The sequence below is a fragment of the Strix aluco genome, chromosome 6, assembly GCF_031877795.1.
Source record: "Strix aluco isolate bStrAlu1 chromosome 6, bStrAlu1.hap1, whole genome shotgun sequence".
NCBI lineage: Eukaryota > Metazoa > Chordata > Aves > Strigiformes > Strigidae > Strix > Strix aluco.
In genome coordinates this window covers 32,025,543-33,024,136 of record NC_133936.1, presented here as the reverse complement: position 1 = coordinate 33,024,136, position 998,594 = coordinate 32,025,543, and the positions used below count along the sequence as shown (strand labels likewise).

The 998,594-nt window shown below is 40.8% G+C and overlaps 13 protein-coding genes and 3 long non-coding RNA genes across 40 annotated transcripts; 6 read left to right on the top strand and 10 right to left on the bottom strand.

Annotated features, from left to right (window-relative positions):
• Positions 1 to 3,731: 3,731 nt before the first annotated feature.
• HECW2 (HECT, C2 and WW domain containing E3 ubiquitin protein ligase 2) lies at positions 3,732 to 177,225 on the bottom strand. 2 transcript variants are annotated; one of them, XM_074829571.1, is made up of 29 exons: positions 177,101 to 177,225; positions 119,473 to 119,813; positions 87,594 to 87,701; positions 75,387 to 75,481; positions 71,386 to 71,461; positions 70,484 to 70,653; positions 68,273 to 68,415; positions 65,496 to 65,596; positions 62,661 to 63,998; positions 61,248 to 61,343; positions 58,502 to 58,652; positions 58,036 to 58,139; positions 54,398 to 54,522; positions 52,746 to 52,931; positions 47,727 to 47,861; positions 44,781 to 44,883; positions 43,660 to 43,756; positions 39,503 to 39,586; positions 36,304 to 36,413; positions 32,200 to 32,320; positions 29,987 to 30,100; positions 26,192 to 26,344; positions 23,999 to 24,097; positions 22,081 to 22,210; positions 21,345 to 21,491; positions 20,573 to 20,687; positions 19,719 to 19,804; positions 18,343 to 18,455; positions 3,732 to 12,738 (listed from the first exon to the last, which is right to left on the bottom strand). In XM_074829571.1, exons 2-29 carry the CDS (start codon positions 119,762 to 119,764, stop codon positions 12,627 to 12,629), a joined length of 4,704 nt encoding a protein of 1,567 aa, XP_074685672.1. In that variant the 5' UTR covers positions 119,765 to 119,813; positions 177,101 to 177,225; the 3' UTR covers positions 3,732 to 12,626. The 2 variants fall into 2 exon arrangements, with proteins under 2 accessions (XP_074685672.1, XP_074685673.1); XM_074829572.1 differs by lacking the exons at positions 119,473 to 119,813; positions 177,101 to 177,225 and adding an exon at positions 94,146 to 94,376.
• A 20,314-nt stretch (positions 177,226 to 197,539) lies between these two features.
• On the top strand, positions 197,540 to 216,606 carry CCDC150 (coiled-coil domain containing 150). Its single transcript, XM_074829971.1, is given in 19 exon segments — positions 197,540 to 197,574; positions 198,314 to 198,454; positions 198,456 to 198,529; positions 198,626 to 198,796; positions 201,197 to 201,357; positions 203,792 to 203,945; positions 205,176 to 205,289; positions 205,422 to 205,695; positions 210,460 to 210,589; positions 211,075 to 211,244; positions 211,624 to 211,705; positions 212,335 to 212,522; positions 213,188 to 213,343; positions 213,922 to 214,209; positions 214,676 to 214,763; positions 214,840 to 215,001; positions 215,338 to 215,380; positions 215,383 to 215,423; positions 216,362 to 216,606. Coding segments are annotated over 19 exon segments (2,661 nt in total). The 3' UTR covers positions 216,551 to 216,606.
• A 5,918-nt stretch (positions 216,607 to 222,524) lies between these two features.
• Positions 222,525 to 243,368, bottom strand: GTF3C3 (general transcription factor IIIC subunit 3). 5 transcript variants are annotated; one of them, XM_074829568.1, is made up of 20 exons: positions 243,201 to 243,368; positions 241,983 to 242,085; positions 239,309 to 239,511; positions 238,763 to 238,886; positions 238,089 to 238,280; positions 237,643 to 237,808; positions 236,437 to 236,584; positions 234,682 to 234,754; positions 233,579 to 233,665; positions 232,397 to 232,500; positions 231,615 to 231,786; positions 230,955 to 231,157; positions 230,274 to 230,375; positions 229,228 to 229,363; positions 228,378 to 228,615; positions 227,822 to 228,012; positions 227,023 to 227,147; positions 226,294 to 226,394; positions 224,143 to 224,295; positions 222,525 to 223,206 (listed from the first exon to the last, which is right to left on the bottom strand). In XM_074829568.1, the coding sequence occupies exons 1-19, from the start codon at positions 243,297 to 243,299 to the stop codon at positions 224,145 to 224,147; spliced, it is 2,718 nt and encodes a 905-aa protein (XP_074685669.1). In that variant the 5' UTR covers positions 243,300 to 243,368; the 3' UTR covers positions 222,525 to 223,206; positions 224,143 to 224,144. The 5 variants fall into 5 exon arrangements, 4 of the variants coding, with proteins under 4 accessions (XP_074685669.1, XP_074685668.1, XP_074685670.1 ...); XM_074829567.1 differs by lacking the exon at positions 226,294 to 226,394; XR_012623857.1 differs by lacking the exons at positions 222,525 to 223,206; positions 226,294 to 226,394 and adding an exon at positions 225,275 to 225,455 and having other exon boundaries at positions 224,246 to 224,295.
• A 581-nt stretch (positions 243,369 to 243,949) lies between these two features.
• C6H2orf66 (chromosome 6 C2orf66 homolog) lies at positions 243,950 to 248,798 on the bottom strand. 2 transcript variants are annotated; one of them, XM_074829565.1, is made up of 4 exons: positions 248,564 to 248,798; positions 246,622 to 246,766; positions 245,479 to 245,682; positions 243,950 to 244,201 (listed from the first exon to the last, which is right to left on the bottom strand). In XM_074829565.1, the coding sequence occupies exons 2-3, from the start codon at positions 246,742 to 246,744 to the stop codon at positions 245,497 to 245,499; spliced, it is 309 nt and encodes a 102-aa protein (XP_074685666.1). In that variant the 5' UTR covers positions 246,745 to 246,766; positions 248,564 to 248,798; the 3' UTR covers positions 243,950 to 244,201; positions 245,479 to 245,496. The 2 variants fall into 2 exon arrangements, with proteins under 2 accessions (XP_074685666.1, XP_074685667.1); XM_074829566.1 differs by lacking the exon at positions 248,564 to 248,798 and adding an exon at positions 247,339 to 247,350.
• Positions 248,799 to 249,970: 1,172 nt separating this feature from the next.
• PGAP1 (post-GPI attachment to proteins inositol deacylase 1) lies at positions 249,971 to 290,104 on the bottom strand. Of its 3 annotated transcripts, none has more exons than XM_074829561.1 (27): positions 289,865 to 290,104; positions 285,620 to 285,773; positions 281,998 to 282,173; positions 281,202 to 281,373; positions 279,977 to 280,137; positions 277,958 to 278,010; positions 277,725 to 277,791; positions 276,375 to 276,480; positions 275,715 to 275,770; positions 275,553 to 275,636; positions 273,733 to 273,782; positions 272,290 to 272,341; positions 271,962 to 272,204; positions 269,454 to 269,529; positions 269,115 to 269,188; positions 268,978 to 269,029; positions 268,201 to 268,267; positions 267,190 to 267,298; positions 266,780 to 266,818; positions 265,631 to 265,724; positions 264,891 to 264,981; positions 264,479 to 264,676; positions 262,251 to 262,386; positions 261,069 to 261,119; positions 259,566 to 259,786; positions 259,115 to 259,219; positions 249,971 to 258,272 (listed from the first exon to the last, which is right to left on the bottom strand). In XM_074829561.1, exons 1-27 carry the CDS (start codon positions 290,015 to 290,017, stop codon positions 258,134 to 258,136), a joined length of 2,979 nt encoding a protein of 992 aa, XP_074685662.1. In that variant the 5' UTR covers positions 290,018 to 290,104; the 3' UTR covers positions 249,971 to 258,133. The 3 variants fall into 3 exon arrangements, with proteins under 3 accessions (XP_074685662.1, XP_074685663.1, XP_074685664.1); XM_074829562.1 differs by having other exon boundaries at positions 271,962 to 272,039; XM_074829563.1 differs by lacking the exons at positions 279,977 to 280,137; positions 281,202 to 281,373.
• A 1,045-nt stretch (positions 290,105 to 291,149) lies between these two features.
• ANKRD44 (ankyrin repeat domain 44) lies at positions 291,150 to 435,264 on the bottom strand. 11 transcript variants are annotated; one of them, XM_074829549.1, is made up of 29 exons: positions 435,150 to 435,264; positions 370,964 to 371,047; positions 361,804 to 361,882; positions 354,412 to 354,482; positions 350,656 to 350,856; positions 348,993 to 349,080; positions 346,583 to 346,725; positions 344,982 to 345,194; positions 343,472 to 343,550; positions 340,208 to 340,322; positions 336,570 to 336,652; positions 335,150 to 335,267; positions 332,671 to 332,739; positions 331,789 to 331,929; positions 328,891 to 329,001; positions 327,777 to 327,888; positions 321,095 to 321,121; positions 315,234 to 315,305; positions 312,020 to 312,221; positions 308,151 to 308,229; positions 307,016 to 307,133; positions 305,763 to 305,979; positions 304,944 to 305,031; positions 302,938 to 303,021; positions 301,518 to 301,663; positions 300,586 to 300,668; positions 299,304 to 299,386; positions 298,090 to 298,181; positions 291,150 to 295,913 (listed from the first exon to the last, which is right to left on the bottom strand). In XM_074829549.1, the coding sequence occupies exons 1-29, from the start codon at positions 435,174 to 435,176 to the stop codon at positions 295,648 to 295,650; spliced, it is 3,291 nt and encodes a 1,096-aa protein (XP_074685650.1). In that variant the 5' UTR covers positions 435,177 to 435,264; the 3' UTR covers positions 291,150 to 295,647. The 11 variants fall into 11 exon arrangements, with proteins under 11 accessions (XP_074685650.1, XP_074685659.1, XP_074685651.1 ...); XM_074829558.1 differs by having other exon boundaries at positions 291,150 to 294,470; XM_074829550.1 differs by having other exon boundaries at positions 328,891 to 328,974.
• Positions 435,265 to 435,794: 530 nt separating this feature from the next.
• On the bottom strand, positions 435,795 to 454,620 carry LOC141924986 (uncharacterized). The gene is made up of 6 exons (XR_012623718.1): positions 454,502 to 454,620; positions 453,269 to 453,318; positions 451,881 to 451,947; positions 442,810 to 442,867; positions 436,806 to 437,102; positions 435,795 to 436,358 (listed from the first exon to the last, which is right to left on the bottom strand). It is a non-coding gene; the product is annotated as an uncharacterized LOC141924986 (long non-coding RNA).
• A 1,127-nt stretch (positions 454,621 to 455,747) lies between these two features.
• On the bottom strand, positions 455,748 to 479,274 carry SF3B1 (splicing factor 3b subunit 1). Of its 3 annotated transcripts, XM_074829546.1 has the most exons (25): positions 479,140 to 479,274; positions 472,843 to 473,009; positions 471,425 to 471,526; positions 470,603 to 470,717; positions 468,689 to 468,768; positions 467,323 to 467,490; positions 466,951 to 467,185; positions 465,896 to 466,108; positions 465,158 to 465,279; positions 464,306 to 464,503; positions 464,113 to 464,214; positions 463,187 to 463,366; positions 462,654 to 462,740; positions 462,254 to 462,524; positions 461,839 to 461,984; positions 461,604 to 461,750; positions 461,350 to 461,475; positions 460,740 to 460,961; positions 460,309 to 460,491; positions 460,098 to 460,209; positions 459,891 to 460,011; positions 459,338 to 459,469; positions 458,186 to 458,458; positions 457,486 to 457,702; positions 455,748 to 456,232 (listed from the first exon to the last, which is right to left on the bottom strand). In XM_074829546.1, the coding sequence occupies exons 1-25, from the start codon at positions 479,165 to 479,167 to the stop codon at positions 456,074 to 456,076; spliced, it is 3,906 nt and encodes a 1,301-aa protein (XP_074685647.1). In that variant the 5' UTR covers positions 479,168 to 479,274; the 3' UTR covers positions 455,748 to 456,073. The 3 variants fall into 3 exon arrangements, 2 of the variants coding, with proteins under 2 accessions (XP_074685647.1, XP_074685648.1); XM_074829547.1 differs by lacking the exons at positions 470,603 to 470,717; positions 471,425 to 471,526; positions 472,843 to 473,009; positions 479,140 to 479,274 and adding an exon at positions 469,085 to 470,386; XR_012623856.1 differs by lacking the exons at positions 455,748 to 456,232; positions 457,486 to 457,702; positions 458,186 to 458,458; ... (14 more) ...; positions 465,896 to 466,108; positions 466,951 to 467,185 and adding an exon at positions 469,085 to 469,140 and having other exon boundaries at positions 467,426 to 467,490.
• A 6,611-nt stretch (positions 479,275 to 485,885) lies between these two features.
• On the top strand, positions 485,886 to 499,762 carry COQ10B (coenzyme Q10B). 2 transcript variants are annotated; one of them, XM_074829543.1, is made up of 5 exons: positions 485,886 to 486,012; positions 489,778 to 489,924; positions 491,397 to 491,589; positions 494,249 to 494,350; positions 497,293 to 499,762. In XM_074829543.1, exons 1-5 carry the CDS (start codon positions 485,921 to 485,923, stop codon positions 497,458 to 497,460), a joined length of 702 nt encoding a protein of 233 aa, XP_074685644.1. In that variant the 5' UTR covers positions 485,886 to 485,920; the 3' UTR covers positions 497,461 to 499,762. The 2 variants fall into 2 exon arrangements, with proteins under 2 accessions (XP_074685644.1, XP_074685646.1); XM_074829545.1 differs by lacking the exon at positions 494,249 to 494,350.
• Positions 499,493 to 509,871, bottom strand: HSPD1 (heat shock protein family D (Hsp60) member 1). Its single transcript, XM_074829539.1, has 12 exons — positions 509,732 to 509,871; positions 508,786 to 508,961; positions 505,687 to 505,939; positions 505,046 to 505,128; positions 504,255 to 504,350; positions 503,845 to 503,938; positions 503,264 to 503,432; positions 502,820 to 502,919; positions 501,484 to 501,729; positions 500,968 to 501,142; positions 500,186 to 500,364; positions 499,493 to 500,094 (listed from the first exon to the last, which is right to left on the bottom strand). The coding sequence occupies exons 1-12, from the start codon at positions 509,865 to 509,867 to the stop codon at positions 499,942 to 499,944; spliced, it is 1,860 nt and encodes a 619-aa protein (XP_074685640.1). The 5' UTR covers positions 509,868 to 509,871; the 3' UTR covers positions 499,493 to 499,941.
• A 188-nt stretch (positions 509,872 to 510,059) lies between these two features.
• LOC141925393 (MOB-like protein phocein) lies at positions 510,060 to 533,747 on the top strand. 3 transcript variants are annotated; one of them, XM_074829542.1, is made up of 9 exons: positions 510,060 to 510,343; positions 512,239 to 512,403; positions 522,472 to 522,534; positions 523,050 to 523,150; positions 524,755 to 524,797; positions 525,058 to 525,144; positions 529,408 to 529,487; positions 530,299 to 530,410; positions 531,331 to 533,747. In XM_074829542.1, the coding sequence occupies exons 1-9, from the start codon at positions 510,341 to 510,343 to the stop codon at positions 531,460 to 531,462; spliced, it is 786 nt and encodes a 261-aa protein (XP_074685643.1). In that variant the 5' UTR covers positions 510,060 to 510,340; the 3' UTR covers positions 531,463 to 533,747. The 3 variants fall into 3 exon arrangements, with proteins under 3 accessions (XP_074685643.1, XP_074685642.1, XP_074685641.1); XM_074829540.1 differs by lacking the exons at positions 510,060 to 510,343; positions 512,239 to 512,403 and adding an exon at positions 520,200 to 520,367; XM_074829541.1 differs by lacking the exons at positions 522,472 to 522,534; positions 523,050 to 523,150; positions 524,755 to 524,797; ... (2 more) ...; positions 530,299 to 530,410; positions 531,331 to 533,747 and adding exons at positions 513,853 to 513,942; positions 514,515 to 514,873 and having other exon boundaries at positions 510,081 to 510,343.
• Positions 533,748 to 534,714: 967 nt separating this feature from the next.
• On the bottom strand, positions 534,715 to 569,573 carry RFTN2 (raftlin family member 2). The gene is made up of 9 exons (XM_074829538.1): positions 569,182 to 569,573; positions 564,012 to 564,195; positions 561,870 to 561,981; positions 559,559 to 559,871; positions 556,418 to 556,618; positions 551,715 to 551,836; positions 550,456 to 550,559; positions 544,045 to 544,123; positions 534,715 to 538,940 (listed from the first exon to the last, which is right to left on the bottom strand). The coding sequence occupies exons 1-9, from the start codon at positions 569,318 to 569,320 to the stop codon at positions 538,671 to 538,673; spliced, it is 1,524 nt and encodes a 507-aa protein (XP_074685639.1). The 5' UTR covers positions 569,321 to 569,573; the 3' UTR covers positions 534,715 to 538,670.
• Positions 569,574 to 574,459: 4,886 nt separating this feature from the next.
• BOLL (boule homolog, RNA binding protein) lies at positions 574,460 to 621,100 on the bottom strand. The gene is made up of 15 exons (XM_074828316.1): positions 620,982 to 621,100; positions 618,011 to 618,272; positions 615,092 to 615,296; positions 614,062 to 614,195; positions 605,096 to 605,236; positions 600,596 to 600,687; positions 598,218 to 598,272; positions 595,223 to 595,298; positions 591,719 to 591,843; positions 589,721 to 589,792; positions 588,702 to 588,749; positions 587,485 to 587,604; positions 585,932 to 586,006; positions 580,836 to 580,972; positions 574,460 to 578,925 (listed from the first exon to the last, which is right to left on the bottom strand). Exons 5-14 carry the CDS (start codon positions 605,222 to 605,224, stop codon positions 580,949 to 580,951), a joined length of 816 nt encoding a protein of 271 aa, XP_074684417.1. The 5' UTR covers positions 605,225 to 605,236; positions 614,062 to 614,195; positions 615,092 to 615,296; positions 618,011 to 618,272; positions 620,982 to 621,100; the 3' UTR covers positions 574,460 to 578,925; positions 580,836 to 580,948.
• A 1,853-nt stretch (positions 621,101 to 622,953) lies between these two features.
• On the top strand, positions 622,954 to 833,015 carry PLCL1 (phospholipase C like 1 (inactive)). Of its 2 annotated transcripts, none has more exons than XM_074829536.1 (6): positions 622,954 to 623,423; positions 787,694 to 790,165; positions 792,363 to 792,566; positions 803,532 to 803,607; positions 807,494 to 807,603; positions 831,255 to 833,015. In XM_074829536.1, exons 1-6 carry the CDS (start codon positions 623,151 to 623,153, stop codon positions 831,435 to 831,437), a joined length of 3,318 nt encoding a protein of 1,105 aa, XP_074685637.1. In that variant the 5' UTR covers positions 622,954 to 623,150; the 3' UTR covers positions 831,438 to 833,015. The 2 variants fall into 2 exon arrangements, with proteins under 2 accessions (XP_074685637.1, XP_074685638.1); XM_074829537.1 differs by lacking the exon at positions 622,954 to 623,423 and adding an exon at positions 623,862 to 623,909.
• Positions 833,016 to 845,574: 12,559 nt separating this feature from the next.
• LOC141924983 (uncharacterized) lies at positions 845,575 to 846,785 on the top strand. The gene is made up of 3 exons (XR_012623717.1): positions 845,575 to 845,590; positions 846,035 to 846,175; positions 846,608 to 846,785. It is a non-coding gene; the product is annotated as an uncharacterized LOC141924983 (long non-coding RNA).
• A 3,259-nt stretch (positions 846,786 to 850,044) lies between these two features.
• LOC141924982 (uncharacterized) lies at positions 850,045 to 875,622 on the top strand. The gene is made up of 5 exons (XR_012623716.1): positions 850,045 to 850,126; positions 855,233 to 855,359; positions 866,169 to 866,258; positions 869,587 to 869,688; positions 871,610 to 875,622. It is a non-coding gene; the product is annotated as an uncharacterized LOC141924982 (long non-coding RNA).
• The last annotated feature ends 122,972 nt before the right edge of the window (positions 875,623 to 998,594 follow it).

Sequence of the window (998,594 nt, the reverse complement as noted above, 5' to 3'; positions counted from 1 at the left end):
AAAACTTGTGGGCACTTACCAGCAGTGATGCACACGGTTACGCTTTTTATGTTATGTTTATGATGTAGCCTGCAAAATCTGGGGTGACCATATCACTGGCTAGGTCCAGTTCAAAACTGGTATACCAGTTCTCACTGATGTTTGCATTTGCATGTCCAAACGGGAACAGAACCTACTTTTTATTACTTTTGTACAAGTGCACATCTTGCACTGAGCCTGTTTGACAATCTCTTCGTGCATGTAAGTGGCAACTGGGTCTTCAGAGCCTCTTGCTTTAAGGAGTCCAGAAGGAAAAAAAAAAGTTAAAAGAGTTTAACTTGTGGTTTCAAATACCCTTTTTGAGGATATAAAATAGCCTAAAGCATGCTTTAGAAATAAGTTGAAATTAGAAAGGGTTCTAAATTTGTTTGTCAAATTGATTTCCTCTGTGAAGCAATCCAACCAGCTGCCCTAGAAATTTGCAAACATCTGTCTTAAAATAGATTTGCCATAAAGGTAGTAATGATAATGTAGCATAAGAGTTTAAGCGTTATAAACTTAATTTAGCAGTGCACCATTAGAGTTACTGGGTTAATTTTGTTTATGCCATGGCACTGCCAGTGAAATGGGTAATTGCTATGTGCATGGTGAGACCTAAGTCATGCTGTCACAGCAGTGCTTACATTAAGATTAGTTAAGGTAGTATAAATGAAGAGATACGCAGTTTGAGGAAACAAAGTATTCTCGAAGACTTTGGAATATGTTGCACCATGCAGCTGACACAATAAGATATACCTACTAAGAACAAGAGCTGCTTTTCAAGTGTTAACTCCTGCTCACTTTGACCACCTGGATTTTTAGCATTTTGAGTTGTGGATATTTTTGACAGAGTCCAAAATCTTTACTCTCTCCCACAGAGTTCCATCACCTCTGCAGAGTTCCAGACGGTACCCTTTCTTCATGATAACAGGAGTTCAAATACATCTGCCAAATAAAAATACAACATGTAGAAAAGATTGGTTTTGTTGAGAAGTGTTCTTTGTGCAGTATGAAAAGCAAGCAGCATTCCGAACATACCGAATGATCCACAGGAGTAAAATGAAACGATGACTACAATTAAGATCTTTTAGGTTATTATAGCACATGGTGCCAAGAAGTAAATGACAGTGCTTATGTTTGTCTCCTTAGCTGCTTGTGTGTCTTTAGTGATCCTTTTCAAGGGCAGGATTTGCTCTACTCTCCCTTTAAGTCCTGAAAACCAAATAAATACTAAAAATGCTTCATGGCATGCATGTTATTGTAGTCTTGGGTTATCTGTTTATATAATGCCATAGAAACATGTCTGGCACTTAAGGGTGTAATTGGCAGGACTCCACCCTGAGGACTTTGGAATTTTACTTAGATACACCACCACACAGAATGACAAACAAAGGGTGGAGAAGGAGGAATGGTAGGCTGAAGGTCACAACAGTACAGGACCATGAACTACGCTTATTACTAATGCATACATCAGGTCATTAATTGCTATTTTTTAATTATCCCAAAGGTGTTAGCTTCATAATTCCCATTCTTAGTAACATCTTCTCTTGCTTTCCTTAATTATCCATTACAAAGCTGGCTTTTTACAGTCTTTAGAGGCTTTCATGAAAATAACTATTTCTTCTTGATCAGTTATCCATTTGGCAAAGGTGTGATATACAGCTCACGTTGATCAGAGCCATAGGTGTTGTAAGAAGGTGTTTTCTGTTCTCAGCAGAAAAGCGTCACTAGAGTGGGGGACAAGTGCACAACATTAAGTGCCTCACAGCTGGAAGCTGAGAATGTCTGAGCAGCGTTCTCCAACTTGTTTGTGGTAACTTCTTTGATGACATTGACAAGGCAAGATCCTGATCTGTAGCACCAAAAAAGGCATCAAAAAACATGAGGCAAAAGAGTAACTCCACCAAGCTGTTGAGCCTCTTTGTGGCATAGCCATTCCACAGGGCAGTACATCCTTAAGTAGTGCAACAACACTGCAAATCAAAGCCTTACCTGAGCATCTTCAGTGTCCTGCAGTCCAAAAGTCATGGGGAAAGATCCATGTCTTCTGCAAGTTGTCTCTACTACTGCAGGCCTTCAAGAAGCAAGAGCAAATCTGCCTGCAAAGTGCGTGATCGTTGTGCAAAGTACCCACAGCTGTTTGTTTGGCAGAAAAGCATGGAGTTGGCACACCAGAACACCACGCAGAGTAGTAGGCTAGCTGAAAAATGTGCTGATTCAGTGCATCTCAGATCATAGCATAAAGCTGCCTGTCTTAGGGGGGATACTCCCGTACTTACTGACACTAAATGTCGTTTCTCTCACTCTGGGGGGATAACATAAGCACCACCCCCCCCAGCAAACCACCACCCTGTAGAGATTACCCATGCCCCAGACATCTATGAAAGCAGTGTTAGATGAAGCAACTTCTCTAATACCAAATGCCAACCTAAAACATGAAATACTCAAAGCACAGAATGACATTTTGCCACAGCCCCCTCAGAGTCAGTATGCCACCTCCTGCCGTATCTGCAGTAGTCAGTTCTGGACATGACCTAATCATTGAATACAAATATCCCCCTCATCCAAAAAGAAATATCATGTTTTTATTTAATACAGGTAGGTCACTTAAAAAAAAAATCTTTTTTTTACCCATGCCAAAATCTCTGCAGGAATCCCACCACCTTCACACACGGGAAATAAGTAACAAAGGCAATCCTCAATGCAATGGGCAGTCACTGCTTACCACAATTGCCTCAGTGTCACCCAGCACAAGCTTCATACAAATCGCAGTCTTTATACTGAGAGAAAAATGAGCAATTGCTCAATACATAGCATCAGTTATCAGTGATCTGGATGAAAATGTCTTATGAGTCTAACATCAAGAACAGCAAGAGAGAACAGAGTCTGAAAGGACTTGTCTCAAAGCCTCTTCTCTTCTTACAGCAGCTCCCCTTCAATGATTTAGGTTAGCTTGCATTGCATTTCTGGTAGCAGCAAGATAACTCAAAATTACTTTCTAGAAGAAGTTTTAACACATCACTTCAATATTAGATTCTACAGAGAGTTTATGTAACACACAGAAGTGACAACTTGCCATTTAACCCTTCTAGAGCAAAGGTCTCCTTGGACTATGTCTTGGTGGGGAGAACACCTTGCCTAAGTGCTGAATAAAGACCATTATCTCTTACTGGAACTAGCATTATCTGTTACAAAAGTAGAAGGAAATCTTTGGCAGGGACCACTGACTTTCATTAAAGACAGAAAAATGTATTTTTCCCTGAAGATACTTCCCTGTGACAATACAGTGCTTTTCTGTGTTACAGCCACTGTTGTAAAGTATGTCGCTGCCCGTTCTGATACCCCATTCAAAAGCAGAGACTCTTACGCAAAGCCTGGGCCTCTCCAACATGTTGATTGTAGTATCTAGTGCTTTGTTCATTTAATCTATCATCGTTTTTGTTTCATACGTAGTTCTTGTTCAAATTATGTTGCATATGGCTGCAGAATTCTTACTTTCTCCACTTCCAGAATCATGATTTGTAACATGCCAGACTCCATAGGCCACCAGAAGTCACTTAGAAAAGGTGATATAAGAAGGAGTATCTTGTGGTTTTTTCTAAAGGTTTTAAAATACTGCAAAGGACATAGAATGATCTAGAGATGAGAGGAACTCATTTAAAATATGATTTTATGATATAATAAGAGGCACAATAAAAGAGTGGATTTCCAAAGTGGATTTTGTAAGAAGATTTATTTTAATTAAGTGATTTCATGATGAAACATGGTCTTAAACAAAATAGAGATCAGTATGAAAATAAAATTATACACAGAAAAATCTTTTCCCCAAATGTTTTTGAGTAACAGGAAATCCAACACAACAGTCATGTATTCAACTGAGTAGATAATTATGTAAAACTGTGAGCAGTCAAACATTATAGTACATTCCTTGAAGCCAGGCACAACGAAACACATTGTGTGCCCCTGGAACACACTCAACACATTTCGTATCTGCTCTCTCTGCCTCAAAGAAAAAAAAAAGTGAAATGTAATGCCATGTAAATGGAGAAGAGGACATACACCATCTTAATGCTTGAAGCACATATTCCCCATTTAGTGTTTTGTGAAAGACATATACCAAATTCAGATGAAACTTAAATTGCTTGTAGAAAGATAGAAAAACTTGGTATTGTATTTGATATACAGTCTTGTGAACACTTAACTGAAAAGTATGGAAAGGATTAAAAAATACACGTGTTCTACTTAAAGCTTAGAAATAAATATGCACTCTGTATTCTCAGTGCCTGAAATTCTTTAAAAACAAAGAACTTGGTATAAAATTATATCAAGTAACTGTCAAAAATGAGGGAGATGCACCTATATACCTGTTAGATTCTGGATGCCTGCATCCCCACTACAAAAACTTGTAAAACTATATGCGCTTTCAAACATGCTGAATAACCCAAACTGTAGCCTATCAAGGGCAAGAATATCAACTTGGGAGTACCAGTATTCTACACCATATCCCTCATACCTTCTTCTTCTCTAAAGTTTTCCCCTTCCATACTGTGCCAGCCCTTACAAGTACAAATGTTCAGTCACTTATACAAAAAGCAGCCTTGCTGATCAGGATTCATGGATGCCCTCAAGGCTATGTCGTTCCAAGGAAAAAGTACAAAGAAAAAGCATCCTGCTATGATTTATGTACTTAATATTATTGTAATTCTTCTTCCTCCCTGCAATGCTGATAATAAACAGCAGTCTCCTGAGTGTTGCTGACTCATTGCAGAAAAATGTCCTGCTATATGGAACGATTGAACCATTATGGTCCAACATACTAGTTGTCTTCTCATTTAGGACTTAAAAGTTTATATAAGACTCTTATCACCTCAGTTACCCTGTTGAAGAAGAAAACTTGGAAGGAATTATTCTTTTATACTGACTTAACCAACAGTCTTGGTCTTCAGGTAAAGAACTGGGTCAGCTTTTAGGTAGAGAACCAGATCCTGAAATCTTCCTACCGTCTTACACAGTATTTTTTCTGATAATGTCTTTACAGTGTGAATGGAGTCAAGACTTGCATCAGCTTGGCCAAAGCTAACTAGATCATTGAGAATATTTTAATTATCTTAAATAAGGTTTAGAAACGTTGTATCAATCCCTCTCTTTGTGAAAATTCATGGTTCTTACACAGACATAACACAAACCACAACCATCTAAAAAAAAAATAATCATTTTCTCACATCTTAAATGTTAGGGATTTCGCCCATCACATTTAAAATGAAAGTCACCTTTGGTAGTGATGATTTAACTTATCAGATGCTATTTCTCTTGCCAAATGCAGCTAGTAATAAACACAATAATTATTTGTACAAACAGTAAGAGTAAACAGAACTTCCAGACACCACCGTTATTCTATTTAGAAGCCTTCATTTTCCTGAGAGTAGTCCAAATAAAAAAAACCCAAACTACACAAAACCAATAAAACAAGAAAAAACAACACAGAAGTAAGTTTTCTGATTGTGTACTTCAGATTTTCAAAACCTAATAATTAGGTAAAATATGGCTTGCAGTTGCAGTAACACCACTGTATTTCAGGATGAATAGTAATTTTTCCTGGGTACATTATCACAGCCTAATTTTCAAGCAAAAAGTATCCCCTTTTGTATACCCTGTAGTCAGCACAGCTCACTGTCCTGCTCCCTCTTTGCAAGGTGTAGTCCTTTTTCTGTCCCTACTCTTTCAGTCTTGTCTTCAGTCTAGCACTGTGCCATGGCTGCATTTTGTATGCTCGATGTGCTGTGTGGAACTGCCATATCTTATCATTACAGCACCTACAATTACATTCCTTCCTTAGCATTATTTATGAGGCTTCAGAGATTTATTTGCTTATTCATACACTAATCTATTTTAAAATTACTCAGCTCCAATGTCTGACTGCAGTCAGCATGGCAATCAAATATGATGTCTCAGCAAAATGTTCTTTTATTGACCTGATTTATACTGCTAGATGAGTATTTCTACCTATAAAAACTGTAATTCTCATTTCAAATGAGAGATGCTGAATAGCCCATGGAGTATGTCAGGAGCTGCTTGCATTGCAATTAGCAAGCAATGCAGATAGGAATGAGCTTTTGGAAGAAACCAGTTCAAGGACTGCATGACAAAGCCTCATCTGTGGAAGGTACAGTCCTCACTAAGGTAATAAATCACGTGCTGTTGTGATTTCTGGATCAGCACTCACCTGCCTCACTGTAAGAGCTACTCACCCTTTTCAGCCAACAGCCTGTAGCAGCCTATGGGGGCTCAGAAATTCTGGCAATAGAAAACATTGCAAGAAAAATCCTCTACTTCATTATTAATTTTGCAAAACCAAAATCAAAGGACATTTTGCCCTTGGATACCTAATCAACTGTTTTCCAAAAAACTTTCATGACTTTTTCTTAAACTGCTCACAATCCAGATGTCAGAGTAACAGGGATCCTATCATCTCTCAGGACTGAAGGGAGTTGCTTTTGTTACAAAGGAGATTGGTTTAATTCTTGATGAAAAAATAAACAAATCCAAAATCTTCCTCTGATACTATAGCTACAGTCAGTGTAGGTGGTCAGCAACTGTCTCTGGGTGATTGTAGGATTATGTGCAATTAAAAGGGAGAGGACAGCCAGCCTTTGGAAGGCAGCCCAGAACAAGGGAGACCAAAGTCCTGTGAAGTTTTGTAGGTCTATACATCTGAAAGCTGATTACATTGATGTCAGCACAAAATTATGTTAAATTAGTGGAACATACCTCCTGAGTGCTTAGCAAAAGCCCTCTAAGTAAAACAGTTTTCTTCTAGTAGGGGCTGAGTGAGTAATTTCTGAAAGTTCTAAAAAAGAAACAATTGAAAAACAAAATACAATTTTTATCATTCAGAAGTCTTTTAAAGGGAAGAAGGACTGAAAGAAGCATAGCTCAGCTCCCTTTCACATTCACCATAACTTCAAGAGATCTGCCAGAATACATCTGTAGTTAAATTATTATTATTATTATTCTGCAATGTAATCTGACTGCATTGGGTACATAAAGGAAATAGTTCAAAATTCCAATTAATGATTTAGAAGGGGGCTAATCAATAAGTGTAGTAATTATTTCACACAGTCCTCAGGAGGTATTTTAATTGTATTTTGAATACATGCAGATAGTACGATGGATTGTAACCATTCCAGAGGAGTCCTTCACTGTCGGCCTTTTACCTACAGTCAGAAGGAGCCTTTCTAAGCAGTGACCAGAAGGTCATTATGTCATCATTGATACTCAGTAGAACTCTCAAATTAACCATGAGTTAACCTTAAAATACCTAAGGCATAACATGGCGCTGAGCAAAGCTTATGAAGTAGAGACCTAAATGAAGTCTCAACCTGAACAATACCTTCCTTTACAATAAAATTACTTACAGAAAATACTAGAAATGTTTCAGTAAAGCTTTCCATAGAATGAACATTCTAAACAGTAGTAGTCTAGTGGTGAAACTAGTCAGTCTGAAACTGAACAGAAGCTTGTGATGTATTTGAAAGAGATGCAAAACATAAACCAACACACACTGTAAAAACTGTATGTTTATATGGTCAGCTTTATAATTTTGCATACTGCTAACAAAAACGGGTTGTAAAAAGGCTTTTAGCCTTACTGGCTTTACAATAAAGTCCTTCTTTTCCCCTACTATTTACCTAATGCATATTTATTTTTCCGCAAACAAGCAATTTCAGATTCAACATCCTAACCCCTTTTTTATTGTAAAATATTTAGGTGAAAAGTTAAGACTAGTCCAACAGCAGCCACTGTGGTTGTAAAGGATTTTTCACTTGCAGTGGGTGAGCTAGTCAAACCATAACATTTCTGCAGTTCCTTTTTGTACAGCATAATTGAGCCAAAATGCAAACAGTGTAAGAAGCCAGGTTTGTGTAATTATTCTTAAGTTTTGCTTGGAGTTCAATTTGCTTGCCCAGGGAGGAAAGGATGAGAAGGAGAAACAGCAGTGATGGTTGAGTATTCATACTATAAGGTTAACGTTAAGCTAAGTCTGTAACCTTATAACTGGAGACCAAACTTTTAATTCCCATTAGTGCTAACAGGAATAAATTACCCCTCCACATAAAAACAAGGGCAAGAAAAATGTAACAATCAGTATAATTTAATACAAACAAGTTTCATTCGCTGAAAAGAACTACTTGCTTTATGCTATGGGAAATGAACTTATACTGGCTATTCAAACACAGCTGCCGCTGATTCCCCTTTTGTGACGAGGAATTCCCTCAGTCCAGAGACAGTGGGCTTGCAAGTATCTCCATAAACCTCTGCAGCTACCACTGCAGAAATTCAGTAAACATCTGCAGTTAATACTGCTGAGATTACATTCAGCAATCAGATGATATCATTACAAATGCTTCATAAGGAATCTTTTTTTAAAAAAAAAACTTTTTAAAGGATTAAAAATACATAAGAAACCACAACCCTCTTTTCTTTGCTATGATTTTAAACTGAGCAAACTACCAGTCCGGTTCTCGGCCTGTTTAACTCATGCCAGAAACTTCGTCTGATGTCCTGCCAGCATGCTGCTGCCTAGATTTTCAGTTTCCCCAAAGATTACATATATTTACCATACCCTGTATGACCCAAGGTTAACTGCTTCAACGTGGAGTGTACGTGGTGCCCAGCAGGCCTGCGTATGCAGATGGATTTCACCCTAGATGATCTCTAAGCCATATTAACACCTTTTTATGGTAGGTTCACTACAAGGATAATGAGAATTATGTTTAAAAGCAAAAAAGGCAGTTATCTGATGAATACTAAGGAAAGAGAGCAAGTGGGGGGTGAGGGAAAAGGTTTGCTTCTGGTCAGCAGGATTGGATTTTATTTTGGATCAAAAGGAGGCTTTCCTGTGTTGCCCTGCAAGGTGCTGCTGATGGTGTGACAGAGGTAGCAGGTGGGCGAAAATGCTGCTGCCGGCTTGCAGATTTTGAATGAGTAACTGCTTGCTACAGGAGGTGCCACATTGTGTAATGTCATTGATAACAAGCTTTTCTGCTGTATTTAGGAGTGTGATGGTTAAACTGACTGCTAGCAGCACCAGGTGAGCAAAGCATGGCTGGGATGCTGGGACATGGGAAGAGGTGGCCCTGGGGCACCAGGGACAGAGGCCGCTCGCAGGTGCCGGGTGGGCTGTGGGACCTGCTAGTTGCTTTTTGGCTAGCAATGCATGGCTCTGCTTCCCAGCAGAGCAGGAAACATGGGCGCCTCACTTCAACTCTTGTGGGGACCTCCTCAACCAGACTCTGTCTGATGGAGATGCTGCAGGCTGAATTCATGTGAGCTGTCATCACACTGTAGCTGAAAGGAATCTTTTTGTCTACTTCAAGTTGACTGGCATTTTTTTTCCTCCCTGAATGCAAAGCTCCTTAGCACCATCTGGAAGAGCTCTGAGGAGATACAGGGCTTTCAGAAAGGCTTCTCAGTCTTTCTCTGTCCAGGCCCTTGTGCCTGCCACAGCACATCATAAGCAAAAGCACCATGGTCGCCTTTTGCAGTCATCTGCAGGACATGAAAGTTGGCTTTCACTTACGACACGTTTAACGGGAATGGCTTCCCACACCAAAGGGAGAATATTCCAAGCAGTAGCCAGGAGACGTGATTATTTGAGAAAGCTCAGGCTTCCTTTCTTATGCTCCCTCCCTGGTAGCCTCTTCAGAGCAGCAGCATTGCCTATACGATCACAAAGAGCCAGCCATGTGCTTGAGGCACCGCCAGCAGCCATATCTGTGCAGCTAACTCATCACTTTCAAATAGCATTTTTCTAGATTCCCCCAGGTGATGTTGGCAGCAAAGGAGGAAGCAGCAGCTTCTCAATCTCTCTTGGTCTTAACGCTACAAGGATACTGGATTTTTTTTTATTTATCTTTTTTTTAACTGACAGCTGCCCCACTGGTGACTCTGTCACATCTTTACAGAATACTGAATCATCATGACTAATTTCAACTATTTTTACATGCATAAATACAGAACAAATCTCTGCAGTAGATATATTTAAATAAAAATTGAGAAGATGCATTTATTGTCTTAGTTTTGTACAAAAGCATAACTTAAAAGGCAGACTAGTATAAACTTACTTTGTGCCAAATATTTAAACTTTTCATTCCAAAGAGTTTCTGGTTCAAAACTTGTAGACACAGTTTCCACCTGGGAAATCTCCTTTTTAGACCACAGAATAACACAGTATTGTAAAATCAAAATTCTGCAGTCCTTCAACCAATCAGAAGTTGCCTTCTGCTTCGAGTGCTGGAGTTTTAGCTACTCAGTGAATGGATCACATGAAACATGAGCCATGCTGGAGTGACCTGATGAAAAGTCAGTTTGCCTACTGCTCAATCGTGTTCTGAAAAAAGATGTGCATTAGCACCTGTGACATGCAATCTTAGCAAAGACTGATAAATATATGTGTAAAAATAGGGTGACATGTTTGGATTTTTCTTTGCTACCTCATACTAGCCAGAAGTAGTGTAAGAAAACCTATGTTACTTAAGCGAGTCCCAGATGTCATGCAGAAGCTCAGTCGTTCCTGAAGTAAAAGAATGCTTTCACTGTGATTTTGGAAGTGGGGTTTCCTTTGCACAGGTAACATTTTCTCAGTAAGCCTGAAGGGTTTTCTCAGTCTTTGCTGCTGGCACCACCACAGCTGCACCTGCCTTCTGACTTGGCAGGTGGAGCGGCAGTCTTTACTGATGACATCTCCACAGGCGTTCAGCTCCGTTGGAAAAAACTCCCACAAGAACAAGCAGGATACCTCCCTGAGATGCCCTTTCAAGACTCTCCAAAGTAAGAACGTTACCTCAGAAGCCACTTTTCCCACAGAACAGGGCTTGCTGTGCTTCAGCACTATCAAGAGAGCTAGCGCAAAGATAGATTCATGTTCTTGTCATCCAGTATCCAAGTGCAAATTCCTGGAATTTTAAAATGTGGTGGATGCACTGCATGACAGCAGCTGTACAAGAAACGGTGCGCTGCACAAGTGTTCCACAAGACCATCTGGAGGAAAGTACCAAAAATAGATGCGAGCAAGCCTCGTGTATTTCAGCAAAATTAAGCATAAAGAAATTGGTGTCCATGCAGCGTTTGATATGCCATAAAACCTCTTTCAAATAACATTTGATAAGAAAACTATTTATCTGTGAAAATGCAAGCTTAGACACTATGAACAGTTTATATCTTGTAGGTGTTCACTGATATGGGACTGTGGCATTATGACCAGTGGTTCATCTTAAAGTAGGTTACTCAGGGGTTTCCAAATGAGCTAGTTTTTATGATGCTGTACAAATAAAAAGTTGTGGGGAGAATATGAAATATCTGTATTAAACTCCACTGCATTAAGTTATCCAATGCATGAAAAATGACCCAGATGCATTTAAAATAAATGCATATTACAATATCACATATAGTATTATAAAATTATTACTTATGTGCACAGTCCTGATATCTATAGACATGGCACTGTGAAAAAAGCCTGGTTCCTAAGCATTTTTATAGATACTTGACAGTGATGCAGTTTGCTATCAGTCAGATCATAATGTCCCTTCAACTTTGGTACATTCAGTGCAAAATATTTTTGGGAGTTTTTTAGTCTTATAAAAATAAAAGGCATTTTTTTCCCTTGAGAGTGCTTAAAGAATAAACACTAGCAGAATGTCAGTTCAAGCATGGAAAGTGACAAAAACAGAAATAGCGTTTTAGTTTGCTTGTTTCCTGTTTACACTCTAAGAAACATAATATAATGAACCTATAAAAATAAACAGAAGTCACTGTGTTAGGGTTTTTTCCTGATATGCTGTGATAAATTGCTAGTTTCTTCTTAAAATAGTTTCCATGCAGGATAAAGCATAAAATCAGTCTTATTAGGTTATTAAGTTCATTATAACAGCTCATCTTTTGTCATACACACCACTGGCAAACACATTTCCACAAACCTCCTTAATGCAAGCCACTGTTGTTACATCCTTTTCTGCTGACTTTCCTTCCAATTCACTTCTGCCCCAGGAACTTGAGCTCTATGGTGCACACCATGCAGGCACTCGTAGTCTTAGGTAAAGCAAGTACTGGATATGCTATTATAACATATGGCATAAAGTAATGTACCTTCATTAATTAAAAAAAATCAATTGTATGCTTTTTTAATAATTTACTGGGTAGGTAAGGGCCTGAATGATTTCACATTTTGATTGAATTTTCTATTCAACAACTTTGATGAAATCCAGTTTTTGGGTACATGTCAGTTTTGCAGTAGCCAGGTTGATCACAACATGGGATCATGTTTCTTGTTTGCTCAGAACATAAACTTAAGAAGTTTGGCCATCCTGAAAAACCATGAATTGCAAGACTTGGTTTTCCCTGCACATCAGGCACACTCTACTTTCGCAGAATTCTCTACAGTCACTACCACAATGCTTTTTAATTGCTTCATAAGCTCTTTCATGGAACCTCATTATTTGAATTGCACTGTGAAATTATTTTCCTCCAGGAAATCCAATACAAATGTTCGTTCATTCCTTGAGAAGACAGATCCACAAAAGTCCAATGAGCTGGGCACTGTGGTTTGTGTATCACTCAAGTCCAAAAGTACTTGTCTCTTCAACGGCTGTCAACAGTTTTTCATATAACATAGAGAATGATGGGTAAGGGGGAAGGTCCAGACGATTGAAACAAGTGTGAGCCCTGAGGGGGGGAAAAAAAAGGAGATGAAGAAGTACATTATGTTAAAAGTTCAAAGAGAACGCACAGACTGGTATGTGCTTGCGTAGAGATGGGCAGATAGTATTCTTTCAGAAGACTTTGTTCTGTCAAATTATGTTTTCCAACTGAACAGGTAGTGATGTCTAATCTACTTTCTTCTAATTAAAATAAGCCAGTAAGAAGCATTCATGAAGGTCTTTAGAAACACACTGACAGCCCAAAAGGCATGGAATAAATTTTATCCATTAAATATGCATAAGAAAAGAATGATATAGCATGATACAATTCAAATAGTCTGTTCTGAAATCTTGGTTTTAAATGTATCTTCTGAAAGGTAGTATTTTTTTCTGTACTGATGATACTCAAATACTGTGTTTGTAATCATAAACAAGATGTTTCAGTACACTGAATATGCATAAGATATTAGATTTGATGAAATAAAAAAAATACTCTAGATATATAGGAAACAATTCCACAGTAGTAAAGGACAGCCAAATTTAGATGCTCTTCCTTCTACATTTCCTTGGCATATGGATGGCGTTCTTGGGAAGTTACTGCTTGTGCTGATTTACACTATGTACATATCTGTCCCTGCAAGCCAACGACCTTTAGAATAATACTTTTCATAATTACACAAAACTATGCATGTACCTCTAGCATACCACCCTGCTTTCTTAAGAGGACAACCACGTGGTTTATTTCTCAGTTTCCAAAGTCCATCTACCTCAGTTTTTTGACACACTTGGCACTGACTCTCAAAACCTTTTCCAGGGAACAAAAAGGGAGATATTAAAGGTTTCTTCTCTTAGTAGAATAATGGATATCATTGTCTGACCTCACAGCAGGTGAAGTGTAATACTTTCTAAAACACTATAGTGGATAAGTCTGTGCTAGTGAAATAGATAACGTAACTATTGATGTGATGATGGCTTCTTGAGGAAGAAATGACGCGAAGAGAAGCTGGAGGAGGCACCTTTTCCGCTCTGAAGCTTTGCACCAAAGCCTCACTTTAGACTGATTTTAGAAGATGAAAACCTTTTTGTATTTTGGCAGGTCTCTGTTTACAAATACTTTATTCTTTTGCAATAAAACACATCACAGGGTTATTTAAATACAATCCAGCTGAAAAACAAACTTTTCCTGCAGTGACCTGCCCTTCATCAGTATGATCTGTATCACATGTAAATAATGTCAATGGAAGGACTGAACAAGCTCCCTCCTCGCAGCAAATGCACCTCCTCATTTAACCTAACCACTCCCAGAAATCTGAGTGTCTACAAGAGACCTGTACTGAGGTTTCTCTGAGCCAGAAAGTGCTGCCTTTCATGTGAGCAAATTCATTAACTGCCATCTTAAGTGGCTCTCAGCTCCTAACTACGTGGATGGAACATGAAGTGAAGTGGGTTAATCTCGTTCATTAAAAACAGAAGAGTCCATTACAAACCCCCATTGAAGCTGAAACACTTAGTTACAGCCTTATAGTGTCATAAAAATATCAGGCTGAAGAAATGTATACAGAGTACAGAAGGTCACATTATTATTATTATAAACACAGTCCAAACATCAAATATGCAATCACTTAAAACACTGAATTTTGCACCCTCCCTAAATATAGTACGCTTAGAAGTACACTGCTAGTACATGTTATGTAGTAGAGAGGGCATTTCCCCACCCTGTATTCCAGGGGCCTGGTAAACTTTCTCCACCCAGCCATCCCTCTAAGGTTCCTGGAGGAAGCTTTCTTTGTACTCCTTGTTTGCCTTTCCAAAAACCTTACAAAGTAATATCTGTCATATAAAGTATTGCATTTCCTGCAGAGTACTTTACAAAAAATAAAAATAAAAATTTCCCTTTTGAAGAGAAAGACTGATTTGGACCCAGCAGCAAATGGGCAACTGGAACTCAGTGATCCCTTAAGTTCGGGGTAGAGTGTGGAAGTGTCTTAGACAATTCACAGTCTAACCACATGCTTCTGTTGCATGGGGCTGACAGCCACTCATTAGAACTATGGATCATGCTGTGTGGGCTGTAAAACCACAAATTATAAAAGACGTAGTATATAATTAGCAAGGGGTTCATTACAAACTGGTTTAATAGTAAGCTGGCATGTTGTTTACATTTATTAAGAGAACTGAGTTTTATCTTAATTTTGAGGGCAATTTTGAAAATGCAATCACCTACTTTGGAAAACCAAGTCATTAAAAAAGACAAAAACTTAAGATCTTTGTCTTCTGAGGGAATGCACGCTTTCCTCACCCCAGTAAGCAACTTTGTAAGTCTTTGAGAAGAAAGGATTTTTTTTCCTCTGGACACTATTTTCCCATTCCAACATTTCAAACCATGTGGGCACTAACTGTTCATCTTCCTGGACTCACATTTTATGACAACATGGAAAACCATCTTGGTTCCTGTAGTCTAGATACCCAATTAATCTCCCATTCATCTTGATTACAGTAGTAAAATAGAGTGACTTAGGGTTAAAATCCAGCAGTAGACATAAATATTATTTGCATGCAAATCACCACATATATGTATAAATAACGTACAGTAATGAACCCAGAACCAATTTCTCAGCATGTAAGTAAATTGAAAGAGTAACAGTCCTTCTGCTGATTTAGTGTAATCTAAAGCACAGTGCAAAAGAAGGAAGTAGAGGTGGCGTCAGGGATAGCCATAGTTAAGCTAAACCTGTAATAAACAATCTTTTTGGGGCCTTTCACATGCTACTGATTTATTAGTGTAAAAGACAGTGATACAAGCTAGGCAACCTGACATGCGCTTCACAGAAATCTCACTATTTTGATTCAGCAGAACTGACTACACAGCATTCAGAACAGTGGGAACTAGGTAAACATCTAGTGAATACTTTTGTGTTTATATTCACAGTTGCTTAGACTGCACTCACATACCTAACTAAATTAGTTGCCTTCTGTGTCTCAAAATCAGGAAGAAGAGATAGGGACGGGTATTCTTATATTTTCAACAGTGCAATAGTTTTTTTAGAAACAGGAAGAAACATAAAGTCCACTGACAAGTTGAGTCCTAGCTTTTGCCACCCTCACACTAAGTATTATTGAACTTCACAAGCGCTCTCACTGGAATCAAAAGGGATGGTGCCTTAACACAAATGCTTTAGTTATCTGAAAATCAGTAAGAGTCACAGAGTCCTAGGGCAGCATACTCAGCAGATCCAGCAATGTGTTTACACATGCAGGGCTTGTTTGGAAACCTTTTGAAAGTTTGCTACTCGGGGTCGTTGTTAACGATGCCTTACCTCCAAGCCAGTACTACTTGGCGTTTGCACAGTAAGCCTTTGAAGCTGCTGAGACGCAGGCTGAAGCTACACCGCATGCAGGAACTAGATATATAAAAATGCAAATACTGCTTTCTGCTCAGGGCTTATCCCATTTAAGCACAAACACAGAAGATCATTTATTTTTTACAAGATCAAGGTTTCCCATGTATGAATGCCAGGAATTGCCAGCTCATGACAACTGTAGTTGTCATAGTTGTCAGTTGCTTTGATTTTAACAAAACAAGTGTGTTATTGGTTTATGTTAATTCTCACACTTGTATGTTAAAACTATCCACAGAGAGAAAAGTCAAATGTTTCCTAACCAAGGGAATCATAAATGAAATTTCAAGGGCATGATACATTCTCCTAAACGTGAAGAGTTGGCATTTCCTCTCCACTTGCTGAACACCCTACGGTAGCAAAGATTCTCAACACATTTCTCCATGTTGCACTACAGGAAGCAGTTTTACTCTGCAGTTTATTACAACCAGGGCTCTGCGTAACCTTTTCAGAGGAAATTGTGAGCATCCTGTTCTGGCATGTCCTGATCTTTTCCATGCTGCAAGCTGTGCTTGTTAGCACCAGGAATTCCAGTATTAGGGAATATATGGAAAAACTCTCACAATCTCTTTTCTTACTTAAGCTCACAATAAAATCTTGTATTTTGAGGTCAGAAATTAATTTTAAAAAAAATCAAAGCTTTTTCTCTTTAAACAGAATGAAAGCTAGTCCATACATCAATCATAAACAAGCTATAAAGTAGACTTACCAGGCTAGAAGGTATTACTAGGCCCCCAAAAGACATTAGAGTATTTGATTTGAAATAGCAATTTCCAGGACTTGCTTATCTTTTTTTAATCCTCAGTTGCCTGGCTCTCATTTGTACTGTAAACTGGAAAGATGGCTTTGTTTAAAGGCCACCTGCTGTACCTGCGGATTTCACAGTGCCACTTCTTAGTCTTTGACTTTCTCAGTGCAGTTCAAACGGCAGCCTGCAGGCAGGTGCCAACCCAAGAGACGTCTCTGCCTCTGACTTTACACTGGAGGAAAAAGCTAAGGGTTTTTGGTCAGAGAAACTCTCTGTGTGTCTGACAGCCACCTTGGGTCTAAAAAGAGACTCTGAATGCAAGTTATTCCTGAGGAATCTTGTTTATGAGGAATGGGCTCGGATTAGGGTTGAATTTCCTCCATGTATCAGCCCAGCCCAAAGCTACCACCACAGGCTATAAGCAGCATATTAAAGCTGAGATCTGATTAGAGTTAGTTCACCCACACTCTGCACACTAATCTGTGTCTAACCACTGTTAACCCATTCTAGAGGCTACAGAATTATAGAACTGGATGAAAGGAAATCAGCCTGATCACAATATAGAACCAAAACCTGTCATTTTTTGTCAATGAAGTGTCCATGCTAGATGTTTCTTGCATCACTCCTATGTTACTAATCTAGCCCTGGTATTGTTACCATGGTCCTTTGAAAACAACTCTTTTCCCTGTCTTTACAAAATGGAGAATTTACAAAAGCAACTTTGGGTTTTTTTTAAACCTTCTCATCTTACTCCTCCAAACCTGCCATCACCCAATTTAAATGCTGCCTCTTGTCTGCAAGGGCTTGTACAACTCAACTCCTTGTTTCATGTCTTGGACTCTCATACTGATTTTTTACTATCTTCACATATTTCAATTGACCCTACTTGTTCTCTTGGAAGTCTCCACCTTCTCTTGTCCCTGTGCTGCCTCTTAAGTCAAATGACCCCCTCCTCAAAATACACCCCTTCTTCAGTTCATAACTTGCCTCTTCCATATTTGTTAACACTCTTGACATCAGAGCATAAAAATTACACCACTAAACTGTGTGTTTCTAATGCAAAAAGTCTGATACTAGCTTCAGATGCAGTCACAAGTGCTATTTAATTTTAATTCATATTAGTTTTTGCTCCTAAGTGATGAACTGCATGTTCAGTAAGTAAATACTTGTACATTTAATCAAATATAACAAAATCAAATTCAGAAGTAGTTATCATTCTAATATAATTTTCCATAAAAAAAGCATTACAATTTGGATGTCAGCCACAGTTACACTGCCTTGACCATCTTATGAGAACAAAATTGAGTTCAAAGAAAAACGGATGCATTAGACACTGGAACAATGGGGAAGGAAATTTTCATGTAAGGTACAATATATTTGCATATTCAGTTAAAATTTGTTTATGTTTCTCAAACAGCTTATCTGTTATCCCGATAACTGATATTCAAAAGTATCTGTAGCATTAATACACACACAGTTGTACCTTGGAAGAGCAGTGATCTTCCCCCACTTCTCTACGCAGAACCTTCTTGGACCATTGCTCCCCCGCAGAGAGGCAAATCCTTCATAAGGTATGCTGGACGTGCCTGTAACAAACTGCCAGTGCAAACAAAACATCACGGATACTGGATACACAGATGGTGCAGGTTAGAAATTTATTTATATCAGCATACCCCCTGAAGTCCAAAAATAAGGAGATTTGTGAGGCACGAGTGGTAAATGCTACTTTAAATGGAGGATAAGGGAAACCAGACCGTTTCCTGATAGGGCTCTAGAATGGACAATTTATCAGATTAATTTCCTTCAAAGGTTTCTCTTTGAAAGCATAATTATGCTACATAAATACTGTAGAATAAAGCATTATTAATATCAAGTTACTTAAACTTAGGCCTAAGTGGGTTTTTCCCTAATGTCTTTATTCTGCATTAAGAGGAACTAATAAAAAAGTAATAATGTATGATAAAGGCTTCATGTTATGCCTTTTTGGCTATGTGGATTTCAGTATCTTTATAATCCATTATTAAATACTATAAGAAAAGGACTAAATTCTGAAGGTTAGGTAGAATGTCCACTGACATTTGCTGAAATGACATCCTGCTGAGCAGATTTAGTTATAACCTGTCATGAACAGATCAAACATGGTTTTTGACAGATCAGAGGATACTTAATTTTTAATGATGGGGATATGATAAAAACTTTTGACTAACAGATGTGATAGCAACATATAAGCAGACATCTCTGGCTCTCCATCAAATGAGATGTCCCACACTGCTTTGTACTTAAACAGATAAAGAAAGAAAATCCTTCATCATACTCGTATAGGTAATGCAATGATCAGATGCAAATTCTGAATTGTTAAAAACAGTGATTTCATAATAGCTCAAGAACGAGGTATGGTTTGGGGTGAGGGGTTTGTCTGTTTCTTTACAGATATGATGGATGTAACCTGAATTTAAAAAATTTAACTCAGTAGTAAACCCACATGTATTCCTCTGTTGAGAGGTTTTTGTCCTTCATCAGCAGGACAACTGAATTCTGCAGGCTGACTTAGTGAAAATGGAATTGCACTGATTTTCAGGTTTTCCTATCTTTCCTAGTCTTAATACACTTTTAATCAATCAATAGTAAAGGATTATTGACATCAGATACTTTATCTTAAATGTATTTTTTAACCTAGAAATCTATAAAAATAGCTGTGAGCTTCAGTCACTTAAAATTATTACAGTTAGTCTCTGAGGATTGTCAGGTTATTCCCACTAGCCACCATCATTTTTGGATGTCATAAACCTGGATGGGACTAGTTTAGCATCTAATTTTAATGATGCACACTATTTCTACACAGATCAGGTGTTGCCTTACCTGTAAAAGTCTTAGTCGTTGTTCATTGTTGAACCTTTCCACAGCAGCCCAGAACCACCGAATTACAATGTGATTGTCATGATAACCTGTTAAAACAAGAAGAGCCTTTATACCTTTAGGTGCTACAAAAGTGGTTGTGAGAATAGTTAATAAGTTTTTTCTAGTTCGGCCCTAAGTCACAATAATGCCATATTTCTTATCCAATTGCAGCAGAAGACAGGAGGTGAGAGAATACTCCTAAAATCCTTGCAAATCTTAAAGGCAGAGAATTAATCTACTACAACAAAAAGGAGTGAAATCTCTTTTGCAAGCATTTCTTCCATTAATCAATCAATCATTAACAGGAATGCCAGTTCCTGAAATATTCCAATGCTGTGCTTTTTATATCTCTAAAGCTACAAATGATGCTGCAACCACCTCTCTCAAAGTAGTTCCCAAATCTTCCATTGTTCTCAGATTATCTCAGCTGCCAGCCTGCAGTCACTGGGATTACTTCTAACTTCTTGTCTTCTTTGAGAGTGGAAAAGAGGTAGATCGTACTAAGAATGATTACCATTTCCATTTGTCTCCCGTGTCTGGGTGGTACTCTACTAGTGCGCAGATGAGCATAGTCCTTTCTGAGGAGAAGACTGCTCTGTTACGCTGTCCAGACAAGAACAGCAAGGGAAGAGCTGCATGGGGAAGCAATGAAGCAAACTAAACCGGACAAATTACCTTCTCCTAACGCAAACTTAACCACAGAAATTCAGAAGATACTGAAGATGTCTCTCATGGGATGGTTCTTTAGTGTCTTCGAAACTGGATAATACCAGGCCCCCCAACACTGTCAGTGAACAATTCAAAATTAATGTTACCTCCTCTATACTCTGTATTATTTCTCCAGTCGCTCAAGTCAATTTCTGCTGTTCCAGCTATAACCAGTTCCAATTCTCTGGCATCAAATACAGACACAAGCCTCGCATCAACCACCTGTGAAAGGAAATGAAATGCAGAGCAACATTTCTTCATTTATTGATTTTTGTCTCCTTATAAAAGGCTTGTCTGCTACTAAGACATTTATCAGGTAACATTTCTCTCATTAATGGAAAGAATGAAGGTTTTTTTCTTTTTAAAGGCAAATAAATGGACTTCTTACACTGCAGTTCCATTCAGTTTCATTAGAGGATCACAGTGACTGGGAGAGAATTTTATTGGCAAATAATATTGAATTAATTCAGGACAAATTAAGTTCAATACATTCAATTTAATTGTCCATGTTAAAACAGGTAAGAGAGAAATACCTTGAAATATACTCAATCTACCATGTTACACTGAGGACAGCATGCCCACAAAAAGCCTCAATGGCCCAATGAAGAAACAGATGGGTCACTTTAGCAAGCATTCACTGCTAATTATACAAACAGTGATCAACAGTATTTTCCAGTTTAAAGAAGATACATAACCATAGTGTTTAACTCAATGACTAATAACATTTTTTTTAATCCTGGCTCCCAGGTACCTGTAAGGGCACTTCCAATTACATATGTATCTGCTTCTGGGACTCTGTATGTGGGAAATGTGTATGAGGAGCAAAATATTTGGGGAGGATAAAGGAAGAAAGTAAATTTCATTTTGGAGTTTTTTTACCTCATAGAAACCACGAACTAGACTTTCTGTTTGTTGTACAACTCCTCTCTCAATTCTCCATTTCACCATTCTTTCTATGTATTCTTTCTTGTTCTTTTCAGTAACTGGGATGTTGGCACCTCCTGGCTTTAGTTCCCGTTCTGTGATCTTAGGATAAAAATGTCCAAGTGACAACACAGTATTATAAAGACAAAAGAAAGAACTGTAATAATTTAACGTCGTAAGCTGAAGTAATTCCTCAAACGGACAAGCCAAGACTAACCTTAGCAAACTGGAAATAAGAGAACATACAACAAATCTTTTTTTGGATGAAATCATATTTAAAATCCCATTTAGTCTGAAGAATCTTCATGTTTAGTATGAAGAATAAGCTGAGAAGAAGAAACAATCTTTACAGCAACTAAAGCAGTGAAGTCTTCTAAATAATATCATAACAAAGGTATTGTAATACCTTTGAATGCTAACTCTGCTGTGATTAAATTCAAACTACCTCCAGCAGAGTAATCCAAAATTCTGGTATTTCAGATAGTGACCAGAAAATCTCCTTAACCAGAAAGACGTGTTGGAAGAGTTACAAATAATAATTCCTCCTTAGATTTCAACATTGTTTTCATCAACCAGAATTTTATAAAAACAACTTCGAATCAGCATGGACTGACAATCATTCTTCTGTCCAAATACATGTTTATCTAGCAGTAGAATACACAAAGGAAATTATATTAAGAATCTCGCACACCTGCCCAAAAACTTCTTCATTTACAGTAAATGTGAGATCTAGGATATCATGTATATCATTGTCTTTCATCCACTGCAAACTCTGGTGAAACTCCTCATCAAGATATTCCAGGTCACTCAGGTCACAGAGTCTAACATAAACAAGAAGAAACACACAAATACAGATGATGGCAGTAGCATGTGCTCAGTAACTAAAGTCAGATAGGACAGTCCTGAAAAATAGACTCAGAATGAAAGCCAAGAGAAAAATCAGTAGAATAAAGAAGACATTACTTCAAATCTCTGTTTATTTGCCTAGTAATAGCAGTTACTGTACAATACGAAATAATTTTGTTAATACACAAAACTCCAGAATTTATTAATTTGAAGACACATTGCTTTTTAAGCTTATGGTGAGTCTGTCCCATGCTTCCTGTGAAGAATATTTTGGAATTATGAAAATACACAGACTGAAGAGACAAAAAATTCAAATCATAAAAGAAATGGTAAGTTTTTACAACAAACAACTACTATCCTTTTTGCTTACGTGACCACCTCTCTCTCATCTCTTTGTTGTGCAAATAAGTCTGTTCAGATACCCCACTTACCACAGAAATATCTTTTTACCTTTTGCCATATTTCCCTTACCTAGTCCTTCTTTTACATATCCAACCTGTAAGCCAACTGGCCCTTGCTGTCCTTAACAGTTACTACTCCAAGCTTTGAACATGCCATCTGTTAATAATATTTAACACTGTGGTGGCAATTTCTGTCATTCTTAATTCCTTAAATCCTGTTCTGTGAAATAGGACACTGGGGCTATGCACTAAGTAAGATGCTTTTCAGCTGCAGGGTTCCCTGCCCGCTTCTATTCTTGGGTCCGTATAAAGTCAGAAGTCCTGTACTTTTAGTTGGATGCTCAAGGGTAGTTTAAGTGACATCCTGCAGTAACAGCCCCTACATCAAAATTGATGGATTAGGCACAATGTCCCATCTTCAGAGGTTGTCTGGATGGCTCATCAGTTCTGAGGAAAGCGAAGGTGCAGGGCTTAGATGAGGAAGTTGCATGAATTAGGCTGTGTACAAAGGTGGCTGACCCTCATTTTTAATTTTACTGTTTATAGATCCACCAGGTTAAACAATTAATTTAATGTGGCAGTCACACAATATTAATATTAAAGCACATCTGGGGTAGGTCCTCATTCTTACTAAAATGATGCTGTTAGCATTTAGGTACTTTTAAAATATACGTGCAATAGAATGGATGACACTACTACATCTACCACACTATGAGAATGTATGATGTTTTATACAAAAACTACCCTTCCAGACTTCTCAAAACCAGTTTTCAAATGGAGGATGAAAAGTGAAGCAGCTTAAATTCATTAGGTCTTAAATTCCAGACATGCTGAGCAAGTGCAGCTCTCATTGTTTTAGCCACAACAGTAGTAGTTCTGAAAACAAAGTCTAAAGTATATCAAAGTTCCGTTCCTCAAAATGGAGACTGCCAACAACCAGTCTACCTCTGAGAATGGGTCTTGCAGTCTAAGTTACAAAGTGATTCATACCCTATCCTGTGAGACGTTACAAGACAAATGAGTAAGAACTCTATTAATATCTGGAAGAAAAACCACAGCATCTCACTGTACAACTTCAAATGTAAGATTTTGTAGAAGAAAGCTGATAACATGGCTAAAACAAAACATAAAGTTTTAATACTGATCAGAAACAACATTCTCACTTATTAGGTAACTGGCTAATAACCATAAGCAGAAACGAGTAAACTTTTTTTAAAAGTCATGGATTGAAATGAAATTATTAAATTATAAATAATAGCCTGTCTTCTTTGATGATAAAACAATCTTAATTTATCCATACGCAAGATGGCATTGTCCATGGGGAAGGAACCAAACAAAAAAGGAGGCAACAATTCTACTCACATTCGGAGGAGGGCTTTATAAAAGGGTCGTGTAAAAAAGGCATCTAGCAAATACTGATGTATCAGAGCAAGACCAAGAATTCGACCACTAAACCTGAACCTGGAAGAGAAAGAGTTACAATTTTTATACTGAAACTTTGTGGTTTGTACACTGCTCTGTCATCAAAACTTACATATATTTCCAAACAGCATTTTAGAATCAGATAGCTATGTCTAAATTGTGGTATTTTTGTTTTTTTTTCTTGTGTTTCTTTTACATTCTCAGTAAAGCACAGAAAAAATGCAAGTCTGTGGGGTGTGGAAAATCCCTCAGATACCTAAGTTGCAACTTCTCAAAAATGTCAAATCCATATTAACCCAATCAACCCCTGCCAGAGTAGCCTCTTTATAAAAGCTTATCTTCCAAAATGATAGCCACTGTCTATTTTCTTTACACACTCCATATAGGATTAACTTGTTTTCATGTTACTGGGAGGCCAAAGGTTTTTCTACCCTTTCCCAGCCTGACAGTTCTTGATGTCTGTCTTTACTGCTTACAGTGGCTCCTTGCTCCCTCTTCTGACTGGTGATTATGGAGCTTGCTCTATATATTTTCACGAACAGTGGCTGGAAGCTTTTTTATGTATTGCAGTGCTCGCCAGCACTATGTCAGTGGGATCTAAATGGTCTCCTTCTCTCCCCTCTCTCTTTCTTTCCTTATCACCTTCATTTTGTCGGGTGGGTAAAGAGGGTTGAGGGGGAGGGAGTGGGTTTGACAGATTTGAGATTGGATGGCAGCAACTTCGAAATAGTAAGGTCTTTGCAAATACTCCCATGAGAATAAAGATCCATTGTGAAAAATCCTCCACATCTCTAGAACTAGATTTAAGTCTAGTGTTCTTTTTCAAAGAAAATGATGCTTTCTAAACCTTCTGTTTATGCATCCTCAGCAACGTTTTTCTTGGAAAGATTAGGGCTTTATTATACCTGCCTGTACACAGGGTTTGCAAGATGGGTATGTGACATGCAGATCCTTCTCCTTCCATGCGTAACTGCTTGTCACAGCTGCATCTTCTGAATTCCCTCTGAGGCTGTATGCAACCAGTGCTGCCACTGGCACCAGCACTCCCAGAAGGACAGGCGGTTATGCCTCCCTCACCCCCAGAGTCTCGGGTCCGGCACTGCAGAACCCAGGGATGAATACAAAATGTTGGCAGAAGCTGCATAGTATGTAAGGTTTTTTATCCCCTTTCTGCCAGACTGTTCTGCTTTTCCAGTACAGCATATGCCATTTATTGTTGCAGTATTGGAGTTCAACAGGTAGATTGCTTCAACGAACTGAACTACATGTAGCCAACCATTTAATTTTTAATTACTAGCAATTTAAAAATTAATTATTAATTTTTAAAACTAGCAATGAGATTCCTTTCTGATATTCATTCTTCATAACTGGCTTCCAATAAATAAGAACTCTGTATATATCTGTCCTACACAGATAAGCAGTTGTCATTCCATTATTACTGTCATCTAACTACCTACACAACAGAATTCTCTGTTAATATTCACAGCATAGCTTTAGAGACTTCCGGCGATATTATGGCTTAAATCAACTGAGGGTGATTTAAACTGGCTAATAATTCTGAAAATGGGATTATGTAAAAATCCTTGATAACTATTTCAGAGGTATGTGTGTATGTACAGACTTTGCTTAAGAGCTTTGTAATCAGTGGTCTCCCCCCACTCCCAATTAAGATACTTCCATAGATTTCCTTCCTTTTTTTTTTTCTTTTTCCACTGAGGAGACCTCTGTACTCTTCAGGAAGACTCAAACAAATTACATACAGTAACACCTGTCTGAAATCTCCCTTCATCTCCTTAGTTGACAAAAAGCCAGTGTTTCATTCTTTTTTCTTTAATGCACAAGAGGCTAATATTGCTTTCATGAAATGACTGCTAATGTACAAGAAACGCAGAGTTGTGTTGTGAGACAATCCCATGGTACATGTTCCAAATCATAGTTTTGCTGACCTTGTGAGAAATAAGATCATTTAAAACCACAAGAGAAAACAAAATCAGGGAAGTCTAAAGAAATGCAATTACTTTGCTGCTGGTTAACAAGATCAGATTCTGTGTTTTATGTCTGAGCAGATTATGAGAAACTGCCTACAAGTGGAAACAACAGAAAACATATCTGCAAAAGAAAAATAATTCTTACCACTCATGGTGATTGTCTACAAAAGCAGACATGGGACTGATTTGTACTGTATAGGTATCATTGGCTGAATATTCAAACAAGCCATAATACGGATTGAAGAGCTCTCTCGACACCAGGAAAAAAAACTCTCTTGAAGGTCCACTGTAGTCCAACCTTTAAAGAGAAATTTGACACTACTATGAAGTGTTCATCGTGTACAAAGAAACGCTTTTTTGAATCTACATTCCTTATGCTATATTTTAATTAAAATTTTGTAAGATTTTAACCAGAACCCTTATCCTGCAGATTGCTCAATGCCAAGGTATGTGAAGTCCTCGTGGGGCTATTCTGAAATGGAATGGCTTGGAGGACTGGAACGAAGTGCTCTGTGCGGGCTGCTCTCATAAAAAATTTTGGCTCCAGCTGTAATGGCCTCTTTGCCACAGGAATATAACCAAATAATTGGGGGCAGGGGGGAGGAGGAAACATGAAAAGAGACAATGTTAGACCTGTCTGCATCTGACAAATCAAGAGTGAAAGCAAACAATGGTCATATATTGTTTTTGCAGACTTGCAACAATAGGACAAATTGAAGGATAATATTTCTGTTTTCTCTAGCAATACAATGTGAGATAACTTCAGTGATTTATCTTTCTTGGTCTAAATTTTCTTGTCTGTCTTCCAAACTTGAGTGCATTTAAATGTCTTTTGGAAAGTGCATTTCCTTTGGTTTTTTTTTTTTTTTGCTATTTCAAGATTCCAGGACTAATGAACAAGGAATCTAAATAACCCCTTCTCCCTGAATCATAAACAAACTCATTGCTGACAAAGCACTGAGACTGAATTTTGACATTATGCTGCAGGTCACCAGTGAAATGAGTTAAGTATGAAGTTAATGTTCTGGTAGAGTTGGAGAACAGAAAACTAGGGATTTTCCTGTGGGGAACAGAGACTATTATAATCCTAACAAATAAAGGTATATCTTCTACAGATTGAAGATTTCATACTTGACTTTTAAGAAGTTCTTGCTTTAGTACTGAGACAGTGCACAAACAGAAGTTTCACAGAGATGATCAGCTTTCACATAGGACTGCTGCTTTAGTAGCAGTTTTGGCTCATGAACTTTTACAGAAGACATAGATGAGAGTTGTCTTTTGAGGATGAAGTTGTCAGGAAAGTAAAGGCTAGGTACCATTATCAAGCTGAAGACAAAGACTCTTTCCTCTGTTGAATGAAAAGCATTTTCCCTTCAGTCATTTGGAAGCACTTTGCTTCTGTTAAGCTTCAGAAGTGAAGTACTGAAACAGATCCTTACCCTGGCAAGAAGGGCAGATTCCATCCTCAAATTGCAGAAAAAAACCAACATGGTTTGGTATCATGGACAACTGTTGGATCTTAATCTTGGAACAAATACCAGGATCAAGTAAAGGGTCATCTGGAATACTCTTGCAAACTTCTGGGATAATCAACACACTATGAAATCTTAAGATAGAACAGAAACTGTGCCTGACTACCAGCCATTTCATACAGCTCCTTTTGTATGCAGAGTTACTGTGAGTCATGTTAAATAAATCAATCATGAGAGTCTTGCACTGCCAGTCAGATTTATCCCACAATTAAAGGTTTGGCACAAGGGTGAGAAAACTTCATACAAGAGGTATGCAACCACACAACAGCTGCAACTGTGGGGCATTTGGGTATTCAGGAGTAGAGTAGTATGTTGTTGGCAACATGACTCATGTCTCCTAGGAAGCATCATTAATACTTCAGATTTACACTCTTTAATGCAAAGCAGCTTCTGCTAATAGTTAATAGAATTTAGGGAAAATAACTTTAAGGAACCATATTCTTTAGATCAAAATTTTCTTCGTTTATCACCACACAAAGTATGAATGTAAAAACATCAAACTTAGCATCACAATTGCATGACTGTAGAAATTGAAGGTTCAAGGAAGATACCAAACATTATGAGACTTATAATAAAAATCATATGAACAGCAGTAACTATGTCTGAGTTGCCCCGTTTACTAATTTATATACTAATAAATCGTTACTAAAATGTTTTAATTTTGTGAGGATTTCATTACCTGTGACTTTAAGACTTACACCTCTCTACCAAGAGGAAAAGAAATGCAAGAGCAAACTCCCACTTAAAAACTTAAAGGGAAAGAAGCAGAAAATAGGAAACTATTAACTTTCAGTATTCCTCCTGTCCTCCACCCTGACCTGTCTTTCTACACCTAGCCAAATGAATAGTTTGATGTGATACATATCCTTGCACCATCTCTGATGAAACAATACTGTTTGCACACGTCCTTTCTTCATTCAAAACACAGATTTGTAAATAGAGAATTGACGTCATTTTAATTTGACTTTGCTCTTAATTAACTCATTCTTTTCCATTAAGAAGAGAGTCTTGTGTAAAGCTGAACATAATGGGAACAGGATGTGTCATCCCCATTTCCAGGTCACTCTTTATCTTGCTGTACTGAGTGATGAAATGCAAAAGCCTGATGTCTGATGGAAGGAGACGGTCTATCTGGATCAATCTCTATCTCAAGTGTGATTTTAAAATTTTTCCTTTCATTTTTAAATCTGAGTCAAGGTTGTAGCTGTGAAAGTAAAGGCTGGTGGGGCTGTGTAAGACAGACCTCGTTCCTGCATCCCCACCCTGCTCTGTCAATATAGTGTGATCTCATCCTGCACCAGCCTTGTCATTCCAGTTCTGAGTTTTTCCTCAGACAGCATGGTGATATTATTTATATGAACAAGTCCACACTTGGCTCTCAGCTGTCAACATTTTTATTTTAAGACTTCAGCAAGTCCTTATTAACACTAAGCACTTCAGGGTGAACTTTAAACAAACAACAGGATTTAGGGGTTTTCAAAGACAGATTAATTTTATCTAATCTTGTATGAGATGTTTCTATTACAATTTAGCTATTTTAAAGACTCAACACAATGCATGGCAATAGTGCACACTACAGAATTCCAAGAGCTGTGCGCTGCAGTTTCCTAAATATCAAGGAATCAAATTTTGAATGTATTTACAAATACATTCATGAAATATATGCCTAAGGCAGTAGGCTTTTAGATCTGACAAAGGGGGCACAAATCAAGAGATGAAAGAGACAAATAGTACCAGTTTCACTTGCAAAGAAAATCTAACCACATCTTGCTTTGCAATGCACATCTCGCAACAGGTAACACCTTAGACTTGTGTTAGACACAGACTGAGAATTCTTTGAAATGACTTTGAAATGTCAGGAATATTTGTGTTTATTTGACAACTAGCAACAGCCTAGTTGCTTTTCTTTGTGACACAGGCCCTGCCCTGGAGAGGCAGTGAGCACCTCCTGTAGCACTGAGGGCTTTCAGCAACCATTGTCTCAGACAGGAGTTGAATTAAGGATTGAGCCTCTAGTCTACTCTTGAAGGACCCTCCCTCCAACAAATGGCAGCTGTCATTTAACAAGCACCAGAGATATAATGTCAGCACTGACAGAAAAGAAATATGAATAACATGAGAAAGTTGTTTGTTTTTTCTTTGCTTTCCCAGCAACATTCTGAAACACGCACCAACTACTGTGAAAATTCACATAAACACACACAAAGGCAAACTTCTGCAAAGGCACGATACATTTCACAATGCCTAAGAAGTCATCTTGAACAGCTGTATGTTCTAGGCTTATGTACATGGCATTTCCTGACTGTAATCCTTCCTCTTTTCGCTCTAGACCACAAGAAATTTGGTGAAACAGCAGCTGTGAGACACACAGAGTTCTGAGATCACATTTACTTCCCTGTTCTACTCACCCTTCTTCCCCAACAAACGTGACATAGAGTTTATTTCTCTGCAGGTCTTTTCTTGAGTAGCCCATGATCTGGTTAAAGGCATCTTCTAGCAAGTGATCTCTCCTGATGATTAATCTGAAGAGCAGAATAATTTTGAAACAGCAATTCATGAACATGAACCACAGCTGGAAACATCTACTTACACTGCAAGGTAATAGGGTGCCTTCATAGAGATTCGTGTTTCTGCGGGATAATTTGATCTAGATCAGACTAACAGACAGAAGCTGGCTATCTCCCTCAAGAATCTACTTTAGATTTCAATAAAATGTCTCTCAAAGAAGTGTATTTTTATTTTTTCTACCACAGTTCTTCTTTAAATTCAAGGCTTCAATGGAAAAGGTCCTGAAGTGGGCATTTTCATTAAGTTTAAAATCCTTTTATAAGGCTGGGCCTCCATATCAGTCTTACTGTAATCAAGAATCTAACCTTTTACATAAAAATTAATCTCTTAACAAGGAAAAAGATAAAACCATGGGAAAGTCACTGAATGGTAACTCCAGAATCACACACCCCTACATTATCCCCAGTGTAAGTGTGATGGGACAAAAAGTCTAGAAGGAATGGCCAATGTTTGTCCAAAACTAGACTGAAGAATCACATGTGAAAACATAGTGTACCTTCTAAAATAAAAATTGTGAAAGTGAGGAAGTGTCATAAAGATCTAAAATAAGAGGTGAAAGAATCCTCCTTACTTAAACATTTTATCTTCTGCCAAAAAAACTGTGTTTAATTAGTTTCCTGAAACTTAGCTTGCTTTATATTCAAATACTGCCTTATGTCTGCATTTGATCAGTCAGTCAGACAGAAGCTGGGAGCTGCTGCTGCCTGCAGAGAGGAAGCTTATGCTACCACAGAACCTCTTGAAAAGCCCTTGCTAGCCTTACTACTTGTGCAGACATCAGTCAGTGATTGCACTGTGCTATCCTGCAGAGGACACACAAGTGGAGAGGCCAGGAACTGGCAAAATACCTGGGCAACAAAAGGACCCAGGCAGTGTGTAAGTTCTGCTGGGGTCCTGGTTTGAAAAAAAGGAGCAGGTCAGTGTACACCTGGGACAGGAACCCAGAGAAAACTTCTGTTCGAAAATCGAGCTGTTGCTCTGCTTAAAAATCCACAGGGGATGGCAAATAGGTCAGGAAAAAAAGGTGCAAGAAATGTAATTGATCTTAGAGGTAGCAAATGCCATTCTTTTCTACTACCTATTTGCCCAAGCATTCATGGCAAAACTTTCATAGATTAAGCTTTAAGTGTTTATGATTTCATTACATTATAGGCAGACAATGTCCAACTCTTGCCTCTTAGGACTGTCTAAACAATACAATTTTAATCCCATCTCAGTTGCAGAAAACTTCTAACAAGCTCACATAAATGAAGTCTGAGCTCTGCAGAAATTCCTGCAAAATGTGAGAAGTGACTGGCTGGGGGAAAAAAGCCCAAGCAAACAAAAAACCTACCCCCCTATTCTAATAGAATAAATGGTTAAAAACATTAGTGCCTCATGGCTACTATGCGAGTATCAAACTATGAGAGTTTAGTAGCTGGCACAAGACTTGGTAATTTACAAAATTATGAAAGTATCTTATGATGATGATCCTTAACATAACAGTATGTAATCACACGATTACTAAATAAATGAAGACCACCTCACTCCAAGCACTCTAACATTCACAGTGCTGAAGTAAAAATGTTAGCAGTTTTTTAAGGTGATCCTTAGAGTTTAATAATATTTAATTATATGAGTCCTTTTTACTGAAAAGGACTGTAATATCAATACAGGCAATGATATAGAAAAGATAAGCCTATCTAGTTTTTTCAATGGAAAAAAGACATGAGAGAATGTAACTGTTCATATCATAGCAACTGCTATAATGGAAGAATTTAGATGCCTCCTGTTCTGCATGCCTCTTCCCAAAGTGCCTTTTGGCACTGTATTGGTAATATTGTATGAAAATACAGTTGGAGGAAACAGAAAAGAAGCGCTCAGAACTTTCTGTATCCTCTGCTATGAATCCCATGCTGGCACTAAGTCTTTTATGACAGGCTTTTATATTTCCAGAAGTGCAAGGGTAACCATAACATCTGCATTCCTTCTAATGGGAAGAAGCTTGTAGATGTGCAAGGCAAGGCAAGCTGCCTGAGAAACAAATCCAGTTTCATGAGATTCTGCAACATACTTCAATTTCCCTGGGCCTTGTCCATATCCTTTAGTCTCCAACTTCCTGTAAAAGTTCCTCAGCTTGGCTTCAAAGTCTCTTTTGTAAGGAGCTGGAGCTCGGGCATTGGCACGCTGAGTACCTGCAGGAAGCAATAAGCAAACAATGAGCTGTAGTGGCATGAACTGATTAATGTCCTATCCTCTACTGAAAAGGCTCCTTAATAGCAAAAGGCATGGTATATGTTTGGTTTAGTCACCTTTATAAAGAGTAAAAGATGCATATCTTCAAATCTGCTCTGCATCCAAGACTTTTTGGTTGCTCATTTCCAATAGTATCATCTTTCTAAAGTAAATCTTAAAAGAGCAAATCCAGGTCAATGCAAAAGATGGAATTAAAAGCCAGCACAATCAACTGGAAAGACTTAACTTTTGTTTGTCAAGTACACTTTATATCTAACGTTTAAAATAGCTCATGCAATAAATGTTCTGGTCTGTTCTGGTTTTAATATTATCACGAAAAACAAGAACTCAGAAATTAAGCATGAACAGACTATATTCTGCTGTGCCTCTGTTGAATACATCAAGCTGAAGAAAGAAGACTTTTGGAAATTCCCTAGTAGAAGTTTTCCCCTGGGGAAGTACAAGGAAGAAAAATATTGGAAGAATGGAAAGACTACCAAATTTAAGTTTGTGGAACTTTTCACATGTGACTGCAGGAACCCACACAATGGTCATCTAAGTGAATTTATTTTTGAAAAACTGTTTTTGAGGGTCCATTACTTAAAAAAGCAGGAAGAGATGAGAACTGAATGCTAAAAAAATGGCATACCCCCACATCTGCATGTACAAGTCTAGTACATACAAATTAGATGTTTAGTCTGATCTATTCTGAATATTAAAAGCATTAGAACTTCCACTGCCTCCCTGGATAAATTACTTCAAATGATTTGATTGCAAGACAGTGTGCCAAAGAAGCAGTTAATCCTAGACCGTTTATGTTCATCTTTTCACCCCTGGCTTTTGTAACATTAAATTCCTGCCCTGTATGGTTACGTAGACATCCCCCACAAAAAACTCAAGAGTACATTTAAAATTTCTCATGCCCTACAGTATACGTAGGTTGCCAACTACTTGTCTGCAACTGGTGGTCATATAACAGGCCCACAATGCACTGGAAATACAAATGAACAGTTTAGAAGCACGTATACGTAGCCTTCGGTCTTCTAAGTGACGATCAGTTTCTTATCTCAGTTTTGTTATGGCCCCCTGTACGAAACTAAGCCAATATAGAAACATTTACTGCTACTATGGGTGAAGACATGAGAATGTAACATCTCACGGTATGAGAGAACATGTATCTGTTCAGCCTGTGGGCAGAGACCAGGGAAAAAGAGAGCAGCTTGCTTAGCCACAAAGCATATGGGTCTGACGGGCAAGGTGACGAGCACATCCTGCGGAAGTGGCTGCTGGAGGAAGCTGCAGTCTCGATCTCTCTGCAGAGATCAGAGAGAGAACAAGAGAGATCAGTATTAACACTGAGTGACATTTACAGGTCTTTAAAAGACCTGTCTGACCAGAAAGATGCTTGCCACTTGTTCTAGGCTTAGTGTGATGTGTGGGAGGAACAGAAAGTGTCAGGGTATCCTTAGAGCTCCAGTGGGAACACACAGGGTCCCTCTGGAAAAACAAATCATGGTCATTGATTAATTATAGTAGTTATCCTCTTTTACTGAGCGCACCAAGGGCTTCCAATGGTACACTCAGCTGAATTCTCTAGAAAACTTACAGAAACTTGAAACTGTAAACAGTCTTTTAATTATTGGCCTTTTACCCCTACTTTGTTTATTTTCACTGTGGGTCAAAGTAGGTACAAAAATGCAGTCACCAAAAAAATACAACAAAAGCATACTTTAATCTTAACCCCTGAAGGAAGTTTTTGCTGAGAGATACCGCAGAACATAAATCTCGTAACACATTACTTCATGGTTCAGAAATCAGCAGTATATTATTCTGTCAGCACATGACAAATCCTCATTGCAAATCAGATGCATATGCCAAGAAATTCCTGGGCAATTATAGTGATTATTTCCACCTTGGGAACAAAGGATGTTAATGGAAGAGCTAAAAAACACCAGTGATGTGATAATCATATTTGATTTTCAAAGAAGTTATATTCTAAAGCAGATATAAAGAGTAGCTTCATGACTATTTATCCTTCCCAAAAGAGAAAGTACAACCGATTATGACTGATCTGAACAATGGATCCATAACACACAACCTTGTGCAGTGCAGCACAGCCAGCTTAGCTGACAAAAAAAACCACAGAGCCTCCACAGAAATGAGGGGCTATTTACAATTTCTCATCAAAATAGTCATTTGTACACAAACATGCATACTTGCAGACTGACAGGGAGAGTCAATGGTCTGTCTATACTTTGCTATGAAATAGAATAGAGATTACAGTTTTAAGTAGAATGGGACTAAAACCATCACTGTTCATCCTTTACTGATGTGCTACTTCCTTGCGGATTAGATGAGAATATCACCTGTTAAAGACTGAATGCATTTTGAAATATTTTGTTGGAGTGAAGCCCTGCCCAGCATGCTTTGGTGTATGTACTAGTAATGAAGAAATTATAATTTCGAAAACCAAAACTGTTTTTACTCATAAAAGACTGCCAGGTTTGCAGTTGGAAATAAAATGCATACATGCAGATTTCATTCTTCATTTCTTTTCAACAAAAGTTATATCTAAACTATATATTTATCAAAAATATCAATACATGTGAATATTATATTTTGCTGCTTTGCAGAGTGCTGTAAGATCATTAAGGTCGTCGAATAGTTTCTTTGAGTAGGTCCTACAGAGGTCCTATGTCCAGCAGCAGGAAAAGCTACCACTCAGGACATGTTTATGAATGGTTTTAATCTGGTTTCTTGAAAAGGAAAAGCTTTTTATGATTGTGGACAGGGAAATGCCCATAAAAATCACAGTACTTATTTCTGATAGAATTTTCTTATTGTCTGGAACTACCTAGAGTTGCTTACATCCCAAATGTTCTCCATTTATCTATACTTTTGTTCTCAAATCTGTAGAAATCCTCTTAAACCACTTCCAATTTACTGTAGTGATTTTATTTTACTTATCTATTATCTTCTTGAGAAAACTAATAGCGACATCTATGAACTTCAAATTGCTGTACTTAGCTTTCAGAGGTCAAATGGAACTAGTCATATTTGAAATAATTTAGATCTAACACGCAACTTGGTTACTATGTAAAATGTTAATGTAATTCCATTCTGACATGTATTTCCAGACAGCGGCAATACACTATCTTTTGAACTCATGTGAAGCGACAACAATCTGGCTTTACATAAAATTGTTACTCATTGCCCCACAGCCCCATTAACACTGGCATTTTAATGTACAGTTATTAGATCTCATATTTTTAATTCTCTAGCCATCAGGATCCTGGCATAAGCAGTCACTTAGTTGTTTCAGATCAGTGAAAAACAAGTTTGCATGTTTTACAAGTCAGAACAAAATCACAACCTCTGAAGTTGTAATACACCAATCTTTTCTATCAGCAAAAGATCTTGTGAGCCCAAAGCAAACGTTCAAGTCTGACAAATGCAATCACACTTGTTGACTTTGCTCAAAAATAGGACTAAATCTTTGTCATTGCCGGAGCAACAGAACTTGTATCTTCAGAAAGGTGGAAAGTCATTACATGCAGCATAATGTAAACTAAATTACGGGACTAACTCTACTGCAGTATCTTACAGATACCATCATAACGAAAGTACTGCAGTGACAAGCTCATGGACCACTCAGAATTCAGCTTCAACTCATGTAACTTTACCCATCTAAAAGCTGAAAACCGCAAAGGGGAATAGGTTATAGTTTCCAAACAGTAGGTTCTTGGCTTTAGGATGCCATGAATTTCAATTTGGAAAGCAAACAAAAAATTATAGTCATCAATTTTTCAATTGTTCCTGTTCTCTGACTTCTGGGAAGGCAGCAGGAGTGTGCTGCTGACTTCACTGATCTGGAACTGGTCCTTACCAAGTATGAGAAATGGTTTTGTCCAGCCCCTGCAGAAGCTGTGCCTGAGCAACTTACCTGGAGAGTTCTGAGGTGAAGACACCGGCGAGCCTCTTGGGGACTGGCAATAACTAGGATGAAGTAAGGCATGTGGCGGCACATATGACATTATCTCCTCCTCAAACAAGCTGGTAAAAAGGAGCAAATAAGGAATAACGTGTATTTGAATGAATGGCATCTTTCACTTTCTAGGAATAAATCTCTAGTTACTAACCTGCTTTCTGTGGTAGTCACTTGCCTATTTCCACTATGCATACTTAGAGTGCTACAAAATATTTCATTGCCATTCCCTCAATCAGATCTTGAAAGTACTAGAAAGCAGTAATCACTACTTTTATGGGACATTGCTACACATAATGTGGTATTTCTTTTCAAGTTAAAATACAGTTAACTGGCCTCTAAAATCCGCCAATGTGCCTTTTTTTTAAAAAAAAAACCAAACCACGAACTTGTGTTCTCATGACAAAGGGGTCAATAACCTTAGCCACACCTTCCTGGAAAAAGATCTGCAATATTGCATAAAGACCAGGAACAGAGACAAACACTGTAAGCATCCAGGATTAAGAATCACATCTGAACTTGTTGAGTGTATTGAATAGTAAGCTTGGTGGCATAAGTTATTTCTTTATTTTATCTTTAATGCTAACACTGTTGCTGAAACAGGTTATCACATCTAACTTGTTCAGGCTGAGTTATTTCATGCCTCATCTATTATTGCTACACAACTTTTAAGAGAAAAACAATAAACATTTTGCAGTCTAATCACTGCATCTGTATACACAGAGTCTGTATATATATAAAAATTTCAGCCTTTTTCCAAAATTCACACAAGCAAATCCAAAAAGAGATAGAATATCTAATATCAGAATGGATCTGATATCAAAGTCTATGTTGGATGTTAAAGACAACACAGATAAGAATAAACTGTTGAGATAATATGTAAAAGATATTTTTAAAAATTGAGCTACAGGAAGAATCACAAGCCAATCTTTTACTATAGAGCTTAATGAAAATGAAAGCAACATTCAAATAAAAGATGTTTCTTACTAAGTTTGTTCACCTAACAAATACCTAGAAAAAGTTTTTGCATGAGATTTTTTGGAATGGGTATTTTCTGGCAGTTCTTTTTACATTCATGACCATGCATTGTTTTCCTCCAAGTTACATTTTGATGCTGAAAATGTGATAAAATATAAATCACTATTTCAATCTTGGATTACATTAAAGAGTTAAAATGATGATTTGTGTTGTATACCAAATAACATGTTTAGAAGAAGAAACTGAAAAATATTTTCTTCTTAACATCTGAAGCATAATACAATGCTGTTCTTAAAGTACTTTTAAAAATGTGATGCATTGTACCTCCAGTCCCTGAACACATAGGGGTTGGTTTATTTTAGTTGGTGGCAACTTAATATTTACTGAAGCATATGAAAAAAGGTACAGAGTTCCCAAGCAGTAAAAGTATCAGAAACAGTGATTCCACCCAGCTATTTACTATATCTCAGAGTGCTTTACAGGACAATTATATCATTCCCTGCAACAAAAGAAACAGAGGCATGTAAATAGATAGAGTCTTCCCCAAGGTCATCCAACCAGCCAAGCCAGATACAGAACCCAGGTGTCCTGAGCCCCAGGAATATTGAGTCATTGTGATCAGAGTGCAGTTTTTTCAGGTTTTCGTAGAGAAGGGTTATGATGACACCCTGCTAGAGGATTCTATTAAATGTGAAAATTCCACTGAGACTAAATAATGGTAAGAAAAGAAATTTCATCACCTCAGTACACCACTATTTTAGCTTAGCCCACTTTTGATTTTATACCACTATTTACTCACAGTAAGTTCACAATAACTCCGTCCAGGTCTTGAGGTTTAACATCCAACATTTTAAGAAACTAATGGATGCACAGATAATAGTTTATCAATAATATGTCCTCGGGGCAATGGTATTATTAGATTATTAATAAAATGGGAAGAAAATCCTCAAGCAATGCTTTTCAGTTAGATTTTTGGGGGGGGTAAAAAGTAAATTAAGAGAAGTAAAATCTGGAAATATGATAAAATTATTCTAGGGAGGCACTGGCTACTACTTTTCTCTTAAAAATCAATTATACTGATTATTGCTTTTCTATAAAAGAAAGATTGCAGTAAAAATTTTGAATTTTCTTTATTTCCACTATAAAAATTATTTGCAGTCTTTGCTGTTTAACAGGACACTAGAAGGAACATAATCCAGTCAAAGAGCAACGATAAAATCATTCATGCAGTCTTTATTTAAAAACAGATAGCTGAAGCCAGATTTTTCTGTATAAAACCTGTGTCATCTCCATGCTTTATGTATCAAAACAAAAATCTTAAAAGGTTTTTTTAAGAAACAATATTTGCATTTTAAAAAAGCTTCAGCATGGCTTTAAAATGAGATTTTTTTATAGCTGTAATTAATTCAGAGATTTAGGGATGAGAAGGGATTATTGTTATGCAACCTGACCTCAAAATACTATTAATGCCAATCCTATTTCACTAGATTCAATTTTAAATGTGCTCGTGAATTTCTTGATGCATTTTTACAATGGATGAGAATACAACATCAAGATATAAGGGTTTAATTCTAGCAAAGCATCTGCCTGATTTTTTGAGTTAATTGCTTAAACAAAAAATATTAAAGAAGCAGCTTCCCATTTCTTGAACTCTGTAGCTGTATTTCCTTTATTAAACGGGACAATGCTTGACAGCATAGTGAAGAGGCAGCAAGACATTAAGTAATAAAGACACTTCTCAAGTATGAATGTTCACAAATACAACTTCCCAAACCACAGAACTAGAGATGCATTCTTAAAGCAGTAGAAGGCACATTCTTGCAAAGAGGTCTAACCTGAACCACCTATCTAAACACCAGAGCTGGATGCAACAGGACAATAAAAGGTGGTCTGGGCAAACCCATGTAAGTGATAAGCACAGCACTTCCGCACTCGCCTTTCCTCAGACAGAATATCACATTCCATCACTCCTATGAAAAAATGTGACCTCCAACTACCATCTAGAAACTAAACATGATGAAAATAAAAAAAGTCTGACCCTTGAGTTGTAGCTCTCCCAGCTGCAAGTCCAAGTACTGAAGGGATCAGGCCCCTAAGTCAGCACACACTGCTCACTGAAAGGCTCCTCAGCAGCTGCCACAGCATATTCCATACATGCACTGAAAGCAGCAGTGCCTACCTGAGTAACATGACAAGGTCTGCATCACTGGATAAACGCACCAACCCAGGTGTTCCTTCTGTCCGGATGAACTGGATCTTCTCCCTGTGTAAGCAAAAAAGAATTCCAAAATATCTTTTGCAAATAAGGCACCAAAGTACACCACAGCAACAAGAACAAGTACAGGGTATATCATAAAAACCTCTGGGTTATGCTTCTGTATTTCAGAAATCATTTTTTTTCCCTGCCACACTATATCCATATGAGCAACAAAATATTACATCCAAAAAGATAATTTGTTCTGAGGAATGATTCTCCTGTTGCCCTCATCTCTTCAATGCTCAGGCTGCTTCAGGTAGTACAGCCATCCAAGTAGCAAAAAACAATTAAAAAAAAAATAAATCTATCCTTCAAGTTCACACTAGCTGTGTCCCCAAATTCAAAGTAGGAGGCTGAGCCCTGTGGGAAGACACAACTATTCTGAAAGTGACCTGTTTAAAGAGGTATTATCTTTTTTTGAACCTTTGTACAAATGCAAGCCATACATTACAATGCACGCTTGTGATTTTAAAAGCAGGGTTTTCGTACCACACTGCATTTAAGAGATCTTCCAGAAAAACCCTTGTACTATTTCTTCCCCCCGGCTCATCCAAGCACACACCCTTCCTCATAGACCCAGTTTGGTCACTACTGTGGAATCTATGCATCTGAGCATGGTAACACACAGATTTTTAGGATTTATATTGAATATTATTCCTTGGTTGATTCCTGTTCTTTTTCTCTGTAGAATTTTTCCCTGCATTCTAAAATAGAAGTACATCCCTTTTATTTTCTCTCTATCCATACAAGGTATATGATGGTACAGTAGAGATAAATTCTAATTTGACTTTACTCTTCAGAAGGAAAACAAAAAACAAACATGTAGTAAAAACTGTCCCAATTCCAAAGGAGAAAACCCCCAAACAAACAGAAAAGTAAAGAACTCTCCATAATAACAGCAGCATTGGCTCAGTTCAGAGGTCCATCTACCCCAATGTTCTATTACCAACAGTGACAAGAAGGTCAGAAACGATCCATGCAAGGCTGCTGGCAGCTGCAATATGAACTTCTGGAACACATCATTTCGGGCACAGTAGTTTCAACAAAAGGATCAAACCAAATTCCTTGCCATCTGTCTCTAAAATCATGGTGCGTAAAGAGCTTCTCAAACAGTGGACCTAACATACATTCCCTGGTAACTTGCAGTTATGTTTACAGCCATGGTGGACATCGCAGGAGTGTGTAATTCACTGTTTCTCTATGAAGAGAGGTACTGAAAGTCAAGTACCTGCTTCATCAAGACCCAGTGAAGGTTTAAGTCCATCCTGGAAGCCCTGTAGTTCCACTAGCACAGCGCTGAGCCAAAGCCAACACACACTGCCCACCTGTGAGCATGGCCCTGGAGTGCCCAGGGCAGGGACGTCTGGACACCTCCAGAACCTACTCCAATTTACATCAGAGCCCAAATAGCAAGGTTTGAGGAAATAAATGGCAGATTAAAAAATATATTTTAGCATTTAACTAGCAGCAACACCAAGAACCAGAAGGATCTTTTCTGGGTTAACTAATATGCAGCCCTCCAAATGAATGCAATCCATGACTTCTTGGGGTTACCAATAAAAGTTGTGATTTCAATGACAGTTTTTTAAATATATGCCTTTTACCTTCTGTTAAGATATAAATTCTGTTTAATGTATAATAGGTACCTTGCCTGAAGCCCTTTACATTATTGAACAATCTCAGTTTTATCTGTGGTGGTTTGCAATGAGATTGATTCTGGCTACACGCTTAATAACAGTATGGTAAGTACAATGTTCTCATTCCACCATAAAACCTCTGAACAACAATTTCCCACCTGTAGTATACTTTCATTGTACATTTTAATAGATCCTCAACTTCTTATCACACCTCTTCATTCCTTTTAGGAATGAGAAATTATTTTACAGAGAAAATGTAAGAGATGTTTTCAAATTATATCTGTTCTCTTCCACTGGCCAAACACTGATTTTCCTCCTCACCTATGTAATAATTATTACAATAATAGTAGTAATAATAATATTTAATATCATCATCATTCTACTTCAATTGCACTGAGATCCTCAAAGAAAGAGATTAATGACATTTGTACTAATCACTACACAAAAAAAAAATTACACAGAGAATTCATAGTGTGGGATTTCACTTAGGTCTTAATTCATCGAGCATTACAGCAATGTCATTGGAGTTGCTTAGTCTCACAACGTATCAAATAGATGTGGATTTCAGTAACTTGCTAAATTGGGGTCTTAAAAGACTAACTAGGAAAAATGAAACTGGGATCTCTATAACAATATAAGAAATGCTACTGAAATATCAACTCTAGAAGAATATAGGAGAGGTATAATGGAAGATACTTTACCTTAATCAAATATATTAATTTCAAAGACTAAGACTAGAATGGAAACATTCAACTTAACAGAATGGCTTCTCTGACTAAACCTACTTAATATAAAATAAAACTATGTTCATTAAAATCCTCAATCATTCTGCTAAAGCAGGTAAGTTAGACCTATATCTTCAGTCTATTTATGAAGCAAGCATACAGGATATACAGTCTCAAGTAAATGAGGAATTACAGAAACCAGTATCTTTTATCCTTTGATCTTCCATTTTTAATCTGAAAACCATCTTTTCTTTAGAAGGACCCATCTTGTGGCAAATTATGATTCTGTAATCAGGAAGCATGGTTCTACAAGAAGCAGAATCTGATAATACAAACAAGTCTTTTGAACAGTCTGAACTCTAAATTATCAAAAAGACACAAAACACATGAAGAAAATGACACTCTGATTGCTATCAGAGTAAAGGAAGTCAAGCACACTGGGGAAAGGAAAAAGGAATAATAAAACTACTAATAATCAGAAATTGTTTGTATACTATTTCCTGACAGATTAGTTTGCTCACATTTCAAACCAAGCCTGGTGGCACAAACTTGCCTGTAGTGATATGAGTGCAACACAGGAACTGTTTTGACAGGCTGAGAACTGTAAATTTGTATTTTCCTCCTTTCCTCTGTTTTTTCTAGAGAACGTGTATTCTGCTAGTATGTAATTTCAGGTTTGTCAGCCAGGATTTATTTAGAGGGTAAAACAAATCTTTAACATAGAAGCCTCATCATGTTAGAACAGAATGCTTTGGGAAACTGCAAAACAGGGCAGCTTGTTGAATTTTGGGAACTTGCAGGACATGGAGGAAAAAGGATCAGTAAGTAACACTATGAGAACAGAAAAAAATTAAAATCAGTGCTGGGCTGCTACACCAGCCAGTATGGATAGGCATCTGGAACACAGAGTGCTGCACTGACAGCTCGCTGCACAGGACAGACTGCAACCAACAAACTAGCATTTTTTAAATTTAGTGTCCAAGGAAGAATAGATACAGTCATTTGAGTCCTAGTCACTAATATCCAAGTTGTTAAGTTATTACATCTTTTACCCACCCAAATACATGAACTAAAGTGTCTGTGCATGATACACTTTAAGAGGGATCTTGCCACTTTCCAAATTTCACATATCATTCCTAGTCTAAGCATATGAGGGAATTATAACAACCACACAACATCAAAGATCATCCTTCATCAGATCTCGCTGGACTATGCAAAAACCTGAAGACAATTATTTCGTAAATTTTGGAGAAACACTAAAAATTCTGATTGACGTAAAATTACCTCCAAGGTCATTAGGTCAGGACAGACTTCCCGTAGGTGCGCATTGAGAAGATAAGGACAAAACCAAATGCCATTCTGCCTCACGCTCCCAGCTGTACACATACTCAAATGAATGGGCACATTTGCCATGCCATCCAGCTGTCTTGGCACATTTTGAAGACATCAGCAAATCTCTTATGCCAGTTGTTCCAAACATTTTCTTGTAGGTACCTTTATTTGGTAATAACACATTACTTCTGTTCTCCTAAACCTTATTTCAGGGAGTTACATAGAAATACAATAAAGAACTATTTCCCACAGCTTTGTGAATATGTTTGAATACGCCAAAAGTCTACAATCTGTTATGTTCCATGGCTAATTTTAATGAAAGAAACTAATTCTAATTTGCATTTTGTATTGAAATGAGAACAGCAAACTTCAGAAATTTTATTACCTGAGTGAATGATTCCTGGTAAGATCTGGTTGACGCTCTTGTAGAATTTCGAAGATATTGGGCTGCCGCAAAAATGCAACAATCTTGTCATTGTAAGCTGAAAACATCAACAAAAATATCATGCTGAAACAAGGAGCTGCTAAAAGACAGGACTGCATTCCTTCTGAGTTTTCAACAATAAGGAAAGCAACCTTCATCTTCACAGTTTTAAGTTTGGCAGTATTGTGTTAATACTTTTTCATGTAAGGCTACTGATTCTATCATTTAGGGAACGTGCTTCTTGATTATGAACAAAATCTCATTGTGACATGTCCCCACTGTTAACAGCTTTAATTCTGTTAGCAATTTCTATTCTATTTCATCACTTACACTCTTAGCTAAGGTCAAACTAGAATATTCATCGTTAAAATAAAATTGCAGGGACCTTGGTTTTCACGGCACTGAAATCCATTCTCAAACATTAAACAGTCATTGGAAACACCCACATCAAATCCTTGCTAATTGCTGAGCCTGCGATGTATGCACACCATGTCCATGGCAAGGGGAAGGATTTAAATTAGCAGAGATTTTTAAGTAAACATGCCACAGTACAAAGGGCCAGTTATAGTCAATTGGATTAATTTATCTTGATTTAGCACAATGTGACAGCTGTTAGATTCAATAAGCTAAACTCTGTTCTTGGTGGCACGGAAGTCAGTAACTTTGTGTGTATGTAACTGAGAACAGAAATTAAGCTAATGACTAATTCCAAGCTGATTAACACTTTCTGGAATCCTGCCAAAATAGATGCTCAGAAGTTGTACAAAAATCACTGGGAATACATGGAGTCCAATTAGAGGACAACTTGGTTCACTGGCTTCAACTCTTCCTGTCACTGCATAGAGTAAGTGAGCTAGGAAGGTAGAAGTTTTACATCAGTTCTTTGGTTCTGCACAGACACTTCTCAGTATTATTCCTGTAGGTTGCAACTGAACAACTGGGAAATGCTGATGGACTGAAGTAATCATAACAAATGATAACTTCCACCCACCCCAGCCAAATGAAAAACCCTGCAGTGCCCACTGACGTGACACACTCAGTCACAGAGAACTTCTCTGAAAAGAGGCTGTACGCTGACATACCCACAGGAACCACATCCTGGTACTGAGCTCTGCTGACTGTATTAAATGTGCTAGAAGGTCTTGGCAAAACTGGTGGTCCTGAATGACGTGAATCCTCCCCGACCTGAAAATGTGCAAGTAACCACAATGAGTGTCTCTATGCCCGCACGTGCACTTGGGTACATAAAAGCGAGAACTCATATGGCTTAAACCTAAACAGGTACGTAAATGCTTTGCTTGATCACTATCCCCAGTAATCACTGCAGCAGGAATCAGCTGTGTTGTATGACAGTTATTAGTAAAACATTATTTAGTATACTGTGCCTATTAATAGGAAGAATCAAAACTGATTGAAAGTTTATTGCTATTTTAAAATAATAGTCCCATTCTGAAAAGGGACTAAAAAATTCCAATTGGAATTCCTTCAGAGGGTCTTTTGTACTTCACCGACATCTCTATCCATATCGAAGGTTCTGAAAATCAAATTATGTTCCTTCATTAGCACCTCTGTTACCTCTGTGCATGAATGGAGTTTACCTGAATTTGAACTGGAAACAAGTTTGTAGCTGAAGCAGGAGGATAAAGAAGCGAGTTCACATTCAGGCAAGGCAAATGAGTCCAAAACTGGTAAAAATATGTTTCCTACAATCATTCAGTTAAACTGTTCTGATTTTTTTGTGTTCACCTTCCGGGATTAAAAAATGTTGCATATGAACATTTTTTAGGGTAGAACCACAATGTAAAATTGTTCCTGGTAGCATTTGTGGTGGCAGGGCAACTTCTGCAGTTTTCTGTGCGCTGAGGCTTCACTCATCTCTACAGTGTCAGTATTTTGTATTTTATCTATATAAAACATTTTGTTCAACCTCTTTTTCATCCTGCTGGACCTTTATGTTTACTTCTCAGTTCCTCTGCCTACACGAAATGGTCAGCATTGAACTACACTTCCAGGCTTCAGAGATCTCCAAAACATCTAACTGAAAAAGATCAAATAATTATAAAGGTTGTTTTTAAATCCAGTCTCTGAAATCACAAGAAGCAAAAGTCGTGAGGTGTCTCCCAAGATCTTTGTGCTCTCTGATAACACTCTCTCAGAAAAATCAAAAACTATTTCCTGTAGGCACTGTGCTGGAAAAGGAATGCCATTATTATTAGCTCCAGCTTCACGCTGCAGTTCAGCTTTAGCTAAAAAGGCATTCCTTACACTGGTTAGTTTGCTTTAGAGCATCCCCCTGTAAAAACTGGGTCAGTGGCTTCAAAACATCAAAGTTTGTGGCAAGGCAAATCCAAAGAAAGTATTTTGAGAATTTTTTTCATTAAGTATTCATCTTCTGCAATAATGTACAGTTCCTTGATGCAATAGTTTAAAAATAGGAAAAACAGCTGCCAATATGCAGCACTTCAGCCATAAGCGCAGAAGAAAAAGTGGTGTTCAGATTCATACATATGCATATAAATGAACATCATTACATCATTTATCCCAGAATGGGAATACTGTATTGAATTGCTATGTTTGAGATTCCTATCTGGAATTGTACTTCAATTCAATTCAAGTTACAATTGTAACAATATGAAGAAAATGCTTCTAAAATTACATGTAGAAACATGGTTTAAAGAATTTTATGTAGCCAGATGGAATGGAAAATTTTGACAGGTAATCAGCACTGTGTATATGCATTATATATGATGACTTCCTTCAGGATAAACTACACTTATTTTGTAGTATTGACAATTTCATCAGCACAGTTGACGTGAATCTCTCTGTTTCCAGTGCAGAGCTTCTGCACACTGCTTAAAGAAAGATAATTTAAGTGTATATTTGGTAGAGTTAAGAAAAAAATCTATTTCTCCTCTGTTATAAATCAATCACAACAGAAATACTTGCTTTAGCCTATTGAAGATCTAAATAGCTATATGAAGACACTTCTAGCTTCCTTGCCTGCTCTAAGACATCATTGCCTACATCACATCACCAAACTGACGGAAAATGCTATTTAAAACCATTTGTAAAATATACCTTATATTGGGGGTGGGGGGTAGGAAGTATCATGGGTGACTAAACCATGCTCACACAGGATATGAGGAGATATGCAGCCAGTGGTATGGCACTTGCTGCAGCTCAGCGGAAGCCCTGTTAGAGAAGTGGCAGAGAAGATTCATGACTGCTCTGAAACAGACCTCTGGCAGAACTTCATCTGCCACAAGACTGAGCTATAAAAAGGATAAATCAGAGCCTTTCTCTTGCCATTCTAATTGTATTATCTTTAATTCCTGGCATGGAATAGCCCTCCCTGAAAAGACAACTTACAGCCAACAGTATGAAGGTTAAATAAAGCACAACTGAAGTCTAAGTGATTGTACATACACTTGCTCAGAAGTAAAAAGAAGTTACAACAACAATATGGAAACTGCTGGTGAAAATGGTCCAGTGACATATCAACAAAATAGTGTTCTCCATGTATTTCTGTTCAGAAAGTAGAGATGAAATACATATGCAAATGCATATAACAGTCTGATAAGCCTATATGTAGTAAGATTTCTTTATATTTATTCAGAAAGTTGCACATCTAGATTTCTATACACACATGCACATTTTTTCCCCCCTTTTATTTGCAGAGTTACATCAACATACTTGGCAGACACCATGCTAGACAACAATACATATTTTGACACCGAAAGACAGGATATAGATACTGGTAATCTGTAATCAGATGCTCTCCTGTGGTTAAATGGAGTTACTGCGAATTAAAAGCAAGAGAAACTCATGTCTGATATTTTTTCTCTGAAATCACACATTGAAAAGCAACAATGGCTAGCAAATGACATAATAAATATTTACGGAGGAGTACCGTATGCTTACAGAAGTATCATGCTCCTCACAACATGGAATTGTGAATGGAACGATCTGAAAAAGGATGATCCTAAAAACCTGGTAGTTCCCCAAGGGAAGGGCCAGATCCAACTTACCTCACCAGCGCTGTGGCTGCGTTGCCTAGTTAAGTGCTGCCGATGGACTAATGCACTAGTGGGCCTGCTACTCTGCAAGGGAAGCCGGGGGTCAATGAACGTGGTAGTGCGGGAATTGTGGTCAACAAAGAAAGCCTAGAGAAGGAAAAAGAAGAAAGAATTTATAGCCCAAACTTTTTTCAATATGTCCAAGTTTAAGGTCTATACAGGATCTAGGTTTTATTCGTTGATGTGAGGCTTTGGAAAAATCTTCCTCATATTATGTGGCTTGCATCTCCTTTCAGCAGAAGAGGGATAACAGTTTTCCATCTCACTGAAGGGATGAGTTCTTTAATGTCGTACTTCATTGATGTCTATAAAGCCCTTTGAAATTCTCATCTGACAAGTGTCAGAAGTAGGAAGCTTTATTATGATTGTCAAGAAGAGAAGACTTAAATGTTTAAAAAAAGTAATCCTGGTGTATTCTCCCTTTCATTTCCTTATAAACATCTAAAAAGATGTCATTAAGTGGCAAAACCATTCCCTTTTGTGAACTATTTACCATATAATTATGAACACAATTGGGTGTATATATGTCAAGTGTATGATTGCATCCTGTGATGAACCAAGATTACAGGCCAACAGACATTTTTGCCATCCTCCTGATACAACTATTCTAAGTTTGCTAACCTTAAAAAAAAAAAAAAAAAAAAGGTCAGTCAGGGACACAAAGATGATGCAACAAAAACATTTAAACCAGGCAACTGGTGAGAACTACCACATATTGTCCAGTAAGCCATTTGCTGAAAGCAAGGTCACAGGAACATGTATCCTAGAAAATGAAAACCTCCCACAATTCTGTCCAGTTTGAACCAAAAAGGTTTCTAAGCCCTGAAATTTAAACTTTTTCTAAGCCCTGAAATTTAAACTTTTTCCAGTGTTAGTGTTGCACTTGGAAAGCAGCACTGTTCCATTTCAACACACTTTGCTTTTTGCAGTCACAATGCTGGAATCATGTGGAAGTGGCAAAAAAGACCCCAGTTTTGAGCAGGAGAGTTACAGGAAAGTGACATCTGGTTTGAGGAATCAAAGAATCTGGATCAGCAGAGAGGTGGTCAGGGACTGTGGGAGCCATTTCTGTGTTTGGCTACCAGTGAGGTACTTCAACCACATTTTCATAAACAATTCAGTCCTGTGGTGTCAGCAAAAGAAACAATCTCATCTTCCCCCATCCTGACCACTTGTTTCATCCCTTGCATGCCCTTCCTGCCTTGTGCTGGCACAAGTGTTTGTGTAGCCATGCAGTGAACCCAGCTGGGGAGCTGGTCCAGGCTAAAATTACTCTCTTTTTGTCCCTCTCCCTGCTGGTTCCTCTAACCTCGGTCAGCCCACCAGGGACGAGATGAGAGCAGAACTGGCTCTTTTGGCCGCAACACCATCTGACAGTATTCACGAAATCATTGTTTCAGACTGCTCAGTACAGCCAGACCAGAGAAAATGCAACTCTTCTGACTGTTACGAAGGTAGGTAGACAAACCAGTGTGTTATGCTATACAACTAAATACCATCATGAATTGTGGTGGGAGAAAATGTTCATACTTCCATTTCCCAAGGAAGAAGCATATGGAGGGACACCACAGTTACAAAACCTTAGAAATGCTCCAGAAGAGGGCAGCAAGCCTCCTACAGCCCTAACAGTGTTCACCTGTACCTGTAATCTCTGCCTACAACCAAGAAATTGCATTATGTGAACAGTAAGGAAGAACTCTGTTTTGATCATCTGACATAGTTACACATATGCAAGTGAAACTGACTGTTCCACAGTTCAAAAACTATAGTGTATTCAATAACTGCAATTTTAATTGCAATGTTTAAGCCTGATGCAGGACTTGTTCACCTTGACAAATAATGATGTCACCTGCAGCGCAAGTATACAGATTAGAGAATATCAAACTAGTGGGAAAGCAGAATGAAAACCATTCTGAAATTTCAGTTTGAGGCTTGGAAAGTGACTATTTACTATTTTATCTAGTCTGGTCTATGTGTGTTTATAAGATTATAAGCACATCAAAACAAAGGTTGATTTCATTAAGTCAACATTATACTGTAAAATCACATTAAAAAAAAGGTACTGATTCAATATAGGAGAAAGTACTACCTAGAGTTGCACTACACAGTTCTCTGAGTTAATGCAACAGTCTAATATTGCATATAGAGTTCTTTAGCATTCCATTTAAACAAAGAACTCAGTTTAAATATTAAGTTAAAAACAATCCTGTCTTCTTAAATATGAATGCTTGCAGGCCAGCTAGTAGCAGCCTACTTTAAAATTAAGCATAAATTACTATGTTGAAGCTTTGTTGAAGATAATCATTGGAGCTTCAAGGCTTTGGGTTAATCTGGACACTGGCACACAGCTCAAAATACAGTGTGGCTCACAGTCTCCTTTCAAAAAAATTCCTCTCATAACTCCTGTCTAGCTATAATCCATAAATCTATGATGCTTTAAGAGTCTGACATGGGTAGTGCCAAAACTACATTTGGCCCATTAAACACAGATAGTTGCCCAAGTTATCTTTCCAGTTGAAGCCTATGAAGCTTGCTAAAATACCCTTTCTTCCTGTTGAAGGCATTAGTAATCAAGTACAGTGGATTCCTTTATTGTAGAAAGAAAAAACAAACAGTTAAAATCCTACAGTAACTTATTGTGTATTTGCACATCTTGCAAAGATCTAATTAACAAGTATATACATTTGCATCTGGCTTTAAAATATGAACATGTGCTTACTCATATTGCACAAATGCACTGGGGTGCTTATCTGTATAATATATGTGTGTATGTACATGTATGCAGCAATGCAGAATTTCAAAGTTGTCAGACTGAGTTCAGCTCCGGGACCTATCTAGCCTATATGGTGCTTCCTGCTACCACCTTTTCCAGTGGTCTTCTGCCTCCCTGCAGTCAGTGACTGATGAAGGTTCATCTGTAATGCCAATCAGAAACTACATCCTAGTTATGCCACATCTTTTAGGAAGAACTGCATGCCAACCAGATTTTCTGCAGGGGATACACAGAGGAGTCAAAGAAGAGTGGGCAACGGGGCTTTGCTGTGCAGCTTTGAAGGTAGTTCAGAGGTAGGCAGTCCCCAGCTGACCTTGGAAGACAGCCTGCAAAGAGGACAAGCAACCAGGATCATGCTGACATTGGGGAGTGAAAACTCTACTAACTCAGCACTGCATAAGGATCAGAATGATCACTGTGCCTTGTGAGCAAGGGCACGAAGCCTCTTACTATAATATACGTGGAAAAATAAAGGAAAATCTCATCTCAGTAGAGAAAAGTAGCCAGGGAAAGAAAATATAATTATATATTTTGGCATGGCTAACTTCTACTTGCTTCTCTTTAGCTTTATACTTTGATAAAGGCAGGTCCAGTTTCGGTTTGGTCTCATCAAGCACTGGTCTCACCGTGTACTGGCCATCATCCCTCTCGAGTGCTAAATAGGGTTTTCTACTGGCCACAAGTGCTACTTGTGACAAAGGCAATTCAACTTAATGAAAATGAACAATACTGAGCCTAATTCAAAGTGAAGAAATCCCAGTGGGGATTTATTCAGTGCTTCCTCTTGTTGATTAGTGTTGTGGTAGCATCACTGTTACTAAATACCACACCAGAAATCCAAAGGTCTAATTCTCTCTATTCTCACCTACTAAAGTCAATTGAAAATTGCTGTATTCTTCAAGAGAAAAGTGGCCTCTGAAGAAATGAACAGAAAAAGAATTACTAAAACAGAAAAGAGCGAGGGAGGCAAAGAACAAGGTTAGTATAATTGCACATTCCTAATTGTGTTTCCAATGAAAAACCACAATGCTTTCCAGAGTTAATAAACCTAAGAAGAAAACAACCCTCAAGCACCTTTTCTACCCTTCAGTTTAGAATCTGCCTGTAATCTTTTCAAGCATCAAGATCATTATTTATATGCACGCTCACAGCTAACCGTACCAAGTCTGATAAACCTGAGAACAGAGAAGCTTAATATGCTTATAGTCTTAATTAGGACTTCTCACATGAACTGATAGCCTTATCACTTCCTCACATGCTAATCACAGACTATTTTTAATCCTCCTATCTTCCACAAAGAAAATCATATTCTAGATAGTGAGGATACACTAGTTTAAAGTTACATTAAAGTTACATTACTACTATAAAAATGTCTGTTCTTTAATTTTAAAATATTTTGTCTGAAATTGAAAAGTGATACCTGTTGTGAGAAGAAGTAGGACTTTGAACTATTCAAGATCCCTATTAATGAAACTTACTAACCACAATTTCTTTCCTGTTAAGCAATACATAACCAACAGGGTAATCATCCCCAGAGCTATCCCAGTCTTAAGGGCATCCATTTTATCTCAGAAACTGATGAACGCTGGACGTACTTAGCATTTGAGTAGAGGACTCACCTAGGAAAATGGTAAGCTATTAAATAAAAAAAAAGCAAAGAGTGCACACTAGTGAGCCCCACTCAAGACTCTGAGGTTGAAGAAGGAAAAAAAAAAAGCCCTAAGGAAAAGCTTGACAGTTAAACAAGAAAACTAATGGTTCAACAGTAACTAAATAAAATTCAGTAGATAATACTAAAGTAACTTTACATTTAAATTATCTTATGAGTACACAGGCAAAACCCCAAAGAGCTCCACTGAACTGCCTGTGCTTACACACAGTAGATAATTCTTTTCAAAAGAAGTTTTAAACATACAAGGAATCTAAGCAACTTATTTCATTGTAAAAAGGCTACAAATTTTCTAGCAATTTTCCTTGTAATGATTAATACCCACTTATCGGTCTCCTTCTCCTTTCATATAATGCTTTTTCAGCACAGACAAGAAATTCCAATCTTCTTTTGGCAAAAGCAGGAGAAAAAGATGCGCACCTTTTACATCTGGAGAACTTACGCTCTTATTAAGAGCAACCAACGGAGTCCAGACATTGCAACATTCAAAATCAAGCACTCAACAGAGCCACATGTGCATTACAGTTACCTTGCCCTGATGGTCATGTTTCATTTCCCAACCTCTCGGCAGCTCCAGTTGTTTGTTAGCAAACATGTTGAGGAAGCCCACCAAATCACGATTATGCTGGTAGCGCTCAAAATGGTGGGTGTCCCGCCGGACTTTGGTGATCATGTGCTTCAAACACGTGTTATTTGTAAACATGCGGTAGGCACTCTGAAAAAATAAATAACAAAAAGAAATACTTTTAAAAGATAAAGTTTCTTCTTACTACAAAAGACAATATTTCCACTGTAAATAAATCATCTAATCATCTATAAAACCTTAAAAATTATCTCCAATTAAGCCACAAAAAAGATGGTCTACTTTCTGAAGATTTGGGGTAAGTGTGTGATGTTTCTTATTTTGCTTGAGATATACAAAATTTTATAATTGACTCACTACAGCAAAGTGTGAAATATATTACATATTCCATTTACCACACTTGTCTCTGGAACTGTGAAGAATTCTATAACATCAAAGAGTAGATTTCATAGATATTTTCTAATTTCTGAAATAATGAGTCAAATGCAGCCATAGAATACAGCAATAAAACTGGTAAGGCTTTCTGCAGGACAGAGATACATAAGCTTGTAGAACTTATCACAAATCTACATAAATACTGTTTCCACCTATTGATTTTTCAAATATACCCTATCATTGCAAATCCATGTGTCACTTACGTAATAAAATTAAAAGAAAGTAAAAGGAGAGCACGGAAGAATAGGGAAAACTTTCAATAAAAGTTGTAAAAAAAAAAAAAATTTAAAAAAAGTTGTAAAAAAACCAAAACCCAGCCAACCAGAAACCAGGTCTTTTTCTCCCTTAGCGATAGACAGAAGCCAAGACACAGGCCCTCCTATTGCACTGTGGTGCTCCCTAAGTAACTCTGTGCCCCTACACCTCTCTACTCCCCAGCCAGAGATCTTATCTACCTCTGTCCCATTTCATATATTCAGAATAAAGCTATGCAAGCTAAGCAGAATTATTCAGATACAGACAAGCATACATATATACCAAAACCAAACTAACGCTGACCAGTAATTTAGAAAACACTGTTTTATTAACAAGTGTGCTTGCAGACAATATGTTGTTCATTCCATTACTTCTGTTTACACTATACATCCCGTTACACAAAAGAAAAGAAACATTGAAAAAAACCCAACATATAAGAAGCAGCACTGAAGAACAGGCAAAACAGAAAAGGAAAACATATATTAAGATGTTTTTTTGTTCAGTGTGATGTCCAATATATTCTGATATAAACCAAGCAATCTGGGGGAAACAAATCATCCCATAAGCAGCAAAGTCATCTTAAAAACTAAGCATCATTTTCATTCTCAGAATTGTCTCTCACCCTCTGCAAAGCACAGTAAGAAAGTTATTGCTTCAGTAAACAAACGAGTTTTGTATCATAAGAAAGATGAAGAATTGAGTGAAAAATAAAAACTGTAGAAACTATAATGCCAACTAGGACAACTGATAGCTCACCAACTGCAAGGAATGATGATGACTGAATTAATCCAGCCTCCCTATGTACTACCAATATCTTAGCATCAAACACTGAGCAGTATCTCTGTACACAAGACAACTATATTTATAAGCACATATTTAAGAAAGTCAGCTGTAGACGCTATACTCACAGGGTTAGAATGCAGCACTGTAAAGAACTCTGGGCTGATAAGGAATTTCACAGGGGGAGACTGGAGCAATAAAGTAAGCCTGGATCTGGAGGTAGAGTGAGGCAGCACATTCTCTCTTCGAAAATCTAACAGCAAAGTGAATGACAAAGACTTTGAGTAATAATCGTTACCAAAACATCACTGCAAACAACTATATCAATTTGAATCACACAAGCAAGAAAAGCATTAGGTATAGAACTATTTCAGATTTAATAAGTATTCTCCACATAAGCATACCTGAATTTCTTCTAACATAGCACTGAAATTCCTGAAAATATCACAGTTTTAGTTTAATAACTTTTACTTATTGCTTTTGGTGAACAATCATTAAAAAACCATATATATATAAAAAAATCACATCCAATTATTTAGGTTACCAAACATATGCCTGTGTAGAAGATGCAAGAAGGTCCCTGTGGCAAGCCTACATTACTATACTGTAGCCATATACAGGTAAGTTGTTTTTTACATGTTAACTGATGGACATAAAAGTCATTGTACACTTAAAAATGCTTCATTCCTCCTTTAAAAAAAATTTTTAAAATCACTGCCATTAACAAAGCCCCAATTCTGATACAGTATTTAAGCAGCTTATGTAAGTAAGAAACAGGTTGCTAAGGAAGTACCTTTCAAGTTTCAACTTTCAGTAAACAATTGAGTCTTCTAGCAACTGCAGAAGCGCACTGATTTTTCAACACTATTAGGAACTGAAAATATATTATGAGTGGTATTTGCTACAATGTTAAAACTGTTCCCCCCAATTACTTTTGAAAATCAACCGGACATTTGGATGCCTATTTTAATGTAAGTGAAAAATTGCAAATTCAGATTGGTTCTGCAGTGATTTTACTCTAAGATGTATGCCATCGTCTACATTTCACAGTTTCTTTCTTTTACATATCGCACTATTTGCACACTTCCCCATCATTCATCCCCTACATTAATCATATAGAACACATCTACCATGGATATAAAAGATCACAACCCAAAGGCAGAGAAAGGAGAAGAGGCAATGAATGAGACTCTAAAACAAAGGAAAAATAAGAAGAAATTACAAAAGAGCAGTAGAAAAACAAAGGCAGAGTAAAATTCTGAATATGGATGCGTAAACATTACGGAAAAAAGGGAATGGGGAAAACAAAGACGTTCATTCTAAGCATTTAAAGGAAACCAGAAGCGTAGTAAGTAAAGTAAAGGAGCAAGAGGATTTTTAGAGACACTTCTTAAAACAATAGACCCCAAGCCCTCCCACATGAGACATGCCTATGGAGCAGTGCAGCATAAAGACCCCTGAAGCTACGCCTGAATGTTTGCGCTGGGAGTGTCTTCCAGGCATGCACCACAGTGGCAGTCAACTCTGTGTTGGGACAAAACTTGGGTGTACACCAGTCACTTCTCACACCCTTGAAGATGCTGTGACATGCTGCAGGTAGGTCCACTGTCATAGTCTGGGTAATATGGAAACCAGAATGGTCACCAGGTGGGTTTTTCTTGCAGTTTAGAGGAATGTGATTTATGAAAAGCTTATTCAGCCAAACCTGCTGATTCGGGTTTAGCCTGAATTTGCTTTAAACTGATTTGTTGCAGCACAATAAACCATCTAGCTGCACATGCATGTGCACAAAGATAGAAAAGGTAAAGGGTATGGCAGAAGTAAAGAAAAAAAAGTATAAATGGAGTACTTGGCTAAATCACAAGTTCTACAATGACTTGAAACTCGAGAAAGGGTGGTATTGCTTGGGTATTGATTAATTTAGGAAAGAGTATTATATGAGAATATCGAGAGCATCTAGAGACAAAGCCAAAGCACATAATAACACACAATTACGCAAGGGACTGGATAGGTAACTAACTTTATAAATGTATTAGTAAATTAGTATTAGGAAGATGACCAAGGAGAGAACCGCTTAGCGAGAGGAAAAAATAGTAATGATGCTTAGAGCTCATTAAAAAAGATCTTTCCTTCTGTCTTCATTCAAAAAGTTAACACCAACCAGACAACCAGAAGAACTAAAGAATGGGATAAGAAAGAAAACTTTCTTCTTAGGCCAGAATAGGTAAAGATCAGGTTAAAGACTGTGATGGAAATCAGAGGTTTTCAAACCGTCTGGGCTTGATGAATTGTACTCTAACACACTCAGGAAACTAGGTGAAGCAATCCCTGAGACATTGGTGGTTATTTCCGAGGTCTAAAGGAGTTATCAGAAAAAAACAAAAGGGATAAATATTATATTAATTTTTAAGAATAGCTGAAAAAATGGTGAAGGAATCTATACATGAATTGACATATTTCTCAGACAGACACATGAACTAATTGTCAAATTACTTAAAGCAACAAGAAGACAGCAAGGTAGAGAAACACAAGTAACATGGATTTCTGAAGAATGAATCATAGCAAACTACTTGAGTGGTGTAAAGGCCACGTATTTTGATGTCAATAAGGCCTCTAATACTCTCAAAATCATGTTGGGGGAGAAAATTACCTGAAACAGATGAAACCACCTGGAGAGGGGTATGCAGCAGTTTGCAAAAATATACTAAAGAGCAGTTATGATATATGTCAAACAGGAAGAGTGCACCAAGTGATGTTTCACTGAGATCTGTCTGGGTCTGGTCCTATTCATTATTTCTATTAATGACTGGATAGGGAAGACAGAACTTGCTCAAACTAGGAGATGCTGCAGTACTTGTACAGCAGGATGGGCAAGATTCAAAACCATAGTGACACATTAGAAAAGTACAAAGACCTGTGTGCAGGTAGGGATAATCAACTGCACAAACACCAGATGAAAAACAGACACCTGTGCCAAAGATCTAAACAGAAGAGTCTGGACCTGATTTTAGCAGATCAAAGACTGAACACTGGTGGTTAGTGTCAAACTAGCAGAAAAAAAGTAATAATTATGCAGGAATGTACAAGGAGAGCTGTACATAAGCCACACAACTTTTCCACAATCTCCTCAGTACAGCAGAGTCATAGCTTTAATTTTTTGAAATATTCCTCAGGAGCTGAAGACCAGCTGAAGAGACCTAAAAACACAAGCCATGAGGAAAGACTAGCAAGTAACAGACATAAGAATATAAGAGAAACAATATGAGTAGACTGTCTATGGAGAAGATGTTATAAGAACACAAGAGATAGCATTTGCAAAGTATGGTTTAGGTACAGCTCATCACATCTATCTTCAGTATGGAGATGAAGCTGACGACTGCCCAAAGACCTTTCTAGTCCTATATTCTACCATTTCAAAATGCAGTAGCAGATTCAAAATATTTGTAACCCAAACCACATAATTTTATACTTTTTCACTGCAAATGTCCTGCCCGTATTTTTACCCACTCAGGTACTGACAGACGAATCCCACATTCTGAAGAAGAATCTCACAGCTCTGAATCTCACATTCATCTCTTCAGTGTATTGAACAGGCTGAGCCATAGTCTTCAAAAACTAGACAGCAATGAAAACAGTTTCTTTTTCACCCAGACTTTCAGAGGCAGAAGTTAGGCTCTGCCTTATGTCACTCTCATTAAATCATCTATGAGACTAGTGCTCCCTTTAGAGAGGGAAAAAAAAATTTTTTTTTTTTTTTTTTTTTGACCTGCATTAGAATGGTGAAAGTCAGTTTCCTCTCCAGCTCCATCCACGGCATTTGTATGCTCTTCAGGCCTGTCATTGGTCATTGTTCTTCGGATGCTCTGGTACCTAGGGTTAGAAAACTGGACTTTATCAATAGTACACAGTAACTGCGATCCAATTCTGGCTCTGTTGGGAGCTTGCCTGTCTTTTCTGCCATGTAGGTTAATATACATTGACCTCTAATTTCTGCATTAATAGTCTTTTGAATTTCTGAAAACCAATATCAGATTTTTTTTTTTGGTCACATAGCTTATGAACACAGGTGGAATACAAAAGCCCACATGCCAATTAAAAGGGACAGCCACATAAAAATAAATACATATGGTCAGCTGCGGTAGCAACTGCAACCCTGTCTTCATACCCTGTCTTACAATGGTGAATGCAGTTTTGCAAGCACACAATTCACAAGCAACCAGTGTAATTCCTACCGGCGATTCAGCTGTTCCATTTGCTGTATGGAATTTGACCTCTGGAGAATCTGTGGGGCTGGGGGGGCTGTGGGTCGCTGCCATGTTGTTGTCCTGTTCACGTGGTCCACATAAAAAATCCGTCCATGGCTGTCAATTCGAGCCTCCCAGTCTAAGTAGCAATAAAATACTGTGAACTATGGAGGGCTTAGGGTTTATTTATTTCTTTATTTTAGCTCTGTCATTTTGGTAACTGAATCTACTGTTTCAAGTTTCTATTTCTCTTTTACAGGATGACTTCAGCGCAGAACTTTCTTACTAAAGGGTTAAGAGATGCGGCTTTTCCCTATTGTATCCCATAAATCAAATCCCTGCTGTACGTAAGGTTCTGTGATAGCCATATCTAATAATTTCCATTCCTTTCTCTGTTCTATTTCCCACTAAATTTCATTTATATCTCAAAAAAGCAAACTGAAACACTTTAACATTCTCCGAAAAACATTTCCATTTTTTAAAAGAAAAAAATTATTGAAACAGATGTTCCTGTGCAAAGGTCCCATTTAAAAAAAAGTAATACCTTCTGATGAAATAAAAATACTCAGAATTTTTATCCAGAGTTTGTAAACAAAACAAAACATAGAGGTATTCCAGGAAGGACAGAATTGTTCACTGGGGGGCAAAAAAAAAAAGTTTATATTTGTGAATTCATTATTCTGCTTAAATGTCAAACTCTGAAGCACTGTATAATAGTGGAGCTTTTTCTTATGGTGATTATGTGTCCAATTCTGACACACAGTCACCATTTCTGTAATGCAGTATTGCAGAAGAAAAGCACTTTTGCCTGGCTTCAATTTTAAATACACAAGTTTAAACACTTGGGCAATGGCTTCTAAAGTAAAGCACCTACATCAGTGTTGTAATGGACAAGGATATCTATCTTCCATTAGTCAAATCGTTGTTAGACAAATGTGTTACAGGTAATTCAGCTTGCTGAATTGCAAAATTGTAATTCATCAAGGTTGTGTGGTCAAGCTGATCTGTTGATTTTTCCCTAAGAACGTAGGAATTGGAGCATAATGTTGCATGTTATAGGCAGAAATACTAGATAAATATTTCAATGCTTTCTCTTGTTCTTTAACTTAACCAACACACAACTGAAAAAAATACCCCTATTTTTCTTCCTTAGTTTCACATTCTGGTGAAACAACAAATAGAATACAATCCAAATCCAAATTACGAAGAAATTATAGTTTATAACTCAAAATCATATTCTAAATGCTTTCTCTAATTTTTCACCATTAAAATATTAAAAGTGTTACATATCTGAAAGAAGAGCTTTGAAGAGAAAAACTGAATCTAGGCAACAATTAGTATTTAAGATTTTATTCACATTAGCAAATAACGATCTACATAAAGATTGCACTGGGCTTTGACTGTAAAGGGGTGATTGTGAATATGCATGCCCATGCACGACTGTGTAGAATCCCAGCAAATGTCAGAAATGTTAGAATACCACACAGCCAAACCTTTTCCATTAACATTCCAATAGATTTTCCAAGTAGTTATTGTAGTGTATAGTTTGCCTCTGAAACACAAAAAGCAATCTATGTATAAACCATAGTATTGTAAAAGCTCTATATGCTTTTATCGTTTATTACACTGATCTCTGAGTATTTCCTGTAATGTTCTCTTTTTCACTATGAAAAGTGATAAAAATGCAAATGAAATATATACATCTCCCAGGAACAATTTTGTAAAAAATAATACAGGTTTATTGAGGTGGCAGTTAATTCATTTTAGGATCTGCCGCAGGACTGATTTGTTATATGCACTGATTATAAGAGAAAGCAGCAGGGAGCAAAATCTTCTCATCACCCTGGCTTTCCAATACACAGTTATATCTGTGTTCTGCTATCAGGCTCCTTCTAGTTACCCTCTCCAATTACAGAGCAAACACAGTCCCATTGCATACTGTGAAATAAGTATCTATTCATTTTATACTAAATATCTGAATTCCTGACTCCTTTAAAGTAATACAGCTTTGCCAGAGACTTCAGTAACTTTTTTTTTTGCTTTTTTTGTTTTAATGTTTGCCCATTAGCTGTGTAGCTTTTTTTTGGTCCTTTCTCCTTTCTTTAAATATCTAACACTGAACAGATTTTCACTGCCCCAAGTTTATGCAAGTGAATCAGTCCAACAATTGAGAGCAATATATTTTTCATATGCATTAGAGAAATTACAATTTATCTGTCAATTTAGGCTCATTTAACTGTTGCTTAATACCCAGGTTTGTTTTAATTCAAAAAGTCTTCATACTGCCTCAAAAAATGCAAGGACAACACAGACACCTATCACATAACCTGCAGAGATTAAAGATGTTATATATTTCTTTGTAAATCATTCAAGAAGTATTCAGAGATTTCAGAGTGCTTGACATCTTTCCCTCCAAGTGCCTCATACAGCATATCACCCCACCTCCACGTGCACTGAATACTGAAAAGGCAGCACCGTGCCTTCCTACTTCTCTGAAAATGTCACTTAGCAAGTCTGTATACACCAGGTATAATTATCATAACACATCCCGATAGTTTGCAGACTGAGCACAATGCCTTTTACAAAACAGCACTAGACTTCATCATCATCACTCTTCACTTAGAACTTCTCAGCTGTTCATTCTCAGTTCTCACATTTAAAAAAGAAATGTAGTGAGATCTCGGTAATGAGATCCAGGCATCCTATCCCCCAATTAAAGTATGAAGAACCTCACTTGGTGGTAGAGCCTCATCCACTCTCTGGTAGCGGCTAACATCCTGACGTACCGAAGGCAGCGATCTCAAGGGCTGATGGCCATTGGCTTGAGAACCTGGAATCAAAATGCCCACAAATTATTTTTTCAGTCCATGTGGGGAAACTCTAGAGTTGCCTCTAAAGTGAACAAGACATGGTAAAGCTTCTTCAGGACTACAATATTTTAGGATATACCTAATAGTCATCTATTTTGGGGGGCAAAATAAATTATGTCTACAGTTCTAGGTAAGTGATTTCTCTGGGATGCACTGCAGTCCTGGTCCTGAAAATGTCACCTCTTGGGATGTGCCGCATCCACCTGTGACCAGCACAAGCCAGGGCACAGAAACAACAGCATGTGCCTCAGCCATATCCCAGCAAGGGACAAGACAAAGTTCCACCTGGCCCCTGCAGAAACCTTGCTGTAAGAGTGGGAGGTGAAACTGTCCATTGACCTTCCTTGCTGCAGCCACACTGATCTGCAAAACATGGTGCAACCCGACACCTAATAAAAAGAGCCCCAAACGTCTAAAAAATGCTGTAAAATAAAGTATTGATAGTATTTGAATACCAAAATTATTTGTTCCAAATCAAAGAGCTGTTTATGAAGAGAAGAAACGAATAGATCCCAAAACTTTTGAAATGTTATGAAAGAGATGCATTCAGAAACCCACTTGATTAGATCTACTTCAATCCCTGAAGAAACTGAACGGATAATGCACTGTGAAATGTGCTTGGAAACAATCCATTAGGGACACAATTCCACTTTCAGTGATTTTAGTAAGACACAAAATTCTCAACTGTTAAAATAATTTTATAATTGGTACAAGATTTACAGTGTTAATTTGAGTAACACATTCGTCCCTCCCATGGTTCCAGCTTGCTAGGATGTGTCTGTACAGATAAGGAACTGGGAAAGGGAAGATAAACAGCCTGAAATGTGCTAAAAAATCTTTTTTTTTTTCTCCTTTTGATTACCCTTATATTTTAATGCTAATATATAAACATGTGAAAGAAAAGACCCAAATATAAATTCTAGTTTTCATTTCATAGTTTTGGGATTTTTGTCCCCCCTCATTACCATTTTGATTAGCGAGCAGGGTAATATTGTGGAATTCTTTCCTCCTCTTCATCCTCCTTCTCACTACTCTCTCAAGAATTAAAATATATCCAATTTCAAAATAAACATGTCTTGGATATTTCAGGTTTGATTTTTTTGTTAAATCAAAACCCCAAGTCTCTTGAAGAAGGGAATAATTCTCAAAGGAAAAAAAAATCTTGAAAGATAATGAAATTGAGAAATGAAGATCTTTATTTTCAGATGTTAATTTTTCAAATAATTTTTACTGGTTGCAGAAGGGTCACTTCAGAAAGTGCCTCCTGCAGTTGTTACCTCCAGTAGCTCCTTCAACCTGTGCTGTCGCACCCTCACAAGCTGCTTGGGCTCCTTCAGCTTCTTCATCCTGAGACTGGTTATTGGCAGCTGCCGCCTGCAGGCTTCTTCTTCGCCAGATTTCTTCTGCTTCCTCTTGGCCTTGTAATTCACCCGCCTCAGCCTCCTGTACTTCCTCCTGAGGTAACTGTACCGCAGGTAGAGAACCAGAAGTACTTGCAGAGTCCTGTGCTTCAGCACCTGGCTCAATTCTAGCTGCATCAGTGGCACAAGCTCCCTCTTCCTCCTCCTGAGAAGAGAAAGCTGGAGTCTCAGGAAATCTGGCACTTTCAAAAGAAGAACACCGCATCTCAACTGAGGAACGTCGCACGGTCGCGCTTTCGTTGCAAGAGCTGTCTGCCCCTTCCACGTCACTCTCCCCTTCTGGCCGGGTACTAGCCTCACTGACACTTTCTGTGCGAGCAGGATCACTCTGCTCGGTTTCTGATGACATCTGGGAAGGTTCAGACCCTTGATCAATGGATTCCATTTCATTAACTCCCCTTCTGCTCCCAGCAGCGGCATCAGCAGCTCCTGCATCCGCACTGCTAGGAGGCTGCTCTGCCTCCTGAGTGGCACACGACTCACTGCCAGCCTGGTCTGCTGGTGCTTCGCTTTGAGAACCTTGCAGGCTTTCACCTCCTGCTAACTGTGACGGTGGGAGCTCTGGAAGAGTCTCTTGCTGGTCATCAGTTAATGGCAAAGGAGCTTCAGAGGCTGAAACGTTTTCATTCTCCGCAGGCCCTTGCATTACCTGATCTGATGAGCAACTTAAACCATTTCTTTCAACGTTTCTTGTAGCACCATTAAGCATTACTAAACCACCATCATCTTCCAAGGAAGACGGAAAACCCAGGTCTTGATGTAGCTCATGCTCCTCTTCATCTGAGTCAATGTGAAGCATAGCATTAAGTCTCGTGTCAGTAGGAAAGCTACTCCTCAGTTTTGGGGAGGCTCCACGTGGACGCTCACCACAGGCAGACGTCCCGGGTCTGGGATGAGTATTGTGTTCTATTGCATCCAGATAGTCATTTAGTGAGTCCTGGCGACCTCTAGTAGGTGATGATCTTGAAGCACCGGAGGTCAACTCATCCTGGTCCGTTTCCAGAGTTCTACTAGTCCTTAAAGAATGTCTCAGGATTGCTTCTCCAGAAGATTCCTCGAGGACAGGACCATTGGAACACACTGTGGATGTATCATGATGTCCTGCTGGCATGTCCTCATCATCGGAGGGGCTCCCCAAGTCTCCATTTACAGAGTTCGCTCCTAACAAATTGCCAACTGTTTCTGGTGAAGCATCTGCAGAGACACAAAGACTTGAATCTGAAACACAATGCAGCAACAGACAGTTCATTCTACTTTGCATCACAGAAACGATATAAAAATACACATCTTTCAAGATATTTGCTTATTTCAATCAGACAACTAAGGGAAGAAAATACAATTAAAAAAACAGAGGCATCTACAGCATTATAATAGCAATTACAGAATTTTCTCTGTGTAAGTCTATACTATTTTGTAGGATATAGAAAATTTAAGGGGTGAAGTATGACCTTAGAGGACTCCCATTTTGCTTTCCAAAGACAGAGCACTTGTCAAGCATCTTGCCAAACTGTCAGTAAAACCAGCCTTACTATCAAGGAACCAGTTTTCTTCAGCGTATCTCTCATATCCAAAGGCAGGATTTATACAAAGCCAGTCACTGACACCAGTTGCCATTACACCCTTAGCCGCATGCAAACCAGCATCTGAGATCACATGAGGAATAACAAACTGTGTACAGATATCAAATTCTATACACAACATTTATTTCGAGTTAATTTATAGGACTTTCCACAGTAAAGAAGGAGAATCTATTTAAGTAAAGTTCATGAGATATTAGGCATACTACGGTAATAGATATATAAGGGAAATGAAAATAAGCCATCTCATTTTAGAGACGAGATGGTAACTTCCCACATGGAAATCAAACAGGCATAGAGTTGAATAATCCATCTATAAGTGTCTGTACACATCTGCAAGAAACCTAACGTTGAAGTCAGTGAACTAGAGTGCCTGGCAACAAACAGGACTGAAGACAGAAGCATATTTTTTAAATGGTGACAGAGCAAAAACATTAATGAGATACAGGACTACATGGCTACAAAAAAGGCAAGAAGGCTGTATCAAGTTAAAAGATAGAGCAGTATCTCACTACCAAAGAGATTATACCAAGTCTAATGAAGGAGAATATAAGATCATAAACATGTAAATAGACACAACTATGCGATAAACATGTAACTGTACCAACCATGTTCTGCTAGTTGCCTTCAGACCAGGAAAAGGGAAATAAAAGAACTGCCTGATGGAAGCATGTATTCTCATAACCATAACATATATTCTTGGTTCTAAGTAGGACAGAGTCCTGTGAAAGGGGGACAGGACAGAATGATCTGCATGTACACTAGCAGGGGAGGAGAGCACAGGTGGAACCTTACTTACAACTGCTTATCTCTGCCAAAGGTGTTACAGAGTGAAGAGAAACAATTAACTTGATTTCCCAATCTATCCCATAAAATGAGAATCATAAGCAGATTCACTTAAAACCTATCTAACAAAATAGGAAAACAATATGATTAAGTGTTGCTGTTTTGAAATTACCATCTCCGAAGCAGCACCTGACATATCTAAATTTTGAATCCCAATAGAAAAATCTGTAATAGAGGCACTATTGCAAATGAGAAAATCCTAGAAATACGGATCCTAGGATCTCTCCATACAACTGTCATTCAATTCAGATCACTGACAAATTCTCACCTTCATGAACAGAAGATGTGATTTCCACTTTGAATTGGAGATATCCACTTACATGATCAGCTGGGAGCCTTCTGCCAAGATTGTAGCTGAGAACCTGGTCTCTGCAAAAACAAAGATATTGGTGTATTTTTAAATTTTAACTGGTTTTGTATTTCCAGTATTTTGTATCGGAGGCTCTTATCAGAGAAGAGTCAGCATGATAGAATGTAATTTCTATTACAATCTTTAAATCAGCCACATACTCTAGTTTGTATGGAAAAGCACAAAATCAACAATGGTGTAAAACGCCTTTAGTTAACAGATAAAACAGCCTAATAACTTTTAACCACTTCCAAATACAGATTGTGCCTCAGCAATTCTTATACATCCCTAAATCTCTTCTTAAGTTCTAAAGAAATCAAACTGCAAAGGATCCCTTTCCGCTAACCTCCTCCTTCCCCCAACCAAAAATGTATTATGATTAACAAAACCTTTCGTTTTTTAAAACCTTCTGCCCCCTTGTGGTTTTTACTATATACAAAATTCCCAGTTTCTTCACATTTTAGTTCTCATTCAGTAAAGCACTTCTTCATTCTTATTTAGAAAAGCTATTAATGCTTGGATTTAACTTCAAATACATTCTTAAGTTATTGAATTCAGCGAGACTCAGACTTGATTAAGCACTTGTACCAGCTTGAGACTTAGGATCAGATCCTAGGCTATACATTCTTATTAGGCACAGCCAGAATTCACAGCCCCACCCCAGCACAGCTGAAGGGGGAGGAAGGGGCTACCACAGGAAATTATTGTTATTTATGCAAATAAATTTATATTGGTATAAACACCTCTCCTTTACTGGGAATACTCCTACCGCAATATGAGTGACAGACTAAAACAAATGCAAGGTCATTACTGAAATAAGATGCAACAGTTTTCATCCAAACATTAACTTTTAAGCAAAAAAAGTCCTGAGCAGACAATGTAAGGCAAAGCAGCCTCCCCACGTTGCTCTATAGGCTGCAGTACAACAAATTATTATAGCAGTGTCTCCAGGATCTGTCACAGATTCATCACTCTCTACTCCAACTGCATTTCTTCAGCTAGACTTAGGGGTATCCTCAGAAGACTGCCATTTGAAGTTTCCACAGTTTTTACATAAGGTTTATATTACTCTAGGCCATTTGAGATTAGAGAAAAGCCATGGCATGACTAATGTCTGCTCTGTATACAGTTGAATCAACTAGATGATTCTCGCGCTCATTTATCATATTTTTCACGAAATTTGAAGCCACTGGCCATTTCGTTACGTAAATTTGTGAGCTATGATGACAGCTAAAAGTGAGGCAGAATTTTAATTCAGTGTGTCTAAAAGTGCCTGGTCCTGGACTTCACCTTTTCGTTCATTAATACAGGGAATACTAATGGGCATGCTTTTTTTTAAAATAAATTCTGTGTCAGAAGAATTTTACAATTCTTACAAATTTTGTTGTAAGAATTAAAATTCCTACAACTCTTACAATTTTATTCTTACTTTACCAGAGTAACCACCACTTTGGAAACTTAAAGTTGAAAACTGTTTTCAAATTGAATTTTATTTTCTCCATTTATACAACTTGTTACTTTGAGGGGAATATCTGTGAAAAAGGAGGCCAGTCATTTATATCGTGCTTTTCATGCAAAAGCATGATGATACCTCCATGCCCTGAACTTTCAGGGAAGAATATACACATTTTACTTCACCGTCACTCCTCATGGGCCTCATCCAGGCCTTTTACAGTTAATAGAGACACATTAACTTTAGCGGACTTTGAGTTAGGTCCTATATAAAGCACACTTGAATAATTCAGTTCCTCCCGCTTTCAAGGAATTATTTTTTCTAATTTGTCAAATATAGCAATATACGTAAAAGGATGTTAACAAAACAATATAATTACTGCTCTGTCTTAAATGTAAAATATTTTCGCACATGCTGCTGCATGTCTTGCAGACTAACAGCCATTTGCTTCACAACTGCAACATATCACAGTGCCTAATTACCAGGTCTCAGGTTCTTTCAGTGCATCTGGTTGTACGAAGGCCTTGTTGGATCTTTCACTTCACTAAGCTATGGTTGCCTCCAGTAACCATTATGAAGCATAAGACATCTTGAAAGTTTCTAAGTGACTTGCACCTTTATACCAGAACAGTTAGCTACCAAAAAATGAACAGATTTTTTTTTTTAAATAGCACAACAGGTAAATTTTGAGCCCCATCAATGCACTATTCATAGCAAAAGGCAACTTTAATTGCATAGTACCACCAGCACTCTGAAAAATAAGGAGTCACAGCCTTGCAGTTCTGGCCAGTTAGCTGAACAGGTATTAAATCCCTGATTATTAAACTGACAATTAAAAATACTTGAACTGTAAAAGAAGTGAGACAATAAAATCGGCTTCCTCTAAAAAATTTGCACACAATCATGTAGCATTGTGATAATGCCTTGTTTCTTGACTAGCTAGCCAGAGGGTAACATTTTTTGTGAGGGTAACATTTTTTGTGTAAAGAAATTAAACTGAAAACAAATTATAGACACACATGTACACAAACATGGGTACATGCATTCAGAAGGGGGCTAGAAACACTGACATCTTCCAGTCAGGCAATAAGGCTATTAAAATTCCTACTAAATTTCTTACTACAGACCCAGTAGAAATTTGCTGGACTGTACCAGTAAGCCAGAAAGGCTGCTCTGCACCATTATCCTAGATGCTGAGTCTCCCTGATCAATGGAAGTTAGCATTAAGAATGTATTAATTTACCCAATTGCATGTCTCTCCAGTAGTCTCTGAACCGGTATGGTTAACTTCCCAAGAAAGCGCTTGATGATCGGACGACTCTTAGCAAATTTGTCTTTAACCTCAATTTCCAGGACATCTGTTAGAAGTGCAACAAAAGAATATTTCTGGAAGGAAAGAACATATTTGACACCATATCAATACACCTTTATTCAGAAAGTATGGACATAATTACTACTAGCATGCAGCGAACTCTGAAAGCAATGACTGATGACAGCAGTTTCCATATTGCAAAATAATGTCAACATCATTTATTAAGCACTGTATTTTTGCACATGTAACTAGCCTCTCAGGAAACCCATACCTTTTTACTGTTCCTTGAAAATAATTGCTCAGTAGGAAATTGCACTGGATAAAACCACTTTTATGATCTATGTCAGAAAAGAGAAAGCAATGTATCCTAGGTGCTTGCTTCAATACAGATAGTAGAAAGCAAAAAGAGAAGGAATCCCTGCTGCACTCTACCAGGTTATAGAAGAGTAGCCAGGTCAATGCAGGAGGAAGGAGGAAAATGTCTCACTCTAGGCTGTGCTTAGTGAACTTCCCTTCCAGCACCATGCTTTGCATTAATTTTTTGTATGCATGACAGGAATTCAAAAGGGCAATGTGTATAGAGTATTTTCAGGAGCACTGTAACTAAAGGAGGAGAATTTGCTATAGATTTTTGCCCCGAAGTTCCAAAATCTTCTCACCAAGTCCCAACAGAACCTTCTTCTGTACTTGGGGCCTTTAAACAACAATGGTGCTAATTTAGAAAAGATTTCTTGATGTCTGGTAAGATCATTCTTCCACCCTTCCCTACGAGGGAACACTATCACAATTATTCTCTTCAGCCTAGCATCAATTTTCATGCAGTTTATGAATACTTTATCTCTGAGATCTGTACTGCTCTATCAAGTCTGCCTGAAGATGGCCAGAAGATTCAAAAGTGTAGATGTAAACCAGGATCAATTCTGCACCACTAGGACAGCATATGTAGTGGTACCATAAGCTGCTGTTGTCAGAGCATTGCTACAAGGGAAGATAAAGCAGCTAAAGCAAGCTGATACAATACATACACCAGTGAACATTACCACTTTTCTAATAAGCTTTAAAACCAAGGGGAATGGGAGGAGAAAAAAGTGGGAAAATAAGAGTAGATTTTCTTTTTATCTACTCAATAGATGGATGGATGGACAGACAGAAAGATGAAGAATCAGTTTAGAGATTAGAACTCTGATTTTTTTAAGATTTCAAGACTTCCACACATCTACAGTCTTTTCCCACAATCAAGCACCCCAGAGCAGTGCTAATGCTGGCCCTGCTCTGTTCTGCTTTACTGCTTGTTTGGTTTGATTATGATTTGTGGGAACATTTTCCAAAGCCCACTTAATTTTCCAGTCTTCCTAAAGAACACATTAATATTCATCAAACACAGTACAGGAGGCTGCTCCTTAGAAAAAGGAATGCTTGTTGGTCCTGAAAGGGTTATGGACTTGTCTCAGCATTTTTACCTTGTTTCCCAGATAAACATTTATCTTCAAAGGCAGAGTCTGGCTCTTCTGTGCTCAAAGACAGTTGTGGGACTGAGTTCCTTCTCCAAGACCTGCACAGCTTACCCAATATAAACACATCTGGAAAACTGGCTTCTGCCAAACTGTCTTTTTTTTTCCCCCTTGCTGAGTGGTGCTGTAATGCCTTCCTCGGCTTTCCTTCCTCCAGCAGCATATACAGAGCCTACAGCAAAGAGCATCCCCTCTGCCTGACAAAACTGAAAGCTTGCCACCTGCTATGTACAATGAGAATATCATTTGCAAATGAACAATTGTTGCAGTCCCTGAGCGTAAATGCTCACTTATTGTACCTTTTCTTAAAGAGTCCTGCCACAACTTATAATCCATTTTAATGTATTTTTGCAATTTCAAGAAATCTACAGGGCTGTTGAGTGAGTTGAACTCTTGCGAGCAGAGAAGGAAATGAAAACCTCACAGCAGTGCAACTTAAATACACAGATGATAGCTGTTTTTATCCAACCACAGGGTTCCTAAAATTACTACAATTTCTGTATCAGTTTAAATAACTAGCTACAAAAATAAGCTCACAGCCTTCAGAGAGTAAGGACTAATGCATACAGAGAAGATACAAGCCTGGTACATTGCATCAGCTGGCAGACAGCTCTCAAATGGGATACATTACCTCTCTGTGCCAAACAGGATTAGTTGTGTTACTGATGATAGTCGACCTTCTTTCCTGGCCATGATGAGCAAATGTAGGAAACGTACTTTTCTTGCCTGGCTGAATGGACATCTTTAGATAAGGATCAGGGTTGAAGAACATGCCTTTTTTAAGTCCAACTGCTCTAATATCTATAAAGCAAAACAAGAAGGAAGGAAAAAGGAATTGAGTAAATTAAAGTTAGTTCACAAAGGAGCACATTCCTAAAACATTACCCAGGAAATCAATTCACCATAAACTACTAAATAAAGCAACTTAAAAATACTCATATGTTAACTGGATCCAGTGTACAGAAGACAGTTAAAGCAGGAAGTCAAGTGTTTTCCAAAGAGCATATAGGGAGGAAAGGTATTCACATCCTCATTTATATTTTAGCCTCAGTATGTAAGGTATTTCCACTCTTAAAATAAAACCAAAAACCACATAAAAGTGCTACTCAAAACAAGTGAAGTTGGTAGACTGCACCTCTACAGCTATTTTGCTTAGCTGTGTTACAAGTAAAGATTTTTCTTCCTTTCTAAACCACCATTTGCAGCCATTGCTTTTTTACTACCAGCTTGCATTTTATTTAGAGGCTAAGTTTTCAACTCTTCAGTATGAGAGGAACTGTCCCTTATGCAAACTGGAAATTTCTCCAAATTTTTCACGCTGGGTTTCATCAAATCCATTTCTTTCACTCCTAGAAATTCATGATTCTGGCTTGTTTTCAACAGAAGTTCTAACAAAATGACATCTTTCAAGCCACTAGAGTGTGCTCCTACAGAGGCTAATGAAGAAAAGTGTTCCATCTTAGATGTTATTTAAAACAGCAATTTTTTTTTTTAACAATAATTTGTAAAACACAGAGTAGTGTTGTTTTTTACCTGAGAGGGTAAAGCTGACTAACTTCCTAGAGTGCTGGGCTCCCGAAGCACCTTCATCTGTGCCTTCTACTCCCATCTGAAGAGGAGAAAAAAATGAAATATACCACAGAAGTTTTTGTCTGCTTTGTACATGCTTGAGGACAATAATGCACTTGTAAGGTAGTATGCAGGGGAAGAATCTGACCAACTACTGTCTGTTACCACAGACAGGCAGAGCTACAGCATTTGTTCCTAGGAAAACATCTATTATCTATGGCACACAGTGCTAATACACCAGTACTTGGAATCTTCCAAATCAAACATGTATAGGCTAATACACATGCAGACACTATTAATCAGAGAAAAGGAGACTGTATTTTCTTACAAGTTTCCCTTTTGTAAAATAAAATCAACAGTGTGGATTGGTAATACATACCAAAGCACTGAGCTGGCCAGTGACAGCATGTGTGACTTCTGTCACCTTCCACAAATAGATAATTTACTGTGCAACAAAAAAAGCAAAGAGATCAAAGAGAAACTAACAAAAGCCTTCAGATCTATGAACAAAAGCTCCTTTTAAACAGAAAAGTGCATCAGATATCTAAATATGAATGTGGTCTAAAAGCTTGTGCTTCACAGATTTTTCAGGTTTGGTTTCTACCAAAATCCCTCCTTAGGTAAAGCACTATTTCAAAATACAAAGTTTCTCATGTGTTAATGTCTAGCTCTTTCAAATAGCAGAATAGTTTGTCTTTCAAGTCAGAGTTGTGCATCCAGCTGAATAATCTATCATGAAGACATCAATGGAGCTATCTTTCAAGTCCCAACAGTTCTCCAGGTAGGCACTCACTCTCAGGCAGAAAAGGTGACACAGCCTGATGAAAAAGCTTCAGCCAAACACAGTGCTGGGGATTAATACTAGTGATAGAACAGGAAGTCATCCAATCTATTGAATGATAAAAAAAACAAGCATGGCACACCTATGTGTATAGATGAAGTACGTAAAGCAGTTTTGAGCAGTTGAACAGTTTGAAGTTACCGGATTGATAAATTATTCTGGAGCCATGGTAGCTGCAGGAAACCCACTTTGCGTTAACCGAAAACGTAATCATTCCTTTTTATATTGCTTTAAGCTACTTAATATCATTAACTTTCAAATACTTTCCACAAAAATCAGCAAGCACATTGGAATTTCATCAGAATTAGCAAACACATGTAATTTCTCCTGTTGCAAAACTCAAATACTTCGTATTTAACAAGCAGTCAAACGAAGCGATGAAGAAACAGTGATGACGTTGATGCCTGACGTCCCCATGGGCCTCAGAGGTCTTGTGAGGGAACACACCATGCCAGCAAGCACCGCTGGTCACCAGCCAGCCCACTCCCTTCTCTCACTGCTGGCTTCACGATGCACCCCCGTTCTCACCAGAGTGCTTGAAACTATCCCTTTCCCAGCCAGCATGACATCATTATGCCAGTGACTTTATATGGACACCTAAGCAGTGACAGCTGCTACCAAAATTACAAGGGCATCAAAAGCAATGGGTTAATTACAGCTGCATCAGCGTCCCCTCATCTACAGACAGATTCCCTGGAAACAGCAAGGGGTGCATCCCCCTGGATGGCAATGCTGCGCAAGCAAGGCCATGTATTCCAGTTTACTCTTTTGGGCATATTCTAACACGCATTGTTTTCTTGTTAAAAACATTATTCAGCAACAAAAAGGCCTTCCTCACTCTATACCTATTTCCCTGCTACATCACTGACTCTGAATAATATTGTTTACATTGCTAATCATTACTTCATTTTATAGAAAATAGGATTTGTCCACAATTCAGCTATAATAAAATGAATTGTAACGGTGTTCCCTAGCACTTCTATGGTTTTGCTATATAACCTTTTCCTGTTCCATTATGATCTGAAGAGCAATTTCAATTTTTCTGTGCCAAGTACAAAACTTCATCCCAGCATACATGCTTAGATTTTTGCACTACAAAGGCTCTCTCATCTGGTGCAACGCAGTGTTTCTGAATGCTAGATCAGGCCTTGTATTTCCACTACTTCAAATGAACACAACAGAATGTTCGTTGCTTATCTAAAAATAAGATGGACTGAAATGCCTAGTGTGATGTGCCATCAGTCTGAGGAAAGCCAGAAACATGGCACCCACCTAACCACATAAAGCAAAAACATAGAATGATCCAAGTAAGCAGGTAATTTATTGCAGCTTTAAAAAAGGGAGTGGTAACACCATGACTCTCTTACCACTTCCACAAACAGCATACCTCTAACAGACATGACCAGTGCCAAGAGATCAAAGCATTCTCTACTGCACAGTGCTAAAGCTCAACACCAAAACCATGAAAATGGTGTGAGATATTAACATTTAGCAATAGGTATAGTTATGTATAACTAATCCAATGTGATATTTTTAGGAAGTTTCATCTGAGTTGTCATATGACATTCTCATCAGGGAAACAAACACCTCACTGTTACTGGAAGTCTGTACTATTAGTGCAAACAAAAACATTTATATACAATTGCACCTTCTAGCAGGTGTATAAATTCCATACAATACCCAGGACCCTGCATTACCTTTCAAAGGAAAGAAATTTAAATAACGACAGCCAGTTAACCCCTCAAGACTGACCAATGACTCTGAAACACAGGTCTTCAGGTATCTATCAAGTAAATAAATGCATATTCAAAGACAGAAGTTCAGATGTCTTTCTGTGCAATTAATCTCAAAAATATTGGTGGCTAGTGTGACAAGGTCAAGAAGACACACAAGTTCAAATGGTTTATCCATCCAACATAATCATTCCGCTTTTCAGTAATGATACTGTGCAACATAGAGCCCATTTTAAGGGTTATTGTGAGATGCGCTTTTTCTTTTGTTCAAAATCAGGCCACCCTACTTTCTTTAGTTTATAAATTGATATTAAAGACAGTGGCTGTCAAGATCATTAACTGTAACACATTTTCTTCTGTAAAATATCAAGAGTTCATATGCCTGCTGCAAAATTATATTATTCTTATTCAGATCTGACAATTAAATGATGCTATTACCTAGGTCTGAAATTATAAGAGAAAGAAAAAAAGAAAAACCACTTGGTATAATGAGATATAAAGTCTAGTATAGCACATATAGTATCGTATAGCCCATAGCATGCACTTGTATATATGCTGAAAAAGTGCAGGATCGGAATAAAAGTTATTCAGTCTGAGTAACTTGTGTTCTACAGTATCTTCAACACTGAAGCTGTCAGGGCACCATCCTGACAGATGCGATCTTAAATATTTGGCAGCTAATATCAATGAAGCAAATGCACTATGAAACTTCATGTCAACTGAAGAGCTAGCCGATTCGATAAATAACTTCCATCAAAAGCACGTGGATACAAGTTTGGAAGGCCCTTCTTCCACAACTTATTTAAATAACTAAAAAAAACTCCTCTAAAACTTATAGTCTTTCAAAAGAACAAGTCTCGAAAGCATAGGACAACAATAATTCTCAGAGAATTACTAAATTTCAGTGGTATATGAAAACTCAAAATTCAGTAATTTTTGCAAGAGCAGTTTTGTCCAGTTTCATTTTTATACTAACAGTTGTAATCTGTGACACTATCTCAGCAGCAATTTCATTTTTAATATTAACAAATAAGAAGAAATGGAGACTTCTGATAAGGATTCAGTTTGAGTTATATAACCAGTGTGAAAGATTTCTATTATGGTGTTAAATTACAGCAAACTGTAAGCCTCAAAATTGAAATCAAGCAAAATAAAATCCTTAGCATAGAAGATTTCAGTTAAGCTCAGTAACTTTTTACTGTTATTTTATCATGAACAATACAAAACCATGAAAAGCATTTCCCAATTTTGGTGATTTTCGTCAGGCAATATAATTTTTGGCAAAAACAATGCAGTCAATGGTAAAACTAGGAGACTGATATTGATAGGTTTGTCTGACAGTTACTATTATCATCTTATACAAATACAATGAACAAATAATCTAAACTTACCATCACAGCAGGGTTTTTCACAGTGATACATGGAGTAGTAGCTCGGAGGGCTCCACTAACACCATGGTAATATTTAAAACAGATCTTTATTTCAGCTGAAAAGAAAGCAAAAACCACATTAAACCCTTCATGACTGACCCTAGGTAAGAGAGAGACAATGAAAGGAACACGTTCATACAGGGAGTCACAGCTCACTTCTCTTCACGGAGTCCGAGTTTGGGCAGTTGACTGATAGGTCTTTGCTATAAAAGCACACAGTAACTGTAACTGAAATACATTTTCTCTCAACCTGTAAAAAATTGGAAACCTGTCTCAAAGAAAGTCTGAATAGAGTTTTTAGCTAAAGAGCTGGTAAATGATGCCTTTTTAAAAAAAAAAAAAATTTTATCTAGATTTCTACTCAGTCAGTAAAATACCAACAGTTCATTTTTTTCCAGTTCTTGAAGTGAGAGATGTCTGTGGTCACTATTGGGTAAGAAAGGCCTAAGTATTCACAAGCCACAGTTCACACAAATCCACTTTTGTTTTTCATGAGTCCAGAGGGAAGGAAATGAGATCAGTACTGATCTCTGAAGACAAGTCCATTTCAACATAATAGGGTTAACGTGAACTCTTATTTTTCTGCAGGTTTGTAAGTTGCAAATCAAAAAATAATTACACATATTTTTTATTCTTAAATTATTTAATCATATGAAAATGGAGACCTCTCTCTACAGCCTTATACACATAGGTGGATTTCTAACCACTGATGAAAATGTTTAAAAGTACTGCATCTTGTATTAACTCCTGCAGATCCCAACTGATAAGATTTCCCTTTTTGTGTGACCTTTCAAACCTTTTACTATCGTTTAGTATGCCAAACCAAAAATACCCCTGATGCTGGTAAAATAAACAGACACAACTTGAGGATAAGATAAAATACTATAAAACTCAAGCTCTTAAGAGTTTGTACAGATATTCTGACATTCTGGTAGGAGTGAAGATGCAAGTATGGCGGATCATGGTGGAAAGCTATTTATATGCTGTTCAGTCTACTCCTGAAAGCTCAGTCTACACAAATAGGATCCATTATTCAGTGATCTGTCTTCAGAAATACTTCAACAGAAAATTAAGAATAGAGCGGCTGGTTATCTCCTCTTTGTGTGTTGGGTCCTTCTGTTACTTAACAGACAAAAAAAGTAACTTACCTAATTCTACAGCTTGTATTTCTGCTACTATTTCAACATAATCAGCTATGAAAAAGGCTTACCAAGACATTTGCTACTGGGATGATTCTTGTCAGACTTTGGAAGAAGTTACATGACACATATCTGAAAGAAGCCTGAAGCACTTTTTATTGGAACACAGAAAGGTAAACGTTGCACCATGTTTCTGGTCCCACTAAAGTTTTGTTTGTTAAACTGCATTTACTGCAAACAAAAGAGTATTATGTTTAACCGAAGCCTGACCTCCACTGTTGTTCCTCTGCATTCTTCCAACTCAGCAGAACAACTATAATTATGGCTACCCTTGATCCTGTGGGATTTTCCCTATCTGGAACAATGTCTCTGTTTTCCTTCTCCGCTGGGATAACTCTTCTGTGAGAGGTTGATGAGGGTTTACCTTTCGGTACAGAAATGGCCACAGGCAGACCGAAATTACAGCAGCCAGTTCAGACACACCAGAGGGTGTGGATAAAAGTCTTGACAGTTCAATTCCTCTGACGTGGTTTAACAGTATGTCGGTAGTCCTAAAGTACAAAACTGCAATGTTTTGTATAAGGTTTTGAGACACATACAGCATGATTCCTTGAGGGCTGAGGTGTTTCATCACTGCAAGATAAAATACCCACTTAGCAGCCCTACTCAGAAGGATCAGAAATCCATCCTGCAAGCCTGCTCAACCAAAAAGGGTTGTTTGTTTATTTATTTTTAAATTTGCTGCAGTTACAGGTCAACATTTATTTACTATCTTCCCCTTCAGAACAAAGAGGAAGAACCTCAGAACTACCCTTCAAAGCAAAGTGGCTGGCTGACAGTGCCTCCAGGGACTTATGAGGTGAAGGAGCTGCTGATCCCACTTCCTCCTCCTCACAGCTGAGTTCATACACACAGTCAAAACATGCTCTATTTACCACAAGCTTTACAGCAAAATTCAAAAGGCAGACGGTTTCTAATCACCTACAAAGGCTCATCAGACCTAAAAATTATGGGTCAGGACCTGCAAGTTCTTCCTAAACTGAGCAATTCTGTTGACCTAACAACAATGCTTATATCCAAATGGACACACAAGAATTTCTAGTTCACATAAAATTGGACTTTCAGCACCTGCAAAAGCTGACGCGATCTATACCAAGTGCTGGACTCTCCCTATTGTAAAATGCACATACTAAGTAACCAGGACTCAAGTCTTGACCATCTCTCAATCATATTGTGAACTTATTATGACTACATGAGAGTATGGTAAGACAACAGACTATTCCACCAAGACTTCTACTTTCTAGATACATTGCTCAGCTTTATTGTGAACCCAGCTTTATTTTTCAGAGAGTTTCTGGAGCTGCTGTTTATTCAGTCTGTTGTCACTGACTATCTTCTCTCAGTTCATCACTTCTGAAAAGAATCTAGCAATGGAAAGGTTATCAGCTGCTGCTTCTACCCACAAAGAGACCACAACGTATGGTGGACCAAAGTTTGTAATATATTCTCACTACACTGACATGTACGTTCCCTTAAAGGCTGAAATGCAATGCTACAAGCTTTGCATCCTCAGATTTCTTTCTCTCAATGACTTCTACGAGCATACAGTACTTTTCAATACCTGTATGTGGCTGGTGATAGAAGAACATGATGTGTGATTGAAGAAATAGATTGGACAATCCCTTTCACATGAACTAAATTTAAAAAAAAAAAAATCTTCAGGACTTACTGCTAGAAATAATTAGAAAAAGCAGAGCACTTAAAAACACAATGTGGAGACTTTTTCTCCCACTTCCCAACAGAAGCAGCATTGATTTAGTTTGGGCTTTATACAGCACTACACACAGGAACAGCAGACCTGCTGTTGACATTATGTTGACAGGATTAACACAAGAGAAGCTGTGCTTGAAATTCAGCACGAAATTGAAAAACGGGCTACCCATCACATGCATGCAGATGTTGCCCAAGTGAATACAGGTTTGTAAGACTGGATCTTCTACATAGCAAGAATACAACCCCTCCACAGACAGCTAAGTAATTTTTTTTGGTGGCCAATAATGCTAGAAACTGCAGTTAATACTTAACAGTAGAAGAAATCTCAGAGGTACCCCGTCAGTTCAAAAAAGTTGAGGATCTAGCTTTTTGACATTTCCTGTACTGTGTTATCAGTAAAAATGTTGATTAGAATAGTTTTTTCTTGATGACTGATAGATTCCTGAGCTCCAAATATATTGAAAACAGGTATCTGTGGCTGTTCCTGATAGAAAGAACACATCTCGGCCTACTATCTATAACTAAGGCCCCATAAATACACAGACCTCTTCAGAAACAGTAAGTTCAATTATCTGCAAACAGCACTTTAAATATTTAGAGAGTTGAGTTCAATACCATATTAATACACAGGCTTCGTCTGAATTGTTCTATACTGTAAACTGCACAATAGCATGCGTCACCTACAGACTTTTCCCAGTTTCTTTCATTTTTCCTGCCACCTTGCTTTCATGTGTTTCCTTCAGGGGAAAACTTGCACTTCTCTTTTTTTCTTTCCTACTTCGTCCCTCAACAAGTTAATTAGCTTGCTTTGTATGTGATCTGTAATGAAAAAGTTAATAGCAGTAAATCCAGCAAGGGAAAGATATCTGTACCTGACCACAGGACTATTTGCTGTCTCATTAAAGAAAAATTTGATATTTCAGAACAAAAAGTACTTTCATTCATGGGGGGAAAAAAATGACTGTACCTAGCTCTGTGTTCTTGACACCACACATGTCCCATTGTCATTGACATTCCTCCAGACATCATATGGACCACAAGAAATTCCTTCTTCATTTAAAAATAAGATAAAAATTAAATTGGGGTATCTATGATTCTTCAAAAATTATCACACAGCCACATAAAAATGATATATATGTTAATTAATCTGAACACTCCATAAAACCATAATCCCCTTCTTTAAAAGCCAATAGATGTTACCATTTTATAACTATAGTTTTATAGCTCAGGTCCATTACATAAAAACGTTGGAATTAACAAAGTTATCTGGGACTCAAACATTGACATTTGAATTTCAAAAGAACTCCTGCATGAAATGATAGTGTTGTACTTCCCTCTATGGACCATACACTCTTGCCTCTTCAATAATAATTAGATCAGTTTACACCAAACAACAGCTTGCTTTTAAAACATCACTAATTCCCTGAAGTCCTCCACTTTAACTACCTTTTTACTGCCTTTAATACTTAAACTTTGTCCATCACAAAATTGCTTTAGGATAGAAAGATACTCAGAATACATAAACTTGGAATACATAAACATATGAACATCATTCTAGAAGAATGCACTCTTTCCACGAGACTGATAATTCAGGAAAACAAATGTGTTCACTGTAAGAACACATAAACATATGCCCTCCAACATTCAATGAGGAAAAAACTGACACTATGTAAACTTATCTGAAAAATATGACCGCATGTTCCATGAAACTTATTTAAGAAAACTTTGTCACTAGAACAAATTAAGTCACTCTCATTCAGGCTTTACAAAGCTATAAAGGGAGATGCAGTTCAGGGAAAAGGCACTGAGTTAAACCCTAATTTTTCCCAGATGAACCCAAACACCTCATAGACAACTGCAGGAATTTAGAAGTGCTCTGCACACCCTGTCAGCTGAATTTCTTTTCCTTAGCATGACAGTTCAGTGAACACAACCTTTTTGTTTGGACATTTAGCATTGTATTGTCTGCATCACTTTAACCATGTACCTTTTCAATTACTTCCTACTGGGAACAGCACTGCATAGCAAACACAGCAGCAGAACGCAAGTGCAAAAGCTGGCTGCCTCCAGGTACTGGCCGTCTCTCTCAGCACGTATATCATAGAATTTATTCTACAGAAGGAATGATTAAAAAAAAAACCCTAGAAAGGGACTTAAGCAGACTTACAGAAAGGTTTTTAGACTAGGATCAATAATAAAAAATGTTTATGTCCCAGTGGTCTCTCCTCATCTAACCTGCTTCAAAGGAAACTACTTGGACAAGTGGTTGTTCAGACAACAGAGCCTACATATCCCTGCCAGCCCCGCTCACTTTGCTGTCACTCAGACATTCGTATTTACAGTCACGTGCATTGCCTATTATATTCCAGTTTGGCAAAGCATTTAACTATAATCTAACCTTTAAAACAAAACACTGAGGGTATTATGTGCTTAAGGAAGTCAACAAGGCTTGCCACACATGTAAAAAAATACAAGACCTGATCCTGTTTCAGTTATTTGTGATACTCAAAAAATAGCTGTCAAGAGACAACAGATATAAATAGCAGAAGAATAATAGAAGTATTTCTAACTCAGTGAATGTGTTTATAAATAGGGTGGGGACAATAACCATGAGTCCCCAGACAGACCACTGAAAGGGCTCTGGTCACAGGGTGCTACACAGACGAGCGTTACAGGCTCAGAACAATTCCATGTGAGAAAACCACGACCTTTTTAGAATTTAATTTAAATGTTCAAAAAATATAAAGACTGCATACAAGTACTGAATTATGTTGATAGAACATTCATTAACATTGACCATTCTTATCAAAACCACTAAAAATACTAAACTGGGCTCGTCTCTGTAGTAACAACTTTGCTACAGCAGCCCTTAAAAGCTAAAAGCACATCAATTATGAAACTGGTATTTTTTTTCCTTCTATATATATATAAACTTCTTTAACAAAAAAGGGAACTGGGAGTTTGCTCTGCTAGCTACAAAGTATGGCAGTTTCAGTCTCAATACACTATTTTCGCAAAAGTTATAATTTCATGGAAATAGGGACTGAATACAGATAACTCCAGACAAAACCTCATAACATGATACCAGTGTAATGTAAACACATCTATTACCACATTTTCTGAATATATCTCATAGTCTACTCATGCCACAAACCCAAGATTTTAAGTACAAAACAGACAGCATCTGTGTAGTCACTGCATCACAGTGTGGCACCAGAAGCAATTTAACCACAAACATCCCAAGGGTGATTCAGAAATGATTGATGTGACAAGACTGGCAGTCTCTGGATGAATCCCAACAGCTGCCACTATGGATTACTCTTCAAGACATAAGCCACAGTATCAGTAAAGAAAATAGATGCAAATCAATGTATTTCTATTCTACTCACAGTAATGACTATGACATTGAATGTCATAAATAACAACAAAGACATTACACTACAGGTAAAGTAGGTGAAGGTGTTTCTTGTGGATACTGTAAGTAATACTCATGGGATCAAGGCTATAACTTATAAATACAAGTCCAATACAGTCTCAAAGATCCTCTTGGTCTATGCCTGTACTAATAAACGAGGCAGGACCATGGTAGGGACTCAACTGTGAGCACACGACCATCCGCACTGCTGAACAGTGACCATGCATCCCTGACACAGGGGAAGGGGTTGGCTGCACGGGCACAAGCCACACTCTGTCACTCGCTCCCAGCAGCAGAAAATAGTCCCCAGGCTGTTCTACCTATGAGAACATGTACAGATTTTAACTTCTGGGGCCTCTGCATATGGAAGTGCATGAGCACCAGTTACCTGTCACGTGACAGTGACTGTACTATACTGAATCTCCCTCCCATGGCACCTCCAACACGATCTGTCCTTCCCCGTATTGCAGAAAACTGACTTAGAAGCCGCAGTTTATAAATGAGCAGCAACTTTTATCAACTAGTCTTCATAAAACTCAAGCTTCCTTTCACATGCTTTTTCTATCACCAGCCTTTCCATGGATCATTTCACTCCATCCTTCTGCTAGCTCTGTTCTCCATAAGGAATACACCATCCTCTCTGTTTCACCACGATGCCCCAAAGGGAGCCTCTGCCATGCCAAGCTCACAGACTGCTACTCCCAGATAAACACTCCACTATCTAAAATCACTCCTGGGGCAACTGCGGCCTCTCTTGCACCAGAGACTAAAGGTTCTGATGTACTAAACAGTCTGATGCCATGCTAAATACCAGATGACCACACAAAACATAAGAGCATTAAGCTGTGTTGCACCTTCACACTGTTGGCACCTGTTCAGAATAATATTCCTTGAACTTGTTCTTCCCTTTTACAGGAGAAGGATGCAAACTGTTTGTAGAGCTGTGGCCACGTTTAGCAATCCTTCTGTAGTTTACACAGCAAACAACTTGAAGGAGCCTTCTAGTGAGTCATTGTTTTCCTTCCCCCACATTTTAGCAAGCCTCAGAGCAAGATGTTTTAAAGCCACTTCTACTATGCGAGTAAGGAAACAGCATCTCAGGCATATTGATGCTCAACTTCACCTTCTTGAATCTCTAAAATGACTGAGTTCCCTTTCATGCTTATATGGCACGCCTGCTCCTTCCTCAGGGAAAGAAAGAGGAACACCTGCCTCCGTACTTGTTAGCTCTGCAGTTCAGAGCCTCTCACTTAGTCTTGAAGTGACAGCTTAAGGACACCAGCTGTTTGTGATGGTGAGCTGGACTTCATACTTTGCAAGTATTTTCTTTCTCCTTTGCATACTCTTCCCCACCCTCCCCTTCCTCAGCCACTTCCCTCAGAGGCTGCTTGTATTTCTGGAATACATTAAGTTCATTTCTCATTATTTCACTGTTAATTTCTTTGATTCTCCCTTCTCAGGGTAGAGTCTACAGAATTTTTTGTGTTGATTTTTGTCCAGAGCAAGTGAGAGTTTTCTTTGATCATCCTTGTTTCACTAATTTTGGATGCTTTGGGGAGAATTAATGTCTTGTTTTTAGTATGAAGATGATGAGACTCTCCCTGCCCTTCTTTCTGCAGGTTGCTTGATCTGAATAGAGCAGATGGCAAACTATGCCTTTATATGTTACTTGCTTGGGAAATAGGAGATGATGAATTCATAGGGAGGGATTTTAAGAGGAATAAATGGAATGACTTGGAAAATTGAGTTACAAGACTGTGCATACACAGTAATGCAAAATTCAGAAAAATGCTTATCCAAGGCCTACCTTTAAACATACGCATAAATTCCACAGACCACAGTGAAACTATTAATAAGTTTACAAGTATGCTCATGGAAAAACAGCTTCCCAAATTAAGGCATAAAATGCTTTTCTTAAAAGATACAAATCTGAGGATTGGAGAAAGAATCTGGGGCCCAATGCAGCTGACTCCCACTGATTAACATTAATGCAATTAAAATGGAAATACGCCTTCTGCATGAAATTTGTTTGCATATGGCTTGTTAGCAACGCTACCATCCTCTGCACTTCACCCTACAGAGATGTTACATTACTGGTGAAAAGATACATAATGTCCCTAAGCACAGACACTGCTAGGGAAAAAACACAACCAAAGTCTTTGGGATAGCATGCTGACCGATCCCAACTCATAATTCAACGTTTAGTAACTTCTATTCCTTTTCTTGACAAAAAGACAAGTTCAGGTCAGTTTTGACCGTAAATTCTAAAGGATTATTGTAGTTATTTAGCATAACTCTCTCTGTTCACAAGCATCATCAGTCCTCATTGCCAGAGCTGGTTCAAGGCTTCCCAGGCTTGCAGCAAATATCCCCCTCTTCTCCTTGTGTATAGGTAGAGTAGGGAGCCTGCCAATCATATAGGTATAGCACTGTCTGTGCTCCAAACATGAAACAGCTCCAATCCAGAAAACCCTGTAGTGACATAAGCCCAGCTCTAACTCACTTAGATACCTATCTTACCATCAGTCCACTGGAGCTTCTTTACACATCAGAGAAAGAACAGCTAGAGGACTGGGTCGACAGTAATGGCATCAAGTTCAAGAGGGAGATTTGCAAGTCTCTGCACCAGGGGTGGAACGAACCCGTGCATCACTATGGCCTCTGAACAAACTGACAAAGCTGCGGCCTTGCTGAGAAGGAACTGGGCTCATGATGGACACCAAACTGAATGCTCTCATTGGAAATAAAACAAACCACCTCACAGGCTACATTAGAAAGTGTGTGGCCAGCAGATGGAAGTTACTGGCTCCCTCTACTTGGTACTGGTGCGGAATACTGTGCTTAGTTTTGGGTCCCTAGGTTCAAGAGCATGCACAAAAATGGAGAGGGAAGAGCAGAGGGCTACAAAGATGGTTGGAATGGAGAAAATGTGAGCTATGAGAAGAGGCTGAAGGATCTGGCCTTGTTTAGTCTGGTGAAGAGGAGGTTAAGGCAAGACAAATATTACAAACTCAACTCTTTCCAGGCCTATCAGAAGACTTTAAAAGGGGCAGTGGCCCCAAATTTAAGTGTTGGTAATTCAGATTGAAGACCAGCAAAATCTTTTCAGCTGGAACAATACTGCAGCACTGGAAAAGGTTACCTACAGCATCTGTGAAATCTCTGTCCTTGAGGTTTTCCATACTGTGCTTTACAAACCACAGTTGACCGGGTCAAGTGTTGATCCCAGTTAGAGCAGGAGGTTGGATGCAGCCAGCACTCCTATGCTGTGATTAGTTTCCAGCTGAGTTTAGATGGATCCAGTTACACATTTTGTCCACGCTGGTCCCCCAGACATTGTTGCCTTATTGGAGCTGCTGCTTCAAAAATTCTGGGACATCACTGCTGAATCTGGGATTGTTCTCCACTTGCTCCTTTCACTCCTAGAGGAGCATGGTCAAGTTGCTAATGATCTGCTGCATGTCATTACTGTGAGAGGTAAATATGACAAACCCCTAATACCATGACCTGTATCTGATATATTCTGCCTCTTAGCAAAGGTATTTCTGAACACAAGAAATCCACGACTGTAGAGTTCTTTCAAAATTTGGAAAATAATGGCAGATTCATCAGATACACCTTAACTTTGATAATCAGGCACATATTTACTGGGGATGTTAGCTTCTCCATTTGCCTCTCCCTCTTGCTCCCTTGCTATGACAGTGGCATCACATGCAGTGCTATACTGAGAGTACAAACTACATCAGCACCGTGGCAGGAGAAAGAGGCTAACAGGGGAGCTAAGTTCATCTCTGCAGCTAGCAGGGCACGGTGTCTGCAGAGCACAGTGAGGACCCTGGCAGCACAGCTCTTCCCACACCCAGGCAGTGACTCTGCAGTGGTACCTGCACTGTGCAGCCACCTGCTGCGTTTGCCTAAGCGGTGATTTAGCGATGTGAGGAATAAAAAAGAAAGAAGAAAAAAAAAAAAAAAGAAGAGGAGCAGCTGCCTGTAGTTGCATCAGAGTTGCTTCACCACCTATAAGCTACAAGAAAAAAGCCTTGCTGAGCAAACATGTCACATATCTGTGGAGCCTTCTAGTTTAAAAAGTGGAATCAGAAATTCAGTTAAGTGTTTCAGTGCAATTTTTGGCCTCTCACAAGGAACACAAGTGTCACTGGTGACATATTTATCTGCCATACTATGTGCTATAGTAACATATGCTCATAAGCAATCTTTTTACAGTTCTCAGCTGCTGCATAATTACTTGTGTCTTGTTCATTGTATGGCAGCAGAACTGTTCATTAGTGAAGCTAACCACAACCAAAGAACATATACCCTGCACTCCATCAGTTCGTTGCGAAGTGCAGTTAGTCGCAAAGTCTGTTGCAGCTGATTTTAAGTCAAAACTGCTAGTTCTTGAAGCATTAGTTTAGGTTACTCACATGAACTAGAAGTGTTCAAGAGCCTCATCTCCATACATTATGGAGCAACACATAACCAGCTAAAAGATACAAACATCCTTGAAGTCAAACTGTCCATATTGGCAGCAATACTGATAGAGTGTATGTACAAGATGAAGCAATGAACTCTCCTAGCATACATTTTAGTCTGCTTTAATATACCCCTGTCTTCGGCACTGAGAAAGTTAATTATCTTGATCTTTATCTTCAGCTCAATCATTTTTTCTTGTAATGAACTCCTGAAATTGTATTCAATTTTATCATATTAAAGCTTTTTTCTTTTTTTGTTAATGTGCTGTGTAACACATAGGGTAACTTGGCAAGATTCAATGATGAGTTCTAGAAATAAGTTTTAATAATTATTTATAGTACAGGGTATACAACACCTCTTGAAATACATTTATTGCTGTTATATCAGTTAATGAGGATAAAAATTCCTGCCAAGACCTATAGTTAGCAGCACTGCAGTGTACAGTAAAGTAACAGTGGGAGTATTTTTTTTTTTTTCATTTATGAAGGAAGATTCATTGCTGTGAGGCTAAACAGGTGGTAGAGCAGCTCACAGCTCTTTTGGGACTGATTGCCACTTCAATGCTTGGCATATCAGAGTTTCCAGCAAGCTCAGTCACAATATCCTACAATTAGAACATCAGTTTCTTTAGGGGATCATATACTTTAGATGCTAAGATAGCTCCTTTTCATCCAAAAGCAAAAAACAAAGGAAAAAGTAATTTTTTTTTAAAAAAAGCACACAGCACAGTGGCTTAGCTTCCTATAAATCCTGGTCACCTAAGAGAGTGGCATAGCTCTCCAATTTGAGCTTGGGTACCAATACTCCTTATGGAGTTCCAAGTGAAAGCTTTTTCTTCCAGTCACATAGAGACTCTCAGCATTTCAAAACTGCCCAGTGGATTTCCCAGCACAATGCAACTTCAGCTGAGAAATCCTGATGAGCTGGACAGGAGGCTGGCACTTCCTAGAGACAAATCTAACCTTCATACTAACAAATATCAGCAAGCACTACTAGCTTATTACCTCTTCCTTCATGTGCATTTAACGTTAATGTTTGTCCAGCTGAAATTTTAAACTTCTTGGGAACGGACTTCATCTTTCAATGTGTACATACTATACGACATTGCACAAGGCAATTTCTTCCTCCCTTAAACTTAAGCATGCTGTCTAAGAATGTTCCTAGAATACAAATGTACATCTAAGCTCAACTTCATTTTTATAATGTCCAGCAAATCACTGGAAAGAGCTGCCCTTTAGAGCAATATGATCAATTCCTTTGGTTTATCAGAGGGATTGACGAAATGTGTATCAAATACCATCCTGTTGACTTGCCTTGACACAAAGGCATGCTTGCCTTTGGATATGCATTGGATAAATAGGTACTCACACTCCATAAAATAGGGGCCAGGTTCAATTCGCCATACAATTTGTCCTTTTTGCGTGCCAGTCACTCCCCGATTCTTGGAATCCCAGAAATTGGCTGGAGAGTTCTCATCTGAAAGAGGAAAGGAAAAAAAAAACCGTCAAATAGTATTTATAATAGTAGTTCTCTTGGTTTTCTGTTTCAAGAGGCCCAGATACAAAAAATTACTTGTGTTTAAAAAAAAAATTAAAAAAATCAAACTAACTGGCAAAAGATAAATGGCTTCTCTTTTACAGTTGATAGTTAGATCAATTTATGCAGAGTGAGCAGACATACATAGAGCCAAAGTAAATATATGGTTTCCTGTAAGAGGTGACCCGCCAAGGTAAACTATTAAATTCCAAAACTTCCCTAACTCAACAGAGAGCCTATTGGGAGTGTATAGCTGATTGAAACTTCATCACAGAGTTAACACACTGTTTTATACAGCAGTCCTGCTCTGTGATGTGAAAATCTAGCATTTATTCCGTAACTAGGAAGTATGGAATTGCAACTAGAAGTAGCAAGACTTACTTCAGTTTTTAATATATTCCTATGTTTACATACACCAAAATAATCTGACACTTTCAGTTTCCTGACAGGTACAGAATTATTTTCTATCAGTAAAGTCGAGTTTGAGGCTCAAAGCTCAAAACTGTTACTTAGTAAGCTAGAGATACAAATGAGATTCAGCAAAATACATTCAAAAGAGAATGGAGAAGCAAACAGTAAGTATCTGCAGATCAGCTTAGCAGTATCAGTATTTTGCCCTCTCAAACTAAGCTTTTTGTCCTAACAAACACAGGTCCTGGGGTTTGCTTTTTATACACCAGCCTGTATTCAGGCACCCAGAACGCTGTATGAATGAAAGACAACCAGAGTGAAAAGCTGTTTGTAAGGGCACAAAGGTTAGCTATGATGACCCAGAGGAAGCTGACATAAATCCATCTTACCTCTTTTGTACAGGAAGTTCTTTGGACGTATGCATTGTAACGCTTTACAGGTGCATTTAGGCAGCTACTTCTTAATTAGACAATCATACTTGTGACCTCAAATACAACATCCTAATTCCTTCCAGTGGTAACTGATGTCCCTTAGTCTTAAATTTGTTTTATTACACACATTTGAATGCATTTTGCAATCTTAAAGACTTCACTAAGAACTTTGTCTACTGTGGCTTTGTTCACAAAGCTCCTATCCATTCAAGCAGATTTTCTTTGTACTTCAGTAGGAACTCCCGCATAAATAAGATTACAGAATTGTCACCTACATTTTAGAAATCCTTATGCTATTTACGAAAGAAGAATAAACAATGCAGCATTGTTACTTTTATCATAAAAATATAAACTTACACTAAAGCTTCTCTTTCTCCTTTTTATTCTGACTGCTCACCTCAGTGTATGCACGATAACTCTACTGAATCACACTTAGTGCACTCTACACATTCACATCCCACCAAACTGACATGCAAAGCATTACCAGACACACACTGGACTTCTGTGATTGCTCAAGAGTAAGTTGTGCACCCTGTTCACAACCTAGAAGAGCTCTGAAGAGTCAAGAGGTGGCCATGGCAAGCTGCTGACGTTGTTATGTCTCCAGGCATGGGCGACTGAGAATTTTTAGAAAGCTGTGGGCTGAACACCTCAACATCATGATGAGTCCAGAACAGTTTCATAATTATCTCAATGATAGCAAGAAGGGACAGGAGGGTTCTAATGCCTGTGATCCTCGAAAATATAATACCCTCAGGCTTAACCTTCTATGTGAAATCAACATGATAGTACATGAACTGCATACACCATAAAGTCTGGCACACGGCAGTAAAAACTTAAAACAATTGTACTTATTCTTCATTACAGCCAAAAACTTTCAGAGTAAACAAAGTATCTCACCCATGTATTTCTTCTTTTCAAAGTTATATAAAGAGGAACTCTGAAACTACAGCCTGTAAATGATCCCATGGGGCTCAAAAGAAAATAATCTCTGTATGTGGTTTGCAATGACACTCTAACTGAAACAATACGCTGTTGACTTATTTACTTTTCCTAACCCAAGGCCTCACTATTATCTTCCACATACAGAACTCAAGGAAGCCATGAGATATAGCTTAACTTCCAGCAAAACTACACTAGTGACTATTTTGGTTCACCATACAAACTTGGTTATCCAAATCATCACTACCGAAAGCAAGCAGATTCTTTAAAAATTCCACAGCTATCTGAAACACAGATAGCTTTAAATTATTCAGTGTTCTCATTACGTCTAGATAAATAAAGATGTATGACAAAAAAACACCTCCCTTAACATGCTCAAGTTCTTCTGAATTTCTGTATTTAATCAACTGGAGAATAGTCTGTTCATAATTCTAAGCAGAAGGACAGATATTTGGTATATTATAACCATAAACATGAGAAGTTTTATTCTTATCTTTTTCAACAAATTAAGAAACTCCGAAGCAATGAAATATGCCTTTAACACTGAGATTTCCAACATTTAGACACAACCAATTGGTTTTTTGTTTTTTAAAATCAGTAACTAAGTAAAGTCAATGGTAATTTTTACAGGAACATTAATAAACTTCAGAAAAGGTACTTCATGAACTGAGTCTTCAATTCTGAGCTCCTAGTTAGAAGAAAGCAGAACATTTTCTTACACCTTATTTAATAAAATCCAACATTTAAGAAAGTGCCTGGATTTTCAGCACTTTCATGAAGGAATAGTCTCCTTTGCAGCAATGAAGACTAAGTCATTGATACTCTGCCCACAGACACGCTGCCATTGCAACAGAAGGTGGTGGAGACAGAGGGGCGAAAAATGCTGACAGACCACTGCCTGTCAGCAGTCGACTCAAATTACAGAATTTATCTTGGACAGCTTTGATTTTCTTCAGAAACAGATGTTTTTCTTCTACTTTTATGATGTTATTCACATAGGGGAAAAAAATAACATTACTAATGCATATGGAAAAATAACTTCAAGCCTCAGTTCACAGATTTTAAAAAAAGAAACTGAACAGCAAAAAAAGTAATCAAATAGCATGAAAACATTAAAGTACCCAATATTGCCACAATTTACTTATCAACACTGCAATAAAAAACAGTTAAACAGTGATAGTCTCAGTAATATTCAGCTGTGGGGGGAAAAAAAAAAGCATGAGAAAAAAAAAACTGTGGGAAAAAAGAGAGCACAAAAAGCAGTGTCAGAATTACCACTACTGCATCTCTTCTCTTCCCCAAAACATATCTATGTATGTACGTGTGTATATACACACACACACATGTAAACACACATGCTATATTTATATATTCCATAGGGAACTTCAATTCTAAGATGTTCTAGTCCCATTTTAGCACATAATTGCTGCTGCTTGTGAAACTGGTGGCTGTTCCAGAATCTGGGCCAAGGAGTAGATATAAATATCCCTCCCTAGAACATAAAATATGCAACAAAATACTGTCTTTACTGCATTGGTATTTTGTCCAGTGAGTCTACACTTCTGAAAGAAATAAAACAATGCAAGACACACAGTACTTTTCTATCTTCAATAATTCTTAGACACGAAATAGTACAGGAAGTAACTTATTTCTCAGAGCTGCAACCCCCGCACAAATCAGCACCTGTGAGACAAGTTCTACGATGAGAAGTGGTTAGCAATAAATATATCAATGTGTGGAAATTTACACTGACTAGTGCTCCCTGAAATCACTGTAAAGCAAATGTGTTTGAGTAATAATGGTTTCTTTATTTAACTGCTAAGCAGTCAGCCAAACCTGGTATTAAGACTTTTTTCCACCTTTAGGCTTCACCATCATTACAACACCCTTTAAGTTAGATACCAACAGCATCTGTAATACCCACAGCTCGTGATCTCCATGTCAGCACTGTAGTTCTCCACCTGTGTCCACAGCTCTGCCCTGCTGTGACAGGGAAAGGGATGCAGCTCCCTCTGACATGCATTAATTCGGTACAGCTATCTTATGTGAAAAACAATATAGAAGCACTGGAGAAATGGATGAACAGTGCAATGAAAGAAGAAGGTATCATTTTTACAGAATTAGTTTTCACAATAAAATTATGCCCATAAAAGAGTAAGAGCCATAAGAAGCTCCAATGTTCCATGGTTTTTGTGTGCTGGGAGCCCAGAATTGGACACAGCACTCAGATGTGTCTCACCAGTGCTGAGTAGAGGGGAAGGACCACCTCTCAACCTGCTGGCCAATGCTCTTCCTACTGCAGCCCAGGATGCCAGGGGGTGGTCTGGGCACACTGTTTGCTCTTGTTCACCTTGTTGTCCACCAGGACGTCCAGGTCGTCTTCTGCAAAGCTGATTTCCAGACAGTCAGCCCCGAGCCTGTCCTGGTGTCGGGGATTATTCCTCCTCAGGAGCAGGACTTGGCATTTCCCTTTGAACTTTGTGACATTCCTGTTTGCCCACTTTTCCAGCCTGTCTGAATGGCAGCACAATCACCTGCTTTATCAACTACTACTTCCAGTTTTGCATGAGGATGTTACAGGAGTGTTGAAAGCCCTGCTAAGTCAGTATCTGACATCAGGGCTCACAAGGCTTCTACTCAGTTCACATTTTGTTCTTTGTGTCTTAACGCTTTCACTATTTCTGTCTTAGCAAAAAGGATAAACTACCCAAAATCCATCACCTTACACAGTCATCTTGCATAGCTTAAATCAACAAACAAACAAGATACAGTCTTTGGTAAGACAGTTAAAAAACAAGAACTACTACCAATTAACATCTGAAACAAGCCTTATAGTCCCAGAGACTGCTCATATGCAAACCAATGCTCATCTTCTGGTCCCAGTTTCTGTGGTCAGTAGTGTTAGGTTGTATGATATAAGGCTTGTCTCCAGGAATACAAAGCATTTTTATTCTTCAAATACCAAAACATTACAGAAGTCACAAACTCCTAGTCTGGAAACATCACTGATTGCTTACTGCATAGGAAAAAATTTAAAAGTTCCCTATAGCAATCTAAGAGCTTCAGACTTTTGCATACTGATCTCTTTTCTGCAATACATTTATAAAGATGCTTATATGCAGAGCTCAGAGAGAAGGTGATGCTTAATAGATTCCAAATGTCACTGAATGGTTTTAATTATACACAATTTTACAATTTTCACCTTTCACTACCATATATGGGTATTCTAATTCACAGCTCTTGAAAAATCCATGCAGCTTAGCTCAGAAAAGAACAATCATGTTGGTAACACCATTGCACCCCTGCATAATCCCTCATTTGGGATTTACATCCCAGTCTCCATTTTTTCATCCCTTTCTGGAAGATGTTTTATGCAAAATCTTTTGAAGTGCTTGTATTGTTTACTCTTAATTTAAAATTTTAAATTTAGTTCAGATTGTCAAAATGCTGACTTCCTTAGCATTTTAGGTTAATTTTAATAAATTCTTGGGCACTGAAGATGATGCGTGCAGTGCATCCAATTATTAAGAGGGGTGTTTGTATTCAGCCTGGGGAAGCTTATAAAGCATCGATCTAAGTGTTACTTCTCTTGTCAGATGTTCTCTTACAGTATGTATCAGAGGAGCTGGAAGGCTGGTAGATAGCAAGGCTACGTGTAGTTTTGTCTCAAGCTAAGATTCATGGATCTGCCATCAGTTTCTCTCATAAGCATACCACTGAGAATGGTCATCCTCTATCTATTTTATTCTGTCATTTCACTTAGTCTTTAAAAGTAACAGGTTTGTAGTTAATCTGCATTAGAGGATATTTCTGAATTTAATTTTGAGCCAGGAGATCTCTAGGATGGCATTTCCAATGTAAAACAGAAATCTTGATTTACATGCATTTTACTGCATGACTTCCAAAACCTGTCCTGGTGCCAGTAAGTGCACTCCACTTTTTCATGTAAGCACAGACTTCCAAAGCAGTAAAACAGACTGCCACCAAAGTGTAAGATTAGTAAGAACAGTCCAAAGAGTATTTACTGTTGATTTTGAGCAACTGACTGGGAAAGTTTGTAACACTAAATTTTGTGCAATATTTTCACTTTGGTAACCTCTAATAATTTTAATTCTAGAAATACTAAAAAAAAAAAAAAAATCCATGAGTAATCAGTAAAGAAGTAGGCACAATGTTTACTGAAGTAATGAACTAAAGCATTTTTCCCCTTGTATCCAAAATATGCTTAAAAGCAATTGAAAACTGCACCAAGACACTTTTAAAGTAAAAGATAAATTTTATCACCTGAGGCCTCACTCCTTTTCTGGAAAGCCAGTAAATAAATTAACAATTTCAAGGCAGATATTCCACTGTAAGCAATTATTATAATAAATCACATATGTCAACCCATTTAAAATACACTACGTATCAGTTACTACCATATATTAACCCACTATGTAGAGCTTATGTTATGTGATTTTCAGAATTCCCCATCTCAGTCTGTGAACAGTTCACAGGCTTTCAGGTGGAACCAAAACATTTCTCATGCAAGACAGCACTAGTTTATGCAGTACATTGCTGAAATTAAAGACCAACGCTTAGTTGCACCTTCTAGCCTTACCTGGCTGTTCCAAGGGATGCCTGTGGATCCTAAACTGCATTCCTCCATCTGAGCCCAATTAACAAACTGAAGAATAAAAAAAATTAACATTTTACAGGATGGATCCTGAAAATAGCATCCCTGTTCCCAATCACAAATGGTATTTTCTACAAAAGTTGCCTTCTGGACCCAGCCTGTGCAGCTCAAGTTTGGAGGCTTTAGCTCTGTTGCATAATCTCAGCTCCACAAAGCGTGTCTGTCCTCTCCCTTCCTCTTGTGATTTGAAGGAAAGGGTTTTAAGGAGGATGTTCTCAAACTCCCCAGCAGCTCCTAGCAGTTACACACAATCATCTGCCTCTTCTCCTTCAATCAGGGGTTTATCTAGGTTCAAACTGCCTGTGTTAAAACATATAAAGTATTACGTCCTTCAAGCTCAGCTACTTGCGGCCACTCCCCTGCAAAGGGTACAGGATGCTGAAGCCCCATCCTCCCTCCACTTCCTTCCTCGCCTCGTCCATGGGAGGATTCCCAAGCACAGCCACGGCCCTACAGCGTGAGGAGGGCTGATGTCAACAGGAGGATCATTTAAATCCTAGAAATGACGGCAAGGCAGCCACAGCAACGAGCGCAGCAGGAGCTCTCTGGAAGTGCTGGCTTTTGTTTACTCAGTATTTTGCTCTCCCGCGTAACTTCCCCACAAACCCAGTTATTTTAGGTAAGACGACACTGCTCTGTGACATTTGGCTGGGATGAAGCTGCCTTTAACAGAGGATAACTCTGCACTGGGCATTCCTGAGCAGGAGGATAAGCAGGTGGCTGAGCTGCTATTACTACCTCTCCTCTTTCAGGTTGGTAAATGCCACTTCAGTGCAGGGGCTCGGACAAGGCTCCATTTTGCCAGATGCTCTGACTGCTCACAAGCCTCCTGGGGGATGCTGGCAGCTGACCTACAGCTCCTTTAGCTTATGGCAAGGACCCAAACGATGCCAAAGCGGCCCCAGCCTGGCAAGAACAAAAAGGGTACTTAAACGTATCCTTGCAATCTTGTCCATGGTCTGCAGATCAAGTCCTTCACAGCACACATTTAATGAAACGTACGCTTGTGGAGCACTAGGTTCAAGCTCTCAAAGCAAATCTTGATTTTCCTAGTAATAACCAGATAACAAAAACCAGGAAAAAACCCCAACTCTTACAGGAATATTTATTTATACTCATCTTGACAACATTCCAAAATGTCAAAGAAATTAAGATGGACTCTTTGGTAACGAAGAACTGAAAGCTACTGTATTACTTTATGTTTGCATGAACATCTCTAGGAATTGTATTTCCAAAGGACAGGAGGGGAAAGAACACCAGAACTTGACTATTGTAAGAGAAATTTTAAACACTGCTGTGTACTAAATGGCTGGAAACTGTCCTCCCTTGAATGCCAAGAGAGCAACCCCCCAAAAAGCTGAGAAGAACAAAATTCTTGAACAGTCTTAAGAGCTGCCTAAGCAGCTAGTAAATCCTACTACATGCTACCACAGATCTCTTTACTCTTCATAACGCTTTAGAAAACTTGGAAGCTATTGAAAATGTAAGACAGAAATCTTCAGCTGAGAAAAGCAAGGGCAGAAAAGTATGAGGCAGAGAAAGGTACAACAGATGCTCTTACAGGCACGCATAGGAGAGAATCGGCTGTTGGGGCTCTTCATGAAGGAGATGATGCACTGCCAGAGGTGCAGGGTGACACTGCACTCCAACCTAGACACAAATATTGGCCTTCTGGTGACACAGTCCTGCTATATCAGCAGTGAAGGATCATCATCATCTATATTCAGGTATTTAATATCATGACCCAGGGTCAAAAAATCATGGAGGTGTTTGTTCCTCACTGCACAGTAGCAATTTGGTCCCTTGCACAACCAAAATTTAGGTTCACATACCTCCACTTACTGCCCCCGCACTGTCGGCAAGAAGAGGAAAGACTCCACTCGCATTCCCTCGGGTGCCCTGCGTGACCCCCTACATACCACATATATTATGCTGCTGACATTTATTGCACTCTATTACTTTACACAGCAAGAGCAATTACTCATTTTTCTACTTGTGACTAACAGGGTGGTCAGGAATAAGCTGTGTTTCTCTAACACTTCACTCCTACTTCAGCTGCAGAAGCAGAGCAAAGGTAGAAGCCATATCATATGTTCCATCCAAACACTAACGAAACCTTTTTGCTATTGAAGCTTAAATTAATAGTGGCAAGATCCTTGCTCTCATTTTCATACACAGCCTTTATTCTGACACTGGCCATAAGATGGACTATTTCCTTCTTTTTCAAGAATTATACTATTACATTTTGTTTCCTTCTATATGTACACTAATACTTCAATGTGGGGATCAGAGCATCTCTATGTGCCCCTCACACAATGGGACATTTCAAGGCACAGCATTGGCTCAAAGGATTAGTTAACTAGAATGCAGGACATAAAGATATTGCAAAAAAAATACAAGTAATTTTTTCAGACATATGACACAGTACAATGGCAGGAATAAAGTGGAATTCTACTTCTCTGTATTCAAAGTAAAGACATCATTGAAATTCAAAGCATTCAAAGACAAAAAGAAATCCTTTCACCCATCTCACTAGCAAAAATTCAAAAGCGTAACAATAGGAAGGAAATGACCTCAAGCTTAACCTCTTTCCTGAAAATCTTATTAATCCTCCTACATAAAATGATGTACATTCCATTCCCATCTACACTTTTCACATGTATGCCAGCCCCATGGCACAAGTGCTCTGTGCTACGTGGGTCACCAACCAGCTGACCAGGCTCACCTGGAAGCCAGATCCTCCACAACACACGTACACAACACTTAGGTGTTTCTGCAACGCACAGCAAAAGGCTGGATACCATGGCATAATGTTAGACCAAAAAAATTAAGCCAGAGAACCACTGAATAAACTCTGACAGATGGTACAGCATGTCCTTAGCCATAAACACCATTAGATACTTGATCATACTGCAGGAAAGTCCCTACATCTTTGCAAAATGCTAATAAATTACCTACTATTTAGTTCACTGAGGTCCAGCCGGCTGTATGTGGGGGTAAATATTGTGTGGGGGATGCTTCCACCTCTTCCTGAAGGAAGCATCACACAGCTGAGGCAAGAGCTGCACCACCTCTCATGTCAACTCACAGTCATCTGAGTTGCTGATGCTTTGGGGAAAGTGACATCTGCAGAGATGGAGACGGCCTGTTCCTCAGGGAGAAAGCCAAAAGCAGGGGCCACCAGGCAGGGAACAGTTTGGAAATTCAGATTTAGGCCACCAATGGCTACTGAAGTTGGACTACATTTATCATCTAACATACTAGACTAACTCAGTGGGCTATCATATTATAAAGATCAGAGAATAGGATAGCAAAGATAAAAGCAATATACTAAGGAAAGGGGACCCTGTCTCTCTCCTATAGCATCACCCTTGACACTTTCAGAAATCTTTTTTCTTTTTAAGCACTTCATTGTGTCTCACACCTTGTTAAAACTCTGATACAAACCCATCTTCACAACTGTAACTCCTTCTTAATACACTCCTCCCTGTGATAACCGGTTCCCCATCACATCCCAAACACATCCCAACACTCCCACAACTTTGTAGCCTAAAGGTGATTATCTCCTGCTTTTAATGGTAGAAAGTCCAAGAAAAACAAACCCCTTTGTGTGTACAAGTATCCTAAAGGCCTGTTATTCTGGGACAGGACTATTTAGCAAATCTAGAAACACATGCCATTTTTCCTAATTAACTGCAGAAGGTCATTTTTTAGGGTAAATACTGTCAGATCTAAATTACAAAAAAAAAAAAAAAAAAAAGAAGAAGCTGTACCTAAGCTTTTCTACCTTTTCTGTGTCATATTTAATCTCCCAGTGTAAGTTTATTGTTGAATGTTTTTCATAATTTTCCTTCTCGACCACAACCTTATATGGTGTCAGATAAGCACTTGTTTGCTAGCAGTGCATGAGCTGCTGTGCTTGCTTTAACCGCACACACAAGAGGACTGCAGCTTCCCAAGAATAAAATTCATGCACTTTTATCTGCAACCACATTCCCATCAGAAGTCTTTGGCAGAAAAACTAGAAAATGTAACAAAGTATTCCTGCTGTGGAAGACACGATACCAGCAAAGCTGTGCTTTTGTCAACATAGCCTATCCTGCCCCCGGATAAATTCTGTTGGTAAATAAACATTACCAACAAAAGCACAATTTTGCTAGTGCAGCTGCACTTACAGAGAGGGCTTTCTCTGGTGTGGCTGTCTTGGTACAGATCATATGTAATCTCACAGCCAGCAGAAAAAGTGAGGGGTCATTTATTTCATGGCCTTCATCCTGGTTTTTTATGGACTAGCAGCATCTGGTCATGTATGCAGATACACAATGCGGAAAGGTACCAGAAAAACTGGGGGGTTCGCTTTGTGTTTGTTTTTTTCTGGTCAAACATTTCTGAAGTAGAAACAGTGGAAATCACTTCAGGAAGGGCCAGATGGTTATGGCAGCCCTGTCAAACCTACCACTGGGGTCAGCAAACCCATCCCTCTCCCTCCTTCATAGCCCTGAAATGTACTTGGAACAACCCCTCCTCTGCAATAAGATCATTACTATAATTCAGTCTGCTGCTGCTCTCTGACAACAGTACGTATTTTAATTTTCTGAGAACTGGAATATTCAGGCTAGTTAAAGTTTGGACAGCACCGAGTGGCCTGTAATATATAGGAAATCGGATTGAATGATGTAATGATCTCTTCTGGGTTTAATTCAGTAAAATTTAGGCTCAGTCAAGAACCGTTACTAGCTCATAAGCTAACCTTAAGTACACTTGATTCCACATGTAATTCTCCTGTAACTGACTTGCCTCCAAAAAGAGGTTTTTCCTGTGTAACTATCAGCAAACACAACTGCCATAACTGAGAGGCCTTAAAATAGAGTCAAGATGACTGTGTATTATTTTTACTTTTTGTTTACAAATCTAAAAATAAAACACCATTTTGAATCATTATTAAATGTACATATGCCCTTTAAACATCATACGCATCACTGAAATGCGCATGTGTAAAAAGCACAACAGGCTAGAAGAGATTTTAAATCTGTTCTTTTAAATCTGGTATTTTAAATCTGTATTTGAAACTGTTGCAAGCATCTTTTGTTCTATTTATATTTACAAAATTTTAAAATCAGATACCAGCAAACAAGTACTTTTCAATTGTCCACCAAAACGTTAGGCTTGAGTACTCCCCTTTTTCTCCCAATTACATTTTGCAATATGGCTACCCATTAAGCAGAGTAAGATTTATTACCAGCATATTTGCCATTACTGATCTCCAGGTTTGCACAGAACATTTTCTAGTTTCCTTCTTTTCTTTTTGCCCATCCTTTGGCTCCCTTTTCCTTTTTCCTCCAGTCACTCATACAGTAGAAGAAACTACCCTACTTTATACAGGATTTACAGTAGTTCTGGTACATTATTCAGAAACCCTCTCAGTAAGTATCTAAGGCAAGTACTACTACTACAAAGCTTCCTGCCCTAATTATCAGCAGCCATCCCAGCTCTAATTATCAGCAGACACCCTATTTCTCATGCCCTACAACTTAATGATGATATGCAAGTACTTTAAAAATTCACATAAATTTTGCAAATGCTTTTGACAAGTATTGTGTTTATTTCCTTTCTTCATCCTCTGGTCCTAAAACTGAGATGATGATATACTGTAAGAAACTATAATTTATTAACAAAGTTTTCAGGTTAATAAATTTATCAAGTCAAAAACTTCACCTGACAGATGATCCTCAAAACTGCTGGAAAGCCAGAACCAGTCATTGATCACAGTAATCAGCAATAATTTTAAAAGTCCCTTTCTAACTAACTCAAGTGATACAAATTCCTCAATCTCTGCAATTATCTCCTACAAAAGCTGACCTGAATTCACTGGTGCATTATCCACTTGATGTGCTTTCTTTCCACTTGTATTCTAAGAGACGTATTACTGGCAGAAATATTTACATTTCAGCAAGTGTTAGAAAATATTCATACAGCACAAAGGATGAGCTCAATCGCTTCAGATCAGGAACTGTCACTTACTGTGTGTGCAACATCTTGAACAACAAGACCTTTCAGGCACTGCAGGGGTACAAACACCAACCAACCACAAGCAGCTACACCTGAAAATTAACTTCACGATCTTCACTCATCAAAAGAAAGGAACCCATCAGCACAAGAGCTGTGTCGTTCAGCAAGAGCTTGCACTTCTAACCCTCAATCCATGTCACAGCTTTCAACGAAAAGCCACAAACCCATATGGATTCATTACGTATATATAATAACTCTGAATAAATTCTGGACAAATCTTTAGCTGTATATGTGCAAATTGCAAGCAAACAAAAGGGCTAAGTTCAGTAAATATATTTCTGTTCTAGAACTGAACAAATAATATGCAACTCAGAAGACAGTACAAGAGGTAAAAGCTACCTATTTCTTCCTAAATCCCCATAAGGCATAAAGTATCCTAATGACCTGAAATCTCATTTGTGGGGAGCTCTCAGGTGTGTAATAGGAAGGAGGCACTCCCTTGCCAGATGGCATGTTCTGCTGATGGCCACGGAGAAGAATGAGTGTAACCACCAAAACAACTTTAGTGTTTTAACTGCCCACATATGCATACCCTCTGCCAGTTATGACATGTGTCTTTCTGTGCAGGTGAAAGTTTCAACCTCTACTGAAGGTTTTCTGTAAGATTTTTATTAAAAAAAAAAAAAAAAAATTAAGTCATCATTAGCAAGGGTGTAAAACTCAGAGCACAAAACATTGTGAGCCACAGAGCCAGCATCCCCCAAAGAGCTGACACATCCTTTGTACATGATGATCCATCAGCTGGTTTTGTGGCCACCTAGTTGGGTGGGTTTATTTTGCTTTTGACAAAAAAACACCTTCAGGTTTCCCAAAGCTCTATCTTCTTTCCTGGAACGAATCAGCAAGGAGCAAAGTCAGTGCCAGACGCACTCCCCAAGGGTCCTGTGGAGGTTCATTTAACCACTCAATCACTCCTGCATTTTCACCTTGTTTTACTTCGTGTTTATTTAGCCTTTTTTTGTCGTTTTTGATGTGTGAAAGTGTTATTTATTGCTAAGGACAAAGGGCTAAAACGAGAAGCCCTAGATGCAGTATACCCACAGAACAGATAAAATTCCCAGAAAAAGGAATTTTCCTACATACAGCAGCTGACATCCAGGGATCCAGGAGGTTAGTTTGGGTTTTGCCTTCTCAAATGGTTGAACCCTGGAACTATTGTGATGGCACAAGTATCTCTGGATTTCCAGCAATGTGGCATCCTTCAGCATTAGGTGGAAACAACTGATTCATCACTGAGAGGAGAGGAAAGACTGCCTCCGGATTCCTCAGCTTCACTTTTGATTGCACTTGATTACTGACTGCAGTTTCTGACATTGTCTGATCAATATTCTTCTTAATCTGTTGCATCCTTTTGACAGCCACAGTATCAGCCAGCATTTCATTCTTAGCGTTCAAGTCTATTCTCATGTCTAATACAGAGACACTTCTAAAAATGGTTTTTTCCTTGCCAGTTCCAAGTGATTACTCCCTGCCTTTTAGAAATCCTTCTAGTTTCTAAAAGTTGTCAATAAAATATGTCTCTGCAGCACACATCTCTTAAGGATCTTGTGGGATTTAATATTCCCTTAGCAGCTGTTATTTTTTAAGTTTATCTTCAATATTATGAGCTCTTTAAGCAGGAATGCAAACTGGTCTATTGTCATCTGACAGTAATAGGTTTCTTAGGGAATTTATTAGAAAGTCAGAGAGCTTGCTGGTTTGGAATATAAAAAAAAAAATCTGTATTTAAACAATACACTTTTGTCATATTTCAATTTTTCAGTAATCTAAACCAAATGTAAAACCCACTAACAAAAAGAGGAAACAGTCCAAGAATACAGGTTCTAACCCAAGGTAGAAATAGGCATCAATGCATCTCATACATCTATTAAAGAATGAACACATTAACTATGATATTGTGGATACCTCTGCATAAGCAATTTCTCCTTTCCTTTCTACAAACCACATAACATCTAGCTTAAGTAAACAGTAACATCCTCTTATTTTATTTATATATGTATATGTTTGCTAAGGCATCCAAATGGCTGGTAAGTAATGCTGTGGAAAACCTACAGATAAAGAGGAATGGGTCAGCATAAAGAGAGCACATCTATGCAAGCAGTGTGCTAAGGAAGGCTATTAAGGGAATATGCTGAATCATTACCCTTCATTACCTTTGTCACCATTACCAATTATTTTGGTGGCCAGCTACACTTTCCACCTCCCCCTCAGTGCCTTGTGATCGCAAGATCTAATGGCAGATTCCTCATCTTGTAGATTTTCCATTGCTGAAAAGTTCTTCCAGGCTTTTTATAGTCTCTTCACCTGAAGTGAGTTTATTCCAAAAGCTTTGTTCTGAACTGGCATAAAAGTAGACCTAAACGTAATATTTTAAAAATCATTACTGAGACCATTGCTACTATTTGACTTCAAATGTGCTGAGATGCTTTACCATTGAGAGAAGTATTGCATACTCCTAGCTCTGACCAGATTCTTCTTTTACTTACCTCCTCCTTTTGATGTAAGGATTCAGGATTCATTTTAGATTTGATATGTCTATTAATAATTAGCAGAATGAATACATTGTATAGGATATTTTGAGTTCATTCTGAAACCCAGCAAAACTATAAGAAATGAAACATCATCTCTAAGCATTTATTACTAATGTTGCACCTGAAATAAAATATCTTAAATGTTCCCAAAGACATGTATTATTCCCTTATTGGTAGATGACAACAGCCAGCACTACTCAATATATGGTAGTGTACATCCAAGAAGTAGGCAAGCAATATATAAAAACAACAAAAAAGAAACCTATGGCTTTAAAAGTATACAAAAATGCTTTCTTAAACAAAAAAATCCCATTCAGGTTGGTCACACATTACAGCTACCTATGCACAATTTCATACAGTGAGCTCTGATCCTGAAAGCTTTGTTAATACAACTTGTGAATGGAGTCCCTGGGGCATAATTTTCAGCTAAACTGTGCCTTCTTCATTTTTGTATAATTTTATACTGTGTGTCATTGATTACTTACAAACACAGACTATCCGATTTGGGGATCCAGCACTAGCATGCTGACATTGCAGAATTTAACAGCACAATTAAGGAAACACTGCAGACACCAGGAGAAGGGTTTTTTGGATGCACATATGACTGAAGTCTGACCCAGTTCACTTTTCAGAAGCACATCATGCTTTCTTCAGTCATTTCCACCAAACAATATAGTGTGGTTATATGTTGTATTAATATTCAAGCAGACACAGGATAACCCAGAAATAGTTCTGAAGCGCAGGACATTCTAAATTTGCATATACACTTTCAAAGATGCTATTTTTGCAAGGTATACAGGCAAAAGAAGTGTAATTTGTTCACTTCTGTCTCTGCTTGCATTCTCGTACTGTCCCTGACCTGATTCAGGTTCCCTTGCACTGCAGCCTGGGGCTTGTTTACTTGACAGAAATTCACAAGTTTTTGTTGGTTCTTTGCTGAGGAGACCAAGCCCATTTTGTCACAACATATCAACAGTTTGCCATGGGTTTTGGCTGATTTCCTCTACCACTCTGGATACCATTCCCTATGCCTTAACCTGCAAGGAGGCAGATATGCTGACTTCCAAGTTAACAATGTGTCAAGCACTTTCTTTCCCACGTTCCTGCCAAATACATTACAATCAATAATTTCTTCAGATTCTTCAATAGGGACACTTCTACTAATGCAGTACTTTTGTTTCCTTGGGATATTTTTAATAAACCATGACTATTCTGCCCTTTTGCGTGCCCTTGCTAAGAAGAATGCAGCACCCTTTCCCTCCCTATGTGGTCACGGAGCCCCAACTTTGCCACCTCCACAAGAACTGGGAATGATTAACTAAAAAACTAACAGCAAAATGAAGTATATAGATTTTATACCAGGAAAGCATAGAGGGTTGGAAATATTTGTAAGGACTAGGAGACAAACCCTAACAGATATACCACATCATACTCTTTTGTAAATATCCAAAAAATGGAGGGAAAAAAGCCATCACTATCCTAAATTCTAAACACTGTGAAATGGGACTGCTTTACAACTGCTCATAATAACGGTTGGTTTTGGAGGTTTTTGGCTGGTTGGTTCCACCTTCCCCTTCATATTTCACCCTCTTCAGAATAACTAAGAAGTACTTATGCTCCTCCTTCAGAAAAGATTTCAGTTGCATTGAATGCCAGGACAAAACTGCTGTGGAATTTGGAGCTGCAACTCCTAATATATACTGCTACTTCACTTCTAAAGGTCATATTAAAAAGCATACAAATCCAAATATCAAACTACCATGGCCAACTTAGGCTCCAACAAAAGAAGTAGCAAGTCAATTGTTCACGACTGCAAGTAATGGATAAACACTGATGACAACTAGAAAATTCAAGGCAGAGACCTGCACCATCTTCTGGCTCCCTCCCTTTGGTGGAGTGGGGTGTAGAGGGGGGAACTTTTAGATAGAGCATCGCAGTTGGATTTGTATTTTGTCCCTGCATTTATCCAACTCTCATTGTTCTGAGACACTCTACATACCAACAGGGTCAGCTCCTTTCCAGTTACTTTGGGCTTTCTTCTCTCCATCGTGATCTGCATGTTTTCAGATTTTTCTGAATCTGAATACAGAAAATGTATTCAGAGTGCCTAAAAAGCTGACAGTGTATGTCATCTGTTTGGAGATGTGGTATATATTGCTTGCAACAGGGACATTCTGTGTAATACACTAAAGCAGAGCAAGCCAGCTAATTACTGCTGCTTCCAAGTTCAAATTCAGATCCAGATGTCAAACTTCCTAAAAATTCAGGATCATCTGGTTTTGCTTTTAGTTGGGCTCATCAGAGAGAAAATCCCAAATCATGATGTTTGATGCTGGCTTCATCATTTCTGTTCCTGAGTTGCTATGTAATTCTTGGGAAGCAAAGAATATCCTGAAGCCTTGACTACCTACTGTATAAGACATATGCGTTAGTAAAACGGTATCCTCTTACTTATTTTTAAACTATGTATGATTCCAGTCAGCTGCCAGCTCAGTGACTCAGCAAAGCTCCATGCAGAGAAACTCCCTGCTGGGACGCTTGTGCTCCCAAAGGGATGAAGGCCAGGTCGTGGGTCCCTCCTCTCAGAACAAATGCACCTGCTATAGGCAACTGCAGGACATGCAGGATACCATCAGAGGGGCTCCTGAAATCAGAACGCAAATTGTTTGCGAGTGATGAAATAAGGAGCGAAGCACATCGCCTACGTAGCCTTCAGATTTTAGGATGCTGTTTTAAGAAAGCTTGGTAGTCCTCAACTCAGTACCTTTACATTACTCCTCCTAATTTACACTCAAGTTCAGTGACATCTTTCATTTCACATTAAGGATTCTGCCTGCCACTTCCCAATCTGCACCTCTCTCACACTGACACCTGGGAGTCTGAAAAAATGCCCTACATTTCTAACAGCAAAGCTCAGGTGCTCTTTTGGAATATTTTCTCCCAAATCCTTTTGGAACATGGAGTATATATAATAGATTTTCAGAGAATATCTGTAAATCAGTATCCACAGAACTATCAAGGGCGTCTGTGATTTCATACACAGTATCCTGTATTCAGTAAGCAATTTATTTCAGGAGGCTGACTCATTTCCTTAAAGCTTTTTCAGCTATCTGTTGTGACTGAAAAAAATTCAGAAAATTTAGACGTACTCAAGGAAATGAGCCAACACATCCTGGAAGAAATTCATCCAATACACACACAATAAGAGAAGTCAGTCTTAGATTTCTAAAGAAATGAGCAGGAGGAAGTTCTAAAAGAACCTGAAATATTTTCTGTGAAACACAATGTTTGTTTCCCATTATCGTAACTCTCCTTATGCTTACTGTAAAAGCAATATACTATGGCTAATCAGGAAGGTAAAGTGGTTTTTATTGGTTTTTTAACCCTGCAGAGACAAAAAACCTTCCCTGAAACAGTTTAGTGAATCTCTCCAGTATTTAAATGAAAAATATTGCTGCCATTATGCCTCATGAGAACTTTATTTCACATCCCTGGTGCCTACTACCAAGGACATAGGGTCCATAGACAAATTATACTTCCCAAGATGAAGCCTTTTCAGTGAGATGCATAACACACCACAGAACCAACTCATCACAGAGCTCTGGGGATGCTGGCTACCTGGAGGTCATCACACAGAGACAAGGAAACAAGAAGTCCCTACCTTCAAGGGTCTCCAGCAATGTAATCAAGTGCACTGCCTTGGAAAAGCTCAACTCTTAGAAAACAAAAGCAAAGAACCAGAAACATTTTTACAGCCTTTCCAAGAACCACTCATCTCCAGGGTTTCATTTTTCTGAATATCTGAGATCATGACAGGAACAAATGAAAAATCCGTTTGCCAAACAATAAAGATTTCATGAAATAGTAGTTATTACAAATCGCTTTTGCCCTTCTCTGGATTCTCACTTGAAGCACAAAGAGTGCAACTCAAGTATTTTGAGTATTCTCAGTCATTAAGTGAAAAAAGGCAATTTTTCATTAAAACTTTTCTATGCCATTGTCTATTAGACAAGGATTTAGCAGCATGACAATGCTGAACAGATGCCTTTGGCTAGACATTTAACAAGTGACAATGTATGTCCATGTGCTGGGCTGGCAAAGGTGCTAAGCCTCTTGTTTCACTTGGAAGGCTCACTCCATAGTGCAATACAGCTTTTGGAAATGTTGCATGGTCCAGACATGGTACTGAATCTCCCAGAACACAGTAGCATCACCAGCCAGTTCTGAGAGGCAATCTCATCAACATCACCCCACTCTTGGAAAAATGATCAACTGAGGCTCTCACAATGGAGGGAAACTGCACCCTGAGCTTGCAGCACAAAGTTACTCTTCAGACAGATTCAATAAAGACAATAAAATCTCTGTGCCTCCTTCTCATTTTCTCCATTACTCTTGACAATCTTTACAGCTTGGATCAGTGTCTGCTCAGTCTTTCCAGCTGACTGCCTCGGACTTCATTTTTCTATTTGATGACTTCTCTGCATTGGAATATCCCCTGATCCCTGTATGTAAAACTTGTCACCTTCACCTGGTCTGGCAAACAAAGAGGTTTCCAAACCTTAGCATGCCCCTTTGCAATCCACTAACTCCTTCATCATAACAAGTTCTTAACATGCCAGTCCCAACATCCAGAAATATCTCATTGTTTTAAAGCTTTTATCTCATACAGGAAAGCTGAGATCCAACTGCTCTTCTAATGACGTAGTTTCACATTGCAGCTAATAGTTACAACCACCGGATCAGCAGATGGCCCGTGGAGGAGCAGCCTCACACCGCCTCCTACCATGCTCCACTAGACAAAGCACTCGCTTAGCTGCACAGTAAGTCAGATCAGCAAGTATCCAAAGGAAGACTATAACCAAATTAGACACAACCCAAAACTACACTGAAAGTTGGTGGGGTTTTTTGGAGGGAGGAGGTGTTAGTTTTCTCTAGGGCAAGGGATTTCCAACTTCATCATCATCTTAACAATTTTTCCCATTCAGACTTCCCCTCATCTTAACACAAGAAATACGGTATAAAAATACAAGGAGAAGTACAAATGCAGAAAGAAAGACCAAGTGAGAAGGTATATACAGACTCCTCAAACCAACAGAAGCAAAAATAAAAAGTGTGTGGAGCTGGGGAAAAAAAAAAAAAAACATTTCCATCATTTCCTACTTCAAATTAGCTTTTTGTTTGTTTGCTCACAGTACCCAGAACGTCATAAACCTAAATTTTGACATATTTCCACAGAACCTTCCATGAAAAGAAACTGGGTGGAAGGTGCAGAAGTAGGATTTGGAGAAAAACAAACAACCAAAAAAAAAAAAAAATCACACTCTTAATTTTCAGAATGAAATTGCTCAACCTTTGAGCAAAAAGAGAACTGGAGTAATGCTAAGTGGTAATTCAGATCCTTGAATAGTGAGCAAGTGGGACCTCTAAAGAGTGAGTTTGTCCTGCTCCACTATTCTGAAATCAAATACTTTTAACAGGCTCTTCACATCTTCAAAGAATCACAACACTCTAGTTTTAGCCAAATGCAATTTTTAAATTAATGTACTCATATCCAACTACCCAGACATAGCTTCAATTTGTTCACAATAACTGGAGTTTCTGGTGAGTACGTTATCTACAAGATTACCAAGACATTAGTAAATATTCTTGAGTACCAAATAACCTACTTCAAAGTAATTGGTGGTTCATGCCCTAGCTAATCAGAAGACTTTTCCATTGGAAATTAAAGTGGTATTTTATGACAAAGTTTTGATTAACTACATCTAACTGCACAGCAGTCATAAGTAAAAAGACATTATCCAAGCGATGGCATCTTACCAACCTATTCTTTGTTACCTCTCATGCAGTAGAAGCAGAAGAGTGAAAAAGGAGGTTGGAAGATCCTAGGATCTTTGCAGTCTACTTCAGCAGAAGAGAATTTAGAATTGCCAGGATAGGTTAACTCCAGAGTAATACACTGACAGTTCAAACAGAGTTTTCCCCACAGATAATAATAATAACCAGAAAAACTGCTAACTTGTCTTCAGCACCACCATATCATCTTCAGAGGAACAGGAATCACATTTTTCCCCCCATGCATTGCCTTGATCTTTTTCCTCACACATATTCTTCACTAGTTTTGTAATGAGATGGATTATTTCTTCAGGGTTAAGATTTACCTCTTAAACAAAAAGGATGCCGATATAGTTACTTCTAGTCTCAAATCTTTAAGCTCATATCCTGAAGATGAGGGCAGACAAAGCCAAATACTGCTTATGACAAGTAGTAAATGGCTCTGCAGACTAAACTGCATGACACCAAAGCCAAAAGAAACACAAAGGTCATGTTGCCATTCTTTAGAAGCAGTATCATTTTACCAGTGTCAAAAATCAAAGCCAATTATATTAAAATCATCACTACAAGTAAAAAAGGAGATAGACATCCTTCTTAACTTTTTAGCATGAGATCTCAGAAGTAAAAAGCTTTCTCTCTCATAGCGTTAACATGCAACATCAAAAAAGAACCACAAAACTGTGCGGACTAATGAAGGCAAAGAAACTTCATTAATTTGTGTAAATATCTTGAAAGGACCTACATATAACAACATTTCTATGATTTCTTTTACATTCCTAGCAGAGTATTTTTTAAAAGGAGTAATTCCCTGGGAAGCTGCAGGCGAAGAACAGAACCTAGAATTAAATGCAACTAGAAACAAAGGCTCGCCAACTCAGCTACTCCCAGCAATCAAACTACACCCAGAGCACCAATAACTACAAAAAGCTCAGTCAGATTTGGACTCCTATTACAGCAGCCTACAAATCACATCCCATCATACCCTCTCTGCCGGGGTCACTGCTGCACACCGCAGCTGAGCAAGTCAAGTGGCAAATTACTACCAAAGAGACAGTCCCTCTCACTCCCCGTTGCACACTCCTGCAGGTTCCCTGCAGCTACCCCTGCTGCTCTCCCTCATCCCATTCAAGATGCTAAATTGGCAGAGAGCTGTCTGTATTCTTGGGAGAGTAAATGCTCTGCCAGCCTCGTGCTGCTCAGTCAATGGGCAGTAAATAGTAGCACTGAAGACAGTAATCTAGATTGATCTGAAAGGTGGTAATTTTTATTTAACTGCTTGAGCAGGAGAGAAGGAGTGTACTCAAGTGTGCTGTAATTAGGACCACTTTTCAAAATCAAAATCTTATGTGCTAATGACTCAGAACATCTAGCTCAATGAACAACAAATGTAATAAACCTATTCGCATAATTTGGTGAAAGGCCACTGATGTCAGGTGGGTTGTCTTTGATTTTACTTGCCAAAAACATACCATGGGTATGGGTTTTTTTTAAAAGGGAACTGGACAATGCACTTTTCATCCTATTGCTCAAATAGTTTACAAGTTAAAGAATATATCAGAGTGGTGTTGCCTGTACATTAAGTACTACCCCATCAATAACTCCTGAAAATCTTACTCATTGTTGACTTTGGTAAATTGCTGCATCCTTATTCAGTGTCCTGAAAGCAACTGCCTGTCTGCAGGTCTACTAAAATTCAGAGATGCATCTATGTTGAAAAATTTCTTGAACTGAATTTTCCCTCTCCCTGCAAGCTACCATATGCTGAACTGCATTATTCATGAAACTCTGTATACAAATTAAACTACAGTGAACATAGAAAGATACTATTTTTTTTTCTTTTTTATGAGGTCATTACTGGATATTTATCTCAGTGACAAGGGTAGGTGCCTGCTGTTGCGCTATAATGTTTTTCTATGCATATTTCATCTTATAAAGCCAAACCCATTTAGGCTTAATTGGCTTCATATGTGAGTAAGTGCTTCCATATTTGATGGCAAAGATGAAACATTGATTAAAGTCCTGATCTTGCAAGGCACCACATGTCTTCAATTCTTAGTCCCCTTCACAGATGACACCTAGTAGGTACAAGCTTTCAGTTTTAATGTGTCAAAAATTATCCTCAAGTGCAACTCCACTCATGTGAACCACATTTATGACCATCAGATCAAGTTTAAATTCTCGAGGAAGGAAGCATTTAATGGAGCATGAGAGCTCATACCATTTCCAATAATGAAAAATTCTAATGGCAACTGAATAGCAACGATCAGAGAATTATTGTCAGGGAAAAACAGAAACTGAATTCTTAATCACACTTTCAGTAAGAAAACTAGAAAATGGTGACCTGTATCCATTAAACCTTCTTCTATGTACAGTTAAAGAGGGCTTGATGTTAAAAGTGACATGCAAGAAGAGATCAAGCTGAAATTGAATTCTTAAATATGCAAAATAATTTTTGTCCATTTCCCTTATGATCTGATTATATATCTGCATAACTATGCAAGTTATTTTTAACTTGAATATAAATTTAAACTAAAATTTATATTCTATAAATTTTAAAAATAAGCTCCTTTACATTCACTAAACACTTTACAGTACTCATCTTGCTTCTTCCAAGCAAAGTAATGAATCTTTGTTGTATCTCTTCCTCTTCTCCTTACTACAGTACATGGGAAACGACTGCTATTTTTATGGAAATTGTAGGTTCATTTTTTGCATTACCACACACTGGGATATAAACGATTAATTTATTCCCAAAGGCGGGTGTGACAAGGGCAATGACTCCACTGATTTTCATAAACTTTCAAGGACTACTGAGCCATTAGTGATGAAATGAGTGATTGGTGACTCAAAATACAACCGAAGACTAAACAGTCTGACATTAACTCTAAATGACTGCTAGACAAAGGAGGCAGATCTCATGAAGAGAGTTTGACCAGACCTTGAAACAAAGCTCTGATGCAGAGGATTTGCTTGCCTGGGAACTGGCTGCCCAACAGAGTGAGAGCAATGGAGTCCTGGATGCTGCTGGGCGAAGAGACAAGAAGCACTGCCAAAGCAGACGTCTGTAAGCTTTGTTTTTCTCAAGGAGTAAACACCAGCTAAGCATAGTCAGCTTACCTGCATTCTTGTATCATCTTCACTCCACATCAGTACCTCTCTTATGCCAAACTGGCAAATTGCATAAGGGCTGGGTACCACTCAGCCCCAGCCGAAAATTCTCCTGTACCACAGGAGCTCTGAGATGGTCAGGTCTGGCCATTCCCTGGACCTTTTTTGTTCCTCAAATAGCATAAGTTGCAAGATACATCTTGTTGAGCTTTGCTAGGAAAGCAGGCCTATCAAGATCAACATTGGCACCTTCATTAACATCCTCCGGTTATAGTTTAAAAACCTGCATATCAAGTTTCAGCATATATCAAAAGGTTGTATTAAACATATCCACCAATGAGTGTTAGTTTCAGCGTCCTAATATGAGTGTTGCTCATCTTTGTAAGTGCCACTGGTTTTAACTACACTGGTCACATCCTTAACATGCTATATTGAACACTCAGCTTATAACACTTCTCCATTAATTCAGATTCTTATAGTCATTGATAAATCCATGCAGATGAAGGAGCCAAGAACTTCATAAAAAATTTACAGGAGGAATCCTAACACTGTGCATAATGCAAAACTAATCTATAATCTATTACTTACATGAAACAAATCAATAGATGAATTAATGCAACAACTTTTTCAATCCATTTGTCAGTGATTTGAAATAACTTTTTCTCAAATTATTTTGAAAATACTGTATGGCATATTGATTTGATGACAGAAAACAGCTCAGCAAAAAAAAAAATTGAAAGCCAACCTCCTTCAAGCAAATAAAAAATCAAAATAGCACAAGACAGTTTTATTATAGAAGGGAATATTATGAATTCAGAAGTGTACATTGTTTTCCATTACCCAGTGTTTGTATTTGCCACTTCCCACCTGCTGGAACAGCCACTTCAAAAAGGCAGGGTGGGGAGAACGCTGCTTTCTATCCGAAGGATTATAAATGTTGTCATGCCAAAACCTCTTGCAGTGGAAAGATACTGACAACACAGCTGAAAGTGTTCTCCCTGCAGCTACGTTTGTCTAGTTTTCAGGTCAGGGGTATTTCAAAAACTTAAAAAACACAATTAACTGAAAAGTTTGGATGTTCTGGCAATACTTTCTCTGTCACAGCTTGAACTTCTTCCAGACATAAATATCACTCAACAAGATTCTAGGTTTTGTTTTTATTTATTAGCAGGGAAGTAATTATTTTCTTCTTAAAACAAATATAATGACTGCATTTTAATATAGTGAGTGTACCTTTTAAGGTATCTGCTGTATGCAATGAAAATACATAGAGAAAGCACCTTCTACTCATGTCTTCTAACATTTGCATTAAAGAGAAGGTATTATGTTGTCCATACACTGATTTTTGAGCAAAATTTACTAGCTCACAACTGAGGAAGAGAAAGTACCAAATTCTGTGTTGAGGAAAAAGTAGCTTTGCATGTGGGTCAGGATCTAGGAAGAAAGGAAAGAATACGATTGAAGTGCCATGAATAAGATTTCCTGGAGGGAAAGCTTCTGAAGACCCCTGGTTTGTTACAGATCTTTTTTAAACCACTGTAAGTCTCACTGCATGTGATTTTAGGATACAATTCTGGAATTAAGACTGCCTTCACTTTGCATTATATCACTCAAGAGGTGGCCTGTCCCTAAATATTACTAAGTCACCAGCAAAGGAAGTATTTCAAGGCAGCTTTTTTCCACACACTTTTATACCACAAGTATCAACATCAGATAGACACAGACTAGCATCAGTCCCAGATGCAGGCCAAGATGAATTCAAGTTCTCTCCTGTAATCCTACTTATTGTTGACCATGAATTTTGCTTTGTTAAATGTATTTTTTAAGCATACATCTCCAGTGGGAGTTTCAATGACATCTCAACATGTACAGGTATGGCTCTTCCAGAGTTTGAGAGCCGTAACTGGTTCTTTTTCTTTTTTTTTTTTTTTTTTTGAAGAGTACAAAATCACCATAGTGCTTAGATATTCAGGTGATATCATAAAAAAACCCAAATAAAATCCCCAATGGTTGATGACAAACAGTGCAACGCCAGCCTCCTGGAAGCCTAAGCCAAAAACTCTACCATGAAGCCAGCTGGGTAAAGAGCAACTCTTCTACACAGAAAGTCAAGCCCATGGTTTGCAGACCTTAGCCACAGCCACAATAAGGAGTAATCACAAATTAATAGTTATGTCTAGTAACTAGTCAACAGACATTAACAGTACTGCTCAGATTTTAAAGTACAGAAAACTACTCATACTGCTAAAACAGGAAGGAAAAAAATCAAATTAATAATCGGGCTTTTCTGGAAGTTACTACTTCGTATGTTTTCTATACTGAAAACCAGAGGAATCTTCTGGGAATAAAGCATCTTAACATTTTATAACCTCTCTGTCTAATGTAAGCCACTATTTAAAGTGTATTAAAGGCAGTTTATGTGAAAGCTTTTTTCTTTTTAATCTTGTGACCTGAAATGGAAAGGCTCCAAACTCCATTACCCTAGAAGGCTTAGTATAAACCTAGATCCTATCTAAATTGCCCTATATAACTTTGCATCAGGGTTTTTTTGCTATGATTTTAGTGGTTTTTTTATAATGCTATTGTGGATCCATGCTGTAGGTATGACAAAAAGTCAAGCAGCCTGTGAAAAGCAGCCAAGGGAAGTAAATATAATGACATTTGATAGCTAGCATTTTAAATGTGCTAAGGATCTCTAGAATAAGGGCATGCATCTCATAAATAGGACTGTGTAAATGAGGACAAAAATAGGCCAACCTGGGCAATCTGGCCATGGGAGTTAATCTATTTAAACTAAAAGTAGGGTCTGCTTCTCTCTCCTAACTTTTTATTCTTCATTTTGTACTTTCTGATTTCTTTAAATATGAGACTTCATGGCAACCCATAAAACTCATCAGGATCAACTTCCCTCAGCATCCCATGAGCAGTGGAGAGTCCACCTGCTAATCTTCTTGAACAGTTGTCACTTCCCAAGGAAGTCCTGGTACCCTCTTCTTTCAATAAAACAATAGCAAGAAAACTGGGATGTCTCATAGACCCTTCAAAGTGAATATCCATGTCTCTTCCTTAATTCCAATTGGGTCCAATACTTTGCACAGCCTTACTACAGGACTCTTGCCATAGCAAGATTCAGATTCCTCTTAATTAGAGGAAAAAGTGTCTGTAAAACTCCAATAGCTTAAATATTGCTTGGAACAAACATTTTTAAAGCATGCATGTACAGAGCAAAAGTTGTGTCAGTACTGGACAAGAAAACTTAAAGGGTCTAACATGATGCAAAAGTATTTGTAATTTTGTAGTCTTCTACCACTTCAAAAGATGAAGAAGGTTTTCAGTCTAAATACTAGTTTAGCTGTTAAAAAAAAAAAAAGAAGTTAAATTGAGAGAATGGATCTCTTCCTTCTTTCTCATTAGGACAGAAAGACCGAAAATTTACCTTTACTCCTCAGAGTAAGCACAGGTACAACATCTCTATTAAAAAGCCCCTTCTCTGAATTTCATCACGCCTTGTCACTTTCAAGTGACAATCCTCATAAATTGTCGTGAAGAAGAAATGAGAAGCCCATTGACTTCTCAAGAAGTCCTCAAGAAATGAGAAGCCCAAGACTTACACAAAATTATAAACCTGTATTTCAGATTTGACAATTTCACATTTCATGCAACACTGCCTGATTTACCTAAAGAAGAGGTAAGACTCAGAAATAACATTTCTCCCTTGCACGTAGTCTCACTGGGACACCTTTCTGTGCTTTTGTAGATGTGTTATCTACATTCTCCACACATCTCACCTCTGGAGCTAGAAAGCTGCTTCAACAAAATTTGATGGACAAGACTGTTCAAGAAGTGCTACTGACACTTTAAAAAGTTCAGACAGCACAAACCCAGAAACAGTCAGGAAAAGAATGTTTGTCCTCACAGAATACCCTGTGTCCCTCACATACACTTTTCTTCTGGTAGTCCTTAGGAATACGCTGGAAAAGAAGACCCTCTGTACAAAGCAGTCCCTCAACAAGCAAACAGATCACTTTTAGCTGTACACAGTGATGAAGCAGAGGAAGATACAAGTATGGTACTAAAACCAGCAAATTCACACATGTATCTGAAAACATTCCTTAGAATACAGAATTCTGGAAAAACTGAACATTAATTTAGCTATGTAGAGCTATGTGTAATTTTTCACAGATTCGAGTTCTTGCATTTAAAAATGAAAGCACAAAAGTTACTGCAGAGGAGTATCCTGAGGACATTATAGGGAATTAATGTCTAATAAAATACGCAGTTTTTTCTACAAAGTATTTGTTCATTTATGACTTACCTCCTTTTTTTTAAAAAACAGAAGTCTGGAAAAAAATTCACATGCACTTAAAAAAAGAATGAGTGCTTCAGAATAAGATGATTCTGTGTTTCTCCCCTTAGGCTTTTCTCTTTTTAAGAAGATATCTATTTTCATAACCATTTAACAGGCCAGAAGTTTCACTGAAGTTGTACTGCACTAGACAAAGCTCCATCTTCTATTCCCTAGTACAAGCCAATCATCCGCAAACCACCTAGTAGTAAAGGCAGTGAATCTGGTTACTGACAGTCTTGTGACCGAACTGCACCAATCCATATCTGGGTGAATGTGTACGGTGGTTTGTAGTCAGTCTCTTAAAAAGAAAGGGATCTAATAAGTTTGGTGGGATTCCTAGTGAGCCACTGCAGTTTTAACCATGGTAAAACCACACTGAGAAGCACAGAACTGACTCCTTTCCCATGACAGAAAACTAATGAGAGCGCGCTAATTGAATAAATTAATGAATGAAGAGGGAAGACAGTTTCCCAGTGCGTAATTTTCAATTCCTTTTATAATGGATGCATTCCACGAAATTAATTTGAAGTGAAAATGTACCTGAATTACTTCAGGCCTTTGCCAGATCTCTCCATACTAATGCCTGAGCTCAGAATGATGCTCATTTTTAGAATTTCACCTTCTCTTCATTTATAGAATTAACAACCACTTCGTTTCCCTCCTCAAAACATTGATGCGGCTTACATGGCAGTTAATTGTACAACCAACATAAAAAAAAAAAAAAGCCACATGAGTGTGCTTTTGATTATGCAATGTGGTTTTTTTTTAAGTAAGAGCAAAATATTTGCCTTCTTCTGTTTCTAACTCCTTGAAAAATGGTGCTTTACTGAAGACATGAGGGAATATTGGAGGTACAGCCCCAGTGCTGTCTTGTGTTAGTGACCACACAATTTTTGCTGCCTTCAGGAGGCAGTGCCAAAGGAGAGCAACTTTGTAAGTGAAACGGTTTTCATTTTAAAGAAAGAACAGGATGGATAATCTCAAGCAACTACACTGAATATTAATAATGTGTTTGGAAACAGAGCCTTTATTTTTTAATATATTCACCCATAAACAAGCCTCTCCTGAGAAAATAAGGAGTGAGTGTCCTCAACTTCCAAAGCAGTAAGTGGAAACTGGGGGTACTTCACAGCAATTATTACAAAGGACTGAAAATCCTGGATTATACCCTGTGGGATTTAATTTACCTTAGCTATGTCTATAAAAGTTATGCAAATTACTTTTATCATTTTTTAGTTTCAAAATACGCTAGATGCTTGAAAGAGTTTATCAAAAAACCTAAATCAGACAGGCATGCCCATCAGGCTGAATATATCCTCAACTCTCTGTTGTAAAAAATGTGTAGTCCATCATTCAGAATCATGAAACTGCAAGTCTTAAAGGAAGAACTCTGCTCAGATCTATTTTAAATCAGTAACAAAACTCTCAGAAGCACTCATGGATTTCAAGTGGCAGTGAAGACAAAAGCTCAATGTGAATGAGTTCCTAGACCTTTCATCATTTAAAAAAAAAAAAACAACAGGAAACCCAACATACTCAAACACTCTGGTATTACACAGTAGCATGATGGGGGTCTTAGGCCCAAGAAGGCATAAATTTGGCTGTTCCTTATAGGATTCTTACCCTGTGGTAACTTAACATTGTTTTGTACTTTAGGGGCTCAACAGACTGAAAGTAGAAATATTTTTAATCATGAAAGTAGGATAAAAATCACTTACAGCCTATAATAGGAACCAATGAGAATTTTACAGAAAGATGATGTACTGTAGCATCTTGAGTATCAATCCTGAAGTGCTGTGAACCGTGAAAAAAACAACGGGAAGGGGTGTCAAACCTTTATTCAGATGAAGCTCTCAATGTATTTAAATTAGAATGTTTAAGCTCCATTTAGCAGTCTGTGCATTTTACAGCACAGATCACACTTCAGTTGTTAATGCTGTTGGGAGGATTAATTTCTGTTTATTATAGAGACACTTCATTTAGGTGACTTAAATGTTAGCACATATCCACAGTTCATTCCAGGAGAGACTGCAGCTCATGCAGCAACTCCAATACAGCTATTATAACCAGGTAAGTACTGGAACAGCACAAGTCAATACTGTCCTGTTTGTGGAGCTGCAGTAATGCTGGAAAAAATAGCAGACAAAACCAGAATGAGAACCAGAAACACCATCTACACAGCATGTAACATTAAGTGATGCAGAGATAGAACATCTTGGTAAAAGCTGGCACAGCAAATATCCCTCTGAAATCCTACTGAGACCGATTTCATTGCACCAAGCTTAGTCCCAGCACAGACAAAATTCCAGTGGTCAGATGTGTTTCCACCAGTTTCTGCTATACCTGTTTTTGGCAGGTTGAATTGACGGTTGCCTTCCACATTAGTAATTAGGTTCAGAGAAGCAGTGCAATTTTGAAACAAATCAACCGATCAGTCCCACTTACTGAACACTGGTTAAATTCAGAGAGTAATTTTAGTTCAACATGAACTGGATTCCTTGAGAAGATGAACAAACCCCATGTGCCACTACAGTTACCCGCTAGCTACGCTCCAGTTCCTAGTGGGGACATAAGGATTATCCTTTGGACAGCTCCAAACCACACACGCAGCAGGGATGTTTGTATCTAGGGACCTGATTAGACATAATACAATGGAAAATCCCACCCAAAGATGCGGCTGATGCTAGGGTCTCAGCACCAACTGCTTTGACCTACTGATCCACTCCTTTTAAGCCACATTATTTGCTGCTGCACACACTCTCCACAGGCCCTTGCATGCCAAACTAGAGCTCCGTCTGGCTCCCTCCTATGAAATATCCTGAACAGCACAAAAAAAGCACATAAACGAATCTCTTTAGAGGAATGACTTCTACAAGAATTCTTCAAAAACAGAAATTCTCGCTCCTTCAGAATTGATACAATTTCAGTTCTACAAAATCAAAGACTTACACAAAATATCTTTTCATAAACGTTAAGAATTTACTTGTCAAAAAATCTGTATAAACATTGGACAGTAAGCATGTCAAGTTACATGATGAATATGGTAGTCCGCGTTTCCAGTCTGTAAGCCAGCCACCAGCAAAGGTGAAAACAGGAAACCATATGCACATTTGTTGTTTAAGAGAATGCATTTCATATTCTAGCAGGTCATTGTGGAACCAGATCTACATTAATTAGAATCATATTTTTACATAGTTCACTGCACTGAGAAAAGCAAAGAGAAATCCAAGGTAATTCTCTGCAGTCTTACCTCAACTTTATCTTTAGATTAATTATGTAGTGTGCCAGAACACATATCAGAAAACGAAATATGAAGTGGCAAAAGAGCAAGAATCACAAATACTACAACATGGTTCTGACTTACCTATGTGATAAAGTCCTATCCAGTCAGTCGGGTCTACTTCTTCCTTAATATCCCAGAAGATTATGAGGTTCTGAGATTGCCCCAAGGTGTATTCATACATACTGGCTGTCAAACTAGACCTGCTATCTGAGGTCACTAAATCAGTGTCGCTGTTGGCACGCTGCAAGTTCATGTTCTCAGCCATGGTGCCCTGAGATGCCAAACTCTGCAAATTCTCTGGGCTCAGAGTATACCGTAGCTGTGGGTTGCGACGTCGCACAAAAAGCAGATGTTCTCGGGCTGAACTGGCCATCTCTTCTCCACTTTTGTCAATTTACGTGAAAAAGTTGTTGTTCAGAGACCTATCATGAAGAAAAAATAAAGTGTTAAACTGAGACAGCAGGTTATTCAGTCAAATATTAAATGGAGAGGCATTAGTGCAAAAATGTTCCTACAGACACCTAAAATGGACTGAGTAAAATCTTTTACTTCATTGCTTTACCACTACAGCCACCTTAGTGTCTGTACATGGAAAAAAAAAAAAAAAGCATGAATCACTTGCAACAAAATTTAGAGTTAACCACACACCATGAAAGCCAGAAAGCAACACAAAGCAATTTATAAGCCAGAAAGCAACACAAAGCAAAACATCCAAGACCATCTATCAAGCAAGAACAGCCACAGTAACCAAGTTAATTTAAGTCTGGCAGTAGCTGAAAGAGTGAAGAGTTAATGAACTCATCTTCCACCAAAGAAATCACAGCAGTATATGATGTACTTTCACTTAGATATGTTAGTTTCCAGTAATACTCTCTATGCACTGTATGTTCAGAATCAGTAAAGTACTGAAGATGTTAATAAGGTTGGACATATTTCAGCAGAAATACAGTATCACAGATTTATGCTACTATAAAATAATTTTGTAAGGATTTTATTTTTTAAGATACAAAGCATAGCTTCTGAGATCTTCTATACCATACAAAAACATGTCAGACCATCAACTGAGGTACTTTAGACTACAGATATATATTTCCCATGTCAGTTTATCTGTGCAGTCAGATTTTGTTGTTCTTCTCCACACATCAGAAAACAGAGGCCTTATAAATTCAACAGCTTTCCTCTAGCCCTGAGGAGACACTAGAAGGTCTTCACTGAAATGGCCATGCCAGTATTATCACACCATATCTTCAGAAGCTGAACTTGCATCTCATTATCCATAGCTACCAAAAGTACTGTCATTTGAAAATAAGCCCTCACATTACTCACAACTTGAGATAAATCATCAGAAAGGAAAGACAAGAATAGCAAAATATTAAACAGAAGGAACAGCTCATAGGAGGAAAGAACCAGCGATAGGTAACCTCTTGCCATAGGAGGAATATGAAAATTTCCTTATCTAAGCTACATGACTTTGACCAAAGCTGTTTTCCTTTTTCAAAAGCTATAGTTTATATCAACTCATTGTTTATTTTACAGAGGAAATAAAATGGTCCTCATCTGGCAGAACCATTTGCTTTCAGAAGAAACTGAATTTTATGGTAATGTGTCTTTCACTCAAAACTGTGAAAATTATCTTCCATACTATATTCACATGGAATAGGAACCATGTATTTCCTTCAAAGCCAAACCAAACCAAAGCAGTCCTCCTGCCCAGTAGTACCTCCAGAGCTCACCCAGAAAAAATTGTCCTGGGCTCGTTACACTCTTCATACAATTTGAAAATAGTATTTCAACATTTCTGATCAGACTGCAACTTAACCAGTGACATCAATTATTCCACTATAGTATCTTCTGTGAGGGATGCATACTGCTGGAAAGATCTCCTTATTTCTATACATACAAATAACCACATATAAGAAAAATGTGTGGATGTACACATATGAAAAAAAAAAAAAAGAGGTACCCAGATACTATTCTTGGGCTTTCTTCTTGTCATAGCCTTCAGCTATCACACAGAGATATATCTGTTCTCTTAAAATAACCCAAGCATTGTCAGACCATGCTGAGTATCACCTGCTACAAATGCTCCTTGTTTCCAGCAAGGAAGCCTGTAATGCAGAATTAAGTAGAGCCCACGAGAAGCAAATGGATTGGTTGGCCACTCCCATAGTATTGTAATTGTAATCAGACCTACACTACACCACTGCTATCAATCAAATGTCTGACAGCTGGTTTATTAAACAGAAACCTCTGCCTCTAGAGGTCAGAAGACATTTAATTATTAGAAAGAAAAACAAATAGAGAACTTTGAGATCCCAAGATTGTGATTAAGATAAAGTTGTTCAACAATCAATACATAAAGGCATCTTCATATTTTGAGGATTTTCTTTTCTTATTCATTCCTCTTTCCCCACATGATGAATCTTCAAAAACTGCCTCTTCCCTCCACTTCTATTTCCTATGACTCATCTTCAATTTTCTTTTTAATAACATTTCAGTGTATGCACTCTTCCAGTGTATCAGAAATTCTGCTATTTTTCAGCTTTTCTTAAACTGGAGATGTTTTTAAATACTAAGAACTAACAAAGAGGAAAAATAAAGTTCAAATCATCCAACTGTTGTGTAATTCATCACACACTGTACATCGTTCAGCATCAAATATTGCAAAAAAGGAAAAAAAAACAAAAAAAGCCAGTTCAATAATTCCACATATACAGAAGTGACACGAAGATTACCATACTTACTTCACAAAGTACACGACAGTCTTTCCTGACATGAGCAATGTTTTGGCTGCATACACAAAACATTTTATTTTTGGTGCTGCACATCAGCGGGGTTCACTAACTCCTTCTCTGTCATGTTCCTGCGCAGTATGCCTCTGACACTGGTGTCAGTGATGAAAACGAAACTTTGGTATAGAGGGCCTTCTTAAATGAGAGTCAGGGAAGTTAGTATCTTGTTTCTCTATGCCCGCGTATTACTCGCTGGATCTGAAAATGCTGGATGACTTTGAGAACAGAAGGGTAAATAAGAAATAGCCACCAACTTCCCTACAACCCAGTGAAACACGGAGGGATCAGCCCAGTCACTGTGATCTCCCTTTTTTTTCGTCCCCTTTCTTTTTTACTTTGTGATCTGGGTAACAGCACACACTAGCAGTTAAGTCTTAAATGTCACAGTGAAAGAGTTGTACCCCCTAGTCAGGAAGAGCCCCGATTTGCACCTGAGCCTGCCCACCACAGCAAGCACGTACAATCACCCAACTACCACCACCCCCTGCACCATGAGATTGGGGGAGATTAATTAACAGACTGACAGTGCACTATTAAGTTAATTTTCTTCTGTCCCACAACTAGAGATTTATGTAATTTTGAACTATTGTATACAGTGGTTTTACAGCAGTAAAATCACTACAAAATAAGTGTCATGCAGGAGGATTACAAGTTAAAGACAAAGTTTTAATAGGAGGGATGAAAAAATTTCCTTCAGCTGCAGAGCAGTACACTGTACTCAGGGCAGCACTCGTATTTGTTGGAACATGCTGAAAATTTCTATGTGGCAGATGGACAAACTAATCCATAAGAACTAACTTGTACTAGCTAGGACTATCACACAGTCTTCTTCACAGGTTTGGCTGGACTGTATCTTAGACTGGATATTAGGAAGCATTTCTTTACAGAACGGGTTGTTAGGCGTTGGAATGGGCTGCCCAGGGAGGTGGTGGAGTCCCCATCCCTGGAGGTGTTTAAGAGTCGGGCTGACATAGTGCTGAGGGATATGGTGTAGTTGGGAACTGTCAGTGTTAGGTTAATGGTTGGACTGGATGATCTTCAAGGTCTTTTCCAACCTAGATGATTCTGTGATTCTGTGAGATATGAGAAAAGCCTGAGAAAAATGTTAACTCCTCTGAAACAGTCCATTTTCTTAAGTCCTAATCGTTATCACTCTGGTGAATCACGAACATCATTACAGTTTCTGAAAGTGAAGTAAACCAGAAATCTAAATGCTGGGTAACTTCCCTGATCCTACTCATAAATCCAAGTGTCTAAAAGTCATGATTTAAACAATGATCCCAACATAACTTAAAGCAACTGAAATCAATTTGCAATTAACAAGTTAAACTCACATGTAAATGAGCTCCTATTATGGAAAAAAACACCTCCAAAAATTCAGGACTTGTAAGCTTTTAGAATATCTTCTAAATTCAGTGAAATAGGATGTAAAGGTCCATAGGCTGTCTAGTGTCAGACAGTGCTCTGTCATATCTCACAGTAAGCTGGGAGATTAATTAAGATTTGTAAAGAGAGAAATAAGACACTCATATTTTAGAAGGGGAAAAGGTGCTTGCCATAAAACCCAAACCATAAGGAGTGATAGAAGGGAGAAAAGAGCCACTACATTAATTATTTGCAGTCTGAAAATTCAGTCTGAAGATGGGATGAAAACCTCACACGGTGCCTTCCTGCCTACAAAAGGAATTGCTTATCTGACGTTTGGTTAACAATTCCTGATGTCTGTCACTAATAACAAAACTAACAGTACACTAACACATATATCCTACCAGAGACCAGATATAAGAATTATCCTCCCACCTTCAATTCCTGCTAAGTGCCACTGAAACAGTATTTGCATCCAGACTATACTGTAAAGACAATACCCATGATTAGCTGTGTGCACCTGCCCTGCCATGAAGGTTTGGCTAATCAGGGTGAATGTGATCAGAGAAGAGATTTCACTAAGCATCAGACCAAGCTGGCAAGGAATACTGATTGATGAAGGCAAGCTGAAATGTGGAAACCAACCAAGTCAAAAGCATAGGGAAAATATAGGTATTTGAGAAATCAGCAGATACGAACTTTAGCAAAGTATTTTAGTTGAAAAGTGAAACCTATACCAAAGCTGCTTATCCATATCACAGCATTTTCTTCTGTATTTGTCAAGAAGCTTAGAGAGAAATAGGACTGATTTCCTCTTAAACTCTAAATGGCACAAATTCAGAATTATTTCTATCTATAAATACTCCTCAGTTACTAATCATAGAGGGACCAGAATTCCAAAAAAGTTCTATTTAATATAAAAAATACAGGTAGGAAAAACCCCCTTGCTCAACCTTCTTCACTACAGGAGATTGAAAAGAAACGTCAAACTATTTCTGCCATGCAGTCAAACATTCAATAGTTTAAAAAACACATGAATGAAAGTCCGGGAGTTCCAGCACAGGAATAACCAAAAAAATCCAAACCAAAATCCAATCCAAAATGCAAAACAAACCAGAGCTCACATGCTGCCCTGTTTATCTTACTCATAACAGTGATTCATTTCTTGTTTATGTAGTGATCTTTTATGTGGCTTACGGGTCTTGCTAACAGCCTCTTCCCACAGCATTTACTGTAATCCGACTCTATAGGGCTGCCCCTGAGAGCATGACTGGTCAGCCGCTGGACAAGATCTGTGCTCTGAGCAGGTGGTTGAGGGTGCTGCTGGAGAAGTGATGATTAACACATTTTACAGGGCTTCACGTCACCGCACTGCAACGTCACATCACCCGCGAGAGGAGCGAGGCAAGGAGTGGGCCATGTGGCAGCCCACTAGCCAAGGTTCAGCAGGAAGAGCCCTCGGGGAGTGCTCTGCACCCAAGCATCTCTGTCGCTGTACATCAGATGGACAGGAAGAACCATCCAGCACAACTGGACCCCAAATTTTCCCCCCGTTCATAGAATCATAGAAACATTTAGGTTGGAAAAGCCCTTTAATATCATCAAGTCCAACCGTAAACATAACACTGCCAAGTCCACCACTAAACCATGTCCCTAGGCACCACAGCTACATGTCTTTAAAATACCTCCACAGATGGTGACTTCACCACTTCCCTGTGCAGCTTGTTCTAATGCCTGACAACCCTTTTCGTGAAGAAATTTTTCCTAATATCCAACCTAAACCTCCCCTGGGGCAACTGGAGGCCATTTCCTCTTGTCCTATCACTTGTTACTTAGGAGACCGACACCCACCTTGCTACAACCTCCTTTCAGGTAGATGTAGAGTGCAATAAGGTCTCCCTGAGCCTCCTTTTCTCCAGGACAAACAACCCCAGTTCCCTCAGCTGCTCCTCAGAAGACTCGTTCTCTAGACTCTTCACCAGCTTTGTGGCTCTTTGTTGGACACATTCAGATGCTGCTCACTATCTCTCTCAAATGCCATTCCCATGCTGAGATAAGCAATCCACATAATTATACAGGCAGAAGAACACATTAAGAATTTGAAGAACAGAAAACATGCTGGTTTCCCAATTGTACACTGTGTGACATTGCTTTGTTCGGTACAAAGATTTATAAATGCTACAATAAAGTAAAAGACTCAAACTGACCAGCTCTGAGCTCTAAGGGGCTGAGAAAAGAAAACGCTTCTTGAATAAATTCAGAATTTGGGGATTTCTCTCCCCCCAGAACTCAAAACTAGCCTATTTTCTGGGATAAGGTATGACTACAGCGCATTTGCAGATATCCATATGCTGGTTTCAAACCTGCTACAAACTCTGACAAAAGCAGAATAGTCAGAATTCACTGGCAGCTGCAAAACCTGCCTAAGAAGCTGGGTGACGGTTAACCATATGGTTAACTCATATGCTTAACCAGTCTGTACTTATTCAGCTCTCAGTACTAAAGAGCTTTCAAGCTCCTTTAGAGCTGTTGTGTAGCTCTGCCTGCAGGACAGAGGGGCCCCTCCCAGTAAATTTCACCACTTATTCAGCAAGACCATCAGTAACCGATTTTGCCCAAGACAAAGAGATGAACTCGACAGCTCCTAAAATTTCCTTCCAGGCCTATATTCTAATATTTCTATGACTATCTGGAGACACAGATTTGGTCTATTAAATAAATAAATAAAGAAAATCAGATAAAGCTGACATGAAGCACCCTTTTCTATACAGAGAGAAATAAAAGAAAAGCTTCATCTTTCTGCCCAGACATCCTTTTTGTGTTATTTCTCCTGGAATACTTCCAAGAATTTCTACGCATCAAGTAGATGCAATACACATAATGGAATTCCTCTCAGACGGTATTTCACTGTCTTATTATTGGGATTTTTTCCCATTAGCTAACACTTTATCAGATTCGAGTTAAGCTAACACGTTTGGATGCTTCCTATTCAGCCACCAGATAAAGATGAATGTAAAGGCTGCCACAGTATCCAAGAGCTAAGAAAAATCAGCTATTTTGGATCTATTTTTCTCCACTGTTTTACAAATAAAGAGTAATAAGGCCTCTTTACTTACATGACCATGGCTATATCCAAAGTCTTTAGGATCATTTAGTATATGAATTAATCAACTTGTATCATGTAGTGGAAATTTAATACTCTTCCAGTAGATGTTCACTATTTCAAAAATAAAACAACCATTATACTACATAACTGCACAGTTCTGAGCATCAACATCAGGCAGAAAGCTGATGAGATCCTTCTGCTAAAATATAATCATAACTGTTCAATATTGCTACCTAGAATGCCTGAGTGCTCATTAGGTCTGCATGGTTTAAATAATAAATTAAGCAAGTAAATGATCCAAACAAGTCCAGTGATGGATATCTTGGAGGAAAAAAAGTGATCATTCTAAACCTACAGAATTTGTGATTGAATTAAACACAAAAGAGAGAGATGTCATAAACTTGAAAAAGCACACCATTACACCTCTGACACCATTTTTCTTTTTAATTACAAGGAGACAGACGATATCTCAGAGAGATTAAAAGGGAAAAGATGTCTCTCTTTCCCCCAGTTCTTCTAATTTGCACATTTGACAATAAATTTGTATTCGCTGCTTTTATTTGAATAGCCAGTTCTGGATATTTTTTTCATTTGGGGTGCTTTTCAAAAGATACTAAAAATTATATGAAACTTTAATTCAACTTCAAGTTAATTCGATATTAACTGTTTTGAAATATAAATTGTTCTACCGAGAAATGCAGAGAGAAAAGTTAAATTCAGAAACACTTTATTTTTCTGCTGATCTGCTTACTTTCTCCTCTAACAAAGCTAGACTTTCAGAATAGGACAATTACTGGATACTCTTAGAAACAGCTTAAGCCAAAGCAATGATGATGAAAGTATTTAATAAACGTGCTAGTTTCCAAAAAAGAACCTATATGCACAGGATCGCTTAATCAGATTTCCTTTTTAATCAAGAAAAATGCCAAGAAAGTCAACTGAAGCATCTTGAAAGACGCATTTTGTAAATCTTCTCCTAAGAGAAATGTTTTGACTTCTCCATTCAAACCATCTCCACAGGAGTGCCAGATTAAATTACGTGCCTTACGCCAGGCAGGTGGCTGTGCTAGGTAGCTGGCTTCCTCAGTGAAGAGTCGGAGACTCCCCAAAAAAGCAATTCAGAGTACAAAATCACTCCCTCTCTTCATCTGTGGAGGAAGTTGAAGTAACCCAAGATTGCACAAAAGAGTACAGAATTTTGTCTAGATGCCCTTTTCTTTTGTTGCCCTGCTCTGAGTCATGCCCAAACCACTGGCAAAACAACAAAAAAAGTAAACTGTGCTGAGAATACCCTGCCTTCAGTCTGCTAACTCATCCTCTGAACTCACTGCTGGGAAATCACAACTAGCACCGTAATTTACTTCTGGAAACTGTATTCAGATGTTTTAAGGTACAGCTAAAAATTACTGTGCTGAAATTTCACAGGGATATTGCTGTACAGGAGAGGGAAGAGAAAAAGGAAAGAGAGAGAAAGTGCATATGCATACTCTAGTCTCCTTTGGACTCAAAATCTGGTGACTCAGCTCAGATGTTAAACATCAGCTCAGATTACAAAACCACCATGTAATTTAGACTGGCTGAAAATCTTCCCTAAGGGAAAAAGCATATAGTTCAGCATAAATGTATATTTCTAAAAAAGAGTTTATGAAGCACATTATTTGGCCAGAGAATAGCTCAGTTAATTCAAACTGTAACCTTTCAATGCATTTTTGTACAGATTATTTGTAAAGTCAGTCTTGAACACTTTTGTATCTCGGTGGAAACAAATGTCACTTGTATTATCATACTACCTTAGGTGCTTGAGTAAGGCTTATGTCTTCCATCCCACCAACTGCAACTCCCTTACATCAGGCAGAAGTTACTGCTCAAGCCTATTATGAAGACCAACAGTCTGAAGGGTTCTGCATATTTTTGACAGGTCTACACACCCTGCCCAGTAGCCCATCAGGTACTGCTGTGCTTACTGTACAACCTACCATGTTCATTCTCACACAAAAGCTTCAGCACAGAGCTAGCTGGTACACAGAAGATCTGGCCACTGCTCATAAATATGTATCCAGAGAGTAGTGTACACATCCATACATACACATATGTATAGCTTGGCATGCCTACAGTGATACCAGTTACAGAGTGTACTTACTGACATACTGCGTTGTCAGCGTAGACAAATGTCCCAAGTCCCTGCACTGCCATCCCCGCAGCTAAAATGGAGTAAGAAAGCCCTGAAACATTTCAAGCTAATTCAGCCAGGTGAACTACAGTGTTCAGCACCAAGAACTTGGATAACCTGTCTGAATTTGCACTGAAGAGATTGTGGAGGGTTCGTACATTCCTTTCTGCTGTGGCTCTCAGGCTGTGAGATCTGGCTGGCCTGCAGATGTATCTCGGTATTGCTCTGTAGATATACAAAAGATCGTCTATGGTGTAAAACTCATCCCTGTCTTTCACTGGAAGTAGCAATGTAAGAACTGCACATAAATTTAAGTGAAATGTACCAGATACACTCTTATCCTCTAGACTATTCACATGAAGACACAAAACTTTTGTTTCGTAGCCAAGAGGCTCTGCTCCATATGTATTATACAGTCCCTCGACCTCCTCCTGGAGCGGCGACTACTTTACCCAAGTTCATTTATTTCAGTAATCTTACCTGTAGCACCACGCCTCAAAGAGCTCAGTTCACAAATGAGGCAGAGACTGGAGGTACAGACATGTAGCCATTTAACCCAGTGTATCCTGAAACTACGGCCTTGGATAATTCACAATACAATATTACTCTATATAAACTTTAAAATCAGAATCCCCACTGCTAGAGGTTTGATCCTCAGTGTTCTTGACACTGATATATCTGTTGCTAGTTGCTGTCGACTGGTTCTCCTGATGAATTTCTCTTGAAGTACTGGATGCAGTTGCGCTCAGTTTAGCCTTTTGATGTCAGGTCACACAATCCATCTCTCTGAGAAGCTACTTTGTCACAGGATGGACAAATGTGAATTTAATTATTCTGTGAATAACCTGTAATATATGCTCATACTTACACATGTGAAAGCCTGCAAGCACATATTAATGACAAGAAAAATGCGTAGCCCATTTAACTCTCTTGAAACCCCCTCCTGTCTTTAGGAATTCCAGAACATCAGAGGCACCAGCCCAGAGTTCCCCAATTATGCGTCTTCTCCCAAGGCTTTTTCACAACAAAGGACAGTAAAGACCAAAATAAGAACTTTTACAGAAAAGAACAATTTAGCATTTGTCTGTCCAGGAAAGCAAATAAACGTGTAACCAGAAGAAAGAGTACAATGCCAAAAAGCCTGACAAACAGCAAAGAAAATATGTATTCCTTTGAAAAAGAAAGGAAAACTGCCAGGCCAAAAAAGCCACAATTCAAAAAGCCATTTATAGAATAATGTACTTGACAGAAGAAGTAGTACAATTATTTACTACTTCCTATCAGAGTAGTTCTGCAGTTTCATTCCAAGTCTCTGCAATCGGTACCAATGCAGATACTATTCAATTCACATCCATAAAAGACAGCTGTATTTTAGCAATACTCAACAAAGTCTGATTTAAGTATTTATGTGGCGGTTATTAAAAGCTAGTATATATACCATGCAATAAGCAATTATAAAAATTTATTTTTATTCAATTTTAAACTGGAAATCCATTCTATACGGATGGAAATCCCTGGAATATACAATGAACATGAATGAACATTCATTGTTCCACCCATCCAAGTCCAAATCCAATACAATCATTCCCATTACCAAGCCTGTGCAAGCTCAGTTTCTACCACGTAAAATTGATCTGACTCACTGAAATGGTATCAAACCACCACAGAACAGGTACATCTCGCACACTGAGACATTCTCACGTTATCAGGAGACACAGGAACACTCTGTTCCTCTCAAAGCATTGCACCACTTCAATTCATTATGCTATTTATTAATTTTTGTCACAGAAGGGATATTATCAACTCGAAAAATGTAATTTCTTTGTGTAAAACATATATTCACTGACTTCAAGAATTCCGTAAATGAAACATGCTAGCAGACTAGAAGTAGAATTAAAAAGAGTGCCCACCAGTCTGTAGATAAGTAATTTCCCTGAATCCCAATGTTTTAAAAGTTCTAGCCTGGTAAAACTGACCAGGAAGTGGGGGTGAGAGATGTCTAAGACAGGCTCAGTTGGTCTCCTTAAAGAACAAAGTAAAATTAAAACCAAAACAAACACAAAGCTTTGTGTACCTAAGTCTTATAAATAAACTATAGATACAACCAGTAGATCAGGAAAACAGGAAACAATTATTTTTAAAAACTGACACATTTTGCTGGAGTGAATTTAACTGTCCATCAGTATACATTCAAATTTCCATCCTCCTGCTCCTTTTACCCTTCTGGTATTTCAATTAGGAATATTTTATGAGTTATAATCTCCCCTTAAAAAAGACTGCATTTCCATAAAGATTTGAGGAGACTCTTTGGCTGAAATAAAACGTCAGAACATTTCTGCTTGCCTACAGTTTAACAGAGCTTTTTGCCTGATAATGTACTAAGCATTAGCTACCAAAGATGTCCCTGAAACTAGCAGGAGTAGTAGAACTGTTAGGTCAGCTCAAAGGCAATGCCTTTTTCTTGCTGACAGTGCAAGGTATGTCCTTAAGGAGGAGGTGCCATTAGCAAAAACATTTCAATGCTACTGTATTTTGTGTAACAGTATTCCTAGATTCACTAGGAATTTTTTTATCAGCTTTTCTTCAATTCCCTGTCTTCATAACACTTCAAAACACGTAAAAACTTGTAGCGAAAAGGTAAAAATTAAGCCACATACTCATATATACTTTTCTGAGCAGAACTTACAGCATTACCACAGTAACTGACACACTGCTAAAATGCAGTGCTGATTATGTTCGGTATATTAAGTTACAAATATTGCAGAGAATCAAATAACTATGAACGTGATCTTTGAAGAAACTAGAGGTGTTAAGCCCTAAAGATTTCCTCCTCCAGAAAACTTACCTGCTCTACACTCTTTTAAACTGTTTCCTTACAACCTGAAAAAAAGAGCCCAGAATAAGAAAAAAACTGCTATTTGTCTGCATTCTGTTTGTACTGTTTGTCCATATTATATGCAGATGCTGCTCTTCAGCTTCAGCTTCAATAAATCCAAGGAAAAAAGTCAGAAGGGCTGTGTACCAAGGCGTTGATGATACTGCCCTCTGTACTTACAAGATATATCACTTGTAATACTCAGCACACTTTGGCTCTAAAACAAACCAGTTCTGTTGGCTGTCTTTTACAAACCAGAAAATAATAACATACAAACAGCTCAAAGTCTAATAACTTGTTTTAAAGAAATGCCAATTGCAATTTTATATCCTACTTCAGATCTCCCCCAGAAATATAATTTAGCCTAGAATTTCATGCCTGAACACTATGACAGAATTCTTATGCACCAACTGCTTTACTGTTTTTTTGAAAACACTACTTAAATCATTTTAGGTAAACATTTAAGCTGGATAAATCCAGAAACAGAGTACTTCATCATTTTAGTAAAAAGAAGTCAGACTGGTATCTAGTTACTCTCGTCTGGACAAATGCCCTTCCACAACTGTGGTGAGTCAGATGACTTAATTTATACGGAAAGGTTATTAACAGAAGATGCCTCCATTTGTTATGATGCAGCAAGAACATCAGTAGGACACTTAGACATACTCTACGCCACACGAAGTCCCTGTCTGCTTAATGCTGAACCGCTGCAGTGCAACTGCTGAAGCTGTCAGAGATGAGGACCACAGCTCTGCAGAAACACAGTCTACTTCAGGGAACGGGCTAAAAGCATGGAGACACCCACTAAATCTCAAAGAGAACTAGAAGGGGAAAAGGAAATGGATAGAAAAAGCCTTCCCTGTTTAATAGTCTACTGATTTACAGTTTACAATCCGTTATCACACTCAAGAGAAGGGAAAAATAGTTAAGAGCCCTAAGGAACTCCACAATGACAAGAATCAGACTCCTGAGGTAACGCATACAGCACCATCACCTGCAAGCACACCCAAAACACATTTGTCTGTGTCTGGTCTGTGCCCCCTATATGAGAAAATTATTTCAGCTAGAATGCAGACCACTAGGGAGTCAGGGATATCAAAGCTATCACCGCTCATGCTTCCTTGCCTCATGAGTACATATTACAATTCATTATTTAGTTCAGTGATCACATACTGCAATTTTTTTCCTTGCAGGATTACTGCTGCATTTGCTGCTTTCCTCAGTTTCTGCACTAAATGAAGCAGAAATCCTTCAGAATCTAAATGAACAATTAATGAAAAGACAACAATACAAAGTGGGGTATATAAAGATTAGGCCTATTATGAATTAATACTTCTACTATTAAATATGCATGAGTTTTTAATAAATAGAGCTAAAAATAGAGACATGTATCACAATTTCTCCAGGCTGTACAATTTTCATTCATCTTCATCCTGCAAAGAAATGGTCCATTGCTAAAAGGACTCTCACTGTGTGTTTTTACATTGGTGTCATTGGCCCTAATTCATTGCTGCACAAAAAAAAAAGCCTTTGGGATCCAGGCATAAAGGATTCTGAGGACTTCCATCCTCTGCCATAAGGTTTGAAGGAATCTTCAGCAAACCATGTGGGTTTTCATAGCTCGCTCACCCATCTTACCAACAGGCCCATGTCTCTCAGCAGCCTAGTCCCCATCCCCAATTTGTGTGTTTAGAAAGAATCCATTTGAAAGAAGATTCCTGCATCAGAGAACAAACACTAGACTTCAATAAAACTGAAATATCTATTTAAATCTTTTTAATCTTAACATTTCATTTTTAAAATACACATATTCTCCTCATTCCTTCATCATCCCACCAAGGAAGGAAGTCTAAAATGAAGCCAAATGCAACAAACCCAAATATTCTGTTTGGATTTTAGCATTCATTTCTAATGTCATGTCATGCTACAGATATAAATGAACAAAAGATTCTAATAAAGACTGCACTCATTCTGGCTGAGAGTGAGGGCATTCTGGAACGCAGCACAATTCTATATAAATCCACCCCAGGGCGTAGGTGCTACAGCACCAGGAAACGGAAGAAGATTGAAATCAGTGTTTATAAATACAGCAAAGAAATCCTAGCACACATACCACCAAATATATAAACAGAAGACAATCTCATCTGGATGCCTAAATTTCCTACACTTATTTATGTTGAGGAATTTTTTTATTATTTTTTAAGAGATTTTGTCTTCTGTACTCATGTTTTTAAAACGACCTTGGTGTATTTAAATCAAAACACACATACTGAGTTAGCAGTTGCTAATGCTGTGTGGAAACAAAGAAATCGTAGCACACTGCATTCTAGTATCATCTTAAACTACTCTGAAATCTGTATGATAAAAATAATTCTGGTTTGATTTTGAATTTTCTCTATTTCTCAATGTATAACAACAAAAAGTAATTTAATCCACATCAGATATATTCCTAATTTAAAAAACACACATATACACAAAAAACCCACTCACCACTTAACAGCAGAGCTAACGTTCAGCTTTTTAGGAATAAATCTGCAGTTTTAAATAACAGGTTATCAAAACAAAAATATTTCTATCACCTATTACCATTTTCATCTTCTTTCTGGGGTTCAGTACAAAAGGTGTGATAATATGACAGGGACATTCACTGGAATGTCCTTGGCTTCATCTTTGTGAAGACAATTTAGAAGTTGAGGTTCTCACAGACATACAACTACTAATTCAGAGTAAAACTGACATGACTTCCTGGAAGCTCAAAATAATACGGGCAAAGCACACTTTTCATCCCCCCTAGAGCTTCATCCTAGTAAACACTCAAGATTTATGTTTGGTTTTCCTGTGACACATTATAGTTTCAGTGATCAGAGGCACAGATTTTTTTCAGATGTTTCAGAAACAATCTTACCACAGCTGTAGAAATACACAGAACCCCAAAAAAACCCACAACACAATTTTGTTATTTTGGTGCCTTTACTATTCACAGGTGCATTTGGGGCTTCAAACAAACATCCCTCCCCCAACCATCCAGGATCCAGGCTTTTGTGAGGGGCAGGCAAGGGCGAGGGAGGTGGTGGGTTTGGGGTTTTTTTTGGTTTTATTTTTAATTACAAAGCTTAGGATTTTCATCTGGTACATTATTAGGCCCGTCTGTTCATTTTTCTGTCCTCATCCAGAATATGTTGTCTCTCAATATCTGATTTCTCTACAAAGGCAGGACGAGATTCTCTCCTAACCCTCCTACCACCCTTAAGCCCTTCCAAGTGCCTCAAAAGGAGTCTCTTGCAGCATGATCCACCAACAACCTGTTTCCTCCAACACAGTCCAGCCTTAAAAATCCAGTTTGTCCTAGAGCAGCCATCTCTCTGTCTCTGCGCACCCTCTGAATACCAAGTTTTAACAATACAGTTATTAACCTTGCACCAAGCACAAGAATTCCTCCTAACCCTACCCTCTGGGCACTAGCTTGCAGGGACGGCCACGACAGCAGGAAAGGTGACCAACCATACATTCAAGGCAAAGTTTGTAGTCTGGCATCCATTTCCAAAAGGTGAAAGATACCAACAGCTCTATGTAGACATATCATGTAAGAGAAGCATTCACCACTTGGTGAATACAGGGAAAATTTTCTTAATGCTCAGTAGGGCACTCTCCTCCCAGTTTCCCTGTTTCCCACCAGTAACTGAGAACAGCGTAACAAAATAATAGTTATATTGCTCTACTCCTCTGAAAAGTGTTCCAGTATTTTGTATCTTCTCACATCATGAAAATGAATGGGAGAAGATACAGCTAGATAACACTTGTGAAAATCAGGGACTCTAACAGGGACATCAACTGACTTTAGCTGATAATTTGGGTAGTGATGATGACAGCTACAGCATGATGACAACAGAGGAAGAAGGATCTTCCTTTCTGGGTACCATTTTGCAGATCATGGGCAGAACCTGGCCCCAGAGAGTGGTAGAGTCAGATTAATCTAAGAGCTTTCCATTATGCATTAATAAATTTTATTTATTCATTTATTTTAAAGCATGACAGGAATTTGGAGAAAGAGTACTCTCTTCCCCTCAAAGAAAAAAAAAAAAAACAACTGGCAGCCAGATGCCCAACTTGCACTGGGACTGTATGGTGGGGAAAGGACCAGTTTATTATCATTCAGTATTGCCTGTGCAAATGTCCTGCCTCTTAATATCCAAAGACTGGTATGAAACGCTTTGGTTTAACCTAGAAAAAAACCTGACTGAAAACAGCTATATACAACTTGATCAAAATCCAATGACATAAAAGAAAAAAAGGAAGAAAAGGGTGGGGGGAACTCTATCCTGGTTGGCTGGTTTTCTTTCTGCCAATGGAAATGTCCCTGCATTTTCCCACATTCAGAAGTTAACTTCACAGGGTGACCTTCCCAAAAAGTAAGATGCAATGCAGCTTTCTGGTTAGATAATGCCACTGCCTCTGTGTCAGGCCTCCTCTCGTGCCAAATTGTCACAGCCAACCTCTGCTGTAGGTTATTACTAAGCAGAATTAAAGAGAAATCACTAGAAACAAACACCTGCATACTGACTGAACTTCACAGTTTGCCAAAAGCACGTCATCATTATTTTTAAACATATGAATGAAGTCTCCTATCAACACTGCTGGTTAGCTGGCGGTTTTCTATGTAGTTTGAGACTGATATATTTTTTTTAATCATTTATCTGATAAATTATGTGACCGTAAGATTACAGTCAAATTACTAATTATTACAACTGTTTTCTCCCTATGATGTAATTACAGTAGCTCAATAATAAAAAGTGTCAGGTTTAGGCAACCACCCTTCCACCAGGTTCCAGAGCAGCAAGTTTAAGCTTTGTTTCCTAAACAGCAGTGGCAGCCCAATCAAGAAGAGGATGTTGTTGTAGTTCACTAACAATCCTACCACATTCTGTAATGTATACACAAACCTCGGATTAAAATACAAACAAATCTTACAGCTGCCAACATCAAAAACTCGGGAAGGATGCTGGAACTGCAAAAGAATACCAGTTATTGGACAAAGTAGTGATACAACAGAAAAACACTTCTTAAAATAATGCTGCTAGAACCCAGAAGCTAAACACTTCAGAAAGTCACAAACACCATCAGAAGAAGCAATTATTCTTGCCGTCACAATCACATCCGGGGACAACACAGGTCTGCTGCTGAAGTGCCTTAGCTCTACAGACACTGAGGAATCAGATCACTCATTCATTCAAAAAGCTTCACTGGTAGCCCTTTGTAACACCCTGCAAGCCTCCAATACATATCAGTGATGACAACTGCAGTTGGGAAAGCAAGAGACTGCTGAAAACGGCTCAGCAAGGCTCCTGTACTAACACAACACAGACTGTGTTAGTTAACTTCAAATTAATATCCCTACTAGACATGGCAAAAGTTTTGAATCCAAGTGTCATAACACTGAGTTACCAGTTTGTGATCAGTAAAAGAAATTCACTGGAAATTCAGAGGTTCCCACTAGTACTGACTGTGGGAAACAAAGCAGACTATTTTTAAAGTCACCAACATAAATATAATTACTTTAAATCCATTTTTCCTTGGTCACAGAGGAACACATACACCAGAGTTGCTGACATCCCATCAGATGCTATATCTTGTCTAGAACAAAAATAGAGCTTCAATTATGAAACATGCTATTCTCACACTCATTTTCTAATATTTCTTCTCATCAGTAAGAAAAAATTGCTTTATAATTGCATCCAACCTAACACAGAGGTAAAAGTAGTTCCTGCTGCAGCTGACCAGAAGTCATGAACAACTCTGGGCAGATATACACATGACATACAGTCATGCCAAACGTCTTCCATGAAAATAACTTTTTGAAACCTATTATTTTGCTTCCTGGCATTTTCTAGAAAATTAGCACCAAAAGTGCTGGGTTAGCAAAAACAATCTGTACTGCAGTGGATTGGCAGCATAAATTTGGGTCATCACTGTAATTGTGCGTCTTCCTTAATACTTTACCTCAGAGCTACAGTTCCTGAAACAAATGGTAATAAAAGACTTAGCAAAGGTACAAGTGCCAGAGCACACTTGTGGCATGTAAGTGTTAAGGTATGCAGACTGATCCTTCTGATGCAAGCGAAAAACCTAGGATAATATGCTAACCTTCAAAGCAAACCGACAAATACTTATTTTATAATAAATAAAGACAAAGGTTCAGCAGAAGTAACAATGAGCAGTTTCAAAACTGAAGTATTGCATGGCCACAAAAGATTAAGCATTAAAAGTTGCTTTCTTCACTACGAATTTCAGTGATATATCTAACCTCTCAGGTCCTGAACTACATCCAGCAGCAGCCAGAGCCTGCACATGCCTGCGTATGTCAAGACGAGCTGTACTCAGTCTGGAATCATCCTCATCACTCGCAGAGTGCAGTACTAGAGAGTTCAGCTCTGACCAAGCAGATGTACAGGGAGCATAGGTTACACAAAAGGAAATCGATAGGCTTTTAAAATGTGTTAATAGTACACTTAGCGGTTGGACACACCATTTTGCAGAGGGTAATTAAAAGATCAGCAAATACTACCACAGATCCATCAGGGAACTTGCTAGAGGCTCAGGAAATTAAATCATTCCCATTAGATGTCATGTCACCAGCCTTTCAGAGCTAACCAGAACCTGCAATTTTTTCATTTCACTCTTCAAATAGTTCCACTTGCTCTCTTGCGTGCTCAGAGGATGCAGGAGGTCTCCTGGCCCTGGCGGCTGAAAGGACCTGGGTTTCATGCTCTAACACCACATGCAGAAAAGCTTACGAAGGCTCACAGAGTGCGTTATGCGCACCACATTTTAACCAGTAGCCAGCTATAAACACACTAAGAAATGCATGGTGGGCTTTTTGTTGGTTTGTTTGGGTTTGGTTTTGTTTTTTGCTTTTTACATCAGGCAAGACTACTGGAAATTCTTTTAAGCCACCAGGACAGTACCTTCTGCTACCTACAGGCTACTGGCATGATTCCATTAAGAATGCATGACACAATAGGCACTCAAATTCCTGGAGATTATAGAATACCGCAGAGGATGTCAAAAGGTGTCATAAGGCCAGGTAACAGAAATAAAGTGATTTAAACATATGAGAGAAGCATACGTTCAGAAAAACAATTCCTGAAAAATACACGACTCCTTAATGCTAAAAAGTGTAATTTGGGATACTGTCTACACTTAATGAGTTATAACCAAACAGATCCAAATATAACATGAGCTTTTATAGCTGTCTTACAACCTACATACAGACTGAGGAACCTTTTCTGTGTTAAGGCACAAATATGTCTTCCAGTTGTATTTGGGGGGGGACACAGAGTAAAATGCAATTTAACATTATCCAGTAACAGTGTGGACAGTGAGACATCATCCCTGCAGTTCCAACTGCAGCCAGAGGATATTTCCCCTCAACGTTTTGTGGGTACACTCAAGAATGCACACCAACATGTGCTGACCGGGTAAAGGCTAGCTCAGTTCCTGCTGAAATTAACACGAGACTCTCTGCCACGTGAGAGTGCTTGGGATCAGGACCAGACCGAAAGGCTGATTCAGCACTAGGGTAGAGCCTGAAACACAATGTGCCTTAGGTCTTTCAAATAACATTCTCATGACAGAAAGCTCTAACAAAATTGAGATCTCATTTTTCTTATTCATAGATCAAAACAAGCCCAAAAATACATTTAGTGTAGCAAATCTTATTTTACTCCCTTCAAACTTCCAATTTGAAGATGTCATTTCCTGTAAGAATCACTAAGCCTAACATCATAACAGACATAAAAGCCATAGCTGAGGTGGTCATTTCTCCTTATCTAGAACCCATAATGACCCCATTATTAATCCATAGGCACGGTTCAGGTATGACTAAACTCCTCTATTATTAACAGATCGACAATAGAATATGCAGCTTCACACCATCAACCATTTCACGGGCATTCAACAGTTGCTCTGAGGGGTTTGTTTTTGCAGTTTGTTGGTATTTTTTTAAAGCATTACCATTTCCAACTAGTCAACACAATGGTGTAGACACCCTGCATTTCATAACATGCAATTATTTTTGTTAAGGAAGAAAACAGAAGTAGGTAGGATACTGTAAATACAAATTCTATTTTACATCTAATATCAACAGCACATAGGAATAATAGATTTTTTTTTTCTAAGAGAATTTAACTTCTTATAAGGCAGGTTTTAAGAACTGTATTAGGGAGCAGGAAGGGGAGCAAAATGGAGTGGTAAAGAGGCAGGAACTGGTCAGAGGCAATCTGAATGTGCACAATTAAATTGCTGAAGTATTAAGAGTCCCAGGAGTAAATCCCTCATCTTAATGTTACTGCCTTAAATAAATATGAAAACCACAGAAATGACTGGTACTTTTAAAGAAAATTTTTCATTACTTTCTGAGTTTGAGGTGCTTCCTCCTCCATTTGCTTCAAGATTCCTTATCAGAATGTGTCAGCATCATCTTAACCATCCCTGAAACACTTAAGTATGATATGCTAAGAAAAAGGGTTTAAACCCTCCCAACACATTCAACTGGAGAATTGCTATATAAAGCTCTCCTCACTTCTTCACAGCATCCCTGACAGCTTCTCTAATTGATACCTGATAGGTGTTTGTACTGTATTGCCATTAACTATGTGAATATTTAAAATTACTTTCAAAATATTTATGAAAAAAGACTGAAGAGTATTGTCAGAGTTCATATTGTTGATCTTGTTTCCAGTGACTTATTTTTAAAACATATCACTAGGATCTAAGATTTGAAAAACCGAATGACAAAACACTGCACAAGCCACACTGCCAGCAACAGTTATCCAGAGCCATGTTTTATTTAAGAGAAAAAATGTCACCCTCCAATAAACAGAGGATTTTATTAGCAAGCTGTTTGTTAATCCATACAATTTGTATGCAGTCATTGATAAAACTACCTTGAAATGCATGATTAGATATTTAGAGAAGCAGAGTATTCCTAATGATTTAGTAAATACAGTACATTTACAAAAGAAGATTTAGAAATTAAAAATTAAAAGTTAACAAGCTATTAATAGGATGAGACAGCTTGTGACTCATTGTCTAACAAAGGAAGCATGTCAAGGAACAGAAAAAAAAATCAGTAGACTTCAAATATGAGATTTTAAAGCTATACGCACAAGCAATTTATTTTAGTTATTAAACACAGCAGGGTGATGTGTTCTCCAAGGGGACGAAATCAACTAAGAGAAGTGAGTATGCCAACCAGGAAAACATGGCAAACATTCAGTAAAAAGCAGCCATGTCAGAAGGTAAGACATTTGCTAAAAAACAAAGGAAAGAGGGGAAAGCTCTCTTGCACATGATGAATAGAGAGATCTCTTCGTTAAAACCTTTTCATTACGTTTTTGCTACCACTTTTTGTGTTTTCCTGAGATTTTTATTCTCAGAAATCTTTGCAGATTTCATTCGATCTGGTCCCATGTCTACAAAGCAGAAACGGTAAGAGAAGAAAATGTCCATGTTTTGATTGTCAAGCTGTAGTCTGAAAAAAGCACAAACCTTGCCATCTGCCCTTACTTTCACCATTCTCTTTTGCCTCATGGAAAAATTTAATCTGTGTCTTGCAGAATGTAGAAGTACAATAGCTTGAAACTAAGCATTTGAAGAGAGAGGGTATTTCAGCAATTACTCTCTAAAATTACAACAATGCCAAAATTCTCTTTGAATTAAATACTTAAACTGCACTGCTCTCAAATATCATGGTGCTTTTGATAAAGCCCAATTTATTTACTAGGATAAACCCACTCTTTTTAGAACAGTTTCTTATCAACCAACAACTTTTCTCCTCTATCCCTTCTTTTGAGAAAAGCTTAAACTAAAGTAAGGGGCTGATGTTCCAGCATCTCTGTTGGACAAGCAGCTGGTTCTAGCCTGACCACAGCTGTATTTTGCCCAAACTCCTACTCCCACATTGCATTTATGAGCTTAGATTATACAACTACAGTCACTAACCACATTCATAATTTGGTATGCTTTTGGCATTCCCATTATTTCTTTCTCTTCCTAAGGATAAGAGTCTCAACTCCTTTTATACACTTTTTAGGAACGGTATTTTTCCATGCCTCTAATTACTAAAAGTTATTGCAGTGATCAAGTGCTTGTTTCTAAAGTCCTTTGATGCCCTATAAAAGGAATATCTAAGTTTGAGGCTAATCACACAACCCTTTCAGAACTCAAAGATATCATACCTCACTGCAGTGAAATAAGGAACATTTGTTTTATATTATCTTTTCACATACAAAGAAAAGCATGCCATCTTATTTCTCCCAAAGAATTCACTTTGACAAAGTTATTTGTGATGTTTCTGATAGACCAGTTTAATACCAGCAAAATTGGCCAAAATAACACAAAACTAGTCCAAATTGCTTCATTTGGAAAGGCTGCCAAACTCTCCACAGTAAGTGGCTGAGATTCTCTATTTTCATCTCAAAATATTTATCAGTTATTCCCCAACAATAACTACATTTAATTTTTAAAGCTGTAGTGAATATTTGTAAAGCACTGTATTAATTCATATGCAATGTGTCTTTCATTCTGAGCAGACCCTTACTTTTTGAAGAACAGAAATAAAAAAGATTAGTAAAACATGTCAAAAAACCAAGCCCTACGTGAAGTATCAGCACTCTCTGTCTCCCACCCAGACCGTCTCCACTTTCCTTTCTTCTGATCTACTTTTGGGCTGATTATTTTCTGCCAAAGCAGATATTGAATGGAAAATCCTTCTCAGCACTGCTCTCTAGGTGCAGTGGTACCAGCTTTCAGTCAGCTGCCCAGAGAATGGCTAGAGCATCCCTCTGCTCTTTTTTTTTTACTCCCTCGATCAAACTCAACCAGACGCACCATCACCTGACTGCCACCTTTCTCAAAAAGGAACCCGAAGTCCCACAAGGGACCTCAGTGCTGCTGCCTCACAGCTGACCACCACTTTCAGAGAACTACTCTTCTGTTCCACACCTAAACTATAATGGAGGCTTACAGTCACACCAATGGGGTTGCAACTAAATATGCCAAATGGCAGATTAAAATAACATTTTGTTGCCAAGGTGAAGCAGTTTTACACAGCAGAACTGTTTTTAATGAACCTTCAACATCTTTATGCTATAATATTTTGTTTATAACTTTTCTTCATATTACAGCCTGGCTCTGCCACCTTTGTCTACTACTGGCACACAGAGTTACTGAAGCACATTTCTGTGGTTCTCCCAATACAGTCTGCTAACACAACCCAACTGGGCAAAGCAAAACTGGCACCTCTAAATGCAATTAATAAAAAAACCTGTCCAATACAAACCAGGGCTCAATACAAATACAATACCTTGAAATATTACTAGTGCATACAGCTCTGAATTGCTGGCATTTTATGTTTATGAAAAAGCTTTACGAAGCTGATTTATACTCTCTCAACATCATTTTGGAGTAGTATGAAGAAACAGAATCTAGAGATGAATTTTAACCACGCATAATGCACCTCACCACATCTCATCACCATCTCTGGGAAAATAAAAACTTTGCTTTCTTTCATGCTGACACTATGATTGCAAAGAAAGATTGTGGTTAAATGTATACAGCCAGCTCCAATGACTTTTACTGCTATTTTTTATTAGTGGTAAAACAACTTCCCAGCAATCTTCTTCCTTTCAGAATTAAAACCACAACACTTAGACGTGAGGTTTTTCTCCTCACAAAATCTGTAGTGATAATTCATACTTAGTGTTCCTCAGAGACATGGGGAAGTGGCAAAAGACATAACCACAAAGAGATAAAGCAAGAACTCCAGTCTGGAGGAACGTAAGTACGTTTCCTCCCTTTAAAAGCATTTATCAAATTGGTGATTCCAAGTTAGCACTCCTGAGTGAAGCTGAACGTATACATGTCTTTTCAGCTGAAAGACTGTGTCTAAATGCCACCAGTTCCTTCCACTTCTTTCTTTTCTCACTTGAGAATAACTATTCTGGTCTGGCTTTCTGTGAATGAGAAAAATAAATAAATAAACTTTCGCACGGCTTCAGGGTCATAAGTACCAAATCTGTAGCTACAGGAAAAAACAACTGAGAAATCTGCTTTCCAAGTAATGCGGGGGGGGGGGGGGGGGCGGAAGATTAAAATGTTGCTCTCCACATCTCTCCAAAGGACATAAGACCATTATGTCAGGTTACCTGCTCCAGGAAGAAGGAAAACACATTCTGTAAAGTCACCATCAGAAAGACAGCTTTAATCTGCTCCATTTGAAGCTCCTCTGCTATCTAGGATCCAATCCTTCTACAGTCCAGAGCTAGGGGTCTGCAATTAGATTTAATAAATTATCAGATTTAAGAGCCTAGCTCTATTGCTAACTCATCACTAAGGAAAAGGACCTTTATGTTTGGTCTCTAGAAAGACAGCCCAACTCACTACAACTGCAATCAGGAGCTGCAGAAAGAACTGTCTCTCCTGAAGCACCACTGAAATGCAAACTGAGATGCAAACTGAACTTACTTTTGATTTTGAAAGTAGTAAATTGAAAGAAATAAATAAGAAAAAATAGGATTATTCAGGAATTTAAAAGAAAGAAAAATTAAGAGACACCCACTTAGGCGTTTGAGGTGGCTTTTGTTTCCTTTTTAATCCAAAAATTTCAGAATACAGGAGAGTTACATATAAGCATTCTTTGGGGAAAATAATGTCTTGGAATTTTTATTTTGGCATCCTACAAAATGTTAGCTACATAACACAATAATTTAACTGAAATTGACTCTAAGTAAACCGTAAAGCTGACAGGGAGTACAACGGATTGAAGTACCACTTTGATTTGTTAGCAGAAGCCTGCAGAATTGAGTTAGTCTCATGCTAAACACTACTTGACAAAAATACCAGTCTAAACCAGGAAAAAAAATTAAATTCAAACCTTAGCTACTTTTACTACGCTACTCACTGTACCCGTGTGATTATCCTTCAGAAACACTCAAATAATTTAGTGAAATTACTGTAACACTTTTTTCTCTTTTTAAAAATCTGAAAATTATGCAGGCACAGTATTCTCAAGGAATAAATGAATTGATTTATCTCTGATAAACTACTTCTTAGAAAGAAATAATTTTTTATAACCTCCTCAAAATATTTATTGTGAATTCGCACAGCTCTTTTCAATGTCATTAAAATCCTGCTATATTGTAGCTGGGATTTAAGAGGACTCCTTTCCACTTTTGGTAAATGCATAATCTAATGAACTTGATCTCTGTAATCTAAGAGAACTGAACCTCTGCAGCGAGAAGATATCAACAATAATTTAATTTTATCCTGCATCAAGGCATCTATGGGTGGTAAGAGCGAGAAGCATTATTTATAGCAGTCATTTGCCTCTTATCTCAAATGTCTTTTTTTGCCTTAGTCCTTTCTCAGTAATGAATCTGACTTTATAGAATATTAGTTTCCTAAAAGTATTTAAGGAGGACAGGAGAAACACGAAGGCATTAAATACTTACCAATTCATTAATTCATCACTGACTGGCATTGGAAATCAAGTATATCAACACAGTTGATCTTTTTCTTTAGGTCACTCTGTTGGGTTTGTGTGTGTAGCGGTGCTTTTGGTAGTGGGGTAGGGGGCTACAGCAGTGGCCCCTGTGAGAAGCTTCTCGAAGCTCCCCCAGCGCCAAGTTGAACCTGCCTATGGCCAAGGCCGAGCCAATTAGCAATGGTGGCTGCACCTCTGTGATAACGTACTGAAGAAGGGGAATCTGGGAGAAGTTGAGGGAGTTGTGAGGAGGAGTTGTGAGGGAGACACCTCTGTAAACACCGAGGAGAGTGAAGGAGGAGAAGGGGGGAGACACGCTGGAGTAGAGACTCTCCAGCAGCCCATGGTGAGGGGCAGGGCTGCTCTGCCCATGGAGGTCCACAGTGGAGCAGATGCTGACCTGCAGCCCGTGGAGGACCCCACGCTGGAGCTGGTGACTGTGCCCAAAGAAGGCCGGGACTCTGTGGGAAGAAGCCCTCGCTGTTGTAGTTCAGTGCTGGGAGGATGCAACATGCAGGGAGGGACCCACACTGGAGCAGCTTGGGAAGAGCTGCAGCCTGTGGGAAGGACTCACATTGGAGAAGCTTCGTGGAGGACTGTCTCCTGTGAGAGGAACCCCACGCTGGAGCAGGCAAAAAATGAAAGTAGTCCTCCCCCTGAGAAGGAAGGAGCAGTGGACTGACCGCAACCCCCATTCCCTGCCCTCTGTGTCACTGGCAGGGAGGAGGTAGAGAAATGGGAGCAAAGCTGAGCCTGGGAAGAAGGAAGGGTGGGGGAAGGTGTTTTTAAGATGTGGTAATGCTTCTCACTGTCCTACTCTGTCTGCTAAGTGTTGTTGTTGTTAGTGTTTGAATTAAACTGATGTTCTTTTTCTTCCCCTAATGAGTCTGTCTTTTCTCCATAACCATAATGGGTGCATCACCCCTCCCGAAATTGCCTTATCTCAATTCCCAAGCCTTTTGCTTTATTTTCTCCATTCCTGAGGGGGAAGGGGTGAGTGAAGAGCTGCGTGGTGCTCAGCTTCCCTCTGGGCTCAAACCACAAGAGTCACTTACACTATCATCCATTATTGAGTTAGAACGTACATCTATTAGTTTCAAACAGCACACAAACATAGTATATCATGTAAATGGGCATAATATATGATTACATAAATGCTAGAATGAAAGCAGTTTTGCTATTGCCTATGCTGTCCCTCTGGACATTCACAGTGTGTATCAGGTGTTTTCCAAAAATCACATACAGTCAGAGCACTTGTTCATAAAGATGTTTATGCTGAAGGGACTATGATCCACTGGTGGAATGTGTAAAAAACCACATAGGAGTTACTGGTAGCTGCAGATACTTTCCAGAGCCTCCTGACAGCAGCAAAACTCACCAGAATTCTGTCAAAATAATGCTGGTGCTACTGGAGGAAACTACCTGCAACAGGAAATGAAGGTCCTAGACCAGAAAATTGTGTAAAAAAGCATTACCAGAAACCTCCTACTCTTCAGCAGTACTGGAATACTGAGAACTGCAAAGTTAGTAATACCTAGGAATCAAGCATGTGGTACAGATAAGACAGCTCATAAATCACAACGTAATACAAACAATAAAGGCCACAAGCTAGGCTTTTCACAGCATATTGGTTAGAATCCCACTAGGCAGATAGGATGTGTCACGGATACTAAATCCCAGGTGTGTTTAAACTCCATAAAAATTACATATTCCAATTTCCTTCCAAGAAGCTTTCCTCATAAGATGGTTTTCTAACTCCTTTCAGGGCCCTGTACATCACTGTATTAGCCCCCACTTCTCTCCCCTGCAGTACCCCACGCTCTGGGGCTGCCAGAGGTCGTCTCTTCCCCTAACCTTGGCTGCTGAACTATGCAGCATCAGGCGCATTCAGGAGGGAATGTTTGACTCCAGCATCCTTTACTCTCTCCTATTTATAGTCACACTTCTAAAAGGTATTTCCTGAGCATAGAAAAAAGAATCAGCGTGACCTTAAATTTGTTTTATGCATGGATATCTACTGCAACGAGCAGAAAGCCATCCTTACTCAACATTTAACTCAACTCTTAAATTATGCAGCTTTTGCTGCTGTGGATAGTAAATCATTCATAAGTTTACCATTAGGGAATTGGAAATGAATTATTAGCTACAGTGTGCTCTGATACACCGTAACAATGTGTGAGTAAAACTGTTATGAAAATAGTCATACTTTTTTCTATTTAAATACTATACACTGAGTGATTTGTCCAGAGAAGACTTAGTCCGCCTGTAACCAAGGCAACAGGAGCTGCCATGCAGCTCGATTCTAGTATGTCTCACTCCTGATTTTCAGTTTTTCTGTTGTAAAACAGAAAGGATGTCTGTGTTGTGTAGGCACATACACACACACTTACATATTATATATAATTACAAAAAATGTGTGTGTAGACACATGTAAGTATATGAATGGAAATTACCAGTGTTGAAGTTACAACTTTTTAAATCTCCAATTCAAAAGCTTAAATAAAACATTAAAATGTTTTGTATTTACAAGTAGAGGCCCTTGCTCCAGTGAAGCTCATCTACCAAATAGACATGGATTCATGTTTATTAAAGTAGTTATGATGTTAAATTATACAATCCTTATGCAGCACTGGACAAAACTCATGCCATATGATCAAATTCAGTGGGACATGGGTACAGACTCCTAGATATTTTATATAAATAAAACTCACTAGCACATGGATGAAGGAAGGAGCTCATAGCAGCAATCTGTTAGAGTTGAGCCTCCAGAAATATTTAATAGTTTAGGAGAATCTTTCATATACATTGTTACTTCTCCCACACAAAGACTATTTTTTATGCTCATAAATACATTTGTGGAGAACAAAGCGTTTGTTCCTTTTGAAGAGGGATATGCCTTCACACTAAATTACCCACACATTTATCAAATTTCATATATCATATCTATTTTTTCCAGGATTAAATGGAAAACCACTTTCAGTGAGTGACTAATACATAAATACTTTTGAGAGCTGCTACTTCTCTCTTCTAATGTCATTTTTTAGGAAGTTTTACTGGCGCAGTGGAAATTGTATCAAAATAGCCCTTATCACTCTTCATTTCTGTAGAACATGCGCACTTCAACTTTTACCACATGCTAGTAATTATTTTGTGGAAGGCCTCCACAAGATGATGTTGCATCATCTATCTGATCTATTTATTTATGAAGACTGCAATGCTGTAATATTCCAGAGACACTTACATTTACCACCAATGAGTCATCACAGCATCTGCATTCATTGGTATTTACAACAAACAATGGCAATGCACAAAAACCCCACATGAAAACAGACGGATATCATGGACTGATCACCATTATGGAAGAAAAAGATCCTCAAAATTACAGACATCCCTTGAACATGTATTACTGGAGCAAAATACAATATAATACAAAAATAATCTGTTTCCATGCAAGTCACAAAAATATGTTGGAATGAGAGATGTCTGAATAAAACGAATTTCATTCAAAATGTTCAAAATCAAAAGGCGAAACTGAGGAACTCTGCTGTCAAGCAAGAAAACCTGCTAACACAATAGTTACAGGCTAATACCACTGCAATATAGTAACAATTTTTAACCTTGCATAGTATTATTTAATATATTATATTCTATAGTTCATCTCCCTCTTAATTTCCTGTAGGTTTTTCTCTTCGTGCTTCTTTTGATGGTACTTTTCTAAGTCCTCTAACAGCATGAAACACTACAGAATTATAAAATTATTACTATGATTCTATGATTGTCAGGTTTATTTTCCTTCACATATTAAAAATCCAAATCTATAAAGACCAAATATTACACTTGCCAACATCCCATATACCAACACAATAACATTTATAATTTAAAAATAGGTTTATAATATCGTAAAACCTGGATTTAGAGGAGCCTTTTATATTCAAAATCACAGCATATAATAGCATCATACCCTGAAAGCAAATTAAAAGGTGTTATTTGTGTGACATTCATGATTACTGATGAATCTCAATGGAGAAAACTAGAATCTTTAAGGACTGATATAAGTAGATTAAGCCCATATAATATACAGTAACTTCCCATTCACGTTGAAAATTATTTTTATATATCATTTGTAAGAAAACTTCTTAGCCATATTCCAAGAATATGTAGACTGGCATAAACCAAGGTTAGCTTAACTGATTTTCCATGGAGCTATGCCAGTTTATATGTGACAATGACCTGGTACTTTACCTTTTACCTCTGTGAGAATGACCTGTTTTCTAGTGCTTGGTTATGCCATAGTTTACTGCAGGTCAGAATTCATAACTAGAGGCGCTCAGCATGAAGTCCACAAAACAATAGGAGTCACAAAGAAGCTGTCAGGTTTTGTTTGAGAAAGAACTCCTGCTCTCCATTGACATACTTTCCACAGTAAACCTGCACTCTCAAACCACTGACATGGAAACCTCACTTGTGAAATCCTAAACTATTTAGATAAAAAAAATAAAAAAGCGCACACATATACTGCACAAGTGGATTAGACTTCTTCAGCACTGGTTAAATTCATCAAGCTGTCAGAAGTGCAGGTTTTTATAGCATAATCTTTTATTTTTCCATGTTTGCAAAAGTAAACTTACTTGTTTATACAGAACTGTCATGACAGACTTTGCTCTTTATGTGTCTTAAGCTTCATTTGCTCTAGCCATGGTAAAAAGGTAGCAAAGAATCAAAACCTCGCGTTTTAATTTCTATTCTGATTGCAAAGCTATCTCAAAATTTGCTAACCCACATACATTCTGAAAGTGGCACAATCATCACAGAACTGTAGGACTGCACATAAGCCTTCACTTAGCCTGGAGCCAGAAAAAACAGGGAAAACATCCCTTACTTCAACCATGTTCTCTAACAGGTAGAAGTCAAAACCTGGTTGCCCAGGATGTTTTGGACACTTGAGAAGAGACAGTCTGCGCTACAAAAAAATTCTCCATCAAACAAATTCATTGTTGAGTGGAAACATCCATAAGCATCAACTTTAAGAAGCTTCCTATTTGGATTTCCTCATGGAAGGCTACACTCAATTTAGATTAGTCTATCCAAGTTTAACTGACTTGGAAAAAAAATCATTCTGACATTTCAGGAATAAAGAGTGAAGCTCCAGCTACCCTTCAAGCAACTGCCCGGGGGTATTCATGTGTTAAGATACTGAGCAAGGTCCCCAAGCAGGGATCAAACAAGGTGCTTTGCCTAGACAGAGTGACAAACAATTCCTGCCCTGAAGAATGTAAACAAAAGAGAGTTAAAGAGAGAGAAAATAGAAGGTCAGCAGCACAGCAAAATCTCAAAACAACGTCCAATTTGCTAGAGCCTGCGTTTTAGAAGGCACTGGGGTCTGAAGAAGTCGGTGGGAACTTAGGTATATTGATCCAAGATAGGACCTGACATCTGTTCTCTGCAGGGGTGCCAGAGCGGAGTACTATGTATGCCTGAAGAATAGCTCTAACTATCCTCCTCTCCACTGACAGTGTTCAGTTAAAAATGCAGATGAAAGGCCAACCTTGCCCTCTTAGAGCAGATACCTTACCACTGTACGAGCATTTTTTTAGTCTTGAACTGCTTAGCAGCTCCCTAGCGTTCAGTAAGCTTACAAAAGGCCAAGCGCACCTTAGAATCTGAGAAAATGTTTATTTTTGTAAAAACCTTAAAAATTATGATTTGCAGAATCCATTCATATCCTCTTCCTCCCTCCTGCATTCTGCCCTCTTTCTCTAGATTGAGGACCTATCCTCTTATTTTCTTCTATCCTCTCTTTTAACAAAAAATATTACACACGATATCCTGAAATACTGTCTCCTTATTTAATACATCAGCTATGCAATACTAAACGCCAGTTGTGCAGTCCATTTACATAAAAGAGGATGTGTGAAGATTCACAAATAAGGCCACCCTGGAGACAGAAATGCTAGGCTAGTCATACATATTGTATAGCCTCTGTTGCCTTTTCCAAATTTTATTTGTGGAAGGCTTATTTTTCTGCATCCTTAATAGAATCACAGTGCAATCCAGGTTGGGAGGGGCTTCAGGAGGTAATTCTTGCCTAGTTAGGGTGGATGACTCATTCCCATGAAGGAGACAGGCATGTATTTTCAAAATTTTTAATCCTGTAGCTTCTTCTTTGTTTAAGAATTAACAATAACTCTTAAAAGCTTACCTAGTATCGCAGAGGAATACACTCTTTCACCAAGAAGCACCCATGCTACTATAAGCAGCATACAACCAGTACTCCACAAAAGAAACGCCTCTTATCCTAGCAAACGATGAAACTGGGATTATTTATGTTGATGGCAAGGGTGCCCCACAAATTGCAGTGGTGCAGGATCTGTGCAGCACAGTGAAGGGTTTATGCCAGCACTAAGGAAATGCAGACTTCCAGAACAGAAAGTCTGGGACTTAAAATTTCACTGCTTGGAACAGGGAACAAAATTTTAATGGGAAATTATTCAGGAACCATCCACACATAAAAAGAAAAGGAGGTTGGTCAGCAAGCAGTGAGTACGCAAATTAAAATGTATATTGTTAAAGCTGAAATTTGGATTGGAAGGAAAGTAGAAAATGGTAGACAACAGTCAGCCAGCAAATTTGGATTCAGAATGCAGTATTCCTAGCTCTGCAAACCAGTATTTCAGCCCTCTCCTCAGGATGATGGCTACTGTTCTAGGTCAAGCTCTAATTCACTGTATGTTGTATAGACTCTGAAGCTGTGCTTGCAAGACTACTATTACCCATTAGCCTAAACAAATGCTGAGGTAGAAACCTGAGAAATCAGAGCAATGCCATAGAATTGCAAACAGCTACAAAATCAAAGACCAACATAAAATAAAAATTAACATGCAACAAGGACTAACGTAGATTTTCATTCAATGAAAGGAAGCAGATAGAAAATTAAGAGAGATCCTGACAAAAACAATTACCCAGTATTTTGATGGTAAAGAAGCAGAACTCATCTTTTCTGAAGGATTAGAAGCCACATCAATGGCAGCAGCAAAGGCCAAACCCAACACAAGAACATCTTTGACTGATTCACTGTCTGGTCCTGTTACTCAGAAACTCTTGTGAACTTACTATAGACTACAATCAGGAACATATAGTTAAACATGATTCCTCACCTAGGGGAAAAAAAAAAGAAAAAACAAAAAACCACACAGGTCTTTTCTGCAGTTTTCAGGCCTGAAAAGAACCCAATGTTTAGTTAAACCATGTCAATGATCATTAATCCCAGATTCAGAATCCTCCAGTAGGACCAACTATGCAGCAAAACCAGGTTTAGTGGGAGTTTTAAAAGAGATAGGTCACACCCTCTCCCTTCACCCAAGTATATTTTCTTACACAAAAGTTCAAAGCTAATCACTGTTTTAGTCTATCTTTACAATGATACTGAATATATTCATTAGTCTGATATCGCCCAACATAGTAATTTCAAGAAGAAATGAAATCAATTGTCAATTCCTGCAGCATGCCCTTTGTATCAGACTAATGAATTATCCAAAACAGTTAATCCTTAAACACTGGTCCTGAATTTCTCCACACAAAAAAAGAAACCTGACAAACCAGACAAGTGATGCCAGAAGAAGAAAGTAAAGGAAACTCTGATATCCTGATTATATAGCTCATTAGTCTAAAGCTATACACATTTCACTTAACCTTTAAAAAAACTGAATTTTTAAGCCTAAAATGTTTCTAAAGCTTAACCCTGAGTTAGATCTCACATTCATTGGCATTTCATTGTAACGCTTATATACAGTTTGATTCAAAATTCCTCCTACACCGAAGGTTTAAGTTTATTTAATAATACATGTTCATATTCTTTATTACATATATCCTATTTGCAATGTATCCATAGAATAATCTTCAACCTGAAAGTCAATTTGCATTTCACTGAAAACAAAGCAGTAAGACACAAAGATTACTTTCTCTGCACCAGATTAGCTGTACTTTGAAGGATGTCCATTTTCCCTACTGATGTCAAATTAGTAAAAAACAGAAAATTCACAAGACTTACAAACACGGAGGGCTCCTCCCATTCAACAAGAACCATCGCTTTCAGTTAACAAAGCTTCCTTGAGCTACATGTGCATCAAATTTCCTGATACCTTGGGATTTCCTGAAAACATGAAGCCTCTTATTTTGCACAGTAGATATAAATACAATACCAGTATAAAATACAAAGTTAATACTATTAACAGCATTTGCTTCCAGCGCTCCACTACTGTCCCTGAGGCAAATCTATCCAACAGACAGCCTGCCTTCACCCTGTGATGCAGCCATGTCATGGAACAAGGGAGAAGCTTGCCAGTTCCATGGCTTGTCTTCCCAACACTCTCACTTGTGGCTCATTAACCAGCTCTACACCAAACATATGCATATTTGTTGACTTGAATTAAAATAAGCTTAGGGTATACTTAACTAATCAGCAAAGAACTCTTAATTTCAGCAGCGCTGCATTGCCATGCTATTTATACAACAAAACCACACAGAAAAAATAGGAAGGCTTTTTCTTCCCTTCAGTGTTGTGTAATTTTTGTTTTCTTAGGGTGATGTAGCATGGACACAAGACACCTAACATGAGTGAAGACAGCATGAATTAATTTAAACACTGGGGCTCTAGTACTCAGCACTGGTAAGGCTGCACCTTGAATATTCTGTTCAGTTTTGGGCCCCTCACTACAAGAAAGATACTGAGATGCTGGAGTGTGTCCGATGAAAAGCAAAAAGGTGGTGAAGGGTCTAGAGAACAAGTCTTATGAGGAGCAGCTGACAGAACTGGGGTTGTTTAGTCTGGAGAAAAGGAAGCTCAGGGAGACCTTATCATTCTCTAGGACTACTTGAAAGGAGGTTCTAGTGAGGTGGGTGTCAGTCTCTTCTCCCAATTAACAAGTGATACGAGGAAATGGCCTTAAGTTGCGCCAGGGGAGGTTTAGATTGGATATTAGGAAAATTTCTTCACCAAAAGGGTTGTCAAGCATTGGAACCCTCTGCCCAGGTAAGTGATTGAGTCACCATCCCTGGAGGTATTTTAAAGATGTGTAGATATGGTGCTTAGGGATGTGGTTTAGTGGCGGACTTGGTAGAGTTAGGTTAATGCTTGGACTTCATCTTGAAGGTCTTTTCCAACCTAAATAATTCTACAGGGTAGCGGCATCAACTGGTGTGCCAATAATCACAGAGGCCAAGGAAAAACAGGTATCTGAGAGGCATGTGGTTGTATGGACATCATCAACAATATCACCTTACAGTCAAAATTCAACTTCCATTCTGGGCTGGTTTTGGCTGGGGTAGAGTTAATTTTCTTCACAGTAGCTAGTACGGGGCTGTGTTTTGGATTTGTGCTGAAGACGGTGTTGATAACACAGGGATGTTTTAGTCACTGCTGAGCAGTGCTTACACAGGGTCAAGGCCTTTTCTGCCTCTCACCCCACCCCACCAGCGAGCAGGCTGGGGGTGCACAAGGAGTTGTGAGGGGACACAGCCGGGACAGCTGACCCCAGCAGACCCAAGGGCTACCCCAGACCGTGTGGTGTCATGCGCAGCATATACAGCTGGGGGAAGAAGGAGGAACATGGGGATGTTCAGAGTGATGGCGTTTGTCTTCCCAAGTAACTGTTACATGTGACGGCGCCGGGCTGTCCTGGAGATGGCTGAACACCTGCCTGCCAATGGGAAGTGGTGAATGAATTCCTTGTTTTGCTTCGATTGCGTGTGTGGCTTTTGCTTTACCTATTAAACTGTCTTTATCTCAACCCATGAGTTTTCTCACTTTTACTCTCCTGATTCTCTCCCCCATCTCACCGTGGGGGGAGTGAGCGAGCGGCTGTGTGGTGCTTAGTTTTCAGCTGGGATTAAACCATGACATATTCAAAAAAACATGAAAATTCAAACTGGTGAGATCCAAGTCATGCAGTTTCATCTAAAATGAGGAAACTTTGGCAGACTTCGTTTCCACTCATTCTTTAGCTGTTGCTGGCTTGCTTTCAGATATCATCAGCCGAGTTGCATTTGTTTCAAGTAAAAAAAAGTTACACCAACAGGATCAGAGCTAATGATAACTGACAAAAACTAACAGGACACAAAAGGAAATCTAGTAGAAGGAATGACAAGGGAAATAGAGGAATGCAGTAAATAAATTTTAAAACGTGGGAAAAAGACATATTATGACACTTGAAAACTGTACAAAGGTCCTGATCCTGGAAGATGTAGCAACTGCCTAAGAATTAGCTTCTGAGGACAGAAGTCAGCCTAATTAATTGGTCTCCTTACATCACACAGGCTGGAGAATTCACCCATCAAATCCTGCATCTCACCTCCCCAGAAGCTGTGTATTAACTCATCCAGCAAGACTAGTAAAAGTTTTAATCTGTACTCAGCAGGAGAATACAGTATATCCAGTTTTCCTGACTAGGCAAGACACCTGAGATTCTTCCAGTGTCAATGGAAGACCAAATCCTGCATCTCCTCTCTGTCCCTTGAACTTGTATGTGTGCACCAAAGTCTGTACATACACATTACTGGGTTGCACGCCCTTCCCCAACACTTCCAAAAAGGGTATTTTGCCAGAGAGCATGTGCACATGCACACCTCCTGATTTGTTCTGAAGTTGAGCCAAGAAATATGAAACAGGCCACAACTGTCCGAATTATTCATGCAGCATATTTTCTGGCACAGCTGCAGAGCACACAGAGAGTGGGCTGCAGGCTGGATGAATGGTTCTGGTAGTAGAAACCTTCAATCACCATTTTCCTAGAGCTATTCTTAGCCCTTCTTCTGTTACCTTACAAATCCTTAAATTTAGAGGATTACAACATTGCAGCTCTTTTCATGCAAGCAGACTCTGCACATCCATAATGAAAGTAATGGAAATTTGCACAAAAGTGGTCCCAAAATTAGAGCTTAAATCAACACTGAATACAGATGTAAATGGGAAGTCAATAATGTTGGAGGGAAAAAAGTGTTTAAACATTTTTATATACTGGATACGATATTTCTTCTGTTTTTCTTAATGAAACATGTGGATTAATATCCTAAATACTAATTCCAAGAAGCATCATTCCCAGTGTCTCAGCCAAGCTGTAAGTTTGTATTAAAACCTTCCAGTTTTATGGTAATTGCTTTGAAGGCAGTCATTGAAAATTGTAATGCAGTGCTTGGCCAAGATCCACGCTGGCACCACAGGCCATGCCAGGCACCGTTTCACATATTGTGAAGGACTTCAGGGACCTGGGAAAGGACCTAAAGGTCTACTTAAATTTTCTCAGACAATTTTTCTGTCTCTGAAGTGGGAGATGTTTCATAAACATCATCTTATTTGCTTTACCTCCTACACTCTTACCATCATTTGCCATTTATTTTCCTCTGCGATCTTTTTCCATTTCTGAACTCTTACAGAGCCTCGTCTATGTCAGCTAAATGAAGAGAAGACTGAGAGGTCATCTGATTACCAGACGTAAGCACTTACTCACTGAGGAAGAGATCTGGTAGCAAGACCTTTTCAACCTTGCTGATAATAATGCAATAGGATCCAGCAGCTAACAATTAAAGCTAGATCAATTCAACCTTGAAACAGTCTGCAATTTCCTAGCAGGGACTGCAGCTGAACCTTGGAACAGTTTATTGGGAAAGACAGAGGGCAAAAACGCAAGGCCTACCATCAGGCAGAATCTTTGTCACATTATATATTCATAAAGTGAAAGCTTTAATTTACCTCTGGAAGAATTTATATAAAAGTTGTGAAATGAACAGCATTGCTTTCTGGGGTCTGTATCTCTTTATCTACAAATATTATTGTTTACTCATTTTGGCTAGGGAGCAGGGAGTTGAATAAAAGATTATATTGCTTTTCTCTGTTAGATGGATCATCTGAGGATATCACACTTAACAGGCAGGCCCTAAGCATTTCTGACCATCCCATTTCTGCCAGTTTCTAACCACACAACTGTTCAGTCTAATGCCACTGTTGTCAGTATAATACCTACCTGAAAACAAACTGACACCGATTTACTGGTCTGCAGATCAGGCTAAAGCCCCAGTAGACCCATTAGACCCTAAATACTGTAAAATCACAAAAAAAGAACATTCACCTGCATTTCACTTATCTTCAGAGAGTTACGTAAGGCATGAGTCAACCAAAAATTGCACATGTAATATGAATAAAGCTTAATCTGGACAAAATATTAGGGTTTAAATACACAGTGATCTACAGCATACAAGAAGAAAATAATAGCTAGAAGAATATTCTGAGTAATAACACACTAAACTTATCTGTGTTTGTCTTCAAAAGCAATTTCAGAGATGTGAGGCTCTAGTATTCATTTAGTCCATAAACTTTTATGTCTCCATTCCAACAGGAAATTCTCCATCTTTTTTGATCTAAAACCTTTTCTCTAAATGAAAAAAAAATCCTTATAGGAACCTGCTTTTAAAAAATAATCTAGGGATTCTATTTTGTAAAAATAGAGCTGATTTTCAAAAGAGGAAAGAGTCTGACTTAAATTTCTCAACATCTGCAATTGCACCTCCCCCCCAGGCATCTGATTAAGCATCTAGGGAAATTAAGTAGGCACTTCAGCATTCTGCCAAACTGGACTGAAAAACATGCTTCAATACTTGAATGATTTTGGATTTCATCTTCAAAATAGTTCAAGTCTTAAATACACTCCACTATAAAACACAGATTTCTTGCTTAGTGTTCAAATTTGGCTCACAATTCTTTGGCAACGTTTTTCAGGATGACATTTTCTTTCCTCTGGCCAGAGTTTGCCATAATGCCACCAATTTTCAGTCCCACATTTCTACCACAGAAGAAACTACACCTTTTGAAGGCTGATAAAGTACATGACACATTTTTTAATAAAAAATATTATGCAGAACCCCAGTCCTGCACTAAGCCTCTGGCTGCAAGGTCTGTAAAAACATGAGGAAAAAAAGTCTGAGAGATAAGGTTCAAAATTAAGTGTGCAATACCCTCTCAGTGTCTGATAACTTTCTATCAGAATCATACATGAAATTTAACTTTTGCTTTGCAGTTCCTCTCTCATGCACAAAGATCAATTATATCAGAAATATATTTTAAAGCTGTTGAAGACTGCTTTCATTTGATGAAACAAAGTTCAGCTACGTAGCCCTACAAATCTAGGTACTTGAATTAAAGCCAATATCTTCCTGAAAAGTGCATCAGCGCCAGTCTGAATGCCCATGGTATATATGAAACCATTTATTTTTTCTTTCTTAAGGGAAAAGTATTTTACATAAATTCCTTCTTACAATTTCTTATTCTGAAAACTACTATCAACATAAACGCTTTACAAAAAGACATTAAATACAAACATGTCTCTGATAGTGAACTACCTACACACACTTTAACATTTCTATCAAAAAACACCATTTATTGAATCACAACTGAGTGTATTTAATTGTCTAGAAAACACTGTGGAAAAAACCCAAACGTATGTCTTAGTTCAACTAAAACTCAGCACAATGTGGGTCTACCTATATCTTAACCCTGCTGTAGGTCATGATGAGTCGCTATGTTCTGGAAGAGCGGCCAGAGCATCACCTGCAACTTGTCAAATGGGCTGAAATGCAATTAAGTTATCCAAAGTTTTTCTCTAGCAGGAAAGTCTTCCTGTATGCAGAATTACTGCATGAATGCATTGACGTAAAACAATTTCCAAAGCAAGTATCATTTAGCCTCCACACTGAAAGCAAAGCATAAAAAGAATAAAAGGTTCTCACCACAACAGCAGTCAATTTGTTTTTTTCTTTTGAAGGGTAGCTTTGGGGAACCAATAGTTACACTGATTTCCAGTCAAATTCTGCTTCCTCCTTTCCCCCAGTTCTTTCCCTCACTTTTGCATTAAGGACTGGACATTAGTTAAAGTTTGATACATCCCCATAGCCCTAATCACATGGGCCACTGCGTGCTACCTAATGGGAGAAAACATCATGGGTGTCTAGTATGTGTGAACTGTTACTCATCTTCCTTGCCATTTTTCAAAACATCAAGCTATTTTATTATCCTCTTGAAATTGCACAGAGGAGAACACAGTAACAGTCCTGCAACTACAGATACCATTATTATAAAATTTTACATATATTTCCTGTACCCTTCAATGTTCTCACTTTGACAACAATATCAATTCCAGAACTCTACAGCTACCCATATATTCTGTAATCAGCAAAAAGCGAGTGTTGTCTGTCCTGTCATCTGCCCTGTGAAGAGCCAACAGCAAAAAAAAAATGCATGCGGAATGATCTAATATCAATCTTATGAAATATTAATAAGCACAAACCAACCAGCCAAAGACAGAAAAGGAGGGAACTAAAATATGCTAGTAGCAGGATTATGTAAATCCTCCCTTTAACAACAAATAGAACCATAAACTCAGTCTGCAAACAAGGAAAGGAAACTGCAGGTATCTTTTAAAGATCCTGTTGTCTCTGAGAACAGTCTCTCTCAGGTAGCTATCAACTTACCAGTAGTAAGTTTATCTTACTAGTTGAACTCAGAGCTGGTATTTATAATGTGTATTTATTTTCAAAGATTGGTGCTGCTACCTGAAGTCTGAAAAAGGACTAGTGTATTCAAAAGCCTGTTTATTCCCCCCGCCTCAGTCTTATCAGTCCACTCTGTAAAAGCTGTATCTTCTACCTCCAATTCCCCATGAATCTTGACACATTTGTGCACTGTTCTGAGCCATTTCCAAGTACTACTGTCATGGAACGTATCTGGGTTTGGCTCCCACGATATTTTAGGACAAGCATGAATTAATTATGCTTTTTTAAAGCTTGTTCCATGATGGTTTTACTCGATGCCTCCTAGATTTTACATTATCTGAAAGAATAAAAAAAAAAAAAAAGCCTCAAACACCAAATCTATTCAGTTTCTATATATTTTTCACAGTTCTATATGTATTTGTCATATCCTTCTCACTAGCCATTTTTTACAAGAAAAAAAGATCTACTCAGCTTAGTTCCATTAAAGCTATTTCATACTTCTTAACATCTTTTGTCTAGGTGTACTATATTCTTTAATCATTCTGAAACTCTTACAGATTTAGGGTGTACCTTTAAAATATACTTTTGTGATTTTAACTTTCTATATAAAGTATAAAATCTCGCGGACCCTGTAGTAGAAGAACAAGCTATCCAAGTCTCTATTTTTCTAATGTTGATGTTCTTCAGCTGCTAAAAAACTTGTTACCCCTCCTGTTTAATGTACATAGGAAGCACAAGGTAAGACACTGTAATTCAGGGGGCTGGTACTGTTAAAAATTTCAAGATAATGTTATCTCTGAGGCTCTTTCTGAACCACAAAAGCTGACAAACTTTCCATCTACTTACCAAAATAATGTCAGTTTCCACCTCCTAAGTAGTTAAACAATAAAGCATACAATTTTTTTAAAAAAAAGTTAGCTTGCACTCCAGGATTTTAATGAAAACAAATGAAGATGTACAGGTTCATTAAGCCTTGCAACAAACTTAGTTTTGCCTAAATTGCTACGCTTTTCAATAAGCCTGATGCTTTTATGTGCTGTTCTTTAATCTTCATGATCCAATGCATTTTGCTGAACTACATTTTCAAAATTCTATTCTTCTTCTCATTCATTTGATTTATTTTTATATTTACCAGATCCCAAAATATATTGCAAACACAACCCCACCCCATCAGCTATCTCTTCCACCATCAGCAAGAGAAGCAAAATTGAGTCATACAGGAGGCTCCCTGTAGTGCACAAGTTTCACATCAAGGCCCTGTTCCTGTTCTGCGTGACCATTAATGTGCTAGGAGAAAGCTACTTTAGAGATCTCCTATCTGTAATCCGACAAGATCTCCACTCTCAGCTGGACACTCACCTCTCGAAGGGAAGGATGAAAAGCCACTTCAGAAGGTGGAACTTTACTGTATCAAACCACAGCAAGTCCATCTTGGATCACCTTCAGAACACAGTGCGATGCAATGCAACTTATCTCTTGGTGGAGTTTGTGTTACACTTATAGTTTTTTGGTGTAGAGTTTTTTTGTGTGGTTTTTGGTTGTTTTTAAAAAGATGCTTGTAGTGGTTTAGAAGAACCCTTTTACTTAGCATTTGGAAAGTGCAAGGAGCATGCACATGGGTGTGAAGAATATGGTGGTGATTCGTGTTAGAATATGATGACTTTGTTAAGAGTTTGCCATGTACATGGGTTGAAGGAGATTTGTCGTAGTTTTATTGTTAAAAGGAGTTTGGAGGTTTTTTTTTCCTCAGTGACAGATGCTAAGCAGGTGGAAAATTACTGGCGGGACCCCTGTCAGAAGCCCCCAGCAACACCGGATTGCGCAGGTGAAATATGATTGGAGGAATCCCTGCCAGGAGCCCCAGCAACATCAGAAAGCCCGGGAAAGTTTGAGGGACGCTGCTGCGCATGTGAAGGACGGACTATAAAAGAGAGTGACGTAGCACCACCCGGGGCTCGTCGGTGCGGAGTGGGAAGCCCCCCCTGCCCCCCGGCGTGCCTAGTCTTTTTTTTTGCTTGTTCTTATTGCAAATAAATTTATTAAAGTTATTTTCGCCTCTGCCTCGGCATTTATAACATGGGCAACTATGCTATTTCAGGTGATGGGTAGACACTTCCAATGTGGAGAAATGATTTCCCTAAAAATGCTACTGACTGCCTGTACTTCTATGAACATATTTTAACTGTAAAGACAATCGAGAGTCATTTCTTCCTCACAGATCAATAGTGGAGAAGAAATAAAATGAGAAGAAAATATTAACAGTAACTATATCAGAAACAGCAGTCAGGCAGGTTTAATAAAACTTGTGTTTTGCAGCTACTTTGATTACAGTAGGGGGAAGAAAAACCCATAAAAGAAACACAATCTGTGATAATGGTACCAGGAAATTCACCAAGTAACTGCATCAGTGCTAGTGTTCTGGCATTTCCTTCTTTTATTTAATCTTTCTTTCACTTTGTGTATCTTATATCGCATGCTGAAATGCACTGCATTTATACAGGTTAACTTGCCTTCCACCTTAGTACACTTTTACAGTCATATACTGCTGGTTTGTACAACTAGTGATGGATACACATCCAACACATAGCTTACACAATTCCCAGAGTATTTTCCAGACAAAATAATAATGGCTAAATATTTAATTGCATTATGACATGCATGTTTCTTCTCTTCCTCTTTACACAGAGCCAAGCTTTCTTCTGAATGTATAAATAACAGTGAAAATAAGCTGTTAATTTGCAACCCAGTACAACTGTAGAGCAACACACTGTTAAGTATCAAGCTACACCAAACATTTAGGATGAAACTGACTTGTGCCTTTGATTTTGCAAAAGTGGTTCATCTCCCACGAAACTGTGTGTTTGCCTCCACAGATTACCAAAAGAAAGGGTACTCTAATTTTACTAACTGATCTTCTTGTTATTAAATATATACCTGGTATGAACATGAGCCAGCAGTGTGCCCAGGTGGCCAAGAAAGCCAACAGCATCCTGGCTTGTATTAGAAATAGTGTGACCAGCAGAAGTAGGGAGGTCCCCCCTGTACTCTGCACTGGTGAGGCTACACCTTGAGTATTGTGTCCAGTTTTGGGCAACTCAATACAAGAGAGATATCGAGGTGCTGGAGCGAGTGCAGAGGAGGGCAATGAAGCTGGTGAAGGGCCTGGAGAACAAATCCTGTGAGGAGCGATTGAAGGAGCTGGGACTGTTTAGTTTGAGGAAGAGAAGGCTGAGGGGAGAATTCATCACTCTCTACAACTACCTGAAAGGACATTGTAGAGAGGTTGGTGTTGGTCTCTTCTCACAGGTGATTAGTGACAGAACAAGAGGGAATGGCTTTAAACTCCAACAGGGGAGGTTCAGACTGGACATTAGGAAAAAATTTTTCACAGAAAGAGTGGTCAGACAGTGGAATAGGCTGCCCAGGGAGGTGGTGGAGTCACCATCCCTGGATGTGTTTAAAGGTCATTTAGATGAGATGTTGGGGGATATGGTGTAGGGGAGAACTTGTAGAGTAGGGCTGATGATTGGACTTGATCCCAAGGGTCTTTTCCAACCTGAATGATTCTATGTGATTCTGTTATTTTGTAGGGCAAAATAGAGCTGAAGCTCAGTAGGCACTACCCAATGCTAAATTCTCATCAAGTACAACAGAAATTCAAGAGTATGGCCTACAATTTTGTGCCTCAAATAAGACAACCACAGTCAAAGTGCAACATGTGAATTCAGGCAGACTGAAAGAACAGAGGACACTGACAGAAGTTAAGGACTGGAAATCCTTATACAGCTGCTTTCTAAATTCTTTTCTGTGAGCAACTGACTCCAACAAGACCATTAGATAGAAAAGCCAAGAGGATCAAAATTTAGAATTTTAGACACAAACACATTTCACTAGGATCAGTTATGACAGTGAAGTTAGTCCATGTAGAGTTCTAAGTATTGATGTTAATCATAATATTCAAAACTAACAAAGCAAATGAGTGTACAGAAGGTTTCTGGACATCATAAATGCCAGACGAATTATTTTTTCCAGTAATTCAAACAAATATAATTGCCTGTGTCAAAGAGTTCCAAGAGCAGATGCAATTAAAGCACCACTGTCCTAAAAGAAACAGAAAAAGGTTTTCATTACTTAGGAATCTTAGAAGTACCACTAACATGCAGCAACCATTTCTGCAACACTTATGTCTGCATAAATACATATAAATCACTTATATTTACTTATTACTCACACTCCTGGCTTCTGATAAAATTACTTTTCAAAACCTAATAAAGCATCATGGATCCCTTCTAGACTGATGCTTCAAAATGACTGTATGCAGAAAACATTGTAAAAGTGTTACAAATTTGTTCTCAGCTCAGACATGGCTCTAACAATTTCATGATTTTGCTAAAAAAATCTTAACCTAAAATTAGTATTCTGTGTGTAGGCATATCCCTGTATTTTTAATTTTTTTAAGAGACCAAAAAAATTCAGTGTACTAACCTTAATCTTTTATGGCGAAGTTCTGTGAAAAAAACCAGTAAAACTCACTCCAACTGATAAAAAAAACGTATGCATACCTGCAGCAAATGAGTTTGCAGATTGATCCCTGTCACTCATTGCTCCATTTGCTTTGTTGCATATTTTGGAAGACAGCATCCCTCTCTTCCATTAAGAGAGGGAAAAAATCTCAAGTGAAATGTTCCTCCTTATTGCCAATGCACCAGAGTTGTTGGAGGTGAAAGCAGAAGCTAGTATGTGCCACCCTTTCTTGACACATGGGAGAAAATTTGACATCAAGGACTTTCAGTCTCTCAGATGCAGTATCTTTAAGAAAAGTAGAGCACTGACAGAGTTCAGCAACTGAGAAAAAAGGTGACCCAAGACACCTGCTACAGACCAAGCAGAGGGGACAGCGAGCTGAATCCTAATCACATCCCCTATTTTCTGGGCACAACCCTCCTTTCAATTCACATTTTGCTAGTCCCAAGGTTGGGCAGCATGGCTGTCTCCAGAGCTGTCCCCAACAGCTAGAATATGTCATTTTAAAAAACATTTTTTCTATTACCCTACACAAGGGTAATCAAACTTCACCTAACTCTCCAGGCTCCCATCCTTACTAAACCAGAAAGGACAAGACAGAAAAGGATGACTGAGACCATTAGAATGAATGCGTATGCAGAGAACTGCAGAAATCCGAAATTACTGGAGGTCTGGGGAGAGATAGGAGTGACGAGAACTGCAGATATGCCTGAAGACAAAACTAATAGAGAGAAAAAAAAAAAAAAAATCGGTGAAGGAAGGAAATGAGAAGAGAAACTGCTTTAGGACATACAGGATGATAAGATAGGAAAACTTCAAAGAAAGGAATCAAAAGAATAATTTAAAGATAATAGATACATGACATTTCAGAATATATATTCTTAAAACTCAAATTATTCTTGTTCTGTGGTTAAACTGATTAAAGTTCTATGGCTTTGTAATTAAAAAGCCACATTAAACACACACTAATGACAATTAGGGGGAATAGAATCTCACGATCTGATATTACGCAAAATCACTTGGACTCTTACAATGAGCCAGCTGAATTTAAAATAATCAATTCCATAACAGTTGAACTATCACTCAAGAATGGGAGGGTAAGTCAGACATAACACTTCATAGAATATTACTTCTACGATGGTGTCCTGGTTTAGCCAGGATAGGGTTAAGTTCCCCCAGCAGTGGGGGGGAAGCTCTAGCCGGGTTATTCAGATACCACGCGGAGGTCACATCCTGGCGGAAGTGGACAGTCGGTTACCGCGTGTACTGTGGGATTTGCTCTATTCTCACTGCTGTATTGGTAGATATTTTGCTCTGTTCATTGTTATTACTGTTATTCTTATTGTTATTGTTGTGGTTTGTTGTGTTGCTGTTGCACTGTTGTATTAAACCTTTCCTTATCAGCCCCGGGGCTTTGTATTTCACTCCCTTTGTGGGGGAGGGGCAGCAGCCACGTGGTCTCAGACCCCGGCAGGGGCTAAACCACCACAGATGGTATGATGCTTATGAAGTTTTATAGTATTTGGGGGATTCATTACTTTCCTAAGTTTCAACAGCAAGCAGGAGGATGTATGCTCTAGTTTTTGGGTTTTATACCACCACCAAGGCCAATATTACAGTGCTTGTAAATCAACAGCAATAGTGAAGTCCTTAACAGATTTAATGGAGGTTGTCACATTTAAGAAACCAAAGCACTGTTTAGGGTAGCATTTTTTATTACATGCTGTTTGAAAGCAAGACAAGGGTGGCAAGAGGAAGCTTTTCACATTGAGACATCTCTCTCATGAAAGGGCCTTCTCAAAACCAAAAGTCTGGAAGCATTTGTAGGAGTTCAAACTTTACTGATCTGATTTGGAAGACTCTTCCATAGCTGAATCCTTACAACCAAGAGCATTTTATCCTCAATTCTTTCAGTGTTAATCCTGGGCTTTGCTAACTGCATTGTGCCAGAACAGCACATCTATGGGATAGTTAACAGACCAACTCATTCTTTCCACCACAAATGCCTATACAAAAAAATTTTCCTGCACTCTCTGAGAGAAACAGTGCTATAAACACTTGTAACTCACTATTCCTTAGGTCCTTTCCATGTATGAATAATGGATAAATACTTAAATCGACTTTATATTTCTGCCCCCCAAAAAAGCAGACAGTTTCCACTCTTACACATTCAGTTCCTGCTAACTGTAAAATAGGTGATCTTCTGTTCACCTCAGTAAGATTTCTAGCCATACTATTTAACAGAAACTATAGATAAGTAAAATATCACCTGCAGATGAAAATGTGGCTGTAGCACCTAACTACAGCTTGAAATATTCATGCTCTAGAGATCACATGTGGACTATTTTTAATTCCAGGTAACTAACAAGAAGAACTGAACTTTTAAGTGAAGAGCTACAAAAATGCAATGTATGATTACCTACATTTTAATGAGATAAAATGTCTTCAATCAAGTTCAGTTAGACTGAACTATCTAAGGTTTTACGAAGATGAGAGAGTATGTGCAGTAATACAGATTCCAAGTTGCTCACTGGGTAAGCAGAATATTCACACAAGAAAACTTTTTCCCCATATGCATGAAATATGAATGTATCATGCAATACTTCTGCTATTTTTCTGTAGTAAACTACATTTCACCAAATTTTTAAACTACTTTCTTAGTACGTTGCACAGATTGAAGGAAAAATGGATCAGATTACATTCTGTTAATCCACTTAATTTAAACTATATTTGGCCTGATTTAAGAACTGTAAAGCACAATAGCCCAATTAAGTGTTATGCCCATTTACATTAGCTGGAATCAGGTCTACAAGCATTTATTTTTTCAGTAAGCTTCAGTAAGTTTGAAAATATTCAGAAAATAACAGTAGTATTACACACAAGACCAGATTCCCATATTCAAATCATTAAGTACAGAACTCAATTGAGAAGACTCTTTTTTTCTCCAGAGGATGCAAAACTTCCCTTAAGTTCTTCTCCCTTAGAAGGCGTAATTTCTAGGCTTCAACAATCTGTATTGGACTTAGGTTGTCAATCTGAAAGTAAAAGATTTCATTACCAGTTTCCCAAGAGGTAATGCATGAGGTTTACATTTATAATGTATTTTGGATACAGGAGGAGCAAAACAATAAGCATCCACAACAGCAAGAAGACACACAATCAGAATCTGTTGTGATACTGTATAGATCCTAATTGTCCTGCCCCCCCGCTGCTGTCAAGACTGCAGGGGCAGGGAAAGAGTTCATAACCATTTCTGTACTAACAAGGAATGATTACAATACTGATTTTTCAGGGGGTTACTTACATGAGTAAAAATTAATCAATTTATGTTAGGGTTGTGAACTAAGATCAAAATAATTATTTGACAAATAAAGCTTGCTTGCAGCCAACTTATTGCCTACACTACTAGACACAGAATCACAGAATCATCTAGGTTGGAAAAGACCTTGAAGATCATCTAGTCCAACCATTAACCCAACATTGACAGTTCCCAACTACACCATATCCCTCACCGCTATGTCAACCCGACTCTTAAATACCTCCAGGGATGGGGACTCCACCACCTCCTTGGGCAGCCCATTCCAATGCCTGACTACACGTTCTGTAAAGAAATGCTTCCTAATATCTAGTCTAAACCTTCCCTGGCGCAACTTGAGGCCATTCCCTCTTGTCCTATTGCTTGTTACTTGGTTCAAGAGACTCATCCCCAGCTCTCTGCAACCTCCCTTCAGGTAGTTGTAGAAGGCGATGAGGTCTCCCCTCAGCCTCCTCTTCTCCAGACTAAACAACCCCAGTTCCCTCAGCCGCTCCTCGTACGACATGTGCTCCAGACCCTTCACCAGCTTCGTTGCCCTTCTCTGGACACACTTGAGTAATTCAATGTCCTTTTTGTAGTGAGGGACCCAAAACTGAACACAGTAATCGAGGTGCGGCCTCACCAGTACCGAGTACAGGGGCAAGATCCCTTCCCTGTCCCTGCTGGCCACGCTATTTCTGACACAAGCCAGGATGCCATTGGCCTTCTTGGCCACCCGGGCACACTGCTGGCTCATGTTCAGCCGGCTGTCAATCAACACCCCCAGGTCCCTCTCTGACTGGCAGCTCTCCAGCCACTCCTCCCCAAGCCTGTAGCGCTGCTGGGGGTTGTTGTGGCCCAAGTGCAGCACCTGGCATTTGGCCTTATTGAAGCTCATACAGTTGGCCTTAGCCCATCGCTCCAGCCTGTCCAGATCTCTCTGCAGAGCCTCCCTACCCTCGAGCAGATCAACACTCCCACCCAGCTTGGTGTCATCTGCAAACTTACTGAGGGTGCACTCAATCCCCTTGTCTAGATCATCAATAAAGATGTTAAACAGGAGTGGCCCCAAAACTGAGCCCTGGTGGACACCACTCATGACCAGCCTATTACTAGTCATGAGGCCTATTCAGTAGAAAGCTAAATCCTTTACTCTTTCAATACTGCTTTTTGTTTTCCAAATGACACAGAATCAGCTAAGACACTAAGTCAACATGTTTTTCCTTTGGAAATGAAGTTCAGATATATGACTTGTTCCAGGATTCTCTTATTTCTGAGATGTTTTGAAGACTGAACTCGTCATCATCCATACTTATCAAGATTGTTTCTATTCTGTTTAAAAATATTTCACATGTGGTTAATCAATGCATATTTTAGTTAACAAAGTCTTCATTTAATATACAGATAGCCAACACTGTCTTATGCATTAATAACGGGATGTCATTAATTTAAAAATCATGTTAATCTGTCAGAAAAGTTTCCACGTATTAGAGCCTCGCCAAAAAAAAATGAAATTATACAGAAGAAAGATTTGAGGAAAAGTATTTCTATTTTTCCAGATTGAGTACTCGAGAGTTTGTCAGTGCTTGTGTTTTGACCCAAGGGCTTACGTTTTCTTCTATAAACACATTCAAAATTGACAGTGTTCCTTAAAAAAAAGCAGTGTAGGAATGACCAATTTACAATAAGAAAAAAAAAAAAAAGCCATAAGATTAAAACAAAGGCTTCCTTCGTGCCAACACATGGTAGCTCTCCCACTAAAATAAAAAGAAAAACTAAATACATGCATTAGCTCTCCTTATATTGACTTTATTTACCCCAGCCATTTATAATCAAGAAATGTAATAGAAATAAATTTATCTACAGAACCAAGAAACAAAATGTGTTAGCTTTTTTTTTTCCCCCCTTAATAAAGGGCTGTCCCTGTACAGCTGACAAGTGATGAAGCTTATGCCAAGAGGCGTTGAACATCTTGTATCTACAGTACCTCAACCTCTTTACAAACTGAGATAAGCATAAGCAAGCTTTTAAAGTCTCTTGCCTTCATGTTCTTGGAGCCTTGGCAGTTAATTGTTTCAGTGATTTATGCTATCATGATGAGGCAAAAACATCTTAAGTTCAACATAAGACTTCTCTGTAGCGTATCTAAGCCAAAACCTTCTATTAACTTACCTTAGCTAGAAATCCAGTAGGTAAGTCTATACCTTTGCACAGAGTCAGTACCAATATCACTATTAGGAGGAAATGAAACAATGTAACATAAAAGCAAAGATTTCTTCCAAAACAGTGAGTCAGTTTTTAAAGGACACAGGATCTCACTGGAAATTAGTATTTTGAAGACTACATGACACAACACCCACCACAATACAGTAAACAAACAAAAACCACCCACCCAAATTCAATTAAGGAAAATAAGGCTAAAACTTTAAACCAGCAATTAGTCCATCTCTTAGAACATCAAGTCTGACAATTTGACTTTATTTACCTATTTATTATAAAGATATGCATAAATCAACTCTGGAAAAATCAGCCTTCCATAATTTGCAATATTCAAATTCACACAATGCCTAAGAAGAAAAATAAACCTTCCCTCTCTCAAAAAAAAAGCCTACATCTTTGGTATCAGGAACAAAAATTCATCTAAACTGTAACATGTGACACTGAAACTAAGGCAAGAAGTGAAAATTGTCAGAATTCTGTGGAACATTAAGGAGTGTGACAATTTACAACTGCTAAGCAGCAGCACCACGGTGTTTACAGTGGCTCTCTACATTAACCAATAGTTTCATAATGAAAAATATCAATCTGTCACACTTCACAGCCACTTCACTAACACATACTTAGCCAAGTTCAGAGCAAGTTCATAATATACACTTACTCAAGTTAATAGAATGTGTTTCTAAACGTTGAGCTAGGTCTAAGTTATATTTTGCTGGAAGTTACTTCATTCTAAGAAAATCCAAACACCTTTTAGGAAATGAAACAAGAAAAGTGGTGTCATATCTACCACTCAGAGCTTACTAGGTGAACATTTGAGACAAAAACACCCTGTAAGACAACCATGAACTCTGACACACATTCTAGTTCTGAGACATTGCTACACATGCTTACAAGACCCTAACAGCATTTTGGGAAGATCTGGACATCACTCAATATGACATTATTCAAAACATAAGCAGCTAGTTGTTATATGAAATAATGTATTTTTTTATATATATAGACACACAAATGTGAAACAACAACATGCAATAATCTTTCTCAGGTGTTGCTTTCTCATAAATAACAGTGGCTTCTTGCTTTTCTCTAGGTAACCCAGCATGCAACTGGAGCTTATTCTTATCCAAAAACATGCAGCAGCAGAACAGGCTGTATGCAGAACAGGCGAGGAAACAGATGCTGAAGCCATGCAGTACAGCACACATGCTAAATGATCTTCTCTCAGAAAATGGGGCCATCTTATCCATAGTCTGTTTTGGGACAGTCCCCAGTCCATGGCTTTCCCTGAGCTGTGCCTCATTTGCACTGCTGACACTGGCCAAAAGCATGCCAAGGAGCCCACTAACAACTGAACAGTGCCACAACCCTGTGACACCATTCAAGTTCAGGCTCTAAGCCCGCTCAGACAGTGGGTACAGCCATAGACTTACTGACCCTAATGAAAGTTTTGCAAGTCTCAAGAGAGCCCACCACAGTTACATTTGTAATTTTCCTATTTAATACAAACATTTGGGAAATTATTTCCTTGACAACGATATTTACGTTCATGAAGACAATGTAGACATTGTTATTAGAGAAATGAATCAAGAAGCTTAAATTATGTTTTTTATGTAGCTATGGCTACATTTTAAAGAGATGTGGTGGTTTAGTCCCTGTTGCGGTCTGAGACCACGCAGCCGCTGCCCCTCCCCCACAAAGGGAGTGAAATACAAAGCCCCGGGGCTGAGATAAGGAAAGGTTTAATACAACAGTGCGACAGCAACACAGCAAACAACAACAATAACAGTAATAACAATGAACAGAGCAAGATATCTACCAATACAGCAGTGAGAGCAGAGAGATTGCATAACACACGCGTTAACCGACTCTCCCGCGCTGCCGCGCTTGGGCGCCCGGAGGTGACGTCAGCATGGTATGGAATAACCCAGCTAGAGCTTCCCCCCACTGCTGGGGAAACTTAACCCCATCCTAGCTAAACTAGGACAAGAGATGATAAATTCACAATCTCTACTCTTTGTTATTTCTAGTGGGAGAAATAACTCTTTAGCAAACTACTAATCTAGTAAATTTAGCAAATTACTAATCAGTAATCTAGCAGAGTAACAAGATCAACCAAGCAGAGTAGCTGGTTTTAAAATGCATCTTAAATAAAGAAAGCACACAGCTTAACAAGCATACCTTTTGAAGCTGGAACATTGTAGACTAGCACTATGAAGCTCACATGCTCTTGAGAGGAACACACACAAAGATGGGCATATGCCTTTTTGTGACAATCAGGATCCAAAGGGAGTTGCTGGGTTTGTAACTTTTTATTGCTGTTTTGCCAGTACTCAGCACATGTAATATCCAATTTAGTGAAGCCCTTGGTATAGGGCACCTAGTGAATGATCCCTTTTGAGTTTTCTTTCAGCAGGATCCTCACTGACCTCACTGCTTCCCACCAGGCTGCGGCTGATCCACTCCACTCACCGTAAGGTGCCGTGGCTTCAGCTCTCACATTCACTCCTGGCAAACTCTTTCTTACTGTGGTTACTCTGTCCAACAAGGATCAGTCAATGTTTTATTTTTTTAAAGATGCTGCTGGTCATTCCTGGAAGAAGATGAATTTTACTGTTATATGCTTTGAGCTCATCTAATTACAACACTAGCCTTCAGGGAACTTTTAAACTAATGACATTGTATTTGTCAAGCACAGAAACTTTTAATCTGATTTTTCAAGTGGATCCTAGCCAATGGATCCTGGCCACCATAGCACTTAACAAAACACATTTGACTGTCCTCCATGAAATATTTAGGTGGGCTTATTATCAAAATGTTAATTTTTGTTACCTAATATCTTTCTTTGGTGGTCAGTACAAGGGATATAGGCATATTGACAATGTTATTAAAGTTTTAATGACTAAAAGTCCACAAGTCAAATTATATGTGTATATATACAGCTTCACAAATGAACAGAGGCACTCACCTTAAGAAATCTGAACCAAAACACTATCTGAACAACTCCCCAGTTTGTCTGCTGATCTCATGATTTGTTGTACACCAGCATCAAGAAACACCAGCTGAAGAGTACAGTTGTTTTGGGGTTTTTTTATTTCAACGTCCTATTCTTTATTTTCAGGATTTTTTTCATTTCCGTTGCTAATACAAAGAACAAAACCCCAAACTATTAATTATGTCACAATGACTCCTTAACTCCCCCAAAAGCAAACAGCTCAGATGACCCCATCAACTATCCACTTTCGGGTACTTCGTTAATTCTAAAGGACAAGTAGTGCACTATTTCAACATTAAGTTTGGTTTGACTATACTAATTGGGTCTTTTGGACAAATAATGCTGGATTCACAATTCAATTTCAAATTAATTTCAATTATTATTGCTTCTCCAGAACACTCACAAGCTGCAACTGTGTCACGTAGAAAGGTTGATGACTACACTTCAAAGAAAAGATCCTCTTTCAGAATGTTCTTTTTATCTTTCAAAACTATCTTTCCAATGTAATTATTATCTATTTTTTCCAAAACTGCATACTTCAAGGCAAATTTACTAAACAAATTATGAAATACAAGTATTATTGTCCACTAAACAATTGGTATCAGCATACCAGTCCTCCACAATCATAAAAAACGACAGTTGTGACACAAAACTGTAAATGTAACATAACACAAAATACTGGCACAGTCAAGATAGCAGTCATAACTGTCTACATCCAAACCAGATATAGCTTCAGTCACTTTTCATTTTCTCCCCAGTACCACAGGGTATCAGGAGAAGGAACAGCTCTCCACAAGCAAGACAGAGAGATAGGAAGGCTATGACTAGTCATTTGCCTCAAAATCTAAATTCATATATCCTGGTAGCAGAACTTGGAAACCTAACACCAACATTATCAAAACAAATAATAGGATTTCTAGGTGCTGGAAGGGATGACTCGAACACGTACACTTGTAACATGAGTGACTACATCTCCAACTGAAGTCCAGGGCTTGCACTTCCAATGAGAATTCACAATCTGACTGCAGTCTTTTAACATGACTACTCAAAAGTGTTATCAAGATGCTCGGAAAAGAGCATGCAACTACTATGCTACTTTCACGAAGTATACAATCATTTCTAAGAAAATACACAGGTTTCAAGCACTGATGTCTACATTTCTGTAAAAAAATACAAAAAAAAAAGTGTTACTTGAACTCTTCTACAAGTACTACAGTATTTTAGGATACTTGGCATCTCATCCCATGAAGAGGTGCCCTTGGAACACGCGTCCACGCTATACAAAGCTTTATCACCATCGTCAATCTTCTTGCCAGAGAAATGGGCATTTTTAACCTTTCCCTCAATATCACCAATATTCCAACTGATCACAAACAAACTGCCATGGGGAAACATCACAGAGGCCCAGTATCACTGTCTATATAAACTGTGCACAGTTCACTTCCATTTCAATGGCTGACATGGAACTTTTCTTAGATACTAAATTCAAATATCAACATAATTTAAAAACATAAGTTAATCCCATTCTCATCTTGCAAAGGGCCCTGATGTGATTAGATAAACACCTCGTATGCCACCATTAGCTTCAAAGTGCCAAAACACAGGCTCACAAGGTTGCAAGAGTATGTTTCCTTTTAGGTTGGAGGACTTCTATATAAAATATTAAATTCAGTACCATCTGCTGGGCAATGAAATGAATACTCTTCCTACCGGTGAGAAGTAACTTCATTCCAGCCAGGTCCAGGGGAGACCCCTTTGTAATATAACCAAAGGATCAGCAACAGACAATGTGAAGACAAAGGCTATGACCATGCCATGCATGATGACAGCTGGATCAAACAAAATTAGGCTCAGCTACTCTGAGCATCCCACACTATGAAAGGCCACGTTGCTGGCTATGGTCTCAAACAAGGGGTTTTGAACATGCTACTTAATTCTAAGCACATATTTAAATCTTGTTTTCAATCACTGAGTAATACTACTCCAATAGGTGTTTTTGTCACCCTCTCCCTTTTATCAGTACATGTTAGCCAATGGAGTAAATGCAATAGCCTAAGCGTCCTGTTTCTGTCCAACTAAAGGAGAGTTTTTGAAAAAACAAATGCTGAGTTGGAATAAAAAAAGAAAAAATGGAAGAAGAATTAAACTTAATCATTCAAGAATGTAATCTGCAGATTGAGTTCCATACGCAGAAAACCCCCTTATTTTGCAGCATGCTGGAGCTTCAGCTGCAGTTTAAAGAATGTTGGCACATGAAGGAAAAAAAAAACAGTTAACTTTTTTCCAGTTAGGCATTACTATTTAATCTTGTAAAAGGGGCAACACAAAATTTATTCCATTTCTTCTCAGGAAATATAACAAAACAGTATATTGTTTCTGGCTGGCAGCCACTGTACTATCATAGGGCTTCTTAAAGGCGTAACATTGTGAATTCTACCAAGTTTGAATAAGCACTGAAAGTGGAAAACAAATAGAAATGCCCATTAGCATTTAAAAATAAATAGCAAGATAGCAAATAGGTCTTTAAGGAAGGCAGAGGGTTCTTGCAGAGACTGGCAAATACTCCAAGCCAATCCAGTTCCATAGTGACAACAAGACTGAAAGATATACCACAAGTTTTGCACTGGCATCACCAGAAGGCTGTTTATAAAGACAGATAAACAGAAGGAAGGCTTTTCAACTACAATTCTGTAAAACTACTACTAAGCATAACTTTAAAAATGGTCTCCAGTCAACCCTATGAGCTCCATGCAATCTTAGAGCCTGTTTTAAGGTGGTATGTTTAAATTCCAGCAGAAGATATAAATAAGGATAGAAATATATAGTCCACACACACGTGGACTAGCGCCTAACATCCACTGTTCTATCTTCAGCTGGCATGAAAACATCCACATTTTTGGAAATTTAGAGCCTGAACAGCAGCAGTGATTGAAAGGCAACATTAGGTTTGTTCCTTTCATCCGCTAGTAATGACACATCATACCTTATGGCCCGATGCTGCAACCACACAGTATCACCTTAGAAATTTTTTCCAAAGGAGTCTAAGAACTGGGCAACCTGCTCACAGGTATGTAGGAAGAAGTTCTTTTAATCCATCCATGACATAGATTTGTTTTAGTTCCTCAGTGTTGTGAATAATTACTACTAAAATATTTATAAGTTTGACTTGATTTTTTTAAAAAGTAAAAAAAAAAAAAATCATGTAATTATTTGGGGGAAGAAGGGCAAAAAATCTACAAAAGAAGTTTCTGAGCATACAAGAAGCAGCCCTGGACATTCATGAAGTGAAGCAAGGTAAGGGCCCTGCTGGGATTTCGGGAACTGGAGGGATTCAGGGCTGAATCTCTTACAAACATTCCAATCCAATGTAGTACAGTGCAAAGACTCCCTCACACAGCATCCCAGAAAAGAAATGGGAAAAAAAAGATGCTATAAATACTCTCTCCATGCTCCTGACATACATCCAGTAACAAAATAGGAGATAATAAATTATGTAACTATTACTGTCTACATACACCACACTCCCTGTATTTTCACATCATACAGCCCAAAAAAGGTTGTTTTTTTTTTTTTTTTACATACCCTCATGGTTTGCAGTGACGTGCACAGAAAAGGTTAAGAGAAAAAAAGCAAGTGTACTAAGAAAAAAAGGGACCTCCACATCAACAAACAATCCACTGAACGGTGAGAACATGAATTTTTTCCCCCCACTGTCACTGTGCTGTATTTTCTGCACACAAGAATAGAAACACACGTTAAACCCCACTGCTTTGAGAACAACACGCTGGAAATCTGCAGCGATCTTCCCTCCCCGCCACGGCCGCTGCTGTATAAAACCCGGAGAACAGCCTCACGCATAAAGAAATAAATAAACACACTAAATGGCGAGGGAAGAAGAGCGGAGGAAACCGACGCGGCGCCCGAAGTGCTGAACGCGTTCCCCGGGCAGGAGCCGAGTTCGAATTAAATGGCCCCGAAGCGACGCCGACCGAGCCCAGGGGAGCCCTGCGGGGCTCCGCAGCCGCCCGCCGCCCGCGCCTCCCGCATGACGGGGCAGCCCAGGCGGCCGCCGAGCCCAGCGCGGGGGTAGCGGGCGCCCCGGCCCGCCCCGAGTCCCGCAGCCGCCCCGGGCGGGTCCGGCGGGCCCGCACCTGCCGCCGCGGCCCGGTCCCCCCCCGCTCCCCCGCCCAGCGTGCCACCGCCCCCGGCCGCCCCTCGGGCTGAGCCGCGTCCCTCGCCCCCGCGGGCGGCTCCCACCGGCACCGGGCGGCTCCGCGGCCGCGGCGGCGCCCACTCACCTCGCAGAGGCGCGCACTGCGGCTCCGCGCCCCGCGGCGGGCTCCGGGGGAGGGCGGCTCCCGCGCCGCGCCGTGCCGCTGCGGAGCCGGGCGGCGGCCGGAGTCACCCCGTCCTTGCGGCAGGCGGCTCCCGCCGGTGGCGGCGGCCCCTCCGCGCCCACGGCGGGGCGAGCGCCTCCCCGCGCAGGGGCTCCCGCGCCGCCCCCGCCGGGGCTAGGCCCCCCGCCCCCGCATCTCCCCTCAGCCACCGGCAGGCACGGCTGGGCGGGGGCGGCCGGGCCGGGCCGGGCCGGGCCGGGGCCGCAGCCCCGCGGGCCTGGGCGGCGCCGGGGGCGGGTAGCTCTCGGCGGGCAGCCGCTAACAAAGCCGCCCGCCCCCCGGCCAAAGCAAGGCAGGGGGATGCGGCCGCCGCCGGCTGCGGGGATCCCGCCAGGCCGCGGCTCGGTGGCCGCCCGGGCCCCGCGGCGGGAGCGGGCTCCGGCGCCCAGCGGGGGACCCCGGCCGCGGTCCCCGCCGAGATCCGCCCGGCCAGCCCCGGCCCGCGCACCCAGGATAGGTAAATGCGGTGCGAGGGCGGTGAGGAGCCTTCCCGAGCGGGTGCGGGGAGACGGTCCTGCAGCTGCTGCGGCTTAACCGCTGTCTGTGAGAAAGCACCACTGAGACGGTGCTTTGAAATGCCAATTTCTTCCTTTAATTCACACACGGTTATTGGCACTGACAGTTGTCACGCGAATACGAGCCGGTCCGTATCATTTTCTCAGCGTCAATTATCCTGTCTGTTTGAAAGCGGTTATGTGCAATCAGCTCTACATTTCCTACTTTTTCCGCACTTTTACTTGTGCTTTGTCCATTGCAATGAATTCAGGAATGTTTTCGGAGGAAAATGTGGTTACAAAAAATGTAAATGAGACGAAAACTTAAAATACAGGAATTATCAGAGGACGGGTGATGGGTAACACTGCAGAATCACAGCCCAACAAAGCACGGTAATGCCGATGACAGAAACAATGGACACATTAGACTTACGTGATCCAGGTCTTGGTTATTACTATGAGACAACATGTCATGCTTTGTTTTCTTTTCTGAGTCACATGAAGGCAAAATCTTCCCACAAGCAAGGAGCATGTTAGTCCTAACTACTTTATGATCTACATCTGTTTTCTAAATTATATATATCTACCAATATACGGGCAACTAAATGGGTTTCTGTAGATGCTGTTTCTTCAGAATAAACATCTGGCAACTATATTAAATGTACGTCAAAATACACAGTAAATTTTGTATAGCTTATAGTGTATTCTCAAACCCCTGGGCTTGGAATCCTTTCTGTATGGAAGCCCATGGCACTTTTGTCTTGGGCTTCAACAGGAGGGAATTCAGCCCTTCTGTAGGACACTAGACAAACTGCTCCAGATAGGAGCGATGTGGCTGTATCCCAAAGTAGGTCAGGCTGTGAAAGTCATTAACGCTCTCCCATCTATCTGAAGCTTTAAAACTTTGGTTTGGTTCTTTTCTGTGAATTGCAGAGGTGTTGGCACTTACAATATAGTTTAAACATGCTTAGTGTGCAAATGATCAGGGTGCAACTGATTAGTCTTACACAAATTTTCCCTGACTCCTTATAATTAAGAGAGTACTACTCTGATGTATCATTGCAATAAGTCTGGATTTACATTAAAGGCTCAGATTTGGATAATCGTACATAGGTTAGTGGTGATTTGGGCATTCTTAGATACATACCTCTCTTCGGCAGTACCTTACCTTGGCATTGATAATATAATGCCTATTTTACTTTCCGAAACAAGATGAAAAGAGAGAAAAGGATGTGTAATGCCAAGAGTTTCATAACATTTATAATTATTTGTGCTTTGTTTTTGGTTATCATGACATTTTTATGATGATGAGAAACCGAGAAGATGAAAACCGTTAGCTAATGAATTATTCTCAGTGGATTTGCAAGTTGTAAAAGCCCTTTGACTGTGAGACATGAGTGCAGACTGTCTTTAAGTTAAGACTTCTCATCTGTCAAATTAAAAAAATACATAAATCATACACTGTATTTTCATGTTTCTTGCACCCATGTCGGAAAAATCCTGTTTCCGCTGGGCAAAAATGATAATTCAAACGAATCTTTAAATCCCCTTGACTTTCTCCCGAATGTAAGTGGCAGCGATCACAACAATAGGAAAATATTAAGTATTTGTAGAAATTCAGCTTTCCAGTAGTTTCAAACCTGGTGGTGGTTTCTATGCTTCTATCTCTGATACATCCATATTATACATGATGTTACATGCATAGTTCTTTGTTAACAGTTCCTGTGTCTTTGGCATAATTTAGGATTCTTTTCTATTTTCCCCAGATGTAACTCTGGCTGTAACTGAATAGAATTGGGTACACACTAGAAAATAAAGACATTTCATAAAGGAATTGCTACTTCCGTCTTCATGGGTGCTTACTCACATACAGATGCTATGCTAATAAGGAATAGGCCAACTTTTCAGAGCCATGCACTGAGGCAATGGGTAGTTAACCTTCAACAAACTGAAAAACAGACAAACTAACCTGCTTTTTTGGAGCAAACAGCTCTCTTTTCTCCTCTTTCCAACTCTTACTGCTTTTTCCACCACCCCTACCTGGATCCATCTCATCTCTCCTTCACTGAAAAGTTAATATGAAAGAAACCAACCTGACAGAAACTCATACAATATCAGCTTTGCCCAGGCTCTAATAACATTCTGTAACAGAGACGTGGAGTACACAACACATGGCAGCACCTTTCCAGATTGAGAAATATCTTTTTAAAGTTAAGTTACAATGTATCTGAGGCAAAGGTATCAATGGGTGAAAGTTGGACAAATTGTATTACTCTCACTTGAAGATTAGGATCTAAAACCAGCTGAAGTAGTACTAGAATACTAAAACTTCCAAAGAATGCTTGTGATATGTTCTTGGAAAACGTTTCACTGGAGAAAAAAATATTTTCAGTCATCCCAAATTATTTAGTAAAAAAACTGCAAAATGATATGAACTGTAAAAATCTTTTACTGTAAAAATAAATTAGACATCCAAAGTTTCTAATTAATGCCCTTACCTTTCTGTATATGATGAGAGCCTATGACATACTGACATAAGGATATAGCCTCTATAAAAGGGATTTTCAGCTGCTCTAACTTTGGACATTGGTAACTTAACAAAACAGGACATATACTTAACGTAATTCATTAGACATTAATATTAAAAAGCAATATACATTTTGCCTGGCAGTATTACTTTATTCCCACACAAATAATAAAGAGACAAGTACAGAAAAATATAGCTTTTCAGCAAACAGTAAATAAAGAAAATAAAGCAATATTTCAGTACTTCCTATCACCTTTCTCTTCCTTTTGGTTATTATTTAGAGCAAACAAAGAAGGACTTGACAAATCACTACTGAAGGTCATCATCTAGGACTGTGTGATCAGCAGTAGAGTCTATGAAGAACAATGCCCTTTGAGGGAGTAACTTTCCTATACAACAGCTAGAAGCATTAAAAGACAAGAAATGCTGTTCTGTATTATATGAAGAATTCATATTTTCCCAGCAATTCAGTTCTCTGCAAGACAATGGGCCAAGCTGAATACCCAAAATAAGAGTTTCTTTGCCATGACCATTAAAAAGCCAAACATAAAAAGGCTAAAAGGATCAACTGGAAGAACATTCATGTGGGATGGAAATGTAATGTTTGACAAGACTTCTGGACAGATTACTGTGCAGCAGGTGAAAGTATTAATTGAAAGAATCACCCTAGGTGCCAAAATCTGCAGGACATATTCTCTGGCCTGTCCTGCCTCTTTTGTGCTGCACAAAGGACTTAATGAGAGTGAAAACCATCTGCAGCTCCCCAGCTGGGGATTTTTGTGATATAAAAGAGTCCCTGAGTGAGTGGGGAGTTGTCCACCCCATGGGAGGCCACCCGCCCCTGCAATCTGAGCAGAGAAAGGGGAGGGAACAGTGAGGGGAAGCATGCCTGGGGTTTGCTGCTCCAGCCACCTGCAGCTGGTCCATGGGCCCTCGGGAGCTGTCGCCATCTGGTACTACCCGGTGCCAGGGCAGGCATTTATCCAGTCAGTCAAGGGGCTTCACAGCAGCTCTCCACCCTTCTGGTGTACAGAGAAGAGACCCACCGCACCGGGCCATCTGGGCTAATCTGGTTAGAGCTCAAATCTGCAGAACCTGATCTGGCAAACCTCCCATGGATATCTCCGAGTGCTTACCGGAGTTGGCCTTCTGGTCTTGGACCTAGAGGAACATTCATACATAAAGCAAATAAACACATGGCCAAGTTTTGATTTAGAAAAATCTAAACCATTAATGAGAAGTCTATCAATTGCAAATATTAAAGCAATCTCCTACCAATAACATTTTATGAAATTATGAAAATAGTTCTTGGGTACAGAACTGAAATCTGCTGCAGTTTCTAATGGTTCCAGACAGTTACTGAAATGTACATAAAGATCACTGAATTGGGGTTAAAGTTATGATAAAAGCAATTGTCAGTTTCTGTTGGTACTTGCAGAGATTTAATTTTAGAACTGCACGCTTAGGTAAGTAATGTAGGACTAGATCCACACACACTGCATCCAAAGTCATACTGAAATGTCACTTGTAAAACACACTTTCATGGTCTTGCTATTTGACTTATAAAGGTGTCAGTCAAATCTGCAGAGAAAGCCTGCAGCACATGTAGGCTGTATTGAGGTAGTACGTTACAGTACCAATGGATCCTGCTTTTGTAAAATCAGGAAGCTTCCATAACCAAAGCAAATGCGTGCATTGTTCTTTTGGAATATTCTTGCTGAATCAAGTGAAAAGAGTCTGAGGAAACAGTCCAAGATCAGGCTGAGAAGGCAAACGATATAAAGATTGTGAAGGTATCAAGACATTGGTGAGGCTGAAAAGAGGATCACAAATCTGTATCAGAACCCTGGAGAATTTAAAGATCTGTAGTGGAACAATTTCTGGGTTTCCCCAGTGAAGGGAGAGCAGAAAAGGCTCAAGCAGGTGGCACAGAACTGCCACATCACTAATATCACTAGGATTCAAATCCCAGAGTATTTATCTGGTGCCCCTCTTCAGGTTAGTTTTGCACCTCTCTGGACAGTAACAATGGTTATTTGAATTACACATTTCGTCAATAATTTGGCTAAAATCCTCAAATGATCTCTTCAGGAGTCTTACCGCTTCCCACAACAGCAACCATTATCACGTAGATGCATCTGGTAAGCAAATACAGCAGATACTGAGTGAGCTATACCACCAATGAATTTTCTTTAAATGATTTGAAGCAAGCAGTACTTTCTTTGGCAACCAGACAGCAGTCTACCCTAGTGATATTAATTCTTTCTTCATCCTACATAGGATTGAATGTGGAATTAGCAGAGCTGGAAAATGTCCCTGCAGCTCAGGCAGAAATAATATACTTCTCACTGTAAGTGGAAGCTTCTCTTCAGGAGATGCTTATGCTTCACTGAGCTTTATCAAACAGGGTAACACCAATACACATTTCACTAACAGGCATGATCAGCAATGGAAACTCAACTTATCATGAACTGAGAGAGCTGTCAAACACTTGAGCCACATTTATCCTGCACAGAACAAATAAACATTAATGCCAGAAAAATAAAGCCACTCTGAAAGCCTGAAGAATTAACAAAGAAGCTTTTTGCCTGTGCCTAATCCAGCTAAACCTTCTTAAAGTCCCATTGACAAGAGTTCCATCCACAGTAGCTTTCTTACCCGTTATATCCTCTTCCATTTATGAAAGGACTATAAGTTTATATTTAAGAATCCACAGAGTCATCTAAAGGACAGATACTGAGACTGTTATTTTGGCTGAGAATTCAATTCAGAATGGTGAAAATTATTAGGGCTTTACCTTCCCCAACTCTTTTGCCAAATTTATAGAGCGAAAACTTTCTTTCAGTGACTGCATAATATACAAATGATGGTGACCTTACAGCCAGTGTTCAGTCAGTTTTCTGTGTAGAAGTGTCACCATAACCATATCCAGCACTGTACAAAGATAACCGCAAAATCCTAACAGCCATGAATATAATCTCACTCCCTGTTGAAGCTCAAAGCAAAAGGAAGATCTTGTATTTTGATATTTTTACCTTGTTCTTACTGCAAGGTTTTATACAACTTCAATGTTAATTTTCACCTCGCATTTTTATCTTGGCATCACATGGAAAGACAGCAGTGGCAAACCATTCATTTGTAACAATGGCAACATACATTCCATGAGAATATAAATCTAACTTACTCTATTTTTTTTTAATATAGTGTAAGCTATCTGACCACCTTGAAATGTTGCAGCCTATCCATTCCTAACATATATTCATTTAACAGTAGCTCACTGGGCAGCCTGACTTTGTGAGCCAACACTTTTTTCCATAAACCAAACATTCAAAAAACAACCACCGGAGTAGAAAGAGACCTGTAGGTGTACCTCTCTCTTAGAAAGTTTACATAAAATATACAAATAACTTTTCCTTAACACGTTCATCTGCTTTATAATAGAAAGGTTTTAAGACTCAAAACTCTTACTCAGATTTCCAACATCTGTTGTATGTATTACAAAAAAAATTAGGCAAACAAAAAATTAGATTTTTGAGGCTTATAGATTTTGAACACCCAGACCTGGCGATGTGGCAGTGTAGCAACCAGTATGACCGAGAATGGGGACCTCAGCTGAACAACACATAAAAATAAGGGCTCCAAACTAAAGCCACAACGAGGCATATTAACATGCTGCAAAGTGCTTGTGCATTAAGCATGCACTTAAATTCAATGTTTCTTAAATTCATGCACTGCTTCACTGAAGAGGGACAAATTTAAACATGCTCTTCAAGTTAAGCCAAACATCAACCGGCAAAACCACTGCATGTATCTGTGAAAAACAATCACATTCAAAATTTAAAAACTGCTCAGAAGAGTGTGATAATACATATGGGAGAAATGATAGTAGCAAAAAAGCAAAACCCAAATATTTGGGTTTACAGAGTAAACAGTACAGAGTGTAGGAAATAAGGCCCAAATAAGAACTCCAGAGTGATCAACAGTACAGCTAACTGCTGAGCCTTGTACCCAAATGACTATCTGCCTGTGTTACCCGTAGGGAAGAGCAGTGGTGTGTACTGCTGTACACTGCTGAATATGCAGTAACTCTCCTTCACGTAATCTGCGTACTGGAGACCAAAGCTGAAGCCCTGCAGGTGCTTTGGAAGAGCAAAGCCAAGAAGAACAGGAATTCTTGAGACAATCATTAAAAATTCAAAGATAAGAAAAAATAGAGTAAGACCAGTCCAGAGTATGTCTGCACAAACCTCTAAAAACTGAAGCATGGAAAATATAAATCTCCACAAGTATTTACAGTTTTAAATATTCTGATATGCAGATGACACACTGCAAGGATATGTGGAGTGCAGTTTGAACAGATCCAAGTCAGTCTTATCCTGGCATATTTGGATCAGGAATACCTGTCAGGTTTCAGCTAAGCTCACATCACTGTACTAGGCAACCATTTAAATCCCATGCAAGAACTTGGGCTGGTATGTGATTTCAGAGCAGGAATCCAAACTACCACATGACAATTATTCCAGGAGTAGCAAAACCACATAGAAGTGTTTCTCTCACTGACAAATGTGTGTGTTTTTATAGCAACATTACTAAGTTGAGGCAGGCAGCAAACTGCTCTACATTTGTGGCCTTGCCTACTTTGCTTTACACAAAACCAAAAATGTCATCTGTCTTCTTTATTCCGCGGTAGAATTCACAGGGCATATCATTCTTGCCACATCAACACCCCTCTGTTGGTTTTGGTTGATAGGTGCAGCAAGCCTTAGTTTTGTGGTTTACTACAACAGTTGTTTTACAAGGCAACTTTAGAGACCACTTACACTCCATTTATCCAAACTTTGTTTGTAATAAAGACCCACTTTCTAATCTCTGAAGCAAAGTACCAAACCATGTACTATGAAACCTGGATTTACACGATGGATATAACAACACAACCCGTGTACTACACAGACAGGTATCCAGATTTCCGTAGCGAGGTTTTGCCTGATAATGGACTGATGACATCATGCACTTACAACCCGTAGGAGCTATTCTCCATTGCCTAGTATCTTGTATGAAATGCTACCTGCCGTTTTTTAGTGAAGTCTGAATGTGTTGTACAGATCATAACTATAGATTTTTAAAACAAGCCTGCATATTCAGTATTCTATGAAGAATAATCCTGCAATGACAGAGTGCAGTCTACACTTGCAAAAATCTATCTCACCCTAAGGACTCTATCTAGTTCAGGGGGCAAAGATGCCATTACTTGACAACAGGTGCTGGAAACTTTTGATCATGTGAGTGAGGCTATAAGTGATCTGGTTATCATGTGACCAGATCACTGCAAGGTGAGTATTCTGCAAGGTGAATATTTGTACCTGGATTTTACCAGCGAATAGGAAAAGGATTCTAAATTCTGAAAAGTCTGTCCTAATCAGATTTGAATAGCACACTTATTTCTAAGCTAATGCATCTTATTAAGCATGAGGGGAATTAATTTCCTAGCGAAAAGCTGAATGCAACAGGAAAAAAAGGGAATAAATGTTACTTAGTTTAGCCTTGATGGCTAATTCATGGTATTTTACTACACTGTGATCAAAGGTTTCTGAATAACTTCAGTGAAGTGCTATATTACTGCAGAAAAATCATCTCCACATAATATTCCTATGAATAATGAATGCTACTTAGGCATCAAGCTACAACTTCCACATGAAATTATAACATTACTTCCACAAAGGCAGGTATGATATTCTGAGAAAAACAAAATATTCCAGGTAATCTAACTATTTAAAAATCATTACAATTACAACTTGGTATATCTTGGAGAATATCATTAGTGTATGTTTGTTAAACATCTTAATTTGCCTCAAATTACACATGATTTGGAGAAGCTTGCTGAAGCTAGTATTTATTTCAGGTATTAGGTCTATTTTTTTCTGGGAATTGATAGGTTGACACATGAACAGAAAGTGGCAGGAAAAGAAATACTGTTTCTCCCACAGCAAGAGCACTAATGTAAAGCTTAAAAATGAAGCAGCAGCAGCACATTTTTGCTTAGACCTTTGAACTGCACCATATGGTTGACACTCAATTAACAAAGATTTATCAGTCCCTGATTGGAATGTGTCCAGGACTCACTATTTTCTCAAATCTTTGAATGACAGGACTAGAACTGAACATACAATTTCCTGAACTCACACAAGATACCATACACTTTCAAATCCTTGAATGAAATGAGGAAAATTTAATCTATATTTTATTGGGTATGCATTTCTAGATTTTAGAATAAAAATATACCAATGTTATAAAAGCTACAAAAAGGCAGTTTCATGTTACAGCTTTAGCCAAGTTAACATCTCACCACCAGCAAAAAGGTGAGGTCCAAATCCCTACCAATCCTCCTCAAGCAGTCCCATCACTTACTTTACATCTGCTTTAGCAACCACCAAATTGCATGGCAAAGAACGTTCTGTTCACCAAAACCCAGTTAAAGTGTGTATTTTATTGCTGAGTTAGCAAATTGAACGGGTTCACCATGCAATCCAAGTGGCACAAGATCTGATATGACAGACAGGTGATCCCATGGTTGGGAAGAGACAGCAAGGGAGAAGGGAATGAGATGACTTCTGTTTGAAAGCACAATGCTATTATTTTGACTTCTAATCTAAACATTAACTGTTTTCTACTCCCTGGATACTTTGCTTCTGCTTTTAGCTGTATGCTTTGTAAGTTCATTTACATCACACCCAAGTGCAGCACTAAATTCATGAACAGACAAGTCCATGACTTCAAGGCTAAAAGTGCTAAGAGTGGAATAAGAAATAAGAACTTCAGATTGAATCCAGTAGGGATTTTATTCAAGTGAGTATTGGAGAGGATATCAAGATCTGGAACATAAAATGTTGTGACTGCATAGGAAAAGATGTAACTTTTTCATTCACGATTGTATATTTCATTTATTTGATAATGGGCCCAAACACAAATATAATATTAGACTGAAGTAGGTCATGAAATTTTCCCCATGAGGTTATTTGAGGCAAAAGAAATGTAACAAGAAAGTTGTTTACAGTGAAAATCCTAACCCAAAATTTGGCAATAATGAATTCAGTCAAACATAAAGCTTTTATGTTAAATTGTAAAAGCTTAATTTTAAATTCCATGTAAGACTCTATGGTTAAATTCTGCTTTTATAGACAGATGGTAGGGGTTTTTTTGTTTGCTTATTATAAATGTACTTGAGTGCATCTATTCAGTTCACTGAAAAAAAACAAAAACATAATTTGCAATATTTTAATCCACGAGGCTTAATTCCTTTGCAATTGCCATTTCAATGTAGCAACAGCTTTCACTGTCACTACTGCTACAAAGGGATTAAACTTTCCCTGTTGCTTTTGTATGCTGGGGAAAAAAAGTGTAATTGAAGGGTTTAATCATTTTTGTTTGAACATTTCTGTTTATTTGTTTTCCTCATCATTGCAATTCGTATTTTCATAAATGTTGGAATATTCTTCTACTATAATAAAACCATAAAACCTTTCTGTAGTCCTGTTTTTCCATGTTACCAGTTTACTAAAACCTCATAGAATAGTAAATAACTTGTAACGTAGCAAGTGTAATGTGGGAACGAAGAATACTACTTAAAACCAACTTCAACTGTAAATTTACTAGCAGCACTACAAAAAAGTATATTTACAGCATTTAGGTGTCCACATAGTTTACAGAATAATACTGGTGCATTACAAATCACGGCTATTCAACTTCCATGACCTTTCCCAATGTGGTCCATTAAACTCTTTGATTAGGGAAGATGGTCTTTCTTGATTTGACAGATTAATGCAAACTTTATTACCTTAACAGAGGGGCTTGACAAAAAACGTGACTGCTGCTCTGGCATTAAGTGTTTTTATCATTATTTTACACATATAGTTCAATAAAGAAGCTTCAATTACTTTGGCAAAACATAGCCTTTCTACACTGGTAAGACACTGTAGGAGACTGCTAGACACATTCTTAGCTAGATGTACAGCAAGGGACGAATGGAGATATTAAATGATTTAGCCAGAGTTATTCACAAAACAGCACCTTAGCTGGAACCCAAGAATTCTGATATCAGATTTGCAACTAGCACATATTGATATGAAACATCTGACGTTGTATGAGCACCTGGCCACCAAGTTCTAGTTTTCCATTCTACCGCACAAAGCTACGTTCTTTCTACAGTCTGTTTGCACTCTGTATCTTCAGAGCTTTCCTAGTTTTTTTCAAATTTATTGGAAAGGATGGGAAGGAATAGAGAGAGGTCATCTAGTACACTGCTTCCAAAACTTTTTTTAAAATCCAAGGACCAGAGAGTACTTTGGGAAAAAAAAAAAATCTATGGAGAATGTTGTATTCTTTTTTTGGTGGGAAGGTACGTGATAAATGTTTAGCATTTAGGCAAAAGAAGTTGGACTAAATTAAAATGTTACCATATGTACCATCTTCATTTAAAATATTCATTAGAAAAATTATAGTAATATGGCCTAATTCCTGACTTTGCCTGTCAAAAGCCAATGACACATAGCTGCTAACTCAGACAAAAATATATTTATATGAGGGTTTTGGCGGTTTTTTTGTAACTGCAATTCTTTACACATCATCTCTTGTTTAAGATACCACCAGGGTCTGTGGACCATGAATTTACTCATGTAGGTCTAGTCCATCCTTCTGCCCTAAGGCAGAATGAATTATGAATGAACCATTTCTGAAATACTTTACATAGGACATCAGAGCAAATGATCAGAACAGTGTTTTTGTCCACAAATTCTGTAAAGATAGTGATTACCTTGAAAATGCACAGTGAGATTACAGCATATTATACACTTTTAGTGTACATAGTTATGAATTCTGATTACAAAATATAATGGACAAAAAATCTGTCCTAGTAAATTCAGCTAGTAAGCACTACAGACGTCAGGAAAAGCCAACATTTCATTCAGCCTATATTTTCTATGATTCAGTAATTTTGACCGTACAGGTAAGAATCTGTGCTTATTGCATCCTGCAGCCTGTCAGTTACTGAAAGATATTCCAACTCTGATATTTTTTTAAAGGGTCTGACACTGCCCTATTGAATGCAATTGTTCATTCTTTCCATAATCTCACAAATCTTTGGAAGCGGCAGGCAAAGTCACTTACAAAGTCCCCAGTGCTAGGGTAGTTTCTCTGGTTTTTTTAAAAAATCAGGAGAAAAACATCAAACTCCGTATGGTGTGAACAGGCTGTCAAAGGTCAGCATTAGCAGAAAAATTTTAATGTTCTCTTTAAATAAACAGTATTTATTCACCAATACTTTTTTTGAGCAGGAATCAGGATGTTGTCCGCAGTTGACGTAGAGAGTTAAGGACATGAAATCTGTCCGCATTTAAGGAAACAAGGTCTGAAGGGAGAAATAGTATTTTATAAAGCAGTATTTAGGGCAATTTCATTTTAACATAATTAAATACTGCACCACCAGAAGTACAGAAAACCCTGCATTGTTTGTAAATACAGTTAAGCCTTTTAATCAGACCATCACCTTTTCATAAGTATATCAACAAAAATGACAGCTAGTAGAGAAAAATAAAATAATTATTATTAGAATATTCCTTAGATAGATTAATTAACTTCAAGACATTCAAAACAATAAGCAGAGTGATATATTTTGCTGAATGTATTAAGTTTTGAATATAAATTAACTCTGCTACTCAAGATAACAAAACATGTTAGCTGCATTAATATCTGTTACTGATGCAAGTTGTTTTAAGAGAGAACAGACTATATTCTCTGGTGTGGAACTGGTATTTTGCACTGCACTCCAGTGTAGTCCATTACACCCACAAGGATCCCAGCGTAAAATGGATGCCAGCAGTGTAGGTTATGCTCCTCTGCTTTTTCTCTGCTGCTGGCATAAATCCAGGCTCAAATCCCCCAGTCCTGTGGTTCAGTCCCCACAGGACCACCATAAATTTCAAGCAGAAAAATGACACTTTCCCTCCCACTGACGAATGAATTCTGTACAAAGTGAACACAAGACTTTGAAGTCAAAAAGGTCAAGCCATATTCTCCTTTTGTGCATGCATCTGGTTTACAGCATGTGTCAGTCTACAACTCCCAGGATTTGGCCCATGCTCAAAGCTATGCAGCAGTCCCTGGTTATTCATACAAAAAATAGCACAGCACTTCAAAGAGTGCACAATGTAGGTTTAGTATATAATAAGGCAAGATCCCTCCCAAAAATGTATGCTGACTTTTGATTATATTTGAAAAGAAAATATTCCTCATAAGGACCGCATAAACAATTCCTGAACTCAGATATAAAATGTTAATTAAAATGTAATGTATCCTGTGTGATGCCTTTGTTTTCTATGTGTCTGCGGTTTAAATCTGAGGCTAGTTATCTTACTATCTGATGGGTTTCTCCTGCTTTGCTGTTTACTTGTTCTGAAGGAGAAGTCATTCTTCCAGTAACAAATTGAAAACATAACAGTCATTTACCTCTTCTATCATGTCAGTGTCTTACCCTTAGAGACTCTTGCACTTCAAAAATAGGCCAGCAGATACATTAAGCTTATGTGTCACTGTCATTAAGGCAAGAGGCAAACCCTTACTCAAAATTTAATTCTATTTGATAAAAAGCACTTAAATGGGATTTACAGCTTTCAATTTTTGAATTTAAAAATAGGAAAAAACATTACTAAGAGCTTTGCTATTGATTTAACAACTGAAACTTGTGATATTATATATTAGGATTGGAGATTTTCAGCCAGGCAGCCAGAACTTATAGAAACTCGTAACACGGAAAATAATAAAAGCTATTATAAATATTGCTGCATTCTTACAATGTTTTTCTTAGACTAAAAATCAACATTTCCACTGCCAGCTTCTAAAGCATTAGAAAAGACAGACCTCTACAAAGAACAGAATTTCTCTTTCATTTTCATAAAATTTATGCAATTGTTTCACACTGCGTTGAGTTACAGAGATGTAAATAAGGAATGTTACTGTTTGTAAGAGTACTACTGACAATCTGTTTAAAATGGATTCAAACACCTAGCAGAATTCACTGTACTCTGCTTACATGAAATACTGCTTCTCAGCAGGAGTGTAGGTCACTGTTCTATAATCTATGTGTACCAAATGTTCTGGTATGATTTAATTTGATTTCAGTGAAAGAGGTGCAAAGAGTGACAACTGAAATAATGACAAATGTTTCTGTCATTGCAGACTATCATGTTTGACTGTTTTAGATGTGATTTAGATTTGTCATACATCTTTAAACCTGTTGAAATCTATGCATTAACTTGTCACGTACAATGACATTTTGATTACACTTGAATTCTGTATTTTTTTAGTTCAGTCCCTGAAAAGGGGATCTTTGTCTCTGAAAGGTAAAAAGGAAAGAATGTCTAGTGCCACATTAGATTTTCAATGCTAAACCCCTGAAGATAAGGAGATGGCCTGATAAGCTGATATGAGCTAATTAAGATAGAATCCGATTCTGGTCCTCTATCTCAAAGTGAATCAGGAATGATATCAAAGTGTTGTCATTATTTCTTGTCTTTCTAATTTCTTAGTACTGTACAACGAAGTTAAAAATGATAAAACATTGCACTTTGGCTAATAACTACTTGCTGAAGTAAACCTGAGTGCCATAAAAACATTCTTTATTTAAAGCAATAGGACTTTTACATACTCTTAAAGGAGCAGATGCCATCTCATATTTTGCAGACTTCTCAGAGAGGAGTTGGACAGCAAATTGACATATTTTCAAGATATTGATTGTCCCTTGGTCTAGTGCTCTATGGACTGTTTCCTGATTTCCAAAAGTGAGAGTTCTGATTCAGAATCGATATACCACTTAAATTGCCATCTTATTGGACCCTTCTTCAAGTGAATTAATAGAATACAGATAAAATGCCAATTATTTTACAAGTGTTCCACACTTCTCATATTTGCATTTACACACTACAAATATTAATATTACCTATTGGAATATTCATTAAGATGAAGTTTGATAAGAATGTTATTTATTCTGTCCACAACGTTGTGCAGAAAAGACTGGCAAATAGTTTTGCATCCTCTTTTAGAGACTATGAACCTTCATAGCCAAAACATTGTACGATATATACAGCATGCTCATTTTTTAATTACTGAAATTGTAAGACATTGAAAGGAAAATCAAACCAAGAGAAACCTAAGTCTAATTTTTGCAACATTTTAACTAGAGACTTCTTATGTGCCTACAAAGTGAAGACAGAATACACCTGCAGAACTTGTATTTATATTTCAAATGTTTCTGACAGTGTTCTGAACTACAGGTACTGGGGTTTACTGAAAAGACAAACTACACGTGAGAATCAATCAGATCTGTATTCATACACACCCAAAGTGCAAGACTTTTTTTTGTTTAAAGATTTCAGTCTGGGCTCAATAGCACACAAAAACCCAGTATTCTAGGAGTAAGCAATAGGATGGAAAAGTACCTAGTAACTCAGTGTGTCCCATCAAAAAGTGGAAAGACTTTTGGGAAGAAGTTAAATAAAAACTTAGATACAAATTTATTACTGTATTTTCTGCGTATATGTTTATACACAAACAGACAGAATCATTTCCTTGCATGTTTCTTATTAAAGACATTAGTCTTCATACAAAATCTGATGGTTTTAGTTTATTTGGTCCTAGTGTCTATCTCCTTGAACTCATAATTTTCAGTGTGACATCATCATGAGTCATTCTAAAGATGCTAATGCAGACTACCTGAGACAGGAAAACAAACAGAAGAAATCTAAATTAATCATACCAATCTGACCTCTGTTTTCATAAAAACTGATCTTAGTAACAAGAAAATGATTCAAGGAAGAGGAATGGAACACTGGTCATCACCTAAAATGTTTATCTTCCTCATGATACACACAAATTATCTCTTTGACATCGCAAATGGAATTTGGTTCTTTACAGAGAGGTGTCTAGTGCCATTTTAGACAACCTCAAGTATCCCAGCTGGCTTCTCTTGGCTTGGGACCCCCTTATTTTTTGCATGACATCTGTTAGCCCTGTGAGACTATCTTCAGTGGCCTGCAATATCTAAACTGGCACTAGACTTCTATGTTAAGGCACCTGAAAGCCAAATCCATATTCCCTTTTGCTCTGGTCTACACTGTATGAAATAAATCAGCGTATTAGCACTGTATACTAATTTTACAGTGCTGTAAAAATGACAGGATAAGTAGGAAACTGGCAAAACAAAAGTGGTCTTCTGATTAATATTATTATTAATTAATGATTTAAGATTAATATGCTGATTAATATTTTAATACAATAGCATCTTCAATGAAACATTAACTTTATGTTCACTGGTTTGCATATAAACATTCTTATACCATACTCATAAATAAAGATTAATTTCTGTCAGCAGTACTGATTTAACACTCAAGTTGGATATCTAAGGATTCTGCTATTGTCTGCCTGCATTGTTGACTATTATCCCTCCTTGATTGAGACAAAACTGTCAAACTGAAGAAATATTGCATTAGCTCACTATAAAAAAGGGGAGGAGGGGAGAAGGATGGCAGATCAGAGGCAGGTAAGCATAGAGTAATAAAAACAGAACATTGTTCTTCATCTGGTATACAAAATAAGGATTATCAATACCAGCAGCATAAGGAGGAAAAAATATGTTCTATAGAATACTTATAATGCTATATTATTATGTAATACATCTAATAATATACTTACTGTAAGACTCTATAGCAGCTAATAATACTAAGCCAGGGATGATCTTTTCATGACACTGGTCTCCAGCTTTTCTAAAGATCTGACAGGTTGCTACAAAGAACAGATGGTTGGAAACAGACTGGGCAGCACAGAGTTATTGCTAGTAAACCACCACAGTAGTAGAAATACACTGATAACCTGAGTTCTCACCAAGTTTTGCAGATGTAACAGTGTAGGAGAGTTTTAAGGATGGATCAAAGAACAGGGATTTCAGCACATTTATGTTGATATCTTCTAAATGTGCAAGTGAGAATAAAAAAGAAAAAAACCACTGATGTTCTTGTATGAGAATTAAATTAAAGCATGTTGGAGTCCACCAGCATGGGCCAAGCAAACTCAGGAGTTCCTATCTCATTAATGGTAAAACAGACAGGATGAAAAAAAAATCATGAAGGGTTCTGAAAAGGAAACTTTCAACTAACCATTTCTACAGCTTGTATCTGATGCAATAAAAAAGGGCAATTTAGAAGAAGAGGATAAACCAGTCCAAGCAACACTTGAGGAAAGCAGACTTACAGCTGTGACAGAATAGAGTTGAGGCTCTCACTCCTACAAAGTACCTTCCTTTGCAGAATGCTAACCTGGATGGACAAACTGATCCAATTTAGCAGATTTGATTTATCCCACCTCTTAATTCAAACTTGCAACTTCCACCTACTGCTGCAGCATGCTCTCATACCATCCAAGGAGTCCAAAATAGAGATCTCTGTACTAATGTTTGCTCTCTGATTTACCTTCATACCAAAGCACTTTGCATAAGCAAGTAATTGAGATGAAAAGATTTCTAAAGACAAGCACTGCAGAAATGCTGGCAGCTCAGACACCACCTTGAACAAAGACCAGTTCTACCACAAAACAGTAGAAGGAATTCAGGAAAGATCAACAAAACTATGAAGAAGGAAAGTATTTTACATACGCTGAAATAAAACTTTGTTAACTGATAACAGTTGTAGCACATATTAACATATGTAGCACATACATGGCAAATCTAATTAGAAATGATAAGAAATTATCAGAATAGTAAAAAGGCTCTAACTAAAAGAAATGTCATTACAAGAAAGAAAAATGTAACAGCACCTTTAAGCGGTCAGCTCTATTGGAATATGAAAAAACTTCCCAGGAAAAGGCCCATTCCCTGAAAAATTTTAAATCAGACTGAAAAACTGCTTGGAAATGATATACAAAAATAGACTGGAACCATAAAACTGCTGAAATAATAAAAACAGTATATGAATTATCCAATATTTTATATATATATATGATTTACACAAAAGTTTTACTGAGAGATGTGACCTGCTGTACACGTCACACAAAGCACAAGTATTATGGTAAGAAACAAAAGTTCACCTGTGTTTTTTACCACAAACCAAAGCATTCTTCTATCCCATTTTAGCTTGGAACTTTGTATGGCAATGATGATTCCACCAGGCACTTATGCAGGTGGCAAACTATGGAGGAAACAATACTGATTTGAAGAAAATAGTAGGTGGTCTGTCATCATAATGCACTTGCCTGCCCCATCTCCTGTTGCCATATAAATGATATTAAAAATAAAAGAAAATAACATTTTTAGGTTGTTTTGAAGTCTCCTGCAAAACTGTCGGGCAGGGTATTTAGAGCAGAAAAGGACATCAAATTGTTTAACTTCAACACTCAGTTCTTTGATCACAGTTGTCTTCTTAAAAGTTTCCCGTGGAAAACATGCTACAGACAATTTGATGTATACGTTTTACTCCTACATTTTTTATATGAAATTACTTTTATTGAACTACACACCAACTTCTGAAAGTAAAATAAAGAACGTGAATAAAAAGCTCAGATCAATCAGTTCTTTTAATGCAAACTAAATTATGAATAGCATTTGATTTGTTTCAAAAGTTATACAGTGCCTTCAGAATTAACTATCTTTCTGTGAGATACTGTTACCCTACTTCATCTCATAAAAGGATCTCTGAAATAAATTCCTTTTGATCTACATATCAGTTGCTCTTTCATGTTCTCACTTCCTATACATACTATTCTAATGCATAAAATAGGCATCCCTATACTGCCATTGTATATCAATATCTTCTGATTAAATAACAGCCTAAGTACAACACCAGTAGTTATCGAGAAACTATACAATAAAAACATTACTTTTAATTTCCAATGTTATTTATCCATTTCTTCCTTAGGAGAGAAGCTTAAGAGTTACTTAATTTATCATTTCTAATTTCCTTTTTCCCTAGTGATCTTTATACTCCCTCACATCCTACATTTCTTCACAAGCCTCCTGGTAACATGCCCCAGGCAAACGTTTCCTGGATCAAATTCTCAAGTGGAGCAAGACATTTTTACATCAGCTGAAGATCCTTTTCCTACATACACATTACTGATCAAACGCAGTGTTGTCCTGTCTGCAGTGTCACTCTCTGCTCAGAAAAGCTGCAAGTTCCTCCAAAATAAAAGTCATGCCAAAAGATCCTTAAATCAAAACAATTATATTAATCGACAGAATGCAAAATTTTCAGCATTAACAGATAGCCACCAGCTGCAGTTGCACAATTTACAAAATGCATAGTCACCATGTTTAGCTGGTCCAATAAATATAGTTCCTCTCTGCTGCCATCTACAGATAGATAGGAAATTTTTAAACATCTGCTTTTCACTTCCAGATATATAATTAATAACTGGATCTCAACATGCCCTACAAACCAGTTCACCCCAAACACATATTACTTCAACGGTATTACCTCAACATATTAGAAGCTTCAGGCAAAGCTGAGCCCAAGTGATAGGTTGTCACAAGGTATTTAGATGTTGCCACACTGCATGCTGAGTGACGTCTGATCCTGTGAGAAATCCTCAGCTTGGAATTAGGTGCTCATGCTCCCTGTTCAGTGCATGGGAGGAATTAAGTCATACACAAATGCCCCTCAGAAGCCAGATGAGTTGCCAAAAGTGAAGAGGAAATTCTAAATCTCTAGTATGAATATCTTAAACATCTTTACTTGAGCCCCCAGAACATCTAATGCTTAATGGTTGCAGCACTGTTATCTGGTGCCTGCTTCAGACATCACATTTCAGGTTTCACAGTTGTATTTTCTAACCAGGAGGCTACAAAGTCAATTTTCCTCTCTGCATAAAAATGAATCTCAGTAGACCAAAGTGGTACATTTTTAAAAGACTGACACCTCAGATGCACAATGGAGACAGCATAACTCAGTAAGATTTCTGATCTGCATTAAATAACTGCATGCCCCTGAAGCATAAAATACTATGCTTGCTTAGGGTCCCAAGTGAACATGTCATTTGATATGCAGTAAATTGATCATGTCTAAAAATAACTATTAGCCTACAGGTTAGCATGCTCCTGCAGAGCATCCTCCATATGGAGGTTTGAGCCTACAGGCCCTGAAAGCTGATTTTAAACCCCTTCAAACACTAAAATACTTCAGTGTCCTGTTGTAAAGGCAGGGTGTGGGCTGTGAGGTGGGGAGGAGGGAAGGGAGAGGAGAAGCAGAATCTCCTGTGAAAATCCCAGGACCCCGTTCATCAACAGCAATGGCGGCTCCTCAGGCACACCCTGACACTGGAGGGTGAGGCCGGACCCCTGGGGTGCCTGCCCTCCACAGGCACCGCCACCTCACGCACTGCTTAAACTGCTGGATGCAGGCTGGGCTGCGCAGGGAGCGGGTGTGTTTGAAGGGGACGGAATGCCATGGCGGTCAGCTGGCCCGGCCATGGTGGGTGGCGGTTGGGGGTGAGGAGGGGGCTCGGGGGCTTGGCAGGCCAGGGTGAGGGGAGCGGCAGGCTGGTGGGAGAGGTGCCCTAGACCCGGGGTAGCTGCCGTGTAGAGAGGAGCCTCAGCCATGGCTTGTGAGGGTTCCCACAGGGCAAGAGCAGGAGGCCAGGCCAACCGTTATGCCTACGAGCGTCAGGGCAACCACGCCTGAGGCCTTCACAGTGCTCCACCTGAGGATGAGGGTGGTGGAAAGCAAACCACCGCACCGGTGCGAGACCTGGAAGAGCTCAGCGTCAATGGGCAGAGGCAGGGAGAAAGCAGGGGTAAGCTTTTTCCTTCTTGGAGAGTTCACGCTTTTCTTGATTTTCCTCATCTTGTTCCTCTTTGCACCCATTTCCCATGCTTTGCTCTTCGCTCCGTGAGGGAGCTGGTACTGGCAGAGCCAGTGAGAACAGACTACAGCAACCAGGGGTCACAGGAAACCTTCCAGCTCTAGCAAACATGGTTTCTAATCTAATCACACCTGTAACGCATACGTGCAATGTCAGGTAGGTATGCATACACAGAGTAGGTCAGTTGTTTCTCCTTTACAGCCTCGACAATATCCACTCAGAGACCTCAGAAACACCTGCTAGTCACCCAGCCATTAGCTCCGTGCAGGCCAGGGTATCATTTGTGGGAGAAAATACACTGTGGAAAAACTGTAAAACACTGGTGAATCAGAGGTGTCGTTTATAGTCTTGTACAGACACTGAAATTAAACATCTTCTGGCTGCAGACAGAAAAGGAACTGAGTCCAAAGCATGCAGGTAGTAAAAAAGGACTTTTTTTACCACTTTGTTCTTCATTGTCCCTCCATATGCTTTTTCTGTCAATTAAAGTTTTTTGCCTTTTCCTTGCAGCAGCTTAGCTGAAGCAGCATCTCAATGCAATCCATGACGAACATTTGCAAGAAATGAAAATAGTACAGCAAGAAGCAATGAAGTTGCACCAGTGCGTAAGTGATATTAAAGAGGCTGAAGAAAAGGCAAAAGAAGTAGTTCAGAGACTGAGTACTGCTATGGCAACTACAACCGGTACAAAAGATGATTTTATTATAGTTTCAAGTATTAACAGACTTGTTTTTAAGTATGTTCATCTCTGACATAGTTAAATAGAAAGTATACTCAGCTGATAAAAGGAGTTTATGATATGTTGTTGTCAGTAAGAGCAAACACTTTTGATAATGAGAATCTATGCATCCATTAATTTTTAAAAATTGTGCAGCAAATCAAGAATAAAAATATTTGAGATTTGTAATTCTCCCATCTTCATGACTTAAGTTCATCCTAGCTGTCATGTGTAGAGTTCTCAAAAGCTTTACTGTTTTTCCAGGAACTTGCATTTCTCTGGTATTTCAGTCTTATACTTCTATTACTATCTCCCCTGAAGAGAAATGCAATGGAGTATGTCACTCAATCTCATTAATTGTATTAAACAACGTGTTGCTTCTTAGTGCTTGCACTCTTATATTCAGTGTTTCAGAACAGAGAACATCAGACTGGAGAGAGAAATCAAGTTATAGGTGTTAGTGTGGCAGTTGCATTTTATAATACCTATTGCTTTTGCAATAGTTATGAACATGAAAGGATATAAATATCTGTTCTTTTCATCTTCTTTAGATGGATATAGTGATCACAGCTGAGGAACACAAACCAGAAAATTAACTGTAGACTTCAGGACGTAAGCACAAGAGCAAGGACTTTAGTAGGAGGCTGAATTTGCCAAGTATTATTTAAAGATTATAAGAAGATCCTTAAATAATATTCTGGGTGCAATTTTGGAATGTGCACAACCCAAAGGAACCTGCCAGCCATGCTTATAACTAAATACCCAGACAGAACACCTTTCATATATGATCTCAAAGTCTTTGTTCAATCGACTTAATTAGACCTGGGTCACAAAGTGTTTCTTTTTCCTAGCTAACGGAACAGCAATCCCAGCAGATCAGCCTGCAGGAGTCTTTGGAGGAATCCCAAGGAACTGTCATGTGTCATGTACAGGACAACACTAGAAGCAGAATGAAAGCGGGTTTGAGAAACTTTCATTCTTTTGTGTCTGTTTTCATTTTCTCATCTGTGAGAAAGAGCAAGAACTTGGACATCATTCCTAGAAACCAGTTAAAACACTTTATAACAACAACATTTAGTGAAAACATTGATCAGAAGAGATCATGTAGTCAAACTTCCTGCTCAAAGCAGGAGTATCACAAGCACTAGATTGGGGCAGTGGTGGATTTGTCCAGCAGAGTTCAGGATGCTTTAGGTATTTTTTATAGTGCTGCAGTAATGTTCCAGTTAAGATTATTTTTCTAGCATCCGATTTGAACGTTCCAAGCTTAAATTTGGGACCATTGCCCCTTCTTAAATCATTCAATGCGACTGAAAATAGTTTGACTTCATAGTCTTTGTAACCATCTCTGAGATTTGTGGGCCACAACTGGATCCTGCCTTAACCTTTTCTTCACCATGCTAAACAAGCCTCTTTATAATTGGGGTGCTGATAAATAGATAGACATAGAAAATACAATTTCTGAAAAATATTCTGTTGAGATAAACCTTCTGGGAGTAAGAAGGTTTTCTCCATTAATTGCCATGATGACAAAGTTAGATTTTTTGTTCTCAACATATTTGTATGATCTAGCTATTTTGGAGCATGGGGAGGGGCCATAGTTCATTGTAGAAATGAATTGGCTTACACATAATTCAAATAAACAAAACCAATCCCCCTCTCTGCATGCACACACACACACAAGCCACATGCAGTCACTCTAAGACTTCTGAATTCATAGCAACAATTTAGTAAGGATAAAAGAAAGCAAATAGCAAAGTATCAAAACTTGAATAAATCAGGGGTTTATTTTCAATTTTTTGATGGTCATCAAGGTCTCTCTAACCTGAAACATATAAAAGTCTATTACAAATCACTAGACTTTTTTTTCCTACATGCCTTTTCTGTGTTCTTCTATGGCAGAAGTGGAAAAATGATGGATACATTATTGAACTGTATGAATTATACATCATATAAGGAGCAAAGGCTTAGTTTAATTCATCTATCACTTTCTGATAGGTATAGCTGACCCTGTGGCATATTTATTAGCTAGTGTTAAAACAAAAAAAATTCCTCACCAAACAGCATGAGAAAGACTTGTTAAGTGCCTTGAGTGTTGCAGTCACCTTCATCTTTTATAGCTTGATCTTTACTCTTTAATTGTGCAAACTTGTTAGATTCTGCCTGTCATGTAAAGATGACTATAAACATACGTACACTGCATTACATATAGAAATTGAGTTGCTTGCCATAAAAGTCTTCTGCATAAGATTGGGACAAGCAGAAAGAGAGGAGAAGCTGATCAGGCTATATCTGTTCCAGTTAGATCAACTTTTCAAACTCTGAAATTTGCTTCGGTTTGCCTGACTGAATTCTGCAACTTAAAGAATTACCTGTGATATCACTGCAGGTACAGATACTACAGCAGGACTGCCAAGAGCTGCGTAAAGATGTCCAGCTAGCCCGAGTGAGGCTGCAAGAAGAGGAGGAAAGAACTGCCCACCTGGAGCAACAGGGCAAACAGCTGAAAGCTGAGCTGGGTATGACAGTGGGTTCTTGTATCTTTGTAGCCCTTCCCTCACTGGGAAGGTGTATCAGTCAACCGGAATGGAGGGCAGCTTAAGAGGGGATAAAATATTAAAGGCCTTTAGTTTGCATGTGATGTTTCTAAAGCCTCTTCCTACCTAGAGGAAACTGACAACAGTGGTAATCAGGGTAATGAATACACAACAATAATATGAAAAGATTCCATCAGCATAAATTCTTTTCAGAGGACACTTCATCTGGCAAGTAACTATTAATGCATGATTCCTGAACTGATGGGCCCATTGCTAATGAATCTTTTTGCAGGTGATTAAAAAAAATGTGCTCTATTAAACATCAGTATAAAGACAAGCTCTTGGATAAGACTCTAGTTGATCTCATTTAGAATCCCAGTCTGCTGATGTGAAAGTAGCTGCTTAAATGGGAGTTAAGTGGCATTTAATGCACTCCAGGGTAGGGGGAAGCTCCATATTATCAAAATTAAAGGTAAATGTTCCTAACCTAAAGTCTGCTCCATATTCCCAAATAACTCACAGTAACCATGCGTAAGTCCTAGCATAGTTATTGTTCTTGTGATCCTCCTCTCAGGACCTATTTCAGATTTCTAGCTACTCCTTTTATAGAAGTGTTCCTGTTTCCCATACACTTTTTTTGTTATTTTGCGAATCACATATGCAATAATTAACCTATAGCTCACAAAAGGCAGTCAGCGTTTCTGCGTAAGGCATGGCAAGAGGAGAGAAACTTGTCATGTTGTGGCAGAGTGGGCTGAATGGGGGAGAACGATGGCAGAAGAATTCTTTCCTTCACAAGTCCATATGCAAATGACAAATTTAAATGAGACATACAAGTTTTCTTTACTCCTATATCAAATAATCCTGCTGATCAATGCTTTTTCCCTTTGTTAACTGAAGGAACTTTTGAGTGATCCTTTGATGCTACCTTGGATGTCATAATATTTTGGCTAGAGTTCCCTGCCTACCCTGCTCATGCTGAATCATCTTGTGTTGTCTTCCTTTTTTTCCAGTATGTTATACAACACAACAGAATAAGAGGCTAGCTCTTACAGGCAGGTTGACTCAAATGCCAACAAAAATGCTTCTGCTTTTAGATCTATACGGTTTAAGCAGGGATCTAACTATTGTTCTTTGTCAATGTACAAAAACTTGTAAAGTTGCATATGGGCTGTGGGTTATAGTCAGGACAAAATGGTTGCTTATACACTAGACAGCTGAATATGAGATTTAGAGTTGATTTGCTCAAGCAATCACAGAAACAGTATGTGTAGGAGATCGGCATGATGGCATGCTTAATTTTAAAATTAAATTACAATTAATCTATGGAATCAATTTTAAAAAGTAATTTTGCTGAAATATTAAAGTTATCAAGAAAAGTGTTAAAGAACACATTTGTAGAAGTCTTACCTGTTTGTAACATATTCAGTAACTTAGCTAAACTCAAACATTAAATCAATATGTCACCTTTTAAAATTACCAAACAGATAATAAAGCACGTCCTGACATTCTTTTCTATTTTCAGACTCCAGGAACTGTATCATTTCCCAGCTTGGTGAATAAGCAAAAGTAAATTGTAAACAAGTGTTGGTGAGGAAAATAGCTAAATAAATATCAGCACAGCCTACATGGGGCCTTTCAAATGTACCACACTTCAGAGGTAGAATTTTTATGTGGACAAATGCCAAATGTGACCAAGGCTAATAACCATTGAGTATCTTATTATTTTACCAGTATGGGGTTACTCTACTTATTGAAAGATTAACTTCCATGTTCTACTGAAATATCAAAATAGTGACATGAATGCCTTCCTTGGAAAGCTGGAACTGACCATGAAACACAGTTGTGGTAGCACAGGTATTGCATACAAAGGAGACAGACAGATTGGTGATTAATACTACAGAAAAATCAGAACCTTGGTCAACTGGGTACTAAATGGGCAAAGAGGTATGCTTACTGCCTACATAGGGACAGCGCGTGCTGTCTGAAGTCTTCTCTGAAAAAGTAAGTTTCGGTGAAGATGCGGTAAAATTTCAGCTTAGACATGAGGAGTCTCACAGTGCTGGCAAAGGATTCCTTCAGTTGTGAATTGTACCACTTCTGGCAGGGAGATCGTTTAAGTTCAATAGTATTGAGATTAATTATAGTGGAGACTAATAAGCTTGAGCTCAAGGATATGAAGTCACCCTCAATTTTCAAAGCTAAGTTAGAGCAGTTAGCACTTTCATTATTATTTCAAGGTATATTTCAGAAGAGGCTTGTCCTATAGGAGCCATACCCAGTGCCTGCAAGAGCACATAGCCACATGACAAGAGCTTAAAAGAAATAGGCATGTATGAAATAAAGACTTGATATTTGTGAAGTGCCTGCCTAAATGACATTTAAATTTTTTCTCACTGGACATTCTGTTTTATTGCCCTTTAGAATGCACAGCTGTCCTTTAGCAAACAACGCAAAGAGAACCTGCAGCTTCAGTCTAAAATGACTGCCCTGAGAGAAACAGCAGAGAAAGTACAGGTAATGAGAATAGCTACTCTTGTTTTCAAAATGGAAATAAAGTATAACAAAAGTGATTACAGTGAGAAATAATTATACTTTTACTGGAAAGCCACAAATGCAGGTCAGGAGACAAAGTTTAGTGCCCCCAGGTAATGTGGGCTAATGAACAACTTCCAGTGAAGAAATTCAATCACTAGCCTAGGTAACTCTTCCAGATTTCCCAACGTTAAATCTGGACAGTTTTCTTCCCAATAAACATTTTGAATCAGCTTTTTTTGAAAGTGTCTTGTCACATGCCAGGACATGCAGAACTACTGCTGCTCCCTCTTCTATCTACCCTTGAAGTAGTACATTTATATTCCTTTCCACCTTTAGATTCTACATGACTATTTTTCTATTCATGAGTCAAATATGGAGTACCTGCTTAGCTAAAATTTCCTCTGCCTTTTCGGACAAAAGGTTAACCTAACATTGCCAGTTCCCAACTACACCATATCCCTCACCGCTATGTCAACCCAACTCAAACACCTCCAGGGATGGGGACTCCACCACCTCCCTGGGCAGCACATTCCAACGTCTAACAACCCGTTCTGTAAAGAAATGCTTCCTAATATCCAGTCTAAACCTTCCCTGGCGCAACTTGAGGCCATTCCCTCTTGTCCTATCGCTTGTTACTTGGTTAAAGAGACTCATCCCCAGCTCTCTGCAACCTCCTTTCAGGTAGTTGTAGAGGGTGATGAGGTCTCCCCTCAGCCTCCTCTTCTCCAGACTAAACAACCCCAGTTCCCTCAGCCACTCCTCGTAAGACCTGTCCTCCAGACCCTTCACCAGCTTCGTTGCCCTTCTTTGGACACACTTGAGTAAAATACTTTATGTATAGGAATGGAAATTCTATAAAGGTGGTGTTAAAAAAGTGTTAGTGTCCTTCTTTGGCAAATATTTATTTTCAGTACAGAAAAAAAAAAAAAGTCATATGTTATGTGGAAACAGTGTAAATATAATATTATTTACAGAAGCATCCTGTAACAACCACTGAGAAAGAGGAATGTAGGAGTTAATAGGCATTTTAAGTACTAGAAATGCAGAAACTGAGTGGAAGTAATAAGGATCTGAGATTAAATACATTTATAAAAGCTAGGCAAGGTGAACTCAGCTTTGATACCATCTTCAAGAAGCAGCACACCACAATATGCAGAACTATAGGGATGATGCAGGAGCTCAATGACAAATTAATAGCTTTGTAAATTAATTACTCATCCCTCATCATTCTGATGTTAATGTTATTGCCTGGGTAATTTTTTCCCTTTAGGCAGAACAAGGAAAGACCGTAAGCTGCAAGAGCAAGACTCGCTTCTGAATGCTGACCATGCCAAGATTCTCAGAGAGCTGCAGAGTGTACAGCACGAGAGGGCTCAGCTTCAGAGTGTGCTGTGAGGAGTCTTTTCATCTGCAGCCTCTGCTTACCCTTCTTCTGTTGCATTCTCACCACCTTGATTTCTGCTTCTCTAGCACTTGTCACTAACACAGAAGGGCCGGCTTGGTATTTAACATGGAGGCCATCTTCTGTCTTTCTGTTGTGCTAGATCTCCAGCTTGGCTAATCCGTCTTTCTTTAGGGAGGCCTTGCAAGAGAGAGCATGGCCAACACAGGCAGAAAGCAAGCCTTGCTGAGGAGGCTGAAACCACACAGAGACAGCTTTTGGAATGCACTGACACTAGACTGCAAGGGGAACTTGGGACAGCTTTGCAAGAGAAAGGATCTCTGCTGGCAGAAATGAAAGATCTTCAATGGGAGGTACAGAAACCTTACGGTTTTAAAACAGTATTCTTGTAGGCTGCTTTCAGACCCACATCTCTGGAATTCTTATTTACATACCAGTTTTCCTTTCAGAACAATTATTTTTTGCTATTGCAGTGGCAAGTGTGACACACTCTCCCTTTTCCTACTATGCTTATATTTTGACTTGTAATGTCTCCTCTCTGAAGCATGAAAGGGAGAGAAGACAGGGAAGCTCTGCAGGTATTATTTCTGAACTTCAGAGTTGACTTGCAACCTTCAGATCAACTGTTCTGAAGATGTGTAGTATTTCTATGAATCTGAATGTTTTCAGTGACAGTGATCTCACATTTCTTGACAGATAAGGACAACAACAAATGAAACAACACAGGAAAGGAACAAATTGGAAGTAGAAAAAACAGAATGAGGTATCTTGCAATTTATATGGCTGTTCTTTAAATTTAGTGTTGTCTTTCTCCAAGTTTTCCTTTCATTTTGCTTACTCTCTCTTAACTACATCATTTCTAAACAATGTGATATTTACCACAGCCATATTGTTCACTTTGCTGTTTGATATTTTTCTGGTCTATATGGATGTGTCCTTTGGAGCAGCAACCTTACTGCTACCTACACAAGGCCCTATTTGTAGTAATGTTTGTTATGCTACTATGGCAAATTATAAATAATTTTCAGCTTCTCTCATCTGCTTTACCTGTGTAGCTTCCTTGCATATGCGTAGTCTGGAAAAGGAAAGTTAGCATTTGTGATATAAATGAGAAATTCCTTAGTGTTGTGACTGAAGTCAGCATGATTCTTTCATGGTTGCAGAAGAGGTCTCCAAAACAGGAGACGCTACACCTAATCCATACATAATGCTGAGGTTTTGTGATATTCATGTATTGTGACTGTGGAAATCTTGAAGTGGAATGATTAGAGTTGGATTTCCTTGTTCATAGCTAGAAATAGTTTCAATGAAATTCACTTTGCAAACACTAGAGGAAGAGAACAAGAGGCTATTGGATCACTTGGTTGCACTGGTACATGAGCAGGTAAGCCACTAATAAAGTAGATAACTGATGACCTGACTGATAAGTAACTGTAGCAGGAATCAAGGTGCTCTTTGAAGTAATCTGTATTTTATGGAGAGAGGCTGATCACATCAAGTAATCAAAAAGGGGAAAAAACAAAACAAAAGGGTAAGATCTCTCAAATGTTACTACTCCATCTTTTTAGATGTCTGTGTGGGATGAGCTAGGAGAACTATATAGAGCTTCAGGCACTGGACATTTAGGTATCTCATTAAAATCCATTACTCCATTTAATTTTCTATTACAGGTACACAGCTTCTATATCTGTACATATATATTCAGCTTGTTTACATTGGGAAGGTATTAACAACAGTTTTATGCCTTCTGTGGACAAATTTGCACATGGGACCTCATTCCTGTTTTTAACTTGTTCCCATTCCATTATTTCTCAGTACTCTTGGTCACCTGGATCAAGATACCTCACCAGTTCCAGAGAAGCTGTGTAAAAGCTTAGTAATACTATGCTACCAGTCCTTTTACCATTGTTTGTTTTTTTTGTTTTGTTTTTTTTTTTTTTTACACTGTTGGATGTAATGACCAGTTGTATACACTGGAGAAACACTTAGCTGCTGTCCTAACATCACAATGTTAAAGAATTAACTGAAACACTTTTTGAATGTTTGTTATTTGATAATCAGTAACATTTCTACAGTAGTTAATCTGTAACATACGTATATCTTTTTTCCTTTTAACACGGAGCTCCTTGGGCAGTAATCAGTTAAAGAATATGAATCAATAGAACATTATGAACCGTAAAAAGTTGCCTGATTTTTAATGTTGTATTCTTTACTGTCTTTCTAAATTCCTTTAATTCTGTCCAGGTCTTCTCATTCTTTAGTTGTTTTTGTCTCTCTGTTGCCTGTTGTCAAAGATTTCTTTCATCTCTCCATTTCTGTTGCTTGTGCTTCTAGGACAGTGGCCTTCTTGTGGCCATCGGGAAGGTTGTACCAATCTGAGCAGTTCTTCCTAGAGATTAAGCTGTCTTGGAGGAATTTATGCCATTTGGATATTTTAAAAAAAAAAAAAAAATTCTGTTTCAGTGTTTCACCTAATTGAAAATTTATACCTGAAGCAACAGAGGAAAGTTAAAATGCTCAGGGAGAGGACATAGAGCAACTTTGTTGCTTTGGGCCTTGTTTGTCCTACAGAATGGTGACTGCTCTTTTTTCCTCAGCAGCAGGTGCAGCAGGTGCTGGCAGAATTGAACAACAACAAAAATAAACTGACCTGTGACAAAGGAAAACTTCAGGTACCTCTCAGCACCTTATCTGTCATATCAAAAGGTAACTCATTTTTCATGCTCACCTAAGATAAGGTTGTTTAACCTTAGCTCTTCAGTACTTAATTTGGACGGAAGTGCTTATTTATCTTCTCTACTTATTTGTGTAGTGTCAAGCACATATATGAAACGAGTTCTGTATCAAAATCCTCTTCGATCCTGCTCACATTGCCTTTGGGTGACAAGCTGCTGTTGATGTAGCATCTCTAGGATTTGTGATAATCAAGTTGCCTAATGTGTGAAAATAGTGGAATGGCTAAGAACCACCAGGGGGCATTAAAACAAAATATATGGGTAGAGAATTACTTGAAATATTAGAAACACGGAAATCTTCACAAAAAAATACAAATTAATATGGAGGGATGCAAACCATGGTGGTAAGCAAAAATAAAAACCATATGTATGCTTTCTTAAGCAGAAGTTAGCTAGACAGTAAGTGAGGTGCTGAAAGTAAAACTTTTACTTCAGTGTGACCTATGACATAAAATTTGGGACAGTGCTGCAGATTCCTGAGTTTCTTTTAAAAGCAGCACAGAACGTGTAGTGAGAGCAAGAAAGCTACATTTATGCAACAGTCCTAGGTCTTATGGTAGTGACAGAAGGAAGTGACCAAGACATCATACTTAGATTAAAACAAGGTGAATTCTAATCCATAAATATTTCTATGGAAGGATAAGTTAAAAGTGATTCACTTGCTGCTTCTCCTATGGGACTCAGGGAAAAGAAAACATTTGCTCTGGGCAGAGAGGCATTGTCACATCGCTCTGCTTCTGTGTTCCAGATAAGATAATGCTTTTCTGTTTCTGCAATAAAAGAAAGCTGAGCTATTTTGTCACATCTCTTTTCTTAAGACTGAAGTGCAGAAGCTGGAGGAAGAGCTGTAAATGCACATTTCGGTAATAGTGAGCTTTGCAAGTGCATTGCATAAAGACCAAATACACTCAGGTGAAATAGAACTTTGAGAACTTACCCCTCAGAATTAGGGTCAGAATAACTAATGCTTACATAGCCATTAGAAATCAGATTCAACACACTTTTTCCTGAAGAACAGAGGATATGTTTAATGTAAGCTGTAGGATTCTAGTCTGCAGCTGGAAACAGAACCTGATTTCATCAAAGCAAACATGAGAACTACGGAAGCTCAGCTGAACAGAGCTGTTTTTCATGCAAGTTGATTGCATGTATTCAGGCTAGAAAACACACAGTTTACAGGATTATAAAGATAGTCCTCAGGATTTATTATTATTTCCCAGTAAGAGAACAAAGAGTTGCAGATAGTACTTGTTTAGCTGTATTGCTGGGAGGCAGATAATTATTCTACTTCAGTTTGATCACTCAGTCTTAATAGACAGAAGTACAGAGAAGATGTGTGTTATCCTGATCAGTGAAACCAAGCTTGTAGGTATAAGACTGTGAAGCGGACACTGCTCTGTCATGAGTTTGCTATTCTAAGCTGTAAGGTCAAGTCACTGCATTGAGACTTCTGTCCACAAGCAAGAATGAACCCGTAACAGTAAATGCTCTTTACAGACTCCCCTTGCTTCTCAGATACCAAAACAATCTTGTAATCATTTTGAGTTGGAAAACAGAAGAGGCAAGTGACAAACTGTCAATCCTATCTATAAATCTCCATTGATCTAGAAATTAAACAGAAGATGTAACCACATTTAGGACACTTCCCTAGTAAACAGGAGGTTCTATTTTTGCCTTCTGTTTCCAGAAAGCAAAATGAATCAAAGTTTCTCTTGTACTTTATTCTCAATCATAGAGCATGGTCCATCAGATAGCCAAAGGCAACTGGATATTACACTGATGATTGCAATCCATGACCTGAATGCGTTCAGATTTGGGGAAAGTTAAAACACTCTGGTTCCGTTGGTTTGCATATACTGAGAACTAGCTGTAGAAAGGTCTCACAGCGGGAGCAGGCCAGAAGGGGTGCTTGGAACCAAGGAACTGTGCTGGTTCTGCACAGCTGTGACAGCAGCTGACATCACAGGCTTCCAATGAAGTTTCAGTCAGCACCATGTTTCATTGCTGCCTAGATACAGTGGGAAGTCATATGACTTTGGATAATGTGCTGTGGAAAGTATCATAGAAGAGAGCTTAAATATCTTCCTGAAGTAACACAGACTAGGAGAATCTACTTCTGCTCCAGAATAGACATTTTGGAGAGTAATTTTTCAATTTCTGTTTGTGGTACTCACATTTTCACTGCCTCGAAGGACCTGACGTGCTTTTGCGGTAGGAATGGCACCAAAACAAAAAAATCCCCAGAAGTCTTGGCAACAGAAGTCTCCTGATCGTAAGGCTAGGTCAGCTGCAGGCTCAAGAGAAGAAACTATGAAGTCTGATTTATGTGCTTGTGCTCACCACTCTACTTTACACCAAGTTAATTTTGAAGATGAACGTTCAAGAAACTCCGTGTCTGAATGTTAAGATTGTCCTAGGTTCAGACAGCGGGTTCTGCTAAATGCTGTAACAAACATGGGAGAAAAACTGGACGCTATAAGCAACATTCTCACTCCAAGATCATTGAAAACTGGATGGTCTACTGAGATTAATGAAGGAGACAATGTGGTGAGTGATAACCATGAAATGCAAGTTAGAATGATGGTTAATTTCAGTTGAGTATTGCTAACAATGAAGAAGTGGCTGAAAATTAACAGGGACCAAAACCTTTGAGTGCTTTTTGTTTGAAAGAGATGCAGATGAAAACTCAGGCTAAGCAACATTAGAATCAATGACTGGTTTTTACTAAAAACCCAGCTTCATGCATCTGTGGCACCTCCTGAAACCTAGGTGCCAAGAGTTCAGAAGCATTGGAACTATCAGTTAAAACACCCACAGAAAAACCCGAGAACACCACACACTCAGCTTGGGCTTAAACCAGGGGTAGAAAAAAGGTTCTGTGACTAGAGGAAGCTATTTCCATATTCAGAACCACTGCATAATCTTGGCACTGCTGCAAGCGTGCAGGTTACTTATAAAAGAATCCTTTAATAAAACTTTTAATAGATGACTGATTTTCCTGCTCGTTTTCCTAATGATTTCTTGTACTGCAGGTGGCAAACCTGCAACACCAGTTGGACATGGCAAAAAATGGTTACAGTAAGGCAACAGCCATGCTGGAGCATGTGTTAGCTTCTTGTAACAAGATACAAGAAGCTCTGGAAGTGGTACACACTGAGCTGGGACACAAGGACACTGAAATCAGCAACCTCAGAAAAGACAGGTAAGTGAAACTGATACTGTTTCTGTGGTCTGTCAGCAGTGTGGTGAAGGCAGATACAGTTGAAGAGTGGCACCTTCCCCATGGTTCTGGCTAATAAGGTATAGGTCAAGTTTCTTTGAAAAGTTTCCTATATCCTTTCCTGCAACACTGAAACATACTTAGTGAACCAAGTACACAAGTGCTTGTAGCTAACTCTGCAAGCTTGGCAGGCCTTGGGCATCTTGTGGAAAGTAGGTAAAAAAAAAATTTAACTTCAGTGACAGGCAAAACTTAATATGGTTAAGGCAGAGAACCAAACTGTGAGATGGTCACCACTTCAGAGGAGATGTGCATAGATTGACTTAAGGCATTATTTTTTAAATCCGATTTCCATTTTCAGGAGACAAACTCAATGAAAAATGCAGAGGTTAGAAACAGAACTGGAGCATTACCAAGCCATGGAAAAGCAGCACAGCAGCCACGTTTTTCCATAGTAACAGCCACCACTGCATTTTTGGTGTTGAGCCAAGTACCTTTTCTTTTTCTGACTACAACATAGTGTGACACATTCACGTGAATCAAGGCAAAAATATTCAATCAACTTTTGGCTGTGGAGCAGGAAAATTATTATCCAAGTGTTGGAGGCAAGCATCTCCTCGCTAAAGAAAAATTCCTTGGCACAGGTGAAGATTTTACAGTCTGCAGCTGGATACATAATATGAGCAAAGATTCTGGAAGTTTATATAGCCTTTTTTTTTTTTCTTTTTTGTATTAGAATGGAGGGGGGAAGAGTCCAAGGAATTGCTTTCATCTCTCCTCATAATACTTAGTGTCAAAAGGATTACCTCACAACCCAAACACACTCACTATTGGCCAAGAACATTTGTTTTCCAAGAAAGGCATGGCTATATGACAAGTTGTTCTGATCCCTCTGACTCAGCCAGTCAGTGAATTGGCATTGTAAGGATTCCCATCTAGATGCCTGTGCTTAGGACATCTGTGTAATCAGACAGTTGGTGAACACACTGTTACTTCCTGTAAGTTGATACTGACTGGGAAGGAAAAAAATACTCCTTTCTAAGCTTCTTCATTTGGGTAAGTATAAATCTGATTTGTTGTTACTGCACAGGTGGAACTACTTTGTAAGGCACTAGAAAGTGCTAAAGCAGACAACAAGACACTTGTTCTTAGTTTGGAAGAAGTTCTGCACGTCAATAATACCCTGCAGAGCAAGCTGATCCAAACTCAGTATGAACTGAAAAGTAAAGAAACTGAGCATCAACAGCTGATAGTCTGCAGGTAAGACCAGATCCATGATACTACACTTGAGGAGAAACATTACTTTGCACTAATGTCAGAGCTTTATGGCTTTAATCTATCTATCAATATCAGCATTGACTGTATGCTGAGCCAGCAGTATGATAAAGACAGATTCATGCAGAGTTATAGAAATGGGCTCTTTCACTCATTCCCATAATGACTCTTCGACCTGCTCTGCTGCACTGAGGAACTGTTTACCTCGGGTCATGATGGCACTTCTACAGGTATCACTTTGAAGTGGCCTGCTGTAGCAAGGAGAGCACAGGATAGCTGTTTAAATTCCCCACCCAAAACTGAACACTAGTAAGTAAAGCCTCAAACCTAAGTGTAGGTGCAGTCTGAATCTCATTATCCCTTGTCTAAACAGGATCAGCCATTTAATTTTCTGAAGGAAAGTAAATTGTCCTAAAGTGTTTTTTCCAAAAAAGTCTGTTTACCTTGTATAGCTATTTTGAACCTCCTTTTAAATAAAGAGAATATGAAATATTAGAAAACACATTCCAATCTTTAAATAGTAGTGGTGCAGAGAGTATATCCAAGAGTCAAGTACTTACAATGGAATTGTCTTTCCTAACCTTGTGTTTAAAAAACAAAGCATATTAAATATAAACATGAATAACTGAATTTGTTTCTTCTCTTTAAAGGGAACAGTTAATGGAAAAAGCCAAGACTGAGGAAAAGATGTACACTGAACACTTAGAGTCTTTGAAGAAGCAGTTTCAAATTGAACAAGAGGCTTCTAGGAAAGCTGCCTGTCAAGAATCTGCTAAGGTGAGAAGAAATAGAATTCAAAGTTTTCAGTGAATAATTTCCAGAGAAAGGGGTCTGCTTTACAGTTTTCCAACAGAACAAAAGCAGCTTGTTCTTTGAGACAAATATTTGTTTCCTTTTCCATTCATCATGGAGTTGTCCATCACTTGATGGACAGAGTTCCAAAATTCCAAGCAGAATTTTGTCATGTGGTGGACAGAGATTTTGGTGGCCACGCATAGCGGTATCTGTGCTCTCTTAACTTTTTCAAGTATCACTCTATATCCCCCAACACAATATACCTCATTGTACATAAGATCTAGACATTGATATCAGTCATTTCAGTGATTTCCAAAGGGTAGTCTAGGGCTGTACAGCAGTCTCCGGGGATGAAATACTGGTTTGGAAGTCTGCTTTGTTTCTCGGGGGCTGTATCATAAAGCTCAGCATAACCTTAGTATTACTCAGATCCAGCATTCACTTTTCTCCCCTTTGTTAGAAGGGTAGTAAAGAAAAGTCATCACCAGGTGCTATAGCATACTTCAAATACAGCAAAACAATTGGGTGTACTGCCTATTAATTGTTGTATAGAATTAACAAATTCTTACAATTAATGTGGACCCACTTTTTCTTCTTTCCCCTACATAAAGAAATCCCTTGAACAATCCACCTCCAAACAGGCTGAAGTTTCCCATGCTAACAGGGAGCTGCCGCAGAAAGTAATAGCACTGGAAAGGTCTTTGTGCAGTTCCAAGAAAAAGCTGATAAGCCAGAGAGCTCAAGTCAGACAATGCCTGGCCTGTAAAGCTAACACAGAAACGGTAAAGGTATGCACACATTTTTCAGTAAAGACAGACATCCTAGTTGAGAACTCCTTTTATCTCCTACTGAGAAGGACTGCTGTTGATCCTTTACAGTGGAGCTAGACTTGAAAATAAAACTAACTCTGGACTCCAGTTCTTAACAGAAGATGAACAGATCGATAGCAGCTACAGTAATTGTGTGACTTCTCCTGTCATGTCCCCTCCCCATACTAAACATGATGCCATAGAGTGCCATCCCTCCATTAGATTTTTATAGTAGCATTGGTCCTCTATCATTTTGTGGATACAGTCTATTTAATTATTGATTGGGCCAAACACTGCTTGTGTAGTGATTAGTCCCTTTCCATCCTTTATGGCTGTAGAACTTATGGTTCAACTGGTACCTGATCCTAAATGAGAACGGAGACTCCTTTGCAACTGCCACCTGCTTTTTCCCCCTTCCCCAGTGGGGCATGGGTTCTCTTCAGTCTCACAGGGCAAGAAATAGGGACACAATGTGCAGACATCTGCAGAAATATACCCCATGTAACAGCCAGTAAGCCTGAAAAATTCCTGAAGTTTTGTTTCTCTCAACAATTTCGAGACTGAATCTGAACTGAGGAAAATGAAAGCAATAAAAGAGAAGTATCAGAAGAATTATGAACAAGTAAGCTTTCTTGACCAGTTTACTGAAGAGACTGATCTGCTAAAACGTTGGAATTTCATTACTGTATTGTCTTCAGACACAGGAAGTCCAGAAATGTATGTCAGAGTTGAAAAGTGTGTGGAGTGAGATGCAAGTGTTGTTGAAAAAACAACATGAAATGCAAGTGCAGAACAGGCAGCTGGAGACCCAGCTGGAAGCAGAGAGAAAGCAAAAGCAGCAGCTGGAAAACAAATGTCAGGTAAAGTGATAACAGCATGAAAAAGTGGCAAGACACCCATGGAAACATTTTTGTGCAAAATCTATGGGGTTGTAGAAGTGGCGGTAGAAAGACTTTATGAACTCAGTCAAAAGACACTGCTGTAAATCTTACTGTATCTGTACTCCAGAAAGCACGAGTAACAACCTAACACATTCATTATATATCTGACTTTAGAGACAGACAGAATTTTTTTTTTTTTTTAAGATAGAACTCTAAGCTATTTACAATAAAGATTGGAAAGTCTTTCTGTTATATTGCAATTTTTTATTTGTGCCATAAAAAATTGTATAGAAATTAGTTACTTCTTCTACCTAGAAACTGGAAAGAACAGTTAAACATCTGAAGAATACAAAAAGAAGCCAGAAAAGAAACTGAAGAAAGCCAGTATAGAGTCAGAACAGGCGACAATAGTTAGTGTTAGAATAATAATTAAAGTAACAAGATAGTATTTCAGCATATGCACCAAGTAACCCTTTCAATCTCAGATATAGGTCTCTGGTAAAGAGTCAGGTGCATACTCGGCCTTTAGTGGCATTTATCATGCTTTTTTTAAAAAAAAGTTTTTATCTTTTCTGTGAATCACTTCAATTTAGTGGGGCTTGTAAGAAAAGCTTTTGTTCCCCCAGCCTATTGCTTTTATCAGGCTCAGGATAGCTGTGTTAACCAAATAAAGTGTTGTGGCCAAATAAACTGAGCTGCTCTTGTGTCACTCTGTACGTGACATTATGCAAAACCACATTTCCCCCCCACCCTAAGAAGTCATTTGTCCTTGCATCACCTCATCCTTGCACTACTGTACCACAATATCCAAATTATTATAGTTTGCATGGATTACTATAGTAGTTCAGGATGAAAATCTAGGGGTTTAGATGTTTTATAGGGTATTAACCAGCATAAAGTAAAATAAAAAAAGTAATAAAGGTGCCCCAGCTTGAGGTCTTACATGCTGCTTATCAGTCCAAGAACTGTTCTGTGATTGGAGGATTTCCACAGCATTCTTCAAGCAAGGTTAGTCTTCCCTCATCTTTCTCAGAAGTTTGTGGTCCTCAGCATCCATTTTCCCCCCCTTCTTCCCAATGCCTCTGTATTTTATGCTGCGTTGAAGACCCATGCTGACTTCATTAACCCCCTAAGAGAGGGTCAACTTTGTAGTGAGGACCTCTCCAATCCATCCTTTTCCCAGCAATCGAAGAGGGCATCATGGAGAGCTCCTACCCCTCTGTACTGGGGAAAGATTTGAGCTGTATACTGTTCTGCTCCTTCTTGCACGGAGCTCACACTGGAACACAGCGTGCGTTAACTGTTCTCTCTGCAGTTCTAATTACAATGTCTTGCCTAGATCACAGCTAACCTCGAAGAAGCTCACCGCTGGGTCACATTTAAGTCTAACAGCCTGCAGATAGAAGTTGAGAAAAGCCATCAGCCAAAGAACCCTGAGGAGAGCAGCTCCAAAAAGGAGGTAAAGAAAGCAAGCATGTTCACTTCAAAGGGGGAAGCAAAGAAAATAGGTGGAGGAAGTAGTTGGTAGCTCATTATCAGTCAGAATTTCAGTTTCCTAAACTTTCTTCTGTAGTTCCTTACACTGGGGTGGAAAACAGACCCCTCTAATAGTTTAGTTTGTTTCCTCCTCTTTTGGCAAAGGACATATTTCAGCAGCAAAGAATATTACAGGTACAAGGTAGCTTCAAGGGACTGTTTCTGTGCTTAGAACTAAGTTCTACTACACATACTTCATGTTTTGTTCATGCTCATTAACCAAATACTTCTCTGAAAGCTAACAGCTAGTATATTTTCTTCCCTGCATTCACCTCTGTTCCAGTGGTTCTCCTTCCCCTCCTACATAGCTTTTACAGATACCCTTTCAAGAGCCGTGCTTACCTTGTTTGTGCAGATTCATCAGACTTCTCCATAATTGATACTTCTTATATAGCTGTGTAATTAGCTTTTAAAAGATGTATATATTAAACTGCTAAAACTTTAGTCTCTTCTTCCATAATGACAAAGAGTCATCAGCTTCATAAAATATTGCATCTTTTCCCAGGAGAAAAAGCAAGAAGAGCTTCTCACTCACACCTCCCTGGACAGCAGGGCTCAGGACCCGATGCCTCCAGCTGAGCACCAGGAAGGCCCCTGTGAGCTGGGCAGGAAATGAGCTCACTTGGCTGGGCGACACCTGGCCCAGGGAGAGCATCACCTGCCACCACGAGACTCCCTGCTGGCACCCAGGTGCTCCAAGAATACTGAGCTTTACTTGATCTGACGTAGTTAGATAGGTCTGTATCACTGAGGCAGCCTCACAAATAAGAGGTACTCACAGGGGATCTAGGAATGCTTGTTTAAAACACAAACTCTGTTTTGAATTAACTCATACGTCTCACCTATGACTCAGGCGCTTTGCATTGCAAAGCTGATACTACTATTTATAGCAAAACAGTTACTCTTTATTTATCATTACTGTAAACTATATGCTGTTGATATGCTAGATCTTTGCTTTCATCACTTTTTGTTTTACCAGCTTTGGACTAAGGCCTGGCAGGTGCTATCAAAACAAATCTCAGACTGGTTTGTAGGGGGTTCAGGTGAATGACTGAAGACTGAGTCATGTGTCTGTGGCTGCATGCTGACGTGACTGGGACAGGAGGAACTGGCATGACTGGCTGCTTTTAATGGTAGATGATACCTGGGTCATGAGAGAACATAAGCCCTGGGATATTTTGGGAGCATATAAGGAATTCATTAGGTGTGTGATGTTATACCACACATCATCTTACCTTCATAAGAATTAGTGGAATTTGTTCAACCTATCCTACATGGAACAACACACTGGGGAAACAATAGTTGGTGCAGATGACTTATGTCATAGTATGTTGAAGATGATTACAACATGGACAGTTTTCATGCTTGTTCAATTAAGGATCAGCTCATCTTTGTCATGGCTTACTCTTCCACATGGTTTCAATACAACCTAGCTTTAGTACAGGTGCTGTTGCACTCTGATCTGCTTCAACAGAGCTGTTTGCTCTGGGATCAACGGTACTGTTTATTTCTGTGAGATCTATATATGTTGTTTGCAATACTTGTTTAGTTGGGGGGGGGGGGCAGGGGAAGTCTTGCATACCTCTGGAGCCTAGGAGTAGCCCAAGGACACACTGGAATTAGCTCATTCTGCTCCTCCAGAAATTTGGTCCTAAACTATAACTTGCATGATAGGACTCTGGACAAATTCGTGGTGACGTGAGCCTCTCCTCCCTGAAGCAAATGCTTGTTCTAAGGAACAAGAGGTGGCTGAGCACACCATTACAGTTAATGTACCTCTGAGCTTCATTCAGTTGTGCTGCTTAAAAGCAGGCCTATGCAATACAGCTTTAGGTTTGTCCCAGTCAAGCTGGTTCCTTCAGAAATCAACCGGTATCTATGCCACACCTGCTCCGTAAAGCTGCTTAGGTGGCTTAGCATCAGCTGCGCCTCTCTACCTCCACAGTGCCCTCAGGCAAACAGCAGACAAAACTGTAGTCTAGTTTTGCTTGCTATGAACTCAAACTGTAGAGTAATCGCAGCTGAAAAAAGAGTCTTCTCAAATAGCACTTACCATTTAACACTTTTGTCTATACCGAATGCTTAAGTAGGTTGCCTAACACAGGACAAATGATCCTGACCTTTGCCTGTGCAAAAGGACAAAGCACAGGCAGCTGCCTTTGTATGAACTGCATGTTGGCAGGGCAACAGCACCAACCACCCCTCAGCTTTCCCTCTGCGGAGTTTTTTACCAACATATGGTATGCCTCAAGGGCTGGTTCTTCACCCCTTCCTTGTTCCAGAGTTCCCTGCTCAGTCTAGGGCTGTGCATCTGCACTTACTCTGTACACTGAAATGCAATGTCTGATTATATGGCTGTGGCCATTAAACTTGGTACTTACAGTCTATTCCAGGTTCACCACATCCTGTTGCTGCTTCTAAACCTGTTTGGGGTTCAGGGTGGAAAGCAGTAAGATAGGTGTAATTGTGAAGGATTACTGTATCCCAGTACCTTTTAACTTTGTCACTACCTTACATTTTGGCTATACCTGCTTTAGCAAGTGATGCAGCTCAGTGAGTCACATGCAGAATGGAAGAGCTGCTCCAAATGTCCAGGACATTTTTGGGATTGGTTTTTACTCCAGATCTGCTCTAGTCTGATCCTGCTGACTGAATGCTCACTAGCAACTGGAGCACTTCCAGAAGCCATCTTCCAGTTTGCTTTCATTTGAAAGGAAACTAGTTTGTCTGCTCAAAGCCTGCTCTGCAATGTGAACCACAGCATGGTAAGTGGCAGCTCACCCATTCAAAACATCAGAAGTACACAAGACAAGAACTTATTTTCTTTAAACATAGTAATTTCAATAAAGTTGTAGCAACCTAACACTGCTGCCACCTGCAGGATCAGTAAGTGAGGTCTACAGTGCTAGCCTTTCCGCATGCTTGGTAGCTGCTAACTCTTCGTTAGTTATAGTAATATTTGTAGTATTTAAAAATGAATTTTCTAAGCAGCGAAAAGGTTGAGTTGTTTTTTTTCTTGTCAATCTGTGGCCTTTAGCAAATGTAGATGGCAGCTTTCTACACTTGCCAATGCTGGTATCAGGTAAGCACAACTGAAAAGGTATGATTCTGGTTTTAAGACAATCAGTAGGTGCTTTTATGAGCAGTCTTTTAAGTATGCCTTGGGTTAGCATTTGTTTTATATAAAATAGTTCTTTAGCACTAAACAGCTAACAAAATTATCATGGTTAAACCAAGTAGTTCGACAATATATGTAGTGTGGTTGACCAAAACTGTTACTAATTCTTTTAATGAGGCTTGAGGAATATTCCCAACATGGCTGACAGGTGAGGCTGGCATTGATTTAAGTATTCTTTCCCTCTTTGTCACTTGTTCTCAGTGACTTATGAAAGCCTTCCCAAAATTGTAATGGCTGGATTTCAAGCTTTTTCTGCCTTGCTGTTTGTTCCCACACATTCAAGATCAGGTTGGACAGGGCTCTGAGCAATCAGATCTCGTTGAAGATGTCCCTGCTCATTGAGGGTGGGGGGGGACAGACACGGGGACATGACGGGGACAGGACTAGATGACCTTTAAATGTCCCTTCCAACTCAAACCATTCTATGATTCTATGATTTTACATTTCAGTAAAATAGTCCTTACTGTGAAGGAGAATTAGGAAACATGTTGGGTTCATCTCCCCCAGTGTTAATGTTCTTGTGAGCCAGGTAAGCCTAAATGTGAATATAGCACATGCCAAAATAAATCCCATACAGATGCTCATACCCCAAGAAATATTTGTGTTTCAAACTTGCAATCCCCTGTGTATCCCCCATCCCTTACATAAAGTACAGTGGTGAAATGTGCAGCACATATTCACAACCCATTGCCTGAAAAAAAAGGCACTGTATTAGCAGCATTGCAAGTGAAACATGGTTTAAAACTTACCCCACCCTGTACTGGACAGTACAGCTATGGCTATATACTTAAAGCCTAGAGTAGCATATGTATTTTCTGTATACATCTCATGTTCTGGGCTTTGCTTTTTCTTAAGCAGATCAGTTCACATGGGCTGTTTAAACTTCTTTTTATTGGGGAGCTCACATTCGTATAGCATGTTTTGTCTCTGGCTTTGTCTGAAGTCTTGTCTCGTCTCATCTGTTACTGCTGCACCATCACAATAGAACATACTCATAATGTTGTATAAAAGCGAAATCACGAAATGGTTTGGGTTGGAAGGGACCTTAAAGCTCATCTAGTTCCAACCCCTCTGCCATGGGCAGGGACACCTTCCACTAGACCAGGTTGCTCAAAGCCCCATCCAGCCTGGCCTTGAACACTCCCAGGGATCTAAATAAAAGCTTGTTTATCTCATAACCATAAATGCAAGTTGGATACGGCTAAGTTCTATCTTCATATATAGCTTTTTCCACAAGTACTGAGAAAGCTTTAGATCACTGGCATTGAGACAAGTAGTATCTCTTCCTTCCAGATGCTCAAAATTCCTTAGAACATGCTTTCAGAACACTATTTTCTAGCAGTATGAATTTTCCAGTCCATATTGACTGGGTTTAATTAGATGCAAGTTTCTGTTATTTGGTGCTTAAAAACAATTTAGAAAGCACTTTAAAAGTAATCAGCATTCAGATTGTATTTTTCCTTTTTATTTGTATGAATGCTAAAGATTCATACCTCCTAGGTTTAAAAACTAAACTACTTCAGAATTCTAACAGCAGTAAGGATCAGAAATAAAGTAATTAATAGTAATGCCTTGATGTTGGTCAATTTTTAAGACAATTCTTAAAAAAACCCCACAACCTTTCTCTGTGTCAAGTGCATTTTAAAAAATGTACAAGCACTAGGATTCTGAGTATTTTAGACTTAGTTTTGGAAAAGAATAATGCAAAGGGAATCAGTGTACTGGCTTTATGGCTTCTGTTTTCTAAGCATTAGCTCAGTGCTGAGGGCTGTATTTCCTGAGACATGAGAAACTTTTTTCATATGAAGGGACAGGAGTCATTTGCTGCAAGAAGAAAAAAATCAGTGATGTGAAAAGGCCAATAAAGAATAAGGAAAGCTTCAGTGGAAGAATTTTTACCCCATGATGATGCAACAACGCTATGCTTGTACATAGGTTGTGAGCCAGCTCCAGCTCACACAGCGAACAGTTAGCTATCACGTCAAAAACAGCGATGCCGTATCACAAAGAATGAGATATAAAATGGAGGTAAGGGAGTCATCCTCTCCCTTCTTCTGCAGCTTATGGTTATTTAATTTATAGTTCTGCAAACCTGGCATGGGACTTTTATTTAGGCAGTGCTGCCAAGTGCTATTTCCAAGAAAAACATGCTGTCCTCTTGTGGGTCAGTCAGACTTTCTTGGTATTTGCTTCTTACCTTTATATTCTCACTATTGGCCCAGCCCAACTCTAGCGAAGTGGACATGCAATATATTGTAATTTAATGTTTGATTTGAGATAAAATTCTTACTTTTAAAATTAGTCTAGGCAATTCCACCAGACTTGTTTCTTAATCACTGATTGCAATTATGTGAAATAATTACAGACACAAACACATATGAAAGTGGGCTGAAAGCAAATAGCAATAGTTAGCTGTGATACCGTAAGTAACAAGACTGCTTGGGAGGCAACAGCACAGTTTTGTTTTCTATTCAGCAAGCTACCTTGCTGAAAAATATTTTTCAGCCTTACTACTTTGCTGTAGTGCATAACATATCCATTTCTATATATACATATATCTATATACTCCTTTGATTTATGATAAAGCATTGCATCCTGCTTCTCTTGCTGGGTTGGAAGCAGCATGCTTGCACCATCATACACTACCGTTCAACTGTCAGAAATAATTACAAACCCAGACTATTTGCAATGTACGTTAAATAATAAGCTGTATGATGTTGTTATATTATTTTTTTCTGTAAGCTATTCAGCAAGATATATGTTTGCTGAGAATGAGTAAACATTATCATTAACCTCAGAATTTTTATTAACAAGTTCAGAAGAACAACAAAGGTCACACTGATTTCAGTAAAACAGAAACCAATCTCCTTCAAATAGAACAGCTGCCAGGAATATGAACTCCTAGAAAATTCTGAATACTTTAAAGATCTTGAAATACTGAGTCCTCCATCCTCTAGGGATTAATATGAGGCCATTTCTTCTATATTAATTTACTGCTGCACATTAAAAAACCCTCATCACCAGTAAATATGGCTTCTTGAACAACCTCCCTGGTAACTAGTTGTAATATTGCACATTGTAAAATTTCCCTAAAAAAAAAACCCCAACTAACCAACAACACTGGGCTTCAGTTTTCACTGTTTGATTCTATATACAAGACTGAGCATCAGATTACAGAGCAATGCATCCAAGGAGAAGAGCTAATAACAGACACACTTGAGCATGTCAGCGTTGTGCTCAGAACACAGTCGTTGTACATAAAAGTCGTACATAAAACCAGTTTCCCCAGCACTGCATAATGCAAACGTTAATACAGAGAGTATCAATTCCACCTGCCACAAACCTCATCATACAACTGCGTAGGTATACAACATCTTTTGAGCCATTCTAGTATTTCCACTGCTCTGGTAAATAAGCGACAAGTTAAAGGCAGTATCTCTTCTCAAGTCTGTCTGATCAGTTTCTATTCCCTGTAAAAATAATGATTAAAAAAAGTTATTTATATGCAAAAATAGTATAAAACTTGAAACATGAGTAGCAATTACAGTGGAATCAAATCACATATTCACGGTTTATATAGGCTTTCAGCTGTATAGAAACAAAAGAAGTAGTATTCTTTGTGCCCTCCCTCTTTTAATGACTTTCCACATGTTGTTAATCACCAAAGAGTTTTATAATTACATACTCAAACCATTAGCTGTAAATTAGATAGCCACCTCATGAAACAGGGAAGTACTATCTTAATTTGTCTTTGTCTGCAAAGTATTTGTTTCTACAATCAGAATGTGAATCCTGCCTGTATCTTTTACATGGTCACAAGATTGCTGCTTTGAACTCCCAGCACTAACACCTGTGTTTCTTACTTTACCAACCCTTCCCATTTTCTAAATACACTTGTAATTTTTCTACCTACCCATGCCAAAGCTAGGCAAAAACTTTCTCTCACACCAGACTTGTAAATGTATGACACATCAATTATGATGATCTAGATCAATTAGAGTAAAATCATGGCTCACATGCATTTAGGCATTCTTAATACTAGTTCATCTTGCTGCATGCTGTTTTATAGCATGGGTGAGTATATAACACTTCCAGTTATAATTTATTGCACGTGATATATATAAAGTTCAGGTATTTATTCAGGTAAAGTTGTTTAGCAACCGTTTTTGCTGCTAGTTCAGCCTATTAGTAAATCCTTCAATATTCATACACCTTTGAAATTAACACATGCTTAAATACATCACCAGGTGACAACTAGATTTGGGCTTCCAATGACAAGGAATTACAATGCAAACTAAAGGAAACTCAACTACACAGATTTTATGTACCTATTTTAACTATGGCTGAGAAATTATTAACGTTGTCCCGACTTTATTCTCTGTACGTAACTTACAAAGATACAGTACCTCTAAGGTGAGAGGAGGAAGTTCAAGTACTTTTTGGTAATAGTGGATTGCCAGGTGCAGTAATCCCAGCTGGTGAAGGCCACGGCCAAGGTTGTAGAAAGACTCCTGACATGGTCCACGCAGGTCCAAGTACCGGTGAAGGAAGGAAAATCCCTGCACACATATTATGCACATTGGTGAATCTTCCCTTTCAGAAGATGGCAGTAAATTATGCTGGAGAACAGGTGTTTAAATGTATCGGTTTAAACTTTTGATCTATGCTTCTCCACAAAACCACGTGCCAGTTGAAGGCAAAACATAAGTCACATTTGATTGCTGAGACCATATGTCAGTCTCACTGCCATTGATAACAACGGGCAATCCTTTTAATAAACAGAACACACAGTTATTTAATATAGTGACTTATGGCACTAGCTTGCTAAATATATAAGTATGTATGTATATGTTTATGTAATATACACACAGATAAGACTGGGTCAAGTTCGGAAGAACTGACCACCTTAAAAAACATGCAGCCAAAGGACAGGCTACAGCAAGATCTTATTTTTCTTTAAAAATCTTTCAAAGATAATGTTCAACAACTTTTTTTTTCTTTAAAGGAGGAAAAAAACCCCAAACCTTCATTCCCCTTCCTTCACTCTTTGCCTTGAATAGCAGCAAGAAATGGTTTAATTTTACAGCTTTTCAGAATTCTACAAAATTCTGAACTCCATAAAGCACATATCAAAGTATTATTCCTGGAATGCAAGCATATTTTTTTCTTGATCTTGTGCTCCATATAAATGTTTACTCCAATACCAGTTATCAGGGAAATTATCAGTATAGCATTCTATAAAGTGGCCAAAAATAAACATCACTGAATAGCAGCATGAAAAATCCATATACCCTAAGCAGTAGGCAAGAGTTCACATCCCTTCTTGGAGCCAGCCGATGTTTTACTGCCAAGTTTCCAGCAGAATTTGAAAGAAAACTCATACCCAGAAATTCCTGTGCTATGCTTTAACAAATTTAAAGTTGAAGCACTCTGTAAGTGTTACACTTTCTTATCTTGCTTTTAAAATTGAAATAGATGCTCATGTATCTAAACTATATGACTAGCAGAATCCCAGGTGTCCATAACTGCATTGCCAACCTTAGTGTGAACACCCACTCCTCCTATGTGGCAGGCTGTGGCTCAGGCAGGGCAGCAGGACCCAACAGGTACTAGAGGCCTATTTGGGTGCTGATGTCCCAGATGTAACACAGGGCAATGCATGAAGTGACAGTGACCAGGCACCAGTGGAACAAACCAGTCTCGTTTATACACTGACATGCTGTAAAGCGAGAGAAGTGATTTGTTTCTCATCTGTAGGATGTCACTGCCTACCAGCTTGGTGTGTTACGGACTCTTCATGACTCAAGGTTTGTACCATGCTATAAAGAGGAATGGCATTAGACCAGAGCTACCTCCCACACAGAACAAAGCGAAAGACAAAGACGCATACAGTATTATTTTACATTAAAATACAGTGTTTCATTTGACAGTGAAGGAGCCCTGGGGGAAACTCAGGAGGGACAGACAGAAGAGGTGAATTCGGAAGGGAGAAATCGAGCACACAACTTTTTCATCCTCTCCCATGAATTTCATTTTGTTACCACTTCAGAATGTGATGATTCTGTTGTAAATAGAGAAGATACTTTCTAGCGACCATGCTGGTAATCAGAGAAGATACCTCCTTCAACATGAGGAATTAGTTCAGACACAAGCATCTATGATCATAGTTTAGGTCACCAGTACGTCACTGTGGTCGAATTGTTAACAACAATAGGAGCAGGAGAGGATGTAAAAATACCAAGTATAGTAAGCAAGAAATGAGAAGAGAGAAAGCAGGGAACTGTATCACCAGAGACTAACATAAATAGGACACTGTTCAAGTACATTATAAAAGGAGAACATAGCAGCCCACATAAGAAAGGCAGGCTGATTACAGAAAGAAGTGGATAAAAATATTAAAATTAGGCCAAAGTTTGCAAGTTCAAAATGTCTTAAGTTGGATACTGACATAATTGGTCTTGTTTTCGAGTAACTGAGGACCTATAGCTTTTGTCAAAATCAGTGGAAGCTACAGTTTTTCAGCAATTTCAGAAGTCATGAGAGCTCAGGATCCTCACCATATTCTGCTGACTTTGAGTTCAGTGGCCACAGGAATTAAAAGGCATTTCAGGTTAACGAAAATACTTGGTGGAGAGTAGAGGAAATTACTTTCAAGGCTCTGTTTGGAAATAATCAGTCTGTGGTTTGTAACTGGATCTGGCAGATGAAATAAAAATGTTAATAAGGAAGCTGAAAAATTGAGGGTAGCCTGAGCTGGAGTTCACAAGATCTTCACAAAGAGAGCTATAAGAGGCACCTAAAAGGGGAAAGAGAGAAGGAAGACAGGGAAAAAAACCCCACCAAGTCTGTAAAGTTTGCTTGAACATTTTTATGCAGTTTATGAGACATGTCTATGAAGGGCACGTGGCCTAGATTCTACTCTACAGCACTTCTTCTGAGCAAGGCAGGGCACGAAGAAAAATTTGGAAGAAAATCCAGACTACAGCCATCAAGACTGAAATTTGTAATATTTTCACAAACAGCTGGCAGCTGCTAAAATCTATGTGAGTAGTCATTGTATACACACAGCAGAACAAGCTATGTTTAACTAAAAGGAGAGGAGATTCAGATAGGTATAACTATAGTTCAAAAGCATACTCATTTGTGTTCATGTTTTGCCACTTCCCTCTTTTGAAAAGCCATAGTAATTATGGAAAGTTATTTAAACTCAGTATGTTGTAGCCATAACTGTCTGCAAGATACAACGCTGGGAAACACTATAGGTAAAAATAATCACACTAACTCACCTGTACTAGAAGAGCATGCCTTTTCAACACATATTTCTGAGAAGCCATGTGGATGAAAGTCAAGCCAATACAAAGACTGTACAGAGGTTCATCTGGGTTTGCACGAAAGGCTTGCACGTACTGTCCTAAAAGCAAATAATTGAATCAATATGTTTGTTGTAAAAAGCTTTCCTTAAGAACTTAAGGGCAAAAAAGAAAATCTTCAAATTAGAAATGTGTACTAAGAAAAGAAATAGTTTAATATACCTACATCAAAATACACAGGAAAAAACATGAAAGAAAATTTTATATTTTCAGCACTCCTTGGACTCTGAAGGAAGAATGCAGACCGTGATGTAAAAACATAACAGAAAACAATCAGACGCAGAAGGCAAACATGGTCCTTGCTGCGATTTATATCCTGGAGGCCACACATCTTAAGTGTGACATTTGGAGGGCTTGACTGAAAGCAGAAGGTTTACTTCAAAGGTCTGCTTAAAACGTCCAACCAACTTTATTTGCTCTTTAAAATGGTCTGTTTCTGTCCTCCTTATTCTTTATTATCATTAGTTTTCAATTATCTTTGCAAGTTAGTTATTTTTGCAATGTGTGCTAAACTTGAAGAGTGCCAGCTTAATTTTTATTAGCAAAACTCTTTAGTGATGCTTTGATTTGTGTACAAAATAATTAAAGCATCAGACTAACACTGTGAAGCCGTCTGTAATTTTCTGATGTATGAAAAAAATGACTTTAATAAATCTTTCTCAGAAAAAAAATTCACTGGTAATATTTGTTAATATTAGAACATTGATGATATTACCAAGAGCATGCTTGAAACTGCCAGATACAAACGCATTATGCCCATTTAGGACACACAATGCATGATTATCAGGATTTTTCAGCATCAAGCGGAGACAAAAGCGATGGTGACGAACATCCTGAGATTGCATAGTAACTTGATTGAAGATGTTCCATAGCTGAGGTTTATTGACATTTTCCATTACCATGATTCTATAGAATGAAAAGTATACAAGAAATTAGGAGATGCTATATAGTAAATACTGTGTCTGCAATAAACTCAACAGTTCAGGGAAGGTAACAGGGAAGAGACACTCAAAGAGCAGGTCAATGACTGAGGCAAAGTTGAGAGTGAAAGACAGAACCAGTCGTTCTGGCCAAATCAACCAACCTACTGTATTATGCGTTTTTTTGAATCAGAGGCCATCAGAAAGCTCCTTTAGTTTCAATAGCCTTATCTGTTTTAGTGAAAGCTGGAAAGCATCAGCCTGCCGCCTTTAGCAATATTTTCAGCAGTATGACTCCAGCCTCAGTGGAAGCCATTACAGAAGAGATTGCTCTACCTTCTCAGTACCCACCTGATATAATTGTACGCTTTTCTGAAGTTCTTGTCCAAAATTGCAGCAGAGAGCCCAAAGTATTCCAGCTCCTTGCGCTTTTGTCTATCATCATAAAACGAGTAATATTCCAGTGAGGAATCCACTAGTAGCTCTGCCTCCTTGTACCGGGAGAGGTCACACAAGGAATATATAGCCTTTAGGAGGAGGTTCCACCAGTCATCTTTTGTCAGAACACTCGTGAGAACAGCAAAAATTGCTAAAAACATTGAAGTCAGTAAGTTGAGAAAATTAAGAAAGCTAAACATCAAACTGATCTTTTCAAAAATATTCTCAGCATTAACAAGTAAAATAAAGATAAAATATTTACTCTTTTCAGTTAAGTTTGTAAAACACCAGCAAAAAAAGTCAAAACTTGGGAACAAATGGCAATAAATACACACGGTTCAAGTTATAAACATGCTAAGTGAATGCATTAAAGTTACTCTTCCTAATCTACCAAATGGTGCTTAAGAATGTGCAGTCTGACTCAGCTGAGTCTGGACCAGGTGAAAATTCACACCACTTTTAAAACACGCATTTCTATTATGTTCTAGATTTGTGTGTATGATATTTGCACTGAGGAGAATGTTGGACCACATGACATCTAGAGGTCCTTCTCAATCTGAATTATTCTATAACCTTACTAGCTTTCTCTGAATGGGGATTGTTCCCTTAAATTATCTTCATTTTTGCTGCCTTCTTTGCCCTAGAAATGAAGCAATGTTAACATGAACTGCATAGGTTTAGCATGCAAAATAGTAATGTTTATTTCATTTTTCAGAACTAAGGAGTTCATCTTGTTGCTTTGTTTTTAATAAACATTTGTTACCTTTCGCATCGCAATTTGCTGTCTCTTGGTCGTCATTGTCAGAAATTTTATCCCTCGACACCTTAATAAGATAGAGGTGTCTCTCTCCAGATTTGGAACTAGATATCAAACACACCTGAGCTCTGCTCATTGCTACCTAGAAACAAATTTAAGGGCAGCATTTCAGGTTACACTAATACATCCTATGACAAAGGCAGCTTTACGGTCAATCCATTTTGCTCACATTGCTTGTCAAAACAGACTGCAACTTAGAAACGCCACAATAGAGCAAGATCATGAGAGAAAACATTCCCAACAGGAGTATTATCTCTACCTTGTCTCGTACTCCACCACAAACTGGGCTATGCAAAAGAAATATACTAACTCTTTAAATGGCTTAAAAGGCTTCTCCTGGGATTGGAACATCCCTGTATATATTGAAATCAAAACTATTTGCATAGAGGCATGACAAGAACAATGCCTTTCTGAACCAGTTTCAGAAATATGTGGATAGTCAGCTATTCAACCAGTGTAATACAATAGTAATGCCTCTGACCAGATGGATCAAATTGAGGTCTAAATATTCCCCTCCGTCACTCCCTATTTAAAAATCAAACAAAAAACAACACAAAACCACCACCACTGTATTTACTGGCTAAACAGATTCTTCTTTGGTCAATTTATTAAAAGAAAATATTTTTTAAAAGTTTAAGAAATTTAAAAGAAAATTGTTGAAATAGAAGCCATTATCAACACTTCAAGAAAGCACTATGCTGACTGCTAAAAAGGTAAGCAGCTTTAGTATTCAGTATGTTCTATGTACACTGAGAAACAGGGCATTGAAGTCACTGTATTAACAATTATACACTCAAGTGGTCCTCTGTTCTGAACACTACAGGCTGGAACGCCAGTATTATAGACTCCCTGCAAGATTATTACCTAACAAAATTATGAAAGCATTTGCATATAAAAAACATTAACGTACCTCCTGAGTTAGTTTGTCGCTTGTCTTAACCCAACTCATAGCTGTCCAATTTCTTAAAGCGTAGCTGGAAAGATTGGCTTACCTTCAACAGCATTGCCAGCATTGTCAGTAAAGTGTCTATGTAACCATACATTTTGCCTTGGGAATACAACAGTGTCGAACGATGGAGGAGTAGCTTTAATTCCTAGATAATATTGAACATGATTATTTAACCTCTTGTACAGAGACTGAGTTTCTAAAACAAACAATTTTGACTCAATACAGTACTAATAGGCTTGTAAAAGCTTCCAGAAAGCTCTAAGAATCTTAGCAGCAGCAGTTAAAGATCTCCCTAAATTGCCCTGCAATACTTACTGTTTCAAATTCTCAAATTTCAAAGAAATTCAGCACAACTCTTACCTATACTGAGGGTGCTGCTGGAGAGGGGATACAGAACCTTTGCTATGCCATCAGTCATAAGTAGCAACTGCTGATCAACTTGATGCAGTGATTGGCATCAAGACTGGTTCTCAGTGGCCAAGAGCATGTACATCACACAGAAGTAATCAGGTGGGGAAATACTGATAAAATGGTCAGGGAGAAAGAGCCATGAGGACTCATCCCTGATACTCTGTAATGAATCACTCACTGTGCTCTGAAGGCTCACCATGCTGTACATAAGCAAGTCTCAATCCCTGGTCCTATACAGTTGACATCTTTGACCACTACCACAGTTGAGCGTAATAATACATCCTAAATTGGAGACAGAGAACACTTTACCCACCTGCTGGGCGGCGTTAGCATCCTGAGCCAGTGTATCTGGATCATACATTGGTTCCAGAGCCTCCAGAGCTTTTTCAGGTCGGCCCAGCTGCTGCTGAAGTGTTGAGAGTGAGATTCTTGCATCCAGATGCAATGGAGCAAGATCAACAACTTTGGCATAGCTCTCTGCGGCACGCTCCATGTGTCCCAAAGCCTTCAAGCACTCTAGAAACAACATAAACAACACAATACACTTAAATGGCAGAAGAAGAAGATTTCAAAGCTTGCAAAATAGTTAACATACTTTTCAGATACTTTTCAGTTAAAACCATCCAAAACATGTATTAAGGTGAAAATATTCAGAAATACGTACTGATGCATCCACAGTTTCACTTAAAGCATCATAAGTTGACACAGGATGGAATACAGAATAGATGCTGTTTCACTTACATGAAAATAAAGTATTTTTAGCTGAAGTAAATTTCAATCTATATGAAGAACAAGAAAACACTACATGACAGGGTTGTCATAATAAACTCCAATTATAGTTTTGCAAGTACCAATTATCATTCAACATATGAATCTAAAATTCCTATGATCCTAGATAAAGGTGCCTGGAAATGCTCAGCATTGTATTATCATCTCTCAGTACCACGTGTTCAGGAATCCTGCTTCTTCTCACCCGCATGCCGAAGCCAGACAACAGCCAAGTTGTATCGTTCTGAACAGACAAGAGAACTCAAGAGAGGCAGTGCTGAGTTGTATTCTCCAACATCCAGAAATGCCTCTGCGACGTCCAAATACAAGTCACCCATTTCTTCTGGATTTTGTTCCACCAGCGTTGTCAAAAGAGGCTTTAAAAAAAAACCGCACAAAACACTAAAAGCACACATAACCAACGAGAACATTTCTTTAAGGTATGGTTATTGGAAGCTCACATTTTTAGGTGATGATTTTTATTCTATTTGCATTCTGAACTACACTCCCTTTATTTAAATGTTAGTTTAAAAGTGAAAAATAAAGATCTGAATTTCAGAATTCCTGAAAAAGCCACATTTTTCTATTCTAGACATTTCACATCCATACATTTCACATCCAGTGGGTGAAAGCACCCATCAGTGAGAAGTGCTCTTTAAGAAAGAAGATTTCGTAGGGCTTCAAAACAAAGCAAAGATGTGTTCCTTAGTGTTCAACAACTTTGCAATGTGGTCCCAGGCCTGTCATAGCACACAGGCTGTGATTTACTCTGCTTTAGTAATACTTCCACTGGAGGCATAATTTGTAAGTTCAGAAATAGTATTTCTGCTATTGCAAGTTTGCTAGGTTTCTCTCTTGGAGTGTGAGGGAAGCAAAAAACATCTCCATGGCGCTCTCAACTATCTCAGTCGTAGGAAGACAGGATTAATTACTTGCTTTAGTAATTTATTAGAACGTCCCCCAACTTCTGAGCTGGTTTCTACTTACATTGAGCGGCTCTAGGATGTTCAAATGAACCAAACACACCATCAGCTTGACCGTGATGTCTATGGGAACACCCTCAGGTATGCAGCAGCTGACCTTCTCCACAGCTGTGAGAAGATGAAGAATTTCTTTCTGAACCCATAGGCTTTAACAAGCACTTCACAAGCTCCACATCTCCTCCAGGCCATGTTCAGCTCCACTGAAGAAAATATATTCTCATCGACTCTAGCCAATGCTGGTGTAGGCCTGGCCTCTCCCCTTATTTTATATCTTTCCCGATAGTTGGAACAACTTCTTCCCGCCATCTCTGATACTAATAATTTCATGTGAAGCATCAAGTGCTGTCAGTCTACATTGACTTCAACACCAGGATCCCATGGGATGTGCTTAGAGCCTTCACCTTCTTAAGATGTGCTTGCTTCAGAAAGCTTTCCTTTAGCAATTTATGCACCTGTACCCTGTTCTCCTTGCCTTTTGAAAGAAATACCCTGTATTAAGGTATTTGTTCTTATTAAGCTAAATCCTGTGTACCAGGGATCTGGCTGTATACATTGTTAGACACAGTTAACTACAGAACTTTACACAACACGTAGACAGAATGCAATCTGATGAGAATGCAAACACAAGACAAACTAGCTTCCCATGACAATACTAGCAAATTAAAGGTCACACAGCAAAACTCCACTATCATATTTCCTTCACATGCAGTCATGACAATTCCTTAACTACCCTGTTTAAGTTCTCCTTCACCTTAATTCTTACACCAGGCATTCAAAGGGTGATTGTTATAACCTGAGAAAACTGTGATTTCCAACATAAGGCTTCCCTATTACATTCTACATCCTCATCCAACTACTGCAAATCACAACATGCAGATTAATTCATCATTCTCTGAACACCTTAATAGCCAGCATCAGAGTAAATATTCACCTACTGATAAATTCTTACAAAATTAAAAATTTTCTTTTCGAAGTGGGTATGCCCTGGGAGAATGCTTTTGGCTTTGGTGGTTGGCTGGGTTAGAATTAAATTCTGAGTAAGGAAGACTGTACACAAGAAATGTTTTCTGGATGAAGCCTTATTTCTCTGCTGTTAGAAACCTTTCCCTATTTTTATATGATTGCAGCCTGGTTCCTGAGCATATGATCAGTTCATAGACTTGCACAAAATTTAAAAATTACTTACCTGCAGCACTGGATTCAGCAACTGGATGATTTTGGTCGTCAGTCACTGCCTCCTGGCTTTCCTGAGTTTCTACCGCTGGCCCTGTATCTTTTTAAAAATATAAGCAGAGTACCCTAGTAACACCAGCTAAGCCAAAAGTTACTTGCTTTTGAATCCATGATCGATTGGTAGCTTACTCTGACAAGTGGACGTTTTGGGGTTTTTTTTTGAAAGGACAGCAGAGCAAGAAGCAGTTAAAAACCTATAAAGCAACAGACGGTGGGGAACCAAGCTCTTGGGTAGTTTAGGTCTTAAGAAACTGCACACCCCCGGTAACTTGGCAACACCGTGTTATAATTCCTAGACTCATTAGTTTTGCTTCTTATAAATTATCTATTAAAAGCCTCTACCAGGACAGTTCTTCATTGATCAACTGTATTTTTACCTGGTCCATTAAAGCAAAAAACCAACAGAAGTATCTTATACCTACACTGGGTTTGAACCGTATTGCTGAAACAACCAACTAGTTTAATCACAGAACAGACTGTCTGCTTTTGGAGTTGGCATGTTGTGACCATTCTACAGCCCACACAAATGTCTTCAGACTTAAGCAATGACTTTCCCAAAGCAGCTTTCTCAAAGACAAACTACTTTATTCAATTACAAGCTAATAACCCTAGATTTGTATATACTAAAACATTTAAATGTTTAATAACAGAAGTAGAGTTTATGAAGAGTATTAGTCTCAGGTCAAAGGTTGATATACTTGAGTATAGATGCCGCTAAGCTTATCTAATTTTTTTTCAGAAGCTATTTAACTGGCAGAAATAACTGGTCTGATGTGAACACTCAGAGGAATGTTTAGAACTTTGAAAGGCCTCCAGTTGCCTGGAGAGCAGTCCTTGTCCTTAATGAGTCAGCAGGGCTAATTGGACATCAGAGTAACCCCTTATAGAAAGCTGAGGTCAGGCCATGTAACTCATTAAAAACACAGAAAAAGTTTCCAAAGAGAAAAGCCTGTCAACATGCATGAAAATATACACATGAGCTGAAAAGGTAACAGAAAGAAAGATGTCATATTAGATGAACAGCAGGGTCATATTAACCACTTGTTAGCTATTTACCTTTTTTATCCTCGGTTGGACTTTTTTCTGATACTTTCTTTTCAAGTACAATTCCTGCAAAATCTGTAATAACCTAAAACAGACAAGTAACTCAGGTCATTTAAAAAATTAAAGGATATATGGAGTAACCAGTCTGGATGGCAGTTGTTTTAGACATCACAAAAGTTATCAGAACAAAAGCTGCATTGATATCACATGGGGTTAGTTGACTAATATTGAGTTTGATCAATTTATGTCTTAGTCCAGAAATAGTGACAAAGATGATCCAATCAGCATCTCTTTAGCAAATACAACAGTTACTTTCATCACAACTAGAAAAGGTTTTAACCTTTATAGCTTCTTTTAATGCCTTTTGGAAGATTGCAAAAGAAAGCAAAGTACTAGGTAAACAGCTAAGCTCTCCACAGATCTTTCCAAAGTGCTCCAAGAATTCCTCAGAATTGCAAGGAAACCATATGGTTTGTCTCAGTTAAAAGAAATAATTAAATAAAATTCACAGCTACATACAGACATTTTACAACAGCCCTGGTCATACACATCATGACCTCAATAAAACTAGTATAATTCAATAGAACAACTAATTAAAAAAAAATAGCAACCAAAGACAGACAATTCAAGACATTCACTTGCCAATGGGGAGCTGTGAGAAGGGAAATGCACAAGCGTAAAGGACCATTGGTCTAAGACCCAATGCAGTTCGGTATTTTGTTCATGAATTGAAAGTAAATATTTAAGTCCTTACTGTTGTCAAAATAAGAGTGATAAACACAGAGTACATGGCCCTTGGAGGAACATACCAGATGACTGTATTAAGATAGTTATTTTTTAAAGGCTCAGTTTACCAGCTCAGATAGAGTTTCAGCTACCCAGGAACAAGAAAGACCATCACAGGAATAGACCCAAGGAGAACCATCAAGAAGAAACAGGGGAACAGTTCTATGCCCGAGTACTGTAATAATAAACATGGCAGCTAAATACTGTGTACATAAAATTGACTGATTTTTAAAATGGGAAGAAGTACAGAGAAGGGTCAGAGGAAATGTTTGCAGGCTCATGATGCTTTGCACTGACAGACAGGAGATATATAAAAAAAAAGAGGTAATTTAATATCAGCAAATAAGAATGTTCACAAGGAGAAAGTCCAAACTAATAGTGTCTCTTCAATCTATCTTGGAAAGTATAACAATGGTCAGATACTAAAGTCTTTCCTCTCAAAACCAGACCAAATCAACTTGGAAACATGCCTCAAAAGTGAGGGTTAAGAACAGCTAGAACAGATTGGGAATGCATAAGTGATCTTCTCCAGTTCCTGATGCCTTAGAGTCAAGATATATTGTCTTTCTGGAATGTATGCTTGATGCTTAATGCATAAATTATAAAGCACCAAGGTCTGCATTTGAACCATTAGACCATTCAGTGGCACCCTTTTAACCTTCAACTCAGAGAATGTCCTTTGCTGGCAGTACTCACAAAACCTGCTCGTAGGTCTTCTCTGGCTATTAAGATTATGGTAGTTGTAGAGAAGAAGGATCCCAAAATTTTAAACCCAAAACAGCATACAAGTCTAACTTATTAAATCAAGCCATTAACTACAATGCTAATTACTACAGAACTAATATCAAGCAATCTGTAACTGATCAGTTCTATCACTATAGAAACATGACCATATTTAAGCACTACAGGAATACAAACTGTCCATCCTGACTGGCAAAGAGGTGCTGAACATGATACAGAAATGCATTTAATTCTCCATACCGCCAGTGCTTTGTCATACTGTTTGGAAGAAATATATAGTTCAGCTGCAATGTTAACATCTTCCATAGAGACAAGGCTCTGGTGTTTAGTAAAGGCTTCTTCTATTATCTCAATAGCAGAGGTCACATCATTGGCTTCATAATAACTCCTATAAAACACAGATATGAGATACTAAGTATTTGAGATAAATGACAACATATACTTTGAACACTAGCAAAAGGATTTTCTATTTCTTTTATTTTTGCCTATTAGCAAATATTTTCATTAGCAAGAGTTAAGTTACAAAAGACAGTGAGAAAGGGGGTGGTTTTTCTTTCCTTACAAGTGTTGATAGTTATGTACTTTAAATAATTACCATTTTTTTTCATCCCCATTATGTTAGGACATTACTGGAGTTTTCATCACAATATCCTGCAACTTGAGGCAGGTATCAACAATGAATCACATTGACCTCATTTCAGAAAAACCTTCAATAATAATACTGTTACAATGCATGTCCTTGTATTTTTTTTGGTGCATTTTACAACCACGAAGATCAAAAGACTTAAACTGTTTTGAAACAGGCCAATAACAGCTTTCTACAAGTTATGCATGAGAAAGCTGAGATATAAGGTAGTTAAATGACTTAATAAAAACTACGATAAGAGAGCTACACACTTTAATCACAAGCCTTCTATGTCTCAGGGAAGCTTCTATGACTTGGTCTGCTCTCATTAGCAGAAAAGGGGAGGAGTCAGATTTCTACTTGCTCCAGAAATTAATCAAAAATGACATATAAACTATATGCTGTTGCAGATGGTCTGTATTTCAGATTGAATACTTTGTTTCATTCAGATTTTCTGGCAATAAGTTTCCGGGTTTCTAGTGATATTATATAGATTAAAAACGTACTGCATTTGTACCTAATTGTCTACTATTGGCATTTTCTCAGTAATCAGTATTTGCACTTTATTGTCTTACACTAAGAGAATGCAAAACTTCTAAGATGATGACTGATCCTACATGGAGTAACTCCCACATGTCAGGCTTTGGAAACATCACAATAGTTGAGGAGTGAATGCCTGTGTGGGGGTCACCCCCAGCCAAAACACCAGCATTCCTTGATTTCATCTACACATCCAGCTTGAACCAGCTGCAGAGCTTAATAATACCAGCTTTTGAGAAACTCTGGAAAACCAAATCACAGTATTTTAAAATCCAACTTACTTTGCCATGTCTCTAGCCAACTGCATAAAGCGCTCTCCATCAGAGGGAGACAGGAGATTCAAAATACGCCTGTAGCCATCCATTGCCAGCTTGTGTTCCCCCAGCTGTTCATACAGGCTTGATCTCTCCCACAGATAACGCACGTTGGTTGGGTCATATTTCAGAGCTACAAGAAAAAGCGTATTAGTAACCTAGTTTAGGAAAAGGCAACAATGGATTTCACATTCATTTCCCTGACCAGGTGAACGTTAACGGACACGCACAAGGTTTTGGTAAGAGAAGGATAGCCTATATTAAAGATTCATTAATCTTTTACCAAAGTCCGGACAAAGGTACCAGAATCTGAGCAAACTGCAGCAAACTAAATCAAAAAGCATAAGAAAACAAAATTATTGCCATTAGCATCTAACATTTCTTTTAAACTACCAAAATGGTTGCTACGTTACCTTTTGTGTAGCAAAAAACAGCCTGTTTAATGTTGTCCTGTTCCAGTGACATTTCTGCTAGTCTAACCCACTCCTCAGTATCACTAGGATTTAAGTGAGCTGCAATCAGTTCAAACTGTAATGACTTCTCCATGTCACCCTGGTCTTCATAGATCATGGCAAGAGTGGAAAATGGCTCATGAGCAAGAGGAGCTGTGAAAAGACAAAAAGAATGACTAAGAACTATTGTTTTAAGACCACCTTGAAAACAAGTAACTTGCCTTCCTGCAAACAACAGATATTATATGAAACATCAACATTGCTCTGTTTAAATCCAGAAAAAACTTGCAGACAAGCTTCCAATTCCTTTTTAAAAATTATTAAACAGCCTGACTGAATCTAACAACAACCATTTATAGCATTTTTGTACACTGTAAGTCAGGCTGATGTTTATACCTTGGTTCTACAAAGACAATAAAAGCAAACTGTGTAAAACTAAGCAAAGGCTAGGGTGTTAGTTTCTTTTCATAAGCAAAACAATAAAGGAAATGCACTACATATTCTTAATTCCACACCAGTTATACAGTGACTTTCCTTGTACTGAGTCTTTTCATCATCACTGAAGCCACACTGAAATTTCCCGATGCACATGGCACCCATCCTTAAAGCCAAAAAGTTTTACCATTCTAACATACCTTGTCGAATGATTTCCATACACATTAGAATAGCTTCCTCACGTTCTCCTCGAGCAAACCTGATATTGGCCTCTCCCATCAGACCCCTCAAGGCACGAGGAAGTTTGCTGCGAGGTCTTTTCTCCTAAATGGAAATGGGATATTATTTCTACTGAGGATTCAGTTGTGCCCAAACTCAGGAGACACCAGTCACACTTCTGCTTAACACAACCTAATAACAAGTTATTTAAGTACTAGCAATATTAAAATGACTGACCAAAGTATTTGCTAATTTTCATAACTGACAGAGTAACTCTGATAGCCAATACAAACATAATCCAGACACTGGAAAAATTCGCTTCATTATTTCTGAAAGTTTTCGAACAGTAATCTATAGTAATTTTTTAAAAAAACAAAAACAGGCAACACCAACATAAGCAGAAGTATCCTACACAGAATTATTTTCAGACAAGTTTCTCAGCAAGTAGCTAAAAATCACACAAACTGGCGTTTATGCACTATGCTTCAGGAGATACAGGGAAGTTACATGAAAGTTTAAATACTTGCTTTCATCATTTTCTTGGTCTCTCGATTAAGTACCATCTCCAACACAAAAACATCTCCAGCTGTGGGTTGCTCAGCAGTTTCTTCTTCCTCTTCTTCTTCTTCTTCTTCTTCTTCCTCTTCATCCTCCTCCTCCTCTTCATTTTCCCCAAGCATGGACGCAAAGACCCGATGAACAGATTTACTGACGCCATCTGAAGTTTCTCCTGGTTGAGAAAGAAGCAAAAAAGGTTTATGATATAATCAAGAGTACACGCTGCTTATCCAGACAAGTGCAGAGAAAAGAGAATTCTTCATAATTAGTAGCCCTCTTGAAACAGCTATTCTATAAGAAAAAGGCCTGCAGAAATGCAGAAAAACTATTAACAACCTCTTTGGTTTTAAAACTCTGCGTTACTCATCACCAATGCTTAGCATACCCCAGCCTCTAACATTTTTTGGATATTTGAAATGAAAGCACAGAGGAACACACAGAACAAAGCAACAGTTTATTCAACATTTTTCTCAATCCATACCAGAGAAGCATATTAAGCAATTTTCAAGCACTGAACTGGTTGGATGGAATAAAGCTTTTCAGCTGAAGAGGCTAAGTGAGCAGACAATTATACTAAACAATAATGCAGCAAACAATTTTTAGAAGTAATTTAAATGAAGATCTTGTAACCATTCTATTCATGACAATAAGTACCTTTTAACATGTGTAAATGCAATATTCACATTTCTCCAGAAAAAGAAATAACAAAATTAAAATAAATGATGCTATATATCCAGAATAAATATGCTTAAAGCATATAATTCTAAAAATCTTCACATTTTTTAATTACAACTTTTCATTACTAAGTTAACCCAGGGTTATAACCACCTACAAGTCTGTATCTATGCAAAATGTCAAAATATGTAGTGTACAAAGGTTACAGATTGGACATCTGACTATTTGATAAAAGAATAACCACAGTATCAAGTTGGGACTGAAAAATAAATCTATCATGTATTGCCCATATACAAGAGGGAATTGGGTACTACACAGTTTATGGTTACTTTTTTGGTTATTTTTTTTTTTTTCTGACTTGGATATTAAGCACCTAAAAATCAAGACTCTTCTTCTTCCCCATCTAAAAAATAAAATTATTAATTTAATTTCCCTTTTATTTCAGTCTTGGCTGCAAGAATCATCTGAAGATTGTAGCGGATTAGCTCTGAAGATCTGTGTATAAAAAATGATTTTAACAACAACTTCTTCTAACATTTTTCTTCTGAATAGCCTGATTCTAATAGCAGCTCTTCAAATACTGATAAATATTACCAATGATTCCTTGATTCTAACTGCTCTTAAGACTTCTGTGTTCTCTGTACTAAGAGCAGAAGTAACACTCTCATACAAACCTATCAGGATATGCTTTTTCTTAGATCAAGATGATGTGCATGAAAAAACATGTAACAGACTGGGTGGAATACAGAGCAGAAAAGAGCAGCTTGGAAGTATTTCAAAGACATCAGCAAAAAGAAGGGGTCAATAAGGAACCACAGATATCTGGCTCCAGCCACACTTCCAGAGTTCATTTTCTGTCCTTCTAGGATGAGGTCTGGCTGTACTTTCAAAATCGAGGCTCTTACTGGCTGGGGCACCATGTCGATTCCACACACATGAGAGAATTTAAGGCCTTTTTTGAAATTTAAGGAAAGAAAAAAACAAACCACAATGATGAGAATTTGCAGTGAAAGTAGCAACAGGAGTCTAAGTACCAACAGAAATGGATCAAAAATCAAACTTCACTATCTCACAGCATTGGTGATTCCACAAGAATATGCCCTGACCAGTACATGGAGCACAGCTTCTGAAGAGAAGGTGTCTGAAACAGACTGCGGCACTCTAAATCCCAAACTCAAACCCAGAACCTGAGGCACAGGATCAACAAGCACTGGTACAAACTAAAGAGAGAAGTGCTGCTCCTACCACTTCCTGCACATACTTTCACTATGTAGGAACCCCAAGGAAGTTCAACTTATTTTGCTAAGGCACCTAAGGAAATACTACCAACCCAGTAACTGCACAAAGAAAGCCAGCCAGGGAATTTGTGGCTAGGAATATCCAGCAGAAAATAAGGAGAGAAATAAATGTAGGCACTCTAAGCAGACCAAAGGATAACTGAGCGGGAGAAAAAACACAAAGAAAGAGAAAAAAACCCCTCCTCTTTTTAGCTCTTTTATTTCACTTTGCATGACAATGGAAGAAGGCAACACTCACACAGTAGAATCAAATATCCTGAAACATTCAAGTCTCAGCAAAAGACAAGCAAAGAGATAAAGAGCAAAAAAGCCAAAACGAAACAGAAGACTTTTTGAGGTAAGTTAAAAACTTCGAATTATTTGTAACTTTAGAGAGAGTGAATAATTAAGACCATGCGGTTAAGAAGCCAGGAGGGAAAAAATGGAGGGTTTCCCAGAAAATTATGGCAAATTGGCCAGATCCAGCCCCTTAAAAACATTGAACAAAGTTAAAACCCTGGCTACAGTTCGGAACATTCTACAAAGATATACATTCTAACAATGTGCTTCAATACCCACAGGTTCAAAAAGAAGCAGTCACATATTTATAAAAAGTCAGCTGTCAGAGAGCAAATGCTGTCAGTGACCTCTTAAATGCATTTTTCACTGAAATTATTACATTAACATTTACCATCAGTTTCATCCTGACTTTGGGATTTGCCAGATGCTTTTCTGGATGAAGATGGAGCCTCTACATCCTCAGCATTTTCCTCAGCAGACGCATTTTCGCCATCCTACGCACACCAACAATATTAGTTATCAGCTTTACAACGTGACTCATTCCTATTTTCCCTAATACTGACAATTAGAATTTAGACCACTGGTTTCCAGCTTTTGAACTGCTAGTGAAACAGGTTGAATAAGCGTTATAGTTTTAAATGAACAAAACCCAGCATTACTTGCATTCAAGACATTTATATTCTTATCAATGTGAGGTGACTCAGATGGTGACTGTTCACATTACTTTTGACTGAAGAGACTAGTCTGTTCCTTATCTAGCATTACAGTAAGACAAGATGACATGGTTGACTGTATTTAAAAAAGTTACAAATGTGTGACAAATCCTTTTAGAAGCCTACTTTTTTGAACACAAAATGAAATAGCAAAATAGCACTTGTTAATCCAGTAAGACGGTTGTCCTAGGATATCACTTGTCCTTCCACGACAGCTGAGTTCTACTAAATTTGCTCTCTGAAGACCAGGAAATATAGAAACTCAGTTGCATTTTGACATAAAGATGGCAAAGTTAAAGTTAACTAAAACACTCCAACCAAGCAATTATGAGACATGATACCTCCACCTGCTTAGACACAAAGCTGTGTCTATTGCAGTATTTTTGGCTGCCAAGAAGCCAACTACCAAAAGGAGTCAGACTTGATCTTTTCCTTAAATCTCAGACAGAAGATGGTGAGGGAGCAGTAGCAGTATACACTGAGGGTTTATATCAAAACCTGCTTCTACTCATTGCTCCAGCCTATAGAGAAAATTAATTACGGTGCCTGAAGGCACCTGCCACTAGCTTTTGCCAAGTCCAGGGATGCAAGACACACTGGCGTGAAACAAAATGCTGCATTCTGCACTTCTGAAAGGTGTCCGCTGCCCTGAACAACTTGCTCTACCAGCACCTAATGACCCTTACAAATTGCAGTCAGTTTCTTAGCATTTTTGCACAGACATTAACAATTATGTAGACATAATCAGTAGCTGGGCGCAGCAGCACTTAACATAAGCCCCCCTACCACACAAGAGGAAGCCTCGCTGCTCCCGCAGTGGGCCGCGCCCGGGCAGGTGCCGTCACGGAGGGAGCGGCCGGGCCGGGCCGGGGGTCTGTCAGGCGGGGCAGACTCACCTTCTCGCGGCTCTTGCGCTCCTCTCGCCGCCGCTCGAACTCCTCGAAGGAGATCTTCCCCTCCAGGTAGTCGATCAGCTCCGGGCTGAAGCCCGACATCGCGCCGGCGCCACCCAGGAGCGGGAGCGGCCGCCGCCGGGGAACCTTGTTCAGGGCAGGACGCGGGTCCCTCCCGTTATGGCGCCCGCCCCGCCCCGCGCCCTCACGCACGAGTTCCGCCCGCCGCGGCCCGGCCCGGCCCGGGGAAGCAGCGGCCCTGGGAGCGGGCAGCCGAGGGCTGCGGGCCGGAGGGACTCCCGGGCCCGGGGGGCTGCGGGGAGCTGCGGCCGTGGGCGCTGCGACGGTGCTGGCTGCCTCGCAGGGGCCAGCGACGGAAAAGCAGGAGGCGTGAGGAAAGCGCCTCTGTTCCCGGCCTCACTGCAGGTGTTAGATTCTCTTTTATTTCCCCAGAAATGGGTGTGATTTTTCCAGGGGAAGGGTTTCTTAACTTCATATACGTACACAGCCATCGTGCGGATGACTTATTGACTGGGGCACGGTCAGAAATGGGTGGGAGGGCCTGGGGGTGAGGCACAAGCAGGCAGCGGCCCTGGGGCAGGTATTGCCCCATGCGCTTCTCTCTACCAAGAAGCTAGAAGGCTTCTGGTAAGAGTATCTGAAAAATTGCTGCAAAATACCATGTGACATCTAGTTTTAATAAATTGAAAGGTAACATTTATTTACCAATCTCGAACAAAAGACACTTGGGGTAGTTAAAAGCCCTGTTGCACTCCACATTTATTCATGTTTAAACAAACACAATTCTGCTTAGGCAAACTGTAGTAACCAAACATCACACTTTTGTCAATAGACAGCAAATGCGCTAATTACAGCATGACAGCAGATGCCACGGGTGAAAACTGTGAGGAAAACTTTAAATCATCAGGTAACAGTTAAAAAGTCAAAGCAGTAATATTTTGCTGTAAAGATCACCACTTCACATGAAGTTCAAAAGTTAATACCTGAAAAAGAGAAAGAAAAAAAAAAAAGATGAGACAAATACACGAATATTTATATGCAACCAGGGTATGAGCCAAGCCAAGATTGGTAACACTGGCTGAAATACCCCAAATGAGCTCAGCAGACCTCTACTTCCCAAAACCAGTTCTGGACACTGAAAAGAACTACCGTGATCATCCTGAATTATGCAAGGCAAATTACTTCCACCAGTCATTTTCTCACTGCTGCAGTAACTTATAGCAGAGCTACAGCATCCCTTCTGAAACAGCTTTTTATTTGTCATGCACAACACTCGTTCTGTGGTGCTTTTTTTTTTTTTTCCTGACACAAAAACTTGGCAAAAAGAGAATTTAGCATTAAAATTTGAGTGCAGTCTTCATTATGATTCATGATAATAAGAAGAGTGGAGCTGTGCTTTTGATTACAGAAAGATGTGGTTAAGCAGGCAGAGAGTAGGTCAGAGCTAGAAATCCTAAAATGAATACTGATTACAAAGTAAGATACGGAGTAAATCACCAAAATGCTTAGATTCAAATCTTACTGAAATCTTCAACTCTTTGTAAAATGGGAGAAAACAATTCTTTACCTTTCCTCAGAATTGCCAGAATTCAAATTCAAAATGAGATATATTATTTGTTACAGAGTATGGTTATGCATAGATAAAATAGCTGAGAAGTACCTGGTGTAAATTGAGGCTGGATTTATTAATAATGCAAGCTTGACCCACTTAAATTTTATTCCATATTTACAGAGAGATATGAATAAGTTTGCAATCCTTTTATCAACCTCCAATTTTAGCAGTAGGAATAACGATAACAGCATGAATGGACAAAGATGTAAAAGATAATGTATGCTTGGTTAGTGCAATATCTTATATCTAAATTTCTTAATATACACATCACAGGAAACCATTAGTCTCAATTTATAATTTCACTGATATCAATTATTTAAATAAAACCTGCATTCTCTATTATCTGTACATTTTCAGAATTCTCCTCTGCATGAAAAAGGGGAGAAAAAGAAGAAAAAAAAAAAGAACTACAGTCTATATTGATCTGCACAAGCATCGTGTGTTATTTTACCAAAGTAATAAATACCTCCTAAATCTCTACCTCAACAATTTTAAACCAACTTCAGGCAAGAGTTAAAGTACTACAATTCTAATTTCTTCAGGAAAAAAAAAAAAGTTTTTATACTTCAGACAGAAAAGAGAATCACTTGAATCCAGATCTTTCACTTGGTTACATGTAACATTAAAGGAGAAGGCATCCTCTTTTACCTTGGTCAGAAGCATGTTTCAGCCTTTGAAATAATTTGGAAAAGAATTTTTCCTTTCTTCATAATCTGCAAATGCAGAAGCAATAGGATCTGAGTAGAAGATGACAGGCCTTCTTGGTCCTTCATTGTTCACAGTGAAAGTAGCTGGGAACTTTCTGAGATCAAGACCCCTGCCCGAAAAATAAGCCTGGAGCGTTCTGAAAAACTGAAGGTATTGCATATGTGAAAATACAGCATGCCCAACAGAGTTTTATTATTTCTACTGACACAAAGTAGAGGCAATATTTGTTTCTATGTGGGATGAAATCCTCTATTTTGATCATAAACTGGTACAATACAGGCAATATAATTCAGACATGTCCACTCTGTCCATGGCTTGTACATCTTACGTGGAGTAGACTCACATCACCAACTGTTACTGATCATCTACGCTCTCCACTGAACCACACAGGATTCAAACTGTATCCCTTATAAAACAGGCACAGCAAAACCCTTCCTGAGAGCAAACACTACAGTTGTGTTGCACATTTCTCTAAGAGTTAGCAACAGCGGGCAAGTGATTTGAACTGGCCCCTTAGATTGCTTAAAAGTAGATTTAATGCTTCTTAAAACATTAGCGAGGAAAAATTACAGGAAACCACTTTTTTTTTTCCTTCACAAATTCCTTATAAGATCTTGCACATGTTCTCTTAATGATTTTTTTCTTAGCTGTAATTAACTATCATATCTTTAGCCTCTATTCACGACAATGTGTCAGATGAAAACTTATTTGTACTTCCAGAAGATGAAACGACATGCAATCAACAGATCACATTTGAGATAAACATAGTAATAATTCCTCTTCTGTTTCATAAAACAAGTGGTTGCATAATCAACATACATTTTTAAAAACTAAAGCTGCTGGATGGAGATAGAAGGAAGTTTTATGCACTACTGCACACAGAGGATGTCTCTTCAGTGAAGGGGTACATCTTGACTGAAGCATGCTCATCCAGTTGTGGTTATTGACTATACAAAGAGTGCAGTTACTAACACTACATTTAATGGCCCCCTCTTACCTTTAAATTTAGAAGATAAAAATACTCACGGTGGAAAACAAAACCCACACAAAACTTAAGCTATCTTTCTTGCAGCATTTCCTTACCAGGTCTCTGTTTCTAGGGTTATCTAGAGGTTTCCATTTTTCTTCTGGTTGGAAAGGAGCACCCTTTGCGAATCCTCTCACAGCCAGTACTGTATATAGACCCAGGAGCACCACTTTCCACATACTGAAGAGATGAACAGACTACCTGTAAAAGGACAACGAACCAGACTCCTTCAGTCCTACAGGGCTGTCACTGGTAGCACAGAGCAAGCATGACAATCCAGTGGAGTGCTGAAAATAATTTATCCATGGCAAGGAGAATCTGCCTACTGCAGATTACATCTGTGTGCTAGCAACTTTTTTTTTGTTTTCCTAGTACTAATGTACTAGGAAGCACAAATTATTGTGAAGAAATGTTTCCCATACCAAAGCTATTTCTAGCCACTGGATTCTCTTTTTGAGAGGAACTAGGGTGACATTCAACACAAAATACTTACATTTGTAAATCTACATTTGTTATTACATACAGCCATTTTCATTGGCCGATTAGTTACAGCATCAGATCTTTATGTGCTCCAAGAAGAATGCAAAAATATGGCTTGAGATCCAGATAGCTCAATTTTTTTAATCGCATGAAAGTGTACTACATATATTAATAAGTGCAATAATAATACAGCCTGGTATAAGATACTAGAGACCCATTTCACAACTTGATTCAAGAAAAAAAAAAAAAAAAGAAATAATTCTCCCTTTCACGTTCTTTAAAATAAAGCTTACCAGTGAATTTGGCTCTGGCTTGCCCCTTCTTGGTTAGTCTCCTTGTAATCTGTGAACAAACTGATCTCTGCACTTATATTTCTAGTGGACTGTAGGTGGGTGTCAATGACGTTAGCAGGAGTTCAAAAATACAGTAATGATTCCACTTCCAGCCATGACATAAAGACTCTTGAGAATTTCATCCTTAATACTCTTAAGACCTGTTGCTATTGAACAGTGCAGTGCAAATTCCTCCTCCCTAAGCCGTATTGCAGAAAATTGGTGGTAAGCTTATAGTAAGTTTAAAACAACTCCCAGCAGAGATAGCAGAGCTGTATCAAAATATTACTTTTAATTAAAACTAATTAGCTATATCTCCAGAATGGTCCCTAACAGATAATTACAGCTGGTTGAATGGTTTTCAGGCAAGATGAGATATGGATCATTTTCTTGATACTGAAGAGAGAGAGAGTGAAAAATAAGGTCTCTTTCAAGATCCAAAATCATAACATTGTAATGGAAGCGTTGCTTTCCAACCCTGATTTTATCGGCAGTCAATATCCTCCTGTCAGACTAGAAACTACGACAAAGACTGCAAGAAGGACTATGCTAATTTACCTTGGCTATTTCATAGCATTCTTCATCTCAAAGCTGCTCAAATTTTTTGCTTATAATTGCATTATACTCTTCTCTCCACTATTTAGATGATACTTCAGTTAGTAGCACATAAAATATATCTCTAAATAGACATGTTAAAACTAAAGATTTTTGACCATTATCTTACTCTGGATTATAGATGTTTATTTCTGACTGGAAGCTTTACATCCTTCTTTGGTTTAAATTTTGAAAGAAAAACAAAAACCTAACTCCACCCTTCCAGGCAGGCAAAGTTGTGAACATCCAAACATCATTAGCAACACAGTTAACAAAATCCTAGCAGTTTTATCTTCACGACTGCAGTAACATATGAAAATACAAGTCAACTTATCTGCAGAAGATTGGTGCCGGAGTTAAACGCATGCAAATCATCACACAGTGATTAAGCAATGCCTACTTTAATATGGTGGACAAGCCTTTTATCATGAAGGTGAGAATCACAAGATACAATCTCATGGTACAATTCTTTCTGATTTGACAGGTAGCTTTGCACATGCTCCTTAAGCTCTCTTCTAATTGGATGAAAACTGCCACATCGACATTGTACAAACTTCTTCTCGGCCCAGGCCATCACCCTGAAGCTGTTTACCTTCCTGGGTTCTTCCTCATTCTTCCAGGGTCAGTCCCTCGTCACATCCTCGCTCATACACAGGATTGCTCACACGTCCATTTTCTTGCAGGGACTCCTTCTGAGTCCCCACACTTATCCAGCTTGTATATTATTCTACAGACTTGGAATAAAAAAAATTTCACATACGCATAAAAAAGAAAATCCATCCAAACCCTTCAATTACTTTTCATAATAGACAACTTCCAGACAGAAGACTCATCAAGAACCAGAACAGCAGTAGCAACAGAAGAGCTTGTAAAAAGGCAGGCCCCCATGTAAGGGAACTTGCTTTGTTGATTTTCTAGGTAGATACTTTTAGCTTAATTTTGTGCACAATTTACCTTCTAAATCAACCAGAAGTAGAAATATGTTTCTCTAGAGAAAAGGACAGGAAGGGAAAAAGGCTTGATTTACAGTTTGGGATTAGATTTTGGCTCCTTATTTAGCTTTTTTTTTTTTAAAAAAAAGCCAGAACAGCAGGCAGTTTTCTTCCATCCTTCCCCCCCCCCCATTATTTTAATTAATTTGATTTGTTTAGAAAGAAGAAACTGGGGGATACACAGTACATTCAGCTAGTAAAACATACTGAAGTCATCTATAAATTTGAAACAAGTTTTATTACTGTAGGAATTTAGGCAGTTTGGTTGACTGATGAAGTATGCAGATATGCAAGAGATTTAATTAGCATATATTTTCTGTGAGGTCTCTTAAAAAAAAAAAAATCCTACAAACTTGTTGCTTCCTGAGCTAAAAGTCTATTTAAACTTAGGGCTCATTCTAATATGGGTTTTTTGATGTGTTTGGGTTTTTTTAAGTTAATTTCATTATAGCCCTTTCCTTCAGTGAAAGTCAAATATAAGCAGAACACTTTCATATTAAAATACTGTTAGTACAGTTACACTGATTGGACAAAATTGCATCCTCCTTTTGAGAACAGTAGCTAGCTTAAAGGCTTTCCAAGCCAGATGTTGGTGCGCTGCCTTTTTAATGCAGCTAAATTTAAGCACTAGGTTTTCTTGACACATTATGTATATAGACACACATCTTCAGCTAATCAAATCTTTTGAAAGTGGTTATACTAATTATATAGCCCTTACGGCACAGTAATATTCATGTATGTTTGAATTAATTTGCACTGAAGCGGAAAATGCTCATTGCATTGCTCGTTCTGTTTCATGCAAGTTACTTCAAAAAGGTAAAAATCTTATTCTAGAAAAGGCAATTTTAAAATTAATTAGTTTAGCTGAGAACGAGTTTTATACGTATGATGCTCTATATAAACTATATTATTTGCCAAACATTTTCCATTTTATTGCATTTCCCATTCATGATAGCCTTGCAGGTATAAACAGCCTAAGGTGCATGAGTTAAGATACTAAGACAAGCTTCATCAGGTATGATCTTTATTGTATTCTACGTGAGATATGCAAAAAGCGTCTGTTACTTAAAATACTACTCTAACCACAATGCTTTTGTTCACTGTTTTTATTTTCTGCTTAGAATCCCAAGTATTACAAGTTAGAAGGAAAAGCACCAAACTGCTCCACATGAGTACCTGAGCAAAGACTAAAGGCAAACATTCATCACGACACTCATTAGCGTGTTTGTACAACAGAAGTACAGGTAACATTCACAACACTCTACAGAGTATGACTGGTAAGTGGCACTTTTTGTGAATTACAACCATTTGTACTAATGCAACCATGTTAGAACACCATACAAAAATATACAGAAGTGTTTATTTAGCAGAGCATATGCTATACAGTGTACTCTTAAGTCATGCGCACGTAGGTAAAAAAAAAGACAAAAAAATATGAAATATACACTGCAGACAGGGAAACCATCAAACAAAATACAAACATCCCAGAGTAGCTCCCACTCAAGGTGCTCTCAACAAAAAAGTACCAGTATCTAAAAGCACAGTTTTTAAAGATTCTAAGATTTCAGCTTTCAGCAATTTCATCACTAGTTGAAGATACCTTGTCTCCAAGGTTTTCTCAGCATCTCACAAGACAAGGACTTTGCCAAAGCTTATCACACATTGCATGATCTGTATTTGAGAATTCAGTTATAAACATTTTAATAAGCACAATAATTTATTATAGCATTATTCAAACATTTATAGATAAGACCCTGTCAACATCTCTAGAAACCTGTATTGAGTTATTAATACAGAGTTATTAAGCGTTAGCTCCACCTACTACACCAGATTTACACTAGCTGTATAAGAACTGAAAACAGGAAGGGTTAAAGACATGTAAGACAGGTTGGTTGTGAAGCGATAGCTTTTTCCAAACATTACATATGTGTTCTTCAAAGCTTTAAGTCCTCTTAAAACCAACCAACAGCCCCTTCCCTCCCCCGCAATTACCCAAAACAGATACTTTGGCCAACATTATTCTGTCTTCATGTTTGGAAAAACTATTAAAAGGTAAGCAGGGAATCAAGTTACTAGGCCTAGGTTACACAATTTTTCTAGACTAATCATCACATAAAGTCCTTAAAGGTAGTTCTGCCCTCCCAATGATTTTAATACTAGAATATTCCTGTAGTTAGGAAATCAACAATGGTTAGGATTACTGAAACAGCATCATCGCAAAGGAAAGAAGAGAAAGTTAGGTTACTGGAACAAGAGCTTTAAAAGTCAGAAACTAACATACAGAAGGAAGTAGCAGGGAAGGCAGAAAAGTTGCATGGTTCCTTTGTGCCACAGCATCAGCAGCATTGTGGCAGCCAGGTTCAAGTTAGCTCTCAAGAAAACAAGGTTAATAACTTTGATTTGTATTGCTTCAAACAATTACTGTGATCAGCTGACATGCAGTCATTTTGTGTGCATATCTAAATATCCACAGTCCAATGATAAGCATTGAGATGGCATCTTTATTCCAGGTTCAGTGTTACATAGTATAATACCGAGGGGGATGTGGGGGGTGTGTCAGAATTTGTGGGATTTGTTCAAAATATACAAAGAATCCTGTAGAGACACATAAGGAAAGCCAGTGGCAGCTTTTCCTGATCATTTCATATTAAAAAAATATACATAAGAAATCCTTCTACTGTATCAAAACAAGACTTTAAGTTCTTGACTATTTCTGGTTTTCTTTAATGAATTGAGAAGAACAGAATATATAAACTTTTTTTTTTTTTTTCTTCCCCAAAAGACCTTTCAGGGTTTTACATATGACTTTTTCCTAAAAAGTGAAATTTGTTATTCAAAACTTTTGGAGCTTTAACACAACCAACCAACCCCACCATCTAGTTTTCTTCTCACACTGGCATAGATATTGATACTCAATGGCTTAAATACAATATTTTGCTTAAACTAGAGGATTTTTTTATTTTGAAGAAACTAAAGAACAAATTTTTTTTAAATAATTTGACACATAGACTTTGAAGTTGAGACAGAGATCTGAGACTAGTTTTTCTTCCTTATTCTACTTATTGTCACAATAGAAAGACTTGAGAAATTAAGGTCAGCTAAAGCTTTCTGACTTTGGTTGGTGTGATTCCAAACCACAAATACACTGTAACTGTCATAAATCTTCATTTCTGTAAGTGTAGTAAAAGGGAGTCAAAATAATTTTTAAGAAGTATTTTCCCCAAATCAAGTTTCAGTATGATCCACACAAATATTTTGGTCAACTTCAGAAATCAAATATAAGGCTACAGAAGTCCACAGGTTACAGTTAGAGTGTATTCATTTACTGGTTTAAGGCACAGAATTTTTTTTTGCTCTAGAAAGCTACAAGTTTAAAGTCACAGTGAGGAATTTCACATTTCAATTTTGGTCTGGCACTCTAATTATATGTGTCACATTACTACTTGCAGACTTCTGTAAAATGTTTCAGTTGTCAGGTGCTGCAGTCTCAAATACTGTTTTCACACTCAAGAGTGACATAAGTGGAAAATACTAAAGCCTGAATTGATCCCAAAATAGTGCACTTAGCTTTTTATAAAACTAAACGTGAACACACTTGCACATTTGATACTTAATATATATACCCTGAAATTATTTAAGTTGGAGGGAAAAAAAAAAGTCTTTGCTGGTATTTCAACAAGCATGCAAAACTTCCATAGAACAAGTCTACAGGACAGCTGCCATGTATCTTCACTAGGTCAGTCCCAGTGCCTACTATTACTGTGAACATTACGGATTGTACTACAGCAGGAGGACACTGCAAAGTAAGAATAACTGCATATGGAAGGAGGAACTGGAACAATGTACTGCAAAATAACAAGTTTGTGTGTGCCATTTCCCAACTTCTATTGACACAAAAATTAGCTCTGGCATCACACAGATTCCTACAGAATCCAGACCACACAACCTGACAATAATTGTGGAGAGGCCATGTTTACAAGATTTGTTTATGACTGCATGAATAGAAAAATCTATCTGCATGTAAGAATGCAGAATGAGACCCTAAATCTTAAGCAAATTTAATGTCAAAACATCACAGCTTTGACTCAGGTTTTCATGCTACAAGACAATAAGCACATATTTGAGGCAGTTACATGCTTAGACACCTGAAAAACAGAGGTGCTGGGCAGATTTGGTTAAGAGTTCTAGAATTTTCTCCTTAAATGCTTAAAATTTATTTTTAAAAGCAGTAATGTTTATTAACAAGATGAAATTTATAGATTTTATTTAAGCTTTAAGATAAACAAGCTGATTAAAAGCTTTGAATACCTTCTTCCATAAATAAGAATATTCATCAGAAAATACAGTATTTGTAAAAGGCTTTCTAATAAACTCCTAGAGATGTTAAGGATTCTATTAGGAATACTAGCTTAAAGCTCTGGCTCTAAAAAAAAAAGACTGAAACACAATTTTACTTTAACATAAAAATGAATCTGTTTTCAATTGTCATTCATTGGCACACGTTTCCAGAGGTATCCAGGGCATGTAGCTTTGGTGACAAAAGCATGTCTCCTCTAAAGGAACAGTGCTGAAAGTTTTAAAACCTTTTACAGTACAGTGCTAATGCTTACGAAAGCTAGCTTGATTATGTCCCAGAAAAGAGAGATTTAAAGAGTCAAAGCTGTAAGTTAAGTGACTAACGTTCCTCATGAAATGGAATATAAGCATAAAGAATTGTCTGTTTTACAGCTAACAATTTTCTAGTAGTTTAGTGACTTAGACCAGCAGCACAACTATTATACAGACACTATAACCACTTCCAAAAACATTTTCAGTAACTCAAGAGTATTGAAGGTCTGTAAATGTCTGGTTTTTTCTCAGTATAAATAAGACAAAAGTCTAAACACACTCATCACTGTATTGAAATAAACTTGATCAAATGAAATCTTCTCAAATGTTTGCACAGGCACATAATCAACTTTATTCTGTCCTGTCAAAGCTTAGAAGCACATGTATCAGATTTCGGAAAAAATTCAAGTAACAAGTTCGTAACCTTGTTACTGGCAAACACATGGAAAATTACACTTCATATGCAACAATGCTTTTTGGGGTTTTTTAAGTATTAATACATTTTATTTTATCTTTTTAAACACTGACTTTAAAGGTAGCCCAATCAGGTTATAGCTGAAACATTCACTTAGACATACAGGCACTCTCTGTCTTCTACAATATTATTAGTATTACACTGTTCAGGAGTTTGTTGTGTTAATCATTTATTTGTTTTAAAACTTGGCAAATAAATATTTTTGAATTAATTGCTACATGTATCAGCTCACTCAAAACCAAAATCAGAGCAGAAGTCTAAATATTAGAAATATTAAAGTCCAGTTACTGCAATTGTTTTTGAAACAAAACAAACAACCCCAACCAAAACTGAAAAAACAATCCCCCTTTTAACAGGATGCTGAAACATGACATACCATAACCAACTTTTAAATCAAAACTGAAAACACCACCTTCAGAGAACATTCATTCATTCATTCAGTTAGTTTCCAGGTACATTTGGTAATTCCAGTCAAGAGGTAACAGTTTTTCCTTCCCAGACAAATATAGACCTTTCATGAACTGTTAGCTACGGGTGTATGACTTATCATGACTGCAGCATGATAAGACTATGAGGAACATGTTTGATCATATCAACCAGAAAAGATTATAGACTTCAAGAGCAATTCAGGGTATGGAGATGTCACTAAAAGCTTCTCATTAAATCTCTCCCTCCCTCTGCCAAAGAAAGATTCTGCTGTACATATATGCTGTCCCTAAAATTAGTGATATTTGGTACTCTAGGTTCTTATCCTGTTTTTTTATTCTGTTTCTGATAGCTTATAAAAATACTAGAAAAGAGCCACACAAATAGTACTTATTTTGAATGCATCCTGAGGCACGAGCCAGAAAAAAAAAAAAAATGGTGGCTTGATCTCAACCTAAATGCTTGATTATGTGGCATAATCTCCATCTAAATGTGGTGAACATCCACATGGATGATGAACAGTGGTTTGCAAAATTAATACTTCAGCTTCCGAAAAAGGAGAGAATTTGGGTCTGCATGTTAATAGAAATCCTCCCTTACAGAGCAGAGGTCTAATCCATTACAAGTTAATTTGTGTCTTGATCTTCTCCCACACAGTCTAGATAATCTAAAATTTGAAGAATAATCTGGAATTTTAATTTAGTTTAAGGTACTAAGAAACATTACAATATATTTGCCAAAAGCTGTTTTATAAATGCAGCCTAATTCATAATAAAGGATATTTCAGTAATATTTACACTTCCTCATACACACAATTAAAAGTCTTTATAGTGAATTAGCCTACATTTCTGCTGAGATTATATTTGTGAACAGTGGCAGAACTAGAAATCAGCATAGTAGAAGCATCTTCTCTAAAAGTAACAACAAACAATCATTGTATTTTACCTGAAAAACAATTTTAGACTGTTATAAAATCTTGTCCTTTTCAGAATGGCAAGTAGGATCATTTATCCTCTCTTAGAATGGGATGAATTGTTATCTGGACTTGTTCTAATGGTATCCCCCTCCACTGATTATATAGAAAACCTAGTTGGGATTAGACACCTAATCACTCAAACAGCTGAAGTTACACAGTCCATGACCACTGTAAAAGCCAGACACACATCTCCGAGAGCAGTTTTCATCTAGCAAATGACACAGAATGCATGTAAATCCAAAGCAGCAGTAAGACCAACCTTCCTTCCCCCAGTGAAAGTAAATCATCTCTGAAAAAATAGAGCACTGAAGGAGATGTGATAAATTCTGTCATCTGGGATCTCAGGACTATATCTATTTGTACCTCCAACTTGAAAATCAGGTAGGAATCTATGCAAAATTCTCTAACTCATTTCATGAAGAGTGATAACAATTATCAACACAATTCCCAGCTTTAAAGATATAATGAAATGAAAAAAAAAAATGGTGTTACTCTATGCTGCTGCAATTAATGAGTTTCACACTGTGGCAGATTTGTGAAGCTATCAAAGCTCCTATATGCAGAGACTGCTCTCCTTATTCTGATTATTATTTTATTCCACCAACAGCTCCAACAAATTGATTTGTGCATAAAGAGCCCATTAAGATGGCAAAACAAAATCAGAAGGGAAATACAGCAGTAAGCCAAAAGGACCGTGAAGGCCGAGGAAAATCATCTTCCACAGAAATCAGATCCTGCACATTTCACAGACAGCCTATTACCAGCCCCAGTGCAGTTCTGCCACCATCTTTCATTCACAGCCATTTGAAAGCAGAAAAACTACTCTATTCTTCTGTGTCTGAACTGCAATTTTTAGGTTAAACCAATTGGTGGATTTAGCTACAAGTATATTTAGACACACAAACTACCTCATATACATACACTGTAGCGTACATTTGGTTAGAAAGTATCAAGATATAATCTATTCAAATAACTTTTCCAATTTACAAAAACTACGTATAACCTAACCTTTTTAAAAAAAGTTTAAGACTAGAATACCAGCACATATATTACCAATAACAGTGACAGTGGTTTAGTTAACTACAATAATCTTACTCTGTTAAAGCAATTTTAATGACTTACTGATAGCTTGAACTGCCGACTTGTGTATAAGCAGATAAAACAGGTGCCTACTTCATATTTGTCCTTCATTTCAGAAAGTCACCGAACGAATTAAGTCTTTCCAATCCGTGCATATGAGTTGACCCTAACAACACGCTAGAACTAACTGAGGCACTTTTGGCAAGATTAATGAGATACGGTAAAATTACTGGATCAGGCTGCCTGTACTACTATATCAAGAATATACTCAATTGACTGTAGGTAGCAGGTTTCCTCTTATTCGTATAAGATGATTGAGCTGGTCTAGTATTTCCATATGAAGATAACAGGTATCTTGGACAGAGCACAGACAGCTAACACAGAAGCAAGTAGCAGGCTCATCTCTACACAGAATCAATACATCATTTTAACCTTATGGCTACTGAGATTTCTTCTGTTGGCAAAACACATACCCAGGCGACAGAATTCCTTACACACAGCTATTTTAGGCTTTATTATAAATGGCAGTCACTGTAGCATCTAGGCACTAAGATAATACTTTATACAGAGCTAATAATTATGGTCAGTATTTCCCACTATCACTAAGAGTTTGTCCACATGAGGAAGTTAGCACTGTATGGCAGGACGTGAATTTAGCGTTGTAACTATTCCACATTAATTTCACGTACGGATATTTATTATGAGATGGTTGATTCTCCATTTACAATAGGAAAAAAAACCCTGCCTTGTCTACTTGGAAAAAGTGCAGTACAGCAACTGCACTGTAAACTCACACCATACCTCAACATTTGCTAGCTTCTACATATGGACAAGGTCCAAGGAGTAATTTCAGAATTGACAAAATTCCAGAGAAAACTGGCAATGTTTTAAAACAACATTACAGCAAATTGTTTATGAATCTGCTGGTATCCTTCCTGAATAGAAAGCTACGCAGAATATTGTTGTTCTCTCACTCTCACAAAAAGTAAAATGTGTAAGACTTTCAATAATATCACAAATGTTCAACTCACACTGATTGAACAAATGATTTGATAGAAATAACAGTTTTATATAAGCAGTACATTCTAGTTTGTCTAGACACAACCGTGGCAGCTTTTAAATGTAGCATAAAATGATTAAGAATATACTTGGCTGTGTAGTTTTTGTGATCATCACAGTGTGCTTGAAATGTATTGGGTTTTAGCCAGCATAATTTAGACCTGCAAGAGATGCAAGTTCAGAACATACGCACTGTATGGCATAGAGAGTAAAAAAGTCTGTTCCAACAAAGAAGTATAGTGAAATATCAAAGTGTTTACAAGGCAAACAGAGTATTGAGATGTTACACTAATATGATTTATGTGCTTACACACACACATAGTTAATTCACTTAATTTTCACAGTCAGGAAATAAACACCATGAAAAGCTTTCTAAGCAACATGAACAGAACCACAAACTTTTCATAAAGTATTCACAGTTCTGTCCTCTTTCCCACATAATGTAAACTACCGATGATATTAATCTAGGCATTTCTTTGTTGAAGTTTTCCCCATCTCCAGTGTTAAGTTTCTAGGCTGCACTGTTCTTCCTACGTATAACGAACGTTACACAATACAACACAGCACATGTAGAAGAAGAGAAAAGGTTACAAAGTGCGGTACTTTGTATAAATGCGTTTGTCCAAAGGCCAACATTGCAACAGACAAAGGGAGTGGAACTTTGGCTGCGATCTTCAAGAGTTTACTGTAAGAATATAAAGAAAAAATTGCCATTTTTGTAGCCATACATGCAGAAGATACGAAAATACCATATTTCACTTTCTTTTGAAAAATAATTGATAGATTTCAAGGATTTGTTCATTTTTAAAACAGAACAAATTGGTGTAATGGGCAATAACAACTGATGCATAAGCAAGAGCAATTATTCAAAAAGGCTAATAAAATGCCATTTAAAAATATTCTTATATTAATTTAGAAATAATTTCTCTGTAACAAAGAAAGGTTTAATGTTTTAGATCATTTGAGTTAACAGGTACCAGTCAACAGGATAAACTACATTGGTTATTATTCACTTTCACAAGGCATCAATTTTATATCTAAACAAGAAATGCTCTACCTGTCAGCAAAACCAAGTGCTCAAAAACTTCTTCATTCAGTAGAAAGCACGTTACATTTCCACAAGTGTGCCCATAAGGGGGAATTACAAGAACTTAACTACAATGGTTTAGAATTCACTTTTCCTTGTAATTTTCTGACAGTAACTGCTAAATGTATTAGGATTCTGTAAAATCTGGAAGGATTCAATGAATTGTGAAAAGTTAACTGTTAAAGAAGTCTTTATGCAACTGTTTAGATAGCAGCTACTTCATTTAAGTCCATGTGGTAAATACCAGTGATTTTCTCCATTTTGCTGAACTACAGGTGATCTGCATGCATTTTACCCAGTCTTTAAGATTTAACCATACGAGTTTATGAATCTTTATGTAGGCTGAACATGTCTGTGCAGCATAAATTAAGTTTTACCACACAAATGAAAGTAGCAAGAAAGAAACAGGAAAACAAAAACTGGGGATTAGGCTACAGTACCTTGATTTCACTTCAGAAGTACTTGAATTCATGAGAATTTCTAAAATGCATACGAGGATAATAGCAGTAGACCTACATGGATCAGGATCAAGTCTAACACTGTACCTGCAAAAAATGGTTTAAAAAGCATGTTACTTCTAAACTAGGCTACCAAATAAAATCCAAGTTGGGAACAAGCATGTAGTGATAACAACAAACATACGTGAAATGTATATGGCATCACAGCCTGACTTTAAACTCTTTCTGAATCATTACTTCCTTCAGCATATCACTGAGTCACTTAACACCTACTTATATCATAACATAAACCAGATTGCATACAAAAACCAGTTATAATTAACAGACATCTTTGACACTATAAGGTAGCTGATAATACAAACATTTGCAATTTTTACTGTCTTCAAAGCTTCATATTCTTTTCTTCCCCCTTACTGGCAATTTAAGAAATTACCTGAGATTTTTTAACCAATAAATTAAAGATGGCAAGTTGAGCAGCACAATCCATGTGAATAAATTGAGAATTGTAACATGCATCTTAAGACTGCTAATGCCTTCAGCAATTGTACTGTTGCAAAGAGATTGTGTTGCTTTTGAGGTACTGTCCATCGAACTCTGGTTTTTGACTGTGTATATACTGGAGTTCTGTGAAGTTTCTTTTTTGCAGTCTGAACCCTGGAAATAAAAGGCAAAAGTCATAAAAATACGCACAGGCTTGTAAGAACCCATGCTGGGGGAGGAGGAGGGAAAAGCTGTCACAACAGTATCATACCAGCTCTGATTTAAAAAGAAAATTTGCAATTTGCTTTTGATGGCTCTTTGAGAGATAAAGTTCAATAGTTCAATTTTAACGCATCTAGATTTAACCAGAAATTTCTCTTAGTGATAGTTTATATGTCTTTGGAAGAAAAGAATGGAGAGTGGAGATGCCCTGACACCAGTGCAATGATAAGAAACAGAGTTCCTGGAAGGAGGAAGAACAGAATAAAACGAGTAATAAAAGCATGCAGGTGAAAATCACAGATGATCATTCATGGAAAAAGATACAGGAGGCAATGCAACTGGGAGTAAAACATTAGCTGTAGGAAAAAATAACAAAGATAAACTATGAGTTGGCAGATGCTAATTGCCAGTGACAGAAAAAAAAAATTTAAAAAACACAAATATAAGAACTCCCCCCCTCCAAATTATATGGAGATGAAAGAAGAGAAGGAGAAGATTTAAAACTAAACAAACAAAAAACACTCAAAAGAAACCCAAAGAAAACTGTCAATAACTTTTCCTGGCAGACTGCTTTTTGACTATGTTTGGCAGAAAGAACAGGTAGTTATTACATGCCTGTATCCACACGTGCTTACATCTTGGATCCTATACCTTAAAGTAACTGAAAAAACAAAGTTCACAATGCCTCAAAACCCATGATGCTTCTTCACTCCTTTTTAAACAGCTCCCAATTTACTGCAGTCTCGGTCCATATCCATCTAATAAATTGTACTTGTAATATATATTATTATATATATTAGTACAATAAATTGTACTAATAAATTCTGCTTCAAAAAACCCTAAACTCCACAAACTACCTCTCTGGAAAAAAAAATAAATTACCTGTAGTATAGACTATTATCTAGAAATTAAATTTATTTCTTTAGATAAGACATGCATAATCAAATACCAAAATGTAGACAAAAACTACTGTTCTGTATGTATTCAGAGACTACTTTGTCTTCTTAACTGAACTTCAGACAACTTCACACTGCAGTGATCTCAAACAGTGAATCCAATAGTCATATGTGATGGAAGTCCTGGCTTCTCTTTCACATCATGCACACAGTAAGGAAACTACCACCATTCAGTCATCACAGCACAACCTAATGCTACCGATAATAATTCATAGTGCATACATTTGCCAAACAATTTTTGGTCACAATTTTGAACAGAAGCAGGAAACAAGACTTACCCCATTAAACATGTTTTCTTCTGCTCTTACATTCACATGTATTTTTATAACCTGCAAGACAGTTCAGCATTTTCTTAGTAATGTTTCTTCATACAAAAGCTGTAGTATACAAGAAAAAAAAAATGGGGCTAATTATGTTTTGATTCTTTTTATAGCTAGACAACTCTAGGGCCCTAATATAGCTGCAATGCAAGGACTCCCTCTGCCTTTTTTATCAGCAGCATCCAAATTGCTCTGTGCATCCAAGAACAGAGAGAAAACTTCCACTGCTCTGCTTTCTCCCTGCTCCCTGTGCTTCTCTGCTTCCACTGTGCTTGACAGAGAATAGTGTGGAAAATCTGCATGTTCCTCACCTCCTGCTGCTGATTCAGTTCTACTTCACTTTCTGCAGAAACCTATAAGCAGGCCACAGAGGTAAAGTCTCACATCCGAGACTTAGTTCAGAAGGGGGAGTAATGTCAGCATGGGAATGTCACAGGGTAACCTTATGTCACAGGGAGTTCAATTAGAGATAGGCCTGTTCCTCAGGCTGTGCTTTCAGCTGCCACCTACCTACTTCAGACCACCTGTAAGCTTCTCTGCTCTGTTACCTGACTCCCAGATGCATGCTCCAGTGCTTCCCAGTAGCTTAGTAGCTGATTTCACAGCTTTATAACCACAGGGTGAATCAGATAAATTAGACACTCTGATGCAAGGAAGACCATGGAAACTGAATGGCAGGGACTAAATATGGATCTTTGTGGCACTAGCCAAGGGATTGGATTAGACATACAGTAAGACTCCTTACTTTTACTCCATAAAGATTTGTGAAAAGTCTTTAAAGATAAGAAGCATTCAACAGAAATTCCAAGTCCTCCCTCTGCTAAAGTTTCTCTTCAAGGGAGCTATCAGTCTTTGATTTTATAACATTACCTATCCATACATTAAAAATCACATTACTGTAGTGGGCATACAAGAGTGTACATTTATTTGGAAAAAACATTATCAAAAGAAGAAAATAATTCTTAAAATTACAAGACTGTGAGAGCTTGATAAGTTCAAAAATTACCTATTTCAAGTATGTGAACAATAACATTTATTTTAAGTATGAAAAATGGTAATCCGTGGTTTTGCTTTTAACACAGGGTTAAGCCAAAGCACACAAAATTTTTAATTGAGTTATAATGTTTAGCCTTTCAGTACCTTAAACAAGTATTGAAGATAAATAAGGAATACAGCGAATGCACCACAAGTGGTCCAGCTAACCAAAGCAAGGGATAACACCACACAGAATCTTCTGGGTGTAATCAACTTGTTATCTTTTCGAAGTACAGTAGGTCTAAAAGAAGACAAAAATGCTATTATGCTCTTGTAGCAACATCAAAACTACAAAGATCAAAGAATAATTCTGTTTTGTGAATGACTGAAAAGAATTGCTCCTGATTATTGATTAAACACTAGAAAAATAAAGTTAGATGAATTTGAACATATATACCAACTGCTACATAAGCTACTTCACAAAAAAAAAACCCCACACCCCAAAAAACCCCATACAAACAACTCTCGTATCAGATGAACTAACAAAACAATCTTACACCTTCCAGAATGTAACTAGATGTAACTAGCACATGATTTTTACTTCATCTGGGGACCATAAAGGATACATTGGTGAACACAAAGCATTAGATAATGCTAACTGTAGATCTGCAAGTCACTAAGTTCTTCTGTTCAGCCCAACAGAATGAGTATCTTATGATTATTACTGCACAGCTGCATCATGAAAGTGACTCCTACTACAAACATTAATGCACTGCAGTCTTCAATGATAGTACAGCAGCATACAACAGTAAGTCTCCAAGAGATTAATTCTGTGACAAACATTCTTCCTGCTTGCTCAGTCTGAGAAACACAGAAAAGCTTATTTTTTAAGTTTCTAGATTCCAGCTGATACAACTAAGAGACAGGTATGAATCAGAAATGACAAAGATGGGCTGAGAAGGTGTGACAACAAGGGGAATGGGTGAGGACTAAGTGCAATAGAACTATGAAAAAGTCTGTATTTTGTACTTTTGTACTATTCACAGGTCATTCCAGTATTAAAACAGACATTGAAAACAGAAAAAGCATTATCTAGAAAATACAATTTTAAGTCTTTGCAAGAAATATTGAAAATAACAAAAAGAAGGCTAGTTGACAAGAACAAATAATTCCACAGACAGCTAGTAACAAATTCTTTGGGCTGACCATATCAGATCATTTCAGAACACTGAGCAAAAGTCAAGTACTATCTACCTTAGACAGATTTATAGAAACTGTGGTCAGCGGGTTTTTTCCAAGAAATTCGGGACTAGATCAGAACCTGTGTAAGGTCCTAGAACTATGTAAGGCACTAGAATTTCAAAACGAACCTGCAGACTCACAGACAGGCACACAAAATCTTATTTTCCTGCCTCTTCCCAAGACATCCTCAGGGTTTGCAGGAAATAAAAAGCTTTCATGAAACGGGTATGAATCAACTCTTAAAAATTTAGTAAGCGTAGTTTCAAAACTTAGAAGTTTATCGCTTCATTACATAAAACTAATAATGAAGTTTCTGAGCATCCACTGGAATTTATAAATAAGATGGCTGTGAAGAAATAGCTGACACGACATCTGTTATTTGGTAGAATAAGACTAGAAGCACTAGGGATTAAAAAAGAGAGAGTTAATTTAGCAGATATTTTCTAAGTAAAAAGCATCTCAACCAGATTTGTGGAGACAGAGTTGGCTTAAATCTAACTGAGGACTGTTATCAGTGTAAGAACAGTCAAACCATTAAGAGCTAAGCATGTTATCCAATTTACTAATTCACTCTTTCAAAATCTTTTTATCTTCCTTGCTTTTTTCATACCCTCTTTCGTATTTGAATACTCATCTCTACAAACAAAAACACTCCAGTGTCCTTAGATCTATAAAATTAATCAGTCTTGTAGGGTGAAATTAACACCCGAGAAGTTTTTGTTTTACAAACCTCTTTGCATTCTTTAATGCAGTTTGTCCAATATGAAGGATGAGGAACGGATTACAATGCTTAGAGTCCCTTTTCTAGATATATACATTTATTTTTTTAGCTGCTGAAAAGGAAATAGTTCAGTTGCTTTCTTTTCCCCAACAAGCTTTCCTCAAAAACAAAGTGAAAACCTTCATAACAGCTGGTGAAGGAAACGAAAGCCATTTATGTTCCCTTTCAGAGATGCGGAATAAGGAATATGAGGCAATTCTCCTAGGACTTCATTAGTACTTAACACTAACACACACAGATGGCTAAAACCATGTATGAACTATATTGCAGAATTTAATCTGCCCAAGCATTCATGCTGAAGGAAACAGAAAAAAATTACAGGGTCACAGGCATATAAAAAGCATAATTATAGCGCATAATGTTGTTTTACCTAAACAGAGTTAACCATAATGAAGAGAAGAGTCTCAGAGATGTAGAGAAAAATACTGCATTCCAGTAGGCAATGCCTGTCCCCAAAAGAAACAGAATCAGGGACACAAGGGGGAACCATGCATCCTGACTACTCAGTACAGCAGCATCCACCTCTGGTAGTGACAGTGACTCCCATATCTCTCTAAACCAGTTAAACCTGCCAAAAATATGAAAGCAGTATTACTTATCACTTCCAATCTCCCTTACAGTAAAATATGTATCAACTATTCCTCCTACTACAGCCTTTCAAACAAAATCAGAGTCAGAGGTTCACAATGACTACAAATAAAATAATATTCTTCCCCACCAATAGTTTTACTGAAACTTCTGGTTTGGAAACTGCTTTAAATAAGTAAGTTATGCACACTCACCCCTGCAGAAACACAACAATGCTTAAAAGAGGTTCTACTTTGTAGGGTTTAGCTGTCCTAACTAGTTCAAGGGAAAAGTCTGAACACTGGCCTAGAACCAAGAACAGAAAGCATCCATAGTTATTATTTTGTCATGAACTTTAATGAAGAAGATCCATAACAAAAAGTAAATTCAGACAAAGGTTTGAAAGTTTACTTTAAAGTAAGATAATCATGTCTTATAACAGCACTGTAAGTCAGTATGCTTCATCATCAAGGCCCTTATTCACTGGATCACTCACATTCAGGTAATACGTCACAAGAGCTTCTAGAGACATTATGTTACAAACACCGTCTGAATTTAAATAAAAATGCATTTTGTCTGAAGACACATCTAAAAGTTGTGTCTGTAAATCTCATCTTCATGCAAGAAATAAAGTGGTTTGTGCATATTAACAATATATTTTAAACTTTTACATGTATTTTTAAGCAGACTTCTAATAATTCTAAAATTTTGTGCAACACCAATCATTCATAAAGGAGGTACTGCAGAGTAAAATAGTAAGCTACAACACAACCTTGGAGAACTACCAACAAACAGAAGACAAAACTGAAGAGCATAGATCCAAGTACTTGCACAAGTTCAATGATACTTAGATTAAAAAAATTCACAACTAGCTAAGTTTTTCAACAGTAAATTGGATAGGTATTTTTTCTAAAAACACTTGTGACAGAAAAAAATTATTTTTCTAGAAAGCTACCTGCTGATATCAATGTGCTCAATTGTCCTCCATAAGTAAGAAGAATATTAGAAACAACATAGACAGGAAGAGCGCCAGCATGGAACCTTATTATCTGAAAGACAAGGATACAATGATAACTTTTAAGTTATATATGTAAAAATATATTAAAAACACACACACAAATATTATCATGATGCCAGAATGATAATGTGATTAGAAAATCTTAAGATACAAAGTTTTTCATTTTGATGAATATTTGATAACCACCATAGCAATTAATGCTATATATAGAAAATACTCAGATCTCTCATAAACGGCTAATCAAATGTGTTTTGATAAATGACCAAATTATAAATGAATTATTTTTTCCAGTCAAAACAAATATTAAAAGAATGTAGTAACATATTAATAGTTCTTCAGTAAAATAAATTAAAAGGCCACTTTCCAAGCAAAACCTGCATATAGCTATAAATGCTTTTGGGCAAAGAATTTTTGGAAGCAATTTCATGTATGTTTTAATTGGCTTCCACTGTCCCAAGTCATGATTAATATATAAATAGCACATAAATTCTTCTAAAATGGTAACAGAATGAAAATTCCTTGATAGAAATGCATACATTCAAATAGAGAAACTTGCCAGTAATATTCCAGCACTACGCTTAGGTGCTTGCGAATTAATTACTTTTTAGAATCAGAAAACTGCAGATGGCTAGTCTATTTTTACTGATACCAATGTCGAAATGTATTCTTCACTGATAACCAAAGAAAATTTGATGAAAAGGAGCATATGGATCTACTTAGACTTTTTTCCCTAACTTTTAGTTGATGCCCAGTGTATTTTAAACTTTTATCACTACTGACTCATCAGGCAAGAAAGTGAAAATGACCTACAGTGTCATCTCTTTACAAATATCCACCTAACCACAAAGTCAATTGCTCAACATTTACATTAGCTCTTTAGAGCTAGAGTGTTTTTTCACTCCTCTGAAAACTGAGGCCTGACATTTATGCAGATGGGATGCCTTGCCAAGTGACAAGGTTTTAAATAATCATTGAATAGTGTTCCTCTTGGCATTGAGAAGGAATTTGAAGTGCCATAGTAGGGAAGGGGAAACTTCTATAGATGCTACTGACATAAAACAGTCTCATACTAGAAGGTTTTCTTACTTGCCCAAGAATCTGTAAAAGGGATGTCTTCAGAATTACCTTGATAAAAAACAAATATTTTATTATTTTATACAATGGTAAGCATAAGTGCAAAACACTTATTTTTAAGAAGCCAACTTAAGTATTAGAATACAGCAATCTCATAACTAAAATGTACAACAGCTTACTACTGATTTCTTAAAAACAAATGCTTTAAAGCTCTTCTTAGAAATGAGAGCCCAACTTTCAGTATCACTCCAGCTGTTACAAAATACTTGTGACATGCACTACACTTACAAAAAGGCCAAACAACCCACCTTTAGATTTGCTTAGTATTTATTTCAATTAATTAGCTACGTTTTAAAAGACTGAATTATGCAAAAATTATACAGCGATGCAAACTAGCTATAAAATAAATTTGTATTACTCACTTCATACTGACAGTCTGAGGAAGAGTAAATATTTAACTCTGGAACTCTGCTGTCATTTTGAGGCTGAGCAATATGCAGTTTTGCAGAAATCTCGGTAGAAGACGGAACTCTGAAAGAGCAACTTAATTGGTAACTGTCGTCCTTATAATCAAAAAAGCCCAACATGTCTTAGTCTTCAGCAAGTGCACATAAAAGCAGATCTAGTAGAGCAAGTGTCACCACAAGCTATGAGTGAAATGGTATAATGAACTTGTTTATCCTGTCACATAGAGACACACACAAAGAATTACATAACAATCTCAATCCACCATCCTCTGAACTATCAAGGGGCATAGTACTAATGAAAACAGACAAGTTTAGCATTAGTGTACACACTGCCTCACAGAACACAAATATATGCTGAGTGACACGAATAGGAAGGACAGATTCTCAAGAATACAATTCAGTTTCCTGCAAATATTACGCTGTTAGAAAATACAGGGAAGGAGAGGGAAATAGGGAGGTATCCTTAAGACCTCTAAAATAAACAAGGAAGACAGTTTTACAACCATCTAAAACAAAGACAGGTTGTTCAACTGCGATTCATGAGTGACACATATTTCAAGCTGTATCATTTCACTTTGTCAGGACTATGCTGCTGAAGCAACTTAGAGCTGCTACGTGATCCAAACCCTGGGTTATGGGAAGAAGCCAGCATCCAGAACAACTTCTATTCCCCACTCATGAGGGGGTCAAAGATTATGCTGAGAATTCCAGACCAGTAAATCTGACTTCCTCTTCAAGAAAATTAGTGAGAACTATTAAACAAACAATTAGTAGATATTCTTACTCTGAGGAAAAGTCAAAGCAACTTTGTCAACAAGTGCAGAAAGGTAAATGGGGAAAAGATGCAGAAGCCAAACACTTGAGACTGGAGAAGTTCTCTCATATCAGAAATATTACCACAACAGGATGCAAACATTATTCAAAAATGTATCAAGAAGTATGTTAGAATTGTTAAAAAGTCCTTACTTTGCTACAGCTACTGAGTCTTCATGTGACCACGGTATGTGAAGCCTGTAAACACTAGGTTTTCTTTCTGAAATGGAAGAGAATTAAAAAAAAATAAAATTAATTAGGAACAAGATGTGGCAACTGTCTCCAAAAACTAAAATACAAGTAATACAAAGGTGGCATATAGATCACTATACAGAATCACTGGGCTTGCAGTTACTTTGCAATTGACACTACAATGCAGATCACTGCAGTTAGCATTGAACAAAAATGACATTTTTTAACTCATGGTGTTACAGAACAAGACAGTGAGACATCAATGTTTAAAGGCAGGACAGTTAGGAGAAAACTCCTGGTTTTCAATACAAAGCTGTAATCACAAGCTAATAAATCCATCTTTTTTTTTGAAACAAAGTCCTTTAACATTCTATTCTGTTTAAGCTTATGTAGCTCAACATTCCGATTTGAGTCCCATATTAGCAAATAAAAATTCCAGCCAAATCTGCTATTCTTGAGAAACACTTTCAACATAATGCAGAATCCTGCTGAAAGTTCAACTTCCCTTTGTTGGGAAGTAAGAAAAACAAACATACTAGGACTAATTCCACATTTTCTTTGAGCTATCCTTCTTTAAGAAGTGGGAAGTGAGAGATATCAGCAGAGACATTTGAGCAGATTATAACAGTACTGCCTAAACCCCATTGCATGAGAGGATTTGTTTCTACCAGTTTCAGTCTTGAGAATTTTCAACAAGCTTTGTTTTATAAATTTATACTTTAGAAGACTTATATTTACCTTTGAGTGACTGGCAGTGGCTCTCTATATAAATTTTGAAAGCTTGATATATCTAAAACATAAAAAAAAGGAAAAAAATCACTTACATTCTCCAAACAGTGGTTACATTAGCTCAAAAACTATAGTAGCATTCTTACTTGGTTAAAGTGCTGGAGCTGTACATTGTAAAGCAAGCCAGTTGAATTTAATGTAATTTTGCTTGAAGAAAACCCTGTAAAGGATGTATTATTTTAACATATTAGACATCTTCAGATTTTTTTTTTTCCAGTAGATTTATGTGCTTCTACACCTGTTATGTCAAAAACCCCCACATTTCTTATTTCTTTTTCTGTTACTAACAAAAGCAGTATTTTTAGTAAAAAAAAAAAAAAATCGCCCAAAACTCCCGACCACTGGAACTTTTAGGCAAATTTATTAATCAAATGTTAGTAGTATTAGTTTTTCATTTTTTTCCAAAAGTAATATGGTATACTTACCAAATGAAAAAAGATGTGTTACAGGAAGCTGTACTCTTCTGGAATCCTCTTTGAAGAATTCACAGTCCAAAGTATACTGCAATTCAGGATATTAAATACAGATCTAAACCAAACATAAGACTATAAAGCCTTTGCACCTGCCAAATTCTATTCACAGGCTCAGGCAGAGTCCAGGACGCAAATACTGAAAAGCCACCTCTCCACACTCCACTGATAAGGACTGGCAGGTAGTTCGTTCCTGGGTAGCATAAGTGTGACTTCCAGGTTACTCTAGCTCTCACCCATTTGCAACAGCCTTCAAAAGGCTATTCAAACAGCTGAGAATGCCTAGAATCCAGTTCACATCCCTCCTTCTCAGGTACATCCTTTTTTGGGGGGTGTGTTGCAAAGAAGAGTGACTTGTCCAAACTCTGGACAAGTCCTAAGCAAACTTTGGACTTTCCTAAGCAAAAAGAACTTTCAGTTTGTCTCCTGAAGCTTAATCATAGGAAAGCAAAGCCAAGGATCCAGCAGGTATGAGTTGTACCATCTCTAATAAGTATTTAGTTCACTTGAAAATTATTTTCCATCCCATTGTAAACCCAGCATTTGTTTACTTTTTAAAAGCAGTTTCCAAGATTTAACACTGGACTGCAACTCAGCAGGTTACATTTTACAAGTGATCTCTCTTCTATCTTTGCTTATCCAGAACATATCTTGCTAATTTAACTGCAAGACGTCTCTGTCACAGCTATCTGAAGATACAGAGATGAGCATTACAATCACTTCAGCTGTGAATAATTTCTCAGATCATGGATTATCATACCACAGACACACAGATTATCTGTGTTACAGAATGGAATGTCAGATCTACTTAGACTTTAAATTCAAACTCAGCGTTCCGCCATTTTCAGGACTAACTAGAAAGGCTGCCAGACCCAGCTGGGTAATATCCAAAGTCTGCTTAGACTCACTGCAAGTGTTCCTCTTACTGGGTTCCCAAGAGGCCTTGATGCAAAGACATCCAACTCATCTGTGAGATTCAGAACTATCAAACTCTGCACAACTGAGTGGTGTTCCTCAGGGGTCGGTGTTGGGACTGGTGCTGTTTAACATCTTTGTTGGCAACATAGACAGTGGGATCAAGTGCACCCTCAGCGAGTTCACCAACAACCCCAAGCTGTGTGCTGCAGTCAACATGCTGGAGGGAAGGGATGTGCCATCCAGAGGGACCTGGACAGGATGGAGAGGTGGGACCAGGCAAACCTCATGAAGTTCAACAAGGCCAAGGGCAAGGTCCTGCACATGGGTCGGGGCAATCCCAAGCACAAATCCAGACTGGGCAAAGACTGGATTGAGAGCAGCCCTGCAGAGAAGGACTTGGGGGTGTTAGTGGATGAAAAACTGACTATGACCCAGCAATGTGCACTCACAGCCCAGAAAGCCAACCATGTCCTGGGCTGCATCAAAAGAAGTGTGGCCAGTAGGTCAAGGGAGGGGATTCTCCCCCTCTACTCCACTCTTGTGAGACCCCACCTGCAGTGCTGTGTCCAGCTCTGGGGCCCACAACACAAGAAGGACAGGGACCTGCTTGAGTGGGCCCAGAGGAAGTCACAAAGATGATCAGGGGGCTGGAGCACCTCCCCTGTGAGGACAGGCTGAGAGAGTTGGGGTTGTTCAGCCCAGAGAAGAGAAGGCTCCAGGGAGACCTTATAGCGGCCTTCCAGTACTTAAAGGGGCTACAGGAAACATGGGGAGGGACTCTGTATCAGGGAGTGTAGGGATAGGACGAGGGATAACGGTTTTAAACTGAAAGAGGGCAGATTTAGATTAGATGTAAGGAAGAAATTCTTTACTGTGAGGGTGGTGAGACACTGGCACAGGTTGCCCAGAGAAGCTGTGGCTGCCCCCTCCCTGGCAGTGTTCAAGGCCAGGTTGGACGGGGCTTTGAGCAACCTGGTCTAGTGGAAGGTGTCCCTGCCCATGGCAGGGGTATGGGAACTAGATGACCTTCAAGGTCCCTTCCAACCCAAACCATTCTACGATTCTATAATTCTATAACTCAGTCTACCACATTATTTGTGGTCTCAGAGGTTGCAGAGTTATCTGTACCATGCTCCCCAGAATCCATATGTGGTGTCTTCAATTATCTACAGCATTCTCTGCTACCCTGGATAAGAGAACTGACTGTTCAAAAAGATAAATATTCAGGAATGCAATCAGAATATGAAGAAAAACAAGGAAGAACACTAGAATCTCCAACAAGAACTCTAAGAACTGGTTTGAGAATTGTTGCTTTGCATGTTTCAAGTACTATTCATGCCTTGCTTTTGGTATTTTATCGAATGAAACTGTTTCTGAGATTACAGAATATAACAGTCACCTTCAAACCACACTGGAGCATAGGTCTACAGTTTCTCAAAGTAACTTAGCACATATTTAATATACTTCCTTTTCCTTCTGTCATAGCATCTGAAAGCTATGAACACACTAAGCAAACAATTTCTGCCTTTATATTTTTTTTTTTACCTTATTGCCAGCTGTAGGTGGTACCTGAATGACAATGTGCGACAAAGAAGGATAGTCCTGAAGTTTCAGTATTACAACCTTAAAATAAAAAGGGAAAAAAAGAAAAAGAAAGAAAAGGGGAAAAAAAAAAAAGAAAGAAAAAGAAAAGCCATGACTGAACATACCCTTAGCTTGCCCCTTGCCAGTTCCCAGATGTCCACCTCTTGTACCCCTTCCTCTGGAACACAACTGCATGTTCCAGTGCTGTAAACAGAACAAATCCTTCTCCCATGACATGCAACTACCCCACGAAGCACCTCCTCCCCACAAAGTTACATACAATACTTACCTTGGTGGTCGGAAGTAACTCAGCTCTCCAAGATAAATCAGTAGCTTCCAGGCTGTAAAAATTCATGCACATTAAAGGATGAGCACATTCATTATGTAGGCACTACCTTATGACAGTGGATTAACATACCATTTTTTCTCTCTCTATGTATTCACATGATTTTAAATTGAGAACAAGTCTGGGTCTACTGCAGTTAGCTACCACAGTAATTTATCAAACTGTAATCATTTCAAATACTGCAAGTCTTGTTTTTGCAAAAACAAGTTAAGCAATGCTCTTTGTCCTACACAAAACATTCAGCAGTTATTAGCCATGCAACTTCAGACACATAATGAAAACTCTTAATGAGCTAAAACAGCACCGGCATTGAATTAACACACAATTTTATTGATATCTTTTAAACATCAAAACTACCAAGTTTTCCCATGGGAACATCTAAAATATACCACATAAACCAAAAATTGTTAGCTGCTCTAGAGTTTGCAGCAGTTCTAAAATGGTGTGTACTTATATTAAGTTAACATACTGAACTGCAACACATTCATTCAGTCATTTTAAGTTACGATTTTTAGAACACCAGGGTAATTCTGTTTCTCCAAATAGTGTTACATGACCTCAGGACACAACCCACAGCAAAACCACTATTATTAGATGAGGTTTTGGGTAGCTGGCTAACCCGCACTTGATGCTCATCAAGGGTTATACAAAGGAGTAACACCCAACTTCTCCTTGGATCAGGAAAAAGTAATTATGACATCTGGCTATCAGCTGAAGGCAAGACTCTGTGGCTATACACCTCAGTACAGATCCCAGAACAGATAAATATTATGCTAGCTCTTCCACCTGGAAGCTTTCCCTACTCTGAAGGGTAGACTGAATTTATTTTGAGCTTACTTTGCAAATGTAAGCTAAGACAGAGTTTTAAATCCAGTTAACAATTATTGTAATGACCTGATTCAAATTGTCATTAAATCACCCACATTTCTAAATATTTTTCACAGGACAATAGCAATTTTGGAATAAGAAAAGAAAAATAAAGAGATGCTCAATCCACTCTTCTAAAGGCTTTGAGTGACATTTGATGTCTTTTGTCATAGTATTCTAAAGAGATGCTACAAAACACACAATTTAGGAATCCAGCACAGCATGTAGTGTCCACAAGAGAGCAACAGGAGCAACTTCTCACTGCTATGAAGGACAAAAATATAGCTTAAAGAAGAAAGAGTTCACCTATTTTATCCTGCATTCACGCAGTAATTTTGAGAAAACCTATTCTTTTCTGTTTTCTTAGTGATACAGAAAGCATGAATTATTCACAGTAAGAGTTTTACTTTTCTTCCCAATCTCTTTCTTCCTAAGGAAGAGGATATTTTATATGCTTTAAATCCAAATGTAGTCTCACCAGATCCATTTGAATAAAGAATAGGAACTGTTTATACTCACCACATTGATGAATTACTGTTCATACAGCCATAAATCCAACTACTTGTGTCCTGTAAAGTCAATACCATAAAATAGTACATTACCTATGTGCGACTGTATGCATAAATATATTAAAAATAGCAATTCTTTACTCCAAACAATGCAGGAGTTAATGCTGATCATCTTCTCCAAAATTTCTATATGCTAACTGTCCCAGTGCACCAGATGCCAGCAACTGTTCTAAAAATCCTCTGATGGGAGAACCTTGGTGCAATTAACTTACTAAAAAGAGTAACAAACTTCCATCTTCATCTCACTTCTTTCCTATTAAGTGCGTCTGCAGCAGCTATCACTATAGTGACCAAACTCTCATACAGATGTCAAATGACGTGTAAAAGTGAAGATGATAAAAAAAGTCTCTCTCAGATTTCCTCAGTTATTTATACTGAAAGATATCCACTAACTTTTTTCTTCATTTCACAATGAAGTCAGACTTCTGTGTTAACAGCATGTGATATACTCCACTAAAAGTCTGGTATCATAATCTTGGAATCACAATTACAAAGATGGAAGGATGAAGCATAAGAGTGAAAGGTGGGGGTTTCTAGGAACCATTTTAAATAACTTCCATTTGCCACCTTTTCTAGTTATGAATCAATACATTTTCTAAAAGCAGATAGAAGGTTAAGCAAACAAACTTTCATCATTTCTCTTTAAAAAAAGATCTGCCTTATATATGATAGAAAAGATTAAACTCTAATTGAATTTTACAACTAAAAGAAACACCTCAAGGTATGTCCTAAGTAGTCAAGAAATAATTCAGATTTTTAATGTTCCACTGCTCCCCGCCTCAAGAATTTAAGTGTTCTGAATCAGTAGCACCATGATGCAAGTATCTCAGACATTGTTCTGTACTTCCTCCTCCTCAAGCAGTACTAGTCCTGTCTTTAAGATTTTCTAACAAAGGCAAAAGTTACCCTATTAAAGCACAACTAAGATCACAACAAATATGTAAAGATATTGAAGGTGATACTGAGAAGAACAATTAGAAAAGCATGGAGAATATACAATCTTTTTTTCACAATAGTGGTATGAGCCTCCTCTTTGTTAAGGGGAGGAGTGGCAACAGGGACAGGCAGGATGGAACTGGAAAGCATTTCAATTGTCTTGCCACTCATCTAAATTACTCGCATAATTCTGAGAAGCATATTTATCCATCTTCAGTTTGCCAAGAGATTACATTAATTACTTTCAAAAAATATTTTTAAAAAATATTTCAAAAACATTTTGGCTGAATTTTTGTCTCTTGAGCTAAAAGTGTAAGAAATGCACGTTACTGCTTCTCCTCTCAATAGATGAGACAATTGAGAAGGTGCCATTTTCTCATCTGGTTTCCATTCTCTTCCACTGCTTAGTGGAAGATCTCTGTAGCCTTTCAGGCTCACTTAAGTTTTATTATAGGAAAGCAAACCTATAAAAAGCTTTCCCAAATTAGAATTATGGTTGAATCCCGGCAGCACTAAAAATAACTTCTTCATTCAAAACCATCAGTAAAGAACTGCACTAAATTAAAGGAGAAAGTAATCTGCGGCTAACCATAAGAGAGCCAAAAATAAAACATTTGAGGTTCAGGTGGCATTGAAGGTTTCAGATCTTGAACACTAAGTGCAACATGCTAAAACAGGAAGCACATCTAACATAGTATATTAGGCTGTGAATGTAAACAGATATCAGTAATTTCAACAACTGTTCATTAAATTGTCTTAAAACTGCAGCAAATCTAAACTTAAAAAACACAGCTTTATAAACAAACTCCAAACATTAAAGAAGTATTTTCTCACCAACATACTATTTTCACAATAAACATGACTGTATGATTTTCTGTGGCTTGCAAGAGGAAATGTGAAGTATTTTCCATTAGAATCCTTAAAAGAAAAAAAAAATTGCTCATTAGAATAAAAAAATAAACATAAAAGCACAACAAGGAAAAAAATGTTACTTACATTGTAAACCGAGTAAGTCCATTTTGAGGCTTTCACTGTAATCCATATGAAAGCTCCTAAAAAGAAGTATGTTTTTATATGCCACACTGCAGGAACTATTATCCTTATCTCCAAAATCTTATATTTTACTTATTGCCAAGGTTTTATCTCTTATCTGTAAACAGCTGTAAATTATGCATTCTTAGCAGCTACAAGGAAACCACTGGTGTGCAGTCCATTTTACCCTGCCATATCATTTAAAAAAAAGGAAGTTACTGATGAAGTAGATCTGAATATTCAAGATTTCCATGAGTAGCACAAACCTAACACAATGGCTCTACAACACCCATACTATCCCTCCTGCAAGAATGGGATGTAAGCATAGATTAGACTGTACTTTTGGCATCCAGCTATTCCAGACACCTTGGTGAAAATATGACTCCTGCTCATACTCCAGAATCTAAGCCATATAAAAATGACAGATTTTTGCTCCTACCCCTTTTAATCTATTTAGTGCTGAAACCACATGAAAGCTGATAGTTTAGGTCTGTAACTCCTATATAATTTTAGCAATGTCTGAAGAATGACAAAATGTATTCTAGAATTTTGTTAGTGAAAAGATTAACTATTAACCAAGGAGTATCATTGAATCCTCCTGTTCAAAAGAAAACTGCTGCACACCTGTGAGTCCTGTAAAAGCTTCAGGATTTTCCTCAAATATCTTTGCAGGGTGTCTCACAAAGTGGTGATTCAATACAGACATTCTCTTCTTTGGATCCTCAGTTATCTAAAAGAAGAGCACATTGTCAAATTTTGTTTTACCAATTTGTGTGATTTACAATCATCACATGATCATAGCTAGTAATACAGTTTTGGGAATGAGAAGCAGAAGGGATTGTTAGAAGACACGGTACACCAACTCTATTCTAAATTCAATAATCTGAACAAATAAAGTGCAATCAATAGTCAATCACTGCAATACATAAAGTCTACACATGTTATAGAGCATAGCTAAATCTTTTAGGTTTATATCCTTGCCTACTCTTAACACAAGGAAACCATTAAATCATTAAACTTTCTTTATAGACACACATGCGTTCTTCCTGAAACCACACACTTATGCCAGAGTTAAGGAAAAATTATCACATTTATATTTACTAGTCCGAGTTCACAAATCCATCTTACTACATCTTGTCTTAATATTTCAAGCATACAAACAGCTGTTGAGCTGCATTGGGATTCACTTTTGTTTTGGGTGGTTTGGGTTTTTTTACCAAATCAAATTTCCAGGACTAAATTTTGTCTATTCAGCTTTTCAAAACTGCTTTCTGAAAAGTTGTACCCTCCAACACACTGCCAATCAACTCCACAACCACAGTACCCCCTTTTTGTCTCTCTATATCACATGCTAGAGTACACATAAGAAACTAGAGAAGTCTGCCCCACACAGCCTCAAAAAGAACACCTGGAAGCCTTCCTCTTCTATGTCTGGGGCTCTGCTCTTACATATTTTCAATGTCTTGGACCTTAATTCTAACTCATATTTATGGCTGCATAACATTTCAGAACAAGAACAGAATGCAATGGGAGATTTCTGCAACAGTTTTCAAAAAGTAAGATGCAGAATATTTATTTAGAAAAGCAATAAATAATGGTAGCTGCTAGTATTTTACTTGCATTCTGGTTTTGTAAGTGCTACTTGCAAAAGGACACCACAAATACATGCTGGCCACTATGATGACAACACCCTTTCAAAGTCTGCATTATGGAAGAAAAGTTCAGTCCACACCCCAGATATAAAGCATCAAGCAGTCAATAATAAAAACTGAGTTAACACCTAATTATTTCTGACACGTTGGTCAAAGATTTTTCAATGACTGGTACAAAACAGTAACAATTTTCTCAGTGTGACTTAGAATAATCAAAAAGGAGTTTTCTGTATAATTAAGTGATATTTGTCCTGATTAAGCATTCTGGAATGGAAGAAGAAAGCACGATAGGGAAATATACAGAATATATACATATACAAACCTGCCTTGTATTTTCATCTATGAGATCAAAAAAAGCTCTTATGGTAGCCAGGATCAATTCTTTGCACCTATAAGACAGAGTAAGTAAAATTAAATCCTGAAAGTAGATATCCAGGGGAATAAAAGTGGTCAGAAGAGACACCATAAGAACATTATACTAAAGTTAAATTATTTTATAATGTGATAACAGTAGAGAACAGAGGAATGTATGGTCAGTCAGTTCCATCAGCTTACCACACTATGGAGAGATGGTCTGTTGAAGCCCAAACTCTAGGCACAGCTGAGCTCTGGAGGAGGAAAGAAGTTAAGATTTTGTTAGTATTCAACATTTTAAAACTCTAATCAAGCCTTTCCTCTCCTTATTTAAACAAATCTGTGCAATTATTTAAAAGAATAGTGTTTCTCTTAAGAGTTTCAGCAACGAGGGTACAATAGAATGGCTTCTTCCGTCAAAAATCTTACAAGTGCTGAAGCAATTAATGAGTGCCATTAGTATAATATATATCAACCATAGCAATGATGATATGCAATGACAGGGTTATTTAGCAATTATCATCATACAACTCAATTCATCAGCTGTTTTCACCCAACAATCAAATCCCCTTGAGGCACACATTGGACTTCCCTATCCTTCTGCATTACCCACCAAGTGCACCCAGGTCCTTGGACAAAAGTAATCCCATGTATGGGTTTATCTTTACCCAAGACAGGAATAACCCAGACTGTCTTCCATAGCATATTTTTAACGTGTACCACAGGGACTTTATCTCCACCTTGACTGGCAGATCTCCTAGTGTTGACTAACCAGGTGGCTTTTGCTAAATCTGTATCCCAGTGTTTGAAAGTTCCACCACCACAAGTGCTGGAGCACTTGTAAAACAGGACTTGTAAAACAAAACGACCAAGTTAACTATGTTAGATAGCAGAGACTAATGGCAAATGGGCAAATAATAGCGTGGAGGAAACTTACCAAAAATTTCTTCAAAGACTGCTTCTATGACTAATCTTACTATTTTAATAAGTGATCCTAGCACACAAGAATAGAAGCATGCCAATGAAAGCTGCTGCTGAAAAATCAAGGGCATCCTCAAGAGAAAGAAGCATCAGAACACCATGCAGAAAGAACTGGACAGTTTGAAACTATTCATTTGTATAAGCATATTGCATGTATTGCATATTAAGGGCTAATACTATCAAAAATGCCTTCCATAAATGGAGCTCATCACCTAGTTGTACAACTTGATTCAAGTAAGCTACGAACTATTAATGCATTACAGTTGGGAAGAAAAAACCAAAATAACCCCCAAAACAAAACAAACTCCCCCAAAACCCACAAACCAAAAAAACCCATGAGAAAGAATAGGTACCACTACACATGAGATCTCATGCAAAATTCTGGTCACCAACACCCAAGAGAAATGAAAGTAGAGCAGATGCAGAGAATGGTTACTAGGACAAAGGGAATGCAGAGTTAATCTTCTTAGCCTAGCAGAATCAGAGCCGGGACTATTTATAGACAGCTTTCTGTACAACAGACAGGAGGTAAACACCATGGGAATGACAACAATTTCAGATAAAATTTCATGTCAGAACAAACAAATTTAAAAACTGGCTTGCACAGTAAGTGGAAGTTCAAAATTACAAATTTTCTCCCTTCTGGGGAGTGTTTTCCAGTTTCTTCCAGGTTTGGAACAGGCCGTTGGGGGGATGGAATGACAAACCTAACTACTTTATGGTGCCTCTTAGGTAGTTTTGGAATAAGATAGATGCCTGCAAAAGCAGAATACTGGACTGGATGATTCAGTACATCCTTTATTCCTAAATTCTTTAAAAACCAATAAATACAAAAAGAATGCTCCAAGCCAGAGCTCTCTTTTTATAATCAAACAAGCAGTCTACTTTTATACTGCACATCTGTCAGTCTCCATATACATATCTCTTGCAGAAACACGGGAAAATAAAATCTGAGTTCTGGAAATGAAAAGGTGCAAGAAGGTGGTGAGAAGAAACAGTACTAAGTAGATGATTCAATTCAACCCCAGCACATACTCTTCCAGTGGACACTCATTTATACTATATGAACTATTTATGATTTTATAACCGTACACTACCTACTTTGTCTTTTCACATGTAGTATTTTTGGTTTTAGTTATACTATGCTGCACATATAGACTATAACTAGACACACGCATTACATAAATAGCTATCTAACATAGCTCCATGCAAAACAAAAAAAATAGTTTGTTTTTTTACCACAACAGATAAGGCACTGTCATGTTGACTCAATCTTGGTAGAAAAGCCAGTCCTGAACGAACTTGGTAATCTCTGAATCCTCCCGCCACAGAAAGGGTAGTTAAATTTCTTAGATCTTGGGCCTTTAGAATCCAATGATTGTTTACAGCTGTATAAAAATCTATAAAATATATTAAAATCAATCACAATTTCCCCATAAGTGTATATGATATACAAAAAAACATAGAGAAACATTTAACTAAAAGCTTCTGTAGGCCCCCCTAGAGGCAGTTAAGCTCTGATTATCACTTTTGATTAATGTAAGGAAGGAAAACTATTGTTTTAACCCCAAGGAGGTAGCAGTTGGGAAAGACACATACACTTACACTCTGTATCAGCTGAGCACGTATTTGTTAAAATAGCAAACCATAGATTTATTTGAAGGACAGCCACAATCCAGAAACAGCAAGGAAGAAACATTGCTTTGCAATCAATTGTAGGAGGGAGAATTAATACAAGCATAATAAATCAAATTCAGCAGCTAAAGATAATCCATTCTTCTCAGGTGCCACAGAGAATAATGAAAATAAATGTCTACTCCCTTTCCTTCACCAGTTCCCTCAATATCTACATACAGCAGCACAATCATCACTGAGTATGTATTTCTTCAGTACAGTTTAGTCAAATCTAGCTTTTTGAGAAGCGTACAGTACATGCAAAATGATTATACTTTATTTTTTATGCCAGTTATTTAGGTAAGCAGAAAATTTGATCTATCTTTTGTGTAAATATATGAAATATATAATTATATCTATATTTAACATTCTCACCCCCACAACCTTTGGGCGTGACAAACATTAAATTCAGCAACTTCTACAGAAATGATGTTATTTAGGCAATTCATTTGATAAAGAAAACCATTACAGAAGTCAAGTTTTAAATAAAAGAAAGAAAAAACGTCATTTGCTGGAGAGCTTGCAAATTTAATAACATGCTCTGCAACTTACTAAAATTACAAATTATTCAGAGCCACGGGCCCTGCACAGAACCTCAAGTTCACATAATCCATTTTATATGACACTTTCTCAGTATCCTAGCACTCTCAATCACCTCAGTAACCAAGGAATAGACTAATGACTGTAAATAAAACAGCACATTTTGCTGTTGATTTGCAAGAACCTCACCGATTAATGCTTGAGAGGATCAATAAATGTACTATGGAATTAGATAACCGGCAATACTTACCGGTAAGATATCTGTCTAAAGGCATTACAGGTGCAACATGAGGTGTGGCTTGTGTAATGAGGAGGTTTATAAGTTCCGGCTTAAAATTCTTCAGAGTAAGCAATGCTCTTGCAACAAGACCACCCATGGAATGACCTACTATTGCAACACTGGTCGGTGCAAACTCTCGATTCTTAAGCAAAGACCAGAGAGTAGACACATCAAAAATAGATTTGACATTGAATTATGATTATCAGTTATACATTATTTCTCCCCCGAACTAACTTATGTCCTCTAAAGGATAATATTATCTAGTATCAAGTTGACAAATTTAGCAACTAAATTTATATTAATTTTGTATCTCAAAAAACTTGCTTAACATGAAGTTTCCAGCTCAAAATATACAGCCTGTGTAAACATAAGAGACTTAAGCTTATTTTAATTTCTGAGGCTCTTAGGGGCATAGGACATCAAAGAACTTTCCTAGAGAAAACTGGATGTAAGGTGATGTTATATTAATAAGCTAGGGAAAGTTTACATCTCTACTACGAAAAAGCATATGTTGCACATGGAAGTATTTATTCAAAAACACAATACAGAAACTAACCAAAGCTCTGGGATTGTCACAAGCATTTAAAAAAAAAAAAATCTATTAAAGAGCAGCAATTCTCTATTGCACTATTATCACATTCCATTATCTACACACACTACAAAGTCTCCCTCCCTCATTCATCATTCCTCAGTTTTCCAGCAAAAAGGCAGCCCAGAATTCCACTCCCAAATGCAAGTACATTATTCAGCATATGTCACTACTTACCCTGTACAACTTAAGAATTACTTTTATGCATTCATGCACAAATTTGGTCTGTCGTTGCAGGCTACCACCATACAATGCAACCAACTCCTCATTAAAGTTGACACTGAAGAAATTAAAATGATACTTGAAGTCAACATCTTCTGCTTTTCTAAGTGCAATGGAGCCCAGAGAACGTACTACGAAAAGAAACCACATCAATTAGAACAGTTTAATAGTCACTGCTTAGCACTGTCATTAGTAGACAAACACATAAATATATAATCTATTAAGAAACAAATGTTATCTGAAATCCATTGTTCACCTCAAATCATCTATAAAAGTAAAAAAAGATGAAAAAACATCCAAAAGCAAATAATCTCTTTTCTAATATACAATCACACTTGTTTTACAGAAACAGATTTGAAGATATAAATAATTAGAGCAAAAAGTATCAGCCAGTCGCTGTCAGAACCAAATTGTAAAACGAGAAAAGAAATAATTATTTCCTATTTTTTTAAGAATTTCTCTGATAAAAAGTATTAGTAAACATATCATAACAAGAGCTTAAAGAATGTGGAAAAGAACAAACTTGATTAGATGAAAAGAAAGTTTGGAATGAGTTAGAAGACCTGCACACTGTGCTTATGGCAGTTAACCATGCGACCTAGCTTACCACTGACTGCAGAGATATTTCATGTCAAAAACAAATTTATACAAGATCAAGGATTATGTTCCTCTACCTGAGGGCTGCTTTTCCCATCTCATTTGTACCTTCTTACCTCCACCAGGACAAGAAGGGAAAATGAGCATTCTTGAATTCAACTCTAGAGGCATTTCTACTGCTAGGCTTTCCTAAAATTCCTTCAAAGACCATCAACTGTAGGACAACATTCCCAAATACCACCAAGATACATATAGGGGATTGGAAAACAAAACCCTAAAGGACACTTTTCCACCTAAAACCTTGAAGGAGAAAATTTTCTGTTTACAAGGTCTTGCTTCTGACCCGTCTTCTCCATCTAACCCCGGCTGCTATTTAATACAGCCTTCTGAGTGCAGAATTGTCCCTGAGTTTCCATGGAGACATGCCAGGATGAGAACAGTAACGGCTGCAAATAAAAAAGCACGGTAGGGGAAGATGAAAATAAAAGAAAGTCCCAGAAGTGAGTATATAAAATAACTAACGATCGCCAGAAAGGTCTGCCCAAATCCAGCGCACATTATCAAGATTCTTCTAGAGAGCAACAGCTTCAGAGATCTGCAGCCTGCAGAATCCTCCTTCTTGGAAAAGTTTGCTATAGAACATATCAAACAAATTTCAATGAAGCTCATGAAATGGGAAAATAATATTTATTAAATACTTTCTATGTTCAAACACGCAAACAGATATTATCAACATGATGATAAATCTAATTTGTAGTCAATCATTTCACCAATTCTATCTAAAGCTAATAAGCAATAAGAACACCTCCAAAATGGTTTGAAAAGACCTAAAAAGTATTTAAAAGGTCAAGTATCTTATCACAACTTTTTATCTTGGAGGTCACAGTAAAAGAAATAAGAGTATTTTCAAAGATCATAACAAAAGTGTGTGACAGATTCCTGAACAGAACTCAGGATTTCAATTCTCCCAGTATCAGGTTCATTCCCAACAATTAAACCAGACCACCATCTTTTACTCAAAGTCTCAATTTTAAAAGGTTCATTTTAGTGCCCATGAAAGATGATGAATTAACATGTTTCAAAAGTGCTGTAACACACCAAAACCTCCTGAAAGGAGGTTGTAATGAGGTGGGTGATGGTCTCTTCTCCCAAGTAGCCAGTGATAGGACGAGAGAAAATGGCCTCAAGTTGCCCCAGGGAAGGGTTAGGTTGGATATTAGGAAAAATTTCTTCACCAAAAGAGTTGTCAAGCACTGGGACAGGCTGCCCAGGGAAGTCACCATCCCTGGAGGTATTTAAGACGTGTAGACATGATGCTTAGGGACATGGTCTAGTGGAAGAGTTGGCAGTGTGAGATTTACGGTTGGACTCAATGACCTTAGAGGTTCTTTCCAACCTAAATGATTCTATGATTCTATGAAAAGCCCAGATTCTAACAAGCCCAGCAAAGGCAGCAGCAGCACTTCTGTCTTCATTGCTCAGCAAATATGAGTAGATTTTAAACATTGTTATGAAAAATAGCAACACCTCTGCTCATCTAAATATCAGAATGAGAGTATGTTATCCCACAAATTCTGAACAAAATATGAATTTTCATAAATTCCATAATAAATCAAAAACTACTCTGAGCCACTGATGAAGACAGAACCATTTATTTTTTCAAGATTTTGAAAAAAGCACATACGGCTTATTGCCAGTCTCCCTAAATCAGTTTCTCAAAGAATAAATATTTAAATATTTACTGATCTTAAGTAGTACATTATATCCACAGCATGTAGTACTTCTCCTCCCTAGTTTTTCTTCTGATACTTCCTTTTGATTCCTAACATGCCATTCTATTTCCTGCATAGTGATGTACTGCCATGCTTTTAGAGACAGCATTAATTCACAGATTTGCAATACTTTATGCACAATTACAAAAGTCCATATGGCATCTCTCATAATCATTATGTTCATAATCTTCTTTGGATGCTATTGTGCCTGCAAGCCTGTATGGATTTTCTGAAGGCATGAGTTGGTAAAATATTTTACTTCATTATGAGCTAAGCGAGTATGTTCTCAAAGAAAATAACTTTGTAAAGCTTCTCTAAAATCTGATAATTTTATCATCAAGTTTAGTGTAAATATAAGGAAAAATTATCACAGTAAGACATCAGGGTTTAGATTGTGGTGGTTCTCCCCATACACATCAATTTTGCCGACATCATAAGAATGTTACTAACTGTTTCAAAGCACATTTTAGAGAACAAAAATAACAGTCTGACAAACCCAGCCTGGAAGGAATACTGGATACTTGAATAAACACTTAAGCACAATACTTCATGTTCATCAAACTACTAACTTCAGTATTTACGATGAAAAATAAAAATGCTTTAAAACTATTACTTCTTTTCATTTGGAGCCTAGAAGTGTAAGAATGAATAACCTGGAAAACAAGAGCAGACTATGTATAAAGTGGGAAGATGATGCTAAGGAAAAAACACCACTACATAAAGAAGTAGGAAATAATGAAACTACAGGGCAAGCCACAAGATGATGCTTGTTTCTATAGCACATAATTACTTCTATCACAGATGGTAGCTTGTTCAGTTCCTTCTAATCAAATTCAGGTCTTGTTTTATTTGGCATAACTGCACTAAACATTGTTCAAATGAAAACCAACTAGATGTTTGCAATCAAAAATACAGCAAAGGTGCAGTGCTGCCATAGTATGGCATAAACTGTACTGTTTCTGGCTTTCAAAAGTTAGTCTCACTCCAGAAAAATATTATAGCTCAACTGTTCTACCAATTTCAAACAAAAATAACGTATTCTGACTGCTTGAAATTAACCATGGGCTAACAAGGACATCTACATCATAATATGATTAACCATTATGACTCTCATTGATATTATTTCAACCAGAAAGCTTCTTGCCACTACCTAATGCATAAATATGAGAGCTCTTTGTAACATACCTATAACTTAGCTAAATGCTTACCTTGTTTGTAACTGCCAGCATTCCCAGGAAGAAAGAGAACTGGAATTCCTGTCAACAGGAGATTTTTGTTTTCTTCGGCATAGTTCCCTTCCCCATAGAGATAGAGCTCATATGCTGGGTATCGTCTGGCTGTTTTCTTGGGTAATTTTATTTTCTGTTGCAAAAGTTAAAAAACACCCAAATATCTTGTTTATATTGTTGCAAACAAGAAAATAAGAGTGGCTATTCAGTCATTTAAATGATCTGGCTTATGTTCTATGTATTGTTTTAAATTACAGTCTAAAGAATACAGAATAAAATAAAGGGGGTTTATTTTAAGTTTTTTTTTAAAGCAAAGTATCAAGTGTTTTGTTTAAGCAGGTATTATTGTGCATAGTGAGTGGCTGCAGTTACTTACTTGAAACAGCTATTAACTGGCTTTGAAACAAATTGTAAATGAATGCAATTATGTATCTTTTAAAGTTGAACATTGGTAAAGTAAATTTAGCCTTACACTACAGAGGAGAAAAGGAGAAAAGGAAAAAAAAAAAAAAAAGCATGTCAAAACCCAACCACTTCTTCCAGGACACAAGAATTTGAGACCAGAAACTGAGGCACATGAGCGATCCTAATTCTTCCTAGTGCACTGGAACGGTTCTAGAATCCTTTCCAATATCATGTAACTCAGAACAAGGATGTGCTACTGCACCTGAAACCAAAGCTAAATCTCAAGAGCAGGGTTACATAGGTGACTGTCAGATGACAACTATTATTGTCAGGGTAAATTACAGATGCAGTGTCAATTCTCTGCAGTGATTTTTAGAGAGCTGTAACTTGCAATGGGAATTTAAACAATAGTAGGAACCACCTTAATATGGCTCATCAGAAAAAATAAAACAAATGATACTTTGGGGGATTTTTTTTGTTGCTGTTTTCAGAATCAGTTTTGTGGCCTAGTGACATAAAACCTGGTTTTGTAAACTCAGGATCCAATTTGCACAGTCAATTGTCATCTTAAAGAAGGCCATATTTCTTGTATTAAAACACAGAAGCAAACAACTAACCACCTAACCTATCACATAACTTATTCACAGGATTATGAACTCCCAAAAAGAAAATAATAAAATCTCTTTGAACCTGAGGGCTAGATGATGATTAAGTCTTAGACCAGTAAGTTATGAGTCTTAGAGCAATATGACACTGCTTTAAAGCAAATAAGTAGTAAGCAAGAAAATATTTAATTAACTTCTGTATGGAGCTTGGTTGGTTTATAATTTTGAGTGTCTAAGATATAGATTTTTAAAGTTTCTATGAATGCAAATACACTTGTTCTAGCATTTGTTTACTTATGACAATTCAGAGACAAGATAATTAACAAATAAATATATTAAGATGTAATTTATATTTTAAGGAAACACTTTAGAGAATAACGTCAAAACTAAATTCAGTTTTGCATCAGAAATTTTCACTACTCTTAATCGCTTTCTCAAAATAGAAGCATCTCTATTTCTGATATTTCAGTTGTCTCCACTGTATCTACAGCAAAGGTGATTTAGTTTTAATTCCTTGTTCCCACACACTCTTTCCCTTCCCTCGTTTTCCTCTGTCTCTCCTCAGATAAAGACTATTTCCTTTCTCCCTGAACCTTCAAATTTTTTGCCACATTGGTCACTTGCAACCTCTTCTTATGTTTGAGATATGTATTTAAAATGCATATTCTATAATATATAAACATATTTTTATATTATAACAAAATACACATATTAGAGGTTAAGCTCTGTTCAGGGCTTATGTCTTCAGATAATCCTTTCAATGTTCTTTATTTTTTCTCCATCATCTCGCCTTTCCAACTTCACTGACTTCACTGTCCCTTTCTCATTCCTTCCTACTGCTCCTTTTACAAAGGCTTTCAAAATTCTGTGAAAAAAAAGACTTAATCAGTTTCCACTACTCAACTAAGTGCCATCAAGATATGTTCATGGGACTTCCTGATGGAGCAAATCAGCTGTTCTTCCACAGTATCCTCCTGGTTCATTGTGTTTTTCAAAACTTTTACAGAACATAAAATGAATGAGCCACCCTTCTTTGGGTCAATGTTGAAAGCAAAAAAACTATACAATCTGTGAGAATTGTACTACCAAAACAATGGGTTTTTTTGGTAAATCACAGTGCTCAAATATTATAACAAAATGGCAACACATAACTTCAAAGAAAAACAGACACAGAGTCATGTTCCATGACAGTGGTGGTAAATTCTGAATTCCCAAGACATTGGTTATATAATTGGTTGTAATGAGCTACAGTAACTTTTTACAGTGTCAACATAGGCTTAATTTTTCACCCTGATTCCCAAAGAAATTAGGCTTATGTGAAAAAGTTCTCATTACTAACTTCCAAATTTCTTACCAAGCTTAGCTGAATAGGACAAGGGTAGGTTAAATTCAAATACTGCAGTTCTACAATTCATGCAAAAAAATATGGTTAAGTACAAAAAAGAAAAAAAAATCCAAACCGATTCCATTACTTAGTATTAGCTTGACTGTGAGCTAACCCACACTGTTAGACACAAAAGAAATGAAACTTATGTTTAATTGCTCAAATAGTTGTTTTGTAATGTGATACCCAGTCTGGAAGGGAAGACGGGTAACTCTCACCTGAAATTCCTACCTTGTGATTTCCTACCAATGCCAGCATTACAAAGACATGAAAAATTAAACAACCAACCCCTCCAACAATAAAGAGGTGCTTGAAAAGTATAATACTTCAGCAAACCCCAACAAATTCATAATTCCTCTGCCCACAAAAGTACTGTTTTCTATAAAGTAAAATTGATTGTTCAGGGGATAGAAATTCTGAAAGGCATACAGCCAACTGTGACTTGCATCTCCTGCATGGAGCTACTGCTTACCCCTAAACCTTGCATCTCCTACCAGCACACTTGCCTAAAAGCGCTTAGAATTTAAGTCCTGACATAATGAGTAAATACAAAAGATCTGTGATGGCAGATGAAAATTTCAGGCAACCACCAATAACATCACACAGGTTCTCTTTTGTAGGTTAACATGACTATGTCGAAGTAGCAAATGAAGGTTAACAGATCCAAAAATTAACTTCCTGCTTCATTACCAATTTAGGTAGTAAGGTTTTTTTCTTTACTATGCAAGACAACTTGCCACCTGCCTCAGAACAGTTCATTTTTTTTTTCCCAACATAGATTATATCCTAGATAATGCTAAATGAATGTTTAGGAAACAACAAAACATGCTTTGGGATGCTTTTAATAGGACAGAAAACCCTGTAGTAAGAACTACTATTAGAAAGAGAAATTGTTTATGCAGTATTAGCAGTGAAACTAACAGATATTTACATTTTCCTGCTATTAAGCCATACCATGTCTGGAAAACAAGTTCCATCAGCAGCCCTCTCTCTCAAACTGATCCAAGGTTTTCAAAGAGGTTTTTAAAAGGCTTCATTACCAAAGCAAGAGGGACTTCAGACAGATTTACATGTTATCCCATACGTGGTGGGATGTGCCACCTACAAAGTGCTCACCGCGAAGACTTTGCACTACTGTTCTCCAGCTCGAGAAATACGCTCAGATTTGAATCTTTAGTTATTCACTTTTTTTTTTTTAACACGTTAATTGCTTCATGCTCTATAATGTCACAAAAAGTACAAGACACAGCCTCCTGGGCACTAACAGTGCTGTGAGTGCTGTCAGCGGACCTGGCCCAGCCTCTTCCTTTGCAAAAGCTTGGATGAGCTTTTGACCGGTTTTACCAGGACTACAGGCACTTACAGGTTAGGAAATCGGAAGCTGTTTTATTCATTTTCTTTTGTACAGGCAACAGTACGAAACACCTCGTTACTTTACAGGTAGACAGCTTTTCCCTTCTGTAGCTAGCCAAGGTGCACCATTAGATGATGCAGCCAAAGCAGCGCGTTTCGCCAGATACGCCGACCATGCCAGAACTATTTTTGCCCCATTTACAGCTTGCTATTCTGCAGACGCCGCCTCAGCCAAGTTAGCTAACCCCAAAGTTACGGGAGCATCTGGCAGTCGCCTGTGCGGTGGCTCTCCCGCGGCTGAGCGCCTTCGGGGCCGTTTTCCTTTCCCTGTGGCAGGGCAGAGGCGGGAAGCCGCGGCGGGCTGCCCCTCAGGCGACGGGCTCCCGGCTGAGGCGGGCGGGGCCGCCCCGGGACCAGCGGGCTCCCACCTGTTACACCACCGCCCGCTCCCTCGGCGCCTCCCGCCGCCGCACTCACCAGGTACTCGGGGTACTCGTACATGTAGGTCATGCTGCACCGGTTCTCCTCGTAGACGAACAGCACGTCCCGCACCCCCAGCAGCGCCACCGCCGCCAGCGCCCCGTAGAAAAGCGCCGCCAACGCGGGCGGCCGGCAGCCCCCCCGCCCCATGGCGGTGCTGGAGTGGAGCCCCCGTCCCCCCGCGGGCGCTCCGCGCACACAGGCACGGGGGAGCGGAGTGGAGCGGGGCGCGCCACCGCCCGGGAGGCGGGGCGGGCGGGCTGGCGCCACGACCTGGCCGCCGCCGGGAGCGGGAGGGGCGGCCGCCATCTTGGGGAGGTCCCGGCGCTTGGCTGGCCGCCTCCCCCCCCGGCTGAGGAGGGTCCGTCCGCCATGTCGCGGGCCTGGGAGCCATTACGGGGAGGTCAGGAACCTCCCTGCCGACTTTCCCCAAGCCGGTAGCTTGTAGGGGAAGGCGTGTCCACCATGATGGGGAGGTCGAGTCATGGCACTGGCGGTGCGCTTGGTTAGCCGCGTCTGGCCCGCAGGCTTGCTGCTGCTGACGGAGTGCCGCGTCGCGCTGAGGCCCGTGAGGGGAGACTCCTTCCCCTCACCCCCCTCAACAGGCGGCGGCGGCTGCTCATGAGCGTTTGCCGACTCCAAAATGCCCCCCGGCTGTCTGGGGGCGCGGATTTACCACTGCGCCTCCGCGCTGGCGGCAAGGACAGGGGGTGCTGACAGGAGCGGAGCCAGAGCCTCGGGGCGGTTCACCTTGCTGAAAATAAACCTGCAAACCCCACTGTTCAGGCGCTTTTAAGGTTCCTGTCCTGTTAACCGTTTAGTCAAAACATCCATAAAGCTTCAAGCACTGAATACATAAAAGACGATGGTGGCTGGTGTTGGTTTGGGTTTTTTGGGGGTAGGGGAGCAGAGGTTTTTTTGTGGGTTTTGTTTGTTTCCTTTAATTAAGCCCTTTTAACCACTACCTTTTACTATCTTTAGGCACTTTTCATTGGGTTTTAGTCTCAGTGGGACTGATGCTCCACCCTCACGTACAACACCCCCAATTGCTGGTGTTGCTCATCAGTGAAAACAGTAAAATATTTAATAACTGACAAAAAAAAAATTACTCCCCCCCAATCTACATGGGAAACAATACTAACAGGAGCTTACTAAGACAAGGGGTAGTTACTTATGAGGGAAGTACAAAGCAGAAATAGATGTAGTTGCATTTTCACTGTCACAGGTAAATACTTAAGCCTTTCCCCCTCCTTGAAAAGAAACAAAATTTACTCTTTCCAACTGTATTTGTACCATTTTTATTTGTAAAAATAACCATCTGAATGCATTGCAATAGTAGTTTACAGTTAGGGTTCTTCATTACATTAATACAGCATTCAGTAGTTGAAAAAGTTACTAAACTGTGCTTGAGAAGATTCAGGTTGAATTCCAAGTCATTCACTGAATTAAGTCTCTTTCCTCATTTCATATGTGACATTTCAACTTCAATTTACAAAAGCAAACAATACCGACAAAACCCCACTGAAACCATCAAACAATATTTTATATTGTTTATTACAAATGTTATGCAAAATATAACACTGGCACCAGATTCGTATCACCATAGTTTGTAAAGATATATTGCACATGCTAAAGCAGAAAATATAAGACAAAACCTACAAAACATAAGATATTGGCTTTAATATGTAGATCACTGCATAAGAAACGCATAAAATTACATTTTATACACACACTCAGATTGTCACTAGTTTAAAACGCCCTTTCCTATAACACTGACCTAAGGTTTACTTTTTGTGTAATAAGAAAGCATTTTCAGCACTGCAAAAATTATACATTATTCCTATAGAAATTTAGCATATTAATTTTCATTTCAATGCAGGTAGAACATATGAAAAGAAGAAACACTTTATACATTCAAAGAAGGTTTGAAATGAAAATTTACTGGTAATATATTGCTTTTATAACACTCAAATAAAAAAAAAAGACGAGTTTCACAAAACATTTCCATAATACACAAATATAAAAAGGCACTCTAATATTTCTTACATGACTAAGAATAAAAATCACAAAATTTTTTTAAAATCATCCTCAAGATACATAACCAAGTTTCTCAACAGTACAATGAATAAACAATTCATTTCATGTGTTTGTTCTAATTCAATCATCAGGCAGTTGTTTACTGCATAAAAGTACCAAACACATTATGGTGCCCTTTTAGTAGCAATGAACAGAAATCCCCTGAGCTATTTCACAGCAATTTCAGGCAGTCCAGAGGTTGTAACTCAGTATTCATGAGAGAGACTTGCGATCCCATCCTGCTATGGGCTCCACCTGCAGCTGTGGTTAAAACACAGGAAGAAACAACCCTGCTAATACACCTGGGCAGATGGCTGCCCCTCCCAAATAACCTCTGCTTGGTGCAGACACAGGAGTCCTCCATGTACTGTAAATTGCAGGATCCAGGGTTAAGTGCAACAATTATGTATGACTAACTCTACTCTTGTAAAAAGTCCACAGAAAGGCAAGAAGATTATTTACAAGAGTAAAATTATTCCCATGCTTAAATACCTGCCCTAAATTAGAAATTTATTTCTACATGTGATAAATTATGTTACAGATTAACGTACTAGCATACGAAAAAAGGGATTCTGGTAACTCGTGAGATGTGGGATAGGCCAGTACTGAGTACTTCCAAATGTCTTGCTCATGACAGTTTTCCTCCTAAATACAGCATACTCAAAACACGATGTTCGCAGTGCCCTTAAGATGCTAACAAATCACGTGTTTCTATGATTTTTGGAATACTGCATACTTACATCATTGTTAGTTTACAGAAAAGTTTAATCAATAAAGTTTAGATTTGGTTCCTAGAAGAATCAAAGTAATTCAGTAATCACCTATGCTTCTATAATGCTGTATACATCATCAAGATGCAGCAGTTGTTGGACTACGCAATTACCAGAGTTACAAGGTATTGAAATATACAGAAATATTTTCAGTAACTCTGTATGGTAGCAAGTAAAAATACTGACATTTTTAAAATGGCTGCTTAAAATAATACAGCATCCTCTTTGTAAAGAGGACTCTTTTTTTTCCTAATGAAACAACTTCATGTAGGATAGCGTAACTTTCTGTATTTCAGGGTGAGACTTATAACTAATCCTGCCAAGGAGCCTACCTACATCTCTGGTTAAAATAAGATTAAAAGGCTGATCCTGCTGTTAGACAGGTGGCAGCCATTTCCCATCTGTTTATTTGTTTTCAATGCCATCATTCAACATTAAAAAAGCAAAATTTGGGATTTCTATTCATTTCTGAACAGACACTGCTGAAAACTTTAACAACTGATTTCTCCTCTTATTTTCAGTGCTTAAAGTAAGGTGGTTATTGCTGTTCTGCAACTTTTAAAAGCAAAAGCGTTGAGAAAAATCAATCATAAAAATATTATTCTGTGCTATTTCTGAGGAGAAAACCAGCGTTTCAGGTGTTCTGTCATTCTACTGCAGAATATATAGAGTTGAGGGAAAAGAAATGTTCACCTTTAGAGACACTAATCCTTGTGATTTTTTTGTTGTAGACTTTGGAAATTTGTTAATGTTCAAGGAAATAATATTTAATTTTACCTAATGTTCAAGGAAATTATATCTACTTTTAGCAAACCAAAATAAATCTAACATATAAATTTTTTTCTAATTAAAGAATTGGAATCTGCCAATACATTTTTAACAATTCAGTGAAACATGGCTAAAAACTGCAACTAAAATAAAAATCCTTACTTTTCATTTACCCTGCCGAAAGTCTGCACTGAGGAAGCTCATCTCCTCCTCCCAGCACAGATGTAGGCCTGCAGACAGCCTGAGCATGAACCACAGGAACTTCAACACCTTGACTCCATGCTACACTACGTTTTCCCTTCTTCACTGTAGCTGTACAGTGTTCTCTCACTTGTCTAGCAAGGGGTTGGGATCCCTTTCTTATGCTCTTAAATGAGAGAAGGTGTTTTGCTTTCTGCTTTTTACCCATATAGCCTGTGGACTTAATCTCTGCATTCCATACAAGAAGACAGGCACTCTTCCAAAGTGCATCAGCCCTTCCTTTTTCTAGTCAGGCCATCAGTCTTGCCTAGATTCACATTTCATTTTGCATCATGCCAAATAGTATGCACAAATGCTAACTAGGAGAACAAGCCATAGTTACTATTCCTGGGCATTTGTTTCATTTCAAATAAATATAAACACATTTACATTAAAAGTATATGAACATATTCTTTAGTCTGGAAAAAAAAACACCTGTGGTCAACACATCATCAGTTACAAATGTCAACTTGAAACCTGTGTCATAAAATGTAAAATTCACTGAAGGCTACTCATTACCTCAAAAGTTTATATTTTTATGGTTTAGAAAAACTACTTCATTATGTCACTCACATTTGAAGAAAAAATAAAAGTAGCAAAGTCTTCCATTTAATTACTGAAGCATTTTGGTCCTCTTGGTACAGCTGGTTAGTTCATGATAGCTTTTTGTTTGTTTTTGTTTACAAAGTCTCATTCTTCCTTTTGTAAATCTGTTGCAGATGCGGGTCGTGGTCCATTTGACCTAGAAACTTTGGCAGAAGGAGTAAACATATTCACAAAGTTGACATTGCTTTAAAAGCTGGTGACAGTAGGCTTTTTTAGCATGTATCTCCAATCCCCTGCATGGTCACTACTATGTTTTCTGGTGTTTGGTATATCAACTTTTGGTGTTACGCTTTCATTGCTTTACTTTTGCTCTGTTAATCCAAACACTGGCAAAAGTATTTTAAAATTTGATAATGTTTACAGTAAAAGTTATTTAAGCACAGAAAAGGAAAAAAATCCATTTAAGTTGGCAAGTCATTATAAACTTTTACATACACCTTTGTCTATACCCGATTTCCACCCCCACCCTTTTTTTTTTTCCTGGTACTAGATTCATGGTTAATGGCTCAGGTGACAGAAACGTCTAATGACCCTAATTCTGTAGTGCAAATAAATTGTCCATGTTTGTGCTAAATTGAAAAAAAATAAGGGCTAAGTGATTTTCATTTTACACAAGCGGTTCCACTAATGTCCACGGGAAAATATGGTGAGACAAGTAGAATTTGGCCTTAAGAGTTAATAACTGTATTTTTCTAATTGTGTGCTGCAACTAAGAACTGTAAAAAGTGCCTTCTGTACGTTTAAGTGCTTAATACACACAGAATGTAAAAGGTTTCATTTCCTGTAGAAAAGTAATACAGGCAGTTTTAAGATTTACAGCTTTACCTTTGGTTTGTGTAAAAAAATTATCTAATTATCAGACCCCCTGGAAGCAGGAGACGGACAAACACAGGAAAAGGGTGATGCTCGAATCTATGAAGGCTACACTGGAAATATATTTGTTTACTAAAGGTACAGCTAAAACATGTAAGAACTTTTTACAAATAGTTCCCTGTTTATTTGTGCTGTCAAAAAGAAAAAAGGCATTTTCTCTTTTTCTACTTAAAATAAGAGGTAGAGACTTTCCACAGGGGCACTTAGGGCCTAAAGAAAACATCAGAAAACTAAAAAGCTGCAGAACACTAATGGGAGTATGTTCCAGTAAATCCCTCTAACTTTGTTATTTCAAGGCTTGATTCTCATCAACACTACAAATCTTTCAATACCTACTTGTCAGGAATAATAATTAAGAATATAGCCGTGGGTTTTGAGCTGTTTAAAAAGACAAAAATAAAGCTGAAATGAAATAATAATGAAAAAAAGTTTTTGAATACCAAAAAGTCAAAATGTTTCAGAATCCGAATCATTTTCATTGTACCCATCCACTGTTCCTATGTTATTACTCAAGGGCTTATTGTAAGAGTTAATGCTACTCATACTGGAGCCATCGCAGAGATGTGTTCTGCCCAAATTGTCTTTTTTAAAACAAACGAAGTTGAAAGCCGTCATTGAACTGGAAGGAGAAAAAGGCATCATGGTAGCCAAAATGAGTGCCAGGCAGTCAGCCACGTCTTTGTTAGGAGCGCAAGCCAGGGCTGGCGTATGACCTGGGCACAAATGCAGACAAGGCAATGGTTAGTACTAAGGGTACTGAGAATGGCGCTGAGCATTCCTCATGTACATCTCTAGATGACGTCGTAAGCAGGAGATGTATGTTCAGTTACAATCATGCCAGGCAACAGGGGTATGTTACTTATTTTAAATTAGACATGCTGGGAAAATACACACTTTACAGAGCATTTAAATCACTGTGACCACAACAAGCACTGTTTTTTTTAAATCAGGCAGCAAACAGACTTCACGATATGAATAAAAGCACTTGCTAAACACAGTTCTACAGCACAGACGGTATGATGAATACAGAACATGGGGAGTACAGCGACAGGGACAGAAACTGGCTTCAGTTTCTGTGCGTATGAACAAGTCTCATTCTGAGAACAATGACTTTCATTAGAACATAAAAGATATTAGTTTAAAAATATTTTGAAGTAATAAGCAAACGGTTTTATCAGTTGTGTATCTACTCAACTCAAAGCAGTTTATTTAGGAATTAAATTAATAGAGAAAAGAATTAGACCAGTGCACTTGGTAGAGGTATAGCAGGTATGGCTACGTGGATGTTTAATTACCCAAATTAACATTATGTTAGAAAAATAATTACTATATTCAGAAAGCATGGCATACACTTTAAATATAATGTTAATATTACACAGATGTCAGTAAAACAAAGAACTGGGGGGCTATTAAAAGTTTGTCTTCACTGCAGTTTAACTTGGCTCCTGTCCAAGCGCTGCCCCTAAAGCAGCTCTTCACGTATGCAAATCTTGGAAACCAGTATGCTGATCACGCCATCTATACATTTTGAAGGCTGCTGTGTAGTGCTCCAGCACTTTCCAACAAATCCTTCTTTACGCTAAGAGCAAACAAATTCTTTTGCAGATGGCTGAATCCTAAGCGCTGCAGCAATAGTAATCTGAGGCAATGGCTGCTACTGATTCCTACTGCCTCAAGGAAGCCGAGAACACCTGCAGTGTAGATGAGTTTGTGGACAAATGTGAGTACATTTTTGTAGCAAACTACCCACATTTAAGCACTGACTGCAGTGAATGCATACCCTAAATGGAATTTCCTCTTCCACCGAGTTCCAAGCTGGAATATTCTTTAGAGTTGTACTTATACTAAGATTGTACTTAAAATTCCTCTCTTTTAAACTGCATGTGCAATTGTTCCTAGAAGAGTTAAATGTGTATAAAATTTAAACTTAATTTTCATTTGTTACATACATGCAAATTAGCTGGATCTGTATGTACAACTTTAATGATAAAAACTGTGGTTAGAAGCTAGTCTGGGTCATTTTTCTGTCCCCTATCTCTAAAACGAGGTTAGGGCCAGATGACTTCAGCAGAACTCATTCATGCAAGTATATCTAGGTAGCATTTGTAAATACTCACCACTCAGTTCTTTTCATCCATAGATCTCAAATGTCTTGCAATGATGGGTGAGTATTATTATAGTTACGTTACAGATATGGGAAGATGGAGGTACCAAATTGTTACAATAATGCCATGAAGTCAGTATTGTAAGAAAGACCAGCTTATTTCAGGAAGACATTTTTGAAAACATTAATTATAGAAGCACAGCCCTCTATGGGCTTTATAATGTTTAGGGAAGGACTTCATTGAGATCTGAAACAAAATTATCAGATTTATTAACTAATCGGGTATTTTATGAGGCAACAGTAATTTACTTGCATCTTGGATTAGGTCAGACAATTGGTAAGCACAAGCTTTGCTCTCAGAATGAACTAGGACACAATCAAACGTATGTTGATGGTTTTCTTCCTACCCATTAAAACATGCGCTGATTGAATGCATAATCCTTAATTCTTCTGCAAGGCGTCAGAATTATCCGGTGCCACTTGCATGTTTAGGAAATTCAAGTTACCACTGCACTCAAGCATTAAAAAAAGACTAGCTGTTGACAGTACATGCAAAATGAACAGTAAAAGGGACCGCTGTGATGTATAGAATACATTTTTATATTCAAGAAAAATAAATAGTATCTTGGTTTTTTAATAGGTACTCACACAGCTCATTGTCTGTTCTTGGAAGGATAAAAGCATCAATGATGTCTATCATCAGCTTTTAAGTCTATTGCTTTGGTCTGTTGTAAAATTACCTGTTAGGTCCTACTGAAGATTGTCAAAGTGTATTATTTACTTACCATTTTCATCTACTGCTAGGACACATGCCCCTTTGGCTAGCAACTCTTCAACCACCATCTTTAAGCCATTTCGTGCAGCAATATGGAGAGGTCTACAAAAACATAACAACTAAATTCAAGGTCAGTTTAAAACAGACTTTCTAAAAAGTGAGATAATGCTTAAAGCATACCCAGCATCAGAGAGAGAATGTTTTCCTTCTTTGGATCATTACAATTATATTGTAGACATTAAACTACATTACAGCCTTTAAAATAATCCTCATGTTCCACATCTATAAAATATATGTGCAAGACAACTATAATTACCTTTTACATACACAAAGACTGCTTAGTACTTTCCAGTCTAAAGGCTTTCTTTAAAAAGCTCTAATTTTTCCATTGTTTGCAGCACATAATTGACATTTAAAAGGAAAATTAATCTCAGACTGAAGAAATGCTTTTGTTCCATCCTTAATTCTGGCTACTACAGACTGCTCAAAATCAACATATTGCCTTTTTATCCTTGAATACTCAATTGCTAATCTTCATTACTGCAGAACAGCTGGAAATTAAAAATAACCAGTGGTTTGCTCCTTTCCTGGGCCAACACCCAATGGTCCTGTTTGGGGGCAGCTAATGGGACAGGAAAAACAATTTCGTATTGCAGGGGGGAAAAAAGGGTTAAGAGGGAATGAATTCTTCTGCAAGCACTAGATGATCTGCCACCTGAACTCGTGGTTCAATCTTCTACTGTGGGATCCCCCATCCCAGTCAAACATTTGCAGCTGGAGTAAGAATATCGATGGTTCTAACTCTTCTGATAATGTACGGTGTGAATGAGAGTTACACATAAAATATCACCTAAAAAACCCTCTAAAAATTAAATGTATCACCTTAAGTCTAGATAAATTATTTAAGGTGAAGCTTAAAAAGCTAGGAAGTGCCAGATGTACACTTTTCACACATTCACGTGATTAACAGACATTTTGATACAGTCTTCAAATAAATGACCTCATATAATTTTTCCACCAGATCATGTATAGAATTGGTGTCAAAGAAATAAAAATTAAAAGTGAAAATGCAATACAAATCTGGCCTTTTCAAGGGCAAGCACTCAAACACCCCCAGAAATTAACTTTTTTGTTCTATGAAAAAATCTGAGACATGAATTTGAAATGCTAAATTGTAATCTTCTGGTAAGTCAACTGAACTTGAGAGGATCAGGCTATACTTACGTCTGTAATGCATTATTTTTTGCATTAATAAGGCTCTGTTCTTGTATCTTGTCAAGTATTAACAAGGCACATTTTTCATGACCCTGTAGTTGGGGAAAAAAGCAAATAGTGTTAATTTGCTGAGGAGTTTGAAATTGAGACAAAAGAAATTTTACATATAAAAGTGAAATTTAATAACTCAATTTGAAATACAATACCTGCTACTCAGTTTATAAGGATATATAAGTAGCAAGTGAACTGTAGGAGCCTTAAAATACCATTTACGAACTGCCACTGCTAGGATGCTTTAGCGCGTTTAGAAATTTAGACATTCACCTGTCTTTCAACCCTCCATTCATTATATATGAATTCACCTCCTCAGCTTTCAGAGAAGACTACTGTTTCTCTTGAGAGAGCATTCAATGGATTATTTATTAGAACTACATAGTAACATAGAAAGAGATAGTTTAATCTCAGAAATGAATACTACACTTTCTGGGTCTTTACAGGCCTTTCTGCATTATAAATAAGCTACTACAAAACCCCTTTGATGTGAGAGCGCTAACAATGAAACTTTGCAGATAATACAGATCCGGGCCTTAGTTCCAACACTGAGCACAGCAAGTTGGGGATGCCAAGCCTACAGCCCTGGCAGGTGAACAGCTGCCTGAAAGACCTTGAGAATTCAGTGAGGCTCATGTGTCTGCAGAAACCGGAGTAATACTATCACACTGGAATCCAGTCTGTGGATAGAAGCAAAAGAAAAGAGAGGGAAAAGAAGCAAAAGCCCAAGAGAGGGAATCCCATGGGCATTTCTTCTTGCAGAAACAGCGGTAGCAATTTGAATTAAGAGGAAGAAAGGGTGGGAAAAGACACCACCACTAATCTGATCAATGCTTCTGGTTTTACTGCTACAGAGCATAAGGAAAAATTCTGGGTTCCTTCTACAGAAACTGGAGAATAAGAAAAAAGAATAAATACCTTCTTTTTTTTTTGTTGTTGTCACTGAACCCACGTTAAGCTACTTTACAGTGAGATTATTTGGTAAAATCTCAAAGGATTTTCCATTATTTCTCCTAGTTTCCCTTCCTTATATTTCAGTTGTCATAAGAGGCATCCATATTTTCTCAATTTACTAAACCTTGAAACAGACTTGAGAAAAAACTTAGACCAATGCTCCCTTCCTCACCACAAGCTTGATCACGACATTTCCACTGCAGAAAAGATTTTAGGAGCATAAACACACACATATAGACATACAGACTATGACAAGAATAGAAGCATACAGAGGTCTTCAACTTACTTTACTGCTAGCCAAGTGCAAAGATGTATTTGAGTCCTTATCTTTTAATGTCAGGTCAGCCTTGGCAATGTTCACCAAAAAGTCTGAGGTATAGAATAGGTATCAATGAACAAACCCAATGGGCAGATGAACATGTAAAAACAGAGGGAAAAAAATTACTATTTAAATATACATGTCCATACATGCTAATCAATTAAGTTTTTATGTGATGTAAGCTTTATGAACATGAAGTGAAAATAATGAATGAGAACAGACTCATCTTGTGCAGTTAATCAGCAAGCAAAGGCAGAGCTAACAGCTCGTTCACTGTGCCCCAAACTGTCAAACATATTATTTATAAACTTCCCCGTTTGCAGATCAGCAAGTTCTGCCTGAATCACCTTCTCCTGAGCACAACTGTGGATCCTGCTTTGAGAGTACTATGGATATAGAGAATTTAGGGTGCAGTCTGTGCTGTTGAAGGTGGAGAAAAGGGAGTTCTGTTAAGCCAGTATGACCCTAATCTGTATGTCTACAGTATGTTTTCAGTCTAGCCTGGAAAAGCAGCTGCTGATAGCTGCAATTGTAAGAATACAACTTCCTATAATAGAGCAGGGGAAAAAGGTTACACAATCTTTTTCACACGTGCAGTTTTATTGCTCCATAAAATCAAGGAAGTAAACAGGAGAACAGAATTACTCCCCTCATGCTCTTTACAGTGTGCTCTTAGGAGGAAGTAAGACTCAAGTTTGTTATTGCAAATGTTCACCAAGACTGCTGAGGAGCAATGATTGACAAGAAAAAGAATTTTTTTACAGATGTAAAGGTAGCTTCTTACAGACATCCACACAATTTATTTTTCTTCCTTAGTTTTCACAGGAAAAAGACCACCTACTTGGGATAGTAACCGCAGTAGCACTCACCCTTCAAGACAGAGGCAAGGATGTACTTACCTACAGCACCTACGTGACCGTTTTGAGCTGCCATCATGAGAGGTGTTTTCCCTGCGTGATCCGCAGCATTCACTTGTGCGCTGTGAGTCAGGAGGAGCTGGAGGCACTCCACGTGATCCGCGAAGGCTGCTGCGTGAAGGGGTGTTCTGTGGGGAAAGTAACACGACCACAAGCTGTTGCTAAAGAACAACAATATTCCTGTTTACTTACCTTCCCAAGAAACTGAAACAGAAAGACACTTTTTTTTTTCTATGAAACTTTTGAGTTATCACCAGGGGAACGTTACACTAGCAGCATCTGAAGTAAGTTAAATAATATTTACAGTCTCTGTTCTGGTGCAATATAAACTTTATAAAAAGGGAAGCATAAGGTGGATATGATACTGTGGAGATGTGACACTCTGGAGAATCTCATATTAGCAGCATATTTGATTTAATGGAGCATACTGTGTAGTATGAAAAGCAGTACAATCCATCATTCTTATTCACCTGATTATTTTTTTTTTAACAAGCCTAAGATGGGAAGAACTATCAGAAAAGAACAGATCCATTATTTAAAAAACTGAAGTACTTTAAGTTATAGTCAAAAACATTGCAGCAACAAACAACAATAACAGTATTACTATAAAAGGCAGAAGGAATTCTATCCACTTTGAAAGTTACCAGTTTCCACAAGACTGAGACAGTAGAGAGACAGCTGTCTCCCTATGACATTTTGGGTCTGAAGTGTGACTAACAGAGATGAAAGACAGTTGGTACACAGCCCAGCTCATAGTGTTACTTCAGGTTCTGCCTCTCAGTAGGGGTGAGGTTGTATTACCTTTACAGGAGTAAGTAATCACCATTACTGAAGGTCTTGAATTTGGTTTAATTAATAGAAAAAATTAGCAACAAATTTTTAGAATTTCAGGAATTTTAATTAAAAATAAATCTCTACACACATGCACAGAAGATTATAAGCGTGACAAATTAAGGATTTGGCTTGCTGTATCAGTATTATTTTGCTGCACACGTTTTGAGCTCTGCGCCCTCAGAGTGCTAGCATAACATTAAAGCTTTTAATTACTTTTCTATACATACATAGTATCACTCCATTTAGCAAAGATAAATGTGTTTATTTAACAAAGACAACTGGTTCAGGTAAACAGCCTATAGTCATAGCTGTTCTAAACAAACAAAACACTATTTCTTTTGTATTTCTTTTCATATGTACTATGAAATTGAATGCTTCATAGCACTCTTGCTTCAAGTGAGCCACCATTTAACTCTCTTGCAGTGTAAACTCCTGTCTGAAAGTCAGCATGACAAGTCTTAGCTCAACCGTATCAGATAAGGATTAGTTCCAGAGGTTCAGAAATAATTATGAAAAATACTAGATGGATTCATGAAGATGAAATGCAATTTGTTTAAGAAACTATTACCTTCCTTTATCATCTTTGCAATTGACAATGCTGGCATCGATGGCTCCGATGAGCAGTGATGCACAGTTTTCATGATCATTGATTCTGCCAAAGAAAAAACGTTTTCAAGAAGGTAAAAAGTCTACATCTTTTCCCATTTTCCAATATTAATTTACCACACTTCCCATTAATATTTCTTATCGGTTCTAAGTTATCCTAACATACCTTTGCATAATTCTTTTAATCACATTTTTGATTATTTATCATCTCTCCATTTAACAAAACTGCATCTGCTACTATGAATTTCAGTCTCAAGCAAAGCTGATCCTGTAATTCACTATGCACAAATGTAACAAAGTGCAGCACAAACCTAGGATTAAAACCTTGATACCTTAAAATCTTTTAGTTTAAATGTCAAACACACCTGGATCTGGAAAGCACTCAGTCAGAGATACCTACATATAGAAAGCTTTACTCTAATGCTTTAGGTTCTGAAGCCCACATTTCTTCAAACCCACACATTTAACACTTTTTCTTGATGGATGTACTCAATGAATACTCTTTCTGGTTATTGTTAATTTGTCTCATTTCATTATGAAAATAAACAGTGTTTAGAAACAGTATTGGACACATAGTATATCTAATACACACTGCTGGATTAGTAGCTGTTTTCATTTTAAATTTGCATGCATTTTTAAGTTGCACACATTTTTAATGGGTTTGAAAATAACATACTAGTTTAAAAGAATATCAATATTGAGAAAAAAATTTTCAAAGCCATCACTAGAAATTCAGATTTCAAATTTCAAAATGTTTCAGCCACAAATGATTTTAAGCAGAGTAAAACCAGTGCTTTATATATGCTTTTATTTCTCTAATATATTGTGGTTTTTACAATTTCAAAGTTTGATACATGACAAATTACTTTTCCACTTTCCAGTGATGTGGACTGTAGAAGGAAAGCCTACACAATAGTAACTCCTATCATTACTTCTAGAAGACATTAATTCTTCTAACAGAACACAGAATAGAATACAGTCATTCTAATTGTTGGCAGAAATTAGGAAAGTTTGCATTTGTTTTTTCAGTGCTTAGTTCCTTACTTCTGATCGCTAACGTTTTAATAAGCATGTTAGGTCCTACAAACTAAAGTAATCTTTCATTTAAAAAAAAAATGCATTTGCAATTATGTTATGAAAAGTTATGATTTTGCTCTATTAGAATCCTTCCCATATGAAAATATACTGCTTTATTTGAATTATGAATATGTATAAAATACATGTGTGGAAGATTAATAACTCATAATAGCCACCACCTTTTTGTTGTTTATAAGTAATATGAGAACTTTGGATACAGAGTGTGCCTCTATAACCAATCAATCCCTTTGGCTGGGACCTGGGTAAGAAGTACCAAACCTTCAAGAGATTATCTCAGAAGGAAAAAAGACCATGAAGAAAATTGGTCTGGAGAACATTCAGCTGTCTTGGAAGAAATATGGCCTCCACAGAACAGCATTCTAGCATGACACAGATTGTTGTTTCAAACGCTTCCTTCATTAACACTTTGTTCCTATTGCTAAAAAAGGATTGATTCTGACATTCTGATTCTGACAAATTTCTTAACTTTCAGCCGTTGGGTTTCAAAGGAACCTCAAGAGCTCATACTTACACGGACCAAGGCACTATAGCCCAGGTCATGGCCTAAGAATGGAAGAGCTATGAAGTTCCAGCCTGTGTGAAGAAAAGGCATAGGTCTGTAGTTGTAAGCAAGGGAAAAGAAACTAGAAAGGGAGCAGAAATGGAGCTATTTAATTAGAAGTCAGAATTTCATCAAACAGCCTAAATGTATGAAATTTTTGCAAAAATACTCTTTATTCTGGCACTTTTTCAGCAGAAGCATAAGCGCAATTTTATGATCAGCTTTAAAATTATTTGCTCATGCAAAAAAAAAAAAAAAAGCTTTCTTCTCATACTGCTATTTTTTCCAGACATATACTAAAGCACTTGTTACTGGAGATTTCTACTTACACAGCACAGTGCAATGGAGAGAAGCTATTACCATAGAATGTGCGGAAAAATTTTTGTTCCAATAGTACCTCTATGCAGTTCTCATGACCTATAAGAGATCAGACATTTCAGTGTTGCACAAAGCAAGTAATTCACTTCATTCATATTAGGCTTGTATAGATTAGAATTTAACACTAAGTTCAAAGCTGAACACAATGTGTATATAAACTCTTATGCGATTAAATTATAAACAGTTTGGGGGTTTTTTATGGCAGCAGGAAGATAGATCCAGGCTAATATTATCACTTACTGAAAAAAAGGAAAGGAAAAAAGGTCTCTTTTTTATGTGATGTTATGTATGTTGCCTTACACATCTCCAGAGATGGTCTTAAATGATGGTATTAGGAAGCTTTATCCTTATTTTAAGCAACAAGTTCAGATTATCCAGTTTAGAATAATCAGTTCAGTTCAGAATATCCATCTATTCACTAGTCTCTTGCATCAATAAATAAGAAGGTGACACCTCAAAGGAGCATTCCTAGCCCCACAGAAACCAATGAGGATTTCATCACTGATGTCAGTAAAACCAGAATTTCACCCTGGCCTTCTGTGACTGGAAGGAAACGAGCTGCAAAGCCACTGGGAGGTATGGCTGGAATTTCCCTGGCTTTGGAAGGGAAGGGTGAACATAGCAAATGCTAACTGCGGAGAGCAAGTAGAGGGGAGATAATTTACCTCTTCATTTCAAGCTTCTCAAAGTCTTAGGCTGCTTTGTTATCACATTTCCCTAAAACTGAGGCCACATTTGAACTTGGCAAAAGTCCACAGGGAGAAACTTACCGTTGTAACAAGCCCAGTGCAGCGGTGTATAACCTTGATTATCTTTCAAACTGCAGTCTTCCTCTGAAAGTGCTATCTGCAGTAATTCACTCAGCCAAGTGGCGTGACCCCGAGCTGCTGCAAAGTGCAGAGGTGTTCTGCCCCTGGCGTCTTTACATAAAATAGATACTTCTTTCTCTAACAGCATCTGAACACACTCTTCATGCCCAGTCATAATCTGATAACAAAGAAATTAGTAAAGAGGTTGACATAATACAGATTCTTGCCTAGGAAATATGGAATGATTGACACCTGTGAATATGAAATGGCCTGGATGGGATTCAGAAGGCAGAGATTAAAGCTCCTTTGCTCCATGAGTACCTGTGGTAACTGAGACACTGACATGTATTTGGTGCTGTCTTTCAAAGGCATTGATCCCTAGTCTGTGGAAGAGACTCCACTAGGTGAGGCACAACACCAAGGAGGAGTTTAAGGCTAAGGAAACAGATGTACAAGGGGTGATGTTCAGAAAACCTGAGTCTAGCTTCTCAAAACCATGTGTGAATGTGAGAGAAGAACCGAGGAAAAAAAGGATCAAGAATATCATCAGAAATATGTAAAGCTGCTTTAACTGCTGGTGAGCTACTATCAGCGACCTCTGTATCATATATAGGTTAGCTTTGGTATCTTGGGCATGTTCATGTATTGCTATCAAAACAGAACAGAATTTTTATGCCACAGCTTTTATTACGGAATTGTGCTGGACTCCTAAGCTGAACTGCTCGCTGCAGGTATCATAGAGTTCTGTGTAAATGTCACCTCCTGCATCAACTTCGCATTGGGTAAGAAGCTGACTCCTAGAAAAGATTAGACCTGCCTCAAGTTTCACTGCCTCTAGAAAAAACTTAAGGCTTACTTATTTACACCATCTTCCCCAAGAAAAATGAAAATAACTGCTGGGCAGTTCTTTTAAATAAATCATTTTCAGAATTCATAAGGTGCTCAGTTATAATAATAATGACTGCTATTGTAAAGTGTCTAGGGCCAAGAAAAAAATGGTCTAATCAGTATTTTAGCTAATTAATTAAAGAAAACGTGAAATAAAGTCAAAAGCAGAACATTACTGAGAACAGATCTGTCCTGCTTTTTACCTTATTGACTGTGCTTGGTCATGTTTCCAATCATTTACAGTATTTCCTACATTCAATATCCCTGTGTTTGTCAGTTGTAGTCACAGTAAAACAAATAATTAAGAATTATAAAAATTAAGTCACCCCTCGATGTAAAGCTGTGCATCCCAGGAGATCAGCTGCATCTACAGATGCTTCTTTTTCAAGTAATAAAGAAACAGCATCAATGTGCCCATACGCCACTGCAAGCATTAGTGGGGTTCTAGAAAAAAACAAAAACAAACCAGTCACAGCTATAAAAGTACATATGATTTGCCACTGCTAACTTACAGGAATAGAGAAATCAGGAAGCCCTGCATTTCTCTCTGTTCCTACCCACCATACTCATCTATATAACACCCAAGTGAAGACCTCTTGTATGAAATTATTAAGATGTTTAACAACAAACTACCATGACTGAAATGGAAACAAACTCATTTGTAAGCAGTTTACAGAGCAACATCATTCAAGACAATCACCTACAATTATTGTCACCTCCAGCGACACATCAGCTTTACAATGCCCACTTGCTGTGAATGAAGTCCCTGCTAGTTACCAAGATGACAATCACCCAAAGCATTTCTTTTGCAAATGCTGGCAGTTACTTAAAGGGGATGAAGGGACATAAGGAAACTATTCAAGCCAAAATCTGGACTAATATATCTTCCATTTTTTTCTGAAAGCATCTATTCTCCTTCTATTCTTAGATAAGGCTAATACCATTTAAAATTATATGTACAGTCAGATATGTTCCAGGCACCCCTAACGAACTTTTTAAACCATTCACATTTTCACTTCAAAAATGTACTTTATTCTCCCTCTATAACTCATTTAAAGAGAAGTAAAATTTTTGTAGGAACATCTCAGATGCATGTGTCACCTCAAATAAACATACCGTTTCACTGCACCAGCCTAATATACCAAGTAAACCCTGAAATAGCAATGTTTAGAAAGAAAAAGACTCTTTATAGAAACATCTCAGAAGCTTGTTAGTTTTTATTGGATCTGGCCCTTAGCATCTATGAAGAATTGTTTAAAGTATGAAGCAGAGGCTAAGATTAATGAATAATCCTTTCCACATGGCTTAGATCAACTGAATGTGTACTTTATAACCTCTGCCAAATTCTATGAGGAGAAGTGCAGGAAATACAGTATTTCAAATAAATGATTTTTTTTGTGAGAAATCTGAGATGTTATTTGAACCACAGAGCTGAAAAAAAAAATCATGAAGAAAACTTACTGTCCTTTGGCATCTGTCACATCAGGGTTGTCTGCAACTTCTAGCAACAACCGTAAACAAGGTGTATGGCCATTAATGACTATAAAGAAAAAAAAAGTATGTTTAATTAAAACATGTTTAATTTCAGATACCTTTCCATTGTAATGCTTATGGATAAGAAATTTCCTTACAAACAAGGAAAACATTCCACAGTGTAAGAAATTAATATTCCCACAATTTTCATTTAACTTGTGCTGATGAGATGGTGAGCTGTTCTTTCCCTGACCTCAGTAAGACAAGGATTAGTTCTCTCACATACAAAAATCCCAAATGAATAAAACAGAAATCGTGATTTTCACTACTGAGAAGACTTCTACTAAACCAGACAGCATTTCAAAACCCCTCAGACCAAGCAGGCAGACAAGGCTTTCTGCGATCAGATTTGGAACACAGTAAGAAGTACGTTGGCAAGGCTCATTAATTTTGTGTACACTGTACAAGCAAGTTCTTCAGTGCTGCTATGAAAAAAGAAGCATCTGCAAAGAATGACCAATGATACAAATGTCATATGCATAACAGCACATAACACCAGAGACTAAAGTTCCCTTTGGGTTTTTCCATTTTATCTCGTTTAACATTATTGGAAGCCACAGCTAGTTCTCAAAAACAGAGTTTGCTTTTTAAACTGTAACCACTGCTGTTGGAAAACAGCTCTGAGTCACTACATTTTGCGGGGCCTGACACTGGAAACTCATCTGTGTGTCAGCTGGTTTAAAGGCTTCAGCCTTCCATGGGATGAAAAGAACAGTATTTTCTTATTTGAAAAACAATAATTCCTGTACTCAGTAGATATAGATTGTGTTCTTATTACAGAAAGTCATGCATTCACACAGCCTACACCCTGTGGGCTGAGGCAAAACCCTTGGACACCACCTATGTCACATCATTCTGGCAGAGAAACAGGCGCACATCATCACATTTAAATCACTCATCCAAAAATACTCTTGGTTGGTCTACCCAGAAGAATAAAATACATTTTTAGTTATTTACCACTAACTAATGCCATATACGTAACACGTAAACAGTTCTGCAGGGCTGATGAGTCACTGACTCAGGGGGGGAAAAAAAAAAATCTGTTCTTCCTCCCAGCAGGAGGAAGAGAAATCATAACTTGTTCACAATGACATCTGAAAAGGATTTTGGTAGATGAGTTTTAGAACAGATACTCCCAGAAACTCTTAGGAGCTGACCCAGTGATTGTGAGGCATCGCAGACCCTGCAGGAAACATTAGCTTTGCCAACAGAGCTGCAACACTAACACTAGGGGAACATTTTCAACAGATTCCCCAAACTAGCCAGAAGAAAGACTGGTGGTAATAAAATTATACAGGGAACATATGATTTTGGCTAAGGAAATTCTCCATATTATGAGGCCAGAGGAAGTCTATTCCCTGAGGGGGCCAGACAGAAAAAAGAAATACTTCATCAGGTGATTTCTCTACTAAAGTTACAAATCCCTTTACTGAAGGGAGCTCTGCAGAATCCTGTAATCCAACCCACCACTTCAGGTCTCCTTAACTGTTGTGTTCAGCAACTGTGCTTGTGTAATTAGAAGGAATGAAGGCAAACACGTTTAAGGGGATGGGCACACATGCCTTCTGGTTCCTTTCCAGTGCACAGTATTGCATATGCAAGTGTGCAAACTTGCATTGTCACTCAAGGGATTAAATCAGCAAGAATTCTGTTTGATTTCTCAAAATATGCCAATTTACCTCTTACACTTGCACTGCAAGAAAAAACCACTAATACTGCAGTGGTACCACGCAGAGTTGCCGATAGGTGACATCATTCTTTGCTAAAACCCTCCTAAACAAAATGTATTGTTATGAAACAGCATAATAAAAATCATCAGATTGCAAGTGGTTTTTTATAGTTGGAGACAGAAGCTTTACTCCAGAGGTAATTTCCACAAAACTCCGCACAGCTCTTGAGTGTCTTAATGGATATTTACCCAAAGTGCACTTATCTCACAATTGAAAGCCTCCAAATTCATGACAGTGATAAATTTCCTTTACTAAGAATTCAGATATTCAGTCTGTCTGTACAGTATTTTCCCTTCTGCTTGAGGTATATGTTCTCTTTAGGGTCTCATTCCTGTGTGTAGGATTTTCTTGCCTTTTTTTTAATACATACCTAACTTATTTTGCTTCACTGCAGATTTAAAGAACATTTTGCTTGTATCCCTGGAATTATTTTTTTTTTTAATCTGAGAAGCAAAAAAGTATCACAGACCAGAAAAGTCTACAACAAATCTTCCTACTGGTTTTACATGGAAGGCACTCATACTACAGTGATGGGGGCAATTAAAAAATAAGTTAAAACAGGAAAAAAAAAAACCACCACAATCAGAATTTGTATGAAGGTAAGAAATGTATGTATTAAAATAATTCTACTGAACAAATTACTAAGTTCTATTCAACAGATTTATTCAACAAATTCATATCTTAAGTCAGAGCTGCTAACAAAAATATGGCTATGTCACTATAACCAAATTTTTAAATAAAAGCAAAATCATTGCTGTAGTGATGATGTACAAAAGTCACACCTTGTTTGTCATCAGACCTCCAGCTATGTTTGAAGTGACTACAGGAAAGCTCTTGACCAACACAAGTCCAGTTTTGCGGTGGCACAGATCTTGATTTAAATTAAGCCAACAGTTTTAACAGGGTGAGGATCAGCTGGACATAATATTTTGTCTTTTTATCAAAAACAACTAAAACCCCCTCTCACTGAATTCTGGTCTCAAACTTGTGATATGTAAACTCTGGTAGCACATCTCTATACGATTAATTCATTGTTGGGAGTAATGTTCTCAGTTCTGATGCAAAATTTAAGAAGGCAGAAAGCATTTTCTAGTATGCTGTGAAGATCTATTACATGCATTTTCTTCAGTACTGCAAACAAAACTTGTAAAAGTCTATTTGACCTTATGTCTCTAGGTTGCACTTGCATGATCACACGCAGAGAATAAACTGGTATTAGAGGATGTATATGCATTTTAATCCAAGCAAGATTAAAAGATAAACAGAAAGACAATTAAGTCTGGCCCTGAAAATAACTGTTATCCAGTGAGGTATTAATTTCACTTCCCACTAGAGGTCACTGCTATGCTGTACTGAGCACGTTCCCTTTGGCACCTCCGTGTATTTATCTGACAGGTACATATTAAATAATAACCTTTAAATAAATGGCAAATTCTACATATTCCAGTTAATTATGAACTTTGCATAATTAACACTCAACACATAAGAAATGGAGGAGACTCCCAGCAAAAGCAAGTTCACAAGGTAGCTCAGGAGAAGGATAATGTCTGAAAGGGGGTGAATTTCAGTAGTGTTGCCAGTGCAGAAGGTTGAAAGTTTTGAACACCAGCATAATTTCATCACCAATCAGAGCCTACCTGTATTTTCAACCTTTCTTCCATTGGAGAAACAGTGAGGCAAGTGTTCTCTCTTCCCCTGATTTTTTGGCTGAGGAACCATTAAGAGAAGGTATCATAGGGGAAACACCAGGTATCTTAAGGAATAGGTGGCAATAGAGAGGTATGGTAAAGTGGAGGCAAGCAGGGAAGGGCAGAGCAGTAGTGGTGTGGAAAAATATGGGATTCTGTGTGAGGGATGATTGAATCACAGGGACAGAGGAAAAAAGACAAAGGAAATGAAAGAGAAAGGGTTAACTGTGGGACCTCAACTAACAAGCAGCAGTCCTCAGTACAGGTCAAAATCTCCTCCTGTTTAGAAGAAATGTGCATAGAGATAGTAGGTAGGTAAAGGTAACTGCTTCTGTGTTGAGGGGTTTATACCACAAGCGCAACATAAGCGTACACTCACCTGAAGCATGGAGGGGGGTCCTTTTGGTGACATTGTCTTTTACAGTGACAGAAGCACCCTGGCTGATGAGAGCTTCCACGCACTCTGCATGTCCTTTAAATGCAGCCAGGTCCAAAGCTGTGCGTCCCTTCTCATCCTTAATGTCCAGATCTACCAGAGACTGGAGAAGTACCTCCAAGGCCTGATGATGACCATTATAGGCCTAGAAACATGGAAAGTGCCATGTAAAGAACACAACTTTTTTCTTTCAAAGACTTTCACATGAAACGTGAATAAAATCCAACATTGTCACAGTCTCCTAAACACAGTAGAAATCACACAGTTTTCTTGCTTCCTTAGGACTCTCTCTTCAACTTAAAAGGATTTTCCCAAATTACACTGTAACCAAGAAACTGAAAAATTCTTAGTGATTAGGGACTGAAATTATGATTGTTGATTTGGTTTAACCTTCTAATACAACCCAAGGTGAGGAATTTCAGGCAATAATTTGCCAATTCAGCACAGGCAAGTCAACAATTCATTTTTCACATTCTACAATATCTTCAAGGGAAATGTTTGCTTCAAAAACTAGATTGACTAGAGTGATGCTGGTCAGAGGTCACATGGACTATCACCTAACTGGGTGCTAAATTCAACATATCTGCTGGTCTCCAACTAAATGAAAGCAATTCTCAAAACAGATTTTTGTGCAAATGCAAACACAGACTTGACCTGCTGTTCATAGCTGATGCTTCATGGAGTATTCCTGCCAATAGGATCATTTGGTAGAACAACTACAGTGGAGAAGTAAATGCGCTTCCAGACCTACATTTGGGCCAACAGCACAAACACAGGTGACACTGCAAAAACCCAGTGGATAGCCCCAGAAACCAGAAACATTTCATTCAGCTTTGCACAGACTGCCCTCCTCTCCTTACTGTCAGACTCACAGAAAACATCCTTTTTATTTATAGATGAACATATAATTAGTATTACCAGAGTTGAACCAATTAATGAAAGCAGAAGAGAAATGCAAACATGAAGGAACCAATGAGCCACTGAATTTCAAGGTTAAGTAGTGGTGGCAGCAGCTTGCTCCTAGTGATCATTGTCAAAAGTTCAAAAGAGCAGGACAGTGCAGATAACAGTTGTTTCCCTGTTAGACCAAGAAGACTACTTAAGGAAAGCAGAAAGGCAAAGGCAGAAAAAGAAAAGCAAAGGGAGATTAGGGCACCGGGAAACGTATCTCAGAAAATACTCTGACGCAGTTGTCAGCTTTTCTTCACGGCAATTTTACTTAGAAAACAACTAGCAACAACCTGATCTTTGACACAATATGAGGTATCTATGTTGAAGGTGCCATGCAGACTGTATACCCCATCTTCTCCTTGACAGGATAATAAAGTTGACTTTTTCTTCCTGTTGGTTTGCCTTGTGCAGTCATTTACTCAGCCATGACCATAATCATGCACTAAAGCCTCAGCGAATGGCAGGTCAGTATTTTGTTGGCTGCTAATCCACCCCTTGTTTCTAAATCCTGTTTACATTGTAGGGTCAAATGTCTGTGAGCAGAGGCCTTGGCCACTGCGCCATTATCAGCCATTTAACAAGGCTTCATGGTTTGGTGTAGGTTGCTGGCTTTCTGGATCCACATGTGGAGAGATTCCTAGACCTGGGAAAGGATGGCCACAGGCACCCCAATACATGGGAGGGTTTGAAACAAATGTCAGAGACACTCCTGGATAGCTGCGATTGAAGTGTGAAATAGTGATGTTTTATGTAAGGTTTTTAATTTTTAGACTGTGGGTTTGGGGTGTCTAAGGTGAACGAATTGATGTTAACCAGCAACAGATACAAGAGGGAGAGCCACTGGCAGTGTCCTTGCAAGGATTCTGCCCAAGAGGGACCAGAGAGGAAATGAGTTTGCTGTTTGGCCAGCTGCAGGGCAGGGCCCTTCCCAGCACAGCAATTTATGTTGGTGATAATGCTGGCTGTAACTCCTCTCTGGGCTTAAGAGTGACACTCTCCTTCCTGCAATATTCAAATTGCAGAAAGAAAAGATGGAAAGCAGAGTTCAGTGACAAATTTAGCCTTTTAACCCAACTGCTTTGACTCTTCTTCCCTCAGATTACTCATAGATAATTCAAACATCAGGCCAAGAGCTGTTCTGGCTGACTGGTAAGCAGAAATATGATTGCTACAAAATTAAAACTTGCCCCTATTTTTGAGTAAACAAGTTGTTTTCCTTTCCAGGGGAGGACATCTTCATAGTGAGGTTGGATATTCAGTGAAGAGCCAGTCTGTGAAAGATGTCTGAGGAGAGGCTAAGCGAGCTGGAATGGTTCAGCCTCAAAAAGAAATGGCTCAGGGTGGGTCTTACCAATGTATATAAATGCCTGATGGGGGAGCAAAGAAGACAGAGCCAAACTCTTCTCAGGGGCGCTCAGTGACAAGACAAGAGGCAATGGGCCCAAATTTAAACACCGAAAATTGCATTTAATGCAAAAAAACCCCATTTTTACTGTGATGGTGATCAGACATTGGAATAAATTGCCTGGAGGCTGTGAACTCTCCATGCTTGGAGATACTTAAAATGTGATGGGGCAGAGCCCTGAGAAAACCTGCTCTAGCTGACTCTGCTTTTAGCACGGAGGTGGGACTAGCTGATATACAGAGTTCCATGTTAGACTCTACTATTCTGTGATTCCCACATGAAAACTGTGAAGAGAGATCATGAATCTTGAGCTCTTGGGAAAGGGGAGCTATTGTGATCTATGAGGCCACATGTGCTGGATCCCGTTTTGATAGTGCAGTTTCCGCGGCACGCTCCCAGGGCTCTGCTGGGGTTTAAGCATGCTTTCCCACACCTTGCTGTGTACCAGACCGTTTCTGGCACTCTGCACATCTCCAGGAGAACATCAGAGTATCCCATTCCATGATCAAATCCATAGGCACAGGTTCCGGCCCCAAATTTATAAACTAGTTATAAATAAAAGTTGCAACTTTCCATTTAATTTCACTTCAGTGTCTGTGTTGTCAGTAAGAACCAAGAGCTTCAACTGCCAAAAACTTAATTAATGATTCCAGCCCAGACCCTGTTTTTTGTTACATCCAGGCCTACATCCCTTCCCAGCTTTTTCAAAACAAGTCTGTGATTAAATTTGCTTCAAGCACAGAGATTAAGGAATTATTCTAGGAGATATGATCAAAGACTTTACACATGTCTCATACTTACAGCTAAATGCAAAGGACTTTTCGTAGCCGCAGAATCAGATTCCTCAAACATATTGTTAGTTTTTTCCAGAAGCTGAAAATGAAAACAAAACAAAACAAAAAACAGTCTTAAAACATCTTTGCATGAGACAGGATAAGTTCTCATGGACATCAGCAGACAAAGATATATTTTGTCTTCAGATGTCCGCAGTGTATACTGAAGGACTGTGAGGAGTAAATACTTCACAACCTTTTCTGTAAAGTATTTTCAAGTTTTTCCCCACAGGGTAAAGTTATAAAACTAGTTTAAAAGCTTGTTATGAACATCCTTATCCTGATTAATTAGTTTCCCTGAAATCATAAGGCCTACTTGGGTGAGAAAGGAACCCTCAGAAGGAAGGACTTGTGGAGTACAGCCCCCAGTAAGCTTACATCGGAAAAAGTGCAGTTTCACGATTACACAGGTAATGCATATGCAAGCCATGTCTGATACAGTGCTTCAGATAATTCTGACACATAATTAGTGCTGGGAGTAATTATAACTGGGCTGTGAGTCATTCACAGTCATTTTTATAATTTATCAAAGTAGAACCTGCTCCTATAATGACAGTCTTCCGAAATGCATCACATCCTCGAACTCTTACAAACATCTAATAACATGCATTGCACTTTTATATGATCCTCTTCAATTCAAGGGATCCCAAAGCATTTTAAGGTGTCAAAACCATTTGAAATTTCTGTCCAAGCAGAAGAAGTAACTATGGATTAGCACCACTCTGCAATAGCACACGAACCCTGACAACTTATCCAATTGAGACTGCAAAGAAGATCATACAGAGTCTTGACAACAATATTGATAATTCAACATTTCTTGAGTAGCACTGTTCATGTGCATGGCCTTTTACTTAATAACTACTCAAAGAGTTACTGTCCAAATACCTTTGTGACTGGAAAATAGAATATTACAGAAAATTAGTAGTAGGAGACCATAAAAAGGAAAGAAAAGCATGACAGGTAACTACAACTGACTTGTAATGTTTCTAAAGTTACAAGTCAATTTTTCACACAGTTTTTTTGAGGGTTTTTGTTTGTTTGTTTTGGATTTTTTTGAGTAAGGAATTGATGAAAAGACTGAAAAAGAGGAAAGGAAGTTTTTGTGACAATCTGGACAATTCTAGGGTATGACAACATGGAAGACTCTCCAAAGAGACCACTGAAAGCCTACAGTAGGCTTGCCTACGCTGCAAGATGATGGATGGCACATCCTAAACTCTGACATATGCCTGAACTTTTGGTGTAATAAATTAGTCTTTAATAGAGCTGTATCAAGGATAAATTTATACAAAAATCAATCTGGAATACAAGCTAGAATTAATAATGCATAAGGTGTCACAAATCTCTTATTAAACCAGGACACTAATCTGAAATCTATGAAAAAGCTAGAAAATTAAGCAGTAATTTCATTTATTTGTATATTTTGTGCCTAGTAAAACGTCAGGACTGGGAAAGAAAAGTGTGTTGAAGCAAATACCACTTATAAGCAAGTGGGTGTGTGTATTAACCGGTAATACAGATTTTAACACTTCCCTGCAGCTAAGGCGGAAAAAAAAAAAAAAAAATCAAGTCCCACACCAGTTTTTCAGTAGGTTTGGGGCAGAGTTAGGAAACACATTTGGTCTTACCATGTGGAGCCACCTCCAGTTTAAAATATTGTTCTTCTCTTATATAAAAGATAGCTATAAACAGGATGAAGCAGTAGCCAGCTCTGAATACATGAATACATTCTGATTTTCTCTACTGAGTAAACAAACCAAAAAATTCCACCAAACCAACCCAAGCACTATGACTGTTTCTCTGTCTGCCTAATACTGGCCTGTACTCTGAGTCCATAAGGCCAGCACAGCAGACTAATTTAATCACTTTTAATTACATTTATCATCATCTGTTGAAATGCCACGATCAAAATCTTAACAAAGAAATACTTCCCTTAACCTGTCAGAAGGCTCCAAAAGTCTCCTGGAACAAGGCAGATAATTGCCTTTCGAGTAAAAAATCGAAAAAAATCACACAGAAAATTGACAAAATTAAGGCTCTAAAGGAACAAATTGTGGGATTGCAGAGCCCCTCACAAAAGGCATCTCCATGGCTTAGAGTTAAAGCAGCTTTGGCTGATGCAGACTAGACTTAATGAGCTTATTACTCCTAAGGCTGAACATCTCCATCATAAAGTCAAGCGTAAACAGGAATTCCATGGTAAAGCTGGTAGCGTTCAAGTACATAGCCATACAGTGCGAGAAGAGAAATTATAAAGGAGAGCAAGAAGACACAGCACTAATAATTTTTTAGTATGCCTTGTTAAGCACCGCTTTATAACAATTAAAACTAAGTCACCTGAAGGATAAACATCATGTGCAAAGAGACAAAAAGTGCCAGGTCCAAGTTACCAAGCAATTCTCCAGTTTCACCAGTGTTTCTATGGTTTTAAGAATGTATTTATAGTAAATTCTATGTATTTGTAATAAGAACACATAAAACAGTGTGTCCTTGGGGGCTCTAGCTCCATAATGCTTCCATCTTAGAGCGTACTTGTAAGAAGCTACCCACAGTTGCATGTTTTTAAAAAGGTGAATTGCTCAAACTGTTTGCGCTGACAGCCATGGAAGCTTAAATCCACAGACCACACAGAGCAATCCAAGCGTGTCTGCTGTGCTGTGACACATACCTGCCTGTCAGAACCTGGCCAGTGCTTTTCACTGAAGACAGACAAGTAAGCATCAATTACTAACAGTTCATGGTTAGTGGTGGCTGACTGGAGAATGTCCCATCGTATCTCATTTCTAATTTCTTGTGCCATTGAAATTATGTCTTTTAGCTGATTGCATTTCTATATCTTGATTGCAGATTTTAAGCAGATGTCAGAATTGTGCAGAGACACTGCAAGTGAAATTGATGGCACCCTTCTCTCTGGTTAGGTTATAACCTTTTAAAAGGTAAGGATACCCATACTCTCTTCTGCCTCTTGGAAATTCCCAGCATGACTCCTTCACTTCCCATAACAGTGCTATTTAATACTGTATGTGATTATTTTGTAAAGTCTTCTTCATGCTCTGAAACAGGAACTTGAATGCTTTGGGAGTGAGATGCAGACAAAGTAAGATAACCTGTCAATTATTCAGTTCTACTGTTATAAACTAATAGCACTACAAGGCTGCTATTATAAACTGTCTTCTCTCCCCCAGCTCTGTATGAAGATTAATAACTTTTACAGTTCTCACTGTTTTATTTGTACAGTAAGGGTATTTACAGGCATAAGAGGATTTACTGCTTGATTTTAGTCTGTGGTTATAATAAAGGATTATATGGCGGGATACGGTGTGAGATTTTTTTTCCCCCTCCATTTTTTTTTCTGACTCAGATATGCCAGTTAATGAGTCAGGATACTTTATATGATTGTCCTTATAGACGATAATATATTCTAAAAATCAGCTCTGGTCAAAAAAAAAAAGGCAGCTTCATGGAGCATCGCGGTAATTTAAAATTACCATTAGGCAGAAAAGGAGATAATATTTTCATCATGCATAAAAGGTTTAAGCTACACTTTTAAAAGGAAGATGTCAGAAGAGACTTCAAACCACAGACACTGTAACAATGGGTGCTATCTCAAATCCTAAAAATGAACAAAACGCGTGATTCTGTAGAAGCCATCATGCACCCACACCTCTAGGCACAGCCATTTAAGCGCACTACTGGTAGTTATGTCAAAGGTTTGAGCTAACTACCCCTTAAGTTAAAGTGACTTTTCTTTGAGAGTTTTACTATTTTAATGAGTAAGGCAACTTGTATATTCCAACACGCCTACTTCCAGCACTGTTAATGAACTTCTTCAGTTTGGCGCTATTAATATTAATCGTAAAATGGCAAAACATTAGATTGCATGTGTAAAATCTATAAATGGCCTTTACTCTGAAAAGTTATTAAGCAAACAGCGTTCAGAAATTTTCACACATGTGAAGAGCTGATCAAAAGGCAATTAAGACAAAAGAAAGAGTTGAACATTGCTCTTCTGCAATAATTACATAGCAATGTAGCTTATCACTTACAAGGTCATTCAGAAGTGGCAATTACTAACAATTTTTAATGTCACTTTCATAACTAAATAAAAGTATATCAGCTAGGATGTAATTTTTAATCTCATTTGTCCTGATAAATTGCAATAGATAATTGTCTCTACTGGGAAAAAACATACCAGCAGCAGCTTCTTTTAAATAAAGGCTTTTCCAGTAAGTAGCAAGCACAAGACTGAAGAGTCTCATCATTTTTTTCAGATGAGATAGAAAAGAGTAATAGATTTAACTTCTGTACTACTTTATACCAAGGAAACACATTTTTAAATCTCAGAATTATTCTTGATTGAACAATTCAAAGGTGAAGAGGTACAAACATATCCTTGAGGGGTACAAGCAATCCTATAAGCTCTTTCCATATTTGTAAATATAAATGATCAAATTATTTCAATTTGATCAGGTTAAAACCAATACATATCCTTAACCCAGTGTCTGATATGTTCCCTAAAATCAGGCTTTAAAAATCAGATTAATCAGTATTTACATCAATTTCACTCATGTGCGTAGATTATGGGTGAAGTTAAAATAACATAAGCAAGAAGTTGTTTCACAAGAGTTTAGGTAGACTGAGTCTGAAGAAATTTATTAGTAGGTCCATGCAACTCTTCCAGTACAAAGTTTAAATATCCAATACCTACCAGAACAGTCACCGCCATGCAAATGGGACACTTACCTGGCATATAAGAGAACAACGTTCAAGTCTTTAAACATATCTAAATCTCAAAATTCAAGCAGACCTCCAGGCCACTGGCTGTTCTCATGTGGGACACTAATCTTCTGTTGGAGCTCTTCCACTTCATACAAAATCATTTCATATTAAGACATACGAGTGCCATACTCAGTGGGTTATGCAGAAGATTCTCACCCAGCGAGTACTATACGAAGCAGGACAGCTCCAAATGAGAGTGAGAGATCCCACCCAGTACCAGCCAGCATAATATGTTGGTCACTTCCCGAGATGTAGAAATCCAATTTCTTTGTCAGTCAGGGCAGAGATTTGAACCTGGAACTTTCACACTCCAATCATGTATATCATGTTTCTTTCTGGCCAGAAATTCTACCTCAAAGGTTCTGTAAAGCCTCATACTTTGATTTAAGGACCCTCTTACCCAGTGAAAGTTTCGTAAATTTCCCACACTTGTGTAAAAGGTATAGGAAGGCTTTTACTTAGAGAAATTATTATCCTTTAAAACTTTCCTTTTTAGCCAGAAAATTCAAGCACTGGTGAAATACAGTGACAGTCAATTTAAAAAATGTGCATTTCAATGGTATTTTTGCTACTCTCCTCTCATTTGTGCCTCTACTGTGAAATACACACAAGTGCTTTTTAAATTCAGACTCACTTGAAGATGTGGAATTTACATTTCTTCTCTGAACCACTTTGAAATTAGCCACAAACTTCCAGAAAACAGACAAGTGTTGGTTCCATTTCACATTACCAAATGCAAAGTTACTTTAACATCCAGAAAAATGTCATGCCAGTCAGGTACGTGCACTTGACTCACAGCTCCTAAGACTGACTGAGGAAAAGCAACAGACTTCCTAGCAAAGCTTGAGCCTGTAAGCAACAGCAAGAAGGAAATCCAATGGAAATGAAAGCAGCACACATGCAGTTGCTTGAAGCACATGGCATGCTAGTTAAGAGTTGTGATTCTTCTTCCTCAGGCTTTATCAGAGTGAATACAAGGATTTGCAAAATACTAAGAAGTTTAAATAAAAATGAAAATACACAACATGCAATCATTTTTCATTTACTCACTATATCCAATGGAGTTTTGCTTCCAATCTAATTAAAAATGTCAATTAGAATAATTAAAGACATAAGTATTCAAGTAATGGTAATCTGCAAGTGTTTCTTGTTTTTTTGTTTTGTTTGGTTTTTCCTGTAGAATAAACTGCATTGCAAGCAGTGCATGAACAGAATCATAAATCAAGACCTCATCTTGCGTGCACCCATCTCTGCACTGTTCACCTACGGATGAAAGACTCCTGAAGCAGTAAGACTACTGCCTGCTGTCAGACAGCTCCTGTGAATAGACACCAGTTGCATTGCTTTGTAAGGGATGAGGGGAGAGAGGAAAATAATGAGAATGTTTAGATCAATCTACTCCATTGACAAAATACAGATATACAGACACAAAATACACACACTGTGGGAGACTTTGCCTAATGAAATTAGATTGCTTTGAAAGCCTACAAAAACCAACAGACCAGTGATAGTTTCTTTCTGAAAGTCTGCTCATGCAGGCAAACATCTTGCTTTGTATAAATAAGCCTGATTACACCCCTAAAATTCCAGTGGCCACAGCTCATTCTGAGCTATACGGTCTAATGCAATGCCATATGCCATGATCAAATGCCCTTTTTCATTGGATTCAGTAGATTTGAGGGAATCAGATATCCTTCACACATTTAAACACCACACACACAGCTACACAGACAGGTATTTAAGGCAACAGCAGAAGTCCATGACCTCCTTCCAAACTGAAGAAAAAATGTCTCCTGTACTTCTGCAAGGGCCTTGTTATTCTCTGTCAGAAGACAGCAGATGTTAAGTGCCTTGCTTCTCCACTCAAGGAAAATAAAAATATAAACTAAAAAAAGAAAATCTGTCAGAGAGACAGAAAATAAACCTCAGAGATGCTAGGCAATACTCCTATCCCTACAAGCCAAAGTGCCAGCAGGGTGCCAGAGCACATGGTAAATTCCTGCACTCATTGAGTTCACAAGTAGCATTAGCTTTCTAGAAAACATTTTTTAGGATCAAAATTATCTAGTTTCCAAAACACAAAATCAAAGCCAAAATGCACTGCTATAAGCTAACATATACCAGTGTATCTAGGATGTAGAGGCTCCTATTGATCATTTAACCACTGGGTACATATTGCACTAATGCTGACATCAAAACTTAAGTGATTAAATCAATCTGCCATGATTTGGGGGCTTCTAGGACTGATAGACAAATTAGGTTCATTAAAGTTATCTTCAAGCATTAAGTTCCTAAGTTCTTTTCCTTTTTAGAACCACTTGAGTTAATGACTTTGCACTTCTCCACCAAAAGAGGAGCTTCCACGTAGGAAAAGCACTCATAGACACAGATACGAAGTCATTCACCACACGAAACACTATCACCACTGGTTTCAGACAAAACACTCCCTTTAAGAAAGAGGGTGTTGGTCGTGGAGAGGGAGAGGCATTTATAAGGAGAAAACCCAGAATGTAAAGATTTGGGTCAGAAGGAAGCCTAGAGGCTGCTGCTGGACAAGCATCCAAGCCAGATCGCCATGTGGCAAAAGGCTTTTGAACACCTATCCTAACCACACTTGTGATTCACTCATCACTAATTACCAGTGTCCTGCTCTCAGATGGATGAATGAACAAATTCTTGTTGATAAGAGACATATATAATTAGCAGCAGCCACATCAAAGATTTATGCGGTCTCTGATTTCAATTTTTCCACAGGTTAAGGAATCAAATGTTGGAAGACACGGCTTAAGGCTTAACTATGTTCCAGTGGCAACAGCCCGTCTAATGAAAGGCGTTTTCTTTCTCTTCAAACTCAGCCCCTCCTTTCATGGCATGGGCATTTTGGCCTCCTGCTAGCAAGAAATCTCCCTCTGCCCCTTCTCCCTGACACACCCAGCCGTGTGCATCGCCTTGCTTCAGGCAGGCAGGCAGGCAGACTGAGATCTGCCTTTTCTTTTGGACGCTGTTTTCGGTTAAACCATGCTTCCTCTCATCCTCAATTTCTATTAGCCAAAGACTGAATTTCATTTGCTGATGGAATAAAGAGAAGAGCAGATTAAAAGAAAAAATAACCATCAAGTCTTACAGTCAGAGATTTCACTACAGGAGACAGGCGTCTAATTCTGTTTGCCCTAACACTGCACAGAAACCTATTTTTACCAGCACAAAGTGCTTGACTGGCTCTCCAGATAGAATTTTAATGTGAAATTACAATTTCAATTTCACTCTTTTCCCACCACTAAGGATTTTGTGATAAGAGATCATTTCAATGAAAAAACCCACCATATTTTTCTTTTTTTCAAAGTAGTTTGGTGATATGATCAGCTCTAAAATACCAGCTAGCGATCGTGACCGATATCCCTGACTACGGAACACCAAAGAAGTTAGTCCCAATCTTAACAAACGTGAGGTTATTTTTAGAAGTAGGGAAGCAGATGGGAGTTTCAGTTGATTGCGAGCACACATGCCCACCATTCAGCCTTTATGAATGGCTTCTTACAGATGGAGAAAGAATTCAAGAATCTGCTTCCACTCTCCTCTTTTTAGCAACATCACATCATTCCTTGCAGGGCAACTACCCCACTAATATCCCGGACAACCTAAAGGTCCTCCAGGAAAAAAAGCTTCTGTCATTGAGCTCTGTGGTTGAACACATAAACACACATTTTATTTGTTTGGGTCAAAGGATATGACGTTTTCACTCTTAATCCTCATTTCTCCTAATACCTTTCCTCTACCCACAAAGCAATTTAGCTAAATTCTGGCCAAGGTATTGGGCTCACAGTAAACACAAAAGTCAAAAAATGAAAATATATTTTCATAGATAAACTAGCCTTTCCTAAACTGTACTCAAATGTGTAAATATTTTGTAATGCTGAGGAGCTATGGTGCTTGAAGCACAGATCAGATCCCTCAGGGAAGGAAACTCCACTGGATACTGTATCTTCTTCTTCCAAAGTTGTTTTTTTAAGTGACCATTTATTTAGAAATAAGCTATTTTAGATACCTGCTATAAAAACTAGGAGGGAGAGGGGAGGAAAAAATTAATCTTGCAAGGTCTTTTATAAACTTGACATGTTCTGGAACACTAAAAATTTCCCTAACATTTTGCCAAAGTTTGGTATTAGGCATGTAGAGAAATATTAGTAACCATTACTCATAAAATCAAGATTATCGTTGCACCCACTTTGCCTTACTTTTGATCAGAATTAAAGCTTCATATTTTATATGCACTGCTTCCTCTAAAGAGCCCATAAAGAACTGTCTTGTTCTAGGGAAGATAATTCCTAGATACATTCATCTATGAGCTATCAATAATAAACCAAAAATATTTACCCAAGGGATAAAACAGTAAAATAAGAGTTAATTTGGCACTGAAAAATAATGTTGTTATTTCAATAATCCTGACCGAAAATCTCTTCTTCAGGATGGAAGGGATTGGAAATATTTTAGGAGTATTACGTCAGAGTTCCTAGGATACAAATTAGTGGTTCAAAGTTAGCACTTTTAAGAAAGACATCAATTTATCTTTGTTATTGCACATGTGAAACCAAAATTTAAAATCTCTTTGCCTATCTACAGACATATTTACATTGGAATTAGGGCTGCTGGACTCCCACTGTTCCTTAAGTAAGAGCAAATAAAAGTGTTGTGAATCTTACTTTTTCTTTTCATTAGAACTGAAGACAAGAAAAACGAGAAAAATGTATTTCCAAGATACAGCAACAAAACTAGTCAAGTACTCCTCAGACACAGCCAGCTGTCCTTGTGCACCTACTCCACACTAGTCCACCAAGTGAACCTCCAGCATTAACTGGAATCGGCAGCTGCCTCCACCATTACTGAGGAGAGCCCAGTGTGGCTCAGAAGAGAGAAATGAGGCAAATGGCGTTGCCGATTTTCTGGCTTTCCATTAGATAAACAGAGGCTTGAGGACTAAGATGGCATTTGATGACTTACTGTTCTCTTTGCTATGCTGTGTGGAAAAGAAGAGGTCTCTAGATAAAAGTCATGCCTAGAAGCAATTAAACCTTAGTGGATGCTTCATTCAACTATGAATAACTAGAGCAGTCAATGTACTGTGGTTAATAGCTACCAGAAATGAAGATCATGGTTCATGACAAAGTCCTTGTCATAGGTCCACCACAGAGAGCACAACAAACTGTGACCAAGCTAACAGTCAGCCTCACAAAGCAGCGAGGCTCCTTTCCATCTGTACCAGATTAATTCTTATGGCAGCTTTTACACACAGCCTACAAATAGCCATGAACCACAACTCTACCAAAACTAACTTGATTGCATTACAGGATAGTGATGTCTATAGATGACACTAGTTTACCAAATGAAGCACAGGAATCAACAATTGTCTTAACACCTGGGAGTCTCATATTGGAATATGTGGATAAACCTAGGCACAAGGATTATTTTCATTTCATGCCCACAGCATAATTACCTTTCAGCCACTCAAGACTTTGGTCCTGACCCTTTTGCCATCCTGAATCCAAGCAATGCAAAAAAATCATCGTAAAGGCAGTGCTCATATCTATTAGTCACTGTTATGAGATATAAGTTCTTACACTCAAGCCTCAGTAACTCCTCACAGCTAAGGGACAACTGCTCACATGAACAAAACAGAATCACCTTCTCCTGACAGTAGGTGCAAAGATGACAAGTCCTGGTCCTTCTGTTGACTGAGCACACATGCTTTCTGGTACATTTAGCTTTTGTATTTCAGAGAGAAAACAAGATGTCTGTCAACCCCTGAAAACCAATGGAAAAATCCCAGTCCCCACAGAACTTTCAGGGTAGACACCCTAGCACACAATAGTGGCCCTTTGCATGCAATAGGCTAAAATTTGTAGCAGTTTTCTTTGACCACTGTACACAGAACAGCTGTATGACTACAACTCTGCAAATTATGCTTGACCTTGGGTTTGTATACTGCAGCTAGTCACAAATATGGGAAGACCGACATGGAAAAACATTGAATTTCTCTGTCCAAATATAGAACACTTGCTGCACAGCTGTCTCTAGCCCACAGTTTGCATTTCACCCTCCAAAATTAAAATAAAATCCAACACCTCTGATATGCATTCCCAGATCTTCCTTTTGTCTGGCAAGCCTAAGCAACACTAGGACTCAATAGCAGCTCACTGTCTGCAGCTGATATGTTGCCAGAAAACATGCACAGCAACAAGCAAAAGAAAAGACAGGGGACCTTGCTCCGTGCCTGCTCCACGCTAGTGGTGCACAGGGACTATGATATGAAAGCTGAAAGACAATTCCCCAGTGAAGACGCCGTTATAGAGATCTCTGCTCGGGCAAGTCATGCAAGAATCTGGTGATAAGACACGGGTAAGGTTGCAATACACATTGCTGTGGCCATACAAGCGTAGGCTTGTACACAGCACAGAGGAGTCTACTCTATATATACACCCTTCAAATACCAAGCACATTTGCTTTTGTTCCAAAAGGGCTGCAGGCTCAGCAGAAGACCCCTCCATGCCCACGTGCAGAGCCACAAGAGATCAGCTCTAGGAAAAGACTCAACACAAGGAAAGGCCAAACTCGCTGCCACAAGCAACAAAAGATCAATAATATTTAATTGTCCTAGAAACACATGCTTGCAGGTGGGAGCTAAAAAGGCTTAACATCCCACCTGAAATTCTGGCCCAGGGCTGCCCTGTGTAATTACAGGTTACGGTTTTCTAGCTGTTGTGACCCTGATGTAGGCCAGCTGCAATATTTCTCCTGTGGCGGCAGTACCTGACAGGGCTGGTAAACATGGTGTGAAAGCAGCACGTGCTGTGCAGAGCTCCTTTTCAATAATTAAGTACTTTGACTCTTCAACAAAGAAAGAACCAAACAACATAAAACACTAAACAGCACACAGTGTTCTTACTAAAGCCTGAACATCTATACAATTTTCTTATTATAGCTTTTTTTAAAATCAATTGGAGCCTACATATATGTGACACAATAATGATGGATCACCCTGTATATAAAGCAGATCAGTTAACATCCATCTTCATGACACTGATTTTTACAAGTCACAAACTTCTATAAATCCATACTTATACATCTCCCAAATCCAAGTTTTGGCTAAAAATGTTTGGCTTCTTATAAGATACAATTTCTAATCATTCAAGGGCAGGATATTAAAAACCAACAACGACAACAAAAACCCCAGTGACATTGCATACAAGGTTAATCTTGATTATGGTAACTTTATCAATGCTGCTATTGTTTCATCAGAGAAAAAACAGGCACTGCAGGTATGCAGCTGACAAAAGCTATTTACTCTCTCAGTTTGTAAGTCAGATAATGTGCCAGCTGCAGAAGACATACACCATCATGTACTAGGAACTATCCCTTACTACTGGCACATCCACACACCCCGAGAATACTTTGATCACAGTTAAAAACAATTTGAGAACACATAGACTCCACTCAAAGACAACATTTAAGCACCAGCTTACTGAACAAGGCCTGGATTATCAAGATTAACATGTTTTTAAAATACAACTGGTTGCATATACTTCAGTTAACTGCACTGTATTGCAGGTTTTCACAGATTTGTGAATATCCAAAGAATTCAAATAGTAACCATCAGGGCATTTCATAATACTAGCATATATACATATATATATATATCTCAGCAGTTAAGAGTTCTCCAAACTGTCTGAGCACTCACCAGTTCCAAACACTGCCGGTGCCCATAGGCAGCAGCGTAATGCACAGTGTTGTACCCCTCTTTGTCTTGGATGGACGGATTGGCATCATTTTGTAGAAGAAACTCTAGACACCTGTGGACAATTCACTGGTTTAAATGAGATCTCACAGTATTTAACAGACATCTCTCACTGGAACTAGGAGCAGTGCTGAAAACTGGCAGTTAATTCTGTATTTCTAGCGGCACCTCAAATCACTTACGAGTTTCCCTCTTTTCACCAAGAGCTCCCCACATTCACCATTTTTTAAACAGAAAATTCCTACTCATCTTTGAAGACCTTCTTCATAAACAACGATCTTCAACCCAACCTTTGCTACTCTAGATCACAACATCATTTTCTATTACAAAGACTGAAATAAACCTTCACACTCTGTATCGTGATGTAAACACCTAGAATTGTTACTACTGTATGTAAAAATTCTTAGATCAAACCTCCAAACATGCTCTATGGCAAGCTGAAAAATAAAAACTTAACTGAGTGAATTTCCTGCCATGTATGTTCATAAATATATTTTCTTCTTTGTTGGCTAATTTTTTTTAAACCATGTGTTTTTCAGAGGATCCCTTATGCTCTTTATAGTGCCTGCCACTTTTTCTTATACCATCAAGAAATCATCGTTTTGTTATTGGTACTTTCTTCCATAGCTTGTAATCTGTAGTGAATGTAAGGCTGTCATATGAAAAGGGGGATTTTTTAAAACAAAAAAATCATTAAGCAGCTAGATGAAAATGTCAATCCAAGTAAATAGAGGAATCCATTGGCTACTTCTTTTTGCAACATCCGTGCTCAGTGAAAAGCATTAAAATAAGACAGTGCATGATACTAAAGAATTATTAAATTACTGAAGCAGTACATTTTCAATTAAGAAACAGCAACAAGCACAGAAACAGAAATATTAGGGAATATATGCACGGAGAAGAGCATAGAGCTTTTTTCTTTAGGTTAGCCCTCATTAAAGCCAAGCATTGTGTTTAGCAGAGCAATGAATGAGCAAAAGCAGAGGGTAGACTGCAGCCCAAAGCAGTGGCGTTCTCCAGAAATGGAGTCTAACTGCTTTATTGACACCAAACTTACAATGCAGCTTCTTTTTCCTTCATCTCATTGGCTCTTTCAAGTTCTTCAGCATTTTCATGGGAGTTACCTAAAATATTCTTTCTTCTTAGCACAGAGGACAGAAAAATGCAACTTTTTTTCAAAATATTATACCAGTGATTTTGCCGCAATCTGCCACCCATCCCCAATCTCCTCTTCAATGAGTTGACCTCCTCCAGCCAACAATAAGAATTATACAAGTTAAATGTGTGTACTTCATGGGTCTGCAGCTAATAAGTTTTGCAAGCTATGGAGACAGCATGGTAGTTTATCGTCCCACAAGTCAATGCCAGAAAAAAACTCATAGAAAATTCCGGTTTCTATCAGAAACAGTTTGACCATCACTTTCTAGAATCCCTCCGTTTCTTCCACAGCAATGCTGTGCATTTTGTTTCCTTTGCAGAGAGGAACTCAGGATTACCACAGCTTGCTTCTTCCTTCAGTAACCTGCTAGTTCTTCTCTAGCATTTAGGATTTAAAGAAACTTTAATCACTGATACTAAATCGGTCTATATTGAATCTGCATTAGCTGGGTTGCTGACTCTCATCACTTTCTGTGAAATATCTGGCCAACACTGTGTGAATCTCCTGGTCGGGTCCTCTGGATTCTTCAAAATGCTCAACATGTCCTCATATTCCTGCATACCCAGATCATTTCTGGCACCTCTGCTTCCCAGCTGGATGGATGGCAGACAGAAGACTATGATTTGTGATCTTACAATCGTGAGCTTGTGATTATATCTTTCTTGGCCACCAAGGCTAACAGAGAATATATTACAAACTGCCATCATCATGGATTAGTAGCTTGAAAGGTTTGTAGAAGGACAGTTGATAATTTCACTCTCAATATAACATGCAAATTCCTGACTGGATTCTGCACAATGCAGAACAGTACATTCTTTCTTTAATATGCAATTTCCCATTCGTAACTGTCAAGATTTGACATTCTTCCTGTGGGTGCTAGAAATAATGGTTGTTCTACAAACCCAGGGTCTGTCTGATGTCCACTGACTCAGAAAAAACTTAATCATTAATAAAATAACTCCCCTGAATATTAACATTGTAAGCTCATAGACAGTACTCATATGCTATGTTGAAGTCCTACCTGCATCTGCTTTCGGTTAACTACAAATCAGCAAGATCCCAAAATAAGATTCCCTGAAGAGAATAAGTGATGATCTGGAGAAACAGTACGTACTCAGAAACTGCAATCATCTATTTAATGAAAATGCTGTTGTGATTTCCATTGCAGGAAAGGGACCAGAAGCAACATTTACCAAAATAGTTGAAACAACAGGGCAACCTCACTGCACCAAGACTTCTCCCTGCTCATTAACTGCCCACATCCAAAGTTAAATAATTATGAATATTCTTTGGACTGAGGTTGCGTGACCTTGGGAGTTTTTTGCCATTCAGCAGGAAAAAAAATATGCTGACCTATAAAATAATGGACTGCAAATAGCGTTTCATCTATGTAACAAGGCTTCTTCCAGAACATCTCAAACTGGAAAATTTAATGAGAAGACAGCATCACCATATCAGAATCAATTTGTTTGGACTATAGGGGCAAATAAAGGCCACATATTCCTGCCAATGTTCAGGATGTGACTGAAGTAAGCTTTTTTATAAAAAAAAAAAATAGTGATGGAAGTAGATGCATCCTGAAGTTAATCAGGAGCTTGTTTAAATGCAGGAACTTCACCTACAAAGAGCCAAAAGCTGAAAAATGCACAACCATTCTCAACACCCCAAATAACACCTCACCCTGGCAAGACAGAATTAGAAACAGTCAGCGGTGAAAGCCTTCCTACAAGCCTACTCTGACTGTAATGCCAAACACAGACCTTTGAAAATTCTGCTGCCTTCTTCCCAGCACTGTTCACATTTGAGGGTGATAGGAAAGACATTTTTTATGTCAGTATTATCACAGCAAATGATGAAGAAGCCACCACGGCTCTGGTATGGCATGCAAACCTCTACCATAAGGTTAAGCCAAAGTTTTCCTGCAGTGGCTTTGAGGTGGTATTCTGCTGGGAATGAACCAGATGTATTTTTACCAGACTTCACTATACAAGAAAATAAAAAAATAGTTCCTTACTGTTTAGAGGAATGAGACAGAGAAACATGGGATGACCTAAAATAAATACAGGTCGCTAACAGTTTTAGGAGAGAACTAACAGGATAACTGTGAGCCTGTTTTATACAGTATGTTATAAGGAAGAGATTGCCAAAATATGCAACTATCTGAGAATTAGAAACTACAGCCACTAACCACGGATTTCTATGTTTTGCAGCTGTTTTCCCCCTTTCTCAAAAGAACAGCACTGCATTCTGCCAAAGCATATTCCCCAGGCCTCTCTCTTTTTAAAGTCTCTAAAAAGCAACCTGTTTGGACAGGGTGAGCATTTTTATCAGCTCTGACAGTGGAGAGAGACTGCTGGGTAGATCTATCCCATCTTTTCCAGATGTCCATCTGTCACTATAGCCCGTCTAGGAAAATCTATCCTTCTGCTGTCTCTTGCTCCACCCCTTCTGATGGACTTGCAAAGCAGATGTAGAAAATTCTCTGAGCTTACTCTTACAAGGAAACCACACAGAAGAAAACAGAAGACAAAACGTTGTGAAAATAGTTCACTAGGACAGGGTGGCTGCAAAACTGTGCGTTACATCAAAGGTGATCCATAGAGCTGAAATGCCACATCATCTGGGGATATGGCTTATAGTCAGAGCAACTCAGTGTGGAGTTATGCATACATCTGAGAGAGATACGTTTGCTAGTGGGATCACTATTTTGGCTCAAATGACAGCATCATGAAGAGAATAGAATGGCACTGATTTAGCAAAACACTTTAAACAAGGAATACAAAGAGTCTTTCTTACTTTCGGTCCATGTCAGAAGCAGCAGCATAGTGCAAAGGGGTGCGTCCCCAGTCATCCGTTTCATTAATATTGGCTCCTGTTGTCACCAGTGTCTCAATACAGTGGAAATGACAATTTGCAGCTGCATAGTGCAAAGGTGTCCTGGAACATAAGTGACAACTTGTTACCTCATATTCCAGTATGCACCACCAAGGACAACAATAAACCTTAACTGCTGCATTCCTACAGATTTCAAGCAGTCAATATCAGCGCCTTAAGTTCCTCTGATGAAATGCAAAGTTACAGAAATTTAACAAAATTATGTGTTAATAGGAAGTTTTAGTTCTCCTACAAAGCCTAATAGGATACAAATCATCAATCTGTGTCTTGCAAACGACCTATTGCCTGTGACAGCCTCTGCTGTTGCTCTGCATACAGACTACTTTCTTCCAGTGGGGAGGCAGAGCAAAGCACAGTGCCCCTTGCAGCATCTTATGTAGCCAGCATAGCAACACTCATAGCAGCAGTTCATATGGGGGAAAAAAACCTCTAGGAAGCACGTCAAATATCACCATCACAACCCAGGTGTTGTCTTGGGCACACAAGCACAAGAATTTAGGCAATAAGAGAAGCAATAAGGAAAAAAAAAAAAAAACCTGTGATATTTTAAAACAGAAAACTCAAGAGGGCAGGATGGCTTTTATGTATTTAATGAAGCCTGCACCTGTCTGCCTGGCATATAACTGCAGCAGCAAGAGTTCTGCAGAGAAGGACAAACTCCTACTTTATTTTACTGTAATTTTTCATAGAACATATGATTTCCAGACTGGGGTGGTCTTTCTTCCTTGCCTGCTAGATTCTTTTTTTTTTTTCTTTTTTAAACAAGCTTCATAATTTACCTACCTCCCACATTTGTCCTTCTTATTAAAATCTGCTCCACTGCTTTGCAAGAGTTTTATACATTCAACATTACTGGAAAAAGAAGTAAAGAAAACAAAACATGAACAAAACAGAAGTTTACATCTGTGTTGCCCCCTCCCCCCAAAAAGAAAAATGTTACTCTATTTTTGTATTATTTGCCATGCAAAAACAGGGTACGGAGAAATACAACATGAAATTCAATTAAACAGAAAATGAAGCTTTAAAAAACTATCTTCTTTCTTTCTAGAAAACCTCAAACTTCTGCTGAAGAAAAAAAATAATTTTCCAAAGGCAGCACAGTAAATATGATTTGAATTCTACAAGTGTGCTTGTAGATTTTCAATGCAAGCTGTACTCTAATACTTCCCACACTGAACTGGTATTTTGTAAGAGAACTTCAAAAGAAAGTTGTTGCTAGCTTATAAAATGCCAGTCTAATAATGAAGAGGTGACATTTAACGAAATCCACCCCTGTTCAGCAAAGCATTCAACAGTAAGCACTTTGCTCAAATCCTGTTTACTTAGTAAGATTTAATCACAAGAGTTACTTTTAGGTTTATTCTCATATGATTTGTTGACTATTGATAGATTTAAGGGGCACAGCTATTTGAAGTGACTGTCACAACAAGATTGCATTTATATAGGTGGATTAGTTAGATTCCATTGCTTTGTATCTGTTGAAAGAATTCACCACAGCATAGCTGCTTCTTCATCTTGTTTAAAGCCAGGTGATTTTTAGTAGAAAATAAAAGAGCTGAATTCTCACGTTTTGTAATTCAAGCCAATAAATGTATGATTCCAAGCCAGAAAATGACATAAAGAAGCACAGCACTTTCCAAGACTCCTTGTCATTTACAGGGGCAATAGATCATTTGTGTTCACAATCAGATGAGCAGGCCTTTGAAATATGTTCTCCTCCTAGTACCCATGCAACTCCCATTAATGTAATGGGAGTAACAAGCATGTGTCAGGAAAAAAATGAATGCCTTCTGTATAGCTTCAGGAAAAAAAAAAAAAGACCGGATGCAGTATGTTGGCGTATGTTCATCCCTAAACTGCTATTGCATAAAATAGCTACAGAACACTCACCGCAATGTACTAAAAATAAAAACACTTGTTAGTGATGACAACTGTAGTAAACCACTGGAAAAATATGGTTTATTTTCATGAGCCACTTTTGCTTCTTGTGAAGCATCTCCTTCTCTTTAGGACAGCCACGTTGTTTTTATTATTCTTTTGGGGTGCAGCCTTATCAAAGAGGTAGCATCTGAACTATACTATGATAATCTCCATCCAAGCAACAGTCACACCTCCTCTATTAATGTGAGACAAGTATCAAGAAGAGTAACACCGTAAGAATAATAAAAACAGTATTTGGATCAATTTTATTAGTTTTTTGTAGTAACAAAAAATTTGTGATATACATTTTAGTCCACTAAGAAGTAAAAACAACTTCCAGAGAGACTGACAAGTATTTGCTGTGGATGACCATTTCTGCTTGCTGTAACCACAGAGAATCCAAGCTGGGTTCTAGCCAAGGCTCCATTTCAGCTGTTTTCTGAGCCATAAAGTACTCAGCAGAAGAGTCAAAACTCAATCCTTGACAAATGTTTTGTCCTTTTGCTAGATTAACTTCACAGGACTCCACTGACAATTATTTGTAAATATTTAAGCTAAGTGGATGCTACATTTTCAACCTAAATTATGTATTTCAGTCTTCATTTGTTTCCATTTCTGGCCTCCCAGCACTTATTAGGAATGCATCACCCTGAGAGAACGACAGTCCTTTGACTTTCTAATTTGGAGCTTGGGGGTTGTTTGCTTGTTTTGGGGTTGTTTTGTTGTTGCTGTTTTGGTTTATTGGTTTTTCATCTAGAAACTTTCGAACTTGCACCTGAAAAATGGGAAAGAGGGAGATGGGCTGCATTTGGACTCCAGAGTTGCAATCTGACGGGCACTGTTGCGTAGTTGCATTTTTGGACAAGGACACAGTTCAAAGCATTAACTTCCCTGCCAGCAGCATCCCAGGAGCTACAGCTCCTCCTCCTCATTCGCTTTGCCCTAGAGGAACTGATTTCCTGCTGACCACTGGCCCTCAGCAACCGTTGTGGCCAACAGACAGACCTGGGTGAGTATGCAGTACCCCCACCCAAAGCTGAAGCATTCTTCACATGGGCATGAAAAGAAAGAGTTTTACCCTATGCTGAAACCCGTGCTTCAAATCACAACCCAGCTCTCTGCGGTAGAGGGAACCAGACCATCTCCTTTACTTTGCAAGAAACCCCTACACGAGGGCAGTGGCAATAGACAGCCTCAAGTGACCCAGATCTGACATCTGACCACTTTGCTTCTCTTGCACCACAATAAATTCCTCTGTGGATGGCACAGTCAAGTTGGCTGGCAGCAAATCTGCAATGAAGCCACTAAATAACTTACAACAGCTACAGTCACAGCTACTCACCCTCCTGCAGCGGCAGCGTGGAGGCACGTTCTTCCAAAACTATCAGGGGTGTCTATTTCAAAGCCTGCAGACAGCACGTGCTCATTACTAAACAAGGACACTATGCTATACTTTTGTCCTAGTTAAACCACAAGAAACATTGCAGAGACAGAAAAATCAGTTAGTTGGAAAAAAACAGAACGCAAGCAACTACAGTCAGAAAGAGGTTGTCACGGGAACGGCGAGCGGCTGCTCCAGTTTGGCAGCTCTATAAAAAGAGCTGCAAAGTCGACGAGCATCTATTTCCGCATCCAGCTCTGCGCCCCATCCCTATTTAAAACCATGTGACAGGCATTTATAAGGCAGATACTTATCAAGAGGACGGCAACAGCAGGACATGAAGACAGAAAACATGAAGAAATGAGAAAAAAACAGAGAGTCAGTCTGAACATGAAATGGGGCCATTTTTATTATGTGTGGTTTTCAAGGTTGGAAAGAGGCTTCCAGGAGCACTTAGGGATATTCATCACAATGCACAAGGTCAATGATATAAGCCTAGCAGTATTAACTCGGGTCACCCAGAGCTTTTTTCTCTTCCTTCTTGATCTAGTGGTCAAGGCCAGAGCGCGCCAATGTTTAATGTAATGGGATATGTACTTGCCATTTTTCACACTTTTTTAATATCCTACAGAACTCGAGTTTAGGGGGAAAAGTAGTTGTAGGAGATTTTACATGTTAAGTAATGAAGCAGTTTTCTAGAAAAAGCATATGATCTGCATTGTGATTTTTTAACTCATGGGAACTCTTGCCTGGAAAAAAAGAATTTGGAATTTGGCACCTGATCACTGCCTCTTTTGAAACAGTTGCATCAGCAAACTCCTGCTTCTTTTGCTTTGGGCTCTCATGAGGATCCTGAGACTGCTCTCTCGACACTACACTTTCACTCATTTCCCCTCTCGTGCCCACAGAGCTTTGGCCAGCCTAACTCCTTTACGCTGCCTGGATTCAGAAACACACTTCAGCTGTATCTAAAATACATCATCGTCAGTGAGATATAAATACCTGCATCGATGCAGGCACCAAGGAGATAATTTCTTGAATTATTCCTTCGGGGGAAAAAAAATCCAAATCAAAACAGTATCTCACACTCCTACAGTTTGGAAAAGGGTCCTAAATTTCCTCCCTCCTCCTGGTGAATTAATATAAACTCTCTGAACCTGCCAGGAGAAAAGAGCTTCAGGCATGAACAATACAGGATGCGAGGAAGTACCAGCATGCCATTAGGAAAGCCTCGCACGCTCCGTACACTACACCACACAGCCGAACACAGCAGCACAGGAAGTCTTTCATTTGAACAATTCACAACAACGAGTATAAGGGGGCCGAAAGCAGCAGAGACAGACACTACTTGAGCTCCACAGACACTGCGGGATTTACTTACCCGATGACAACAATTTCCTGCAGCAGTCTGAGTGAGCATTCAGCGCTGCTAAGTGTAAAGGGAACATGTTGTGGATCCCACACCTGAAAGGCACAACAGCCTCATTACACAGAGTCATGTGAAAATGCAGGTTGCATACAGACACAACACATCAAAAGCTCCTTCCACAAAGGCAGCGGTTTTTATATTTTTTGAGGAAGATTCTTCCTGCCATGCTATTTTTATCTGTATTTCCTTACCAGCCTTCTTGGGAGTTAAAAATATTCTGATACAGCAAAATTTTGGCATTATGCTTTGAACAGAATGGGGCAGGAAGGTTTCTAAAAATTCAAGGCTAAAGCCAAGGTAAGGGAGGAAGTGAGAGAGCAGTTATTGCTTGGAGTCAATTTCCCAGTGCGGGATGCACAAATTTCTGCATTAGCTACACATACTGCAACTGCCATTCTGAAGTAAAAGTAAATGCAGAAATCTTCTTGACAGTATTTCTGAAACCCATTTTTCCTACAGTTAACATCCTTTAGATACCTCTCGTGGGTTTTCAAAGCTTCCCCTTCTTCCCTCTATCTCTCTCTTCCCTGGGGCTGGGGTAGCTGATGGCTCTTCTTCACACTTTCCTTTAGGCTGCCGTGACACTTAGGTTTTCTTCCCACATCCTAAGAACCAAACATCCAATTTTCCTATTTGCTCCAGCTACACTCCTCACACTCCCTTTCACTTTTATCCCCTTTTAACACAGGGCCTCTCTTCATTACACTATAAACTTCTCAGACCAGACATGCCAGGTAAAAAAAAAAAAAGTAGGCACCTATCATTAAGCTAAATCTGTATCAGGCAACCACATAGTTTTTAAACAAGCTGAGCACTCAGCAGCTTTTATTAGTATCAGCAAATCAGCCCAGTTCAGTCCCTAAGCATGCCGCTGTTTACTGTCTTAGAAGACTTTTGGGTTTGGACATCTTGGCTTCTGTCATTTAGCATTGTTTTGTGAAAAGCATCTTGTTATTCTAGAAATATTATCCTACCGGCAGTCCTCCAAGTGCACATAAACACGGAGTTTCTGAAACCAACTATCTTGACAAGATTATCATCTACCTTCAGCAGATATATTTTTGAAAAATGACACACTCTTGAACAATAGCAGATGGATTCATATCTGCCCTTCATTTCTGCAAGACAATTGGTGGATGGGAGTGTGTGATCACCTCATGGAAGAGGATTTCAGATACGGACCCAAAGATGAAGAAACTTGTTTTTCTGCAAGACTCACTATAAATCATAATTACTAATGAAGCTTTAGACAAAAATTAATGTGGATGTTTATAAAGATATCTTGCTCTCTCCAACATTTTATACACATATGTATTTAACTAACTTTGAAAAACTTACTTTTTCCAGAAGCACAGGCTCATCCTTCCTGTGTCTTCACATTAAATGTGTCCTCCTTGCTGCTTCACTACACTTAGGAGTGACTTGGGGTGCTGTACAAATTTTAATTTCGCTAGCTAGTGTCAGCATCTACATTTTAGAGTAAATCTATTAAAAGATGATCTGACATCCTATTCTTTGAAGGAAAAGGCACAAGCTCCACCAAGCTGCTGCATCTGTACGAACAGGTTGCCTTTTTTAGCTGTGGATTCATTTATTTAAGCTAATATAGGACATTCTGTATCGCCGTGCATCTTCCTACACCCATTTCCCTCTATCTCCTCCTCCACCTAGTTATCTAAAGGAATATTTTTCTTCTTTCATGTCAAGTTTTCCACCAGCGCGTTTTGGCTGGTTTCCATTGAAATACACTATCTGCACATCTGCTAACCAGTGTCACACTTCTATAGCACTGTTCACACTGGTTCCTCCCACCCCTTACACACTTTCCCCTTTAAATGCAGTTGCCTCAAAGACTGACTGAGCTGTCTGCAGTTGTTTCTAACAACACTGCAGAATTTTCTTTTCAAAGCCAGTTCAGGGAGCTCAGCCAGAGTTATTTACATGCAGCACATATGAAAGCCCATTCCCAGCATTTCAATGCTCCTTGTTTAGCACAGACAGTAGCATCATTTGGATCTGCCTGGTGTCTCTGAGCCAACTTCTTATTTCACTTATTTCTGCTGCTGGAAAAAGTATTTTATTCAATCAATGTTCCAGTTGTCCATGTGTGAAATAGAAATTTCTAACTGGATAACCCTGATTCCAAGAGTGGGCTATCCCACTGCATCTCATTTTCCCTTTAAACCTCAAGATAAGAGACAGACTGAGACTTGCTGTACTGGAGAAAGAGCTAGGAAAAATACACGTCTACCGAGACACCAAGATCCTGATGCTGGCTAAGTTAATAAAATCCAGTGACGTTAGCTGAAGCCTGTGGAATTTCATTATCCATGCCAACTGAAGATCTGTTCCACCTTCTGAGTTTACATGGTGACAGTTGTACTTGATAAAGGAATATGGGCAAAAATGTGACCCTTTTTAAACATCATCAAGCAAACAGAATACTGAGAGCTGCAAGTATCTTCAAAATTAAAACCAGCTCATTTGCATCTGAAAGCAGGTTTTCCTACCTATGTAAATCAAGAATAGTCACTGATTTCTATGATAGGTTCTAAGTAGAAGACTCTTAAATCATATTTTGGAGACATGTGAAGGTAATTGCCGAAAACTTCCATTCATGAAATCAGATGCTGCTATTAAACACATGGTACAGATATCCTTCATGGCATGGCATTACTCTGGCCTTATACCCCTTTGCTTACCTTCAGGTTTGCTATTTTCTTTTAACAGACCATAAGAACCTAACATAATTAACCAAAACTCAAGTACTCTTAAAAATCAAGCACCTGCCAATGTTTGAGTTGACAATACTTATACTGTGGGTGCAGTCTTGACACATGTGCAAGAGAAAAAAAAAAAAAAAAAAACAAACAAATTGAGTTGAAGCAGAAAGCACTAACAGCATTTAGAAATGTGTCTAATTTCAACTGCTTGTCTTTCTGTTCAAAAATACTCCCAAACTCACAAATCAGATAAAAGCAGTCCTATTATTTCAGCCACCTGAGTATCAGAAACCATGCAACATCAAGACAAGCTGTAGTTATCAGAAATACTTAGTATCATCTGCTATGCAATACTGCATTTCTATTGATTATCCTATGTCATACCAAAAAGTACAAGACAAAAGAATAATTGCCATGTATGACAGGCCACTAAACATTAGGCTAACTTAGATAGTAAGGAATGTGCACACAATTCCCTTGAAAGGCATCTGAATTTTTTTCAATTACATTTCCTATACAAACACATTGCTACGGACTTTCTGGAATAACTGTGATCAAGATGCACTTTATATACATACGTACTTCATGTACATTATATACCACTGTGCCACATCAATGCTTTAGGAAAAAGAAGCAGCACTTGTACTACTTGTAACTGCTTAACTCGTCATAGGAACTTAGTAGGACCTCCTTCCCCTCCACACTTGCCAAGTGTTCATATTTTAACCCCATGTCACCTGCTGAAGTACAGTACAATCATGCTTATCCATTTTAACCTTCACACTTCAGAACCCGAGGAGTAACTGTGTTTCTAGGCATCAGACAGAACACTTGGTCATTAGAAACAGCTCCACTCCAGGCACCTACTTGGCAGTATCAGCTCCGCTGGTTATGAGGGTGTTAATCAAAAGCTCATGTCCGTATCTTGCAGCCACGTGCAGAGGGGTGTTACCATCCTTATCAACACAGTCAATTTCCCCCCCTGCAAAAGATATTTTCATACAGTTTAACACTGAAAGATTAAGCATGAACCAGTGGCCACAAACATTATTTCTCTCTAGCAAATGCAGCATAACCAGTCTAGCCACAGAAACACTACATTTCAGAGACTGAGAACCAGCACACAGCAAGCTGTCAGCCACTGGTACTGAACGTGGTCTGGCAGCAGCATTTTCACCTCCCTCTCCAACTGCAGTGGTGGGGAAAAATGGTGGGAAATAGGTGACAGGATGACATACAATAGTCAAGTACATGATTCAGACTTGCTGCTCATCTAAAGGTACAAATGGATGCCTGGAATTAAACTAACCAAATAAACTGCTGAAACTATGCCCTCATTCATAAAGGCATTGCCACTCAACCTTACCTGTAAGACAGCAATGTTAAATAGTTTGTTCAGGAGTCCAGCCAGAACACACTGCAAACAACAAGTGTGTTGTGTGCCTTCTCTGTGTCTCACCAAAGAACAACTGAACAGCGCTTAAGTAGAACTTTTCCTGCTATAATTTAAGCCTGTCATCTTGTGTTTTATCCTCACAAGCAGGAAAAGTAGATTATTTCTTTCTTCTATGCTGCGGCTTTTGATCCATGCAAAGATTGCTATCAAGTCCTTGTTTTCTTTTTGGACCGAGGAACTGTAATTTTTTCAGTCTCTCCTTGTAAGTCAGGTTTGTTGCACTCCAACTATTCTCATCCTTCCCCCAGTCCTCTCCAGTTGGCCCACATCCTTCTGGAAGTAAAATGTCAAAAGCCCAGGAACAGTACTACAGCTGACATCTCCCAACGCTGAGCTGAGCAAAAGGATTACTTCATGCCTGCTGGCTACACTCCTATCTATATAATCCTGTACGTTTTACAGTACCATGTACATTGTTGATCATTTGTTTTAAGCACCATGACATTGTAGACTTGTGGTCAACAAGCTTCTGATCCTCTACATGCCCCAGATCCCTTCTCGAGGAACTGCCATCCACCCAGCTGTTGCCATTCTGAACTTGTCCAACTGATACTCCTGCCTGTGTGTGGGATCTTTCCTTTGCTTCACTTGCATTATAACTTCTGACTCCAATTTTACAGGATCATTTTCCATTCTGACTCCACCTTCTGCCAAACTAACAGTCTCTCCCAACTTCATGTTTTCTCCAAATGTTAAAAGCACATTTTCTACTCCACTATCCAAGTTGTTAATGAAAATACTGGATAGTTCCAGACCCAGGAGGGAAACTGAAAACCCCTCTCTACACCTTCCATTTCAACAACAGTCCATTTATTACTGATCTCTGAGTGTAGTTTTTCTACTAGTTATGCACCAACACTGTAATATTTTAATACTCCGTTAGTTTGCTGTGGGAATACTTTATGAAAGCATGTAAAAAGTCTTGCTAACATCATGTTAATATTTACTGCATGTCCACTATTCACAGGAGATAATGCCATAACTGTGACAAGAAAAGTCCCAGTAAAACACTATACAACGTTTTCTAACAGTAAATAAAGGTCAGTGAAATGCTGGAACAGGTTCCCTGGGGTGGAGCCTCCACCAGCAGAGGTCTCCCCAAACATTACCTGCCCACAGAAAAGTCAGAGGATTGTTCTGTGTTTGCAAAGCTTACTACCCTGCTGTAGAAGAGAATTACGTGCTTCAGCATCTTTTACTCTTGAAAAATCTATGCCAAATATTGCCCACTCCTCCTTTACAAACTGTTCATTCACTCATTTCAGAATTTTTGGCTGACCTATGTAAAATTCTCCAGCTTTTCTTTTTCCCCCTTTTTAAAGATAGGTATGACTTTTGCAATTTTCCAATTTTAAAGCAATCCATTCGTCCTCTACAAGTCGCTAGAGACAGCAGTCAGAAATTGAGACTCTTTAGCCAACTCATTAAGTACTGCAGTAAGTACTGCAGAATGAAACTCCATTTCTTTAAATCATTGACATTTCTCTCTTCCACAATATCCCATGGTAATGAGGCATAAAGTCACTTGCAATCAAATCTGTGTACAATACTAAAATCAGAGGGGCTGCAAACAAAGAAAGAAAGAAGCAAAACCCAAGTATATTGAAGAAGAGTACAGAGGCGTGAAGGACAGATGAAGAACTGCCAGCCCTTTCACACACAAATACAACAAACAACATCTGTAAGTCAGAGAGCATATTTGACTAAACAAATAAAAATTGCATTAAAGCACAGTTCTTCCAGTTTGACCAAACTCCTTTTATTATTACTATTTTATTTATCCAGGGAGACATATGACAACAATTTGCATGATGACCTGAAATAAGAATGAGGTCCTGAAGACCTGCATTTTAAAATACAATACTGTGTAAATGTGTAATTACATTCACAGTGCAACTGCTCAGTCATCTTCAACATCTCACACTTAAGTTCCAAGTTTGGGATTTTGGAAAACAAACAAAAAAACCAACCAACAAACCCCAGACCATCCTGTCTGGTATACTGGCCAAGGCTGGGAAGCATAAGTAAATAATCAGTAATAGCAACCTCTATCAATAAGAAACAGACCTCTCTCTACCAGATCTCCAACAATAATACCTGTTATACTCTGTAGTATTTTTGTACAAAGGAGTTACCTGATAATCAGGAATCCTGGCTATGCCAAAACAAACAAGGTGGCACTGGTCCACCCCCCTGAGTATTTATTCAACACTTAATGAAGACAGTGGCAAGGGGTGGACCTAAGGGCAGTGAAAGAAGTACAGCTGCTGAGTGCAGGGCAGAGAAAATGATCTGAGTTCTAACAACGCCAGGCTCCCCAAGGGAGGACAACTAGAAACTTTTTCTTTTTTTAGTTTTTAAATAATTTGAGAAGAAAACTTTTGCCAAAAGACCTAAATAGAGATTTGAACTCTTGTTTTCAGGTTAAGAATCACAACAGATCAGCTGGACCACAGTCAGCTGAAGGAATACAGGATTTTGTTAACAACCAAAATCTCAATTTGTGATGACATGCTGGAATGAGAGCTGTCAGTGCAGCTCAAAGCCGGAAGCTAATGGAGAGCTAAGCAACTCTCAGAGCAGTCCTTTGACACTTTGGGTCAGAACAACTGAAAACTGCAACCTTAGAAATGCCTAATCTTTTGGAGAGTCATTAAATAGGCACAGAAGCTTACCATTCTGAATGAGGGTCTGCGACCGCGTGAACCTCCCATGGACAGCTGTCATGTGCAGCGGGCTCTTCCCATCCTTACTCTAACAGAAACAAAACATAAACCCAACTATTTTGCATGTAAAGCAGTGGAAACAATTTGAAGTCTCTCAGCTCAACATCCTACAGCTGTTCTTCAGATAAAACCTCCACCGTAGTAGGACTGAATCTATACATGATGGTAAATGCAGAAGTTAGAAGTGTACAAGTTAAACAGTTCCTCAGCAATGAGTAGGAAATGGGCTGGAGTGGAGCCCGTCCTTACAGCCTGGCTGTACACAACACCTGTTAGAAATCTACAGGTATATGACATATTATTCCTGAATATTAGTTTTAAGTAACATTTCCCATTCAGTCATTATTTTCCCTAACCCTTGCAACAAGGGGAATAAAGAAAAGCGAAGGAACCATAAAGCTGAGTAGGAGCAGTCTCTGAGAGATTCAAGAACTATATCCTGTTTCTCAATCTGCATTTTACACATACATCCCAGAATAAAAGCCACTATATTAAAAAGTTTTGGTTAATAAATTTCCACGCAGTCAAAAACAGGATGTCTACAAAAGACAATTAGAAAACAGGGAAGGCACATGAAAGGAAAGGTACAATGAGTAGAGATCAATGTTTCGGGTTCTAGAGAAAAAAACTGAGACTGGGGAAGCCGAGGAGCTGAGAAAATAGCAATGGAAGGGTACCAACCACACTACTCACATCACTTCATGTTTACTGGCATGGGGTTTCACATTCATTGGCAAGCACAGTCCCTAATTTCATTTTAATAATTCTGAGTTTAAATAGTGCACTGACTATTCACTGATCTCAGGGGACTTGCAAGAGGTGTTAAATGCTCGGAGACCAGTTTTATAGGTGGGAAACTGAAACATGCCGAGTTTAAAGTAAAGCAGATAAAATCTTATATGAACTCAGAGATCTCAAGTCTTCTGGTACCTATACCAGTACCCTCTGTTGGGTAACAGCAAGTCCCTTTCAGCTTCATCAAGATGTATCAATTTATCTCAAGAGCATTCAGATATCCTAAACAACCAGACTTTGTAAACTCAGGCTCTAAAACAGATAAACAAACAACCTTCAGTTCTTACTTCCCCAGGAAAATCAAAAGGAACTTTTTAGATTCAGTTTTAATTAAATCCATATTGCAGGGGGAAGGAAAATTTACCACCACTCTCTGAGATAACATTTTGACATAGCTCCTGGGACTATATTTTAGTAGTGGTTCATGCCTTCAGGAGAGTGGCTGGCCTAGAGTTTAAAGCTGTCATTATATTTATCAAGGCACTGAGAGCTCCTCTGCTGGGAAGTAATCTCATCCAAACAGTTTAATGATCAACATTCTCAGCATCACTCTACTTCCATCAAAGATTTAAAGCCATGCTGTACTCGTTATTATAGTTTCCAGTCTCCTGGGGTATGCAAAATAGGATAAAGTAAAACTGAAGAGCTGCAATGCAAGTTTTACCTGAATGTTAACATCTGCCCCATTATTCACTAGCAATTCAAGACACAGTGCTCCATGAGTGGAGGCAGCAGCAAAATGCAAGGGAGTGAATCCATTATTATTAGGCTGATTTACATTAGCACCATAGTCAATCAGCTCATTAACAACAGAATCCTGACCATTGTAACAGGCAATGTGAAGTGCAGTATTTCCATAGATGTTCATTTCATCAATCTAAAATGAGACAAGGAGACATAGTTAAAATTACAGACATCAGCTTACCATTTTACATAATGCATCACATACTGCAAATGGAAATAGCTGGAGGCTTGAACTGTCATAGGGTATATTTCTCACCAGCAAATTTCATTGACAAAAATATACTCCCAGAGACCTTAATTTGGAATGCTTTACCTTTACTATTATTAACTTTTTATCCTACTGGCAATTTCTTAAAGCCAGTATAAAGCTTAAAGCTGATAGCAGGACTGTGTAATGATGATGATGACAAAAGTCCTAACAGCTGAAAAGCTTTTACATATAAGTGAGAAAGTAGGATAATTAAAAAGCTCACAATCTTTATTTAAAAAAAATTAAAACAGCAACTACTGAATTTTTGTGAACAGAATCACGCTTAAGAACTCTTTCCACAGATTTGTTTTGGGAAGGGAATGAAGGTGTCTGAGTGAAGGGGAGGTGAAACTGCACAGCCATTTACACTTCAATAAGAAACCACTTTCAGTAGCTCAGTATTACGAAGATTAAATTAAGATTATGTTACTTCTTGATGACTGGTTTAGTATTCAGCTGCTGTTCTGTAAAATAGGACTAGACAGATTGTAAAAAAGACTCAGAGACTACATGAATACCCTTCCATGAAATACAGGTGTCTCAAAAATCATATCCCCAGTGGTGGAGAATGTGGAAGTTAAAGACAGTTATTAGCACAGTACTGCTAATAACAGGAAACACCTATTCCCCTTCAACTTCACAGTCAACAGCCTGTGAACACGGACTTCTGACATTTTTTTGACAGGTCAAGTCAGCTGAAAATGCAGTGGCTTTATTTGACATCTCTGATTAACTCATGCAGGTCCTTCTGGTCATCTCGCTGCTGCTTTGAACCACTGACTTGACAATATTACACTAAGAGAAGTCTGTGCCCTGAAAAAAAAGTTCTTTTCCGAGTGAAAATAATCCTTCTCCTTCCCTCCATCAGCTACAGTGGAAATACAGGTTCCTAAACTTAAACAGCCCGGACTGCTATTTAGTAAAGTATGCAGTATATATGTTGAGAACAACCACTCATCATATCAAAAGGAATGTTGAGCCAAGGTAAATTTCATTATTCCATCTTCCTCTGCAGAAATGGCATATATTTCCTGATTTCTTCAGCAAGGTGGCCTGGAATTTACTGTCCATTTCAGACATCTTTTATTCCAGAATGTTTCCTGGATCTTGAACCAATAAACCACATGAAGTACAAGGTGGTCCAGAAAATGGGAACTATTTTCATTAGAAGCTCTCTGCCAATGTCCGTAGCAGCATCCATGAGAAAGAAGAAAAGAATATCTCCAAATACGGAGAAACACGGAAGCCACAAAGAGCCCTTTACCACATACCTCTACACCCAGGTTAAGGAGGTGTTTCACAATGTTAATCTGTCCATTGGATGCAGCTGCATGAAGTGGGGTATAACCCTTCTTGTCTTTACAAGTCACTTCTGCACCATGATTAATCAGTAAGGCAACAACTTCCAGGTGACCTTCAAAAGATGAAAGATAGTAATCAATGAGTATACCATCCTACAGCATCACTTCTCCCAGAGTACTGCTTTCTTGCTAATGCACTGCCCCTTTCACTGCTGTTTCACAATGCTCCCACAGTTCTACAAAGGAAAAAAAGCATTTTCGTAAATGTTCTTAATCCTGGCTCCAAGCCGTGTCAAGAAATCCATGCATTCACCTTCACCAGATGTGTCAAATTTCTCTTTACTGAATTAGTTTTCCAGTTATTAAAAGAACAAAACCACACCTCTTTCCCATTTATTTCTCTAAAAATAACAGTTTATATTTTATTCTCCCTGTTACAGAAAGAACAGTGAGCATAGGAGCATGATAATACAAGTCTCCCAAAACAGCATCCTACTGATGTTATGTGCAAACACGACTGCTAACACTGTTTTTTTGTTAGCATTACAAAATAAATAAATGATAAAATGAAGGTATCCTCTTTTCTAGCACCATTGAGGACACAGAAAACTAAATTTTAAATGAGTGCAGAATTTGATCCAAAGCTTACCAATACAAACACAAGATTTTCTACTGAATCCGCTGATCTGTGGATCAGGTTTTTGAATCTCCAAAACTGTATCATTAACACAAAACTGTGCAAAAAATCCTGAATATAGGTCTAAAAATGTTTGAATCTGAACTCAGTCTACACACACATACTTAGTCTGCAAACTAAAATAACTGCAATAGCCTCAACAGTCACACAGATTGAGATCTGACTGCCAGATCAATGGGACATCTGTCTTCAGGATCAAAACGCCTACCCCTGAATTAGGATCTCCCTACAGAATACAGGGGAAGAGCTGAGCATCTCAAAATGCAACTTATAACCCATGTGTATCTTCAGTTTCCTCCTCTCCCTGAAGGTCTCAAACCATCTGGTCTGCCTTCCCAGATAGTGCCCTAACCACAAAAATTAAATCAAGGCTGAGGAATAGTCCTCATTGCTTCAAGTTGAAGCAGAGCTGTCTTTCTTAGAATTAAAAATTTATTATGCCAAACACCATATAAAGCTGTGCACCATCTGAGTTGTACAGCACTTGCATGACAGAGGCAACTCTGGTCATGGGCAGGAACTAGGAAACTTCATAGATGAAGTCCAAAGTGCCTAAAGACATTTAAGCATTTGAGAAACTATGTGAGGGTTTACACAACAAGATGCTCAGGTCTCATTGTCTAAATTCTGTCCAAATTACACATACAATCTCATTGCTAATTTCGGCCTTAAATGCTATCTAAATATTCTGAAAAGTACATCATGAATTTCTGAAAATAATTAAGCAAAAGAGATGTGGAATTGCACGGCACAACATAAAAACCTTTCACCTCTACAGAGTGGAGTTCAAGGCTTGCTAGCTCAACAGCCAAATCACATTCATTGGCAAGAGTCTTTCCATCTGTCTGTGTATATCCAAAAAATGCACAATATGCTTTTCTCACAGTTTGAAATCTCCTATTATGTCATTTCCAAAAGTGCCAAGATTAAAATCAAGATTTTGACTAGTCGGATGAAACAGTTCCTGGCCAAGAGCACACAACACCTCACAAATAGTAATCTGGAATATACTGCAAGGCCAACAAAAGATCTTGAACAAGTGTGACCACTATCACAGGCAACCTTGTCCTAGTATTTTTAAATAATGCCCCACTATAAGAAATCTTCCTTTAACTTAAAAGGAATGATAAGGTCAGTTGATTTAATTAGGCAGTATTTGGTAACATCAGTGATGTTTTGAATAGACCAATCGGTTGCTCTTGTCCACTCTGGAAAAAAAGACAACAATTTGCTCCTAACAGAAAGAAAGTCTATGAAGTGCTTCCTAACAATATCATAACTTAGCTACTTATAAACATAGATAAATGGCAAAATTTATGATCGCATTGATCTGCATTTTACATGAAGTAGTTTTTAGCAAAAGCTGACAGAAATATAATCTGTATTTTTTCAAGCCCAAATATACTTCAGGCTAGAATTACAATCAGGATAAAAAGACCAAAATGAAAAAAGCAACACAAAAATCCCACAATTAACTGTGTTAAAAAGGAGATCACAGCCAAGTTCTCACCTGCTGCAAAGCCATAAATGGGCAGTGTGTATTTAGATCAGCTGAACCCTTCGCTCTTCAGGGTGAATACAATGCTCACTTTCCACAGTCAGGTCTGCTCTTACCCATTTTAAAACATGCTGTTGGTTTGTGAATAGGAAATTAAAAAGAAGGAGCAACAGCCCAAGCCTTACCCATGTACGCTGCCCAGTGAAGAGCTCTTCTGTCCTTTTTGTCAAAAGCATTGATGTTTGCCCCTTTGGCTAAGAGCAGGTTCACCATCTAGAAGTAACAACAGCAAGTAAATCAGCCCTGTAGATCACACACTCAACAGTTTATAACAAGTCATTCTAGCAATAAATCTGGGACCACAAAATCCTGCTTTTGAACGATAAATTTGGGAATTACACAAAGAATGTTCAAAGCTGTGTGCACTAATGTCATGGACCAGTGACGGCCACAAGTAACCAGGCCAAGTTCTGTGTCCACAGAGGGGGCTGAGAGCATGCAGGGTGCTGCTACTTCAGTGTGCTTCAAATTCAGCTTGGCAAACAACCTGGAAGATAAACGGGCCTGGAGGAGAAACATTGCTCTTAGTTTTTTAGTTAAGACCAATTTAAGGGGCTTTCTTGTGGACTGGGACAAGATTCCTCCAGACCGTGGAGTAACAAACCTTAAAATCTGCTTGATCTTTCAACAAGGAGTGTCTATTTTTTGCCACACCACAGTGGTTTTCATGTGCCCATGGCGGTGCGGACAGGCACCAGGCTGCTTTGCATATGACGCTGGCCTTTTAGACAGCACGGTTAAGAGGTGAAAAGCTGCTTTCCCCATTGACAGTCATCCAACATTAAACATAAGAAAATCAGGGGAAAAAAGAAAGAAAACTGAATAGAAAACACATGCAACAAATGTCTTTTTCAGCACAACATTCTAAAATCATAAATTGCAGAGCTGGATGATTGTCCTCCTCTCGTACACTGCTTTGCCACAGAGATCGGCTAATAACAGCATATATTCAGTTAACATTTCTGATATAATCTATCCAAAAATTCGGGAGCTTTAGATTATGACGGTTAGACTCAAGCATTACTGTCTCTTTCCTACAGTGCAGCATTTTAAAGTCCAAACACCATCACTGTTTTACAGGAACTACCATTCCTCTTCCTTCTTTTAATTCCAGTACAACTGATCAACTTTTTTTGACAGAAACCTACTGTCCCAGTCTAAGAGTTGTTATTCCATATCTAGATCTTCAGGTGTGGAATGGGCAAAAAAGGATCCTTGCACCCAGATCTAAAGATGGTAGCAAAACCCTTTGCATAGGTGCTTTATTTACAAAAGTATGCTTTTTTCATATAGAAACAGTAATTAGAGTGGAAGGCTTTGCTTGTATAAGATAAGTAGAAAATCCAGAAACACATTTTCTAGAAGACTAATTAGAAAAGCAGACTGACTGGATCTCACACAGCTGAACATTTCTTCAGTATGAAATGAATCCACAATGAATCCACCAGTTTTCCCTTCTTCCCATTCTGCCACTCTTATTTTCACAGGCAGTCAAGATTAAAAGAGCCAAGGACACACTTGAGTTGCTGGAGCTGGTGGCACAGCCAGCTCTCCAAGTCTGCATGCACATCTCACTTGCATGCTGGCTCTGCACAGGTACTTTCCAGCCACTGTCTTGTTTCCGCAGGTAGGAAACCTGTTACACATTTTGGAAAGCAGCTGAATGACAGAAATCGTGGGAGTCAGGGATACAGGGTTCAGTCTAGACCCAGCCACAGCAGGTCAACTGTTTGAACTGAGAAAATAAATAAATAAACAAACTATCAATTACACTCTTAAACAACTCACCTCAATGTGGCCATTCAGAGCTGCATGGTGCAACGCCGTCCGCCCCCCTCGGTCAGAGACGTTGACGCTGCTCAGCATGGGGATGATGACTTCCGCACACTTCACTGCCTTGTTTGCAGCCGCCACGTGCAATGGTGTCTGCCAGTTCTTGTCCCGAGCATTGACATCAGCTGAGTGCTTAATCAATACTTGCACTGCTTCCTGCAACGGCAACACAGTTATATTCATAACCGAGCAGTTCGAATAAATACATGGTCTACCTCCTTGACAGCTCGAGCATATTACCTATGCATATTACTTATGCATATTAGACATGGCCAGGAGGAGGGAGAGAGACCAACATTTATCAAAACAACCTCTCAGGCTAGTGAAATGGCATCATTGATTCAAATGCCAGAGTACGTCACCTCTGCTGCCATTTAGAGCAGTGTCCTCACAATCAAAATTTCCCAGTTTGATTTTAGCATGTACAAAGTTGCCTATGCAGAGAGCCCAACCTGCTTCATCAATTAACCTTCAGTACTTCAGTCATCGTAACTGTGCTCTCATTGAAGAAATGAATGTACTTATTTGAGCTCACTGTTATAGAAATGATTTACAAAATGAAAACCACATAATTTTGGACAGTAAAATCATAGCAAATTGTGTAAGTTTTATTTATAAACAGGAAAAAGGATAAAATAAAACAGAATATGTGAAAACAAAATTTTAGCTTTGCAAAAACATGAGAATCACAGGCAAGGGTTGATGCTGGTGTCCCCAAGCTAGCATTAGCATTCCTTCCCTCCCCAAGGGCTAGGCCAGGCCAAAGGTCTTCACTGCAACATCCATTCTGTCAGCTTGAGACCAAACACCATCTTTTAAGGTTAATTTTCTTGGTTAAAAGTGAATATTTCCCAGTGAGAAAATGTACTGTTCTATCTTGAGAGACTGCCTCACTGGAGAATTCACAATCACTTCTTTTCTGCTTCTACTCATGCATCTGCCATTAAACAACTCAGATGAAAAAACAAGTTTCAAAATTACATTTTGTTTCTTCTTCCTTTTTTTGCCACAAACAAACAAAATACAGAGAAACCACTGGGACACAGTAGCATTCAAGTAGCCTTGTCTGCTAATTACAACTCACAGCTGGTAAGTGGGAGAGCCCTAGTCCTACATAGTACCTTATTCTTTCTCCATAAACCGAAAAGTTTTCTGGTAAGCCCAGCCAAAATTTTATTAATTAGTAACACACCCATACAGTGTCTTTAAATAGCACTTTTGTATCTAGAATGGCCCGGGAGAGTGCCTGCCGTCTCTATCAACAGTACATCCATTACTAGGAGTTTTAGTTCTTTGTCTTTATTTTCTACAGCCATCTCACAAACTGTCCTCTACAGATTTGTTCAGTTAGTGACATTGCATCTCTTAGAGCACCAATAATGATATATCACTGTTGATGTCTCAACAAGATTTTGTTTTTCATATTACAGGCCTACTATTTTAAAAGTCATTTAAATGTAATTCACTGGAGACCTCCCCAGCTGGGACATGAAGTCAGCAGGAAAATTCATGCACTTTGACTCTTAATGAAGGAAAGAAAATGTTACAGGAGAATTTTTAAAAGTAAATAGTAAGGACTGAAAAGTCTAAGCTAAAAATATTTAGACTTTAAAAAAAAACACATTTGCACATTTTTGTTTACATCTGCAAATCTGCTGCTCTAACAGATTTGGGATCAAGGTGTTAAAATCTTTATGAATAAGTTTTAATTTTATTGCTTTTGAGAGCATGAGGTATCCCTTTTTATTAATATAATCTCTATATGTGCATGCAGGCCACAGCCATGGTGTAAGCCTCTGTGTTCGGTGTCTCTAGCTATCCCAAGTTATCAGAGTGAAATCTCTTTACTTTTTCAGACTGTATAAGGCTGAAAGCTGATACATCCATCAACAATCCTGCACAGACACACCTGAGGGCTGTTGATTTGTAAATAAACATTTAAATCCCTAAAGCCCACTTGAAAAATCATTAAGACTTAAGTAAAAATGTGTTCATGCTTTTAAGCAATCTATAAAAGGGTGCAAGGAGACAGCTTCCAAATCCTGTGAAAGCTTCATGGTAAAAGATTGATAATAAAACCTAAAACTCATAGGTGGTCATTCTAAAAGCAACTGTGCTCACAGGAACTTCAAAAACCACATCAAGTCCTACTGGTCCACTTTTGGACCATGAATTCATCTCCTACAATCAATGTGAACTATGACTTCACCTACTGCTATCTACTACTATCACCATCAGTTTTGTTCTATTATATTGAATATATATTGCACATTTGTTAGGTTGTGTAATAAAGTAAAAGCAGCACCAAAAGAGCCTCAAAATGCTGATTCTTGTTTCAAAGTTGTTACCTAAAGTAGCAATTATCATATAAATAACAAAGAAAAAAGATCAGGATAAGAAAGCTCTGCGTGTTTATGAAATATATACCAGACCACGGAAAGGCATCAAAGACTGGTGCCTTCCCCTGCTGCCTCACTATTGCACCTGGGTACTCACTTTGAGGTACCAGAACTGCTGACACAATGGAAGACAGTTTCTTATTGTGCAATTGGCCTTCAGTTGACAAAGAGTTAAAGATGAGACACAAACCCACAGAAAGACGTACATTTTCTGTTAGGACTGTCACTGACAATAAAAATCATGTACTCTGACACATCCAAAAAAAGAAACCAAGCACACTGCAATTCCCGCACCAGAAAGATTGTGGCTGTTTTTTAAGGTTTAAGTCTGATCTTTGTTTTCCAACATGGCTTTTTGTATTTTGCCTCATTACAGCATTCATACTCTATCAGATATTCCTTTCAGAGGGTTTCAGTGGATGCCAGCAGCTGGGAAGCTCAGCCAGCAGCCAAACAATGCCCGAGTTCAGAAGCGAGCCCAGGATTCCTGCCTCCAGGCTTGGCAAGCACTGGGACTGTTACGGAGGTGATTCAAGTCCATCAATCTCTGGAAGACAGCCACCCTCTGTCTCTTTTACAACCCCTCCCCTCCTCCCCAGCAGCCAGTTCGGTTGGGCTCAGTGTTAACTAAGTATTAGGAGGATAAAAGTATACAGGGAGGTCCAAAATGGAAAGCCAAGAATAATGGTGCAGTTGAAAACACAGTCATGCCTGAGCTGCATTCCTGATAGTTATTGCTGCTCCTTTTTGAGATAGCAACGGAAGAAGTACAACATAATGTCAGAAGATTTCTAGTTGTCAGGCAGAAGAAATATGGGCTAAGCCTTCTTTATGCATGAATCAAATGCATTAACAGAAAACCTAATGGATGCCTTGAAATGCAATTAACCAAAACAAACTATGTGGTAATACGTGTTGGATCTCATACACATCCACTCCCTTCTGGCACACGCACAGCATGCATACATCCATATGGATTTATTCCTCTTTATTTCACCGCTTGAAGATGACGTGACCACTGTAGACCACTGTGGACTCTATCACACTTCAGTCCCAGTCACCCACTCCAGCTGATGGTTGCTCAATATGACTTGCTATGGTAACATAAAGCATTCCACAAAGTGAAAATCAACCACATTAAGGCTCAATAACTTGTAAAAGCTGGCCTCCAGCTGCAATGCTAAAGGCCCTGCACACAGAAAATGCTTTCCCTGTTTGCGTCACTGTGCTACCTACTAGGGCTCACAATGGTTTGTTTTTTCCGCCAGCATGTAATTTATGTGCAAAAGCAGGGTAATCAAATCTTACTCACTTCACTTCTTGAAGCAACTGCTCGATGGAGAGGAGTCAGCCACATATTGTCCTTGGCATTAACACGAGCGCCTGCAAGTAAACAGCAGAGGTTACATCCATGCCCTGGGTGCAACACTGAAAGCCTTGCCCCACCGCTTCCTAGTAACAAGAGCTGAGCCATATGTGGTACTCTCAGTGCTCCCCAGGACTCTCCTGGCACCATGTTCACCTTGGAAATGCACTTCCAGATCCAGGACAGATAGGAGCTGAAGCGTGATTTGGAAGGAAAGGAACTGGATAGATCAGGCTATTATCAGGAGTTGCTTTGTTTACAGGGCCCAAAAGAAGGAATATTTGTTGTAGGGGATGACATATGTATGTACGTATGTTCATGTATGTCTATGTATATGCATTTTTTTAGATCAACTGATACAGTTGGGGAAAAAAAGCTCAGAGCACTGCTGCTGTCTGCAGACATAATGAAAGGAATGAGCCTGAACAACTGCCTCTTGTTTCCAGCTCCATCAGGCAGACCACTAAAAGATATAACTGCTTCCCTGCTTCGCAAATCTTGCCAGCACCAAGAAAACAGGACCGGTAAATGCTCAGGTTGAGGAGAGAACTGGGCACTTACTACACCTCTGCTTCTGTGGGTGTTATTCAGCAAATATCAGGAGAAGAGGGATGAAGAAGACTATCTGTTCGCCTCCTGTGTGGTTCAGCACTAACGTGCACTCCAACAAAGAACAGCTGTGCAAGAGGATGGGTTTGGGGTCGCTTGCCAGAATAAAGGATAAAGGAATAATATTTAACAACTACAGCAGTGCTGGCTGACTGCAGACAAGAAAAAGGATCCTGTACATTTGTGTGATAAAACATTTCTTTGAAAGAAACATTAAAGCTATTCACTAATGTGATACCCCAGAAAGGCAATCTAGTGAGAAGGACTAGAGACACTAATTTTAAAAAGCACTTAACCTGAAAACATTGTACCTCTCAGGTCTGCTGGTAGCAGTACTAGTCTGAGAAGACCAGCACATGCAGAAAAATTTCAGAGAAGAACAGGCATCATACACATAGCCTGGATGAGCCTCTGAACTTCATGAACAAAGGGATTCTTAAGCTTCATTTTGCACCATAACTTAAATGCATGCAAAAGCCTGTAATTAATAAATCACACTCTCTGAATCAGAAGTACTTTCTGAGAGCCATTTCTCAGGAATATTAAGGTGTCTGCCTCTGAATCACAGTGGTTACTGGGAATTGCACTAGATAATCAGACAAGAAACAAGTTCTTTCGTATTTCCACAAGTTGGGATGTAACTTTTTTGGCTGCAAGGAAAAGAAAACCACTTTCATAACTATTGCAACAATTGGAGGCAATCCTCCTAACTCACCTCAGAACCTGGTACCTAGTGGTACAACCTGCCCTCTGGAAAAACACCCTTTAGAAAAGGCAACAGTTTCAAAGAGTTGTCTAATGAATCTGTCTAAGCAAGGAAGCTGTTAGCTCCTGTTGTCTTCATGAAAAGGCCATTACAGTTGATACATGTTAGTATCCTGCCCTTTGCCTACACTGCCCGAGGCTCTAGAAAGACTAAGGCAACAAACTCCTCCACCATCAGAAAGCTGACAGACGGGACACCAAGGCACCTTACCTTATACTGATTTGGCCTGGTAGGGGTCTTGGGGATGCAAATTGCCTAGATGAATTCCTAATGCTTGCCACCAAATACCTCTTTTCAGGTTTAGAAATTTATTTTGTATTTGCCTTGGTTTTTTGCCTTATGTTCTTAACTAAGGTTTCTTTTGGTTTATTTCTACTCATTCACTAACTCCTACAAGCAGATGGTTGCAAATCAGAAAGGCTTATGTGTGGAGTAGTGAAGTGTGACAAACATATCATTCAACAATTCCAGTGGCACTGGTGAACATGAAGATGATTAGAAAACCTAGGGAAGTGTCTCCATCAGTACCTATTCATGCCTTTCACTGATCCACTTACACTCTGAGAAACTGAAATAGTTGCCAAGAAAACAGCTAAAGAAAATAATAAAAGCAAAACAATACCAGTGTAAATAAAATAATACACAGCATGCTATCAGCCTTTTCTTCCTCAGCTGTTTTCCACATCCCTTTACCTCTGTGCTTTGGGACTCTTTATGTGACAAAGTGAAATTGCTCTTACATATCTAATTCAATGTATCTGCTGAATATATTTGTGATTCTGTTTTTAAAGAGCTGCACAATTCAGTTGCCGCCTGTTACAGGGGCCACTGTTGTCCATTTACTGAGGTGCACATTTTCTGAAGAGACTTCAAAATGTTTCCCTCTGTACCGCCCATTTCCTTCACCAAAATTCAGCTTTTAGGTTCCCAGCAGTTCCTTGCATGCAATGGATAACGATAACAAAGAAACTTCACCAGCACTGATGCTCTCTTTCAGGGACAGAAAATATCTGTCATTTTAAAGGAGATCAAGTGGAGGCAGTCAGGGAGCAATGCTCATGTTTTCAAAGGTGTCCTCTACACTTCACAAACTTGAATGTCCATCCTGTGACAGCCCAGGGGACAGCTCTTTGAAAGCACTGAGGCACACAGAAATCCAACTCTGAAGACTAAGTGTGCTACAACATGCTAAGGCATGTAAAATGAACTGTGTCTAAAAATCAGAAGCTTAAATTTTCAAACCCATCCCACAATGCTTCCTCAAAGTCACTCGGAAATTCAATGTCACTCTCTTCACTCTGGACCAATGTTAACCATGTTTCAATGCGCTTCCTGCAACACTCTGTGAATTAACCCGTATTTATAAGGACAAAGAGGGCTGATAACTCACTCATAATGGTGAATACGGTGTCCTTCATAGCACAATCTTCCTTGAAAAGATCACAGAATCACAGAATCATCAAGGTTGGAAAGGACCTTGTAGATCATCCAGTCCAACCATTAACCTAACACTGACAGTTCCCAACTACACCATATCCCTCACCGCTATGTCAACCCAACTCTTAAACACCTCCAGGGATGGGGACTCCACCACCTCCCTGGGCAGCCCATTCCAACACCTAACAACCCGTTCTGTAGAGAAATACTTCCTAATATCCAGTCTAAACCTTCCCTGACACAACTTGAGGCCATTCCCTCTTGTCCTATCGCTTGTTACTTGGTTAAAGAGACTCATCCCCAGCTCTCTGCAACCTCCTTTCAGGTAGTTGTAGAGGGTGATGAGGTCTCCCTTCAGCCTCCTCTTCTCCAGACTAAACAACCCCAGTTCCCTCAGCCGTTCCTCCTATGACATGTGCTCCAGACCCTTCACCAGCTTCGTTGCCCTTCTCTGGACACGCTCGAGTAATTCAATGTCCTTTTTGTAGTGAGGGGCCCAAAACTGAACACAGTCATCGAGGTGCAGCCTCACCAGTGCCGAGTACAGGGGTAAGATCACTTCCCTGTCCCTGCTGGCCACGCTACTGCTGATACAAGCCAGGATGCCATTGGCCTTCTTGGCCACCTGGGCACACTGCTGGCTCATGTTCAGCCAGCTAAAAGATAAGCTGCTTTAAAAATTTTCCTTAACATCCTTTAAGGTAGCCACAGCACTGACCCACCACATAAAATATACACTTAAAAAAAAAACCTCTCCAGAGAAAAGCCTTTTCTCAGCCCCATCCTCGGCACTCTGCCCTTCGGAGGGCTTGTACCAATGGGCCTGAAGGAAAGTCTTGGCTCTTGGATTTGCTCTGTGAGGCTGAGGTAGACAACATAACATATAACGTTACAGATAAAATCAACAGAGAGGAAACTTTCTGTAATCCACTCTTCTTTAATATGGCTGTTTTGTAATCTTTGCCATCTTTCACTCTTAAATTTTTCTGCCAAAAGAGGAAATAAATCTGAAATTGCCTCTGTTCTTTTGAGATATGAAATAAACAACCTGATGCTGGCTTTCGGGAATAAAGTTAACATCTCTTTATCCTAATCAAAGTACAATTTTCCATCCAGCACATCTGCCAAATCCACAGGTCTCTAATAAATCTAGATTCTGTAGTCTAAATCTCTGAAATCAGAGATGGACAACAGAGGAAGGAAACTCTACTCTTTAACCTATTAATGACATTATTAACGTGCACCTTTCCAACTCCTGCTATGAGACACAGCAATAGGCACACAAAAATATAAGGAATGACCCCCCACCTCATACACACCCCCAGACACAATGCAAAGATCAGCACAAATAAAATGTAACAACAGAGTGGCACCACCCGATAGATGGAACTGGGACCCACAACATGAGAGCAACACAACACTGTGGCTAGATGTGTACACAGGAACTGAACACCTACATGTCAGAAACAGGAGGTAGGCAGGATCTCCTTGGAGGCAAGTCTGAGTCACTTGCTAGGGAGGGAAGTGGCCTGGGGATCCCACCTGGTGAGAGTGCACAAGTCCTGGGTCACTCATGAAGGAGTGAGTAGATAGTCCCGGGACATCCTGTAAACTTTCACCCAAAGGGGATACTCCTAATCCCCAAGGACGAGTCTCAAAGCCACGGAAAAGGCAGGGAGAAGGCTGCCTCTCCAACCTGCCTATTCTTTAGCCTGCCATAAAAGAAGAAGCCCTGACTGTGTGTTCAGGTTACACAGCACTTTCCCCTGCTGCCTATACAACAGGGGTGGCCCAGAACCTGCTGCGCATGTGACAGTCTCGTTTCCAAAATCTATGTGGCAGAGCTTACCAGGAACCCTTCCAAAGCATGCCAGGGTTTGTCCTTTTCCTCAGCTATGGTGCAGTTTATGAAGGATGGATGTCAATACTGCATGCACACTCCCAATGTGCAATTTCTTGCCAAGAAGCTCAGAGCTGTCTGAAATAGTAAGGCATGGTAATATGGCCAACTTCGCAAGCTCCTTGGTGGGGGAGCAAGAGGTAAGGGACTGAGCTCAAACATTATGCCCTCAGGCATCAGCTCAAAGCCCAGGAGCAGGAAAGGTACCAGCACAAATGAGAATAGAGCTTGTATTTGCCCAGACAGTTCTTCTTGCACATCCATGATTGTGTCATCATACAGAACTTCATTTATGTGAGATGGTTACCCTGTTCCTTCTCCTTCTTGAAAGAAAGGAGAAGAGATGCTCAAAGCTCCCTGCTTTCATGTAGCCTGGAAAAACAAAACCACACAGCACATTTCCCCGGTTTGAACCATATGATTATGGATCATACCTTCAAGCTGGTGTAAATCTACCTAGCTCTGACACTTAATGGAATGGGGTGATTCATACCAGTTGAGTGATCTGACACTCCCTCTCCTGTATCAATTCCAGACTCCATTTCAGTGGCTACCTAGAAAGCCATTTCTGGTCTGTCTCCAACCACCTGGGCAGAAGTTTTATTCATTAGACACTACATTTACTTGTGCTGCCACCAGTTCAGGGGCCACAAATCTCAGAGTATGCATATTTCATTTAATTTCTCTCCTCAGCCCTGTACAAAATGCAATGGGTTGCTACTCCTCCTAGCTTCTACTCATGATGAGAATATGATTGTTTGACACCAACAGCAAGCATTTTTGTGCTTTCTCTCTGTGAAAACACCATCTCATTTTAAGTCCGACAACAAAGTTTTTCTGCTTACACAACTAAATGTTATGATCAGATTAGTCTTTTATGATACACTTTTACAAATACAGTTTACTGAATGAAGAGGTGAAGCAAAGGGAAGATGCTGCTGTTGTCTTTGGAGCCTAGTTCACAGAGAGATCGTAATAACAAAGCGGTGTTCAGAATAACTCATAAATCTGCTCCTCCAAACCTCATAAATCTCCAAACCTGCTCTTGGATACAAGTACTGATGCTCATCATGAGTGATGATACTTCAGAGATTAAAGGACAATGAACAGGTAGAATATGCAACACAAGATTAATTTTGAGTCATGCTGAGCTAGTTGGGAAAGATCCACACAGGTCCTGCAGACTGAACCCCAGCACAGTCCCACTGACACAAAGTCCGATTTTTAAAAGCCCACATTATAAGTTTTTCACACTCACTTGGGTATAGTAAAAATGCCAAGACATATCACCTGCATTTTATGCTGTTGACCAGACAAACCCTATAGTCCGTTGATGACATTTTGGCAGTGAGGTGCTGGAACTAAGCATCCCAGAAGAACATTTAGATAGTCTCCTTCCCTCATTAGGAACGTGACAGAAAACAAGAATGTTCACCAGGACATCTTTTGATGTTATGGGGATTCAGAGGAGAAATGAGCAGAACAGCTTCATCTTTCTCTTTATGTGGATACCGCCTGTGCAGTTAGTTGCAAAACTTGAAAAAAGACATTGTTCCTGCAATCTTTTCACACTAGACTGAAACAACAGTATGTGATAAACACCAACACACTGCAAGAACACATGCACAGATGAAGTTTATTAACTCTTACCTCCCAGTGAAGAAACTCATGTTTGCATTTAGCATATTGAAAACCCACCCAAGCATAACCTGTCAGCGGAGGAACATTCATTTAAATCATTATGTTGGTCCTCTAAGCAGGAGGCTGGATCAGGTAACCTCTAGAAATCCCTTCCAGCCTGAATTATTGTGGGATTCAAAATTGGAAATTAGAAGGTGCCTCGCAATCACAGGACTGATAGTTCTGAAATAACTGTCTAAAAAAAATGCAACTCATTTGAAGAAGCAGTCTAATAATTTGTGAAACCATTCATATAGCAAGGTTGCTTGCAAGGGGTTAGATTGTACCATAAAGTTCCTTTCAATTCCACATTCTTAAACCCCCATAAGCTTTACCCGTACATTTCTCCAGTTTAGAAAAACACTCCCTTTGAAATCTGCAAGCACATCCAGGAGTTTTCCATGAATTATGTGTACTTCTTGAGAGATGACTGCTTTATGCTTTATTCTGACATATTTTGATCATGGTTTTTGTCACTAAAACAGTTGGAAAGTTTTTTTTTCTTTAGATACATCCTGCTTCACAGTTTCTGTTCTCCAAATCAACTTCTCGACTCTTAGAATACATTTCTAATGTAAATATCACTTACAATTCGAACTCTTTCATAACTTTTTTGCTATTATTCCATAATAATTTTTGCTTAACAGGAATTCTTGGCTTGTACTCCAGGACATGAGCCCACATTTCAAATATGTACTTCAGCAAGTTTCTGAATCCACAGATACTGTCAGTTTGAATACTTTAGAAGTTTTTAAAAACTAGTTGCTTTGTTTATTAATTCCGCTCAGTCACAGTGCATGTTTTATAATTGTATCACAACTGCAACCAGCTCTATGAAACTCAGAAATAGGCACTGCCCAAAGCTCACACAGCTTTGCTGGGTATTCACTGTAGCTTTAAAATTAGCTATTTTACCAGCTAGCATCAGTGAGGGACACTACCTTACCTGACAAAATGAGAAGCTCAATGATGTCTGCATCCCCCAGGAACGATGCAACATGAAGAGGAGTTCGTTTCTCAGCATCCTGCAAAACCATACATTGCCCAGTTATAAAGCATAGCAAATAACTGCAGCGTTAATGTTCAAGAGCAATGAATTTGTATATAGCATTTATTTTTCTATGTGTATTTCTGTTTATAATTAGAAATGTAATCTAAACCAATGAAAGAACAAAATTCAAGGTCTGAACAACACACTTCCTCCCAATAATTCTCAACTTTTTTATCACTTGGTTCCACCAGACCTTTCAGACACTGTCTTCACTTGATATCCTGTTCACAGGTAGATCAAATCAAATCAACTCTAAAATGAGGGAAGACGTCATCCCTGGGTCTCTTTCGGAAACAGTTTCCACTCTAAATCCTGCAGTGACATAATTCAGATGCTGCTGGATGTTAGACTTTGTAATGCAGTTTGCATCGACAATATAACACCAGACTCTTCAGAAGGGTCTGGAACCATACCCTTGGGAATGGTTTGGAACCACACACAAGGACATGATGCAGTCCTCTAAGTCTACAAAGGTTCTTGTACACCATTTAGCCTGGTTGTCTACAGCAGTCCAAAATGGGTTTGTACACCTTGATTGACCTTTAAACACAAATAAAGAAAATTACTAGTCAGGTCTGTGTCTTTAAACTTAAAAGAATTGCTAATAAACATATACACAATTTCTGAAATACATCTACTTTTATTTAATTTCTGTAATCTTCAGCCTTAGGGAGTCACATTTTAAGATTTTCTTTTCTAAGGGTGTAAATACAGCGTTTACAAAAAACTCCTTCTTTTGTTGCTTTATTCAGATGATTCCAGAACATAAGCTTTTAAAAGAAACTGCTAAACATTGTAATATGGGCAACAAAAATCACAGGAACTGCTAATACTGCTAAACGTGCTATTTGACCTCTGTTTCCAGTCCTAAATGTATTTCGTTTCAGTTTCTTAACCACTAATACAAAACAAGTTCTAAAAGACTTATCCATCAAACTTAGCAAATTACAACCTACCAACATTAAACACTGTAAGCAGGTAACAGATTCAACAGTTCCTGCAAATGATACCAACACAGAAACCCTATGGGTATTTACACTCTCTCCCTGAAACATGTCTCTGAGCTTGTCAAGTAAAACGTCACTTTCAACATGTCCAAGAGGTCATCAACCGCAAGCTGTTTTGGACTGTCTTCAAAATATGCTATAAATGTGGAAAAATCAGTGCAACAGAACCATTTGTCATGTGAATGCTGAAAATTGTTTTCCAGCACTGTGAGACATAGAGCCACTGGTCACCAGAATAAATTACGTTTAATTTTTATATTTGTGGGTTTTTTCAAACAGACACGATGTATGTAGTCCTCAAATTCTGCTGCAGTGGGTTTTGATGTTATATATCGGGCATGCACATAAAACACTCATAAGACAGATTATGTGATACCCTGGTTGTCACAGGTCAGAGGGAAAGATATCTTACAGAACTTCACCTCCTCACATGGTAGGCAAATTAAAACAGTATTAAGCAGTGTCCATCCAGCAATGTCAAAATCACAAGCTTGAGTTCTCATATGCTCAGTTCCTAAAACATAATCCACCACGGACTAGCTTTTACAGGCTACATGAGTGCATACAGGACCTTTCATAAGTATTGCTTCATATTACTTGTCCTAAGGCTATCCATGGCAAAAAATACGCTAAGACTGATCAAACATTTGTACAAAAATAGATTTGGTGTTATTTATTTTTTTAGCTTGTTCATTTTAATACACAAATCTCTCTTTAGCATAGTGTAGTATTTGTAATAACTATTGTACCTGTCAGTAATAAATTTTGCGGCAGCTTCTTGCAACACAGCAAAGTTTGGCAACAGAACAGAGTAGTCTGAAGTTGAATGCTAACGATACAAGACCAAGCAATTTTCTACATTGAGTAACCAAGCCTATTCAGTGTTTTATTGATTATAAGCAACGTTTTATACTAAACTGCAAATCTGATAGAAAACTGATAATTGAGGGAGGAAAGGACATGAAACAGAAAAGTAGAATTTTTATCCTTCTGTAACAGGAACAACTCTAAGAATTCTCTTTCACTTTTTAAAATCAATGCAAAATTCTATCAAATTAAGTGAGAATCAAGTCTTCAGAGAAAGATGGGTTTAGTCACGCAACTGAATTTAAGCTTAATTTCTCCAAGAGGAAAAAAACCCTAAAATTTTTCCATTTATCACAACCAGGCACAAATCAGAGTTCACTCTCACATGAACTAGCAGATGACAAAACCCAATGTGTGGTACAGAAAATTAAAAACCCACAAAAGAGCCCTACAGGCAATGTGTTCAGGAGTTTGGCCAGGAGAAGTCCACACACAACACCTGCAGCTGAGCATGCGGTTGAGCAACTCAATGGAGGAACATCCTCAAGTTCCTGTTTACGCTCTACACAAGGCTGACACAGAAACAGAGGAACTGAGGCATCTGCCGATCTGTCCAACCACGCTCCTTGTGTTCTCCTTAAAGCCGTGTACTGCTTTAGCAAGACTTAAATAGCTCACTGGCTTTGTGTCTGGCCCATGCACTAACATCTATTCAGCCACAGATGTCCTTGTGACATGATGGTAGTAAAAGGAGTACAAATAAGTAAATCAATAATGATCTAAAGACTAAAGTCTACAGAGAGAGAGGAATAGAAAGAAAATTTGTCATTCCAGGGAAAGGTCTGGCAGTACCCCAAACCTGAACATATATTATCAAGGCAAGGAAAGGAGGTGGGAGCAAGAATAACAGGATTACAAATAGCATTAAGACAAATAATCAGATCTGCTTCAAGTGCAGTTCTCAGAGGAACAAAAGGTCCATAAGAGACAGTAAATAAGCTAAACAATGGCTAGAAAATCATGCTGAGATGAGATAAACACTCTCTCCCCAAAACTGTATTAGTGACTTATATCAGTTCACAGAAAAGATGATGCTGCATTTTAACATTATCTGTACACATTAATTTTTTTTAAAGTACTGATAAAGGAAATTAAGAATTTAACAAACAGGCAACCAAGGACAGAAGGCCTCAGCAAGAAAAAACACTCAACACATGCTTAAACTGTTCAAGTGACCACAGTGACACTGATAAGGCATTTCCGAAGCTTAAAGTTAGGCTAGTCCTTAAGTGCTTTATTGGATCAGAGGCCCCCAAGTACACAAAGATTAGCAGAATGGTGGCTTGGATGGATCATATCAGCATATGTAAAATATTCAGGCACGTTAAGAAAAAAGCCAACAGTTTCTACTCAACACAGCCTACTTCTCAAAGTACATAATGGATTTGAACTTTTGTATCAACTGCAGCTGTTCAGATCTGATGTTTGGAACAGTTATTTGCTATTAAAACGTAAGTGCAACTGCTACAGAAAACAAATGCCCGTATCCTCTTTTTGTCACCAAAGTGACTAAGCAGCCAACAGGACTAGTTCAGCACAGAAGGAAGCACCACAGAAACAGAGTTAATGAAGTTTCACTAGTAAGAAGTGTTTGGATTCCCACCACTTCCAAGCAGCCAGCCATCTGCCTGGGTGGCAGAATAAACAAAAATATATTAGAGGCATATGAATGGCTACAACTTCCATTGATACAAGGTTAAACAAAACAATAGCAGAAACAAACCTCCTGCTTGTTAACTACCTCTAGATCCGAGCATATCTTAATTAAATAGCCCAAAGTAGCTGGCACCATTAAAAAAACCCAAACATTCAGATGCAACTTGACTTCATAAAAATTAAATATTGGCAACTAGTTGGGAACTACTGAAAAAGCTAAAAGCAAACGAGCAACTACTTCTTGAGCTATTTACAACCATTTAGAACCAAAAGTTGATGCTGTGCAAAGAAAATCTCTGCCGTTTCAGGATTTCCTCTCTCTCACAGATTCTTTTATTAAAGCCTGTAATTCACAAAGCAAACTGAAATGCTTAACTGTGAGCACCAGCTGGGAGGTGAAAGTCAAGCTGTGTAACTTATGCCTGGTGCTCTTTCTTCTGCTATTATGAAGCACATAAGTTCCCATCTCAAACTGCAGATCCTGGTTTCAGCACCTCTCAACCCTTCCATCTTCGGTTTAGCCTCAGAAACAAAGATTTTTCTGGACTGAGTCTTTAATTGCCAAGTGCTCATGAGGTGGAAGAAGCAAATACTTTGATCTTCTAGAGACAAGAAAAATTATCTTCCCTCTCCTCCCCCATCTAACCCTTTTCTTCCGTGAGGCTGACAGTAGCTTTCATGCTAGAAAAAGATAACTTAAAATTAATTACTAATCCTAGATTGAGACTGTGGAAACTGTTATCCTAAACTAATGGAAATATTTTAATGTTTATATCAGTGAGTTTCATGTAAGGCTCAAAAGCTAGAGTTAAGTAACTCTCCTATTTTTATAAATGCAATATTGACTTGGGGGGGGGGGGGGGGGCAGGGGCATTGATGGCATGGGAGCATACATCACTTGTGAGTTGATGGGAAAAGGAGATTTAGAAAACTCAGGTATTTCAGGCTGACGTTGGAGAAACACCTTTGGAGAAAATAATGCAGCTACAGCCAAACCCTGCCATGAGCTTTTAATGGCCTGTACACCCTTAACTATCTCAAACATTTTGAGGACAACAATAACATGAGTCACCAGCACAGAAAGCAGGGCGGGGGGGAAGGGAGAAGGAGGTATAGATATATAAAACTTAGTACCCACTACTATACTAGCATGCTGTATAAAGCAACTCCCAATATTTCAGACACTCAGAAAACTCCAGCAGAATCTTCTTCACAGTTCAAACACCTTCTTTATAAAATATTTAAAAATCTATTTATTTTCTAAAAGAAAAAAATATTTCTTCTAAACTAAATTTATACTAGTTGTCTTGCATCACAAGCATCAATGCAATGTTAGTATTCAGTTTTCATACATTCCTGAGAATTGTTCATAATTTCATTCTGTAGAAAAAAAAAAAATTCTCCAGCACTTCCCACTTAAAATAACATACTAGAGGCTAAATACCCACTGAAAACACAGCTATTAGCCAGCACTGTACTGTCATACTGTGTCAAAGCAGAAGGCTTCCAAAATTCTTGAATAAATCCTCCAGAAGACTTTCCAACACAGCAGAACTACATCTAGAAGAGGCACATTTACTTCCAGGATAGCTTTATTCACCTGTGAGACTCTGCAGTGTCAAAAAGAAAATCATCATTCCTTGGACAAAAGCAGAGACAAGTATCTGGTTCCCAAGATTACTGAAATACCACATTACCATCTCTCTTAGTCCTAAATCAAACATGTCACTCCAAACCGAATGACAAGCTGTTTTTCACATTAGCTATCCCAAGCATGCAAAGCCTTTCAGACTCACAATCCTAAACGTGTGCACACTTGTACCCTCAAGCACTTGTACCACCTCAAAAAGCACTCTTGGCAATATTAGAGAAAGATATATAACTTGTATGCGTGAAGACCTGGATAAAGCCTGAATCCTCCTAACAAAGGCAGTCCTGCAAATCTGTGCCTTACAAATTAGGATAATGGGAAAAAGAAGTTAAAAACAGCATACATCCATGTCTCTGCATAAGGACTTCCTTCTTGCCCTCCTTATCCTGTAATAGACCACCCTCTAAATATTTGCTCCTGCATGTAAGGCCTTGCAGTCTCTGGTGGTGCCACTGCCCTTCCTCTGCAGAACTGCTCTGCAGCTCTAAACACGCAGGCAATGCCCAGGGTCACCACATCTCAACATGGCTCCAACCCATCCCCAGCCTGGCCCATCAGGAGTTACTGCAGTCCACCTAGATCTGCTGGCTCTGCAGCTCTGCTTTAATGAAAACAAGCCAAATTCAGCTAAACCTCATCGACTTCCTAACCTATCTCATTTTGGTGGAAGTGGGTGGGGGAGCATTTGCTCAAGCAGCTCTTGACACCAATGAGCAGTGAGAAGCAGCAGCTTCTCCAGCAAAGAGGCTACATGGATCAAGCTGAGAAGGCAGCACTAGCACTCATGCCCCAACATCAGACATAGAAGCAACTAAGTTTTGAGAAAGGAGATGTTGCCTTCAAGAGTCTCACTGCAGCAGTGAGGGGGCATATTATTTATTTTCCAAAAAATATGAATGAAATAGAAGATATTCTGGGGAAATCAAAGTTTTGCATAAATTTTGTTTTTTAGGGTTTTATCCAAGAGAAAAAGCAAGCTTAGGGGATAAAGAGGAAAAACAGAGGGAAAGAAATATCTGGTTTGGCTTGCAAGTATCTCATCAGTTATGGGGAAGAATACTGGAAGGTTGTTTTGTCTTTTTTATTTTGACTTCAAATATTTTGAAAGGAAACTAAACTAGAAGCCTGAGATGAAAATAGAAATTTTACAGGAAGGATTTTAGTTTAGTAGAAAATCATGACATTGCACGTAAGAACTGGACTCTGCATACATAGGGTGTTTCACAGCTGCAAATCCCCTCTAACCAGGGGTTACCACTGGATCCAGAATAATTCCTAGACAAACTCAAGGCTCTGCACCATTCTATCACATTTTTCTCAAAGTAAAAAAGTCACCCCAAAAAGTCTCCACCTACACACACATAGCACGATCACCCTGATATTTCTAAGTGTACCAAGCAGCAAGCGTAGAGAATGTCTGCCTGAAACTAATCTGGTGGTCTGGATGGTCCAACCCAAAATCCCAAATGCCCTGGGAAAACAGGCTGCTGAACGCTACCCACAGGCAGACCACAGTTCCCACAGAAACAGCATGTGTTTGGTACTCAGTGGTAGGGAATCACTCACCACTAGCCAAGTATAATGCTGTCCATGCCCTCAGGGTGCAAAAGTAGCCTCATATTCCCCCAAAGCAGAGCTCAGGACTGGAGAGGTCAAAGCACCCATTAGGGTGGCACAATGAACTCAACCCAGCTTCTAAACCAAACAGTTACAGCTTTCACTTTGTTTCAAAATAGAAGTCATAATTACAGCAGCATCCAGAATGTAGCCATTTCCATCAACATACACTTCTGTCTTGGAAAGATATTAATTATTTTACAAGAAAAAAAAAAGTAACTTCTGATTTGCTCTAAACTCTTTCTTCTGAGATTCATTTTCTCTTAGGAAGTATGTATATATATCATCAATTTTGCATAGTTTCTCGATGTGCTTTTTAATTCTGCCTTCCAAATACCTCTCTTGTTGCAGATTCCAAAAAACAATTTTTAAAACTTCAGAAATCCCCAAAGCTTGCTGCAAAAACAGTTTATTTTGTTTCCCTGTCCTACCTATATGTGAATTATTCCAATATTAACACAACTAACCAAAACTATCAACAAAGGACAAATCGCTGCCAAACAGTGTCAGAGTTTCCTCTCATGTGAGCAACAAAGCACTAGAGAAACACTAACATGGAAGTAATTAAAAACAGCCTTAAAATAGAAACATAAGCATGCATTGCAAATTGCCAGCTCATAGCACAAAGGGGAAAAATGCTATCTTTTGATCTTTCTTTAGTGACATTTCAAGCATTTGACACTTGTCTGCAATCACTATCCAGAACACAATCTTCAGAATTTGTGTTGACGAGTATTCTTCTAATTATTCCAAAGAATAGCTTTGGTTTTTGCTCCTGACAAAACAGCTGTTCAGGCAAAGCACTTTTGGATGGACTTTTAGCATCTTAAACAGGATTTTGGGCAAGACCATTCAAGTTCAATGACTTTTTCTATTAAGTACTATGGTACTCATCTACAAAATACATATTCTTCATTTAATATTGCACCTGACAGTTGAGAGCATCTCCCCAGCAACCATCACTACCACACTTGCAGCCAAAGGATATAAAAACATTTGAGAAGCCTACAATAACCTTGTACAGGAAATGCTATTTTGAAAAAACAACATGAAATACAGAGGAAATTTTAGGACTGTCATGTTCATCTAGGTTGGGTTTCTTTGGTTGATTGGTTGGTTTTGGTTTTTTTCTTTGCTTTTTTAATACCATCAGGGAAAACAAATAAGGAGGAAACTCAAGGGATATGATGTTTTAAGGAACCACCTTTAGGAACTTATTTCAAGAAAACAACCAGGTACTGATAATCACGGGGAAAGCCTAACATCAAGGTTGTCTTTGATCAGATTCCCCATTTAAAACCATAGCAAGTCTTTCCTTCCACTTGACAGCAAATGAAGCAGAGCCCCAGTTAACCAGATCTGTAGGATCACTTCTCCAGTTCCCTTCTGCAGCTCTGAACCAGATGGTTGGACCCTACTGCCTGCAAAAACTGCGGTGCCAAGACTACGCCAGACAAACTGCTGGAGTTAGCTATGAATAAACTGATGGCTTTATGTCAGAGAAAAGATATGAAGAAAAGAAAAGCTGATTCAAAAGTCCAGGAAACACCTGGAAATCACCATTCTGCTTCTGCTTTATATTCTCACCACTTGCAGAGGCCACAGATTATAGTCAGGACTGGCAGGTTCATTTCTAACGGTACAGATTTAAGTTAAAATCAAAGAGGGGAAAAAGAAGCCCCAACAAAAAGACCAAGTTCAAATGGAGATGATTTTTTTTTCACTGCCAGAACACTTAACTACTACTTGTTTACAGCTGCTTACCCTTGTTCTGGCTAGAATAAGCCAATCTGCAGAACAATAATTCCTTTGTGGGCAAATGGCAGCCAAGATACTGCTTCCTTACTCTCCCTGCTGAGACCTGTAGTGAAGCTTTATTTCAAGTACAGTCAAATGCTGAATAGCAGCTCCTGATCTGCAAAGACTCTTCATAAAAGAAAACTCTACAGAGAGTAAAAATATGCAGCTTTCAGCTGTTTTTATTAATTTTCTCAGTAAGAGAGAAAATGACGTCCCTGACTGACCTGCACATTTGGAATTATTACCATACACTTAAAAAATTTAAAGTCACCTGATGGAGATAATTATATTTCAGACTACTAATTAGGAATCCACTGAAGCCCCAAGTCTCTAACTTACAAGTATTTTCCATTCTGTTATGTGTTAATTACTAAGGACATGTTTAATACTGTCATTGCAACAGTTCATAAGCATGGTGTTTAGGTATCACAGGCGCATAACATGCCAAGTCACATACCAAGGCGTTGACATCCTCAGTTTTGTAGATCAACATCCGTATCTCTTCCGGATCACCACTGAAAATCGCTTGGACCAGTGGTGGCTGGAAAAATAAAACAGAAGAAGCAGCATTACAGGTTTGTTTCTTTTCTGTTTAAAAGGAGAGTATATTCTTCCTGCGAACATTTACTAATGCTGCCCACGGACACTGAATGACCCCAGTAACAAATCACCAAGAATATCTCATCAGTAAGAACTATCAGTTTGCTTGAGGATAAACTGAAATCATGAGTATGTTTGTACGTATAATGAGCGGGTGTGTGCACAAACAGGGACCCCCATTAGAATGGCAACTTTTGTCAACAACACGCAATTAGCCCAGATGTTCTGCTTGGCATGTAAGGGGAAAACTAATTACATCAGATATTGCTGCATGCTTGCTGTTGGCACAGATTAACGGTCATGCAATACACATTTAGAAACAGAACATTATGCAGATAATGAATTTCTGGGCAATTACTAAACATCTTGTATCTTTTTACTGAATAAATATGCAACGAGCACAGTTAATTTTAACCACCCAAGAAGCAAAATAATTATCTTATTGTTTCAAGTCTGTTATTATGCTATTATGAATTGGAATGCATAAATAAATAATCAGGCATACAGGAGAAACAATATGCCATGCTCATTCCTCTGGCAATGCTGGCGTCACTGCCCGTCAGTGGGAGGGAGCGCTGCATATGCTCAACCGCTCTGTTACATGTCCAGAGCTGGCAATTTCAGTCCTTCTGCCTAGGATTGCTCTGGACGCCCAGCAGCAAATATCCGAGTTATTAAGCAAGCTGGCAGAACATAATCTGCTGAATTAAAAGAACAAAACCCTTGCTGCTGGAGACTCAGAAAAAGAAGGGGACAGATTACAAAGACACCTATTCTCTGAAGCACATAGTTGAAACAGGCAGTGGTCCCACTTGCACCGTCACCCCTCCTGAAGGCAGCGTGTGCCCCCCCGAGCTCATGGCCCACCTCCAGATTGCCTTGTGGTCCTGCTAGCATAAAAGTTTGTGGTGTCACGCAATCACCAGAATTTAAAATAACCCTGCAAAATGGAAGCATGCATGCCTCTTAAACACATAAAACCGCAACAGTTCTTATGATCCTGAAGAATTTAACTATCTTGTAAACAAGTTATCTCCAAATCCACAAACAAGCTGGAAGAACAGAGAAAATACCATTTTTTCCCAATCTTTTCACTGCAAAATTCAACATATTCAAACATCGAAAACACATTTCTAAGCCGATGGTGTCTATTTTAAGACATATTAATCCCTTATGTCCTTAAGAAAGATTCACACTGGAATTTCATTCTTGCCACTCTTCCAATGGAAAAAAGACTAAAGCAGCATCTTTTATCACAACTGTCTGAAGTTTTACATGTTGCAGTGGATGTTTGGAAAAAAATTTTTTTAAATTGCATTTCACTTGAACCATTTAGCATGCTTCCCTCCCAGCCCATGTCAGAACAGTCACAGACCCCCACCAGAGGACACGAACACCAGACCTTGGAGCCGGATCCATTCTCTCTCATCTGCCAAACTCAAACAAATCAGAATTTAGCTAAGAGTGAGACAGTCTCATTTCTGCATTTTTCTCTACCAGAAGAAATCGTTTAAAGTGATTCTCTGATCTTGCGCCCACTAGCACTCTAATAAAAATTAGTAATTCCTAGACTTAGTGCAAATCTAACAGCTATGAAGAACCAGCTAATGTTTATGAAATTAGAATGCTCACATCAAAATATTCCCATTTCACATACATTTATCATAATATTTAAATAACAAAATAAACAAGAAAGCAGAGAACTCCTCAATTTCCAGCTGAATGGCAACACAACCCAGTGGCCAAGCACCAAATATCCCAGCAGCTTGGACGAGTCTCTAAACGCACTTGCAGGTACACCCGGCACCCAGCGAAAGACATCAGCCAGGCTGTGATGACAGGCAAGCTGACATTTCAGACAGAGGTACCACCACCAAAAGAAAAATTCAACAAACTTCAAATCTATTGGATTTTTTTCTTTAAGTTCAAATGCTGTTACAGGTGACAGTTTTCTTTTAATCAGGAGAGGGTAAAGTACTGTGCATCATTACATTAAAAAAAGAGGAAAGTCTACAATAAGTCAGCTTGACCCTTCTTTCCTCTGCCAGAAATCTGAATCAGACACTTGGTTCTACAGGAAATGATTGACCTTTTTAATTAACATCAGCTGCTTAACACAGAAAACAGATTGAGAAAAACTTTGTATTCTTTAGACCTGTAACATATACAAGATCCTCATCTCAATTTCTGTCCAGCATACCACATTTATTGTGCCTCTGAAGCAGGTTCTAAGTCTCACAATGCTGATATACATAACCTTTGCTGACAGGAGACAGCTGCCGTATACCCATTTGCAAAGGCCTTAGTCCTTCAGCCCTTTTTCGTTGTGGGATATACTTTCTATAAATTAATTACACTAGACTCTATCACTGCAAATGGTAACACCAAGAGCCAGAGATCACAGAGAATGATCAGAGCCTGTAAATTGGAAAGAAAAGATAAAACCACTACAGGTTGATAACCATCCTGAGTCACTGCTGTGCAGCTTTTTCCAATTGGCCTTTTTTCTAATTCACTATTTCATGATCTTGCTTCATTTTCAAAGGTACTAGTTTTGAAGTGAGAAAGACATTACTGTTAAGGAATTCCTATTACATATTAGAGCATGTTTCCGTGTAAGATGCACAGTCATGTATAATAACCTGTTCAGAAAAATGTCAGAAGTGTGTTGCAGTGCTGTAGCAAATTGAGGTCAGAGCTAAGAATGAGCATGTGCATCCATCAGCACAATGGAAAAAGTATTGCTCCACTGAGCAGCTGACAGTGGTTAAATGGAGCTTGTGCAGTTACATACATGTTGATAATGGATGTCAATGATCTGAACAGATTACTTCCTTGATCTTCAGTGATAACCATGTTCATACACACAGGATACAGTATATTTTTGGAAATAATTTCTAAAACCTGTGACAACATCATTAACAGGTTATTTCATTAACAGAAATATTTTGCTTTAAAATTCTTCAAATTCAGAAGTTGTTAAGTACTCAGAATGAATTAAAAAAAAAAAACAAAAAGAAAGCTCAAAGCAGGTTATATATAACTATTATTAGAATTAAGCAAGGCTGCAGGTTTTGGAATGATGAACAGCTGTTTCATCAGCTCGGCTCTCCAGAGCTTCCAAATTCTTAAAGAGAATTTCAGTTGGGAGTGTTCACATTTTTTCCTGAAAATATACACCCGCAGTTAACAAAAACCCTTCCATGTTACTTTTTCTACAGAGTTACTATTATAAGCACGAAGCTCATCAACAAGTTTTATTACAGCATTCTTTACTTTGTGTTGTAATTAGCATTATAGTAAAAATAAATTTTATCTGCAGACATCTTCCATTGTTGGAATATATCCCTATCTTTACTGCATACAGGGCAATTGCAAGCTGAACTTCAATACACCAGGTAAAATTAGCTTGTTGAACTGAAGGCACAATGATTATTTTGGCAATGGAGAGCTTAAACCCACATAGAGGAATGTCCTATAGCTCAGCTGGCATCCACAAAGCCAACAAGCCACACTGGCAGAAGAAATCCAGCACTGGGAAATTCTCCTCTGTAAACCTGACAGTACAGAGGAAAGCCAAGACTATTACCAAGCACCACTGGCAGGTCTCTGAACCCCAGATGAGATGAAGTACTTAAGTGAACTGTCTCAGGTATCATTTTAATTACTATGTCCGAAGTGGGTACTGAAGCTCCTAGAAAACCAGTTAGTATTTTCATTGAGTAACTGTGACATATATTAAAAACTTTGTCTTCATTTTAGATATCCCGACTCACTAACAAGGACTTATTTAAGCCAGATTTTCATTTTGCAGGACCTGAAGGCAGATGAGGAAAGAATGATAGATTCCCATGCCGATTTGGTATAATATACTATCATTTGGTCTTGTGAGTGAAAAGAAGCTATATATTGATCCTTTTAATATTCTAATAGCATTACATCAAGTTGCTGGACTAAACACTTGGATACATGTACTCATTTCTCTATAACTAGCAAGACAATGTAGCAAGACACATAATAATTTCAAAGGGGTATTGATTTTGTCAGTGTTTTGCCAAATACCTCTTTTTTTTTCTGCAGGTACTCCCATTAATCAAGATTACAAGGTTGTCTACAATGTCACATCACATACATCTATTTCCTTCTACTGGTCATAGCACAAAGCCTACTTCTCTTCCTAGTTTTAATTTAGGACTTTCTCCCTCCAAGCATACAAAACATGAATATCTGAAATGCTGTTTTAACTTATAAGTCTTTGTAAGTGAACTGTCACTAAATGGATCTCTCTTGATTCTTAGAATGCACTTCCCTGGTGTTTAGTACTCATACAGTTCTATGCACAAAAATTATTCCACACTAATAATTTTTTAACAGGCCTTGAAGTCTATTTCACTTGCATCTGGGGTTAGCCTTTTACTGTGTTTTAGAAATTAATTGCTGGGTAAATACAAAGAGAAGTTTACTCTTAATTTGTTATTATTTCAAAGATTGCATTTCTGTTATTGGAATTTCTATATACTGGTTTCTGACAGCAAAGTACTTTCACAGAGCTGGTATTTGGAGAAGAATGTCCTTGGATGGTTGCTAAGGGGTGTTTCAGAGCAATTACAGATTTTTACTGAGCAACTCCTAAGGAATATTTCTCCAAGCTACTGAAAGGCCAGTGGAGAAAATCAAATCTGTAAATAGGGTGTACTAGTCCTCTGGAAGCACTACAGCAAGCTGACAGCATCGTTAAGTGAGCAAATGTACATACCTAGGACATTTATACTGACCAGGTCAATAAATACCCTGTACTCTGAAATATTTCAAATACGTCAGGAAAAAGGTTTTCAATTAATTTAATTCTATCTTCTTACATCCTTCCATTTTTTGCAGGCTAGCCCAATTATTTATAAGGATTGCACATAATCCACTGCAGAAAGGACAGCATATATGCCTACACACTGCTACCCATTGCAATTTGTTCCACTGAGTTTCCATGCTCAAGGACCAGCAAACTTTATATGACGCACAGAAGTATTCAACAGAACACAACAAAACACTCCGGAAAGTAAGAAAAACTCTGGGTAGATGGCTCTTGCAAACTTCAGGAGATCTTCGCGTTGTTTTAAAGCTACTGCTTAAAGGACACAGAAGAACTGTGCTCTGACACTTTCCCCAGACCAATGACTTTAAAACTCACTGCCACGCTGTGCTGTAAATTGCTTAGAGGGATGTGCTGGGCATTCAAGTTTCATTGCAAGAAGTGGTAGTTTTTCCTGTAATGGCTCCCCTTTTCTCTCCATGTAATTTATAACAGTCTCTTTCTATTTAGCTTCTCCAAAAACGGGCTGCATTCATCCTTCAGACCATAAAAAAGACCTTATCGTCGATAGTGCAGGGCACACAGGAAACGTACTCTGGGAGCAGTGGAGAATCAATCACTGCTTCATTTGCTGTTACTTTCTCCTGAGATTAGGAAAAAAATGTAAATATAAACTGTAACTAGAGCATAGGTTTAGTGTCAAGAGCAACATTGTACCTAAACTATTTAAAGAAAGAGGAGCTGGAGGGGGGTGTCTGCATTTGCCTGGACAACCCAGCATCTCCTGAACCTGCCCGCCGCCTCAGTGCCTGAGAGCCTGTCCCTCTGATCTGTCTATTCAAAGGTGAATAACAACTTCATCAAAACACAAATGCTCAGTGACCAAATGCAAAAACACCCTAGTGCACACCTACAGCTATCGGTATGGTCTAACCCTAAGGGACTGGTACTGAACAGCATCAACTGCATCAGGCAAGGATGTCTGCAAAGATGTCCAGTGTGTTAGAAACAATGCTAGTTCTGTATTCAGTGCTTTCTCCCCCCTCCCAATGATTAAATGCTCAGTAACACATAAGTGGTTCCAGATTTTAAGTAATTGTTCACAAATGTCTGAATAATTCATGTCATACTAATATAGTCTGTAGGTAGTTCCCACTTAGGCATGCACTCAGCCTTTCCCATAATGGCTTCACAAATTAAGACTTGAATATTTCCATAAATACTTGGCGCAGAAATAGTTGGAATACAGTGATTCTAACATGATCATTAGATACTGCCACTGCTGGTGACATTAATAAAACCTGAGTTTAATCACTGGTACACATTGCTACCTGGATGACAATTAATCACAAGGTACTGAACAGCTACAACAATAGAGCAGCTCCAGCCACACTCCTCTGGACAGCCGGGTGGCTTGTGCAGGCTGCGAAGCCTCTGGGCAGCATGGGCCAGGGGAGGGCCTGCGTCCCAGGAGCACTCCCACCCCTCCAGCTGAATTCGACCAGGTGCCTGGTATCCAGTACTGATCAGGTTTAGAGGCTGGAAATGCAGGCCTAACAAACACGCCTCTGCTTCCTGAGGATGGAAATACCAAATAATCACCTTTAGGCCACCAAGTGTATTTTCCAAAGCTACAAGTTCTCCTTCATTACAGCTATTGTACATCATTAAAGAAAGGGGGAAAAAAGCATGCTCACTGGCAAAGGGTTGAAGTAGTTAGCAGTAAAGATGCCTGAAACAAGATTGTCAGATGACAATCTGAAAAACACCTTCCATTAAGGCTCTGGCTTTGAACGTTGCTTATGTTATGTTTGCAAAAGGACAACCTGAACTGCTTAGAGCACAGCTCAACCCTGAAAAGGGAGCAGGGCCATCATAACACATGCTGCATCACCTGCTTTTAAATCATTTCCCCTCCATCCCAGTTAGGCCTTTGCAATGGCAAACTGGGCTTGGGACTGGAAACCCACAGGCTTCTAGCTCTCTGCTCCCTGTCAACAGGACCCCAACAGATTGCGCTTACACCCCACCCGCAAAACTCCACGTCTCCCGCCAGATGAAGACAACAACAGGGCTGATTCTATAATTAAACATAATCACAATTAATCATTTATTAAGTGATGTGCAAACCAAAATATACTCCAGTTCACTTTCTCATAAGCACACTGCTTGTGAAGTAACGAGAATAAACCTGCTTCACACCCCTGACTCCCTGCCAACCCCTGCACCCTCCCATTCTGGTCCTCCCTGTGCCTGGCCCCTTCCTCTCATCTACTCACCTTCTCCAAGAGATTTAAACCTTTGCCTCTCTCTCTGCTACCCCATTTCCATGATGCTGGACCAGGCGAGCTGGAGTTCTCAGGTGATACACACTTGAACACTTTTAATTGCAAATACACACTATCAAATACACACTTGCATTTCAAGAAAACCATAAGCAAAATGAAAACTATCTGGAGAAAAATATTACAACATATTGGGACAGCTGAAACTTTAACACAATGTTTATTTAGTCAAGCTTTCATGATACTTAAAAAGGAAAATTGTCAGGATTGACTCTGCTTGTGCAATGCCGGATCAAGCCCAGTATTTCTGTTCACACAATTTCTGATATGCCATTCCGGACAGTGCAAAACAAGCCTCTCGGCAGATCTATTTCTGGCTGTTAGCTTGGCTCCAGATTTTGGCTGCCTCCCATTTTTCATTATGAAGCCTATCCACTGCCCCAAGAATTGCTTATGTTTCCAGGTGAAATGAAGGTTACATCCTGCCATTCCTGGAATCCTGAAATTCCTGTACACACCAAACACACCGTCAGTGGCCTATGTTTTGTTAAACTTATCAGTTAAAGGCACTGAAATAACTCGTGGCATGTTAAATTTAGATCACTTCTAAAAAGGAAAAGAGCTTAAGCATGTTTAATTCAATTTGCCCAGTGTCCTTTCCTTCATTCTCATTACTGGAGGCTGTCCACTGGTCTCAATTTAAGTGGTAGGTTTTTGTTTTGGTTTTGGCATTTGGGGTTGGGGGGGAGGGTTGGGGGTTTTAAGTGACTGCAGATCATATCAGAAATTAGTTAATACATACTGTCTTGAAGTTACGTTAATCAACTGGAGACAAAGACTCAGCATGCTGCAGACTAGTTAAAATAAGAAAGCATTTTTAAAGGAGACAAAAATAAACATAGTATCATAACATTTTTTATATTCACCAGCATTTGTTACTCATTTTAGTGGAAAAAAGTCTGTCACAGACAGCATAATAAGGTTTGTTGGAATATCTACAAAGATTGAGGAGAATCGATCTAATGGTATCCTGAATTTTTCTTGTCCTCTTGAATTTGTTTGTTCAAAGCTCCTTGGGGTTTTGCCTCAATACAAAGCGTGTGTGGTGCAATAGCTCACAACAGACATATCAGCGATACCATTAAATAACAGTCATCAGATTGTAATGGCACTACCAAAAAAAAAGAAAAAATCCCAATTCTTTTTATACATCCCCAGCAGTGAGTGCTGCACTACTAATCCATTTGAGTACTTCTTGTCACATCAGTATTTTGACTTCCAGTGCTTTCGCCCTTTTTTTTTATTTCCCTCCCCCATAATCCATCTATCATCCAGACAGGAGCAGGGAAGAAGGCCTGGCACAAAGGCAGTGTTTCTGAACAAGAGCATAGCAGAGAGCAAAATCTCTGGAGGCATAAATTCCAGCTGGTGTAAATCAGTTTAAGTGAACTCCCAAGTGAGAGGCACTGTGCCATGTTACACCACCTGATTTCAGAAGAACCCTGTGCTTTCTCCCCACCATGAGCATGAGCAGTTCAGGCAGCATGAGGTTATGAACCTCAAGAGAAGTAAAATGGCCAGCAGCAGGGCAGAGCAACAGCAACCCGGGTGACAGGTCTGATCCTCGCTAGAGATTTAAGAACGAAGCAGTTAGTGGAGAAGCTCACTTGAAAACCATCAACCCTACTGAAAGCTTCATTTCCTGCTCACTTGTCTTCAAACACATTTCAAGCACACCAGCAATTTTATTTTTTTTTTGACCAATTGCATAGGTGTTGAATTCCACAAAGAAAAAAAAAAAAAAGAGGATTAAAACCAATTCTGTGCACAGGGGGGAATGCTCTGGGGAACAAACAGGTTTATGGTGGCTGTAGCTGTTCACCTAAACTGACACGTCTCCTCCGTTCAGTGGCCCCACATCCTCTGGAGACCGCTGACATCCTGCCTTCACCCAACTCTACCAGCAGCAATGGCAACCAAGTAGAAAAAAAAAAAGAAAAAAAGGAGAGAAATGGAAATGTTGCAAGTTTATCTTCCTTCAGTTTATCACTTATGAAACCATGACTTACTGCTCTCTTCCTTGCCAAGGTAAGCATGAGCAAGGACCTTTACACACACTGCAGCTGGTTTAAGAAATTTCTTCATATCCCTCCTTCAGTGCAGCAGCATAGTGAGACTTGGCCTTTCATCTGGCGTCCTGGACACTCAACAGTACAGAGTAATAGTCCAGTGAATCTCTATCTGTACTGTAATTAAGTGCTATATCTGATATACGCAGCATGCATTGATACCCATCATACACTCTAATAAAAATCCTTTCATTTTTAGAAAATTAATCCTGATTGAGAGAACTATAAAGCAGCATCTGATTCTGTAAGATCTTACTTGGTAAGATTAGAACTTCTGCTGGTTAACAGGGTCTGTTTTATATTAATGTACACACAAAGAAGGCAACTATGAAACAGAGAGTGCCCTAATAAATTTGCAGATACTTCTGAACTACAAACAACTACAGGGACATTGGAGGGCAGGATCAGAATTTACAACCACCTCGACAAATTATACAAACAATTGGGCTGGAGGAAGAGGAGGACACTGTTCAGTATGGAGGAGAACACAGCATGCCTATTAGCAAGAAATCTGGAGTTGTTACATGGCAGTTCTGTATAAGAAAGAATTTGGGACTGCAGTTTACTAACTGAATGTAACCGAACAATGTTATGAAAGAGGAAGAGACCTTAAAATAGGAATACGGCTTGCAAAACACACCGTAGTCCTTCCACACTGCTCAGTACTGCTTAGGCTGCAACTGGAGTGAGACATTTAGTTTGGGGCACCACTTGAAGAGCAAAACAGAGCTCTAAAACATGATTTACAGGGAATATCTAAACAGATCGGAGCTATTCAGCCTACACAGAAGAAAATTTAAAGGGAAACATAAAAACAATTTGCAATACATAAAAGGTTGTTACTAAAAGAAATCAAGTTTTCCACATCCAAGACATACAGAGCTTGATTTGCTGCACACAAGGAGGATGCATTTCTGCTCCATTAAAGGCAACACAAACCAGGACATTAGTTACCAATTTGACTGAGTTACAAACACTGGACTGCAGAACACCATAATTTCAGAAACAGATCTAGTCTAGTGATCAGTGAAAGTCAAAGGGTTTTCTTTCCTGCAGGCTTCCGTAGGCAAGGGATTGAACACATGAAAGCAGAAGAGCCCAAACAAAATTCACACCACTTACATAAATACAAAACTTAATGCAAAAACGATAAGCTACAGCAGACTGCACTTCCAATAAAATGCAGAGAACATGCATTTTCTAGCATATTACACCATAAAAGGGGCAATTAAATAGTGTGACACGTGGTGCTAGAGAAATTTCTAGAGAAATCAATAAATATATATATGTTTCCAAAAGTTCAAGGGGAGTCTAGTGCCTTTGGGTAGAAACACAGTAACGTGTGGCATGACCCCAGCAGAACTTTCAGACCCTGTTTCATTCACTCGTTAGAAGGTAATTACAGCTATGGTTTTCTTCACATGAGTTCACACGCTGAGTTTCTGTTCAGGACAGATATATTTTGCAGTCACAGTCTCTCATGTTCCTGAATCTCATCTTCCTCTTAGCAGTGATCTGCAACACCTTCAAGGTCCTGCTGTCACGGGTGTCTAAACCAAGCCCCAGATAATAGCAAACCTCTGAGGTCATGAAAATGTCATAAGGGAGGGACAAGACATTTTAGGGACTTGAGCAAAATCTGAAACATCTGATTTGTTTGGTCTTACCATTATATTACAGGTGGATCTTGCTCTTCCCCTTGTGTTGCACATCACACACAAAGCCTCACCACCACCTCTCTCCTAAGTACTGTAATGAAGCTCATTCCTCTCGTGAAGGAGTGCCATCGCAACAGCCATCCTCCTGTCAGCTCCAGAAAATCTCAGAAAATCTCCCAACTTACTTTCTCATATATAGTCAGTGTCTAATACGCATTAAAAGACATTAAACACTAACATTTATGTTTCCTGTTTTCTCTTAGAGGGTCATGGAGCTCACAGTGCTCTTGAAGAGCGCCATGCTCAGTTATTACTGTTTTCATAAAATAGTAAAATCTTTGCAGATTTTAGTCACTGGCATTTGCCTTCTGCATAGCTAGTATAAAACTCAGATTAAAAATGTTTAACTACGGAGGCTGATGACAGTGTTATTTCCATTAATAGCAGAGTAACTATGTGCAAACATGCAGATCAGTCCATAACAGCATTTCATCTCTTTCTTTGCATTAGGCATGCTACAGTTGGCATGGAGCTCCACTCAACAACCAAAGCAGATGTTTTACCTCTATTTTGAATCTGGAACAGATTAGCAAAGTTAGCTTGATTCAGTTCCTGATAATATCCTTGTACTCATCATCAGTCGAACTACTGAAGCTGACAGGACAAAAAAATAAAAATGAAGCTTTGCTGACAAATGCAATGTCAGGTAGCTAGGCCAAAGAAATGAAATGGAAATTTAAAAAGGTTTCAAAATTGGCTTCACTTCAGAAACCAGTTCAGAATCTTCCAAGCAGGACACATCTGACTGTGACAAATCCAGCAGCTTCAAAATTACTTTGTACAGACCCCAATTACGCCGGAAGACGAGCCCGAGAGCGGTAATGTGCTATTACACTCCTTCTTCCAACAAGTTACCATCACAAGTTAGGAACACCTTTGTCTGGCTACCCTCTGGAAAGCCTGCAAGGTGTCTCTGAGACTACTGTCCCAGTTTAGAGAGCAAGTATGAACCTTCCCTTCATCACACACAATCCCATGCATTAAATACATCTCCATATCCAAGAAAAATTAATCCTGAATGAGAAGCATCAGCCAGAAGTGTAAGTGTGTGCATTCTCATCAGCTGAGGAAGTAGGATACAAATCTTCCTCCTACTTCTCAAGGAGCTTCCAGCCATGGTTACAATCTCTTGCTGAAACCCTTCAGCACTGAGAAGCGAATCAAGAAAGGGGCTCAGTGCCCCAGTTCCCAACACAGCTAATTCATTTTGTATACCCAGCTCTCTCTTCACTATCACTTCCAGTTCCTGTCATACAAGCCAAGCGGTAAGGTTTGCAGTCAGACACAGCCCAGCTATGCTAGAGACCCTCTCTCCGTCCCTATCACATCTAGACACATTGATCCCCTCTGGCCTGAAATAATCATTGTCCAAACGGAGCTTTCTTTTCTGGAGACAAAAGCTCGGTGTGGGGGTGCTCAGCCACGGAGGGACTGCCCCAGCAAGGTCAAGACAAGCCCCACTCATTTCCGAACAGAGTAAACGCCTGGTTTGCAACAAAGGAGGACAAAGAATCATCAAGCAAATGAAAGGGAACATAAGAGAGGGAAAGAGTGAGGTCTACTTCAGATGCCCTTCTGCAACACAAAGTGCTCAGGCTAGCAAGAAAGAGGGGGAAAAAAAAAAAAGATTTTACAAAATCTTTTTTAAACCAGAACTGGAGGTGCCATTTGTAATCCAAACCCCATTTTTTATTTTGCTAGAGAGGTCATAGCTTATTAAAGCTGAAAGTTAAGATTTGCACAGCTTAGCACTTCAGGCTCTTATTTGGTTTTTTGTGAACTATTCCACTTCAGAAGTGAAAAACTTATTATTCTGTGTTGTTCTGTCATGCATCATGAGTCTGATGCCAAGAGGAACGCTTGCAGAAAGGAATACTTTAAATCTTGAAAAAAAACAGTGGTGGGTTTTTTTTTTAAACAGGTTTTATATGAAAAAACAACAAATCTGTATCTCAAATCTCTAAAAATCACAATCTCCTCTCCAATTCTTTTGTAAATATTCCTGTATTAGTTTTGTCAAATTTAACCCAGTAAGTGTGTGACCTTACTACAAAACAGAAGGCAACCCACCACCACTTAATCAGCTAAGGCATGTAACTGCTTGTTGTCAAGGCAGTGGCAATGTGCTTTACATTCATTTTTGTCTGTGGTGTTAAGCGGGGCATTATTCTCAACCCCTCTCTAATGACAACCATAGAAAGAGCTGGTGACAGCTTGATCAACTGCTTAATGAGATGAGATCAGGAAAGCTGAATTACAGTAACCTAGCTAAATGATAAAACCAAAACAAACCAGAGGATTTCCCAATCCAGTCTGACTTTACCATTCTTTTATGATTCCCTGGCCACCCACTCTGGCCACACCACTGTGGATGCCTGTGGTATTTGAACATTTCCTTTTAACAAGGAGCTCCTTCAAGTCATTCTGTCCATCAGAGAAGAGGATATTTGAGGAAGAGGCCAGGGAACACATCTGCACTGCCACTAGTTACCCCAGATACCTTCTTTAAAAAGGAGATGTCTTCCTGGGATCATGCGATGGGAGATGAATCCCCTCTATGAACCCAAGAAGCAGCAGGTGTTGACCTTACAGTTTTCCTTCTAAATCCCATGTAAATGCCAAATCAGAGTCTGTGGAACTAAATCAGTAATCATCTCCATTCATTTTCATAGCTTTTTACAAGTGACTCAGTAAAGCATCAGAAGCTAGTGAGATCTGAGAGCATCTAAGCTAGGCCCAGGCTTAGCTCTTCACTTGCTCAACTCTTTCAAGGAACTGGTTTGGTAAACCACTGTCCTATTTTGTTATCTGGTTTGTCCATTCTCAGGTCACCCTGCCACTCTGATCTGCTAAACAAAGCAAATATATCTGCATCTTACAGCCTCCTCCCTCTTAGTCCTTGTGAAGCTCTTGCCTGCTTTCTATGGTGACAACTGTAATTTAAAACCTGTATGTCTCCCTCTCTGATGTCGTGTTTACACTGGTATATGTAGCTCACCACTCACCAGCTGACCAACATGTCAGAAGAGTATGTAGGAAAGCACCATCTTGCTGTGTCACAGACCTCAGATTTTCAGTACAGGACAAACAAAATGCATTTAAGGGCCACCTAACACTGCACTTCAGTTGATAGCAAAAACTTTCAAACTACACCAAGAGACTGAAAGCAATGCTTGGTGCTTTTAAAAACCCCACCCTCAACATATGAAGCTGCATGATCTTTTGGAGGCATGGGCAAGGTTTCACATGGGTGGGAAAGGTTGTGCCATCTCACCATCTTAATTCACCACGACTGCAAGAAGTTTAAAAAAAAAATAAAAAAGGAAAGAAAAAAGGGAAGCAGCCTGTTCCCAGAAGTCTGTCAAACTGCTTTCACTAAGTTTTGCATGGGGAAGTACAGGACTCTTCTGCTTACAGCTACTGCACACAGGCTCCAGATTCCCTTCTCCTCTGGCGTAAGGCGAGTAGGACGACAGTTTCTCTACGCTGTCTGCAAAGTCTCATCAACCAACTGAAACTGCACTGTAAATGGGACTTGCCCAAGGGGAATTCAGTCCCAATGCACTGAGCTAAAACGATGGTTGGCAGAGAGCTTTAAGCCATGGGAATATGGTGATGTTAGCAAAAAAGGTGGATGTACCCTTGTCCATTCCAGTGAGATGCCTGTACAGATGATTTCAGGCTCTTTAAACACAGGTAGAATCTGGAAGCAGTAAGTAGAGAGAGGGGAGGAAAAAGCAGCAAAGTCTTCCTGGTGAAGACAAGTTACCCCCAGCACCCTGCCCTCCTGCCTTGGACTAACCAGCTCTGTGGTCTACACTTCAGATCTGACTGGACCAAAACTGGGACTGCACTGGTCCTGCACCTCCAGGCCTCAACAGGAAGGAGCTATTCTGCCACATGCTTTGAGTAAGGCAATCTGGATTTTCAGTGGTCTCTATTTCAGTCTTCTAACTTGTAAACTGGACATCTTTTAAAATTTGGAAGGTGAAATCCATACAGTGATAAGCAGCAGAGTAAAACACAGGAAATCTCTCACCCCTTTCCATGCCATAGATAGTACGTAGACCACAGGGGCAGACTGCATGTTTCTGATATATTCTAACTCCAGTTCCCCTGTTCCCCGAAACTGTTTGGACCCTAGACACATTTTAAGTATTTCTCACTTGAAATTTTTTCTGTCCCTACAGGAGAAAAGAAGAAAAAAAAAAAACACAAAAAGAAAAAAACAAGCTCTGAGTCATATTAAATATTTGAACAGATTTCTGCAAACCAAGAACAAGACATTTCTAATCTAAGTCATCTTATAAAGATATTAGTGTCACCATGCTAAATTTCTACTCTCTGAGACACAGCTGCCACTAGTTAACTTGCTGTGCTGACAGAGATTCTGAGAAAAGCCTCAGGAAATACTTTAGGCAGGTTTCTATGAACAAAGAAAAACACAAATCACATTTCTAAATGGCTGCACCAACCCCACCAGCCCGCTCTTTTCAGATAATGGAAGTACTACACAATGCAGCTTGCTCTTGTAGGAAGTAACAACTGATAATATGCCAGTCTTTTTGCAGTTTTTCACTGGAGGGCTATCTGACTCCAGCTTTCATTCAGCTTGCTGTATTTAAGAGAGCAAAAGTTGGCTGCAATGCACTCCAAGTTTGCAAGGCAGTGTTTAACAGAGATAAGGCAGGGAAGTAAATCACAGCTGCACGTCACTAGTCAGCCTCCAGCCACACTCGACTCAGGCTGGATATGAGCAGTTACACTCAATCCCAAACCAACGTATCCTCCGCTGTGCAAATCCTACATCTTTCCATCTTTGCAACCTGCTACATATCTCTAATTGACCGAGTTCAGTGGCTTCCTCTTTCTCTCCTGACAGTTAATGTCAAACTGATCCTTCCTGCTAAGCTTCCTGAAGGCTAGGATAGCACACGAGAACAGGGGACCTGGGGAGCTACGATTTTGCAGGGAAGAATCATGATTGCTAAAGACAAATCAGTGACAAATACTGGCAAGCAAAGAGGAATAAAACTGTGTTCTCCCTCATTTGCTACGAGTATGAGAGCTTGTAGATATTCAAACATACATGCATACATCTGATACATACATACAAACATACATCTGATGACTGCCACCTGTGTCCTCTGCAGTTTCCCTCCTGGTTACAATCTCAGAGATACAGACTCTACCTTTCCAGAGCAACATCACTTGAAAAACATTCATCCTTTGTATATCATACAGCAGAAGTAACCAGAGAAATAAAAGGCAGACTACCTGCCCGCTGCAACAAGTTAGGTTTTTTAAATTACATTTGGTTTTAAAAAAGGACAAAAGTAGAATAGCCAGATTTGGGCTACCACTGAAAACCAAGTCTTGACACGCAAAGTGTAAGGGAAGTTCACCATCCATACAGACTGAACTCAGACCTGTCTTGCTTACTGGCTGTGACCCCGTTTATTATCAGTTTTACATGTGCCAGCAGCACCAGTGCACTGTGACTCAGGGCAGACAGCGAGATGCTCTCTTGCTATTATCATGAAACATGACTCTGTTTTCAAGCCTTCATGAAGAACTGTCACATAACTCAGTTTAAAAACAAATTTACATGACCTGTCATGAAGTTGAAGCAGTTTTCCTTGCATGACTACAATTCACAGTGCTGTCCCCACAAGCCTCAACTGGAAATTTAGAAACATCACAAAAAGGATATTAAGAAATTCATATATTCCAGGTCATATAGCTTTAAAACAAGAGCAAACCTTTAGAGCTATCCAAGATGGATTTATGAAAACTACAATGTTATCCAGCACCTAGAATGATCACTTCAGTTCAAACCACCACGTACTCCACTATTTTAAAAGTCTGTGACTCTAAAAAGTCAAGAATTATACCCTGAATTAGAGCCTGAAGCTTGTCCTATGACAGCGATGCCTTTGCACACCTCTGCCCAGGGTTTAGAGTCTCTAATTTGTGCTATTTTTAAAAGTAGGTGGTAACGAACTTTATTCTCACAGTCAAAAAACCACTTCTCACATTCATTTCTCCTAATCATTTCTCACAAATATTGCTGCTCAAACACTATCATATGTGCAAAGCGTAATTAAGATGTTCTAGATAAATGAACAAGTGACAAGTCTGTCTGCATGATGGGAGGGGAAAAAAACCCAGACTGACAAGCTGAAGGTTTCTGAAGCCTGTAAGGGGGTAACTTTGCTAGTTAGAGCAAATCGGAATTGTGTTACCTAAAATAGATTAAAATTGACAGGTAAATGAAATGCTGCATCTACAAACCTCCACTAAGGTGACACCGACAGCTACAGTGAAACCCATAAATAAGAAGAAATTGAAAGATTAATGCTTCTGCTGTTTTGTTCTGTCAAAGCCATTGCAGGTGTTTCAGACAGGCCATGTTTTACACACAGTGTGTGCTACAGCGGTTGAGCAGAGGAGTCAGGAAGCACTTCCCCTGAGCTGTCCATCCCCAGGGCTTCGCTCACGAAGGCACAGATACATACTGCTCTTACTTGTTTCCACTATTCATTTTGAAAGTGCCAAAAGTCATAGCGGTGCTGGTAAACATGTGCGACATTGCCTCCAAACTAAACAAAGCACTTCATTCAAAAACCCAAATTTCAAAATCTCTGCTCGTGCTTACTCTCTGCCATGACTGTTCATTCTCACTCCCAGCTGTCTGCTTTCCCCTATGGAAGCACGGGGTTAGGCTGTGAATGTCAATCCCAGCCAGCCCCTTTCCAAGGTAGGTGTCAGAAAATCAAGAAGGGCTGTGTGAAAAGTGCCACCTAGCTCTGAATCTGGTTGGAAAAACAAAGATGCACACGTACATACTTAAAACACTTCTCCTTAAAGGCCATCCATCAGAACATTAATTGGCCACAAAGATTTCCAGAGGGAAACTGCGTCAAGTGACTGAAAATCACATTCATATCAATGAGGCAGAACCCAACATAGGGGAGTTTCACAGCTCGGGCACTGCAGACACAGTGGAGCAGGCAGATAAGGGACACAGAGAGCACCAAGCTGCTCAGGCCTCTCGCCCTCCACAGATGCAGAGCATCCTGATTACGTCAGAGGAGCTCGTGGGAGTCGAGTGCCCAGCTGTGTTAATCACGGCTAATCAAAAGCCAGGAGACAAGATCCGTGCACTGAGGAGATGTAAAGATGAATCGCTTTAGAGAATCTTTTTGCACACTTGGTTCCTACTGCCAAGATAACATTTTATTTCTATTACCCTCAGCTGGACTCCTTAGACACCACTGCTCATTCCCACGCTGGCCTGTGCTTTGAAAACCCAGCCAGAGGGAGAGCTGAGCGGCCCAGGGACTTGTCTTCCCTTCCTTCCTAAGCAGCCGGCTGTTAGTCATGAATTAGACCCAAGGAAAGGAACTGGATTAGTGATTGTTCACTTTTAGCACACTGCTGTCTCGTATCACACCAAAAATCCCACCAACGCCCTCAGTCACACAGATGGCACAATAATTAATGTACTGCTAGGGCAAAAATTATCCTCCCCACCCCTTCTTCCCATGGGACTGGTTCAGAAATCAAAGCAGAGCAGTGAGAAGGTCTGCATCCCCAACATCCACACTTCACAGGGTCTATCACTTAGGTACCAATTACCACAGCTGCCCAATACTCCCAGAGGACAAAACACATCCTATATCTAACCAGACAGCATCACGTCATAGAAATAACCCCAGGACGGAAGGAGGGAGGGAGGGAGGGAGGGAGGGACAGAGGAGGCAATTTTACTGTGTTATAGATACAGAAGATAAAATGCACTTCCTGGAAAGTATAAAGCAGAAAGCAAGCAAAATATATGTTGATTTGAATTTTCCGAAATGTTTAACTGTAGGTTGTTTTTTGCACCTGTATCTCACAGAGTTGTCTAAATCCATTGCCAGCCATGGATTCAGCAGTATTTCCACACTCATAGTGTAATTGTGGAAGCCCTACATCATACACGCGGTTTGGTCACCCACACATCTGCCCAACACGAGACTCTGGCTGCAAGCGTCATTGCAGTGGCACTGCTGATCCCTGAAAGCAATCCCAAGCAGAAGGTAACCCTCTGCAGCCTCTCTCTGACATGGGATTCACTGATAAAGTCCCTTTGTAGGAAAAGAAGGGTTAATTAATCTCTTAAAAAAACTATAATTAGTCCGACAGGAAAGTCAATTCTGTCTTCCTGATTCAGCGACAGTGAGTGCCAAGAAGCCTGAACATGCATGCAGGGAGGGCAGATACACCCAGCATTCAAAAGTAAGCCCTGGTCCAGCCCTGCTACCTTCGATGTAACCAAGCACCATGTTTGCCTACCTGCTCTAACACTTGAATTTATATGAGAGACACAGGCCGATTTCTCTTGAGCAATCTTGTCTATGAAATAATGCTTTGCTGTTTTTTGTTTGCTTTGTTTTTTAAATCTAACTAGGAAACCCAAACTGTGCCATACCCAACTCTCCTGCACCAGTGCTGCTTGAATTTCAAATGCAGATAACTTTTTTTTTTTCTTCTTTTTTCAAAGGCCAAGCAACTCTAGTATAACACAGTTACAATAAGTGGATTCTAAATAAGATGTTCAGAAATTATCAGTTCCTGTAGTTGATATATGCAGCTTGCTTTGTAGGTATTTGAATAAAACATTAAAACGCAATATTGGATGAGTTTTACAATACTTTTTTTCCCCCTGTGTAAATTTAATTTCATTTATCAGTTCAGCCTCAAGTCAGGAGTTCAATATTTAGTTCCTATATTTAATTACATTTTCTTTTCATCATGGCCTTTTCCAGATAAATGTTTAATCAGGGTGTTCACTGTAATATAAAAATTACCAGAGTGAAAAGAATGAAGTTAATAATGTTCTCATCCTTATACATTGTATGTTAAATTCTAGAAGGTTGATTAAAAAAGGGCAACGATGTCACTGAATGAAGAACCTGCTAATAAGCCCTCAAGGAGAAAGTGAGCTAAGTAGTGGTAAAAATTAACCACCAGAATATGAAACCATCATATCTTTTATAGAGTATCAGGGACTCATTCATGCTTCAATAAGATGCAATAAAAGCAAAATATAAATTTAAGTTCAATGCATCCCAATTTCACCCATAAGATACCAGTGACAACAATTCCATTGCCAAAAATGCAGCACGGATTTATCTATCTAAACAATGTGCCAGGTTTGGAGGCAGAATCAGCAGTCCACACAACAGCATTATCAGAACCATTATCTGGTTATCTCTTGAGCACCGGGTCAGAAACTAGAAGTCTCATCTTTATTACTCCAGTAAAAAAAACTACGTGTCCCAGTACAAGTAATTCCTTGTGACCCCAAACCCTCCTCTTTCACGAGAGCGCAAGGAAAGGCTAATGCTTATTTTTGACAATGTCTATGTGCAATGTGAGTGATAAGCGTTGATACTACTGTCATTGTTGCTCCCATCTTTCACTTTGTCTTTGCCCACAATGAATCACTTGGTTTTCCATGATTATTCAAAATAAAACTTAGTATGGACCAAACATTCCAGTTACTAGAAAACAGGCAAATTTACTGTAAAACCTGCTGCATAAAAAATTAACCGTTTCCTACATATTTCCAGGTAGTTCTTCCTGGCTATGATATATATTCTCTCTCCTAGTTTTGTCTGGTTTGCAGTCCTGTTTTCTGTACCTTTTTTTCTTTGTTGTAGTCTCTGATGAGGCCACTTCTTCCTGCAGAAATTACTCATTTTTAATGAGCACCACCAGTCTTCTGTTACTGTCTTTGCTTACTGTGAGCAGACCAAACTTCTAACTCTTCTTTTTTCTAAATTGTGTAAAGACATGTTGTTCATCAAACCCTATCTACAGAGGAAGTTTCTTTCTAAACTAGGCAGGAGATAGTTTGCTTTGCTTCATAAAGCATGAATTATTACTCCAATTTTTCAGGGTTTTTTTTCATTTACTATCAAATAGCTTTTTGACATTTAAACCTGATGCAGCCACATAAATCTTCTGAAAATATATAGCATTAACTGGATCTTTAGATAATCCTTCTTTAGGAAACTCTGCTAGGTTTTTCTTATACATCAACATCCTCCATTTAGTAGCCTGAAGAATGCATGGCTTCAATTCTTTCTGCCTGTGTTCTGTGCCTCCTGGAGCTTAATGCAGGGAGCCTACTGACCACCACCCTAAATTGGGAGACATCGGGTGACAGTCACACGCGCTACTGAGGCTGTTCTGAAAGTTCAGTCACCTTAGCTTTCATGGACTTGAAGAGATAAAGACTGAAACCCCCAATTTAGGCACGGCCTCTGTTCTGGAGATCTGAACTGCCAGAGTGTTTCGGCATTTTGTTTTCCAGTTCAAAACACTCACTTTGTCTTAGGGCTCTGGCAAGCCAGGGGCAGGGGTGAGCTGTAGCAGCATAAGGTGCTAATGTCCCCAGGCACCTACTCTGCACCCCTCTGGTAGCAGAGACGCCAGAACAAGGCATGTCTCAGCCACTGGCAGCACAGCACAGCTGGCTGTCCAGGGCACAGCTGGCTGTCCCAGGAGAAGGGACAGTGCCGCTCCCCCTCAACCCTGCTCTAGCCACCTGCTCCCCTACAGACTCCTCTGGCACTCATGCAGTCCATAGCAAACAATTCTGGAGAGCTGAATCCTACTCTCCCAAGAGGCAGCAAGTATTCTCCTGCTGGTTTGAGAGTCTCAGAAGCTCAATGAACAGCCCGGCAAACACTAGCACTAGTGCGCAGGACGAGATAGGAGTGCACGGCAAGGAGCAAACGGGGTCCAGGACCGTCCCTTCCAGCCAGCCAGCTCATCAGTTCACTGCTAACATGAAACCTTGCTGGCACTTCAGTCAGACTGTGTCAGCAGGGACAAGCTTTTGCTAGTGCAACAACAGCAGCGGCAAGCCATCCGTTCTGTTCTCACTGATCTTGGGACAAAAACCAGCAGAAAAACCTTTAAGACAAGTCTAACAGCCACAAACCCATAGCAGAGAGGGAGGAATTCCTTACACTGCAATCAAATCTGCCAGAACTTGTCCACCAGAGTCCTTACATGGGGCAAAAAATTCCTCTCCTGCAAGGGTTCAACCCAGTTAAAATGAATGCTGAGAAAAACTGAAGAACATAGAATGCTTCAAATGTCCCATGCTGGATTGATGTTAACGCTTTGAAAATCAACACAAAGGTAAAGTGATTCAACTTTGCATTTGGAGCTTAGCTCTGCAAAAGGGGAAACACACTTTGGCCAGGAATATAAAATATTTTCAAGGACTGAGGTCCAACAGAAAGCAGGTTTAAGATCTCTGCTTTCATAGCAAACACTTTAACAACATTTTGTTCCTTTGATTGCTTAAAAAAAACCCCCAAAACCTGCCATATATGGATGCAAATAATATACAGATTTCTTGTAAAGATTTCCTCAAATGTCTGGAGGAGTAAAAACCCTAGGGATGACTGCTAACCTAGCTCAGGGCTGTCTGAACTTTGGGACAACATCACTTTTCTTGTGATTATCCTGTTTTCTTCAATGTCATCAATTCCCTCAACTTTTCTAGAGATCTCTGAAAAGGTCCAAGGGAAAGAGGCTGGGGCAAAGATATGCAAATAAAAGAAAAAGAAAGCACCCTAAAAGACCGAACAGCAGCAGTACCTTCAAATGACATGATATGAAATGACTTTCATCCCATGAAAGTAAAAGCCCCCTCTCCGCTACACTTGAGCTTCAACAGGCTTCACAGTTTAACCCCAAAGGGAACATGCCCAGCATATACTGCATGAAAGGCAACAAAAAACCCTGAGTGACAGTTTATGTTCTCTTCTTCATATAGGCATAGAGTCTGGACAAAATAAGCCACATAAAACGCATTTTTGTAAGTAGTGGAAATTCATTTTCACAAAGTAAAGAAGGCACAAGAGAGACGTAACTGGACACTGAGTTCTTCCCTTTCAGAACACCAGCTTGCATCCAGCCCGTATCAATGACAGGGAAACCTGTCACATGAAGGTTACCCAGAGATCTAGATCAGCATCCATATTCCTAAAAAGAACGTCTCTTCATAGAAAATTCAACCCAAAACAGAGCTTAATTCATTAGAAAAGCAAAATGTGGAAAATGAGAAACAACTGTGATGCTGTTTCTCATGCCTACGACCAATGTACATCATGTCTAGAAGCAAGCATCTTATGCTTAGGTGGCTTTATAGCCCAAGACCACATAGCTGTCATTGGTCCCAAGCACTAATCTCATTTGCAAGAAATCACAATTACTACTACGCACTAGTGCAATTATCTTAGGTGGTAACTGAATTTAGGCAGATTTTTCCAATATGAATTGACTAAATAAATAACATCAGCAGAGAAGAGAGCAGTAGAACAAGAAGAAATAAGTTTTTATCTACAGAAAAGATGGTTCTTATTTACTCATCCCTTAAAAACAGTCTGAGAATATGCTCTGCTGAGCATTAGAATGCTGTAAGATACTCAAGACAATAATCTCTTATGTATGAACCACCCAGCTGAAGGACAAGGAAAATGGTATTCCACATTTAGTTTTGCTGATGTGATCACATAACAAAAACCTCCTAGTGAAGACTAGAAGGGTTAGAAGGATTTTAAATGTTTTTGTGGGATTTTACTTTTAATTTTAGTCTATGCAGTTCATTGAACAAACTAAAATAAAGCAGCACTAAATCTGGTATGATTTGGTATAACTGGTATGACTTTGTCTATACTAGGAGGCCAAAAAAAAAACCCCTAAAAATCAGAAAACCCCCACATGCCTTGCGTTGGCACAGACATGTTAACACAAATTTCTAGTGTAGGCAGGATATTATGTAAATATTGTAATGCAGATGTGGATATGTGCATACCTGGAAACACGCACTGTGTATGTTCACCCCATTCCATAGAAGTAGCTCTGCCCCTGACAGCCAACCTAATGACACTAACAGAGTACAATTAATCTACTAGAAAAATCTTCACTTCTACTCTTCCAGAACCATGGCATTCCTACTCAAAAACCTGTGGCTTCACAGCCCAGATCCATGATTTACTGTTGGGCCAAGAAAAACTCTCATACCCTCCAGATCCTCAGCTCTTTAATCTTTTATTTGGGTGCTTTTCAGAGCTGGAAGAGAACCCCTGGGACAACTGGTAGAAAAACCAACTGAGACAAAGGGGCTGGGCCCAGGAACACCAGCAAAATGCAAGGGTACCAGAAGATGTGCAACAGAAACAAGCTACACCAATACAGATATCTCTGTGTTGTTCAGACAGTCACACACACTTACCGAGCATCTTTCTACTATTTGCATATGCTGGGTATGTCAGGCATCCATTCCCTTGAGTGTCCCTCAGGTAATCCACCTCTGTGGGCAGCTCAGACTGCAGCAACTTTTTCCAAAATTGCCCAAGACATACATGTCAGATGTAGAAGTTTCTCTGAAAATTACATTTGTGAATACCCAAGCCAAGCAAGATTTCAGACCTGAACCAACAGCAGATTCTGCCTCTGAAAGCATCGTGACAATAAGCCCATCAGCTCCCTGGGCTTCAGGCTGGAAGTGTTTGTGACTGAGGAAGACCAGATGAAAAGCCAATGCCGACAGAGCTGCGTGACTCATAGCACTCACCTCCGCCAAGATAGTTCTGACAAAAATATCACATGACTAAAAAGAGCAAGTAATCCTCAATCATCACGCAAAATAAAAAGTAACAGACACAGAGATCTTATTTTTTTAAAACAGCGCAAGACTGCCACGTGACAGTGTGATGCTAATTGTTCTATTTCAAGAACCCTTCAGAGTAATGGACAGGAGGGAGAGAGGAGAGAGACAGAGAGTAATTAAGACTTTATAATTATTATTTTTAAACAAAAGAGAGCTCAGTTGCAAGGCTGAGCCTCTCCACAGCAGCTCAGGCTCCTGCAGCAGGGACCGCTGGAGCCAGGGCTCAGCCAGCCACAGTTCCAAGAGCAGCAAGGGCAGGAGCAGCGCAGGCTTAGACTATCAATTATTATAATGCATTACTGGCAAAGCTCCTGCAGCCATAGAAAGAGGAGGAAAATTAACTCAGGTTTAATAAACACTGCAGGGTAAACATGATTTCAGATATAAATACTTCATTTTTTCTTAAAGACACAGTCAACTTCTAGGCAACTGCATCCAGATCTCTAAAAAGCGAGGTCTCCCACAGCTTTTCCTTATGTCTATCCAAAAGAAAGGTCCCAAGAGGGTTCTTTTTTCCCTCCCCCATTTCAAACACAGTATCACAATGTCTCAGATGACATTAGAACAAAATGAGCCTAGGGGATGGTGTATTACTGAAGACAGGTGTCTGTTACAGCCCAGCCAGCTACAGTATCCTTTGCACCAGATAACCTTTCAGTCAAGACAAACAGCACAACTAGGGCAAGCGTGTTTGTAGGGTCAGGACCCAAACAGAAATCCACACAGAGAGTTTGGAAAACCTTACCCCTATGTAAGAGTGCTGCTGAGAGCATCCAGCAATACAGTGGGCCTCAACTTTACAGATCAGAAGAATAAACACGTCTCTAAATTGCATGGATGATAAGCACTTTCTACTGTTTTGCACGCTTGGAGCCTTAATATTTTGGCATTGCAAAATACCCACAAAGACTCTTAACAGCAAAAAAAATTAATAAATGTAAGCAGAAGAGAAAAGCATCGGGGCACACAAGACGCTTAACTGTCATGTAGTCTTTAGAGAATAAAAGACACAACCTCTTCAAATACATAGCAAGAAATTATTAAAACGCAGCATCTGAAGAAATAGCAAGGTGAACCTCAGCCTACAGGTTTGGCATGTCCTATGTTTCATGAATCCCTTACAAGAAAAGATATTCTGGTTGTTAAACTATGTCTCAAAATCATCAGCAATTTCATTTTCAGTGCAAGGCCATCAGGATTCTTCCATTCATACAGATGTCTCTTTCAGAAGACAGCAACATTAAAGCCTTGATTTTGACACTTTTGTCGATAGAAAATTCCTGCTGTAAATTACACTTGCTGTCATGAACAATTCAGGCTGTGCCACGGTGTGCCAGCCCAAAGTTTCTCCCTGGCATGTTATTGGCAAGTTAATGAAAATGCATCCACTAACCCAGATTAGTGTGTCCTCCAGAGCAGCAAGATGAATTGTAAAAGATTACATTTTGGAGGTTTGTGCTAGCAAGAATCATAGAAAGCAGCTGAAAACAGAAGATAAATGAATATAACCATACTAAAAGACAGAAAGTAGTGCTAAGTGACAACCCATCCACTTTGCTCCAAAGTCCTATTTTGATGGGTAAGTACAAATCTAGAAATCTATGTTCTGGAAGGGAGTTGCAGTGTGAAAGGCTGCCATCCAAATAAGTCCCATTTAAAGCAAGACTAAACTCTGAAGGCAAGGAGGGAATAAATCATATGACTAACTACGGGTTACAGCTAAATGCCAGCACATTTCATGGGATAAGACAGACAAAATATATACAAATATTAAAAAAAAGGATGAATCCTCCATGAGACGGAACAACGAGAGATAAAGGAAGCCCCACAAAATTTTGGTCTTGCTTCCAAATGACATGGACACAGTTAGGTTGGGGCAGAACGGAACCGATACATCCTTACAGCCTCACAGCCTTTGCCTTACAGCAAAGCCATACAATAATGAAGACACATTGCAGATAGGAATCATGTAAACAGCCATGAGTCCAATTATATAGTCTCTGCTGACAAAATCAGATCTACAAGATTGATTTACCTAAAGCTGGTGAATGAATTAGTGAAAGGGGAAAAAAAAGAACAAAAAAAAGAACAAACCGTGTGTCCCCCTGCAACAGCAGAATTAACACAGAAAAATGTGAACACCCTCGAGGGAGTTTCCACTCTGCACATGCTTCCCAATTACTTTGCAGCAGCCACGTTTCAGCGTAGATCAGGGAAAAGACAAGAGGGTTCTGTCCTAGCTTACAGTCCAATTAACACACGACGAGTCTGAAGATTTCAAATTCCTTTCAGGTGTTGATCTGTGAATCCACCCACCTGCATTCCTACAAATATCCAAGAATATCCGGAGCGATAGACTGACATGTGAACACTCCCATAAACACAATGTCAAAAAGAAAGCTTTTGCCTCGTTAACTGCGGCCAACAAGATATCAATGGCACTTCCCACTTTTAGACCTGAAACTGAATCTAGGCTACTACCATTATCAGAACAAGCAGATCAGTTTTCCATATCGACAGAGGCACAAGAATCTGAACAGGCATAAGGAAGGGACAACACTTATTTTGAAAAGAAAAGCGACAGGAGGCCAACGACTGATGAGATCAGTGATGGAAACCCACCAACCCATACAGCAACTCCTATATTTCTGTTGTTCGTCACAGTTACCAGCAGTGTGACAACTGCTTTTTGCCACTGAGCAGCAAGACAGTATTTTCACAAAGGGAAAATGCCAACATTGAGGAGATCCTGCTGGGTGACCAGCAAACAAGCCACAGCTGATGCGGCTGAGGCAGAGGAGTTCTCCAAGGGCACCAATGCTCAGTAGAGACATTTTGCGCTCCCATCCAGAGTGCAGCCTGCTGTTTCCCTGCCCTCAAACCTTTTCTGTCATGCATACTTTACAAAACCCACATTCATTTTTTCCTTCCCACATCTTCCTGAAAGAAGAACCTAATCCTGTATTGGTAGAGACAGGCTGTTATTATTATCTACAGGAAAAACAAAAGATACTCATCTTATCTAAGGCTCAGTGTAAACAATGGATGGGGAGAAGGGAAGCGGAGACCAACCGCAGCACTGCCATTCAGTACAGCCCTTACAAATACCAAAGGTCCAAGTGTTTTGCCCCCTTTCTGCAGGAAGGGAAATGGAGAGACGAGGACGGGGCACCCATCCCAAGAGGGGCAAGGGCAGAGCCCACCATTAGCAGCAGGACCTGCAGGCAGCACTGCCTGTGCAACCCAGGATTATTGCAACCAGTGCTTCCAAGATGTGGAGATCAGCACATGAATGAATTATGGGTTTTTTTCACATAAAAAGGGGAAAAGGAAAGATGTTTCCCATTCCACAGGCAAGTGATTTCAGCCACCCCACACTCACGTGATTGCAGCTACAGGGGACAAAAAGAGGCACTGTGGAGTCGGATACAGCCCAGCCCAGATCCAAGTTAATTGCTTCCTCAGTGGGCTGTGGAGGAGCAGTGCTGTCGCAGATGTTTACACCATCCTCCCCTGAGGCAGCCAAAGGGAGCTGCATGAGGGCGGAAGCACGTCTAATGGCAGAGAACAGAGCGAGGGCTATCACCGCTGCACCTACCTGCCTGTCCTTCACCACGGCGGGCTCCTCTCCGGGGAATAAGGAGTATGTCCTGCCGGGAGAAGCTCTTTTGTATTTGAATGTCAGCTGGCACGGTAACAGCCTAATTCATAATGAGGGCTCCCTGGGTGATACAACAAACTGTCCATAATTATTTCTTTGTTTTCTTTAAAAAGAAAGAAAAATCTATTACTTCCTCTACAAAATAACATGAAAAGTGAGCAACAACTCTATGTTTACACAGACTTTTGTGCAGGAACAACTAGCTAGGCTATTATTCCAAAAGAAAGACAAACTCATTGATACAGACCCTTTTCAGACAGCTGTTTCACTTATTTCCTTCTAAATAAACTAAAAATACAACAAAAGTTCTTGTTGAAATACAAGATAATTTCTTGTTGATTTTGAGGCAATAAGACAGGGAAGGCTTAGAGGACAACAGAAATCTTCTGTGAAAGGGCAGAAAAACTCAGGGAAGAGCAGTATCATAGTGTCAGGTAAGAATTCAAGCAACAAGTCTCCAAGGGAATATGGGTGTCCAGAAGTTCAGTTGCTCAGCAAGCTTCAGCTGCATGAAGAAAACATTCAAGATAAACAAACATGCCAATGTTCAAAGTCAGGTTCATGAGTGGCTCTATCACTTCATTATGCTGGAAAACAGCAATAGGAAAGATGTAGTCATTTCTAAATGTTTTGCCACCACTTCTTGCTTGACAGCACAGAATCACTTTTCATAGGCAGCCTTTTCAGACCTGAAACAGAATTAGATGTGCTACAGCAAGGATTTATAGTTTCTTCTGAAGGTCTTAATGTTGCTTCCTGCCAGCGTGGCTTGGTTGGCATAAAAGGAAGGATATGCTGCAATATAGTGGCATTTACTTGCAATTATCTGTTTGCCTCAAAATATTAGCTTCTTCAAAACGTCTTGGGTGGAGGAAGGAGGTGACAAATCATCTAAGAGGTGGCAAGAGGAGGATGAGAATTTCCATTACAAACTACATGTTAGGTAGTCCCACCCCAAAAAAGTCATGATGCTATACTAGGATGTGAGAAAAGAAAGGTTTGTGTATGTCAGAGTAACATTCACATTATTTTAGTGCAGCTCGTATCCAAAACTTGCATGAACACTATAAGCTCCAAAAATTCTTACAAGTGACCCTTGCATTTCAGCCCAGCTTGAACAAAAGTTTGGATCAGAGCTTTCTTCAGACATTGGAAGCATCTTTAGCAAATATTTTCACACGTCATAAGCACTTACTTTCAGTCCCAACTACAGAAATGGACCGGGAAAAGGTATAAAGTAGTTTCCTAAATAAATTTTTGCACTGGTAGATGCCCTGGTTAAAAATCTGAGCTCTAAGGAGGCCTAGAATAAACAGATTATTTGACTCAAAGCTTAGCTCACCATAAGATACTTAAGGATGAGAGACACTGCCCTATTCATCAAGAGATTAAAACAAAAAAAGAAAGTCATGCAATTTACTTTACAACGGCCACCATTTGCTGCTTGAATCTCTAACCCACTTCAGACAGGTGAAAAACTATCCTTCATTCTGCCAGATGAGCTAGGTTTTCTTTTTAATAAGTTAACAATCACTACATTGGAAACACCATTTTGTTACCTGTCTCCCCTTCCCTAATAATTGATGTTAAGCAAAAGTGTTAAGCAAACTATTAGTTCTGCTTTATCATGAACAACTACTTTTAACTGGCTAAACAAAGTCTTTAAAGCCCTCCAAAACATATTAACAGCCTCTATATATAGGTTCCTGTGCTATTATAGCCTCACAATCTTACCCCATTATTGCCACGTGCTGTTTACATCTCATTCGGGCGTGATCCACACGCTCCTGTAGCTCTGCTTTGCCACCTTCCACAACAATTTTGAGGATATAGATTATGTTACAGACCAAGTAACCTATTCCTGAAAGCTTACTAAACCAATTTTTTAAGAAATTGAGCCCTACCTTTCTCACATATCTTTGCTCTGTTTTCCTTCAGAAACTGAAATCATAGGAGAATTTCAATCTCTGTATTTCCCTCAGTTTATACACATGAAGAAAAAAAGAGCTGCTATTAAATTTTAAAATTTTATTAATTAATGCCAGGGTAGATTCCAGTTCAGTAGATGGTAAGCATGGAATACAAAAGAAATGTTCACAAATTTCCTCTGCAGAGCTGACATACCAAACGAATGTCTGCAGGTCTCCACCACCAAAACCAAAACAAAGCAAGAAAGTAGTAAATTAAGCTACCCTTAACTTGATTATATGTAGCAAAATAGCATGGGTATTTCCTCCACCAAAAACATCAGGCATGCTGATAAACAGCAAGCAATGGCAACTAGCCAAAAAACGCATAGTAAATACTAAGAGTGTTTTTCACTACAGAAAGACAACAGTGAAATGAGTTGGACTACAGGAACTCAGCTGGGAAGAGATTTTTACAGAAGCACATTCATGGATTTTTAAGTTTATAATTTCAAACATGTACATATGAAAAGGTTAATGTTATTCTGTTTCTTCCCTTTGGAGGTCATGAAGGAGGCAAAAATAAAGCACCCTTTGATACTATCACAGCCTACACGAAGATGATATTTAACAGAATGAAGCTGTCTGGAGAAAGACTGACTAATTTTCTTTACAGCAAATCCCAAGGTCATCTATGAACTCTTCACATAACAAACCTCTGTTTGACATTTTTCAAGATAAAATCTGGAGAAAAAAATCATTACTCTAAAGTTTGTAAGTCCCTGAATTCCTGTGTTAAATAATGACTGTTTTAAGTTAAATCTAGAAAAACATATTTTAAGAAAATGCAGCTTTGCAGCCTCTGCAGATGTATGTGCTTGGGTTTGCACTTTGGTCTTTCCCCTCTCCCAACACACATGAGCTTTACATCCCAGCACCAATTTCAAAATAAAGCTTTAAAACAGCTTTTTGTTGTGTTGCAATGTGTTTTAGCAAAAATGGTGAAGTTTTAATCTAATAACAAATAACGTGTCAAGATATAACTATGTTCATTACAATTCTCCATAAAGTTTAAGTTTTTCCATGGCAAAACCTCATGCTATGGAAAGTTTCCATCAGTTTCTGTTCCAAACACTGTCCACAGACTGTTTCGATGACATCTAACACACACTCACTCCTATTCCTAATGCACAGCAGCAAACCGAGGACCTGAAGCACAACTGCATGTCACCAAGAGCTGAACTGTGAGACTGTTATCCATTATATGGCAGGGCCAAAAATAATTCTGCATTTCACTGAGATGTCGCCACGAGAAGAGACAGCCCCCAGTTCCCTGCAAGTAATAGAGTGTTATCTAATGGGATAGATATTTCAAATCGGGGATTGCAAACATACTGCTGGGTTGTTTTTTCCACTTCCTCCTCCTTTCACCGTGACGCTGGCTGAGGGAAGTATGTGTGCACATTCACGTTCAGCATTGCCTCCATCCCAGAACAACTCCAGCGTGAGAAGCAATGTCAGGACACATGTGGTGACAAACCAGTAGGTCTGATGAGGTCCCACCATGTCACAATTGAATGGCCTGGACATTGGTGATCCAGTGGTGGTGGTCTGGGTTTCAGCTCTCCCAAATGACATCAAAAAACAGAGGAAAGCACAAGAAAGACCAGAAGGCTCTCCCTTCCAGGAGGCAGGCAGGAAACAAAAAATGGCACAGGTTTGGGGGGTTTAGGTTTTATCCCTTGCTTATTGAAACAAACACCTCCCCACAGCCCTCTTCCTTCTCCTCAAGTCCTTAGGCAGCTTCATTTAGTCGATCACTGGGAACTGGGCTTCATTCAGCACCCTAAAATCTGCTCGCTCAGATTGTTCCTTCAGGCATTGGCAAAGATTTTAACTAATAAGCACTTGCCTGTTACGCTGAAGATGGAATTACTTATAAAATGAATAATGTATCTAATACCTTGCTGGTTGAACTGGTTTTCATTAACGTCTGGAAGAAAGGCTCGATAACAGCTTAGCATTTTTGCCTGTTTCCATGCAGGCTATGGCCAGCTCTGTGTGGAGGGCAGGGGAGGGACACCGACAGCCCTGGCCTGAGGAGGCCAGCTCTGACCATCGGCACCACAGCCTGGGGAGAGCCAGTGGCACATTCACCATGATGACAAGGATGAGGAGTTTTTACCTGATGAAACGATAATGTCATTGCAACTGTAATGGCCATTTACTTACCCCTATGTTTTTACTCAATAGCAATTTAAAGAGAAATAAGAATCAAGCCTGACACAGAGGGGAGAAGAGAGGAAAGAAAGGGTTGGAGAAATAAGAGTTCAAGTTCAGTTTGCAGCAAAAAAAGCTCAGTTCTGGTGAAAGAAAAAATTAAAGGACTTGAACTTCTGTGTGCATTCATCTCAACACAGCAGACAAGGACTCCCAACAATTCACTAGGCAGTCCAAGTCTACAAATTGCATGTACGCTTTGAAGCAAGCACTGAGTTTACAATGCAGATGGAAAACATCCTCAAAGTCTCAAATAAAAGGCATGAGTTTTCCAGAGTTAAAGGAAAGTAAACATGCATAAAGAAGTCAACTTTTATTCCGGAAGTCATGCCTTTTCCCTTTTGTAACTAAAAAAGGATCAATATTTTTTGAAATATGAATAAATGCTCACATAAGCCCTGTAATACTAGGTTCACAACAACGACAACATTAATGGAGTTAGTTGGCATTTAAACAAGAATGGGCAGAACTTGTTTGTCATTTTCTTGTATTTAAGCCAAATAGCTGCAAGGCTGGTGTAGGAGGGCAGCATCTAAGCTTAAGATACATAAGTAAAACAGTATCAAAGTAGTAATTAACAACAAAGTAGCCTCAAGAATGATAATATCAGGTAATCATCACTAAGAAGTTTTAACTGCAAAACTTGGAGTTGGTTTATTTATTATGGGTTTTTTTAATCATTATTTATTTCAGTTTTGGCCGACTATTTTGAAGGCATTTGAAACTAGCCAAGGCTACTGAATGTTGCTTAAGGTTCATTGTCAATTGAATTCATATAGGAAAGAAACAATGAAGTATCTGTCTCTCAGCAAGTATGTTAACCTTTAACATCAACAGTATGGTCCTCCTCCTCTTAAGACAAGGAAGGGGATGGGGGTGGGTGGGAAGAAACAAGAAGCCCTTCCCAAACTGGACAGGGCTTCTGAAGAGCAACAATTAACACACCAGAGCACGAAGCATCCGTATAAATGCTGTATCCTACCTAGTCCCTCAGACACACTTTCTGTGTCTGCTGTGCAGCTCCCAGCTCACCACAGACAGATCCTCTGCCCACACAGAGCCAATTATGAGTTTCTTAGTCACTAAGAAATTATGCCAAGCAGAATTTACCTGTAACTTTCTGCTGAGATGGACGATTCATCTTCTCTTTCAACATGGACAGAGGCAGAGAGTTTTGAAAATTGCCAGTAATTACTGGGATCCTTTCACTGTGCTTCCTTAGGTCAAGAAATTTGTTGTATGTAGAAGTCAAAACTTTATAAGTAACATATGCAATATTTTATACACACATGTATATTCTATATACACACATGTATATACACACGTATATACTATGTATACTACAAACGTATTTTGAAAAAGATCTACAAAGTTTGAATTCAAGACTTAATCCAACTCAAACAATTGGGGCATATGAGAAAACCTTTGTGGATGTGGAGATCATCCTCCACCTGTGTGTTCCTTCCGCATCCTTGTAACTTCCTCGTGGTTTCAGAAGCTGACCACAACTGGGAATGGGACAATGGATTAGAAGCGGATCCAGCTCCATCAGATGCTTCTCATGCTCTTTCACCAATGAGGGTTTTTGCAGGGAGGAGCAGGGGCAGTTTGCTGGGGGCAGGCTATTTGGGGTTTCTTCTGCCAAGTCTCTTCTGGGACTTTGTGTTACATGAAAGGGGTATGGATGGCTGAAGGGAGAGTCTGAGGTATAACACAAGGTATAAGCACTGTCATGTCCTAAGTGGTAGATGAAGGCAACTGAACCAGAAAACAAGCAAACTGCTATGTTTACCACACATACGCCATTGTTAGAGGCTCTATTAAAACAAGAGCTCTCCAGTATTCAAATCTGATCAGTCAATAGGTGAGATGTACATTTCAACTGAGTATCATATCCTTCTGAGTATCATATCCAACTGCATTGGAAAAAACAGTTGCAGTCAACTATTCCTAATAAATACCTTATGGTAAAATAAAATCACATACACCCTTTTTCTGTGTAAACTTTTTACAAGTACCCACAATAACTCTTTTGCTCTACCATAACATCTAGTAGTGGATTTAGGGATCCCATCATTCTGCATGGCTATTGCATCACAACAGAGCAAGGACAGTATAGTGCAGTATATATATAGTACAGTATATAGTATTCAAGGGGAAATTATATATGAGTTTCACTACATCACTGGTGCAACATACCATGACAATGCCACAAAAACTAGCTCAGGCTGCTTCAGAGTGTACCAGTGCTGTTTAACTGGTAGGGAGGAGCAGCTCTGCAGGTGCTTTAGGCACTCAGGCTCCCTCCTCGGTCACGAGCAGCCAGTTCTGCACCAGACGCTTCCTGCCCTCGCTGGCTACAGGGCAAGAGCCACAGACCTGTCCTCAGGGCTGCTCTCCCCTAAAAGCAGACTCAGGTTTTATAAGCCTTTTTAAAGTTGTGAAGGCTCCCTGACCAGTGTTCTTTTTGCAGACACCCAGCACCAGACGCCCCGGAGGCTGATGCAGGGAAGTCCAAACACTAGGAAAATCCACTGCATTTCCATAAATCTCCCACAAAGGTTTTTACTTCTGAGAACAGAAGCTGAGCCGCTGCAGAAGCCAGGCACCATGTGAGGCCACTGAAATGCAACTTCTGCTAGTGTACATCCCCAGAAACCCAAAGGCACGTCTTGTGATTATTATTAAAATAAGCAGAGCAACATAACTAACTCATTTTTATATATCTTGTGTCATTTAAACCTAAGGCTATTGGTAAAGGCCAAATCACTACATCAGGAAAATTACAGAAGACACAGCACTTTTAACATCTCTGCACCTGCTGAACTTCAATGACAAGTCAAGTCTTGCTTATGCACGTATAAAGATTTAAGAGGGTGGGATGACTAACATGAATGAATACATTCAGTGGGATGAATGTAGGAGAGAAAGGGGAACAGCGCTATTTTGTCTGTGATAACTTTAATAACCATCTCCACACAGCTCACTCTGAAAAGAAGCGACAGAAATGTAAACCACCTGGTTTGGCTGGATGCCTGCATTGAAGGGCACTTGACCCGGGAACTTCCTGAGCTCCTTGTTACACTGGATCTCCAGCAACAGCCTGGATGAGTAACGACCAAACGGCACTGACACACAGCAGCGGGGTTACAAACAACTTCCTCTGCCGAGACATCTCCCGCTGTAATTACGACCTAGGCGAGCTGCAGGACAGGGCATGCCAGCGCCTCGCTCAGCACCAGCTACCCTGTGTGTATCCACTAGCTACAGCAGATCAATCCTGCTCCTCTACCTTTCCCCTCAGGTAACCCAAAAAGTCTCTTTAGCACAAGGTCGAGCAAAGGAATAAAATTTATTAGGAAGCGAAGCAAACCAAGATCATCTCTTTAAGGCTTCTGGTTTACCTACAGGCTTCTTGCTTATCCTGCAAAACTGAAACTCGCAGAGCTTCCAGCCACAACAGCCAGGCAGCTTAACAACAGCAAATGCCACACAAGCAACACAAAACAAAATAAACAGCTTGGACTCCTGCAGCACACCCTGACTATGCTTTTGGTCAGCAGCCTCCACCTTTCCCCGTCATGACTCAACATCTCCTTTCGGCGTCATCACATTTAGCTGCTCATGCCGGACTCTGCTCAGGGCAGCACCCAGATTCCAAACTGAAAACTACCTGCTTGTACTAGTTGTGCTTTTGTTTGGCCCCAAAAGGACCAGACAGATAGGTATGTACAGAAATGCATGGGTGAAGTGTCATATAAAATAGGTGGCAAGAACAACAACAGGTTTTCTTCACGACCTACCGCACAGGCGCAAAATAAAAAAGGAACAGTAAAGTACAAGGCTGCAGTCACCAGCCCCATGACCCCAGTGAAGCCAGGCAGCCGTGCAGGTGTACAGAGTGCCCAGGTACAGAAGGGCCACCCGCTGGAGGAGTCAGCTGGAACCACTATAGACATGCAAACTGCCATAGAAAATTAAAATAAATTTGCAGCTACAACTTAGCCTAAATTTCTCTTTTAAAAAGCTACTGGAAGGTGGCTGGGGATTTTTTTGTCGGTTTTTGTGTGGTGTTTTTTTATTTTCTGTTCCTCCTGGAAACGAACCCATAAGCAGAGTTCAGTATAAACAATAATTGGGCAATATCATTGTTATTTAATGAGTCCTAATAAATCTGGATTAGAGACTTACAAAGACAGTATCTCCCTTACTTCTGCAGAGTTCACCAGGTAATACAGAGTCACAAGTCAATAACTTTCATTATCCCTCATGCTAAAGAGAGAACAGCATTTTGCCAAATTTGTTTGGGGGAAAGGAGGCGGAAGCAGCTTTAATTATAGAAATTAAGTTAGACCATGGCATGGAACAGATTGACCTCCCAGACCTTCAATTATATAACTAAACCTGCCTAGTTTAGAACTGGATCTCTTCCAGTTTTTCTTGTGAAACTTGTGATTTTCTCCCATGTTATTACAATCCCTTTTTTAATATAGTGATATAATCAGAGCTCTGTGCTTTTGCACAAATATAGTCTATTTTGTTCAAGCAAGACCTTGAAATATAATTGAAGCTCTAAGGGTGGGTGCAGCCAATTTGTTTTGATAATATTTCCTGTTTATAACAATCCTAAATTTCACTGCACAGGGGAATGAGATCATCACTAAGGCATGGAAGGAGGAGAGTAGGATGTTTATAGCATCCAATTCATTTTACCTGAGCTTAAGATTTCATCACTTTGCAAACCTTGAATAATTCAATCTGCAAGTGCATACAGAAAACACAGATTCAATGAACAGGACAGCTACGGCTGAACTGTCTCCACACAGCGAAAAGTCATCACCCATTTTCCAAACCCCATATTGTAAGCATCCTCTGGAACATGCTACGAAACGAGGAAAAAAAAAGAGAAAGCTGAGAAGTTTCAGGAGAGAAAATGCACAGAATACAGAGAACACATCTGAAATTTGTTATGGGCTAAAGTAGTTTCAAGAATTACAATTCTGTAACACTGCCTGAAACCTAGACTGACTTCCACCCTCCATCCAGAAGGTAGAGGTCAGCTTCTACCTGGCAAGATGAATCACACTGTCAGAGACCACTCAGATCAAACGCGGGATCTTACAACACTTAAGAACAGAGAAGGACACAACAGAAAAGCTCAACACTTGAACCTGGGACATTCATGAATTTCTCTGAATCAGTAAGTATTTTCCAGATAAAAAGTCTCAACTCATGCAGCTTAGTTTGAGACTCCCCATCTGACTGACGGAAGAGGAGACAGCAGGAGACAGTAAAAGTGGTTTTCAATTCAACTGGAATAACAATGGCGGGGAAAAAAAAGCAGAGCCTTGCTCACTTTTACCAACTACATGTCAAATCCAGGCCACTGCTTCTACTGCCAGACATTAGCCCATAATATATTATTCAGTTCTTTCATTATTAATGAGGCACAGCAAAAGAAATCATGGCAGCACTAGGTGTACATCTGACTAACACAGATTTTAAAGTACAAGACACAGAAACTGCCTCTTAGTAGGAGCCTGCTGGAGCAGTGACCAGCATTTTAACACAAACACTGCTACACTGCCTTACCTTTTGGGCCGTGACTGCTGCCCTCATGGTTTGTTTGCCTTTGGACGGAAAATTTCCAAAACCTACCCATGTAAGCTATCTTGTGAGAAAGCACAGAAGTCAGCCCTGCACCACGAACACAGCCCCTTTCTGCCTTCACAACTCTGCGAGTTTACTTTAAACTAATGGCACGTTTGAGAATAAGTTTTTGTAGCTCTTTTCATCGTGCATAGTTATTTCAGTGTGCGACCAGCAAGGCCTGTTCCACCCCTGAGCTTCTTGGACTTCTGGCAGGAACATCCCACTGACTAGAAATAGATGTTTCTTAGCAGGAGAAGGCAGGGAGAATTGATGGCAGTGGGTAGGGAAGCAGGGCCCTGACCCGCTCCTGATCAGCAGTTTAGCGATGAACACATTCCACCAAGTCAGTGTAAGACTTTCCATTGAGTTTTGCTGGGATATAAAGAAAGCAGCAAAACCTTTCCACCGCGACGGTTTAGGGAAGAAACAGAGAGGTTATACCAACAGGCACAGAAACAAGAACTACTGAGATCAGATAAGAGCTGATTTAAGATGTTGTAATATTGTCTTCCAACTCAGAAACACAATACAACCTTCGAAAGAAGGCAAGCTTAAGCTTCTATGCATACTTTGATATGTGACAACTTGCTCACACTATTGTTCTCTGTAGAAAATTTCCAGCCTCTTTTTTTTGGTCCTTTGTTGTACTAGTCCTGGCATTACTCCAGCTGTATTTTCACATACAGTTTAGTGTCATATTAAACATTGCATTTTGAAAACAGCTTCAGAAGCTTTCCATTGCCCACAGAAGCACAACACAACATTACACTTTCATACCTCACAAACTGGACCTGTCTGGAAAAAGTTTACTCTCACCTTAATAACATTTCATGGAAGTGCACACGCTGCTCACAATACTCCTCATTCTTAGAGATAACATTAGCTATTACATCAGGTACTCGTCTTTATATGATATATTTTAATTTTACAGAGTACTACTAAAAGTAAAATTATTATTGGTCAGTAACGCACTACTGGAGACAGAAAGCCTCCAGTTCTTTTAAAACTATCTTGCTGACACAGTCTAAACAGATATCTTTTCATTTATATAATGTGGAAGTAAGTAGACATGAATTTTCACTGTTCCTTCTAAACCCTGGACTTCTCTTTCTTCAATACAGGGTATCAGCATCACACAGTAAATGCACCACACACATACTCACACACACTGATATCTCCTGAATACCATGAGAGATAAACACGCAATTAACTGAATTTTAAAGATCTAATTATTGATTTTGTTTTAAAAAGCAACCTGCTTTTATTTTAAAAGGAAATTCTGTATTTATTAACTATGCACAAGAGGTGAGTCATCCAGTTTAAAGAAACAGAACAAAATAGTTGCATTTTTCTAAAGGCTCCCAGAGTTTTCAGCAGAATTGCAGCTCTAAACAAGTGATGAGCCATAGAGGATGGGCCTAAACTACCACTGATCCAAACACTAAAAGCCTGGGGATGTTCCAAAATCTCCCTTAATCCCATGTCTGCCATGCTGGGCCATGAAGGTTTATCCACTGAGTCTTCCCTTGTATCTACTGACTCTAGGACTCCTTTGCATTTTTCTATGCATGGCAATTTCCAGGCTGAACCTCAGTTTTCAGCCATACTCACATAGAGTAGCTTTATATTTGCTGCAATCACAAAAAGTGAAGCTGTGACTCGCAAAGCGGGATGACATCAGAGAAGGTTTCAAGGATTACACCCTTCTTTTCTTGCATTTTTGCTTCCCTGTCTTCATCTGGCATTGCCTTCATCACAGTTTGTGTATACAAGAATCTAGGAGCCCCAAGACAGCTACTCAAACCACAAATACACCAGCATAAACACATGCATCCATATTATAATATTGCAAAGCCTATACAAAAAGGAAGTCGTCAGGCCAAGAGACAGATTTTATGATTCAGTCTGTTTCCTCACACTGTAATCTTAACTCCCTCTTCTCTCAATTTACCCAGACTGAATTAGTCGGTACCTGTCCATCTAGAAAAACAGGCGGCTGTCATTTCATCAAGCGAGTTTATTTGTATATCTAGGCAACTAGGCCAGAATGTCAGCAGCGTGTCAAGTTAACATACAACTAAGGTCATTTCCAGCTGAACAAAGGCAACCAAAAAACCTCCAGCATATTGCATTACCAAAGTTTGCCACAGAAAATTAGGTAATGCTAATACACCAGGAATAGTCACATAGATCTGATTTCATGGACCACTGATACTTGGACACTAGAAATTATGGCGGAAAAAACTATGCATATAAAATTGTCTGTCACAATGCAGAATACTGCAATTACAGAACATTGTTGCCGTTAACTGCAGCAAACTGAGATATGGTTTACACTTTACCAAAGACAGCAGAGATTCATTTAAACTTACAGTTAATATAATGAACAACAAGGCATGCAGAATTTGTATTTTTACTAATTAAAAATTCAGTAAAACACTCTTTAGTGTCTAAAATAATATGGTTAACAAATAACTACTTTGCAGCTACATCATGTTCTCTCCGTTCTTATAATATTAAAACATAAATCATTTCATCCTCAAATAACTGGAGCAGATTCTTGAGGGTTCAAGCTGCACTGGGAGGAAAAGAGAACCCTCAACTTAGTCATTAACAACAAATTCAACTAAAGCTTATTATCATATACCAAAAGAAACATTTCCTAGATTTTACCAGATGTACAGAAGGGAGAGGACAGCGTATGTCAGTTCCCATCCTGTCTTCTTTAACCTCAGGAATGACTGACATTTGTTTGTGATGACTGTCAAATATACCAGTACTAGAATAAAGTTATTCACAGTAATTTTAAAGGGATATAAATGATTATATACACGGTCAGATGCAAAAGACAAATGTGTAACAGTTGAAAACACCACTGAAGATTAGAACAGAAAGTGAGTAATGGTGTATCAAGAAAAGCCAAAGTAACAATTCAGAAACTAACAGCACTGCCATCCCCACAAAAGATTAGACCAAAAAGAAGTGTATTTCACACACACAACATCTACCAAAATAACACCCTTTCCTCATGTCCTCCCAACTGCTCATCGCCCAATGCATTGAGTCCCCAGGAGGATGATGAATGCAGCAAAGCTCATCACTTTAAAGCAAGAGATGTCAGACAGAATTCCTGAGCCCATGCCATCCAATACACCCCCATGATTTTCCATTCCATTCCTTCTGGCAACATCCCAAAAACCACTCCAGTGGCAGGCTGTTTCAGCAGCCACAAGAAAGACAGACTCAACCACAAGTGAAAGATCATGTTCAGACTTCATTTTCTCCTTCTGGCAAGGGAAAAAGCTGGTGTAATGGCCCAGCAGGAGAAGTTTGGCACAGAGATGGAGGACACCTTGATTATAGCCATGGCACAACAGTGGAAATACCTAGCACACAGGCAGCAAAATGCCTGTGGCTTGGGAAGGAGAGATACCCGATCGGTACGTAAGCACGGGGGAACACGTAAAGGCAGCACCTGCGAGCGCTGTGCCAAAACCTGCCTCTGGCCAAGAGCCACACAGCAGGTGCCAGACACCTCCAAGAGGAGGGGGGATCTCCTGAAGGTCCCACAATATGGCAGCCACCATGGCAGGGCTGCAGTTGAGGCTGGTCACTGGGCTGAGCAGGGCCGCAGGGGTACTTGGCCACCCCATGTCGGCACTATATGCCCACTTACAGATGGAGGCCAAGTACAACCACTGTGACTGAAGCACCTGAGAAGCACTTGAGAAGCCAAATGAAAAGCAGACCAATGTTTTATGTGCCACTATAATACTATTTTCTACCCAACTTGTTTTTCTACCTGTTTTCAGCATTACACACTAAGCAAAAGATTTACTCATGCCTATCCCAAAAGGCACCCTCGTCTTCTCAGGGGGTGAAATCTGAAAGCCCACCCTTTGTCCAACCTTCACGGAGCCCTCCAAGGTGCCTCACATGGCCAGCTGCCAGCATCAGGGTGCTTCCTTATGTTAACTTTGTTAACATAAGCAAATTATGAGGGGTAAATTAAGAGCAATATCTGTGCTATCAGGGCACAGGCTCAAGGGCTGAATAGTCAGTTTCAATAGTTAATTTCAATAATAATTCCAACATTAACACCTAAATTAAGGACAAAAACCAGAAGTTAGGCATGGTCTTCCAAAATTCGAAATACAATCTGGGAAGTCCTGTTACCTCAGCTGCAATTACTCCCCTGGATTAATACTTTAGTACAAAAACTTCAGCAGGTGCCGCACAAGGACTGCAACTCCAGCCCAAGGAGCTCATGCCAATGGACATGGAAGAAATGCAAACAAGACTGCCTCTCGAGCACTCCCTGCACCAGGAGCCAGCACCCAAGGGGGAGACGCTAGTTCTGCTCAAGGTAATGGCAACATGCCCATAAATTTCAGTGAAGCCAAGCTTTTATGTCTGCACATCTAAAAGGTAGTTCCTGAATAGTAGAATTTACCATTATTGTCATAGACCACTAACATAAATCCAGAAGGCTGTACTGGGGGAGAAAAATACCAGAAAGGTTTCATTAGGGTATTTTATGAGAGGTTACTTTTAAAAAGTAAGTGACATTTGGTTAACAGAGAAGAGAGATTTCTCTTTATCCCACAAGCAAACAACTATATTTTATGTTAGTGCCACAGGGCTGCTGTCTCTGCCAGCAGAAGATAAATGCATTTCTCCTGTTAGCCTGAACCTGCACACACTTTATAAACATACTGTAGAGTAACCACGCATATGGAGGGAGCTTATATCAGGCCTGCAAAACAGATGGCCCCACAAGCCACAGACAACCCTCCAAGTGACTCCTTTGTCCTGCCATACCATCTTCACCTTGAAAGGTGAAGCAGGAATGAAAGGCAAGCAGGAATGAATGCTTGCCTTTCACAGAATCACAGAATCATCTAGGTTGGAAGGGACCTTGAAGATCATCTAGTCCAACCATTAACCTAGCACTGACAGATCCCAACTACACCATATCTCTAAGTGCTATGTCAACCTGCCTCTTGAACACCTCCAGGGATGGGGACTCCACCACCTCCCTGGGCAGCCCATTCCAACGCCTGACTACCCGTTCTGTAAAGAAATGCTTCCTAATATCTAGTCTAAACCTTCCCTGGCGCAACTTGAGGCCATTACCTCTTGTCCTATCACTTATTACTTGATTAAAGAGGCTCATCCCCATCTCTCTGTAACCTCCTTTCAGGTAGTTGTAGAGGGCGATGAGGTCTCCCCTCAGCCTCCTCTTCTCCAGACTAAACAACCCCAGTTCCCTCAGCCGCTCCTCGTACGACATGTGCTCCAGACCCTTCACCAGCTTTCTCCATAATTTGTTCTCCCAAAGAAAGGAGCCTCTGCATCCTCTGATAGCATGCCAGGCGGGCTGGTCTCAGAAATCCCAGGCCAGCACCAGAACAGCACATGTTAAGGCACAAATTATTCAGTGGAGTCATTTAAATCAAGGTGCTCATAAGTAGTACAGGATGCAGCACCGCTGCTCAGGTGGGCACAGCCTGGGGAGAGGGGCTGGCAGCAAGGGACTCGTGCTGCTCCACCAGTTGCATCTTGGCGTTGCATCTTGGCGTGCTGGCTGTTAGGTTCACAATCAAGCTTATGTTTTATGTAAAAGCACTCAAAGGTTGCAAGAGATACTGTGCAAACTAAATTACCATCACCCTTTTCACACAATCTTCAGGGAGAAAATTACTGTGGTTTAAAGGAGAAGGAAGACATGCATCAAAAATAAATCAGATAGGACCAATAAAGGTGAAATTACACAGCTGTAAGGCATCTTGCTAAAGCAGCGTAAGTACAGAGGAGAGAAATCAGTGGGTTACTGGGTGTAACACTATGATGTGCCACAACATCCTCGCTCTACTAAGCCTTCAAAAAGAAGTAGCTAGGGACTGTTCTTTTGGGTGGGGTTTTTGGTTTGTTATTTTTTGGTTTGGGGTTTTTTTCAAGGAAGATTTCATGAGGCTAGGTTACAGCACACTTTTTTTATTTTGGTATAATAAACCTTACTTCACTTCCTTGGCTATGTTGGAGCACCTCTCAGTTTTGGGAGCTCATTTGGCAGCCAGTGCTTGGGCCAGCAGAGGGAAGTGATGGCCACTGCCCCGGCTCCCAGAGACCAGGGGTCCCGCCTGGTTTTGGGTAGCCAGTTTCAGAGAATCCAGGTCTCCTATGCACTGTTCACAGAAAATCCTGCCATAACATAAGAAAACCTACAGGCCTACTGCTATTTTAGTCCTAATCTTTTTATTACAGTATTCAGGGACTGAATTTTTAATTTATATCTGTCTATTGAACATATTCCGGAACATTTGATAACACTTCTTACCTTTTAGAGACAGGGTATGGTTTTATTGCTATTTTAAGCATGAAGCTACATGGAGCCACACACCAGAAGAAATTATTTCTAATAAAAAAGTCAACATTTTTAGAAACCCACTGCAGCTACAAAGTAGGTGCCTTCTAATACCATGACTGCTTCACACACATATTTTAGCACCAGACAGTTCAAAATCAGACAGAATACAAAATATGAGGCACAGTATTTTATGGCCCTATGCTAAAGAATGACTTTCAAAAGAGGAATTTTTGACTGACATCGTTTCAACTAGGAAACAGGGAAACTTATCTGGAAGGTTCAATGTTCACAAGGTACTTTGGTGTAAAATCATTACTGACGCATGCATGTGCAGTCATGGAAAGCATTCTTCAGTTAACAAGAAATACCTGGATTTGCCTCACCAGGATTCCCATCTGGGTCCTAGTTTTAAGCACACATGTTGAGCCAATCCCTGTGGTCACAGCAACTTGCCCACAGGCCATCTGCAGAGGCCTCCTCTCTCTACAGAAACCCTACAAGGCAGCAATGTTGCCGAGAGCATGTCAAGCAAAATCACAGCTGGCACAACACATAGCATAAAATAATTTCAGAAGACAAGAATAAAGCAGGAGGAAAATTCAAAGACAGTGAACAGATGAAAATAATTACAAAACAATTTCAGAGACAGGCTTTGGGTGGCTTAAAAGGAAGCAAGACAAAGTTCAGGAAGGGAAAAGCAGAGACAGCCAAAGGGTCTCAGCTATTCTGATAACAAGGAGAGAAATGTTACAGGGGATCAACACTCTGAATTTAATAACCATTTGGAGCCAGGATGAGGTGGGAAAGAAGGCGTTTTTATGAAAGATGCAAGCTTTGGCAACAGAAAGACAATAGCTCCAAGTGGTGTATACTGACTTTCACAAGCTCTGGAGGCGGTACAGTAAAAGAGGAAAAACCAGCACCATTCTTTTTTGAATACCGGGTTCACCTAAGCTATCCAGTAGCAGAACTGCAAACACAAAAAAATCAGTTGCAACGTAAGCTCGCAGTGGGGCCAGAGCCTCTCCTAACATTAGAGAAGTGTAGTTGGTTATGTGCAGACCTACACCTTTACAAAACCAGATGGGACGTACCTTTTACATTCATGGGAAGGAGGAAGAGGAATGCTGAAGCCTCCGTGCTGGGGCAACACAGTCACTTAAAAGACAATTCTTAACATTTGCAAAAGGAAATGCTAAAAGCATGATGCCCATTATTGGTCCTTTCCAATGGAAACACAGCAGTGCATCATTACTGTTCTCCACTCTGGTCCCCCCGAGGGTTCCCTCTGTTTGGAACAAGAACCTGCAGTGGTTTCATCAGGAACTGACTGGAATGGGAAAGAGATCAACAAGCTCAAATGTTTTCAAGAATTCATTAAATATAGCTGTGAGACCCAGCCAACCTGCTACAGTAAAAGTAATGTTTACAATGTGGTTTGAAAGCACAGACTTCAAAGAAAGAACTGGCATCGGCCACAGAGAGCTCCTGTCTTATCACAAAGGCTTCACAAATCACAAAACAACCTGTCCCAGGTATTTAAGGCATGCGGAAATCACGTTCCCTACTGTTGCTCTTCTCATCTAACTTGTCCGTTTGTTTTCAAGATTTGATTTAATTCATTTCACCTTGAAGGCTTCTCAAGCAATTACAGTGTATGTTCTGCAATCGTGAGCAACAGTTAAAAGTACTCTCAGATCTGCTGTGTACAGATATCTGCTCTTAACTCTCTTAAATCACTATTCCTTTCAGCTGGAATTTATTAGAAAGGTAAAAAGAAGCCAAATATATCAAACCTTTAAAATCCATACAAGCAGCAGAAATTCTGGTTTGTCCAGTTGCAGCCAAAAGAATAAAGTATTCAAAATTCTGAATATTTAACAAATATTGTAAGATGTTAACTTCTGCACCTGGGAAGCCATTAAGCAGAAAAGCCTTTTTCAAGCAAGAGTTCTGGTACTATCTGATGCATGTCACCCTCCTAACATTAAAATTTCCATTCAGTCATCCTTCAGCTATACCAACACAACCAAAATGCCCTGAACAGACAGCTCTTCTAGACCTATTAAAAAGAAAACTTCTGATCAGAAAACATCACTTTATCTCTCTCCCTTCCGTTCATTCATGTGTCTTGCAATGTGCTGGAAATATTTGTACTGGCATACAAGAAAGCAACTATAGTGCACCATTTAAGGATTAAAAATGCTTCCGAACAGAAGAGTCTGTATCTACAAACCATTGCTACCTTATAATGCTGGGTAGATTCAGACACTGTTAAATTCCTTACATATTTAAAAGGATACTTTAGAGCACATTTATATTCCCTCAGTTTTACAGCTTTCATTAAACTAGACAATGGCATATTTTTTCCCTCTTTGCATGCTGAAACTGGAATTGCTTGCCTTGGCAACAAAATCCTGTAATTTCTATTCATGCCAAAAGCGTCTTTCTCCCTGTATCACTGACCAAGTTTGCTGCAGCTATGGCAAAAGCTTGATCAGAAAGCTGCATCACTGGCAGAAAGTGAAGAGCACCCTTCTGAAGGTCTGCAAAGAAAACAGTCACGGAAAGCAAGTGGTGAAGAGAGTTCTTCTATCAGCTTCCCTATTTAGAAACAGCTGAAAATTGCCCAGGTGTCAGCCTATCTCATCACACTTGTATGAGGAACAAGCCTAGCACTTACTGTTCCTTATTATTCCCCTTGTGGGTAGAGCAGTTAGCAAAAGGCCAGGGCCTTTACAGGGTTGTTTCTGCGGGCGTTGTGAATGCAAGTTTCGAAAAGAGTGCACCAAATCCCATTTCCCTGAACAGAATAGAAAAATCAACAGCAGAGACTTCACTTCTCAGAAATCCTGACCTCTGCCATCCCAGAGACTTCTGGGAACAAGACATTTTATGACTTTTCAACATTGCGATCCTCCTCCCTCTCTTATACCATCAAAAAGACTGGATGCCACTAAATGCAGGGAAGTTCAAATGTTGCTGAAATTTGGGGGACCAGGATGCAGCCCACTGTACTTACCACTTTTAAACCACGAACCAGCTACAACAAACGGTATTGTAGTTTCAAAATCTGAAATAATACCAGCCTTCTGATCTCTCTGAATCTTTGCAGAAAAAAAATTAAGATACAGGCCCTTCATTGGGATTAACATATGTTTCCATGCTTTTTTGTTGTTTTCTTTTTTTAATTACCTTAACATTCTCTAGATGCCTATAAATCTGCTGTCCAACAATTTGCTTTGTATACTTCACAATGTTGGCATTACATTGACTAATTCCCTGGCTCCTCACTTCCCTCCTTTTAAAAAAGGCATAACATTTTCCTGTCTCCAGTCATATTTTCCCCATCCTTCACATACTCAAAAACAATCTATATAAAATTTCACATTGCTATGTCTATTTTACATTTTATTTTTTCAGTCTTTTCTGATTGCATCCATTATTTACATACTTTCCACATCACATAACAGATCTTTAATATCATTTATCATAGTCTTCAACTTACATCTAACATATTTATAAAACCATTTCCATTTTGTTTAAAGAGAAAAAGTATGGCCTGTTTATAAGGCCAGAATGAATGGAGGAAAGTCTCTTCAGAAACGTATAAAATGATGAACCACAAATGACATATGATACCTAAAACTATGTGAGAAATAATGACTCTTGCTTGTACTGCCCCCAGCTCCAGCCTTTTGGTGCTGTTAGGAGAAAAAGATCCTAGGTCTTCTGAAGCTAAGAATGAAGGGGATGATGAAACTTCAGCAGAGATCCAAGGGATTTCTACCAGCACACCCAAGGGAAGGGCTGCTGCAAAGGGAGCTTTAACCACTACCTTTCATCTGACTCCACAGCACTGCAGAGACTGTGGCAGTGTCAAGAACAGAAAAGAGAGACTGTGCTGAAAACATAAAAGAGGTGGGAAATGGAGGAGTAAAGTCCAACATTTAAAAGTCCTTTGTGACACAAGCTGGGGACAGGGGAAAGCACAGATCATATTCTGTCAGGCTCAGAAAACATGAGAGGTGTGAGGAAGGACAAATTGTGCTGGCATATAGGCAAGAGAGAAAGGGTTCCTCAAAACAAGGAATAATAAACATGGCTCTAAAGAAAACCACAGTTGAGGCAACTCAGAAATCCAAAAAATATATGTTAAGGATCTATATATGCATTATGTAGTGCATATGTTCAAACAAATGTATGTGGGACCATCGGCCATAGTACTAAAACAGAATAGCTGTCATTAATATTAGCTTAATACAGTATTGCCCATTCATTGGATTTAATCCCCTGTGGCTTGTGAAAAACTAGGCACAAGTCTGAATTTGAGAAAGTGTTAAGTACCTAATTGAAGCAGCATTTCTGAATGCGCTGTCTGGACGGCAGCTGGAGTACAGGATGAGCCGCCAGAGTCGGTAAGAGTCATGCCAGCTGGTTAAAGAGGTAGCTGGATGGGAGAGCGGAAAAAGTAGGAACGCCAGGCCATAACCACTAGCTACACTTTGGGGTTAATAAGAAGAGGTGTCAGTTGACTTCTGTTTCCCAGACTGGGGAGACAAAAAAAAAAAAAGAACAGCTGTTTTTCCATCATTTAAAAATTATTGCCTCCCTTTGTATCAAATACAGAAGCTGTGTGGCTGCGGCAGAAAAATCTCATTTGCAGAAGAGAGATTAGCTGAATCATCACTTTCCTCTGCCTTGAGATCTAAAGTGAAACCTCTTCCTCTCTCCTCCCTTCCCAAATCCCAGGCCCCCATAATTAGTTCATCGTTATAAACTGTTCAGAGCATTCCATTACACTTTATAGGTGAGGGTGAATATGGGGAAACCATTTGTCTTGGTATACAGAGGAGGCAAGTAAAACACCTCCATCTCAAAGCAAGAGATCATTACATAAAAACGTAAAGAGCAGTTAAAAATCTTTGAAGTCTCCTAGCTCTAAAAACGTTATACCAATAAAAGCAGTTATTAATAGGCAGTACATTTTCAACCACAGCAAGGCAGAAGGAAGAGTAAGATTCAAACTATACATTTTTTGCTCATCTATTTCTGGCCCTATTTGGTCACCGTATCTTGTGGCAATGTACAAAGCTACTCTTGTATTAGTGATTTACTAAATGGGACTCTGAAATTAAGACTAATAGCCCAGGTGGCAGAAAGAGGGAAGAAGAGGAAGGATTACACTCAACCACACTTATTTAAAAAAAAAAAAAAAAAAAAAAAAAAAAAAGGAGGAGCATTTGTACTAGACCTCTAAGCTAAATTAACCTCAAGAATAAAAACAGGTCATATGAAGTCTTCTAACTCCGGAGGCTGTACATACCAGCAGTAAGAAAACAAGACCCAGTTGCTTTCTCTCATTTCTCTCATATGGAGCTGCTCAAACTCTCCAAACTGGCTGTTACCAAGCATTGTTGTTACAAAGCTTAAAGCACTCCCACAGCTCAGACCTTTGAATTCTTCCATGACACAGTCTACAGTGACTGCAGATATGAAAGTGGTTCAAAGGACATAAAAAAGCAGGTAAGCCAGATGATAAAAAATGTACAATCCCAGGTTAGAAATCCGTCCTTCATATTAATATGCACACTGAGCCAACAACAAACAAACAAAATGATGGTTAAGGTCACTCTCAATGGCCAAGCCAACTTCACACTTTTAAGCATCACATATTCAGGAAAATTACAAGATCTATTTGGAGTGTGGAGGGGCGAGTGGTACAGAGATGGAATGCTTTTCTCCCTGAAGGTGTGCTGAATCTTGTTCATTTTCCCCATTTTGAGCTACCTTTCAAACTATTAAAAAAAATGCACAATAAAAAAAAAATTCTGTATAAAGTCTGAATGAAAGCTGATGAGTATAACTCTTAATTATCACATCAATTCCTAATTTCCTGGGCAGTCCTATAAGGATTAACCTGACCAAAATCGCTGTTGCAAGAGCCCTTTCCATTTCCAGTACTCCAGCACTCCTTCACGGGCTTGCTTCCACCTTTTCCATGAAGGTGACAGAAAGCCTAAGTGACACAGTAAAGGTCTGCCAGAATCAGTGCCGCAGAAGGAAACAACCTGTGGGACGGGAGTGCAGAGCCCACGCACCTACAGGAAACGTTGCTCCCCCTTCAGCATCAGTTTTGAGGGAAAATTCATGGGAACGAGCCAGGTATCAAATCAAACAGTTTCAGCCTGCAGCACTACAGAGATCCAGACAGTTCTGCGCAGTGCTTCCTGTGTAAGCAGCACAGTTAATTAACTCTGTGTTGATTAATGGTGCTCTCTCACATCAAGAATTTATTGAGTCTGTTATTATATACAAGGTCATAATTGCCAAACAGCCACAGCTAAATACCATTCCTTGCAGTCTACTCCTTAAGCATCATAATGTAAAATTAATTGGTACTTGTTTGTTAATTAATACGAAATATTTTAAGTCATGCACCATAAAACTTACCGCTGGTATGCTCTTTTCTAAACAGCCATGAATGAACAGAACTATTTTAATACCTTGGGAAGAACCTCCTCTTTTGAATCGGGGTGGGATGAAGAGTGTATTTGTTCTTTGTAGTGGGGTTTTTCTGTGCTCAGGCGTTTACTGAAAGAGCTATTCTCGAATAATTAGTCAGCAGTTATTCTACTTCCATGGTGCATTAAGACAGACTAGCAAAAGACGTTCTTATGCAAGAATATGAATGCCCACACCAAACTATCTATTCAGAGTAATTATTTTGGAGTAGCTGTTTCAGTAAATTTCCAAGCACAACTGAGATCAGCTCACAGCAAATCATCTAACTTCGCCTCAGGGTAGCAACAAAGATCAAAAACACACTTGAACTCCTTTGTCCCTTCTGGGATCTTTAAATCCAGGGTTAGCCTCTGTTTAGGGAAAGGGCTGGCAGCATAACAAAGCAGATCTCCACTGTGAAAGAAAGGAGCCCACACGTTGGATCCCTGATCCTAATGATGAGGAAGCAAATGCTTTGCATGGATGTGCCCCCTTCCCAGCAGCAAGGACCTGGGCAGTCACTGCCAGTAAAGTTACACCAGCTTTAACCAACCTGCAGCAGATCCCTGAATCCCGAGGCAAGTCAGCGCACAGGCCTGCCTGGCAGCAGGTCGAGAAACCAGGGACAGCATCCCAAGCCTGGCTCAGCCACGCAGGTAGGGAGAGCATAGGGTCCCAGGAGTCCACCAGGGCACAGACCCCTGCTCCTGCAGCCTCACCTGTGCCCCCATCAAGTAAAGCCCCTTCTATTTATATTTCTGCAGGCAGTTTTAACTACCCTCTAAGGGCTTGTCAGTAATGCAAACCTTTTCTTCAACCACTTTCGTTTCCAAAAAAAGGGGCACGAGCAGCTTAAACTAGGTCTGACTGGCTTTTAAACTCATTTAAAGCAGACCTCGGCAGAGATGGCTTTAAGTTGATTCCACTTGTCATGCAATGAACACCAGGGATCAGCACAACTGTAAGGGGAATACAACACAAATGAACTTATGCAGTTAAGACACAAGTAACCAAGCTCTCCCCTTGCTGAGCAAACTGTTTATCCCTCTGTAGAGAGAGTTACCTTATTGGTGAAACATCTACCATGGCTTAAAGTTATTACTGCCTGTGTTCGAGGTTCAATTAACGTATTAGCTGAACACTTTGTTAAAAATAGGCAAAAATCTGGACTGTTTTCTCTCCAAGCCTACTGCTCGAAAGCAAACAAAATACACCAACAAGAGCAGTGTCAGGATTGAAACAATCACTCTTTTTCAAATGCAACGTTATTCCCGGGATTACATCCACACAGCTGAAGCACAGTTATTTACACAGCACTTATTTTTGATGCTCCAATATCCCAGCAAGCAGCAGTGCAATTCAATCCAGCAGACTCTGAACAGTTCAATAATCTCACAGAGCCAGGTAATATATGAAGAGATTTTTGTTACTTTTGTGAGTCAGAGCCTTCCCTTTTTGCTGGGTACTGGAGAGGCAGCTGTAAACAGGCACCAGGTGAAAGCTTGCTCCATGCTAGAGCTTTTTGGAGGCAGAATATAAAGGAGCAAAAGTTAAGGCACTGAGTTACACCTCCTCATCCACCCTCCTTTTAGTTTTTGTCCCTACAACAGAGTCAACCAAAGAATTCTCCAGACAACTGTCCGAAAGTGTGCAGGTCTCTAAAGACCTCTTTGAAAGGGCTGGAGACCATGTGTCTGCACAGAGTCATCTCTAAGTAGTCGCACAAGGGTTTTCAGACAGTTGTCTGGAGTTGTCTTCAGCAGGCCCTCTGGGAACAAGAAGTGCTGAAGATCACGTGCCTGCTCTGTGGTTTGCCGTCATTTGTGTCTTCTTTTCCAGGCACCTCTCTGGTAAATCACACACCTGCCTTGGAGGGCATGAAGCAGTCATAAAAACCCATTAAAGAGATGCAAACTCTACCCAGGAACAGGAACTGGGAGATCCTAAGTGCAATCCCTGATGAATGTGAAAGCTGTGCCTATGCCCGTAGGAAGAGGCTAACAGCAAGGCTTGTTGTAACCAGCTACCCCAGGTAACTGCACCTGCAAAGCCAGGGCACACGGGTGCTCCTGGGCTGTGAGATCTCCCAACGAACAGCCTCAGAGACTCGGGTCTGGACAGTTCACTCTGAGCTACACAGGCTACAAGACTGTGTGAGCTAGTCTTACTCTTCTCTGTGGAGGAGGACAGATCTGTTCAGCTCCATTTGCTCCCGTTTGCTGAGAAGAAATAACACTTCTCTGGGTAGCAAGGGTGATGCACAAATTTGCCAGTCTTCGTGAAAATGCTTCTAAAAGGAGCACCCTCTTCTAACTAGAAACTAGATTATATGTCTATAAATATTTACATGTAATGAACAAAACTTAGTGACAAGACTGCTCAGTTTCAGCCTGACTGAAGTGGACCTCATGTGAACAGACCCAAAGGGCACCACCCACCTGATCCACTAACAATGTCTTCATATGTGAGAGGCTTTCTCCATTCCTCTGAACCCACCCAGCTTTGTGTGTGTGCTCTGTGGCCAAGAGTCACACAGTCTTGGATTATGAGGACATTTAGTCTAAGCAAGTGGCATTGATACACAACACACTGATCTCACTTTTACCGCCTGCACTGCCAGAATACAACACTAAGCCTATGACACAGGATTACTGACCAAAGACAACCACCCACTGCAACCAGCCAGAATAAACCTTTCCCTACCAGATGACCTAGACCATTTCCAAACAGAGCACTTTCTCTCAAGCAGTACCAATGCTGATTTTACACTTTATAGAACAAATATCTAAATAAACTAGATGTTCATTGAATTTAACACTGTGCTATGAAACTGTATGCCACCATTCATTTCTCATCTTGCAACATCACAAGACTGGCATCAGCCCACACAGTAAAGTGTTAAAACAATTTGCAGGGAAGAAGGGCACCACTGTGAATCAGCCACTGAAAGAGGTAAATCATAATCTGGCTCTTGCTCTGTCACCTGCTCCCTTCTCAGCCTGATCTTGGCCACAGAGTTTCTCTGCACCCTAGTTCTCCCACTGCAAATTTGGGTAACGACCACCTTCTCTTGACAGTGCCATCAGGCAGCAGCACTGTGCCTCCAACTACACGCTGCCTACCTCCTCCTAGCATCCCCTGCGCTCTCTGCCTCGACTCCGCAGGGCAGCTCTTCCCCCTCCTCCTCCCTCTCTTCCACCTCTGAAGCCACCTTGGCAGCTTTTTAAAAAATCTCAGATTTGCCTCCAGCCAAGGGTATCCAAGCCACGGGCTCCATCTGCAGAAAACCCCACCAGAAGCAGGGCCACATCTCCTAACGGAGTAGCAGGATTATGCATATGCCTAAAGGATCAGGGCTTGTTTACATTAAAAGGGAGAAATTTCCTCGTACGAGGCTTGAATCATACCAAGCGGGATGCAGCAGGATCACTCACCTAAGCACACTCCTCTCAAACAGAGGCAATGGTTGCAGGATCTGGCACACCACGTTTACTTGATTGGGAGAACACTTTGGAAATGTTCCTGGAGTCAATGACTAAATAAGTCCCTCTCTTGATTTTAAATTGGAGATAAATGCTGCATGTCGCATTGGCAAGCACATTAAAGCAGCTGGAAGCACAAAGACAATATAGGATATTTCGGGTCTTTGTTCTCTCATTTTTTACACTTGGCATGTTAAACAACTAAAGACCACACTGAGCAAATCAGTGTTTTACCAGATAATACTGCAGGCTTCTAGCTTCGAAATCCACAGCTCCCTGTTGGCACCAGCTCACATGGCAAGAGGGCTGGCTCAGGCAGAGACACCAGCCCAACTTGGTGGTCTGTGACCCAGCCTCCTACTGCCTGCAAGGCCCAACAGCACAGGCACAGCTTTGCTCTGCTGCCTTCGGGCACACAAGACAAAACAACCTTTATTTAAAAAAAAAAAAAGCACCTAGGAAGGCAAGAATGAAAACGCTAGTGAAAATGACAAGTTGTCCACCTTCGTCTATTATAAGTATGGAAAAAATGAACTTTATACATAGAAACACAGAAAGGCAGGTGCTGCTACCAGCGTGTTACTATAAATACGAAGCAGCTTCCCCATATTCCTGCAAAACTGGTCTAGATTCAATGCAGCTGAAAGCAAAACTTCATCCAAGGATGAGATTTCAGAAGGCAATCTGTGGCCCTTTCACCTTGGAAAGACAAGGAGCCTATCATGTTAAAATGATGCTATGATAAAATGGGTTATGTTCTCCATCTGAATGGTACTGCCTACATTATTAATGATGAAATGCATATAAAAGCTTATTAATGTTCACACTAGTTTCCCAGAAATTATTTAGGATGTGAAAGCTTGTGCATCTAACAGTGCAGCTGACTGCTGTCTTCTCTTCAGTTTATATACTGCGGATAGCAACACTTGATTTTTACATTATTACTATTAAATTTCTTCAAGTTACATGCTCTCTATTGTTGGTAATACTTTTTACAGGGACAACAGAGTTATGCAATTCTGTAGGTACCAAACAACTATTTTGCTAAAGGTTTTGCATGGACAAAAGACATTCGATCAAGCAACAAGTCTGTAAAATTACAAAGGCTGCAAGATGGGGAAAAAACAGGTCATATAATGAGATCACAAAATATGCCAGAATAGAAATGGCAATGCTTATACAGCAAATTATTCATCACTAGCAATTATTTGCAGACCTTCTGTGTCATTAAGAATATCAACATGTGGCCCTTGGAGCAATCCTACACATACATAATTCAATAGTACAAGGGTTTTTCATAAGGAACTCCTTTATGCAAAAAAGCTAAAGTCTTAGCTCAGTAAATAGACGCCGTCAGGTATATCTGTTAAAACTGTGTGCAGAACTCAACCGTTATGGTTTTGCTTACTTCCTCATAAAGATGCAGAGCATGCAGCTGCAAGGAGGAAGCGGGGACTTTGAGAGGGCATTTTCCCCAAGTATTCTTTTTTAATAAGAAAGCAAGCCATTACAAACAATTCCAGCACAAAAATGCACGGCCGTACATAAAACCAGCTCATAACACGAAGTACAAACATCAAGCAGACGAGCCTACGTTTGGCTAGGAGGTTCAGCACTGCATGGCAGAAATGTATTAAGCAGTCTCCATTTTTGGTTGTACATCCGCAGCCAGGAAAGACTTTTTCTTCCCCCAAAAGCAAAACACATGCAAATGTCCGTCATCAAAAAGCATGTACTCTTTCAGAATGTCACAATTACCTAGCCACAACTAAATGTTGTAATTTGTTGACCAACTCCTTGAAAACTTCAGTAATGACCTCAAACCCTTGGATAAAACTGCCAAGTAATTTCTCCCCTTTAAATGTAATTTTGTAATGCTTTGATTCCCACCCATCACCAGGCTGAAGGGCTCCAACAGCATGCTGCTACATGTTTCTAGCACAGCAATTAAAACAAAGCTGAGGCCACAGACAGCAGCTGTGGGAACTTTCCAGCCGCCGCTTTCCAGCTAACAAAAAAGCGACAAAAGTCAGATATGTACTTCTGGAAAAAAATTGTTAATTTAAAAATGGAAACAGCTGAAAATGCAACATTTTTCAGCTAATAAGCGTTCAAACTAAATGGTTAAAATACAGGGGTATTCTGCCAGCAAGTTTAGCTCACATGTCTGTTCTGCAACATACACAGGCAGCAATATGTGAAACGGCATTCAAGAAGAAAAGCAGGAATAAAAAACAAATGGTCAATGTTATCAGAATATACTCTAAAACATTTGCCTAATAGGCTTATACCTACAACATCCGGCTCCTGTAGGCATCTAATGACACTAGAACCTGTATTAGTACCACTGAAAAAAAAATTATAGACAACAGAGAGTAAAAAGAAGCCTAAAAGCCTAAAAACATAACATGCTGAAGCATTAAGTATTTTCTACAAATATTGCCCAAGCCTGCAGAGAGCCTGAAACAATAACTCCTAAAGAGTACGCTGCTCATTTCTCAGGCAAACAGTCAGCGATCTGCTGATCAGAGGGACAGCTTTAGGAAGAGAAGGCGCTTGGCCCGGCTCCTCTGCGTGAACATACCACAGAGTGCTGGGCCAGCATGGGGAAACCCTTCCCATCAGCACCACATCCCAGAGTCTCTGCCTCTCTGGCAACAAACAAGCAGGATCAGCTACACCCAGATCTCTAGAAACAACCCTTAAAAGTTTTCTCTGCTGGTTTTCAGGGATTTGCCCCAAGACCAGTGTGTGACCGACAGCACTGCCATGGTGCTGCTTATGGAGTGGCACCAGCTCGAAACCCAGGAGAGCCGTAGTGCGAGCAGCCACCGCGTTCAGCGACCAGCTAGCTCCAGCTTGGGCACTTTTATTTTTGCGTCACAGAAATTTTCCGCCCACCCTTGAGCAAGAATCCAGATAAAAACACCACCTTGCCCAAATCAAGCTGTTACACAAGCGCCCAAGCCGAGAGGTACATTTATTTCTCTACTAAATGTAGTCATGACAACCACATCTTCATTTAAGAGATGAGCAGGAAGAGGTCATGAGGCACTTGTCATGCAGGGATAAAATACCACACCTCAAGTGTGCACAGGAAGGTAAGTTTTGCTGGATGCCATCTGCAATTCAAGAAAACTAACATCCTAACATGACAGGCACACACCCTCTCAAAACAGCACAGGCATCTAGGTGCAACCACTCCAAAACCCTTACAGTATTACCAAACAGCAAACTTCTGATGGATTTCTCTGCTAAAGAAATACTTATCATAGACTTGAGCACACTACACCACTCCAGAAATTCTCCTGATTGAAGTGCTTCTTGTTTACCTTGAAACAAGCTACAAAACTGATATTGAAACTAGTGATACTTATTGCAGCAGTCATGACCAAAAAAAAAAAGCAAGCAGCTTCCTCTTCAAGCCTGTATCTTGCTCTCTTTAGCAACTCAAAGCTTTCCCCCCACCACCTCACTGGGGGCATTTAAAAGATGTGTTGGGACAGGGTTTAGTGGTGGACTTAGGTGGACAGTGTTAGGTTTACAGCTGGACTTGATGATCCAACCTAAATGATTCTATGATTCTATGTCTCAGAGCTCAGGTGCTATCCATACCAGATGGCAGAGACCATCATTCCTACAGGTCTGAACCAGGGCAGGAATGCTGGTACATCCCATTTTTTCCAAAGTTTTTATTTTATTTTAAAATGCACAGAGCCATGTCTCACAGCATGTATGGCATGCCTAGGAACATCATGGCTCTAGAAAGCCAATGGCTGCTGTGGTGGAGTTATTTAGGTCCAACCATATTTTCATTTCACAAGAAATAAGAGAGAAACACTCTTGTGGGTAAATTCCTCCTTCTTCCTGCCCCATAGTTACCTTTGTTTTGTGGCTACCTGAGTATTTTGTACTAAAATGGATTATCTCTTCCTTGCTGGGAGCCCTTTCAAAAACACTTGGCAGCCTGCAAATTAATATGCACCTTACTATCATCTAGCAATAACATGAGGAGTGGAGGAATTGTTGGACCTCATGCCACACAAAATTAAACCATGGGCTGGCTGTGGCCACGGGGCACAGGTTCATTACTCCTATTTTGTACAGCAGATTCAGGGGCATCTTCTCAGATGCTTTTACTTGTCAGAGAAAAAGGATACGCAGAAAGACCACCTTGTCAATTGAATGATTCTGAAATAAGTTAAAGACACACGACCATTTGGAAATTTAACCAGTTTTATTAGGAGATTATTTGTTACTGTTGTATTCATTTTGGTTTTAAGTGTATAGAGACACAAGTCCAGCCTTTGCCTAGCCAATTTTTATGATCTTTGATGTCTGTTTAAAATTATTTAAACATCTGTTTAATGCTATTTCTCTGTGACCATAATAAAAAGGATTCTGATGGTCAGTGGAGAACTGTCAAACACAGGAAAACATTTGGAAAAGGGAGGGAGAGAAATGGTCCCTTTGGTTCTAGTCACACTGTATTACTCTCAGCAATCAAGGACAACAGGCAAAATACCAAGAGACAGGATGAGGTTTTGCAGTTAATAGCAGCCTAAGTGCACACACTAACCATTTATCTGGGCTTCATTACCCTTATGCGTGCATATGCATGCTTGTAAAGGTAGCCTAAAAATAATTGGTTTGTACATACAGGGCCTGAGTGGGTGACACTGAAGTCATGGTAAATTTTGAACCCCCCAAGTGCACTGGCTCAAGGCTGGACAGAGCCTGTGTCTGTCTTGGATTTACAGCAAGCTTCCCACCGAATTTGGCAGCACAGGCATAAAAACACTAAGCACTACATCTCTTAAAAGTAGCTATGCAGGCTTCACCTCTAGGTAACTTCCCATTTTATTTTTGTTTATAGAAAACATTCTCCCTGTCTTTCAAAGGCAGAACGACACATTCCCTCTGTAAACATGCATAACTATAATCAACAATGAGGCAGGGGAGAGCTTGCATCAGCCTCTGACAGTCATCACCAAGCAGGACGTCCCCACGCACAAGCCACTCCGACCACTGCTGCCTCCAACATGGCACGATGGGCGCATGTGTGCCGAGGCGCGTGAAGGCAACCTGGTCTGCGCAGGCGGAGTGCCGGCATCCCGAACCAAACACAGCCAGGCACAGACTGACTTCGTTGGCTTTAAACAGGAGGAAGAGGATAGATTTAGCTACAGACAACCCGCAGGCCTGTGGGCACAGCTGGCAGTCCTGCAAGAAGGGCCTCAGCTGGCAAGGCAAGCCTGGAAATGAGATGGAGACACTACAGAAACTTAAATTCTTCCAAAATAATTTTCCAAAAGCTAACTCACAGAAGTTTACATAGAGAAATATTTTAAGATATTTTACCCTCTCAACAGAGTGCTGACAGATGCAATTGTCTGTGGTTGCTGCCCAGAACCATCAATGGAAACCCTGAAGATTAAAAGTACACTCAGCAGGGCTTTGACTAAAAGGCTTTTCTCTTGAAAAGTCTGCAGGTGGCAAACAGAGTTCTCAAGAAACCAAGTTACTCAGTGCAAGTATAAAGAAAAAGCCATGCAAAGAACTGCAGGCAGCAGGCAGGGAGAGTGGCAGCAGGAAGCACCCTGCACATGCTGGTTACTCAGAGGACAGGAGAGAGATGGGTCCAGGCAATGACTACTGCTCTAAAAGCAGCCACAAAAGTCAAAAACCAATCGATACTTTCACCCTTAGAGAGCTTTGTCGAAGGGGAAAGGAGACTTATGAGGAGAAGGGAATGGCAACTCACAATACAGGAAGGAATGAAGAGCTGCAGCAAGCAGGTTTCCTCAAACAGCACCTGAGGGGCACAGCAAGGGTTTTCATGCCCTGTCACACATGCACAGCCAGGCTCAAGTTGTGTCAGTGCAACTCACACCTGAAAGCCTTTGGCCACCCACTTGAAGCACTTCTGCTCCTTTTGAACTCTAGCTTAAATGCAAAGGCTTTTATCGCATACAACTGCACCCTCACATAATATAAAATATTAACACTTATCAAAATGGAAAAGGTACAGCCAATAAACTGGATGGGGAACAACACAGCAATAACTGTTAAAATTGAAAAAAAAATTTTTTCAGTCCTTAAAGTAATTTGTATGCTTGCTGTAACTAACATTCCCTGCAGAGATTGTAAAAAAAAAAAAAAAAAAAAGGAATAGATAAAAGTTTTAAGATTTTGAGTAAGGTTTGCAATATTTCTATATGACAATTGAAATATTCAGAACATCAGAACATTTATAACTGCACAGACACACCACTATAGACAAAGATTACAATCCTAGGCATTCAGTTTAAGTTTTATTAATTATCTTAGGTTTTCAGCTTAACATTTAGTCACTCAAAAATGGCTAATGGGGGGTTACTGAAGAAAGGAAGGCCTGGAAGAAATTCATGCAGAAATGAATAATGGTAGAACACACTTCCTGTGGTTAAATGATTTAAGGGTTTCTCGTGGCCCGACTGACAAGCTAGCAATTACTATCACTGGAAGCAAATTCAAGTAACCTACACTAAGCTAAACTCTCAAACTCTCCTGCCTAAGGAGTGAATGCAGCCAAAAGTACCAATAATCTCTTTGAAGGATTAAGCATAGCAATACCTTAGCACCTTTCAGCTATATGAAAAAACAAGCAATAACGAAAGTCTATCTTCAAAGCCCGTATGAGAAGTGGTGTGATTAGTTTCTCATCTGTCTGAATGCTCCATGTGCTGCTAGATGTGGTTGGTGAGCGAAATCAAGAATGGAGGTGAAGAGGAAACAGGTTACTTAGAGAAATGTGCACTTAAACTCTCAGCATGGGGGTTCTCCAGTCTTCTCCTACACGAAGCTCTCCTCGCTGGTCAAGAAAGTCATAGATCCAGAGGAAAGCATGTGTTACAGAAATCACAATGACAGGCTGAGAAGAGAGCTCTCAAGTTTCAGAGTCAAACTCCCCTGAGCATTGCAACTAAGACCTGAACCAGACTTCACACTTGGTGCACTAAAAGCAGCCCACGCTCCCAGCAGCCCAGGTCCTGACCACTGCAGTATGCACGGTACACAGTGTCCTACGCACAGTAATTCTCATTGCAGGACACTGCAAGCACACAGACTGCTGTGGCCTCTGGTGTTTAAGCAAAAGGAAATGGTTTCCTGAATCGCTGCAAGTTATTGCTGCCACAATTGCCTCGATCCTCAAGAGCAGGAAGAAACACAGAAGGAGCCTCAGCAAGTCTGAGCACGGGCAGGAGTTGTTACAGGAATGCAAATCTTCCCAGGCACGTCATTCTTCATCCCAGCCTCACCTCTCTTTTGCCTGGGTCTGTCTACAAACATGTGGAGCTGCTGCTACCATGCCTCTTTTAGTTAGAGGTGAGCCAGCTTGGGGATGGTGCTCTTCAAACCTTATGTAGATGAAAAGTACAGCTTGGTCTGATAGACACAGAGCTGCTGCTGCAGGCTGCGCAGCCCTCGTGCCTTGGTTACAACTGCTCGAGATGCATGTTGGAAAGGCTCCACCAGCAACGGCTCCACCAGCAACGGCTCCAAATAACACAGAAACAGGCACACATTAACTTCTGCACTCAGTTTAAGAGGAAGCACCACAGCCAGCTTTGAACGTATCCTCCCCCTCCTCCAGTCTCTCAGAAGTGAAGGAAAAAGGTCTGGTGAAGAAACTGAAGAAAATCAAGAGATCCCATAGGATGAGTACAGGTAGACCAACATATCCCTTTGTAAATGACAGGAGGCACATACCAACAAAGAAAAACTATCAGCCTGTCATATCATGTCCCAGGCTACAGTCTGACCAGGAACTACCATGAGCATCCACCAATATTTTGAGCATCCCCAAAGCAGGTGCGCTGCAGGGGCATAACGGCAGCTCTAAGGAGTCTCACCCCTCAGCTTTGAGGGCTCTCAGAAGAGAAGGGAGAACACTAGGACGACAGCCTATCATTTTTTATAGCAATACAGACTTCATCAAGACGTGATCCACTTGGCTTAAATCTGTTTTGACTTCTGCTGCTGCTGCTGAAGCAAAATCCTTGCTGCAAGATTCCAGCAAAGGTTTAAAAACTCTAAAGGCAGCAAATTCAAGAGCTTCATTAAACATGTAAAAAGCACTGAAATGCTATAATTTTGGTCCTCTGTAACATATGTATTTTTAATGCTTGCTGTTTGGACTCTTAATACACAGATCCTACCTGAATCTCCTTATTTATGAGACTCAGTCTGTGCACCCACAGGGTAGTGAAGCCTCATGGTGTGAAACATTTTCTTCACCAGTCATAAGCACCACATCTAAAGATGAGGATGTTCAAGGGACATGTCAGGAGACAGTCCACAAAAGCCTTCTCTTACACACGAAAATGTGTTATAGACTGTGCTCAGTCACACAGTGTCGCTTTTACTTTAGAAACAGCTTTATCCTTTTTTCCTTTCAAAACTCTTTTCAACATGCTCTGTAGTGGCTTTGTGCGTGTGGAAGATTTTCTCAGAAAAGCATAAATAGACTGTGAGCAAGGCTTGTGATGTATAAGTAAGGGGTATGTGGAGAGGGGCTGGCTGCAGACAGTCCTTCTGAACCCAACAGGAAGGTCTGAGGCTTGCAGGACACCCACGCTGCAGATCACAGGCAGACCACGTTAAATTAAAAATAGCAGATTAAAGCACGCAAAGTGCGTAACAGTTGGTATAGTATGTGGATAAATCAGGATGTGGGAGCCATACTATCAATTTACTAAATATTTTTAAATGCTTTTAACTACCAGCGATAAGAAATACTTTAATACTGATTACAGCTGTCTGACCATTGCTAAATTTAACACGACCCAAGGCTTTAATACTATGGCTTTTCCTGGTAGCTTGTGAACAACAGAGACAACTAAACCGAAAAGGCATTTCCTAAGTAAAAAGGCGACAGGAAAAATAATTTATACGTGTGGCACGGCAATGAAACGAGGGAGAAATCCGAAGGAAGGACAGGCATTGCCGAGAGGCCTTTCGAAAGGAGCCAACATCCACTTCTATTCCCACCCCGCCGACGGGAGATGTCAGGATTTCACCGGAGACCGCGGGGCGCCGCCGGCATGATCGGCTGCGCGGCGGGGGGCGGGCGAGCGCCTGCGGCGAGTACTCGGCTGGCGACGCCCGGCGAGCAGCGAACCCCGGCTCCTGGCCCCGGCGCCCGGCCCGCACACGCCGCCTGCGCGGGCAGAGACAATGTCCGCCGGGAGGGGAAGAGAAGCGCATCTGCGGCGGCTCGGCGAGCGGGGGGCAGCGGGGGGCCGGCACCCCACGGCGAGCGGCCGGTGAAGGGGTGACAGCGCCGCCGCCGCCGCCTCGGCTCGGGGCCCCGCCGAGCCCCCCCGGCTGAGGAGAAGGGGCCTCCCCCGGCGGCTCGGCCGCCCCGCCGCAACGCGGAGCCGGGCCGGGGCGCGCTGCCGCGGCGGGCTGAGGCTGAGGGAGAGCCGCCCGCCCCGCTCCCGCCCGCCCCGCGGCGCCCACCTGGTCGGCGAGCTTGAGCACTGCCATCCTCCGCCGCTCCTCCCGCGCACATGCAGCTCCTGCGACGGGCGGCGAGCGCGCCCCGCGACCGGCGCTGCTGCTGCGGCGGCTCCGCTCCGCGCCGGCGGGGCGGGGCGGGGGCGCGGGGGCCGCCTCGCCTCGCCCAGCCCAGCCCAGCCCGGCCCGGCCCAGGAAGCAGGGGCGGGCGGGCGGGCGGCCTCGCACGGGCCGCGCCGCCACCGCCGCCTGCCGCCGCCGCCGCCTTTGTTCGCGCCGGCGGCCGGTGCCTGCGCCGAGCGGAGCGCGGGGCCGCCCCGGGGGCTCTCGGCGCCCCCGCCCCGCGGGCCGAGGTGAGGGGCGGCACCGCCGGACGCGGCCGCCCGGACCCGCCCCGCGCCCCAGGGGGAGGCCCGGCCCGGGGTCCCCGGGGGCACCTGCCGGCCGCGGGACCCGCAGGGGCTGGCTGCTGCCGGCCCGGAGCCCCCAGCGCCCCGAGGGCCCTCAGGGAGACCAGCGGTACCTCGGCGGGAGGCCGCGGCCCGCCGCCCCCGCTGCAGGGCCCGTGGCCCCGGGCTGCAGGCCCTGCGGACCCAGGGCTCCAGGCCCCGGGGTCCCCAGCACGCTGAGGGGAAGCAGGGCAGGTGCTCTGCAAATCCCTGGAAAAGGGAAAGCCGAGGCCTTTCACTTTCCCTGTGTGTGCTCCATGTGTGCGTGCGTACGCAGAGAAACTGTCCGATCCCATCTAACAGGCGCAACTGTCAAGAGTGGCTGTGGTGGGTTTTTTACCTCTTCTTGGATTATACGGTTTTAGCAGCTGCCTTGCAGGGTGACTCCTGACAAGTCCACGTCGATACATTACTTCACTTTTCAAGCACATCAGATAAACTGTACTTCTTTTTAAACAAGCAAGCAAAGAAGCTGCGCAGTCCCGGCCCCGTGCTGCAGAGGAAAATGAGCATCATCCAGCGTTCCTGTTGAGCTGACCTGCGGGAAACCAGTTCCACCCTCAGATCTGGCTGTGAGTGTGACACGAGCACCAGAGCAAAACTGCACAGCCAAGCGCATAGGGGGAGGGAAAAAAGAAGAAAAAAAAAAAAAACATGAAGGGGTGAATTCTTCCTTACCCCTCAGAGACGAGCTGAATCCCTGAAGCATGTGACTTGATTAAAATCATTGGCACAATGCACAGCAACAGGAGCTACAAACATGCTGAAGGTAAAGAGGGTAGTTACATTTTTTTCCAAGAACAAGTAACTGAAGAGCAAAGGACTGAAGATTCCCTCTTCCCCTCCTCCGTGTTGCACAGAGGCCAGGTATTTCCCAACAAGTTAGATTCTGCAGTAGTGAGCTCCCATACCCCACAACACATCTGATACGACTGTGATTATGACTTTTCAGCCCCGGATTACAGAACAGGGTGACTTTAAGTAGTTAAAAAAAAAGGGAAGTGTCTTCTATGGAAGAAAACCTATCCAAGAAGGAAACAGATGTTGGTTTCAGGCTTCTGAGGCATCATTATAAATGGGGATTAAAAATAACATACAAGCTACAACACATTTTGACTCCCTCTATTTTAAAGGGGTCTTAACGGAAAAACGGTGTTAATAAAAATCAGTCTTTTAAAGAAAAAAGCAGCCACAAGAGAGAATCCAGTACCTGTTAAGAATGTATGAACTCAGGCAGTTTTTCTTTTTAATATCTTCACTCCTTATGGTCTTCTTCATGCCAGAACACCTAGAAGCATTACGCTTGCATCAGCAGATTTGCCCCGTGTCAAACTGCGCGCTAAAAAGGGCAGTTGGCAGCCCTGCGCCGCCATGCACCGTGGACCTGAGCCTTTCCGTGTCCCGCTGATTCAATCCAGAAATTCTGCTTTGACAGTCTGCTCCCAGACTCTGTTGAAACACACGCTCACCACACAGAGGTCAGAAGTAAGCAGAAGTTCGCTTCCATCTGAGAGCAAGCAAAAAAAGAGGGAGAAAGGAGGGAACTTTCAGCATTAGAAGGAAAGGTCTGTTTTGTTATTTTCCATTGTAAAGGCCTATTTCCAAGGACTCAGCATTCACCATAGCATCTTCCCTGCAGTTGAACTTAGAGGATACATACGGAAAATGATTTTTTGGGTTTGGTCTGTGCTCCCCTCACTTTCCCATCTAAGAATCTGGTACGAACCCTGATACCTTCTTTGGGACCCTGACAATCTCCTGTCGGGGAGCTAAGCTGATGGCATGCCATCTGAATGGGAATCTGCTGATGCAGGAGGAGCCCAGTTCCTTGGGAGTAAATAACTGGGCTAGATGCGAGCTAGTGTTAAAATATTTTTCCAAAGTTTTTTGTTCCCAACAAGCACAGTCTCGTGCCAGCTCCTCTTTCCCAGGCCCCACAGGGTGGTGTCTGGGAGGACCAACCACCTAAGATGTGGCTCCTTGGGAAGGTTCCCCTGGGGCATGCAGGACAACAGCAAGTGTTCGATCCCCTGCTAACAGGGCAGCCCTCAGTTTAGAGAGGGCCTTACAATTACATTGACACTACCCATTTAAAGTGTCATTTGCCTGTTCTGCCCAGATTAGTCACAGTGCTACAATCATTGCTATCACAGTAAAGGAATCCAAGATTTCTCTGAAAGTACAATGTCCTCCTCCTCTCCTGTTCACAAAACAGCACAAACAGCTATATTACAGGCTTCTGACTTACAATGCAGAATCAACTCTCTTTTCTTTGTTATTTTACTCAGTAACTTCTTAGCCCTAGTTGGTACATAACACTAATTTCATGGCACATTTTCATGTGAAATGATGCAGTATGGTCTTAATATGATGCAGATAGTTCTTTTTTGGGAAGGAAAGGCACAAAGATCTTAGTATCCAGAGACAATTTTTCAAGTAATGGTAATACCTGCAACCCTCAAACCTGGAGCATTATGTTGACTTTCCATACTGAGGCATTAACAAGTATCATCAAAACAGGTGTGCAACAGCCTTAATGAGAACACGCCTGAGCTTGCCAGATACTGTAATCTTGGATTAAAACAGTATTTGGAAAGGAAAAAACCCTAGGGAAGTGGAAAGAAACCCTCTAAGAATGGTTGGTGCATTTGATCCTTACTGACCCGCGCCCGATCCCAAGAGGATTCTGTGCATCCAGTTCAACTCTTCTATGAAACACAAACATCACCCCCCTTACATATTTTAAAAAGCAAAATAGGAACACGAAGCCTTGACCTTTAGCACTTAAGCAATTTCTGGCCAACGGCAAGGAAGAACAGAACTGCCCCAAATATTTTGCAGTTGCCATACTGAGATTTCTTGATCTTCTGGCCACAACACAATAGGGCTCTGTAGGATACTGGCCCACTATAAGAGACCTCTGCCTCCCCCCCCCCTTTTTTTTTTTTGTCTCCAGCAAAACCAAATTTCCTCCAGTTCAATCTGAAACTGGATGAATGCCATTTGCTATTAGTAGTCACATGTGCACAAGCCACTTCCTCATTCAGATTTCATGTCAGGAAAGCACTTAGCATTCTTATACCCACTTGGGCTCAGCAAAACTCCCAGGCACGCTTAGATTTAAGCATGTGACTTCAACAGAACTTAAGCATCATCATAAACGATCTGCCCTTTGTTAGAATCTCACATGCCACTTTCACGTGGTGTAATATTGCAACTCTTGGTTTGGGCACTGACTTAGGACTTGGAGACTCACTATTCTCTCTCGTGCCACAGTGTTCCTGCGTGAACAACCCAGTCTCACGGTGCCTGGCTTCCTGCTTGTACAAGGAAATTCTCCCACCTTGCAAAGTGTGGCACTCTGGCACAGCTGGGGAAGGATCTCGGGTACCAGCCACCAGCTGCTGCTCTAATCATTACTCTGCCATCACAGACTCAGTACTAGTCTTCCCATGCAGCACTAGGAAAACAATATCTGGGAGCTGCACCAGAGGAAAAGAAAGCAACTTCGTTCAAATAAATCCAGTTGCACTGTACTTAAATGCTACAGAGAACCGGACGTGGGTGGGAAGTGGGTGAACAGACCGAGCACAGGAGCAAGGTCAGGAGTTCTCCCTGCACCACTGTTCCTCCTGCAGCAATACAAACGTGTCTGCAAATTTTCTGCTGGATCCTCACAAGCGCTTCTACATCTCAGACAGATCTCTGCATTAGTCTGATGTTTCCGCAGCCTAACAGGATGTGGTCACTTTAAGGCAGCCAAAAGTCTGCACCACCGCCCTCCCCTCCCTGCTCCTGCTCTGCCTGCACAGCTGAGCAGCAGAGGCAGGGGAAGGGCTCGGCTCTGTTTTGCTCTCCAAAGTCAGGTCTGCTTGTGTATTTAAGCAGGATGATCACTCACAGATGGAGGGTGCAGTTGTTCCTAGATGTGTGTTTGACTCCTGCCTCGTGAAGAAAGCTAAAGTAAATACAGTCAGCATATTCCTTAGCAGTGTTTATTTGCCACTGTTGAGCACGGATGAAAGACAGGGCTGATGGCAGAAGATACGTTTGTTATCTCTAACCACTTCTGATAACTTCAGATATCTAGCGTGCCTCCAGTGTACCTGTTGCCTATCCTCTAACAGCAGCGCATAAATCCTGCTGTGCTTTCTTCCCCCTTACAGACTCGGTGGGAGTCAGTTTAGAGTGATGTATAAGCATCATTATGAGACTGCAACGGTGGAAACAAGCAAAACAGACAGAGCAGTGTGAATCTGAAATCGAAGGGCAAATACAGGCCACAGCAGGAGACTGGGCAAAACACCAGAGACGATAACTAATTATTGCTGTCACCATCTCCCCCTCCTGGACTGCTACAGCATACAGGGTGACTGGGGGTGGGAGGGGGGCAGTCACCTCAGAGGATGCTTCAAGCTGCCTGTCATTGCCCAGTTGAAGTATTCTCCCTTCTGTTTTAGTATGATATATTTCCACAAGGTGGAATTTATTATTTTTCCCCCAAGAGAGATTCCTCCTAGATCTACCTGTTTAATACTGAGGGGCAGCAGGCAGGGGACAATCAAACAAAATGAATCATCCACTGCTAAGGGCAGAGAGGGGAGGAGACCATAGCAGCCCCTCCTCTTACCCAGACAGAGGTCTCCTCTCATTTCAAATACTTTTTGATTATACTTCTGCAGCTATATAGTTAATGCAGAGAGAGGCTCAGACATATGATACAATTGGAAACTGTGAATTTGAAGCTGAAATCATAACTACTGCAGCCTTCTGCTGTGTTATAAAAAAAAGGAATAAACACTCCCCCATATGTTAAGGTGTACTTACAGTTGGGTCTTAGCTAGCACCTCTCTTGCAGATGTCCACGTAACTAGTACTAGGCATTGAAAACAGGAGAGGAATTAAAGCAGATGACAACTAGACAGGCTAAGCTGCGTCAATTCCTTTTTGGTTATACCAGTCTAGAAATGCATCTCTGCAGGAGAGGAAGATTTCACTGACAATGGTAAGCATTAGGTTCACTTCAGTTCTTAAAGCAATGTGTTAGTGGCCTGTGCAAATACGTATCTATCTTTACCATTCCTGACAAGAGACCGCAACAAAACTTTCAGCAACTTGTCACATAGCCCAGTGCTCATTCTAGAAACCAGAAAAGTCAGTGTAAAGACACGTTGATTTCCACAGACTTTGGACAAAGTTTCACATGATGCTGTGAGGACAGGACAAAGGGGAAAAAAAAGCCTATGCTTTTTGCTGCCTTGTATCACATAAAGAAGGCCACAGAGATCTTGGTTATTTTGCTGTTTGTTTGGGGTTTTTACTTTTATCTCCTGTCCTTCTTTCCTGGAAAATACCAAGTTATCTGATTCTGCTTTAAGTTTTCCAACAGACAAAAGAAACAAAACAAAAACCCCAACACACAAGCAAAAAAAAAACCCACCCACATTGGACACGTTGGCCCAAACTGCTGTCCTGGCTTTGGAGTCTGGACTCTATACCAAAAGAAACACTCTATACCAACTGGTGCTAAGGTACTGCAGTTAAACAAGAAGAAAAATAAATGAGGAAAAAAAAAGAGTGAGCAAAACCAAGTCATCAAGAGGAAAGTTCAGTATTTGAATTTTCTGTTCTCAGCCCTATTCCATTTATGGGTATATACAATATCTTAAATCTCCTGTGTCATTAATCTTCTAGGGGAAACATGGAGAGAAATTAGAAGACATAAGAAAAGTATGTTTAGGGCTTCCTTGTGCATAGTGTAAGTATATATGAGTTTAAAGTATTCCAATTCTACCCACCCCCCCCAACTCAGGACAACCATCTTTGGAGTTTAAAAGCAGTATCTTCCAGTGCTCATGGTCTGAAGTGATTCACCAGCTTTGAAGTATTCTTTTTTAACCTAAATCCTCATTTTCCGCTGACTTACATTTTGAAGTATGCCTGACCTTTAAAGAATTCAGCAAATGGTCTCCAGGGGGTAGGATTCCTGTAACACTGAAACATCCTGTGTACCCCTGAGTGCAACATCAGGTAATTGTACAAGTTGTATTTATCTACTGAGTCATTCTCATTAGAAAAGTATGATTGATAGTTCAAATGGACACTACACCAGCTTCTCTTTATATATTCACTTCACTTAAATAACCTACAGCAATTAGTTATTTGTAATCTTTGAAGTCTCTTTTTTACCTTCATCCTCAAGATCAAATTCATTGAACTTTCACGCTAATATAAAATACCAAATTTTAATCTCAGTTGCACCAGGACATCATCATTATTTTAATGTAAGAAGATTTCATGTTCTTGGTCTTTTCACTTCTCAGTACCTGCATAATCTTCACTTGTGTCTGGTACCAACTGATGGATGCATGCCAGCTACAGTGAAATCTATCAGCCAAAACAGAATAATTTTGGAAAGAAACAACCAGGTTAGCTGTCCAAGGTCACAGTCTTAGAAGTGAGGAGCATTGTACGAGCTAAGTTAGGCAGGAATCCATACCAATCCAGTCTCAGTGTGCAGAGAGGAAGAAAGGGCCTATGCCTGAGCCTCCGTCAAGACTTAACGAGTCCAACACCAGCTCTAAGACCCAGGTGAGACTTGGGACTGTTCTGCTAGCAAATTCCTTCTTCAAACTCAACTATATTTTTCACAGTACCCAAAACCAGAAAGAGATTTCATTTTTCAAGTCACATGAAGACAGAAATCCCACCCCTGAAGTTGCGTTTAATTAGAAGGGGTGTGGAAGCACACAGTGACTAACATGCAGTTGTGACCAAGGAGGGAGCATCACTCTGGTAGTTTTCTTTCTGCTTTTAGGGTTTAGCTCATAATCCAAAAGGAGGTTTTTTCCCTTCCATCAGAGAAGTTATGTGGCCAAGAGCCCTGTAGGGAGAATGATGTGACAAAGGGTGTCAGTAACATTTTGGAGGAATGCTGGAAGTCTGGATTAAGTTCAGATCTGCTGCATGAAAGCTAATGGAAACAAATCGGCCTAACAGACAGTCAATGTTGCTTTACAGTTAGATATAAAACTTGCCATGTAGTACTATATATTCCCTTACAAAAAGGGACTAGAACTTTGCAGAATGAAGGTCTGTGAAGTAAACCAATTAAAATATCTGAATACACTAAAATATAGATGAGAATTTACATTTGTTTTCAGGAGAACAAAGCTAGGGGAACAAAGGGTACACATATTATAGCACCGGCTTACCTCAAGCTAGTTGGATCATCACAGGCCATGCTAAAACTGACAGATGTCCAAATTCTTCCTAGAAGATAAATCAGAAACAGCCATTATATAACCTTTTGCTGTAGCAATACTTGGAAACAGCAGAGAGCCAACATTTATGGTCGCAGGCCACAGCCTAGAAGCTTGTCTGCAACCTGGAGGGGGTGATGGGGCTCAGCTCCATGTGTCTACAAAAGGCAGAAAGCCAGAAGAATAGCCAGCACAGCTCTGAAAATAAGCAGAAACACCAAGCTCTTTGGGGCACAGAATCAATGGGAGGGGCAGACTTGGAAAGAATTTGTTCTGCATTCAGAAACAAAACATTCTACACTCTCCTTCAAATTTAAAACAAGATCATGTGTCATAGTTGATTCACAGGAGTTTCTTGTTCTTCTATCAGAAAATAATTCTGCCAACCCCAAACTTCATTCTGCCACTCATGCAATAAAAGAAAGCAGTGTTTTGCTTCTGATGTTTCTAGTGCTTAGTCCAACTGCAGTTTGTATCCCAATACTTGGCCAACTGTACTAGCTGCTACACAGGCTGAAGAGGACAAAGTTCCTCCCCTGAAGAGCACAAACCTTTGGAATATGAGGAATGGATGAAATCCAGCAGCACAGTTATCTTAGTTTAGTTTTACTAAATTTTACCTTACATGCTTCATAACTGTTACAGACTTGCAGTTACTGACAGCATTCATTCTGAAGTGGGTAGTGGTGGTTCTTCAGATTATACATTTTGAGATGTTTTATTCCTCATTCTCATTACTTCCTTGCTCAAAACTGGGATTTGATTTTTTTACAATGGTTTATACTGTAAGCCTGAGGGAGGAAAAATCCATTTTTCTTTCTGTGCTTCAGTTAAAGAAGGAAATAAGTAACATGAGCCATGAAAGGACTTTGATCCAGAACTAGGGAATGTAAATGCTTTACAGATGCCAAATAAGGATGCTTCCAAAGAAAAAGAAAACAAAGCATTCTCTACCCCAACCCTTTTCTTTTCCAAACAAGGTAATGGAAGGAGAACTTTGTAAGATTTTTATGGAAGTTCCATTTGTCCAAGAGGTTGTTCTGTTTTTAATAATTACATACATTCATCAGAATAAACAACTGATTGTTTTGACAGGGGCTTATTGTGTTCCTGGGAGAGAAAGAAAAAATAGTAATTTCTTTCAATCAGCAGTGTCTCTTGAAGTCCTGTAGTGACTGGAGAGAAACAGGGTAGAGAGGCAGGAATCAGTCCTTAACCACAATGACGTTGGTGAAATTATAATGACCTGCCTGATGGCCATACTGCCTCCACAATGCATCTTGGGAAAGCCTACAGCATGTACTGACACTGGTGAAGACCATGCAGAAAGTGCCACGAATAGGAAGATCCTGTGGTTGACTGGTTTTATTTGTACTGGATTTTTGGATAGCATATGACCTTGCTCTGACTTACAAACATCAACATCAGTTCATCTGGCACGTTCTTTACCAAAACCCACCCTCTGTGGGTAAGAACTGCTGAAAGTCTTCAATAAACAAATGAAAAAGATCCAACAGAGTAAAATATGAAGCATTTCCAACTAAACCCTACTTTCCCTCTAAGAAATGACGAGCCCGCCCTCTATTTATGTGACTTGGAACAAGGTGTCTGAGAGGAAAGTCAGGACTCCGAGATTGAGAAACTGTTGCAGTCTGTTCAAATCCCTTTAAAATGGGTTTGTCTTTCACTGTATAAGCCTTTTAGAGTTCATACAATGTGAGTATCTGCTATATGTTTTTTAAAAATACTGTGAAGTACCTTTTACATATGCAGAATACAACAGTTAAAGTTCTTTTGGCATTGTATACTCTTAAACATGCATTTTGCACAATATTTTGACTTAGCAGTGGATGGAATAAATAATGCTCAGCACACGTGGCTAGTCCCAAGCTAAAAATCTGTGGATTCAGCCCATACAGATAGGCCGTGCACTTGCATGATGCCTCAAGGACATTTGCAAGATTCTGCATGAGTGCAGATGTCTTCCCTGATCCCCTTACAAGATCAGAATACTGGATCAATGGCTGTGCTCCAGATAATGTCACTATTAACATCTCCAGACATAATCACAGATACAGCTACAAGAATAAAGAAGGTCAGAATTGAGCTTCTAGGCTTACGGTACAGCTGCCTTACTCCCCTCTAATTCCCCAAATCCCAGAGCACAGTGAGAATGAAAAAAACACCTTGCTGGTAGAAGAACAGCACCATGAAGCAGCCAGTGCTCAGATATGGCAGATGAACATTTGGAGTTCAGAAACATCAAACCTACATCTTTGGGGAATGGCAAGGTAAGAGCTCGTTCTGTTATCTCTCAAAAACAAAACTGTGTGAATGTATCAGGATATAACTCTTTTGATTGTTTACTTCACATTAAAAACAAATTTATGCTTGTATACTAGTACTAATGATTTAATAATGCATTAACATCTTAACCCTGCTGTCCAGCCATAGCAGAAGTAGCTAGTACTTACAATAAATAACATCTTACAAATCACAATCCTATCACGCACCACTTCCTGGCAGGTTTTGCAGTTCCTTTAGTGCAGGAAACATATTTCAGTACAACACTGCAGAGATTCCATGACTTTCAGTGTTGACTATGCAGGAAACTAATTTCCCAAACAGTATGTTATGGATTCAAACCCACTTACGTGGAAGTGGGGAGGGGGACACAGTCAGAGAGGCAGGAAAAGCTATGCCTGTATTACTAGAATGCTCCCCACTAAAGTGCAACATCTTGAACCAGTATGCCAAGTAGGGCAGACTGGTTTTAATCACGATGGTCTGCAATTCAGCGTGAGACTCCTTACTAAGTCCTTCATGTCACACTGCTGATTTGCTAGCAGCTTAAGATAGCTGACAACAGGCTGTACTCTTCCTTTCCAGCATCAGGACAGATGGCCTGAGTTCACTCCAGCAACTCAGTTTAGCTGATATGAAAAAAGAAACACTAAGCAGCATTCATATCACAGCAATGAGACACAGCCAAGCCCTGGAAAGGAAAGGGAACCTGCCTCTTGAAGGATGGGCAGCATTGTTCTGCCATAGTAAATAGCACCAGCTGGGCTCTCGGATGTCTTCCTGTGGGCAAGACTGCTGCGAAGAATCCTCTCTAAACATGCCTTGCAATAATTTACCCCAGAGGCAAGTTGATGTTTAAATTTTCAACAGCTACTAAATTGCAGTATTTTTTAGACTGCTTGAATATGAGGGAGAATAAAAGAGATCAATCCACTTCAATATCACTGGAAGAAGGGGGGGGGGGGTGGGTATGGACTAGCCTCGCTGGCACAGAACGTCCTCGCTGCACACAGCCCAGGGGCTCAAGGCCAGGGAGCTGGGTGGCCTCAAACAACTCTCATGGGATTTAGAGTGGATTTACCAGCTCAATCATGCCTTGCAGACCCAGATCTCCTGGTCTCCTCAGAGGTCAGACCCTGGCACTCATTCCTACAGGCCCTAAAACTAGCACTAAGTCCACTGTTTGCCCAGTATAAATGTCTTCTCCCCACAGATACATCCTTGTAGCAACTGGGGTTAAAAGTGTCAACTTTCAGGGATACACGGTAAAACAGAGAGCTTCACAAAGTAACTACATGCGATGTGTACACAGATAAAGTACAAGAGAAGAGCAGATAAAATTAATCTGCATGCCAAGTATGTTTTCCTCCTCCTTCTGGGACCAATGCTTTAGCCAGTACCTCTTCTATTCTGACAGCACCTCTCAGAAGAAGGTAACAACTATTGTAAGATCCCTTTGACTTCCCTCAGACTGGTTTCCAAGAATTAGTGTCATAATTTCTGTTTTCCAGAAAAGTTTAGCCATGGAGTTACTGACCAAACCCTTTAGCAGAGCAGGAAGTCCCAGTATCCAGTACCATGCTTTAATCACTATGCACTGCCCCTTCTTTACACTCCCACTTGCCCAATCTCAAGCATGTAAATCAAACTTTTGACAAGACAATACACAAGGTGTGCTAGACAGTTTCACATTTTAACCCTAAATTAAAACAGCAAAGCAAACCTGTTTGCTTGTTAAGACCCTTATTCTATGTAACACTGGACCAAAGACCCAGACCTTAACTCTCCATCATCAGGAAGTACATTCTAGAGTAAACAGGAAGCACTTGAGCTAAACATAGTGGTAGCAGGTACTTTAAGCAAAGTCCAGGACTACTATCTCGATTAGGATACCTGGAGTTTAGTTTTGGCTTTAAGCTGTATCAAATGGATGTGATATAACAAGAAAATGATCCAGTTAAAGAGGAAAAACATATCAGTAAAACAATATAAAAATTGAACGGATTAAACATGTTTGAAGTAAAAATAATTGCTCATCAGTTGGAGTGTTAAAAGAGGAATTGGAGTCAAGGGATACAACTTTTGTCAATGGAAAGAGCACACAATCTTGGGAAAGGGAAGAATAAATAAAAGCACTGCATGTGTTTACAGAGATGATTTGCAAGCAGTGGTACAGGAGTATTACAATCAGATGCATGTTAATTCCTCGGGGGGGTAATCTATGGATTACAATCCATAGCAGCAAAACTCCAGAGGTAGGTAACAAGGAGGCCTCAAGAAATCCAAAGGAAGCAAGAACAGAAGTAAAACCTATAACAGATGTGTCAGGAAGTTCTTTGATAGCTGAACTGCACAGGAAGTCTCAAAACATCTCCCAAATGGCAGTATCTGTATCACATAAGCATCCCTCACAGCAGTGCCAGCAAAGACCCTTACTGAAGGCCTCTTCTCTGACATTGGAGAAAGCTTTATAAGCCTCACTTGGAAAGTGATTAAAAATAACCCAATCAAAATGGATACAATCCAAGCAGCTAGTGATACAAGTTAAAATGCAAATGGTGGTTGTATTTCGTGTTTTTTGTTTTGGCGAGTTGTTTGTTTTGGGGTTTTTGTGGGTTTTTGTTTTTAAATCACTGCATATCCCATACTACATGAAAAATAAGATTTTTGAAGGGTGAACGACTGCAGTACGTGGTATTACCTCAGCACGAAGGATGTAGAGCTGGCAGCTGACAAGCTGTCACGAACAGCAGACTTGCATTTCTAACACCAAGAGAATAACCAGTGTATGAAAATGTAATAACTCCAAAATGTTTGTACTGCAGGTCCATCTCCAATGACTGAAATGCCCAAGAGCTACCTCAACCCAAAGAAGTACAGAAAGAAGCTAACTGGCATAAGAGAAACAGCAAGCTGCACACAGGAGCATATATGCATTTTTCACTTGCACATGGGCAAGTAAATGCATATCAATACTGGGAAGTTATTCTCCCATCTTCAGACAGTGAGATTCAGAGAAAGATCTTAAAATATACGCCATGCAAAGGCTGATACAATTACTAATTGTAAGTTCCTACAAATAATGAGCATATGATAGGTGCATGACAGCATTTGGTAATTAAATGTCTTTGTCTTGTAAACTCTGCAGGAACGTTCCACTAAAATCTTACACAGAAAACAACAAAATCAAAGAACCACAGGGTGGTGATGACTAGCAGGGAAGCATTTTGGACAAAGATGGACTTGTTCATTAAACTTAGCAAGTCAAGAAGCCCATTCACATCTTCAGTAGAATACCAGATTAGAGTCAGCAAAGAGCTTAGGAAAAGTAAGGTTGAGTCTTAAGTATGAATCTTGGCCAGCTGCTGTCCTAAGCCTGTCATACTGTGTGTGCAGGTGGCAGAAAATTTCAGACATCCTCCTGAAGCACAGTATAAGCGCAGGCAAGAAAAACAAATCTTGGAAACATACTATCTAATTAAGATAAACCAGGCTTTCAATAGCTACTTGTAAAAAAGTACACTTTGCCTTAACACCAACAAGTTGTAGAACATGTTTAACAATGTGTTAGTTTGCACAGCCAAAACCACCCCTATCAATAAGCACCTCTAGCCTTAATTTAGCTACTCAGCAGGAAGCCCCGTTTCTAGGAGGAGAGTACTGCAAGAGAAGCTTCTCAGCGACTACCTGAGAGTCACAATGTGTGAATGCATCTCTTGCCCCAGAAAAGCATGCAGCAATAGGCGCTGTGCTGCAGACCTGTCAGCTGGAGAAGTGGCTTTACACCTGCAGTCCAATACGCTTCTCTAGCATCATCTGGGCGCGCAGCAGTGCCCGTGATACAGCCTGCCACTGCAGGGGACAGCAGCTGCAGCACGCAGTTCCGCGGAGCTCAAACAGCAATTACAACTGTACTGCTGTGTGGGTAACAAAATGACCCTACAGCTTGTCACCACAAAGTCATGTTCACCATTTTCAGGAGAACAAAACTGAGCTGATTTGCGAAGTGTGTTGTCTCTAGTTTTCTAAGCTTTAAATGAAAGCTGTACCTGAAAAAAACTAATTGTGTTAAATGATAACTTGTTATTTTATTTTACAGATACCTTATGCTAAGTTTAAGTTATTATGGTTAGATCTTTTAGAATAAATATAATAATAAACAGGAGGGAACAAAAAACAATTATGCCCTTGATTTTGCTTATTTTTTTTAAATGTCATGGTGGGGGGAGGTTTTTAAGGTACTGACACAAGATCGGTAGTATCATGTAACTGGTAGTATTATTACTGCAATATTAACAGTAATGTCTATATGCAGCTGAATGTCTAATATATATTGCAGTAAGATAACAATTTCTGCCCCCTCTCACTGGATATTATGTACCTTCCAATCTTGTCAAAATGAACTTAGAATCTAGTGTTACAGAAATCTCTAGCTGTACCTCAACAGGGTTAAGACAAATCTATTCAGCATCGCATTTGTTCTGCGGAAAAACAAGACACATACAGAAACATATACAAAACAATGTAGAGAGTAATTAAATGATTTTGTACACATTTAACTTATTTTTATTAAGTGAGAAAATAGCCTTTTTTGAAGGTCATTTCTTTGGTCTTAAAAACTCAAACCCAAGCCACCTGGTTTTCATTTCCTGGCATATTCCTCCTGTCTCAGCTGCATACTGTGCTAAAAACAAAGGCTCCATTCTTTAATTGTGAATATCAGACGCCTTTAACCCTCATTCTGTTGCTAGTGCCTTGGAATGTGAAAAAGCTAATATACAATATCCTCTTTTATTAGCTAAAATAATAAATGGCCAGCTCCATTCCTTTTATCAGCTGGGCTCAAGATTTGCAGATCCTTGGAGACTTAGACTTCGACAGAGACAGAAATGCACAGCTTTCAAAGCAAAATCACTATGTTTGAACACAGTTCTGTTCTACTGTTTTGGATGACAGGCAGGAATTGAAGGTCAATATTTCTAAAGTTACCTAAGAAAAGGCTGGAAATAAGTCACCTCGGACCCTTGTCACCCTACAGTGGTTAACAGCCATCACATCTGGTCTCAATCAAAAGCCAGTAATGAACTCAGCCAGCCTACTCAAAGGCCTGTATCATGTATGGTTTTGACATAAAAATCTGGTACAGAGCACAAGGAGCAGTGAAAGATGGCATTATCCAGTGAGAAACACAAGCTCTCAGAGGAAATGGGGCATTGGGGAGACGACTTGTACAGCTCATTGAATCAGTTTATTAGCCAGCTCGGTGCAGAAGATGGTTACTAATAAAGCAAAGAAATTATTTATCTATCTGTGGAAAGGAACACTTAGATACTAAGGTGACCAAACTGTCTCCTACTTCTGAAAGGAACAGGAGATTCAGAGTGAATAAACAAATGGATGTAGACCCTGGAGAAGATCTTAAGAACAAGCAAACAAACAAATCAACCTCTTTTCATCAAGAAAGCAAGCTTTCAGAAAACCTGAAACTCTGATTATGACTATCACTATCAAGAGGGGGCACAGTAATTGACTTGAGACCCATCAGTCTTGGGATAAACAGATCAAGTCCATTAATTTACTCCCTCATTTATTCACAATTCATAAAACATTTGTTGCTGTTTTGCCTGCAAACAAAACAACGTATTCATAACTTCCAGAACATTTGGTCTGGGGCTTGCGTTCAAAGTGACTGCGCATAACTGGGTAAGGAAGATGCACTCCTCACCCAGTGGTGCACTGGATCCCTTAACCAGGCTTATGGGAGGCCTTAACGAGCCCCACAACAGTTTCAAGGGGTACAGCTGGGAGCAGGGCACAGGGAAGGCTGTAGTTTAAGCCATGTGGGCCAGAGGGAAAACCAGCACTGGAAGCTGAGGGAAGCAAAAAATCTCTTTCAGCTACTACTGGTGAGACTCAAGGCTCTCCAGCATGCAGCATCACACCAATGTACAGATTTATCCTCCAGATCACAGAGAGAGTCACATTTACCTCTTCCCTTTTTAATCAACTGGCGGAGAGTGAGATTCTGCAGTTGCTTCACAGATGTACATTAAATAACAGGCAAGCACTTTACTCAGACATCAACACTTCCCACATTTAGTGAAGAACGACAAATTTGAAAGCTGTTTCCCATCCCACCCCAGTCTATTAGTAACAAGGGTATTCATTACAGCAGCTTAAATAGAGGGAAAATATGTTGCTTAGCTTGGAGAAAAATGTGTAGGAGAATAATCAGTGTCATGCAACGCTGTCTGAAACTTGATTTCACAACAGTCATTGCACCAAAAGGTTTAAGAAGGTGGCCTTAAGAGACAAGCTCGTGAAAAGTAACCAAGAAAAAAGTTGTACCATGTAATCTCTGGGAGTCACATGGATGTAAAATTGAGAAGGAAAACGCTTTGGTTTGGTTTGTCAGTAAAGCTAGTGAACAGAATGTATGCCACAGTGATAACAAACATTCTTAAGGCTTCTTCGTATTTATTGTTAAGAGCCTTCTGTTTATTACAACCATACCAAGCTTCAACCTTTCTTAACATGTTAGAAGCTACTTCATAATAAACTATTTTTCAGACAGCAGAATTGCTTCATTGACAACAACAAAATGTTGGAGGTCTGTTTTGCTAATTTTTAAGGACTCTTACACGCAATTTTACTTAAGAACCATCAGATCCGTACTCTGATGCACAATTCTTTGAAATTCTATCAAAAAAACTCAAAACCTTATGTTGAGAATCAAACTTCTGTTCTTGCAGAAAAACTGCCACTTCTTAAGCAATCTCAGGGTCTCTGAAAAAAAGATAATTAAAATTTACCTTATGTCTGTAATGACAATTGCCAATACATTTCAGGGTTATTTGCAAACCCTAGTTTACTAACTTAAACTCCTCAACTTTGCCTTGAGCAGGAACTCTGGCTTGAAGTTCTGCTGTGCTTTGGAATAGGCTTTCCAATGTTCCCTCAGGAGATACACACAAAACAGCATCACATAAAATCTAGCATTTCAGTAACCTTCTGGCATCCTGTTCCCTTATCTTGACAGGAACACCCTGACAAGCTCCATCTGACTCCTACAGTGACTCTACTATAGGATCAAGAAACCAAACATAAAAGCCACTGAGCAGGCTCCATCTCCACTTAGCAGAGGAGCAGCCCACGTAGCTCTGTCTGGGCAAGGAAGACCGGCGTCAACCTTGCCAGTACACATATACATGTACAGTGTACTTCCTAGTATTTTCCAAAACAATTTAGAGCTTGGCTGCTATATTTCTTCAAGATCCACCTGTCTCTGGCACACTCCAGCCTGAGCAGCAAAAGCAGAGTGAGAATTTTCCAGCAGTGACGGATGATTCATGCATCCAGGAACTGCTGCAGTTGTAAGTGCAACAAGCAGAGGCAGGGAGAATCTCTCCTAAGTGCTCTGCCACCACAGTTACTGTGCCAAGAAATGCAGGGGTGAAAAGAAGTCGGATACAGACACAGGGGGAGGTGTACAGGTTTTGGTGCAGAGAATGAGCAGGGAGAGATGCAGATTAGATAGATACCATGGAAAAATGATGTATAAGCAAAGTGGGTACAACTGAATTAAAACAGTAGGAGTGAAGGGGGTGTATGCGTGTGAAATTATAGCAGAAGCGACAGAGGTACAGAAGCAAGAGAATTCAACTACAAGTGAATGTAAAATCGAGGAAACATTAGATCATTATCTTTTGCTGCTCTCAGAAAGTAGCTCAGACAAAACACAAAAAAATTTCTCCCAATCTTTTAAGATTAGCATACCTTAAGGATAACTGCTAGCCTTGGCCAATTTTAGCCCTACCAGCTCAAGCTGTAAAGGGGCATGCTTTGATGGAGAAGTTTAGACTGTAAGGAAATGTAGGTATATACAACCACTGCATCCTTTTTAAAGGATAAATCAAAAAAATTGGTTACAATCAAGAATCACATTAAGTTGTAAAATCACACATTCTAAACTAGGAAAAGCCCAAGGTAGTATTGCTTATTGCAGTATGGCTTATGGCAGTATGGCTTACGCTCTCTTAATTCACTGCCCCTTTCTAAAGGCATCAGTTGTAATTGATTTTAAAAAATAAATACAAAAAACACATACCTTTTTTTCCCCTATAGGTCCCACCACCTCATTCCGCACACTGGATGAGCCTGTTCAGAAGAATCGAAGCTGTCAGTGAAGGCTTTTGCCCATAGAGTTTCTTTTGCAATTCACTGATAAAGTTAAGAGCTGTATGTAAATCCAGAAGGGTGGGGGACAGTAGGGGAGCTGGGAAGGAACAGTTGGTTCCCTTTACAAAGAAACCTAAATAAGGATGTTGAGAAACTCTGGACGTTCAGATTTTATGCTTGTACCCATATTTACCAAACACCACACAGTAATTCTGTAGCAAGGTAAACTTCTCAGCTGCCAAGCCACGGCATGTCTCCCATTTTATAAACAAGCACTGAAACAGCAGAAGTAAATCTTTTGTTCACTTAGCCTAGTCTATTTTTCTATATTAATGGCACAATTTATTATTCATTAATGGCATTTAAATAGCAGTGACCCAATTCATTTAAATGCTTTACCCTGTGTGGTCCAGAATCAGAAATCTGCAGGTGAGCACCAGCCACGACCTCAGAGCAAAACTTTCCCATTCATTAATGATTTTAATTTGCACTGGAGAAGAAACATGTTTGTCTACAGATGGACAGATCTCATAGTAGGGTATCTAGATAGTTACTTTACTTCCTTTCCCAAAACTTTTTGCCCTTGGGCAGAACAAAAATGGAAGTCAGTATCCTTACATATCATCTCCTTAATCTGCCTGTGCTAAATAAAACTTGGTCTGGTTGCTAAACAACACGGGCAAAATTCTTTAAGAGCTGCTCTAGGCTGCTAAAGTCCCATCAACCAGAGATGGACTTTATACGTAAGAGTTCCACAAATCCACAAAACTCTCAGGAAGGAAAAAAGGCCTACTGGTGATACTTCATATAAAGAACTGTGCTTCAATACTGCTGTTTCAAACCCGTTTCATACCAAATACTCGGGATAGCAAAAAAACCCAAAAGATGAACATCACAGTTTTATGCACAATTCTGTTCCATCAAACAGAACTTCCCCTTTCCCTCTTGCTCTTGAAAGAAGAAAAAGTTTGTCTTCCTCAAAAAGATTTATGAAAATACGTTTGAGAATTAAAATTATGAGCTTGAAAGATAAAAAAAAATGAGAACAAGTTGAAGTTGTTCCCCTCCATCTTACTAGAAAATTTTTACAATTTGACTTGTTTATAAAATAACTATTTTGCTAACCCACATCTAGAAGTCATGAGTGATCACCCATTCCTACCTGGTTCAGAGCTCTTTTGGCTACTCTCAAAACTCAGGGATTTTTTTCAGCCCTCCACCCTCTCTATTGGCACTTGCTTGGTCCTATCTTGCAGAACTACTGAAGCAATGAAGTGGCAGGCCATCTGTAATACAAACAATATTATTAAATGAGAAAGCACTAGAAATAGACTAGAATGCACATGTTACTCTCCAAGCGAATGGTTGAGGAATAAAAACTTCGAGAAGTTCCAGCTGTTTTCACCTAACAAATTTTAGAATAAAGCACACTGCTGAAAAAAGTCACTTTTTCATTTCCTAATTAGCACCTTCATGAACAAAAGGGTCCCAAGTTGTTGTTGTGCCACCCCACCCCCCCAACCTAGGCCTTGAAAGGTAGGGTGGAATTTTCTTAGATGCTGAACAGCCAAAGAATCTCACATTTATGTAAAACAGCAGAGAAAAGCCAGCTAACAGCATTGCATTGAACTGCATAAGACGGAACTTAATCACTCCACTTGAATCAAGGACTCTCAGAACAGCATGCCTGATAGCCAACTACTACCTTTTGTTATCTTATAAACATACGATAATGTACAGTACTATCAGAATGATTCAACCTTGTGTTTTATGTGGTTTACTGTCAGATATCAAGACCTTTTTCTTTTTAGTACACACACAGAAAGAAAAAAGTTGATAAGGAAATTGAATGCTTTTCTTATCTCAAACTGAGGCATTTCTTATGTCACACACACACTTAGAAATTGCCTCATCTCAGGTGCTGGGGATGTTACTTTCCTAGCTCTTTACAGGAATTATAGCACAGCCTATAAATACTATTTGGCTTTTTATACAGCCACACATGCTAAAAGACTTGCTAAATGTGATCAATATGCATGATTTGCACAACTGATTTTACACAAACCGTTTACAACAAACTGCTTAACTTCTGAAAATTTAACAAGCTAATCCACGCCCACAACCAGGATACTGCAGATGAAACAATAACAATGGCAAGCAATTAAAACACTACTTTTTCCATTAAAATAAACTGCCACTACTACAGCCATCAGCCAGACTACAGCTACATTACTGCATGACAAAGATACACACATTAACTACAGTTTGTACATTTTTCTTATTTATTCAAAAGCTAGGGGATGACAAAAAGGTTAAAATGTTTTATGCCACCTATTTATTACATGAACAAATACTTAATCCAAAGGGACTCGTTTTACAAGCCCCTCTGTCCAAAAACCACACACAAATTAGTTTTTATACACAAATGTTTATTTCTCAAATAAACTTCCCCTTTAAACACAAGGAATGAAATCTAAATCTTCATAAAGATGAATCCAAAATGAAATCCCTCCAGTACATTGTAATCACTGTTTTCTTGGTCACTACTGGCTTTAACTGTTTAACATCAAAAAACAAGAACATATTTAAAAAATCATGCTACTGGATTCCTAGTTCTGCCTCTGACCAGCTCTTCTATACTGATCTCCAATATTTTAAAATTTTACATCATCAAATCTGAAGCGTTTAATTGAAGAACAGCTGTGCATTAAACACAAACAACTGAACAAGAAGATTATAAGATGTAATCAAGTTCGTAACGAATATAGGTGTTCTTTTCATCATTATAGATTCTTGGATAATGTGCTATCAGAGCATCCTGTGATCCGATGTAGATCGAATTATAAATCTTCCAATAAACATCTCTGACTTTCCTGGCAGGGTGAAACAAACCCTAGAAAACAGAACGGAACAAAATTTATTAAAAGCTTACAGTCTAAACATCTGTTACTGACTTTACTCAAAGTTTTGCACAATAAGCATTTTAAAAAGCAATTACAGTAACTAACATCACTTATAATAAAGGTGGCACATGAAATTTGTCATTCCCAATTTTTGTGACTACCTACACCAGTAAGTAATAGCGAAGTATTATTTAGAGACAGATTTTCTTATATTTTTTCTGCAGGGAGAAATTCCACTGAACGTATTTCTAGTTTTGTATTCTTTTAAAATAAGAATTAAAACCTGCTGCAGTATATTTGGTTGGAACTGAGTCTCATCTTTGCCTCTGCTAACTATGATTTGTGCAGAGAATGCTAGATAGGAATACATGAGATAAACTATTATTAAACCTAAAAAAGTGAGCAGAATGTGAAAGCTCCAGAAAAAACATTTCTATGTAAGAAAAATATACAAGTAGTATTTGCAATAAAATACACTGTGCAAGAGAATTCTTTCATCTTCCTACTGATGTCAGTATCTTTATGCTGAGGGCCCCCACATAAAAAAAAAGGTGAAATTCCGTATGTACAAATAATTAAACAAATGCTGTCAGATCTTCTCCACATTGATCTGCATTACATTCGTCCTTGCTTCCCAACTGCCAAGATTCTATAGCCAAGACAGCAAGAACTGTTACGTGCAATTACACAGAAAAGGAGCCTTCAGATTTTACCACCACATACTTTTACAGAAGCTGAACTGACTGGTGCTGATGTGATGGTGTAAATTCTCATCAAAGCACTGTTTCCTAGTGCTTCACTCTTACATAGTTTTAAATCTCTTACTGCTTTTCTTGGCTAACGACAAATAATGTTGATTTAATATTAAGCCTATCCTCTCATTTATTTTTCTCACTTGTTACTTGTTCTCATAACCCCTTGCACTATTAATTTATTCCCCAGTCATTAGCATCCTCAAAATTCGTGAGATGCTTCCATTTTTCAAGTGACAAGTGCCAGGCTATTTTAGCCAATTTATATTCTACGTTACCTGCAACTCAATGCAATCAGGTATCTCACTGTACCAAAATCCCTGTTTATTGCATATTTCAATTACTGAAGTCCTTGGTACAGAATGCCCCGTTTAAAGAATACTTTAAAAGAGAGCAAAAGCCACACTGTTTTCCTTTGCTAGAAATCCTCTTCAGTTGACTCCTGCCTGGTAATTGCTGTCTCTGCCATCCCAGCATACACAAGGACATACCTGTAAACAATACTGCAACATTCTGCAGGGACCAATAGCAACTCTGAGGCCCTCCAGAGCCCCCATAACTGCCTGAATGACGTGAGGAGAGGTTTCAAACACATTAGGCCATACGTAATTTAACAAATGATTAAGAGAATCTTCACAGCCAAAACCATAAACACCAAGAGACATATGTTGTACCACGGCACTGGCTGTTTGTCTGTGTACAAGATCCCTGAAAGAGAACAATGGTCTGTTAATAAATTATACTCAGAAGCAACATGTGTGGACAAGCATAATATTTCTTTTCAATAACACCTTCTTTGAAAGCACTAATATATACTTTTAACCCATATCTACTGACAGCAAGAGGTAGAGTAACAAAAATCAGTAAATTAAAAAAAGACAGGAGTTTTCTGACAAATTACTGTGCTCCGATTCCACAGCAAAAGTATTAACAATAGAAATTATCAAAACCAGTTTGAATGTAGTAAGTCTTGACTCACTTAAGATGCTTGTATCATTTTCATCTTCAAAAGTATTAGTAAAATAAGAGTATATAATCTGAATTATTTGCAGACAATGGCTTCCAAATCATGCTGGTCACTTAAAATCTTTAGCAAACAAGGACAATATGCGTATTCCCTAAGACCCAGCTACATACTTAAAATATATGACTATGGCTAACTGTACCATCGATAGAAAGAAGCGCACTCACCTGTCCATTAAAGCATCTTCAAGCAATGGTGTGACAGCATAAATGTAATCTTTTCCCATCTCTCCAATGTATTCAAACAGGAAAGAAAGAGATTTTAACACACCATTCTGGACATTCAGTTCTGGAACTCTGTATTCATTCATGAGTGCAGGCAGCACTGTGAAAGGTGAGCATGTTTCAGCTACAATAGCAATTGCTACTGTAGTACATACTCTGTTCTGCCTTTCCTGTACTTTCAAATTATTCAGCAGTGTAGCCAACACATCGTGAGGCCTGGAAGAGATAACATGCATGTCCATGTCAATAGATTCAGTGAGGATTTGGATAAAATTAAAGGAGTTTCAAATAGCAAGTGGCAGAAAAGCAGAGCTTAGCCCTTAAAAGAAGTTTAGATAATGGGCAAACAACATAAACCACAAAACTGTAAAGCAGCTTAAGCAACTGCATGATCTTATTTTCATAACCAACATTTTTTACTTTCTCTAGACTTCGCTTTTTTGCTGCCTTCTGTTCTGCCTCTTGTGAACTCTAGAGGATAGCAGTAGCCTCCACACTATTGCTCTGATCCCACAGGTAATGACAAACTTATATAAAACTGACACTGACACAGATAAGCCATGTCCCGTATAGATAAGCACAGTTATGACATTCCTTGGTTGCTTGCTGCATCTGCATTAAGTCAGTAATTGGTCACTAATTTACAAATATGCATAAAGATGGGAATTGTGCTTCATTCTACAGTTTGCTGACTTACAGTATCACCTTAGTGGCAAAAAATACTTTTCTAATCAATAAAAGTCGATTTGGGGAAAAATAAGAGAAGGGAGATTGAGCATTTAAAGCAGAGTTTATGAAAGAATACAGAGAAGGTCTGAACACACATCACAGTATCAAAAATTAATGAGACAAACAGCTCTTGCTACCAGATTAGACTCTAACCTTACTGGTCTACAAATTTACTTCAAAGGTCAGCACCCTGTATTAATGAAGAACAGGTGACCGTATTCTCCTTCTACAAAGTAAATCATATGAAGTCTACGCATTTAACATGTTAAATGTAGGTAAGTTTGAATTTTTCTCACCGTAAAATTTACAATCATCACTATGTTAGGTAACTGTGTGTAGGAGGAGATAAGCATTAAACCAACTTACCCAATAGCTTTTGCAATATAACCAAAAGTGTTCACTGTGGCTCTTCGGATAGCTTTCTTGTGAGCTTTTAATAATTCAAGCAGTTCAAAGCAGATCCTCATCCATTCTCTTGCAGAAACATATTCTGCACCTCTGAAATAGAATCAAGTGAGTTACTGCTTCAGTGACATTAGAAGTTTTTAAATAAAACAACAAAAATTGCAGCACCTATTCATCTGCTATCAGCAGAGGAATGCTGCTTAAGCAATTTCCTTAATTGGGTATCTGTTAACATTCGCTGGTTAACAGTGTACTCAAAATTTACACTGCATGCATTCTAAGTTTGCATAAATGGACAACATACTTCTCACAAAGTGTTTGCAAAATACTATAATTACAATATGTTCAACAGACTGCCTGCTAAATACCCCATCTTAAGCTTTACACACAACTTAAGAAATATCAAGAGATATGACAGTAAATACCCAGATGCTAAACCTGACACTCAACTTCAGCTTCTGCTACAATAATTGCCCACAGAGAGGGTCAACTATTTCATCATTAGTCAGCTTACCGGTCTGCAATGCGCCCAACAAGATCAATACAATTTTCCTGTACTTTCTCATGTCTGTTCTTCAAAATAGGTGTAAGTCGTGGCAGCAGATCTTTGATTGGTGGGGTCATCTTGTGCATACCTATTGAATTCAAAGAGGCATATTTAGTTTTATAAGGCCTTTTCATTTTGCTTTTGAACAGGCATGTAATCAATACAGAAACGTACCTATAACATTCACAATAGCCTTAAGTGCTCCAAGTATGCTACCCAGTACTTCAGGATATTCTTCACCCAGGTACTCATACAACACAACACCCAAGTGTCCCATCAGTTTTTCCTACAACAAAGTAAGAAGATTTAAAAGTGGGGGTTTTTCTTCCCCTCCTGTTACTATGACATATTACAGCACATTTGGTAGTAGAAGTCAATACAATACCTCCTGACAAGTCTTCATGACAACTGCAGTACGAGAGATCAGGTCAGCAGCCTGCTGCCTAACTTTAGCTGATTTGTTGTTCAAACGCCACAAAACCGTACCACAGATTTGTGGCAAGTAGGGTTTAACTCTTTTGCCTAGAGCATTAACCACTGTCCCAAAACCATTCAGCATCACAGAATCCTGAGTGCAAAAACAACAAAGGAAAATCAGACCAACAGCAACACTACCTTTTAATTAAAGCTGACATCATCTAAAATTGATATTAAAATGCTAAAATTCCACGTTTGTTTCTGGATTTCATTGATTAGAGCACTGACATCTGAAGAAGGATTCTAAAAATCTGACTTAGAAGCATACATTTCTGCATAACTAACAGTGAGCTAGCTTACAATTAAAGGGAACCAAATACTAAATGTCTTTGGCCATACCTCTGTGGTCTGTTCCTGAAAGGCGTACAAGATACCATCAATAAGTTGTTCTTCCAGTTTATGATCAATGTCTGCTGCCCCCAGATTTCCCATTATCTTCTCAATTGTTTCCATGACCATTTTTCTGTACTGCTCAGCCTCATCCTTCAGATCATCCACAATTCTGGAAATAATTTCTGCTGCTCCAACTTTATTTGCCAGCTCCACAGTTGTATCAACCAACTGGAATACAGAATCATTAAGTAAGCAAGCATTGTTAAAATCTACTTTCTACATCTTGAAAATAAACTTCTCTAGTCTGAAGAGAAGGAGCATCATGCATGCTAAGTGCACTACAAACAACTGTTTTTACCTTTAGAAATCATCCAATGTTTTAAACAACACAAATGGGGTGAACTACCCCACCTTACAAGTATTTAGACTCATATTCACAGATGTAGAATCTCTTGACAGCTTCCTAAGAATCTGTGAATCTTCTAGCCATAACTTCTGAATCGCCAATCCAAACAAAATTCAGTTTCAGGACATACAAGACATCTACCCTGAATGAACATTCTAATACGAATTTTGTTCTACTGTAAACAATTTTCCAACTAAAAAACCAAAATACCTGTCTGTAATTTCTTCTGTCCAATGCCATTCTGTGCTGCCAGAAGTGTTTGAAAAAAGGTGGCAAGATTTCTGTTTTAATGTAGTTTGCTTCAACACCATCCGTGCCACAACACTGCTTTACCACCTGACAGGAAATAAAAATACAACAGTTTTAATTTTGTAGGGTTTGGGTTTCTGAGTGGCTTGGGGGTGGGGAGGTTTAAGGAAAGCATACATATTTGATATTAATGTAAAACAATCTTTCTGACATACCTTTAACACAATTTTTTTCATCTCTTCATCAGGAGATTGGAACTCTCTGATAAGGATTAGCATGACTTCCCTGGTATAATAGTTTGCATACTCAGCATCCATAAGTGGAATCAGGTAACCAATAGCCTTCAAAAAGGCAGCCAAGCCCTATTTAAACGCAGAAATAGGTCTCTAATGAGTTACAGGAGATATACATCCATTTCAGTTCAAACTAAAGAAAGCATTTTAGATATACCTTTCCTCTGTGTTGTCGTATACCCTTCCATAAAGGCTTCAGGACAGAATCAAATGACTCAATACCATAGGGAGTAGCTGCTTCAGCCAAAGCAGCAATAGCCAAAGCACTGATGGTGCGAACTTTCTGCTGCTCATCCACCAGACCTGCAAGAGAATAGTGTATAGTACCACTTCTTGCATTTCTTGTGACTTAAGTTCAAAATAGCAAAAATAGAGGGGCAGTATAAAAGATATTAGCTTGTTTTCAGGAAAACTGAACAACTATTCCTCTTTCAGAATCAGCTGAACTGTTTCTCGGTGTCAAATGAACACACAAAACAAGGACCTTACTATCACTGTGCCTCACGGGGGTATGAAAAATTTTCCAAATATAAAGTGAATAAAAAAACTCTGCCTGGGAAGGCAGAACTTACCATGTTCAATAATTTCAACCAGGCTCCTGAGATGAGGCAAGATAGCGCAACCCATAAGAATAGCAATCTGCTGTACAATCTTGATGCCAGTATGCCTAGCCTGCCAGGACTTTTTGCTTTTACAGACAGCTTTCAAGAAGGGTAACAGAGAAGGAATGCCCAAAGCAGAGGCCACAACAGCAAAGGCTCGAGCTGTTGTATTTCGGACATACTCATCCATATTATCAATATCAGGTCGCATTGTGGAGATCATTGTTGCCAAACCAGCAGCCTGAAGAAAAAAATATACAAAACATACCAATTGAATTTATGAACAGCACATTTAATTCTTCTGCCATGGCTATAAACATGCAGCTATACACAAGCTCACTCAGTGCCTTAATGAAGGACGGAACTTTACCTTAGCCAAGTTTGAAATAATTTCTCTGCCTTCCACTCTAGCATAGTAGTCTTCATCAATCAGCAGTGGTTCAATGACAACAAGGATCTGAAAAAGATGAACAAATTAGTATTTCCTTTCATTAATACTTTTAGTAGTATTTCTGACCCTACTAGATTCCACGGAACAGAGATGATTCTGTGGGTCCAAGCTTAAAGCTTTATGATGACCAGAAAAAAATTAAATCTATTATGCTCTTTTTAGAGCTCTTTGTCTCTAAAGGACCTGGCCTGGATATACTACCTAAATCAGGTAAGATCCCCTTTCCCATCCTCAAGTGTGCACACAGCGTTTTTACATCATGCCTTAATACCATAAAGCCCACATTTTGGTCACACTACAAGAACTTAAAGTTTAGCTTCAGAAGAAATATGAAAGCCAACTGTGTTAAAAAAATGGTATCATCATCTTCTGATACACAAATAAAATATACACTTCTCCCAGCAACGATCAGAAAAAGCAATTCAAAGATGAAACAGTAAATTGCAACAGACCTTGTGTACATAAGGTCGGACCAAGTCATCCAGTTTGTAGAGAATTCTGTCAATGACTTTGACAAGCAAGTGACGCTCCTGATCTTCAAGTGTTGGTGACATCAGCAGAGGCAGAATCTGATTAAACAACGGCCCTGCTCCAAATTCCCGAGCTTTATCAGTAATTTGTCGCAATGCAGCCTAAACAAAACCAAACAGCCTATCAGTTAAACTAAGGAAACAACACTGAACAATTACAAAACAGGTAGATATTAATCAAGTTAGAATGTAATTCATTGCAACCACAGGCTTCAAAATACTTGTTCCTACCACTGCAAAACTCTACTTCAAACAATTTTATGCTGATCTGCTTAAAAACAAATGCTTGAAGAGAAACACCCTGACATTAGCTCACAGATGTCCAATTTTCAAGAAAAGTATGTTCATGGTCTAATATTAAGAAGGGTTCCATCTGAAAAGTCGCTTATACAGCATTACTTGCATCTAGGCAGCTTGGTGCTATGGTCAGTTTAGAGCAAAACTGCAGAAAAGACTGATAACGCATTACCTAATGTGTAAGGCTGAAGCTTAATTAAGAGCGACACTGCTAATTTAAGCGCAAGAAGCAAAATCCAGAAAATTAGGAAGCCCTGCAAGCAAAAAGCACTATAAATCTACTTTCTCACAATTGTAAAAAAATATATAAAGATAAGCCATATATTATTTAGTGGCTGACATTACTGTACAAAGAGCAGCAATACTAAATTACACTGAATGAGAAACAAAAAGCCAAACAGATGTAGAAGAGGAAGAAAGCACTAAACAAGTATCAAAATTTAGGAGATTATTTTAAAGAGAATCCCACGGACAACTGAAACTAAGCCTGAAAAGAAACACAGATTTCTGAAAAATGAAATTACATAAATGCATCTGACAATTCATCTTACCTTTCTCATGGGAGGTGTGCCATTCTTTATTTTCAGAAGTAATTTCATTATTTTTCTCTCCTTCTGTTCTTCAGGACTCAGAGTTGATTCATCAACATCAACCTACAAATAATTCCAGACAAATAAACAGGCATCGCTACATATTCAAAAGAAATCAGGAAACTTTAATCAGCATGAGTGAAATCTCATTTACCAGCAGTTTATCAAAGTATTGGATATCATCTGGTTTTAGGAACGGAAGATTGCCAGAAGGCTGGTCATTAACACTCTTCATAGTCCGGTCTTCTGTCTGCATGTGGAATCCAGTCATACCACCCAAAGGTGTTGGAGTGGCTGTAAGCTTACGAGCTGGAGTGCGAATAGGTACATAACCAGCTGGTGGGGGAAGAACCTACAGAAGAAAGAACAAAATGTATCTTAAAACAACAGATATGAAAAGAGGAAGGCATCAAATACAAAACATTACTAAACTTCTATCTTCCATTTTACTTGTTTGGGGATTTGTGCAAGTGTTACTGCATACGTTAGATCCCATGTTCGCAGCAATACAAACAAATTCACCATGACAGTATTTGTGCTTATCCTGTATTGACAGCATTTCAGAAGAAAGCTCACTTCCACTGCTGAGAGCTTGGATAATAAACTTTGAATTCTCTTTACAAAGTATTAAAGAGGCACTTCAATATCTGTATCAACACAGTGTACTTGCTAACTTCAAATTTGTGACTCTCTTCTATGTTTTTCTACATCCGGACTTAGTATTTTTATCAGTTCATTCAGAGCTCACTTCTGGCCTTGACAGGCATTCTCACCATGAAGAAGCAAAGATCACCTTTAGTTCTCCCTTTCTAATGGATTTACAATAAATCAGTAACTGAATCAAACAAACATCTACAATCAATAATAAATACTTAATGTGAAATGTTCTACTTCTGGGACAACTTGGTTTAAAAAAAAAAAAAAGAAAAGAAAAGAAAAATCAGTATCCCTGGCAGAAAAAAACCCAAACATCATGGTCTGCTGTATTTTAATGCAGATGAATTACCTTGTATCCTTCTGGAAACATAGCATCCAATTCTTCATCAGAAAGTGGTCTGTTTCTCTCATCAATTTCCCTTTCCCAACGCCAAGCCTGCAGCTGTTCAGGAGTCATGCTCATGATATGACCTATATTCAAATTTTTAAAAAATTACAAAAAAGGATTAAAAAAAAAACTTCTGTAGGAGAAAATATGACTTGTTTACTTAACCTTTAAGTTTCCAAAGTTTCCATAGCACTTGAAATCTGTAGCCAGTCTTTTATTGATTTTTTGCCAACTAAATTGTACAAGAACAGACATAAAACCTTAGTCTCGATTCCCCTCCAGAACTGAGCTGCTGTGGGCATTAAAAATGGTAAACTGAGCATATACTGACTGCTTTCATACAGGCAGGAGAACATTAACATGTTCAGATATGCAGAAGTCTACTTCAAAATACAATATAAAGGGAAATGCTTCATTTCCACAAAAGAAAGCAAAGTCTTAGAATCACAGAATCATCTAGGTTGGAAAGGACCTTGAAGATCATCCAGTCCAACCATTAACCCAACACTGACAGTTCCCAACTACACCATATCCCTAAGCACTATGTCGACCCGACTCTTAAACACCTCCAGGGATGGGGACTCCATCACCTCCCTGGGCAGCCCATTCCAACACCTAACAACCCATTCTGTAAAGAAATACTTCCTAATATCTAGTCTAAACCTTCCCTGGCACACCTAGAGAATGGTCTGGGCTTACCTGGTGTAGGAGTTGCCATGTTCATAGCTGGTGTACCGATGGGTGTTTTGCCAGGGGTGAGAACAGGAGTGCTGCCACCCATCTGGCTAGCAGGTGTTTCATCCCATCGTGACTTCCTTTTACTTGCTCCGGGGGTTGGTGTCTCACCAATGGAGTCACCACCTCTGTCTGTACGAGGCGTCTCAGCCCACCCACTGCCATGTCCCGGAGTATCTAAGGAAAAACAAAACAATCTTTGCAGGAGGCTAAACAGTATATACTCCAACTATAGTATCAATATCCAAACCCATTTTCAGTATCTCATCCTCCTGTCTACACAAATCAACAAGTATCAAATAAACAAATATACTAGACAAAAAATAAAGACTGCTTTGGTAAATATTGAAAAAACACAGGCATTACACTAAAATCATCCAACAGCAAACCCCATTTTATGAAAAAAGCACGTCACCTTCTTAGGCTGAATCTTAGCATAAATAGATAAAATCCTAAAAAATACAAAAGACCTCCTCAAATATTGTAGAAATTCGACAAACTACTCCATGCACTCCCTTGATAAAAGCATTAAGGAACAATGATGTTTCACTGTTCTCTGACACATGAGCCTCATTCAAATTAGGCAGGTGAGAAAATGCTTCCAAAACTTGTTTTAATGCTAACCTCTTAAAAAAAAATTAAACATACACATACAAAAAACCAACACATACAAATGTATCACAAAAAGACAACACACACAAATGCATCACAATTCAACATAAGTTCTTTTACTGTGTCCTTCACACATTAAAATCTCAACCTGCAGCAGTCACTAGTTATACCACAAAATTTTGATGCCATTTTTGAGGCAAGGTGCTTTCACAGATGCGAGTTAAACCAACAGGCAGAACTCAGTGCTACAAACTCCAACAAAAATATCACTTCACATCAACCACTAGATGTCAGAATATAATTACTGCTTGCCCAACTTCCGAATCTACTGTTTACTTAAGGTGAAAAAATCCTATACAATTAACCATTTAAAACTTAATATGCACTTTCCAGTTCACCATAAATACCTCTTTCTGTTTTAGGTGTTTCATCCCATCGGTTTTTACGCGCACTGGAAGTGGCACCTCCGTGGCCTGGTGTTGCATGGCCAGGTGTGTCCCGACCAGGTGTCGCAGCTCCTGCTGGTGTATGACTGGGAGTCGGATCCCATATTTTTGAGCCTGGGGTGGCACCAGGAGTTTCGCTACCCTTTGCACGGCCTGGAGTTTCATCCCATCGCAGAGATGGTGTATGTCCAGGAGTCTATACAAGATAAAACTTGAAGTATTAATATCTCTCATACTATACAGTAAAAGACTGCTAGTTATAGAGTAAGAAACTTCTGAAATTCAAGAGGATTAGCATTAATAATGTCTTCTGATGAACACTAGGATTATTACCTCTGCTTGATCCCAACTGGATAATTTTTTAGGTGTAGCACCAGGAGTCTGATCAGCTGTCTGATCCCAACGCCGTTTGCGTTTTGAAGGTGGCTGAGATGCGGCTCCATTGACGACTTTGAGCTCTCCAGCTTTAGCTTTTTCAGCTAGTTGTTGCCTAATTTCCCTCTATTCAAGGGTACAAAAACACAACAGTAAGAAACAAATTTCTTAGGAAGGCCTCTTCAAATTATACCTTTAAAAGGGTTTTTCAGCTGTATCTCATCTATGCTTTTTTTAAATGTTTTGCTCAAATAACATGCAATTAGCTACTGTTTTAATTTCAGGTTCAATCTCTTTTCAAATTCCTCTATACTGACAGAGCAGCTATGTGTTTGGAGGGGATGTTGTTAAATTGATTTCTTATAGAAGCGATTATACAACAAATACAAACATATGGAGAATTTGGAGTGCTATCAGTTTCTGTCATCTATATGTATGCCTTAACAATCACTACACATCTGTTTCAAACAAGTTCCACTTCAGGAAATTAAAGGTGGATGAGTCAGAAAAATGTGTTTGTGTGAGATATATATCTCACGACATAAAAAAGCCCTGAAATTATTTTCTAAAATTCTGAGATGACATTGTTAAAACAGCACATTAACTGTTTTTCACTTATCAATGGATCTATAAACACTAAGATCATCAAAACTGAGGAACTAATTCCTCAATTAAGGTAAGTCAAGTAGGGTAAATCAATCTACAGAGGTCACTGGAACTACAAGATCTTGCTCTAATTAACAAGACAGCACTGTAGATATTGCAGAAAAAAAATGTATTATGTTACCAATATCATCTTATTTATTAAAATGAATTTTTAATAACCATCAATAAAGCATGTACTTTTACTTTTTTCTCTTTTTTTAAATATTTAAAACCAAATATCAACCCTCCTCTTAGTACTGCAACATGTTTTAAGAGCTTCAAGAAAAGCCTTTTAAAACCTCCCCTATTCCCTTTACACAGAGCTCAAAAACAAACATCTCTGACACTGAATACCCCTCAGTGACTATTAGTTTTTGTCTCTCATCCTCTGAAAGAAAACAAACAAGAAGTCCAAGAGCTACAAAAATATCCAGATTAAAATACATTGAGACTATTTCTCCCTCCATTGTTTAGATATTATATAGAACAGATGTTTTTCAAAACTTTCATCTTTAAATTCTACTGACTTTCAACATGTGGAGAACAGGATTTTCTGAAGAAAAGGACTTTTAAGTCAAGACAAAATGTCAGCAGCATTTCCGTTCCCACTTTCTTAACATGCTTTCAAAGGCTGTAAAATGAAACTAAGCTCAAGTGGAAAAGCCTCCCCGCCACACACCTCTTCTTTTGTTAAATGCTGTTCACGCATAACATCCATGTATGTTCTGGCATTCATTTTAGGATCTGGTGTCTTCCCTCCTGCGGAAGAGAACAGCAACAGGAATGGAGCACAATGAGTACGTGATAAGCAGAAAATATTGACTTTTTCTATTGTCCTGCTCTAATATTATATTATTCCATGATCATTTAATTTTACTTTTTGATTGAAAATTTTAAAAATTACATGTATCTTACGTTTATTCAGTTTGCTGATCAATTTAACCTGTTTGAACACAAACATAACTACTGCAGTTTCAAACAAATATTTTAAAGCCAATATAAATGATAAAATGACAACACAGTTAAGAGTCTTCAGAAGTGATGGGTTCCTGGGTTGCTAATCCGGAATACGTACACTTTCGTGCCTTTGTCTCCATCAGCAGTTCTGACTTCAAGCAGCAGAATAGAAGCCTAGAAAATTATCTCTTTACCATTAGTAACACTTTGGAAAGATATTTATATTCAAAACATTACCTTGTGTAAGCTGTTAAATCCTAGTTGTTATCTGACTATAACTAACTATTGCATACCTAAGTAATGTTTAAAATGTTTTATCATAAAGACCCATTTATAAGTTTGACAAATCTGGAGACGTCTCCCAGATCTTCTAGTGTTATATCGTAAAAGGGCTTCATTAAAAAAAACAAAACAAAACAAAAAACCCCAAAACACTCTTTGATGACACTTTCCCCCTCTCCTCTTCTCAAGGTACAACTGTGATTGGGAGCTGAATGCAATACAGTACATATACCACCACAATGATACTCACAGGTAATGGGTTTTGTATACCATATGTTGTTTTATGCTGTGTATCTTGCGTTAATTACACTTTTAAGTACTTTACAAGAAGCCCAACTTTATAAAAATTAGACTTGTCAAGAAAAACACTTTTCTTTAAGAAAAATGTGCAGGTTTGCTATACAAGTGGTACAGCATTATAATTTAGGGAAAAAAATAAACTTCTTAAACATTTCTATGCTGAAGATCATTGCCCAATTGGCTGTGTCATTCTGACACTAGCTTTGATAGGACTTTCCTTTGGAATACTTTTTCACCATAATCTACACAGGATGTGTTGAACTGCACCCTTAAGAATGCAGACAGGACTGGCATATAGCAGTACTGCTGTAGGAAAGAAATTAAGGACAGTTAGTATGGGCCTGTGAATTCTGACAATACATGTTTATATCAATTACAATTAAGCAAGTAAAATAATTAATATCCCTATTAATTCATGCAGGCTGAAATTCTCATTTGTAAAACCTGCAAAATAGCTACTAATTTTAAGCCAACAGGCACCTTATTGCCACACGTGAAACTCATTCACCTGAAGAAAGTTTCTGTCAGACCCACTAATACCCCTTTTCCTGACTTGCATTCTAAAATTATCAGAACAGACTTGAACTATTAATAGTATCAAAGTCTTATATATGCTTTTGTTTCTTTTAGCTATACCACCTAAGGTTACGTAGGATGGTAAGAATTAGGTGCTCTATTTTGAGAACTAGCATTTCAAAAGCAGTAACCCTGTAAATCTATTGACTTGGAATGAAAACTTTCAAGGTACTGAAAGAATTTGAGCACTCAATACACAAAGTATAATGCACAACCCAAAACAAAATGAAAAGAGAAACCTTTAACCCTTTGTGTTTCTATGGCAATGGCTCATTATTTTCTTGTCCTTCTACCTGGAAAGAAAACTCGTATTATAAAGATGAAGAATATGGCATCTAGGTTTTCAACCAAATCTCTATGAAAAGGGGATGTTTAAAACAAAACTAAGTTTATAAGCATGCCAACAGAAATCAAAGGGCTAAAGACAATTAAAGACAATAAATTTCATAAAGGGTATACAAAAGTCAAAATAAATTACCATCTGCAAAAGGATCAAGACGCTCAGGGGAAATTATCATCATCCGCCTGTGCTTTTTGTACTCATCTTCCCGATCTGCAATCTTTTGGGGACGGTGTTCTGCAAAAGGATCATACTAAAAACCAAAAGAACAGCTTGTTAGTCACGTATGTATGAAGCACAATATGAAAAATGTCTGGTGACCATAAGCCTGTATTCATTTTCAGTATTACTAAAAAGGTCTACTTTCTTTTTAATCTCAATTATGCAGGAATGTCAAACCACTACGCTAATATAAATTTTACTTCTGTAACTGGAATTTTTTTTTTTTTAACACAGAATTTCTTATGAAGTAACTTCTGACGAAAATTTGCTATTTTAAGAAGTTTATTCAGTTGTTACCAAAGCATTTCATGCTGTCAACCTTTCCCCTTCTTTTTGCAGGGGTACTTGACACTACTTCATATGCTTTTAAATTTCACAGAAAAACACTCCAGGAATATAAAACATAAGTGATTACATTTTCTTTACAAAAATAGAAGTATAAAGGACATGAAGTTTTCCAGTTATTTTCATTTTTGAAGTATCCAACCTATCAAAAAATATCTGTTAATAGTTTAGTGTATATGCCCACACTGCCTCTACATGCAGAAGTACCAGTTTTCATTACCCTGTGGAATTCTAAGCTAAAGCAGTAACAAGCTTACAGCAAAACTAGAATACCATATTCCTTTACATATATCTTGTATCTCCAGAAGACAAGACCTGGTATTGAAAAACTTTAACACTTCTTTCTCCTAATATCTACAAGAGTATTTTATTGTGCCTTTAATTAATATGTACCTGTTCAGTAGACTGTGGTATGTCATTGAGCAATGCCACTGGAGCATGGTACCCTGGCTTCTTCTGGCCAAGCAAACTTGTAGAAGGGTAGTCATCATCATCCTGCCAATAAAAACACATGGCAATTTTGTCATGTTGATATTATATTTAGATAAAATAATGTCAAATTAACATACTGTGGTCATAGAAAAGATGAAAATCAACAACTAGAATAGTTAATTCCAAATTTTAGCAAGCATATTCATATAGCTTGTTTTATTACTCCCAAACTGCTGAATCAGATAAACCTACCCACATCACTAAAAAGATAACTTTTTCTCTACAAGACTCAAGTATTCTGCAATATGCTACATTTAATCAAGTACGCTGCTTACACCAGTTAGACAAAAAGTCTCCATTTCATATTAGCACTACTGATATAGTTCCCTAGTTGGCATGTGTAAACTGGTGTACAGAAATTCAAACCACTTTTTCTTAAAAGCCAGCTAGATATAAAACAAAACTTTAGTAAATAACCCTAAAAAAAGCTTCAGAAACAGTGAAAAATACAGAAATAATGTTAATTTATTTACACCTTCTCAGTCACAATGGCAAAAACAAGTACTCAGAATGTGTAAGATGCTTTTGCTATCTATTTCTTCATATTAGTAGCCAGTTTCTGTGCAATAATTTACAGCAACACAAAAGAAAACCTGCTCTTAAAACTATGAACTGATTTCAGTGAGAACCTGTAATGGAAATTTTTAATTAAGGAACTTCTGGGCGGCTACAAATGACACATAGTACATCACTAAAAAAATACATCAACTAATACTAAACTGCACATAACAATCTTCCTTCCTCTTAAAAATATAATTCACTCAGTGTAATATGTAGTTGCCTATGGATTTATGGTCAGAACTGTAGTTTCTGACTGCTCCTGCAACTGAAAAAGTGGTCAAATGTTTAATATTACAAACTAACACAAAATAATCTTACAAACAGGATACATAAAGAGAACATAATGCAGTGACAAAGCCAATTCTCAAAAATTACTCTGAAATTTGAAATTAAGTAGAAAAATAGCTGCTTAAATTGGTTGGCCCAAGTTATTAGGTTTTTTTTTCCCCACCATCATTTTTCATCTTGGCAGCAACAACAGAACAAAGTTAATTATTCCAGTCAAGGCTAACACTGACTAAGTACCAGGCCACAAGTTTTTGCCTTCTACTTGGGCCTACCTGACTTTCAAAGCACAATTCATGAAGTACAAGGCAGACTTAGAACTTACAGGCTTCCCAGCTAAGATATATTTGGTCCAGTATGGCTTTAACAACAGCAACAGCTTTTACTTCAGCAACTGCTATTGAAAATTACTCAAAATTAATTCCAAAATACTTAAGAGTGCATGCCCTAAACAAGTACACAAAATCACTTACATCTTCCAATTCAGTTGCTGCAATAGAAGTGACGTATCCAGCAAACCTGCTGTCACTGCCACCATAAATTTCTTGATCATAATATCCTGTGGAATCAAGGCCTACTCCTTGTGCTTCATCAAGAGCAGGCTTTTTTCCTTGAATTTCTCGAATTTGTGCTTCAATATCTAGGGTAAAGACAAAAAAAATCACAGGTCTTTTTACACATACACACAAAATGTAATACCCGTGTTACTATGTACAGCAAAATGAGTTTTTCACACAATTTCAAAGATGATCTCTAAAAAAATAAACAGATATGATGCATTAAACTATAAAATCACGATGTATATAAGCAACTTTACCTTAAGTTGTAATATTATTATTCAGCACAGAGTACTTCAATTGTATGGCCAAAAGCAAACTATTCAAACCCACTGTTAATGTATCTTCCAACAGAAATAGCAAAGAAGGTTGTTTACACTGCAGTAATAGTTCTCAACGCTACACTAACACAACACTTCCTCAACAAATGTAATCCTCTCATTAAAAAAAGCCTTTCAAAAGGTTATCACATATTAACACACCAATTTTGCTAATTTCAACAAATCTGTTCAAAAGAGCTACTGCATGAGTTGTTAATCTGAGAACATTTAATATAACCACACTGTATTCTATTATTTAATATACTGCAAAGCTGTATTATCTTTGAACAAATTGAAAATCCTCTCATGTGCCACTGGATACCAAGTCAGCCAAAAAAAAAAAAAGTCAGGACCAGTTTCTTTTCACTCTGACAGCTCAAATATTATTTACTCATGACTATTCCTGCCTGCACCACCATCTTTGAAGAGTCTACTATTCTTCCGGATAACAAAAAGCTTACCTTTCAAACAGGACAAATGGGAGCTTTATCATTCTTTTAATGTATCAGGGTCTGACTAATCAACTCTGGTGGTCATCTCTGACCTTAAAAACTTGTTAAGCCAGAAAACAAGGAACAATTAAACCACGCTTTCCTCCTACCTGTTGTAATGCCACAAGAAATAAATTACAGTAATCCAACTGTCTTCAACAAATCAACCGTGATGTAGGTATATTAAGGCACAGCTAACTCCATAACAATTATTACTGTTTCCATCTGAATTTTATCTGATTCAATAGACATGTAAAGACCATATCCATACAATGTGAATTTCAGTAGATCAAACTATTATTTTCATGCCCAAAATAATACCCGAGAGTTGCATCTCATAGCTGAAAGAATACCAAGGTCATGCTTGAGCAGGAGGGTTGGACTGTGCAGTCTCAAAAGTCCCTTCCAACCTCAACAATTCTGTGATTCGCCCTCTTCCACCTGAAGCGGTACTGCCTGCTACATTAACTTGAGAGAGATCTGACAATTTACAAAAGCTACAGGAAGTTCTATTCACAAATAATCTTAAATCTTGTCTAGTCACTTTTTTTTTCTTTACTATTTTTGCTTATTTCTCTTTTTCAGGACAAATAAATTTCACAAGGTTTTCCCACCAAGATATCTTACAAAAAACTCTATAGTACAACATCTGCTAACAAACCTGCCAAAAATTAAGATCAGATTTTTTTTTTAAAGGTAAGATTATTGCTAGTCCAAATTATTGGACCTGAGACAAAAATGGGGGAGCAGGGGGGTTGGTTGTAGCAATCGGGGGTTTTTTTAGTGATTGAAAGACAGCAGGATCAGAATTGCTTACTTTAAAAGTTTAAACTGTCAGCCCTGTAAACGTCAAGACAAAGTCAAAGCTGGGTCCTTTTCTTATCACAAACTGCCATTAAAGAAAAAAAAAAAACAACACACTGTAGCCATATTATGCCTCCTGTACGAAGGCACGTTTTCTACAGAGGTAACTGAACACGTAGTTTTACCTGACAAATCTTTGCTATACAGCTATAAGTGAGAACAGCAGGATTAACTGTTCATGCACAGCCTGCAGGACTGGCAGTTCGAAACACTGACTTCACTTTAAACACAGTAAACCTGACAGCAAAACTGCAATTCCTGCAGCAGTCTAGTGGGAAAAGAAAGAAACCAGCAGAAGTACGCTTCCAAACACATCAAGAGTCCCACGCACAGAAGATATATCATAGCAGCTGATAAGGAGAATCCTGCTCCTGCCAGTTAAGGGCTTCCCTCAACCTTTTGCAGCTATCTAGGACAGGGTGACTTGAACAGTCACCTCTGCATTACAGAAAACTCATGAGAAGCTGAAACCTGACAAAAGCCTTATACCGCTGACCATGATCACCTGCTGAATCCTGCCCCCAGGTGCATCCAGCTCCCCATAAAATCCTGCACAGCACAGGGGATTCCCGTGAGTCCAGAACTTGAGACACATTGCTCCCCAATACATTACTTCCTGGAGAAGCAGCAGAAAAAAACCTACTGCCGAATCAGGGATCCCTGCATTGCCCAGAGCTCTCTGATCATCTCCAGAGGCATTTCACACGTACCCTGTTTACCAGTGTCATCTGAAGGTGTTCCATTTTTGTGAAGTCCTATGCCATCCTATGGCATGGTTATGGAACTGATACAACTCAAATACTTTTCTCACTGATCTTTTAGTTTTTTCTGTTTCTTTCAAAGAGCAGATCAAGTTCCTGATTCCTTTTGTGGCCTGGTGCAATGCAGCACTGAGGGTGAAAGGGAATACCTGAAGCTTCCATTGCTACCAAGGACAACACTACTAGCACAGAGTGCTTTTAGAGTACAATGACATTGTTTCTTCTTTCTAAAGAGCAGTTACTAGAAACACACATTGCCTCTTTAGTAGCATATTAAGTCCTGATAGTGCACCCATAGCTATAACCAACTTCAACACAAAAAAAAGCCTACAGATCTTGCCTACAATGCAAAAACCTTTCCATCATCTGTCCACTGAAGCAACCTGACCATATAGCTCAGCCAAATAAAGCACCCCTGCCATGCACCACGGGCCACAGAGATTTGACTGTGCATGGGCTCCCACCACTGCTACCATCAACAGTCTATTAAAACAATTGTGGGATTTCTGCAGGAAAAGCATTAACACAAAAATATTTTCCTATTAATAGTTCTTACCAACTCTTTACATACTAAGGCCTTGTTCTCTTATTTTTAAAATAGCTGTATTTACTGAAGAGGGTACAGATCTCAATTATTTGCCTTCTCCTTTAAATTACATGGGTACAGGTGTTTGCAGACTAAGGACCATTCTCACTTTCTTACAGGAAAACCTGCTGGATTATCTGCACTATAAAAAAAGTCTGCATAGGGTCTATAGGGATAACAAACCCCCACTCATGGCCACCACGATTTTCAACTACTGTCATGCAGTCTCAAAGTGCTAGTTTGAATTAAGCACTCTGAAGAGAACACCCAAGCCAGAAAATCCTTTTAACCAGAAGGTCTAAAAGGTCTGCAGCCAGTTTAGGTCTGATTGCCAGTTTAAAAAGCGTCACGTGTTTAGCTGGAAAAGACTATTCTGACATTAAAGATGTGTTTTCATTCCTTGATCTAACTGGAACTTTCTTGAAAAAGCTCACACCCTATTTAACAAAGCACTTAAATGCAAATCAAATTAAGAAACAGTAATCACAAAGCTTAAAAATACATAGTGCAAAGCAAAGTACTTGTTTGATGATTTAGTCAACTAGGACATAAACAGAAACGTCAGTCAAGGACAGAGAACCAGTAAAGGGAGTAGGAATTGGGAAAAAAAAGGGGGGGGATAATATCATACTGATCATTCCTTTTTCTGTATTTTACCCTCTTTAATATATTTTGGTATTTTAAAAGAAGTAACTAACATGCACAGTTGATTTGAAACATACCATAAATGCTGAATATTACTAAAGTTGACATATTTGAATTCAAAGTCACTGAAAATCTAGCTCGCAGCCAGATCACGATAGCCCTTCTCAAAATACATACTCCCATTACCATGCACGTAGTTCTACTTGCAACGTCTGGAGTGCGAGACGTTATTCAGCATTAAAAAAGAAAGAAGAATCAGACCCTGTACTGAAGTAATACTTTACAGTGTAAATAGTTCCCATGTTTTCATGCCTTATCATATTTTTGCACATTTAGCTTGCCCTGTGCAGCTTTATTTCTAGCTACGTTAGCGCTCCCATACATGTTCGGTCTATTATGTTTGGAAATCAATTTGTTCTCTTCTGAGCAAGAAAAAAATTATGCAAATTAAATGCTACCTTCGACAGCATTCAAAACTCAAGCATTTATTGAGGCCTTATAAACTGCCATCTAAAACTTTACTTTTCAGCCTAAAACAAAGAGTTCCCCCTTAAAACTATGTAACTGAAACTATCTCAAACTGTTTTGAGACCTCTTTCAAGTTGTGTCTTGAACACATCGATCAACAAGTATTTAACAAACAGCACAAAGACGTGAAAATTCTTCTAATACAATTTAGTAACAACTAAAAGTTTGGAAAATCAGTCAGGACCTGAAAAAAAGGATAGGCTAAAACTCAATAGATAACTAAATCAAGCTGTTCAGCTAATACCTCCATGTTGGGAACGACAGCATTACACAACCATACCTAGTTATACATAATTCTGTATTTAACTACCTACACCCCACCTTAAAATCTGTTCTGATACAACACTAATCAAAACACCTGCAACCGGAAGCATGTCAATGTTTTCATTAAAGTCTATAGACCACCACTTGCTTCAATAAATAAGCAATTTAAGTTTAAAAAAAAAAAAAACACACAACAAAACAACAGCAATTCTACTATTTTATTATTAAAAGCTTTTTAGGTAATATGAGAGGCAGAGCACTGTGATGGGTAATATTCACTTGGTTAGTATCTCACACATGCCTTATGCATGTGACAGCATATAAACAAAAGACAAGACAATTTCTGTAATTATACAAAAATGTTCTAGAATGCTAAAAAATCAAATTAAGTTTTTAAAAAAACCCGTGAGTACAATAGTTTAAGCTTTTCTTCATTTACAAACTCACATTAGGTCTACCGTGTTAGAGACTACACTAACCTCACTTCCACAGATGATGCCTCTCCATTTGAAAAGTTTTTTCAGTGCAAAACTTGCTGTCCCCAAAGGCGATGAATACCTGAGTACCCTGCCTACCTCACAGTGTACAACCACTGTGAACATGCAGTTTTTGATTACTGAATTAGTTGTAAATTAACATAAAACAGAGCAGATCACCTATCATACACAGAAACAGGAGTAAAAACCCAAAAGCAAAAACACAGAAGCAGTACAATTCTAAAAATTATTCTCCCTTGCCCGAAGATATTTACAAGCAAGGCAAGCCACAGACATTGTCCAAGAAGAAAGCTTTGATTCATGCTATAAAGAGCTGGAAGCAGTAGTGAACACAGCCACATAGCACCTCAGAGAATAACATACTGCCTATGAAAGCCCTCACTCATTAAACCGCTCAGAGAGCAGTTTTCCTACATAAACACCCAGCCGGCAGGAAGCCTCCGTACTAAGATGGCAGTTGAAATGCTTGAGACCTCACACTGTTTTTTCCCTTCCTTCGGGGCATTTTTCTCAGTGAGCACCACGTCGACACGATGCTTAGTAACAGCTCAGGCCATGCTGGCTTTCAGCGGGCAACACCCGCTCACCCTCCCTTTCTGGCCTCCTATTTACTGCAGACCCAGGCCAGGGGGCTCGGTCAAGGGAACAAACGTGTGTTATTGACATTCACCATGTAAAAGTGAGGAGGCGTACCGAACGATTTTTACCGAGCGCCTGCCGAGGGCTCAACGCGAGCACCGGGGGCGGGGAGCTGCGCGTAGCGATGGGGAGCGGAGGCGAGGCGCAGCCCACGGGCGGCCTTTCGTGGGAGCGGCGCTCAGCCTAGGCTTCGCGCTGGCAGGCGGAAGCCTAGCAGGGTCCCGTGCTCCGGCTGTAAAGCCAGAGCTAAGCTACACCGTCCCCCCCTCACACCCCGCCGCCTCCCCTCCCCCCCCACCCCCCCGGGCCCGGCAACCGCCATCCGCCCCCCTCCCCTGCGTGCACAGCGAGAGCCCCCCCCTCAAGTCAGGCTCCCTCCCGCAGCCGCACCCCCGCAGTCCCCGAGCGCGGGGCGGCGGCCCGGGCATGGCGGTGACACAAGCGACGACGCCATTACAAACAGGCCCGGCCCGCCCGCCGCGGGGCGAGCCCGCTCGGCCCCCACCCGAGTAGCCGGGCCTGACGCTGCCCAGAGTCGGGGAGAAACGCAACCAAAAAACAACAGCCGGGCGCGCAGCTACAGGAGGCGCCGCTGCGGGCGTTCTCCGGGTTTTTTACCTTCGTGGGTCTTGGCGATCTTCGCCATTTTGTCGAGAGCGAACAACGCCGAGGCGGAACTGGCGCGGCCCCGCCACTTCCGCTACAACGGGGAAGGCCGAGAACTCAGTGCGCAGGCGCGGCCGCACCCCCCCCTCCCGGCGCTGGCGCCTTGCGCAAGCGCAGTACCGACGGCAAGGGGACGCCACTCTGCCGCTCGGGCAGTCCCTCGGGCCGGGGCCCAAGCCCCGCCCACCTCGTGACGGACGGCAGGGCCAGCGAATGACAGCGCGACTGATCGGCACGGAGGCGGGCGCGGGGATTGTGGGGCGGGTGTGGAGGTGGCCGGTAACGGTCTGTCTGGGACAGGGTGAGGCGGCAGCGAGCACGGCTCGGGGTGCGGCCTGGGCTCAGGGGAGGTCGGAAAGCGGGGAGAGGCCCGGGGTGACTGCCCGGTGGACGGCTGACAGTAGGGAGGGGGCCGGGGTGCCGCCGGAGAAGGGGCGGGCAGCGCTGCCCACGGCGCTGGCCTCAGGAGAAGCGGCCGCCGGGTGTCGGGCGAGCAGGACGGGGCTCGGAAGGGGACTGAGCCATTTGCGGTGCCCGGGCGTGTGAGCTGGCTGGGGTGCAGCCGACTCCACTCCCTCCGAAGTGTTGTCCCCATGGTGACGGATATCTTGTCACGCCAACTGCGTTTATCTGTGTAAATGTAGTGGTGCCCTCCCTCCGTGGTTTTCAGGCTAGCTCATAAGGGGCAGTATCTTCTAGTGGCCTTCACGCAAGAGTAAGAAGCTATTCTGTGTACGAAGGGACAAGCGCTTCAACGCTTCTCCATTATCTCCGGGCTAGAGAATTAATGTCATTCTTCCATTATCTGGCTACAAGCTGTCTTTTTCCCATTTGAGACACCAAAAGATGATGATGCTTCCAGTATACAGTGTGGACAGTCAAAAGACAACCATCAAACGTCTTACTGTTTCCTGAAAACTTGCTTCTCACAGATACTGGTCTCTTCTTGACAGCTGGTGCCACTGGAATTTGGATGCGCTGCTATGTTTGCCAAATTGCTTGACCTTTGTTTCATCTTACCAGGGTAACTGGCCCAGTACCAACAGATGAGTTGCTAGGTATCAGAATAAAGCATATAAATGTGTACTTGCCACAAGATGGAGGCATAACTGGATGACAACACTTCAGGCAGATCCATATTTTAGTAAAGGCTTGAAAGAGGGCATGGAAGCTATGTTTCCAAAATCAGCAGATGACACCAAACTGGCCAAAACAGCTAGCAGGTAGAAGGAATTCAGAACCATCTTATATTGATCCATACAAGAAATAATCTAAGATCAACAAGGTGAACTTTAATAACAAAAAGCAAAAAATACTACATACTGGAATTTGAAATCAAGTATTTAAATTCAAAATAGCTAAAATAATCAGAAAGTGATCACATGTGGATAGCAAATCAAAGTGAAATGTCTATCAGTATCAACATGCTGCTGCAGAGAAAGTAAACCTAATTCTAAGCCATTAAAAGTGGCATTGCGTATAAAACCTGGAAAGCAATCATTACACTTTACTTGGCACAGTCAAAGCCACTGATGGAGCACATGATGATGGAGTTCATTTTAGGACTGCAGTTCAACAAAGACATGGACAAACTTGACTAGCCTAGAAGACAGCAAGGGGAATGACCAGGGGTTTATGGAACATGAGCTACGTGGAAATGTAAACAGAAATTGTTTAGTTGTTCTGCAACTGTCCTTATACAGTGTCCTCATTTCATTTGGAAAATATGAACTTTTTTTTCCCAGTGCTGTTGATGTAATATATACATATTTCAACATCACAGTCTACAATATACGTCATAACTGAATGGGGTTGATTCTGTCCACATGCAAAGACATGGAAACTCTCCCTTGTAGTCAAGTGTTGTGAACGAGCTAATTTTTTCTTCTCTCAACTTTTAGTAGTGGTAAGCACAAACCTAAGTACAACACCAAGGCTGGCCACACCACTTAAGTTCAACACATTAATGCTTTTTCATCACAGTGTAATATGTAATCTTATACAGCTTATTTACTATCGTGCAGTTTTCTTGTACAACTGCTAAGTTTCTAATCTCCTCAGAAGTGTCTGCAACAAGCAAAGTTGAGTCAGCTTGAGAATTTCCAATAACATAAAATGTATAAATTATTTACAAAAAGGGATATAAATGCATGATGGTAAAACTTACATTCACTACTCACTAATCATTCCCCTTATGAAAGTTGGTAGTTCACATTACAACTTTTTGAAGATTGTCTTAAAGAAAATAAAGCCAAGGTTGTGTGTTTTCTGACCAATCAACTGATCTATACATTTGGCTGGCTTTGCATTGTATTGCTTAGCTTGCAGAAGTTTGCTGGACAGTTCTGCTTGTAATATTTTATATAACTACAGGTATTCAAATGTTCCTAAGAGTAACTGTCATTTGAAGGTGCAGAGGGTCTTCTGGTTCTTCTTTTAGTGTTATTAAACTCAGTTTTGCATTTCTAGGAAGATGCACTTGCACATACTCATAGGCTACAAGAGGAGATATTTACTGAGCTGCCCAGGGACATGTGAGAGTAAGGTCGAGGCAGACAGTAATTCCCTACTGCAAGAATTTAATGCATGTAACTATTTTAAGTAAATGTCACATGCTTGGGTTCACGATGAAGATCAATTTGCAGTAACTTTCTCTTGTTTCTTCAGCCTGACTTCCAACTTCACAGAACAGTTGCAATACTGCATTTCCTCTGTTATTAAACAGAACTGAGCTCAGGGGTTGTGAGCCTGAGGAACGCTTTTAAGTAGTAGTTCTGAGGCATGCTATTTCCTGCAGAAGAGGGAGTGCTGTGTTGTGAGGGGAATTATGCTATGATGAAGCACTGTAAAGTGCTTGTGTCTCTTCCCCCCTCCCCTGCCAAATTCTATATGCTGCCCCAGGTTCTTTAATTTGTGTCTGGCTGTTCAAGCCCTGAATCCTGACATATGTATACTTTTGCCTCCTGAACGGTAAGTATCTCTATTGCATAGCTTCCACAGGATTTGGACGAGGTAGTAGCTTAGTGGTTTACCAGTCCTATTTTGCCTGCCCAAGTTCCCATCCCTTTCCCCCACATACACCTGTATACAGACTTCATGGAGATCCCTGTACAGATTGGAAACAGATTGGATTTAAAAGCCCAGAAGCTTTGCAGATCTGGAATCATACCTAAGTTACAGACCCATGAGGTCCTGCTTTACGTAACAGATTCAGGTCCAATTTCATGGCCAGCTTAAGCTATCACTAGCTGGCACTGTGGCTGGAAGAAATACCCAGCCACTTTGCCTGTCCTTGATTGACCCCATCTATTGTGCCAGTAGAAGTTTCTGGCGCTGGTTCACTCAAAGAAGCCATACTTCTGATTACACCCTCCTGATGATTCTTCCAAAAAGAACTTTTTATTTGTGTTCAACTTTTTTCCCCATACCCGATGCTTTAAAGAATTGCACAATAAGCTGACGTTATGCAAAAAGCCACAAACCTGGTCTAAACTCCCAGTCCTTCAATTCACCCCAGGTCTGTGCTTAACTTCATATGCCAGGGACAGTTTATTGACTGTGCCTATTACAGATAAGGGCAAAAATTCTTAAAGAGAGGAAATACTTAACAACAGCAGCTATATTTCAGCTCCACACAATATGAGCAAGAAATATCATGAAACAAAATCTCTTCCAGTCCCATTTTTGCTTCTGATGCCAAGAAGTAGCAAGGTAGAAAGGATCCTTTTTCTCACTGAAAAGCCAATGAGTTATAAAAACACACTTTGGATGATAAACTTTTTGTTATCATTAACTGCTTTGTGTTTTGCAGCATAGTAGGTATGTGTGTAACCTGAACACAAAAGAGCCTCGCTTTGTCTGTCACTGCTGGTACAGACAGACTGACAAACATAAATGACCTGTGCTCCTACAGTAGTGTGGGGTCCCTCGGGAGAGATTGAGGGCCCTTTTGTAGGTTTTATCTCAAGAGGAAGGAGGCTTCAGGCCCACAGGAGGCCTGTGTCACCACTGGCACAGCACCCCAGGGCTGGCAGGGTGAGGGTGCTTGGATAAGGACTTTGCCAGCCCTGTGGAGAAGCAAAAGACACAGCCTTCCTCGAGCAGCAATCCTCCCCCAGCCCGTGAGAAGCTGAGGCTGGTGTCTACGTGGTTTACTGCTGGTCGTGTTCTTCCTTAGGAGTTAAATCCATACAGCCTGTGTTGTTCTGGAAGTGGGAGAGGATACGAACAGAGCAGCTGGATTTCAAAACTGGCTATAAGTGAGTATGCACTGAGGTTTCAACCTCTTTTGGATTTACAAAAATCATATGGTCTAAAAAGTCTAAGCCTTTTCACTACAGGTTTACAGCCAAATACTTTAATTCTTGCTATGCCAGAAACACTCAGTTCACTGGTGCTAAATGAAATATAAGCAAATTCTCTTGATTTTATATTGTAACTCCTGATTAATCCACTTAAGTGTGAAACAGAAAATCTGCTCTTAATTCCTAGCTGCATCATTTGCAGATCATGTAACTAGCAACTTAATCATCACCCATGCTTGTAAATGTATGATTGTGAGAGATTTTGAAATATTTCAAAGGCAAGTATTATTCAAAACTCATTTATAAATAGGAATACAATGGCTATAGTTTTGCTTTACTCAGCATATCTTTGGCTGCCAAAGGAACATACTAAACTAGCTGCCCTACTCAGTCATCTATGGGAACAGAGCTGAATGTGCTGGGTAAAAAATAGCCTGCTTTTAAACAGGGATATGCTTGTCTCATTTAGATTGACTCTGTCTCTCTGTCCACTTAAAAGGGTCCTTAAAACTCTTAAGTGTTTTTTAAATAACATAAACTTCATAAACAGAGTTTAAACTGAGCCTTTTTTTCATGATGGTGGTATTACAAAAATAGCACTTAGGAAAAAAAAATTCTTTGTCGTCATACAGTACAGCTCCTTCTGGTGTATCAGAAATGTCTTGCATCTCTCTGGCCTTGTTAACTTGGGCCATTCTTCCTGTCAAAGTTAGTAAATGCAAATCTCTCTTCCAACAGCAGATACCAAGCAAGGTGTAAGAACTGTAATTTTGAGCCTAACAAGGGAAAAAAAAGGCAAAAAACCTTCAAAGTGCCCTCAGACATCTGTCGTCTTGTACTTCTCAACACTTGATCCTTCAGTTATTCTAAACACTAAAAGACATCAAACTCTCTAAGAGGTATTTCCTGACCCACAGGAGCAAGCTAGAACAACAGAGGCAGAACACGCTCCCACGGCGAAACATGGAATCCAGCAAATAAGAGCAGCTGATGGCAGTAGCAAAACCCTCAGATGAAGTTAGTAATAAGGACTGGAGCCGGGGGCTGGGCGGTGGTGGTGCAGGCAGGCTAGGATTGGGGCTTTTTTGTATTTCTGGCTTTGCTGTTTGTTTTTCACCTGCATCGGAGAACATGGGTTTTTACATGTTTCTGGTTTTTATCAGGTTCAATATGAAGAACATGCTATAGGACAGCCTATCTGAAAAGCACCATACCCTGACATGATTAAAGAGCTGCTCCAATTAGTTTCAGTTATCCAAATTGGTGGTATTCTTGTTTAATAGTGATTTTGCTAATGGCAAGGACACTGAGATAATTATGAGGAGGACTTTTCTGAAGATGATGTATATGTGGACTAGCTTTAACTAAACTGCTTTAACTTAACTACTTTAACTAAAATACAATTTAACTCACATCAGATGTGAAATCCTAGTTGCATTTAATTGGTGGGAAAGGGTTTATCATGTAGTTAGAGACATTGTTGACATTGTATGTTTACCTTCTAGTGTGATACAGCCCAGGTACTTGTTCAAGTTAAGGATGTGTAAACACTATGAAGCTAAGTATTGTGTCTCAGTTCAGGAGTTGAATAACACACCAGGAACTGAATTCTAAAAAGGTACTACTTTATGGAAATAGATTTTGCAGACTTACTTTTAAATAACTTCTGTGTAACGCATGATTTTACATGTAATATGAAATGTATCTTGAGACAAATTATGTTTAAGCAATAGTTCAATTGCAGGATACTCGTAAAATGCGCTTTTGTTGAAGGAGGCTGTATTTGAAAGGTGAATTATGAGAAACCACGAGTAATGAGGTTTTTGTATCAATGTGTAGTAAAGCCACGCTCTGTGACTGTAGCCAGGCCTATGGAGGTACTAGTAAGTTTTAATGACGTTGATTATTCTAAACTTTAGCCGGCGTCGAGCAGAGGCAGGCTAAGCACTGGATTGCTGCCCAGCTGCCTGAGCCGCGCTCTGCTCAGGGAAGGGGCGGCGATGCGCGGGATAAGCCGGTGCCCCGCCCGGGGCGGGAAAGCGTTCTGCCAAGGGGCTCCCCAGGCCGCCCCCAGCACGGAGGGCTCGCGACGGCGGTGGCGGTGGTGGCGACTGCTGCTGTTGCCGCCGCCCCCCGCGCGCACAAGCCCAATTATAGCCGCGCGCGGGGCTCGCGCGCCGCCGGGCCAATCAGGCGAAGGGCCTCTCCCCCCGCCCTGCGCGAGCCCGAGCTGTCTCGTGACTGGGCGCGCCCCCCCCTCGGGCTCCGCCAGCGCCGGCCGGAGGCGGGGCTGGCCCGCGGCGTGTAACGCCGGCCCCCGCGCGGCGATAGGGCGGTTGGGGCGCGCGGCGGGGGCGCGGCTCTCCGCCGGCGGTCGTTAGGCAGCGCGCGGGGGCGGGCGGGGCAGCCGGCGAGGAGCGGGGCCCGAGATGGCGCGGAGCGGCCCGGCGCTTGGCAGGGCCCTGGCCAGCGGGCTCGTCGCCGCCGCCCCCCCCCCGCCGCCACGCGCGGCCGCCGTCAGGTACGGTCGGAGGCTGACAGGCAGGGCCCCGGCGGGTAGCCGTGTGCCGTCCCGGGGCCCCGCCGCCGCACCGCTCCTCGGCGCGCCCGGCCGCCCCCGGCTTCCCTCCGCCCGCCGGGCGGCCCCGCTGTAGCCCCGGGGCGCCGCGGCCAGGCCGGGGCGGGGGAGGGGGGGTGAGGCCGCCTCAGGCGTGCTGTAGCCCGCGGGGCGGTGCTGGGCGAGCCCCTGCTCGGCTCGGCCCGCCAGGGGGCTCGTGGCACGGCTCGGAGCCGCCCAGCAGAGAAGCTCCTGGCTTTGGGGAAGGGGAGAGGGAAGGTCCTCCCGGGTCCGCTCCGGCTCCGCGTCCCGCGGGGGCGGCTGAGGTGCCCTCAGCTTCGGCAGCTGTTGACAGCTTTCAGGGGCCAGGGTCAACGGAAGAACAAACGATTTTCAGATTATCAACTTGTCTCTCCTCTGCTTGAGCCAGTTGCATAACTTTGAGCAATCCGTAAAATAAGTGAAAAGCTGAGTAAAACGCCCGGATGTTTTCCACTTCAGATAATGCAACAAGTTTCTTGTGCCCTGATCACATGGAAGGCTGGCTGGAACAACTTGAGAAACAAAACATGCTTTGGGATAAGAGTTGATCTTGTAACTGGAAGAAGAACAGCAGATGAGAGAGGGAGTGTGATTTGAAAATCTTAGGAGAAAAAAGGTTCACCTGTTGCTTCTGTTACGGCAATGCTGCTGTGTTTCTTTGATAAATTCAAAGTCTTACTGTCATCTTCATATAAATGATGAAAAAGAATAGTTCATGATGTCAAATGTCAAGCAATCATTTGACATAATTGTTACTGTGCAGTGGTATAATGTCATCTTACTTGGACCACATTTTTAAATGTATATCCATGTTTTAATCTTTAGGATATGTTTGCAATATTAAAATAATTCTGGCAAACAAAATCACTATTTTAAAAAGTCATTTCTTAGTCCTGAGGGCAATATTGATTACGGGAAGGGTGTTCAGTGTAAGGAAAGCCATTAAGTAACTGGTTGCAACCTAAGTTTGAAAATGTTTCTAGTGTAAGCTGCAAGATCTTGGCAGCTGGTTTTAAGCAAGTGCGAGCTGAATCCAAAATGGTGCTGTATTATGTGTAGCCTTGAAGCTGGGTATGCTTTCAGGTCTTGCAGTTGTCATCGGTGTACATTCTGTACCTGTTGTGAACTCAGCAGACCCCGTACTCTGCTGGACTTGGGTTCAAGGACTCAGGTGGTAAATTAGCCTCTTGTACTTATTCAGACTGAGATGCTAATGAGGACACTTGCTGGCAACGCTCATTTTTTGGGATGTGAACAGCTGTTGAGAAGGAATTTGAATGAGATCAACTCATGTCTCACAGACCATAAAATGGCCATCAGATATCACTAACCTTAAGAAAGTAACAGCTGGGATAACAGTAAATACAAATGCCCTGGCATGTAGTTGTCTATAATGTCAGTCTTTATGGTGAGGATTTCGAGATTCCTTTTTTCAAAAATTTGTTAATCTTTAAGCTTAGAAAATTTCATAGCTATTAAAAGTAATCACTGAGTATAGATCACTTACGTATATATACCATACACCAGTAAATGTTTCCTTTTCAGGTCATGGAGGTCAGGTGCCCAAGTGTTTAGAGAGAAAGCAGCGAGTGGCAGGAGTTGAATGATGCCAGTAAGAGCAGTGCGAGTGGATATGGCTGTGTTACTGTCAGAGGGTAAACACAGAGGTGGTAGGTGTGTCTGAATGCTGGTATGGACTTGGCTTTTCTTCTGTGGCCTTGATCAGGCTCACAAAAACATGTGTGACAGTCCTTTGAAATCCGTGCTTTTGTGATTTCTTGAAGAGGTATGCTTTCCTCAACTGGGACCGAGCCCAGCACATTCTTACAGCATCTGTTTTTCTTCAGATAAAATTGGGAGAGAGATGAAATCTCACCATGTTTGTCAGCATTATAACCTCTCTTAACTTTGCCTTCCTTGCATGGCAATGTAACTGTGAAAAGGACATTGTCTTACAGCCATTAAAAGATTATTTGTAGAGATTGTTTTTCGGCCTTGTAGCTGAAACAAGTCTAGATAAAACTGTATGAAACAATATACTGGCATAGCGTTACAGTAAAAAAACAAGAGAAGAAACCTGGCAACTAGTTTGGACTCTGTACTATATGTAGCCCCAGATGGAGAAAGTAATTTAAATTTGCTCACCAGGAGGAGGTCTGGTCCAAACATTTGAACACTTTCTATGAATCTGGTTGAGGCAGCTACAATGTTGCTGGCACGGGTCCAGCGTTTCTGTCAAAGCAGTGCTTTTCCTTCACAGTCCTGTCCAGTCTGTGTGGAAAAAAAAACCCAACTGTGTCCACATCCCTTGAGATACAGTTGCAAACATTTGCAGAGTCTGTTGTCTAAAGACTTTTAAAGTCAACCTATTCTTAATTTTGACACAATACTTCTGTCCCATCTTAAGTGATTCCTTTTCAGCTGCAGTGGTTACAATCTGTGTTGTCAGTCATCTTGCTTTGTATCACAGTTGTTTATTTCTTTTTTTAAAAGTCTGTACAGACTGTTTCTAATCAGATGATGATGACATTCCTCTAAACTCAATACCAATTTACTATTTGCCTGTCTCCTACTACACTGACCATATAAGCGAGGGTGGTCAGTCCCGGGTTATTACTGTCTTTCTTTAGAATTCAAAGTTATGTTGATTTTTAAAGAACATGTTAATAATAATTTTAATTGTTTAAAATTGGTAACTAATTTGCTAGACTACTTTGGTGGTTAGTAAAAAAAATGCATTTATCTGTTCATTGTGTTTAAAAAAACCCACCAGAACGACCAAGTAAGCCACCAAACAAGTCTAATGCTAAGTGGGGAAGGTTGGTTCCATTTTTGTCTGTGTGAATCCAGAAGTATAGTCCCGATTGTTTAATTAGAGAAAGGACAGTAAAAGACCCAGGTTGCTCTTTAGCTTATGTTTGTAGAATCACTGACAGCAACAGTGGCATTTTTAACTTCCTGGTGCCAAAAATCGGAGCTTTTGAAGTAGCATTTTGCGTCTTAATTGACTCAATCTAGGCAAAATCAGTAATTTAGCAGAACAGACCTATTAATCACAATGAATATTTGTTAGATTTTAGTGTAGATGTTCACAAACAGAGAACACTGCAGTGCAATCTTAAAATTACTAGCATTTTTAAAGGTAGTTTGTTAAGTTTTATTTATGAAAAACACTGTGTCCAAGGTTTTGCATGATTTTTTCTGAAGGAAATTTTGAAAGCTGGATAAGCAATGCACTTCTTGAAAGGACTTTCAAAATGAAACTGTCCTTCTGAGAGAAGGATGGCAGCCAGAGGAATTATAGCAGAGTTCAGCTTTGTATCTCTCAAGTGGAACCTTCTCTTCCTTGATTTTGCTATTGAGAAAGCCCGTTCTGCAAATTAAGTGCATATGAGGCTTGTACATGAACTCAGACTGCCATGAAGTCAACATTTAATACGCCTTTGTGTTTTACTCTGCCAGTTACTTTTCTCGTGACTGGGGGCTATTTTTAGTTTCTCCTAAAGGGGAAAAAAAAAAATCAAGTTGCGTTTTTTAACAGTTTGTATACTGTTATGAGCCTTTGCTTTTCCATCTGAATTGAACATTTTCTGGAATGTTATACCACAGATTGTTTGTCTCACCTGAATGTGGTGTTATTTATTTTGCTGATATGAAACACATCTAAAAGCATTTTCACTGTTGCAGGCACTTGGCTTCTTGTGGTATTTTGATGACCAGAATTTCTCCTTTGCAAGTACCTGTAACGAGCCATACCTTTTCAAGAACTTTCTTCAACATTGCTGCACCACTAGTAAATAAAAGAAAAGAATATTCTGAAAGAAGAATTATAGGGTTTGTATAAATGTGTGGAAAAAGACTTTATATGCCTGTTGATTTTTGTGTTTGCTTTGATTAATCCAAAACACTAGAAGTTCAAGGACTGAGCAGCCCTGAAGACACATGCCCCTATGGCTCTGCCCAACTGGACACTAGGAAGGAGTTTTGACTTTGAGAATTTGTAGAGATCGGGCTTTTCCAGCCTGAAATTGAGTATAAAAAGTGTAGGAAGCCAAAACTCTTGCCCCATAGAAGGCAGTGCCAGAAATAATCTTTCTATTCCATGACAAAACAAAAACAACCCCGAAAGGGAAGAATACACTATTAATTTCATCTGGTGAAATGGGAATAAACCAACAGGTGTGAAAACTGTCAGTTTGTTCCTTTCTGTCCCAAATACATGCTAACATTTGCTCTTACATTATGTTGTACTCCCCGCTTCTTGAGATTTTCTTCTGTCTTTAAAAGGAGGAAAATATTTATGTGGTGAAGAACCTTAGGCACATAGAAAAAGATTTTGAAATCCTGTTTGCCTTAAAGCTAGTGGGAAACTTCCAGTTAATTTGACGAGACTGGGAATCTGTCCCCAGTCTCTGGTCCACAATGGTATGAACTATTTGTTTATTAGCATAATTTTTTTGACTGTGCTTAACACTCAGTTATGTGATAGTTCTTGAAATGCAACAGATTTTGCCTAGGCACTTAAAAAGAGCCTTGGTCCAATAGTACTCACTGTTGAGTACTGTTGAACATATGCTTCATTTTAAGCACAGATGGAATTAAGCATGTGCTTCAGTTCTTTCCTGAGTCAGAACTAAAAATTAAAAGCCATAGCTATGTAATTCTTTGTCACATTACCGTAGAATCAATTAAAACGTTGCCATCATACTCTTTCATATGATTCAATATCCTGCTTGAGCAGGGGGGTTGAACAAAATGACCTCCTGAGCTCCCTTCCAACCTCAGCCATTCTGTGATGCTGTGAGGTTTTTCCATTGCATGTATTTTTTAATTAAGCTTTTTTATTTGGGATAAAATAAGGAAAGTAGTGTTCCTCTATTTAAACCTTATGAAATAAAGTACTTTAGTTTTGATACAGCCTTTCTGGGTAGCCATGACATGTGTATGCTTTATGTGGAATATCTGAAGATCTACCTAAATGAAGACACAACCGTGCTGGAAAAATTATTTTTCAATTTGAAATGTATGTATATTTACCCAATATTGCAGGAAGTACCAGCACCACATTCACTGTTTGCTAACTTTACTGCTGGATGTTGTGTGGTTTTTTGCATCTTTATGCAAAGACTTTTACCAGTTTATTACATTTTTTTGTACTCTTTTTTACTTTCCAAAACCAGTGGTAGTGTTTTCAAGTGACTGTATGTTCACCTTCCAAACTGCCATTTATATAATCTTTGAAACTTTTTAATATTGAGTTTGAAGTTAAAAAACCTTGTAACTAATGTTTGTATTTCTGTTTCCAGGTATTCTATGCAGGAAATGTATGAAGTTGTTGCCGTTGTGGAGAATTACAAACTATTTGTTCCTTGGTGTAAAAAGTCAGACATATTATCGAAGCGCTCTGGATACTGCAAAGCACAGCTAGAAATAGGATTTCCTCCTGTAGTAGAGAGGTATACATCGGTTGTTACCCTAGTGAGACCGCATTTAGTTAAGGTAACTTTTTTTTTCTTAGCTGTAACTTTCCATAACTTTTGTTTGTTGAAATTCAAATAATTCACTGGTATGTTGAAACAAAATTGATGCTGGAAGTGCTTTGTGTGGCTCAAAACTTGTGTTGCTTTTGTTTAAAGACTTAGGTTAACTGGAGAGAATTTGAATGTGCTTTTAAAACATAAGCTGCCCAATGAGGTGGGGGAGGAACTGCTTTTTAATTTCTTTTTGCTGGAGAAACTAGCCTCCATTAATGAAGATACACCGTTTTTGTTAAAATTTTGTCCAAGCCTCTCAAAATGCAAAATTAACACTAACTTAAAAGTTATCTTTGACAACTGTAGCTTCTGATGCCTTAGCAAAATTGGTATCGGTCATTACTTTTCTTCTGAGAATTTTCCCTAGCTAATATGAGAAGTCTTAAGAAGAACTTGTTATTCAGTGTATTGATAAGAAGGTAGAAGAGTTGATTCAAAGCCCCTTTGTTCAGAAGAGAAGCAGTTGTATTTCTTCTGTTTTCAGCTTTTCAAGAGCAATTATTAAAAATGTCAAGACAGAAATATTAAACGAAGTCTGGATCTTCTGACTAGTTTGCCTTATATGTTCAAATCTGTTTTGGTTAGGAACAGCTCAGAACAGATTCCTTATGGCAAAACTGCCTCTCCCTTCATGTGACAGATCTTGGCTTGGTGTAACTAGTGGAATTACAACAGTTGATAGCTGTTTGAGATAATTGTTTGGATATCCTCTTTCACTGTTCTTCTCTAGACTTCCTCTTAAGAGACACTGCTCAAAACAGAAACTGGGTTTAAGTACAGGAGAGATGTGAATTGGAAAGTGAATATGCAAAGTGCTTTACTTTGTACTTAATGATTCTGGAAAGAAAACAGAAGTATATTCCTCCCTTTCTTAAAGTTGAACAGCTCCAATGGAAGATTTGCATTTTACATGCTGACTGCTTTCCCTTTCTCCTCTTCCCTGACAAGACTGGCTTTTTCCTTTCACATAGCTATCAGATTGACTTACCAGCTCTTTTTCCCTCTAATTTGCTCAAAAGATAATTTCTTGTCCAAGAAAAGACCATGAAAGTTGTGAGAACTGTTTCTTCAGATTTTCTCCTCCTAGACTTATTAGCACTTTCTCTGCTGGGATTATTTTTCCTAGAAGCTTACATTCTGTGCATGTAACTGTAGGGACATTTCTAGAGGAGCAACTGTGTTTGAACTGCTTCACTGTCCACAGAAATAACTGTGAGCAAAGGCAGCTTGTCTGGTGGTCTAGCATAGCGGGCTGCTGGTGGCAACAAAATGAGCACGGATTTGTTGCTTATGGCAGCAGTGCTTGAGCAATGGAAAAGATCAGATTGGTAGCAGCAGCTCTTGCCACAGAGGAAAGCACAGAGTGAGTTTGCTACTTATAAGGTTGGGAGCAAGGGGGGGACACTGGCAATTTTCCCATGTTTCCTGCCCTTTTGGCAGCAACAGGAAAAGCAAGCCCAGCTCTTCATGTCTAACCTTGCCTCTACTCCTCCCCTGGCTGTAGAAGTAGTAAGGTACTGCATCTCATTCCTGGGCAGAAAAATGTAGGTATTTTTGTGCTGCTGATTAGTCTTTGAGATGGCTTACCTTACCACGGCTTTCAAACCACAAGCAACACCTGTTCATCATGGCTAGTCTTGTTGGAGCAGAGCTGCCTGTGGTAACAGTAAGAACTTGTAAAAAAAGAGTCCAAAAAATTATAGAAATTCTCTCTAGAAGTTCCAAGACAATTATGTATTTGGATGATTTTGAAGTGTATGTCTTTCAATCTTTTTCTATTATAAATATAGGCACACAAAATTAGCTATATGTGCTAAAAGCAAAATGAGTGAAAATAAGGACCCTGTTGTCATGAAAAGTATGAAGCCAGCTACTGCAAATACTGTATTGTTTTAAAGGAGCATTGTGTGCAACACTCCTGAAATGTTAGTTAAATATGGCTTGCCAGTAACTAAAAGCCAATGTAGAAGCTGATTACAAACTTGAGTGTATGGATTACTGTAGCTCTTGATCACAATAGTATCTTGTGACAGAAGATGTTTGGAGTTCATCTTCAGTCAGGTTGGGTTTGATGCTAGGTATTCCTATAGCCCAAGACTACTGGTCTGAATGTCAGTGTATAAATAATTCTGTATGTAGAATCACAGACTGGTTTGGGTTGGAAGGGACCATAAAGATCATCTAGTTCCCACCCCCCTGCCATGGGCAGGGACACCTTCCACTAGACCAAAGGTTGATCCAAGCCCCATCCAGCCTGGCCTTTCATTACATTACATGTAATGAAAAAAACCCCAAACCCGGTAAATATCCATATCCTTTGCTTAAAGCAGTGTTGTTCAGAATTCTGGTATATAGCATTACTGTTATTTTGGCGTTCTATGCATCATGCTAGATATCTGTTTTATGACTCTCAACACACAAATTTTTCCTCTCCCTTAAAAGGAATTCAGTTATTTTGCTGCAAGGGACACTGTACAAATGGGATCTCACGCTGGCTGCACTCTAATTTTAACTCTGCCATGACCTTCACTGTCTAACAAAATGCAAATGCAAACTTCAGTAACACCAATTTGTCACATCTATAAAAGCCTAATTGCAGTTTGACTTTTTAAACTTTATTTTAGGCATCCTGCACAGATGGAAAACTATTTAATCACTTAGAAACAGTGTGGCGTTTCAGCCCAGGTATCCCTGGTTATCCAAGGACATGTACACTGGATTTTTCAGTAAGTATTATAATTAATTAAGACTACCACATGCTAGGAACAGGGCATAGAAACAGTATCTTCAACTGTGCTTTCTTTTTTTTAATGCCTGCAACTAATTTTTAACACACATACACACGGAAAACAAGTTAGTTTTAGTCACTACTATCCAAAAAGTTTTTGCAGGCTTTACCACGTGGAAACCATTACAGTGTCCGTCAGAGACAGCAGTCTTCTGTGAGGTGTCCACATATTATGAAACAGTCTAGGGATTGGTATCTCTTACTGTACAATTCTAAATGTGCTCAAGTTTTTAGACAGTCAAATGCAGAGGGAGAAGTATTAAACATACTTTGCTATTTCCTTTAATTACAACTGAAGTGCTCTTGGTACCAGTAAGTAGGTATTCTCCCATCTGTCCTGGTTGGCCTGCAGTTTGGTCAAATCCTGGCTTCCAATTTTACTCTTTTGTGTATTTTCAGTCTTACTCCTTCCTTCTATAATACAGGTATAATAGATTTTTGCTGTCTTTCTACAATATGATGGGCTATCACTGCAGCTCAGAACGATTGCTTTTTAAATCTAGTATCTGATTTAGCTTGTTACTCCTAGACAAGTTGTTTTCCACTCAAGTTACAGCTTTTCCATTTTGTCTATTTAGTCTGTCACCACCTTTTTTTCTTACATTTTATAGTGTTAAGAGTAGGTGTTGCATTGAGCCGGTAACTAAGCTGGGGTTCAGAACAGGCTACACAAGTACACAGAAATGGGTTGATCCTGCTGCCATCTACTGGGATACTCTGCTTTAAAACTTACCGTCTGTAAATAGGAAAAGCTTTTGGAGTATTTGTAAACTATCACATAAATCTCCTTGGGTTAATAACTTAAAGCTTATTGCTGTATTGGACTTCATGGAGTTCAACGGTAAAATTGAATCTATAGGCATTAAAAAAAATACATTTCTTACGGGATTTGCATGGTATTTGCTCATGGTATTTGAATTTCTCCAGGCAAGTAAATACCAGTTCCTGCTACTAACCAGTACATAAGCTAGCTTTTAACTGAAGCCAGAAATCAGTTGAGAAAACCTGAATTAAGCGAGTGTCTAAAGCCTGTAGTCTAAATGCTGAGTCTGTGAGGAAAATTCCCCCCCTGCTGTACCAAAGCCAGCTTTTGACATTTCAGGTCAAGAGCTTTAGTTAAAGGGAGTCAAGACTGGTCTTAAAATGGGTATTTTCACTTTCTTGGGGAAACACTATTGACACTTCTTAGTGGTTACCCCGTTCTGAGGTGGCAGAAGCAAATGTAGCCAGCTGAGCAGGGGGTTGCCTCACAGAGGCAAGACCTTAAGGACTCACTAGTCCTTGACCTGCTGTGTGGCTTGCCTCTGGGCCTGTGCAGATAGGGACGATAAGCACTTCTCAACGCATACTGTGCAAGTACAGATATTCCAGAGACAACTTTGATTTCAAGAATGCTTGTTTGCTTTAGAAAATGTAAATTGAGTTTTGGGTTATGCTGGTTCCCACAAGCTAATGTGTCCTCCTTTACCAGCCTGATTTCAGGAGACACATACATACAGTGGGGAACTTTTCTAGTTTGGTTTCAGCTCTTGAATGATTTGGTATACAGACTGAAGCACAACACCATTTTTACCATCTGCAAACTTTGTAAATCTATACCATACCTCAGGTTTTCACAGGTACTGAACATGATGCCAGACTCATTATCCCTGCTCTGCAGAACTCTACATGCTCTCAGTGACAACTCTCAGACTTTCAAAAGACACATTAATTTTACTGGTGCCTGAGGTCAAGTAAATGTAAATGAAGCTACACTTGGCTTGCAGGCCAAGTAGTTTAATGACTTCTGTGCTACTGTTTCGCAGTTAATGTGCATTACTCATAAGCAGTTTGAGAGAAGCTGTGTTTGCGCCATTTGGCATTTAATCTGCGGATTTCTCAGGAATGGCAAAAATACTTAAATCTCAATCCAAAAGACACGTTATAGCAGGAGCGATGATAAAATTGCAGAAGAGCAACCTGTTTCGTAATCATTTTGGGAAGCTGCGTATTCCAAAACAATGCGATTCCATAGCCTTAGGGGAATGTTGTTTAACTAGACCGAAGGCCAGCACAGCACAAAAGCATAACTAAGACTATTTGATGTAAAAGTGACCTTTTTTTTTTGAGGGTGGAGAGAGAAAGCGAACTCTTTGTGTCCTTGCCATAACTGTTAACTGCTGCAGTAGCTTCAGTTTAACTGCAAGATTCAGCAGCTGAAAAAAAAATTGCCGAAGTTCAGCTCTGAGCACTGCAGTGGGAGGCCTGAGGCGGTACAGAGGACTTCACCAGCCTGTCTGTACTCTGGAAGTGACTGCCCGAGTCAGGACAGCGATGGTCGAGGGTGGGAGGGGTTCAGGTAGGAGATACAGCACACAAAACAAAATCTGTAGCTTTAGTCAGTAAACTGCTCTTTGACCGTACCGTAACTACAGCTACCTAGATGGAAAGACTGATTTTAAATGTTGGTATTTAATAGGTAGCTATTTCAAGGTGCTTTTAAATGCCTCTTGGGTTTGCTCCGGCTTACCTGTAAGTCTGCTGTCTGTCTGTCTTGCCATGCAGGATTGTCTTCAGCTGACTTTTGTCCTCCAAGGGAGTTCTGTGTGCAAAGTAACTAAGTTATTGTTTGTCAGTAGCTTTTTCATTATCCCAAATCTTTTACTTATGTTTTGTGATGTGGCATTTATTAAGTAAAATACAGTTAGCTTAGATAAATGGAAATGATTACTTCAGAAAACTAACCAGAATGATTCTTCTAAATGAAAAGCCCAGGGATACAATCCTCTGGCTTGCTTGCAGGCTAGCTGGAGATTCTTTAATTGAGTTGTCTATTTATAACAGAATTTTACTACAACAGTAGATACAGGAAAAACATTTCTTCTCTATTGTCTTGAACAGGTTTCTTTTGAATTTCGTTCACTTCTACACTCAAAACTCGCTACGCTGTTTTTTGATGAAGTGGTAAAGCAGATGGTAGCTGCCTTTGAAAGAAGAGCATCCAAACTCCATGGCCCAGAAACAAGCATACCTCGGGAGCTAATGCTTCATGAAGTTCATCACACATAAAAGGGAGAATTGTAACCACCTCCATTATAAACTCGTTTGTACACTTTATTTGTACGAGAGGTGCCACGCTCCTCCTTTGGGGCGTCTATTTCCTATCTGAGCTTTGGGTGTGATTTTATACTGTACAAAACACCTGTTCAGCCAGATGTATATAGAATGTTCAAGCTGCAATCAAGTGCAACTTAAAGTGTTATCAGGAACAGACAGTTGGCAGCTACTGTAACACAAGGTGTCTCAGGCTGCCATTTGTTAACTTGCCAAAGGGTTTGTGTAGTCACAGTGTAAGTTCTGCCTTATCCAAGCTTATGTTTTTTTCAGCATTGTAACGTATTAACTCAAGTTTAAGTTATTAGTAGTGTGAATGTAACTTAACAGCAGCAATTCAGCCAACTCTGGCGAAGCGAAGGGAAACAGACGTTCTGGCTTTGCTGAATATGAACAGCTTGTCAGGCATCGAGTAGCAGGTGCTTTTAATCTGAGTGAAGGACAAGGGTAAGTCAGGAATCACCAGCTGCCGTTGAATTCTGACCAGCAACTGCAATAGAAAAAGGAACACAGCCTGAACACTCTTCAATTTTCAGAGGTTAAACACGAGGGGTACATGTCACGTGTGGAGTAATAGAATTTGAGTGCAGGAGTTTTGGCTCTAGCCAGCAGTTCTTGGCTGCCCGGCAGGCTGAGCTTGCCTACCCGCCTCTGGCTGCCACAGGTTGCAGTCAGCGTAGACACGTCTCCTGGGATGCAGACAGGTCCCAGTTCCCACACAGCTGTAAGCCATGTGAGCGTTACCTCTTTGGGAGGGAGGGCAGGGATGCACAAGGGTCTGTAGCACAGCGCTGCCCTCGCGGCAGGGCAAGAGAGGAACAAGGTGACCTCCACTTACTGCAGCCAAGCACACCCAAGGCTGGCTGCCATTAACAAACACACCCTGCAGAGCTAAACCTTCGTTCTTGGGGGTTTTTCCAGTACTGTACTACCACTGGTCTGTTACACCAGTACCAGCTGTCTTGATTGAATTGTCAGTAGTTCTAGTCCTGACAATATTCTCTTTCCAGTCTCTGAAGAAACATGTTAAAATCTGTTTAAACAGATTTTAAATCCTGTCTCTGTGCTGCCTTGCGTTACCAAATTTCCTTACTGAAATGAGGGGAAACTTCAGGTCAGGTGTTGAAGCAGATCCTTTCTCCAAAGTGCCCGTAATCCGCCTGGTTGCTAGAGAAGAGGGTATGAAATAGCATAGGAAGGTGGGGGGCAGGACAAGGCCAGCCCTGACCCAGTTCCAGACCATTCAGCTACTTTTCCAGAAAAAGCAATTGGAATTTCACACACCCTATCAGGGAAGGGTAGTTCTCATTAAAGGCAGGAAGCTGGGGGAAGTGACAGCTGGGTTAAGAGGTCAGTTGTAAAGCACTGAGGAGTTGTAAAGCAATTTCCTATGTTGGGACAATCAGAGAAACACACCCAAGTCTAGGAACAGCATTGTTTTTAAGTTCAGAAAGCAGAGTTGAAAAGCATGCAGCAAAGACAAACACAGTAGGTGTCAAACCAAGCTGTCATTTTTAAGGGTAAAGCAGCATCTAGTGCAATGTAATTCAAACTACATGCTAGAGCTCACTCCCAGAAAGCCAGAAGACTGGAAGGCTCCAGGCAAGGAGGTAACCACCTACTACGCCTGAGCAAGGGAAGTATTTAAAAACCCAGCCCCTTTTCTCAGCAAAGATAACTGTTTCCTGGCCCCAGGGCACTTTCCCTCCCAGGTCCTTCAAGCTGCACCAGCCTGGTCCAGCACAGGGCAAAATAACGTCAGTGCACGTGCCTTAGTTTCACAGCATTGTTTAATAGTGCAGAGAACTGTACTGCCCGCTCAGCACAGAGAGTTCTTCGCAAAATTAAAGTCCCTTGTATTTCTGAGAAACATTCTAGACAAGGCAGGAAAGGCCCTGTCATTTCCAAACATAAGTGTCAGATTTCTACTAAATCTTAGAAGCAGCAGCAGGCTGTGGCTTTGGGTGCAGAGGAAGAAGGTGATACATTTCATCACTTTTGAGCAGTTTGTTTTATTACATAAAGGTCACATAACTGTATTTGCCTACTTTGTACACAATTGTCTAGTCTCACGCACAGTGGCTTCCAAGTTCTTCCTAGTACTGGCAAGCACCAATAAATTCTGAAACAGAATATCAAGTGCCTTAATTAAGTTTAAATCAGGACCTTGGGAGATGGATCTTGCACCCAGTTATCAGGAATGTACAAATGTCTTTATTCAAAAAATACAAAATAAATTATCTGTAGGCATGGACAATGACTGTAAACAATTACATGTGTGTTAAATGAAATCCAGTAACTGATGGTTACAGTGATTCTTTTAAACACCAGCCTCACTTCAGTCACTATCCACCCTCTTGCACCGACATCGGAAGTTTTTGAAGTCAGAACTGTCAGTAAAACAGCACAGCTCATGATGCAGCCCTGGCCCAGGAATCAGAACATGCCACCTCCCATTCCTCCGCCCATCCCACCCATCCCACCCATCGCCGGCTCCTTCTCTTCCTTCGGAATCTCGGTCACCACCGCTTCTGCTGTGGACAAGAGGGACGCAACACCCGCAGCATCCATCAGAGCCGTTCTCACAACCTAAAAATAGGAAAGAAATAACTTAATACCTGCTGACTATCACATGAGGCGGGAGGAAGGAAAGCTGAGAATTAAGACTATTTTAGGTTACCTTCGTTGGGTCTATGATTCCTTTTTCTACCATGTTTACAAAGTCCCCAAGCATTGCATCGTAGCCAACTTCCGCTGGACTCTGCAGGATTTTTTCAACTATTAGTGATCCTTCAACACCTGCGTTCTTTGCAATAGTCATTGCTGGGATTTTCAGTGTTCTCTTTATTATTTCAATGCCTGTAAGAAAAAGGATGTTTAAAATTACATATTACTCACGCTGCTGCCTCCTGTGCCAAGGCATGCGCTCATCTGCTGGGGCCAATACAAACTGAGAACCCTCTGAGCAAGAACTTCTTTCCCTGGCGCTGATAAAAACAGCTGAAGTTCTCTGCTGCCTGACATCTGTCAACAAATGAAATCTCTGCAGGACCTTCACACCCGTTTTAGTTTTACTTCTGCAAAAAGTAGTAAGGAGCATTATTACTGTAACGTGGCACAAAGCCTTTTTCCATTCAATTTGCTGCACAATCTCTTAAGCATTCTCAGATTTTGGTGTCTGTCTGCAACGGCTGTAACAGTCAACTCCACCCTTCCTGTAATGATTTACAATTCTCTGCGGGGGTCCCACTGCTTTGTTGTTACTGGTTCCTTCACATCCCAGTCAGGGACACAGCGAAAGCTCGTCCCACTGTAAAGCAGAGACCGCTGTACCAAGGAGGTTCTAAAGATCAAGTAACTGAAAACTCACTGAAAGCAACCTGTATTTAATCTTGTAAAGCCTCAGGCCAGAGAAAATCCATTCTTAGCACTTCCACACACACATTCAGGTAATTTACTTACCAATTTTCTGATCTTCGTTGGCTGGAGCTAAGGCATCTAGTGCTGGAATGCAGCGGAGCAACGCACAGCCACCGCCCGGAACGATGCCTTCCTCTACGGCAGCGCGGGTCGCGTTCAGGGCGTCAGTAACTCTGTCTTTCTTCTCATTCACTTCAACGTCACTTGTGCCACCAACCTGCAAGCAGCAAGGCACATGTCAGGGTCTGCACAAGAAGCCGGGCTGGGAGAGCGCTGCTGGCTACGGAACTGCTGCCACAACACTGAAACATGCAGCTCGGGCCAGAAAGCAAACCCACGCTCCCCCATCCTGGCAGCGATTTTCTGTACCTCAGCACTCAAGAGGCCCAAACACACAGTTTTAGTTGATTGTTTCATCAAGTTCTTAATACTAAAGTGTATCACTTTAAGACGACAAATTCCTCATCCAGATCAACCACTAAGATAATGAGGCAGCAGTAACTGAACTGGCAATAAAGGACTGATAATGCCCCTTTCCCAAGAAGTTTAACTTCTCACCTTCAACACTGCTACTCCATCAGAGAGTTTGGCCAATCGCTCATTCAGTTTCTCTTTTTCGTATTCACTTGTGGTAACTTCTAGCTGTTCAATAATTTCTTGAATACGTTTTTCAATTTGAGCCTTTTCACCCTTCCCCTTCAGAAGCATAGTGTCATCTTTTGTCACAATGACCTCTCCAACTTTACCAAAGTCATGAGCCTGAATATCTTCTACATTTAGGCTCAAACCCTCTTCTCCAAACACCTGAAACAAATTACATGGAAAGTCAGAATTCACAGCTTCTGCATGTGTGAGGTTTTTTATTTACAGACACATGGACACAGACAGCAGGCTTGCAGTGTGAAACAACCACACCACTGCAGCCAAGTTGAACAGAACTCTTCTTCTCCTAACGAGTCCAGGCACGCAGGTACCTCAAACTGGCCCTCACAGGACAGGGAGCTGCCAGCTTCTCATTCACAGAATCACAGAATCATCTAGGTTGGAAGACACCTTGAAGACCATCTAGTCCAACCATTAACCTAACACTGACCATTCTCAACTACACCATATCCCTCAGTGCTATGTCAGCCCGACTCTTTAAACACCTCCAGGGATGGGGACTCCACCACTGCCCTGGGCAGCCCATTCCAACGCCTAATTATTGCAGTGACTAATGTACCTCACCCATCCACAGTGCCTGGAAAGCAGAGCTGTGTTACAGCCTCCTCCTGGTATGTCAAGGAGTTATGAATGTTGGCACTAAACTCACTTTAGAGTTTGCTGGTTTGTTACTTTGTACTCCAGTTAGCTTAAACATGAAGTTTTATTTCAATAACCACCTTTGGATCCCAGTATCATGCTATGATTTTGAAGCATGTATAAAAAAAGCAGCATAAAGGAACACTAATAAGCACATCAACTATTTGAGAAGTTGAGTACAAAAGAAAATTAACCAGTCTCTTCCCAACATGTAACAGAATTACATTTGCCATACTCAAGTCTAGGCAATTGTGAGACAATCCATTTTATAAGGCGGCAAGAAAGCTTTGCTATTTCTAAAGAGATTTCCTTGCAGTTCCTCCTTCCCCTTTAACAACGTAAATGCTGCAAGGAAATTGTGTGTAACTTCAAAGGACGTATTACTCATGGTTGGTCAGGGCTGTATCACACAGCAATTATTAAAAAAAAAATAATTTCACAAATTGGTTAACTGTTACATTTTTGAAAGAAGAGGACACAGCCCACTACACAGCAAATACGAGCCACTGATCTAAAAATATACATTCTTTTCCTTCTTAAATACCATTAGCATTTCTTAGAGCAAGAAGCCAGTTAAAACATCATTACTTACAGCACCGCCAGTAGCAATTGCCATATCCTTAAGCTGGTTTTTCCTGTTGTCACCAAAACCTGGTGCTTTTACAGCAACAACCTGAAGACCAACCTTCAGTCTGAAGAGAAGAATTCAGAGAGCAGCACTCCACATGTGTTCAGAGAACAAGTCCAATTACTAAAACCAATTAATTCAGTACAGCTCTAACAATCAAGCAAGCAGAGACCTTCATGAACTGAGCTGGTTTTGCTCAGACTGGCAGTTAGGAAACACCTGAAGTTCTGTCTGAACTGATGCACAGTATAGCTACGTACAAGAGCTGCTGTTTCTTGGGTACTGATAGGAGGACAACAGCACTACACCATAACAAATTCAAACACATGCTTTTTATGTATGCCTTTAAAAAGATGAAAATGAAAAAAAAAGCAGTGTTTGTCTAAAAGTATGGATTTTGAGCCTCACCTGTTCAAGACTAGAGTGCTGAGGGCTTCTCCATCAACATCTTCAGCAATGATGACCAAAGGTTTGCGGTGAGCATTGGCAATTTCAAGAGCTGGAACTATGGACTGTACACTAGAAATTTTCTTTTCACTGATTAAAACATAAGCATCCTGGAATTCACATTTCTGCCCTGCAGGAACAACATGTGTTATCTGAACAATGTGATTATAAAAACGTATCAAGCATTCTCTTAAACTTAAGGAGCTACTTTGGAGCAGCTGTTGCACTTTCCAACAGCGTTAGAGAAAAGAAACACAAATTGTTTTCTCCAAGACTCCACTTTTAATTCTACATTGTTCTGGAGTGTTGCAGGGCCAGCTTGATGTTAGCATGGACGCTGTCCACCCTTAAGGAAAAAAACCCCAAAGACCCCAAGCTTTTACCAAGAGTTAAAAGTTTCCGATGGGGAAGGACCGCCCCCCCCCCTCCTATTTGCTGTGGTACACAGTGTAACAGTCTGTGAAGTCTTTATATCAGGTACCACTATTTCTAACTTACAGGAGCCACTGTAAAGTATTTGACAGGTGTTATTGTTAACTTACCTTTGCTTGTATTAATAAAATATGGAGAGATGTAGCCTCTGTCAAATTTCATACCCTCAATGATTTCCAATTCATCATTCAGAGTTTTTCCATCCTGTTTAGGTGCAAAAAAGTCTACATTAAAGATCCCTTATCGACTACCAAGAGCACAAGTACAGTTTTAGCAAACTGTGCACAAGAGAATGCAAGGCTCTGCGCCACACATCAGTTTGATGTGCTTCCCTTCAAAATAAAAGGATTCTAAGAGGGAACAGCAATCAAGCCCCGATCTAAAGGAGCTGGGGAGGGAGGAATGACAGTGGGACACCATACGTGAGCAGCAGCAGCTCCATCACATGCCACAAAAGCCAGTCGTAGCTGGAGAAGAGACAGTCGCTTTGCACTTAGTCCATATGTTGGCCAGTTCTTACCTTGACGGTGATCACACCCTTTCTTCCAACTTTCTTCATTGCATCGGAGATTATATTGCCAATTTCCTGATCTCCATTTGCTGATATTGTGGCAACCTGAAACCATGAATGATTTAATCTCATTTCACAATACAAGTGATTTGTTTCCTCACTATAAAGAAAATCAGAATAACCATCATCAGTCCCCAGGTTTCCTGACAAGACAGGGCAGCCGCCTGGAGCACACCCATGCCAGGGCCCAAGAACTCCCTTAGAAGGGCTGGCGGCTCTCGGGCAGCTCAAGCACAGGGCCAGATCCCATGCACCAGCCTCACGCAGCACACACAGGCCTCCTGAATCTGCGGCCATGGGGAGAAATAAGCTGTGAAGGCCAACATACCCAGTGCCCAAGACCCAGCTGGGCACCCACCTCCACCTGAACCTCTCACAGCAGATCTGCCGCATCCCCACAAGTCGGCCACCACCTCCCATCACAAACACATCTTCACTCTCGTCACTTCTTCCCAAGTACATAAATTTCTGTTTTAAGACCACATTTTGGAATGAAGCTTGAAGATGAGAAAAACTACCTTCTTCTGAACTAACTTCTAGCAGTGTGACTGAAGGCAGAATACTGGAAATTTTAAGCAACTCAAGAAAATGAAAGTGTTACCATGAAGATCATTCAATGAAACATACTCTGAATCTTGATATATAAAGAAAAACACTCAGGTGTCACATATGCATAACCTAACCCCATTAAACCTGACTTCACAGAACTTCTTCTGAATAGCTAAGTAAACTTGGTTTACCTGTGCGATTTCTTCTGGAGTTGTAACAGGCTTAGACAGCTTCTTCAGTTCAGCTATGATAGCATCAACTGCAAGCATCACCCCTAAAGATGAATGGAATACTTGTGAGTGAACAAAACAAGGTATACAGCACGGAAGAAAAAAAAAAAACTAAACAAACAAGTCACAGGTTCAGTTTCAAACCAAAGTCTACACTGCAAAAACGCATCAAGTTTACACATTCAGAAACAAGCGACTGGCAGTTCTAGTTCCACATTGCCATTTGTACACCTAGTGATTGTTCTTTGGAATTGGTGTGATCTTCTGTCATGATTGAAATTTATAGCAAATCTATTTACACAGCACCAGTAATTTTATATGCTTATCAGAAATTAGTTAAATGCAAAAATGGCTTTAAGTGGAGGTTACCTATGACCAATTAAACAAGGTAACTGCATACAAAATAGTAAAATTATTAGAAAAACAAAGAATTGTTCAGAGTAAGTAACATAACAGAAACAAATGGTTTCTCTATGTATTGTTCTTCATATAAAGTTATGTGGCTCTTCAAAAGAAGGCAACTTATTCAGGAAGCCAGCCAGATTTGGGATATTAAAAGTAAAGACAGTGATAAAACATTAAAAGCAAGGGAAAAAAGTTACCCCTCCTGATTTCTACTGGATTCGCTCCTTTGCTGATCTTCTCAAAGCCTTCCTTGGCAATAGCACGTGCAAGCACTGTTGCAGTGGTGGTACCGTCTCCTGCTTCTTCATTTGTATTGTTGGCAACATCTTGAACTAACCTGGCTCCGATATTTTTGTATTTGTCTTTTAAGTCAATTGCCTTTGCCACTGTCACACCATCTTTTGTCACTTTGGGACTTCCCCAGCTTTGTTCAAGAATAACTGTTCTTCCCTAGGGCGAAAGAGACAAATATTAAATCAAAGCCACATAATGCACAGCATGTTACTCAGAGTTCAGCTGAAGATGAAGAACCTTCTGAACAGCCACAGCTGAACAGAAACATCACCTTGCACAGAGCTTTCAGCTGAGACTTTGTTCAAGCACGCACACTGCCATGGTTCTGCAAAACTGGAAAAATGGCTCAAAGGTTTTATACTTTCACAGAACGAGGCTTCATTCCCCAGCCATAATGCTTAATACCTCAGACTCAGAAGTCTGCAACTAAAATATGACTGGCCTTACAGTGAAAAATAATAGAAGAGATTCCCTCTAACACTGATATTTTCCTCTAAAATTATAATGTAGCAACATAACGAACTAAATTTGCAAGATTTCCATAAAGTCACAATAAAAAGCCTATATGGTTGAAAAACACTAACACAAAGCTCAATTCGTTGCACATTCTGGAAAAAAAAAAAAAAAGGCAGAGACTTGCAAACCTTATCAGTGATTAGAAAAGAGCTGAGAATACTTAACAAATTTGTGCTAACATACAGCCACAATTTCTCAAATACCGCACGTTAACAAGCCTTTCTTATCACGTACCTGAGTCAACTAAAAAGCTGGGCTGGACTATCCTATGCAAGACATACAAACACAGTTAATTTGGGAAACTATGACCCATACAGGGAACACAGATGCACCTGCACAAGAGGGTGGCTCGTTCCCAGATGAATTCAACCGCTTGAATAGCTGCCCCCATCAATCTTGTTCCAGTTTGAGCTGGAGGCAGCAGAAATGTGAGGAGCCACCTCTGGTCCGCTGCCGCCCTGAAACTTCAGCTATCCTGACAGCTGGAGCTGCTGGCGGAGGGGAAGGGAAAGCAACTGCCCCAGCTCAGCACTGCTGCTCCCAGCGGAGCTGCACAAGTCCCCTTGCCCGGCCTGTCAGGTCCAGTTCAGAGCTGGCCATGCTGGCTCCTGCGAGACACCGCGGAAGCCCATCGTGCCCCAGCCAGGGTGTGGGGTCACGTGCCAAGCGAGCCAGCTAAGGACTCCCGCACAGCACGCTGCGCCACGCTCCTCCCTTGCAGAGCCCACTCACTCAGCCTCAACGATTGCACGAACTTTGGATTCCTGCCACGCACGAGGCTACGCTGCTGCTGAAGTACAACCAGCCCTAGAAGCTGCAAAAGAAATGCTAAGCTTTGATTACTGATGTTGAACTTGTGAAAGAGCTTACATAATTCTAACTCTGTGCCATGAAACAATTACGCCAGAATAATGCATAATCTGACTTATTACTGCTGCATTATCTGACCCGCGCTTCTAAATCTAAAAGTGGTTCAAGACTAAGAAACTCTCTCTGGAGTATGCCGCTACTGATAAGTTCTTCATGTAGCCTCTCCTTGTTTTGCTTATTTTATTCTATACTTTGACATGGTCTTATTCCAATTGTTTGTTTGGTAGCTATGAGGAGAGCAGCACAAAATCTGCTTCCCTCTGATCACATTAAGGGACTTACACTCAGCAAACACTTTTTATCTGTGTTTCTGAAAAAAGGACCACCACCAGTAAATACACACGCATTTTGAATGGTCCTGCATATCAAGAATCCAAGTACTCACATAAACTAGTTCTGATAAAGTAATCAACAAATTGGCAGCGATATCGAAAGATTGTGTGAGACTGTAAACCACATTTCTTTAAATATAGAACAGTACCAAAGGGAAGTTTCTTCACCAGAGTGGTATTTCTTAAAAATGCTGGAAGCAGAATCAGGCATTACAGTACAACCCCTAAATTTCTACAAATGCATGGAGAACAGCAGATCAAGTGAGAACTCTGGAACAAAAACCCCACAAGGTTACAGTAAGTTGCATCAGGAGCTGCCCTTTAACCAGTGCATTAGAACTATGCTTAGGCATTCACAAAGTAGCCTGATCCAAAGCAACAGGAGTTAAATTAACTGACTAGACTTAAACTTTGTTCCTTTATGTAAAACAGCCACAGCTTGCCGAAATCACCGTTCCTTAACCTTCACCTGTTCATCTTACAGCATTTTTGCCTTTGAATAAAGCTAATGCAGCACCAAAAATGTTCAAGAAATACACAAATGAATTTTACAGAGGCCAAGAAGTCTTGAGAAGAACTACCATGTGTATGCTGTTACTGTAGAGAACAGATATTTCTATGAGGCCCAAGAAAATCAGTGTCTTTTTTAAAAAGGAATCTCATTTCGAGCCTTACTGCATGTTGCATGACTATGCAGAATACAGTAGCTAGTTTTTCAAAAGACCTACAACTCCCAGGGAACCAGACACTATCTTCTGTCCTATAAGCAACATAAACACCACTGCCACAGAATTTCAATTAAGCTGATAACATTTACCAGCCAACTGAAAATTCAGCATTATGCTTTCATTGTTTCTTTTACCTTGTTAATACTAAAAGGTAGAGTGATACAAAACCATAATTTGTTAAACAAAAATAAAAACCACATGCTATAGATAGCTAAATTATCTACTGCATCGTTACAGGCTGTCAGGCGAGCCATGGTAAACTATTATGCACATCCCCTTAACCTTCAAACTGTTTAAAGAAATGTCCTGCTCCTTTCGCATCGATCCAATTACCTTTACTTTGTTACTATGAAAAGCACATGCGCTATTGTCATGGTTCAGGTGACAAAAATGAGAACACGGCTGCTTGCAGCAGTCTGCCCATACCCCCACATCTCTGGGTTACAGAACTGCAGATGGCAATCATGCAGCTCTGCAGAGGGAAAACTAACAACTGTCTTCTACTATGGTGTTTTCAACCAGGTCAACATGAAATAAATGCAGAAACTTCCATTACCTTTGGCCCCATGGTGACAGCTACAGCATCTGCTAGCAGATCTACTCCTTGAAGCATAAGAGCTCTAGCATCTGCTCCAAACTTCACATCTTTTGCGTACGCTCGTGTTAGATGCGGGGCGAGTGCTCTGGACACTGGCCTTATCTGACGGAGTACTGTAGATAAACGGAGCATGTCTAAAAAATTAAAACAAATCCAAAGAAAAATATAAGCATTACATTTTTGCACAGCTGCTTCTAGAATAAAAGAGGGGAAAAGGGATTCAAGACGTAAAGCAAGTGACCGTGAACTTTTAGTTTTTCGACTGGCTAAAATAGAGACGCGCAAGCGACGTCCAGTAACAAGGCTGGGGAGCCCACAGCCTCAAGGCGAGGCCTGGGCTCCGGCAGCCCCGAGCTCCCCCCGTCGGGCCTCCCCCGGCGCTAGGGCGGGAAACCGTGAGGGCCCGTCGGGACACCAGCGGCTCCGCTCGCCCCGCACCTCCTCCCAGCAGCGGCGGCGCCGCTCCGAGGGGCGCCCGGGTGAGGCTCCCAAGCCGGCCCGCGGCGGGAAGGGGTCCGGGGGCGCTGCCGGGCCCCCCAGGTTGGGCCAGGGCCTGCGGCCACATGTCCCCTTCCCGCGGGACACGCGCAGCAAGGTCAAGGGCCGCTCGCCCCCTGCCGCCAGCCCGGCCGCGCTACACCGCCGGGGCCCCGCCGCAACGGCATCGCCCCCGCGCGGGTGTGGGGCCGCGGGCCGCGCTCCCAGCGCTTTGCATCCCCCCCCCACCCCCACAGCGCGCGGGCGGCCGTTAGGGCCGCGTGCTCAGAGCAGGCCTGGCCGTTACCCGCGCGGGGCGCTCCTCCCCCCTCAACGGCAACGGCTGCCGCAGAGAGGCCGGGGACAGGGCGAAGGGGCCGGGGGCCACCGGCACCCCCTGCCCGGGCCGGGCCGGGCCGGGCCTCACCTGCGGGCAGCGCGAGGGGAACAGCAGGCGCCTCCGCGTCCGGACTCGCAGCGGAACTGGCAGGTCTGCGGGCAGGAGCGGGGAGGCGCTCAGCACCGCCCGCCTCGGCCCCGCCCCCCGCCAGCCACCGACCCATGTGGGGCTCCGCACCGCCCGGCCCGGGAACCAGCATAGCCACCCCGGCCCCGCCCCAGCGCCCGCGGAGGGCTGGGGCGCCCGCCGCCCCGCGCGCATGCGCAGCAAACTCCAGCACGAATCATTCAGGTTCCGGGGCCCGCCAATTCCAGAACCTTCTGGAACGCTCATGCTCGCCGGAGGTCAAAGTTGAGCTGACCTCACTTCCGGGAGGGTGTCTGACCCCGGCAGCCAGCGGGCACTGGGCAGCGGGCTCCGGGGTGCCGACGGGGTGCCCGCCGCTGCCGCAACCGGAGCGTAATCCCGGCGGCGAAAAATAACGGGCGGAATTCAAGGTGACCCGGGCCGGGGCCGGGCCGGCCTTCGTCCCGGGGCGGGGCGCCGCGCGCGCATGCGCAGGCCGTGACCTTTCTTCACGTGCGCCTGAGGCGGCCCGGTCAGTTACAGTCGGTGGCGGGGAGCGCAGCGGCCGTCATGGTGAGTGAGCGCTCGCCGCCCCGGGGCTGGCTCTGCCCCGCAGTGCGAGTGGGGCGGGCCCCGTAGGGCCTGGCGCTAGGCCCGCTTATCCGCCGCGGGTGGGGGTCGCCGCCGGGGCCCCCTGAGCAGCCCGTAGGCCGCCGGAGGGCGGCAGCGGTGGGGGCTGCCGTGCCCGCGGGGCCGGGCTGAGCCGTGGGAGGGAGGTGGCAGCGGTTGCAGCGGCACCGGAGGCGCGGCGGGGGCCGATTCGGCGGGCGTTAGGAGCGCGCTGCTCGCCGCGGGGAGGGGGGGAGGGTCCACCGTGGTGCGGTAGCGCCGCAAGGTCACGCAGTCCTTGGGGTAGGAGCGGTTAGAGCGGCGGGCGAGGGGCTGGGGGCCGGGGTGGCCCGGGGCTTCCCGGGCGCTTGGATCTGGCAGGCCTGCGGTACCGGGAGCATCCTGGCAGCAGGCGGTGCGCTGGGCCGGGCAGGGCTCCGCGCGGCGCGGTCGGGCCGAGCCTGGAGGTAAAGCCGACCCCTTCCGCGCTGCGGCCTTGATCGCTCCTTCTCTGGGGTTTATAAGCTTTTTTACAGAGATCTCACCTTGAAGGAGAATTGGGTAAGGGCAGAGCTGCCCTTATTCTTGCAGCGAAACTTAACGATCCTACTAACGTCAGGAGGTAGCGTTTCTTAAAATGCTGCTGTTCGTATGTCTGGCCGCCTATTTCTGTTAAACACAGAAGATCGCTTTAAAAAAAAAAAAAATTGGAGCTGTTATCTTTACAGAATGAAACTGATCACAATCGGCAGACTGTTCCTCCGTTGGTTCTAAGCATTGTGGTAGTAACGTTAATTGGACACGCATCTTTCATGTGCTGTCTTTTGTTCGTGCTCTGCCCGTAACTTTTTTTAAGTATGTGTATATGGCAGAGTGTCAGGAAGGGGCAGGGAATGCCAGGCCTTGTTTCCAGTTGTTTCTGTGAGTGTCTCTGGGTGCCCATCTGGCTCAGCACTGACACCGGGTGCCGTGGCAAGGTGCTGTATCTTCTCTTCTGATCACAGCAAGCTCCTTCTCCCTGACCCCTGCTCGTCGGGATTTGGTGCTTGCATTTATCCAGTACTTGAGAGTTAGAGTGCTGTTCCTGAAGTGCAGGCCAGTAGCAGTAAGTAGTTGCAAAAAAACCCCAACAAAAAACCCGCCCTAACTCTGCTTAAGCAGAGGCAGACACTGAAGCAGTCAAGGTAGAAGTGTGCCTACTTTCCCGTTTTTAGGGGCTTAAACCTAAAGTTTTCTGTAAAGTTGCAGCCTAGTTGTAGAAGTCCATACAAGTCACAGCACTCATTTCATACTTCAGACTTTGGTGGCTGCATATCTTTATGTGAAATGCTAAGGCTTGGAAGTACCTGTAAAACTGACGGGGGTACCCGGCTAGACTTTTGCTTGTTTACTACAGAAGACTCCACTACATGAATAAAAATGCAGCTGTCCCAAGAAGTCCTTAGTCATCGTTAAATCTGGTTGTGAACTGCATAAATACAGTTTATATAATCAATAATTATGCTGACCAAACTACAATAACTCAGGGTTTGGGATTAAAAGTCTGCGGAGCTTTTCAGCTGGAGGCAGCAGTTACTCTGTGTGGTGGTGGTTTATTCACCCCCCTCCCTGCGCTGGGGTAGCTCTTCCTGTGGCTGAGCTGTCGGCATTGCCCAGCATCTGCTTGTCTCCTTAGCGAGTTCTGATGCAATCAAAGATGGCATGTGTTCACTACTATTACAAATAAATGCTCAGCAGTTTTTTCAAACTATTAATTTCTCTCAAAGGAGAAATCACTTTGGTTTGGGGTTTTTTTAAAAACGCTTTTTAATTGCAATTTCGTTGTATGTTCTTGTTAAAATGTACAATTACTTCCACAGGCAGGAAAAGCGTTCAGGAAATTTCTTCCCCTCTTTGATCGTGTTCTGGTTGAACGATGTGCAGCAGAGACAGTAACCAAAGGAGGCATCATGATTCCAGAAAAAGCTCAAGGGAAAGTGCTGCAAGCAACAGTAGTGGCAGTTGGATCGGGAGCCAGAGGAAAGGTAAATATCCTGAAGTGTTACATTTGGGTAGAATTAGTAATGGTGTGCTGGTAGCTGGAGTATTATCCTAAGGAAGGGATGGTGGCAGTGTACATGTAGTGATAGCTCACAAAAATGAATGATGGTGATGACTGAAGTTGGAGGTACAGATTCAAAGAGGAGGTAGAACTCTCAAATTTTCCTGTCTGACACTGACATGAAATTCCAGCATTCCTTCCATCATTTGTAAATGGAAGATACTTACTTGCCTTTTAAAAAAAAATATTTATTGGTATTTATAAGCAGCTTTAAACAGTAGTGCTTTGGGGGCTTTTTTGCGTTTCATTTGTGGTTTTGGTTAGGTTTGTTGGTGTTTTTTTGGTTTTGTCTCTTTTAGTTTTAAATACATAAACAGTGTTTTGGGAGATATCTTGTTTCATCACTTCCCAGCCAAAACCTTGAAGGACCAGCAGCCACCTTAGTTAAAATTATTACGTGCCTGAATTTCTGTGACTTGTGAGCAGGGTGGAATCCCAGAATGTGGCACTGACTGTCTTGTGCTGTGCAAATATCATTGTCCATAAGGGCTAGGCTTACTACTGGACAAAAGAAATCAAAAGAAATAAGTGTTAAATAATTTTTTTGTTAATTTTGCATGTTGAATACACATCTGGGATCATCAAAAAAGACAGTCTTTGCTTCACAAAGATGCCAGTGGCTATGGGTTTCAGCGTCAGCAGGGTTTTTTCCCCACCAAAGTAGTGTGAGTTAGTAGCAATAGTGGAAAACAGGTTAAATTTCAACTTGGGCATGTTGACTCAGACTTTCTTTACCATAAGTCCCTCCATACCAATCATGCTGGTTTGTGTCAGTATCTGATTTTTAAAGCTAAATTGTGAAATGGTGCTAATATTTAACTAACATGCTAATATTTTACTTATAATACAAAAATACAATTAAACTTTATCAGGTGTTTCTGAACAAATGATTTGCCAGCAACAGCGACAAGTTGATCAAAGTAACAAAGATGGGAGGGTACTTTTAACTGACACTTGGAAAAATTAGCCTGAGCTATAGAATATGGAATTGGATGTTCTCTTTTCATTTTAGAAGGCGATTTCATGGTCTGTCACTTAATTTCTCTGGTTTCTGGGGTGGTTTTTTTCTTAAGCGAAGTCCTAATATGTCAAGCAAAGACCTCACAGTTGTATTTACACTCAAAACTAAATTATATTCAGAAAATGACTGCAGTTCTACTGCCTAAGTGTTGCAGGACTCCTACGCTTGAGAATTCACTGGTGTGGTTTTCTTCCTAGTAAACCTGTATACTCTTGTTTCACTGTACAATGAAAATACAGAGTTGTTGCGATTTCCCGAATGTTTTATATGTGGATGGGTCATTGTAGTTTGGAGGAATTTGATTACATCTGTCTATACTATGGAAAACTAAGGATTTCTTTTTTCTTTCAGAATGGTGAGATTCAGCCAGTGAGTGTAAAAGTTGGCGAAAAGGTTTTGCTACCAGAATATGGTGGTACTAAGATTGTACTAGAAGATAAGGTACGTTTCCCAACTTTGTGAATGCAGATGTAGCTGGTTCCCAAAATGTCATACTGCCAGCGATACTGTAGCTACTTCACAGTGCTGGCAGCATTCAAGAAATGCAGTTGTTGGTATTCAAATGGCAGCAGCTGAATCCAGCCAGCTTGTCCTACCTGTAGTACTTGCTACTTCCACCCCAGCTGAAAAGGAAGTAACTGAGAAAACCTCTGGCCTGACCTTTGCTGGGTGGACGAAGTGGCTCCATATGCCAAGCCTATATTAGAGGGAACTCTAAAAGGCTTTGAAATTACGGGGGGTATCCTTGCTTTTGACAGGGAAAGCTTGCAGAATTACCTTCTGACTGTTCTTGCACTTCCTACTGCTAAAACCAGTAACTTTGTAGCTTTCCCAAAGAGTATCTTGTGAACAAAAAAAATCTTTTCAAGAGCTCTAGGTGTAGAACAGTCTTTGTTAGCTCACTTGTGATTTTGTACTTCATGACTGTGGTAGCCCTGACGTCAGAACAAGACTATTTGCAGAACAACTGGAAAAAATGGTATGACAGCTACTAATGTTTCTTTTCTTTGCAGGACTACTACTTGTTTAGAGATGGTGACATTCTTGGGAAGTACGTGGACTAAACTTTTCAGTCGCAGTATCAGTCATCCATTCCACTAAAATGCTGAAATTTTTCTTTCATCATGTAAATAATGTCCTTTATTTTATAATAAGCAGGCATTGAGTCTCTGAAGTAACTTGTGATCCCAGTGTAATGATGGAACACAAATAAAAATGTACAGTCAGAAATCAGTTGTTCTTGCTTGAGTTCCACTGAACAGTGAAATTCGGATGACCACCAACCAGCCTTAATTATTCCAAACAACATCATTTTGTATCCTTATCTCTGTACTGAGATTGTAAAGGTCTTTACAATAAACTTATAAAACTATTCTGCTTCTGTCTCAGTTTCTGCTATTGCTTAGTGAAACTGAGTCTCAATTGTGTAATGAACTAATCTGGGTGAAAGAATTCAATGCTAGTTGTACATTATTTTCCCTAAACTTGTCTGAAGTTGGGAGATGAGTTTAAAATGGCTATCACACAGATGCAGTGATGAAGGGGACTCCCAGCTAGCTCTCTTGTACATTGAACTTTATCCTAAGATAAGGTGTGTTTTTAACAGCTTCTGTCTTGGCACTGGCTGAGACCCTTGTGCACTGGAAGACACCAACCAGCCTGTCCCACAGCAGGCTCAGAGGAGCTTGGTACTACTCGTACCTCTGCTAGAACAAAATCATCCAGTTTGTAGATGAAGCAGATAAAATTACAATGTTTTTTCTTACCTCTCTCACTCAATTTTGCCAGTAGAAACCAAATAACTTCCCTCCAGTAGTTAATCAGGCAGAATTGGTGTTGATGCTGATCTTTAAGCAAATATCTTTACCGATTACTGCACTATGTCAGGCCAGATCTCCAGCTTTGCAATAACTTAGTAGAGATCTGATTTGACAGATTCTATTTCCTTTATCCCTAATGTAACAGTCTTAAAAGCAAGACATTTACTTAAGTAGTGCTGAAGCCATCAAATTTGCATGTTTCTAACCACCCTGTCTTGCCTTGGAAAAGGATTCAAGGTTGTTCACGCAGGAGTATGCAAGTTGCCCTTTATACACTGTGTTCCTAGCAATGCTTTCAGAGTTGTTACATGTACGTGGATTCAGCGCAGCCTAAGAACACACTGCCTTAAAATGTTTTGATGTAGTCTTATGTGAAATAAATCAGTATATGACTTACTGCTACTGAAACTTTATTAGCAGTAGTTAAATGGTACTTTCTCATCCCCTTCATACTGTTAGGGAATTAAGATTGCTAGAGACACTATCAGCCTTATTCCAGAGATGACGGGAAAGGACTGCAATGAAAAATATTTTTCAGAACTTCAGTGGCTGCAGTGGGGGCCTTCAGCTTTGATGCACTCCGGAATACAATGTATTTTCTGCCAGGGCAGTTTTGGGTCCCTTCCCGCAACAGCTAAACTTCAGCACAGAGGTGGGCTGGAGCCACTTTTTACCTCGGTGCCAGTTACCACCCAGCTATTCCATTAGGAACAACGTTTGACAGTCACGGCTGTAACGTCCTTTGCTCCCTGTAGTTGTGTGTGCTGCTTGTTGGCTGGTTACCACCTACCTACTTTGGAGCTGTAGGCAAACCAGGCAAAAGTTACACCGTTCAGGTAGTTAAACATCCACTGAACTATGTGCTAGCAGGGAAGATGCTAAATTGGAAATATGTTTTAGTATAAAAGGCCTACTTCTTGAAATCTGCCCTACTGCAGTTTTAACTTCTGTAGTTACAGCAGCGCACTTTACAGCTGAAATTTAAGATTATCACACTACAAGTATCTTGAAAGACCATTGATTGTGTAATAAAACACAAAACTCACTGAGAAGCATTATCTTCCCCCAGAGCAAGGACACCTTTATCTTCCATGATAAGGTAGCTATTGTGGTGTAGTCACATACCAAAGAGAGGAAGGTAGTTAATGTATTTACAAACTACTTACAGAAACCAGACCCCATCTCAATGAGAAAAAGATGCAGAAGGAATGGACTCCTGACAGAAACGTTTAGGCCTAACATTTCAGCGTTTCTTTCCATAACATCTTTTAGAGACGTGAATTCCACAGGATCCCCACTCAGCAAATGACTTCACGATGTTTACGGTTCTTGTTTGTGCGGAGCCACTACAACCCGTGGGGTGGGATCTGAGGGCAGGTGACGCAGAGGTAGCACATGCCCCCTGACTACTGGCGGTGCTCACCTCCCTCCCCAGGCGCTGCCCTCCTCGGCCAAGGCAGCGCCGCCGTACCAGCCCGCTCCCCAGCAGGATCACGCTGCACTCGCGCTGCGATGCTGCCCAGCGCGCGCCACACAAGTTTGTCTCTCCCCAACTCTACCTCCGACCCACGCTTTCAGCCCCAGCAGATTTTCAGCAGCTTGCTATCATGCTTATTTAATAAAATATTTAGCGTGGCTGTATCTGCTAGTGTTTACAGAACTGACTGAAAACAAAAGTCACATTTTCCTGAAAACTTTCATGGGAAGAAGTAATTTATGGATGGGGAGGGGAAGCATTCCTAGGCCTAATCAAAGGGAGGACACCCTTGAACATCTGCTGGATTGATGGACAGAGAACACTTTATTCTTGCACCATGAGGCTATCGCTGCAAGCAAGGACAAGGTAACTATTACATAGCCAAGGTGATCCGTCTGCGGTTCCTGTTTCTTAATTCATGACAGCATGCCAAATTCTATATCCCTTAGGTTCTGTAGAGGAGGACAGAATCATTTACAAATGCTCTTCCTTTGCTGTGTCATTCCTGTAGGAATTCACACTTCCTTGTTCCACTGTTTTCTAGACTATTTCGAAGCTTCAGTTTTGGCAAAAATGTTACGTATTGCCCTACCTGCTTTTTGGGGAGTGATACAGTCCTCCCCAGCCTTTCCTTAGACTGTCTGAATCATAAGGAACAAGATGGACTCCATCTACTTTTGCTACTTTCCTCTCTTAACATTTCAGAACAGCTTCCATTAGCAGCAGTTATACTGCTTTCAGAAAACCTTTATCATCCTGGTTCTTTTATCCTGCCATAGTAAGAAAAGGATGAATCTTTTACACACCAGCAGAGAAGAAAGGAAGGCCAGGTCCCTAACAGCACAGGAATAGTCAATAAGATTTTGGCCAAATATTCCATTTTTCACTCTTGAAGGTCATAAGGCAATGGGGACTAGGTGAAAACCAAAAAGTGAAATTGCTGATGTTCAGATTTTGTTTAAAACCAACTTGAAATCCAATAAAACAAAAATAATGAGCAGCTTCCAGGAATACAGAGTTAATCATCAAGGGGCAACACGAGAGACCTACAGACTTTAACGTCTTCATGAAGAAACACCGCAGATTTCTTTCCTTTTTCTGCAAACCCATGAGCCAGTTGCAGATTGATATGAACAGATACATATTTCTCTCTGAAAGGTATTTCTTCACAGCCCAATTTTTTTCCATTTTAGAAGCAAGATGTCCATGAAATAAAAGTCAGGGACAAATGGAAATGTCAAATCTGCAACTCTTCCGTGCTTTAGATATCAGTTAAACCTTGAATATGATGATAGAAAAAGAAAACAAAAAACAACCCAAACTAAAAAACCTCCAAACAAGCTGCTGAATTTTAAAATACTTAAACAGTTAGAATTGCTTTTATTTTGGGACTGGCTGATTATAATATCAATCTCATAAAAATTAATGTTGGATTACAGCTGATCTAATGAGGTAATAGGACATTTGTACCCTTCATTCTAATGCACTAATTTCTCCTAACATTTCCATGGTTTCTTACACAAACTGATAAGAAGTGCTGAGTTTCACCATGTGACTCAAAGAGCTAACATCTCTGGGGCAGGAATGCTGACCGGGAGTGAAAAAGTAACTAATGGAAACTGAATTCCAGTGCCTAAAGTTAGGAACGGCACCTCTGAGTTACAGTGTAACGCGAACGGAGCTGCCATTGCTGTCGCTGTAAACGGCTGCTTAGCTGGGTGCACCCACCCGAGCAGGAGATCACCCTGGCAGCTATTTCTCGTCGTTCACACACTGCCCAGAGTTCAGCTCTAACCTGGCCTCCAGAACAAGGCAGGATCCTGGTCATGGCATTGCCCAAGCAACATAAGTATTCAAAATGCACTGTGCATTCCAATGGGAAAACCTAAATAAAGATTTTTCAATGTTTTCAATCCAGAAATGTTTTACATACTCTTAGCTCTCACTGGGTAGAAGGATGAGGTTTTAACATGGGGAAGCACGTGTTATTTAGAGCACATGAACTGGGGACACATACAGCCCCCCAGCAAGCATTCACTCTCTAATGCAGTAGAAGTAGGGGCAGCATCAGGCACCAGCGTTCTCCATTTTTCAGGAAACAACACACAACTGCAACCATTTATTTATTGATTGTATAAGGGGGAGTATCTTGTCTCTACCTTGAGGTCTCATCATTCTTGCTCACAGACAGAAGCAATCCACCTTTATTGACCTATTTTGTATTCCTTCCTACTCTCTATTCCTTAGAAACAGAGCAGCTTCCAAATAACTTTCTGCTCGCTTATCCTGCAGAAATAATATGAGCCACTCTAGTCTTCCAGAATGTCTACCTGCCTTTAACAGGGACCTATTTATCAGCTGACTATATGCTAACTATATGCCTTTTTTATGTTTTCTTCCCCAAAACAGTCAATACATGTAACACCCGACCTAGTAAACCTTAAAACAGCAGCTAATTCAATTTTCCATCAGCACAGCAGCCTGTGACCTCTGCACACCAAACTCCCAAGTCTGTCAATCCTGCCTTCGAAGACCTAGGAAGGCTTCATGCCTGTTTTGTTTTGAAGTACTTTGCTTCAAATCACTGTTGTGTTTTTTTTAATTCATTATTCTTAGTATTAACAACTATGTATCTTTAAGACAGGAATTTTAAAAAATTCACACCCTTAGGGTTTATATTGTACAAAATTTCACAGACTCCATTGTGTTGTACAGAGACTTGTCTAGGGCAAGTGAGGACTGACCTTGCGGGAGAGCACGCACGGTCAGATGCTGACAGAGGGGAACTGATGAAGCGGGATGAAATCTGAAGAACGCATTATCTCAACAAACAGTCAGCTCGTTAATCTCCGGAGACTTCATCTCACAAAACCAACAGCTCTGCTCGCCGCTACAGCCCTGTCGTCGTGAAACCGGCCTCACCGCGCAGCTTGTGCTTCCTCAGGCGGGCACCGAGCGACAGAAAGCGGCAGGAACCACCATTAAAACCGTCCTCATCTGCGGGGGGCGTGCGCGGGGGCTGCTGTCCCTCACGAGCCCAAGGCTCACAGAAAGCCCTGCTGCCGAAGAAGCCCCGCGGGTGCCCACACGGCGCTGCCCCACAGAGAGGCCCGAGAGCCGGGGAAGCGGCCGCGGCCCCCGCGGGCCTCCAGCCCCGCGCGGAGGACGGCTCTTCCGCGCACCCCCGCGGCCAGGGGAAGGCACAGCACGTCCCGCGGCCGCGGCGGGGCGGAGAGGGGAAGAGGAAAGAACAGGGCCGCAGCCCGCCTCGCCGCCCGCCGCCCCTCAGGGCCGTCGCCCGTCGCCTCCCGGCCGCTCTCGCGAGAAGCGCCGCGCCACGCGGCTGTTCCCGCTCCCCGCCGCGCGGCGGCCGTTGCTCGCGCGCGGGCTGCTCCGCCCCTCCCCGCCCGCCCTCCGCGGGGGCCGCGGCAGCCGCAGCGCCCGTTCCTCCCCCTCGCCCGCCGCCCCGCCCGCCGCTGCCGCATCCGGGTCCTGGCGCCGCTGTCACTATGGTCATGGCGGAGGGGACGGCAGTGCTGAGGCGGAACAGGCCGGGCACCAAGGCCCAGGTGAGCCAGCGCCGCCGCCGGCGCGCGTGGGGACGGGCAGCGCCGCCGCCGAGGCGCCGGGCCCGGTCGGCCGTCGGGGCGTCGCCGCGGGCCTCTGCGGGCCTACCGGGGCCCAGCGCTGCCCGCCGGGCCGCCGGGGCGGGCAGGCTGCGGCGGCGGGCCCAGCGCCGCGGGATCGCTTTGTTCCCCGCAGCCGGGCCGCGGCCTGGGCGAGACCCGGCCGGGGAGGGGGGCGCGGGCCGTGGGCCGTGGCGCCTGCCTTCCCCGCGGGGCTTGGCGGCTTTCCGGCGGGTCAGCGCCGCGCTGCCCGGGGGTCTGCGGGCTCCAGTTGGGGAGCGAAAGTCCTGTGGCGTCCAGCCCGCGTCCCGGAGCGCGGCGGCTGTCATCGGCCGTGCCCGCCGGGGCCGGGGGCGGCGGCAGCGCTGCCGGCGCTTGTGAAATCACCCGGTACGGGCTGAGGCGAAGCGCTGCTCCCCAGATCGTAGGCTTTCTTCAGGCAGGGCTGGCGTTTCAGTGCTGTCAATGTATCACTCTTGTTGCTGTTAAAATACTAAATACGTCATCGGCTGAGTGAGGTCGCTGAGGGCTCATACGGCCGGACTTGGGCTGGGAGCTCGGCATCGTCAGGCGGGCGATACCCGGCCTGTGCGTCCCGAGACAAGTCATCCTTCCCTCACGTCACCTCGCGCCTCGCGAAGAGACCCGGCGCCGCTGTCAGATTGTTTCTCTTAATCGAAATGGAACTGATTTATTTCTAGTCTCTCAAGGTCATCTTGAAAAGGTGCATCTCAAACATGCAAGCGACATTTTTTTAGATTATTTCAGAGATGTAATCTTCTGTGAGGCCTTTATGCAAGACTTTTTTACTCTGCTTTTGTGAGGAGAGCTCACAGTCAGAAACAGAGCAGTGTATGACACAATGTTGAAGGAAAAATGCATCTCTTTTCTCCTCCTATTTTTTGTCATAATGTACAGAGGTAAAATTGTTACACAACCCTGTAAATCATTCTATACGTGTTTAATCTATGAAGGAAATGGAATGTTTTGTGCCTTCTATTCAGTAAATTTGGGGTAAAATATGACAAAAGTATATTATAAAGTTCATGTAGGTTGAAGAATTTTGTGTATAGTGATGCGATCATGGTTTTTTTGTGGCTGTATTTAAGTTTTAATTTTGGTTGACACTGTGGTATAGCTATTCAGTATGTAAATACAATTACCTAATGATGTTTCAACACTGGATATTCACTCTAGATATTTTCTCTGGAGATGACTGTATTCTCCCAAGAACAGATTGCTAAGCTTCACAGTGGGAACATTTTCATTGAGTCATTGCGTCTACTAGGACAGCTATGGGAGGCTGATGTGCAGTATCTCTGGATAATAAGAGGGAGTAGCACTAAATTTTAGATGTGAAAAATGCGAAGTAAGAAAATGCATATGTCTGGGATGATCACAGTTGCAACAGGTGTGAATTGCTGCAGAACACTGACATACAGCTGGATCTGAGGTGAAACTTCAGGAGGGTTTTATCAATACTGATATTAAACACGGCGGGTTAGCAGAGCTGGTAGCCATCCGGTTGTGCAGCATACTGACCATACCGAGAGAATGTAATTCCAAGTTAGGGACTGAGATAACACTGCGTTATCTCAGTTTAGAGAAGAAGTTTTCAGTGGTGTGTTCCTACTAGAACATACTGGCAGTTTTGGTTTTATAGCCGTCGTATAATGCTACTCTCTACAGACCTCTTCCCCATTCTTACATGGTTAATACGTGAAATGGGCACTGTATGAAAATATTTAATTTAAAAAGTGCAGGCTATATAGGTGTTACAGCAAGATGTGGGGGAGAGACGATGTTTATAGTATGCCAAGTCACACAGAACTTTGATTTGGAGATGTTCTACTATTGTAACATCAGGAGCATAAGTCCCATTTCACCCTGTTCTTGCCAAGACTGTGTGCTGCTTCGGTTAAGATGTAGCTTCCTGGAATTGTATAAACTATATCTATTTTCCTGCATGTTCGAGCTTATTGTAGGTTGTGTGCTTTTCTTCCTCCCCCTCTATTTTCATTAAACTGGTTTAAACTTTTTTTAACAGGATTTCTACAATTGGCCTGATGAATCCTTTGAAGAAATGGATAGTACCTTAGCTGTTCAGCAGGTATTCTTACTTAACGTGAAATGTTGTTCATAAGTTCAGTTTCCTGAGTTTTGTATTTTGGTGAAAAAATAAGGAACAGGGCATGCTATTTATCTGCTTAGAATGTTGCTGCACAGGAGCGAATTTCATAAGCACCCTACATATATTAAAAAAACTGTAATTATTAATCATGTATGCAGAAATAACTAGAATTCCCATGTGTGGTTTAAACAAAATAGATTTAAGAAAATGGTGGGTTTTCCTGCAGGGTTCTTTTGTTTTGAGATGGATGTTGTAAAAAAGCTGTAAAATTTACCCATTCTTTTACCTTTTCTAATTGAGGAAAGGTATTTTTCAGACTGGCCTTTTTTATACCAATTTTCTTACCCTGTCTGTCTACTCTTTAACTTTGTAGTCTGTCAGTCACTTCTCAAGTAAAGAGAAAAAGTAAGTCCCTCAGAGATGTAATGTCCTAAATACACTGTCCTACGATAACTACAAGAAGATCCAGATTTACTTTTTTCCCCCTCTCCTAGTATATTCAGCAAAACATAAGGGCAGACTGTTCCAACATTGATAAGATCCTTGAACCTCCTGAAGGCCAGGATGAAGGTGTATGGAAGTATGAACATTTAAGGTAAGAATCCATCTTTTGTCAGTATAGTGTGCTGATTCCAAGTGTTGTTCATTGATAGTGGTAGTGAGTCTTTTTGAATATGACAGATCAAAAGTAACTTAAATGAAACTTGATACTTCTACTATTAAATATGTTTATACTTTGGTATTAATTATTTTCTGAATTCCTTGTTCTTTCTAAAGATTTATGATGCGCTCTGATCTAGTGTTTTTGATGTGTTTCAAGAGAATGTTTGTACCTCTCTTCAAAAGTTGTACTAGCATGTTTTGAATATGAAAATGTAGTCACAAATTTCCATAGCACTTTCTCCTACTATCGTCACTTCTTCATCTCTACTAATTGGAAAAAGGGATTTCTAGATGCTCCCAGGGCTTCTTCTGAAACTTGCAGGAAAACAGGCTTTAGCTGGGAAAGCAAGAGTACCTCTGTCTTACAGTTCTTTTTGTAGCTGTAAGGAAACTCATAACTTTTTGTCCTTCTCTTGATTTGTTTTATGCAGTATAATCAGTATGTTCAGCCTAGGTAGTTTGTGCCTGAAAGTATTTTTCAGTTGTAGTGTAGGTTTACACCCTGTTAATACATATGTAGTAATCCTTTTTTCCTGGCATTACTTTAGTATCCTGGTGTCCTGATTTTTTTTTTTTTGTTATAAGTGTGTCTTCTAATTTTATCAAATATACTTTCAGGAATAAGAATAGATCTAAGCTGCATGTAGATGTATATATCCTGAACTTTTGCCTCCCGTTTTCTTTTTTTCTCCTCTGGTCTGGAATAGTAATAGACACAGGGAATCCTCACAAGAGGAAGAAGTGTATACACACAATTGCAAAAGACACATTTTAAGAATTTCCCCTGTCCTTTCATGTACACCAAAAATCATTGTAGATTCATAGAAGTGACTTGTCACTAAATATTGTCTGTTTTTGAAAATTTATTCAGATTTGTCTTGTAAGATGGAGGGGTGAATTCTCTGACGTTAAAGAATTCACTCTCAGGTACATTCTAGTGAAAGCAGTATTTCTAGAATTCTGTCCCACTCTGTTAATGATCTGTGGTGGGTCTTCAGCTAGTTAACTGATCTGAAGGAAGTATATCTTAGAAGGATGGAATGATCCAGCTATATGAATTCAAAACTTACACTCTTAAGAAATCAGTTTTCTTGAAGCATTCTTTAATTTTTTTAATCTGTATTTGTGAAATAGCACTTTCTTTCAAAACAAAGTTGGTATCTTAAACACTTCCACTAATTATTGGCTAAGTTCGACCTCTACTGTCAGGTAAGAATTAAGATATAATTGTGTTGCTGAGTAAGAAAAATGCTGGTGTGAATTCTATTTCTCTCAACTTGTAGGTCCTTGTATAGTGTGTTAATTCCTAGCCTGTTGCCTTTGGAGGTGTGATATCAGCTGAAATTATTTGATGGTATTCTTGAAGTATGATTTTTTTCATGTTCAGATGTATTTTTTCCACTTTACAAGAATAATTTCCAAAAATGTTAAAGAGATCTGTGAAGAAGATCAGAATGTATAACCTTATTTTTTATTAGATGTTTCCAGTGGGTAAACAAATTGTTGATTTTGATGCTGCTGTGTTCACATTTTTAGACAATTCTGCCTTGAGCTCAATGGACTAGCTGTCAAGCTTCAGGTAATTCTTTTCTTGATATTTTTATTATTATATCAGGGAGGAGACTTTTTTTGTATTGTAAGATGCAGAATTTGCAGAGATTTCTTCTAAATTTATACACATAGACTTAAGCAGCGGTTTGAGGTAAGGGGTTTTTAGGGTTTTAAAGACTTCTGGTAAAAAACCCTTTTTGAGGGGGGATGGGGCAAGAAAGTGGTTTGAAAAGATCAGCTCATTTTTGCTGTTGGGCGGTTTTCATAACTGAACAATTGTTTTAACAGAGTGAATGTCACCCAGACACATGTACTCAGATGACAGCTACTGAACAATGGATTTTTCTTTGTGCAGCTCATAAAACTCCCAAAGAGGTATGGTATTTTGGAAAACTGACCCCATTGATGTAGGATTTTCTTTCACAGTTCATATGTTCGTGGGGAGACCATTATAGCTGGCTTCTTACTCAAACTGAGAGCTTGTGTGGGTTAAGAATATCACTTGAGGTTTCCCTCTTTCCTATTGTGTAGTGGTTTACAAAAGAACGGGATGAGGTAAGAAGGAACTGCTTTTTACAGCAGTATTAGAGACTTTGCACATACCCCTCTTCTCTCTTAATTTGTGTTGAGACAGCCCGAAACACGGTGGATAAAGGTCTTTGTTTAATTGAAAGAAGAGCACATGCTGGGAATAGGCTGTCCTCTTCAAACTTTGGCCTTGATCCATAGCACTAGGCATGTAAGCCTGACGCACTGCAAGTGACTGCCTGTGCACATTCTTAGGGAAGCTGTTCCTAAAAGGTAGTGGAGTCATAAGAATACTTTATGTCGAGTGGGTTATCAGCATGGCAGTAGCTTGTCTCCCTGAGTGTCCAATTACTTTAAACTTTGTTCAGCTCTTCTATTGAACCACTTGATACATATTTTTATTTTTTTTTATTTTTGTCTTCAGAAGGTCTTTTTCTGTTGCTATTGGTTATGGTGATAGTGCACTCTGTCATATTTATCTTTGTGTTTCACCTTCCAGAATAAGGTATTGATTCTTCTTAACCTTATCCTTTTTGTCCTGTAAGCTTTTTATTGTGTTTTTTTTTAATTTCCTGAGATGCCTTGATTTAGCTCTGGAGGCCAACTTCTTTCCCACTCCCTCCTTTAACTCTCATCCCCAGTCCGTATATTAGCATGCAGTAAGTCTATTTTACTCAGCTAGACTGGAAAATTTCAGGCTGCTTTTTATCTCTGAACATGCATCATTCATCTACCTTTTTCCATGTTGATAATATCTATCAACTAATGGTCAGATAGCGAGTGATGCAACCTTGAACTACTGACCGAAATGTACTACTGAGAAATCTTTTTCCTCAAACTGGGGAATGGCAAAACGGACACATGTTCCTGCTCTTGCAGCCTGTCTCAGTTCATCTTTACTTTCTTCCCTTTCTTCTACAGGTACCTGATTGCAGAGCGAAGGTTTGGCTTGTTATACACTTAGCTAGAATCATAGGATGTTTTGGGTTGGAAGGGACCTTAAAGACCATCCAGTTCCAACCCCCCTGCCATGGGCAGGGACACCTTCCACTAGACCAGGCTGCTCAAAGCCCCGTCCAACCTGGCCTTGAACACTGCCAGGGAGGGGGCAGCCACAGCTTCTCTGAGCAACCAGTTCCAGTGTCTCACTGCCCTCACAGTAAAACCCCTCATCCTATGCCTACACCCCCTGAAGCAGAGTCCCTGCCCATCTTTCCTGTAGCCCCTTTAAGCACTGAAAGGCCGCTATAAGGTCTCCCTGGAGCCTTCTCTTCTCCGGACTGAACAACCCCAACTCTCTCAGCCTGTCCTCACAGGGGAGGTGCTCCAGCCCCCTGATGATCTTCGTGGCCTCCTCTGGACCCACTCCAACAGGTCTAAGTCCTTCTTGTGTTGGGGGCCCCGGAGCTGGACACAGCACTGCAGATGGGGTATCACGAGAGCAGAGTAGAGGGGGAAAATCCCCTCCCTCGACCTGCTCGCCACACTTCTCTTGATGCAGCCCAGGACACGGTTGGCTTTCTGGGCTGCGAGTGCACATTGTTGGGTCATAGTCACTTTTCCATCCACTAACACCCCCAAGTCCTTCTCCTCAGAGCTGCTCTCAATCCAATCTTCACCCAGCCTGTCTTTGTGCTTGGGATTGCCCCGACCCATGTGCAGGACCTTGCACTTGGCCTTGTTGAACTTCATGAGGTTTGCCTGGTCCCACCTCTCCAGCCTGTCCAGGTCCCTCTGGATGGCACATCCCTTCCCTCCAGCGTGCTGACCGCACCACACAGCTTGGGGTTGTTGGTGAACTTGCTGAGGGTGAACTCGATCCCACTGTCTGCGTCACCAGCAAAGATGTTAAACAGCACCGGTCCCAACACTGACCTGAGGACGCCACTCGTCACTGCTCTCCACTTGGACATTGAGCTGTTGACCACAACATTTTGAGTGTGACCATCCAGGCAATTCCTTATCCACTGAGTGGTCCATCCATCAAATCCATGTCTCTCCAATTTAGAGACAAGGACGTCATGCAGGACAGTGTCAAATGCTTTGCACAAGCCCAGGTAGATTACTTCAATTGATCTTCCCTTAGCCACCAGCACTGTAACCCCATTGTAGAAGGCCACCAACTTTGTCAGGTACAGTTTGCCCTTAGTGAAGCCATGTTGGGTGTCTCCAATCACCTCTTTATTTTCCATGTCCCCTAGCACATCTTCCAGGAGGATCTGCTCCATGATCTTGCTGGGCACAGAGGTGACACTGACTGGCCTGTAGTTCCCCAGGTCTTCCTTTTTTCCCTTTTTAAAAATGGGATTATGTTTCCCCTTTTCCAGTCAGTGGGAACTTCACTGGACTGCCACAACTTCTCAAATATGGATAGTGGCTTAGCCACTTCATCCACCAGTTTCCCCAGGACCCACAGATGCATCTCATCAGGTCCCATGGACCTGTGCACCTTCAGTTCCTTAGATGGTCTCAAACCTGATCTTCTACAGTAGACAGTTTCTCCTTCCAGTCCCTGCCTTTGCCTTCTGTGTCTTGGACAGTGTGGCTGGAGCCCTTGCCGGTGAAGACTGAGGCAAAAAAGTCATTGAGTACATCAGCCTTCTCCATATCCCAGGTAATCAGTCTCCTGTGTCCTTCTGGAGAGGGCCCACATTTTCCCTAGTCTTCCCATTATCACCAACATACCTATAGAAGCTTTTCTTTTGCCCTTGATGACCCTGGTCAGATTTAATTCTATCAGGGCTCTGGCCTTCCTAACCTGATCCCTGGCTACCCAGACAGTTTCTCTGTATCCTCCCAGGCTATCGGTCCTTGCTTCCACCCTCTGTAGGCTTCCTTTTTATGTGTGAGCTTGTCCAGGAGCTCCTTGTTCATCCCTGCAGGCCTCCTGACTTCCTTTTTGTTGGGATGCATCGCTTCTGAGCTTGGAGGAGGTGATTGTTGAATATTAACCAGTGTTCCTGGGCCCCTTTATCCAGGCATTTATCCCATGTTACTCTGCCAAGCAGATCCCTGAAGAGGCCAGAGCCTGCTCTTCTGTAGTCCAGAGTAGTGAGTTTGCTGAGTGCCCTCCTCACTGGCCTAAGGATCTTGAACTCCACCATTTCGTGGTCACTGCAGCCCAGCCTGCCCTTGAGCTTCACACTCCCCGCCAGCACCTCCATGTTGGTGAGAACAAGCATAGCACCTCTCCTTGTTGGGTCCTCTGTCACTTGGAGAAGGAAGTTACCATCAACGCGTTCCAGGAACCTCCTGGATTGCTTATGCACTCTAGAAGGTATTGGTGGTTGAAGTCTCCCAGAGGACCAGGACTTGTGAACGTGAGGCTGTTCCTACCTGTCTCTAGAGGGCCTCACCCGCTCGGTCTTCCTGGTTGGGTGGCCTGTAGCAGACCCCACTGTAGCATCTCCTGTCCCTGCCTTCCCTTTAATCCTGACCCATAAGCTCTCGGTCGGCTCCTCATCCATCCCCAGGCATGTCTCTGTGCACTCCAGCTGGTCACTGACATAGAGGATGATCCCCCCCATCATCTCCCCTGCCTGTCCTTCCTCAAGAGCCTGTCTCCTTCCATTCCAGCACTCCAGTAGTAGGAGCCATCCCATTAGCTACACTAATGATCTTGGTTTTCTTTGCTAAGGTCAAAAGCATTGATATACTTGGGTGCAGGTTTGGGTTTTGTTTTGGTTGATTTTTTTTTGGTAAGGTATTAATTTAGGCTGTAAAATAAAGAGTCTGACAGCTTGACTATGTGGGAAATAAGTGAACTGTGAGGTAACAACCATCTTTCCTTTCAGTGTACTTCCAGTATGTATTCTTATTATCCAGCTTTACTTAAGGAGATGCATAAAATTCACTACTCGTGCATAATCACATTTCCATAGTAACTTTTTTCTTGAAATAACTTACATGGGTTGTGAAACAGAGAAAAGAAATGGCTTACTTAAAGAGGAAATGTAGATCTTCAGAGAAGCTATGTGAATCTCCTGGGAATAAAAATGACCAGTGAAGTTGAAAGCATCGGGAAACATAATTTAAATGTTTCTTTTTAAACAAGTTACATGCCAATGTCGTGCATGCACTCATACATGTGCTCACTTACTGTTTTTGTAGTGTCCTGCTATAGACTACACCAGACACACACTTGATGGAGCTGCATGTCTTCTGAATAGCAATAAATATTTCCCCAGCAGGTAAAAATGCTTTCTCTTGGGAGGAGGGAGGGAGTAGGTGGCACCTAAACACTTACAAAGCACATTGAGAGGCATAACACGTTTTTCATGGTCTGTTTCTGAAAATATCAGAAGTCCTGCATTGTGTCACTTGTTGGTAGGCCTATTGCCACTTTTAAGCCAAGGAAGAATTCCTGCCTATTCAAATAGTTTGCCATTTACTGGAGCTGAGGGGTGCTTTTTAGGTGGAAACTGTTTTACTAATACCAGTTGGTGTTACGGGGCTTCCACTGGAGTAGTGCCACCTAAACAACAGGATGGCCTTTAGAGAGATGCAGTGACTCAAAGGACTTAAATGCTACGGCCCTGAAAGCCTCCAGAAGCCAACACCCATCTACTGGGGGACATCAGTGACCACAGAAGACAGAGACCGAGTGTACTGAAGGGGCAGCCCACACGTTGAATCACGGGAACCTAACTGGAGAAGGCAAAATTGTGCTTCTTTAGGAATCTGGTATTGGCAAGGAGGTACAACTGGAAGTCTTTTTCCCTTTGCCCATCAATGCTAGAAACCAGAAATCCATCCCTTACCAGAATAACTGATGACGTTTAGCTACAGGCAAAACTTTTTTTGTAGTGAGAGTACAATTTTTAAATGTGGAATATGCATCAACATTTTTATTTTCCTTCCAAAAATAATCAATTGCAGACACATATATTTGCAATGTTTAAGTCTAAATTTCATATGTAATTTATATAGTATGAATTCATGTCAACATCTCTCTCGGTAGTCATTTTGGTAGACCTGTTTCTGTAACCTTTCTGCTTACAGGGTTAGCATAAAGGAATCCTCTGTAGCCAAATTAGGATCAGTGTGCCGAAGGATTTACAGAATATTTTCACATGCTTATTTTCATCACCGGCAGATATTTGATGAATACGAAGTAAGTAGTATCAAATTACATCTTGAAAGAAGGGCATTTACTGAAGTTATAGCTGAGATGCAATTGTATTACATGTTTTATTTTAGTCCTGCCAGAAGATCTGCATTCAAGTGAAGTACTGATTATAGTAGATTACAGTTTTAGAACTGAAATGCTATGTTATACATAAATGAAAATTAATTTATATAATTACTTTACCCAGTTATGATTTCCCTTATTTGGAAAAAAGGTCAGAATTTGAGGTTTTGCACAAACAACTCAAATTCATCTTGTTTTAAAGACTCTTGAATGTATTCAAGCACTTGGTACAGTTAGTACTGCTTATGTCTATGTTTCCTGTTTGTACCTGTTACACAGCAGTTAAGGAATTCTAATTGTAAAACTGCAAAGAAACAGTAATTGGTGGCAGCTTGTGCACCTCCAGTAACTTCCACCTTTTTTTCTTCTAAATGAAAAAGAAGACATTAACAGATAGAAAGGAGATAAAGGGGTATGGCTGGATGTAAAAGGAGACCTGTACCAAATCCTGCTTAGGGTTGCTGGAGCAGCTGTGGAGTGGTTGTGCCCTGTTGTGTTGGGGATAGTGTGTGTAGGAGAAGTTTCATAATACCTTAAAAATCTCTTCTGGAGCGTGGATCAGGACTGCATTGATATTTGAACATATTCTTGTCTAAGTGCTGGGACTTAAGCCTGAGCTCCAGTAGAGTTTGTTGTTAATTGCAGTAACTATAAACAAGCAGTAAAGGAAAGATTTAAAAGAAGTAATATAAATTTACCAATTAAGCATTACTATTTCTTTCTAAGGCTTGTAGATCTAATGAGGCAATTACATATAAGCAGTTTCTTTTAGTATGTTCTTCTCAATTGTTTAAAATATTCCTTCTACATACATTGTTTTTTTCCCCTTTTTTCATCTCCAGAATGAAACTTTCTTGTGTCACCGGTTCACTAAGTTTGTGATGAAGTATAACCTGATGTCTAAGGATAACCTGATTGTACCAATTTTGGAAGAAGAAGTGCAAAATTCAGTGTCAGGGGAGAGTGAGGCATGATGGGAATGGCTGTACAGAAGCCTGTACTGAATATAAACAAAACATTAATGATGTACTGTATATATCATTTTAGACACTTCAATCACGTATCCTCATAGCTTTGTTTAGTATACTTTTTGTATGCTGTGTGCATTGCCTTTTAATATGGGAAATACTTTTAAGTTATTCATGAGCTGTATATTCATCAGTGTGGCACTCATGGTTTTTAAATAAAAGTAGTATCTGTTTATAATGCCTGTTAATAAAAGAATTTACAGTTCTCTAAAATTGCTGCTAAACAATCATTGAATCACAATCCTGAAGATGTGTCTGATTGGGTGGGAAAAAAGTGAGATTAAGATTTCACAGTAAGCCATTTTTTAATGCAGTAGCTATATTAAGTCTTAGTTCAAAGATTATCACCTTAAATATATAATTATGCGGGAGGCTTCCTGCAGTGTAGCTTATTCCTAATTTAGCTTTTATTTTTTTAAGATGGCTTTGAAGATTTACTTTTGGATGTGCATATTGCTTGTATGTGTATATCCAAATACTAATAGGATCTATAGTATGAATAATACCAAAAGGACAATTTCACTATGCTATTGAACATATATATTCTTGATACACATCTAACCTACTTTCTGGACTTGGTTTTTTGTTAACCGTGGAGGTTTGTGTACAGCAGGGGAGAGGTTCTGTCCTGTTAAGGCAGGCTTCTGCTCTGCTCCAGTCCACAACTTCTCTAAAGAACAACTGTGGCAGAAAAGTCAATGGCTTCTACCTGTGCATATTTATGGCAACTGCTTACAGATTATACCTCATAAATATTCATGTTACACTACATAACACACTAGCATGGTCTTTGCTTGTATTCCTAGTAAAAATAGTCTAAGTACCTGAAATACTGAACCTGATTCTTTGCAAAAGTTTATCGTGTTTTCAACATGTTACTTTGTTTTCTTCATTCACCTGAATTATATGCTTTGACAGAAAGATTTGGATTCATGCTTCTGTTCCCTTATGTTTATTTCAAGTTGTGTTTGCAGATTTGCAATAACTGACAATTTCCATGAGTGCTGCTTAACTGTGTTATGTCTAGAATGATAGAATTAAATGTTTTAGAGATGAATATAGCAGACATACTGCTAAACGTACATGAATGCAGGGTCTAAAAGCACTAGCAGTGTTCTTATGTTAAATTAATTTTGCTTAGCTGTTTAAGAAGTTAGCTGGTTGTTCCTCTCCGAGGTTGCCAGGGGCCCTCTTTTTATTTCTTTAAGCAGGTCAGAATGGGCTAACTCAGCTACTTTCTGTAATCTACACTTTGTTTTCTACATTATACTTACTTGGAAAGAAGGGAGTCCACTTATTTTTAATAAGTCTTTTTTCATAATATACTAAACATGCCTTAAATTCTATTTTTCTTTATATGAATCAAGCACACCTCAAGCAACTGTACCACCTGGATGTAAAGGGAATGTAAACAATGAGAAAATAGAGAGACCGAGCTTAGGTACTTCAGCAGCTGTGTTCTTCAGCAGCTCTTTCTGCCTCATGTTTATCACTGTATTTAATTGTCAGCAGGGTAATTGCATGAGATGTTATCTGAGCGAAAGCAGCTTCAGTTACTGTCTATACACTTAGCTCTAACTTGCATTGTATGGACCAGGTTACTTGATTTCGAGAGGTATCTTGACATTTGTACTGCAGGTAGGAGGGGTGTATTCTGGAGGTTGTAAAATGTGTTTAGTTCTGTTACAGGCTGCTGTAGGACCATCCATGGTGTGGTTCTTCTGTACAGTCACTCTGCATGCTTCTATGGGCCACGGTGACTGAGACAGGCAAAAACGTGTCAGTGGTGTTGCTAACTGCTTTTCCTCTGCAAAATTAAAGAAAATGATGTGGTGCTCAGGACTGCATTATAATTTTAAACCTCTTTTCTTCCTCTTATGCTTTAAAAGTTTCACTTCAAAACAAAACTCGGGAAGTTTTAATCCTGTTTATTCTCATTCAGGTTTGCACTGTAAAGTTGACTTGCTATACTAAGCTGATTTTATATAAGGCCTAAGTGAAACACTGCTTGTATTTTCCCTTGCTATTGTTTACATGAGTACTGTGTACACACATGTGCCTGAATGGTACCGTAAAACTTCAGTTAGCCTAAGCAAACCATTGATTTGTCTAATAAATATTAACAGGTTTAATTTAGACTCTACATAATAGGGAAACTGAGACTGTCTTGAATTATATTGTAAAAAAAAAAAAAAGGATAAAATTAAACTGTTTCTTTATCCATACCGCTATATTTTGGCAAGTTATTCTCATTTTTCATGTCGTCCAAGAGTGCAGGCAACTGCATGCTTCTAAGAGAAGGTTCGGTGCTCTCCCCTCTCTGCTACCAGGTGTGCTGAAGTGAAGTTGTATTTCTTCTTTCAGAAGTAAAGAGCATGTTGAAGTCAGACTTCAAATTCATACATCTCTCAAAACAGAAAATGCTGGTTCTACACTTACTTTTGTAAGGGTGATTGAGAAGAGGACCTTCCAGATACCAAAATAAGTACATTGGGACAGCACATCACAGATGCAGGGGCATATTGTAAGCAAAGCACAACTTTCAAATTACTTTTTCCTTAAGTCACTGAGGTTTTTCCTGATGTTTGGCTTAGCACATCTTGCAACAAGTCAGCCACAGTGATTTTGCTACTTTCCTTTTAAGATTTTAATTCTCTCAGGTGTTGTCAAAGTTTATCTGCTTAAACAGATCAGAGTATGTCACCAGACCTGTTCCTCTGAACCACTTTGTCTCTTTCAAGTTACACGTACCTGAAGTCAGGAACGTTCACTTCTTTTCATTCATAGCAGTTGTCTAGGTTCTGATAGAGAAATTTGGCTTTGAAAAATCTAAACCCTAACTAAGACTGTTCTCTAAATTAAGCCATAGGGAATTGTCAAGACAGCAACCTGCACTTTTTACCTTCCAGAGATGAATATACTAAGAACAAGGAAAACCTAATCAGCTTTTAATAGTTGGCTGTAAATCTAACAAGCTTTGCCTTGTGAGCTGTATGGACGTACAGACAAGACTGCAAAAAAGTAATTCTAGCTTGAGGAAAGGCTTACATTGACCTAACCTATTCCATGTCAGCGTGAGACAAACATCATAAACTGGTGGCTGATTTGGGAAGTGTTTTTAATGGTGAGAAGCTTCCTATCAGAATTGTAGAAGGGATCTTAGCTTTATCAAAAGAAAATAGTATTTTACAGACCAGAAACACAGAAGTTAAGCAGCAGTTTATTGCAGTTGACCAGGTATGTAAATAAACTGTTCTGACAATTATGAGCAGGGCACAATTTTTTTTTTTTTTTACAGCGGATAGTTTCTTCCTGCTTGTAAACACTAGAAAAGTATTTCCTCTCCAAACAATTTAAGCAGCAGAAAGTATAAACAGTCTTTTGCAGAGGTTCATGACCAGCACTGGTTGCCTTCTCTCTCTGTTCCAATAGTTGCAGGGCACTTCTGTTGTCATGCACAGGTAAGGGACTTTTCTATTACATTTCAGACACACAGGCTTCTAATTGAAGCCCTGTTATTGAATAAATAAGTGTAGTTACATTTTTTTTATCAGAGACTGCATCCATGCTTTGATTTGCAGTTCTTTCAATAAAATGAGTACGTAGAATGCATTCTGGTAAAATGAAAACTGAACAGTGTTTGTGTGTGTATATATATATATATAAAATAGAGCGTACAAAAAAAGCCCTTGCCAGAGTTACTCTGACAGCTTTTCTGATTTATAAACTTAGTTTGTTGAGCTGGTCACAACACTAATGAAGGCATACCTTAATGCTCTAGTTTGTGTAAGACCAGGTGATGAAACAAGTAGCTTAAATTAGAATCTCTATACCCAAAATGCACCCTCCCCTTCTCACTTTTCCAAGTAAAATATAGTTGGCTTTCAGAATTTAAGTACAAAGAGCGAAACAGAATATTTTTCCATCATTTTAGAAGCATTTTGCATTATTTCTGGTTTCAGCATTCATGCCCTAGGAAGATGGGTGGTTTATTCTGTGTTCAACTAGTGCATGAAGTCAGGTAATTCTTGCACAGTCTTCACACAGGCAGAGCAAGCAACTTACTCGCCCTGATTTTTGAAAGAAAGCCTTGCTGCAGGAGAACGCTCTCAGCTCCATGCCCACCAGGGATGAAGCGCGGGTGCTTACAATAAAGAACAGGATAAGCATGGAGTCAGTCAGACAAGCTCTCAGAGTCTCCCAACGGTTTCTGGTTCAGTGACTTTCAGAGAGAATAAGGCAATGGTTTTCCTTTCAGGAATTTTTCAGTCACCTTTGAAATCCATGTAGTTTTATCCACAGCACCCTGCAGCAAGGCATTCTGCAGTTGGCTAAACAGATACCGCGATTTGTCTCAAACCTGCTACTTACCTCTGCCATGATCCCCTTGAGTTCTTGTACCAAAAAAAGAATGCTGAGGAATTTATTCCTTTGCTATGCTCTCCATGCCACTCACTTCACAGATCTCTATCTTGGCTCCTGTCAGGTTGACTTTTTTTTTTTTGAGATGAAGAATTGTATTTTATTTTTTTTCCCATAGTGAGCCTAAATGTAGCCCTGTGAGCTGAAAGACAACAGAGAGCTAGGAAAACAATCTAGATTAATGTTTCTATGGCAGAGGCAACTTTACATACTGTCAGACAAATGGCATTTTAAAAAAGCCATCCTTAATTATATAGGAATTGCTAAGTGGGTTCAGAGCAAACAATTTAGCATATTTACACTGAATTAAAAAGACTTGAAAGAAATTCACAGGTTTGCAGCACAGTCAACACCTGTGAGATTCAAGAGCAAGGACTAAAAAAAACTGTAGGCTACTAGAAAGGAATATGGCTTTATTTCATTTTAAGAAAAGCCTTTCTTGCCAAAAGTGGGGATATTCTAGAGTGTACCTGTGAAGTACCTACATCCAGAGCATACTCAATTTCTACCTTTGTTCCAAAACAGGATCTCTCTTGTGTACATCCCATTAGTTGTAAGGGGGAAAAGTTCTTTAAAAAGATACTAAATTTATCTGAATTTTCTGCATTCTCAACAGGTGATATGAAAAGATCTCAGTTAAATGATTTGTTTTATCCAATGAATGTATTCTAGACAGATCAACTGCATTCCATTTATTATTTTATACAGTGTAACTTATTTAAATAGGTATAGTTCAGTTTTGGTTTAGGATTCACTACTGTTAACCATCTTAAACTGCTTTATAGAAGGTAATTTCTGACGTGTATTTGGCTCTTAAGAATCACGATTCAGAACTATTTTGCCAGACTGCCAGCATTTTTCTTAAGAAATTCAAGTGAGAAAAATAGAAGCTGCCCTTTCCAACAACATGCAATAGGAAAAAAAAGTTGAAGGAATGTCTCCAGCTCCAGGGCAGTGGATTTTTCTCAGAAAAAAACCCAAACCTGCTACAAACAGTTGTTAGAGTTGCTCTTCCAAAGTGAAAAACAAACAACAATTTTGTCACGAAATTGGGGAGCAGCTCCAAAGCAGTAATCATTTCAAGCTCCCACTATGACAATCATGCAAGTAGAAAGGGTTTCCCCTGCCCCCTTGCCTTATGAAGTAAATTGAAATAGCGCTAAGGCTTTGTACTACTTTTGCTTACCATAGCAACTGTGATTTTTTTCTTTCATGAGTTACTTTTTGCTTATTGAAATAAGCAGCTTCTGCCAGTGTTCTTTCTGCACAGGTCCCCACCACTGAGATCGCAGTCTGACTTCCACCATCCTGGCCATCTCCTTGGGGGCTCACCTGGAGTCAGTTATCGGTCTTCCTGTCACTGCACTCACTTGCTCACTGCGTTTAGTGCCAGCGCCTGCCACTGTGGACAGGGTCACTCCCACGGCAGTCGGCAGGACGCCAGCCCAGGGGAGCAGGGTGGTCCAGTTAAATGCATTCACAACATTGCTTCCTGTGTTTGCAGTACAGCACACCCAGACAGGTATCAAAATCCTGAGGTGATGTGTGCGACGTACTGCTAACGCAGAGAAATGCTGTGAATACATTTGCTCAGTTCATTTCTGGAGATGCATTTTTATTCATCTTCTCCTCTGTAAAATGTAATCTCCAGACAGCAGTATGTTGCTCACGCCTGTCCCCACGGTGCCCTGCCGGTGTTAACCTCCCTTAATGCAAGCAGCTCCTCCCCACGGCGAGGACGGAAGCACAGCAACTTCGTCCTTGCCTCTGAACACTTTCTGGTATTTGATGCAGTTGAATACAGTCTACCCAGTATGAGATACATTTAGCTGAGAAATTTTTTATATATACATCAGCACATTTGTATATAGTCTATGGTCTAATATTGGCTATTAAGTTTAGCCTACTTCCTCCTGTGTACTATCAGCATCATTGTGCACCTTGCTGTCAATGCTTCTTTGTGAGTTTCTCTAACTACTTTTTCATAGACTGCAAGTTATCTTTCAGGGGGTGAATGGTTCTTAATATCCACTCATGAGTAAATTATGAATTTGTCATTATACTATATGCTATATGCTCGGATAGCTTTCGGCTTAGATGTACAAGGAACCCTGGTAAAACCTGTATACGTGAAGTTATATTTTAGGAGCAAGTGTGTGCCTAGAGCCTCCAGAGGTTTTCTGTACATACCAAGTCTGAATGTAGATTAAATTATTAACACTCTAGCATAAGACTTAACACTTCTCTAGGCATTTGAATTTATGCAAGGCAAGCAAAATGAAAATTACATTAAAACATAACAGCTAGGCAGTTCATTTTCCCCACCAATATTTACAACACCCTTAGAAAAAGAAAAATAAAAACCAAAACACAAATATTCCTCCAGCTTGTGGAAAATACTAAACATCCTCATTCCTTTCTCTCTTACACAATTTAAACTGTTACTGTTTCGCATCATTTGCTTCCTTGCTTGTCAAAAGCATTAACAAGTTAGCAGAGCACCCAGTCATGTAGTAACTTCTATTAAAGAGAGACAGAAAACCAAATTATTTTGCAGTAGTATTATTACTACAGTAGGATTAACACAACAAAGAAACAGACAAAAATACAAAATGAGTCTGGGAAAAGTCATAGGATTATACCAATGCATTTAAAGTAGCATGATTTTTTTTTTTTTTTTAAACATTTGTGTGAATTATGTACATGTCCATCTGATGCAGTTACTTACTTCATCACATACATGTGACCTGAGTGACTCCATCTTCCTGGTCAAATTGTCCATCATCCAGTTCCCTTAATACTCCATCGCTGCTACTGAATCCTGAAAAGCCTCCATACTGGGAGGATCCCTCCTTCATCCAACATTGTTTAGAAGGAGACAGGTGAAACTCATCTGGTGGCTGTCCAATTTCTACAGGGCTAGAAGTAGCTGTGTCTAATCCAACACTCCTGCTAGAGACTTTGCCTTTTTCCTCCCCAATAACTTGTCTTAAGGATTTCCTCTGAAATACAAGATGTTTAAATGTTAGCTTATTTTGGGGGTGGGGTGGGGGGGTAGGTGGTAAGCCAAACACTTTGCAATGAGTCATGCACGGATTTAACGTGAGCTGCATGTTAACATAAGGGAGCATTTAATGCGCTGGTTTAAACTATGAACTCCTCTGGAGAAAAAACCTCAAGAAAGACAAAGGAGATACAAGATGTGGTTGAGATTCAAGAAAGCACAAACCAATGCTAAAAAAAGTGCTTCAACAATACTCAATTCTTACACAGTACCTGGCAGACCCGGAATGATTTACAAGTCTTTACCCATGCTAAAATCAGCCATTTGAAGAAAGCATGATTTCTGCGCCTAACGCGTCTAACGTACCCCGACTCTGACACCTTCTGCCATATAGCACATGCGTGCGCTGCCCTTTCTCATGCTCTGCAGCGATGATGCTCGAGGGTGGCCCAGCTCCTGCTATCAGCTTCCTCTCAGCTGCAGAGGTCCCTCCTGCCTGGAGGGGTGGGAGGGCCAGGCAGTGGCAGGCAGCAGCTGATGCAGCTCCACCATTTCCAGCTACCGCTGCAGGCACACATATCTGCATGCCACCACCTACAATGTCTGGCTAGTGCCCTCATCTGCAAGCTGTTCTGAGTCAGTGGATGTTGATCACCTCCCCAAACACAGTTCTGCCTTGAAGCTTCAACAAGACTGCAGTATTTGATGAAGGTATGAGCTGAACTCCACTGACACTGAGCTCTTTAAGAGTGTGATCTGACCGCTTCATAGGACTGAAAGATTTCCCACTGATCCATCTCATGGTGAGACTGCTACGCTTTCCCATCTTTCCAATTCTCCCTGTAAAAACCTTCAGAGGCCTCTTCAGGTAGTGGCAAGTTTATTGAGGATTGCATTCAATCCACATGGTGGATCTACAGAGATAGAAGTCAGCAGCTGTCCTGTACAGTAATTTGAGAGGGGGTCTAAAGAGACCTTGCACATGAAGAACTGGGTATAAATACAGTTTGACATTAGTACTGGGATCTCCTGACATGCTTCTTGAAGTGATGGCTGCCAACATCAAAAAGAAAAGCAAGCAGATTTTGATTTATGCAAACAAAAACCTATCAGACTATGCTAAGGGTCCTCTTAGGTATTACAAATAAATAAAAGGTTTATTTCATTTTAGCATCAGGAGCTACCTGAGGTACTCAGCTCTGCAATGATGCAGCACCCCCAGAGGCAGTGTCAGTGCCCTGAGTCACACCAGAGCAGCATGGTCAGGCAGGCAGAAGGGCCCTGGCTGCCAGAACAAGCACTGCTAAACCAGGAGATGCTTTGCCAGGGGACACAGCCCTGCCCACAGCAGGAGCACATCTAGCTAAGGAGGAATGCAGCCCCAGCACGGAGCAGCATTTTGGTGGGTAAAGGACACATGCTCTTGCAGGGGGATTTGCACAAATGCTATCACTTTAAAAACAAAAACACTCCACAACTGTGTTTGCCATGCTCTGGCAAGTTCTGTGCCCCCCTTCTATACATTGCTAAGTTTTTTTCTCAAACCCTTTTGAAACTGTAAAAACAATGGCCCTTGTGGCTAAAGGAAATGTATTTAGGGAAGCTGTTACAGAAGGCATTGGGAAATTAGACTAAGGGGAAACAGTGTTGCCTCAGGAGAAACAGAAGGAAATAGGCTTCGCCTGGATGCCACAGTAAGAGGATAAAGTCTGCTTAAGGGAAATAAAGGAAACGAGAAAAAAACCCAGAAAACCCTTAAGCACTGTGTGGTTCAATCTTGGATCTCCTCCTCTGAACTATTTTCTTAGTAAAGCAAGTGGTATGTGACAAACAAAGAGCCCACTGAGACAGCATAGCCCTTCTAATCCAAGAGGCCTTTGAACCATTACATTAAGGCATAAGTCAGGTCATAATGCACTATCCCATGAATATACAAGAAGGCAGAGAGATCAGCTGTGAGGACATAAAATATACCCTTCTCTGAGGTACCTGTGGGAATAAGGGATCAGGTAATTGGGGTTTTCCCCTTAATTCTTACTGAAGCAAAGCTTCCTTTAGAAATGGCAATGCCTAACTTTAACCCAACAATTAAAAAAAAGATAATCCTGAGTACACAAAGCAACCCGTACCCCATGTTGCCATTCTCCAGAACATGAGTCACAGAGGTCCAGCAGCTGGACCTGCCTGTGGGGCAAAGCTCCTGCCATGGCCAGACCCTGCTGCACTGTGGAGAGCTGGGAAGTGATGTGACCAGGGCTCTAGGAGCTTGATAGTTAAGTGTTTGAGAAGGCCTGTATGAGGCTGCTTTCTTATTTCAGTAATGAAAGAGCCTTGCTGGTTTTGTATTTTGACTCTCTCATAGGTAGCATTCTTCTCAAGGTACCTGAGTTGTAAACATGCTAAGGGTATGCTTAAACAAACATGAATTGTAATGTCTTTTTTTTTTTTTTTGAACTTAAAGCATTTTAGATATCTGAAGTATTTTTAGATATCCAAAGTATTTCTGTATTTCAAAAACATCCTAAGTTGTGGACATGAAAAATTTTTTAACAGCTTTAATGTAATTTGAACATCCATGAAAAGATGGGCAGTACAAATGAAAATGACAGAAATTAAATGTTTTTACTGAAACCTTTGCAAGGATTGATAAAGTTGTATGACTATGTCATCAATGTCCAGTGGACATTTTAAATAAACATATTAAAGTTTCTAGAGCAAAAGTTAATGCTTTCAAATTTCAGCAGCTTGTTTTGCACCTGAAATCTAGCTACTCAATGCAAAGCTAGCATGACATTCTAAACCATTGAATTGAAATTGTAATGAAGGTAATATGCTGTTTGACAATTCAGACATTTTGGTAAAAAAGCAACGAAGTAAAAAGATTAAAATTTAGGGGAAACCAACATAACTGGAAAACCAGAAGGAAAATGTTGCTCTGCTAAACGTTTCAGCTTCAGCCTCAACTACCTATTTATCCCATGCTAAAGTGACCTCAGCATACTGAAATTTCCTGGTAGAGAAGTAAAGCATTTCACTGGTACTTGAAGAGCACATTTAGGTACTACCTTTGTTCAGATTTTGAACACAGTAATCCTGATGTAAATGGCTACAAATCAGCTATTTCTTGTTTACTTCCAGTATGTTAATGCTTAAGTCAAACGTTTCCCATTACAACAAAGAAAACAATAACCACAAAGCACACCATTTTATTTGTATAAACCAAAACTGCTGATCACCTCACAACTTGGTGAAAGAACTTAAACTGTGAGCATAATGCTTCCTATTTCTAATTTAAACCACGTTGCAAAGATTCATCAGTTCCTTGCACTAAATGTTTTTACAGAACTGGTTTGTATTAGGTCTCTTGGCAGAATCCAGTCTTAACTATTCTAACTTGTGTCATGTAGTTACGCTGCCTTTTAAGAGATGCTTATAGTTAGAAATAACATACCTTACCAAGGAAAGGGTATTCATCTCAGGAGTAAATGCCCTTATACAGAGTATTAAAAAAGTAGGGAAGCATCAGGACAAGTACGACTTTGATAATAAGGTTTTCTATATTTACATACTGATATCAAAATTATGTTCCAAAACATACTTTCAGAAAGGTCTTAGGAAAGAGTGTAAAGACTACAAAGTCAGGCATGAGAACAAGGGTCAGAAGCTTTGGAAGCTAAAAGCTGCAGATGCTTGGTACACAGGGGGAAATTAAAGGAAAAAAATTTTATGAGGAACTGGCAGAATTTAGAACAGGGTATGAATGGGAGATTAACACACTGGCAAGGGAGACTACACAGAAGAGAAAAAAGCAAAATCTCAAATTTTGTAAATGAGGAAATAAATTACAGATAGCGATAGATACAAAAAATAAAACAGGACTTTAATTGTGCATGTTGAACACAGTTCTTCCAGGCATAGAAGCAGTAATTATCAGGGGACACAGTGAAAAGGAAGTTAGGCTGGAGATAAGGAAAAGTCTGGACAGGAACAAAAAAAAAAAAAAAGGGAGAGAGTGTATTTTAGAAATGCCAAATAGAGGAAAATATAGATGATGGTAACAGACAGGATAGAAGGCAAAAAGGAGGGAGAGAGATCCAATATGAATGCAAGAACTTTAGAGAGTCGTGGAACTATTTATACAGATGGAAAGAGACTAGGTATCATTGCCTTATGATAGTATACAACACCACGAATGACAAAGTTTGTAAAGTTACTATGCTGGTGCTGGACATGAGTGAGAACGTCCATAGTTTTCATAGCTGCTGAAGACTATCACAGGAAAGTCACGTTGTTTAGAGAAAGGTGGAATGGCCATCAAAAACCAGAAATAACAAAAATTAAAATCCATCACAGAATGTTGAAAGACTTAGCAAAGAGTCCACCAGTAGTTCATCCTTCTCTGGCCACAGCACGATTTACTATAGCACTATACAGGTGCAATAACTGCTGTGACCTTGACCGAGCAGAACACAGTGACTGCCAGTTACTTAATCCTCAAAGCACTTTTATACAACTCCTATTATGGGAGCCTCACTCGAAAGGGACAAGGAGTTGTTCAGGTCCAGCTGCAGGAGTTTTAAATCCTCCATTTCTGTCACACATTTTCATGCAGCAACAGTTAGCACTTCCCCCTTCAGATTACAGTAGCCCTTGCACAGCTTGACACTTGTGTTCTTCTGCAAGTGTGAAAGTAGTCGTTTTGGAGATCAAAATAAAATGTTTTCTTTTGGAGGTCAAAATAAAATGTTTTCTTTCATGTGCAACAGATCCAGGATTTGAATCAGAAGACTTCCTGAGGACTTCTAAAGAAATACTTACAGCACAGCCAACCTCATCCACCCAAGACAGTAGTTTCTTAGCACAAACCAGGTTTTTAGTACGCTTATGCTTTTCTCTATGGCTTAATTTAAGAGGTATATGACTGAGAAAAAAACAACATACAAGTTCAGCTGCAAAAGCTCTCCACAAACTTGAAGTTTAAACAAGTGAAACGCTCTTCTGCCACCTTTTTCCCCATTAATTTTGAAGTCTCATTTGTTTCTGTACCTAACTATGATGTGAAGTACTAACTTGTTTTTATATTAATACCATAAATACATTACCTCTGGTGTCTGGACAGCAGAATTCCACATAACAGGTCTCTGAAGAAAAATTACTTGCTTTGTGGCCAGATTTCCTTCACTAAAATTTAAAGAAAATTGTTTCAATAACTTAAAGGCAATAATAGTTACTGTAACACGTTCATAGCTTTCAGAGTCAACTGTAAGTTGTGTGTATCTAAGTCCATGAGTGAGAAGAGGATAGACTACCAAGCATTAACTGTTTAATTAATTCTTGAACAGTTCTGTCATCACATTAAAGGGAAAAAAAAAAAAGCAGCATAGAGCTGGGTTAAGGTGTAGTGTTTTTCAGCTCTACATCCACAGTGAGATAAATGACACTGGCCGTTTTGTACATGGGAGGTACATGCATAGGAAGGAGAAGAGAATATAGTAGTAAGGTAAAGGAAAAAAATTAGGAATTGAAGTTTTTAGTCCTGGAACTTTTACAGATGTGGATACCGCTGTGGTAGATATAAAGAAACATTGTTAATTTTTTTTTTAAAGGAAGTACTTTTAGAAAAATAAATGTGAAAAGGAGAAGTTGTTCCTCAAGACCAAACTAGATGTTACTGATACAATGTTTCAAAAGTGTTACACTTTCAGTACTGGTGGTACATCCTCTTGAAGGTTGTATGTGTTTATTTTCATCACCTTTCCATCAGAAATACGTGTCAGCACGTTGATTGCATATGTACTACAAAGCCCAACTCCATGTCACTGGAAGAGTGCAAGAATTTCAAGACCAGAGGTCTAGGATGGGAGGGTTTAAAAAATTCCTGTGCTCTTTTAGGTATCAGATACTACATTTTGATAAACTCTCCTTCTCACCCCAACTCCAACTTCTGGGCAGTATTCAGTGAGATCTTTATGCATATAAAGGAAAGACACTGAAATACCTTGGCAGAAGATTGACTACAGATTTAAGAGTACAGAAACACAAAAGAGATGTAGTGAGTTCATTTGAAGTATCTATTATTCTACCTATTCTATCAATCATAAAACAGTATTATTATGCATAACATTACAGAAAGAACTAGTAAAATAATGTAAGCTTGTAATTCAGCATGGGTATGTCACAATCTTAACAATGGCACACATAAAGCTGAGATATCTGATTCATGTTTTATGCCAGAGCTAGGACTGATAGAACTGATTTGTGTTTAACATTAGGGACTTGCTCCAAGAAAAAAAAAAAAACAAAAAACAAACAGGGATTAAAACTGTTCCTATGAGATCAGAAAGAGCTTGTTAACAGCCTGCCCCAGTAGGGCTTCCGGAAGTAAGTTCTGAGAAAGTACACAAAACAGCACCATTCCCAGCAAACTCAGCAACATCTGATCATTAGTCAGTGATGATGGTTTTGTGACAGTGTTTGGCCCCTCACAATCTTCCTTTCAGTCCAGCTGAACTGAGGTCATGGCATATCTTTGCATGTCTTCCTTGGATGCGAACAGAGAACTATCTTAAACTCCAGCTTGTGGGGAAAACAAGGAGGCAGGAGAAGAAACTTACTAGTTTCCCTAAATTAACAAGGTTTGCTGCTCTGAGAGTGCCTACCTCACTGTTTGCATCCATTAAAAGAAAATGTGTTACAATTTTATGTCATGACAAGGAAATTAGCAATCCTGCAACCTTATTCCACTTGGCTAGGTATCTCTCCCTGCCTCAGTTATGTCTGCTTCGATAATATCAATTGGGAAATCTCTCTTCTAATCAAGAAAGCTGAGCACAGTCTCCTGCATGGGGAAGAGCCTACGGCTTATTTTGTAACAGTGTCTGCATTCCTTCAGAGAAAAGAAAAAACCCCAAACATTAAGCTACAGCTTGCACAAATTCTACTATAACAGAAAAAGGACACGATGGTGAGTAGACAATAAGTAAATTAACAATTTTCTAAGTCTGACCTTATTAAAATGCCGCACACGACAAAGTGGCTATGAGCTTAATTCACAAAGAACTCAATGACAGTGGGATTTCCACAGAATTTAAATGAGAAAAAGTGCTTAGAGCAAGCCACTCCATGGCTTCCCTCACACCTCCACATTTCCTCTTTGCCTCGTAAGTCAGGGCCATTTTGAAAACTTAGATTAAGTAGATTGTCATGATAAATTAATATTCACAAAGTCAGTGTTTTTGCACTGCATTTGCCTGCCTGCTTTGTGGCGCCGGTAGACGGTCTGCCTTGCCCATTTTCAGGGACTATAGTAATCAGTGAGGGGAAATAAAGGTCACTGCAGAGAAAGGCTGCTGAAGCCTTTTTCCTGTCTCTTCTTTTAAGAGGGATGAAGGGCAACAGAGACTCTCTTGTTAAAACACCAGCAGTTTGCTTGTCTGCTTATGCTGTACGTGCAGTAAATTTGTCCTCTTACATGTATATATTTAATAAGTCTCCCAAAACAATCATCAAGCTAGAAGCTAAGTAGTACTGCCAATGACTGATTTTTACAGATTTTTTTTAAATGCATGAACATTTTATATACAATGCACTTAGAATTAAGGTTAGACAAAAGTTTTCTGAAAAATAAACAAAAGGAGCAAGATAATAAATTCTTTTAACCCATTCAGGTTTTTTTTGCATTTCCCAAAATGCAGTTTTGCACTCCTTTGGAATTGCACAGCATTTAGACTTTCAGTTATGAGACAGACACCAGTCTGCAACAGTGACTGGCTTGTTTAATGAAAAATTTAAAAAAACCTTAGAAATCTAATTCTAGACTACAAAATGTATGAAATTCTACAAACTCATAATACTATTAAATTAACTGCAGAAGCACTAAGTTACCAGCAAAGTATCTTCTAACATTTTTTCCACTCACTAGATTTAACTCCTAAAAGGACTATTGTTTTTTGTCCTTGTTTCTGAAATTCACACAATTACTGTCAAATTCTTGTCTTGAAGACATTTACCTAGTAAGAGTTGTATATAATACAGGAGGCTCTTTAGGTCACTAATGTTATTGTGGATCTGTCTTGTATTCTTCTTTTGTTAAAAAAATTCTTTATTGACTGCAGACCAGGCTGCTCAAAGCCCCGTCCAGCCTGGCCTTGAACACTGCCAGGGAGGGGGCAGCCACAGCTTCTCTGGGCAACCTGTGCCAGTCTCACCTCCCTCACAGTGAAGAATTTCTTCCTTACATCTCATCTAAATCTGCCCTCTGTCAGTTTAAAACCATTAACCCTCATCCTATCCCTACCCTCCCTGATGCATAGTCCCTCCCCATCTTTCCTGTAGCCCCTTTTAAGTACTGGAAGGTCACTATAAGGTCTACCTTTGCTCTATTTGTAACAGCAAAGATAACATTTCTCAAGGAAATGTTTCCTGCATCCAACATGATCAAGCCATTGAGGTAGGAGTTAAAGGACTGAATAGGCCTACAGACTGCTGCCCCTGCCTGAAACAGGACAGTGATCCATGACATTTAGCTATCATGTGACATAACACTCCACGCAACAGGAATTTTATTTTATGGAGAGGAACATCTGTAAAAAAGAAAAACTTCAAGCAACCACCAAACCACACAGAAACAGACATGTCAGCCTGGTGTTTTTTTAAACTGTTTCAAACCCTAACCATGTAAAAACCAAAACAGGAACACATCTGTGCATGACAATCCTGTCACACTCCAGAACGTATTCGCCTGTTGGTCACACTCTTCGTCTGCAGACGAGCAGTGGGCATAATGGCTAGGAACAGATCACAGATGATCTGAGATGAGGGAAAGTTTTGCAATAAATTAGGCGAAGAGAAAGACAGAATAGGAGCAAGATATTATGGTGAATAAAAATGGGGAGCAGGCTGCCCTGCTAACATTTTATTGTTAGATAGAATCTTGCTTATATACTTTGTAAGAATTCTTTTTTTAAAAATAATATGAAAAGATGAATTTGCCAGATCATTCCAAAATGTTGCTCATTTGTTTTTTCAGTGTTTCTGAGGCCCATTAATACTCAGACTGGGTTTTGAGGTCAGAGTTCCAAGGCTGGGAAGAGACCAGCTGTTTGACAGCATAAAGTGTCCTTCTTTATTAAGACATTTAACTTGCATTCCTAGGATAATCCACCATCACAGTAATGGCATCTTCACATCAGACACAAAGTAACCATCCAGGAATTTCTTTTCTTCTTTAAATACCAACATCAATGCCTAAAAATAGTATTTATCAATCACTACTTAGCCTATCACAACAGAAACACACTCTTTTTTGGACTATTAAGAATTCTTAATTCCCAATTAGGATTTCTTGTTCATGGGCTTTCTTTCTTTTTACAAAGAAAACTGAATAGCTGTATATGAGATACACTACAGGCACATGAAACATGATTTATCATTTTTCTTCCAAAAGTATCTCACGAGCCACATTAGGACAACAAGTATTAGACAATTCATGCAGACACCTACCCAACCATTTAGGCCAGAAAACAAATGCTTTTTGTTAGTCTGAATTATCCTAGCATTGATACAAAATGAATCCAACTTCAGATCTGGCCAGCATACAACTCCCTTTTGCATGATTACATCTCTTAATGGGCTGGTTGTTTACATCTGGGAAGCAACACTACTTCAGACATCTAGTGCAACTTCAATATCTTGCTGCTATATTACCTTCTTACTAGTTCAAGGAGCAGCTCCAGTTTAATCAATCTGTTAGCACTTCCTACAGCACTTCTCATTTTTTTTTCTTATAGCACTTAGTTTCTTTTAAATGGCCCTGCCTTTGCTCTGTGATCCATGAGGTACAAAATAGTACCATTTTGCCTGCTGCAAGCACAGATGGATACTCAGAGTGGTTGATCAGCAGCTGCTCAGGACAACCTTGACCCTGCTGTCCAACCCCTACAGCACAGGGATGGGTACAGTTACACTGCTTGTGGGATAGAAGAGGTTTGAGGTTAAAACCTCTCTCTCATCCTATGACCCACAGTGCACCTTGACTACTAAAATCTTTCTCTCCCATTGTCCACTCATGTACTTCATGTAGATCCAGATCCTAAAGGCTTACTCTCAAGCTCTTCAGATTTGGCCAAAAATCTCAGCTGTTTCTGAAAACCAGGTTCAGCAGTTCACACACCTTTACAAGTCACCATGATCAAAGCTAATACACTTAGACTACAAAATTTTGTTTGCAGAAATGTATTAAAAGATAACCATTTTGTTTCAGATTCTGGAAACTGCTTCTCTCTGGAGCAGGATCTTTATAAGTTCAGAATTTGATAAATTTCAAAAGAAAACAAGCCACACAGAGACCCTTAAAAAAAACCTAGCAGAACATGACTTTTTTTTTTAACCACAATTTCTTCTGTCTTTGCATTTAACCAGTTGGTTAAAAATAACTATTACAAAAACACAGCCAAGAAAACCTCAACACCTAGTTCCTGATCAGAAAAACCTTCTCACATGGGTGAGCTGATTTAATTATGTAAAATCACTTGAACAAAATTCCACTTTCTTGGAGCAGTTCTCTTAGAACCTTTCATCCTTTTTCATGCTGTCTTGATTTAATACAGTGAGGTCTGGATCCAAAGATTACTCAAGTTACCCACTCTTTCCACTGTCCTTAATGAGCCCTAAGCCATGCCTCAGTACATTTGCTTGTTTTCAAACCCTGGCAATCTAATGGGATGAAAATTAAAAAAAAAAAAAAAAGAAAAAAAAAGAAGAGAGAGAGAAAAGAGGTATATGCTTAATCCAGTGTTTTGTTTGTCATTTTTTTAGTTTGATTCCATGAAGAAAAGCACAGTACTTTATTTTGGTTAAAAAACAAAAACACCCCAAAAAACCACACCTCCAAAAATTCCTGGAACCTTACACTGGATCCACGTCTGCTATTTAGCTCTTCTTACATGTATACAGCCCCCTTCAGTCATTTAAATTAATATTAGAGTAAGAGAACTGAAATCCAGTAGTTTGGTACTATATTTGAAATGAAACATAATGTCTGCATTAAAGAAGAGAAACAGCCCAATAACTTGCTGGATTAGCACATTCTCCTCCCGAATTCGCAATAAGTACTGCATGACTGTCTTGTGACAACATGACTTCTTACACAGTCTAAACCAGTCATTCACCAAGGTCCTAAATTAGTGAAACATTTCAACACTTGTTTAAACTTGAAGTATATGAGATTTGCTGCCCCAGTGCCAGGGACTGGGTATGTGATAAAAAGTTTCCTAAATAAAATTTTTAATGTTTAGATGTAAACAGTGTATTTTAAATTTAGGATTGTTGATCTAGTCTGAAACTCACTGAAGTCCTAAAACAGTGTGGCAAAAAGAATTCCACCATAATGCTACTTACATCTCATGTTTTATATGCAGTTAACATTATTAGAATCTTTCTTCCTTTTACATTTAAGTACACAAGTAATCACTTGATGTATACACCAAAAATGCTGTCATTTATTATTTGGGTACCTGTCATGTCGGACGATAGGTGTAGGCAGGACACAGGTCAGGAGCCATCCAAACTCAGCCAACGTGTGCAGTAAAGGTCCATAATCTGTTTTAATTTCACACCCCTACATTAATAATCATAAAAAGTAGTAAAGAGACTCTGTACAGGTTTTACTCACACTTCTACACAAATTACAACGATTCTCCCCATTTATAATGAGATAATCCTTTGAGATGACATCAAACTGTGTTGTTTGGTGGAGATTCACTATTCCAAAATGAAAACAATTTGAAAAGTTCAACACTACAGAAGACTAGGAAAACAGACAGAACATATTAACTTTACATACGATCCTGATTCATTAAGACATTCAAAGCACATCTCACTTGTTAAACTCGTCATGTTACTAAGTTAATGCCTAAATTTAAACACCATAATAGGTGTCTTGATGTATTTAGGTTTTCACTTCAGATCTGAACAACAAGCATCTCACCTAGCTATATACTTAAGTTTCTGGGGTTTGGTGGTTGGTTGTTTTGTTTTGGGTTTTTCTGTATGTGTGTGTGCTTTTTTTCTTTTTGTTTTTAATATCCAAGGTCTTAGTTTTATGCTGTTTCTTTTCACAATGGTAAATGTATTTATCATGGAATATTTCAAAAGCCCTTAGTATCCTCCCAACAACAATTACTTTCAGATGTCATTAATTCATACCAGTAATCTTACAATATTAAAAATATTAAAAAACATTAAATAATTTTATTGCTGTACCATGCTACAGCGGTACATGTAAATTTATTAGGAAAAATGAAGTCTTTCATATTTAGCAGTAAAATTTTACTAAGAATCTGCATCTGAACGCCATACGCAATTAATTCACCAACAATTTTTTCTTGTTCTGTTTCTAGTTTTTCCTATTTTCTTCTCCTTTTTATTTAAAAATACTTCAGCACACTGTCAGTGGAATTTCACTTGTTGAAATTATGTCTAAATTGGTCTGAAACACATTAAAAAACCCCCACATTTTCTTTGGTGGTTGTACGTGTTAGTATGAACATTTGTAAATGTCAGGCCAGAACCCCTGTGGACTATTTCTTTTACGCACATTGACCAATGGCCACAGGCCTGACTTCATTTTGATGATACAAGGCTTCAGCTTAGCTTATGCAGGTGGCTTCAAGAAACCATCCGCAATGTTTATCAAACACTGGTACAAGCATTCTAAGGAAAAAAAATAAAAACATAAGTAGGAAATAGTGTTGCTAAATAATCAGCAATTTACCTCAATGACTGTCCATTGTTCAACAACTATTGCATCATTTCCTTTCCTGTTAGAACCTGGAACCCCAGCACCTTCTTCTTCATAGATAAACAATCCTTCTAAAGATTTGGGCAAATAGTCCCCTGCGAACATAAAGACAAACATAAACTGAAATATAAAGTTTTAGGCTGATATCTTACCAAGATGTACACATGGGCTTGGTTTTTTCCTCATTGAACAGTCCTCTAAAAACTGAGACAGCAAATAACTCAAATTTGAGGTTATTTCTGCATCTAATTACAACTTGATGAAGCATGCAAGCCAACTTAATATTGAAAATCCTTTTTTCTATACAAATTACACTACGAACCACTTCCTTTTCTCAAAAGCATTAGCCACTTCCATGCTCAAATCTGAATTCCAATTTCCTGTATTCATATCCCTCACAGCAGATGGGCGCAAACCCTCTTTATTCAACTTTAATACTGTACGCCTGACAGTAAGTGTGGCTTTTGGTGTGGCAGGAGAGAGCATAAAGATAAATGAAGCATGAAGTGCAAAGCCTAGCTACTGTTACTTAAATAAATATGTAAAGGGCCACAGGAAGAGCCTGAAACAGAAGTAATTGTAGGAAGATTCCTGATGGGAAGGAAGTTTCACAGCACAACTCCCTGACTCACTTGTCAAAGCCTGATAGTATCCGGTTGGCCCAAACTGAAGCTGTGCATCAAATACTGGTTTATTTTCTAGTTTTCCTTCTCCTAAGAGCCATTGGGAAGCCTTCTGTGCAGTTGTACCTTGACAGCTGACTATCTTAAATTTGAACAATAAATTACATAATTCTCAGAATATCAGATTTAAATCCTCTCCAATACTGCACAAAGACATGTAAAGAGATGACTGGTTTTGCCACAGCTTCAGGGAAGGTAGATAAAGAAAAAAAACCACCTAGCAAACAAATCAAACTTATGGAACACAACTGGTCCTGTTTTAGAAACTGATGGCACAGAAGTTGTGCTACATAAACCAGGAATTCCCATTTTGAGCATGCTTGTTAATGTACCATAAAATACCAACTATTTATTCATATTAGTTTTTACTATATTGCACGTAGCATATGTATGTAGTTTGAGTTATAATCATTTAGATACTTGAATATTTATCTCTTCCACACATTTGTAGATATAGTGTACATTTTATTTTATTCTTAGATTACCCATGAATATAATGTGGTTGTATATGGAACTGAATATATGGCTTCAGGCACAAACATATGAATATCTGCACAGCTCCTAATAATTCATAAATTCTCCATCTTACAAATTCAAGGACTTTGACCTTTCTTCAGTGTTCAGGCAGTCTACCTACAACATGTTAGAATATTTATTTTTCTACCATTTTTCAAACATGATAGAATAACTCTAAGTTTTAAAGAGTTATTGACACAAGACACCTCCACTTGGTGGTATTTTGGGACAAAACTGGTAATTCATTAAGTATACCATGTCAAAAATCACCTATATTGAAAAAGCTACATGTGTGGCTAACTGGTTCACCTGTCCATTCTGTCAATTATAATAGTTTATCTTTGTTAATATCAGTACTCAAAAAAGAGTGCTGCAAATGAAGGAAACACTACATTCATCCAAATGGCTGCTAAAAGAAAAGTTACTTGGCATGACTACATCTTCTTTGGCAGCAGAACACAGAAGTTTGTAATTATTAAGAATTGACAACAGTTTGGTTTTTTTAAAAATTATTTTCCTATGTTAAAACTTCCTCCTACCTTAAACTGGGTATTGCATTTTGATCCTGGTAGCAACAGAATTCTACTGACTCTCTAGAACATCTGTAGAATCCAACTCAGAGAAGGATTTTGCAGCTGCCTGACTTGCATCCAGTGTTTTTATTTTTATCAAAATAGCTAAAATTTTCTCACTTTAGTAAAGTTGTATAAAAGGACAACTACTGCTAAAGACACCTCACAGTTTAAAAGAATACAAAGGTGAGGTGAAGATGACAATTAGATGTACATGCAGACACAAAAGAAGTAATGAGTGCAAGTGATTACATACTTTCCTCAAATACACATTTTAGGCTCCCCTCTTTTGGGTGTCAAACTTTTATCTGGTTATAAAACTCTTCAATGTTCACCTCAAGAACAAACATTTTAGCTTAAGTAGCTAAATTAATTTCTTACTGTGGTTATGGACACTTGATCAGCTGCAGAATTCCATCCACATAGTGAGTTGTGCCTCTGAATATATCCCGTTTAATTCAGCTGCGTCCCACCCATGAGTAACTGAAACACATACCAGTCAAGTGGGGCTGAAGCAGACCAACTGCTGCAAAGAGGCAGCATGAAACCCCTAAATAAGTCATAACCTGGGTATTAGAGATGGGATAGTTATTCACATAGAGAAGAGCAGACAGCTACAGGGGAATGAGAAGACTGTAAAACTGTTGTTGGACAACAGCTGCAAAGATTAATTTCAACAGCTGCCAAAAACACCCCTCAGTGAATTGTAACACATCTCCAGAGAGTTATTTTCCAGCTCTAAAAAAAAATCTGTATTGAAAAGTAGGAGTCTGATTTCTCACCTCTCCTCCCCCAAAGGAAACTTTAGTCTTCCACTGACTTCAATAGATAGGAATTATAATTTAAGAGCAAAAAAGATGACCAATATGAACTGTGCCATTAGGCTGCTTATATGCACAAAATATGCAGTTTGAGAGGGACTAGCTGCCAAATTCAATCTGAATATAGTGATGTTGATGCATTTGTGTTCCTCTGACAATCACTAAATTTACTTTATTGTAGAGCTACAGAAATGCCGTGATTCACACTCAAAACTAAACTACTAAGAATGAAAACTGAAGAGTTGTCATTATTTTCAGGGTTTGATTTTTGAAGAACCCACATCATCTCACTTCCAAAGATTTTCTGGTTTAGACTTTTTTTTTTTTTTAAGTGTAAGCCCTTCACTAACCCAAGCCTTGCAAAGGGGATAGTGAGTGCATGTTATTTTGAAACAGGGTATCAGAAAAAAAAGCATTAAGACATATAGTAAATATGAAAACCGTTCAAAACCCCAGTAATTCTACCCTCCTTACTTCACCTGAGAAGCAGATGTAAAATGACTTATGAAAGCCACTGTAATACATTATTAATAATATATTAATTTACTTAAATACATTAAGTAAATTAATGAGTACTGCAAAAATTGTTTAAGGTCTCTGAAGCCTTTTCAAACTTTTTACAAGACTTCTCTCCACTGCAGTCCTGTGTTTTGCTTGCTTACACTGAACTACCATAAACAACTTTAAACGAACACCAACAAATCAGAACTAAGTACAAGCAAAAGTATTTATCCAATCAAAATATCACATTAGTGAAGTATAAATTCTAAGTTTGCTATATGACATTTATTACAATAATTTATAAATTCTGACATTATTAACTATGTCAGACTCTCTTGGCCTGTTCTCCTAACACCAGTAATACCATTTTCTTCACATTATTTTCAAGTAATTGCACAACAGTAGCTACATACTATTTTTTGCCACACTTCTAATTTCTGGCTTTCAGACAAATTCAGTTCAAATGGAAATGAATCTCTTAATTACATATTTTACCAACAACAGAGTTTTAAAGTTCAAGATATTTCAGCCAACAAAGAGCTTCCGCTGTTGTCAGCAGTGGTTACGATGCTGTCTCACAGCTCGGCCAAAGCTCGGGGTTTTGGGCTCAGCAGGGTGTGCAGTGATGGGCCTGGGCCAACAGCAGCACTGCTGGCATCAGCCTTGGGTCCGTTCATCAGGAGAAGGAAGGCTAGGAACTCTGGAAGAGATAGCAGGATCTCTCCAGAATAAAAACTGAGATCGAACTGAAACTGGCAGAATGAAGAAAATTAGAAAATCCTATGGCCTGAAGCTCTATCCTTGCAACAATCTGAGTGTTAACTGAACTGGTAGATTCCTGCAGAAGAGTGCAGGAAGCAGGAGGGATCAGGGAAGACCTCTCTCCCAGCTGTGTGAAAAGGTCCTGGAACACCTGCCTACAGTTGAGAGCCAGGACAAAAAAAAAAAAAAAAAAAAAAAGATTTCTCTACTCTCTGCATATGTCTGCACCTGACCAGAAAAACCTGCAGAAACATCCTGAAAATTCAGGGTTAACAGTCAAATTTTAATGCAATTTGGTGTTGTGGAAAGAATTTTTAAGCCCAAAGAGCTGGAGAAAGCAGGAAGCACAGAAAGTCTGAGTTAGATTTAATGGTACAGTAAGCACAATGAGAACTCAAGGTGCTCTTTTGTCTCATTAGAAGTATTCAGAGTGCAGCACAGTATCTACAGTGAGCAGCAGAATATGAACATCAGGAAAACATGTACCTGATGATTTTTTCCCATTATCTTTTCCTTTAAAAAAAAACAAAACTAAGAACTAGTGCAAAAGGTTTATTTTATAATGCTACACTTGCTTTCCTGCTTTGGAAATCCTCAATTTGATAAAACAAAGCAGAAATTTCAATTATTCAGAGCTATAGCTACCCACAAAACAAGCTGCTACTTTTTCACATATCAGATTCTAGAGATTTGCAATGACTATCTGAACATGTTTACATATTGCCCTTCTCACCAAGCAGCAAAACATGATCTATTCTTGCAAACTATGTAGTTCTACATAAACAAGTAAAAGCTTCATGACACTGTGGGACAGTACTCACCTTTAGAAGTTTCCCAGTGTACAAAAGAATCAATTAAGGACAATCCTTGTTTATAATAAAATGTGGTTAATTCTAGCCAGTCTGCTTCCAGTGTACTAATAACTGGCCCCTTTCTTGTTACTTTCATAGACAAAGCACCATCATGATAGGTCCAGCAGGTAGAATCATCATCAAAAACATTGAAGACTGTATATAGCTTGTCTAAAAAGAGGAAAGGAAGAAGAATGAATCTCTGGATTACCCATAATAAAAATATTATTAATATCTCATTTTAACATAGTTTTCTAATTCTAAGCAACAGTTTTAAGAATTGTTTCCTGATGTAACTGTACTCAGCTTCAGCCCTAAACACACTCAGGATGAGGTGGGGGGTACGCTCTGGGATATGAGAAGAATTTGAACATATTACAGTTAGGTTGTCACTGGACCTCTTCGGGAGGTGGGTTTTGCTAAGAAAAATGCAGTGGAAACAGGCTTCATTTCTACTATTCGTGGAACTTCTGACTACAAATATTTGAAATTACTATAACTGAAGACTAAAGACAATTTTCTAAGTTTTTTAATATTAGGAATGCCTTGCACAGTATTGCTTTTACCCATTATTTTCTGCAGATTACTTAAGTACCAGTATAATTAGTTGCCTACTGGGGTTTCCCACACAGTAAGTGATGAGTGTGTGAGTTAAGCATACAAAACCTGCATATCCTCAAATGCATTTTATATCTAGACATTAACACAGTGCTGTTACAGAGTCATAAACAAGCATTCATCAAAAATTAAAATTTACAAATCCTTAGCATTTAAGGAAATCACTGGTGACAAGTTATGAAGTCCTAACTATACAAATATATTCTACAAATACACTCACATGTACATCACCTTTGTGGAGAAATAACACAAAGCAGTTGCCAAAAAATGCTCTCAGATTGTCTAATACTTCAACATCTGTGCTGCCTAAATCAACACAAACCAACCCCTAGAAAGCAGAAGTATTTATATTGTCGAAACAAAGGAACTTGGTTTAAATGACCCCACTTAAGATGCTAGTCTCTCTAGGCTCCAGAAATAGAGGGAGATTTCCGAAGTAGGATTTGGACTGTAAATCCAATCTCTGGGAGAACCCCTGGCTGTTTTGAGAAGAGTTACTACACCCACTGCAAGTGACATCAGGTGCCTGGAATAAGGTAGAGTTAATCCAGGACAAGATTTTGAACTATCAGTAAGAGATGACTCTCCTTTCTATACAGTTGTATTTTATCACCTCCACAGGTGGTTGTATTAGCATAAATGTGCTTATTCTGACAAATCTTTATTTCCTTTCCCATATACTAAAGTGAGATCACTTTTATATTTGTTCTTCAGGAAAAAAAAAAAAAAATCAAGTTTCCCAATACAACTATTCAATTGCTCATGTGTATCAGAAATTTGCCTCTGCAAGCAGTGTATTTATAAATAGTCAAAATTTGTATGTTACAACCCCCATATCTAGCACTCAGACAGTTTTGCATCTTTTGGACAGACCTAAATAGAAATGACATACTGAAGTGGCAGTACACACCTACATATATGTAAGATTTCCTTTGAAAACTCACATCAGTATTTTTTAAAATGATGGTTACTTACAATATTTACAAAGAAAGGTGGTTAAGTTTTCAGAAGTTTTGTCTTATGAACTCCAATAACTTTACTGAGTGTTTGACTAGTATAGAGAAGCCTGGCATATTCTTGCCAAAGCTTTTTGAAGAATTTCCTGAGAACATTGCATGTAGGGGATGCACGGGTTGCTAATCTACCTGGTCACACCAATCTGCACGAACAAAGCTCCTGAACAGAACCAAGAGTTTTATGTTGTTTACTTAAAGGATTTCTATTTGCTACATATAGCAATCCCACTATTTCAAGCTGTAATGAAAGAGTTAAGCTTTAACAGATCATGCTATAAAGGCTCAATTGTAAAAGAACTGCTTTAATTCAAGTGTTAAAAATAAGAGGAACATTGATTATCTCAGTGCTTAGAGTCATTATCCTGACAGTCTACAGACTAGAGAGGGTGCTTAACTCTTAACAGGAAAGTAAAAAGGTTCCTTTTGAGAGCAATTAAAACATGTCTGGCTCATCAGAAAGCATCTATTATGTCAAAATGCAATCTGACATGAAAGTTTCATGCTGCCTGCTTTCTACACAATACTATCTTGCATTAGCTCTCATGCTTTAGATTACTTCTTCCTTTTCACCTTTTCTTCCTAGCAAGTCAGCTAGTGTAGCATGCTTCAGTATCAAAGTCACTGTTTCAGGCAATATCAGATTCTTCTTCAACTAAGTTTTCTACACAGCACCAACATTCTTCAATGATACTTTTCCTTCCTATACAACTTTTTAATGCTTGCTTTAGTGTAAATTCATTTTGTAACAATTATACTCTTTGATTTCATGGTCAATGCATTAACTTAAGTGATCTCTTTCAGGATGCTTCTTGAAGGCATGTTAACCAGAAAGAATCCATTATGAACGGATTTGTTTGCTGTACATTATGCACGTTGGCTAGACCCACGTAAAATCACAGCTCTAGCTAGAAGGGGCTCTTGTTGTCAGTTTTGAAACAGGCAGAACTGGAATCATAACATATTATTGGAAATCCTTCACATGTTTATGACTTAACATTAAGAGTAAGTGAAAACTATATGCATTTAGGAAAATGTTTTAAAACAATTGCATCCTTCTAAAAGAAAAGTTTACTGCCACATATTTGTAATACACATATCAAGCAGGCAAGCTATCTGTTTGCACCACATTTAAAATCAGAATTACACTGTAGGCAATTTTGGGGGCTTTGTTTGGGTTTTTTCCTTTTTCTTTAAATTACAAACGTGGATTTTGACAGTACATTTATAATATTCTATATGAAAACTAAAATATCATTTTAATACATTACCACAGTTCACACATACACAGAGTAGGAGGTAAATATTTCTTCAACTGGCAACTTTTTTAGAAATACATATGCATTTAAGGAAGATGTACCTTCCAAAACTAGTATTTGACACAATAGAACATGCTGTTCTGTTTTTTTCCAAACACCTTTTTAAAGCAACAGCTCAATAAAATACCTTAGTTCTGCAATAAACAAACAGCTTTTATTACCATCTCCTTTTCGTAGTTTAACAGGGCTGACTTCTTTTCCAAACTGGAAATCTGCATCCTGTAACAGACTGCTTTCTCCTTGCACCTCCTCCTCTATCCCACTCTCAGACGAGTGACCACTCAACGTCCCTTCATTCCAGTTTTTATAGTTTTCATCAGAATTTCTTCTTCTGTGTTCCCTATTTCTTCTGCCCAGTGTTGATTCCAGCTCTGCACTTCCATCTGTGCTTGTTCCATTACAGGCTTTAGGTTGAGGAAAATGTTGTGTTACAAATCCCACAAACTTCTTTCCTCTTTTAGCAGCTTCATTAACCTGCATTTACAACAGAAATTTATCTGCAAAGTGATTTTAGAATTGCATGTAACTTATTTTTTAAAAACTTCTATATACATATTCTGTTTAAACTATTGATGTTCAAGGACATAAAGATACAACATTACTACAGAAGGGCTGGTCATGTTTGTTCGTTGCCCATGCTTCAAAGTAAACGGAAGTCTTCCAGCATGTCTTTGGGCTCAGGCCAGGAAAGGTGGCCAACACTGGTACCGACTTTAGTGTATACAAAGTCCTTAATTTAGAACAAATCCAAAGTATTTTACTTGCTGTGTCATAGTGATAACCAGTACACTGGTGCAACAAACTGTACTGTTTCTTTAAACATGTAATACCAGTTGTACTAAAATTACTGACCACTAATACTATAGAAATATCTGTTTGTCATGCATCATGATTCATTATCCCCTGATTCCCTTAGAGGCTACTCAGCTCTCTCAGGAGCAGAGAATGAAGGGAGCTAGAGGCAAATTTAAACCCTCTTAATTGCTTTCAGTCAGTGGTGGGTCTTCTCTGCAGTGAATTCTCAAAACACAACTGCAGAATATGTGCCACCTGTGGCATGTGTCTGTTCTTGGAGGGAGAAGTTTTTTTGCTGGGATAAGGAGTGCTGCCATTTAGGAAGATGATCCCCATATCATCTTGTGCTACAAGCTCCTCCATGCAATAAAGTCTTTCCAGAAACAGAGAAACCCCAGCTCAGAAAGAAGAAATCACCTGGGAAGTACAGGATTAAGTGATGGCAGAGAGGGAAGGATCTCTACCCAGTTAACTCACAAACTATTAATCAATGGACTGAATAATATTCAAATAGCTGATGGTACTACAATCCCTTTTTAGTACCACAGTAGACTGAAGTGTTACTATCTACCACCATTATGTATGTAGAGCAATGATGTATGATACGCCAGTCACCGTAATGATACAGAGCTGCCGCTTCTAAGACAACCAAAATAATTTTAAATGGAGAAGCGACATGCAGAGAAACAGGTAATATGACAGTCTTTTCCTGAAATGCCACAAAGTTTTGTTTTAGATCTTAGAAGTAACTTTTTACTGGATTACTGGCTCAGACTTTTTAAGCATTTTAAAAGCAAATTATTTTCACATACTACTTCTGTGCCAGATTCGCTTGCAAGACTGAATCACTGCTAATTTCAAGTGTACTTTTCCCTTAAATGTTTGTCTGCTATGCTACACAACCAACCTGGCAATACCTGTGCAGTGTAAATGCGTAATAGAATCCCATTTTAAATTTGAAACACCTGAAAATTTCAAAACAAGCCATTTAGAAATTTTAAACAACTCTGTAATTTCAAAGATCATTAAAGATCTCCAATATGCTTTTTCCTCTACTTCTTTCCTTGGCAACTAATGTAAAAGATATTACTCTAACTCTTGTAATAACAATAGTTTCCTGTTTCAGCAAGTCTTCAATTTTGCAGAGAAAGTTAACCACAAAAAGAACTAGAGCTTGCATTCCAGTGGAAGTTTAGTTTTCTTTAACTATACAGTATTTTCAAAAGTTGTGCCAAGTAAATATTTTAATACTGTTACTGTGTATTTTGTATTTGATAAAGAATGAAAAAATCTTTCTTCAAAATTGAATATATTCATGTTCATTAGGAATACCTTACTTAATCCAGAATAACACAAAACTTCTGAAAAATACTAATTCCAGAGAAAGTGATCATATTAGCATTTTATAAAGCCTGACAGAGTTTGGGCCCGATTCTGCTTTCAGTGGTGTAAGCAGTCAGTCTCTCAAAGCTTTACAGGGCTCAGTACTAAGCTCTAAATTAGAAAAAGCAACTGGTGAAGAAAATAACTCCTTTTGCATCAAGAAAAGGACTTTGTAGCTTCTATAAAATAAACCAAGGTTAAAACTCAAAACTAAAAAAACATCAACCACTAAATATAACTTACATGCATGGTAGAAATAAAAATCTGAGAAGTTTCAAAAAAGTCCTCCATTACCTTTTCTAACAGTTCTTTCACTACCTCATTTGTCAGTGTTTCATACATTAAAGGACATTCCTCAATCACCAGCCTGGGGTGCCTTTGTCCTCTGGGTGCTGCATGCTTCTGGCTAGAACACAGAAAGAAAGCAGCCTTTGTCAGGAGTTTGCCACTAACTTAGGCAAATGCTTGCATATAGAATTCTTTTCTTTTGGAATAGTTATGAATAAAATCCTGGCAATGCTTCTTCGTACTTTTATTTACAACTCAGCCGTTTTTGGTGGTTTTGTTCTGTTCCTTACACAAAGTGGCAGGTACTGTGTATTACAACGTCAGGGTAAGAACATTAATATTTAACAGGAATTTCATCTGAAGACTGTTAAGACATCTTCTAGAAACTGAGCTTTATTGACAAATAGTCCTGCTTTTGTAATAAACACAAAAATCTCTGATAATGCAAGAAACACAGATTTAAGCTCTAAACGTAAAACAGGTTCTGTTTTATAGAAAACAGTATGAAGAGAAATGGTACTTTTACACTGTTAACATGCTGCTGTTTAGTTTTTATAACTTTTATATATTGTTTTATATTTTATTTATAACTTTTATATATTGTATGAAATACAGCGTAGGCAAATACTAGAAATACAACATAGTAAGAATTGCTTCAGGTTAGGTAATGTTTAAATCACTCAGATTTAGAGAATCTGACAAGCTTTAGACTTCTATTTACAGGTAAAGAATAGTATTCATCATTTTTTATCTGAAGCCAGTTAGGTTGTTATTCAGACAACAGTGGTGTATATCAACAATATAATGGGGTTTTAGTCAATGTTTCCTTCACGCATTCTTTTGCTTTAGAATGAAACATCAGCAAGACACACTCAAACATAAAAGATTACTTTCCAGACAGTAGTTGGAGAAGGTGTATTTGCCTATAGGAAAACCAACACAGGTACATATGCCACCTGCATAGGAAACTGGGAACCTACGCCCAACAGTTTCACATGTAGGCTGCAGGGTCTCATCCTTCACCTACTCAAGGGCCTAGAGGTTCAAATCACAACTTCATAAGGATCCCACATCTACAGCCATAAGGTGAGTTGTGGGAGCTGTGCGCTGGCAGTGTCAGCTCGTAGAAGCCTCAGCTCTAGAGAGCAAGTATTCTGCTTTTCTTACTCAAGCATCTGCGCACGTGGACAACATTCACCTGGTCTGCAGATGAATTTACAAAAGTAAGCTGCCTGAGCAGCAAATACCACGGACAATGCCGTCTCAAGCAAAGCGTTTGAGAGGCTCCCTCAAATGAACCATATTTTACAGAAGCATTACTGGAGTGGCAGGGAGCACCTTCCAACTCACACCCTTCTGGTCTTCCAAAAGTAAATGAAAGAACTTTTGTGCATCGCGCTAGGACTCGGGAGACAAGGGGAAGCATTATAGCTCTTAATGCAATAAGAAATCCACTTTTCTAGTTATCCAAAATAAGAACAAAAGGTTATCATCATTGCATTCAAAGGAACCAATGGTAAAATTTATTTGTACATTTTCTTTAATGATCACATGGTGATTACAATGCAGTGAAAACAGGAGTAATAAACAAGACTATAGAGCTGGAGGAAACACAAACACTTGACTCTCCTTCAGTGTCAAAACCAAACTTTTGTATGACCTCCAATCACAGACTGATTATTTCCTTCTTATTAAGAACGAAAAATAAACTCTGACATGCTAATTCATGCTTTATAAGTAATGCTCCTATAGCAAGAGTGAAACATGGAATTTTTGAAAATGAAGAAGAAAAAACAGACTTGAGAGCATTTAAAGCAGCTTATTACTCTTCTTGTATTTGCTGCAGGTTCTAAGACAGATGATACTTTATTATAAAAGTGTATTAAAAAAATTATGATGAGCAACTTTGGATTTTTGTTTGGACATTACTAAGGCAAAGTAAACATTAGCCTACTATGTGCTTAGTGTTAATTAAAAAACATTCGTAACTTGCTCACCTTTCTAGACAATTAACAGTTATTTGATTCTCTGAGGTGCTCATTTCAACTTGATAATAAATTATGCATGTTGAGCAATCCACTTACAAATGGCTTAAGTAATCAATGTATTCAAATTAGGATCAATGTATTCAAATTACTTCACTGTTACCTTAATTTTAATCGTGAAAGTACCACTCGATACATGTGACTTGCAGGGAAATTCCTTCTACGTCCAATTGGCAGTATAACAGGATGAACAGCTCCTACAACATATCCTTTGCTGTAATATTCTTCCACCTTAGATGCTATATCCAACACAGAACTGATCTTGATAACTTCTGGATTTGAGGAAGCTAAAAACATTGAAAGCAGACGAGAAACACATTATACTGTGTATGTCCATGTACTTTTCGGGCGAGTTCCTTTTATATAAACCACACAAAATCTATCCCAAGGCATTTACTAAAAAGCTAGTTCTATTTATACAAGAAAAGCAGATTCAGAGCTGATTCAACAGTATTCAACTAGTTGAAGTACATATTTTTACAAGTTAATATGATCTATTTTTAATCTATTTGGCAACACTCTGTTGGATCTAGCTTTGCCAAGCTAATTTAAGAGCTGCATCAACATCTAAACACACAACAGGTCTGAACTTAAAGCAACAATTTTGTCTAGTCAAAGCCTTAAAATCCTTCAACCCTAGTTGTGAGGTAAATTCCCATAAATTAATTTAAGCCTAGTACAACTGGTTTGTTCTTAAATTATTTTTTTTTGATCCCTTAGAAGTGATCTATTGAGTGTAGGTTGAAATTTTAATATAGTCCCAATTCCTTTTTCCAGTAGACCTAAGTACATGTCACTTAAGTAAGCTATGTGGTGCCAATATTTGCTAAGGAGGATCCCTCTGAGTGTGTGCAAGCATTCCCAATCAGCAGGCAACAGCTAGGTACTACACAGCTATTGGGGAAATAGATAAAGGGAAAACTTTTTTGAATGGTCTGGTCCACAGCTTTTGCACAGAGAAATGATTCCACACTGGTAACAGATGATATATTCTGCCACAGTCAGTCTGATGGTTTGTATTTCCTGTTCCCTCAACTCCAACTGGAATTGTAGATACTCTCAGAGAGGAATAAATCAATACTCATATACAGACACTAACTGAAGAGTAATTATGGCGGCATGTATCTGCCATCATCAAAATTTTCATCCTCTGCAGATATGAACCCTTATGACAAGACAGCTTGGCTTGGAATTTGACGGTCTCTATTGGTGACCCTTGCTGCAAGTGAGGTACTTCTTTGTGTTGCGATGGGTCCCTCTCAGCAAGACTTTCAAGTATTAAGACCAGTGTTCAACTGTATTAAAGGATGCTTCAACTGGAATTAAGTGACCTCACAACACTTTGAGATACAAACATTTTAACATGTTGCTTTAAACATTCCCTTTCAAACTATACAATAAACTGAAAACTATTAAGTATATTAATTTTCCTTTGATTCTATGATTTTTAAAAACTTATATATAAAAAAAAGAACAGGTAAATGCAATGACATAAATCTCATTCACCACTTTGTAAGTGTATTCCCCAAAAGTTAATTTCATGTCCTTACATCCCCTTATCTACCTGCCCTATATTGTAGGTGGGCAGTAGCAAGGAATCTAAGGACTTTTATCAAAGACACAGCAAGTCACAAAGTCTACCTATCCTACTGGTTTAAAGTATCATAAATGAGGTATATGAATCTTTAGTTTACCTCAATATTTTATTCTAATAAACTGAATTAGAATTCTCCTGGTTCATGAGTGATGTGTTTGGTAAAACATCAACCTGTATACTGCTTTCCCACTATAAAATGAGGGTAATACTGATATATATAGGGGGCTTTTTTTATTTAAAAAAAAAAAAAGCTGCAACAAACCAAAACACACCAGAAACTAATGTTTCACAACAGTCAAACGCTTTTAAATACCAACTTTTACTAAAGGGAAAAGGAGTGGAGGCCTACTTTGCTTGTCACTGTAAGAGCCTTAACAGCTCAGGAGAAACCAGAGTAACATGTACCACGGGAGATGCACACTGTGAAAAAGTGTCACCAACACATATATTGATGGTTTATTGCTGATAACTAGCAAACTCAACCTATTAATGTAAATTCTGCCATTCTCAGAGACTGGGCTATTGCACTTCCTTGTGCTACCTTGCCTTTTCTTCTTTTTAAACAGACAATAGATCACAGCCCTCCCTTTCATAGACAGATTATATTTTGCCCTTAGTAACACCTCTATTCCATGATTCCACTCATAGTAAATCCAGGAGATATAAAATATGTATTGAAGAAATAACTGCTCTACAGCCCATAAGCCAAAAAAGCAGGAATGTATACAGCATGATCATCACTTCACTGATTTTGCAAATGTCTTAAACATTTTTCACTACGAAAATTTCCTTCCTGACGTGCTGTCAACAGGTAGCCAAAATACTTTCACAAGTAACAGCTACCTTGCTGGCTGTATAGTAAACTTCAGATGCATGATATTGAAGATTACGACAAAACAGCTACTTCATACATATATTCATATTGTTATTCAGAGTGACAAGAACTTCACAGCACGTCAATCTTAGTGAGCTGCATCAATATTCCTTCTTTTCCCTAATAGGAGGGTTGTGGAAAAATGCATAAACATTCTGCTTGAGTAGGAGTATTTAAACTATCCCTACTTTTTGGTTAAACTGACCTCAAAAAATAAGAGCTGTTTTTGTAACTGAGATATGCCTCATGACTGAGACTGTAGAATTTACAATCCTTGACAGGCATTTAAACCTGCACTTCAGAGTCCACTACTCCCTTTCCTTTGTACTATTCAATCCCATCAAAATAAGAGACTCGCTGTGATTTTCTTGTTTGGGATTCTCCTGATGCAAAACCACCTACACAGAACTCAAAGCTGATTTTTATAGTAGGGATGGGAGTATTTAGGGGACCAGGAGGGGAGAAACCAAGGTACAATACACTGCTGATAACTAATTAAGATGCGCAGGGACTCCAGCCAGCGAATTTAGACTACAGCATGGTTGTCCTAATCTGTATCACGGCTTGGGAGAAGATCAGGGACACCTAAAAGTCTCCCCAGCAGGCTCATTTTGACTTCACATAGCATAAATCTGATGAAACAGAGAATAAGGCATATTAAATTGAAATAACACACTTATACTTGCTATATTCTTATCTTAATGCAGGGCAGAGTATCCTTTATAGGATCCAACAGTAAGCCAAGTGCAGATTTTCTGTTTTACTTGGTGTAAGATCCAGTGGTAACAAGTCACTCAGGCAAACAGAAATATCAGATGTTGGGGAAGATCTTGCTATGAAAATCAGCAGTGCCATGACAACTTGACAGAAGAGTGAAAACTAACTTTGGTGTAAAGTGATAAAAGGCTCTCACTTAAGTTTCATTTAGCCAAAGGATATTCAAGTAGCAACAAGTATGTGAGCTAGCTGATTGGGGTAGAAGGAAAAAAAACAAAAGCCCAACATATTCCCCACAGTACTTTAGCCAATCCCTGTATTTCATAAGCAAACAGAATTCAGAAATGCCTCCAAGACAATATATACATCATTTTTTTTTGTGTGTTATCTTAGCTCTAAAAAGTAGAGACCCCAAAGAAAAATATTTTAAGGTCAAATACACACACAGATGGAACCATTCAACAGAAAGATACCTGTGTTTACAAATCCACTTGCTTACAGTTAGAAACCTAAAAAAGTTACACAACTATCTGAAACTGCTCTCACTTATTTAGCATTCATAATTCCACAGTAAATCAATGAAGTTAAGCACTTTTCAATATCTGACTAAACAGGCAGAAATGAATCTTTACTGCTTTACTGCTAGGTTATTTAAATAATACAGAGATGCACTTTTATTTGCACTGGTTTGATGTGCTTTTTTAAAAAGTCATAACCAGCTTCACAACAAATTCTTCACACAACACTTCCAGAAACTTGTTACTTTAAAAGACAGCAAAACTATCCAGAACACAGACTATTTAAGAACACTAAATGCTCTTCAGTCCCCCTGCAAAAACGAATGTTTTATTATCCTTTCTATTATCAGTAAATAGGTAATTCACATATGCATTAGGCAGCCTGGGTTCATTTTCAGTACTTTACCACTACTACTTACTCAAAGTTTTGTTTCTTCAAAAAGAACCAACCAGTGAAAAACTCTTTATTTGTGTAAATAAACAGAACAACAAATACAGTTGGATGTCAAGTACCACAAATTAGTAGAATGTGGCTTCTATTAGATCTCGCAGTTTTGCAATGAACAGACTGATATATTTTAAATAAAATTATTACTACAGTCCTTTAATTTAGAGTTAAATCTAAGCAGAGGCCAAGTTTTCTTTATGAAAATGTTCCTGAAAATGTAACAAGACCTGCACTTACACTTTCTCCCTTTATCAAAATCTTTTAACAACTGCATTTACTTAAAATACTTGATATTAGGAATTCCCAGTAGATCGGGTTGTTAGAAAATGAAGTTACTACAAAGTGACTGCAAAACTGAGCTGTCTGTTCTCAGAGGGCAGCCATCTGGGCTTGTTTATGTTTTCAACTTTGTGGAACAGGGAGTTGCTCTGTTAGAGACGGGACACCCTCGGGAAGGAAGTATCCCACAGAGCACTGTCTGTCTCTTGCTACGCATACAAATTTCGCCTCATTTCGGTCACGCTTTCAAAAGACTATTCAGCAACTACAAGTAAAGCATTTTGAAAAAAAACAGTAAGATGAAACTGTAAGACTCTTACTAAAATATCTACCGAGAGGCTAGGGTGAGCATAAGAGAGGAAGCTACTCCCGATACACAACTAAGAAACAGACTTACTTCTGCATAAAGTAACAAGGACAATGACAGCCTTTTTTCGGAAGTTGAGTGCATTTTTAAAAATTGTTATTCAATTAGGGCTCAGGCACAGTGTATTTTCTGAACCATCACACTGAATTCAGACAACCATTATTCAGAGTGAGTATGGATGGCAGTATCTGACTCACAGGAAACTAGGAAAATCTCTAACAGTTTTTAGCCAGCTTCCTTAACAAGGACAGTTGTGTAATTTGGAGGGTTTGGTTGTTAAAAATACTTCAGTAGCTTCCATTGTAATTTTATATAAGTGAGGACCTCGTCACGATTTGTGTTTCAAAATAAAAGTCTTACATTTTGGCCAGCTTTGATAAAAGTATCTAAGATTTACTGTAAGTCAAACAAGACAGAACGAAGTTAAATCCTATTCCTTGCCTTCTCAGAATAATAAAGATATAAAAAGATACCTTCTACAGTAAAATCCAGCAATACATATTCATAAGCAGAATCCGTCTTTGTTTCAACTTGTGGTCTCTTCAACGTAGAAAAGATTTTTCCAGGGCTGCTATCATCTGGGTCTTCCAGCTTTCTTAGTCCGCACCCCATGGCAAGATCTGCAAATGATTAAATCACAGGAAAAGGTGGGGGGAGCAGCAAGATCTGTCGCTCTCACTACAGGAAAGAAAAAAAAAGTAACCAAGTAATTCCCTTTGGTTTTGTTTTCTATTAGCTGTAAATCCAAATAGAGAAAAAGTCCAGTTCCCAAATCAAAAAGCGGAGGTACTTTCCATTCATTTTTTATATAGAAACGGTAAGCCCATGACGATTTCAAAGCTACAAACTTGGTAAGAGTCGGCTTGATTTCACAGCAATCTTAGAGCTGCTACAAACTAGCAGAGATTTTCCATGCCACGTCAATTTACAGCCAGCCCCCTATCAGTGCTCTCTTGCAGAGGACACCAATAGCGCTTTGTTTGTCCTTCTAGACTGACTGGGTGAGGGGGGGCAGTAGGGGGGAGAAGAACTGGAAGAGAAAGTTAGAAAGAAACTTGTCTGTAATTACTTACCTCCAGAAGTTCTCAACTGCAGTAGAAAGTCAGAGGGGAAAAAGCAAGTTAGGCAGAATGAAAGAATGAGAAAAGAGCCTCAACATGGTTGGAGACGAAAATCATTTCCAGAAAGGAAGTCAAGCTTCAAGAGGAAATTGCTTCTGGCATCTCAAAGGGTAGAAAAGTAAATGAAAAGCAGTTTAGTCCTTATTTTAGATTTCAAAGTTTGGTTCCTATTTCCTTTCCACGGGAACTTTCTTCCAGAGGGGGAAAAAAACCCCCATGAACAGTGTAATATATTGTAATAATGTAAAAATATGTAGTAAAGAAATTTCTTGTCAAGAAAATCAGTAAGAATCTACATTGCTAAAATCCACTTACCTAACTGGTTTTGATCAACACCAAAAAACAACACTGAAATATTCCTCATTTCAAATCAGAAAGAGTTTTTCAATATTATATATGAATATAGTTACAAGACTTTGTTCCCCACTTTTGATGGGTAATGAACAACTGAAATCCGCTTCTCCTCTGTCAGCCTGATCTCAGTTGGTACAGCTGTGGACTTTCAACACTGCTTCCTAAGCAAATTTTTCTTTAAGTCATGAAAATTCAGTGTATAACTTTAAGGGCTCTCATTACTCTTACATTAACTACTGCAAGTCACTTTTAACTGTATTACAGCGGATGCAGACCATGATAATGCATGGGAAAAAAAGGAACAGTGAATGATTTTATAAGGCACTCTTGCTGCCAAGATGGGTGGTCAGAAAGTTTACCTTTTTATTTTCAGTCTGCATCTAGAGAAATTAAGAGTCATCCAGAGATTCATAATACCATTTTGGATGCTAGGAACTGTACATCTGAATTTTAAAAGGTGTTTTTTTTTTTTCACTGAAAAATATTAATCTTATAAAAAATGCCCACATTTTCTATATCACTGCAAATTAGGCACTAACCATTTGTGGTTTTCTTCCTGTTCTACTACAAGCAAAATGATCTAACTTTTATTTAAGTAGCTTACCCAGAATGGTAAGTCTGCAGACTATATCCCCTTTGAAATCCACGTTATAGTTTAAAGTCACTTAACTTTGGAAGAATTTAAAAATCACTGAGTGCAGAGCTTAGGACTGAAGTCATAATTGCTGCACAGTATTTAAAACAAGCTCCCAGGTGCTGAAACCAAGAGGAAGTCCCTCAAGTATTGCCTTCTTGATTAAAACCTAGGAAAATATACCAAATAAGCAGAATTCTTCAGCTTCCCACATGTCTGCTTACATAGAAATTGCTCCCAAACACTACAGAAATTAATTTCTCTAGATGCAGTCTAAAAATTAAAGTCATTTAAAGCAACCAGAGATTCATAATACCATTTTGGATGATAGGAACTGTACATTTGAACTTAAAAAAGCTTTACAGTTTCTGAAACTTTTATTTTTTCAGTAAAGGTCATCCCTGAATTGTTGCTATACCAGAGATACATGTAAACTGTCCACTCAACCTTGAGAATCCTGCTGCTTCATTCCACACAGTGCTCAGGATCCACTGTAACCACTTGTATAAAGCCATGGCATGACTAAGGTAACTGCAAGTAAAACTCCTTGCAGCACTAATTCAGTTGCCAGCTAGTTGCTTTATTTTTATTTTAACTAAAGATAGCTACATTTTTAATGAGGCCAGAATATTGTATTTTGAATATTTCATGACAAGGCTTAAACCATATTTCAACCCTCTCACCAAGACAGGATTTTTCATAGTATAAACAAACTTATGACACCAACACAAAAACACTGTTACAGATAAAACCAAGCGTCCTTATTTTGGGTCACCCTAGATTAGTTAAGCAGTTATAAGCTTCCAAGTTGGAAGTCAGTCAACAGTTGTCATTGCAGACTTGACTCAAAAGTCACTAGACTGAACCAATGAAACCAAAGATCCCACATGTCAGAATAAAGAAAAAACAAAACCAACAAAGAACTAGCAGCATCCCTCACAGGAGTTCAAAACTGCATCAAAAGCACCAGAGAGGAACAGGATCATGAGATTCCTGGATTCAAGAGCTGCCTAAGGAGCTGCCTGAATAGCTACAGTATCCTGCTGCAAAGTGGATATAAACTACAACACAGTCCATTTCCAGTGACCCAAAATGCAAAGGCTCTGGGAATTGGTATCAAAGAACAGAACCCTAAAACAACACTGTGATTCACTGAGGTGTGATAGTCACAGCAACACCCACTGAAAGAGCATGCGGCTTATTCATTGAAGCTTGATATAATTTTTAGACTTTTACAAAGGCAAAAAAAGACAGCCAAACAATGGACCAACTACTCCAAAGGAACCACGCATCTGTGGAAGGCTTCCAGGATCCCCCTATGGTTTTTATTCTGATGAAACAGAAAAAGGATACAAAGATGGCAGAATGCTAGCACACCAACAGAAGCGTCGGCCCAGTGCTGAACTATCGACTGTCTTTTAGCAGCAGCAGTTCTGGAGAGTAATTTTGACCAGAAAGGGAGCCAACAAGCCTTGTTGTCTATCCACACCTCAGGGCTGTTCCTGTTCCTTACTCATGACATACTTTGTTCCCCGTTGTCAGTGTCATGGGAGGTTTGAAAACATTTGTGTAGGAAGCGTTTTTATCTTTCTTGTCGCATTACTAAACTTACTCAATGTAAGGACATCATCTAATGCTTGAAACTGATGTTTTGGAACAGATGCTCCTCTGCTCCTGACTCCATGCTGAGCTGCTCACTATTAACATTACTGACATCCAAGGCAGGCTCTGCATCTGTGGCACTGGTGCCAAATAAAAGTGGCACTGGCACCCCCCTTTTTGACAAAATGTCTCTTGCTATAATTAGAAAGATGACACTTTGGTTTTCGAACATCTGTGATAAACTGACCTGAATACAAAGCCTATTTACAAGAACGCCTTCTCCAAAACCAAATATGATCTGCATAAACCATTTAATAAAGTAATACAGTTTAAACCTTGCCTCCCCCAGTATCTTAAAAGATCAAGAATGTGAGGCAGTACTTGACAGTTGTATGTTCTTTTTTCAAGTCACCTTATCTTCCTGTTGATTAAAATCATAAAACATAAGGCAAATTATCAAAACAGTGCAGTTACAGATTTTCCTTTTCTGTGTATGCACAATGTCAAAATACAAGCTAAAAATAATAAATAAAAGTTCAGGGAAATTGACCTATAAGCATTTAATTTTTAATGGATACCGAAATTCAAGAAAGATCGTAAGATACTGAAACTGCAATTCAGAGAGTAAGCTATACCAGGATCCTGAGCAAACATTTCCTTAAAGACATCCTTCTCTCCTGATTAGGATACGGGCTAGTATGTTAAAAGCAATAGGAATCATACTGCTTTAATGCTACGTTAACTTCAAAAAGCTTCAAAAGAAGCTGCATTTTATTTAAAAAAAAATATATATATATATATATATATAAAGGACTTCATAAGAAGGGCTATAAATTTTTTAAGCAGTATTGCAATCATGACAAATGACTCCTGCTCAATCCCATGATTTAGAACTGGCTGAAGATTCTGAGGAGCACATCACACTTCCCAGCCTTCTAGGCCACCACTGGGACAAAACCATCGCTGGTGGTACGTCGGAGAGAAGGTTATTCTCTCAACATGTTTTAACTAATGAGCTTACCTGGAATAAATTCACAAATATGAGCTGCACAGCCTTTAAAGAGTAAAAGAGTTAAAGAGTAGCTTGAGGTTAAAGAGTAGCATGCATCAGAAATACACATACCTTAAAACTACCAATTACCTAAAGAATAAGTTATTGCTATTTGTAAAGATTTCACTAGGACCAAAACTGGCTCAACTAACAAGAAACAGAAAGGATAACTCTCAGTTCCTCTGACAAAGTCAAAACGTCAAATAATATTGGGCCAAACATGTTTCGACTTGGGGTCATAAACACCCATATGTGCAACTTACAAAGGCATGTAAAATGATCACTTAAAAAAATTTAAAAATCAGCATTATTGTTGATTATAGATCAGTCATCACTGACACAGAACGTTTTTAAACAGAGGAGAGACACATTAATAATATACAAAGGGGCAAATTACAAAGACAAGCTAAGTCAGTCAGATTTCCCCAGAACGTGAGGCTATCTGAATGGCTAAAGGACTCAAAAACAACACATTAAAAACCCCCTAAATATTAATCATCTCAAATTGCAACACTTTTGAACTTCACAGTTCCTCTCCGAACTTCTTAGGCTTACTTCCTTTACATTCGCCTGGAGTCGTAAAACAGTTTTCGCTTGGGACAGGATAATGACAGAAAAAGCAAAAAAATTCCATCAGAAAAATTCTGCAATTCAATTATCAAATTTTTTTCACATCCCCAAGAACTATTACTTTAACTAAAACAGAAGACTGATATTTAGGTCTTTTTTTCTGTAGAATGACTTGATTAAAACTGCTTTTGTCCCTAATTTATTTAAAGCTGTAAAGAAAGTAGCAGTGTTCCATTCTGAAGACTCCTTGGTTTGGCAACATTTTAGTTTTTTTTTTTTCCTTTGAAGAAATATTTTTTGTGAATGTAACAGGAACACAGTCTTGTTAAACATGTTAACCTCAGCAGAAAAGCCAGCTTTTCTGCAATAATATTTTAACTTAATGTTCTAAAAACAATTAACAGAGATGACAACAGTACTTTAATGACTGCAAAAGCATAGTTTAATGATAACTTAATCAATCCCATTTTTGATACTTTTCTAAATCCATATTTAAACTACTCATCAATATTAGAATTAAATAAACAAAAGTTACAATCCAAACAGTAGACAGGACCAATTTAAATCGAACTTTTAGTTACCAACCCAGAACATTACTAGAAGTTATAAACTACAGAAACTTGTTTATTATTGCTGTATTACAGGTAGTTTCAGCAGAAAGAGCTTTTGATATATAAAATTGCTAAAAGTTCTCTAAGATGAGATCATCAAATTTATTAAGCTTTTACCTATGCACATCCACAGTATCTCACTCATCAAGGCTGCAGTAACTACATCATCTGTATCTGCAATACAGTATCAAACTACACAGCCATGTGATCAACTAAATATCACGCATTCCAGAATGAAACCGGATGTTCTAGTTTATCTGATTAAGTTGGAAATATTATGAACAGTATTCTGTTTACCTATAACGTACACACTTACGTAGATGGCAGCTCCACTGAGAGGTACAAAGTGACCATGCAAGGCCCTCAAAATTACCGTTTCAATACTTTCTTAAATTATTTGTGACTCAAAAACTCTAAGGCGGCCTTACAAGACCTACACTTTCCCATTATGTCTTAGCTACATTATTAAACACTGTTAAAATGAGAGCTACATATTACTGTTCTGCTTTCTATATTTCCATTTGGTTTTTCTGTGTAACAGCTTATAAGGATTTCTGTACAGGACTGCGCATGTGTATCAAGACACTGGCATTATATTTCGGATCCTTAAAATACTGATTTAAACTGTGTATTTTTTACTTAAATATGAAACATAAGAAACTTTTACACCAGGTGAATTAAAACTACTTCAACACTATAAAGCCACAAACCTATTTTTCCGTAATTTTTACTGCAAAAAACTTTTACAACCATACAACTCACATTTTAGAACTATGTTAAACAGACAAAAACATTTCAAGAGTGCCATGTGTTCTGCTAGTTTCTGCTCAGTTACTACTGGAATGCAGTTTACTCACTGACTTAATATTAGCTATTTTGAAAAATGAATTTCAGAATATAAAGAATTGCCAATTTAATATGAAAAGTGTGAACAGCTTTTCAGGGATGATGAATGGACTTCTGATACTTCAGATCAGAAGTAGCAGGAACCAAAAATGTTAGTGGACTAGAGAATTCTACTTAATGCAAGAAAAACAGTCCTTAATCAAACACATAAAAATACAAGACAGCGATAACTTCAGTAACTTTTCTGCTTGTCTACAGGTTTTTATCCAGTGTTACCTGTTAAGAGAATGTTAGAACTAACATTTTGCCATATAAATATAACATTAAATAGGCAACGGTTGCTAGGAATACTGTAACAGCTAGCTCAGTAGAAAACAAAAGATACTGTCAAGGTCTCTCAATTCTAGGGTGTGGAAGGCAGAAAATTAATTTAGTTTGCTAATATGTCAATGTGACAAGCAGTGCACAAAGACAGAGATGATTATTTGCCATTAACTACTGAATGTCCACAGGGCACAGTCCTAATCTGCTGTGCTCCCTCCTAGCACAAGTAAAGCCTTACAACTATCAATGGGAAACTGCAGAAGACCAGAGAGAACACCACCCTTCTCCAACCTCAAAATCAGCGAGGGGTCAGGATCTTAATAGCTGCAGTTAACTAAATGACTTCTGTATAAAAGCACAGGCATCTCTATATTATAGAAATTTTAAGTGGCAGGAGAATAACACTGTTTAGTGTAAGAGATTGAAAAAAGTCATGAATGCTAAAATGTCAAGATAATGCAATTGCAGGGACTACTTGAGGAAATTATTTAGCTCTTCCTCAGCGCATATCATTTGTGTATCCCTGTAACAGAATTACAAAGTCAGTTATTGTGCCTAAGGAAGGATTCAACTACTGAAAGCTTAAAGGTTCAGTTAGTACTGACTGATGTTATGCCATCATTCTTGGCAAGCATTTTGAAGATGAGCTACAGTACCAGTGGAGAGCCCTCAGTATTTCAACAGTGACCTGTGGTTCCTGAAGGAATGCCAATATCCAGAGCTTTGTCTTGGGTCTCTTCTAGGTCTCTCAAATCAAAATGAAACGTTGTTAAGACCTGGTGACACAATCCTAACCAACAGCACCTCCAGACTGATGTTACAGGCCCCACAGTAGAACGCTGCAGGTGTACTTCCGTGCCTAACACTGAATGTCATTCCAAATGATCGAGTTCACATGCAAGTAAAAACAAAGTAAATCTTCTTCAAAGCAAGGGCCATGGGATCAACTCATTATCAACAATCTAACATCTGCACCAATTAACAGAAAATAAACTACATTTTGTGAGTATCTGGACTAGAGCCACAGTCTGATGACATGTGAATGACTACACAGTATTTGTACACTATCAAGCAATTAGTTCTAAAGACTTCCCTGTAAGCACATTTTTAAGATAGTACTCGCTGTAAAATTTACTTCTTGGATCTCTAAAGCATTTTAAAAACACAATAGTCATTTTTGGTAAACAAAGTGTGAATTCCAAAAATAAAGACTTGGGACTAAACCTTCTGAAGCCTGGGTCAAATGCATCTTTGTTCCAAGATACAACCTTTCTTTGGCACCTTCAGAGACAGCACTTCATTAAAAAAATATTTACTATGTAAAAATTCCTCCATGGAAATGAATTACTGTTACTACGTGCCAAGATTTCTGTAATAAATTTATATTGATGAATTCTAAAATCTGAAAATCAGAGGAACAGACAGATGTTTTTAGTGGTAGACTGGCTCAGAAACATGACGATCTACAGCAAATGAGTGCTTCCCCCCTCAAAAATAGGCTGAGATCCCCATGTATCCATCAAATTGTTTATCTTTTTTGATACTTATTGGCAAAACAATTCCCCACAGCTGCTATGGTAACAAGTTTTTAAAAACAGAAACTATTAAATTATATTTGTGTAGATTCTTCTACCTAGCAAGAAGGGGAAAGTCATGAGAGGAAACCTGCATCCAAAACATAGTACATGGCATCTCCTTTCACAATTTCAAAACAGCATAAGAACAGAACCAGACTCCACCTCTCTCCCTGCACAATATGAAAGAATGCAATTGACTGATAGAATAATCTTTAGATATATTTACATATTACATATGGATTATTTACTGACTACAATGCCCACTCCATAATCCCTGATTAAAAAAGACACCATTGAAACCACAAAAAGGAAAACCCCAAATTACTACAGAGCAGATAAAAAAAAAGAAAAGCTCAAGGATATTTTACATACATAAAGACCTCTGTGCTACATAAGCAATGAGCTTATTAATAAAATTATTAATAAAGTTAAATAGCTTGCACTCCTATTAACTACAGAGGCTGTATTTTAACCTTTGAGGAACCTGTCTTTTATAAAACATAGAAGGAGTCCTAGGGTGGTGGGAGAAGCAAGGGGGAAGAAAAAAAAAAAAAAAAGAAAAGTTATCTCCCTGCAGTTGAGGAGGAAAGTAGTATTTCATCTCAACTGGTGATACTGCCAGGGAGTTCCTAAGTTTTGCACAGACAAGAGAGAAAGTCAAAGAAGCAAGAAGCTTTCAATGGCCTTATAATGATAAAAAGTCAATTCTTGCCTTTTTCTATAGGTAAAAACATACCATAAACCCAAATTTATTGCTTACCATATGCAAGAAATGTGTCAGCCTCGTATGAGGATAATTATAAAACTAGTGGACCAAATTTTATTTTAAAAAGTTATTATCCTCAAGCACTAAAATGACACATAAATAAAACGCCTTATAAAAGTAGAGAATACTGATTGCAAAAAAACTAAAAGTAAACTCTTTTGGAATTGAAACAAAATGCATGTAGATTTAAATAACCAGATTTTAACCCACAGCACTTAAATGCTGTCAGCATGTGGGAAAATGGATTTTACTCTGCAACTAATTGATCTTTAAAGTTTATGTAATCCAGAAACTAAATTATAAGTTTCCCTTTAATAAACGTATGCTGGTTTTCAATTTATGTTAGTAACCAGAGTTTATACAGTAGGCTGTGTATCAGAAATCATCATTTTATCCTGTAACAATCATATTAAAAAGAAAGGAAATGCAGGATAAAATCATGGTTTCATGTGTTTTTACCTGTCCAAACTACAACATTTAATTTTATTACTTTACAAAAAGGACTGGTATTTTAACTTAGGCATTTTCAGGCAAATGTCAGAAGTCAGGAAGAACATATCCTTCATGTGATAGGTAGGTTAGCAGAGTAGATAGCTAAAAATCTGTTTTACAGAACCTGTAGAAGAAGGTGGTATAAGAATTTTATCTTCCATTCTGTAACCTTTTCTAGGATGAAAACGGGGACTTCATGTATATCGAGGTCTCAGACTCACAGATGAATGATGTGAAAAATTTCTTCTCACAGAATGCGACCTCAATTCCTAAAGGGAGGAAAAAATGCTGTGTTGTTTCTTCTATTTCAAAGTGTGCCCCATTTACTACATTAAAAATGCTTCAACGAAAAGTTACAGTTCATTTTGATATTGCATCAGCTAGACAGACAGTTTAAAAAGGAAAAGCAGATTTCAATTATGTACACAGGTGAAGTCAATAATGGCAAGAAATATCTTCCTCTATTTACAAGTATGGAATATTAGAACGAGTTCAGAATTAATTTACTTTGAAAAAAAAAATCAAGTTTTGTTCATTGATCATATAGTCTTAGTAAAGGATGTCAAAGTTAAGGGCAATTGTATCCTCTTCCTAATTGGACAGGGAAAATTTTTATAGTATGTTACAGTGCAAAACTATTTAACCTTTTTTTACTTTTGCATTCTCTGTGATGTAGACTAGAGCAATGCATTAGTATGGGAATTTATAATAATGCTTACATAATTTTTTTAGTAGCTAGAACTCATAAAAACTGATAGCTACCTATTTGTAAACTCACACATAGACAATGGACTGTGATTAAGCAATTTGTCAGTGAATGCCACTAGCTGCTGACAAAAGGATGGCAAGATCCAGAAGATAGGGCTACCATTTCAGGTGCTGGCAAGAACAGTTTTTAGAATATATGTCCTATTCTGTTTATTCTTCCTAAGATGAAATTCTCTTACGGTCTCCCTTTTTATCTCAGCTGCTCTGTATCCCATTTGCAGGACTCCCATCTGTTTTATTCTTTTTACTTAACCAGTCTGAGTCCTTTCTTCCCATTCCTACTATGCCACACTACAGACTCAAGCTATCTTTGTTTTCTGACCTTATCTCCTTAGCTCAAGCCTTTTCAGCACTAGCTTTTTTTTTTGGTTGCTTTGTTGAACTTACTCATCTTTTCATCCTCCCTCCTGGCTCTGCCAGTTTCCTAATACAACAAGCTGTAGTTCCTACATCCCTACCAGGATATTCAACCCACTTCAACCTCAAGATTTCAGGTTTTTTTCCTCATCATCTCCTAGCTCCACATCATGTTGGGTATTGCTTTCCTGAATCTCTAGGTTCCATGGCCATGGCACCATGTACCAGTCTTCCTGCCCACTTTAGCTTTCATTACATCAACCTTACAGGACTTCAGTCCCAATCTATTTCTCTTACTCTTTCTTCAGTTTTGAGTCCTATTAGAATATGGAGGACAAAACCAACATTTTCTCTGCTCTACTGCCTGGTCCCAATGGAAATGAACTATGCTCAGTTGCATGCTGGCAAACTTCTAGTATTTTTTAAAAGCCACATCTGAGGATAAATCACACAGACACATACACTGACAAGAAGTCACACCTTAACAAATAGGAAGCCCCTGATACAAATCACTGGGCTGTTTAAAGGCTATCAAGTAAGAAACTGACACAAATTTTAACATGTGCAAAACACATATTCCTCCCTACCTTCCTTTTACTAAAATCCTAATTTTTTTAAGAACTGTAAGCACCTAAAAGCAGCACCTTTTTCACAATAAAAGCATGGTTAAGCACCTGCCAGAGAATACATCCGTGAATATAAACCACTGTAAATCACACAAAATAGAGAGAAAAGGGGAGAAAGTTGAGCTGTCAATAAAGGAACTTAAACAGTTTTCAGAAACAGAAATCATACACTGAAGTACGGAAAACTTCCCTCCCTGGTGAAGGGAAATAATCCAAACACACAGAAATTAGGCAGTTGAACTAGGAAGAAAATAATGATGAATATATATAAATTACATAAAGTTTGGTTTATGTAAGAGAATTATTAGGATATTTACAAACATGCAGGAAGCTGCTACGTAATATTGCAGGCTATGCTAAATCCTATCTGAGCATGTTTCATTATTTATGAATTTGTAAACAGCAAGCATTGCAATGAAACAACTGACCCCAAGGTGCACCACAGGCAGCTGCTAGCTGGTATGTTGGTGATAGATCTCTACCACATGGGAAGGACTGGACAAGAAAATCAGTACAGGTAGACTAGAGCTGCCCAAATGGCTTAATAGTGAATGCTCCATAGTGTCTGTCAAGGAAAGAGAGAAACATATGGATCAGAAAAAACAAAAAATCCCACTAAACTGGAATGAGAACAAACTATTAGAGAGGAGACTGTAAAGAGAACATAGAATGATACAATGCAAGAAAAAGCATGCCATCTGCACCTTTTGATGTTATTATAAAATTAACAAGTATGTTTTTGGTGGAGTTTAAAATACCTCTTTTACAGGCAACAGACCTTGCCACAGCTGGTGACAAGCCTCTTGTTAATCATAGATGATGACAACCAAAGTTTAAATTCATGTTTCTGAGACTAAGGTAACTTTAAACAAAAGGTTTATTCTCTCTCAATTTCAAAATACGTATAAATGAAAAAAATACTTACCTGTAGAGAAAATATGTTGTAGATTTTTTTTATTCCAGATGGAATATCATACAATAGCACAGAGTACTAATATAAAATTATTACACCTTTCCCAAAATTACATCAAGACTTCCTCTTACAAAAAACATAATTTATGTATGTATACATGCATGTGTATATATACAAACATGTGTAAACATATGCATATTTATGTATATTACACAGAGAACACAAAATTTTACCTTATTGCTCTTAATTGCAGAGAAAAATGGAGTGCTATAGGTTCAGTTAAATTTACAGAACATTCACTACCAAAAGGCCAAGGTGTTAGCATCATGCACCATTACGATCTGAATGCATATATACATGAACCATATTACAAATGAATACCCTAAATTCTGTTCTGACATTGCAAGATGCCTTTTCAGTTAGAGGCAACATTATTACTGCCAACATACTGTAGACTGGAAATGCTCAAGCAAAAAAAATCTTTGATCCTTCTAAAAAGCATTTTCTGATAGTAAGTAGAAAATTCAATTTTAAAGCTATCAAAAAAGATTGTGGGGAATAGAAAACACAGTAGTGACAAAAACCAACCAAACAAATCTGAAAATCAGGATATATTTTTATCATTGATAGGTTCTTGTTAGAGAACTCAGTTCATCGGGTTTTCAGAAAAAGTAAAGATACTTACTGCCTTTGTACTCTTCTGTGCCTTTTCAGAATGTTTTCTAAATAAAAGAGTAAGCTTAAAAGAAGTACTATAGCTCAGCACTCCAATCCAGTGCATAGCACTTTTAGGTTCCAAGAACTGAATTAAGGAAGATTGTCAGATTTTGTCAGCTAAAACTAGTCTATTGTGGGGACAGGAGTGAAGAGTTTAGATAATATAAGACTGATTTTTTTTTTTCTTCCTCCTGCAGCTAAATGTCCAAGCTTGAATAAAAGAGAACACTTCTCCTCCCCCAAGGACCTAAAAGGTCTCCTATTTTAAAAGACACTGTATGATCGCATAGTGTTCATGTCAAACAAAACATTTTTGGATACAGACCACAGCAACAGCAAAAACTCTGATACTAGAACCATGCCTACCCCGACAGGTATACTACTACTGGAAAAGATGACTGAGAAGAATAAAATAAACCGCAAACCAATGCCACCCACCTATCCACCTCCACGTGCCAGAACCTTTTACACCTTTGTTCAGTTTATGTAGACTGCAATTCTGTTGCTCAGCTCCCCAGGCCTCACGGGTCTTCCTCATACACATACACAATATCCAATAAACATTTACCAGGCCAGCGCTCCAGAACTCAAGATAACCATCCAGTAAAACAAAAATTTAACTTACAGGTATTTCTCCCTGGTCTGAAACCAGAGAACATGAATTTCAATCTTCCCTCAAGTTTATGCTGTTACTGTAGACTACACAGGTCTTACTACCAGCTACAGTCTCATACATGCCCTCCAGGAGCATCCAAACATTAATCTCCTTATTAGAGGATGACTTAAGATCTAAAACACCGCACAAGATCCACTAGAGGTGAAAAAAAAAATTCACACTTCCTAAAAAACAAGTGTCACCTAGCAGCCTTTGAGAACAAATGTCAACCTTATCCATTTGTATAGATGTGAAGATGAAATCACTTTCATGTACTCATGAACAAAACATGCCATAATCCCCAAATGAAAACACCTTATATACAAAGGATAATTAGCAAACACATGATCAAGGGGAGGGCATTAGTATTTATGATTCAAGCCTGATCTTAAATACCAAAATTGGATCTAAAAAAAATAGTTTAAGTTGGGGAATGTTTTATTCTAATTTTCATTGAAGATTATTAGAAATTTTGCACTAAAAGTTACATCAGCAAAATGCTAAGTGGTAGAATTGAGAGAATAAAATTAGAGAATTGCCAGAACGGACGCTTCCTTTGTTAACTGCTACATGATTATATGATTAACGAACTGAGTTCTCTTTTTACACATCCATAGCAGCAACAAAAACACTGGCTTAGAAATTTGTGATTTTTTTCTTCAAAAAAGATTTAATCTATTTTGCTTGTTCACCCTTGTGACTCTTAAAATATGACTGCAATACATTCTGTTTTGAACTGCATTTGAAAGCTTTAAGAAGTCTACGACTGCCAAAATTACCTGGATACTGGCTGTACCCATCCTACACTCACCATATGACTTATAGCTCCTAGTATAAAGCATGTATTTATTCCTAATGCAACTCCTCATGCAGTGGAGGCAATTAGCAGATTATCTTCAAGGCAAGGTCATTACTCTAGGCATCTGCTCTCTCTTACATAGCCACTACTTGGCAATTTTCAAGGAGCAGATACATTTGTTGGGCTATTTTAACAAGACTACAGCCAGCAGGCAGTATTTTCATGCAGCTGGGGAGCAGGTGGTAATGACACAACCACTTGCTTAATCCATAGCAGTCTGCTGTCAACATTTGCTCTTTTTTTTCAATCACTGAGTGCTCAGCCACAGTGCTGGACACAAGTTAATCATATTCATTGCATGTGGAATATATTCAAAACTTTAAGTGGGTATGTGAAAAGGCAAGGTGAAACGTGAAAGGAAGAATTATATTCCAGAACTACTAAACAAAGCTAACTAACCAAATAAAAATTAAAACCTGTCAAACTATTTGGCATCATCTGGTAATGAGTTATCAGAATTCAGCAAGTCTTTGTAACAGTTTAACTGTACCTGTGAATCTACTTGAGTCCTGAACAGAGCAGAGTTTCAATTATGGGTAACAAGACTTCTAAGAAAACAGGTTAGAATGAACAAGAAATACTGTGAAGGAATGGACAGGATTCGCAATTTCATATCCAGTTTCATCAAGTTTAAATCTGCACTCCTAACACAAGTCTTACTTCTTCTATCCTATCCCAAACTTCTTGTACAGGTACAAGAGTTTCTGCAGTTTCATGACAAACCGGTCTGAGAAACTGATCCAAGTTTAAGTTAACTCTTTTTGGGTGGTGAGAGTGGGGCTTCATCTTTAACTACATCAGTTGTCTGACCTGGTTTACTGTATTGCCTCACAAAACCCACTACCAGCACAGGAAATGGGTGGTGTGGAAAACTGAATCCATTTCTGGGTTATGCCAGCTTTGGCTGTCTGTGAAATCACTTCCAAAGCTATGAATAAACATAGAAAATATTAAATCAGGAGATAAGTAATAGTCTGAATTTGCAGCTCATTTCCTATGCCACAGTAACCAAACATGGTTCTACCATGCATGCACATATTCTGCTGTAAATTAACACATTATCACTTATCACAAACTACTTTGTCTTTACTATAACGTAAAGCATGGTACTGTGACAATTACTGTAGAAGAGGAAGAGCTATTGTGCTCCAGATCTACCTTGTAACTTACTTCACACTACTGTGTTCGTATAGCCTTGGCCCTAGGAAAGATAATAAAAGTCAAGTTTCAAGATGAAAAAGCTTGTTTCTCTATGATACAGTTAAGTACACACTGGTGTTTGATCCTGAGACTACTATTGCCATTTTTTAAAAAGTGTTTTCATACACTTAGAAAATGGAATATAAACTGGATATTGTGATCACTGTGTTAAACCAACTCCCTTTTAAGTATTTCTTAAAAATATGCATCACACTGGATTAGCATTCTCAAATTCATACTCAGCTTCTATTTATTTTGCTGGAGTACTTGCATTTTATTCCAAGGCAACACTTAATGTTACAGCCCCCTCTACTGGAAATATTTAGTAGATATCGTTACACAATGGTCTGGAAAAAAGATTCTCTTAAAAAGAAATGTAAAATAAATGAAATAATACCTATAGAAGACAGACTGTAACATGACTTTGATCCATTCATATTTAGTCTGTCATTTGTAGTTGAGTAAGCATCTTTAACAGAGGAGTAAGTGCTGTAATATCAAGTAAGAATACTGATACCTTTAGTCCTTCGCTAGGCAAACCTAGGCCAAATCTAATTTAGGCATTATTTCATATGTTGTGTTAACAACCCTATTAATTTAGGCAAAAGGACCTTAAACTGGGACGTAAAAAACCCCAACAACTTGCGTCGGGTGACATGAAAGAATCATATTTTAGAATGGCCACCCAAAATCAGAAGAAAACCCACAGGGGGCCAACAGGGACAGCTTTTCATGCTCCATGTACCCAAACCCCTCCTCTCCATAACATGAGGTGCTTGTCTAAGGCTACAAGTAATGAGTTCAACTTCTCAAGATCCAAATACAGAGACAAGAATTTGTAACTATCCTTTCAAAGAACTGAACAAGGTTCACTGTTTTCTCAAGATACAAAGAAAACTGCAAGTGAAAAATGTATCTCAAGTTTTAAAATAACTAGGTCATGTTGGGTTTTTCTTAGTTTCCCTAAACAGCTCCAATAGGTAGTTCTAACACCTATGTACTCTGTAACAAAGCCTCAAGTGAAGAGAAATCTGTTTCTCTGCAACATTTCTGTTTTTCTTATTAATTCATTAATAAAAGATTTTTTTCATCCCTGTCCCTGTTCTCTTACCATCCCCTTTCAAGAAAGGGGACAGTAATACTACCATGCTTGCCTTGACTATCTTCGTTTGATACTCACAGGTGCAGTCATTGCTATGGCACTCTGAGCATAAGGCTGGTGATGTGGTGCTTGAAGTCCATGATCAGAATACAGCTGATATAAAAAAAAAATTACAAAAAGTGAGCAAAAAGCTCATTTCATAGTTTTGTTTTCGCAAACCCTTCACATGAATTTAGATTCCTTAAAACCTCAAGTGGTGGGCTACGTTTATCTAAACTACTGACTTTTTAAAAAACAAAAGGTCAGTATTTAAATGTTTTCCCCACCGTACCTAAGTTTGGTAGATTCAGTTTATCTAGATCAGTGTCAAAAAACACCTTCCTTGACAGAAGTACCATGCTTCTCTACTACAAATCCATTTCACTCAGCTGTAATTGGAACGGTGTTTAAATGTGTAGATTAGCGTACTAAAATATAATTCACAGCATTATCACACTTACAAGATATTTATATACAAATAATACACAGGCTTTTCTTTAAATTTTACACCGTCTTCTGAATTTCCACATACTGCTTCCTTTAACATCAACAAATTATGTACCTGTGAACTGAGAGCATGCCACATCCAAATATTCCTTAACTGATATCATGTTTTTAGTGTTCACAGATTTCAAATTTCTCTATTTAAGTTGATATCTGACTTATGAAATACAAAGGGTAAAATAACAACATTGCTAATAAGATTTATGATTATACAAAAAATACTGAGATTTATACACTTCAAAAAAAATAGAAGAAAAACCCCAACAACCGAAGTCTTATATTATTCAATACCTTTGTAGAGAAATTAAATTACTTAGGTACATCAGGATTTCCCAATTAAGATGTCTGAAATACCCGTTTTGGAACTTCTCTTGTAGCAATAAAATACTCTTCAACTTTTGTAAAAATACTTGATTACTGTCCTACTTTACCTCCCTGTTAATGAGGCATGAATTATCAAAGAGGAAGAGTACCAATCAATCATAATACATTTTTAATTTTATAGTAAGTTTTTCTGTAGGCAATTATTTACTGTGACTTTTAGCATCCAATTATAAAGAAATGGCCTTGTTGTACATTAATGTTTCTTAAGAAACTTTAGAAATGCTATTGATATAGAAGCAAAAACAATATTGTAATTTAAGAAAAAATTACTTAGCCATTCAACTACTCTTAATTCATTCTGATCTTCAGAATATTTAGAAGTGAGCTTCTACTCACATAGAAAAAGAATTACTTCAGGAAACTGTTATGGCTTGGGTAGACTAAACCAGCATTCTGAAGAGTCTGACTCCCATTTTATTTAAATGTTATTTTCAAACAAAACAAATTGACTAGTCTTTACACTGCTGTCTGTCATACACTTGTGACCTTCTAAAATATTTCAGAATCCAAGCATCCTCCTAGAAAACTGGAAGAGGTACTCTAACTTGAGGACAACTGAAATGATTTAACAGCAGCAGCATGGGTGTAAGAACAAGGAACAGTTGACGTAAGCGCACTGAACTGCTTGTGCTTAAACTAAAAGATTATGTTTTTCAATTGCAGATAAAGGCTTCAGTGGTAAGTAAAATTTTTTATAAAAATACCTCAGGAACTGCAGCTTCCACTAGGAGAGGTGGAGGTATACTTTCCTGGGTAATCCCTGTTGGCTGATAAACGACTTCAGATGGTTGCAGATACAAGAATGGAGGTGAAGAGGAAGGAGACTGAAATAAACACATTATTTTCATAAATCATATGATTTATGCACTATAAATACCAAAGTTTATTTTACAGTCTTCTTTGCTGTGTATAAACATAGATAAAGCTTTTAAAGTGACAAATTCATCTTTGATAACCTAAAGAAACTAAGTGAGGGGGAAGTGGGTAGAAAGGTCAGGTAGTAGGATAAAACAAAGATGCCCTTTAATCACTTTTATGTGTTTTTCAAATTTTATTTACATTTTGGAAAGCATGTTAGAGAAATCCTAAAATTTATAAAAATTATGAAAACTTACTCTCAAGATCACAGAAACATAATACAGTTTAATTTTCTCTTGCAGAAACGTTGCATTAAAAACCAAGTATTTTTGTTTTAAAATAAACCCCACAGTACTTCCATAATTCAGCACCCAGATTTCACATCAGCAGACTGCCATCTGTTAATAGAGTCGAACTGACTATAACTGGCCAAGGTTGGTTGCAATTAAAGTAATGAAGACAGACTGGAACAGGTCAAACTTAAGGGACTTGGTCCTCCTTTCAGCTTCAAACTTTTCCAAGTTCCTTGAGTGTCAGGATTTCCGTATTAAGCTCCTCTGCTACAGAGATCGCAAAACTGATTAAGTCTTCCCCCAAAATTACCAAGTTAGCTATTTCAAGTTCTTCCTCCTATTTCAAGGATCTGGATCTAATTTCACCATAACTGTGTATCTACATGCTTCTGCCAGCAATACTTGAATGAAACATCACAAGTAGTTAATAAGCTAGTTAATACTAATTTCTCCTATCAGGCAAAATACAGTAGTTTCTACCTACTTCTGAGAACTTATTAGATAATTTAATACAAACTTTTTGTCAGAGAGAGAGGGGAGGGGAAGATGCTTTGTTTAAGTCAGATTTATATTTGATGTTTCAATAAATGCTATTTTATGCCTTTTACTGTATCAGTCAGTGTTGCAAATGCATTATTAAAATATAGCAATTAATATTTATTTCAACAGTGTTGTGAATAGTGGGAAACTTCACTGTTAGATAAGCACACCGCAGCTTTAAACTAGATGCAAACTAACGGTAAAATGCTGCAACTATGAACTTTATTTACCTGTGGAACAGACCACTGCCACTGACTTGGAAGACACTGTGTTGGTGCCTAAAGACAAACAACAAAGATACTACTTATGTGATTAAGAACATATGCATACACATACTAGAATTCCCAACATACTAGAATCAAAACTATCTCAAATCTATAACAGTTCTTAATTAAAAAGAAGAAATATGATTTTCATTAAGCCCTCAAACAATTCAGGCACGGTTTTGTCTGCTTTCACCCAGCCTCTGACTTGGACATTTCATAAGTTTCTACAATACTGAAGCATCTAAGAAGCATGCCTAATTAGGAAAACAGAAGATACAAAATGCAGTTAACTTTCTAATACACATTAAGAAGATGGACATACTGTGTAAGTTCAGATGTGGGCCACCAAGACGGTTAGGAGACTGGAGAATAGATATATCAAGATGCTGAGAGAATTGGGTTTGTTCAGCCTTAAGAAGGATAACAGTGGGAGGGCATAATTATTGCTGGCTACAACTACCTAATGGGGGGGCATAAATAGGAGTGAGCCAGATTCTCAGATGTGTTCAGAGCACAGGAGTCAACGGACACAGGCTGGAATACTGAAAATTTTAACGGGTTATAAAGAAAAGTCTTTTACTGTAAGAAGGTTCAAGTATTGCAAGAGGCTGTCTACAAAGGTTGTAGCATCTCCATCACTATTTAAAATTCAACTGGACAAGTTCCCGAGAAATCTGATCTAACCATCCCTGCTCTGAGCAGGAGTTTGGCTTAGATGATAAAAGTTAAGGATGGTACTAAGCTGGTTGTCTAGCAACACCAAAGAAAATTTTAATTTATTACATTTCCATGTAGTTACATAGGCAGAATAAATTGTATCCTAGTGAAAAGAAAGCCTTCAATGAAATTAAAATCTGTTTTATATGACTCTTTTGAACAGTCTTTTTATTTCCTAAGAATAAACAGACCCAAGACAGTGCTGTAAATAAAACTGCAGGCTGGAAGGAACACTGATGGTCTGAAACCCGTTTTCAAACAGATACCTGATAATGGTATGTAGGAGACTGATAAACTGGTTGAGCTACCATCATAGGTGAACTGGAAACAGAGCGAGTCTTAAAAAGAAAAAGAGTTACAAGTCTTAATGCAGCAATTTCATAAACTGTCATTCCTATTAAGAACAGTTCTGGAGCACTATAATGCTGAACCACCTCCCCTCCCTTTTGAAAATGGCATTACCAAGTTTTAACTTGCACTTAGGTTTTTCAAAACCACTATTTCCAAGGGCCTATATTAGATATGAAACAAGAGTCCCTGGCTTATTTACTTAGTTCTTTCCAGAAAGCACTAGGCCATCACTATTGAGAGATGCTAAGGCCATCCACTACCCTGACTACAGGTACATTTTTGTAAACAGTTAGGGCAAGCTAAACTGTCACTGATGTATTCCTACCCTCTCCACAGCCCCAACCCAGTCTTCCCTTTTCCATTCCCTACCTCACACCAGCCACAGCATTCATCCCATTTGACAGTTAACCAGTTTAGGTAGCTAAACCAGCTACAAATCTGCCTGGGTTTTCTGGGGGTCCAGCTTAGGATCAGAGAAACACTAGTGAAAGAAAGGGGGGGCAGAAATATATGGCCACAGTAGAGGACAACATAGCACTGTGAACCTCTAGTTCTGATTATTCAAAGCTAGTGTGTACAACTCCCACGTCATGAAATTCCCTCATTCCTACAAATATTTAGGAAGGAACAGCCCAAAACTACTTTAATCCATTCCACACTACATGAAAATGCAGAATGCAAAATGGAAAACAACTCCAATCTGCACTGTAACACATGCACAATACACCCCAAAAAGTATTAATACCTTTAATATGATTAATGTTTTCTGTAACTTCAGATATGCAGGGTTTTTTTCCTTTACTTCTTTATATAGCTTCCTAACGATGAAAACTAAAAATACGTAAACAACTGAAGCCAAAAGAGGCAATGCTATTTGTAACTGAAAGACTGAGTGCTACCTGTTTGAAACACAGTGGATATGAGCCAGGGCACCAGAACCAAAGTTCAGTACTAGGACACAAAAAATACTCACTGTTTTTTTCCAACAGGTAAGATTTGAGGCACTACATCATGCCTCTACTAGAGGACCAGACATCTTAGAAGTTAAGAGAAGCGATTAAAACAGAGGTTAAATACCAAGAAAAAGATTCTACAGTGCCAAAATAAACAACATAAAAGAATCTATTATTGCCCTCATCTCTGTTTTGGGAAAGTTTGTTTATATTTATTAGCAATTCTACTGAGTTTTTCCCCCAATATGTAAAGGTATTTTCCACTCAAATAGAGAGATGGTATGTACAGCCTCTGTGAATGCTGCTGTCACAGAAATTGGTAAGGATACATCCCCTATGTAGAGGTCCTCTGTGCCTCATGCAGACCCTATCAGTCTTGCAATCCTTCCCTCTTGTAAAAAAACAAAAATGAAGTGACTGACAACTCCTTCCCATACTTCCCAAGAAATTCTGTCCAAGTTGCCCAAGCCTACTAAAGCCAAACAATTAATCTATTGAATTATCTTCCCTCTAAAACAAGCAGCATTCTTGAAAAAGAGTATGTGAATGACAATTTCACTTTTGCTTTGTTGATCTAGTATTATGTTCTCTTTCCATTCTCAGCATAATAGTTTGGAGCCAAGAACACCTCACTCATGGAGGAATAATAAATGGAGTTAAATCAAGGGTCATAAGCACCAGCAACTCCTTAGTAAAACAAAACTTCTCCTGGGGTATGGCTCACACTGATTCTGAACTACCCTGTCCAATAGGTCACATCAAAGCAAAAATCCCCTGCAGAAGAACAATAAACTTAAGTAATATTTAAAAAAACCCACAAAATAAACAGACTAGTATAAGGAAGCCATTTAAACATCAAACATGAGGCACAGCCAAAGAAACTGGAAGCAGGAGGGACTTGAAAACACTGCACTCATCCTGGTCCACAGAAAAGCATATATACAAAAATAAATCACTTACTGGCCATGGCTGCAGAACAGAAGCAACTTCAGACGTATGAAAATAAGCCACTCCATTATGGTAAATATAAGGATATCCGCTTGAAGTAAAGTACATTGTACTAGCTTCTGGTATTACAGCAGAATCTGGAATTAATATTTTAAAGTTTACTTAGCAGTAAATTTTATTCTTTTAGATGTGTAGGTCATAAAAAAAATCACTTCTGATCTTCAGAAAAGCAACACACTCAAAGGAAAGAACATGAGGCAGTGTGCCTAGTGCCATTTAATTCCCTCTCAAACACAAAATCGTGAAAGCAGATGGTCACAGGATGTCTCCAGAGGTAGATGGGAAGGGGTGCAGAAAATGACATGCATATAAATTACTAAACACAGATAACTCCAGTTACCAGAAAATATGTATATTTTTAATCTTCAAATGTCCAAAGGTGACTTCACATTGTAGGAGATTAAATGGTAACCTCCACATATTCGTATTTAGCTGAAACAGGATCCAACCACTAAAACCAACAGAATGATTTCATTACAGGGTGCAGCCTGGTTTCTTGACAGACAAAGACTGTGTTTCTCTGACACACAGACTGGCAAAAGTAAAAACTGGTATCTAGATGTCAGCAACAGGGGCATTTCTCAGCTATACTACTGCTATGGTGGAGGCTGTAAGTCACCACAGTCCGATCCCAAAGCAGAGGTCCATCTAAACAGCCCTCCAACAGGTACTGACAGCAAATTCAAATTCAAATAAAGAGATCTATCCCATATGCAGAGGTTGTTTATCTTTTTCAAACACTGCCTTTGAGATCACCGACTCTATTTTTGTCTGCATTTTCTTTGGGGGGGATGGGACAGAACTTCCTATTTTTCTAGAACTTCATGTCAAACATGAAGACAAGTTTCAGTTCCAAATATAAAGAGACTTCCTCAGGAGAAAAAAAAAGGAAAATTTATTCTGTAACTGAAATAGAAATCTTGAAATCACATTAAGTAGTAACATAGCATTGAAAAAACTCAGGAAGAACACAATATAAAGATTACTGAAAAGTTTTAGTTTTTCACCTCCCTTGCAAAGGTGAGTGCCATGAGGAAGGGCCATTTTACAGGGAGACACAACACCAAAGAGATTACTAGAATGCTAAGTGGAGGATCAAGAAGGGTCCCACAATGATTCAAGAGTTGTTATCAATAGTAAGAGTTTGACTAACTGCTAGAGAAGCCTGAAAGACATTTGGATACAATAAAGCTGAAATATTAGCCATAGACAGGTCAGGCTAAGATGGTCGTTGGCACAGTGTTAAACAAACCTTAGAAAAGTTAAAGGCTACTTTAGCTCCACTAAGCAATGTAGGATAGCACTTACTGATATCTCAAGTGAGGACACCAACAGGATTCCACAGACAACAATCCTGTCCACTTTGCTAATCACCAAGGACCTTGCACAGAACTTTCTGCTATTGTTGAATAAGTCTCTTGCAAAGGAAAAGGAAATATTCTCCATCAAACCCAGCAAACTCACTGTGACAGGAAAATAAAACAACTTGGGGGAAGGTATAGCTAGCTGAAATTCTTCCAAACCACAACAATTCATCATTCTTCTTCCAGCTGTTCATGTTCAGTTTCTACTTTTCAGCTCTTAGAAGACCCACTTTCACAATACTTGGAGTTGGGGAAAAGCAATCTGGGTGTTCCCCCCAGTATGTTCAAAGTTCTTAGCACAAAAGGTTCTACAATAAATGGGCTATCTTTTCAATTCAGCTAAATAGAATAGAACCACAGCCCTCCAATGATACTGAGAGTCTAGGTTTTATGGCTTCATGAACCTCAAGATGAGCTGCAGCATGACAGAGTATCCTAGTGACTAAAGTTAGATAGGCTGAGCACGAGGGCAGACACACTAAGATCATATCCTAGGATATGTCCCTAGATGCCAATATGATCTTGTATCACAGATCTATCCTAGGCCTGAGGAAGAAGTGGCAGAGTCAAACAGGGACACGAACATGGAGATCTCAAAAGGACACAGCAGCCTTCTTCAAAAAAAATGTTTGAGGGATTTTTTTTTTCCTTCTGTTCTGCCAGGTCCCAGAATTAAAACACAGAGTCAGAAATATGCCCCTCTTTTACCAATACACACATTCAGCACAAGAGTCAGAGGAAGGAAGCACCGCAAGTAAGGGAACACAGCTAAGAAAGTCCAAGTCAAAGATCGGAAGGGAAATAAAGCACAGAGGAAAAAAAAAAAAAAAAAAGAGGTATATAACCCCTTGATGATGACTGAGCAAAGATTATGCTGAATAATTTCTAGAGCACAGAGACTGTACAGCTGGAACAAAGTATTCCATTTCCCCAGGCAAACATTATCCTGTACACTTACAAGGGAGGAGGGCATACCTATGCATGAGGGGAGGAAGAGAGAGAAACTTCCTGCCTGCAGAAAGTATGTCTACACCAACAGTGTTAGTGTACATATGGACTACTTCTAATTGATAACATGACGGTAACAACTAAAGAAAGCTTTAGAATGAAACTACAATTCCTCTGAATTGTCCTCAGACTGAAGATGAGAAAGTTTTAGTTTTTTATCTTCCAAAAGGTACCATAGGACAAATACTGAAGGGAAGTTACAGAAGTACACTTCCTTCCCTGCTGCACTTAAACAGGAATGTATAAACTGGGGCTTCCCTGCATTCACCAGGTTCCTCTTCATCACCTGCAAGACAGTCTGACACATAGCCCTTACTGAGGAATAACAAACCAGCATGCTCTGCAACGCAAAAAACTGATGGATCTTGTTTTAGAAGTTGGTGATTCATATCCTCCATTTTCAGTAGTGTATTATAGAAACAAAACAGCCCCTGGCAGATGGAGAGGCCATCTCTCCTGTCCCCCCCAAAAGAACATCTTAACAGCATACTGTCTCAAGACAAAGTCATGTGACAAAACCTATCAATACTCCTTTTATGTAAGTGTTCAATCTAAATGGTTCTTTGCCACACAAGGAACAGAGAACATCCGTTCCATTATCTTACAGCAAAGAATTCTTAAGAACTGAATGGTGACTGCAACCACCCATTCCTTATGGTTTCTACTGAAGAAAGCAAGATGCAAGAGTCCTGACAGATTTTGCCAGTATAAATAAAGTAAATCGGTAACAACCCTACCAACCAGCACAGCCTGCTTTATCCTGTAGAATCTGTGAGGACAGTCTAAGTGTTTAGATTTGAGGTTCTGCCTGGCAGCTGAAAGAAATTTCCATTCAGTTCGTTCCTAGATAGATGACCTTTTCTAAGAAAGAAAATAAGTAACATATTGAAAGAGAGAAAAGAACCAAAAGATCAATCTGTTTATTTGGACGTTTCCACTGGCATGCACTTGCTTCCGCTGTGAACCATTCTGAGCACATTCCATGCACAGCACTAATGCAGTGCAAGACCAGGCACATCTTAATTAAAAATTTACATTCATAATGACTCTTACATAATATACAAATGCAAGTAAAAATACATACAAGGACTCCGTGTTTGTTGTTTTCTTATTGCTGGACCAATATTCAATTTCTTATCCTTATAATTAAGTTTTTTAGCCTAGAATTAAAGAAAGAAGATGTTATTTTCTACACATATCTAGGCATCCAAGAAACAAAAGTCAGAAGTAGACAAGGCACTTAGCAGCTTTCACCCTCCCCCAACTGTTATTTACAGTGCCATCTCAAAAAAAAAAAACAAACCCAAAAGCTATACTATTTTCTTTTCTATCCTAAGCATAGACTTCACATACACAAAATTAATCATTAGTAATTTCAAGTATTACTTACTCCTCATGGAGCCTCTTGACCAACAACTGATACCTATAATTGCCAGCAGATTTTTTTAGTTTTACCTCTCATGTATTTACTGCTTTAATAAAAGCACATGTGTGCACAAACTGACAAGTTCAAGTATAAAGATCAATTTTTTTTTCTATGATCATGACATTATTTCACAAAAGATGAAAGTGGCCAGATTATAAGAACTGAATGTAAAAAAAAATCCCATATTCACTCAGAATTGCCTTAAAACTTCCTTACATCCAGGCTAACAAAATGTAAAAGCACACTAAAACAGATATCCTAGTAAGGCTAAACTACTGCAGAAGAATTTAAGAAAAAAGTGCTAGGTACAGACAAGTAAAGCTACATTCTCTTCCAACTGTTTTGCTTACAACAGCGAGTAAGCATCAAGTACAAGGTAAATTAAAACCTTGCCTCTGTTGTTAAATTGACACTGAACTCACTAGTTAATATAATGAAAAGGAACAGGGTAAATCAAGCACTTTTTTTTAGTTGTCAGCATCTCTTTAATATTGCTTTGCAAAACCTAGAAGGGTTCTGAAGGTCTGCTTCCCTGAAGAGTTATGCAAGGGAGAATGTGCACTAAACACTACCACATGACACCACAAAGTTTTCAGAGCTCTAACTTCTCCAGTAAGGTGATAATTACTTCTTAAAGAGGAACATAGAAATAGTTCTAAGTCAAATTCAAACAGTTAGGTAATTAATACATTTTCTTCATTTGAGCCAAATTTAGCAAAATACTTGAACACCCGTACATAAAAGCCCAACTATCAGATTTAAAGTTAGGAAGAGACTAAACTATTTTGTTGAATCTGGGACTTCATAAACAAGTCTTAATTATGGCAAACATACCTAGCTAGTCTGTTAAACACAGAGCAACTCCTAGAAAACAGATGTGCATTTCAGTCAAACTGCATTCTGACACAGACAATAGGAACTGGTTCTTCCCAATGCAATGTATTTCACTGATGTGATCCATCAGAATTTAGACTTTTTCATACACAGCTTTCACAGTTAAGAGAAACATCTAATCTGTACGGACTTCTTCAAAGCATTCAATACAGCACTGCATGAAAAATTACACGATGACATAGAAAGTGAAGACTAATACGAAAAACTGTGATGAATAAAAAATTACTTCAGAAAGATGGGAAGACGTAGCATTAGTAGTAATAGTGTATGACCAGAAAGAGATCCTCAAGGTCTGTTCTTGATACTAACGCAATTTAATACTATCAAAGACTGCAACAGAGAAATCTGAAAACATTACTCATGATAGAAAAGTAGGATGCAAAAAAAAAAAAATCAGTGCAAATCAGAGTATCATATAAATGAGAAGAAATTCAGGAGTACAAAATGAAAAAAATAATTCATTTCATACATAAATTATTAAAGCCTAGAAACTCTCAGCTTAAGACATCTGAGAAATACCTAGATGCTAATTGATCTTAAGATGAATATGAGATAGCAGTATCATGCAAAGATGAAAAAGGTGATAGAATTGTAGAACATCTAAATGAAAGCACTTATAGTAGACAGAAAAGTATTAGTCATTGAATGAGACACCAGTAAGACTTCACATGGAGCAGCCTTTCAGTTACAACAGAGGCAAAAATCCTAAGCTATTTTCACCATGGTACTCAGTATCATTGGTATTCTTCTAGTTCACAGAAATAAAACAAAAAAAACATGGAAAGAAGAGTAGCTGACTTAAGGAGTTCCTGTCTGTATACTCTTTTAGCTCTACATAACTGTATTTTTTGAAAACACTGAGAATTTCTTTGAAAATGTCCCAGCTCTTACTTTGAATTTTAATACGTGAAATTCCAACAAAGGTTCGGTATTTCAACATTTTAACTAGCTTCATACTTGGGAGAAGGCAATTTGCAAGTCTTGGAGACTATTTTCTGGTGGTTTTTTTTTTTTTTTTTTCTTTTCTCTCTCTCTCTCCACACCCAGACACCTTCAATGTGTATGAATAGATCCTGACCAACAGATCTCTCCAATACATTCCAACCGGAACATGGAGCACACAATCAAAAAAAAAAAAAAAAAAAGACCAACCAAAACAAACTGCAAACTGAAGAGCTAACATAAAGCTGAAGAGCTAACCATGTCTCAAGGGAGGTTCTACAAGGAGCATCAAGACAATAATGTAGCGAAGAGGAGAAGCAAAAATTACATGACATAAAATGAGCTTCACTGTTTAAGACTTCAAGTGAATCTAATTATTCCTGAAAAGAATTACATCAGCTCTTACAATCAAACATGTCAGGATAAAACAGCAGTTATCTTTCCCAACTCCCCAGTAAATCTTGACAGCAATGGATTTTCTCGTAAAGCAAATGAAAGCAGTTGTGGAGGGTAACGTCTGTATAGCTCTGTATGTACTACAGGCCACATGTAGACTAAGAAAGTAAAGACTGTAGGTCAAAGTCAAGAACTGTACTATGACCTGGCAACTCCCCTCTCAAGTTCCAGAAGATCTCACTATAAATCTTATCTTAGAGCTCTCTAAACCATGTTCTTAACTACACAGACCAAAAACTTGACAGATCTTCAAATGCAAGCTGGCAAACAGAAGAGGACCAGACAACCAGGGCTACTTAGTGTCTAATAAGAAGTGAAGTATCTCATTTAAGAGATGATCGTAATGGGAACTACCACTTACCTCTTGTAAAATCTTCTGTGCATCTTCTTGGGTTTCAAAAGTAATGAAGCCATACCTAAATAAAAATTAAAGAAGCTAAGCCTTTGAAATTCATATTTACATACATTGCACATTACTACTTGATATATACTACAAGTGACATTAAAGGTAAACTAATGGGAAAAAGGTTAATCATAGAAAAAAAGATTGCTGTGCTGTAGCAACTGTAACCTTAATTTAACATCTTCATTATAGCCTATTTACTAATATATTTAAGTATGTGGTGGTATATCACTATTTCTATGCAGCAAATGAGTAGCCCACTTAGAAAGCTATGCAAAAATCTCTGTATTGTCCTTGTTACGCAGTGTACATCTTTAGTTCCTTCACTTCTATTAAAGAGATTTTGATCTGAAGCTCTTGTTATGGGTGCCCAAGATGAGACACTTAGGATGTTGTTTTTTATTATACTGTACTTCATAGCACAGCTCCCACCTACTTCAGCGACAACTGTGAAAGCTCTACACTCCCACAACCACTATTCACTACATTAAATTGAATTCCCAAAAAAGCAGCAATGAAGAGATAGTGTTTATCTAGGAATTATTCTTGTAATTCTTGACATGACCAGCATTGAACAAGAGTTCTGTGGTGATCGGGGATGAGGTATTCTCATACTTCATGACACAGTATGTCTTTCATCATACTTCTAACTGCTGCAACAAATCAAACAGGCTTTCTACACAGAACTCCTGCTGTACCAAAACCCCTCAATTCATTTCCAAAGAAGTCCTGGCCACCAAATGTGGCACCGCCTGTGCAAAAGTATCTGATGTTATAATTGAAGTATGTACCACAACATGTAAGCACAAAAAGAAAATTGGTTCCCCCCCCCAAGTAGCTTCAACCTTCTGAATTTCAACAAATCTTTTTTTGAAGTCTTTTAGTAGTTTTGTATGCATAATTTGTTGCATTCACGGCTTATTTCTCTGGGTCCAATTTCAGAAGATACCAAGGCGGCCTCTGTCATTCCAGCCAGCAGATGAAATTTTGCAATACAATGTATCATCCTTTGTGAGCGTTTCCATGCTTATTTGAGTACAGAGGTCCAGTAAGTCTCTGATCAGCTATACATTTAAATCTGCGGGCTTTTCCTGTATTGTCTTCTCTAAACAAATCTGGAAACATTTCCAAGTTCAAAGAACAGAGGAACTGCTTCCCTAGGTTGGGACCTTACCTACACAGACTTTGGATTCTATGTGCTATCTGGACAATAAACTAATAGACATAATCAATCACAAAAACTTGTAACTTTCTTAAATCACTTGTCAACATGAAGCAATGAAGCCCATGCTTGGATTTAAATAGAAATCCCAACACCATTTAAAGTAATTATTTTCCAACGTATTTACTGAGAGACATATGTTGGTAATCACAACTGCATAATGACTGGGTATTCTTGAGTTACTGTACTATATGGACACATGTCCTGCAAATTGCAGGTATTTCTTGGAATTTAGTAAAAGGGAAAGAGGCTTGGTGACAGATCTGGGACCAGGATCTAGTCCAACATGCTGGTAAGACCTGCAGTTTAGGGTGTAATTTGCTGATATATGTTAAGCGCTGAAACCATTAAAATTGTGAGATTCAGACACCACAGGCTTACTGCTTAGAAGAGAACTTCTGACGAAAGTGAACTTTACAGGTACAAATTCTCATGCACATGCCTTTTTGCTTCAGCCCCCTCCCTACCCTTCTGTGGCAGTACAGTTCCCCACCTTGTTTCCTTCACCATCCATTGGGTTCTAGCAATAAGTTTACTACCCAGTCTTAATCTTTCTCCAGATTTGCCCTTTGGCATTTCTCTTATTGTTGACTTCCAGTCTTAGTCCCCTTTTCTGCAATCATGATTCATTGTCAGCTTTGTCCCCTATGTTCTTGTTCCAAAAAAAAAAATCTTCACACAAAACCTGTTACTGCCATGCACTTCAGCACAATCAGGTGTATCTCACCTCTTCTTCCATTCTTAGGCTCCTTTCCACACTGGCTTTCAGTAGTAGAAGTATATATGTTTAATAACTAAATTACCTTTTTAGTATTATCAACTTATTATTGTCACAAAAGAACCTGAAAGGACTACTGATTTTGTCCTAGTTGCACACAGCTTCATCTTATAACAACATGACTACAGAGTTCTACAGTTATGCAAATTATAAAGACATTTATATGTAGATGTTAAAGGGCAAGAAGAGATTTTTGCATACACAGAATAACTGCGAACATCAATAACAGAAAATTAGTAATATTTCAAGCTATGAAAAACAATCAAATTTACTCTAGTCAGTCAGCTTTCTGTTATATTTTCAATTCCTACAACATGCTTATTCTACTATACCAACCCCTTTGATATTCCAGCTCTGTCATTTACTATCTTCACTTCTTTCACACTGCCATACTGAGCAAAAAACTTCCTCAGATCATTTTCATTAGTCTAGTACAGCAATTCAAGAGGGGAAAAAAAAAAAAAACAAAAAGAAAAGTTGGTTTGCATAGTTTTTCCATTAACATTTACCACAAGACTTTTAATGGCTATACTTTGGATAAAGTTTGTTACAAACTAATTATAACCCTGGATAGGAAAAGAATGAACATGTATGAACCTCACAGCTCCTGTTTGATTACTGCATTTTCATATTCAGCAATAATGCTATAAAGCCACTAAAACATTAAAACTCCTCTTTTAGTGGATTTATGTGACAACTGTCCTTTTACAGGTAAGACCACTGAAGCAGTTTTACTAGATCTGAATTTTTGTTTCTGTAAATTACATACTAGAGTGCTGTTTACAATATGAAACATTACTGCAATGTTTTCAAACTTCAAAAGAGCAGACTATGTAGGTTTCCATAAAGGATATGCATAGGTCACATGAAAAAAATCCCCACTAAACCAGTGACTTAATAGTCAAATTCATCTAATATACCACAATCCCTCTATGTAAAGTATATTTAATGTAAGGCTCTGAAAATATGTACAAGCACACCACAGGAACTCCCCATTATAAATAAAGAAAAGGTCCTTTTAATGGAGAATGGCCTAAATCCACTTGGAAGAAACTGTTCCTGAGTATGCATGGAGTAAGACAAGTTCCTAAAGTAAAGGCACACCTAAGCTATGGGAACACTTGTCTACCTTCTATGAACCACTTTTCTTTTACAATGTAAGCACATCTCAAACATGGTGCCCTAAACACTGCATTTCAGATTTTGAAGTTTTGTTCTACAGAGGCCTTAGTTAATACTATACCCAATGCTGGAAGAAGTATGCTTATATGCATGGATCTCTATATGCTTTGAGCAATTTCCATACTCGTCTATATTTTTTGTTATTTTAATGAAATATATCAGAAGTACTATTTCACCTTTAAGTGAATGACTTCTAGTGCTTTTAACTGTATGTATACCATCTATTAAATCCTATCCTGCACACCAAAGGCTTATCTGCCTCATTCAAGGTTGAGAAGCAGTAAGATCTTAAAAGAAACAAAACCCAATTTAAACAACTTTCATAGCTGGAAAGAATATGAAGTTAATGCTCTTTTTGAATAATTCTACCCTCAAGACACATTTTACGAAAAGAAATAATGCAGCGTGCTTGCTACAACCTGTAAGCAGAGAGCAACAATGGTTGAAGACTGCTTTGTCTCCCTCACTAATCCAAGTATTCAGGCATGAAAACATTAGAAAATACTCAGTTGCTCTGAAGATGCAAGGAGTAACAACACATACAAGAGCACTGAACAGACACAAAACACTGCAATATTTTATTAAAGCTCAGTAATTGTGTCTTCTCCTTGAAAGCTGCCTGCACTGCTTCTTGAGAAACTACCCACCGTGAAGGTTAAAAAAAAATTCTGGAATCCAGAACCCCTCTCTTGAATAGATGATCACACTTTGCACCTAAACAGAAGTGTGAAAGCCTGTGTATAAACGAAAACAGAATCAGCCAAACAACTGGTAGCTTATATAAAACAATTCTATAGTGTATGCCAAAGTGTTTGCACATTCTCAAGCAATGCGAAGCACACACAAAGTACAAAAGACTCGCAGTGGAGATTTTTCTTTCCCTTTTCTCCAATGAACACCAAAACGTATCTGCTTAGAAATGAAAAGCCTATAGATAATATTTCCCCTTTCTGGGAGACTGTTTTTTTAAGCTCCGTATGTTGCATGTAGCTCGGCTGCTTCACAAAGCTGAGAAAAAGAACCTATGACAAAACAGTTGAAAGCTGAAATACACAAAGAAACAACCAAAGAGCCCTTAAGACTGATGAGTGCTGGAAGTGTCATTCAATACCTCAAGGACATGAGGGATGGCTACACAAGAGTATAAACTTGGAAAGCCAAAGGTTTATCTTCAAAGCAGTGTATTAAAGGGGGAGTAAGAAAGAAACACTGTTCTAAGATTCAGTGCAATGTGCAAGTATCTGGACAAACATGGTATCTAGAAGCTTGCCAGAAACACACTCAAGACTTGACTCTTCCTGCTCATAACAGCACAAAGGCACTTGCCAGATTCTTAAGAAAGGCTGTTAAGTCTTCACTTAGGTCAAAGATACATGGCATACACCACTGAAGAAAGAGCTCTTTAGACCAAGATGGAAACGCACCCAACTGTAACTTCTCTTACTGAATTGTTTCTCTTAAATTTAAGAGGCCAGATGTTTCCTCTTACAAATAGCAATCACTGCTATGGTGATAATCCAAATGTAAGTGCCTGGCAAAATGATAAAAGAGCTTGCTGGAAAGCAAATAATTTTTTGTTGATCAAGTGTCTCCATTTTTCACAAAAATAAACAGCTTTTTACACCCACACCTTCCCAGCTGACTTAAATGAGACCATTGGGGTTAAAAACCAACAAAACCCAATCTTTTTTGCCATAGGATTCCAAACAGAAAACAATCTAAGACTGACATATATATCCTATGATTTGAACAGAAATTTAAGACTCTACTTGATATCAAGAGTCATAGTAAATGGAAGAGTAGCTAAAATGTCTACAAAGGTTTCCTCCCTTCTGTTTCCTCTCCCAACAAAATCCATCATCTTTATGTTTACAGGCACACACACACTCTTAATCCTCTGCTGTTGAAACTAAGATTCACAATAGATTTTGACTGTATCAGTGACTGAACCAAGATGTCAAGAGACACTTCAAAATGAACAATAAATATGACAATTAAGAATACTGACATGTTACACAGAAAAGTGTTTTAACCTTTGAAATTGCAGTGAAGAACAGAGTGAGACACGTCTTTTTACAGCTCTGGCAATTTGCTTACTATTAATGCAAAAAGCTACTGTGCCTCTTTGCTAAGGCCCAAATATACTGAAGACCTTGTACAACATCTCTTGAATTATGAATGCCTCTGAATTATCTCAGCCAAATGAGCCACAAGATCCTGGAATTTCTTGTATTTATCATGCAAAATAGACTGAGCAAATTGTCATTCTCCTCCTCTTCATCTGAGTCAGCGCTCAAAAGGTCCTCAGCCTAGGAGGATTAAGACAGAAAAGATACTCTTGGTGGGAACAAAGAAACAGCTAAGCAGATCAAGAATGTTTTGCAAAAGTCAATGACTTAACTCATTATCTAAAGTGGTAAGAAAGAAAAAATGGAGAGTAGCTGGTATAAAGGTCTGGTGCATATCTTGTCACAAATACTGAAAGCAACTGAACAATGTAAGAATGGCTCAATATTCACTGTTATTTGAGGGTTTTAGGGCATATGCAAAGGCACAAGTGTTCTAAGATCAGTCCTACAAATTTCCCAGTGAAGCTTTAGTATTTGTTTTAAAACAAACACTCGCTTTTAAGAAAATTAGTCAGACTGTCATGGTTTTAACCCAGCTGGCAGGCTAACACCACATAGCTGCTCAATCAACCTCCTCCGGTCAAGGTAGGGAGACTCATAGGTTGAAATAAAACCAGTTTAATAATCGAAATAAAACAGTAACAGCAGTAATAGAAAGTACAAACGGGTAACGCACAATGTGCTTGCTCACCACCTGCCGGTCGATACTCAGCCCATTCCCGGCTAGCGATCCTGGAGAAGCCAAGATCCTGAATCCATTCTGAAATCCCAGAATGGAGAGAGAGCCCCCCTGCTTCCCAGCCAACCCTCCTCTATACACTGACATGATGTTAGATGATATAGAACATTCCACTGGCCAATTTGGGTCTGTTGCTCCAGCTCTGCTCCCTCCCCGTCTTGCACACCTGCACACTAGCAGGATATGGGAAGTTGGAAAGCCCTTGATTTCTTAGCAACAGGTGAAAACATCAGTGTATTATCAACATTCTTCTCACACTAAATCCCATACTGAACCTAAAACACAGCACTATTCTAGCTATTAAGAAGAAAAATTAACCCTATCCCAGCCGAAACCAGGACAGTATGGTAAGTGAAGAATACATGCACTATAGCTCCTTCTCTGTATTAGCTGGAAGAAAAGTGCTAGAGGAACTGAAGCTACAGACATTTGCTCTGTTTGCAATCTATAACATTATGTTTACAGTTTATTAAATTACACTAAGCGTTGCTACATACTTTTCTACCATAAGGTCTGCTGATGACAAAAGCCACCATCTTTGAAAAGAGGAAATTCCGATGAACCAGTATGTCAAAAGCTTCTAGCAGCTAGGTGTACAAGGAGTCAACTTTGTAGTAGTTATGTAAACCAAGGCTTAAAGCTATTCTCTACTGTTGATTTGAACATTATAATGAAGGGTGCTTACCACCTAAGCAAACACACACATGATCATGTCTCACATTTTTTCCTATTGATTTTTATAGGGTTATAAATTATAGTTTAGTAATAAAAATGGGGAAAGAATACCTTAAAATCAATTCCTCCTACAAAGACACGATTTGGAGTAACTGTTCCAAACCTTGGAGCATTGGTCTGATCAGTTAATACCACCGGTGACACAGTGTTGGGACATGAAGATAAAGATTCTGTTTGCATCTGATTCGTGGTCTGCTGATAGAAAGAAAATATTTTCAATATCTTACATGTTATAAGCTATTAAATAAAAAAAATTCTCAACAGAAAATACATACAGAATTTTTTGGGAGGTACAGCAAATGCTGAAAAACTGAACATTAACCACATTTTTATTCAGAATGCAGCTCAGCAGACTGTTTAAACATAAGCTTAGATTTAACCAATTCAGTAATTTAGTGAATACATTATGGTCTTAAGTTTGACTTGCCTTTAACACCTTTCTGCATTACCTAATGCCCCAACCTTAAGTTTTTCTGTTTGCACAGCACCCTGCTGTATGGATCCAAGTTATGAATCCTACTTCAGAGATTATAGCTATTAGAAGCCCCTTAGTTTAAGCCTATATAGAAAGGACCTTTTCAACTCAACTTGTGCTCTCACACACATCTACAGAACTCTGCTCTTTGCAACAGTTTCTGCTTGATCTTCTGAGTGCCAAGCACCCGTAATTCCACCACAAAAATCAACAAGCTCATTACAACTTATGAGAACAGCACTTGGAAGACTAGGCTCCTAACACTCTCTCGGCCTACAAATACAGTGCACAGTGATCCGAACAGAAATTCTCTCTCCAGAAGAGGAACCAGATTGTTCTTGCCCTTGTAAAGGAAAAGAACGCACTCTGGTGGGAGCTTCATGGAAACCAGTATTTAGCGAAGTCTGCCTGATGTTTGAACTTCCACCATTCTTACACCTGTGAATTGTGAAACAATGCAGACTTCCATTTCATTGGAAACCCTTTTCAGAACAAACTGATACCACGTTACATAGTCCACCCTAACTGTGAGATGATAGCTGTAAAGCAGCCACATAGTACTGTCACTAACTTCTCTAACAGGAATTGCAGTAGGCTTCAAGACCATTTTTGCTGTGGTTTTGTTCCTCCTAAAACTGGTTTACTAAAACCACTCCTGGGCTATAGTACCCTGACAGTACCACTAAGGAAGGAGTCCAAAGTGAAAGACAAGCAGCTGCTGCAGATAACAAGACTAACAGTAAGTATAGTATTGAAAACTAGAAGTAGGAATCTAGGGTTCTCATCCACCAACCTTTCTTTTGAAAGGATTTCAAACATTTTTTCTTACTATTGTGCAACCCTTAACATTAGTACTGTGGACCAACAAAACACATGCAGGCATATTTTAAAAATAGCAAGCTACTGCATCTACTACAAAGTTCTTTCACTTCCTGTGGCGTCCATATCTTGGCCTTTCAAAAACTAGAGCAGAAAATGAAATGCTCTTAAACGGTTCTCCTCACAGAATGTCCCTTTTATTTACACTGTTTTACTTCCTGATGTTGCGTCTCTCACTTACTCACAGGACAGCATTTTCTTATCTCTGCCTTTAAGGATTCCTGGATAAAAATAAATCACTTATCTTCGTGAGATCACACAAAAAATGAAGGCTGACAGTTAAAATGTGGTGAGAAACGGAAGATCAATAATGAAAAAGAAAGTTTGGAAAAAAGTGATCTTTTCGTTTGCTCCACAAGCACTTCCAGGATTATTTGCTATTTCCTTAGCTACCTGAGAATTAGTCCTATTAATTCAGAGCAATGGGTTAATGCTATTGTGCTGGATACTATAAAGACAATAAATCCAGCTTAGCCCATGCCTTTTTAGTTTTAGGGAAGACAGAAATCCTTTTCAAATTTATGAAAGCACATATATTTGGGGCAGAGGAAAAACCCAAGTCTTTAACCTAATCTATTCAGGAGAAAGTATGCATTCTTCTTACTGGGAATACTACCCTAGAGTAGTGTCTAACCTGAAATAAAAACCCACAACCCACCACCTGCAAGCAAGGAACATTCATAATTGCTACAGTCCCAAAGGACGAATGTTTTCATCTAAGAACAACTTCTGAAGAACCAGGTTACTTTCTTCATCTCTCACACCAAATACAATATTCTACTTGCATAATCATCTGGCAATTGTGTGCAGCACTAAAATATTAAAATTTAATGATAAAGCAACAATTAACAGTTGACACCACAGCCAAAATGTATTCCTTACCTCATAGATCTCAAATTTAATTTTCTCCATAGAAGTTTTAAGAGTTGCAATTCTTATTTAAAAAAAAAAGCCAACCCAAAGCCCAAATGGAAGAAATGAGGAATTAAATGTATCACTTGAGAACTCCCACCACAGTAAATCCCAATGAATTTTACGATGTTAAAATCTGTATTCTGATAGCTGTCTCAGACACCGTTTCTTCAGTGCCAGTGTAGCTTCAAGAAAACAGTATTTAAAAAAAAAAAAAGTGTGCTAACAGCATGTCACTTGCCTAATCATTTGTTTCTACAAGCTTATAAACTTATCTTTTTTTCTTCCAAACAGTACAGACATGCATATTGATTGGTATTTTTATGGGTTATTTGGTGTTCGACAACTGCTCTTTACCAAAATTGATAAACTTTATGTTGAACACATCCACTGTCAGGCAATCAAACACTACAAAGGCCTGGTGACTAATCCCACCCTACACCCTAAACAACCCTTTTTTACAGTCCATATCTTATAGCGTCAGAAATTGGGCACACCTCCTCCCCAGACCCCACGCACGGCTGTACCCTCAAGGGGAGAGGCGAGGTTCACCACACCTCAAGGCCACCCCAGAGGAAATGGCGGCCGCCCCCCGGGCGGGGACAGGGCTAGGGCCGCCTGCGAAGGCCGCTCTGGCGGGAAGGCCGCGCTTCCAGCCCCGTCGCCGCTCCCCGGCCTCTTGCCGGCGCGGCTCCCCGGTCCTCCCGGAAGGCAGCCTCGTCACCCCGCCAGGCCCCTCACCGCGCCATCGGGCTCCATCTCTCCGTCGCCGCCTCAGCCCGGCACGTTGCGGGCACGCGTCGCGCTCCTCAGCTGCGCCTCCGGCCCGGCCAGCGAGCAGCAGCAGCGAGGCCTGCAACAGCCGGGGGAAGGCACAGCCAGGCGGCGGGCACTGAGGCGGGGAAGCAGGCTGGGTCGGGCCGGGCCAGGACAGAGCAGCCCTTCCTCGCCCCCGTCCAGAAGGCAGACGCCCCGCACTACCCCTCAGCCCTCCTTCCCCGGGGGAAATCACCCCCTCCCCAGGCGCCTGGCCTGGCCTCCCCTTACGGGCTCTCCAGCACCACCTGCGGCGAGCGAGCGGCTGGGGCTGCTTCTGCCCCCGCCCCTTCCCCGGCACCTGCTGGCGCCGTCACTCACCGCCCGCCCGCCCGCCCGCCTCAGGACCCTGGGGGCTGCGGCCGCGCCCCCGCCTGCTGCCCGCCGGCGGAGCGGGGTTGCTGCCCGCAGCCGCTGGCCGCAACGGCCTCCCCAGCCCCGGCCGTATCCCGCCGGGCTGCCCAGCGGCTTGTGCCCGTGTGCCGGGGGGCCACGGGCGGCCCGTGTCCTCTGCCCTCCCCGCGGGTGCCGAGCCGGCGGCGGGCCCCCACACAGGAACAGCGCCCGGGGCGGGCGTCCCGCCTGCTTCGGGCGGCGGCAGCTCCGAGAAGGGGGTTGCCGGTAGCACCCCTGGGAGCGGCGCTGCCAAGCCCTGGGGCAGTCCGGGAACCTCCCTCCAGGTCCGTCACCTGAGGGGACTGGTGGCAACACCCAGCTGGGTTTTTATCCCCTCAAGCAGGGAGTGAAACGGGGAGGAAAATAAGGGCGTGTGTTTGACCTGTCCTCTGGCCTCCATGGGAGAAATACAAAAATGCCCCGTGAGGCTGTTCTTCGGGTCTGACTCACCAGGCCGTACTTGACGGAGGCAAAAACGTGGTTCAGACTTTACAGCTGTCAGCATGAAGAAGTGAAAGTCCTTGCTTCAACTCCAAGTAGGCAGGCTGCCCTGAAAACAGGTGTGCCGCAGGAGGCCTGGGATGACCTTAGAGATGTAATTTGGGGTGTGCTAGCAGAGGGGACCAGAAAATGACACTGACCTTCATGACCACTCTTCAAAATATTCCAAGTCTTTTTTTCAGCCCTTAACGAATGGGAGGAGGAGGACCCATAGTAATACTTGTGTCAGGTGTACTTCTGTGGTCATTTAACAAACAGCACTACAACCTGTTCCCCTGTTCCGCCATTTCATCCTGTTTGCAAATGCAGATTGCCCTGAAAATAGCTCTGCTGCTAAACAGGTCTGGAAAAAAAAAGAGTGATTCAAATGTCAAGCTCATAATCAATGTAGTTACACAGTACAGCCTGACAGAAATCCTTGATTTGATGACAGCAAGAGCTGGTGTGCAGGCAAAAGCATGCCGGGAGAACCGCCCCAGTGGGAAACCTCTTTTTCAAAGTGATCAAACATTCATAGGCTAAGTCATGGCAGCTCAACCCCAAGACACAATGTCAGGATCACCGTAGGGTCAATTTATTAGTGGCTACTTTCCTATTTTACTTTTTTTGGGTGCTTTAAAATAAAAACTTAAAGGAAGATTATCTTGATAATGTCTACAATAGAATATAATTTAGTTGAATTCAAATCTTTGTGTCTTGCTTAAGTTTGCTTTATGCAAATTATACTGATCCAGCCAAAACCCAGCATCATTTTCCATATAAATTACATCATTGAGCGTAGGTAGGGCACAGACCTGCAGTCCTTATAGGACCCTACACTGCTCCTTACTTTTCTGGTGTTGCTTCAACATCTACCAGCTTCTGCAACATTACTGTTGCCACAGGGAGAAAGAAAAAAATGGAAAGAAAGTTGCTAATAATTCCGTGCCTGTAATATATAACAATATAATGCTTAACTCTTAGTAATGATTCTTTTTATCTGAGAAAACTGCATAAAAGGCCATTTTAGCAGAGCTGATTAGATGTTTTAGAAATAGTTAGTTTGCAAGATTACAGAAGTCTGCTGAATTGCATTCATTAACTTTTCTGAATTTTTATCAGACAGCAACAAAGCTTATCCTAAGAACGGCACTACATTTTAGTCATGTGAAAGGCAGAATAGGCCTTTGGTGAATTTGAATTTGAAGTCAGGACAGCTGAAAGAATACAGAAACATTCGGAGACATGGAAATGTATTTTACATAGTTTTAATTGTTGGATCTCCTACATTACACCTCCTTCTCAACTTAAAAACCTAAATCTAAAATAAGGCAACTGTGACAAAAATAGGACTTTTGTAAATGAATAAGATTGAACTCTTTTTTATTCTGATAATTTAAAAACTGAAAACCTGAAAATCCAACACATCTATAAATGTGACTACTAGCAGAGCTGGCAAAAAATGTTGCCATGCATACAGCATTTAAATATTACAACAAAAGTTACTGGGGTCCCTAGCACTGTGTGGCTGCTTCATTAAGGGAATCATATCCTGGGTGAGGGAGTCACTCTCAAAGGAAGTCAGGAGCGTGTCTTTTTCCTGACTTCACATGTCAGATAGACGCAGCATGAAATGATCTCTCCTGCTGCTCTCTCCCACAAATTAAAACGCAGTGCTGGACAAAGACAAGAGTCTGAATGCGCTGGTTCTCGTAGGCTCTTGCCTTTTGTCCTTTTTTATACCATCAGAGAAAGTCAGAGGTTAAGTGAGGAAAGAGAAACTGAAAAAAGCAGGAGTGAAAAATAGGGAGAAAAAAATATTTGGGAGGAGAAAGAGGGAAAATAATTCTCCGGGCACAAAAAGACAAGGATGATTTTATGAGTAATACATGGGCCTGGCAACAGACTGCTATTTCACTGATTGATTCACTGACCTTGGAAAAGACATGCTACCTTTTTTGCTTCTATTACTTATCTGCAGATAATAATGCTAGCTTTTCTACCAGCATCTTAAGATCCTTCCATGGAAATACAAGCATCAATATATCGCTGTCAGACAGAGAGAGCCAGACTGTACCTGACGAAAGATGACTTACTTCCTGCTCTCAATTTCATAAAAATGTCTTTCGGGTTGTTACTAAAGATTAACTTCTGTCTCTGTTGCATAGACTACAACTGTATTAAAAAAAAATCTGTAATTTATGAAGATGTGCACAGTGATTTCTCTTATGAGCTTGTGAATGGATTCTCTACACCTTGAGCCTTAACCAGAACAATCAAAAAGCCAAGAGCTCTTAGGTATTCAAGGACTTCGAGGAGACTGTCTAAGAGAGTTAACAGTGCTTTGAAGCATATTATGGTGGTCACCTAAGGAGTGCCACTGAGTGAAAAAATTATGGTCAGTGCCATGTGAAAAATGTGGAAGGAAATGACTCATTTCTGGGAAGTTTTCCATTTATTCAAATGGTTGTGTGTATTATGAGATTACATTTTCATCTTATAGGCCTTTTTCCCACACCATTCCCTTTCTTGGGTGTCCTGGTTTCAGCTGGGATCGAGGTAATTTTTTTTTTCCTTCGTAGTAGCTAGTATAGTTTTGGATTCAGTATGAGCTATGATATGAGAAGAATGTTAATAATGTACCAATGTTTTCAGTTGTTGCTAAGCGTGTTGAATTTGTGTGTGTGGCAGGGAGTTTTGGTAGCAGGGGAAGGGGCTACAGGGTGGCCCCTGTGAGAAGCTTCTTGAAGATCCCCCGACTCCAAGTTAGACCTACCTCTGGCCAAGGCTGAGAGAATTAGCAATGGTGGCTGCACCTCTGTGATAACATATGTAAAAAGGGGAACCTGGGAGGAGTTGTGAAGGAGACACCTCTGCGAACACCAACATCAGTGGAAGAAAGGAGGAGGAGGAGGGCAGGTGTGCCAGAGCAGAGACCCCCTGCAGCCCATGGTGAGAGGGCAGGCTGTGCCCTGCAGCCTGTGGAGGTCCACAGTGGAGCAGATGCAGACCTGCAGCCCGTGGAGGACCCCATGCCAGAGCAGGTGGCTGCACCTGAAGAAGGCCGGGACTCAGAGGGAAGCCCCTGCTGTTGTAGTTTGGTGCTGGGAGGATTGCAACATGCAATGTTGCAAACACACGCTGTTTCCTATGGCTCCATCAAGCTCAGCTGCGCTACTCTTACCCGAGTTGCTCATTTGCTTCCTGTTTCACTTTCCCCACCCTCAGCAATGGATGATCCAGAGGAACAGGAGACTTGGATGGTCAGTACACTGGACTACTCTCCTGATACTATTTTCTCAGGGTGGTAGGTTTTACTACATAACAAAAGCCGTCCATCCTTGCAGAATATTGACATTATTGTGGATGATTTCTAGCTCAAAATCTATCGGGACAATGAGTGATTTCTTTCAAATTTGAAGACATAATTAGATTTTATAACTTAGTTTAACAATGTCTTATTTCCCAAAAGCAATGGTCAGCATGACATAGGTTATTAGAATGAAGTCACTACATAAGGCTGGCTTGTTTTCTGTCTCACTTCAGAGTTCAGAGCGTACATGCTTTATTTATAAAGGCATTTGTGTGCATTTTATTTTACATGTCCTCAAGTGGGAAGAACTTACTGGAAACCGCTGCGTAAAAGTTCCATTGCTGATGGAACTTGTCACAATTAATATATGAAAGATACTGTTAAAAGTGCCAGATCTGGAAAAGTACTTAAAAATGGAGTATATCTGAGTAAAATTGTAAAGCTTATCAGTACTTTAATAAATACTCCTAGCAAATGGAAGAATTACATTACAAACCTTTGTTAAATCTGATAATGTGGTTATTAATAGGAAGTACTGAATAGGTCTACTGAGAAATCTGATTCCTTTATGCAGTATAAAAGCATAGTCCTCCAACCAAACACCATAGCTACGTGTCACACGGAAATATTAATAGATCTCCAGTTAGGTGAGTGAAGAGAAAATTATCAGACTCCTCATTTACTTTAACTTAGTGTGACAGCCTTGATTGCCTTTTCCTCTCATTTTTTCCCTACTGTGTTTCCTTTAGTCAAACAAAAATTGAATACTTATCCAGAGATTGATAAATTTCAGGTTTTTAATACTCTTTTGCAGTTGTCATAATATATTTTACATGTTTCACTGAACTGAATATAAAATTCTGCAGCAGAAATAAATGAATAGAAAAGACTATAAACAATTGACATGTATTATGAAACACAGGTGGGAAAAAAATACTGGCAAGAAAGATAAAGTAACAGGCTTTGCTTGCTCTGGAAGCGTAAAGCTACATGGATGTAAGTGCAATTTAATAACACCTATATTCTGCCATGATGTTAAAGGGTTCTTATAAGGTAAACAGGTTCTTCCTTTCCCAATTCATTTGACTGCCATCTGAGAAAACAGCTCTGGGTTCTAATATCCAACCTTTTACAACTTGAGTCTTCAAATGTCATTGTATGTTTAGGTATCAATCCCAAATAAAAGGAAGTAAAGACGAATCTCACTGTAGATAGGATGTTGCTAATCTAACCCACATACTTGGGGACATTTTTAAGAGTCATGTTGTAATTTTCTTCATTGTGTTTTAGATCAGTAGTTCAAAAGGTCAGGAGCTTTTCTCTCTATTGACTTCAGTGATGTGAAGTAGAATGGTACACATAAACACAGTAAAAGAGTCAAGCCATTTTATTGTTGCCTGTTATGGTATTTTTTTGTTTCTTTTTCGTGCATGGGGTAATTTACTCCATACATACAGTTTTTCAGATGCAGATAAGACAGCTGCCTCTGTTTTAGCAGGTGCCTCATTTATGGGGGAATACTTGCATGTATCCCTACACATTTCTGTTGCTTTTTTTCTACTATCTGTTATTCAAAACTTCTACATGTAAAAGTGAAAGAAAAAATACAACATAATTGTTATTGCTTGGAAACACTATTCTGAATGATTGAACACAGCAGTAAAATAATCAATCTTTACTTCTTTTTATCTTGGTCTTTCCCACACTATGCTGTATAGAACTATATGGAATGAAATATGTACCAACCTTTCTCCTGTGAATGAAGAGCTTCTGTAGTTGCAGCCCCAACTGGCATCAATTCAGGATGGTTATGAAGATATGAAACAAAGAAGTGTTGTCTTTTCCAGAATTTTCTTTCCTCCTTCACGTGAGTTAAGTACCTAATAGGAGTCAAAAGAGAACAGAAATGGGATGAATACATGTGAGTACAGGAAGAAAAGTTTATGCTTGGGCTCATTCTATGCATTATGGTTTGATTTACTTTCCATGTCAGTTGATTGAAACAAATATAAAATTTAATGGTGAAAAGGAGAATTGCAACTGTAAAATACCAGTTGCAGAGATTAAAGTAGTATGTTTTACAACCTTGGACTTTGATATCCTTTTTTAAATACTTGGTTTCTGATATTTATTAATCAATTTTAGAGAAGTAAGCCTGGCAAACTTTAATGGGCAACACTTCATCATAATCTACTTGTATAATGAAATAGAGTATTTTATCTGGAGATCTCAAATAACTATACAAAGAAGGTCCCTTCCTTTGAAAATTTCTATTATTTAAAAAAATTTATTAGATATGTAGGAAGAATAAGAACTCAAAGCGCTGATTTTTAAAAAGGATTACTAATCTTTCCCTACTTGATTTAACACTAAATTTGAGTTGGTTTTTTTTAAGATGAAGAGATTTTTCCATATTCATGTTTCAGTTAGAATCAAGCTGTGTAAGAACACTTATCTTGCCTGTGTGAGTGATTAGGAATTTTTTTTTGTTTCTTTTCTATTTTGCTAAATTTGCAATTCACTCTTCTTTTGCATTTTGTAGAATACAATCTCAGAGCATTTGTGGGCTCTGAAATGGTTTTTACGTTTTGCCTTCAATTCAAATCAAGGGTTTATAAGTATTTGGACCAATAATAATTTAAATTACTTTTATTTGTAGTGGCTCATAGGAAATAATTCAGTATAAATTTTGGCCCACACTATGGAGCAGGGGATTTACAAAACAAGAGACATCATTCTTCCTTTTGTTTTTCCTATCCTCCCCAAAATCACAAACCTTTGAGAAGTCCTGTGTTCAAGTATGGTTCACTGAGCTTCATTGTGTATATCTGCTCATAATAACACTTCTTGGCATCTTTGGACTTCACACTTGCAGAGGACAGGAAAAGTCCTGCTGTCTTCTGACAGCAACATAGCCCGAACAGTTAATACACTTCAGTTTTTAATCTTCCCAAATCTTGCTACTGAGTCTGCTTGTACATCTGAGATTAGATAACGAGAAGGTAACTGGTTAGAATTACAGGATTCCTCCAAACCACAGTGTGAACAGGTGTCTTTTTAAGTTTGCCCAACACAGGTATAAGTTTTCATTTTTACTGTGGATTCATCTGTAAATCTCTGTATTTGGGAGTAAAAGTGCCCTGGCCTTTTATTTGCAGAATGCTTCACTTTTGCTAATCCTGATGTAAACTACTGTGGGAATATAGGCTATGGATTTTAACTACCAGTTTATTTAACACTACCCAGAAAAGAGAGAGATAAACAGTGGTTAACAATGCCTTCAATTTATACACATTAGCACTCCCACAATGGCAAATTTCAGGAAAATAAGCCTACATAGATTAGTCATTAGCCTTTCTTTTCCATGTCCTTAGAATATCTTCTAACCTGACATTAAGAAACAAGAGATTTTGCAATAAAAGATTAAATATACTTCATCCATGATGGAAAGTATTTTGAATCTTCTTAAAATCCTGTTCAGTTAATACCTGAGAAATTTACATTATTTTGAGGATTACAGTTTAATCATAATTATATAGCACGCTTTTTTGAGATGACTTTTTCTAATGAATTAAGAAAGATGGGCCAAATTTGCATGCATGAGAAACAACAAGACATAAATGTTTTTAGCAAGTTTTCAAATCCATTTATCTAGCTCCATGTAAGCTTGTATTTGGAAGTGGTATCAAGGACTAGGCCGAAGTCTGCCTATAACTTTAGCTCCAGTATAAAAATAGACCGTACAGGGTACCTGTTCTCTGCTCGCGTCTACTACCACTTCAAGCCAGTGTAGAAGCTGTCAAAAATACTGCTGGGAAACACTGCCTTGACTTTTTCTATAGGAAAGCAGCTTTCTTTGAAATGAGGCAGATATGGGTATAGCTCTTTACACTCTTTCCTTAGGTAGACAGTCAGGCACAGGTGATCTAAAGTTAGCAAGGTACTTCTAACGCTGACGTATCTTGGGTGCATCTGGTTTAGCATTTTTGTTTGGATCAAGGGTGCAGTTTTGAAGCAAATCTCCTGATCATCCTAACTTACCTACTTGGTTCACATCACAGAGCAGTTTCTGAGTGTGCAACCTGATGACTTCTCAGTTGAAATGAAAAGAGACACTGTGTCACAGGAGTGCCGCTACTGTATCTAATGTGCAGCTATTCTCTCCATGGGACTGGACTAGGACTTTTCCTAAGTAACCCCCACCCAAAATGCCTATGGTCTGGATATCAGGCTCTCAGCACCAATGCTCTCCCTGTACAGATCCACTCCTATTAGTTTATTTGATACTTTTCCTTCCATCACTGTCAGGAGCCCTCAGAAAGAATTCAAATGAGTAGTCTTTTCTCCTGATGGTTGGGCTAATGCATATCCCCTCAGTGGTCCAGGCTGCATACGATTAACTTGTTTATGACCAAACCTAGTTGAACAATGCAAAATCTTTCAGAGAGCTCATGTTAAGAGGGAAGTTGTGTGTCTGATTAACAGGCAGAAGAACAGCCTAAATTCTATGCTTGGTATACTGACCAAATTTCCTCCGAAGTCTTTAACTGCAAAGTGAACGTGAATACAGCTACTGCTGATGTTGCTAGCAATCTTCTTCTGAGGTGGCAAGATTAGAGACTGTAACAGTAGCTTTTTAATTGGGACATTACCAGAATGCTTTCTATCCTCAGTAGGAATAATTCCTAGCTAGTAGGTATCATTTAAGACTAATGCTGCTTCCCCAGCAGCTGCACAGTTCATGATAATCCAAATGTTCCCCCAAAATTGCATCTAAGTGGATGGGAACCATGGTGCCATGTATATTTCTAACACTGAATATACCCATTGAGCTAGAAAGGATGTGAAAGGCTGTGACACAGTACGCTGGCTGGGATGATATTGCACCTGCTGATAGGTAATTACCAAAGAAAGGGGGACATGGCATACACCTATCGGATCATAGCAGTTAACGAGTTCACATGGCCTGAAAGGTAGCAACAACTACAACTAGATTTCTATGCGTGTGTCACAGCCAAAGAAATACTAAAAGCAATGATGAGAGGAGTTAAAAAGAGCTCTGTGAAAAAGACAGTCATTCGTAAATGTTCTCATGAAGTGGAATTACCACCTACCTTAAACAAGAGCCTTTATTATTAAGTATCATTAGACTTGAATAAGAATTCATCTTTAAGACTCCTCCAAATCCTCAAGACAATTTGTGTTATAATGTATACAACATGCCTTCTGTTCCCCAAACTTAAGCAACTAGCAGCTAAACATGGGGAACTTGAGAAAGCTTCACTAGTTGCACAAATGAATAAACTCTTCCTGTGTTTTGCCTAGGTTGTAGCACCACTTTGGGGATTATCTGATGCTGTCCATTAAAAACCTTATTTTCAATTACTTGTTAACTTCACAAACTTCAACCACTTTAGCCAAAAATTTGAAGATGGGTGTATGACTCATGTTGTGATTGTTTGTTTATGTAAGGGAAATGGATTCCTGTCAAAGATCTACCTTTGAAAATCTGAATAGGAAAAAAATAGTTTTTAAGTATTTACAAAAACAAACTACCACGTGACATTTTACCATCCTCCCTTGGAAAAATTATGTCATCTTCTTTTACAACTGATGCTAAATTTGGTAGGAGAATCACTTCCTTATTAGGGATGTGCTCTTTCCCGTCTACAAAATTTTGTTCAAATGTTGCTACCTGCTATGCCTCTGAAAAATTTGTTTACAGAATCTCTGTTTCTCAGATGTTACTCTCCTGTTCATGCCAGGCATTATCAAACCCGGGCTCCATTCCGTCTTCTCTGGAGCTGCAGAGCAGTTGAGCTGTATCACGGTCAAAGTCAACCAGCAGAGCCATGAGCAACGACATTCTCCCTTCTGCTTGCAGTGACCCATCACCACACCCAGGTTGGGGGTGAAGGAAAATACATCTGTTGAACGCAGAGTGGTAAGAGTTGAGCCTGCAGGAAAGGGGGCAAATGGGTAAAGCAAGTCCACAGCAGGAGCAGTGAAAGAAGCACCCACAACAGTGGCAAAAAATGCCACGACCACTCTGGCAAGGGTGTCCAGTAGTTCTCTCAGGTCTCCTGTGCTGAGTGATCCACGGCAGCTGGTGAGCAAAAGATGGTAGAGCTAACTGTAAGGATCCAGGGAGGGGAAGGAGGGAGAAGAAGAGATGCTGAGTGCTAGAACACCTTGATACAGCTTGGAGGAGAAGGAGGTGGATGACAGTAAAATTTGTGTCTGGAGGAAGGTGAGAAGAACTGGAATAGGGCTCAAGGTGAGGAAACCAGTCTCATTCACAGGGATTATCCCATGTGGTGAGAGGAGCCGCAGTCCTAGAGCATTTTACATGATTGCAATGTTCGCACCAAGGGATACTAAACTGCACAGGGACCACTAACCTTAATTTTGGTGTTTGCTAACTTTTGGGTGGCTCTTCACAGTGGTAATGATCTTTTCATATGCACTGATCTCCATATAAAAATGAATATGTTCCATACCAAGGGCTTGGGCCTGTGTCTATATAGTAAGCAGTGGTGGTAAAATAGGATTACACATGACCTAATTGAGGTCCTGATTTTACCCTTTCTCATACTTAATTGGTGTATCTGTTTGGGCAAATAATACTGCTAAAATAAAGGATTATTCCTCAGAGCTAAGAACCGGCAGGAATCTTCCATAACCACAGTATTCTAATTATTAAAAACACTGGATTAGCCTGAAAGTACTATCAGATCAGACAGGGAAAAGAATTTATCAGTGACTTCAGCTGGAACAAGGACATCATTAAGATAGAGGCATATCACAAAAGAACTTCTTGCTAAGTTAGAGAGGACACAAGATTTATACTACCTAGAAAATAAAGATGTATAAGTATTGGGAGGCTTTTTCAATGAAGTAGTAGGTAAGACAAAACAAGAATAAACAAAAAAATTAGGAGGCATTGAATCAAGTAGTGTAAATATTTTTCTAAGTTTCACAAAAATTGAAAACGTACACAGTATGTTTTATATTAAAGATGATGATCTTTAGACTTGAATTTGCCTTTTTTTTTTCCCTAAGCCTAAAAACTTAATAATAGTTTTATAGGCAAAATATGACTTGGGGTTATCTTGCCAAAACCTGAGCGAAGCTTAGCAACAAGTACATCTTGGTAGAAATAAATTATATCATTAATACGCTTCTTTGTTTTATAATATTGTATTCAGGATATAACAGCACAGACACAACAACCACTGAGACTTTAAAAATCCACTACTTTAAGAAATACCTCGCAATACATTTTCTCATCAATAGCTTTGCATAAGTCTCATCAATTCTAAAATGAATTATGATTTGCTATCATTGTGAATGCATACTTGAAGAATACGAGTATGCATACTTGAATGCATACTTGTTCCCTATTGCTCTTTCCCAGTCTTGCAAATGAGATGTTCCTGACACAGGAAAAGATGTCAGTTTTCACACTTCATCAGCCATGGTCAATTGGTACAGGAGCACCACTTTCAGCTCCCAGCAGAACACTTAATTTTAAGAGCTTCCCAAAATGCACTATCTGGGTGGAAACTACTGGCTTATGTAAGATATACTCCAGCACAGCTCCAAGACAACTGTATTTTCAGATGGTTTATGATACAAAATACACCCACTAAGGAACAGTTGTGTGCCTTGAGCATGGAGTAAGTTGAGTGTACAAAAAAACACATTAAAATAGACACTGCAGGCACTTGCTGACTCATGTCTTCAGGCAAACACAAATAGATTTTTTTAAAATCTATCATCTTGCCTTTCTTAGCTTGACTGAATTCCTTGACTGTTCTTGAAAATCTGTCCCTATCTCAAGCAATTGTAGACAACACCTCAGTGTTTTTGTACAATGAGCTGCATCAGATCATCTTCAAACTGAATATGGAAACCTGTTAAATATATTTATCACCAAGCAATCTTGAATTTTTTTACTTTCTATGCAAGCACTGTTAGTGTAAAGCTTGCTTTTGTTAACACTTTTTAAAAATTAGATATTAAAATTAGATATCAAAACTAATTGCTCTTTTCCTTCATAATTCATGGTCCTTCACATTTACAAACAGAAGGAGATAGATACAGATGCCTCAGAAGCATCGAGATGCATAGTCAGAAATATAGTACTAAAAAAAAGTCAAACTTTTATTCTCTTCTGAAGACAAGTTTAACTAAACGCTCTCTTAGCTGCGCCATAGATAATTCTAAAACCTCTGCAACCTGTGGACAAAACAAGTATGATTTGTTTTGTGTTCCCTGTAAGCTTAATGTTTATGAAAATCTGTAGGTTTTCAGTTAAAGACTTAAGGTGTCAAAGGTTGTAATTTAAGGTGAGAATCGAATGATTTTAAACTTTTGATCTCAGAAGACAAATGCATTTGACAACAAATATCTCTCTAAGTTGAAATGTGTAAGACATATCCTAGAAAGGATAAAGTTCTTTAATATGTTATATGCATCTCTCTGTGCAACATGCTAGTTAGTTTCTAGTGGATGCAGCAGGTTCCAGCTATAAGAGTACCTTGCTGTTCCCAGTTAAACCTGTGATTAAACTTAATATGATTTCACAAAATATATTAAAAAGCTGCAACACATTTCTACATGAAATAATAATTTCCTGTAACAACACACTGCATGGTAATTACCTTTCGCATTGTCTTTAAATTAGTCTCCTTAGGTCAGTCTGCGTGACAGTATGTGGGTATGTAACCATAAGCTTATTCTTTTTTCTTACTCTTTGTTGCAATGACTTGGGATCATGTTCTCTCTCTTGTACAATGCAGGCTGGGGTTGAGTCCTCCACTTCGTTACCCCTCTTTTCTCTCCAGTATTTTTTAAGATAAATGTTTCTTCAATGTGAATATTTTGTATCTTCTTTTCGGGTTACTTATTTTGTGGCCTTTCTCACTGAAAAAACCAAAACAACTATTGTATACATGTATTATGACATTTTTTTACATCAAATTTAGATGGAAGCTCATGAAAAAAAAGTTCAGTGGTACTTAGATCTGTCCCTCTGTGTTGAACATGATAAATGGCTGAGTAACCTTGACAGAACTTGGGTTTTTTACATGGAATTATAAATGTTATGTACTGTATATATACAGAAAAATTTAACCTCCTTTAAGTGGCAATTATATCCTGTAGTTAGGCATTTGTTAGTAGTTAATGACTGGCTGGGGCAGGGAGGTTAACTCTTACTCTTTCCTGCTTAATCATTGACTGCCGACAGGTGCCCAAGACATTCATTAGGACATAACTTTAGAAACCAGAGAGAGACTAAATTTTCCACTGAGTCTTACCACCTTTAAAGCCAACAACTGTAATTTTGAATAGTCTTACATCCCCTGTTGTCCTACTATCAGCTTGCCCAGCCCTACCCCTCCTATTTTCCATATTTCTGTATTACCTCAAGTGTCTGTCCTGCTTTCCTCTCTCCTATGCTTTTAGCGGGGCTGCACCCCCTTTACCCCATCTTTCCCGAGGCCTCCCTGGAGATAACCTCATTGTCACTAATACCACCCGAGGAATTGCGAAGGACAGCACCACGCTCGCACTAACCCTTCGTGGCTGAGCACGGCTCCCGGCCCGGCTGCCAGAGAACCTCTCCCAGGCGGCTCCTCTTCCCGCCTCCCGCTGAGGCGCCGCACCCGGACCGGCCGCAGGGACCGGCCCCGGCTTGTTCGGCCGGCAGCTCCGCGCCGCCAGGGGGCGCTCTTGGCCCTGCCACGGCGGGCGCCGCGCGCCGGCGGCCCTGAGGGGCCCGGGGCTGCGAGGGGCTCGGCGGGTTCGCGCCCCGGCCCTGGGCCGGCGGCGAGGGGAGCGAGCCGAGGGGAGCGAGCTGGCGGCGAAGTCGCTGCCCCGCGTGACTTGTCTTGTTTGGGGCTCGTTTGCAAGCGACGGAGGGTCCCGACGCGAGTCTTCGCCGTCTTTTGCGAGACCTGCCCCCGCTCACGCCTCGCACCCGCTCTGCCGGCCCGCCCTCAGCAACCGGGTCCTGAGCGCCGCGTTCCCCTCCACGACGCCGGCCCTGCGGCTGGGGGTGGCAGCGCTCCCCCGCTAACCGTCCCTGCCGCTCCCCAGCCGCGCTAACACGAGGGCCGCCGCAGCTACGCGGGCTGCGGGCTTGACGGGCACTTAACCTCACGCCGCTCTCCTCACAACCCAAACCCTCCTAGAATACGCGCCGGGAAGCGCTCATGCGGCACTCCCGCCGCGCGCGCACGCTCTCCACGGACGGAGGGAACAGAGCGGCCCCTCCCGCGCCCTTGTGCTCGGCGCTGCGGTGGGTGCGGCCAGGTTTGGCAGCTCCCCACCACGGACCCACACGCAGCGTTACCTGCCCCTCGGCCGCGCACCGCCCCGCACGCCCATCCAGGCGTCCCGCGGGCACGCCCCTCACTAAAGCTATTGGCCGCCGCGGCGCCCCCCGAGGGGCCGCCGCAGCGCTGAGTGGTCCGGCGCCCCGTCCGTCAACGCCTTCTGTCAAAACACGCCCGGCTCCTGTCACAACAGAGCGGTGCGGCGGCGGCGGCACTTCCTGCGCGCGCTCCCCGCGGCCGCCCCGCCGGGCGCACGGCCCCGCTCCCCCCGCCCCGCTCCCGCCGCCACCGCCCCCCCGCCCCGCCCCGCTGGGGCTGCCGAGGCACCCTCAGCTGCGGGGGACAGGGATGGCTCCTCCGGGGAAAGTTGGCGCTGCCGTGCCGTGAGGGGAGCGCCGCGGGACGCCGTCCGTCTGTCTGTGCCCGTCCCGTTCCCCCCCGCCCCGCCGCCCTCTCAGCGCCCCGGAGAAGTTGACACTGCTCGGCGGGGCGATGGCAGAGGCTGCCGGCAGCCGAGAGCCGCCGGCGGCGGGCCGTGCCCCTCCCGACGCCGCTCACCGTGCCGAGGAGGAGCCCGAGCCGGCTTCGCTGGACGCCCCGGCGGCGGCCGCGGGCAGGAGGCGGGAGCGCCGCAGCGGCGTCTCGGCCGCCGGCACCGCGGAGCGCTTCCCCGGCGGCAGCCTGGGGCCGGCGGCAGCGCCCGACCCCGACGCCTGCCTGCTGGAGGCGGCCAAGGCCACCCCGCGGAGGAGCAGCATCATCAAGGTAAGGGCGGGCCGCCCCGGCCGGGGAGTTGCCGCGGGTCCCGCCGCCGCCGGGCTGCCCGGGCTGAAGCCGCCCTGCGGCGGGGGCCCGGCCGGTCGGCCCCGGGGGAGGGGGCTCCGGAGCGGGCCTCCGGTGGGGTGCTGTTCCTGGGAGAGGGGTCGGGGTCCCGCCCGCTCTCCTGCGCGCCCTGGGAATTTCGCAGCGGGGCCGCCTCCCGCGGAGTTGTAAAGTTTTTGTGTAGCAGCCCGTATCTGTTCTTATTTAATATTTATGAAGCACCTGGAGGCAGAATAAATAGCTTCTGCAGCGATGGTTTTCTTTGCTCTTGAGTAGCAAAATATGCAGTGTCACAAATGAACAGAAGGCGTGTTTGGAGACGGAGAGTGGGGCAGATCGGTGCGGAGCAGCACCGTGTGTTTAACACCCTTGATGTGAAATTAACAGGTCGGGCGCGATCTTAACAGCCGCCGCCTTTGTTATAAGCTGGTAAGGAAAATGGCCTTATGATTATGTTTATCGGCGTTTTTTTCCCAGTTTAGTTTTTAAGAATAAGCGATGTGGTTTCGAATTAAATGGTATCTCCTTGCAAGTACGTAGGTTAATCGCTAGTTTCTGGGGAAACGATGAATGAAGTCTCCGGGGCTAACTTAATTTAGCATATGGTCACGAGTGAGCCTCTTGTAGTGATTTGCACTTGGAAGGCATCGGGAAAACGGTGGAAAACGAGACTTCACTTCTGTAAATGTGTGAAGGCACTGGGCAGAACTCTAGCTCAAGGCAAGAAGCAAAGAACGCATGCTTAGCTCTTAGAGCTTGGTATATCCATTCAAAGGACGAATGGATAAACAGAATAACTTGCTTTTTGCATTTAGAGCTTTAACGTTCAGAGGAGACCCAGGTAGTTAAGTGCAAAAAAGCCTTGAGGATCCTTTGAAAGTTCCACCTTGAAATATTAACCCATTAAATCCAACAATGCATCGAAGTGTGGTTTTAGCCTTCTAAAGGCATCCACTGAATGTGATGGGAATGCTTCCAGTCTGAAGTTGCATAAATGCTTTACTAACTCGGGACCAAAGTTGTGTAAGTGTTCTGGTATGGAAATGGTATTTTCTGTTGGAGTTGTGTGAAGGTTTCAAAAATACACAATCTTGGATTTAAAGAACACATTGTTTTTACAGACTATACCAGTTCTGTGTGGTGGATATGTTTTAATGTCACAAATGGTGGATAAGTTTTAATAGCATTTTCAGTACAGGTTGATATTTAGCAATACTACTGAGAGTGATAATGATCTGTGTTCCAACTGGAGGAAATTTCTTGAGATACATCCTGGGATGGTGTTTATCAGCAGAGAGATTTCTGATAGAGATAAAGTATTAATGTTGTTATAAAAGGAACTGGTAAGGCCTCATCTGAAATACTGGGTAAACTCAGGTTCCTGTCCTTAGGAACGGTGCGTTCAAACTGGAGCACCTGCAAAGAAGGACAACTAGGATGGGCCGATAAGGTCAATGGATTGAACACTGTATGAGGAAGAATTTGATTTCTAGGACAGCATTGCCTTCAGAACAAAGGATGCCTATGCATAGATCCTGTCTGGAAACTAGAAAATTATTCCAATCATTGTAAGGGTCTGGAATGGTCTTATGATAGAAATGGAAATTAAAATACCATAATTCATCTTAAATTTAGTTGTTAAATTAGATAACATGGTTGTGTCTGATAGCAGGTATCAGAACTTGAGAATAGGCAGGCTATGCATCTCTAAGGTGTACTGCTGGGACCCCATACAGAGCATTATGTTTATATTCCCACAAGGTTGTCTCAGTGGTGTATAAAAGTGTTTTGAATTACAGTTTTCCTTTGGCATTATACTAGTGAGTGGGAAATACTTTTAATGTGGGATAGGAATGAAATAATTTATTTGTCTGCATCTTTCAGGACTTTCTGATGTCCTAGGAAATGTTCATCAGGTGTTGAACGCAAATTTAGGGGTCATTAAGATAAAAACCCCCTAATTTATTTTACCTTTTCTGTTTTTTCAGGACTTGAACATGCAGGAGTTCTGCTTAAGCACTGTATGTTTTGCAGGGGAATTAATTTTACGATGTTATATTTATTTTACTCTAAAAAGTCTTATGTTCATATAAATCTATAGTCAGAATAGTATTCCATCACTTTAAGCTGATCTTACCAGCTGAAAAAGGGGGTTTAAGAAAGCTAAGGAAGTTGTACGGTAAGGACAAGCTTTTATTCTGCATGAGTTGAACAGTCTTGCCCTGTTTTCCCATTTGTCTCCCAGTTATTTAAAGGTGTACTTTAAGCATGAGTGGTCTTGGTGAATTAAGCAAAAAGTTAAAATTCTCTAGATTTGGGTGATCAAAGTATACTTTTAGCAGCTTTTTGTTCCCCATCTATCTTTTAGAACTCTGCAAGTTTCAAGGTTAGCATCTGAGAGAGCAATTCCAGTGGAAGCCAGACTTGTTTACATTGGAGTGTTTTGGCATGCACAGTGTAACTGTGAAGTATAAAGGACTGAACAGGGACTTGCTTTAAAAACCTTTCCTGCAGCAAATTACATTTGGCATATACAGCAAGTAAAATATGAACCCTTCTAGATAATCTTCAGTGCATTCATGTGCTCTATATTTGGCTTCAGAAACAAGAGAACTCATTTATATAAAAAGAACAAAATGTAGCCAGAATATTTTTATTCCCATTTTGCTCTGCTGATGTTCACAGCTTTGTAGAGTGAGGTAAATTTGAAATAGCATTCATAAGAAGCAGTTGTAGCCGCTCTTGTGCTTTAGAAAATTTCCCTAATACATGTGCATTAGTTGTTGGGGTTTTGGGGTTTGTTTTTTTTTAATGCAAGGAAGATGTAAATGGCCTTACTACAGAACTGGAGCAAGAAAAGGTTTTTGCCATGAGGAACCTGCAGTCAGCAGAGTATAATGGTTGGGAGATGGAGAAAGGGCATGAGTGCATAGGACTTCACCCATTTTGAAAGAAGCCCAAAGATGCACCATGCATTAGCTAAATTATTTGCCAAGTATTTCCTTTTTTTTTTGTCTTGTGCTTAATCCAGGGCCAATTGTGTGCAAAGAAATTGTTAAGTGCAACCACTTTAGGTCAAGAGAACTGAAGACAGTGCTCAAAGAACTGGATTTCTTCTTTCTTTACATGTGATGGTTTAGAAGCCTTCCTGCGTGGGGTTCTAAACAGAGTTGGCTGATGTTGTTTTCCTTCTGGCATGTTCCTTCTGACATTGCCACATGCAAGCATTTTAATAAACGGGTAGGAAGGCTGTGTAATTTGTTATGTAATGCTTACTGAAATATTTTGTAACTTTTTACCAAAATATTTCCCTGTCAGTTCTTATCAGGCTTCTCTCTCTGCTTTGTTTGCATGCAATACAAACTTCTGGGACTGTGTGGGTTTTTTTCTTCCTGGATCTTTGTGTCAAGATGCTGGAGCAGATAACGCAGCTCTGTATTATGTTAGTAACAGCAGACTATGCCCATGACATGAACTTGAAGTAGGAACTGCAGAGTCAGACTTTAACTTCAGTCACAGTAGAGCTATGAGACCTTCCACTGAAGTTCTTCCAAAGACTTTTTGCCTCTGTTTCATGCACAGATTTTTTTCTTTAAAAGCCACTTGAGCTGTCCTTGCCTGTCATATACTACTAGTCTAAGAACTGCAAGGATTAGGGGTTTGCAATCGAATTCATCGGTGGAAGTGTATCAAGATAGCCAGCTGTCTTGTTTCAAGAAGTTGTATTTATCCTAGTGACATTTTTAGTTTAAAAAACCCCAAAATTTACAATGAAAAAGAATGAGGCTTACTTTTTTTCAGCTTGTGTTCTGAAGTGCAGTGACAGAATTTCAGTGTTTTAAATACATGATACACCTGTCTATGCAACATGACTATTTAAGACTTTTTTTCAGAAGACAGTGGAGTTTTTCAGGACTGTAGTGATTCTCCAGTAACTCTTACTTAGCGTTTTCCTGGGAAAGCTTATCTTTAGATACTTGCTACTTACATAGTCATAGTTTTAGATTATTAAGATTCATTAAAGATGATTAATTAGTTGATAGCCCAGCGGTGATTTTACCACAACTGCATTCTTTGGCATATTGATAAGTACCCTAGAAAAGGAGGAAAATACTTAGGTAGAGAATACATTAAAGACTACAGTAGAGCCTGAAAAGGTATAGAGAAGGACAAAAATGACTTGCCTAGACTTGGGAAGACTGCCACAAAATGAGAAATTCATCAGACTGGTCTGGAGAAAGGTAACTGGCGGGTGATATTTTAATGTATGTAAATTTCCAAACACTGTGGAGAGGGAAACAGGAAACTGATAGTCACAGAACGTGAAGTAGGGGAAACCCAGTGATAGTTATATATAGCAGCAGGTTTAAAATAAATGAAAGTATTTTCTGATGCAGCATGTGATTAAATCGTACACTTAGCCACAGAAAGCTGTGACAGTCAGAAATATAAATGGGTTCAAACAGGTTCAAAATGACAAACTGATGGAGGAGAGCCTCACAATGCACCAAAAGCGTCTGGCTTAGAAAGTCCCCAAACTGCAAGCAGTTGAACACTGGGAAGCTACAGCAGAGGATTGATTACTTTGTACTTTCCAGCTTCTTAAATGTCTCCCCATGCATGTACTCCTGTAGCTGGGATACCAGCCTAGATTGACCTTTATCTAACCCGGTATCTATTTGTTAAGAAAAACTTAAATACACTCTTAAGAGTCACAGAAGACTGTTTTCCATTATTGCTAGTGTAAAAATTTCTTAGAAATGAAAATAATTTTCTCTGTTAATTGGTTAATTAGAAGTAATTTTTTTTTTTTTTTTTGGCCAGCTTTACAGAGGGAAGCATTTTGGAGATATTTTTTGGATTGCTGTGGCACAGCTGTTTGTAGTCTGTGTATTTTCATAACACTGCACCTGTATTCCATACACCACTGTTTTTTCATAAGCGTGTACTCAAGACAGGTTTGAACAAAACTTGTACTGGTTGTAGACCTGTTTTTGTCAAATGAATTATATCCAGTAGTTAGTATCACTGAAAATGGACAGTTTTTCTATAGAACTGTTGCGTTTATCACTGGGATACTTTCTCATGGAGGGCGGTAGGCAGTTCAGACTGGGGTTTAATCTCTACCTCTTCCCTGAAAACAAAGCAACATGGCTGTGCCTAAGATGATAACATTGTAGTGAGAAGGGATTAGGTCTTGTGCAATTTTTTTGTGTCAAGTTATCAATAATAATTATTTGTGGTCTGCATTGCTACAGTCCACCGAAGACTTAAGTGTATAAAATGGGATTCAGGTGCAGGATTTATGCATATGGGTCCCATGAAGCTGTCCTGAAGGCTCACTTAGCTTTTCAGGTCTTTCAGGGATCTAAGTCTTGCCAGAAAAGTTTCTTACAGAGATTTTTCTCTTATGCAGGCCCACAGTCATTTATACTTGCTACTGAGTGTTTTAATATGTACCTTGTGCCCAAGCCAATCTATGAATAATAGGCAAAGGTTTCTTTCCATTCAATTTCTCAGAGTTTTTCCTGTTTAATTTAGGCTTCCTGTTTCTGATGGTTGGATTTGCCACAAAATACAATAATTTTCAATTCATAGAATGGTTTGGGTTGGAAGGGACCTTAAAGATCATCTAGTTCCAAACCCCCTGCCATGGACAGGGACACCTTCCACTAGACCAGGGTATTCAAAGACCCGTCCAACCTGGCCTTGAACACTGCCAGGGAGGGGGCAGCCACAGCTTCTCTGGGCAACCTGTGCCAGTGCCTCATCACCCTCACAGTAAAGAATTTCTTCCTCATATCTGATCTAAATCTACCCTCTTTCAGTTTAAAACCATTACCCCTCATCCTATCCCTACACTCCCTGATGCAGAGTCCCTCCCCATCTTTCCTGTAGACCCCCTTTAAGTACTGGAAGGCTGCTCTGAGGTCTCCCTGGAGCCTCCTCTTCTCCAACCTGAACAACCCCAACTCTCTCAGCCTGTCCTCACAGGGGAGGTGCTCCAGCCCCCTGATCATCTTCGTGGCCTCCTCTGGACCTGCTCGAGCAGGTCCATGTCCCTCTTGTGTTGGGGGCCGCAGAGCTGGACACAGTACTGGCAGGTGGGGTATCATGAGAGCAGAGTAGAGGGGGAGGATCACCTCCCTTGACCTGCTGGCCACACTTCTCTTGATGCAGCCCAGGACACAATTGGCTTTCTGGGCTGTGAGCGCACATTGCTGGCTCAGTCAATTTTCCATCCACCAGTACCCCCAAGTCCTTCTCCGCAGGGCTGTTCTCAGTCCACTCATCACCCAGCCTGTCTTTGTGCTTGGGATTGCCCCGACCCATGTGCAGGACCTTGCCCTTGGCCTTGTTGAACTTCATGAGGTTCGCCCGGTCCCACCTCTCCATCCTGTCCAGGTCCCTATGGATGGCACATCCCTTCCCTCCAGCGTGTCGACCGCACCACACAGCTTGGGGTTGTTGGTGAACTTGCTGAGGGTGCACTTGATCCCACTGTCCATGTCGCCAACAAAGATGATAAACAGCACCGGTCCCAACACTGACCTCTGACGAATGCCACTCGTCACCGCTCTCCACTTGGACATTGAGCTGTTGACCTTTGAGTGCGACCATCCAGCCAGTTCCTTATCCACTGAGTGGTCCATCTGTCAGACCCATATCTCTCCAATGTAGAGACAAAGATGCCACGCAGGACAGTGTCAAAATCTTTGCACAAGTCCAGGTAGATGATGTCAGCTGCTCTTCCCTTAGCCACCAGTGCTGTAATCCCATCGTAGAAGCCCACCAAATTAATTAGACATGATTTGCCCTTAGTGAAGCATGTTGGCTGCCACAATCACCTCCTTATTTTCCATGTGCCCTAGTGTAGTTTCCAGGAGGATCTCCTCCATGATCTTGCCAGACACAGAGGTGAGACTGACCTCTTTCCCTTTTTAAAAATGGTGGTTACTTCCAGCCATCTCTGCACTCAAGTAAAAAGTTATTTAAGTTAACTTCTACTCAAAGAGAACTTGAGACCTGGCTAGAAATCTCTTAAAAATCAACAGGAGCCTTTACGCTGACTTGTATAAACTTTAGTTAGTACTTTAAAAAAAAAAAAACCAAACCGCAACAACCTACATCCAGGGCAAATTGCTTATATTAAAGTTTATAGCAAATTTGTCTGTTATGCTGACTGCTATACTCCGGAGTAGTCTTCTTGTCAATTGGTTCCATATAGCACATAATGTACCACAACTAGTGATCTCATTAAACATGTGGGTAGAAATGGATAATAGCATTGTGTTTGTGGTATCTTTCCATACAGGATCATAATAGTCAAGGTTATTTGAATGTCTTCCACTGAAATTGCCTAAAGGTGACTTTTTTCAAACTGGTGAACAATATCCTTTCTGTAGGATACCAGCAAGTCTGGCGATCTGCAAACACAAGTTGTGGCAGGTCTTTTCAGGAAGTTGTTTGATAGGTTTTCTAGGTAAGAGGTAGGAGCTATTATGGTCAGGAAGGAGAGATGAAGTTGGTGATACTTGTTAATTTGTTTTTCAAGTATGTTATGTGCACAGAGACTATTGTGCAGAAGTACATAAATAATGATTAAAAATAATGTTCTGTTGGAGTAATGGCGCTGGTGAGTAGAGCAGTGGCGGAGGAATGCTTTCTACTGTTTTCCAAATGTGTTAAGCAGCTGTTAATAAAACTAAGTATTCATATCTGTGCAGAGATGCAAATCCTGTTTCTTATGATCATATTTTACTAATTTTGTAGTTCCACTGAGATCAACTCCATCTGTAACAAAAATGTTTTATTTGAATTAATGGTATATTTTTTTTTCTGTCCTTCCCCACAGTAGATGTGCAAATGCAGGCAGTTACTGTAGAAGCAATAATGCATCCTCTGTGGTGAAACATTTAGCTGATCATGCTCGTAGACATAATCAACATATTTTTTTCTTTCCAGGATGCACCTGGTAGGTGTAATTTTTGGAAATACCTTGGTGATTTTTCTAAGAAATGGGGAATGATGATTAATACAACTTTTTATTGCACATGTATTCTAGCTCTTTTTTTTTTTTTCTTTTAGCCAATATGAATTGGAGGTTTTGACATGCATGACAGTTTAGGAACTACTCATACTTGATTAAAAAGTTAAGTTCTGCAAAAGGCTAAATGCCTTTACCAAATACTAACAAATTCTGAAAACTGATATCTTTGTATGTATTGGTGTGGAAGTGTATTTACAGTCAATGCATTGTTCTTAAATCTTTCTGTACTATAAACATTTTTGGTTTTGAAGACTACTTATGTAGTATACTGTCTTCTGGGGGAATCTCTCTAAGTCAGAAATTTGCAGTTTTAGTGGTTATTGAGCCCCTTCCTGAAATGTGTTTAAATTAATGAGATGATTGTAATGACTTCATTTTGTCGTGGTTCGTTGTTAAAACGTGTATTTATTAAGCTGAAAGTCTCTGACCATTAAGACTGTGTACAGGCCCTAATTTAATTAATTAACTGGAATCAAACGGAGATAAAATATTCCTGTTCCAGAGCCATTTATGTCAACAAAATTAGTTTTGGGATTATTTTGGGCAGCATGCATCAAGTAATGTTATTGTGACATGCCTATTGAAAGGTGCATCAAAGTCTAAAAGGTAACTGACACCAGTGTTACTACTTTGCTACTGTAACTGGGAATATTTTAAAAAATATTCTAGTTGTAAATGTATACTGTGAAGGTTTAATTTTCCTCCTGAGTTGCATGCTCAGGGGAGTACTAACACTCACACCATGTCTTGGATAATCTTAGCAAAAACAGCTACAGAGGACTGTCATTATATTCATACTGACTATCCCCCCGAGGTTCTCCATCCTGTGAGGTTCTCAATCCTGCTAGATCTCACCCCTCCTGGTTGACCTGTGTCGTGCTGCTTTGGTACTTCTCTGAGGGGCAAAAGGAGCATGTCTTTGCTGCCCAGTGCCTTGTTCAGAGATTCATACAAAGTGGAAATTAGTTTGAGTACTGCAAAGTTGTCATGTATTGATTTGCATGGGTGTAAATGACTACAGAAGAAGCAGGGCGGTGGATAATTAGGACTCTAAAATCATTCTTTACTGTAAGCTTGTTTGTAACTTGGATATAACTTCTGAATGGGCAGTAAGAATCTCTTGATATCTATTCAGTATGAAGCTGGTTGATTAATTACATACCTTTCAAATAAGTCTAGAATCAGATAAAGCATAGTGCTCATGGTTTATTATTTTATGGACCCAAAGTCTGTCAAGCTATGTTGAGCATTGATCCTCCCAGCGTAATTTGGATCTAATTACCTGTATTGTATTATAGGTAGGCATAGCATGTTTTTAATTCATTAGACAGTTTTGATGGATTGTTAATATGTTTTGATTGTAAACTACAAAAATTTTATATCTTATTTAGGTCTTTCAGATAGTATGGGGGAAAACACAAAAAAAGGAGTTGCTTAAATAAAATGCAGGGTGCATTTGCAGTTTGAGAGAGGCCTACTGCTTATGCCAACATGGCTATATCCATCTTGCTTTTGTGTATGCTGGTGTACCTTCCTCTGTTTTGTGTTGATGTATCTCCTAGAAAGTGTATGGACTTAAAAACCCAAACAAACCAAAAGAACAACCAACCAAATAAAAACTTCTGCCAGGAGTATTGATGAAAAAGACCCCATGAATTTAAGAAATTCTGAAATGGTGTATCCTACTGCAAAGTCAATACATTTTGAGGCGTAAGTGCTGTAGTGACCACATGAGAATGTTGGCTAGACCATGTTTGCGAGAAAAAGGTAGGAAGTAAATAGCAATAGGAAGTAAAATTCCTGAATCAGTAATCAGATGCTAGTGCTCAACTAACTGGGAAAGCCATGGGGCAGAGCAGGGTGAGAGCATGTCAAGAAACTCAAGTGAAATGCAGAAAACTGGATTATATGCTGCTGGGAGGGGAGGGTGTCACAGGGAGCAGGCAAGGCTGAAATAAAACTGAGGAGCCTGGCTGGGAGCTTGGGCAGTGGAATCAGGAGCCAACCAAGGGTGCACAAGCAGGGTAGGGACAAGGCAAAGGGCAGTGACCAGGGCTCGAGCAGGAGCTTGGAGCACAGCCACAGGGATCCCATTTGCAGACTCAGTGCTGAGCTCATCTGCAGGGAAAGTCGTGCAGGGTGGAAAAGTAAGAGTTTTGTTGCCTGAGTTGAATTGCTCTGGTGTAGAGGTGTCTTGGGCATGTACAGAGCTAGAGGTGTGTAGGTATTTCAGGGGAGTGGCGGCTGAATGATGTAAAGTTTTGGGGTAGAGTGGTGGGGCCTGCAAGAGGGCACAAGGTAGCTGCCAGGAGGCCAGAGGGTCTTTTTTGCCACAAGCACTTGCGGCAGCTCTGGTGGAAGGAACAAGAGGAGGATGAGCAAGGGCTGCCTCGGTCCTGCTCTTGCCAGCTCTGTGGTTGAATCTAATTCCTTGCATCCATCTCTTCCTGAGTGAAACTCGCCACCCATTCTGGGGCAACTCCAAAGTTGTTCGGGCATCTCCTATTAAGCTTTCCACATCCACATAGCACTTAGGCAAGTTTTACCATCGTAAGTTAATATTGCAGTGGGGTTTTAATTTAATTTTTGTTGTCAGGATAATTTTTTGAGAGGAGAGATATTCTTGGCGGGTTCTGTCAGTTTTAGCCTACTGTTGCTATTTGCATAGAAGAATAAAAAGCATTATGTTTTACTTAACATTAGGTTTTCTCTTAAGACACTTGCAAAATACAGCATAGACAACTCATTGTCAATGTAGATGAGTTCTGGGTTCTTGCATTAAATTTTTTTATAAGCTGTACTTTTGTTTGGAAGAGGCATGTGATTTGGGTTTTTGTTGTTGTTGTTTGTTTTAATTTAATTTTATAACAATTTTCATAAATACCTGATAAGAAGTTGCATTTTGCTCAGCTAAAGTGACTGCTGATCTCTTCAAGCCAGAGCTATCAGGAGAGAGCACTATGAATGAATTACTGTAAGATCTCTTTTCTTTTTCCAAATGAGATTATGTAGGATCTTATTAAATTAATTTAACAAAGGTAATAGTTTAATATAAGAATTATATTCCATTGGAGTATGACACACCTCCAGGCTACCTCATATAAATACTGTAATAAAAAATTCTGTGAGCACTGGCTAAAAAACAGATGTTGGAATTTGATAAATGTATGAAAAAAGACTTTCTGCAAATGTTTTTTGTTCTGTGGTAGATGGAGCCCAGTCCCAGAGACTGCTGGCAGCCTTCAGTGGGAATGCTGTGCGTGAGGTCTGCTGGGGCTGGCCTCGCTCAGCAGGTAACACCTGAGTCTCGGCGCTGGGGTAAAGACAGGTTTGTTCTGGGAAATATGTATGGATGTATCCTGAAAGAAGTCTCGTCTTCCAGTGTTATGTAAAATTGGTTGTACTTGTGTATGATTTAGAAATGCAAGTCATAGTATATAGAGCTTGTGTATTTCTTTCTCTGAGTGTTATGATTCACAGTGGCAGCTGCTCCCTGAAGCAATGCAGATTTTGAGTATAAACATAGTTTCTGCAGCCTCTGAAATCAGTGGCAATTTTCCCATTGCCATCAATGGAGGAAGGATTGGGTTGAACACAAATACCCAATCACTAAAATCTGTCATTTTACTTTGAAATGTTCTTTTTCAGGCTCTTAAAGACTTAAAATCTTGTTAATTTTGTTATGTTGATCCTACTTTGAGCTAGGTGAGGTTTGGCAAAACTGTTACTTTAAACTTGAACAACATTACTGTTGAAGAATGAATTTTAGGGGATTGTTTTCAATTAACAGTTGCTTTCATTAGAAACACAAAAAAAAAGAGTAAGTTGCTGTTAGAGCTGAGAAAAAAAATGACTTAATAAACAAATGCACTTGCTGTGAGTTATTTGCTTGGCAGTGCTGCTGCGGGGTCTGTGGAATGCATATTAACAATTCTGTTCCTATTCAATACTTTTTTTTCCTACATCTTTATGGATGAAACGGAGGCACCTCATACATAGTGGTGAGAGCCACAAGTCTGATGGACAGGAATACTGCTTAGAAGTAATTAATTTAAATGGACTGTTCCAAATCTCACTGAGATCAAATCAGAGCCTGTTCATAGACTTCAGGACATTCTCCTGGTACCCTTGGTCACCACAGAGGAGTGTTCCCTGCAAGCCAGACCTCCCGACTTTGAAGCCTTGCATTTTTTTAACCATTATAATTAATTAAATTATGTTATATTTTTATTCTGAGCATAGATTACATAGACCAGTCCAAGGACTGTGGTGTCTTTCTGCAGAAGAAGCTGGGTTGCAGCAGTAGAGGGGGAGGATAAGTAAATTTTTTTGGCTTTGGGAAGTGAAATGTGACTGTGTTAAGCAGCATGCTTTGCTTTGGCTCAGTAGCCTTGCTGTGAGAGTGTGGGTGTGGGGAGCAGATAGAGTTTAAGTGATAGGAAAAAAGGTTGATTTAATGAAATGGGATTAAAATCCTCATTTGCTTTGATATGTGTAAAGGCTGTCTTTCACTATAACATGTCCCATGTGCTGTGAAATGCTGACACAAGCACTTGTGATGAAATCTTGTGACTGCTGGAGAGTCATTGAGGACTGTCCCTTTGCCCGAATAACTCACCTTTCTGAGGGCTAATGCCCAGACTCGTGTTTATATGTGAGCTGATGCTGGATGGATGATCCCATTTACCAAGCAGAGATGAGACTGAAAGAGAAACGGAGAGGAACTGCAGAGCAGTGCGGAGAATTGAGGTGCTGGGAAGCTGCACCTTGTTGGTGCCCACTGGTGGCTGTGCCTAATGGCATCTGGAGAAGAGCAATTTTGTTGCTTTTCAAAGAATCAGGACTTATATTTTGTGAAGTACAAACCCCAAATCTTAAGAGTATGCTCAGATCCTATAGCAGTACCTTGTCTTCCAACTAGGAGAGGACCATACATTTTTCTTAGTTGCCTTAAGAAAATTGGCATATAGCTGGTGTCTGGTTTCCACATATTCCTTCTCTTCAGAGGGAACTGCATATTTCCTTCAGACCAGCGTTTAACTTCTCCAGAGATACTCAGCTTGAATCAACTGAGCTATATCCTACTGCAAGTGCATTTGGCATCGTTTTTAGAAATTTGAGGATTTGAAAGGAACAGTGTGGGCACAGTGTTCCATTCACTGAGCGAGGAGAGAAAAGATGGGCTTTCTAACCTAAAAAGGTTGCAACGTTTTCTGTATTGTTTGAACTGTTGTGAGGCAAAAGACATGACCCTGCTGAGATGCGCCATTTGTGTGGTGTAGATGCAGTATAATCCAGAACTTTTTAATTGATTTTAATGCCATTTACTTTGTTTACCTATCTGTACACCTACTCAGGGATCACAGAATGTCTCTAACTTGTGTTGTGGCATATTGCAGCCAGGAGCACATATTGCACAGTTCTCCAAATATCATTCAAGGAAAACACTGAAGTGTTTACATGTCTGGATATCTGTATGTTCTAAAGAATATAGTTCCACTTGCTCAGTTTGTTATCTTCCCATCCATCTACCTATGTACATATTACATACATACACTTTGCATGCTAGTAGAAATTCACAGAACATGTTAAATTGACTTTTTAAGCTAAATTTTGCATTATTACACAGTTTTAGCAGTGAGAAAGGGTAATGTTGTTTCCTTTAGTGAACCCAAGAGCTAAACTTGGTAATTATTGCAAAATACAACTTCTTTTAAAAAGGAGAAAAAGACTTAAGTCAGCATTGCAGCAGAGATACAAATAACTTGCCTATACTGCGAGTACTTTTTTTTTAGCTATCTCCTTCTCTTTTTGGCCTACTGTAAATACAAATTAAAATGGTTTATTCAGAAGGATTTTTTAAAAAAAGTTGCATGTAGACAAATCTTAAATTTAAACTGACAGTCATCAGGATTTAGCTAAAACTAATGCTGATACTAGGTTGTCTATATAGCAATTTGCATTAGTTCTTAATTAAAATGAATTTTCTGTGTGGACAAAGTCCAAGGGCCCTTTTCTTGGAAGATGGAGATAAACAAAAGTGTCGGAATGATCAGTGAATGCAAAACAGCAAACATCGCATCCATAGGGTGGTGTGTTTACTGGAAAACTGGTGTGCTTACCTTCAGCCTGAGCTGGTGGTTTCTGTAAAAAGCTGCTGTTTGTGTTGCTCTCTGAGGAGGAAGAGAGGCGCGGATTATCTTGTGCTGCTGTGGCAAACTGCAATACAGAGCACTCCCTTGTGCCAACAGAATTGCCTACACAGAGGTGTTGCAGGCCTGAGATTTCATTTATCCTGATATTCATTTATACTTAGGCCTGTGGCACTGAAGTAGGATTTGATCCATACTGTATTTAGGTAGAAAAGACTATTTGGGCGTCTTTGGCAAAACTCTTGGTATCAGAAGTGAATGTTATCTTCATGAGTGCTGAATACTGGCTGTTGTAAATGAACGATATCTCTCAGGATAGGAGCAATGAATGTCCCCTGTGGGAAAACACCAGTTACTTGCAGTTTGGATAGTGGAAATTGTTCTTTAATTTTCCTGACTGTGTATAGAAAGTGTCAACTATACTGTTGAATTAATAAACCAGTACATGAATCTGGGGTTTTTTTGGTGGGGTTTTTTGTGTGTGTGGTTGGTTTTCATGCCTATCTGTATTTTTAGTGGTTGTTCACAGTGGATATTGTCTACCTGAATTTTCAAAAAGCATTTGACACAGTGCCCCATAGAATTCTCCTAGGAAAAACTGGCTGCGCATGGCATGGATGAGTGTACGGTCTGCTGGATCAAGCACTGGCTGGATGGACAGTCCCAGAGAGTGGTGGTCAATGGAGCTAAATCCAGCTGGTGGCTGGTCACAAGTGGTGTTCCTCAGGGCTTGGTGCTGGAACCATTTCTGTTTAACATCTTTATTGATGGTCTTGATAAGGACATAGAGTGTATCATCAGTAAGTTTGCAGATGACACCAAGTTAAGCGGGAGTGTCGATCTGCATGAAGATAGGGAGGCTCTACAGAGAGACTTGGATAGATTGGATTGGTGGGCCAACATTAACGAGATGAAAAGATCCTGCACTTGGGCCACAACAACCCCATGCATCGCTACAGGCTTGGGGAGGTGTGGCTGGAGAGCTGTCTGGAAGAAAAGGACCTGGGGGTTTTAATTGACAAGCAGCTGAACATGAGCCAGCAGTGTGCCCAGGTGGCCAAGAAAGCGAACAGCATCCTGGCTTGTATTAGAAATAGTGTGACCAGCAGAAGTAGGGAGGTGATAGTCCCCCTGCACTCTGCACTGGCGAGGCCACACCTTGAGTATTGTGTCCAGTTTTGGGCACTGCAATACGAGAGAGATATTGAGGTGCTGGAACGAGTGCAGAGGAGGGCAACAAAGCTGGTGAAGGACCTGGAGAATAAATCCTATGAGGAGAGATTGAGAGAGCTGGGACTGTTCAGTTTGAGGAAGAGAAGGCTGAGGGGAGACCTCATCACTCTCTACACTTACCTGAAAAGGACATTGTAGAGAGGTTGGTGCTGGTCTCTTCTCACAGGTAATTAGTGACAGAACAAGAGGGAATGGCTTTAAACTGCAACAGGGGAGGTTTAGACTGGACATTAGGAAAAAAATTTTCACAGAAAGAGTGGTCAGAGAGTGGAATAGGCTGCCCAGGGAGGTGGTGGAGTCACCATCCCTGGATGTGTTTAAGGGCCATTTGGATGAGATGCTGGGGGATATGGTGTAGGGGAGAACTTTGTAGACTAGGGCTGATGGTTGGACACGATGATCCCAAGGGTCTTTTCCAACCTGAATGATTCTATGATTCTCTTCGGGAACTTTGTAGGTTTCCAGTTATAGGTTGATATCTGAATCCATAGGCAGTGTTTGGGTGTAACATTGCATTACCCCTTTGGGTTTATTATGCTCCAATACAGTAATTAATGGATGAATGCAAATATGGAGGTAAATAATATGGAAGAATAATATTGTAGAACAGATGTAAACACGCTGAATGTTTATGTAACTTGATATCACCAGTTATTTCTCAGTTAGTGATCTTGGCTACTCATCAGTCTGTCCACCAGATTTTGCTCTGTTGCAAAACTTGAAGATTTCCTCCCTCTTACGTGTTTTTGAAAATACTGTGGGTTTTGTTTGTTTCTTTTGTTGTTTTTTTTTTAAATTTTTTTTTGTTTTTGCCTGTTTTTTTTTTTTTTTAGTGTTTTGCCATTGCTGTATAACAGATTTTACTATGTCAAGGAAGTATTTGGGGCACCTGTCACACTCAGTTATATTGGTAGTGGCAGTTCTACTGCAATTATAATTTTAAACCCCTTCTAGAAAAGACTGGAGAAGCTAACTTGACTAGCATTTAGAACTCCAGGCATCAGGGAGGTATTAAGCATCCTTCTGGAAGGACCTGAGAGGGCTGGACACTTTACTGTTAAATGAGCTTCTAATGATGCCAGATGAGTCACTACCAACCAAAGAATGCCAAGCTTTTCTCTCTTCCTGTGATGATTTAGTGATCAATAGCAGCAAAATAATCCAGGCAATGCACTAGGGAGAATTGCTGCTCTTCTCAAGTGGTTGTTTAACTTTTAAGATAAGCTTCATGATGTTTCCAGTGATAATAATGATTAATGCTTCCTTTGCTGTTGACTGCCCTAGGTTTTTTTTCTTCATCGTTTGTATACTACCTGAGAAGTTTACCACTGTGTCTCCCAGCAGGTCACTTCCAGCCATGCCTAGCTGCTTAATTAATTGACTCCTTACAGCGATGGATTCCTATCTGGTTTTACAGATCTGTCTGAGTGCCTTCTTCCCTGAGGACACCACTGTACTTTGTTCTGGGAGGTGTGAAAAGCAAGAAGAAAAGTTTAACTGCCAAATAACTGTACCTAGAAGCATTCAGAGAGTTGGAGGAGACTAGCCTGGGAAATAATTCCCTTCTCCTGCTCACTTCAGACTATGTTGTGGGATGTGCCGTAGTGTGCTTGTAGGGGAATCACTATTTTGCCAGAAGAGAAAGCAGAGTTTGTACAGTTAAGTGCAGGGACCTTTCCCATGTAAACCTATATAAATATGCTGCTTGTATTACTGTAGTGTATGCTTGGAGCCAAAACGGGGATTCAGGATGATGTTGGAGTATCTATTATTGCCAAAATGCAGGGAGATACAGGATGGTATTGGAGTATCTATTATATAGACTACAAAGGTTGTGATGGACCTGCAAAATCCTTCCTTTGCACAGGGAAGGGGAAGTGTGTCATGAATCCAGTTGAAATTTTTGAATAACATTTCTCCTATAAATTTTTTTCTGTAAGTAAGGGTAATTTGTTTGTGAAAGCTTCATCCTGTTTATCTATACTTTGTCCGTTCTGTGAAGCCAACATCTGGTGTTAAAAGCCGGGAACAGAGGAGGCTGGCATCATTGAATGTGTCTGCCAGCTCGGGAGAATAGGCTGCATGTGTAGAGCACGGGAGCAGTGGAGAAAGCTTGCAGTGTGACTTAATGAGGCCTTGACTAAGTATTTCTAACCTTTGTCAGAGTCTGCCAGCCATTTTTAAATAGCTGCTTTACCTCATTTTATGGCCAAACTTCTGCTCTTTCCTATTTTTTCAATCTTATCTTGCCACTTAAAAATAGAACATTTTATTTTATTGCAAAGCAAACGGTCATCAGTTAATGGCGAAGATCATTAACTACATTGTCAAGTTAAAAAATGTACATTTGCAACCTTTTGTTCACATAGTAATGTTTTTTTGCTCTGAATGTTGGAATTAAATCTATCCTGCTTTGAAATTATTGAGAATGTGCTCACTGTTTTCCAAATGGCTGATCAAGCCACAGCCGTGTTGATCAACTTGTGAATTTTGACTCTATTTCTTAATTTTTTACTCACTATCTACTATAACTTTGTTACTGTCAACTCAGAATCTGCCCCCTGATTTTGATCTGTGGCCTTGCCTACACTGCAAAATTCCTAGGAAATGGAAGACAAATTGACTACAGGTATAAAAACCACACATAAAAGTCCAGATTCAATCCCATTTGATGACTGTCTGTAAAAATAGTGCTTTTAGTTTACTGTCATTGTGATTCCCTGCTAGTGCAGGTTCAACTCTCAGTAACATATGATGTGACTTCATGCATTTAGCTGGTAAGTCAGTTTTCTGTGCTGTCCCTAAATAGTTCAAAATTTAAGTATCGAACCAGTTCTTGGTGCTTTCAGGGTTCTGCCTGAGATCACCTTGTACCACTGTTACAATATCAGGGTTTGCCAAAACTTGTGGGGTCTATTCACTGTGGCGCTAACAGTGGACTAGTAAGAGTGACAATATCGTGTTGTCAACAGACTTTTTGAGTATTTGTGTGTTCTGTGGTTTTTGTTTGTTTTGTTTGTTTGGGTTTTTTTTAAATCATGCTTTTAAATACTTGTGTTATACTTGACAAAAGTATGGAGCTATGATTACTCTTTCTGTAGTAGGCTCTAACAGTTTCCCAAGACTTCAGAATATGGAATGATAGTTTCTGCACGAAAACCAACTTTGGATCATGTAGGAGTTACTGTGTTTATTTCTTTTACCCCGTGGTACTGTTTAAAGCAATACGGTTTTTGTTGCCATGATAATGTAGTGGTGTGTCTTTAGTTCAAGTGTGTAACAATAATTTCAGAGACGAAAACCCCATGCTTTGTCTTTTTGTGAAGGAATACAAGGTGTTGGACAAAAGATAAAATGCTTTGTGTGCATTTAAGATTGATGGTAAGAGAAAGACAGGCAGACACTGCCTAATTTTAATATTTATAAGGACACTATGCAGTACAATAAAAGTTCAGGGGTTTTTTATAAGCTTCTTCTCAAAAAGCAGTATGGTTACAATACTGATGAAAAATTGAGGGTTGGAGAAAGAAGGGAGAAAGCACAGAAAAGACAGCAAAGAGATTCCTTTACTGAATGAGAAAGGGAGTCTTTGCGATGAAGGAGCATCACTCTCCAGAAGGATGAGACTTTTAAACCCACTATATTAGAACAAAAATTAAATTATTTTTTTCTTCTCCATCCATCTTTGAGGATGTCAGATTTTTCTCTCTTGTGTTTGCTAACAGTGAGGTTAAAGAGGATGCAATGTCTCTTGTGCTGGGCTGCTTGGCTGCAGCCCCAGCCTGGATAGCCAGCCTCCCTGCTGTTCACGGCTGTCCAATCTGCGGCACCCAGCAGGGGAAAAGCATTGCTCCCTTCGGAATAGCTTTTACTGAAATTGATGTTAACACCTTTGTCATAAATATGACAAATATTGCGTGTGTGACAAGTTGTTAGTTACTCTTACAGCAACAGTTGGTTTTAAATCTTAGTATATTTATGTATTGTTATCTTTCTGCAAATGATTCTTCCTTTTTGAATATAAGGATGGAGATTATATACACATTACTTTAGCAACTAACACAAAAAGCTGAAGAGTCTTGGATGCTGATCCTCGTTAGTATTCAGTATTCCCGTTTTGCTGGACTGTGTCCTGAAGCTATTTAGGTTTCTTATTTTTCCAGACTGATGGAAACCCTTTAGCCCCAGAATTTTCCTTTTTCAGTGGAATAATGACACTTTCTCACCTTCGTTGTTCTCTACCATTTTACTGAAGTCAGTTACTGGAAATACCTTTTTTTTTTTTTTTTTTTTTTTTTTTTTGGCAAGGCTGAAGAAATTTCACCTTGGAATTTGGTCTGCTCTGCTGGATTCTATATGTTCTTGCCAGGTTGGGTACCTTCCTTTTGTACTTCCCCTCCCCTCCTGGAGCTGCTGTATACAGTGTGGCAGTGTGACAATCCAGGCAGGTCATAAATAACTCTTGACAGAGGACTTGCAAGAAACTGAATTTCTTGGCTTTTCGGGAATCCTTCACTCGAGAGCCAATCCTCTTCCTGTCTCATGGTTTTAATTCTATTTCTCAAGTCTTAACTACTCAGTTTGTTGCTTTGAAAGGAAGTGCCTCCCCCCTCCCCTTCTTTTACTTTTTTTTTTTTTCTTTGAAGGATTATGATGTCAATGTAAAATCCCTCTCTCTGTGAGGAACAAGGCTTCTGTGAATGTGCTGAAAACCACCCAAGGAAAGGATGGAACTGAGGGGAAAAGGCATTTCACAGACACACTCTTGATTGCCAGTTCCTGAAATCGAGACCTCCTGCTGCAGTGTAGGGAATCAGAACTGCCCATCATTTCATTCTGCCCTGTAGAGTTGTGTCAAAGATGAATTTAGTTGTCTTCCTGTATCCCTTTTGGAATTTGCCAGCACTGTTAATACTCTATTATTTTGGAAAGAAGCCTCCAAATTGTGTTATATTTTATGGGTCCTATAAATTATAATTTTTGACTATGAAGAAAAATACTAGGCCAAAAATATTTTCAGATATAAATTATCCATCCTTAATGGATGAGGAAAATAACTGAAGGATGCAGGTAGTATTATGCTAATCAGTTTTATAGAAAACAATTGTAAGAGCTGCAGTGATTGAACAATGTAATGAGTTACTTGAATAATGTGTTTGACAAGTGCTAAAGAAGTCTCAACCTGAAGTTTTTAGGAGGGGAAATAAACTTTCCTAAGAGGTTTACTTTGGATACAAATGGAAAGGGATTTCAGAATGATCACTTCTGCAGCCAGGCAAAAGTATTATTCCTTAGAGGCTACTATTACCAAAAGTCAGAGAGTACACTTCAAATCTGTGTAGCTCTGTTTTATTTTTCAAATATATATTGTTTTATAAGGTTACAACCATGGGAACGGAAATCTGCTGTCTGTGAAATAGCTATTCCTGCTGCTTTTGCAAAATACTTTGACATATGTGTTTCTATAGAAAAGGTGGATTACTTTCTCAAAACTCTTAAGACTTTCAGGGTGGTAAAACCTTCTCCCACAAGAGAGACCACCAAGAGAAATATGCTTGGTCTTGGGCACCAAGCAGCCATTGTTCTGGATATTGCATGTTATGTATCAGATATAATTGTATATATTGCCAGAATATACAGATTCTGAATTGGTAACCTGTTTTATTGTTCAAAGATTCTTTTATCTATGAGACAGTTTGGTCTACTGAAAAATCTTTATTTTAGTCGGTTGTCACATCTAAATAAGATCTCACTGAAAAATAATCTCATTTAAAAGGTGTAATTACAAGATACATGAAAAGCACTGGGAGGGCTCAATTAGTGTAGTCCAGGTTTCAGTGGGTTTTGAGTGTTGAAGTGGTACTTCCATGGCATGAACTGGTTGATGAAAGAAATAACAATAAATTGTATTCTTTCTCAGTTGTAAGTTTTCTTCAGACCCATTAACTCTGTGATCCTGTGAGCCCATCATTTTCCTGCCATGTATCAGCAGGACCCTTAATAATGGCAAGCTAAATGTACATGTAACTAATTGCAGGATTGTGGTTGAACATTGCTGTGAGCCAGATCCTGCCTGGGCCTCCTGGAGAGAAGGAAGGATTCAGTGCTGTGTTTTCTCTTGTATCACCGCTTCCCACAGCATATACAGGAGAAGTACACAGTCTGGCTACTCTGCCTGAAGCGACTGAGATGTACAAAAGTGGGAGTGAAGTATCACACACAGTGTACTGCTCTTGTTTTATTTTCTCATCTCTGGACTTGTTTGGAGCAGAGCTTGCTTGACAGAAACATTGACTGGGGCCTGTAGCACCAAGTGCTGAAATATTTTTACTGTAACAACCTAATTCTCTGTACTCATCATCTTGCTCTGCAGATTTATTTAAGGTATAGGTGGCCTTCAATAGCAAGTCATCTTCTGTACGTACACAGTAGGCCAGCACGCAGAGATGTTTAAGCCTACGTGCATTTGCAACACCTGTTCTTTTTTTCCACATAAATCAAAACCCAGGTCTGGAGGTTATAGTTTAGTGTCAGTAGTAGTGAGAATTGAAAATTCTGCAGTTTGAGCTTGGGTTTAATTTCTTCCTGACGCTTATTCTCCTGAGTGTTTTTGCATGTAAAAGCTCTCATTTCTTTTTTTAAAAGGTGAAGAAATATCAACTAAAGCAAGCCCCTTCCCAAAACACTTTCCCAAGTCTATTCCAGTAGTGACATATAACTAGTAAAAATAAAAGTAGATTTCTTGGTTCTTTTTTCCTTTGAAGAAGCAAATGGTGTAGGTATGAGGTTAGAGCATATAAAAAAGTTTTAACTGCTACTTTAATTTGAGTGACAGGGCTGTAACTGTGGTGCTTCTTATGAAGGTGAATTATTCATAACTAACTTCCTATTACTAATTTTTGACATCGGCACATTATTTAAGGCCAAGAAATTCTCAAGTCCTATCTGCAATTTCTAGTTACCAGTTGATTTTTTTTTTTTTTTTTTTTTTGTTAAGTGGCTGTTACAACAATTCAGGTAATCAAGGGGACATATTTTTTGCAGGGTTTCACTGTGGGAACTGTTTTTTCATTTCTGATTATCATACTTGGATCATGTAAGGAAAAGCTGTGCAAGATGCATATTGCATAATATTCTAAGCATGATTTTCTTGCCAAGGTCTGGTTGCTAACTCTGTGAGTGTCCTTTTGAACTCACTGCCGATGCTGGCAGAGAGGCGGGTGCTGCAGAGTTCGTAACTTCTGGCAGAGTTCCTGTGGCTCCTCACTTGGGTGGGGAGGCTGCCTAGGGAGCTGTGTGTTGGTGCTCTCCCTCCTGCGGTGGGATGGCCAGTCCTGCAGAGCGTGAGGGGATGTGGTGGGTTGTTGAGGATATTTGAGGAGCAACTTCAGTCTCTCATGGGTAGGGACTTGCAGTTGTAAGCAAAGGAGGACATGGAGGCAGAGGATGTTGCTGTGGAGATATGGGGCAAGGCATATAGGACGCTTGGTTGTGTTCATTCCTCAAAATTTTTTGTTCTGCACAATGACTTAAATGACTTCCACCTCTAATTTTCAGAGGATGTTTATTCAAAAGTGTCATTTTTTATCTTTCTTACGCTAATTTATTTCTCAGTGACTTATAATGACCATCCCAATTGCCTTGATTTTCTTCTTGCTGTAGAGTTGCTATGTTTGCCCTAACCACAGAGTTTATGTACTGAAATGTCCTTTCGCTCACTCTCCTTCCAGATGCTTTGTTTTATGCTAGCTATTTTCTGATGATTCAAGTGTTGTAATGGTTGAATCTCTAAATATTTTTATTGCATCTTTGTTAAGCAACACACTACTGCAGAACATTTTATGACAGTCTTCCAATTCCAAATAAAGGAGGCTAACATGCTTTCCCTCTTTCCCTGGGAGCTACAAAATTTCAGATGTCAAATGGACTTCCTACTGCAAAGCAGTACTGTAAAGCAATGCACTGCTTTCCTGACTAGTGTGACCATAAATTTAACAGAGTGTGATGGTTTAGAACAAACACCCTCCCTTGGGTTAGTTTGCTGGTAATTCCTGTCCTGTCCAGTAGAAACCATTGGGTCAAATTAAGTTTAGATGCAATGAATAGTTCTCTTACACAGCTAGAATTTGGATAAGATGTATTTTAGCTTGTTATTTCATATTAAGCTATTTTAAAAATCCAATTAACTGAAAACACAAAGAAAATGTTTGATTTCTGTTTATCTTGTAATTATCAATGGAAATTGATTGCTTCCTTTTCTCTAGCTCTGTTTTTAGAGGGGTTGAAGAGGCCAACTTTTCTTGTGCTGGGTGGGACCTTCCTCTAAATACTGTCTCAGTGATTCTTCCAAGGTCTAGAGAGGTCTTAAAGCTGATGGATGAATTATTGTTTCCTCTTTCTGTCTTCATTTTGTCAATTTTGTTGTGAAAGTAGGAAGTAGAGATAACAGCAGGCTTGGTTACAAATTAAATCCTTCAAGCTTTTCATGGATATTGTTTGTATTAAAATACCCTCATTTAGCAAAACCTTTGTTTTGGGCTGTTAATCCAAGAAAGATGTTTCAGTGATTAGTTGGGCCTTATGAGAGTGCTTTAACAAAATGTTTATGTACTTTAATCGAGATGAATTAGAGATTGGGGTTAAAAGGATGAGTTTTTCTGGCATCAGTGAAGAATAACTGCTACTGTACTGAAGCAACCTCAGGATAATTAGCTGTGAAGAAAACTGCTGGATCCACTCGTTGTAATATGCTTCTGATTGACTTTTAGTCTCCTTATCACTGTCTCAATAATAGTAAGGCTAACAGTTTTAAAAATGTGTGAAACAAAATAGTATAAGGTAGCAAAGAGTTCATGACATTGGCAGATGATCGTAGGCTCTACTGTAGTAGCAGTGTCTAGCTTTGGAAAGAAAGCTAAGCTGAGGATATTAAATTGTGTTGCTATTACATAAGTTTCTATAAAAGTCAGTTTAATGGATAAATTTGGTCTAGATGAACCTTTTTGAGGAGCCAACTGTGTTATAAAAAGAAGGTGGTACCATCCCCCCAAATTATACTTCTCTGCTGAAAAATGTTGGTACCACATAGATCCAGAATTTGTCACAGATGTGCATCAGGGATATGCGAAGAAGAAAACATTGTCATTGAGTCACAGAAGTGTTAGTCTGAAATACAAACATAGCTCATAAATTTTTTTTTATTCCTACTCAAGCAATTTGTGTAATGTAAGCAGAAGCTTAGTATGTTCTGCTATGGAGTGATACAATACGGGCTAAGGTACTTTGAGAAATGAGAGGCTTATCGCTTGGATTATTCATTCTAATCATGGCACTGGACTTTTAAAGCACCACTTTTGTATGCGTGGGTCCGTTCTTTGCCCTCAGTGTCAACCAACCTCCCACTGAATTTGTGATGTAAATCCCTACAAAAGTAGACTGAGCCTTACTTTATCCACTGCAAGCTTGTGGGTGGGGCTTCACAGATATTAATGGAGGCAGTTTTTCAATGCCCTGTCTCCCTCTTATTTTAAACAGTTTGTCCACATGAACGCTCAAAGTCATCTTTAGGTTGCTTACATCTTAACTGTCTTTGGGCAGTTTTACTGATCAATTATAATGTTGGATTAGAAATATTTGGTAAGCCTGTGTCTCTAGTGTCATGATGGCTCATGTTAAAAGGAGAGTCTTCTCTCTGGCCTAGTGAATGTTTGAAAAAGAAGGTATGTCTTGGATGCAGAGTCTACATACTCAACGTTGTTTGAATAGAGATTTCATCCTTGTGTGCTGCATCTTCTGTTAATGTGTACAAAGATCCTTTTTTCGACAGGTCACCTTTGTAAAATCTTGTTTCACTTATTATTGCTAGAAGCTAGTAAAGTCATCTCTAATGTACGGCATCAGCAACAAACACTCTATGGATTCAGTAAAGCTGGTTTGTTGCTGACTCATAGGAGTGTTCCCTGTGACCTAAAGCCTTTGTGTATATGTAAACAAGAAGTAAAAGGACACCTACCCCACCCCTGCTGTGTGAAGTTCTTTTCAGAAAGGGGTATTAATAGAGATGGGATAACTTCTTTTCTGTTTGTCATAGTGGGAATAATTTTATAAAACAACCATAAACATTTATATTGTGATCCCAATAAATTATTACAGTTGGAGTCAATGATCTTAAAGGTCTTTTCCAATCTAAATGATTCTGTGATTCTTTTTAGACCTATCTTTGTGAAACTCATTTTCTGAGTTAACAATTTTCTTGATGGTCAAAAAAGTGACTGTATGTGGACAAATATATACAGAAGATGCCATGTAAAGGATAAAAATATACATGCCTTTATGCAACTTTATAATCCTGATCTCGCACATATTTGGCAAGAAGCCTGTTTTTCTAGAGGTAAAAAAGTACATTATATGCTCCAGTCAAAACTGATTTGATTGGAGTCGAGTTAATACTCTCAGGATGAAAACCAAAACACTTTGTGTGAATTTAGCTACATATAGCACACATTCAGCAGTGAAGCTGTTTCTTATGGGTGACGACTATTTGAGATGTACAGTAAGTAAAGAAAGGATGCGAGATTGATCTGCCTTACACAAACATTCATTTAAAACCCAGAGTATTTAGATCTGAAAACAAGCAGCTGCATTTGTTTAGCCCTTTTCTGATATCAACACAAACATGTGATTTTACAGAAAATAGAAATGTGAAATGTTGTATGATCTAGAAGTGTCTTTGACATCACTTGGGTCAGGACTTTGCTTGAAGCCTCTGCATTGTGAGCCCATATGTAGCAGATCATCTGTTTATGATTCTTCACACATCCGAAGTCGAATGGCTCGGTATGAGACTGAATGAATGAGTCTGAATCTGAACGAGACTTGATCAGCACTACAGAAATTATTGGCTCACTGGATACACGGACTGCATAAGTACCATTGGCCCAGCTTCCAAGGTGTACTTGGGCCTCTCTCTCTTCCACTGAATGAAAAGACGAGCGAAAGATGTTCAGTGTCATTTGGCGTGGGGCATCTGTAGAAGGGTGTGTTATCCTTAAACTTTTAATGAGGCTTTGCAACAGGCAAGAGACAAAAATGATTGCTGCAGTCTTAGCTGTTTTCCACTGAGTGTTTGTGATCTTAAATGTGGAATAGGCTTGGTAAGGAAATTCAGGCTTATGAAAAGTTAATTCACTCTTTGAAAAAAAGAAGTTTTTTAATTAGTTTCACTGCACACTCTGGAGCCTGCAGACAGCTTTTAAGTTCACAACTTAGTATTGCATTTGAAAAATTCAGGGTCAGTTGTGGCAAGGAGGGTAATCTTTGTGGCTCTGTGGGCAAGGACTTAATTTTGTGAAGAAGTGGCATCACTTTTAGGAATAAGCAGCAGGTTAGAATTTGAATTAAAGCAAAATCTATTTGAGGACTGAACTGTTTGGCTCATCTCCATACCAGTTGCCATTATGTCTTTGTCCAATTTTCATACAAACAGGATAAAAAGGGTGAAGTACTACAAGAGAAGCAGTTTTGCAGCTCATCAGAAAATAGAGTACTAGGCAGACGGCAATGTTTTCACAAAGTAGAATTTTTTTGTCTCAAATCGGGGGTGCATCACATACAGAAGTTGTACCTGGGTGCATGCTTCAGCTGATATGTGACCTGCAACATTTCTGAGGTCACTGACTAGCATAGATGTCAAAACCTGAATGGTAAACCACCGTAGCAGATGCACTGCTGATAAGGATGTTGCAAATACTTAGAGAAAATAATTTTCATCAAAATTAACAATTAAAGTATATTAATGGGATAATAGTTGACTAGAGTTTAGCAGCAGCTACTGGAAAATAGGATCTGTAGATTTCTCTCCGTTTGTGGGCATTGTAAAAATAAACTGGTTTGTATGCAAGACTTATGGTTCAGTAGAAAACTTACTGTAGTGACAGCAGGGAAGACCTGCTAGAAACTGCCAGTAGTTCTCAGGAGAGCTCAAGGTTTTATATATGTTGCAAAACTAAGGAGGGATGCCCATAAAACTCTTAATTATGGAACACCCAGTTAATCGTAATAGTTCTTATCCTCAGGCTGTGCTCCAGCCGTATCAGCAGGGAAGAAAATCATCCTTGTCTCTTGATGGACAGGGAGGAGAGCAGTGTTGTACCCCAGGAAGAAAAATGGTGGTTTTACTTTCTGTTACCCTCCAGTTTGGTCTGCGATGCTCCAAAAGAGAAAAGTCAGTGGAGCTGAAGACTGATCAAAAAGCCTTGTCTGAATTTGAGAAAAATCTCGGGCTTTGTTCATGCAGTTTCTGTATCACCCCCCCCTGCTCTTTTTGCTGGACTTCCCAGCTCAAGAGGTGAGCCTGCAGCTATCCTAATGCAGGGTGTGTTCTGCATGCACAGTTTCTGCTACAGTACACACTTGAGCTGGAATAAAACCTGGAGGAGTGACCACAGTATTGGCAATAAGTAATAATTCCAGGCTTTGCCTGCCTGCTCCATGTACATTTTCAAATAATTAACATCTGCAGCAGTATTTGGATGGGCACAAAGAGAGGCTATATGTTTTTAACAACATAAATACAAGGAGTTGAATAGTTTTTGCAATTAAAGCAGTTTTAAGTCTGCAATCCATTATTTAGTATTTTTTTGCCATTTTAATCACATTTCCAGAGCAAAGTGACAATTAAAATTAGAGCTGACACAGTAAATCCTGCTCTATGACAAGCTTGCAAAATTCCACACTCCCACTCAGCTAGAGTGACTAATAGGTTTTGATGGGTGTGTAATATATCATTACGGATTTTCTTTCCCCTTTACTATCACTGTAGGGGTGTGTTCTGAGCTTGGATCAGTAACTTTTCCTGCTTTTCGCTAAATATTGCTTTACCGTTAGTTGCAATTCTTACTTATGAGACCCTGCTTTTTTATGGCATTAATTACAGGAGTCATGGCCCCTTTGTTTAGTGTTTTTAATTTCCTATTGGAAAGGCTTTATTTCCCTTGTCTGACTTTTAGAGATGCTTTTCGCTATCACGGGCGTAGCAACCAGTTCAAAGTTACAGCCTCTGAGGTTGCTTTGCTCTCCCTCTGGATCAGTCAGTGCAGGTGGTGCACAGCCATGGACAATCTGTTCAGTGCTTCATCCTGAAGTATTAGGAAACTGTATCTTTATTCACTGTTAGATGAAAGGAAGAGTTCAGTGACTGCCATACCAGCCTGAACCTCTTGAAGCTTTGGTTGAAGAAAATGCCTAATGTATTGGCTTTTTACAGAGATCCTATTGCAATGGGCTGTGCATCTGTTCCTGTTGGCAGATACAGGCGGTTCACAGCTGTAGGACCGGATTGGAGCAGGCCCCCTTGACTGCAGAGGGGACTGCTTGTGGTGCTGGCTGGCCCTGTGGGAAATGTGCCAAGATAGGCACAATGTGTGCAGGGGCAGTCAATGTTTGCCAAAGTGTCCTGCTATGTTCTTTTACAGGGTATGCCATGCCAAGTTCTGCCCTCCTCTTAGCTTTTTTTCCTGCTCACCCAGGTGCAGATGCTTTCCCACACTTGACCATTTTTTCTCTGATTAAACTAGTTGATGCGTATTGCCAATGTAGCCAGCAATGGGTCTGGTGAGACCCTGCCATGGCAGGGGACATAGAGGAGAGAGCTTTTACAGATGCCATCATTCCTTCTGGGGCTATGGGAGGTGATTTTCATCTGGCTTTTACAACAAGGAACCTGTCTTTGAGTTCTGCATGTTACAATGAAGGCTATCTCCAGAAAAGCATTTTCATTAATTCTGTTGCATTTACAGGAGATACCAAAGGTTAAATAACAGGGGTGGTGGAATGTGGTTATTCCAACACAACACTGGGCTTTAGTGAGGAGTCAGAAGGCTATTATTATAATAGAGGCTACAACCGTAATTAAAAGCCCATAGAAAACTCTTTGATAACCCTGTCAGCAGTCTGCTGCTGTTGCTGGATGAAAGCTTGGTACAGACCGCATAGTGAAGGAAAAATGGTGAGGGGATTGCTTCTCATTTGTTGTTAGATCCATCCAGCCAAAAAAACATTTACCATTTTATTTCAGATCTGGAAGCAAATGTAGCTGCAACAGATTTCATACAAGGGCCCTTGCTGTCATTAGGGTTTTCTGCAATATTTCCTTTTACATGTGTATGGGCAGACTGTTTCCTTGAACAGCATGGCAAGAGTTTTGATATAAAAATTTATAGTACAAATTAAATACATTTTGGGAAGCTGACACTTGAAATGGAAATAGTGGAGGAAAATGAACATACTGAACCACCCACTTATTGCTTACTCATTCTGTTTCTTGACACACTCAGCTTCTCAGTTTGCTGGTTTTGCTACAGCACAAAGATTAGGAGAGCTGATTCTTCACTTCCTTGTCCCCTGTGTTGCTGTTCATGCTTGGCAACAATATCGTTTCGTGTTGATGATCTTGGAAGACTGCAGGGAGGGGCGGACATCAGAGGTGGACTCTCTGCTTTGAGTTTTCTGGTCGTGGGTAGGTATCCTCTCTGTAACATGAATAACTAGGGAGTTTTTTAGCTCTTGGCCATATGTATAATGCATTTTTTTCAATAGAAACAGATTCCAGAAAGAAAAGACAAATGCTTCAGGGCCTGATTCTTACAAGCTTTCTGTAAGTGATTGCCCCCCATCCACTTCTGTGGGAAAAGACAACTTGCAAGAACAGCAGCATGTATTTTTCACATTTAAACTACAAGGTGAGGTGAAACTGATACATGATTCCCCATCTAATAGTACGTTACACCCAAAAAGCTCTTTCAAATACACTTTGGGTAATGTCGCAAAGTCAGGTACTCAAAGTGTTGGTCCTTGTGCGCAATTCTGTCTTTTAAATGTTCTCCTGACCGCTCTTCAAATGTTGGCAAGGCAACTTATTTTTCCTTAGCTTTGGAAACTTCCTTAGCTCTTGGAACTGCCAAATTATTTTTTTTTTCTTTCAAGGGAGGCACCTGATACGGAAAATTTCAACTCAAAGAGCTGAAAGCTGGCAAGTGTATAAGCAACTGAAAAAAGGCAAGCTCTTGCTAATGAGTAAAATTAGCAATAGATGGTTTCATCAATTTGGCCTTTAGAGTGCATGACTTCTGAACACACAGTTCAAAGAGAGCTGAAAACCTTGCCTCAACACTCTATATTTAGCATTTACCTAAGAGCAGTCTAACCTGCTGAAAAAATCTTGATGACAGTCTCAAGAAAGTCAGCATCCGTTTGTTTTCTCTTTCAGTTTGCTCACAGCCTGTGTAGGTCAGGCTAATACCCTTGGATTCTCACTTTCATGAGTAATGTATTTGCATTAACATTGTAAAGCTTTCACATGATGAAAAGAATATGAAATAAAAAGCATGTAAACCCAACTGCAAAAAGCACTTCCATCATCTCAGCATTAGAAGAGTACTTGTGACTCTGTTCAATCCTATCATTTCTGAAAAATTCTGTTTTCTACTGAAGTTTTAGGCATGAGCAGGGTAGTAATTTTGCTTATATGCACACATGACTTTGCTATTTGATTCCTATTCTATAGGTAGCAAACTGGAGAAAATTCCTCAGTGTGAAAAATGCAAAGAAGATGTGCTGTCGAGCTTGTATAGTCCTCTTGGTCTTCCAGACCTTTTCTGGGAAACATGGCTCTGTCACCAACAAGCTTTGGTTTACTGGGTCAAATGGATGTAGGCCCTCAAAGGTAGTGTCCGGAAGATAAGCTCTGTGGCTCTGGTGCAGTGTATTGAGAATCAGCATGATACATAGGCACAGCTCAGTTCTTTATTCACAACAGAGAATGTCTCCCTGTAAATGGAGCTGTCTTCCCCTTAAGGATAGAGCTGTTTCTTTTTAATGGTTTGGGAGCAAAAATAAGACTTCTATACAGTATCTTGTCACTACCCACTCAGCATACCCCAAGGGTAGTATATTTTCACAAGCATATGTTGTTTAGGTGAAATAAAGGTATTTGTAAAGTTCTTACAGAATTTTCAGAATCTATAGCAAAGATAACTAACACAGAGACTATACATCTGAGCACTAACACGTTTTTACAAATTTAAGTGATCGGATTAAAAAATAAGGGAAAATACATTCACTTTTCCCCCTTTTCGAAGCCCTAATGGTTTGACTAAAAGAACTACACAACTGGTCAATATTTCTTCACATAGATAAATGTTGTCCTTAGTTTCTTGCACTCTGGGGAAACAATTAACAGCTTCCTCTATGTGCATCTGTTTCAGCATTTCAGCTCAGAGCGAGTGTGCTCTTGAATCAAGCCCCCCCTGACTGTTGCCTGCTACTGAGCCTTGGATCTCACTGCGGAGTGGTTTAGGGGAGGGAGCACAGCTATGCTCTGGGGAGGGCAGGAGGGCACAAGGATGCTCTGCTCCCTCTTGAGTGTCCAGCCTGGGGCCAGGCTAGAGCTAGTCCCAGCAAAGCCCTTGATGTGTGTATGTGGGGCGGGGGGGCTGAGGCCTTAAATTTGCTCCACAAACCCATTCCAGATCGGCCATGCCGCTTTGCTGATGTACAGACAGCTTGTGCTTGCATGTCAAAAGGGTTTTAAAGATGGGCAGAGCTAAGAGAGACTAGTGTAGTATAATACACGTAAAGCAAAACCTTCAAATGATGTTTGTGGTAGTGTTTTGATCTCATGTGCATAATTATTTACAAGAAACTATTTTTATTTTTCAGCATAGATACTTTGTAATAATCACCGGTATTTTAAAAAATGAACTCGCACTTTTCACTGGTAATAATCTGAGGTAATTTTTCCAGAGTACTGCTGAACAGCTCATTTTGCAGACTTAGTCATTTGAGTGTAATGTAGCTATTTCTTCTTCAGTTATGTAGTGGTTTTATTAAGAAGCCCAAGTTATGAAAAGCTCTGTTTTAAAATGGTGTTTATTAATAGATTTGCTTGCTCTCTTTGGCTTAATGCAACTAATTAGACTGTTATTCGGCTGCTAACGTAGAAGACAAAACTATCCTGGAGTGCAGTATGACTTGGGGAGATCTTAGACAAGCCATGTGTTAAAGTGAAGGGTACCTTGGGGACTTTAGTGCTTTGCAGGATATGGCTGTTGTGCAGTAGCATCTTGAAAAGAAGCAACACCAGCAAAGACAAAATAACAAGAGCTTTACTCTGTGCTTAAGGTCAGTAGGGAAAGGATAATCATGTGTTGAACTTTCCTGGTTTGGGACTTGATCCCTGGGTCCTGGGCAGTCACCAAAGTCTGAATTTGAGCAATTAGGTGAGCTTAGTTTGACTCTGAGCACTTACACATCAGAAGCATAATCTTGTTTACTGTCCTCACTGCAGAAGCTCTGGGGAAATATATGCCACCATCTCCTCTCCTCAGACATAGTAGGATTTTGCATGGTCAGTTGTGTCAATATCAGGCTTTCTTGCTGCAACTGAGGCTGGGCAGCTGGCTTCAAACAGGTGCTGAGACAGCGCTTCAGCATTAATCCTGCCCCTGTGCTCTGCCTTGCAAGGCAACTGGGAGCACTGAGGGAGCCTCCCTCTTGCAGGCTGCAGCTCTGCCCACCCCACCAAGCCTTGAAGACAGAAAGAGTAGTAGGGTATCACAGTGTTGCCTTGCATGGATACGTCCCTTCTCCCTTGGCCTTGTCTTTCCTCATAAGAGGGGAAAAAAAAAATCAACATAGAATTCCACTCTTCTGCTGCTCTTTCTTTTAAAACTTAGTTGTACTCCCACCTCCACCCCCCCCGCTCATGTCTTCAGACTGTTTCTTAGGTAGTGACTAGCTAACTGATGAGGAGATTCATGGGGTGGCTGCAGTAGTCTATTTTGTGATGTGTAAGGAATATATTTTCAATGTCAGGGAGCTGTTAACTCCTGCATGTACCTTAAGTCCATCTGCCAAAGGAGAAGAAGAGAGGTGGATGGTGAAATGAGCAAAATTATCCTAGAAATCTAAATGAAGAGAACTTGATTTTCTTGTGTGTAAGGGGGAAGGTAGCTAACTGCTTTGGTGCAGATACCAGATGGTCTATGATATACCTTTATTTGTGCTGCCATGCTTCACAATCTCACTAGAATTTAAATAAAAATTTGTTACAGTGGTTTAAGCGCTAACGTGGCATAAAGTCTGTGTTTTGGTAACATTCATTCTGCTGAGTTACTTGTATTGTACCACATGGGCAAGGAAGCTATTTAGTCAAGTCCTTTCTGAGTGTCCTTGATGGAAAGAAAGCCTTTAAGAGACCTGGTTACTTTTACTATTCTTGGCTTGTCTTACTACTTTCTTATCCTTTAAAAGTGCTGGGATAGAAGCAAATCAGTATATAGTAATGTATTGTTGAGGGTTTTTTTCCTCATATTAGGCAAAAAAAAAAAAAAAAAAAAGAGGTAGAACATCTATGTTATTCTCTCTGATTTTTGTGGGTTTTCTTGCAATCACTTTATCTCATTTGAAAATATTTTTTAATGCCTGCAAGCTGTGTGAAAAATCCATATACAGCAAAGGAAATTGATTAATGCTCCTCAGGGGAAGTAGTTCTGGCTATGAACAAACTGTTGTCAAATGTAGAATGTAAACAAACTGAAAATTTAAGATTTCCACCTGCCTAATCGTTCTGTGATGGTAATATTGGAAGAAAACCTGTGATAATAGCAATGAGAGTTTTCCCAAAAGAGGCTGGAGTTTAAAGCTGGTACAGCATTATCTCCTATCAGTGCTGCACTAGCATCCTGTCTGTTATTTTCTTACTCCTGCAGCCCCCACCTTGGATGTTTTAAGGTCAGTAGGATGCAGCATGCCCTGGGAGAATTTACTTGGGAAGTGGGGCTGCTTTTCACTGTGAACAGTGGAGTTCAGCTTTTCCTACCTGACTTACCGTTTGCTTTCTCATAAGAGTGTCCCCATGTCTCCATAAGGATTTGGTTGTGGTTAGTAGGCTGGGTGTAGACCAGGGATCTAAAATGTTATGTAGCTAGACTTCAGAGAATTTTTTTTTCTTTTGGTGTTTTCCCTTTCCGGGGTGGAAAAAGACTCTTCATCCTACTGAAGGGAGGAAGGCATCTTTGCTCCATCCTTACAGCAATGTGGAGTTGTGGACAGGCCACCAGAGCTTTGTGCAAATGTGTTCCTCTGCCTGCTGCCAGCTCTGCCAGCTTTCTGGACCTGGTGAGAGCCTCCTGGCAGAGCAGCATACCTGCTGGGGTTTGATTTTTGGATTCTTCTCAGCTGCAGAGGTGGAAGTATTACTATTCTGTTTGCAGCCTGGCATGTATATTAAAGCCTGGTAGTTTAGGACTCTTTCCAAACCTGAGTGCAGTACTACCCTTAATATTTTTTGTGGCACTGTTCAGGATATCTGAGGTAAGATCATGGATAAACCCACTCAAAGTTCCATAGAAAGCATTTCCAGCTTTATGTTTGTTAAATTAGTTCTGTTCCCTTTCAGTTCTAGTTTTTCTTCCTTCCTTGAGGGCAGCAAACATATCAAAGGTGAGTGATGAACAGTCCTTCCCTGAGACTGCTGTTATCTTCCTTGGGTCATTTGGCAGTGAAGATGCATTGACCAAATGGTTGATATTTGTAGAAGTACCCTGGAGCCATCGGGGCTTGGGAAACTAGGCAGTTTTGAGATCCTGGGTTCTTCTGTGCTTCTGCCTACCTGACTCTGTACCCCAGGCTCCGTATGGGCTGTAGCACAAAGATTAACTTTAGGATGAAGATTGTCAATCTGGGCTGATGGTGGAAGCATCACGGCATTTGGTATGCAGAAGCACTGCCAAATAAAGATCCACAGCATGGCACTGATGTGCCCACTACACGAACCTGTATGGTCATAGTCCAGTTATTTACTGAAAATATCTCTTAAAGAATCTCTTGAGATACAACCTCTTCTAAAGAAGAAGCATCTGCAGCTGTCATGCATATATTCCTAAGGAACAAAGTAATCACTGTATACCTTATCAGGTGCTGTTTCCTTCTCCAATTTAACTTGAACTGTGAAGGACAAAGCAAGCTTTTTTTGCTTGGGGATTTGTTTTGGGTTTTTTGGGGGGGGGGGGGGGGGGCAGCAGGGGTACGTTTTTGCTTGGTTTGTTTTTTTGTGGTTTTCTTTTTCATCTTGGGTAAAGGAAATAGGGTTTGTAAACATTTTTTGTTTCATTAAAAGCTATGGATAAGAAAGAAATAGCATGGCACTGTCACCTCTGCAGTCCTTGTGACTTCATCCCATACATACAAAGGGCAATATTCAAATCTGTATTGCTCTATAAATTACTGTGGAGGCAGGCAGCAGGAACTGACCTGGACTGTTCTTACTGGTGAGGGAGATGAATGGGAAACTGAGAATCCTTTTGTGAATGCTTTGTTTGCTTCTTGAAATTGGAGGGACTGTTTGAATACTGCATGCTTCCTAATGACATCTGCTTTTATTATTTTTGTTTTTTTTCCCCTTAGGATTTAAAATATTTAACTTGCTGAAAGACTGGTTTGAAATACCATAAGTGGGAAAGCACTGATTGTTGGCGAGTTCAAGTGTAAAATTGGTTTTAAGTACTCGTGGGGGAACAGTGCAACAGAGCTGAACAGTACACTGAAAATGAGAGTACTCTAAATCAAACCACATTTGTTACTTGATGTTCAGTGCTGGTTTCTAGGAGCACAGCTAGTAAATTTTGGATCCAAAGTCCATTTAAGTCAATCAGAAGAATCTTATTGTAATTAATTTGGGTTGGATTTTGAAGGAATTCCTTCTTCCAAGGTACTTTACCTTAAATTTCTATTATAAGGTGTGGATCACTTTTCCTTGGATGGTTCATGAACATGATTGTATAGTGGTTTTATATGGCTGAGGCAAATCAGACTCAGATATGTATCTTAACCACTAATTAATATAAACTGTGGGAATCTATAACTAAGTAGTTTTGATTCTCAGGAAGGAACAGGTAAACACGGATTCTTTTCCTTGCATTTACACGTATTTAAAATAACTTTCTTTGAAGCTTTTAGAAAGAGGAATTAAAATCAATGTTTTGGGAAAGCTAAAATTAAAGTTAATAGTGCTGCTTAGGGCTTGCTTTTGCCTGATGAGGATTACCAGAGGCTCAAATTAATTTCATTGATTGCCTAAGCTTTGTCTGACCCGCTTTAGAGGTGAGGGTTAATCTGCTGAAAAAATTACTCTGTTCTATATTGTATACTGTTAAATCTTGCAGAACAGGTTTGGGTTGTTGGTTATATTCCATCATTCCTGTTATACTAATTAAAGAAAAGCAGTATTTTAGCTATGTAGTGAAGCTGTCTGAGGCTGTGCCCCAACATCATACCATATAGTATTGAGGCATTTTTCTATTTACCGAGAGCAGTGCTGAGAGTGCTGTCTTGCAGTGCTGGAAGCTTGTGCCAGAACTGTTTTGCATCGTTCTTCACAGCTCTCCACACAGTGCACCCTCTCTGGCTCTTCTCCCTCCCTTGTGAGTTGGAAGAACATGCTGGATGTTTCTCCCCTTTCTGTTTCCATTTAATCTCCGTTTGTTTTGTGAGAGCCGGGGAAGTGCTGCTGCTGCTTCATCCACCCCATGAGTAGGTCCACTCGTTGGCCTGGCTGGGGGGATGCTGTGCGAGCAAGGTCGTCCAGGGCTGGTGTGGGGCTAAGGAGCAAGCATGACCATTATTTGTGTTTGCTCAGGGAGGCAGTTCTCAGCCTCGTGGAGGGCTTGGACATAGGGCCTTTTGCCATGTGTGTTTTTTTTTTTTCTTTAAAATTTTCCTCAAGAATTGAGGATGGATGTATTTTTCTTCATCTCCCATAAACATACAGCTATCCCTACATTAAAAGACCATCAGTGGGGTGGTGAAGTCAGCTCTCAGAAGGGAGGAAATGGCAGATTTAAGATTGCCCAGGTAGTCAAGCTATGGCTTAGCATGTGTGTACATTTTAATGCTCTCCTTTATGGTCACATTGGCCACATACAGTGTTTTCTCTGAGACTCCTTTTTACCCAGCACACAGGAGGGACTCTTTTACCTAATGATCAGCTCTTCAGTATTTTGTTTTTGTCATTGTTGCGTGTGTACCCCAGGCTATGTTTACTACATGCTGTTGAAGTGATGCTTTCAGGATAAGATTATTAATTAACTCATGAGCTTTCCCTTGGTAGTCAGTAGTATAATAGCTTAGTGTTGCTCAGACAATAATTACTTTGCCTTCCTCACCTGCAAACTGAGGGTGTATCTTTAATTTTATAGACAGAGTAACTGAGACATGGAGAAAAGTGTTACTTGGAATGCCTGATTTAAAAGGCTTTTATTTTGAAGAGTCCTTAGTATTACATATCTTCAGGAATGGATCAAAGAAAGGGTCATCACATTTTTCTGACACAGGAAGACAAGGAAGAAGGTCTAGGGTTTTTTTCCCCTCTAATGTCATTCTTGTAAATGGCAGACCTGTGATCTGAAATTCAGCTGGTGAAAGATGACATTTAATTTAAGCAAGGTCACATAGTGGAGAGCGTTAAGTAACCTTAAAAGTAATCATTCTCACCAACAATTAAGTCTTTGTTTTATCAGAAAGATGTCTGCTCTTTCTCTGCTGTTTGTCCGCTCTGAGCTAGTCATGTTCTGTGCACTCTCTTGTGGCTGTGGAAGGAGATGATTGCTACCTCCTCCATCCTAACCCAGGCCAGACTTACAATCCTTGCAGCAGTGAAGTCTAAGAGGTGGCATCAGGATGCTTCCCACCTTGCCCTCCTCTGAATGTTGTTTGTTGGAGCTTCTGGGGCTTTTTGGACGCACAGCACCAAGCAAGGCTGGCTAGCCCATGGTGTGGGAGTGGGTGCCCAGGGCACCTCTTGGGCAGCCTGTGAGTCCCAGAGTGTGACACAGGATAGCACCATGGCCTGGTGTTCCTTTGAACCGCATCGCGGGAGGAATTGTATTACCATCTTGTTCCATGGGATATTGTACTAACTTTTCAGTTCAGTCAACCAACCTTAGCATTTTTGCATTGTTTCCCTGGGACCTGAAGTAAAATGGTAATAATTACATTTGGCTGTAGGTTTTTTCCTTACAAAGTTGTTTGGTTTTTTTTTTTTTTTTTTTTTTAAAAGGGCATAAGGACTTGGTCACAGGGTAGAGTGTCTCAGTCCAGTCTTGTGACTGTGACAGTGTGAAAATGGATGTTTGTGTATGGATATAAAGCAGTTACATGGGGACCAGTTAGATTTACAGTTGCTTTAGTTTTTCTTTTTGCTGCCAGAAGAATGTAAAGGGCTTTAGTGTAAGGAGAGCCATGGCCAGAGTGATCTAGTTTGCCTAGTTGTGAATGCTTTCTGACTACAACATAACACCCATCCAGTGCAGAAACATAAATCATAGGTCTCCTCAGTGAACTGTGTTGTGAAGGCCAGTGGATATCGTGTGACTGTATTAGCGTGTGTCCTTGTGAGTAAATTGAGATGTGTATTGCAGTGATATAAAGAATGATTTTTGTATGTATTAATACATTTAATCTTTCATGTAGATTGGGCAGGTGAGGAAGGCTCTTTGCAGGGCAAAACAAATTAAGCATATGTGTCTTGTTCCATCAATTTCCTTGCTTATATCCTTGATTTGTATCTTGTCAAGATTTCCCAGCACCTCTACCTGTGCAAATGTGTTCGATGTATACTTAGTATCTCTTTATCTGATGCCAGTTTTTGTAACTGACATTTGTTCTTTCTATTCCTTTTTAAGCAATGAATACAGAAAAAGAAATAAATTGAAAAGACCACAAATATCAAGAAAAAGTACAAAATTCAAAGAAAAAAGAGTCTTAAGTAAAAATGTCCATCTGAGATGAAGCAGTGGGAAAGGGAGTGGTGTTTTTTCAGTACGGTATATTTGCTATGGTCTATCCACTGTTTGAGAAGTGTGAATTTGATGTATCTTGGTTTGTTGTCAGTGGCAAGGGTGGACCTGATGGAATCTGAGGAAGTATTTTGTTTTGGACTCCAAAGCTATTTTGTTATGGATCCCAGGGCAAAAAAAGCAGCACTGTATGGGTGGTGGCAGAGATGCAGTTCCTGGTGGAGGGATGTGTTTCTGTAGTGGTCCGTTTTGTCTGGGACAACAGCATAGGAAGCGTGTATAGCATCGGGCACTGCTGCTGGTGAGAACTGGCTTTGCCCATCTGGTGGTTGGTTAGACTGATGGCTTTGCAGTCAGTCTCATCTAAGGTTGGAACGTGGGTCTCCTGTTGGGAACTTTTAAATTTTTTTTTCCGAAAATGATTTAAGCAGTCCTCCAGCAGGTGAATTTTCTGACAGGGTAAATAGTAAATTTAACATTTTATTTATTACGTAGTCTTTTAATACCATGAATTTAGATTTGTTGTTCTGTTATTCTGCCCCTTCCTGCATGGGTATCTCTGTGACATCTTCAAGTAGAGGATACTGAAATTGGTGTGTAGAGGAAAACTGTTGTTGGGACACAGGCACAAGCTATTTCACATGGCAGAAAGTGAGAAAGACATGTACTGCCTACCTACAGATTTCCAAGTCAGCAAAACATAGTATTTGCTGCAAATGCATGATTCTTTAATACAAAAAAATTTTCTGAAGTGCTGTGAGAGGGTGACATATGGGTGCATTAAAGTATGACTTTGTCATGTGTTTCCTTTAAGCATTTTGTGCTCTGTAACGGGCATTTCTATTCAGTGTTGGAAAAGCCATGCTGACCTTGACAAGGAAACCTAAGGAAAGAAGAACACAATGTGTGAATGCAAAATATAGGCTCCCTGGCCTGACAGGTATATTAAATAAAGAAATCCAGAGATTTTAAGAGATCATGAATGAGTCAACTGCCCCGTGTTGGTGGGACTTAAAAGAAGGAAAATTTTGCTCTCGGTATTAACAGGAGTTGTATATGTAAGATTCAGGTGTAACTGCGTGTAGTATTAATGAAGCCTCACCAGAGAGCCGGACAATTTTGTGCAGCATGGTTTACAAGAAGCAGGCTGAAAGTGGTTGAAAAAGAAGTTATTGAGAGGACTGAAAGACTTAATTGTGAGGCAAATGGGGAAAATCACTGGGTTTGAGCTGCCTCTGTTCTGAGTGTGTTTGCTTTTGGCATGCAGTGACCTGGGAGCTGGAAGGCTGCTGCTGTGTCACCAAGGGCTGTGTTTCCCCCGCCTTCCTAAGGATGCTTGTGGGAGGTCAAACCACCTTCTCTGCCTGAGGAGCTGTCTGAGAATCTGAGGCACTCCTCTGCCTTTACACTTGGAACCTATCACTGAATCACTGAATGTTTAAGGTACTGAACCTTTGGTAAGAGTGGTGCTTCTGAAGTCACAGGCACCTTGCTGTGAAGCATTTGGGGGGACCAGTTTGGTGCCTTTCCTTATGGTGCTGCTTGCCATTGCTCACTGCATGGTGTATCTTCTTTTTGCAGGCAGGATTAATACTCTTCACTGAATCAAGTCGCTCATTTGCATGAATACATCTCCTCTTGGTGATCACAAAAGACACATAAATTGCAAATATAAGTAACAAAATGAAACAAAATATGCTAATACACTCCTGCAGCCACTGATCTTAACAGTAATTTACAATTGATTTTTTTCTTAAATTCCCACTCTACCCGCCCAGTCCTTGGGGTTACGGTTCCCTCATTGGCCCCAGTTCAAGAAAGCAGTTAAATATTGGTCTTAAGGATATTGTTATTCAAGACAAGCCTTTTAATATTTTCCTAGTGTTAAACCTCATGAGAACTGGACTTAATCCCCTGTTTGAACTTTAGCATGTCCTCGTCTATTCTGAATATGGATGCTTTTTAAATTGAGGCCTGATTAGGTAATTGTGTGGGGAGAAAAATATTTCTTTAAACGTCATCTGATATTTTGTTGTATAAAAAGGGAAAAAAAGTAACCTTTAACAAGAAGGCTATTTTTTCATTTTCCTGTTTTAACTTGTTATTACTTATGGTGTTGATAAGAGTACCCAGGCAGAGGTTATAACGCTAAAAAAACCCACATGTAGATGAGTGTGCTTTGTCATTCTCCCAAGAGCTCCCTTCTGGAATGTGCCAGCCTAGACACAGGCAGGAGGCAGCAGGGCTGGCTGGGTGGGTGCCCCGGGGAGCTGGGCAGCAGGAGCTGCTGCCCCACGCCTGCCATGTACCCCAGCCAGTCTTTGCTCCCCCATGCCAAGCCCCCCAGGGCTGCTGTCCCTTCAGGGGGGACAGCTGTAGGCCAAGATCACTGTCTCCTGCTTCCTTCATAGCCACTGTGCCCTGTTAGTAACCAAGTCACTAGCTCTTCTGACTGGTTTTCTGATTTAAATAGAAGCCCTCTGTGAATTGAGACCCTTGTGAGACCCTTGGTTTCCAGTGCAGCTTAAGATAGATTTTTTTTTTTTTTAAATGTCCTCTATTGGTAAACAGGAAGGATGTTCTGTTGTACCAACTGGCTCCCAAATAACTGTGTGTTAATTAGGTGGGTTAACAGTTGGTCCTGTTGCAAATGCTTTCTGGTCCTTCTAGCTGTTCTGTTTTGTTTTTTTTTTTTTTTTTTTTTTAATGAAGATAGAAGTATTTGCAATAATTTTTCTCTTCCAAAGTTACTGTTTATGCAGTAAAGCTGCAGACTGTTCTGTTATTTTTTTTTTTATAAGAAATAACATACCTCAGAGCTTCTTAATGTGTTTTGCAACCAATCAAGTGAACCAAAAGCCTGTAGCTACACCATTTGTTACCATTCATTGCTGTTAGGTTTTGAAGATGTTGCATACAAGTAAGCGATTGCTGTGCAGTTGCTCATGTTTTGATCAACGTACATATCTGGCTGGATTTTGCTGCCTTGTTTTTGCACTGCGTCCATTTTATTTTAGACTCGAATACCTGAATCACAAAAGATACACACTGGTGCAGAAGCTGGGAGTTCCTGAGACTCCTGTTGCCATGTGTCGTATTTCCAGTGTGGGAGAGCAATGAGGATAAACAGTGTGTTTTGCTCTGCTGCTGTCACCCACCCAGGCATGATGTGTGGGCAGAAGGAAACTGTCCTCGCAGATTTTATGTGCCCTTATGTTTAATTTTTATTTCTTACTGTTTTTATTTTTCAGAAGAAGGGTCAAGAAAAAGAAGGGAAGAGGTCAGAGGGTGTTGGAAAAACAGGGGAATAGGAGCAAACTAAGTGTTTTGTTAAGGTACTGAGAAGCTCTATCAGGGTGGCACAGGTGGCTTTTGGTGAGGGTGGAGAGCTCTGTGTCTTACCGTAGGCGTCCTGTCATTTGAAATAAGGAGGTGCTCAGCTGGGTGCTGGAAGGGGAAAACTGCTTGCAATATGGAGTCAGTGTGATAGAGGAGCTTTGGAGAGAGATCTGCGTACTATGTTAAAAAGGCAAATATCCTGGAAAATAAGTTTAGCAGCTATTGTCCAAAGAAAAGAAGAGACTCTAGCAAGGAAGGGGTATGCAGAAAGATATGTGTCAAGAAGGATAGTCTTGAGAGATGGGACATGGGAGACAGCTACAGGAGTGAGGGCTCTTGGAGATTTGGTATGTATGGGGTGAAGGAAGGCACCACAAAGCGACTAAGTTGGATTTACTGATTCACAAATTTTTACCTCATGTCCCTTTAAGTTCTACAAGTCTTGCAACAGGGAAATCCAGAGGCAAAGTGACTTCTTGTAAGGAAGAGCATGAATGAATGCACATCACACTCTCTAAACCATTTTCTTTTCAGAGGGAAAAATGCAAGATGCATTTAGTTTATAATCTTCAGAGAAGACAGTTGTCACTGAAGACCTTGATAATGCTCTCACTAGTGTAATAGGAAAACTATGTATTCATCATCCAGGGAATCAATGCCTAGAGACTACAATAAGTGAGGCTTTTGCTCACTTAAGAGACTACTAAGGCTGTAACAAACTGGCAATTAATGTCATTAATGATTAATGTTTTATTGTGTTAGAAGCTGTATTTAATGATTAATAGCAACATCAATGTATATTTATAAAAGAAGTTAATGGCTGTAGAACAATTTACTGGCTGAGGAGAAAATTGGTTGCTTCCTGTTAAATATCAAGTTAATGCTCCTTTTGTCAGAGATGTATTTGTAAGTAGGCAGCATTGTTTACTTGTAAAATCAGCATAACTTTGACAAGTTGCCATAAACACATTTCACAAAATTAAAGCTAGATAAGTAGAGCTGAAAGAGAACCTGAAATTTTTGTATTGTCTCTCTCAATATCTGTAAGTGAACTTAGTTTTGTATTAATGTTTTTCTCATCCTTATCATCACTCAATGAAAATAAGCGTTAAAAAGCTCAGTAAGAGGGAAAACTGCTTTTAAGTCAAACACTCCAAATGTTTTGCTCATCTGTAGTGAAGAAGGACAAACACTCTGATCTGTGCTTTCTCGGCCCATGCAATTGCATGTTAATTTCTTTCATGTAACTTAAACTGTAGATTTACTACTCTTAGATTCTTTATTCACCTAAGGATTATTCTTTGATTGTGCAACACAAAATGAATGTAATCATACATGTTTTGAGCTGATTTTTCAAAGCTGTCATTTCAATAATCAAAATTGTATTGCTATCCAAGCGACCCTGAGTTTTGTTTAAATGAAAATACCTAAGAAGCACAACTCTGTGCAAGAGAAGGAGGTGCCATGGTGAAGGCAATATTGTGTTTGCATATTTCTTTAGCTTTTCAATACACGCTTTTATCCCAGACAAAAGTAGTGTCTCCAGACATGTCCGCCTAGTTTAGCATGGAAGGTCAGGGTTTATATTAGAGGCACTCTGAAAATAGACAGATCACCTTTTTGTCATTTAGGTTTAAGAATTTAAGCAAGATTTCACAATCTCTACGACTTGAGTGCTATGATGGGTTTGAGAAAGTACAGGAAGCTGCTGCAGGTATAGAGACTGCCCTTAGTTGTAATTATTCTTCTGAGCTTTGTCAGGCAGCCAGGCGGTTCTTCTCTGCATTGCTGCCCCTGGTTGGAAGCTGGATGTTTCATTGTAGCAGTGTGAGTGGAAGGGGACAGTTGACTTCTTTTTCTCTCCATTTCTTGGATCCAGTCTTCACATCTGGCATGTTTCTTCAGGAACTGCTGTCCAGGGAAGGCTTTTAGGCTCAGTGTGGGCTAGTGCATGGGCAACACAACGCATAGGCTTTATCTTGGGCTCTTCCAATAAGTTCAGGTGACCTCGGGTAAGTTGCATAATATCTTCATGCTTTTGTTTCCTCTCTTGCTTTTTGCCCTTGTTGTTTGTTTAGTTGGGATGGTATCTTTTACTGAGCACAATGGAAAGCTCAGATTGGTCAAGAAAGGATTATCTTAATGCAAAATAGGATTTTTTTTTTTTCCTCTTTGATTGTAGAAGATTGACCATGAAAGGCACTAGTGTTCTTTTGTTTTCCTTATTACTTTTTTAACTACTAGCCTTCCTCTTGTTAGGCTTTTCTCTTTATTTTGGATCAGAAAGCATCTACTTTATGCAAATAAAGTACTGATACTTCCAATTGTTGATCAAACTGGGGAGATGGGAGAAAGAAAAAAGAAAAAGTGAAGTTGGGCTAGTCTGATTAATATTAAAAAATGTTTACTTACTGAAATGAAGGAAAAATGAATTTTTCATTTTGTGTCAAATGCAGTGTTTCTGATGTGTCAGAACAGTTTATGCTGATGTGTCTGAATCTAACTGTGTTGGCATCTGCAAAAATGTGTTGATTTCATTTTCCGAGGGAAAGTGAAGTTCTCAAAACAGGGCCAGGAGCTATGTTCCCCTTTGTGCAAGCGCTAAGTTAGCTTGAACTGAGGGCATCACGCAGGCTTTTCATTCCTGTTGGAGGAGCTGTGAAGCCAGCTCCCAGTGCTCAAATGGCAGGCCACTGAGCAGCAACCATCCTTTACCTGGTTCAGAGCAGGAATTTAAATCAGGATTTCCAAGATTTCTCACGTGGGGGATGAGAGCAGTGCAAACAGGACAATGTGGATCCTCTGTAGCCTGGAAGAGGCCAGGGTCGTCGGGTAAAAGTAACAGTGGTTTGCAAATCTAACATTGATTTTGGGGTGGGCAGGTGTTTATTATAAGAGCTTGAAAACTTAATGTTGTGGAAATGTCAGTATAGTTTATTCTGGAACTGCTGGAATAAACTGTTAAGAGATTTTTTTAAAATATTTTTGTTTTGGTATGTTTTACTGAACCTGAACCAAATAAGCCCAACAGTTTGAAAACATTTTTTCTTTTGTTGCAGCCAGAGCATTTGGCAAAATTCACCTGTGATATACCTGTTGTTTTGGTTACCCTGCAGTACCAATTCTGACAAAATGAATTGTCTAAAACAAGATAAAAAATATTAAGTCTGATTCTCATCTTATAGACAAATGCCAACTGTCTTTTCTACCAGCTATGCATTTTATAAATTAATTCATTGGTTACATGAATTAAAACCAAGACTGTCTGTTAGCATAAAGCTTTGTGATAATATAAAAAAACGTCTCATCTCCGTTGCGTTTCCTTGATTGTAGTACACACAGCACAGTCATTGAACAGTAACAGTAGTGAACTGATTATCATTCACAAAGTAGTTGACATTGAAGAGCTGGAAATACAGAGTGGGAATGACATTTATAGTGTTGGCTGTGAAATACTCATGGAAATCCACTTCTTTCATAAATATTAATTTGACATTGGTTTAGCATTTAATAAGTGGAATTACTCAAGATGATAAAGATGCTTTATTACATCTGGATAGCCTTAGGAAATAGTTCTGCCATTTAAAAAAAAGTATGAAAAAGATATGAAAAGGTTTTAAGTTATGAAAAGTAAAAGAGGGTTGAACGTGAAGTTAATTGGGGTTTTGAGTATATAAAGTAGGGCCAAATTCTTTTCTACATTTACATAAATGGAGTCAAAGCCCATTCTGAATGAAAAGGAATGCAACTTGATTTCTTTCTAAATTTGTCACATGTCTTCAAGGCATTGTTGCCTTAAGTTTGAAAATGCCCATGTGCAAAGTACAGGCTTTGTTTTACTGTAGCACACATAAAAATGTCCTAACTGAGGGACCAAAATGACTCAGAGGTCACCTTCTGGTTCCTTGATGGCTTTAAAGCCAGGTTATTTTCTAGCCTGTTGCTTTTGGACTATGGTGGATGCTGTAGTATGCAGTCAAAACTGCTGGTTATTTGTATTGCTGTTAACAGTTCTCACTATAAGGTAGGTTACATAGTAAGTGATACTATTGTGTTTAATGAATAAGAGTGAATCACATGGTGGCTACCACTAATGGGCTGCCAAAAGAGGACCTAAGAGCATTTAAGAAATGTTAAGCTGAGTTACTTGTGTGTCTTTAATCATTCTTGTGTGCAAAATAATTCCAGTATATGAGTTGTGCAAGCATAAATGTCTTAGGCCATGAGAAAAGATAAAAACAAGAAGGAACATTAAGGGAAGAATAATAGTATTTAACCTTCTTACTGTGTTTTCAATACCAACAGCATTCCAGAAATGTGTAATCTCCAGGGAGATAGCTTGAAGTAATGCTTTCCCCATTTTAGAGGAAGGGGACATTTTGACTACCATTCTGTCCTACCTGATGGGTCCCTTGGTCTGAGCAGCAAAACAAAGTAGCTTCAGTGTGAGCTTCCTTTGGCGGCTTATCTGCGTCTGTGGCTTCCCACGCTGTTTTGGCAGAACCAGAGGTGCCCTTTCAGAGGTTTCTCAACACTGTTGAGAAGCGCAGGCCTGGTCTGGGGTGAAATCTTGGTCTGTACTTGAAGTCTCTCTATAAACTTTAAAGAAGTCACTTCATCTTTGTTTCCTTGTTAAATGGACCTACAGATTTCCTGAATTGAGCTTCCTGAAAAAGGAATATTTCCAGAGAGAGGAATGCTTCCAGAATTGTTCTTAATTCTTTTGTTTCCTTTTGTTGCTTTTTCTTGCCACATTATTTTATGGTATTCTCCAGGTCATAGGCTTGTTGTCACAGTGATGATACTAATCTTTGTAAAATAGTAAAATGATTTATTTTTTTGACAGCAGGAAGAGAAAGTAGATCAAGTTCTTGATATGCAATATCGTAAACATTCTTCTTGGCAGGAAACTTGTACAGATGAGAGGTCTCCTAACAAAAACCAGACTTTTATTTTCATGGGGAGATTGTAATCGAATTTTAGATTAATAAAGGTTAAGACTGTTTAAAGCTGTTGTTTATTTGTCTGTTCTAAAGCCATGCCTCCTTTTTTTAAGGCGCATGGTACTACATTTCCTTTAAAAAGGAATGGGGTCACTTCAGCTGAACCTGCACACTCAAAGCTGCCAGTGCTAGCTTGTATCATAACTTTTGACTAGCGCAAGGTGCCTTTGGTCCTGTTGTTATACAGTGGTTTAAACTGGTTTTCATATGAGTGGTCTGTTCACTGTACAAAGACAGGCAAAGCTGTCTCAACCAGGAGATAAATTTGTCTGAAAATTCACTGCTTTCTTGTTGTGCTTTAGTTGCATACTTTATTTTTTTTTCCTGGACTTTAACCTCTTGGGTTCAGTTTCTTCTTGCTGGGCTCATACTTCTGGCCAAAGATGTTTAAGAAAAGATTTTATTGAAAGTCCCAACTAAAATAGCTCAATCTTGTGAGAATGCATGAGAGGTAACAGCTGCAGATCGCTCCATGAGAAAGATCCTTCTAGCTATCCCAGGACACTTCTAGTACGATGGGAATGCCTGGAGGGACAATCGACAGAGTCCTTTTTAGCTTGTGAATTTATAACCCCTTTTAGCTTCTGATGTATAACAGCTGGGAAAAGTTGATTTTCTTTAAAACCCTGGGGGAGGTTCCTCTAACAAGGTAAGAAATGCAATGACAGGTACCTCACCATGAAGGAAAACCATTTATATCACCATTGAAGGCAGCTACTCAGTTAGTCGTGAAAACTCTCTTTACTTAGTTTACCTTGAAATAGAACTAACGTGACTCATCTCCACAAACATCACCTTGCAGGAAAATGTACCTTCACTGTCAGTGAAAGGCAGCAGTTAGTTTCTGCCAGTGCTACCATGAATTTGAGAGTGAGAGAAAATACCCATATCCCTCTCAGATTTTCTGAAAGTGGTAAGTGTAACTGATAGTTTTCTTCTGTTTTCTTGGGTCATGGACAGGAGGTGGCAACAGGTGGGTAATTCCTTGTTTGGGCAAGGTATAAAAATAACCACAACTGCTTGTTCTTCTAGTTTAAACACTGTTAAATTACATGTATTTTTATTGTCCTTTTCATGATCCACTTAAGATATGCATGACTGAATTACTTACAAGAGGAAAACAATGTGGCTCAGAAGTGGACCTTTTATCTCTAGGTTGAAAGTTCAAATTCAACCCAGTTTGGAAGGCTGTTTTACCATATGTTAAACTAGATAGTTAATGCTCTCATATGGCTGAAGCTTAGACTTCCAGCAGGGTTCCTAGGCGTCTGAGAGAGAGCTGAGGATGACTGGGGCACTGAACACTTTGCTTCTCTTTTTACTTGGGGTATATTGCTTTGGAGTGGAGACTGGGCCAGTATTCTGAACAATTCCCACTGCTATAGCACCGTGTCTTGGTTATCAGCCCAGTCAGAGCCCAGCTGGAGGAGCAAGGGAGACTCTAACTGTGATCACATTCACCCAATCCTTGTTTTGATACAGTAGCAATGTAGTATTTTAACTATAACTGAAGGTGGGGTTTGCCTTCCCAGTTGCACTGCTCTACCTTCCAGCCTGCAGATTAATTTTAAATTTTAAAAGTATTTCTCCAGTGAAGTCAATATTAAACCTCCTTCTAAGGGCCTCCCTCTTCAGGTAAATTGTCCGAGTACTGTGTCTATACATGATGCTTTTAGTTTTTTCCCAGATAAGGCTTTTTTTTTTTTTTTTTTACCAGTTTTATATAAGTCTTTGTGGAGGCAAAGAGTATACTGAGAAGTGGCAGAAAGTGTTTAGTATTAATCTTCTGGTTAATAATTAAAATAGGCTTTGTTGAAATAAGCACTTAACTTTCTTCCAGTTATGACTAGATAAAACTTCCAGCAGTATCAAGCAGTAGACTACAGCATTCAGACCTTAACCACTCATCAAGAAAAGGCCTTGTTATTACTCAGACTGATTCGCCATCTGCTAGATTTTAATCTCTAGTCTTCATGTAAGACAGCCATCAAAAATTTGGCAATACACTTGTGATTACAGGATTAGGTCTCTTTTTTTTTTTCCATTTACATTGCAAATTAACTCCTTTAAAATAAAACCTAATAAAAGTAATGCTGAGGTGCTAGTCCAATAATATCTTGTGCCACTTCACTATCAGTTTGAAATGTAGTAATGTATTAATTCAATTCTTAGTGTTTTATATATAGAACACATACTGGTTTCCATTCGTGCATGCTTTATGAATGTGATGCTATGTGTGTTAATGGGTTCACATCATTGTACATTTAGTTAAAATCAGGTACGTTAGGATTTGCTATGTTAGAACTACAACTGCCTTAAAATTAAGACCCAAACCCCAATAATTTAATTTTAAAAAATGCAAATGCATTATAATTGTATTTAAACTAAACTTAAAAAATGTGAAGTGCCAGATTATGATAGAATGTGTTTTCTTCATTCTTCTTGTTCTGCTTTTGTAGGAAGTAGGCAAGGAAGTGGGCTAAAACATTCACTCAGCTCTTAAAACAAACAAAACAAACCAAACAATGCCCCACAACTGAACAAAAAACTCCAAACCTTTTGAAGACTTTCTGGAGACTGCTGTTTGCAGGTGGAGACCAGAGAAGAGGAAAGCAGCTGGTAACACATCTAAGATGACCCATATCTTGAATATGAAATGAAAATGTTAGTCTTGACATCTTGCGCATTTTGAAAATCAGATTAATGGAAAAAAGTGGCTTGAGCCATGCACGCAGTTTGTAGGGTTGTCTGACTTAACTGAGAACCAAGAAGGCAGGGATTTACACAGATCAAAAGGCCTGCTAAGCAGAAAAGCTCTATGGCTTTCCTTCTTTTAGAGCTGAAAAATGGTAGTGTTGAGATAAAAGGGGTTTACCTACTGCTGATTTTGCAATGGAAGGTTTATTGACTTTTCACAGACATCAAATAAGTGTTCACTTGCTTTTTAATTTATTGCCATGCTGATGAGCTGAAGGGGCCTCTGTCTCTCAGTGCAGAGCCCAGGCAAGCTGTCCCAGTGCCTAGCAGTGCTGGGCTCAGTCAGCCGCCCCACCCAGCCCGATTATTCAAAACACAGCAATGGGCCTGGGCTGCAGCAGCATGTGGACTGCCCCTTGAAGGACAATTAACTCTGGGACAGGGCTCAGGTTGTCAGTGAAACTCAAGACTCGGCAAAGGAATTGGCATTTGTCCTCACCATGTCTATGAACTTGGAAAGCAAGTTTGGCATTGCAGATTTGACAAGCTGCATGTGTATTCTAGAGAAACCCAAGGGACTGCATTGGCCTTGATGGGTATTTGAGCACTGGCTTTCTCTGCTGTGGAGAAAGAAAAATTTTCAAAGATCACTAAGCCCTTGGGTGGTTTTACCGTTTAAGTATTTTTGCATTTCTCAATACCAGTAGATTACTAATACTTTTGTTTTGTGGATGAAGATAACTCATCAGCATCCCTTAGATAAGTCTGTCTTAGCAAAAAGAACGTTAGGAAAGTGTTGTTTTTAAGAATTCCTTTACCATTTGAAAGGAAGTAAGTGGAGACCAAGGCAGTCAAGTCTACTTTGGAGGATGACAGCCTTGCTTTTGCGGCTACAGCTGTCTTGTCCCACAAGCTACCTGTCTTGGTGAAGGTGCATGCTGTACTGACACTGGCCCAGCACTTTGAAACTAGTATAAACCACATCTAGAAGAGGGCTTTAGACGAAACAGAAATGTTGCAAGTAATCCTACTGCTGCACTTTATCTGCAAACTTGTCTTGAGTAGGACTGGCCCTACTGCTTCTGGGAGAAGATAAAACTGAGAAATTTCTCAGAAATGTGTGTGCACTCACTTGTGTATACAGAGACCTGCATCAGATGGTTTTTCCATGTTTGGTGATGGAGTTTCTGCCAGACCATTTGGCACACATTTAATCAGGGATTAAAAGAGAAAGGAAATGTCCTTGAAAAAACTTAAGCAGTTAGAAAACGCTTTGAAGTTGCATTGCTGTTGCTTTCTTCTTTGATCTTCAGATGTACCAGTCATTTTTATTCCCATGCATGCAATTATTAATTGCTTTTTTATTTAATGTTTTAAGGGGGAACACTGTTTTGCCTTTAATCAGTAATAAAAGCGCTGTGATCCTGTTGGTTCACGCTGGAGCAATAGAACTTACTCAGGTAATAAGGTAATGAACTTTAGGTTTTTCCTAGAGAACTGTGGCCCTATAGCTGTCACTTGTAACAGGGACGCCTCAGTTTACATTGTGTTCTTCTCCAAGGTTTTAACCTTAAGATTGTACATTACAGTACCTCATTGTAAAATGTTACAATTTGTATTTATTTTGTCTATGGTGGAGACTTTCCCACAGTAAGAGAGAAGAACTATGGAAATATCCAGGTTCCCCATGTTCAGTTAAAAAGAAGGGGGCGATGTTACTCATGCCTTCTGCTACAGTGATTTGTTTCCTGGATCCACCATAAGCCACACTTGCAGTGTAATTTTGAAATATTTGCAATGTATAAGGATTTACACAAACAGTTTAGCACAGAGACCCAATTTTATAAACAATTCTGGAAACCAGACCACCAAAGTGAAATCTAATTATCGTTTCAATCTGAACACTGTGTTCTGTAGAAATCAGACCACCTGGAGAAGGAGCTGCTATTCAACCCAGTAAAATCCTCAAGAGGCTAATGTTTTGTGAGAATTCTCTGCTGCCACCCAGACTACTGACTCCAAGAAATACTGACAGATAAATACACAGTGCCCTTCACTCTACTTGGAACTACTTTGGACTGGCCACGGACTTGGGCAAATATTGCTGTAGGGATTAAACACAGGTCACACTTTCAAATTTGCCAGTTTGAGGGCTACAATATAATTTTTATAACTAAAAACGGAGATTTTTTTTTTTAAAGTCATCACATCACTTAATGAGCTGTGATTAGATTTGGTCCTCCTACTCTTAATTTATAGTTCTTTGAAGTGATTTCTATTTGGAATAAAAGTCAAATGGTCTAAGAATATTTTTGGTAACATTTTTTGTACAAGCAATGCAGTTCATTTTGTTTGTGATGCTTAAAAGCCAGTAAATAGTACTGTTTTTTATTTGCAACAGCAGAATGCAGTGGTCAGGGCTGTTTGCCCTGAATTATAACACGGACTGCAGGACTTGATAAGAAGACACTGTGTGGGAGCAAGATAAAATTTTATCCTTGGAATTATACTAAAAATACATTTGTGAAAACAGTGTTTTCATGGCATGGTTTGATTTAACCTGTCCTTAAAGACATCACACCTCTCTTTGCCTGGTACTGTTTTATCTTGCTTCACAGATGTCATATGGGGAAAATAAAACAGTGATAATGGTCAGTGTCTTGTGTATCTGAAGCTTTGCAAGCAGGAGTTGCACCCTGTGTTTATAACCTCAGGCACTGTGTGATTTTTATACTTATCCCTGCTTGTCAGACCAGGATTCCCACTGGATATAAGGGCTTGTTTGGGCTTCTCTCTTGGGAGCAACAGAAGAAATGATGTCTGTTTTTCAGAGCACCTTACTGGAACACTGCCTCTATACCTGTATTCTAGAAATGACAGTTGTCTCAAAGTTAAGATAATGTTATGAAAACAAATAGACTCCAAAATAAACATAGCTCTTGTTTTGCTTTAAAAAAAAAAGTTAATTAGCATATTTACTGCTTGGAACTTGATGTGTAAAAAAATCAGTGTGAAGTAAGAAAGATCTGACTTTTCATCATAAATCAAGGTACAAAGATTGTTTACTGTCTTGTAATCACCATTATGCTCAGGCTGTGGAGGCCTATTTATTTTAAGTCTTTCCTAGGGTCTTGGGGTATCTGTGAATTTGCTTATAAAAGTTGAGCCATAACCTAGTATCCGTCTACTCTGTGAGAGGGAGGAGAAACCTACACATCTCTCTCTGGCTTTACATCTCTGGAACATCTTGGATATTCAGATTACATTGTTTTTCTTGATTAGAAATGAATCATCTCATTTTTAAAAAAGCGCATGCCCAAATTCAGCTCAGTGCCTGGAAATGAATTGCTCTTAGAGAGAAAGGATTCGGTCCCCTAAATGTGGTTTGTTGTTGCAGTCAGAACCTGGACTACCTAAAAGCAGGAAAAAAGCATCAAAAATTTGTGTTGCCAAGGGTGTTCTGGAGTGAGTTTGTGGTAAAGAAGATGCTGCTTTTGGCTGTGCTGTTATTTCATCTTTGCCTCTTCAGGCCTTCATGTAACAAACACCATGAGCTGAAGAATAAGAGACACTTAATGTTTTACTGCAAAACTCTCTTTTCTTAGGATAAAATCGGGTAGACAGGGTTATGTGGTGCTGCACAGACTTCAGGTGGTCATGTCAGACCTTGTGCATCTTAACTAGTAACACTGAATGCATGATGGTCTATGCTTGGATCATGTGATCTTCCAAATGGAGCTAATAAGTATTTTATGGACAGCAAAACTATCTTAAGATCATTCAAAAACTTATACTTAGTCTGTGACATGAAATAGGTGTTAATACTAAGCCATGACTTGTACTTAGACATCTGCAATAGAGATGGATCTGGGGTCTAGCAAGTGTTCAGAGGAGGTGCTGTATGGTGGTTGTGATAGCAACCAGCCAGTTTGACTTCTGAGAAATACTGCTGATGGTAAGACAGATTGACAAGGAGTCCTATGTATACATCGTACTTCTGTGGGGCTCCTCAGTCACCCACCCCGTGCATGATAAAGACTATGTCTAGCACTAAGTGAGCATATAGTCTGAGTGTCTCTCAGTCTGCAAGAAGGGTACAGTGTTTGGTCTGATCTGCATTCAAGGAAGGCTTCCCATGGCTTCACCTGGCCTTAGCTCAAAGGCTGGAGGGAGACACAACCGTTCCCTTCCTTGAAGGGTTTCTGAACAATCTTATTCTGTCACTTTATTTTCTTGTCAGCTAATAACATTGTTTGCTCCTTCTGTAATGGAAGCTCTGTTGGCTGTTTAAATACTTCTGCAATGCTAATAGGAAAGAGTAGGATTTGGTGGTGCATCCCTTTTCCAGTTTGATTTTGAGTTACTCCCTGTTCCTATTCATCCTCCTTCCACCTCCACCAGTAACCATGAAGCAGTCTGCTATGAGACAAAAACTAAAGATTAGAGAGATTAGGAGGCAACAGTTATCCAAAGCCTTTCTATGAGAGCCATAATAAAATTGAAAGTCTTTTATGTAATGCTCTGCATCCACTGAAGTAATTCCTTTAAATAAGGAAATGAGTGATGACTGTCAGTATTTGTTGTGCATGGTGAGGTGCTGTGAATTTGGAGGAGTCCAAATGGGTCAAGTTTGTGATGTGGTACTCCCAGGGCTATATAACGCATGAGAAATATATAGAACAGGCTTCTGAATGTTGTCCCAGAGTGAGTAGAGCACATACTCACTAGGTGGAGATGGAAACTGACCTTTCAAATGTCTCTATCACTGAGCTGTGTTACTTTATTTTGCCCTGAGTAATGGTTGTCTTGCCTGCTGTGACAAGAAGGGCTAGAGCAGGGGCTGGTAGAAGTCAGGAGTGAATGGCCTGAAACTGCTGTGGGGAGTGGGTGCTTGTAGGGTTTGACTGTTTAAAAACATTGTAAATGTATTTCAGTAAAGAAGCAGTCCAAGCAGCGTCCATTTAGGATAAACTGTTTAAGCAGCAAGTCTTCCTGGCTTCACCACCTCCAGAGTAGCCTCGCCTGCAAGTTGTAATGGCAGTAGCCCCTCAGCCCTCTTCGTCCCACAGGGCTGGCAGTGATCAGAGCTGAGCAGGGCAGGGAGTTGGAGAGAGAGTGGCAGACCAGGAGCTACCTCCAGCTTTCCCAGAAGCACAGAACAAATATGGGGTGAGGGATGGACCACCTTCTTGTTGCCTCCTCCTTCTCTCTGCTTTTTCTCTTTGCTGCTCTAGATGTATGAGTTGCTTAGACTGAAGACCCAAAGGCCAGGGTAGCGTGTGGACCACAGACATATGCAGTCTGTGGGCTACTTCTGAGGGAACTTTTGAAAGGAAAAGCACGTTTCCTAGTCAGACACTTGAGAGCACTTCATACTGCCACTAGAAAAAGTATAGGAGTCTAGACGTTGATAAAAGTTTGAAAACAACTATTTATACGCAGCTGTTTCATTTGGTCTTTTCCTCTCAGCATCCAAAAAGTTCCCTTTTCCACTTCAATGAGACAGGCGTCTGTGGATATGCTATTTCTGTGTGCTCCCTGCTGCTTGTCATCTGAATAAATCTGTTCCTCTTGCCGAGGGGCTGAGTGGGGCATATGCCAAGATGCAATCAGGTTTTGCTTCATGGGAATAAAAGATTAATCTGACTCAGCATTTTTGTTTCTAATGATGTGCTTGCTCTCTCCATCCCCCCCCAGGCATCTGGTTCATGCTCTAAGCAATGTGATAGCTCATATTTAGACTTAATGTCTGTGCTACTTAATTTAACATTTAAGATATTTTTGAACACCTATGTCAAACACTAACTTGTTCCACAGGCTAAGAATGACTGGATTGTGGATGTGGTGGCTGCTGGCACTTCCTTTGCTTCCCTGCAGAACATGAGAGGTCATTCAAATGCTACAGTGAATATTGAGAAAAGGGCTGAACTTTGATTCCTGATAGATTTCCCCCTGCCACATTCTGTGCCTTTTGAGATTCCAGTTTTGCTAGAAGTCATAATTATTTACAAACTACCTTTATTCAGACCAGGAAGAAGCAGGTGAACTGAAGTCAGAACGTGGCAGCATTCAGGGCTCTGCCCTGATCCTCCTGAGACATATCCTGGCACAGCTCTTCGCATCAGAGGTAGTGCCTGGTTCCTCACACTAGCAGGCAGAAATCACCCTGGAGCTCTTGAGTGTGCAGTGTTCCTGAGAAACAGGTTGTTTGTCTGGGATCCTACCTTAAGTTTTTGAAATATCCTCTCTTCATCCTAAATAATATTATTGAATCATGGGGTGAAGTTAAATTTCCTTCAGTACCTTCTCAGTGCTGTAACAGAAGAGCCAGAGGCATCTATAGGTGACCAGCAGTTTTGTCTTTTGTTTGTTGGGGTTTGTTTTTTTTTGGGGGGGTGGAGAAGCAGAGCCTTTTCAGAGAAGGATCAAAATTAATTTAAGTGGTTAGTTTATAGTACAACTTCCAGCTTTTACTTTCTACTTATTTGTCTGAATTCCTCATTGTCTTGCCAGTTTTGTTTTGATTTTCCAGTTTGAAAATACAGTAAACTAGAATGATCCCATTCAGTGTTTACTTGGTTATAAAAACAGTTTGTCTTTCATTCTAAAATCCCCATTCTGCCATAATATGCAACAGAGTGTCTGCAGAAGAATTAATCATGACAAAAAGAAGGCAGAAACAAAAGCCCTGGAGTACACAATAGGCCTCATCAATTCATGATGTGGTTTCTCTTCGCTAATTTTTTCTAGGTTTATTTCCTCTCTATTATTTTCTCCTTGTGGTCTGACAGAAGATGCTAGGATGGGAAGGATCCAATTTTGACAGAGATCTGTTTAATAGCCTCTTCTGAGTTGTTGCCAAGGCAGTTGTAAATATAGTGTGGCCGGCACTTGTGGTATACTTTACACAAACTCAGTAACAACCAGCTCTGTGTTAGTATAATAGCCCTTGATTTTTGGAGGTCTGTCTCCTTTCCTGGCACTGCTGATTTCATTTCACAGGCTGTATTAAAACCCCTTTTTGTTTAGAAATATCTTCAGGCCTTCAAATATTCCTGTATTATAATTCTGTTATGCATCTTCTGAATAATGCATCTCTGACACAGGTTTGTCCAGATTTGTCTATGGAAGCAATCAGAAAACCACATTTCTTCTTAAGAGCTGTTCTAGTCTAGTTTAAACACAGCACATAGCAACTGGGCACTTCACTGAATTATATGCAGTCATGTAGGGGAAGCTGTTTCTCTTGTGTGTATTTTCCACAGCCCTCTGGATTTTTTTTTTCTTAGAAAATCTGCCTCATTGTTCATTTGCAATTGCAAATAGCTCCACTGCAATAGCACCCAGAGGTGCTTTAATAAAACCAATAGCAACTTATTAAAAGATGACCATAAATCTGTATGTCTCCAGAGTAGATTTAGTGGTTTGGATATATTCCAACTGAAATTAAAATCACAGTATTGCCATTAAGTTTATTAAGAAAGTATGTTGTGGAGATGAGAAGCAAAAAAATGAATACATAAAATGTAGCCAAGATATGAGAAGCTGCTGTTATTAAAACATAAATGCTTTGCATCCTACATTGGTAAGTAATTATTCTAAAAAAAAAAAAAAAAAAGCGCTAGAGGCTTCCACTAATGCATCAGGGACTTTCCTAGCATTGATTTTTTACAAGAAGATACTCAGCTACTGCAGTAGGGAGTGACTGTAGAAAAGGTAATGCAGGTTGTATTGTGTGACACATGGATTGCTAAGCATTTATGGATATAATACAAGAGACATGGCTGCTGACAGCACTCTGCTTCAACCGAAGTCTCAGGTGCATATGCGACTGGGCTGGACTAATAAATTGCTTTACCAAACTATTACCATTTTGAGGGGCAGATCCTCAGCTGTTCCATTCACTGGAGTTGTAATTGTTTAGAACACGCAAGAGTCTGGTTGGGAGCAGCAATGAAACCCAGGCATCCGATTTCCCCTGGTGCTTGCTTGCGCTGGAAGAGTGATGGGTGCTGCTGATGTGAGCTGAGATTCACAATATTAGTAAATGAGGAAGTCTGGAAAAACACAGCAAAATGACTGTGGGGGATTTAATGTTTTCTGGGTAATAGTTTTGTGAACAATTCATTTGCTTGCACTTGGGCGAAGCTCACTGTAGTAATACAGGTGCCTCATGGGGAGGGCAGGGGAATCCAAATTGTTGGAATACTACCGTCCCTTGGGTTATATGATACAGACATCATCGAGGAGGTGTTCTCGCTGTACAGGGCTTCTGCAAAAGTCAGTTAGTCTGGAGTGGAGGTGACCTGCTGGTGGGGACAGCAAGAGAAGTGTTCTAAATTGAGAATGACTGCCAGCCTCTGCATGTGATTCTTGATCTGTGTTGGAGGGAAATTCAGACATTTAGAGTGGGGGGAAGCTGTTGTGTACCATCTTCATGTCCTCAGTCTGGAGGTTTCCCATAAAGTCTCAAGCAAGCATGGAGACCTGTCTTCCAGGCTGGTGCATCAGAAACAAGATGACTTGCAGACTGTAGCATACTGACAGGAATTGCAAATGCCTTTAAAGATGGAGTAAACAGCAAAATATGGCAGCTTGAGACATGAGGAATGTGTAAGAAACAATGAAATTCAGCCTTGTATGTAAGCAAGTGTGTTCAGAAGAAGTAAACCAAAGCAGACATTTAATTGGGGCAATACACTTGGCAACTAATAATGGCAAAGGAGACTTAGGTGAAAGTTAAACGAGAGTCTGCCTGTAGGTTAAAGGCCTACTATGTAGAGCTGCGGTGCCTGCATTTAAAATGCCATTTTATTTCTGTGCTTTTTCAGTGTCAGAATGACATAGACTAACTGGAAGGAGTCTATGAGAGCAATAAATAATTAAAATGCTGGAGGGGAATCTGAAGAAAGAAGCAAGTACAGATTAAGTTTGGCAAAGTGTAGACTATGGAAAGCTATAAATCTACACCCCGTTGAGAGTAATAGCAAGGAAGGAAATATAGCACTGCTGTTGAATACGTGTGAGCAGATTCTTCTGGCCATTGGGTATGATGAAACTCTGTAGGCCTGGGTCTGCAGGGGTCTACATGGCTCTGCCTAAAAGGGTGAGACTGCAGGAGCAGGGCCCATGTGAAGCAAGAGCAGGGACAATCATAAAGACTAACAAGATGCAAAGCTCAGGGGATGCCAGCTGCTAGAGAGTGAAATGAGAGTAATTCCACTGTTTAAAAATGGTTTAGCTTAGAATTAGGCTAGAGGAAGCATGATAACATACCAAATATTGAGAAGAATCATGTGGAGGGGATAAGGATTTAAAAAAAAAAAAAAAAAAGTAGTAGAAACTAGGAAATGCAGGAGATGGACTGTAGCTTTTCTTTTTACTCTTCTGCATGGAGGCCTTTGCAGATATGCCCATGGTACTATAGGAACTGTTACTTGGGGGTGTTTTCATTTTTTTGGAGGGTTTTTTGTTTTATTTTTTGTTTGTTTCTTTTGGTTTTGTTTTTTTACAAGCTGGAAGATGGGACAGAGCTAGATTGACTGTACAGAGCTGCAGTTTCATTACTGAAATGAGATGTGCGCCCACAGATTAAATGGGCTTTTCCTTAGGAAAGTAATTAAGGAAAGAAGCCGACTTGATAAAATAGCACAGTGATTTAAATCTACTTTTTAAAACTATTATGTTGTAGTAAATCTTGACTGAAATTAGCAATGTAAGTAATCTTGATGTTAAAACTCTGCTGTGGAGACTGCAAGCCTTGAGGCAGTCCAAGAGGTTTTCTCTGTTTTGCATAATGTTTGCCACTAGTAAGGTTTTTACTTGTTTCCTAACAAAACAAAGAAATTAAAAATCCAACTCCAGAGCAAACAAGCTTTTCTGCCAGCTCAAAAGACGTGTGTTGGCTGCACTGATGCCTATCTAGGGTAGAGCCAAGGGCTCCCTGTGCCGCGCCTGGGGAATCCTACGGCATCCTGCCTGCGCCTACCCAGCCAACAGCCAGCTGTCTCCAGAGACTGCCTTCAGACGCCTGCCTTTCATCGCGCTGGGTTGCGGTCACGTCGTACCTCCTTCCTGCAAGGCACGGGGCTGGCATAGTTCCTAACATTGTACCCACATGGCAAGGCACCCACAGCTTCAGTAGGAGAAAGAGGAAGCAAGATCTCCTCCCTGATCTTCAGATAACCTGTGGTGTTTTATCATATGCACAGCTGGTGCCACCCCGCTCTTATTTATTATCTGCTTGTAAAGAGAAATGAAACCAGTGCAATAATCTTTGGTCTGGTAATACTCTACAGGGCTTGAGTAACGCTGCCTCACCTGTAGGCTCCTGTGATCCCAGCTCTGCTCCCCAGAAGGATATGTGAACCTCAGAGAAACTCGCCTCTCGCCTGTGGTCGAGGTCAAGACGATAGGCTGCTTGTGTGATTGAAAAACATCTTTTAGGACAGCTGCGGTCCTAGGCTGGAATGGAGCTGCTGAAAGCAGGGCTTGAAGTGTGATTTCCTACCAAAGGCACCAGCCCTGGGCTGAGCTACCATACAAGGTAAGATTGAGTCAAAGCCTGTCCATTTTTGGAGCAAACTGGCACATCTGTCTGTCTCTCTGTTTGCCACAGCCCCTGCACCGTTGGCATCAATAAAGAATAAAGGGAAACAGAAGAAAAACAAGAAGCATTTTGGAAAAAAGAGAGAAACACTGCATGAATCTGAACACCAAAATTGAGTACTTAGCTGGACAGCCTGAGATTCTGTACATACCTGCTGTCAGATACGTAGAAATGAGACTTAATACTGTATGTTTACCAGTTCAACTAAAAGTAATGCAGTCCACCACTACCTGACCTTCCCTGGGTACTTGACTGGGTGGAAGAAGGGTCAGAGTTAGTGACTTTGATCAATCATCTGTCCCTTTGCTGAGGCTGTGAAGGAGATGCTGGTTATTCTGGTCTTGTGGGAACCTGACCTATACAAACTGAAGTAGTAGTACCACCACTGAAAAATATGTCTTAGGGTTAACAGCGCTTCTGGGATTAATCTGGGGACAGCGTGAATGGGATCTTTAAAACTGATGGTGCCTCAACACCCACCCTCCTGGGAAGGCTTCCCAGTGAATGTCACAATCTAAAATGCTCCCCCTTCAGACGATAAAAATGGGTTTGCCCTGAGAAAGCTGCAGTGTTTTAAATGCCGTTAACCACTGGGGACAGTTGTGTGTGTGTTTCGGATCTGGAGGGTGTTTGGTAGGAAACCACCTCTAGATAACCCATGGATGTCTTCTGTGTCTGTGATGAGTACAGGGAGTGACAGGGTAAGAGTGAGGGGAAGGACACCTTGAGGACATTGGGACACAGCTACTGTAAATCTCAGGCACCTCAGCGTACTTGTGGAAGGATTGGCAAAATCTTAAGAATGTGGTATTTGCTGCCACTATCTAGTGATTCACAAGAGAGCCAGCAGTTCAGAGTTAGGTTGAATCAGGCCCTTATGGCTTATAAACCAACACAACTCTTGGCTGTAACACAACATGTGGATCCACTAGTCCACAAAGTTCACTGAAGTATTACTTGTCCTTTATGCATAGAGGAGGACGCATTTGGACTTTCCTGAAAGTTTCTTGTTTTTCTGACCTCCAGAGCTAACACTTCTTCAGGGTTCTTTGCTTATTTTGAAATAACAGTTGCAGTAATGATTATGTACATAGAGATTCAACAACAGGGAGCTTGCAGAACTGTGTATCATTTATGCTGATAAATGATGCATCATTAATGACTTGGGTTAAAAGAGTTTATGTTGCTAGTTACCATTCTTTTGGGTTGTTTTTTTTTTCCCCTCCACTTTTTTATTTTTAAGACAAGTAGCATATGTGTGCTATACGGGAGGTACTCCTGCTGTTTGTTCATACATTTTTTCACATTCCTCAAAAATGGAGCAGTTACATGACCTCAGGATGTTGTTTCACCCTGAAAGACTCTGCCGAGACTTCCAAATGTGTGTTGCTATTTGGCAAGCTCTAACTTGTTTAGTGGGTGTAAAAAGTTCAAACTGATGAAACTGCCAAGAATAAACTCAAGATCTTGAACATTTTTGTTTACTGTAACTTCCCATGTTAGGATCAGCTTTGTTCAGTTTGGTTTGCTGCATATTGCCAAGGAGAAATCTAGGGATGTTGGAGTGTGTGAAATGTGTATTTGGAGGGTGGGTGTTCCAGAAAGGTTAGGTATTTATAACAGATGTGTGTATTTCAGAGCATAAAAAGATAAGTGTGCTTTTCATTTAAATACTTTCTTCAGCAAAGGAGGATAATGTTGGCAGAGACCAGAAGTGAACAGGGTTGTATCACATCAAAATTATATCAAATCTGGATTGGCTGCCTAAACAAATATTTGCAGTGAAAAAAAAAACTTATGCCTGTTGGAACAGACTGTGTTCAGGCCTTTTTTGGATTTGCAAGGTGATTGAGGGGAAGGAGGAAGACATGGTTTATGTACTCTATTTTACAGTCGCTTTTACTGTTACTGGACAGCACAAGAAAAAAACCTCAATGCAAAAGCTTAGGAATTTTGCCCAAAGCAAGTCCCACAAAAAATATTCCATCTGCGTAGAAGCATAGGCATAGATACTCATCCCTTGATCCAATAAACTAACCATATTCATAGTTTAAAAACTGTTGTAGAGTGTTTTAAAATTGTGTGTACGCTGAAGGAATCTGCTGGACTGGAGATTTCTGCAAACGTAGAGTATTGAAGGAGGCCACATGGAGTGCAGCCCACCCACTGCTCTTCATTTGTCTAGGGGGAACCACAATCCAAATCCTTTCATATGAGGGCACAGACCCCCCAAAAGTCTGAAGAAAAGACTCTCTAATAAGAACAAGTTTGCTGTGGCATTTGCAGGCTCCAAGTACATGCACACTGTCAGGGCTGTTCACTGTGACTAAATGCTCTGGGGCTGTTGGAGGCAGCCAGAACAACTCTTAAGGCTTGCTCAAGGATTAGCCCTTCCCATCCTTCAGCTAAGGCTGTTACCATTAAAAATCACAGCAGTGCCGGGTTGGAAAGGATGATTTATTAGCACTTATTGCTATTCTTTAATAAAGGGAATTTGTTAGTTCACATTTTGAATTTGAATAATTCAAATTATGTTTGTTGCTGAGATGTTTCTTATGATGTAGGTTTGTTTTAATTAGTGGTATCAAGTCAGAGCTCAGTGGCCTGAAGGCAGGAGCAGTTACCTCATTTATTTGTTGCTTTGAAAATGTCAAGCAGAAATGATGGCTGTTTAACTTCATGAGTGATTTTTTTTTTTTCTCTTCCCGAAGCAATAAAATTTTCTAGTTGTAGGAATTCATAGGGGTGCATAGGATTTCCCCTGAGTCCCTTTAAAAGAGGGAAGTCACCAGAATTTTTGAACAGGCAGTTCTTCCCTTACGATCCATATTACCTTTTTTTTTTTTTTTAAAGTGTAATATTCAAGTTATTATCAGTCTACTGATAACTTAAGTGTTACTTTCTATGTGAGCATATAATTAGTTAACTGGAAGCCATTGCTTCAGTTACTTACTGCTGGAAAATATAATAAAAGTGCTCGTTACCACTGATGAGCCTTTAAAAATATTTGAGTGACTGAAATATATGTCTCTGGGATAGTTTACAGAGATGCTCTTCTTTGGTTGAACCTTGAGAAAGGCTATGCAGGGGGTAGTAAAGCTGTTCCAAGCATTAGAGCTTAGAATGTGGTCAGATAGCACCTTCCACAAGACTGCTAATATAAAATTACTGTTTCAAAAGGAAATGTGAGTGACTTCAATCTCATAAAGGATTGGTGCTAAATAAATAGTTACTCTGGTTGAAAACCGCACAGAAGTCTTTACTCCCTCAGCTAACTATAACTTGGTAAACAAAAGTCCCTTTTTGTCCAAGGCAATGCTATGGGAAGATGTTACTTTAATGCCATTATTAAAATTAAATCCTCTGTCTTGAAGAAATCTCAGCCTTGTGGGAAGAGGCTTAATAATTTTTCTAGCCTGGCTTGCAACTGCAAGCTAGCTAGGCCATGGCTGTCGTATGGTGACCGAGTAGATGCTTCAAAGTGGAAAATGGTGCAGCTGAACCCATGCGGGAGCTGCAGTTTTGTTGCTGAAGTTGTGCAGGGGAGCTGCAGTGCTGCACCGTGGGAGTGCTGGCTGGCTGACACTGCTGCTTAGCCTCTGGGTGGTCCCTGCTCTCTTAGGTAGAGAAAATCCAGTTGAGGCAAAGCTGACAGAGGGTCTGAATTGGTTTCAGCCTAGAAGATGATGTGTTAGCCAGTTTTTCACCCCCAAAATTATCATGAGAGTAATTTTTCCTAACTGCATAGGTTTGAGAAAGCATTTGACAGTTTCTATTGCAATTTGCTCTGGCACATTTCAAAGTGTTAGGGTATGCCAATAAAAAAATAATTAACAACACTGAGGCTTTAAATCAGGTTGCAACTTCCACATTTAAATAAGTCACTCAAATCTGTGTTTACTTTAACATAAACACTGGTGATGGAAAAAAAAAAAAAAAAAGAAGCATCCTTTCACCCTTCTATTTAATACTGCTCTTGACTCTATCATAGAAAATCCTAGACAGACACAGCACATTTGTCACATAGCTTAAAAATGGTGCTAGAAGATTTCTGTTTTGCTGATGGCACAACCCTCTTATGTGGCAACTCAACCAGTGTGAGAACAAAGACGCACATTACCCAGAAGATACTGGGAATGAGGAATAGCAACAACTCTTATAGGTTAAAAAAACTATAAGATAGTACATGTTTCTGTCTTCTTGCAGCATTGTGATTCTAAGCTAAATGCTGTGTCTTCCCCATCATGTTTGATATCTTTTGACAGACATTTCTTCCATGATCTTGACTGATCACTTTTGAACCCTTTTATGTTTAGGGATCTAAATCATCCAGGCAGTATTACTGAAAAGCAATGAGAGAGAGGAGCTGACTCTCGTGTTTTTCAAGTGACTTGTGAACATAGGAGGTAGTCGTAAGAAACAATGCCACTGACTGGCAGCAATCAATCTGCGATGCTGTTTTCATTCTGTGATATGAATGCATGAAAAATGGAAGTCTACCAAAAGGAAGGAGGTAATGCTTAGATCCATCAGAGATGAGACCTCAGAAATACAGGGTAATAGGTGAATTGGCTTATGTTTTTCGTTTGGAAAAGAGAAAGTTTCTAGGATGCTTGGGCAAAAGGTAGAATGTTACCTTATTAATAATAGTCCTTCACATTTTCAAGGTTATGTCTAGGCTTTCAAGGGTACTGGATCAGATTTTAGGAAAAATACTTTCTTTTTTCTTTCTTCTCCCACCCTCCAAACAGGGCAGTACAGCGCAGGTGGGGTGTAATAGGTACACAAAGGTTTCTGCTAGAAAAAGTGATGGTGCTTACTTTTAGCCTCCTTGAACTTCTTTTAAAAAGACATAAATTTTAAATGTGGTTTTCAGAAAGTTAAAGAATATTTAAAATCAATGTAAACTGAATGAATTTCATGCTGAAGCTCAAAGGTACTGTGATGCTGCCTGTAGTGTAAACAGCTCATTCAGTTTAAGAAGCTTTATGTATGTTTACAACTGTCTTGTTCATAGGATTTTCCCCATAAACTCCCAGCTATGCAGACCTGATTATTGAAAAGTCTTTTTCTGCATGTTTTCAGATAATTTTAAACAGCTAAGCAACTATGTCCAAGTAGTTGTGTTTGTGGAAGTTCATATGAGCTAAGCTGAAGCTGTTGCTGTTACTATATGGTCTTAAATTAGAACCGGGTTCAAGTCATCCTGTGGTCACTGTCCCCGCAGCCCCCAGCATTGCCTCATGGTGACTGCAGAGGAGTTGCAGAGTGTTGAGTGGAGACGTCTCCTCCTCGCTGTGCCAGGCCCGAGATGTACGCATGTGCTGAAAACCCAAACACGCTGCTACCCTGGCCCAGAGATCAATCCCAGGTCTCCTGCAGCACCGTGTGTCCCACTGGTTGGACTGTGTTCACTGGATTTGGTAGGGTTAGCGAGGCTTCCTCTCTCTAATGCCCCATTCTTTTCAGTGGGCCCTCTAGGGGGATGAGGAGTGAAAAGAAAAATTAGACTTCATTAATGACTGAGAGACCTGCTGTCACTGCTATGGCTTGCTGGATTAAAAAGCAAATTAATAAATACAATAGGAAGGCTGATGTGATCACTAGATGTATTCTGTCCAGTTTATCTGACAAATACAGTTTGAAGTGTTTGTCTAGTTATTCTTCCTAAGCAGTTATTTATGGCATACCGCATAGTGTCATAATAAAGGCAAGCTCACTCTTTGTTTCTCTGCTTTATTGAAGCTACCAGACTGTGAGAGCTTATCAAAGCTGTGGGTGCAGAGAAGTGTCTGCTGGCTCCATTTAGATGAATCCTAGAACAGAAACCCCTGAGGAACAAGGTCTCTGAGAAGTGCTTTGGGGTCTTCTCCTTCCCCTATTTCTGCCTCACCCCATATCATCCTGTTGCTCCCATTTCTGACAGTTGCCTCCTCTTCTTGCAAGGAGAGGGCTCTGCCAGCATGCTAGATGGCTGTGGCCTTTCTGGGAGGCCCATCACAGAGCTCTGGATACCATGATAACCAGCTCAAAGTGGTAGCATGAATTTAGCACTGCACCATGTGGACTATCTGGCTTGAGTCTTTCTCAGTTTGATCATCCCCTGTAGACTTACTCTGTGAGTGCCTCTAAACTAGCAAAGCATGGGTTAATGCAATAGCGATCACTGAAATTCCTCCTATCAGCACAAAGTCATGGTTCTTGCTGAGGTTCTCTAAGCACGTAAAAGCACGTGGCTATTCCTGCTCAAGAGCTTACTTTGCTCTCCTTTGAGCATTTATTACACAAAACACAAGGAAAGATGCTTACCTGAGTAGTGGTTTTCTGAACAGTGTTTGAATTGAAATGCCCTGAAAGCAAAATGATAAAGTTTGAAGAAGAAAATCCAGGTCAGCATATGTGCGCTGAATGCATTGCTACAGCAGATTTGGTAGTGACTTCTATGGTACAATAGACACTGTAAGCATAGACTATTCATCCAGTGCTGTTTCTGTATTTAAAAAAGGAAAAAAGAATGCTGTTGCAGTGCCATAAATAACTTCTAAATCTTCTCTTGGCTTTTCATACAGTCTGCTTTTTGTAAAATTTTGTATTCATATTGACAGTATTTAAAGGTGCATTTGAAACTAAGCCTATTTACATTTTTGTTACTTTCTGATTTGTGGTCCTTGCAGATACTTGTTGATTTCTTCTCTGTGCTCCCAGTGATTTTGATTTATGCATGAAACTGCAATTAAATACTTATGCTAGTGCTGGCAGAGCTTGGCTTAGAGGAAAAGTACAAATATTAGCTCAATTTTATTTTTAAAGGCTTTCAGGATCATTTTTTGTTTAAGTCTACCATGTGTTAAAAATGGAATGCAGCCATTAAAAAAAGAACAATAGTTTCTTCTGGCTACAAAAATGAGGCATTGATTTTGGTTGCTTTGACATCACCCTACAAATTTTACTTGTGAGACTCCCTGAATAATTATTTATCCACTTGATGTATGGTATTTCATTTCAGTGACATTGTTTAAAAATGTGAATTCTTGTTTATGGCATATTTCATTCTGACAGGAGTTTACAGAGACTTCTGTAGATATTTGTCAGAAAATATTGACATATATAGGTGAAATAGCTTTTGTCAGCACTTCTTTGCTCCACTGGCTATTATGCATTGTTCTAATTGCTTCTTGCCTATAAAATTGCATGCTCTGCTGTGTCAGAAAGCACGATGCATTTCTAGGGTCTGTCAATTTGTGGCTGTTCCTCTGACAATAGGATTTTTCCTCATCCTCTTTTTGCCACATTCTGGCAGGCTGTGTTGAAAAGGCTAAACTGGGCGTGAGAAGTTCTCCCCCACCCATGTGGCCCTTTCTTTTTTCCCTTACCTCCTATGAAGATTACTCTGTCCCCTCTGGTGTGCTAACAGCTAATGACAAGCCCTGATGCTGACAGAAGCAATGTGATCCCCAGACTGCAATGCCAGCTGCTTTGGAGTTGGGAAAAGATCCAGTTGCTCAGAGCAGCCTGTTTTGCAACAACAGCAGTAGTATTGGATTGTTTTGGGCTCTGTATGTGATGTAGGCTCTACTCTGTTGCTGGTTTAATCTTAGATGTCTGGAGATAAGAGGACCAACACGTCCATTCCCATCTCTCTTGCTTGTCAGCAGTTGCTTGAATGTGGCAGGTGGTCTTAAGATAACTGGACATGGATAAAATTAAGTTTTCCACATTTCAGTTTATAAGTTGGAGCGCCTCAGAACTGCAGGTTGCTTATTCAAAATGCAGCCTTCTGTAGAGTCAGACTGGTTCTCCAATTCCTCCCAGATACACATGGGACTGGCATCCAGAGGCATGAAACGGCAGCATCCAAAGTAAGAGGACAGCAGGCTGACATGCTGACATGCTGTGCTCATATGTCGATGACTACTGTGATGAGGGCTTAATAAGTTAATAGAAAGCTACTCAAGAATTAGCTGAAAATCAGGGGACCATGTTCACTGAGATTGTTTGCGTGATCAGAAATATTTCCAGAGTGGCACACAGGTTAGAACCCTAGATTGTGTAGTATCTATCACATGGTAACAGTCAAGTGACCATCTCAGTGGAGAAACAGGGAAAGGGAAGGTGACACACAACCATCTTCCACTATTACTGCTTATTGGTAGAAATTGGTTTGATTTTCATATTGTATATATTGACCAGTTAGTTATCATTTGTTTGTGTGGTCCAATCTATATCCTGCTGCTGTTATTAAGAAATACTATCTTTGTGACTTTCTTTAAAGCATTTTGCAGTTGTGGACATTGTGCTGTTTTGCAGAGAGGGGAAGTTGAGCAGAATGAAGATAAATTACTTTTTTGAGGCCATACTGAAACTAGAGGCAGAGTTAAGTTTCCTCACAAGCTGCAGTTCAGTGCACTGGCTGTTTTGGCTATGTGATCTCTCAGAAATGTGATTTGTCAAGGTGATAGAGGCAGTCTGGGAAATTAGAACTGCAAATGTCAAAATTAAAGAGGTTTGCCACTTTTCCCTAGCCCCTGAAGAGAGGATCCCACCTAGCATACAGTGTGGTGGGAGATGGGGGAGAAGGAGATCCCCGGATCAAGAACCAGCAAAATTTCCATGCCAGTTTTTGTTTGCTCTGGAAACATTTGGCTTTCCAGGAGCTACTGGGTGACTTAAGAACATAATGTGTGTCCTCTGCGAAAGACTACCTGTATTCAGGCATCTAGAAGATCTAATTAGGCCGTTATTTCTGGAGTAAAAAACACTCAGTAGGGTTATCAGGTGACAAGGTGATGAAAAATTATGCTTTATTACCTTGAGGTGACTCATGTCATGCATATCATGTCATACCGCAATAGTGAAGAGCACAGAGGGGCATGCTGTATGTCATTGCTTTGCCTTGTGCACTGAACTGGATGTGAGTTCACCTTTGGTAGTCCAAAAGATTCTTTAAAAATGGGTCCAAAATGTTCCCTTTTTTTGGGAGGTGGGGAGGTAGTGGTGGTGGGAGCAGCTTTGTAGCTCTGAATGTGTTTTATAACTGCAATATGATTATGTGGCTTATTGGTGAAAAAAAAGGTAACAGATACAGAGATAGGGATTTCTGAATTCCAAGTGACTGTGATTTTAGGGTTTGTGTATCCCCGAAACTGTCACCTCCTCAGACTTTCATATTTTTCCAAGAGATGACATCATTTTATAATGCATCCTACTGCCAAGTGAAACAGTTGAGACTAATGAAATGATTGCATAATGCCATTGAGAATGTGCTGCAAAATACTTGGAAGATGTGCCAAAAAATGAGCAGTCCATTGTGACTAACTCTTGGAGCGAGAGCATCGGTTATTTAAAAAAGACATACCACAAAACAAAAAAACAACCCCATAGAGAACTTTCCTTTGAATTATTAAAAAATAAACACAAAAGAATCTGGAATCCAAACAAATAAAAGAGTAAGGGGGCTTTTGATAGCTGTAAAACTCAAGCAGCCTGTAGGTGTGTAGAGTAATTGGAAGAGTGACGGTTGTAGCTCCGCTGAGAAGAGTATATACAAGATTAGGTTTAAATCTATTTAAAAACAAACATGATTGCTATGGGATTGGTTTTGAGGTGGAGAAGAGCTTGTATCTTCCTCATCTTCAACCAGCTCAGCTGCAAACAACCCACTTAACTTGTTCAAGAGCTGTTTCCTACCAGAACATGGGTGCTTCTATGAAGATGAATTTAGATCATATGTCAGCTTGTGTTTGGAAGAGCAACAGCACTGAGTGCTTCTGGAGCAAGACAGAAGGGGAGAACCTGTAAGCAAACGATCGCAGAAGAAGCGTGGGTTTTGCTCTGCCACCTTGCAGTGCTGTGTGTTTCAGCTTGCTTTGTGAATGGACAGAAATACTGCCTCAGGCTTGCATTTGTCAAAGTGGGTTGTATCCTCTAGCAGAGCTGTGGGAAAGTTTAAAGTTCACAAAGTGTTTAAATGGATCAGGAAAGAGCAGATTGTTATTTATTGGCTTCATCTGCTCTGTCTGGTAGGAGCTGGGAGTAGCTGCACTTGCAGCTTGTAATTGCAGGTGGCTTCTGGTTCCCTGCTCTGGAGGAACTGAGCTGCTGCCAGCTCTTCTGAGCCAAGGAAAAGGAAAAAAGGTTGCGCAGGGCAAGGAGTGGCTCAGAGGCAGAAGAGTGGGGAAAGAGTTGATTTTGCAAATTTAAAAAAAAAAAAAAAAAAAAAAAAATTAAAAAAATCCCCTGACTTAAGCTACTTTGCCTGTGGATGTTGCACGTCGCCGCACACTTATTAGGAGTGATGTTTGATATTGGTAGAGGCATTTACAACAACCATTGGATTACAAGAATTTTTTTGGCTTGCCTCAATAGTTGCATTCATCCCTTGGGGCAAAGGTGTATGTGCTTGGTTTGGTTCCTTCCTTTTAAAAGCTGTTCTTACTCCCTGTCAGAAAGCTTGCCTGACATGATAAACAGATAGTAGGTGGAATGAATTTATGGATGGTTTACTGAACATCTGAAGAGAGCAACTAGTCATAAGATCATTAGTAATTATACTGGCTTTGCTGAAATAATTCCTTTCCAAGTAACTGCTATCAGCAGTCAAATTGTTATTTTGAATCTTGTGATTCAGGTAAATGTGGATTAGAAGAAGTTAATATTCCAGGGAAAAGATGGTACAACTGTATTTATATGGAAACCACAACATTTCATGTGATCCACTTTACTGTATAGCATAAGCTATCAAATGTAGTTTTCATACATTTTTAGAAGAAAACGACCGTAACAGATGCTGTGAGTTAACTCTGAGAAGGCTTTATGATCAATAGAGCTATGTGAGAGGAATGAGGAGATGTTTAGGACATGATTCTTTTCATGTGCATTCTTTCAGTGATAATGCATTTCTTCATCCTGTTTTGGTGTGATTAATCCAAAGCTATACTCAGTAACCAATAAAATATATAGCACAGCCAATGTGGGATTTTAGCTGGAGTAAAGCTGTGTAGCTCCATTGGTTTTTACTGGGGATATGCCAACTTTCTACATTCGAGTATGTGGCCAGTAATCTTCCCAGAAACAAAGTAGAACTCCCTAGAGAAGACTATTTTGTGAAGAAAATACATATTTTGTACTAATTTTGGTCTTTAAAGGTGCTACAAGATAACAGCGGAAAATAGTCCAGCTATTTGTTGAAATATTCCAGCTACTAGTTCGAAAACCTTTTGTTTGAAATTACATTATCGTTTACTTAAGCTGATAAATGAGTCTTGGCAAGAGGAGATTTTCAGGGCTGAGCTCAGACACATGCAAATGGTTCTTGTTTTCAGCAGAGCCATGACCAGCAAGGAAAGAACAGTGGTGCTCCCTGCGGTTAACACAAAGCGCATTACTGGCATTAAACAGTCTTTAACAATCTTGTTAATCAGGAAGAATAAAGATGTGACATAGGTATCATACTAACCTGAAACTCAGAATTGAGACACACTTAATTAGTACTAAAGTCATGTGGATATTTTGTGACATTACTCCTGGATTTGTCCTTTGCAGTGTTTGAAATTTTGCTATTGGCTTAGTGTACTTTTTTTTTTTTAAGAGCACTTTTAACCCTCTAAACAAGGTCACTTTTTCTTTAAATATGTGAACAATAATGCTCATTGTCATCAGGGCGATTTATGTGCACAGTGAGAACAGACTTTGTAGAGTGTAAAAGTTTACATTTTAAGAGTCCTTCCCACACACAAAGTAAGTTTTACCCAACTTAAAAAAAAAAAAAAAAAAAAAAAAAAAGATCTGCAGTACAGTGGAAAGTAGTAAAAGTTTTCACTGTCTCCAAATGTAGTTACACCATGAGCTGCTCTCAGAGGAAAACTGGGAAAACACTATCTGTACCAGAAAATCCCCTTTTGCCAACAGTATATGTGCCAGTTTTTAAACAATGCATGCGATTTGGGAAGAAGGCTCTGGGCTATTTCACCAGCGACTCTACGGGAATTTGACCCACCTATAGAAAAATACGTACAAAAATCACCAACTCCCACGTGAGCCAGCAGCAGGTCCCAGTGGTGCCCTGCCTGGAGGGACAGGGATGGCTGGGGGAGTCACGGCCATTGTCTCCTTCTGGGGGGCCCGGTGGGGGTGCCCCCTATCCTGCACCCTGCAGGGAGTGGGGGGAATGCAGGCACCTTTCATGAGCCCCCATTTCCTACTGCTGGGCTGGGGCTGAAGGGCAGTCCTGGGAGTGGGGCACAGGCCGGCAATGGTTTAGCAGAGCTAGCTGGAAGGAGCTAGGGGTAACCTGTTATTCCCTCACTTCTTCACACAGGCCAAGGGCAGTTTTGTCCCTTAAATGCAGGAGCTTCAAAGTAGCTATTAACAGGTCCTTGAATGATCTATAACCTAATAACGTTAACAGACTGGAGAACCCTTCCTTTCAAAACATGATAAAGAAATTGCCTTATGCAGCCACATCTTAGAAATGGGTGTTAAACCACACTTAATATACAGAGCCAGATGAGAATTGGGTGAAAAGAAGGAAGAGGTGCTCAGTAAGGAGGATCTTGGAGGGCGGAGGAAATAAAATCAACAGACCTTAAAGTCATGAAATAATGTATAGCTCTGTAGCAGTCAGAGGGCTGCTTGGCTCCGAGCTGGGAGGGGAAGTCTGGAGAAGATCAAGGAGCAATAAACAGCATCAGTTTATAAAGGACAAATTCTGCCAGGCAGATTTGATCAAAACTTTAGATCAAATTACACAAGTAGGCGATGAAGTGCTTGCTCTATCTAGGAAGGGATGAAACTGCATTGTAATGAAGGGATAGTCTGGCAGAAGCTTCGTGCTGTAGCCTTCAGGTTGGCTGGTATGTGGGTATGTACTACCCCGAGCTGTGGGGTGAACAGGGCTCAGCTCAGGGGAAGGAGTGGGGAGGAGCAATATGCAGGAGTATCCAGGCATCAGGTTTTGCCTAAGAGCTCAGCTGAGGAAAATAAAAGCTGATTCTGTACTGAGGCTGTCAGACATGTAGGCTCAGGATCTTCCTTCCCGGACTGACTAGCCTGTGTTGTGTGCAAAGTCCTGACCTGGACTGATCGCGATTTCATAAAATACAATGTGCTGTTTAATACAATGTGCTGTTTAATACCGTTCCTCTGTGAAGGCAGAGGTGAGCTGCAGAGGTGGTTAAACTCAGCAGTGGAATTAATTTGCTCACACTGCTTGGCAAGTCAGAGAAATAATGTAAGTGTGAGAAAGTTTCTAGAGAGCTTAAAAACACACTTGAGAAATAAAATGAGATTCAAAGGGGAAAAATACAAGCTGGTACATTTGGGGTGAAATAATTCAAAATGGAGATATTCCATGAAAGGAGAAGAGCCTTGGAAAGCAGTAGTGCTGGAAACAACCTGGAGTTGGTCATGGGAGGGAGATCAATAGAGTTTGGTGTGCAACAAGAAAGACAAGCCAGCATCTCTGTCAGATAGCCTACAGGACTCTGGACAACTCTGCTGTAAGCCAGGCACTTTTCCCAAGATTAGTGAGGAAGTATGATTTTAAAATAAGGATTTTCCATATTTCAAAATACTTTTTAATGAGTGGGCTGTTAGTAGAAAAATTTCTACCGGCTCTGTTAAAAACACTTTTTAAAATAAAAAGTGTGTTGTGGTTTTTTTTTTTTTTAGTGACAGCTTCCAGATTGTAGAATCAGAACATCAGGAATGGAAGAGGCAGCCTTTGCCCTAAAACTAGGCTGAGGCAACTGAAAATATAGAGGTCTTAAGGCAACTCTTTGGTACTGTGGTTGGTGCATGCCAGTCAAACCTTACCATGTTTAAGTAAGTTGGTATGTCTGAGAAGCTTTGTGGGTAAGGTCTTCAAAGTTCAGATACTGATACATTTGCAAACGAAGTAAAGAACACTTTCTAAGTTTTTATTTTTATAATAGGTCTTATTCCTTTTGGAGAAATGTCTGGTCTACAGTGTGTGACTGTCTTTGAGGAAAGGGCCTCAGCTATCTTAAGTATAGCAAAAAAAGCGGATACTAGTGGTTTTGCATCCAAATTGCGTACTATGTGGTTAGTGTGAAACAAGCATTAAAATAAAAGCATGAAGTAGTTAAAAACATCAGAAGCTTCTGCTTGAAAGACTTTTGTTATTTTAGAGCTATAGCAATTCTAATTAGCAGACTTGTCCTTCACAGAGAAGAATATATCCAAAGGGCATGGCTGCAATCCAGCTGTAATTGCAAATGTTTCATATATTCAGCAGTCACAACTGTTGCCATTGGGAAGCAGAGAATGCATTCACTGTTCAGAGAAGGATTATTTTAGTGAACTAAGCTCTCTAATGAACACCTCAATATGTAAGTAGTTTTACTACCCAGTGTTAAGCAACCCGTGCACATGCATTTCCAAGGATCAGGCACTTAGCAGCAGGAGGCAGGGGTGGTGCTGATGTTCTCCCAGCATCTCTGTGCCAAAACCAGGATTCTGCCTCAGTGGTCCCCTAAATTCAGTTAACTTTATGAAGCAAGTCACATCATTGTAGAACAGCAAATATCTATACTTCATTCATAATTTTGATAGTATTTGGGGGGATTCCCAGTGTAGTAGATTTCCTTCTCAACATACTGGTACGATTGTTTCAGGTTTGAAGTTGGTAGTCATGAGGGCCTCTGTTCAGCAGCTCAAAGCCAAATATTTGCACCAGTAGCTGCCCGCTGTTCTTTCTGCTGGGAGGGTGGAGGGTCTTCTGCATGCAAATTGGGGAATGCCACTGCTGGGTATAACCTCACAGAGGCAGCTCTTGCTGAGCACACATTTGGGAATAGAGAGGGATACATAATCTGCACTTTTTTTTTTTTTCCCCCTGTTGCTTTCTCACAGGAAAGACTCTGTCTTCCGCCCATGATCTGCTTTTGGAAATAAATTGGTTCAGTCCAAGCAGGATAATCTCTCTGCATTTTTTTCAGATTGTCACTTAGAACAGTTTCATCATGTTCTGACAGCTTTCATAAGTGTGCATGCAGTTTGAGAGCATTTTTAGAGGAACGTTATGCAAACATTCAAGTCAAGATATAAAACATCTTCAAGCTAGATTTTTAGACATGGCAATAAACAAAAGCATTTTTTCTTTTTTTGGGGGTGAGACAGGACAGGAAAGTCTATTATCAGTGTGAGCAGTCACCTAAGTTTAAAAAACCCAACCAACAGCTCTGCAGTACAGTAGGATGGGGCTTGCTGTGTTCTGAAGGAGGTGTTTCAACTGCTTTTACTTGTACTTGCTGAGAAGAAGGAAGTTGCCTTAAACTCTTGCTGAAGGATAGTTTTGCTGGCCAGTATGCTGATGCTGGAAACGTGTTGCAACTTTACTCCTGGGTACTGAAGTTGCAGACACATGTAACTGTTTGTGGAATTGGACTGTACCCACAGTGTAGGTACTACTGCAGTTTGTTTGCTGTCTTAAACTGTGTTAGAGAAAAGGGTTTGTGAGAAAATTGCAGTATGGGGGACATCCAAAGCTGTCCTTTGGTATTTGTGTATTTGGCTCACACAGGTTTTGTAGTGACACTTCTGTTGTTTAGAGCCCTGCAACTCCTCCTGTTTATACCTGCAGTTTAGATCCCTGGTGTCTGCTTGGGTGCTGAAAGGGCTTTGCCTTGGCATAGTCGGTGGACCCTAGTGCCACTAGATAATGTGATTAGAAGAAGGGGTTAAATACAGGCAAAATGTTTCAGGTTGGTACTTGTGGTCAAGCAAGGCTCTTGCGCAAAGAAATTAATGATGATGGACTTGGTAAGTACTACATGGAAAATGTTTATAATATTGAGAGGGAGATTGACAATTCCCATAAACATGGGAATAATCCTACCTGAGGTAACTGAACAACACAAATTAAACTCCTGCTAAGGCAAGGCCTTCTCAAAATATGGAGGAAATACCTCAGGTTATTCAGGTTTATACTTCCAATAAAATAAAAGAGAAAATCCCATGCTTCTCTTTTATCCTAAAACCTTAGTCTGTGTTTTTCTACTAGCATGTATTACAAGTGATTGTCTTTTGAGGCAAATGTTTTACATCTGTCATCTAGGGCTGCCGGTCTAAATGACGTGAAATGGAAAAAGAATAATTCCATCTATTGACTCTGTGCAGCATTTTATCAGACTTATTGGAACTGAATTCACCATCTGTGCCTTTTTGTCAGGGTCAGTAATAGCTTTTTCTAGCATTTATTTGTTAGAGGTCTCTCTTTTCTCTGCAAGGTAAATGACCTTAATACATGTGCCAATGTACATTTTGAACAAAATTATGGGGTAGTTGCTACATTTTTTAAAAGGCAGGTTTACATTTTTTTCTACTTCTGTCTTTGCAAAGAAGTTAAAAAATTGGGGGTTTTAATGAGTGACTCTAACAATCTTTTCTTTGCTTGTGTGCTGAGAGAGATTATTCCCAGAACGCACCTCGTGTATTGTGAGGCTTTCTTAAATAGACTTTGTTAAAGCTGGTAAACCAGAAATGTCACTTACGAGTTATACTATGGGCTAGAGACACCTTTAATTGGAGCACCATGTCCCATGTTTACATTGGAAATAAGATACAGCTCACTTGTGGTGTACTAGAAAACACAACTTCAGATTGTGTTGTGTGTGAAGTTACCCTTGGTTGAATTTGGCAGTCTTAAAAAAAGCAGCAGTTGTTTTTGGTCCCTACCAAAATAGCTCCCTCCAGCTGAGCAGTGGGGGTTAGCATTTAGCCCTGGATGTACCGGTTGATGTTGCACTTTCTCCTTCACTGTCTCCTTTTAAAACTCTCTTTATTTTAATCTCTTTGCTCATCCCCCCTGCTCCTTTTCCCAATTTGGGACAGTTCTGGATCTCCTTGAGGAGCAGGTGCTTCTGATGAACTTCAGGAAAAATAATCTCTGCAGTCATGCTCTTCCTTTCCAGCTCCAGATCTGGCTGCTGCTTTTGCTCATTAGAGCAAGGATGCAAACAGCAGCAGATGCCTGTTGGTGGTAATTAGATAAAAGAAATGAGTACTGTGAATGCTGCAGTGAGAGGGGAGGTGCTTCCCAGACAGGTTGGAGAGGGATTGTTCCCATTTTGAAGGGCTGTTGTTAGACTTTGCATAGTCCTGCTTTTCTGACTGTTGCTAATTAAGCAAATGCACCTCCTGTCTTCTGTCCTTGTAGTTTCTGTCTGTCTCTTTCTGACTTTTACCTGTCCCTCATTCTCCTCTCTTCCTATTTTCATTTCACGTGGTTTTATTAGGTGTTAGGTGGTTATTGTTAATCTGCACCCCTCCGTAGTGACAGTCACTTGGAAACACCGATTTCTTCCTGGCTTTTATTTCCTGGAGTGTGGCCTAAGCTGCCTGGGGGGACAGAGGATCAAGTGACCTTTATTGCAGCTTGGGCTGTGATAGCTGTGTTTCAGGGTGGTTCAGCTGCAAGCTCGTGAGCTGGCTCTAGCTTTTGAAACAGGTTGTCTTCTCCTGTGACTGGAGGAGGTGGGAGATCGCTCCACAGAGCAACATGGGGTAGAGAGACAGTGAGGAAAAGCTGTTGCTTAAGAAGCACCAAAGGATGAGCTGCCTTAAACTAGTTGCTGTGCTGGGCTCAGGGAGGACAATGGGCCTGGCTATCTCACCTTCACCTCCTCAGCCACAGAAAAGTCATCCTTGGATGTGGAGAGGCTGTGGACAAGTAAGCCTGGGAAGGAGAAGGACATGGTGACATCTTGCTTTTTAGGCCAGTGCTTTGACTGACCTAATAGCCTGGAAATAGGCAGAGGTAGTTACAAATGGCAGGAAGACTGTTTTGTGGGGCTGCAGGAAGGGAATGCCACAAACACCAGGGAACTTCAAAAGCATCCTCTTGTGCTTTGTCCAGATTGACACCTAACCTCTTGGCAGGGTTCAACACTACTGTAATCTTGTCTCAGGATAAGATGTAAATAGTTCGTGTTTAAGATGCTCTTTTGTTTAACAACAAGCTACAAGTAAGTGTTCTGTTGTGTATTAACACTTACAGTTCTTTGAAAACTGTGAATATGGTGCAAACTCCTTTTATGTTTAGCAGGAGTGTGCAAAGTCCACTCCAGCCAGCTGGCTTTGTGTTTTGCTATTACTTTACCAGGTTCTTAGCTGTCAAGTGGACTTTATCAGCAGGTCTGTGTGATTGCAGTGTTTCATTCCAGGTGTGGCAAGCTCTGCTAATAAGCATTTTTGCATGGTGTTCAATCTAGGCTTTTCCTCTTGTGCTCTTGCTGAACAGGTTGGAAATTCCTCATCTACATAACCGGTTTCCTAGTTATAAACTGCCTGGCTGCTCGGGGTGCAAGCACTCACCTTGCTTCTGTGCTGTTACCCAGGAGTGTGCCCAGCCAATACAGCTCACCCGAGACCCCTTCAATATACACCAGGAGTCGATGTGTCCCATGCTGGCAAGCGCAGCTTAGTTGAGGGTGTGTGCAGCACTTCCAAGAAGAGTACTGGACACCTAGAGGCTATTTCAGCCCTGGTTTTAATGGCTGATTTGCACAGAAATCTTTGGCGGTAAGCAGAAATCAACTGTACCTCAGAGTAGCTAGAAGGAAATAGAGATACTTATTTATGAAGTTTAAAGGGAACAATGCTTTTACAAAGGCATGGGTAAACAGAAGTTAAAGAGTTGCACAATAATCCTGTTACCTACATTTCTGTCTGTTTGGGTTAGTTCCATGGGCTCCTCTCTCCTCGCAGCATGTTCAGGGCTTTCTGATGGAGGCTTTTATGTTGTTTATTTTCACCCAGGTGTTGTGCTTGCAGAAGATGACCTTGATCTGGGGAGGCTTGGCTCCCTTCTAGGTTTCCAACCCAGCTGTGGGTTTTTTTCAGACACAGAACCTTCCCTCAGGAATTTCTTATTCCTTACTTCGATTGGGAAGATATTTTGGTGTCCCTCACCGTAGTTAATTGGCTGTCCTTTTTTGCTTTGGGAAATTACGAAGTCCCTTGCACGTGGCTAGATGAGATAAGAAACTGCCCAGACAGTTAAATTGAGTCCATTCAGGGTTTAGCCAAGCAGAAGAGCCCTTCTTAGCAAATGAAGCAGAATGACAGTAACTCTTTCTTTCCAGGCGATACAGTGGCCAACTCTGAGCAGATTGTTTTTGTGTTATGAATCCTATGGCTCTAATAAACACTTAACTTGCTAACAACATTTTAGGCAGTTATGTAACTGGGCTGAATGTGGGCAGCTTGCTTTGGGCTCTTATCTGAGGAAAAAAAAAAGTACAAACCAGTATGCTATTAGACACAGCTCTCAGAAAATCAGTTACATCTTTCAGGGAGACTAATTTAGAAACACTGTTAGGCAATTGATTGGTCTGATGTATTTGATGTAAAGTTCAGTAAATAAAGATGTTAAGTAGGATGATGTATCATTTTACAGTGATGGTTATAAACTGGTCCAGTGAATTCCTTCTGCATTTCTAATGCCATACTTGGTTTGCAATACCCTGCCTTCACATTATTTTCTTACTTTTCACAATAAGCCGTAATGTGCTGGTTATCACAGAGGAGTTAGATCTTCCCACAAATTGGCTTAGGGGAATGTTTCAATGCATCTGTGGCTGTATCCTTGACTGTCTCTCCTGATGCTGTAATTCGAAAGCAGATGACAGCTGCAGATAAAATGTATGACATAGCATATGATTCACGTGGGAATGGAAGAGGAACCTCTGAGAAATACACTCCCTCTTCAGAGAGAAACATCAACATGTATGGTTGAGTATGTCACTTAATGAGCTTCCTTAGTCTGCAGGTCAGACCTGACATTAACCAAAGTGACTTGGAATAATTTTGATCGGATGGCTTAAAAGGTCATATGTAAATTGAGTTTTGTGATCGCCGATGACTTTCTAATGGATTACAAGCTTTATCATGAAAACATTGGGTACAATCAGTTTATACTTACAAGGGTCTCTGACTAAGACTGATTAGGTGAAATTAAAAAAAGCAGAAAGCCAGGTTGAATTTCTCTTAGGGTTCACGGGGCTTAATTTCTCCTTAGACACCAAGACCCCTTCAGTTTGGGGATTATCTCCCAACTAAAATAATCACCTTCCGTCTAGGGGCATCTGAAACGAAACTGGAGGAAGTACTGGAAAAAAACCTGTCAAGAGCAATCCAGCACTAGTAGTAAAATGGACTGAATAACCTCAGACTGTTTGAAAAGGCCATATTTACCATGTCAGCAGAGAGTACACTGCAATGTCTGGCATATCATAATTATGTTGCTCCTAGTGACTAAAAATACTGCAATGCCTCAGATATCTCCTGATAAAAGCTGAATATGGCTGTGCGGAATTTCTGTCCCTTGGACCTCGTATTAATGTAGAGTGAGACCATTTTCACCCGTATTTTTACTTGCCAGCTACCTCAGGACTGAGATATTCTAGCCAGTTGTACAGCTGACAAGGACATGGGGACTTATTTTCTTTGATCAGAAAACAAGACTCTCTTTTTCATGTTTGAAACCCATTTTATCAGGATATGCATGAACCTCTTCCTTTCTGATACTAAGAGAATTAAGGGAAAAGAAATGTTCAGACAGATGAATGCAGTGTTAATGTAGTAAAGGGCACACAATAAAATTCTGTGGAAAGGTTGCAGAACCTGGTTAATGGTCATAAACATTTTACATGTGTGTTAATCCCACAGATGCTGCTGGCTGGTTAGCTGCTTACATCTTTAAAATTGGGTGTTTGTGGAGGGAATGACTGTGATGGATTTGCGGGCAGTTGTTCTATGAAAGGTCGTTCATGGGAATGTGGCTGCTCTTGAGGATCCAGTTGATGTATTCTCACAGACTGGGTAATGAATGTAGCTCCAACTTGAGTGAAGAACTGTGTTCTTGAAAGTCAGACCTGAGTCTGGTTCCCTTTGAAGTTGTTTTAAATTCATATTTTAAGATTCCAAGGTTGACAGTCCTTGTTCGGTAGCCTTATTTGAGCCTGTAGATCCTCCTGGGTTGGCAGGCTATGTAAAAGCCCAGATGTTCACTCAGTGTTTAGTCTGCAGTTGCTGAAATAATTGCACAACCTATGTATTTCATGTATTTATTCAGATATGGTATTTCTATTTACTATTTACTGTTCCTGCAGCATTTAGATCTGAATTAAAATGACTTCATAATTGGTTTGCGTTACTAGGTAATGATGAGATGTGGGAATAGCTATATTTTAATCTAGAAGATATTTGGGTAATGTAATTTTAAGAGCAAACAATTTCTTGTCTCTCACTTTTTGGAACAAAAGACCTAATTCATGTTCATTTGAAAGTGATTTTCATTTGTAATGGTAGGTCATGCTGATTAGTGTGCGACCGTATGACTCAAGTTTTTATAAATGATGTCCATGTGGTTGGCATGGTTTGAAAAATAATATGGGCCAAAGCGTAAGTCTCCAGTGCTCCTTTTCCATTTTTCCATACAGAAGAGAGTGCTTGGTTTTGGAATGCCTTAAAATAATTGTTATTTAGAATCAAAAGTGCAAAAGGTTGCATGTTGTTTATACTTTGTAAATTTTTTTGTTTGTTTGTTTCTTTTGAGTGGTACTGAGAAGTGTGAACCAGTCATTGAAAGCTGTTTCTGTAGAGGCTGATCATGGCTGGTGAGCCTGCATTAAGAAACCCATTCAACTTTAGAGAATAATTATAGGGTAGTCAGTAAATGTTTCAGTCTTCCCATGTGGAGCACTCCTAGGTTTGGCTGGTGGATATTTACTGAAAGAGTTTCGGATAATAGAGCACAGTAAATTAGAAGATTAATTAGGCAGAGGATACAATGAAACTGTAAAAAAATTATGATGAAAAAAGCAAACAAACCTTTCTAATAGGCTTTTCAAACTCAATAGACATCTGGTTTTGACTCAGTAAACCACTGTCATCATAAAACTGAGGAAAGCTGCCTGGGGCCACAGGGTAGGGAAGATGGTTGGCAGTTGGGTGAACATCTTCAGAAGAAAAGTAACTTTTTGCCTGAGTAGATGTTCTTGGGAGAAAGTTTCCATCTGTGAGAAAATATGGGAATGTTTTTTGGAGTTCTTCCACCCCCCACCCCCCCCCCCCAGTTTATTTCAAAGAGATTAAAATTTGAACACTTTATATTTTTCTTAGTCTAAGAACCAGACTGTTCAGCATTTGGTCACGAAGGCTGAAACACTTTATCCATTAAAATCTGAGCGATTCTGCCTAGCAAGCATTTAACATAAAAGCTTCATTTTCAGACTTTTTGGAATTTGCTACTCAATAGTGGATGCATAGTACATACAGTAGATGTCCAGCTGTATCTAAGTATGAGCATGTAATAACATGTATGATCCTGAGGAGTGCTTTAACTGCTAGGGAGAGTTGCTGGGGAGGACCCTTCAGTGGAAGCCGTAAGCAGGGGGCTGGGAAGAGCCCTCCAGGCTGCCTTCCCAGGGCCAAGCAGAGCTCTGGGCCCTCCGCACGCTGTAATGTAGAGTAAGGGTCTTAAACTAACTGCTTTGCTTTGGACTTTAAGTTAGGATTGAAATGTGGAACTGTTTAGCACATTTCTGTTGCCCGTAACCCTTAAAAGCAAGTTTTAACATTTGTTTTCCATTTTCTTTTAAAAATAAAGGAGATTGCAGCAGATAGAAAGAAAACAATGGCGCCAGAGCTTCCTATACACAAAAATGTTTGCTGCTCTGACCTTCATTTACAGGATTTGTTTATCACATTAGTGGGAGAGCTGAATTCAGGTCACCTTGTGGGATCCTTCAGACACTCATCTTACTGTACTTAGCGCAAGCCACATCAAATGCGTCTGGATTACAGGTCCCATAATAATTGCTTGTAATCTGCATGTGGTGTGAAACTCGATACGCCTTTCTGAGCTGACAAGCAGTGAGGGAGAAAACAAAGCACAGTAGCAAACAAAGGTCGAAGAGAGTCAGTGAGGAGAGCCTGCAGATCTGTGCAGGTGACTCCCCTGTTGGGCTGCATGGCAATTCAACCTGTTTTAGGGCTGGATCACAGCAGAGCATGTGGAGAACTTGTGGCCATATTTAGGCCGTGGTGCTGCCCATCTCCTGCTGTAGGAGTCTCCCGTGGAAAAAAGAGACAACACAGAAATAACAGTGATCTTATTATAATTAAATGGTTATAAAGATTGACAAGTAGATTTTCTATCACCTTAGGTCCCCTCTCTTACAAGCTTTAGCTTGTCCATCCATTACCTTGTATTAGTAGGGCAAGGTCCACAGTCTGTTAGACTGGACTGTGGGGAAATTCAAATCTATCTTTATTACACCCAGAACTGAAACAGGCCAATAAGGTAGAGGCTAACTCCTATAAAACCTGCAACTTAATATGATGACAGCAGTGGAAAATGATTCTACTTTAATTACAGACTAAAGGAACATCCTTATTTCTGTTTTTTGAATAATGTAGAGCAATTTCCAAATTTTCTGTGGCTTTACTGAAATGAAGACCTGTTCAGTGAAAGCTTTCACAAATGTGACACAATGTGGAAACTTGGAATATTTTACGCATATAATAAGGTTGGTTTGTTTTATATGGAAAAAATATTCACTGCTTTTGCAGTGGCAATTTATATTCCTGCACGACTGCTGTCTAGAGGAAGAGTCACAGTTTTGCTTGCAAGTGGAAGGAGGGGCTTAAACTGCTGGACCATCTTCTTTGCATTACTCTTACATTTAATTTATTTGTAATACCACAGGTAGTGATTTAGGCACAATGTAGATGTAACAAGTGCTTTATGAAGAATTTGGAGTCTAATCCATTAAGAGTTTCACGTAAGGCTTCCAGTATATTTATAGTGTTTCTGTATGTAACGAGAAGAATGAGCAAGTACTGATCAGGTCATTTGGCAGTTCAGTTGTATGCATCCCCCCCCCGGATAAGGCATCACATCTTTGGGGAGCACTTTTGTCATCCGAGGCTGGCTACTCTTCCTCCGCTCCATCCCTCCCTGGAAAACAGGCAGGGCTGGGGAGTTTGGGCTCCTTGTATGCCTCTCCGTCTCCCACGGCCTGGCTGGGGAGCTGAAGGGAGAGGGAGAGCTGGAGTGCTGGCTAACTTCACTACTTAGTAAGGGTGAGGGACAGATTAATGCCAGTTTTAATCTTGAAGGGAGAGTTGTGCCTCTAGGAATAAAAGTCTGAGATGGTGTAACCAGACTATCTCCTATAGTGCATTTGCTAAGATTTTAAAGAATGTTATTTTCGTTCTGAAACAGAATTATCCAGAAAAAATTCTTTGAGGAAGAGGGACCCAAACTGCCTTTGCAGAAATGACTCACTAACCATTGTAAAGCCTAATGCTCTGTGCTGCCTCTAAACAACTGGATTTAGTATTAACAGAGAGAGAAAAGATGGTCTCTTAATTTACTGCATTTTCAGCTGAGAGTGAGGAGTAATGGGGAGCTGATTTACAGTGGTGAGCTGTGCGGTGAAATCTTGTACTCGGTAGAAGAAAGCGCTCTGTGTGCAGAGAAGGCACTGTGTGACTAGTGCTCCTTTGAGGGAGCAGCTGTAAATGGGGATGGCTTGCTGGGGTTGTCCTTACTGTGATGTAGTCCTTGAGGCAATTTAAAAAAATATATGAAAAATGATATGTTGTTCCAAATGCAGCTGGGGGGGAAAAGGGAGTAAATGGCTGATTGAAATGATACATTTTTAAAAGCTGGTTTCAGGGAAAACAAAACCCCTTGAACTGGACTAAACATTGTTTTAGTAAAAAATTGCATTTTAGTGGGGAAAAAAATATGACTTAAACATTTGTAAATGTCCAATTAAGCTTCCTTAATTCATAATCCTCTAAGATTGGTTGACCCTTCTTAAACATGCTGTCTTTTGGGTAAGTTGATATATCTTTCAAGTAAGAGAAATGGGAAATTACAGGTAGAAGAAAGAATAATAAATTAGTGGTGTGAATATATTCATCAGTCTCAGTACAGATGGCATGAAAGGTATCATTAAATTGACCCTGGTGAGTAAAACCCTACTGTTTTAGGCTTTGACTGGTCTCAGTGCATCTTTCAAAATCTGGCAATTTTACAAGCACTGAGGCTGGATTTCCCTCTAGTTGCTGGTGTTTACGTGTAGATGCTGCTGCCATCGGGAACACGAGGACTACTGGGACACCTGCTGTTGCTGTGGGACCTGGCTGTTGTTCAAGAAGGCACTTGGTATGTGGCTAAATTTCAGATGCGAAAACTGCCATTTGGAATAGGGTTGATTCCCGCCACCCTATTTTAAGGTGAGCAGCAAGAGCTCAGGTTTTTCTGTTAAGATGATGGAACAAAACTAAAGGGCTTAAAACCAGCCTCTTTTTTCCCCCGTGATAATACAGTTATGAGCAGGAGAAACAAAGATGAGACTGGTTCAAAGAATTTACTGACTTCTGTCCTTACATACATGCAAGACCATGGTGTAACCTCTCTATACAAGTTAATGGTCTAAACATCTGTCAGTGTGGTTAAGAGCCAAATGTGGTGGAAACATTTTGAAGCTATGATTGCGTGCTGGAGGTTTCCATCAGGGTGTGGATAAAGGCAAACCTCCCTTGAAAGAAGTGTCACTTTTTCCTTCGATTCAAAAGGGTTGTCTGCTGGTGATGCTACCACCAGCAAAATGCTCTTCTCTCTGATAACTGTATTGCTTTAGAGTGTGTCCTTTCTGTTTCTTTCTCTAGCTGTGCAGTGGGTTGCACAGATGGCCTGCCATAAGGAGGAAGGAAAATAAGGATGATGCTTTCTGATGGATTTATTTGTATACAAGTCCCAATGGACCTAAGTATTAAATAGCTTCAGTTTTTTTAAGTTGTCATGAGTATACAGAAGACTGGGCACACGACACTAAAGCTGGATTATTTTTTTTAGTAGATAAAGTGGATTTTAGTCTTAAAGTGGATTTTTTGTAGAAGCTTGTAAATGACTGAACTTGAGTTTCTGGGGGAGAAAAGCAAATGTTGATCGAGTAGGAAATAATATTTAAAAAGAAATCTTGAAGCTACTGTTGAGACTAGCAGATACAAATTGCTTCTACCTATTACTTTTTACACATATAAGTGTTTGAACAGATGATATGAAGTACTATTGGCTACTGTCTGTCTTGTGAGCAAGTGATGAAAAGTCGATGTACCCAAACCCTGGCAGTCAATACCTGCTGAAAAGCAGGTCTCCATTAATCCTCCATTATAAGCTTTGGCTGTCTTCTAAATGTCAGGAAGAATGGACTGGGCAGGAAGAGGTTAAAGAGCTCACCTCACATCAATATAAGTTATTACACTTTGATTTTTCACTTCTTTTTTATTTCCATTGGTGGCAACTGCTCAGCTGTCGCAGGGAGAGAGAGAGGTGTCTTCAACTCCAGGTGCTTACAGCTCCATTTAAAATGCAGTATCTGTTTATATGTGGTCTAATGCAAAGATATCTTGGCTGAAAACTTAACTGAAACAGTATGTTTGCATGCAAAACACCGAAGATGGGCTCTGAACCTTTAAATGTAAAGGGCTAGTCAGTATTTTTGGCACTTTTACGGTTAATGAATTACTTCTGTCAGTGAGTGACAGTGGTTAGGATGCTGTGAAGTTACAGCTACAGGGAGGAATGACATGTGTTAGGAAAGTGTGGGTGCCCTGGGGTTGCAATTTAGGCATTTTAACTTCCTCCTTCAGCTACTGGAGAGGAGGAGGAAATGATCCCTATTTTCTCTGCTCTTACTCATCGGCCTTGGAGACTCCATCCATAGTAATTTATTGTGTATTTGGGTTATTTCTAGCTCATTGCACAGTTATGTAAATGCCTGTGCTGGAAGAGTGCTAGAAGGCAGGGGGCAAAGCAGCGGTCCTTTCCTTCTTCCCCTCCTGACAGCAGTGCCAGCTTCCATGGAAGTTGCTTTAGAGTCCTAGAGTTTGTGAAAAGGTGCTACTCTTCCTGTTCTTCCTACTTTTTCTTTTGCAGTGTTTCCTGTGTCTGCCCTCACCTACTGCTCAGTGTTCTCACAAGCCATGGGAGAAATTGATGTGTTTTTTGTTTTTTTCTGCGTGTCATGTCCGTGTCTCCCCCCCCCCCCCCCCCCCCCCCCCGGGTTGCTGGGTCTTGCTGGATCTGAATTGTAGACATCCCAATTCTACTCTATTGACAAGGTGACAGGCAGCACTGGAGGTACCAGAGATACCAGCAGTCTCTGGAAGAATCCCAGCATTCATTGACATTTGGAAATTGCCTGTCCTTTACTCACCAAGATTAACTCATGTTTTGCAGAGAGTGTTTCAATTCTGCAGAAATAAACAAAAAAATGTGAGCTTGCTAAAGGAAGCTTCCCAGGCATAGGTAATTGAGAAAGTGAGTTTTTTCATGCTTAAGGAATGCTTCTGTTGAAGGGGAACCTTCTCAAACACGTGCCCTTTCTTTGTAGTTCACATTGTGTTTTTTTCAGTGTGAGATATATTTACAGTTTAATTGCAAACTGATGCTTGACAGTGAAAGTTACTGTAATTGAAATCACCTGTCAGTAACTTAAAGAAGACATTTCAGTCTTGTCTTTCTGGGTATCTTCATGAACTGAGGCATGAATGATCTAGTGGTGTCTAAATATAGAAAATAATTTCCTTAGAACTGCAAATACTGATATTCTCTAGAGACGTGTTTGGTTATTGTCAAGTTGTTCTACACGTGTATGAGCATGTAGGCAACTTGGTTTCTGTATAGCATTTCCAGTATTCTCTCATATCCTTGTAGTTCAAGACAGACATAGACACAGAAGAAACTGGGAACAGTGGTAGAGAGATTTTTGCCTTCTAGTTGCAGAAAAGCAGTCTCGTTTGGAGCAGAGGGGATGAAAAGACTTCATGAAAAATCAACAGAGCAGATAGTGTAGTATGCTATGTGTGGGAAGTTAATTAAGTGCTTTGAATGCAGAAAGGGAAATTTTAAATGCCTGGTGACTCCCAGGTGGAATGGAATTGGTCCCACAGGTTTACAAGTGGACCTTTGGGTATCAAGTCAAAGAAATTGGTCAGCCCTTTAAGAGATGGGGAATGAATGGTATGTTTGGTGGGACTGGAGGTGAAGTGTGCGAGAGGCAAGTTAACAGCCCCAGCTCTGGAAAAAAATTGTGTGAGTTCAATGCATGTGAGAATGAAGGTGGCTTTTGTGGTCGCCTTAGTAATGAACTGTAAAATAAACCCTGCAGGCCACTGAAGGATGCAAAGCAGTTGTAAAGGATGTGCTAGCCTTTACTTACAAATATATGCAAGAAAGTACATTCTAGTCAAGCTTTAATTTTAAGAGATGCTAATGAAAGTTAATTATATATGGAAAATATTTATATCTGTAACTGAATTTTCTTTCTATTATGTGTATGTTTCCACATGTGTGCATCTCACATACTGATAAGTATGGTCTGTTTGCATGCACACCTTGTGCTGTTTATGGTCACAGCAACATACAATTTAAAAAATAAGATTCACTACATAAATAACCCTTTTGTCTAAGTAACTACTTTTTTCAAGTTGAAGAGGGTTGTTTGTTTTAATAGAACATCTTGATTCAGAATGATCATTTTGCACGGCCAAGGTGTAAGTATGCTCAAACCTTGGCTAGTAATTAACTCTTCTTATTATCAGATAGGAAACTTGCCTGGGGACCTGAGACACTAAATTGACATAATTACGTTGTGATACGGAGATAGGTATTTGTTTTTCCACAGACTTATGTTCCGTGTTGTTGAAAAGATATTATTGATCCCTTTCCAAAGAGAGAACAGTAAAAAGAGCAGAGAGATCAGACAGTATGGGGATCTTCAACCAGATGATAAAAGGATCAAGTCAAAGAGTTTGAACTCTGAATATTGTTTGTTTTCACAGAGTGATTACCAAGGTCATTATGCAGGATGATGGCAGGGAAAGAGGAATAAAGAATAAGACAATACGTAGAATTGCAGTGATGTGTGTTTGTATTTAGTGTAAGCAGTTGAAGTGAACAGGGCTGTAAAGCTACAGTATATGTGGCCATTATGTTTTACAGAGACACGCCAAGTAGAGCTCCAGTGCAGAAGACTATGAAATGATTAAAATTCTCTTCTGGTGGTTAATGTGCTTATCATCGGTATCCTTATTTGAGCTTCATGACTGTTAATCACAGGAGGCTGCATCGTGATTAAGCCCACTGCATTGGTTGTGAATAGCTCTCCTGCTTGAAACCGGAGGAGACAAAACGGCCAGAAAGGATAGTTGTCTGGAAAATGTAGCTGGCAGAGGGATGAGGTGACAATTGAAGAATCAAACTCTTGGTTAATCTAAGCAGGCACAGAATTAGATTGTAGTCCTGGAAGAAGTCAAGTAGATTGTTAGCATGGCTGAGTGCCAAGCTGTTTCTTTTCTCTGGCTTCGAAAACCATGGTAAAGTTGGAAATGTCAGTGAAATGTTAAGACCCGTGAATAAAATCTTGTTCTGTCAGCCCCTATATAGCTGGTATTTCCCATCTGGAATCAGAATAAATGGGTGAATGGTTATTAATATGTAACGAGATCTTACGGAAACAATAGCATTGCAAGCAAAGGAAAAGAGGGATTTAGAGAAGGGAATCATTCATGCGAAAGTTAGGCTTGCCATGCTGGCACATTTAGTGATAATAGGGCAGGCATGGTCCTGGAGGCTTGTGCCAGTGTTTTATAAAATGGAAATAGCAGGATGCTTGGGCCATGAAAGCAGGCACCCTCCTGACATTATGCTGTATCAATTCTCTTGTTCCACTTCCCTGCCTTTTACCATGTTTTCTCATTCCACTGTAAACTGCTTGGGGCAGGGGTCATGCCTTTTATTTGTCTATAAAGTGCTACTACTTGTTGTGCTACTATTTTGTTGATTGCTGGAGGAACAGAGCATCAATAACAGGGCCATGCAAAATTCTTTGTCTCTGCAAAGATGCATTTTTCCCAATCTGAGTGGGAGCCTATAACCCCATGATTTCTAAAAACTGAAGGTGTATGCTAGAGAAGGGTTCAGGCTGTACTGAGACTGAGCTGTGTGCTGCTGACTGTCCGGTGTCTGAGCTGGATGGGTGTTGAGTCTGATCCATCCATTGCCTTTGTGCTGTGTCACATCATCAGAGCAACCCCATTAGAGCTCGTGTCCCTCCGGGGTGAGGGAAATTCTAGATAAACTCCTCCGTCCATGGGACATCAGTGATTTCATTAGTGATTACACAATGTTCAGTGCACACTTTGTGTTGTACTGTACTATTTATTGAACAGCTCCATGACTTTGGCTTGTTCACCGAGGAGTTTAGAGACTGGTCATTTCTGATGGAGCTCACCCTTACTGTAGCAACATGCACCTTGCACTCCAGTGCACAAATACCAGTACATTGTGGCTTTGCTTATTGGACGATGGAAAATGAATATCTTTTTAATACAGTTTAACACATTTTTTTCCCCAGCTTTTATTACCCAGGGGCTGGACTGTGGTAGAACCTGAACCTGCTGTACCCAGTCTTAAAATTATACTGTTTCTTGTTAGCAGCTGAAGCATATCAAAATGGTCAAGCATCCATCAAAACAAATAATAAATCAAACAAGAAAATTTAAAATGTACATCATGTCAAAAGAAATAGTAGGCTATCAGTGCAGGTGTTTCCAGGTCAGTATTTACACATAGCAGTAAAAAATGCCTTTGGTCACACTGGGTTTTCAGGTTGGGATGAACACAGAAAGTGCAGAAGCTGGAGGAGAGAAGCCACAACAAGACATGAAGTGATGTTCTGGGCCTGCCCTTACTGTGGGTTTGGAGAGGTCCAAAGATGGTGATTTGTCACAAAACAGAAAAGTTTGAGGCCCTTTGACCACCCCCCATGGAGGTATCCATAATGAGTCATGAGTAGTGCCTCAAACAAAACACCGGAGAGTTTTTGCAGCCTCTTTGCACGTGTGTTTCTTGGTCACCAGACAAATGTGGTGTTCCTTGGCACGCCACGGCGCTGGCTTGGCGTACAGACGTGCCCAAATAAAAATCTGTTGTGTGAGGAAGATGCAAAGATTAAGCAAATGAAGAAGAGGCAAATTAAATTGTTAGGTATTAAGCTTAGGATATAAAAGGGATAGGCTTACTTCTTAGTTTGCCAGTCCTGTTCAGATGATTTTGCCATACAGGCTTTTCCAGTGCTGTTTCATCAGCAGCATCATACAGCATCTGGGCTATTTGCACACTGTGTTAGATTTGTTTCCCAAACAACTTTTGCTGATCCATTATGGACACAAATGGCCAACTAATATATACCTAGGAGAATACATTAATGGTACTCCTAATTGCCTCTTGCAGTACATTGCTGCATTACTTGTGTGATATTTTTAATTCTTCCACACCTTCCTGAGTGTCTGCCCCATTCCCTATCTGCAGGGTGGCACGCCTGAACCATGTGTGCGTGAGAGAGGGTGCTGGAGGCTGAGCAGAGCTGCACGTAGACAGGTGCTCTAAATCCATGCCAGAATAGAAAGGGTAGAAAACAGGTACAAGTGCTCATTAAAAAAAAAATCATTCTTTTGATACAGCGCTCTGATTTCAGCTTCCCTGCCCTCCATCCCTCGATGTGTTACCTTTCAAGTTTGCATGAGCTTCCAGGGTCATTTCTACTTCTAAGATCAAAAGGCTTTTTACAGTTGCACAGGTAGATTTTGGGTATTTCAGAAAAGCTTTATGGAAAGGAATTGCAAGAGCTGGATTATAAATATAACTGAGCAAAATAGACACGAAGGTGGTAGGTTGGCTCTTCGAGGTGTTGATGTGTGCGTCTCACACCCAAACCAGCAAGTGAAACAGATTCAAGAATTAAAATGCACAATGTATACTCAGAAGCAGAGGAAATATAGATGCATAACTGTGTCATGAGGATTGCTTCTTGTAAACAGTGCGGCATGAGGGCAGAGATGCTAATTAAGCATGCAAATTGAATTTGCAAGGATTTCAGAGCAGGGAAGACATCTGAAAGCAGGCCTTGATTTTTCTAGAGGATAGCACTTGCCTTCATTAGTTATCAGGATGCCTCTAGGAATTTAGATTTAGTAGAGTTCAGAGCTTTTTAGGATCAGGAGATGTGCCAGGGACAAAGTGACAGGCTCTTAGTCCTTTCTGAAAGGGCAGATCTGCCTTATACACTCCCAGTTTAAAAAAACAAAAGAATTTTAAAATTTTTTTTAATTTAAATAAACATTTATGGCTTAGTTGGTGATTGACCTTTTAGCTGTCACTGATCAGTGCTTTGCCAGACTGTTAAAGGATCTTTGCTTAGCTGAGAGTTACTTGCGTGAAGTTCTAACTAGAACCAGAGCTTCTGACACACCTTACCTGAGGCTTAAAGAAATCACAGCATTTATAACTTTCCAAAGGCTGGCGGTGACTAGGAGAGTCTCAGACACTGATGTGTCGTTGTTATCTTCCCATTCGTACAGAGCTGTAAGAGAGGGCTATTAATCATCCTGCCTAAGGCCTGGGAGCATGTGGAAATGCACGGAGAAATACCATAGCTTCTAAACAGTCAACACGGCAGGCTCTGACGGTTGCTCCCTGCTTTAGGTCTGAAGTAATGACAAATTCATCAAAGTCTCTGTGTGTTCTTTCTCTGGCCCCGTTTTTCCTTCTAGGCTGGTGTCAGAGCTGCCACCTTTTCTCCCCTTGAGAAGACAATCGATTTCTTGCTGAATCCCTTCCAGGAGCAGTTAGTGTGACACAAGAGCTAGTTTTGGCAGGAGGGACTACAGGGTATTTAGGTTTGTTGTATGGTGGGGCGACAGCTGGTGCTGAGGGTGAATGTGCCAACTTATCTTCAACATAGCTACTAGTGATCTGAGTACCTTAAGGCTAGGATTAAGGTTTGTGAAGGTTAAGTTTTGAAGACACAAGAGCGAGACTTTGTGTTTCTTGCTTAATCTTCTGTGGTCTGCAGCTTTAGGATACAGATTGAATTGCTGAGAAGAGTTGTGCTAAAGTTTGTTAGTGAAGTCAGCCACAATTAGTGATTTTGACATTTATTACATTGGCATTATTGTTAATGTTAGGGCTTATTAAAAGAGGATGAGCAATTGTAAAAGTAACAGGTCTCGGAGCTGTGGTGTGGGCTGGCTTTGGCATGTTCAAATAAGCTTTTTTCCATTTTCCATCAGGTAATAATCACTTGATTGTGTTTAATGTTAAAAAAATTTTTGTATGATTTTGAGTGAGAGAATTGTTCAGTTTCTGTTGGAGTCTTACGTTGTATGCTAAGGTGGGTGAGATGGCTGGCAGCCATGAATGTCACATTTATACGTGAATGACATTTGTTTTCTTATTCCAGACAAAATCTGGAGTTGTGGTTGAGAAGATGAGGACTTGTGCGGTATAGAGGGATAAGCAGTTCAATACAATTTTGAATCCTGCATGGATCCCATTGGCAATGTGAATGCTGGTGACATCAAACACAAATGCCTTGTATATCATTTTGCAAAGGTATTGGTGATTTAGGCCGGATTCATATTCGAGTAAGAGAAAAGCTGTGATAAAAGAAGTGAGGTGAAGTTTGTGTTTTTGGAGGAATTTTAATGGTTTGCAGGGCCATGTTTGGGGGTGCTGTTGGTAGTGGTGAATTTGCTTGTGCTCAGACCTGATGCTGGATGTGAGATCTACAGTGTATAGGGACAGCTGGGGTTACGTTTAGGCTCAGGATTAGGAGAAGATTGTATGAAAAGATGGGTTGAACACAAGGTCCTGAGGAGGCAGTGGAGTTGGGATTAAGCCTGGTGCAGATCTCACTGGGATGGGGATTAAAGTTTAGGAAAAGAGAGATGGAAGCGCTCATGTTCTTGTTGAATCCGGTTGGGCTGTAGGATTAGGAAAAACACTTTTTGTTGTCAAAGACATGTGGATCATAATTAATTTTGTTGCAGGTTTTGTTTCACCTATTTAATGAAAAGGCGAGTCCACACTGAAGTCCCAATTTTGAAAACATACCAACAGCAGTGTTCATTGCACATTATGAACAGGATTTCACCAGTCTTGGAAGAATTGAAAAGATATAAACTACTATGAAACAGTAGAAACTGTAATACAAATATAAGCTTTACAAACTGTAGATTAAAGATCCCAGAAATAAGAGGAATTAATATTAAACTTTAGGATATTTATGTTTCTGTCTGTTCTGAATTGTTGTTCATATGGCTTGATACCCATGATGCTCTATGCTTCATATAAACTTTGCTGTAAATTACTTTTTCATAAACAGTTTTCATTTCTGGCAACCAAGGATACATCAGAAGCTTTCTCATAAAAACAAATTTATTACTTATCATACTGCTCTATTGGTTTAAAGAGATTAAAAAGTGAGTACATGACATGATTAACAATTAAATTGAGCGTAATAGGAAGCCTGATGCTTTCTAGTTCCCAGCCTCATTGCTGCTTGCTCTTGTGCTTTATGAGGCTTTTTAGTTATTATTGTAAAGATCAAATCATACTATTGTTTCAGCAATATCCATTAATTTTGCCTATATGAAAGCTTAAAAAGTATCTCGGAGCCATAACGAATGTGTTGAAGTGAAATACTGTGGGCTGCTTTTAGGCCAGTACTGAAAGTATTACTAATTTTTTTTTTTCTAATATAGCAGACTTTTGCAGCATTATTGCACAATTATTTGTGCTCTGTTTAAGTAGATATGATATTTGTGTGTATGTGATGTCTTATTTTCAGCAGGTAACATATGACCAACATCTACTTTGAAGGCTCTGACTTTCTTTGACATCTACAAATCAGAGGACAATATCCCTCTTGTGTTGGAGGGTTTCAGAAGAGGAAAAGGCAGACTTTCCCCTATCCTTTTATGTCCTTCAGGAAGTCTCCTTCAGTGTCAGCTGGTCTCCTTTTCCCATTTTTCTGAAAACTCATGTATATTTGCTGCTAATGAATTAATCTTAAAGTACTAGAAACCGTGTAAAGTTTTGGGAGGTGTTTCAAAAATCCCTTGCCAACCTGATGAGCTCCAGTTTTCTTCCCTGTTTTGGGAAAGTCTCTGCTCCATTGTTAAACTTGGCTGCAATACCCATGCTTCTTCAGGGTGCTCAGTAAGCTGTTCCTAAACTGCCAGATGATGAGGAACCGTATTTGAGCTAAGATGTAGTGGAACCTGGCCATGCACATGCCTATGCATTCTCATGTTGTTTTTCTACAGGGAGAAACAATATATGTCTCGTCTCGAGGTTACTAAAACGACAGTTTTCCTTCTCTCGCATAATGTAATTTTGTAAGATTCAAGACCTTGGTCTGCTCTATAATGTAAACATGTAAAATGGCCTTTCAACATTCCTGTCTAACAGCATGATATACAGCACAGCGCAGAATAAGAGGAGCTTTGTCTCTATAGAGCCTTTGGCCCTTTTTTTAATAATGTGACAAAATCTATGCGCTGAATCTGAAAACTGTAAAGAATGATGGCAGTTTTTCCTCTGGCTCTGAGCCATTCCTTTTGGCACCTTCATTATTAAGGGTTATGCAATTGCTGGCTGAAAATGCTGAAAAATCATCACAATTTATCATCTTCACAAAATGTGTGAAGCCTTAGGCTTTATGGTTGATTCCAGCTGGAGAGTTGAAAGTTCACGTGTTCAGGTAGAGTGCACAGGTAGTGCCGAAGGTTTATGTTCAGGTGTGCAGGCTCTTCTGTATATTCAGGTTGGTCTGTACAGCAAAAGCAGAAGAGGGAAGGTGGGTGTGTACGTGTGTTCGTACACAAATTGGATCATGACTACAGAGAGGTAAATTGGATTACTTTGCATGTTCCATTGAAGAAGCAATTGATTTTATTCTCTTGAATGCAAATCTTTCATGGTATTTTTGGTCAACATGTCTCAACTTTTGTCTTGTGGGAAATAAAGGAACCAAGAGTGTCTGCTCTAATCACAGGCAAGGCAGAAAATCTCTTTTTGAACTGGATGCTGGATTTCACCATTGGAGGCTGCTGGGCAGAGTGAGCTCTGGCAGGACCCTTCACACTCCTCTGCCACCTTCTGAAACACTGATGGCCCATGAACATCTGCTGTTTGCCCAGCAGCTCTTGCAGGTTGATGTGAGGTAATGGGGGAAAGATAGTTATGGGTCAGCGCTTTCTCAAAGAGTCTTCAGCTTTCTTTTGTGGAAGGTGTTAGGTATTTATCGCTGTGCAGGCAGTACCCAGGGCTTCTGCAACATCTTCTGCAAAGCCTATCCATTGATTCCAGAGAAGCATGAACTGTTTTTTGCTCATCGTTAGTCTCCAAAACAGTATTTGTCAGACAGAGCTTTTGAAAAGGAAGCTTTGGAAGGTCCTTTCATTCTATAAAGTGTGCAATAGCATTTACTGTCCTATTAAACCAGCCTAGCATTTTAGGATTATGTTAAAATGCAGTGTGGTGTCAGCTGATGCTTCTTTTTATGCTGTAGCTCTCTATTACGAGTCCTCTGCAGAGTGGCTTAAATGCTATATTTGTGAATTTCTCTGGTAAAGCTGGTAGAGTATAGTATCTTCCTGGAGATACTCTACTCTCCTACTGTGCGCGTATTTTGTTTTTATTTTTAACAAGGGCTGTGGATTTTGAAATTTATGGTGCCAGAGTAACTTATGTTTAAAAGAGGTAAGGCAGGGTATTGGCATATCTGACTGTCACATCTAGTTGCTTGAAAGACAAGCATGTTGGAGGCTGTAGAAAGAGAGGTGCATCCATTTAAAAATGAGAATGGCTATAAAATGCCAGAGGTATCAGAATGACTTATGGCATGCTGAGCTTGGAAAGGTCTTTGTTGTAATAATTAAAGTTTCCATCCTTCTGTACAAATGATAAGTTTGAGTTGTCTACTGGAGCTGGTGTAGAAGATCTGCCTTTAATTGTCTGAATTTGACAACCAACAGTGATTAATATTTTCCTAATAAATTTAGCAGGCAAACGGAGCAAGTAAACAATTGCAATTACTAGGCTGCAATTGCTTTGTAAAATTTCTTCAGCTGGTGTTAGTACTGATGGAAATGCTTATTGTAGGTGTTCCTGAACTATATTTCACCTAAATTATGGTCTCTTTTTAAACTAAATCAAAAGATGGCTTAAATGAGAAAAGCAGCTGTGTGTGTGACTAGAAATTGGAAGGGGCCTGAGCAATTTGAAAGGTGAAAATATTTAAGTTCTGGACTCTGTTGCAGGCAAGTCATGTAATTTCACTGGTACTTCCTAGCTTATAAAAGACAAAGTGAAGTAGAGGAGATAATCAATATTTTGCTGGCTACCCAGGTATAAGAATGTTTATTGAGTGAATGTGTATGAAGTCACTGAGGTGGAAACTGTATGGAAGTGACTGTGTTATTAGGGTTGTCGTTATTAATAAGACGTTGACTAGAACTGTCCTTTTTGATGATCTGCTCCTTTATCCAAAGGGAAGGTTTTAACTGGGAAGAGTGAAGAGAACTGGACTATATATCCACAGAAGCCTAATACTAGCAACTTCAAAGAAATATTGTCACATTCTGGGCAGGCAGCACTGCCTGTATACACAGCCTATTTGGGGAGTGTAAGGCCATTAAATTCTGCAATTACTCCAGAGATTGTTTTGCAGAAGTAATGTTCAGCTTCCACAGAGCATCTATCATAGCTAGAATTAATAGGGGGGGAATAAAAAAGTTTTGCTGTCTCCGAGTTATTAGGAAATTAGGTAAGGGGAGGAGTTGTGCTGCTGACAAGAGGGCACTAGCTCTTCCTGGACCAAGTCCTGCAGGATTCACTCAGTCAGACATCCCTCCCACAGCAGGCTTAAATAATGATCCCATAGACGTTAGTGGCAGATTTTGCACCAGCAGTTTCCCACTGGTGGAGGCAAGATTTTGCCCTGTGGCTGTTGGAGAAGTACTTGGAAACTTCTACAGGGAAATGTAGGAAGGAAGAAAGGAAGGAGCAGTGCTTATAAACAGGAAGTTGTACTGCATGGAAGATAGTAATACCTACCTTTTCTGTGTGCAGGAAGTCTGTATTACCAGTAGATGTAACTGTAATGGAGGGTTTTTTCTTGCTGTTTCCTTTTTTATGTAGCAGGACCTACCTTTTCCCAGATAATGCTAGTGACTCTGTACTTGGCCGTATTATGCTGCTTCAGCTCTGGATGACTTCATGAAGACACAGTAAAATATGAAATAGGTTTTCAGTCCTTTTCATTTTGCAGACCTGTAGCAGCTCTCCAGTGGAGAGGCAGATGTGGATAGTTGATGGAGAGCTTCCTGTATCAGGTTTACTTTTCTTACTAATTGCTTGTGGACTCACAGGAAGTGGTCCCTGAGGTCTGCAGAGCACACATGGAGAAGGACACCAAGCTTCCACAGCTACTCTCTCGTGTGCCAAGCATGCCCCTTAAATGCGTTGTCAGACATGTTATAGCCCAAAGCCTATAAACACCAAAGCTTGATAAAGAACGGGAAAATTATGTTAGCATTGTCCCTTTTGAGACAGAATTGTAAATTATTTCTATGCAATTCCTAAATTCAGGTTTTCCTTCATTTGTGCAAGCTGGAAACTGTTTAAATAATCCCCTAAATTGGACATGTGTGTTACTCAATGTATACATGATTTAGCAGTCTTAGCATGCCATCAAGTAACTGAAGTGTAAAAGAATTATTTTTATGCCACTCTAAATATTTGTAATTTGAATAAGAAAACATTATTTTGAAAGACGAGTAATAGCCTTATGTAACCTGGCTATAAAAGAGGAAATAGGCTGGTGACAAAGTTACATTCATAGTGCATGAACATACTAAGCAGTGGCCTGTTTTCCTAGGATGTCATTTTATTTAAAAGAAACAACTAACACAAAACCCTTGAGAAATTTACATTTTAAGTGGTTCATCTTTGCTATGGAGGGCACGATTTAATTTTGTTTTTTAAATGGCAATTTTATTTGTCGGTGTCAGTGCCTGGTGGAAGATGACTAGACTGATATTTTGATGGTGGATACTTTCGTAGAAGTATTGGTGGTAACCCCATGTCTCGCATGTTGTCATGTGAATGTTTTCTGCTGGGATAAGCAAAAGTAATGTAAATGAAGCTCAGGTGAATTGGGGGTATCAAAGGAGCTTATTCAAGGAACCTTGGTGTCTTATGCTTGAATGTACAACCTCTTGTTCTGAAACAGTCATCCACTATCCACAGGTCCTGTAATGGAGAACTGCACACTGAGTAGTTTCTGAATAGTTTCCTTGGCCAGCTGCAGTTTTTCTGGCATGACACCTCATCACAGCCTTGCATTTATCCCATTATAATTGTTAGATCTGTTTTACCCAGTGGAAACTCCAAATGAAAACTAAGAACTGCAGTTATTCCACCCCACAAATGTCTTGTGAAGCCCAAGATGATGGATTTGCTTGAGTTTTCTTTACGCTTGCTGGGCCAAATCCTCAGCTGTTGTTTAAATTTTAAAGAAGGTTGTCTAAAACCAGAACCTTTCCTTCTGTATGGGTGCTGCCAGCTTTAATTCACTCAAAATGTTCTTTAATATACTCCAAGGTTCATTGGTATTAATTGCAACACATTTATTACCCTGCAAGAGCTATTATAAAGCTACTGCACTGTGCAGGCCAACAGGCTAGTTAACTTCCCAGCGCTCTGTTTTCTTTTGGTTTAGTTTACTTCAAGTGCAGCTCGTCTCTGGAAACTCTCTCTGTAGAAATGACATGGTGGCATGCCAGGGCTGTATCCTTGCTGCCAGCTGGCACTGTACAGACAGGTCACCTGCAACCTCTGCAGAAGTCTAAGTCAGACCAGTTTCATGTCATTGTCCGCCCTCATCCTTTTTTTTTTTTTTTAATCTTCTCATTTTCAGCTGACTTGGCCATTTTCGGCAGTAACAGAGATTCAGCTAGCCCTTGCTGACCTGTGCCCTCAGCATGGCAGGAGGCAGAGGCTGGCTCTGGTGAGCAGTTGCCCATGTTGCAGCCAGCCTTGTTAGCCATGGATGAGCTGCTCCAAGGGGTGGCACTTGGATTGTGCTGCTGGGGCCAGAGCAGCTGTGGAGCCAGTCTCATGGAGGAAGATAAAATGTGTGTTAAGTTCTTCTAGCTATATTCAGTGTAATTTTTGCAGTTGGCTTGTTTTCTTTGCTGTAAGTCATTGTTTGTACAGTTTCTTTCTGTCATGTGAAGGGGTAAAAAAATGTGTGAAGACCTATGTGAGTATTCTTCCAGTAACAGCAGCCTGAATTCATGTATCCCCTTTTAGGACTGAAAACATAGGGGGTAATTTACAGGAGATACTTGGCACCTTGCACTATTAGCTTCTTTGTTCTGTCCCATAACAGACAGGAGGTAGGAAAACATGAGGGACTGGATGGGGTCTATATTTCTTTACTTTTTACACAGCACAAACTGTATATTTTGGCTCTTTACGGATAGAGCTACTTGTGCAGATCGCTTTAGGTCATCAGGCAGCTTGTCTATATAGCTGGGACCACAAAGGCCAACAAATTGCATTAAAAAGGATGGCAGAGTGAAAATAGATATTCCTAAAGGCTAATGTCTGGTTTTCTTTAGTGAAAGAAAGGAGCAGTTTTCTGTGTTTTGTGACACTAGGTTATTACTTGGACTCATGTTCCTAATGCTTATTCTCACTTGCCGCATAGGGCTCAGCAATGACCACAGGCATTTATTTCACTGTAGTGAGTTCTCACCTAGAAGTTGATAAAAGACCCAGGTCAGTGCCCTTTTCCATAGGTCTCTTGTCCTCCCAGCAGTGTTGTGCACATCATGCAGCTGCCAGTAAAACTGACAAAACTTCTATTGATTTTCATGGGAATATGATTAGATCCAGGTGATTGAAGTCCTCATTCAAGCTTCATACAGCAGAACTTCATGTATTTGGGCCACTCTCCTCAGCCTGAACATGATTTCTGGAATGAGGAAGGCTATTGTTGTGCATACGTTTTTGTAAATTGCTCTCTCAGTATTTTTTTTTTTTTTTTAATCCAGCAAAAAATCCCAGTGAATTCAGGTGAATGGGAATTAGTGGGTGGTGCTGCAGGAGGCTGGGGCACTGCCCTGAGGAGGTGATAGGGATGAAGATAGTGGGCTCCACAGGGTCAGGCTGCAGCCAGGCTGTGAGCAGAACCTATAGCTTGTGTCGGTAGGAGTTTCTGATTTCAATCTAGTGGAAGGGTTTGCTTTTGGGAATGAAACAGTGTTCTGAAAAACTGCTTAAAAAACTTCCTGTATTTGATGGAGAGCATTGCTCTTTCATCCATCAAGTACAGCGTTGTAGAGCTCTGCTGGATGGCTTAGGTTTTCTTTAAACTTTTATTAGAAGGGTTATCGTGCACTTAAATTCTGCAGGATTTTTCTGTCGTGAGAGGACTGCAGTTTTTGATCCAGTCTTCATTAAAAGAAAGTGTGTTAGTTCATGACTTGGAACTGGTCTTGCATTTCCATAGAAACAAAAGGATTCAAATAGCATGCAACTGAAATGAAAAGCCATGGAAGGATAAATTCAACCACCTTATTTTCCTTAACGTATTTGGAAAACAGAGGGAAGGGATCTGTGAATTTTTAAATTTGAAGCAATATAAAAAGAACCTTGAACTTTCAATCAAACAGGCATGTAATTAAATTTCTCCCTGCTTTGTAATTTTCTATTGTACCCTTGTTACCTTTTTTGTCATATCTATTTGCATCTTCACAAATTCAAACTATCTTAATTTGAATAAAACAAAAGCCTATTCATGCTTGTACTATTCATGTGGTTTAATTGGTTTACAAAATACAAATGTTCTTTGACAGAAACTGATTTGATTTCAAGAGGCTGGTAGCTGTCCGTCATATGTGGTCCTTCGGCTCACAAAAGATGAAGGAACAGAACTAGACATAAATGGACTTGCTTCAGCTTGCTTTGTTTTTGCTCCTGTTTTGTCTGAGCTCTTGCTGTTGCTCAGTGAATACAGTAGGAAAATATTTTTAGGGTTGTAGCTAATTGCACAAACAAAAATAGTTTTCCACATGTTAAATTTAAATGGAGAACTGAAAATACTTTTTTCTGTTCTAGGTAATAGCAGCATGGTCTTAAAGACTGCAAAATTCAGTATGCTCTTGGAACACCTGGGCAGACTGTATTACAGTGGTAGAGGTAATAGTGATGTATACCAATGTCAGTCAGGGTTAGAATAAGGTTCCAGATTATTTTGATATTTATGTGATATGTAAGAGTGAGTGAGTAGCTGGGAAAAGGCAGTATGTTCTTGCATTCCAAATTAATTACATCTAATTAAGTAAGACTTAGATGAAGTTAGTTTCTGATATTTCATATGGAATAATCTGTTAAATAATGATTTGTTCATGTGGACCAAGATTTTTCACCACACGGGTCTCAATAAAGGCCAGGTGGAGCTGGTGCCACAGGAGAGCGGAGGGCAGGCACCCCTGTCGCTCTGTCGTGATCAGGGAGGTACTGCAGCACAGGGCTGGGATCTGTGCTGGGTGACCGCTGGAGTAGCAAAGACTTTGTCAGATTAAGCTTCAAGTCAGTAGGGCTAATGGAAACTGAGTTTGAAAATCAGGCCAGATAAATAACTCCTTGTCTAGTGTGGGTTTCTGTTTTGGAAAATCACAGTCTTTCAGTGCATCTGAATATCATCACTGCAGACATCTTCAGTGATCCCCTTGCAGATGTGTCCCTGGTGGAGGGGAACTCTTACCCCTCAGAGCGTATTTCTTGGCCAGTCCCAGGACGTCCTGCTGTGCGCTGGCCCTGCGAGCAGGGGCTGAACCTCTGCATTGGTCCCCAGGCATTGTGTCTGGACACCTGGCCTCCTCTGGACGCTGGGAAGATATTCCCCTTGCTACATCCGCCCTGGCTATCTGGCACAGATCTCTGCAATGTCTTTTCTGCAGCTGCAGGTGTGGGAGGAACAGCCCTCAGTGTCTTTCTGTAACAGACCTTACTCAGCCAGAAGAGGAAGATGTTCTTTTGGTCTCTGCTCCCAGCTGAACAGTCACTTCTTGGGCTACCTGGCAAAAGGAAGAAAGGGATGCAGCCCTGCAGGCTTTTCCACCGAGGGAGGTACCTTCTAGCAGTATCTGTATAATAGCAATAGGGCAGTACAACGCAGGCTAAACACCTCAGTGTGCAGGATGTCTGGTACAATTTGAATACAAAACAAGTTAATGTAGAAAAATGTTAGTCAACTCATTAACCTGATCCAGGGGTTCAACTGTTCATCATTTATATATTGTTCTATTCAATAACAATATTCAATATATTGTTATATTATTAATTCATCAATTAAATATTGTTCTGTAGGAAGAGCAGCATTTTATGGTTTAGCTAGTTACTAGTGTATTTAAATTTGTTACGTGTTCTCCACTGCAACTATGCAGGGTCCACTGACTGAGTAATACTGATGTTGTCTTTGGGGTGCATCTGAAAGTGTGGGAATATATGCAGAGTATTTCAGGGAGGCTGCCTGCCACTGAGGCATATTTAGTGATGTAGCTCCTCATCTGTGTGCCTTCGTGAGACTATACATACCAACATTTACAAGCTAAACTCAGAAACGGAAACATGGGGAGCTGTCAGTCAAGTCTCTCTAGCTGTCAATATAGTTTATGTTTAAGCACAGACTGAGGGCACAAGAAGGGGCATTACTGGCAAAGTAAATCAAATCATGCTTGGCAACAGGTTGCAAATGCAGGAGAGAACTGAGAATGGATGGGCAATGGAATTATAAAGCAGAGGAAAGCCTCTGAAGGTACACAGACCATAAAAATGGAAAATATTGGTTATTGGCAGCGATAATGTGAACCCATACTGTGCTACCTCAATGGGAAAGTACTCACGTATCAAAAGAAAGTTTTAGGCACAGCCTAATGTGGTGGTAATAGGATAAAAGAAAAATACATTTGCACTGTCAGTTGTTGCTCTGTATCTCCATGAGTTCTGAGGCTACTTTAAAGAAAATATTACCTCTACTGAAACTGCAGATTAATTAGTCAAGCTAATGAATAATTAAAGTCTTTAATTTACCCAAAGCACACCTTCTCAGTTTATATCCTTTGCTAATAGGAAAACAGAAGACCAGCTTCTTGTTGCAATTTGAAGTTTTTCAAAGCAAAAGCCTCAGTTTATGCTTTGCTAAAATGAACTAGATCAGGAATTCATGATAATAGATTTAGCAACCTGCTGCATAGGCAACCATTTACCATCTAGTGCTTTTGTTGCGCAAGGGATTCATTAGCTGAACCTCATTTAAGGTGATTATCTCTTTAAATCTTTTTTCTTCTGTGAAAGTCACAAAAATTATTTTTTTTACTTTTCCTTTTGTTTTTATTTGCTGTGTAAAGCAACTTACTTCACCTTTCTCTTCTTATACAAAGCAGAAATCAGCCTGGAATACTTGATCAGTATAGATTATGAAACTATTTTACAGTGATGGAAGTAGAGTTGCTTACTTGATATTTACTGATGGTAGGAAGAGCTGATTGCATCTGGTCATCTGGATGGGTGTAATAAATACTGTGTATGCCTGTGGGAGAACTGGAAGGGAGCAGGTCTGTACACAGTCCAGCAACGCTAAGAAGGCTCTGCATTACACAGCTGCTGTCAGCTGCTGATAATCTCTGAGCACCTTTGTGTCTTGTTTTCCATTTAGACGCTGCTAAATCAAGAGGCAGTGAATCAGGGGTCGAGTGCTTCAGGGATGAGTCTGCCTGCCTGTCTGCCCCTGAGGGCTGACCTTGGGATGTGTCCCTCTCCTTGACATCAGCACACTTCAGTAGGTAGTGAAGAAGGGGCTCTAGCAGGGTCATTTTCTTGTGGTTGTGAAACTGCTGCGCCTTTTGGGGAGAAAAACAAATGGGCCAGCTAGGTGGGGAAAAAAGATCAGATTTGGCTCAAGGACTTTGCTGAGCTGTGGAGGCTTTGATGACCTGAACTTGTGGTGCTTTGGGTAAAAGTTACCTTCTGAGAGAGGTAAGGAGTGTAATCAGCAAATCAAATAATCCTATTGCTGGACCACTTCCATGCCATTTCTTCTGCAGAATGAGAAACTTGAGAGCCCACTGTCTGGCTGGAGCCAGCTGCTGCACAAGTTCATCATGCAGAGAATAGAGGTGGCTGGCACTGATGGCATGACTTAGGTTTTAAGTATTGATCTGGAAGGGTAAATTTTGCTTCTGTAAAGCTGGTAACCACCCTGGGTTCATTGGTAGCTTGGTGAGCGCTGCTCTTGGGGGGGCCAAGGGGGAACTTCGGTGGTTGGAGAGGTCTGATGAAAAGCTGTGTCCTGCTGCTGCTTCTCTGAATGTGGCACATACAGAGTAGTGCTGTGCAGAGTGGAGAGGAGTAGGCTTTGCACATCTGAATTAGATTTGACCACTGCCTGAAAAATGGTTAATAATACTGTCACTGCTCAGTCTTTTATAAGACCATTCAGAGCTAGCTTTCAGACATTTTCTGGTGCAGGCATATTTGAAGGAACATAAGATATTCTTGTTCCCTAAAGGTTTTCTTCCACCTGCTTAGGTACAGTCCTCTGATGTTATACAGTTGCTATGGAAATAAATGACATCACTGCCTGTGGAACATGGCTTCATATGAGAAATCAATAAACTAGAGCAAATGAATTGTCAGACAGCAATGTTTCCTCCCTGTCTTACTAACATGGAAAAAAGGAGGTGGATGGATAATGAGAAAGTGATACATAATTTTTCTTTTTTCCAAGGAAATATGTGTTTTCTAAGCCAAATGCCTGTCAGTTCTTTTAGACTTCAGAAGAGCTGTCAGTAATCCCCTTAAAGATCTACAGGGAATTCAAGTCAGGGAGTTGGTAATTTCCCACTAGTTGAATCATATCTTGTGTTCCAGTTATTTCCATTTCATTTTCTGTCTTTGGTACCAGTTGGACAGTAGAATACCTTAAAAGGAGTTGGGAGAGATGTAGTCAACTGACTCTGTGAGATAATTGGGACTCCTGCAAACACACCATCGCCTGTCTCTCAGCCTGCCTATCCCATTCCCTTACTACCTCCCCTCATTAGGTGCCTCTGCCGTCAGTCTGCTGGCAGTGCAGGCAGGGCATGGACAGCGGCCACCTGCTTGCAGAAAGCCAGGCGCCACCGCTGCCCCCCCTTATCCAGGGAATTCAGTTCAGCCCCCGCTGAGCTCAGGGTGCCGGAGGTACGTGAAGCTTGGCAGCCCCACTACAGCCCAGCTCAGTTATCGTGGCGATTTTACGCATAAGGTTTCTCTTCCTAGGAATGAAAGGGCCTTCCCTGTTCCAGCAGTAATTATGGGTGGATTGCTGGAAACGTAGGAGAGTGCTAAGATCTGTGCCGCGGTGTTGTGTAGGTAGTGTCAGTGCGATAGTCCTCAGGAAGAACAGAACCGAATGAAGGTCTTAATGTAAAGCATGTGTCCTGAATAGCTATTTCTGACACAGTTCGTAAAGTAAGGAAATTAAATTGCAAGTGCTTTAACTACCAGAAAAAAGCCTCTAGAGTAAATGTTACCTTCTGTAGTTAAAATAAAACAGCAAACTGTTTAAAAGCCTAGATAAATTAAAGTCTATTTTGTGTGTCATGAAAACAGCCATTATCATCAGAAGGAAAGCAACTAATATTTTGCAAATTACAACATTTTTCAGTGTAATGGCACTGGTCCTTACTAGCCAACATGTGGTGGACGGTCTTAAAAGGATTAGCAGCAAATTAACTCCTTCGCAGGAGGGCTGAGCAGGGAGACTGTGCTGTTTAGTAGATTTGCTGTCACTTTCTGAGGAATTAGCCAGCTCTTGTTGTGACTGGAGTGCATTTGAATCCTTGGATAATTTCTGAATGAATCAGACATGCAAGGACAGCTCTTTAAGAGGTGGGGTATACCTGTATTGTATGTACCCGTCTGTGCAGCAGTGGACTGTTTTCCAATATTTGCTTAAACAAAAAGGCAGGCCTGGACTAAAATATATGTAGAAGGGAAGTCCAGCTCTGTCAGGATGTGGCATTATAGCTGAATTGTTAATGACAGGCGGCTGTGGTTTATGGCTGAATGGAGGAGTTCAGCAATGCCTCCTGTGTGGTTAATCTCTTTGTAAGGAGTGGATTTATCACTTAGCAATTGTACAAATGTAAAGGAAGCAGTAAGAATGTTACCCGAGCGTGTCCATTGCGGCAGCCTGAGCTGGCAGTAGAAGGGAGATGTTGTGTATATGTAGTTTTGAACTAAGACATTTGAAAAACTGCCAGATGTTACTCTTATGTAAGAAGTCATGCATCTGTGCAGGACACAGTGTCATGAAGGTTTGATGTAAAACCTGGCTTTTGTAACACCCCTTAAGAGACTGCAGATTTGCCAGCTGGTGTGATTGGGCTCACCTTACAGTTGCCCTTTTGCAGTAACTTCCCACCCCATATCCAAGCACAGCGCAGCAATGACTGCTATTCGCTAGCCCCAAACTGACGTCAGGAACCCCACATGGGATGGTTGAGTTTGTAGCATTCTCTGATTTTAAGCATTGGGAAGAAAAACAATATTGGGAGAAATTTATCTATGCAAAACAGGCACTGAAATGTGGTAGAAACATTTTGGTAGGAATAAGGTTTTATGCTTTATTGTCTGCTATTGTTTTCTGACTCTCTTTAGAGTTGCATATGATAGCAGGAACTTTTTTTCTATGGTGTCTTTCTATTTAAACTACTAGTACTTTAAAACTTCGGTGTGTGAGATCACCAAAGTATCAAAAGCAACCTGCAGGGACATGGCAGCAGTTATTGGCAGAGGTCAAGTCCTGTCTGCTTCGATCAAACAGTTCTGTTGAAGTCAATAAAACTATTCGTGTGACCAAGGCAAGCAAGATTTGCCTCACTTGGGAGATAGCTTTTAATAGCAGATGTTCACTTAAGAAGTAATGATCCTGTTGTCTACAAATGTCCTTAGTAATAAAGAAGAGAACAGAAACAGAGGAAAGGTCTCAGGGAGCAGAATAGCTCCCAAAATATGTTTTCATGATGTATCAGTTATTTATGAGGGTTTTTTTTCTGTAGTATCCAGCTAGTCCAAATGAGGAACACTCATGCAAATATGATCAGTGAGTTCAGAGAAACTGCCTGAATAAATAAAACAGGCAGAGTTTTGCTTATTAAATGCTCACTGTTTTTCAGCTTTACTCCAGCACATAAGGGAGTTTGAGTGTGCTCTTTCAAGTGAGAGGAAGGAAAATAATAGATGAGAGTGGAAAGTGAGTATCAGAAGGCACAGATTTAGCTAATGATAGCAGTAGGTGCAGGCTGCTTACCATCTTTGAAATGACAGATACAAATATCCCTGAAGTTTGTAGGCGAGAGCAAAGATTTAGAAAGTTTGTGCTGCAACTCTTCAAATTTAATTGTATTCTCCTTGCTATTTTGGAGCATGGAAGAGACTGGAAGTTTTCTAGAACAAGAAAGGAGTCTTGTTGCTTACACAATGCAAAAGATGGGTCTGAAATATGATACATTATTTACTATATTCATTCCTGTGTCTCTGTAAAACTAACAGAAGGGCATCTGTTGCCCCTTCTAGTTGCCTTTAAAATTTTTTTAGACCACAAATGACCATTAAAGGCATCAGACAACAACATCTGCGAGCACATATAGCAGTAGCCAGTGCAGCTGTACCCAGGGGAGGAGGCACAATCAACTCAGAATAGTTGAGCAGGCAGCTCCCACTGGGGCTGGGCAAGGTCCCCCATCACCCCAGGGGAGATCAGTCCCCAGCCCCGTGCTGGGTCAGCTCTGCTCGGTGAAACCTGGGCCAAGTGCCTGGTGAGCCAGCACAAACAGACCCATAAAAGGTGCAGCTATTGCAGTGATTGCAGTGCGGTGGCTTAATGTCCTTAATCAAGTTACCCGATAATGCATGCAAATTCTTCTGTAGGATGTGTGTGCATACACACACGTACGCGCGCTTAGAGATTAAAGCTATCTTGTGTAGAGAGCAGCTTTCTGATGTGATGGCAAGAGGAAGTGATCCAGGGAAACAAGGTTAATTAAATGTCACGTTTCAGAAAAATTAAATGCGAGGTCATTGAGTTAAAATACTGGTTCTGTGTAAAGCAGAAAACATGAGTCTCGCAATTATTTCTAGAAACATTATCTTTATAATTTGTTTATATTCTGGTAGTTTCTGGAAGCCCCAGTCAGAATGCAAAATGCATTATGCTAAGTATGTTTATGAAGTACTTCAAAGCAGTCACTTGTTTAATGAGCGTTGGGTTAATCTCTCTTCCATATCCATATGTGAGAAGCCACAATTGCCTGCTCATATATGCACAGGACTATATATACATTCATAGATTTATGTGCCTAGACAAAAAGATGATGTGCCAGTACACAAGTAGCAGTATCTGTGACGTAGTATTTATAAAAATTACATACTGAAAACTATTTTGTCTGATGTATATTTTAAGTAAACACAGGATGGAGATGGGGATTTGTTATAGGCCACTCAATCTCAGGAGAGAACAGGCTAAATGACACTTTCTGGAGAGCTAATTAATGTGTAAGGGGAGATGCTTTGGGTAATTATAAGCAGTGATACAGAAGCAGCAGAGATGTTCAGGGATTATTTCTCTTGGGCACTCAAGTTGAAGGGCAGGTTGTTTCCCCTTGTGCGGTGGGGTGTGTGGAAGGGGAAGGTGGTCCTGTGTCAGAGCGGAGGTGGCGGTGCAGTGTCTGCTCAGGTGTTTTGAAATTCTTTGGTGCTGAGAAGTGTAACACAGCTCAGGAAGCTGGCTGCAGCACTCTCTGAAACAATAATGTGGATTTTTAACAAATCATGGATAACTGGAGAAATTCCAAAGGCCTGCGGAACTCTCAGGCCCTTCTGGTGTTGAAAAAGGGCTCAAAAGCATAACCCTATTTAGTAGGTCAAGTTGATTTCGTGTTAGCTACAGGCTGACAGGGCACAGTTTGTTTGGGACTCTGTATTAACTTAATACTCCAAAGTATTAAAGGCTAAAAATATAATTCCTACTTAGTATAGTTTAATCATTGGTAGATTTGTCAACTTGTTTTTTCTTTTGATAGAGTTATATGCGTCATGATTAATAAAAACCAGCGATTATATAATATGCTTAGATTTCTCTAAATCGTTCAAACTAGTAATATGTGTCTTTTTGATTAAAAACAAAATCCAGAAAACTCACATTGTATTGAATTAACCTGCCAAGTGGATTTAAAACCTGAGATTTTTAAATGAATTTGTTAATATGTACGTATGAACAAGGCCCATTCCTGTCTTCTCATACCTATTGTTGATAGTGCAGGGTTTTGTTGGTAGAGTTTGCATATGGAAGTGCAAGTAAGTAATGAGGATGTCAGCTTACAGCATGATGTAAATCACTTTTGTTTTCATTCAGCCAAAAGTAAGGTAATATAACAAGGAACTAAGAGCCCCACTTACATAAATAAGGTAAGAAATTCTGTAATTGTTATACATTAATATTCACCAAGCAGGTTTTAGGTCAATCTTGAGCTATTATAAAAACATCTGCTCCAAGCAATGCAGCAAGTGAAGCCAGAATTGCAAGACGAAATGCAGGGAGAAAGGTGCTGAGGTAGAAGAGGAATCACATCTGTGCCATATGGAAACGCAATAGTATAGAGAACTCTGCAAGTCAATCGTAGTGTGCAAGTGGTTTCATTCTACCCCCTCCTCAGAGCAGCAACTGAACTGCAAAGAGCACGGCAGCACAGGCAGCATGGTCTCACAGTGCGTGGAAGCTAATGGTTGGCAGTGCAGTAGTAGTTGACAAGGTCAAGATTGCTTCACCTCCCCACCATTGCTCCAAAGGCATGCTGACCAACAGGTGTGTGTTCTGTGAATAAAATAGCTGTGAGGGAGTGCAAAATACATTGTTCTTTAGCTCAACAGACCCAGCTTTCATGGGTTGAAACACTTCTCTTTGTGTGCAAACTCTGAGGAAGGTGTTTAGAAAACAATTTCTCATTTAAATGGCCATTTCTGAGGCCCTGCTAGTAGTACTTACCTTCCTGTAAGGGCAGCATCCTTTTGTGCCAGATTTAATTAAACACTTCACCTCTTCCCCCATTTCCTCTCTCACTTCTTATGCAAGGGAATTTCAGCTTGCTTCCATGGAGCAAAATGGTCACAACTTTCTTGTTGTTTTTTTTTTATACATCTGCTGGCCTTGTTGTCTGTGGGCATCTGTGAAGAGTGTATGTCAGGGTCTGCTCCAGAACAGCCACGTGTGCCAGTTAGCAGGGCAACAGGAAGATGTTGGGCAGGCTCTTCCCATCCCACCCGCCTGGTTTGGTGGCTATATGGCATCACGGACAGCAATGGGGTTTCAGTTGTGGGAAGCCGGTTTAACAGAACGCAGAGCCCAGCATGTTGGTGGGCTGCCATGGATGCAGTTGCAGCTCAGGTGGGTGCCTGGTTGGCAAATGAATTCTTCCATTCCTGGGCTCAGTGCTGACATCAAAATTAAAAAAAAAAAAAACCAAAACCCACAAAAAACAAAAAAAACAAGAGAGAGAAGAAAAAGGCGGTAATTCCACCCTGTCATGACAGCTGCATTGGGCACCAAAGTACTAAGATGTGCAAATGCTCTGACTCTGCACACTCTTTGCAGGAGTGAAGATTTAGTCAATATCCTTCTAAGAAATCATTAAACAGAACAAGCCAGACTGTCATAGGTGTCATTTTATTAATTGAGCTGGAACTTGCGGTTGGGAGAGAATGCGGCACTTTGCTGCTGGTGGATGCTTATTGCCTCCAGCTATTAGTAATGGCCACAGGGCATTTGCTAAACTTGCTTTGAGGGATGTGAAGTGAGTTATCAGCTCTCACTGTGCTTTACAATCTTCTAAGCAGTGACTCAGTCTATGGCCATAGCTGGCCATCTTATCTGAGCCAGGTTGGACTAGTCTTAGTGGTACTGGAAGGGCACAGTGTGAGGTGACAGGAGCGGTCCTAGGTATGGGACAATTTCTAAACAACTACAGACTTCCAGGGTTGAAGTTTCTTCATCCCAGAAAAGAAACTACAGAAAGGAGATGCAGAGCGCTACAAACTATGAGCAACATGAATGAAATAGATTGGAAACAACTGCTTATTTTTGCTCGTAATAAAGCTAAGGTACCTCAAATGAAACTGTCAGGTGGCAGTTTAGGGACCAAAGAGTATACATTTTTTCATACAAGAAGTAATTAAGATTAAATACATTGCCAACTATATTTTGATAGGAATGTCTAAAAGCAGAGCTGGTTCCAAAAAAGCAAAATCATGATAAAAAATTTGATTGGGAGCTATTAAACACAAAAATGCTATTGCTGGCCCAGGAAGTCTCTCAGTCATAGATGTCTAGAAGTTGTCCAGAGAGCCTGTACCAGGAGAGTGTCACTGGCCAGCACTAATGCTCTCCTATAAGTCCCCTGCATTAACAGCTGTCAAAGAAAGCATGGCAGGTAGATGGACCTTTTGTTTAGCCTACTTGGGCCATTGAGTTGTGATCATGCATTTGAGAAGCTTGGGCAAGACTCCTTTTTCTTTGGTATTGACTTTTCCCTTCTGGATATGCACTGTCATTAGAGAAGAATGCACTCCATTTGCTTGTGTGGGCCTGCATGGACCTGGAAAATGAAATTTATCCCGAGGGTAAGCATCCTGCCCTCAGGAGAAAGGAAGCATCCTTCTCTCTTGTGAGGTCTCCCACTGACTTCAGTGAGATGATCATGATGACTAATGACTTAAAAGCAAACTAGGCAATGCACAGATACTGGAGGTTCAAGGGGATGAATCTGAATGAAGCACATTCTGATTTTTGTCTCACTGGCTGGATTAGTACAAATGTTTTGGTCACTACAGGTGGCCTGAAAAAAAAGACCCTAATTCTAGGAGGTGAGCATTTAGATCACTGAAGGAAGAAAACAGAAAGCGTGACACCAGAGAAACTTGGGATGGCCGTTCTTTTTCTGGTGGCATACTTTGAGGGGAATATTTTCTCCCCTGTTGTGGTGATGTATTAGTTTTTCAACAAAAGGCACAAGGGGCCTAACAACGCACAGATAAAATCATACTGAGCTGTGCTTCCTGGAATGTGGCACATCAAACAGGGCTTTGTTGGGTGGTTAAAGAGCCCGTTTCGATCGGATGCTATTTTGACAGAACGCATTGTTTTCAAAGACCCTGGGGATTATGTCCATAAAATGCATTCAGCAGTTACATTTCTGAGGCTCAGTTCAGCATTGGTACGGGTGTTGTCTGGGGACCTTTAAAGGCCAGACATGGAAGCAGTGCTGTAATCCTCGCGTTGAATCTCATCTGTTGTACTGGGCTGTGTGTCTCAGCACAGCACATCCACTGCAAAGAGGGCTGGGGGTGGGCAAGGGATCCGAGAAGTCTCCTTTGCCTTGTGCTCCTGGAAGGAGGAAGCTTGTGCTCTGTTTGGTGGATTGGCTGGGGCTTAGGGGTGGTGGGTTGTGCTGGACACCCATCCAGCGGAGAGGCTGCAATGGTGGGGAAGGCTGGAGGCTGTGTCCCCCTGAACAGGGCAAGCTGGCGTGCGAGGCACTAACCAGGATTGCAGCCCTCTTTTTGGCCGGTGCTCCAGGCATGGTTCCCGGGACATTGGGACAGTGGGTCTTTCCAAATGCCGCTGGGCTGGCAGGGCTCAGCACTTCAGCCTCTGGGGCTTCTCCTGAGCTGGCTGTGTGTCTTGTTGGGTGGATGGTGGTAGATCTGACCAGCAGGGCCAGTTCCTGGGCAGGAGAGAGGAGGAAAGCGATCAGTCTTACATTTAATTCAGAGTAGGTTCTCCCTTTATGGACGGTATTCACTGCCTTCTTCCCCATTCTGTGGTTGAGGGTACCAATTTAATGTTTCTATATACACTTTATAACAATATTTATAATCATCTAAGCCATGTATAGTTGTGCAACATGACATAAATACTGTATAGCGTTACACATGTTCTATGTAACACTGTAAGTCCTTCTTCCTGCACTTTGCCTAGCGGCTTTGCTGAAAAGAGGGCCAGAGCTCAGAGTGCTGTGCAGAATTACTTTTATATTCCTTAGTACTGATTCCTAAATTATGACAATAACAGTATTTGACAGCTTTAGGGAAGGACTGTCATCTGATCTGTTGATAAATACTGGCAATGTGTTTTGTGAGTATTAGTAAGTAGGAAGATAAGTTAAATACACATTAACAATTTCTGAATCTCCTAGAGAAGTTCTGTTGATCCTGTGGGGTAAAGTGTCCCCTGATACACCTTCAGGAATGTTGAATACTCTTACGTACAAGTTTGCCCCATCAATAATTACACATGTTTTAGCACACACTAAACTGCCAAAGATGAGCTTTCAGTTGGATCAATTTTCTGCTTTACTGTGTTGCTGTAGGATTGTACTGCTGACACAGGAGAGTGTGTGGAAATGTCTGGTTTGGAGCTGGGGAGACAAGAGCATAAGAACACCCTGTGCAGGAGGAGTTTGGGCTTGGATCCAGTTTAAGCCACCCGTGGAATTGCACCCTCTGCCTCTATGGTGTGACCCCTCCTGTGGGCACCACCTGCTGTTCAGATCCTGGGGAGAATAAAGCTTTTCCCTTCTCTCCAACATTTCTGAGTCTCTGAAGTCTAAGGAAGCTCTGAACTGAAGAGCATCTCAGACTTCTGAAATGAATTGACACTCTCCTGGGTTAGAAATAGAAAACTAGCAGTATGTGCTGATGTATTTTTTACAAGATTTTGGCTATATGAGTCTGGTTATACCAGATGAAGATGTACAAACCCTTGCTGTGTTGCAGCTGTTGGTTGCATATGTGATTATTTTCTTTTTTCTTTTGACATTTTTTGACTGGCAAAACTGTCAAAAAAAGGAGTTTAGCTAGAATGGAACTGCACTTCCAAAGATTAAGTTGTCTTATTCCTGGCATAGCTTTCTTCATTACCTGAACTGATAGAAGCTACACTACTGGTTTGCAGTTTTACACTGTATCTCCAGCCAGCACTGCTTTAATGGTGCCCCTTCCCAGAGGTGTTTCCCTAGTGTACAAAAATACAAGTTTTCCTTATCTCTCTGTGTCAGTGCAGTCTGCCCACATGATTTGACTAAAATTCATGTCTTCCTGCTTACATTTCTTTTTTGTCTTAGGACTGTTTTGAGGGGTTTTTTGTTTGTTTTTAGGCAGATGATATAGTATTAAAACCTCAGGGTTTCAAATCTATACAATCAATTCCTTTAGCGGTGGTGAGAAATGCAGCTTACACTCTTGGCAGGGTGAGTGGTCTTTGGGCTCTGACACCTGGAGATGCTGTGTGTCAGGGCATAGCTTTCCTACCAGGTGTACGCTGTGAAAGGCTGCAGCCTGGAAACTGTCCTCTTGTGAACACTGAGGATTTAGTATCTGTGCTCAAGAAAAAAGAGGAGGAGAGCTCTCTGAATGCCACATTTTGGAGCACAAGGTAGGCATGTTTTATGGTACAGCAAGCCAGCTTCTGTGCTCAGAAACACACACTTGAGAAGGAAACAAGTTGGTCGGGATTTGAAGATGAGCATTGGATACACATGGTGTTTGGCACAGTGCAGCCCGTGCTCTCCAGTGTGACCCGCAGTTCTGGCTGGCTGTTTTGAGTCACGGTAGGGAAGGGATCTCCTGGAGAGAGGGCGAGTGGTACTTCGTGAAAATCAGGCCTCTCTGGGGTGTGGCAGGGAGAGTATCTTAAAATAAAAAGCCCAAACTTGTCCATCACTTTTGAAGTTAAGGAACTTAATCAGTTTATATTCATTTGGCCCCACTTCTTAAAATGTGTAAGCATGTGCATAAATATATTGTTATGAGAAGCCTTAAAGCTAAAACTAGGTACAATGTTTTGTAGTGCTAATTGGTGAATGGTAACATGGAAGGGCTGTGTCTTGTCACCAGGGCACATCTTAATTCTGGTTTTACAGCAGTCTCCTCCCTTTTCTGCTGGTCACCTTACTTTCTTCAGATGGTGGGTGAAAAATACTTCCTTCTCGCATCTGGTGCTGCAGTCTGATGGATTTGAGGTCAAGCTCAAGGTATGCCTCCTTTGGGTGTGAATTAGGTCTTGGAGATGCCTGGAGGTTGCAGAGGGGCCTGGAGGTGCTAAGCACTGTTACAGCACTTGGCCTGTCTTGATGTGAACATGGGCAGAAATGCTGAAGTTCTCCTAACTGGTTCCTCATGGCACTGTTAGCACCACCACACTATGTAACCACCTCTGTTACATAGAAATCCTGTTAAATGACCAGCTCCAAAATACTTTGAAACTTTGCAGTCTCTTCACTACCAGTGGCCCAACACAGTGCTTCTGTCTGTCTTTTTTCAGCTGGGAAATAAAGGGGGCTGGCTATACAGTAAAATGGAATCTTTTGAACTATAGCAAGTAGATGTTAGGGAAAATGAGTAATGAAGTGTATAGAAATCCTGAATTGAAACAGTGACAGAGTATATTTATCATTGAAGCTGTACTGGGCCAAACAGATTAAAAGTCAGGTTAATAACTTGCCTTCTGGAGGACCTTACTTAGAGAATTCTTGCTTGTCCAGGGTTTTTGTTTCAGTGCTGTACTCAAGATTTAGTGTTGTTTCATGTTAAGTGTGTAACTTTAGATGTTCTCAGCTGTTTGTTGTGTCCTTTCGGCTAATAGAAACAAAATGAATCATCTTTACCTATTTTAGCTATGCTTTCTCTACCTTGGCTAATGAGATTTCTGGGTAGGTAATTCTGGAATTAGTTAGCAGTGTTTAAAAACCACAGACCTGGGTTAGATACCTGAGAAGATGAGAGGAAAAGGGAAAAAGCCAATGTACGGAAAGATAAACAGCTCAGTGTATTTGCAACGCATGCATAAAATAGTCTGGAAAAACGTTGGTGCTGTACAGCAAAGCATCCAATGGGTATGGAGGGCTGGTGTAACTAGAATTCACCACCTCTGCAATTATACATTATAGTACTGTCATTTATTACGTAGTTACACTCTTTTTTTCAGTAGGAATCTTGCCTTTTCCCTACCTTATAGTTTTATGTTGATTCCTGTTGCTTTAATACTTTACTGTCTGCCATGGTTAATGATGGTAGACGTGGTAATCTGATGACTTTGGATAACTTAATTTCTCTCTGGCTCAGTTGTTTTATCTATAAGAGAAGTTAATTATGTTTCTCAGCGATGTGATGTAGTTTACTTGAAAGAGCTCTCTCGGAGGGATTGCCACAAGCTTCTGTCACATGTGAGTGGAATTTTGACATCTGGAGTGGCATGACACACCAACCTGTGCACAAAACTTCCTAGATTTTTTGGGGAAAATTGAGAGGTGGATCATGGTCTCGTTTGCTTTGCCAGAGGAGTTTCAATTGCACAAGGAGATGGTGACGCCTTGTGCCTGGATACAAGAGACTTTTTAAATTAAAAGTAGAATCTATTAGCATAGGGATGCCAGAGAAAACAAAGTTATTTTTAAAGCTTCCTTTCATTCAGAAAATATTTTTGAAATGCTAATGCTGGTATATTTGCCTTGTGCTGCTGTATCATAAGCAAAATTTGCAAATGTTTTAAATGCTATCCTATTTTGACACTTGGCAACTTCAGCTCAAATTCTGCTGACATGTTTTTACAGCTTGTTACTACATGCACTGAAGCTTGAGCCTGGATAGATACTTAGCATCATGAACGCACAGGCGTTTAGTACATGAAGTACCTCTTTAGAGCCCAACAGAATGGTTCAGTTGTCACTGGTGCAAGATGCCCTTGGTCTGCAGTTGGAGTTTTAGCAGAGGACCACTGGACTGTGCCCTGCAGTGTTTGTTCTGAGAACAATTAAAAGGCCTTATGTTGAATTTTAGCCTTGAAGAAGACTTACGAAGATGTGATTTTTTTTTAAGAGGTTTTTGTGCTTTGCTCATTCTGGGCTGAGTACAGAAACCACTCTGAACTAGAACAACCTAAGTCCCTGTGGACTTACACATACTTTGCAGTGGGCTGTTCTGCCAGGATGGTGGCTTCTGCACCAGGGGTTGAGAAATCGTCCTCAAAAGGGAAGTTTTGTTGCCTGTTTTAGTGTCTTTATTGGAGAATCTTTCCCTGGCAAAACCAGGAAGTTTTTGGTCTCTGTGGAGCTGAGCAAACAGGAGATTTGCTCCCCCTTTGCTCTGGAAGTTAGAGGCTGTTTCTGGGGAAGACTTTTAGGAGAGCAAGCAGCCTACTGAATCACAGGATGCTGAGTGCACAAGTACTTTACTGAGTTAGGGCTTAAATAGCCCTGACTTGGAAAGCAAGGTACATTGACTCTCTTATCTACAGTTGCTGCAGTCTGCTGATTTTGAATTTGCACAGCTGAGGCTTTCATTTGAATGGCAAGAAAATTGCAAGAACTTTCAGCGTCCTATCAACCTCTGAACACTGACACAGAAATATGTCTTTTCTTTTGAACTGGCCTATGCTAAGTCCCCGGTAATTTTTATGACGTTACCACCATCATTTGAGCCTTTCTCACCAGGAAGATGTACAGACAGATGTGTCATAAGGTACTTCATGTTCTCCTAGCTGTCGTGGCCTTCCACCAGGGATCTGAAGTCCTGGGAAGAGGATAAGCAGAAGTGTATCTAAAAATGATGACAATTTGATGATAATAGTAAGTCAATCTCTAGTTCAACTCCATTTTGCAGATCAGTTACCCTAAGGAAGGATCTGACCTGATCTACCTAATATGAACAAGAAGCTTTTCCTGTCAGGGACCATTTTTGCCATATGTATCGGTCATGAATGGTGCAGGCACTTCCAGTGAACAGAGATACATCTGGGCTGCAGTTTCACCTTTACCTGGCAACTTGGATATCTACCATCTTTGGCTGTTGTTGGGCCCTGCCAGTTAATTCAGTAGCAGTAACACAGAAAAATTTGTGTGTGGAGCTGAGGGATGGCATGGTGACGGGGAACCCAAGTGGCTTTTGAAGAACCATCTCTGCATGGCTCAGCTGATAGAGCAGCACTGTAGTTACAGGGGCTTTTTCTGTATAAACCATTTGAATTGTCTTCATACCCTTTAAGGAGCAGCTGCTGAATGCATCCTGTATCTGCCTCAGGGATCTGGGCTGCGGGGTGTTTGTATCCCATCCATGAGTCTTTCCAGCTCCCTTCTCATTGTGGTGGCAGCTTAAAACTTTGCAAACTGTTCTCCTGTGCAGTGCTTTTGCACATAAGCACTTGCTGAGCATTTTGCAGACGTGAAAAACTGGAGTAGATGAGGGGGAATGGTCCAAGCATTCATAAGTTGAGGTTGAAAAGGGCCCACAGGCTATTTTGTATGTTAAGCTGCAGTTGCTTCCATGGAAATCTGGGAGAGCCAGGCTGTGTAACTGTGGGCCAATGGATGTGGGAAAGGCAGAGTATCTAGTGGGGTGGATAGAGGAACAAAGAGAATTAGGTGCTTGCTGATGAGTATTTCCTAATGTGTGTAAGATTTAAGGAAAAGTGTGGTACAAGCGATGTGATGGGGAGGCAAGGGAAGATACAAAAACCTCTCAAGCCTTTGTTGAGATGATAGTGTTCTGTGGAAAACTGAAGGTTTCTTATCTTCTTACTTAGTTAAAATATGTAATTGTTCAAAATTCATGCCACCACTGGAAGGTGAGTCATAAGATAGTTACAGCTGATCTGCAGGATAGCTGACATTTTAATATTAGCACAGGAACCTGCCATCCTTTAAAAATACTCTTTTCCAATACACTGGAATGTACAACTTGTACAGTCTGGCCAGCTTTCCAGCTGTAATAAGAAATATGTAATTCTCGTATAAACATGTGGGGACTGTTGAAAGGCAGTTATCCTTTGGCATTGCATCTCCTCAGGTGGGCCCCCTGCCACGAATGGAGGCAGTGCTGTTTCCCCAAGGAGCAAGGGGCAGGGAGCAGCAAAAAAATGGAGTAAAAATTTCTCTAGTGTCTGCTTATTCTGAAAAGCTTTGCCTGCTCACATGCTAAAATAAAAATAGCTCCTTCTTCTGAGCACAGTAGTGTCTGCCTGCCACAGACAGACAGTGCCAACATCCGAATTATTGTGAGCGCTCGTTTGTTGGGCTAGAAGAATAATTTAAAATGTTCTTAAGGTACATAATGTAAATAAGGAGGAACGTTTGTGGATGATCAGGAGAGCGCAAGACTGCTAGGGATGACAGTTTGAAAAATGTGGCTTTGGGGAGGGGTTTACTGAGGTTCTGGAGCCAAGCTCTGTTTATAATAAACTGCAAAGTGGAAAGCTCAGGAAAGGATGAATGTGAAGCATTTAGCATCAGGATGCTTTGTCAGTGATTAATGGAACTTGGCTACTTCTGCTGCTTGGCAGTTTTACCTCTGCGTGGTGCCTGTTACCCTGTGGACCATCTATAATCACACTGCCTGCAGCCATTTGGACCCACAGCACAAACCAGGACAGGAAACAATTCTGGTGTCCCGCTGGTTGGTCAACTTTTAAATCAAGTACATATTCGCTGTGACAAAGCCGCAGACATTTTCAGGGTTTTTTTCTGACTTAAAAAGGCATCTTTTTGGAGGTACAGAATCCTTTTGGACTGTCATTAATCACTGTCATTATCTTGGATGAAATTAGTTTTGGAGTTCAACTTCATCCCCCTGAAGGACAGCATTTATTTATTGTTATCATGAAGCTTGCCTCCATTTTGAGCCTGATGTCAGTCCTGGTGTAATGAGGGGAACTGCAAGGGCTTCATTCAAGTTGGGGAAACCTCCAGGGAAGCATTTTGAAGAGGTCTGCAGCAGGACGTGTGAGGCACTGGGGTGCTTGTCGTGGCCGTGGCTGGAGGAGCATGCTGGCTGCATGGGGCTTATGGCCTGGGTGCAGGCAGAAAGTGCCAAGAAAACTTGTGGGGGCCTAAAAGCTGTCGGGATGGTGCAGGCTCACTGTGCAGCAGGACATGCCTATCCTTGCTTCTGGAAGGGGAGGAGCAGCGCTGGCTGGGGAGGCTTGGGATGGATCAGCAGGGAGCCTCATGGGACCAGCCATTAGCAGGAACTGTGGCGATGTCATCTGCCAGAAATTTATTTTTCTGGGGAATAGGGATTTCCCAGTAATGATGATGGGGTGGTCCCACGCTTTCACATCCCTCCCCAGTTGTGGGGCTTTCCTGAGTTTCATTGTTTTCATTTAGTCCTTGCCAGTTGTGACTGTTAAGTATAGATGAAACCTGGTTTTACCGTCATTTCTTGACAAATTTTTCCAGGTTGTAAAAGAATCGCTCTTTTCTCAGGACTTCTGGCCTTTGTTACCAAAAGCAGCTGCAGCATGTGGAGGACCAGTCGGATTTTGCACTCCTGCCTGAAACAAAAGCAGCATTTTTGCAGGCGTGCATCTGTGGAAACAGCTGTATCTGTGCTAGGAGAGAACATTTTTTCTCCTTGCCTGCTCCCCCCAGCAAAGCTCTCTGCAGCTCTGCCAGCCGTTTGCAGAAGGGGAGAGGCAGCCACTGGCAGGCTTCCACCCACGCTCTCTGTGCTGCTTCTGGAGGTTGTGGGGATGCTCCTGCTGCCATGGAGGAGCAGGAGGGAGGCTGGGAACCAAATTGCTCACTGCTAGTGGTTTCTGGTATTGCCACAGTAAGTCCCTCTGCAAGTTTGGGGCTGCATGGTTTCCTTGGCTTTCAAAACTTTGTGGTTCCTCCAGACTACAGAAAATGTGCATGATGAGGAAGACCAGAGGAATAATAATAGCTGCCCACCATGCCACCTTGCAAGATGGTTCATCAGTCATGTTAAAAGAGCACCTGGAATTGGAGAGGACAGGCGCCCACGTCTGTCAACACAACTTAGCCCCAGCCGGGAGACCAAAATGATCATCATTGCACTGTCCTTGCCATACACCAGAGTTTTGTCCAGATGCTGGAGGTGGACAGCTGGTATCTAGAGCGTTACGGTCCTTTAAAGGAAGTTTGTGTCTTTCACGCTCACCCTGTGTCTGTCTTATTTGCCTGGGAGCTACGTTTTGCATTCTCCTTATTCAACACGTATAATGACAGGGTTTAAACAGCGTATCAGATAATTAGCTCTGAATGCATAATTTAACTCTACTGCTATGAGTACAGGAAAGTGCCTTGCCCTTGCTTAATTTAATAGGTGAAAGGCAACATATTAAACTCAGCATGGTGAAATAAATGTCTTTGTCTTAGTTCGGGTTCATACGAATGTTCTTCAGAGCTCACTCTGCTGTCACCTGCCAGTTTGTACCATATTGGTTATAACAGATTTTGCTACAAAAGTTCCTGTACAAAAGGAATAGCAGATCAAAGTCCTGGTTAGGGCTCAGTGGTTCCAGTTACTCCCTGTAGTGGTCTGAATGGCAGTAATGGCAGTAGATACATCAGCATGCATACATTACAAAGAACCGTCATGCAATATTGAGTGGTTTGTCTAAGAGTGGGTACTGGCATAGTGTCAGGTGCATGCGATGTGTCTGTGCCTGAGGCACTGGTGTGGTGGAGCTCAAACATGAAGCTACAGGCTCTACTAACAGACTAAGGAGCAGCTTGGTGATAATTTCCTCCCATTGCCCTGGTGACTGAATAGTTTCCTGTAGCATCACATGTTTTGGGATGAAAGTATTAGTTTGTTCAGTGATGCGAGATGGTGAGAAAATACTCCTGTGTGTTGTTTCTAAGCTGATAAAAACATGGGGGAGAGGCTATTCCCTTCTGGTTTTGGCAGTTCCAGAAATAACCGTGGTTGAAATCTGCATGACTTTCATGTTGCCTCTGAGGTTGGTTGGCTCAAAGAGTCGAGACCAATAAAAATGGTGCCAGGGTGTAAGACTGGCTGAATATGAATAGCTGTGCTTTCCAACCATGGTGGCACACGCCTCCTTTCTGAAGAGACACACAGCTATTAAACAACATAGTGCTTCACTTGTGTTTTTTCAAGCCAGGTTGCTTTATTTTTGCTCCTAAAGCTCTGGACACAATAGATGCTTATGACTGGTCTACCAGCTTAGAGGTGCCAGAGTTTAATTTTCCTCCATTTGAGTCAAAAGCTGTCCTGACCTCAGTGAGAAGAGGATCCTGTTCTGTACAGCTTTGCACTTCAGTAGGATAAATACGTTTAGGCACTTGCAGACCATACAAATCCTATCATTTTTCTTTGTGAATGAACAACATGCTGGTTCTTTGAGTCAGGGCCAGAGTAGCTGAAATAGCATTTATTGTATTTACAAAGGAGCTTTGCTGTCTTCATCATCAATAACAAGCTACCGTTCACTGCTCTAGGTGGCAATTTTCTCATTAGGTGTTTTAAGGAACACAGAGAAGTTTAAATTTATTCTTATTTCCAGCATTCTTGTGATAAACACAGCTCCTAGATACACAGGAACCATGGCTTCCAGAACAGGTTTTGATTTTGAATGTAGGCTGCATTAATGAATATAGGAATTACAATACCAGACTCATCAGTTGAACTAAAATACCATGCAGACCAAATGGAAAAGGTCTTTATTTCTAAAGCTTCTTAAAAAAAAAAAAAAAAAAGTTATGTAGCTAAGAGATGTTGTGGGGATTTGTGATTAACAGAGTGATTACAATATCAGAATAGACTTGGCAGCTGCTCCGCTGCCATGCTGGAAAAAATACTGTTGCTTCACTGTGTCTATGGGAGAGATCTTTTGTGAATGTGCTTTGGGTCATAGGAAGGACCCCCTCCTATTGTTTTTACAAATTAAGCTCCTTTCTATGTAAGGTAAATTTAATGAAGGTTTTCCCCATCTCCCATAATATTTTTTTTAAAAAAAATCTTCCTTCCTTTCCATATTCAGTTTTCCCTTATCTTCCATATTGGAGTTGGAACCAAAGGAGAAATTTTTGTGAGGCAAATTAATGGAAATCCCATAAATTTTGAGATTTTCTGAAGAATAAACTGCTGTCTTCCAACCCCTTGGTGTTTTCCATGCCTCTGAGCCAGAGAGAGGTGTCAGGCTTCCCCAGGTGACAGCCCCGGAAGGAGCTATGGGAGGGACCTTCACAGCATTGTCCCTTCACCTGTGATTTATTTTCTGGTAACAGGGAGATTCTTGTGTATTTTCACCCAATTAGTGGTTGGTTGTCCTTTCCCCTTGCTCACTCTCCTTTCACTGCAGTCCTTTGGTGGCCAGCTTTGTCCTCTAGCGTTGTTGTGATTCTCCTTCCACCCTTCCAGTTCTGCGTTCTCTTCTCTCACTGCTGCTCCTTTACCTCCCTCCCACCACTCGAGGACTTGGGTGCTGCTGGGGTGGATGTGAGAGGATGGAGGTGTTGCCTTACATACCAGACATGCTTATGTGCTGCAGCAGGGAATGGGATTTCATGACCCAAGGACACCTGTCCAGTGTTCTTAACTTCACCCAGTGTGTGGGGAGAAATGCTCAAGAAAATGCCCTAAAGATTAATTTCTTAGGACTGTACGCAGTATCTGTTAATCTGGGTTTTTTTCAGAAAAACCTAAGCTACATCGCGTTGACTGGAAAGTAGCTCTGTGATATGTTGTACAGGTTAGTCCTAGTACTGTCTCTGTTTGTGGTCTGATGTTCCAGTACTGTCATCAGTGCTGCACCACATGATGGGACTAGTGATGTTTAATTATTTTGGCTCTCCCAGCTGAAACACCTGTGCTCTTTCCTAATCTTCACTTAAACACCTCAGTGCTTAATGCAACTCAGTCAGCCAGCTTCATTCAGTTACTCTTTATCCAACATGAATATTTTTGAGCACTGCAATTTCACTTAATTTCTGTGGGAGATGAACAGGTTGCCCTTACTTCTTGTCAGCTGGGTAAACTGAAACGATAGATCACACTGACCCTCTGCACTCCGCTGAGGGCTTCCCTTGCCTTTTGGTACAGCATCAAACTTGTCCTGGTTTGTGAAGGTGTGTGTGAGTTCATACCTCTGCTGTACCTCTTCTGCTCACCTGCCTCCTCGGTGCTGCTGTCTCTCTGCAGTGTTGTCATCCATGGGAGCAAGAGCCATCCCTGTGCTGCTTCTGACATGAGGGAAGGGACTTCTGTATCACAGAGAACTTGACTGCAAACTGTGTTGTCTATGCAGCAGTGCTTAACCATAATGAGCCAGCTTTGCTGCTGCAGCAGGAAGAGCAGAGGGGTGTAGTCCCTCACTAGCATCCCCCGGGGTGATGCCTGCCTGGCTGCATGGGCTGTGAGCGGCCTTTGTCCTTGTGGCACCTTCACTGCTGAGATGGAGGTCAGCAGCAGTTTGGCTAAAATGAGGTTTGAAATTTGATTGCTGAACCAGCACTGATCTTACCCCTGTACTCAGCACTGGTGAGGCCTCCCCTCGATTACTGTGTTCAGTTTTGGGCCCCTCACTACAAAAAGGACATTGAATTACTCGAGCGTGTCCAAAGAAGGGCAACGAAGCTGGTGAAGGGTCTGGAGCACATGTCATAGGAGGAACGGCTGAGGGAACTGGGGTTGTTTAGTCTGGAGAAGAGGAGGCTGAGGGGAGACCTCATCGCCCTCTACAACTACCTGAAGGGAGGTTGCAGAGAGCTGGGGATGAGTCTCTTGAACCAAGTAACAAGCGATAGGACAAGAGGGAATGGCCTCAAGTTGCGCCAGGGAAGGTTTAGACTGGATATTAGGAAGCATTTCTTTACAGAATGGATAGTCAGGTGTTGGAATGGGCTGCCCAGGGAGGTGGTGGAGTCCCCATCCCTGGAGGTGTTTAAGAGTAGAGTCGACATAGCGGTGAGGGATATGGTGTAGTTGGGAACTGTCAATGTTGGGTTAATGGTTGGACTGGATGATCTACAAGGTCCTTTCCAACCTAGATGATTCTGTGATCCTCTGCCTGGGCAAGGTTTGCTTTCAGTGCACAGCTACCGACGTCAGGGCATTGCAGGTTGATAGAGGAAGAGATTTGGTCCTTTCTGTGTTTGGTGTCTTTGATTTTTTCATGTGTATCAAATGAAAATTAAGGTTGCTGACAGTAAAGAGAGGTGGATCACTGAAGGAAGGTGGACCAGCAAGAGAACAGTGACTTCCTTGCCATTTTACACCCTTTCTTTTTCTGCATTATGGGTGGTGGAGGGAAGGGGAGGTTGCATGGCTTTCATTCTGCTGAAGAGTAATAGGAACATCGTTGGTGATGGCTGATAAATGTGGAGGTTACACCTCAGATAACCTTGGTACTTTCATATTGCTAAGCATTTTCCTGCAGCAATTTCAATGTACAGGGTATGCAGAATTAGTAATGCATATTTATTTCATGTTGGTTTTAACAGAATACATTTTAAAAGGTCTGCTACTGTACTTTTGAAATGTCAAATACACCATAAGAAAGTGTGGCCATCCCTTCCATTGTCACTTACTCTCACCATGGCTAGGGGATTGTTTAATCAGCATTGCTCAGGCACCTGATGTTGTAATGGGCCTTCAGTGGTAATACTGTCATTATTTATTCTCCATTTTTGTGGTGTTTTTTGCAGGGGGAGGTGATGGTCAGTGAACAGGAGCCTCATTATGCCCCTGGTAATAAAGACTCAGTGACAATAAGTGAAAACATAGGTTTTTAGAAGAGATGCAGGTAATGAGATTTCACCTTTTCAAGAGACCACATCAGAAATAAACTTAGTGCCACCACTGCTGCTGCACAGGTCCCATTGGAGACATACTTCCTGGACATCCTGACATCCATTGTGAATCTTCCACTGGTTTCAGTGAGGTCAGAGCTGCACCCTCAGTACTAATGGAAATTTCTGCCATAATCAGGCATGTGATTTGTGAGTCATCTTTAAACACTCAAGGTCCAATCTTAACTCTCTGTCACCCTTTCTGCCTTTGCTGTGGTTGCAGAGGGTGACTGGAGCAGAACTGAGCTCTATAGGTTCAGATAATTGCTATGTTTCCAACTTATTTGCCTTGTTGACGTTACAAAAAAATCTTTTTCCTTTAGGCCAAAAGAAAGAATCGGGTACCTGTCAACTGCAGAATTGCTTACCGGTAGCTATTTAATGGCACATTTTTGTTTACCAAGTGGTGCTATAGAGTGCATCACTATAAAAAGTGAAAACATTTTAAATCATTCCTCTCTGTTGACATGGGCTTTTGTTTCCTTCCAGCAGCAGCTTGAGCAGAGGCTGGATGCTCAGCCTCGATGTCTGGTTAGAACTGCAAGTTTCAATTATCTTCATGCCATTCAAGTAAGAACTGGCTTTGCGGGTTGCTGTTGGGAGAGGATACTCAAAGAAGCCTCCTTAACATGAATAGGCGAGGTGCTGTATTGGTTTGTAGGCAGATGCATGGCTTTAGTGGGTTATTAAAAGTGGTTTAAAAGGCTTCCACTGAGAGATGGCAAGGGGAAACATGAGAGCAGCATCCTGAGGATGGAGAGGTTTGCTGGGGCATGATACCTTTCTGTTGGTGTGCAGGGGGTAAAGGAAATAGGCAACATTAACCCCCCCTTTTTTTGCCTTATGTAGCCAAACGTATTAAGACTCCTAGAGATAAAGCCTCTGTGAGGCCCTAATAGGTGAGGGTTTGTGTGGGTAGCTGCATGGAGGTATAGAGGTGTTCGTTATATGGTGAGCTTAAACCATACAATAAGCTGAGAGAACAGTGAACATGGAGCAAGAGATATTAGCCTGGCATGTCCCCATGAACCAAACTGTGTGCCTCTGCAGCCAGCTTTATTTCAGGGGGGTCTTGCTGCTGCTGACTGTGAATACAAAGTGCCATTCATTTTCCAGAGGATTTCTAGGTTAAGTTCAATTTTCAGCGTCACTTAAACACTCGGTGTTTCTTGGTTATTCTCAAAGGTTTGGTTCAGGTGTTTTTCAAGAGCCTTGAAAACACCTTTATATCTCTCTAGATTTTCCCCCCTATTTTAAGGTATCTATGCTCTGCTTTCAACCTGACAGAGAGAAAACAGTTTTCATGGCTTCTGTTCTATTGCAATTGGTTTTGGTATCAGAGAGGCTTGGGGGTTGCTGTGCTGTGAGGGATGACTCCTACTATTTCAGAATGATGACAGGGAAAACCTAAGAATGCTGAAAAAAGCAAAGAAATATTGGCAGTCTTTCCTCCAGCAAAAATCAGAAACGAGTCCACCGGCATTTCAGACGTGTCAGCTTCATGTTACAACCAGAATACTTTTTTTTTTTTTCTTTTACATATGTGGAATATTAGATACTTAACCTAAAATGAAATCTGGAAGAAATTCTTCACTTGAGCATCAATCACAATGCTACCTCAGATAACGCTTATAAATTAGAAGAAATGTTTTATGCCAGTGTAATCATTTCATGCTTCTGGACGGATTGACCATGGAATGGACAAATTTTGAATCGTTCTGTAGTCTTAGGTATGTGAGCAGAGACTGAAGTCAAATCTAATCTTAGCTGGAACAGTTTTTTAAAACAAATTCTGAAGTGTTGTGCAACTTTGGTAAACCACTTAAAAGGGGTTTTGGAACATGAAAATGTGAAAATTTGGCTCTGTGATTAAGTGACCCGGTTTCTTAAGGCTCTGAGTATTTGCAGCTCCAGCTGTAGACTGTGGTTTTAGTATGGACATAGATGCATGGACATGGACTAAGATGCATGTCTCTGACTTTCCGAATGTGAAAATGTCCATCTTAACTCTTTTTCCACATTTGTGTAAAAACAAACCAAAACAAACCTCAACTAATACTAATTTTTGCGTTGGTTTTGGTTTTTTTCCTCCTCAAAGCTGCAATATTCTATGTAATGAACTACCTAGTTTACCTATATGTAAGTTGTCCAGAAAGAGAGTTAGGCAAGTATTTCTGGTCAACACTGTGGTGTTCCTTGTTAACTGAAACATGGTTTTTATTCCTTCCTGTTTCTAAATGGACGGGGTCAAGAGATTAATCTCCTGTCAGAAGGTCACATGAATGAGCATGGGAGAACAGGGTTTTTCTGGTCTTGCTTTTTTCCTGAGTGTGAGTTAATCTGTTTCAGAAGAAGCCCAACAAGACCATTTTCCTTCTCATCTGCTCAAGATACAAGTTGCAGCAGTCCAGAAGGTCCCATCCGTCCCAGCCATGGTGGGGAGCCTGGTGCCGCTGTCAGCCTATCCATCAGCGTGGCTGGCTGGATACCGGTGACCCTGAAGACACCCGTTACACGTGCCGAGAGCTGCACTTACTTTGTGTTTATTCTGTGCACTGCCACGTCCACATCTGCCTTCCGTGGTGACCGGTGCTTATGACTATTTGCGTATCTTTCGTAGCAAACACTTGGCGCATTTTACACAACCTCCCGGGAAGTTCCTACAGATGCAAACTAGAAAAATGCCACTCATTTTGCATAGTCTTTTTTAGCTTATCAACACCTCCATGCAAGATTTTACACTGAGCATGTTTCCCTGAAAATAGTCTATTTGCAAGCAGTGAAATTCTTGGAAAGAAATACTAATGATGTACTAACCAGGGGAAGCTCTGTGTGTGCATGTTCTTTGGAAAAGTGAGAACAGTCTTTCTAAATCTCCCTTTCCTTGGAAATTAAAACCACTTTAATGCCTCACAACTTGAGCTCAAGCAGACTTTAAGTAGGTGAATGTATCGCAGAGTCAGCAGTGGTGAGAAGGAATAAAAGAGCAAGAGAGATGAATCTGTGAAGTGTAGTTCTGAGCAAGTGGTGACATGAGGAATGCATGCCAACCCCGTTAGCATAAAGAAAAGCTTCTCTCTCTCCTACAGACGCATCCTGCAGGGCGCTTGCAGTGAACAAGAAGAAGCTGCAGCATTAATACCACAGAGGGAGACTGCGAGCAAACACTAGGTTGTTGTTCTTTCCTGTAAAAATAAAAATTGAGGGAGAATATGCCATGGGAGGAGGGATGAAAAAGCCCACACTACATTTAACTGAAGTGTTCCCACAAAAAAAAAAAAAATATTTTTCAATTTCTTAAATTTTGTCAATGATAATTTAATACTTCATATTCTTCTGTCTTTGAGAAGGAGCGGAGCAAGTTCATTTTAATCACTGAACATCTGGAAAATGATCCTATGAATAGATAGTTTAAGGGTAGTATGATGACATCTTGCAGTGTAGATATTGGCAAGAACTGGGTAAAATGATTCTAAAAAATTGTGCTACTTGGAAGGAGAAAGCCCTGATTCATTTGGTATCTTTGTTGTCTGCCATATGGGTGTGGAGTAGCAGGGCATGAACATGGTAGAAGATTCAGGTATCTGAGTGACCTTTGCCTTCATCCTGCCATGGCAGCATCACAAGAGGAGGGGGAGCGGAAGCCCCTGAGGCCAGGACACGGTGCTTCCCAGGTGAGAGAATGGGAGAAGGGGCCTCCTTCCAGGTGTCTGGAGGAGCAACGTGAGAGAGCTGAGCTCTGGAGGGAACTGCAGTTTCTTCTCTTTCTGGCTCCTAGGAGGGTTTCTTTGACATGAGAGTTGAATATATGCATAGGAGAGGAAAATGTGATCCTGCGCAAAAATCCCTCAAATCTTTATTTTCTGTGAGATATTGAGTAAAGGTCAGAGGTTCTGGGAAGAAATGTCCAGTGTTTTGACCAGTGACTGAAATACAATTTATTTGTGGGCTTTTGTTTCATTTCCTGTTTTTCAGATTACTAAGGCATTTGCAGTTAGGAGATGCATATTCCAGCTCACTTTGTGACTTTTAGACCCTTGGTGCTGGAGGTAGGTTGTTTACAGAACTGGAGTCGACCTTTTTTGAATAAACTAAAAGCACTCGAAATGTATTTCTGGCCTGTAAAGTTCAGGATGACCCATTTATTATAACATGCAGTCACTTGAGTACCCAAAGAGTCGTCGTTGTTTTTCAGCTTGCAGTAGACATGCTCTTTTGAGAAGGGTTTTTAAGGGAAGCTGGACATACAGAACCTGCTATCACAAGAAGAAACCCAACCAAAAAGACAGCAAACCATTACTTGCAAAGTTTATGCCTCAAACCTGAGTGTCCCAATGTTGAATGGGGGGCAGATGTCAGTTTTGTGTTCTCCTGTTAGCCTGTGTGCAGTTGTCTGGGACCTACAGCTCTCAGCCACAGACTGAGACCACCCTGCTTCTCACCAGGCTGTAGTGGCCCTTTTCAGGGAAAGGCAGAGGGGTGGAGGCAGGCAGCCATCACATTGCAACTTGCCCCTTTGCAAAATTAGGAACTAGAGTAAGGTCCTTGTCAAGGTGTGCTGCCTCTGCGGTGGTGGTCCTGCCTTGCATGGTAAAAACTACGTTTATAGATAGTGGTAACTGTGTCTCAGTGGAGTTTGCAGATGTGCCCTGTGAGTGCCTAAGGTGCCTGCTGTGTTTTGAGCTAAGGGGACCACGGTGGCAAGGGAGACACGTCCCAGACCGTCTGTGAGGGGAAGAAGCTTATGGTCATGCTCACCAAAGCAGAACCTTTCGCAGGGTGGGGATCGGCCCGTGTGGGGGTACCAGTCACCCGTGGGGTACTGGTGGCTCCCAATGGCCAGCAAGCGCTGCACCAGCTGGGGGATAAACATGATGGACAGTGCTCTGGCCATGAGCCCTGGTTCACAGAGTGCCCTCAGGCCTCCCTTGCCCCAGCCCTGGGGGGAGCTTGAGGTGGCAGGCTCTCATTTGATGTTAGCTCCGTGCATTTCCTCCTCTTTCAGTGAAATCCTAATGAAATTTGTCAGTCAAGTCCTCCTACTTCATAGCTTTTTCTTTTTGAACATCCTGTGTCAGAAAGTAGCTTTGTGGTAAAGAAAACTTCCTGTTTTGCTTGATGTCATCTTCCTGGGTCTCCTGTTCCCTCCACACTGGTCAGAGGTGCAAAAACCAGCCAATCAGTGGGTGGACTTTAGGTTTCTGCAACTGGTAGGAATTATCTCTTTAACAGATTATCAAGAAATGGATGTGTAGTTCATTGAGATATTTATGGAGTGCCCCTTCCCTTAACAGTTTCCAGATGAAAATATAAATTTGTACAAAGTTGTAAAAATATTAGTAAGTCACCTGACAGGAATTACTTGTTAGAAGAATTTGAGTGGTGGATTTTATTTTGCTAGAAGCAAAACAAATAATTCTGCTGAGTTTTGACTGTCATGGCCTTTCTGAGGCCGCTGCTGCTCTCACATCTTGAAGGTATTTTTTAGCAAAATTCCTGAGAGTTAGGTGCGAGGAGAGTAATTCTCTCCCAAAGTTTGAAATAAAGGACTTGAAGACATATTTTGAACTGACTTTTTTCCACTGGCCTGTTGAAATCAGTAGAGCTGTGAAGATTTGCACCAGCTTACAGGCAGAACATTTTCTCAATGCGTTTTTAATTGCACACTCCTAAAATCATATGTACTTTTTTAATGGGAAGGAACCTTTCATTTCAAGGTGTATGCAAAGACATTGTGTGGGCAGTTAAATAATCTAAAGTCACCTGGAATTCCTTTCCTAGTGACATTTTACTTAACAACTTTCCACATTTTAGAGAAAAATGATGTGTTGCCTGCAGATGAACAGTCTCTTTCCACTCCCATTAAATTCTATGTGGAGGTGTGAGTATATATAATTAGAGACTTGGGGACAGGCTGTGAAACAGAAAATGAGAGAGGAAGACTTTTCCATTTCCAAAACCATCTTGGTGCCATCCGCTAATTAAAGCAACCTTCTTCTACATGGAATGTTTTGCGGCTGTGGGAGCACTGCAGCAGCTCCAGATAAGCATGGGGCAGAGACACCTTAGGGGAAAATCTCTGCTTTTGGCTCTCACAGGAACGTAGTGCTAAAAGATGCATGATTCAGAAGTTGCTACGGCTGGTTTCAGTGAATCTGAAGTATAGTAAGTATATTAATAACACTATAACGCTTCTGAGAAGGTGCAGCTGAAGGTGAAGTGCGTGGCAGAAGATGATTGTATTAGGCAGACGTTAGGGTAAAACAGCCTGTTATTATTGTGAGGTGAGGCCATATCTACTGTGTCACACCTGTGCAGTTGGACAGGAGTTACGTTTCGTAAAAGTATGTTTGTCCACAAACTGTGTTGATCTTCATTTCAAACCAGCAGCAACATGCTTAACAGCCGAAATAAAACATGAATGGCCACTTGACAGCTGAGAAAGGCACCTCTGTTGTATTTTTAATTGTTCACATAGGGCTCCTGCTGTGAGTGGATGCTTTCTGTTATGCATGATCTTGAAATAAATTTTAATAATCTGACCTCAGGGCTCGGATGTTGTACTTAACTGTCATGTCGTAGAAACTTGAATCACATTGAGAGATGAAAGTTTCTCTACAGGGAACAGAGTTCAGAATTACGATCTGTAAAGAACTTACAGTAAATGCAAAACCAGGTGTAAATATGTTGAGGCACCACGCAGGGGTATAGTAAGCAGCAGTTATAGTAGAGATGCTGTAGATAGGAGAAAGTAGATTCTTTATCTTGCTGTTCCTTTGAGACTCTTGGTGCAGTAACAGAAACCTCAGACTATGCTAAAGGGAATAGGGGTTCTCGGGGACTATACAGCAAATATTTTCAGTGCATTAGAGGTATTAACTTATTAGTTATTGAGCTTGGAAAAATAAACTGAATGCTTTTGAAGAGAATCCTGTAACACTGTTTTTCATGATTACACTGCATTTCCCTAGAAATGTCGACTAACACCCACAAAATCTTGATTTATTAAGTAGTTGGTTAACTGGGGTGTTTGTGTTTCTGTCCTGCTATAATCACTTACCTGATATGAAAGCACATGGATGTGAGAGTAGGTGTGTATGTTCCTTCTCAGACCTCCATCTTTTAAAAATGTTTGTGCAGATCCATACCTGAGGCCTGGTCAGTGGATTCCCTTTGCCAGGTGGACAAGTATTTTTTGTTGGTGTAGACTTCAGCTGGGTGGTGCTCTGCAAATTTTAGGGAGAAGCATAGCTGGTATGGACTTCATGTACAACCAGTAATTGCATGGCTGATACACAGTGTTGGTCTAGCACTTCTTTTTTCTCTTGTATCCCTTCTGGTGGAGAGGTTTAAGGGATATCAAGCCTTGGGGAGCTAGCTTTATGGTTCTTGGGGAAGATGCTGACATATAGATGACCATCACTGGAGCTTGGGTGGGTCATGGCTGTCCTTGGAGGAAAGCAGCAGTGTCTTGTCAGAATTTCCATCTGTTGTTCTCACATTTTAGCTGCCTCTTCTGGCCTTCTTGTTGCATTATTGATGAAGTTTAACAAGGCAGATTGCTAATGCTTGTCTCATGCTTCCTCATCAGTCAAAGACAAGTTGCAATGAGCAGAGAAAATCTCCCAGTCTGATGGACCTCCACAGTCAGTCTGGATGGACTCTTTAAGTGCCATGGAAATGATTGTTTAGTTGTGTGACAACTAAATGCTTATAAAATTATATTTATAACAACTCAGTTACATTTGTGTTGCAGCCTATGGGTCTGTGCCGCAGCAGGAAGCACACTCATCCAGTATTAACGGTCCAGTGCCAGGAGGGTGAGCACAGGGGGGACATGCGGGACCTCCTTGACTATGCCCTTCTCCCTTCTGACTGTGGCTTTCCCATGCCTTCCACCTGGGCACCCCGATCAGAGCCAATTTGCAGCCTCCTCTACCGAGTGGAGGAAGGCAGAAATTAATCTGGAGGGGAAATTGTTCTGCCTGAGTGGGCAAAGAGAAGGAAACTGTCTCACTGACTGTGTTGCTTTAATCTCTTTTTATGAGCTACCTGGAGCGCAGAGCTCTTTTATCTGATCCACCATCAGAGCTGGCAGGGGCCCAGCAGGATCTCTGCTAGCTTGAGCTGAAGGATTTACTGGCTTTTGCCAGCTGCCTTCCCCTTGGCAAATCTCCCTGCGAGCAGAACCCAGAGCAGGGTGTCTTGGTGTGTGCAGCTGGCTGCAGCCCCTGGAAGCCTGGCTGCAGCTGCTACCTGAATGCTGCACAGCAGCGGGCCGGGCTCCTGCTTCTCTTCGTGGTCTTTGAAGGCCCTGTGGGCTCCACGGCAGATGGGTGGGAGCAATGCCCGTGTTTCCCAAAGGTGCAATCCTGCAGGCCTTTCCGCCGGCCAAGCGCTGCCTTCCCCTTTCTGCACCCTGGCGATACGCCTGGTGAAACTCTGCTTTGCACGTGGGCTGAGTTTAATCCCATACGAAGGGAAATGGTGCATCCTTGTCTACCTTTCACTGCCCTTGGTCCTCCTGCAGTTGCTCCCTCATCGCTGTTGAACTGCAGCTGGGACTTTGCCATCAGTCTGACGGGTGTTCCTGCTGCAGCACAACCAGCTAGCAAGGTCCTTCCCTTTCTTAGCCTCACTGGATTGATGGGCTTCCTGCTCCTTCCCTTGTCTCTTCAAGGCATGGGAAGAGGCTTGGATGTCTTTTCTTAAAATATTCACCTTATCATACTTGACTATAACCACTTATTTATAGTGTGTGCCTAAGCTGTGCTGTTTGACCTCCACGTGTGGCTGGGTGAAGACTTTCTGTATGCCTGAGAGACTGACTGTGAGCACACTTGGCTTGCTGAAGAGACTGAGTTTTAGTCTATGTTATAATGGGTGCATGAAAAGTTTAAAATAATGTAATGGAAAATCAATTACAGGTTAATGATCATAGCCAAGTTCATGGTTTAAACCCTTTTTTTTGTTTCTTGCAAATGAATGTGAAAATTTGCAAGTAGCAATTGATTTAAAAGAAGATCTTGAACAATCTAGCACAAATGACAAATTTAGCACAAATAGTGTGTAGGGAGACTGCTGCGAACAGTCATGTTAAACACACTCCTCCTCAGACAAGCTGCCTGCAGTGAGAGGGTCTGGGCTGCAGAGCCCCCACCAGCCCCTGCCACGGGTGAGGCAGGGCACCTCGCTCCCACAGCCACTGCGCTCGGAGCGGAGAGGGGTTCATGGGAAAACTGAGGACATGCACCCTTTGTGAAGTCCTGGTGGGTTTGTTACTCTTCCCGCAGAAACCTTGAACTTTTTGTTTAGAGTACATCAGTGGGAAGCTTAAAGACACTTGAAACAGCTTCCCACCCACTTTCCATTTTTGTACCCGGTGAGAATTACAGATGAATGGAGCCTAATAAGATTAGATGATTTAATGCATGTCTTGAGTCCATTTTGCAATTAAATATACTTTCATTTTTCACAAACTGCTTTCCAGTTCAATTTAAAAATTACTCTGGGATAACATAGGAAATCTATTAAACCCTCCGCCCCTTTCAACAAACAGTGCATGTAGTAATATGGACAAGAAAACCGCCGCTGCTATTAGGATTTTTCTCAAACTATATAACCTCCTGTTACTGCTCTGAGTAATTTGTATTTATTATTAACACAGTATTTATTTTTAATTATTAACACAGTTATTCTGTGTTAATAGCCTGATGAGCCAATGTATATACTGAGTGCCCTTTAAATTTTCCTTCTGCGTAAGATTATTTTTTTTTCCAGAAATGGGAATAATGCAAGCAATATTAACAGTCAACCCTTTAGGCCAACTGTTGCCTCTTTGTATTCATACGGTACCTACCCAGTGCTGTCCAACATCCTGTTGCAACATTTGGACGCTGCTATCATATAAGTATTTACTAACCACTAATTATAGCAGTAAGTAATAGAAAAGAAAATTTTAAGCATACTGTGGTGGTATTTTTAAGGGTGACGAGCTGTTTTTGTTTCCTACTACTCTTGTAGATGCATGTTATCTAACGTGCACCCCAGTGTGTTCTGCCAAAGGTTGTTTATTTCTGCCATGCTGATGTTTTGTCCCTCTGTGGTTCATGTTATGTTTCTGACGGGATTATAAATTCATTTGGAATTGGACAGCTCTAGGAGACAAAAACCCCACGTGTAAATAGTGATCCATAAGCAGATGAAGATTTGAGTTTGAACTCAAACATTATTTGTTTGTGGTTTTGTTTTTAATTTACTAGAATCAAAACAGAACAGGATTGAGCCTTATGATTCTTGAAAGGGAGCCAAGTTTCAGCACAGGTGAGTTACTTGGGGCACTGGATGTTCATGACCTAAGCAAAATCTCTCAGATCAGTCCTAAAACCCACTGGGCTGCCACTGGGAAGGGTTGGCAGTGCGCAGCTGAGGGGATATTCAGTCTTGGTATCTAAAGAGCATATCTGTGCTCACCAAATCATTGTGTTTTGTCATGTCAAGGGTTTGCCAGTGGATCCTCACGACGGTGTGCTGAGTTGTGCACCCACATGAGGGACTTTTGTGGTTTTGTCAGCTTTTGCACCCAGACACTGGCTGGCAGGTTCGCATGCAGGCTCACCCTGGGCTGGAATCTGGCGTATGCAATTTCTGCCGCTCTTCCCCTCCCCTTTCTACTTAGAGTGATCAATGAAGGGTTAGTCGTTAACTTTTGTTACTGCCAATTTTTGTAGGAGCCAAGGGCTCATTAAAAATAGAATACGCCCCCCCCCCTCCCCGCCCCAATCTCTTGAGGCCTCAGTTAACATAAAGATGGGATTTGCATGTGACCTGTTCAACATCAGCTTGACTTACACAATACAGAGAGGATGTTCATGTGCTGGTGTAGCTGACTTGGGAGTTGCTTTGGTAGGTGGCTTTCCCATATTGCCACATGTGAACAGCCAAGATAGCGTGTATGATGAAAGTTGCAGAGGAGTGCTGCAGCTGCCTGTGCCAGCTTGGGTGTGAGCGCAGACTTTTTCGGTGGCGATCTGTTGATTACCATCACACCGTCTACTGCGTGAGCACTTGCTGTGGTTAAAAGTGCCTGGGAGACAATGGCAGTCCAGCTGTGGTCCCCAGAGGAATAACAGATGGACCATAGTTTCTAGCAGTGGCAGCTACAACGGTGTTACGTTACAGTGGTTCACCTAACCCTGTACCTGTAGACCTGGAGTGAATCTTCTTGTGGAAGTTGAATGGCACAGACCCATGCCCAAGTCCTAGGCTGCCATGTCTCTCTCTTCCATCTTTCTTCTTAATATTATAGACGAGAAAAACTTGCTGGAAACATCTTCCCTACAAAGAAGACTTGTGAGAAACATTATGTGCTTTCAAATAAGGCATAAAATGTACTCGCTGATCAATTTTCTGTCCTCATTAAGTCTCTCAGAGGTGAGTTCAAGGGAAGAAATAAAGATGGGAAGAGCTTGGAAATGAAGTCTCTTTATTTACAATGAAAAAAAAGATAAGAATACTGAAAAAGGCTGAAACTCAGTGGCTTGAGAGGTGGAGGACAGGCTCAATTATTATAATGTTGTGCAGCTGCACTACCACATGTATTATTTCCACTTTGCTACCAGATATTTAATGTATGTGGGTAGCCAGTGTTCTCTTTTTGTTTGTTCTAAATATTTCATATGTGTAATGCAGTATAAGATGTAGTTCCCAGTTGTTACAACAGAACAGAGATTGATAGAGCAAAAAAACACCCATCAGTGTTTACACACACTACATATTTAATGATAGATACAGACTAATGATAGAAAGTTTATTCCTGTAATAAAGGAAAGGAAAGAAAAAGCAAACAAACTCATACCAAATCTGGAATTACAGTTTAAGAAAGAAAAAAATCTTATAATAGCAATCCACTTCAAGTAATTAGTTGTCTGGACTTTTAAACCAAATTTGCATAAAATGTGCAAGATGAATTATTCACTCTTGTTCCTGGATACACACATGAGAATTTCTGTATTGTGTTCCTGGAAATTATGGGGGTGCACCAGAAGAGCATCTTTCTAGCTTCTAGCATGCAGCAAGGTGTCTGTAGCCAGGAAGCTCCTTGCTTCTCATGTGTCCCAGAGGTTCAGAGCTGAAGCTCTGAAACTCATTTTTTTTCACCATCCTGGGTACTGTGATGTGGGGACCCAGCGTGTTACATGCGTTTTGGGTCTTGAAGGGAGGTTAAGCTATATTGCTCCCTGTTTGATCTGAGGCTTGTTTTTTGGATTTGAGCTCACGGTGAGACAGGCAGAAATAGTGTTAATGCACAGCTGCATATTGTCAGTATGTGTTTCCCATTTACCTGACAGATGAAGCTATGCTGGTGAAGTTTAATGAACGAATGAATGAATCATACATTATCCTGTGATGTAGTTCTTGCGAGAAAGACAGGTGCATAAATCTACAAACTGCATAAAAGAGGGAAGGGGAGGGAAAGCACTTGGATAATTCTGCTGGTTTTCCACTATTTGCTATTTTATTCTTCCCTCATAATGCTAAATTCAAAGATACAACCTTTGTTAAAACAGGTCTTCTTCCATCAGCAGTTTTTTATTTTTGCTGGTGTTTCAGAAAACATGTAAGATAATGATAATTGTTGAATTTAGGGAAGAGGAGTTTGCTTTCTCCCAGTTTATTGTTTGTATTTTGACAGACATAGCATACCTTCATTTCACTCTTCCTTCTTACTTATGATTTTCACAGAGCAAGAGGCAAAGGGCTAAACATGGGAGGGGCAAAAAGAAAACAGGATAAAATATCCTTTATAATGTTTGCTGTTGGGGGAGAAGAAAAGGAGGATTCCATATAAAAGGCCCTGATCAGGTATGCACTGTTGCTTGAGCAATTTAGTTTTAGTTGATTGTTTCCACCAGGAAGTACCTTCAGCATGAAGAGACTTCTCGGGTTTTACAAGGAGAAGGCGGCAGTCACGCACCAGTCCTCAGGGCCTGGGAAGCAGGATGTGAGGACCATCAGCTTTCCACCCGGTCTGCTGAGTGTGTGCAGACGTTTGGAGATGAGTTCACATTGCACGTGTGCCTGAGATTGTTTCAACCATGGCAGGGACGAGAACAAGCCCTGGTCACCTCCAGGACACAGGAGACCATTTAAGAAGATGCATAATCATCTTTGCTCATTTTCTTGTCTTTATCAAGCTCAGGTCTCCCTCATCTTAACAATGGCACCTCGAAATGCAGGTTACAGGTTAGGCCCACTCAGTGATGATGTTTTTTCTTTGTCAGTGAGCATCAGGGAGGTGAGGGGCAATTGGATCCATCCTTAGGCTCTGTGTGCAATGAAGGCTCCACACCTTCTCTTGTCTTCCTCCTCTGAGTAGGTGTGTGGAGGGAGATCAGTGTCTATATCAGGAAGAAGTGGGACTTTTTGTGAGAGAAGAGTGGTGGTGTTACAGCAGAGTGGGAAGGTGAATGCCACCTTATGACTAGCTCCTTGCTGCACATTCTTTGTTTGGAGTTAGCAGTTTGGTCTGTGGGATGTTTGCATGCAACTTATACATTGGAAGGTGCACATCAGAAGCTATTTGCATTGGGAAGACAATTGGAGGTTGAACACATACATTTCCATATGCTTCATTGTGAATATGCACAGAATAACACTTACTGCTTTTTATAGACTGCTTTTTGATTACAATAAGTGTCTCAATGTTTGTTGGAGCTCAAGAACTGAGTGATTTTAAACAGTGGTTAAAATCACAGATAGCTGAAGCTATTTAATGTGTGGATTGTGATTTGGCTCTCCACAGTCTTTGTCTTCTTGCCCAGTTTTATCCATTGCAGTATGGCCAATAAAGGGCTGGTGTTGTGCACTGTGTGCTCTTTGTCTCGGCCTTGAAGATTCTGACTTCCTCCCTTCTATTTCAGGAGGTCATTAGTGCTGATGAGATTAGAGGTTTATAACTTCAGGTCCAAGTCATTATTCCTAATTTAATCAGTGCATTTGAAAATGTTTCCTCTAATAAAATTGTAATGACTTTACGTGATTTGTCATGCTTATCAAAAACATGGTTTTAACATTTTCATATTTAGAGGGACTGAGCTTCTGGAGAGGAGTATACATTAGTACATCATTGCTGAGCCAATTTCCTGCCTCGCCGTCTCTCTTCCCAGTAAATCAGAATAACCTAGTCAGTGTAATCACAGTGATGTACAGCCAGTGTGGCACTGGAGTCAGGCCTTTGCAAACAGCCTAAAATCCTGGGAGAGGTCCTTTGCACAAGCAGGATTGCTTCTCTGCTGCCGCCTTCATCATTCAGCTGTGTGCTTTGCCTTCACATGAAATAGACTGTTAGCGGGCTTATGATAAAGGAGAATATAACCATCTATAATGTAGAGGTTTGATTGGAGAAATAGCTTTTATGTTGCAAGGGGAATGAGATAAATAGTCCCCCACAGAGGGAACTGAATTACAAAGGCAAGGCAAGAGCAGTGGTGTTATAGCAGAGCTGGGTGTTTGTTCAGAGGCTTTTGAATGAAACTAATCCAAACGCTTGGTTTTCAGGAATGTTCCTGTAATGTGTTATGACTTCTATTTAATTCAAATTACCTCTGTTTTTAAACAGTCTGCTGTATGCATTTGGGTTCAGGCAGGTGAGGAAGGAGCAGAGGACATGAACTTACCGTGCGCCAGATGCATCAGCCCTGTGTTTGAACACACAGACCCTGTTTGAACACACAGTGGCAGCTGTTTCATGTGCTGCTCCCACAGCTCGGCTTCTACAGGGCAAGGCAGGGATGGAAAATCACGTGAGTGGTTTTGATCTTGCGGGTGATGAACTGATGCAAGGAGGGAGAATTTGACTGCATTGAAGGTCAAATGAAGGGTGTGTGGGAGGGCTGACATTTTAATTTGCTCTCGGGAGCCTTGCTTAGTGTCCAGAAAACAGGTGGAGGAGATGCAGGGGTGGATGCAGTTGTGATGGAGGAGCGGGTGCCAGGCAGCCACTCTGCAGTGCCAGCAGAGGGGTGGCAGCTCACTGGGATTCCTCGCTTGGACTTTGGGAGTGTTGGTGCTCCTTGTTGCTCCTGGAGAGGATGAGCCTACCTATATGGTAGTGCTTGGGATATAAATGACCAAGTCCTCCTGCCCTCTGCTTCTAACCCTAAGCCACTTGCTCCTCCTAGGGCAACAGTCCAAAAGCAGTGTGTGGGTGAAAGCACCAAGAGAGGTTTCTGTCTGCGTTATAGTAGCGCGGTGGTGGCAGCATGGTGGCTGGTGATACGGCAGCGTAACTGGCAAATCGCAGTAGGCAGATGGCAGGTCTCACACTAAAAGAGAGGATGTGTAAACGACCAAAGATAGGTTTTTAACAGTCTTTTTCAAAGCCAGAAGTTTGTCACTGTATGAGCTCTCAGTCTAAACATCCCTGTGAAATTTCAAGCCTGAAGTCTACTAGTGGCTTATTAAATAGTTTTGGCAACTGAAATGGATGCTGTGAATCACTGTGTGCATGCCTGAGTGCGGAATGTCTTGGATGTCTCAGGCATTCGCCGTTCAGCACAGGCCAGCCAGGCTGTGCCCGCTGCCTCCCCCCACCTGGCCGACACTCTGCATCAGGTCTGCAAGGGATGAGCCATCCGAGAGCCGACCCTGGGGAACAGTCGTGCACAGAATGCTTGGGTTTGTTGACAGGTTAGAGCAGAGCCATTGCTGGTGAAGTAGTGGCATGTTGGGTGTCACTGTGCTGCCTGGCTGCCCTGGCAGGTCTCTGTTTTGGGGTCTGCTGGGGCCACGTGCCTCTGCTGCTGCCAGAGGGGTTGCTTCAGTTCGGCATTTGGCCTCAAGGATGAGAACTGCTGATTGCCTTCTGCATCCCCCGTCCTTGCCACGCGCGGCTGGGTGGTGTGCACCACAGTGCACCGGCTGGAGGGGTCAACGGGGACGTGCCTGTGCTCTGCAGACAGCTGAGAAGATCAGGCTGGCTTTTCTTTCATTCCGACCTCTGTTAATTCTTTTTTTTCTGGCTGATCTGCTTTAACAGCGAGACTTAGTTAAGGGGAAGAGTATTTCCTGTACAGTGCGAATTGCCATGTGCAAATATGTAATGTAACTCAGCTCTCTGGAACTGCCATAGCCTGTACGAACCTCCAGCACTGGAGCTGCCTATTAGTAATACCCATTTTCTTTTTCAGCCTTTTTAATACTGCAAAGAAATAATTTTCTGTTCCCAGCACCTGACGGGTACAGTGATGTTAGATACCTCAGGAATGAGGACAGGGTGATAAATGCAGTCACTGAGAACACGGAAGCAAATTTTCAGAAAATTAGGCTCAAACCATTAGCAACTTGAGCAGCAGATCCTCATCAAATCAGTAGCAACCCGAAACTAGCTCTAGTGATTAAACTGCCCTCCTTTTATCAGCATCAGTAGTGCAACTCTCAGTTACATTTGTTGAGAAGTAAATGTACTCCCTGGAGAACAGGTTTCCTATTTCAGGTGCTCTTTTAATGAGGACGGAAAGTTGGACTGAGCGAGGTGTCAAAAGCTCTTTAGCTTGTCCACTTCTGCAGTGTGCTGCCTATGCCCCTTCTACATGGGCTTCCTCATAATTTCTTCATCCCCTTCGTGTATCAGTATTTTTTTTTTTTTTTGACTTGCTCTGTATGACTCATGCCTTAATTTTTGTTTATGTTCCCACTCTGCTTAAGGGCTCCCCATTCACTGTAAGAGTACATTGCAATATGCAGCATTTTATCGTCTCTCTTATTTAATTTGTAGCCAGAAAATGAAGTTAAGCCACGGAATGGGCTTTATTTGTGGAATCAGAGAAGGTGTTCCCGCAAATGGGCAGCAGCATCAGTAGGGCCTGGTTGAATATGATGATGGGCCCAGCCTAACCATGCAGGAACTCTGAAACGCAGGCTGAAGCTGATGGCTATTTTGAAGTGGATGAACAAAGTTTATAACTCTGACTTCCTTGAACCAAACAGAAGAACCTCTGGAAACATCAGAAACAGCAGATTTGGAGAAAAGAGCTACAGGTCTCGCTTCTCACCAGTGATCCTGTGGACCTTGGATGTAGATTGAACAGTCTGTTGATTAAAATAGTTGTGAGTTAGCTGGTAGTAGCAGGGCCAAAAGGGACCTTGGGGAAGAGACCCTTGTAAGCTATAGATAAATGAGTGCTGGTGTGTTAGACATGTTAGCTCATTTGAACCAATTAACAGTTGGAAGAAGTGGAGTTAGGCTTCATTAGAGCAGCAGCTCTGGAAAATGGGTGTCGCACTGCGTGGCTCTTCCATCACCACTTCTCCTAGTGAATGTTTCTGGAGAGGTGGAAGGTAGTTTTCAGCTCTTGCATCTGAGTCCCATCCGTGTGTGGGACTGCAGTGCCTTGGCTGGGGGGAAGCTAAGGTGGGTGAGCATGCATCTGTGGGTGTCTGCATGGGGTGACATACCAGTGGTGGAGTTCAAGGCTTCAGTTTTGCCAAGGGGCCATCTTTTGTCTGATGTGTGGAGGAGCTGTTTGGAGTTTCCCAAGTCAGGCATTAGGCGCACCCCATACCGATATACTGCATTTAGGAGTTATTTGCTTTTACATTCCCCTGCTATTTGAATAATAGAGTTTAGCTGGGTAGTCCCTGATCCTGCAAGCATGTAGCTGGCAGCAAGAGATCTGTTTAGAAAGAAAATACAACCCTGGGACTTAATTCAGTGGTGCTCAGTCCCTGATGCTGGCTGAGCAGACTATTGCCTGAAACTCTTAGGTATTTCCTCTTTTTTGTTTACGTTAGGGAGAAGATAAATCTGTTCAGCAGCATCTGTGCATCATCACTGACATTTTAATTTTCAGTCAAAACATTTTAATTAAAATCTGACATAATTTGGTGTGAAAAATGAGAGTGAATTGAAATTATACATGCAGACTGAACTAATGTCAATTTATGTATCATTTTCAAGAACAGCTCTATCTGATTAATGCAAGCAGTAGCAATGTAAGCTGGAAGGGGCTCTGGTTGCTCCTTTTGGATGATTCTGCCTTTATTCTACCAAGGTAATTATAAGGAGGGAAGTTTTGTGCTGGTTTTCCCAGTTTCTTACTGCTAGAGTTCTTCCTCTCTCATTCTGCCTTTTTCCCCTTCTGGATGTTGTGTAATCATCCCAGCAAGACATGATTGCTCTCTGGACTTCAAGGAGATACTTGTGTGGGAGAAGATGTTTGCTCTTGAAATGGCTCAGAATGTACCAAGTTTTTTACAGGTTGCACTTGGAAAGGAGATGGTGAGATCCCTTCATGGCTCCATCTTAGGTGTGTGTCAGTGCGTGATGTGTGCTCACACTGCTGCATGCCTGTGCTCCTGCCTGTGTGCTCACACCCGTGTGTCCTGTCTAAGGCCACAGGACTTAACACAGCTTTATTCTCAATTCCCTATATTAGTCACAAATGGAGTATAAACACGTCCAGGATGTGTATTTAAAATATATTTATTTCCCAGACATTGTCTGTCTCTCTGCACAGGCTTAAATAGGAAAACAAGAAAAGATTTTCCAGACCTTTTAGTCCCATTCTTCCCTGTAGCATAAACACCTGCATCTTGTAGACCTAAGAGACATTTTCTGTCTCTGAAAATTCTGGTTGAACTATGGGCAGCATATCATTTTCTTAGCGGGGCTGTGTGTATGGACTGCTTGTGAACCTGGTTTTGCTTTTGCAAAAGACCAGCTCTGCACCAAACTGCTGAAATAAACGTTTTTCATGTCATCGCTGTTTAAGCATATGAAAAGGAAATGGCAGAGTTAATGGGACACTTCTGTGTATCTTTTCTGGTATCGCATGAACAAAACCACTCAAATACAAAAAGAAAAAACAATTACACTGAAACTTTTAAGTAAGAAAACAACATTTGGTATAATCCAAACTGAACTGTTTGTTACATTTTGCTTAATGGGGAACTCATGGTCAAAGGGATATCGGTTAGGTTAAGAGGTTTCAAGCCCATTTCTCTACCTGCCCTCAGATCATGTTTATGGTCAGAAACAAAAAGGCTTATCTTTCAGATATGTAGTCTGTTTTTTCTGAAGCAGCTTAGTTGAAAAAACATTCATGAATGGTGTGCAGTGTCTTTTCTGCACTTGCAAAGAAATGCCTTATTTTACTAAGTCAAGTGTTTGACTTTTTTTTTACTGCATGCTGATACATTCCTACCATGAAGATGTGATTCACAAAACATGTCGGTTTGATACAGAGTTAGAACAGTCTCTGAAAACAGAGGGGTGGTTTTGTGGCTCAATATAACAGCGTGTCAGCAGCGTTCACGGCTCCTCAGCCCTCTACTTCCTACATGACTGTGGGTGAGTCTCTGAGATCAGCAAAGCACTAAAATATCTCTTAAGTTTCACTGAATGTAGTAGATCTGTGTTTAAACATTTCGTTGACTTGACAAGAGCTGAGGATATATCAACAGCTCTGTGTTTCATGCAAAGTAACTGAACTTGTGCTTAAGCGACTGTTACTCTGGAGTCAGATCCAGCTTCAGTGGTTAATACATAAGTACCTTTAACTCTATATACAGAGATATGTGACATCTGTACTTGAGCTTTTCAGAAATGGGATGCAAGGAAGACCTGCTTCATACCCAGTCTTGTATGTTCTCCTGCTTGGATTTCAGAATTCAATTTCAAGCCATGTGTTTTCAGGCAGCAGAGAAAGAGAAAACTCTCCAAGTTTATCATTAAGGAATCCAGAATGAGCGTGCCACCAAAAGTAAGCTATAAACCCTGGAAGGTAACAGCCCAGCCTCAGTAAATACTCTAAAAATGTTCTACCCTTCAGTTCTTCCCTTCTGTCACTTCAGATAGCCATGTTGACCCTGAAATCAAAGGATGTATTTAGACCCCTTCCAAATTTATCGTTTGTAATTTAGTATTTTAGCTAATTTCTGGATGGTGTGGTTTTCGTAGTTTCATACACTTTTCTAATGTTGCGTGTGAGTTTATTCTGGGGCATATTGTTACTGATAGGAGAAAATTATGGTTTTTGTCAGGGTTTAGGAAGGAACCGGCGATTGAGGTTGGGTTGTGCCAGCCTTTTAACACATAAACAGCACAACCGAAACCTCTCTGTGTCGGTTTGGTGGTGCACAGTGCTCACTGAATGACCGCACTTCACTTGGAGCACTTAGACTGGTGTTTATATTTTCAGATACCGGCAAATGGTTGCAGGATGAAGCATTCATTTTTCATGAGGGCAGTAATGCCATTTCAGTTTGGTGAGCTACAACAGTGTACTTTGATCAATAGAGAACATTCAGCAATTACAGAGTATCTGACATGCCTCAATTTACCTAGTAGCTGAAGAACTCATTGACAGATAATTTAATTGGCTTTGGAAAATGAGTTAGAAATGTGCTACTTTCTGAAGTATGTAGTTAAAAAAAGTTTGCCACTTTACTGAGTACAAAGAGTTGATTTTTTTTCTTCTCTCAGTTAATAATGATCCCAGCTGAAAACAATTGTCTGCAAAAAAAACCCCCTCTAATTCATTTTGTTCATGTGCAGGCAGAAGGAGGAAAATATTTTTCATAAGCTTCAATATTGATTCAAAATCGGAAAACAGCAGAGACAAAGCCCACTGAAATTAATGAGCTATGGAGTTTACTGTCTATGGTAGTTCTAATAGATTTTATTTTTTTTAGTCTACCTGTAAATTATTTGGTGCTACTACAGTGTTTTGTACTGTTCTCCTGACTCCAAATATACCTTAAAAGAATGTAGCCAGAAAACACGGTATAATTAAGAGTGAGATTTCCATGAACCTCGTACATTGCTCCTGTGGGCTAGATTCTGCTTTCATTACATCCAGGTAAGTAAAGAACAATTGCTTTATGTGAGCTAAGAGAATTTAATCTGATACGGATTAATGATAGCATTAGGGCATTCATATTTTACTGCTGCCCTCCTTGCTGAACTACAAAATTGAAGCAACATTATACAAAGACGTTGTCCAGACTGTTTTCTGTATTTTTGCTTTAAGAAGCATGAGGATAGTGTTAGAAACTGCACTGAAAACCAATGTATGCCGTATACAATAAGTAGAGCTGTTGTGCAATTACATAAGGTAGTTCAGATGAAAGAGTCACGATGTTCTGCGTCTGAGAGAGGAGACTTAATTAAGACGGACATATTCTCCTGGGTACAACAAAGCAGTTCTCTGGATGCAGCCTTGATTATACTGTAGTTCTTCTAAATGCATTACCAAAGTCTTCATTATTATAATTAAACAGATATAAAATATGTCTGCCCTTCATTGCATAAAGCTTTGCTTTAGGGTTAAGACTGGAAATTTCATGAAGAGCTTTGAAAATGAAAGCTGACAGGCAAAGCAAATGAATTCTATAATTTTCTGAAAACTATATAATTTTTTAATTATTGTCCTTTTTAGTCTTCTATTAAAAGACAGACACATTTAGAAAAGTAGCTAAATGGCATATTTACAGCAATATGATTTTCCTGCAGCCACCAGCTGGAAAAGAAATACGGTGTCATCTGTAAAAATGTAGCTCAGAAGTTGACTTCTCCCAAGTATACTGGATTTGGAGCAGTCCAGCCTGAGAATGAGTGTGTGTCCCCTGCCCCCTGGCATGTGGGGCACTTGCTGCTGCTGGCCCCCTGCCAGGACACTTTCTTGTCCACCTCTGGTCTCTTTTTCCAAGAGTTAAACAAGTCCTGCAGCTAAATGGAGGTGTATTCTTTTACCCTTTATTTACCTAGGAGCAATGTGTTGGGGAGTGTTCATTGCTCATACACCCACCTAAAGGAACTGATAGGAAATAACAAGATAGAAGAAAAGAGGGAACCAATTCTTTTAGAGCAATAAAAAGGCTCTTTCTTAAAATTTATCTTTCCACTGCACCTGCTTAGCTGATTTTTTGTCGGTGGAAAAGTGGTTCCTAGTGGTTAGCAGAATTTTCCTGTGAATACCTTTCCTTCAGGTTTTTTATGCTTCTTGTAAATAGCTTCCATTCCTGTCATGACTCTGAAGTAATGTAGAAAGTGTTATGTTTGCTTGGCAGGCATGGCTTTTGCTTAATTCTCTGCAGCATAATTATAAGTCATGCATTTTGTCCCAGCGTTTGAGCCATAGCTCTTTTACGCTACGCTCCTGCCACCATTTGTGCACACTTGCAAAACTACACAATGCCAATATTTAACAGATGTCTTTTAGGCCCTTCTCAAATTGCTTTGGGAGTGTGCTTGTTGGTGTTAATGACCATTGTGCAAGATGGTAAAGGAAGCTTGTGGTTTAGCAATGGGGCCAGTGGCTTTCCATCCTCAAGAAGGCAGATACAAAACTTGGACCTCCAAAACCAAAAAGTTTCCCGAAACCACTGGCCCAGCTGCTCCCATCCCTGCTTTTAGACACCCCCTTTTCTGCCTGAATATCACCCCCAGGTGAGTGGAAGGATGGAGACCCTGTCAGAGACTGCCTTGTCTCTGAAGATACTGAGATTTGTGCTTCAGAAACATTTGTGAGTCTTATGAGAATCCAAATCCAGAGGAGATAGTGTTTCCTAAGTGGTATTCCTGGAGTCGTGAGCAGAACTAGAAGCCAGGGGTTCCCACTTTCCTGGTTGCAAACCAATCTTCTTGCTCAACATTTTCTAAACATTGCAAGTGTACAAAACTATTGGAGATTTGAGGTGTTATTTTATTCTCATAAAGTACTAAGTTATGTCGCAGTTACAGTATAATTGTACTGTGGTTAGATTATTTATTTTAATACCCTATTGCCACTAATTCATAATGTTTAAATATTAGCTAGATGGAAGCAATTATGCCAGGTTGGTGATGTACTTAAACTGTAAAAATGCATGTGCCATGTGAAACCCAAGGGACCATAATATTCAGGCATGCAGCTAATTTACTTGTGAGAAAAAAGAATTGTAATTATTTAGCAAAATATATGACCAGAATAAAATTACATTACAATTACAGTCCTGTATTTATTAAAAAAACCCAAGTGACTGATTTTTCTTTCCCTAAGACTTGAGCTCCAGGAAGCAGGAGAGCTCTGCCCTTGAAGGTGGATAATTTTGAAGAGATGTGATAAAAATTGTAGCACATCACCATAGCAAATCATTTATTCTTTAAGTAAATTGGATGTTTATGATGCTGCAGTTTGCTGTGAAGGCTTATCGAAGTTCTTGTATCCTGCATCATTTACTCTTGATTTTGTTGAGTGATGCAAACGTTCAGCGTCTGCATTGGTAAAAATTTGGAATATGCCTACTTATTAGATTCACATAATATGATTTAATGAGGCTACCACAGCTGTCTCTCGAGTACTTATTTCCGTTGTATTAATGGGGAAATCTGTGTTTTGCTTTTAAGGGAGATGTTTAATTTGTTATACTGTTGCTAAGTAGACCATTGAAATAATTGTTTCACTTGTATGTTGGTTTTAGCCCTGTCAACTCCTTTATCAGTGTAGCGGCATGTTTCATGGCTTGACGCAGTCTGCTTTTATATCAACAGGCATAATTTATTCCTACAACCTAGCTTTGCAGCCTAAGGATGTTGAAGGTGAATATATTGTATGCACTGTGCACATAGTTGCAAAGCTAGAAAACTGTAGGTGAGAGTAAAATACTTCAGAAATTTTTGAGTATGTGTACAGACATGCCTTGATGCCCATATGTACGCTTTGTAGAGGAGCAATCTGAAAGTTTTCTCTAATCCTGGTTTTGTGATGAAACTTGTTGACAAAATAGGACAACCCAAGTTCACGGGCATGCCACGTGCACGGGGAGGTGGACCGCACACCCACCCACGCTGGGCGAGCTGGGGTGCGCCAGGGCTGCTGCAGGGATCTGTCTTGTGGGTTCCTGTGGAGGTGGTGTGTGTACCCCTGCGGAGAGCCTGCACACCAGCTGTACAAACTCCTACACCGCAAGGATGCTTTCCGAAATTGATAAACAGTTTCCTCAAAGGAGCTAATGCATTTGTTGGGTGTGCTGAAAGTTGCTTTTCGCTCTCACAGAAAGCTGGAACCTTTAGACAGCATGCTCGAGGCAAAATTTCACCCCCAAGTACATTATAGATCAGCTAAAATGATACTGCTATCTTGCCCACATAGTTCATATTTGGCTTTATGTATTCTGTCTCAACCTATTTAATAATTCCGTTATGAATGACAATCAGAATTTTTAAAAAAATATTACCATTAAACCAGTTTTATTACCTTATTTTATTGGGTTTCGTACCTTCATTGCTAAATTTAAGGATTGGGGTTGATCTGAATCAGCATAAATGTGATTAATGAAGAAATAATTTAAGTTGATTAAAAAGGGTTTAAAATAATGTGATTAGACTATGGAGATTTGGGTGGCTTATTGGATTACACATTTTATTCCTGGAGGGTTGTTGTAAGATTCAGAATGAAATTAAATTGGTCATCCTATTTTGGGCCCCTAGTGCGTGGTAATGTCCAGTGCCATGATACCAGACCAGAAGATATAGTCATGTTCAATGGTTTTGTCTGGAAAAATAAGGGGTTGAATTTTTGAGCTAATACCTAAATAATCAGGCCAGAAGATACCACTGAAATCTGATCCGCTCTCCATGATATAGGGCTTAAATGAAATCACATTTGATCTCATGGGACATCCTTTTGGAAGGAATCAGGTGCTGTTGAATGCCTTTTGAGTGATGGAGACTCTTTTGCCATCCTTGGGAGGTAGAGACCATCATCAGCTGTACTTGCTGCGGGTTGTTTTTGGTTTGGATTTGGAGGGGTTTTTGGTGAGTTTTTTGGGTTTGTTTTTAAGTCTTGGCTTTACTTTGAATGTGTCAACTTCCAGGTGTTGAAGGGATGTATCATCTAACAGCACTGATCTTATATAATCATCTATAATCTGTGACAGTGACAGTCTACATCTTGAGTTTCTACGGGGTCCGTAAGGAAACGTAATTTGAAGGACTTCTTAAAATACATTGATTCACTGTTTCATTAAACTATTCAATTGAAACCATTACATTCTGAATAAAATGGCCAGATATGCCTTTCTTAGAGCATAAGAATTGTCCTTTAAAGTGATTCCTTATATTGATTTGGGCTTCTGCAATTGCTCATGACCTGACGGTGTGTGTATTGAACTAAAAGAATCTGGAATCTCTTACTCAAATGTGTTTTCCAAAATCTTCCTGATTCTTGTGGCTCTTGTGAATTCTCTCCAGTTTTCAAGGTAATTTCTAAACTGAGGCTATCACGATGGACAAATACAAAGATATTAGAACTTTTCTATCTTGAGTAGATACCATGTTTATACAACCAAGTATACAGAATCACAGAATTGTCTAGGTTGGAAAAGACCTTGAAGATCATCCAGTCCAACCATTAACCCAACATTGACAGTTCCCAACTACACCATATCCCTCACCGCTATGTCGACCCAACTCTTAAACACCTCCAGGGATGGGGACTCCACCACCTCCCTGGGCAGCCCATTCCAACGCCTAACAACCCGTTCTGTAAAGAAATGCTTCCTAATATCCAGTCTAAACCTTCCCTGGTGCAACTTGAGGCCATTCCCTCTTGTCCTATCGCTTATTACTTGGTTAAAGAGACTCATCCCCAGCTCTCTGCAACCTCCTTTCAGGTAGTTGATGAGGTCTCCCCTCAGCCTCCTCTTCTCCAGACTAAACAACCCCAGTTCCCTCAGCCGTTCCTCCTACGACATGTGCTCCAGACCCTTCACCAGCTTTGCTGACCTTCTTTGGACACGTTCGAGTCATTCAATGCCCTTTTTGTAGTGAGGGGCCCAAAACTGAACACAGTAATCGAGGTGCAGCCTCACCAGTGCCGAATACAGGGGTAAGATCCCTTCCCTGTCCCTGCTGGCCACGCTATTTCTGATACAAGCCAGGATGCCATTGGCCTTCTTGGCCACCTGGGCACACTGCTGGCTCATGTTCAGCCGGCTGTCAATCAACACCCCCAGGTCCCTCTCTGACTGGCAGCTCTCCAGCCACTCCTCCCCAAGCCTGTAGCGCTGCTGGGGGTTGTTGTGGCCCAAGTGCAGCACCCGGCATTTGGCCTTATTGAAGCTCATACAGTTGGCCTTAGCCCATCGCTCCAGCCTGTCCAGGTCTCTCTGCAGAGCCTCCCTACCCTCGAGCAGATCAACACTCCCATCCAACTTGGTGTCGTCTGCAAACTTACTGAGGGTGCACTCGATCCCCTCATCTAGATCATCAATAAAGACGTTAAACAGGAGTGGCCCCAAAACCGAGCCCTGGGGGACACCACATATGACCGGCCACCAACTGAATTTAACTCCATTCACCACAACTCTTTGGGCCCGGCCATCCAGCCAGTTTTTTACCCAGAAAAGCGTGTGCCCATCCAAGCCACGAGCAGCCAGTTTCGCCAGGAGAATGCTGTGGGAAATGGTTTCAAAGGCCTTACTAAAGTCAAGGTAGACAACATCCACAGCCTTTCCCTCATCCAATAAGCAGGTCACCCTGTCATAGAAGGAGATCAGGTTTGTCAATCAGGACCTGCCTTTCATAACCCCATGCTGACTGGGCCTGATCACCTGGTTGTCCTGCATGTGTTGTGTGATGGTACTCAGGATGAGCTGCTCCATCAGCTTCCCGGGCACCGAAGTCAAGCTGACAGGCCTGTAATTTCCCGGATCATCCTTCTGACCCTTCTTATAGATGGGCGTCACATTGGCCAATTTCCAATCTGTTAGGACCTCCCCAGTCAGCCAGGACTGCTGGTAAATGATGGAAAGCAGCTTGGCAAGCACCCCAGCCAGCTCCTTCAGCACCCTTGGGTGTATCCCATCCGGTCCCATAGACTTGTGTATGTCTATGAGATGCAGTAGGTCACTGACTATCTCCTCCTGGAATGTGGGGGGGTCGTTCTCCCAGTCTCTGTCTTCTGGCTGAGGAGGCTGGATTCCCTCAGTACAACTAGTCTTGTTATTAAAGACTGAGGCAAAGAAGGCATTAAGCACCATACCATTGTGATCTTTTTTTTATAATCTGTGTTAATCATCTGTGATGATGAAGTTGGGTTTTTTCCCAAAATTACTGTTTCCTGGATTGCAGTCTTGTACATAAGGACTGTCCCTTGTGTTTCTAGATTTATGACCTCATATTTTGGTCCTTATTGGAACATGCTGCTTTTTTTTATGCATTGCTTGTCAAGCAGTCTTTTGACTTTTGATCACTGACCCGTATTCTTTGTTATTCATCGCTGTTCAAATCTTGGCTTTGTATCATCTTCAGACTCCATGTATATTGATTTTATGCTTTCTTCCAGGTCACTCTGAAAATGCTAAATAGCACTGGGCTAAGAATGGGTCCCTGCAGGATCCCATTTGAAGCATATCTGCGTGATGAGTGTTTCACATTTACTGTTGCATTTGAGACATATCATTTATCTTGTGTTTGATCCATTTAATGTCTTCTGAGTTTATTTTTATTGCTATATATTCTTAATCAAAATGTCATTCAGTACCAAGTCAAATACATTGCAGAAACCATAATATATTACAAAGTCTAAGTATATTACAAAGACTTTATTATGCGTATCAACCAAACCTTTAATCTCATAAAAGAAGAGATATCAGGTTAGTCTGACAAGCTCTGTTTTCCATAATGTTGGAAATAGTTAATGCTAATCATCTTTTTATTCTTTCCTTAATCAAATCTTTTTTCAGCTTTTCCATTATTTTGGCAATGAAAAATACCCGCTCGCGGATATGCTGCAAATCCAGCATTCAGAGGTGTAATAAGGGGAGTTCCAGTGGGACAAGTTTTTCCTTAGCCAGGTCTTTCTAAATTCATTTGGCTTTTCCTCCTGAGTTACTACTGGAATTATTTACTGCTGTTCAGTGAATAAATGCTCTTTTTTACTATTAACACCACCGGTGTTCCTGCTCAGTGATGGACTACTGGTGGGATTCAGCCTTTTTCTAATGTTTTCAAATGGACATGGACCTTCTCTGCTGTAACTGCCATCTGCCACCAAACCTTTCTCCTGCTTGTATCAACGCCACGATTGTCATTTCCTCTTTTGTCTATTTTCTTCCTTCACTAATTTCATAATTTTCCTTACTTTATAGCCCACACCAAAAGCTTCTCTTATTTTCAGTTTGTAACGTACTTCCTTCTTGTAGCTAGTTTTCTTTCCTGTTTAAGAGACAATGTTTTTAACCAGCATAACCTGGCTCAGGTAGTGTTTTCCATGAAATCACTGAAAAAAATTTAGATGGCTTGTCTACAGGTCATCGTTTTCTGACAGATTTTAAGGAGGACTTTCTTTTAAAAAAAAGTCTTTCAAGTTCCAACAGGTCAGATTCTTGCAATTGTCTCTCAGTGAAAGTCCTCAATTTTAGTTGTGGGATTTTTTTGGGTTTTTTTGCTCTAAACAGGGGATGCAGAGAAGGTCTTGCTCTAATTTAATGTCTGTGTCTGAATAACTAATTTCTTCAAAATACTTAAAATATATGTTGTGTTTCAAAAAGATGCAGAAATATTCAAAATCATTGCAGCTAAAAGCCCGCAGGAAGGTGTGTGCATAGTCTATTGTGTTCATGTTTGAATTTTTGTGTCGTGGGATGAGGTGCATGATGCTGTTCTCCCAGGTGCCCAGGTGATGTGGAAATCAAAAGCCCATCTTCTATAGTTTCAAATGCTTCAAGCCCAGGAGGTTATTTCTGGTTTGAATGCTAGCACTCTGAGTCCTGTGGATCGCTGGAGTTACTGCCACAGTTCATTCTGCACAGGGAGTGCAGCCTGTGCAGTGGCACTGAGATGTGGACACTATGAGGGTGGTGGCCATGGCAGCATGCACAGCATGCTGTGACTTCCCTGCCAGCAGGACCATGGGTGAGGACCCTGAAGTTGCATCAGATATCTCTGCATTAGCTCGCAGGTGTAGGAGTGACTGCACCCACTCCTGTGCTAATGTACAGAGCAGCTTCTAAATCTTGTTTCAACTAGGGACAGCAGAAAGTTGCTCCAGTCTCTGTGTTTTGGAAGGACATTGTGGTAGTGTCCTCTGCACTCACTGTGGAGCCGTTGTATCTCTGACTAGCAAAAGAGATGAACATTAACGCTGTGCTGAGATGTGCAGATATTGCAGTGCTTGTTTTCCTATTCCCTGGGGCCACAGCAGCCCTTATGTCAGGGTAATGCTGTAATTCAATGAGCCTGTACAGTGTTTGATAGCAATATTTTAGAGTCCTGGTCATGGTGCTCCGAGCTGTTGGGAAGATGTTGAGGCACCGGGTCTTTTGTGTTTCCCAGTTCTTGATCTTGGATCATGTTAATTTTTTTTTCTACTGCAGGTTCAGGCTGGTTACATGCCATGTGCACTTGTAATGCTTTTGGTCCATGTCTGTGTAAAGAGTGGATGGAGCATAGCTTCCCATCTGTCCCTTCCGTGGAGCATCTGGCCATTTTCTCCAGATGTAGCTCTTTCTACTGTGATCCAGGTTTTGGTCAGTACAAGGCCCTTGTAGCTGCAGTCACCTCTGTAAACCTGAAATCAATGCAGAAGTTTTAAGTAGGTATAAATGAGAGAAGTTCACATTGCCTGAACTCTACCAGTTACTCTTGATGCTGGCTTGTCTCCAGATTGAATTTAAGGCATGCATTTGATCTGTTAATTGATCTAAGTAACTTGGAACCTTCCAACCTGAGAGACTCTTTTGCTGTGCCACCTAGTAACAGTGGTGATCAGCTCAAATACTCAAAATGATTGCTTAATACGGACCCCTGTTGGTTACTCACCTCTCCTCCCTGGTCTGAAACAGCACTATCTGTTGGGACTCTGGTACAGACTGCTCATTTCAGCTTCTTATCTGCAGAGAGGGGCTGATAGGAGCTGTGGCCTGCTTTGAGTGGAGGGAGGAGCTCTGCAAGGCAGGTCCTTAAGAGGAGAGCAGACAAGTCATTATAATCTTGTCTACTGTTGAACTTCTCCAGTGGGGACTGTTCAGCATCCCAGAATAGTTAAGCTATTGTCTTCACTCTGTTTTCCTGCCCCCAGAATGCCCATTTTGCAGGGTGATGTTTCCTCCCCTTTTGATGAGAAGCTGACTGTAAAGTCATTATTGTAGGTCTTGGTGACAGTCCACTACCCACACCTGATGTCCGGGTAACCCTGGGGAGTTGAAAAAAGCCTACTGTAAATGCTGATATTGCTGTTCCCTGTGACACTTTTCTTTCCTCTGTGTCTGAGATCCCTTAGTTGTTGCTTTCTCGTGAATGATGATAGTGCTTAGGCTTCTGCTTGGAGCTTGAGTTCGACTTAAACTGCTAGTTAGTGACAACTAACTGGATTTGCAGATGTGCCGGCATGACTATTTTGGTATTTGGAAAATCGCTGGACGCTGCGTTCTCATGTATCTGTCCATGTTGTATTTTTGGTCTGTCTTATATTTTCTGTTTATTCCATTACGTGTGTATCCCAGCTTTTAAGAGCGCATGTGTTAAACTTTGGATCCAGTCTTTATTCCACATGTGCTCAACTCCCTGAATTAGCAGGAATTTTGCCTTGAAGAGGCTACCAAGGTCTATCCCACAGCATTAACATCTGCTCTTGCAATCTGTTGAGCTGTGCGGTTAGCCCAGGCGTGACTGGCAGCATCCCTGCGGCTGCCTGTGCCAGTGATGAGGTTGGTTGGTTGTACAGCCCCTGTGCAAAGGTAGCTGCTTTGTGCCATGAGTTGTCAGCCTGGATGAATTTTGAGTATAACCTTTTCTTTGTTGTCCTGTAAGTTGTCACAGTGGATATCTGATACTTACATCCTACAGGCTTTGCCAAGAAAGATTAGAGGGAGTTCAGCTCATTAATTTGTTGTGATAGCAGAGGCTGTGAGGAGAACTGATAAAATCTGCAAAATGGTCAGTCCTGGGATGCTCTCTGAGGGTGGTCAGAACGTGACTGAGATTCACGGAAGAAAGCTTCGTGTGCTAATAATGAATACCAGTTTCCAATGACTGTTGCTACTTGTAGTAGTCACATACTGGTACTGTGGGTTCAAGCTTTGAGTCGCATCTCCTCTGATCAGATGGACTAAGCCTCACCTATGCATGAGATCTGGTTGCAGCCCTGGCCCCAACATTGGCTTTCTGTGTTCTCTTGGAGAGTTTATATAAACCATCCCTGCTCTGACTTACTTCATTACAGAAAAATTACACCATCATTTGCCAACTGCTGCATGGTGCTTTGAGTGCCACTAGTGACTCACTGACTTCTTTATTTAATGTTTAAAGGTAGATTTTCCCACCACAACTACTGTAAAGCTTTTAAAATTTTCAGGGACTGGGATTCTGTCTATGTATAACAGAAATACATAGAAACATTCCAAAAAACCTCACCCTGTAGAGCTAATTAGTTTCTCCTGGAAAAAAAAAAAAATCAGGTAAGCAGTTGGCCAATTAAGTGGATCATCTGGAGTTTCCAGAGCAGATAGCTTTTAGGATGCACTGTTTATCACGATCTATTTGTGAGAACACACTAAGCTGACTGTTATTGATTTCTTAGTGCTAGGTTCATGGGGAATGGCAAAAATCAGAATAAAGCTTCTCTTTTAACAACAGTGATACTCACTGGTGAAAATGTGAATTGGTTTTTGGTGAAATGGCTCTTAACCACACTTAACAAGTTTAGTTCTAAGCATCATTACTGAATTTCACATCCTGCAGCTCTTTAAGGGCTTTTGGTGTCTTCTTATTGCCCTTAGCAGAATCCTGGAAGACTGTCAGTGCTTTAAGAGGCCTTTCAGGTAACTTAATTTCAGACAAATAATAATTCATGAGCTTGACCTCTGTGTGCAGGGTTGCTATACAGCTCTTATTACTACCCCATTTCTTAAATTCAGATCAACAATTTATGTCCTATAATTTTCACAAAGTGGGTGGGATGAGGTGGAGAGCATGTTTATTCATATTTTTTTAATCCCACATATTTATTTCTGTTAGCTCTTTGATTTAAACAGAAGAAGATTGAGTGGTCAAAGGTCAGGGTGGATGGGGTGGAGTTTTCCCACAACTGCTGATGGCTTACTGAGCCCACTGTTTACACATCCAGTCCCTCTGACGAGGATGATGTATTCAACAGGAGAGCTTCTCCTATTTTGGGAGCATGCTTAGACTGGAGCTCTGAATCCCTCTAGAATCGTTTAGAAAACTTTAGATGCAGTCAGGCCATCACTCAGCTATGTCTTCTTGGTGTTAACTGATTTCAGAGCATCTGTGTGTGTGCTGAGAGCTAAGCACATGTTGAAGTGGTCTTGAGGTATTTTTGCATAATGGGTATTATGCAGGCTCAGGAGCAGGAGATGGAGTCAGCCAGTGAGGTCACTTTATAGGGGGTGTCCAAAGAACTGAAAGAAACCATAGTATAAGTCACTTTGAAAGAAATGTCTTGCCTTGGAAAGCACAAAGTTTCCCATATAACTAGGGGGTTTCTTTTTTGTATGTGTACATGCATGCAAACTCTTTGTGTTTGTTTCCAATAGCAGTGTTTTGTAAAGAGCTAGGTTATCTCTGGTAGAGAAAGCCTTAGGGTGAAAAAATCTACAAGTTAGTTGCTTGTTTTCACACTGATGTAGATTTCTTTTTTTTGGCAAACGTCGCCCTTTCCTTTCCTTCTTTCATTGCCACAACAAATTCAGTGTCATCAGTACAAGTGACTGAGGATAAAGGGCAGTCCCAGCCCAGTTACTGTATGGTAAGATCAATTTTGATGAACCATCTTGGAGAAAGATAGACTTTTCACCTCCAAGATTCAGGGGTACATCTCACTGTGTTTTCTGATTGCTTTGATTAATGAAGGGGAACAAGTGCTCTTGTGTGGGTAAATACTGCACAGAGGTTTTTTTGATAATTTGCAGTGTGGCAGGTAGCACAAGAGCATAAGAGAGCAGGTTTGCTATTTACTCACATAGATGTTGGTAGCTTTTAGTTTGTCAGGTGGCACCTGTTCCTGTTCCAGTGAACGGTAAAATGGAGCAGGAATTTAGCCACTGGAGACACTGCAGCACAGAAATATTCTTAGCTGGATGTCTTGTCTTAGAAGAGCAATGTGTCAAAATTGGATTAAGGTAAAGACCTAAAGACAATAGCTAAACTAAAATTAGGAACGTAAGTCTGTAGGCTCAGTTGAACTAAGCTCAGCATAAGATCAGTGGGGAGGCAAAGTATATTTAAATTATCTTCTCCAGGCTCTGACATGAGTGAAACTCAATAGAGGGAGGACACTTCTTGAAGAAAACACTCCTCTGCTCCCCAGGGTGATCCCTTGGATCTGGAGGTGTGTGGCCTGACTAAACCATGGTCTCAGGATCTGGAGATGCTTGTTCAAGCAATGTGAATGTGGTAGAACAGGCTGAGAAGGCAGCATTTGAGTTTACAGAAACACATTTTGAGTTTTTGTAACACTAGAATAAATAACTTCTTCATAATTATGAATGAAAACTGTCACATTAAATCTCAATTAGCAGCTCTCACTTTGAAAGACTGAGTATATTCCTATTCTGTAGAGACCAAGAGGGGGATAGCTGATGCAGTAATAAGCTCAGTTGGCAGTTTTGCAGGGTTTGTGCGTATTATACATATACAGTATATTGGGGAGATTGTTAGTATCAGTTAAAATAATCCTGTCAATGTCAATAATACTCAAATATTGTTAATTTTAGGCAATTAGTCCATGGATGAGACTTGAATTCTATTCAATTGATTAAAAGATATGGGGAAGTCCTACTCAGAGATTAAGAACTGCTGTTGTACAATTCTGGTGTTCTGTACATACCACCAAGTATGAAACCAGAAGTATCCATCAAGAATAAAAGCAGGGAAAGAGGACACAGAGGATAATATAATTCCCTCCAAAATCCCTGAGAGGTTAAGACTGAATGTTAAAAGGCAGCTTTTGTTGATTTTCTGTGAGGCCAATTAGTTTTTTTCCCACCTTAATACCTGAAAAATAGCTGATTAATTCCATGGCTTATTTTCATCAAAGAGCACAGGTATCTGGAAACTAAAAATAAATGGCTTTTATTCTTCTGCAGAAAAAAATTAGTCACATAACAATTCTTGCCTCTCTAGCAAAGACAAAACGGCAGACCTGTAGCTATATCAGTTATGCTTCTCTGATGAATTTTCGAGGTATGGCCCTGAGGAACCATGCGCTGTCAAGCACTGAATCACTACAGATTCAAAGGCCATTAATACATCTTCCTATATGAGAAAAATAATCTTAATTAAGCATCAATCATAAATCTAAATATTGCTCCTGTAAACCTAAAGAAATAGGAAAGAAAAGGCTCTTCTAGAACCCACATTTGTATTCATTAGCATCTATTGCTTGAAGATTTTCGTGGCCATAGCTGTGTATCAAAATGCAGTATGTTAATGCAGAAACAGAATATTTTAGCAGAAAACTGCAATTAAAAAAGTAGCTGACCTAAGGCACTCGCTTCATTGACTTTCTTCCTATTTTTAAGACCAATTCTCATAAAAGTACTACAATAAATAGAGTAATTATTCTCATCAGTAGAAGTCGCTGTATCAGTTTATTGAGAAATCTTAAGCATAAAAAGTTTAGAGGCTTTGATTTTGTTCCCAGCAGATCCCACACCTTTAAATCCAGTTGTTGAGGTGCTGGGGTTTTGGAAATATTTCAAATGTTATTGAATGAAGTGAGTGAGTAACAATAGCAATTTTGTAGAAACATTTATAGTGATTAATTTGCTGAAAGTATCTGTAAAGACATGCAAACAATGAGTGGAGATGTTCTTGCAAGCACCAAGACTGATACGCTGTGGCTGGGAGAGGTACACTACTGGGTTCTGCTCGGGCACAGACAGCGCACAGCAGCAGGACAGAGGTAGGTGGATGGAGGGCACTGCTAGAGCAGGGTTACGTTTAGGATTTGCAGGGGAGTATGACTTGAGGAAGGGTGAATGACACAGCAGATAAATGGGTGCTGCAGGGCACCAGCTCCTGGGGTAGGGGTGGGTAGTCCATGCTGCAAAGGGGTGAAAGTCAGGGGTTTTGGTGTCTCGAAGCAGGTGTCCAGGGGCTGTTAGGAAGCTGGTCCCTGGTGCCTATCTTCTGGCTGGGCCTGAAGGCTGCGGCGTAGAGGGCTGTGTGCCTATACCCAGCACCAACGTTTCCTCACCTTGGGGCTCCTTTTCTACTCAAAATCCAGGCAACAAAAGTCCCTTCAACAGCAGGAGGCAGAAAACTGGGAAAGTGTGGCTGGTGGCTAGGGAAATAGGAGGGAAAGCAATTTTAACAAATGTTTCACTATTAATTACATCCGTGAATGTGTTTTAAAAATATTTTTGGTAGCTGTTGGATAGTTTATATACTAATGGAGTAGATGGAAATCATGCAGAGAAAAAAGAATGATTTGCAATTTATAATTATTGTGAAATGTTTTGAATTGATGATGTGTGGGAAATGATTTAAATTTAGTTGCTGCACTAAAATTACAGAAAGCTTTGCAGGCAGCTGGCTTTACATCCAGTAGTAAGTAGGTAGTTGATACTGAAATGACAATCACACATGTCTGGCTAAATATTTTCTCAAGAAGAGTTAGAATATATGCCCTAAAGAAAAAGGCTTTGGGTTTCTTGCCTGGTTGTCCATTTTTCCACAGTGCTTTGTGGTCCTGGTACACGGAAATTACCAGAATAGCTACTTTTCAAAGCAAATGGACAACACAAGAGAGTGTGAAGTAGGTTAGGGCTGCAGGGGTACATGGGGCTCCCACGAGAGCAGCCGTGAGAGCCATGCAGTTGTGCATGCAGCAGAGATGGGCTTGTCAGCCTAGTGAAAATGTCTTTTGCCAAAGGACATTAAAACATACCAGCAAGAAAGCCCAGACTCTCCTGGGCCTGTATTTCAGGGGTCTGACTCATGACTTTGTTTGGTTTTGTTTTAGTTTTGCTTGAGGTGTCCAAGGTTGCAGAAAAGAGGCAGAATTGAGGAAGGATGCTCATCTGCCAAGCACTAAGCTGTCATGTGTGCCCCACAGGCATGGTGACCCATCCCAGGCTCTCCTCCCAACACTGCTTTGACCCATCCCCTCTCCTCCCACATAGGCTGCGACTCTTTTCTCATGCTTTTTATTGCAAAGTTCCTCCTTTATTCATGGTATCTCTTAAATCCTGGTGAGATCCATGCCAGTTCTGGTTATGCAGACCTTAACCAGGTGCTGGAGCTTCCCATGAAACCTCTCTTCCCATATATTACTGTTTTGAAAATGTATGGGACACAGCCGGATACCACCTCCTCATAGCTGTAGCGAGTTGTTGAAATCTGGAAGGCAGCTTAATAGCTGCAAATGTCACTCATGAAAACTTGGTATCTCTAATGCTGCAATCAATCAAGTTGCTGTATAGCTCAGTATATTTTATAGCTCAGTTGGGAACTGAATTGTGGGAAGGGATAATATGTTGTGTTTTGAGGTTCAGAAGAACATGAATTATCTTTACATAAACATATCTTCTCTATTATTTATGCACTTGTGGAATGGCCAAAGAAAACTTACTCATTCTTTTTCTTAATGTATTCCACAGGATCCTTCAAACCAAAAATGTGGAAGAAAGAAAACAGTGTCCTTCAGCAGCATGCCATCAGAGAAGAAAATAAGCAGTGCCAGTGACTGTATCAGCTTTATGCAGGCTGGGTGTGAATTGAAGAAAGTTCGTCCAAATTCCCGGATTTATAACCGTTTTTTTACTCTGGATCCTGACCTGCAGGCTCTTCGTTGGGAGCCTTCCAAAAAGGACCTTGAGAAAGCCAAACTTGATATTTCTGCTATAAAAGAAATCAGACTAGGGAAGAACACAGAAACATTCAGGAATAATGGACTTGCAGACCAAATTTCTGAGGACTGTGCGCTGTCGGTAATTCATGGTGAGAATTACGAGTCCCTTGACTTGGTTGCCAATTCAGCTGATGTGGCCAATATTTGGGTATCAGGATTAAGGTACTTGGTTTCTCGTAGCAAACAACCACTGGATTTGATGGAAAGCAGCCATAATACCCCACGGTTTGCCTGGCTAAAAACTGTATTCGAAGCAGCAGATGTTGATGGTAATGGCATAATGTTAGAAGATACGTCTGTGGAGCTAATAAAGAAGCTTAACCCCACCTTAAAGGAATCAAAGATTAGATTAAAATTTAAGGAAATCCAGAAGAGCAAAGAGAAACTGACAACACGAGTAACGAAAGAGGAATTTTGTGAAGCATTCAGCGAACTTTGCACAAGACCTGAGGTTTATTTCTTACTTGTGCAGATATCTAAAAACAAAGAGTATCTAGATGCCAATGACCTCATGCTGTTTTTAGAGGCTGAGCAAGGAGTGACCCACATAACAGAAGAAATGTGTCTAGATATTATACGCAGGTACGAGCTTTCTCAAGAAGGGCGGTTGAAAGGTTTTCTTGCAATTGATGGATTTACTCAATACCTGTTGTCCCCAGAATGTGATATTTTTGACCCAGAGCACAAAAAAATTGTCCAAGACATGACACAGCCTTTGTCACACTACTACATCAATGCATCCCACAATACATATCTAATAGAAGACCAGCTCAGAGGGCCAGCTGATATCAATGGTTATGTCAGAGCTTTAAAGATGAGTTGTCGGAGTATTGAACTAGACGTCTGTGACGGCCCAGATAATGAACCCATTATTTGTAACCGTAACAACATGACATCGCCACTTGCCTTTCGAAATGTTATTGAGGTAATAAACAAATTGGCCTTCTTTGCTTCAGAATACCCCCTTATTCTCTGCTTGGGGAACCACTGCTCAGTACAACAACAGAAGGTAGTGGTACAACACATGAGAAGGATCTTTGGAAACAAACTGTACACAGAGGCACCTTTATCCTCAGAAGTCTACCTCCCATCACCCGAGAAACTGAAGATGAAGATCATTGTGAAGGGGAAGAAGCTGCCCTGTGACCAGGATATATTAGAAGGAGAAGTCACGGATGAAGATGAAGAGGCTGAAATATCCCGGAGGCTGTCAGAGGACTTCTCAAGGGAACCAAAGCTGATCTGGCTTTGCAAGGAATTGTCTGACTTGGTATCCCTATGCAAATCTGTCCAATACAAAGATTTTGAAACGTCCATGAAAGCTCAAAATTATTGGGAAATGTGCTCCTTCAGTGAGGCAGAAGCCAGTCGAATTGCAAATGAATACCCTGAAGATTTTGTCAACTACAACAAAAAGTTTCTGTCCAGGGTGTACCCAAGTGCTATGAGGATAGACTCCAGTAACTTAAATCCTCAAGATTTTTGGAATTGTGGTTGCCAGATAGTGGCAATGAACTATCAGACCCCGGGGCCCATGATGGACTTACACACTGGCTGGTTTCTACAGAACGGGGGATGCGGGTACGTTCTCAGGCCTTCAGTCATGCGTGATGAAGTGTCTTACTTCAGCGCAAATACCAAGGGCATTGTTCCGGGGGTCTCTCCCCAAGTCCTACATGTCAAAATAATCAGTGGTCAGAACTTTCCAAAGCCCAAGGGTGCATGTGCAAAAGGGGATGTCATAGACCCCTATGTCTGCATAGAAATACATGGAATTCCTGCAGACTGCACCGAACAAAGAACTAAAACTGTTCAGCAAAACAGTGATAACCCCATTTTTGATGAAAGCTTTGAATTCCAGATCAATCTGCCGGAGCTGGCCATGATCCGTTTTGTTGTTTTGGATGATGACTACATTGGGGATGAGTTCATAGGGCAGTACACCATCCCGCTGGAGTGCTTACAGCCTGGATACAGGCACATACCGCTGCGGTCTTTTGTTGGTGACATCATGGAGCACGTTACTCTCTTTGTTCACATTGCAATAACCAACCGAAGTGGAGGTGGGAAGGCCCAAAAGCGAAGCCTCTCAGTGAGGATAGGAAAGAAAGCAAGGGAGTACACCATGCTGAGGAACACTGGTCTCAAAACTATCGATGACATCTTTAAGCTGGCAGTGCATCCGCTGCGAGAGGCGACTGACATGAGAGAAAATATGCAGGTATGACACTTTGGTCATGTGCGTTGATGTGTCCTGAATGTGGAAGTGGACGTCCTGGTGTGAGCTGCTGGTAGGGCAAATTTACTGAAGCTGGTAGAAGTTGGTGAAGCTTCAGACCTACAACTGTTGTCAGCCTTTAACTGGACATTGGAAGACTGACCGTAACAGGCGTTAACTAACAAGCAAGTGTGGGATTAGGCAAAAGTGTTTTAAAAATCAATACGCCCTCTCCAAACACATGCTTTACTGGTTGTTTTTGTTTGAGAAAGCAGAACTAAGGGTACATTTGTGTCTCCAGGCCTCAGGTCTCAAAAACTTAATTTCCTTGCTGGTCCTGGAAAAAATAAGCAAGCTTTTGTTTTGCTAACTGTGTGAGGATTATGCTCTTAATTTTCTTTGTCTGGGTGAGTATACGAAACAGTCAGTGGATTTGCCATTAAGGTCTTGTGTACACCAGAGAAATCCACTGTGCAAAGAGCAGCACATTTCCCTGAACGTGTGTTTCCACCGTTTGCCCAAGGGCTGCAGATGTTCAACACAGGCGCTGAATGCCACTTGGATGCAATTTCCTCCCTGCTAAATAGCTGTGTTGGCTTGGCTGGCTGAGTGCCAGCACAGACACCGGTGCCACATCTTGGCTCAGAGGGTCTCCTGGCACAGCATCCGCCTGCCCGTGCTGCTCCAAGAGCAGCCAGAGCCTGCTGTGGCTGGGGGCATCGGGGTCCAGGCGCACGGCACCATCACAACTGCTTGGGTTAGACCTTTGTGGTTGGCGGGAGGCGAAGTGGCAGTGAAGCCAGACAAGAACCAGCCTGCCCGGTGCTCTTCTCTGCAGCAGGGGTGATTCTGCGGGTTGATTAAGGGGCAGCTCAATTCAGAGGTCCAAGTGCTGCCTAGAAACAAAACTGAGTAGCATTAAACAACGAGTTTTCCTTAATAAATAGCTGAAATCAGCCATAGCTGTCTCCTTGGTAAAGATACAGAAACAAGTCATTTTTCTTTCTTGAAAACAGGAGAAAAACGCATAGCACTTCATTGACCCCACTCTTCTGGACAGAGTCTAAAGCAAATTAAATGTTGGCAGCTGGAAAAGTTTACAAAATGACATAAGTTTTAAATCACTCCCAAAGGAATAGTCTAAGCATATTTTTAAGAATGGGAAACTCTTCCCAGCCTTTCCTTTGCTGCAGGCCTTGAAATTAACTAGTTTGAACCGCTGACTCCACCTTCTGTCTAGGTCAGGCTATGTAAAAGAAAATACTCTGAATCTGACTCTGAAACAGCATTAATGTTCCTTCCAAGTGAAATTCAGTACAAGATCTTGTTCTGGGGAGTGCTTCATAAAGACACAGTTGTTAGTTTTAACTGCATGCTAATGTAGTTGATTAATGAGAAAAGCCTCTATTAATTAGCTGGGCATTTTCTGATGACTTTTTTTTCAGCAAGATGTGTGGGGGAACATTTACAAGGTATGGTTTGTTATAATACTCTCTTAGATTTTGTGCATCTTGGTCACTCATTGTATGACTCAGGAAGCTAAATGATGAGGGCATGTCAGCTGTACATCCACTGACTTGATAAATAAATAAATCCTGGCATGTTAGTTTGGTTTGACCTGTATATCCAGTATTGATTTTCTTACATGTGACCTATGAAAGGGAAAGAGTGTTTGTGTTTCTTTATGATGTGGTAATGCAAGGCAGAAAACAAAGTGGTTTTTTCCTGCTTGCCTTTCCCATGGGAAATATGAGATCTGTCGAACTTGTTCTTGCTGGAGGATGATAATGACGGGAGAATGAGGCGATTACAGCATCAAAAGCAATTGGAGTCTGAACAGTTGGGAAGAGAAATAGCATTTTAGGCTGATGGTTTAATATGCTGGGGACCAGAGCTTGTCCCTGTTGGGGTTGGATTTGCAATGCAAAATAGCTGCAGAACTGGCAGCTGGGATACCTGGGCCTGGGGGAAAGCTGCAGCTGGCAGTAGGCTCAGGGAGCTGAGAGTGGGGCTGGCTGGGAATTCCTGTGTGTGCCAGCACCCCAGGGTCCATGGGGGACCCAGGGACGGCAGGCAGCAGGGTAGCACAGCCTCACATCAGGAGATGGAAGCAGGCAGATGCCGATGAGGTACTGGCAGGCAGGGGGGATCAAGTGGCAAGCGGCAACATGTGCTGAAATATTTCTTTTCCTTCCCCCAGAATGCCATGGTGTCCGTCAAGGAGCTGTGCGGGCTGCCGCCCATCGCGAGCCTGAAGCAGTGCATCCTGACCCTGTCCTCGCGGCTCGTGAGCAGCGACAATGCACCCTCCGTTACCCTCTGCATGAAGGACGCGTTTCCTTACCTAGAGCCTCTGGGGACCATGCCTGACGTGCAGAAAAAGGTCCTGGCGGCATATGACCTGGTAGGCGCTTACCACTGCTACCTCTGCCATTCCCCACCATTTGAACACAGCAGGCATGGCCTGCTGTCTTTCAGATGCCCGCATGTTTCAGTTAAATGAACAAGGCTCTTCAAATGACTTAGGCTACGCAAAATTGTTCTTTCATCACCAAAATGCCACACTGGGCTTTTTGTTGTTTCTTTTTTTAAACACGGTTGTGGCTAGCACAGGTTGGCACTTGAAGAGGACATTGTTTACAAAAATAGCAGCAATTTGGCAGGTACTGGCGGCTGTTAGTTGTCCTTGAGAAGCAGTAAGATTTGTGCACTGCCCTTTGCTTGCCTCCCCGCAGCAGCAGGCAAGACTATTAGGCAGGGAGCTGCAGCGTGGGAGTTGCCAGGCAAAGCTGCACCATCCCCTTCCCCACATCTTTCAGCAGCGCTGTTGGTCACTCATTGTATGATTCAGGAAGCTAAATGATGAGGGCATGTCAGCTGTACATCCCCTGACACGTGGGCGGTGCCCACATCGCTGCCAGACAAGTCAGTGTTGCTCTTGGGGAGGGCATGACAAAATTGGAAGGGAAGTTTTAAAAATGCCCATTTGCATGGGGAAGGAGAGGTCAATATGGTACAGAAATACTTATAAAAAGGTAGAGAGATGAACTGCAGTAATTCCAGGTGAATGCCGCTGCTCAGCCTTGTATGACATATGTCATTGCTGTGGGTGAGTGAGCAACAGCTGTGGGTGTCTTCCAGCAGCAGCAGTTGTGGTCATGTTGTGCCTCTCAGGGTATGAGACTGCCCCATTGCTTCCCATCCTTAGTAGATTGTCTGCAGCAACCAGTAGCAAGCCTCATAGTTTTACAAACCCTGACTTAGATATTACGCTGTGGCAACCAGGCTAAATCACGATGCATATTCAGTGCATGGCAGTTATTTCTGCAGCTTATGTTCCTAAGTAATAAAATGGTGAATAACTGTGAGGGTATCAGATTGCTTTTGACCCTGAAGCGTTGTGAAGAGGGATCGCAAGCTTTGACCAGTTATTCAACATGCCAAATGGTCACCTCCTTTTCATCTCATTTTTTGCTGTTTTAACACACTTTTTAGGAGAAAATCAGCTTAGGGGAAAGCAGGAGACACTGATGTTGATTAAAGGAGAATTACTAAAAATACTCTGAAGTAACCCTTGGGTTCCTTCCAGAGTAGTTTATATTACTTGAAGGTGATTAAGTTGTGGTAATAAAATACCAGCTGTAACAATACCAGAATGAGGATTTGCAAATCCAGCTGATTGCCATATTTTAGATTGGACTTTTTTTGGATAGATTTGTTACATGGTGTGACATCTGTCTGAAAGAGCAAATACTACATAAATAAGAGATTTTTCTGTCTTTGGAGGCCCGCTTAATGGAGTTTTACCAGAACGAAAGTGTCACCTCTTATCTTTATAATTATATACTGAAGGGTACACATGGGACATTTCAAGGCCTCCTTGTGCTTTGGAAACAGTTTTCCAATTTAAATACGTGAAAGGCCTCTTTCAGATACAGACAAAAACACTTGTATAACTGTTTTAAGTAATGTTTGCTCTCACATATGTCTCTGATGGAGGAAGATGTACCTTGAATGTCAAGACAGTGCAAGGAATATAAAATCAGAGGGCTGAAAGAGAGAAGGGAATTTTTCTGTGCCTATGTAAGGGTTGATTTGAGATGTAATTCTGGCTAATGAGAACATGATACTTTAAATTATTTTAACCCACTTTGTCTGTCTGGGACTGCCTCTTACTTGGCTTCTAAAAAAGCAGAAGTCGGATTTAATAAATGTTTTTGCTACATTTTGGATATCTGCCTTTTGAGGCAATGCCAGCAGCAGATTATTGAAATCTATTTAGCCTTTTCTGTGTTTAAAAAAATGAACTGGGTCTATCAATCTTGATATTTGAAAATACAGTGTGGGGAGGGGTTTGCAGTTTTAATATTGAGAGAGGGCTCTTCCTTGCTATGGTGTTTGTAATGACCTGGTATAATCCAGGGTGTATTTCTTCTTAATAATAATTTTTTTTCTCTTTTTCCGCTGTTTTTTTGTGCAAATGAGAACACAAGGAGATGTTAGTGGAAAGCAATATAAAATATTTTAGCTTGTTATTTATTGATTGACTTTTATTCAAGTTATACTACAGTTCAACATTTTAAGTTGTTGATCAATATGGCTTCAAGAAACTGGATCCACAAATGCTTGCTGCATGTCTCTAATTCCCCAGAACTCTTCACTTGTCTCTTCACTTCAAAGCACTTTTTGGGGGAATAGGCCTGAGAGCAATTTTAAATGCATAAAATAAAAGCTGTTCATGTTGGCCTCCCTCTTGTATGAATGGGCTGTACCTCTTAATTCCTTTTACAGTAAAACTGAAAAAAAGTTTGACCCTAAATCTCATAGTGGGAAGCTGTGATTGTAGGTCTGCCTCACTTGCTGGGCTCCACAGCACAGGTAGCTTGAGTGCTGGGCAATCCCTTCCTCACCACCTCCGGAAACACGACATATTTCACATTCTTTAAAAAGTCTGCTTTGAAAATAGTTGAATAAAGACAGCCCTAGTGTGTTAGAATTTTTTCCCCCTGTAGGAAATTGCCAACTGAACATACTTTTTTCCTTTTCCCCCCCATGGAAATTATAAACTCTGGCTATGTGTTTAATGGGGCATAGACAGGGCTGACAGTCCAGGCAATTGGAGGTACAAATGCTCACAGACCTGCCACAATGATCTGGAAAACAATTAACTGTCTGTTCTTTCCTGCTTGGCCTTTGTCAGCAGGCAGGATAGACAAAGACTGGTTTGTGCAGTTTGTTTGTTTTTTCCTGGGCAATTAATTTTACCATTGTGTTCCACATTAAATATTTTCTTTTGAGAGAAGCCTTATTAGAATAAAATTTAATGTGCTTTGTTTAAAGAACCGGAATGATTTTTCAGGACTCTTTTTAATTTTTTTTTTTTTTTTTTTTTATGGTTACATTGTAGTGGTTTAGTGGAACTCAATAGTTGCCATGTCTTGTGGAGGAAGAGACTTCATTGATGATACTGGGTTGTATGGGAGTTTCTGCAGAGGAGAGCAGGGAATGGGATTTGCTAAAAACAAGAAAATAAGGGGAACAGTTGACAATACACAGAAAATATTTTTGAAAGTGTGTCAGCTACCAGCAATACAGTTTAGAATGGTTTATTTCAACTTACAGCTTTGGTTGATACCATACATAGAGCATGATGAATGGATTCGGGTAATGTCATTGATTCCCACACATACATCCTAGGATAGTGTAGCGTGTGACTTACAAAGCTGTTCTTCAGACCTTTGCTTTTGCTACAAGGAAGGACTGTCCCTCTCCCCATGGGAAGATGCTTGTTCAGGTGGGCAGCACGTGCAGTGTGCCTTACAACCTGTCAAATTGATGGTTCATTTGATCACACCTTAAAAAAGGAGATACTCAATGTGAAGAGAAGGGATGGGGCCCAGCTGGACTTGACAGATGGTTGAATTATTCATTGCAAACAGTTATCCTGTGAAGTTAGGATTTTTTTCGGTTGAGAATTGTTCGGAAACAGATTGTGGTTTCTCTGCACAATATATTCATGTGCTGATGCAAGCATGCATGAACTGAGGGACACTTGTGCACTTTGCATTTCAGTTATTGGTTCAACATTATTTTTCCTCCAAGATCAAATGATTGAATCATTGGCAAATCAAAAGCAATAAACAAGTGATAATAAATGTTCTTGGTTTCAGTCGACTTCCTGGCTTGTGTGCATACAGGAATTTTTCTAGAAAAATAAAAGAAGCTCCCCCAGTAAATGTATTTAAATGTATTTGAATCATAAACAACAGAAAACGTAAAAAAGGTTGAACAGAGAAGCTATTTGTTCTATAGACTCATGTTGACATTAACGTTTTTCTCTGTATTCAAGCCTCTTTACTGGAACTGATCTTGTTATTTTGGAGCAGACAGGTAAGGAAGGACGGCATGTCTGTAGGTACTGTTGAGACATGGCAAGTTAGTTAAGAATGTCTCAGCCAACATGGAGATGGACTGGGGATTTTTCAGAAGAGAGGTAATATCTGTGATGCTGCTGGGAATTAGTTCGATGTATTTAATGGCAGTGTTTTTGTTGACACAGGTATTGGGCCATGCGTGCTAGCAGAAGTCTGCTGAGGTGTGTGTGGAAAGGAACTTTGTCTTCTGTTCTTTTAGATTCAGTCTTTTTGGGTTTCTTTATCTTGATGCAGGCATGACAGCTCTTTATTCCCAAGGAGAAAGTCCATTTTCCCGGTTTATGTCAATGCAAAGTGACTAAATAGATTTTTGTGAGCTTTTCCACTGAAATTCGTATTTTGCTGGGGACAGTGTCATCCCCAAAGGAATGTTTTTCACAATTCTCTGAGCAGCCAAAGACAAGGGATATTGCAGAGCAGAGTGTCCACTGCCAAGGAAGTGTCATAAAGCACTGACGTCAAACCCAGTCCAGTACATGGACATTGTCTTGAATTTGTATCTATTTTAAAGAGTTTTCCGTCCAAAATTGGTCATAGACTGGGAAAGCAATTATCCTGTTTCTTTCTCCACTTCTTAAATTCTCTCTCTTATTTACCCACCGCTCTCGCAGTTTCTCTGTCTGATAGCCCATGACCCTTAGTCCCTTTTTAAATAGGACCTGAAAATGGTCAGATCAGAATGTTTATTATGAAATGAAGTTCCATTTGGATACTTTAGTTACTCTGTTGTAACATAAGCATATTGAAAGCTGACCCCTCTTGCTGTTCCTCCACTGCTCCTGTTGTTTTTTGGAGGAGTGGTCTTCATGCACCAGATCACATCCTGCAACACTCTGACATCATATTTTCCAAAAAATATTTGTAAGCAAAAACATGAAATTGGAATTTAAGGTGAATTTTATTCAGTTCCTTCAGCAGTTTGTGTCAGTAAGGTATTTCAGATGTTTCCCATTGATGTAACCATCCCTGATAACTGTTCCTCTTAGTGGGCTATTGCAGGAAAAGGCTCAGATACAGAAACCTGGCTTGGAGCATATTGGGACAGAGACAAGGCAGACTGGTGGCCAGCGTTCCTTCCCGTGTCCTGGCACCATGTGCACATCCTTCCTCTTTTGCAAGACTTGCTGGCACACGATTGATTGCTTGGCTGTTTCTTGTCCTAGATGTCTGCAAGAAATGCTCAGTGCTAAAGAGGGAATCCTGTTCAAATTTTCGTGAGCTCAATTTGTGCTTCAGCTGTTTCTCCAAATTGGTTGTGTTTTTGTAGCCTTCTTAATTTTTGTCTGATGGTGGGTTGGGGGTGTGGGTGTGGTTTGGTTGGTTGGTTGGTTTGGGTTTTTTTAAGCAATAGAGGCACCGTATGATACTTCGTACCCAGGCAAAACTCTTCATTGTCAATGAAAGACGTAGGAGATTGGGACAATGGCCGTGAGGGGACACTTGAGAGAAAGCTGCTTTTTAGTTTGATGTTCAGTCAGTTTCTGTTCTGAACTTTGGAATGTTTATAAGAGGATTCTTTGAACTGTCCCTTTTGTATCATTTATCTTCCCAGCAGGAACAGTGCTTTAATTTACCACCAGGAGTTTTTCCTGTCTTTTTTATCTTTTTTGGTGAGCTTCTGCTGTGTTAATTTTCTCTTTCCTTTTCAGTTTGTAGAATAGTTTGTAATGAAAAAAAGAAATTGGCCTCTAGCACAGGAGTTCATTACAGTAAAAAGAAATAATATTTTTTATTCAGTTTGTACTGATCCTGTGATTAAACTGCCTTTAGTACAGACAATAAATAAGCCTGTTAATTTCTTGTAAGTAAAAATATGATGCCCTCAGTGTTAAGATATTTTAAATTTCACTTAAAATGTATTTGTCTTTGTAATTAACACTTAACAGAAGTGACAAAGTAAAGCATCATTCTTTCCATGAAGCAATGGGATTTTAAATTTGATATTGCACGTTATATTTAGACACTTAAGTGAGACAAGTCAAGTATATTTTCAGCCTGTGGTCTCTTCCACTTTCTGGGTCTCATATACCAGACAAGAGAGAACTTCCTGGGTTTGTGCCAGCTCTTGCTTCCCATGCATTTGTGAGAAACCAGCATGATTGTAACAGGGTGCTTCAGGTAGATGGAGATGAATCAAGTTTAGGTTTCTTGCTTTCATCATTGCATAAGAATTATTTAAATTAAATGAGCTATTTTGCAGAAAATACCTGACCTATGCAGATGAGGCTTTGTATTCCTCATTCCCATTAATTTATTAAATGTGACATGTACTTCTGGGATTCTTGCCACGTGCATCTTTTGTCAATCTGAACAACCCCGTATTCACTTCTTCTTGTGAGAGCATTTCTAGTGCTGCAGCCTCTCCAGGAGGGTTAGCATCACCAGGACTCACAAAAATCCATGTGTCCCTGCTCCCATGGAAACGTGGCAGGGGTCCCCGATGAGAGGAGGAGCAGGGCTGTCCTTGGTTCCCACGGAGCTCTGGCGCTGCTGACGAGCAAGCGCAGAAGGAACCCCACACCCTCTCCGCAGGTCTCAGCCCTCGGGACACAGGGCCCAGTACTGAAATTAGCAGGATCTCAAATGATGTCAATGTGTGTGGTAGTTTCTCCCATTCAGCCTTCTCCCCTTCTGCTTACTTTAATAAGAATACTCTAATAGGAATAATGTTGGTCAGCAAGGTAGCTTTTTAAGTCCCTATACTGAGGTCCGGTTTTGTGTGCTTTCACTTCTATTTTTGTCCACTTTTTTTCTCCTGTAGTTATGTTAAACATATCACTCAGTAAAGTTTATCACCTTCTTTCTAACATGGGAAATGCAAGTTGTCCTGAGCAATCTTGCCAGCCTCAGCAACTGCTAAAAATTTCCTCACTGACTCCCAAGTGGACCCAGATATCAGCATCCATCTTGTAAAGGTTGCTTTTCAGTATATGTTGCTTGGAGATTAATCCTTTGAAGATCAGCATTCAGGAGTTAACACTGTAGAAACATGAGTTTCCTGAGAGAGTAGGATGTCTCTAACTCTGAGAGTCACGTACTGAAGTGAGTTGCCATTTGGGACCAGACATTAAACAGCAGCCTGATGGGCTTCAGGCAGATAGCTGGGGCTTACACAGCTGCCTGAGAGCGCTGCTCAGCACAGGTCTGAGCAGAGTAAAAGTGCATGGAAATTCATGCTGCGAACATCAGAAAGCTCACTCTTCACATTTGAGACAGATTGGTGGTTTTTGAAATGTTACTGTCAAAACTGGGCTTGAAAATCTCAGGCTATCGTGTGAATTGTGGGGTTACCTTCCCAGCAGAAAATCTCACAGCCCTCCATGTTGTGTTTAGGGCTCCTGGTTCTTGTCTTGGCACTGCGGGAAACAGGTGACATCCCCAAGCAGGGTTTTGAATGTGATGCCAGCTGGGAAAGCGGGGAACCATTCAGACTGGGAGACCGTGGACTCATTTTAAGACCAGTGCCAAAAAAGTGTATCTAGATGCCATGACACAGGATTGTGATCAGGAGCTGTTGATGAGCAGACCCATGGTAGCAAAGTCTCTCAGGGGCTGAGGAACAGGACCAGGCGGAGGTGTCCAATGTGCTGCATCCCTGGCCAGCATCCTCCACTGCAGCCAAGAACCCTGCCAAAACTTCTGCCTGCTGTCCTGTGGCCAGCATGAAAGGATGTGCAGTTTCCAGCTGAGGCTCTCTCACCTGCTTTTACCGGCATTAGATTGAATACTGACACATTGTTAACATTAATTCCAGTAAACAGTTGCTAGTAACTTAGCTTTTTCGGTGACCTTTGCAATGTTTACTTAGTAAATATTCCAAGGTACTACCTTGTGTGTAAGTGAAAACATATGAGAGGGGAAAATTTAAAAAAAAAAAAAAAAAGGGGGGCGGGTTTCAGATTAGTTTGGCTATTTTGTGAGGGTTGTATCAGTTCTGTTGCCAGGATTTCCACAGAATCCTGTCAAGAGTATCTATTGTGATGTGCTTTAAGAAGAAACAAAAAACCCCCCAAAACACCCAAACCAAACCAAAGGAAAAAACCCCACACCCTGGATAGCAGTACTTGCCTGTTGTACTTTTATCTGTATGAATCAGTCTCTGGTTCTTCAAAGTGAACCCCCAGGCTTCATCCTTGCACTAGCCTGTTGTTATGATCTTGTACTGCAGCATTAGGAACCAGGATTTTGTGCCTGCTGAAGCTGCACATGCAGTTCTTGTTGGGAGCAGAGCCTGGCCTGTCATGTGGGATACCGGGTCCCACACGCTGTGTTATCACAGGTGGCAAAGACAACATAGGCTGGCCAAAATCATGTATTGTAACTGGCCCAGGGTGTATTATTTCTACCGAGTGCATTATTTTCTAGAGGAACCTGTGAGGGAGGATGCCAGGTAGTGCACTAAGGGCATCCCCTAACCCCAGACACTGAGCTAAGGAGCTCAGAATCCACTCTCAAGGTTTGTCATGGGTCAAAAGCTGCTTATTTTTGTCAAAATTACTGCCAAGCAGGAAGACAGGAACAGGTTAAATTCTGCTATATGATCTGTTTTTAATTGTTTGTTCTTGCTGAGCTGAGAGCAGTGAGACTTTGATGTCAGCATCAAAGGAGCGGAGGACTGCTCTACCTACTCTGCAGTATGCGAAAATTGACATCCTATTGCCACTTTTCTCTTAAAAAATGAATGTAATAACTTAATGTCTGAGAATCCTAGAACAGGCATGCCAGAAACTCCTGGGAGTGGATCCAGTAGTTGGAGGAAGATATAGTCAAACTTAGATTACCAAATTGCATGATTCTCAAGCTTGGGTTTTTTTGTGCGTGGTAGGATGATTTCCTGTGGCCATATATATATGTACGTGTGTGTATGTATATGTGTATATATATATACGTATAAAACTCTCACAAGTCAAGTTCTACTTTAGAGATCTGAGCACAGGAGAGTTGGATGCTTTGGATTTACTGTCCCAGTTTAAGATGCATTGACTTCGCTGGGCAAAGCCTTGCTGCTGGGTAGGAAGTACAGGCACAGCCCAGGGTGATGGGTGCACGGGGCACAGCAGCCATGGTGATGCTGGCAGCGCCTGGCTGGACCAGGCAGCGTGGGTACGGGCTCACGGGCTCAGGGTCTGCATGTGCAAGAGATGCATGTTTGGCTTCTGTCTGCCTCTGTAGTGACTTGCAGGTTTTTTCAGGATTCTCAGTCTCTTTACTTAGAGACTTAAGTTGGACTTATTCAGACCAACTTCAGTGTTTGTAGTTGGCAGCTGAATGGCTCTTTCAGCACAAAATGACTATCTGCTGTGGTACGGAAAAGCCAGAGGGCGGGTAGAAACTGTCATTTCTTTCTAGATAACAAGAAAAAATATCAAAGAGTCAAAAATCAACATGATGCATGAACAAGCAAGTAATAAGAATGAAAGGCAAAGGATACTATCAAAAGTAATTTCAATTTCAGGCATATCCACTGGGCATGTTCTGTTAAAAAACAATTTTGCATTCTGCAGATGTATCAGGCCTTTTTCTCTCTGCCTGTGGAGCTGGTAATGGATTTTGTTTTTCTGATGTTCTTGTTATATCAAAGCGTATAGGTATTATAGCATATATAGGTAATTTTATTAAGTGCAGCCTGTCTCCATAGGTTTAATTAGAAATGAAAAAGACATGAGGAGCAAAATTTGGATCTGAGTTTCTCCAGAACTTGTAATTTGAGTGTGACAAGTGGAAGCATCTCTCACGCTTGTTAAATAAATTAAAACAGTAAGACATGCTAATCTGCAAATGTTAATTTAATGCTATTATACCGTCTTCCACTAAAATCATCAAAACCTACTGGTTATGTTTTCATATTTAGTGTGTTTGAAAGTAGGAAGGCTTTTAGCAGTTGTAGCATTTTGGCAAAGCTTTCAGTGGTGGCTTCTGTAATTTCAGGATGTAACATTAGGCAGTATTCGGTTTGCTTCATTTTTAATTGGCACCGCTCTCATGCTGCTTGGATTTGATTGGGGTTTGTGGTCTATGTCCCGGGAGAGTGAGATTGTTCTCAGGCATAGTTTGTTATACAGCATGTTCTTGCCTTCTGTAACAGATGTATGTGCCACCTTTTGCAATTTCGCAGAATATAACATTGGAACAATTTGCTTGCTTGCCTGGGCTTCTGAAGGGTTTTGGAAGGTTTGTTACTGTCAAAGGAGAATAGTGTTTGCAAGAAGGGAGGCTCAGGAAACCTGTCACATAATGGCCACTTCATCTGTTTGCTGTTAATGGGCTACTCTAGGAAGATGCATAAATATGGATATCTCTTGAAACTTGTGAGTAGGCTTGTTGAAACTGACTGCCTCTTTTGTTTTATTTTGGTTTTTTCCTTTTAAACTTCCAACAGAAAAGTTGAGGATAGGATAGGATTTGGATCTGAATATCTCCAAAAAGAAACTCAAGAAATACTATAACTGTCTGAACTGCTGTAGTGCATAAAGTTCAGCACAGGCTTAAGTACCTCTTGAAATCAGCACTATTCATGATTTGGTAACATTTTTGATAATCACTTATGTCAAGGACTATACTTACTTCTCCTTTTGTTTCAAGAAGAGTACTAATTAGAAAGGGCTCAGTTTCACATAGAATAAATTTTGTTTGTCTGCTAACTCTGCTTTCTTCTGAAATCACTGATGTTTCCTTCATGTTATTTGCAGTGGTGTCTCACTGAGGTAAAACAGCTGATCTTTAATTTCTGGAGCAAAACATTTTCTGAGCAACTGTCACCTGTCACTTAGCTTGATACAGATCTGGAAGCCTTGATATGAAGGAATGATCCAATCTCTCTACTGTTGCTTGCAGAGCAGAGCTCTTTTTAAGTTTGAACCTTTGTACTTTTCTGTGGACTAGATGTTGCAGGAAGCCCTAGTAATGCTGCTTTTTTTCTGTTTATTTTCTGACAGATGATTCAAGAGAGCAGGGTTCTCATTGAGACGGCAGACATCACTCATGACAAGATTGTTCAGTGCCAGAAAGCAGGTAATCCTTCTTTATTGTGCAGTTCTGGATGGGAGATGGAGAACGATGTGCCATAATTTACTTACAGTTTGTGACTAATGCAGCATCTTTCACCTGGTATTTAAGTGAGCATCCTGGTCTCTCCCTGGCAGATCACCCGCCTGAAGGCTCATCCTCCAGTAGCAATGCAGGCATGGGTTCGTGGAAGAATTCTCAGATTTCACCTTAAAAGCTATTTCTCCATCTGCTCTACAGCTCTGAAAAGTCTGACAGCATTTAAATTAGTCAAATGAACTAGAAAGGCATTCAATTACAAAGAGGGAGTGAGAAGATGTGTGCTGCCTTTATGAGCTCCATTCTTTACCACAATTGTTCCCTTAAACACAGAGGAGGCAAGAGATTTTGAAACCCACAGGACCAAGCTCTGTTGCCTACCTCTACTTACTTTTGCTCTTTAGGTTTGGTTTAGACCTTGGAAACTTATGCCAATATAATTCCATTTTATCACAGTGAACCTGCGTAGCTACGCATTATGTACATCAGGTATGTGGGCGCAAACCACTGTAAGTAGGCTTAAAGTAGGTCATATGTTGCTGATGTGTTGTACTGGATGTCTTCATCTGAACTAGGGCTCTGCCTCGTGTGCACCAGTAGAAAGGAAGAGGTGGTTTTGGAAGTGGCCACCTGTGTGCTGTCTGTGCTGCCACAGGTTCACACTCCTTTTTCAGGATGGTAGAAATCACCGAAGTGTCTGTGATTCACAGTTCAGCTTATTCATGCAAACCCCTCTTCATCACTTGTTCAGGATAGCAGGCTAGACTCGGAACTGGGACATGTCTCCTGTAGTTTCCAATGATACACAAGAATAAGCCCTGCTAGAGAGATAAGAGTCCACATTTGGCCGTGGTAATCCTCTACAACTAAATCCATCAGCTTTCATGTATCAGAAACCATGCTGAATAAATACATGCAGTGTATTTCTATTAGGGGTTTGCACTGCAGAAATTAAATCTGGTTTCAGTTCATTCAGTTGTACAGCTGCACATTTCCTAACCTGTAGCAAGCCTTGAAGGTCAGTAATGCAAACACTTGCTAGTGCATTTAATTTGTGTTCTTGGGTGTAGTCTTCTGGGACCACAACAATCATAAATACTATTGTTTCTGATAGGCATTTTTGGATTTGGCAAGTGACGCAGGCTACAGCCAATTGCTTCTATTAAATATACATAATGAATGAAAGTGATGTTTTGTAGTAAATCCTTTAATTCATCTTTTTAATTAGAGGAAATTTGGAAACCGTTTCAACAATACCATTTAACTGATTTTCATGTGATGCAAAAGCAGGGTGGAACCTAGTCCTTGCTCCTGGAAATTCAGAGCTCTGGAGCCATGCTGGTACTGTGGTAGCAAAGGGAGGAGAGGCAAGCAGCTGTTTCTTGCTGGATTTCATGGGCCTTATCTTGTGTCATGTCTTGGCTTCTGTGTATCTGCATAAGCAGCATAAACATCCTCAGCCCAAAGCCTTCATCAGGTGCAGAGGGTTTAGGAATGGGACAGTGACAGGAAAATGCAGGACCAGGGGGTCTTTCTAAATGGTATAATTTAAAGAGCAATACTTTGCACTAAATTTTGCAGACCTTCAGCAGTATCAGCTAGCTTTCTGCTCACCCTGTGCTGTGCACAGAGAGGACAACCCATGACACTTGCCAGGGCACTGGTGTCTGTGTGAGCAGAGGGCTGGAGATGTGTGCAGAGAACACGATGCAGGACCATGCCACCACACTGATGGTCAGAGTTTAATGCAGTTCCCATCTCCTTCCCCAGTAAAAATATGGATTTCTCAAGTTTGTTCTCTTTGCTGTATCTACTTGTTGTTTTCATTTGTTTTGCTTTGTTAGCCTTAAAATATCACTTCTGGTTGAGAAGGCGGCTGGAGAGACATGAAGTGCTCTTCTGAAGCCACAGGATTTAGACAGAGGAAAGGGGTAGGAGAGAGAGGATCCCTCACCATGCTCAATTGCCAGTTAGTTTGTTGCAAATGTTAGCCAGGCAAATTGTTAAAAAATATTTTCAATGTGGCAAGATGAAGCACTCAAAATTAAGATATGTGGAACTACAGTTGCCTGTGACCTTCTCCTTCACCTCGCCCCAGCCCTGCTCCCTTTGAACATGTGTTCCCACCAGACCTCTGCTTCACATCCTAGCCTGTTTTGGTCTGGCTTCCCTGTGCCCCAGGGTCTTGCCTGCTGCCCCAGATGGCTTCTCAAGTGGCTGGTTTTGTTATAATTTTTTCATGTGCAGTCTCAGCCCAATGCACAGTGGTCAGCAGCAGCCTGGAGGGCTGAACTGCTAAATGTTTTTGTTGGTGGTCCTGCCCACAGCCACAGTTTGTGGCTCCCTCTCTCCGGGGCAGCACTATCTCCAAGCTACACCTGGGGAAGTGAGGTCCGGAGGGAAGAGTAACTAAAAGGGTGCTGCATAAAGGCAGGGCTGTCCACGTTGAGCTGAGCACCGTTAGCTTTCATATGTTTTTGCAGGACAAAGTGAGTCATTTGAAGGTTTTCTTTCACTTACTGAAATGAAATGATTTGTAAGTCAGTTGGCACAAGGCACACCTGCAGGGGAATCTTGCTCAGAATGCAGTGATTTAGACTGTTTTCCAAAGGAAGTGCTACAGGAGCTTTTTTGCCCTTGACAGACAAAACCTATGAGTGGGCAAAGCTTTGGAAAATAAGCAGGAGAGAAATCTTCCATTGTGTGGGGTTGAACTGCCTCAGTGTTCTCAAGCTCCTGGAGTCATTGCAAGGCAAGAAGAAGCCTGTTGGTAGTCTTCCAGGAGTGCTTTGGGCAAGCTAATGCCAAGTGCAAGACTGCCTTGGGCTGTTGAAGGACTCCTTCAGCAACCCACTAAACAGCACTCTGTGTTTACTCCGTGCAGGTGTTCTCTCGATGGGCATTTCTTTGATGTAATTTCAATGAAGCTTGAATTTGCAAGTGACATTTGCCTGAAAACATTAGGGGAAGGAAGATACGAAACAACTGGAGATGGAACATGGTTTGCTCAGCCAGGATGGGCTTCAGACATTTTGGAGTGATTTAGTGCCAATTTGGCCTTTGTAAGCTACAAGTTAAAGGAACACAAGCAGCTCGCTCTCCATTTTGTCTCTTAATCCACACCAGACTCAGAGGAATGTTTGCATACACTGTGCAAATCTTGTGGAATTGGTGAGCTAATTGGACTCATTAAGGTTTTTAATCTGCTCCCAGATTTCCTGAATTCTTGTACTCAGCAACAGATTTGCAGACATTTGCCACAGAATCTAGCAATGAAATGTAACAATTCCCAGGGCTGTGGTTGGAAGTCTCAGTTCCCCAGGCTGCAGGGATAGCAATCCTGTGATTAGCAGTATGCATTTCTGACATAATTTATCACTGTGAAGTACAAGGGCTTTTCTGTATGACTGTGCTTAAGATTAATGAGGAGCTGTGCATGTGAGTCTGTATGTGCTGTGCCGAACAGGTATCTTCCATGTCTGTCAGACTGCCTTCCAAGGTACAAAATCATCTATTCAAGGAGAGTGACAAGAGATTGCCTTTTGTCCCAATATTGCCAGCAATGCTGACTGCAAGCAGAAGCACCGGAGGAGTGTTTGTGTGGGGACCAGGCACATGCCTCTGTGGGACCCTAGCACTGGAAAGGAGAGTTACATACAAAGCACAATCTCAAGACTGCACATGGCCCTTTTATTCTGGAAGATGCTCTTCAGGATGGAGTCATAACAGGGAAGGGGGGGAAACACAGAAAGCGGTTATAGGAGGTACCAGCTGCGAGACTGAAAATGCTCACTGAACATTTTATAGGGAAAATCAATCATGCACTGGGTGATGTAGCAATCTGTATTTTTAGGAATGGAATTCCATGAAGAGCTTCATAACCTCGGGACAAAGGAAGGTTTGAAAGGAAGAAAATTAAGCAAAGCCATTGAGAGTTTTGCATGGAATATCACAGTGCTGAAGGTAAGCACAGAAAGCACCACTTTGTATCTTCTATTAACTTTATAAGCAAACCTTTGGTCTTTTAGCTCATCTATTCATACTGTCTTACTAATACTGAAGCAACTTCTTTTTTAATGGGATGTATAAATTACCCCAATTATTGAGATTTGTCAAATATGTCTAATTATATCTCTGGTTTGGAATCTGTGGAAGGGAATTTATCTAAGCATGAACAAAAGAGGAAAGATAGCTTGTGGCTTTTATGCTCAGGGACCTGGGTTTGGTTGTCTGTTCTGCCCCAGGCACCCTGAACATGACCTGTCTGAGGTCACCGTGTCTCAGATAGTTGTTTTGTAAAATGAGAACTAGAGCATCTCTTTGGGAAGGGACAGGGTAGGGGTGTGGACCTGTCATGAAAAAAACACGAGGAATATTATAGATCCTGCAGAAATATCAGGGTTATGTTTCAGAAGTGGAGCACTATCCAAACAGCTAAAAAAGGATTTTCATCGCTCCGTCCTGGCTGCACAGTGACACATGGCACAGTGATCACATTACTCAACAGGCTTCAGCTACCAGTTCAGCACCAACCAGCCACAAATTGTCACGGTAGCTGAATGTCTGAGCCTGGGTGAAGTTACCCAGGGACAGCTGAAGATGGAAGGAGGAGAGGATCTGCTGCAGTCACAGCAGACGGCAAGGAGAGGACCTGAGCCAAGCATTCAGGTTGTTAGCATTCAGCTCGCACCTTCTTTCACAGCCTCATTTCCCACTTTGCTCTGATAGATCACACTTTGATTTCCCCTCGCTTTCTCCCTGCCGCTTCCTCCCTCCAGCTCCCGTTAAGCAGGTTGCCCTGTCTGACAGCATCTCCCTGTGACCCCCCAGTGCCTTTCCCTTTGCTGGCATCCCAGGGTGAGCCAGCTGATGAGAAGGAATTTTTACAAAGTTTCTCATCAAATATATACCTAAACGTAACATGCAACAGTGGTAGCAAGAGTAGTAGGAGATGCACGCTTCAGCATTGTGGACAGAAAGAGCACTAGCACGTCCTGAGCAGGAGAGGGAAAAAGGAGTTAGGAACAGAGAGGCTGAGGGTCAAAAATGGTTGGGAGAGGCTGTTGGTAGTAGAGAAGGGTTAGAGAAGAACTGGGGGACACCTGTGGTTCCTTGCCTACGTTGATTGACCATGAGAGAGAGGGAAAGTGAGTCAGTGTAGGCTCAGTTAATAGGACATCTGATGAAGAGAAAAGGCAACCAGTTCAAATGTGGTGGAAGGGGTTGACCTTTTCCCCATAGCATAATTGAGGCAAGTAGCTAAAGAGGACCAAAAACAAGCACTCAGCAGTTCTGAATACCTGAATTCTGACATATCTTTAGCTGTGTTAGGTAAAATAAATGCATCATGTTCAGAGTCACTCTAAATATGGTCAAGGTTACTCTAAACTTTTCCATTTTTAGATGTTTTTTTAAATTAGAAGTTTTGAACCTCTAAGGATGACCTGTGATTAATGAAGGTACAAGTAGGGTATCAGAGAAACACTTTCCATGAAAAATAATTGCTGCCTAGCACATATTGTCAACATATTGAAGAGCATTTCAAACATCTAGTCAAGGTCAAGGAATAATTGACATGTTTCATTTCTAAGCCACAACTTCTTTTTTACCTTCCTCATATAATAAAATATTAACAGAGTTTGTGCCAACTACCCATGGGTATAAGTGCACATGAAACACGTTTTCATTCTGACTGAAATCCAACTCGGCAATGACATAAGATAACTGGAAGTGTGGTTGTACCTCAGGTGTCTGATATGAGACCATCAGTCATTATTCTTATTCTTCAACTTTTTTTTTCTTAAAGAATACTCCATTTTAGTGACCCTGCCCATAACAAACCTATTTGCTGGTTACAGTTGCATCTTGTGTTTGGCACTGACTCTCCCCTCTGTGCTGGTGAGAGCTCCCCAGGAGGATTTGGTGAGGAGAGGACAACAACCCTGACCCACTCCAGCCTTCGGTGTCCTCCATATGTCTAGTGTCAGAGTGGTCACTACAAATATATTTCACTAGATGTTGGTATAGTGATGTAAGAAAAGAAAAAAATAGCCCATAACATCTCACAAATGCATCAGCTGTTTTACACTAGATGAGGTGAGTGAACGGCACAACACCGATGGGAGAAAGCCTCTTTGTGTGCTCGGGGTTGTTGGAGGCAATTACATCGTGCGGCAGTAGTCAGTTTGTGTGAGGTGCCCATGAGCAGCAGCAAGTATTATGTTGTGCTTATGCCTGTGAGATGATTAATGGTCTTTTCCTAGGCTAGTGAAGCTAAGGCATATTTAATTAATGTATTCCTTTATAAAGACTTATTGCAGTAGGTAAGCTTTGAATACAAAGAGGGGATGCAATAAGAAATTGCTACTGGCAAAATCATTAAATAGTTACAAAGTGCAAGATTAAAGTATATTTTATAAAAATCATAACTGTGGGCATTCTTCTTGTTTAAAAATGCCCCGAGGTACTTCTAAGAGGTACCTAATAAGAATGAATCTAAATAATATGTCATTTTCTTCCTTAGTTTGTATAAACCTAATTACATATTAGTAATAGCCACTAAAAGGACAAACTGTTTGCCAGAACATAAAAAAGTTAGTAAGAACAGGGACGTTATAACTCGGTGATAGTCAACTTTGACATATATGCATATTTTTAAAATGTCACATCTTCTTATTTGGTCCCATGTTGTGTAAAATACTGTCAGGCTTGCAGTTCATATTGAGAGGCACGACATCAGTACACTAGACAGAAGAATCGTGTTCTCACAGCAACATTACAGGAATGGTTATGATCCCAAATTTAGTCTCGCTTTCTTTTTTATTTCCATACACCGCTATCTCTGTGCCTCTGTGTTCCTTTCTGTAGTTAATTAAGTGCCAGTGAAATGCAAAGGTAGCAAAAGAAATTTTGTGTTTAGCACCTCATGGGGACCATGGTGCTAGGAACAGTTCGTTTCAGCCTCACGAGCACACAAAACTGCTTGGCTTGGCCGACCCTCTCTTTCGCATCAAAAGTTCACAATTCATTTTCATGAGGTATTTGCCCATTTTTAAAACAGGCAACTGTTCATTTCATGGAGTGAAGGGGTTCCCAGGGGTGTGTGGGCTGGTGCCTGTTCCTCCCCAGCTGCTGGTGTTCTTCCCGCCTGGCCTTGGCAAGGTCACCTCCTCCCTGGTGCCCGTGGCTGTTCTGCCAAGGGCATGAGCTCCCGCCTGCCTGTGCCTGGAGGGAGCTGGGCACCTGGCCCTGGAAGGCAGAAGCTGAGAAGCCTGCTTAGGGCAGTTCTGGCTGTGAGCTAATGAGTCCTTCTGAGAGCTGGGACATTAACCACTTGCACTCGGTGCTGCTGTAGAGCACTAGATGGCTTTCATGCTCATGTATGTTCAGGCGGTGTGCGTGCAGGGCCAGCTTGGGGCTGCTCCCAGCCCTCTTGGCTGCCGCCACTGCTGCGGCCCTTCTGCCCACACCGTCTGCCTCTCCTGTGGGATCTTGTCCCAAGTGTTTTCCAGTAGCTGAGGCACTCTGCATCTGTCACATATGCAAACCACTGAGTTAATGACTGCTCTATGAGTTTTTGAGAATGTTTGGGGAAAAAAACCATGTAGTCTGCAAAACTGCTGTCCTTGCTGGGGCAAAACTGCAACAGACTACTAGGAGGTGTTTACTTGGGCAAAGAAGTTGGGATCTGCCTGAGTCCCAGAAGTCTGGCAAGTAAGCCAAGCAAAGTTCAAGTGTGTTGACTGTGGTTTGGATTTATTGCTCTCACGTGGACACGCATTGCTCTCTGCAGATTTATTTTGCTGGGCTGTCTGTGCTTGGGTGGATCAGCACAAAGTCTAGGAACAATACCACCAGATACTTGCCTGCATGTTGATGTCAAATATCTAGATAGTTAATATACCAACATACTGACTAATAGACAAAACATGGGAACACAAAGGTAAAGTGGCATTTACTGTTTTTGACTTTTACTGAAGTGGAAGACACCCAAATGTTTGAATCTAGTCTCTGCTCTGAAATGTGTTCATGTTTTTTTTAATCTTTTTTGCTGCCCATGATAAGATTTCACCTCTGTTGCCATAAGTGTGTTCTGTCTTACTAGGACTCCAACTGCTAGCACATGCTACAAGACATCAAGTGGTTAAATTTTCAGGGATCATGTCAGCATCCATCCATGAGTATCTCTGCTAATTACGCTGCATTGAAATTAATGCTGATTAGATGTATAAAAGGAGGTTGCTGAATGCAGAAGGCGTACAATTGTTAAACTGCTAATGCAGTTCACTCTTTGGGGGAGACATCCACAATTTTGTGATGTAGTCGAGATCAACGTTAGCTCTGGTGTAAGTGGCTTTGTGCAGCAAAACAGTGCACAAATAGCACTTTTGGAGGATGATGTCCACAAATGGCCTGTTTCTTCATCACAGTCATTTGTGACAGTCAGCCTTCAGTTGCTTGGGAGACCTGCAGCAACCAGACTTCTCACTTGGGTAGCAGAGCCCCAAATGTGCACTTTGAGGCTAGTTGGAGAGATAAAGGCCAGATTTCTGAAAGATGTACACACAGACTATCTGACTTCACTTAATCTGAGATGAATTTACATCACTATCCGTTTTCTTTAAGAAGAAAAGCAACATATAGGACAGTGATTGTTATTCTGAAGCACCTTATGCACAATGGTACCACAGAGTTGCTGCCAATCTTTGGAAGAACTAGGTCCATTCATAGCCTTAATTTAAGGATTGTTATAGTGCACTATGGGACTTTTTTAATGGATACTCTACAGTACTCTCAAACCATCTTGTAAGTAAGATTTATTTGGGTCTTTTCACAGCAGTCCTTTTTCCTGCAGTTAGGCAAGAACCATGGCTTCTCTCCTTGGTGTGCTACAGAGTGAACAACAGAGCAGCATGGCAGAATCTTAGGGACATTTCCTGTAATTCAGCACAGTGGTAACAATATATTCTACCACATGTCATCTAATTGCTGCCAAAGAATTTACACGACAATTTACACCATCTAGATGTAAAGTGAGAGGACGGTGAATTCACCAGCCCCCATAAATCTGCTGCATTCCATGTACCATGTATTTCTTTCCTCGTAAGTGTCAGTTAGGCTTCCCCCTGCCCCCCCAAAATTCCTCATATCTGATGTCTCTCCTTTCCCCAGCATATCTCTGTGGACATAAGCGCACCGGTGCTCAATTTGTGAAACTGCAAAAATAGATGAAATACAAGCCATAGTGGCTTAGCAGCAAATTCTTGTGATTTGCTGTCATCTTGTGACAGTGATAGTCCAGCAAGAGCAGTAGGCAGGAGTGGTTTGTGCGGCATAGAGTCTTCATGCTTGCCTTTAAATGCAGGGCTTATTGTGTTATTCCATGTCTACTTGTCTCCAGATCTCCCTAGATAAATATGTTTTGAATGTGGTTACCCCACAGGCTCTTTTTTTGGAGAGGTTAAATGCCTCTCCTGCTGTCTAGTCCCCATGTTGTTTGCATTTCCTTTGTTGATGCAGTTCAGAGTGGTGTTTCTAACTCTTAAACCTCTCCAGACCATGGGTCCTGGCTACTTTTGAGCAATCTGGTGCCTTACTCGGAGACCAGTTTAGCTGCAGCTGAGATTGACTGAGCCAGTCAGTCTTTGATGGGACGACAGGTTTTACAAGCATATGAGGAAATGCAGAGCTGCTCTAATTATTCATGTAGTTACTAGATCAGATTGGTCTCTTTCACATGAACTGAAGGACGAAAAAGAAAAAAATAACATAAACCAGCTGGATTTCTGAGAGAGTGCTAAAGAGAAGGGGAAAAGGTCCAGCAAGGTCAACATCCATTTATTGTAAATGCCAACCTGCTTAACCTGCTTATCTAGAAGCAGTTTATTTAAAAGTAGAGGGAAAGGTGAGGAAGAAGATAGGTTTAGTTTGTTCCTCTTGGGCATGTGAAGAGTCTGGAGGAGCGGCATGGGAGTGCAACTTGTTCCCCAGCCCTTTGCATGCTCTGAATGCGGCGGTGAGTGTTTCAGAGGCTCCCAGCTTGGGAGCTCGTTCAGAGGGCAAAGCCTGTGCTCCTGGCCCTCAGGCCGTGCTGCAGAGCTCATCTGTCTATGGGCAGGTATTTCAAGATTTTTCTGGGTTAGGGAGTTTGAGAGTTCTTTAAAAGATAGTGAGTTACAAGTTAAGGAGGTGAAAGTGTGTGATTCATGTGCAAAGCTGTTTAGGTCAGTGTGTTTTGTAAACCAACAGAACCAAATTGTGTAATTATTAGGTTAGCAGATCCTTCCTGTACATAGAAGAGTGCTGTTCTCTGCTGATTCGGTTGGTAAATGCCTCCTCGAGCTCTCCCCGACACTGCTCACAGTGTTGGCTTTTGACTTACTTGCCCGTGCCCAAAGGCAGGAACCAGAGCGCTTTAAAAGGCACTTGGTCTCAGTGGATTTTGTCAGTTGTATCTCATGATGGAAACTTCTCAAGTTACTTCAGCAGTCTGTATCAGGGTAAAAGGAGTGTAATCCCAGTCTCTCAGCGGTACTAGTTAATGAACTGGAATATACTGTTCTCCTTGGCCATCAGCCATGCTGCTGAGGATTGCTCCGGGGAGGATGTAGTGAGCAGTCTCAAACAAGTACAGCACGGCGTCTCTGGGTACCTGGCTGCTCCCTGCGAGCTTTTGAAGCCCTAATGGTGTTTCTGACAAGGTCTCTGTTTTCTTGGCCAAGGAAAATTTCAAGACATGAATTGGATTTAGAGCAAATTAAATATTCACATGTGTTTAAAATATACATGGAGGCCACCCAGGCGATCTTAAATCTGCAAGTACCAAATGCTGGCAACAGCAGGGACTAATGGGGGAAGGGAGAGCAACAACCACCAGGGTTCACATCTCATGCTCCTTCATGATATGTGAGTTTCTGAAGAGAAGCGTTAGGGCATGAAGTCCCAGGATGTCTTGACAAAGCGGAGAGACTTTGTCCCATATTAGTCAGTTATTCCTAGGGTTTTGTTGAATAATGTCACAGCAGGAGTGTTTCATTGACTGGCAAGAAGTGACTGTTCAGGCATTCGGATCAGGCAGAGTCAGTGCTTAACTGCCCAGGCACAGGGATCCATGTGCATCTGCACTCGCCTGCCTGCAGCGCTGGTGCTTGTGGTGAGCAGCACTCACCTCTCCACCTCACATGGCCCCCACAGGACCAAGCCCAATTAATAGTTCTGTTCATTCAGGGAGCACACACCACGTTCTGTCTTTTTCCAGCCTTTAACAGCTATTGGGTGCATATAAAATAGGACTGGAAGGGCCTGTGAGAGGCTGTGTAGTTCCTCCTGCTGCCCCAATGCAGAATCAAAATAAATATTTAGTTGCTGTGGATCTAAGCCCTGCTTAAATACTTGGCATGGAAGGTGCTTGGTATGAGGCTGTGGTGTTCTCCATGGTGACACCCAGTGTCTGGAGCACCCAGGGACCCCGAGTCACTTGGTACTTGAGGAAAGAGCTGATGGCCAGAGTAATCCGAGGATAAATGTGGGTCTCTACCACTTTTCTTGCTTCCCTTTTCCTCCTTCAGCACCAGGGCTCTGCTCCTGCAGGTGTTTACAACAGTGGGTTTAGGGACAGGACCCTCTTGCAATCAGTGTGGGACAAGTGCAGGACAGACCAAAAATGGAGGGTCACCAAAGTTAATCCAGAAAGCAAGTGCTGTGAGCTGCCTTCCTTTGATGTAAACCTTTTCTAAAATTTTTTTATTTTTGACTGCAATCCAAAGTTCTGCATTTCAAATGTAAATATTATTCCTTCAGTTCCACTGGGATGGGTTTGTATGTGTGCAAACACACGTGCATGTATGCATATAGGAGGTAAGACAGGCCATCAAATATATATGCAGAACAACAGTAACTTTGGGGCAAAAAGAACAGATTAGAGAAGTGAAAGATGGTATGAAAAGCCTTGAGTGATATCTTGCTTAGCCCCTTTTCCTTGTATTTGACTAAAATAAGCCAGAGATAGATGGCAAGCAGTCTTGTGATGTGGCTTTTATTTTGAGTGATGTGACAAATTGCCAAAAGCCCTGGACCTAATGCCAAGCCCCTGGCTGTGCCTGCTGGGTGAGGTGCATTGCCTTGCAGCGATGGTGGTGGGAGGCAGGGCCAGGAGCATGCGGGGTCGCTGTGCCTGGCACCCCTTGTGCCAAGGCCACCTTGGCAGCATGGGCTTTGAGCCCAGCAGAGGGTTGGCACGCTGAGGTGCTGTGTGTAGAAAACCAATTTTAGTGTCGCTTCACAAATGGAGGCTTGTCAAGATGTTTAAATAGCACTAGTCTGCCAAAATAGATGTCTAGCTCTCTCCTTGTGTAGGCTGGCAGCGCAGTGAAGCCCCGTGCTTGGTTGGCTGTCCTGCCTCAGTTACCACTCTGTGCCTCGCTGTGTCTTGGTCTTTTCTGTCTCTCCTTCCCAGACTCACACGGCGCTTTCCTCTGCATCATCCCAATTGTGTGTATCATCTAAATCATGCTAAAGCAGCAGGAGAACCACCACATGTCTGGTTCTTCCCCATCCTTGATCTGGACTAAACTTCTCACGACTCTAAAGCTGTCTCTGCCTCTGATGCAGTTTGCACTCCATACTCGTGCTGACTTCACCCCGGGGTAGCTGTGTGGGATCTGGCACTGCTCAGCTCCCATCGGTGGGACAGACCCCATCACAGCCTGTGCCCCAGCTGCACTGCTCTTGTCTCTACCAACCTGGCAGGGATTTTGGCACCTGGGTGTGAAGGCCAGATTCTTTCAAGGGGGTGTGTCATCTGGTCCAAAGACTGTGCAACTGGAAAAGTAATTAATACTGCTCAGGTGGTGGTGTGTGAAAATAAAGAGAGTTTGTTCTCTGAATGCTGCTTTGAACGGTAACAAGATTATCAGGTATGAGGAGGTTATTTGAAAAATCAGCAGGTAGGATTGCAAGTTCCTTGAAGGTATTCATCTTTTGAGGAAAAGGAGCTACTCCTGCATGTATATGTGCCTGAGCAGAACTGAGATGGAAAATGGGTAGTACAAAGGGGAGCGGGGGGCAGAAGGATGACTGAATGGAATAATGTTTTTAGATGGTTCCCCACTAAAGGAGGATTGCTTTGGTGTAAAAACTGGGTCAGTGTCATCTCCCATCCCTTGGAGGAGGAGACAGTGAAGGCAGGAACTGCAAGTGGCATAGGAACTTCAGCAACTTCTGCCACCATCCCCTCCCCTGCAACGGTGACATTTTCATCTGAGACACAGATATCAAAGCCTGCCACCCGGCAGTGGAGTTAATTAACGCAACCTGGAAGATGTGGAAGTTGGGAATCTTGTTTGTGCCAATCTGACAGCATGACCTCATTCAGAGGAATTAAAAGAGCTCTAATGAAAGTATAAGTTTCAGGAGAAGTTCACACATTTCTTGCTTTTATCTGTCAATGACTGCACTAACAAAGAAAGAAAGAAAATGAGCAGCTGCCTCTGTGAGGTGTTAAAAATTGCATTATAATCCAAGCCGGGCCATCAGCCCTGCCACATGCAGTGAGGCAGCATGCTGGCTGGGTGGGAGCCTTTCCTTCAAGTCCTCTCCTGGCCCGTGGGGTGGCACTGGGCCTGTGCCCAGGCAGTGCTCCTGCCCCAGTGCCTGGCCCTCGTGAGGGGCTCGGAGAGACCTTTTCCTTCCCCCCCTCCCCGCTGGCTGTGTCCCCTGGGGCTTCACCTGGGTGGTTATTCATGGCCCTGAAGACCTGGATAGCCTTTTCCTTTGCTCCCTTACAGTCACTGTTGACCACAGGGTGGTCAGTTAAGCAGCATGGTATTTCTCATGCCGAGACACAGAAAATAGGTTTTTTCTTGGACTTGGGAACTGACTATTGCTTAGAAAACTCCAGTTATCTCTTTATGCAACTTGGAGGATTCCTGATGTCCCTTAAATAGTATATGAGAAGAGAGATTCAGTCGCATAGTTATTTATTATTGGAAAGACATGATATGTTTTTAAATAATTTCAGTTGTATTTTAATGTCCGTTATGTAGCAAATTCAGTTTACAACCTAGAGATGACACTGATGGTGCCTGCCAGGGTGTTTTGTCTTCCTCATGTTTTAAACCGTAGAATGCCATTGTGAATCAGCATCCTGTGTTTTGGTAAAGAGCTGTGATTGCTTCAGGGCTAGTGAAATTTGGGTAGAGAAAACCCCCTTTGTTTTCCTCCAGACGTGGAGCACGTGTGTCAGCTGGGCACCCTGCCTGAGTCAGGGTAATCCACAGGCTCTGGGGGGATTTTTACCCAAAGCCGTTCTGTCCCTACACTGATAGATTCCCTGGTTCATTTAGGCATGGGTCTTTGTGCCACCGGGGAGCTTCTCCCTTCCGCAACCTGTGTGTGCCTTGCTGTTGTATGAAGGAACGTTTGTCTGAGTGAAGGGCTCCATTTCTGGGTGGTCCATGGTGGGACAGAGCAAGAGGGAGTTCCTGCCTGAAGCCTCCACTCACAGTCTTTTTTTCTGAATTTGTGTAGGGCTGTTGAGAATCAGGGAGAGAGACCAGGGTACTGATTTGTACATGGTGGGAACATCAAGAGAGGATTGCTTGTACATTGTTTTTTCTGCAGCATTTGCTTATTGTGAAATCTGAATCGAGCCTTTCTCTGGGAGCTGTAAACTGGTGCTAGCCTGAAACATTTACGTTTGAATGTAAGCTTTGGTGTGTGCCAAGAGGTTTAACGTCTTCTAAAAATTACCTTTGTGGTATATTTTGAGCTCATTACAGCTACTGTCAGCAGATCACATAACAGTTTCCCAGCACTTATAAATGATGGGAAGTTGACTGCTCCTTTTGTTATGTGAATTACGTGCCACCATCTACAAAACCCTTCTCCCTGTGGGGGAACAGGTGTCTAATTTAAGCTAATTCCCTGGGGGAGCTCAGGAGGTGATGAAAGCTGACGGTTGCTCCATCTTCCAACTTCCTCCCCTGCCGTTGCTAAGATGGTGGTTGGTTTTTCCCTGGCACTGTCAGTGGCCTCAGTCAAATCTGGTAACGTACTCGCACTTTATAACCGAGTGATACCTGGCCCTTGTGCATTGCTGAAGCTAGGGGCTAGCATGTCTCTGTATGAATGCTGAGTTCTCCCCCTCTCCCTCCCAAGCATAGATAGGAATCCTCTCTCCATGTGTTAGGATATGCATTATACCATTGCTTGCCAGGACCTTTGACGACTTCTGCACTTGCATGAGTACACGAGTCAGGGGAGCTGAACTCTGAATCCAGCAGGCAGAGATTTGCTGGCATGACCTTCCCCATTTCATTGTGCCAGTCCAGCTTCCGTTACTGCCTCCTGACTTTGAAAAGAGAAAATGTTCATCCCCACCACTATTCTGAGGGCTGTGGTTAAGTAAAACGCTATTTAACTCAATGGCAGTATTGATCCATTTTGTAGTCTGAAGCCACCAGCAGTAGAGGGCTGTGGAGTAAAGACTTCTGTGTTAACATATATGATTATTGCCAATATGGATCCACAGGGAGGGCCTGGACAGTTAGTCAAAAGGCATAAACTGCGTTAAGTGAAAGCTGTAGGTGTTCAGTGAGACCAGGCATTTGCTTTGCAGTTATTCTTCCCCAGCAACCCAGGTAGATCCCATAAGCCCTAAATGTAGCAGATGTTCCCAAAAACTTTCATGGGAGCTAGGGCGATGAGAGGCCCAAGTGCATGCAGGTGGAAGTAAGGTTTATAAACAGTGGATTGGGAAACTGCAGTCTTGTGTGTTGTGTCCTTGACAGCTACAGTCTTCATTTACCTGGGTCAGATGAAATCAAGTGCAAGGTGATGAACCCTGCAGGAGCTAAAGGACCCTTTCTTATGGGTCATTTCCCCAGGTACAGATGGGATCCATCTGGGGAGAAAAGCTGAGAAAGAAACCAGTGATTCTCTTGCTGTGGCAGCTGCTGTTTATTTTTAGATCACGAAAAGGAAAAAATGGCATTGCTTATGTCAGATAGGCTATGTACGTGAGAAAGCAGACTAAAAAGACACAACAGTCAGACTTCGAGGAGTAAATTAAAAAGGCCCGTATAGTTTTTTTCTCCAGCACTGTCTGTATTACGGTCCTGTATTGGCAGGAGGAGCCTTACTGATCCGCTGTGATCGCTCTAAATTGACAGAGCAGGGAGTGACGATAATCTTAGTTAAGTGCTCTGTGTTTTCTCACTCAGTGTCGCTGGAGCTCCTGCTCCATCGCACCAGTGACCTGGCGATGCTGGTGTACCTAGCAGCAGGGAGGAGGTGAGCCACATAAAGGCACTGAAAAGCACCTGAAAATTTTTTCATGTTTTCAAGCAGTGACAGAGGTGGGGGGGGTTGGAGAACTCAGCCCGAGGGGCCGAATTTAGCAGTCTGGGATGAATGGGCTGAGACACAAGGCTGCTGGCAGCATCAGGAGAAGGATGGTTTCCTTCAGAAGGTGGCTCGGTGATCTGAAGCTGAGTAGTCTAAATTCATCCTCTTCAACCCTCACCAGTAACTGTGGAGATACTACTACAGCCTTCTATATCAGGCTTAAAAATTGAGTTCAAATTTGCCAAAAAGCCTCTATTTTCTGTGACATGGCATCATGAGTTGGAAATTATGCTTGTTCAGTTTCCCTTGTTGACATTTTGGGGCAATGAATGTGTAAAGGAAAAACTACAGTCCCCATCGTGCACCACTTATTTTTGTGCTTGGCTCACTCAGTTTGCTTTGTGTCTCCATTCCCATCCTTCATGGAGGGTTCTCATGTCCAGCCATGCCTGTTTTTGACTTCTCCTGATTTTCTCCTCCCCTCGCAGTCACTTTATTTTGGTAGCTCTCTGCCTGCTGGGATAGTGTGCTGCTTACAAAAATAACCACACCAGCTCCTGTTTGTACTTGGTTTCACATCTGCACTGGGAACGGGAGGCTGGGATTCTCGCAAGGGAAGCAAACCCTGTTAGTGCATGGGGCCCACAGCCGCTGTGCCCACAGGAGCCTCTTTCACCTCTGTCTGGGGGAATGTGAGCAGAGAAGGTGGCTCGGCTCTGCTTTTGCTGAGCTCACTGGCCATCTCACCAACAAACCTGCTTCTGACTGCAGGGGACCAGAATGACAGGGCTAATCCCTGGACAGGGAATGTCCCAGCCAACAGGGACAAGGTGGATCAGAGCATTTGCTTAGGGATCTTCTAAAAACCTGTTCCCTCCTAGCAGTTAGACAGCATTTGGTGTTATCTTTTTCTTTCTTCATTTAACCTTTCACGGGATTTGGAGTTTTTGGTCTCAGCTTAAAGCTTTCTGCTTCAGCATAAAGTTGTTTATGGTCTGTGCTATTTGTGAACAGGTTGGAAACTGACTGCCCACAGCACCTTACATAAAGGGAGGAGAGCAGCCAAATCACAGGGGTGTCATGTCCCATCTGGGCGAGTAGAAATGGGGAGCTTGGGTGGCTTCTGCAGATTCCTGCACCCCAGTCAGCTGGTGATGTTTGCCAGCCACCACTGCAGCAGGAGGATTTGCAAACTATATAGTTGCTAAGAAATGAAGGTTTGTGCCAGGCGGTTACTCAGAGACAAAGAGAGCATAGGGAGCTGCACACAGGAACAAGCACTGCACGAGTATGCTGTTACCTGTCCAGAAACGCTGTGCTCTTACTGGCATAATTTCATTTCATCTTAATTAGATTATTTCTGTTAGCATTAAGCACAGCTTCAGGTATGGTTTTTTTAGCTGTTATCCTAAACACTAGTCTAAGGAGAGTAGTGAATGTGCTACATCTCCCCACCAAAAAAACCCCAAAACCAGCACAGGTTCCCGTTGTCTTCAGTCAAAACAGAATCAGCTCAGAGATGGTTAGTAAATCCTTTCCAGGTTCTGATGAACTTAAGGGACATTTTGCTGTCCACACTTGTGATGAAGAACATGATTTTGATGTTAACTGTGTGGCTTGCAGCCTGGGTGGCTGTGAGTCAGCGCAGAGGGCACCAGGGAGCAGGGATGTGATGGGGTGCCAGCTATTCCCAGTCACCTGTTTTGCTCAGGGGTTGATTTGCGCAGGTGTTTTGTTAGCTAAAAAACATATCTTTTCCTGCAGCTGGTCCTTTTACTCAGAAAAATGAAATGCAAGAAAATTCTATGCTTTCTGCCTCATTTTTTCTTCACCTTGTTTTGTTTTTCTGGGACTCTCTGGACTTTACTGGAGTTACCAGCTGGTGTTGGTACATGTGGGGAATTTGGTTTTGTGACCAAAGGAGGACTAAGAAATAAATGCCTAGACATATAGCTTTGACTTCCATCTCATGACTGCGTATCAAAAATAAATTTCTTCAATAATGTGGGGTTTTCTTAGTATTGATTGTGCACTCCTGGGCTCCCAGCCAACCCTTTGATTTCAAACTTATCACCAGAAAAAGGCAGACATATAACATGGAGGGGTTGACAGTGGGAGTCCGTACATTTGTGGCTGTGCTTGCAAACTGTCTACTAGATATAGTGCCTGAGAGACGCACAAGCAGCTGAACTGCTGAGCACATGGCTAACATCAAATTAATGACATTATTTCTGAAAGCAAATTCCTGCTGCAGCACAGTTACAGACAGTCGATGTTCACATTCATTGCTTTTGACAGCCTGATATAAGGTAATTTAATTTAAACACCCAGATGAGAGAGAAGGAACAAGCATTTTTTATAAAAATGAAAATAAAAGCCCACTCTTTTTATATATAAAATGCCTGCTTGAAGGAATAGATTAGTAGCCATACAGTGCAACTGATTTGCAAGAGCCCATGGATTTCAGTGGAGAGTTCTGTTTAAAGATCAATAGGGAATGCTACAGCATGAGTGCTTTTGCCACTTAGGTATTCAAGCAAATGCTTGATGTTAATTCCTTCTCAGGCTCTGGTCTGGGGCCAGTAGAGTTTGGGAGGGCACTTGACTGTGTTTCAGAGAGCAAGCTGGCCATGTATGTCCTTTGCCTTTATTTCATTAGGCAAATCCTCTAAAAGAATTACAAATACAGACCCTCTTTCCTAAGTTGCCATGGCTGCACAAGGCACTGATATACTCATGCTGGCAAGGCCAGCAGCCAGAATCAGAAGTTTTTCAAAGTATTTGCTTCTTTGCTAATTGCATGACTGCTTTTGATGTTCTCCTTGTATGATGAAAGTGTTTTGTTCATTTCCACCTCCCAGGTTGCCCTCAAGGTCTGTGTTTGGCTGTGTTGCATGATTTGGGGATATACAAGCGGTGGGCTGGAAGTTTTGTAATAAACGGGGGAGCCTTGTCTGCTGCGGTGCCGAGGGGGCTGTCTCGTGGTATCCAGCACGGCCATTTAGATTTTAACTGCACCTTTGCAACAGCTGGAAAAGAAGGTGAAAAATGCCATAGGTGTTTTTCAGGGGAGTGCCTCACCAGCAGAGGCAGTGGCCGTTCCCTCTTCCCAAGTGCTCACGTCACTGCCTTGTGCTCTGGGCTTAGCTGCGCAATGAACTGTCACTAGCCTCCTAGAAAACTAACCAGGCTAATGCAGAACACCTCTGTAGATCCCTGTTTAATCATCCTATCCAGTGCAGACCTTTGGGGTGAGACCCAAATGGCAAATGAAATTGGTTTAAAAGTTTTGGTGTTTGTGTCTTGTCCCACACAGTGGGTTATGGGGGGGGTGAATCTTTTGAATTCCTTGAGAGCCTGTGTGCTGGTGGAAGAGCCAGTCTCTGCTTGGCAGAGCCGCAGGGCCAGCCGAGTGACCACAGTGACTCAGAGGAACAATTGTACTGGTGACTCTTATTAACTGACCACTTTAGTAAGTGAATGGAGACAACCGTCAGGAGAACGAATAAAGGCACTTTGGCACTGAGACTATTTTCCTAATAACCAGTCAATGAACAACTGATCCCAATTCAACTCCTACAAAACTTATACACATGAATAAGTAAGAGAGAGAGAGAGCAGAAAGAGGAAAGAGAAAAGAGAGGAGGAGGGGATAGGAAAAGGAGAATCACCACCCTTGGATCCCACATTGTCGTGGTCCGGAGGTCGTGGGTCGACAAAGACACGTGTGGGGTATTGTCTTCATATAGTCTTTCTTGCACATGCGCAATAGGTTGTTCCAGAAGGTTCTCATTTTCTCTGGCTTGTACCTGCACAGTTAGGCAAGTTCTGTCTCTGAGCAACAACAGGAGGGAGGGGGAGAGAAACAGCCCACTGCCCCACCTCCGCAGAGCTCACCTTGCTTCCCCCCACAGGGTGACCCACTCGAGTTGTCTGAGACATCCTCTTTACAAACAGTTTCTTGTTTATTAACAGTTTATGACAATTTGCACGGGACAACTGGCAACTAATGCAGACTGGTCTAGTTTGGGAGTTTAAATAAAATCAGACAGAGCTGGTTTTCAGGTGACCTGGATATTGATCTTAACACACCACATTTACAGTGTTAGCATCAGGCTCCATCCCTGTCTGCAGTCACAAAACCACTGGGTGCATTAACAGAGTAGTTCAGCTCCTGGCTGCAATGAATAGTCACAGTAGAGCCACAGGTGATGTTAAGTTAGGGCCATTCTGAATCCTACTTTACTTTGTTCTTACTTATGTATTCTATTTATTATCATTTATTTATTCATTCTAATTATCTCTTCAGCGTCCCTTTGCTACGATATCTGAATACCTGCTATGATTGCAGAGATCTGTGCCTTGAAGGACGGACACTGGAACCTGCTAGGTGCTCAGGGCAAGCCAGGGCCAAATGGGCTCTGTGGAGGGGCCATAGTTGCTGAGAACCCCTTCTGCTTTTGTACAGGGAGCTCCTGGCCAGGTTGCTTTGGAGTTGCCATGTGAATTTTACCAGCCACCTGAAGTAACGCTGGGATTATTCTCTTGCTCTTAAAACTGACTGCACTGGAAAAGAGACTATGCTTTGTAAATGGCATTTACAGAGATGGTTACCCCTTTGCTCTTTGCCCAGCAGTTGTCCTTAAGTTAGGTGCTTGCTGGCAGGGGGCTGCTGGCTGGGTCCTATTGTCTGAGGGCTGTGTGTCTCAGCAAGCAGGTGAGTGCCCTCGAGGCTACCCGTGTTGCTTGCAGGTCTGGTTTCATTTCTGAGACTTGTGCAAATACCGAGTGTGAACAGGATTTTTTTCCTAAGTAGTAAGACAGTTGGGAAATACAGTGCAGCCAAGGCTAGTTCTGCGCTCCTGGTGCTTTTCCTGGAGAAATGAACTTGAGTTTCTTTCAGCTCTCTGAACCTGCTCAGCCCCCGGTGTAATGAGAAACAGGCAGGAAAGCTTGGAGCCAGCATCCATACAGCTGGTTCATGAAATAAACAGAGAAAGGATGAAGTGAGGAGTAATCAGGGTTAGATACAGAAATACTAGGAGATTGTTTCTGTTAACTATTCCTCCTCTCTGTCTTCTTCCTCATCCTTGCTGACCTAGGTGTCCCAGCTACTGGCTACAATGTGTTGAGCAGATCAGCCCTAGAGCTTCTGACCTTGGCACAACCTTTGATTCAATTTTAATGCTGGTTTAAAAACTCATGTTCATCTTGTTTTTATCCTGTAACCTTCTGCCAAAGCTGCACATGACAATCTATTCTACAATAATTTCTTTCCTGCTCTTGCTTATAGAGATTTAAGACTTCATATAGGGGTGACTGCCTTTCCCTGGGTGGATATTTTCTTTTTCATACATCTCAGATCTGTTCTCTATGTGATATAATTGATTCTCAGCTCTATTTCCTTCTTGCAAATCTTTGCTAGATCCTGCTTTGGGAAATGGGAGAGAAGGTCTCTGGCTGTCAGTAACACGCTGATACACCAAAATGAGGTGCTCAGTTTGACGTCTGAAATTACTAGCAAACACCGAGAAACGCGGTGACTCAGGCCTCAGTGAGGGCTCGGTTGGATCGCCCAATTTGCTCATTGGAGAAGCTGTTACTGGTTTCAGCCAGGTAGAAACAAGTTCTTGCATTTGGTTCAGAATCGAGTATGTGGGAAACTACCCCCAAAACCCAGACCTTAAATGATACACCAGAAGCACAAGGAGTGCTATTTAAATGCCATCTTTTATATTTGTGGCCTTTTTATTTTCATGATGGGAAGTGAATTTCTGCTATGCAAGGGTTTAAAACAAATGGTCAAGTAACATTTGGCCTCTGTTTTTCCTGTGGGGCAACTCATTTTTGCAATTCTTTTATTTTTCAGTGTGCAAGAAGTGATTATAAGCTTTGTGTGTAATCTTTGTGTACAGAAATTTTTCATGCCAACATGTGCATTACGATCTCTGTCACAGAGAATAAAGCAAAGCTCTTGACAAGCTAAACACAGTAATAATGAAAAGGGTGGGTTTTTAAAGTCTGCACTGATACAGAAATTCTGTATGGTTTTTGAGTACTCTGTTCTGAAATGTGGATATATCATAATCAAATTCGTATCAATTGTTCCCACATTTAACTTTGAAGGAGACATGGAAAAATATCTGCTTTTTGTAATAAGTTTAACACAGCAGCCTAATCATTTCATTAATGATTTCTTCCTCAGGATTACATTTTCAAAGCCATGTGCGATCATTTAATTGTGTACCTCCTTATTAATATTAAACACAATTAAAGTCCCACTATGACACTTGGAAAATGCACCCCTTATGATAAATGCTGCCTCCACACAAAGTATCCCAGTATCACGGCAGAGCTCCAGCATTTCTGCTTTCCGAATCCTTTGGCACAGACTATTGCTGCCGTTAACTTACTTGTGTTACCTTTGAAATATGAAGCAACACAATGCTTGTGGTTGTTTTATTTGGCCATGTCTGGCTTTTTCAGCCAAACTGGTGGCCACTGGTAGCCTCTGGAGATTTTATTTTGTGATTAAATAATAATGTAAGACCTTGTTTCTTTGAGAAAAAGTTAAAAAATAACAGTAATATCATGAGCATGATGTGGCATGGGCAGTAAGACCTCTGATATTTATTGTTTGTTTACTCAGCCCTGGAGGAGCGGAGAGGAAAGCTCCCCTAATGTGCTGTCAGAGAATGTGTCTGCCAGGAGATAAGCAACCGTCTGCTTTAGCAAGCAGCAGATTACAAAATGGCCTTCGCAGCCCCAGTTTCAGCCTCCCTGAAAACACAGCCAGTTTTGAATGGCGAGAAGGCCCTATTGCTCAACACAGGATTTTCCACTTCACCAGTGGTAAAGCAAGGTGCTCGCATGGGGCAACCTGTCAGTGCAGTTCGCTTCTGCACGGGCGAGTGGTGGCCTGCAGGGCCCTCCTGCAGCCCCCCAGTGCTGGGGCGGGCAGCTGCCAACGCGGGGCTTCAGGTCCTGCCTGTGCGATAGCCGCGGTCCCCGGTGCTGGTGGGTGCCCAGAACTAGCAGTGCATCGTGACCTACATGTCACAGGGTGTTTCCTAGAAAGCACAAGAATAGAAATATGAATTATTAATGTACATACCCATGCCCATAGATTTATATTTATGTAGCAATATACATGCAACATATTAAAAAATATAATATTGTGGAGTCGAACACAAAATGATGCCATTTACCTAACCCACCTTCTCCTCTCATTTACCCAACCTCAGAGTCTGGGTTGTTGTTAGATATATTGAGCTGTCCTCTTGACTCATAAAAACTTAGGAGTTTGATTTGGCAAAAGAAATAAATAATTAAAAAAAACCATACAGAATTTGTCCCATCTGTGGCCCTTGCCAGTGTCTGTCTAGAACTACTTCTGCTTCTTACAGCCTTTCGTGGGTTGACACTGAAACTGAGCAATATTTAAAGCCATGTCAGATTATCCATATTTTCTAAGTAGCATGAGCCTGTCAAGGTAAAGTCTTATAATCTTACAGTTGCTTGACAAGCTGCATTATTTGTGCTATAATGTTAATTTGTGCTGAGGCTCCGTAGTTAGTTGTAGTTAGGTGTATGAAACCTGACGTTTAATGTTCCCTAACTCTAAAAAGAAATGGGCCCCTTGATCAGTTTTTCAAGTAGAACACTCAATTAATCTATTCTGGCTTAATTTAGCATCCTGCCAAATGCTGAGTTTAACCTTTCTCACAAGTATTTATTTTCAGGAAGGCTGATGATATCAATAGCAGAAGGGAGATAGATAGATAGATAGATAGATAGATAGATAGATAGATAGATAGATGCCAAAGTGGACCATTGTGATCTCTCTTTGTCTGGAAGAGAGATTCTTTGTTTGTAAGGGCAAAGAGGATTGTTCTATGGACAGAGATGATCACAATGACTGATTTATGAAGGTTATTTCAATGCAATTATACTTGTAAAGTTTACTCCAGCTTCTATTCAGTATTTAGTTTGTTAAGGTGTTGACACAATTTTGCTGACATTTTTCTTAAGTGGATTATGCTCACAGCCAGTTTTTCAAAGCAAACAGATGGCTTTTCAAACAGAGCATGCTCACAGATTTTTTTTTTTTTTTTTATGGTGTTTCTAGAATTATGACAGCTCTGTCAGAGGGGGCTGGTTTGTCGTTAATTTTCTTGTGACAGATGATTCAAAATCAGTTTTGCTCCTTTGGCTTGCTCAAATGAACCAGCTGTTTAAAAGATACAAGGAGACTAAGACATAAATCAATTGGTCTATACATGAATGGAATGGCACTATTTTGATAAGTCCATTTCTGTTTTTAGATCACTGTAAAATAAGAATCTCTTCAAAATATTGGAAGTATGCTCAGGAGGAGTGTTTTTCTTCTTGGAACCTGAAGACATGTTGTGCATTGCCTCAGATGAAATCTGCAATCTGAATTGCCTGGTTACTTAAATGTGAAATCAGAATATGCATAAGGGAGAGCGGGTGGCTCCGCGCCCTCACATGGGGTGTGAAGTCCCTTGGCTTCTGGGGACTTCAGATATGAGTCTTGGCAGGGTGGACTCAGGCTGTCATCCTCCAAGCAGGGGTGTATCAAATCCCAAGTAGCCTCCCTTAAACGAGCGTCTCAGAGAGTCCCTAGGGAAAGATATGGTTTGTGGACCACCCTGAGAAAGATTTCCATGCTTTGCCCTCACCCCAAGAAGGAAGAGGAGATATGAAGAAGGTGACATAGATGACATAGACTCTGTTGAAGCTCTTTTTGTGTCAGCTTATGGAGTTGTATCCATGTTCTGCTGCTGCATGACAGAAAATCCTCCTCCATGCATGGTATGGGTGAGTGCTCCCACTGCCCGGGGAAATGCTGGCTATGCTGCATCAGGGGACAGGCTTCTAGAAGTCTTTCCCCAGATACCCCAACTAAGGGGACACTAGGTGCTTCAGGGTAGTAGGCCTTCATTGTCATCATTTTACCTCTCTGTTGCACTGACTCTCCCAGGTTTTGGGCTTAGTTGCTCTTGGTGCTGTAGTGATGCCTACTTTTGAGTTGCTTCTTGTGCTAAGGGGATTTTTCTGTTCTTGTGCATGAATATGTAGCACCAGGTTTTGAATTAGAGAAGTTAAGGCTGCAAAGCATCATCACACCGATTTTGTCTGCTCATTGATGCAGCCTTTGGTGTCTTCAGTCCTGTGTGCATGATAAGGAAAAGCACCAGCCCCACTGCGGCTGGGTCTATTTCATCCTAAAACCAAACTATTTAAAACTGGATTTGTATATTGAAGAATCTACCACCCTTTTTGATAACATTATCATGTCAATAATGATACTGCTGTTGGATCTCTTTGCTTATGCTGCAGTGTGTCATCCCCGTCTCTACAGCACCGTCTTGATTCCTGTGCCATATGCAGACAGGGAGGAAGACTGGGGTCAGGCAGCTACGGGGCTCCTGGAGTCCTGCCTACTGCCTTTAACCATAAGATCAACCTCTGTCCTAAAAGCAGGATCACAGCTATGTGAAATATGTGCCACGTAAATTATTCTTGTTTTGTTTTTTCAAACCATGTCTGCTTGCTGGATCCCAAGCTATTTGTCTGTGTATTCCCATAACTGTCATGCTGCTGAGATACAAATCTCTTCAAAAGAGCTTCATACCAAATAGCACAGAGCCGCTCACACAGTCCCAGTACTTTCTGTAATTCTCACATTGAGTTGGATTCCCAGCATCTGGGTAGTGATTTGCATTGTTCAGCAGGGACAAATTCATGTCACCAGGAGATGAGGCAATCATGTTCTCGGGCGCGGGCTGCCATCCCTGGATGACGTGGGTTCCCACGTGGTGTTTACCAGTGCAGCAGGACTTGCAAGCCACCATTGTTTCTTCGTTGTGAGCATTGTTTACGAAGGCTCAGGCAGTGCAAGTGCGGTGCCAGGCACTGGCGAATAGGCAACTGTGCTCAGTGGTGTGGGATAAATCCTTCCTCTTAGCTCTGGGGAAAAAGAGAGCAGAGAGTTGCTCCCACTACCGGAAGGTGGTGTGCTGTGACTCGTCTAACACATCCGGTTTGTTTCGAAAACTGAAGGAGGGTTGGTGATCCGTTGCCCCTTGAGTGTGCCCCAGGTCCTGCTGTAATATCTGTTGTCTCCCCTGAGACCCCAGAAAGCGTCCGTGGTTTGCAGGAGGTCAGCTTAGGGTGCAGGGATGTGAATGTGACATTTCAGTCAGCGGAGGTCTTCCTTCTGAATATGTGTATAACCAGCTGCAGCGGGTGGTGTACTTTAAGCTGTACTTTGGGTGACATTAGGAGAAGAGCAACTCAAGTTCTTAGTGATACTGAATTTTAATAACCAGATGCATCTCCTGGCTTTTATTTATTTGTATCCTCTAGCACCAGAATATTGTAGCTTCATGGCACTTCACATGTCAATATTGCACAAATACTCATTTTGGCATTTCTGAACCCCAACTCCTTAATACAAATTTCATGTAGCACATTTTTCCTGATAGTTACAAATTGGATTGACATCCTGTTAGTCACCTCACCTCTACACACTCTGAGAAGATCCACAAGCAAGCTTTTGCTCTTGAAGTCTCTCATTCCCATTCACCTGCTCTAAGGTCCCACATAAAATGGTTCCGATGGATTCACTGTAGCACTACAGGATGTTGTGTTTCATACAGGTGCACAGCTTGGCCTGCCTCTGCCAGCGGAGGGCCCGAGGCTGGGCAGCAAATTCAGATGCAAGGAGGGGTGGGTAACCAGGGTCTCGCAGCTCGTAGGGGACCCCTGGCTGGAGACATGCGGCCATTGCCATGTGAGAGCTGATGCCAGGGCACAAGGATGGAGCAGTGGCACGGGAAGGGGGTACCATGTGTCATCGCTGCCCGGTCCCTGGCAGGTCCTCGCTGTTTACTGTGGAAGAGCAAATGCCTTTGCCCAGGGGCTCCTTAAGGCCAGGCCCAAATTACTTCCCAAGGGGTGACCTGGAAGTAGGGGGAGTCTGGTGCCTGTCCCCCTCACCCTGCCCACCGTGCTGGCTGCTGCCTTACTCACTGAGCTGAGTGCCAGGCTTCAGAAGGGCCTTCAGTCCCTTCCTCAGGGGCTGGCATTCACAGGGGGCAGAGGGGATTTGAGACAGGACCTGGGACCTGTTCCACAGCACCAAACAATATGGCCAAGACACAAGAGCGGTATTGCTGCTTTCGGTCCCGAGCAATGTGTGCGATCCCTGACTCTCTCCTGCATGTCTGTCTGTGCATCCTCAGGGCCAAGGAGATCTCCTGAAGAACGCCAAGAACGAAGCCCTGGAGAACATGAAGCAGATCCAGCTGGCGTGCCTGTCGTGCGGACTGAGCAAAACTGGAAGCGGGCACGCAGACGCCAAGTCAAAACGGTGCCTGGAGGCAATACAGGAGAAGGATACCGGAGATGAGAACGGGAGGCTGTGAGGGGAGGCAGAGCTGTCGCATTTGTCACAGATTTCAATAACTCTAAACTATTTTTTTAAAGCATTTAAAAATTCACACAGGAATGCCCTCTACAGGGTGTTGATAGTATTAAAATCCTCACAATGTCAGTATTTTAATGCAGTTAATTTATCTAAGTTAGACTCTGGTAGTGAGATTTCTAATGAAGCCAAGCTGTCTGTATGCAAGTGTGTGTGTGTGTGTGTGTGCGCGCGCGCACATGCAAATCCTGTAGACGCCCTTCCGTGCAGTACATTAGCCATTTGCTAATTTATTCCTTTGTCATCTTTGAATAGGCAGTTCATTCTGAAGATCAAAACAAATAGAGAGTACTTGTATCAGTTTTGTGCTTTATTTTACTCTCCAGCTTTTATCATTTAACTTATAGGTTACATTACTGTTACGTTGTTTAAACAAACAAACAAAATACAACAACGAATGTTACCAACAGCTGTTTTTGTGAGGGCAAAACCAGATCCTGAACGTGATTTTTAGTGAACAATTCAAACCAAGTAAAAGAGATATTAAATGGTCAGAGTTGCTGAATAGATTATGATTAGATTTGAGGTGTATATTTCACTGAATTTTAGCAAACTGTTTTTCAGGATACACCCAGATAGCGCGTACTAGCTTAAGAACTAGCTGATTTATTTCATTCCAGTAAGTCATTGCTACCTTGTAGATCTGCAGGACAGCTACAGTCCTTGCTGATAGGCATTAACTCGTGTAGTAATGAACATAGCTAGTCAGCCCCATAGTTACGAGGAAAGCTGTGAATATCCTTCGGTGATCATGAACTCTGAAGGTGAGCTTCAGGCCATTCTGAAACACCCAGAGGTGCCAGTATTGGAAGGGAGGTTTTACAGATTTCACGAACTGTGAGCTTTACTGCAAGAGGTGCGAGAGGTCAGATCTTGCTTGCCACCTTCTGCTTAGATGTTGAAGTCAGTTGGATGAAGCAAGCAGGATCTGGTCTTACGTTGTTGTGGTTAAGAATTACACTGAGCTAGAAATTTGAAGCAAGGCTGCAGAATGGCTACAGATGTAGTGTAGAGAAATAGCTTGGGGAAAAAACAGGGTACCAGCATTTTTGTGCAGCAGTTACAAATATCTTGACATATGTCATATGTTTAGGGTAGTTCTGAGAATTGGATGCTCTTTGTGTCACTGTAGAAAGGAAACGGAGAACGTCATGAAGCAATGCATCCTCGTCCCTCCCAAGTGTCCAACTCATGTATGCTCACAACATTCATTTCAATTGTTTAAGTACTGTGCTTGAGTGTAGTATTTGTGTTACCTTTAACAGGACTAAGTGTTTTATGGTTATAAAAAAGACTATATTTATTTAAAGCATTGCTTTTATTTTGAAAAGCTACTTTTTAAATTAATTTGATTAACAAATATGCTAATTTTCTGAACTTAACAAAAAGTAATTGCTGAAAGTTTGACCATTGGAGAATCTTATATAGCTATTGTGTTAAGTTATTTTTGACTTCTTAATAACACTATTATGTTCATGTTGCACATTACTGAGAGAGTAAAGCTATGAAACAACTTTGACCCATGTTTTTCAAGTGATTTAACACAGAAGGTAACCAGTGAAACTTGGATGAAGGTGGGTTAGAGCGGGTAAGTTGCTTGAGAGAAGGTCCTGCTTGAAGTGCTCTAATAGGAGCTGTATTATTGCAGAGGCTATAATTCAGATGCCTTCAATACCATTTCAGTAGAGCTTGCCATACTTGTTCAGATCCAGCCCTAAATCCTCTGTTTATCTCTCCATTAGATGAGCCTTCACTGAGGTCTGGAGAGGGGTGTCTTCTGTGTTTCAGGCAAGACATAAAGCCCAGACCAGTGGTGTCAGTGTACATTCATGTTTTGACCTCCTGGATTACCCTCCTGATTTCATCATGGGTTGTGTTTATATGAAAAACAATACTTGGCCTTCAGTATTTACAGTTAGGGAGGATGGAAACTGTTAACCTAGCACCACCAGTTGTGAAGCATCAGCCTTCAGAAAGCACCTTTCCCTCGGAAGGGAGAGGTTGCTTCAAGGAAGGGTGAGTGGCTTGCCTTTTGGTGCTTCATTTAAACGTAGAAATATCTTGATTTTCTCAATTTAAAAGCCTATCCTAATGTCTGTACAGGAACTGCTGGCAAAATACCTTCTAGTCCTCCTTCCTCCTCTGACGTTATAAACAAACAAAATTACATAGAGAAGAGCTTGCTTTCTCTGCTCATGTGGAAAGGGGTACCACATAGCTCTCACTCTATATGTATCTGTAGAACCAGAATATAGTGGCTGGACAGAAATCCCATAGCATGCACACACACAGCTTTCAGGCCGTATTTTGCATTCATGTTGTGTCCTGTGCCAAAGTCACGCTGTGTGGCTTTCTGTGCCAAAATACAGGGAGTAGAAAACCTTGGGCGCTCCTGGCCCTGGTGCCCACAGTCTCACAGCCGGAGCAGCTCCACCCTTCCTCCTGCACGAAGAGAGGGCTGGCAGCAAAAGCTGCCCCCCTTTGAAGTCACTGGAAGTGGAAGTGGGTGGCGAAGTGGCAGTCGGAGTAATAAAAATTCAGCCTTGAAGGAGAACACATGGAAAATTCATATCCAGCATCAACAGCAACAACACACAGGGGACTGACTGCCTGGCCTTTTGAGAAGTGTTTCATGACATGCCTGGCTTCTTGCAGTGGCACAACCACCTTCTCTGGGCCCTGTGCTGGTACAATTTGTCTGATGTCCCACCTGAATGGGTGGATATTATCTATATCACTTCTGGGGAAGTGATGTCAGGAAAGGGTTACAGGTATTTGCAGTTGTTTACAGTGTGTTTTAGCAACTAAAAATCAGAGAAGCTCTCAGGGACTGGTGTGGGGAGGTGTCTGCCAGAGGGAGTACAGAAGCAAATCTACCTGCATTCTCATTTCAGTTCTGCCACCAAATCCTACATCTTTACACTACTTATTTTCCCTGCGTCATTCTCTCATCTTTAAGACAAGACTGGTGATGCTTTCCTTCCCAGGCACAGATTAGGTTACACATTTCCGAACCCCCTTTGAGTGTGCTGGTGCTCTCAGGAGAACATCCAGGCACTGTGTTTGGCCTGTCCCGTAACCCCAGTATCTGCCAAGTCTTCCCACCACTGGTGAGTGCCGGGGAGCCAGCACATGCGAGGAGGTCTGGGCCATGACCTGCTCCCCTCTCCTGAGGACATCGCTTCCTCCAGTGCGCAGGGGCACGTTGCCCACGTGATTGTGTGTCTGGCCCCTACCAACCTGCACCTTCGGTCAAGCATGGCAGAGGGGCAGACACCTGAAAGGTGTTAAGTTTCCACAGATTTCCCAAGCCAAGACGGGGTGGGTGGCTCAGAGGGGCCCCAGCAGCACCTTCCCTGGGGCACAAGGCTGCAGCATGACCTCTATCTGTGTGTTAGGCACTGGGGCCCAAGAGAGAAAGGTGGATGCAGAGGTTTCACTTGGATTTTGCTGCTTATGTGCATGAAGGAATCCAGCCATGAGGCATGGAAAGAGGCTGAATTAGTCCAGCTGTTCACAGGCCTGATTAGTCTTAAATCAGCAGGAATAGTTTTTACCAAATTTCATGTGCTGGCATGACCAGCAGGGCTGATCCCTTCCCCCTCCCTTTCCTGAGCTCAGCATGAGTTAAAGCACCATGCTGTTCTCCTGCTTTCTATATCATTTTTCATGCATTTTATTCCCTATTTTTAAAAGGATAATGCAGCTTGCCAGTGCACACAAGGTGAGAGTTTTGCATGTTCCTCCTTCTGAGATTCATCTCCCAAAATAGATTGTTATCAGATAATTGCATACACAGAGGGAGCTTGCCTGTATAATAATCCATCTCTTCCATCTCTCTGTTCAGACTAAAACATTAGGTTGTAGCCTCCTTGGCCTCCGTCCCACTCCTGTAGTGACAGACAGCAGCCTCACGGAGGGGACTAACTCTGGAAGCTTCAGAAAAGAAAGGTGAGGGGGTCGCAGGAGCAATCTCTTCTTGCCTCCACCATTTGCTGTGGGACTGAGCGTGGTGGCCTCAGCTCATACCACAGCAGCAGTAGATGATGTATGCATTCAATAAGTCTGAGATTTAGTTCTTGTGAAGTGCAGTGCTTAGCAGGGGAAAGGCGATTGTGAAGGATGAAAACATCTGGGCACAGTGAACGTGCACATGGGAACAGAGCAAACACCAGGCACCCAAATTCTCTCCCTTGTCAGCCCCCTCACCTCCCTGGGCAGGCATGAAAATCCAAAAGTTTTCATAATGTTGTACCTCTAAAATTGTCTCCAAATTACCATACAGTGCACAAGGCAGTATGTTTCCCCAGGCAGCTGGTGAGTACTGCTGGGATGCATTTCCTGGATCTGAAGCATGAGTGCTGTTTGAGACTATTCTGCCATGGTCCCTTCTTGCCTTTGCACAGACTCAGGCTGAGCAGTCTTGCATCTGAGTTCCACAGCATGTCCCTGAAAAAATGTTTCCTTTTTAAAATAGTGTTGAGGAATATGTGAGTTCAGTAACTGAGATGTGGGCAACCAGGCCAGAAATGTGATGCAAGTGCTGTCCCACCAGGTGTTCCTCTGCAATAGAGTATTGCGTGAACATGCTCCTGGTCAAACAGGTCATGTTTTAAATGAGGATTTTCTACTCTCTTTGATGATTTGAAACAGTTTGTGAATAAATTGCTTTTGCAGAAAATATTCATGGAGTAATTTCAAGAAAATGTGCAGAAATCAAAATCTCGGCAGACAGCACATGAGCAGGAGGCAGTGTTATGTTTGACAGCAGTTCGCTGTGCACAGTCCACACCACACTACTCTGGAAACTGGAAGAAAAATGAATGCAAAGGCAAGTTTGAGTTATTGGTGGTGTTAGAAGTGTTTTCCCTGTTAAACTGCACAGCAGAGTCTCACTCATTTATTAAGACATGAATATAATAGGGTTGGGAAGCAAATGTGATAGTTGAGGCCAAAAGTAAGTGAGCATGGAGAGGAGGTGGCATGTCAGCAGGTCGCGTGTGGGGAGGGGTGCTGGGTTGTGGGGTCTGTGTGGGTGCGTGCTGGCTGAGAGCCCCCAGGAGGAGCCATCGCCCTCCCTGCGGTGGCGGTTTGTTCAGGGAGCAGGTTGGTAACCGGTGGGTTGTTTTCCATTAGCAGAAGTTTGCACAGATCTCTGCAAGGGCTGGGGGCATGGCAGCCATGGCGATCGGTCCCATCCCTGGCCCGTAGATTAGTGTGGCTGCAGGGTGGCTGTGGGAGAAACCCTCAGGGGACGGGAGAGTCTGCGGCCCTGGGCCCTGGGACCTAGCGGCATTCCCACCACCGGAGCCTTCCCAGAGCTGGGCGTGTTTGCGGCAGGTGGGGCTGCGGCACTGATGACACTGGATGCGAGCAGCTTGTCGTTGTGGCCCAGTGGGTAGGAGTGCTGTTCAACGCAGTTGCGGGTGTCAATCAGTTTTAAGTGACATCTCATTAAATCACCTCATTTGACTCTGGCATGCAAAATCACAAAATTACTGTGCTTCAGTGATATAATGTGCCACCAAGAGCATCACAGCTATTTCTGCTTGCTGTAATGTATCAGGTGTTATTTTTCATAAAACAAAACTGATGATCTCTTTTGACCCAAAAGTATTGGTCCTCAAAGTCAACCTGATTGAATGCCTATAGTTCATCTGCAGTCTCTGAAGTGTATTTAATCAAGAGTTTAGAATACGGGAAGACATTGAATATGCCAGGTGAAGCATTAATTTCAGATGGCAGCTGAAAATTCAGCTAAATAAGATACTAGGTATAGAGGATGGAGATGAGATTAGAAGTAGACAAAGACAGGTATTAATCTGGCTTGTCAGGGAGCACGTATGAGGAGAATGGAGGAATACAGATGAATTATTTGTATGCTTCCTCAGATAGGGCCTGGTGGACCAGCTACACATAATACAATTAGAAACGAGATACAAATTATGATTCAGACCAGACAGCAGGAGCTGCTATGATTATTTATGATGCTGATGGATGGAGAAGGGTACTGGCAGCAAAGCGCAGCAGGAGTTTTGCAGCTTTGCAGTTGCAGCATTAGCGTGCCATGCACAGAGGAGAGGGCAAGTGGTGCTGCTGCTCTCTCCTGCACAAAGCAAATAGGCCAAAGGATCAGTCACCGCTGCGTTTCGTAGCTGTGTTCTCCCAAAGTGAAAAATGAAGAAATTGAGTCTCCTGGAGAGGCAGAAACAAAGTATTGAAGAACGTATTGATATTGGCAAGTCCATTGCTTGCTGGTGTTGATGTACTGTCCTTCCTGCCTTTGCTGTCAGGATTCATGGGCCCTGACTCAGCTGTGCTGTGCTGGTTTGCAGCAGCCTTCCTGCACAAGGTGTTTCCAAAGCCAGGGCAACTAAGCTACAGCTGAGCCGTGCCACCGGCTTCCCCTCAGCATCAGAGGATGTCTGATTTGCTCCTTTCCTTTGTGCTCCTTGGTGGTCTCTAGGTTTTATGGAGTCCAAGCAGTGAGAAGAAAATTATTTCTGCAATGCTTTTGTGCGGGACCAGCAGGCACCCAGCCCAGGGCCTCAGGGAGCCTTCTCTGGGATGTATGGGGCTGCCCTGGGCTGGCGGCAGCTCGCTGTGGGGCTGCTCACTCAAGAGACCACCTGGTGAGGCCGGTTTTAGGAGGCTCAGACCAACCGCAGCGTGAGCAGGCTCAGCTCCCACCAAAGCCAAACTGTAATTTTACCTGCTAATGCTGTGACTACATTTCACCTGTATCTTGTCTGTGAGTAGCTGGGCACCCACACAAACTGGTCCATTGATTCCTGCTGAGGCCCGTCCCAGCCTCCCGGTGCTCGCTGCCTCACCAAGGCAAGTGGTACATTGTCCCAACTCCTGAGCGGGAGGGTGGCAGGCAGAGTTATTCTTAGGTATTTGATGTATTGGCCAAGGAAACAGTCTAGAGGTGTACAGCAAGGGGCAGCTGGTGCCGTGGTAGGGTACCCGCTTGTCAGATCAGCCAAAACATTTTGGAGGTGATTGAGTGCAAAGTTGAAGAATTGTCATCAGAGTAAACCCAAAACACCAGCTCCATGAGATTGGCTCAGGTTCGCAAACTGTGTTTGAGGTTGGTTAGGAGTTGCTGTGAGGCACATATCCCTTACAGCAAGCAGAAGCTGATCCTGTGTTTCTGGAAAGGCTGCTGCAGTATTTAGGGTCTAAGTGGAAGCAGGATGTGTGTGAGTGACCACCTGCAATCCAGCAGGCTGGGTCATCAGCAAGCCCAGGTGTATCTGTGGGTCAGGAGCTGTGAAAACTTCCATCATTGCCATGCTCTGCTCCTCTGTGGTGGTTCAGACCTGTGCCATATTGACCATTTTGCAACAGAAAGCTTTTCCCTGGGCCGAGGCCATCCGCAGAGCTCTGTCCCTGGGGCAGCGCAGCAGGGCTGAGCAGGGAGAGCCCTCCGGGAGCAGGGAGAGCTCTGCTCCATCTGCCAGACAGCGTGCTGGGACGGAGGTGTTACCTTGAGTTACTTATCAGTGAGCTGGGCACCGTCTGTTGGCACAGCTGACCTCTTTGCTGAGATACGGAAAACCACACATCAACTTGCATCTAAATTGTTTGCATTTGATACTTGCGTTTCTCATCGTGGCCTGCTTGGCCCCTGCCACTGGGTGCTTTGAAAACTTTTGCGAACTCTTACTTCAGCAGTGTTCTGCCATCACAGGATGTGTAAGAAGAGCTACAATGCGTGCAGAGAATTAATGCCATTGAATGGCAGTACCAGATACGATGCTTCTGCTTGTGCCAGGGTGTGTCAGTTCCATAGAAGAGGATTACTTTTGTTTTGTTTTGTTATTGATTCTAACTTGTTATTTCCCAGCAAGGTGATTGCAATAAACCTGTAGTTGTGATTCAGTTGGAATTGTCCCTCCCAGGTCTTGAGGAGATGTGTTATGTGAAAACTGACACCGTGGTCTGTCACACTCTCTTTGTGCAGAGGCTGTTGCCAGGGGATTTTTTTTTGTTAATGCTTAAAGGTCATAATTAACATCAAATGAACACAAATGTCCACAGGAAAAATGTTTCTACCAGGCATCAAATTAAGGACAGATGAAAGTCTCCGATGTGGAGTCAGACGACAGCATTAATGAAGACAGAATGGCACCAGTTTTGATTTCTCCCATTATTTATGTGAATTGGATGTGAAAATTGACTAAATAGTATTTAGTAATGATGCGCATGGGAAAGAGCCTTAGGCCTGGTGAGGAATTTTTATTGGGCAGCCTTACATGCTGGGGCCTCTGGATCCCAGCTATCCAGTGAGAAAAAACAGCTCATGTGTCCCTAGTACCCAAGGGAGCAGGTAGTGGTAAGACCTGCCTTTTGCTAGAAGGCAAGTGGGACACAGATGGTGCTCTGAGCTGTACCCTGGAGAAGCTCCATGCTGGAAGAGGCTCAGTGCATCCCTGTGTGGTACCCTCCAACCACTGGGAGCTCCCCGAGGGTGGTTCCCACTTGGAGAAGCTACACAATTAGCAGCATCTCAGCCTAACGGGGAGACCAGGGTGGGCTCCTGGGGACAGCGGTGCTGGCCACTGCCTGTAGCAGCAACTCTGTGCATGGGGCTGCCAGCTATCTTACGCAAGTCAGGTCTTCCTGGGCAGCTAAACCCTCTCTGTTGTCAGTGCTGAAACAGGTATTTTTAGGCAGCAGTTTGTCCCACCTGTTTTAGCTGCCCACTTTAGGAGAGGAGTAGTTTTATCCTAACAGTGCCTGCTTCATGCCATATCTTACAAGTACTGGTAGTAGAAATCCTTGAAGAGAAACCAAGCCTTTATCTGCATAAAAGACAGCTACCTGTGACAGCTTGTCACAAGGTGTACCCTTGTACAAGGCCAAGTGATGTATCTCTTTGCTCATCTTTTGCGTTCTTTGACCAAGAAAATCCAAGAAAGATGATGGCAGAGTTGTGGGGATTCAGGTTAAAGACATAGGGGCAGAGACTGCCTTTGTTTGTGAAGAACAGTTTTGTGATGTTAAATGGTTTGAACCCTCACATCTGCAAAATTCAAAGGATGCGGAGAAGGGGTGGCTTTCAGCTCCACAGGCCTTGTGCTCGCTGCCTTGGGCATTGGGGCCTGAGGTGGACCGTTGCCTTGCCATGGGGTGATGAGCCAAGAGAATCCCCTGTAGGAAATGCCAGACACCCCGTCCCAAGCAGAGCGGCATTTCTGGCAGGAACAAAGCCACAGGGAGGAAATGGAGACCTGTCAGGAAGGGGTTTTTTGTATGGTACTGACATTGCAACCTGGCCTGATGGGAGCATGAAGATAATCTTTAAGAGACTGAAGCAGGCACAAGGACAGCAACATGAAATTTGGAAGGTCAGCATCGGGGATCCTAGGGTGTCTCTGCTGCTCCTGCATAACAGGTATCAGTCCCCTCGGTGAGGCAAATTAACCATTTCCCTGGAACTGGCTGTGCTCTTACAGCACATCATGAATTCTCTGTTTCCTCCTGCACTGAAAACAGTTGCACTTTCTCCTGGGAAAGGCAAACTGATTGTAGGGAGTTCAAAGAATGAAAGCTGAGCAGGTGGCTTTCGAGATTATACACTTTTCTTGGCAAGAGCTACTTCTCTGGGCAACGTGTCTGCCTGCAAGAGAGAAACACAGAGTGCACTGTAATTCCCTGGGATGGGAGTGGTGGCGACTGGAGAGTGAAGGCTCTGTAGAGTGAAGCTGAAAGGGTGAATCTGTTTAAGTGCACATCCCATTAAAATAGGCAGCTGGACAGAAAATTGCCTCTAATGGCATCCAGAATGGCTGAGATGTCAGACGGGGATTTAGTGCCATTGCCTGTGTGGTCACGTCTGCCAGAGAGATGCGGTGTGAAGCACAACCGTGCCTCTGCCTCCTGCCATGGCAGAGGGTCAGCCCTCATGCGTGGGTAGAGCGGGGCCCTGGGACCTGGCACGCACCCTGTGCAGCACTGCAGGATGACTGCAAGGGTGCAGGGTGGCAGAGAGGAAGGTGCGCAGCCCCTGGTCTCATGCTATATGTATTTTAGCAAGTGAATGTCTTCCTCTTGGAGGAGGCACCTCAGTCCTGCGAGGTCCCTGCTGAGTGGTTGGTTTGTGCCAGATGGCAGAGAAATAGGCCATGAAATAATTTTTTGTAATGCCCATACAAGGAGTGGAGAGCTTTGTCCTCTTCTCCTGGAAGGGGTCCCATGGGACTTCTGGACTCCTGGGTCTGAGACTGTTATTATTTTAACGCTAGTGCACCCTGCAGTATTTCTGCTTCCTGCGTCCATCTGGTGAGGCGCCGTGCCCTCACTGGACACATGAGGGACATGGAGACAGAAAGCGCAGGGGATCAGCTAATGGGGGACCCGAGGTCTGTGGCAGAGCAGGGAACCAAACTTCTCCCTGGGAATGCAATGCAGCCCTCACCATCCCCATGCAGGCCACAACTCCCCGTTCTCCGTGAACCATTAAGTCCAAGGAAAACTTTTAACTGGGGAGTTAAGCTTTTCTTTAAGACAGATGAGAGAGATATGATGAGGGATAAAGGCAATTAATGACAACAGTCTGTCTTTTGAATATAGATTGTTTTGTAAGTGATTGAACAGGAATTTTTGAAAGCAGAGTTTAAGCAGGCATAAGATTAGCCAAGATTAGTAAGGATTTCTGCCTGGTAGCCTAAATCTGATGTCTTTCAGTTAGTAATCCTTCTTTCAGGTCAATGAATCTTCTTGTAAGAAGGAAAAAAAATATAGGTTATACAAGGTAGTTCAAGGGTTTCACTTGTCATGTGAAAGACATTTAGAGCTGTTTCCAGCACCTGAACTGCTTCCAACATTTAGGGGAGCCAATACAGTCCTCTCAGAGGAAGCCCCAAAGACATCTTCTCTTGTGCTATGCTGATGCTCATATAGAGAGTTGCCCAAAATGCTTCAGTTACAGAATTTTACTGGTCACTTCCTATAATGGTATCTGAGCCCATTATTTAGGACAAGAGATCATGGGTATGTTTTTCCCCAGAGATTGTTCTACCTGGAAACACTGGTCTGCATAGCATGAACACAGGCTGCAATTCAGCAAAATCTATGGGGGCTGAGCAACCCCCTTTGCTTCAGTGAAACTACCCGTGTATCACACTGATGGTGAGCGTTTTGTGCTGAAGGGGAGCACAGAAAACCCAAGGTTTCCTACAGCCAAAGCACTTTGCCTCTCCCACCACGGGTAGGACACCCTTACGAAGGGCTCTGCACTGGCAGTGGTGTGCTGCGAGCTGGGCTACACCAGCTGTGTTTGCGCCTTGGTGCAGGCTGAGAGGTCTCCATGCTGTGCCCGGCTGCAAGATGTACAGCACAGTCCTTTCTATGAGGCTGCACCTCACCATCCCTGATGATTTTGTTTATCCACCTTCTTCCAGCTCATGGCTTGCAATGGTTTTTGAGCAAACAAACCGTTTTTGGCCATGTTGGTGCAGGCTCATCCTCAGCTGTTTCTTTTGGCGAGGATGAGCACAGGCCTTCCCAAGGAGCCTCACACTTGTTATTGCTGTGCCACAGTCATCCACCTTGTCTCTGGCTCTGCTGGTGAACGGCTCCCACTAAGCTGCGTGCTTCTGGCAGTGCCCAGGACACCAGCAAATGTCGAGAAAAGTGATCATGGGAGGGTTTCCAATGGGCATGTCAGGTCTCTTCAGAGGGCTTCTCCATCCCTGCTTGCACTTGAAGAGCCAAAGGCACTTGAAGTCTCTCCTGTGTTATCATTAACTTCAGACACTGCAGTGCACCAGGTCACTGGGTTAAAAATCCTTTAAAATGCTGTATGAAGGGGAAAACAAAACTTTTTCTGTAGCAATTTCAGGTGCTGCAGCAGAAGGACAGCTGAATTGTTTAGAAAATAATTGCCTCAAAACCCCTGCTTTGCAGGTCTGCCCTTTTCGTGCAAGTTTGTGCTAAAACTGCTCCCTTAGGCTGCACAGTGTGAGCAGAGGATGGGGAGGCTATGCCCATCCTTGCAGGCAGGGCCAGTGTGCCTGAGAAAATGATGAAGGCTTTTCCCCTAATGCTTGGGGCACCCCTGAGTGTGTATGTGCGAGACCAATTACAAGCTGCCACAGCTGCACTTAACCATTGTCACGCTGAGGCTGAGGATGTCTCTATGTGATAAATGTGTGAGGTCCCACGAGTGAGTCTGTGGGTGTACTGCAAAGCAGCCTTCATGATCATGTCCCCCTTCCCAGGGGGAGGAGGTGAGCCAAAGCCAGATGCCATGTGGACACTCGCTTCATGGAAAAGAGTCTTGTTTCAGTGTAGATAAAATGATCCCCAGCTGACTTTGCTTGACTGAGTAAGTATGTCCTTTCCACAGAGCGTACACGTCATTTCATCATGTATGCATTTACTGGGGCCATTTCTCTATTCATCCTACAGGCTTGATCAAATTCTCCTATTTCCAAGAGCTGAGCTAATGCTGCAGGTGCTCCTGCTCACTGCAGCTGTGAGGCAAAACCTTCATTTAAACCTCAAGGAGAGATATTTGTGTTAATGTGTCAGATGTCACATTTGTGAAGGGCTACAGTGTGAGCATGAGCATCTACTATGACTTAGGTGGTATGCTGTAACTTGGTTGTCGTTTGTACCCAAAGAAAAAAACTGAATTCAGTTTCCCAGTGGTTGAATGGTGTTAAACATACGTGGACAGCTAAAATGGCCTAGATTTGAAAGTTGATTAAGATGAACCTAATTAAGACTAAAGTAGCTGTGAATGTGAGTATCCCCAGCAGCATTTGATGCAGTTTAACACATTCGCCTTAAAATCAGACCTTTAGTTAATGGAGACTAAATTTCTTGTTTGACAAGTGCTGAGCTGGAGAACTACCCATGGATACAGGGCAGCTCCCAGCAGGTTAATGCATGGCTGCTGCCCAGTGATTCAAAACTGGCAGCAAGGTGAGAGAACAGGGCAGTTAACCAAAAAGCTCTGTGGTAAAGAAACCCCAGTGTGTGAGGCCATGTTTTGTCATTATAATCCCTTGTGCTTTGCCTGAGCCATGTGGCAGTAGTTCCTTTCATAGCTCATCCCTGGGGCACAGGGAATGCCAATCTCCCATTTGTAAATTAGCTGGTGCATTGATAAATTAGACAGCAATGTGAGCTGCAGCAGATTATTGCACAGTTACTCCCCAACAGTCAATGTGGTACTGTGTTTTCATCGCTCTTGTCTTGCCAAAAGGAAGAGAGGAGTGCAGAGGTGCTAGCTGGTGGTCAGGGTGCTCTCAGCATTTGCCACCCACCATCCTCCCTGTGCCTGTCCTCTGGAGGAGCTGAGGAGACCCTGCCCAAGCCTGGCCCTCATTGAAGGGCAGCATCTCTCCCTTGCAAAAAGACAGCCACTGAGGAGGTTGCAGCAGCAAGGACACAGCCTGGGGAAGTGAGCCAGCCCATGGTCGTGTTGAGGGATATGACTACCTCGGCCCCTCCATCTCCTCTGGCAACAAGGTGAGGCCAGTATCTCCCATGACTGTGTCAGGTGAACCTGGCTGCTTCCCATCATCTCTGGGGAAAAGCTTTTCTTGCCTTTGTCTTGGAGCGAGGTTGGGGTTAGCATAGATGCACCTCAGCCTGGGAAGCCTCACTCTAGGTTTCATGGGGAAACACATTGTTCAGCCTAGAGTTTCTAGGTTTCATGCATTGTTCAGCCTGGAGTAAGTCTCTGACCCACTGCTGAGCTGGCAGCTTTGTCCTCTGTTTGCACGAGCAGCTGAGAGATTTTCTGTACTAAGTGAATGTCCTCCCAGCTTGGAAGGGGCTGTGCTGTTAATTCCTCTGCTTGGCAAGGCTTCTGCACTTGTGTTTTCCTCTGAATCACAGAGTTCAGTGGTGCAAACCACTCTGTCACTGTAACTGAAACTCAGGCAAGCTAGACAGCCCATACCACAGACACAGCTTTTAAAATGAGCTCTTTCTATTACCTATGTAGAGAGAAGTCCCTAGGAATCATCCTCCACTCTTTCTCTCAGCTCATTAGGGCATATGAATGACTGCTGACTAACAGAGGGGAGATGAGCAGGGACAGGAGTCTCCTGGAGGCCTGGAGCAAGCACAGTATGTTTCCATTTGGGGCAAGTAACTTCTTGTGCTGTGACTGTGTGGGAAGCAAGGAGTGAATTTTTCACCTTGACTTCCAGACTGTACAGAATGAAGCCTTCCTGGATGAGGGAAAGCTGAACAAATGTGGCTACTTTGAATCAAAACCGCCTTTTTGTTGTACTCTGATGCAAACATGAAACAAGTTGTACAGCTTTGGCATGATCCTCAGCCTGATGTTTTTCAGTATTTATTTTACATTGTTTCAGATGGATTTCAATGAATATAATTTATTCACTATCCATTTGGCATCTTCATCTGAGCTTAATCTTCATCTGTGGCTTGAGTAAAATGAATATTTCAGACCTTAAATTATGTATGCACTGCAGCACTGCTGACATCTCAGGCTTAAAGACCTTTGTGCCATTATTTAAGTCTCACAAATCTTTTGTTGTTTCCTAGAAAATGATGGGGAACTTTCGCTGGCCTGCTGGAGAGCAGTGCCTGGCTGCAGCAGATCGTGTGCCTCAGGATGTGGATGGGGAGGCTGGCGGAGCTGCTCCCATGCTGCGAGCTCAAGAGTCTCCTTCTTGGACACCAACCGTGAGCCCTTTGCTTTCCCCCTTCAGTGGCAGTGGGCCACGCTTCTCCTCTCCCACCTCTGTTTTTCCCTTTGTTGTGGATTTCTCCCTGCTAGGCATTTTCTTGGCCAGGCTTTCTGGATTTATTCCCCCCTCTCCCTTTATTCCCTTCTCCAGTGAGCATAGTGCAGCTCCCTGGCAGTTGCCATAGAGATAACAGAGCCTTATCTCTACCTCTGCTTTTCTCTCCCTTTGTGAAAGGTGCTCCTGCCCCTCTATAGCTTGGCTGGCTGAGCCAGCTGCATCATCCCAAATGTGCCAGCCTGCCCTGCTCCCCGCCACATAAGCAGGCTGTCCTCTAGACTGACCAGTTGGGTACCCTGTCCTGGGATGGGCAGCTTAGCCATTATATTGTACTTGAGGCTCTCAGTAAGTCACACTGATCTGTGCACAGGAATGGAGGACACTGAATCTCCAAGTAGCCCCATGGTGCAACTGGACTGGATGATCCTGCCTGCCCTTCCCAGCTCTGTGCCCCTAAATCTCAATCCACCTTCTACCTTCAAGCTGCCAGGGACTCTGGTCTTCCTTGGGTACAATGGCCAGAGTGTGAGAGTGCCAGTGCCTGTGAACACCGGGGTGCCATGAACCCTTGCTCGCCTGGGTGGGATGTGCAGGAGAGAGGCAGATGGACAAAGAAGGGGTAAGAGACCTCACCATGGTTGGTCCTTTCATTTCCCTCCCTCTGGGCCCTGGCCATGACTACAGGTTGCTGCAATCTGTAGTTGACTCAGTAGCAGTACTGTGAGATTCGGTGCTGATGACTGGTTGGGAGATGAGAGGTAACTGTTTTTCCTCCAGATCTAATCTCACACCCCAGGGGGAAGAGATCATGTGGAAACTAAGTGCTGAGAGTTAGTGTCCTCTGCTGACCTCATGAATACAATTATCTGAAAAGATGACTTTTACTTGGCTGCTTTGTGCATGCTGTTCTAGAGCTATTATCTTGGATGTTGACTCAAAATGATCAATATGCCTTCAAGAAGTTTGTCCTAAATCCTTCTGACAAATTATTAATAGAAGTCATTTGAGCAGTCGGACTACTCAGAAAACTTAGACTTTTTACTGTTCAAAAGCTTGGCTGCTGAGAATGCAGTATGCAAAATATTAATTTTACTTTACACTTTTCTAAGAAGAATTTCTGACAGAAGAGAAGCTTCATTCTTTTGAAGTGCAGTAGAAATAGCAACACAACCACTCTGAACTCCGAGGCCACATTTGATCAGATGCAGACAGAGGTGCTTGAAGAGCCTGTATTTTCCTCCCACGTTTGCAGACATTTAGAGGAAATATTGTGTCTTTTTATGGCAAAAATGAACAGAACAGCAGAGAACTCTGAAAAGTTCAGAAAAGGGAGTGTATTTGAACAGAGTTTCTCAAGCACTGCAGGACAAAACCTGTCCTGTTCACACCTAAACTGGAATAAAGGAGGGAGATTATGAACTAAGTGATACTTCTAATGTACAGTACCAGTTATTTGTTGGACGTTACAGAAAATATTGTCTTTGTCACCTTCAGTAGGGCACAGGGGATTTGACTAGAGGTAGAATCACAGAGAGATGACTGTCCTCCCTGCAGAGACTCAGATGGAAGAGATGCTTTGACGGGGAAATTAGATGCAGGACAAAGACCTTCTGATCACAGCTGGTTTCAGTGAACTTATTTTAATGGGAAAACTCTGAGCTGAGGACAAACTCTGCTGATGTCTCAGAGTTGTGCATTGCAATAAAGGAGTTGTGGGAGTTTTATTTTCAATACTTCTAAGATTTTTTTGCTCCCTACTGACACCACTACTAAAATGTTAAACGATCTGAAGGGATGGAGAACAGCCCACTCACAGTGTTTTCTTTCCTGCCAAGCAGCCACTAACAGGGCAATTTTACCAATCAGGCAGAATCCAAAGAAAATTTCACTGCAACTTTGTAAAATCTGCCTCTGTCATTCAAGAGAGGAAGAATTGCCTGCAGAGAAAGTGCTGACTTGGCCCTCTGATGCCTAAAGCTGAGTTTGAGACATCCCAAGTTGTTTTGGGCAAGTGCCTGCTCCTTGTACACCTCCTTAAAGTATGACTGATAGTTTCTTAGTGAGGCTGGGCTGTTCTTGAGACAAGCTGTTCCTGGCAGTGACAATATTGTATGTTTGAGGTCCTGCCACCACAGGATACTGATCTTGTCTGGAGACTTTTTGCTCCAACTGAAGGATAGCTATAAAACTCAAAATGCAGGATGTGGAAAGTATAAAACTAGTTCATATAAAAACAGCTTCTGTCATCAGATTACTCTCCAGTACATTGGATTGTGAGCCAAGGTTATTCAGCCATGTGCCCACTGTCACTACCTCTGGATTTCAGGTTTTTACTGCTTTTGAAGATTGCTGCTTGTCCCGTGGCTGATTGAGTGTTTTAGGCCTTAAAACGGTCCCAGCAGCACTTCTGAGCTGCTGGGATTATAACTATGAAATAGTTAAAAAAAAAAGGGACTACTTTCGCCCCATGCTGACTTGAGAAAGTAGATCAAACAGATAACAGCTTTGAGATAACACAGATGTGGATATGTTTCCCCCAGAACTGTAGCCTTGCATCTGTTTAGGATTGCAACAGCTGTACGTGTGCATGTCCTGTCCAGCACAGCCAACCTGTTATCCAGCGGGAGCAGCCATTGACTCGAGCAGCCTGTCTGGCACCCGATGTGCTGGCTGCTACCAGGGTAGGGAGGGACTGAACAGGGTAGGCTCTGCTGAACAGTGTTGCTGCAGCTGAAATAAAACTGCAGTGGCTGAAGCCAGTGGTTCTGCTGGCTGGGTGAAGGATGTTCCAGCTGTACTGATCACTACATAGTTTCCAGAAATATATCTGTGTATCTTCTCCCAGAGTATTCTGAAAAAAGCTCCAGGGCAGCAGCAAGGGACACAGGTGGCCAGTGGCTCCAACACAGCCCCAGTTCTAAGGGGAAAACTAGTCTAAACGTATAAAAGTCTGTGTGCATCTGTGTCTGAAGCAGACACTGCATTTTTCACTTCTTTCTCATGCCACTGAGCCAGAGGGGCTGCCCGCTCACCTGGCTCACCATGAGCTCTAGGCGAGCCTCCGGGGCAGCCTGAGTGCCAGCTTATTGAGGGCTTGTGTTGGGAAACTCGCAGTGACCTTGCCTTTGCAGGTTGCCCGGATATTCGTGCCTGTGGTGTCTTCATTGCCCCCACCTTGTGGTGCTTATGGATATGGCCCAGCACAGCTGTCTGTGGTACCGCTGCCCTGGCTGGATGAGTACATAGAGTGTCTGCTTCTTCCAGAGACAGTTCAGAGAGCAAACAAAATGAATATGTCCCATATTAACACATCATCAGTAGTCAAGTATACAAAGGAAGAAGATGGTGGCCTCCATGGAAATCATCTGAGTGAAGTCAAAGGTGCTTGTAAGTTTCCACTTCTTCTTGACAAGATATTCTTTGCAAAAAAAAAATGTGTTTTGAGCATAAACTCTACCTTGCTTTAGGGTTGGAGAATCCTGGGGGTTTTCTTGTTTGTTTGTTTGCTTGTTTCTTCTTGCACTGATTTTCTGGCAATTCCTGCTTGAAAGCTTTACTGGACAATGACTGAATCCTTTTGTCTTGCCTGCCAAATAAAGCAGATCATCACAAGCAAAACATTTAATGTATCCCGTTTTGCAGACAAACTGGAAAAGAACTTGGATGCTGTACTTCCTCTGAACTTGCTGCCAGATCTCATGGGCCGTTGTATTCAAGCTATATGGCAAAAGCCTGCTTTACAGTAACTCCATAGGAGCCTCACTGAACTATCTTTAATAAAGGTTGGGCCATACTCCAAGCAGTAACCTGAGCTGTGCTGCCTTTGTGCATGAAGGCTGTGGTGGTTCTGTTTCATGAAGGGTCCCACAGACTTCAGAGGGATTATCTGGTGAGTAGAAGGGTTTGTATGATGGGGTGTGCAAGGCTCAGCACTGATGTTAAATGCACCCTTTGTACACAATGTTTTATGCCCCAAGAAACAGTGTATTCAAATGCTGATTGTAATGATAATCTGTCTTCTGCAACAAAAATATTGAACAAGAAGTTGGATCAAATACATCTTTTAGATGTAATTAAAATTTTCCTTCTTTTGAGACCACTGAGTTAGAAACAAGGTTTTCCTGGGCACTCTGTGCACCCGGGAGCTGGATGTTCATCACATGAGTACAGATTTTAGTGCTGTTTTGGGAACTCTGCTCAGTGCTTGTTTCCCAGGAGAAGGCCGAGAGGCAAGGTGTTGGTGACCTTGAGGTGTGACCTAGCCCCAAAAGCTGAGGTCTTAGGGTTACCACAGTTTCTAGTGGAATATTGCAATGAGGTACCTGGAAATAAACCTGCTTTAATTACAATGATCCGTAAAATCTTCATGTTTGTTATTAGGCATTGCCATGCTGTTGGTTGTGTCACCACAATATCTAAGCCTGCCCTCTCAGGCAGGCTTGCTCACTGCCTTTCTAGAGCAGAGGGAGGTTTTGTTCTGAGGCGTAGACCCCTCTGGAGGCCTGAGTGTATTTGCTTTTGTCTGTAGCTGGGCAGAGATGTGGCCTGGGCAGCCCCATCTGCTAGCAAGTATCCTCAGCTCAGCTCTTGCTAAATGGAGTGTGCCCTTGAGGCCATGGTAGTGCTGGGCTACTAGTCGTTGGTGGGGGCAGAAAGCAGGCAGGCTCTAAGGCTCTGTGAGCTGAAATATGCTCTTGAGACTGCTCTTCACCCCAGAGCATATTCAAGGCATCACTCCAGATCTGCAAAGGGCATGCTGCACCTGCCTCCCCACTCAGTGCAGAGCTGAGGAGTTTGAGTTTTGAGGACACTGGAATTTGAGTATGAGGCTGGTTCTTCAGAGGTGACAGCTTTTCTTATCTCTGTCTCAAAGCTGTGTGCAAATTCTCTAGGTAAAATTTCCTGAGGAAAGTCTAACCACAAATCAGCAGAGGTGGTGAAAGGGAGTGGGTAGGAAGGAAACTTGCTCCCCTCCAAACAGTCTATTTTAAATATATGTTGTGAAATAAGGGGGCTCTAAGTATGCCAGCCAAGTATTCTCAGAAGAATAGAACTATCTGCATGTTTTATCTTCAGTAAAACAGTTGGGGTTTTTTTCACCTTTCTATAGGGAATTAAGCTGCTGCTTCATAAGGCGGATCTGCAGCAGTGTGTGCCTGTGTCCCAAATTCTCGTTAGAGGGGGAGGAGTTATGTAACTGTCAGGAGGAGATCAAAATTCTCACTATGCTGGGCTCACTCAGTGAAAACGGTATCAGGGGAGTAGACACACCAAAGTAGTCTTAAATAAATAGAGCAAAGTCAAAGGACCTGAATGACATGTAGAAGGGTTACGGGGAAGAAGACAGTAGTTTCAGCTGTGATTTAAGAGTTTAAAGGGGTGATGGCAGATTAAGGGTATAAACAATTTTCATCTGTATGTTACAAACAGCTGATTATTTTAATTGAAAAGTTTTTTCTTTTGTTTTTTTCAATCCAGTCTTAGCTGTCTTGTGTGAAATCTGGCAGTGTCTGTAGGATCAGAGCCCCTTTCCACTGAAACCAGTGTAAAGGCTTCCACGGGCTTGTCAGCTTTCCAGGGTTTAGTCAACTTTGCAAATTTTTTATCAAGCAGATAGATACACTTTTACAGCAACATTCTAAACCATTGAAGTTATTTCTTGGAAAAGATAAAATTTGTTAAGAAAAGAACCGCCCTTAAAATTTCCTAACAGATAGCAGTCCGATGACCATTAGCCTCCTAAATGCCAAGCATAAAGGGAAGAACAATGTGGCATATGATTTTCTAAGTGCTAAGAAACTAGCTAAAACAATGAATATTGTCTCTGTTTGGCTTGAAATGGAGCCATGCACATTCTGCCATACACAACTGTGTAGTCTTTGCAGTTCTGCAGTGGTTTTCCACCATGCTTGCAGCCTTTGTACAGGCAATTTGTGTGTCTGCGCATACATGTATGGAGCTTCCCATAGGGGTTCACACCGCTTGCTTTCCCCCCACTCCTGATGTATATAGATGGACTGTAGCTCCTTTCTAAGAAAACATGTTTGATTTTACCAGGCATTTAAAGAGTTCTTCTGTTATGTCAGGAAAACAAAAGAGGAAATCTATAGCCTTGTCTTATATTATTGTTCACATGTTATTGCTTATTCACGTACACTCTACTTTCTTGTTATCTTAGAACTTGGTGTAACAGAGCTACATTTTCATTGCTCAGATCCCCTCTCTTCCTTAAGCCTAATAAAAACTAGCTATAAAGCAGCTGTATAGTGCTTTCACAGTGCTAGGGCGCACCCAGAGAGGAGGTCCGATGGGCAAATGTAGTTGGTAAAAAGCCAAACTAACTTGAAGGAATTCCAAGTTAAACAGAGACCCCTCAACAAATTTTCATTAGGCTCTGAAGAGGTTAGAGCAAGATGTGTAAAGGGCAAAATCATCTCTCGGTGCTCAATAGGAGCAGAAGGTCCATAAACCCTGGAGGACCATTGACATTTCTTGTTCTTTGCCTCCCATTTCTGGTCTGAAAATCAAGGCCCTTGTCTCTTCAGAGCCTCATCACTGCAAAAGGCACTCTTCCCTGACAGCCTCAGCTGGCTTTGGAACAGAAAGATCCACTGGAAATGCCCTGCTGCACTTCAGTGGTGATACATTATTAAACACTGATTCCAATTTCTTAATGTCCCCTGCAAAAATGAGAAAATGCCCACCTTCATTAAATGTAAATGTTTTCAGAGAGACAAAAAGAGATGCCAAAGGATGGGAGGAGATGGGAAAGAGAATGTTGCTCATTTTTCCATTTGGGATTGGTATAGTTGAGTCTCACTTGGCTCTTCCGAGTCCTGCCTCTTTTCTTGGTAATGAAAAACAGGGCCTGAAATGATGGCTTAGCTGTAGCCAGCACTGTAGCTGGGAACTGCTCATTACAAACAGCCTGTGCCAATATGGTGGTGTGGAAAAACTCTTAGTACCTCTACTACCTTTCAAGCACTCCTTATTTTCCTTCTCTCCTCTCTTCACGCTCTTGCAGTCTGCTGCTAGGAAGCCTTGTGCATCCTGCTTTGTGTTTGGCCTCCTAATCTTGGCTCTTCCATCAACTGTTTTCAAACAACCTTTCATGCCAATCTAATAAACACTAGACGTCTAATTTTAGAGACAGGATGGTCCCAGATGCTTTTCTGACTTGTAGTGTAATACATTTTTCTTAAAGAGAATTTTTGTTCTTAATCTTCCAAAAGTGATACAGCTCTTGGAAAAGCAGCCATGTCTGAGCCTCCCTTACCTGCTGTTTCTCATTTCTGTGAAGAGAATTATAAGTAAAATTACATGACAAGGTCTTTAATCACAATCTGAAGGTTAATACCAAGGGTTTGTGCTCTGCATTTCCCTCAGAGCTTAGCAGAAATACTTCGTTCCTGTTCATGTCACAATTGCTGTGCTATGCCAGCTATTGCCTGGTTATTATTGGCTTCATAAGAAAGAATCCCATGGTTGGAGATAAAGCTGAGCTGTGATATGGCAATGCATCACTCTGGAGTTGTGTAGCGGAAGCCTTGATAGAAAGCCCTGTTAATGATGTAAATACTCTCAAAATTCGCTTTAGGAGACATTCTTGTTTTCTTTTTGTCAGCCTGAGAGGAGACACCTTATAAGGAATTTGCACATGAACTGATTCTCTGCCCAATAAATATTTGCATGCTCCCAAGTAAAAGGAAACTGGCATTTGGCTGAGGGGTTGCATGCAGCAGGGACAGAGCTGTATGGTGTGCTGGGCTCCTGGTGTGAGAGCAGGACGACTCAGCTCTGCATGGCTTTCAGTTCAGCTGGGCAAGTGAACCCTGTTGGCAAGCAGGCGCTGGAGTGGCAGAGCTACCCGTGCTGTGCAGTGTGCAGCTTGGGGAGTCACCAGCTGGGCCAAGCTGATGAAGCCCATTTTATTATGGATAGCTTGAGTCTGTGACCAGCTGAACACATTCAACTGCTGGTAGTGAATGTAAGTGTAAACACCCCGCACAACTGGCCAATGATTACCTTATGTCTTTTGCTGGAGTTTTGTTACCAGAAGAGAAAACTGGAGACTATTCACTTTGCTTTCCTCAAGGGAATTCGATCCTGTGCGTCTTTGATCTGCTCATTTGGAAATGTGATGTTCAAGGAGATCCTCTAGGTAGATCTGTATATGCCACTTCTGTATGTATTTTCTATGCATATTTTGAAATCAAGAAGCAGGAAAACCAGCTTTTTCTCCTTTACACCCACTGCCCAACAACAGACTGAGAAACAAACATACACACTTACAGTCCAGTGCTTCATCTCTGTCTCTCTAATATCAATAGTGAAACAGAACAACAGTTTAGTTACTAAAACTGTATTACTTCTGTTCTTTAGCTCTGCCCACCCCATCGTAGATTAGAAAAGAATTAAAGCTCCTGGCACAGGTACCTCCTGGGCCTGGCCTGCCATTTCATTGTAAGCTTGGTTGCTAAATGTGGTGGAAGAGCAGGGAAGAGACTTGTAGCTCAAATTGGTTGCTGACCAGTATTACTCATCATACTGGCTAATACTTCTTGGCTACGCCCATGGGACATGATGGAGGTGTCCGGACTAGGTCTGAGGAGAGCAGCTCAAGCATTAGAAGCTGTAGCAGGGGACTGATCACACCAAGTGGCTGCCCTTGTTTGGACACCTTTTAGGACACCTTAGCTAGTTCACTGGGAGCTGGTCTGACCCTTTCTCCATAGCATTGCCCTGTCTCTGTAGGCACACATTTCTTTCTGCTTGCCCATTTGTCTCCACCCACCTGTTGTCTCTTACTTATGCTGAAATTGCAAGTGCTTTCAGGCAGGAATGGTCTTTAGTTCTGCTTATGCCTCACGAAACACAAAGGGATCCTAGACCCAGGGATACTACTGCGATAGCAATAAATGTTCTTACTGGAAACCACAGTTAAACCAAACATTTTAAATGTGTTTGAAGTGTGATTGTTCAACTTTGTTTCTAGGATCTATATGAGCACAAGTCCTGAGCTGCTACTGTGGTGTTTGAAAATAACCACCAGAGACTCTCTTGTGTGGACTCCAAGAAAGTGCATTGCTCACTGTCTTGAAATGTGAAGCCATGATGGGAAGGTACGATACAAGAGTTGTTTTGGTACTGTGCATGCTTCTGGTAATGAACACTGGGGGTTTGCCTCACTTAACCACGGGCTAAAGTGGAGTGCATCCCCATCAGAACTTGGTAAACCTTGCTGACAGTTTTCTTTGTTGTTCCCTACATGCAGTGGTGGCATAACACTACAAAGTTTTAACTCCTTTGTACAGCAGTTTTTAATCCCCATCAGTAAAAGGTTTTAGAGCCACCACCAAGCAGAACGTACCACTTTCATGTTCTATGAAGGGAAAAGATTTCAGCAGTGAAAAGCACACCCAGCTGGTATTTCATATGCAATATGAAATAGTGATAACTATTGTGATAGCCGATGCGATAGTGATAACGTGGGGAGGGGTTACGATCAATAGCACATGCAACATCCATTGAATACCAGTAACTGCTGAACATCTAACTTCTACCTGTGATCAAGATAACAAGACTTGCTGTAACAACTAACTCCCAAAAGTGGGGAGAATGCAATCTGAAGCTGCCAGGTCAAGGGCTATTTGTGTTGTTCATTCTTTAGTGTGAGGCTAAGATCTGACAAAGCTGAATATTCCAATTCTGGAAAAAAAAAAGACACCATTTTATAGCTATGTGGGATATAATTGGTACTTTTTTGGTCTCCTACCCGAAGTCACACACCTAAGGATTACGTTTTTGTTGTTGACTCCTTTTTCTCAGCTGTACTTACAGCATCTGTGCTGAGTCTTTATGGCTTGATCCAAAATCAGCACGAAGGGATAAAATATTTTTTTAAAAAATTTTCTTTATTTTAATGCTTGTGTTGTCTTTTCACAGGGAATTTACAATGATTTAGTAACATTCTTGTAACTAGCATGATCTAGTTAGCTTTGTAGAACGATGTAATAAAAAGAAAAGACAAAATTGCATAGTCTTGGGAAAAAGAAAACAGTCTCTCAAGTACACAAGAAGGCTGGAAAAATTCTGTTTCTTCCCATTATATCAGCTGGTTTAATAAGAGGCATAACTTCTCTAAAACCTCTGTCTTGGATATAATCACTGCAACTTTACAGAACAAGACACATATTCTAGTAGGATGTCTTGGAACATCCCTTCTTGCATTTCTTTCCAGAACTAGAATTTCCTGTTCCTTTGTTTATATGCAGTATCCCTAAGGAAGAAGCCTGACCTTCGTTTACAAACTAATCATTGATGAAGTGTCTGAGCAATAGTTGGGAAAAAAAAAGGCACAGTGAGTATTTTGATGGCTAGTCAAACAGCAAATCCGAAAGAGTCTCTCTTGTCAGGTATGCATCATTCTAATCTCACTCTGCTGTCACCCCAAAGGATCAGTTTGGTTTGTAAATGTACACAAATATCAGGGAGTGGCAGACTCTCTTACAATACACAGCCCCTCTAACCTCTTTGTTCTCAGTATCTGTCAGCCAGGATCAGCAGAGTATAACAAGCCCTTTCATTACCTTAATTTTGCTCTTCCATTTCAGGGTCCTCTTTTCAAGCCTTTTTTGGTTTTGCTGTAATGTGAAGCTAATTCTATTATCAGTCAAAATGTTGACAGGCGTATGCTTCCTCTGTAGGTTTAGAGTTTGTGGGTGAATAGTATGTCTCTGTGCCACATTTAGCTTTGAGCTTTGCTGGAACAGACTGTTCCAACACGTCCATTTTTTTTCTCCTAGACCTCACCTTTCTGCCCATATGAAATGCAAGCTGCTTGCTATTTCCTATCTTGCTCCTGTATAATGAACTAATTCTTTTCCTACGCTGTCTTCCTTCTACTGTCATGTCTTTTCTATGTTGCAGTGATCCTTCAAGCAGGAAATGGCTCTCTTTAAGCCAAGTGCTGTGCTTGATTGCTGCTGTGTATTTAGGGTAACTATGGTGCTCTAGTGGCTTGGGGTCCCTGGAGAAAACCGTGGAAGGAGATGGTCAGTGGTTCCCAGAGAACTGAGAGGCATTGGATCTACATCCTATGTTTTGATGCCAAACTGTGGAAGGAGATTCTAGACATTTCCTAATGTCTCTGTTTTCTTGTAAGCAGGAGCTGCAGTTGCCATGGATATGTGTTGTGATCTTAAACGGAAGGGGAAGTGGATGAGAAGGCACGTGCCATGGTGCAGTCTGTGCATTTAGGCAGCAGTCATTTCGGATTGTTGTAGCCAGTTAGACCCAAACTCAGCTATGTGAAGTCCAGACTAATCTACTCAATGGACAGGAAGAACCTGGACAAACAGCAAAGAAGGACTGGCTGAACGTGATTTGTGAGTGCCAGCTGGCAGTGAACGCAGCTCAAGAATCAGGAGTCAGTGGCCCTGCTGCTCAGCAGCAACATGCAAAGCTACTTCCATAACAGTTCTGTGCTGGGAGCAGACCCCAGGCAAATGACTTGAATCACACCCAGCATGTGCTGTTACTGAAACAGAGAGCACAGGCATATAAAATGAATTTCCTCTCCCTATTTATAATTCTGTTCAGAGGGACAGAACATTTTTCCTGGAAGAGGACCATCTTAAAACTACTGGGTGGAATAAGAAAAGTACGTGTACACTTTCCAAACCATCTCCAGATTCAAGTGCTGATGTGGGAAGTAGATCTGGACTAAAAATATCTGGGAATTCAATTTTTCGCTGGCAAAAGGCAGCCACCTGAGGGAACAACATAGGTAGTTAGCACTCTTGAAGAAGGGCCTGCAGACTGGATTGAGAGGAAGTTTGTGCAGCTGGCTAGACCATCAGAGGTGTATACATTACTACAGTTTTCACAGTAGCGCTAGACTTTTTAGTGCGTAGTGCTCTTTTGTAACTGTGTTTATAGTTGGTGTTCTTAGAATAAAAAATGTTCTTTAAGGAGTTAGACCTGCACATCTTTAGATATGTTTTCAGGCATTGAAGTGCTTGAGTAAATAGCCATGATTCTCTTCTTAACACATGTATTGGTGTGCTAAGAGTTTTCCTGTTTTCTCCACAGAATGCATTCACATTTCTTTGTCTAGATTTTTATCCAAGTACCTGCCTTGCCTGTTCTCTTTGGGCTCTGAATTGGGAACACATCTCTGCATGAAAAACAGGTTTATACAGAGGAAGTTATTGATATAGGTGTTTCATGAGAATTAGATTCCCATCCATGTTCTTAAAAATGAGAGATTAAGGGTTTGGGTTTTTTAATCTTCCCAAGCATTAAATGAAGCATTTACTTCTCTCTCTCTTTTTTTTTTTTTTTTTTCTTCTGTGAAGAGCAAAATCTCCATAGGATTTGCAGTATTCTTTTTCTTTTCTTTCAATGGTGTTGAATGTCCTATGAGAAATTCTGGCTTTGCTAAAATCAGCCATGGCTCCCAGTCTTCAGTGACAGTGGGGTTTACCCCTGCTATGTTAATTGACAGCTTGTTAAACAGATTGTGTAGTTCTGAGTTGCCCAAGCTTTTGTTACCACTTAAGGTTTCAGGTTTATATGGCTATCTTCTCTGCAGGTTTTTTCTAGAGAAATGCAACTTCATGTCACGACAGTTGTGCCTTTTCCATCTCTGGATTTACAAACTCATCCTGTGGATGAGCAGTGACACCTGGCAGGAGCTGGTAGGCTCTTTTTAATAGATTGGCCCCAGCTTCCTAGTACAGCCTTTAAAGTTGCGGGTACTTGGTCTGGAAAGCCCACCCTCAGTGCCTTGCTGAGATCTACTTTTCAGTGAGTGGGTGCCATATCACCTCTGGGATGCCCCAAGTGCCAATGATTGCTTCTTGCTTTAGAGGGTGTTGGCCATAAGCCCTGGCCACTGTTTTCAGATGAGCCTGGCTGATTTCTCTGTTTTAATTTGGAATGATGCCTCCTTTAGCATCAAGCATTGCAAAAGGCATTTCTGTTAAAACAAACAAGCTGTCCCTGATACACTCTCCTGCAAGTGTGCTCATGCTGATCTTTCTTCTTCTGTTCCATTGCTGTGGATATTTGGCAGGCCCTTGAAACCTTTGGGCAACTGACTCATCAACCCATCCTAGAACACGAGTTGTGGTGTTTTGTGAAGGACCAAAGCACCCAGGAATCCTGTAGGCACCATGTGTCCCTGAGTCCCTGTCCCTCCTCATCTCCCCAGTGTCCTCCCATGACCTCCTCTCTCCCCTCTGTCCCAGTCCTTCCTGCACCCTGCCTACTACTCCTTCTTGACATGCTCTAGCCACTGCTGCAACATCACCTGGCTGCCCCAACCCCACCATGTCCTTGTGCCCACAGCAGCCATGCAGAGGTGATGTTGAGGCTGGACTCATTTCACAGCAGTGAATGCAGCCACAAATGGGTCAGCACCTCCGGCATCACCACCACACCCTAGAGGCAAGGGCCCTAATGTCCAGAAAGACCGAGGACCCTGGCAACTGGGGTACTGCTGACCCATGGAGACTCCCAGGACCACGGCATTTGGGAATGCCAGGGACCCTACCATCTGGGGCACACCCCAACCCACAGAGACACAGGTGTCTAAAAGACCTACTGACCTGTGGGGACCCCAGGGGCCCAGTCATGTGGGGCACCCACCCCAACCCACCCCTGAAGACTCAATTGTGCAGCTCCTTTTTAACAGTGTGTCTTTTTATAGAAAAACTTGATATTGCAAAGGAAAAAGGGATATTAGTAAATGTTGAGTTGAATAATGTTTATGTGTGCCACATACAGTATATCTTTAAATTGGCTCACTGTATTCGGTAACGAATTTTGCCAGCAAATGGACAAAATCTTCTGTGTGCAATAGTTCAGTTCTAATAGTTAAAGATCTGTCAGATTTCCATCAGATGAATAGTTATTAAATTAAGTGAGGATATATGCACTGCACTATTTAATATATAATGAAACTCTTTTGATGAATGTGTGATCTGAGATTAAGACTGCTAATTTAATCACTGACAGCAGTCATTATTTTCCAAAAGCATGGAAAATAATGCTTTTGCATTTAAACTTTCATGGCTGCTAATTTTTCCATGTGGTTATTATACATGCAGGGATCCAAAAAAGGCCATTTTCCTGGAGGCAGAAACAAAACTGCAAAAGCTTTAGAGGCAGCTGGGCAGAGAGCCGTGGGTCTGACTTTGCTGACAGAAAAAGTGATTTTGGAAGGGAGCACAGTCTGTGACTTTTTATTGGAAAAATCCGTTAGGTGGGAAAACTCTTGATCGCTCATACCTTAGCCTTGCCTTAACTGGTTCTGACCATCTTATTTCCCAACTCCCAGTACCAGTTTCAGGTGTTGGCGGGAGAACTGTGGCTGGGAAATGTATGACTGACATGGTGCTACTGGCTGGTCCTCCACCCTCAGCACGCTGATGGCTTCTTAAAATTACCGCTGATTTCTCTGGAACAGATTGTATGGTTTTGTATGAGTGCTGCATCTGCTGAATGTTAAACAAATTTTGTGTGTACCGGTGTCAGGAGACAGAAAGAATAAATAGTCCTTAAGCAGACAGAAGGCTATATTTAGGTCTAGGCTGAGTATGCCCTCTGCATGCCAAATGCAAAAAAAACCAAACCAAAATGCCTCTTCATTTCCTGCTGGAGAGTTATATATAATTTTTTCTTCATTGTGTTTTAAAACTTTCAAATATGGATACAGTCTAGTGTCAGGCAGCTACATGGTCCTTCTTCTGTGACAGCCCCAAGTGCATATGGTTTTACTTCCATGCTGTCAGGACCGTGGGACACTAACATGGGCCCTCAGTGTCCCTGTCCAGCCTCCCCTGGGGCCTCCTCTCACCCCTACCCATGGATCAGGACCCCACTTCAGTCCCTGCCCCAGGAATGCCATAGGAAGCTGATCTCCAGCTCTGCCACAGCCCTGCCGGGCCCAGCCATGGCTCTGCCAAGCCCGGCCTGATCTGCACGCTGACATCCTGGCCTGACCTCAGCCCATTTCCACCCCCAGGCCCTGCCTGGCCATCCTGGGGCTGTGTCTGATCCTGGTTCCCTGCACCTGGCCTTCAACTGACCCCCACCCATGGGGGTACATCCTGGCCTGACCTTGTCCCGTCCCCATCCCCAGGGAGGTGCCTGATGGCTGGGGCTGCCCTCAGGCCTCCCTGGCCGGGGCGGTAGGACAGGCTGTGGCTGTGAGGCCGTCCCCTGCCAGCCCCCCGGGAGCTCCCGCTGCTCCCGGCCTTTGCAGTGCCCTGACACATGTGGTGTCCAGTCTTCCAAACACCACTACTGTAAGACTCCTTTCACCATTTCAGCTACTATGAAAGATTACTCCACAAAAACCTTAGACTAAAGGGAACACAAAGGACTTCTATAATTTCTGCTTTATGATTTTTCATCAAGAGCACAAGACTGCCTTTTAAAGAGGCATTGTGTCTTTGGTACAAAGCCTGGGGAGTGTGCCTGTGTTGCAGTGGAGTATAGAGGTTCCTGAGCTAGTTTTAAATGAAGTGCACTGGACATCACAGAGGAATCCAACCGTGGAACTCAGCATGGGCTAAATTTACCCTGCTTCTCTGCTCTGTGGCCATACTCTGGTTTAGAGGTTTGACAAATGGTCTGCAGGTCTGAAAGCTTCAGGAACAGCCTGGCATTAATCCCAGGTTCAAATAGAAAGCAAAGAGACATTGGAAAAAGAAAAAGAGCTGCTTGTCACCAGCACTTAGAGGATGTTAGCCCTTCAAGAGCAGATTCAGAGCTCCTGATGAGAGCAGACTTTCATAAACTGCTTTCCAGTTTTACAGCTGTACAGCCAGGATGGTTCTTTTGTTCCCAGCACTTCTGAAGTTGCTAAAAAAAATGTCAGTTATTGAAAGTCTCTTTTTTCTCCCCTCTTGCCAGGACTGACTCTTGTAAGTGACAGTGCTCTGTCAGGAATGAAGCTGCAGCTTAACATGAAATGGAGACCCACAGCATACACTTTTGTGGGGAAGACAGTTGGAGAGATAGAAGAGCAACTCTTATTTTCTTCTAAAGCTTTTTTAGAGCAGTCTGTCATCCCTAATTTTCCCTTCTATATATTGCTTCCTTCCATGTGCAGACTAAGCATAGATTTGAGTGGAGAACCACCAACTCCATGAGTCCAAAGTGTTTTAGAACATGTTGTAGCATGAAAATCAGGTTGCTCAGTTCTCACTTAATGCCCAACACAAAATAATGCTTCATGACCTGCTGTTTCAGGAAAGGATAGTTCTATTTTAAATCTTTCAGTACATGATTATGACTCACTGGGTCGTCTGTGTTTTGAACGCAGCAGATTCTGTTGTGTGGGTACATATGTATGTGGTGTATATATCAGTGAGAAAGAGTTAGGGTTGACTATCTAACTGCTTCCACTTTTCATTTCTATAAACTAGAGATCTTTATAGTTGTTTGACCTGATGCTAAGAATACAGTAAATACTGGATGGTGGGGTTAGGAGCTTTCTACACAACCCACTGGAGAAGTAACAAAGACTTTTTGCACAACCGTATGCTTATTGCAGAATGCAAGTCTCCTAGCTGAACCGCAAATTCAAAACTGACTAAGAATGACCAAGGGAATGATAAAATTTCTTTAGCCAGCCAGGTAAAACACTCAAGTCTTTGATCTTGGTCTGTGGTAAAAATGATTCAATTGTCACTTAAATGGGTAAAAATCAGGAATAGCTCATGTAAATCTTACGTCTGTACTTTGCCTTCTGGTAAGTCTCATGGGCTTGACAGTGATGTGCTCTAATTTAAAGTGTCATTGGCTATTTATTCAGAATGAGTTTTACAAGAGTACTCTGGAGCACTTCTCTATTTGAATGGAAAAAGTAGGTTAAAAGAAAGGTAATTTACAAGGAAAAGTCAAGGCAAGAACACTCAGCATGAGGGCATGATTAGACACATGGCAATGTTTAATCCTTACTGTTCCTAATCCTTCAGGCCAGGCTTGCAACACTGGGAGCTTTCTGTTCTTGCTCCTGGACGTACTGACTGCTTAGAGGACAGAGCAGTGCCAATCTCCTCATTTTGTGTCAGCTTAATAGGAACAGTGTAAAGGACAAGATGCAGCATATGTTAAAAGTATATGCCTGTGGGCTACATATGTCATGCAGCTGGAAGGCTGCTGCCTTGTAAAAATAATAAGTAATATGGCCAAGAGACAGCCATTACGATTGGGCATATGGGCAGTGAAGTGAATAATGCTGCCAGGAGGAATGCCTACAGTGCAGCAGTTGGGAAATACTGATTAAAAAGTCCTAAAGTGGCTGCTTGCCCCTGACGAGTCATTTCTGCTGAAGCAGGCATCTTTCCAGGCTGATAGTGTCTAAATGCACTTTCAGGCTTGTGCATTTTGGATGTGTTTAGCTGAAACTGGTTTGTTCTTCCTATCTATATCTGCAGTGCCTCCTATCATACCCATCACTTCAGCTTATCATCACTCTCCTGGGATTCTTCAGTTCCTCAACAGATCTGGCTGGAAACCTCCCCTCATGCATCATTTCCTGAAGAATTCAATCAGCTTAGCAGGAAAGGCTGAAAGCCAAAAGCTACAAATAAGCTAGGCTTTATTTTGGTAAAGGGAACACTAAATGTATCTGCTGTTTTACTTCTTTTTTTCTTCCTTTTATTTTTTTCCCTCCTCATCCTCATTGTATGTGAAAGGTGAGGATGAAATCTGCCTCTGTCAGACATTGGATGCTGTTAAAAATAGACATGTCTCTAATAAGATGTTTTGGTGTGTGTGTGATAAGGGTTTTTTATATTATAGTTCAGAATACACTCATGACAAATTGCTGGCAATCTGATCAAAGCTATTACTTCACAATCTTTTGCTCTGCAATTTTTCTTCTTTTTTTTATTACATGAATACATTGTTGCTCAGAAGTTTTATTTCTTATTTTAAATAAACTCTTGGTACAGTAGTACCAGTGACATAAAAATAAAGCAAGTTGTTATGCAAGGGTTAACAATGAACATATGATCTGTTTATTTCATTTACCCAGTATTAGAGCTTTCTCACAGTAATATTTGATCACTGTGAGAAAAATCATATCAATAATATTTAAGATAAAATGGAAAACAGAGCTTAATAACGTTGTTTCTACAAAACTATGTGTGCCTCAAAACATCCTTAGGATCCTGACTGCATCTCAGTCAGCACAGTCATATTCTTGATGCACAATATTGCTATTTATTAGTTACTTTGTTGCGCTCAAGAGTACTGGTGCTAGTTCTGCCCACAGCCTGCTCAGGCCTTCACTACCAGAAGTGTCTGTGAGACTCGTTTTGTTGTATACGTGGCCTTTTGAAGTCTCTAGTTAAGAGAAGTGTTAAATCTAGATGATATACTTAGCTGTTGACAGCTACAAGACATTTTCCTAATCAGAAGAGGTCAGTTCAGAATATGGCTGTTATTCTTTTTTAAACTTCCTTATGGCAATTGTGTCAAATGTCACTATTTGAAGAAGGTGAAGGAGCTGATGAAGTTAAACTCTGAGATTGCTTTGTCATCATAAAAGGGTAAAGAGTGACTGCAAATGTTTTTCATGGAAAACAAATGGAAGGCCTGAGTTTCTTCTCCCTGGTTTTGCTTGCGTGGAGTAAATCCTGATTCATAGTCACAGGCATGAGAGAAGGGCAAGAACCCCAGAGAAAATGTATACCAATACTTAAAAATGGAATAGTTGAGAGCTGGTTCCTCCTTGCAGAGACTTAAGGCTGGAAGTTAGTGACAAGTAGTGGTGAAAGCCACTCTTTTTCTGAGCAGCAACAATGTCCTGCTTTACTTTGTCTTTACTGACATTTACCTATTCAGGTTTGTTAAGTGTCTCTTCTGGAATCTGAATGACACTACAGCAGAAAATTGCTATTATCTTCTATCCTGTCCAAAAAGCTTTTCCACTTCTACTCTTGAGGTTTCAGAGTGGAGCTTTTCTAAGCTCAGAGCACAGAATTTTAAAGAAATGTATATATGTTAGTGTGTATATCAATACACACACACATATATAGACACATATAAACACAAACTCATCTTTTATTAATGTTCTTGTAGCTGTGAATGTTGATGATATAGGAAGATGTAATATGACCTTTTAAAAATAATTTATTAGTACATGGTAAAGTACAGGCTCCCATTTCAACTCAGTTGTTATTTGCTAATTAACAAAATCAAGTTTCCTAGACACAAATGGGAATTAGTGAGGTTTAACTGTATTTTGATGTTTGGTTGTTTAAAAATTTCCCTGACTAATCTCCTTATTATAAGTATCAGATGTTCTTCAAGGTTAGCTTGTGTTAACGCAGCACCAAGAGCAACTGAATCTGCTCACTGGTGCTGATGACTCTAGACTCCCTGCACATCTTCAGTGTGTATCTGCTTTGGAGCACAGATACCTGCAATCGTGTGGCTTTCATTGACAGGTATATAAGAAATGAGATGTGGTTTTTAATGTGATTGGCTCAGTTTCATTTTGGGGGGTTTACAGTGTTGATCTCAGATCTCAGCAGAGTTTATACAATGTGATCATACTGAAATGCAGTATTGGACAGAAGTGAGAAATATGCTTACTCGGAGATCCAGCTGTCAAATGCTCTGAAAGCTTCTCTGTCGGATGTGGATACCACTGCTGGGAGCACAATAAAGAAGAAATGTTTGTGTTAGGAATTACGCTGTCTTCAGTCAGCATCTCTTTGTAACTACATCATGAACTAGAACTTGCTCAGTTGCTGCGTGAGCTCATGAGTGGATTGGCATTGCAGTAGTGAGTCTTTTTTTGAGGCCAAAACATTACAATGCACTTAGAGTTGCCCCTGGCTAAAGCCATTTTAAGATAGAGAGAATGAATGAGATTTACAGCAAAGGTCCTTTCTTCTTTGTAGATCACTAAAGGATGGAGAGTCTCACCCTGCCTGCCTGTGTGAACTTGGCTATTGATCTGCATAGCAGCGGGACCTGAGGTTCCTTGCAAGGTAAGGACTTTGAAGCTCTTTAAGCTGTTGAATTCAAGTGCATGTCCACAGACAAGGGGGTAATTGTATGCCTGATGGAATAGTCTCAAAGTGTCAAGAATTGTGATACATGACAGAGATGAAAGATGAGGCAGAGGGAAAATAGAGACAGGCCCATATAAGAGTGACAACAAAGTCTCTTTTGAGTAAGATCTCATGATGATATGAGGCTCTTAACAGGAATGGCATCTCTTCAACCACTAGCTCTTCAGGTAAAGATTTCCATTCATATCCCAGCATTTGACTCTGCTAATGGGACCTGCTTGTATGCTTCTGGAGAGCAGGATATGTTGTGCTGATATCGGTCTTCGTGCCAGGCAGAGCACATGAACAAAACCAGTTTATGCTTGCAAACCAAAGAGTTACATTCTGGATTACAAAGATAGGGGCACTGCTTACTAAAGAAAAGTACAAAAATGAGGAAATTCAGAGTTTAAGTACATCTGGCACTTATCCCTTGATTTAGAGAATATCTTTAACATCTTTCAGCTTCAGAAACCTCAAGAAACCAATTCAGAAATTCTCCAAGATGGTATTTTTCAGTGGACTTCCATTCACTTCTCACCATTATTTGGGACAGAAGAATGTTCTCCTTTTTATTGTGTACCAATGAAGCTTTAAAATCGCTCTCATTCAGAACAGTAAAAAATAAGTCGCCACCAAGGTAAAAATATTGTGGGCAGCTCTGTGGCCACTGGAGAACATAGAATCATAGAATGGTTTGTGTTGACACATTCTGCAAATATTGCAGTTGATAAGGAAGATTGACTCCTGTTTTTCAGCCCCATCTATCAAGCTGTTACTTGTTACATAAAGGTGAAGACAGCACAGTTTAATATCTGGGTTTTTTTAGATAGGCTTGTCCTAAAAAGTCACAAGACATCAATTACAATTATTATTGGAAATCTTGTAGTTTGCACAAGAAAAGGCACAGGGTTAAGTTTATACTAAAATCATACAATTATTCTGGGTCATCTTCTGAAGGATAACACTCTTAACTGTCTTATAATTAAAATCTCCTGTGCTTGGTGGAAGCAGGAAGGATAAACTGGTTACAGAGATCATAGAAAAATAGCTTACCTTCTGTGTAAACGATTCGGCATGCCAGTATCATCTTTAAAACACAAATACACAGAAGCATTTGTAGATTTTATGCACTGCTTACACATCTTATGCTACAACTAATATGCCTTAGTCAGCTATTTAATGTTATGTGACCCCTTATTCTTGCATTTCAATGTCACTAGTGTCAGACAATGATTAACTTGACAATTATTTTGAAAAACACATCCTGATTTCATTAAGCTCTTGTAAGGACACTTGATGTTAAAATCTGCCATTACTATTTCTAAGCGTAACATGGTGATGGACTTTATTGCTCTTAATGCGCTATTAGCAGGTACAATTCAACGCTTCTTATAGTAAATGAAATCATTATATATTTATTTGACTCTTGGGTCTAAGGTCCAGGTACTCTGACATTTATTCTAGAAGTTAAAAAAACATTTTTGTGGGCCCTCAAAACCTTAATTGCTTTCTGTTTAGGGATGTCCATCAGCCATTACTACTGAAAATGCTAAAATACGGACAGTACTTCCATATTCCCAGTGAGACCAAAGCTGGACAGTTCCTCATGTTTCTTGCTAATACTCAGGAGTGGTCTCCTTTCCCATAGTATGTTTTCCTGAATAATTGGTCTTAGCCATCCAGTTTGGCCTCTTAATGATTTCAAGGCCTTTATGATTTAATAACAGAAATTAATAAAATAAGCTTAATACCAATTTCAGCCTAGGGCTTTCTTTTCCTCACTGTGCACCAGTAGCAAAGATGATTGCTTTTCTAGCAGTAATATTCTTCCTAGGCATCTTTTCTGGGGAGTGCTGTAGAGTTCATCACTGTGCTCTGAATTCCTCTTATTTGTCTAGGGACTTTGGGTTTTGTGGGGTGTTTTGTTTTGGTTTGTTTTTCTTTTAGTTCATGCAAGACCTTAGCTCTAGGCTAAAGCCTAGAAAAAAAAGGGAAATTACAGGGGTCTTATCTCTCAAAGTAATTTTACTTTATTAATGTTTGGTGCTGATGGAATCCCAAGGAAACCCATTATTTGGTCAGTTGAGGGGAAGAAGGAAGAGGTAAAGAAGAGGCACCAGCTGTCAAATGGAGAGTCTTTTAAAAAGCTTTAGACCAAACTTAAAGGAATAGCCAATGTAGACAAGAACAGTATTTCTTGGTAGGTACAGTTCTTTGATCTTTTCTGAGATGTCCTCTATGACAGGAGTTTGTGAGAAACTAGTCTGCCATTACTTGTCAAAACTGGATCTGAATAATGAAATGGAGAGGGAAAATCTTTCATCATCTTGTTGCTCATCTACATATCTTTCATTTTCCTGTAACTCTTGTGGTCTGGCTGAGCTGGGGTCACCAGTGAAACTTCTGTCCTTGGTCTGGAAGTGGTCAATGGGCTCTGTGTTGACAATTGCATTGACTCTAAAAGTGACATCAGGGACAATTATCCAAGCAATGATCTCCCATAGTAAAGCCCTGGATGACAGAGATAACTTAAAGGTCACACAGCTATGTACAGGCACCTGAGCTGGATGTGCTTATGGTTTCTGAGCCATATGGCTCTGCAGTGTGCTGCACAGGTGTTTCCTCATTCTAGATATATCAGAAATACAAAGCAGGCATAAAACTAGAGAGGCGAGTTATTTCTGTAGAGCGCTGATGAAACTTCTGCAGAAATTCTGTATCTGCTTCTGATAGACTTGTTTTTAGCCTATCAGGAATACAGACCTTGAAAAATATAAAAACTCTTTTGTCTCTCGGTCCTGGGGAAATATGTGTGTCCAACTGACTCCTGAGTTCTTTATGTACAGAATTCCCTTACTTTCTATCTTCAAAGTTTCCAGTTGAAGCATGACAAGAGACTGTGTCAAGGAGGATCTTGCTTTGAAATCATTAGATGAATCAGATTCAAATCACACTGATAGCTCTGTAACAAACCTTCTCTTGGCCTATTCCTCAAAGAGAAATGCCCTGAGTTAGAATAAATAACTTTTTGCTTAATCCAGAAGAATAATATGCAGACCTGTTTCTTTTCAGTGTAGTTGTGAGCGACATCTCAGGACTGGAACACCAGTTCCATTGCCTGTATACGCTAGGAAGTAAGTGACTGCAGCATACAAACAATAGAATTTTTATGCATCTCATTCTGTGATTGTTCCTTTTATCTCTTAGTATTTAATAATAGGAAAGCTTTTTTTCTCTCATGCATATGCTATAATGTTTGCAGGTGACTGTTGTGAAATAGAGTGAAACTTCCAGTGGAGTAGTACATTTGTGTGTGTTTGAATTCTGCTGGGAATATGGATGTTTTCTGGATGTCATTCTCCAGGTAAGAAATCAGGGCATTGCACCTGCTCTCTTCGTTCCCTCATTTCCCACTGTATTTCTGAATGACACAGCGCTTGGCAGAGTAACCCAGGCTGATCAGGAATCAGTTGCCAACCTCTGCTATGGGTATTGACCTTAAGAGAAGCTCACCAGTCTCTGTTAGCAGCAGTGATGTGTGTGGAAGCAGAGCGTGCTGCCAGTTCTGAGCAGGTTGACAACTTCTTCGATGACAAACACAAAACTCAGAGTGTCATTTCAGATACAAACCTTGCTTAGAAAGCAGTCCTCAGCATACTGAGCTCACAAAACACTCAAGATTGAGACACTATAAATAAGAGCAGGTATTTGTATACCTTCCACTCCCATTGCCAAGAAGGATTCGAGCTTTCTGGGGAACTCTCCAAATTGATCTAGAAACAGAGCTGGGCAGGCAGAGAAGGTGAATGGTGTTGGCAGCCGGGCAGAGAGCCAGCTAGCTGTTCTCTTCCAGGCTTTCATGGCTACAGAGAGCATAGTGTCTCCCTGTACCACTTAGTAAATGTATGACATCACCAGCTGTTACCAGGGAAACACAGAAACTACGAATTTGGATCTTGGCAGCTAGGTGTAAAGAGGAAGAAGTATCTTGCTCTTTTGAGGGTCAAAAAGGAAAGCTGAAACAAATTCCAGAACAGCTTTGAATTGGAACCAAGTTGGGGTAGGTTAATAATTCCAAACCAAACAACTATAGCTGCAAAAGTGCCAGTGTGGTCCCCATTATGTCACTTACAGTAAACAAACATGGCACATCAAGTGCAGGACCTCTAACTTCATGAAGTTTAAATATATCCTTCAGACATAAGACCATTACTGTTGACTTACAACTTCAGTTCTCACCAGTGGATTTAACAAGTTGCTTTTAGAGATGTGGTATCCTCTGACCAGTGATTTTTCAGAAAATGCTGATAATTGCCGCTTCTTGAGAAAGAGTTTGCTTGTATTTCACAACAAAGAAAGCATGTAGTGTTAAGTTTTGGTAAAATTGTGTGTAAATACTATTACTGTTGTGATGAAATATGTGCTTTTTATAGCTTTCAAAAATCTGTTTTTTTGTGAGAACTGATGTGTTTAGACATGCGTTTATGGCTTTTAAGTGCTTGAGATTTCTGAAGTTACAGAAATCATATTTTTGTCTTTTAGTAACATTCACTGATGTTTTATTTATGTTTAAATTAAAACACTACTTTTAAAATGGATTATTATTAAAGTATTGAGTAGTTGAGACCCAGCTAATATTAACTCTTTCACAGGCCTTTTGATTTCATTCACATTGCACAAGATATATATGTTTGGTATGTACTTGAGTTACCCACAAAAGCATGCATCTGCTGCAAAGGTAGAGGAGCTTGCTGGAGTGAAGACTCAAGCTGAACTCAGCTACTTTGTCTCCATTCATACCTGCAAGGCTGTGTATGTGGCTGTACTTCCACCAGGAGATCTCATGTCAGAAAGGTAGAGGTTGTTATGCTCACCAGATGTTGGGGAGATCTGAGAGAACCTGTGTAGAGTGTTAAAGACGTGTGGACTCACCCTATTTGGCTCTGTCTCCACTAAGGAGCAAAATTAAGTGGAAAAAATCCCCATGTTGATAATCTGGTGTCAAATATATCCACGATGAAGGTTCTTATGTGGACATTGAGCAGCATTTCTAGCACTGTTCCATAACTGTCTTAAACAGCACTGGAACAGGTTTAGTCTGATGTCTGTCCTCCATATGAAAAAAACCCACAAGACCTGCTTGCCAAACAGTCAGTCTGTCTTTCCTCTGTTTTGTTGGTGGCCTTTGAATCTTGAGATTTCTATGCCACAAGAGCAGTTCGCGTACAGTCTGGATCTTGTTATCTGGAACATGGTTCAGTGTTCCCTGTTGTGCCTTGTTTCAGATGGATGATGACCAAGGAAACTGCTGAGCCATGGATGGATTGCAGGGATATGTCACGAGAAAGACATCCGGAGTCATCTGCCCACATGCTGTGATGCTGGCTCACATTTCCAAAGCAGAACTGCAGACAGAGGAGATCATGAGTGCTCCAAAGAACTTAGCTATTTATGCAAGTTCCATTTTTTTATCGTTGTAGTGAGTCATTTTGAAAGGCTCCTTTTTTGGTCCTCTTTACTTAGACTGCTGGTTCCTCTTGCTTGCATGCCCAATGACAGTCCTGAGACTTGTGACTGGGGCTGCAAAAGCCACTGGGGCTGTTGCCATGGTTTTCTCTCTGGAATGGTGGAAGTGTCATCCTTCCCCACTTCTCTTTTTTAAGGGTATGAAAAATGCTTCTGAAGAGGAAGGAATTTACTTCTTGGGAATAGTCACATACAACCAGGATGAGTCCCGTGTGCAGACTTTCAGGCTGGAGGTATGCTCTGGAATTCTCATGGGGAGGAGAACATTTTGGTTTATGTGGTAAATTCATGGTGTTTGCAATCTCTGCCATGGTTTTAGAAATAGGTGTACTCCTGTGACCTTCATGTCCATCCCAAGTACACTCTCCACATGCTGGCTCCTCTGGAGCTACTCTTAAGTACCCATGAGTACTGTGGCCTTGTGTGAGCCCCACACAGGCCTTTGGAAAATAAATGAATATGACAAGCATGCATTAATCAGACCAATATATGGTATTTATTATTTTATATACACTGGCACTTATAATTGTAAATTACTACAGGGCACATTCACATTTCTGCTGATGCTCTTCCTATATGTGGTGGAACAGGAGGGGCAGTTTAATAGGGCATACAGGGGCAGAAGGACAATTTGCTGCTATATGATGCTCTCTTCAGCATAAACATATTGATTTCTGACTCAGAGAAAGGGGAGTGAACTCAGTGAAGAGTATCCTCAGACAATAAACTAATTGTTATGTTTTCATCCTCCTTTTTCTCAGGAGGCAAATGCAAAGAATTTTCCATACCTAAACCTGAGAGTCATTCATACTACACATGTATTTATCAAATTCAACTGGATGGGAAGCCTGTCCCCTGATGAACACAGTTGTGAAGAGCCATAAAATAGATCATTACATCTGGTAACTGCATTGATGTGAGCTGGTAACAGCAACGGACACAGTGCAATTCTCTCAATTCCTTCAGGATTGCACTGTGATAGGAAAGATGGTAAAGAAAACTTCTGCTATGCAGATTGTGATTATGATAGATGAAAGCCCCTCTGAAGATGACACTTTTTTGTTCTCTCTGTTGACCTTCTGGTGTATGTTGAATCTTGTTTGCTGACTAAAGTGGCAACATGGATAATCAAGTTTTCAAAGGCCCTAATTCATAAATCTAATAACAACACTAAGAGAAGCTGAGGTGTATTCTCTTCTGACTAGTGAATCATTAATTGAACTGGTATCACATTTTCCCTGTAAAAAAGTTAAATCTGCAGTAGGGCTGAAAAAAGGATCTGAATTAACTTTCAGTCTCCAGTGGGCTGACCATTAGGAAGGAAGCCTACTTGCTGCCTTCATTAGGAAAAAAGGGACACTGTGAAGAGACACTTTTCAAAGCAGCACCTCATTTTCAGACCTGTGTTGAGGGATCTGGTGGCCTGCAGCTAGGGATACTTAGTGGTGTCATTCAGAAAGGGGATGCACTGGCTGTGAACTGACATGGGCCAGTTTTGAGTTGCTATGCTCCTCAAAAGGGACTTTGCCAAAAAAGGAGAAGAATTCGTCACCTATTAGAACATATTTTGGCTGCACTATACAAGCAATTTAGTAGAGTGTCTATATATGAGTACTGGCAGTCTTTGAAACGGAAGAAGTAGGGTTGCTTTGTGTGCACTGAAGAATTTTTGCTATTGACTTCACTGGAGCCATGATTCTTCACCAGATCCTGAAGGCCTAAAGTGCCCTTAAAAGGGCTTCTGCAAATTTATAAACCGTAATCACAGTCCCCAGTTGGCATGACAACCAGGACCACTCTTGCTTAGGATCTAGCCCTGCAAACCTGTAACCCTCTGTCTATACCACACTCAGTACTCACTCATGAGATTCCTTTGTCCCTACCTTTTTTTACTGGAACTTTTGTTGACAATAAAGAGCATCTTTTTTTTAAAAAGTGTTTGATGGCAAATTATATTCCTGGGTACTTAATGTTTCAATGTTTGGGCTGCAAACACTCTGGGACATGCTGATTTGTTTAATAGCTACAGTTCTTGCTGGAAAGTTTTAAAATTGTGTAAACATTCCTACTAGTTTTATGGGTTTCTAAACTCTTTTTTTATGTGGGTACAAATTTAAGTTGACAGTGTACTTTCCAAGCTTCCATTAAATAGGGCCGACTTGCTATTTGTAGAGGAATATCTCTGAAATAGCTTTCTGATGTCTTGCAATGAAAGACTTTTCATTAACTCCGATTAGAAAAAACCTACAATGTATTTGTAAGCCTTTTATCAGTTCTTACTGTGCCCCAATGGCTGTGGGACTCCTGCTGGTAGAAGGAGGAAGAGAAGAGAGTGAAAAAGTCCAAGGATAATTTAATGGAGAAAGGAATGTATTTTCACTGCACATTGTGTTTGCCAGTTACTGTTACCATGAAGCCATCAAAGATCTCAACGCTTTGAAACTTCTCACTTATAGGTTGCAGTATGCTGGTGCTTTCCTTACCTCTCTTCAAGTGTGTCAGTGCTGCTTTAAAAGATCAGTATAGAAAACTGCAATTACACCATCTGGTTTCAGTTTTCCTTAATTCGGTGTCAGCCAGGCTCCTACAATCCAGATGATTAAAAGGGACAGAGCTAAACCTGCTGCATTTTTGGGATTTAAGCCTACCTTTTCCCCCTGTAAATTTTGACCTTTTCAAAATGAGCTCCCCCCCCAAAAGTGGAACATAAAGCAAATGTTTGCTACTTTTCTCAGTGGAGCCAAATTCCGTACATTCTGACTGCTTTTCACTGACAGAAAAATTATTCCAAAATAATTAGAGCTTGTAAATGACACTGTATGTCACTGTAATAATAACAGCTAACTTGGCCTTTTGCAAAGTAAGTATTTTCTCAAGAAATTTCAATCTAATAGGCAAACACTGATTATGATGACCTTGGGAAAATATAGCCTAAAGAAAGTAGTGGATGTTTGTGACTGTTTTGAAATCTCCTGACTGGAGCAGTTTCCTACTGAGGAACGTTGTGCTTGTGTTATACCCAGTGGTGGGGTTCTCTCACTTGCCCTGTCTTCAGCCTGGGTCCTGATGGCTCTGAAGAGGGAGCAGCAGCAGCTTCAGTCCCCTCTGCTGAGGAGCTCCCTGGGGAAGGAAAATGTGCTGTGCATAAAAAAATGGGTGTACCGTTGTCTGATTGTCTGCCAGATTGTAGGACTAGACAGAGTTGGGCTGGGTACCAGTATAGGCCACGTATACTTGTTGCCTCTGTTCCCAGTAGCATGACTGAGCCTTGGGAACAGTGACTTGGTGGGATTGTTGGGAGGCTTGATGAGCTGCTGTATTCTTCCTTGTCTAGTTTCCCTTGTCAAGGTTGCCTCAAATTATCACTGAACTTTCTTATTTTTACACACACACAGTTTTTTAAATCCATACAGAGGACACTTTTCATGCTGAAAATGCAGTTACACACTTCTCAGGCTTAGCAGCTGGTTGAGCAGCAGTGAAGGAAATTCATTTGGTAACTGAGCTGGGAAAGTGCTTGGAAATGCAGTTTCTAATGCTTTCTTGTAGATATTCCCATTGGACCATGCAAAGAACTCTTCCGATCTATTTTACTGAAGAAACAGGAGAATATAAAATTCTAAAAAAGTCTTTTAAAATTAAAACCTTTGAGAGCTTAATTAAATGCACTGTGAGAAAAATGTGCCGTTCACTTTCAGCTATTGACTTGAGGTTTATATGTTATTGCCAAGTCCTGGAATGAATAAAGTTTTAGTATTGAAATCAGGAACAATTGTTTTATGCATTTTTTATGTTGAAGCAATGAGAAAATATATACTTAGATTCCACATATACACTAAAAAGGAGGTTTTGGGATTGCAAGTAATGAAGCTGACTTGTTTAAAACTTGCAGTCCTCTTGAGAGAAATTTTTCAGTCAGTCCCTTGAAAATGCAGGAATTTTCAAGTATTGTGTGGGATGAACATGAAGAATGGCATCTTGTTAAATCTACCTTTTGGTTGAAATCCCAAAACACCTAGCTGGGGTGTGGTCATTTCAGCCTCCCTCATGCTGGATGCTGCCTTTCTGTTCTGCAGAAGTAGCCTTGCTACTGGGTTCTGCAGGAGGGATACTACAGCTGCCTTAGAGCTTTGGTTCATCATAATGTGCGTCTTTCCTCTTAATAATAACTGTGGCACGTCTGCTCGTCCACTCATTTTCATCTGTTCTTTTTTCCCCTGCGTTTCCTAAAGCGCTCATTCTGAGGAGGAAGCCCCCTCTACTTCCACTGATCGCTTGCACATTCTTAGCAGCGTGCTTTCCCCGTGTGACTTCAGGTGTTAAGCCCCCGTTAGAAGGGGAAACCGTCCTTCCCCACGCAGCAACCCGTCCTGCCGGGGGCGGGGCGGGCCCGGGCGCGGCCGCTTGCCTCGGCTGCCCTCTGGCGGAGCGGCGCGGAGGGGCGCGGAGCGGCAGAGCCCCCGCCGCCGGGCTGGGGGTCCCTCCCGATGCCCCGTGGTGTGGGGGCTCGGAGGGCGGCTGCCCCAGCAGGGAAGCCTTGTCTGCACAGCCGCGCCGGGACAAGCGGCTGCCGCTGCAGTGGCAGCTCCGTGCTCTCTCCCTGCCTCGGCACGGGGAAATGCCTTCAGCTGGTGATGTGGGGCCCGAGGAGGCCACGGGGGTGATCGGGGGGCCGGAGCACCTCCCCTGTGAGGACAGGCTGAGAGAGTTGGGGTTGTTCAGCCCGGAGAAGAGAAGGCTCTGGGGAGACCCTATAGTGGTCTTCTGGTACTTAAGGGGGCTACAGGAAAGCTGGGAAGGGACTCTGCATCAGGGGGTGTAGGGATAGGATGAGGGATAACGGTTTTAAGCTGAAAGAGGGCAGATTTAGATTAGATGTAAGGAAGAAATTCTTTCCTGTGAGGGTGGTGAGACACTGGCACAGGTTGCCCAGAGAAGCTGTGGCTGCCCCCTCCCTGCAGTGTTCAAGGCCAGGTTGGACGGGGCTTTGAGCAACCTGGTCTAGTGGAAGGTGTCCCTGCCCATGGCAGGGGGGAGTGAAACTGGATGGTCTTTAAGGTCCCTTCCAACCCAGACCAGTCTGTGATTCTGTGATTCATGTCTAGCGTGTGCCACAGCACATCAGGAGCACCTGCCCACCTGTAGGCAACTGGCTCAAATAGGTGATGTCTGCACTGCAGATACCTGCCCTTCTGCCACGGGTCAAGGGAGAGACTTACACAGATCTGGAGTCCTAGAGCTTCATGTGTGCGTGTGCGGTGTGTGTGCGCACCAAGGCTGAGATGAATTGGCTTTGCCCCTCTGGCAGGTAGGGAAAAAGCGTTGATGGCTGATTTGGATAGACTTGTCTGTGCTGCAGATATCTGAAGTTAGATGAGATGGAACCCAGCAATGGTTTGCAAGTTGCACGTTGCAGGGATCTTGATGGAGCCACTCATGTTTCAGGGTGGAAGAGAGTAGGAAAGTCCAGTGACTCATTTTTCATGTGCAAGAATATGTTTGCTATTCTTTCGAGGTCAGCATAGGTGCTTTTATTGACATGTTTTTGTTTTACAAAGACACACAGTGTTACCCGCAGGAGCACCACATCTCCAGCAACTGGTACGCGGTACTTCACAGAAGTGTAGGAGTGGCAGAGGTAAGAACTGGGAACATACAAAAAGGGGCTGCAGAAGGGCAGCACTCAGAAATGCAGGTATTGCTGCTGTCATGTAGACAGAGGAGATGTGTAATAGGTGGAAACCAGAAATATTTCAAGAAAGAACAGAACTATTGGCAAACATGTCTGCAACTCCAGACAGGGGGAGATATTTTCAAAACAAAGTGGGGAAAAAAAAAAAGAGCACGAGAAAGCTGAGAAACTCTGGTTCCAAGATGGGACTTGGGGAACATGACACAACAGCCCCAAACTGAAACAGAAGATGTATTATTGCATGTAATGAGAGGAGCTGGGAAGAAAGACTGACCAAAGACAGAAAAAGATATGCAGAGAGCTAAGGCAGACAAAAATCTCCAGGGAGAACATCACAAAGACTGACCTCATGATGGCCTTTGGTAGAACTCAGAGCTGGGAAGATCTGGCAAAAATTTTTTTTTTTTTTTTAAACGCTGAGGCTCTGTATGGAACTATTGTATTGGAAATGTCAGAACACTTTAAAACAAAATTAATTTTAAAAATTGCTTAGATTAACATTTAAAACTATTTCTAATGTGTTCAGTTTTCCAGGTAATTATTTCTTTATTTCAGAACACACAGTTTTGGTGACTATATTTCATGTAGATTGTAGATAGATATGCACATTCCGGGCGTGCGCATTGTAGGTCCTTAACCCTGTCCTGTGTTAACTTCATTATAAAGACCACACATAGAGATACTACATTCACGACCTAAGGAATGTGCCTATTTGTTTGTCGCTAATAAAACGTGATGTCTTTCTTTAAGCACTGAGCTTTATGCATACATGTCACCTATATAGATGCCTTGGATTTTCGACATGATTTTTCCTTATAGGAAAAATAGAGAAAATACACATCAGTGCTCAGCATCTCTAGTGCTAGTTATATTTGTCATCTGAGAGCAAAGAAGGTGTAGGTATGTATTTCTGGTATATTCCCAGCAGCACTTTCTGAGAGTAACCAAACTGGAAGCAATACATTTCTCTTTCTGAAGAAAATGTAGTTTCTGTCAGCAAGTATGCCAATAGTTTGCCCTTCCCAGTTCCTTTTCCTCTGACTGTTTGTCTTGGATGTCTTAAAAATTTCAAGTGATTTTAAATCTCTAGCAAAGCGATTTGGGCAAAGCTGGTGGGGAAGAGCTGACCTCGGAGAAGATGTGACAGCAAGCTGAGCAGACAGGGGTGAAGGGAGGAAGAGCTGATCTCTAGGACACAGGGCCTTGCTTTGGTCTCCTCCCAAACACTGTCTGTCACAGAGGACTTGAGTACTTTGGGCTAATACTCCTTGGCATGTGACAGCTCAAGGGCTGGAGGGCTAGTGGGTGGGATTAAGGTCTGGCTACGTTAGGACCTTTAAATCAGTACTGATCTTCAATTTACAAGGGACACAGACGCATCGAACTGGTCCTGGTGTCTTTAGGAATCAGGTATGATCAGTGTCTGGGAAAAATCTATTTTGCTGGTCTCTGTTGTTTGTTACTGTGTACTAGATGTTTGAATACTTACCTCGACTTTAAGCTATTTTAGCTAACTTTGTTACATTTTCTGTTTGTTTTTAAGCATTCCAATTCTCTGAATTTTTTACCTAAGAGGACAGATTATCAGACAGAGACTCTAAAGTGCCTGGCTTTCTCTCAGGGCACAAAAGAGATGGAGAGCAGGACTGTGCTTGAGCCAGTACATGCTGGGATCATCCAGGCTGTGTTATGCTAACGTGGCTTTCAGACAAGATCTGACAATGTAGGCAGGTTTGGGCAGCCTCTTGGAGTTTGTAAGGCTCCAGAGTGTTGCTTCACTCCACAGGGCACCTTGAAGTGGAAACGTCATGCAAGAGTCCGAGGGCCTGAAACAGTTCACCAAGACTTTTCCACTCCTAACCCTGCAAACCACTGACACTATTCTCCAGCTCTTCCTTTGTAGGCACAAAGGCATTTGTGTTTCCTTTATTTTGCTCATTTGCTGCTCTGTGCAAGAGGCTCTGATGTCAAGCAATAAACAGTTCTCTTCCGACCTGGTGCTGTGGGGTTCTGTGCATCTCTAATAATATGCTGCACACCTTCAATTTCTATTGGCATCTCTGAGAGTTTCAGGTTGTCAGAAATGTTGGGGTTCAGACCCCACCTAAGTCCTCATTTGAAGAGAGCATTGGATCTCTCAGTTTCTCTCACAGCAAAGCAGCATGTGTTTTTCAAGAGCACATGCCAACAAGAGCTGCTGCATTTGTTCCATGGACATGACCAGGGAGACAATCTTCCTTTATCATTTACTTGATATTAACTCAAATTTCCATTACAATGGGAGAAACTCTCTTCCTGGGAAAAGTTCTCAGCCAGCCAGCCTGCGGTCTGTCTGGTAGATCACGGTAGATTTTTTTCTGCTTCTCCCCATGTTGTGACTTTCTATGGCCAGTTTTGCCCGGTGTTGGCTAGAATTAGATTATGCAAGATACAGAACTGTGTGAATCCCAACCTCCAGCTCACACCCTCTCAACATCTGTTTTTCTGGGTGTTTATGGTAAGGCTTTGCTTTGCTACCTGCTGCACAGTGTCATGATTCCTAGCAACACTTGTGTTTTCCTGTTCACAGTTTTCTTCCTGGACTGAATTTCAATCGCGCGTGTGTGTGTATGCATGCACGTGTATGCACGCATGCATGCATGCACATGTGCGCATGGTTTTAAATTAGCCTCACTATCTTCAAACCCATATGAAATACTCTTCCACAGATGAAGTGATTTTGGTCACCATGAACAGGAGAAGAAAAAATTGTAAGAATCAGGTAACTGAGCTGGGCACAAAACTGGAGTGAAGAGAAAAGGTAACTATAGAGACAGGATTTCCCCTGGTAAAGAGGAAATAAATTAGCATCATGACTCAATAAATCTGGGCAAAGTTTCCATTCTGGGATCAATTTCTAAGGTCCCTGTCTATATGACATTTTAGTTGATGGGCTAACGTAATGGTGTTGGTGGTTTTCAGCATGAGTTCACCTCCAAACATGAGAGAAATAGCAGGAACAGGAGTGGCATAAAGTACAGATTGACTCATCCAGCTGGGGCAACTGGACTTTGAAAAAGACTTCATCCCTGTAAGAAAAGACGTCTCCTGTAGTGTAGCTCCATTAGGTGGAAGAAGTCTGGTGAGAAGCAGTTTGACCATTCATTTCTGTAATTATGATGACAGACTGACTTTGCATCATGGAATCAAATCTGCTTCATTTGTGTCTTCTGAACACCTAAGGAGAGGTACCCAGCTCTCAGAGGCTCCATCAAAGATCTGAATACAGCTTCCAGCCCCTGTGGAAAGTTCCTGCTATCCCTGAAGGTACTGCAGGGATTGTAGCTGATAGGAGCACCAACTGCTATGAAGATGTGAGAGGCAGACAGGAGGCATCCTGAGAACTCACCACAGGGACGTAAACCTATCTGTGCATGTCAGAGGAGGACATGAAGTAGTCTTATTTTCGCTACCTGGAGGTGAGGCCTAGGGAAAGACCCAACAGGGTGGTTAAGGCAGGCTCCTCAAAAGTGGTCAGAATCCAAGTTCCCTACCAACTACTACACTGTGAGCCTTTGTGTTGTTACACAACATTGGAGCCAGTGTGAACCAAGGGCTCAGCATTTTGGAGGTGAAGGTTGGGAATGCCTGTGGAGATATCACTTTCTCCCTTAGCGCCTTGGGAAAGAGATAAGATCTGCTGGATCTGTTTTGATCTGTTGGATCCACTGGAGAACACTTCTAGTAGCCTTCTGCCAGGAAATCCAGATCTGTAGTGGTACAGGTTGCACCCAATGCTAGACTCTTCTGTTGGCAGGCTGAAGTCAAGATATCTGGCAAGGCTGGTCGGGAGTGAGTGAAAGAGAGCTTGCCTCCAAACTGCAATCAGTGGGGAGGCCATAACAGCTCAGATCCTTCCAGCGGTGACAAGCTGTGCAGAGGAGACACTGGCAGTACCTCACAGATGTGGCGGGGATCACAGCTCAGAGAGTTTGTGCTGTGGTGTTTGATCTCTGATTTTCAAGGCCTTGGCTAGGTTGTAGCAGTGAAGGTGAGTGGAGTCTTGCATCTGACTTGTTGATGTGCTACCTGATAAACTCACAAAGCGTTGAAGTGACTCAGGCTCCCTGTGGAAGGGATTTTTTTCAATGCATATATAGTAAGTTCATTTGTCTTTTCCCAGAAAGGAAGGCTTTGTGTCCTGACTGGGCAGTGTTGGGACCTTTCTGCCAGCCTGCAATTAGTTCACATTTATAATTCCTGTGGTGCACAAATGTTCATAACAAAAACATGCTTGATGAGTTTTTGTTGGTACCCAGAGCAGAAAAACCAGGGTTGCAGAAGCATGCATATCAGTGGATACCCAGGAGAAGTACCATCAAGTCCCTTCATCATGGCAGTTTCTTGCGACAGAGATTCCTGTGACTCATTTTGATTACAGAAATAGAAGAACTATGAACATCAGTGCATGCCATGTTCAAGTGAGCTGCTCCTGCGGAGAGGCTGTCTGTGCCTAGGTGGAGCCCCACACCATCATAGCTACCTCACTCCTAGTACCTGGGCTGTGGTGGTACACTGGTGAGTACTGAAATTAACCCCATCGTGATGCAAAAATAAACCAAACACCCTCAAGTTCTACTCTAACCAAACAAGTGAAATACAGGCAGGACAAAAAAATTGTAACAAAACAACACCAATTCTTACTGTGCAATATTTTATGCCGTAGGCCTGGCTCAGTGACACATCTCTTGAACTGTGCAGAAGTGGATGAGATTTAGATGCTAAGACATAAGATATCCTTCATGGTCCTTAGAGCAATAAAATCATACAGCTGTGCTTTGTCACTTGGAGGTGAACGCTCATAAGGTAGGAGCAGGCATTAGACTAGTCAGGAGCAGTAGGAAGTTTCACCATACTTAAAAAAAAAAAAAAAAAGCTACAAAGACTTGATGTTTCCAGTGCCGCCGAGCTACAGCTGGAGACAGTCATAGGATGTAATGCCACAGCTTTACTAAACCAGATTTTGACAATTTCACTTCTACTGCTGGTGTCAGTGATTCAAGCCCATTGTGTACCCATATAGGAAACCCACAGCGCTGTGTGGTTCAATTCTGGTGAGTTTGTGTGAGGAAAGAACAGGTTCTGTGCAGTCATTGACATTATAGATTCAGAATCTGACGTTTCAAAAGAAGGATTTGCAGACTTTTCCACCAGTTTAAGTGAAAATCATCAGAAGCTTAGCCCTTTTTTTTGGCAACTCTGCCTGTTGTCCAGGTGTAATTGGTGCAGACGATGCTGAATTTTTAACTATACTATGCAGTTATTAGATAATGTCTTTAACTACTTTGAGGAATGATGAAATTGTCAGTATCTGCTGCAGTGGCAATGGTGCAATGTTGTCTTGTAAAAATATGTTTGGCAATGATGTGAGTACCCCAATAGTATTATGCAGACAGTGAAACCTTGAAAATGTCACTTACTATCCTGATTTTTCATAGAATCATGGAATCATAGAACTGTTTGGGTTGGAAGGGACCTTAAAGACCATCCAGTTCCAACCCCCTGCCATGGGCAGGGACACCTTCCACTAGACCAGGTTGCTCAAAGCCCCGTCCAACCCGGCCTTGAACACTGCCAGGGAGGGGGCAGCCACAGCTTCTCTGGGCAACCTGTGCCAGTGTCTCACCACCCTCACAGGAAAGAATTTCTTCCTTATATCTGATCTAAATCTGTCCTCTTTCAGTTTAAAACTGTTACCCCTGGTCCTATCCCTACACCCCCTGATGCAGAGTCCCTTCCCAGCTTTCCTGTAGCCCCTTTAAGCACTGGAAGGCCGCTATAAGGTCTCCCTGGAGCCTTCTCTTCTCTGGGCTGCCAACCCCAACTCTCTCAGCCTGTCCTCATACCCAGTTGGTAAATGCGATGAGACTGACCAGCCAGTACGTGAGGGCCGCTCTGCTGAGTTTCTCTGTGTTGTATGAGTAGCAGCGGCTCAGCAGGTGGCTGCAGGCGGTCGGGCAGTTCATGTTTTCTCTGGAAAACCGCGCTGCCCAGCGCCGAGGCAGCCGCGGGAAGCGGGCCTGCGCGCGCGCCGCCGCCGGTAACGGCCGCCTCGCGAGCGGGTAACGGCCGCCCGGCGGGCCGCAGTGCGCGCGGCCTCCCGGCAGGGGGCACCAAAGCCCTTCGGGAGCGCGGCGGGCGGCGGAGGGGGGTGTGTGGGGGGCTGTGTGCGAGGCGCTCCTCCATCCCTCGAGCCCCGGAGTTTCGGGCTCCGGCCGTGTGCTCCCCGCCGGCTTCCGAAGCACCCTGACCCGTTGCCTCAGCTGCTCACACCGTGCGGGTGTAGGGGAGCGAGCCCCTCGGCCCGAAGCCCTGCGCCGGGGATGTCCCTCACCCTCCGGGCACGCCAGGCAGCAGCCGCGGCCTTCCTTCCCCTGTGGAAAAAAAGAAAAATCAAGTGTTGCTGGCTGTTAGCGAGACCCTAACTGGGGAAAGTGCTTGTGCCTGGGCTTTGCCGGCCAGGACAGAGCCGTGCTGAGGCCGTGGGCCGGGGAAGGTGAGAGGAGGGGTAGGGGTACGGCTGCTCCGCCATTTCCTGGTGCTAGGACAGGCCGGGGTGGGGTGGGGGTGAGACTGCACCGCTCGGATCCCGCCGAAACGTGCCGCTGAGTCGCCGTCCCCAAGGCATGACATTGTCCCTAGCGAGAGGCCTTCTGCCCCGCTGGCCCGAGCGGGTTTGAAGAGGGACGCCAGAAGATGGCAGCCTCGCCAGGCGGCGGCGAGCGGCGTCCCCGCGGGACGGGCTGCGCGGCCGCGGGCGCCCGCGGCTCTCCCCGGCGGCTCTCCCGCTTCGGTCCGGTAACCCCCGGCCTCGGCGAGCCCGTCGCCCGAAGTGATGGTCCCACGTCTGTCGGCGGCATTATCGGGCTGCCAACACGCAAGGTTTCGACTGGCTCCACAACACATGAGGCTGCCATTGTAAAGACTTTGAGAAGATTAAAAGTCTGCCGTTAAGAGCATCCTATTGATAATTGTTCTTACTGCAGGGCAGTTTTGCGCCACTGCCCCCAGTTTATTAAATGCACGACAATTAGCTGATATCGTGCCCAGTAATTTGACATTTTTGTTCCTTGACAACTTCCTACATCTTCTTACTAGGTTTTGCTTGGGACAGAGATTTTCTGTGTATTTATTGTCTCTTCTAAATCAAGTGCTATGTGTAATATTCAGACATATTGTGAATAAGCAGAATTTGTTAGCTTGTTAAAACGAAATGATTCCTAGTTAGCACAGGATAGAATCCTATACTTAGGCTTCTGATTCTCATTTATTTGGCAGCACAACTTTTCATCTTGGATGCACACTTTCAGAGCTACAAATTAATCTTTGAGGTGAGACACTGCATTGCCGCTGGCAAAGAAACCTTGCTTTTGTAGTAGTAGTGACTAATTTACACGCCTGCCCCCACTCTCTTTCTAGCCTTCTATTCATAAGCAACATATCAAGGGTGGATGACTGCCAGCAGAACAGCCTGTCTTCGGGAAAGATACTAGGTTTTTTTTCACCCTTGCTTGACTCTCTACTTGTGCTGGCACAGAAAGGCTGTCAGTACAACCTCCGTCGTTACCTTATTTTTCCTTATTTCCTTTCCTCCTACTCCAGGTCCCTCCAACCCTTCAACTTCTTCCTGATAAATCTCTTGACGCTGAGGAAGGTGCTAACAGGAGTTTGTGTGTGTTTTAATTTAGAATTCATTCTTTCTGAGATTGATTTCGAGGAAGCAAAAGTCTCTTTGTAACTGTCACCTGAATATTTCACATATGATACAACTGCCTTGTCTTTTTTTGCTCAAGTTTATTATAAGCTGCCCTGTAGCCACTGAAGCACTCACACTTCTTGCTGAAATTGCACCCAGCCATCCCTTTCCGCAAGGCGAGGGAGAAAGGAGGTCTGCAAGAGTTCACGTTAATAATGACTCTAAATGCCCATTTCCCACACATCTTTGCTAGCACAAACAACGAAAATAGTCCACTTGCAGAGAATCTGATTCAGCTTTCTTGCATTCCGCAATAACAGATGGATTGCTAGACTGTTTACTGTTGCTTCCCACAAACTTCCTGTTAGTAAACTCCTGTATTATTTATGAAACAGAAAAATTACAAAGAAGTATCTTAGCTGATTACTGCCTGCTGGTGAACCACTGCCAGAGAAACTTTTTATACAAATATGTGTATGGGAGCAAAGATCACTCCCGCTGCAGTTTTTTTGGTATTATTTTTACAATTGTTTGTTTCACAGTATACCGTGACCCTGTTGTGCTGCACTCCCGAGCAGGTATTTCCTGCACCCAGACATTTACAGTTGAATCGAGGTATCTGTGAATGTGTGAAGGATCGAGGAGGGGGGGGAAAGCATGCATGCATGTTACAGAGATCAGCTATGAATAAGAAATGTTTAAAGCCTTTTTGTTTTACAATGACAATGATGAATGAGATGTTACTAATGTGATATCAATCTCTGCTGACCTAGCTCAGGAAGCCAGCTATCTTGGAGCTGTTGGCAGAAAACAGAGAGAATAGTGCTGTATCGATCACCTTCATGCTACTTCTGACATAAGTAGACAGTAAATATGAAGAAACTTTATTTTCCTCGCAGTTTGGCTGTTAAACTCCACAAAACACATGAGCTGAGAAGGGCACTTTGTTTGCACTGCATACTGTAGGCTAGACTGATTTCTAACTCTCAGTGGTGTGAGAGAGGAGGCCAGTCTAAAATCTGTTGGTACAATCATATCAACAGAGCTAGCAAATTTTGAAAATAGTCTGTAATAAAAAAGAGCAAAATGTAATACAGAAATATGAATATTGTATATTACCAAATGTACTTCTAGTGATTTTGGAAATAACACTTGACCTAACATAGTCATTCCATTTTTTAAATAGTTGCTATTATATTTCACTGAGTTTCTGTTCTATTTGTGTGTTCTGTATGAACGATTTTGCTGCTCCACCTGATATTTATGATTGTAGACGTGCATTATATATACATACAGAAACAGAATGAAAATTTTCCTGATCTGAGACACAGATAAATCCTCCTCGAGATTTTTTATTTGATTCCCTAAACTGAAATCAAAACTCAAAACAGCGCTGCAGATTGATCACTTTCTAATGTTAGCCCTGCTACCACGGATCATTCATTGCGTAAAGTTTAACAAAAAAAAGCTGCTGTGCATTGTAGACAACTGCAGGATGCTGATTAGTTCATTGTATACCTTTATAAGACCTGTATTTGCAAGGAACTGATATCAGATGGAACAGGGCATTTGCTGATCCTGGGGCAGAGCTCATTTCTGAGTGTTTGTGTGAGACAGCATCACGTAACCGATCACTCATTTCAAGTAATAGTAAGAATATGTCTTCTCTGATCAAATTCTCTCTTTTCTCTGACTCCTTAAACACCCTCACTCAGAGCTCCTATTGACAGAAAAAGGATTCGCTATTATTAAGGGCAGATGATCAACGGCAGTATCTCCTGATGCTTCAATCCACCAACAAGAATCTTGTGACAGATGTTTCTGTGCTTTATGCAAATAGGAACTTCATGGATCAGTTTTCCTTTCCTCCGTGGAATATATGCAGCTGGAAAATAGAAATCCAGCTCCACGGCATGAAGCGAAAAAAAAATCATGCCACTGACCAAACAGGCAGCTGAGGGAAAGCAAGCCGTAGATGTGAAATCTAAATAATTATACTGCTGGTTCTTAGGATCACTTCTGGGCATCTTATTCAAGCAGTGTACACGATGATACAGGTTTTGTGGGCTTTCTCTGCGACGACTCTGTCGCTCACAAGTCGTTTCTGAAAGGGAAAAAAAATCTTTCCTGGGTTGTGTATAATGTTTCTTCACAAATCTTTTTTTTTACTGTTTCTGATGTGCTGTTTTCATTTGCACAGTAGTTGTGGATAGCTGTATTAGATATATAAGTGTATTAAAAATAATGCAGTTGAGTTTGCACATGAAGAAAGGCTTTCAGCTTCTTACTTGTAATAAATAGGGTATAGATATTTATATAAACTGTATGGGTTTAGTTACGTTCTTTATAATAGCACAGAAAGCTGGATATGTGAAAATGATTGATGAAAAGAACATGGAAATTTTCCTTCCTATTTACTAAAAGAAAAAAACAACCCTCAAACTTAGTGAATTAGTAAAGATTTAAAAGAAATATAGTTTTATGAATTATTGTATAGTATATAAAAGAACATTTGTATTTAGTTATTTCTGTACTATCATACAATAAGAACAGGTTCTGGAATCTCACCTATTATTACTCTAGAAAATCATGAAAGGTGATCATCCTAAATACAAATTATTTTAAAACTGCTATTTTTATTACTGTTATTAAATAAAATTAATACTGTTATTTTAGACTGATTTGGCCTTCTTCTGATTTTATATAGTTTTTTTAAGATTTCTCTGTGAGTATTTTTTATCATCAGACATCAGAGCAAGTCTCGTGAATTGTTAGTCAGCATGTCTGTGCCTTATTTTCTCAGTAAGGCTTTTGTTAATCTTGTATATTTTGGGTGTCTTAAAATCTATTGTGATCACAAAATTTTTTATCAATATTTTTATTTAGAATTTAATTCAGAGGCTGTATTGGGTACTGTGTAAATATTCAGTTGAGAACGATGATAAATTTTCTTTATATATACACAAAGCCTGGTTTTGCATCATGGTATTGTGTAGAATCTTGTCTCCATTTCATGACTAGTCAAATGCTGGGAAGAGATCTTTATTCAGTTCAGATGTACAACATAATTTTGTTCAAAAGTCCCTTTCTGTACTTCTTTTTTCTAGTTAAATTTATAATCAACATTACTGATTTTACATAGATTTATTTTAATTGAGTTCCTTAAAAAAAAACAACACCCAAAGATGTAGTGCCAATACTAGGAAAAGAGGAAAGAAAGGGACTACATGTGTAAATGACTATCGTGCTATACTGAATCTAATTCAGATGAACAGCAAATAATTGGCAATATGTTTGTACACATTATATCATGTCTGCTTTTGCAAGTAGCTGTGCAGTTAGTGATGTTCTGCAGGTAAGGTACAGTTTCAGCTAAGACCTGTGTCTGAAGAGTCAAATACAATTCTAGAATCAAGTATTAATAGAATAAACTTAATTTTAGTTTTTTATAAGTGCAGCTGCATTTTCTATTTAATTATAGGTTCCCACAGTAGTAATTTTTCCATGACCTGCTCAATCTCAAAAGTCAGAAAATTGCTTCTTTTTTAAAGCTGACAATAGCACGGTATGTTTCCAAAGGAAAAAGACAAATTACAGAAAATCATTACTTTAAGCATATTTAAATAGCCAGGAAGAAATCCTAATTGAAAAGTTTGCTAAAATGTGAAAAAGTTAGCAGTGCTGTTTTTTTTTTTTTTTTTAAAGATTATTCTCATGTTGTTTGTAGCTTTACAAGCTGCTTATGATACAATGCCTTTCCTTTCTCAGCTCACCCTCTACCCCCCCCCCCCCCCCCCGCCCCTTCCTCTCTGATAGCATTAGACAAAACATTTTTAGGAAGCAAAGATTTTAACTGGAGAGTAATTAATTTGTAGGTGTGTTTAATAATCTAAATTGATTATTCCTTGTGAAGCTGATACAAAGGTAATGGGAATCTTTGTATTTCTTTGCATGGGCTTCAAGCGCAGTCTGTGAGCCTTTATGTTCTGGTAGTAGCTAGTTTCTCTAGTACTTTAAAAGACTTTTGTAACTATATAATTATCGTAATATATGTACAGGTAATATAGTAGCATATTTATGTTAAACTTTAACATGATTCAAGTCAATAATTGACCTAGAAATGAGCAACGTTGGAGTAATCCTTAATGAGTATGTGTTAAATGAAGTTGCTTGGCTCGTGGGGTGGCGTGTGAATACCGCAGGGCTGAGGCTGCCGGGCAGAGGCAAACAGAGCTCTCCTCCCGCGTCCTGGCCTGCTGCGTTTGGGGGGACGCTGCGGGCGTTTGTGAACGCTGTTTGCAGAGGAGTTAGGCAGTGTTGCGAGGAGCCCAGAGCCGCTGTTTGCAGGTGGGATGCCCTGGGGCGGGGCCGTGGGGCAACTGCAACTGTTGGTAGCCAGTCCCTGTTTTGGCCCTGCTGCTGCCCAGCGAAGGGGGCATTTGGGTAAAGCCACCCACCACACGGCATGGGGTGCACCCTGCGGCAGGCAGGGCAAGGAGCACTGCCATGGGTCCTTGACTCTCTCAGCCCATCACTGTCCTGGCCAGCTGCCCACATAGTTACCAGTAACTAGTCATTAACTGCATTACTGCCAATTAGGGTATTTCTAACCACAGTTGTTCAGAAAGGAAAAAAAGAGGTCTTGACAGTCATGAAGTGCACTCCATTCCCTCTGGACACCTCGTCCACTGTACACCTATGCTCTTCCCCCATTCTCCCACTCTTTCCCTCCTCCGAGCACAGAAGGGCCCAGGCCCTTTCCCTGGCAGCCTCACAAGGCTATGGCAGGGTTTTTAGTAGCTCATCTTCGGGGTTTTGCCAGTTCAGTGGAGAGCAGCTCCCAGGGAGCAAGGGCAGGGCAGCCCCAGGTCCACAGAGGATTTTGGGGGGCTGGTGAGTGCAGGCACAGTGGGAGAAGGTGCACTGGCCAGCAGAAACCGCTGCTGGCATCTCCCCATGGAAGAGAGAAGAAGAAAGCTTTCACTGGGGTGTCTTCTGATGCCACAAAATATCTGAAAAAAGAGTTGTCTGCTGAAGTAGGTAGCCATGGTAATGTGTCTTCAGTCATTTCCCCAAGGGAGCGTACAGAAGGAGTTGCTCTCCTTTATTTGCTGAAGCGCTCAAGCTCTTCCCTATCCCTGTGTTCTCCATTTCCCATCTCTAAATGTCTGCAGCTCTTTACAATTAGGCCCAGATCATGGTCCTGTGAGAGAAAGCAGCGATTAGTGTGATCCTTATTACAAAGAAGACAACCATTAGAGGAGGAATTTGCTGTATTTTTGTCTTATTTTCCATGAACCAGCAGGTCAGGTTTACCCAGGTGGCTCTCACTATAAGATACACAGAATGAGTTCAGGAGAGTATTGTTGTCTCTGCACAAACGCTGGGGCAGCTCCATGGTGATAAGAACAGTTGTCACTGTGTCAAAGCCCATTTGAGCTTATACTCTGTGATGTAATGATCTCACCTAAGCCATTTCTGCATGAGGTGCTCCAGACATACTTGTTAGTTAAAAAAAAATAATTAAAGGTTTAAATGTGAATTTAAGCCAATGCTTCAGGTTTTGGCTCTGGGTAATCATCTAGTACAATAGACACAAAATACTGTTTTCAGTCCCTTGGTTGATCTAGTCCTTAGACCTAAAGCATGTAAAAGGACAATGGTTCCCAGTGTAAGGGGCAACTTGAAGCGAGCGTGGTGGCAGGACTGCATCCTCCTGTAGTCATGCTGACCTGGGTGTCCTGCAGCTGTTCAGAGCAGGGATCCCTTGGTCAGTCTGTTCTCTGTCCCAGTGCTGCTCCTCTTCTGGGTTGTACGTCAGAGGACCTGTGTGCAAAAACAATTGGCATCCAAGGATTGTTTTGGTCGGTGGTGTTTTTTGTGTGAAGTCAAATGAAAAATGAGGTAAAGTTTGTCATACTTGCCTGATATTTTTGCTTTCTGCCATTTTGTTTCTTTCTTCACTGGTGTGAAAAAAGGGGAGTTTACATGTGAGGGGTGTGTATCTTTCTTGTGTTTTTTCTTTTTCTTGGTCTAATTTTTCAGTCATTTATCAGGCTGCTGTTGTGTTTGCTGACCCACCTGGTCCCAGACCACACTGATCTACAGTGTCTCATTTTCATGACAGCTGGCTGATCACCAGCACAGTCGAGTTGGGGGAGTCAATGGAAGGACCTTGACCCCCCAGCCAGCATCTCTCGGGGAATTCTTTTTGTTGGGCGCTTTCAGGCTGAGGCCTCCCCCCAAGATGAAGGTGATTTCTATTTGCCAAAGTGTGGAGACAACAGGAGGAAGAATAAAGACGAAAATCTAAGCAGTCAGCTGAACTTGTTCAGAGTGATACCAGCCTGCGGTATTCAGACAGCAGCTAACCCAAGGTTTCCCTAACCTTGGCAGAAGTGCAGGAAATAGTTGCAGGAGGATGAAGTGTTCTTGAACTGTTTCTCCAATGTACCAAGCACAAGCAGGCTTTTCTTCAATATTAAGCATGTGCCTCTCTTTTCTTTGCCTTTAAAGAAACTTTTTATTGTGGACTATAAAAGAGAAAAAAAAAATCAGTCTCTCTGTTTGTGGCCCCCTGTGCTGCCTCTACACTATCCAAGGACAAAGATGCAAATCAGGACCTCCCTGGTATAATAGGCATTTATAAGGCAAATTTCTTGCTAAAGTCTTACAGTAAAAGCAAAAGGTTAAAAGAAATAGCTGTGCTCAAGTGTCATTTTAAACAAAAAAGAAAAAAAAATTAACCACATTCTTAAAAACATCAGCCAGAGCTTCCCTGGAAGCATCAAAAACAGCATTCCAGATAAAAGCAGCATGATGTGAAAAGACCTGATCAGCAACAGATTGATGTCTGGGCTTGGGGACTAATGTAAGAACTTAAAGACTTGGCTGGAGAATATATCTTGAGAAGCATAAACATATAAGAGGATGCCAAACCATGAAAGGCTTCCTTTGCACTGAGAATTCAGAAATCGGCATGTTGACAAGCAGGGAAGCCAATGCTGCAAGCAAAGCACATAGGGTGATGAATAAACTCAGTCTTTGGGAGCCTAGGATGAGATCTAGGAAGGGGCCAACCTATTCAGCCACAATTTTAAGCCTCTACACCCAGCATGTAGGTGCTGTCAAGCCTCAGACCTCCCCACCCAGCTGCCAATGCTGACGTTCCATGGACTGGGGCAGCCGCGTTTGATTCAGAAAGTGTATGCTAGTGTTCAGTTTTAAGACGGGATGGAGAGACTTCCAAGAGACTGACTTTATAGCAGGCTGGTTGAGCCATTTGTTGAGGCAATGGGAGAGTCAGGTTTAATTTCCTGCTCAAATGCACTGCATTTTCTGGCCGTTGGCTTAACAGTAGGCTCCTGGAGTACTTCCCCGGAGGCCATATATACCTCCTCCTGTGTTCCGGGTGAGAGCTTGGAGGCTGTGTGGGGTCTGTGTTGTTCTTTGGCTGGCACAGCATGTCGGAGGCAGATGTATGCCTCTGTAACTGTGATCTCCACGACGGCCTCCATGGAGCTACTGCAGCAGGAACACTAGCTTTAAACACTTGAGCAGCGGACAAAGCAAGGGAACAGATATGGCTTGTGCAGTTCTTAAGCGTGAGACCTGGTCACCCTTTATTAACTGGGGGAGTCTCTCTGGGATGCTAGCAGTGAAGCAGTGTTCTTGTGAGAAAAAAATACAGTTTTTCTCTAGCTGTACTTAAATTGGATAGTTCAATAACTAGCCTAGAAATAACATATGAAGCAAGATAGCTATGAGAAAGCAGTTGTTAGGGAGTTAGATAGGACTGCCCAAGCTAAACCCTTTCTTTCTCTGGTTTGGAAGAGATCTTGAAAATCCTTTAAACTTGTTGACTTGCCCCATTTTTGCCAGGCCTTCCTGCATAAGCACACTGATCCAAATGCAATCATCCCTTGAGATGTATTTATGTTATTGTCAGATATCTCCTGGAGGCTGAACACCTACCCTGGGAGGATGCGGGTAAGTACTGCAGGCACCTCTTCTTTCAGCAAAGCGATTAATGACTATAAAGCTGATGGTTCTCATTCTTGTTCGGTTGGCAGGGATGGTATCACTAAGCTTGAGCTCACTTGTCACAATGGCAATAGAGTTGGAATTTAATTATCTGCTGGAGAGAAGCCCTGACAGCTGTGGCGTAGGTTTTTCAATGTGGATGTTGCCTGGATCGCAAGAAAAATATCAAGGGCTGGTGAGAACATCCATGTTCTAAAAGCATCTTTGCCTGGGTTAGACCACTGCCTACCAAAGAGGTACGTGAGATTATCTTAAAGCTATTTATTGACTGTCATGTCAAATTGTGGTTAAAGTTTATCTTTACTGAAATTTGTCCTCAGGAATCCTTTTACTTCATCAAAAGTAACTTTTCTTTTCCAGGGCTTAGGTTGGAAGTGTAGTGTTTGCTTACTGCATTACCCCTGGGTTTGCCTCTGGCTTGTGCTTCCTGGAGGAAAGGCGCTAGGTCTGCTGCTGGTTCCTAAAACAGTGCCGGTCTGTGATGGCCTTCTGATAGTGAAACCATTTTACTAACAGCAGCATCAGGTAAGACCTCATCATTTTCTTATAGTAATGGTTATTGTTAATAAACTAAGGGAATGCTAGCTGAAAAAAAGGGCAACTGTTTTTTTGTTTTGGTTTGGTTTTTTTTGTTGTTGTTGTTGTTTGGTTTTGTTTTTTTTTTTTTAAAAAGTAACATTCCCTTATCTTTTTATGATGCCCACTCCTGGGCATCAGAACCAGAGCACTGGGGTTTTTTTATTTTTACAAATTTTTTTTCTTGTTGGCAAACAAGTACTCATACCAGTAGCCCTCTGAAGTCGCTGACATGCTCTGAGATGCTGAAGGCACTTTTAGAATTATTTCTATTATACATCTGCACAAGTGAAGGACCAATACTGTGAATAGGAAGTTGCTGCATTTGGCATTTGGTTGCCCCACCACCAACCTTGGAGAAGTACGCCACTGCCCAGATGCACACAAACATTTGGGAGCTCTAAAGGCAGACCAAGATTCACCTCCTGACTTGTCCCTGAATCTGCTCACCTCCCAGCATCCAGAATGTCATACCTCAAATATCATAAAAGGAGCCCCTTTTCCATGGGGAATTTGTGGGTGCCAAGCTACATCCATGGACCTGCTTTCCTTTTCACACCCCAGAGGCTACCATGCATGCCTCCTGGGACCTCCTGGCCGTGTCCCGCCAGCTGCAGGTGAGCTCACCCTAAATCCTGGCATATGTGGCTGTGGTCCTTTCCTTCCCCTCCTGGGACCTAAGCAGAAAGCACACTTTCAGTGGTGGAGAGGAGGCACTCTATTACCTCCATTTAAAGAAGGGTGAGGCCTTCTTTCGCTCCAAGGATGTTTTTCTGCTATAGACTTTTCTGTTTGGAGCCTTTCTTTATATTTAAGAGTAGGTGAAATGGAGAGTTGCTTGTGCACTCTTTAGGCCACTGGCAGATTAAACCATATTTGACACAAGCTAGTGTTTCTTGCGCCTGTCACAATGGAGCTTCCTGAGCTAAATTTGGGGTTTAGACCACATAGCTGTACTGCCCATGCCATGCCCAATCGAGAAGTAAGCTGGTAAGGCACCTTTGGAAGGCTCTGTGCTGCTAGCATGAGCTAAAAGAGAGAACCTGTCTGGGAGAGAGCTTTGGGAAGGACTTTCTTCTCCAAAGAGCATGTGTGTTGTAATCTGTTTATATTACGCACTGGCAGCTCTTGCTGACTGCTATTAGGATTAGAAAAAATTTGGAAATTCTGGAGTTAAAACTCTATAAGTTGCATGAAGATAATATTTAATAAACACGAATACATTGTAGGACCTTTTTTTTTTCCATCCTCTTTATATGACTTTTAGACTTACAAGCTTTTATCTTATTTTATGAGGCCATGTGAAATAAATTAAATGTAACACAAGATGCTGTTAAAAAAGATTTTATGACATCAAGAACTGGTTCTATATTAGGACCAGATCCTACATAGACTTATGGATGTGAGTAATTTTGCTCCCATAGATAAGCTATTGAATCAACCATGGCTAACCATTTAAATGTTCAGAATCAGGCCCTCATTTTGGACGCACTTCTCATTGTTAAATCAATGTGAAAGTGAAATCTGTCTCCTCTCAAAAGGAAATTGCCAAGACTTTCTACACTGAGATTTGGGAACTGTAGAAAACGAAGCCTTTTTATTTTTTTCTTCCCTCCAATAATCTGTTCAGTGAACAAGCTGTGAAAAATAGTTCTATATTTTTTCCATGTGATGCAGCAGACGGTAAATTTCCATTTAAAAGAATGATCAGAGTAGCTGCTGGCACTGAACTCTGTTGTCTTAGTCAAATCTACTTACAAAGAGTTTACAGCAATACAATAGTTTATTATTTCACTCAACCAGAAATCAGATGAAAAAGGCAAAGGAGAAGCCTGAAGTAGGTTCATGGTCAGAATTCTTTTCTTTCTTAATATCTTGGGTTTTTAAATGCAGGAGTTGAGATCAGTAGTTTTATGTGTAAGGAGGAGAATATTTCTTTTCACCTCTACTTTTGTATACTGTGAAATAATCAGACTTCACACTTCTATAGTGCCTTTCTTCTGGGGATCTGAAAGCACTTTACAAACATTAATTAAAGTCTCACAACACCCATGTGGAGGTAAAGAAGCATTGTTTGTGTATCTAATGCAGAATGCTTAACCTGATTCTTTAAGTACTATACAAGGACTACAGTAAAATAATGGAATAGCCAAAGCAAATTAATCTAACCGAGTTGCTAGGAGTGTGTATATGTATATATATATATATATATGAGTGCATATGTATGTGTGTGTGCGTGCATGCGTGTGTCTGCAGATTTATATGTTGCTATATGCCTTAGACTACACTTCATCTGTCCTGCATGTCCTGCCCATTGTTGTCTCAGGTGATATGATGAGTGCTGCTGCTTCTCTCTGCATGATGGCTCAGGTCCATCTACAAATGTATCTCTTCTAGGAGACCTGGAGAAAGCTCTCATCATCATTGATTAGGCTAGGATTACTTCTGAAAATTTAAAAAGAAGAAATATTATTTTTCATGATCACCAAGTTTGTGAAGGCAAGTAATAGGTGGGTGGTGGGGACCCAGGAGTGTTTGCCCCCTGAGCTGGGACACCCAGACCTCCTCTGGTGGAGGCGCTGGCATCTCCCCTCTTCACCTCCCTCTTGCTGTCCCCAAGCCCGATGGCCTTGCCTTTGCTGCTGCCACCTCCACAGTCCCCCCAGCCCTGGGGGTTTTGGGGATGGGCCCTGTGGCACTGCATGGTGGGACAGCTGTGGGGTGGGCTTGGCGCCTGCTGGGCCCGCTGGGTCCCCTCCATGCCCGGGGGAAAAGGCAGCAGAGGGGCGTTCTCCTACAGCAGCTTAACATTGGGCTTGGCTTGGCTACCCAGGATGTTGACAATGTCTACATGAAAATATGTTAAATTATTTCATAGACTTTATAGAAAGAATGTTATCCTCCACAAGAGGGGTTTTTAGTGTCATTTCTGCAGAGGTGCATTCCCTGTACTTTGCTGAACAGGAGTCCGACCCATGCCCGAGGCAGAGAGTTGTGCTGACCATTGCCATTTCTCCACTTTTGCTGCTTTGTTTTCCTGCTGCTGCAGTGCTTCACCCCACAGCTGAAGGCCAGAGCCACCCCAGCCATGTGTGTCTGACAGGGAAGGCTGAATTCATCGGGGCTCTCTAGTTGCACTGTCAGAAGTGAAAATTAAGTGAGGGAACTAAGTAAAATGCAGGAAACCCAAGCTGAAGGACTGAGCAACTCTTATTTCTATTTTCGGCTCAGTGGTGCAGTGTACTGGTCCTTCTCCCACTTTTGCAGTCTGGGAAAACACACGGCTGAACTGTGGCAGCCCAACTTCTCTTTTCCTTAGACAAGTCATAAAAAAGGTATTTTCCTAGGGGTTACAGAATGCCATTATTTTCTTTGGGTCACAGCTGCAGGGGAATAGGTCCACATGGCCACTGTGAGTTTGAAAGGTGGTCGGCTGGCTACTCAAAGCAGAATGGGCCCTGATGCCATTAGCTTCCCTCAGCCTTAGTCCCATGCTCTGTTACAATTTAAAAATGCTTTTGGGTCACCAGCATTAGATCCATTTCTTAATCTTCATCATGTTTTCTTCCTGCTAACTTTACTTTCTTTTCACTGAAGATCTTACAGCCTATATCAGATAAACAAAGAGAGCATCTTTTATCTCTGCAAAGTGTCATGCAAACTGCGGGTAGTGTGTAAATATTTAATAATAATATTAGTGATAGAGATTAGAGTCCTGGAGGAACATGTCTCCTCCCTTGCAAATGCAGAACATATAATGGGGATTTTTTGGGTGCTGTTTAATTTCCCTGGTAGTTTCTCTGCTCACCTATTTTCCAGTTGTCTCTGTCATCTTCTTGGTTAAGGCTATTGGGACACACTAAGCTTGGCTGTGAATGGCTTAATTAGAACTGGGCAAATAGCTGCTTTTTCACCTGAGACTTTGAAAGAAACTCCCCTAAAATACAGGCTTTCTTTTTTTCTTGTTACAATATGAAAATGTGGGAAAAAGGGTATACCTTCTGATATCTGTCTTATGGTTAATCATCTTTATTCTGAAAAGGAAATGAAATGCAACTACAAGTGATCTCCAAATCACATTTCAGAGCAGAAAATATAAATTTTTAATTTACAAAACATCAGAAAAAAATATGTTGGCTTTTCTGAAATGCTCATTTTTTGACAATACCCGTTGTCTCATTCAGTTCCTCCCCTTGGCTAGTTGTAGCATCTTGAAACCACCCCAAGAAGACCGTGCAGTGCCTAGACACTAGGCAGCGGCATTGTCCTGCCAGTGCCCTGCCACAGTGCCTGCCAGCCCTTCAGTGTCAGGAGCTGGGATGCTGTGCCCTGCAGGACATCGGGCCTTTAGTGCCCCACGGGCAGCTGGGGAGGGCTCCTGCAGCAGGACGCGGGGCACCTCTGTGGAGCATTGCTCCCTGCTGCCCGTAGAGCCCAGGCACCACAGAACACCTTAGCTGCCTCCGGGTAAACTGCTACGCTGGTATGGTACTTACATAAGGGCCACTCACAAAACTGTTTTCCTTTAGCTTGGGATAAGCTTCATCTCTCAAGGGTCCTTCAGGAGTGAAGGACTGGGAGAAATCCACTTTTTTTTGTTTTCCTCATTTCAACAATAATCTTCTTGTAACCATGCAGAGGAGAAATGTCAAGCAGCTGGTGGTGCAGGGGCTGATGGCGTGCTGCCCCACTGCGGGGACTGCAAACAGCCATGCAGCCAGGCCAGATCTGGCGGGGGGAGATATTCAGGGGTGCCTGAAAATGGTCATCTGTGAGCTCTCATGCTGCTGGAGCTTGCAGGAGAGAGGGCTGCTGGGCGGTTCTGTGCTCCCTGCCAGCAGCGGAGGGCCTGGGGCAGCATTGCAGGAGACAGGCTGTGAGGAGCTCAGAGACATTCCCAGCACTCTGCTCATCGACCCTTCTTACTTCTTCCTTTTCAGTAGCCTAAATAATTAAAAAAAGGGTTTGGCTATATAACTAGATTCATTTTGTAGGAGAGGGGTTATGCCATACCTTACTTAAATCTTAAATTTTCTAATTATTGTAGCCAATAGCAATTAATTTAAAATAATTAAGAGAAATATACTCATCAAATTGCCAAGCACACCATTTTTCTCATTCATTTATGACTTAATAGACTTCAGTGTATATGTTCAGTCTTTACTAATTGCACAGTTGATAATTCTTTATGACTTTGAGGAATTCAACATTTTCTATCTTTACTGGCTGCATCCTCTTAGCATAATCATAGTCTTAATTTTGTTTAACTTATGCTAAAGCAAAATATGAATCTAAACCACAGGAGGCAAATAAAACACGTCATTGTACAGTTCGCTACATTTTATAAAACCATTTTACAACAGGAACCATCCACCCGTTCTGTTCAATGGAGTAAATGGGATCTAACCATGCTTTAAGGACTGCACTCATCTTTAAACTGATTACTTTCTATCCTTATTACAAAACGCAGGCATCTATACCAGGTCTAACATCTAATTTTATATACAATTAAATGGGCAAACCCTGCTGCCTGCAGCATAATCATTTCATTGTTGTTATTTACCTTGAGGCTCCCTGGGCAGGATCAGAGCCCCATTTTGCCCATTGACGTGCAGTGCGGGACGAGCCTCTGCATGGAGGGGGCCTTATGGTCCTGGCTGGTGCAGGCAGGATGGCATGGAGATGTGGAGGAAGGCCAAGCTTAGGCCTGGGGCAAGCAGATTGAGGAAGACCAAACCTCGTGCCTGGTGCCAGGTGGGCAGTGTGGATGGGGTGGGAAGGCGGAGACAGGGGCTGGCATGGGCAGGCAGGGACAGAGCAGTGATGGTTTGGGGTGCTGGAGCAGACTGTGCCCACATCCCTGTTGTGCCGACTTTGGGGTATGGTCCCTGTGCTCGAGGCAGGACACAACTAAAGGCTGTGTGAATGGGCCAGCAGAGCAGGACTGGGGTGCTCATGAGGCAGCTCTGGAGATGGCTCTGGTGGGGCTGAGCATTTCGGGGGATGTCGTGAGGATGCAGCACTGTAGCATTCTCCCACCCAGGGTACCCACATGGTGCTGCATCTTCCCTTCTCTGCACCGGACAACGCGGAAAGCAAACACTGCCTTAACCAAAGGTTAATGCTTAAAAACATCCCCCAAACTCTCACAGTTTTTTATTCCCCTCTCCCCTGGGAGAAGGAGTGCCCAGCATTACTGCCCAAGCCAGCATTGTGCCGGGGGTCCCCCTGCCCCAAACCCTGCAGGGCAGGGAGGAAATGGCCAGGGCTGGTGCACAGCTCAACAGCTGGGACCCAAAGGATGTCCAGGAGCCCATTTGCTAATAGTGGTGCCGGGTTAAAACCCCCGGCCGGCACATGGCTTTAAGCAAGTGCGGTGCCGGTAAGGCGAGGGAGAGGGGCTGCCTTCGGCACGAGGGCTCTGCTCGGCCCCTGTGATTAGAGAGGAAAGCTGTGATTTCTACCGGCAGCCAGGTTTCTTTCGCTCACTCGCTTTCTCTTTTTTTTTTTTTTTTTTTTTTTGGAAATCGTGTTTAACACTTGTACAATTTGGTGAAATTACAAGCCTGAGAGGACAGAGGGAGAAGCCAGTCTGTTTAAAAAATAAAAAGAGGACATGATTACTTTGCCGAAGCTGTACTTTCTATTTTCTCTTCCAAAAGAGACAAAGGGAATAAATACTTAAAACCCAGTGGTGACGACAGTGAAGCAATCATGCAGGCGCTGGATACCTTTGTCTCTGGGAGGCATGTAGTCATTTTTACATGTCTGCCACTGGGTGTCAAACCTTTCTTTTCTTCCCCTTTCCATTTTGGATGGCCAAACTGATTATCTAAAATAGAAAATTAGCACACAATGGCTTTACTCTGTGATACCCCTTATGCAACTAATGGGCAAAGCTTGTTAATTGGTTGTAAATGCCAGCAGGTTGCCAAGATAATACTTCAGAAATAAGCGGGTATTCTGATAATTACAGCAATCTTCATCTATAAAAGCTTAAGTAGATGAAGTACTGGCTGGCTTAAAACCAAGATTTATCCCGCTGCACTCGCATTAAAAGAAAAAATAAGATGAAAACAATAATGTAGCAAAACAATTATATAGCAGGAAGCGTTGTAGGTTTTAGAGATTGTGAAAACTCAGAAAGTAAAACAGTGCTGTAATAACCAGTTATGGAAAAATAGGCCATTTACATTTGTGTATAATTAAATAGTAGGCTATGCAATTTCACTTTTTAAAGTAAACTGCCTTTTCCTTTTTTTATAGGGCAACGTAGCCATAATTGCTGCATTAAAGCTTTAATGAAAGAAAAAAGCAGCAGATCAAGATGACATGTAACATCCACATTTGTACTGTGGCGTTCTGCTTGTTTAGTAATGGGAAGCTACTGAGGAGATTAAAATTGCAGAATTCTTCATAGGTTTTTTTCCCGAAAATTGCTATAGGAAGATCATTCAAAGTCTAAAATACATACAATTTATTTTTCTACCTTCAATCCACAAGGATTTAATGGCTTTCATAACTCTCAGAGTGTCTGAAGAAATACTTTCTTGCAAAAGGGGGATATTATTTCAGCTCATCAAAATTATCAAAAGTAAGTGGCTCAAACTTGAAGCGTAGAGGTCTCACCTCATGTTTTAGACTATTACTGCAAATGCCGAACAGTATTTTTTAACTCACTGCTGCTTTTCAGCTTTCCTGTCAGAATTATCAACAGGTTGATATATAATCTTGTTATTTGGCATTTTGATATGTTTCTTTTTACATGTTACAAACAAATTGCAAAGTGCAGTAAAGCCAGGCTCAGCTTTGTTAAAGTTTCGAAATAGGGGTGCAAGCTTTCAAATCAAATTTTCATCTATGGTAGTAAAATGTAAGAGTTGACATTGGTGGAGGAGAAAGCTTTTTTTTTTAATGACCTTGAGTGCATCTCATAGACTGTGTTTAATCATTGGTGCCTCCTGTGAGGAAGTGAGGGAAGGGGTGGCTCAGAGGCAGGAGGAGCGCGGGCCCTTTCCTGGTGGCTGAACGCCTGTGCCCGGCATGGCCCCAGGTGCAAGGCTCTGGCATGAGAGAGGCTCACGCTGGATTTGTCCACTCATGGAAATTAGGCTGTGGCGTGCCCTGCAGTAGGGTCAGCCTGGTGGGATGCTGGTGGATATGCTGGAAATAAGGCTCAGTCACACCGTGCCGTGGAAGGCTAGATTTGGATGTGTGCATTGTCTCATGATAGTTTGCTTACCAATATGACAGAGATGTCTTTCCCATGTGTGGTCAGACAACATCAACCTGAAAGCTTTTCTCACATGTTATCCATAAAAAAAAATAAAAAGAGCCCATTGGGCAACTTGCTCTGCCGACTAACCCCTTAAATTTTGGCAAAGAGGTGCATCACGTCGCCTTAAACAGTCCGGGGAAACAAGATGTGATGGTACAGGGGCTGCTGGGGGAGCAGGGTGCGAGGCCAGCCCTGCTGCTCGCCACCCCACGGCCCCATGCTGCGTAATGGACTTTCCTAGTTGGTACATAATATATGGCACTTGTCCGAAGTGTGACTGCAGGAACCAGCAGAGGAAGAAATAACTTGATGAGATCCTTTAATGGATCTGTCTCCCTTGTCTTCCAGGAACAAAATAAATAGGAGACTTTTTCAACTGGCGTGTATTTCCATTTATGCTTTAAAAATTCATGAGCATAGGTTTCATAGGATGGTGTAGTTACTATGGTAATTGTTTATTAATCTGGAGGAGCTTGGTAATTACCACAGTTCAGTTTATATAACTCAAACGCAGAGTTAAAGTATGGGCATGAATTCTTTACGCATCCATCTTTTAGACACTTTTTTCAACTTTTTTTTTTATTTAACAGAATATGCATTTTCCCCTCTCAGTTCTACTTTTATCCAAGTGCGTACATTTCTGGAAGTGTAGAGAGAGTGTAAAAATGAGAGAGAAAAGCTTGCTTGGAGTTGGCAGGCCAGGACAGCCAGGAAAAAATGTGCAGAGTTAAGTAGCAGGTGCATTTGGGATATTTTTTAATTAAAAAAAAAAAAATTCTTTCTCTTTTTCCTGGAGGATGGCTCATTTGTGGGAGGGCAGTAAGGGGCAGAGGAAAGCAAGCAGCAAAGCAGGGATGTTGCAGGAGCCCCCATGGCCAGCCTGGGACTGTCCCCCCCCAGCTGAGTGTGTGACTGAGGGATGCAGGGCTGAGGGAGGATGCGTGTGCATCACCCTGCAACTCTGGTGTTTGTGTGTGGCAGACACACACAAGAGGAGAAACAGAAGAGCTGGGCTAAGGACGAATGTCTGTCTGGTTTTGGCATTTGGGTTTTTTTAGGGGTTATATGTGGTTTTGCTAATGAAAACTGCAAGAGTAGCAAGGTGCCCACCAGGTACACCTCAGCCCTTTGGGTAACCCTGCTGCCAGCTCTCCTCAGCCCTACCAGCCTCCCAGGGGTGTGTGCTCACCTTTCCTGGAGAAACTTCAGCTAAAAACTGAGTTTGTTCATTCAAAAATTAACTATTTTTTGCTTTTTCAGACAGATGCCACCAATCCTATTGCAAGGCAATTTTATTACACCGGACACTGTAGTGATGCTCTCCAGAAGCCCAGGAAGGAGAAAATTATAGTATTTTTCAGTGAATATTTCTCATTTATCTAAAAGCTTCTTTCTCCCAGAGAGTGAAAAATATTGCCCACTGTGAATCTTTTTCCTGTGTTGATTCTAGTTTAGAGACAATTGCCATCAGTTTGTTCTGTAATGACCCATAGGAAACCAGAAGCAGCCCTGTTCATGGGCGACCCCTCCTCGCCTGTCCCCTCTTTGCTCCCCGCCGGCTTGCGTGGCTGGCGGGCTAGAGAAACTCCCCGGTCGGCCTGGCTCCATTGCTGAGAGATTCACATTATTTATATGGAAAAAGTGCAGGATGCCATTTCCCCGCTCACTCTGCCTGCATAAATTGCGCGTTTATTATTCATCGTAACACAGCACATTCTCTGTTTCTGTGTCACTTGTCACTAATCACTTATGCATCTGATGTGCGGATCCAGAGCAGGTTCTTAAGCATTCTTGGCTTCGAAACATAAGATATGCATGGGTAAGAGTTTATCCCACCCCCAAAATAACAACTTTGATACATTTTCAAAAGGGAAAGTGCATATGTTACAGTACTCAGGAGCAGCAATAACCAAACTAGCTGAGAAGTGACACGGACTTGGGTTATTTTCTTGTTGGTTTTTTTGGTTTTTTTTTTTGTTGGTTTTTTTTTTTTTTGTTTCTCTTTAGTATTTCATGAAAGTGTGTAAAAATCTTAACATTTGAATGCCACACGCTTCGTTCTGCCTGCGAGATAAAGGACATTTCTCTAAAAGAAACATACGCTCCTTGTTCCTTGTTTTGATTCTCCGTACAGCTTGTCACAATGCATTTACATTTTGTCCATACATTTGGATTTGCAACCCGAGCTGTGCTTTTGAGGAAGGGATGCAAACTCTTTTTCTTCAACTTTTTGGAGGCAGTTGGGTGCTGCCAGCAGCCCGCTGTGCGCAGGGGACGCACGTCGCACGCACGGCCCTGCCAGCTTCTCCTGTGACCCACCACCTCTCGCCCCAGTGGCTCCTTCTTGAGGGGCTGGGCTGGTCACATCGGCCATCAGCTGAGGAAAGTCTCTTTCCTGGCACTTTTCTCTCCCATCCCATCTCACTCCCTTCCCAGCCTGCCCCCCAACCCATAAAAGCCAATTGCCAAACCTCAGTGGATGGCGGCACTTTGCCTTCCCCAGCTTTTCCCCCAATATTTCTTCCTCCTGTCTCTTGTAGCCTCTGGAAAATGCCATAAATTGCTCTTTCCTTGCCCACATCTGCTCTGGGAAGCACTGTGGAAACACTTGTGTGTAGGGCACTGCCTTTTTTTCCCCTTCTCATGGCACTGGGTCAGCAGCAGTAATGGTGTGAGGCTGGGGATGGAGACCCCACACAGCCCCAGCGGGGATGATGCCTGTATGGAGAGAGCTGGTCTTGTGGAGTATGGGTATCACTGTGAATAATTGTCATTCAGCTGGGAAAATCCCATCTATCAAATCAAGAATATGGAAAACTTTCTTGCATTTTCTGGTAGTTGGTCTAATCTCTCTGTAATGCTGCAAACCTGGCATCCACAGCCAGCGATGGATCCATCTACAGGTCTAAAGAGTGTCCATTGGACACCTGCAATAGATGGCTATGCCATATGTACATTGGTCTGTGACTCACCTGCACCACATTAACCTGCAGTAGAAGATCTGTGATATTGGCCTGGCCTTGTGGGAGGGCAATGTGTGGACCAGCCGGCAGAACAATAGCCTGGATGACCTATATTTACCAAAATTATTATTTTTTGCACCAAGCATCTGCAGGCCAAAAATTATTTAACTGTGGAAGTACTGAAAAAGTCACAAAGCTGGTCAAATTGTACAATGGGAATGTTTTCTCCTCCAGGGCTGCTGAATTAGAGGACTGCTTACCGATCTCCCCAGCTGGAAACATGGGGGTTTCATCCAAGGAGATAATTTTAATTGTTCCTTGTTCTGCTGATAACTGATGGGAACAATCCTACTAGCAACCTCCAATTGCAAGTCTTCCTTCTTGAATGAAGTCAGCCCTACGATAACACCAGAGAGGCAGCTTGAAATTAGGATACAGAAAACTGATGCCAAAAATATGTCAGCTTGGAAGGTCATTAAGAATTATCCATTTGTCCATGTCCACATGCCAGCAGTACCTTAAGTGATTACCTTGGAGGAATAGATTTGTCTAATGAACATACGAATTAACAATATAAAATTGTGATTGATAAATCAAATAAGAATTTACAATTTGGCAATGAATCTAACTGGAATAGAGTTTCACTGGATGCGAATGCGAGAGGAGCTGTTGGTGTTCTTTGCTAAAAATGACTCTCAGTGGTATTTTTCCACTTCATGACACCACAGTTGTAGGTGACTGATCTAAAAACTTGCCTGCCTGTACCTCAGGCAGAGACAAGTTGTTCTGAAGATCTTGGCTCACCATTTCCAGTAGTTATTTTTTAAACGTCTCCACCTACACCTTTATTGATCTCTTTTTTTTAAGCTCAGCTTAGAAATTAACCTAGACAGGTACTGGCATACAAATGATCAGCTTTTAAACCATGTAATAGTTGGTATAATTCTGGTTAAGTGTTTTTAAATTTGGGCACTCAGATAAAAGCAGCTGATGTTTAACTCTGCTTTTCTGCACTGACATAGCTCAGGAGGGAGTTTTGATTTTTGTCTCTGAAAGATAGATTGCATTAGTAGTTTCCTGAGTTGTGGATTATATCTCCTTCACAAAGAGTTTTAGAATTCTAAAAGAGCAAGACATTTAGGTTTAAAGAATGTCTTGTACAGGTGGGCTTTTTTTTTGTTTTTTTCCCCTGTGTAATATACACATTGTTTTTGTAAATAAGCTCTTACTAGCAGATGTACTTCATTCAACATTTATGATAAACTCTTAGCAATTCCTTACTGCATCTTCATCTTTTTGGCTTGTGTCATTTTGGGTTTGGGGCACTCCTACAGCACAAGCAAGCACTGGCTCTACAAAATCCCATTCGAGATGCTACAGTCTAGCTCTTGTCAAACTGCATATTAAAGACCCAGATAATAAGAAAGTACCAAAGGAGTTGTTACATTTCATTACAGTGTGTGATTAATGCCTGCCTATGCACTAATGAATCAAAGTTAGGTCATAACGGCTTTGAAATATGAGATTATTGAGGGTTTCTTTGACTTGATATAAAGGGGTAACTTCAACCTGTTGGGTCTGTAGTGCACTGAGTACCACTTCTTTTGCAAATTTAAAATCGCCATTGTAAAATCTGCTGTTTAGTTGAGGTGTAAATTTCAAGGGATGTTTATGTTGGATCTTGCTGTTAAAATGGTTTGGGTCGTCACAAAATGGGCAAAAGTAGTTGCTGAAACCCTATACGTCATGAGAACAGACAGAAATGGTGTTGATTTGGGGCCCTCCACTGTGTCCCTGGCCGTAGAGCGCTGCATGAGGGCATCTCCAGTGCTGAGGCACACATGCACTGGGAGTCAGCCCCACTTCTGTCATCCAAAAATCAGCAGACAGAAGCGTCTCTTTGTTGGTAACGTTATGGGATGTCCCAGTGAGCTCCCGAGGGGGATACTGTATGGAAAAGTGCCTCCTGACTCATAGCCCTCCCTTCTGTTTTCTTCTCTCCTATATCTAGCAGCTGTTGATTCAGGTTTTTTTCACCATTTTTTTGTCCCAGATCCATGGGGCTTTCTGTGTAATTTATCACATGTAATTTTTAAAGTGAGAAAATGCCCTGATGTAAAAATCATAGTAAGAATGTGAAGGTAAAAGCACTGATCTTTGCCGCTACAACCAGAAAACAGAGCTCTAAGACTCACTGTATACTTAGCAGATGTCATTGTGCCGATGGACAGTATGGATGATATAACAAAGCTGCACTGTACAGCGGGCTTCGCTGTGCGTAGGCTCCCAAGGGGAGAGAAGGGTAGAGAGAGCCTGTCAGAACTGCTCTATCACAGCCAGTTCCTGCAGGTCCACATGGTCACAGGCTGTGACCATATTCCCTCTTCTTGGAAAGGGCAAGATTTGGGACATAATATGTAAGTTAAAAAAAAAAAAAATAGGAGCACGATTGTAAGTGAGTTGCTGTGTGTTGGAGTGGAGCAGTCTTCCTCGCACGAGAGGGGAGGCTGGGGAGGCGGGTTGCACGGGGCTGCAGCCCTGTGGCTCAGAACGTCCCGGGGAAGCTGCACAGAAAAGCATGACACAAGCCTTGAAACATTTAGGGAGGGGGCATGTTATTTTAATATCCTTTTTTGTGCTTAATAGAAAAGGGGTTTGTGGTTAATTCTTTATTATCTCCGACAGCAGTTCTCGCTTCGGCTCCTCTTTCTTTAACTGCCAAGCTAGCATTTTCCTTTTTTATTGCTCCTTTCTTCGAGGTTTGCTTTGGAATAGTGCCAGTTATCATTTCCCATTAGGGCAAATATTGCATCAAACTCATGATTAGGGATTTGAGGGCTTGGGAATATCATTCTCTAACATTTGTCTTTCATTTTCTAAGAGTCTTTTTCTCTCTCTTTGTACACACACATACGCACACATGCCTGTATATCTGTGGATATACATATGTGTATATATATTTATAGAGAAGGAGAAAGAGTGCGCTGCATGTGTCTGATTACATGGGTAGGTTTACACGTATGCATGTGTCTATTTGTATGTAAAGTTTAAACCTCTTTGCTTAGACAAAGGAAAAGGGAAGAGCTTTCTCCTCGTGTGAGATTTCAGAGGACTTGGAAGGTTAATAAAGGAGGAGAATAACAGATTTGTTTGTATGTTTTGGGTTAAATACTTCAGTTTTGCAGTGAAGGAAGGTGTTAAGAACACACACTGCGAGCGTGGAGATGAAGCCACTGCTAGGGAGCTGCTACCAGTTTTACCGACCCTACAAAACTGGGGAACAACGCTGCCTAATTTTGAGTGTGCCTTTTACTGTACATTTTTTATTACCTACCTGCATATATACATCCACATCATGTCTAGCACATTCCTCTAATAAAGCAGCAATAAATATGACATTTCTAGAAATTAACTATTCTGCTGTATTAACATATGCTGTACCACCTGTATTGAAGGACTATATAGATACTTAGGCTCTGATCTGGGCATCCTGACTTGCTCTTAAAAGGTGCCTGTTTCTGTTGGTTAAGCAAACAGGCCTAAATGTCCCGAGACAGACAAGAGCCTGTGCTGGCCATGTACACTGATGTGGGCTTCAAGGTGTCTGGATTTGGCTTAATCTACCTCTTTCTTCTCTTACCACCAACATTCAGGCGCTGCTGAGATGTTCAAAAATCTTTCCAGTTGCCACCTATTTCTGACATTGGCTCACAAAACCCAACACCCGCTTTCAGTACCTAATTTTGGGGGGATTTTTGAAGAATATATTTTTTCACTGGTGAAACTTTCTTTATGCCTGGTCTGGGGGTAGACACGTTGCAGGTGGTTCCCTCCACCAGCTGCTCATGTGGGGATGGGGATGGGAGGTGATGAGGAGATGGGGTTGGTGGTGATGCCCAGGGTCTGTGGTCCCCCCACGGGGCTGCCCGTCCACCCCATGCCACCTCCACCACTGCAGAAATGGGGCTCCTGAGAGCCGGGTGCCATCCTCCTTCACACCCAGCAAATCACTTAACCTCTCAGCACGTCAGCTTTCGCAGCTGTTAACACGGGGAACAGTTTTATTTTGCCTCCTCTCGTAAAGAGCATTGCGGCTCCAATCGACCGGGGGCCACAGCGTTATTTCCACTTACAGATAAGTTGGATTTTGGCAGCTGATGAGAGGGAGGCAAGCACATTCATCTGGGTAAAATCCCCTGACTGGAGAAATAGCCAACGGGGAAGTGTTATAAGGCAGGCACAAAGCAATATCAGCAATATCCAGAGCAAATCTTGTATCAGAGTTGTCATTTTGCTCTGGCCTGGCAGTGGCCGGCTGGGGATTTGGGGGAACTGCAGGGAGATTGGAGTGTGTGAGATGCAGAGCGGTGCCGGCCAGCTCAGCTGGGATGGTGCTGACACTCACAGCCACCCGACAGGTTCCTAAATACATATATTTCCAGGCAGCCAATTTGTCTGCCTCCAAAAAATTTATTCTTCAAGGCTTGTTCCCATCTGCCAAAAGAAAACATGTCATTTTTTAAAAAAAACAACCTAACATTGACAGACAGGAGTGCGTTGTTGAGCTGAAGCCCTCTGCTTTTACCTGAGCCAGGCGCCGGCACTGCGTGGTGAGACAGCCCTGTCACCCACATGCTCTATTAACAGTCAGCTTTTAATCACGCTTCTCCCTGGCAAGCTGACAAATATTTTTCCCTTTACTCACAGTTCACCCTTTATTTTTCCTGACAAATACCACGCTTACTTAATTTAAATTTTTGCAAAAACGAGCCTGGGTGAAGTGACTTAGTCATTGTGTAGATTAAGTACAGTGTCACCTCTTTTCCTGCTTGTAGTACAATGGCTGTAAATTAAAATTATTATAGTAATTTCAGTAATTTATGCTGTAATTTCTACTGATAAATCTGACTGTGTTTCTAGCTCTGCCCTGCTTATTCTGCCCTCCCTTACTGAAAATAAAGTCATGGTTCCCACATGGGGAAGCTTCATGTCGAGGGAAGGTACAGTAAAATAGTTATTTTAGAAATCTTAAAGTGATTAAGGCAAAAGGATGGTTAATTATAATATTCTAAAAACACAGCTGCTAAAAAAAAAGTTTCAAGCAGCCACCGACTTGTATTATTTTGTCATCATCTTATGACATACTTACGACATATGGGAAAAATAAAAGATTAAATCTTTGTCCCCACAGCCGTGCAGTCCTGGGACCAGCAACATCTTTGGAAAGGAGATGGCTTGGCCTGACTCTCTGCCGGTGAGCGTAGGGATGGCTTCCAGCCCTGCGTTCACTTTCAGAGCCTTGAAAGCTGAATCTTCTGCTGGGTTTGCAAAACATCAGCTGAGAAAACTGTGGCTAAATCAAGAGCAATCACAGTTTGCCAGGGAACAAATATCCCAGCCTTGGCCGTACTAGTCTTACTGAACTCCCACTCATGTTTTCATTTCTCACACACCAAGGAGATAAAAAAGTCATTGCTGGTATTGCCAGTGGGGCTGAATTATGAAGCCCCATAAACATTTTCACACTGCCTCAGTAAAGAGCGGCAGGCTTTTCCCTGTGCCCACATTTTTGAGGCTACCTCAAAAATAAATCTGCCTACAAGAGGAAACCACAGTATTTTTCCCAGAGGCGGATGGTGCTTTGGGTGGGGAAAAGGTCTCACATTGCCCGTTTGTCCATGCACCAAGGCCAAAGTGAGTAAGGAGCCCCTTGGTGTGCTGTCACACCCGGGGAGCTGGGTGACTGTTATTGTCGGCAGTTTTATTTATGCTGATGTGCTTTAAAAAAAAAAAAACAACAAACAAACACAAAACCCCCACTTTATTTTAAAACTAGAGATCAAGCAGCATGGCTTCTAACTAAGGATCAAGGTGGAGACTGCAGATGAAACTAAAGGCACTCAAAAGTAGATGATGCTGCAATCACTAATCAGAAGTTGTTGTATCAGTGGGCACAGCAATGTCTGCAGTGAGGAGAGCGGACTTTTTACAGCTAAGGTCTGACCATCCCATTGTTACAATCAGGCCATAAGAGGCTAATGAACACAAGCATTAACATACCAGCTGTATGTACATACTAAGCTGTACATACCAGTGGTACCTGGCACAGTTCATGCAATGTGAAAGCCTCTTTACAGTCTCCCAGTTACAGGAGACTCATCCCTAAAGACTGCAAGGAAAAGTCCTCAGGAGGACGTGAAGCACAGTTTGGGGTCAGCAGCAGGACGAGGAGCAGTACCCAGCCTTCACCGCTGGTGTGTTTTTCCTCATGTTTGCCCCTCTCCAGCCCTTTATTGCCCATGGAGCAGCCGAGATGCCATGTACACGCATCGAGTTCCTGATGTGCAAGTGCTCGGTACCGCAGCCATGGCAGCAGTGCCACTGCCCGTGCCACCAGCCGGCCGCCTGCACGGACCTGCAAACCGGCTGTGCAGAGATGCATAGGGGCTCAGTCCCTGGCAGCAGGGTGGCTGGGAGTGAAGTGTCCGACCCCTCTTCTCTGCTCTCTGCCAGCCACTTGCTTCACAAAAATTACGCAGCGAAGTAGCTGTAGCAGCAAGGTCGGATGGTGCCTCACCCCAAACCTGCTCAGGCTATTGGAGACTCTCTCACTGACTCTGGGAGCTCTGGCTGATAACAGCAGTAACAGCACCAAAATATTCCCATGGGCTCACAGAGCTGCAGTTCCCGTCAGCAGCCACCTTTGGCCTCACACCAGTGAAGGGAAGGTGCATCGGCTTTCTGCTCCTGCAAAAACACACCTGCCTGCACTCATGAGGTTTTCCCACCATTTCCCATGAAAGGCTCATCTGAATACCTTTACTATCACTACAGTTTGTCTTAACTTGGTATAACACAGACCAGCTTAACTTTATAGTGCTGCTTTTTATAGAGGAGCATTTATTTCTTGTACCAACTCTCAAGGATGTTTTATCTGTTTTATATCCCATTGAATCCTCTGTGAAACTGCACTAGTTTACAATAATTTTATTACTTTATTAATTAAACGTTTTCCAACAAGCTAGCTATGGCATTTCTTATCATCAAGGGTTCCATTAGTTTTTAATGGTGTGAGACAAAATTACCATTTATCCACATGCAATTTAAGAAGCATCATTAACACAGAGAAAGCACCAGGTGGGATTTCTAATAGTTACTGTTTCTCATTTTTGTTTTTATTTAAAAGGAATAACTGGTTTTGAGGTTTTTGCTGCAAGGTTGCCAAATCCTCACTTTGTTTTTTATGTTCAAGATAATTTAAAATAATGTTCTTCTATCTCCTAAGGCTCTTCTCAACACTATTTCACTTATCAGCACATTGCTTGGTTCGTACGCAGTGTCTCGGCGCAGCCGGGTGAGTGTGTTGTCTGCACAGTAATCACCAAGAACAAAGACTCATCTGCACGGTCAGTGAGCAGGGGGTGTGTGTGAGTGTGTGTGTGAGTGTGCCTGCGCACACATGTGTGTCTGAGACACTGCCTGGGTTTGCAGGGGCACGGGCAGGAGGTAGCCGAGCCGGGGCAAGCCCCAAACCATGTGCAGCTACCACTTTGCGTGGCTCAGGGCCTGGAGCCTCTGGGTGTGGGGTCCCGCAGAGCCCATTCCAAGCACAGGAGATCAGGTGATGCTTCTCAGCCACTCTCACCCATGGCATCAGGGACCGGCATTGTGAGGACAGGAGGAGGCAACCTGACTTTTTAAAGTTCTTGAGAAACTTTGATGCAGACCCTCGGAACAGACACTGGGTTTCCATGCAAAAGACAATGGAAAACCCATGATTGTAGTAAATATTTACCTTAAATGAAATGGGAATAATTAAATGGCAACTTAATTACTATATTCTAGTCAATTATGCTGACTGTTGACTAATTGCTGACTCAGTCCATTTACATGTTAATAAATGTCTGTGTTTAAGGTCCTCCTTGGTTAATTTTCTAGGTTAAGCAATATGAAGTGGAGTTGCTGGACTTTTTTTTTCCCCCCCATGAACTCATTGCTTTTGCTTAACTCTGTGACCTCCTGCTGCCATGCATGGATGCAGGTGGCACAGATCAGACCCGCTGGCGGCCGTGGGGCACATGGTGGGGTCCGAGCCGGGGCCTCGCCGCTGAGACGCAGCGCGAGGGTCCAGATGGTGCACGATCCCGCGAACCGCTGAGCGCGAAGCGCGCGGGAGGGTGTTAGGGATATTTAGTGGGATGTGTTTGACAAGGTGTTTCCTTATTTAAAGGGGAGGGGAGGAAAAGGCAGATGGTGTGGCTGTTTCTAATGACATTCCCTGGCTGGGTTTTTTAACAGCAGACATAAGAGGGGCACAGGCACCTGACGCGCCTGTCTGCTCGGCTGCTGGGAGGGAAGGGGATGCTGACAAAACAGGTCCCGCCGCCGTCCCTGCTACCTGTTCTACCTATTTATTTTATTTGCCAGTGTGTCCGGTGAGGCCGATGGAGGGCTCTGCCCAGGGCCGGTGTCCCCATTGCCACTAGTCCCTGCCCTGCTGCTGTGTTCACTACACTGCTCTGCCTCGGCACCAGCCGTATGGCTTGGGGGAAACAGCTCTCTTTCCCAGTAACTCACCATCCCTGCTTTCCTTCCCTGCACCTCTCTCCCTCTGGCCTCATCCTGTCATCTTCCCCTCCATCTCTGTGCCAGTGTGGGCTGGCACTGCTGCCTGCCCCATGGCCACCTGGAAACACCTGGGGCCATGATCTGGATAGGAGGAGAGGGGTTACAAATGATGTTTTCCTCTCAGAGGTCTTTAAGCACACTACAGTCAGAAGCGGCCTGATTTTTTTTTATGGTTAAGAGCATCTATTAAAATAGAAACAAATTTTGCATTTCCTAAACGGACAGATAATTGTTCCACAACAAAAAGAGCAAATATGTGCACAGGGATGGCCTCTGCCTTAAATGCACACTGAACTGAACTTCTGGTCAGATAAATTTCTAATTAATTTGGTTGTGGAAGACATGGAACAAAAGCTCTGATTATATATTAGAGCAAGAGGTGCAAAAATATCTTCCTGCATGATTCCACCTTATCCTGCTTCTTGCCTGCAAAGGGGCTCTGGGGTGGCTGTCCTGGGGGCAATGTCACTGCAAGCCCTGGCAGGAGCCACCGAAGTACCCTGACTCCCTGCAGCAACTCCCCGTGGTGGGACAGACCTCACCACCCCCACGCCAGCCTGTGGCCAGGGACCCCCACGTCTGGGCCGGCGGCCGGCTGGGTGGGTTTGGAAGCGGTGCCAGGCGGGCGGGTGCCGGCGGGCAGCGCAGAGCTGTGGCTGGCACTTTATGCTAATGGCCCAGTCATTATTTATTCCTTTGGAATTCATTACAATCACATTATTTGGGATCGGCTCATTTAACGTCACAAATGCATCCATAGGATTTTTTTATTGTGACCTAATTAATAATGAATGATTCTATTTTAAAGTGCTGCCATACGCTGCGTTTTAAGGCAGACTTAAGAGTTGCAGCAAACAGTGCTAAGTGGCTTGGCTGATCCTTGCAGTCCGGTGAGAAACATGCAAGAAAGTGCTGCCAGCGTGGCCGTGATCCCTGACAGGCACTGGCCGTGCTGGCAGAGGTCAGGCGCAGCGCTGCACCAGCACAGCATGGCACGGCACACTTGTGGCCAGCAGTCCTAAGCCCAAGCATCTTGTGCAGCTGCAGCTCCAGATTTCTCTCTATTCGGAGTAAATTTTTTTAATGACAGCAGTTCGGAGCTGACCCTTCTATCAAAACCAAAGTTCAGTACTGATCTTGTCTAAAGCAAGAAAAAACTTCAACATTCTGGGAAAATTCTGTCTCGGTTTTCGTTGACCAACAATCTTTGGGTACTGTAAAGCTGTGCAGGAGGAGAAAATCTTCACTGACAGCAATCTCGTTTTACTTAAAAGTAAATATTTTCTTTGAACATGGCACTTTCTAAAAAAAAACCTTATAATTTTTCACATGAAATTCCCAGGAATACTTAAAAAGTAATTTTATTTTGAAAGCACTGACGTGACTTTGACTTTTTTCATTTTTTTTTTCCTTCTCAGCACAAGAAACATGGCAATACCCAAAAGAATACAGAGACTCTTTTTTTCCAAGAAAGGTCTCACCCAAATCTTTTGCCAAGACCCACTTTTAAGCCACCCCATGCCATCCAGCTGAAAGGCATCAGGCTCCATTTCATACTGATCCCCAGCCTGGGTAAGTAAGTTGGCCCCACAGCATGAAAATGACTTCATCTTTCCCTACTCAACACCTTCTCACTAAACATGTTTCAGTTCAGCAGCAGGGATGTCAATTCACACTGATGTCTGAGTTAAATTCATTCCTGGAGAGCCAGTGCAGGGAAGTCCCTGTCTCCTGCAAACCTGTCCCAGCTGAGCAGGTTGATCTGCATCGTATTTTTGGATTTGGATTTTCACAAAGTCACATCATTTCAAATCTCCCTGTGGATCATCAAGCACATTTTACAGATATTTGTGAAAGCTTATAAATAGTTACAATGACATAAATAGTATTCTTGTGAATGCAGACCTACTCCCCTGTGTCCTGCAAGCACAGCCATTTACATGATGATACTGTGAAAGGCTGATGTGGTGATGTTTACTGGGAGGTGACAGCTTCTGCCCTTCCTCCCCTCTGGGGTACACCTGTGCCCCTCTGCAGCATTCAAGGGGGGTCATTTCCCTGTGGGGTGGCAGGAGCCAGGCACGGCTGAGGCTGTGGCTGCTGCCTTGGTTTGCATGTTCGGTTTGCAGCCAGGAGCCATGCTGCTCCCAGCCCATGCCGGTAGGCGATGGCTCCACTCCCCCATGTTTTCTATGGAAAGAGTTAAGGGGATTATTCACATGCTAAAATTGATCTCTAAATAGTTAGCCAGGCTCTGCCTGAGGTAGCTTAATCTGCTGAAAACAGCAGAAATACACAGCTTCTCTCCCTGTGTCTCCCTATGGCCTTGAATCTAACACAAAACTCATCAATGAGGTTCATACCTTTGACACAAGCACTGTAGACACCTTCGTTTCAGGTTTTTAAGGCTAACCCAATGACCTTGTTTCATTTTGTTATAATTAATAGTTATAATTCAGGTAATCAACCTGAACCAACAGCTGACAGCAAAAACTGTGTCTGGTTGTGGAGTGTTCTATATATATTGCTGATGTTGCAACACATTATGATTTTTCCTTTACATAGTCATTGTTGGCATCGTGTCTGAGAGCATGACTCTCCTGCTTGTCTCTGCTGAGAGTTTCAGGTCAGCATAAAACCTTAAATTCTATTTGAATGGCTGCAAGAAAAATGCATGAAGGACTCACTAACAAAGTCATAGAATACGTTACACTAATACTTCAGTATCAAATTTCCTACAAAAAAGTAACAGCCAAGAAGGACTGTTAGAAATCTGCTTTTGCTCATGGTGGGACATTTTAAATAGCAAGGGAAAGGACTCCTCACCCACTCCCTTTGTAAAACTTCCTGATGGTGCCATGCCACTTCCCGGTGGGATGTTCTCCTGGGTGAGCAGGACCTTGTGCCCATGGCCTTGCCAGCATATGCCACTGCAGGGCTACAACCCAGGGCTGGGCTCCTCCCACACATTGCTACAAGCTTTAGGTCCTTATGGAGCAAAGTACTTAAGCAAAAGCTCTCTTTAAGGCTACAAGTAAAAGCCTTTCGTGTCAGGGTGGGAAACACATGCTTTTAAGTTATGACACGTCTATGCAGCTTGCTATGTTTGGCCATACGATACCTCTTTTCAGGTATAATCCACTTAGGACAGTCCCACAGGAATATTTAAATGTAGATGACATGGGTGTCCTTGGGGCACGGCAATTTCCAGGGAAAGAAGGAATTAATTGAAGTCCTAAACCCTTCCTTCAGCACACAAAAAGGTAAAATCAATCATTAGGAGCATCACTGTCCCGTTGGTGCACACAGCAGCTGCCTGTTCCCGCCGAGGAGACAGCAGTGAGCTGTCTGATAACACCCACCTCTCAGGGACATTGAAAGCTGAATTCTCAGGGACATTACAAAGCTGAATGCATGTTCACGAGATGCCTTCAAACCCTCAGATGGAAACCACCAACCACAGTCACTAAAGTACTGCTATCACTCTGAGAACATAGATAGTGTCAGAAGCTCATGAGGTCCTCTCCAGCAGGGTCACACATCACTTGTCTATTTTTTTTTTTCAAAATAAACATAAATAAGCTACTCTGGCTGGCTTATAAAACCACATAACACACACATGTTTTTGTTAGCAGACAAGTCAAGCAGTAGTGTTTGTTGTTTATATATGTGTACACACAGATACGTACACAATTCATTAACATACACACATACATCATACACACATATATGCACACACAATTCATTATTTTATTGGAGAGTTACATGAAGTTGGTGTGTGTGGGGAGTACACGTGTGTTTTGTTCGCTTGCGTGATCACTGCAGTGAAACCCACATTAAACAGGGAATTGGAGACTGTGTTTCTCTATATGAAATCCAGCTTGATTTTAGAGCAAATACTGCTACAGAAAGCGCTGCCAGAGTCTGCGTTGCACAACTCCAGACAGCATCTTTCATAAAACAATTATATTTTTTCTAGATGTAGTGAAAGCCTTGAAAAAGTTTACTTGATGTCTAACCAAGCAATGCTGCATCTTCAAATTTGAAGGAGAGCTCAGAAAGTTAGTTTTTTATTATTCTTCATTTAAGTATTATTTTTTAATTGCAGCGTATTAAACATAAAATCTGGTACAATCTTTAAAAATAAATAGGACCTAACTATAAATGGGCCCTGTTGTGTTTTTATCTTTGACAAGCAAGTAATTGCTTCTCAAATTTATCAGTTTGTTTATGCAAAAACCATTTACCAAGCCTAGCTCAAAAGCATCAATTTCATCATTATCATCTTATTAATTTAGCCAAGCTATAACACAGCTGATTATTCCTGAGTAATATCCTCTGCAGCACATCATGTGTGGCAAAACCATCTGTACAGTACCTATTTAATAAATAAACCCTCGGCTAAATGTCTCTGTTTATTGAGAACTAATGTTTATAGAAAATATAATGGAACTCAATAAATAACTCAGCTTCATCAACCTGCATATGAATCAGTACGAAGAACGCTGACATCATCACCTTTCAAGTACCAGAGAAAGCAAAATTACCCAAAAGAGCTATAGAGTCAATATTAAGGCATTAAAACTGCAATGAAGGCATATTAATGCTTAAAACTTCATTGTTGGCAGTAGAATTGCCACCACGGACATATTTTATAACTCTAAGAATACTTAGGCTTTATGACTGTTTCTTTGTTGAGTGCCTTGCACTTAATGTAGTTTTCCACTTTAAATAAAAAAAACCCTCAAGATCTTAAAAAAAAAAAAAGGAAAAAGAAAATTGCTGATTCTGAGCATTCATTTTTAAAATAATGCAAACTGCTGATTCCAATTGTTCGGATGGAGGAAAAGGCAAACTTATTTAACTCCATGCTTCCTGAGCTCCTGGCAGCAGGCACAGGGTGTGCTGAGGTGAAGATCGCTTGGCAGCACTGCACAAAGATTACGGAGCAACCCATGCACAGCTAAAGATGTTATTAATATAATGCCTGGGTTTAGGGGGAAGAAAAATGAATTGAGTTGCCACGGATATTGGGATACTTATTGATCGCTGGTTGTTCCTACAAAGGCAGCTCTCACTAGTTTATTTGATTTGGTGCTTTACAACTGCTTCTCTGCCACAAATCAGGCATTTAAAACATACCTCTTATACCATCAGCAAATAATAATAGATTAATTTCTTACAACTCCTTCCCTGGGGCCCTCTGAGATCTATTCTCTATTTATATTTTGCTGTCTTTACATCTGAGGAATGTCTCTCTGTATATGCAATTTAAGCGAGGGCACTGCCTGGCTGCAGGCACTGGACAGACACTCAACCAGTACCACCTTCTGTAGCACCACCTGAGATACCTCTAATAGGTCGCAATTTCACAGGAGATAGCTTTCCCCTTGACAAATGCAAAGTCCCGTGACATTGCATCAGTAGCACGGTACCTCCAGCTCTCGGTAGGGATCAAGGGCACAGTGCACTTTCTTAAAACTTCTCATAGCACTGTGATTACCACAGGCACGTCCAGCCTCCTCTGGGGACCCTTCTGGTGGGAGAAAGCAGATCAGAAGGCCCAAGTGTAAAACACAGAAAACATATTTCATAATCCACTCATTAGCATACACGTGATGGGAAACACTTAGGGGTGTGAATATTTTTAACACTGTATGTGTTTACATAAAAAATGTGATTTACACAAATCTTCATTTTCTATGTGGTATAAACTTCCTACATGGATTAACAACAGTCCATCATGCTTTCAGGGGAGAGACAAAAAAGGGACACTGAGGTCTGAAGAATGGTTTCTACTAGCTTCTTCACCGGAACAAACTGCAGGTGTTTAAGTGATGTGGGGTGTGGGATCCAGTCTTAAGAAGAGAAGTGTTTAGCGGTTTAAAGGCTGTGCACCTGTCCAGTGGGCAGCTGTGTTGAGTGGGGGGGTGCTGGGGGGTTGCTCACACACAGCTTGCTGTGCTGCTTTGCCTCCAGTGTCCAAAATGGTTTGAAGAAAATAAGAAAAAGTGAATCTTTGTGCTCCTGAGTTATTAAAAAAATATGCATTTCCAATACTTGAAAAATTTTGACCAGCTAAATAGAGAAACATGTAAGCAATGCGCAGGAAATCTCTAAAAACTGCAAATAGAAAAATTTGGGAGACATTTTTCCAAATTTTCTCCAAATGGGAGAAAATCTGGGGGAGCCCGCAGCCACCTCTCTCAGCCTGTGGACGGCTACAGCACCCAAGGTCCAACTGTCCCCTAATGCAGGGGCTTGGACCTGGGGTGGCTTCACCCCCCCACCCTGCAGGAATCAGTGCCACGTCCCACTGCAGCTGCCTTTTGTAAATCTTGCATAGAAAGTGTCGCTGATTTTTGGGGACCAGTTGGCCCCTCGGCACAAGAGGCAGTGCTGGGCAGCAGAGACAAACCCCAGCAACCTGGCCAACCACCCTCTCAAAGCAGGTCACCTGTAGCACACAAATCCACCTTTCTGAAGGACTTTCAGGCTGGCAGAGGTCAGGAGCATCACCTGCCCGAGCATGCTGAGCTCTGCTAGCGACAAGGCTGACAAAAAGAAGCTGGGAGCAATCCCGCACTAAATCAGCACGTCCGAGCATCTCGGGCACTCTGCAAGTGCCTTGAGTTTTTCCCATTCTCCTCAACTTATGTTGCACATATGCAGCTCTTGTTTGCCTTCCTGAATAAAATAGCAGATCCACAGCGCTTCGCCGCCTAATGAAACTGAACATATTTAGAACATATGTGAGCCCGCTCGTCGCGAAAAGAACCATTTGTGGTTAACGAAGAAAGTATTCATGGTTTCGCTGCTAATTGCAGGGCGGTCTGCGTTTTCTTTCTGAGAAAAGAAAAAGGTAGCACCGCAGTTGTAAGCACACAATAGAAGCATGGTACCTTTTTTTTTTTTGCTGAGTTTCGATGCTGTAGGATAAGCAAATCGATCCATGGGGCAGGGACACGGACAGGGAGAAAGATACCGTTGATAATCCTTATGTGGCTGTACATCAGCTGAAAACCCATATGTTTCTTTTAATTATTACTCACACTGCACATGAAAAGATAGGATATTTTTCTCGCTTGAAGTCAACGGGAGGTTTGCCATTTATTTTAATCTAGCAGGATCTGTCCGTTGACAGAGCTGGAGACTCAAGGATCCCAGCGACCCCCCTACAGCAGCACTGCCCACCACAGCCTCGTACCCAGGGCTCTGCCACGGCTCCGGGGCTAGCAGAGCTCTATTCCCCTCCTGGCCTCCAAGGTGCTATTTCTTGGCCTTTAAGGTTTGCTGGGAACTCAAACTGCTCATAAGAAATTTCATGAAGGCAATATATTTCGTGATTTACTGAAAATAAGAGGCATTATTTTTAACCACTGCATTTCAACCTACTGCTCTGTGGCAGGCATCAATTCTCTGTTAATTTTGGAGTGTTGTATCAACACAATTTCTTCTAGCCAATATGACTTTTTATTTTAATTAATTGAAGTGTCTTATTATACCCTACTCTCAAAATTATCCCTGAACCCTGTCTTCGCTTCTAAAGATAAATAACATTTTTTTCTTTCTAAAAGAAAATTAAAATGGTGATTAAGATCTCCTTCAGAAGTATAAACTGCTACATCTACACATTATGAAATGTGAAAAAATCTTTTGTCACTATCTTTAACAGTTTCAGAAATCCATTATAATCCACGGTTTCAGAATGTATTAGTAAGTGAACGAACTGTTACCAAACGAGCACAGAACTGGTAAGTCCCAAATGAACCCTAAATTAGAAGCGCGTAAACCATCAAGGCACTTGAATAGATCAGCAAGCATTTTAGCAGAGAAAAATCAGGATCAAAATATGAGACAAATGCTGCAGGGCAGAATATACAATTTTAAAGGCTTATTCATATGTTATACAGAGAGCCGAGCTGATGTTACACAGTCAGTGCTAATGTATCTGCCTGAGTGGGAGGCTGACAATTTAATTCAGAGAAGGAATTTGGGTTTTGAATGAATTTGCACATGTACGGAGAGATGCAAGTGCCAAGGAAAATGGCTTCGTTTCTAATGAACGAGCGTTTCAGAGGGCTGAAGTTTAAATAAATTGATTTGGTGTACCTGGCTGCCGGCGAGATTGTGGTTACCATAGGGGCACACTTGCCATGTCCCCATACCCTGATGCCATGTGGTGACAGTTGTCCCTGAAAATGTAGGGCTGGCGGAGGAAACAGGGAAAAAAGGACTGCACGAACAAAACCCGCTGTTTACATTAATAGCATGCGGCAAGGAGAAGCGGTCAAAGGCAAAGCTAACATTAGTGCCCAGGCAACAATTTCTCAGGGCAGCCTTGCTGCGAGGACACAAATTTTCACCTTATTTTTGAGCTGTCAGACTCCTGTAGGCTGCCCATGCTCAGCTCAGTGGGATTCAGACACGGGTGCTGGATCACGCCTTCAGGTGCCGGGCCGGTGCCGGCAGGCTGCATTTCAGTGCAAGGGGAGGAGAGCTGAGGCACACGCTGCCCGTGCCTTGGCCAAAGCCCAGGCTGCCACCAGCTTTTCTCGGCTTGGCGAGGCCCACATGGCATGTGGTAGCCTTGGGATGCCGGTGATGGTGCTTCAGCTGGTTACACGAGCCCTTTGTCAGAGCCGTTTGATTTATGGCAATGAACGCTTTCCTGAAGGGTGCCTGACCCACCGAAATCCTGGTGGCTGCAGGTGAGTAAGCTGCGCAGTTCATGGACGTTAGGAAGCAGAGGGAGTAACTGAAAGACAAAATGCAGACAAGATATTAACTGTTGCCTCTAATATTTTATGAAGAGGAAAGATTCCCTTTACAGCCACCTGGCTGCTTTTAAAAGGTACCCAAAAGGGATATATTTCTGATTCCATCCTTCCGCCCCACTGCTCTGAAAGTCGTGCATTGCTCTGTAGACCAAAACCAAACTAATGCAAATGCCTTCAAATAGGATGCACTTTATTTTATGTTTATAAATAGTGATTTATGGTGCACCATTACTGAGGCTAGGGGTATGCCATGTAGCAACACCGTGGCAAAAGTACAGTCAGCATAGAAACAAATTTAGGGCTTGGGCTGGAGTAAAACCACCAACAGGACCCTGCTGTGGGGAACCACCTGGCTGGGGGGAAAACTGGGCTTTCCACGTCCTGCCCTCATGTTTCAGAGGGAAATGAAATACCAACATGTTTGTGCTTGATACAGTAACTGTACAGCAACTGGGAAGGAAGGCAAGGAGATCATCCAAGCGAGATAATTGTAACAAAGCAAGACTGACACAGCAGTCCTCCTGCAGCTGAAGGTCTTCGACCATCAGCGTGTCCTGCCAGGCTCTCATCCCGCTGTCCCTCGCCCTGACCACTGGTTGAGGGGGTAGGGAGCGCCGTGCCACCATTGCGGCGTGAGTGCCGAAATAGCCTCAGCAAGGCTATTAAGAAACTAAATTACATCCTTGATGTCCACTGGCTTCCAGAGGGCTGGTTTTGTTTACAGGATGGGTAAGTGCCAGTGGACTCAGCACAGCAAGAATAGAAACCCCTCCATTACCGTGAGGCTGGACAGCAGATGGAGGGAAGGTCATGGGCTGGGTTTGTAACCACGGGGCAGCCAAATGGTGTCCTGGCCTTTGGGGGCATGCAGGCTTGGCTGGCAGCTCCCCGAACTCCCCACCACAGGGGGAATTTCGGGTGCACCGCTCCCCACTGCCTTGCCACTAAGGCGGTGGCTCAGGGCACCCAGGGGTGCAGGTTGCACACAGGGCTGTTGGCACTGGCTGCCACCCATGCTACAGCAGGCGAGAGACACTCACAGGAAGCCCATGAGGTCAGGAAGCGGTCCCCTGGGCTATTTCAGGTTGGTTATTGCAGGTTATGGCTTCTTCCTCCTTCCACCATTTGGCTCTAATGTGGTCTGACAACGAGAGCAGCCAACGGTGAGGAAAGGCTGTGAGGTTACTCTGGGGTCAGGCTCATTCGTGGTATTAGAGCCACCCACCATTTCTCTCGGAAGGTGGACAATTTTCTGCCACCTTGATGACAAACTGAATGGTGCTGCTTGGCGCTGCTTCTGCTGGGACTGCCCGAACCGGTAGGCCCTGCCACTAACTCCCCACTTTCGTGGCCATGTCCCAGCAGAGGCTTATGGTTCACCCAGGGCTTGATTAATTCAGCCAGCTCTTTCAGCCCCTACGTGCTTCCCAACCGATGTGCTCCCAGCTAATGACAGAAGTAATTATGAGTTCCCAAGGGCCTGACCATCACTCTTCCTTCCAGGCAGCACCCAGCCTGTGGCCATTCAGTTGCCTCAGCACCACATCCCGTTCTGCTCTCTCCAGCAAACTGCATCAGCACATTACCACACTGATGTCAAGGTAAATGGTTAAAATATGGAAGAGGTCTGGTCCCAAGAAGGATGCTTGAGAAACGGGACAAGTAACTACCCTCTCACACAACACATCCCCTTGAAGTGTATAAAGTTGTTGTCTCCACTATGCTTGTTGCCTTCGCCACCCTGCAGCTCCCGTACTGGTTTCCATCATTGCCTGTTTAGCTCGTAATTTCCCACAGGACGTTGTATGAAAGGGAATGGATGGCATTGCTTTAGAGAAATCATTCACTAAATAAGGAAATGAGATTAGTCTGATACCAACTGCCTTTGGTAAACCCATGCTACATTTTATTGCATTTACCATTTACCCTTCAACACTATCTCTGGAAAAACATCTTCTGTGTTATTCAGGCACGGCTCTTTTGCTCTCTGCTGCCCAGCGTGGAGGCTGAGCTCTGCGAGGTGTGCATGCCGCTGCTGCCAGCATGGATGTGGGGACAGCTGCCTCTGCGTGGTGCCACCTATTAGCTCTCACTCCCTGCCTCCACTCCTGCCTGCAGCACCACCATCTCCGGGGAAAACAGAGGCAATTATTTTGGGGCCACTCCAAAATTACCTTTAATCCTTGGTGCATTGTGCCCTCACTTTTCCCCCCTTTGTTTTCTTCTTCTTCATTCTGATAAACAATTGTTTGCGGTTTGTTTTAATTTCCTTTGCAAGGTCCACCGCAGCTGCTGCAGGAGAAGCTACTCTTGCTCTTTGCGTGATGCTTTGTAAAAGACAATAGCTTTCAAATGTGGAGTGAGCCAAAGAGCTTTATTTCTGCGGTGCCTCAGTAATAATGCACACACCGTCCTCTGCAAATAAGAAAATAATGTCATTGCCAGGTTAACTGTTGCTTCAGAAATACAGAATCCCTGTTCCTAGAGGCAGCTATTCTCCGTTTGATTGAGGAGCACACAGGTCGCTGTGGCAAATCAAATTAGAGCGCTGGGCTGCAGCTTTGCCAGAGAGCTCCAGCGGTGAGGATGCCAGCCCTTCTCCCGCCCAGCCCCAGCCGGGTCAGGGGGATCTACCATTAGCTCCCTCTTCCCAGCAGGCATTTGGGATGCCCAGGCTGCGAAGGGGCTGCACCACAGCCCAGCTATCTGGGATGCCTTACAGCCCAGTGCCGCAGAACTGAAGTAAGGGTGGTACAGTTTGACCCACAATTACCCATTTGGGTTCTACCCCATTGGCAAAACTTTACATTTCCGTGGAAAACAATAGGCTCCTCTGCTTGCCAAAAGTAGAAATCATTCCTATTGAAAGGCACTTGACAGGAATGTAAATAAATAAAGATACATTGAAACAGAAACACTGGAGGAAGGTTAATTTCTGAAATCTGTAAATCAGATGTCAGATTAGATTTGTGAAACAGTGAAGAACATAAACAACTAGATGAGAAGACTGATTAATGAAAATGAATTAACTATGTAAGAGGGGCTTTTGCAGTCTGAAAGTTAAAACCAGGGAAGAAGACCTCTGTCAGGGTGCTCTTGGTGGGGCAGCCAGGTGGGAACCAAGGGCGGCTGGGGGCCAGGCCCCCTCTTGCCCTTCCCTCTGGGGACGGAGGAGCTGCACCAGGTGCCATGCCAGGCTCACGCCTTGCCCCGGGAGGACTGCTGGCTACCAGAGCACATGGCCGACACCTGCCTGGGAGGGTCCCCTTCCAGACACCCCCTGCCCTAGCACCAGCCACTCGCCAACATGGCCAGCTCTTCTCCCGAGACTTAGCCCTGGCTCACACCAGAGCAGCACAGATGCAGCCACAGAGAAATGAAGTGTCCCTCACTACAGGAAGGTGCTTAAAAAATATAATCTAAACCTTTAACCCTTAAAAAAGAATAAAAATTGCCCTGACCATATCCCCTTGTGCAGGCATCTCCTCTCCCCTGTGGCCCCAGGTGCTTTGGTGCCTTGCAGAGCACCCTCAGGGCTGCTCCCCATGCCATGTCCCCAGTGCAGCATGGGGGGCTTTGCCTGGCCAGTGCTGCAGGAGCCCCCCCCAGCATGGGCCGTGGGCTGACCCTGCTGGGATGTGGCACAGCTTGGCTGGACCACACCCACCAACTGAGGTGAGAGCTGTGCCTCACTGCAATTGGGTTTCCCCAGTCCCGTGGCTATAATTAGATTTCTCAGTCTTAATACGTTGAACTAAACACCTACCCCTGGGAGGGGAGGAAAACAGCATGCTGTATTTTTTTTCCCTCTGCAAGTAAGCAATTTGTTGCATGCTGTAATTTGTCTGCATGCTGTCCTTTTTTTGGGACACATGTAATTTTGCTTTGATGAATGACACACATTAGTGATAGCCCTCCTTGCTGGCCGGGCTGGGGAAGGAGGCACTGACAGCCCGCAGGACGCTTACAAAGAAACTTTGTCAGCAACCGCAGGAGCGACAGCCTTTCCAAAGAAAACAAGGCAGGAGAAGGGGGTTACGGAGGAACTGTGTTGGTGGCAGGTTAACAGCGATGCTCTGCGGATGGGGAAGGCCGAAGGAGAGCAGAATCCCAGCATGTTGCAATTTTGATGGCATGGGATTTAGCCCACGGCCTCCGCTTTTATGCCAGAGACAAGGAAGGGCGGCAGCGAGGTGTACAGGGAGCGGGGTCTCGGCAGAGGCAGGCTTTGGCCAGGGAGGGGGCGTTGGGGGGGGAGAGTGCCTCCTGCCAGGGAGCCGCCCCCCCATTGCTCTCCATTTGGGGGGGGGCCGACCCGCTGGCAGGAGGCACTCTCCACCCTGACGCCTGCCCCATAAGGGCTGCCATACGGGCAGCAAATAAACCACTTGCCATTTCTCTTCTAATAGGGGCCAGTTGATGGGTGGCAGGAGACAGAAGCGGCGGTTTGCTACACAGCCTGCCAGCGAATTCGTGACTCCCATCCAAGCACCGGAGAAGCGACTGGCAGTGGGGGAAAGACCTTATGGCACGCAACAATATTTGGAAAACATTTTTTTTTAAACCCCAGGGAAGAGGAGACTAAACATCCGGGTTTTCTCTTAATAAGCTCTGTTAAACTATGAGCCTCAGCTCTCCTGACACCAGTGTGCTGCATGGGATGGCCCTTCTTCCCCAAAACTGAGACCAGGGGTTTGGACACCAAAGCAGGAATCGAAGGCTGATAGCCCTTGGTGCTGTTGGTAGAATAGTGCTGTCTCCCTAGTTGTTTGAAATGCAGAGAGAAAAAGCACATATTTGCTCTGTAATTAATAAAGTCAAAGTATAAAACGTGCAGTGGTGTTGCCCAAACACGGGTCCAGCGCACACCAGGAATCGGGGAGGGATTCCTGTACCTGTGGGAAGCTTTGTTCCCAAGCCCCCTACAATCAGAGCATGACTTTGGGGCAGCCTGGCCCCCTGACTGAAGGAAAGAGGCTTTCCCTAAGCACGATGAGAGACATAAGTATGAGCAATTGCTTCCCAAGCAGAGACGATCATCTTTCTGGCGTTCAGTTTTACGAAAGGCTGGCTGTCTCCCCCGTGAGAGGCAGCTCCCCTCCCTCCCGCGCAGGCACTGCCGCAGCTGCCGCTTCCTGAGAGCCTCTCACGCCGCGATTGTCAGCGCTGGAGTGCACTTAACCTCCCCCTGAACAAAGCCAGCGTGGATCCAGGCGGGCTCTTCAGCAAGGGTCACCTGTCCCCCTGTTCATGAAGTTGCCACCAATCCATCAGGTAGCACAAATTACTACGTTGTGAACTTACCACAGCCTTCATTTAATTAGTCAAATCAAAGATACCAAATCAAATATACCACATTTCCACTGGCCTGTCACTTAATTTTGCAAAAGTCACTCTCACGAAGATAGAGGCAATTAAACATTTTAAAGACAGAATACAAACCGAGTTATTGGCTTGTGAGAAAGTTTTGATGTGTGAAGGCAGGGATCTGACCTGACTTGCTAAGTGGCTCCTGCTGGAGGGAGTTTGCAGGTCGGGCCAATCCTGCTGCCAGTGCATTTTTGAAAACCCACACTCTTGCCATAGTCTCCTTCTTTCCTTTGATGTCAAGATCATCAGTTTCCAAGCTGATAACTAGAACTGTGCGATTCCCTGTATGGCACATGGTTGCTCCTATAGCTGGGAATGGCCAGCTCGAACCTTGCAAGGCCACGGCTGGGCAGGAGGGTGGGCAGCTGCCGCCCTGCCAGCAGCCAGGGAGGAGCAGGAGGCACAGCCCACCCCAAAAATGTGCTCTGCCACATGCAGCTTGATCTCTGCTGGGGCAACCCAGATGCTGGACCAGCCTCGACTGGGTCACAGACATTTGGGGTGCAGAGCAGCGGAGGACTACAAGGAGCAGGCAGAGCTAAAGACAAAACCCCACTGGAGCATCTGGATGTGGCCACTCCTGCATCGCCCCGCTGGGAACAGGAGGGCACTGCCAGCGCTGTGGGGTGATGGGTCCCAGGACTTTCTGAAGCAATGGGGTTCTTGAGTCTGTGGTGCTTTATAAAGCCCCTCAGGGACCTGACCCGTTGTCCTGGGGGACAGGCGGCACTGGGGGTATCGCAGGGGGACAGTGCCAGGGCCCATGGGAACAGAAAACCTGGGCAGTGTGTAAACAAAATCTCATTCAGCTTGAGGGAAAATGCAAGCTGAAAAACAGCTGGGGGAAACTAATCCAAAACACATATGGTTTTTATCTGCCCGAGTGTTTGGGAAGACACATTCGTTCCTACAAACGGGTGTCTGTGTGGGGACACGTGCCCTTGCATGGCTGCTGCAGCCCAGGGACAGGGACTGGCCACCACTGAGGAGGGCATGGAAGAGCCCACACACCAGATACCTGCCCCAAAACACACTGGCAATGCACCTGGACACGAGCAAGTAGAGCAGAAATTGGAAAGAGAGTAGCCCAAAAAGCCAGAGGTGCCAGAGGAGCCTTTGAAGCTGCAAGCACTTCGGGGAAGATGAGAAATGCTGCTGTGATTTCTTAGCAGCGTCCTGGGAACATCCATGGCCGAAAAAGGGACAAGGGGCTCCTCATGTGGCACCTGGGCAAAGGCATTGGAAGAGGAGAGGGCTGACGACCCAAAGTGTTTACAATCCCAACAATGACATATAAAACTGCTAGCATTCAAGAAATCTGGTTGATATCATTCCTTCCCCCCTCAGGCAAGAAGAAAACCAACTCTTTAAGACAGAACCCCTCTATGCAGCCAAACATAACACCAGTTCTTGTGCAAAGCTTTGCAGGAAAAGATTAAAACATCCTGTTGTTTCCCAAGCTTGCTGCAAGCTCCCTCCCCGAATGAGCCTGTTACGCCCCACCGGTACTGGGAAGTATACTTGGAGCTCCTGCTGTGGATTTGGGGGTGAGGGGAAGGGTGAAGCAGGTGACCCCTCAGTCATCCCAAGTTCGAAGTGGTTTGGGGGCTGCGTGGAGCTCCCTGGCACACCATGAGAGGCCAGGGCGCACAGTGCAGGATGGAAGGGCCGTATTTGAGATCAGATACGCACTGACTTTTTTTTCTGGTAGAAAGAGGAAAGGGGGACAGCATAAGCCAGAAACCGTGCTTAGGTGTTCCTCAGGTAGCACTGCTGTGGCATGAACACATCAGTTACCCCTGCACTTACCCCACCTCATTATTTCCCAGGAAAGCTCAGCCTATGATTTTGTCCTTATTTCTTGTTCACACATGGATACCTCATCACAACACCTCTTGGGTGACCCTTCTGCAGAAAAATTCTGATTTTAAAATATTTCAAGTTCCACTCCAGAAAATTCCACACGCACCACTAAATATGTGCCGGAACTCAATGAGTTCAGGTTTTTTTCCCAGTTGTTGTGCACAAGACCTGCAGTATAAGATGAGCTGAGGGCAGGAGCTTTAATTGGCTGAAATTCAACCAAATCTGCAGGAGAAAATCTAACTAGACCAGTGTGCTACAAATGCTCATACACTTCAATTTCTTCATATCACCAGGCTCTCCAAGTGAAATGTGGTCCTTCCTGCATCTAAGGACAGCAGTGCTGGAGGACCATCATGGTGCAGAAGCTGCACCAGCCCAGTGGCACAGAGCCGTGGGCAGGCACAGGGCTGCACTGATGGCACAGGGCTGCAGGAAGGACCAATTGCAAGACCAGCAGGTAAATCCCACTGGTTTTTCAGCCTCTCTACCTGTTTCTCTCTGCCTCTCCAGCTAAAAGGGTTGGGGTGGGAACTGGGGATGCCAGCTGGTGTGGGGGGTCACGCTTCACTGGTCTCATGCCCAGGCACTCAGCCCCTCTGCTGGGGCACTAGCGCCCAGTGGGTAGGAGCAGGGGCTGCCTCCCTCCCGCCGCTTTCCTGGCGTTCAGCAGCACAGGTCACCAGAAACACACCAAAGCGCTCTGTGCCCCTGCCCTCTGCAGCGCAGGGGAAAATAATTTATTTTAGTGTTGCCAAGATTTAAATATTTACGGTCGACTTGCCTGGCTGGTTGCCTCCAAGCGCAGAGCCGGAGGGATAGCAGCCCGCGGGGCATTGTGGTTGGCTTTTGTGAATGGCAAGAAGTGCTTCGAGTCAATGGAAATAAAAGCATTGTGGGAACACTGGATGAGAAAGCTGGAGAAGCCCCACATTGTTACCGAGTCCCTAAAACATCTCCCTGGATAACACAATCATACTTAAGAATGAGAAATAGAGGGCAAAGATTATTTTGAAGTGTGAAATTAACAGACTCTTCACCTCCCGCCTGGGGAAAACTTTCAAGGCTTCCAAGGATAAAGAAAAGGACCCAAGGACCCGAGCCACCTGAGATCTGCTGACGCCACCGCTCCGCCAACGCCAGAGACCTTGAAAGAAATACATAGGGACTCAACAACACTGGTGAGGGACGGGGACACAGAATCCTTTTGCAAAACACCAATGTTCCATTGATTGCCAAGACAATGCCTGGAAAAGCTTCATGGCAGGTGGCAAATAATCAAGAGGCGCTGAGGGGTCTGTCCCTTCCAGCTCACAGGGCTGGAGCAGGGCCGGGGGCTCTCCTACAGCTTCAGCCCTTGGGTGCATCAGTGAGGAGCTGGGGACAAGCAGAAATAGATGGAGAGCAGACACCAGCCATGCGTAGCATAGAGCAGCTACCTCCTTGTAGCAGAGGTGGAGGAGAGCAGCTGAGAAATCACAGGGAAAAAGACAGCTTCAAGACTGTACAGAGCTCATTGAGTAGACTGGATAGCTCTGATCAAATATTTCTTGTGGATCTGCATAATTTAAGCCTGTAGAAAGATACCTGGGAGGCTCTTGGTTAATCCTTAGAGCCTCTAAAAAGGAGAGCAAAGAGGAGGTGTCAGTGAGGTAGCTTCAAAAAAAAAGGTTTGTCCCAAGAGAAAGGAGGAAGCGGGTGTCAAAAAGGGATTGACAGATTTTTTAAATTTGAAGGAATTAGCATCCCTAAAGACAGACAGGTATGTGCACAGGTAGTGCTAAAATAATTCAGTTTTCTATGACTATTTAGTTGGTGGTGTTTAAACATCATCATGGTATTGGATCTTCAACCCAAGTTGCCCCAGAGCCCCCAGGCCTGTGGACACTGTCCTGTTGCTCCCCAGCTGGGAAGGTACCCAGAGACCATGAACCTGTGTGTGGGGAGGAGACCCAGGCATGTGATTGCAGCCAGCTGCCGCGCTCCCTCTGCCTGGGTCCCAGAGCCACGTGAAACTGCATCTCAATGCACTAAAAACTTGCTGAAATTTTTAATCAAATTGTTCTTAAGTGGGTTTACCGAGCGAGAGGGAACAAGAGATGAATTGTCAGAGGCCTTCATCTAGACAAACAACCAAAGCCGCTCCTGCCTCCACTGCCCCTGCAGCCTGCCTGCACGCATGGGTGCCTACACCAAACTCTGCCAAGACTCTGAATCCAAGAGCTCTCCATCTCTGACCATGATACAGGTTGTTTCTAGCACACCCAGGCTGTGGGCTCTCAAAGCTGCTGATTTGCCCCTAAATTCATTCCCACTGACCTTGACAGACATTCAGCTAGGCAACATTCAACAGCACCGTTGCAATGGCCTCAGGAATCCCACGGCTCATTGCCAAAGACTTTCAGATATGCCTCAGATATTTAGAGTCACTCAAACCCAACCAGGGTTCCTCAGCAGGTATCACTGGATTAATCTTTCCTGACATGAAATTTGGCCCTCGTACCAGACTTTGCAAATGGGAAAAACCTCAAGGGACAAGTACATGACGGCAAAACATGACGTTGAGCTTGCTGGTACACACAGCTAGGCTGAGAGGAAGGCAAAGTGAAGTAACAGTGATAGAAAAAAAAAAAAAAAGAAGATGGGAGCAGACTTATTTCCATTGCTCACTGCAATTTGGGATTATTTTTTTTTCTTCATGAAATAAATGACTTGGAATAAAAGAAGCAAAACAGCAGATCAATACGGCTCTGTCAGTTCTAAGACATGGGTGTTGCAAGAGAATCTGAGCAGGGTTTGGAGCTACGAGGCGCTGGCTGACAGCTCCTTGTGCTGCGCAGCACACAGTGTGCCTCCTGCCTCGGCCGGCATGTGTAATGCTGAGTCGCGCCACTGCTTCCCCACTACAGTGAATATCCACAAGAATGGCCCTCGGCCCTGTGTTGGTCAGATGCCAGCATTTGCACATGCCAGTTTCTCGCGCTCAGGCTGTGAGGGATGTGCATCACTGGGTCACACTGTATCCATATGGATATAGATATAAACTATAGGAACTGCTATGTTTGGGCCCGTAACATCATTGCGAAAGCTTCCCATTTCCTCTAGGGCTCCTGTTTGTCAAATAAAAACACTTCTCCGACTTTCTGCCATTGAGCCCCCCGCACGTGTGATTCCAGCTGGGGCAAAACAGCTAAAAAAAGTAGAAGTCCCACAGTGGAGTAGAAAATAACCCCAGGAGGTCATCTAGGGTCAGTGGCTATGCAGAGTGTAGTGGGAGTGGAAGATACAAGAGGTAAAGCTGTGGCTCAGAGGACGATGCCATGGGGCGTTAGCTGAAAGCTTGTGCTTTTTAGGGTGAATAGAAATAGGGCAGGATCCAAAGCCCTGAAGCTAGTGGAAAGAGTCCCTCTAATTCCAGTGGTCTATGAACCAGGCACATGTGGATTTGGCTGAAAAAATGTTTTATTTCATAGCGCTGTCTAACGGAGTCGCTCACAGTGAGCCCTTGATGGCAATGGTCCTTGAGGTTTTATGGGACAATGGCATTTCAGCTTAAGAAACGGAGTGCAAAGATCACCGTCAAGAGTGGGTTTGACAGGCACCATTTCACTAAACTAATTAGAAAAAGAAGGAATGCAGGAGAATGACAGCTGCCTCTTAAGATAATAGGAAACCTGTCTCTTTAAATGTGCTGGGGTTTTTCAATGCAGACCAGGCAGGGCTATAATCAGAGCAGCAGCGGGTCGGATTTAGGTTCAGTACAGTATAATTCCATTGCAAGGACCATCCAAGAATACTTTGGCAAGCTCAAATATGTTGAAATTGCCTTGGCTAGTGGCTTGCAAAATGGCTGTGGAAAGTCAAGATAATTAGAGCATTGTGGAGAGGAGAGACAGTAAAATAAAGGGTAGAAGACAAAAAAAGACAAGCCAATAAAAAAAGGATTAAAGACATGAAGAAAGTTTCGGAACAGAGTAATTGAAGGAGAAAGGCATACCCAGCAGATTGGAGTCGTGTCATTTGTACAGGAGGAAAAGGACAAGCACCAACTGAAAAAAAGACCAACCACCCAACAATTTGAGATTAATAAATGAATTTAAAAGCACCAAGAAAAACACAGCTGGAAGTTATACAGGATTTCTGAATGTATTTAAATTAGAAATCAGAGAGGAAGCTTGAGAGAAGAAAGTCGCTACTTTTGGAAGTAATGTTTTGAGCTGATCCTTGCGTGTTTGGCCTGACTGGGAGTAGGACAAGCCAGGTAATAAAAAATCAGTTATGTAAACTGAGAAGTCTTTCACTGAAGCAGCCACTCCTTAGTCAATGCTAGCAAGTCTGAGCCCCATTCAGCCAGGTGCTTGAATCTACGCCTAAACTTATGCATGGCGCAGACCCATCAACCCCTACAATTACGTGTTTATGAGCCCTGCTTCGTACCATATCCCTTGTTACTGGAAACCTGAGATCACTATACAATGTAAAAGACCTAAGACAACAGGAATTTTGCCAGCAGCTACACCGGGATGAGTTCTGTAGGCATCTATTTTTTATAAAATAGATGCAGCACTAAAACCGGTGCAGTGACAACACTCTCCCGGTGCTCCCTAGCTCCAGAGTTGTTCATCCTCCCATATGAAAGCAAACCATGCATCCACACTGTACTTCTATACACAGAGTTTGCTCTCAGCTCTAGTATATGTTTGCCATTTACATTCTAGTTTCGTAATCCTGATTTCTACTTGCTATTCCATTTGTGTTTAAATATCCAACAAAATGTATTTGCATAAGAGTTAGCGTCTACGCAAACACAGTAACAGAGATGTTTCTCTCCCGCACAAGCAAAATTTTGCTTCTACATATTAGTTACACATGTATACATAATTTATATGTATACTTACTATAAACACATAGATGTATATATAGCTATCCTTGTGCAGTTCCATTTTCCACAGAGGAAGCAACTTTCATGACTAATGAGTAACGTTATCATCCACGTTGTTGCGATCAATTACGAAAGCAGGGAGGATGAAGAGTTTTTGAGCCTGTGACTGCTGCCTGGCTCTGCGAGCTGAAGGAGGAGGCTGGGGCTGCAGGAGCGGGCGGTGTTTTCAATGAACCCCACATCCTCCCAGCCCTGAGCAGGGTGGGCTGTCCACGAGGCTGGTCGTCATTTGACATGAAGCACAGCTTCCTGCAGAGACCTGGCAGCCCCCGCTCCCCTATGATCTGCCACCAATATGTTCCCTTCTCTGTGCTTGTACTGGGTTGCTTTTTTAAGGCTTGTGGGCCTGATCCTCAGCTGTTGTAAACCAACACAGATGAACTGGGATGGAGCAGCATTGCTACATCGCAAGTAAACTTCGGGTCTTGCAGGTTGGTTTTACTCACGGGCTGACACATATATTGCAGAGGGGGACGTCAGCATGTCCCTCCTTGTGTCAGCCTTCCTGTCAATTTGCACCCACCATCAGAAGATTTTTATTCAGTAGTATTAACCTTCACAGTAAAAAAAAAAAAAGGATTTGTAAAGAAAAGGCAAGTCAGGACAGTGTTCACAACTGTGGCAGGCAGAGTGCATTTCTGCAGGTAGGGACCTCTCATGCCTCTGGATAGGAGATAGCCACTTGTTTGTAGAGGTTCACTAACTTCTATTTCAAACTTGGCATTACAAGATTTCCCTCACATTCCCCTAAATCAGGTTGCTCTTGCCATGGGTGGGGGCAGGCTGTAAGACCAGACAGACTGAAGGTCCCTCCAGCTTGGAAATTTCTCTCTTCCTACCTGACCTTACTCTTGTTTTCTGCTCAAAGAGGAGGAGAGCACCATAGCAAAGAACTTCCCTCCCCCAGCTGGCACCCCAGGCAGATGTCCGACTGACAGGGGGTCACTGCATGTAATGGCACAGCAGCACTGGTGGTACTTTAGATGAGAACAACCTGTGTTCAGTGGCACATCACAGTTAACCTGAGCTGTGAAAATCATCACCAAAGGAAGCATGAAACACAGTCACTTTTAGTAAATATCCTCCAGGTATAGATGAGGAACTCATGGACCATGGCTCTGCCCTGAGACACAACTTTGCAATGCAGCTAAGCCTGCCTTGAGAGATCCATGTTATAGTCAGCAGTGGAGCAGAGCCTGGCTGTGTCAGAGCGAGGGGTGTAGAGTCTCTGCATAGCCCCTGCTGCCAGCAGCCCCTGCCACAGCTATTAATGAAACAATTGCCGCCAAACGGACACTGTGCCTGCAGCAGTGGTGGCTACAGCTCAGGCTGTCCTGGGGCTGCTTCATCTCACAGGCTGTGACAAACACGGGAACACAGAAAAATGTTTCTCACTTCCAACCACAACAGGGCTATACCCCATCCTGAAAGCTTAACACGTTAGCAGGGAGCATGATGAAAATTTCATCAGGCAGCTGTTCCCTGTGGTCCTCGTGGGGACTTGTCCCGGTCCTGCAACCTCCCTCTGCTCACACCAGCAGGCTCGAAGTCCTGCAATGAATTGTTTTAATGTGCAACATGGAAAAAATATTACCTGGAAATGCCTGGATGTACAACTCCTGATGCAACAAGCATCAGCTCCACTCTCTTTTAATCTTCATAGATGTGCTTCATTATTAACTTTTCATGTGACAACTGTTTGTGCATTAAAAGTGCTTCACAAAACATAAATATTGGAAGTGAGGACTTCTAACAGCCTGTATAAGCGGGTCCAGCTTTTTAAATGACGGTGACTGGGAAACTGGAATGCAAGTCAAAGAGGTCTGTTCTGACCATCCCACCCTCATTTTCTATTCTTCAATTAAACCATTGCTTTTAGCTATTCATTTTTATCAGTATTATATAAAACTAGGACAGAGTAAATGAAAATTTATAATTTATAAACAATCTGGGGAAAAAAAATCACTGAATTATTTATGGCACTTTTGAAATATGTTTGTTACTTGTACAAAAATTAGTTGTTAGGTCTTAATCACAGCAGTGCCACAAATATGTTGGAAATTAGGACTCACAAACCTGCTTGTTTGGAAAGAAAAAAACCCTGTAACTCTACCTACAATTGGAAAACCCAAACCAAACTGATTCTGAATGGTCTAGTTAAACAAGTGCCAATTATTGAATAATTCTCTGACCTAAACAGAAAGTTATTGTATATGGAAAGATTTATTATTTTTTTTCCTGGAGAGTGCTTTATACCAGATGCCCTTTTAAATTGTTTTGAATTCTCTGTAGGCAGTAGATAACTAAACCTACAGAATGTAGTAATGGCAAAAAGGAAGCAATCAAGTTGGCCACTTCTAGTTAAGAGTCATGGAAAAGGCATCTGTTCTATATGAATTGCAGACTATAGGAACTTTGACAGTTCATAGACCAGACTTAATTTATTAAACTAAGTTTCTAATATAAACAGTAATTCGTTTCAGGCACTGACACTGAAGGTCTGGATTATGTGAATAAAATATAGAGACCTCCACTGGCCTCCTGAAAAAAGGTAGTTTTGCTGCATAGGAAGAAAATAAGTGTGCCTTAGCAGCAGGCATCAGTGCCGAGGCCATGCCCTGCATGCACTGAGACACAGCTCTCCCTGCACCCTCTCACCCAGCACAGGCACTGCCAGCAGTGCGTCCAGCCGATGGTCCTGCCTGCATCCAGTCACTCGGGTGCACAGCATCCTTGAGATCAAGGATGGCAGTTGTCAGATATCTCAGCAAAACTGCAGCTTGAAGTCTTCAGAGAGATGTTCAATTGTAAACAAAACAATGACTAATGGGATGAATGTTGGAGAAAAAAAGATTGAGAGAAGAATGCCTCGACACTGTGTGCCTGCTGCCTTTCCAGGAAGGCTGTTGCCCCAGACTAAGCCAGGGCGCAGGTTTACCAAGGACCCACCTGCCCTGCCACCGGCACACCCTCCCCCCGGCAGCGTAAGGGACACCCTCTTAAGTGATATGACTGCAACTGGTGCCTGCAGTGTACACGCACACGTGCATATGAAAATAATTTCTCAATGGCAGTACAGTATGAGGCCTGATGCAGATCAGCAAATACTGCTGTGAAGTACCCAAACAAAATGAAATACTCAAAGCATATTTTACAGGAGACCATCGCTTTGTTTGCCCAGCCCTGACTTCATCCAGGTCTGGAAGAAGCACGGATCAAGGGGTCTCAGGGCCTGATGTCAGTAAATGTTTATCTTCAAGCACTTTAGTAATTCAGGTGAATGCAGTAGGACTATTTCACTGCTTAAAATTAGGCAGGTACCTAAACAATTTCCTGGATCAAGTTTACATTCATCTCAAGTTTCAAGCACTGGCTTTGCTGTAGCTTTGGCCAAAAGCTTGGTCATAACTCAGAAATCACACACAACTATTTCCTTATGTCATCAGCCCTCAGCAAAGACCGAGTATGGAAAACTTCAGTTAGGGTTTTTTCCCCACCAAAAAAAGTTATCGAAATGAGTGATGAGATAAAAGCATTTTGCATTGACGCTGACCAGTCCATTGCTCATGGTGACAATAATGGACCGAAGTTTCTGGTGGCAGGAATGTGAAAACAAAAGCTGAAGGAGAGCTCCCCATTGCCCCCCACTCCAGCAGGCAGCCAGAGGTGGCTTTTGTGTGGCACTTTGCTCAGGCTAAACCCGTCACATTGCCAACCCCAGCTAATTGCTTGATTCCCCATCTCATTTGCCTGAGAACGACTGAGAATGTGAGACAGCGTAGGGTCTATAAAATCATTAATTGAATTACTAGTGTGGAATAAGTAGCGCATCAATTTGAATTCACCATCATCCCCCTCCTCTCCTCCCCCGTGTTTTAGAGACCAATCCTACTGTTGATATGTGCATAGCTTCGGAAGGAGGCTCAATAAATAGATGTGCTATTCTAGCTAAACAAATTTATTTTTCCAGCTGTTCTACTGAATTAGTAAATTGTAATGTTGACTTCAGACTATCTTCCCCATAAAATATATGCTGGCCTGTATATTTTACTGGCACTTCTTTTGCAACACCTCATTAAGGGCTGATCCAATCCATATCCCAATCTACTGGAATTTTGCTTTGACCTGAGTGAGCTTTGGACTGGGATGCAATATTGATTCAATACTTATTTTATGTTTTATTGTTGAATCATTAGCATGATTTTTGCATGCTCTCTCCCCTTACTTGGTTTTCTAAGAGATTTTAGGGCAATAATTGCAGGTACAAGAGGGCTTGGAGTTTTGTGCCAAATGTGTTGTCTGTGTACATGTGGTTTCACCAGCACATATTAATGATTGCTCATCTGGGAAGCAGTCAGGAATTTTTGTCCAGCCTTGATATGGAAACTTCTCTTTAGCCTGCCTCTGTGTTCAAGTGGACTTAACAGCTTTTACAAATTTTGCAGGTTTGATTTGCCATTGTTTGGCATCTTCCATTTCATAGTAAGCAGCAGTGTTACTAGGTCACAACAGCAGCATTTCAATCTCCTACATTAATACAAATTAATTCGGGGCTACAGTTCAAATTTACCATTTTTAAAGCCAGCATCGTGTCTCAGCTGGCAACGACCAAGCGAAGCTGAGCCTGGTGGCCTTCGCCCTGTGGCTCCCATGCAGGGCAGGACGCAGGCAGGCAGCACAATTTTGAGGCTCCCAGCTGACTGGGTGAGGCGATTAGCAGGGCAGGGAGACGGCTGCAGGCACCGCATCTCCAGGTCTGTCAGGCACCGGGCAGACCCAGGCAGGTTTGCCAGCACAGGTGCAGCACAACCCACCTGTCACCAAAACCTATCAGCTTTGGCAAATCTGTGTATTCCTGTGAAAAGCAGGTTTGGTGGCAGAGTCCTGTCAGGTGCTGCTCTGCAGCACCATCCCAGCCGGCGGGAGCTGGGACCACTGTCATAAGCTCCTAGACCCAAGCGGCTACCATTTAAAAGGTTTGAGATGGACGCACGGCCCCTCATCCCCAGCTGTCAGTGGTGTCTCTTGGCCATGGTTTAGGGTCACCCCTGGAGCAGCCGTGCCATGGGGGAGCCGGGGGACACGCCGCCCGCCTGACATACCAGTACAGCCACCGTGCCTGGGACCCTCCGCTGTGGCTGCAGCCAAGCCCTGGGCGAGGAGCGGCAGTGGGACTCTGCGTTTCTGCCCGGTTGGCAAAGGGGCCAGGGGAGAGAGTGGGGAACGCACACGTGGTGAGCAAGGGCTTGCATACTTTCTCCTTTGCAATAAAACCAAACCCAAACGAAACCAGAGCAAAACTTAAAAACAAACAAATAAAGAACAAATAACATGCTTTTAATGTCCTGATGCAAAAGGGGTCTAATACCATTTCCACATCCATTAGGCAAAGGATTTTGCATGTTCCCTCACAAAGAGTGAGCATTTTCAGCGGCTTTCCCTTAAATTAAGATGACAGGTTACCACTACAGTCTTGTTAATCTTTTCCTAAAAGCTTAATGTTACTACTTAGTAGTTTACTAATAAATCAGAGAAAATATGTAATGTCATTTTGATTTAGATATAGATGGATGACTTTTTAGTATTTGTAAAGTTGTAAAACAGGTACTGTCATGGCATTCAGCAAAAGAAGCAATACTTGCCATGGTAGCTGTATTCCTTTCTGCCCTAGGGCCACAGCATATTACACCATTCACATGTTCAAAACCAATTCAATACTCTGTCATATCTACTCCACTAGTAACTGGCTTTCAGCTGTCTTTCATGCAAGATGTATTAAGAATGGTTGTTAATTTTCATATGCTTTCTGTTACTTCAATCCTATTTTTCATTATTTTAACCTTTCTTTCCCCTGAAAATATTCTGGTCATAACCTTTTAGGATTTTTTTTTAAGCGTGCATCTTCACTGTGGTCATTCTGCACTTGATGTTGCTGCTGAATTCCCACTAGTTTGTGAATTTACTGCTTTTGATGCCATACAAGTGCGTTTAAATTGGTAGCTAGGACGTGACCCTTTTGTGTGTCACTGATGATGGGAGATGGTGCGTTTTCACAGGGATGTCCTGAGAGGCATCCTAAGTGGAGGAGGGCTCAACTAGCTTTATCGCTGGGCAGTTTTATTTTACTGCTCAGGAAATGGCTGGCAAAATTGGAAGCAAACAGAGCCACGGAAGGGAGGGGACCTTGTCCCTGCATCAGGACAGGCAGCTGCTGGAGCATCTGCCATGTGTCCCCCATGCACCACTGAGGGTCTCACCCTGAGTTTCCAGTAACACTAACCCTGCCTTTACTGGTAGGTCTGTCTTTGCCTGTGTGGAGTAGGCATCCCTACAAACCAGTGGTCACCAGTAACCTGCAACACTGGGGGCCACAAGCTCAGCACCCCATTGGCGCTGCAAGGAGAGAGGGCAAGGACTGTTTTCTGCTGCAATGGGTCCTGTTTGTTTGGCCACCAGGGTGGGAGCAAGACTGTGAGGGAAACTCACACAGTCCTAGTTTTGAAGCCAGCTGATGTTTCTGAAAACCCAGACTCTCTGAGGATGGCCTTGGGCACAAGTTCTCCCATCGCGATGGTGTAAACCAGGAGCAACCCTGTTCCACTGAGTAGGGTTAGTGTAAAACCTGTACGAGCAGGAGACAAAACACCTGTGATACACCTGAACCAATCCCACAGGGATAAAACTACTTGGCCCATAGCACTTGCCTTTCTGAAGGCATTTTTCTCAGTTACTGTCACTACAGATGACAAACAGTGTCTTTTAGCTCTCTTCAGGGGTGGCACTGCCCATTCTGCAGAAACACAGTGCCTTTCTAGAGAGAGAAGGCGGCCTCTAACAGTGAGCGAGCAGAGGAGAAAATCCCCATTTCCATCCTGGTCCATTGTCTGTTGTCACACAGGTACTGACTGCAATTGCCCTTGGGAGGGCTGCAGCTGTGCAGTGAGAGGGGGGACCAGAAACATAGAGGGGGATCAGAAAGGTAGACAAGGGGCCCCTGTGCCACCCCCTGCCTGGCTCCCTGGGGTGGGGGACAAGCCCCAAGTGGGGGGCCAGGAGCCAACACCTACCCTGCCCGAGGCCATGCAAGGGCTGGCCCACGCTGGGCTGTCCAGGTGCTGCCCGTCCGGGGAGCCAGGGGCCGCTTCCCCTTTATGGGGAATTTTTACAAGAAAAGCCCCGGCAGCCCATTTTATACTTTCTAAGGCCAGATCCCATCTATATTCTTAGGTGCTCCTAAGGCCTCCTAATTATTGCTTCCTGGTCATTTTTACTTCTCCTTATTAACTTAATAGGTTCTCTGATGAGCAGAAGCAACAGCAAGTACCCAGGAGCCACCACCAAATGACCCTTCTTGTTTAAACCAGAACTCATGATTTTGTGCCAGTGAACTATGCATTTTTTGCTGCACAATAGATGGCAGTAGAGAAAAAAGGCTGAGACTAGACAATTTATAGTTTGGAATATGCAGCTGATTTTTTTTCCCCTCAAATCACTGTACAGTATTTGTTGCTTTCTTCTCAACAGAGAGCTTTCCTAGAAAAGGCAGTCTGGTGCGGATGAGGCTAGATGAAATAAAAGATTCATGCATGAATAATTAACATATTGGAGGCCTCACTTGAACTTGTTGCCTTACCCAGATGAATGAGTTAACATGTTGGAGATTATTATAAAGAGGGACTATTCTGCTCCGGTAGATCAAATCAGCTGAAAATGATGAAGTATCGCCACACATATAAATATATGCTCGGTACTTAAAAATAACCCTTCCAATAAGTATAGTCATATTGGAGTTCAGCTACGCTGACAGTCGCAGCGACAAGATAAAAAGATTTGGCATGAGTCATTCAGTTTGACTTTTGCACTGAAATGAGATGCAAGCCTGGGAACTCGCTTTATGTAGGGCAGCCGCCGCGCAGGCGGGCAGCTCCCACCTCCCTGGTTTCACGGCGCGGGGGAAGAGCGGCGGCGAGCAGAGCGAGAGCACCTCCAACTTCAATACAAAGCCTGCTGGATAAGCGTGCAGGGCTCGCCAGCTCCTCCCCATGACCCTGGCCGTCGGCAGGGGCTCACCCAAATGCCGAGATGGATGTCCAACGGGGCATCACCCAGTGGCCATGGGGCCCATGCAGGAGCTGGCAGAGAGTGATGGAGTCTGCCATTGGCCCCACATTGAGCAGAAAGTGTCCCTTAACTGTAAGTGTCCCTTAAGTGTCCCTTAACTGTAAAAAGCCATGGTTTACCAGTCTTTTTAATTTAGCAAATGCTTTCCATTACTGTCTACTTCTTTGAAAGCTAATTGCTGCAAAAAGGAGTCTTCCTTGTAAATTGACATCAAACTCATGCTAACCACGGGTGGGAGAGAAAATTTAATTACAAACTTTAATTCCTACCTCAGCTTTACTAATTTTTAATTGTGCCTAATAATAGTGAAAACCAAGCTGGGAAAAATGCAGGAGATTAAATTCACCACAAAGAAATTGCTAGATTTCCTATTCAAAAGTATGCCGTGGCTTTCCTGCCTATCCATACCTCTCCATATCCCACAGCACTAATCGTAAAATAAGGTTGGGAAAGAAAACCATATCATCACTTTTCCATGCCTCTGTTAAATAAAACCTTTCTAATGCAGGCGGCACAGAGCTGTGGTGAGGATGGCGAGCTTGCACCATGCACATTGCTTGGGGGGTGCCTGGGGTGCAAAGGAATGGCAGCCGTGGGCTGGTGCTTCGCAGGGACTAGGACTTGGCAAGGCATTTGTAAACTGAGAGCACAGCACACCCTGTCCCAGTTGTGGCTCTCATTGCATTAGCTGTGTAGAAATTATTTCAGAATCAAATGATTTTTCTTTCAGCCCTCATGCCAGCCCAAGTGCTGAGCAGGAGCAGTGCAAGGTCGCTCTGACATGCAGCACCAGGCAGGCAATGGGTCCTCCCCGTGCGGGCTTTCCTTTCGAGAATGAGTTAAAGGTGCGCTGTGCCATGACATTATCCAGGACTGCTTGAAAATAAAAATAGATTGGAAGTATTTTGGAAACATTTCTATATATTATCTCTCAGCTGCACAGCACTGTCAAGCAAAACATCTTCTTTCTTCAATCAGTACATAAACATAAACCAGATATAACAGGGCACAGAATTTGTGTGCAAAAATGCCTGATTTCTACACACAACTTAATTTCCACAAACTGAAAGTTACTACTAGCTGCAACCGTGGTCAAAACAGAGCTTTTCTTCCAGCTCTGGCAGTGAACTGAGGCTCACCGGCTGCCTGCTACCGGGCTTGGGCTGCCAAGGGTTGGCAGAGCCACGGTGATGACTGAATGGCACTTTTCTATACACAGGTCCCCCCAGCTGCTCACAGAGTCATAAGCCGATGCACTTTATTCACATATGCGTTCAGTAAATCGATACTTCCCAAAATCTGGGCAGCAGCAGCACAGGGATGCAGAGCATGCCTCTCACTGGAGGGTTTATTTAGCTATCCCTAAGGCTATCAGCTTTGGCACGGAGGGAGGCAATCCTCCCTGCCACTCAAATGTCGTGATTCAGCGGGTGCTCGCTGATGAAACTATCCTGTTCAGCAGATAGTTAAGGGATCCGGTAAGAAAATCTTCACCTGCTAACAATATTTTTCCACTTAGATCTGTTCCTAAAGCTTATTGCCACATCAAATCCCATTATAGAAAATAAGGAAATGTTAAAATTAAGAACTAATGTTCACATGAAAGAATTTTTTTTACTATTTCCTTCAGCAAACCAATGAATGTTTAACAGTTGAAATTGCTTTGAAACAGCAATAAATTATTTCATGCATACATGCCAAATATTAAAACCAGAAGGTTTCTTAATATGAAGTCACTGGTACCGAGATTCATGTTTGCCTTTGTTAATTATCTACTTGTTTATTAGCTTAGTTTCACTGAGGAGCTGCTGATATCCCCGAGTTAAGGATTTCGGAGCTGTTCACAGGATGTAATAATACAGTTTTATTGGGTGCTTGTTGAGAAAACGTTTTTAGTTGTTTGCACTTAAGCAGTAAAACTGCCGTTTCACTCAGCCTGAAGCCCCCTGCACAGGTCCCTGCTGGCCCGTGCCCCCTCGGGGTGGCTGCGGTGTCCCCCAGTGCTGTGGGCATCGCTGCCGAGGGAAGGCAGAAAGCTGCCCTGGCACTGCAGCTCAAGCAGGTCTCTCCCTTGGGCTAAAACCAGCCTCAGCTCAGACAAGCCTGCCCTGAGGCCGTGTTCCCCATGGCCCCATGATGCGAGAGGTACCGCTCGCTCAGGAAGTCCCAGTCTGAGTAGGCAAACCCAGAAAGACCCAACCTTTGCTGTGGATTTTTTAAATTTGGGAAGATTTAAAATATTTTTTTTACAAATCAGCAGATTGTGCATTCTTTACACAACAAACTGCTCCAGCCCACAGGGATTTCCTCTGGGAGGAAAAACCAGTGGCACAGACTCTGGGAGTATGTTATTATTGACTAAATAATTTTTATTACTATCATTAAGGAGTTATTCCCTCAAGATTCACCTCCCAGAGCCGGGGCATTAGAGCCAACTTTATGGGAAAAAAGCTTCCAGTTGTACTGACTGCAAGGAAAGGCTTGAAATCTTCAGGTACATATGGGGTGAGAAAACAAATGCCTCCAAATCTCACCAGTTAGCAAGACCTCATGGTGTTCAACCCGGTCTAATCGCTCTGGAGTACTTGATGTGCTCAGTACTGCCTACATCCAACCCAAAACTCATCTTCCCACCCACCAACCTGCCTGAAGCACCCGCTGCCTCGAAACAGTCCTGCCCACCCTGCCTGCATGCTGCGGGTGCCTCGTCACCAGGCGCAGCACCAACAGAGGTGGGAGCGAGGAGCTGTGGGGCGATGCCCGCCTCACCCTGACCAAACGTGGGGTACCTCCTTTTGGGCGCCTGTCCCCGCACCATCTGGCAGCGCCTGCAAGAGGAGCGCGCTAATCGCAGAGCAGGGCTGCTGCTACAGCAAAGGCTGCGGCGGCATTTCCACAACAAACCCCTGCTTGGGGGAATTTTCAAACGTGACCATAAAGTTTCACTCTGAGCTTTCAATGTGGCTTTAAACCAAGGACTCAGTCAAAGCCTATTTTCTTCAAACTCAAGCCCTCTGAAAGAAAAACACTGTGGCATTTCTTAATGCAATACCAGTGTGAAGGGTAAGGCAGGACAGGTCTCAGGTGTGGTCTGATGCCTCTTTATTCCATGGGGCACAGCCAGAGGACAGCATCAGTGTTGCAGGGGCACACCTCCCTGATTCCCCGTGGATGCTGGGAGCCCCCACGGGAGCACCGCACTGCACCATGCCAGGCTGTGGCATCGCTGTGAAAGGGCACGGGGCAGAGGGGCTGGGAAATGCACCCTGGCTGCAGGCCATAGGTGGGAAATGCACCTGTGACCTCCTAAACAAAAATGTATTTTCTACTGACTATGGATATGTTACACAGTGTTTAGGGGAAAAGAATTATCTCACATTTTCCTCCCTCAAATCCAGCAAATGACCCTTCTAGAAATGTTTGTTACATTTTTTCAAAGTGACTTTAAAAAATACCAACTTTGGTTTTGAAAGCCTGCGATATTTTGAAACTCAGCTTTTCTCATTGCAGCTCAAAACCCACAGAAGTTTAACACACTGAGAACAGCACAATTTAAAAAAAAAAAAAAAAAAATCGCATGAAGAGTAACAAACTCACCTGATCCACTCTGGTGCTTTTCAGAGGCAATACAGGTCCTGCACTGCAGCCCCCCGCTCAGAGTGCACGCTCCTTTGGCCTGTGATAGTAACTCATCTGCAGGTTACTAGCAGACTTAGAGACATGCTTTTCCAGAAAGATACTAATTTTTTCGGGCATGTGTGGCAGATGGAAATGTTAACTCATAGTGCTAGGAGTTAACCTGATTGTATTATAATGTGATAGCTCCACAGCTAATGCCCATCAGCACTGTGGGCCATTTACTTTATCATAAAATAAAATTAATTGAGTGAAAATAAATTGCAGAGGGATACAGAAGAATTTGAGACCGTATACATGAAATACACGATAGCTCAAGTCTCTGGTGACACTTATCTTCATTAAGGAGAAACAATTATTATTAATTCGCTCTTTAAAAATAAATATCCTGAAACTCACAACAAGATTTACTGCATGGGCTGTGGATACCGATATGGCTACATGAACGCTAAAATTTCCTTTCCTTTGAAGAAGGACTTTTAGACTCAGCAAAACATTTTGGAAAGTCCAGCTGCTGGTGCCCACATCCCAGTGAAGCCTGCCCAGAGCCCGTGGGGTGCAGGGTGGGGGATGTGGGGGGCCCTGGTGCTGCTGCAGGAGCAGCACAGAGTATCCCCTCGGCCAGGTGAGCAGCAGGGAGCTGCTGGCTGGGCTGTGGGCAGCTAGAGTTAGCTAATGGGCTGCAATATTTCTAATGGAGAATGTTTATTTGAGTGCATGTGTGCATTTGCCAAGTATAGCAAGGTAATGACATTGAGGCTTATTGATAATACAGTTATAATTCCATGTAATGACCAACTGAGCAAAATGACACAACCATCTCTCCTTCATCTATTATGCTCCTGTCCACAGAGACTTCTCAGTTAAGGGCTGTTTATTTCTGCAGCAAGACATAGACCAGATACGCAGAATATAAACCTTCCTATTGGGACTCACTAGTATACTTTTTTTCCTTCCAAGTCATTTAACAGCACATCATTTTGGGGATCAGCTTTCTGGCTGTGTGGTAAGCTAGGCATCAGAAACGCAGCTGTGACCACAGCACTGAGTGAGAGGTAGCACCCTGCCCTGTCCCAGCCACAGACACCTCCTGCACTCCCACTCGAGAGAAGCTTTTGTTTTCTTACAGGTCAGTAACAAATTCCCACAAGAGGATTTCCATGCGTGTTAGTGATGGTGTTCCACAGGCCACCATTTGTTAACTTCCCTAAAAAACAAGTAAGGCAAGAGATCTTTTCTTTTCCTTTTCTTTTTCATGTCTGTATACCAGCAGTCCCTCAAGTCTTCCAGTGTCAGCTCAGCATGGAGAAGCGTGAGGGCAGCCCTTCCTTATGCCAGCACACACAGGCATCAACGGACGTGCCAAGACAACTGCTCCTGCCCTGGCTGTGCTGGTTCCCTGCCAGGTCCCAACCTGAAATCCTTTGACCCTCTGGCGTGGCTGGGGAGAGACCCCCGGGCTGCTTCCCTAGCCACCCTCTGGCTTCGGCTTTTGCAGATCTGCATTAAAATTCATGTCAACTCACAGCAAACCACACCAGAAGCTTCTGCATTTGCTGTGCAGCACCTATGGGCGCGATGTTTCACTTACAAAACCACCCTGTCAAGTCACCCCTAACTCCTCCTCCTTTGTTTAACTGACACCAGGCACAGATTTGTCACCCACAGGTGACATCTACAGCCTGGCCACTGAGAGGCTGGGCAGTAATAAACCTCCACAGTGCTGGGTGAGCAGGAAGGACCCTTTAAACTCACAGGCATTTTACTTTGTTATTGAACACTCCATGTGCCTTCCACATTATGAGTTTTGTTCCCACTCTCAGATCTCTGTACAGTTCAAGGTTAATTGGTTATACTTAATAGAAATAGCCATGTTTGAAAGAGTTACATGCATCTGCCTCCCTATTTATAGGATGGGATAACCCTCAAGCGCCTGACCAACGCATAATGACTCCAGGTAGCAAGAACTTGAAATCAGATTATATCCCCTCACAATTTCATTAGTGCGCTGCCCAGTGACTGGGGCACAGGTAGCAGTGTAAGGTAAAAGCTCAGTAGCAGTGCAGTCTTTGGGCACTGCTCTGGACATGCAGGAAGACAGATAAGATGCAAGGGATGTGGTTTAATTAGGCCACAACTTTATTGAGTTAACTCATCTGGGATCTATCCAGCACAATTCTTTCTTTAATCACTCCCACATGGTGGAGAGTTGCCATTAGCCCTCCTGCTCCCCACAGCTGGTAACCAGTCCTGCGCTGGGACTGTCACCCATCGCATGTACAAGGGGTAGGTCTTAGTTTTACAAGGGAAGAGACACCGTTGCTGCCATGGACACTGCACCTGGCACCAGCTCAGCTCAGCTGTGAAGCATCCCACTTTGCTCCCATGAGGACAGCCTGCAGCATGGCGCCTGTCCCTCTGCACCGGCCCTGGGGCCATGACAGTCCAAAGATGCTGCTGGCACAGGGCAACAGTGTGCTGGGATAAATGACCCCTAAGATGCAAAGGGGAATTAGCATCATGTTCTGGAATATAATTTTATTAAAAAAAATTGTCTCTCAACCCTGTATGAAGAATGCAAGGTCTATTTTAGCACGGGAGATCTGTTTCCAAGGGATAAAAGAGCTTGGCTTCTTCCAGCTATTGTCCACAGCATTGCATAGCAGCCAATGTTTTTTTTCCCTCCTGACGAAATGCAGACTACCTTCCTGTGTTAGAATATTTCGGTGACTTTAATTACCCAGTTGTGTGTGTTTGGGGCAGAGAGAGAGAGAGGCAAGCCCGAATGCAGAACAGACACTACTCTGCACTGCCAAGTCCAGTGCTGGTCACCAAACTGCAGTGAGGGGCTCTTCCCCTGGGCATGCACTCACGCTTGCACCTTACCACCATGTCCAAACCAAGCAGTGTCACTCATGCTTAGATACAGAAATATTGTCTGTGTGTGGGTCAGGAGCAGACAATTTTTCATCTCTGTCATTTTCCCGACCAAAAGTCAACACAAAAAAGCACCCTCCGAGGGCCAGCTCCAGGCTGGGCTCCACATCCGGGCAGGACTGCCTTCCCCAGCTGGGGTGGCACAGCACAGCTGGCAGGCAACACAGCCTGCCTTGAGGTTGCTCACTGGCGTGGTGCAATGTTTCCATAGCATAACTTGAACTAATAATGTTTGTTGTGTCATGGACGCTCCTTTTTTTCTACAAAACATTAGGGGTCAGAGGAAAAGGGCATCATCTGTTGCATGACTTTGTTGTTACATGCTCGCTGCGCTGGAAGCAGCAGCATCATGCCCGGGATCCACCACAGCGCCATGTGCGAGACGGTACCGCAATGTAGCGGTGGCTATTCCTTCTGCTACATAACCCTTGTTCTTTGCTTCTCATATACAGCATTATGACTTTTTATTTTTTTATCTTCCAGATTATTATAAGCCTTTATTTGGCTGCTGCAACCCAAGGTCTTAATCAAGCTCAAGGCTAAATTATGCTGGAAATCCCCCAAGGGAACAGAGGTAATGCCAAGCTGCAGGCTCCCGACTGGGGCCCAGTCTCTGACTGAGCATCTGTGTGGCATTGTTTATTTTAAGCTATATGTGTATGCATACATATATATAGAGAGAGCATGCACACACATGAGAGAGACCTGGGAGAGTCAGCAGCTACATCTTAAGCACCAATGCTGAGGCTGCTGTTGCTGGAGTGGCCAAGACGTGCCTCTGTTTGAGCATTTCAATGTTTCAGCAGAGTGGAAACGTTTTCCTAGCATATCAAAATCTTGCTCTGCTTTCCCTCCATTTCCTGCTGGGGCCTGACTCTGAGTCCCTGCCAAAGCGGTGGGAATCACAAGCATCCGAGAAAATCTGTCCCCCAAACCAGTCTTTTGGGAAAGGAGACATCTCCCACCTCTCCTCTCAGACCTCATGCTTTGAAGGACACAGAAGAAATTCCAACCAGGCACAAGCCCCAGCAGCAACACGCTGTGCACTTGCTCCCCAAGCCCTGTGCAGAGTTGGTTTCGCCCAACTGTTTCATGCCTTCCCAGGCTCCTTCCCACCCCTGCTGCAAAGCCAAGCCATCAAACCCTGGTGGTCACTTAGCTGTTCCCTGTATTTGCTTTGTACAAACACAGTGACACGCCTGTCACGTTTCTTAGGTGACACGAGGCTTCCTCCAACAGAACTGTATCATGCTCTTTACTGATGAATGAGAGTAATTTCTGGGGACCCCAGTCACCCTCAGAGCTCCAACAGATCCTGCTCTGAAGATACTGAGGGGCCAGAGGAGACCATGCCTGTGTTTACCTGTCAATGCTTTCCCACCAAGGGCAATCGAGATGACAGGTGAAGCAGAGGACCTCACACCTCTTTCTCTTGGAGCAGGCTGATGCTACAGACCGGCGGTGGAGCTCAGGGATGCAGCAGCCACTGCTCCCCTATATTCCTTCACTTGCTAACCACGCATCTGCTTTCTGAATGTCACACCTAATGCAACGTGGCTATCATCACTCACTGACATAGCACCATGTATATGCAAAACCAATATCAGATATACCAGTAAAACCCCAAAGGTCAGCAACTGACTTCAGTCTGCAAGACAGCCCATCCACCAGGTTTGATAATCCAAAAACACACCTTCATCAAGGGACAGTCAGAATTTAAGCAATAGTCTTGAACCTGAGGCACAGCTACTGTGCTTTTGTCAATAGCTTTTTTCCACACTACAAATACACATTGAGGGACACACAGCCCAAACAATAGAAAGAGGTTTTCCAGTTTTACTCTGTTATTAGCACCTTCTGTGACTTTGTTCACAGACACTATTTTAAAGCAAAGGCAAATAGAGTGGTATGAAATTGCACAGATTTCTAAAGGCCAAAACGTGCATTGTGTATTTATTTGAAAGATTCATGGCTTTATTTGCCCTCAGATAAGTAGATCTGAGCATCGTGCATCTGGGGACTTTAACCACAAGAAAATTCCTCTACCCCTCCCACCCTCAAGGTCTTCCCAGGACTTGAGCACCAGAGGATCTTATAACCTCTTCCCCCTTGCTCAGTTAGAAAGCGAAACCAAGAAATTGCGTTTAATCTTATTACAGAAGTTCTTTTCAGGATGGGCAGTAAAGTCACGCTAGTGCACTTGCTCCCCAGGAATGTTATCTTGCCTTCAGCCTGGGACCAAACCCAACAACACAAGGTTTCCCTTAGAACCATTCTAACCATGGTTCTTAGAACCATTCCCCCTCCAAGTCTCTTTCTAAATCAGCTTGCTTGAGGTTGCTAAACCACTGGCTGTAAACTAGCTAGAATTCACCATTCATCCAGACAATCCCTGGCATGAGTGCACTGATCTAGTTATGTTATGTAGATGTTTCTTTCTGTCAAAGATACTTGGGTTTCATAATGGGATCGAATCTGAGAAAATCCATGACTCTTGTATATTTTCCTTCCCTTTTTTAATGATAGACACCAGCATTTTCCAGATTCCATGACTGCTGTGCTTATACAAATCCAATGATGTCTTCCTATGCTGTGGACCACTCTTCCAACCCAAGCACTTGTCTCCAACCTGAGCCCCATTCCTCTGCTGGTGGGAAGCATCCTGGGAATGTTCCTTAACCCACTACTGGGCAAAGCCAAACTGGTTTAACAGGTACCAGAGGCTGTTCAAGCTAACCCAACACTGAAACATGGCTCATATCCCAGAAACAAAGCTATGGAACAGTCAATTTTCAGCAGATGGGTGGAAGCATCTCCACCTTAAATTGCTCTTTGCCATCAACACCTCCCCATGAAGGGCAAGTTTTACTGTCACCTTCAAATCAGCCTCTCTACTTGCTCCCTGTGTTCTACACCGACTCCATTAATAGACATGGTGCAATTAAGAAACGGAGTATTTTTATGTTTTGAAGACCTGTTATTAGAAGCAATCAACTCTTATTTTAATATACATGCTGTGTATCTCTGCTTGCTGGAAGGCAACAAGATCACAAGATACAGGCAGCATTATGCCATGCCCTCAGCCAGTTTCCCAGGACACCTAGTTTCTTGTGCAACTGAAGTGGGATCTCAGGGCACCCCAGGCACAAGGCGGTTATACTCCAGGCATTGTCAAGCTCCAGACATCTCCTGTAATGCAGGCCAGTCCCTGGACTCTCAGACCAAATCTGACAAGTTTTTGATCTTCAGTTGAAAGCAACCTAGATGGAGGAGAGCAGGGAGGCAAAGGCTGCGCTGCCTGGCTGCATGAATACTTAAGGCACTGGAGAAACATCACTGTTACTTGACTCTGAGCATGTTTCTACCCAAATCTTTCCTGAGGGTTATATTTCTTTTCTGCTGTTCCTCTGCTAACTCCTCTCTCTTCACTCAGATAAGACTTCCCTGAGCTTTTGCCTGCTACCCCTCTTTGTGTTCACTGCTCTGTAGAACTCAGTACAGCTGATACCCTAAGAATATGAGCTTACTCTCTATCTACTGCTGCCTCTAAGGAAAACACTCATGTTTGACCAGAAAGCAGAGATATCAGAATGAGAATAGAAATTACACTTATACTTGTACCATCGCTTCCTTTTATCACATGTCATGGATAACCCTTACAGTACACACATTTCATCCCAAGCATACAATTTTCATCTGCAGTATGACTATTACAATATTACAGCCCAAAACAAGATGACACTAATACCACATGTGGTATCCACAAAAGCACACAATCACCTCATAAATCAGTCTATTCTGCACACAGTTAACACCCCCATGTATTTATGTTGCTTGTACATTTTCTTTCTATGTCCCTCAAATATGAGTCTTCTGCTCTTACTGTAATGGAAGATTTGCCGAGAGGAAAATTGGAGCAATTGGAGTTGCCCAGCTCTCCCAGACCACACACATGCACTGAGTGAGGACAAGGCTCTGGGGTCTGCAAAGGTTGACAAAGTGACACACACCAGCTACAACAACACTTAGAAGATCAAGATCTTGGAAGATCTAGATCTCAACACATCTGCTTATGACTATTTTCTTCATAATGCATGAGTCCATGCAGTGGGTTTCAACTTGAGATGCACAGCTTCCAAAATAGAGGGAAAGATGAACTAACCCTATGTTGGCTTTGGTCAGCGTTGGCATTCATGCACCCCCAGTGCCAAGACACACGCCACGTGTCGAGTCCCCTCCTTCCATGTTCCTCTTGCAGCTACTGATGGCATATCAGCAGCTTGTCATTATGTAAGGATTTAATCTCAGCTGGCTATTTTATAACCCTCGCTTGTCCCATCTCTAAAATTAACATCTAGCATTAACATTTTTGAACGTGACTTTAAAGCTTTCAAGCAAATATAAGCAGAGATAGACCCATATAAAATAGGTTTCCTTGGCACGTCAACAAGCCTTCTGAAATGGTAGGCATGAAGGCTGTCTCTCTTCATGGGGTACAGTGCATGCTTTGGAACTGTTTGATAGTTTTAAAATATTTCTGATGCAACGGATCGTAATGCTTTCCAGATGTGTACACGGAGTGCAAAAGGTAACGGCACAGACACTTCACTGTTCTACCTCTTGCCCCCTTTCTGCCTATATTAGAAGAAATGGTCCCAACTTATCTCTAGTTTACTAGTAAATACAAGTTATTTGCTTACCCCTATACTAAACTGAAAATGTTGTTAAATGTACCATAAACAAAACTTATGAACTTTTTTTTATGTGATTAAAATGGTCATAACTATCTGATGTTTCTTGCTGATTGAATCTGCCACTTCCATTTACTAGGAAAATAAATAACACATGTTTGCTGTCTTTCTAAAAGGTTCCTATTTATTCTGTGGTCATTTCCCACTTATGATATTTCCAGCTTAATTTCATAAAACAGCTTTTACATGGCTAAAAAAAAGGCTCTTATTGTACATTGTCTTCAAAATATTTTGCCTTTGAGCTGTGGGCTTTTATTTGTAGGAACAACCAACCACCCTGTTTGTGAGGCCTGTATTTCTCCAAATTAAAAAGAGAAACAGCTGTATGTCTTATAAACGTCTGCAGAGCTCCGGCGAGATATTGTTGAATTGTTTGCTTCCCTATCTTCCCACAGGACATGCCTCCTAAATCCACTGCATGAGAGAGAAACATAGGTAAAAGCCAAACAAATGTTCCCCTCTGGGCGCATGCTTGTAGGCACAAGTCATCCATCCATTTCCAGCAGAGTGTTTACAGCTACTTTTTGGGATTTATGGGATGTAAATACGAACACCGATTGTTTGATAAGAAGTGATGGACCGACACACATTGGTTCAATTTTCTGAGCAAGGGCTGCAGCACCTAACTTATCAGTCATCAGCACAATGCTAATTACAGCCCACTTTTGGCATTTTATTACAAGGAGTTGTTCTTCAAGCCCCAGGCTACTGGAATCAAGGGATTCCTTGAACATCTCTATCTCCCATTCATTGGCCTCTCCAGTCGTACAGGTGGCGGGTGGGGGGGGGGGGGGGCGGGGATTGCTTTTAAACTGCTTGTTATCACATCTATGAGGAACAACTTCAAGAACAGGAGGGACTGTAAATTCAAGGCTCTGGACAGAAAAAAAAGCCAAATTAAGAAAGACTCATGGCTGATTTTGTTGAAAAGGGAAAAAAAAAAATCTGAGCTGATTTTTGTAGCCTACCTCACAACCCATAAGTGCTTCAGGTGGGTTGCCTTTTGCTGGCTGCTAACAAACACCCACCATGTCCTCAGGCCTCTCTGGGTCCCGCAGTGCACTCGTGGGGGCTGAGGGCTGGTCCCATCTCCCAGTGTGGGATGTGAGCTGCATCCCAGCCCATCAGCCCTCACACATGCCTACCTTGTGCAGAGTTGCTGATTTTACAAGATGGGCTGTGTTGTGCTCACACATAATGATGAGCAGATTTGAGCCCTAAATCTGGAGAGCTCAACAGCTGCCCCCAAGTCAAACAGGAACAGAGACAATGCATAACTGAAATGGCAAGTCATGGGATAATTAAATTATTTGTGACAGTAAACCAAAATAGAAAGAAACAAAAAAACTAAAACAAACAAACAAACCAGACACAGAGCCATATGCTCCCATGTGCTGCACGCCGCAGAGCAAAGAGAGTCGTTGCAACACAGCGCAGAGACCCCACACCCCTGGCCGATGGCTGCGCCGAACGAGAGCCTCGGCAATGTGCTAGGATGGAGGCAAGGCACAGTTTGGGTGCACGTGGGCTGTAGCTGCTGGTGGGCCCCTCCATCCCATGCAGGTGCAGAAATGTGGGACAGCTTGTGGCTGCAGCCACGCAGACCCCTGTGGCTGGGCAATGCTCTGGCAAGCAGTGCTGCAGCCCCCAGCCATTGCACCCTTTGCCCTTGCAAAGCTCTTGTTGGGGAGGATGCTGCCACTTGCCTCCTTAAAACAATTCTGAAGATAAAAGGCAATGAAAAGACTCTCTTCTGATAGCAGTAGAGGGGACCCAGGGTGATACAGGTGAATTCCTTTGTAATGACCCATCTGCTAGGTGTGCTGGGATGGCTCGGCTGCCAATGATGCACTAATAATTTCCTCCATTGGCCCAGAACAGCGCTGTGTCTTATCTCTTGTCAGGCTGACATCAGCAGCACAGGACTCCACTCCCAGAAGCACTGATTCCCCTGCCTCACCTCTGGTTAACAGCTGTACAGGCCTCAATATGGCCATGCCAGCAGGCAGCTGCTGTGCGATTGCCCTGCCCGAGTAGAGCATCACCCACCTTATCTCTCGTCCCGCTCCAGAGAAGGAGTAATGTGCTCCTTCCTGAATGATAGGCACAATTCAGCATCGAGTCATCAATGCTAGCAGATGGTAAAAGTCAAAAAAGTCAGGAAAAAAGGTCCTAGGACCTGTTAAGTGAACTAGATTAAAGGGGGAGGAAAAGAAGTGCTAAACTCACAATTAAATCCCAAATAACAAACCAAGTTTCTACAGATGATCCAGAACCTGTCCATTGTTTCTGTGGATGGATCCTTGAGAAGTTTTCATTAGTAGCGTGCAGGAAGAGATCAGCAGCTGCGTTCATGCCCGTCCCACTACAGCCATGTCAGGGATGCAGAGCCACAGCAGAACAGTCACTCTCTTTTTCCTACCTATAACCTACACCTGTGATTACCCATGGCTTGGCATAAGTCCTGTCCTTTAAATAAGCCTTTGAGGAAAGCACACAAAGTCTGTGAAGGGTGTTAATGGGTAACAAAGGGCAGGCTGGGGAGGCTGCAAAGGTGAACGGCCACAGGGCAAGGGACTCTGGTGACCACGTTCCCACCAGCAGCACTCACTGCTGCCAGGTCACAGGCCCTGCTTCACTCCTGTGCATGTGCAGTTTCCTTTTTAAAACAGATAACTTGAAGAGTAGGAATATGGAAATATGGTAATGTTTATAGGCGACAGCAGTCTCCACCTTCGGATGTTAATTATACATTAGAACTGGACAAATTATTCCTCAGGAACAGTTTGATCTCAGGGGAAAGAAAACAGTTTTCTCCTCTAAATACTGCAACCAAAGCCTTTGTTGGGGCACTTTATATATATAGAGTGGATTTGTGTTCGCACACTTTACAGTACAGCTATATTTAATGACCAGCATGATCTGTAGGCTAACTCAACAGTTTATATATGTGTCCAACTTTGCTTGTCTATCAACTGCTCAGAATTATTCAGATATATTATTCTTCCTAACATGTTATACCTCTGCCATGCTGGATTTGCACCTTTTGGATCCAGCTTGTGTGCCTGGACCTATCCCTGCCTAGAAGTAAAATTGCCTGGCAGCTGGGTTCCCACGTGCCAGGCAAGGATTGCTGGGCTCTCCCACCCAAGACAAGCATTTGTCATAGAACATCTTCAGAGAGGTGAAGAAACTCCTCAAAACCACTGCCTGCTAGTAAGTCAGCAGAGAGTGGTCACATTTTATGGTGGCTCAGGTTTCTTAAGTGTGCTCAGAGGTATTTGTCCCATCACCAGTGGCTGAACGCCGGGCTGCCCAGGGAAGCTGCAGCCTTGCCATCCTTCCTGCAGCCAAACCCCTCCCACACAACTCTTGCCCACACAAGCGCAGACCTCAGACATTTCACTCCCATTCTTTGACTGGGTTTCCATGAGTGCTGAAATCCCATTTTCACTATGCAGCACCCCCAGAATTATTTCTTCATGTGAAAAATTACTGCTTCCATTAAACTCTGTAGATTTTAGGAAGACAAGGCCCTCGTATGTAATTTGGTTGATGTTTAGAGAAAAGAAGGGGAGGAAGCAAACTAACACCAAAACTTTGGGAGGGAATTTTTTCATGAATTAAATTTAAAGAAAAAGAAGCCCAAAACACACAACACTAAAATAGAATAGAGTTAGATATTTACAGCTTAATGTTTTTTTAAGTCAGCAGAACAAAACTCTGGTTTTCCTTATTGACTGTTAACCACAATAACATAAGACTTACTCAATTTCATCTTTGTTCCCTTAATATTGGGAGTTTCTTTCTTATTTTATTGACGAGGAAACATCCAGTTTTCTGGCTGGAGCCTATTATGTAAAGAAAGCATAAAAGGACTCATTACTTTTTAACTACTAGCAGGGAAGCAAACAGAATAACTGTATTATTTTCGGTGAGTTCAGCAGCTGGTAGCATTAGTATTTCAAACAGCACATTTAAAATATCCCATCTCCAAAACTCTCTGAAATAACATCAACATAGGATCTGACGACTACATCATACACACATGTATATGTGGGGGTAGATGGACATTACAAACAATGGATTTGCTAATACACAATGGATTGCACTGCATCCTCCTTCAATTAACCAGCAACGTATTTCATAGCACAAGAGCTGGAATTCAGACGCTTCGTTGTGAATTCAGAGCGGTTCTCCATGCCTGGTGGCAGTGGGATCCACCACAGCCGAGCCAGTGGGCTGTGCTCTGGCCACTGTGCCAGTGTCACACCAGCAGGTTCTAGGGCCTAGCTGCGAGACCTGCGGCCCCTCCCAAAATGCCTGGCTTTCCCCTTGGGAGAAGGGAACCAGATAAATAACAGGGACACTCAAGGAGATGGGGACGTGTCCTTCCCTCCTTCCTCAAACAGAAATCCTACTCCCAATGCATCTCCCCGCAGCATCTCTTTTTTCAGAGGCTGTCTAAATATTACATAGGTTTGGAATACAGAATTCAAAGGTTTTTTGTTTTTGGGGTTTTTTTTGGTTGGTTTTTTTTTTTTTTGAACCCACACAGTAATTAAACCAGTGGGTTAAACAGCGAAAGAGAGAATCTGCCTCGGGGCTGAGGGCTGTGGAATACCATCCCCACCAGAGACTAAACACTGCAAACCGCTCTGCTGGTAATGGATGGGCATTTTAAAGGAGGCAAATGATAAACAGCGATGGAGCGTAATTGGCGCTGTTTGTTGTGCGCTCGCTGATGAAATGCCAGCAAAACTGAGTCGCTTCAAAATGACATGTTTATGTGACATCAAAGAGGCTGAGCTGACTTTACATTATATCTGTGACAAATGTATATATTGGATCGCTGTTTGCCATTTAGACCTTCTCTGATTACTTCTCATTGTAAAGAGAAACATTTGCGATTCTGCTCACTTGGTAAATCTGTAGAGTGACTTGTTAGCAACACATGCAGGGAAAGTTGTTGAAAAGCCCTTCTGGGCCTACCGTAGTAAATATGTATTCACACACCCGATAATGTGCTGCCGCTTGTTGCCTGAAAGACGAATGCAGACAGAGAGGCACACACAGTAGTGCTTCGACGCGTGCTCCCAGCCAAGTATTTGCACTTCAGGCATTAAACCCAAGCCGCCGCCTCCTCTCCCCACCCTGGACCCCCATGCGACCCCACTTCATAAGCTTCTCGCCATCAGACATCAGGGAGCTTTGTTTTGCCACGGCAGCCCTGGGAAGCAGGGCTTTGCACAGGCTGCCCAGCTGAAATGCTACAATTCAATGGTCCTGGGGGATGGAAAATAAGCAAAAATAGCACCAGTGCCTGCATATCAGAGATAGATGCAGAAAGTTGCTTGCCTTTCCCAAACATGTCTCTGTTGCCTTTAGGGGGGGAAAAAAAATTCTGAGGAAGTATGCAGCACTGACGTGTCCTGAGAGAACTGCTTTTCTTCCCCAAATCCAGCAGCCCTAGCCCTGGCAGCGTGGTGGGACACAACACCTGTCAGCAGGGCAGAGGCTGCCAGAGCCGACACAGCTCAGTGGCCGGCTGAGAGGCGGCACAAGGGAAACCGCCCTGATCCTCCAGAAACACCACCCTGCTTGTCACCAGGTCCCTTGGATACTGTGGCTGCCCCTTGTGATCCCTGCACGCCCCATGGCCTTGTGGGGATGTCAGCCGCAGTGGGGTACCCTTGTGGGGAGCACAGGGCAGCTGGCACTGTAGCTGGCAAGCCAAGCAAGCCTTTCTGGTAAAAGCCATCTTTGATGCATTTTACTGCCATCAGTCATGGTTAATGATTCTTCTGCTTACTAGCAAGCACAGGTAGCGTTCAGGCTGATGGGAGCATCCTGCCATCGGGGTGCTCAAGTGTCTGCTTCACCAGGAAGGCTAATGGCTCCCACAAAGCAAGGGAGAGGGGAAACACTTCACCAACTGCTAATTCCTGCCCAGACCTCCCAGCTTAATGGCTCCTGCCAGGCTGATGACTTTGGGTGCCCCACAAAGACACAGGAAACTCCTCTTCACCTTTCTCACCCCCAAAAGACCGAATCTATCAGTCCTGGCTAAGGAAAGCCTTGGAAGATGCTGCCCAAAGCATTCCCAGCAACACTGCAGGCCAGGGTAACACAGGGGCCACCAGAGAACAAACTTGGGGCCAAGTCTGGCACTGTCTGATCATGGCAAGGGGAGGAGAGAGAGCTTGGACAGTTACCTGCACCCTTGCCTGCTTGGGAGCAGTTAGGGCTTGCAGGGTGCTTGCTGCTGAGCAAGTGGGATGAAAGAAAATGAGAAGCAACTGCTTCATGCTGAAGGCAGCTTGAGAAGCAGCTTTGTTCTCAGGACAAGCCAAAGGGGAGACACTGGCCACAGAAACCTGAGCACATTTCATTGTTAACTGACTATCGGCAGACCTGGAGCCATCAAATCAATTTTAAAAAAAACCAAAAAACCAAAACCTGAGACACAGGTAACAGCCTTGCACCACTCACTGCTTCACATGCAAACTGTGGGAGAGCAGGTTTTGAGCCACAGAACAACAGGGCCGCTTGGGGAAAAGAACAGCAGACTCTTCGGCCAAGGGACCCAGAGCTGCCAGCGGCCCTGCAGCAGCTCCCTCACCCTCAGCATAGGGCAGGCAGCTAGCAAGAGCTGAATGTACCACAAAGCTTCCTCCCAACAATGTGGGTCGACATGTAAATAGGGAAAAGATTTTCAACCTGCTTCCTATTACTTCTGTTATGTTTTAGCCTTCCTTTCCCCTCTGCCCCTGCCAGCCCCAGCCGTTTGCCTGGCAGGTAGCGAGCGGAGCTGGCTGCTGTCACCTACCTGCCCACCACAGCATTTCTGCTCGCACAACAGGCAGCAGCTCCGCTGTCCTCTGAGGGAGAAGACGCTGTCAGGACGCAGAAATCCCAGCCTCAGGGGCTGCGACAGCCTCTTAACACTATTTGGCCAGCTTCTATGTTTTGTTTCAACCTTGTTAGCCTTTTTTTTAAAGCATGTTTATGATTATCATACTGGAGGAATGCACTAAATATATAGCATAACTGGAGGAAGGAATTATTGCTGGGGGAATGTATAACATGTGTGCGCACAGCTCTGTAATGCTATCCCAGTCTCATTGATAAACTCAGGCAGATTTTAGAGGCAGATATGTTTGTAAATATTGCAGGTAGTGGATGGTCTTCGAGCTGACAGCCAGAGAAGGCTCAGGAAAGGCAGCCTGCACCCCAGCTTTGGTGTCCCCCATGCAGGGCAGCTGCACTGCCCCTTGACCCCAGGAGAGGGGAGGCAGCATCTCTCCCACCAACCCACCACTCAAACTGGCTGTGCTGCCTCTCCTACCTGCGCACACTCATATCGACAGCACATTCACATGGGAGGACTTTAACCACTAAAGAAAGATTCTTGCATTCCTCACATTAAAGCAAAGGTCTATTTTTGCCTCTCTTTACAGACATACCCTCAATACAGACACTGGGACTCACAAAACTTTGTTTGTTCCAGGGAAGGAATAAGAAGCCTTGCTAGAGCTGCAATTCACATGGATAAGGAGGTCTGAGGTTTAGTTTATTCTTAAATCAATACCACAACAGCAGCACCACCCCCCTGCCTCTGCACAGGTGAGAATCTGAAACCCCAGCTGTACTCTGGCTCACCCTTCACCATCAGCCTTCCTGCAGGTCCTCCCTGCACCTACTCCAGGAGTGCTTCCCCTGTCTGCAGCCATGCACGGCAGGCTATGAACCACTGGCTCATGGCATTTGAGGTGCAAGCAGTCCTGCCACTGCCAGAACCTGCAACAGGGCCCAAACACTGAAGCCATCACCCTGCTGGAGGCCAGACTTTGGTTTTCTACTTGTTAGACACCAACTTTTCTTCTAGCCTATCACACCACATAACACAGAGCTGCAGCATCGCCAGCCACAGGCAGCCACCAAAGATAAAGCTCCAGGCTTTTGTGCAAAGTTTGCACGAGGGTAAATATGCGTGGGCCCCAGAGAAGATGTGGTGGTCGCTGCAGACGCATCTGGGCAGAGGAGATGAATTTGCCCTCATCACCCACATGCAACAGCCCAGGAATGTGCACCACCATGGGAGCCGTGATGCTCCTGGAGCTCCAGCACTCCTTCCAGGCAGCTCTGTGCCAGCAGCACCCTGCACCTAGCCGAGCCACATCCCCAGGGGAGATAGTGCACTCCCAAACATGCTCCTGCCTTCTCGCCTCTGCAGGGGACCACCAGATTTGGCCTAATGAGCATGTTTACTGGTGGGTTACAAATAATTGCACATGTTGATATGCAATTGTTAATATGTCTGTTGATATTGATTAAATAAGGAGTAAGATGTTTCCCTTTTCTTTGGCGTGGCACTTTGCCTGTTTGTTTCTGGCTGGTGCCAGCGCTGAGTGCTGAGCAGCCGGAGTGACTGCCAGCAGCGCTTGCTTGGCCATGCCTGCGCCGAGGCGCTGATCGGTGGAGGCTTGGGAAACAGGCTTCACGTTGGATTTCGCAGATTGAGCCGAGAAGGCACTAAAAGTGTGTCAGGCCTCTCGGATCCTGCTGGGAGAAGCGTTTCAAAGTGAAGCATTTTTCTAGGATTAGGAATGTTTTGCTAAACTTTGAGTTCCTCTCACCCCAAACAAATCTGGGATTCAATGACTCCCATGGGCATCTCATTTCTATGTCAGCTCACACCAAATGCCACAGTCCTGAAAAACCATTTTCTTTCCTGGCCTGTCATCCCAGGGATGAACACAACTCCCCTGGCCCTGGAAGCCAGCAGAGACTCCTGCCAGCCCCCAGTGCTTGTGCCACAGCCAGGATACCAGCATCAGTGGCACCCCCTGCACCCTCTGGTATGGGACCCTGCCCTCGCCACCCATGAGGGACAGAGACATGGATGGTGCCACCTCCCAGAAGCATGTCCTGCACTGCAGCCTTTGCCCAGCAGATCCTTCTGCCCATGGGAATGGTGTTTTGACATATTCAGCCACCCAACAGGTAACACTTTGGGAAGCCTTATCCAGATTCAGGAGTGCAGGCTGTTCCCTCTCCACCATGAACCAGCCTAATGCCCTGGCCACACCAGCTGTACACACGTGCCTCATTTCAGTCCTGAAAGAGCTCTGCAGCTTCCAGGGCACGTATTGAGGCAGAAAAATTAAGTGTTTGCAGGATCAGAACCTAATAAGAGAACAGGTACACTCAAAGCACCATGTGAGCAAGCCCTGTACACCCTCATCTGGGAATACGGAAGATGAAATGACCCTGGTATTCAATAACACGTTGTTAACACATGTATTTTTTCCCAGTTGGTTTCTCACGGAGGCAAGATTTACGCAACTGCGCTATGTACTTCCCAGTCCTTTCTGGTACTACTGTGCTCTGATGGCTGATTTCAGCAAAATTTAATGCCACAGAGGAATCTCAGATATAACAATTTCCTATGAGTCTCAAGAAAATAGTAGAGAGACTTGAACTGCTGTCCCCTCTGAAGAGCAAGACTGCAGTGTGAAGTTACCCATACTATTAGATACCACAGATCCTACAAGGGAAATCAATGCTATGAATACTCCAGCCACAGGAAAAGCTTTAATCAGGATGATGCAAGATAATCAAGCCATGGGAGAGAGCGCCAGAGAAAAAACAGGATTCATAAGTTCTGCTGCTCTTGCAGCAAGTTTTTTCTTTCCCTGTTAAGAGCTGAATAATCAAGTGGCTCTTTTTCCAGCCTTCTGTTCACATGCTCTTTTTGGATTGCCTTTCTCTAGCTGCTTGCACACAGCACAGAGGTTACTGACTTTATGTTGCACAGCATCCACGAGAGCCCGGGGCTGAGCAGTCATCAGCAGATACTTTGGCAACTGCAGAGCTGCATCCTCCAAGACGAGAGAGGAAAGCAGGAAAAGCTGCTGTCCCTGCTAGCTTGTAGCCACAGATTTTAGCTAATGCTGCTTGTGAACAGCCAGGTGTGAACCAGCAGCTCAGCAACAGGCCCAGATGCTTTCCCTACCCATGACGGGCACTCCCCAGCACCAAGGGGGCAGCCTACAACATGCACGTCCCCAGCGGTGCGACAACACACAGGTATTAGCAGCATGGTAAGCAAATGCCTTTTTGAGTAGGAGATGAAGAGCAGTCACTGGACAACAGCAACCAAAGTCTGGTGCCAGCTGTGCTTCCACTGGAAAGGAGACCATGCCGGCAGCTTGCTGCCTCCCCTTCCCACACCAGCTGTGACTAAGGGCTCCACGAAGCCATGGTGGAGCTGAGCATCCCACGTTTTTGACACGTTGCCCAGATGCGCAGAGAGCTGGATCAGGCTGCTGGAGCTACAGCTCAGCAGCTTCAGGGCTTACTGGGCCAGGTTTTGGATAAGGCCATGTCCTGGCCCTGGTGCACCCAGTCACATCACCCAAGCCCCATTTAGAGTATGGAGGGGGTGAGGAGCCAGCAGGGCTCCCTGTCTTCCCGAGCAGCAGGTCCTGGGGGTGGGCAGCCATTCAGCAGGTCACACACCACTCTGGAGTTGTGCCGTGCTTCAAGCAGGGCAGCAAAGGCAACAAGCAAAAGCTGTGGGTACATGGGGGGCTGTCTGCTGAGTTTAGTAACTATGTCCTTTCCATTGGATTTCCTTCAGAGGAGTCAAGAAGGAAGTATTATTTTCATTTTGTCTTTGCCCCATACAGGCAGGCAGTGCAAGGTGCACTGAGGTACCCCTAGCTGAGGGAGCTTCCACTTTCCTGCCCCATGGCTGTTCCCTGTACCACTGTAGATGAGCAGTGTTTTCCAGCCACTTTGGCATCTCCCTTACAGCCATCCTTGTCCTTTCTGCTGTGCCATGCTGCACAACACTGTTGCTGCCATTCCTTGTGCATATCCTTCCCTCTTCTCCACTGACACGCACCAGCCAGCCAACTACATCAATTCTCCCACCACTCACAGCCATCTCAAAGGCATTTAGGTAATACAGATCCAATGCACAAAACACTTTTACATATTCTGATAACATCCCACTTGCTTACACTCCCCTGTGAGTCGTAAGCTCTTTGGAAGAGACATGCACCTGTTGCACAAGACAGCTGTACCACAGGGCATGAGCTCAAACAGGGACAGAAGGCACTGCCCTTCCCCAGGCAAGTAGTGCTGCCAGACCTGCAGGGTCCAGCCCAGAGGGGACTGACACCGATCTAACTCACAAAGAGGTTAGGACTCCAACTTCCCCCCAAAATTATGTCTAGCCCATCTGAGCTGGGCATGGAAGGGCATAACCACAGAAGGGACTGAGACACAGTGAGATCATGTATTTGATCCACAGACAGCAGCTACATGTTACTCCTTTCTTAGGGTGTCTAGTTGTCCTCAGCAAAACCATGCTTCGGAGAAAAGAAAGCTGACTCTACAACCGATTTTTAATTTAATGGTAACAGCTTTGCAGGTGTGGAATAGGGTTTTAAAGACAAATAAGGTCCACACATCTTAACGAAACTTAATTCATTCCATCCACAGCTCCCCTATCTATTGAACTCGTACACCTATGTTTTACGCATAATGACTTTTCTATCTGGTATCAGACAGTAATCATTCCAGAAGGCAAAAATCTCAAAATAACCACAGTATATGCATACAGAATACATTTAAAAGAAAAATCTAAATTGACTGTTCAGACCTTCCCTCACTTGCCAGTGGATCTTCTCCAAACAGAAGGCATTCCAAGTCGGCGTAGGAAATGCTAAGATAGCATGCTTTCCATATTGTGTTATCGGAGCGTCTTCCAAAAACTCAAGCTTTCCCATACAACAAAATGTCATGAAGAAGGTTTTACTCCAGTCTGCGTATCACAGGCTGTACATACTGCTTCAGCTACTGTAACGTTGGCAAGCAAAGCTTGTAATGACTTGAAGTACAGTTTAGGAGCAGAAAAACTTTGCTTCAAAGCCACTTGCTCACACTGTCTGATTTTCATTAGGAGGGGTTTGTGTGCCTGTGTTTTTTCCCCCAGGAATGAAGACAGAGATAAATGTCACAGAGGACTTTTTGGCTTTCAGTGCTTTCGCTGTACGAAGCCTGATTAATTGAGCTGATGTCGTATTTGCACTGAAAGGAGGTGGAGTTCCCCAGAACCAGGCAGCCCAGCTGAACAGAGAACTGGATCAAACCCTGGCAGTGACAACACACTTCAGAGCACAGCGAGCGCCTTGGTTTTAAAAACAGATTTTACACTCAAGCAGGTAGCTTTCCCCTTTCCTCCCATTAACATTAAATCACTTGCTTTCATCTCTGGTTTTGTAAGGCCAGCAAGAAGCGGTCTCTGCAGTATTTCACTCAGGCACCATCACAGTAAAACTAGGCAGAGCTAGGTTTGAACAGCACAAAAGGCAACAAGTAGCATCACTGCCAGGAAGCCAGGCGTAACAACATACCAGAGCACCACAAAACCAACTACCCAGTCACAGATGCATGCTCACGCTGACTTACCTGGCAGAGTCCAAACTGCTCATTGGTCTCCACACAGCATTTCTGGTCCTGCTGGAGCGGTGGCAGGTGGGCAACAGGGAACCCAGGTCAGATGGAGCCTGGTCTCAGCTGCAGGGGCCCCAGCCTAGCAGGGAAACAGCCAGGGAGCCTTCACTGCAGACCATCTCTCCATCAAGGCTAAGCAAAGCAGATCAGCCCTTCTCACCACTGCATCTTCTCTACAGGTCAGCCCCACTCAGGCTCTGTTCCTCAGCCCTGTTCCTCTGGGCCCCAGCTGTAATCAATGCAAAAAAATAAGCTCACCCAGAGGTTAACTCAGAGCACCTGGTGCCCAGGCTCTGCTGGGGTCCCACCCAGAGGCATTTCGGTGGGCTGAGCTCAGCCACCCCGACCACCCCTCCTCAAGCAAGCCCTGCATAGCCCAGGATAGTCCAGCAGGGAGCGAGGCCCCAGCAGTGGTGAGCACCCCAAGTCTGCTCTGTGTGTCTGTTTGTGCACACGAAGATCCCTGGGTGCTTGCTGGGGGCTGGGATAGTCCTCTGCCACACCAAAACTGCTGTCCAGGACTGCTGGGGTGGTGCAGGTGCCTGATCCTGCAGTCAGGCCTGGGCAAGAGGGAAAGGAAACAGAGTTTCACCAGAAACTCAGTCTTTGGCACATTGATTCAAGTTAAGTTCTGAGTGAAACAAAATATGCTATAAAGGTTTTAATAAAAATCCATTTACCCAAATAAAGTCCTCATTTTCCTTTTTTTTTTTTTAACTGTCAAAGAATTTGACAAATTTGATCAGATCATATCGCTGAGCCGAAAGTGTGAGCTCTGGGAATGAGCTATTTGCATCACTGTAGCTCCCCACTTACAGTTTTGGGCTTGCTACGCGCCCCCCTCTCTGCCTACTCCGCTATTACAACCCATCTGATCTCGCTTAGGGTGGAAAAACGCACGTCTGCAGGCACAGAAGTCTTCACAGCAAAAAGGCAGAGTTCTCGCCCGCAGCTCAAATGGGGCAGGCTGTGTGCCCCGCCGGGGTGGCACGTCTCACCCCTTCTGGTCCTTCAACAGTCCCAGCCCAGCCCGCACGGCTCAGTGGCGGAACCCCGGTGTGCCGAGCTCCACATGACACAGATGCTGGCTGCGAGCTGTGTTCTTAAATGTAAGCACGTGTGCAGATACACTTACTTACAAAGGTGTGTGCATGAAATTTGGCTGAGCAACTGTTTGACCCCAGCGCTGATTAGACTGGATGGCATAAGGTAGATCTTTCTGCTGGTGGCACACAACAGTGAGTAAATACATGTTACTCCCTTCCAAAAGCGAGGGCCATGTGTAGGAGCTGCAGCTTGGCCAAGTCACCGTGACCACACCACAGTGGCAGGAACGGTGGCCCTCTCCTCTGCCCTGGCCCAGGTGCTGCTGGCTCATCATGGTTTGTCTTTCATCAGAAGATGCCACGTGGAGCTCATGCACACATGCTGCTCGCAGGCTCCGGCGACCACCTCTGCTGGGCAGCAGCCACTCTTCAGGAGAAAGCAGAAGGCCCCACTCAGCAAGAAAATAAAAGATGCTTTTGTGAAGACCAAAGTACTGCTTTCATTTATTTATTTTCACTCTGCACAACAAAGGCTCTGGTGGCAGGAGCACAACTACCAGCAAGCCCTTCCCCTCCAAAATGCCACCTTCCCTCAGGACAGGGCACCATGTCCCACACTGGGGACAACAGCTCAGGGGCTGTCTATTCCTTCCAAGCAGCAAATCCATTCGAAAGCCATAAGTGGTCATGTACAAGCATCTTCCAACACTGAGAGGTCCCTAAATATGTCTTTTTCTAGGCAAAAATGAAGCTTTCAAAGGAAGCTCAGCAGCAAAGCTCCCTGGACACAGTCTATCACTGCAGCAGCAGCAGCCACCCAGCAGCTGCAGCTATGGCTGCTCAGTGCCTGCAGAAGCAGGAGATGCTTGAATGTGGCAGCGCTTCACATCATCCACCAGTGCTGTGGCATGAAAATGCCACCCGCATCAGCCCACGGCTTTGTTGATCTGCCTGCCTGCTTTGCCTGTTAGTCAGCGGAGGAGCCTGCAAACACCCGTGGTGTGGTTCCTAACGGCATGAATTTGGATTGTTCCTGAGGGATAAAACCGTGGGCGAGTTATTCAGGTCATATTCTGCGTGTGCTCACAGAAATGTGGACCATCAGGTGTTCAGACTGAGCCAGTTTTCAGAACAATTCTGATGCGAAACTGATTATTCTGGAGAAAAGCTCGTGGTTTTGGAGGTGGTGGTAGCACTACGGTTATCAGCTCATCCTTGTTTTAAGCCCTGTTGCCCATAAAGTCAGCGTGTCAGAAAGGGCGAGTCCAACTGCTCAGGCATGGGATGAAAAATGAACGTGCATCCTTTCAAACCCCTCAGGATGCCCTGAGATGTCCATCTCCCCTCACCAGGACCTCAGTGCTCCCACAGAGCTCTGTTTGTCCGGTATGAGATCTTACAAGTCATCCAGACAGGAGAGAAAAGCTAGCAGTTTCATCCTGAGTCACTTCTGGTGGGAAGAGGGAAGATGGTGGTGGGGAAACAGCTCCTGGGGAGCTTCTTTCCAAGTGCAATTTGACTTTGAAGGACAGCTTCTTACAGCTGCTCTGAGGTGAGAAGCAGCAAAAAGAAGGAGGAGGAAGAGGAGGAGAATACATATAAAGAAATGCCTTGGTGTTCTTCAGAGGCGTGTTTTCCCTTAAGGAGTCCAAAACAGAAGGTATTTCCATCAGCCAAGTCAGAAGTCCTGTGATACTGCGGAGTCTGGCATTACCCTGGCTCTGTGGAGGGTTTGCTCACTCAGCTCCTCAAAAAGACCTGAAAAAAATTGTACAAGCCTTTAAAATACAGTCACTGAGTTATAGATTTCCATGTTTTCCCTTTCATGACAGACAGATACTCTCTATTAGAACAGCTTTTATTTTAAAAAGGATCAGAAAAGCAAAGACAGAAGTAAACTTCTCCAGGTGCAGCTCCATTCCCAAACATCACCAACCCAAAAAGCTTATTTCAAAGCACTGTAAAACAGGAATGAAATAGATACTACATTGTGGTAAACCTGAAATGTGTCATGATAATTTTGATTTTTTTTTCTTTCATCTATAGTTTTCAAAAACCTGTTTATAAGATTATTAATAAAAATGCTTTTATAAAAACAGTTTCTACATGAAAAATCAGAACATTCCCATCCCCATCACCAAGGCTGAATCCAGCTGTCTCAGCCTGCTTATAATGCTCTATTTTCATCAAACTTTTTTGTTGATGAAACATCATTTTTATCATAGAAAATTCCCAACCAGCTCCAACTGTAAGTCAATATACTGCAGCAAACAAGTCCAGGCTTAAGATTCAAGTTCTCATATGTGTGCTGGCCACTGGGAAATAAAGCTTTTACTCATAGACTGAACTTTTTTGGTATTCACTTTCTGAAATCTAATAAAGAGAAGACCCTGGAAAGTAACCACAGATAACAGCATTCAAGTGAAGCAGGTTGAACCTAAGCTTGTTTACCTCAAAGGGTTGTTTCCTTTACAGATATCTTTTAGCTGAGTGGGAACACACAGCCATGGATTTGTCCAGTTCCCCACTCCCTGCCTGCAAGCATCCTCACTGGCAGCATGCTGGGTTTACCACATCCGATGGGAAAAGTTCTCAGGCATGTCTGTGGCTACTGTATTAGCAGCAAATTTCTGACAGTCAGTGCAGCCTCACAGTAATCACTTAATCTTTTTATGACCAGAGACAGAACACTTCCATTTGGCTTTCCAAGGGAGAATTTTTTATAAGAGGAAACACATCTTTCTCCAGCACTGCTTAAGAGTGCAGGGAAATAAAAAGTTTCAAAAAGACAAGCATCTGCTGCAAGATAGCTCAGGGGATTTGCCCAAGGTGGTGATGTTCAGAACAGCAGAAGTGGACAGAAAGGCAGATCTGTTCCTGAACATGGAGCGACTCATGTTTTTGGGGAGCACATGCTTCCCCTCTGCAGCTCAGGATTAACATGCAGCATCTGTGAGATTTGTACTGTGAAAGTAATTACACAGTATGAGTATTCTCATTACTTAACCATGTGCCTGTGTTGGTGATTGGTACGTGCACAGGACAGTTCATTGGGGGAGTTCATCAGGGCATCAGTTCACAGCAACCCGCATCCCACTTGCACTGTAATGGTTAATGCCTAAAACTTGCCTTGGCTGAGATCCTTCTGCTGTTTGATGGCTCAACTGAAGCTTGATGTTTATGGTGGAAATTGTCTTGATTTCTTTAGATGAGATGAGCATCCATGGAGTTTGAAAATGTGTTTTAATTAAGATTCTGCTAAATTCTACCAGACACCTACTTGGAAAACAAAGCAACTGAATAATTAACTCTGATGAGAGCAGATGCTGCTCTAATGACAACCTGTTACTGCTCAAGTGCATCATTAGTTGTTTTACTGTGTTCTTCTAATATGTCCAGAGATCCTCAGCTAATGAATATATTGGTAGCAATGCATCTAAAATAATTCTTTAGTGTGGACTGTTGTAAGAAAATAAAAATAAAAATAGCCAACAACCGAAAAAAACCCGCTCTATTGAAATAGTGTTTCTGCTGGTCTGTGGTGTGTCTGCTTGAAAGCAAACGCTTCTTTAGTTATCCTTGTGGGATTATTTTAGCCATACATCAAGTGAAGCTTACAAATTGATGAGAATCTAATGATGCATTTATTTACAGATGTGCAGTTCTGTTCCCTGTTACGTTGCCGAGGGGTGAGAAAAGGGAAGGCTTTTTCTTTCCCCCATGTAATGTGCACAGTCGCGCATTTGACAAAGTGACTAGAATAAAACCACCAGCATGATTTTACCCTGTTTTCTAGCTCTCAAAAAATAAATCTATATTATCTCCTAAAATATAGACAGAACTGTTAAAAAAATAGAAAAAAGAATATTTACACTTAAATAACCCTCTTTAATGACACACCAGACTTCCTGTTTTCACAATATCTTGTGGTTTCATCTTAAAGCATAGATTATTTTTATATTAAAAATTATGGGTTTCTATTTTGGACTATCAGCACCAAGAAGGATTGGCCTGACCATAAAAGTAATGAGATGAACCTCATGAAGTTCAACAAGGCCAAGTGCAAGGTCCTGCACATGGGTCGGGGCAATCCCAAGCACAAATACAGGCTGGACGAGGAGTGGAATGAGAGCAGTCCTGCGGAGAAGGACTTGGGGGTACTAGTGGATGGAAAACTGACTGTGAGCCAGCAATGTGCGCTCACAGCCCAGAAAGCCAACCGTGTCCTGGGCTGCATCAAGAGAACTGTGGCCAGCAGGTCAAGGGAGGGGATTCTCCCCCTCTACTCCACTCTCACAAGACACCCCCTGCAGTACTGTGTCCAGCTCTGGGGCCCCCAACATCAGAAGGACATGGACCTGCTCGAGCAGGTCCAGAGGAGGCCATGAAGATGATCAGGGGACTGGAGCACCTCCCTTGTGAGGACAGGCTGAGAGAGTTGGGGTTGTTCAGCCCAGAGAAATGAAGGCTCTGGGTAGACCTTATAGCGGCCTTCCAGTGCTTAAAGGGGGCTGCAGGAAAGATGGGGAGGGACTCTGCATCAGGGAAGGCAGGGATAGGATGAGGGGTAACAGTTTTAAACTGAAAGAGGGTAGATTTAGATTAGATGTAAGGAAGAAATTCTTTCCTGTGAGGGTGGTGAGACACTGGCACAGGTTGCCCAGAGAAGCTGTGGCTGCCCCCTCCCTGGGAGTGTTCAAGGCCAGGTTGGACGGGGCTTTGAGCAACCTGGTCTAGTGGAAGGTGTCCCTGCCCATGGCAGGGGGTTGGAACTGGATGGTCTTTAAGGTTCCTTCCAACCCAAACCATTCTATGATTCTATGAAGTGCAATAAAGCAAGCAAAGACATCAAATGGTAGGATCGAATTCATACTTTTATATTTCTTTCTCTATTTCTTTTTAATGTCAGAACTATTCCTTTTGCCTTGAAATAATTAAAAGTTATGTTGAAGAATGATTTAGGTACTCTTTGAGATGTTTTTCAGAGACCATTGAGCCCAACAGACACCAGTCTAGTGGAGCCAAAGGCAGTGGAAAACTCTCTAACCCCTGGAAAGGAGCTGGAGACTTCTAGGGAACATGTGCAGGGGCATCTCCATCAGCCCCTGGGGAGCAGCACTGCTCACCTCCAGCTCAGCTGGGTACCCACAGTGCAGCTTTTAAAGCCTAAGACCTGTAAACCCACCAAGAGTTCAACAATGTCAAGCCCATGCCTTGCTCCATGCGATCCCACTCTGTGGTTGATGGGCCTTGCCTCAGGCCTAACCCCAGAGATGCCACAGCCACTGATGAAGATCCATTGCTCCTTTTGGAGGGGCTCCATGGCTGCTGTCACACAAAGGCAGCAGCACTCTTGGACTCAGATAAAGACAACCTGGCCTAATGCACGTCATGGCCAGGTCAGCCAGGAGCAAGGTTAAAGACAGTCAGTGCCGAGTTAAAGACCAAGTGCCACCAATACCCAAGTGATGGTCTCACCAGGCCCTCCCAGTCCCGGGGGTTTTCCCAGATAAATCCCCCTCTGGTCTTGCCCTGGCAGTGCCCCTGAAACCACTGACACCATGCCTGCATGCCAGCAGTGAGATCTGCTCCCCTGCACGCACATGGCAGCAGACAGCCCAAGGCATGCTGCCTGCTGGGATCTGCTACCTGCATTGCCAGCAGGTCACTACTGGTGTCCTGCCCCATGGCACTTTCTGTGAGCACAGGCTCCTGGCTGCAAAAGAAGCCCCATGCACAGGCAGGACTGGCACAGTTTGGCTCCCTGTAGCATATCGTGATGCACAGGGCTGCAGTTTTTATCCTCTCTGAGCCATTGTGTTACCATTTTGCTGTTAGAAGCCAATGCAGCTATTGCCACTTTGTTAATGCTTTTAAGCAAATTTAAAAAAAACAACAAACAAACAACCCACAAAGAGACAAATAACCACACCAACCAAAAGCATGTGAATATTCACACACTTTCAAGAAAGCAAGGTAAGCCAACTCACTTCATCCCAGCATCTCACGCTGACTTTTTAACAATGTTTTACTGCAAATAAGCTAGCTGTATTCTTATTAAGGAGGAAGGGGGAAAACACCCACCAAAAAACTTTAGTAAGTTTGCTTTCTCCTGTGACCCACTCCTAACTGCAGGATGAAAAGCTTCCTAACTCAGCTTACCTACCTAAGTGATAGAGAAGCCCTTTGAATTTATAGGGCTCACAGCTGACTGCTATGCCTCTTATGGAGACCTCTTTGGGTCTGATTAATTAGTAATTGGGGTGGGAACTATGCACTTCAGTGACTCTTGGTGCCTTGATTGTAAATCGCAATCTGGTGCTAAATCTCAGCAGGTCACATTGTTGTTTTTGTTGTGCCCCAGTGACACAACTGATTAAATCTGTGTAAACAGTATCTTAACAGAAACATTTTTGGGGGATGGAGGGCTGCCTTCAGTTTGGAAGAACTGAGTTATTTATTTCTGAGGGTTCTGTCTGTTCTAAAGCATTTTCATCAATTGCCAGTTGTCCCAATTGATCATGCAGCAAACTAATGGTTTTAATTTGGCCTTAGAAAGCTTGCCCACTGTGGGGGCTTTTAAAAAGCAAGTCAGCACTCCATTCACACATGCAAGCCTAGGATGATAAAAAACCACTATCCTGGGTAGCTTTACAACTAAAGAAAGGACAAGGACAGTACTAAATCACAGTTTTTTCTACATATTTTCCTACCTCCTGCCAGGAGGCCCCCCAGGGCCTGGTGGGCTGTTTCCTCAGCAGGCGTGTGCACTACAGGTTGCCTTGTCTGTGTGTTTCTGACCACGAGACAGGAGAAATGCAGAGCTGCCTGCTTTCCAGGATGTTTCAGAGCAAGCGGAGGACCCACACCTCCCAGTCTGCCTCCAGCCAGGACCCTGGCTGTCCCCACCTCTGTGCCTGCCCAGGCCAAGTCCTTGGTCCTATCCCGTTCTCCTCTTTCCCTGTGCAAGCGGGTCTGGTTTTCCATGGTGTTGGAGCCCCTGTGTTTCTTCCCCTGCATGAGATGCTCCCATTTCTGCCCCTGTTACTGTTGTGCTCCCCACAGACCCTTCCTGCATGCCAGCCTGTGGCCATGCCTTGCCATGCAGGTCCATGTTGCCCAAAGTTTGTGAGGTTGAGCCCCGCCTACAAGTCTGAAGCAAGTGAAATGAGTGTTACTGTAAGACCATGGCAGAAATGTTTGACATGTTGCCTGCCTCAGAAGTCTCGTCATTAAACACCACTTAATTCAAAAAAGCATGTTAATAAATGTGGGATGCAAACCAGTGAGTCCAGCATATGATTGCCTTTCCTCTGCTTCAGTTTCCTCTCCAACTAGCATATCTCAGTGCAGGTGATAGGTGTTTCTCAGACCACTACCTTTGGATTATCTAACAACTGCCTTTGAAGAGACAAGAAATCATTTGCAATGCACTATAATGCCGAACAGCTGTTTTCATACGCTCTTTGGGAAGGAAGTGTGTTTATCTGCAGTTTTGATGAGCTGGAATGTTGTCCACGACCTTGCAGAGATGTTTTAACAACTGCTGTGTGGAGGAGAAGCCAGCCAGTGCTCTCCATAACCTTCCATGGGGTGAGGGGGATATGTACAAATCCTAGGCTGTGCATTCACACTTGAATTACCTGCTGACTATTGTGGTTGAACAGGATCTGTCCTGCTTTTAAACAGTGTAACTTGGGTCTTTCAAATGCAGATGTTCAAATCAGTACTGGAGAATCCAGCTCTGGCTCCTGGAGTTAAAGGCAGAGCTAAAGAGCGGGTGGGCAGAGCTGTTCTGGATGAGGATGGCAATCATGCAGGAAAAGGAAAGAGCTGGGGAAGCCTGAGGAGAGGAGGCAGCAGCCTCTGCAGTCGCAGAGCTCCTGGCCACAGTGGATGGCTTTTCTGAGTGTGGTGCCTGGCTGGTGCCCAGCTGATGTTCCCACCATGGCCCCAGCTCCTGAGGGTTTGCTAAAAGCAGGAGACCCCAAGTGCAGAATGAGGAGGGACGTGTTCCAACCCCTGGACTTCTGAAAAGGAAACTAGTCGGGAGAGAGTTGAGCAGACCTATCCAAAACTTGTTGCATTATAGACTCTGGGATCTGGAACAGAGATTAAAAAATCTTGGAAGATCAGAGGAATGTTTTTGGGTAGATTTCCAGCAGTTCATTACTTTTTTCCCACCGTGGTGTTGCTGCAAGAACACTTTCTCTTGTGTTAATTTGTTACTTCCTCTCCTGATTCCAGAAGGCAGTAGTAAAGCACACAGCAGTGGAGTAAAAACTACTGAACTTTTAGAAATCTCACATAAATAAGTTCTGGTTGGGTAAAAATCTAGTGTGTCCTTATCTTGCCTGAAATTTTTTGCCCTGTCTAAAGCTTCAGCACAGTCCTGATATCTGCAGAGCTGGAGATGGTTATGAACTGGAGTGCCAGATGAGCCTGTGCATCACCTGCTGGGCTTGTCATGATGAGAGATGGGCTCATGTCGGCCAGTTCAAGTGGGGAACCATACACAGTTCCAGTGGGGGTTGCTTGGAGCCAGCGTTCAGGATAGGTCACTGGGGAAATACATGCATTTTGCAAGTTTAGCCCTGGATTTTGGCACCACCGACCTAAGGAGGTTTCAGATCCACAACTGCTGCTGGGACTAAGATTGCTTCTCCTCAGATCACTGCATTAGAGTGCAGCCTCTTACTATCCTATATCACACAGGCCTCGATGCCATCAAGTGAGCTTCAGTCCCTGAGGCCAAGATGCTGTGACAGTGGTCCGGAGCAGTGAACAAACCTTTCCTCTTCCAGAGAGTACAGTACACATGGCCCTGGGATTTAAATGTTAAGTACATTACATCAGTGCTCATGGAGACTGAAGAGGAATGCTCTGATGCCTTTAGTAGGAGTTGGGCTGAGGATTTCTTATTGAGATGCGGAAGGCAAAGTGTAAGAGATATAAAAGCATCTGCCAGAAGCCAAACAGCCTGGGTAGTAATAGCGTTCTGTCTCCTGAACGCTACAAGCCAAGGGCTTTACCTACTGGCCTCTCCAGCCTTTTGGTCAGTTCCTCAGCATGGATTCCTCTTTTCTTTCTGACATTTTTCCAGGGAAGGGAGAGATCCCCAGCTGCTTTCACATGTAGCAGTTTTTATATGACTAACATCGAGGCCTTGTTGAAGACATCAGGATTTTGCTACCAACTTCAGTAGTCACGTCTGGAAGTACTGGAGCATATGTTACACTAACTGCAGGGCAACTATTCACTGTGCATCTCTTAATTGCATCCATACAGCCAAGATGTTCTACTGCACATGGTCAATTCCAAATGAGCATGAATCTGGCTAATGAAACTAGATTTTCTCCAGAGCAACTCTAAGTGCTACTCCTTACTGAGGACCTTATTCTTGCCAAATTTCAAGATTTTAGCTCTATCCATTCCTGCAGGAGCCCTGTCTGAATAATCATGGTTGATTGCTCCTGGAGTTGTGTGAACATTCACAACAGCATTTGTCATCTTCTCATTTAGTGTTTTTCTAAGAAAATAATTTTGCTGTCAACAAATCCCTTTCTTGAATGAAAAGCTAGTAGCTGAAGTAGCATGCTTAGAATAGGAATGGGTTTTTGTCCTCCTCGCTTTGCCAAACTCAGCACTGCTTCACAGCTTAACATCTAAAGGATCACAGTGAATTAGAGGATCCAAAATGTGTGAATTCTTTCTCAGCCAATGGCAACTATCAGTATCCCATTACAATGGAATGTACAACCATAAGGTTCCTTGATTTTTCCTCTATTCTGTGGGATCTGAGTCCTGTGAAAGACTGTTCAGACACTGGTACATACCACCCAACTTCTCTTATCTTTAGGTATATGACCATATCTTCCATTAACCCTCTTTTTCCTTATTACCATACCAAGACAAGGTTGACTTATTCAAATACAGGTGTGCATTTTAGAGTCAAGAGTTAATGTGCTCTTATGTGCAGTCTAAATTGAGCTGTTGAGCTGAGTTCAACTGTGTTTCAAGTTCTTTCTGAACAGAGATAAAGGCACAGAGCTAAACTTGGGACACAGAAGAAGAGGACAAATATTCAAACTCAGCATGCAATTTTTCTTGCCCAACCTGCTGGACAGTTTAGCAGCTGCAGGCTGATGGAGTGTGACTCCTATGTTCTGAGGAGCAGATTATTTCAGACGAGATGTTCCAACATAAGTTCTTTTCATTCAGATCACTAGGGCTTCTGTAGAATTTAGACTTTGTACGTTGTCTTTAAGATTATTTATTGTCTGCTTCATACAACCACATGGTTTAAACCATGGTGCTTCATTCTTCAGAGATTTAAATCAGGTGATTTTTCTGTGCTTGTGGCATATTCTGTGTTGGTTCTTGAGAAAACAGAGCAAGCATTTTGACTGCAGAGCTGGTTGTGGGCCACTTCTGTGAGTTAGAATTGATGTTAGCAGACACAGAGTGCTCCCAGTTTGTTCCTGCACCACACCTGGCTGGGAGAGTTCAGCTGTATGTTTATTCACTTGGAGGAGAAAGCAGGAAGTACTGAGCAGAGCACGTATTTCCCTTCTTTGGGAAAAGTGCGTTTACTATCACATTATACCAGGTCATCCTGGATTAGTATCTCAAGCAAATAGTTTTATATTTTTTGTACCATGCAATTAAAAGCACAAGCTGTTTAATCTCACTGGTGGAGCAATAAATGGCTATCTTCATTGATGCCCATTTGCTGATATGCTTCCAGAACAAACTATAAATTAATTACTCTAATCAGGAATGCTCAAGAAGAGCATTAGACATCAAGGTTTAATTTAAGCATTAATAAGAATACCAGAGAAGACATTGCAATTTATGGAGGGTAGTCTTTTTAATATTCTTTTATATAAATATATATGTACATATATACATACAGATATTACTTCTGCAAAAGAACAGGTTTGTAAATAGCTAGTTTAGAGTGGCAACTCTAATGTGTTTTTTTTTTAACCTGGGGTGGGGGGAAGGTTTACCATGCAGGAGTAGAGCACTTCCTTTTCTGTGACCGTGGTGCCAGGCTTGGCATTGTCATATGCCCTGCTGCTCTCCGTGTTTTCTGCAAAGAAAATAACTCTGAAAGGATTGCTGAAGTGACCCTCAGTGGTCAGGAGGGGATGGACCCCACTCTCCCTAGTGCAAGGGCCACTTCTCAGTCTGTGGGGGTTTAAGACAGATAGTATGTGCAGAGGCTAGCAGTGAGCCAGGAATTTTGCACATTGAGACACAGGCTATTGCCACACAGTCAGAAGATGTTTAATTGAATAAGTATTGTCTCAGCATGGATGGAAGGGTTCCTGGTCTTCCTGTGCCTTTTCACCTCTTTCAGGGTGACAGGTTCAGCCTTTTTGGCTTTGCTCAGTTCTCCTGACTCACAGCTGGCATTGGTGCTCGTGCAGAGTTAGACCCTAGTCCTGCAGTGGATCTGCAGAGGATGAATTGGTTGGACTGCAGATGGATGTATGTCTCTGCTCACAATAATCACATTACAGGATCACGGCCATCATCTGGAGCTTCTAAAAACAACATTCCCTCATCTGTTTGCCTAGCTGATGCATAACACATATTTACATAGGCTCTCATCTTAGGAAGTTTCATCATCTCTTGCGTAGGAGAATGCTGAAATGATGTTTGCACCACAAATGTTCCAGATTCCACACATGCTTTCAGTCACTCAGCATGGTCCTGCAGGCAAAAATAGGTGAATGCCACTGTCCTATAGCATAAAAGCGGTACATACCTCATTGGAGTTTTCCAGCTTATTCTTGGATCTGGCCTTCAGATATTGGTGCCGGATTATTCATGTGCTCAAAGTGAAATATCTGCTTTAGTATTTTCATTAGTAGGATGTTAGGCTGATTCACTAAGATGCCTAAAAACAGGATTAAGGGTGTGAAATGCAGAAGGAAATAAGACCATTTGTCCACTTCAATTTCTTGAGTCAGAGTTTAACGCCAGAGTCAGAGTTTAAGCAGTAATCACAGACTCAAAAACTACAATCTGAAATTTAAGAAGAGTGTATCTTCATGCTGATTTAAACTGGAACTACATGCTTGGAGGCAGTCACAATAAAAACAGCAAATGTAGCCACAGCTGGGACAGTGGTGTTGCCCAGCCTGACTACGTGCTCCTCTTGTCATGTGAACTGGGAACACCAGCAGCATGGGGTTAGCAGATCTGCAGCCCCATAAACTCCCCCTTTGCCCCTTCCTCAGTTATTCCTTGAATTAACCATCACCATCCCAATTCAATAAATTTTCTAGCCCCTAACCTCTAGTTACAATATTTTTTAGTCAAAATCAGTGTGAGCTGGATATACGGATGACAATTTCTCATGTCATCACATTGTGTGGTTAATACAAATTATTATATTAATGCTTTCTGCTCTGTATTACATCTTATTATTTTGCAATCATATGGTTAAGAAAATTAAGAAATTGAACATCCTGTGTGCAAGATCTATTTGGGTGACATTAACATAATATAACCTGTCAGTTGAGAAAGATAGCTAGAGCTAAGTGTGGAGTTTTCTGGGTTCACACACATATCACTGCAGGAAACTTGCAGTTATACGAAATCCTTTGGTGATATACAATTATTATTGTGACTTTCAAAGGCTCTCTGCCTAAACTGAGGCCTCCAAACTACATTCAGGGTCCATGAAAACGTGGACCATCTCAGTCCTAATGGGTTCTCAGTATCTCAGCAAGGAGATAACTGGAAGTCAGTCAATATGAAAGCTCTGGGAATGCTGGCTCTAAAGCACAAGCTTAGGGGACTGGGGAGCCAAGGGGGTAAAAGCCTCCTTTAGAAACAGTGACGATCAAATAGATTTGGTAAAACCAAAAAAACCCACTTTCTCCTCCAAAACTGTTAGTTTTCCACAAATTGGTAAATTCCAGTGTCTTCAAGTTGATTTTAGGCAGACAAAAATAACAGTAAGCACATTGCTGGCAGGACACTACTGGTAGGTGTTATGAGAAGTTTTCTGCTGGGCTCCACAAGAAATCGTTCAACCTTCAACATTTTATGAAATGGGAAAGTTTCATAATCGTACTTTAAATCCTTTAACTGATGTACAATGGAATTTATATATAAAGAGAAACCTCAGAAGGTTCACAGAGAAGGATTATTGTGGGTTTTGTACCACTCTGACAATTTAGTTGCCCAAGGACATGGACTTTATCAACACAGAAAAGTGTGAAATGACAAATTAATGCTTAGGGAGAGTACTTTCCGTAATTTTATCCAGTTTAGCTCATACACTCAAATCTCCCAGTAATTTCAGGCCCAACCCTTGACAGTGGCATGGACAAAGACAAGGAGTTGAACACTAAAAGAAGATAAGCACAGGTTGCTCAAGGAAAACTTTCTGAATGAAGTAATTCACTTCTGGTTTGAGAATAAATAGCTCTCATAGTCCCTGGTCCCCATAAGATTTCTGCAGGCAAGCTTTATTTTATTGCACTTTGAAATCTAAAGGACTCTTCAGCAATGGAAGGTTAAACATGCACATAAGTGTTCATGAAGCTGGAGCCTTATTTGACTAATTTCTCCTAGGCTGATAATCAAATACTAAACAGCCCTGGCTCTTGGAGCAAACATTTCCCCCTAAGGACAAACCTCTTTACTGAACAATAGATCAGAAGTGAGCTGGCACTCTGGAGTTCAAGACAGACCCACTGTAATTAATTCAGTTAGAGCACAGCAATTTGGAAGTAGCAGAAGGATGGCAAATCCCACCCTGTTTCCTAATTTTCCCCAAAGGAACATATTTATTACAAACTCTTAAAATCACCTTTTGATAACGTTGAACAGCCTGTGAGGGGCCCATTAAGGCATACAAGGCAGACCCATTTTAATCCTTAATACCACTTGAAGATTATCCATTTTAAATGGCCTTGCAGAGCTTATCATAATTTTGTAAACTATTAAAAAGTATTAAAAAGCACTACTACATCTATCTGATGAGAAACATGGGCTCCTCCAGCCTGACTGATAGAAAACTCTGTATCTCTGTGACTGCCTGATGGTGATTCCAGCTGTGGCAATCCAGATTCTCACTGGTACAGAAAATACCCGAGTTTCACTGAGAGTGAAGATAGCTACCTGGGCTACTCTGCTCCTCAGGCTGAATGCAGAGGTCTCATTTTCTTTTCTACATGGGGCACTGTCAACCAAATCCAAGACAGCTAACACAACTTCCCGTTCTTTTCAGGATACACAGTAACTGGCATTTAAAAGCATGTTGGCATTCAAGAGTGAGGCTGAAACAGAGCCATCTTTCATTTGGTACTTTAAAAAAGCTTTCCAATCTAAATCGCTTAAGACAAAACTGAGCCATTCTGTGGCTCCAGGACCAGACAGAGGGCTAGGGGTCTTCACACCTATCGCTAAAGGCAATGTGTGAATAATCATAATTTCCAAGGGGACTCAGTGCAGAGTTTACCAGTTTCCCCACTCAAGAGTGGGTGAGCTAACCTCTGTTCCTGAAAACCCACAAGATGCATCATAGCAGCTGCAGTTACACTCTGCATGTCCATTGCAGTGTCTGTTGATGCACTTCTTCAGATGCAGCAGCTTCACACTGCTCCTAAATGCAGGCCACTGCATCAGTAACACAATTGGGCGGAAAAGGAGAAGGAAAATGGAGTGAAGTGCAGCCCCCAGAAATGTGCAGTGGAAAGAAACTGAAATGCAGGTTTGCCTGGTTGCCTGAGGTCCCTTGGCATGAGGAGAACCCCAGCTGGCTAATTCCCCCTAACTGCTGTCTGAGGAGCACGGGGGAGAGGGGAGGGAGAGGAAAGAGCTGGGTATGCTGTCCACCTTGTCTGACTCACTGCTGTCTGTGCCACTGAGCTTGTAGAGGAGAGGTCAGCATGGATGGAACCTGTTGAGTTGTAAACTTGCAATTGGATGATCCAGCCCCTTCTCATTCGCTCTTTTGCCTTCACTAAATGAACAACTATCATATTTACAGGGCTAAATGCTAAAGGAAATGTGAGCTCAAGAGAAAAGTGCAGCATTGTGTGTTTGCCCTTCAAAGTAAAGAAACTCAGGAGAGCAGGCACAGCAAACAAAAAAGTATACAAAACATGGAACGTGTGGGATGGTTTGGAAGAAATGGGGCACTAATTACCCTGGCTTGAGCCAGATAAGCAGGGCTTCTCACACAGCAGCGCCCATACCACATCTAAAGCCTGACCTGCAACACCAACCTGGGCTTGTGAGCAGAGAGGCATTCAGGCTGAAATCGAGCAGATAAGAAGTGAGGGGAGGCTGCCAAACTCATTTTCACTGGGGATCTGAACCACAATTCAGTCCAGGTGACATCTTACATATTTTCACCATTGTTTTTGTTTAATTTGTGAAAGCAATTACACAGCCAATTGAACAGTGTAAAGCAACTGCTGCAATAGTCAATATTTCAGTGAGGTACAGCGCAGCTCAGCTTTCCCAGTTAGGATATTCAGGCATAGCCCTACGGTATCTGTGCCATCCATCACTGACATTGCCATCTGGCTTACCTGAATCCTCCCCAACTACAGCTTGTGCTGAACAAACCTGACTTTTCTTTGGGCTTCTTTTGAGGAAAACAAGGCAATGAAACACCCTGCACTGCTGGTAATATGGACAATGTTAGCTGGCATTCTCAGCTCTTAATTGAAGCGTGACAGGGGACAGCTAAGTGACAGACGAGGCCAAATACACTGGGTCTCTGGGTGGTCACTTTGATGCAGATAATTGATGGCTCACTCTGTTGAATTACACAGTGTAAACATGTAATATGAGACCCCTACAGAACTGCTTTGCCCTCGTGTCACTTCAGCTGAACTATGATTTTTATTGCTGTGGCTGAAATCAAACCTGTTTCTCTTTGGTGTGGTGTGGCACAGGAACCCCTCCTACCCAAAGGCTGGGGCTGAGCCAGCAGGGCCCAGTTTGCTGCCAGGACTGCAGTGGGACAAATTGGTGATACAGGTGAGTTGCTGAGGTGGCATAACACTGTCAATAGAGTAGGAGATAACTGCACACACAAGTATGCTGGGAGCTGGCGGTAGTGCTGCTGTGTTACCTATGATAAATAGCCTGTGTCACCACAGTAGCTGGTCTCCAGATTGAAGCAGACTTCTGCGAATCAGCAGGGTCAGCATTTGAAAAGCATGTGAATATTGTGCACTTGTAAATATTTGAGCACATCTGTTTAGCTCCCTCTCAAAAACCACTGGGAAAAACTACTTCACATTGTGCCATGCAATGCTGTTACCCTGCTCTAATTGTCAAATCTGTTGAGTGTTTTTCTCATGCACACAAAAATTAAAAATTACTATCCTCATTCATGATTAATTCAGCTGCAGTGCTGCACTGTGTCACACTGCATTTTTTAAAGTATTAAATTCCACCTCATAATCAGAAGAGTTTTAATTAACTTCTTGCCAGTTCATCTTTTTCTCCCTCCTTCACAGAGCCTCAGACAATCTCCAGAGCTGGTCTCCTGCAAACATCTCCTCGGATGCTACCAAGGGAGCAATGGAGTGCCAAGCTGGCACTTGTGAAAATTGTCTGCACCAACCCAAAACTATTTGCCTCTTCTGTGCCTCCCTGCTATAGGCCTGTGTCTGGTTGCCTGTCTGTGCACAGCTCCCTTGGCCAGGGCATGACAGAGATCTAACCCATTTCTTAGTTGCCTGGGAAGAGCATCTGGCTATTACTTTCCTTCAGCCCAAATCTTCTAGCAGACATGGGACTGGTCTTTTACATTAAACCTTTAGGGAAGTGAAAGAGAGGACTTCAGAGGAGCAATATTCCTGCCTGTATGTCTGTCATTTTTCTATAAAAGCATCTGTCCTCTTCCCTGCACCTTGTGCACCCCAGGATTGCCCCAAACTGCTCACACACCTCTTATGGGTTTGCAGAGGGACTTTCCAGGCAGGGACATTTTTGCAGGTAGGAAGAGTCATGTTCCCTCTCTTCCCCAAGATGACCCTAACAGGACAAAAGGAAATGGGTTATTAAACTTCATTAATTTCAGAACAGAGGAAAAGAAAAGAAGACAGCATGGGAAGCGGACCCATGAGACACTCAACTCCCTCCCACAGGTTTCATGAACCTTTCTGGACCAGTGTGATTTTTTAGACTCAACCTGGAAGTGATTAAAAAGCCAACAGCCAGGTGGGCTGGAGCAGGTTTGGATCTCAATATAGGAGTTTTCCTTGTGAGCAGCAAGAACAAAGAAAAGCAGCAGGAGCTCCTCTCCCTGCCTCTGCCCCTATGGGACCCTGATGGAAAACTGCCTCGGCAACACAACCACACTGCCTCTAGATGGTTTTTCCTTGCAGGACCAGCACTTACTCAGCGGATCTCCTTAGCTTTTTCTGACCTTGGCAATATTACAAGGGTCACATTTTCACATGGCTGAATTGTTCCTGAACAATTTCTCTGATGTATTAGGCACAAACATGCTTTCTGTCAGCATCAGGCATGTCTAATCTCCCCACCTGCTTTCTTCCCCAGCAGTTACATTTGGTATCTGTTGCATGGAAAATCCCACTTCTTTTTTTCTGTTTAGTAGCAAATTCCCACTTCAGGCTGAGGGAGCAATGACTCTTTGGGGGAACGGGGGCTACGGGGTTAAATTCACTTTGCTTTCCCCAAGAAAACTTCTTCCTGGGTCCTTGATTTATATTAACTAATACCACTGACTGGCATTCTCTCAAAGGGATGTCAGATGTCCTCTTTTGGATCCAAGGGCGCCCAGGGCACACCCCTTACATCACCCTGTTGGTGGATGATACATCTCTTAAGTGTGTGCCTACACAGTGAAACTGCAGCTCTGGTCCCAAGCCTTTGAGACACCTGTAAGGCCAAATGCCTCTTCTTTTACAAGGATGGGATAAGGTATCTTACAAGCAGGTGGGGTGAGAAGGCCCCCCCTGTCTGAGAAGGACTTTGGGCCCCTGCACTTGCCCAGGGTATGTGCAGGTGGCTGTGCTGAAGGGGAGAGCTGCGAGCATGGATCAGGGCAGAAGTGCCCCCTGTGATTCCCCTGGACAGGCTGAGAGGAAGGAGGCTTTGGTGGAGTGCATGCTGCATATGACTGCTCTGCCTCTCCTCCCTGCCCGCACCAAGGCCTCACTTCCCTCATAGATCAGCACCAACAGGTTTCAGAGTAGAACCGGTACCAACGAGGGCTTGAATCCCTCCTGAGGGGCAAAGGGCTGAAGGGAGCTGTGAAAGGGGTCCCTCCACCTGCATCGGCATGGCCACGCCACAACATGCAACACGACAAGGCTTCTCGCAGGGTGCGGGAATGGGGAGATGGAGGATACATAGCCCGATAGAGTTAATACTGCTTATTAAGGCATTGAACATTACAAACAAGATACAAGCAATAGGAAAATGGAAAGTGAACAGAAAAGAAAGGGAATAGGATCAAACAGACATTTCATTATGGGAATTTCTGACAGTGGTTTGTTGCATTTTTGAACACAGAAAGATGAGCGGTAGCTCTGATGGGCAGAAGCTCTGATCCAAAGGGACATGGGATACTCTGCAAGAGCAGAGGTGATGTTGATTTGCTGCTCACACTGACACCTTGCAATGTCCACTGATTTTTTTGCTACTTCTGTGTCCCTTTAAGGATCACATTGCTGCAGAAGCTCTCTGAGCCTCTGGAAGGAGCTGGGAATCCTGTCAGTACTTGAGAGGATAAAATGTGGTTATATTTGATATATGAGGCCAGAAGAAACATCTTCTAAAACATTCGCTTTTCAGTAAGAAAACAAGCAAAGGCATTCCTGGCCCAGGGGCATTTTTAGTGGGATTTCCTTAATGCTTTTTTCCTATCCCCTCCCGTCCACTTCCCCCCAGCTCTGAACCCACTTGTGCATTGCACAGGTTGGAAACAATCATTCCTGTGCCAGAGCAGCATGAACCTCATCTAGGCAGGAGCTGCTCTGAGGATGACGACTCCTTCCAAGCTGATATTTGCCTGGCATAGCTTGTATTGCTTTCTGGAGTGAAAGAAGCTGTACTCACCAAGACTTTCATGCCATTATTTTTTATTTGTTGTCTAAACAGTTGTATGTGCACAATAGCTCTACCCCAGCTCTGCAGCGGTCAAAACATTACCAGTCATTTTAGAATAAACTCATGTAATGACTAGGCCCTGCGCTGTTAGGGCAAGTCTTAAGATAGTAATCCTGTCTACCCTGGGTTTTAAGTAGAACAGGTTTCCAAGAGTTTGTGTTTATCTGCAAAGAGTGTACTGATTTAAAACTACAAATCCTGTTAAATTTGTGAAGCCCCGACTCTTTTTAGTCTGGTGTAAATTTGCTGATATCCCTGTCTCCTGCACAGGAGGAAGAAGACCCTGTAGGAGTTTAGCTTTTTATGCCTCTGCTGTGGGTCATCTCGCCCACCCAGCACAGTGCAGCACCGCTGTACAAAAGCAGCTACCAGCAGTGCCTTTGTAGGATGGCAGTTTGTCCTAGCTTCTCCTCCATTACAATTATGAGAGGGGAAATGTTGAGTGTTGCATCATGTGGGAGAACATCCTTTCTCCCTTTTCTGCTGAGTTTCCTGGGTCAACTAATATTAAAAGTTAACTCCTCCATTTGCTGAAATTTTTTGCACTAACTTGCTGCCACCTCCAGCAAGCCCCCAGGATGGGCAGAACTCTATCCAGATTTTCCTAAACAGCCTAATGCACTGCATTAGCTGAAGAGTCACTCCTCTGGTCTAAAACGTAGTCTTTCTATGCCTGGAGTTTGTTTTGGGGATGTTTCAGTGATTCACAATTTTTCACAAATGAGTATACTCAAAATAATGCATATATCTTTTACCATCAGGGTTGCTCCAGGAAAACATTTGTGCAGAAAGGAAGGGCCATTTCTTTTAGCTCTGAAGCGTGATGGGCTGAGAACAGAGATCAATAAATGTTTTGTGAAATAAAAATAAGAAGGACTACCAATATGGAGCATGGATGATATTTATAGAGGAATACTGCAAGGCTGAGTAAGGGATTTGGATGCTTTAACACTAAAATTAATCAAAGACATGCATTTCAGTCCCCTAGGCTGATTTGCAAGTATGCCTGTGGGTCTCAAATGTACAATGCATATGTGTAATTGTCAGTTCTAGTTTATTTTGAATAGATTCAAGGTAAGACAAAACAGACAAAAATGCAGGCACTCAGGTATATCCTGAATTTGGCAGACTGAAGAACAATACCTACCTATCTGCCTGACACCCATGTGGAAGTTCTCAGCAATCCTGCATGTTCAGCTTGTAGGTTATTCTCAAATGGAAAATTGCATTACCAATTTTTGCTTGGAATTTAGAAGAAACAGGTAAAAACAGAGCCAAGTCCACAGATTTAAAGGAACCCCTCTCTCCAAACAGTGTAATTCTTATTAATTCATCTTCAGCCCTCCCTCTTCTGCTAGAGGCTGTCCTCCTCACCAGCCCAGCTACCCAGTCTCACGCCATACATAGCTTTTTTGCCTTTCCACTGACACCTGCTCATCAGCACTGCACCAGGGGCCAGTGCTTTGCACAACAGGACTGTTATCAGTTTCTCTGCTTGTGAATCTCAGCTGTCCTGTGCAATCACCTTCTCTACCGTAAGTGTCAAGGAGGTTCTGTTTGTGGGCCATGGATGGTGGCTTTAAAAGTGTTTTGTTTTGTTTATTCAGTAGATTTTCCAGGTATCACAAAGTTCTGTATTTCCCATGCTGCAGGATACAGAGATGCCTTGGCTGCTCTTTGACCTCTGGTGCATCTCTTTCCATACAAGTGTTTTTCCTTAAGTAACCATGAATGTAGAATATACAGAATCATACAGTATCAGTGAAAAGAATATATTAATGCATGAAAACACTATTATACTTCAACAAACACCCTCAAAGTCAAAAAGAAGACATAGGAAGAAACTGTACTCTGGATAAGCTTATGAAAGTGGCAAGTTCAGCATAAGATGGCCAACAAAACAGCATTCAGAAGGTTCTTCATGAGTTTCCTGACCCTTCAGCATGGTGGGTTATAATGGATAAGCAGAGGGGAGAACTTCCCAGAGCCAAATGAACATGGTAGGCTCTCTGGCTGTGTCAAAGGATAAAATGGGTTTCCGCAGAAATAGCTAGGTAACCAAACAGGAGCTAAACACAGCTGCTTAGAATAATTTTCAGCTGATTTTTGGTCATAAAAGTTCATCATTAAGATCTGGAAGTTAACAAAAAACTGTTTTAACTGGATCTGGAAAATGAAATTTGTATTGTTCTTTATCTTTTCTTTAGTATATTCTTTCTCTTCCACTGTCTCCGCACCTTTCTGTGGTGGGGTATCAGATAAGGGGTAACAAAGGAAGAGGCCAGTGAGGAGTAGGAGGAAGTATATTCAAAAAGAAGCATGTGAAAACAAGTAATAAAGAAAGAACAGAACAACAAAAACTGAGATCTTTCAACTGCAATTATTTTCCCTAAATTTCAGTGAAACCATTCAGGAAAACAAAACATTACTCATTTTCTCTCCAGAGGTTTTTGAAATGGTTTCAACATTCTTCCCCAGCCTGGTTTTCTCCTGTCTCCAAGCCATTGTGATGAGTGGTGCCAGAGGAGCCACTCCACCAGGGCGGGAGCTGGGGAACAGGCCATTGCGCCGTCACAGGACACATCATCCAGATGAAGAAATCACCAGGGCCAGGCTGAATCCAGCAGGCCTTAGCAGGAATGCACTGGTCACCCCATCACCTCATCTTTCTGCATTTCAAAATCAGTTTTATCTAGTATGAGATGCATGATATAATTTAGACAATGTAAACATCTGACGGGCTGAACATCTAGAAAGAAAACCTCAAAACCTGAGGAGCTCCTTTCTCTGGGTCAGCCCACTGCAATGCATTCACAAGAAGGGTTTCTGTGTACATCTTGGCTGGTAGAGGTGAACGTACTAATTTAACCCAGAGAGTTGTAGGACCTCCCCAGCACTTTGCCTGTGTCCAGGGCTTGAGTAGGTTCCCTTGCCGTTGGCCAGAGGGCACACACCAGTGAAGAGGGTGCTGGACTTCTAAAACCAGAAAGAAGTGCTGGCTGATGGAGCCCTGCGAGCACTGATCTGAACAGCTTGTGAACCATTACTATCTAGAAGTGTCAAGAAAGATTAGAACAAACATCAAGCAAAGATGAAATAAACAGCTATTGTATGGGCAGAAATGGATTTTCAGTTTCCACAGTAAATAAAATAATGTGCTGTCTTAGTCAGTGCCCCTGTGATGATACAGTTTGCAGGATTTTTACTGGCAAGCTGCCATACTTACTTTCATTTATCTGCCTCAAAGCACCATTTCAAAAAGTGCAAAAGCATGTTGTTGATAGAGTAGATTGTTTATAGCTGAATTGAGTATTTCAGAACAACACGCATTGTAATAAAGCGGGGGAGGGGACAAGGAAGCCAGCACAGCTGCAGCTTCTTGAATCCTTTGTCAAAAATCAATGCCAGAAAGCTGAGACGTATTTGTTCTGTCTCAGGGAATGCAATACGCAGCCCCCTCGCAGCTCCGCTCCGTGACAAGTGCTAACAAAGGCCCACGGTACTGCCAAGGCTTCCCCAGCACCTTGCACCGACAGTGCTGGCACTCCTGGATGGCTGAGCAAAGGATGGCACTGCACTCCCTGACAGCTCCTTGGTGGCCAGCAGAGCCTGAGGACCCCTGTGCACCATCACAGCTCTGCCGCTGCGTGTAGATGATGTGGAGCACATGGTACAGTAACTCCTCCAGCAACCTAAAGATCATGTCAGAGTGGGGGGAGAGAGAGAGGGAGAGAGAAGGGTAGTAAAAATGATAATGTAAATAAAACTGAGGTGTTTCAAGAGCAGAGTGCAGCCCTCGTCACTGTGTTGGCAACCTGTTGCTGCTGGAGCGAGGTGAGAAGCCAGGGCAGCCCACTGCAGGTAGGAAGTGGTGGCTGAAGCAGAAAGGTGACTTGTCCCAGTTCACCAGTCTCCCTCGCACTCACAATGTCTTCAAAAGGACAGTAAGTCACACAGATTGGTTCTCTGTGTTGAAAAACAGCACGAAAAGCACATGCCTCTGGAGGTTTCCACTGCTAACAAGGGCTGGTTTCCTCAGCACAAACAATAAAAGGCTGATGAGTGAGGACTTCAGTTCCCCTGAGACCATCACATCTAAACAAATAACAGACTGAAAAATATGACTAGAATTAAGGTAAAAAGAGAACAAGACTTTATGGGAGGATAACCATAGCTGCTACCCAGAGTTAGAGGACCTGGGGAGGTTGTGAGAGTCTCCTTCTCCAGCCCTGTTGGCCCCAGAAGAAAATGTCTCACATTCCCACCATGCTGGGGGACAGCAGCTTTTCTGGCCAGTATTCCTGCAGCTTACTAGAGATAACAGGGGTGGTATTGCCTCCAGCCTGGCAGTGGAGGGTACCGGACCATGGATGCTGGGAGATACACAGCCTTTGTTTCCTCCCTCAGCCCAGCTTCCCCAGTGACCTGCCTCACAGCACCATGCTGTGGACGGCACTGTGTGGGGTGGCTCTGCCGCTTGTTCCTGGCTGCCTGAGGCCCAGGCTGGCCTGGGAAAATGCTGCACTGGGGCACCTCAGCTGTGTGGGTGACTCTCACTTTGCCATGTCCTCCTCAGCTGGCCCAGCTGACACCAAATGCCCTTGGGATGTTCATTATGAACATAGCTCTTTCAGGCACCATAAGCTTTCAGGAGATATTGTGGTCCCTCAGCTCCCTTTGTCAGCAGGAGCTCCTGGAAGCACTCAGCACCCCAAAGGAATGCTTGATCCTTTGCTGAATCAAGCCCTATTAGCATATTTCCAGGCATTTACAGATGCCATATTTTCTACATTAATATTTAACCCACCAAGTCTTTCAAAGACCATCTTTCCAAACCTCAAGTTCCCAGATGCTTTTTAATGCCCTTCTCAATAGGGCAATAAAAGTCTGATATTTTATTACTCCCATGAATTATTATCCTAATTTGTAATTTGCCAGACTTTTTTAAACTTCAAAATCTGTACTGTATTTTCCCACACCAAAAAAAAAAATGCTGTGTGCAACACATTTTTCACTAACAAGCTGAAGCCTAATATTTAAATAGACACAATGATTTTTCTGAAAGGGCACACTATCTTTGTCATACTGTCAGCAAGGTTGTTTTATGTCACCCCAAATCATGTTTAAAGGTTTTCCTAAAATAGAAAGAATAACCTAGAACTGTGCATAAAAGACTGGAAGCAGAATGAAATGGTTATGCATTCTTCTGCACTTTGATGTAATGTAAACTTCCAGGATGGTTTATAGGCACCGTTTTTTTTTCTTTTTAAGAAGTAAGCATCTTGGTTATCTGGAATGCAGATGCTGGGCAAATTCAGAAGCTCTGGAATGCCTGCAAGCTGTGCTCCCTATGTAGTAGACGCCAAAGATAATGGAGCAAAAGACACTCAAGATCTCATCCAGCATTTACTGAAGTCAACAACAAGGGCCATTTTACTGACCGAGCTGAGCTGAGGATGAAGTCTCCAAAGAGCACCTTCCCATCAATAAACTAGAGACCTGACTGAATCCAGAACACCACAAATGAGGTGGGTCAAATCAAAGAAAAGAGAGACACTGAAAGGGTGACCTCAAAGCCAAGCTTAGTACACTAAGAATGTCTAAACAGGTAAGACTTCTAAAGACACAAGGCTGATGGCATCCTGCTTCTGTTGATGTGGGTTGCCCAGGAAAGCGGAGCTCTGTACTGAGAATGACTGATCTATCAGTGTGAGGATGGAAACCTCCATTTGTCACCCAGTGAGAAATGAGGGTTCAATACTTAAAACTCACAAAAGTGCATTCCACTGGAATCTCAGTGGTAAATTCTGGACACTTGGAAGTGAAAGCTGTTTGAAACTATCTGCTTTCTTCCTCCTGCAGACCTATTAAAAATGAAGACAGAAAACTGTGGAGTCCATCTGTAATGGCTCAGAGCTGGCCACAGCTTTGTGCAGAGTGCTATGTTGGCAACTTGACTGGCAGGAGGCCAAAAGCTTTTATTTTTCTGGGTGGAAGCATGGCATCACACTTCCCATAGGTACAGGCTATGTCATCAGTGAATGAGCAGCTTGATTATTCATGGAGAAATTGTGACATTTGAGGATTATCTAAACACTTGAATCCTGGAGCATTTAAACTCATGTGTGGTTGGACAAATCTAAGCCAGAGATATGAGAGCACCTTGACTGGGGAACCTGGATTGGGGATTGACTGAAAAAGTGCTACACTTTTAGTATAGTTTTCTAAGGAGCTTTTTCCACCATGGGATAGATCCACTTTGCAGTGGACCTTTCAAGGTCTATTTGCATGTGGACAAGAGCTTTGGGTATTAAACTGTCCTCAGAGAGGTGTGATTCCTAGTGATGTAAATGGATTTCCACAGAGTACCTGTGCAGGTGGATGAGAAGGTTCTTCACAGGGAGAGAGGTCCTGTTCCACTAATCCTGCTTGCTCTGCCTTCAGCCCCTACAACTGCTCCCTGTGTAAGGCCACTTAAAATTCACAGTGGAGTGGAGCTCCATCTAATACAACAAATGCTCAGTTTGTGCCCAGGCTCTCTCTCTCAACATGCTTACCTCCTGTTCTCTCATCCCCTTGGGCTTTCCAGTTATGGGGGATCCTCTTGACCACTGCCTCTTGCACAATTATTTGTTTGCAAAACTTAAGAAGAGAATTAAAAGTGGCTTTCAGAGTTAATGGGAGGGATCTGCTTCTTCCTACAAATGCTGTGTGGAGTTCAAACCTCCTTTGGGAAGAACACATGACTTTTGCAGGTTTCTGATCAGCTCCATACTCCACATAGGACCAGTACTGGAGTTTAGCCTTAAAAGGGAGCAACTTGATCCCCAGAGAGGGAAGCAGGCAGACCCTCTCTGAATTGTGAGGGATTAGTCCTGGCACAAGTTTAAGCCTGGGAGATAAGGCCAGGTCACTGGAATTACTTAGCTCTATGACACTGAGTAATGAACTAATAGTAAACTAATAGTAAAATACAGTACATGCACATTATGCCTATTATGCTATAGACAATGGAATTATTTTTCTCCATTACAATTTCTTTTCTATTTGCCTTTTATTTTTCTTTCAAACACCTTTCCTCCAAGGAGATGTTGAAGACAACTCTCTATTTTGCTGAATATGCACTTCTTGCCTTTGACTCTAGCTGCTTTGACAGTTCGTAAAGTAGACATTTTTTGCATCTCATCCAGCCAAGTTGCAGCTACTGATCTCAGAAGACAGAACTCAAACCTCTCTTTTGCATCATTCTTATGGGAAGTTTTTGGAGAGCTTAACCTTGAACCCACAATTTTGCTTGAGATTGAGGGAGCTGAGCAGTGCAAGTTCCCTTCAGCATTCAGGGACCCACAGTCAAGTTGTTAACACAATACAGGAAAGACGCACAGCTACACCACAGGTTGAAACTCAAGCATGCACAGGGACAGTATGCCTCAAACTACCACATATCTTAAAAAGTCTTTCAAAGGTGGTGAGGCAGAATTGTGAAAGCCTGGGAGAAAAGTCAAATACATTCTTCTAAAGGCCAATGAGAAGGAATTCAGAGAGTTGCTTGTGTATTTTTCAGCGCAGGCAACCATGGCATTCACCCCACAAGTCCTACCACCAGAAGACTGCTATTGGGACCCAGTCAGCTCCGTTGTCATGTTCCCCCTTGCATCCCTTCCATCACCTCCCTGGGCTAATCCAAAAGCAGAAACCTGCCTATCTGCAGAGGAGGGAAAGCCTTTGTGAGCAAGCACAGGGTCGATATGCAAGAGTCCAGCTTAGTATCCAGTAGCATGTGTATGTGATAGACCGCCTCTATGTGGCACTTACCCTCTGCTTATTTCTCAGGGCTGCAACTTATTAACAGTATTACCTTTTCTGACGATATATCATCATCATGTGTAAACATCAGTGACAGGCATTAATTGCAGACAATGCCTTTGATCAACAATTGAACATTAATAAGCATAGACCTTGAAAATTAACATAAGACACTTGTACTTAACCACTAAAGAGTACTTTTCATAAAGAAAACGCTCTCCTTTTGTTCCTAAAAAAGGTCAAAGTCTTCTTTTCTTTATTTGACAAGGAGAAAAACCACACATGGTAGAGCATATCTAGGCTGTTTTATGTGGCTTAAATTATTTCCATCCATGCGTAAAAAACATTCCTTTTCAAAGATGTTCACTAAGTTTTTGTATGTGATCTACAGCTCCCAGAGTCTCTGTTCCTGAAATTATTAGGTTAGCTGCTGAAAGCAGCAATCAAGTTTTACTGTTAATCTTAAAAGCTAATCCTTTTTATTGACTTCCCAGTCAATAAACTTGTAGCTCTGAAACTACTTTCAGGTTTCCTTGAGTAATAAGAGGGTTTGTGTGTACCTGTGCATGTGTTTGAAGCTGCTAATTTCCTTGCTGAGTAAGTTGCACTTGCAGGTTAAAACTATAAAGCAATTTGCTTTATCCCCTGATGTGGGGTCCTACTTCCATGGAAATCAGAACAAGGCTTGAGCTGAGAGGACTCAGGGAGTAAGGTCAGGACCCTCATCTGGTCACAGTTTATGGGGGGCTGTTACAGGGAGTGAATCTTCCTGATGAAGAGAAAGGATAAGGAGAGAGTGGGAGGTTTTGACCTTTTTTTTTTTTTAAGAAATGGAGTGGATATAGTCCTGTTCCTATTCTTCAATTAAAATCTAGCCCAGAGAGCTAAAGAATAGTTAAGCATCACACAGATTTATCATTCCTCAGCTCTAGCCAAAGAAAAGGGAATGAAGGACATGCCAGATGTCTCAGACTACTTCAAGTTGCTGTGAACCAGTTTGGCTGTATTCAGCCGTGCACAAGCCCTGCTCACAAGTCTCCTCTTACTCACACCAGTAACCAGCAGCACGGGACTCCCCAGAAGCCCCAGCATCACCTCAGCAAGAAGAGGATACAGTATGGGAGAAGAAAAGCAGGTCTGTTCTCAGCTTACGTGCTATGTCGAACACTAAAATATAAATAGCTCTCCGAGCAGCAGGGAAAACATGAAGGCTTCCTTGGCTTTGTAATTTGTGGTGGGATTTTCTTGCGCTGAGCAGTATGCAAGCTCTGACTGAAGCTCTTCCCACTGGTGGGGGGCATTCAGGCTGCCGTTGGGAGAGCAGCCCTTCCCTTAGCAGCAGGATTAATGCTCTTTCTCTTTGTCCATCACCATTCATAGCTGCTGCTCAAGCTTAGCAGAGACCAGCCCCTGGGTTCAAAAGTTGCAGGGGGAAATTTTCATGTCCCTCACTAAGCGTGAATTTTTCTCTCAGACTAACCCCCCTTTCCAAGACTGTCCAGACAGTGAGCTGCTATCCAACCTTCGGCTGTACCAAGAGACCACAAACATCTGAGCACTTCTCACATCTAGCATGGAGCAGAGGGCAGTGCTTGCTGCCCGCACAAGCCAGGACATGCTGCAGCTCTCAGCCTCACATTTCTGCTCGGGTTTCAGGTGGGCCTGTTCCCCGCCTGCTCTTAGCATGTACAGCAAGCTTCATGCTCTTAACATTTCCCAGAAATTCAAAGTGACAGAACCGGAGGTATTGCAATCTGGAACTCTTAACTTTCGTAAACTGGTGAGAATACTGGAATGTGCATGTTCCTTATTTAACTGCTCCACCAGCTTTTCTTATACGCTGCTCAGCACAGCCGTTCAGGATACATATTAGACAACTAACATCTGGACTGAATATCTATTAGGACCATATGCTCTACTCAGCTACAGCATCATGTTGGAGATTGGGAAAATCCAAACCAAATGGAGATATCAGAAACTTTCAAGGGTCAAAAAGAAAGTAATTTTGGTTTTCCCAGCCCCAGTGAATATGGTATATTGGCCTGTGCTCTATGCCTCGTGCGAAAGTCTCATTGTAGAAATAACCTGACTTAAAAAAACAACTTCAGTATTGTGGTTGAAAACAGATCTATCTTGATGATTTTTCCTCTAGTAAAGTTTTGAGTGAGGCAATGCTGAATGCCTCTGTCTCTTAAATGAGAATGAACAGCAAGAGCCCCAACCTTCACTTTCCTGTCAATACTTTATAATGGTGTTTTCAGTGTGGGTGTGATGGTTTCCAGTTTCACCCCAATAGGATTCTCCTGGTTTATGGCTGAAAAGATTATATGTGCCCTAAATGGCCATGCCTGGGAACGTACCACTTACATAAACAGTAGCAGTGTTTAAATGCCATAAAAGCCCCTCAAGATAGCTGATGGAGCACGGCATGACTCCCTCACCACTGAATAAGGAATTGAGAGCATTGAGCAGTTAAAACCATTTTGTACATGAAAGGAAGGAGGCAGAAGGAGTCCCTTTAACCAGCTTTGAGACCTGATCAAGAAAAAATTATAGATTCCCACAGTCTCACAAATATCTCATGTAGGAGGAGACATCTTAGTGGTTTTACAACATTTCAGGTAAAGCACTGAGTCACCAGAGGCCAACAGTGTTCTTTAGGTAACAGCATTATTTTCTGTGACCAAGTCAGGGAAAACAAAGACTTGACTGGGGCAAGGAGCAGAACTTAATACACTGGCTTCTTGGTACTGCTGCCACTTCAGATGAATGTGCTTTAGGGCAGTGCACATCTGAGTGGTGTCTTGGGACCCAGATAAAGGGATGTGTCCCAACTTAGCTGGGACACCAGGGGAACCATTGCATTTTATCAAAATAATATCCATACTGTATTTTTCCAGGTCAAAATAGCAACCCCTCAAAATAACAAACCCAAAATAATTTTGCAAGAGAAAACAATTCCATTTTCCACTATTGTTTTTTGTTACAAAATGAAATTAGTCAAAAACCCTGTATTTAAAAACCTGACATAAAAATCCTAAACATCCTTCTTTAACAAGTGCTTTTATTTTCTTAATGGTTCAGATGAGTGAATCAACACAACAAAGGTGGAGAAAAAGAGTGCACAGGAGGGATATTTCTGGTCCAGAGAAGGAGAACTGGAAGAGCTGGATGACTGGAGTGATAGAAACAGGGTGGGATTCAATAGCACAAGATACGCAATGGTAAGCTGTAAGGAATTGGAGCAGCATTGCTGCTGTACCCTGGGAGCTCATTGGCTGAGAATGACAGCAGATGAGAAGGGCCTGGAAGTACTGGCTGGTCACAGGACAAGTGTGAGTCACCAGCATGATCTGGCCTTGAGAAAAGCAGGAGTCTGCTGTGATAGGTGAGGCAAGGTAATTCCCCCAGAGATAAGGCAGCAGTAACAGCCCTGTTCAAGGCCAGGAGACCTCACCAGGAGTGTGGCAAATTCTCATCACCGCCTATATTCAGGAAAGATGAAACAGGTAGAAAGAAGGGCTATTAGGGTGACCAGGGAGGCACAGATCCCAAGATCTTGGTCAGTTTAGCCCAGCAAAAGGAAGCCAGAAGCAGACCATGATGGTGGCCACAGATTCATGGGAGCACAAAAGGAAAGGGAGGAATAAGCATCCCGAAGGGAAATTATTTTCAATAATTGTGTTCATAAAAGATATGTAACAAGCAGTTAACTAGCCATAAATGAACATTAATGTTTTCTTCAGGGTGTTAAATTGAACTGTAGTCTCTCAGACAGAGAAAAAGTGTGAGGCTTGATAATCCTCCCAAAGCACTGACATCCCAATGAAGTCAACAACAAATTCCTGCCCTCCATCCCTGTGTCTGGCTACCCACAGATTCAAGCAGATGTTACTGAACTCCTTAGTTTCAACTCCTTGCCGA

Coding starts and splice junctions, on each gene's coding strand:
- HECW2 (XM_074829571.1), bottom strand. CDS start 119,764: ATGGCCAGTTCAGCCCGAGAACATCTGCTTTTTGTGCGACGTCGCAAC. Junction 68,416..70,483: donor ATCCTGTTTGGCACAGAGAG/GTAATGTATCCC, acceptor CTTTCCTTCCAG/AAATATTCTTTTGTTGCACT. Junction 65,597..68,272: donor CTGGAGAGACATGCAATTGG/GTAAATTAATAC, acceptor TTGTTTTTGCAG/AGACCAGGTTCTCAGCTACA.
- GTF3C3 (XM_074829567.1), bottom strand. CDS start 243,299: ATGTCGGGCTTCAGCCCGGAGCTGATCGACTACCTGGAGGGGAAGATC. Junction 231,787..232,396: donor ACATCCTAGAGCCGCTCAAT/GTAAGTAGAAAC, acceptor TTTTTTTTAAAG/CCTCTTTTGACAACGCTGGT. Junction 223,207..224,142: donor TTCCTCCTCTCACCTTAGAG/GTACTGTATCTT, acceptor TTATTTTTACAG/GGAATAGAAACTGATCAGAC.
- C6H2orf66 (XM_074829565.1), bottom strand. CDS start 246,744: ATGTGGAAAGTGGTGCTCCTGGGTCTATATACAGTACTGGCTGTGAGA. Junction 245,683..246,621: donor ACCCTAGAAACAGAGACCTG/GTAAGGAAATGC, acceptor CAATACCTTCAG/TTTTTCAGAACGCTCCAGGC.
- PGAP1 (XM_074829561.1), bottom strand. CDS start 290,017: ATGGGGCGGGGGGGCTGCCGGCCGCCCGCGTTGGCGGCGCTTTTCTAC. Junction 275,637..275,714: donor GGACTTACTCGGTTTACAAT/GTAAGTAACATT, acceptor TTTTCTTTTAAG/GATTCTAATGGAAAATACTT. Junction 264,677..264,890: donor ATTGTTGTGTTTCTGCAGGG/GTGAGTGTGCAT, acceptor TATTTTTGGCAG/GTTTAACTGGTTTAGAGAGA.
- ANKRD44 (XM_074829549.1), bottom strand. CDS start 435,176: ATGGCAGTGCTCAAGCTCGCCGACCAG. Junction 346,726..348,992: donor TCACTGGGCAGCGTACATGG/GTAAGGCTTGGG, acceptor CATCTTTTGAAG/GTCACCTGGAAGTTGTTGCC. Junction 305,980..307,015: donor GCACAGCTTTACATCGAGGG/GTGACTTAATTT, acceptor CTTTGTTATCAG/ATTATGACTGGGCATGAAGA.
- SF3B1 (XM_074829546.1), bottom strand. CDS start 479,167: ATGGCGAAGATCGCCAAGACCCACGAAG. Junction 464,504..465,157: donor TGTTTCCAGAAGGATACAAG/GTAATTCATCTG, acceptor TTTCTTCTGTAG/GTTCTTCCCCCACCAGCTGG. Junction 464,215..464,305: donor AATACTTTGATAAACTGCTG/GTAAATGAGATT, acceptor AATTATTTGTAG/GTTGATGTTGATGAATCAAC.
- COQ10B (XM_074829543.1), top strand. CDS start 485,921: ATGGCGCGGAGCGGCCCGGCGCTTGGCAGGGCCCTGGCCAGCGGGCTC. Junction 486,013..489,777: donor CCACGCGCGGCCGCCGTCAG/GTACGGTCGGAG, acceptor TCACTGTTGCAG/GCACTTGGCTTCTTGTGGTA. Junction 494,351..497,292: donor CATGTACACTGGATTTTTCA/GTAAGTATTATA, acceptor TGTCTTGAACAG/GTTTCTTTTGAATTTCGTTC.
- HSPD1 (XM_074829539.1), bottom strand. CDS start 509,867: ATGGGTCGGTGGCTGGCGGGGGGCGGGGCCGAGGCGGGCGGTGCTGAG. Junction 503,433..503,844: donor TTTTATTAATACAAGCAAAG/GTAAGTTAACAA, acceptor TTGTTCCTGCAG/GGCAGAAATGTGAATTCCAG. Junction 501,143..501,483: donor ATGGAGTAGCAGTGTTGAAG/GTGAGAAGTTAA, acceptor TGCTGCTTGCAG/GTTGGTGGCACAAGTGACGT.
- LOC141925393 (XM_074829542.1), top strand. Junction 525,145..529,407: donor CTCATAAAACTCCCAAAGAG/GTATGGTATTTT, acceptor CTGTTTTTGTAG/TGTCCTGCTATAGACTACAC. Junction 530,411..531,330: donor AGATATTTGATGAATACGAA/GTAAGTAGTATC, acceptor TTTCATCTCCAG/AATGAAACTTTCTTGTGTCA.
- RFTN2 (XM_074829538.1), bottom strand. CDS start 569,320: ATGGGGTGCGGACTAAGAAAGCTGGAAGACCCAGATGATAGCAGCCCT. Junction 550,560..551,714: donor AACAATGGACAGTCATTGAG/GTAAATTGCTGA, acceptor TTATTAATGTAG/GGGTGTGAAATTAAAACAGA. Junction 544,124..550,455: donor CCTATCGTCCGACATGACAG/GTACCCAAATAA, acceptor TTTAAATTTTAG/TGAAGGAAATCTGGCCACAA.
- BOLL (XM_074828316.1), bottom strand. CDS start 605,224: ATGCAAACAGAATCTTTATCTTCATGTCCCAACACTGTGTCACCGGTG. Junction 598,273..600,595: donor AGAGCTGGAATATCAAAGGG/GTTGGTATAGTA, acceptor ATTTTTATTTAG/GTATGGCTTCATTACTTTTG. Junction 587,605..588,701: donor GGCAGTGGTCTGTTCCACAG/GTAAATAAAGTT, acceptor TGTTTATTTCAG/TCTCCTTCCTCTTCACCTCC.
- PLCL1 (XM_074829536.1), top strand. CDS start 623,151: ATGGCAGAGGCTGCCGGCAGCCGAGAGCCGCCGGCGGCGGGCCGTGCC. Junction 623,424..787,693: donor GGAGGAGCAGCATCATCAAG/GTAAGGGCGGGC, acceptor TGTATTCCACAG/GATCCTTCAAACCAAAAATG. Junction 790,166..792,362: donor ACATGAGAGAAAATATGCAG/GTATGACACTTT, acceptor TCCTTCCCCCAG/AATGCCATGGTGTCCGTCAA.